This window comes from Pseudorasbora parva, chromosome 2 (assembly GCF_024679245.1).
Source record: "Pseudorasbora parva isolate DD20220531a chromosome 2, ASM2467924v1, whole genome shotgun sequence".
Taxonomy (NCBI): domain Eukaryota; kingdom Metazoa; phylum Chordata; class Actinopteri; order Cypriniformes; family Gobionidae; genus Pseudorasbora; species Pseudorasbora parva.
This window is the reverse complement of record NC_090173.1, coordinates 62,231,733-63,232,276: the sequence shown is the minus strand read 5'-3', so window position 1 is coordinate 63,232,276 and position 1,000,544 is coordinate 62,231,733. Positions and strand designations below refer to the sequence as shown.

Sequence of the window (1,000,544 nt, the reverse complement as noted above, 5' to 3'; positions counted from 1 at the left end):
AACAGAAAGACATGTAAATGTGTGCATTTTCTCCATACAATGACAGCATTAGGTCGCTCTAAACTAGAGGAGCAAAATTATACCATATTAGTTTGTTTGATGTAACTCGATGTGAGAGGTGTGCATATTATAAACCACACCACAATGCACTCAATTTGACCTAAATCCCATCACATGTTTTTGGCAGATATTCTACCATTAATTACAAACACACGCAACCGATCCTTAAAAATTAGCACGTTCCCTGACCGGGAATCGAACCCGGGCCGCGGCGGTGAGAGCGCCGAATCCTAACCACGTTGGCCGAAAATGGTTAAGCTTAACTTCCCTTAACTTTTCCCATTCATTCTCTATGGTAGTGCTTAACACTACGGATGCAATATATATTTGACCGCAGGTAGATTTCATGGCGCTGTTTCGCCGTTTCCGTGGCGCGGAATTTAAAAGAAGCGCAGTGTCATCTTGTCATCTGTCAATCATTCGCAGTGGAGGAGGGGAGACCCGTTTTACGATCGGAGAGATATTTATTTACCGTCAGCAAACTTGTTTTGTCCACCAAATACTGCCTAAGCTACATTCAGACAGATTTTACCTCAGGTGACTACATGTACTTTATTACTTATATATTTCTGCCATTAATTTGCATGTATATTATCGTATTATGTTTAACGTTAACTGTAACGTTAGCCTATGTTAATTGTGTTGAATGGTTTGTCCCGTTAGAAAATAGTAAACTAAACTCCTCGACGAACATACACCTGTTATTGTATTAGAGTATCTTTGTTTGCAAATGGGATTGTTTTTTCATTGATTTTATGTATATAAAAGTATTTTAATTTACAGTGCGGTAACGTTATGATCTAACGTAGTAACTAGTGCTAACGTCACCTCATACTGCACGGTTAACATATAAGTTACACTGTTATTTTACCAGCCAAAAGTTTGAGAATGTAAAATGTTTTATGTGTTTAAAGAAGTCTCTTCTACACATCATTTATGTTATGAAAATACCACAAAAAAAAAAAACATTTTTGAAATATAAAATGACTTTTATATTTTAATATATATACATTTTGTATTTATTCCTGCGATCAAAGCTGAATTTATCATGATTACTCCAGTCAGTGTCACATGATCCTTCACTAATCATTCTCAGATGATTTAATCAAGAAACATTTTAGGATTCTTTTATGAATAGAAAGTTCAAAAGAACAGTATTTATCTGAAATAAAGCTTTTGTAAGAACTTAAATACATTAATACGTTTATTCAGCAAGGATGCTGATCAAGTGACAGCATTTATAATGTTTCAAAAGCTTTATATTTCAATAAAAGCTGTTCTTTTAAAAATTCTATTGATTAAATAATCAGATTTATTTTTTACACAACTGTTTTCAACACTGATAATAATACATATCAGAAGGATTTGTGAAGGATCATGTGACGATGATAGATTCAGCTTTGCATCACAGTAATAAATTGCCTTTTAAAATATATTAAAATAGAAAAAGTTATTTTAAATTGTAAATGTTTTGTATTTTTGTATTGTATGTTCTATTTTATCCTTGGTGAACAGAAGAGACTACTGTAAAAATGTATTTTCAAATAATCTTACTATTTTCTAACTTGACGGGTATTGTATTTTTAAAAATTTGAATGTAATAAATATAACTCACACATATATTGCATTTTAATTACAAAAATATGTGTGTGCAATTTAATGGTATAATAAATGAATAACATTTTATTAAGAAATAACTAAACACAAAGAATTTTACAAAATAAATAGATTTATTTTCATTTATTAATTTGTTTTTAGAATAAACTGGTACATTTAAATGTTGTTTTATTTATTAAGAAATAATTCTTAATAATGTATTCAGAATAGAAGTGTATTAATTAATACGGTGTGTTAATGCAACAGACGAATAAACACTAATCAGCTCTTTGTGTACAGCACAGCAAGATGAAGTCGAAAGTGATCTTCCCAGGCAAGATCAAAGTGTGCTTCAGGAAAGGACCAACTGGATATCTGAGACAAGATCCCTCAGATGAAGCCAAGAGGATCAAAGACAACCCCAATCTCCAGGACAAATCAGCCCCTCAAAGGGAAGACAAGGTCAAGGAGAATGCCCGCTCTGTTGTCTTCATGAGAGGAGGAGATGTGTCAGACAGACAGGAGGTGATGGGAGAGTTTGTGCTTCAGTTTGGAAAGTACAAAGGCAAGTCATTCCGGTGGCTGCTAGAGAATGATGTAGGCTATACACTATTCCTGACTAAGACGGTTGAGGAGGAGGAGAGAGCCGGACAGTTTAAACCGGAGGGTCCCAAGAAGGAGAGCCTACTTTCATTCCTTGAGTTCAGTAGAAGCTTCCAGGAAATCGAGGACCTCAAAAAGTATTTAGCTGGAAGATCAGTGGCACCACCTGTGAGGAATGAAGATGATAACGTGGTTGGCTTTGGGGTTAATGCAGACAGGACTTGGAGGGAGGTTTGGGAGAGCAGAGCAGATGGATATGCTGCATTCATCCTCCAGAAACGGTGTGTTCCAGGCAGCAAAATGTATCGGCTGCAGCAGTACCTCACTCAGAAAAAGACCAAGCTTCAGAGTGTTTCAGTGGAACTTGCAGCATCTGCCTCTCATCCTCCAGGTTTGTTACAGTACAGTTGAGTATATATTAGGTCAAAACTGAAATATGTAAATGTGGGATGACATATGATTTGCTTTTTTGCTTTTTTGCTTTGTTTCACAGAAATGGAGGATGATGAAGAATTGGAGAGAATGATGCTTTCTATATCCCCATCCAAAATCCAAGGCCAATTGAGTAAGAAAATCACTCACACACACAAACACATTCTGCATTTTTACATTTTTAATAAAACATTGTTTAGTATGTTTTTAAAGCTATTTGATTTACGCGCACATATGAAATGTCCTCATAAACCACTTTTATGTTTTTATACCAATGTAATACCCATGTCATTATACAAATTTGTGTCCCCATAAATCACACAAACAAGCGCGCACACACACACATGGTATTTATAATGGTTGCTTTATCAATTTTTTTCTAAATGTATTTTTTTTTTTAAATGTACACCCGTTTGAATGTAAACTCAGGGTATTGGTGTAAAATAGCTTAATGCTCAGTCACTTTTCACTGAATAATCTTTGATTTGTTCTTTTTTAATAGACATGGAGGAAGGTGAAGAATCCGGAAGGATGATGCTACCCACATATTCATCGAAACTTCCAGGTCAACTGAGTGAGAACCACATATATGCTTACACACACACACACACACACACACACACACACACACACACACACACACACACACACACACACACACACACACACACACACACACACACACACTTCAGCCCTCTATCAAACTGGATTTTTTCCCATGAAACATAATTGCATTTTTATCCAGCATTATTCAAGATGGTAAATGTTTGGGATGTTACATTGTTTCTGTGCTGTGCATTCCAGTTTACAATATGAGAGGGGTAGAGAGGGGTATGAGAGTGGTAGAGAGGGGTATGAGAGGGGTATGAAAGGGGTAGAGAGGGGTATGAGAGGGGTATGAAAGGGGTAGAGAGGGGTATGAAAGGGGTAGAGAGGGGTATGAGAGGGGTAGAGAGGGGTATGAAAGGGGTAGAGAGGGGTATGAGAGGGGTAGAGAGGGGTATGAGAGGGGTATGAGAGGGGTAGAGAGGGGTATGAAAGGGGTAGAGAGGGGTATGAGAGGGGTAGAGAGGGGTATGAGAGGGGTAGAGAGGGGTATGAGAGGGGTATGAAAGGGGTAGAGAGGGGTAGAGAGGGGTATGAAAGGGGTATGAGAGGGGTAGAGAGGGGTATGAAAGGGGTAGAGAGGGGTATGAGGGGTATGAAAGGGGTAGAGAGGGGTATGAAAGGGGTAGAGAGGGGTATGAGAGGGGTAGAGAGGGGTATGAAAGGGGTAGAGAGGGGTATGAGAGGGGTAGAGAGGGGTATGAGAGGGGTAGAGAGGGGTATGAGAGGGGTAGAGAGGGGTATGAAAGGGGTAGAGAGGGGTATGAGAGGGGTAGAGAGGGGTATGAGAGGGGTATGAGAGGGGTAGAGAGGGGTATGAGAGGGGTATGAGAGGGGTAGAGAGGGGTATGAGAGGGGTAGAGAGGGGTATGAAAGGGGTAGAGAGGGGTATGAGAGGGGTATGAAAGGGGTAGAGAGGGGTATGAGAGGGGTAGAGAGGGGTATGAGAGGGGTATGAAAGGGGTAGAGAGGGGTATGAGAGGGGTATGAAAGGGGTAGAGAGGGGTATGAGAGGGGTATGAAAGGGTAGAGAGGGGTATGAGAGGGGTAGAGATAAATTGTTTCATCAATAGACAGTACTGGTCTTGTGTGTACTGTTTGGTCAATATATTCATATACTTTACTCAAACAATATCTCTGAAAAATATCAAACCCAGATTATATCATTAGAAAAGTAAATTTTACAAGTGCTTAAGATTGAGAACAGCAGTGTGTAAATGAATCAAACAGAATCAGAATGTATGAACCATACAGTGTCAAAATTGGGTTTCGTTAAATTATTGTTTCATTTTGCAAAAGAACTGAGGTGTTCTGCTACTTGTGTGTGTTGATTGTGTGAGGTGTGTATAGTGTTTTGACAAAACAAGCCTTAAAAAACTAACAGTAAAGGTGTACATATGTAATTTTGTCTGTTTATGTTATTAATGCTTGAAAGTTAAATTATCTTCACTGTGCTTTTAGGTTCAGACATTGTTGGAGTCCCAGTGGTCAAAGGTCTTATTCCTGCTGCATACTAAGGATAATTCTGACATGAATCAGGATTATCTATTCTACATTTATTTTTTGCTGTTTGTTGGTTAGGCCACGTTCAGGCCTGTTCTAATTCTTGTGTTCAATTGTTCTACTAACATTGAAGGCATTTGTATCTCATCGTTGAGGGTAAGTACAGAGTTCTTGTTTTGCATGCTATACTTAAAGGTTTGGTATGTACATGTTCTACAGAGTAAAAGAAACACATGTCCAAAATGCAGAAGTACAGCAAAAGTACAAATATATTTTTAATTTGGACTAGAATGGCGCATCCCATTTGATACATGAAGTTGTAGACTACTCATGCAATGTAGACCCACTAACATACCACACCCCTAATATTAGTAGAGCGCAGGGCACAACCTAACGCTGGGTTAGTTGTAACACATACGTTTTAACACTTTCCACACATGCCAGGATGACGAAACTTAGTGTATTTACTAGTTGCCATATCAACATTATTTAGAGAAAAGCACCAAAATTAAAAAAAAATCTTTGGAAGATTTCACTGAACATTTATTTAACTATAGCAAAAGTAAATGTCTTAATTAAATTCATTTTTCATCTCAGTTAATACTCTGAACCCCAAGTGGATTTACACAAACTGAGACAGTCAAAAAGCGTTAGGTTGTGCCCCGCTCTCCCCTAAAAATAGTACTGAAGTCAAGTGTTCTATGGGTTTGCATGTATTTGCATTACTACTTATTAACACATTTACTAAGGGACAGAACTACAGGGTATTAGAATTAAATTACATTTTTCTGTGTTAGGGAGGCGTAAACCACCAGCAACACCAACAAAACCAGACCGGACTAAAGAATATAGTGCAACTGCCTCTCCACGGCCAGGTTGGTACATGGACGTGTACACATGTCGACTGCTGTAAGGATATGCCTGTTTCTGATCAGAGTTATGTTTTTTCCCCAATTCCCTTCACTCCAGTGAGGGTTCCTTTGCCAGTACCTTCAGAGTTGCTTAAACTGGGGTTATCTACAATCAAGACCACAGTACCTTTGAGACCAGGGCAAGAAACCGTGTTCTGTCAATGTAAGGACTTAATGTAACATAATTTTACTTGTATAACTTTTACTTGTAACATAATTTTATCAAATTTAAAACAGATTTTACATATTTAACAAATGTAATGCTCATCTATGACTAATGTCATCCTTGTCGTCCTGTAGCCCTCCTCCCAGTTACCTCTGCACAGTCTACAGCCTCTACTCCTCCCTCACGTTCCCCTTCAGCTGTTGGCGAGGCTTTCTCTGGACTCCCTGGTGCCTCTACTCCTCCCACAGCACTGCCTGCAGCCTCTGCTGGGTACCCTACTAAGTTGGAGGAGAAGCATGCTGTTCCACCATTGCCAAGCTATGACCAGGATGTGAGCCGATGGCACTGCTCTCACCAGCAGAGAATCTGGATGAAAACTGAAATGGAAGACTTGGGACTGTGGCCAGGATCTAGACCGGTGAGACATCCAATGAACATGATCTCCTTGTGGCGTTACCCACCTCAGCCTGAGCTTATTGATGCTATCTATGAGCTCCCATCACCAAAATACTTTCAACTTCATCCATTCTTCATTTGGAAACCAGAGCACAGCATTATGGAAAGAGTCCGCAACAACTACACTCTGCCATGCCTGTACGGCTGTCCGAATCCCCACGTTGTCTCGTCAGGTGTTGGACGACCCCGTGTCATTATTGGTACGAACAGCCAATACTACATACTTGCCTCTCGGCTCAGCTGTAAAGTTTGTAAAAAGTACTGGTTTGCAGACAAACCCCAATGGATGGACATGCTGCCAAGTCGTTTCTGCAACATTTTGCCAGCTTTTCTAACCCACAAGAAGGCCATATGTAAGACTGTGATGGATGAGTTGCGGCGCACAGCAAAGTCTCCCAACGATATGGCTAATCAGTTGAATGAGGCTCTCCACCTCAGGTATGAGCGTGCACACCTGGCTTACCTGTCCACTGTTAAAAATGTGCTGGATGGAGACAGTGGACTTTATGGTCAGCAGACCATCACAGGAGCACTAAGAGCAACAAACACTCCTGCTCCATTTGGTGGGTATAGTGATGTGGTCGGCTGGTGCGGAGTAACAGTCTCACCCCACTACTTGGTTGACTGCCTCATTCAGGAGTACCATAGGCAAGAGAGCACACTCAATCTGCTCCTCCAAGGCACGTTTGGACAAGTATTAAGGGCTGACCATACCCGCAAGCTGGCCCGGAAGGTTGTGCTTGCATCAGGTACTATGTCATCCTATGCCGTCATGAATGAAAACTGGATGATCTTGTCCTGGGTGATGCTGCAGTCTGAAAGTGACAAATCCCTGCAGCCAATGTATGAGGGGCTGTCTCGTCGCTACATTTTTGCTGGACTGCCAAAAGCCAACTACCAGTGGGTTGACAGGTAAGAACCAGCCATCACATTTTACTTCCCACCTATATTATATGTGTAACATAAACACAATATAGTATAACAAATACATGTATCATATGTATTTTAATGTTTAATATTTTAAATATACTTCTCTTTGTGTTTAAAACAGAGATTGCTGTGCTGCCTTCAGGATCCCAAACCCTGAGCCACAGGAGCACCTCCTTTGGGATTCTTGGTCGACCACTGAGGCTATAGTGACTGTGGCAACCTCTGGGCATATAATCAACACCTGTTCCTCCCGCGCAGAATACAACAGCGACATCAACATCAAGCTGGACTTGTTCCACTGCATGCGGCGATTCTCCAGAGAGTGTGTGTCAGAGCACCATCCACTGCACAGTGCTTTCTGTAAGTTTCTGTCAGCAGCTTTCAGTGTTGTGGACCAGACGGACCTACAGAGACTGAAGCAGGCGTATGTCTTCTGTGGGATAGTGCCTGCAAATCCAACAAAGCAGCACATCAGGGAGCACTGCCGCACCAGGGTCCCACACCCCACAGAGCTGCTGGAGAGAGTGGAGAGCGTTCTGCAAAGATTTTTTTTAGAATGTGATCCTGATGGTGTGCCACTGTTCAAACCATCAATGTTGAAGGTGTGGAGGATTCAGAGAGTCCACATCCTCAGAGGCTGCCTGAGTGACCCAGAGGTTGCGGAGGGGATCCTCTATAGGCATGGTGGAACGGTCCAGCTGAACCATGTGAAGGGAGAGGCAGCAGCTGTACCGGTTTGGATCCCTGTGAGAGGCACCTCTCAGCAGGAGGGGTTCCATTTCCATCAGGCAAGATGGGTCACCGGCACTCAGGTATCCACAGAACTTTTCCAGGCGCAGGGCATGATTGGAGTGGCTCGTTGGAATTTCCAGCGCCTTGTGGACCTGAAGCAGCCTGAAGTGAAGCTGCCTGCAGTTTTTGATCCAGTGCTGATCATGGAACTAAACAAGCTTTCAGACGTGGTGACGGGTCAAGCCAAGTACCCTGCTTTACTTGTCTCACAGACAGACACCAGAGAAAGGTTTGGACTGCAGTATCTGGAGCCTGGTTGTCGTCCTGTACCCCTGGACTGGGACAAGCACAAGTCCCAAAAGGTACATGTTGCAGGGGAGGGAGAGCGTCAGTCCTCAGAGCTGTCTGCACTCAGTGAGAGTTTCCCACCTGATGACCCACCCGAGGAGGTCAGGGAGGAACACTTTGCTCAGGTAAACTTGACTGTTGTATATAGGAATTTCACTGTCAATCTCACTCACTAAAACACAAAATGTAACTATGTAATCACTGATTTTATCCAAAATTAATTACCCTATGCTCCAGGATGACATCTTTGGTGTGGCTCCTCTTGGCTCAAAAACAATGATCCAGCCTGGACAGCCCACCAATGTAAAAGGTAATTTAACTCCCATCCTCATCCCTTTATTATTCCTTATTTATATGAATACTACGGCTATTTGAGAGATAAACGTAAAAATGATTTATTTTCCACTCTCCTTTAGATGAGATAACACCACCACTGCCCTTTACTCCCTCTCCACGTGCTGCTCGCACAGGTTCCATCAAGGCAGGCGGTCTACTTTTTGTCCTGGACCATGTTCGGTGGACACAGCCCATGAGGGATTGCATTGATGGCCTTCTGGTAAAGTACCACGGGCAGAAAGACCTCCTCATCCAGGTGGATGCAGAGTATGCTGCCCTTGTGCAGGCTGCCTCCAGGGATCCCAATAGCCTTTTACACCCCACCACAAAACAGCATATCTCCCGTTATGTGAAACACCTGGCCAAGATGACAAACACAAGTTCATCCCTGAACACCAGTCCAGAGAAACTCCTGGAAACCCAGCAGCTGTGGCATCACCTTACAGAAGGCAGTGAAACTGTAAGTGTTCCAGTGTTAACCCTCCAACCTGCCCCAGTGAACCCACCCAGTAATAAGCCCCAGGAGTCCCCGCTAACTAAGGGTGAGATTGAAGAAATGGTGAAAGAGCTTGTGGAGAAGCAGCAGCAAAAGCAACTGCAACAGCAGCCTGCCACAAAGAGGACACGGAACTGTCTTGCTTGTGGGCAGCCAAAGTCACGTTACCTTGGTGATGGCTCCTCCATTCATTTCTTCTATCAGTCTGGGACCGTGAAGTACTTTTACTGCTCGACAAAGGTATACCAGCTGTATGCAGCGGAAGGCCTCACCAATCCTCGAATGCCATTTGCTGACTTTGCTGAATTGCCTTTTTTTAACCGAGAGCTAGAGGCCGTAAAGCAGCGTTCTGCAGAGGCAAGACAGGTAATGGAGGAGCGGGGAAAGAGAAAGGCCTTGGAGCAGCACCCCACTGGTCGCCTCTGTAGGTTCTGTCACAAGCCACTCAAACAAGGTCCAGAGAGTCCACACACACATACTGGGTTCCCTGGTGTGGCAGGGAAATATGTCTATTGTCCTGCCAAAGTGTTTTCCCTATATCGGACAGAAGGGATGCCTCACGAGATGACTTGGGGAGAGTTCTGTCAGTCTTCTTTTTATGAGGCTGAAAGGAAGAGATGGGCAGCAGAAAAGGGAAAGTGACTGCCCTCATGTTTCCTGGCTTTGAATATGTACATATTGTAATTGTTGTATTATAAAAATATAACTGTGTATCTTGTTTGTTATGGATGTCTGTTACATGCTGAAACCACTGGTTTGTTCTTGCCTTATTGTCTTTCTGGGGTTTCTTCTTTCTTTTATTTTAGAATGCCATGTTGGTCCAGGATTGAAGGATTGTAAAATGTAAAAAATTCTGCTTAACTTTTACTGATTCATTTGCCATTTTTGTTTATTTATCAATGAAAATGTGTTTACAATTGTTTCAAAACATTTTCAAAACTCAGATTATTTAGATGATTGAAAGCACTACTTTTAATCTTTTGAAATTGTAAATACTTTGTATCTCACCTGTAAGAAATGTTTGCATATAATATTTATTAAGCATGTTGTTATACTGTTCTTAAATTTTATTAGTTTATTACTTTTGGTACAATCATATTTATAACTGTACTGTATACACGCACATGGGCAGTAGGATCATCTGTGTTCAACTGAAAAGTAGCCTAAGTGGTTTCTTTTTTATTCTTCCATAGACCTTTGTTCAGTTTAAACTGTAACTTGATTTCATAGACTGATTATTTATTTTGGTTACGTTAAGATATTCCCAGTGTTAATTTATTTTTTTATTCAATACAATTGTCTTTTTTCCCACATTATCTACATAGTGCAATTAATATTTACATAATGTTGTGGTAGAATGCATACATTTTGCTTTGTTCTTTTGAATGTTAAACTTATTTATCTTGTGTAAAAAGATACATTTGTAAATATTTGTTTGATCTTGCTTGTGTTTTAAACATTCTGATATTTGCAATATTTTCAGTACTTGCTATAACATGTTTATTATTATATTTTTATTATAGAAAAAAATGTTCAATTCACGTTCTCTTTTAGCAATTCATTTTACTCGTTCTAAATGTTGACAATGTCTGTTTAATATGCTGTGATATATATTTATCCTCTATTATCCTAGTATTAATATATAATAAACTAAATATATATAAAAAGAATGTTGTGTGGTGTTTTCATTTTAAATATAAATATTTAAATATGTGAAACATTAATTACCAATGGCTATGTAATTTTGGACACCTTAGAGAAAACTCTTAGGAAATGACTTATATTTGTAAATCTTAGTTTAATATGATTTACGATATTTTAGGGACATTAAAAAGAAATGTAAAAACAATCACATAATAAAAAAATATACTACTATAACACAACTCCATATTTGTATATTAATCATTTTAAATAGTTTTATATTTTCAAATAATGATACACATCGTACACAAAGACATCTGTTATAGCTTCTTATTTTTGTATCTATCTTAAAAACAATTAGACTATAAATAATGTTACTATAATTGTTAATATTACACTATAGAAACAATTATAGTAATGCACTTAGTAAATTTAATTTAAACTACATATCAGTTGTGCATTCTTTAGCAATTTTTAAATAATGTATAAAATGTATATACTATATATACTATAGTATAAATTTTGTTCACACTTCACACAAAATATATTTATTGTGTGAAGTGTGTGAAATATTTTGTAGGGTGTCTTCATTTTAATTAATCATATTTTAATTATTAAAATATTAACGACAACACCTGAACTATTATAGATGTTAGTAACTAAAACTTATGCAGACCTTACACAAGAATAATAACTGTTCAATACTTGATTATGTATGTTTATCATACGCTACGCGAATCTATATGAACAGTAACTTTAAATACATGTAATGTTATTTGTGGTCGAGGCGGGATTCGAACCTCCAATTTTATGCACTATTTTTGTCCCGCCTCTCTGGATTTTCCTCGCTTTCTATTGGCTAGCAGCGCTCTACACCTACGCGCGACTGGCCTCCGCGTGGAAGGCAGCTATGCTCACCACTATACCACCAACGCAGTCATTTTGCTTGGTTGCTGAACGCCACCTTAGGCGGTCAATGCTCCCAACACATTTTCAGCGACTGTGTGCAGAGGAACTGAAACTCTGTCTGTTTGGACTCGCAACTGAAAAAAATGCATTAACCTATGGACTCTACCTACCAATCTCTTCATTGAAAAACAAGCTCTCTAATTCAGTGACATTCCACAATTTATACAGACACTTCATATTTATTTATATAATAGATGTTCTGTTGGCTTCTTTGAAGCGATATGACTCATGAGGCCGTACCTGCAAATGGGAAGGATGTTTGCGACGAGCAGCAGTTGCGCTGATCGGGTGCGACGCCAGCCTTCTGCAACTCCTCGTTAGTATAGTGGACAGTATCTCCGCCTGTCACGCGGAAGACCGGGGTTCGATTCCCCGACGGGGAGGTCTAGTCCTTTACTGCTGCCCAAAGACCCATTCAAAAGTTATTGCTCCATTTACAAGTGACACAAAGAGCTGGCCAGGGGCCCCGGGCGACAGTTTTGAGCAAAAGAATTGCGTTGGTCGGGAATGGAACCCGGGTCAACTGCTTGGAAGGCAGCTATGCTCACCACTATACCACTAACACAGGCATTTTGCTTGTTTGCTGAACGCCACCTTACGCGGTCAATGCTCCCAACACATTATCAGTGACTGTGTGCAGAGGAACTGAAACTCTGTCTGTTTGGACCAGCAACTGAAAAAAATGCATTAACCTATGGACCTGACCTACCAATCTCTTCATTGAAAAACAAGCTCTCTAATTCAGTGACATTCCTCAATTTATACAGACAATTTATATTTAATTATATTTTACATGTTCTGTTGGCTTCTCTTTGCTTCTGTGAAGCGATAGGACTCATGAGGCCGTACCTGCAAATGGGAAGCCTGTTTGCGGCGAGCAGCAGTTGGCTGATCGGGTGCGACGCCAGCCTTCCGCGACTCCACGTTAGTATAGTGGACAGTATCTCCGCCTGTCACGCGGAAGACCGGGGTTCGATTCCCCGACGGGGAGTTCTAATTCTTTACTGCTGCCCAAAGACCCATTCAAAAGTTATTGCTCCAGCTACAAGTGACACAAAGAGTTGGCCAGGGCCCCGGGAGACATTTTTGAGCAAAAGAATTGCGTTGGCCGGGAATCGAACCCGGGTCAACTGCTTGGAGGGCAGCTATGCTCACCACTATACCACCAACGCAGGCATTTTGCTTGGTTGCTGAACGCCACCTTAGGCGGTCAATGCTCCCAACACATTTTCAGCGACTGTGTGCAGAGGAACTGAAACTCTGTCTGTTTGGACTCGCAACTGAAAAAAATGCATTAACCTATGGACTCTACCTACCAATCTCTTCATTGAAAAACAAGCTCTCTAATTCAGTGACATTCCTCAATTTATACAGACACTTCATATTTATTTATATAATAGATGTTCTGTTGGCTTCTTTGAAGCGATATGACTCATGAGGCCGTACCTGCAAATGGGAAGGATGTTTGGGACGAGCAGCAGTTGCGCTGATCGGGTGCGACGCCAGCCTTCTGCAACTCCTCGTTAGTATAGTGGACAGTATCTCCGCCTGTCACGTGGAAGACCGGGGTTCGATTCCCGGACGGGGAGGTCTAGTCCTTTACTGCTGCCCAAAGACCCATTCAAAAGTTATTGCTTCATTTACAAGTGACACAAAGAGCTGGCCAGGGGCCCCGGGCGACAGTTTTGAGCAAAATAATCGCGTTGGCCGGGAATCAAACCCGGGTCAACTGCTTGGAAGGCAGCTATGCTCACCACTATACCACCAACGCAGGCATTTTGCTTGTTTGCTGAACGCCACCTTAAGCGGTCAATGCTCCCAACACATTATCAGCGACTGTGTGCAGAAGAACTGAAACTCTGTCTGTTTGGACTCGCAACTGAAAAAAATGCATTAACCTATGGACTCTACCTACCAATCTCTTCATTGAAAAACAAGCTCTCTAATTCAGTGACATTCCACAATTTATACAGACACTTCATATTTATTTATATAATAGATGTTCTGTTGGCTTCTGTGAAGCGATATGACTCATGAGGCCGTACCTGCAAATGGGAAGGCTGTTTGCGGCGAGCAGCAGTTGCGCTGATCGGGTGCGACGCCAGCCCTCCGCAACTCTTCGTTAGTATAGTGGACAGTATCTCCGCCTGTCACGCGGAAGACCGGGGTTCGATTCCCCGACGGGGAGGTCTAATTCTTTACTGCTGCCCAAAGACCCATTCAAAAGTTATTGCTCCATTTACAAGTGACACAAAGAGCTGGCCAGGGCCCCCGGGCGACAGTTTTGAGCAAAAGAATTGCGTTGGCCAGGAATCGAACCCGGGTCAACTGCTTGGAAGGCAGCTATGCTCACCACTATACCACCAACGCAGGCATTTTGCTTGTTTGCTGAACGCCACCTTACGCGGTCAATGCTCCCAACACATTATCAGTGACTGTGTGCAGAGGAACTGAAACTCTGTCTGTTTGGACCAGCAACTGAAAAAAATGCATTAACCTATGGACCTGACCTACCAATCTCTTCATTGAAAAACAAGCTCTCTAATTCAGTGACATTCCTCAATTTATACAGACAATTTATATTTAATTATATTTTACATGTTCTGTTGGCTTCTCTTTGCTTCTGTGAAGCGATATGACTCATGAGGCCGTACCTGCAAATGGGAAGCCTGTTTGCGGCGAGCAGCAGTTGGCTGATCGGGTGCGACGCCAGCCTTCCGCGACTCCACGTTAGTATAGTGGACAGTATCTCCGCCTGTCACGCATAAGACCGGGGTTCGATTCTCCGACGGGGAGTTCTAATTCTTTACTGCTGCCCAAAGACCCATTCAAAAGTTATTGCTCCAGCTACAAGTGACACAAAGAGTTGGCCAGGGCCCCGGGAGACATTTTTGAGCAAAAGAATTGCGTTGGCCGGGAATCGAACCCGGGTCAACTGCTTGGAGGGCAGCTATGCTCACCACTATACCACCAACGCAGGCATTTTGCTTGGTTGCTGAACGCCACCTTAGGCGGTCAATGCTCCCAACACATTTTCAGCGACTGTGTGCAGAGGAACTGAAACTCTGTCTGTTTGGACTCGCAACTGAAAAAAATGCATTAACCTATGGACTCTACCTACCAATCTCTTCATTGAAAAACAAGCTCTCTAATTCAGTGACATTCCTCAATTTATACAGACACTTCATATTTATTTATATAATAGATGTTCTGTTGGCTTCTTTGAAGCGATATGACTCATGAGGCCGTACCTGCAAATGGGAAGGATGTTTGCGGCGAGCAGCAGTTGCGCTGATCGGGTGCGACGCCAGCCTTCTGCAACTCCTCGTTAGTATAGTGGACAGTATCTCCGCCTGTCACGTGGAAGACCGGGGTTCGATTCCCGGACGGGGAGGTCTAGTCCTTTACTGCTGCCCAAAGACCCATTCAAAAGTTATTGCTTCATTTACAAGTGACACAAAGAGCTGGCCAGGGGCCCCGGGCGACAGTTTTGAGAAAAAGAATCGCGTTGGCCGGGAATCAAACCCGGGTCAACTGCTTGGAAGGCAGCTATGCTCACCACTATACCACCAACGCAGGCATTTTGCTTGTTTGCTGAACGCCACCTTACGCGGTCAATGCTCCCAACACATTATCAGTGACTGTGTGCAGAGGAACTGAAACTCTGTCTGTTTGGACCAGCAACTGAAAAAAATGCATTAACCTATGGACCTGACATACAAATCTCTTCATTGAAAAACAAGCTCTCTAATTCAGTGACATTCCTCAATTTATACAGACACTTTATATTTAATTATATATTACATGTTCTGTTGGCTTCTCTTTGCTTCTGTGAAGCGATATGACTCATGAGGCCGTACCTGCAAATGGGAAGCCTGTTTGCGGCGAGCAGCAGTTGCGCTGATCGGGTGCGATGCCAGCCTTCCGCAACTCCTCGTTAGTATAGTGGACAGTATCTCCGCCTGTCACGCGGAAGACCGGGGTTCGATTCCCTGACGGGGAGGTCTAATTCTTTACTGCTGCCCAAAGACCCATTCAAAAGTTATTGCTCCATTTACAAGTGACACAAAGAGCTGGCCAGGGCCCCCGGGCGACAGTTTTGAGCAAAAGAATTGCGTTGGCCAGGAATCGAACTCGGGTCAACTGCTTGGAAGGCAGCTATGCGCACCACTATACCACCAACGCAGGCATTTTGCTTGTTTGCTGAACGCCACCTTACGCGGTCAATGCTCCCAACATCAGTGACTGCATCAGTGACTGTGTGCAGAGGAACTGAAACTCTGTGTGTTTGGACCAGCAACTGAAAAAAATGCATTAACCTATGGACCTGACCTACAAATCTCTTCATTGAAAAACAAGCTCTCTAATTCAGTGACATTCCTCAATTTATACAGACACTTTATATTTAATTATATATTACATGTTCTGTTGGCTTCTCTTTGCTTCTGTGAAGCGATATGACTCATGAGGCCGTACCTGCAAAAGGGAAGCCTGTTTGCGGCGAGCAGCAGTTGCGCTGATCGGGTGCGACGCCAGCCTTCCGCAACTCCTCGTTAGTATAGTGGACAGTATCTCCGCCTGTCACGCGTAAGACCGGGGTTCGATTCCCCGACGGGGAGGTCTAATTCTTTACTGCTGCCCAAAGACCCATTCAAAAGTTATTGCTCCATGTTACGTTCCCCTCTGAGTCTAGGGGCCAGAAGGGGAAATAACAAGTGAAAAAGCAAAATATTTTACCTGGAAATAACTTAGAGATGTAAATAAACAAAAGAAACGTGGAGAATACACCTCAACCTCAGTCTCAGAGTGAAAACAAAACACTTTATAGCGTAATTGGATTTATTTGCTAGGTATAACCAAAGGCTTAACAAAGACATGGGAATAAATCGTCAGGAGAGAGTATAGCCTAAAACAATAAACAAAACAGAGGCTAACTAAGGTTTAAAAAGAACTACCTACCCTGCCCAAAAACAAAGATGAAAATCAACAACATAAACTTCCCTGAGCTTCCTCTCTAACCAAAAAACAGGAGAAAAGATTACACAAAATAAAGAAGGCACTCTCCCCCTACTGTTCCCAAATAACAAAATAACAAGAGGTGATACCAAAGGACAATACCTTTTAGTTACCCACAAAAGTCCGCTAAAATGATACCTCTTCACACACTAGAAGACAGACTAGTAGTGATGGGACATCTGAAGCGAGGCTCCGGAGCTTGTGTCGAGCAAAAAGGGGCGTTCCAGATGAAGCCCCGATTCGAGGCTTGTATCGTTTCCGTGAAAATCACGTGACGATGACAAACGAGGCCTCGTTTTCTGTTGAATACGTCATTGCTTCATTCTGAGTATCGCTTTCGGACAAAAGTGGTTCGAAACCTCGCGGCTCTTGTGGGGTTTGCAGTAGGCATTTGCATTGGTGTTGAGGTGTTGGTTGTATGTAGTAGCGATATCATTATATATCATAGCTTGTATTATATATTACATTATACTTAGTTTAGTAGATTATTAGAGTAAATTATGCATAGTAAATTAGCCTATATCTAGTTGTAATACCTATACAACGTAATTATATATATATATATATATATATATATATATATATATATATATATATATATTAGTAGTAGTAGCCTAGTGTTATTATATATATATATATATATATATATATATATATATATATATATTATTATTATTATTAATATTATTATAAGACTAGACTTTATTAGGGAAAGCTTTTCCCATCCCTGTTCCACAATTCCAGTCCCATAAGCACTGCACTCACAATAATTTATTTACAATCATTCTGGGCATTCACTGTCATCACTAACCCAAAGAACTACTGAATAGTTGAACACAAAGTTGTGTGTTTGTGTGAGTTGTGTGTACATAGGTTAATACAAGCAGAGTAAAATGCTTTATTAATACACAGGCAATAGAAAAAGGGTGTGCCCACAGTATGATCATTTGGTTGCTCAGGATGAATAGATTTGTGTGCGATACATTGCTTTGCACAGCAGGTGTCACTAGAGAGCACACTGTTTCATGAGGCTTCAGGTAAATGAACCTTTTGGTGAAGCAATGGGCTGGAAAGCCTCAGTGGTTCAGGAAGCCTCATTTGGCCATCACTACAGACTAGACAATAGTCAATTATCGAGTATAGGCTCCACTTCTAACTCAAGGATAAACACGTGATCTCTGCTACACACACAGAGAGAAAGATCATTTGCAGTCTGAGGCTGGGGAAGAAGTGTTCCTCCCCGTGGTAGGTTCTGAATGATCCTTATATACCCCTCTGCTCAACCTTAGGCATGCTCACAACGAGTTGCAGCTGATGGTAATTAACCTGCGAGAGCTAGAGAGAGACACAGACAAAGCAAGAGAGAGAGAGAGAACAACAGGACAGGGCACACAAGCATTGTCCTTCTAAAGAAACACACACTGGGTCGTAACACCCCCACCACTAAGATTACAGACAAGGGTTCAATAAAATTTCTGTTTCACCCAAACCAACATGTATATCAGTTTAAACCGTCACTTCAACAGATCTTGACAGGGCATCAGCCACAATGTTGTCGATGCCTCTGATGTGCTGGATCTGGAGGTTGAAGTCTTGCAGCTTGAGAGCCCAGCGCAGCAAACGCTGGTTAGAAGAAGACATGGTAGACAGAAAAGTTAGAGGATTATGGTCTGTATACACAATTACCGGCAGAGCACTACTCCCAAGATAAACTTCAAAATGTTGTAAAGCCCACAATAAAGCCAAAGCTTCCTTCTCAATTGTGCTATAGGCTAACTGACACTTTGAGAACTTACGGGAGAAATAAGACACAGGGTGTTCAATGCCTTGAGCATCTTCTTGAAGAAGGACAGCCCCAGCACCAAAGTGGCTTGCATCCACCTGCAGTTTAAATGGTAGTTTAAAGTTAGGTGCAGCTAACACAGGGGCACTACTTAACAAATCTTTCGCTGCCCCAAATGCACGATCACAGTCACGGCTCCACTTAAACGCTCTCGTTGTGCTTAAGAGGTCCGTGAGAGGGACAACTACAGAGGAAAAGTTCTTGCAAAAACCTCTGTAGTATCCTGCCATTCCCAGAAATCGACGAAGCTCACGCTTATTGTTGGGTTCAGGGAACTTAAGAATAGCTTCCACCTTAGCTTCAACAGGTTTCACCCAACCATGCCCTACCTTCTTCCCTAGGTAGGTTACTGTAGCCTTCCCTATCTCACACTTAGACAGGTTTAAGGTTAGTGAGGCATGTTTTAACCTTTTAAAGACCATTTCTAAAATTTTAATATGGTCTTCCGAAGACTCAGTATAAATTACTATATCGTCAAGGTAGGCGTCACAATTTGGTATGTCACCTAACACAATATGCATCAGCCTTTGAAATGTGTCTGGGGCATTTCTCATTCCAAAAGCAAGGACAGAGTACTCAAGGAAGTAGTCAGGAGTAACAAATGCAGAGATTTCTGCAGCACGACTAGTTAGTGGCACCTGCCAGTAACCCTTCAGCAAGTCAAGTTTTGTAACAAACCTGGCTGATCCTACCCGATCTACACAATCCTCCATACGGGGAAGTGGAAAGGAGTCAGGCTTAGTTACCGCGTTCACCTTGCGAAAATCAGTGCAAAAACGGTAGGTACCATCCGCCTTTGGAACCAATAGGCACGGCGAGCTCCACGGGCTTTGACTATGCTGAGCTAGACTGTGCTGTAACATGTACTCCACTTCTGCTTTCATGATCTGACTCTTCATTGGGTTTACTCTGTAGGAGTGTTGTTTGATTGGTTTAGCTGACCCTACATCAATGTCATGTTCAAGAACTGTGGTTCTCCCTGGCACATCAGAGAACAGGGAAGAATACTGATGCATTAGTTTCTTAACCTGATCAGCCTTCTCAGGTTCTAAATGAGAGAGAAAGGAAGTTAGATCTTTCATTACCACAGAGTTTTGCAATCTCTTACCATCTTGTTCTGCAGCTTGAACTGCTACAGCAACCGGTAAGGGGGTAGTGGCAAGGTTACACTGGGAATCAGGCTTCAAGTCTCGAACAAAACTCTTTAACATGTTAATATGGCATACCCTGGTTTTCCTCCGCCTATCAGGAGTGTTAATAGCATAGTCGGTTTCACTAAGTTTCTCTTTCACAGAGTATGGGCCTGTGAACTTAGCATGGAGGGATGAACCAGGTTCAGTTTGAAGAACAAGAACTTCATCATTCGGTTTAAAACTACGAGAAACACTTTTCCTGTCGTAGCGTTCTTTCATTTTAGACTGGATTGTGGCTAAATGTTCCCTAGCCAGTTTACAAGCTCTGTGTAACCGCTCTTTAAATGAGCTTACATAATCCAGGACTGGAACAGGCATTGCCTCCTTAGCTAGCAATTGCTCGCTTAACACTTTAAGAGGGCCCCTCACAGTGTGACCAAAAACTAGGTCGGCAGGACTGAATCCAAGCGATTCCTGCTCCGCCTCCCTAACAGCAAACATCAAGAATGGTAAACTTTCAGTCCGCAACATCATCTTTAACGTCTGGTGGAACCTTTCCACAGCACCTTGCGATTGAGGGTGATATGCACTTGACAGTTCATGCTTAATACCAAACTGAGTTAAAGTCTGTGCAAAAAGTCGTGAGGTAAAATTCGTACCCTGATCAGTTTGTATGACTTTTGGCAACCCGAAGACAGTACAAAACTTGATCAGCTCACGAATAATAATGTGGGCTTTTGTAGAGCGCAAGGGAATTGCTTCGGGAAAACGTGTAGAAGTACACAATATAGACAGAATGTACTCATGACCGGACTTTGACTTAGGCAGAGGCCCAACACAGTCCAAAAGCAAGCGCTCAAAAGGTTCCTGCATCACAGGAATTGGCCGCAAAGGAGCAACTGGAAGTTTCTGGTTTGGTTTGCCCGCTATTTGACAAGCAGCACACGAGCGGCAGAACTTAGACACCGCTGATTTCAGCCCTGGCCAGAAGAAGTAACGGGACACACGTTTGAATGTTTTAGTAACTCCCAAGTGTCCTGAGAGTACATGTTCATGAGCGATTTTTAATACGGGCTCTCTGTACTGTTGAGGCAAAACGATTTGGTGAATTTCATTCAAGAACGAACGAGCACTAGGCCTCCATCTCCGCATTAAAACATCCCCTTCCCAAAAGTACTTCACCCTATTGTGAGGTTTTCGTTTGAGATCTGTCACGGACCCAATACAGCTTGCCAAAGAAGGATCTGTATTCTGAGCAGTAGCCAATTGTTCCCTAGCCACTCCCAAAACAGGCTCCAGTTCAGGTACTGTGTCAACCTTGTTAAGATCGCTAACAACAGCGTCCTCTAGCCTCAAGTTACGATCATCATCTACATGAACCAGAAAGCTCTCAGAGAGATCAATTACATCACCTAACTTCTTCCTTTGGGCACGGGTGACTGCGCATGAAGGGAAAACAGAAGGAAATTTTTTCGCAAGCGACGAACTCTCATTTTCCGTTGCATCTCCAATTACTAAGGGGCTAGGGAAAACATCTCCACCTGCGAGATCATTCCCTAGAATAACATCTACTCCATCAACTGGTAGTTGTGGGCAAACCCCGAGTGTTACAGGGCCCGTGACCAAATCTGATGTAAGGTACAGGATATGTAAGGGCAAATTGAGACATCCCATGCCAATCCCACGCACTAAGATGTTGGTGCCAGCATAAACGGCGGCAGACGGTAACGCCTTTTCACAAATAAGTGACTGGACTGACCCAGTGTCTCTCAAAATCTTCACCGATTGACCCACTCCATCAGGGGAATGAGACACTGTGCCCTCCAGTAAAAATGGCTGATACGCACTCGTAATAGTCTCCATAGCACAATTATCATTACCGACGGTGTGCACCAAAGCTGTACTTTTAGGCTGCGAAGCAGCAGTTTTCTGTTTCCAAGCACGACATTCAGAAATGAGGTGACTTGGATCCAGGCAGAAGAAACAAGCTCGCTTTTCGTTCTTTTTACGTGGCGAATTCGGTTGTATTACAGGTTTAGCGTGTGACAAGACAGGTCTCACCTCTCTGTCTGTATTATTGCTGTAAGACGATGTTACATTACGCCGCGAGGTAAAGAATACATTCCGGTGCGTTAGAACAAATTCATCAGCTACAACCGCTGCGTCACCGATAGAAGTTACTTTCTGCTCATTCAAGTGAATTACTACATTTTCAGGTACACTACCTTTGAACTCCTCAAGCAAAATCAGCTCTTGGAGTTGTTCAAAAGCAGTGACCCGATTAGAAAGACACCACTTTTCAAAAAGTGTGCGCTTCTCTCGGGCAAACTCAACATAAGTCTGTTTGGCATCTTTGGTATGGGAGCGGAACCTTTGCCTATACGCCTCTGGTACCAGTTCATATGCTCTAAGCACAGCAGCTTTCACAACGTCGTAGTCAAGCGATTGTTCTAGCGGCAAAGCAGAGGAAACCTCCTGGGCTTTCCCAGAAAGACTGCACTGCAAAAGCAATGCCCACACATCTTTAGGCCATTGCAACTTCATAGCTAGGCGTTCAAACGTAACAAAATAAGCATCTACTTCGCTTTCCCTGAACGGCGGAACCAGTTTCAAATATCTGCTAACATCAAAATTGGTATTGGCCTCAAGCAAATTCTGAGGTGCCACAGGAGTGTTAGCAGAAAGACTTCGCAAACGAGGCAAAGGTACAGGCTTGTGTCCCAGCTCTAAAACTTTTTGATCCATTTGCCGTAATTGAATATCACGATCCCTTTCTGCCTCTACAACGCGCAACTTAACCAACATGGTCTCATGCTCTTTTTCTTTAATCATGAAATCAAGTTCTTTCATTTTAAATGCTAACACTGGATCAGCAGAAGGTTCTACCACAGAGACCCTAGGAGGTACATCATCCGACACAGCTCCCACTACCATGTCGGACAAAACCTCGTCCCCGGCAGAGTGTTCTGGCAGAATTCCCTTTTCTTCGAGTTTATCCCGCAGCACTCGCTTGATAACTTGTTTTGTTGCCTCCGTAGGAACATTTATATTGAAGAAGTTAGCAATCAATATTAAATCTTTCTTCCTACAACGCTCAAAAACTTCTGTGGTAGGAGAGAGAGTGAACTCAATCAAATCAAACTCCATTCTACTACCACAGTTTTCCCCACACCAAAAAAACCTGCCAAACAGTTAAGAAAAAGATAAGTAAACTTACCAACGAATAAGAGTGTCGCCAATACTATCCGTAGTGAAAACGGACGAGACCCCAATTGTTACGTTCCCCTCTGAGTCTAGGGGCCAGAAGGGGAAATAACAAGTGAAAAAGCAAAATATTTTACCTGGAAATAACTTAGAGATGTAAATAAACAAAAGAAACGTGGAGAATACACCTCAACCTCAGTCTCAGAGTGAAAACAAAACACTTTATAGCGTAATTGGATTTATTTGCTAGGTATAACCAAAGGCTTAACAAAGACATGGGAATAAATCGTCAGGAGAGAGTATAGCCTAAAACAATAAACAAAACAGAGGCTAACTAAGGTTTAAAAAGAACTACCTACCCTGCCCAAAAACAAAGATGAAAATCAACAACATAAACTTCCCTGAGCTTCCTCTCTAACCAAAAAACAGGAGAAAAGATTACACAAAATAAAGAAGGCACTCTCCCCCTACTGTTCCCAAATAACAAAATAACAAGAGGTGATACCAAAGGACAATACCTTTTAGTTACCCACAAAAGTCCGCTAAAATGATACCTCTTCACACACTAGAAGACAGACTAGACAATAGTCAATTATCGAGTATAGGCTCCACTTCTAACTCAAGGATAAACACGTGATCTCTGCTACACACACAGAGAGAAAGATCATTTGCAGTCTGAGGCTGGGGAAGAAGTGTTCCTCCCCGTGGCAGGTTCTGAATGATCCTTATATACCCCTCTGCTCAACCTTAGGCATGCTCACAACGAGTTGCAGCTGATGGTAATTAACCTGCGAGAGCTAGAGAGAGACACAGACAAAGCAAGAGAGAGAGAGAGAACAACAGGACAGGGCACACAAGCATTGTCCTTCTAAAGAAACACACACTGGGTCGTAACACTCCAGCTACAAGTGACACAAAGAGTTGGCCAGGGTCCCGGGAGACATTTTTGAGCAAAAGAATTGCGTTGGCCGGGAATCAAACCCGGGTCAACTGCTTGGAAGGCAGCTATGCTCACCACTATACCACCAACGCAGGCATTTTATTTGTTTGCTGAACGCCACCTTAGGCGGTCAATGCTCCCAACACATTTTCAGCGACTGTGTGCAGAAGAAGTGAAACTGTCTGTTTGGACTCGCAACTGAAAAAAATGCATTAACCTATGGACTCTACCTACCAATCTCTTCATTGAAAAACAAGCTCTCTAATTCAGTGACATTCCACAATTTATACAGACACTTCATATTTATTTATATAATAGATGTTCTGTTGGCTTCTTTGAAGCGATATGACTCATGAGGCCGTACCTGCAAATGGGAAGGATGTTTGCGACGAGCAGCAGTTGCGCTGATCGGGTGCGACGCCAGCCTTCTGCAACTCCTCGTTAGTATAGTGGACAGTATCTCCGCCTGTCACGTGGAAGACCGGGGTTCGATTCCCCGACGGGGAGGTCTAGTCCTTTACTGCTGCCCAAAGACCCATTCAAAAGTTATTGCTCCATTTACAAGTGACACAAAGAGCTGGCCAGGGGCCCCGGGCGACAGTTTTGAGCAAAAGAATTGCGTTGGTCGGGAATGGAACCCGGGTCAACTGCTTGGAAGGCAGCTATGCTCACCACTATACCACCAACGCAGGCATTTTGCTTGTTTGCTGAACGCCACCTTACGCGGTCAATGCTCCCAACACATTATCAGTGACTGTGTGCAGAGGAACTGAAACTCTGTCTGTTTGGACCAGCAACTGAAAAAAATGCATTAACCTATGGACCTGACCTACCAATCTCTTCATTGAAAAACAAGCTCTCTAATTCAGTGACATTCCTCAATTTATACAGACACTTTATATTTAATTATATTTTACATGTTCTGTTGGCTTCTCTTTGCTTCTGTGAAGCGATATGACTCATGAGGCCGTACCTGCAAATGGGAAGCCTGTTTGCGGCGAGCAGCAGTTGCGCTGATCGGGTGCGACGCCAGCCTTCCGCAACTCCTCGTTAGTATAGTGGACAGTATCTCTGCCTGTCACGCGTAAGACCGGGGTTCGATTCCCCGACGGGGAGTTCTAATTCTTTACTGCTGCCCAAAGACCCATTCAAAAGTTATTGCTCCAGCTACAAGTGACACAAAGAGTTGGCCAGGGCCCCGGGAGACATTTTTGAGCAAAAGAATTGCGTTGGCCGGGAATCAAACCCGGGTCAACTGCTTGGAAGGCAGCTATGCTCACCACTATACCACCAACGCAGGTATTTTGCTTGTTTGCTGAACGCCACCTTAGGCGGTCAATGCTCCCAACACATTTTCAGCGACTGTGTGCAGAGGAACTGAAACTCTGTCTGTTTGGACTCGCAACTGAAAAAAATGCATTAACCTATGGACTCTACCTACCAATCTCTTCATTGAAAAACAAGCTCTCTAATTCAGTGACATTCCACAATTTATACAGACACTTCATATTTATTTATATAATAGATGTTCTGTTGGCTTCTGTGAAGCGATATGACTCATGAGGCCGTACCTGCAAATGGGAAGGCTGTTTGCGGCGAGCAGCAGTTGCGCTGATCGGGTGCGACGCCAGCCTTCCGCAACTCCTCGTTAGTATAGTGGACAGTATCTCCGCCTGTCACGCGGAAGACCGGGGTTCGATTCCCCGACGGGGAGGTCTAGTCCTTTACTGCTGCCCAAAGACCCATTCAAATGTTATTGCTCCATTTACAAGTGACACAAAGAGCTGGCCAGGGGCCCCGGGCGACAGTTTTGAGCAAAAGAATTGCGTTGGCCGGGAATCGAACCCGTGTCAACTGCTTGGAAGGCAGCTATGCTCACCACTATACCACCAACGCAGGCATTTTGCTTGTTTGCTGAACGCCACCTTACGCGGTCAATGCTCCCAACACATTATCAGTGACTGTGTGCAGAGGAACTGAAACTCTGTCTGTTTGGACCAGCAACTGAAAAAAATGCATTAACCTATGGACCTGACCTACAAATCTCTTCATTGAAAAACAAGCTCTCTAATTCAGTGACATTCCTCAATTTATACAGACACTTTATATTTAATTATATATTACATGTTCTGTTGACTTCTCTTTGCTTCTGTGAAGCGATATGACTCATGAAGCCGTACCTGCAAATGGGAAGCCTGTTTGCGGCGAGCAGCAGTTGCGCTGATCGGGTGCGACGCCAGCCTTCCGCAACTCCTCGTTAGTATAGTGGACAGTATCTCCGCCTGTCACGCGGAAGACCGGGGTTCGATTCCCCGACGGGGAGTTCTAATTCTTTACTGCTGCCCAAAGACCCATTCAAAAGTTATTGCTCCAGCTACAAGTGACACAAAGAGTTGGCCAGGGCCCCGGGAGACATTTTTGAGCAAAAGAATTGCATTGGCCAGGAATCGAACCCGGGTCAACTGCTTGGAAGGCAGCTATGCTCACCACTATACCACCAAAGCAGGCATTTTGCTTTTTTGCTGAACGCCACCTTAGGCGGTCAATGCTCCCAACACATTTTCAGCGACTGTGTGCAGAGGAACTGAAACTCTGTCTGTTTGGACTCGCAACTGAAAAAAATGCATTAACCTATGGACTCTACCTACCAATCTCTTCATTGAAAAACAAGCTCTCGAATTCAGTGACATTCCACAATTTATACAGACACTTCATATTTATTTATATAATAGATGTTCTGTTGGCTTCTTTGAAGCGATATGACTCATGAGGCCGTACCTGCAAATGGGAAGGATGTTTGCGGCGAGCAGCAGTTGCGCTGATCGGGTGCGACGCCAGCCTTCTGCAACTCCTCGTTAGTATAGTGGACAGTATCTCCGCCTGTCACGCGGAAGACCGGGGTTCGATTCCCCGACGGGGAGGTCTAGTCCTTTACTGCTGCCCAAAGACCCATTCAAAAGTTATTGCTCCATTTACAAGTGACACAAAGAGCTGGCCAGGGGCCCCGGGCGACAGTTTTGAGCAAAAGAATTGCGTTGGCCGGGAATCAAACCCGGGTCAACTGCTTGGAAGGCAGCTATGCTCACCACTATACCACCAACGCAGGCATTTTGCTTGTTTGCTGAACGCCACCTTACGCGGTCAATGCTCCCAACACATTATCAGCGACTGTGTGCAGAGGAACTGAAACTCTGTCTGTTTGGACTCGCAACTGAAAAAAATGCATTAACCTATGGACTCTACCTACCAATCTCTTCATTGAAAAACAAGCTCTCTAATTCAGTGACATTCCACAATTTATACAGACACTTCATATTTATTTATATAATAGATGTTCTGTTGGCTTCTGTGAAGCGATATGACTCATGAGGCCGTACCTGCAAATGGGAAGGCTGTTTGCGGCGAGCAGCAGTTACGCTGATCGGGTGCGACGCCAGCCGTCCGCAACTCCTCGTTAGTATAGTGGACAGTATCTCCGCCTGTCACGCGGAAGACCGGGGTTCGATTCCCCGACGGGGAGGTCTAGTCCCTTACTGCTGCCCAAAGACCCATTCAAAAGTTATTGCACTGAAGGGGGGATTTTGAAATCCACTGCCGCTTCAATATACCTGTATATAATTATATCCTAATTAACTTCATAATCAAAACCTTAATTAATATTTATCTTCCTATATTACCTATATTATTATAATGATTCTTTCAAGTTATGATTTTGCTTTGTTTCTTGTTTTCTAAAGTGTGTATTTGGTCTCTGAGGAGTGACTGAGGGTCTGGCCTAGAGTTGTGTGATATGTCACTAAACACTGGCAACAAGGTCATATGTTTGGATTTTGGAGGTATCACACACCCCTAACATGTCAGGAGTGGAGTAACAGCGTTTGCTCACTTAGCCCGGCTTACAGATATGAAATATGGATTTGTCTTTCATTTAATTTATTATGTTTTATTCCTTTTATATTTCCTTTTACTGAAACACTAAAAAGTCAAGATGAATATTGCCTGTACTATTGTGTGTCCCTCTCACTAAAAGAAAGCACATGTTATCAGTATGTTTTGGTAAGAACTGGTTAGAACTGGAGCTTAATCAGCTCCAACCTTGGAGAGACTGTGTATCTGTGTATGTGCGCAATATTCTGTGTTACAGATCAGAATGGTGTTCAATGGGCACCCTAAGAGATGGGTGGACTTGTTGTTCTGGGCAAGCTGGCGCCTGCTCCAGATCTGGAAGGTCACTGCGGGCCTAATTCTGGGGTGAAAGCATCAACAAGTGACACGTCAGTGGAAACGTGCATCAGATTAACTGACTCGAGTGGAAATTTACCATGACTGTGCATTGTCTCTGAGCCAATCAGAACCATCCACATTGCAGTAATGACGTGGATAAGACCTTGAAAACGGTATAACTGTTGGGACAATTGTATGTACGATAGGGCGAGGCAACGAGACGGTGAGAGAGGGAGCGCGGCCTACGAACTCCTTGTGAGACTTGAAGCTGGCTTCTGCTTTTGAAACTGCAAACTATTCTTAAGTAAATTTTTCTTTTATTTAATTGGAATCCTGACTCTGTCTTCATTTCTTCACTACTGGTCCTGGGTCATAAGCTGTTAACCCCTAACAGTTTTGGTGGAGGATGCGCGGGCAATCATTCCTTGGTGACACCCCTGGCAAAACAACAAATAAGGTAGTAGAAAGCTTTAATTATTTGGTTAGGGCTGTCTGACTGGAAGAGATTGGGTACGGGGAGCGAGAGAGCTTCATTTCGATAGGAATGGGGATTAATTATACTAAGTGTTTGTTTTTTGGGAACAGCATAAGGGTATAAGAAGGTCGCTGAGAGCACGCCACGTTACTACGGGCAACGGCTAACGCGTAGCAGACAGCGCAAGACACGTGTCTAATACAGGGGAGAGCCCATTGGGGGCCACTGGTGTAGCACCACCTCTACAGGGGCACGTCTCTCTGGTCTGTGATCTGTTTGTCTGAGTTAGAGTCTTAAGAGACGGTCACATGGACCAGGGGGCATCGCAAACCTGCTCTCTCTCTTCCATCTCAGATAGGGGTACCCCGAACTTAGAGTTTAGAACTTAGAGAATCAGGCAGTTAGGGAATAAAATATTAGTTATTAGTTAAACAAAATAAAAATAGATTCAGGAGTTGTTTGCCAGGGATGCATCTGGAACGATCCCGAGGAAAATAAATATTGTGGCCCAAATTGGCACGGACCAGTATGTGTGACGTTTTCGTACAAGTGTCCTTTGCAGTTTCATCACGCAGAAGCCACAGCTGTGTTGGGTAAAGATCGCTGCCTCCATCTCTTGCTGTTTCGGTGAGTATGAACTTTGACTAACATATGGCTGATAATTGTGAGATGATCAGTAACTTGATCAGTCTTGATAATATGTTGAAATGAAAGAGAGCAAATGCTGTAACTAGCGTTGCTCTGAAGCCCTCACTTAAAAGAAATTTGCAGAACATTTTAATAAAAAATTTTTTTAACATGGAAGCAAGGTTTTAATTCAGACTGAAAAGTTAAATAGCAACTTGACTGGCTGCAAACAAAGAGTGCTTATTAATGAATTTGTAGAATGGGTGGGGTTTAACCCCTGAAAGAAAAATCCCAGAAGATTACTGAGGGATGGTATAGTCGAATTGCCAAACGTAATAAATTGTCTGAAGTTACTGGAATTGAGGTATAGTCTGAAAAAGGGCTTGAGATTGTTTTTGAAAAAGCGAAAACACCAAGATGTGTGAGCAGCCAGTCTTATCTGCCCCCTCCTCTCTCGCGCGCTCTTCTCTTCTCTGACTGTCCGAGCGAGTGCCGCTTTAGGCACCGCCTTACAGACTGGGAACTAGACTGAAACATGCCAGTTGCTGAAGGACAGAGAGTTTTAATTGTGGTCAGCAGGGCCATTTTGTATGTAACTGTAACTTCCCACCCATAAGGTGTAGAAATGGTGGCAAATCAGCCCATCAGATTCAATTTTGTAGATGAAACAAAGTAAGAAAGTAACAAAGAAGTGGTTTACACTCTGTCTAACAAAATAATGAAATAATAATGTTAATGAATTGATGGTCTTAAGTTATTATTTTTGAAGGAAATATCTATGATAATTAAATAAAATTTTGAGGTAAAATTAAAGACATTGACTGAAAAACATGAGGCAAGAAAATGTATAAATAGTAACGTAGAAGGTTAAATGACAAATTTATGAAAAAGTTGGTTCATGTTACTCTAACTCTTGAAAAATTCTAATAATGTTAATTTGCCTCAATGTTGGTAAAAACAGTTTTTATAAGATAAATTGGTGTTAATATGTTAAAAACCCTAGATGCTGGTGTTTTGGTTTCAAAAAGATAAGCTGGTGCAGAGCTGTAATAAAACAATTCGCTTATCTGAATCTGGCCCCCACCATTTCTGGTGCTATGGCCAAACTTGAAAGAGTAACAGAGACTTAATCTGAGAAATGTATAGTTTCTAAATTAATTGTATGGGAAAAAGACAAATAAAATTATGATTAATTAAAATTGTGATCTCTGTCTAAGGATAGAGTAAAAAGGAAATGTTTGATGTCTTATATGAAAACAATTTTAATTTCTAGCCAGACCTTATGCTGAGCTAGTGTGAGTAGTATAAAGTTTATGAAAACACAGTGAACCATCCTGAATAACTCAGAGTCTCTCTCTCATTCAAAACCAGCTCAAGCTGTTATCTGAGCCTGTGTCAGAGGTGATAAGAGATTTATAGTAAAAGCACAGTGCATCAGTTGAAGATCATAGAGACAGTGATTTGTTAAAAAGAGTGAAAGTGCCATTAGGAGGGCAATAATAAAAGTATCAAATGTTTTTAAATACAGAATTTTAATGAACTGAAATTTAAAAAAAAAAAAATATTCCATGACCAGTGACATCTTTGTCTAATCTTAGCCGCCACCATGCACAGGACCAATGGATCAGGTCAGAGTCAACATGCAGGACATTAAATTGAGTGGACAGTGGTTATGGCTAAATTCACTGAGTATAATCTACGCACTAATGTGTTGCCGTTTGGAAGATGTAATTGATATCAGTGATTAAGTAGTGTTATGATTAACCTGTCTACATGTTTTACCTATAGTAAGCAGACTAAATGGCTCTGGTGACTCTTGAATGCACTTTCCCCAAGGCTCCAGAAAAACATCTGATCCATTTTAAGGGTCAAAGATCTCAAGCGATGACCAATGTGAATGAGGGTGATTCGCCGAAGACGGGTAAGATCCTCTTTTGGCCAGCGGGGGACGACCTAAGACATGGGGGTCACCGCCATTGGGCACTTCCAAGAAGGGAGGTGTTTTATGTGAGGTGTGTATGAGAGTTGAACCGATGTCTGTGAGGCCAGCAGCATCAGTAAGGGGGGACGCTGTGGTTGTAGGGGCCAAGAGTCCAGACAGGACACAGCAGGGCCTGCCCTAATAATGGCTCCTCCATACCGCTCACTCAAGTACCGCACTGTTTGTGAATACCAGGGAAGACCCTGAGTGAAAGTTATGATGGTAAAGGTCATTCAAGAGCCAGCTGAGACCATGAGGTGATTGTCATTAACTTTTGTGGAGACCAGAAAAAAAAAAAAAGTATTAATTGAATCAGTAAAACTGTGATATTGAACTAATATTTCCACATCATGAGTTTAATCCTGCAGGTCATTAGATATGGCAGAGGAGAATTTGAAGGCATGGTGGTGTCTAAAGATAAGGACAGCTGTTGAAGTTTAAACAGGAGGTCTGGAAAACAAAAGGTATTTAACTAAAGTAACTTGAAGAAAAGAATTCAAAGCATAACTTATTTTGAGGTGATTATATATCTCTAATTGGAAAGTTAAACATTTAAATTTCTGATACAAATTTATTCTTTAAGGATAAACGTTGTGAAGGTTAAAGGTTGATTAATTTAATAAAAGAGAGAGAGAGACTGCTTGAGAAGGAGGAATGGTGCTCTGTCTGTTATCGTCCTGCTAAAGCTGAAACTAAACAAAAGCAATGATATCAGAGCCAAAACAACCCAGCTGACTTCTCTAAAAATGAAGGAATAATGAACAGAGATGATTTGAAAATGGGTTAAGAAACCATGTAAGAACTGAGTTTAAATATTTTTTTAGTTAAACACTAAAAGCAAATTTTGAGAATGAGCAATTCAAAATTATATGTTTAATGTGCGTATGTTTGTTGATGACTGCACTTTATGTTTTGTATGTGTTGGTTTGTGTAACTGTTCTGTCCTGATGGTGTGGGGTCATTAACCTCTGGAATGAGTGTTTATCATTGCAGAAGGGTTAAGGCAAACGACAACTTTTAAAGGAACTGCTAATTCTGAAGGAATCTGGAAAAGTTGATCCAGAACATGGGACGAGCTTTAAGTGGACTGGTATCCAGCTCTGTCTGTTACTGGTAATTATGACTAATTTTGTCATTTATGATGTTGATTTGAATTAATCTCTGGATTAGTTGAAGTGGAATTATAAAGTTAAAGAATGCCGTTTCTTAATGGGTTAAACACCCATCTCCAAATTTAACTGAGGGTTTAAATTGAAATATTCAATTGATTAGAAATGGTAAACATAAATGTTAGAAACTTGACGGCAGAGACAAAGTGACAAATTGGCTGAAGTCACTATCTAAATTATCCAGAGATTCCCTCATAGTTCTGAAGGCAGAAGGGCGACCAAAAAGATAACTTCTAAAAGAAAAAGTTTGATTTTGATTTTGATTTTGAATCCCTTAAATGGATGCAGGACATTAGATGTCTAGTAATAATGTCAAATTAATGTTAAAGGAGCAAGTGACCTAAGTTTTTCTGTGTCACTGGGATTAAAAGATGAGTAAAATAATATTTTGGTTTCTGCAGAGCAGTAGAGATAAGACTGAAACAATAATGATCACATGGTGCATCTGCACTGGAGACTATTTTGATAAAGAATAATCTGACGTTAAAACGAGAGAGAAATAGCCCTAACGATTAATGTTGTGAAAATAAAACTTCTGACATAATTTATGAACACTTTACATCAAATTAAGTTAATATTGAACAATGAATGATTTTCAAAATACAGATTGTTTTAAAACAGTTTTAAAGAAATTGATGATGACAGTACAAAATTGGATTTCTTATAAAGTAATATGGGAGATTATGGAAATTCCATAATGGAAATTCTTGGTAAAATTATAACAATTTTGGTGTAAGTGGCAAAGAAAGGCTAGTGAGGATTTGATGAGAAGTATCACAGCCAGATGACAAATCAACAGGGTTAAGATTTTGGTCATTTGGAGCTTACGCCTAAAGAGTTTTAATGGACAAGACATTGAAAGAAAAATGTTACTTTAAAGGAAACCCGAATGAATGGATTTTGAATGGTTTACTAAATAACATGGGTTTGAAAAGTTATTTTGAAAAATAATTGGTTTTGAGTATGATTAAGCACAATGTCACAAGATAAAGATGTGAACAAGCTGAATGAATGTAATACAAATGGATATGTCACTTTGATGAAGTTTTCAACATTAACAATTTTATGGTTATGTTCATTTAAGTTAAAAATGATGTGGGCTATCATGAGTGAAAACTGGATTTGATGGAAAAAGCAAGTTTGACAAAAAGGTTTGAGTATGTGGAAATCTATGTGGAAAAGAAAAAGATGTGTTATGAAAATGGGTTTAACAAGAAGGTTCTTCAGTAAAATCAGGGAAAAGCGATTGAAATGGATGTTATGAACATGTTTGAGAAAGAAATTAATGGGATGTGTTAAGATGGTACATGTATGTAGACTGTAAACTGAAGGATGTTTTATGCAGAGACTGAATGTAATTGGATGGATTATTATGCCTATTTATTTTGTTTATTTTTATTTCAGACCACTATTGTTTTTGAAGATGAAGAAGGTCTGTGTTTTGAAAGAAGTGTATTTAAAATCCCTCTTTTTAGATAAGATATCTTGGTATTTCTAATGGGGTGGTATTTAACATGGGGTGATGTAGTATGTCCTCCTGAGGATGAATGTGTGCTTATTGTAATCAATCAAGCCATTGATAAAACCAAATTAGATAAGATTAATAATGGTTGAAGTTAAATCCCTGAGGGGAAAAGGGATTTTCTGTTTTTCAAAGATTATAAACTAAAAAGGGGAGGGCATTGAACATTATTGAAGCGGCCTAAATTGGTAGACCAACTTTAGGGGGTCATTGGGACCCCAAAATTGGCCTTTAGGAGGGAGTGAAGGGGGGATTTTGAAATCCACTGCCGCTTCAATATACCTGTATATATTTATATCCTAATTAACTTCATAATCAAAACCTTAATTAATATTTATCTTCCTATATTACCTATATTATTATAATGATTCTTTCAAGTTATGATTTTGCTTTGTTTCTTGTTTTCTAAAGTGTGTATTTGGTCTCTGAGGAGTGACTGAGGGTCTGGCCTAGAGTTGTGTGATATGTCACTAAACACTGGCAACAAGGTCATATGTTTGGATTTTGGAGGTATCACACACCCCTAACATGTCAGGAGTGGAGTAACAGCGTTTGCTCACTTAGCCCGGCTTACAGATATGAAATATGGATTTGTCTTTCATTTAATTTATTATGTTTTATTCCTTTTATATTTCCTTTTACTGAAACACTAAAAAGTCAAGATGAATATTGCCTGTACTATTGTGTGTCCCTCTCACTAAAAGAAAGCACATGTTATCAGTATGTTTTGGTAAGAACTGGTTAGAACTGGAGCTTAATCAGCTCCAACCTTGGAGAGACTGTGTATCTGTGTATGTGCGCAATATTCTATGCTACAGATCAGAATGGTGTTCAATGGGCACCCTAAGAGATGGGTGGACTTGTTGTTCTGGGCAAGCTGGCGCCTGCTCCAGATCTGGAAGGTCACTGCGGGCCTAATTCTGGGGTGAAAGCATCAACAAGTGACACGTCAGTGGAAACGTGCATCAGATTAACTGACTCGAGTGGAAATTTACCATGACTGTGCATTGTCTCTGAGCCAATCAGAACCATCCACATTGCAGTAATGACGTGGATAAGACCTTGAAAACGGTATAACTGTTGGGACAATTGTATGTACGATAGGGCGAGGCAACGAGACGGTGAGAGAGGGAGCGCGGCCTACGAACTCCTTGTGAGACTTGAAGCTGGCTTCTGCTTTTGAAACTGCAAACTATTCTTAAGTAAATTTTTCTTTTATTTAATTGGAATCCTGACTCTGTCTTCATTTCTTCACTACTGGTCCTGGGTCATAAGCTGTTAACCCCTAACAGCTCCATTTACAAGTGACACAAAGAGCTGGCCAGGGGCCCGGGGCGACAGTTTTGAGCAAAAGAATTGCGTTGGCCGGGAATCGAACCCAGGTCAACTGCTTGGAAGGCAGCTATGCTCACCACTATACCACCAACGCAGGCATTTTGCTTGTTTGCTGAACGCCACCTTACGCGGTCAATGCTCCCAACACATTATCAGTGACTGTGTGCAGAGGAACTGAAACTCTGTCTGTTTGGACTCGCAACTGAAAAAAATGCATTAACCTATGGACCTGACCTACCAATCTCTTCATTGAAAAACAAGCTCTCTAATTCAGTGACATTCCTCAATTTATACAGACACTTTATATTTAATTATATATTACATGTTCTGTTGGCTTCTCTTTGCTTCTGTGAAGCGATATGACTCATGAGGCCGTACCTGCAAATGGGAAGGATGTTTGCGGCGAGCAGCAGTTGCGCTGATCGGGTGCGACGCCAGCCTTCTGCAACTCCTCATTAGTATAGTGGACAGTATCTCCGCCTGTCACGCGGAAGACCGGGGTTCGATTCCCCGACGGGGAGGTCTAATTCTTTACTGCTGCCCAAAGACCCATTCAAAAGTTATTGCTCCATTTACAAGTGACACAAAGAGCTGGCCAGGGCCCCCGGGCGACAGTTTTGAGCAAAATAATTGCGTTGGCCAGGAATCGAACCCAGGTCAACTGCTTGGAAGGCAGCTATGCTCACCACTATACCACCAACGCAGGCATTTTGCTTGTTTGCTGAACGCCACCTTACGCGGTCAATGCTCCCAACACATTATCAGCGACTGTGTGCAGAGGAACTGAAACTCTGTCTGTTTAACTCGCAACTGAAAAAAATGCATTAACCTATGGACTCTACCTACCAATCTCTTCATTGAAAAACAAGCTCTCTAATTCAGTGACATTCCACAATTTATACAGACACTTCATATTTATTTATATAATAGATGTTCTGTTGGCTTCTGTGAAGCGATATGACTCATGAGGCTGTACCTGCAAATGGGAAGGCTGTTTGCGGCGAGCAGCAGTTGCGCTGATCGGGTGCGACGCCAGCCCTCCGCAACTCTTCGTTAGTATAGTGGACAATATCTCCGCCTGTCATGCGGCAGACCGGGGTTCGATTCCCCGACGAGGAGGTCTAATTCTTTACTGCTGCCCAAAGACCCATTCAAAAGTTATTGCTCCATTTACAAGTGACACAAAGAGCTGGCCAGGGCCCCCGGGCGACAGTTTTGAGCAAAAGAATTGCGTTGGCCAGGAATCGAACCCGGGTCAACTGCTTGGGAGGCAGCTATGCTCACCACTATACCACCAACGCAGGCATTTTGCTTGTTTGCTGAACGCCACCTTACGCGGTCAATGCTTCCAACACATTATCAGTGACTGTGTGCAGAGGAACTGAAACTCTGTCTGTTTGGACCAGCAACTGAAAAAAATGCATTAACCTATGGACCTGACCTACCAATCTCTTCATTGAAAAACAAGCTCTCTAATTCAGTGACATTCCTCAATTTATACAGACACTTTATATTTTATTATATATTACATGTTCTGTTGGCTTCTCTTTGCTTCTGTGAAGCGATATGACTAATGAAGCCGTACCTGCAAATGGGAAGCCTGTTTGCGGCGAGCAGCAGTTGCGCTGATCGGGTGCGACGCCAGCCTTCCGCAACTCCTCGTTAGTATAGTGGACAGTATCTCCGCCTGTCACGCGGAAGACCGGGGTTCGATTCCCCGACGGGGAGGTCTAATTCTTTACTGCTGCCCAAAGACCCTTTCAAAAGTTATTGCTCCAGCTACAAGTGACACAAAGAGTTGGCCAGGGTCCCGGGAGACATTTTTGAGCAAAAGAATTGCGTTGGCCGGGAATCGATCCCGGGTCAACTGCTTGGAAGGCAGCTATGCTCACCACTATACCACCAACGCAGTCATTTTGCTTGGTTGCTGAACGCCACCTTAGGCGGTCAATGCTCCCAACACATTTTCAGCGACTGTGTGCAGAGGAACTGAAACTCTGTCTGTTTGGACTCGCAACTGAAAAAAATGCATTAACCTATGGACTCTACCTACCAATCTCTTCATTGAAAAACAAACTCTCTAATTCAGTGACATTCCACAATTTATACAGACACTTCATATTTATTTATATAATAGATGTTCTGTTGGCTTCTTTGAAGCGATATGACTCATGAGGCCGTACCTGCAAATGGGAAGGCTGTTTGCGGCGAGCAGCAGTTGCGCTGATCGGGTGCGACGCCAGCCTTCTGCAACTCCTCGTTAGTATAGTGGACAGTATCTCCGCCTGTCACGCGGAAGACCGGGGTTCGATTCCCCGACGGGGAGGTCTAGTCCTTTACTGCTGCCCAAAGACCCATTCAAAAGTTATTGCTCCATTTACAAGTGACACAAAGAGCTGGCCAGGGGCCCCGGGCGACAGTTTTGAGCAAAAGAATTGCGTTGGCCGGGAATCGAACCCGGGTCAACTGCTTGGAAGGCAGCTATGCTCACCACTATACCACCAACGCAGGCATTTTGCTTGTTTGCTGAACGCCACCTTACGCGGTCAATGCTCCCAACACATTATCAGTGACTGTGTGCAGAGGAACTGAAACTCTGTCTGTTTGGACCAGCAACTGAAAAAAATGCATTAACCTATGGACCTGACATACAAATCTCTTCATTGAAAAACAAGCTCTCTAATTCAGTGACATTCCTCAATTTATACAGACACTTTATATTTAATTATATATTACATGTTCTGTTGGCTTCTCTTTGCTTCTGTGAAGCGATATGACTCATGAGGCCGTACCTGCAAATGGGAAGCCTGTTTGCGGTGAGCAGCAGTTGCGCTGATCGGGTGCGACGCCAGCCTTCCGCAACTCCTCGTTAGTATAGTGGACAGTATCTCCGCCTGTCACGCGGAAGACCGGGGTTCGATTCCCCGACGGGGAGGTCTAATTCTTTACTGCTGCCCAAAGACCCATTCAAAAGTTATTGCTCCATTTACAAGTGACACAAAGAGCTGGCCAGGGCCCCCGGGCGACAGTTTTGAGCAAAAGAATTGCGTTGGCCAGGAATCGAACCCGGGTCAACTGCTTGGAAGGTAGCTATGCTCACCACTATACCACCAACGCAGGCATTTTGCTTGTTTGCTGAACGCCACCTTACGCGGTCAATGCTCCCAACACATTATCAGTGACTGTGTGCAGAGGAACTGAAACTCTGTCTGTTTGGACCAGCAACTGAAAAAAATGCATTAACCTATGGACCTGACCTACCAATCTCTTCATTGAAAAACAAGCTCTCTAATTCAGTGACATTCCTCAATTTATACAGACACTTTATATTTAATTATATATTACATGTTCTGTTGGCTTCTCTTTGCTTCTGTGAAGCGATATGACTAATGAAGCCGTACCTGCAAATGGGAAGCCTGTTTGCGGCGAGCAGCAGTTGCGCTGATCGGGTGCGACGCCAGCCTTCCGCAACTCCTCGTTAGTATAGTGGACAGTATCTCCGCCTGTCACGCGGAAGACCGGGGTTCGATTCCCCGACGGGGAGGTCTAGTCCTTTACTGCTGCCCAAAGACCCATTCAAAAGTTATTGCTCCATTTACAAGTGACACAAAGAGCTGGCCAGGGGCCCCGGGCGACAGTTTTGAGCAAAAGAATTGCGTTGGCCGGGAATCGAACCCGGGTCAACTGCTTGGAAGGCAGCTATGCTCACCACTATACCACCAACGCAGGCATTTTGCTTGTTTGCTGAACGCCACCTTACGCGGTCAATGCTCCCAACACATTATCAGTGACTGTGTGCAGAGGAACTGAAACTCTGTCTGTTTGGACCAGCAACTGAAAAAAATGCATTAACCTATGGACCTGACATACAAATCTCTTCATTGAAAAACAAGCTCTCTAATTCAGTGACATTCCTCAATTTATACAGACACTTTATATTTAATTATATATTACATGTTCTGTTGGCTTCTCTTTGCTTCTGTGAAGCGATATGACTCATGAGGCCGTACCTGCAAATGGGAAGCCTGTTTGCGGCGAGCAGCAGTTGCGCTGATCGGGTGCGACGCCAGCCTTCTGCAACTCCTCGTTAGTATAGTGGACAGTATCTCCGCCTGTCACGCGGAAGACCGGGGTTCGATTCCCCGACGGGGAGGTCTAATTCTTTACTGCTGCCCAAAGACCCATTCAAAAGTTATTGCTCCATTTACAAGTGACACAAAGAGCTGGCCAGGGCCCCCGGGCGACAGTTTTGAGCAAAAGAATTGCGTTGGCCAGGAATCGAACCCGGGTCAACTGCTTGGAAGGTAGCTATGCTCACCACTATACCACCAACGCAGGCATTTTGCTTGTTTGCTGAACGCCACCTTACGCGGTCAATGCTCCCAACACATTATCAGTGACTGTGTGCAGAGGAACTGAAACTCTGTCTGTTTGGACCAGCAACTGAAAAAAATGCATTAACCTATGGACCTGACCTACCAATCTCTTCATTGAAAAACAAGCTCTCTAATTCAGTGACATTCCTCAATTTATACAGACACTTTATATTTAATTATATATTACATGTTCTGTTGGCTTCTCTTTGCTTCTGTGAAGCGATATGACTCATGAGGCCGTACCTGCAAATGGGAAGCCTGTTTGCGGCGAGCAGCAGTTGCTCTGATCGGGTGCGACGCCAGCCTTCCGCAACTCCTCGTTAGTATAGTGTACAGTATCTCCGCCTGTCACGCGTAAGACCGGGGTTCGATTCCCCGACGGGGAGGTCTAATTCTTTACTGCTGCCCAAAGACCCATTCAAAAGTTATTGCTCCAGCTACAAGTGACACAAAGAGTTAGCCAGGGTCCCGGGAGACATTTTTGAGCAAAAGAATTGCGTTTGCCGGGAATCGATCCCGGGTCAACTGCTTGGAAGGCAGCTATGCTCACCACTATACCACCAACGCAGGCATTTTGCTTGTTTGCTGAACGCCACCTTACGCGGTCAATGCTCCCAACACATTATCAGCGACTGTGTGCAGAGGAACTGAAACTCTGTCTGTTTAACTCGCAACTGAAAAAAATGCATTAACCTATGGACTCTACCTACCAATCTCTTCATTGAAAAACAAGCTCTCTAATTCAGTGACATTCCACAATTTATACAGACACTTCATATTTATTTATATAATAGATGTTCTGTCGGCTTCTGTGAAGCGATATGACTCATGAGGCCGTACCTGCAAATGGGAAGGCTGTTTGCGGCGAGCAGCAGTTGCGCTGATCGGGTGCGACGCCAGCCCTCCGCAACTCTTCGTTAGTATAGTGGACAATATCTCCGCCTGTCATGCGGAAGACCGGGGTTCGATTCCCCGACGGGGAGGTCTAGTCCTTTACTGCTGCCCAAAGACCCATTCAAAAGTTATTGCTCCATTTACAAGTGACACAAAGAGCTGGCCAGGGGCCCCGGGCGACAGTTTTGAGCAAAAGAATTGCGTTGGCCGGGAATCGAACCCGGGTCAACTGCTTGGAAGGCAGCTATGCTCACCACTATACCACCAACGCAGGCATTTTGCTTGTTTGCTGAACGCAACCTTACGCGGTCAATGCTCCCAACACATTATCAGTGACTGTGTGCAGAGGAACTGAAACTCTGTCTGTTTGGACCAGCAACTGAAAAAAATGCATTAACCTATGGACCTGACATACAAATCTCTTCATTGAAAAACAAGCTCTCTAATTCAGTGACATTCCTCAATTTATACAGACACTTTATATTTAATTATATATTACATGTTCTGTTGGCTTCTCTTTGCTTCTGTGAAGCGATATGACTCATGAGGCCGTACCTGCAAATGGGAAGCCTGTTTGCGGTGAGCAGCAGTTGCGCTGATCGGGTGCGACGCCAGCCTTCCGCAATTCCTCGTTAGTATAGTGGACAGTATCTCCGCCTGTCACGCGGAAGACCGGGGTTCGATTCCCCGACGGGGAGGTCTAATTCTTTACTGCTGCCCAAAGACCCATTCAAAAGTTATTGCTCCATTTACAAGTGACACAAAGAGCTGGCCAGGGCCCCCGGGCGACAGTTTTGAGCAAAAGAATTGCGTTGGCCAGGAATCGAACCCGGGTCAACTGCTTGGAAGGTAGCTATGCTCACCACTATACCACCAACGCAGGCATTTTGCTTGTTTGCTGAACGCCACCTTACGCGGTCAATGCTCCCAACACATTATCAGTGACTGTGTGCAGAGGAACTGAAACTCTGTCTGTTTGGACCAGCAACTGAAAAAAATGCATTAACCTATGGACCTGACCTACCAATCTCTTCATTGAAAAACAAGCTCTCTAATTCAGTGACATTCCTCAATTTATACAGACACTTTATATTTAATTATATCTTACATGTTCTGTTGGCTTCTCTTTGCTTCTGTGAAGCGATATGACTCATGAGGCCGTACCTGCAAATGGGAAGCCTGTTTGCGGCGAGCAGCAGTTGCTCTGATCGGGTGCGACGCCAGCCTTCCGCAACTCCTCGTTAGTATAGTGTACAGTATCTCCGCCTGTCACGCGTAAGACCGGGGTTCGATTCCCCGACGGGGAGGTCTAATTCTTTACTGCTGCCCAAAGACCCATTCAAAAGTTATTGCTCCAGCTACAAGTGACACAAAGAGTTAGCCAGGGTCCCGGGAGACATTTTTGAGCAAAAGAATTGCGTTTGCCGGGAATCGATCCCAGGTCAACTGCTTGGAAGGCAGCTATGCTCACCACTATACCACCAACGCAGGCATTTTGCTTGTTTGCTGAACGCCACCTTACGCGGTCAATGCTCCCAACACATTATCAGCGACTGTGTGCAGAGGAACTGAAACTCTGTCTGTTTAACTCGCAACTGAAAAAAATGCATTAACCTATGGACTCTACCTACCAATCTCTTCATTGAAAAACAAGCTCTCTAATTCAGTGACATTCCACAATTTATACAGACACTTCATATTTATTTATATAATAGATGTTCTGTTGGCTTCTGTGAAGCGATATGACTCATGAGGCCGTACCTGCAAATGGGAAGGCTGTTTGCGGCGAGCAGCAGTTGCACTGATCGGGTGCGACGCCAGCCCTCCGCAACTCTTCGTTAGTATAGTGGACAAAATCTCCGCCTGTCATGCGGAAGACCGGGGTTCGATTCCCCGACGGGGAGGTCTAATTCTTTACTGCTGCCCAAAGACCCATTCAAAAGTTATTGCTCCATTTACAAGTGACACAAAGAGCTGGCCAGGGCCCCCGGGCGACAGTTTTGAGCAAAAGTATTGCGTTGGCCAGGAATCGAACCCGGGTCAACTGCTTGGGAGGCAGCTATGCTCACCACTATACCACCAACGCAGGCGTTTTGCTTGTTTGCTGAACGCCACCTTACGCGGTCAATGCTTCCAACACATTATCAGTGACTGTGTGCAGAGGAACTGAAACTCTGTCTGTTTGGACCAGCAACTGAAAAAAATGCATTAACCTATGGACCTGACCTACCAATCTCTTCATTGAAAAACAAGCTCTCTAATTCAGTGACATTCCTCAATTTATACAGACACTTTATATTTTATTATATATTACATGTTCTGTTGGCTTCTCTTTGCTTCTGTGAAGCGATATGACTCATGAAGCCGTACCTGCAAATGGGAAGCCTGTTTGCGGCGAGCAGCAGTTGCGCTGATCGGGTGCGACGCCAGCCTTCCGCAACTCCTCGTTAGTATAGTGGACAGTATCTCCGCCTGTCACGCGGAGGACCGGGGTTCGATTCCCAGACGGGGAGGTCTAATTCTTTACTGCTGCCCAAAGACCCTTTCAAAAGTTATTGCTCCAGCTACAAGTGACACAAAGAGTTGGCCAGGGTCCCGGGAGACATTTTTGAGCAAAAGAATTGCGTTGGCCGGGAATCGATCCCGGGTCAACTGCTTGGAAGGCAGCTATGCTCACCACTATACCACCAACGCAGTCATTTTGCTTGGTTGCTGAACGCCACCTTAGGCGGTCAATGCTCCCAACACATTTTCAGCGACTGTGTGCAGAGGAACTGAAACTCTGTCTGTTTGGACTCGCAACTGAAAAAAATGCATTAACCTATGGACTCTACCTACCAATCTCTTCATTGAAAAACAAGCTCTCTAATTCAGTGACATTCCACAATTTATACAGACACTTCATATTTATTTATATAATAGATGTTCTGTTGGCTTCTTTGAAGCGATGACTCATGAGGCCGTACCTGCAAATGGGAAGGCTGTTTGCGGCGAGCAGCAGTTGCGCTGATCGGGTGCGACGCCAGCCTTCCGCAACTCCTCGTTAGTATAGTGGACAGTATCTCCGCCTGTCACGCGCAAGACCGGGGTTCGATTCCCCGACGGGGAGGTCTAGTCCTTTACTGCTGCCCAAAGACCCATTCAAAAGTTATTGCTCCATTTACAAGTGACACAAAGAGCTGGCCAGCGGCCCCGGGCGACAGTTTTGAGCAAAAAAATTGCGTTGGCCGGGAATCGAACCGGGGTTAACTGCTTGGAAGGCAGCTATGCTCACCACTATACCACCAACGCAGGCATTTTACTTGTTTGCTGAACGCCACCTTACGCGGTCAATGCTCCCAACACATTATCAGTGACTGTGTGCAGAGGAACTGAAACTCTGTCTGTTTGGACCAGCAACTGAAAAAAATGCATTAACCTATGGACCTGACATACAAATCTCTTCATTGAAAAACAAGCTCTCTAATTCAGTGACATTCCTCAATTTATACAGACACTTTATATTTAATTATATATTACATGTTCTGTTGGCTTCTCTTTGCTTCTGTGAAGCGATATGACTCATGAGGCCGTACCTGCAAATGGGAAGCCTGTTTGCGGCGAGCAGCAGTTGCGCTGATCGGGTGCGACGCCAGCCTTCCACAACTCCTCGTTAGTATAGTGGACAGTATCTCCGCCTGTCACGCGTAAGACCGGGGTTCGATTCCCCGACGGGGAGGTCTAATTCTTTACTGCTGCCCAAAGACCCATTCAAAAGTTATTGCTCCATTTACAAGTGACACAAAGAGCTGGCCAGGGCCCCCGGGCGACAGTTTTGAGCAAAAGAATTGCGTTGGCCAGGAATCAAACCCAGGTCAACTGCTTGGAAGGCAGCTATGCTCACCACTATACCACCAACGCAGGCATTTTGCTTGTTTGCTGAACGCCACCTTACGCGGTCAATGCTCCCAACACATTATCAGTGACTGTGTGCAGAGGAACTGAAACTCTGTCTGTTTGGACCAGCAACTGAAAAAAATGCATTAACCTATGGACCTGACCTACCAATCTCTTCATTGAAAAACAAGCTCTCTAATTCAGTGACATTCCACAATTTATACAGACACTTCATATTTATTTATATAATAGATGTTCTGTTGGCTTCTTTGAAGCGATATGACTCATGAGGCCGTACCTGCAAATGGGAAGGATGTTTGCGGCGAGCAGCAGTTGCGCTGATCGGGTGCGACGCCAGCCTTCCGCAACTCCTCGTTAGTATAGTGGACAGTATCTCCGCCTGTCACGCGGAAGACCGGGGTTCGATTCCCCGACGGGGAGGTCTAGTCCTTTACTGCTGCCCAAAGACCAATTCAAAAGTTATTGCTCCATTTACAAGTGACACAAAGAGCTGGCCAGGGGCCCCGGGCGACAGTTTTGAGCAAAAGAATCGCGTTGGCCGGGAATCAAACCCGGGTCAACTGCTTGGAAGGCAGCTATGCTCACCACTATACCACCAACGCAGGCATTTTGCTTGTTTGCTGAACGCCACCTTAAGCGGTCAATGCTCCCAACACATTATCAGCGACTGTGTGCAGAGGAACTGAAACTCTGTCTGTTTGGACTCGCAACTGAAAAAAATGCATTAACCTATGGACTCTACCTACCAATCTCTTCATTGAAAAACAAGCTCTCTAATTCAGTGACATTCCACAATTTATACAGACACTTCATATTTATTTATATAATAGATGTTCTGTTGGCTTCTCTTTGCTTCTGTGAAGCGATATGACTCATGAGGCCGTACCTGCAAATGGGAAGCCTGTTTGCGGCGAGCAGCAGTTGCGCTGATCGGGTGCGACGCCATCCTTCTGCAACTCCTCGTTAGTATAGTGGACAGTATCTCCGCCTGTCACGCGTAAGACTGGGGTTCGATTCCCCGACGGGGAGGTCTAGTCCTTTACTGCTGCCCAAAGAGCCATTCAAAAGTTATTGCTCCAGCTACAAGTGACACAAAGAGTTGGCCAGGGTCCCGGGAGACATTTTTGAGCAAAAGAATTGCGTTGGCCGGGAATCGAACCCGGGTCAACTGCTTGGAAGGCAGCTATGCTCACCACTATACCACCAACGCAGGCATTTTGCTTGTTTGCTGAACGCCACCTTAGGCGGTCAATGCTCCCAACACATTTTCAGCGACTGTGTGCAGAGGAACTGAAACTCTGTCTGTTTGGACTCGCAACTGAAAAAAATGCATTAACCTATGGACTCTACCTACCAATCTCTTCATTGAAAAACAAGCTCTCTAATTCAGTGACATTCCACAATTTATACAGACACTTCATATTTATTTATATAATAGATGTTCTCTTTGCTTCTGTGAAGCGATATGACTCATGAGGCCGTACCTGCAAATGGGAAGGATGTTTGCGGCGAGCAGCAGTTGCGCTGATCGGGTGCGACGCCAGCCTTCTGCAACTCCTCGTTAGTATAGTGGACAGTATCTCCGCCTGTCACGCGGAAGACCGGGGTTCGATTCCCCGACGGGGAGGTCTAGTCCTTTACTGCTGCCCAAAGACCCATTCAAAAGTTATTGCTCCATTTACAAGTGACACAAAGAGCTGGCCAGGGGCCCCGGGCGACAGTTTTGAGCAAAAGAATTGCGTTGGCCGGGAATCAAACCCGGGTCAACTGCTTGGAAGGCAGCTATGCTCACCACTATACCACCAACGCAGGCATTTTGCTTGTTTGCTGAACGCCACCTTACGCGGTCAATGCTCCCAACACATTATCAGTGACTGTGTGCAGAGGAACTGAAACTCTGTCTGTTTGGACCAGCAACTGAAAAAAATGCATTAACCTATGGACCTGACCTACAAATCTCTTCATTGAAAAACAAGCTCTCTAATTCAGTGACATTCCTCAATTTATACAGACACTTTATATTTAATTATATATTACATGTTCTGTTGGCTTCTCTTTTCTTCTGTGAAGCGATATGACTCATGAGGCCGTACCTGCAAATGGGAAGCCTGTTTGCGGCGAGCAGCAGTTGCGCTGATCGGGTGCGACGCCAGCCTTCCGCAACTCCTCGTTAGTATAGTGGACAGTATCTCCGCCTGTCACGCGTAAGACCGGGGTTCGATTCCCCGACGGGGAGGTCTAATTCTTTACTGCTGCCCAAAGACCCATTCAAAAGTTATTGCTCCATTTACAAGTGACAAAAAGAGCTGGCCAGGGGCCCCGGGCGACAGTTTTGAGCAAAAGAATTGCGTTGGCCAGGAATCGAACCCGGGTCAACTGCTTGGAAGGCAGCTATGCTCACCACTATAACACCAACTCAGGCATTTTGCTTGTTTGCTGAACGCCACCTTAGGCGGTCAATGCTCCCAACACATTTTCAGCGACTGTGTGCAGAGGAACTGAAACTCTGTCTGTTTGGACTCGCAACTGAAAAAAATGCATTAACCTATGGACTCTACCTACCAATCTCTTCATTGAAAAACAAGCTCTCTAATTCAGTGACATTCCACAATTTATACAGACACTTCATATTTATTTATATAATAGATGTTCTGTTGGCTTCTTTGAAGCGATATGACTCATGAGGCCGTAGACGCCAGCCTTCTGCAACTCCTCATTAGTATAGTGGACAGTATCTCCGCCTGTCACGCTTTAGACCGGGGTTCGATTCCCCGACGGGGAGGTCTAATTCTTTACTGCTGCCCAAAGACCCTTTCAAAAGTTATTGCTCCAGCTACAAGTGACACAAAGAGTTGGCCAGGGTCCGGGGAGACATTTTTGAGCAAAAGTATTGCGTTGGCCGGGAATCGAACCTGGTCAACTGCTTGGAAGGCAGCTATGCTCACCACTATACCACCAACGCAGGCATTTTGCTTGTTTGCTGAACGCCACCTTAGGCGGTCAATGCTCCCAACACATTTTCAGCGACTGTGTGCAGAGGAACTGAAACTCTGTCTGTTTGGACTCGCAACTGAAAAAAATGCATTAACCTATGGACTCTACCTACCAATCTCTTCATTGAAAAACAAGCTCTCTAATTCAGTGACATTCCACAATTTATACAGACACTTCATATTTATTTATATAATAGATGTTCTGTTGGCTTCTTTGAAGCGATATGACTCATGAGGCCGTACCTGCAAATGGGAAGGATGTTTGCGACGAGCAGCAGTTGCGCTGATCGGGTGCGACGCCAGCCTTCCGCAACTCCTCGTTAGTATAGTGGACAGTATCTCCGCCTGTCACGCGGAAGACCGGGGTTCGATTCCCCGACGGGGAGGTCTAGTCCTTTACTGCTGCCCAAAGACCCATTCAAAAGTTATTGCTCCATTTACAAGTGACACAACGAGCTGGCCAGGGGCCCCGGGCGACAGTTTTGAGCAAAAGAATTGCGTTGGTCGGGAATCGAACCGGGGTCAACTGCTTGGAAGGCAGCTATGCTCACCACTATACCACCAACGCAGGCATTTTGCTTGTTTGCTGAACGCCACCTTAAGCGGTCAATGCTCCCAACACATTATCAGCGACTGTGTGCAGAGGAACTGAAACTCTGTCTGTTTGGACTCGCAACTGAAAAAAATGCATTAACCTATGGACTCTACCTACCAATCTCTTCATTGAAAAACAAGCTCTCTAATTCAGTGACATTCCACAATTTATACAGACACTTCATATTTATTTATATAATAGATGTTCTGTTGGCTTCTTTGAAGCGATATGACTCATGAGGCCGTAGACGCCAGCCTTCTGCAACTCCTCATTAGTATAGTGGACAGTATCTCCGCCTGTCACGCGAAAGACCGGGGTTCGATTCCCCGACGGGGAGGTCTAATTCTTTACTGCTGCCCAAAGACCCTTTCAAAAGTTATTGCTCCAGCTACAAGTGACACAAAGAGTTGGCCAGGGTCCGGGGAGACATTTTTGAGCAAAAGTATTGCGTTGGCCGGGAATCGAACCCGGGTCAACTGCTTGGAAGGCAGCTATGCTCACCACTATACCACCAACGCAGGCATTTTGCTTGTTTGCTGAACGCCACCTTAGGCGGTCAATGCTCCCAACACATTTTCAGCGACTGTGTGCAGAGGAACTGAAACTCTGTCTGTTTGGACTCGCAACTGAAAAAAATGCATTAACCTATGGACTCTACCTACCAATCTCTTCATTGAAAAACAAGCTCTCTAATTCAGTGACATTCCACAATTTATACAGACACTTCATATTTATTTATATAATAGATGTTCTGTTGGCTTCTTTGAAGCGATATGACTCATGAGGCCGTACCTGCAAATGGGAAGGATGTTTGCGACGAGCAGCAGTTGCGCTGATCGGGTGCGACGCCAGCCTTCCGCAACTCCTCGTTAGTATAGTGGACAGTATCTCCGCCTGTCACGCGGAAGACCGGGGTTCGATTCCCCGACGGGGAGGTCTAGTCCTTTACTGCTGCCCAAAGACCCATTCAAAAGTTATTGCTCCATTTACAAGTGACACAACGAGCTGGCCAGGGGCCCCGGGCGACAGTTTTGAGCAAAAGAATTGCGTTGGTCGGGAATCGAACCGGGGTCAACTGCTTGGAAGGCAGCTATGCTCACCACTATACCACCAACGCAGGCATTTTGCTTGTTTGCTGAACGCCACCTTAAGCGGTCAATGCTCCCAACACATTATCAGCGACTGTGTGCAGAGGAACTGAAACTCTGTCTGTTTGGACTCGCAACTGAAAAAAATGCATTAACCTATGGACTCTACCTACCAATCTCTTCATTGAAAAACAAGCTCTCTAATTCAGTGACATTCCACAATTTATACAGACACTTCATATTTATTTATATAATAGATGTTCTGTTGGCTTCTTTGAAGCGATATGACTCATGAGGCCGTACCTGCAAATGGGAAGGATGTTTGCAGCGAGCAGCAGTTGCGCTGATCGGGTGCGACGCCAGCCTTCTGCAACTCCTCGTTAGTATAGTGGACAGTATCTCCGCCTGTCACGCGGAAGACCGGGGTTCGATTCCCCGACGGGGAGGTCTTTACTGCTGCCCAAAGACCCATTCAAAAGTTATTTCTCCATTTACAAGTGACACAAAGAGCTGGCCAGGGGCCCCGGGCGACATTTTTGAGCAAAAGAATTGCGTTGGCCGGGAATCGAACCCAGGTCAACTGCTTGGAAGGCAGCTATGCTCACCACTATACCACCAACGCAGGCGTTTTGCTTGTTTGCTGAACGCCACCTTACGCGGTCAATGCTCCCAACACATTATCAGTGACTGTGTGCAGAGGAACTGAAACTCTGTCTGTTTGGACCAGCAACTGAAAAAAAAGCATTAACCTATGGACCTGACCTACCAATCTCTTCATTGAAAAACAAGCTCTCTAATTCAGTGACATTCCTCAATTTATACAGACACTTTATATTTATTTATATATTACATGTTCTGTTGGCTTCTCTTTGCTTCTGTGAAGCGATATGAATCATGAAGCCGTACCTGCAAATGGGAAGCCTGTTTGCGGCGAGCAGCAGTTGCGCTGATCGGGTGCGACGCCAGCCTTCCGCAACTCCTCGTTAGTATAGTGGACAGTATCTCCGCCTGTCACGCGAGAGACCGGGGTTCGATTCCCCGACGGGGAGGTCTAATTCTTTACTGCTGCCCAAAGACCCTTTCAAAAGTTATTGCTCCAGCTACAAGTGACACAAAGAGTTGGCCAGGGTCCGGGGAGACATTTTTGAGCAAAAGTATTGCGTTGGCCAGGAATCGAACCCCGGTCAACTGCTTGGAAGGCAGCTATGCTCACCACTATACCACCAACGCAGGCATTTTGCTTGTTTGCTGAACGCCACCTTAGGCGGTCAATGCTCCCAACACATTTTCAGCGACTGTGTGCAGAGGAACTGAAACTCTGTCTGTTTGGACTCGCAACTGAAAAAAATGCATTAACCTATGGACTCTACCTACCAATCTCTTCATTGAAAAACAAGCTCTCTAATTCAGTGACATTCCACAATTTATACAGACACTTCATATTTATTTATATAATAGATGTTCTGTTGGCTTCTTTGAAGCGATATGACTCATGAGGCCGTACCTGCAAATGGGAAGGATGTTTGCGGCGAGCAGCAGTTGCGCTGATCGGGTGCGACGCCAGCCTTCTGCAACTCCTCGTTAGTATAGTGGACAGTATCTCCGCCTGTCACGCGTAAGACCGGGGTTCGATTCCCCGACGGGGAGGTCTAGTCCTTTACTGCTGCCCAAAGACCCATTCAAAAGTTATTGCTTCTTTTACAAGTGACACAAAGAAATGGCCAGGGGCCCCGGGCGACAGTTTTGAGCAAAAGAATTGCGTTGGCCGGGAATCGAACCCGGGTCAACTGCTTGGAAGGCAGCTATGCTCACCAGTATACCACCAACGCAGGCATTTTGCTTGTTTGCTGAACGCCACCTTACGCGGTCAATGCTCCCAACACATTATCAGTGACTGTGTGCAGAGGAACTGAAACTCTGTCTGTTTGGACCAGCAACTGAAAAAAATGCATTAACCTATGGACCTGACCTACCAATCTCTTCATTGAAAAACAAGCTCTCTAATTCAGTGACATTCCTCAATTTATACAGACACTTTATATTTAATTATATATTACATGTTCTGTTGGCTTCTCTTTGCTTCTGTGAAGCGATATGACTCATGAGGCCGTACCTGCAAATGGGAAGCCTGTTTGCGGCGAGCAGCAGTTGCGCTGATCGGGTGCGACGCCGGCCTTCCGCAACTCCTCGTTAGTATAGTGGACAGTATCTCCGCCTGTCACGCGGAAGACCGGGGTTCGATTCCCCGAAGGGGAGGTCTAATTCTTTACTGCTGCCCAAAGACCCATTCAAAAGTTATTGCTCCAGCTACAAGTGACACAAAGAGTTGGCCAGGGCCCCGGGAGACATTTTTGAGCAAAAGAATTGCGTTGGCCGGGAATCGAACCCGGGTCAACTGCTTGGAAGGCAGCTATTCTCACCACTATACCACCAACGCAGGCATTTTGCTTGTTTGCTGAACGCCACCTTAGGCGGTCAATGCTCCCAACACATTTTCAGCGACTGTGTGCAGAGGAACTGAAACTCTGTCTGTTTGGACTCGCAACTGAAAAAAATGCATTAACCTATGGACTCTACCTACCAATCTCTTCACTGAAAAACAAGCTCTCTAATTCAGTGAAATTCCACAATTTATACAGACACTTCATATTTATTTATATAATAGATGTTCTGTTGGCTTCTTTGAAGCGATATGACTCATGAGGCCGTACCTGCAAATGGGAAGGATGTTTGCGGCGAGCAGCAGTTGCGCTGATCGGGTGCGACGCCAGCCTTCTGCAACTCCTCGTTAGTATAGTGGACAGTATCTCCGCCTGTCACGCGGAAGACCGGGGTTCGATTCCCCGACGGGGAGGTCTAGTCCTTTACTGCTGCCCGGAGACCCATTCAAAAGTTATTGCTCCATTTACAAGTGACACAAAGAGCTGGCCAGGGCCCCCGGGCGACAGTTTTGAGCAAAAGAATTGCGTTGGCCAGGAATCGAACCCGGGTCAACTGCTTGGAAGGTAGCTATGCTCACCACTATACCACCAACGCAGGCATTTTGCTTGTTTGCTGAACGCCACCTTACGCGGTCAATGCTCCCAACACATTATCAGTGACTGTGTGCAGAGGAACTGAAACTCTGTCTGTTTGGACCAGCAACTGAAAAAAATGCATTAACCTATGGACCTGACCTACCAATCTCTTCATTGAAAAACAAGCTCTCTAATTCAGTGACATTCCTCAATTTATACAGACACTTTATATTTAATTATATATTACATGTTCTGTTGGCTTCTCTTTGCTTCTGTGAAGCGATATGACTCATGAGGCCGTACCTGCAAATGGGAAGCCTGTTTGCGGCGAGCAGCAGTTGCTCTGATCGGGTGCGGCGCCAGCCTTCCGCAACTCCTCGTTAGTATAGTGTACAGTATCTCCGCCTGTCACGCGTAAGACCGGGGTTCGATTCCCCGACGGGGAGGTCTAATTCTTTACTGCTGCCCAAAGACCCATTCAAAAGTTATTGCTCCAGCTACAAGTGACACAAAGAGTTAGCCAGGGTCCCGGGAGACATTTTTGAGCAAAAGAATTGCGTTTGCCGGGAATCGATCCCAGGTCAACTGCTTGGAAGGCAGCTATGCTCACCACTATACCACCAACGCAGGCTTTTTGCTTGTTTGCTGAACGCCACCTTACGCGGTCAATGCTCCCAACACATTATCAGCGACTGTGTGCAGAGGAACTGAAACTCTGTCTGTTTAACTCGCAACTGAAAAAAATGCATTAACCTATGGACTCTACCTACCAATCTCTTCATTGAAAAACAAGCTCTCTAATTCAGTGACATTCCACAATTTATACAGACACTTCATATTTATTTATATAATAGATGTTCTGTTGGCTTCTGTGAAGCGATATGACTCATGAGGCCGTACCTGCAAATGGGAAGGCTGTTTGCGGCGAGCAGCAGTTGCGCTGATCGGGTGCGACGCCAGCCCTCCGCAACTCTTCGTTAGTATAGTGGACAATATCTCCGCCTGTCATGCGGAAGACCGGGGTTCGATTCCCCGACGGGGAGGTCTAATTCTTTACTGCTGCCCAAAGACCCATTCAAAAGTTATTGCTCCATTTACAAGTGACACAAAGAGCTGGCCAGGGCCCCCGGGCGACAGTTTTGAGCAAAAGTATTGCGTTGGCCAGGAATCGAACCCGGGTCAACTGCTTGGGAGGCAGCTATGCTCACCACTATACCACCAACGCAGGCGTTTTGCTTGTTTGCTGAACGCCACCTTACGCGGTCAATGCTTCCAACACATTATCAGTGACTGTGTGCAGAGGAACTGAAACTCTGTCTGTTTGGACCAGCAACTGAAAAAAATGCATTAACCTATGGACCTGACCTACCAATCTCTTCATTGAAAAACAAGCTCTCTAATTCAGTGACATTCCTCAATTTATACAGACACTTTATATTTTATTATATATTACATGTTCTGTTGGCTTCTCTTTGCTTCTGTGAAGCGATATGACTCATGAAGCCGTACCTGCAAATGGGAAGCCTGTTTGCGGCGAGCAGCAGTTGCGCTGATCGGGTGCGACGCCAGCCTTCCGCAACTCCTCGTTAGTATAGTGAACAGTATCTCCGCCTGTCACGCGCAAGACCGGGGTTCGATTCCCCGACGGGGAGGTCTAGTCCTTTACTGCTGCCCAAAGACCCATTCAAAAGTTATTGCTCCATTTACAAGTGACACAAAGAGCTGGCCAGCGGCCCCGGGCGACAGTTTTGAGCAAAAAAATTGCGTTGGCCGGGAATCGAACCGGGGTCAACTGCTTGGAAGGCAGCTATGCTCACCCCTATACCACCAACGCAGGCATTTTACTTGTTTGCTGAACGCCACCTTACGCGGTCAATGCTCCCAACACATTATCAGTGACTGTGTGCAGAGGAACTGAAACTCTGTCTGTTTGGACCAGCAACTGAAAAAAATGCATTAACCTATGGACCTGACATACAAATCTCTTCATTGAAAAACAAGCTCTCTAATTCAGTGACATTCCTCAATTTATACAGACACTTTATATTTAATTATATATTACATGTTCTGTTGGCTTCTCTTTGCTTCTGTGAAGCGATATGACTCATGAGGCCGTACCTGCAAATGGGAAGCCTGTTTGCGGCGAGCAGCAGTTGCGCTGATCGGGTGCGACGCCAGCCTTCCGCAACTCCTCGTTAGTATAGTGGACAGTATCTCCGCCTGTCACGCGTAAGACCGGGGTTCGATTCCCCGACGGGGAGGTCTAATTCTTTACTGCTGCCCAAAGACCCATTCAAAAGTTATTGCTCCATTTACAAGTGACACAAAGAGCTGGCCAGGGCCCCCGGGCGACAGTTTTGAGCAAAAGAATTGCGTTGGCCAGGAATCAAACCCAGGTCAACTGCTTGGAAGGCAGCTATGCTCACCACTATACCACCAACGCAGGCATTTTGCTTGTTTGCTGAACGCCACCTTACGCGGTCAATGCTCCCAACACATTATCAGTGACTGTGTGCAGAGGAACTGAAACTCTGTCTGTTTGGACCAGCAACTGAAAAAAATGCATTAACCTATGGACCTGACCTACCAATCTCTTCATTGAAAAACAAGCTCTCTAATTCAGTGACATTCCACAATTTATACAGACACTTCATATTTATTTATATAATAGATGTTCTGTTGGCTTCTTTGAAGCGATATGACTCATGAGGCCGTACCTGCAAATGGGAAGGATGTTTGCGGCGAGCAGCAGTTGCGCTGATCGGGTGCGACGCCAGCCTTCCGCAACTCCTCGTTAGTATAGTGGACAGTATCTCCGCCTGTCACGCGGAAGACCGGGGTTCGATTCCCCGACGGGGAGGTCTAGTCCTTTACTGCTGCCCAAAGACCAATTCAAAAGTTATTGCTCCATTTACAAGTGACACAAAGAGCTGGCCAGGGGCCCCGGGCGACAGTTTTGAGCAAAAGAATCGCGTTGGCCGGGAATCAAACCCGGGTCAACTGCTTGGAAGGCAGCTATGCTCACCACTATACCACCAACGCAGGCATTTTGCTTGTTTGCTGAACGCCACCTTAAGCGGTCAATGCTCCCAACACATTATCAGCGACTGTGTGCAGAGGAACTGAAACTCTGTCTGTTTGGACTCGCAACTGAAAAAAATGCATTAACCTATGGACTCTACCTACCAATCTCTTCATTGAAAAACAAGCTCTCTAATTCAGTGACATTCCACAATTTATACAGACACTTTATATTTATTTATATAATAGATGTTCTGTTGGCTTCTCTTTGCTTCTGTGAAGCGATATGACTCATGAGGCCGTACCTGCAAATGGGAAGCCTGTTTGCGGCGAGCAGCAGTTGCGCTGATCGGGTGCGACGCCATCCTTCTGCAACTCCTCGTTAGTATAGTGGACAGTATCTCCGCCTGTCACGCGTAAGACTGGGGTTCGATTCCCCGACGGGGAGGTCTAGTCCTTTACTGCTGCCCAAAGAGCCATTCAAAAGTTATTGCTCCAGCTACAAGTGACACAAAGAGTTGGCCAGGGTCCCGGGAGACATTTTTGAGCAAAAGAATTGCGTTGGCCGGGAATCGAACCCGGGTCAACTGCTTGGAAGGCAGCTATGCTCACCACTATACCACCAACGCAGGCATTTTGCTTGTTTGCTGAACGCCACCTTAGGCGGTCAATGCTCCCAACACATTTTCAGCGACTGTGTGCAGAGGAACTGAAACTCTGTCTGTTTGGACTCGCAACTGAAAAAAATGCATTAACCTATGGACTCTACCTACCAATCTCTTCATTGAAAAACAAGCTCTCTAATTCAGTGACATTCCACAATTTATACAGACACTTCATATTTATTTATATAATAGATGTTCTCTTTGCTTCTGTGAAGCGATATGACTCATGAGGCCGTACCTGCAAATGGGAAGGATGTTTGCGGCGAGCAGCAGTTGCGCTGATCGGGTGCGACGCCAGCCTTCTGCAACTCCTCGTTAGTATAGTGGACAGTATCTCCGCCTGTCACGCGTAAGACCGGGGTTCGATTCCCCGACGGGGAGGTCTAGTCCTTTACTGCTGCCCAAAGACCCATTCAAAAGTTATTGCTCCATTTACAAGTGACACAAAGAGCTGGCCAGGGGCCCCGGGCGACAGTTTTGAGCAAAAGAATTGCGTTGGCCGGGAATCAAACCCGGGTCAACTGCTTGGAAGGCAGCTATGCTCACCACTATACCACCAACGCAGGCATTTTGCTTGTTTGCTGAACGCCACCTTACGCGGTCAATGCTCCCAACACATTATCAGTGACTGTGTGCAGAGGAACTGAAACTCTGTCTGTTTGGACCAGCAACTGAAAAAAATGCATTAACCTATGGACCTGACCTACAAATCTCTTCATTGAAAAACAAGCTCTCTAATTCAGTGACATTCCTCAATTTATACAGACACTTTATATTTAATTATATATTACATGTTCTGTTGGCTTCTCTTTTCTTCTGTGAAGCGATATGACTCATGAGGCCGTACCTGCAAATGGGAAGCCTGTTTGCGGCGAGCAGCAGTTGCGCTGATCGGGTGCGACGCCAGCCTTCCGCAACTCCTCGTTAGTATAGTGGACAGTATCTCCGCCTGTCACGCGGAAGACCGGGGTTCGATTCCCCGACGGGGAGGTCTAATTCTTTACTGCTGCCCAAAGACCCATTCAAAAGTTATTGCTCCATTTACAAGTGACAAAAAGAGCTGGCCAGGGGCCCCGGGCGACAGTTTTTAGCAAAAGAATTGCGTTGGCCAGGAATCGAACCCGGGTCAACTGCTTGGAAGGCAGCTATGCTCACCACTATAACACCAACTCAGGCATTTTGCTTGTTTGCTGAACGCCACCTTAGGCGGTCAATGCTCCCAACACATTTTCAGCGACTGTGTGCAGAGGAACTGAAACTCTGTCTGTTTGGACTCGCAACTGAAAAAAATGCATTAACCTATGGACTCTACCTACCAATCTCTTCATTGAAAAACAAGCTCTCTAATTCAGTGACATTCCACAATTTATACAGACACTTCATATTTATTTATATAATAGATGTTCTGTTGGCTTCTTTGAAGCGATATGACTCATGAGGCCGTAGACGCCAGCCTTCTGCAACTCCTCATTAGTATAGTGGACAGTATCTCCGCCTGTCACGCGCAAGACCGGGGTTCGATTCCCCGACGGGGAGGTCTAATTCTTTACTGCTGCCCAAAGACCCTTTCAAAAGTTATTGCTCCAGCTACAAGTGACACAAAGAGTTGGCCAGGGTCCGGGGAGACATTTTTGAGCAAAAGTATTGCGTTGGCCGGGAATCGAACCCGGGTCAACTGCTTGGAAGGCAGCTATGCTCACCACTATACCACCAACGCAGGCATTTTGCTTGTTTGCTGAACGCCACCTTAGGCGGTCAATGCTCCCAACACATTTTCAGCGACTGTGTGCAGAGGAACTGAAACTCTGTCTGTTTGGACTCGCAACTGAAAAAAATGCATTAACCTATGGACTCTACCTACCAATCTCTTCATTGAAAAACAAGCTCTCTAATTCAGTGACATTCCACAATTTATACAGACACTTCATATTTATTTATATAATAGATGTTCTGTTGGCTTCTTTGAAGCGATATGACTCATGAGGCCGTACCTGCAAATGGGAAGGATGTTTGCGACGAGCAGCAGTTGCGCTGATCGGGTGCGACGCCAGCCTTCCGCAACTCCTCGTTAGTATAGTGGACAGTATCTCCGCCTGTCACGCGGAAGACCGGGGTTCGATTCCCCGACGGGGAGGTCTAGTCCTTTACTGCTGCCCAAAGACCCATTCAAAAGTTATTGCTCCATTTACAAGTGACACAACGAGCTGGCCAGGGGCCCCGGGCGACAGTTTTGAGCAAAAGAATTGCGTTGGTCGGGAATCGAACCGGGGTCAACTGCTTGGAAGGCAGCTATGCTCACCACTATACCACCAACGCAGGCATTTTGCTTGTTTGCTGAACGCCACCTTAAGCGGTCAATGCTCCCAACACATTATCAGCGACGGTGTGCAGAGGAACTGAAACTCTGTCTGTTTGGACTCACAACTGAAAAAAATGCATTAACCTATGGACTCTACCTACCAATCTCTTCATTGAAAAACAAGCTCTCTAATTCAGTGACATTCCACAATTTATACAGACACTTCATATTTATTTATATAATAGATGTTCTGTTGGCTTCTTTGAAGCGATATGACTCATGAGGCCGTACCTGCAAATGGGAAGGATGTTTGCAGCGAGCAGCAGTTGCGCTGATCGGGTGCGACGCCAGCCTTCTGCAACTCCTCGTTAGTATAGTGGACAGTATCTCCGCCTGTCACGCGGAAGACCGGGGTTCGATTCCCCGACGGGGAGGTCTAGTCCTTTACTGCTGCCCAAAGACCCATTCAAAAGTTATTTCTCCATTTACAAGTGACACAAAGAGCTGGCCAGGGGCCCCGGGCGACATTTTTGAGCAAAAGAATTGCGTTGGCCGGGAATCGAACCGGGGTCAACTGCTTGGAAGGCAGCTATGCTCACCACTATACCACCAACGCAGGCGTTTTGCTTGTTTGCTGAACGCCACCTTACGCGGTCAATGCTCCCAACACATTATCAGTGACTGTGTGCAGAGGAACTGAAACTCTGTCTGTTTGGACCAGCAACTGAAAAAAATGCATTAACCTATGGACCTGACCTACCAATCTCTTCATTGAAAAACAAGCTCTCTAATTCAGTGACATTCCTCAATTTATACAGACACTTTATATTTATTTATATATTACATGTTCTGTTGGCTTCTCTTTGCTTCTGTGAAGCGATATGAATCATGAAGCCGTACCTGCAAATGGGAAGCCTGTTTGCGGCGAGCAGCAGTTGCGCTGATCTGGTGCGACGCCAGCCTTCCGCAACTCCTCGCTAGTATAGTGGAAAGTATCTCCGCCTGTCACGCGAAAGACCGGGGTTCGATTCCCCGACGGGGAGGTCTAATTCTTTACTGCTGCCCAAAGACCCTTTCAAAAGTTATTGCTCCAGCTACAAGTGACACAAAGAGTTGGCCAGGGTCCGGGGAGACATTTTTGAGCAAAAGTATTGCGTTGGCCAGGAATCGAACCCGGGTCAACTGCTTGGAAGGCAGCTATGCTCACCACTATACCACCAACGCAGGCATTTTGCTTGTTTGCTGAACGCCACCTTAGGCGGTCAATGCTCCCAACACATTTTCAGCGACTGTGTGCAGAGGAACTGAAACTCTGTCTGTTTGGACTCGCAACTGAAAAAAATGCATTAACCTATGGACTCTACCTACCAATCTCTTCATTGAAAAACAAGCTCTCTAATTCAGTGACATTCCACAATTTATACAGACACTTCATATTTATTTATATAATAGATGTTCTGTTGGCTTCTTTGAAGCGATATGACTCATGAGGCCGTACCTGCAAATGGGAAGGATGTTTGCGGCGAGCAGCAGTTGCGCTGATCGGGTGCGACGCCAGCCTTCTGCAACTCCTCGTTAGTATAGTGGACAGTATCTCCGCCTGTCACGCGGAAGACCGGGGTTCGATTCCCCGACGGGGAGGTCTAGTCCTTTACTGCTGCCCGGAGACCCATTCAAAAGTTATTGCTCCATTTACAAGTGACACAAAGAGTTGGCCAGGGCCCCGGGAGACATTTTTGAGCAAAAGAATTGCGTTGGCCGGGAATCGAACCCGGGTCAACTGCTTGGAAGGCAGCTATGCTCACCACTATACCACCAACGCAGGCATTTTGCTTGTTTGCTGAACGCCACCTTAGGCGGTCAATGCTCCCAACACATTTTCAGCGACTGTGTGCAGAGGAACTGAAACTCTGTCTGTTTGGACTCGCAACTGAAAAAAATGCATTAACCTATGGACTCTACCTACCAATCTCTTCATTGAAAAACAAGCTCTCTAATTCAGTGACATTCCACAATTTATACAGACACTTCATATTTATTTATATAATAGATGTTCTGTTGGCTTCTTTGAAGCGATATGACTCATGAGGCCGTACCTGCAAATGGGAAGGATGTTTGCGGCGAGCAGCAGTTGCGCTGATCGGGTGCGACGCCAGCCTTCTGCAACTCCTCGTTAGTATAGTGGACAGTATCTACGCCTGTCACGCGGAAGACCGGGGTTCGATTCCCCGACGGGGAGGTCTAGTCCTTTACTGCTGCCCAAAGACCCATTCAAAAGTTATTGCTCCATTTACAAGTGACACAAAGAGCTGGCCAGGGGCCCCGAGCGACAGTTTTGAGCAAAAGAATTGCGTTGGCCGGGAATCGAACCCGGGTCAACTGCTTGGAAGGCAGCTATGCTCACCACTATACCACCAACGCAGGCGTTTTGCTTGTTTGCTGAACGCCACCTTACGCGGTCAATGCTCCCAACACATTATCAGTGACTGTGTGCAGAAGAACTGAAACTCTGTCTGTTTGGACCAGCAACTGAAAAAAATGCATTAACCTATGGACCTGACCTACCAATCTCTTCATTGAAAAACAAGCTCTCTAATTCAGTGACATTCCTCAATTTATACAGACACTTTATATTTAATTATATATTACATGTTCTGTTGGCTTCTCTTTGCTTCTGTGAAGCGATATGACTCATGAGGCCGTACCTGCAAATGGGAAGCCTGTTTGCGGCGAGCAGCAGTTGCACTGATCGGGTGCGACGCCAGCCTTCCTCAACTCCTCGTTAGTATAGTGGACAGTATCTCCGCCTGTCACGCGTAAGACCGGGGTTCGATTCCCCGACGGGGAGGTCTAATTCTTTACTGCTGCCCAAAGACCCTTTCAAAAGTTATTGCTCCAGCTACAAGTGACACAAAGAGTTGGCCAGGGTCCCGGGAGACATTTTTGAGCAAAAGTATTGCGTTGGCCGGGAATCGAACCCGGGTCAACTGCTTGGAAGGCAGCTATGCTCACCACTATACCACCAACGCAGGCATTTTGCTTGTTTGCTGAACGCCACCTTAGGCGGTCAATGCTCCCAACACATTTTCAGCGACTGTGTGCAGAGGAACTGAAACTCTGTCTGTTTGGACTCGCAACTGAAAAAAATGCATTAACCTATGGACTCTACCTACCAATCTCTTCATTGAAAAACAAGCTCTCTAATTCAGTGACATTCCACAATTTATACAGACACTTCATATTTATTTATATAATAGATGTTCTGTTGGCTTCTTTGAAGCGATATGACTCATGAGGCCGTACCTGCAAATGGGAAGGATGTTTGCGACGAGCAGCAGTTGCGCTGATCGGGTGCGACGCCAGCCTTCCGCAACTCCTCGTTAGTATAGTGGACAGTATCTCCGCCTGTCACGCGGAAGACCGGGGTTCGATTCCCCGACGGGGAGGTCTAATTCTTTACTGCTGCCCAAAGACCCTTTCAAAAGTTATTGCTCCAGCTACAAGTGACACAAAGAGTTGGCCAGGGTCCCGGGAGACATTTTTGAGCAAAAGTATTGCGTTGGCCGGGAATCGAACCAGGGTCAACTGCTTGGAAGGCAGCTATGCTCACCACTATACCACCAACGCAGGCATTTTGCTTGTTTGCTGAACGCCACCTTAGGCGGTCAATGCTCCCAACACATTTTCAGCGACTGTGTGCAGAGGAACTGAAACTCTGTCTGTTTGGACTCGCAACTGAAAAAAATGCATTAACCTATGGACTCTACCTACCAATCTCTTCATTGAAAAACAAGCTCTCTAATTCAGTGACATTCCACAATTTATACAGACACTTCATATTTATTTATATAATAGATGTTCTGTTGGCTTCTGTGAAGCGATATGACTCATGAGGCCGTACCTGCAAATGGGAAGGCTGTTTGCGGCGAGCAGCAGTTGCGCTGATCGGGTGCGACGCCAGCCTTCCGCAACTCCTCGTTAGTATAGTGGACAGTATCTCCGCCTGTCACGCGGAAGACCGGGGTTCGATTCCCCGACGGGGAGGTCTAGTCCTTTACTGCTGCCCAAAGACCCATTCAAAAGTTATTGCTCCATTTACAAGTGACACAAAGAGCTGGCCAGGGGCCCCGGGCGACAGTTTTGAGCAAAAGAATTGCGTTGGCCGGGAATCGAACCCGGGTCAACTGCTTGGAAGGCAGCTATGCTCACCACTATACCACCAACGCAGGCGTTTTGCTTGTTTGCTGAACGCCACCTTACGCGGTCAATGCTCCCAACACATTATCAGTGACTGTGCAGAAGAACTGAAACTCTGTCTGTTTGGACCAGCAACTGAAAAAAATGCATTAACCTATGGACCTGACCTACCAATCTCTTCATTGAAAAACAAGCTCTCTAATTCAGTGACATTCCTCAATTTATACAGACACTTTATATTTAATTATATATTACATGTTCTGTTGGCTTCTCTTTGCTTCTGTGAAGCGATATGACTCATGAAGCCGTACCTGCAAATGGGAAGCCTGTTTGCGGCGAGCAGCAGTTGCGCTGATCGGGTGCGACGCCAGCCTTCCGCAACTCCTCGTTAGTATAGTGGACAGTATCTCCGCCTGTCACGCGGAAGACCGGGGTTCGATTCCCCGACGGGGAGGTCTAATTCTTTACTGCTGCCCAAAGACACTTTCAAAGGTTATTGCTCCAGCTACAAGTGACACAAAGAGTTGGCCAGGGTCCCGGGAGACATTTTTGAGCAAAAGTATTGCGTTGGCCGGGAATCGAACCCGGGTCAACTGCTTGGAAGGCAGCTATGCTCACCACTATACCACCAACGCAGGCATTTTGCTTGTTTGCTGAACGCCACCTTAGGCGGTCAATGCTCCCAACACATTTTCAGCGACTGTGTGCAGAGGAACTGAAACTCTGTCTGTTTGGACTCGCAACTGAAAAAAATGCATTAACCTATGGACTCTACCTACCAATCTCTTCATTGAAAAACAAGCTCTCTAATTCAGTGACATTCCACAATTTATACAGACACTTCATATTTATTTATATAATAGATGTTCTGTTGGCTTCTTTGAAGCGATATGACTCATGAGGCCGTACCTGCAAATGGGAAGGATGTTTGCGGCGAGCAGCAGTTGCGCTGATCGGGTGCGACGCCAGCCTTCTGCAACTCCTCGTTAGTATAGTGGACAGTATCTCCGCCTGTCACGCGGAAAACCGGGGTTCGATTCCCCGACGGGGAGGTCTAGTCCTTTACTGCTGCCCAAAGACCCATTCAAAAGTTATTGCTCCATTTACAAGTGACACAAAGAGCTGGCCAGGGGCCCCGGGCGACAGTTTTGAGCAAAAGAATTGCGTTGGCCGGGAATCAAACCCGGGTCAACTGCTTGGAAGGCAGCTATGCTCACCACTATACCACCAACGCAGGCATTTTGCTTGTTTGCTGAACGCCACCTTACGCGGTCAATGCTCCCAACACATTATCAGTGACTGTGTGCAGAGGAACTGAAACTCTGTCTGTTTGGACCAGCAACTGAAAAAAATGCATTAACCTATGGACCTGACCTACCAATCTCTTCATTGAAAAACAAGCTCTCTAATTCAGTGACATTCCTCAATTTATACAGACACTTTATATTTAATTATATATTACATGTTCTGTTGGCTTCTCTTTGCTTCTGTGAAGCGATATGACTCATGAGGCCGTACCTGCAAATGGGAAGCTTGTTTGCGGTGAGCAGCAGTTGCGCTGATCGGGTGCGACGCCAGCCTTCCGCAACTCCTCGTTAGTATAGTGGACAGTATCTCCGCCTGTCACGCGGAAGACCGGGGTTTGATTCCCCGACGGGGAGGTCTAATTCTTTACTGCTCCCCAAAGACCCTTTCAAAAGTTATTGCTCCAGCTACAAGTGACACAAAGAGTTGGCCAGGGTCCCGGGAGACATTTTTGAGCAAAAGTATTGCGTTGGCCGGGAATCGAACCCGGGTCAACTGCTTGGAAGGCAGCTATGCTCACCACTATACCACCAACGCAGGCATTTTGCTTGTTTGCTGAACGCCACCTTAGGCGGTCAATGCTCCCAACACATTTTCAGCGACTGTGTGCAGAGGAACTGAAACTCTGTCTGTTTGGACTCGCAACTGAAAAAAATGCATTAACCTATGGACTCTACCTACCAATCTCTTCATTGAAAAACAAGCTCTCTAATTCAGTGACATTCCACAATTTATACAGACACTTCATATTTATTTATATAATAGATGTTCTGTTGGCTTCTTTGAAGCGATATGACTCATGAGGCCGTACCTGCAAATGGGAAGGATGTTTGCAGCGAGCAGCAGTTGCGCTGATCGGGTGCGACGCCAGCCTTCTGCAACTCCTCGTAAGTATAGTGGACAGTATCTCCGCCTGTCACGCGTAAGACCGGGGTTCGATTCCCCGACGGGGAGGTCTAGTCCTTTACTGCTGCCCAAAGACCCATTCAAAAGTTATTGCTTCATTTACAAGTGACACAAAGAGCTGGCCAGGGGCCCCGGGCGACAGTTTTGAGCAAAAGAATTGCGTTGGCCGGGAATCGAACCCGGGTCAACTGCTTGGAAGGCAGCTATGCTCACCACTATACCACCAACGCAGGCATTTTACTTGTTTGCTGAACGCCACCTTACGCGGTCAATGCTCCCAACACATTATCAGTGACTGTGTGCAGAGGAACTGAAACTCTGTCTGTTTGGACCAGCAACTGAAAAAAATGCATTAACCTATGGACCTGACCTACCAATCTCTTCATTGAAAAACAAGCTCTCTAATTCAGTGACATTCCTCAATTTATACAGACACTTTATATTTAATTATATATTACATGTTCTGTTGGCTTCTCTTTGCTTCTGTGAAGCGATATGACTCATGAGGCCGTACCTGCAAATGGGAAGCCTGTTTGCGGCGAGCAGCAGTTGCGCTGATTGGGTGCGACGCCAGCCTTCCGCAACTCCTCGTTAGTATAGTGGACAGTATCTCCGCCTGTCACGCGGAAGACCGGGGTTCGATTCCCCGACGGGGAGGTCTAATTCTTTACTGCTGCCCAAAGACCCATTCAAAAGTTATTGCTCCAGCTGCAAGTGACACAAAGAGTTAGCCAGGGCCCCGGGAGACATTTTTGAGCAAAAGAATTGCGTTGGCCGGGAATCAAACCCGGGTCAACTGCTTGGAAGGCAGCTATGCTCACCACTATACCACCAACGCAGGCATTTTGCTTGTTAGCTGAACGCCACCTTACGCGGTCAATGCTCCCAACACATTTTCAGCGACTGTGTGCAGAGGAACTGAAACTCTGTCTGTTTGGACTCGCAACTGAAAAAAATGCATTAACCTATGGACTCTACCTACCAATCTCTTCATTGAAAAACAAGCTCTCTAATTCAGTGACATTCCTCAATTTATACAGACACTTCATATTTATTTATATAATAGATGTTCTGTTGGCTTCTTTGAAGCGATATGACTCATGAGGCCGTACCTGCAAATGGGAAGGATGTTTGCGGTGAGCAGCAGTTGCGCTGATCGGGTGCGACGCCAGCCTTCCGCAACTCCTCGTTAGTATAGTGGACAGTATCTCCGCCTGTCACGCGGAAGACCGGGGTTCGATTCCCCGACGGGGAGGTCTAGTCCTTTACTGCTGCCCAAAGACCCATTCAAAAGTTATTGCTCCATTTACAAGTGACACAAAGAGCTGGCCAGGGGCCCCGGGCGACAGTTTTGAGCAAAAGAATTGCGTTGGCCGGGAATCGAACCCGGGTCAACTGCTTGGAAGGCAGCTATGCTCACCACTATACCACCAACGCAGGCGTTTTGCTTGTTTGCTGAACGCCACCTTACGCGGTCAATGCTCCCAACACATTATCAGTGACTGTGTGCAGAAGAACTGAAACTCTGTCTGTTTGGACCAGCAACTGAAAAAAATGCATTAACCTATGGACCTGACCTACCAATCTCTTCATTGAAAAACAAGCTCTCTAATTCAGTGACATTCCTCAATTTATACAGACACTTTATATTTAATTATATATTACATGTTCTGTTGGCTTCTCTTTGCTTCTGTGAAGCGATATGACTCATGAAGCCGTACCTGCAAATGGGAAGCCTGTTTGCGGCGAGCAGCAGTTGCGCTGATCGGGTGCGACGCCAGCCTTCCGCAACTCCTCGTTAGTATAGTGGACAGTATCTCCGCCTGTCACGCGGAAGACCGGGGTTCGATTCCCCGACGGGGAGGTCTAATTCTTTACTGCTGCCCAAAGACCCTTTCAAAAGTTATTGCTCCAGCTACAAGTGACACAAAGAGTTGGCCAGGGTCCCGGGAGACATTTTTGAGCAAAAGTATTGTGTTGGCCGGGAATCGAACCCGGGTCAACTGCTTGGAAGGCAGCTATGCTCACCACTATATCACCAACGCAGGCATTTTGCTTGTTTGCTGAACGCCACCTTAGGCGGTCAATGCTCCCAACACATTTTCAGCGACTGTGTGCAGAGGAACTGAAACTCTGTCTGTTTGGACTCGCAACTGAAAAAAATGCATTAACCTATGGACTCTACCTACCAATCTCTTCATTGAAAAACAAGCTCTCTAATTCAGTGACATTCCTCAATTTATACAGACACTTCATATTTATTTATATAATAGATGTTCTGTTGGCTTCTTTGAAGCGATATGACTCATGAGGCCGTACCTGCAAATGGGAAGGATGTTTGCGGTGAGCAGCAGTTGCGCTGATCGGGTGCGACGCCACCCTTCTGCAACTCCTCGTTAGTATAGTGGACAGTATCTCCGCCTGTCACGCGGAAGACCGGGGTTCGATTCCCCGACGGGGAGGTCTAGTCCTTTACTGCTGCCCAAAGACCCATTCAAAAGTTATTGCTCCATTTACAAGTGACACAAAGAGCTGGCCAGGGGCCCCGGGCGACATTTTTGAGCAAAAGAATTGCGTTGGCCGGGAATCGAACCCGGGTCAACTGCTTGGAAGGCAGCTATTCTCACCACTATACCACCAACGCAGGCGTTTTGCTTGTTTGCTGAACGCCACCTTACGCGGTCAATGCTCCCAACACATTATCAGTGACTGTGTGCAGAAGAACTGAAACTCTGTCTGTTTGGACCAGCAACTGAAAAAAATGCATTAACCTATGGACCTGACCTACCAATCTCTTCATTGAAAAACAAGCTCTCTAATTCAGTGACATTCCTCAATTTATACAGACACTTTATATTTAATTATATATTACATGTTCTGTTGGCTTCTCTTTGCTTCTGTGAAGCGATATGACTCATGAGGCCGTACCTGCAAATGGGAAGCCTGTTTGCGGCGAGCAGCAGTTGCGCTGATCGGGTGCGACGCCAGCCTTCCGCAACTCCTCGTTAGTATAGTGGACAGTATCTCCGCCTGTCACGCGGAAGACCGGGGTTCGATTCCCCGACGGGGAGGTCTAATTCTTTACTGCTGCCCAAAGACCCTTTCAAAAGTTATTGCTCCAGCTACAAGTGACACAAAGAGTTGGCCAGGGTCCCGGGAGACATTTTTGAGCAAAAGTATTGCGTTGGCCGGGAATCGAACCCGGGTCAACTGCTTGGAAGGCAGCTATGCTCACCACTATACCACCAACGCAGGCATTTTGCTTGTTTGCTGAACGCCACCTTAGGCGGTCAATGCTCCCAACACATTTTCACTGTGTTCAGAGGAACTGAACAGAGAACTGAGAACTGAACACTGTGTGCAGAGGAACTGAAACTCTGTCTGTTTGGACTCGCAACTGAAAAAAATGCATTAACCTATGGACTCTACCTACCAATCTCTTCATTGAAAAACAAGCTCTCTAATTCAGTGACATTCCACAATTTATACAGACACTTCATATTTATTTATATAATAGATGTTCTGTTGGCTTCTTTGAAGCGATATGACTCATGAGGCCGTACCTGCAAATGGGAAGGATGTTTGCAGCGAGCAGCAGTTGCGCTGATCGGGTGCGACGCCAGCCTTCTGCAACTCCTCGTTAGTATAGTGGACAGTATCTCCGCCTGTCACGCGGAAGACCGGGGTTCGATTCCCCGACTGGGAGGTCTAGTCCTTTACTGCTGCCCAAAGACCCATTCAAAAGTTATTGCTCCATTTACAAGTGACACAAAGAGCTGGCCAGGGGCCCCGGGCGACAGTTTTGAGCAAAAGAATTGCGTTGGCCGGGAATCGAACCCGGGTCAACTGCTTGGAAGGCAGCTATGCTCACCACTATACCACCAACGCAGGCGTTTTGCTTGTTTGCTGAACGCCACCTTACGCGGTCAATGCTCCCAACACATTATCAGTGACTGTGTGCAGAAGAACTGAAACTCTGTCTGTTTGGACCAGCAACTGAAAAAAATGCATTAACCTATGGACCTGACCTACCAATCTCTTCATTGAAAAACAAGCTCTCTAATTCAGTGACATTCCTCAATTTATACAGACACTTTATATTTAATTATATATTACATGTTCTGTTGGCTTCTCTTTGCTTCTGTGAAGCGATATGACTCATGAAGCCGTACCTGCAAATGGGAAGCCTGTTTGCGGCGAGCAGCAGTTGCGCTGATCGGGTGCGACGCCAGCCTTCCGCAACTCCTCGTTAGTATAGTGGACAGTATCTCCGCCTGTCACGCGGAAGACCGGGGTTCGATTCCCCGACGGGGAGGTCTAATTCTTTACTGCTGCCCAAAGACCCTTTCAAAAGTTATTGCTCCAGCTACAAGTGACACAAAGAGTTGGCCAGGGTCCCGGGAGACATTTTTGAGCAAAAGTATTGCGTTGGCCGAGAATCGAACCCGGGTCAACTGCTTGGAAGGCAGCTATGCTCACCACTATACCACCAACGCAGGCGTTTTGCTTGTTTGCTGAACGCCACCTTACGCGGTCAATGCTCCCAACACATTATCAGTGACTGTGTGCAGAAGAACTGAAACTCTGTCTGTTTGGACTCGCAACTGAAAAAAATGCATTAACCTATGGACTCTACCTACCAATCTCTTCATTGAAAAACAAGCTCTCTAATTCAGTGACATTCCACAATTTATACAGACACTTCATATTTATTTATATAATAGATGTTCTGTTGGCTTCTTTGAAGCGATATGACTCATGAGGCCGTACCTGCAAATGGGAAGGATGTTTGCAGCGAGCAGCAGTTGCGCTGATCGGGTGCGACGCTAGCCTTCTGCAACTCCTCGTTAGTATAGTGGACAGTATCTCTGCCTGTCACGCGGAAGACCGGGGTTCGATTCCCCGACGGGGAGGTCTAGTCCTTTACTGCTGCCCAAAGACCCATTCAAAAGTTATTGCTCCATTTACAAGTGACACAACGAGCTGGCCAGGGGCCCCGGGCGACAGTTTTGAGCAAAAGAATTGCGTTGGTCGGGAATCGAACCGGGGTCAACTGCTTGGAAGGCAGCTATGCTCACCACTATACCACCAACGCAGGCATTTTGCTTGTTTGCTGAACGCCACCTTAAGCGGTCAATGCTCCCAACACATTATCAGCGACTGTGTGCAGAGGAACTGAAACTCTGTCTGTTTGGACTCGCAACTGAAAAAAATGCATTAACCTATGGACTCTACCTACCAATCTCTTCATTGAAAAACAAGCTCTCTAATTCAGTGACATTCCACAATTTATACAGACACTTCATATTTATTTATATAATAGATGTTCTGTTGGCTTCTGTGAAGCGATATGACTCATGAGGCCGTACCTGCAAATGGGAAGGCTGTTTGCGGCGAGCAGCAGTTGCGCTGATCGGGTGCGACGCCAGCCTTCCGCAACTCCTCGTTAGTATAGTGGACAGTATCTCCGCCTGTCACGCGGAAGACCGGGGTTCGATTCCCCGACGGGGAGGTCTAGTCCTTTACTGCTGCCCAAAGACCCATTCAAAAGTTATTGCTCCATTTACAAGTGACACAAAGAGCTGGCCAGGGGCCCCGGGTGACAGTTTTGAGCAAAAGAATTGCGTTGGCCGGGAATCGAACCCGGGTCAACTGCTTGGAAGGCAGCTATGCTCACCACTATACCACCAACGCAGGCATTTTGCTTGTTTGCTGAACGCCACCTTAGGCGGTCAATGCTCCCAACACATTTTCAGCGACTGTGTGCAGAGGAACTGAAACTCTGTCTGTTTGGACTCGCAACTGAAAAAAATGCATTAACCTATGGACTCTACCTACCAATCTCTTCATTGAAAAACAAGCTCTCTAATTCAGTGACATTCCACAATTTATACAGACACTTCATATTTATTTATATAATAGATGTTCTGTTGGCTTCTTTGAAGCGATATGACTCATGAGGCCGTACCTGCAAATGGGAAGGATGTTTGCGGCGAGCAGCAGTTGCGCTGATCGGGTGCGACGCCAGCCTTCTGCAACTCCTCGTTAGTATAGTGGACAGTATCTCCGCCTGTCACGAGGAAAACCGGGGTTCGATTCCCCGACGGGGAGGTCTAGTCCTTTACTGCTGCCCAAAGACCCATTCAAAAGTTATTCCTCCATTTACAAGTGACACAAAGAGCTGGCCAGGGGCCCCGGGCGACAGTTTTGAGCAAAAGAATTGCGTTGGCCGGGAATCAAACCCGGGTCAACTGCTTGGAAGGCAGCTATAATCACCACTATACCACCAACGCAGGCATTTTGCTTGTTTGCTGAACGCCACCTTACGCGGTCAATGCTCCCAACACATTATCAGTGACTGTGTGCAGAGGAACTGAAACTCTGTCTGTTTGGACCAGCAACTGAAAAAAATGCATTAACCTATGGACCTGACCTACCAATCTCTTCATTGAAAAACAAGCTCTCTAATTCAGTGACATTCCTCAATTTATACAGACACTTTATATTTAATTATATATTACATGTTCTGTTGGCTTCTCTTTGCTTCTGTGAAGCGATATGACTCATGAAGCCGTACCTGCAAATGGGAAGCCTGTTTGCGGCGAGCAGCAGTTGCGCTGATCGGGTGCGACGCCAGCCTTCCGCAACTCCTCGTTAGTATAGTGGACAGTATCTCCGCCTGTCACGCGGAAGACCGGGGTTCGATTCCCCGACGGGGAGGTCTAATTCTTTACTGCTGCCCAAAGACCCTTTCAAAAGTTATTGCTCCAGCTACAAGTGACACAAAGAGTTGGCCAGGGTCCCGGGAGACATTTTTGAGCAAAAGTATTGCGTTGGCCGAGAATCGAACCCGGGTCAACTGCTTGGAAGGCAGCTATGCTCACCACTATACCACCAACGCAGGCGTTTTGCTTGTTTGCTGAACGCCACCTTACGCGGTCAATGCTCCCAACACATTATCAGTGACTGTGTGCAGAAGAACTGAAACTCTGTCTGTTTGGACTCGCAACTGAAAAAAATGCATTAACCTATGGACTCTACCTACCAATCTCTTCATTGAAAAACAAGCTCTCTAATTCAGTGACATTCCACAATTTATACAGACACTTCATATTTATTTATATAATAGATGTTTTGTTGGCTTCTTTGAAGCGATATGACTCATGAGGCCGTACCTGCAAATGGGAAGGATGTTTGCAGCGAGCAGCAGTTGCGCTGATCGGGTGCGACGCCAGCCTTCTGCAACTCCTCGTTAGTATAGTGGACAGTATCTCTGCCTGTCACGCGGAAGACCGGGGTTCGATTCCCCGACGGGGAGGTCTAGTCCTTTACTGCTGCCCAAAGACCCATTCAAAAGTTATTGCTCCATTTACAAGTGACACAACGAGCTGGCCAGGGGCCCCGGGCGACAGTTTTGAGCAAAAGAATTGCGTTGGTCGGGAATCGAACCGGGGTCAACTGCTTGGAAGGCAGCTATGCTCACCACTATACCACCAACGCAGGCATTTTGCTTGTTTGCTGAACGCCACCTTAAGCGGTCAATACTCCCAACACATTATCAGCGACTGTGTGCAGAGGAACTGAAACTCTGTCTGTTTGGACTCGCAACTGAAAAAAATGCATTAACCTATGGACTCTACCTACCAATCTCTTCATTGAAAAACAAGCTCTCTAATTCAGTGACATTCCACAATTTATACAGACACTTCATATTTATTTATATAATAGATGTTCTGTTGGCTTCTGTGAAGCGATATGACTCATGAGGCCGTACCTGCAAATGGGAAGGCTGTTTGCGGCGAGCAGCAGTTGCGCTGATCGGGTGCGACGCCAGCCTTCCGCAACTCCTCGTTAGTATAGTGGACAGTATCTCCGCCTGTCACGCGGAAGACCGGGGTTCGATTCCCCGACGGGGAGGTCTAGTCCTTTACTGCTGCCCAAAGACCCATTCAAAAGTTATTGCTCCATTTACAAGTGACACAAAGAGCTGGCCAGGGGCCCCGGGTGACAGTTTTGAGCAAAAGAATTGCGTTGGCCGGGAATCGAACCCGGGTCAACTGCTTGGAAGGCAGCTATGCTCACCACTATACCACCAACGCAGGCATTTTGCTTGTTTGCTGAATGCCACCTTAGGCGGTCAATGCTCCCAACACATTTTCAGCGACTGTGTGCAGAGGAACTGAAACTCTGTCTGTTTGGACTCGCAACTGAAAAAAATGCATTAACCTATGGACTCTACCTACCAATCTCTTCATTGAAAAACAAGCTCTCTAATTCAGTGACATTCCACAATTTATACAGACACTTCATATTTATTTATATAATAGATGTTCTGTTGGCTTCTTTGAAGCGATATGACTCATGAGGCCGTACCTGCAAATGGGAAGGATGTTTGCGGCGAGCAGCAGTTGCGCTGATCGGGTGCGACGCCAGCCTTCTGCAACTCCTCGTTAGTATAGTGGACAGTATCTCCGCCTGTCACGAGGAAAACCGGGGTTCGATTCCCCGACGGGGAGGTCTAGTCCTTTACTGCTGCCCAAAGACCCATTCAAAAGTTATTCCTCCATTTACAAGTGACACAAAGAGCTGGCCAGGGGCCCCGGGCGACAGTTTTGAGCAAAAGAATTGCGTTGGCCGGGAATCAAACCCGGGTCAACTGCTTGGAAGGCAGCTATGCTCACCACTATACCACCAACGCAGGCATTTTGCTTGTTTGCTGAACGCCACCTTACGCGGTCAATGCTCCCAACACATTATCAGTGACTGTGTGCAGAGGAACTGAAACTCTGTCTGTTTGGACCAGCAACTGAAAAAAATGCATTAACCTATGGACCTGACCTACCAATCGCTTCATTGAAAAACAAGCTCTCTAATTCAGTGACATTCCTCAATTTATACAGACACTTTATATTTAATTATATATTACATGTTCTGTTGGCTTCTCTTTGCTTCTGTGAAGCGATATGACTCATGAAGCCGTACCTGCAAATGGGAAGCCTGTTTGCGGCGAGCAGCAGTTGCGCTGATCGGGTGCGACGCCAGCCTTCCGCAACTCCTCGTTAGTATAGTGGACAGTATCTCCGCCTGTCACGCGGAAGACCGGGGTTCGATTCCCCGACGGGGAGGTCTTATTCTTTACTGCTGCCCAAAGACCCTTTCAAAAGTTATTGCTCCAGCTACAAGTGACACAAAGAGTTGGCCAGGGTCCCGGGAGACATTTTTGAGCAAAAGTATTGCGTTGGCCGGGAATCGAACCCGGGTCAACTGCTTGGAAGGCAGCTATGCTCACCACAATACCACCAACGCAGGCATTTTGCTTGTTTGCTGAACGCCACCTTAGGCGGTCAATGCTCCCAACACATTTTCAGCGACTGTGTGCAGAGGAACTGAAACTCTGTCTGTTTGGACTCGCAACTGAAAAAAATGCATTAACCTATGGACTCTACCTACCAATCTCTTCATTGAAAAACAAGCTCTCTAATTCAGTGACATTCCACAATTTATACAGACACTTCATATTTATTTATATAATAGATGTTCTGTTGGCTTCTTTGAAGCGATATGACTCATGAGGCCGTACCTGCAAATGGGAAGGATGTTTGCGGCGAGCAGCAGTTGCGCTGATCGGGTGCGACGCCAGCCTTCTGCAACTCCTCGTTAGTATAGTGGACAGTATCTACGCCTGTCACGCGGAAGACCGGGGTTCGATTCCCCGACGGGGAGGTCTAGTCCTTTACTGCTGCCCAAAGACCCATTCAAAAGTTATTGCTCCATTTACAAGTGACACAAAGAGCTGGCCAGGGGCCCCGAGCGACAGTTTTGAGCAAAAGAATTGCGTTGGCCGGGAATCGAACCCGGGTCAACTGCTTGGAAGGCAGCTATGCTCACCACTATACCACCAACGCAGGCGTTTTGCTTGTTTGCTGAACGCCACCTTACGCGGTCAATGCTCCCAACACATTATCAGTGACTGTGTGCAGAAGAACTGAAACTCTGTCTGTTTGGACCAGCAACTGAAAAAAATGCATTAACCTATGGACCTGACCTACCAATCTCTTCATTGAAAAACAAGCTCTCTAATTCAGTGACATTCCTCAATTTATACAGACACTTTATATTTAATTATATATTACATGTTCTGTTGGCTTCTCTTTGCTTCTGTGAAGCGATATGACTCATGAGGCCGTACCTGCAAATGGGAAGCCTGTTTGCGGCGAGCAGCAGTTGCACTGATCGGGTGCGACGCCAGCCTTCCTCAACTCCTCGTTAGTATAGTGGACAGTATCTCCGCCTGTCACGCGTAAGACCGGGGTTCGATTCCCCGACGGGGAGGTCTAATTCTTTACTGCTGCCCAAAGACCCTTTCAAAAGTTATTGCTCCAGCTACAAGTGACACAAAGAGTTGGCCAGGGTCCCGGGAGACATTTTTGAGCAAAAGTATTGCGTTGGCCGGGAATCGAACCCGGGTCAACTGCTTGGAAGGCAGCTATGCTCACCACTATACCACCAACGCAGGCATTTTGCTTGTTTGCTGAACGCCACCTTAGGCGGTCAATGCTCCCAACACATTTTCAGCGACTGTGTGCAGAGGAACTGAAACTCTGTCTGTTTGGACTCGCAACTGAAAAAAATGCATTAACCTATGGACTCTACCTACCAATCTCTTCATTGAAAAACAAGCTCTCTAATTCAGTGACATTCCACAATTTATACAGACACTTCATATTTATTTATATAATAGATGTTCTGTTGGCTTCTTTGAAGCGATATGACTCATGAGGCCGTACCTGCAAATGGGAAGGATGTTTGCGACGAGCAGCAGTTGCGCTGATCGGGTGCGACGCCAGCCTTCCGCAACTCCTCGTTAGTATAGTGGACAGTATCTCCGCCTGTCACGCGGAAGACCGGGGTTCGATTCCCCGACGGGGAGGTCTAATTCTTTACTGCTGCCCAAAGACCCTTTCAAAAGTTATTGCTCCAGCTACAAGTGACACAAAGAGTTGGCCAGGGTCCCGGGAGACATTTTTGAGCAAAAGTATTGCGTTGGCCGGGAATCGAACCAGGGTCAACTGCTTGGAAGGCAGCTATGCTCACCACTATACCACCAACGCAGGCATTTTGCTTGTTTGCTGAACGCCACCTTAGGCGGTCAATGCTCCCAACACATTTTCAGCGACTGTGTGCAGAGGAACTGAAACTCTGTCTGTTTGGACTCGCAACTGAAAAAAATGCATTAACCTATGGACTCTACCTACCAATCTCTTCATTGAAAAACAAGCTCTCTAATTCAGTGACATTCCACAATTTATACAGACACTTCATATTTATTTATATAATAGATGTTCTGTTGGCTTCTGTGAAGCGATATGACTCATGAGGCCGTACCTGCAAATGGGAAGGCTGTTTGCGGCGAGCAGCAGTTGCGCTGATCGGGTGCGACGCCAGCCTTCCGCAACTCCTCGTTAGTATAGTGGACAGTATCTCCGCCTGTCACGCGGAAGACCGGGGTTCGATTCCCCGACGGGGAGGTCTAGTCCTTTACTGCTGCCCAAAGACCCATTCAAAAGTTATTGCTCCATTTACAAGTGACACAAAGAGCTGGCCAGGGGCCCCGGGCGACAGTTTTGAGCAAAAGAATTGCGTTGGCCGGGAATCGAACCCGGGTCAACTGCTTGGAAGGCAGCTATGCTCACCACTATACCACCAACGCAGGCGTTTTGCTTGTTTGCTGAACGCCACCTTACGCGGTCAATGCTCCCAACACATTATCAGTGACTGTGCAGAAGAACTGAAACTCTGTCTGTTTGGACCAGCAACTGAAAAAAATGCATTAACCTATGGACCTGACCTACCAATCTCTTCATTGAAAAACAAGCTCTCTAATTCAGTGACATTCCTCAATTTATACAGACACTTTATATTTAATTATATATTACATGTTCTGTTGGCTTCTCTTTGCTTCTGTGAAGCGATATGACTCATGAAGCCGTACCTGCAAATGGGAAGCCTGTTTGCGGCGAGCAGCAGTTGCGCTGATCGGGTGCGACGCCAGCCTTCCGCAACTCCTCGTTAGTATAGTGGACAGTATCTCCGCCTGTCACGCGGAAGACCGGGGTTCGATTCCCCGACGGGGAGGTCTAATTCTTTACTGCTGCCCAAAGACACTTTCAAAGGTTATTGCTCCAGCTACAAGTGACACAAAGAGTTGGCCAGGGTCCCGGGAGACATTTTTGAGCAAAAGTATTGCGTTGGCCGGGAATCGAACCCGGGTCAACTGCTTGGAAGGCAGCTATGCTCACCACTATACCACCAACGCAGGCATTTTGCTTGTTTGCTGAACGCCACCTTAGGCGGTCAATGCTCCCAACACATTTTCAGCGACTGTGTGCAGAGGAACTGAAACTCTGTCTGTTTGGACTCGCAACTGAAAAAAATGCATTAACCTATGGACTCTACCTACCAATCTCTTCATTGAAAAACAAGCTCTCTAATTCAGTGACATTCCACAATTTATACAGACACTTCATATTTATTTATATAATAGATGTTCTGTTGGCTTCTTTGAAGCGATATGACTCATGAGGCCGTACCTGCAAATGGGAAGGATGTTTGCGGCGAGCAGCAGTTGCGCTGATCGGGTGCGACGCCAGCCTTCTGCAACTCCTCGTTAGTATAGTGGACAGTATCTCCGCCTGTCACGCGGAAAACCGGGGTTCGATTCCCCGACGGGGAGGTCTAGTCCTTTACTGCTGCCCAAAGACCCATTCAAAAGTTATTGCTCCATTTACAAGTGACACAAAGAGCTGGCCAGGGGCCCCGGGCGACAGTTTTGAGCAAAAGAATTGCGTTGGCCGGGAATCAAACCCGGGTCAACTGCTTGGAAGGCAGCTATGCTCACCACTATACCACCAACGCAGGCATTTTGCTTGTTTGCTGAACGCCACCTTACGCGGTCAATGCTCCCAACACATTATCAGTGACTGTGTGCAGAGGAACTGAAACTCTGTCTGTTTGGACCAGCAACTGAAAAAAATGCATTAACCTATGGACCTGACCTACCAATCTCTTCATTGAAAAACAAGCTCTCTAATTCAGTGACATTCCTCAATTTATACAGACACTTTATATTTAATTATATATTACATGTTCTGTTGGCTTCTCTTTGCTTCTGTGAAGCGATATGACTCATGAGGCCGTACCTGCAAATGGGAAGCTTGTTTGCGGTGAGCAGCAGTTGCGCTGATCGGGTGCGACGCCAGCCTTCCGCAACTCCTCGTTAGTATAGTGGACAGTATCTCCGCCTGTCACGCGGAAGACCGGGGTTTGATTCCCCGACGGGGAGGTCTAATTCTTTACTGCTCCCCAAAGACCCTTTCAAAAGTTATTGCTCCAGCTACAAGTGACACAAAGAGTTGGCCAGGGTCCCGGGAGACATTTTTGAGCAAAAGTATTGCGTTGGCCGGGAATCGAACCCGGGTCAACTGCTTGGAAGGCAGCTATGCTCACCACTATACCACCAACGCAGGCATTTTGCTTGTTTGCTGAACGCCACCTTAGGCGGTCAATGCTCCCAACACATTTTCAGCGACTGTGTGCAGAGGAACTGAAACTCTGTCTGTTTGGACTCGCAACTGAAAAAAATGCATTAACCTATGGACTCTACCTACCAATCTCTTCATTGAAAAACAAGCTCTCTAATTCAGTGACATTCCACAATTTATACAGACACTTCATATTTATTTATATAATAGATGTTCTGTTGGCTTCTTTGAAGCGATATGACTCATGAGGCCGTACCTGCAAATGGGAAGGATGTTTGCAGCGAGCAGCAGTTGCGCTGATCGGGTGCGACGCCAGCCTTCTGCAACTCCTCGTAAGTATAGTGGACAGTATCTCCGCCTGTCACGCGTAAGACCGGGGTTCGATTCCCCGACGGGGAGGTCTAGTCCTTTACTGCTGCCCAAAGACCCATTCAAAAGTTATTGCTTCATTTACAAGTGACACAAAGAGCTGGCCAGGGGCCCCGGGCGACAGTTTTGAGCAAAAGAATTGCGTTGGCCGGGAATCGAACCCGGGTCAACTGCTTGGAAGGCAGCTATGCTCACCACTATACCACCAACGCAGGCATTTTACTTGTTTGCTGAACGCCACCTTACGCGGTCAATGCTCCCAACACATTATCAGTGACTGTGTGCAGAGGAACTGAAACTCTGTCTGTTTGGACCAGCAACTGAAAAAAATGCATTAACCTATGGACCTGACCTACCAATCTCTTCATTGAAAAACAAGCTCTCTAATTCAGTGACATTCCTCAATTTATACAGACACTTTATATTTAATTATATATTACATGTTCTGTTGGCTTCTCTTTGCTTCTGTGAAGCGATATGACTCATGAGGCCGTACCTGCAAATGGGAAGCCTGTTTGCGGCGAGCAGCAGTTGCGCTGATTGGGTGCGACGCCAGCCTTCCGCAACTCCTCGTTAGTATAGTGGACAGTATCTCCGCCTGTCACGCGGAAGACCGGGGTTCGATTCCCCGACGGGGAGGTCTAATTCTTTACTGCTGCCCAAAGACCCATTCAAAAGTTATTGCTCCAGCTGCAAGTGACACAAAGAGTTAGCCAGGGCCCCGGGAGACATTTTTGAGCAAAAGAATTGCGTTGGCCGGGAATCAAACCCGGGTCAACTGCTTGGAAGGCAGCTATGCTCACCACTATACCACCAACGCAGGCATTTTGCTTGTTAGCTGAACGCCACCTTACGCGGTCAATGCTCCCAACACATTTTCAGCGACTGTGTGCAGAGGAACTGAAACTCTGTCTGTTTGGACTCGCAACTGAAAAAAATGCATTAACCTATGGACTCTACCTACCAATCTCTTCATTGAAAAACAAGCTCTCTAATTCAGTGACATTCCTCAATTTATACAGACACTTCATATTTATTTATATAATAGATGTTCTGTTGGCTTCTTTGAAGCGATATGACTCATGAGGCCGTACCTGCAAATGGGAAGGATGTTTGCGGTGAGCAGCAGTTGCGCTGATCGGGTGCGACGCCAGCCTTCCGCAACTCCTCGTTAGTATAGTGGACAGTATCTCCGCCTGTCACGCGGAAGACCGGGGTTCGATTCCCCGACGGGGAGGTCTAGTCCTTTACTGCTGCCCAAAGACCCATTCAAAAGTTATTGCTCCATTTACAAGTGACACAAAGAGCTGGCCAGGGGCCCCGGGCGACAGTTTTGAGCAAAAGAATTGCGTTGGCCGGGAATCGAACCCGGGTCAACTGCTTGGAAGGCAGCTATGCTCACCACTATACCACCAACGCAGGCGTTTTGCTTGTTTGCTGAACGCCACCTTACGCGGTCAATGCTCCCAACACATTATCAGTGACTGTGTGCAGAAGAACTGAAACTCTGTCTGTTTGGACCAGCAACTGAAAAAAATGCATTAACCTATGGACCTGACCTACCAATCTCTTCATTGAAAAACAAGCTCTCTAATTCAGTGACATTCCTCAATTTATACAGACACTTTATATTTAATTATATATTACATGTTCTGTTGGCTTCTCTTTGCTTCTGTGAAGCGATATGACTCATGAAGCCGTACCTGCAAATGGGAAGCCTGTTTGCGGCGAGCAGCAGTTGCGCTGATCGGGTGCGACGCCAGCCTTCCGCAACTCCTCGTTAGTATAGTGGACAGTATCTCCGCCTGTCACGCGGAAGACCGGGGTTCGATTCCCCGACGGGGAGGTCTAATTCTTTACTGCTGCCCAAAGACCCTTTCAAAAGTTATTGCTCCAGCTACAAGTGACACAAAGAGTTGGCCAGGGTCCCGGGAGACATTTTTGAGCAAAAGTATTGTGTTGGCCGGGAATCGAACCCGGGTCAACTGCTTGGAAGGCAGCTATGCTCACCACTATATCACCAACGCAGGCATTTTGCTTGTTTGCTGAACGCCACCTTAGGCGGTCAATGCTCCCAACACATTTTCAGCGACTGTGTGCAGAGGAACTGAAACTCTGTCTGTTTGGACTCGCAACTGAAAAAAATGCATTAACCTATGGACTCTACCTACCAATCTCTTCATTGAAAAACAAGCTCTCTAATTCAGTGACATTCCTCAATTTATACAGACACTTCATATTTATTTATATAATAGATGTTCTGTTGGCTTCTTTGAAGCGATATGACTCATGAGGCCGTACCTGCAAATGGGAAGGATGTTTGCGGTGAGCAGCAGTTGCGCTGATCGGGTGCGACGCCACCCTTCTGCAACTCCTCGTTAGTATAGTGGACAGTATCTCCGCCTGTCACGCGGAAGACCGGGGTTCGATTCCCCGACGGGGAGGTCTAGTCCTTTACTGCTGCCCAAAGACCCATTCAAAAGTTATTGCTCCATTTACAAGTGACACAAAGAGCTGGCCAGGGGCCCCGGGCGACATTTTTGAGCAAAAGAATTGCGTTGGCCGGGAATCGAACCCGGGTCAACTGCTTGGAAGGCAGCTATTCTCACCACTATACCACCAACGCAGGCGTTTTGCTTGTTTGCTGAACGCCACCTTACGCGGTCAATGCTCCCAACACATTATCAGTGACTGTGTGCAGAAGAACTGAAACTCTGTCTGTTTGGACCAGCAACTGAAAAAAATGCATTAACCTATGGACCTGACCTACCAATCTCTTCATTGAAAAACAAGCTCTCTAATTCAGTGACATTCCTCAATTTATACAGACACTTTATATTTAATTATATATTACATGTTCTGTTGGCTTCTCTTTGCTTCTGTGAAGCGATATGACTCATGAGGCCGTACCTGCAAATGGGAAGCCTGTTTGCGGCGAGCAGCAGTTGCGCTGATCGGGTGCGACGCCAGCCTTCCGCAACTCCTCGTTAGTATAGTGGACAGTATCTCCGCCTGTCACGCGGAAGACCGGGGTTCGATTCCCCGACGGGGAGGTCTAATTCTTTACTGCTGCCCAAAGACCCTTTCAAAAGTTATTGCTCCAGCTACAAGTGACACAAAGAGTTGGCCAGGGTCCCGGGAGACATTTTTGAGCAAAAGTATTGCGTTGGCCGGGAATCGAACCCGGGTCAACTGCTTGGAAGGCAGCTATGCTCACCACTATACCACCAACGCAGGCATTTTGCTTGTTTGCTGAACGCCACCTTAGGCGGTCAATGCTCCCAACACATTTTCACTGTGTTCAGAGGAACTGAACAGAGAACTGAGAACTGAACACTGTGTGCAGAGGAACTGAAACTCTGTCTGTTTGGACTCGCAACTGAAAAAAATGCATTAACCTATGGACTCTACCTACCAATCTCTTCATTGAAAAACAAGCTCTCTAATTCAGTGACATTCCACAATTTATACAGACACTTCATATTTATTTATATAATAGATGTTCTGTTGGCTTCTTTGAAGCGATATGACTCATGAGGCCGTACCTGCAAATGGGAAGGATGTTTGCAGCGAGCAGCAGTTGCGCTGATCGGGTGCGACGCCAGCCTTCTGCAACTCCTCGTTAGTATAGTGGACAGTATCTCCGCCTGTCACGCGGAAGACCGGGGTTCGATTCCCCGACTGGGAGGTCTAGTCCTTTACTGCTGCCCAAAGACCCATTCAAAAGTTATTGCTCCATTTACAAGTGACACAAAGAGCTGGCCAGGGGCCCCGGGCGACAGTTTTGAGCAAAAGAATTGCGTTGGCCGGGAATCGAACCCGGGTCAACTGCTTGGAAGGCAGCTATGCTCACCACTATACCACCAACGCAGGCGTTTTGCTTGTTTGCTGAACGCCACCTTACGCGGTCAATGCTCCCAACACATTATCAGTGACTGTGTGCAGAAGAACTGAAACTCTGTCTGTTTGGACCAGCAACTGAAAAAAATGCATTAACCTATGGACCTGACCTACCAATCTCTTCATTGAAAAACAAGCTCTCTAATTCAGTGACATTCCTCAATTTATACAGACACTTTATATTTAATTATATATTACATGTTCTGTTGGCTTCTCTTTGCTTCTGTGAAGCGATATGACTCATGAAGCCGTACCTGCAAATGGGAAGCCTGTTTGCGGCGAGCAGCAGTTGCGCTGATCGGGTGCGACGCCAGCCTTCCGCAACTCCTCGTTAGTATAGTGGACAGTATCTCCGCCTGTCACGCGGAAGACCGGGGTTCGATTCCCCGACGGGGAGGTCTAATTCTTTACTGCTGCCCAAAGACCCTTTCAAAAGTTATTGCTCCAGCTACAAGTGACACAAAGAGTTGGCCAGGGTCCCGGGAGACATTTTTGAGCAAAAGTATTGCGTTGGCCGAGAATCGAACCCGGGTCAACTGCTTGGAAGGCAGCTATGCTCACCACTATACCACCAACGCAGGCGTTTTGCTTGTTTGCTGAACGCCACCTTACGCGGTCAATGCTCCCAACACATTATCAGTGACTGTGTGCAGAAGAACTGAAACTCTGTCTGTTTGGACTCGCAACTGAAAAAAATGCATTAACCTATGGACTCTACCTACCAATCTCTTCATTGAAAAACAAGCTCTCTAATTCAGTGACATTCCACAATTTATACAGACACTTCATATTTATTTATATAATAGATGTTCTGTTGGCTTCTTTGAAGCGATATGACTCATGAGGCCGTACCTGCAAATGGGAAGGATGTTTGCAGCGAGCAGCAGTTGCGCTGATCGGGTGCGACGCTAGCCTTCTGCAACTCCTCGTTAGTATAGTGGACAGTATCTCTGCCTGTCACGCGGAAGACCGGGGTTCGATTCCCCGACGGGGAGGTCTAGTCCTTTACTGCTGCCCAAAGACCCATTCAAAAGTTATTGCTCCATTTACAAGTGACACAACGAGCTGGCCAGGGGCCCCGGGCGACAGTTTTGAGCAAAAGAATTGCGTTGGTCGGGAATCGAACCGGGGTCAACTGCTTGGAAGGCAGCTATGCTCACCACTATACCACCAACGCAGGCATTTTGCTTGTTTGCTGAACGCCACCTTAAGCGGTCAATGCTCCCAACACATTATCAGCGACTGTGTGCAGAGGAACTGAAACTCTGTCTGTTTGGACTCGCAACTGAAAAAAATGCATTAACCTATGGACTCTACCTACCAATCTCTTCATTGAAAAACAAGCTCTCTAATTCAGTGACATTCCACAATTTATACAGACACTTCATATTTATTTATATAATAGATGTTCTGTTGGCTTCTGTGAAGCGATATGACTCATGAGGCCGTACCTGCAAATGGGAAGGCTGTTTGCGGCGAGCAGCAGTTGCGCTGATCGGGTGCGACGCCAGCCTTCCGCAACTCCTCGTTAGTATAGTGGACAGTATCTCCGCCTGTCACGCGGAAGACCGGGGTTCGATTCCCCGACGGGGAGGTCTAGTCCTTTACTGCTGCCCAAAGACCCATTCAAAAGTTATTGCTCCATTTACAAGTGACACAAAGAGCTGGCCAGGGGCCCCGGGTGACAGTTTTGAGCAAAAGAATTGCGTTGGCCGGGAATCGAACCCGGGTCAACTGCTTGGAAGGCAGCTATGCTCACCACTATACCACCAACGCAGGCATTTTGCTTGTTTGCTGAACGCCACCTTAGGCGGTCAATGCTCCCAACACATTTTCAGCGACTGTGTGCAGAGGAACTGAAACTCTGTCTGTTTGGACTCGCAACTGAAAAAAATGCATTAACCTATGGACTCTACCTACCAATCTCTTCATTGAAAAACAAGCTCTCTAATTCAGTGACATTCCACAATTTATACAGACACTTCATATTTATTTATATAATAGATGTTCTGTTGGCTTCTTTGAAGCGATATGACTCATGAGGCCGTACCTGCAAATGGGAAGGATGTTTGCGGCGAGCAGCAGTTGCGCTGATCGGGTGCGACGCCAGCCTTCTGCAACTCCTCGTTAGTATAGTGGACAGTATCTCCGCCTGTCACGAGGAAAACCGGGGTTCGATTCCCCGACGGGGAGGTCTAGTCCTTTACTGCTGCCCAAAGACCCATTCAAAAGTTATTCCTCCATTTACAAGTGACACAAAGAGCTGGCCAGGGGCCCCGGGCGACAGTTTTGAGCAAAAGAATTGCGTTGGCCGGGAATCAAACCCGGGTCAACTGCTTGGAAGGCAGCTATAATCACCACTATACCACCAACGCAGGCATTTTGCTTGTTTGCTGAACGCCACCTTACGCGGTCAATGCTCCCAACACATTATCAGTGACTGTGTGCAGAGGAACTGAAACTCTGTCTGTTTGGACCAGCAACTGAAAAAAATGCATTAACCTATGGACCTGACCTACCAATCTCTTCATTGAAAAACAAGCTCTCTAATTCAGTGACATTCCTCAATTTATACAGACACTTTATATTTAATTATATATTACATGTTCTGTTGGCTTCTCTTTGCTTCTGTGAAGCGATATGACTCATGAAGCCGTACCTGCAAATGGGAAGCCTGTTTGCGGCGAGCAGCAGTTGCGCTGATCGGGTGCGACGCCAGCCTTCCGCAACTCCTCGTTAGTATAGTGGACAGTATCTCCGCCTGTCACGCGGAAGACCGGGGTTCGATTCCCCGACGGGGAGGTCTAATTCTTTACTGCTGCCCAAAGACCCTTTCAAAAGTTATTGCTCCAGCTACAAGTGACACAAAGAGTTGGCCAGGGTCCCGGGAGACATTTTTGAGCAAAAGTATTGCGTTGGCCGAGAATCGAACCCGGGTCAACTGCTTGGAAGGCAGCTATGCTCACCACTATACCACCAACGCAGGCGTTTTGCTTGTTTGCTGAACGCCACCTTACGCGGTCAATGCTCCCAACACATTATCAGTGACTGTGTGCAGAAGAACTGAAACTCTGTCTGTTTGGACTCGCAACTGAAAAAAATGCATTAACCTATGGACTCTACCTACCAATCTCTTCATTGAAAAACAAGCTCTCTAATTCAGTGACATTCCACAATTTATACAGACACTTCATATTTATTTATATAATAGATGTTTTGTTGGCTTCTTTGAAGCGATATGACTCATGAGGCCGTACCTGCAAATGGGAAGGATGTTTGCAGCGAGCAGCAGTTGCGCTGATCGGGTGCGACGCCAGCCTTCTGCAACTCCTCGTTAGTATAGTGGACAGTATCTCTGCCTGTCACGCGGAAGACCGGGGTTCGATTCCCCGACGGGGAGGTCTAGTCCTTTACTGCTGCCCAAAGACCCATTCAAAAGTTATTGCTCCATTTACAAGTGACACAACGAGCTGGCCAGGGGCCCCGGGCGACAGTTTTGAGCAAAAGAATTGCGTTGGTCGGGAATCGAACCGGGGTCAACTGCTTGGAAGGCAGCTATGCTCACCACTATACCACCAACGCAGGCATTTTGCTTGTTTGCTGAACGCCACCTTAAGCGGTCAATACTCCCAACACATTATCAGCGACTGTGTGCAGAGGAACTGAAACTCTGTCTGTTTGGACTCGCAACTGAAAAAAATGCATTAACCTATGGACTCTACCTACCAATCTCTTCATTGAAAAACAAGCTCTCTAATTCAGTGACATTCCACAATTTATACAGACACTTCATATTTATTTATATAATAGATGTTCTGTTGGCTTCTGTGAAGCGATATGACTCATGAGGCCGTACCTGCAAATGGGAAGGCTGTTTGCGGCGAGCAGCAGTTGCGCTGATCGGGTGCGACGCCAGCCTTCCGCAACTCCTCGTTAGTATAGTGGACAGTATCTCCGCCTGTCACGCGGAAGACCGGGGTTCGATTCCCCGACGGGGAGGTCTAGTCCTTTACTGCTGCCCAAAGACCCATTCAAAAGTTATTGCTCCATTTACAAGTGACACAAAGAGCTGGCCAGGGGCCCCGGGTGACAGTTTTGAGCAAAAGAATTGCGTTGGCCGGGAATCGAACCCGGGTCAACTGCTTGGAAGGCAGCTATGCTCACCACTATACCACCAACGCAGGCATTTTGCTTGTTTGCTGAATGCCACCTTAGGCGGTCAATGCTCCCAACACATTTTCAGCGACTGTGTGCAGAGGAACTGAAACTCTGTCTGTTTGGACTCGCAACTGAAAAAAATGCATTAACCTATGGACTCTACCTACCAATCTCTTCATTGAAAAACAAGCTCTCTAATTCAGTGACATTCCACAATTTATACAGACACTTCATATTTATTTATATAATAGATGTTCTGTTGGCTTCTTTGAAGCGATATGACTCATGAGGCCGTACCTGCAAATGGGAAGGATGTTTGCGGCGAGCAGCAGTTGCGCTGATCGGGTGCGACGCCAGCCTTCTGCAACTCCTCGTTAGTATAGTGGACAGTATCTCCGCCTGTCACGAGGAAAACCGGGGTTCGATTCCCCGACGGGGAGGTCTAGTCCTTTACTGCTGCCCAAAGACCCATTCAAAAGTTATTCCTCCATTTACAAGTGACACAAAGAGCTGGCCAGGGGCCCCGGGCGACAGTTTTGAGCAAAAGAATTGCGTTGGCCGGGAATCAAACCCGGGTCAACTGCTTGGAAGGCAGCTATGCTCACCACTATACCACCAACGCAGGCATTTTGCTTGTTTGCTGAACGCCACCTTACGCGGTCAATGCTCCCAACACATTATCAGTGACTGTGTGCAGAGGAACTGAAACTCTGTCTGTTTGGACCAGCAACTGAAAAAAATGCATTAACCTATGGACCTGACCTACCAATCGCTTCATTGAAAAACAAGCTCTCTAATTCAGTGACATTCCTCAATTTATACAGACACTTTATATTTAATTATATATTACATGTTCTGTTGGCTTCTCTTTGCTTCTGTGAAGCGATATGACTCATGAAGCCGTACCTGCAAATGGGAAGCCTGTTTGCGGCGAGCAGCAGTTGCGCTGATCGGGTGCGACGCCAGCCTTCCGCAACTCCTCGTTAGTATAGTGGACAGTATCTCCGCCTGTCACGCGGAAGACCGGGGTTCGATTCCCCGACGGGGAGGTCTTATTCTTTACTGCTGCCCAAAGACCCTTTCAAAAGTTATTGCTCCAGCTACAAGTGACACAAAGAGTTGGCCAGGGTCCCGGGAGACATTTTTGAGCAAAAGTATTGCGTTGGCCGGGAATCGAACCCGGGTCAACTGCTTGGAAGGCAGCTATGCTCACCACAATACCACCAACGCAGGCATTTTGCTTGTTTGCTGAACGCCACCTTAGGCGGTCAATGCTCCCAACACATTTTCAGCGACTGTGTGCAGAGGAACTGAAACTCTGTCTGTTTGGACTCGCAACTGAAAAAAATGCATTAACCTATGGACTCTACCTACCAATCTCTTCATTGAAAAACAAGCTCTCTAATTCAGTGACATTCCACAATTTATACAGACACTTCATATTTATTTATATAATAGATGTTCTGTTGGCTTCTTTGAAGCGATATGACTCATGAGGCCGTACCTGCAAATGGGAAGGATGTTTGCGGTGAGCAGCAGTTGCGCTGATCGGGTGCGACGCCAGCCTTCTGCAACTCCTCGTTAGTATAGTGGACAGTATCTCCGCCTGTCACGCGGAAGACCGGGGTTCGATTCCCCGACGGGGAGGTCTAGTCCTTTACTGCTGCCCAAAGACCCATTCAAAAGTTATTGCTCCATTTACAAGTGACACAAAGAGCTGGCCAGGGGCCCCGGGTGACAGTTTTGAGGAAAAGAATTGCGTTGGCCGGGAATCGAACCCGGGTCAACTGCTTGGAAGGCAGCTATGCTCACCACTATACCACCAACGCAGGCGTTTTGCTTGTTTGCTGAACGCCACCTTACGCGGTCAATGCTCCCAACACATTATCAGTGGCTGTGTGCAGAAGAACTGAAACTCTGTCTGTTTGGACCAGCAACTGAAAAAAATGCATTAACCTATGGACCTGACCTACCAATCTCTTCATTGAAAAACAAGCTCTCTAATTCAGTGACATTCCTCAATTTATACAGACACTTTATATTTAATTATATATTACATGTTCTGTTGGCTTCTCTTTGCTTCTGTGAAGCGATATGACTCATGAAGCCGTACCTGCAAATGGGAAGCCTGTTTGCGGCGAGCAGCAGTTGCGCTGATCGGGTGCGACGCCAGCCTTCCGCAACTCCTCGTTAGTATAGTGGACAGTATCTCCGCCTGTCACGCGGAAGACCGGGGTTCGATTCCCCGACGGGGAGGTCTAATTCTTTACTGCTGCCCAAAGACCCTTTCAAAAGTTATTGCTCCAGCTACAAGTGACACAAAGAGTTGGCCAGGGTCCCGGGAGACATTTTTGAGCAAAAGTATTGCGTTGGCCGGGAATCGAACCCGGGTCAACTGCTTGGAAGGCAGCTATGCTCACCACTATACCACCAACGCAGGCATTTTGCTTGTTTGCTGAACGCCACCTTAGGCGGTCAATGCTCCCAACACATTTTCAGCGACTGTGTGCAGAGGAACTGAAACTCTGTCTGTTTGGACTCGCAACTGAAAAAAATGCATTAACCTATGGACTCTACCTACCAATCTCTTCATTGAAAAACAAGCTCTCTAATTCAGTGACATTCCACAATTTATACAGACACTTCATATTTATTTATATAATAGATGTTCTGTTGGCTTCTTTGAAGCGATATGACTCATGAGGCCGTACCTGCAAATGGGAAGGATGTTTGCGGTGAGCAGCAGTTGCGTTGATCGGGTGCGACGCCACCCTTCTGCAACTCCTCGTTAGTATAGTGGACAGTATCTCCGCCTGTCACGCGGAAGACCGGGGTTCGATTCCCCGACGGGGAGGTCTAGTCCTTTACTGCTGCCCAAAGACCCATTCAAAAGTTATTGCTCCATTTACAAGTGACACAAAGAGCTGGCCAGGGGCCCCGGGCGACATTTTTGAGCAAAAGAATTGCGTTGGCCGGGAATCGAACCCGGGTCAACTGCTTGGAAGGCAGCTATGCTCACCACTATACCACCAACGCAGGCGTTTTGCTTGTTTGCTGAACGCCACCTTACGCGGTCAATGCTCCCAACACATTATCAGTGACTGTGTGCAGAAGAACTGAAACTCTGTCTGTTTGGACCAGCAACTGAAAAAAATGCATTAACCTATGGACCTGACCTACCAATCTCTTCATTGAAAAACAAGCTCTCTAATTCAGTGACATTCCTCAATTTATACAGACACTTTATATTTAATTATATATTACATGTTCTGTTGGCTTCTCTTTGCTTCTGTGAAGCGATATGACTCATGAGGCCGTACCTGCAAATGGGAAGCCTGTTTGCGGCGAGCAGCAGTTGCGCTGATCGGGTGCGACGCCAGCCTTCCGCAACTCCTCGTTAGTATAGTGGACAGTATCTCCGCCTGTCACGCGGAAGACCGGGGTTCGATTCCCCGACGGGGAGGTCTAATTCTTTACTGCTGCCCAAAGACCCTTTCAAAAGTTATTGCTCCAGCTACAAGTGACACAAAGAGTTGGCCAGGGTCCCGGGAGACATTTTTGAGCAAAAGTATTGCGTTGGCCGGGAATCGAACCCGGGTCAACTGCTTGGAAGGCAGCTATGCTCACCACAATACCACCAACGCAGGCATTTTGCTTGTTTGCTGAACGCCACCTTAGGCGGTCAATGCTCCCAACACATTTTCAGCGACTGTGTGCAGAGGAACTGAAACTCTGTCTGTTTGGACTCGCAACTGAAAAAAATGCATTAACCTATGGACCTGACCTACCAATCTCTTCATTGAAAAACAAGCTCTCTAATTCAGTGACATTCCTCAATTTATACAGACACATTATATTTAATTATATATTACATGTTCTGTTGGCTTCTCTTTGCTTCTGTGAAGCGATATGACTCATGAGGCCGTACCTGCAAATGGGAAGCCTGTTTGCGGCGAGCAGCAGTTGCGCTGATTGGGTGCGACGCCAGCCTTCCGCAACTCCTCGTTAGTATAGTGGACAGTATCTCCGCCTGTCACGCGGAAGACCGGGGTTCGATTCCCCGACGGGGAGGTCTAATTCTTTACTGCTGCCCAAAGACCCATTCAAAAGTTATTGCTCCAGCTACAAGTGACACAAAGAGTTAGCCAGGGCCCCGGGAGACATTTTTGAGCAAAAGAATTGCGTTGGCCGGGAATCAAACCCGGTTCAACTGCTTGGAAGGCAGCTATGCTCACCACTATACCACCAACGCAGGCATTTTGCTTGTTAGCTGAACGCCACCTTACGCGGTCAATGCTCCCAACACATTTTCAGCGACTGTGTGCAGAGGAACTGAAACTCTGTCTGTTTGGACTCGCAACTGAAAAAAATGCATTAACCTATGGACTCTACCTACCAATCTCTTCATTGAAAAACAAGCTCTCTAATTCAGTGACATTCCACAATTTATACAGACACTTCATATTTATTTATATAATAGATGTTCTGTTGGCTTCTTTGAAGCGATATGACTCATGAGGCCGTACCTGCAAATGGGAAGGATGTTTGCGGTGAGCAGCAGTTGCGCTGATCGGGTGCGACGCCAGCCTTCTGCAACTCCTCGTTAGTATAGTGGACAGTATCTCCGCCTGTCACGCGGAAGACCGGGGTTCGATTCCCAGACGGGGAGGTCTAGTCCTTTACTGCTGCCCAAAGACCCATTCAAAAGTTATTGCTCCATTTACAAGTGACACAAAGAGCTGGCCAGGGGCCCCGGGCGACATTTTTGAGCAAAAGAATTGCGTTGGCCGGGAATCAAACCCGGGTCAACTGCTTGGAAGGCAGCTATGCTCACCACTATACCACCAACGCAGGCGTTTTGCTTGTTTGCTGAACGCCACCTTACGCGGTCAATGCTCCCAACACATTATCAGTGACTGTGTGCAGAAGAACTGAAACTCTGTCTGTTTGGACCAGCAACTGAAAAAAATGCATTAACCTATGGACCTGACCTACCAATCTCTTCATTGAAAAACAAGCTCTCTAATTCAGTGACATTCCTCAATTTATACAGACACTTTATATTTAATTATATATTACATGTTCTGTTGGCTTCTCTTTGCTTCTGTGAAGCGATATGACTCATGAGGCCGTACCTGCAAATGGGAAGCCTGTTTGCGGCGAGCAGCAGTTGCGCTGATCGGGTGCGACGCCAGCCTTCCGCAACTCCTCGTTAGTATAGTGGACAGTATCTCCGCCTGTCACGCGGAAGACCGGGGTTCGATTCCCTGACGGGGAGGTCTAATTCTTTACTGCTGCCCAAAGACCCTTTCAAAAGTTATTGCTCCAGCTACAAGTGACACAAAGAGTTGGCCAGGGTCCCGGGAGACATTTTTGAGCAAAAGTATTGCGTTGGCCGGGAATCGAACCCGGGTCAACTGCTTGGAAGGCAGCTATGCTCACCACTATACCACCAACGCAGGCATTTTGCTTGTTTGCTGAACGCCACCTTAGGCGGTCAATGCTCCCAACACATTTTCAGCGACTGTGTGCAGAGGAACTGAAACTCTGTCTGTTTGGACTCGCAACTGAAAAAAATACATTAACCTATGGACTCTACCTACCAATCTCTTCATTGAAAAACAAGCTCTCTAATTCAGTGACATTCCACAATTTATACAGACACTTCATATTTATTTATATAATAGATGTTCTGTTGGCTTCTTTGAAGCGATATGACTCATGAGGCCGTACCTGCAAATGGGAAGGATGTTTGCGGCGAGCAGCAGTTGCGCTGATCGGGTGCGACGCCAGCCTTCTGCAACTCCTCGTTAGTATAGTGGACAGTATCTCCGCCTGTCACGCGGAAGACCGGGGTTCGATTCCCCGACGGGGAGGTCTAGTCCTTTACTGCTGCCCAAAGACCCATTCAAAAGTTATTGCTTCATTTACAAGTGACACAAAGAGCTGGCCAGGGGCCCCGGGCGACAGTTTTGAGCAAAAGAATTGCGTTGGCCGGGAATCGAACCCGGGTCAACTGCTTGGAAGGCAGCTATGCTCACCACTATACCACCAACGCAGGCATTTTGCTTGTTTGCTGAACGCCACCTTACGCGGTCAATGCTCCCAACACATTATCAGTGACTGTGTGCAGAGGAACTGAAACTCTGTCTGTTTGGACCAGCAACTGAAAAAAATGCATTAACCTATGGACCTGACCTACCAATCTCTTCATTGAAAAACAAGCTCTCTAATTCAGTGACATTCCTCAATTTATACAGACACTTTATATTTAATTATATATTACATGTTCTGTTGGCTTCTCTTTGCTTCTGTGAAGCGATATGACTCATGAAGCCGTACCTGCAAATGGGAAGCCTGTTTGCGGCGAGCAGCAGTTGCGCTGATCGGGTGCGACGCCAGCCTTCCGCAACTCCTCGTTAGTATAGTGGACAGTATCTCCGCCTGTCACGCGGAAGACCGGGGTTCGATTCCCCGACGGGGAGGTCTAATTCTTTACTGCTGCCCAAAGACCCTTTCAAAAGTTATTGCTCCAGCTACAAGTGACACAAAGAGTTGGCCAGGGTCCCGGGAGACATTTTTGAGCAAAAGTATTGCGTTGGCCGGGAATCGAACCCGGTCAACTGCTTGGAAGGCAGCTATGCTCACCACAATACCACCAACGCAGGCATTTTGCTTGATTGCTGAACGCCACCTTAGGCGGTCAATGCTCCCAACACATTTTCAGCGACTGTGTGCAGAGGAACTGAAACTCTGTCTGTTTGGACTCGCAACTGAAAAAAATGCATTAACCTATGGACTCTACCTACCAATCTCTTCATTGAAAAACAAGCTCTCTAATTCAGTGACATTCCACAATTTATACAGACACTTCATATTTATTTATATAATAGATGTTCTGTTGGCTTCTTTGAAGCGATATGACTCATGAGGCCGTACCTGCAAATGGGAAGGATGTTTGCAGCGAGCAGCAGTTGCGCTGATCGGGTGCGACGCCAGCCTTCTGCAACTCCTCGTTAGTATAGTGGACAGTATCTCCGCCTGTCACGCGTACGACCGGGGTTCGATTCCCCGACGGGGAGGTCTAGTCCTTTACTGCTGCCCAAAGACCCATTCAAAAGTTATTGCTTCATTTACAAGTGACACAAAGAGCTGGCCAGGGGCCCCGGGCGACAGTTTTGAGCAAAAGAATTGCGTTGGCCGGGAATCGAACCCGGGTCAACTGCTTGGAAGGCAGCTATGCTCACCACTATACCACCAACGCAGGCATTTTGCTTGTTTGCTGAACGCCACCTTACGCGGTCAATGCTCCCAACACATTATCAGTGACTGTGTGCAGAGGAACTGAAACTCTGTCTGTTTGGACCAGCAACTGAAAAAAAATGCATTAACCTATGGACCTGACCTACCAATCTCTTCATTGAAAAACAAGCTCTCTAATTCAGTGACATTCCTCAATTTATACAGACACTTTATATTTAATTATATATTACATGTTCTGTTGGCTTCTCTTTGCTTCTGTGAAGCGATATGACTCATGAGGCCGTACCTGCATGTGAGGGACCAAGCAGTCAAGGGCAAAGAACACAGGATTTCCAACCAAAAAATTAATTTATTAAATGAAGAAAGCCAAAGTTCACAAATTAAATTACTTGAAAAACTGAATGAAAATAAAGTCAGGTCTGGGCCCAAAACAAAAGGGTACACTGAACAGAACCAAACTTAACAATAATCAAACCAAACTAAACAGAAAAAAACATGGCCTCCCCAAATGCCACACATGGGGAAATTTATACACAAAGGACTAGTCCATTACACACACATAGGGAACAACAAACATCCATTAACCCAAGGAGAATAAATGAGACTACATGACAAAGTTGTTAATTAATTCACCAACAGGTCATAAACAAGTTAATATACACAAACAAATATAATAACCAAAAAATAAACAAACAATCTTACACCCCCTCCCCCGGCTAATCTGTAGCATGGACTCAACCACCGGCACAAAATGGCGGCTGCTGACGCCAGCTGGTCCTTTACTCGAACGGACCTCCACAGAAGTGCAGCGCTCTGCCCAGACAGCATCAAATCTCCGCTTTCCACATATAGGTAACTTAAACTCAAAGAAACAAGTGTTAACACAATATACCACTAATAACTAGAAAGTGTGCACCCAAACTAGTCATGTATGGCATAAGTGTAAATTAGAAATAAAGTGGTGAACCTGAACCAAATCTGTGTCTGTCTTTATTATGAAATTTACAATGTGATCTGCAACAGAATATTTAATCATGAAATATACTAAAAGACCAGCAACCTAAGGTGTAAACAAACAAGAGAAAGATGCATGTCTATGTGGGTGTGGCTTAGTTACCGCCTTGCTGTGTGGCCACGTTGTCGGCCATCACACTGCAAATGGGAAGCCTGTTTGCGGCGAGCAGCAGTTGCGCTGATTGGGTGCGACGCCAGCCTTCCGCAACTCCTCGTTAGTATAGTGGACAGTATCTCCGCCTGTCACGCGTAAGACCGGGGTTCGATTCCCCGACGGGGAGGTCTAATTCTTTACTGCTGCCCAAAGACCCATTCAAAAGTTATTGCTCCAGCTACAAGTGACACAAAGAGTTAGCCAGGGCCCCGGGAGACATTTTTGAGCAAAAGAATTGCGTTGGCCGGGAATCAAACCCGGGTCAACTGCTTGGAAGGCAGCTATGCTCACCACTATACCACCAACGCAGGCATTTTGCTTGTTTGCTGAACGCCACCTTACGCGGTCAATGCTCCCAACACATTTTCAGCGACTGTGTGCAGAGGAACTGAAACTCTGTCTGTTTGGACTCGCAACTGAAAAAAATGCATTAACCTATGGACTCTACCTACCAATCTCTTCATTGAAAAACAAGCTCTCTAATTCAGTGACATTCCACAATTTATACAGACACTTCATATTTATTTATATAATAGATGTTCTGTTGGCTTCTTTGAAGCGATATGACTCATGAGGCCGTAGACGCCAGCCTTCTGCAACTCCTCGTTAGTATAGTGGACAGTATCTCCGCCTGTCACGCGGAAGACCGGGGTTCGATTCCCCGACGGGGAGGTCTAGTCCTTTACTGCTGCCCAAAGACCCATTCAAAAGTTATTGCTCCATTTACAAGTGACACAAAGAGCTGGCCAGGGGCCCCGGGCGACAGTTTTGAGCAAAAGAATTGCGTTGGCCGGGAATCAAACCCGGGTCAACTGCTTGGAAGGCAGCTATGCTCACCACTATACCACCAACGCAGGCATTTTGCTTGTTTGCTGAACGCCACCTTACGCGGTCAATGCTCCCAACACATTATCAGCGACTGTGTGCAGAGGAACTGAAACTCTGTCTGTTTGGACTCGCAACTGAAAAAAATGCATTAACCTATGGACTCTACCTACCAATCTCTTCATTGAAAAACAAGCTCTCTAATTCAGTGACATTCCACAATTTATACAGACACTTCATATTTATTTATATAATAGATGTTCTGTTGGCTTCTGTGAAGCGATATGACTCATGAGGCCGTACCTGCAAATGGGAAGGCTGTTTGCGGCGAGCAGCAGTTGCGCTGATCGGGTGCGACGCCAGCCTTCCGCAACTCCTCGTTAGTATAGTGGACAGTATCTCCGCCTGTCACGCGGAAGACCGGGGTTCGATTCCCCGACGGGGAGGTCTAGTCCTTTACTGCTGCCCAAAGACCCATTCAAAAGTTATTGCTCCATTTACAAGTGACACAAAGAGCTGGCCAGGGGCCCCGGGCGACAGTTTTGAGCAAAAGAATTGCGTTGGCCGGGAATCAAACCCGGGTCAACTGCTTGGAAGGCAGCTATGCTCACCACTATACCACCAACGCAGGCATTTTGCTTGTTTGCTGAACGCCACCTTACGCGGTCAATGCTCCCAACACATTATCAGCGACTGTGTGCAGAGGAACTGAAACTCTGTCTGTTTGGACTCGCAACTGAAAAAAATGCATTAACCTATGGACTCTACCTACCAATCTCTTCATTGAAAAACAAGCTCTCTAATTCAGTGACATTCCACAATTTATACAGACACTTCATATTTATTTATATAATAGATGTTCTGTTGGCTTCTGTGAAGCGATATGACTCATGAGGCCGTACCTGCAAATGGGAAGGCTGTTTGCGGCGAGCAGCAGTTGCGCTGATCGGGTGCGACGCCAGCCTTCCGCAACTCCTCGTTAGTATAGTGGACAGTATCTCCGCCTGTCACGCGGAAGACCGGGGTTCGATTCCCCGACGGGGAGGTCTAGTCCTTTACTGCTGCCCAAAGACCCATTCAAAAGTTATTGCTCCATTTACAAGTGACACAAAGAGCTGGCCAGGGGCCCCGGGCGACAGTTTTGAGCAAAAGAATTGCGTTGGCCGGGAATCGAACCTGGGTCAACTGCTTGGAAGGCAGCTATGCTCACCACTATACCACCAACGCAGGCGTTTTGCTTGTTTGCTGAACGCCACCTTACGCGGTCAATGCTCCCAACACATTATCAGTGACTGTGTGCAGAAGAACTGAAACTCTGTCTGTTTGGACCAGCAACTGAAAAAAATGCATTAACCTATGGACCTGACCTACCAATCTCTTCATTGAAAAACAAGCTCTCTAATTCAGTGACATTCCTCAATTTATACAGACACTTTATATTTAATTATATATTACATGTTCTGTTGGCTTCTCTTTGCTTCTGTGAAGCGATATGACTCATGAAGCCGTACCTGCAAATGGGAAGCCTGTTTGCGGCGAGCAGCAGTTGCGCTGATCGGGTGCGACGCCAGCCTTCCGCAACTCCTCGTTAGTATAGTGGACAGTATCTCCGCCTGTCACGCGGAAGACCGGGGTTCGATTCCCCGACGGGGAGGTCTAATTCTTTACTGCTGCCCAAAGACCCTTTCAAAAGTTATTGCTCCAGCTACAAGTGACACAAAGAGTTGGCCAGGGTCCCGGGAGACATTTTTGAGCAAAAGTATTGCGTTGGCCGGGAATCAAACCCGGGTCAACTGCTTGGAAGGCAGCTATGCTCACCACTATACCACCAACGCAGGCATTTTGCTTGTTTGCTGAACGCCACCTTAGGCGGTCAATGCTCCCAACACATTTTCAGCGACTGTGTGCAGAGGAACTGAAACTCTGTCTGTTTGGACTCGCAACTGAAAAAAATGCATTAACCTATGGACTCTACCTACCAATCTCTTCATTGAAAAACAAGCTCTCTAATTCAGTGACATTCCACAATTTATACAGACACTTCATATTTATTTATATAATAGATGTTCTGTTGGCTTCTTTGAAGCGATATGACTCATGAGGCCGTACCTGCAAATGGGAAGGATGTTTGCAGCGAGCAGCAGTTGCGCTGATCGGGTGCGACGCCAGCCTTCTGCAACTCCTCGTTAGTATAGTGGACAGTATCTCCGCCTGTCACGCGGAAGACCGGGGTTCGATTCCCCGACGGGGAGGTCTAGTCCTTTACTGCTGCCCAAAGACCCATTCAAAAGTTATTGCTCCATTTACAAGTGACACAACGAGCTGGCCAGGGGCCCCGGGCGACAGTTTTGAGCAAAAGAATTGCGTTGGTCGGGAATCGAACCGGGTCAACTGCTTGGAAGGCAGCTATGCTCACCACTATACCACCAACGCAGGCATTTTGCTTGTTTGCTGAACGCCACCTTAAGCGGTCAATGCTCCCAACACATTATCAGCGACTGTGTGCAGAGGAACTGAAACTCTGTCTGTTTGGACTCGCAACTGAAAAAAATGCATTAACCTATGGACTCTACCTACCAATCTCTTCATTGAAAAACAAGCTCTCTAATTCAGTGACATTCCACAATTTATACAGACACTTCATATTTATTTATATAATAGATGTTCTGTTGGCTTCTGTGAAGCGATATGACTCATGAGGCCGTACCTGCAAATGGGAAGGATGTTTGCGGTGAGCAGCAGTTGCGCTGATCGGGTGCGACGCCACCCTTCTGCAACTCCTCGTTAGTATAGTGGACAGTATCTCCGCCTGTCACGCGGAAGACCGGGGTTCGATTCCCCGACGGGGAGGTCTAGTCCTTTACTGCTGCCCAAAGACCCATTCAAAAGTTATTGCTCCATTTACAAGTGACACAAAGAGCTGGCCAGGGGCCCCGGGCGACATTTTTGAGCAAAAGAATTGCGTTGGCCGGGAATCGAACCCGGGTCAACTGCTTGGAAGGCAGCTATGCTCACCACTATACCACCAACGCAGGCGTTTTGCTTGTTTGCTGAACGCCACCTTACGCGGTCAATGCTCCCAACACATTATCAGTGACTGTGTGCAGAAGAACTGAAACTCTGTCTGTTTGGACCAGCAACTGAAAAAAATGCATTAACCTATGGACCTGACCTACCAATCTCTTCATTGAAAAACAAGCTCTCTAATTCAGTGACATTCCACAATTTATACAGACACTTTATATTTAATTATATATTACATGTTCTGTTGGCTTCTCTTTGCTTCTGTGAAGCGATATGACTCATGAGGCCGTACCTGCAAATGGGAAGCCTTTTTGCGGCGAGCACCAGTTGCGCTGATCGGGTGCGACGCCAGCCTTCCGCAACTCCTCGTTAGTATAGTGGACAGTATCTCCGCCTGTCACGCGGAAGACCGGGGTTCGATTCCCCGACGGGGTGGTCTAATTCTTTACTGCTGCCCAAAGACCCTTTCAAAAGTTATTGCTCCAGCTACAAGTGACACAAAGAGTTGGCCAGGGTCCCGGGAGACATTTTTGAGCAAAAGTATTGCGTTGGCCGGGAATCGAACCCGGGTCAACTGCTTGGAAGGCAGCTATGCTGACCACTATACCACCAACGCAGGCATTTTGCTTGTTTGCTGAACGCCACCTTAGGCGGTCAATGCTCCCAACACATTTTCAGCGACTGTGTGCAGAGGAACTGAAACTCTGTCTGTTTGGACTCGCAACTGAAAAAAATGCATTAACCTATGGACTCTACCTACCAATCTCTTCATTGAAAAACAAGCTCTCTAATTCAGTGACATTCCACAATTTATACAGACACTTCATATTTATTTATATAATAGATGTTCTGTTGGCTTCTTTGAAGCGATATGACTCATGAGGCCGTACCTGCAAATGGGAAGGATGTTTGCGGCGAGCAGCAGTTGCGCTGATCGGGTGCGAATCCAGTCTTCTGCAACTCCTCGTTAGTATAGTGGACAGTATCTCCGCCTGTCACGCGGAAAACCGGGGTTCGATTCCCCGACGGGGAGGTCTAGTCCTTTACTGCTGCCCAAAGACCCATTCAAAAGTTATTGCTCCATTTACAAGTGACACAAAGAGCTGGCCAGGGGCCCCGGGCGACAGTTTTGAGCGAAAGAATTGCGTTGGCCGGGAATCGAACCCGGGTCAACTGCTTGGAAGGCAGCTATGCTCACCACTATACCACCAACGCAGGCATTTTGCTTGTTTGCTGAACGCCACCTTACGCGGTCAATGCTCCCAACACATTATCAGTGACTGTGTGCAGAGGAACTGAAACTCTGTCTGTTTGGACCAGCAACTGAAAAAAATGCATTAACCTATGGACCTGACCTACCAATCTCTTCATTGAAAAACAAGCTCTCTAATTCAGTTACATTCCTCAATTTATACAGACACTTTATATTTAATTATATTTTACATGTTCTGTTGGCTTCTCTTTGCTTCTGTGAAGCGATATGACTCATGAGGCCGTACCTGCAAATGGGAAGCCTGTTTGCGGCGAGCAGCAGTTGCGCTGATTGCGTGCGACGCCAGCCTTCCGCAACTCCTCGTTAGTATAGTGGACAGTATCTCCGCCTGTCACGCGGAAGACCGGGGTTCGATTCCCCGACGGGGAGGTCTAATTCTTTACTGCTGCCCAAAGACCCATTCAAAAGTTATTGCTCCAGCTACAAGTGACACAAAGAGTTAGCCAGGGCCCCGGGAGACATTTTTGAGCAAAAGAATTGCATTGGCCGGGAATCAAACCCGGGTCAACTGCTTGGAAGGCAGCTATGCTCACCACTATACCACCAACGCAGGCATTTTGCTTGTTAGCTGAACGCCACCTTACGCGGTCAATGCTCCCAACACATTTTCAGCGACTGTGTGCAGAGGAACTGAAACTCTGTCTGTTTGGACTCGCAACTGAAAAAAATGCATTAACCTATGGACTCTACCTACCAATCTCTTCATTGAAAAACAAGCTCTCTAATTCAGTGACATTCCACAATTTATACAGACACTTCATATTTATTTATATAATAGATGTTCTGTTGGCTTCTTTGAAGCGATATGACTCATGAGGCCGTACCTGCAAATGGGAAGGATGTTTGCGGTGAGCAGCAGTTGCGCTGATCGGGTGCGACGCCAGCCTTCTGCAACTCCTCGTTAGTATAGTGGACAGTATCTCCGCCTGTCACGCGGAAGACCGGGGTTCGATTCCCCGACGGGGAGGTCTAGTCCTTTACTGCTGCCCAAAGACCCATTCAAAAGTTATTGCTCCATTTACAAGTGACACAAAGAGCTGGCCAGGGGCCCCGGGCGACAGTTTTGAGCAAAAGAATTGCGTTGGCCGGGAATCGAACCCGGGTCAACTGCTTGGAAGGCAGCTATGCTCACCACTATACCACCAACGCAGGCGTTTTGCTTGTTTGCTGAACGCCACCTTACGCGGTCAATGCTCCCAACACATTATCAGTGACTGTGTGCAGAAGAACTGAAACTCTGTCTGTTTGGACCAGCAACTGAAAAAAATGCATTAACCTATGGACCTGACCTACCAATCTCTTCATTGAAAAACAAGCTCTCTAATTCAGTGACATTCCTCAATTTATACAGACACTTTATATTTAATTATATATTACATGTTCTGTTGGCTTCTCTTTGCTTTTGTGAAGCGATATGACTCATGAGGCCGTACCTGCAAATGGGAAGCCTGTTTGCGGCGAGCAGCAGTTGCGCTGATCGGGTGCGACGCCAGCCTTCCGCAACTCCTCGTTAGTATAGTGGACAGTATCTCCGCCTGTCACGCGGAAGACCGGGGTTCGATTCCCCGACGGGGAGGTCTAATTCTTTACTGCTGCCCAAAGACCCTTTCAAAAGTTATTGCTCCAGCTACAAGTGACACAAAGAGTTGGCCAGGGTCCCGGGAGACATTTTTGAGCAAAAGTATTGCGTTGGCCGGGAATCGAACCCGGGTCAACTGCTTGGAAGGCAGCTATGCTCACCACTATACCTCCAACGCAGGCATTTTGCTTGTTTGCTGAACGCCACCTTAGGCGGTCAATGCTCCCAACACATTTTCAGCGACTGTGTGCAGAGGAACTGAAACTCTGTCTGTTTGGACTCGCAACTGAAAAAAATACATTAACCTATGGACTCTACCTACCAATCTCTTCATTGAAAAACAAGCTCTCTAATTCAGTGACATTCCACAATTTATACAGACACTTCATATTTATTTATATAATAGATGTTCTGTTGGCTTCTTTGAAGCGATATGACTCATGAGGCCGTACCTGCAAATGGGAAGGATGTTTGCGGCGAGCAGCAGTTGCGCTGATCGGGTGCGACGCCAGCCTTCTGCAACTCCTCGTTAGTATAGTGGACAGTATCTCCGCCTGTCACGCGTAAGACCGGGGTTCGATTCCCCCGACGGGGAGGTCTAGTCCTTTACTGCTGCCCAAAGACCCATTCAAAAGTTATTGCTTCATTTACAAGTGACACAAAGAGCTGGCCAGGGGCCCCGGGCGACAGTTTTGAGCAAAAGAATTGCGTTGGCCGGGAATCGAACCCGGGTCAACTGCTTGGAAGGCAGCTATGCTCACCACTATACCACCAACGCAGGCGTTTTGCTTGTTTGCTGAACGCCACCTTACGCGGTCAATGCTCCCAACACATTATCAGTGACTGTGTGCAGAAGAACTGAAACTCTGTCTGTTTGGACCAGCAACTGAAAAAAATGCATTAACCTATGGACCTGACCTACCAATCTCTTCATTGAAAAACAAGCTCTCTAATTCAGTGACATTCCTCAATTTATACAGACACTCTATATTTAATTATATATTACATGTTCTGTTGGCTTCGCTTTGCTTCTGTGAAGCGATATGACTCATGAAGCCGTACCTGCAAATGGGAAGCCTGTTTGCGGCGAGCAGCAGTTGCGCTGATCGGGTGCGACGCCAGCCTTCTGCAACTCCTCGTTAGTATAGTGGACAGTATCTCCGCCTGTCACGCGGAAGACCGGGGTTAGATTCCCCGACGGGGAGGTCTAATTCTTTACTGCTGCCCAAAGACCCTTTCAAAAGTTATTGCTCCAGCTACAAGTGACACAAAGAGTTGGCCAGGGTCCCGGGAGACATTTTTGAGCAAAAGTATTGCGTTGGCCGGGAATCGAACCCGGGTCAACTGCTTGGAAGGCAGCTATGCTCACCACTATACCACCAACGCAGGCATTTTGCTTGTTTGCTGAACGCCACCTTAGGCGGTCAATGCTCCCAACACATTTTCAGCGACTGTGTGCAGAGGAACTGAAACTCTGTCTGTTTGGACTCGCAACTGAAAAAAATGCATTAACCTATGGACTCTACCTACCAATCTCTTCATTGAAAAACAAGCTCTCTAATTCAGTAACATTCCACAATTTATACAGACACTTCATATTTATTTATATAATAGATGTTCTGTTGGCTTCTTTGAAGCGATATGACTCATGAGGCCGTACCTGCAAATGGGAAGGATGTTTGCGGCGAGCAGCAGTTGCGCTGATCGGGTGCGACGCCACCCTTCTGCAACTCCTCGTTAGTATAGTGGACAGTATCTCCGCCTGTCACGCGGAAGACCGGGGTTCGATTCCCCGACGGGGAGGTCTAGTCCTTTACTGCTGCCCAAAGACCCATTCAAAAGTTATTGCTCCATTTACAAGTGACACAAAGAGCTGGCCAGGGGCCCCGGGCGACAGTTTTGAGCAAAAGAATTGCGTTGGCCGGGAATCGAACCCGGGTCAACTGCTTGGAAGGCAGCTATGCTCACCACTATACCACCAACGCAGGCGTTTTGCTTGTTTGCTGAACGCCACCTTACGCGGTCAATGCTCCCAACACATTATCAGTGACTGTGTGCAGAAGAACTGAAACTCTGTCTGTTTGGACCAGCAACTGAAAAAAATGCATTAACCTATGGACCTGACCTACCAATCTCTTCATTGAAAAACAAGCTCTCTAATTCAGTGACATTCCTCAATTTATACAGACACTTTATATTTAATTATATATTACATGTTCTGTTGGCTTCTCTTTGCTTCTGTGAAGCGATATGACTCATGAAGCCGTACCTGCAAATGGGAAGCCTGTTTGCGGCGAGCAGCAGTTGCGCTGATCGGGTGCGACGCCAGCCTTCCGCAACTCCTCGTTAGTATAGTGGACAGTATCTCCGCCTGTCACGCGGAAGACCGGGGTTCGATTCCCCGACGGGGAGGTCTAATTCTTTACTGCTGCCCAAAGACCCTTTCAAAAGTTATTGCTCCAGCTACAAGTGACACAAAGAGTTGGCCAGGGTCCCGGGAGACATTTTTGAGCAAAAGTATTGCGTTGGCCGGGAATCGAACCCGGGTCAACTGCTTGGAAGGCAGCTATGCTCACCACTATACCACCAACGTAGGCATTTTGCTTGTTTGCTGAACGCCACCTTAGGCGGTCAATGCTCCCAACACATTTTCAGCGACTGTGTGCAGAGGAACTGAAACTCTGTCTGTTTGGACTCGCAACTGAAAAAAATGCATTAACCTATGGACTCTACCTACCAATCTCTTCATTGAAAAACAAGCTCTCTAATTCAGTGACATTCCACAATTTATACAGACACTTCATATTTATTTATATAATAGATGTTCTGTTGGCTTCTTTGAAGCGATATGACTCATGAGGCCGTACCTGCAAATGGGAAGGATGTTTGCGGTGAGCAGCAGTTGCGCTGATCGGGTGCGACGCCACCCTTCTGCAACTCCTCGTTAGTATAGTGGACAGTATCTCCGCCTGTCACGCGGAAGACCGGGGTTCGATTCCCCGACGGGGAGGTCTAGTCCTTTACTGCTGCCCAAAGACCCATTCAAAAGTTATTGCTCCATTTACAAGTGACACAAAGAGCTGGCCAGGGGCCCCGAGCGACATTTTTGAGCAAAAGCATTGCGTTGGCCGGGAATCGAACCCGGGTCAACTGCTTGGAAGGCAGCTATGCTCACCACTATACCACCAACGCAGGCGTTTTGCTTGTTTGCTGAACGCCACCTTACGCGGTCAATGCTCCCAACACATTATCAGTGACTGTGTGCAGAAGAACTGAAACTCTGTCTGTTTGGACCAGCAACTGAAAAAAATGCATTAACCTATGGACCTGACCTACCAATCTCTTCATTGAAAAACAAGCTCTCTAATTCAGTGACATTCCTCAATTTATACAGACACTTTATATTTAATTATATATTACATGTTCTGTTGGCTTCTCTTTGCTTCTGTGAAGCGATATGACTCATGAGGCCGTACCTGCAAATGGGAAGCCTGTTTGCGGCGAGCAGCAGTTGCGCTGATCGGGTGCGACGCCAGCCTTCCGCAACTCCTCGTTAGTATAGTGGACAGTATCTCCGCCTGTCACGCGGAAGACCGGGGTTCGATTCCCCGACGGGGAGGTCTAATTCTTTACTGCTGCCCAAAGACCCTTTCAAAAGTTATTGCTCCAGCTACAAGTGACACAAAGAGTTGGCCAGGGTCCCGGGAGACATTTTTGAGCAAAAGTATTGCGTTGGCCGGGAATCGAACCCGGGTCAACTGCTTGGAAGGCAGCTATGCTCACCACTATACCACCAACGCAGGCATTTTGCTTGTTTGCTGAACGCCACCTTAGGCGGTCAATGCTCCCAACACATTTTCAGCGACTGTGTGCAGAGGAACTGAAACTCTGTCTGTTTGGACTCGCAACTGAAAAAAATGCATTAACCTATGGACTCTACCTACCAATCTCTTCATTGAAAAACAAGCTCTCTAATTCAGTGACATTCCACAATTTATACAGACACTTCATATTTATTTATATAATAGATGTTCTGTTGGCTTCTTTGAAGCGATATGACTCATGAGGCCGTACCTGCAAATGGGAATGATGTTTGCGGCGAGCAGCAGTTGCGCTGATCGGGTGCGACGCCAGTCTTCTGCAACTCCTCGTTAGTATAGTGGACAGTATCTCCGCCTGTCACGCGGAAAACCGGGGTTCGATTCCCCGACGGGGAGGTCTAGTCCTTTACTGCTGCCCAAAGACCCATTCAAAAGTTATTGCTCCATTTACAAGTGACACAAAGAGCTGGCCAGGGGCCCCGGGCGACAGTTTTGAGCAAAAGAATTGCGTTGGCCGGGAATCAAACCCGGGTCAACTGCTTGGAAGGCAGCTATGCTCACCACTATACCACCAACGCAGGCATTTTGCTTGTTTGCTGAACGCCACCTTACGCGGTCAATGCTCCCAACACATTATCAGTGACTGTGTGCAGAGGAACTGAAACTCTGTCTGTTTGGACCAGCAACTGAAAAAAATGCATTAACCTATGGACCTGACATACAAATCTCTTCATTGAAAAACAAGCTCTCTAATTCAGTGACATTCCTCAATTTATACAGACACTTTATATTTAATTATATATTACATGTTCTGTTGGCTTCTCTTTGCTTCTGTGAAGCGATATGACTCATGAAGCCGTACCTGCAAATGGGAAGCCTGTTTGCGGCGAGCAGCAGTTGCGCTGATCGGGTGCGACGCCAGCCTTCCGCAACTCCTCGTTAGTATAGTGGACAGTATCTCCGCCTGTCACGCGGAAGACCGGGGTTCGATTCCCCGACGGGGAGGTCTAATTCTTTACTGCTGCCCAAAGACCCTTTCAAAAGTTATTGCTCCAGCTACAAGTGACACAAAGAGTTGGCCAGGGTCCCGGGAGACATTTTTGAGCAAAAGTATTGCGTTGGCCGGGAATCGAACCCGGGTCAACTGCTTGGAAGGCAGCTATGCTCACCACTTTACCACCAAACGCAGGCATTTTGCTTGTTTGCTGAACGCCACCTTAGGCGGTCAATGCTCCCAACACATTTTCAGCGACTGTGTGCAGAGGAACTGAAACTCTGTCTGTTTGGACTCGCAACTGAAAAAAATGCATTAACCTATGGACTCTACCTACCAATCTCTTCATTGAAAAACAAGCTCTCTAATTCAGTGACATTCCACAATTTATACAGACACTTCATATTTATTTATATAATAGATGTTCTGTTGGCTTCTGTGAAGCGATATGACTCATGAGGCCGTACCTGCAAATGGGAAGGATGTTTGCAGCGAGCAGCAGTTGCGCTGATCGGGTGCGACGCCAGCCTTCTGCAACTCCTCGTTAGTATAGTGGACAGTATCTCCGCCTGTCACGCGTAAGACCGGGGTTCGATTCCCCGACGGGGAGGTCTAGTCCTTTACTGCTGCCCAAAGACCCATTCAAAAGTTATTGCTTCATTTACAAGTGACACAAAGAGCTGGCCAGGGGCCCCGGGCGACAGTTTTGAGCAAAAGAATTGCGTTGGCCGGGAATCGAACCCGGGTCAACTGCTTGGAAGGCAGCTATGCTCACCACTATACCACCAACGCAGGCATTTTGCTTGTTTGCTGAACGCCACCTTACGCGGTCAATGCTCCCAACACATTATCAGTGACTGTGTGCAGAGGAACTGAAACTCTGTCTGTTTGGACCAGCAACTGAAAAAAATGCATTAACCTATGGACCTGACCTACCAATCTCTTCATTGAAAAACAAGCTCTCTAATTCAGTGACATTCCTCAATTTATACAGACACTTTATATTTAATTATATTTTACATGTTCTGTTGGCTTCTCTTTGCTTCTGTGAAGCGATATGACTCATGAGGCCGTACCTGCAAATGGGAAGCCTGTTTGCGGCGAGCAGCAGTTGCGCTGATTGCGTGCGACGCCAGCCTTTCGCAACTCCTCGTTAGTATAGTGGACAGTATCTCCGCCTGTCACGCGGAAGACCGGGGTTCGATTCCCCGACGGGGAGGTCTAATTCTTTACTGCTGCCCAAAGACCCATTCAAAAGTTATTGCTCCAGCTACAAGTGACACAAAGAGTTAGCCAGGGCCCCGGGAGACATTTTTGAGCAAAAGAATTGCATTGGCCGGGAATCAAACCCGGGTCAACTGCTTGGAAGGCAGCTATGCTCACCACTATACCACCAACGCAGGCATTTTGCTTGTTAGCTGAACGCCACCTTACGCGGTCAATGCTCCCAACACATTTTCAGCGACTGTGTGCAGAGGAACTGAAACTCTGTCTGTTTGGACTCGCAACTGAAAAAAATGCATTAACCTATGGACTCTACCTACCAATCTCTTCATTGAAAAACAAGCTCTCTAATTCAGTGACATTCCACAATTTATACAGACACTTCATATTTATTTATATAATAGATGTTCTGTTGGCTTCTTTGAAGCGATATGACTCATGAGGCCGTACCTGCAAATGGGAAGGATGTTTGCGGTGAGCAGCAGTTGCGCTGATCGGGTGCGACGCCAGCCTTCTGCAACTCCTCGTTAGTATAGTGGACACTATCTCCGCCTGTCACGCGGAAGACCGGGGTTCGATTCCCCGACGGGGAGGTCTAGTCCTTTACTGCTGCCCAAAGACCCATTCAAAAGTTATTGCTCCATTTACAAGTGACACAAAGAGCTGGCCAGGGGCCCCGGGCGACAGTTTTGAGCAAAAGAATTGCGTTGGCCGGGAATCGAACCCGGGTCAACTGCTTGGAAGGCAGCTATGCTCACCACTATACCACCAACGCAGGCGTTTTGCTTGTTTGCTGAACGCCACCTTACGCGGTCAATGCTCCCAACACATTATCAGTGACTGTGTGCAGAAGAACTGAAACTCTGTCTGTTTGGACCAGCAACTGAAAAAAATGCATTAACCTATGGACCTGACCTACCAATCTCTTCATTGAAAAACAAGCTCTCTAATTCAGTGACATTCCTCAATTTATACAGACACTTTATATTTAATTATATATTACATGTTCTGTTGGCTTCTCTTTGCTTCTGTGAAGCGATATGACTCATGAGGCCGTACCTGCAAATGGGAAGCCTGTTTGCGGCGAGCAGCAGTTGCGCTGATCGGGTGCGACGCCAGCCTTCCGCAACTCCTCGTTAGTATAGTGGACAGTATCTCCGCCTGTCACGCGGAAGACCGGGGTTCGATTCCCCGACGGGGAGGTCTAATTCTTTACTGCTGCCCAAAGACCCTTTCAAAAGTTATTGCTCCAGCTACAAGTGACACAAAGAGTTGGCCAGGGTCCCGGGAGACATTTTTGAGCAAAAGTATTGCGTTGGCCGGGAATCGAACCCGGGTCAACTGCTTGGAAGGCAGCTATGCTCACCACTATACCTCCAACGCAGGCATTTTGCTTGTTTGCTGAACGCCACCTTAGGCGGTCAATGCTCCCAACACATTTTCAGCGACTGTGTGCAGAGGAACTGAAACTCTGTCTGTTTGGACTCGCAACTGAAAAAAATACATTAACCTATGGACTCTACCTACCAATCTCTTCATTGAAAAACAAGCTCTCTAATTCAGTGACATTCCACAATTTATACAGACACTTCATATTTATTTATATAATAGATGTTCTGTTGGCTTCTTTGAAGCGATATGACTCATGAGGCCGTACCTGCAAATGGGAAGGATGTTTGCGGCGAGCAGCAGTTGCGCTGATCGGGTGCGACGCCACCCTTCTGCAACTCCTCGTTAGTATAGGGGACAGTATCTCCGCCTGTCACGCGGAAGACCGGGGTTCGATTCCCCAAAGGGGAGGTCTAGTCCTTTACTGCTGCCCAAAGACCCATTCAAAAGTTATTGCTCCATTTACAAGTGACACAAAGAGCTGGCCAGGGGCCCCGGGCGACAGTTTTGAGCAAAAGAATTGCGTTGGCCGAGAATCGAACCCGGGTCAACTGCTTGGAAGGCAGCTATGCTCACCACTATACCACCAACGCAGGCGTTTTGCTTGTTTGCTGAACGCCACCTTACGCGGTCAATGCTCCCAACACATTATCAGTGACTGTGTGCAGAAGAACTGAAACTCTGTCTGTTTGGACCAGCAACTGAAAAAAATGCATTAACCTATGGACCTGACCTACCAATCTCTTCATTGAAAAACAAGCTCTCTAATTCAGTGACATTCCTCAATTTATACAGACACTTTATATTTAATTATATATTACATGTTCTGTTGGCTTCTCTTTGCTTCTGTGAAGCGATATGACTCATGAAGCCGTACCTGCAAATGGGAAGCCTGTTTGCGGCAAGCAGCAGTTGCGCTGATCGGGTGCGACGCCAGCCTTCCGCAACTCCTCGTTAGTATAGTGGACAGTATCTCCGCCTGTCACGCGGAAGACCGGGGTTCGATTCCCCGACGGGGAGGTCTAATTCTTTACTGCTGCCCAAAGACCCTTTCAAAAGTTATTGCTCCAGCTACAAGTGACACAAAGAGTTGGCCAGGGTCCCGGGAGACATTTTTGAGCAAAAGTATTGCGTTGGCCGGGAATCGAACCCGGGTCAACTGCTTGGAAGGCAGCTATGCTCACCACTATACCACCAACGTAGGCATTTTGCTTGTTTGCTGAACGCCACCTTAGGCGGTCAATGCTCCCAACACATTTTCAGCGACTGTGTGCAGAGGAACTGAAACTCTGTCTGTTTGGACTCGCAACTGAAAAAAATGCATTAACCTATGGACTCTACCTACCAATCTCTTCATTGAAAAACAAGCTCTCTAATTCAGTGACATTCCACAATTTATACAGACACTTCATATTTATTTATATAATAGATGTTCTGTTGGCTTCTTTGAAGCGATATGACTCATGAGGCCGTACCTGCAAATGGGAAGGATGTTTGCGGTGAGCAGCAGTTGCGCTGATCGGGTGCGACTCCACCCTTCTGCAACTCCTCGTTAGTATAGTGGACAGTATCTCCGCCTGTCACGCGGAAGACCGGGGTTCGATTCCCCGACGGGGAGGTCTAGTCCTTTACTGCTGCCCAAAGACCCATTCAAAAGTTATTGCTCCATTTACAAGTGACACAAAGAGCTGGCCAGGGGCCCCGGGCGACATTTTTGAGCAAAAGCATTGCGTTGGCCGGGAATCGAACCCGGGTCAACTGCTTGGAAGGCAGCTATGCTCACCACTATACCACCAACGCAGGCGTTTTGCTTGTTTGCTGAACGCCACCTTACGCGGTCAATGCTCCCAACACATTATCAGTGACTGTGTGCAGAAGAACTGAAACTCTGTCTGTTTGGACCAGCAACTGAAAAAAATGCATTAACCTATGGACCTGACCTACCAATCTCTTCATTGAAAAACAAGCTCTCTAATTCAGTGACATTCCTCAATTTATACAGACACTTTATATTTAATTATATATTACATGTTCTGTTGGCTTCTCTTTGCTTCTGTGAAGCGATATGACTCATGAGGCCGTACCTGCAAATGGGAAGCCTGTTTGCGGCGAGCAGCAGTTGCGCTGATCGGGTGCGACGCCAGCCTTCCGCAACTCCTCGTTAGTATAGTGGACAGTATCTCCGCCTGTCACGCGGAAGACCGGGGTTCGATTCCCCGACGGGGAGGTCTAATTCTTTACTGCTGCCCAAAGACCCTTTCAAAAGTTATTGCTCCAGCTACAAGTGACACAAAGAGTTGGCCAGGGTCCCGGGAGACATTTTTGAGCAAAAGTATTGCGTTGGCCGGGAATCGAACCCGGGTCAACTGCTTGGAAGGCAGCTATGCTCACCACTATACCACCAACGCAGGCATTTTGCTTGTTTGCTGAACGCCACCTTAGGCGGTCAATGCTCCCAACACATTTTCAGCGACTGTGTGCAGAGGAACTGAAACTCTGTCTGTTTGGACTCGCAACTGAAAAAAATGCATTAACCTATGGACTCTACCTACCAATCTCTTCATTGAAAAACAAGCTCTCTAATTCAGTGACATTCCACAATTTATACAGACACTTTTTAGCCTCCTGGGACCCAGAAAAAAAAAGTTTTTTGAATTTTGTATTTTTTCATGTCATTAGATTGTTTAGAGCATAAGAAACAAATTGACAGATAATTTTTTTGTAAAATTATATTATATTCATATTTTATGATATGTCCTCTGTAGTTGACACCAGGACTCAGTTGTCAAAAATTTTTAATGAAATGAAATTGCATGTATAGGCAAAAACAATGGGATTTATTTTTAATTCACGAATACATTTTTAAGTTTCAGGATTTTTTTAAAACAAACTTTTTTTTAAAGATGATTCTGAGCTATGTTATAAAAGATATAACTGAATGCTTTGATATACCATCTTACTTTATGCAATATGTGGGTAAAATGGCCATACTTGGATTTTCCCATTCAATACAATGTATCAGTATATTGCATCTAATTTGCATATTATTGTGTTCTTGGTGCAACATGTAATGAAAAAAAGAAGTGTAATAAGGGGAGTAATAATTGGCAACATTTTCATAATAATATGTAATATTTCATAGGAATATTGATATGTAATTTATTTTTCTATTTACTTGTTGTGTCTCCAAAATGCCTTATAAACTTGATTTAAGTCCCGGTGTCCTCTACAGTGGACATTTATGAAATCAATGCCCTGTTTTGTAACAAAGAGTCATATTTAGATTAGAAACCCCATAGCATTTTCCTGAGATGTTGATTTATAACAAACAATTAGAAAATTAATCAGATTTAAATTATAATTACAAAATATGATCATATTTCCATAAGAGTTCTAAACATTTATGTCAGCCATTTTTAAAGACCAAGAAGTTGTTGTTGTCCTGGTGACACCTCTAAACATTTGGTATCTTTGCAAAGCCCTGAATGTGCTCTATAAAGGACATCCTGACTCAAAACTGTGACGTGTGTGATGTCACAGAAACTCACTAAAATATAATGTCCACTACAGTGGACAAAAGTCTATTACTGGGTCCCAGGAGGATATTTAATTATATATTACATGTTCTGTTGGCTTCTCTTTGCTTCTGTGAAGCGATATGACTCATGAAGCCGTACCTGCAAATGGGAAGCCTGTTTGCGGCGAGCAGCAGTTGCGCTGATCGGGTGCGACGCCAGCCTTCCGCAACTCCTCGTTAGTATAGTGGACAGTATCTCCGCCTGTCACGCGGAAGACCAGGGTTCGATTCCCCGACGGGGAGGTCTAATTCTTTACTGCTGCCCAAAGACCCTTTCAAAAGTTATTGCTCCAGCTACAAGTGACACAAAGAGTTGGCCAGGGTCCCGGGAGACATTTTTGAGCAAAAGTATTGCGTTGGCCGGGAATCGAACCCGGGTCAACTGCTTGGAAGGCAGCTATGCTCACCACTATACCACCAACGCAGGCATTTTGCTTGTTTGCTGAACGCCACCTTAGGCGGTCAATGCTCCCAACACATTTTCAGCGACTGTGTGCAGAGGAACTGAAACTCTGTCTGTTTGGACTCGCAACTGAAAAAAATGCATTAACCTATGGACTCTACCTACCAATCTCTTCATTGAAAAACAAGCTCTCTAATTCAGTGACATTCCACAATTTATACAGACACTTCATATTTATTTATATAATAGATGTTCTGTTGGCTTCTTTGAAGCGATATGACTCATGAGGCCGTACCTGCAAATGGGAAGCCTGTTTGCGGCGAGCAGCAGTTGCGCTGATTGGGTGCGACGCCAGCCTTCCGCAACTCCTCGTTAGTATAGTGGACAGTATCTCCGCCTGTCACGCGGAAGACCGGGGTTCGATTCCCCGACGGGGAGGTCTAATTCTTTACTGCTGCCCAAAGACCCATTCAAAAGTTATTGCTCCAGCTACAAGTGACACAAAGAGTTAGCCAGGGCCCCGGGAGACATTTTTGAGCAAAAGTATTGCGTTGGCCGGGAATCAAACCCGGGTCAACTGCTTGGAAGGCAGCTATGCTCACCACTATACCACCAACGCAGGCATTTTGCTTGTTAGCTGAACGCCACCTTACGCGGTCAATGCTCCCAACACATTTTCAGCGACTGTGTGCAGAGGAACTGAAACTCTGTCTGTTTGGACTCGCAACTGAAAAAAATGCATTAACCTATGGACTCTACCTACCAATCTCTTCATTGAAAAACAAGCTCTCTAATTCAGTGACATTCCACAATTTATACAGACACTTCATATTTATTTATATAATAGATGTTCTGTTGGCTTCTTTGAAGCGATATGACTCATGAGGCCGTACCTGCAAATGGGAAGGATGTTTGCGGTGAGCAGCAGTTGCGCTGATCGGGTGCGACGCCAGCCTTCTGCAACTCCTCGTTAGTATAGTGGACAGTATCTCCGCCTGTCACGCGGAAGACCGGGGTTCGATTCCCCGACGGGGAGGTCTAGTCCTTTACTGCTGCCCAAAGACCCATTCAAAAGTTATTGCTCCATTTACAAGTGACACAAAGAGCTGGCCAGGGGCCCCGGGCGACATTTTTGAGCAAAAGAATTGCGTTGGCCGGGAATCGAACCCGGGTCAACTGCTTGGAAGGCAGCTATGCTCACCACTATACCACCAACGCAGGCGTTTTGCTTGTTTGCTGAACGCCACCTTACGCGGTCAATGCTCCCAACACATTATCAGTGACTGTGTGCAGAAGAACTGAAACTCTGTCTGTTTGGACCAGCAACTGAAAAAAATGCATTAACCTATGGACCTGACCTACCAATCTCTTCATTGAAAAACAAGCTCTCTAATTCAGTGACATTCCTCAATTTATACAGACACTTTATATTTAATTATATATTACATGTTCTGTTGGCTTCTCTTTGCTTCTGTGAAGCGATATGACTCATGAGGCCGTACCTGCAAATGGGAAGCCTGTTTGCGGCGAGCAGCAGTTGCGCTGATCGGGTGCGACGCCAGCCTTCCGCAACTCCTCGTTAGTATAGTGGACAGTATCTCCGCCTGTCACGCGGAAGACCGGGGTTCGATTCCCCGACGGGGAGGTCTAATTCTTTACTGCTGCCCAAAGACCCTTTCAAAAGTTATTGCTCCAGCTACAAGTGACACAAAGAGTTGGCCAGGGTCCCGGGAGACATTTTTGAGCAAAAGTATTGCGTTGGCCGGGAATCGAACCGGGGTCAACTGCTTGGAAGGCAGCTATGCTCACCACTATACCACCAACGCAGGCATTTTGCTTGTTTGCTGAACGCCACCTTAGGCGGTCAATGCTCCCAACACATTTTCAGCGACTGTGTGCAGAGGAACTGAAACTCTGTCTGTTTGGACTCGCAACTGAAAAAAATGCATTAACCTATGGACTCTACCTACCAATCTCTTCATTGAAAAACAAGCTCTCTAATTCAGTGACATTCCACAATTTATACAGACACTTCATATTTATTTATATAATAGATGTTCTGTTGGCTTCTTTGAAGCGATATGACTCATGAGGCCGTACCTGCAAATGGGAAGGATGTTTGCGGTGAGCAGCAGTTGCGCTGATCGGGTGCGACGCCACCCTTCTGCAACTCCTCGTTAGTATAGTGGACAGTATCTCCGCCTGTCACGCGGAAGACCGGGGTTCGATTCCCCGACGGGGAGGTCTAGTCCTTTACTGCTGCCCAAAGACCCATTCAAAAGTTATTGCTCCATTTACAAGTGACACAAAGAGCTGGCCAGGGGCCCCGGGCGACATTTTTGAGCAAAAGCATTGCGTTGGCCGGGAATCGAACCCGGGTAAACTGCTTGGAAGGCAGCTATGCTCACCACTATACCACCAACGCAGGCGTTTTGCTTGTTTGCTGAACGCCACCTTACGCGGTCAATGCTCCCAACACATTATCAGTGACTGTGTGCAGAAGAACTGAAACTCTGTCTGTTTGGACCAGCAACTGAAAAAAATGCATTAACCTATGGACCTGACCTACCAATCTCTTCATTGAAAAACAAGCTCTCTAATTCAGTGACATTCCTCAATTTATACAGACACTTTATATTTAATTATATATTACATGTTCTGTTGGCTTCTCTTTGCTTCTGTGAAGCGATATGACTCATGAGGCCGTACCTGCAAATGGGAAGCCTGTTTGCGGCGAGCAGCAGTTGCGCTGATCGGGTGCGACGCCAGCCTTCCGCAACTCCTCGTTAGTATAGTGGACAGTATCTCCGCCTGTCACGCGGAAGACCGGGGTTCGATTCCCCGACGGGGAGGTCTAATTCTTTACTGCTGCCCAAAGACCCTTTCAAAAGTTATTGCTCCAGCTACAAGTGACACAAAGAGTTGGCCAGGGTCCCGGGAGACATTTTTGAGCAAAAGTATTGCGTTGGCCGGGAATCGAACCCGGGTCAACTGCTTGGAAGGCAGCTATGCTCACCACTATACCACCAACGCAGGCATTTTGCTTGTTTGCTGAACGCCACCTTAGGCGGTCAATGCTCCCAACACATTTTCAGCGACTGTGTGCAGAGGAACTGAAACTCTGTCTGTTTGGACTCGCAACTGAAAAAAATGCATTAACCTATGGACTCTACCTACCAATCTCTTCATTGAAAAACAAGCTCTCTAATTCAGTGACATTCCACAATTTATACAGACACTTCATATTTATTTATATAATAGATGTTCTGTTGGCTTCTTTGAAGCGATATGACTCATGAGGCCGTACCTGCAAATGGGAATGATGTTTGCGGCGAGCAGCAGTTGCGCTGATCGGGTGCGACGCCAGTCTTCTGCAACTCCTCGTTAGTATAGTGGACAGTATCTCCGCCTGTCACGCGGAAAACCGGGGTTCGATTCCCCGACGGGGAGGTCTAGTCCTTTACTGCTGCCCAAAGACCCATTCAAAAGTTATTGCTCCATTTACAAGTGACACAAAGAGCTGGCCAGGGGCCCCGGGCGACATTTTTGAGCAAAAGAATTGCGTTGGCCGGGAATCAAACCCGGGTCAACTGCTTGGAAGGCAGCTATGCTCACCACTATACCACCAACGCAGGCATTTTGCTTGTTTGCTGAACGCCACCTTACGCGGTCAATGCTCCCAACACATTATCAGTGACTGTGTGCAGAGGAACTGAAACTCTGTCTGTTTGGACCAGCAACTGAAAAAAATGCATTAACCTATGGACCTGACCTACCAATCTCTTCATTGAAAAACAAGCTCTCTAATTCAGTGACATTCCTCAATTTATACAGACACTTTATATTTAATTATATATTACATGTTCTGTTGGCTTCTCTTTGCTTCTGTGAAGCGATATGACTCATGAAGCCGTACCTGCAAATGGGAAGCCTGTTTGCGGCGAGCAGCAGTTGCGCTGATCGGGTGCGACGCCAGCCTTCCGCAACTCCTCGTTAGTATAGTGGACAGTATCTCCGCCTGTCACGCGGAAGACCGGGGTTCGATTCCCCGACGGGGAGGTCTAATTCTTTACTGCTGCCCAAAGACCCTTTCAAAAGTTATTGCTCCAGCTACAAGTGACACAAAGAGTTGGCCAGGGTCCCGGGAGACATTTTTGAGCAAAAGTATTGCGTTGGCCGGGAATCGAACCCGGGTCAACTGCTTGGAAGGCAGCTATGCTCACCACTATACCACCAACGCAGGCATTTTGCTTGTTTGCTGAACGCCACCTTAGGCGGTCAATGCTCCCAACACATTTTCAGCGACTGTGTGCAGAGGAACTGAAACTCTGTCTGTTTGGACTCGCAACTGAAAAAAATGCATTAACCTATGGACTCTACCTACCAATCTCTTCATTGAAAAACAAGCTCTCTAATTCAGTGACATTCCACAATTTATACAGACAATTCATATTTATTTATATAATAGATGTTCTGTTGGCTTCTTTGAAGCGATATGACTCATGAGGCCGTACCTGCAAATGGGAAGGATGTTTGCGGTGAGCAGCAGTTGCGCTGATCGGGTGCGACGCCACCCTTCTGCAACTCCTCGTTAGTATAGTGGACAGTATCTCCGCCTGTCACGCGGAAGACCGGGGTTCGATTCCCCGACGGGGAGGTCTAGTCCTTTACTGCTGCCCAAAGACCCATTCAAAAGTTATTGCACCATTTACAAGTGACACAAAGAGCTGACCAGGGGCCCCGGGCGACAGTTTTGAGCAAAAGAATTGCGTTGGCCGGGAATCGAACCCGGGTCAACTGCTTGGAAGGCAGCTATGCTCACCACTATACCACCAACGCAGGCGTTTTGCTTGTTTGCTGAACGCCACCTTACGCGGTCAATGCTCCCAACACATTATCAGTGACTGTGTGCAGAAGAACTGAAACTCTGTCTGTTTGGACCAGCAACTGAAAAAAATGCATTAACCTATGGACCTGACCTACCAATCTCTTCATTGAAAAACAAGCTCTCTAATTCAGTGACATTCCTCAATTTATACAGACACTTTATATTTAATTATATATTACATGTTCTGTTGGCTTCTCTTTGCTTCTGTGAAGCGATATGACTCATGAAGCCGTACCTGCAAATGGGAAGCCTGTTTGCGGCGAGCAGCAGTTGCGCTGATCGGGTGCGACGCCAGCCTTCCGCAACTCCTCGTTAGTATAGTGGACAGTATCTCCGCCTGTCACGCGGAAGACCGGGGTTCGATTCCCCGACGGGGAGGTCTAATTCTTTACTGCTGCCCAAAGACCCATTCAAAAGTTATTGCTCCAGCTACAAGTGACACAAAGAGTTGGCCAGGGTCCCGGGAGACATTTTTGAGCAAAAGTATTGCGTTGGCCGGGAATCGAACCCGGGTCAACTGCTTGGAAGGCAGCTATGCTCACCAGTATACCACCAACGCAGGCATTTTGCTTGTTTGCTGAACGCCACCTTAGGCGGTCAATGTTCCCAACACATTTTCAGCGACTGTGTGCAGAGGAACTGAAACTCTGTCTGTTTGGACTCGCAACTGAAAAAAATGCATTAACCTATGGACTCTACCTACCAATCTCTTCATTGAAAAACAAGCTCTCTAATTCAGTGACATTCCACAATTTATACAGACACTTCATATTTATTTATATAATAGATGTTCTGTTGGCTTCTTTGAAGCGATATGACTCATGAGGCCGTACCTGCAAATGGGAAGGATGTTTGCAGCGAGCAGCAGTTGCGCTGATCGGGTGCGACGCCAGCCTTCTGCAACTCCTCGTTAGTATAGTGGACAGTATCTCCGCCTGTCACGCGGAAGACCGGGGTTCGATTCCCCGACGGGGAGGTCTAGTCCTTTACTGCTGCCCAAAGACCCATTCAAAAGTTATTGCTCCATTTACAAGTGACACAACGAGCTGGCCAGGGGCCCCGGGCGACAGTTTTGAGCAAAAGAATTGCGTTGGTCGGGAATCGAACCGGGGTCAACTGCTTGGAAGGCAGCTATGCTCACCACTATACCACCAACGCAGGCATTTTGCTTGTTTGCTGAACGCCACCTTAAGCGGTCAATGCTCCCAACACATTATCAGCGACTGTGTGCAGAGGAACTGAAACTCTGTCTGTTTGGACTCGCAACTGAAAAAAATGCATTAACCTATGGACTCTACCTACCAATCTCTTCATTGAAAAACAAGCTCTCTAATTCAGTGACATTCCACAATTTATACAGACACTTCATATTTATTTATATAATAGATGTTCTGTTGGCTTCTGTGAAGCGATATGACTCATGAGGCCGTACCTGCAAATGGGAAAGCTGTTTGCGGCGAGCAGCAGTTGCGCTGATCGGGTGCGACGCCAGCCTTCCGCAACTCCTCGTTAGTATAGTGGACAGTATCTCCGCCTGTCACGCGGAAGACCGGGGTTCGATTCCCCGACGGGGAGGTCTAGTCCTTTACTGCTGCCCAAAGACCCATTCAAAAGTTATTGCTCCATTTACAAGTGACACAAAGAGCTGGCCAGGGGCCCCGGGCGACAGTTTTGAGCAAAAGAATTGCGTTGGCCGGGAATCGAACCCGGGTCAACTGCTTGGAAGGCAGCTATGCTCACCACTATACCACCAACGCAGGCGTTTTGCTTGTTTGCTGAACTCCACCTTACGCGGTCAATGCTCCCAACACATTATCAGTGACTGTGTGCAGAAGAACTGAAACTCTGTCTGTTTGGACCAGCAACTGAAAAAAATGCATTAACCTATGGACCTGACCTACCAATCTCTTCATTGAAAAACAAGCTCTCTAATTCAGTGACATTCCTCAATTTATACAGACACTTTATATTTAATTATATATTACATGTTCTGTTGGCTTCTCTTTGCTTCTGTGAAGCGATATGACTCATGAAGCCGTACCTGCAAATGGGAAGCCTGTTTGCGGCGAGCAGCAGTTGCGCTGATCGGGTGCGACGTCAGCCTTCCGCAACTCCTCGTTAGTATAGTGGACAGTATCTCCGCCTGTCACGCGGAAGACCGGGGTTCGATTCCCCGACGGGGAGGTCTAATTCTTTACTGCTGCCCAAAGACCCTTTCAAAAGTTATTGCTCCAGCTACAAGTGACACAAAGAGTTGGCCAGGGTCCCGGGAGACATTTTTGAGCAAAAGTATTGCGTTGGCCGGGAATCGAACCCGGGTCAACTGCTTGGAAGGCAGCTATGCTCACCACTATACCACCAACGCAGGCATTTTGCTTGTTTGCTGAACGCCACCTTAGGCGGTCAATGCTCCCAACACATTTTCAGCGACTGTGTGCAGAGGAACTGAAACTCTGTCTGTTTGGACTCGCAACTGAAAAAAATGCATTAACCTATGGACTCTACCTACCAATCTCTTCATTGAAAAACAAGCTCTCTAATTCAGTGACATTCCACAATTTATACAGACACTTCATATTTATTTATATAATAGATGTTCTGTTGGCTTCTTTGAAGCGATATGACTCATGAGGCCGTACCTGCAAATGGGAAGGATGTTTGCGGTGAGCAGCAGTTGCGCTGATCGGGTGCGACGCCACCCTTCTGCAACTCCTCGTTAGTATAGTGGACAGTATCTCCGCCTGTCACGCGGAAGACCGGGGTTCGATTCCCCGACGGGGAGGTCTAGTCCTTTACTGCTGCCCAAAGACCCATTCAAAAGTTATTGCTCCATTTACAAGTGACACAAAGAGCTGGCCAGGGGCCCCGGGCGACAGTTTTGAGCAAAAGAATTGCGTTGGCCGGGAATCGAACCCGGGTCAACTGCTTGGAAGGCAGCTATGCTCAGCACTATACCACCAACGCAGGCGTTTTGCTTGTTTGCTGAACGCCACCTTACGCGGTCAATGCTCCCAACACATTATCAGTGACTGTGTGCAGAAGAACTGAAACTCTGTCTGTTTGGACCAGCAACTGAAAAAAATGCATTAACCTATGGACCTGACCTACCAATCTCTTCATTGAAAAACAAGCTCTCTAATTCAGTGACATTCCTCAATTTATACAGACACTTTATATTTAATTATATATTACATGTTCTGTTGGCTTCTCTTTGCTTCTGTGAAGCGATATGACTCATGAAGCCGTACCTGCAAATGGGAAGCCTGTTTGCGGCGAGCAGCAGTTGCGCTGATCGGGTGCGACGCCAGCCTTCCGCAACTCCTCGTTAGTATAGTGGACAGTATCTCCGCCTGTCACGCGGAAGACCGGGGTTCGATTCCCCGACGGGGAGGTCTAATTCTTTACTGCTGCCCAAAGACCCTTTCAAAAGTTATTGCTCCAGCTACAAGTGACACAAAGAGTTGGCCAGGGTCCCGGGAGACATTTTTGAGCAAAAGTATTGCGTTGGCCGGGAATCGAACCCGGGTCAACTGCTTGGAAGGCAGCTATGCTCACCACTATACCACCAACGCAGGCATTTTGCTTGTTTGCTGAACGCCACCTTAGGCGGTCAATGCTCCCAACACATTTTCAGCGACTGTGTGCAGAGGAACTGAAACTCTGTCTGTTTGGACTCGCAACTAAAAAAAATGCATTAACCTATGGACTCTACCTACCAATCTCTTCATTGAAAAACAAGCTCTCTAATTCAGTGACATTCCACAATTTATACAGACACTTCATATTTATTTATATAATAGATGTTCTGTTGGCTTCTTTGAAGCGATATGACTCATGAGGCCGTACCTGCAAATGGGAAGGATGTTTGCGGTGAGCAGCAGTTGCGCTGATCGGGTGCGACGCCACCCTTCTGCAACTCCTCGTTAGTATAGTGGACAGTATCTCCGCCTGTCACGCGGAAGACCGGGGTTCGATTCCCCGACGGGGAGGTCTAGTCCTTTACTGCTGCCCAAAGACCCATTCAAAAGTTATTGCTCCATTTACAAGTGACACAAAGAGCTGGCCAGGGGCCCCGGGCGACAGTTTTGAGCAAAAGAATTGCGTTGGCCGGGAATCGAACCCGGGTCAACTGCTTGGAAGGCAGCTATGCTCACCACTATACCACCAACGCAGGCGTTTTGCTTGTTTGCTGAACGCCACCTTACGCGGTCAATACTCCCAACACATTATCAGTGACTGTGTGCAGAAGAACTGAAACTCTGTCTGTTTGGACCAGCAACTGAAAAAAATGCATTAACCTATGGACCTGACCTACCAATCTCTTCATTGAAAAACAAGCTCTCTAATTCAGTGACATTCCTCAATTTATACAGACACTTTATATTTAATTATATATTACATGTTCTGTTGGCTTCTCTTTGCTTCTGTGAAGCGATATGACTCATGAAGCCGTACCTGCAAATGGGAAGCCTGTTTGCGGCGAGCAGCAGTTGCGCTGATCGGGTGCGACGCCAGCCTTCCGCAACTCCTCGTTAGTATAGTGGACAGTATCTCCGCCTGTCACGCGGAAGACCGGGGTTCGATTCCCCGACGGGGAGGTCTAATTCTTTACTGCTGCCCAAAGACCCTTTCAAAAGTTATTGCTCCAGCTACAAGTGACACAAAGAGTTGGCCAGGGTCCCGGGAGACATTTTTGAGCAAAAGTATTGCGTTGGCCGGGAATCGAACCCGGGTCAACTGCTTGGAAGGCAGCTATGCTGACCACTATACCACCAACGCAGGCATTTTGCTTGTTTGCTGAACGCCACCTTAGGCGGTCAATGCTCCCAACACATTTTCAGCGACTGTGTGCAGAGGAACTGAAACTCTGTCTGTTTGGACTCGCAACTGAAAAAAATGCATTAACCTATGGACTCTACCTACCAATCTCTTCATTGAAAAACAAGCTCTCTAATTCAGTGACATTCCACAATTTATACAGACACTTCATATTTATTTATATAATAGATGTTCTGTTGGCTTCTTTGAAGCGATATGACTCATGAGGCCGTACCTGCAAATGGGAAGGATGTTTGCGGCGAGCAGCAGTTGCGCTGATCGGGTGCGACGCCAGTCTTCTGCAACTCCTCGTTAGTATAGTGGACAGTATCTCCGCCTGTCACGCGGAAAACCGGGGTTCGATTCCCCGACGGGGAGGTCTAGTCCTTTACTGCTGCCCAAAGACCCATTCAAAAGTTATTGCTCCATTTACAAGTGACACAAAGAGCTGGCCAGGGGCCCCGGGCGACAGTTTTGAGCAAAAGAATTGCGTTGGCCGGGAATCAAACCCGGGTCAACTGCTTGGAAGGCAGCTATGCTCACCACTATACCACCAACGCAGGCATTTTGCTTGTTTGCTGAACGCCACCTTACGCGGTCAATGCTCCCAACACATTATCAGTGACTGTGTGCAGAGGAACTGAAACTCTGTCTGTTTGGACTCGCAACTGAAAAAAATGCATTAACCTATGGACCTGACCTACCAATCTCTTCATTGAAAAACAAGCTCTTTAATTCAGTGACATTCCTCAATTTATACAGACACTTTATATTTAATTATATTTTACATGTTCTGTTGGCTTCTCTTTGCTTCTGTGAAGCGATATGACTCATGAGGCCGTACCTGCAAATGGGAAGCCTGTTTGCGGCGAGCAGCAGTTGCGCTGATCGGGTGCGACGCCAGCCTTCCGCAACTCCTCGTTAGTATAGTGGACAGTATCTCCGCCTGTCATGCGGAAGACCGGGGTTCGATTCCCCGACGGGGAGGTCTAATTCTTTACTGCTGCCCAAAGACCCATTCAAAAGTTATTGCTCCAGCTACAAGTGACACAAAGAGTTGGCCAGGGTCCCGGGAGACATTTTTGAGCAAAAGTATTGCGTTGGCCGGGAATCTAACCCGGGTCAACTGCTTGGAAGGCAGCTATGCTCACCACTATACCACCAACGCAGGCATTTTGCTTGTTTGCTGAACGCCACCTTAGGCGGTCAATGCTCCCAACACATTTTCAGCGACTGTGTGCAGAGGAAATGAAACTCTGTCTGTTTGGACTCGCAACTGAAAAAAATGCATTAACCTATGGACTCTACCTACCAATCTCTTCATTGAAAAACAAGCTCTCTAATTCAGTGACATTCCACAATTTATACAGACACTTCATATTTATTTATATAATAGATGTTCTGTTGGCTTCTTTGAAGCGATATGACTCATGAGGCCGTACCTGCAAATGGGAAGGATGTTTGCGGTGAGCAGCAGTTGCGCTGATCGGGTGCGACGCCACCCTTCTGCAACTCCTCGTTAGTATAGTGGACAGTATCTCCGCCTGTCACGCGGAAGACCGGGGTTCGATTCCCCGACGGGGAGGTCTAGTCCTTTACTGCTGCCCAAAGACCCATTCAAAAGTTATTGCTCCATTTACAAGTGACACAAAGAGCTGGCCAGGGGCCCCGGGCGACAGTTTTGAGCAAAAGAATTGCGTTGGCCGGGAATCGAACCCGGGTCAACTGCTTGGAAGGCAGCTATGCTCACCACTATACCACCAACGCAGGCGTTTTGCTTGTTTGCTGAACGCCACCTTATGCGGTCAATGCTCCCAACACATTATCAGTGACTGTGTGCAGAAGAACTGAAACTCTGTCTGTTTGGACCAGCAACTGAAAAAAATGCATTAACCTATGGACCTGACCTACCAATCTCTTCATTGAAAAACAAGCTCTCTAATTCAGTGACATTCCTCAATTTATACAGACACTTTATATTTAATTATATATTACATGTTCTGTTGGCTTCTCTTTGCTTCTGTGAAGCGATATGACTCATGAAGCCGTACCTGCAAATGGGAAGCCTGTTTGCGGCGAGCAGCAGTTGCGCTGATCGGGTGCGACGCCAGCCTTCCGCAACTCCTCGTTAGTATAGTGGACAGTATCTCCGCCTGTCACGCGGAAGACCGGGGTTCGATTCCCCGACGGGGAGGTCTAATTCTTTACTGCTGCCCAAAGACCCATTCAAAAGTTATTGCTCCAGCTACAAGTGACACAAAGAGTTAGCCAGGGCCCCGGGAGACATTTTTGAGCAAAAGAATTGCGTTGGCCGGGAATCAAACCCGGGTCAACTGCTTGGAAGGCAGCTATGCTCACCACTATACCACCAACGCAGGCATTTTGCTTGTTAGCTGAACGCCACCTTACGCGGTCAATGCTCCCAACACATTTTCAGCGACTGTGTGCAGAGGAACTGAAACTCTGTCTGTTTGGACTCGCAACTGAAAAAAATGCATTAACCTATGGACTCTACCTACCAATCTCTTCATTGAAAAACAAGCTCTCTAATTCAGTGACATTCCACAATTTATACAGACACTTCATATTTATTTATATAATAGATGTTCTGTTGGCTTCTTTGAAGCGATATGACTCATGAGGCCGTACCTGCAAATGAAAAGGATGTTTGCGGTGAGCAGCAGTTGCGCTGATCGGGTGCGACGCCAGCCTTCTGCAACTCCTCGTTAGTATAGTGGACAGTATCTCCGCCTGTCACGCGGAAGACCGGGGTTCGATTCCCCGACGGGGAGGTCTAGTCCTTTACTGCTGCCCAAAGACCCATTCAAAAGTTATTGCTCCATTTACAAGTGACACAAAGAGCTGGCCAGGGGCCCCGGGCGACATTTTTGAGCAAAAGAATTGCGTTGGCCGGGAATCGAACCCGGGTCAACTGCTTGGAAGGCAGCTATGCTCACCACTATACCACCAACGCAGGCGTTTTGCTTGTTTGCTGAACGCCACCGTACGCGGTCAATGCTCCCAACACATTATCAGTGACTGTGTGCAGAAGAACTGAAACTCTGTCTGTTTGGACCAGCAACTGAAAAAAATGCATTAACCTATGGACCTGACCTACCAATCTCTTCATTGAAAAACAAGCTCTCTAATTCAGTGACATTCCTCAATTTATACAGACACTTTATATTTAATTATATATTACATGTTCTGTTGGCTTCTCTTTGCTTCTGTGAAGCGATATGACTCATGAGGCCGTACCTGCAAATGGGAAGCCTGTTTGCGGCGAGCAGCAGTTGCGCTGATCGGGTGCGACGCCAGCCTTCCGCAACTCCTCGTTAGTATAGTGGACAGTATCTCCGCCTGTCACGCGTAAGACCGGGGTTCGATTCCCCGACGGGGAGGTCTAATTCTTTACTGCTGCCCAAAGACCCTTTCAAAAGTTATTGCTCCAGCTACAAGTGACACAAAGAGTTGGCCAGGGTCCCGGGAGACATTTTTGAGCAAAAGTATTGCGTTGGCCGGGAATCGAACCCGGGTCAACTGCTTGGAAGGCAGCTATGCTCACCACTATACCACCAACGCAGGCATTTTGCTTGTTTGCTGAACGCCACCTTAAGCGGTCAATGCTCCCAACACATTATCAGTGACTGTGTGCAGAAGAACTGAAACTCTGTCTGTTTGGACCAGCAACTGAAAAAAATGCATTAACCTATGGACCTGACCTACCAATCTCTTCATTGAAAAACAAGCTCTCTAATTCAGTGACATTCCACAATTTATACAGACACTTCATATTTATTTATATAATAGATGTTCTGTTGGCTTCTGTGAAGCGATATGACTCATGAGGCCGTACCTGCAAATGGGAAGGCTGTTTGCGGCGAGCAGCAGTTGCGCTGATCGGGTGCGACGCCAGCCTTCCGCAACTCCTCGTTAGTATAGTGGACAGTATCTCCGCCTGTCACGCGGAAGACCGGGGTTCGATTCCCCGACGGGGAGGTCTAGTCCTTTACTGCTGCCCAAAGACCCATTCAAAAGTTATTGCTCCATTTACAAGTGACACAAAGAGCTGGCCAGGGGCCCCGGGCGACATTTTTGAGCAAAAGAATTGCGTTGGCCGGGAATCGAACCCAGGTTAACTGCTTGGAAGGCAGCTATGCTCACCACTATACCACCAACGCAGGCATTTTGCTTGTTTGCTGAACGCCACCTTACGCGGTCAATGCTCCCAACACATTATCAGTGACTGTGTGCAGAGGAACTGAAACTCTGTCTGTTTGGACCAGCAACTGAAAAAAATGCATTAACCTATGGACCTGACCTACCAATCTCTTCATTGAAAAACAAGCTCTCTAATTCAGTGACATTCCTCAATTTATACAGACACTTTATATTTAATTATATTTTACATGTTCTGTTGGCTTCTCTTTGCTTCTGTGAAGCGATATGACTCATGAGGCCGTACCTGCAAATGGGAAGCCTGTTTGCGGCGAGCAGCAGTTGCGCTGATTGGGTGCGACGCCAGCCTTCCGCAACTCCTCGTTAGTATAGTGGACAGTATCTCCGCCTGTCACGCGGAAGACCGGGGTTCGATTCCCCGACGGGGAGGTTTAATTCTTTACTGCTGCCCAAAGACCCATTCAAAAGTTATTGCTCCAGCTACAAGTGACACAAAGAGTTAGCCAGGGCCCCGGGAGACATTTTTGAGCAAAAGAATTGCGTTGGCCGGGAATCAAACCCGGGTCAACTGCTTGGAAGGCAGCTATGCTCACCACTATACCACCAACGCAGGCATTTTGCTTGTTTGCTGAACGCCACCTTACGCGGTCAATGCTCCCAACACATTTTCAGCGACTGTGTGCAGAGGAACTGAAACTCTGTCTGTTTGGACTCGCAACTGAAAAAAATGCATTAACCTATGGACTCTACCTACCAATCTCTTCATTGAAAAACAAGCTCTCTAATTCAGTGACATTCCACAATTTATACAGACACTTCATATTTATTTATATAATAGATGTTCTGTTGGCTTCTTTGAAGCGATATGACTCATGAGGCCGTACCTGCAAATGGGAAGGATGTTTGCGGTGAGCAGCAGTTGCGCTGATCGGGTGCGACGCCAGCCTTCTGCAACTCCTCGTTAGTATAGTGGACAGTATCTCCGCCTGTCACGCGGAAGACCGGGGTTCGATTCCCCGACGGGGAGGTCTAGTCCTTTACTGCTGCCCAAAGACCCATTCAAAAGTTATTGCTCCATTTACAAGTGACACAAAGAGCTGGCCAGGGGCCCCGGGCGACATTTTTGAGCAAAAGAATTGCGTTGGCCGGGAATCGAACCCGGGTCAACTGCTTGGAAGGCAGCTATGCTCACCACTATACCACCAACGCAGGCGTTTTGCTTGTTTGCTGAACGCCACCTTACGCGGTCAATGCTCCCAACACATTATCAGTGACTGTGTGCAGAAGAACTGAAACTCTGTCTGTTTGGACCAGCAACTGAAAAAAATGCATTAACCTATGGACCTGACCTACCAATCTCTTCATTGAAAAACAAGCTCTCTAATTCAGTGACATTCCTCAATTTATACAGACACTTTATATTTAATTATATATTACATGTTCTGTTGGCTTCTCTTTGCTTCTGTGAAGCGATATGACTCATGAGGCCGTACCTGCAAATGGGAAGCCTGTTTGCGGCGAGCAGCAGTTGCGCTGATCGGGTGCGACGCCAGCCTTCCGCAACTCCTCGTTAGTATAGTGGACAGTATCTCCGCCTGTCACGCGGAAGACCGGGGTTCGATTCCCCGACGGGGAGGTCTAATTCTTTACTGCTGCCCAAAGACCCTTTCAAAAGTTATTGCTCCAGCTACAAGTGACACAAAGAGTTGGCCAGGGTCCCGGGAGACATTTTTGAGCAAAAGTATTGCGTTGGCCGGGAATCGAACCCGGGTCAACTGCTTGGAAGGCAGCTATGCTCACCACTATACCACCAACGCAGGCATTTTGCTTGTTTGCTGAACGCCACCTTAGGCGTCAATGCTCCCAACACATTTTCAGCGACTGTGTGCAGAGGAACTGAAACTCTGTCTGTTTGGACTCGCAACTGAAAAAAATACATTAACATATGGACTCTACCTACCAATCTCTTCATTGAAAAACAAGCTCTCTAATTCAGTGACATTCCACAATTTATACAGACACTTCATATTTATTTATATAATAGATGTTCTGTTGGCTTCTTTGAAGCGATATGACTCATGAGGCCGTACCTGCAAATGGGAAGGATGTTTGCGGCGAGCAGCAGTTGCGCTGATCGGGTGCGACGCCAGCCTTCTGCAACTCCTCGTTAGTATAGTGGACAGTATCTCCGCCTGTCACGCGTAAGACCGGGGTTCGATTCCCCCGACGGGGAGGTCTAGTCCTTTACTGCTGCCCAAAGACCCATTCAAAAGTTATTGCTTCATTTACAAGTGACACAAAGAGCTGGCCAGGGGCCCCGGGCGACAGTTTTGAGCAAAAGAATTGCGTTGGCCGGGTATTGAACCCGGGTCAACTGCTTGGAAGGCAGCTATGCTCACCACTATACCACCAACGCAGGCATTTTGCCTGTTTGCTGAACGCCACCTTACGCGGTCAATGCTCCCAACACATTATCAGTGACTGTGTGCAGAGGAACTGAAACTCTGTCTGTTTGGACCAGCAACTGAAAAAAATGCATTAACCTATGGACCTGACCTACCAATCTCTTCATTGAAAAACAAGCTCTCTAATTCAGTGACATTCCTCAATTTATACAGACACTTTATATTTAATTATATTTTACATGTTCTGTTGGCTTCTCTTTGCTTCTGTGAAGCGATATGACTCATGAGGCCGTACCTGCAAATGGGAAGCCTGTTTGCGGCGAGCAGCAGTTGCGCTGATTGGGTGCGACGCCAGCCTTCCGCAACTCCTCGTTAGTATAGTGGACAGTATCTCCGCCTGTCACGCGGAAGACCGGGGTTCGATTCCCCGACGGGGAGGTCTAATTCTTTACTGCTGCCCAAAGACCCATTCAAAAGTTATTGCTCCAGCTACAAGTGACACAAAGAGCTGGCCAGGGTCCCGGGAGACATTTTTGAGCAAAAGTATTGCGTTGGCCGGGAATCGAACCCGGGTCAACTGCTTGGAAGGCAGCTATGCTCACCACTATACCACCAACGCAGGCATTTTGCTTGTTTGCTGAACGCCACCTTAGGCGGTCAATGCTCCCAACACATTTTCAGCGACTGTGTGCAGAGGAACTGAAACTCTGTCTGTTTGGACTCGCAACTGAAAAAAATGCATTAACCTATGGACTCTACCTACCAATCTCTTCATTGAAAAACAAGCTCTCTAATTCAGTGACATTCCACAATTTATACAGACACTTCATATTTATTTATATAATAGATGTTCTGTTGGCTTCTTTGAAGCGATATGACTCATGAGGCCGTACCTGCAAATGGGAAGGATGTTTGCAGCGAGCAGCAGTTGCGCTGATCGGGTGCGACGCCAGCCTTCTGCAACTCCTCGTTAGTATAGTGGACAGTATCTCCGCCTGTCACGCGGAAGACCGGGGTTCGATTCCCCGACGGGGAGGTCTAGTCCTTTACTGCTGCCCAAAGACCCATTCAAAAGTTATTGCTCCATTTACAAGTGACACAACGAGCTGGCCAGGGGCCCCGGGCGACAGTTTTGAGCAAAAGAATTGCGTTGGTCGGGAATCGAACCGGGGTCAACTGCTTGGAAGGCAGCTATGCTCACCACTATACCACCAACGCAGGCATTTTGCTTGTTTGCTGAACGCCACCTTAAGCGGTCAATGCTCCCAACACATTATCAGCGACTGTGTGCAGAGGAACTGAAACTCTGTCTGTTTGCCCTGCTGCCCAAATTCCCTTTCAAAAGTTATTGCTCCAGCTACAAGTGACACAAAGAGTTGGCCAGGGTCCCGGGAGACATTTTTGAGCAAAAGTATTGCGTTGGCCGGGAATCGAACCCGGGTCAACTGCTTGGAAGGCAGCTATGCTCACCACTATACCACCAACGCAGGCATTTTGCTTGTTTGCTGAACGCCACCTTAGGCGGTCAATGCTCCCAACACATTTTCAGCGACTGTGTGCAGAGGAACTGAAACTCTGTCTGTTTGGACTCGCAACTGAAAAAAATGCATTAACCTATGGACTCTACCTACCAATCTCTTCATTGAAAAACAAGCTCTCTAATTCAGTGACATTCCACAATTTATACAGACACTTCATATTTATTTATATAATAGATGTTCTGTTGGCTTCTGTGAAGCGATATGACTCATGAGGCCGTACCTGCAAATGGGAAGGCTGTTTGCGGCGAGCAGCAGTTGCGCTGATCGGGTGCGACGCCAGCCTTCCGCAACTCCTCGTTAGTATAGTGGACAGTATCTCCGCCTGTCACGCGGAAGACCGGGGTTCGATTCCCCGATGGGGAGGTCTAGTCCTTTACTGCTGCCCAAAGACCCATTCAAAAGTTATTGCTCCATTTACAAGTGACACAAAGAGCTGGCCAGGGGCCCCGGGCGCCAGTTTTGAGCAAAAGAATTGCGTTGGCCGGGAATCGAACCCGGGTCAACTGCTTGGAAGGCAGCTATGCTCACCACTATACCACCAACGCAGGCGTTTTGCTTGTTTGCTGAACGCCACCTTACGCGGTCAATGCTCCCAACACATTATCAGTGACTGTTTGCAGAAGAACTGAAACTCTGTCTGTTTGGACCAGCAACTGAAAAAAATGCATTAACCTATGGACCTGACCTACCAATCTCTTCATTGAAAAACAAGCTCTCTAATTCAGTGACATTCCTCAATTTATACAGACACTTTATATTTAATTATATATTACATGTTCTGTTGGCTTCTCTTTGCTTCTGTGAAGCGATATGACTCATGAAGCCGTACCTGCAAATGGGAAGCCTGTTTGCGGCGAGCAGCAGTTGCGCTGATCGGGTGCGACGCCAGCCTTCCGCAACTCCTCGTTAGTATAGTGGACAGTATCTCCGCCTGTCACGCGGAAGACCGGGGTTCGATTCCCCGACGGGGAGGTCTAATTCTTTACTGCTGCCCAAAGACCCTTTCAAAAGTTATTGCTCCAGCTACAAGTGACACAAAGAGTTGGCCAGGGTCCCGGGAGACATTTTTGAGCAAAAGTATTGCGTTGGCCGGGAATCGAACCCGGGTCAACTGCTTGGAAGGCAGCTATGCTGACCACTATACCACCAACGCAGGCATTTTGCTTGTTTGCTGAACGCCACCTTAGGCGGTCAATGCTCCCAACACATTTTCAGCGACTGTGTGCAGAGGAACTGAAACTCTGTCTGTTTGGACTCGCAACTGAAAAAAATGCATTAACCTATGGACTCTACCTACCAATCTCTTCATTGAAAAACAAGCTCTCTAATTCAGTGACATTCCACAATTTATACAGACACTTCATATTTATTTATATAATAGATGTTCTGTTGGCTTCTTTGAAGCGATATGACTCATGAGGCCGTACCTGCAAATGGGAAGGATGTTTGCGGTGAGCAGCAGTTGCGCTGATCGGGTGCGACGCCACCCTTCTGCAACTCCTCGTTAGTATAGTGGACAGTATCTCCGCCTGTCACGCGGAAGACCGGGGTTCGATTCCCCGACGGGGAGGTCTAGTCCTTTACTGCTGCCCAAAGACCCATTCAAAAGTTATTGCTCCATTTACAAGTGACACAAAGAGCTGGCCAGGGGCCCCGGGCGACATTTTTGAGCAAAAGCATTGCGTTGGCCGGGAATCGAACCCGGGTCAACTGCTCGGGAGCCGAAAATGGTTAAGCTTAACTTCCCTTAACTTTTCCCATTCATTCTCCATGGTAGTGCTTAACACTACGGATGCAATATATATTTGACCGCAGGTAGATTTCATGGCGCTGTTTCGCCGTTTCCGTGGCGCGGAATTTAAAAGAAGCGCAGTGTCATCTTGTCATCTGTCAATCATTCGCAGTGGAGGAGGGGAGACCCGTTTTACGATCGGAGAGATATTTATTTACCGTCAGCAAACTTGTTTTGTCCACCAAATACTGCCTAAGCTACATTCAGACAGATTTTACCTCAGGTGACTACATGTACTTTATTGCTTATATATTTCTGCCATTAATTTGCATGTATATTATCGTATTATGTTTAACGTTAACTGTAACGTTAGCCTATGTTAATTGTGTTGAATGGTTTGTCCCGTTAGAAAATAGTAAACTAAACTCCTCGACGAACATACACCTGTTATTGTATTAGAGTATCTTTGTTTGCAAATGGGATTGTTTTTTCATTGATTTTATGTATATAAAAGTATTTTAATTTACAGTGCGGTAACGTTATGATCTAACGTGCTAACGTCACCTCATACTGCACGGTTAACATATAAGTTACACTGTTATTTTACCAGCCAAAAGTTTGAGAATGTAAAATGTTTTATGTGTTTAAAGAAGTCTCTTCTACACATCATTTATGTTATGAAAATACCACAAAAAAAAAAAAACATTTTTGAAATATAAAATGACTTTTATATTTTAATATATATACATTTTGTATTTATTCCTGCGATCAAAGCTGAATTTATCATGATTACTCCAGTCAGTGTCACATGATCCTTCACTAATCATTCTCAGATGATTTAATCAAGAAACATTTTAGGATTCTTTTATGAATAGAAAGTTCAAAAGAACAGTATTTATCTGAAATAAAGCTTTTGTAAGAACTTAAATACATTAATACGTTTATTCAGCAAGGATGCTGATCAAGTGACAGCATTTATAATGTTTCAAAAGCTTTATATTTCAATAAAAGCTGTTCTTTTAAAAATTCTATTGATTAAATAATCAGATTTATTTTTTACACAACTGTTTTCAACACTGATAATAATACATATCAGAAGGATTTGTGAAGGATCATGTGACGATGATAGATTCAGCTTTGCATCACAGTAATAAATTGCCTTTTAAAATATATTAAAATAGAAAAAGTTATTTTAAATTGTAAATGTTTTGTATTTTTGTATTGTATGTTCTATTTTATCCTTGGTGAACAGAAGAGACTACTGTAAAAATGTATTTTCAAATAATCTTACTATTTTCTAACTTGACGGGTATTGTATTTTTAAAAATTTGAATGTAATAAATATAACTCACACATATATTGCATTTTAATTACAAAAATATGTGTGTGCAATTTAATGGTATAATAAATGAATAACATTTTATTAAGAAATAACTAAACACAAAGAATTTTACAAAATAAATAGATTTATTTTCATTTATTAATTTGTTTTTAGAATAAACTGGTACATTTAAATGTTGTTTTATTTATTAAGAAATAATTCTTAATAATGTATTCAGAATAGAAGTGTATTAATTAATACGGTGTGTTAATGCAACAGACGAATAAACACTAATCAGCTCTTTGTGTACAGCACAGCAAGATGAAGTCGAAAGTGATCTTCCCAGGCAAGATCAAAGTGTGCTTCAGGAAAGGACCAACTGGATATCTGAGACAAGATCCCTCAGATGAAGCCAAGAGGATCAAAGACAACCCCAATCTCCAGGACAAATCAGCCCCTCAAAGGGAAGACAAGGTCAAGGAGAATGCCCGCTCTGTTGTCTTCATGAGAGGAGGAGATGTGTCAGACAGACAGGAGGTGATGGGAGAGTTTGTGCTTCAGTTTGGAAAGTACAAAGGCAAGTCATTCCGGTGGCTGCTAGAGAATGATGTAGGCTATACACTATTCCTGACTAAGACGGTTGAGGAGGAGGAGAGAGCCGGACAGTTTAAACCGGAGGGTCCCAAGAAGGAGAGCCTACTTTCATTCCTTGAGTTCAGTAGAAGCTTCCAGGAAATCGAGGACCTCAAAAAGTATTTAGCTGGAAGATCAGTGGCACCACCTGTGAGGAATGAAGATGATAACGTGGTTGGCTTTGGGGTTAATGCAGACAGGACTTGGAGGGAGGTTTGGGAGAGCAGAGCAGATGGATATGCTGCATTCATCCTCCAGAAACGGTGTGTTCCAGGCAGCAAAATGTATCGGCTGCAGCAGTACCTCACTCAGAAAAAGACCAAGCTTCAGAGTGTTTCAGTGGAACTTGCAGCATCTGCCTCTCATCCTCCAGGTTTGTTACAGTACAGTTGAGTATATATTAGGTCAAAACTGAAATATGTAAATGTGGGATGACATATGATTTGCTTTTTTGCTTTTTTGCTTTGTTTCACAGAAATGGAGGATGATGAAGAATTGGAGAGAATGATGCTTTCTATATCCCCATCCAAAATCCAAGGCCAATTGAGTAAGAAAATCACTCACACACACAAACACATTCTGCATTTTTACATTTTTAATAAAACATTGTTTAGTATGTTTTTAAAGCTATTTGATTTACGCGCACATATGAAATGTCCTCATAAACCACTTTTATGTTTTTATACCAATGTAATACCCATGTCATTATACAAATTTGTGTCCCCATAAATCACACAAACAAGCGCGCACACACACACATGGTATTTATAATGGTTGCTTTATCAATTTTTTTCTAAATGTATTTTTTTTTTTAAATGTACACCCGTTTGAATGTAAACTCAGGGTATTGGTGTAAAATAGCTTAATGCTCAGTCACTTTTCACTGAATAATCTTTGATTTGTTCTTTTTTAATAGACATGGAGGAAGGTGAAGAATCCGGAAGGATGATGCTACCCACATATTCATCGAAACTTCCAGGTCAACTGAGTGAGAACCACATATATGCTTACACACACACACACACACACACACACACACACACACACACACACACACACACACACACACACACACACACACACACACACACACACACACACACACTTCAGCCCTCTATCAAACTGGATTTTTTCCCATGAAACATAATTGCATTTTTATCCAGCATTATTCAAGATGGTAAATGTTTGGGATGTTACATTGTTTCTGTGCTGTGCATTCCAGTTTACAATATGAGAGGGGTAGAGAGGGGTATGAGAGTGGTAGAGAGGGGTATGAGAGGGGTATGAAAGGGGTAGAGAGGGGTATGAGAGGGGTATGAAAGGGGTAGAGAGGGGTATGAAAGGGGTAGAGAGGGGTATGAGAGGGGTAGAGAGGGGTATGAAAGGGGTAGAGAGGGGTATGAGAGGGGTAGAGAGGGGTATGAGAGGGGTATGAGAGGGGTAGAGAGGGGTATGAAAGGGGTAGAGAGGGGTATGAGAGGGGTAGAGAGGGGTATGAGAGGGGTAGAGAGGGGTATGAGAGGGGTATGAAAGGGGTAGAGAGGGGTAGAGAGGGGTATGAAAGGGGTATGAGAGGGGTAGAGAGGGGTATGAAAGGGGTAGAGAGGGGTATGAGGGGTATGAAAGGGGTAGAGAGGGGTATGAAAGGGGTAGAGAGGGGTATGAGAGGGGTAGAGAGGGGTATGAAAGGGGTAGAGAGGGGTATGAGAGGGGTAGAGAGGGGTATGAGAGGGGTAGAGAGGGGTATGAGAGGGGTAGAGAGGGGTATGAAAGGGGTAGAGAGGGGTATGAGAGGGGTAGAGAGGGGTATGAGAGGGGTATGAGAGGGGTATGAGAGGGGTAGAGAGGGGTATGAGAGGGGTATGAGAGGGGTAGAGAGGGGTATGAGAGGGGTAGAGAGGGGTATGAAAGGGGTAGAGAGGGGTATGAGAGGGGTATGAAAGGGGTAGAGAGGGGTATGAGAGGGGTAGAGAGGGGTATGAGAGGGGTATGAAAGGGGTAGAGAGGGGTATGAGAGGGGTATGAAAGGGGTAGAGAGGGGTATGAGAGGGGTATGAAAGGGTAGAGAGGGGTATGAGAGGGGTAGAGATAAATTGTTTCATCAATAGACAGTACTGGTCTTGTGTGTACTGTTTGGTCAATATATTCATATACTTTACTCAAACAATATCTCTGAAAAATATCAAACCCAGATTATATCATTAGAAAAGTAAATTTTACAAGTGCTTAAGATTGAGAACAGCAGTGTGTAAATGAATCAAACAGAATCAGAATGTATGAACCATACAGTGTCAAAATTGGGTTTCGTTAAATTATTGTTTCATTTTGCAAAAGAACTGAGGTGTTCTGCTACTTGTGTGTGTTGATTGTGTGAGGTGTGTATAGTGTTTTGACAAAACAAGCCTTAAAAAACTAACAGTAAAGGTGTACATATGTAATTTTGTCTGTTTATGTTATTAATGCTTGAAAGTTAAATTATCTTCACTGTGCTTTTAGGTTCAGACATTGTTGGAGTCCCAGTGGTCAAAGGTCTTATTCCTGCTGCATACTAAGGATAATTCTGACATGAATCAGGATTATCTATTCTACATTTATTTTTTGCTGTTTGTTGGTTAGGCCACGTTCAGGCCTGTTCTAATTCTTGTGTTCAATTGTTCTACTAACATTGAAGGCATTTGTATCTCATCGTTGAGGGTAAGTACAGAGTTCTTGTTTTGCATGCTATACTTAAAGGTTTGGTATGTACATGTTCTACAGAGTAAAAGAAACACATGTCCAAAATGCAGAAGTACAGCAAAAGTACAAATATATTTTTAATTTGGACTAGAATGGCGCATCCCATTTGATACATGAAGTTGTAGACTACTCATGCAATGTAGACCCACTAACATACCACACCCCTAATATTAGTAGAGCGCAGGGCACAACCTAACGCTGGGTTAGTTGTAACACATACGTTTTAACACTTTCCACACATGCCAGGATGACGAAACTTAGTGTATTTACTAGTTGCCATATCAACATTATTTAGAGAAAAGCACCAAAATTAAAAAAAAATCTTTGGAAGATTTCACTGAACATTTATTTAACTATAGCAAAAGTAAATGTCTTAATTAAATTCATTTTTCATCTCAGTTAATACTCTGAACCCCAAGTGGATTTACACAAACTGAGACAGTCAAAAAGCGTTAGGTTGTGCCCCGCTCTCCCCTAAAAATAGTACTGAAGTCAAGTGTTCTATGGGTTTGCATGTATTTGCATTACTACTTATTAACACATTTACTAAGGGACAGAACTACAGGGTATTAGAATTAAATTACATTTTTCTGTGTTAGGGAGGCGTAAACCACCAGCAACACCAACAAAACCAGACCGGACTAAAGAATATAGTGCAACTGCCTCTCCACGGCCAGGTTGGTACATGGACGTGTACACATGTCGACTGCTGTAAGGATATGCCTGTTTCTGATCAGAGTTATGTTTTTTCCCCAATTCCCTTCACTCCAGTGAGGGTTCCTTTGCCAGTACCTTCAGAGTTGCTTAAACTGGGGTTATCTACAATCAAGACCACAGTACCTTTGAGACCAGGGCAAGAAACCGTGTTCTGTCAATGTAAGGACTTAATGTAACATAATTTTACTTGTATAACTTTTACTTGTAACATAATTTTATCAAATTTAAAACAGATTTTACATATTTAACAAATGTAATGCTCATCTATGACTAATGTCATCCTTGTCGTCCTGTAGCCCTCCTCCCAGTTACCTCTGCACAGTCTACAGCCTCTACTCCTCCCTCACGTTCCCCTTCAGCTGTTGGCGAGGCTTTCTCTGGACTCCCTGGTGCCTCTACTCCTCCCACAGCACTGCCTGCAGCCTCTGCTGGGTACCCTACTAAGTTGGAGGAGAAGCATGCTGTTCCACCATTGCCAAGCTATGACCAGGATGTGAGCCGATGGCACTGCTCTCACCAGCAGAGAATCTGGATGAAAACTGAAATGGAAGACTTGGGACTGTGGCCAGGATCTAGACCGGTGAGACATCCAATGAACATGATCTCCTTGTGGCGTTACCCACCTCAGCCTGAGCTTATTGATGCTATCTATGAGCTCCCATCACCAAAATACTTTCAACTTCATCCATTCTTCATTTGGAAACCAGAGCACAGCATTATGGAAAGAGTCCGCAACAACTACACTCTGCCATGCCTGTACGGCTGTCCGAATCCCCACGTTGTCTCGTCAGGTGTTGGACGACCCCGTGTCATTATTGGTACGAACAGCCAATACTACATACTTGCCTCTCGGCTCAGCTGTAAAGTTTGTAAAAAGTACTGGTTTGCAGACAAACCCCAATGGATGGACATGCTGCCAAGTCGTTTCTGCAACATTTTGCCAGCTTTTCTAACCCACAAGAAGGCCATATGTAAGACTGTGATGGATGAGTTGCGGCGCACAGCAAAGTCTCCCAACGATATGGCTAATCAGTTGAATGAGGCTCTCCACCTCAGGTATGAGCGTGCACACCTGGCTTACCTGTCCACTGTTAAAAATGTGCTGGATGGAGACAGTGGACTTTATGGTCAGCAGACCATCACAGGAGCACTAAGAGCAACAAACACTCCTGCTCCATTTGGTGGGTATAGTGATGTGGTCGGCTGGTGCGGAGTAACAGTCTCACCCCACTACTTGGTTGACTGCCTCATTCAGGAGTACCATAGGCAAGAGAGCACACTCAATCTGCTCCTCCAAGGCACGTTTGGACAAGTATTAAGGGCTGACCATACCCGCAAGCTGGCCCGGAAGGTTGTGCTTGCATCAGGTACTATGTCATCCTATGCCGTCATGAATGAAAACTGGATGATCTTGTCCTGGGTGATGCTGCAGTCTGAAAGTGACAAATCCCTGCAGCCAATGTATGAGGGGCTGTCTCGTCGCTACATTTTTGCTGGACTGCCAAAAGCCAACTACCAGTGGGTTGACAGGTAAGAACCAGCCATCACATTTTACTTCCCACCTATATTATATGTGTAACATAAACACAATATAGTATAACAAATACATGTATCATATGTATTTTAATGTTTAATATTTTAAATATACTTCTCTTTGTGTTTAAAACAGAGATTGCTGTGCTGCCTTCAGGATCCCAAACCCTGAGCCACAGGAGCACCTCCTTTGGGATTCTTGGTCGACCACTGAGGCTATAGTGACTGTGGCAACCTCTGGGCATATAATCAACACCTGTTCCTCCCGCGCAGAATACAACAGCGACATCAACATCAAGCTGGACTTGTTCCACTGCATGCGGCGATTCTCCAGAGAGTGTGTGTCAGAGCACCATCCACTGCACAGTGCTTTCTGTAAGTTTCTGTCAGCAGCTTTCAGTGTTGTGGACCAGACGGACCTACAGAGACTGAAGCAGGCGTATGTCTTCTGTGGGATAGTGCCTGCAAATCCAACAAAGCAGCACATCAGGGAGCACTGCCGCACCAGGGTCCCACACCCCACAGAGCTGCTGGAGAGAGTGGAGAGCGTTCTGCAAAGATTTTTTTTAGAATGTGATCCTGATGGTGTGCCACTGTTCAAACCATCAATGTTGAAGGTGTGGAGGATTCAGAGAGTCCACATCCTCAGAGGCTGCCTGAGTGACCCAGAGGTTGCGGAGGGGATCCTCTATAGGCATGGTGGAACGGTCCAGCTGAACCATGTGAAGGGAGAGGCAGCAGCTGTACCGGTTTGGATCCCTGTGAGAGGCACCTCTCAGCAGGAGGGGTTCCATTTCCATCAGGCAAGATGGGTCACCGGCACTCAGGTATCCACAGAACTTTTCCAGGCGCAGGGCATGATTGGAGTGGCTCGTTGGAATTTCCAGCGCCTTGTGGACCTGAAGCAGCCTGAAGTGAAGCTGCCTGCAGTTTTTGATCCAGTGCTGATCATGGAACTAAACAAGCTTTCAGACGTGGTGACGGGTCAAGCCAAGTACCCTGCTTTACTTGTCTCACAGACAGACACCAGAGAAAGGTTTGGACTGCAGTATCTGGAGCCTGGTTGTCGTCCTGTACCCCTGGACTGGGACAAGCACAAGTCCCAAAAGGTACATGTTGCAGGGGAGGGAGAGCGTCAGTCCTCAGAGCTGTCTGCACTCAGTGAGAGTTTCCCACCTGATGACCCACCCGAGGAGGTCAGGGAGGAACACTTTGCTCAGGTAAACTTGACTGTTGTATATAGGAATTTCACTGTCAATCTCACTCACTAAAACACAAAATGTAACTATGTAATCACTGATTTTATCCAAAATTAATTACCCTATGCTCCAGGATGACATCTTTGGTGTGGCTCCTCTTGGCTCAAAAACAATGATCCAGCCTGGACAGCCCACCAATGTAAAAGGTAATTTAACTCCCATCCTCATCCCTTTATTATTCCTTATTTATATGAATACTACGGCTATTTGAGAGATAAACGTAAAAATGATTTATTTTCCACTCTCCTTTAGATGAGATAACACCACCACTGCCCTTTACTCCCTCTCCACGTGCTGCTCGCACAGGTTCCATCAAGGCAGGCGGTCTACTTTTTGTCCTGGACCATGTTCGGTGGACACAGCCCATGAGGGATTGCATTGATGGCCTTCTGGTAAAGTACCACGGGCAGAAAGACCTCCTCATCCAGGTGGATGCAGAGTATGCTGCCCTTGTGCAGGCTGCCTCCAGGGATCCCAATAGCCTTTTACACCCCACCACAAAACAGCATATCTCCCGTTATGTGAAACACCTGGCCAAGATGACAAACACAAGTTCATCCCTGAACACCAGTCCAGAGAAACTCCTGGAAACCCAGCAGCTGTGGCATCACCTTACAGAAGGCAGTGAAACTGTAAGTGTTCCAGTGTTAACCCTCCAACCTGCCCCAGTGAACCCACCCAGTAATAAGCCCCAGGAGTCCCCGCTAACTAAGGGTGAGATTGAAGAAATGGTGAAAGAGCTTGTGGAGAAGCAGCAGCAAAAGCAACTGCAACAGCAGCCTGCCACAAAGAGGACACGGAACTGTCTTGCTTGTGGGCAGCCAAAGTCACGTTACCTTGGTGATGGCTCCTCCATTCATTTCTTCTATCAGTCTGGGACCGTGAAGTACTTTTACTGCTCGACAAAGGTATACCAGCTGTATGCAGCGGAAGGCCTCACCAATCCTCGAATGCCATTTGCTGACTTTGCTGAATTGCCTTTTTTTAACCGAGAGCTAGAGGCCGTAAAGCAGCGTTCTGCAGAGGCAAGACAGGTAATGGAGGAGCGGGGAAAGAGAAAGGCCTTGGAGCAGCACCCCACTGGTCGCCTCTGTAGGTTCTGTCACAAGCCACTCAAACAAGGTCCAGAGAGTCCACACACACATACTGGGTTCCCTGGTGTGGCAGGGAAATATGTCTATTGTCCTGCCAAAGTGTTTTCCCTATATCGGACAGAAGGGATGCCTCACGAGATGACTTGGGGAGAGTTCTGTCAGTCTTCTTTTTATGAGGCTGAAAGGAAGAGATGGGCAGCAGAAAAGGGAAAGTGACTGCCCTCATGTTTCCTGGCTTTGAATATGTACATATTGTAATTGTTGTATTATAAAAATATAACTGTGTGTCTTGTTTGTTATGGATGTCTGTTACATGCTGAAACCACTGGTTTGTTCTTGCCTTATTGTCTTTCTGGGGTTTCTTCTTTCTTTTATTTTAGAATGCCATGTTGGTCCAGGATTGAAGGATTGTAAAATGTAAAAAATTCTGCTTAACTTTTACTGATTCATTTGCCATTTTTGTTTATTTATCAATGAAAATGTGTTTACAATTGTTTCAAAACATTTTCAAAACTCAGATTATTTAGATGATTGAAAGCACTACTTTTAATCTTTTGAAATTGTAAATACTTTGTATCTCACCTGTAAGAAATGTTTGCATATAATATTTATTAAGCATGTTGTTATACTGTTCTTAAATTTTATTAGTTTATTACTTTTGGTACAATCATATTTATAACTGTACTGTATACACGCACATGGGCAGTAGGATCATCTGTGTTCAACTGAAAAGTAGCCTAAGTGGTTTCTTTTTTATTCTTCCATAGACCTTTGTTCAGTTTAAACTGTAACTTGATTTCATAGACTGATTATTTATTTTGGTTATGTTAAGATATTCCCAGTGTTAATTTATTTTTTTATTCAATACAATTGTCTTTTTTCCCACATTATCTACATAGTGCAATTAATATTTACATAATGTTGTGGTAGAATGCATACATTTTGCTTTGTTCTTTTGAATGTTAAACTTATTTATCTTGTGTAAAAAGATACATTTGTAAATATTTGTTTGATCTTGCTTGTGTTTTAAACATTCTGATATTTGCAATATTTTCAGTACTTGCTATAACATGTTTATTATTATATTTTTATTATAGAAAAAAATGTTCAATTCACGTTCTCTTTTAGCAATTCATTTTACTCGTTCTAAATGTTGACAATGTCTGTTTAATATGCTGTGATATATATTTATCCTCTATTATCCTAGTATTAATATATAATAAACTAAATATATATAAAAAGAATGTTGTGTGGTGTTTTCATTTTAAATATAAATATTTAAATATGTGAAACATTAATTACCAATGGCTATGTAATTTTGGACACCTTAGAGAAAACTCTTAGGAAATGACTTATATTTGTAAATCTTAGTTTAATATGATTTACGATATTTTAGGGACATTAAAAAGAAATGTAAAAACAATCACATAATAAAAAAATATACTACTATAACACAACTCCGTATTTGTATATTAATCATTTTAAATAGTTTTATATTTTCAAATAATGATACACATCGTACACAAAGACATCTGTTATAGCTTCTTATTTTTGTATCTATCTTAAAAACAATTAGACTATAAATAATGTTACTATAATTGTTAATATTACACTATAGAAACAATTATAGTAATGCACTTAGTAAATTTAATTTAAACTACATATCAGTTGTGCATTCTTTAGCAATTTTTAAATAATGTATAAAATGTATATACTATATATACTATAGTATAAATTTTGTTCACACTTCACACAAAATATATTTATTGTGTGAAGTGTGTGAAATATTTTGTAGGGTGTCTTCATTTTAATTAATCATATTTTAATTATTAAAATATTAACGACAACACCTGAACTATTATAGATGTTAGTAACTAAAACTTATGCAGACCTTACACAAGAATAATAACTGTTCAATACTTGATTATGTATGTTTATCATACGCTACGCAAATCTATATGAACAGTAACTTTAAATAAATGTAATGTTATTTGTGGTCGAGGCGGGATTCGAACCTCCAATTTTATGCACTATTTTTGGCCCGCCTCTCTGGATTTTCCTCGCTTTCTATTGGCTAGCAGCGCTCTACACCTACGCGCGACTGGCCCTCGCGTGGAAGGCAGCTATGCTCACCACTATACCACCAACGCAGGCGTTTTGCTTGTTTGCTGAACGCCACCTTACGCGGTCAATGCTCCCAACACATTATCAGTGACTGTGTGCAGAAGAACTGAAACTCTGTCTGTTTGGACCAGCAACTGAAAAAAATGCATTAACCTATGGACCTGACCTACCAATCTCTTCATTGAAAAACAAGCTCTCTAATTCAGTGACATTCCTCAATTTATACAGACACTTTATATTTAATTATATATTACATGTTCTGTTGGCTTCTCTTTGCTTCTGTGAAGCGATATGACTCATGAGGCCGTACCTGCAAATGGGAAGCCTGTTTGCGGCGGGCAGCAGTTGCGCTGATCGGGTGCGACGCCAGCCTTCCGCAACTCCTCGTTAGTATAGTGGACAGTATCTCCGCCTGTCACGCGGAAGACCGGGGTTCGATTCCCCGACGGGGAGGTCTAATTCTTTACTGCTGCCCAAAGACCCTTTCAAAAGTTATTGCTCCAGCTACAAGTGACACAAAGAGTTGGCCAGGGTCCCGGGAGACATTTTTGAGCAAAAGTATTGCGTTGGCCGGGAATCGAACCCGGGTCAACTGCTTGGAAGGCAGCTATGCTGACCACTATACCACCAACGCAGGCATTTTGCTTGTTTGCTGAACGCCACCTTAGGCGGTCAATGCTCCCAACACATTTTCAGCGACTGTGTGCAGAGGAACTGAAACTCTGTCTGTTTGGACTCGCAACTGAAAAAAATGCATTAACCTATGGACTCTACCTACCAATCTCTTCATTGAAAAACAAGCTCTCTAATTCAGTGACATTCCACAATTTATACAGACACTTCATATTTATTTATATAATAGATGTTCTGTTGGCTTCTTTGAAGCGATATGACTCATGAGGCCGTACCTGCAAATGGGAAGGATGTTTGCGGCGAGCAGCAGTTGCGCTGATCGGGTGCGACGCCAGCCTTCTGCAACTCCTCGTTAGTATAGTGGACAGTATCTCCGCCTGTCACGCGTAAGACCGGGGTTCGATTCCCCCGACGGGGAGGTCTAGTCCTTTACTGCTGCCCAAAGACCCATTCAAAAGTTATTGCTTCATTTACAAGTGACACAAAGAGCTGGCCAGGGGCCCCGGGCGACATTTTTGAGCAAAAGAATTGCGTTGGCCGGGAATCGAACCCAGGTCAACTGCTTGGAAGGCAGCTATGCTCACCACTATACCACCAACGCAGGCATTTTGCTTGTTTGCTGAACGCCACCTTACGCGGTCAATGCTCCCAACACATTATCAGTGACTGTGTGCAGAGGAACTGAAACTCTGTCTGTTTGGACCAGCAACTGAAAAAAATGCATTTACCTATGGACCTGACCTACCAATCTCTTCATTGAAAAACAAGCTCTCTAATTCAGTGATATTCCTCAATTTATACAGACACTTTATATTTAATTATATTTTACATGTTCTGTTGGCTTCTCTTTGCTTCTGTGAAGCGATATGACTCATGAGGCCGTACCTGCAAATGGGAAGCCTGTTTGCGGCGAGCAGCAGTTGCGCTGATTGGGTGCGACGCCAGCCTTCCGCAACTCCTCGTTAGTATAGTGGACAGTATCTCCGCCTGTCACGCGGAAGACCGGGGTTCGATTCCCCGACGGGGAGGTTTAATTCTTTACTGCTGCCCAAAGACCCATTCAAAACTTATTGCTCCAGCTACAAGTGACACAAAGAGTTAGCCAGGGCCCCGGGAGACATTTTTGAGCAAAAGAATTGCGTTGGCCGGGAATCAAACCCGGGTCAACTGCTTGGAAGGCAGCTATGCTCACCACTATACCACCAACGCAGGCATTTTGCTTGTTTGCTGAACGCCACCTTATGCGGTCAATGCTCCCAACACATTTTCAGCGACTGTGTGCAGAGGAACTGAAACTCTGTCTGTTTGGACTCGCAACTGAAAAAAATGCATTAACCTATGGACTCTACCTACCAATCTCTTCATTGAAAAACAAGCTCTCTAATTCAGTGACATTCCACAATTTATACAGACACTTCATATTTATTTATATAATAGATGTTCTGTTGGCTTCTTTGAAGCGATATGACTCATGAGGCCGTACCTGCAAATGGGAAGGATGTTTGCGGTGAGCAGCAGTTGCGCTGATCGGGTGCGACGCCAGCCTTCTGCAACTCCTCGTTAGTATAGTGGACAGTATCTCCGCCTGTCACGCGGAAGACCGGGGTTCGATTCCCCGACGGGGAGGTCTAGTCCTTTACTGCTGCCCAAAGACCCATTCAAAAGTTATTGCTCCATTTACAAGTGACACAAAGAGCTGGCCAGGGGCCCCGGGCGACATTTTTGAGCAAAAGAATTGCGTTGGCCGGGAATCGAACCCGGGTCAACTGCTTGGAAGGCAGCTATGCTCACCACTATACCACCAACGCAGGTGTTTTGCTTGTTTGCTGAACGCCACCTTACGCGGTCAATGCTCCCAACACATTATCAGTGACTGTGTGCAGAAGAACTGAAACTCTGTCTGTTTGGACCAGCAACTGAAAAAAATGCATTAACCTATGGACCTGACCTACCAATCTCTTCATTGAAAAACAAGCTCTCTAATTCAGTGACATTCCTCAATTTATACAGACACTTTATATTTAATTATATATTACATGTTCTGTTGGCTTCTCTTTGCTTCTGTGAAGCGATATGACTCATGAGGCCGTACCTGCAAATGGGAAGCCTGTTTGCGGCGAGCAGCAGTTGCGCTGATCGGGTGCGACGCCAGCCTTCCGCAACTCCTCGTTAGTATAGTGGACAGTATCTCCGCCTGTCACGCGTAAGACCGGGGTTCGATTCCCCGACGGGGAGGTCTAATTCTTTACTGCTGCCCAAAGACCCTTTCAAAAGTTATTGCTCCAGCTACAAGTGACACAAAGAGTTGGCCAGGGTCCCGGGAGACATTTTTGAGCAAAAGTATTGCGTTGGCCGGGAATCGAACCCGGGTCAACTGCTTGGAAGGCAGCTATGCTCACCACTATACCACCAACGCAGGCATTTTGCTTGTTTGCTGAACGCCACCTTAGGCGGTCAATGCTCCCAACACATTTTCAGCGACTGTGTGCAGAGGAACTGAAACTCTGTCTGTTTGGACTCGCAACTGAAAAAAATACATTAACCTATGGACTCTACCTACCAATCTCTTCATTGAAAAACAAGCTCTCTAATTCAGTGACATTCCACAATTTATACAGACACTTCATATTTATTTATATAATAGATGTTCTGTTGGCTTCTTTGAAGCGATATGACTCATGAGGCCGTACCTGCAAATGGGAAGGATGTTTGCGGCGAGCAGCAGTTGCGCTGATCGGGTGCGACGCCAGCCTTCTGCAACTCCTCGTTAGTATAGTGGACAGTATCTCCGCCTGTCACGCGTAAGACCGGGGTTCGATTCCCCCGACGGGGAGGTCTAGTCCTTTACTGCTGCCCAAAGACCCATTCAAAAGTTATTGCTTCATTTACAAGTGACACAAAGAGCTGGCCAGGGGCCCCGGGCGACAGTTTTGAGCAAAAGAATTGCGTTGGCCGGGAATCGAACCCGGGTCAACTGCTTGGAAGGCAGCTATGCTCACCACTATACCACCAACGCAGGCATTTTGCTTGTTTGCTGAACGCCACCTTACGCGGTCAATGCTCCCAACACATTATCAGTGACTGTGTGCAGAGGAACTGAAACTCTGTCTGTTTGGACCAGCAAATGAAAAAAATGCATTAACCTATGGACCTGACCTACCAATCTCTTCATTGAAAAACAAGCTCTCTAATTTAGTGACATTCCTCAATTTATACAGACACTTTATATTTAATTATATTTTACATGTTCTGTTGGCTTCTCTTTGCTTCTGTGAAGCGATATGACTCATGAGGCCGTACCTGCAAATGGGAAGCCTGTTTGCGGCGAGCAGCAGTTGCGCTGATTGGGTGCGACGCCAGCCTTCCGCAACTCCTCGTTAGTATAGTGGACAGTATCTCCGCCTGTCACGCGGAAGACCGGGGTTCGATTCCCCGACGGGGAGGTCTAATTCTTTACTGCTGCCCAAAGACCCATTCAAAAGTTATTGCTCCAGCTACAAGTGACACAAAGAGTTGGCCAGGGTCCCGGGAGACATTTTTGAGCAAAAGTATTGCGTTGGCCGGGAATCGAACCCGGGTCAACTGCTTGGAAGGCAGCTATGCTCACCACTATACCACCAACGCAGGCATTTTGCTTGTTTGCTGAACGCCACCTTAGGCGGTCAATGCTCCCAACACATTTTCAGCGACTGTGTGCAGAGGAACTGAAACTCTGTCTGTTTGGACTCGCAACTGAAAAAAATGCATTAACCTATGGACTCTACCTACCAATCTCTTCATTGAAAAACAAGCTCTCTAATTCAGTGACATTCCACAATTTATACAGACACTTCATATTTATTTATATAATAGATGTTCTGTTGGCTTCTTTGAAGCGATATGACTCATGAGGCCGTACCTGCAAATGGGAAGGATGTTTGCAGCGAGCAGCAGTTGCGCTGATCGGGTGCGACGCCAGCCTTCTGCAACTCCTCGTTAGTATAGTGGACAGTATCTCCGCCTGTCACACGGAGGACCGGGGTTCGATTCCCCGACGGGGAGGTCTAGTCCTTTACTGCTGCCCAAAGACCCATTCAAAAGTTATTGCTCGATTTACAAGTGACACAACGAGCTGGCCAGGGGCCCCGGGCGACAGTTTTGAGCAAAAGAATTGCGTTGGTCGGGAATCGAACCGGGGTCAACTGCTTGGAAGGCAGCTATGCTCACCACTATACCACCAACGCAGGCATTTTGCTTGTTTGCTGAACGCCACCTTAAGCGGTCAATGCTCCCAACACATTATCAGCGACTGTGTGCAGAGGAACTGAAACTCTGTCTGTTTGGACTCGCAACTGAAAAAAATGCATTAACCTATGGACTCTACCTACCAATCTCTTCATTGAAAAACAAGCTCTCTAATTCAGTGACATTCCACAATTTATACAGACACTTCATATTTATTTATATAATAGATGTTCTGTTGGCTTCTTTGAAGCGATATGACTCATGAGGCCGTACCTGCAAATGGGAAGGATGTTTGCGGTGAGCAGCAGTTGCGCTGATCGGGTGCGACGCCACCCTTCTGCAACTCCTCGTTAGTATAGTGGACAGTATCTCCGCCTGTCACGCGGAAGACCGGGGTTCGATTCCCCGACGGGGAGGTCTAGTCCTTTACTGCTGCCCAAAGACCCATTCAAAAGTTATTGCTCCATTTACAAGTGACACAAAGAACTGGCCAGGGGCCCCGGGCGACAGTTTTGAGCAAAAGAATTGCGTTGGCCGGGAATCGAACCCGGGTCAACTGCTTGGAAGGCAGCTATGCTCACCACTATACCACCAACGCAGGCGTTTTGCTTGTTTGCTGAACGCCACCTTACGCGGTCAATGCTCCCAACACATTATCAGTGACTGTGTGCAGAAGAACTGAAACTCTGTCTGTTTGGACCAGCAACTGAAAAAAATGCATTAACCTATGGACCTGACCTACCAATCTCTTCATTGAAAAACAAGCTCTCTAATTCAGTGACATTCCTCAATTTATACAGACACTTCATATTTATTTATATAATAGATGTTCTGTTGGCTTCTTTGAAGCGATATGACTCATGAGGCCGTACCTGCAAATGGGAAGGATGTTTGCGGCGAGCAGCAGTTGCGCTGATCGGGTGCGACGCCAGTCTTCTGCAACTCCTCGTTAGTATAGTGGACAGTATCTCCGCCTGTCACGCGGAAAACCGGGGTTCGATTCCCCGACGGGGAGGTCTAATTCTTTACTGCTGCCCAAAGACCCATTCAAAAGTTATTGCTCCAGCTACAAGTGACACAAAGAGTTGGCCAGGGTCCCGGGAGACATTTTTGAGCAAAAGTATTGCGTTGGCCGGGAATCGAACCCGGGTCAACTGCTTGGAAGGCAGCTATGCTCACCACTATACCACCAACGCAGGCATTTTGCTTGTTTGCTGAACGCCACCTTAGGCGGTCAATGCTCCCAACACATTTTCAGCGACTGTGTGCAGAGGAACTGAAACTCTGTCTGTTTGGACTCGCAACTGAAAAAAATGCATTAACCTATGGACTCTACCTACCAATCTCTTCATTGAAAAACAAGCTCTCTAATTCAGTGACATTCCACAATTTATACAGACACTTCATATTTATTTATATAATAGATGTTCTGTTGGCTTCTTTGAAGCGATATGACTCATGAGGCCGTACCTGCAAATGGGAAGGATGTTTGCGGTGAGCAGCAGTTGCGCTGATCGGGTGCGACGCCACCCTTCTGCAACTCCTCGTTAGTATAGTGGACAGTATCTCCGCCTGTCACGCGGAAGACCGGGGTTCGATTCCCCGACGGGGAGGTCTAGTCCTTTACTGCTGCCCAAAGACCCATTCAAAAGTTATTGCTCCATTTACAAGTGACACAAAGAGCTGGCCAGGGGCCCCGGGCGACATTTTTGAGCAAAAGCATTGCGTTGGCCGGGAATCGAACCCGGGTCAACTGCTTGGAAGGCAGCTATGCTCACCACTATACCACCAACGCAGGCGTTTTGCTTGTTTGCTGAACGCCACCTTACGCGGTCAATGCTCCCAACACATTATCAGTGACTGTGTGCAGAAGAACTGAAACTCTGTCTGTTTGGACCAGCAACTGAAAAAAATGCATTAACCTATGGACCTGACCTACCAATCTCTTCATTGAAAAACAAGCTCTCTAATTCAGTGACATTCCTCAATTTATACAGACACTTTATATTTAATTATATATTACATGTTCTGTTGGCTTCTCTTTGCTTCTGTGAAGCGATATGACTCATGAGGCCGTACCTGCAAATGGGAAGCCTGTTTGCGGCGAGCAGCAGTTGCGCTGATCGGGTGCGACGCCAGCCTTCCGCAACTCCTCGTTAGTATAGTGGACAGTATCTCCGCCTGTCACGCGGAAGACCGGGGTTCGATTCCCCGACGGGGAGGTCTAATTCTTTACTGCTGCCCAAAGACCCTTTCAAAAGTTATTGCTCCAGCTACAAGTGACACAAAGAGTTGGCCAGGGTCCCGGGAGACATTTTTGAGCAAAAGTATTGCGTTGGCCGGGAATCGAACCCGGGTCAACTGCTTGGAAGGCAGCTATGCTGACCACTATACCACCAACGCAGGCATTTTGCTTGTTTGCTGAACGCCACCTTAGGCGGTCAATGCTCCCAACACATTTTCAGCGACTGTGTGCAGAGGAACTGAAACTCTGTCTGTTTGGACTCGCAACTGAAAAAAATGCATTAACCTATGGACTCTACCTACCAATCTCTTCATTGAAAAACAAGCTCTCTAATTCAGTGACATTCCACAATTTATACAGACACTTCATATTTATTTATATAATAGATGTTCTGTTGGCTTCTTTGAAGCGATATGACTCATGAGGCCGTACCTGCAAATGGGAAGGATGTTTGCAGCGAGCAGCAGTTGCGCTGATCGGGTGCGACACCAGCCTTCTGCAACTCCTCGTTAGTATAGTGGACAGTATCTCCGCCTGTCACGCGTAAGACCGGGGTTCGATTCCCCGACGGGGAGGTCTAGTCCTTTACTGCTGCCCAAAGACCCATTCAAAAGTTATTGCTTCATTTACAAGTGACACAAAGAGCTGGCCAGGGGCCCCGGGCGACAGTTTTGAGCAAAAGAATTGCGTTGGCCGGGAATCGAACCCGGGTCAACTGCTTGGAAGGCAGCTATGCTCACCACTATACCACCAACGCAGGCATTTTGCTTGTTTGCTGAACGCCACCTTACGCGGTCAATGCTCCCAACACATTATCAGTGACTGTGTGCAGAGGAACTGAAACTCTGTCTGTTTGGACCAGCAACTGAAAAAAATGCATTAACCTATGGACCTGACCTACCAATCTCTTCATTGAAAAACAAGCTCTCTAATTCAGTGACATTCCTCAATTTATACAGACACTTTATATTTAATTATATTTTACATGTTCTGTTGGCTTCTCTTTGCTTCTGTGAAGCGATATGACTCATGAGGCCGTACCTGCAAATGGGAAGCCTGTTTGCGGCGAGCAGCAGTTGCGCTGATTGGGTGCGACGCCAGCCTTCCGCAACTCCTCGTTAGTATAGTGGACAGTATCTCCGCCTGTCACGCGGAAGACCGGGGTTCGATTCCCCGACGGGGAGGTCTAATTCTTTACTGCTGCCCAAAGACCCATTCAAAAGTTATTGCTCCAGCTACAAGTGACACAAAGAGTTAGCCAGGGCCCCGGGAGACATTTTTGAGCAAAAGAATTGCGTTGGCCGGGAATCAAACCCGGGTCAACTGCTTGGAAGGCAGCTATGCTCACCACTATACCACCAACGCAGGCATTTTGCTTGTTAGCTGAACGCCACCTTACGCGGTCAATGCTCCCAACACATTTTCAGCGACTGTGTGCAGAGGAACTGAAACTCTGTCTGTTTGGACTCGCAACTGAAAAAAATGCATTAACCTATGGACTCTACCTACCAATCTCTTCATTGAAAAACAAGCTCTCTAATTCAGTGACATTCCACAATTTATACAGACACTTCATATTTATTTATATAATAGATGTTCTGTTGGCTTCTTTGAAGCGATATGACTCATGAGGCCGTACCTGCAAATGGGAAGGATGTTTGCGGTGAGCAGCAGTTGCGCTGATCGGGTGCGACGCCAGCCTTCTGCAACTCCTCGTTAGTATAGTGGACAGTATCTCCGCCTGTCACGCGTAAGACCGGGGTTCGATTCCCCGACGGGGAGGTCTAGTCCTTTTCTGCTGCCCAAAGACCCATTCAAAAGTTATTGCTCCATTTACAAGTGACACAAAGAGCTGGCCAGGGGCCCCGGGCGACATTTTTGAGCAAAAGAATTGCGTTGGCCGGGAATCGAACCCGGGTCAACTGCTTGGAAGGCAGCTATGCTCACCACTATACCACCAACGCAGGCGTTTTGCTTGTTTGCTGAACGCCACCTTACGCGGTCAATGCTCCCAACACATTATCAGTGACTGTGTGCAGAAGAACTGAAACTCTGTCTGTTTGGACCAGCAACTGAAAAAAATGCATTAACCTATGGACCTGACCTACCAATCTCTTCATTGAAAAACAAGCTCTCTAATTCAGTGACATTCCTCAATTTATACAGACACTTTATATTTAATTATATATTACATGTTCTGTTGGCTTCTCTTTGCTTCTGTGAAGCGATATGACTCATGAGGCCGTACCTGCAAATGGGAAGCCTGTTTGCGGCGAGCAGCAGTTGCGCTGATCGGGTGCGACGCCAGCCTTCCGCAACTCCTCGTTAGTATAGTGGACAGTATCTCCGCCTGTCACGCGGAAGACCGGGGTTCGATTCCCCGACGGGGAGGTCTAATTCTTTACTGCTGCCCAAAGACCCTTTCAAAAGTTATTGCTCCAGCTACAAGTGACACAAAGAGTTGGCCAGGGTCCCGGGAGACATTTTTGAGCAAAAGTATTGCGTTGGCCGGGAATCGAAACCGGGTCAACTGCTTGGAAGGCAGCTATGCTCACCACTATACCACCAACGCAGGCATTTTGCTTGTTTGCTGAACGCCACCTTAGGCGGTCAATGCTCCCAACACATTTTCAGCGACTGTGTGCAGAGGAACTGAAACTCTGTCTGTTTGGACTCGCAACTGAAAAAAATACATTAACCTATGGACTCTACCTACCAATCTCTTCATTGAAAAACAAGCTCTCTAATTCAGTGACATTCCACAATTTATACAGACACTTCATATTTATTTATATAATAGATGTTCTGTTGGCTTCTTTGAAGCGATATGACTCATGAGGCCGTACCTGCAAATGGGAAGGATGTTTGCGGCGAGCAGCAGTTGCGCTGATCGGGTGCGACGCCAGCCTTCTGCAACTCCTCGTTAGTATAGTGGACAGTATCTCCGCCTGTCACGCGTAAGACCGGGGTTCGATTCCCCCGACGGGGAGGTCTAGTCCTTTACTGCTGCCCAAAGACCCATTCAAAAGTTATTGCTTCATTTACAAGTGACACAAAGAGCTGGCCAGGGGCCCCGGGCGACATTTTTGAGCAAAAGAATTGCGTTGGCCGGGAATCGAACCCAGGTCAACTGCTTGGAAGGCAGCTATGCTCACCACTATACCACCAACGCAGGCATTTTGCTTGTTTGCTGAACGCCACCTTACGCGGTCAATGCTCCCAACACATTATCAGTGACTGTGTGCAGAGGAACTGAAACTCTGTCTGTTTGGACCAGCAACTGAAAAAAATGCATTTACCTATGGACCTGACCTACCAATCTCTTCATTGAAAAACAAGCTCTCTAATTCAGTGACATTCCTCAATTTATACAGACACTTTATATTTAATTATATTTTACATGTTCTGTTGGCTTCTCTTTGCTTCTGTGAAGCGATATGACTCATGAGGCCGTACCTGCAAATGGGAAGCCTATTTGCGGCGAGCAGCAGTTGCGCTGATTGGGTGCGACGCCAGCCTTCCGCAACTCCTCGTTAGTATAGTGGACAGTATCTCCGCCTGTCACGCGGAAGACCGGGGTTCGATTCCCCGACGGGGAGGTTTAATTCTTTACTGCTGCCCAAAGACCCATTCAAAACTTATTGCTCCAGCTACAAGTGACACAAAGAGTTAGCCAGGGCCCCGGGAGACATTTTTGAGCAAAAGAATTGCGTTGGCCGGGAATCAAACCCGGGTCAACTGCTTGGAAGGCAGCTATGCTCACCACTATACCACCAACGCAGGCATTTTGCTTGTTTGCTGAACGCCACCTTATGCGGTCAATGCTCCCAACACATTTTCAGCGACTGTGTGCAGAGGAACTGAAACTCTGTCTGTTTGGACTCGCAACTGAAAAAAATGCATTAACCTATGGACTCTACCTACCAATCTCTTCATTGAAAAACAAGCTCTCTAATTCAGTGACATTCCACAATTTATACAGACACTTCATATTTATTTATATAATAGATGTTCTGTTGGCTTCTTTGAAGCGATATGACTCATGAGGCCGTACCTGCAAATGGGAAGGATGTTTGCGGTGAGCAGCAGTTGCGCTGATCGGGTGCGACGCCAGCCTTCTGCAACTCCTCGTTAGTATAGTGGACAGTATCTCCGCCTGTCACGCGGAAGACCGGGGTTCGATTCCCCGACGGGGAGGTCTAGTCCTTTACTGCTGCCCAAAGACCCATTCAAAAGTTATTGCTCCATTTACAAGTGACACAAAGAGCTGGCCAGGGGCCCCGGGCGACATTTTTGAGCAAAAGAATTGCGTTGGCCGGGAATCGAACCCGGGTCAACTGCTTGGAAGGCAGCTATGCTCACCACTATACCACCAACGCAGGTGTTTTGCTTGTTTGCTGAACGCCACCTTACGCGGTCAATGCTCCCAACACATTATCAGTGACTGTGTGCAGAAGAACTGAAACTCTGTCTGTTTGGACCAGCAACTGAAAAAAATGCATTAACCTATGGACCTGACCTACCAATCTCTTCATTGAAAAACAAGCTCTCTAATTCAGTGACATTCCTCAATTTATACAGACACTTTATATTTAATTATATATTACATGTTCTGTTGGCTTCTCTTTGCTTCTGTGAAGCGATATGACTCATGAGGCCGTACCTGCAAATGGGAAGCCTGTTTGCGGCGAGCAGCAGTTGCGCTGATCGGGTGCGACGCCAGCCTTCCGCAACTCCTCGTTAGTATAGTGGACAGTATCTCCGCCTGTCACGCGTAAGACCGGGGTTCGATTCCCCGACGGGGAGGTCTAATTCTTTACTGCTGCCCAAAGACCCTTTCAAAAGTTATTGCTCCAGCTACAAGTGACACAAAGAGTTGGCCAGGGTCCCGGGAGACATTTTTGAGCAAAAGTATTGCGTTGGCCGGGAATCGAACCCGGGTCAACTGCTTGGAAGGCAGCTATGCTCACCACTATACCACCAACGCAGGCATTTTGCTTGTTTGCTGAACGCCACCTTAGGCGGTCAATGCTCCCAACACATTTTCAGCGACTGTGTGCAGAGGAACTGAAACTCTGTCTGTTTGGACTCGCAACTGAAAAAAATACATTAACCTATGGACTCTACCTACCAATCTCTTCATTGAAAAACAAGCTCTCTAATTCAGTGACATTCCACAATTTATACAGACACTTCATATTTATTTATATAATAGATGTTCTGTTGGCTTCTTTGAAGCGATATGACTCATGAGGCCGTACCTGCAAATGGGAAGGATGTTTGCGGCGAGCAGCAGTTGCGCTGATCGGGTGCGACGCCAGCCTTCTGCAACTCCTCGTTAGTATAGTGGACAGTATCTCCGCCTGTCACGCGTAAGACCGGGGTTCGATTCCCCCGACGGGGAGGTCTAGTCCTTTACTGCTGCCCAAAGACCCATTCAAAAGTTATTGCTTCATTTACAAGTGACACAAAGAGCTGGCCAGGGGCCCCGGGCGACAGTTTTGAGCAAAAGAATTGCGTTGGCCGGGAATCGAACCCGGGTCAACTGCTTGGAAGGCAGCTATGCTCACCACTATACCACCAACGCAGGCATTTTGCTTGTTTGCTGAACGCCACCTTACGCGGTCAATGCTCCCAACACATTATCAGTGACTGTGTGCAGAGGAACTGAAACTCTGTCTGTTTGGACCAGCAAATGAAAAAAATGCATTAACCTATGGACCTGACCTACCAATCTCTTCATTGAAAAACAAGCTCTCTAATTTAGTGACATTCCTCAATTTATACAGACACTTTATATTTAATTATATTTTACATGTTCTGTTGGCTTCTCTTTGCTTCTGTGAAGCGATATGACTCATGAGGCCGTACCTGCAAATGGGAAGCCTGTTTGCGGCGAGCAGCAGTTGCGCTGATTGGGTGCGACGCCAGCCTTCCGCAACTCCTCGTTAGTATAGTGGACAGTATCTCCGCCTGTCACGCGGAAGACCGGGGTTCGATTCCCCGACGGGGAGGTCTAATTCTTTACTGCTGCCCAAAGACCCATTCAAAAGTTATTGCTCCAGCTACAAGTGACACAAAGAGTTGGCCAGGGTCCCGGGAGACATTTTTGAGCAAAAGTATTGCGTTGGCCGGGAATCGAACCCGGGTCAACTGCTTGGAAGGCAGCTATGCTCACCACTATACCACCAACGCAGGCATTTTGCTTGTTTGCTGAACGCCACCTTAGGCGGTCAATGCTCCCAACACATTTTCAGCGACTGTGTGCAGAGGAACTGAAACTCTGTCTGTTTGGACTCGCAACTGAAAAAAATGCATTAACCTATGGACTCTACCTACCAATCTCTTCATTGAAAAACAAGCTCTCTAATTCAGTGACATTCCACAATTTATACAGACACTTCATATTTATTTATATAATAGATGTTCTGTTGGCTTCTTTGAAGCGATATGACTCATGAGGCCGTACCTGCAAATGGGAAGGATGTTTGCAGCGAGCAGCAGTTGCGCTGATCGGGTGCGACGCCAGCCTTCTGCAACTCCTCGTTAGTATAGTGGACAGTATCTCCGCCTGTCACACGGAGGACCGGGGTTCGATTCCCCGACGGGGAGGTCTAGTCCTTTACTGCTGCCCAAAGACCCATTCAAAAGTTATTGCTCCATTTACAAGTGACACAACGAGCTGGCCAGGGGCCCCGGGCGACAGTTTTGAGCAAAAGAATTGCGTTGGCCGGGAATCGAACCGGGGTCAACTGCTTGGAAGGCAGCTATGCTCACCACTATACCACCAACGCAGGCATTTTGCTTGTTTGCTGAACGCCACCTTAAGCGGTCAATGCTCCCAACACATTATCAGCGACTGTGTGCAGAGGAACTGAAACTCTGTCTGTTTGGACTCGCAACTGAAAAAAATGCATTAACCTATGGACTCTACCTACCAATCTCTTCATTGAAAAACAAGCTCTCTAATTCAGTGACATTCCACAATTTATACAGACACTTCATATTTATTTATATAATAGATGTTCTGTTGGCTTCTGTGAAGCGATATGACTCATGAGGCCGTACCTGCAAATGGGAAGGCTGTTTGCGGCGAGCAGCAGTTGCTCTGATCGGGTGCGACGCCAGCCTTCCGCAACTCCTCGTTAGTATAGTGGACAGTATCTCCGCCTGTCACGCGGAAGACCGGGGTTCGATTCCCCGACGGGGAGGTCTAGTCCTTTACTGCTGCCCAAAGACCCATTCAAAAGTTATTGCTCCATTTACAAGTGACACAAAGAGCTGGCCAGGGGCCCCGGGCGACAGTTTTGAGCAAAAGAATTGCGTTGGCCGGGAATCGAACCCGGGTCAACTGCTTGGAAGGCAGCTATGCTCACTACTATACCACCAACGCAGGCGTTTTGCTTGTTTGCTGAACGCCACCTTACGCGGTCAATGCTCCCAACACATTATCAGTGACTGTGTGCAGAAGAACTGAAACTCTGTCTGTTTGGACCAGCAACTGAAAAAAATGCATTAACCTATGGACCTGACCTACCAATCTCTTCATTGAAAAACAAGCTCTCTAATTCAGTGACATTCCTCAATTTATACAGACACTTTATATTTAATTATATATTACATGTTCTGTTGGCTTCTCTTTGCTTCTGTGAAGCGATATGACTCATGAAGCCGTACCTGCAAATGGGAAGCCTGTTTGCGGCGAGCAGCAGTTGCACTGATCGGGTGCGACGCCAGCCTTCTGCAACTCCTCGTTAGTATAGTGGACAGTATCTCCGCCTGTCACGCGGAAGACCGGGGTTCGATTCCCCGACGGGGAGGTCTAGTCCTTTACTGCTGCCCAAAGACCCATTCAAAAGTTATTGCTCCAGCTACAAGTGACACAAAGAGTTGGCCAGGGTCCCGGGAGACATTTTTGAGCAAAAGAATTGCGTTGGCCGGGAATCGAACCCGGGTCAACTGCTTGGAAGGCAGCTATGCTCACCACTATACCACCAACGCAGGCATTTTGCTTGTTTGCTGAACGCCACCTTAGGCGGTCAATGCTCCCAACACATTTTCAGCGACTGTGTGCAGAGGAACTGAAACTCTGTCTGTTTGGACCAGCAACTGAAAAAAATGCATTAACCTATGGACCTGACCTACCAATCTCTTCATTGAAAAACAAGCTCTCTAATTCAGTGACATTCCACAATTTATACAGACACTTCATATTTATTTATATAATAGATGTTCTGTTGGCTTCTTTGAAGAGATATGACTCATGAGGCCGTACCTGCAAATGGGAAGGATGTTTGCAGCGAGCAGCAGTTGCGCTGATCGGGTGCGACCCCAGCCTTCTGCAACTCCTCGTTAGTATAGTGGACAGTATCTCCGCCTGTCACGCGGAAGACCGGGGTTCGATTCCTCGACGGGGAGGTCTAGTCCTTTACTGCTGCCCAAAGACCCATTCAAAAGTTATTGCTCCATTTACAAGTGACACAACGAGCTGGCCAGGGGCCCCGGGCGACAGTTTTGAGCAAAAGAATTGCGTTGGTCGGGAATCGAACCGGGGTCAAATGCTTGGAAGGCAGCTATGCTCACCACTATACCACCAACGCAGGCATTTTGCTTGTTTGCTGAACGCCACCTTAAGCGGTCAATGCTCCCAACACATTATCAGCGACTGTGTGCAGAGGAACTGAAACTCTGTCTGTTTGGACTCGCAACTGAAAAAAATGCATTAACCTATGGACTCTACCTACCAATCTCTTCATGGAAAAACAAGCTCTCTAATTCAGTGACATTCCACAATTTATACAGACACTTCATATTTATTTATATAATAGATGTTCTGTTGGCTTCTTTGAAGCGATATGACTCATGAGGCCGTACCTGCAAATGGGAAGGATGTTTGCGGTGAGCAGCAGTTGCGCTGATTTGAGCGCAACTGAGCAGCAGTTGCGTTGAGCAGCAGCTACGCGGAAGACCGGGGTTCGATTCCCCGACGGGGAGGTCTAGTCCTTTACTGCTGCCCAAAGACCCATTCAAAAGTTATTGCTCCATTTACAAGTGACACAAAGAGCTGGCCAGGGGCCCCGGGCGACATTTTTGAGCAAAAGCATTGCGTTGGCCGGGAATCGAACCCGGGTCAACTGCTTGGAAGGCAGCTATGCTCACCACTATACCACCAACGCAGGCGTTTTGCTTGTTTGCTGAACGCCACCTTACGCGGTCAATGCTCCCAACACATTATCAGTGACTGTGTGCAGAAGAACTGAAACTCTGTCTGTTTGGACCAGCAACTGAAAAAAATGCATTAACCTATGGACCTGACCTACCAATCTCTTCATTGAAAAACAAGCTCTCTAATTCAGTGACATTCCTCAATTTATACAGACACTTTATATTTAATTATATATTACATGTTCTGTTGGCTTCTCTTTGCTTCTGTGAAGCGATATGACTCATGAGGCCGTACCTGCAAATGGGAAGCCTGTTTGCGGCGAGCAGCAGTTGCGCTGATCGGGTGCGACGCCAGCCTTCCGCAACTCCTCGTTAGTATAGTGGACAGTATCTCCGCCTGTCACGTGGAAGACCGGGGTTCGATTCCCCGACGGGGAGGTCTAATTCTTTACTGCTGCCCAAAGATCCTTTCAAAAGTTATTGCTCCAGCTACAAGTGACACAAAGAGTTGGCCAGGGTCCCGGGAGACATTTTTGAGCAAAAGTATTGCGTTGGCCGGGAATCGAACCCGGGTCAACTGCTTGGAAGGCAGCTATGCTCACCACTATACCACCAACGCAGGCATTTTGCTTGTTTGCTGAACGCCACCTTAGGCGGTCAATGCTCCCAACACATTTTCAGCGACTGTGTGCAGAGGAACTGAAACTCTGTCTGTTTGGACTCGCAACTGAAAAAAATACATTAACCTATGGACTCTACCTACCAATCTCTTCATTGAAAAACAAGCTCTCTAATTCAGTGACATTCCACAATTTATACAGACACTTCATATTTATTTATATAATAGATGTTCTGTTGGCTTCTTTGAAGCGATATGACTCATGAGGCCGTACCTGCAAATGGGAAGGATGTTTGCGGCGAGCAGCAGTTGCGCTGATCGGGTGCGACGCCAGCCTTCTGCAACTCCTCGTTAGTATAGTGGACAGTATCTCCGCCTGTCACGCGTAAGACCGGGGTTCGATTCCCTGACGGGGAGGTCTAGTCCTTTACTGCTGCCCAAAGACCCATTCAAAAGTTATTGCTTCATTTACAAGTGACACAAAGAGCTGGCCAGGGGCCCCGGGCGACAGTTTTGAGCAAAAGAATTGCGTTGGCCGGGAATCGAACCCGGGTCAACTGCTTGGAAGGCAGCTATGCTCACCACTATACCACCAACGCAGGCATTTTGCTTGTTTGCTGAACGCCACCTTACGCGGTCAATGCTCCCAACACATTATCAGTGACTGTGTGCAGAGGAACTGAAACTCTGTCTGTTTGGACCAGCAACTGAAAAAAATGCATTAACCTATGGACCTGACCTACCAATCTCTTCATTGAAAAACAAGCTCTCTAATTCAGTGACATTCCTCATTTTATACAGACACTTTATATTTAATTATATTTTACATGTTCTGTTGGCTTCTCTTTGCTTCTGTGAAGCGATATGACTCATGAGGCCGTACCTGCAAATGGGAAGCCTGTTTGCGGCGAGCAGCAGTTGCGCTGATTGCGTGCGACGCCAGCCTTCCGCAGCTCTTCGTTAGTATAGTGGACAGTATCTCCGCCTGTCACGCGGAAGACCGGGGTTCGATTCCCCGACGGGGAGGTCTAATTCTTTACTGCTGCCCAAAGACCCATTCAAAAGTTATTGCTCCAGCTACAAGTGACACAAAGAGTTAGCCAGGGCCCCGGGAGACATTTTTGAGCAAAAGAATTGCATTGGCCGGGAATCAAACCCGGGTCAACTGCTTGGAAGGCAGCTATGCTCACCACTATACCACCAACGCAGGCATTTTGCTTGTTAGCTGAAGGCCACGTTACGCGGTCAATGCTCCCAACACATTTTCAGCGACTGTGTGCAGAGGAACTGAAACTCTGTCTGTTTGGACTCGCAACTGAAAAAAATGCATTAACCTATGGACTCTACCTACCAATCTCTTCATTGAAAAACAAGCTCTCTAATTCAGTGACATTCCACAATTTATACAGACACTTCATATTTATTTATATAATAGATGTTCTGTTGGCTTCTTTGAAGCGATATGACTCATGAGGCCGTACCTGCAAATGGGAAGGATGTTTGCGGTGAGCAGCAGTTGCGCTGATCGGGTGCGACGCCAGCCTTCTGCAACTCCTCGTTAGTATAGTGGACAGTATCTCCGCCTGTCACGCGGAAGACCGGGGTTCGATTCCCCGACGGGGAGGTCTAGTCCTTTACTGCTTCCCAAAGACCCATTCAAAAGTTATTGCTCCATTTACAAGTGACACAAAGAGCTGGCCAGGGGCCCCGGGCGACAGTTTTGAGCAAAAGAAGTGCGTTGGCCGGGAATCGAACCCGGGTCAACTGCTTGGAAGGCAGCTATGCTCACCACTATACCACCAACGCAGGCGTTTTGCTTGTTTGCTGAACGCCACCTTACGCGGTCAATGCTCCCAACACATTATCAGTGACTGTGTGCAGAAGAACTGAAACTCTGTCTGTTTGGACCAGCAACTGAAAAAAATGCATTAAACTATGGACCTGACCTACCAATCTCTTCATTGAAAAACAAGCTCTCTAATTCAGTGACATTCCTCAATTTATACAGACACTTTATATTTAATTATATATTACATGTTCTGTTGGCTTCTCTTTGCTTCTGTGAAGCGATATGACTCATGAAGCCGTACCTGCAAATGGGAAGCCTGTTTGCGGCGAGCAGCAGTTGCGCTGATCGGGTGCGACGCCAGCCTTCCGCAACTCCTCGTTAGTATAGTGGACAGTATCTCCGCCTGTCACGCGGAAGACCGGGGTTCGATTCCCCGACGGGGAGGTCTAATTCTTTACTGCTGCCCAAAGACCCTTTCAAAAGTTATTGCTCCAGCTACAAGTGACACAAAGAGTTGGCCAGGGTCCCGGGAGACATTTTTGAGCAAAAGTATTGCGTTGGCCGGGAATCGAACCCGGGTCAACTGCTTGGAAGGCAGCTATGCTCACCACTATACCACCAACGCAGGCATTTTGCTTGTTTGCTGAACGCCACCTTAGGCGGTCAATGCTCCCAACACATTTTCAGCGACTGTGTGCAGAGGAACTGAAACTCTGTCTGTTTGGACTCGCAACTGAAAAAAATGCATTAACCTATGGACTCTACCTACCAATCTCTTCATTGAAAAACAAGCTCTCTAATTCAGTGACATTCCACAATTTATACAGACACTTCATATTTATTTATATAATAGATGTTCTGTTGGCTTCTTTGAAGCGATATGACTCATGAGGCCGTACCTGCAAATGGGAAGGATGTTTGCGGTGAGCAGCAGTTGCGTTGATCGGGTGCGACGCCACCCTTCTGCAACTCCTCGTTAGTATAGTGGACAGTATCTCCGCCTGTCACGCGGAAGACCGGGGTTCGATTCCCCGACGGGGAGGTCTAGTCCTTTACTGCTGCCCAAAGACCCATTCAAAAGTTATTGCTCCATTTACAAGTGACACAAAGAGCTGGCCAGGGGCCCCGGGCGACATTTTTGAGCAAAAGAATTGCGTTGGCCGGGAATCGAACCCGGGTCAACTGCTTGGAAGGCAGCTATGCTCACCACTATACCACCAACGCAGGCGTTTTGCTTGTTTGCTGAACGCCACCTTACGCGGTCAATGCTCCCAACACATTATCAGTGACTGTGTGCAGAAGAACTGAAACTCTGTCTGTTTGGACCAGCAACTGAAAAAAATGCATTAACCTATGGACCTGACCTACCAATCTCTTCATTGAAAAACAAGCTCTCTAATTCAGTGACATTCCTCAATTTATACAGACACTTTATATTTAATTATATATTACATGTTCTGTTGGCTTCTCTTTGCTTCTGTGAAGCGATATGACTCATGAGGCCGTACCTGCAAATGGGAAGCCTGTTTGCGGCGAGCAGCAGTTGCGCTGATCGGGTGCGACGCCAGCCTTCCGCAACTCCCCTCGTTAGTATAGTGGACAGTATCTCCGCCTGTCACGCGGAAGACCGGGGTTCGATTCCCCGACGGGGAGGTCTAGTCCTTTACTGCTGCCCAAAGACCCATTCAAAAGTTATTGCTCCATTTACAAGTGACACAAAGAGCTGGCCAGGGGCCCCGGGCGACAGTTTTGAGCAAAAGAATTGCGTTGGCCGGGAATCAAACCCGGGTCAACTGCTTGGAAGGCAGCTATGCTCACCACTATACCACCAACGCAGGCATTTTGCTTGTTTGCTGAACGCCACCTTACGCGGTCAATGCTCCCAACACATTATCAGTGACTGTGTGCAGAGGAACTGAAACTCTGTCTGTTTGGACCAGCAACTGAAAAAAATGCATTAACCTATGGACCTGACCTACCAATCTCTTCATTGAAAAACAAGCTCTCTAATTCAGTGACATTCCTCAATTTATACAGACACTTTATATTTAATTATATATTACATGTTCTGTTGGCTTCTCTTTGCTTCTGTGAAGCGATATGACTCATGAAGCCGTACCTGCAAATGGGAAGCCTGTTTGCGGCGAGCAGCAGTTGCGCTGATCGGGTGCGACGCCAGCCTTCCGCAACTCCTCGTTAGTATAGTGGACAGTATCTCTGCCTGTCACGCGGAAGACCGGGGTTCGATTCCCCGACGGGGAGGTCTAATTCTTTACTGCTGCCCAAAGACCCTTTCAAAAGTTATTGCTCCAGCTACAAGTGACACAAAGAGTTGGCCAGGGTCCCGGGAGACATTTTTGAGCAAAAGTATTGCGTTGGCCGGGAATCGAACCCGGGTCAACTGCTTGGAAGGCAGCTATGCTCACCACTATACCACCAACGCAGGCATTTTGCTTGTTTGCTGAACGCCACCTTAGGCGGTCAATGCTCCCAACACATTTTCAGCGACTGTGTGCAGAGGAACTGAAACTCTGTCTGTTTGGACTCGCAACTGAAAAAAATGCATTAACCTATGGACTCTACCTACCAATCTCTTCATTGAAAAACAAGCTCTCTAATTCAGTGACATTCCACAATTTATACAGACACTTCATATTTATTTATATAATAGATGTTCTGTTGGCTTCTGTGAAGCGATATGACTCATGAGGCCGTACCTGCAAATGGGAAGGATGTTTGCAGCGAGCAGCAGTTGCGCTGATCGGGTGCGACGCCAGCCTTCTGCAACTCCTCGTTAGTATAGTGGACAGTATCTCCGCCTGTCACGCGGAAGACCGGGGTTCGATTCCCCGACGGGGAGGTCTAGTCCTTTACTGCTGCCCAAAGACCCATTCAAAAGTTATTGCTTCATTTACAAGTGACACAAAGAGCTGGCCAGGGGCCCCGGGCGACAGTTTTGAGCAAAAGAATTGCGTTGGCCGGGAATCGAACCCGGGTCAACTGCTTGGAAGGCAGCTATGCTCACCACTATACCACCAACGCAGGCATTTTGCTTGTTTGCTGAACGCCACCTTACGCGGTCAATGCTCCCAACACATTATCAGTGACTGTGTGCAGAGGAACTGAAACTCTGTCTGTTTGGACCAGCAACTGAAAAAAATGCATTAACCTATGGACCTGACCTACCAATCTCTTCATTGAAAAACAAGCTCTCTAATTCAGTGACATTCCTCATTTTATACAGACACTTTATATTTAATTATATTTTACATGTTCTGTTGGCTTCTCTTTGCTTCTGTGAAGCGATATGACTCATGAGGCCGTACCTGCAAATGGGAAGCCTGTTTGCGGCGAGCAGCAGTTGCGCTGATTGCGTGCGACGCCAGCCTTCCGCAACTCCTCGTTAGTATAGTGGACAGTATCTCCGCCTGTCACGCGGAAGACCGGGGTTCGATTCCCCGACGGGGAGGTCTAATTCTTTACTGCTGCCCAAAGACCCATTCAAAAGTTATTGCTCCAGCTACAAGTGACACAAAGAGTTAGCCAGGGCCCCGGGAGACATTTTTGAGCAAAAGAATTGCATTGGCCGGGAATCAAACCCGGGTCAACTGCTTGGAAGGCAGCTATGCTCACCACTATACCACCAACGCAGGCATTTTGCTTGTTAGCTGAACGCCACCTTACGCGGTCAATGCTCCCAACACATTTTCAGCGACTGTGTGCAGAGGAACTGAAACTCTGTCTGTTTGGACTCGCAACTGAAAAAAATGCATTAACCTATGGACTCTACCTACCAATCTCTTCATTGAAAAACAAGCTCTCTAATTCAGTGACATTCCACAATTTATACAGACACTTCATATTTATTTATATAATAGATGTTCTGTTGGCTTCTTTGAAGCGATATGACTCATGAGGCCGTACCTGCAAATGGGAAGGATGTTTGCGGTGAGCAGCAGTTGCGCTGATCGGGTGCGACGCCAGCCTTCTGCAACTCCTCGTTAGTATAGTGGACAGTATCTCCGCCTGTCACGCGGAAGACCGGGGTTCGATTCCCCGACGGGGAGGTCTAGTCCTTTACTGCTGCCCAAAGACCCATTCAAAAGTTATTGCTTCATTTACAAGTGACACAAAGAGCTGGCCAGGGGCCCCGGGCGACATTTTTGAGCAAAAGAATTGCGTTGGCCGGGAATCGAACCCGGGTCAACTGCTTGGAAGGCAGCTATGCTCACCACTATACCACCAACGCAGGCGTTTTGCTTGTTTGCTGAACGCCACCTTACGCGGTCAATGCTCCCAACACATTATCAGTGACTGTGTGCAGAAGAACTGAAACTCTGTCTGTTTGGACCAGCAACTGAAAAAAATGCATTAACCTATGGACCTGACCTACCAATCTCTTCATTGAAAAACAAGCTCTCTAATTCAGTGACATTCCTCAATTTATACAGACACTTTATATTTAATTATATATTACATGTTCTGTTGGCTTCTCTTTGCTTCTGTGAAGCGATATGACTCATGAGGCCGTACCTGCAAATGGGAAGCCTGTTTGCGGCGAGCAGCAGTTGCGCTGATCGGGTGCGACGCCAGCCTTCCGCAACTCCTCGTTAGTATAGTGGACAGTATCTCCGCCTGTCACGCGGAAGACCGGGGTTCGATTCCCCGACGGGGAGGTCTAATTCTTTACTGCTGCCCAAAGACCCTTTCAAAAGTTATTGCTCCAGCTACAAGTGACACAAAGAGTTGGCCAGGGTCCCGGGAGACATTTTTGAGCAAAAGTATTGCGTTGGCCGGGAATCGAACCCGGGTCAACTGCTTGGAAGGCAGCTATGCTCACCACTATACCACCAACGCAGGCATTTTGCTTGTTTGCTGAACGCCACCTTAGGCGGTCAATGCTCCCAACACATTTTCAGCGACTGTGTGCAGAGGAACTGAAACTCTGTCTGTTTGGACTCGCAACTGAAAAAAATACATTAACCTATGGACTCTACCTACCAATCTCTTCATTGAAAAACAAGCTCTCTAATTCAGTGACATTCCACAATTTATACAGACACTTCATATTTATTTATATAATAGATGTTCTGTTGGCTTCTTTGAAGCGATATGACTCATGAGGCCGTACCTGCAAATGGGAAGGATGTTTGCGGCGGGCAGCAGTTGCGCTGATCGGGTGCGACGCCAGCCTTCTGCAACTCCTCGTTAGTATAGTGGACAGTATCTCCGCCTGTCACGCGTAAGACCGGGGTTCGATTCCCCCGACGGGGAGGTCTAGTCCTTTACTGCTGCCCAAAGACCCATTCAAAAGTTATTGCTTCATTTACAAGTGACACAAAGAGCTGGCCAGGGGCCCCGGGCGACAGTTTTGAGCAAAAGAATTGCGTTGGCCGGGAATCGAACCCGGGTCAACTGCTTGGAAGGCAGCTATGCTCACCACTATACCACCAACGCAGGCATTTTGCTTGTTTGCTGAACGCCACCTTACGCGGTCAATGCTCCCAACACATTATCAGTGACTGTGTGCAGAGGAACTGAAACTCTGTCTGTTTGGACCAGCAACTGAAAAAAATGCATTAACCTATGGACCTGACCTACCAATCTCTTCATTGAAAAACAAGCTCTCTAATTCAGTGACATTCCACAATTTATACAGACACTTCATATTTATTTATATAATAGATGTTCTGTTGGCTTCTTTGAAGCGATATGACTCATGAGGCCGTACCTGCAAATGGGAAGGATGTTTGCAGCGAGCAGCAGTTGCGCTGATCGGGTGCGACCCCAGCCTTCTGCAACTCCTCGTTAGTATAGTGGACAGTATCTCCGCCTGTCACGCGGTTAGACCGGGGTTCGATTCCTCGACGGGGAGGTCTAGTCCTTTACTGCTGCCCAAAGACCCATTCAAAAGTTATTGCTCCATTTACAAGTGACACAACGAGCTGGCCAGGGGCCCCGGGCGACAGTTTTGAGCAAAAGAATTGCGTTGGTCGGGAATCGAACCGGGGTCAAATGCTTGGAAGGCAGCTATGCTCACCACTATACCACCAACGCAGGCATTTTGCTTGTTTGCTGAACGCCACCTTAAGCGGTCAATGCTCCCAACACATTATCAGCGACTGTGTGCAGAGGAACTGAAACTCTGTCTGTTTGGACTCGCAACTGAAAAAAATGCATTAACCTATGGACTCTACCTACCAATCTCTTCATGGAAAAACAAGCTCTCTAATTCAGTGACATTCCACAATTTATACAGACACTTCATATTTATTTATATAATAGATGTTCTGTTGGCTTCTTTGAAGCGATATGACTCATGAGGCCGTACCTGCAAAAGTGGAAGGATGTTTGCGGTGAGCAGCAGTTGCGCTGATCGGGTGCGACGCCACCCTTCTGCAACTCCTCGTTAGTATAGTGGACAGTATCTCCGCCTGTCACGCGGAAGACCGGGGTTCGATTCCCCGACGGGGAGGTCTAGTCCTTTACTGCTGCCCAAAGACCCATTCAAAAGTTATTGCTCCATTTACAAGTGACACAAAGAGCTGGCCAGGGGCCCCGGGCGACATTTTTGAGCAAAAGCATTGCGTTGGCCAGGAATCGAACCCGGGTCAACTGCTTGGAAGGCAGCTATGCTCACCACTATACCACCAACGCAGGCGTTTTGCTTGTTTGCTGAACGCCACCTTACGCGGTCAATGCTCCCAACACATTATCAGTGACTGTGTGCAGAAGAACTGAAACTCTGTCTGTTTGGACCAGCAACTGAAAAAAATGCATTAACCTATGGACCTGACCTACCAATCTCTTCATTGAAAAACAAGCTCTCTAATTCAGTGACATTCCTCAATTTATACAGACACTTTACATTTAATTATATATTACATGTTCTGTTGGCTTCTCTTTGCTTCTGTGAAGCGATATGACTCATGAGGCCGTACCTGCAAATGGGAAGCCTGTTTGCGGCGAGCAGCAGTTGCGCTGATCGGGTGCGACGCCAGCCTTCCGCAACTCCTCGTTAGTATAGTGGACAGTATCTCCGCCTGTCATGCGGAAGACCGGGGTTCGATTCCCCGACGGGGAGGTCTAATTCTTTACTGCTGCCCAAAGACCCTTTCAAAAGTTATTGCTCCAGCTACAAGTGACACAAAGAGTTGGCCAGGGTCCCGGGAGACATTTTTGAGCAAAAGTATTGCGTTGGCCGGGAATCGAACCCGGGTCAACTGCTTGGAAGGCAGCTATGCTCACCACTATACCACCAACGCAGGCATTTTGCTTGTTTGCTGAACGCCACCTTAGGCGGTCAATGCTCCCAACACATTTTCAGCGACTGTGTGCAGAGGAACTGAAACTCTGTCTGTTTGGACTCGCAACTGAAAAAAATGCATTAACCTATGGACTCTACCTACCAATCTCTTCATTGAAAAACAAGCTCTCTAATTCAGTGACATTCCACAATTTATACAGACACTTCATATTTATTTATATAATAGATGTTCTGTTGGCTTCTTTGAAGCGATATGACTCATGAGGCCGTACCTGCAAATGGGAAGGATGTTTGCGGTGAGCAGCAGTTGCGCTGATCGGGTGCGACGCCACCCTTCTGCAACTCCTCGTTAGTATAGTGGACAGTATCTCCGCCTGTCACGCGGAAGACCGGGGTTCGATTCCCCGACGGGGAGGTCTAGTCCTTTACTGCTGCCCAAAGACCCATTCAAAAGTTATTGCTCCATTTACAAGTGACACAAAGAGCTGGCCAGGGGCCCCGGGCGACATTTTTGAGCAAAAGCATTGCGTTGGCCGGGAATCGAACCCGGGTCAACTGCTTGGAAGGCAGCTATGCTCACCACTATACCACCAACGCAGGCGTTTTGCTTGTTTGCTGAACGCCACCTTACGCGGTCAATGCTCCCAACACATTATCAGTGACTGTGTGCAGAAGAACTGAAACTCTGTCTGTTTGGACCAGCAACTGAAAAAAATGCATTAACCTATGGACCTGACCTACCAATCTCTTCATTGAAAAACAAGCTCTCTAATTCAGTGACATTCCTCAATTTATACAGACACTTTATATTTAATTATATATTACATGTTCTGTTGGCTTCTCTTTGCTTCTGTGAAGCGATATGACTCATGAGGCCGTACCTGCAAATGGGAAGCCTGTTTGCGGCGAGCAGCAGTTGCGCTGATCGGGTGCGACGCCAGCCTTCCGCAACTCCTCGTTAGTATAGTGGACAGTATCTCCGCCTGTCACGCGGAAGACCGGGGTTCGATTCCCCGACGGGGAGGTCTAATTCTTTACTGCTGCCCAAAGATCCTTTCAAAAGTTATTGCTCCAGCTACAAGTGACACAAAGAGTTGGCCAGGGTCCCGGGAGACATTTTTGAGCAAAAGTATTGCGTTGGCCGGGAATCGAACACGGGTCAACTGCTTGGAAGGCAGCTATGCTCACCACTATACCACCAACGCAGGCATTTTGCTTGTTTGCTGAACGCCACCTTAGGCGGTCAATGCTCCCAACACATTTTCAGCGACTGTGTGCAGAGGAACTGAAACTCTGTCTGTTTGGACTCGCAACTGAAAAAAATACATTAACCTATGGACTCTACCTACCAATCTCTTCATTGAAAAACAAGCTCTCTAATTCAGTGACATTCCACAATTTATACAGACACTTCATATTTATTTATATAATAGATGTTCTGTTGGCTTCTTTGAAGCGATATGACTCATGAGGCCGTACCTGCAAATGGGAAGGATGTTTGCGGTGAGCAGCAGTTGCGCTGATCGGGTGCGACTCCAGCCTTCTGCAACTCCTCGTTAGTATAGTGGACAGTATCTCCGCCTGTCACGCGTAAGACCGGGGTTCGATTCCCTGACGGGGAGGTCTAGTCCTTTACTGCTGCCCAAAGACCCATTCAAAAGTTATTGCTTCATTTACAAGTGACACAAAGAGCTGGCCAGGGGCCCCGGGCGACAGTTTTGAGCAAAAGAATTGCGTTGGCCGGGAATCGAACCCGGGTCAACTGCTTGGAAGGCAGCTATGCTCACCACTATACCACCAACGCAGGCATTTTGCTTGTTTGCTGAACGCCACCTTACGCGGTCAATGCTCCCAACACATTATCAGTGACTGTGTGCAGAGGAACTGAAACTCTGTCTGTTTGGACCAGCAACTGAAAAAAATGCATTAACCTATGGACCTGACCTACCAATCTCTTCATTGAAAAACAAGCTCTCTAATTCAGTGACATTCCTCATTTTATACAGACACTTTATATTTAATTATATTTTACATGTTCTGTTGGCTTCTCTTTGCTTCTGTGAAGCGATATGACTCATGAGGCCGTACCTGCAAATGGGAAGCCTGTTTGCGGCGAGCAGCAGTTGCGCTGATTGCGTGCGACGCCAGCCTTCCGCAACTCCTCGTTAGTATAGTGGACAGTATCTCCGCCTGTCACGCGGAAGACCGGGGTTCGATTCCCCGACGGGGAGGTCTAATTCTTTACTGCTGCCCAAAGACCCATTCAAAAGTTATTGCTCCAGCTACAAGTGACACAAAGAGTTAGCCAGGGCCCCGGGAGACATTTTTGAGCAAAAGAATTGCATTGGCCGGGAATCAAACCCGGGTCAACTGCTTGGAAGGCAGCTATGCTCACCACTATACCACCAACGCAGGCATTTTGCTTGTTAGCTGAACGCCACCTTACGCGGTCAATGCTCCCAACACATTTTCAGCGACTGTGTGCAGAGGAACTGAAACTCTGTCTGTTTGGACTCGCAACTGAAAAAAATGCATTAACCTATGGACTCTACCTACCAATCTCTTCATTGAAAAACAAGCTCTCTAATTCAGTGACATTCCACAATTTATACAGACACTTCATATTTATTTATATAATAGATGTTCTGTTGGCTTCTTTGAAGCGATATGACTCATGAGGCCGTACCTGCAAATGGGAAGGATGTTTGCGGTGAGCAGCAGTTGCGCTGATCGGGTGCGACGCCAGCCTTCTGCAACTCCTCGTTAGTATAGTGGACAGTATCTCCGCCTGTCACGCGGAAGACCGGGGTTCGATTCCCCGACGGGGAGGTCTAGTCCTTTACTGCTGCCCAAAGACCCATTCAAAAGTTATTGCTCCATTTACAAGTGACACAAAGAGCTGGCCAGGGGCCCCGGGCGACATTTTTGAGCAAAAGAATTGCGTTGGCCGGGAATCGAACCCGGGTCAACTGCTTGGAAGGCAGCTATGCTCACCACTATACCACCAACGCAGGCGTTTTGCTTGTTTGCTGAACGCCACCTTACGCGGTCAATGCTCCCAACACATTATCAGTGACTGTGTGCAGAAGAACTGAAACTCTGTCTGTTTGGACCAGCAACTGAAAAAAATGCATTAACCTATGGACCTGACCTACCAATCTCTTCATTGAAAAACAAGCTCTCTAATTCAGTGACATTCCTCAATTTATACAGACACTTTATATTTAATTATATATTACATGTTCTGTTGGCTTCTCTTTGCTTCTGTGAAGCGATATGACTCATGAGGCCGTACCTGCAAATGGGAAGCCTGTTTGCGGCGAGCAGCAGTTGCGCTGATCGGGTGCGACGCCAGCCTTCCGCAACTCCTCGTTAGTATAGTGGACAGTATCTCCGCCTGTCACGCGGAAGACCGGGGTTCGATTCCCCGACGGGGAGGTCTAATTCTTTACTGCTGCCCAAAGACCCTTTCAAAAGTTATTGCTCCAGCTACAAGTGACACAAAGAGTTGGCCAGGGTCCCGGGAGACATTTTTGAGCAAAAGTATTGCGTTGGCCGGGAATCGAACCCGGGTCAACTGCTTGGAAGGCAGCTATGCTCACCACTATACCACCAACGCAGGCATTTTGCTTGTTTGCTGAACGCCACCTTAGGCGGTCAATGCTCCCAACACATTTTCAGCGACTGTGTGCAGAGGAACTGAAACTCTGTCTGTTTGGACTCGCAACTGAAAAAAATACATTAACCTATGGACTCTACCTACCAATCTCTTCATTGAAAAACAAGCTCTCTAATTCAGTGACATTCCACAATTTATACAGACACTTCATATTTATTTATATAATAGATGTTCTGTTGGCTTCTTTGAAGCGATATGACTCATGAGGCCGTACCTGCAAATGGGAAGGATGTTTGCGGCGGGCAGCAGTTGCGCTGATCGGGTGCGACGCCAGCCTTCTGCAACTCCTCGTTAGTATAGTGGACAGTATCTCCGCCTGTCACGCGTAAGACCGGGGTTCGATTCCCCCGACGGGGAGGTCTAGTCCTTTACTGCTGCCCAAAGACCCATTCAAAAGTTATTGCTTCATTTACAAGTGACACAAAGAGCTGGCCAGGGGCCCCGGGCGACAGTTTTGAGCAAAAGAATTGCGTTGGCCGGGAATCGAACCCGGGTCAACTGCTTGGAAGGCAGCTATGCTCACCACTATACCACCAACGCAGGCATTTTGCTTGTTTGCTGAACGCCACCTTACGCGGTCAATGCTCCCAACACATTATCAGTGACTGTGTGCAGAGGAACTGAAACTCTGTCTGTTTGGACCAGCAACTGAAAAAAATGCATTAACCTATGGACCTGACCTACCAATCTCTTCATTGAAAAACAAGCTCTCTAATTCAGTGACATTCCACAATTTATACAGACACTTCATATTTATTTATATAATAGATGTTCTGTTGGCTTCTTTGAAGCGATATGACTCATGAGGCCGTACCTGCAAATGGGAAGGATGTTTGCAGCGAGCAGCAGTTGCGCTGATCGGGTGCGACCCCAGCCTTCTGCAACTCCTCGTTAGTATAGTGGACAGTATCTCCGCCTGTCACGCGGAAGACCGGGGTTCGATTCCTCGACGGGGAGGTCTAGTCCTTTACTGCTGCCCAAAGACCCATTCAAAAGTTATTGCTCCATTTACAAGTGACACAACGAGCTGGCCAGGGGCCCCGGGCGACAGTTTTGAGCAAAAGAATTGCGTTGGTCGGGAATCGAACCGGGGTCAAATGCTTGGAAGGCAGCTATGCTCACCACTATACCACCAACGCAGGCATTTTGCTTGTTTGCTGAACGCCACCTTAAGCGGTCAATGCTCCCAACACATTATCAGCGACTGTGTGCAGAGGAACTGAAACTCTGTCTGTTTGGACTCGCAACTGAAAAAAATGCATTAACCTATGGACTCTACCTACCAATCTCTTCATGGAAAAACAAGCTCTCTAATTCAGTGACATTCCACAATTTATACAGACACTTCATATTTATTTATATAATAGATGTTCTGTTGGCTTCTTTGAAGCGATATGACTCATGAGGCCGTACCTGCAAAAGTGGAAGGATGTTTGCGGTGAGCAGCAGTTGCGCTGATCGGGTGCGACGCCACCCTTCTGCAACTCCTCGTTAGTATAGTGGACAGTATCTCCGCCTGTCACGCGGAAGACCGGGGTTCGATTCCCCGACGGGGAGGTCTAGTCCTTTACTGCTGCCCAAAGACCCATTCAAAAGTTATTGGTCCATTTACAAGTGACACAAAGAGCTGGCCAGGGGCCCCGGGCGACATTTTTGAGCAAAAGCATTGCGTTGGCCAGGAATCGAACCCGGGTCAACTGCTTGGAAGGCAGCTATGCTCACCACTATACCACCAACGCAGGCGTTTTGCTTGTTTGCTGAACGCCACCTTACGCGGTCAATGCTCCCAACACATTATCAGTGACTGTGTGCAGAAGAACTGAAACTCTGTCTGTTTGGACCAGCAACTGAAAAAAATGCATTAACCTATGGACCTGACCTACCAATCTCTTCATTGAAAAACAAGCTCTCTAATTCAGTGACATTCCTCAATTTATACAGACACTTTACATTTAATTATATATTACATGTTCTGTTGGCTTCTCTTTGCTTCTGTGAAGCGATATGACTCATGAGGCCGTACCTGCAAATGGGAAGCCTGTTTGCGGCGAGCAGCAGTTGCGCTGATCGGGTGCGACGCCAGCCTTCCGCAACTCCTCGTTAGTATAGTGGACAGTATCTCCGCCTGTCATGCGGAAGACCGGGGTTCGATTCCCCGACGGGGAGGTCTAATTCTTTACTGCTGCCCAAAGACCCTTTCAAAAGTTATTGCTCCATCTACAAGTGACACAAAGAGTTGGCCAGGGTCCCGGGAGACATTTTTGAGCAAAAGTATTGCGTTGGCCGGGAATCGAACCCGGGTCAACTGCTTGGAAGGCAGCTATGCTCACCACTATACCACCAACGCAGGCATTTTGCTTGTTTGCTGAACGCCACCTTAGGCGGTCAATGCTCCCAACACATTTTCAGCGACTGTGTGCAGAGGAACTGAAACTCTGTCTGTTTGGACTCGCAACTGAAAAAAATGCATTAACCTATGGACTCTACCTACCAATCTCTTCATTGAAAAACAAGCTCTCTAATTCAGTGACATTCCACAATTTATACAGACACTTCATATTTATTTATATAATAGATGTTCTGTTGGCTTCTTTGAAGCGATATGACTCATGAGGCCGTACCTGCAAATGGGAAGGATGTTTGCGGTGAGCAGCAGTTGCGCTGATCGGGTGCGACGCCACCCTTCTGCAACTCCTCGTTAGTATAGTGGACAGTATCTCCGCCTGTCACGCGGAAGACCGGGGTTCGATTCCCCGACGGGGAGGTCTAGTCCTTTACTGCTGCCCAAAGACCCATTCAAAAGTTATTGCTCCATTTACAAGTGACACAAAGAGCTGGCCAGGGGCCCCGGGCGACATTTTTGAGCAAAAGCATTGCGTTGGCCGGGAATCGAACCCGGGTCAACTGCTTGGAAGGCAGCTATGCTCACCACTATACCACCAACGCAGGCGTTTTGCTTGTTTGCTGAACGCCACCTTACGCGGTCAATGCTCCCAACACATTATCAGTGACTGTGTGCAGAAGAACTGAAACTCTGTCTGTTTGGACCAGCAACTGAAAAAAATGCATTAACCTATGGACCTGACCTACCAATCTCTTCATTGAAAAACAAGCTCTCTAATTCAGTGACATTCCTCAATTTATACAGACACTTTATATTTAATTATATATTACATGTTCTGTTGGCTTCTCTTTGCTTCTGTGAAGCGATATGACTCATGAGGCCGTACCTGCAAATGGGAAGCCTGTTTGCGGCGAGCAGCAGTTGCGCTGATCGGGTGCGACGCCAGCCTTCCGCAACTCCTCGTTAGTATAGTGGACAGTATCTCCGCCTGTCACGTGGAAGACCGGGGTTCGATTCCCCGACGGGGAGGTCTAATTCTTTACTGCTGCCCAAAGATCCTTTCAAAAGTTATTGCTCCAGCTACAAGTGACACAAAGAGTTGGCCAGGGTCCCGGGAGACATTTTTGAGCAAAAGTATTGCGTTGGCCGGGAATCGAACACGGGTCAACTGCTTGGAAGGCAGCTATGCTCACCACTATACCACCAACGCAGGCATTTTGCTTGTTTGCTGAACGCCACCTTAGGCGGTCAATGCTCCCAACACATTTTCAGCGACTGTGTGCAGAGGAACTGAAACTCTGTCTGTTTGGACTCGCAACTGAAAAAAATACATTAACCTATGGACTCTACCTACCAATCTCTTCATTGAAAAACAAGCTCTCTAATTCAGTGACATTCCACAATTTATACAGACACTTCATATTTATTTATATAATAGATGTTCTGTTGGCTTCTTTGAAGCGATATGACTCATGAGGCCGTACCTGCAAATGGGAAGGATGTTTGCGGTGAGCAGCAGTTGCGCTGATCGGGTGCGACGCCAGCCTTCTGCAACTCCTCGTTAGTATAGTGGACAGTATCTCCGCCTGTCACGCGTAAGACCGGGGTTCGATTCCCTGACGGGGAGGTCTAGTCCTTTACTGCTGCCCAAAGACCCATTCAAAAGTTATTGCTTCATTTACAAGTGACACAAAGAGCTGGCCAGGGGCCCCGGGCGACAGTTTTGAGCAAAAGAATTGCGTTGGCCGGGAATCGAACCCGGGTCAACTGCTTGGAAGGCAGCTATGCTCACCACTATACCACCAACGCAGGCATTTTGCTTGTTTGCTGAACGCCACCTTACGCGGTCAATGCTCCCAACACATTATCAGTGACTGTGTGCAGAGGAACTGAAACTCTGTCTGTTTGGACCAGCAACTGAAAAAAATGCATTAACCTATGGACCTGACCTACCAATCTCTTCATTGAAAAACAAGCTCTCTAATTCAGTGACATTCCTCATTTTATACAGACACTTTATATTTAATTATATTTTACATGTTCTGTTGGCTTCTCTTTGCTTCTGTGAAGCGATATGACTCATGAGGCCGTACCTGCAAATGGGAAGGATGTTTGCGGTGAGCAGCAGTTGCGCTGATCGGGTGCGACGCCAGCCTTCTGCAACTCCTCGTTAGTATAGTGGACAGTATCTCCGCCTGTCACGCGGAAGACCGGGGTTCGATTCCCCGACGGGGAGGTCTAGTCCTTTACTGCTGCCCAAAGACCCATTCAAAAGTTATTGCTCCATTTACAAGTGACACAAAGAGCTGGCCAGGGGCCCCGGGCGACATTTTTGAGCAAAAGAATTGCGTTGGCCGGGAATCGAACCCGGGTCAACTGCTTGGAAGGCAGCTATGCTCACCACTATACCACCAACGCAGGCGTTTTGCTTGTTTGCTGAACGCCACCTTACGCGGTCAATGCTCCCAACACATTATCAGTGACTGTGTGCAGAAGAACTGAAACTCTGTCTGTTTGGACCAGCAACTGAAAAAAATGCATTAACCTATGGACCTGACCTACCAATCTCTTCATTGAAAAACAAGCTCTCTAATTCAGTGACATTCCTCAATTTATACAGACACTTTATATTTAATTATATATTACATGTTCTGTTGGCTTCTCTTTGCTTCTGTGAAGCGATATGACTCATGAGGCCGTACCTGCAAATGGGAAGCCTGTTTGCGGCGAGCAGCAGTTGCGCTGATCGGGTGCGACGCCAGCCTTCCGCAACTCCTCGTTAGTATAGTGGACAGTATCTCCGCCTGTCACGCGGAAGACCGGGGTTCGATTCCCCGACGGGGAGGTCTAATTCTTTACTGCTGCCCAAAGACCCTTTCAAAAGTTATTGCTCCAGCTACAAGTGACACAAAGAGTTGGCCAGGGTCCCGGGAGACATTTTTGAGCAAAAGTATTGCGTTGGCCGGGAATCGAACCCGGGTCAACTGCTTGGAAGGCAGCTATGCTCACCACTATACCACCAACGCAGGCATTTTGCTTGTTTGCTGAACGCCACCTTAGGCGGTCAATGCTCCCAACACATTTTCAGCGACTGTGTGCAGAGGAACTGAAACTCTGTCTGTTTGGACTCGCAACTGAAAAAAATACATTAACCTATGGACTCTACCTACCAATCTCTTCATTGAAAAACAAGCTCTCTAATTCAGTGACATTCCACAATTTATACAGACACTTCATATTTATTTATATAATAGATGTTCTGTTGGCTTCTTTGAAGCGATATGACTCATGAGGCCGTACCTGCAAATGGGAAGGATGTTTGCGGCGAGCAGCAGTTGCGCTGATCGGGTGCGACGCCAGCCTTCTGCAACTCCTCGTTAGTATAGTGGACAGTATCTCCGCCTGTCACGCGTAAGACCGGGGTTCGATTCCCCCGACGGGGAGGTCTAGTCCTTTACTGCTGCCCAAAGACCCATTCAAAAGTTATTGCTTCATTTACAAGTGACACAAAGAGCTGGCCAGGGGCCCCGGGCGACAGTTTTGAGCAAAAGAATTGCGTTGGCCGGGAATCGAACCCGGGTCAACTGCTTGGAAGGCAGCTATGCTCACCACTATACCACCAACGCAGGCATTTTGCTTGTTTGCTGAACGCCACCTTACGCGGTCAATGCTCCCAACACATTTTCAGCGACTGTGTGCAGAGGAACTGAAACTCTGTCTGTTTGGACCAGCAACTGAAAAAAATGCATTAACCTATGGACCTGACCTACCAATCTCTTCATTGAAAAACAAGCTCTCTAATTCAGTGACATTCCACAATTTATACAGACACTTCATATTTATTTATATAATAGATGTTCTGTTGGCTTCTTTGAAGCGATATGACTCATGAGGCCGTACCTGCAAATGGGAAGGATGTTTGCAGCGAGCAGCAGTTGCGCTGATCGGGTGCGACGCCAGCCTTCTGCAACTCCTCGTTAGTATAGTGGACAGTATCTCCGCCTGTCACGCGGAAGACCGGGGTTCGATTCCCCGACGGGGAGGTCTAGTCCTTTACTGCTGCCCAAAGACCCATTCAAAAGTTATTGCTCCATTTACAAGTGACACAACGAGCTGGCCAGGGGCCCCGGGCGACAGTTTTGAGCAAAAGAATTGCGTTGGTCGGGAATCGAACCGGGGTCAACTGCTTGGAAGGCAGCTATGCTCACCACTATACCACCAACGCAGGCATTTTGCTTGTTTGCTGAACGCCACCTTGAAGCGGTCAATGCTCCCAACACATTATCAGCGACTGTGTGCAGAGGAACTGAAACTCTGTCTGTTTGGACTCGCAACTGAAAAAAATGCATTAACCTATGGACTCTACCTACCAATCTCTTCATTGAAAAACAAGCTCTCTAATTCAGTGACATTCCACAATTTATACAGACACTTCATATTTATTTATATAATAGATGTTCTGTTGGCTTCTGTGAAGCGATATGACTCATGAGGCCGTACCTGCAAATGGGAAGGCTGTTTGCGGCGAGCAGCAGTTGCGCTGATCGGGTGCGACGCCAGCCTTCCGCAACTCCTCGTTAGTATAGTGTACATTCCACTGTCTGTTTGGACTCGCAACTGAAAAAAATGCATTAACCTATGGACTCTACCTACCAATCTCTTCATTGAAAAACAAGCTCTCTAATTCACTGACATTCCACAATTTATACAGACACTTCATATTTATTTATATAATAGATGTTCTGTTGGCTTCTTTGAAGCGATATGACTCATGAGGCCGTACCTGCAAATGGGAAGGATGTTTGCGGTGAGCAGCAGTTGCGCTGATCGGGTGCGACGCCAGCCTTCTGCAACTCCTCGTTAGTATAGTGGACAGTATCTCCGCCTGTCACGCGGAAGACCGGGGTTCGATTCCCCGACGGGGAGGTCTAGTCCTTTACTGCTGCCCAAAGACCCATTCAAAAGTTATTGCTCCATTTACAAGTGACACAAAGAGCTGGCCAGTGGCCCCGGGCGACATTTTTGAGCAAAAGAATTGCGTTGGCCGGGAATCGAACCCGGGTCAACTGCTTGGAAGGCAGCTATGCTCACCACTATACCACCAACGCAGGCGTTTTGCTTGTTTGCTGAACGCCACCTTACGCGGTCAATGCTCCCAACACATTATCAGTGACTGTGTGCAGAAGAACTGAAACTCTGTCTGTTTGGACCAGCAACTGAAAAAAATGCATTAACCTATGGACCTGACCTACCAATCTCTTCATTGAAAAACAAGCTCTCTAATTCAGTGACATTCCACAATTTATACAGACACTTCATATTTATTTATATAATAGATGTTCTGTTGGCTTCTGTGAAGCGATATGACTCATGAGGCCGTACCTGCAAATGGGAAGGCTGTTTGCGGCGAGCAGCAGTTGCGCTGATCGGGTGCGACGCCAGCCTTCCGCAACTCCTCGTTAGTATAGTGGACAGTATCTCCGCCTGTCACGCGGAAGACCGGGGTTCGATTCCCCGACGGGGAGGTCTAGTCCTTTACTGCTGCCCAAAGACCCATTCAAAAGTTATTGCTCCATTTACAAGTGACACAAAGAGCTGGCCAGGGGCCCCGGGCGACATTTTTGAGCAAAAGAATTGCGTTGGCCGGGAATCGAACCCAGGTCAACTGCTTGGAAGGCAGCTATGCTCACCACTATACCACCAACGCAGGCATTTTGCTTGTTTGCTGAACGCCACCTTACGCGGTCAATGCTCCCAACATATTATCAGTGACTGTGTGCAGAGGAACTGAAACTCTGTCTGTTTGGACCAGCAACTGAAAAAAATACATTAACCTATGGACCTGACCTACCAATCTCTTCATTGAAAAACAAGCTCTCTAATTCAGTGACATTCCTCAATTTATACAGACACTTTATATTTAATTATATTTTACATGTTCTGTTGGCTTCTCTTTGCTTCTGTGAAGCGATATGACTCATGAGGCCGTACCTGCAAATGGGAAGCCTGTTTGCGGCGAGCAGCAGTTGCGCTGATTGGGTGCGACGCCAGCCTTCCGCAACTCCTCGTTAGTATAGTGGACAGTATCTCCGCCTGTCACGCGGAAGACCGGGGTTCGATTCCCCGACGGGGAGGTTTAATTCTTTACTGCTGCCCAAAGACCCATTCAAAAGTTATTGCTCCAGCTACAAGTGACACAAAGAGTTAGCCAGGGCCCCGGGAGACATTTTTGAGCAAAAGAATTGCGTTGGCCGGGAATCAAACCCGGGTCAACTGCTTGGAAGGCAGCTATGCTCACCACTATACCACCAACGCAGGCATTTTGCTTGTTTGCTGAACGCCACCTTACGCGGTCAATGCTCCCAACACATTTTCAGCGACTGTGTGCAGAGGAACTGAAACTCTGTCTGTTTGGACTCGCAACTGAAAAAAATGCATTAACCTATGGACTCTACCTACCAATCTCTTCATTGAAAAACAAGCTCTCTAATTCAGTGACATTCCACAATTTATACAGACACTTCATATTTATTTATATAATAGATGTTCTGTTGGCTTCTTTGAAGCGATATGACTCATGAGGCCGTACCTGCAAATGGGAAGGATGTTTGCGGTGAGCAGCAGTTGCGCTGATCGGGTGCGACGCCAGCCTTCTGCAACTCCTCGTTAGTATAGTGGACAGTATCTCCGCCTGTCACGCGGAAGACCGGGGTTCGATTCCCCGACGGGGAGGTCTAGTCCTTTACTGCTGCCCAAAGACCCATTCAAAAGTTATTGCTCCATTTACAAGTGACACAAAGAGCTGGCCAGGGGCCCCGGGCGACATTTTTGAGCAAAAGAATTGCGTTGGCCGGGAATCGAACCCGGGTCAACTGCTTGGAAGGCAGCTATGCTCACCACTATACCACCAACGCAGGCGTTTTGCTTGTTTGCTGAACGCCACCTTACGCGGTCAATGCTCCCAACACATTATCAGTGACTGTGTGCAGAAGAACTGAAACTCTGTCTGTTTGGACCAGCAACTGAAAAAAATGCATTAACCTATGGACCTGACCTACCAATCTCTTCATTGAAAAACAAGCTCTCTAATTCAGTGACATTCCTCAATTTATACAGACACTTTATATTTAATTATATATTACATGTTCTGTTGGCTTCTCTTTGCTTCTGTGAAGCGATATGACTCATGAGGCCGTACCTGCAAATGGGAAGCCTGTTTGCGGCGAGCAGCAGTTGCGCTGATCGGGTGCGACGCCAGCCTTCCGCAACTCCTCGTTAGTATAGTGGACAGTATCTCCGCCTGTCACGCGGAAGACCGGGGTTCGATTCCCCGACGGGGAGGTCTAATTCTTTACTGCTGCCCAAAGACCCTTTCAAAAGTTATTGCTCCAGCTACAAGTGACACAAAGAGTTGGCCAGGGTCCCGGGAGACATTTTTGAGCAAAAGTATTGCGTTGGCCGGGAATCGAACCCGGGTCAACTGCTTGGAAGGCAGCTATGCTCACCACTATACCACCAACGCAGGCATTTTGCTTGTTTGCTGAACGCCACCTTAGGCGGTCAATGCTCCCAACACATTTTCAGCGACTGTGTGCAGAGGAACTGAAACTCTGTCTGTTTGGACTCGCAACTGAAAAAAATACATTAACCTATGGACTCTACCTACCAATCTCTTCATTGAAAAACAAGCTCTCTAATTCAGTGACATTCCACAATTTATACAGACACTTCATATTTATTTATATAATAGATGTTCTGTTGGCTTCTTTGAAGCGATATGACTCATGAGGCCGTACCTGCAAATGGGAAGGATGTTTGCGGCGAGCAGCAGTTGCGCTGATCGGGTGCGACGCCAGCCTTCTGCAACTCCTCGTTAGTATAGTGGACAGTATCTCCGCCTGTCACGCGTAAGACCGGGGTTCGATTCCCCCGACGGGGAGGTCTAGTCCTTTACTGCTGCCCAAAGACCCATTCAAAAGTTATTGCTTCATTTACAAGTGACACAAAGAGCTGGCCAGGGGCCCCGGGCGACAGTTTTGAGCAAAAGAACTGCGTTGGCCGGGTATCGAACCCGGGTCAACTGCTTGGAAGGCAGCTATGCTCACCACTATACCACCAACGCAGGCATTTTGCCTGTTTGCTGAACGCCACCTTACGCGGTCAATGCTCCCAACACATTATCAGTGACTGTGTGCAGAGGAACTGAAACTCTGTCTGTTTGGACCAGCAACTGAAAAAAATGCATTAACCTATGGACCTGACCTACCAATCTCTTCATTGAAAAACAAGCTCTCTAATTCAGTGACATTCCTCAATTTATACAGACACTTTATATTTAATTATATTTTACATGTTCTGTTGGCTTCTCTTTGCTTCTGTGAAGCGATATGACTCATGAGGCCGTACCTGCAAATGGGAAGCCTGTTTGCGGCGAGCAGCAGTTGCGCTGATTGGGTGCGACGCCAGCCTTCCGCAACTCCTCGTTAGTATAGTGGACAGTATCTCCGCCTGTCACGCGGAAGACCGGGGTTCGATTCCCCGACGGGGAGGTCTAATTCTTTACTGCTGCCCAAAGACCCATTCAAATTTTACTGCTCCAGCTACAAGTGACACAAAGAGTTGGCCAGGGTCCCGGGAGACATTTTTGAGCAAAAGTATTGCGTTGGCCGGGAATCGAACCCGGGTCAACTGCTTGGAAGGCAGCTATGCTCACCACTATACCACCAACGCAGGCATTTTGCTTGTTTGCTGAACGCCACCTTAGGCGGTCAATGCTCCCAACACATTTTCAGCGACTGTGTGCAGAGGAACTGAAACTCTGTCTGTTTGGACTCGCAACTGAAAAAAATGCATTAACCTATGGACTCTACCTACCAATCTCTTCATTGAAAAACAAGCTCTCTAATTCAGTGACATTCCACAATTTATACAGACACTTCATATTTATTTATATAATAGATGTTCTGTTGGCTTCTTTGAAGCGATATGACTCATGAGGCCGTACCTGCAAATGGGAAGGATGTTTGCAGCGAGCAGCAGTTGCGCTGATCGGGTGCGACGCCAGCCTTCTGCAACTCCTCGTTAGTATAGTGGACAGTATCTCCGCCTGTCACGCGGAAGACCGGGGTTCGATTCCCCGACGGGGAGGTCTAGTCCTTTACTGCTGCCCAAAGACCCATTCAAAAGTTATTGCTCCATTTACAAGTGACACAACGAGCTGGCCAGGGGCCCCGGGCGACAGTTTTGAGCAAAAGAATTGCGTTGGTCGGGAATCGAACCGGGGTCAACTGCTTGGAAGGCAGCTATGCTCACCACTATACCACCAACGCAGGCATTTTGCTTGTTTGCTGAACGCCACCTTAAGCGGTCAATGCTCCCAACACATTATCAGCGACTGTGTGCAGAGGAACTGAAACTCTGTCTGTTTGCCCTGCTGCCCAAATTCCCTTTCAAAAGTTATTGCTCCAGCTACAAGTGACACAAAGAGTTGGCCAGGGTCCCGGGAGACATATTTGAGCAAAAGTATTTCGTTGGCCGGGAATCGAACCCGGGTCAACTGCTTGGAAGGCAGCTATGCTCACCACTATACCACCAACGCAGGCATTTTGCTTGTTTGCTGAACGCCACCTTAGGCGGTCAATGCTCCCAACACATTTTCAGCGACTGTGTGCAGAGGAACTGAAACTCTGTCTGTTTGGACTCGCAACTGAAAAAAATGCATTAACCTATGGACTCTACCTACCAATCTCTTCATTGAAAAACAAGCTCTCTAATTCAGTGACATTCCACAATTTATACAGACACTTCATATTTATTTATATAATAGATGTTCTGTTGGCTTCTGTGAAGCGATATGACTCATGAGGCCGTACCTGCAAATGGGAAGGCTGTTTGCGGCGAGCAGCAGTTGCGCTGATCGGGTGCGACGCCAGCCTTCCGCAACTCCTCGTTAGTATAGTGGACAGTATCTCCGCCTGTCACGCGGAAGACCGGGGTTCGATTCCCCGATGGGGAGGACTAGTCCTTTACTGCTGCCCAAAGACCCATTCAAAAGTTATTGCTCCATTTACAAGTGACACAAAGAGCTGGCCAGGGGCCCCGGGCGACAGTTTTGAGCAAAAGAATTGCGTTGGCCGGGAATCGTACCCGGGTCAACTGCTTGGAAGGCAGCTATGCTCACCACTATACCACCAACGCAGGCGTTTTGCTTGTTTGCTGAACGCCACCTTACGCGGTCAATGCTCCCAACACATTATCAGTGACTGTGTGCAGAAGAACTGAAACTCTGTCTGTTTGGACCAGCAACTGAAAAAAATGCATTAACCTATGGACCTGACCTACCAATCTCTTCATTGAAAAACAAGCTCTCTAATTCAGTGACATTCCTCAATTTATACAGACACTTTATATTTAATTATATATTACATGTTCTGTTGGCTTCTCTTTGCTTCTGTGAAGCGATATGACTCATGAAGCCGTACCTGCAAATGGGAAGCCTGTTTGCGGCGAGCAGCAGTTGCGCTGATCGGGTGCGACGCCAGCCTTCCGCAACTCCTCGTTAGTATAGTGGACAGTATCTCCGCCTGTCACGCGGAAGACCGGGGTTCGATTCCCCGACGGGGAGGTCTAATTCTTTACTGCTGCCCAAAGACCCTTTCAAAAGTTATTGCTCCAGCTACAAGTGACACAAAGAGTTGGCCAGGGTCCCGGGAGACATTTTTGAGCAAAAGTATTGCGTTGGCCGGGAATCGAACCCGGGTCAACTGCTTGGAAGGCAGCTATGCTGACCACTATACCACCAACGCAGGCATTTTGCTTGTTTGCTGAACGCCACCTTAGGCGGTCAATGCTCCCAACACATTTTCAGCGACTGTGTGCAGAGGAACTGAAACTCTGTCTGTTTGGACTCGCAACTGAAAAAAATGCATTAACCTATGGACTCTACCTACCAATCTCTTCATTGAAAAACAAGCTCTCTAATTCAGTGACATTCCACAATTTATACAGACACTTCATATTTATTTATATAATAGATGTTCTGTTGGCTTCTTTGAAGCGATATGACTCATGAGGCCGTACCTGCAAATGGGAAGGATGTTTGCGGTGAGCAGCAGTTGCGCTGATCGGGTGCGACGCCACCCTTCTGCAACTCCTCGTTAGTATAGTGGACAGTATCTCCGCCTGTCACGCGGAAGACCGGGGTTCGATTCCCCGACGGGGAGGTCTAGTCCTTTACTGCTGCCCAAAGACCCATTCAAAAGTTATTGCTCCATTTACAAGTGACACAAAGAGCTGGCCAGGGGCCCCGGGCGACATTTTTGAGCAAAAGCATTGCGTTGGCCGGGAATCGAACCCGGGTCAACTGCTTGGAAGGCAGCTATGCTCACCACTATACCACCAACGCAGGCGTTTTGCTTGTTTGCTGAACGCCACCTTACGCGGTCAATGCTCCCAACACATTATCAGTGACTGTGTGCAGAAGAACTGAAACTCTGTCTGTTTGGACCAGCAACTGAAAAAAATGCATTAACCTATGGACCTGACCTACCAATCTCTTCATTGAAAAACAAGCTCTCTAATTCAGTGACATTCCTCAATTTATACAGACACTTTATATTTAATTATATATTACATGTTCTGTTGGCTTCTCTTTGCTTCTGTGAAGCGATATGACTCATGAGGCCGTACCTGCAAATGGGAAGCCTGTTTGCGGCGAGCAGCAGTTGCGCTGATCGGGTGCGACGCCAGCCTTCCGCAACTCCTCGTTAGTATAGTGGATAGTATCTCCGCCTGTCACGCGGAAGACCGGTGTTCGATTCCCCGACGGGGAGGTCTAATTCTTTACTGCTGCCCAAAGACCCTTTCAAAAGTTATTGCTCCAGCTACAAGTGACACAAAGAGTTGGCCAGGGTCCCGGGAGACATTTTTGAGCAAAAGTATTGCGTTGGCCGGGAATCGAACCCGGGTCAACTGCTTGGAAGGCAGCTATGCTGACCACTATACCACCAACGCAGGCATTTTGCTTGTTTGCTGAACGCCACCTTAGGCGGTCAATGCTCCCAACACATTTTCAGCGACTGTGTGCAGAGGAACTGAAACTCTGTCTGTTTGGACTCGCAACTGAAAAAAATGCATTAACCTATGGACTCTACCTACCAATCTCTTCATTGAAAAACAAGCTCTCTAATTCAGTGACATTCCACAATTTATACAGACACTTCATATTTATTTATATAATAGATGTTCTGTTGGCTTCTTTGAAGCGATATGACTCATGAGGCCGTACCTGCAAATGGGAAGGATGTTTGCAGCGAGCAGCAGTTGCGCTGATCGGGTGTGACGCCAGCCTTCTGCAACTCCTCGTTAGTATAGTGGACAGTATCTCCGCCTGTCACGCGTAAGACCGGGGTTCGATTCCCCGACGGGGAGGTCTAGTCCTTTACTGCTGCCCAAAGACCCATTCAAAAGTTATTGCTTCATTTACAAGTGACACAAAGAGCTGGCCAGGGGCCCCGGGCGACAGTTTTGAGCAAAAGAATTGCGTTGGCCGGGAATCGAACCCGGGTCAACTGCTTGGAAGGCAGCTATGCTCACCACTATACCACCAACGCAGGCATTTTGCTTGTTTGCTGAACGCCACCTTACGCGGTCAATGCTCCCAACACATTATCAGTGACTGTGTGCAGAGGAACTGAAACTCTGTCTGTTTGGACCAGCAACTGAAAAAAATGCATTAACCTATGGACCTGACCTACCAATCTCTTCATTGAAAAACAAGCTCTCTAATTCAGTGACATTCCTCAATTTATACAGACACTTTATATTTAATTATATTTTACATGTTCTGTTGGCTTCTCTTTGCTTCTGTGAAGCGATATGACTCATGAGGCCGTACCTGCAAATGGGAAGCCTGTTTGCGGCGAGCAGCAGTTGCGCTGATTGGGTGCGACGCCAGCCTTCCGCAACTCCTCGTTAGTATAGTGGACAGTATCTCCGCCTGTCACGCGGAAGACCGGGGTTCGATTCCCCGACGGGGAGGTCTAATTCTTTACTGCTGCCCAAAGACCCATTCAAAAGTTATTGCTCCAGCTACAAGTGACACAAAGAGTTAGCCAGGGCCCCGGGAGACATTTTTGAGCAAAAGAATTGCGTTGGCCGGGAATCAAACCCGGGTCAACTGCTTGGAAGGCAGCTATGCTCACCACTATACCACCAACGCAGGCATTTTGCTTGTTAGCTGAACGCCACCTTACGCGGTCAATGCTCCCAACACATTTTCAGCGACTGTGTGCAGAGGAACTGAAACTCTGTCTGTTTGGACTCGCAACTGAAAAAAATGCATTAACCTATGGACTCTACCTACCAATCTCTTCATTGAAAAACAAGCTCTCTAATTCAGTGACATTCCACAATTTATACAGACACTTCATATTTATTTATATAATAGATGTTCTGTTGGCTTCTTTGAAGCGATATGACTCATGAGGCCGTACCTGCAAATGGGAAGGATGTTTGCGGTGAGCAGCAGTTGCGCTGATCGGGTGCGACGCCAGCCTTCTGCAACTCCTCGTTAGTATAGTGGACAGTATCTCCGCCTGTCACGCGTAAGACCGGGGTTCGATTCCCCGACGGGGAGGTCTAGTCCTTTTCTGCTGCCCAAAGACCCATTCAAAAGTTATTGCTCCATTTACAAGTGACACAAAGAGCTGGCCAGGGGCCCCGGGCGACATTTTTGAGCAAAAGAATTGCGTTGGCCGGGAATCGAACCCGGGTCAACTGCTTGGAAGGCAGCTATGCTCACCACTATACCACCAACGCAGGCGTTTTGCTTGTTTGCTGAACGCCACCTTACGCGGTCAATGCTCCCAACACATTATCAGTGACTGTGTGCAGAAGAACTGAAACTCTGTCTGTTTGGACCAGCAACTGAAAAAAATGCATTAACCTATGGACCTGACCTACCAATCTCTTCATTGAAAAACAAGCTCTCTAATTCAGTGACATTCCTCAATTTATACAGACACTTTATATTTAATTATATATTACATGTTCTGTTGGCTTCTCTTTGCTTCTGTGAAGCGATATGACTCATGAAGCCGTACCTGCAAATGGGAAGCCTGTTTGCGGCGAGCAGCAGTTGCGCTGATCGGGTGCGACGCCAGCCTTCCGCAACTCCTCGTTAGTATAGTGGACAGTATCTCCGCCTGTCACGCGGAAGACCGGGGTTCGATTCCCCGACGGGGAGGTCTAATTCTTTACTGCTGCCCAAAGACCCTTTCAAAAGTTATTGCTCCAGCTACAAGTGACACAAAGAGTTGGCCAGGGTCCCGGGAGACATTTTTGAGCAAAAGTATTGCGTTGGCCGGGAATCGAACCCGGGTCAACTGCTTGGAAGGCAGCTATGCTGACCACTATACCACCAACGCAGGCATTTTGCTTGTTTGCTGAACGCCACCTTAGGCGGTCAATGCTCCCAACACATTTTCAGCGACTGTGTGCAGAGGAACTGAAACTCTGTCTGTTTGGACTCGCAACTGAAAAAAATGCATTAACCTATGGACTCTACCTACCAATCTCTTCATTGAAAAACAAGCTCTCTAATTCAGTGACATTCCACAATTTATACAGACACTTCATATTTATTTATATAATAGATGTTCTGTTGGCTTCTTTGAAGCGATATGACTCATGAGGCCGTACCTGCAAATGGGAAGGATGTTTGCAGCGAGCAGCAGTTGCGCTGATCGGGTGTGACGCCAGCCTTCTGCAACTCCTCGTTAGTATAGTGGACAGTATCTCCGCCTGTCACGCGTAAGACCGGGGTTCGATTCCCCGACGGGGAGGTCTAGTCCTTTACTGCTGCCCAAAGACCCATTCAAAAGTTATTGCTTCATTTACAAGTGACACAAAGAGCTGGCCAGGGGCCCCGGGCGACAGTTTTGAGCAAAAGAATTGCGTTGGCCGGGAATCGAACCCGGGTCAACTGCTTGGAAGGCAGCTATGCTCACCACTATACCACCAACGCAGGCATTTTGCTTGTTTGCTGAACGCCACCTTACGCGGTCAATGCTCCCAACACATTATCAGTGACTGTGTGCAGAGGAACTGAAACTCTGTCTGTTTGGACCAGCAACTGAAAAAAATGCATTAACCTATGGACCTGACCTACCAATCTCTTCATTGAAAAACAAGCTCTCTAATTCAGTGACATTCCTCAATTTATACAGACACTTTATATTTAATTATATTTTACATGTTCTGTTGGCTTCTCTTTGCTTCTGTGAAGCGATATGACTCATGAGGCCGTACCTGCAAATGGGAAGCCTGTTTGCGGCGAGCAGCAGTTGCGCTGATTGGGTGCGACGCCAGCCTTCCGCAACTCCTCGTTAGTATAGTGGACAGTATCTCCGCCTGTCACGCGGAAGACCGGGGTTCGATTCCCCGACGGGGAGGTCTAATTCTTTACTGCTGCCCAAAGACCCATTCAAAAGTTATTGCTCCAGCTACAAGTGACACAAAGAGTTAGCCAGGGCCCCGGGAGACATTTTTGAGCAAAAGAATTGCGTTGGCCGGGAATCAAACCCGGGTCAACTGCTTGGAAGGCAGCTATGCTCACCACTATACCACCAACGCAGGCATTTTGCTTGTTAGCTGAACGCCACCTTACGCGGTCAATGCTCCCAACACATTTTCAGCGACTGTGTGCAGAGGAACTGAAACTCTGTCTGTTTGGACTCGCAACTGAAAAAAATGCATTAACCTATGGACTCTACCTACCAATCTCTTCATTGAAAAACAAGCTCTCTAATTCAGTGACATTCCACAATTTATACAGACACTTCATATTTATTTATATAATAGATGTTCTGTTGGCTTCTTTGAAGCGATATGACTCATGAGGCCGTACCTGCAAATGGGAAGGATGTTTGCGGTGAGCAGCAGTTGCGCTGATCGGGTGCGACGCTAGCCTTCTGCAACTCCTCGTTAGTATAGTGGACAGTATCTCCGCCTGTCACGCGTAAGACCGGGGTTCGATTCCCCGACGGGGAGGTCTAGTCCTTTTCTGCTGCCCAAAGACCCATTCAAAAGTTATTGCTCCATTTACAAGTGACACAAAGAGCTGGCCAGGGGCCCCGGGCGACATTTTTGAGCAAAAGAATTGCGTTGGCCGGGAATCGAACCCGGGTCAACTGCTTGGAAGGCAGCTATGCTCACCACTATACCACCAACGCAGGCGTTTTGCTTGTTTGCTGAACGCCACCTTACGCGGTCAATGCTCCCAACACATTATCAGTGACTGTGTGCAGAAGAACTGAAACTCTGTCTGTTTGGACCAGCAACTGAAAAAAATGCATTAACCTATGGACCTGACCTACCAATCTCTTCATTGAAAAACAAGCTCTCTAATTCAGTGACATTCCTCAATTTATACAGACACTTTATATTTAATTATATATTACATGTTCTGTTGGCTTCTCTTTGCTTCTGTGAAGCGATATGACTCATGAAGCCGTACCTGCAAATGGGAAGCCTGTTTGCGGCGAGCAGCAGTTGCGCTGATCGGGTGCGACGCCAGCCTTCCGCAACTCCTCGTTAGTATAGTGGACAGTATCTCCGCCTGTCACGCGGAAGACCGGGGTTCGATTCCCCGACGGGGAGGTCTAATTCTTTACTGCTGCCCAAAGACCCTTTCAAAAGTTATTGCTCCAGCTACAAGTGACACAAAGAGTTGGCCAGGGTCCCGGGAGACATTTTTGAGCAAAAGTATTGCGTTGGCCGGGAATCGAACCCGGGTCAACTGCTTGGAAGGCAGCTATGCTGACCACTATACCACCAACGCAGGCATTTTGCTTGTTTGCTGAACGCCACCTTAGGCGGTCAGTGCTCCCAACACATTTTCAGCGACTGTGTGCAGAGGAACTGAAACTCTGTCTGTTTGGACTCGCAACTGAAAAAAATGCATTAACCTATGGACTCTACCTACCAATCTCTTCATTGAAAAACAAGCTCTCTAATTCAGTGACATTCCACAATTTATACAGACACTTCATATTTATTTATATAATAGATGTTCTGTTGGCTTCTTTGAAGCGATATGACTCATGAGGCCGTACCTGCAAATGGGAAGGATGTTTGCGGTGAGCAGCAGTTGCGCTGATCGGGTGCGACGCCACCCTTCTGCAACTCCTCGTTAGTATAGTGGACAGTATCTCCGCCTGTCACGCGGAAGACCGGGGTTCGATTCCCCGACGGGGAGGTCTAGTCCTTTACTGCTGCCCAAAGACCCATTCAAAAGTTATTGCTCCATTTACAAGTGACACAAAGAGCTGGCCAGGGGCCCCGGGCGACATTTTTGAGCAAAAGCATTGCGTTGGCCGGGAATCGAACCCGGGTCAACTGCTTGGAAGGCAGCTATGCTCACCACTATACCACCAACGCAGGCGTTTTGCTTGTTTGCTGAACGCCACCTTACGCGGTCAATGCTCCCAACACATTATCAGTGACTGTGTGCAGAAGAACTGAAACTCTGTCTGTTTGGACCAGCAACTGAAAAAAATGCATTAACCTATGGACCTGACCTACCAATCTCTTCATTGAAAAACAAGCTCTCTAATTCAGTGACATTCCTCAATTTATACAGACACTTTATATTTAATTATATATTACATGTTCTGTTGGCTTCTCTTTGCTTCTGTGAAGCGATATGACTCATGAGGCCGTACCTGCAAATGGGAAGCCTGTTTGCGGCGAGCAGCAGTTGCGCTGATCGGGTGCGACGCCAGCCTTCCGCAACTCCTCGTTAGTATAGTGGACAGTATCTCCGCCTGTCACGCGGAAGACCGGGGTTCGATTCCCCGACGGGGAGGTCTAATTCTTTACTGCTGCCCAAAGACCCTTTCAAAAGTTATTGCTCCAGCTACAAGTGACACAAAGAGTTGGCCAGGGTCCCGGGAGACATTTTTGAGCAAAAGTATTGCGTTGGCCGGGAATCGAACCCGGGTCAACTGCTTGGAAGGCAGCTATGCTGACCACTATACCACCAACGCAGGCATTTTGCTTGTTTGCTGAACGCCACCTTAGGCGGTCAATGCTCCCAACACATTTTCAGCGACTGTGTGCAGAGGAACTGAAACTCTGTCTGTTTGGACTCGCAACTGAAAAAAATGCATTAACCTATGGACTCTACCTACCAATCTCTTCATTGAAAAACAAGCTCTCTAATTCAGTGACATTCCACAATTTATACAGACACTTCATATTTATTTATATAATAGATGTTCTGTTGGCTTCTTTGAAGCGATATGACTCATGAGGCCGTACCTGCAAATGGGAAGGATGTTTGCAGCGAGCAGCAGTTGCGCTGATCGGGTGCGACACCAGCCTTCTGCAACTCCTCGTTAGTATAGTGGACAGTATCTCCGCCTGTCACGCGTAAGACCGGGGTTCGATTCCCCGACGGAGAGGTCTAGTCCTTTACTGCTGCCCAAAGACCCATTCAAAAGTTATTGCTTCATTTACAAGTGACACAAAGAGCTGGCCAGGGGCCCCGGGCGACAGTTTTGAGCAAAAGAATTGCGTTGGCCGGGAATCGAACCCGGGTCAACTGCTTGAAAGGCAGCTATGCTCACCACTATACCACCAACGCAGGCATTTTGCTTGTTTGCTGAACGCCACCTTACGCGGTCAATGCTCCCAACACATTATCAGTGACTGTGTGCAGAGGAACTGAAACTCTGTCTGTTTGGACCAGCAACTGAAAAAAATGCATTAACCTATGGACCTGACCTACCAATCTCTTCATTGAAAAACAAGCTCTCTAATTCAGTGACATTCCTCAATTTATACAGACACTTTATATTTAATTATATTTTACATGTTCTGTTGGCTTCTCTTTGCTTCTGTGAAGCGATATGACTCATGAGGCCGTACCTGCAAATGGGAAGCCTGTTTGCGGCGAGCAGCAGTTGCGCTGATTGGGTGCGACGCCAGCCTTCCGCAACTCCTCGTTAGTATAGTGGACAGTATCTCCGCCTGTCACGCGGAAGACCGGGGTTCGATTCCCCGACGGGGAGGTCTAATTCTTTACTGCTGCCCAAAGACCCATTCAAAAGTTATTGCTCCAGCTACAAGTGACACAAAGAGTTAGCCAGGGCCCCGGGAGACATTTTTGAGCAAAAGAATTGCGTTGGCCGGGAATCAAACCCGGGTCAACTGCTTGGAAGGCAGCTATGCTCACCACTATACCACCAACGCAGGCATTTTGCTTGTTAGCTGAACGCCACCTTACGCGGTCAATGCTCCCAACACATTTTCAGCGACTGTGTGCAGAGGAACTGAAACTCTGTCTGTTTGGACTCGCAACTGAAAAAAATGCATTAACCTATGGACTCTACCTACCAATCTCTTCATTGAAAAACAAGCTCTCTAATTCAGTGACATTCCACAATTTATACAGACACTTCATATTTATTTATATAATAGATGTTCTGTTGGCTTCTTTGAAGCGATATGACTCATGAGGCCGTACCTGCAAATGGGAAGGATGTTTGCGGTGAGCAGCAGTTGCGCTGATCGGGTGCGACGCCAGCCTTCTGCAACTCCTCGTTAGTATAGTGGACAGTATCTCCGCCTGTCACGCGTAAGACCGGGGTTCGATTCCCCGACGGGGAGGTCTAGTCCTTTTCTGCTGCCCAAAGACCCATTCAAAAGTTATTGCTCCATTTACAAGTGACACAAAGAGCTGGCCAGGGGCCCCGGGCGACATTTTTGAGCAAAAGAATTGCGTTGGCCGGGAATCGAACCCGGGTCAACTGCTTGGAAGGCAGCTATGCTCACCACTATACCACCAACGCAGGCGTTTTGCTTGTTTGCTGAACGCCACCTTACGCGGTCAATGCTCCCAACACATTATCAGTGACTGTGTGCAGAAGAACTGAAACTCTGTCTGTTTGGACCAGCAACTGAAAAAAATGCATTAACCTATGGACCTGACCTACCAATCTCTTCATTGAAAAACAAGCTCTCTAATTCAGTGACATTCCTCAATTTATACAGACACTTTATATTTAATTATATATTACATGTTCTGTTGGCTTCTCTTTGCTTCTGTGAAGCGATATGACTCATGAGGCCGTACCTGCAAATGGGAAGCCTGTTTGCGGCGAGCAGCAGTTGCGCTGATCGGGTGCGACGCCAGCCTTCCGCAACTCCTCGTTATTATAGTGGACAGTATCTCCGCCTGTCACGCGGAAGACCGGGGTTCGATTCCCCGACGGGGAGGTCTAATTCTTTACTGCTGCCCAAAGACCCTTTCAAAAGTTATTGCTCCAGCTACAAGTGACACAAAGAGTTGGCCAGGGTCCCGGGAGACATTTTTGAGCAAAAGTATTGCGTTGGCCGGGAATCGAAACCGGGTCAACTGCTTGGAAGGCAGCTATGCTCACCACTATACCACCAACGCAGGCATTTTGCTTGTTTGCTGAACGCCACCTTAGGCGGTCAATGCTCCCAACACATTTTCAGCGACTGTGTGCAGAGGAACTGAAACTCTGTCTGTTTGGACTCGCAACTGAAAAAAATACATTAACCTATGGACTCTACCTACCAATCTCTTCATTGAAAAACAAGCTCTCTAATTCAGTGACATTCCACAATTTATACAGACACTTCATATTTATTTATATAATAGATGTTCTGTTGGCTTCTTTGAAGCGATATGACTCATGAGGCCGTACCTGCAAATGGGAAGGATGTTTGCGGCGAGCAGCAGTTGCGCTGATCGGGTGCGACGCCAGCATTCTGCAACTCCTCGTTAGTATAGTGGACAGTATCTCCGCCTGTCACGCGTAGGACCGGGGTTCGATTCCCCCGACGGGGAGGTCTAGTCCTTTACTGCTGCCCAAAGACCCATTCAAAAGTTATTGCTTCATTTACAAGTGACACAAAGAGCTGGCCAGGGGCCCCGGGCGACATTTTTGAGCAAAAGAATTGCGTTGGCCGGGAATCGAACCCAGGTCAACTGCTTGGAAGGCAGCTATGCTCACCACTATACCACCAACGCAGGCATTTTGCTTGTTTGCTGAACGCCACCTTACGCGGTCAATGCTCCCAACACATTATCAGTGACTGTGTGCAGAGGAACTGAAACTCTGTCTGTTTGGACCAGCAACTGAAAAAAATGCATTTACCTATGGACCTGACCTACCAATCTCTTCATTGAAAAACAAGCTCTCTAATTCAGTGACATTCCTCAATTTATACAGACACTTTATATTTAATTATATTTTACATGTTCTGTTGGCTTCTCTTTGCTTCTGTGAAGCGATATGACTCATGAGGCCGTACCTGCAAATGGGAAGCCTGTTTGCGGCGAGCAGCAGTTGCGCTGATTGGGTGCGACGCCAGCCTTCCGCAACTCCTCGTTAGTATAGTGGACAGTATCTCCGCCTGTCACGCGGAAGACCGGGGTTCGATTCCCAGACGGGGAGGTTTAATTCTTTACTGCTGCCCAAAGACCCATTCAAAACTTATTGCTCCAGCTACAAGTGACACAAAGAGTTAGCCAGGGCCCCGGGAGACATTTTTGAGCAAAAGAATTGCGTTGGCCGGGAATCAAACCCGGGTCAACTGCTTGGAAGGCAGCTATGCTCACCACTATACCACCAACGCAGGCATTTTGCTTGTTTGCTGAACGCCACCTTATGCGGTCAATGCTCCCAACACATTTTCAGCGACTGTGTGCAGAGGAACTGAAACTCTGTCTGTTTGGACTCGCAACTGAAAAAAATGCATTAACCTATGGACTCTACCTACCAATCTCTTCATTGAAAAACAAGCTCTCTAATTCAGTGACATTCCACAATTTATACAGACACTTCATATTTATTTATATAATAGATGTTCTGTTGGCTTCTTTGAAGCGATATGACTCATGAGGCCGTACCTGCAAATGGGAAGGATGTTTGCGGTGAGCAGCAGTTGCGCTGATCGGGTGCGACGCCAGCCTTCTGCAACTCCTCGTTAGTATAGTGGACAGTATCTCCGCCTGTCACGCGGAAGACCGGGGTTCGATTCCCCGACGGGGAGGTCTAGTCCTTTACTGCTGCCCAAAGACCCATTCAAAAGTTATTGCTCCATTTACAAGTGACACATAGAGCTGGCCAGGGGCCCCGGGCGACATTTTTGAGCAAAAGAATTGCGTTGGCCGGGAATCGAACCCGGGTCAACTGCTTGGAAGGCAGCTATGCTCACCACTATACCACCAACGCAGGTGTTTTGCTTGTTTGCTGAACGCCACCTTACGCGGTCAATGCTCCCAACACATTATCAGTGACTGTGTGCAGAAGAACTGAAACTCTGTCTGTTTGGACCAGCAACTGAAAAAAATGCATTAACCTATGGACCTGACCTACCAATCTCTTCATTGAAAAACAAGCTCTCTAATTCAGTGACATTCCTCAATTTATACAGACACTTTATATTTAATTATATATTACATGTTCTGTTGGCTTCTCTTTGCTTCTGTGAAGCGATATGACTCATGAGGCCGTACCTGCAAATGGGAAGCCTGTTTGCGGCGAGCAGCAGTTGCGCTGATCGGGTGCGACGCCAGCCTTCCGCAACTCCTCGTTAGTATAGTGGACAGTATCTCCGCCTGTCACGCGTAAGACCGGGGTTCGATTCCCCGACGGGGAGGTCTAATTCTTTACTGCTGCCCAAAGACCCTTTCAAAAGTTATTGCTCCAGCTACAAGTGACACAAAGAGTTGGCCAGGGTCCCGGGAGACATTTTTGAGCAAAAGTATTGCGTTGGCCGGGAATCGAACCCGGGTCAACTGCTTGGAAGGCAGCTATGCTCACCACTATACCACCAACGCAGGCATTTTGCTTGTTTGCTGAACGCCACCTTAGGCGGTCAATGCTCCCAACACATTTTCAGCGACTGTGTGCAGAGGAACTGAAACTCTGTCTGTTTGGACTCGCAACTGAAAAAAATACATTAACCTATGGACTCTACCTACCAATCTCTTCATTGAAAAACAAGCTCTCTAATTCAGTGACATTCCACAATTTATACAGACACTTCATATTTATTTATATAATAGATGTTCTGTTGGCTTCTTTGAAGCGATATGACTCATGAGGCCGTACCTGCAAATGGGAAGGATGTTTGCGGCGAGCAGCAGTTGCGCTGATCGGGTGCGACGCCAGCCTTCTGCAACTCCTCGTTAGTATAGTGGACAGTATCTCCGCCTGTCACGCGTAAGACCGGGGTTCGATTCCCCCGACGGGGAGGTCTAGTCCTTTACTGCTGCCCAAAGACCCATTCAAAAGTTATTGCTTCATTTACAAGTGACACAAAGAGCTGGCCAGTGGCCCCGGGCGACAGTTTTGAGCAAAAGAATTGCGTTGTGCGGGAATCGAACCCGGGTCAACTGCTTGGAAGGCAGCTATGCTCACCACTATACCACCAAAGCAGGCATTTTGCTTGTTTGCTGAACGCCACCTTACGCGGTCAATGCTCCCAACACATTATCAGTGACTGTGTGCAGAGGAACTGAAACTCTGTCTGTTTGGACCAGCAAATGAAAAAAATGCATTAACCTATGGACCTGACCTACCAATCTCTTCATTGAAAAACAAGCTCTCTAATTTAGTGACATTCCTCAATTTATACAGACACTTTATATTTAATTATATTTTACATGTTCTGTTGGCTTCTCTTTGCTTCTGTGAAGCGATATGACTCATGAGGCCGTACCTGCAAATGGGAAGCCTGTTTGCGGCGAGCAGCAGTTGCGCTGATCGGGTGCGACGCCAGCCTTCCGCAACTCCTCGTTAGTATAGTGGACAGTATCTCCGCCTGTCACGCGGAAGACCGGGGTTCGATTCCCCGACGGGGAGGTCTAATTCTTTACTGCTGCCCAAAGACCCATTCAAAAGTTATTGCTCCAGCTACAAGTGACACAAAGAGTTGGCCAGGGTCCCGGGAGACATTTTTGAGCAAAAGTATTGCGTTGGCCGGGAATCGAACCCGGGTCAACTGCTTGGAAGGCAGCTATGCTCACCACTATACCACCAACGCAGGCATTTTGCTTGTTTGCTGAACGCCACCTTAGGCGGTCAATGCTCCCAACACATTTTCAGCGACTGTGTGCAGAGGAACTGAAACTCTGTCTGTTTGGACTCGCAACTGAAAAAAATGCATTAACCTATGGACTCTACCTACCAATCTCTTCATTGAAAAACAAGCTCTCTAATTCAGTGACATTCCACAATTTATACAGACACTTCATATTTATTTATATAATAGATGTTCTGTTGGCTTCTTTGAAGCGATATGACTCATGAGGCCGTACCTGCAAATGGGAAGGATGTTTGCAGCGAGCAGCAGTTGCGCTGATCGGGTGCGACGCCAGCCTTCTGCAACTCCTCGTTAGTATAGTGGACAGTATCTCCGCCTGTCACACGGAGGACCGGGGTTCGATTCCCCGACGGGGAGGTCTAGTCCTTTACTGCTGCCCAAAGACCCATTCAAAAGTTATTGCTCCATTTACAAGTGACACAACGAGCTGGCCAGGGGCCCCGGGCGACAGTTTTGAGCAAAAGAATTGCGTTGGTCGGGAATCGAACCGGGGTCAACTGCTTGGAAGGCAGCTATGCTCACCACTATACCACCAACGCAGGCATTTTGATTGTTTGCTGAACGCCACCTTAAGCGGTCAATGCTCCCAACACATTATCAGCGACTGTGTGCAGAGGAACTGAAACTCTGTCTGTTTGGACTCGCAACTGAAAAAAATGCATTAACCTATGGACTCTACCTACCAATCTCTTCATTAAAAAACAAGCTCTCTAATTCAGTGACATTCCACAATTTATACAGACACTTCATATTTATTTATATAATAGATGTTCTGTTGGCTTCTGTGAAGCGATATGACTCATGAGGCCGTACCTGCAAATGGGAAGGCTGTTTGCGGCGAGCAGCAGTTGCTCTGATCGGGTGCGACGCCAGCCTTCCGCAACTCCTCGTTAGTATAGTGGACAGTATCTCCGCCTGTCACGCGGAAGACCGGGGTTCGATTCCCCGACGGGGAGGTCTAGTCCTTTACTGCTGCCCAAAGACCCATTCAAAAGTTATTGCTCCATTTACAAGTGACACAAAGAGCTGGCCAGGGGCCCCGGGCGACAGTTTTGAGCAAAAGAATTGCGTTGGCCGGGAATGGAACCCGGGTCAACTGCTTGGAAGGCAGCTATGCTCACCACTATACCACCAACGCAGGCGTTTTGCTTGTTTGCTGAACGCCACCTTACGCGGTCAATGCTCCCAACACATTATCAGTGACTGTGTGCAGAAGAACTGAAACTCTGTCTGTTTGGACCAGCAACTGAAAAAAATGCATTAACCTATGGACCTGACCTACCAATCTCTTCATTGAAAAACAAGCTCTCTAATTCAGTGACATTCCTCAATTTATACAGACACTTTATATTTAATTATATATTACATGTTCTGTTGGCTTCTCTTTGCTTCTGTGAAGCGATATGACTCATGAAGCCGTACCTGCAAATGGGAAGCCTGTTTGCGGCGAGCAGCAGTTGCGCTGATCGGGTGCGACGCCAGCCTTCCGCAACTCCTCGTTAGTATAGTGGACAGTATCTCCGCCTGTCACGCGGAAGACCGGGGTTCGATTCCCCGACGGGGAGGTCTAATTCTTTACTGCTGCCCAAAGACCCTTTCAAAAGTTATTGCTCCAGCTACAAGTGACACAAAGAGTTGGCCAGGGTCCCGGGAGACATTTTTGAGCAAAAGTATTGCGTTGGCCGGGAATCGAACCCGGGTCAACTGCTTGGAAGGCAGCTATGCTCACCACTATACCACCAACGGGTGCTTGTTTGCTGAACGCCACCTTAGGCGGTCAATGCTCCCAACACATTTTCAGCGACTGTGTGCAGAGGAACTGAAACTCTGTCTGTTTGGACTCGCAACTGAAAAAAATGCATTAACCTATGGACTCTACCTACCAATCTCTTCATTGAAAAACAAGCTCTCTAATTCAGTGACATTCCACAATTTATACAGACACTTCATATTTATTTATATAATAGATGTTCTGTTGGCTTCTTTGAAGCGATATGACTCATGAGGCCGTACCTGCAAATGGGAAGGATGTTTGCGGTGAGCAGCAGTTGCGCTGATCGGGTGCGACGCCACCCTTCTGCAACTCCTCGTTAGTATAGTGGACAGTATCTCCGCCTGTCACGCGGAAGACCGGGGTTCGATTCCCCGACGGGGAGGTCTAGTCCTTTACTGCTGCCCAAAGAGCCATTCAAAAGTTATTTCTCCATTTACAAGTGACACAAAGAACTGGCCAGGGGCCCCGGGCGACAGTTTTGAGCAAAAGAATTGCGTTGGCCGGGAATCGAACCCGGGTCAACTGCTTGGAAGGCAGCTATGCTCACCACTATACCACCAACGCAGGCGTTTTGCTTGTTTGCTGAACGCCACCTTACGCGGTCAATGCTCCCAACACATTATCAGTGACTGTGTGCAGAAGAACTGAAACTCTGTCTGTTTGGACCAGCAACTGAAAAAAATGCATTAACCTATGGACCTGACCTACCAATCTCTTCATTGAAAAACAAGCTCTCTAATTCAGTGACATTCCTCAATTTATACAGACACTTCATATTTATTTATATAATAGATGTTCTGTTGGCTTCTTTGAAGCGATATGACTCATGAGGCCGTACCTGCAAATGGGAAGGATGTTTGCGGCGAGCAGCAGTTGCGCTGATCGGGTGCGACGCCAGTCTTCTGCAGCTCCTCGTTAGTATAGTGGACAGTATCTCCGCCTGTCACGCGGAAAACCGGGGTTCGATTCCCCGACGGGGAGGTCTAGTCCTTTACTGCTGCCCAAAGACCCATTCAAAAGTTATTGCTCCATTTACAAGTGACAAAAAGAGCTGGCCAGGGGCCCCGGGCGACAGTTTTGAGCAAAAGAATTGCGTTGGCCGGGAATCAAACCCGGGTCAACTGCTTGGAAGGCAGCTATGCTCATCACTATACCACCAACGCAGGCATTTTGCTTGTTTGCTGAACGCCACCTTACGCGGTCAATGCTCCCAACACATTATCAGTGACTGTGTGCAGAGGAACTGAAACTCTGTCTGTTTGGACCAGCAACTGAAAAAAATGCATTAACCTATGGACCTGACCTACCAATCTCTTCATTGAAAAACAAGCTCTCTAATTCAGTGACATTCCTCAATTTATACAGACACTTTATATTTAATTATATATTACATGTTCTGTTGGCTTCTCTTTGCTTCTGTGAAGCGATATGACTCATGAAGCCGTACCTGCAAATGGGAAGCCTGTTTGCGGCGAGCAGCAGTTGCGCTGATCGGGTGCGACGCCAGCCTTCCGCAACTCCTCGTTAGTATAGTGGACAGTATCTCCGCCTGTCACGCGGAAGACCGGGGTTCGATTCCCCGACGGGGAGGTCTAATTCTTTACTGCTGCCCAAAGACCCTTTCAAAAGTTATTGCTCCAGCTACAAGTGACACAAAGAGTTGGCCAGGGTCCCGGGAGACATTTTTGAGCAAAAGTATTGCGTTGGCCGGGAATCGAACCCGGGTCAACTGCTTGGAAGGCAGCTATGCTCACCACTATACCACCAACGCAGGCATTTTGCTTGTTTGCTGAACGCCACCTTAGGCGGTCAATGCTCCCAACACATTTTCAGCGACTGTGTGCAGAGGAACTGAAACTCTGTCTGTTTGGACTCGCAACTGAAAAAAATGCATTAACCTATGGACTCTACCTACCAATCTCTTCATTGAAAAACAAGCTCTCTAATTCAGTGACATTCCACAATTTATACAGACACTTCATATTTATTTATATAATAGATGTTCTGTTGGCTTCTTTGAAGCGATATGACTCATGAGGCCGTACCTGCAAATGGGAAGGATGTTTGCAGCGAGCAGCAGTTGCGCTGATCGGGTGCGACGCCAGCCTTCTGCAACTCCTCGTTAGTATAGTGGACAGTATCTCCGCCTGTCACGCGTAAGACCGGGGTTCGATTCCCCGACGGGGAGGTCTAGTCCTTTACTGCTGCCCAAAGACCCATTCAAAAGTTATTGCTTCATTTACAAGTGACACAAAGAGCTGGCCAGGGGCCCCGGGCGACAGTTTTGAGCAAAAGAATTGCGTTGGTCGGGAATCGAACCGGGGTCAACTGCTTGGAAGGCAGCTATGCTCACCAGTATACCACCAACGCAGGCATTTTGCTTGTTTGCTGAACGCCACCTTACGCGGTCAATGCTCCCAACACATTATCAGTGACTGTGTGCAGAGGAACTGAAACTCTGTCTGTTTGGACCAGCAACTGAAAAAAATGCATTAACCTATGGACCTGACCTACCAATCTCTTCATTGAAAAACAAGCTCTCTAATTCAGTGACATTCCTCAATTTATACAGACACTTTATATTTAATTATATTTTACATGTTCTGTTGGCTTCTCTTTGCTTCTGTGAAGCGATATGACTCATGAGGCCGTACCTGCAAATGGGAAGCCTGTTTGCGGCGAGCAGCAGTTGCGCTGATTGGGTGCGACGCCAGCCTTCCGCAACTCCTCGTTAGTATAGTGGACAGTATCTCCGCCTGTCACGCGGAAGACCGGGGTTCGATTCCCCGACGGGGAGGTCTAATTCTTTACTGCTGCCCAAAGACCCATTCAAAAGTTATTGCTCCAGCTACAAGTGACACAAAGAGTTAGCCAGGGCCCCGGGAGACATTTTTGAGCAAAAGAATTGCGTTGGCCGGGAATCAAACCCGGGTCAACTGCTTGGAAGGCAGCTATGCTCACCACTATACCACCAACGCAGGCATTTTGCTTGTTAGCTGAACGCCACCTTACGCGGTCAATGCTCCCAACACATTTTCAGCGACTGTGTGCAGAGGAACTGAAACTCTGTCTGTTTGGACTCGCAACTGAAAAAAATGCATTAACCTATGGACTCTACCTACCAATCTCTTCATTGAAAAACAAGCTCTCTAATTCAGTGACATTCCACAATTTATACAGACACTTCTTATTTATTTATATAATAGATGTTCTGTTGGCTTCTTTGAAGCGATATGACTCATGAGGCCGTACCTGCAAATGGGAAGGATGTTTGCGGTGAGCAGCAGTTGCGCTGATCGGGTGCGACGCCAGCCTTCTGCAACTCCTCGTTAGTATAGTGGACAGTATCTCCGCCTGTCACGCGGAAGACCGGGGTTCGATTCCCCGACGGGGATGTCTAGTCCTTTACTGCTGCCCAAAGACCCATTCAAAAGTTATTGCTCCATTTACAAGTGACACAAAGAGCTGGCCAGGGGCCCCGGGCGACATTTTTGAGCAAAAGAATTGCGTTGGCCGGGAATCGAACCCGGGTCAACTGCTTGGAAGGCAGCTATGCTCACCACTATAAGACCAACGCAGGCGTTTTGCTTGTTTGCTGAACGCCACCTTACGCGGTCAATGCTCCCAACACATTATCAGTGACTGTGTGCAGAAGAACTGAAACTCTGTCTGTTTGGACCAGCAACTGAAAAAAATGCATTAACCTATGGACCTGACCTACCAATCTCTTCATTGAAAAACAAGCTCTCTAATTCAGTGACATTCCTCAATTTATACAGACACTTTATATTTAATTATATATTACATGTTCTGTTGGCTTCTCTTTGCTTCTGTGAAGCGATATGACTCATGAGGCCGTACCTGCAAATGGGAAGCCTGTTTGCGGCGAGCAGCAGTTGCGCTGATCGGGTGCGACGCCAGCCTTCCGCAACTCCTCGTTAGTATAGTGGACAGTATCTCCGCCTGTCACGCGTAAGACCGGGGTTCGATTCCCCGACGGGGAGGTCTAATTCTTTACTGCTGCCCAAAGACCCTTTCAAAAGTTATTGCTCCAGCTACAAGTGACACAAAGAGTTGGCCAGGGTCCCGGGAGACATTTTTGAGCAAAAGTATTGCGTTGGCCGGGAATCGAACCCGGGTCAACTGCTTGGAAGGCAGCTATGCTCACCACTATACCACCAATGCAGGCATTTTGCTTGTTTGCTGAACGCCACCTTAGGCGGTCAATGCTCCCAACACATTTTCAGCGACTGTGTGCAGAGGAACTGAAACTCTGTCTGTTTGGACTCGCAACTGAAAAAAATGCATTAACCTATGGACTCTACCTACCAATCTCTTCATTGAAAAACAAGCTCTCTAATTCAGTGACATTCCACAATTTATACAGACACTTCATATTTATTTATATAATAGATGTTCTGTTGGCTTCTTTGAAGCGATATGACTCATGAGGCCGTACCTGCAAATGGGAAGGATGTTTGCGGCGAGCAGCAGTTGCGCTGATCGGGTGCGACGCCAGCCTTCTGCAACTCCTCATTAGTATAGTGGACAGTATCTCCGCCTGTCACGCGTAAGACCGGGGTTCGATTCCCCCGACGGGGAGGTCTAGTCCTTTACTGCTGCCCAAAGACCCATTCAAAAGTTATTGCTTCATTTACAAGTGACACAAAGAGCTGGCCAGGGGCCCCGGGCGACAGTTTTGAGCAAAAGAATTGCGTTGGCCGGGAATCGAACCTGGGTCAACTGCTTGGAAGGCAGCTATGCTCACCACTATACCACCAACGCAGGCATTTTGCTTGTTTGCTGAACGCCACCTTACGCGGTCAATGCTCCCAACACATTATCAGTGACTGTGTGCAGAGGAACTGAAACTCTGTCTGTTTGGACCAGCAACTGAAAAAAATGCATTAACCTATGGACCTGACCTACCAATCTCTTCATTGAAAAACAAGCTCTCTAATTCAGTGACATTCCTCAATTTATAAGGACACTTTATATTTAATTATATTTTACATGTTCTGTTGGCTTCTCTTTGCTTCTGTGAAGCGATATGACTCATGAGGCCGTACCTGCAAATGGGAAGCCTGTTTGCGGCGAGCAGCAGTTGCGCTGATCGGGTGCGACGCCAGCCTTCCGCAACTCCTCGTTAGTATAGTGGACAGTATCTCCGCCTGTCACGCGGAAGACCGGGGTTCGATTCCCCGACGGGGAGGTCTAATTCTTTACTGCTGCCCAAAGACCCATTCAAAAGTTATTGCTCCAGCTACAAGTGACACAAAGAGTTGGCCAGGGTCCCGGGAGACATTTTTGAGCAAAAGTATTGCGTTGGCCGGGAATCGAACCCGGGTCAACTGCTTGGAAGGCAGCTATGCTCACCACTATACCACCAACGCAGGCATTTTGCTTGTTTGCTGAACGCCACCTTAGGCGGTCAATGCTCCCAACACATTTTCAGCGACTGTGTGCAGAGGAACTGAAACTCTGTCTGTTTGGACTCGCAACTGAAAAAAATGCATTAACCTATGGACTCTACCTACCAATCTCTTCATTGAAAAACAAGCTCTCTAATTCAGTGACATTCCACAATTTATACAGACACTTCATATTTATTTATATAATAGATGTTCTGTTGGCTTCTTTGAAGCGATATGACTCATGAGGCCGTACCTGCAAATGGGAAGGATGTTTGCAGCGAGCAGCAGTTGCGCTGATCGGGTGCGACGCCAGCCTTCTGCAACTCCTCATAAGTATAGTGGACAGTATCTCCGCCTGTCACGCGGAAGACCGGGGTTCGATTCCCCGACGGGGAGGTCTAGTCCTTTACTGCTGCCCAAAGACCCATTCAAAAGTTATTGCTCCATTTACAAGTGACACAACGAGCTGGCCAGGGGCCCCGGGCGACAGTTTTGAGCAAAAGAATTGCGTTGGCCGGGAATCAAACCCGGGTCAACTGCTTGGAAGGCAGCTATGCTCACCACTATACCACCAACGCAGGCATTTTGCTTGTTTGCTGAACGCCACCTTACGCGGTCAATGCTCCCAACACATTATCAGTGACTGTGTGCAGAGGAACTGAAACTCTGTCTGTTTGGACCAGCAACTGAAAAAAATGCATTAACCTATGGACCTGACCTACCAATCTCTTCATTGAAAAACAAGCTCTCTAATTCAGTGACATTCCTCAATTTATACAGACACTTTATATTTAATTATATATTACATGTTCTGTTGGCTTCTCTTTGCTTCTGTGAAGCGATATGACTCATGAAGCCGTACCTGCAAATGGGAAGCCTGTTTGCGGCGAGCAGCAGTTGCGCTGATCGGGTGCGACGCCAGCCTTCCGCAACTCCTCGTTAGTATAGTGGACAGTATCTCCGCCTGTCACGCGGAAGACCGGGGTTCGATTCCCCGACGGGGAGGTCTAATTCTTTACTGCTGCCCAAAGACCCTTTCAAAAGTTATTGCTCCAGCTACAAGTGACACAAAGAGTTGGCCAGGGTCCCGGGAGACATTTTTGAGCAAAAGTATTGCGTTGGCCGGGAATCGAACCCCGGTCAACTGCTTGGAAGGCAGCTATGCTCACCACTATACCACCAACGCAGGCATTTTGCTTGTTTGCTGAACGCCACCTTAGGCGGTCAATGCTCCCAACACATTTTCAGCGACTGTGTGCAGAGGAACTGAAACTCTGTCTGTTTGGACTCGCAACTGAAAAAAATGCATTAACCTATGGACTCTACCTACCAATCTCTTCATTGAAAAACAAGCTCTCTAATTCAGTGACATTCCACAATTTATACAGACACTTCATATTTATTTATATAATAGATGTTCTGTTGGCTTCTTTGAAGCGATATGACTCATGAGGCCGTACCTGCAAATGGGAAGGATGTTTGCAGCGAGCAGCAGTTGCGCTGATCGGGTGCGACGCCAGCCTTCTGCAACTCCTCGTTAGTATAGTGGACAGTATCTCCGCCTGTCACGCGTAAGACCGGGGTTCGATTCCCCGACGGGGAGGTCTAGTCCTTTACTGCTGCCCAAAGACCCATTCAAAAGTTATTGCTTCATTTACAAGTGACACAAAGAGCTGGCCAGGGGCCCCGGGCGACAGTTTTGAGCAAAAGAATTGCGTTGGCCGGGAATCGAACCCGGGTCAACTGCTTGGAAGGCAGCTATGCTCACCACTATACCACCAACGCAGGCATTTTGCTTGTTTGCTGAACGCCACCTTACGCGGTCAATGCTCCCAACACATTATCAGTGACTGTGTGCAGAGGAACTGAAACTCTGTCTGTTTGGACCAGCAACTGAAAAAAATGCATTAACCTATGGACCTGACCTACCAATCTCTTCATTGAAAAACAAGCTCTCTAATTCAGTGACATTCCTCAATTTATACAGACACTTTATATTTAATTATATTTTACATGTTCTGTTGGCTTCTCTTTGCTTCTGTGAAGCGATATGACTCATGAGGCCGTACCTGCAAATGGGAAGCCTGTTTGCGGCGAGCAGCAGTTGCGCTGATTGGGTGCGACGCCAGCCTTCCGCAACTCCTCGTTAGTATAGTGGACAGTATCTCCGCCTGTCACGCGGAAGACCGGGGTTCGATTCCCCGACGGGGAGGTCTAATTCTTTACTGCTGCCCAAAGACCCATTCAAAAGTTATTGCTCCAGCTACAAGTGACACAAAGAGTTAGCCAGGGCCCCGGGAGACATTTTTGAGCAAAAGAATTGCGTTGGCCGGGAATCAAACCCGGGTCAACTGCTTGGAAGGCAGCTATGCTCACCACTATACCACCAACGCAGGCATTTTGCTTGTTAGCTGAACGCCACCTTACGCGGTCAATGCTCCCAACACATTTTCAGCGACTGTGTGCAGAGGAACTGAAACTCTGTCTGTTTGGACTCGCAACTGAAAAAAATGCATTAACCTATGGACTCTACCTACCAATCTCTTCATTGAAAAACAAGCTCTCTAATTCAGTGACATTCCACAATTTATACAGACACTTCTTATTTATTTATATAATAGATGTTCTGTTGGCTTCTTTGAAGCGATATGACTCATGAGGCCGTACCTGCAAATGGGAAGGATGTTTGCGGTGAGCAGCAGTTGCGCTGATCGGGTGCGAAGCCAGCCTTCTGCAACTCCTCGTTAGTATAGTGGACAGTATCTCCGCCTGTCACGCGGAAGACCGGGGTTCGATTCCCCGACGGGGAGGTCTAGTCCTTTACTGCTGCCCAAAGACCCATTCAAAAGTTATTGCTCCATTTACAAGTGACACAAAGAGCTGGCCAGGGGCCCCGGGCGACATTTTTGAGCAAAAGAATTGCGTTGGCCGGGAATCGAACCCGGGTCAACTGCTTGGAAGGCAGCTATGCTAACCACTATAACACCAACGCAGGCGTTTTGCTTGTTTGCTGAACGCCACCTTACGCGGTCAATGCTCCCAACACATTATCAGTGACTGTGTGCAGAAGAACTGAAACTCTGTCTGTTTGGACCAGCAACTGAAAAAAATGCATTAACCTATGGACCTGACCTACCAATCTCTTCATTGAAAAACAAGCTCTCTAATTCAGTGACATTCCTCAATTTATACAGACACTTTATATTTAATTATATATTACATGTTCTGTTGGCTTCTCTTTGCTTCTGTGAAGCGATATGACTCATGAGGCCGTACCTGCAAATGGGAAGCCTGTTTGCGGCGAGCAGCAGTTGCGCTGATCGGGTGCGACGCCAGCCTTCCGCAACTCCTCGTTAGTATAGTGGACAGTATCTCCGCCTGTCACGCGTAAGACCGGGGTTCGATTCCCCGACGGGGAGGTCTAATTCTTTACTGCTGCCCAAAGACCCTTTCAAAAGTTATTGCTCCAGCTACAAGTGACACAAAGAGTTGGCCAGGGTCCCGGGAGACATTTTTGAGCAAAAGTATTGCGTTGGCCGGGAATCGAACCCGGGTCAACTGCTTGGAAGGCAGCTATGCTCACCACTATACCACCAACGCAGGCATTTTGCTTGTTTGCTGAACGCCACCTTAGGCGGTCAATGCTCCCAACACATTTTCAGCGACTGTGTGCAGAGGAACTGAAACTCTGTCTGTTTGGACTCGCAACTGAAAAAAATACATTAACCTATGGACTCTACCTACCAATCTCTTCATTGAAAAACAAGCTCTCTAATTCAGTGACATTCCACAATTTATACAGACACTTCATATTTATTTATATAATAGATGTTCTGTTGGCTTCTTTGAAGCGATATGACTCATGAGGCCGTACCTGCAAATGGGAAGGATGTTTGCGGCGAGCAGCAGTTGCGCTGATCGGGTGCGACGCCAGCCTTCTGCAACTCCTCGTTAGTATAGTGGACAGTATCTCCGCCTGTCACGCGTAAGACCGGGGTTCGATTCCCCCGACGGGGAGGTCTAGTCCTTTACTGCTGCCCAAAGACCCATTCAAAAGTTATTGCTTCATTTACAAGTGACACAAAGAGCTGGCCAGGGGCCCCGGGCGACAGTTTTGAGCAAAAGAATTGCGTTGGCCGGGAATCGAACCCGGGTCAACTGCTTGGAAGGCAGCTATGCTCACCACTATACCACCAACGCAGGTATTTTGCTTGTTTGCTGAACGCCACCTTACGCGGTCAATGCTCCCAACACATTATCAGTGACTGTGTGCAGAGGAACTGAAACTCTGTCTGTTTGGACCAGCAACTGAAAAAAATGCATTAACCTATGGACCTGACCTACCAATCTCTTCATTGAAAAACAAGCTCTCTAATTCAGTGACATTCCTCAATTTATACAGACACTTTATATTTAATTATATTTTACATGTTCTGTTGGCTTCTCTTTGCTTCTGTGAAGCGATATGACTCATGAGGCCGTACCTGCAAATGGGAAGCCTGTTTGCGGCGAGCAGCAGTTGCGCTGATCGGGTGCGACGCCAGCCTTCCGCAACTCCTCGTTAGTATAGTGGACAGTATCTCCGCCTGTCACGCGGAAGACCGGGGTTCGATTCCCCGACGGGGAGGTCTAATTCTTTACTGCTGCCCAAAGACCCATTCAAAAGTTATTGCTCCAGCTACAAGTGACACAAAGAGTTGGCCAGGGTCCCGGGAGACATTTTTGAGCAAAAGTATTGCGTTGGCCGGGAATCGAACCCGGGTCAACTGCTTGGAAGGCAGCTATGCTCACCACTATACCACCAACGCAGGCATTTTGCTTGTTTGCTGAACGCCACCTTAGGCGGTCAATGCTCCCAACACATTTTCAGCGACTGTGTGCAGAGGAACTGAAACTCTGTCTGTTTGGACTCGCAACTGAAAAAAATGCATTAACCTATGGACTCTACCTACCAATCTCTTCATTGAAAAACAAGCTCTCTAATTCAGTGACATTCCACAATTTATACAGACACTTCATATTTATTTATATAATAGATGTTCTGTTGGCTTCTTTGAAGCGATATGACTCATGAGGTCGTACCTGCAAATGGGAAGGATGTTTGCAGCGAGCAGCAGTTGCGCTGATCGGGTGCGAAGCCAGCCTTCTGCAACTCCTCGTTAGTATAGTGGACAGTATCTCCGCCTGTCACGCGGAAGACCGGGGTTCGATTCCCCGACGGGGAGGTCTAGTCCTTTACTGCTGCCCAAAGACCCATTCAAAAGTTATTGCTCCATTTACAAGTGACACAACGAGCTGGCCAGGGGCCCCGGGCGACAGTTTTGAGCAAAAGAATTGCGTTGGTCGGGAATCGAACCGGGGTCAACTGCTTGGAAGGCAGCTATGCTCACCACTATACCACCAACGCAGGCATTTTGCTTGTTTGCTGAACGCCACCTTAAGCGGTCAATGCTCCCAACACATTATCAGCGACTGTGTGCAGAGGAACTGAAACTCTGTCTGTTTGGACTCGCAACTGAAAAAAATGCATTAACCTATGGACTCTACCTACCAATCTCTTCATTGAAAAACAAGCTCTCTAATTCAGTGACATTCCACAATTTATACAGACACTTCATATTTATTTATATAATAGATGTTCTGTTGGCTTCTGTGAAGCGATATGACTCATGAGGCCGTACCTGCAAATGGGAAGGCTGTTTGCGGCGAGCAGCAGTTGCGCTGATCGGGTGCGACGCCAGCCTTCCGCAACTCCTCGTTAGTATAGTGGACAGTATCTCCGCCTGTCACGCGGAAGACCGGGGTTCGATTCCCCGACGGGGAGGTCTAGTCCTTTACTGCTGCCCAAAGACCCATTCAAAAGTTATTGCTCCATTTACAAGTGACACAAAGAGCTGGCCAGGGGCCCCGGGCGACAGTTTTGAGCAAAAGAATTGCGTTGGCCGGGAATCGAACCCGGGTCAACTGCTTGGAAGGCAGCTATGCTCACCACTATACCACCAACGCAGGTGTTTTGCTTGTTTGCTGAACGCCACCTTACGCGGTCAATGCTCCCAACACATTATCAGTGACTGTGTGCAGAAGAACTGAAACTCTGTCTGTTGGGACCAGCAACTGAAAAAAATGCATTAACCTATGGACCTGACCTACCAATCTCTTCATTGAAAAACAAGCTCTCTAATTCAGTGACATTCCTCAATTTATACAGACACTTCATATTTATTTATATAATAGATGTTCTGTTGGCTTCTCTTTGCTTCTGTGAAGCGATATGACTCATGAAGCCGTACCTGCAAATGGGAAGCCTGTTTGCGGCGAGCAGCAGTTGCGCTGATCGGGTGCGACGCCAGCCTTCCGCAACTCCTCGTTAGTATAGTGGACAGTATCTCCGCCTGTCACGCGTAAGACCGGGGTTCGATTCCCCGACGGGGAGGTCTAGTCCTTTACTGCTGCCCAAAGACCCATTCAAAAGTTATTGCTCCATTTACAAGTGACACAAAGAGCTGCCCAGGGGCCCCGGGCGACAGTTTTGAGCAAAAGAATTGCGTTGGCCGGGAATCGAACCCGGGTCAACTGCTTGGAAGGCAGCTATGCTCACCACTATACCACCAACGCAGGCGTTTTGCTTGTTTGCTGAACGCCACCTTACGCGGTCAATGCTCCCAACACATTATCAGTGACTGTGTGCAGAAGAACTGAAACTCTGTCTGTTTGGACCAGCAACTGAAAAAAATGCATTAACCTATGGACCTGACCTACCAATCTCTTCATTGAAAAACAAGCTCTCTAATTCAGTGACATTCCTCAATTTATACAGACACTTTATATTTAATTATATATTACATGTTCTGTTGGCTTCTCTTTGCTTCTGTGAAGCGATATGACTCATGAAGCCGTACCTGCAAATGGGAAGCCTGTTTGCGGCGAGCAGCAGTTGCGCTGATCGGGTGCGACGCCAGCCTTCCGCAACTCCTCGTTAGTATAGTGGACAGTATCTCCGCCTGTCACGCGGAAGACCAGGGTTCGATTCCCCGACGGGGAAGTCTAATGCTTTACTACTGCCCAAAGACACTTTCAAAGGTTATTGCTCCAGCTACAAGTGACACAAAGAGTTGGCCAGGGTCCCGGGAGACATTTTTGAGCAAAAGTATTGCGTTGGCCGGGAATCGAACCCGGGTCAACTGCTTGGAAGGCAGCTATGCTCACCACTATACCACCAACGCAGGCATTTTGCTTGTTTGCTGAACGCCACCTTAGGCGGTCAATGCTCCCAACACATTTTCAGCGACTGTGTGCAGAGGAACTGAAACTCTGTCTGTTTGGACTCGCAACTGAAAAAAATGCATTAACCTATGGACTCTACCTACCAATCTCTTCATTGAAAAACAAGCTCTCTAATTCAGTGACATTCCACAATTTATACAGACACTTCATATTTATTTATATAATAGATGTTCTGTTGGCTTCTTTGAAGCGATATGACTCATGAGGTCGTACCTGCAAATGGGAAGGATGTTTGCAGCGAGCAGCAGTTGCGCTGATCGGGTGCGACGCCAGCCTTCTGCAACTCCTCGTTAGTATTGTGGACAGTATCTCCGCCTGTCACGCGGAAGACCGGGGTTCGATTCCCCGACGGGGAGGTCTAGTCCTTTACTGCTGCCCAAAGACCCATTCAAAAGTTATTGCTCCATTTACAAGTGACACAACGAGCTGGCCAGGGGCCCCGGGCGACAGTTTTGAGCAAAAGAATTGCGTTGGTCGGGAATCGAACCGGGGTCAACTGCTTGGAAGGCAGCTATGCTCACCACTATACCACCAACGGAGGCATTTTGCTTGTTTGCTGAACGCCACCTTAAGCGGTCAATGCTCCCAACACATTATCAGCGACTGTGTGCAGAGGAACTGAAACTCTGTCTGTTTGGACTCGCAACTGAAAAAAATGCATTAACCTATGGACTCTACCTACCAATCTCTTCATTGAAAAACAAGCTCTCTAATTCAGTGACATTCCACAATTTATACAGACACTTCATATTTATTTATATAATAGATGTTCTGTTGGCTTCTGTGAAGCGATATGACTCATGAGGCCGTACCTGCAAATGGGAAGGCTGTTTGCGGCGAGCAGCAGTTGCGCTGATCGGGTGCGACGCCAGCCTTCCGCAACTCCTCGTTAGTATAGTGGACAGTATCTCCGCCTGTCACGCGGAAGACCGGGGTTCGATTCCCCGACGGGGAGGTCTAGTCCTTTACTGCTGCCCAAAGACCCATTCAAAAGTTATTGCTCCATTTACAAGTGACACAAAGAGCTGGCCAGGGGCCCCGGGCGACAGTTTTGAGCAAAAGAATTGCGTTGGCCGGGAATCGAACCCGGGTCAACTGCTTGGAAGGCAGCTATGCTCACCACTATACCACCAACGCAGGTGTTTTGCTTGTTTGCTGAACGCCACCTTACGCGGTCAATGCTCCCAACACATTATCAGTGACTGTGTGCAGAAGAACTGAAACTCTGTCTGTTTGGACCAGCAACTGAAAAAAATGCATTAACCTATGGACCTGACCTACCAATCTCTTCATTGAAAAACAAGCTCTCTAATTCAGTGACATTCCTCAATTTATACAGACACTTCATATTTATTTATATAATAGATGTTCTGTTGGCTTCTCTTTGCTTCTGTGAAGCGATATGACTCATGAAGCCGTACCTGCAAATGGGAAGCCTGTTTGCGGCGAGCAGCAGTTGCGCTGATCGGGTGCGACGCCAGTCTTCCGCAACTCCTCGTTAGTATAGTGGACAGTATCTCCGCCTGTCACGCGGAAGACCGGGGTTCGATTCCCCGACGGGGAGGTCTAGTCCTTTACTGCTGCCCAAAGACCCATTCAAAAGTTATTGCTCCATTTACAAGTGACACAAAGAGCTGCCCAGGGGCCCCGGGCGACAGTTTTGAGCAAAAGAATTGCGTTGGCCGGGAATCGAACCCGGGTCAACTGCTTGGAAGGCAGCTATGCTCACCACTATACCACCAACGCAGGCGTTTTGCTTGTTTGCTGAACGCCACCTTACGCGGTCAATGCTCCCAACACATTATCAGTGACTGTGTGCAGAAGAACTGAAACTCTGTCTGTTTGGACCAGCAACTGAAAAAAATGCATTAACCTATGGACCTGACCTACCAATCTCTTCATTGAAAAACAAGCTCTCTAATTCAGTGACATTCCTCAATTTATACAGACACTTTATATTTAATTATATATTACATGTTCTGTTGGCTTCTCTTTGCTTCTGTGAAGCGATATGACTCATGAAGCCGTACCTGCAAATGGGAAGCCTGTTTGCGGCGAGCAGCAGTTGCGCTGATCGGGTGCGACGCCAGCCTTCCGCAACTCCTCGTTAGTATAGTGGACAGTATCTCCGCCTGTCACGCGGAAGACCGGGGTTCGATTCCCCGACGGGGAAGTCTAATTCTTTACTGCTGCCCAAAGACACTTTCAAAGGTTATTGCTCCAGCTACAAGTGACACAAAGAGTTGGCCAGGGTCCCGGGAGACATTTTTGAGCAAAAGTATTGCGTTGGCCGGGAATCGAACCCGGGTCAACTGCTTGGAAGGCAGCTATGCTCACCACTATACCACCAACGCAGGCATTTTGCTTGTTTGCTGAACGCCACCTTAGGCGGTCAATGCTCCCAACACATTTTCAGCGACTGTGTGCAGAGGAACTGAAACTCTGTCTGTTTGGACTCGCAACTGAAAAAAAATGCATTAACCTATGGACTCTACCTACCAATCTCTTCATTGAAAAACAAGCTCTCTAATTCAGTGACATTCCACAATTTATACGGACACTTCATATTTATTTATATAATAGATGTTCTGTTGGCTTCTTTGAAGCGATATGACTCATGAGGCCGTACCTGCAAATGGGAAGGATGTTTGCGGCGAGCAGCAGTTGCGCTGATCGGGTGCGACGCCAGCCTTCTGCAACTCCTCGTTAGTATAGTGGACAGTATCTCCGCCTGTCACGCGGAAAACCGGGGTTCGATTCCCCGACGGGGAGGTCTAGTCCTTTACTGCTGCCCAAAGACCCATTCAAAAGTTATTGCTCCATTTACAAGTGACACAAAGAGCTGGCCAGGGGCCCCGGGCGACAGTTTTGAGCAAAAGATTTGCGTTGGCCGGGAATCAAACCCGGGTCAACTGCTTGGAAGGCAGCTATGCTCACCACTATACCACCAACGCAGGCATTTTGCTTGTTTGCTGAACGCCACCTTACGCGGTCAATGCTCCCAACACATTATCAGTGACTGTGTGCAGAGGAACTGAAACTCTGTCTGTTTGGATCAGCAACTGAAAAAAATGCATTAACCTATGGACCTGACCTACCAATCTCTTCATTGAAAAACAAGCTCTCTAATTCAGTGACATTCCTCAATTTATACAGACACTTTATATTTAATTATATATTACATGTTCTGTTGGCTTCTCTTTGCTTCTGTGAAGCGATATGACTCATGAAGCCGTACCTGCAAATGGGAAGCCTGTTTGCGGCGAGCAGCAGTTGCGCTGATCGGGTGCGACGCCAGCCTTCCGCAACTCCTCGTTAGTATAGTGGACAGTATCTCCGCCTGTCACGCGGAAGACCGGGGTTCGATTCCCCGACGGGGAGGTCTAATTCTTTACTGCTGCCCAAAGACCCTTTCAAAAGTTATTGCTCCAGCTACAAGTGACACAAAGAGTTGGCCAGGGTCCCGGGAGACATTTTTGAGCAAAAGTATTGCGTTGGCCAGGAATCGAACCCGGGTCAACTGCTTGGAAGGCAGCTATGCTCACCACTATACCACCAACGCAGGCGTTTTGCTTGTTTGCTGAACGCCACCTTAGGCGGTCAATGCTCCCAACACATTTTCAGCGACTGTGTGCAGAGGAACTGAAACTCTGTCTGTTTGGACTCGCAACTGAAAAAAATGCATTAACCTATGGACTCTACCTACCAATCTCTTCATTGAAAAACAAGCTCTCTAATTCAGTGACATTCCACAATTTATACAGACACTTCATATTTATTTATATAATAGATGTTCTGTTGGCTTCTTTGAAGCGATATGACTCATGAGGCCGTACCTGCAAATGGGAAGGATGTTTGCGGCGAGCAGCAGTTGCGCTGATCGGGTGCGACGCCAGCCTTCTGCAACTCCTCGTTAGTATAGTGGACAGTATCTCCGCCTGTCACGCGGAAAACCGGGGTTCGATTCCCCGACGGGGAGGTCTAGTCCTTTACTGCTGCCCAAAGACCCATTCAAAAGTTATTGCTCCATTTACAAGTGACACAAAGAGCTGGCCAGGGGCCCCGGGCGACAGTTTTGAGCAAAAGATTTGCGTTGGCCGGGAATCAAACCCGGGTCAACTGCTTGGAAGGCAGCTATGCTCACCACTATACCACCAACGCAGGCATTTTGCTTGTTTGCTGAACGCCACCTTACGCGGTCAATGCTCCCAACACATTATCAGTGACTGTGTGCAGAGGAACTGAAACTCTGTCTGTTTGGACCAGCAACTGAAAAAAATGCATTAACCTATGGACCTGACCTACCAATCTCTTCATTGAAAAACAAGCTCTCTAATTCAGTGACATTCCTCAATTTATACAGACACTTTATATTTAATTATATATTACATGTTCTGTTGGCTTCTCTTTGCTTCTGTGAAGCGATATGACTCATGAAGCCGTACCTGCAAATGGGAAGCCTGTTTGCGGCGAGCAGCAGTTGCGCTGATCGGGTGCGACGCCAGCCTTCCGCAACTCCTCGTTAGTATAGTGGACAGTATCTCCGCCTGTCACGCGGAAGACCGGGGTTCGATTCCCCGACGGGGAGGTCTAATTCTTTACTGCTGCCCAAAGACCCTTTCAAAAGTTATTGCTCCAGCTACAAGTGACACAAAGAGTTGGCCAGGGTCCCGGGAGACATTTTTGAGCAAAAGTATTGCGTTGGCCGGGAATCGAACCCGGGTCAACTGCTTGGAAGGCAGCTATGCTCACCACTATACCACCAACGCAGGCATTTTGCTTGTTTGCTGAACGCCACCTTAAGCGGTCAATGCTCCCAACACATTATCAGCGACTGTGTGCAGAGGAACTGAAACTCTGTCTGTTTGGACTCGCAACTGAAAAAAATGCATTAACCTATGGACTCTACCTACCAATCTCTTCATTGAAAAACAAGCTCTCTAATTCAGTGACATTCCACAATTTATACAGACACTTCATATTTATTTATATAATAGATGTTCTGTTGGCTTCTCTTTGCTTCTGTGAAGCGATATGACTCATGAAGCCGTACCTGCAAATGGGAAGCCTGTTTGCGGCGAGCAGCAGTTGCGCTGATCGGGTGCGACGCCAGCCTTCCGCAACTCCTCGTTAGTATAGTGGACAGTATCTCCGCCTGTCACGCGGAAGACCGGGGTTCGATTCCCCGACGGGGAGGTCTAGTCCTTTACTGCTGCCCAAAGACCCATTCAAAAGTTATTGCTCCATTTACAAGTGACACAAAGAGCTGCCCAGGGGCCCCGGGCAACAGTTTTGAGCAAAAGAATTGCGTTGGCCGGGAATCGAACCCGGGTCAACTGCTTGGAAGGCAGCTATGCTCACCACTATACCACCAACGCAGGCGTTTTGCTTGTTTGCTGAACGCCACCTTACGCGGTCAATGCTCCCAACACATTATCAGTGACTGTGTGCAGAAGAACTGAAACTCTGTCTGTTTGGACCAGCAACTGAAAAAAATGCATTAACCTATGGACCTGACCTACCAATCTCTTCATTGAAAAACAAGCTCTCTAATTCAGTGACATTCCTCAATTTATACAGACACTTTATATTTAATTATATATTACATGTTCTGTTGGCTTCTCTTTGCTTCTGTGAAGCGATATGACTCATGAAGCCGTACCTGCAAATGGGAAGCCTGTTTGCGGCGAGCAGCAGTTGCGCTGATCGGGTGCGACGCCAGCCTTCCGCAACTCCTCGTTAGTATAGTGGACAGTATCTCCGCCTGTCACGTGGAAGACAGGGGTTCGATTCCCCGACGGGGAAGTCTAATTCTTTACTGCTGCCCAAAGACACTTTCAAAGGTTATTGCTCCAGCTACAAGTGACACAAAGAGTTGGCCAGGGTCCCGGGAGACATTTTTGAGCAAAAGTATTGCGTTGGCCGGGAATCGAACCCGGGTCAACTGCTTGGAAGGCAGCTATGCTCACCACTATACCACCAACGCAGGCATTTTGCTAATTTGCTGAACGCCACCTTACGCGGTCAATGCTCCCAACACATTATCAGTGACTGTGTGCAGAGGAACTGAAACTCTGTCTGTTTGGACCAGCAACTGAAAAAAATGCATTAACCTATGGACCTGACCTACCAATCTCTTCATTGAAAAACAAGCTCTCTAATTCAGTGACATTCCTCAATTTATACAGACACTTTATATTTAATTATATTTTACATGTTCTGTTGGCTTCTCTTTGCTTCTGTGAAGCGATATGACTCATGAGGCCGTACCTGCAAATGGGAAGCCTGTTTGCGGCGAGCAGCAGTTGCGCTAATTGGGTGCGACGCCAGCCTTCCGCAACTCCTCGTTAGTATAGTGGACAGTATCTCCGCCTGTCACGCGGAAGACCGGGGTTCGATTCCCCGACGGGGAGGTCTAATTCTTTACTGCTGCCCAAAGACCCATTCAAAAGTTATTGCTCCAGCTACAAGTGACACAAAGAGCTGGCCAGGGGCCCCGGGCGACAGTTTTGAGCAAAAGAATTGCGTTGGCCGGGAATCGAACCCGGGTCAACTGCTTGGAAGGCAGCTATGCTCACCACTATACCACCAACGCAGGCATTTTGCTTGTTTGCTGAACGCCACCTTACGCGGTCAATGCTCCCAACACATTATCAGTGACTGTGTGCAGAGGAACTGAAACTCTGTCTGTTTGGACCAGCAACTGAAAAAAATGCATTAACCTATGGACCTGACCTACCAATCTCTTCATTGAAAAACAAGCTCTCTAATTCAGTGACATTCCTCAATTTATACAGACACTTTATATTTAATTATATTTTACATGTTCTGTTGGCTTCTCTTTGCTTCTGTGAAGAAATATGACTCATGAGGCCGTACCTGCAAATGGGAAGCCTGTTTGCGGCGAGCAGCAGTTGCGCTGATTGGGTGCGACGCCAGCCTTCCGCAACTCCTCGTTAGTATAGTGGACAGTATCTCCGCCTGTCACGCGTAAGACCGGGGTTCGATTCCCCGACGGGGAGGTCTAATTCTTTACTGCTGCCCAAAGACCCATTCAAAAGTTATTGCTCCAGCTACAAGTGACACAAAGAGTTAGCCAGGGCCCCGGGAGACATTTTTGAGCAAAAGAATTGCGTTGGCCGGGAATCAAACCCGGGTCAACTGCTTGGAAGGCAGCTATGCTCACCAATATACCACCAACGCAGGCATTTTGCTTGTTAGCTGAACGCCACCTTACGCGGTCAATGCTCCCAACACATTTTCAGCGACTGTGTGCAGAGGAACTGAAACTCTGTCTGTTTGGACTCGCAACTGAAAAAAATGCATTAACCTATGGACTCTACCTACCAATCTCTTCATTGAAAAACAAGCTCTCTAATTCAGTGACATTCCACAATTTATACAGACACTTCATATTTATTTATATAATAGATGTTCTGTTGGCTTCTTTGAAGCGATATGACTCATGAGGCCGTACCTGCAAATGGGAAGGATGTTTGCGGTGAGCAGCAGTTGCGCTGATCGGGTGCGACGCCAGCCTTCTGCAACTCCTCGTTAGTATAGTGGACAGTATCTCCGCCTGTCACGCGGAAGACCGGGGTTCGATTCCCCGACGGGGAGGTCTAGTCCTTTACTGCTGCCCAAAGACCCATTCAAAAGTTATTGCTCCATTTACAAGTGACACAAAGAGCTGGCCAGGGGCCCCGGGCGACATTTTTGAGCAAAAGAATTGCGTTGGCCGGGAATCGAACCCGGGTCAACTGCTTGGAAGGCAGCTATGCTCACCACTATACCACCAACGCAGGCGTTTTGCTTGTCTGCTGAACGCCACCTTACGCGGTCAATGCTCCCAACACATTATCAGTGACTGTGTGCAGAAGAACTGAAACTCTGTCTGTTTGGACCAGCAACTGAAAAAAATGCATTAACCTATGGACCTGACCTACCAATCTCTTCATTGAAAAACAAGCTCTCTAATTCAGTGACATTCCTCAATTTATACAGACACTTTATATTTAATTATATATTACATGTTCTGTTGGCTTCTCTTTGCTTCTGTGAAGCGATATGACTCATGAGGCCGTACCTGCAAATGGGAAGCCTGTTTGCGGCGAGCAGCAGTTGCGCTGATCGGGTGCGACGCCAGCCTTCCGCAACTCCTCGTTAGTATAGTGGACAGTATCTCCGCCTGTCACGCGGAAGACCGGGGTTCGATTCCCCGACGGGGAGGTCTAATTCTTTACTGCTGCCCAAAGACACTTTCAAAGGTTATTGCTCCAGCTACAAGTGACACAAAGAGTTGGCCAGGGTCCCGGGAGACATTTTTGAGCAAAAGTATTGCGTTGGCCGGGAATCGAACCCGGGTCAACTGCTTGGAATGCAGCTATGCTCACCACTATACCACCAACGCAGGCATTTTGCTTGTTTGCTGAACGCCACCTTAGGCGGTCAATGCTCCCAACACATTTTCAGCGACTGTGTGCAGAGGAACTGAAACTCTGTCTGTTTGGACTCGCAACTGAAAAAAATGCATTAACCTATGGACTCTACCTACCAATCTCTTCATTGAAAAACAAGCTCTCTAATTCAGTGACATTCCACAATTTATACAGACACTTCATATTTATTTATATAATAGATGTTCTGTTGGCTTCTTTGAAGCGATATGACTCATGAGGCCGTACCTGCAAATGGGAAGGATGTTTGCAGCGAGCAGCAGTTGCGCTGATCGGGTGCGACGCCAGCCTTCTGCAACTCCTCGTTAGTATAGTGGACAGTATCTCCGCCTGTCACGCGGAAGACCGGGGTTCGATTCCCTAACGGGGAGGTCTAGTCCTTTACTGCTGCCCAAAGACCCATTCAAAAGTTATTGCTCCATTTACAAGTGACACAAAGAGCTGGCCAGGGGCCCCGGGCGACAGTTTTGAGCAAAAGAATTGCGTTGGTCGGGAATCGAACCGGGGTCAACTGCCTGGAAGGCAGCTATGCTCACCACTATACCACCAACGCAGGTATTTTGCTTGTTTGCTGAACGCCACCTTAAGCGGTCAATGCTCCCAACACATTATCAGCGACTGTGTGCAGAGGAACTGAAACTCTGTCTGTTTGGACTCGCAACTGAAAAAAATGCATTAACCTATGGACTCTACCTACCAATCTCTTCATTGAAAAACAAGCTCTCTAATTCAGTGACATTCCACAATTTATACAGACACTTCATATTTATTTATATAATAGATGTTCTGTTGGCTTCTTTGAAGCGATATGACTCATGAGGCCGTAGACGCCAGCCTTCTGCAACTCCTCGTTAGTATAGTGGACAGTATCTCCGCCTGTCACGCGGAAGACCGGGGTTCGATTCCCTAACGGGGAGGTCTAGTCCTTTACTGCTGCCCAAAGACCCATTCAAAAGTTATTGCTCCATTTACAAGTGACACAAAGAGCTGGCCAGGGGCCCCGGGCGACAGTTTTGAGCAAAAGAATTGCGTTGGCCGGGAATCAAACCCGGGTCAACTGCTTGGAAGGCAGCTATGCTCACCACTATACCACCAACGCAGGCGTTTTGCTTGTTTGCTGAACGCCACCTTACGCGGTCAATGCTCCCAACACATTATCAGTGACTGTGTGCAGAGGAACTGAAACTCTGTCTGTTTGGACCAGCAACTGAAAAAAATGCATTAACCTATGGACCTGACCTACCAATCTCTTCATTGAAAAACAAGCTCTCTAATTCAGTGACATTCCTCAATTTATACAGACACTTTATATTTAATTATATATTACATGTTCTGTTGGCTTCTCTTTGCTTCTGTGAAGCGATATGACTCATGAGGCCGTACCTGCAAATGGGAAGCCTGTTTGCGGCGAGCAGCAGTTGCGCTGATCGGGTGCGACGCCAGCCTTCCGCAACTCCTCGTTAGTATAGTGGACAGTATCTCTGCCTGTCACGCGTAAGACCGGGGTTCGATTCCCCGACGGGGAGGTCTAGTCCTTTACTGCTGCCCAAAGACCCATTCAAAAGTTATTGCTCCATTTACAAGTGACACAACGAGCTGGCCAGGGGCCCCGGGCGACAGTTTTGAGCAAAAGAATTGCGTTGGTCAGGAATCGAACCGGGGTCAACTGCTTGGAAGGCAGCTATGCTCACCACTATACCACCAACGCAGGCATTTTGCTTGTTTGCTGAACGCCACCTTAAGCGGTCAATGTTCCCAACACATTATCAGCGACTGTGTGCAGAGGAACTGAAACTCTGTCTGTTTGGACTCGCAACTGAAAAAAATGCATTAACCTATGGACTCTACCTACCAATCTCTTCATTGAAAAACAAGCTCTCTAATTCAGTGACATTCCACAATTTATACAGACACTTCATATTTATTTATATAATAGATGTTCTGTTGGCTTCTTTGAAGCGATATGACTCATGAGGCCGTACCTGCAAATGGGAAGGATGTTTGCAGCGAGCAGCAGTTGCGCTGATCGGGTGCGACGCCAGCCTTCTGCAACTCCTCGTTAGTATAGTGGACAGTATCTCCGCCTGTCACGCGTAAGACCGGGGTTCGATTCCCCGACGGGGAGGTCTAGTCCTTTACTGCTGCCCAAAGACCCATTCAAAAGTTATTGCTCCGTTTACAAGTGACACAAAGAGCTGGCCAGGGGCCCCGGGCGACAGTTTTGAGCAAAAGAATTGCGTTGGCCGGGAATCGAACCCGGGTCAACTGCTTGGAAGGCAGCTATGCTCACCACTATACCACCAACGCAGGCATTTTGCTTGTTTGCTGAACGCCACCTTACGCGGTCAATGCTCCCAACACATTATCAGTGACTGTGTGCAGAGGAACTGAAACTCTGTCTGTTTGGACCAGCAACTGAAAAAAATGCATTAACCTATGGACCTGACCTACCAATCTCTTCATTGAAAAACAAGCTCTCTAATTCAGTGACATTCCTCAATTTATACAGACACTTTATATTTAATTATATATTACATGTTCTGTTGGCTTCTCTTTGCTTCTGTGAAGTGATATGACTCATGAGGCCGTACCTGCAAATGGGAAGCCTGTTTGCGGCGAGCAGCAGTTGCGCTGATCGGGTGCGACGCCAGCCTTCCGCAACTCCTCGTTAGTATAGTGGACAGTATCTCCGCCTGTCACGCGGAAGACCGGGGTTCGATTCCCCGACGGGGAGGTCTAATTCTTTACTGCTGCCCAAAGACCCTTTCAAAAGTTATTGCTCCAGCTACAAGTGACACAAAGAGTTGGCCAGGGTCCCGGGAGACATTTTTGAGCAAAAGTATTGCGTTGGCCGGGAATCGAACCCGGGTCAACTGCTTGGAAGGCAGCTATGCTCACCACTATACCACCAACGCAGGCATTTTGCTTGTTTGCTGAACGCCACCTTAGGCGGTCAATGCTCCCAACACATTTTCAGCGACTGTGTGCATAGGAACTGAAACTCTGTCTGTTTGGACTCGCAACTGAAAAAAATGCATTAACCTATGGACTCTACCTACCAATCTCTTCATTGAAAAACAAGCTCTCTAATTCAGTGACATTCCACAATTTATACAGACACTTCATATTTATTTATATAATAGATGTTCTGTTGGCTTCTTTGAAGCGATATGACTCATGAGGCCGTACCTGCAAATGGGAAGGATGTTTGCAGCGAGCAGCAGTTGCGCTGATCGGGTGCGACGCCAGCCTTCTGCAACTCCTCGTTAGTATAGTGGACAGTATCTCCGCCTGTCACGCGGAAGACCGGGGTTCGATTCCCCGACGGGGAGGTCTAGTCCTTTACTGCTGCCCAAAGACCCATTCAAAAGTTATTGCTCCATTTACAAGTGACACAAAGAGCTGGCCAGGGGCCCCGGGCGACATTTTTGAGCAAAAGAATTGCGTTGGCCGGGAATCGAATCCGGGTCAACTGCTTGGAAGGCAGCTATGCTCACCACTATACCACCAACGCAGGCGTTTTGCTTGTTTGCTGAACGCCACCTTACGCGGTCAATGCTCCCAACACATTATCAGTGACTGTGTGCAGAAGAACTGAAACTCTGTCTGTTTGGACCAGCAACTGAAAAAAATGCATTAACCTATGGACCTGACCTACCAATCTCTTCATTGAAAAACAAGCTCTCTAATTCAGTGACATTCCTCAATTTATACAGACACTTTATATTTAATTATATATTACATGTTCTGTTGGCTTCTCTTTGCTTCTGTGAAGTGATATGACTCATGAGGCCGTACCTGCAAATGGGAAGCCTGTTTGCGGCGAGCAGCAGTTGCGCTGATCGGGTGCGACGCCAGCCTTCCGCAACTCCTCGTTAGTATAGTGGACAGTATCTCCGCCTGTCACGCGGAAGACCGGGGTTCGATTCCCCGACGGGGAGGTCTAATTCTTTACTGCTGCCCAAAGACCCTTTCAAAAGTTATTGCTCCAGCTACAAGTGACACAAAGAGTTGGCCAGGGTCCCGGGAGACATTTTTGAGCAAAAGTATTGCGTTGGCCGGGAATCGAACCCGGGTCAACTGCTTGGAAGGCAGCTATGCTCACCACTATACCACCAACGCAGGCGTTTTGCTTGTCTGCTGAACGCCACCTTACGCGGTCAATGCTCCCAACACATTATCAGTGACTGTGTGCAGAAGAACTGAAACTCTGTCTGTTTGGACCAGCAACTGAAAAAAATGCATTAACCTATGGACCTGACCTACCAATCTCTTCATTGAAAAACAAGCTCTCTAATTCAGTGACATTCCTCAATTTATACAGACACTTTATATTTTATTATATATAACATGTTCTGTTGGCTTCTCTTTGCTTCTGTGAAGCGATATGACTCATGAGGCCGTACCTGCAAATGGGAAGGATGTTTGCGGCGAGCAGCAGTTGCGCTGATCGGGTGCGACGCCAGCCTTCCGCAACTCCTCGTTAGTATAGTGGACAGTATCTCCGCCTGTCACGCGTAAGACCGGGGTTCGATTCCCCGACGGGGAGGTCTAGTCCTTTACTGCTGCCCAAAGACCCATTCAAAAGTTATTGCTCCATTTACAAGTGACACAAAGAGCTGGCCAGGGGCCCCGGGCGACAGTTTTGAGCAAAAGAATTGCGTTGGCCGGGAATCGAACCCGGGTCAACTGCTTGGAAGGCAGCTATGCTCACCACTATACCACCAACGCAGGCGTTTTGCTTGTTTGCTGAACGCCACCTTACGCGGTCAATGCTCCCAACACATTATCAGTGACTGTGTGCAGAAGAACTGAAACTCTGTCTGTTTGGACCAGCAACTGAAAAAAATGCATTAACCTATGGACCTGACCTACCAATCTCTTCATTGAAAAACAAGCTCTCTAATTCAGTGACATTCCACAATTTATACAGACACTTCATATTTATTTATATAATAGATGTTCTGTTGGCTTCTTTGAAGCGATATGACTCATGAGGCCGTACCTGCAAATGGGAAGAATGTTTGCAGCGAGCAGCAGTTGCGCTGATCGGGTGCGACGCCAGCCTTCTGCAACTCCTCGTTAGTATAGTGGACAGTATCTCCGCCTGTCACGCGGAAGACCGGGGTTCGATTCCCCGACGGGGTGGTCTAGTCCTTTACTGCTGCCCAAAGACCCATTCAAAAGTTATTGCTCCATTTACAAGTGACACAACGAGCTGGCCAGGGGCCCTGGGCGACAGTTTTGAGCAAAAGAATTGCGTTGGTCGGGAATCGAACCGGGGTCAACTGCTTGGAAGGCAGCTATGCTCACCACTATACCACCAACGCAGGCATTTTGCTTGTTTGCTGAACGCCACCTTAAGCGGTCAATGCTCCCAACACATTATCAGCGACTGTGTGCAGAGGAACTGAAACTCTGTCTGTTTGGACTCGCAACTGAAAAAAATGCATTAACCTATGGACTCTACCTACCAATCTCTTCATTGAAAAACAAGCTCTCTAATTCAGTGACATTCCACAATTTATACAGACACTTCATATTTATTTATATAATAGATGTTCTGTTGGCTTCTTTGAAGCGATATGACTCATGAGGCCGTAGACGCCAGCCTTCTGCAACTCCTCGTTAGTATAGTGGACAGTATCTCCGCCTGTCACGCGGAAGACCGGGGTTCGTTTCCCTAACGGGGAGGTCTAGTCCTTTACTGCTGCCCAAAGACCCATTCAAAAGTTATTGCTCCATTTACAAGTGACACAAAGAGCTGGCCAGGGGCCCCGGGCGACAGTTTTGAGCAAAAGAATTGCGTTGGCCGGGAATCAAACCCGGGTCAACTGCTTGGAAGGCAGCTATGCTCACCACTATACCACCAACGCAGGCGTTTTGCTTGTTTGCTGAACGCCACCTTACGCGGTCAATGCTCCCAACACATTATCAGTGACTGTGTGCAGAGGAACTGAAACTCTGTCTGTTTGGACCAGCAACTGAAAAAAATGCATTAACCTATGGACCTGACCTACCAATCTCTTCATTGAAAAACAAGCTCTCTAATTCAGTGACATTCCTCAATTTATACAGACACTTTATATTTAATTATATATTACATGTTCTGTTGGCTTCTCTTTGCTTCTGTGAAGCGATATGACTCATGAGGCCGTACCTGCAAATGGGAAGCCTGTTTGCGGCGAGCAGCAGTTGCGCTGATCGGGTGCGACGCCAGCCTTCCGCAACTCCTCGTTAGTATAGTGGACAGTATCTCCGCCTGTCACGCGTAAGACCGGGGTTCGATTCCCCGACGGGGAGGTCTAGTCCTTTACTGCTGCCCAAAGACCCATTCAAAAGTTATTGCTCCATTTACAAGTGACACAACGAGCTGGCCAGGGGCCCCGGGCGACAGTTTTGAGCAAAAGAATTGCGTTGGTCAGGAATCGAACCGGGGTCAACTGCTTGGAAGGCAGCTATGCTCACCACTATACCACCAACGCAGGCATTTTGCTTGTTTGCTGAACGCCACCTTAAGCGGTCAATGTTCCCAACACATTATCAGCGACTGTGTGCAGAGGAACTGAAACTCTGTCTTTTTGGACTCGCAACTGAAAAAAATGCATTAACCTATGGACTCTACCTACCAATCTCTTCATTGAAAAACAAGCTCTCTAATTCAGTGACATTCCACAATTTATACAGACACTTCATATTTATTTATATAATAGATGTTCTGTTGGCTTCTGTGAAGCGATATGACTCATGAGGCCGTACCTGCAAATGGGAAGGCTGTTTGCGGCGAGCAGCAGTTGGGCTGATCGGGTGCGACGCCAGCCTTCCGCAACTCCTCGTTAGTATAGTGGACAGTATCTCCGCCTGTCACGCGGAAGACCGGGGTTCGATTCCCCGACGGGGAGGTCTAGTCCTTTACTGCTGCCCAAAGACCCATTCAAAAGTTATTGCTCCATTTACAAGTGACACAAAGAGCTGGCCAGGGGCCCCGGGCGACAGTTTTGAGCAAAAGAATTGCGTTGGCCGGGAATCGAACCCGGGTCAACTGCTTGGAAGGCAGCTATGCTCACCACTATACCACCAACGCAGGCGTTTTGCTTGTTTGCTGAACGCCACCTTACGCGGTCAATGCTCCCAACACATTATCAGTGACTGTGTGCAGAAGAACTGAAACTCTGTCTGTTTGGACCAGCAACTGAAAAAAATGCATTAACCTATGGACCTGACCTACCAATCTCTTCATTGAAAAACAAGCTCTCTAATTCAGTGACATTCCTCAATTTATACAGACACTTTATATTTAATTATATATTACATGTTCTGTTGGCTTCTCTTTGCTTCTGTGAAGCGATATGACTCATGAAGCCGTACCTGCAAATGGGAAGCCTGTTTGCGGCGAGCAGCAGTTGCGCTGATCGGGTGCGACGCCAGCCTTCCGCAACTCCTCGTTAGTATAGTGGACAGTATCTCCGCCTGTCACGCGGAAGACCGGGGTTCGATTCCCCGACGGGGAGGTCTAATTCTTTACTGCTGCCCAAAGACCCTTTCAAAAGTTATTGCTCCAGCTACAAGTGACACAAAGAGTTGGCCAGGGTCCCGGGAGACATTTTTGAGCAAAAGTATTGCGTTGGCCGGGAATCGAACCCGGGTCAACTGCTTGGAAGGCAGCTATGCTCACCACTATACCACCAACGCAGGCATTTTGCTTGTTTGCTGAACGCCACCTTAGGCGGTCAATGCTCCCAACACATTTTCAGCGACTGTGTGCAGAGGAACTGAAACTCTGTCTGTTTGGACTCGCAACTGAAAAAAATGCATTAACCTATGGACTCTACCTACCAATCTCTACATTGAAAAACAAGCTCTCTAATTCAGTGACATTCCACAATTTATACAGACACTTCATATTTATTTATATAATAGATGTTCTGTTGGCTTCTTTGAAGCGATATGACTCATGAGGCCGTACCTGCAAATGGGAAGGATGTTTGCAGCGAGCAGCAGTTGCGCTGATCGGGTGCGACGCCAGCCTTCTGCAACTCCTCGTTAGTATAGTGGACAGTATCTCCGCCTGTCACGCGTAAGACCGGGGTTCGATTCCCCGACGGGGAGGTCTAGTCCTTTACTGCTGCCCAAAGACCCATTCAAAAGTTATTGCTCCATTTACAAGTGACACAAAGAGCTGGCCAGGGGCCCCGGGCGACAGTTTTGAGCAAAAGAATTGCGTTGGCCGGGAATCGAACCCGGGTCAACTCCTTGGAAGGCAGCTATGCTCACCACTATACCACCAACGCAGGCATTTTGCTTGTTTGCTGAACGCCACCTTACGCGGTCAATGCTCCCAACACATTATCAGTGACTGTGTGCAGAGGAACTGAAACTCTGTCTGTTTGGACCAGCAACTGAAAAAAATGCATTAACCTATGGACCTGACCTACCAATCTCTTCATTGAAAAACAAGCTCTCTAATTCAGTGACATTCCTCAATTTATACAGACACTTTATATTTAATTATATATTACATGTTCTGTTGGCTTCTCTTTGCTTCTGTGAAGCGATATGACTCATGAGGCCGTACCTGCAAATGGGAAGCCTGTTTGCGGCGAGCAGCAGTTGCGCTGATTGGGTGCGACGCCAGCCTTCCGCAACTCCTCGTTAGTATAGTGGACAGTATCTCCGCCTGTCACGCGGAAGACCGGGGTTCGATTCCCCGACGGGGAGGTCTAATTCTTTACTGCTGCCCAAAGACCCATTCAAAAGTTATTGCTCCAGCTACAAGTGACACAAAGAGTTAGCCAGGGCCCCGGGAGACATTTTTGAGCAAAAGAATTGCGTTGGCCGGGAATCAAACCCGGGTCAACTGCTTGGAAGGCAGCAATGCTCACCACTATACCACCAACGCAGGCATTTTGCTTGTTAGCTGAACGCCACCTTACGCGGTCAATGCTCCCAACACAGTTTCAGCGACTGTGTGCAGAGGAACTGAAACTCTGTCTGTTTGGACTCGCAACTGAAAAAAATGCATTAACCTATGGACTCTACCTACCAATCTCTTCATTGAAAAACAAGCTCTCTAATTCAGTGACATTCCACAATTTATACAGACACTTCATATTTATTTATATAATAGATGTTCTGTTGGCTTCTTTGAAGCGATATGACTCATGAGGCCGTACCTGCAAATGGGAAGGATGTTTGCGGTGAGCAGCAGTTGCGCTGATCGGGTGCGACGCCAGCCTTCCGCAACTCCTCGTTAGTATAGTGGACAGTATCTCCGCCTGTCACGCAGAAGACCGGGGTTCGATTCCCCGACGGGGAGGTCTAGTCCTTTACTGCTGCCCAAAGACCCATTCAAAAGTTATTGCTCCATTTACAAGTGACACAAAGAGCTGGCCAGGGGCCCCGGGCGACAGTTTTGAGCAAAAGAATTGCGTTGGCCGGGAATCGAACCCGGGTCAACTGCTTGGAAGGCAGCTATGCTCACCACTATACCACCAACGCAGGCGTTTTGCTTGTTTGCTGAACGCCACCTTACGCGGTCAATGCTCCCAACACATTATCAGTGACTGTGTGCAGAAGAACTGAAACTCTGTCTGTTTGGACCAGCAACTGAAAAAAATGCATTAACCTATGGACCTGACCTACCAATCTCTTCATTGAAAAACAAGCTCTCTAATTCAGTGACATTCCTCAATTTATACAGACACTTTATATTTAATTATATATTACATGTTCTGTTGGCTTCTCTTTGCTTCTGTGAAGCGATATGACTCATGAAGCCGTACCTGCAAATGGGAAGCCTGTTTGCGGCGAGCAGCAGTTGCGCTGATCGGGTGCGACGCCAGCCTTCCGCAACTCCTCGTTAGTATAGTGGACAGTATCTCCGCCTGTCACGCGGAAGACCGGGGTTCGATTCCCCGACGGGGAGGTCTAATTCTTTACTGCTGCCCAAAGACCCTTTCAAAAGTTATTGCTCCAGCTACAAGTGACACAAAGAGTTGGCCAGGGTCCCGGGAGACATTTTTGAGCAAAAGTATTGCGTTGGCCGGGAATCGAACCCGGGTCAACTGCTTGGAAGGCAGCTATGCTCACCACTATACCACCAACGCAGGCATTTTGCTTGTTTGCTGAACGCCACCTTAGGCGGTCAATGCTCCCAACACATTTTCAGCGACTGTGTGCAGAGGAACTGAAACTCTGTCTGTTTGGACTCGCAACTGAAAAAAATGCATTAACCTATGGACTCTACCTACCAATCTCTTCATTGAAAAACAAGCTCTCTAATTCAGTGACATTCCACAATTTATACAGACACTTCATATTTATTTATATAATAGATGTTCTGTTGGCTTCTTTGAAGCGATATGACTCATGAGGCCGTACCTGCAAATGGGAAGGATGTTTGCGGTGAGCAGCAGTTGCGCTGATCGGGTGCGACGCCACCCTTCTGCAACTCCTCGTTAGTATAGTGGACAGTATCTCCGCCTGTCACGCGGAAGACCGGGGTTCGATTCCCCGACGGGGAGGTCTAGTCCTTTACTGCTGCCCAAAGACCCATTCAAAAGTTATTGCTCCATTTACAAGTGACACAAAGAACTGGCCAGGGGCCCCGGGCGACATTTTTGAGCAAAAGAATTGCGTTGGCCGGGAATCGAACCCGGGTCAACTGCTTGGAAGGCAGCTATGCTCACCACTATACCACCAACGCAGGCGTTTTGCTTGTTTGCTGAACGCCACCTTACGCGGTCAATGCTCCCAACACATTATCAGTGACTGTGTGCAGAAGAACTGAAACTCTGTCTGTTTGGACCAGCAACTGAAAAAAATGCATTAACCTATGGACCTGACCTACCAATCTCTTCATTGAAAAACAAGCGCTCTAATTCAGTGACATTCCTCAATTTATACAGACACTTTATATTTAATTATATATTACATGTTCTGTTGGCTTCTCTTTGCTTCTCCGCCTGTCACGCGGAAGACCGGGGTTCGATTCCCCGACGGGGAGGTCTAGTCCTTTACTGCTGCCCAAAGACCCATTCAAAAGTTATTGCTCCATTTACAAGTGACACAAAGAGCTGGCCAGGGGCCCCGGGTGACAGTTTTGAGCAAAAGAATTGCGTTGGCCGGGAATCGAACCCGGGTCAACTGCTTGGAAGGCAGCTATGCTCACCACTATACCACCAACGCAGGCGTTTTGCTTGTTTGCTGAACGCCACCTTACGCGGTCAATGCTCCCAACACATTATCAGTGACTGTGTGCAGAAGAACTGAAACTCTGTCTGTTTGGACCAGCAACTGAAAAAAATGCATTAACCTATGGACCTGACCTACCAATCTCTTCATTGAAAAACAAGCTCTCTTATTCAGTGACATTCCTCAATTTATACAGACACTTTATATTTAATTATATATTACATGTTCTGTTGGCTTCTCTTTGCTTCTGTGAAGCGATATGACTCATGAAGCCGTACCTGCAAATGGGAAGCCTGTTTGCGGCGAGCAGCAGTTGCGCTGATCGGGTGCGACGCCAGCCTTCCGCAACTCCTCGTTAGTATAGTGGACAGTATCTCCGCCTGTCACGCGGAAGACCGGGGTTCGATTCCCCGACGGGGAGGTCTAATTCTTTACTGCTGCCCAAAGACCCTTTCAAAAGTTATTGCTCCAGCTACAAGTGACACAAAGAGTTGGCCAGGGTCCCGGGAGACATTTTTGAGCAAAAGTATTGCGTTGGCCGGGAATCGAACCCGGGTCAACTGCTTGGAAGGCAGCTATGCTCACCACTATACCACCAACGCAGGCGTTTTGCTTGTCTGCTGAACGCCACCTTACGCGGTCAATGCTCCCAACACATTATCAGTGACTGTGTGCAGAAGAACTGAAACTCTGTCTGTTTGGACCAGCAACTGAAAAAAATGCATTAACCTATGGACCTGACCTACCAATCTCTTCATTGAAAAACAAGCTCTCTAATTCAGTGACATTCCTCAATTTATACAGACACTTTATATTTAATTATATATTACATGTTCTGTTGGCTTCTCTTTGCTTCTGTGAAGCGATATGACTCATGAAGCCGTACCTGCAAATGGGAAGCCTGTTTGCGGCGAGCAGCAGTTGCGCTGATCGGGTGCGACGCCAGCCTTCCGCAACTCCTCGTTAGTATAGTGGACAGTATCTCCGCCTGTCACGCGGAAGACCGGGGTTCGATTCCCCGACGGGGAGGTCTAATTCTTTACTGCTGCCCAAAGACCCTTTCAAAAGTTATTGCTCCAGCTACAAGTGACACAAAGAGTTGGCCAGGGTCCCGGGAGACATTTTTGAGCAAAAGTATTGCGTTGGCCGGGAATCGAACCCGGGTCAACTGCTTGGAAGGCAGCTATGCTCACCACTATACCACCAACACAGGCATTTTGCTTGTTTGCTGAACGCCACCTTAGGCGGTCAATGCTCCCAACACATTTTCAGCGACTGCGTGCAGAGGAACTGAAACTCTGTCTGTTTGGACTCGCAACTGAAAAAAATGCATTAACCTATGGACTCTACCTACCAATCTCTTCATTGAAAAACAAGCTCTCTAATTCAGTGACATTCCACAATTTATACAGACACTTCATATTTATTTATATAATAGATGTTCTGTTGGCTTCTTTGAAGCGATATGACTCATGAGGCCGTACCTGCAAATGGGAAGGATGTTTGCGGTGAGCAGCAGTTGCGCTGATCGGGTGCGACGCCACCCTTCTGCAACTCCTCGTTAGTATAGTGGACAGTATCTCCGCCTGTCACGCGGAAGACCGGGGTTCGATTCCCCGACGGGGAGGTCTAGTCCTTTACTGCTGCCCAAAGACCCATTCAAAAGTTATTGCTCCATTTACAAGTGACACAAAGAGCTGGCCAGGGGCCCCGGGCGACATTTTTGAGCAAAAGAATTGCGTTGGCCGGGAATCGAACCCGGGTCAACTGCTTGGAAGGCAGCTATGCTCACCACTATACCACCAACGCAGGCGTTTTGCTTGTTTGCTGAACGCCACCTTACGCGGTCAATGCTCCCAACACATTATCAGTGACTGTGTGCAGAAGAACTGAAACTCTGTCTGTTTGGACCAGCAACTGAAAAAAATGCATTAACCTATGGACCTGACCTACCAATCTCTTCATTGAAAAACAAGCTCTCTAATTCAGTGACATTCCTCAATTTATACAGACACTTTATATTTAATTATATATTACATGTTCTGTTGGCTTCTCTTTGCTTCTGTGAAGCGATATGACTCATGAGGCCGTACCTGCAAATGGGAAGCCTGTTTGCGGCGAGCAGCAGTTGCTCTGATCGGGTGCGACGCCAGCCTTCCGCAACTCCTCGTTAGTATAGTGGACAGTATCTCCGCCTGTCACGCGGAAGACCGGGGTTTGATTCCCCGACGGGGAGGTCTAGTCCTTTACTGCTGCCCAAAGCCCATTCAAAAGTTATTGCTCCATTTACAAGTGACACAAAGAGCTGGCCAGGGGCCCCGGGCGACAGTTTTGAGCAAAAGAATTGCGTTGGCCGGGAATCGAACCCGGGTCAACTGCTTGGAAGGCAGCTATGCTCACCACTATACCACCAACGCAGGCGTTTTGCTTGTTTGCTGAACGCCACCTTACGCGGTCAATGCTCCCAACACATTATCAGTGACTGTGTGCAGAAGAACTGAAACTCTGTCTGTTTGGACCAGCAACTGAAAAAAATGCATTAACCTGATAACCGTCACGAGGACGAGGACGCACTGAAGGTCTCTTTGTTTAAATTAGCTCAAAATTACTATCAGATGTAAGTAATTACCTTGACAAACTATACATCATTAAAAAGATCTAAGACTAAAGTTTAATTTTTTTACCTCTGTTTTATTCTCAAAGTCTTATAGTGACCGTAATGTGTTAATATGTTCCAGGAGTTATGAATATGATCTTGGGCGTCGCTACCTTTTGATTGTAATATGCGCGTCATTTTCTCCCATTCATAAAAAAATCCTCCTTGGTCGTCATGAAGACACTCGACAAAACAACTTCCCTCAGGGCTTTTACTTCAAAAGTGTGCAGATGTGGAGAAATATTGATAGATTCTCACACGTTTGAGTCAAATTTCTATACAGAGAAGTATTATTTATTCAATCTTTATCCAAAATCCGCGGATGTGTGATTATGAGCGCAGTAGGCTGTGATATGCTGTGTTTTCAATTCATTCTGGCAGCCGGAGGGCGCTGGAAAGCTGTACTATTGAAAATTCACCCCATGGGGAACACATGAAGAACAGACACACCATGTGACATTCAGGAAGTATCTGACATATGGACATATCCACACAGCTCCCTGGGATCGTCAGATCGCTATTTTATGCAGATAAACACGTTTTAAGACAATAAACACACAATCGCGGCAATATATGGTTGGTCTGTGTTCTTTATGCCATGTTGGGTGGTTTCATAATAGATGATATTTATAATGCAATGCTATTCCACATAGCTTTTAGCATTGTATATTTTCTGTCAGATTTTTTGACCCGAAGCTATATGAGATCACATATTGTTATATAAAACACTCTACATATAAAATATAAAGTGATATGAAGCAAGTTTTGAATAAAACATGATTTTAATCGTATAAATTGTTGTTTTGCTGGTGTGCTAAGCTAACATGCTAGCTTGCCCTAGATGCACCTGCCACTAAGTAAATACTTTATTTTTATGAACATTTTCTAAATGTAAAACTACTGAAATGCTTATTTGGACGAAATGCATTCAATAGAGTCTCAGTGAGGGTAAAGTGAGAGGTTTGATTTAGAAATGAGGTTTGAATAGAACAGTTTGAATAGAGAATCGTTAGTAATTATAATGCAGACAAAAGAATAATAATTGGAGCCATAACCAGTCCGCAGAAGTGTGAATGCCGGGGAGACAAACTGAATGGGGCAGTTTGCACCTCTAAACAATAGAGGCAATACAGCGACTGAAAGCTGAGAAGATGTGGCAATAAACATCAGTTGATATTTCAGCGATATCTCAAAATAAAATCACATGAAACGATCTTGTAAAACGTTTAATAAAATGCAGAGTTTTAGACTGATCATCTTCAGATCTGAAATATAACATGGTCAGACTTGTGGCTTTAGCTGTAGTGCATTTCTAGATTTCTCCAAGGCCCACTTCAATTTTATTTTCATAAAGATATATCATACAAATAAATTTCTAATAACTTTACAAAACTTTGAAGCTTATTATAGCTTTTTTTTATTATAAAAAATATTATCATTTTGACTTTACAGTAAACTGCCAGGTGTCTGCTTTCAAATGAGACCATAATTATGCTTTTAGTGCAAAGGATTCACAAACTGTATTTGTTTTAGTCTGAGTATACATTTCTTAGGATTTTTTCAAAATTTAGAAATCAGCTTAACAGGTTAACCTATGGACCTGACCTACCAATCTCTTCATTGAAAAACAAGCTCTCTAATTCAGTGACATTCCTCAATTTATACAGACACTTTATATTTAATTATATATTACATGTTCTGTTGGCTTCTCTTTGCTTCTGTGAAGCGATATGACTCATGAAGCCGTACCTGCAAATGGGAAGCCTGTTTGCGGCGAGCAGCAGTTGCGCTGATCGGGTGCGACGCCAGCCTTCCGCAACTCCTCGTTAGTATAGTGGACAGTATCTCCGCCTGTCACGCGGAAGACCGGGGTTCGATTCCCCGACGGGGAGGTCTAATTCTTTACTGCTGCCCAAAGACCCTTTCAAAAGTTATTGCTCCAGCTACAAGTGACACAAAGAGTTGGCCAGGGTCCCGGGAGACATTTTTGAGCAAAAGTATTGCGTTGGCCGGGAATCGAACCCGGGTCAACTGCTTGGAAGGCAGCTATGCTCACCACTATACCACCAACGCAGGCGTTTTGCTTGTCTGCTGAACGCCACCTTACGCGGTCAATGCTCCCAACACATTATCAGTGACTGTGTGCAGAAGAACTGAAACTCTGTCTGTTTGGACCAGCAACTGAAAAAAATGCATTAACCTATGGACCTGACCTACCAATCTCTTCATTGAAAAACAAGCTCTCTAATTCAGTGACATTCCACAATTTATACAGACACTTCATATTTATTTATATAATAGATGTTCTGTTGGCTTCTTTGAAGCGATATGACTCATGAGGCCGTACCTGCAAATGGGAAGGATGTTTGCGGTGAGCAGCAGTTGCGCTGATCGGGTGCGACGCCACCCTTCTGCAACTCCTCGTTAGTATAGTGGACAGTATCTCCGCCTGTCACGCGGAAGACCGGGGTTCGATTCCCCGACGGGGAGGTCTAGTCCTTTACTGCTGCCCAAAGACCCATTCAAAAGTTATTGCTCCATTTACAAGTGACACAAAGAGCTGGCCAGGGGCCCCGGGCGACATTTTTGAGCAAAAGAATTGCGTTGGCCGGGAATCGAATCCGGGTCAACTGCTTGGAAGGCAGCTATGCTCACCACTATACCACCAACGCAGGCGTTTTGCTTGTTTGCTGAACGCCACCTTACGCGGTCAATGCTCCCAACACATTATCAGTGACTGTGTGCAGAAGAACTGAAACTCTGTCTGTTTGGACCAGCAACTGAAAAAAATGCATTAACCTATGGACCTGACCTACCAATCTCTTCATTGAAAAACAAGCTCTCTAATTCAGTGACATTCCTCAATTTATACAGACACTTTATATTTAATTATATATTACATGTTCTGTTGGCTTCTCTTTGCTTCTGTGAAGTGATATGACTCATGAGGCCGTACCTGCAAATGGGAAGCCTGTTTGCGGCGAGCAGCAGTTGCGCTGATCGGGTGCGACGCCAGCCTTCCGCAACTCCTCGTTAGTATAGTGGACAGTATCTCCGCCTGTCACGCGGAAGACCGGGGTTCGATTCCCCGACGGGGAGGTCTAATTCTTTACTGCTGCCCAAAGACCCTTTCAAAAGTTATTGCTCCAGCTACAAGTGACACAAAGAGTTGGCCAGGGTCCCGGGAGACATTTTTGAGCAAAAGTATTGCGTTGGCCGGGAATCGAACCCGGGTCAACTGCTTGGAAGGCAGCTATGCTCACCACTATACCACCAACGCAGGCATTTTGCTTGTTTGCTGAACGCCACCTTAGGCGGTCAATGCTCCCAACACATTTTCAGCGACTGTGTGCATAGGAACTGAAACTCTGTCTGTTTGGACTCGCAACTGAAAAAAATGCATTAACCTATGGACTCTACCTACCAATCTCTTCATTGAAAAACAAGCTCTCTAATTCAGTGACATTCCACAATTTATACAGACACTTCATATTTATTTATATAATAGATGTTCTGTTGGCTTCTTTGAAGCGATATGACTCATGAGGCCGTACCTGCAAATGGGAAGGATGTTTGCAGCGAGCAGCAGTTGCGCTGATCGGGTGCGACGCCAGCCTTCTGCAACTCCTCGTTAGTATAGTGGACAGTATCTCCGCCTGTCACGCGGAAGACCGGGGTTCGATTCCCCGACGGGGAGGTCTAGTCCTTTACTGCTGCCCAAAGACCCATTCAAAAGTTATTGCTCCATTTACAAGTGACACAAAGAGCTGGCCAGGGGCCCCGGGCGACATTTTTGAGCAAAAGAATTGCGTTGGCCGGGAATCGAATCCGGGTCAACTGCTTGGAAGGCAGCTATGCTCACCACTATACCACCAACGCAGGCATTTTGCTTGTTTGCTGAACGCCACCTTAGGCGGTCAATGCTCCCAACACATTTTCAGCGACTGTGTGCATAGGAACTGAAACTCTGTCTGTTTGGACTCGCAACTGAAAAAAATGCATTAACCTATGGACTCTACCTACCAATCTCTTCATTGAAAAACAAGCTCTCTAATTCAGTGACATTCCACAATTTATACAGACACTTCATATTTATTTATATAATAGATGTTCTGTTGGCTTCTGTGAAGCGATATGACTCATGAGGCCGTACCTGCAAATGGGAAGGCTGTTTGCGGCGAGCAGCAGTTGCGCTGATCGGGTGCGACGCCAGCCTTCCGCAACTCCTCGTTAGTATAGTGGACAGTATCTCCGCCTGTCACGCGGAAGACCGGGGTTCGATTCCCCGACGGGGAGGTCTAGTCCTTTACTGCTGCCCAAAGACCCATTCAAAAGTTATTGCTCCATTTACAAGTGACACAAAGAGCTGGCCAGGGGCCCCGGGCGACAGTTTTGAGCAAAAGAATTGCGTTGGCCGGGAATCGAACCCGGGTCAACTGCTTGGAAGGCAGCTATGCTCACCACTATACCACCAACGCAGGCGTTTTGCTTGTTTGCTGAACGCCACCTTACGCGGTCAATGCTCCCAACACATTATCAGTGACTGTGTGCAGAAGAACTGAAACTCTGTCTGTTTGGACCAGCAACTGAAAAAAATGCATTAACCTATGGACCTGACCTACCAATCTCTTCATTGAAAAACAAGCTCTCTAATTCAGTGACATTCCTCAATTTATACAGACACTTTATATTTAATTATATATTACATGTTCTGTTGGCTTCTCTTTGCTTCTGTGAAGCGATATGACTCATGAAGCCGTACCTGCAAATGGGAAGCTTGTTTGCGGCGAGGAGCAGTTGCGCTGATCGGGTGCGACGCCAGCCTTCCGCAACTCCTCGTTAGTATAGTGGACAGTATCTCCGCCTGTCACGCGGAAGACCGGGGTTCGATTCCCCGACGGGGAGGTCTAATTCTTTACTGCTGCCCAAAGACCCTTTCAAAAGTTATTGCTCCAGCTACAAGTGACACAAAGAGTTGGCCAGGGTCCCGGGAGACATTTTTGAGCAAAAGTATTGCGTTGGCCGGGAATCGAACCCGGGTCAACTGCTTGGAAGGCAGCTATGCTCACCACTATACCACCAACGCAGGCGTTTTGCTTGTCTGCTGAACGCCACCTTACGCGGTCAATGCTCCCAACACATTATCAGTGACTGTGTGCAGAAGAACTGAAACTCTGTCTGTTTGGACCAGCAACTGAAAAAAATGCATTAACCTATGGACCTGACCTACCAATCTCTTCATTGAAAAACAAGCTCTCTAATTCAGTGACATTCCTCAATTTATACAGACACTTTATATTTTATTATATATAACATGTTCTGTTGGCTTCTCTTTGCTTCTGTGAAGCGATATGACTCATGAGGCCGTACCTGCAAATGGGAAGCCTGTTTGCGGCGAGCAGCAGTTGCGCTGATCGGGTGCGACGCCAGCCTTCTGCAACTCCTCGTTAGTATAGTGGACAGTATCTCCGCCTGTCACGCGGAAGACCGGGGTTCGATTCCCCGACGGGGAGGTCTAATTCTTTACTGCTGCCCAAAGACCCTTTCAAAAGTTATTGCTCCAGCTACAAGTGACACAAAGAGTTGGCCAGGGTCCCGGGAGACATTTTTGAGCAAAAGTATTGCGTTGGCCGGGAATCGAACCCGGGTCAACTGCTTGGAAGGCAGCTATGCTCACCACTATACCACCAACGCAGGCATTTTGCTTGTTTGCTGAACGCCACCTTAGGCGGTCAATGCTCCCAACACATTTTCAGCGACTGTGTGCAGAGGAACTGAAACTCTGTCTGTTTGGACTCGCAACTGAAAAAAATGCATTAACCTATGGACTCTACCTACCAATCTCTTCATTGAAAAACAAGCTCTCTAATTCAGTGACATTCCACAATTTATACAGACACTTCATATTTATTTATATAATAGATGTTCTGTTGGCTTCTTTGAAGCGATATGACTCATGAGGCCGTACCTGCAAATGGGAAGGATGTTTGCGGTGAGCAGCAGTTGTGCTGATCGGGTGCGACGCCAGCCTTCCGCAACTCCTCGTTAGTATAGTGGACAGTATCTCCGCCTGTCACGCGTAAGACCGGGGTTCGATTCCCCGACGGGGAGGTCTAGTCCTTTACTGCTGCCCAAAGACCCATTCAAAAGTTATTGCTCCATTTACAAGTGACACAAAGAGCTGGCCAGGGGCCCCGGGCGACAGTTTTGAGCAAAAGAATTGCGTTGGCCGGGAATCGAACCCGGGTCAACTGCTTGGAAGGCAGCTATGCTCACCACTATACCACCAACGCAGGCGTTTTGCTTGTTTGCTGAACGCCACCTTACGCGGTCAATGCTCCCAACACATTATCAGTGACTGTGTGCAGAAGAACTGAAACTCTGTCTGTTTGGACCAGCAACTGAAAAAAATGCATTAACCTATGGACCTGACCTACCAATCTCTTCATTGAAAAACAAGCTCTCTAATTCAGTGACATTCCACAATTTATACAGACACTTCATATTTATTTATATAATAGATGTTCTGTTGGCTTCTTTGAAGCGATATGACTCATGAGGCCGTACCTGCAAATGGGAAGGATGTTTGCAGCGAGCAGCAGTTGCGCTGATCGGGTGCGACGCCAGCCTTCTGCAACTCCTCGTTAGTATAGTGGACAGTATCTCCGCCTGTCACGCGGAAGACCGGGGTTCGATTCCCCGACGGGGAGGTCTAGTCCTTTACTGCTGCCCAAAGACCCATTCAAAAGTTATTGCTCCATTTACAAGTGACACAACGAGCTGGCCAGGGGCCCCGGGCGACAGTTTTGAGCAAAAGAATTGCGTTGGTCGGGAATCGAACCGGGGTCAACTGCTTGGAAGGCAGCTATGCTCACCACTATACCACCAACGCAGGCATTTTGCTTGTTTGCTGAACGCCACCTTAAGCGGTCAATGCTCCCAACACATTATCAGCGACTGTGTGCAGAGGAACTGAAACTCTGTCTGTTTGGACTCGCAACTGAAAAAAATGCATTAACCTATGGACTCTACCTACCAATCTCTTCATTGAAAAACAAGCTCTCTAATTCAGTGACATTCCACAATTTATACAGACACTTCATATTTATTTATATAATAGATGTTCTGTTGGCTTCTGTGAAGCGATATGACTCATGAGGCCGTACCTGCAAATGGGAAGGCTGTTTGCGGCGAGCAGCAGTTGCGCTGATCGGGTGCGACGCCAGCCTTCCGCAACTCCTCGTTAGTATAGTGGACAGTATCTCCGCCTGTCACGCGGAAGACCGGGGTTCGATTCCCCGACGGGGAGGTCTAATCCTTTACTGCTGCCCAAAGACCCATTCAAAAGTTATTGCTCCATTTACAAGTGACACAAAGAGCTGGCCAGGGGCCCCGGGCGACAGTTTTGAGCAAAAGAATTGCGTTGGCCGGGAATCGAACCCGGGTCAACTGCTTGGAAGGCAGCTATGCTCACCACTATACCACCAACGCAGGCGTTTTGCTTGTTTGCTGAACGCCACCTTACGCGGTCAATGCTCCCAACACATTATCAGTGACTGTGTGCAGAAGAACTGAAACTCTGTCTGTTTGGACCAGCAACTGAAAAAAATGCATTAACCTATGGACCTGACCTACCAATCTCTTCATTGAAAAACAAGCTCTCTAATTCAGTGACATTCCTCAATTTATACAGACACTTTATATTTAATTATATATTACATGTTCTGTTGGCTTCTCTTTGCTTCTGTGAAGCGATATGACTCATGAAGCCGTACCTGCAAATGGGAAGCCTGTTTGCGGCGAGCAGCAGTTGCGCTGATCGGGTGCGACGCCAGCCTTCCGCAACTCCTCGTTAGTATAGTGGACAGTATCTCCGCCTGTCACGCGGAAGACCGGGGTTCGATTCCCCGACGGGGAGGTCTAATTCTTTACTGCTGCCCAAAGACCCTTTCAAAAGTTATTGCTCCAGCTACAAGTGACACAAAGAGTTGGCCAGGGTCCCGGGAGACATTTTTGAGCAAAAGTATTGCGTTGGCCGGGAATCGAACCCGGGTCAACTGCTTGGAAGGCAGCTATGCTCACCACTATACCACCAACGCAGGCATTTTGCTTGTTTGCTGAACGCCACCTTAGGCGGTCAATGCTCCCAACACATTTTCAGCGACTGTGTGCATAGGAACTGAAACTCTGTCTGTTTGGACTCGCAACTGAAAAAAATGCATTAACCTATGGACTCTACCTACCAATCTCTTCATTGAAAAACAAGCTCTCTAATTCAGTGACATTCCACAATTTATACAGACACTTCATATTTATTTATATAATAGATGTTCTGTTGGCTTCTTTGAAGCGATATGACTCATGAGGCCGTACCTGCAAATGGGAAGGATGTTTGCAGCGAGCAGCAGTTGCGCTGATCGGGTGCGACGCCAGCCTTCTGCAACTCCTCGTTAGTATAGTGGACAGTATCTCCGCCTGTCACGCGGAAGACCGGGGTTCGATTCCCCGACGGGGAGGTCTAGTCCTTTACTGCTGCCCAAAGACCCATTCAAAAGTTATTGCTCCATTTACAAGTGACACAACGAGCTGGCCAGGGGCCCCGGGCGACAGTTTTGAGCAAAAGAATTGCGTTGGTCGGGAATCGAACCGGGGTCAACTGCTTGGAAGGCAGCTATGCTCACCACTATACCACCAACGCAGGCATTTTGCTTGTTTGCTGAACGCCACCTTAAGCGGTCAATGCTCCCAACACATTATCAGCGACTGTGTGCAGAGGAACTGAAACTCTGTCTGTTTGGACTCGCAACTGAAAAAAATGCATTAACCTATGGACTCTACCTACCAATCTCTTCATTGAAAAACAAGCTCTCTAATTCAGTGACATTCCACAATTTATACAGACACTTCATATTTATTTATATAATAGATGTTCTGTTGGCTTCTGTGAAGCGATATGACTCATGAGGCCGTACCTGCAAATGGGAAGGCTGTTTGCGGCGAGCAGCAGTTGCGCTGATCGGGTGCGACGCCAGCCTTCTGCAACTCCTCGTTAGTATAGTGGACAGTATCTCCGCCTGTCACGCGGAAGACCGGGGTTCGATTCCCCGACGGGGAGGTCTAGTCCTTTACTGCTGCCCAAAGACCCATTCAAAAGTTATTGCTCCATTTACAAGTGACACAAAGAGCTGGCCAGGGGCCCCGGGCGACAGTTTTGAGCAAAAGAATTGCGTTGGCCGGGAATCGAACCCGGGTCAACTGCTTGGAAGGCAGCTATGCTCACCACTATACCACCAACGCAGGCGTTTTGCTTGTTTGCTGAACGCCACCTTACGCGGTCAATGCTCCCAACACATTATCAGTGACTGTGTGCAGAAGAACTGAAACTCTGTCTGTTTGGACCAGCAACTGAAAAAAATGCATTAACCTATGGACCTGACCTACCAATCTCTTCATTGAAAAACAAGCTCTCTAATTCAGTGACATTCCTCAATTTATACAGACACTTTATATTTAATTATATATTACATGTTCTGTTGGCTTCTCTTTGCTTCTGTGAAGCGATATGACTCATGAAGCCGTACCTGCAAATGGGAAGCCTGTTTGCGGCGAGCAGCAGTTGCGCTGATCGGGTGCGACGCCAGCCTTCCGCAACTCCTCGTTAGTATAGTGGACAGTATCTCCGCCTGTCACGCGGAAGACCGGGGTTCGATTCCCCGACGGGGAGGTCTAATTCTTTACTGCTGCCCAAAGACCCTTTCAAAAGTTATTGCTCCAGCTACAAGTGACACAAAGAGTTGGCCAGGGTCCCGGGAGACATTTTTGAGCAAAAGTATTGCGTTGGCCGGGAATCGAACCCGGGTCAACTGCTTGGAAGGCAGCTATGCTCACCACTATACCACCAACGCAGGCGTTTTGCTTTTCTGCTGAACGCCACCTTACGCGGTCAATGCTCCCAACACATTATCAGTGACTGTGTGCAGAAGAACTGAAACTCTGTCTGTTTGGACCAGCAACTGAAAAAAATGCATTAACCTATGGACCTGACCTACCAATCTCTTCATTGAAAAACAAGCTCTCTAATTCAGTGACATTCCTCAATTTATACAGACACTTTATATTTAATTATATATTACATGTTCTGTTGGCTTCTCTTTGCTTCTGTGAAGCGATATGACTCATGAGGCCGTACCTGCAAATGGGAAGCCTGTTTGCGGCGAGCAGCAGTTGCGCTGATCGGGTGCGACGCCAGCCTTCCGCAACTCCTCGTTAGTATAGTGGACAGTATCTCCGCCTGTCACGCGGAAGACCGGGGTTCGATTCCCCGACGGGGAGGTCTAATTCTTTACTGCTGCCCAAAGACCCTTTCAAAAGTTATTGCTCCAGCTACAAGTGACACAAAGAGTTGGCCAGGGTCCCGGGAGACATTTTTGAGCAAAAGTATTGCGTTGGCCGGGAATCGAACCCGGGTCAACTGCTTGGAAGGCAGCTATGCTCACCACTATACCACCAACGCAGGCATTTTGCTTGTTTGCTGAACGCCACCTTAGGCGGTCAATGCTCCCAACACATTTTCAGCGACTGTGTGCAGAGGAACTGAAACTCTGTCTGTTTGGACTCGCAACTGAAAAAAATGCATTAACCTATGGACTCTACCTACCAATCTCTTCATTGAAAAACAAGCTCTCTAATTCAGTGACATTCCACAATTTATACAGACACTTCATATTTATTTATATAATAGATGTTCTGTTGGCTTCTTTGAAGCGATATGACTCATGAGGCCGTACCTGCAAATGGGAAGAATGTTTGCAGCGAGCAGCAGTTGCGCTGATCGGGTGCGACGCCAGCCTTCTGCAACTCCTCGTTAGTATAGTGGACAGTATCTCCGCCTGTCACGCGGAAGACCGGGGTTCGATTCCCCGACGGGGTGGTCTAGTCCTTTACTGCTGCCCAAAGACCCATTCAAAAGTTATTGCTCCATTTACAAGTGACACAACGAGCTGGCCAGGGGCCCTGGGCGACAGTTTTGAGCAAAAGAATTGCGTTGGTCGGGAATCGAACCGGGGTCAACTGCTTGGAAGGCAGCTATGCTCACCACTATACCACCAACGCAGGCATTTTGCTTGTTTGCTGAACGCCACCTTAAGCGGTCAATGCTCCCAACACATTATCAGCGACTGTGTGCAGAGGAACTGAAACTCTGTCTGTTTGGACTCGCAACTGAAAAAAATGCATTAACCTATGGACTCTACCTACCAATCTCTTCATTGAAAAACAAGCTCTTTTATTCAGTGACATTCCACAATTTATACAGACACTTCATATTTATTTATATAATAGATGTTCTGTTGGCTTCTTTGAAGCGATATGACTCATGAGGCCGTACCTGCAAATGGGAAGGATGTTTGCGGTGAGCAGCAGTTGCGCTGATCGGGTGCGACGCCACCCTTCTGCAACTCCTCGTTAGTATAGTGGACAGTATCTCCGCCTGTCACGCGGAAGACCGGGGTTCGATTCCCCGACGGGGAGGTCTAGTCCTTTACTGCTGCCCAAAGACCCATTCAAAAGTTATTGCTCCATTTACAAGTTACACAAAGAGCTGGCCAGGGGCCCCGGGCGACATTTTTGAGCAAAAGAATTGCGTTGGCCGGGAATCGAACCCGGGTCAACTGCTTGGAAGGCAGCTATGCTCACCACTATACCACCAACGCAGGCGTTTTGCTTGTTTGCTGAACGCCACCTTACGCGGTCAATGCTCCCAACACATTATCAGTGACTGTGTGCAGAAGAACTGAAACTCTGTCTGTTTGGACCAGCAACTGAAAAAAATGCATTAACCTATGGACCTGACCTACCAATCTCTTCATTGAAAAACAAGCTCTCTAATTCAGTGACATTCCTCAATTTATACAGACACTTTATATTTAATTATATATTACATGTTCTGTTGGCTTCTCTTTGCTTCTGTGAAGCGATATGACTCATGAGGCCGTACCTGCAAATGGGAAGCCTGTTTGCGGCGAGCAGCAGTTGCGCTGATCGGGTGCGACGCCAGCCTTCCGCAACTCCTCGTTAGTATAGTGGACAGTATCTCCGCCTGTCACGCGGAAGACCGGGGTTCGATTCCCCGACGGGGAGGTCTAATTCTTTACTGCTGCCCAAAGACCCTTTCAAAAGATATTGCTCCAGCTACAAGTGACACAAAGAGTTGGCCAGGGTCCCGGGAGACATTTTTGAGCAAAAGTATTGCGTTGGCCGGGAATCGAACCCGGGTCAACTGCTTGGAAGGCAGCTATGCTCACCACTATACCACCAACGCAGGCATTTTGCTTGTTTGCTGAACGCCACCTTAGGCGGTCAATGCTCCCAACACATTTTCAGCGACTGTGTGCATAGGAACTGAAACTCTGTCTGTTTGGACTCGCAACTGAAAAAAATGCATTAACCTATGGACTCTACCTACCAATCTCTTCATTGAAAAACAAGCTCTCTAATTCAGTGACATTCCACAATTTATACAGACACTTCATATTTATTTATATAATAGATGTTCTGTTGGCTTCTTTGAAGCGATATGACTCATGAGGCCGTACCTGCAAATGGGAAGGATGTTTGCAGCGAGCAGCAGTTGCGCTGATCGGGTGCGACGCCAGCCTTCTGCAACTCCTCGTTAGTATAGTGGACAGTATCTCCGCCTGTCACGCGTAAGACCGGGGTTCGATTCCCCGACGGGGAGGTCTAGTCCTTTACTGCTGCCCAAAGACCCATTCAAAAGTTATTGCTTCATTTACAAGTGACACAAAGAGCTGGCCAGGGGCCCCGGGCGACAGTTTTGAGCAAAAGAATTGCGTTGGCCGGGAATCGAACCCGGGTCAACTGCTTGGAAGGCAGCTATGCTCACCACTATACCACCAACGCAGGCATTTTGCTTGTTTGCTGAACGCCACCTTACGCGGTCAATGCTCCCAACACATTATCAGTGACTGTGTGCAGAGGAACTGAAACTCTGTCTGTTTGGACCAGCAACTGAAAAAAATGCATTAACCTATGGACCTGACCTACCAATCTCTTCATTGAAAAACAAGCTCTCTAATTCAGTGACATTCCTCAATTTATACAGACACTTTATATTTAATTATATATTACATGTTCTGTTGGCTTCTCTTTGCTTCTGTGAAGCGATATGACTCATGAGGCCGTACCTGCAAATGGGAAGCCTGTTTGCGGCGAGCAGCAGTTGCGCTGATCGGGTGCGACGCCAGCCTTCCGCAACTCCTCGTTAGTATAGTGGACAGTATCTCCGCCTGTCACGCGGAAGACCGGGGTTCGATTCCCCGACGGGGAGGTCTAATTCTTTACTGCTGCCCAAAGACCCTTTCAAAAGTTATTGCTCCAGCTACAAGTGACACAAAGAGTTGGCCAGGGTCCCGGGAGACATTTTTGAGCAAAAGTATTGCGTTGGCCGGGAATCGAACCCGGGTCAACTGCTTGGAAGGCAGCTATGCTCACCACTATACCACCAACGCAGGCATTTTGCTTGTTTGCTGAACGCCACCTTAGGCGGTCAATGCTCCCAACACATTTTCAGCGACTGTGTGCATAGGAACTGAAACTCTGTCTGTTTGGACTCGCAACTGAAAAAAATGCATTAACCTATGGACTCTACCTACCAATCTCTTCATTGAAAAACAAGCTCTCTAATTCAGTGACATTCCACAATTTATACAGACACTTCATATTTATTTATATAATAGATGTTCTGTTGGCTTCTTTGAAGCGATATGACTCATGAGGCCGTACCTGCAAATGGGAAGGATGTTTGCAGCGAGCAGCAGTTGCGCTGATCGGGTGCGACGCCAGCCTTCTGCAACTCCTCGTTAGTATAGTGGACAGTATCTCCGCCTGTCACGCGGAAGACCGGGGTTCGATTCCCCGACGGGGAGGTCTAGTCCTTTACTGCTGCCCAAAGACCCATTCAAAAGTTATTGCTCCATTTACAAGTGACACAACGAGCTGGCCAGGGGCCCCGGGCGACAGTTTTGAGCAAAAGAATTGCGTTGGTCGGGAATCGAACCGGGGTCAACTGCTTGGAAGGCAGCTATGCTCACCACTATACCACCAACGCAGGCATTTTGCTTGTTTGCTGAACGCCACCTTAAGCGGTCAATGCTCCCAACACATTATCAGCGACTGTGTGCAGAGGAACTGAAACTCTGTCTGTTTGGACTCGCAACTGAAAAAAATGCATTAACCTATGGACTCTACCTACCAATCTCTTCATTGAAAAACAAGCTCTCTAATTCAGTGACATTCCACAATTTATACAGACACTTCATATTTATTTATATAATAGATGTTCTGTTGGCTTCTGTGAAGCGATATGACTCATGAGGCCGTACCTGCAAATGGGAAGGCTGTTTGCGGCGAGCAGCAGTTGCGCTGATCGGGTGCGACGCCAGCCTTCCGCAACTCCTCGTTAGTATAGTGGACAGTATCTCCGCCTGTCACGCGGAAGACCGGGGTTCGATTCCCCGACGGGGAGGTCTAGTCCTTTACTGCTGCCCAAAGACCCATTCAAAAGTTATTGCTCCATTTACAAGTGACACAAAGAGCTGGCCAGGGCCCCCGGGCGACAGTTTTGAGCAAAAGAATTGCGTTGGCCGGGAATCGAACCCGGGTCAACTGCTTGGAAGGCAGCTATGCTCACCACTATACCACCAACGCAGGCGTTTTGCTTGTTTGCTGAACGCCACCTTACGCGGTCAGTGCTCCCAACACATTATCAGTGACTGTGTGCAGAAGAACTGAAACTCTGTCTGTTTGGACCAGCAACTGAAAAAAATGCATTAACCTATGGACCTGACCTACCAATCTCTTCATTGAAAAACAAGCTCTCTAATTCAGTGACATTCCTCAATTTATACAGACACTTTATATTTAATTATATATTACATGTTCTGTTGGCTTCTCTTTGCTTCTGTGAAGCGATATGACTCATGAAGCCGTACCTGCAAATGGGAAGCCTGTTTGCGGCGAGCAGCAGTTGCGCTGATCGGGTGCGACGCCAGCCTTCCGCAACTCCTCGTTAGTATAAGCTGGGGAAGAATAGTCTGTATAAGAAGGGGAAGAAGGGGGAGGAAGGGGGAAGAAGGGGGAGGAAGGGGGAGGAAGGGGGAGGAAGGGGGAGGAAGGGGGAGGAAGGGGGAGAAAGGGGAAGAAAAAAGGGAAGAAATTCAGGAAGTCATAGGTTCGAATCCAGCCTCCGTCACGATTTAATGTGTGTATTTGATTCTATCAATTTTCGTTTCCAAGTTTGATTTTGAATGTAATGCGTATATTGATTTTATCAATAGGTTTGTTTCTAAGTTAGATTTCTCCGTTGTAATTCATTATAACATTTTATCCATAATACTAAGATGGTAATTTGTCCAAATTCATTTATTAATGCTACATTAATCATTTCCCATGTCAGTAGGAACAAAATAACCACCTTATTACTGCATCTAACCCCCTGTTACTTGACACTGATTGTCATTACATGCAATAAAACAAATAAACACAAACCACCAGTCTTCTTGGAGAACTAGATTTATTTACTATATACATATTTACAAAAATCTGGAAAAGTACTGAATTCACAGCATGGAACAACAAAATAATAGGCTATTGTTAATTAAATATATAGGTATATAAAAAGACGTTTATATGTACTGTACTTGCATATATAAATAAAAATATATAATAGCAAAATAATTTTATAAACAACAAAAAAATAGGCTATTGTTAATTAAATATATAGGTATATAAAAAATATATAGGTATATGTACTGTACTTGCATATATAAATAAAAATATATAATAGTTTTTTATAATAGTATATAATATGTTAAATAGTTATTATATATTTATATATTATAGTGTATGTATACATATCGTTATACATACTCACATATACACATACTTAATATTGTTTCCTCTACACATAAAACTTTAATAATAATAATAATAATAATCATACAATTTAAAAACAAGTGCACAGTATAATACTTTAGCATTAAATATGGCTGGAAGATAAAGAACAGAATGTATCACAGAAACAAGTGTGTTATTTTCTCATATTCTGTAACCACTGCTGCTTAGTGACTGTTTCTTTATTTGGGCAAAATATTTTGCCTTTGTACTGGCTATGGCCAGTTTCTTGTGTGCGAAATTGGCCACACTTTCTGCACGTATTTGATTTTACAGAGCGATTGTATGACCGCTTGGTTGGGGTGGCTGTGTCTTTTGCAGGTGGGTCAGAGGAAATTGCTCCAGGGTTAATGGCTGAACATGGGGCTGGGCAGGGCAACAGTAGCATCTGAGACCCAACAGGGGCAGTGGGTGTGTCAGGAAACAATGGGTGTGTTGCTGTCGGCTTTGGAAAAATTGTCCTTGGCTGGTGGAACGTGGCAGTTGGTGTGGCAGATGTGCAGGTTGATGAGGGCTGGATTTTCCTGAACTTCGTCTTTGCCTGTCCAGCTGTGTCTGGTGGCATCTGGTAGTGATGCAGCTGGTGGCTATATTGTGGAGGCACAACAGGCTGCACTCGTGCTGGAGGCAGAGCATCCAATGCCACTGGACGTGCCTCTGGAAGCTTCAACCCTTGCAACAGCACTGAGACCTCCTGACCCTTTAAACGTTCATTGTGCCACGTTGTAAGGGTCCTTTGGTTAACCTCCACTAGCTGAAGGGTTGTTTCGCTCATTACAGTTCCATTGCTCAAGATTAGCTGCCGAATTTTTCTATAATCTCGAAGAATGAGATCCCATCTGGACAGAGATTCTGTCCGCTGTTTTTTGGGGCTTCGGTGGATGTTACATAGCCTTATGAAGATTAATTCAACAAGGCGACAGCACTTAGGCCACTGTGCTGGAGAACCGCTAGAACCCAAAACACACCTCTTTGTGCTTTCGACGCCAGGAGTGAAGACAGCTTTCTTTTTAGGGGACCTAAAACGTCCTGTAAGCAGCCTGTCTTGATAACGAGCAGCATACATGACCTTGTCTTTATCAAATTGGTCCAGGTTCTGCCACAAACCCACAATGATCGCAGCTTGTTGGTTAGTAAGTGTGAGGCCCGTCTGTGTGCGCAGCTCTACCAGATACTCCGCCAACTCATCCACCCGGTCCATTCCAGGAATACAGTGCTCGTCAACAGCCTAAAAAAATATAACTGTTGGTTAGGTAATTACATGCTTTGTGAAATTTGTGAGTTTGTGAATTTGCTGCTTGAGGGTGAATGACTAAATGAGTAACAATTTGTCTAGAAAAGGAAATTTTACCATTGCTGAGGGCAGAGGTGCAGCTGATGGAGTCTGGACACAGGGCAGAGGTGCAGCGGGTGGAGCTGGGACATAGGGCAGAAGTGCAGCAGGTGAAGCTTGGACCAAGGGCAGAGGTGCAGCGGGAGGAGCTTGGACACAGGGCAGAGGGGCAGCGGGTGGAGCTTGGACACAGGGCAGAGGTGCAGCGGGTGGAGTCTGGACACAGGGCAGAGGGGCAGCGGGTGGAGCTTGGACACAGGGCAGAGGTGCAGCGGGTGGAGTCTGGACACAGGGCAGAGGTGCAGCGGGTGGAGCTTGGACACAGGGCAGAGGTGCAGCGGGTGGAGCTTGGACACAGGGCAGAGGTGCAGCGGGTGGAGCTTGGACACAGGGCAGAGGTGCAGTGGGTGGAGCTTGGACACAGGGCAGAGGTGCAGTGGGTGGAGCTTGGACATAGGGCAGAAGTGCAGCAGGTGAGGCTTGGACCAAGGGCAGAGGTGCAGCGGGTGGAGCTTGTACCAAGGGCAGAGGTGCAGTGGGTGGAGCTTGGACATAGGGCAGAAGTGCAGCAGGTGAAGCTTGGACCAAGGGCAGAGGTGCAGCGGGTGGAGCTTGTACCAAGGGCAGAGGTGCAGTGGGTGGAGCTTGGACATAGGGCAGAAGTGCAGCAGGTGAAGCTTGGACCAAGGGCAGAGGTGCAGTGGGTGGAGCTTGGACATAGGGCAGAGGTGCAGCGGGTGGAGCTTGGACATAGGGCAGAGGTGCAGCGGGTGGAGCTTGGACATAGGGCAGAGGTGCAGTGGGTGGAGCTTGGACACAGGGCAGAGGGGCAGCGAGTGGAGCTTGGACACAGGGCAGAGGTGCAGTGGGTAGAACTGGTGGACTTGAAAGGAACAAGTCATCTGATGCCACAAGATTTGCCACTGTGGCTTCCTCTCCCAACAAATCAATGAAACCCTCATCCTCTTCCACTTGCTCCTCCACATTTATCTCCTCCAGCAACTGAGAGGTCCTATCAGAGGTAGGGCACATGTCCTCCAGGGGCTGACTATTCTGCCTCAACAAGTACTGCACTCCAATGAGCTCCCCTGAGGAAATATTTGTAACAGAAAACATTTTAAAGGAAATGAATCAGAAAGGTTTATTCTGAAATGTAGTAAATATTTTTAAATAAATATTCAGCTTCTGCATAAACAAAAAATATGTAACTCAGAGGACATTGTAAAAAGACAGAATTACTCTATATTCTAGTATGTCATTTATTTTCCCTGAAACCTACAACAAAGAGTCCAGTATGCAAAAATTCTGATAGTATAATTTTTCTCTGATCTGTCAAAATGACATTATTGACCAAAATCACTTGCAGTTTTAACAAAAACATGCTACCTAGTGAACTGCATTGATCAAAATATGTTTACCTGTGTAAACTGCAGGTGGAGTGAAGCTAGTGACCAATTTCCTGCCATACAACTTATTGTAGTTCTCGTTGACAGAGTAAACCAGCTCCCCTGTGTAAGTACGCAGGGTTGAACCTCCACCTCCACCTGCAACAGCAGCTGCAGCCCGGTCCTGATTCCAGCGTAACAAACCTTCCAGGAGGTAAATCTGGAAGTTCAGGCTGTTTGCGCTATTCCCTAGAATAAGAAACAGAAAGCAAAACATTGTTTTAAGAAACTACAAAAGAGAAAATGCAATTGGTTTACTGCAAGTATATAAATAAACAGGAATTAGTGGCAAGATATGGTCTATTCTGTCATGACAAACCTGGAATAAATCTGTTTAGGTGGCAGTGAAATGATTCCAGGGAAGTGGAGCCTCTGGCACACCTATATGTCTTTAGAACAATCCCGCCCTTGTTTATGGTTCCAGTTTCCGTGTAGAGGGGCACATCTGGAGGGTCCTGAATACAGGTAATGTGCCGCCTCTGGACTTGCCAGATGTGCTGCATCCTTACACTGTCAAGGAGAGGAACACCAAGGGCGTCATTCCCCTTGCCACCCATGAGCTCTCTGATGAGCATATCAAGGAGGCGCATAGTTGTTTCCTCTCCTCGTGTTCTTCTCCTGCAGTGTTGGGCCAGCTCATCTTTGCTTATATGACGGTCAATCTCTGCCTCCGTCATTGCAGGCCAGCCCTGTTGGGTGAGTTGCTCCTTCTTTGCCCTTCTCAGCAGAGTGAGATCCCCTGCATCCCACTCAAAAATACATGACGACAACCTAGACATAAAAGTAGGATACAACTGGTGGGCATCAGTTGTGCACCCTACTGCCAGACGCCGCATAAAATGCCAAATGTCTAGGCGGATGATGATATTGGGCCAGCCACTGAACCTCCTCTTCAGTTTAGTCTCTCCCACTTCCTTGCAACAGTCACAGTCCACATATAAGATAGTGGGAGGATCAACACCAGCTCTCTGGTATCTCTCCACGAGTCCTGCAGCCATGAGGTCTAACCCAGCTCCTTCATTCGCAGTCAGGACACTCATCAGCACCTGACCTACCTCGTTGCCAACTGAGGTAAGCCACTGTGCTGTGCCTTTCGCAGGCCCACTCAACTTCTTCGTGATCTGAAAGAAACAATAAACATAGTAAATAATACAACATACATTGAATGAGTAAAATTTACAAATAAAGCTCTTTTGGTCTAACAATACATTATAGATAACGGTACAGTCATTAAAGCAGCTCCTCTGACCTTCTTAGTTGAGTCCATTTTTAAAATCGATCCATATGTGGATGTAATGCTGGCCTTGATGTGATCGAGCCTGTTGAGGATGTCCTGACTGTAAACAGTGAGAAGCCATTTGTAGCTAGGTACTGGAACAAGTGGTGGCGGCTCCTGAAAGTGCAGTGGAAGCAGGCCAGGATTATCCAAAAAGGCCACACACATCGATGTGTACCGAGACACACGTTGTAACCACTCCTCAGTGTGGTTCTCCTTCAGCTGGCCGATGATCCTCACTGGGCCATTTCCCATGCCCCTCTCACGCAACAAACGAATAACTCGAATGTCACAGGCATACCTTGGAAAAAAGTAATCATTCAAGTATCTTATTATCAAGTATCTAATTATAGTAGTATATATTTATCAAAGGTAGCATATGAGCACATATGACTGCAAAGTAATTACTTGCGTGTGAGAATGATTCTAAATTCAGATCGATGGGCCAGGTCCAATTGCTGCAGCACAGCATGACTCCAGGACAGGTAGCTGGTTCTACACCTGGTACAGATCAGGGTCTCTGTCACCAGGTTGTAGTATCTGTCAATATCTAACACCTGTCGTACCCTCCTGTGCAGACCACCACCACACAGCTGATAACTGGCACAGGCAGGGTTAGTACACTGGAGTCGTACCTTCCATAGCCTATACGGCATCCAGAGCAAGAGTCGCTGTGAAAAAAATCTATCAGGAGTTGGGGCTTGGTGGTACAACAGGGCTGGTGGTGGGGGGTCATACCACAACTGAAGGTTTTCACGCAGCTCCTGCTTTCATTTTGCGTTAACCCTAAAAAGTGCTTCCGACACCCACTTCTGGTCCTGCTGTGGCATTGTCTGTGGCCACAGTAGTGGGAGATCTGCAGGGTCTTCTGGCTGAGATGAGACCTGCTGATATTATCAAAAACACTGGTTTAAATAAGGGTTAGGCTAGGCCTAGGGTTAGGGTAGCCCTAACCTGCCTTAAATAATGCCTGTTTCACACATAATCTGTTTGCAGTGCGTATTTGTTTCCGTACCCATGTTAACCGGTTAGAGCGTTCACTATTTTTTTGCTGCACGCGCTGAATTAAAGGTCAGTGCATTGTTCGCACTAAAATAAACATGCATTGATGCGGTGGACTTAAAGTCTACTCTGTTTCAAAGTCAACACATGGCCTTTTGCCTCGGGTAAAGCAAGGAAAATGTCCCTTACCTGGCATTTAGGTAAACAAAGAGACATAATGGAGAGCACTCGTCCTTTCTTGGAGGTGGAAAAACAAAGTTCTTTATGACCTGCAGGATTTCTTGTAAAAAAAATTTTTTTTAAAAGATTTAAAAATGAAAGAAATAACGAGAGACGACTTTTTTTGTCTATTGTAAGTTCTAATTTAAAATGTTTGTCATTATATAAGCTATAGCCTATGTTTTGCCACTTGTGTAAGCAATATAATATATAAATATAAAGTTCTAGGCTATATAAATATAAAGTAATTAATTTAATATAACGTTTAAATGTTGTGCGTTTAAACATGACATCTATAAAAGAGTGTATACAAAGAGAATTGCAATGCTGACAAGCCATAGTCATTAACAACTTTTGGATTTGAAATAAAAAATTATGAATAAATGCTGTGTTTGTAGTACTCAACTGCGGTTAAGTTGCGCACTGCAAACGTGGCATACGTGAAAGCACAATAGCACGCACTGCTCCTGCATCGCATACGTACTGCAGCACGCACTGCATATGAACTGCAGTCGGAGTATGTGTGAAGCAGGCGTAAGAGAGCATTAAATGATGAAGGCATGTTTGTATTTTGAATGACATCTTACTGGGCCCCTCACAACAGCAGACTCAGAATTAGTTGATGGTGTTGCTGTTTCTTTGATCCGCTGTGATCTCTGGGCTGGAGGAAGGAAGAAGGATGAGGAGGACTGAATGACAGGCCGATGGGGTTTGGGGGATGGAGGAGAAGGAGGAGAAGGAGGAGGAGGAGGAGGACAAGGATGAGAGGGTGGGCATGAAGCTGCGGCTGAACTGGTCTGTGGAGTCAAACATTATGAATAATCTATTAAGGGGATCGCAAAATGTTTTTTTATTAAACAAAATTATGTAGTGATAAAGTGATGTCTAACTAATTCTTTCATATTAACCTGAGATGTTTTCCTCTGAATGTTCAAATTAGGTTTGGCTGCTGCCACATGTGAGCCTCCAAACCTTGACTTTTCAAACTGAAAAGGTTTGTCATAGTTAGTGATAACAAAACCTGTAACACTATAGGAAAAGTTTGAGATATTTCAATGTCTGCAGTAAGGTCTGCTTACCATTGACAATGTCAGTTTGGCCATCTTTGCAGGACGTGCCACATCACTGGAGGGTGTACTTTGGGCAGGGGTGCTCTGTGATGCCTCCACTGTGACTGGTGGATGAACCTGTGATACATGCTTATAAGATATACCAGGGACATAATATTATACAGTATTCATAATATGACTTTAGACATAAAGACAAATTGATATTGCAAACACATCTATTTATGCAACTTGAACTAGGCTAATTGGAGTTACCTTGTGAAATCCACAAATACACTTTTGTGCTTCCTTCATAAGGGTGGTCTGCCCCCTCATTTGCAGAGGGCACTTTTCTATCTATGAACATAAATATAAAGTATAGCTGTGACACTGTTGTACACATTATTTCAAGACACCCATGTCATCATAATTATAACCATATTACATTGTATTTACATTGTAAATAATTACTTATTAATACATATAAAAAAAATAGCACAATGTATTATCACACAAGTTTATTAGTTTGCTCATGAATCTAGCTGCATAATTTACCTTCTGATATAACTCATGCCATTTTTTTTGTCGGGGAGAAGGTCTATTTCCCTCCCTGGATGGCCAAACTCCAGTTCGGGCAAAACTCTCCAGACGCGCAAGCCAGTCAGCATCGCTCATGCCTTTGTGTGACTTAGTTGAAGCCATGTTGTTGCCTAAACAATATAGAACAAGAATTTAATAGAATAGAATACCAACTGCCATTGTAGCCCAGAAATATAGCATTAAAGGGATAGTTCCCCCTAAAATTAAAATTATGTCATAATTTACTCTCCCTCAAGTTGTTCCAAACCTGTATGAGTTTCTTTTGAAGCACATTGGTAACCAGACAGTTGACGGTCCCTATTGACTGCCATAGTAGGAAAAACAAAACAAAAAAATACTATGGAAGTCAATGAGGATTATTAACGGTCTTCATTCTTCAAAATAACTCATACAGGTTTGGAACAGCTTGATGGAAAATAAATGATGACAGATTTTGTTTTAGGGGGAAACTAATCTTTTACTTCCTTTACTCCTTTTGTGTTCATTTCATTTGAGCTAGTTTTGTGTTTCTGGTTCAAAATGACTGCCACATTATAGCAGATTATAAATACATAATAATACATATATAATCACCTAATGTTGTGATTTATTTTTTGTAACCAACAGTACAAGTTTTGAAACTTCTATTTATGGCCTGTATGCTTTGTTGATCTGGGTTTTTGAGTAAAACAACAACAACAACAACAACAACAACAAAAATGAATAATGTATGGATTATTCTGACTTAAACAAATACTCATATTAAACATATTGTGCTATTTTAACTTTGTCCATCTGATAAATGGGCATGTATGTGCCTGAACTCAAATAGGCGTAATGTTATGTTACACTTGGGCTAAGAACCGAATTCGACCGAAACATACACAATAGGAGGGTAAACTGTTACATTTAATGCCCGTTTAATTTAATTTAATTTAGCTAAAAAACAAACGGAAGATATAGGCTACAATAATATTTCATTAGGAAAATATGCGTAATGTTATGTTACACTTGGGCTAAGAACCGAATTCGACCGAAACATACACTATAGGAGGGTAAACTGTTACATTTTATGCCCGTTTAATTTAATTTGGCTAATAAACAAACGGAAGACATAGGCTACACTAGTATTTCATTAAGAAAATATGATCAGCATACCTGAGCGGAATAACCAAGCGAAAGCGTATCGAATGTGCTCATCGACTCTCGTGCGGTGAATGGAGTAACGAAAAATGAACCTCGCCATTTCATTGGACAAGCAAAGATGGAGTTCGTAACGCGGAGATTGGATGAAATGCTCAAAGATGGACTACGCGCGGTGATTGGAGTATGAAAAATGAACCTCGCCATTTCATTGGACAAGCAAAGATGGAGTTCGTAACGCGGAGATTGGATGGAATGCTCAAAGATGGACTACGCGCGGTGATTGGAGTATGAAAAATGGACCTTGCCATTTCATTGGACGGGCAAAAATGGAGTTCGCAATTTAATTGGTTTTTGAAAGATTGAACTCGGCATGCTATTGGATTGATTTTACAGACTTGTGGTTGTCAGGTAGAGCTAAGTGGACAGTATCTCCGCCTGTCACGCGGAAGACCGGGGTTCGATTCCCCGACGGGGAGGTCTAATTCTTTACTGCTGCCCAAAGACCCTTTCAAAAGTTATTGCTCCAGCTACAAGTGACACAAAGAGTTGGCCAGGGTCCCGGGAGACATTTTTGAGCAAAAGAATTGCGTTGGCTGGGAATCGAACCCGGGTCAACTGCTTGGAAGGCAGCTATGCTCACCACTATACCACCAACGCAGGCATTTTGCTTGTTTGCTGAACGCCACCTTAAGCGGTCAATGCTCCCAACACATTATCAGCGACTGTGTGCAGAGGAACTGAAACTCTGTCTGTTTGGACTCGCAACTGAAAAAAATGCATTAACCTATGGACTCTACCTACCAATCTCTTCATGGAAAAACAAGCTCTCTAATTCAGTGACATTCCACAATTTATACAGACACTTCATATTTATTTATATAATAGATGTTCTGTTGGCTTCTTTGAAGCGATATGACTCATGAGGCCGTACCTGCAAATGGGAAGGATGTTTGCGGTGAGCAGCAGTTGCGCTGATCGGGTGCGACGCCACCCTTCTGCAACTCCTCGTTAGTATAGTGGACAGTATCTCCGCCTGTCACGCGGAAGACCGGGGTTCGATTCCCCGACGGGGAGGTCTAGTCCTTTACTGCTGCCCAAAGACCCATTCAAAAGTTATTGCTCCATTTACAAGTGACACAAAGAGCTGGCCAGGGGCCCCGGGCGACATTTTTGAGCAAAAGCATTGCGTTGGCCAGGAATCGAACCCGGGTCAACTGCTTGGAAGGCAGCTATGCTCACCACTATACCACCAATGCAGGCGTTTTGCTTGTTTGCTGAACGCCACCTTACGCGGTCAATGCTCCCAACACATTATCAGTGACTGTGTGCAGAAGAACTGAAACTCTGTCTGTTTGGACCAGCAACTGAAAAAAATGCATTAACCTATGGACCTGACCTACCAATCTCTTCATTGAAAAACAAGCTCTCTAATTCAGTGACATTCCTCAATTTATACAGACACTTTACATTTAATTATATATTACATGTTCTGTTGGCTTCTCTTTGCTTCTGTGAAGCGATATGACTCATGAGGCCGTACCTGCAAATGGGAAGCCTGTTTGCGGCGAGCAGCAGTTGCGCTGATCGGGTGCGACGCCAGCCTTCCGCAACTCCTCGTTAGTATAGTGGACAGTATCTCCGCCTGTCATGCGGAAGACCGGGGTTCGATTCCCCGACGGGGAGGTCTAGTCCTTTACTGCTGCCCAAAGACCCATTCAAAAGTTATTGCTCCATTTACAAGTGACACAAAGAGCTGGCCAGGGGCCCCGGGCGACAGTTTTGAGCAAAAGAATTGCGTTGGCCGGGAATCGAACCCGGGTCAACTGCTTGGAAGGCAGCTATGCTCACCACTATACCACCAACGCAGGCATTTTGCTTGTTTGCTGAACGCCACCTTACGCGGTCAATGCTCCCAACACATTATCAGTGACTGTGTGCAGAGGAACTGAAACTCTGTCTGTTTGGACCAGCAACTGAAAAAAATGCATTAACCTATGGACCTGACCTACCAATCTCTTCATTGAAAAACAAGCTCTCTAATTCAGTGACATTCCACAATTTATACAGACACTTCATATTTATTTATATAATAGATGTTCTGTTGGCTTCTTTGAAGCGATATGACTCATGAGGCCGTACCTGCAAATGGGAAGGATGTTTGCAGCGAGCAGCAGTTGCGCTGATCGGGTGCGACGCCAGCCTTCTGCAACTCCTCGTTAGTATAGTGGACAGTATCTCCGCCTGTCACGCGGAAGACCGGGGTTCGATTCCTCGACGGGGAGGTCTAGTCCTTTACTGCTGCCCAAAGACCCATTCAAAAGTTATTGCTCCATTTACAAGTGACACAACGAGCTGGCCAGGGGCCCCGGGCGACAGTTTTGAGCAAAAGAATTGCGTTGGTCGGGAATCGAACCGGGGTCAAATGCTTGGAAGGCAGCTATGCTCACCACTATACCACCAACGCAGGCATTTTGCTTGTTTGCTGAACGCCACCTTAAGCGGTCAATGCTCCCAACACATTATCAGCGACTGTGTGCAGAGGAACTGAAACTCTGTCTGTTTGGACTCGCAACTGAAAAAAATGCATTAACCTATGGACTCTACCTACCAATCTCTTCATGGAAAAACAAGCTCTCTAATTCAGTGACATTCCACAATTTATACAGACACTTCATATTTATTTATATAATAGATGTTCTGTTGGCTTCTTTGAAGCGATATGACTCATGAGGCCGTACCTGCAAATGGGAAGGATGTTTGCGGTGAGCAGCAGTTGCGCTGATCGGGTGCGACGCCACCCTTCTGCAACTCCTCGTTAGTATAGTGGACAGTATCTCCGCCTGTCACGCGGAAGACCGGGGTTCGATTCCCCGACGGGGAGGTCTAGTCCTTTACTGCTGCCCAAAGACCCATTCAAAAGTTATTGCTCCATTTACAAGTGACACAAAGAGCTGGCCAGGGGCGCCGGGCGACATTTTTGAGCAAAAGCATTGCGTTGGCCAGGAATCGAACCCGGGTCAACTGCTTGGAAGGCAGCTATGCTCACCACTATACCACCAACGCAGGCGTTTTGCTTGTTTGCTGAACGCCACCTTACGCGGTCAATGCTCCCAACACATTATCAGTGACTGTGTGCAGAAGAACTGAAACTCTGTCTGTTTGGACCAGCAACTGAAAAAAATGCATTAACCTATGGACCTGACCTACCAATCTCTTCATTGAAAAACAAGCTCTCTAATTCAGTGACATTCCACAATTTATACAGACACTTCATATTTATTTATATAATAGATGTTCTGTTGGCTTCTTTGAAGCGATATGACTCATGAGGCCGTACCTGCAAATGGGAAGGATGTTTGCGGTGAGCAGCAGTTGCGCTGATCGGGTGCGACGCCACCCTTCTGCAACTCCTCGTTAGTATAGTGGACAGTATCTCCGCCTGTCACGCGGAAGACCGGGGTTCGATTCCCCGACGGGGAGGTCTAGTCCTTTACTGCTGCCCAAAGACCCATTCAAAAGTTATTGCTCCATTTACAAGTGACACAAAGAGCTGGCCAGGGGCCCCGGGCGACATTTTTGAGCAAAAGCATTGCGTTGGCCGGGAATCGAACCCGGGTCAACTGCTTGGAAGGCAGCTATGCTCACCACTATACCACCAACGCAGGCGTTTTGCTTGTTTGCTGAACGCCACCTTACGCGGTCAATGCTCCCAACACATTATCAGTGACTGTGTGCAGAAGAACTGAAACTCTGTCTGTTTGGACCAGCAACTGAAAAAAATGCATTAACCTATGGACCTGACCTACCAATCTCTTCATTGAAAAACAAGCTCTCTAATTCAGTGACATTCCTCAATTTATACAGACACTTTATATTTAATTATATATTACATGTTCTGTTGGCTTCTCTTTGCTTCTGTGAAGCGATATGACTCATGAAGCCGTACCTGCAAATGGGAAGCCTGTTTGCGGCGAGCAGCAGTTGCGCTGATCGGGTGCGACGCCAGCCTTCCGCAACTCCTCGTTAGTATAGTGGACAGTATCTCCGCCTGTCACGCGGAAGACCGGGGTTCGATTCCCCGACGGGGAGGTCTAATTCTTTACTGCTGCCCAAAGACCCTTTCAAAAGTTATTGCTCCAGCTACAAGTGACACAAAGAGTTGGCCAGGGTCCCGGGAGACATTTTTGAGCAAAAGTATTGCGTTGGCCGGGAATCGAACCCGGGTCAACTGCTTGGAAGGCAGCTATGCTCACCACTATACCACCAACGCAGGCATTTTGCTTGTTTGCTGAACGCCACCTTAGGCGGTCAATGCTCCCAACACATTTTCAGCGACTGTGTGCAGAGGAACTGAAACTCTGTCTGTTTGGACTCGCAACTGAAAAAAATGCATTAACCTATGGACTCTACCTACCAATCTCTTCATTGAAAAACAAGCTCTCTAATTCAGTGACATTCCACAATTTATACAGACACTTCATATTTATTTATATAATAGATGTTCTGTTGGCTTCTTTGAAGCGATATGACTCATGAGGCCGTACCTGCAAATGGGAAGGATGTTTGCAGCGAGCAGCAGTTGCGCTGATCGGGTGCGACGCCAGCCTTCTGCAACTCCTCGTTAGTATAGTGGACAGTATCTCCGCCTGTCACGCGTAAGACCGGGGTTCGATTCCCCGACGGGGAGGTCTAGTCCTTTACTGCTGCCCAAAGACCCATTCAAAAGTTATTGCTTCATTTACAAGTGACACAAAGAGCTGGCCAGGGGCCCCGGGCGACAGTTTTGAGCAAAAGAATTGCGTTGGCCGGGAATCGAACCCGGGTCAACTGCTTGGAAGGCAGCTATGCTCACCACTATACCACCAACGCAGGCATTTTGCTTGTTTGCTGAACGCCACCTTACGCGGTCAATGCTCCCAACACATTATCAGTGACTGTGTGCAGAGGAACTGAAACTCTGTCTGTTTGGACCAGCAACTGAAAAAAATGCATTAACCTATGGACCTGACCTACCAATCTCTTCATTGAAAAACAAGCTCTCTAATTCAGTGACATTCCTCAATTTATACAGACACTTTATATTTAATTATATTTTACATGTTCTGTTGGCTTCTCTTTGCTTCTGTGAAGCGATATGACTCATGAGGCCGTACCTGCAAATGGGAAGCCTGTTTGCGGCGAGCAGCAGTTGCGCTGATTGGGTGCGACGCCAGCCTTCCGCAACTCCTCGTTAGTATAGTGGACAGTATCTCCGCCTGTCACGCGGAAGACCGGGGTTCGATTCCCCGACGGGGAGGTCTAATTCTTTACTGCTGCCCAAAGACCCATTCAAAAGTTATTGCTCCAGCTACAAGTGACACAAAGAGTTAGCCAGGGCCCCGGGAGACATTTTTGAGCAAAAGTATTGCGTTGGCCGGGAATCAAAACCGGGTCAACTGCTTGGAAGGCAGCTATGCTCACCACTATACCACCAACGCAGGCATTTTGCTTGTTAGCTGAACGCCACCTTACGCGGTCAATGCTCCCAACACATTTTCAGCGACTGTGTGCAGAGGAACTGAAACTCTGTCTGTTTGGACTCGCAACTGAAAAAAATGCATTAACCTATGGACTCTACCTACCAATCTCTTCATTGAAAAACAAGCTCTCTAATTCAGTGACATTCCACAATTTATACAGACACTTCATATTTATTTATATAATAGATGTTCTGTTGGCTTCTTTGAAGCGATATGACTCATGAGGCCGTACCTGCAAATGGGAAGGATGTTTGCGGTGAGCAGCAGTTGCGCTGATCGGGTGCGACGCCAGCCTTCTGCAACTCCTCGTTAGTATAGTGGACAGTATCTCCGCCTGTCACGCGGAAGACCGGGGTTCGATTCCCCGACGGGGAGGTCTAGTCCTTTACTGCTGCCCAAAGACCCATTCAAAAGTTATTGCTCCATTTACAAGTGACACAAAGAGCTGGCCAGGGGCCCCGGGCGACATTTTTGAGCAAAAGAATTGCGTTGGCCGGGAATCGAACCCGGGTCAACTGCTTGGAAGGCAGCTATGCTCACCACTATACCACCAACGCAGGCGTTTTGCTTGTTTGCTGAACGCCACCTTACGCGGTCAATGCTCCCAACACATTATCAGTGACTGTGTGCAGAGGAACTGAAACTCTGTCTGTTTGGACCAGCAACTGAAAAAAATGCATTAACCTATGGACCTGACCTACCAATCTCTTCATTGAAAAACAAGCTCTCTAATTCAGTGACATTCCTCAATTTATACAGACACTTTATATTTAATTATATTTTACATGTTCTGTTGGCTTCTCTTTGCTTCTGTGAAGCGATATGACTCATGAGGCCGTACCTGCAAATGGGAAGCCTGTTTGCGGCGAGCAGCAGTTGCGCTGATTGGGTGCGACGCCAGCCTTCCGCAACTCCTCGTTAGTATAGTGGACAGTATCTCCGCCTGTCACGCGGAAGACCGGGGTTCGATTCCCCGACGGGGAGGTCTAATTCTTTACTGCTGCCCAAAGACCCATTCAAAAGTTATTGCTCCAGCTACAAGTGACACAAAGAGTTGGCCAGGGTCCCGGGAGACATTTTTGAGCAAAAGTATTGCGTTGGCCGGGAATCGAACCCGGGTCAACTGCTTGGAAGGCAGCTATGCTCACCACTATACCACCAACGCAGGCATTTTGCTTGTTTGCTGAACGCCACCTTAGGCGGTCAATGCTCCCAACACATTTTCAGCGACTGTGTGCAGAGGAACTGAAACTCTGTCTGTTTGGACTCGCAACTGAAAAAAATGCATTAACCTATGGACTCTACCTACCAATCTCTTCATTGAAAAACAAGCTCTCTAATTCAGTGACATTCCACAATTTATACAGACACTTCATATTTATTTATATAATAGATGTTCTGTTGGCTTCTTTGAAGCGATATGACTCATGAGGCCGTACCTGCAAATGGGAAGGATGTTTGCAGCGAGCAGCAGTTGCGCTGATCGGGTGCGACGCCAGCCTTCTGCAACTCCTCGATAGTATAGTGGACAGTATCTCCGCCTGTCACGCGGAAGACCGGGGTTCGATTCCCCGACGGGGAGGTCTAGTCCTTTACTGCTGCCCAAAGACCCATTCAAAAGTTATTGCTCCATTTACAAGTGACACAACGAGCTGGCCAGGGGCCCCGGGCGACAGTTTTGAGCAAAAGAATTGCGTTGGTCGGGAATCGAACCGGGGTCAACTGCTTGGAAGGCAGCTATGCTCACCACTATACCACCAACGCAGGCATTTTGCTTGTTTGCTGAACGCCACCTTAAGCGGTCAATGCTCCCAACACATTATCAGCGACTGTGTGCAGAGGAACTGAAACTCTGTCTGTTTGGACTCGCAACTGAAAAAAATGCATTAACCTATGGACTCTACCTACCAATCTCTTCATTGAAAAACAAGCTCTCTAATTCAGTGACATTCCACAATTTATACAGACACTTCATATTTATTTATATAATAGATGTTCTGTTGGCTTCTGTGAAGCGATATGACTCATGAGGCCGTACCTGCAAATGGGAAGGCTGTTTGCGGCGAGCAGCAGTTGCGCTGATCGGGTGCGACGCCAGCCTTCCGCAACTCCTCGTTAGTATAGTGGACAGTATCTCCGCCTGTCACGCGGAAGACCGGGGTTCGATTCCCCGACGGGGAGGTCTAGTCCTTTACTGCTGCCCAAAGACCCATTCAAAAGTTATTGCTCCATTTACAAGTGACACAAAGAGCTGGCCAGGGGCCCCGGGCGACAGTTTTGAGCAAAAGAATTGCGTTGGCCGGGAATCGAACCCGGGTCAACTGCTTGGAAGGCAGCTATGCTCACCACTATACCACCAACGCAGGCGTTTTGCTTGTTTGCTGAACGCCACCTTACGCGGTCAATGCTCCCAACACATTATCAGTGACTGTGTGCAGAAGAACTGAAACTCTGTCTGTTTGGACCAGCAACTGAAAAAAATGCATTAACCTACGGACCTGACCTACCAATCTCTTCATTGAAAAACAAGCTCTCTAATTCAGTGACATTCCTCAATTTATACAGACACTTTATATTTAATTATATATTACATGTTCTGTTGGCTTCTCTTTGCTTCTGTGAAGCGATATGACTCATGAAGCCGTACCTGCAAATGGGAAGCCTGTTTGCGGCGAGCAGCAGTTGCGCTGATCGGGTGCGACGCCAGCCTTCCGCAACTCTTCGTTAGTATAGTGGACAGTATCTCCGCCTGTCACGCGGAAGACCGGGGTTCGATTCCCCGACGGGGAGGTCTAATTCTTTACTGCTGCCCAAAGACCCTTTCAAAAGTTATTGCTCCAGCTACAAGTGACACAAAGAGTTGGCCAGGGTCCCGGGAGACATTTTTGAGCAAAAGTATTGCGTTGGCCGGGAATCGAACCCGGGTCAACTGCTTGGAAGGCAGCTATGCTCACCACTATACCACCAACGCAGGCATTTTGCTTGTTTGCTGAACGCCACCTTAGGCGGTCAATGCTCCCAACACATTTTCAGCGACTGTGTGCAGAGGAACTGAAACTCTGTCTGTTTGGACTCGCAACTGAAAAAAATGCATTAACCTATGGACTCTACCTACCAATCTCTTCATTGAAAAACAAGCTCTCTAATTCAGTGACATTCCACAATTTATACAGACACTTCATATTTATTTATATAATAGATGTTCTGTTGGCTTCTTTGAAGCGATATGACTCATGAGGCCGTACCTGCAAATGGGAAGGATGTTTGCGGTGAGCAGCAGTTGCGCTGATCGGGTGCGACGCCACCCTTCTGCAACTCCTCGTTAGTATAGTGGACAGTATCTCCGCCTGTCACGCGGAAGACCGGGGTTCGATTCCCCGACGGGGAGGTCTAGTCCTTTACTGCTGCCCAAAGACCCATTCAAAAGTTATTGCTCCATTTACAAGTGACACAAAGAGCTGGCCAGGGGCCCCGGGCGACAGTTTTGAGCAAAAGAATTGCGTTGGCCGGGAATCGAACCCGGGTCAACTGCTTGGAAGGCAGCTATGCTCACCACTATACCACCAACGCAGGCGTTTTGCTTGTTTGCTGAACGCCACCTTACGCGGTCAATGCTCCCAACACATTATCAGTGACTGTGTGCAGAAGAACTGAAACTCTGTCTGTTTGGACCAGCAACTGAAAAAAATGCATTAACCTATGGACCTGACCTACCAATCTCTTCATTGAAAAACAAGCTCTCTAATTCAGTGACATTCCTCAATTTATACAGACACTTTATATTTAATTATATATTACATGTTCTGTTGGCTTCTCTTTGCTTCTGTGAAGCGATATGACTCATGAAGCCGTACCTGCAAATGGGAAGCCTGTTTGCGGCGAGCAGCAGTTGCGCTGATCGGGTGCGACGCCAGCCTTCCGCAACTCCTCGTTAGTATAGTGGACAGTATCTCCGCCTGTCACGCGGAAGACCGGGGTTCGATTCCCCGACGGGGAGGTCTAATTCTTTACTGCTGCCCAAAGACCCTTTCAAAAGTTATTGCTCCATTTACAAGTGACACAAAGAGTTGGCCAGGGTCCCGGGAGACATTTTTGAGCAAAAGTATTGCGTTGGCCGGGAATCGAACCCGGGTCAACTGCTTGGAAGGCAGCTATGCTCACCACTATACCACCAACGCAGGCATTTTGCTTGTTTGCTGAACGCCACCTTAAGCGGTCAATGCTCCCAACACATTATCAGCGACTGTGTGCAGAGGAACTGAAACTCTGTCTGTTTGGACTCGCAACTGAAAAAAATGCATTAACCTATGGACTCTACCTACCAATCTCTTCATTGAAAAACAAGCTCTCTAATTCAGTGACATTCCACAATTTATACAGACACTTCATATTTATTTATATAATAGATGTTCTGTTGGCTTCTTTGAAGCGATATGACTCATGAGGCCGTACCTGCAAATGGGAAGGATGTTTGCGGTGAGCAGCAGTTGCGCTGATCGGGTGCGACGCCACCCTTCTGCAACTCCTCGTTAGTATAGTGGACAGTATCTCCGCCTGTCACGCGGAAGACCGGGGTTCGATTCCCCGACGGGGAGGTCTAGTCCTTTACTGCTGCCCAAAGACCCATTCAAAAGTTATTGCTCCATTTACAAGTGACACAAAGAGCTGGCCAGGGGCCCCGGGCGACAGTTTTGAGCAAAAGAATTGCGTTGGCCGGGAATCGAACCCAGGTCAACTGCTTGGAAGGCAGCTATGCTCACCACTATACCACCAACGGAGGCGTTTTGCTTGTTTGCTGAACGCCACCTTACGCGGTCAATGCTCCCAACACATTATCAGTGACTGTGTGCAGAAGAACTGAAACTCTGTCTGTTTGGACCAGCAACTGAAAAAAATGCATTAACCTATGGACCTGACCTACCAATCTCTTCATTGAAAAACAAGCTCTCTAATTCAGTGACATTCCTCAATTTATACAGACACTTTATATTTAATTATATATTACATGTTCTGTTGGCTTCTCTTTGCTTCTGTGAAGCGATATGACTCATGAAGCCGTACCTGCAAATGGGAAGCCTGTTTGCGGCGAGCAGCAGTTGCGCTGATCGGGTGCGACGCCAGCCTTCCGCAACTCCTCGTTAGTATAGTGGACAGTATCTCCGCCTGTCACGCGGAAGACCGGGGTTCGATTCCCCGACGGGGAGGTCTAATTCTTTACTGCTGCCCAAAGACCCTTTCAAAAGTTATTGCTCCAGCTACAAGTGACACAAAGAGTTGGCCAGGGTCCCGGGAGACATTTTTGAGCAAAAGTATTGCGTTGGCCGGGAATCGAACCCGGGTCAACTGCTTGGAAGGCAGCTATGCTCACCACTATACCACCAACGCAGGCATTTTGCTTGTTTGCTGAACGCCACCTTAGGCGGTCAATGCTCCCAACACATTTTCAGCGACTGTGTGCAGAGGAACTGAAACTCTGTCTGTTTGGACTCGCAACTGAAAAAAATGCATTAACCTATGGACTCTACCTACCAATCTCTTCATTGAAAAACAAGCTCTCTAATTCAGTGACATTCCACAATTTATACAGACACTTCATATTTATTTATATAATAGATGTTCTGTTGGCTTCTTTGAAGCGATATGACTCATGAGGCCGTACCTGCAAATGGGAAGGATGTTTGCAGCGAGCAGCAGTTGCGCTGATCGGGTGCGACGCCAGCCTTCTGCAACTCCTCGTTAGTATAGTGGACAGTATCTCCGCCTGTCACGCGTAAGACCGGGGTTCGATTCCCCGACGGGGAGGTCTAGTCCTTTACTGCTGCCCAAAGACCCATTCAAAAGTTATTGCTTCATTTACAAGTGACACAAAGAGCTGGCCAGGGGCCCCGGGCGACAGTTTTGAGCAAAAGAATTGCGTTGGCCGGGAATCGAACCCGGGTCAACTGCTTGGAAGGCAGCTATGCTCACCACTATACCACCAACGCAGGCATTTTGCTTGTTTGCTGAACGCCACCTTACGCGGTCAATGCTCCCAACACATTATCAGTGACTGTGTGCAGAGGAACTGAAACTCTGTCTGTTTGGACCAGCAACTGAAAAAAATGCATTAACCTATGGACCTGACCTACCAATCTCTTCATTGAAAAACAAGCTCTCTAATTCAGTGACATTCCTCAATTTATACAGACACTTTATATTTAATTATATTTTACATGTTCTGTTGGCTTCTCTTTGCTTCTGTGAAGCGATATGACTCATGAGGCCGTACCTGCAAATGGGAAGCCTGTTTGCGGCGAGCAGCAGTTGCGCTGATCGGGTGCGACGCCAGCCTTCCGCAACTCCTCGTTAGTATAGTGGACAGTATCTCCGCCTGTCACGCGGAAGACCGGGGTTCGATTCCCCGACGGGGAGGTCTAATTCTTTACTGCTGCCCAAAGACCCATTCAAAAGTTATTGCTCCAGCTACAAGTGACACAAAGAGTTGGCCAGGGCCCCGGGAGACATTTTTGAGCAAAAGTATTGCGTTGGCCGGGAATCAAACCCGGGTCAACTGCTTGGAAGGCAGCTATGCTCACCACTATACCACCAACGCAGGCATTTTGCTTGTTAGCTGAACGCCACCTTAAGCGGTCAATGCTCCCAACACATTTTCAGCGACTGTGTGCAGAGGAACTGAAACTCTGTCTGTTTGGACTCGCAACTGAAAAAAATGCATTAACCTATGGACTCTACCTACCAATCTCTTCATTGAAAAACAAGCTCTCTAATTCAGTGACATTCCACAATTTATACAGACACTTCATATTTATTTATATAATAGATGTTCTGTTGGCTTCTTTGAAGCGATATGACTCATGAGGCCGTACCTGCAAATGGGAAGGATGTTTGCGGTGAGCAGCAGTTGCGCTGATCGGGTGCGACGCCAGCCTTCTGCAACTCCTCGTTAGTATAGTGGACAGTATCTCCGCCTGTCACGCGGAAGACCGGGGTTCGATTCCCCGACGGGGAGGTCTAGTCCTTTACTGCTGCCCAAAGACCCATTCAAAAGTTATTGCTCCATTTACAAGTGACACAAAGAGCTGGCCAGGGGCCCCGGGCGACATTTTTGAGCAAAAGAATTGCGTTGGCCGGGAATCGAACCCGGGTCAACTGCTTGGAAGGCAGCTATGCTCACCACTATACCACCAACGCAGGCGTTTTGCTTGTTTGCTGAACGCCACCTTACGCGGTCAATGCTCCCAACACATTATCAGTGACTGTGTGCAGAAGAACTGAAACTCTGTCTGTTTGGACCAGCAACTGAAAAAAATGCATTAACCTATGGACCTGACCTACCAATCTCTTCATTGAAAAACAAGCTCTTAATTCAGTGACATTCCTCAATTTATACAGACACTTTATATTTAATTATATATTACATGTTCTGTTGGCTTCTCTTTGCTTCTGTGAAGCGATATGACTCATGAAGCCGTACCTGCAAATGGGAAGCCTGTTTGCGGCGAGCAGCAGTTGCGCTGATCGGGTGCGACGCCAGCCTTCCGCAACTCCTCGTTAGTATAGTGGACAGTATCTCCGCCTGTCACGCGTAAGACCGGGGTTCGATTCCCCGACGGGGAGGTCTAATTCTTTACTGCTGCCCAAAGACCCTTTCAAAAGTTATTGCTCCAGCTACAAGTGACACAAAGAGTTGGCCAGGGTCCCGGGAGACATTTTTGAGCAAAAGTATTGCGTTGGCCGGGAATCGAACCCGGGTCAACTGCTTGGAAGGCAGCTATGCTCACCACTATACCACCAACGCAGGCATTTTGCTTGTTTGCTGAACGCCACCTTAGGCGGTCAATGCTCCCAACACATTTTCAGCGACTGTGTGCAGAGGAACTGAAACTCTGTCTGTTTGGACTCGCAACTGAAAAAAATGCATTAACCTATGGACTCTACCTACCAATCTCTTCATTGAAAAACAAGCTCTCTAATTCAGTGACATTCCACAATTTATACAGACACTTCATATTTATTTATATAATAGATGTTCTGTTGGCTTCTTTGAAGCGATATGACTCATGAGGCCGTACCTGCAAATGGGAAGGATGTTTGCGGCGAGCAGCAGTTGCGCTGATCGGGTGCGACGCCAGCCTTCTGCAACTCCTCGTTAGTATAGTGGACAGTATCTCCGCCTGTCACGCGTAAGACCGGGGTTCGATTCCCCCGACGGGGAGGTCTAGTCCTTTACTGCTGCCCAAAGACCCATTCAAAAGTTATTGCTTCATTTACAAGTGACACAAAGAGCTGGCCAGGGGCCCCGGGCGACAGTTTTGAGCAAAAGAATTGCGTTGGCCGGGAATCGAACCCGGGTCAACTGCTTGGAAGGCAGCTATGCTCACCACTATACCACCAACGCAGGCATTTTGCTTGTTTGCTGAACGCCACCTTACGCGGTCAATGCTCCAAACACATTTTCAGCGACTGTGTGCAGAGGAACTGAAACTCTGTCTGTTTGGACCAGCAACTGAAAAAAATGCATTAACCTATGGACCTGACCTACCAATCTCTTCATTGAAAAACAAGCTCTCTAATTCAGTGACATTCCACAATTTATACAGACACTTCATATTTATTTATATAATAGATGTTCTGTTGGCTTCTTTGAAGCGATATGACTCATGAGGCCGTACCTGCAAATGGGAAGGATGTTTGCAGCGAGCAGCAGTTGCGCTGATCGGGTGCGACGCCAGCCTTCTGCAACTCCTCGTTAGTATAGTGGACAGTATCTCCGCCTGTCACGCGGAAGACCGGGGTTCGATTCCCCGACGGGGAGGTCTAGTCCTTTACTGCTGCCCAAAGACCCATTCAAAAGTTATTGCTCCATTTACAAGTGACACAACGAGCTGGCCAGGGGCCCCGGGCGACAGTTTTGAGCAAAAGAATTGCGTTGGTCGGGAATCGAACCGGGGTCAACTGCTTGGAAGGCAGCTATGCTCACCACTATACCACCAACGCAGGCATTTTGCTTGTTTGCTGAACGCCACCTTAAGCGGTCAATGCTCCCAACACATTATCAGCGACTGTGTGCAGAGGAACTGAAACTCTGTCTGTTTGGACTCGCAACTGAAAAAAATGCATTAACCTATGGACTCTACCTACCAATCTCTTCATTGAAAAACAAGCTCTCTAATTCAGTGACATTCCACAATTTATACAGACACTTCATATTTATTTATATAATAGATGTTCTGTTGGCTTCTGTGAAGCGATATGACTCATGAGGCCGTACCTGCAAATGGGAAGGCTGTTTGCGGCGAGCAGCAGTTGCGCTGATCGGGTGCGACGCCAGCCTTCCGCAACTCCTCGTTAGTATAGTGGACAGTATCTCCGCCTGTCACGCGGAAGACCGGGGTTCGATTCCCCGACGGGGAGGTCTAGTCCTTTACTGCTGCCCAAAGACCCATTCAAAAGTTATTGCTCCATTTACAAGTGACACAAAGAGCTGGCCAGGGGCCCCGGGCGACAGTTTTGAGCAAAAGAATTGCGTTGGCCGGGAATCGAACCCGGGTCAACTGCTTGGAAGGCAGCTATGCTCACCACTATACCACCAACGCAGGCGTTTTGCTTGTTTGCTGAACGCCACCTTACGCGGTCAATGCTCCCAACACATTATCAGTGACTGTGTGCAGAAGAACTGAAACTCTGTCTGTTTGGACCAGCAACTGAAAAAAATGCATTAACCTATGGACCTGACCTACCAATCTCTTCATTGAAAAACAAGCTCTCTAATTCAGTGACATTCCTCAATTTATACAGACACTTTATATTTAATTATATATTACATGTTCTGTTGGCTTCGCTTTGCTTCTGTGAAGCGATATGACTCATGAAGCCGTACCTGCAAATGGGAAGCCTGTTTGCGGCGAGCAGCAGTTGCGCTGATCGGGTGCGACGCCAGCCTTCCGCAACTCCTCGTTAGTATAGTGGACAGTATCTCCGCCTGTCACGCGGAAGACCGGGGTTCGATTCCCCGACGGGGAGGTCTAATTCTTTACTGCTGCCCAAAGACCCTTTCAAAAGTTATTGCTCCAGCTACAAGTGACACAAAGAGTTGGCCAGGGTCCCGGGAGACATTTTTGAGCAAAAGTATTGCGTTGGCCGGGAATCGAACCCGGGTCAACTGCTTGGAAGGCAGCTATGCTCACCACTATACCACCAACGCAGGCATTTTGCTTGTTTGCTGAACGCCACCTTAGGCGGTCAATGCTCCCAACACATTTTCAGCGACTGTGTGCAGAGGAACTGAAACTCTGTCTGTTTGGACTCGCAACTGAAAAAAATGCATTAACCTATGGACTCTACCTACCAATCTCTTCATTGAAAAACAAGCTCTCTAATTCAGTGACATTCCAAAATTTATACAGACACTTCATATTTATTTATATAATAGATGTTCTGTTGGCTTCTTTGAAGCGATATGACTCATGAGGCCGTACCTGCAAATGGGAAGGATGTTTGCGGTGAGCAGCAGTTGCGCTGATCGGGTGCGACGCCACCCTTCTGCAACTCCTCGTTAGTATAGTGGACAGTATCTCCGCCTGTCACGCGGAAGACCGGGGTTCGATTCCCCGACGGGGAGGTCTAGTCCTTTACTGCTGCCCAAAGACCCATTCAAAAGTTATTGCTCCATTTACAAGTGACACAAAGAGCTGGCCAGGGGCCCCGGGCGACAGTTTTGAGCAAAAGAATTGCGTTGGCCGGGAATCGAACCCAGGTCAACTGCTTGGAAGGCAGCTATGCTCACCACTATACCACCAACGCAGGCGTTTTGCTTGTTTGCTGAACGCCACCTTACGCGGTCAATGCTCCCAACACATTATCAGTGACTGTGTGCAGAAGAACTGAAACTCTGTCTGTTTGGACCAGCAACTGAAAAAAATGCATTAACCTATGGACCTGACCTACCAATCTCTTCATTGAAAAACAAGCTCTCTAATTCAGTGACATTCCTCAATTTATACAGACACTTTATATTTAATTATATATTACATGTTCTGTTGGCTTCTCTTTGCTTCTGTGAAGCGATATGACTCATGAAGCCGTACCTGCAAATGGGAAGCCTGTTTGCGGCGAGCAGCAGTTGCGCTGATCGGGTGCGACGCCAGCCTTCCGCAACTCCTCGTTAGTATAGTGGACAGTATCTCCGCCTGTCACGCGGAAGACCGGGGTTCGATTCCCCGATGGGGAGGTCTAATTCTTTACTGCTGCCCAAAGACCCTTTCAAAAGTTATTGCTCCAGCTACAAGTGACACAAAGAGTTGGCCAGGGTCCCGGGAGACATTTTTGAGCAAAAGTATTGCGTTGGCCGGGAATCGAACCCAGGTCAACTGCTTGGAAGGCAGCTATGCTCACCACTATAACACCAACGCAGGCATTTTGCTTGTTTGCTGAACGCCACCTTAGGCGGTCAATGCTCCCAACACATTTTCAGCGACTGTGTGCAGAGGAACTGAAACTCTGTCTGTTTGGACTCGCAACTGAAAAAAATGCATTAACCTATGGACTCTACCTACCAATCTCTTCATTGAAAAACAAGCTCTCTAATTCAGTGACATTCCACAATTTATACAGACACTTCATATTTATTTATATAATAGATGTTCTGTTGGCTTCTTTGAAGCGATATGACTCATGAGGCCGTACCTGCAAATGGGAAGGATGTTTGCGGTGAGCAGCAGTTGCGCTGATCGGGTGCGACGCCACCCTTCTGCAACTCCTCGTTAGTATAGTGGACAGTATCTCCGCCTGTCACGCGGAAGACCGGGGTTCGATTCCCCGACGGGGAGGTCTAGTCCTTTACTGCTGCCCAAAGACCCATTCAAAAGTTATTGCTCCATTTACAAGTGACACAAAGAGCTGGCCAGGGGCCCCGGGCGACATTTTTGAGCAAAAGCATTGCGTTGGCCGGGAATCGAACCCGGGTCAACTGCTTGGAAGGCAGCTATGCTCACCACTATACCACCAACGCAGGCGTTTTGCTTGTTTGCTGAACGCCACCTTACGCGGTCAATGCTCCCAACACATTATCAGTGACTGTGTGCAGAAGAACTGAAACTCTGTCTGTTTGGACCAGCAACTGAAAAAAATGCATTAACCTATGGACCTGACCTACCAATCTCTTCATTGAAAAACAAGCTCTCTAATTCAGTGACATTCCTCAATTTATACAGACACTTTATATTTAATTATATATTACATGTTCTGTTGGCTTCTCTTTGCTTCTGTGAAGCGATATGACTCATGAAGCCGTACCTGCAAATGGGAAGCCTGTTTGCGGCGAGCAGCAGTTGCGCTGATCGGGTGCGACGCCAGCCTTCCGCAACTCCTCGTTAGTATAGTGGACAGTATCTCCGCCTGTCACGCGGAAGACCGGGGTTCGATTCCCCGACGGGGAGGTCTAATTCTTTACTGCTGCCCAAAGACCCTTTCAAAAGTTATTGCTCCAGCTACAAGTGACACAAAGAGTTGGCCAGGGTCCCGGGAGACATTTTTGAGCAAAAGTATTGCGTTGGCCGGGAATCGAACCCGGGTCAACTGCTTGGAAGGCAGCTATGCTCACCACTATACCACCAACGCAGGCATTTTGCTTGTTTGCTGAACGCCACCTTAGGCGGTCAATGCTCCCAACACATTTTCAGCGACTGTGTGCAGAGGAACTGAAACTCTGTCTGTTTGGACTCGCAACTGAAAAAAATGCATTAACCTATGGACTCTACCTACCAATCTCTTCATTGAAAAACAAGCTCTCTAATTCAGTGACATTCCACAATTTATACAGACACTTCATATTTATTTATATAATAGATGTTCTGTTGGCTTCTTTGAAGCGATATGACTCATGAGGCCGTACCTGCAAATGGGAAGGATGTTTGCAGCGAGCAGCAGTTGCGCTGATCGGGTGCGACGCCAGCCTTCTGCAACTCCTCGTTAGTATAGTGGACAGTATCTCCGCCTGTCACGCGTAAGACCGGGGTTCGATTCCCCGACGGGGAGGTCTAGTCCTTTACTGCTGCCCAAAGACCCATTCAAAAGTTATTGCTTCATTTACAAGTGACACAAAGAGCTGGCCAGGGGCCCCGGGCGACAGTTTTGAGCAAAAGAATTGCGTTGGCCGGGAATCGAACCCGGGTCAACTGCTTGGAAGGCAGCTATGCTCACCACTATACCACCAACGCAGGCATTTTGCTTGTTTGCTGAACGCCACCTTACGCGGTCAATGCTCCCAACACATTATCAGTGACTGTGTGCAGAGGAACTGAAACTCTGTCTGTTTGGACCAGCAACTGAAAAAAATGCATTAACCTATGGACCTGACCTACCAATCTCTTCATTGAAAAACAAGCTCTCTAATTCAGTGACATTCCTCAATTTATACAGACACTTTATATTTAATTATATTTTACATGTTCTGTTGGCTTCTCTTTGCTTCTGTGAAGCGATATGACTCATGAGGCCGTACCTGCAAATGGGAAGCCTGTTTGCGGCGAGCAGCAGTTGCGCTGATTGGGTGCGACGCCAGCCTTCCGCAACTCCTCGTTAGTATAGTGGACAGTATCTCCGCCTGTCACGCGGAAGACCGGGGTTCGATTCCCCGACGGGGAGGTCTAATTCTTTACTGCTGCCCAAAGACCCATTCAAAAGTTATTGCTCCAGCTACAAGTGACACAAAGAGTTAGCCAGGGCCCCGGGAGACATTTTTGAGCAAAAGTATTGCGTTGGCCGGGAATCAAAACCGGGTCAACTGCTTGGAAGGCAGCTATGCTCACCACTATACCACCAACGCAGGCATTTTGCTTGTTAGCTGAACGCCACCTTACGCGGTCAATGCTCCCAACACATTTTCAGCGACTGTGTGCAGAGGAACTGAAACTCTGTCTGTTTGGACTCGCAACTGAAAAAAATGCATTAACCTATGGACTCTACCTACCAATCTCTTCATTGAAAAACAAGCTCTCTAATTCAGTGACATTCCACAATTTATACAGACACTTCATATTTATTTATATAATAGATGTTCTGTTGGCTTCTTTGAAGCGATATGACTCATGAGGCCGTACCTGCAAATGGGAAGGATGTTTGCGGTGAGCAGCAGTTGCGCTGATCGGGTGCGACGCCAGCCTTCTGCAACTCCTCGTTAGTATAGTGGACAGTATCTCCGCCTGTCACGCGGAAGACCGGGGTTCGATTCCCCGACGGGGAGGTCTAGTCCTTTACTGCTGCCCAAAGACCCATTCAAAAGTTATTGCTCCATTTACAAGTGACACAAAGAGCTGGCCAGGGGCCCCGGGCGACATTTTTGAGCAAAAGAATTGCGTTGGCCGGGAATCGAACCCGGGTCAACTGCTTGGAAGGCAGCTATGCTCACCACTATACCACCAACGCAGGCGTTTTGCTTGTTTGCTGAACGCCACCTTACGCGGTCAATGCTCCCAACACATTATCAGTGACTGTGTGCAGAGGAACTGAAACTCTGTCTGTTTGGACCAGCAACTGAAAAAAATGCATTAACCTATGGACCTGACCTACCAATCTCTTCATTGAAAAACAAGCTCTCTAATTCAGTGACATTCCTCAATTTATACAGACACTTTATATTTAATTATATTTTACATGTTCTGTTGGCTTCTCTTTGCTTCTGTGAAGCGATATGACTCATGAGGCCGTACCTGCAAATGGGAAGCCTGTTTGCGGCGAGCAGCAGTTGCGCTGATTGGGTGCGACGCCAGCCTTCCGCAACTCCTCGTTAGTATAGTGGACAGTATCTCCGCCTGTCACGCGGAAGACCGGGGTTCGATTCCCCGACGGGGAGGTCTAATTCTTTACTGCTGCCCAAAGACCCATTCAAAAGTTATTGCTCCAGCTACAAGTGACACAAAGAGTTGGCCAGGGTCCCGGGAGACATTTTTGAGCAAAAGTATTGCGTTGGCCGGGAATCGAACCCGGGTCAACTGCTTGGAAGGCAGCTATGCTCACCACTATACCACCAACGCAGGCATTTTGCTTGTTTGCTGAACGCCACCTTAGGCGGTCAATGCTCCCAACACATTTTCAGCGACTGTGTGCAGAGGAACTGAAACTCTGTCTGTTTGGACTCGCAACTGAAAAAAATGCATTAACCTATGGACTCTACCTACCAATCTCTTCATTGAAAAACAAGCTCTCTAATTCAGTGACATTCCACAATTTATACAGACACTTCATATTTATTTATATAATAGATGTTCTGTTGGCTTCTTTGAAGCGATATGACTCATGAGGCCGTACCTGCAAATGGGAAGGATGTTTGCAGCGAGCAGCAGTTGCGCTGATCGGGTGCGACGCCAGCCTTCTGCAACTCCTCGTTAGTATAGTGGACAGTATCTCCGCCTGTCACGCGGAAGACCGGGGTTCGATTCCCCGACGGGGAGGTCTAGTCCTTTACTGCTGCCCAAAGACCCATTCAAAAGTTATTGCTCCATTTACAAGTGACACAACGAGCTGGCCAGGGGCCCCGGGCGACAGTTTTGAGCAAAAGAATTGCGTTGGTCGGGAATCGAACCGGGGTCAACTGCTTGGAAGGCAGCTATGCTCACCACTATACCACCAACGCAGGCATTTTGCTTGTTTGCTGAACGCCACCTTAAGCGGTCAATGCTCCCAACACATTATCAGCGACTGTGTGCAGAGGAACTGAAACTCTGTCTGTTTGGACTCGCAACTGAAAAAAATGCATTAACCTATGGACTCTACCTACCAATCTCTTCATTTAAAAACAAGCTCTCTAATTCAGTGACATTCCACAATTTATACAGACACTTCATATTTATTTATATAATAGATGTTCTGTTGGCTTCTGTGAAGCGATATGACTCATGAGGCCGTACCTGCAAATGGGAAGGCTGTTTGCGGCGAGCAGCAGTTGCGCTGATCGGGTGCGACGCCAGCCTTCCGCAACTCCTCGTTAGTATAGTGGACAGTATCTCCGCCTGTCACGCGGAAGACCGGGGTTCGATTCCCCGACGGGGAGGTCTAGTCCTTTACTGCTGCCCAAAGACCCATTCAAAAGTTATTGCTCCATTTACAAGTGACACAAAGAGCTGGCCAGGGGCCCCGGGCGACAGTTTTGAGCAAAAGAATTGCGTTGGCCGGGAATCGAACCCGGGTCAACTGCTTGGAAGGCAGCTATGCTCACCACTATACCACCAACGCAGGCGTTTTGCTTGTTTGCTGAACGCCACCTTACGCGGTCAATGCTCCCAACACATTATCAGTGACTGTGTGCAGAAGAACTGAAACTCTGTCTGTTTGGACCAGCAACTGAAAAAAATGCATTAACCTACGGACCTGACCTACCAATCTCTTCATTGAAAAACAAGCTCTCTAATTCAGTGACATTCCTCAATTTATACAGACACTTTATATTTAATTATATATTACATGTTCTGTTGGCTTCTCTTTGCTTCTGTGAAGCGATATGACTCATGAAGCCGTACCTGCAAATGGGAAGCCTGTTTGCGGCGAGCAGCAGTTGCGCTGATCGGGTGCGACGCCAGCCTTCCGCAACTCCTCGTTAGTATAGTGGACAGTATCTCCGCCTGTCACGCGGAAGACCGGGGTTCGATTCCCCGACGGGGAGGTCTAATTCTTTACTGCTGCCCAAAGACCCTTTCAAAAGTTATTGCTCCAGCTACAAGTGACACAAAGAGTTGGCCAGGGTCCCGGGAGACATTTTTGAGCAAAAGTATTGCGTTGGCCGGGAATCGAACCCGGGTCAACTGCTTGGAAGGCAGCTATGCTCACCACTATACCACCAACGCAGGCATTTTGCTTGTTTGCTGAACGCCACCTTAGGCGGTCAATGCTCCCAACACATTTTCAGCGACTGTGTGCAGAGGAACTGAAACTCTGTCTGTTTGGACTCGCAACTGAAAAAAATGCATTAACCTATGGACTCTACCTACCAATCTCTTCATTGAAAAACAAGCTCTCTAATTCAGTGACATTCCACAATTTATACAGACACTTCATATTTATTTATATAATAGATGTTCTGTTGGCTTCTTTGAAGCGATATGACTCATGAGGCCGTACCTGCAAATGGGAAGGATGTTTGCGGTGAGCAGCAGTTGCGCTGATCGGGTGCGACGCCACCCTTCTGCAACTCCTCGTTAGTATAGTGGACAGTATCTCCGCCTGTCACGCGGAAGACCGGGGTTCGATTCCCCGACGGGGAGGTCTAGTCCTTTACTGCTGCCCAAAGACCCATTCAAAAGTTATTGCTCCATTTACAAGTGACACAAAGAGCTGGCCAGGGGCCCCGGGCGACAGTTTTGAGCAAAAGAATTGCGTTGGCCGGGAATCGAACCCAGGTCAACTGCTTGGAAGGCAGCTATGCTCACCACTATACCACCAACGCAGGCGTTTTGCTTGTTTGCTGAACGCCACCTTACGCGGTCAATGCTCCCAACACATTATCAGTGACTGTGTGCAGAAGAACTGAAACTCTGTCTGTTTGGACCAGCAACTGAAAAAAATGCATTAACCTATGGACCTGACCTACCAATCTCTTCATTGAAAAACAAGCTCTCTAATTCAGTGACATTCCTCAATTTATACAGACACTTTATATTTAATTATATATTACATGTTCTGTTGGCTTCTCTTTGCTTCTGTGAAGCGATATGACTCATGAAGCCGTACCTGCAAATGGGAAGCCTGTTTGCGGCGAGCAGCAGTTGCGCTGATCGGGTGCGACGCCAGCCTTCCGCAACTCCTCGTTAGTATAGTGGACAGTATCTCCGCCTGTCACGCGTAAGACCGGGGTTCGATTCCCCGACGGGGAGGTCTAATTCTTTACTGCTGCCCAAAGACCCTTTCAAAAGTTATTGCTCCATTTACAAGTGACACAAAGAGTTGGCCAGGGTCCCGGGAGACATTTTTGAGCAAAAGTATTGCGTTGGCCGGGAATCGAACCCGGGTCAACTGCTTGGAAGGCAGCTATGCTCACCACTATACCACCAACGCAGGCATTTTGCTTGTTTGCTGAACGCCACCTTAGGCGGTCAATGCTCCCAACACATTTTCAGCGACTGTGTGCAGAGGAACTGAAACTCTGTCTGTTTGGACTCGCAACTGAAAAAAATGCTTTAACCTATGGACTCTACCTACCAATCTCTTCATTGAAAAACAAGCTCTCTAATTCAGTGACATTCCACAATTTATACAGACACTTCATATTTATTTATATAATAGATGTTCTGTTGGCTTCTTTGAAGCGATATGACTCATGAGGCCGTACCTGCAAATGGGAAGGATGTTTGCGGTGAGCAGCAGTTGCGCTGATCGGGTGCGACGCCACCCTTCTGCAACTCCTCGTTAGTATAGTGGACAGTATCTCCGCCTGTCACGCGGAAGACCGGGGTTCGATTCCCCGACGGGGAGGTCTAGTCCTTTACTGCTGCCCAAAGACCCATTCAAAAGTTATTGCTCCATTTACAAGTGACACAAAGAGCTGGCCAGGGGCCCCGGGCGACAGTTTTGAGCAAAAGAATTGCGTTGGCCGGGAATCGAACCCAGGTCAACTGCTTGGAAGGCAGCTATGCTCACCACTATACCACCAACGGAGGCGTTTTGCTTGTTTGCTGAACGCCACCTTACGCGGTCAATGCTCCCAACACATTATCAGTGACTGTGTGCAGAAGAACTGAAACTCTGTCTGTTTGGACCAGCAACTGAAAAAAATGCATTAACCTATGGACCTGACCTACCAATCTCTTCATTGAAAAACAAGCTCTCTAATTCAGTGACATTCCTCAATTTATACAGACACTTTATATTTAATTATATATTACATGTTCTGTTGGCTTCTCTTTGCTTCTGTGAAGCGATATGACTCATGAAGCCGTACCTGCAAATGGGAAGCCTGTTTGCGGCGAGCAGCAGTTGCGCTGATCGGGTGCGACGCCAGCCTTCCGCAACTCCTCGTTAGTATAGTGGACAGTATCTCCGCCTGTCACGCGGAAGACCGGGGTTCGATTCCCCGACGGGGAGGTCTAATTCTTTACTGCTGCCCAAAGACCCTTTCAAAAGTTATTGCTCCAGCTACAAGTGACACAAAGAGTTGGCCAGGGTCCCGGGAGACATTTTTGAGCAAAAGTATTGCGTTGGCCGGGAATCGAACCCGGGTCAACTGCTTGGAAGGCAGCTATGCTCACCACTATAACACCAACGCAGGCATTTTGCTTGTTTGCTGAACGCCACCTTAGGCGGTCAATGCTCCCAACACATTTTCAGCGACTGTGTGCAGAGGAACTGAAACTCTGTCTGTTTGGACTCGCAACTGAAAAAAATGCATTAACCTATGGACTCTACCTACCAATCTCTTCATTGAAAAACAAGCTCTCTAATTCAGTGACATTCCACAATTTATACAGACACTTCATATTTATTTATATAATAGATGTTCTGTTGGCTTCTTTGAAGCGATATGACTCATGAGGCCGTACCTGCAAATGGGAAGGATGTTTGCGGTGAGCAGCAGTTGCGCTGATCGGGTGCGACGCCACCCTTCTGCACCTCCTCGTTAGTATAGTGGACAGTATCTCCGCCTGTCACGCGGAAGACCGGGGTTCGATTCCCCGACGGGGAGGTCTAGTCCTTTACTGCTGCCCAAAGACCCATTCAAAAGTTATTGCTCCATTTACAAGTGACACAAAGAGCTGGCCAGGGGCCCCGGGCGACATTTTTGAGCAAAAGCATTGCGTTGGCCGGGAATCGAACCCGGGTCAACTGCTTGGAAGGCAGCTATGCTCACCACTATACCACCAACGCAGGCGTTTTGCTTGTTTACTGAACGCCACCTTACGCGGTCAATGCTCCCAACACATTATCAGTGACTGTGTGCAGAAGAACTGAAACTCTGTCTGTTTGGACCAGCAACTGAAAAAAATGCATTAACCTATGGACCTGACCTACCAATCTCTTCATTGAAAAACAAGCTCTCTAATTCAGTGACATTCCTCAATTTATACAGACACTTTATATTTAATTATATATTACATGTTCTGTTGGCTTCTCTTTGCTTCTGTGAAGCGATATGACTCATGAAGCCGTACCTGCAAATGGGAAGCCTGTTTGCGGCGAGCAGCAGTTGCGCTGATCGGGTGCGACGCCAGCCTTCCGCAACTCCTCGTTAGTATAGTGGACAGTATCTCCGCCTGTCACGCGGAAGACCGGGGTTCGATTCCCCGACGGGGAGGTCTAATTCTTTACTGCTGCCCAAAGACCCTTTCAAAAGTTATTGCTCCAGCTACAAGTGACACAAAGAGTTGGCCAGGGTCCCGGGAGACATTTTTGAGCAAAAGTATTGCGTTGGCCGGGAATCGAACCCGGGTCAACTGCTTGGAAGGCAGCTATGCTCACCACTATACCACCAACGCAGGCATTTTGCTTGTTTGCTGAACGCCACCTTAGGCGGTCAATGCTCCCAACACATTTTCAGCGACTGTGTGCAGAGGAACTGAAACTCTGTCTGTTTGGACTCGCAACTGAAAAAAATGCATTAACCTATGGACTCTACCTACCAATCTCTTCATTGAAAAACAAGCTCTCTAATTCAGTGACATTCCACAATTTATACAGACACTTCATATTTATTTATATAATAGATGTTCTGTTGGCTTCTTTGAAGCGATATGACTCATGAGGCCGTACCTGCAAATGGGAAGGATGTTTGCAGCGAGCAGCAGTTGCGCTGATCGGGTGCGACGCCAGCCTTCTGCAACTCCTCGTTAGTATAGTGGACAGTATCTCCGCCTGTCACGCGTAAGACCGGGGTTCGATTCCCCGACGGGGAGGTCTAGTCCTTTACTGCTGCCCAAAGACCCATTCAAAAGTTATTGCTTCATTTACAAGTGACACAAAGAGCTGGCCAGGGGCCCCGGGCGACAGTTTTGAGCAAAAGAATTGCGTTGGCCGGGAATCGAACCCGGGTCAACTGCTTGGAAGGCAGCTATGCTCACCACTATACCACCAACGCAGGCATTTTGCTTGTTTGCTGAACGCCACCTTACGCGGTCAATGCTCCCAACACATTATCAGTGACTGTGTGCAGAGGAACTGAAACTCTGTCTGTTTGGACCAGCAACTGAAAAAAATGCATTAACCTATGGACCTGACCTACCAATCTCTTCATTGAAAAACAAGCTCTCTAATTCAGTGACATTCCTCAATTTATACAGACACTTTATATTTAATTATATTTTACATGTTCTGTTGGCTTCTCTTTGCTTCTGTGAAGCGATATGACTCATGAGGCCGTACCTGCAAATGGGAAGCCTGTTTGCGGCGAGCAGCAGTTGCGCTGATTGGGTGCGACGCCAGCCTTCCGCAACTCCTCGTTAGTATAGTGGACAGTATCTCCGCCTGTCACGCGGAAGACCGGGGTTCGATTCCCCGACGGGGAGGTCTAATTCTTTACTGCTGCCCAAAGACCCATTCAAAAGTTATTGCTCCAGCTACAAGTGACACAAAGAGTTGGCCAGGGCCCCGGGAGACATTTTTGAGCAAAAGTATTGCGTTGGCCGGGAATCAAACCCGGGTCAACTGCTTGGAAGGCAGCTATGCTCACCACTATACCACCAACGCAGGCATTTTGCTTGTTAGCTGAACGCCACCTTACGCGGTCAATGCTCCCAACACATTTTCAGCGACTGTGTGCAGAGGAACTGAAACTCTGTCTGTTTGGACTCGCAACTGAAAAAAATGCATTAACCTATGGACTCTACCTACCAATCTCTTCATTGAAAAACAAGCTCTCTAATTCAGTGACATTCCACAATTTATACAGACACTTCATATTTATTTATATAATAGATGTTCTGTTGGCTTCTTTGAAGCGATATGACTCATGAGGCCGTACCTGCAAATGGGAAGGATGTTTGCGGTGAGCAGCAGTTGCGTTGATCGGGTGCGACGCCAGCCTTCTGCAACTCCTCGTTAGTATAGTGGACAGTATCTCCGCCTGTCACGCGGAAGACCGGGGTTCGATTCCCCGACGGGGAGGTCTAGTCCTTTACTGCTGCCCAAAGACCCATTCAAAAGTTATTGCTCCATTTACAAGTGACACAAAGAGCTGGCCAGGGGCCCCGGGCGACATTTTTGAGCAAAAGAATTGCGTTGGCCGGGAATCGAACCCGGGTCAACTGCTTGGAAGGCAGCTATGCTCACCACTATACCACCAACGCAGGCGTTTTGCTTGTTTGCTGAACGCCACCTTACGCGGTCAATGCTCCCAACACATTATCAGTGACTGTGTGCAGAAGAACTGAAACTCTGTCTGTTTGGACCAGCAACTGAAAAAAATGCATTAACCTATGGACCTGACCTACCAATCTCTTCATTGAAAAACAAGCTCTTAATTCAGTGACATTCCTCAATTTATACAGACACTTTATATTTAATTATATATTACATGTTCTGTTGGCTTCTCTTTGCTTCTGTGAAGCGATATGACTCATGAAGCCGTACCTGCAAATGGGAAGCCTGTTTGCGGCGAGCAGCAGTTGCGCTGATCGGGTGCGACGCCAGCCTTCCGCAACTCCTCGTTAGTATAGTGGACAGTATCTCCGCCTGTCACGCGGAAGACCGGGGTTCGATTCCCCGACGGGGAGGTCTAATTCTTTACTGCTGCCCAAAGACCCTTTCAAAAGTTATTGCTCCAGCTACAAGTGACACAAAGAGTTGGCCAGGGTCCCGGGAGACATTTTTGAGCAAAAGTATTGCGTTGGCCGGGAATCGAACCCGGGTCAACTGCTTGGAAGGCAGCTATGCTCACCACTATAACACCAACGCAGGCATTTTGCTTGTTTGCTGAACGCCACCTTAGGCGGTCAATGCTCCCAACACATTTTCAGCGACTGTGTGCAGAGGAACTGAAACTCTGTCTGTTTGGACTCGCAACTGAAAAAAATGCATTAACCTATGGACTCTACCTACCAATCTCTTCATTGAAAAACAAGCTCTCTAATTCAGTGACATTCCACAATTTATACAGACACTTCATATTTATTTATATAATAGATGTTCTGTTGGCTTCTTTGAAGCGATATGACTCATGAGGCCGTACCTGCAAATGGGAAGGATGTTTGCGGTGAGCAGCAGTTGCGCTGATCGGGTGCGACGCCACCCTTCTGCAACTCCTCGTTAGTATAGTGGACAGTATCTGCGCCTGTCACGCGGAAGACCGGGGTTCGATTCCCCGACGGGGAGGTCTAGTCCTTTACTGCTGCCCAAAGACCCATTCAAAAGTTATTGCTCCATTTACAAGTGACACAAAGAGCTGGCCAGGGGCCCCGGGCGACATTTTTGAGCAAAAGCATTGCGTTGGCCGGGAATCGAACCCGGGTCAACTGCTTGGAAGGCAGCTATGCTCACCACTATACCACCAACGCAGGCGTTTTGCTTGTTTGCTGAACGCCACCTTACGCGGTCAATGCTCCCAACACATTATCAGTGACTGTGTGCAGAAGAACTGAAACTCTGTCTGTTTGGACCAGCAACTGAAAAAAATGCATTAACCTATGGACCTGACCTACCAATCTCTTCATTGAAAAACAAGCTCTCTAATTCAGTGACATTCCTCAATTTATACAGACACTTTATATTTAATTATATATTACATGTTCTGTTGGCTTCTCTTTGCTTCTGTGAAGCGATATGACTCATGAAGCCGTACCTGCAAATGGGAAGCCTGTTTGCGGCGAGCAGCAGTTGCGCTGATCGGGTGCGATGCCAGCCTTCCGCAACTCCTCGTTAGTATAGTTTACAGTGTCTCCGCCTGTCACGCGAAAGACCGGGGTTCGATTCCCCGACGGGGAGGTCTAATTCTTTACTGCTGCCCAAAGACCCTTTCAAAAGTTATTGCTCCAGCTACAAGTGACACAAAGAGTTGGCCAGGGTCCCGGGAGACATTTTTGAGCAAAAGTATTGCGTTGGCCGGGAATCGAACCCGGGTCAACTGCTTGGAAGGCAGCTATGCTCACCACTATACCACCAACGCAGGCATTTTGCTTGTTTGCTGAACGCCACCTTAGGCGGTCAATGCTCCCAACACATTTTCAGCGACTGTGTGCAGAGGAACTGAAACTCTGTCTGTTTGGACTCGCAACTGAAAAAAATGCATTAACCTATGGACTCTACCTACCAATCTCTTCATTGAAAAACAAGCTCTCTAATTCAGTGACATTCCACAATTTATACAGACACTTCATATTTATTTATATAATAGATGTTCTGTTGGCTTCTTTGAAGCGATATGACTCATGAGGCCGTACCTGCAAATGGGAAGGATGTTTGCAGCGAGCAGCAGTTGCGCTGATCGGGTGCGACGCCAGCCTTCTGCAACTCCTCGTTAGTATAGTGGACAGTATCTCCGCCTGTCACGCGTAAGACCGGGGTTCGATTCCCCGACGGGGAGGTCTAGTCCTTTACTGCTGCCCAAAGACCCATTCAAAAGTTATTGCTTCATTTACAAGTGACACAAAGAGCTGGCCAGGGGCCCCGGGCGACAGTTTTGAGCAAAAGAATTGCGTTGGCCGGGAATCGAACCCGGGTCAACTGCTTGGAAGGCAGCTATGCTCACCACTATACCACCAACGCAGGCATTTTGCTTGTTTGCTGAACGCCACCTTACGCGGTCAATGCTCCCAACACATTATCAGTGACTGTGTGCAGAGGAACTGAAACTCTGTCTGTTTGGACCAGCAACTGAAAAAAATGCATTAACCTATGGACCTGACCTACCAATCTCTTCATTGAAAAACAAGCTCTCTAATTCAGTGACATTCCTCAATTTATACAGACACTTTATATTTAATTATATTTTACATGTTCTGTTGGCTTCTCTTTGCTTCTGTGAAGCGATATGACTCATGAGGCCGTACCTGCAAATGGGAAGCCTGTTTGCGGCGAGCAGCAGTTGCGCTGATTGGGTGCGACGCCAGCCTTCCGCAACTCCTCGTTAGTATAGTGGACAGTATCTCCGCCTGTCACGCGGAAGACCGGGGTTCGATTCCCCGACGGGGAGGTCTAATTCTTTACTGCTGCCCAAAGACCCATTCAAAAGTTATTGCTCCAGCTACAAGTGACACAAAGAGTTAGCCAGGGCCCCGGGAGACATTTTTGAGCAAAAGTATTGCGTTGGCCGGGAATCAAACCCGGGTCAACTGCTTGGAAGGCAGCTATGCTCACCACTATACCACCAACGCAGGCATTTTGCTTGTTAGCTGAACGCCACCTTACGCGGTCAATGCTCCCAACACATTTTCAGCGACTGTGTGCAGAGGAACTGAAACTTTGTCTGTTTGGACTCGCAACTGAAAAAAATGCATTAACCTATGGACTCTACCTACCAATCTCTTCATTGAAAAACAAGCTCTCTAATTCAGTGACATTCCACAATTTATACAGACACTTCATATTTATTTATATAATAGATGTTCTGTTGGCTTCTTTGAAGCGATATGACTCATGAGGCCGTACCTGCAAATGGGAAGGATGTTTGCGGTGAGCAGCAGTTGCGCTGATCGGGTGCGACGCCAGCCTTCTGCAACTCCTCGTTAGTATAGTGGACAGTATCTCCGCCTGTCACGCGGAAGACCGGGGTTCGATTCCCCGACGGGGAGGTCTAGTCCTTTACTGCTGCCCAAAGACCCATTCAAAAGTTATTGCTCCATTTACAAGTGACACAAAGAGCTGGCCAGGGGCCCCGGGCGACATTTTTGAGCAAAAGAATTGCGTTGGCCGGGAATCGAACCCGGGTCAACTGCTTGGAAGGCAGCTATGCTCACCACTATACCACCAACGCAGGCGTTTTGCTTGTTTGCTGAACGCCACTTTACGCGGTCAATGCTCCCAACACATTATCAGTGACTGTGTGCAGAAGAACTGAAACTCTGTCTGTTTGGACCAGCAACTGAAAAAAATGCATTAACCTATGGACCTGACCTACCAATCTCTTCATTGAAAAACAAGCTCTCTAATTCAGTGACATTCCTCAATTTATACAGACACTTTATATTTAATTATATATTACATGTTCTGTTGGCTTCTCTTTGCTTCTGTGAAGCGATATGACTCATGAGGCCGTACCTGCAAATGGGAAGCCTGTTTGCGGCGAGCAGCAGTTGCGCTGATCGGGTGCGACGCCAGCCTTCCGCAACTCCTCGTTAGTATAGTGGACAGTATCTCCGCCTGTCACGCGGAAGACCGGGATTCGATTCCCCGACGGGGAGGTCTAATTCTTTACTGCTGCCCAAAGACCCTTTCAAAAGTTATTGCTCCAGCTACAAGTGACACAAAGAGTTGGCCAGGGTCCCGGGAGACATTTTTGAGCAAAAGTATTGCGTTGGCCGGGAATCGAACCCGGGTCAACTGCTTGGAAGGCAGCTATGCTCACCACTATACCACCAACGCAGGCATTTTGCTTGTTTGCTGAACGCCACCTTAGGCGGTCAATGCTCCCAACACATTTTCAGCGACTGTGTGCAGAGGAACTGAAACTCTGTCTGTTTGGACTCGCAACTGAAAAAAATACATTAACCTATGGACTCTACCTACCAATCTCTTCATTGAAAAACAAGCTCTCTAATTCAGTGACATTCCACAATTTATACAGACACTTCATATTTATTTATATAATAGATGTTCTGTTGGCTTCTTTGAAGCGATATGACTCATGAGGCCGTACCTGCAAATGGGAAGGATGTTTGCGGCGAGCAGCAGTTGCGCTGATCGGGTGCGACGCCAGCCTTCTGCAACTCCTCGTTAGTATAGTGGACAGTATCTCCGCCTGTCACGCGTAAGACCGGGGTTCGATTCCCCCGACGGGGAGGTCTAGTCCTTTACTGCTGCCCAAAGACCCATTCAAAAGTTATTGCTTCATTTACAAGTGACACAAAGAGCTGGCCAGGGGCCCCGGGCGACAGTTTTGAGCAAAAGAATTGCGTTGGCCGGGAATCGAACCCGGGTCAACTGCTTGGAAGGCAGCTATGCTCACCACTATACCACCAACGCAGGCATTTTGCTTGTTTGCTGAACGCCACCTTACGCGGTCAATGCTCCCAACACATTATCAGTGACTGTGTGCAGAGGAACTGAAACTCTGTCTGTTTGGACCAGCAACTGAAAAAAATGCATTAACCTATGGACCTGACCTACCAATCTCTTCATTGAAAAACAAGCTCTCTAATTCAGTGACATTCCTCAATTTATACAGACACTTTATATTTAATTATATTTTACATGTTCTGTTGGCTTCTCTTTGCTTCTGTGAAGCGATATGACTCATGAGGCCGTACCTGCAAATGGGAAGCCTGTTTGCGGCGAGCAGCAGTTGCGCTGATTGGGTGCGACGCCAGCCTTCCGCAACTCCTCGTTAGTATAGTGGACAGTATCTCCGCCTGTCACGCGGAAGACCGGGGTTCGATTCCCCGACGGGGAGGTCTAATTCTTTACTGCTGCCCAAAGACCCATTCAAAAGTTATTGCTCCAGCTACAAGTGACACAAAGAGTTGGCCAGGGTCCCGGGAGACATTTTTGAGCAAAAGTATTGCGTTGGCCGGGAATCGAACCCGGGTCAACTGCTTGGAAGGCAGCTATGCTCACCACTATACCACCAACGCAGGCATTTTGCTTGTTTGCTGAACGCCACCTTAGGCGGTCAATGCTCCCAACACATTTTCAGCGACTGTGTGCAGAGGAACTGAAACTCTGTCTGTTTGGACTCGCAACTGAAAAAAATGCATTAACCTATGGACTCTACCTACCAATCTCTTCATTGAAAAACAAGCTCTCTAATTCAGTGACATTCCACAATTTATACACACACTTCATATTTATTTATATAATAGATGTTCTGTTGGCTTCTTTGAAGCGATATGACTCATGAGGCCGTACCTGCAAATGGGAAGGATGTTTGCAGCGAGCAGCAGTTGCGCTGATCGGGTGCGACGCCAGCCTTCTGCAACTCCTCGTTAGTATAGTGGACAGTATCTCCGCCTGTCACGCGGAAGACCGGGGTTCGATTCCCCGACGGGGAGGTCCAGTCCTTTACTGCTGCCCAAAGACCCATTCAAAAGTTATTGCTCCATTTAAAAGTGACACAACGAGCTGGCCAGGGGCCCCGGGCGACAGTTTTGAGCAAAAGAATTGCGTTGGTCGGGAATCGAACCGGGGTCAACTGCTTGGAAGGCAGCTATGCTCACCACTATACCACCAACGCAGGCATTTTGCTTGTTTGCTGAACGCCACCTTAAGCGGTCAATGCTCCCAACACATTATCAGCGACTGTGTGCAGAGGAACTGAAACTCTGTCTGTTTGGACTCGCAACTGAAAAAAATGCATTAACCTATGGACTCTACCTACCAATCTCTTCATTGAAAAACAAGCTCTCTAATTCAGTGACATTCCACAATTTATACAGACACTTCATATTTATTTATATAATAGATGTTCTGTTGGCTTCTGTGAAGCGATATGACTCATGAGGCCGTACCTGCAAATGGGAAGGCTGTTTGCGGCGAGCAGCAGTTGCGCTGATCGGGTGCGACGCCAGCCTTCCGCAACTCCTCGTTAGTATAGTGGACAGTATCTCCGCCTGTCACGCGGAAGACCGGGGTTCGATTCCCCCGACGGGGAGGTCTAGTCCTTTACTGCTGCCCAAAGACCCATTCAAAAGTTATTGCTCCATTTACAAGTGACACAAAGAGCTGGCCAGGGGCCCCGGGCGACAGTTTTGAGCAAAAGAATTGCGTTGGCCGGGAATCGAACCCGGGTCAACTGCTTGGAAGGCAGCTATGCTCACCACTATACCACCAACGCAGGCGTTTTGCTTGTTTGCTGAACGCCACCTTACGCGGTCAATGCTCCCAACACATTATCAGTGACTGTGTGCAGAAGAACTGAAACTCTGTCTGTTTGGACCAGCAACTGAAAAAAATGCATTAACCTATGGACCTGACCTACCAATCTCTTCATTGAAAAACAAGCTCTCTAATTCAGTGACATTCCTCAATTTATACAGACACTTTATATTTAATTATATATTACATGTTCTGTTGGCTTCTCTTTGCTTCTGTGAAGCGATATGACTCATGAGGCCGTACCTGCAAATGGGAAGCCTGTTTGCGGCTAGCAGCAGTTGCGCTGATCGGGTGCGACGCCAGCCTTCCGCAACTCCTCATTAGTATAGTGGACAGTATCTCCGCCTGTCACGCGGAAGACCGGGGTTCGATTCCCAGACGGGGAGGTCTAATTCTTTACTGCTGCCCAAAGACCCTTTCAAAAGTTATTGCTCCAGCTACAAGTGACACAAAGAGTTGGCCAGGGTCCCGGGAGACATTTTTGAGCAAAAGTATTGCGTTGGCCGGGAATCGAACCCGGGTCAACTACTTGGAAGGCAGCTATGCTCACCACTATACCACCAACGCAGGCATTTTGCTTGTTTGCTGAATGCCACCTTAGGCGGTCAATGCTCCCAACACATTTTCAGCGACTGTGTGCAGAGGAACTGAAACTCTGTCTGTTTGGACTCGCAACTGAAAAAAATGCATTAACCTATGGACTCTACCTACCAATCTCTTCATTGAAAAACAAGCTCTCTAATTCAGTGACATTCCACAATTTATACAGACACTTCATATTTATTTATATAATAGATGTTCTGTTGGCTTCTTTGAAGCGATATGACTCATGAGGCCGTACCTGCAAATGGGAAGGATGTTTGCGGTGAGCAGCAGTTGCGCTGATCGGGTGCGACGCCACCCTTCTGCAACTCCTCGTTAGTATAGTGGACAGTATCTCCGCCTGTCACGCGGAAGACCGGGGTTCGATTCCCCGACGGGGAGGTCTAGTCCTTTACTGCTGCCCAAAGACCCATTCAAAAGTTATTGCTCCATTTACAAGTGACACAAAGAGCTGGCCAGGGGCCTCGGGCGACAGTTTTGAGCAAAAGAATTGCGTTGGCCGGGAATCGAACCCGGGTCAACTGCTTGGAAGGCAGCTATGCTCACCACTATACCACCAACGCAGGCGTTTTGCTTGTTTGCTGAACGCCACCTTACGCGGTCAATGCTCCCAACACATTATCAGTGACTGTGTGCAGAAGAACTGAAACTCTGTCTGTTTGGACCAGCAACTGAAAAAAATGCATTAACCTATGGACCTGACCTACCAATCTCTTCATTGAAAAACAAGCTCTCTAATTCAGTGACATTCCTCAATTTATACAGACACTTTATATTTAATTATATATTACATGTTCTGTTGGCTTCTCTTTGCTTCTGTGAAGCGATATGACTCATGAGGCCGTACCTGCAAATGGGAAGCCTGTTTGCGGCGAGCAGCAGTTGCGCTGATCGGGTGCGACGCCAGCCTTCCGCAACTCCTCGTTAGTATAGTGGACAGTATCTCCGCCTGTCACGCGGAAAACCGGGGTTCGATTCCCCGACGGGGAGGTCTAATTCTTTACTGCTGTCCAAAGACCCTTTCAAAAGTTATTGCTCCAGCTACAAGTGACACAAAGAGTTGGCCAGGGTCCCGGGAGACATTTTTGAGCAAAAGTATTGCGTTGGCCGGGAATCGAACCCGGGTCAACTGCTTGGAAGGCAGCTATGCTGACCACTATACCACCAACGCAGGCATTTTGCTTGTTTGCTGAACGCCACCTTAGGCGGTCAATGCTCCCAACACATTTTCAGCGACTGTGTGCAGAGGAACTGAAACTCTGTCTGTTTGGACTCGCAACTGAAAAAAATGCATTAACCTATGGACTCTACCTACCAATCTCTTCATTGAAAAACAAGCTCTCTAATTCAGTGACATTCCACAATTTATACAGACACTTCATATTTATTTATATAATAGATGTTCTGTTGGCTTCTTTGAAGCGATATGACTCATGAGGCCGTACCTGCAAATGGGAAGGATGTTTGCGGCGAGCAGCAGTTGCGCTGATCGGGTGCGACGCCAGTCTTCTGCAACTCCTCGTTAGTATAGTGGACAGTATCTCCGCCTGTCACGCGGAAGACCGGGGTTCGATTCCCCGACGGGGAGGTCTAGTCCTTTACTGCTGCCCAAAGACCCATTCAAAAGTTATTGCTCCATTTACAAGTGACACAAAGAGCTGGCCAGGGGCCCCGGGCGACAGTTTTGAGCAAAAGAATTGCGTTGGCCGGGAATCGAACCCGGGTCAACTGCTTGGAAGGCAGCTATGCTCACCACTATACCACCAACGCAGGCGTTTTGCTTGTTTGCTGAACGCCACCTTACGCGGTCAATGCTCCCAACACATTATCAGTGACTGTGTGCAGAAGAACTGAAACTCTGTCTGTTTGGACCAGCAACTGAAAAAAATGCATTAACCTATGGACCTGACCTACCAATCTCTTCATTGAAAAACAAGCTCTCTAATTCAGTGACATTCCTCAATTTATACAGACACTTTATATTTAATTATATATTACATGTTCTGTTGGCTTCTCTTTGCTTCTGTGAAGCGATATGACTCATGAAGCCGTACCTGCAAATGGGAAGCCTGTTTGCGGCGAGCAGCAGTTGCGCTGATCGGGTGCGACGCCAGCCTTCCGCAACTCCTCGTTAGTATAGTGGACAGTATCTCCGCCTGTCACGCGGAAGACCGGGGTTCGATTCCCCGACGGGGAGGTCTAGTCCTTTACTGCTGCCCAAAGACCCATTCAAAAGTTATTGCTCCATTTACAAGTGACACAAAGAGCTGGCCAGGGTCCCGGGAGACATTTTTGAGCAAAAGTATTGCGTTGGCCGGGAATCGAACCCGGGTCAACTGCTTGGAAGGCAGCTATGCTCACCACTATACCACCAACGCAGGCATTTTGCTTGTTTGCTGAACGCCACCTTAGGCGGTCAATGCTCCCAACACATTTTCAGCGACTGTGTGCAGAGGAACTGAAACTCTGTCTGTTTGGACTCGCAACTGAAAAAAATGCATTAACCTATGGACTCTACCTACCAATCTCTTCATTGAAAAACAAGCTCTCTAATTCAGTGACATTCCACAATTTATACAGACACTTCATATTTATTTATATAATAGATCTTCTGTTGGCTTCTTTGAAGCGATATGACTCATGAGGCCGTACCTGCAAATGGGAAGGATGTTTGCGGTGAGCAGCAGTTGCGCTGATCGGGTGCGACGCCACCCTTCTGCGACTCCTCGTTAGTATAGTGGACAGTATCTCCGCCTGTCACGCGGAAGACCGGGGTTCGATTCCCCGACGGGGAGGTCTAGTCCTTTACTGCTGCCCAAAGACCCATTCAAAAGTTATTGCTCCATTTACAAGTGACACAAAGAGCTGGCCAGGGGCCTCGGGCGACAGTTTTGAGCAAAAGAATTGCGTTGGCCGGGAATCGAACCCGGGTCAACTGCTTGGAAGGCAGCTATGCTCACCACTATACCACCAACGCAGGCGTTTTGCTTGTTTGCTGAACGCCACCTTACGCGGTCAATGCTCCCAACACATTATCAGTGACTGTGTGCAGAAGAACTGAAACTCTGTCTGTTTGGACCAGCAACTGAAAAAAATGCATTAACCTATGGACCTGACCTACCAATCTCTTCATTGAAAAACAAGCTCTCTAATTCAGTGACATTCCTCAATTTATACAGACACTTTATATTTAATTATATATTACATGTTCTGTTGGCTTCTCTTTGCTTCTGTGAAGCGATATGACTCATGAGGCCGTACCTGCAAATGGGAAGCCTGTTTGCGGCGAGCAGCAGTTGCGCTGATCGGGTGCGACGCCAGCCTTCCGCAACTCCTCGTTAGTATAGTGGACAGTATCTCCGCCTGTCACGCGGAAAACCGGGGTTCGATTCCCCGACGGGGAGGTCTAATTCTTTACTGCTGCCCAAAGACCCTTTCAAAAGTTATTGCTCCAGCTACAAGTGACACAAAGAGTTGGCCAGGGTCCCGGGAGACATTTTTGAGCAAAAGTATTGCGTTGGCCGGGAATCGAACCCAGGTCAACTGCTTGGAAGGCAGCTATGCTCACCACTATACCACCAACGCAGGCATTTTGCTTGTTTGCTGAACGCCACCTTAGGCGGTCAATGCTCCCAACACATTTTCAGCGACTGTGTGCAGAGGAACTGAAACTCTGTCTGTTTGGACTCGCAACTGAAAAAAATGCATTAACCTATGGACTCTACCTACCAATCTCTTCATTGAAAAACAAGCTCTCTAATTCAGTGACATTCCACAATTTATACAGACACTTCATATTTATTTATATAATAGATGTTCTGTTGGCTTCTTTGAAGCGATATGACTCATGAGGCCGTACCTGCAAATGGGAAGGATGTTTGCGGTAAGCAGCAGTTGCGCTGATCGGGTGCGACGCCACCCTTCTGCAACTCCTCGTTAGTATAGTGGACAGTATCTCCGCCTGTCACGCGGAAGACCGGGGTTCGATTCCCCGACGGGGAGGTCTAGTCCTTTACTGCTGCCCAAAGACCCATTCAAAAGTTATTGCTCCATTTACAAGTGACACAAAGAGCTGGCCAGGGGCCCCGGGCGACATTTTTGAGCAAAAGCATTGCGTTGGCCGGGAATCGAACCCGGGTCAACTGCTTGGAAGGCAGCTATGCTCACCACTATACCACCAACGCAGGCGTTTTGCTTGTTTGCTGAACGCCACCTTACGCGGTCAATGCTCCCAACACATTATCAGTGACTGTGTGCAGAAGAACTGAAACTCTGTCTGTTTGGACCAGCAACTGAAAAAAATGCATTAACCTATGGACCTGACCTACCAATCTCTTCATTGAAAAACAAGCTCTCTAATTCAGTGACATTCCTCAATTTATACAGACACTTTATATTTAATTATATATTACATGTTCTGTTGGCTTCTCTTTGCTTCTGTGAAGCGATATGACTCATGAGGCCGTACCTGCAAATGGGAAGCCTGTTTGCGGCGAGCAGCAGTTGCGCTGATCGGGTGCGACGCCAGCCTTCCGCAACTCCTCGTTAGTATAGTGGACAGTATCTCCGACTGTCACGCGGAAGACCGGGGTTCGATTCCCCGACGGGGAGGTCTAATTCTTTACTGCTGCCCAAAGACCCTTTCAAAAGTTATTGCTCCAGCTACAAGTGACACAAAGAGTTGGCCAGGGTCCCGGGAGACATTTTTGAGCAAAAGTATTGCGTTGGCCGGGAATCGAACCCGGGTCAACTGCTTGGAAGGCAGCTATGCTGACCACTATACCACCAACGCAGGCATTTTGCTTGTTTGCTGAACGCCACCTTAGGCGGTCAATGCTCCCAACACATTTTCAGCGACTGTGTGCAGAGGAACTGAAACTCTGTCTGTTTGGACTCGCAACTGAAAAAAATGCATTAACCTATGGACTCTACCTACCAATCTCTTCATTGAAAAACAAGCTCTCTAATTCAGTGACATTCCACAATTTATACAGACACTTCATATTTATTTATATAATAGATGTTCTGTTGGCTTCTTTGAAGCGATATGACTCATGAGGCCGTACCTGCAAATGGGAAGGATGTTTGCGGCGAGCAGCAGTTGCGCTGATCGGGTGCGACGCCAGTCTTCTGCAACTCCTCGTTAGTTTAGTGGACAGTATCTCCGCCTGTCACGCGGAAAACCGGGGTTCGATTCCCCGACGGGGAGGTCTAGTCCTTTACTGCTGCCCAAAGACCCATTCAAAAGTTATTGCTTCATTTACAAGTGACACAAAGAGCTGGCCAGGGGCCCCGGGCGACAGTTTTGAGCAAAAGAATTGCGTTGGCCGGGAATCGAACCCGGGTCAACTGCTTGGAAGGCAGCTATGCTCACCACTATACCACCAACGCAGGCATTTTGCTTGTTTGCTGAACGCCACCTTACGCGGTCAATGCTCCCAACACATTATCAGTGACTGTGTGCAGAGGAACTGAAACTCTGTCTGTTTGGACCAGCAACTGAAAAAAATGCATTAACCTATGGACCTGACCTACCAATCTCTTCATTGAAAAACAAGCTCTCTAATTCAGTGACATTCCTCAATTTATACAGACACTTTATATTTAATTATATTTTACATGTTCTGTTGGCTTCTCTTTGCTTCTGTGAAGCGATATGACTCATGAGGCCGTACCTGCAAATGGGAAGCCTGTTTGCGGCGAGCAGCAGTTGCGCTGATTGGGTGCGACGCCAGCCTTCCGCAACTCCTCGTTAGTATAGTGGACAGTATCTCCGCCTGTCACGCGGAAGACCGGGGTTCGATTCCCCGACGGGGAGGTCTAATTCTTTACTGCTGCCCAAAGACCCATTCAAAAGTTATTGCTCCAGCTACAAGTAACACAAAGAGTTGGCCAGGGTCCCGGGAGACATTTTTGAGCAAAAGTATTGCGTTGGCCGGGAATCGAACCCGGGTCAACTGCTTGGAAGGCAGCTATGCTCACCACTATACCACCAACGCAGGCATTTTGCTTGTTTGCTGAACGCCACCTTAGGCGGTCAATGCTCCCAACACATTTTCAGCGACTGTGTGCAGAGGAACTGAAACTCTGTCTGTTTGGACTCGCAACTGAAAAAAATGCATTAACCTATGGACTCTACCTACCAATCTCTTCATTGAAAAACAAGCTCTCTAATTCAGTGACATTCCACAATTTATACAGACACTTCATATTTATTTATATAATAGATGTTCTGTTGGCTTCTTTGAAGCGATATGACTCATGAGGCCGTACCTGCAAATGGGAAGGATGTTTGCAGCGAGCAGCAGTTGCGCTGATCGGGTGCGACGCCAGCCTTCTGCAACTCCTCGTTAGTATAGCGGACAGTATCTCCGCCTGTCACGCTTTAGACCGGGGTTCGATTCCCCGACGGGGAGGTCTAGTCCTTTACTGCTGCCCAAAGACCCATTCAAAAGTTATTGCTCCATTTAAAAGTGACACAACGAGCTGGCCAGGGGCCCCGGGCGACAGTTTTGAGCAAAAGAATTGCGTTGGTCGGGAATCGAACCGGGGTCAACTGCTTGGAAGGCAGCTATGCTCACCACTATACCACCAACGCAGGCATTTTGCTTGTTTGCTGAACGCCACCTTAAGCGGTCAATGCTCCCAACACATTATCAGCGACTGTGTGCAGAGGAACTGAAACTCTGTCTGTTTGGACTCGCAACTGAAAAAAATGCATTAACCTATGGACTCTACCTACCAATCTCTTCATTGAAAAACAAGCTCTCTAATTCAGTGACATTCCACAATTTATACAGACACTTCATATTTATTTATATAATAGATGTTCTGTTGGCTTCTGTGAAGCGATATGACTCATGAGGCCGTACCTGCAAATGGGAAGGCTGTTTGCGGCGAGCAGCAGTTGCGCTGATCGGGTGCGACGCCAGCCTTCCGCAACTCCTCGTTAGTATAGTGGACAGTATCTCCGCCTGTCACGCGGAAGACCGGGGTTCGATTCCCCCGACGGGGAGGTCTAGTCCTTTACTGCTGCCCAAAGACCCATTCAAAAGTTATTGCTCCATTTACAAGTGACACAAAGAGCTGGCCAGGGGCCCCGGGCGACAGTTTTGAGCAAAAGAATTGCGTTGGCCGGGAATCGAACCCGGGTCAACTGCTTGGAAGGCAGCTATGCTCACCACTATACCACCAACGCAGGCGTTTTGCTTGTTTGCTGAACGCCACCTTACGCGGTCAATGCTCCCAACACATTATCAGTGACTGTGTGCAGAAGAACTGAAACTCTGTCTGTTTGGACCAGCAACTGAAAAAAATGCATTAACCTATGGACCTGACCTACCAATCTCTTCATTGAAAAACAAGCTCTCTAATTCAGTGACATTCCTCAATTTATACAGACACTTTATATTTAATTATATATTACATGTTCTGTTGGCTTCTCTTTGCTTCTGTGAAGCGATATGACTCATGAAGCCGTACCTGCAAATGGGAAGCCTGTTTGCGGCGAGCAGCAGTTGCGCTGATCGGGTGCGACGCCAGCCTTCCGCAACTCCTCGTTAGTATAGTGGACAGTATCTCCGCCTGTCACGCGGAAGACCGGGGTTCGATTCCCCGACGGGGAGGTCTAATTCTTTACTGCTGCCCAAAGACCCTTTCAAAAGTTATTGCTCCAGCTACAAGTGACACAAAGAGTTGGCCAGGGTCCCGGGAGACATTTTTGAGCAAAAGTATTGCGTTGGCCGGGAATCGAACCCGGGTCAACTGCTTGGAAGGCAGCTATGCTCACCACTATACCACCAACGCAGGCATTTTGCTTGTTTGCTGAACGCCACCTTAGGCGGTCAATGCTCCCAACACATTTTCAGCGACTGTGTGCAGAGGAACTGAAACTCTGTCTGTTTGGACTCGCAACTGAAAAAAATGCATTAACCTATGGACTCTACCTACCAATCTCTTCATTGAAAAACAAGCTCTCTAATTCAGTGACATTCCACAATTTATACAGACACTTCATATTTATTTATATAATAGATGTTCTGTTGGCTTCTTTGAAGCGATATGACTCATGAGGCCGTACCTGCAAATGGGAAGGATGTTTGCGGTGAGCAGCAGTTGCGCTGATCGGGTGCGACGCCACCCTTCTGCAACTCCTCGTTAGTATAGTGGACAGTATCTCCGCCTGTCACGCGGAAGACCGGGGTTCGATTCCCCGACGGGGAGGTCTAGTCCTTTACTGCTGCCCAAAGACCCATTCAAAAGTTATTGCTCCATTTACAAGTGACACAAAGAGCTGGCCAGGGGCCCCGGGCGACAGTTTTGAGCAAAAGAATTGCGTTGGCCGGGAATCGAACCCGGGTCAACTGCTTGGAAGGCAGCTATGCTCACCACTATACCACCAACGCAGGCGTTTTGCTTGTTTGCTGAACGCCACCTTACGCGGTCAATGCTCCCAACACATTATCAGTGACTGTGTGCAGAAGAACTGAAACTCTGTCTGTTTGGACCAGCAACTGAAAAAAATGCATTAACCTATGGACCTGACCTACCAATCTCTTCATTGAAAAACAAGCTCTCTAATTCAGTGACATTCCTCAATTTATACAGACACTTTATATTTAATTATATATTACATGTTCTGTTGGCTTCTCTTTGCTTCTGTGAAGCGATATGACTCATGAAGCCGTACCTGCAAATGGGAAGCCTGTTTGCGGCGAGCAGCAGTTGCGCTGATCGGGTGCGACGCCAGCCTTCCGCAACTCCTCGTTAGTATAGTGGACAGTATCTCCGCCTGTCACGCGGAAGACCGGGGTTCGATTCCCCGACGGGGAGGTCTAATTCTTTACTGCTGCCCAAAGACCCTTTCAAAAGTTATTGCTCCAGCTACAAGTGACACAAAGAGTTGGCCAGGGTCCCGGGAGACATTTTTGAGCAAAAGTATTGCGTTGGCCGGGAATCGAACCCGGGTCAACTGCTTGGAAGGCAGCTATGCTCACCACTATACCACCAACGCAGGCATTTTGCTTGTTTGCTGAACGCCACCTTAGGCGGTCAATGCTCCCAACACATTTTCAGCGACTGTGTGCAGAGGAACTGAAACTCTGTCTGTTTGGACTCGCAACTGAAAAAAATGCATTAACCTATGGACTCTACCTACCAATCTCTTCATTGAAAAACAAGCTCTCTAATTCAGTGACATTCCACAATTTATACAGACACTTCATATTTATTTATATAATAGATGTTCTGTTGGCTTCTTTGAAGCGATATGACTCATGAGGCCGTACCTGCAAATGGGAAGGATGTTTGCGGCGAGCAGCAGTTGCGCTGATCGGGTGCGACGCCAGCCTTCTGCAACTCCTCGTTAGTATAGTGGACAGTATCTCCGCCTGTCACGCGTAAGACCGGGGTTCGATTCCCCCGACGGGGAGGTCTAGTCCTTTACTGCTGCCCAAAGACCCATTCAAAAGTTATTGCTTCATTTACAAGTGACACAAAGAGCTGGCCAGGGGCCCCGGGCGACAGTTTTGAGCAAAAGAATTGCGTTGGCCGGGAATCGAACCCGGGTCAACTGCTTGGAAGGCAGCTATGCTCACCACTATACCACCAACGCAGGCATTTTGCTTGTTTGCTGAACGCCACCTTACGCGGTCAATGCTCCCAACACATTATCAGTGACTGTGTGCAGAGGAACTGAAACTCTGTCTGTTTGGACCAGCAACTGAAAAAAATGCATTAACCTATGGACCTGACCTACCAATCTCTTCATTGAAAAACAAGCTCTCTAATTCAGTGACATTCCTCAATTTATACAGACACTTTATATTTAATTATATTTTACATGTTCTGTTGGCTTCTCTTTGCTTCTGTGAAGCGATATGACTCATGAGGCCGTACCTGCAAATGGGAAGCCTGTTTGCGGCGAGCAGCAGTTGCGCTGATTGGGTGCGACGCCAGCCTTCCGCAACTCCTCGTTAGTATAGTGGACAGTATCTCCGCCTGTCACGCGGAAGACCAGGGTTCGATTCCCCGACGGGGAGGTCTAATTCTTTACTGCTGCCCAAAGACCCATTCAAAAGTTATTGCTCCAGCTACAAGTGACACAAAGAGTTGGCCAGGGTCCCGGGAGACATTTTTGAGCAAAAGTATTGCGTTGGCCGGGAATCGAACCCGGGTCAACTGCTTGGAAGGCAGCTATGCTCACCACTATACCACCAACGCAGGCTTTTTGCTTGTTTGCTGAACGCCACCTTAGGCGGTCAATGCTCCCAACACATTTTCAGCGACTGTGTGCAGAGGAACTGAAACTCTGTCTGTTTGGACTCGCAACTGAAAAAAATGCATTAACCTATGGACTCTACCTACCAATCTCTTCATTGCAAAACAAGCTCTCTAATTCAGTGACATTCCACAATTTATACAGACACTTCATATTTATTTATATAATAGATGTTCTGTTGGCTTCTTTGAAGCGATATGACTCATGAGGCCTTACCTGCAAATGGGAAGGATGTTTGCAGCGAGCAGCAGTTGCGCTGATCGGGTGCGACGCCAGCCTTCTGCAACTCCTCGTTAGTATAGTGGACAGTATCTCCGCCTGTCACGCGGAAGACCGGGGTTCGATTCCCCGACGGGGAGGTCTAGTCCTTTACTGCTGCCCAAAGACCCATTCAAAAGTTATTGCTCCATTTACAAGTGACACAACGAGCTGGCCAGGGGCCCCGGGCGACAGTTTTGAGCAAAAGAATTGCGTTGGCCGGGAATCGAACCCGGGTCAACTGCTTGGAAGGCAGCTATGCTCACCACTATACCACCAACGCAGGCGTTTTGCTTGTTTGCTGAACGCCACCTTACGCGGTCAATGCTCCCAACACATTATCAGTGACTGTGTGCAGAAGAACTGAAACTCTGTTTCAGTTTGGACCAGCAACTGAAAAAAATGCATTAACCTATGGACCTGACCTACCAATCTCTTCATTGAAAAACAAGCTCTCTAATTCAGTGACATTCCTCAATTTATACAGACACTTTATATTTAATTATATATTACATGTTCTGTTGGCTTCTCTTTGCTTCTGTGAAGCGATATGACTCATGAAGCCGTACCTGCAAATGGGAAGCCTGTTTGCGGCGAGCAGCAGTTGCGCTGATCAGGTGCGACGCCAGCCTTCCGCAACTCCTCGTTAGTATAGTGGACAGTATCTCCGCCTGTCACGTCGAAGACCGGGGTTCGATTCCCCGACGGGGAGGTCTAATTCTTTACTGCTGCCCAAAGACCCTTTCAAAAGTTATTGCTCCAGCTAAAAGTGACACAAAGAGTTGGCCAGGGTCCCGGGAGACATTTTTGAGCAAAAGTATTGCGTTGGCCGGGAATCGAACCCGGGTCAACTGCTTGGAAGGCAGCTATGCTCACCACTATACCACCAACGCAGGCATTTTGCTTGTTTGCTGAACGCCACCTTAGGCGGTCAATGCTCCCAACACATTTTCAGCGACTGTGTGCAGAGGAACTGAAACTCTGTCTGTTTGGACTCGCAACTGAAAAAAATGCATTAACCTATGGACTCTACCTACCAATCTCTTCATTGAAAAACAAGCTCTCTAATTCAGTGACATTCCACAATTTATACAGACACTTCATATTTATTTATATAATAGATGTTCTGTTGGCTTCTTTGAAGCGATATGACTCATGAGGCCGTACCTGCAAATGGGAAGGATGTTTGCGATGAGCAGCCGTTGCGCTGATCGGGTGCGACGCCACCCTTCTGCAACTCCTCGTTAGTATAGTGGACAGTATCTCCGCCTGTCACGCGGAAGACCGGGGTTCGATTCCCCGACGGGGAGGTCTAGTCCTTTACTGCTGCCCAAAGACCCATTCAAAAGTTATTGCTCCATTTACAAGTGACACAAAGAGCTGGCCAGGGGCCCCGGGCGACAGTTTTGAGCAAAAGAATTGCGTTGGCCGGGAATCGAACCCGGGTCAACTGCTTGGAAGGCAGCTATGCTCACCACTATACCACCAACGCAGGCGTTTTGCTTGTTTGCTGAACGCCACCTTACGCGGTCAATGCTCCCAACACATTATCAGTGACTGTGTGCAGAAGAACTGAAACTCTGTCTGTTTGGACCAGCAACTGAAAAAAATGCATTAACCTATGGACCTGACCTACCAATCTCTTCATTGAAAAACAAGCTCTCTAATTCAGTGACATTCCTCAATTTATACAGACACTTTATATTTAATTATATATTACATGTTCTGTTGGCTTCTCTTTGCTTCTGTGAAGCGATATGACTCATGAAGCCGTACCTGCAAATGGGAAGCCTGTTTGCGGCGAGCAGCAGTTGCGCTGATCGGGTGCGACGCCAGCCTTCCGCAACTCCTCGTTAGTATAGTGGACAGTATCTCCGCCTGTCACGCGGAAGACCGGGGTTCGATTCCCCGACGGGGAGGTCTAATTCTTTACTGCTGCCCAAAGACCCTTTCAAAAGTTATTGCTCCAGCTACAAGTGACACAAAGAGTTGGCCAGGGTCCCGGGAGACATTTTTGAGCAAAAGTATTGCGTTGGCCGGGAATCGAACCCGGGTCAACTGCTTGGAAGGCAGCTATGCTCACCACTATACCACCAACGCAGGCATTTTCCTTGTTTGCTGAACGCCACCTTAGGCGGTCAATGATCCCAACACATTTTCAGCGACTGTGTGCAGAGGAACTGAAACTCTGTCTGTTTGGACTCGCAACTGAAAAAAATGCATTAACCTATGGACTCTACCTACCAATCTCTTCATTGAAAAACAAGCTCTCTAATTCAGTGACATTCCACAATTTATACAGACACTTCATATTTATTTATATAATAGATGTTCTGTTGGCTTCTTTGAAGCGATATGACTCATGAGGCCGTACCTGCAAATGGGAAGGATGTTTGCGGTGAGCAGCAGTTGCGCTGATCGGGTGCGACGCCACCCTTCTGCAACTCCTCATTAGTATAGTGGACAGTATCTCCGCCTGTCACGCGGAAGACCGGGGTTCGATTCCCCGACGGGGAGGGCTAGTCCTTTACTGCTGCCCAAAGACCCATTCAAAAGTTATTGCTCCATTTACAAGTGACACAAAGAGCTGGCCAGGGGCCCCGGGCGACATTTTTGAGCAAAAGCATTGCGTTGGCCGGGAATCGAACCCGGGTCAACTGCTTGGAAGGCAGCTATGCTCACCACTATACCACCAACGCAGGCGTTTTGCTTGTTTGCTGAACGCCACCTTACGCGGTCAATGCTCCCAACACATTATCAGTGACTGTGTGCAGAAGAACTGAAACTCTGTCTGTTTGGACCAGCAACTGAAAAAAATGCATTAACCTATGGACCTGACCTACCAATCTCTTCATTGAAAAACAAGCTCTCTAATTCAGTGACATTCCTCAATTTATACAGACACTTTATATTTAATTATATATTACATGTTCTGTTGGCTTCTCTTTGCTTCTGTGAAGCGATATGACTCATGAGGCCGTACCTGCAAATGGGAAGCCTGTTTGCGGCGAGCAGCAGTTGCGCTGATCGGGTGCGACGCCAGCCTTCCGCAACTCCTCGTTAGTATAGTGGACAGTATCTCCGCCTGTCAAGCGGAAGACCGGGGTTCGATTCCCCGACGGGGAGGTCTAATTCTTTACTGCTGCCCAAAGACCCTTTCAAAAGTTATTGCTCCAGCTACAAGTGACACAAAGAGTTGGCCAGGGTCCCGGGAGACATTTTTGAGCAAAAGTATTGCGTTGGCCGGGAATCGAACCCGGGTCAACTGCTTGGAAGGCAGCTATGCTGACCACTATACCACCAACGCAGGCATTTTGCTTGTTTGCTGAACGCCACCTTAGGCGGTCAATGCTCCCAACACATTTTCAGCGACTGTGTGCAGAGGAACTGAAACTCTGTCTGTTTGGACTCGCAACTGAAAAAAATGCATTAACCTATGGACTCTACCTACCAATCTCTTCATTGAAAAACAAGCTCTCTAATTCAGTGACATTCCACAATTTATACAGACACTTCATATTTATTTATATAATAGATGTTCTGTTGGCTTCTTTGAAGCGATATGACTCATGAGGCCGTACCTGCAAATGGGAAGGATGTTTGCGGCGAGCAGCAGTTGCGCTGATCGGGTGCGACGCCAGTCTTCTGCAACTCCTCGTTAGTATAGTGGACAGTATCTCCGCCTGTCACGCGGAAAACCGGGGTTCGATTCCCCGACGGGGAGGTCTAGTCCTTTACTGCTGCCCAAAGACCCATTCAAAAGTTATTGCTCCATTTACAAGTGACACAAAGAGCTGGCCAGGGGCCCCGGGCGACAGTTTTGAGCAAAAGAATTGCGTTGGCCGGGAATCGAACCCGGGTCAACTGCTTGGAAGGCAGCTATGCTCACCACTATACCACCAACGCAGGCGTTTTGCTTGTTTGCTGAACGCCACCTTACGCGGTCAATGCTCCCAACACATTATCAGTGACTGTGTGCAGAAGAACTGAAACTCTGTCTGTTTGGACCAGCAACTGAAAAAAATGCATTAACCTATGGACCTGACCTACCAATCTCTTCATTGAAAAACAAGCTCTCTAATTCAGTGACATTCCTCAATTTATACAGACACTTTATATTTAATTATATATTACATGTTCTGTTGGCTTCTCTTTGCTTCTGTGAAGCGATATGACTCATGAAGCCGTACCTGCAAATGGGAAGCCTGTTTGCGGCGAGCAGCAGTTGCGCTGATCGGGTGCGACGCCAGCCTTCCGCAACTACTCGTTAGTATAGTGGACAGTATCTCCGCCTGTCACGCGTAAGACCGGGGTTCGATTCCCCGACGGGGAGGTCTAATTCTTTACTGCTGCCCAAAGACCCTTTCAAAAGTTATTGCTCCAGCTACAAGTGACACAAAGAGTTGGCCAGGGTCCCGGGAGACATTTTTGAGCAAAAGTATTGCGTTGGCCGGGAATCGAACCCGGGTCAACTGCTTGGAAGGCAGCTATGCTCACCACTATACCACCAACGCAGGCATTTTGCTTGTTTGCTGAACGCCACCTTAGGCGGTCAATGCTCCCAACACATTTTCAGCGACTGTGTGCAGAGGAACTGAAACTCTGTCTGTTTGGACTCGCAACTGAAAAAAATGCATTAACCTATGGACTCTACCTACCAATCTCTTCATTGAAAAACAAGCTCTCTAATTCAGTGACAATCCACAATTTATACAGACACTTCATATTTATTTATATAATAGATATTCTGTTGGCTTCTTTGAAGCGATATGACTCATGAGGCCGTACCTGCAAATGGGAAGGATGTTTGCGGTGAGCAGCAGTTGCGCTGATCGGGTGCGACACCACCCTTCTGCAACTCCTCGTTAGTATAGTGGACAGTATCTCCGCCTGTCACGCGGAAGACCGGGGTTCGATTCCCCGACGGGGAGTTCTAGTCCTTTACTGCTGCCCAAAGACCCATTCAAAAGTTATTGCTCCATTTACAAGTGACACAAAGAGCTGGCCAGGGGCCCCGGGCGACATTTTTGAGCAAAAGCATTGCGTTGGCCGGGAATCGAACCCGGGTCAACTGCTTGGAAGGCAGCTATGCTCACCACTATACCACCAACGCAGGCGTTTTGCTTGTTTGCTGAACGCCACCTTACGCGGTCAATGCTCCCAACACATTATCAGTGACTGTGTGCAGAAGAACTGAAACTCTGTCTGTTTGGACCAGCAACTGAAAAAAATGCATTAACCTATGGACCTGACCTACCAATCTCTTCATTGAAAAACAAGCTCTCTAATTCAGTGACATTCCTCAATTTATACAGACACTTTATATTTAATTATATATTACATGTTCTGTTGGCTTCTCTTTGCTTCTGTGAAGCGATATGACTCATGAGGCCGTACCTGCAAATGGGAAGCCTGTTTGCGGCGAGCAGCAGTTGCACTGATCGGGTGCGACGCCAGCCTTCCGCAACTCCTCGTTAGTATAGTGGACAGTATCTCCGCCTGTCACGCGGAAGACCGGGGTTCGATTCCCCGACGGGGAGGTCTAATTCTTTACTGCTGCCCAAAGACCCTTTCAAAAGTTATTGCTCCAGCTACAAGTGACACAAAGAGTTGGCCAGGGTCCCGGGAGACATTTTTGAGCAAAAGTATTGCGTTGGCCGGGAATCGAACCCGGGTCAACTGCTTGGAAGGCAGCTATGCTGACCACTATACCACCAACGCAGGCATTTTGCTTGTTTGCTGAACGCCACCTTAGGCGGTCAATGCTCCCAACACATTTTCAGCGACTGTGTGCAGAGGAACTGAAACTCTGTCTGTTTGGACTCGCAACTGAAAAAAATGCATTAACCTATGGACTCTACCTACCAATCTCTTCATTGAAAAACAAGCTCTCTAATTCAGTGACATTCCACAATTTATACAGACACTTCATATTTATTTATATAATAGATGTTCTGTTGGCTTCTTTGAAGCGATATGACTCATGAGGCCGTACCTGCAAATGAAAAGGATGTTTGCGGTGAGCAGCAGTTGCGCTGATCGGGTGCGACGCCAGCCTTCTGCAACTCCTCGTTAGTATAGTGGACAGTATCTCCGCCTGTCACGCGGAAGACCGGGGTTCGATTCCCCGACGGGGAGGTCTAGTCCTTTACTGCTGCCCAAAGACCCATTCAAAAGTTATTGCTCCATTTACAAGTGACACAAAGAGCTGGCCAGGGGCCCCGGGCGACATTTTTGAGCAAAAGAATTGCGTTGGCCGGGAATCGAACCCGGGTCAACTGCTTGGAAGGCAGCTATGCTCACCACTATACCACCAACGCAGGCGTTTTGCTTGTTTGCTGAACGCCACCTTAGGCGGTCAATGCTCCCAACACATTATCAGTGACTGTGTGCAGAAGAACTGAAACTCTGTCTGTTTGGACCAGCAACTGAAAAAAATGCATTAACCTATGGACCTGACCTACCAATCTCTTCATTGAAAAACAAGCTCTCTAATTCAGTGACATTCCTCAATTTATACAGACACTTTATATTTAATTATATATTACATGTTCTGTTGGCTTCTCTTTGCTTCTGTGAAGCGATATGACTCATGAGGCCGTACCTGCAAATGGGAAGCCTGTTTGCGGCGAGCAGCAGTTGCGCTGATCGGGTGCGACGCCAGCCTTCCGCAACTCCTCGTTAGTATAGTGGACAGTATCTCCGCCTGTCACGCGGAAGACCGGGGTTCGATTCCCCGACGGGGAGGTCTAATTCTTTACTGCTGCCCAAAGACCCTTTCAAAAGTTATTGCTCCAGCTACAAGTGACACAAAGAGTTGGCCAGGGTCCCGGGAGACATTTTTGAGCAAAAGTATTGCGTTGGCCGGGAATCGAACCCGGGTCAACTGCTTGGAAGGCAGCTATGCTCACCACTATACCACCAACGCAGGCATTTTGCTTGTTTGCTGAACGCCACCTTAGGCGGTCAATGCTCCCAACACATTTTCAGCGACTGTGTGCAGAGGAACTGAAACTCTGTCTGTTTGGACTCGCAACTGAAAAAAATACATTAACCTATGGACTCTACCTACCAATCTCTTCATTGAAAAACAAGCTCTCTAATTCAGTGACATTCCACAATTTATACAGACACTTCATATTTATTTATATAATAGATGTTCTGTTGGCTTCTTTGAAGCGATATGACTCATGAGGCCGTACCTGCAAATGGGAAGGATGTTTGCGGCGAGCAGCAGTTGCGCTGATCGGGTGCGACGCCAGCCTTCTGCAACTCCTCGTTAGTATAGTGGACAGTATCTCCGCCTGTCACGCGTAAGACCGGGGTTCGATTCCCCCGACGGGGAGGTCTAGTCCTTTACTGCTGCCCAAAGACCCATTCAAAAGTTATTGCTTCATTTACAAGTGACACAAAGAGCTGGCCAGGGGCCTCGGGCGACAGTTTTGAGCAAAAGAATTGCGTTGGCCGGGAATCGAACCCGGGTCAACTGCTTGGAAGGCAGCTATGCTCACCACTATACCACCAACGCAGGCATTTTGCTTGTTTGCTGAACGCCACCTTACGCGGTCAATGCTCCCAACACATTATCAGTGACTGTGTGCAGAGGAACTGAAACTCTGTCTGTTTGGACCAGCAACTGAAAAAAATGCATTAACCTATGGACCTGACCTACCAATCTCTTCATTGAAAAACAAGCTCTCTAATTCAGTGACATTCCTCAATTTATACAGACACTTTATATTTAATTATATTTTACATGTTCTGTTGGCTTCTCTTTGCTTCTGTGAAGCGATATGACTCATGAGGCCGTACCTGCAAATGGGAAGCCTGTTTGCGGCGAGCAGCAGTTGCGCTGATTGGGTGCGACGCCAGCCTTCCGCAACTCCTCGTTAGTATAGTGGACAGTATCTCCGCCTGTCACGCGGAAGACCGGGGTTCGATTCCCCGACGGGGAGGTCTAATTCTTTACTGCTGCCCAAAGACCCATTCAAAAGTTATTGCTCCAGCTACAAGTGACACAAAGAGTTGGCCAGGGTCCCGGGAGACATTTTTGAGCAAAAGTATTGCGTTGGCCGGGAATCGAACCCGGGTCAACTGCTTGGAAGGCAGCTATGCTCACCACTATACCACCAACGCAGGCATTTTGCTTGTTTGCTGAACGCCACCTTAGGCGGTCAATGCTCCCAACACATTTTCAGCGACTGTGTGCAGAGGAACTGAAACTCTGTCTGTTTGGACTCGCAACTGAAAAAAATGCATTAACCTATGGACTCTACCTACCAATCTCTTCATTGAAAAACAAGCTCTCTAATTCAGTGACATTCCACAATTTATACAGACACTTCATATTTATTTATATAATAGATGTTCTGTTGGCTTCTTTGAAGCGATATGACTCATGAGGCCGTACCTGCAAATGGGAAGGATGTTTGCAGCGAGCAGCAGTTGTGCTGATCGGGTGCGACGCCAGCCTTCTGCAACTCCTCGTTAGTATAGTGGACAGTATCTCCGCCTGTCACGCGGAAGACCGGGGTTCGATTCCCCGACGGGGAGGTCTAGTCCTTTACTGCTGCCCAAAGACCCATTTAAAAGTTATTGCTCCATTTACAAGTGACACAACGAGCTGGCCAGGGGCCCCGGGCGACAGTTTTGAGCAAAAGAATTGCGTTGGTCGGGAATCGAACCGGGGTCAACTGCTTGGAAGGCAGCTATGCTCACCACTATACCACCAACGCAGGCATTTTGCTTGTTTGCTGAACGCCACCTTAAGCGGTCAATGCTCCCAACACATTATCAGCGACTGTGTGCAGAGGAACTGAAACTCTGTCTGTTTGGACTCGCAACTGAAAAAAATGCATTAACCTATGGACTCTACCTACCAATCTCTTCATTGAAAAACAAGCTCTCTAATTCAGTGACATTCCACAATTTATACAGACACTTCATATTTATTTATATAATAGATGTTCTGTTGGCTTCTGTGAAGCGATATGACTCATGAGGCCGTACCTGCAAATGGGAAGGCTGTTTGCGGCGAGCAGCAGTTGCGCTGATCGGGTGCGACGCCAGCCTTCCGCAACTCCTCGTTAGTATAGTGGACAGTATCTCCGCCTGTCACGCGGAAGACCGGGGTTCGATTCCCCGACGGGGAGGTCTAGTCCTTTACTGCTGCCCAAAGACCCATTCAAAAGTTATTGCTCCATTTACAAGTGACACAAAGAGCTGGCCAGGGGCCCCGGGCGACAGTTTTGAGCAAAAGAATTGCGTTGGCCGGGAATCGAACCCGGGTCAACTGCTTTGAAGGCAGCTATGCTCACCACTATACCACCAACGCAGGCGTTTTGCTTGTTTGCTGAACGCCACCTTACGCGGTCAATGCTCCCAACACATTATCAGTGACTGTGTGCAGAAGAACTGAAACTCTGTCTGTTTGGACCAGCAACTGAAAAAAATGCATTAACCTATGGACCTGACCTACCAATCTCTTCATTGAAAAACAAGCTCTCTAATTCAGTGACATTCCTCAATTTATACAGACACTTTATATTTAATTATATATTACATGTTCTGTTGGCTTCTCTTTGCTTCTGTGAAGCGATATGACTCATGAAGCCGTACCTGCAAATGGGAAGCCTGTTTGCGGCGAGCAGCAGTTGCGCTGATCGGGTGCGACGCCAGCCTTCCGCAACTCCTCGTTAGTATAGTGGACAGTATCTCCGCCTGTCACGCGGAAGACCGGGGTTCGATTCCCCGACGGGGAGGTCTAATTCTTTACTGCTGCCCAAAGACCCTTTCAAAAGTTATTGCTCCAGCTACAAGTGACACAAAGAGTTGGCCAGGGTCCCGGGAGACATTTTTGAGCAAAAGTATTGCGTTGGCCGGGAATCGAACCCGGGTCAACTGCTTGGAAGGCAGCTATGCTCACCACTATACCACCAACGCAGGCATTTTGCTTGTTTGCTGAACGCCACCTTAGGCGGTCAATGCTCCCAACACATTTTCAGCGACTGTGTGCAGAGGAACTGAAACTCTGTCTGTTTGGACTCGCAACTGAAAAAAATGCATTAACCTATGGACTCTACCTACCAATCTCTTCATTGAAAAACAAGCTCTCTAATTCAGTGACATTCCACAATTTATACAGACACTTCATATTTATTTATATAATAGATGTTCTGTTGGCTTCTTTGAAGCGATATGACTCATGAGGCCGTACCTGCAAATGGGAAGGCTGTTTGCGGCGAGCAGCAGTTGCGCTGATCGGGTGCGACGCCAGCCTTCCGCAACTCCTCGTTAGTATAGTGGACAGTATCTCCGCCTGTCACGCAGAAGACCGGGGTTCGATTCCCCGACGGGGAGGTCTAGTCCTTTACTGCTGCCCAAAGACCCATTCAAAAGTTATTGCTCCATTTACAAGTGACACAAAGAGCTGGCCAGGGGCCCCGGGCGACAGTTTTGAGCAAAAGAATTGCGTTGGCCGGGAATCGAACCCGGGTCAACTGCTTGGAAGGCAGCTATGCTCACCACTATACCACCAACGCAGGCGTTTTGCTTGTTTGCTGAACGCCACCTTACGCGGTCAATGCTCCCAACACATTATCAGTGACTGTGTGCAGAAGAACTGAAACTCTGTCTGTTTGGACCAGCAACTGAAAAAAATGCATTAACCTATGGACCTGACCTACCAATCTCTTCATTGAAAAACAAGCTCTCTAATTCAGTGACATTCCTCAATTTATACAGACACTTTATATTTAATTATATATTACATGTTCTGTTGGCTTCTCTTTGCTTCTGTGAAGCGATATGACTCATGAAGCCGTACCTGCAAATGGGAAGCCTGTTTGCGGCGAGCAGCAGTTGCGCTGATCGGGTGCAACGCCAGCCTTCCGCAACTCCTCGTTAGTATAGTGGACAGTATCTCTGCCTGTCACGCGGAAGACCGGGGTTCGATTCCCCGACGGGGAGGTCTAATTCTTTACTGCTGCCCAAAGACCCTTTCAAAAGTTATTGCTCCAGCTACAAGTGACACAAAGAGTTGGCCAGGGTCCCGGGAGACATTTTTGAGCAAAAGTATTGCGTTGGCCGGGAATCGAACCCGGGTCAACTGCTTGGAAGGCAGCTATGCTCACCACTATACCACCAACGCAGGCATTTTGCTTCTTTGCTGAACGCCACCTTAGGCGGTCAATGCTCCCAACACATTTTCAGCGACTGTGTGCAGAGGAACTGAAACTCTGTCTGTTTGGACTCGCAACTGAAAAAAATGCATTAACCTATGGACTCTACCTACCAATCTCTTCATTGAAAAACAAGCTCTCTAATTCAGTGACATTCCACAATTTATACAGACACTTCATATTTATTTATATAATAGATGTTCTGTTGGCTTCTTTGAAGCGATATGACTCATGAGGCCGTACCTGCAAATGGGAAGGATGTTTGCGGCGAGCAGCAGTTGCGCTGATCGGGTGCGACGCCAGCATTCTGCAACTCCTCGTTAGTATAGTGGACAGTATCTCCGCCTGTCACGCGTAAGACCGGGGTTCGATTCCCCCGACGGGGAGGTCTAGTCCTTTACTGCTGCCCAAAGACCCATTCAAAAGTTATTGCTTCATTTACAAGTGACACAAAGAGCTGGCCAGGGGCCCCGGGCGACAGTTTTGAGCAAAAGAATTGCGTTGGCCGGGAATCGAACCCGGGTCAACTGCTTGGAAGGCAGCTATGCTCACCACTATACCACCAACGCAGGCATTTTGCTTGTTTGCTGAACGCCACCTTACGCGGTCAATGCTCCCAACACATTATCAGTGACTGTGTGCAGAGGAACTGAAACTCTGTCTGTTTGGACCAGCAACTGAAAAAAATGCATTAACCTATGGACCTGACCTACCAATCTCTTCATTGAAAAACAAGCTCTCTAATTCAGTGACATTCCTCAATTTATACAGACACTTTATATTTAATTATATATTACATGTTCTGTTGGCTTCTCTTTGCTTCTGTGAAGCGATATGACTCATGAGGCCGTACCTGCAAATGGGAAGCCTGTTTGCGGCGAGCAGCAGTTGCGCTGATCGGGTGCGACGCCAGCCTTCCGCAACTCCTCGTTAGTATAGTGGACAGTATCTCCGCCTGTCACGCGGAAGACCGGGGTTCGATTCCCCGACGGGGAGGTCTAATTCTTTACTGCTGCCCAAAGACCCATTCAAAAGTTATTGCTCCAGCTACAAGTGACACAAAGAGTTGGCCAGGGTCCCGGGAGACATTTTTGAGCAAAAGTATTGCGTTGGCCGGGAATCGAACCCGGGTCAACTGCTTGGAAGGCAGCTATGCTCACCACTATACCACCAACGCAGGCATTTTGCTTGTTTGCTGAACGCCACCTTAGGCGGTCAATGCTCCCAACACATTTTCAGCGACTGTGTGCAGAGGAACTGAAACTCTGTCTGTTTGGACTCGCAACTGAAAAAAATGCATTAACCTATGGACTCTACCTACCAATCTCTTCATTGAAAAACAAGCTCTCTAATTCAGTGACATTCCACAATTTATACAGACACTTCATATTTATTTATATAATAGATGTTCTGTTGGCTTCTTTGAAGCGATATGACTCATGAGGCCGTACCTGCAAATGGGAAGGATGTTTGCAGCGAGCAGCAGTTGCGCTGATCGGGTGCGACGCCAGCCTTCTGCAACTCCTCGTTAGTATAGTGGACAGTATCTCCGCCTGTCACGCGGAAGACCGGGGTTCGATTCCCCGACGGGGAGGTCTAGTCCTTTACTGCTGCCCAAAGACCCATTCAAAAGTTATTGCTCCATTTACAAGTGACACAACGAGCTGGCCAGGGGCCCCGGGCGACAGTTTTGAGCAAAAGAATTGCGTTGGCCGGGAATCGAACCCGGGTCAACTGCTTGGAAGGCAGCTATGCTCACCACTATACCACCAACGCAGGCATTTTGCTTGTTTGCTGAACGCCACCTTACGCGGTCAATGCTCCCAACACATTATCAGTGACTGTGTGCAGAGGAACTGAAACTCTGTCTGTTTGGACCAGCAACTGAAAAAAATGCATTAACCTATGGACCTGACCTACCAATCTCTTCATTGAAAAACAAGCTCTCTAATTCAGTGACATTCCTCAATTTATACAGACACTTTATATTTAATTATATATTACATGTTCTGTTGGCTTCTCTTTGCTTCTGTGAAGCGATATGACTCATGAGGCCGTACCTGCAAATGGGAAGCCTGTTTGCGGCGAGCAGCAGTTGCGCTGATCGGGTGCGACGCCAGCCTTCCGCAACTCCTCGTTAGTATAGTGGACAGTATCTCCGCCTGTCACGCGGAAGACCGGGGTTCGATTCCCCGACGGGGAGGTCTAATTCTTTACTGCTGCCCAAAGACCCATTCAAAAGTTATTGCTCCAGCTACAAGTGACACAAAGAGTTGGCCAGGGTCCCGGGAGACATTTTTGAGCAAAAGTATTGCGTTGGCCGGGAATCGAACCCGGGTCAACTGCTTGGAAGGCAGCTATGCTCACCACTATACCACCAACGCAGGCATTTTGCTTGTTTGCTGAACGCCACCTTAGGCGGTCAATGCTCCCAACACATTTTCAGCGACTGTGTGCAGAGGAACTGAAACTCTGTCTGTTTGGACTCGCAACTGAAAAAAATGCATTAACCTATGGACTCTACCTACCAATCTCTTCATTGAAAAACAAGCTCTCTAATTCAGTGACATTCCACAATTTATACAGACACTTCATATTTATTTATATAATAGATGTTCTGTTGGCTTCTTTGAAGCGATATGACTCATGAGGCCGTACCTGCAAATGGGAAGGATGTTTGCGGCGAGCAGCAGTTGCGCTGATCGGGTGCGACGCCAGCATTCTGCAACTCCTCGTTAGTATAGTGGACAGTATCTCCGCCTGTCACGCGTAAGACCGGGGTTCGATTCCCCCGACGGGGAGGTCTAGTCCTTTACTGCTGCCCAAAGACCCATTCAAAAGTTATTGCTTCATTTACAAGTGACACAAAGAGCTGGCCAGGGGCCCCGGGCGACAGTTCTGAGCAAAAGAATTGCGTTGGCCGGGAATCGAACCCGGGTCAACTGCTTGGAAGGCAGCTATGCTCACCACTATACCACCAACGCAGGCATTTTGCTTGTTTGCTGAACGCCACCTTACGCGGTCAATGCTCCCAACACATTATCAGTGACTGTGTGCAGAGGAACTGAAACTCTGTCTGTTTGGACCAGCAACTGAAAAAAATGCATTAACCTATGGACCTGACCTACCAATCTCTTCATTGAAAAACAAGCTCTCTAATTCAGTGACATTCCTCAATTTATACAGACACTTTATATTTAATTATATTTTACATGTTCTGTTGGCTTCTCTTTGCTTCTGTGAAGCGATATGACTCATGAGGCCGTACCTGCAAATGGGAAGCCTGTTTGCGGCGAGCAGCAGTTGCGCTGATTGGGTGCGACGCCAGCCTTCCGCAACTCCTCGTTAGTATAGTGGACAGTATCTCCGCCTGTCACGCGGAAGACCGGGGTTCGATTCCCTGACGGGGAGGTCTAATTCTTTACTGCTGCCCAAAGACCCATTCAAAAGTTATTGCTCCAGCTACAAGTGACACAAAGAGTTGGCCAGGGTCCCGGGAGACATTTTTGAGCAAAAGTATTGCGTTGGCCGGGAATCGAACCCGGGTCAACTGCTTGGAAGGCAGCTATGCTCACCACTATACCACCAACGCAGGCATTTTGCTCGTTTGCTGAACGCCACCTTAGGCGGTCAATGCTCCCAACACATTTTCAGCGACTGTGTGCAGAGGAACTGAAACTCTGTCTGTTTGGACTCGCAACTGAAAAAAATGCATTAACCTATGGACTCTACCTACCAATCTCTTCATTGAAAAACAAGCTCTCTAATTCAGTGACATTCCACAATTTATACAGACACTTCATATTTATTTATATAATAGATGTTCTGTTGGCTTCTTTGAAGCGATATGACTCATGAGGCCGTACCTGCAAATGGGAAGGATGTTTGCAGCGAGCAGCAGTTGCGCTGATCGGGTGCGACGCCAGCCTTCTGCAACTCCTCGTTAGTATAGTGGACAGTATCTCCGCCTGTCACGCGGAAGACCGGGGTTCGATTCCCCGACGGGGAGGTCTAGTCCTTTACTGCTGCCCAAAGACCCATTCAAAAGTTATTGCTCCATTTACAAGTGACACAACGAGCTGGCCAGGGGCCCCGGGCGACAGTTTTGAGCAAAAGAATTGCGTTGGTCGGGAATCGAACCGGGGTCAACTGCTTGGAAGGCAGCTATGCTCACCACTATACCACCAACGCAGGCATTTTGCTTGTTTGCATTTTTGAGCAAAAGTATTGCGTTGGCCGGGAATCGAACCCGGGTTAACTGCTTGGAAGGCAGCTATGCTCACCACTATACCACCAACGCAGGCATTTTGCTTGTTTGCTGAACGCCACCTTAGGCGGTCAATGCTCCCAACACATTTTCAGCGACTGTGTGCAGAGGAACTGAAACTCTGTCTGTTTGGACTCGCAACTGAAAAAAATGCATTAACCTATGGACTCTACCTACCAATCTCTTCATTGAAAAACAAGCTCTCTAATTCAGTGACATTCCACAATTTATACAGACACTTCATATTTATTTATATAATAGATGTTCTGTTGGCTTCTTTGAAGCGATATGACTCATGAGGCCGTACCTGCAAATGGGAAGGATGTTTGCGGCGAGCAGCAGTTGCGCTGATCGGGTGCGACGCCAGCATTCTGCAACTCCTCGTTAGTATAGTGGACAGTATCTCCGCCTGTCACGCGTAAGACCGGGGTTCGATTCCCCCGACGGGGAGGTCTAGTCCTTTACTGCTGCCCAAAGACCCATTCAAAAGTTATTGCTTCATTTACAAGTGACACAAAGAGCTGGCCAGGGGCCCCGGGCGACAGTTTTGAGCAAAAGAATTGCGTTGGCCGGGAATCGAACCCGGGTCAACTGCTTGGAAGGCAGCTATGCTCACCACTATACCACCAACGCAGGCATTTTGCTTGTTTGCTGAACGCCACCTTACGCGGTCAATGCTCCCAACACATTATCAGTGACTGTGTGCAGAGGAACTGAAACTCTGTCTGTTTGGACCAGCAACTGAAAAAAATGCATTAACCTATGGACCTGACCTACCAATCTCTTCATTGAAAAACAAGCTCTCTAATTCAGTGACATTCCTCAATTTATACAGACACTTTATATTTAATTATATTTTACATGTTCTGTTGGCTTCTCTTTGCTTCTGTGAAGCGATATGACTCATGAGGCCGTACCTGCAAATGGGAAGCCTGTTTGCGGCGAGCAGCAGTTGCGCTGATTGGGTGCGACGCCAGCCTTCCGCAACTCCTCGTTAGTATAGTGGACAGTATCTCCGCCTGTCACGCGGAAGACCGGGGTTCGATTCCCCGACGGGGAGGTCTAATTCTTTACTGCTGCCCAAAGACCCATTCAAAAGTTATTGCTCCAGCTACAAGTGACACAAAGAGTTGGCCAGGGTCCCGGGAGACATTTTTGAGCAAAAGTATTGCGTTGGCCGGGAATCGAACCCGGGTCAACTGCTTGGAAGGCAGCTATGCTCACCACTATACCACCAACGCAGGCATTTTGCTTGTTTGCTGAACGCCACCTTAGGCGGTCAATGCTCCCAACACATTTTCAGCGACTGTGTGCAGAGGAACTGAAACTCTGTCTGTTTGGACTCGCAACTGAAAAAAATGCATTAACCTATGGACTCTACCTACCAATCTCTTCATTGAAAAACAAGCTCTCTAATTCAGTGACATTCCACAATTTATACAGACACTTCATATTTATTTATATAATAGATGTTCTGTTGGCTTCTTTGAAGCGATATGACTCATGAGGCCGTACCTGCAAATGGGAAGGATGTTTGCAGCGAGCAGCAGTTGCGCTGATCGGGTGCGACGCCAGCCTTCTGCAACTCCTCGTTAGTATAGTGGACAGTATCTCCGCCTGTCACGCGGAAGACCGGGGTTCGATTCCCCGACGGGGAGGTCTAGTCCTTTACTGCTGCCCAAAGACCCATTTAAAAGTTATTGCTCCATTTACAAGTGACACAACGAGCTGGCCAGGGGCCCCGGGCGACAGTTTTGAGCAAAAGAATTGCGTTGGTCGGGAATCGAACCGGGGTCAACTGCTTGGAAGGCAGCTATGCTCACCACTATACCACCAACGCAGGCATTTTGCTTGTTTGCTGAACGCCACCTTAAGCGGTCAATGCTCCCAACACATTATCAGCGACTGTGTGCAGAGGAACTGAAACTCTGTCTGTTTGGACTCGCAACTGAAAAAAATGCATTAACCTATGGACTCTACCTACCAATCTCTTCATTGAAAAACAAGCTCTCTAATTCAGTGACATTCCACAATTTATACAGACACTTCATATTTATTTATATAATAGATGTTCTGTTGGCTTCTGTGAAGCGATATGACTCATGAGGCCGTACCTGCAAATGGGAAGGCTGTTTGCGGCGAGCAGCAGTTGCGCTGATCGGGTGCGACGCCAGCCTTCCGCAACTCCTCGTTAGTATAGTGGACAGTATCTCCGCCTGTCACGCGGAAGACCGGGGTTCGATTCCCCGACGGGGAGGTCTAGTCCTTTACTGCTGCCCAAAGACCCATTCAAAAGTTATTGCTCCATTTACAAGTGACACAAAGAGCTGGCCAGGGGCCCCGGGCGACAGTTTTGAGCAAAAGAATTGCGTTGGCCGGGAATCGAACCCGGGTCAACTGCTTTGAAGGCAGCTATGCTCACCACTATACCACCAACGCAGGCGTTTTGCTTGTTTGCTGAACGCCACCTTACGCGGTCAATGCTCCCAACACATTATCAGTGACTGTGTGCAGAAGAACTGAAACTCTGTCTGTTTGGACCAGCAACTGAAAAAAATGCATTAACCTATGGACCTGACCTACCAATCTCTTCATTGAAAAACAAGCTCTCTAATTCAGTGACATTCCTCAATTTATACAGACACTTTATATTTAATTATATATTACATGTTCTGTTGGCTTCTCTTTGCTTCTGTGAAGCGATATGACTCATGAAGCCGTACCTGCAAATGGGAAGCCTGTTTGCGGCGAGCAGCAGTTGCGCTGATCGGGTGCGACGCCAGCCTTCCGCAACTCCTCGTTAGTATAGTGGACAGTATCTCCGCCTGTCACGCGGAAGACCGGGGTTCGATTCCCCGACGGGGAGGTCTAATTCTTTACTGCTGCCCAAAGACCCTTTCAAAAGTTATTGCTCCAGCTACAAGTGACACAAAGAGTTGGCCAGGGTCCCGGGAGACATTTTTGAGCAAAAGTATTGCGTTGGCCGGGAATCGAACCCGGGTCAACTGCTTGGAAGGCAGCTATGCTCACCACTATACCACCAACGCAGGCATTTTGCTTGTTTGCTGAACGCCACCTTAGGCGGTCAATGCTCCCAACACATTTTCAGCGACTGTGTGCAGAGGAACTGAAACTCTGTCTGTTTGGACTCGCAACTGAAAAAAATGCATTAACCTATGGACTCTACCTACCAATCTCTTCATTGAAAAACAAGCTCTCTAATTCAGTGACATTCCACAATTTATACAGACACTTCATATTTATTTATATAATAGATGTTCTGTTGGCTTCTTTGAAGCGATATGACTCATGAGGCCGTACCTGCAAATGGGAAGGCTGTTTGCGGCGAGCAGCAGTTGCGCTGATCGGGTGCGACGCCAGCCTTCCGCAACTCCTCGTTAGTATAGTGGACAGTATCTCCGCCTGTCACGCAGAAGACCGGGGTTCGATTCCCCGACGGGGAGGTCTAGTCCTTTACTGCTGCCCAAAGACCCATTCAAAAGTTATTGCTCCATTTACAAGTGACACAAAGAGCTGGCCAGGGGCCCCGGGCGACAGTTTTGAGCAAAAGAATTGCGTTGGCCGGGAATCGAACCCGGGTCAACTGCTTGGAAGGCAGCTATGCTCACCACTATACCACCAACGCAGGCGTTTTGCTTGTTTGCTGAACGCCACCTTACGCGGTCAATGCTCCCAACACATTATCAGTGACTGTGTGCAGAAGAACTGAAACTCTGTCTGTTTGGACCAGCAACTGAAAAAAATGCATTAACCTATGGACCTGACCTACCAATCTCTTCATTGAAAAACAAGCTCTCTAATTCAGTGACATTCCTCAATTTATACAGACACTTTATATTTAATTATATATTACATGTTCTGTTGGCTTCTCTTTGCTTCTGTGAAGCGATATGACTCATGAAGCCGTACCTGCAAATGGGAAGCCTGTTTGCGGCGAGCAGCAGTTGCGCTGATCGGGTGCAACGCCAGCCTTCCGCAACTCCTCGTTAGTATAGTGGACAGTATCTCTGCCTGTCACGCGGAAGACCGGGGTTCGATTCCCCGACGGGGAGGTCTAATTCTTTACTGCTGCCCAAAGACCCTTTCAAAAGTTATTGCTCCAGCTACAAGTGACACAAAGAGTTGGCCAGGGTCCCGGGAGACATTTTTGAGCAAAAGTATTGCGTTGGCCGGGAATCGAACCCGGGTCAACTGCTTGGAAGGCAGCTATGCTCACCACTATACCACCAACGCAGGCATTTTGCTTCTTTGCTGAACGCCACCTTAGGCGGTCAATGCTCCCAACACATTTTCAGCGACTGTGTGCAGAGGAACTGAAACTCTGTCTGTTTGGACTCGCAACTGAAAAAAATGCATTAACCTATGGACTCTACCTACCAATCTCTTCATTGAAAAACAAGCTCTCTAATTCAGTGACATTCCACAATTTATACAGACACTTCATATTTATTTATATAATAGATGTTCTGTTGGCTTCTTTGAAGCGATATGACTCATGAGGCCGTACCTGCAAATGGGAAGGATGTTTGCGGCGAGCAGCAGTTGCGCTGATCGGGTGCGACGCCAGCATTCTGCAACTCCTCGTTAGTATAGTGGACAGTATCTCCGCCTGTCACGCGTAAGACCGGGGTTCGATTCCCCCGACGGGGAGGTCTAGTCCTTTACTGCTGCCCAAAGACCCATTCAAAAGTTATTGCTTCATTTACAAGTGACACAAAGAGCTGGCCAGGGGCCCCGGGCGACAGTTTTGAGCAAAAGAATTGCGTTGGCCGGGAATCGAACCCGGGTCAACTGCTTGGAAGGCAGCTATGCTCACCACTATACCACCAACGCAGGCATTTTGCTTGTTTGCTGAACGCCACCTTACGCGGTCAATGCTCCCAACACATTATCAGTGACTGTGTGCAGAGGAACTGAAACTCTGTCTGTTTGGACCAGCAACTGAAAAAAATGCATTAACCTATGGACCTGACCTACCAATCTCTTCATTGAAAAACAAGCTCTCTAATTCAGTGACATTCCTCAATTTATACAGACACTTTATATTTAATTATATATTACATGTTCTGTTGGCTTCTCTTTGCTTCTGTGAAGCGATATGACTCATGAGGCCGTACCTGCAAATGGGAAGCCTGTTTGCGGCGAGCAGCAGTTGCGCTGATCGGGTGCGACGCCAGCCTTCCGCAACTCCTCGTTAGTATAGTGGACAGTATCTCCGCCTGTCACGCGGAAGACCGGGGTTCGATTCCCCGACGGGGAGGTCTAATTCTTTACTGCTGCCCAAAGACCCATTCAAAAGTTATTGCTCCAGCTACAAGTGACACAAAGAGTTGGCCAGGGTCCCGGGAGACATTTTTGAGCAAAAGTATTGCGTTGGCCGGGAATCGAACCCGGGTCAACTGCTTGGAAGGCAGCTATGCTCACCACTATACCACCAACGCAGGCATTTTGCTTGTTTGCTGAACGCCACCTTAGGCGGTCAATGCTCCCAACACATTTTCAGCGACTGTGTGCAGAGGAACTGAAACTCTGTCTGTTTGGACTCGCAACTGAAAAAAATGCATTAACCTATGGACTCTACCTACCAATCTCTTCATTGAAAAACAAGCTCTCTAATTCAGTGACATTCCACAATTTATACAGACACTTCATATTTATTTATATAATAGATGTTCTGTTGGCTTCTTTGAAGCGATATGACTCATGAGGCCGTACCTGCAAATGGGAAGGATGTTTGCAGCGAGCAGCAGTTGCGCTGATCGGGTGCGACGCCAGCCTTCTGCAACTCCTCGTTAGTATAGTGGACAGTATCTCCGCCTGTCACGCGGAAGACCGGGGTTCGATTCCCCGACGGGGAGGTCTAGTCCTTTACTGCTGCCCAAAGACCCATTCAAAAGTTATTGCTCCATTTACAAGTGACTCAACGAGCTGGCCAGGGGCCCCGGGCGACAGTTTTGAGCAAAAGAATTGCGTTGGCCGGGAATCGAACCCGGGTCAACTGCTTGGAAGGCAGCTATGCTCACCACTATACCACCAACGCAGGCATTTTGCTTGTTTGCTGAACGCCACCTTACGCGGTCAATGCTCCCAACACATTATCAGTGACTGTGTGCAGAGGAACTGAAACTCTGTCTGTTTGGACCAGCAACTGAAAAAAATGCATTAACCTATGGACCTGACCTACCAATCTCTTCATTGAAAAACAAGCTCTCTAATTCAGTGACATTCCTCAATTTATACAGACACTTTATATTTAATTATATATTACATGTTCTGTTGGCTTCTCTTTGCTTCTGTGAAGCGATATGACTCATGAGGCCGTACCTGCAAATGGGAAGCCTGTTTGCGGCGAGCAGCAGTTGCGCTGATCGGGTGCGACGCCAGCCTTCCGCAACTCCTCGTTAGTATAGTGGACAGTATCTCCGCCTGTCACGCGGAAGACCGGGGTTCGATTCCCCGACGGGGAGGTCTAATTCTTTACTGCTGCCCAAAGACCCATTCAAAAGTTATTGCTCCAGCTACAAGTGACACAAAGAGTTGGCCAGGGTCCCGGGAGACATTTTTGAGCAAAAGTATTGCGTTGGCCGGGAATCGAACCCGGGTCAACTGCTTGGAAGGCAGCTATGCTCACCACTATACCACCAACGCAGGCATTTTGCTTGTTTGCTGAACGCCACCTTAGGCGGTCAATGCTCCCAACACATTTTCAGCGACTGTGTGCAGAGGAACTGAAACTCTGTCTGTTTGGACTCGCAACTGAAAAAAATGCATTAACCTATGGACTCTACCTACCAATCTCTTCATTGAAAAACAAGCTCTCTAATTCAGTGACATTCCACAATTTATACAGACACTTCATATTTATTTATATAATAGATGTTCTGTTGGCTTCTTTGAAGCGATATGACTCATGAGGCCGTACCTGCAAATGGGAAGGATGTTTGCGGCGAGCAGCAGTTGCGCTGATCGGGTGCGACGCCAGCATTCTGCAACTCCTCGTTAGTATAGTGGACAGTATCTCCGCCTGTCACGCGTAAGACCGGGGTTCGATTCCCCCGACGGGGAGGTCTAGTCCTTTACTGCTGCCCAAAGACCCATTCAAAAGTTATTGCTTCATTTACAAGTGACACAAAGAGCTGGCCAGGGGCCCCGGGCGACAGTTCTGAGCAAAAGAATTGCGTTGGCCGGGAATCGAACCCGGGTCAACTGCTTGGAAGGCAGCTATGCTCACCACTATACCACCAACGCAGGCATTTTGCTTGTTTGCTGAACGCCACCTTACGCGGTCAATGCTCCCAACACATTATCAGTGACTGTGTGCAGAGGAACTGAAACTCTGTCTGTTTGGACCAGCAACTGAAAAAAATGCATTAACCTATGGACCTGACCTACCAATCTCTTCATTGAAAAACAAGCTCTCTAATTCAGTGACATTCCTCAATTTATACAGACACTTTATATTTAATTATATTTTACATGTTCTGTTGGCTTCTCTTTGCTTCTGTGAAGCGATATGACTCATGAGGCCGTACCTGCAAATGGGAAGCCTGTTTGCGGCGAGCAGCAGTTGCGCTGATTGGGTGCGACGCCAGCCTTCCGCAACTCCTCGTTAGTATAGTGGACAGTATCTCCGCCTGTCACGCGGAAGACCGGGGTTCGATTCCCTGACGGGGAGGTCTAATTCTTTACTGCTGCCCAAAGACCCATTCAAAAGTTATTGCTCCAGCTACAAGTGACACAAAGAGTTGGCCAGGGTCCCGGGAGACATTTTTGAGCAAAAGTATTGCGTTGGCCGGGAATCGAACCCGGGTCAACTGCTTGGAAGGCAGCTATGCTCACCACTATACCACCAACGCAGGCATTTTGCTCGTTTGCTGAACGCCACCTTAGGCGGTCAATGCTCCCAACACATTTTCAGCGACTGTGTGCAGAGGAACTGAAACTCTGTCTGTTTGGACTCGCAACTGAAAAAAATGCATTAACCTATGGACTCTACCTACCAATCTCTTCATTGAAAAACAAGCTCTCTAATTCAGTGACATTCCACAATTTATACAGACACTTCATATTTATTTATATAATAGATGTTCTGTTGGCTTCTTTGAAGCGATATGACTCATGAGGCCGTACCTGCAAATGGGAAGGATGTTTGCAGCGAGCAGCAGTTGCGCTGATCGGGTGCGACGCCAGCCTTCTGCAACTCCTCGTTAGTATAGTGGACAGTATCTCCGCCTGTCACGCGGAAGACCGGGGTTCGATTCCCCGACGGGGAGGTCTAGTCCTTTACTGCTGCCCAAAGACCCATTCAAAAGTTATTGCTCCATTTACAAGTGACACAACGAGCTGGCCAGGGGCCCCGGGCGACAGTTTTGAGCAAAAGAATTGCGTTGGTCGGGAATCGAACCGGGGTCAACTGCTTGGAAGGCAGCTATGCTCACCACTATACCACCAACGCAGGCATTTTGCTTGTTTGCATTTTTGAGCAAAAGTATTGCGTTGGCCGGGAATCGAACCCGGGTCAACTGCTTGGAAGGCAGCTATGCTCACCACTATACCACCAACGCAGGCATTTTGCTTGTTTGCTGAACGCCACCTTAGGCGGTCAATGCTCCCAACACATTTTCAGCGACTGTGTGCAGAGGAACTGAAACTCTGTCTGTTTGGACTCGCAACTGAAAAAAATGCATTAACCTATGGACTCTACCTACCAATCTCTTCATTGAAAAACAAGCTCTCTAATTCAGTGACATTCCACAATTTATACAGACACTTCATATTTATTTATATAATAGATGTTCTGTTGGCTTCTTTGAAGCGATATGACTCATGAGGCCGTACCTGCAAATGGGAAGGATGTTTGCGGCGAGCAGCAGTTGCGCTGATCGGGTGCGACGCCAGCATTCTGCAACTCCTCGTTAGTATAGTGGACAGTATCTCCGCCTGTCACGCGTAAGACCGGGGTTCGATTCCCCCGACGGGGAGGTCTAGTCCTTTACTGCTGCCCAAAGACCCATTCAAAAGTTATTGCTTCATTTACAAGTGACACAAAGAGCTGGCCAGGGGCCCCGGGCGACAGTTTTGAGCAAAAGAATTGCGTTGGCCGGGAATCGAACCCGGGTCAACTGCTTGGAAGGCAGCTATGCTCACCACTATACCACCAACGCAGGCATTTTGCTTGTTTGCTGAACGCCACCTTACGCGGTCAATGCTCCCAACACATTATCAGTGACTGTGTGCAGAGGAACTGAAACTCTGTCTGTTTGGACCAGCAACTGAAAAAAATGCATTAACCTATGGACCTGACCTACCAATCTCTTCATTGAAAAACAAGCTCTCTAATTCAGTGACATTCCTCAATTTATACAGACACTTTATATTTAATTATATTTTACATGTTCTGTTGGCTTCTCTTTGCTTCTGTGAAGCGATATGACTCATGAGGCCGTACCTGCAAATGGGAAGCCTGTTTGCGGCGAGCAGCAGTTGCGCTGATTGGGTGCGACGCCAGCCTTCCGCAACTCCTCGTTAGTATAGTGGACAGTATCTCCGCCTGTCACGCGGAAGACCGGGGTTCGATTCCCCGACGGGGAGGTCTAATTCTTTACTGCTGCCCAAAGACCCATTCAAAAGTTATTGCTCCAGCTACAAGTGACACAAAGAGTTGGCCAGGGTCCCGGGAGACATTTTTGAGCAAAAGTATTGCGTTGGCCGGGAATCGAACCCGGGTCAACTGCTTGGAAGGCAGCTATGCTCACCACTATACCACCAACGCAGGCATTTTGCTCGTTTGCTGAACGCCACCTTAGGCGGTCAATGCTCCCAACACATTTTCAGCGACTGTGTGCAGAGGAACTGAAACTCTGTCTGTTTGGACTCGCAACTGAAAAAAATGCATTAACCTATGGACTCTACCTACCAATCTCTTCATTGAAAAACAAGCTCTCTAATTCAGTGACATTCCACAATTTATACAGACACTTCATATTTATTTATATAATAGATGTTCTGTTGGCTTCTTTGAAGCGATATGACTCATGAGGCCGTACCTGCAAATGGGAAGGATGTTTGCAGCGAGCAGCAGTTGCGCTGATCGGGTGCGACGCCAGCCTTCTGCAACTCCTCGTTAGTATAGTGGACAGTATCTCCGCCTGTCACGCGGAAGACCGGGGTTCGATTCCCCGACGGGGAGGTCTAGTCCTTTACTGCTGCCCAAAGACCCATTCAAAAGTTATTGCTCCATTTACAAGTGACACAACGAGCTGGCCAGGGGCCCCGGGCGACAGTTTTGAGCAAAAGAATTGCGTTGGTCGGGAATCGAACCGGGGTCAACTGCTTGGAAGGCAGCTATGCTCACCACTATACCACCAACGCAGGCATTTTGCTTGTTTGCTGAACGCCACCTTAAGCGGTCAATGCTCCCAACACATTATCAGCGACTGTGTGCAGAGGAACTGAAACTCTGTCTGTTTGGACTCGCAACTGAAAAAAATGCATTAACCTATGGACTCTACCTACCAATCTCTTCATTGAAAAACAAGCTCTCTAATTCAGTGACATTCCACAATTTATACAGACACTTCATATTTATTTATATAATAGATGTTCTGTTGGCTTCTGTGAAGCGATATGACTCATGAGGCCGTACCTGCAAATGGGAAGGCTGTTTGCGGCGAGCAGCAGTTGCGCTGATCGGGTGCGACGCCAGCCTTCCGCAACTCCTCGTTAGTATAGTGGACAGTATCTCCGCCTGTCACGCGCAAGACCGGGGTTCGATTCCCCGACGGGGAGGTCTAGTCCTTTACTGCTGCCCAAAGACCCATTCAAAAGTTATTGCTCCATTTACAAGTGACACAAAGAGCTGGCCAGGGGCCCCGAGCGACAGTTTTGAGCAAAAGAATTGCGTTGGCCGGGAATCGAACCCGGGTCAACTGCTTGGAAGGCAGCTATGCTCACCACTATACCACCAACGCAGGCGTTTTGCTTGTTTGCTGAACGCCACCTTACGCGGTCAATGCTCCCAACACATTATCAGTGACTGTGTGCAGAAGAACTGAAACTCTGTCTGTTTGGACCAGCAACTGAAAAAAATGCATTAACCTATGGACCTGACCTACCAATCTCTTCATTGAAAAACAAGCTCTCTAATTCAGTGACATTCCTCAATTTATACAGACACTTTATATTTAATTATATATTACATGTTCTGTTGGCTTCTCTTTGCTTCTGTGAAGCGATATGACTCATGAAGCCGTACCTGCAAATGGGAAGCCTGTTTGCGGCGAGCAGCAGTTGCGCTGATCGGGTGCGACGCCAGCCTTCAGCAACTCCTCGTTAGTATAGTGGACAGTATCTCCGCCTGTCACGCGGAAGACCGGGGTTCGATTCCCCGACGGGGAGGTCTAATTCTTTACTGCTGCCCAAAGACCCTTTCAAAAGTTATTGCTCCAGCTACAAGTGACACAAAGAGTTGGCCAGGGTCCCGGGAGACATTTTTGAGCAAAAGTATTGCGTTGGCCGGGAATCGAACCCGGGTCAACTGCTTGGAAGGCAGCTATGCTCACCACTATACCACCAACGCAGGCATTTTGCTTGTTTGCTGAACGCCACCTTAGGCGGTCAATGCTCCCAACACATTTTCAGCGACTGTGTGCAGAGGAACTGAAACTCTGTCTGTTTGGACTCGCAACTGAAAAAAATACATTAACCTATGGACTCTACCTACCAATCTCTTCATTGAAAAACAAGCTCTCTAATTCAGTGACATTCCACAATTTATACAGACACTTCATATTTATTTATATAATAGATGTTCTGTTGGCTTCTTTGAAGCGATATGACTCATGAGGCCGTACCTGCAAATGGGAAGGATGTTTGCGGTGAGCAGCAGTTGCGCTGATCGGGTGCGACGCCAGCCTTCCGCAACTCCTCGTTAGTATAGTGGACAGTATCTCCGCCTGTCACGCGGAAGACCGGGGTTCGATTCCCCGACGGGGAGGTCTAGTCCTTTACTGCTGCCCAAAGACCCATTCAAAAGTTATTGCTCCATTTACAAGTGACACAAAGAGCTGGCCAGGGGCCCCGGGCGACAGTTTTGAGCAAAAGAATTGCGTTGGCCGGGAATCGAACCCGGGTCAACTGCTTGGAAGGCAGCTATGCTCACCACTATACCACCAACGCAGGCGTTTTGCTTGTTTGCTGAACGCCACCTTACGCGGTCAATGCTCCCAACACATTATCAGTGACTGTGTGCAGAAGAACTGAAACTCTGTCTGTTTGGACCAGCAACTGAAAAAAATGCATTAACCTATGGACCTGACCTACCAATCTCTTCATTGAAAAACAAGCTCTCTAATTCAGTGACATTCCTCAATTTATACAGACACTTTATATTTAATTATATATTACATGTTCTGTTGGCTTCTCTTTGCTTCTGTGAAGCGATATGACTCATGAAGCCGTACCTGCAAATGGGAAGCCTGTTTGCGGCGAGCAGCAGTTGCGCTGATCGGGTGCGACGCCAGCCTTCCGCAACTCCTCGTTAGTATAGTGGACAGTATCTCCGCCTGTCACGCGGAAGACCGGGGTTCGATTCCCCGACGGGGAGGTCTAATTCTTTACTGCTGCCCAAAGACCCTTTCAAAAGTTATTGCTCCAGCTACAAGTGACACAAAGAGTTGGCCAGGGTCCCGGGAGACATTTTTGAGCAAAAGTATTGCGTTGGCCGGAAATCGAACCCGGGTCAACTGCTTGGAAGGCAGCTATGCTCACCACTATACCACCAACGCAGGCATTTTGCTTGTTTGCTGAACGCCACCTTAGGCGGTCAATGCTCCCAACACATTTTCAGCGACTGTGTGCAGAGGAACTGAAACTCTGTCTGTTTGGACTCGCAACTGAAAAAAATGCATTAACCTATGGACTCTACCTACCAATCTCTTCATTGAAAAACAAGCTCTCTAATTCAGTGACATTCCACAATTTATACAGACACTTCATATTTATTTATATAATAGATGTTCTGTTGGCTTCTTTGAAGCGATATGACTCATGAGGCCGTACCTGCAAATGGGAAGGATGTTTGCGGCGAGCAGCAGTTGCGCTGATCGGGTGCGACGCCAGCATTCTGCAACTCCTCGTTAGTATAGTGGACAGTATCTCCGCCTGTCACGCGTAAGACCGGGGTTCGATTCCCCCGACGGGGAGGTCTAGTCCTTTACTGCTGCCCAAAGACCCATTCAAAAGTTATTGCTTCATTTACAAGTGACACAAAGAGCTGGCCAGGGGCCCCGGGCGACAGTTTTGAGCAAAAGAATTGCGTTGGCCGGGAATCGAACCCGGGTCAACTGCTTGGAAGGCAGCTATGCTCACCACTATACCACCAACGCAGGCATTTTGCTTGTTTGCTGAACGCCACCTTACGCGGTCAATGCTCCCAACACATTATCAGTGACTGTGTGCAGAGGAACTGAAACTCTGTCTGTTTGGACCAGCAACTGAAAAAAATGCATTAACCTATGGACCTGACCTACCAATCTCTTCATTGAAAAACAAGCTCTCTAATTCAGTGACATTCCTCAATTTATACAGACACTTTATATTTAATTATATTTTACATGTTCTGTTGGCTTCTCTTTGCTTCTGTGAAGCGATATGACTCATGAGGCCGTACCTGCAAATGGGAAGGCTGTTTGCGGCGAGCAGCAGTTGCGCTGATCGGGTGCGACGCCAGCCTTCCGCAACTCCTCGTTAGTATAGTGGACAGTATCTCCGCCTGTCACGCGGAAGACCGGGGTTCGATTCCCCGACGGGGAGGTCTAATTCTTTACTGCTGCCCAAAGACCCATTCAAAAGTTATTGCTCCAGCTACAAGTGACACAAAGAGTTGGCCAGGGTCCCGGGAGACATTTTTGAGCAAAAGTATTGCGTTGGCCGGGAATCGAACCCGGGTCAACTGCTTGGAAGGCAGCTATGCTCACCACTATACCACCAACGCAGGCATTTTGCTTGTTTGCTGAACGCCACCTTAGGCGGTCAATGCTCCCAACACATTTTCAGCGACTGTGTGCAGAGGAACTGAAACTCTGTCTGTTTGGACTCGCAACTGAAAAAAATGCATTAACCTATGGACTCTACCTACCAATCTCTTCATTGAAAAACAAGCTCTCTAATTCAGTGACATTCCACAATTTATACAGACACTTCATATTTATTTATATAATAGATGTTCTGTTGGCTTCTTTGAAGCGATATGACTCATGAGGCCGTACCTGCAAATGGGAAGGATGTTTGCAGCGAGCAGCAGTTGCGCTGATCGGGTGCGACGCCAGCCTTCTGCAACTCCTCGTTAGTATAGTGGACAGTATCTCCGCCTGTCACGCGGAAGACCGGGGTTCGATTCCCCGACGGGGAGGTCTAGTCCTTTACTGCTGCCCAAAGACCCATTCAAAAGTTATTGCTCCATTTACAAGTGACACAACGAGCTGGCCAGGGGCCCCGGGCGACAGTTTTGAGCAAAAGAATTGCGTTGGTCGGGAATCGAACCGGGGTCAACTGCTTGGAAGGCAGCTATGCTCACCACTATACCACCAACGCAGGCATTTTGCTTGTTTGCTGAACGCCACCTTAAGCGGTCAATGCTCCCAACACATTATCAGCGACTGTGTGCAGAGGAACTGAAACTCTGTCTGTTTGGACTCGCAACTGAAAAAAATGCATTAACCTATGGACTCTACCTACCAATCTCTTCATTGAAAAACAAGCTCTCTAATTCAGTGACATTCCTCAATTTATACAGACACTTTATATTTAATTATATTTTACATGTTCTGTTGGCTTCTCTTTGCTTCTGTGAAGCGATATGACTCATGAGGCCGTACCTGCAAATGGGAAGCCTGTTTGCGGCGAGCAGCAGTTGCGCTGATTGGGTGCGACGCCAGCCTTCCGCAACTCCTCGTTAGTATAGTGGACAGTATCTCCGCCTGTCACGCGGAAGACCGGGGTTCGATTCCCCGACGGGGAGGTCTAATTCTTTACTGCTGCCCAAAGACCCATTCAAAAGTTATTGCTCCAGCTACAAGTGACACAAAGAGTTGGCCAGGGTCCCGGGAGACATTTTTGAGCAAAAGTATTGCGTTGGCCGGGAATCGAACCCGGGTCAACTGCTTGGAAGGCAGCTATGCTCACCACTATACCACCAACGCAGGCATTTTGCTTGTTTGCTGAACGCCACCTTAGGCGGTCAATGCTCCCAACACATTTTCAGCGACTGTGTGCAGAGGAACTGAAACTCTGTCTGTTTGGACTCGCAACTGAAAAAAATGCATTAACCTATGGACTCTACCTACCAATCTCTTCATTGAAAAACAAGCTCTCTAATTCAGTGACATTCCACAATTTATACAGACACTTCATATTTATTTATATAATAGATGTTCTGTTGGCTTCTTTGAAGCGATATGACTCATGAGGCCGTACCTGCAAATGGGAAGGATGTTTGCAGCGAGCAGCAGTTGCGCTGATCGGGTGCGACGCCAGCCTTCTGCAACTCCTCGTTAGTATAGTGGACAGTATCTCCGCCTGTCACGCGGAAGACCGGGGTTCGATTCCCCGACGGGGAGGTCTAGTCCTTTACTGCTGCCCAAAGACCCATTCAAAAGTTATTGCTCCATTTACAAGTGACACAACGAGCTGGCCAGGGGCCCCGGGCGACAGTTTTGAGCAAAAGAATTGCGTTGGTCGGGAATCGAACCGGGGTCAACTGCTTGGAAGGCAGCTATGCTCACCACTATACCACCAACGCAGGCATTTTGCTTGTTTGCATTTTTGAGCAAAAGTATTGCGTTGGCCGGGAATCGAACCCGGGTCAACTGCTTGGAAGGCAGCTATGCTCACCACTATACCACCAACGCAGGCATTTTGCTTGTTTGCTGAACGCCACCTTAGGCGGTCAATGCTCCCAACACATTTTCAGCGACTGTGTGCAGAGGAACTGAAACTCTGTCTGTTTGGACTCGCAACTGAAAAAAATGCATTAACCTATGGACTCTACCTACCAATCTCTTCATTGAAAAACAAGCTCTCTAATTCAGTGACATTCCACAATTTATACAGACACTTCATATTTATTTATATAATAGATGTTCTGTTGGCTTCTTTGAAGCGATATGACTCATGAGGCCGTACCTGCAAATGGGAAGGATGTTTGCGGCGAGCAGCAGTTGCGCTGATCGGGTGCGACGCCAGCATTCTGCAACTCCTCGTTAGTATAGTGGACAGTATCTCCGCCTGTCACGCGTAAGACCGGGGTTCGATTCCCCCGACGGGGAGGTCTAGTCCTTTACTGCTGCCCAAAGACCCATTCAAAAGTTATTGCTTCATTTACAAGTGACACAAAGAGCTGGCCAGGGGCCCCGGGGGACAGTTTTGAGCAAAAGAATTGCGTTGGCCGGGAATCGAACCCGGGTCAACTGCTTGGAAGGCAGCTATGCTCACCACTATACCACCAACGCAGGCATTTTGCTTGTTTGCTGAACGCCACCTTACGCGGTCAATGCTCCCAACACATTATCAGTGACTGTGTGCAGAGGAACTGAAACTCTGTCTGTTTGGACCAGCAACTGAAAAAAATGCATTAACCTATGGACCTGACCTACCAATCTCTTCATTGAAAAACAAGCTCTCTAATTCAGTGACATTCCTCAATTTATACAGACACTTTATATTTAATTATATTTTACATGTTCTGTTGGCTTCTCTTTGCTTCTGTGAAGCGATATGACTCATGAGGCCGTACCTGCAAATGGGAAGCCTGTTTGCGGCGAGCAGCAGTTGCGCTGATTGGGTGCGACGCCAGCCTTCCGCAACTCCTCGTTAGTATAGTGGACAGTATCTCCGCCTGTCACGCGGAAGACCGGGGTTCGATTCCCCGACGGGGAGGTCTAATTCTTTACTGCTGCCCAAAGACCCATTCAAAAGTTATTGCTCCAGCTACAAGTGACACAAAGAGTTGGCCAGGGTCCCGGGAGACATTTTTGAGCAAAAGTATTGCGTTGGCCGGGAATCGAACCCGGGTCAACTGCTTGGAAGGCAGCTATGCTCACCACTATACCACCAACGCAGGCATTTTGCTTGTTTGCTGAACGCCACCTTAGGCGGTCAATGCTCCCAACACATTTTCAGCGACTGTGTGCAGAGGAACTGAAACTCTGTCTGTTTGGACTCGCAACTGAAAAAAATGCATTAACCTATGGACTCTACCTACCAATCTCTTCATTGAAAAACAAGCTCTCTAATTCAGTGACATTCCACAATTTATACAGACACTTCATATTTATTTATATAATAGATGTTCTGTTGGCTTCTGTGAAGCGATATGACTCATGAGGCCGTACCTGCAAATGGGAAGGATGTTTGCGGTGAGCAGCAGTTGCGCTGATCGGGTGCGACGCCAGCCTTCTGCAACTCCTCGTTAGTATAGTGGACAGTATCTCCGCCTGTCACGCGGAAGACCGGGGTTCCCCGACGGGGAGGTCTAGTCCTTTACTGCTGCCCAAAGACCCATTCAAAAGTTATTGCTCCATTTACAAGTGACACAAAGAGCTGGCCAGGGGCCCCGGGCGACATTTTTGAGCAAAAGAATTGCGTTGGCCGGGAATCGAACCCGGGTCAACTGCTTGGAAGGCAGCTATGCTCACCACTATACCACCAACGCAGGCGTTTTGCTTGTTTGCTGAACGCCACCTTACGCGGTCAATGCTCTCAACACATTATCAGTGACTGTGTGCAGAAGAACTGAAACTCTGTCTGTTTGGACCAGCAACTGAAAAAAATGCATTAACCTATGGACCTGACCTACCAATCTCTTCATTGAAAAACAAGCTCTCTAATTCAGTGACATTCCTCAATTTATACAGACACTTTATATTTAATTATATATTACATGTTCTGTTGGCTTCTCTTTGCTTCTGTGAAGCGATATGACTCATGAGGCCGTACCTGCAAATGGGAAGCCTGTTTGCGGCGAGCAGCAGTTGCGCTGATCGGGTGCGACGCCAGCCTTCAGCAACTCCTCGTTAGTATAGTGGACAGTATCTCCGCCTGTCACGCGGAAGACCGGGGTTCGATTCCCCGACGGGGAGGTCTAATTCTTTACTGCTGCCCAAAGACCCTTTCAAAAGTTATTGCTCCAGCTACAAGTGACACAAAGAGTTGGCCAGGGTCCCGGGAGACATTTTTGAGCAAAAGTATTGCGTTGGCCGGGAATCGAACCCGGGTCAACTGCTTGGAAGGCAGCTATGCTCACCACTATACCACCAACGCAGGCATTTTGCTTGTTTGCTGAACGCCACCTTAGGCGGTCAATGCTCCCAACACATTTTCAGCGACTGTGTGCAGAGGAACTGAAACTCTGTCTGTTTGGACTCGCAACTGAAAAAAATACATTAACCTATGGACTCTACCTACCAATCTCTTCATTGAAAAACAAGCTCTCTAATTCAGTGACATTCCACAATTTATACAGACACTTCATATTTATTTATATAATAGATGTTCTGTTGGCTTCTTTGAAGCGATATGACTCATGAGGCCGTACCTGCAAATGGGAAGGATGTTTGCAGCGAGCAGCAGTTGCGCTGATCGGGTGCGACGCCAGCCTTCTGCAACTCCTCGTTAGTATAGTGGACAGTATCTCCGCCTGTCACGCGGAAGACCGGGGTTCGATTCCCCGACGGGGAGGTCTAGTCCTTTACTGCTGCCCAAAGACCCATTCAAAAGTTATTGCTCCATTTACAAGTGACACAACGAGCTGGCCAGGGGCCCCGGGCGACAGTTTTGAGCAAAAGAATTGCGTTGGTCGGGAATCGAACCGGGGTCAACTGCTTGGAAGGCAGCTATGCTCACCACTATATCACCAACGCAGGCATTTTGCTTGTTTGCTGAACGCCACCTTAAGCGGTCAATGCTCCCAACACATTATCAGCGACTGTGTGCAGAGGAACGGAAACTCTGTCTGTTTGGACTCGCAACTGAAAAAAATGCATTAACCTATGGACTCTACCTACCAATCTCTTCATTGAAAAACAAGCTCTCTAATTCAGTGACATTCCACAATTTATACAGACACTTCATATTTATTTATATAATAGATGTTCTGTTGGCTTCTGTGAAGCGATATGACTCATGAGGCCGTACCTGCAAATGGGAAGGCTGTTTGCGGCGAGCAGCAGTTGCGCTGATCGGGTGCGACGCCAGCCTTCCGCAACTCCTCGTTAGTATAGTGGACAGTATCTCCGCCTGTCACGCGGAAGACCGGGGTTCGATTCCCCGACGGGGAGGTCTAGTCCTTTACTGCTGCCCAAAGACCCATTCAAAAGTTATTGCTCCATTTACAAGTGACACAAAGAGCTGGCCAGGGGCCCCGGGCGACAGTTTTGAGCAAAAGAATTGCGTTGGCCGGGAATCGAACCGGGGTCAACTGCTTGGAAGGCAGCTATGCTCACCACTATACCACCAACGCAGGCGTTTTGCTTGTTTGCTGAACGCCACCTTACGCGGTCAATGCTCCCAACACATTATCAGTGACTGTGTGCAGAAGAACTGAAACTCTGTCTGTTTGGACCAGCAACTGAAAAAAATGCATTAACCTATGGACCTGACCTACCAATCTCTTCATTGAAAAACAAGCTCTCTAATTCAGTGACATTCCTCAATTTATACAGACACTTTATATTTAATTATATATTACATGTTCTGTTGGCTTCTCTTTGCTTCTGTGAAGCGATATGACTCATGAAGCCGTACCTGCAAATGGGAAGCCTGTTTGCGGCGAGCAGCAGTTGCGCTGATCGGGTGCGACGCCAGCCTTCCGCAACTCCTCGTTAGTATAGTGGACAGTATCTCCGCCTGTCACGCGGAAGACCGGGGTTCGATTCCCCGACGGGGAGGTCTAATTCTTTACTGCTGCCCAAAGACCCTTTCAAAAGTTATTGCTCCAGCTACAAGTGACACAAAGAGTTGGCCAGGGTCCCGGGAGACATTTTTGAGCAAAAGTATTGCGTTGGCCGGGAATCGAACCGGGGTCAACTGCTTGGAAGGCAGCTATGCTCACCACTATACCACCAACGCAGGCATTTTGCTTGTTTGCTGAACGCCACCTTAGGCGGTCAATGCTCCCAACACATTTTCAGCGACTGTGTGCAGAGGAACTGAAACTCTGTCTGTTTGGACTCGCAACTGAAAAAAATGCATTAACCTATGGACTCTACCTACCAATCTCTTCATTGAAAAACAAGCTCTCTAATTCAGTGACATTCCACAATTTATACAGACACTTCATATTTATTTATATAATAGATGTTCTGTTGGCTTCTTTGAAGCGATATGACTCATGAGGCCGTACCTGCAAATGGGAAGGATGTTTGCGGTGAGCAGCAGTTGCGCTGATCGGGTGCGACGCCACCCTTCTGCAACTCCTCGTTAGTATAGTGGACAGTATCTCCGCCTGTCACGCGGAAGACCGGGGTTCGATTCCCCGACGGGGAGGTCTAGTCCTTTACTGCTGCCCAAAGACCCATTCAAAAGTTATTGCTCCATTTACAAGTGACACAAAGAGCTGGCCAGGGGCCCCGGGCGACAGTTTTGAGCAAAAGAATTGCGTTGGCCGGGAATCGAACCCGGGTCAACTGCTTGGAAGGCAGCTATGCTCACCACTATACCACCAACGCAGGCGTTTTGCTTGTTTGCTGAACGCCACCTTACGCGGTCAATGCTCCCAACACATTATCAGTGACTGTGTGCAGAAGAACTGAAACTCTGTCTGTTTGGACCAGCAACTGAAAAAAATGCATTAACCTATGGACCTGACCTACCAATCTCTTCATTGAAAAACAAGCTCTCTAATTCAGTGACATTCCTCAATTTATACAGACACTTTATATTTAATTATATATTACATGTTCTGTTGGCTTCTCTTTGCTTCTGTGAAGCGATATGACTCATGAAGCCGTACCTGCAAATGGGAAGCCTGTTTGCGGCGAGCAGCAGTTGCGCTGATCGGGTGCGACGCCAGCCTTCCGCAACTCCTCGTTAGTATAGTGGACAGTATCTCCGCCTGTCACGCGGAAGACCGGGGTTCGATTCCCCGACGGGGAGGTCTAATTCTTTACTGCTGCCCAAAGACCCTTTCAAAAGTTATTGCTCCAGCTACAAGTGACACAAAGAGTTGGCCAGGGTCCCGGGAGACATTTTTGAGCAAAAGTATTGCGTTGGCCGGGAATCGAACCCGGGTCAACTGCTTGGAAGGCAGCTATGCTCACCACTATACCACCAACGCAGGCATTTTGCTTGTTTGCTGAACGCCACCTTAGGCGGTCAATGCTCCCAACACATTTTCAGCGACTGTGTGCAGAGGAACTGAAACTCTGTCTGTTTGGACTCGCAACTGAAAAAAATGCATTAACCTATGGACTCTACCTACCAATCTCTTCATTGAAAAACAAGCTCTCTAATTCAGTGACATTCCACAATTTATACAGACACTTCATATTTATTTATATAATAGATGTTCTGTTGGCTTCTTTGAAGCGATATGACTCATGAGGCCGTACCTGCAAATGGGAAGGATGTTTGCGGCGAGCAGCAGTTGCGCTGATCGGGTGCGACGCCAGCATTCTGCAACTCCTCGTTAGTATAGTGGACAGTATCTCCGCCTGTCACGCGTAAGACCGGGGTTCGATTCCCCCGACGGGGAGGTCTAGTCCTTTACTGCTGCCCAAAGACCCATTCAAAAGTTATTGCTTCATTTACAAGTGACACAAAGAGCTGGCCAGGGGCCCCGGGCGACAGTTTTGAGCAAAAGAATTGCGTTGGCCGGGAATCGAACCCGGGTCAACTGCTTGGAAGGCAGCTATGCTCACCACTATACCACCAACGCAGGCATTTTGCTTGTTTGCTGAACGCCACCTTACGCGGTCAATGCTCCCAACACATTATCAGTGACTGTGTGCAGAGGAACTGAAACTCTGTCTGTTTGGACCAGCAACTGAAAAAAATGCATTAACCTATGGACCTGACCTACCAATCTCTTCATTGAAAAACAAGCTCTCTAATTCAGTGACATTCCTCAATTTATACAGACACTTTATATTTAATTATATTTTACATGTTCTGTTGGCTTCTCTTTGCTTCTGTGAAGCGATATGACTCATGAGGCCGTACCTGCAAATGGGAAGGCTGTTTGCGGCGAGCAGCAGTTGCGCTGATCGGGTGCGACGCCAGCCTTCCGCAACTCCTCGTTAGTATAGTGGACAGTATCTCCGCCTGTCACGCGGAAGACCGGGGTTCGATTCCCCGACGGGGAGGTCTAATTCTTTACTGCTGCCCAAAGACCCATTCAAAAGTTATTGCTCCAGCTACAAGTGACACAAAGAGTTGGCCAGGGTCCCGGGAGACATTTTTGAGCAAAAGTATTGCGTTGGCCGGGAATCGAACCCGGGTCAACTGCTTGGAAGGCAGCTATGCTCACCACTATACCACCAACGCAGGCATTTTGCTTGTTTGCTGAACGCCACCTTAGGCGGTCAATGCTCCCAACACATTTTCAGCGACTGTGTGCAGAGGAACTGAAACTCTGTCTGTTTGGACTCGCAACTGAAAAAAATGCATTAACCTATGGACTCTACCTACCAATCTCTTCATTGAAAAACAAGCTCTCTAATTCAGTGACATTCCACAATTTATACAGACACTTCATATTTATTTATATAATAGATGTTCTGTTGGCTTCTTTGAAGCGATATGACTCATGAGGCCGTACCTGCAAATGGGAAGGATGTTTGCAGCGAGCAGCAGTTGCGCTGATCGGGTGCGACGCCAGCCTTCTGCAACTCCTCGTTAGTATAGTGGACAGTATCTCCGCCTGTCACGCGGAAGACCGGGGTTCGATTCCCCGACGGGGAGGTCTAGTCCTTTACTGCTGCCCAAAGACCCATTCAAAAGTTATTGCTCCATTTACAAGTGACACAACGAGCTGGCCAGGGGCCCCGGGCGACAGTTTTGAGCAAAAGAATTGCGTTGGTCGGGAATCGAACCGGGGTCAACTGCTTGGAAGGCAGCTATGCTCACCACTATACCACCAACGCAGGCATTTTGCTTGTTTGCTGAACGCCACCTTAAGCGGTCAATGCTCCCAACACATTATCAGCGACTGTGTGCAGAGGAACTGAAACTCTGTCTGTTTGGACTCGCAACTGAAAAAAATGCATTAACCTATGGACTCTACCTACCAATCTCTTCATTGAAAAACAAGCTCTCTAATTCAGTGACATTCCACAATTTATACAGACACTTCATATTTATTTATATAATAGATGTTCTGTTGGCTTCTGTGAAGCGATATGACTCATGAGGCCGTACCTGCAAATGGGAAGCCTGTTTGCGGCGAGCAGCAGTTGCGCTGATCGGGTGCGACGCCAGTCTTCCGCAACTCCTCGTTAGTATAGTGGACAGTATCTCCGCCTGTCACGCGGAAGACCGGGGTTCGATTCCCCGACGGGGAGGTCTAATTCTTTACTGCTGCCCAAAGACCCTTTCAAAAGTTATTGCTCCAGCTACAAGTGACACAAAGAGTTGGCCAGGGTCCCGGGAGACATTTTTGAGCAAAAGTATTGCGTTGGCCGGGAATCGAACCCGGGTCAACTGCTTGGAAGGCAGCTATGCTCACCACTATACCACCAACGCAGGCATTTTGCTTGTTTGCTGAACGCCACCTTAGGCGGTCAATGCTCCCAACACATTTTCAGCGACTGTGTGCAGAGGAACTGAAACTCTGTCTGTTTGGACTCGCAACTGAAAAAAATGCATTAACCTATGGACTCTACCTACCAATCTCTTCATTGAAAAACAAGCTCTCTAATTCAGTGACATTCCACAATTTATACAGACACTTCATATTTATTTATATAATAGATGTTCTGTTGGCTTCTTTGAAGCGATATGACTCATGAGGCCGTACCTGCAAATGGGAAGGATGTTTGCGGCGAGCAGCAGTTGCGCTGATCGGGTGCGACGCCACCCTTCTGCAACTCCTCGTTAGTATAGTGGACAGTATCTCCGCCTGTCACGCGGAAGACCGGGGTTCGATTCCCCGACGGGGAGGTCTAGTCCTTTACTGCTGCCCAAAGACCCATTCAAAAGTTATTGCTCCATTTACAAGTGACACAAAGAGCTGGCCAGGGGCCCCGGGCGACATTTTTGAGCAAAAGCATTGCGTTGGCCGGGAATCGAACCCGGGTCAACTGCTTGGAAGGCAGCTATGCTCACCACTATACCACCAACGCAGGCGTTTTGCTTGTTTGCTGAACGCCACCTTACGCGGTCAATGCTCCCAACACATTATCAGTGACTGTGTGCAGAAGAACTGAAACTCTGTCTGTTTGGACCAGCAACTGAAAAAAATGCATTAACCTATGGACCTGACCTACCAATCTCTTCATTGAAAAACAAGCTCTCTAATTCAGTGACATTCCTCAATTTATACAGACACTTTATATTTAATTATATATTACATGTTCTGTTGGCTTCTCTTTGCTTCTGTGAAGCGATATGACTCATGAGGCCGTACCTGCAAATGGGAAGCCTGTTTGCGGCGAGCAGCAGTTGCGCTGATCGGGTGCGACGCCAGCCTTCCGCAACTCCTTGTTAGTATAGTGGACAGTATCTCCGCCTGTCACGCGGAAGACCGGGGTTCGATTCCCCGACGGGGAGGTCTAATTCTTTACTGCTGCCCAAAGACCCTTTCAAAAGTTATTGCTCCAGCTACAAGTGACACAAAGAGTTGGCCAGGGTCCCGGGAGACATTTTTGAGCAAAAGTATTGCGTTGGCCGGGAATCGAACCCGGGTCAACTGCTTGGAAGGCAGCTATGCTCACCACTATACCACCAACGCAGGCATTTTGCTTGTTTGCTGAACGCCACCTTAGGCGGTCAATGCTCCCAACACATTTTCAGCGACTGTGTGCAGAGGAACTGAAACTCTGTCTGTTTGGACTCGCAACTGAAAAAAATGCATTAACCTATGGACTCTACCTACCAATCTCTTCATTGAAAAACAAGCTCTCTAATTCAGTGACATTCCACAATTTATACAGACACTTCATATTTATTTATATAATAGATGTTCTGTTGGCTTCTTTGAAGCGATATGACTCATGAGGCCGTACCTGCAAATGGGAAGGATGTTTGCGGCGAGCAGCAGTTGCGCTGATCGGGTGCGACGCCAGCCTTCTGCAACTCCTCGTTAGTATAGTGGACAGTATCTCCGCCTGTCACGCGGAAGACCGGGGTTCGATTCCCCGACGGGGAGGTCTAGTCCTTTACTGCTGCCCAAAGACCCATTCAAAAGTTATTGCTCCATTTACAAGTGACACAAAGAGCTGGCCAGGGGCCCCGGGCGACAGTTTTGAGCAAAAGAATTGTGTTGGCCGGGAATCAAACCCGGGTCAACTGCTTTGAAGGCAGCTATGCTCACCACTATACCACCAACGCAGGCATTTTGCTTGTTTGCTGAACGCCACCTTAGGCGGTCAATGCTCCCAACACATTATCAGTGACTGTGTGCAGAGGAACTGAAACTCTGTCTGTTTGGACTCGCAACTGAAAAAAATGCATTAACCTATGGACTCTACCTACCAATCTCTTCATTGAAAAACAAGCTCTCTAATTCAGTGACATTCCACAATTTATACAGACACTTCATATTTATTTATATAATAGATGTTCTGTTGGCTTCTTTGAAGCGATATGACTCATGAGGCCGTACCTGCAAATGGGAAGCCTGTTTGCGACGAGCAGCAGTTGCGCTGATCGGGTGCGACGTCTCCTTCCGCAACTCCTCGTTAGTATAGTGGACAGTATCTCCGCCTGTCACGCGGAAGACCGGGGTTCGATTCCCCGACGGGGAGGTCTAATTCTTTACTGCTGCCCAAAGACCCATTCAAAAGTTATTGCTCCAGCTACAAGTGACACAAAGAGCTGGCCAGGGTCCCGGGAGACATTTTTGAGCAAAAGAATTGCGTTGGCCGGGAATCGAACCCGGGTCAACTGCTTGGAAGGCAGCTATGCTCACCACTATACCACCAACGCAGGCATTTTGCTTGTTTGCTGAACGCCACCTTACGCGGTCAATGCTCCCAACACATTATCAGTGACTGTGTGCAGAGGAACTGAAACTCTGTCTGTTTGGACCAGCAACTGAAAAAAATGCATTAACCTATGGACCTGACCTACCAATCTCTTCATTGAAAAACAAGCTCCCTAATTCAGTGACATTCCTCAATTTATACAGACACTTTATATTTATTTATATAATAGATGTTCTGTTGGCTTCTTTGAAGCGATATGACTCATGAGGCCGTACCTGCAAATGGGAAGGATGTTTGCGGCGAGCAGCAGTTGCGCTGATCGGGTGCGACGCCAGCCTTCTGCAACTCCTCGTTAGTATAGTGGACAGTATCTCCGCCTGTCACGCGGAAGACCGGGGTTCGATTCCCCGACGGGGAGGTCTAGTCCTTTACTGCTGCCCAAAGACCCATTCAAAAGTTATTGCTCCATTTACAAGTGACACAAAGAGCTTGCCAGGGGCCCCGGGCGACAGTTTTGAGCAAAAGAATTGCGTTGGTCGGGAATCAAACCCGGGTCAACTGCTTGGAAGGCAGCTATGCTCACCACTATACCACCAACGCAGGCATTTTGCTTGTTTGCTGAACGCCACCTTAGGCGGTCAATGCTCCCAACACATTTTCAGCGACTGTGTGCAGAGGAACTGAAACTCTGTCTGTTTGGACTCGCAACTGAAAAAAATGCATTAACCTATGGACTCTACCTACCAATCTCTTCATTGAAAAACAAGCTCTCTAATTCAGTGACATTCCACAATTTATACAGACACTTCATATTTATTTATATAATAGATGTTCTGTTGGCTTCTTTGAAGCGATATGACTCATGAGGCCGTACCTGCAAATGGGAAGCCTGTTTGCGACGAGCAGCAGTTGCGCTGATCGGGTGCGACGCCTCCTTCCGCAACTCCTCGTTAGTATAGTGGACAGTATCTCCGCCTGTCACGCGGAAGACCGGGGTTCGATTCCCCGACGGGGAGGTCTAGTCCTTTACTGCTGCCCAAAGACCCATTCAAAGGTTATTGCTCCATTTACAAGTGACACAAAGAGCTGGCCAGGGGCCCCGGGCGACAGTTTTGAGCAAAAGAATTGCGTTGGCCGGGAATCGAACCCGGGTCAACTGCTTGGAAGGCAGCTATGCTCACCACTATACCACCAACGCAGGCATTTTGCTTGTTTGCTGAACGCCACCTTACGCGGTCAATGCTCCCAACACATTATCAGTGACTGTGTGCAGAGGAACTGAAACTCTGTCTGTTTGGACCAGCAACTGAAAAAAATGCATTAACCTATGGACCTGACCTACAAATCTCTTCATTGAAAAACAAGCTCTCTAATTCAGTGACATTCCTCAATTTATACAGACACTTTATATTTAATTATATATTACATGTTCTGTTGGCTTCTCTTTGCTTCTGTGAAGCGATATGACTCATGAGGCCGTACCTGCAAATGGGAAGCCTGTTTGCGGCGAGCAGCAGTTGCGCTGATCGGGTGCGACGCCAGCCTTCCGCAACTCCTCGTTAGTATAGTGGACAGTATCTCCGCCTGTCACGCGGAAGACCGGGGTTCGATTCCCCGACGGGGAGGTCTAATTCTTTACTGCTGCCCAAAGACCCATTCAAAAGTTATTGCTCCATTTACAAGTGACACAAAGAGCTGGCCAGGGGCCCCGGGCGACAGTTTTGAGCAAAAGAATTGCGTTGGCCAGGAATCGAACCCGGGTCAACTGCTTGGAAGGCAGCTATGCTCACCACTATACCACCATCGCAGGCATTTTGCTTGTTTGCTGAACGCCACCTTAGGCGGTCAATGCTCCCAAAACATTTTCAGCGACTGTGTGCAGAGGAACTGAAACTCTGTCTGTTTGGACTCGCAACTGAAAAAAATGCATTAACCTATGGACTCTACCTACCAATCTCTTCATTGAAAAATAAGCTCTCTAATTCAGTGACATTCCACAATTTATACAGACACTTCATATTTATTTATATAATAGATGTTCTGTTGGCTTCTTTGAAGCGATATGACTCATGAGGCCGTACCTGCAAATAGGAAGGATGTTTGCGGCGAGCAGCAGTTGCGCTGATCGGGTGCGACGCCAGCCTTCTGCAACTCCTCGTTAGTATAGTGGACAGTATCTCCGCCTGTCACGCGTTAGACCGGGGTTCGATTCCCCGACGGGGAGGTCTAGTCCTTTACTGCTGCCCAAAGACCCATTCAAAAGTTATTGCTCCATTTACAAGTGACACAAAGAGCTGGCCAGGGGCCCCGGGCGACAGTTTTGAGCAAAAAAATTGCGTTGGCCGGGAATCGAACCCGGGTCAACTGCTTGGAAGGCAGCTATGCTCACCACTATACCAGCAACGAAGACATTTTGCTTGTTTGCTGAACGCCACCTTACGCGGTCAATGCTCCCAACACATTATCAGTGACTGTGTGCAGAGGAACTAAAACTCTGTCTGTTTGGACCAGCAACTGAAAAAAATGCATTAACCTATGGACCTGACCTACAAATATCTTCATTGAAAAACAAGCTCTCTAATTCAGTGACATTCCTCAATTTATACAGACACTTTATATTTAATTATATATTACATGTTCTGTTGGCTTCTCTTTGCTTCTGTGAAGCGATATGACTCATGAGGCCGTACCTGCAAATGGGAAGCCTGTTTGCGGCGAGCAGCAGTTGCGCTGATCGGGTGCGACGCCAGCCTTCCGCAACTCCTCGTTAGTATAGTGGACAGTATCTCCGCCTGTCACGCGGAAGACCGGGGTTCGATTCCCCGACGGGGATGTCTAATTCTTTACTGCTGCCCAAAGACCCATACAAAAGTTATTGCTCCATTTACAAGTGACACAAAGAGCTGGACAGGGGCCCCGGGCGACAGTTTTGAGCAAAAGAATTGCGTTGGCCAGGAATCGAACCCGGGTCAACTGCTTGGAAGGCAGCTATGCTCACCACTATACCACCATCGTAGGCATTTTGCTTGTTTGCTGAACGCCACCTTAGGCGGTCAATGCTCCCAAAACATTTTCAGCGACTGTGTGCAGAGGAACTGAAACTCTGTCTGTTTGGACTCGCAACTGAAAAAAATGCATTAACCTATGGACTCTACCTACCAATCTCTTCATTGAAAAACAAGCTCTCTAATTCAGTGACATTCCACAATTTATACAGACACTTCATATTTATTTATATAATAGATGTTCTGTTGGCTTCTTTGAAGCGATATGACTCATGAGGCCGTACCTGCAAATAGGAAGGATGTTTGCGGCGAGCAGCAGTTGCGCTGATCGGGTGCGACGCCAGCCTTCTGCAACTCCTCGTTAGTATAGTGGACAGTATCTCCGCCTGTCACGCGTTAGACCGGGGTTCGATTCCCCGACGGGGAGGTCTAGTCCTTTACTGCTGCCCAAAGACCCATTCAAAAGTTATTGCTCCATTTACAAGTGACACAAAGAGCTGGCCAGGGGCCCCGGGCGACAGTTTTGAGCAAAAAAATTGCGTTGGCCGGGAACCGAACCCGGGTCAACTGCTTGGAAGGCAGCTATGCTCACCACTATACCACCAACGAAGACATTTTGCTTGTTTGCTGAACGCCACCTTACGCGGTCAATGCTCCCAACACATTATCAGTGACTGTGTGCAGAGGAACTGAAACTCTGTCTGTTTGGACCAGCAACTGAAAAAAATGCATTTTTGGATTTATGCATTTATGGACCTGACCTACCAATCTCTTCATTGAAAAACAAGCTCTCTAATTCAGTGACATTCCTCAATTTATACAGACACTTTATATTTAATTATATTTTACATGTTCTGTTGGCTTCTCTTTGCTTCTGTGAAGCGATATGACTCATGAGGCCGTACCTGCAAATGGGAAGCCTGTTTGCGGCAAGCAGCAGTTGCGCTGATCGGGTGCGACGCCAGCCTTCCGCAACTCCTCGTCAGTATAGAGGACAGTATCTCCGCCTGTCACGCGGAAGACCGGGGTTCGATTCCCCGACGGGGAGGTCTAATTCTTTACTGCTGCCCAAAGACCCATTCAAAAGTTATTGCTCCAGCTACAAGTGACACAAAGAGTTGGCCAGGGCCCCGGGAGACATTTTTGAGCAAAAGAATTGCGTTGGCCGGGAATCAAACCCGGGTAAACTGCTTGGAAGGCAGCTATGCTCACCACTATACCACCAACGCAGGCATTTTGCTTGTTTGCTGAACGCCACCTTAGGCGGTCAATGCTCCCAACACATTTTCAGCGACTGTGTGCAGAGGAACTGAAACTCTGTCTGTTTGGACTCGCAACTGAAAAAAATGCATTAACCTATGGACTCTACCTACCAATCTCTTCATTGAAAAATAAGCTCTCTAATTCAGTGACATTCCACAATTTATACAGACACTTCATATTTATTTATATAATAGATGTTCTGTTGGCTTCTTTGAAGCGATATGACTCATGAGGCCGTACCTGCAAATAGGAAGGATGTTTGCGGCGAGCAGCAGTTGCGCTGATCGGGTGCGACGCCAGCCTTCTGCAACTCCTCGTTAGTATAGTGGACAGTATCTCCGCCTGTCACGCGTTAGACCGGGGTTCGATTCCCCGACGGGGAGGTCTAGTCCTTTACTGCTGCCCAAAGACCCATTCAAAAGTTATTGCTCCATTTACAAGTGACACAAAGAGCTGGCCAGGGGCCCGGGCGACAGTTTTGAGCAAAAAAATTGCGTTGGCCGGGAATCGAACCCGGGTCAACTGCTTGGAAGGCAGCTATGCTCACCACTATACCACCAACGAAGACATTTTGCTTGTTTGCTGAACATCACCTTACGCGGTCAATGCTCCCAACACATTATCAGTGACTGTGTGCAGAGGAACTGAAACTCTGTCTGTTTGGACCAGCAACTGAAAAAAATGCATTAACCTATGGACCTGACCTACAAATCTCTTCATTGAAAAACAAGCTCTCTAATTCAGTGACATTCCTCAATTTATACAGACACTTTATATTTAATTATATATTACATGTTCTGTTGGCTTCTCTTTGCTTCTGTGAAGCGATATGACTCATGAGGCCGTACCTGCAAATGGGAAGCCTGTTTGCGGCGAGCAGCAGTTGCGCTGATCGGGTGCGACGCCAGCCTTCCGCAACTCCTCGTTAGTATAGTGGACAGTATCTCTGCCTGTCACGCGGAAGACCGGGGTTCGATTCCCCGACGGGGAGGTCTAGTCCTTTACTGCTGCCCAAAGACCCATTCAAAAGTTATTGCTCCATTTACAAGTGACACAAAGAGCTGGCCAGGGGCCCCGGGCGACAGTTTTGAGCAAAAGAATTGCGTTGGTCGGGAATCGAACCCGGGTCAACTTCTTGGAAGGCAGCTATGCTCACCACTATACCACCAACGCAGGCATTTTGCTTGTTTGCTCAACGCCACCTTACGCGGTCAATGCTCCCAACACATTATCAGTGACTGTGTGCAGAGGAACTGAAACTCTGTCTGTTTGGACTCGCAACTGAAAAAAATGCATTAACCTATGGACTCTACCTACCAATCTCTTCATTGAAAAACAAGCTCTCTAATTCAGTGACATTCCTCAATTTATACAGACACTTTATATTTAATTATATATTACATGTTCTGTTGGCTTCTCTTTGCTTCTGTGAAGCGATATGACTCATGAGGCCGTACCTGCAAATGGGAAGCCTGTTTGCGGCGAGCAGCAGTTGCGCTGATCGGGTGCGACGCCAGCCTTCCGTAACTCCTCGTTAGTATAGTGGACAGTATCTCCGCCTGTCACGCGTAAGACCGGGGTTCGATTCCCCGACGGGGAGGTCTAATTCTTTACTGCTGCCCAAAGACCCATTCAAAAGTTATTGCTCCAGCTACAAGTTACACACAGAGTTGGCCAGGGCCCCGGGAGACATTTTTGAGCAAAAGAATTGCGTTGGCCGGGAATCGAACCCGGGTCAACTGCTTGGAAGGCAGCTATGCTCACCACTATACCACCAACGCAGGCATTTTGCTTGTTTGCTGAACGCCACCTTAGGCGGTCAATGCTCCCAACACATTTTCAGCGACTGTGTGCAGAGGAACTGAAACTCTGTCTGTTTGGACTCGCAACTGAAAAAAATGCATTAACCTATGGACTCTACCTACCAATCTCTTCATTGAAAAACAAGCTCTCTAATTCAGTGACATTCCACAATTTATACAGACACTTCATATTTATTTATATAATAGATGTTCTGTTGGCTTCTTTGAAGCGATATGACTCATGAGGCCGTACCTGCAAATGGGAAGCCTGTTTGCGGCGAGCAGCAGTTGCGCTGATCGGGTGCGACGCCAGCCTTCCGCAACTCCTCGTCAGTATAGTGGACAGTATCTCCGCCTGTCACGCGGAAGACCGGGGTTCGATTCCCCGACGGGGAGGTCTAATTCTTTACTGCTGCCCAAAGACCCATTCAAAAGTTATTGCTCCAGCTACAAGTGACACAAAGAGTTGGCCAGGGCCCCGGGAGACATTTTTGAGCAAAAGAATTGCGTTGGCCGGGAATCAAACCCGGGTCAACTGCTTGGAAGGCAGCTATGCTCACCACTATACCACCAACGCAGGCATTTTGCTTGTTTGCTGAACGCCACCTTAGGCGGTCAATGCTCCCAACACATTTTCAGCGACTGTGTGCAGAGGAACTGAAACTCTGTCTGTTTGGACTCGCAACTGAAAAAAATGCATTAACCTATGGACTCTACCTACCAATCTCTTCATTGAAAAACAAGCTCTCAAATTCAGTGACATTCCACAATTTATACAGACACTTCATATTTATTTATATAATAGATGTTCTGTTGGCTTCTTTGAAGCGATATGACTCATGAGGCCGTACCTGCAAATGGGAAGGATGTTTGCAGCGAGCAGCAGTTGCGCTGATCGGGTGCGACGCCAGCCTTCTGCAACTCCTCGTTAGTATAGTGGACAGTATCTCCGCCTGTCACGCGGAAGACCGGGGTCCGATTCCCCGACGGGGAGGTCTAGTCCTTTACTGCTGCCCAAAGACCCATTCAAAAGTTATTGCTCCATTTACAAGTGACACAAAGAGCTGGCCAGGGGCCCCGGGCGACAGTTTTGAGCAAAAGAATTGCGTTGGCCGGGAATCGAACCCGGGTCAACTGCTTGGAAGGCAGCTATGCTCACCACTATACCACCAACGAAGACATTTTGCTTGTTTGCTGAACGCCACCTTACGCGGTCAATGCTCCCAACACATTATTAGTGACTGTGTGCAGAGGAACTGAAACTCTGTCTGTTTGGACCAGCAACTGAAAAAAATGCATTAACCTATGGACCTGACCTACCAATCTCTTCATTGAAAAACAAGCTCTCTAATTCAGTGACATTCCTCAATTTATACAGACACTTTATATTTAATTATATTTTACATGTTCTGTTGGCTTCTCTTTGCTTCTGTGAAGCGATATGACTCATGAGGCCGTACCTGCAAATGGGAAGGATGTTTGCGGCGAGCAGCAGTTGCGCTGATCGGGTGCGACGCCAGCCTTCCGCAACTCCTCGTCAGTATAGAGGACAGTATCTCCGCCTGTCACGCGGAAGACCGGGGTTCGATTCCCCGACGGGGAGGTCTAATTCTTTACTGCTGCCCAAAGACCCATTCAAAAGTTATTGCTCCAGCTACAAGTGACACAAAGAGTTGGCCAGGGCCCCGGGAGACATTTTTGAGCAAAAGAATTGCGTTGGCCGGGAATCAAACCCGGGTAAACTGCTTGGAAGGCAGCTATGCTCACCACTATACCACCAACGCAGGCATTTTGCTTGTTTGCTGAACGCCACCTTAGGCGGTCAATGCTCCCAACACATTTTCAGCGACTGTGTGCAGAGGAACTGAAACTCTGTCTGTTTGGACTCGCAACTGAAAAAAATGCATTAACCTATGGACTCTACCTACCAATTTCTTCATTGAAAAATAAGCTCTCTAATTCAGTGACATTCCACAATTTATACAGACACTTCATATTTATTTATATAATAGATGTTCTGTTGGCTTCTTTGAAGCGATATGACTCATGAGGCCGTACCTGCAAATAGGAAGGATGTTTGCGGCGAGCAGCAGTTGCGCTGATCGGGTGCGACGCCAGCCTTCTGCAACTCCTCGTTAGTATAGTGGACAGTATCTCCGCCTGTCACGCGTTAGACCGGGGTTCGATTCCCCGACGGGGAGGTCTAGTCCTTTACTGCTGCCCAAAGACCCATTCAAAAGTTATTGCTCCATTTACAAGTGACACAAAGAGCTGGCCAGGGGCCCCGGGCGACAGTTTTGAGCAAAAAAATTGCGTTGGCCGGGAATCGAACCCGGGTCAACTGCTTGGAAGGCAGCTATGCTCACCACTATACCACCAACGAAGACATTTTGCTTGTTTGCTGAACATCACCTTACGCGGTCAATGCTCCCAACACATTATCAGTGACTGTGTGCAGAGGAACTGAAACTCTGTCTGTTTGGACCAGCAACTGAAAAAAATGCATTAACCTATGGACCTGACCTACAAATCTCTTCATTGAAAAACAAGCTCTCTAATTCAGTGACATTCCTCAATTTATACAGACACTTTATATTTAATTATATATTACATGTTCTGTTGGCTTCTCTTTGCTTCTGTGAAGCGATATGACTCATGAGGCCGTACCTGCAAATGGGAAGCCTGTTTGCGGCGAGCAGCAGTTGCGCTGATCGGGTGCGACGCCAGCCTTCCGCAACTCCTCGTTAGTATAGTGGACAGTATCTCCGCCTGTCACGCGTAAGACCGGGGTTCGATTCCCCGACGGGGAGGTCTAATTCTTTACTGCTGCCCAAAGACCCATTCAAAAGTTATTGCTCCATTTACAAGTGACACAAAGAGCTGGACAGGGGCCCCGGGCGACAGTTTTGAGCAAAAGAATTGCGTTGGCCAGGAATCGAACCCGGGTCAACTGCTTGGAAGGCAGCTATGCTCACCACTATACCACCATCGCAGGCATTTTGCTTGTTTGCTGAACGCCACCTTAGGCGGTCAATGCTCCCAAAACATTTTCAGCGACTGTGTGCAGAGGAACTGAAACTCTGTCTGTTTGGACTCGCAACTGAAAAAAATGCATTAACCTATGGACTCTACCTACCAATCTCTTCATTGAAAAACAAGCTCTCTAATTCAGTGACATTCCACAATTTATACAGACACTTCATATTTATTTATATAATAGATGTTCTGTTGGCTTCTTTGAAGCGATATGACTCATGAGGCCGTACCTGCAAATAGGAAGGATGTTTGCGGCGAGCAGCAGTTGAACTGATCGGGTGCGACGCCAGCCTTCTGCAACTCCTCGTGAGTATAGTGGACAGTATCTCCGCCTGTCACGCGTTAGACCGGGGTTCGATTCCCCGACGGGGAGGTCTAGTCCTTTACTGCTGCCCAAAGACCCATTCAAAAGTTATTGCTCCATTTACAAGTGACACAAAGAGCTGGCCAGGGGCCCCGGGCGACAGTTTTGAGCAAAAAAATTGCGTTGGCCGGGAATCGAACCCGGGTCAACTGCTTGGAAGGCAGCTATGCTCACCACTATACCACCAACGAAGACATTTTGCTTGTTTGCTGAACGCCACCTTACGCGGTCAATGCTCCCAACACATTATCAGTGACTGTGTGCAGAGGAACTGAAACTCTGTCTGTTTGGACCAGCAACTGAAAAAAATGCATTTTTGGATTTATGCATTTATGGACCTGACCTACCAATCTCTTCATTGAAAAACAAGCTCTCTAATTCAGTGACATTCCTCAATTTATACAGACACTTTATATTTAATTATATTTTACATGTTCTGTTGGCTTCTCTTTGCTTCTGTGAAGCGATATGACTCATGAGGCCGTACCTGCAAATGGGAAGCCTGTTTGCGGCGAGCAGCAGTTGCGCTGATCGGGTGCGACGCCAGCCTTCCGCAACTCCTCGTCAGTATAGAGGACAGTATCTCCGCCTGTCACGCGGAAGACCGGGGTTCGATTCCCCGACGGGGAGGTCTAATTCTTTACTGCTGCCCAAAGACCCATTCAAAAGTTATTGCTCCAGCTACAAGTGACACAAAGAGTTGGCCAGGGCCCCGGGAGACATTTTTGAGCAAAAGAATTGCGTTGGCCGGGAATCAAACCCGGGTCAACTGCTTGGAAGGCAGCTATGCTCACCACTATACCACCAACGCAGGCATTTTGCTTGTTTGCTGAACGCCACCTTAGGCGGTCAATGCTCCCAACACATTTTCAGCGACTGTGTGCAGAGGAACTGAAACTCTGTCTGTTTGGACTCGCAACTGAAAAAAATGCATTAACCTATGGACTCTACCTACCAATCTCTTCATTGAAAAACAAGCTCTCAAATTCAGTGACATTCCACAATTTATACAGACACTTCATATTTATTTATATAATAGATGTTCTGTTGGCTTCTTTGAAGCGATATGACTCATGAGGCCGTACCTGCAAATGGGAAGGATGTTTGCAGCGAGCAGCAGTTGCGCTGATCGGGTGCGACGCCAGCCTTCTGCAACTCCTCGTTAGTATAGTGGACAGTATCTCCGCCTGTCACGCGGAAGACCGGGGTTCGATTCCCCGACGGGGAGGTCTAGTCCTTTACTGCTGCCCAAAGACCCATTCAAAAGTTATTGCTCCATTTACAAGTGACACAAAGAGCTGGCCAGGGGCCCCGGGCGACAGTTTTGAGCAAAAGAATTGCGTTGGCCGGGAATCGAACCCGGGTCAACTGCTTGGAAGGCAGCTATGCTCACCACTATACCACCAACGAAGACATTTTGCTTGTTTGCTGAACGCCACCTTACGCGGTCAATGCTCCCAACACATTATCAGTGACTGTGTGCAGAGGAACTGAAACTCTGTCTGTTTGGACCAGCAACTGAAAAAAATGCATTAACCTATGGACCTGACCTACCAATCTCTTCATTGAAAAACAAGCTCTCTAATTCAGTGACATTCCTCAATTTATACAGACACTTTATATTTAATTATATTTTACATGTTCTGTTGGCTTCTCTTTGCTTCTGTGAAGCGATATGACTCATGAGGCCGTACCTGCAAATGGGAAGCCTGTTTGCGGCGAGCAGCAGTTGCGCTGATCGGGTGCGACGCCAGCCTTCCGCAACTCCTCGTCAGTATAGTGGACAGTATCTCCGCCTGTCACGCGTAAGACCGGGGTTCGATTCCCCGACGGGGAGGTCTAATTCTTTACTGCTGCCCAAAGACCCATTCAAAAGTTATTGCTCCAGCTACAAGTGACACAAAGAGTTGGCCAGGGCCCCGGGAGACATTTTTGAGCAAAAGAATTGCGTTGGCCGGGAATCAAACCCGGGTCAACTGCTTGGAAGGCAGCTATGCTCACCACTATACCACCAACGCAGGCATTTTGCTTGTTTGCTGAACGCCACCTTAGGCGGTCAATGCTCCCAACACATTTTCAGCGACTGTGTGCAGAGGAACTGAAACTCTGTCTGTTTGGACTCGCAACTGAAAAAAATGCATTAACCTATGGACTCTACCTACCAATCTCTTCATTGAAAAACAAGCTCTCAAATTCAGTGACATTCCACAATTTATACAGACACTTCATATTTATTTATATAATAGATGTTCTGTTGGCTTCTTTGAAGCGATATGACTCATGAGGCCGTACCTGCAAATGGGAAGGATGTTTGCAGCGAGCAGCAGTTGCGCTGATCGGGTGCGACGCCAGCCTTCTGCAACTCCTCGTTAGTATAGTGGACAGTATCTCCGCCTGTCACGCGGAAGACCGGGGTTCGATTCCCCGACGGGGAGGTCTAGTCCTTTACTGCTGCCCAAAGACCCATTCAAAAGTTATTGCTCCATTTACAAGTGACACAAAGAGCTGGCCAGGGGCCCCGGGCGACAGTTTTGAGCAAAAGAATTGCGTTGGCCGGGAATCGAACCCGGGTCAACTGCTTGGAAGGCAGCTATGCTCACCACTATACCACCAACGAAGACATTTTGCTTGTTTGCTGAACGCCACCTTACGCGGTCAATGCTCCCAACACATTATCAGTGACTGTGTGCAGAGGAACTGAAACTCTGTCTGTTTGGACCAGCAACTGAAAAAAATGCATTAACCTATGGACCTGACCTACCAATCTCTTCATTGAAAAACAAGCTCTCTAATTCAGTGACATTCCTCAATTTATACAGACACTTTATATTTAATTATATTTTACATGTTCTGTTGGCTTCTCTTTGCTTCTGTGAAGCGATATGACTCATGAGGCCGTACCTGCAAATGGGAAGGATGTTTGCGGCGAGCAGCAGTTGCGCTGATCGGGTGCGACGCCAGCCTTCCGCAACTCCTCGTTAGTATAGTGGACAGTATCTCCGCCTGTCACGCGGAAGACCGGGGTTCGATTCCCCGACGGGGAGGTCTAATTCTTTACTGCTGCCCAAAGACCCATTCAAAAGTTATTGCTCCAGCTACAAGTTACACAAAGAGTTGGCCAGGGCCCCGGGAGACATTTTTGAGCAAAAGAATTGCGTTGGCCGGGAATCGAACCCGGGTCAACTGCTTGGAAGGCAGCTATGCTCACCACTATACCACCAACGCAGGCATTTTGCTTGTTTGCTGAACGCCACCTTAGGCGGTCAATGCTCCCAACACATTTTCAGCGACTGTGTGCAGAGGAACTGAAACTCTGTCTGTTTGGACCAGCAACTGAAATAAATGCATTAACCTATGGACTCTACCTACCAATCTCTTCATTGAAAAACAAGCTCTCTAATTCAGTGACATTCCACAATTTATACAGACACTTCATATTTATTTATATAATAGATGTTCTGTTGGCTTCTTTGAAGCGATATGACTCATGAGGCCGTACCTGCAAATGGGAAGGATGTTTGCGGCGAGCAGCAGTTGCGCTGATCGGGTGCGACGCCAGCCTTCTGCAACTCCTCGTTAGTATAGTGGACAGTATCTCCGCCTGTCACGCGGAAGACCGGGGTTCGATTCCCCGACGGGGAGGTCTAGTCCTTTACTGCTGCCCAAAGACCCATTCAAAAGTTATTGCTCCAGCTACAAGTGACACAAAGAGTTGGCCAGGGCCCCGGGAGACATTTTTGAGCAAAAGAATTGCGTTGGCCGGGAATCGAACCCGGGTCAACTGCTTGGAAGGCAGCTATGCTTACCACTATACCACCAACGCAGGCATTTTGCTTGTTTGCTGAACGCCACCTTAGGCGGTCAATGCTCCCAACACATTTTCAGCAACTGTGTGCAGAGGAACTGAAACTCTGTCTGTTTGGACTCGCAACTGAAAAAAATGCATTAACCTATGGACTCTACCTACCAATCTCTTCATTGAAAAACAATCTCTCTAATTCAGTGACATTCCACAATTTATACAGACACTTCATATTTATTTATATAATAGATGTTCTGTTGGCTTCTTTGAAGCGATATGACTCATGAGGCCGTACCTGCAAATGGGAAGGATGCTTGCGGCGAGCAGCAGTTGCGCTGATCGGGTGCGACGCCAGCCTTCTGCAACTCCTCGTTAGTATAGTGGACAGTATCTCCGCCTGTCACGCGGAAGACCGGGGTTCGATTCCCCGACGGGGAGGTCTAGTCCTTTACTGCTGCCCAAAGACCCATTCAAAAGTTATTGCTCCATTTACAAGTGACACAAAGAGCTGGCCAGGGGCCCCGGGCGACAGTTTTGAGCAAAAGAATTGCGTTGGTCTGAATCGAACCCAGGTCAACTTCTTGGAAGGCAGCTATGCTCACCACTATACCACCAACGCAGGCATTTTGCTTGTTTGCTGAACGCCACCTTACGCGGCCAATGCTCCCAACACATTATCAGTGACTGTGTGCAGAGGAACTGAAACTCTGTCTGTTTGGACTCGCAACTGAAAAAAATGCATTAACCTATGGACTCTACCTACCAATCTCTTCATTGAAAAACAAGCTCTCTAATTCAGTGACATTCCACAATTTATACAGACACTTCATATTTATTTATATAATAGATGTTCTGTTGGCTTCTTTGAAGCGATATGACTCATGAGGCCGTACCTGCAAATGGGAAGCCTGTTTGCGGCGAGCAGCAGTTGCGCTGATCGGGTGCGAGGCCAGCCTTCTGCAACTCCTCGTTAGTATAGTGGACAGTATCTCTGCCTGTCACGCGAAAGACCGGGGTTCGATTCCCCGACGGGGAGGTCTAGTCCTTTACTGCTGCCCAAAGACCCATTCAAAAGTTATTGCTCCATTTACAAGTGACACAAAGAGCTGGCCAGGGGCCCCGGGCAACAGTTTTGAGCAAAAGAATTGCGTTGGTCGGGAATCGAACCCGGGTCAACTTCTTGGAAGGCAGCTATGCTCACCACTATACCACCAACGCAGGCATTTTGCTTGTTTGCTCAACGCCACCTTACGCGGTCAATGCTCCCAACACATTATCAGTGACTGTGTGCAGAGGAACTGAAACTCTGTCTGTTTGGACTCGCAACTGAAAAAAATGCATTAACCTATGGACTCTACCTACCAATCTCTTCATTGAAAAACAAGCTCTCTAATTCAGTGACATTCCTCAATTTATACAGACACTTTATATTTAATTATATATTACATGTTCTGTTGGCTTCTCTTTGCTTCTGTGAAGCGATATGACTCATGAGGCCGTACCTGCAAATGGGAAGGATGTTTGCGGCGAGCAGCAGTTGCGCTGATCGGGTGCGACGCCAGCCTTCCGCAACTCCTCGTTAGTATAGTGGACAGTATCTCCGCCTGTCACGCGGAAGACCGGGGTTCGATTCCCCGACGGGGAGGTCTAATTCTTTACTGCTGCCCAAAGACCCATTCAAAAGTTATTGCTCCAGCTACAAGTTACACAAAGAGTTGGCCAGGGCCCCGGGAGACATTTTTGAGCAAAAGAATTGCGTTGGCCGGGAATCGAACCCGGGTCAACTGCTTGGAAGGCAGCTATGCTCACCACTATACCACCAATGCAGGCATTTTGCTTGTTTGCTGAACGCCACCTTAGGCGGTCAATGCTCCCAACACATTTTCAGCGACTGTGTGCAGAGGAACTGAAACTCTGTCTGTTTGGACCAGCAACTGAAATAAATGCATTAACCTATGGACTCTACCTACCAATCTCTTCATTGAAAAACAAGCTCTCTAATTCAGTGACATTCCACAATTTATACAGACACTTCATATTTATTTATATAATAGATGTTCTGTTGGCTTCTTTGAAGCGATATGACTCATGAGGCCGTACCTGCAAATGGGAAGGATGCTTGCGGCGAGCAGCAGTTGCGCTGATCGGGTGCGACGCCAGCCTTCTGCAACTCCTCGTTAGTATAGTGGACAGTATCTCCGCCTGTCACGCGGAAGACCGGGGTTCGATTCCCCGACGGGGAGGTCTAGTCCTTTACTGCTGCCCAAAGACCCATTCAAAAGTTATTGCTCCATTTACAAGTGACACAAAGAGCTGGCCAGGGGCCCCGGGCGACAGTTTTGAGCAAAAGAATTGCGTTGGTCTGAATCGAACCCAGGTCAACTTCTTGGAAGGCAGCTATGCTCACCACTATACCACCAACGCAGGCATTTTGCTTGTTTGCTGAACGCCACCTTACGCGGCCAATGCTCCCAACACATTATCAGTGACTGTGTGCAGAGGAACTGAAACTCTGTCTGTTTGGACTCGCAACTGAAAAAAATGCATTAACCTATGGACTCTACCTACCAATCTCTTCATTGAAAAACAAGCTCTCTAATTCAGTGACATTCCACAATTTATACAGACACTTCATATTTATTTATATAATAGATGTTCTGTTGGCTTCTTTGAAGCGATATGACTCATGAGGCCGTACCTGCAAATGGGAAGCCTGTTTGCGGCGAGCAGCAGTTGCGCTGATCGGGTGCGAGGCCAGCCTTCTGCAACTCCTCGTTAGTATAGTGGACAGTATCTCCGCCTGTCACGCGGAAGACCGGGGTTCGATTCCCCGACGGGGAGGTCTAGTCCTTTACTGCTGCCCAAAGACCCATTCAAAAGTTATTGCTCCATTTACAAGTGACACAAAGAGCTGGCCAGGGGCCCCGGGCAACAGTTTTGAGCAAAAGAATTGCGTTGGTCGGGAATCGAACCCGGGTCAACTTCTTGGAAGGCAGCTATGCTCACCACTATACCACCAACGCAGGCATTTTGCTTGTTTGCTCAACGCCACCTTACGCGGTCAATGCTCCCAACACATTATCAGTGACTGTGTGCAGAGGAACTGAAACTCTGTCTGTTTGGACTCGCAACTGAAAAAAATGCATTAACCTATGGACTCTACCTACCAATCTCTTCATTGAAAAACAAGCTCTCTAATTCAGTGACATTCCTCAATTTATACAGACACTTTATATTTAATTATATATTACATGTTCTGTTGGCTTCTCTTTGCTTCTGTGAAGCGATATGACTCATGAGGCCGTACCTGCAAATGGGAAGCCTGTTTGCGGCGAGCAGCAGTTGCGCTGATCGGGTGCGACGCCAGCCTTCCGTAACTCCTCGTTAGTATAGTGGACAGTATCTCCGCCTGTCACGCGGAAGACCGGGGTTCGATTCCCCGACGGGGAGGTCTAATTCTTTACTGCTGCCCAAAGACCCATTCAAAAGTTATTGCTCCAGCTACAAGTTACACAAAGAGTTGGCCAGGGCCCCGGGAGACATTTTTGAGCAAAAGAATTGCGTTGGCCGGGAATCGAACCCCGGTCAACTGCTTGGAAGGCAGCTATGCTCACCACTATACCACCAACGCAGGCATTTTGCTTGTTTGCTGAACGCCACCTTAGGCGGTCAATGCTCCCAACACATTTTCAGCGACTGTGTGCAGAGGAACTGAAACTCTGTCTGTTTGGACTCGCAACTGAAAAAAATGCATTAACCTATGGACTCTACCTACCAATCTCTTCATTGAAAAACAAGCTCTCTAATTCAGTGACATTCCACAATTTATACAGACACTTCATATTTATTTATATAATAGATGTTCTGTTGGCTTCTTTGAAGCGATATGACTCATGAGGCCGTACCTGCAAATGGGAAGCCTGTTTGCGGCGAGCAGCAGTTGCGCTGATCGGGTGCGACGCCAGCCTTCCGCAACTCCTCGTCAGTATAGTGGACAGTATCTCCGCCTGTCACGCGGAAGACCGGGGTTCGATTCCCCGACGGGGAGGTCTAATTCTTTACTGCTGCCCAAAGACCCATTCAAAAGTTATTGCTCCAGCTACAAGTGACACAAAGAGTTGGCCAGGGCCCCGGGAGACATTTTTGAGCAAAAGAATTGCTTTGGCCGGGAATCAAACCCGGGTCAACTGCTTGGAAGGCAGCTATGCTCACCACTATACCACCAACGCAGGCATTTTGCTTGTTTGCTGAACGCCACCTTAGGCGGTCAATGCTCCCAACACATTTTCACCGACTGTGTGCAGAGGAACTGAAACTCTGTCTGTTTGGACTCGCAACTGAAAAAAATGCATTAACCTATGGACTCTACCTACCAATCTCTTCATTGAAAAACAAGCTCTCTAATTCAGTGACATTCCACAATTTATACAGACACTTCATATTTATTTATATAATAGATGTTCTGTTGGCTTCTTTGAAGCGATATGACTCATGAGGCCGTACCTGCAAATGGGAAGGATGTTTGCAGCGAGCAGCAGTTGCGCTGATCGGGTGCGACGCCAGCCTTCTGCAACTCCTCGTTAGTATAGTGGACAGTATCTCCGCCTGTCACGCGGAAGACCGGGGTTCGATTCCCCGACGGGGAGGTCTAGTCCTTTACTGCTGCCCAAAGACCCATTCAAAAGTTATTGCTCCATTTAAAAGTGACACAAAGAGCTGGCCAGGGGCCCCGGGCGACAGTTTTGAGCAAAAGAATTGCGTTGGCCGGGAATCGAACCCGGGTCAACTGCTTGGAAGGCAGCTATGCTCACCACTATACCACCAACGAAGACATTTTGCTTGTTTGCTGAACGCCACCTTACGCGGTCAATGCTCCCAACACATTATCAGTGACTGTGTGCAGAGGAACTGAAACTCTGTCTGTTTGGACCAGCAACTGAAAAAAATGCATTAACCTATGGACCTGACCTACCAATCTCTTCATTGAAAAACAAGCTCTCTAATTCAGTGACATTCCTCAATTTATACAGACACTTTATATTTAATTATATTTTACATGTTCTGTTGGCTTCTCTTTGCTTCTGTGAAGCGATATGACTCATGAGGCCGTACCTGCAAATGGGAAGGATGTTTGCGGCGAGCAGCAGTTGCGCTGATCGGGTGCGACGCCAGCCTTCCGCAACTCCTCGTTAGTATAGTGGACAGTATCTCCGCCTGTCACGCGTAAGACCGGGGTTCGATTCCCCGACGGGGAGGTCTAATTCTTTACTGCTGCCCAAAGACCCATTCAAAAGTTATTGCTCCAGCTACAAGTTACACAAAGAGTTGGCCAGGGCCCCGGGAGACATTTTTGAGCAAAAGAATTGCGTTGGCCGGGAATCGAACCCAGGTCAACTGCTTGGAAGGCAGCTATGCTCACCACTATACCACCAACGCAGGCATTTTGCTTGTTTGCTGAACGCCACCTTAGGCGGTCAATGCTCCCAACACATTTTCAGCGACTGTGTGCAGAGGAACTGAAACTCTGTCTGTTTGGACCAGCAACTGAAATAAATGCATTAACCTATGGACTCTACCTACCAATCTCTTCATTGAAAAACAAGTCCTCTAATTCAGTGACATTCCACAATTTATACAGACACTTCATATTTATTTATATAATAGATGTTCTGTTGGCTTCTTTGAAGCGATATGACTCATGAGGCCGTACCTGCAAATGGGAAGGATGTTTGCGGCGAGCAGCAGTTGGGCTGATCGGGTGCGACGCCAGCCTTCTGCAACTCCTCGTTAGTATAGTGGACAGTATCTCCGCCTGTCACGCGGAAGACCGGGGTTCGATTCCCCGACGGGTAGGTCTAGTCCTTTACTGCTGCCCAAAGACCCATTCAAAAGTTATTGCTCCAGCTACAAGTGACACAAAGAGTTGGCCAGGGCCCCGGGAGACATTTTTGAGCAAAAGAATTGCGTTGGCCGGGAATCGAACCCGGGTCAACTGCTTGGAAGGCAGCTATGCTTACCACTATACCACCAACGCAGGCATTTTGCTTGTTTGCTGAACGCCACCTTAGGCGGTCAATGCTCCCAACACATTTTCAGCAACTGTGTGCAGAGGAACTGAAACTCTGTCTGTTTGGACTCGCAACTGAAAAAAATGCATTAACCTATGGACTCTACCTACCAATCTCTTCATTGAAAAACAATCTCTCTAATTCAGTGACATTCCACAATTTATACAGACACTTCATATTTATTTATATAATAGATGTTCTGTTGGCTTCTTTGAAGCGATATGACTCATGAGGCCGTACCTGCAAATGGGAAGGATGCTTGCGGCGAGCAGCAGTTGCGCTGATCGGGTGCGACGCCAGCCTTCTGCAACTCCTCGTTAGTATAGTGGACAGTATCTCCGCCTGTCACGCGGAAGACCGGGGTTCGATTCCCCGACGGGGAGGTCTAGTCCTTTACTGCTGCCCAAAGACCCATTCAAAAGTTATTGCTCCATTTACAAGTGACACAAAGAGCTGGCCAGGGGCCCCGGGCGACAGTTTTGAGCAAAAGAATTGCGTTGGTCGGAATCGAACCCAGGTCAACTTCTTGGAAGGCAGCTATGCTCACCACTATACCACCAACGCAGGCATTTTGCTTGTTTGCTGAACGCCACCTTACGCGGCCAATGCTCCCAACACATTATCAGTGACTGTGTGCAGAGGAACTGAAACTCTGTCTGTTTGGACTCGCAACTGAAAAAAATGCATTAACCTATGGACTCTACCTACCAATCTCTTCATTGAAAAACAAGCTCTCTAATTCAGTGACATTCCACAATTTATACAGACACTTCATATTTATTTATATAATAGATGTTCTGTTGGCTTCTTTGAAGCGATATGACTCATGAGGCCGTACCTGCAAATGGGAAGCCTGTTTGCGGCGAGCAGCAGTTGCGCTGATCGGGTGCGAGGCCAGCCTTCTGCAACTCCTCGTTAGTATAGTGGACAGTATCTCTGCCTGTCACGCGGAAGACCGGGGTTCGATTCCCCGACGGGGAGGTCTAGTCCTTTACTGCTGCCCAAAGACCCATTCAAAAGTTATTGCTCCATTTACAAGTGACACAAAGAGCTGGCCAGGGGCCCCGGGCAACAGTTTTGAGCAAAAGAATTGCGTTGGTCGGGAATCGAACCCGGGTCAACTTCTTGGAAGGCAGCTATGCTCACCACTATACCACCAACGCAGGCATTTTGCTTGTTTGCTGAACGCCACCTTAGGCGGTCAATGCTCCCAACACATTTTCAGCGACTGTGTGCAGAGGAACTGAAACTCTGTCTGTTTGGACTCGCAACTGAAAAAAATGCATTAACCTATGGACTCTACCTACCAATCTCTTCATTGAAAAACAAGCTCTCTAATTCAGTGACATTCCACAATTTATACAGACACTTCATATTTATTTATATAATAGATGTTCTGTTGGCTTCTTTGAAGCGATATGACTCATGAGGCCGTACCTGCAAATGGGAAGGATGTTTGCGGCGAGCAGCAGTTGCGCTGATCGGGTGCGACGCCAGCCTTCTGCAACTCCTCGTTAGTATAGTGGACAGTATCTCCGCCTGTCACGCGGAAGACCGGGGTTCGATTCCCCGACGGGGAGGTCTAGTCCTTTACTGCTGCCCAAAGACCCATTCAAAAGTTATTGCTCCAGCTACAAGTGACACAAAGAGTTGGCCAGGGCCCCGGGAGACATTTTTGAGCAAAAGAATTGCGTTGGCCGGGAATCGAACCCGGGTCAACTGCTTGGAAGGCAGCTATGCTTACCACTATACCACCAACGCAGGCATTTTGCTTGTTTGCTGAACGCCACCTTAGGCGGTCAATGCTCCCAACACATTTTCACCGACTGTGTGCAGAGGAACTGAAACTCTGTCTGTTTGGACTCGCAACTGAAAAAAATGCATTAACCTATGGACTCTACCTACCAATCTCTTCATTGAAAAACAAGCTCTCTAATTCAGTGACATTCCACAATTTATACAGACACTTCATATTTATTTATATAATAGATGTTCTGTTGGCTTCTTTGAAGCGATATGACTCATGAGGCCGTACCTGCAAATGGGAAGGATGCTTGCGGCGAGCAGCAGTTGCGCTGATCGGGTGCGACGCCAGCCTTCTGCAACTCCTCGTTAGTATAGTGGACAGTATCTCCGCCTGTCACGCGGAAGACCGGGGTTCGATTCCCCGACGGGGAGGTCTAGTCCTTTACTGCTGCCCAAAGACCCATTCAAAAGTTATTGCTCCATTTACAAGTGACACAAAGAGCTGGCCAGGGGCCCCGGGCGACAGTTTTGAGCAAAAGAATTGCGTTGGTCGGAATCGAACCCGGGTCAACTTCTTGGAAGGCAGCTATGCTCACCACTATACCACCAACGCAGGCATTTTGCTTGTTTGCTGAACGCCACCTTACGCGGCCAATGCTCCCAACACATTATCAGTGACTGTGTGCAGAGGAACTGAAACTCTGTCTGTTTGGACTCGCAACTGAAAAAAATGCATTAACCTATGGACTCTACCTACCAATCTCTTCATTGAAAAACAAGCTCTCTAATTCAGTGACATTCCACAATTTATACAGACACTTCATATTTATTTATATAATAGATGTTCTGTTGGCTTCTTTGAAGCGATATGACTCATGAGGCCGTACCTGCAAATGGGAAGCCTGTTTGCGGCGAGCAGCAGTTGCGCTGATCGGGTGCGAGGCCAGCCTTCTGCAACTCCTCGTTAGTATAGTGGACAGTATCTCCGCCTGTCACGCGGAAGACCGGGGTTCGATTCCCCGACGGGGAGATCTAGTCCTTTACTGCTGCCCAAAGACCCATTCAAAAGTTATTGCTCCATTTACAAGTGACACAAAGAGCTGGCCAGGGGCCCCGGGCGACAGTTTTGAGCAAAAGAATTGCGTTGGTCGGGAATCGAACCCGGGTCAACTTCTTGGAAGGCAGCTATGCTCACCACTATACCACCAACGCAGGCATTTTGCTTGTTTGCTCAACGCCACCTTACGCGGTCAATGCTCCCAACACATTATCAGTGACTGTGTGCAGAGGAACTGAAACTCTGTCTGTTTGGACTCGCAACTGAAAAAAATGCATTAACCTATGGACTCTACCTACCAATCTCTTCATTGAAAAACAAGCTCTCTAATTCAGTGACATTCCTCAATTTATACAGACACTTTATATTTAATTATATATTACATGTTCTGTTGGCTTCTCTTTGCTTCTGTGAAGCGATATGACTCATGAGGCCGTACCTGCAAATGGGAAGCCTGTTTGCGGCGAGCAGCAGTTGCGTTGATCGGGTGCGACGCCAGCCTTCTGTAACTCCTCGTTAGTATAGTGGACAGTATCTCCGCCTGTCACGCGGAAGACCGGGGTTCGATTCCCCGACGGGGAGGTCTAATTCTTTACTGCTGCCCAAAGACCCATTCAAAAGTTATTGATCCAGCTACAAGTTACACAAAGAGTTGGCCAGGGCCCCGGGAGACATTTTTGAGCAAAAGAATTGCGTTGGCCGGGAATCGAACCCGGGTCAACTGCTTGGAAGGCAGCTATGCTCACCACTATACCACCAACGCAGGCATTTTGCTTGTTTGCTGAACGCCACCTTAGGCGGTCAATGCTCCCAACACATTTTCAGCGACTGTGTCCAGAGGAACTGAAACTCTGTCTGTTTGGACTCGCAATTGAAAAAAATGCATTAACCTATGGACTCTACCTACCAATCTCTTCATTGAAAAACAAGCTCTCTAATTCAGTGACATTCCACAATTTATACAGACACTTCATATTTATTTATATAATAGATGTTCTGTTGGCTTCTTTGAAGCGATATGACTCATGAGGCCGTACCTGCAAATGGGAAGGATGTTTGCGGCGAGCAGCAGTTGCGCTGATCGGGTGCGACGCCAACCTTCTGCAACTCCTCGTTAGTATAATTGACAGTATCTCTGCCTGTCACGCGGAAGACCGGGGTTCGATTCCCCGACGGGGAGGTCTAGTCCTTTACTGCTGCCCAAAGACCCATTCAAAAGTTATTGCTCCATTTATAAGTGACACAAAGAGCTGGCCAGGGGCCCCGGGCGACAGTTTTGAGCAAAAGAATTGCGTTGGCCGGGAATCGAACCCGGGTCAACTGCTTGGAAGGCAGCTATGCTCACCATTATACCACCAACGCAGGCATTTTGCTTGTTTGCTGAACGCCAGCTTACGCGGTCAATGCTCCCAACACATTATCAGTGACTGTGTGCAGAGGAACTGAAACTCTGTCTGTTTGGACCAGCAACTGAAAAAAATGCATTAACCTATGGACCTGACCTACAAATCTCTTCATTGAAAAACAAGCTCTCTAATTCAGTGACATTCCTCAATTTATACAGACACTTTATATTTAATTATATATTACATGTTCTGTTGGCTTCTCTTTGCTTCTGTGAAGCGATATGACTCATGAGGCCGTACCTGCAAATGGGAAGCCTGTTTGCGGCGAGCAGCAGTTGCGCTGATCGGGTGCGACGCCAGCTTTCCGCAACTCCTCGTTAGTATAGTGGACAGTATCTCCGCCTGTCACGCGGAAGACCGGGGTTCGATTCCCCGACGGGGAGGTCTAATTCTTTACTGCTGCCCAAAGACCCATTCAAAAGTTATTGCTCCAGCTACAAGTTACACAAAGAGTTGGCCAGGGCCCCGGGAGACATTTTTGAGCAAAAGAATTGCGTTGGCCGGGAATCGAACCCGGGTCAACTGCTTGGAAGGCAGCTATGCTCCCCACTATACCACCAACGTAGGCATTTTGCTTGTTTGCTGAACGCCACCTTAGGCGGTCAATGCTCCCAACACATTTTCAGCGACTGTGTGCAGAGGAACTGAAACTCTGTCTGTTTGGACTCGCAACTGAAAAAAATGCATTAACCTATGGACTCTACCTACCAATCTCTTCATTGAAAAACAAGCTCTCTAATTCAGTGACATTCCACAATTTATACAGACACTTCATATTTATTTATATAATAGATGTTCTGTTGGCTTCTTTGAAGCGATATGACTCATGAGGTCGTACCTGCAAATGGGAAGGATGTTTGCGACGAGCAGCAATTGCGCTGATCAGGTGCGACGCCAGCCTTCTGCAACTCCTCGTTAGTATAGTGGACAGTATCTCCGCCTGTCACGCGGAAGACCGGGGTTCGATTCCCCGACGGGGAGGTCTAGTCCTTTACTGCTGCCCAAAGACCCATTCAAAAGTTATTGCTCCAGCTACAAGTGACACAAAGAGTTGGCCAGGGTCCCGGGAGACATTTTTGAGCAAAAGAATTGCGTTGGCCGGGAATCGAACCCGGGTCAACTGCTTGGAAGGCAGCTATGCTCACCACTATACCACCAACGCAGGCATTTTGCTTGTTTTCTGAACGCCACCTTAGGCGGTCAATGCTCCCAACACATTTTCAGCGACTGTGTGCAGAGGAACTGAAACTCTGTCTGTTTGGACTCGCAACTGAAAAAAATGCATTAACCTATGGACTCTACCTACCAATCTCTTCATTGAAAAACAAGCTCTCTAATTCAGTGACATTCCACAATTTATACAGACACTTCATATTTATTTATATAATAGATGTTCTGTTGGCTTCTTTGAAGCGATATGACTCATGAGGCCGTACCTGCAAATGGGAAGTATGTTTGCGGCGAGCAGCAGTTGCGCTGATCGGGTGCGACGCCAGCCTTCTGCAACTCCTCGTTAGTTTAGTGGACAGTATCTCCGCCTGTCACGCGGAAGACCGGGGTTCGATTCCCCGACGGGGAGGTCTAGTCCTTTACTGCTGCCCAAAGACCCATTCAAAAGTTATTGCTCCATTTACAAGTGACACAAAGAGCTGGCCAGGGGCCCCGGGCGACAGTTTTGAGCAAAAGAATTGTGTTGGCCGGGAATCAAACCCGGATCAACTGCTTGGAAGGCAGCTATGCTCACCACTATACCACCAACGCAGGCATTTTGCTTGTTTGCTGAACGCCACCTTAGGCGGTCAATGCTCCCAACACATTATCAGCGACTGTGTGCAGAGGAACTGAAACTCTGTCTGTTTGTACTCGCAACTGAAAAAAATGCATTAACCTATGGACTCTACCTACCAATCTCTTCATTGAAAAACAAGCTCTCTAATTCAGTGACATTCCACAATTTATACAGACACTTCATATTTATTTATATAATAGATGTTCTGTTGGCTTCTTTGAAGCGATATGACTCATGAGGCCGTACCTGCAAATGGGAAGCCTGTTTGCGACGAGCAGCAGTTGCGCTGATCGGGTGCGACGCCTCCTTCCGCAACTCCTCGTTAGTATAGTGGACAGTATCTCCCCCTGTCACGCGGAAGACCGGGGTTCGATTCCCCGACGGGGAGGTCTAATTCTTTACTGCTGCCCAAAGACCCATTCAAAAGTTATTGCTCCAGCTACAAGTGACACAAAGAGCTGGCCAGGGTCCCGGGAGACATTTTTGAGCAAAAGAATTGCGTTGGCCAGGAATCGAACCCGGGTCAACTGCTTGGAAGGCAGCTATGCTCACCACTATACCACCAACGCAGGCATTTTGCTTGTTTGCTGAACGCCACCTTACGCGGTCAATGCTCCCAACACATTATCAGTGACTGTGTGCAGAGGAACTGAAACTCTGTCTGTTTGGACCAGCAACTGAAAAAAATGCATTAACCTATGGACTCTACCTACCAATCTCTTCATTGAAAAACAAGCTCCCTAATTCAGTGACATTCCTCAATTTATACAGACACTTTATATTTATTTATATAATAGATGTTCTGTTGGCTTCTTTGAAGCGATATGACTCATGAGGCCGTACCTGCAAATGGGAAGGATGTTTGCGGCGAGCAGCAGTTGCGCTGATCGGGTGCGACGCCAGGCTTCTGCAACTCCTCGTTAGTATAGTGGACAGTATCTCCGCCTGTCACGCGGAAGACCGGGGTTCGATTCCCCGACGGGGAGGTCTAGTCCTTTACTGCTGCCCAAAGACCCATTCAAAAGTTATTGCTCCATTTACAAGTGACACAAAGAGCTGGCCAGGGGCCCCGGGCGACAGTTTTGAGCAAAAGAATTGCGTTGGTCGGGAATCGAACCCGGGTCAACTGCTTGGAAGGCAGCTATGCTCACCACTATACCACCAACGCAGGCATTTTGCTTGTTTGCTGAACGCCACCTTAGGCGGTCAATGCTCCCAACACATTTTCAGCGACTGTGTGCAGAGGAACTGAAACTCTGTCTGTTTGGACTCGCAACTGAAAAAAATGCATTAACCTATGGACTCTACCTACCAATCTCTTCATTGAAAAACAAGCTCTCTAATTCAGTGACATTCCACAATTTATACAGACACTTCATATTTATTTATATAATAGATGTTCTGTTGGCTTCTTTGAAGCGATATGACTCATGAGGCCGTACCTGCAAATGGGAAGCCTGTTTGCGACGAGCAGCAGTTGCGCTGATCGGGTGCGACGCCTCCTTCCGCAACTCCTCGTTAGTATAGTGGACAGTATCTCCGCCTGTCACGCGGAAGACCGGGGTTCGATTCCCCGACGGGGAGGTCTAATTCTTTACTGCTGCCCAAAGACCCATTCAAAAGTTATTGCTCCAGCTACAAGTGACACAAAGAGCTGGCCAGGGTCCCGGGAGACATTTTTGAGCAAAAGAATTGCGTTGGCCGGGAATCGAACCCGGGTCAACTGCTTGGAAGGCAGCTATGCTCACCACTATACCACCAACGCAGGCATTTTGCTTGTTTGCTGAACGCCACCTTACGCGGTCAATGCTCCCAACACATTATCAGTGACTGTGTGCAGAGGAACTGAAACTCTGTCTGTTTGGACCAGCAACTGAAAAAAATGCATTAACCTATGGACCTGACCTACCAATCTCTTCATTGAAAAACAAGCTCTCTAATTCAGTGACATTCCTCAATTTATACAGACACTTTATATTTAATTATATTTTACATGTTCTGTTGGCTTCTCTTTGCTTCTGTGAAGCGATATGACTCATGAGGCCGTACCTGCAAATGGGAAGGATGTTTGCGGCGAGCAGCAGTTGCGCTGATCGGGTGCGACGCCAGCCTTCTGCAACTCCTCGTTAGTATAGTGGACAGAATCTCCGCCTGTCACGCGGAAGACCGGGGTTCGATTCCCCGACGGGGAGGTCTAGTCCTTTACTGCTGCCCAAAGACCCATTCAAAAGTTATTGCTCCATTTACAAGTGACACAAAGAGCTGGCCAGGGGCCCCGGGCGACAGTTTTGAGCAAAAGAATTGCGTTGGCCGGGAATCGAACCCGGGTCAACTGCTTGGAAGGCAGCTATGCTCACCACTATACCACCAACGAAGACATTTTGCTTGTTTGCTGAACGCCACCTTACGCGGTCAATGCTCCCAACACATTATCAGTGACTGTGTGCAGAGGAACTGAAACTCTGTCTGTTTGGACCAGCAACTGAAAAAAATGCATTAACCTATGGACCTGACCTACCAATCTCTTCATTGAAAAACAAGCTCTCTAATTCAGTGACATTCCTCAATTTATACAGACACTTTATATTTAATTATATTTTACATGTTCTGTTGGCTTCTCTTTGCTTCTGTGAAGCGATATGACTCATGAGGCCGTACCTGCAAATGGGAAGGATGTTTGCGGCGAGCAGCAGTTGCGCTGATCGGGTGCGACGCCAGCCTTCCGCAACTCCTCGTTAGTATAGTGGACAGTATCTCCGCCTGTCACGCGGAAGACCGGGGTTCGATTCCCCGACGGGGAGGTCTAATTCTTTACTGCTGCCCAAAGACCCATTCAAAAGTTATTGCTCCAGCTACAAGTTACACAAAGAGTTGGCCAGGGCCCCGGGAGACATTTTTGAGCAAAAGAATTGCGTTGGCCGGGAATCGAACCCGGGTCAACTGCTTGGAAGGCAGCTATGCTCACCACTATACCACCAACGCAGGCATTTTGCTTGTTTGCTGAACGCCACCTTAGGCGGTCAATGCTCCCAACACATTTTCAGCGACTGTGTGCAGAGGAACTGAAACTCTGTCTGTTTGGACCAGCAACTGAAATAAATGCATTAACCTATGGACTCTACCTACCAATCTCTTCATTGAAAAACAAGCTCTCTAATTCAGTGACATTCCACAATTTATACAGACACTTCATATTTATTTATATAATAGATGTTCTGTTGGCTTCTTTGAAGCGATATGACTCATGAGGCCGTACCTGCAAATGGGAAGGATGTTTGCGGCGAGCAGCAGTTGCGCTGATCGGGTGCGACGCCAGCCTTCTGCAACTCCTCGTTAGTATAGTGGACAGTATCTCCGCCTGTCACGCGGAAGACCGGGGTTCGATTCCCCGACGGGGAGGTCTAGTCCTTTACTGCTGCCCAAAGACCCATTCAAAAGTTATTGCTCCAGCTACAAGTGACACAAAGAGTTGGCCAGGGCCCCGGGAGACATTTTTGAGCAAAAGAATTGCGTTGGCCGGGAATTGAACCCGGGTCAACTGCTTGGAAGGCAGCTATGCTTACCACTATACCACCAACGCAGGCATTTTGCTTGTTTGCTGAACGCCACCTTAGGCGGTCAATGCTCCCAACACATTTTCAGCAACTGTGTGCAGAGGAACTGAAACTCTGTCTGTTTGGACTCGCAACTGAAAAAAATGCATTAACCTATGGACTCTACCTACCAATCTCTTCATTGAAAAACAAGCTCTCTAATTCAGTGACATTCCACAATTTATACAGACACTTCATATTTATTTATATAATAGATGTTCTGTTGGCTTCTTTGAAGCGATATGACTCATGAGGCCGTACCTGCAAATGGGAAGGATGTTTGCGGTGAGCAGCAGTTGCGCTGATCGGGTGCGACGCCAGCCTTCTGCAACTCCTCGTTAGTATAGTGGACAGTATCTCCGCCTGTCACGCGGAAGACCGGGGTTCGATTCCCCGACGGGGAGGTCTAGTCCTTTACTGCTGCCCAAAGACCCATTCAAAAGTTATTGCTCCAGCTACAAGTGACACAAAGAGTTGGCCAGGGTCCCGGGAGACATTTTTGAGCAAAAGAATTGCGTTGGCCGGGAATCGAACCCGGGTCAACTGCTTGGAAGGCAGCTATGCTCACCACTATACCACCAACGCAGGCATTTTGCTTGTTTTCTGAACGCCACCTTAGGCGGTCAATGCTCCCAACACATTTTCAGCGACTGTGTGCAGAGGAACTGAAACTCTGTCTGTTTGGACTCGCAACTGAAAAAAATGCATTAACCTATGGACTCTACCTACCAATCTCTTCATTGAAAAACAAGCTCTCTAATTCAGTGACATTCCACAATTTATACAGACACTTCATATTTATTTATATAATAGATGTTCTGTTGGCTTCTTTGAAGCGATATGACTCATGAGGCCGTACCTGCAAATGGGAAGCCTGTTTGCGGCGAGCAGCAGTTGCGTTGATCGGGTGCGACGCCAGCCTTCTGTAACTCCTCGTTAGTATAGTGGACAGTATTTCCGCCTGTCACGCGGAAGACCGGGGTTCGATTCCCCGACGGGGAGGTCTAATTCTTTACTGCTGCCCAAAGACCCATTCAAAAGTTATTGATCCAGCTACAAGTTACACAAAGAGTTGGCCAGGGCCCCGGGAGACATTTTTGAGCAAAAGAATTGCGTTGGCCGGGAATCGAACCCGGGTCAACTGCTTGGAAGGCAGCTATGCTCACCACTATACCACCAACGCAGGCATTTTGCTTGTTTGCTGAACGCCACCTTAGGCGGTCAATGCTCCCAACACATTTTCAGCGACTGTGTCCAGAGGAACTGAAACTCTGTCTGTTTGGACTCGCAATTGAAAAAAATGCATTAACCTATGGACTCTACCTACCAATCTCTTCATTGAAAAACAAGCTCTCTAATTCAGTGACATTCCACAATTTATACAGACACTTCATATTTATTTATATAATAGATGTTCTGTTGGCTTCTTTGAAGCGATATGACTCATGAGGCCGTACCTGCAAATGGGAAGGATGTTTGCGGCGAGCAGCAGTTGCGCTGATAGGGTGCGACGCCAACCTTCTGCAACTCCTCGTTAGTATAGTGGACAGTATCTCTGCCTGTCACGCGGAAGACCGGGGTTCGATTCCCCGACGGGGAGGTCTAGTCCTTTACTGCTGCCCAAAGACCCATTCAAAAGTTATTGCTCCATTTACAAGTGACACAAAGAGCTGGCCAGGGGCCCCGGGCGACAGTTTTGAGCAAAAGAATTGCGTTGGCCGGGAATCGAACCCGGGTCAACTGCTTGGAAGGCAGCTATGCTCACCATTATACCACCAACGCAGGCATTTTGCTTGTTTGCTGAACGCCAGCTTACGCGGTCAATGCTCCCAACACATTATCAGTGACTGTGTGCAGAGGAACTGAAACTCTGTCTGTTTGGACCAGCAACTGAAAAAAATGCATTAACCTATGGACCTGACCTACCAATCTCTTCATTGAAAAACAAGCTCTCTAATTCAGTGACATTCCTCAATTTATACAGACACTTTATATTTAATTATATATTACATGTTCTGTTGGCTTCTCTTTGCTTCTGTGAAGCGATATGACTCATGAGGCCGTACCTGCAAATGGGAAGCCTGTTTGCGGCGAGCAGCAGTTGCGCTGATCGGGTGCGACGCCAGCTTTCCGCAACTCCTCGTTAAAATAGTGGACAGTATCTCCGCCTGTCACGCGGAAGACCGGGGTTCGATTCCCCGACGGGGAGGTCTAATTCTTTACTGCTGCCCAAAGACCCATTCAAAAGTTATTGCTCCAGCTACAAGTTACACAAAGAGTTGGCCAGGGCCCCGGGAGACATTTTTGAGCAAAAGAATTGCGTTGGCCGGGAATCGAACCCGGGTCAACTGCTTGGAAGGCAGCTATGCTCACCACTATACCACCAACGTAGGCATTTTGCTTGTTTGCTGAACGCCACCTTAGGCGGTCAATGCTCCCAACACATTTTCAGCGACTGTGTGCAGAGGAACTGAAACTCTGTCTGTTTGGACTCGCAACTGAAAAAAATGCATTAACCTATGGACTCTACCTACCAATCTCTTCATTGAAAAACAAGCTCTCTAATTCAGTGACATTCCACAATTTATACAGACACTTCATATTTATTTATATAATAGATGTTCTGTTGGCTTCTTTGAAGCGATATGACTCATGAGGCCGTACCTGCAAATGGTAAGGATGCTTGCGGCGAGCAGCAGTTGCGCTGATCGGGTGCGATGCCAGCCTTCTGCAACTCCTCGTTAGTATAGTGGACAGTATCTCCGCCTGTCACGCGGAAGACCGGGGTTCGATTCCCCGACGGGGAGGTCTAGTCCTTTACTGCTGCCCAAAGACCCATTCAAAATTTATTGCTCCATTTACAAGTGACACAAAGAGCTGGCCAGGGGCCCCGGGCGACAGTTTTGAGCAAAAGAATTGCGTTGGTCGGAATCGAACCCGGGTCAACTTCTTGGAAGGCAGCTATGCTCACCACTATACCACCAACGCAGGCATTTTGCTTGTTTGCTGAACGCCACCTTACGCGGCCAATGCTCCCAACACATTATCAGTGACTGTGTGCAGAGGAACTGAAACTCTGTCTGTTTGGACTCGCAACTGAAAAAAATGCATTAACCTATGGACTCTACCTACCAATCTCTTCATTGAAAAACAAGCTCTCTAATTCAGTGACATTCCACAATTTATACAGACACTTCATATTTATTTATATAATAGATGTTCTGTTGGCTTCTTTGAAGCGATATGACTCATGAGGCCGTACCTGCAAATGGGAAGCCTGTTTGCGGCGAGCAGCAGTTGCGCTGATCGGGTGCGAGGCCAGCCTTCTGCAACTCCTCGTTAGTATAGTGGACAGTATCTCCGCCTGTCACGCGGAAGACCGGGGTTCGATTCCCCGACGGGGAGGTCTAGTCCTTTACTGCTGCCCAAAGACCCATTCAAAAGTTATTGCTCCATTTACAAGTGACACAAAGAGCTGGCCAGGGGCCCCGGGCGACAGTTTTGAGCAAAAGAATTGCGTTGGTCGGGAATCGAACCCGGGTCAACTTCTTGGAAGGCAGCTATGCTCACCACTATACCACCAACGCAGGCATTTTGCTTGTTTGCTCAACGCCACCTTACGCGGTCAATGCTCCCAACACATTATCAGTGACTGTGTGCAGAGGAACTGAAACTCTGTCTGTTTGGACTCGCAACTGAAAAAAATGCATTAACCTATGGACTCTACCTACCAATCTCTTCATTGAAAAACAAGCTCTCTAATTCAGTGACATTCCTCAATTTATACAGACACTTTATATTTAATTATATATTACATGTTCTGTTGGCTTCTCTTTGCTTCTGTGAAGCGATATGACTCATGAGGCCGTACCTGCAAATGGGAAGCCTGTTTGCGGCGAGCAGCAGTTGCGTTGATCGGGTGCGACGCCAGCCTTCTGTAACTCCTCGTTAGTATAGTGGACAGTATCTCCGCCTGTCACGCGGAAGACCGGGGTTCGATTCCCCGACGGGGAGGTCTAATTCTTTACTGCTGCCCAAAGACCCATTCAAAAGTTATTGATCCAGCTACAAGTTACACAAAGAGTTGGCCAGGGCCCCGGGAGACATTTTTGAGCAAAAGAATTGCGTTGGCCGGGAATCGAACCCGGGTCAACTGCTTGGAAGGCAGCTATGCTCACCACTATACCACCAACGCAGGCATTTTGCTTGTTTGCTGAACGCCACCTTAGGCGGTCAATGCTCCCAACACATTTTCAGCGACTGTGTCCAGAGGAACTGAAACTCTGTCTGTTTGGACTCGCAATTGAAAAAAATGCATTAACCTATGGACTCTACCTACCAATCTCTTCATTGAAAAACAAGCTCTCTAATTCAGTGACATTCCACAATTTATACAGACACTTCATATTTATTTATATAATAGATGTTCTGTTGGCTTCTTTGAAGCGATATGACTCATGAGGCCGTACCTGCAAATGGGAAGGATGTTTGCGGCGAGCAGCAGTTGCGCTGATCGGGTGCGACGCCAACCTTCTGCAACTCCTCGTTAGTATAGTGGACAGTATCTCTGTCTGTCACGCGGAAGACCGGGGTTCGATTCCCCGACGGGGAGGTCTAGTCCTTTACTGCTGCCCAAAGACCCATTCAAAAGTTATTGCTCCATTTACAAGTGACACAAAGAGCTGGCCAGGGGCCCCGGGCGACAGTTTTGAGCAAAAGAATTGCGTTGGCCGGGAATCGAACCCGGGTCAACTGCTTGGAAGGCAGCTATGCTCACCATTATACCACCAACGCAGGCATTTTGCTTGTTTGCTGAACGCCAGCTTACGCGGTCAATGCTCCCAACACATTATCAGTGACTGTGTGCAGAGGAACTGAAACTCTGTCTGTTTGGACCAGCAACTGAAAAAAATGCATTAACCTATGGACCTGACCTACCAATCTCTTCATTGAAAAACAAGCTCTCTAATTCAGTGACATTCCTCAATTTATACAGACACTTTATATTTAATTATATATTACATGTTCTGTTGGCTTCTCTTTGCTTCTGTGAAGCGATATGACTCATGAGGCCGTACCTGCAAATGGGAAGCCTGTTTGCGGCGAGCAGCAGTTGCGCTGATCGGGTGCGACGCCAGCTTTCCGCAACTCCTCGTTAGTATAGTGGACAGTATCTCCGCCTGTCACGCGGAAGACCGGGGTTCGATTCCCCGACGGGGAGGTCTAATTCTTTACTGCTGCCCAAAGACCCATTCAAAAGTTATTGCTCCAGCTACAAGTTACACAAAGAGTTGGCCAGGGCCCCGGGAGACATTTTTGAGCAATAGAATTGCGTTGGCCGGGAATCGAACCCGGGTCAACTGCTTGGAAGGCAGCTATGCTCACCACTATACCACCAACGTAGGCATTTTGCTTGTTTGCTGAACGCCACCTTAGGCGGTCAATGCTCCCAACACATTTTCAGCGACTGTGTGCAGAGGAACTGAAACTCTGTCTGTTTGGACTCGCAACTGAAAAAAATGCATTAACCTATGGACTCTACCTACCAATCTCTTCATTGAAAAACAAGCTCTCTAATTCAGTGACATTCCACAATTTATACAGACACTTCATATTTATTTATATAATAGATGTTCTGTTGGCTTCTTTGAAGCGATATGACTCATGAGGTCGTACCTGCAAATGGGAAGGATGTTTGCGACGAGCAGCAATTGCGCTGATCAGGTGCGACGCCAGCCTTCTGCAACTCCTCGTTAGTATAGTGGACAGTATCTCCGCCTGTCACGCGGAAGACCGGGGTTCGATTCCCCGACGGGGAGGTCTAGTCCTTTACTGCTGCCCAAAGACCCATTCAAAAGTTATTGCTCCAGCTACAAGTGACACAAAGAGTTGGCCAGGGTCCCCGGAGACATTTTTGAGCAAAAGAATTGCGTTGGCCGGGAATCGAACCCGGGTCAACTGCTTGGAAGGCAGCTATGCTCACCACTATACCACCAACGCAGGCATTTTGCTTGTTTTCTGAACGCCACCTTAGGCGGTCAATGCTCCCAACACATTTTCAGCGACTGTGTGCAGAGGAACTGAAACTCTGTCTGTTTGGACTCGCAACTGAAAAAAATGCATTAACCTATGGACTCTACCTACCAATCTCTTCATTGAAAAACAAGCTCTCTAATTCAGTGACATTCCACAATTTATACAGACACTTCATATTTATTTATATAATAGATGTTCTGTTGGCTTCTTTGAAGCGATATGACTCATGAGGCCGTACCTGCAAATGGGAAGCCTGTTTGCGACGAGCAGCAGTTGCGCTGATCGGGTGCGACGCCTCCTTCCGCAACTCCTCGTTAGTATAGTGGACAGTATCTCCGCCTGTCACGCGTAAGACCGGGGTTCGATTCCCCGACGGGGAGGTCTAATTCTTTACTGCTGCCCAAAGACCCATTCAAAAGTTATTGCTCCATTTACAAGTGACACAAAGAGCTGGCCAGGGGCCCCGGGCGACAGTTTTGAGCAAAAGAATTGCGTTGGTCGGGAATCGAACCCGGGTCAACATCTTGGAAGGCAGCTATGCTCACCACTATACCACCAACGCAGGCATTTTACTTGTTTGCTGAACGCCACCTTACGCGGCCAATGCTCCCAACACATTATCAGTGACTGTGTGCAGAGGAACTGAAACTCTGTCTGTTTGGACTCGCAACTGAAAAAAATGCATTAACCTATGGACTCTACCTACCAATCTCTTCATTGAAAAACAAGCTCTCTAATTCAGTGACATTCCACAATTTATACAGACACTTCATATTTATTTATATAATAGATGTTCTGTTGGCTTCTTTGAAGCGATATGACTCATGAGGCCGTACCTGCAAATGGGAAGCCTGTTTGCGGCGAGCAGCAGTTGCGCTGATCGGGTGCGAGGCCAGCCTTCTGCAACTCCTCGTTAGTATAGTGGACAGTATCTCTGCCTGTCACGGCGAAGACCGGGGTTCGATTCCCCGACGGGGAGGTCTAGTCCTTTACTGCTGCCCAAAGACCCATTCAAAAGTTATTGCTCCATTTACAAGTGACACAAAGAGCTGGCCAGGGGCCCCGGGCGACAGTTTTGAGCAAAAGAATTGCGTTGGCCGGGAATCGAACCCGGGTCAACTGCTTGGAAGGCAGCTATGCTCACCATTATACCACCAACGCAGGCATTTTGCTTGTTTGCTGAACGCCAGCTTACGCGGTCAATGCTCCCAACACATTATCAGTGACTGTGTGCAGAGGAACTGAAACTCTGTCTGTTTGGACCAGCAACTGAAAAAAATGCATTAACCTATGGACCTGACCTACAAATCTCTTCATTGAAAAACAAGCTCTCTAATTCAGTGACATTCCTCAATTTATACAGACACTTTATATTTAATTATATATTACATGTTCTGTTGGCTTCTCTTTGCTTCTGTGAAGCGATATGACTCATGAGGCCGTACCTGCAAATGGGAAGCCTGTTTGCGGCGAGCAGCAGTTGCGCTGATCGGGTGCGACGCCAGATTTCCGCAACTCCTCGTTAGTATAGTGGACAGTATCTCCGCCTGTCACGCGGAAGACCGGGGTTCGATTCCCCGACGGGGAGGTCTAATTCTTTACTGCTGCCCAAAGACCCATTCAAAAGTTATTGCTCCAGCTACAAGTTACACAAAGAGTTGGCCAGGGCCCCGGGAGACATTTTTGAGCAAAAGAATTGCGTTGGCCGGGAATCGAACCCGGGTCAACTGCTTGGAAGGCAGCTATGCTCACCACTATACCACCAACGCAGGCATTTTGCTTGTTTTCTGAACGCCACCTTAGGGGGTCAATGCTCCCAACACATTTTCAGCGACTGTGTGCAGAGGAACTGAAACTCTGTCTGTTTGGACTCGCAACTGAAAAAAATGCATTAACCTATGGACTCTACCTACCAATCTCTTCATTGAAAAACAAGCTCTCTAATTCAGTGACATTCCACAATTTATACAGACACTTCATATTTATTTATATAATAGATGTTCTGTTGGCTTCTTTGAAGCGATATGACTCATGAGGCCGTACCTGCAAATGGGAAGGATGTTTGCGGCGAGCAGCAGTTGCGCTGATCGGGTGCGACGCCAGCCTTCTGCAACTCCTCGTTAGTTTAGTGGACAGTATCTCCGCCTGTCACGCGGAAGACCGGGGTTCGATTCCCCGACGGGGAGGTCTAGTCCTTTACTGCTGCCCAAAGACCCATTCAAAAGTTATTGCTCCATTTACAAGTGACACAAAGAGCTGGCCAGGGGCCCCGGGCGACAGTTTTGAGCAAAAGAATTGTGTTGGCCGGGAATCAAACCCGGATCAACTGCTTGGAAGGCAGCTATGCTCACCACTATACCACCAACGCAGGCATTTTGCTTGTTTGCTGAACGCCACCTTAGGCGGTCAATGCTCCCAACACATTATCAGCGACTGTGTGCAGAGGAACTGAAACTCTGTCTGTTTGGACTCGCAACTGAAAAAAATGCATTAACCTATGGACTCTACCTACCAATCTCTTCATTGAAAAACAAGCTCTCTAATTCAGTGACATTCCACAATTTATACAGACACTTCATATTTATTTATATAATAGATGTTCTGTTGGCTTCTTTGAAGCGATATGACTCATGAGGCCGTACCTGCAAATGGGAAGCCTGTTTGCGACGAGCAGCAGTTGCGCTGATCGGGTGCGACGCCTCCTTCCGCAACTCCTCGTTAGTATAGTGGACAGTATCTCCCCCTGTCACGCGGAAGACCGGGGTTCGATTCCCCGACGGGGAGGTCTAATTCTTTACTGCTGCCCAAAGACCCATTCAAAAGTTATTGCTCCAGCTACAAGTGACACAAAGAGCTGGCCAGGGTCCCGGGAGACATTTTTGAGCAAAAGAATTGCGTTGGCCGGGAATCGAACCCGGGTCAACTGCTTGGAAGGCAGCTATGCTCACCACTATACCACCAACGCAGGCATTTTGCTTGTTTGCTGAACGCCACCTTACGCGGTCAATGCTCCCAACACATTATCAGTGACTGTGTGCAGAGGAACTGAAACTCTGTCTGTTTGGACCAGCAACTGAAAAAAATGCATTAACCTATGGACTCTACCTACCAATCTCTTCATTGAAAAACAAGCTCCCTAATTCAGTGACATTCCTCAATTTATACAGACACTTTATATTTATTTATATAATAGATGTTCTGTTGGCTTCTTTGAAGCGATATGACTCATGAGGCCGTACCTGCAAATGGGAAGCCTGTTTGCGACGAGCAGCAGTTGCGCTGATCGGGTGCGACGCCTCCTTCCGCAACTCCTCGTTAGTATAGTGGACAGTATCTCCGCCTGTCACGCGGAAGACCGGGGTTCGATTCCCCGACGGGGAGGTCTAATTCTTTACTGCTGCCCAAAGACCCATTCAAAAGTTATTGCTCCAGCTACAAGTGACACAAAGAGCTGGCCAGGGTCCCGGGAGACATTTTTGAGCAAAAGAACTGCGTTGGCCGGGAATCGAACCCGGGTCAACTGCTTGGAAGGCAGCTATGCTCACCACTATACCACCAACGCAGGCATTTTGCTTGTTTGCTGAACGCCACCTTACGCGGTCAATGCTCCCAACACATTATCAGTGACTGTGTGCAGAGGAACTGAAACTCTGTCTGTTTGGACCAGCAACTGAAAAAAATGCATTAACCTATGGACCTGACCTACAAATCTCTTCATTGAAAAACAAGCTCTCTAATTCAGTGACATTCCTCAATTTATACAGACACTTTATATATGACTCATGAGGCCGTACCTGCAAATGGGAAGCATGTTTGCGGCGAGCAGCAGTTGCGCTGATCGGGTGCGAGGCCAGCCTTCTGCAACTCCTCGTTAGTATAGTGGACAGTATCTCTGCCTGTCACGCGGAAGACCGGGGTTCGATTCCCCGACGGGGAGGTCTAGTCCTTTACTGCTGCCCAAAGACCCATTCAAAAGTTATTGCTCCATTTACAAGTGACACAAAGAGCTGGCCAGGGGCCCCGGGCGACAGTTTTGAGCAAAAGAATTGCGTTGGCCGGGAATCGAACCCGGGTCAACTGCTTGGAAGGCAGCTATGCTCACCATTATACCACCAACGCAGGCATTTTGCTTGTTTGCTGAACGCCAGCTTACGCGGTCAATGCTCCCAACACATTATCAGTGACTGTGTGCAGAGGAACTGAAACTCTGTCTGTTTGGACCAGCAACTGAAAAAAATGCATTAACCTATGGACCTGACCTACAAATCTCTTCATTGAAAAACAAGCTCTCTAATTCAGTGACATTCCTCAATTTATACAGACACTTTATATTTAATTATATATTACATGTTCTGTTGGCTTCTCTTTGCTTCTGTGAAGCGATATGACTCATGAGGCCGTACCTGCAAATGGGAAGCCTGTTTGCGGCGAGCAGCAGTTGCGCTGATCGGGTGCGACGCCAGCTTTCCACAACTCCTCGTTAGTATAGTGGACAGTATCTCCGCCTGTCACGCGGAAGACCGGGGTTCGATTCCCCGACGGGGAGGTCTAATTCTTTACTGCTGCCCAAAGACCCATTCAAAAGTTATTGCTCCAGCTACAAGTTACACAAAGAGTTGGCCAGGGCCCCGGGAGACATTTTTGAGCAAAAGAATTGCGTTGGCCGGGAATCGAACCCGGGTCAACTGCTTGGAAGGCAGCTATGCTCACCACTATACCACCAACGCAGGCATTTTGCTTGTTTGCTGAACGCCACCTTAGGCGGTCAATGCTCCCAACACATTTTCAGCGACTGTGTGCAGAGGAACTGAAACTCTGTCTGTTTGGACTCGCAACTGAAAAAAATGCATTAACCTATGGACTCTACCTACCAATCTCTTCATTGAAAAACAAGCTCTCTAATTCAGTGACATTCCACAATTTATACAGACACTTCATATTTATTTATATAATAGATGTTCTGTTGGCTTCTTTGAAGCGATATGACTCATGAGGCCGTACCTGCAAATGGGAAGCCTGTTTGCGACGAGCAGCAGTTGCGCTGATCGGGTGCGACGCCTCCTTCCGCAACTCCTCGTTAGTATAGTGGACAGTATCTCCGCCTGTCACGCGGAAGACCGGGGTTCGATTCCCCGACGGGGAGGTCTAATTCTTTACTGCTGCCCAAAGACCCATTCAAAAGTTATTGCTCCATTTACAAGTGACACAAAGAGCTGGCCAGGGGCCCCGGGCGACAGTTTTGAGCAAAAGAATTGCGTTGGTCGGGAATCGAACCCGGGTCAACTTCTTGGAAGGCAGCTATGCTCACCACTATACCACCAACGCAGGCATTTTGCTTGTTTGCTGAACGCCACCTTACGCGGTCAATGCTCCCAACACATTATCAGTGACTGTGTGCAGAGGAACTGAAACTCTGTCTGTTTGGACCAGCAACTGAAAAAAATGCATTAACCTATGGACTCTACCTACCAATCTCTTCATTGAAAAACAAGCTCTCTAATTCAGTGACATTCCTCAATTTATACAGACACTTTATATTTAATTATATATTACATGTTCTGTTGGCTTCTCTTTGCTTCTGTGAAGCGATATGACTCATGAGGCCGTACCTGCAAATGGGAAGCCTGTTTGCGGCGAGCAGCAGTTGCGCTGATCGGGTGCGACGCCAGCCTTCCGCAACTCCTCGTTAGTATAGTGGACAGTATCTCCGCCTGTCACGCGGAAGACCGGGGTTCGATTCCCCGAAGGGGAGGTCTAATTCTTTACTGCTGCCCAAAGACCCATTCAAAAGTTATTGCTCCAGCTACAAGTGACACAAAGAGTTGGCCAGGGCCCCGGGAGACATTTTTGAGCAAAAGAATTGCGTTGGCCGGGAATCGAACCCGGGTCAACTGCTTGGAAGGCAGCTATGCTCACCACTATACCACCAACGCAGGCATTTTGCTTGTTTGCTGAACGCCACCTTAGGCGGTCAATGCTCCCAACACATTTTCAGCGACTGTGTGCAGAGGAACTGAAACTCTGTCTGTTTGGACTCGCAACTGAAAAAAATGCATTAACCTATGGACTCTACCTACCAATCTCTTCATTGAAAAACAAGCTCTCTAATTCAGTGACATTCCACAATTTATACAGACACTTCATATTTATTTATATAATAGATGTTCTGTTGGCTTCTTTGAAGCGATATGACTCATGAGGCCGTACCTGCAAATGGGAAGCCTGTTTGCGACGAGCAGCAGTTGCGCTGATCGGGTGCGACGCCTCCTTCCGCAACTCCTCGTTAGTATAGTGAACAGTATCTCCGCCTGTCACGCGGAAGACCGGGGTTCGATTCCCCGACGGGGAGGTCTAATTCTTTACTGCTGCCCAAAGACCCATTCAAAAGTTATTGCTCCAGCTACAAGTGACACAAAGAGCTGGCCAGGGTCCCGGGAGACATTTTTGAGCAAAAGAATTGCGTTGGCCGGGAATCGAACCCGGGTCAACTGCTTGGAAGGCAGCTATGCTCACCACTATACCACCAACGCAGGCATTTTGCTTGTTTGCTGAACGCCACCTTACGCGGTCAATGCTCCCAACACATTATCAGTGACTGTGTGCAGAGGAACTGAAACTCTGTCTGTTTGGACCAGCAACTGAAAAAAATGCATTAACCTATGGACTCTACCTACCAATCTCTTCATTGAAAAACAAGCTCCCTAATTCAGTGACATTCCTCAATTTATACAGACACTTTATATTTATTTATATAATAGATGTTCTGTTGGCTTCTTTGAAGCGATATGACTCATGAGGCCGTACCTGCAAATGGGAAGGATGTTTGCGGCGAGCAGCAGTTGCGCTGATCGGGTGCGACGCCAGCCTTCTGCAACTCCTCGTTAGTATAGTGGACAGTATCTCCGCCTGTCACGCGGAAGACCGGGGTTCGATTCCCCGACGGGGAGGTCTAGTCCTTTACTGCTGCCCAAAGACCCATTCACAAGTTATTGCTCCATTTACAAGTGACACAAAGAGCTGGCCAGGGGCCCCGGGCGACAGTTTTGAGCAAAAGAATTGCGTTGGTCGGTAATCGAACCCGGGTCAACTGCTTGGAAGGCAGCTATGCTCACCACTATACCACCAACGCAGGTATTTTGCTTGTTTGCTGAACGCCACCTTAGGCGGTCAATGCTCCCAACACATTTTCAGCGACTGTGTGCAGAGGAACTGAAACTCTGTCTGTTTGGACTCGCAACTGAAAAAAATGCATTAACCTATGGACTCTACCTACCAATCTCTTCATTGAAAAACAAGCTCTCTAATTCAGTGACATTCCACAATTTATACAGACACTTCATATTTATTTATATAATAGATGTTCTGTTGGCTTCTTTGAAGCGATATGACTCATGAGGCCGTACCTGCAAATGGGAAGCCTGTTTGCGACGAGCAGCAGTTGCGCTGATCGGGTGCGACGCCTCCTTCCGCAACTCCTCGTTAGTATAGTGGACAGTATCTCCGCCTGTCAAGCGGAAGACCGGGGTTCGATTCCCCGACGGGGAGGTCTAATTCTTTACTGCTGCCCAAAGACCCATTCAAAAGTTATTGCTCCAGCTACAAGTGACACAAAGAGCTGGCCAGGGTCCCGGGAGACATTTTTGAGCAAAAGAATTGCGTTGGCCGGGAATCGAACCCGGGTCAACTGCTTGGAAGGCAGCTATGCTCACCACTATACCACCAACGCAGGCATTTTGCTTGTTTGCTGAACGCCACCTTACGCGGTCAATGCTCCCAACACATTATCAGTGACTGTGTGCAGAGGAACTGAAACTCTGTCTGTTTGGACCAGCAACTGAAAAAAATGCATTAACCTATGGACCTGACCTACCAATCTCTTCATTGAAAAACAAGCTCCCTAATTCAGTGACATTCCTCAATTTATACAGACACTTTATATTTATTTATATAATAGATGTTCTGTTGGCTTCTTTGAAGCGATATGACTCATGAGGCCGTACCTGCAAATGGGAAGGATGTTTGCGGCGAGCAGCAGTTGCGCTGATCGGGTGCGACGCCAGCCTTCTGCAACTCCTCGTTAGTATAGTGGACAGTATCTCCGCCTGTCACGCGGAAGACCGGGGTTCGATTCCCCGACGGGGAGGTCTAGTCCTTTACTGCTGCCCAAAGACCCATTCAAAAGTTATTGCTCCATTTACGAGTGACACAAAGAGCTGGCCAGGGGCCCCGGGCGACAGTTTTGAGCAAAAGAATTGCGTTGGCCGGGAATCGAACCCGGGTCAACTGCTTGGAAGGCAGCTATGCTCACCACTATACCACCAACGAAGACATTTTGCTTGTTTGCTGAACGCCACCTTACGCGGTCAATGCTCCCAACACATTATCAGTGACTGTGTGCAGAGGAACTGAAACTCTGTCTGTTTGGACCAGCAACTGAAAAAAATGCATTAACCTATGGACCTGACCTACCAATCTCTTCATTGAAAAACAAGCTCTCTAATTCAGTGACATTCCTCAATTTATACAGACACTTTATATTTAATTATATATTACATGTTCTGTTGGCTTCTCTTTGCTTCTGTGAAGCGATATGACTCATGAGGCCGTACCTGCAAATGGGAAGCCTGTTTGCGGCGAGCAGCAGTTGCGCTGATCGGGTGCGACGCCAGCCTTCCGCAACTCCTCGTTAGTATAGTGGACAGTATCTCCGCCTGTCACGCGTAAGACCGGGGTTCGATTCCCCGACGGGGAGGTCTAGTCCTTTACTGCTGCCCAAAGACCCATTCAAAAGTTATTGCTCCATTTACTAGTGACACAAAGAGCTGGCCAGGGGCCCCGGGAGACAGTTTTGAGCAAAAGAATTGCGTTGGTCGGGAATCGAACCCGGGTCAACTGCTTGGAAGGCAGCTATGCTCACCACTATACCACCAACGCAGGCATTTTGCTTGTTTGCTGAACGCCACCTTAGGCGGTCAATGCTCCCAACACATTTTCAGCGACGGTGTGCAGAGGAACTGAAACTCTGTCTGTTTGGACTCGCAACTGAAAAAAATGCATTAACCTATGGACTCTACCTACCAATCTCTTCATTGAAAAACAAGCTCTCTAATTCAGTGACATTCCACAATTTATACAGACACTTCATATTTATTTATATAATAGATGTTCTGTTGGCTTCTTTGAAGCGATATGACTCATGAGGCCGTACCTGCAAATGGGAAGGATGTTTGCGGCGAGCAGCAGTTGCGCTGATCGGGTGCGACGCCAGCCTTCTGCAACTCCTCGTTAGTATAGTGGACAGTATCTCCGCCTGTCACGCGGAAGACCGGGGTTCGATTCCCCGACGGGGAGGTCTAGTCCTTTACTGCTGCCCAAAGACCCATTCAAAAGTTATTGCTCCAGCTACAAGTGACACAAAGAGTTGGCCAGGGTCCCGGGAGACATTTTTGAGCAAAAGAATTGCGTTGGCCGGGAATCGAACCCGGGTCAACTGCTTGGAAGGCAGCTATGCTCACCACTATACCACCAACGCAGGCATTTTGCTTGTTTTCTGAACGCCACCTTAGGCGGTCAATGCTCCCAACACATTTTCAGCGACTGTGTGCAGAGGAACTGAAACTCTGTCTGTTTGGACTCGCAACTGAAAAAAATGCATTAACCTATGGACTCTACCTACCAATCTCTTCATTGAAAAACAAGCTCTCTAATTCAGTGACATTCCACAATTTATACAGACACTTCATATTTATTTATATAATAGATGTTCTGTTGGCTTCTTTGAAGCGATATGACTCATGAGGCCGTACCTGCAAATGGGAAGGATGTTTGCGGCGAGCAGCAGTTGCGCTGATCGGGTGCGACGCCAGCCTTCTGCAACTCCTCGTTAGTTTAGTGGACAGTATCTCCGCCTGTCACGCGGAAGACCGGGGTTCGATTCCCCGACGGGGAGGTCTAGTCCTTTACTGCTGCCCAAAGACCCATTCAAAAGTTATTGCTCCATTTACAAGTGACACAAAGAGCTGGCCAGGGGCCCCGGGCGACAGTTTTGAGCAAAAGAATTGTGTTGGCCGGGAATCAAACCCGGATCAACTGCTTGGAAGGCAGCTATGCTCACCACTATACCACCAACGCAGGCATTTTGCTTGTTTGCTGAACGCCACCTTAGGCGGTCAATGCTCCCAACACATTATCAGCGACTGTGTGCAGAGGAACTGAAACTCTGTCTGTTTGGACTCGCAACTGAAAAAAATGCATTAACCTATGGACTCTACCTACCAATCTCTTCATTGAAAAACAAGCTCTCTAATTCAGTGACATTCCACAATTTATACAGACACTTCATATTTATTTATATAATAGATGTTCTGTTGGCTTCTTTGAAGCGATATGACTCATGAGGCCGTACCTGCAAATGGGAAGCCTGTTTGCGACGAGCAGCAGTTGCGCTGATCGGGTGCGACGCCTCCTTCCGCAACTCCTCGTTAGTATAGTGGACAGTATCACCCCCTGTCACGCGGAAGACCGGGGTTCGATTCCCCGACGGGGAGGTCTAATTCTTTACTGCTGCCCAAAGACCCATTCAAAAGTTATTGCTCCAGCTACAAGTGACACAAAGAGCTGGCCAGGGTCCCGGGAGACATTTTTGAGCAAAAGAATTGCGTTGGCCGGGAATCGAACCCGGGTCAACTGCTTGGAAGGCAGCTATGCTCACCACTATACCACCAACGCAGGCATTTTGCTTGTTTGCTGAACGCCACCTTACGCGGTCAATGCTCCCAACACATTATCAGTGACTGTGTGCAGAGGAACTGAAACTCTGTCTGTTTGGACCAGCAACTGAAAAAAATGCATTAACCTATGGACTCTACCTACCAATCTCTTCATTGAAAAACAAGCTCCCTAATTCAGTGACATTCCTCAATTTATACAGACACTTTATATTTATTTATATAATAGATGTTCTGTTGGCTTCTTTGAAGCGATATGACTCATGAGGCCGTACCTGCAAATGGGAAGGATGTTTGCGGCGAGCAGCAGTTGCGCTGATCGGGTGCGACGCCAGCCTTCTGCAACTCCTCGTTAGTATAGTGGACAGTATCTCCGCCTGTCACGCGGAAGACCGGGGTTCGATTCCCCGACGGGGAGGTCTAGTCCTTTACTGCTGCCCAAAGACCCATTCAAAAGTTATTGCTCCATTTACAAGTGACACAAAGAGCTGGCCAGGGGCCCCGGGCGACAGTTTTGAGCAAAAGAATTGCGTTGGTCGGGAATCGAACCCGGGTCAACTGCTTGGAAGGCAGCTATGCTCACCACTATACCACCAACGCAGGCATTTTGCTTGTTTGCTGAACGCCACCTTAGGCGGTCAATGCTCCCAACACATTTTCAGCGACTGTGTGCAGAGGAACTGAAACTCTGTCTGTTTGGACTCGCAACTGAAAAAAATGCATTAACCTATGGACTCTACCTACCAATCTCTTCATTGAAAAACAAGCTCTCTAATTCAGTGACATTCCACAATTTATACAGACACTTCATATTTATTTATATAATAGATGTTCTGTTGGCTTCTTTGAAGCGATATGACTCATGAGGCCGTACCTGCAAATGGGAAGCCTGTTTGCGACGAGCAGCAGTTGCGCTGATCGGGTGCGACGCCTCCTTCCGCAACTCCTCGTTAGTATAGTGGACAGTATCTCCGCCTGTCACGCGGAAGACCGGGGTTCGATTCCCCGACGGGGAGGTCTAATTCTTTACTGCTGCCCAAAGACCCATTCAAAAGTTATTGCTCCAGCTACAAGTGACACAAAGAGCTGGCCAGGGTCCCGGGAGACATTTTTGAGCAAAAGAACTGCGTTGGCCGGGAATCGAACCCGGGTCAACTGCTTGGAAGGCAGCTATGCTCACCACTATACCACCAACGCAGGCATTTTGCTTGTTTGCTGAACGCCACCTTACGCGGTCAATGCTCCCAACACATTATCAGTGACTGTGTGCAGAGGAACTGAAACTCTGTCTGTTTGGACCAGCAACTGAAAAAAATGCATTAACCTATGGACCTGACCTACCAATCTCTTCATTGAAAAACAAGCTCTCTAATTCAGTGACATTCCTCAATTTATACAGACACTTTATATTTAATTATATTTTACATGTTCTGTTGGCTTCTCTTTGCTTCTGTGAAGCGATATGACTCATGAGGCCGTACCTGCAAATGGGAAGGATGTTTGCGGCGAGCAGCAGTTGCGCTGATCGGGTGCGACGCCAGCCTTCTGCAACTCCTCGTTAGTATAGTGGACAGTATCTCCGCCTGTCACGCGGAAGACCGGGGTTCGATTCCCCGACGGGGAGGTCTAGTCCTTTACTGCTGCCCAAAGACCCATTCAAAAGTTATTGCTCCATTTACAAGTGACACAAAGAGCTGGCCAGGGGCCCCGGGCGACAGTTTTGAGCAAAAGAATTGCGTTGGCCGGGAATCGAACCCGGGTCAACTGCTTGGAAGGCAGCTATGCTCACCACTATACCACCAACGAAGACATTTTGCTTGTTTGCTGAACGCCACCTTACGCGGTCAATGCTCCCAACACATTTTCAGCGACTGTGTGCAGAGGAACTGAAACTCTGTCTGTTTGGACTCGCAATTGAAAAAAATGCATTAACCTATGGACTCTACCTACCAATCTCTTTATTGAAAAACAAGCTCTCAAATTCAGTGACATTCCACAATTTATACAGACACTTCATATTTATTTATATAATAGATGTTCTGTTGGCTTCTTTGAAGCGATATGACTCATGAGGCCGTACCTGCAAATGGGAAGGATGTTTGCGGCGAGCAGCAGTTGCGCTGATCGGGTGCGACGCCAGCCTTCTGCAACTCCTCGTTAGTATAGTGGACAGTATCTCCGCCTGTCACGCGGAAGACCGGGGTTCGATTCCCTGACGGGGAGGTCTAGTCCTTTACTGCTGCCCAAAGACCCATTCAAAAGTTATTGCTCCATTTACAAGTGACACAAAGAGCTGGCCAGGGGCCCCGGGAGACAGTTTTGAGCAAAAGAATTGCGTTGGCCGGGAATCGAACCCGGGTCAACTGCTTGGAAGGCAGCTATGCTCACCACTATACCACCAACGCAGGCATTTTGCTTGTTTGCTGAACGCCACCTTAGGCGGTCAATGCTCCCAACACATTTTCAGCGACTGTGTGCAGAGGAACTGAAACTCTGTCTGTTTGGACTCGCAACTGAAAAAAATGCATTAACCTATGGACTCTACCTACCAATCTCTTCATTGAAAAAGAAGCTCTCTAATTCAGTGACATTCCACAATTTATACAGACACTTCATATTTATTTATATAATAGATGTTCTGTTGGCTTCTTTGAAGCGTTATGACTCATGAGGCCGTACCTGCAAATGGGAAGCCTCTTTGCGACGAGCAGCAGTTGCGCTGATCGGGTGCGACGCCAGCCTTCCGCAACTCCTCGTTAGTATAGTGGACAGTATCTCCGCCTGTCAGGTGGAAGACCGGGGTTCGATTCCCCGACGGGGAGGTCTAATTCTTTACTGCTGCCCAAAGACCCATTCAAAAGTTATTGCTCCAGCTACAAGTGACACAAAGAGCTGGCCAGGGTCCCGGAAGACATTTTTGATCAAAAGAATTGCGTTGGCCGGGAATCGAACCCGGGTCAACTGCTTGGAAGGCAGCTATGCTCACCACTATACCACCAACGCAGGCATTTTGCTTGTTTGCTGAACGCCACCTTACGCGGTCAATGCTCCCAACACATTATCAGTGACTGTGTGCAGAGGAACTGAAACTCTGTCTGTTTGGACCAGCAACTGAAAAAAATGCATTAACCTATGGACCTGACCTACCAATCTCTTCATTGAAAAACAAGCTCTCTAATTCAGTGACATTCCTCAATTTATACAGACACTTTATATTTAATTATATTTTACATGTTCTGTTGGCTTCTCTTTGCTTCTGTGAAGCGATATGACTCATGAGGCCGTACCTGCAAATGGGAAGCCTGTTTGCGGCGAGCAGCAGTTGCGCTGATCGGGTGCGACGCCAGCCTTCCGCAACTCCTCGTTAGTATAGTGGACAGTATCTCCGCCTGTCACGCGTAAGACCGGGGTTCGATTCCCCGACGGGGAGGTCTAGTCCTTTACTGCTGCCCAAAGACCCATTCAAAAGTTATTGCTCCATTTACTAGTGACACAAAGAGCTGGCCAGGGGCCCCGGGAGACAGTTTTGAGCAAAAGAATTGCGTTGGTCGGGAATCGAACCCGGGTCAACTGCTTGGAAGGCAGCTATGCTCACCACTATACCACCAACGCAGGCATTTTGCTTGTTTGCTGAACGCCACCTTAGGCGGTCAATGCTCCCAACACATTTTCAGCGACTGTGTGCAGAGGAACTGAAACTCTGTCTGTTTGGACTCGCAACTGAAAAAAATGCATTAACCTATGGACTCTACCTACCAATCTCTTCATTGAAAAACAAGCTCTCTAATTCAGTGACATTCCACAATTTATACAGACACTTCATATTTATTTATATAATAGATGTTCTGTTGGCTTCTTTGAAGCGATATGACTCATGAGGCCGTACCTGCAAATGGGAAGGATGTTTGCGGCGAGCAGCAGTTGCGCTGATCGGGTGCGACGCCAGCCTTCTGCAACTCCTCGTTAGTATAGTGGACAGTATCTCCGCCTGTCACGCGTAAGACCGGGGTTCGATTCCCCGACGGGGAGGTCTAGTCCTTTACTGCTGCCCAAAGACCCATTCAAAAGTTATTGCTCCATTTACTAGTGACACAAAGAGCTGGCCAGGGGCCCCGGGAGACAGTTTTGAGCAAAAGAATTGCGTTGGCCGGGAATCGAACCCGGGTCAACTGCTTGGAAGGCAGCTATGCTCACCACTATACCACCAACGCAGGCATTTTGCTTGTTTGCTGAACGCCACCTTAGGCGGTCAATGCTCCCAACACATTTTCAGCGACTGTGTGCAGAGGAACTGAAACTCTGTCTGTTTGGACTCGCAACTGAAAAAAATGCATTAACCTATGGACTCTACCTACCAATCTCTTCATTGAAAAAGAAGCTCTCTAATTCAGTGACATTCCACAATTTATACAGACACTTCATATTTATTTATATAATAGATGTTCTGTTGGCTTCTTTAAAGCGATATGACTCATGAGGCCGTACCTGCAAATGGGAAGCCTGTTTGCGGCGAGCAGCAGTTGCGCTGATCGGGTGCGACGCCTCCTTCCACAACTCCTCGTTAGTATAGTGGACAGTATCTCCGCCTTTCACGTGGAAGACCGGGGTTCGATTCCCCGACGGGGAGGTCTAGTTCTTTACTGCTGCCCAAAGACCCATTCAAAAGTTATTGCTCCAGCTACAAGTGACACAAAGAGCTGGCCAGGGTCCCGGGAGACATTTTTGAGCAAAAGAATTGCGTTGGCCGGGAATCGAACCCGGGTCAACTGCTTGGAAGGCAGCTATGCTCACCACTATACCACCAACGCAGGCATTTTGCTTGTTTGCTGAACGCCACCTTACGCGGTCAATGCTCCCAACACATTATCAGTGACTGTGTGCAGAGGAACTGAAACTCTGTCTGTTTGGACCAGCAACTGAAAAAAATGCATTAACCTATGGACCTGACCTACCAATCTCTTCATTGAAAAACAAGCTCTCTAATTCAGTGACATTCCTCAATTTATACAGACACTTTATATTTATTTATATAATAGATGTTCTGTTGGCTTCTTTGAAGCGATATGACTCATGAGGCCGTACCTGCAAATGGGAAGCCTGTTTGCGGCGAGCAGCAGTTGCGCTGATCGGGTGCAACGCCTCCTTCCACAACTCCTCGTTAGTATAGTGGACAGTATGTCCGCCTGTCACGTGGAAGACCGGGGTTCGATTCCCCGACGGGGAGGTCTAATTCTTTACTGCTGCCCAAAGACCCATTCAAAAGTTATTGCTCCAGCTACAAGTGACACAAAGAGCTGGCCAGGGTCCCGGGAGACATTTTTGAGCAAAAGAATTGCGTTGGCCGGGAATCAAACCCGGGACAACTGCTTGGAAGGCAGCTATGCTCACCACTATACCACCAACGCAGGCATTTTGCTTGTTTGCTGAACGCCACCTTACGCGGTCAATGCTCCCAACACATTATCAGTGACTGTGTGCAGAGGAACTGAAACTCTGTCTGTTTGGACCAGCAACTGAAAAAAATGCATTAACCTATGGACCTGACCTACCAATCTCTTCATTGAAAAACAAGCTCTCTAATTCAGTGACATTCCTCAATTTATACAGACACTTTATATTTATTTATATAATAGATGTTCTGTTGGCTTCTTTGAAGCGATATGACTCATGAGGCCGTACCTGCAAATGGGAAGGATGTTTGCGGCGAGCAGCAGTTGCGCTGATCGGGTGCGACGCCAGCCTTCTGCAACTCCTCGTTAGTATAGTGGACAGTATCTCCGCCTGTCACGCGTAAGACCGGGGTTTGATTCCCCGACGGGGAGGTCTAGTCCTTTACTGCTGCCCAAAGACCCATTCAAAAGTTATTGCTCCATTTACAAGTGACACAAAGAGCTGGCCAGGGGCCCCGGGCGACAGTTTTGAGCAAAAGAATTGCGTTGGCCGGGAATCGAACCCGGGTCAACTGCTTGGAAGGCAGCTATGCTCACCACTATACCACCAACGCAGGGATTTTGCTTGTTTGCTGAACGCCACCTTAGGCGGTCAATGCTCCCAACACATTTTCAGCGACTGTGTGCAGAGGAACTGAAACTCTGTCTGTTTGGACTCGCAATTGAAAAAAATGCATTAACCTATGGACTCTACCTACCAATCTCTTCATTGAAAAACAAGCTCTCTAATTCAGTGACATTCCACAATTTATACAGACACTTCATATTTATTTATATAATAGATGTTCTGTTGGCTTCTTTGAAGCGATATGACTCATGAGGCCGTACCTGCAAATGGGAAGGATGTTTGCGGCGAGCAGCAGTTGCGCTGATCGGGTGCGACGCCAGCCTTCTGCAACTCCTCGTTAGTATAGTGGACAGTATCTCCGCCTGTCACGCGGAAGACCGGGGTTCGATTCCCTGACGGGGAGGTCTAGTCCTTTACTGCTGCCCAAAGACCCATTCAAAAGTTATTGCTCCATTTACAAGTGACACAAAGAGCTGGCCAGGGGCCCCAGGAGACAGTTTTGAGCAAAAGAATTGCGTTGGCCGGGAATCGAACCCGGGTCAACTGCTTGGAAGGCAGCTATGCTCACCACTATACCACCAACGCAGGCATTTTGCTTGTTTGCTGAACGCCACCTTAGGCGGTCAATGCTCCCAACACATTTTCAGCGACTGTGTGCAGAGGAACTGAAACTCTGTCTGTTTGGACCAGCAACTGAAAAAAATGCATTAACCTATGGACCTGACCTACCAATCTCTTCATTGAAAAACAAGCTCTCTAATTCAGTGACATTCCTCAATTTATACAGACACTTTATATTTAATTATATTTTACATGTTCTGTTGGCTTCTCTTTGCTTCTGTGAAGCGATATGACTCATGAGGCCGTACCTGCAAATGGGAAGCCTGTTTGCGGCGAGCAGCAGTTGCGCTGATCGGGTGCGACGCCAGCCTTCCGCAACTCCTCTTTAGTATAGTGGACAGTATCTCCGCCTGTCACGCGGAAGACCGGGGTTCGATTCCCCGACGGGGAGGTCTAATTCTTTACTGCTGCCCAAAGACCCATTCAAAAGTTATTGCTCCAGCTACAAGTGACACAAAGAGTTGGCCAGGGCCCCGGGAGACATTTTTGAGCAAAAGAATTGCGTTGGCCAGGAATCGAACCCGGGTCAACTGCTTGGAAGGCAGCCATGCTCACCACTATACCACCAACGCAGGCATTTTGCTTGTTTGCTGAACGCCACCTTACGCGGTCAATGCTCCCAACACATTTTCAGCGACTGTGTGCAGAGGAACTGAAACTCTGTCTGTTTGGACTCGCAACTGAAAAAAATGCATTAACCTATGGACTCTACCTACCAATCTCTTCATTGAAAAAGAAGCTCTCTAATTCAGTGACATTCCACAATTTATACAGACACTTCATATTTATTTATATAATAGATGTTCTGTTGGCTTCTTTGAAGCGATATGACTCATGAGGCCGTACCTGCAAATGGGAAGGATGTTTGCGGCGAGCAGCAGTTGCGCTGATCGGGTGCGACGCCAGCCTTCTGCAACTCCTCGTTAGTATAGTGGACAGTATCTCCGCCTGTCACGCGTAAGACCGGGGTTCGATTCCCCGACGGGGAGGTCTAGTCCTTTACTGCTGCCCAAAGACCCATTCAAAAGTTATTGCTCCATTTACTAGTGACACAAAGAGCTGGCCAGGGGCCCCGGGAGACAGTTTTGAGCAAAAGAATTGCGTTGGTCGGGAATCGAACCCGGGTCAACTGCTTGGAAGGCAGCTATGCTCACCACTATACCACCAATGCAGGCAATTTGCTTGTTTGCTGAACGCCACCTTAGGTGGTCAATGCTCCCAACACATTTTCAGCGACTGTGTGCAGAGGAACTGAAACTCTGTCTGTTTGGACTCGCAACTGAAAAAAATGCATTAACCTATGGACTCTACCTACCAATCTCTTCATTGAAAAAGAAGCTCTCTAATTCAGTGACATTCCACAATTTATACAGACACTTCATATTTATTTATATAATAGATGTTCTGTTGGCTTCTTTAAAGCGATATGACTCATGAGGCCGTACCTGCAAATGGGAAGCCTGTTTGCGGCGAGCAGCAGTTGCGCTGATCGGGTGCGACGCCTCCTTCCACAACTCCTCGTTAGTATAGTGGACAGTATCTCCGCCTGTCACGTGGAAGACCGGGGTTCGATTCCCCGACGGGGAGGTCTAGTTCTTTACTGCTGCCCAAAGACCCATTCAAAAGTTATTGCTCCAGCTACAAGTGACACAAAGAGCTGGCCAGGGTCCCGGGAGACATTTTTGAGCAAAAGAATTGCGTTGGCCGGGAATCGAACCCGGGTCAACTGCTTGGAAGGCAGCTATGCTCACCACTATACCACCAACGCAGGCATTTTGCTTGTTTGCTGAACGCCACCTTACGCGGTCAATGCTCCCAACACATTATCAGTGACTGTGTGCAGAGGAACTGAAACTCTGTCTGTTTGGACCAGCAACTGAAAAAAATGCATTAACCTATGGACCTGACCTACCAATCTCTTCATTGAAAAACAAGCTCTCTAATTCAGTGACATTCCTCAATTTATACAGACACTTCATATTTATTTATATAATAGATGTTCTGTTGGCTTCTTTGAAGCGATATGACTCATGAGGCCGTACCTGCAAATGGGAAGGATGTTTGCGGCGAGCAGCAGTTGCGCTGATCGGGTGCGACACCAGCCTTCTGCAACTCCTCGTTAGTATAGTGGACAGTATCTCCGCCTGTCACGCGGAAGACCGGGGTTCGATTCCCCGACGGGGAGGTCTAGTCCTTTACTGCTGCCCAAAGACCCATTCAAAAGTTATTGCTCCATTTACAAGTGACACAAAGAGCTGGCCAGGGGCCCCGGGAGACAGTTTTGAGCAAAAGAATTGCGTTGGCCGGGAATCGAACCCGGGTCAACTGCTTGGAAGGCAGCTATGCTCACCACTATACCACCAACGCAGGCATTTTGCTTGTTTGCTGAACGCCACCTTAGGCGGTCAATGCTCCCAACACATTTTCAGCGACTGTGTGCAGAGGAACTGAAACTCTGTCTGTTTGGACTCGCAACTGAAAAAAATGCATTAACCTATGGACTCTACCTACCAATCTCTTCATTGAAAAAGAAGCTCTCTAATTCAGTGACATTCCACAATTTATACAGACACTTCATATTTATTTATATAATAGATGTTCTGTTGGCTTCTTTGAAGCGATATGACTCATGAGGCCGTACCTGCAAATGGGAAGGATGTTTGCGGCGAGCAGCAGTTGCGCTGATCGGGAGCGACGCCAGCCTTCTGCAACTCCTCGTTAGTATAGTGGACAGTATCTCCGCCTGTCACGCGTAAGACCGGGGTTCGATTCCCCGGCGGGGAGGTCTAGTCCTTTACTGCTGCCCAAAGACCCATTCAAAAGTTATTGCTCCATTTACAAGTGACACAAAGAGCTGGCCAGGGGCCCCGGGAGACAGTTTTGAGCAAAAGAATTGCGTTGGCCGGGAATCGAACCCGGGTCAACTGCTTGGAAGGCAGCTATGCTCACCACTATACCACCAACGCAGGCATTTTGCTTGTTTGCTGAACGCCACCTTAGGCGGTCAATGCTCCCAACACATTTTCAGCGACTGTGTGCAGAGGAACTGAAACTCTGTCTGTTTGGACTCGCAACTGAAAAAAATGCATTAACCTATGGACTCTACCTACCAATCTCTTCATTGAAAAACAAGCTCTCTAATTCAGTGACATTCCACAATTTATACAGACACTTCATATTTATTTATATAATAGATGTTCTGTTGGCTTCTTTGAAGCGATATGACTCATGAGGCCGTACCTGCAAATGGGAAGGATGTTTGCGGCGAGCAGCAGTTGCGCTGATCGGGTGCGACGCCAGCCTTCTGCAACTCCTCGTTAGTATAGTGGACAGTATCTCCGCCTGTCACGCGGAAGACCGGGGTTCGATTCCCCGACGGGGAGGTCTAGTCCTTTACTGCTGCCCAAAGACCCATTCAAAAGTTATTGCTCCATTTACAAGTGACACAAAGAGCTGGCCAGGGGCCCCGGGAGACAGTTTTGAGCAAAAGAATTGCGTTGGCCGGGAATCGAACCCGGGTCAACTGCTTGGAAGGCAGCTATGCTCACCACTATACCACCAACGCAGGCATTTTGCTTGTTTGCTGAACGCCACCTTAGGCGGTCAATGCTCCCAACACATTTTCAGCGACTGTGTGCAGAGGAACTGAAACTCTGTCTGTTTGGACTCGCAACTGAAAAAAATGCATTAACCTATGGACTCTACCTACCAATCTCTTCATTGAAAAAGAAGCTCTCTAATTCAGTGACATTCCACAATTTATACAGACACTTCATATTTATTTATATAATAGATGTTCTGTTGGCTTCTTTGAAGCGTTATGACTCATGAGGCCGTACCTGCAAATGGGAAGCCTGTTTGCGGCGAGCAGCAGTTGCGCTGATCGGGTGCGACGCCTCCTTCCGCAACTCCTCGTTAGTATAGTGGACAGTATCTCCGCCTGTCACGTGGAAGACCGGGGTTCGATTCCCCGACGGGGAGGTCTAATTCTTTACTGCTGCCCAAAGACCCATTCAAAAGTTATTGCTCCAGCTACAAGTGACACAAAGAGCTGGCCAGGGTCCCGGAAGACATTTTTGAGCAAAAGAATTGCGTTGGCCGGGAATCGAACCCGGGTCAACTGCTTGGAAGGCAGCTATGCTCACCACTATACCACCAACGCAGGCATTTTGCTTGTTTGCTGAACGCCACCTTACGCGGTCAATGCTCCCAACACATTATCAGTGACTGTGTGCAGAGGAACTGAAACTCTGTTTGTTTGGACCAGCAACTGAAAAAAATGCATTAACCTATGGACCTGACCTACCAATCTCTTCATTGAAAAACAAGCTCTCTAATTCAGTGACATTCCTCAATTTATACAGACACTTTATATTTAATTATATTTTACATGTTCTGTTGGCTTCTCTTTGCTTCTGTGAAGCGATATGACTCATGAGGCCGTACCTGCAAATGGGAAGCCTGTTTGCGGCGAGCAGCAGTTGCGCTGATCGGGTGCGACGCCAGCCTTCCGCAACTCCTCGTTAGTATAGTGGACAGTATCTCCGCCTGTCACGCGGAAGACCGGGGTTCGATTCCCCGACGGGGAGGTCTAATTCTTTACTGCTGCCCAAAGACCCATTCAAAAGTTATTGCTCCAGCTACAAGTGACACAAAGAGTTGGCCAGGGCCCCGGGAGACATTTTTGAGCAAAAGAATTGCGTTGGCCGGGAATCGAACCCGGGTCAACTGCTTGGAAGGCAGCTATGCTCACCACTATACCACCAACGCAGGCATTTTGCTTGTTTGCTGAACGCCACCTTAGGCGGTCAATGCTCCCAACACATTTTCAGCGACTGTGTGCAGAGGAACTGAAACTCTGTCTGTTTGGACTCGCAACTGAAAAAAATGCATTAACCTATGGACTCTACCTACCAATCTCTTCATTGAAAAACAAGCTCTCTAATTCAGTGACATTCCACAATTTATAAAGACACTTCATATTTATTTATATAATAGATGTTCTGTTGGCTTCTTTGAAGCGATATGACTCATGAGGCCGTACCTGCAAATGGGAAGGATGTTTGCGGCGAGCAGCAGTTGCGCTGATCGGGTGCGACGCCAGCCTTCTGCAACTCCTCGTTAGTATAGTGGACAGTATCTCCGCCTGTCACGCGGAAGACCGGGGTTCGATTCCCCGACGGGGAGGTCTAGTCCTTTACTGCTGCCCAAAGACCCATTCAAAAGTTATTGCTCCATTTACAAGTGACACAAAGAGCTGGCCAGGGGCCCCGGGAGACAGTTTTGAGCAAAAGAATTGCGTTGGCCGGGAATCGAACCCGGGTCAACTGCTTGGAAGGCAGCTATGCTCACCACTATACCACCAACGCAGGCATTTTGCTTGTTTGCTGAACGCCACCTTACGCGGTCAATGCTCCCAACACATTTTCAGCGACTGTGTGCAGAGGAACTGAAACTCTGTCTGTTTGGACTCGCAACTGAAAAAAATGCATTAACCTATGGACTCTACCTACCAATCTCTTCATTGAAAAAGAAGCTCTCTAATTCAGTGACATTCCACAATTTATACAGACACTTCATATTTATTTATATAATAGATGTTCTGTTGGCTTCTTTGAAGCGATATGACTCATGAGGCCGTACCTGCAAATGGGAAGGATGTTTGCGGCGAGCAGCAGTTGCGCTGATCGGGTGCGACGCCAGCCTTCTGCAACTCCTCGTTAGTATAGTGGACAGTATCTCCGCCTGTCACGCGGAAGACCGGGGTTCGATTCCCCGACGGGGAGGTCTAGTCCTTTACTGCTGCCCAAAGACCCATTCAAAAGTTATTGCTCCATTTACTAGTGACACAAAGTGCTGGCCAGGGGCCCCGGGAGACAGTTTTGAGCAAAAGAATTGCGTTGGCCGGGAATCGAACCCGGGTCAACTGCTTGGAAGGCAGCTATGCTCACCACTATACCACCAACGCAGGCATTTTGCTTGTTTGCTGAACGCCACCTTAGGCGGTCAATGCTCCCAACACATTTTCAGCGACTGTGTGCAGAGGAACTGAAACTCTGTCTGTTTGGACTCGCAACTGAAAAAAATGCATTAACCTATGGACTCTACCTACCAATCTCTTCATTGAAAAAGAAGCTCTCTAATTCAGTGACATTCCACAATTTATACAGACACTTCATATTTATTTATATAATAGATGTTCTGTTGGCTTCTTTAAAGCGATATGACTCATGAGGCCGTACCTGCAAATGGGAAGCCTGTTTGCGGCGAGCAGCAGTTGCGCTGATCGGGTGCGACGCCTCCTTCCACAACTTCTCGTTAGTATAGTGGACAGTATCTCCGCCTGTCACGTGGAAGACCGGGGTTCGATTCCCCGACGGGGAGGTCTAATTCTTTACTGCTGCCCAAAGACCCATTCAAAAGTTATTGCTCCAGCTACAAGTGACACAAAGAGCTGGCCAGGGTCCCGGGAGACATTTTTGAGCAAAAGAATTGCGTTGGCCGGGAATCGAACCCGGGTCAACTGCTTGGAAGGCAGCTATGCTCACCACTATACCACCAACGCAGGCATTTTGCTTGTTGGCTGAACGCCACCTTACGCGGTCAATGCTCCCAACACATTATCAGTGACTGTGTGCAGAGGAACTGAAACTCTGTCTGTTTGGACCAGCAACTGAAAAAAATGCATTAACCTATGGACCTGACCTACCAATCTCTTCATTGAAAAACAAGCTCTCTAATTCAGTGACATTCCTCAATTTATACAGACACTTTATATTTATTTATATAATAGATGTTCTGTTGGCTTCTTTGAAGCGATATGACTCATGAGGCCGTACCTGCAAATGGGAAGCCTGTTTGCGGCGAGCAGCAGTTGCGCTGATCGGGTGCAACGCCTCCTTCCACAACTCCTCGTTAGTATAGTGGACAGTATCTCCGCCTGTCACGTGGAAGACCGGGGTTCGATTCCCCGACGGGGAGGTCTAATTCTTTACTGCTGCCCAAAGACCCATTCAAAAGTTATTGCTCCAGCTACAAGTGACACAAAGAGCTGGCCAGGGTCCCGGGAGACATTTTTGAGCAAAAAAATTGCGTTGGCCGGGAATCGAACCCGGGTCAACTGCTTGGAAGGCAGCTATGCTCACCACTATACCACCAACGCAGGCATTTTGCTTGTTTGCTGAACGCCACCTTACGCGGTCAATGCTCCCAACACATTATCAGTGACTGTGTGCAGAGGAACTGAAACTCTGTCTGTTTGGACCAGCAACTGAAAAAAATGCATTAACCTATGGACCTGACCTACCAATCTCTTCATTGAAAAACAAGCTCTCTAATTCAGTGACATTCCTCAATTTATACAGACACTTTATATTTAATTATATTTTACATGTTCTGTTGGCTTCTCTTTGCTTCTGTGAAGCGATATGACTCATGAGGCCGTACCTGCAAATGGGAAGGATGTTTGCGGCGAGCAGCAGTTGCGCTGATCGGGTGCGACGCCAGCCTTCTGCAACTCCTCGTTAGTATAGTGGACAGTATCTCCGCCTGTCACGCGGAAGACCGGGGTTCGATTCCCCGACGGGGAGGTCTAGTCCTTTACTGCTGCCCAAAGACCCATTCAAAAGTTATTGCTCCATTTACAAGTGACACAAAGAGCTGGCCAGGGGCCCCGGGCGACAGTTTTGAGCAAAAGAATTGCGTTGGCCGGGAATCGAACCCGGGTCAACTGCTTGGAAGGCAGCTATGCTCACCACTATACCACCAACGCAGGGATTTTGCTTGTTTGCTGAACGCCACCTTAGGCGGTCAATGCTCCCAACACATTTTCAGCGACTGTGTGCAGAGGAACTGAAACTCTGTCTGTTTGGACTCGCAACTGAAAAAAATGCATTAACCTATGGACTCTACCTACCAATCTCTTTATTGAAAAACAAGCTCTCAAATTCAGTGACATTCCACAATTTATACAGACACTTCATATTTATTTATATAATAGATGTTCTGTTGGCTTCTTTGAAGCGATATGACTCATGAGGCCGTACCTGCAAATGGGAAGGATGTTTGCGGCGAGCAGCAGTTGCGCTGATCGGGTGCGACGCCAGCCTTCTGCAACTCCTCGTTAGTATAGTGGACAGTATCTCCGCCTGTCACGCGGAAGACCGGGGTTCGATTCCCTGACGGGGAGGTCTAGTCCTTTACTGCTGCCCAAAGACCCATTCAAAAGTTATTGCTCCATTTACAAGTGACACAAAGAGCTGGCCAGGGGCCCCGGGAGACAGTTTTGAGCAAAAGAATTGCGTTGGCCGGGAATCGAACCCGGGTCAACTGCTTGGAAGGCAGCTATGCTCACCACTATACCACCAACGCAGGCATTTTGCTTGTTTGCTGAACGCCACCTTAGGCGGTCAATGCTCCCAACACATTTTCAGCGACTGTGTGCAGAGGAACTGAAACTCTGTCTGTTTGGACCAGCAACTGAAAAAAATGCATTAACCTATGGACCTGACCTACCAATCTCTTCATTGAAAAACAAGCTCTCTAATTCAGTGACATTCCTCAATTTATACAGACACTTTATATTTAATTATATTTTACATGTTCTGTTGGCTTCTCTTTGCTTCTGTGAAGCGATATGACTCATGAGGCCGTACCTGCAAATGGGAAGCCTGTTTGCGGCGAGCAGCAGTTGCGCTGATCGGGTGCGACGCCAGCCTTCCGCAACTCCTCTTTAGTATAGTGGACAGTATCTCCGCCTGTCACGCGGAAGACCGGGGTTCGATTCCCCGACGGGGAGGTCTAATTCTTTACTGCTGCCCAAAGACCCATTCAAAAGTTATTGCTCCAGCTACAAGTGACACAAAGAGTTGGCCAGGGCCCCGGGAGACATTTTTGAGCAAAAGAATTGCGTTGGCCGGGAATCGAACCCGGGTCAACTGCTTGGAAGGCAGCTATGCTCACCACTATACCACCAACGCAGGCATTTTGCTTGTTTGCTGAACGCCACCTTACGCGGCCAATGCTCCCAACACATTATCAGTGACTGTGTGCAGAGGAACTGAAACTCTGTCTGTTTGGACTCGCAACTGAAAAAAATGCATTAACCTATGGACTCTACCTACCAATCTCTTCATTGAAAAACAAGCTCTCTAATTCAGTGACATTCCTCAATTTATACAGACACTTCATATTTATTTATATAATAGATGTTCTGTTGGCTTCTTTGAAGCGATATGACTCATGAGGCCGTACCTGCAAATGGGAAGGATGTTTGCGGCGAGCAGCAGTTGCGCTGATCGGGTGCGACACCAGCCTTCTGCAACTCCTCGTTAGTATAGTGGACAGTATCTCCGCCTGTCACGCGGAAGACCGGGGTTCGATTCCCCGACGGGGAGGTCTAGTCCTTTACTGCTGCCCAAAGACCCATTCAAAAGTTATTGCTCCATTTACAAGTGACACAAAGAGCTGGCCAGGGGCCCCGGGAGACAGTTTTGAGCAAAAGAATTGCGTTGGCCGGGAATCGAACCCGGGTCAACTGCTTGGAAGGCAGCTATGCTCACCACTATACCACCAACGCAGGCATTTTGCTTGTTTGCTGAACGCCACCTTAGGCGGTCAATGCTCCCAACACATTTTCAGCGACTGTGTGCAGAGGAACTGAAACTCTGTCTGTTTGGACTCGCAACTGAAAAAAATGCATTAACCTATGGACTCTACCTACCAATCTCTTCATTGAAAAAGAAGCTCTCTAATTCAGTGACATTCCACAATTTATACAGACACTTCATATTTATTTATATAATAGATGTTCTGTTGGCTTCTTTGAAGCGATATGACTCATGAGGCCGTACCTGCAAATGGGAAGGATGTTTGCGACGAGCAGCAGTTGCGCTGATCGGGTGCGACGCCAGCCTTCTGCAACTCCTCGTTAGTATAGTGGACAGTATCTCCGCCTGTCACGCGGAAGACCGGGGTTCGATTCCCCGACGGGGAGGTCTAGTCCTTTACTGCTGCCCAAAGACCCATTCAAAAGTTATTGCTCCATTTACAAGTGACACAAAGAGCTGGCCAGGGGCACCGGGCGACAGTTTTGAGCAAAAGAATTGCGTTGGTCGGGAATCGAACCCGGGTCAACTTCTTGGAAGGCAGCTATGCTCACCACTATACCACCAACGCAGGCATTTTGCTTGTTTGCTGAACGCCACCTTACGCGGTCAATGCTCCCAACACATTATCAGTGACTGTGTGCAGAGGAACTGAAACTCTGTCTGTTTGGACTCGCAACTGAAAAAAATGCATTAACCTATGGACTCTACCTACCAATCTCTTCATTGAAAAACAAGCTCTCTAATTCAGTGACATTCCACAATTTATACAGACACTTCATATTTATTTATATAATAGATGTTCTGTTGGCTTCTTTGAAGCGATATGACTCATGAGGCCGTACCTGCAAATGGGAAGGATGTTTGCGGCGAGCAGCAGTTGCGCTGATCGGGTGCGACGCCAGCCTTCTGCAACTCCTCGTTAGTATAGTGGACAGTATCTCCCCCTGTCACGCGGAAGACCGGGGTTCGATTCCCCGACGGGGAGGTCTAGTCCTTTACTGCTGCCCAAAGACCCATTCAAAAGTTATTGCTCCATTTACAAGTGACACAAAGAGCTGGCCAGGGGCCCCGGGCGACAGTTTTGAGCAAAAGAATTGCGTTGGCCGGGAATCGAACCCAGGTTAACTGCTTGGAAGGCAGCTATGCTCACCACTATACCACCAACGCAGGCATTTTGCTTGTTTGCTGAACGCCACCTTAGGCGGTCAATGCTCCCAACACATTTTCAGCGACTGTGTGCAGAGGAACTGAAACTCTGTCTGTTTGGACTCGCAACTGAAAAAAATGCATTAACCTATGGACTCTACCTACCAATCTCTTCATTGAAAAAAGAGCTCTCTAATTCAGTGACATTCCACAATTTATACAGACACTTCATATTTATTTATATAATAGATGTTCTGTTGGCTTCTTTGAAGCGATATGACTCATGAGGCCGTACCTGCAAATGGGAAGGATGTTTGCGGCGAGCAGCAGTTGCGCTGATCGGGTGCGACGCCAGCCTTCTGCAACTCCTCGTTAGTATAGTGGACAGTATCTCCGCCTGTCACGCGGAAGACCGGGGTTCGATTCCCCGTTGGGGAGGTCTAATTCTTTACTGCTGCCCAAAGACCCATTCAAAAGTTATTGCTCCAGCTACAAGTGACACAAAGAGTTGGCCAGGGCCCCGGGAGACATTTTTGAGCAAAAGAATTGCGTTGGCCGGGAATCGAACCCGGGTCAACTGCTTGGAAGGCAGCTATGCTCACCACTATACCACCAACGCAGGCATTTTGCTTGTTTGCTGAACGCCACCTTAGGCGGTCAATGCTCCCAACACATTTTCAGCGACTGTGTGCAGAGGAACTGAAACTCTGTCTGTTTGGACCAGCAACTGAAAAAAATGCATTAACCTATGGACCTGACCTACCAATCTCTTCATTGAAAAACAAGCTCTCTAATTCAGTGACATTCCACAATTTATACAGACACTTCATATTTATTTATATAATAGATGTTCTGTTGGCTTCTCTGGCTTCTGTGAAGCGATATGACTCATGAGGCCGTACCTGCAAATGGGAAGGCTGTTTGCGGCGAGCAGCAGTTGCACTGATCAGGTGCGACGCCAGCCTCCCGCAACTCCTCGTTAGTATAGTGGACAGTATCTCCGCCTGTCACGCGGAAGACCGGGGTTCGATTCCGCGACGGGGAGGTCTAGTCCTTTACTGCTGCCCAAAGACCCATTCAAAAGTTATTGCTCCATTTACAAGTGACACAAAGAGCTGGCCAGGGGCCCTGGGCGACAGTTTTGAGCAAAAGAATTGCGTTGGCCGGGAATCGAACCCGGGTCAACTGCTTGGAAGGCAGCTATGCTCACCACTATACCACCAACGCAGGAATTTTGCTTGTTTGCTGAACGCCACCTTACCCGGTCAATGCTCCCAACACATTATCAGCTACTGTGTGCAGAGGAACTGAAACTCTGTGTGTTTGGACGCGCAACTGAAAAAAATGCATTAACCTATGGACTCTACCTACCAATATCTTCATTGAAAAACAAGCTCTCTAATTCAGTGACATTCCACAATTTATACAGACACTTCATATTTATTTATATAATAGATGTTCTGTTGGCTTTTTTGAAGCGATATGACTCATGAGGCCGTACTTGCAAATGGGAAGGATGTTTGCGGCGAGCAGCAGTTGCGCTGATCGGGTGCGACGCCAGCCTTCCGCAACTCCTCGTTAGTATAGTGGACAGTATCTCCGCCTGTCACGCGTAAGACCGGGGTTCGATTCCCCTACGGGGAGGTCTAGTCCTTTACTGCTGCCCAAAGACCCATTCAAAAGTTATTGCTCCAGCTACAAGTGACACAAAGAGGTTAAAAAATGCATTAACCTATGGACCTGATCTACCAATCTCTTCATTGAAAAACAAGCTCGCTATTTCAGTGACATTCCTCAATTTATACAGACACTTTATATTTAATTATATATTACATGTTCTGTTGGCTTCTCTTTGCTTCTGTGAAGCGATATGACTCATGAGTCCGTACCTGCAAATGGGAAGCCTGTTTGCGGCGAGCAGCAGTTGCGCTGATCGGGTGCGACGCCAGCCTTCCGCAACTCCTCGTTAGTATAGTGGACAGTATCTCCGCCTGTCACGCGGAAGACCGGGGTTCGATTCCCCGAAAGGGAGGTCTAGTCCTTTACTGCTGCCCAAAGACCCATTCAAAAGTTATTGCTCCAGCTACAAGTGACACAAAGAGCTGGCCAGGGGCCCCGGGCGACAGTTTTGAGCAAAAGAATTGCGTTGGCCGGGAATCAATCCCGGGTCAACTGCTTGGAAGGCAGCTATGCTCACCACTATACCACCAACTCAGGCATTTTGCTTGTATGCTGAACGCCACCTTATGCGGTCAATGCTCCCAACACATTATCAGTGACTGTGTGCAGAGGAACTGAAACTCTGTCTGTTTGGACTCGCAACTGAAAAAAATGCATTAACCTATGGACTCTACCTACCAATCTCTTCATTGAAAAACAAGCTCTCTAATTCAGTGACATTCCACAATTTATACAGACACTTCATATTTATTTATATAATAGATGTTCTGTTGGCTTCTTTGAAGCGATATGACTCATGAGGCCGTACCTGCAAATGGGAAGGATGTTTGCGGCGAGCAGCAGTTGCGCTGATCGTGTGCGACGCCAGCCTTCCGCAACTCCTCGTTAGTATAGTGGACAGTATCTCCGCCTGTCACGCGTAAGACCGGGGTTCGATTCCCCGACGGGGAGGTCTAGTCCTTTACTGCTGCCCAAAGACCCATTCAAAAGTTATTGCTCCAGCTACAAGTGACACAAAGAGCTGGCCAGGGGCCCCGGGCGACAGTTTTGAGCAAAAGAATTGCGTTGGCCAGGAATCGAACCCAGGTCAACTGCTTGGAAGGAAGCTATGCTTACCACTATACCACCAACGCAGGTAATTTGCTTGTTTGCTGAACGCCACCTTACGCGGTCAATGCTCCCAACACATTATCAGTGACTGTGTGCAGAGGAACTGAAACTCTGTCTGTTTGGACTCGCAACTGAAAAAAATGCATTAACCTATGGACTCTACCTAGCAATGTCTTCATTGAAAAACAAGCTCTCTAATTTAGTGACATTCCTCAATTTATACAGACACTTCATATTTATTTATATAATAGATGTTCTGTTGGCTTCTCTGGCTTCTGTGAAGCAATATGACTCATGAGGCCGTACCTGCAAATGGGAAGGCTGTTTGCGGCGAGCAGCAGTTGCGCTGATCGGGTGCGACGCCAGCCTTCCGCAACTCCTCGTTAGTATAGTGGACAGTATATCCGCCTGTCACGTGTTAGACCGGGGTTCGATTCCCCGACGGGGAGGTCTAGTCCTTTACTGCTGCCCAAAGACCCATTCAAAAGTTATTGCTCCATTTACAAGTGACACAAAGAGTTGTCCAGGGGCCCCGGGCGACAGTTTTGAGCAAAAGAATTGCGTTGGCCGGGAATCGAACCCGGGTCATCCGCGCGGGAGCCGAAAATGGTTAAGCTTAACTTCCCTTAACTTTTCCCATTCATTCTCTATGGTAGTGCTTTACACTACCGATGCAATATATGTTTGACCGCAGGTAGATTTCATGGCGCTGTTTCGCCGTTTCCGTGGCGCGGAATTTAAAAGAAGCGCAGTGTCATCTTGTCATCTGTCAATCATTCGCAATGGAGGAGGGGAGACCCGTTTTACGATCGGAGAGATATTTATTTACCGTCAGCAAACTTGTTTTGTGCACCAAATACTGCCTAAGCTACATTCAGACAGATTTTACCTCAGGTGACTACATGTACTTTATTACTTATATATTTCTGCCATTAATTTGCATGTATATTATCGTATTATGTTTAACGTTATATGTAACGTTAGCCTATGTTAATTGTGTTGAATGGTTTGTCTCGTTAGAAAATAGAAAACTAAACTCCTCGACGAAAATAAACCTGTTATTGTATTAGATTATCTTTTTTTGCAAAAGGGATTGTTCATTGATTTCTTAGTATATAAAAGTATTTTAATTTACAGTGCGGTAACGTTATGATCTAACGTAGTAACTAGTGCTAACGTCACATCATACTGCACGGTTAACATATAAGTTACACTGTTATTTTACCAGCCAAAAGTTTGAGAATGTAAAATGTTTTATGTGTTTAAAGAAGTATCTTCTACACATCATTTATGTTATGAAAATACCACACACAAAAAAAGAACATTTTTGAAATATAAAATGACTTTTATATTTTAATATATATACATTTTGTATTTATTCCTGCGATCAAAGCTGAATTTATCATGATTACTCCAGTCAGTGTCACATGATCCTTCACTAATCATTCTCTGTTGAAAGCAGTTGTGTAAAACATTTTTTTTATGATTCTTTTATGAATAGAAAGTTCAAAAGAACAGTATTTATCTGAAATAAAGCTTTTGTAAGAACTTAAATAATCAGATTTATTTTTTACACAACTGTTTTCAACACTGATAATATTACATATCAGAAGGATTTGTGAAGGATCATGTGACGATGATAGATTCAGCTTTGCATCACAGTAATAAATTGCCTTTTAAAATATATTAAAATAGAAAAAGTTACTTTAAATTGTAAATGTTTTGTATTTTTGTATTATATGTTCTATTTTATCCTTGGTGAACAGAAGAGACTACTGTAAAAATGTATTTTTAAATAATCTTACTATTTTCTAACTTTTGACGGGTATTGAATTTTTAAAAATTTGAATGTAATAAATATAACTCACACATTTATTGCATTTTAATTACAAAAATATGTGTGTGCAATTTAATGGTATAATAAATGAATAACATTTTATTAAGAAATAACTAAACACAAAGAATTTTACAAAATAAATAGATTTATTTTCATTTATGAATTTGTTTTTAGAATAAACTGGTACATTTAAATGTTGCTTTATTTATTAAGAAATAATTCTTAATAATGTATTCAGAATAGAAGTGTATTAATTAATACAGTGTGTTAATGCAACAGACGAATAAACACTAATCAGCTCTTTGTGTACAGCACAGCAAGATGAAGTCGAAAGTGATCTTCCCAGGCAAGATCAAAGTGTGCTTCAGGAAAGGACCAACTGGATATCTGAGACAAGATCCCTCAGATGAAGCCAAGAGGATCAAAGACAACCCCAATCTCCAGGACAAATCAGCCCCTCAAAGGGAAGACAAGGTCAAGGAGAATGCCCGCTCTGTTGTCTTCATGAGAGGAGGAGATGTGTCAGACAGACAGGAGGTGATGGGAGAGTTTGTGCTTCAGTTTGGAAAGTACAAAGGCAAGTCATTCCGGTGGCTGCTAGAGAATGATGTAGGCTATACACTATTCCTGACTAAGACGGTTGAGGAGGAGGAGAGAGCCGGACAGTTTAAACCGGAGGGTCCCAAGAAGGAGAGCCTACTTTCATTCCTTGAGTTCAGTAGAAGCTTCCAGGAAATCGAGGACCTCAAAAAGTATTTAGCTGGAAGATCAGTGGCACCACCTGTGAGGAATGAAGATGATAACGTGGTTGGCTTTGGGGTTAATGCAGACAGGACTTGGAGGGAGGTTTGGGAGAGCAGAGCAGATGGATATGCTGCATTCATCCTCCAGAAACGGTGTGTTCCAGGCAGCAAAATGTATCGGCTGCAGCAGTACCTCACTCAGAAAAAGACCAAGCTTCAGAGTGTTTCAGTGGAACTTGCAGCATCTGCCTCTCATCCTCCAGGTTTGTTACAGTACAGTTGAGTATATATTAGGTCAAAACTGAAATATGTAAATGTGGGATGACATATGATTTGCTTTTTTGCTTTTTTGCTTTGTTTCACAGAAATGGAGGATGATGAAGAATTGGAGAGAATGATGCTTTCTATATCCCCATCCAAAATCCAAGGCCAATTGAGTAAGAAAATCACTCACACACACAAACACATTCTGCATTTTTACATTTTTAATAAAACATTGTTTAGTATGTTTTTAAAGCTATTTGATTTACGCGCACATATGAAATGTCCTCATAAACCACTTTTATGTTTTTATACCAATGTAATACCCATGTCATTATACAAATTTGTGTCCCCATAAATCACACAAACAAGCGCGCACACACACACATGGTATTTATAATGGTTGCTTTATCAATTTTTTTCTAAATGTATTTTTTTTTTAAATGTACACCCGTTTGAATGTAAACTCAGGGTATTGGTGTAAAATAGCTTAATGCTCAGTCACTTTATTCATTATTCACTGAATAATCTTTGATTTGTTCTTTTTTAATAGACATGGAGGAAGGTGAAGAATCCGGAAGGATGATGCTACCCACATATTCATCGAAACTTCCAGGTCAACTGAGTGAGAACCACATATATGCTTACACACACACACACACACACACACACACACACACACACACACACACACACACACACACACACACTTCAGCCCTCTATCAAACTGGATTTTTTCCCATGAAACATAATTGCATTTTTATCCAGCATTATTCAAGATGGTAAATGTTTGGGATGTTACATTGTTTCTGTGCTGTGCATTCCAGTTTACAATATGAGAGGGGTAGAGAGGGGTATGAGAGTGGTAGAGAGGGGTATGAGAGGGGTATGAAAGGGGTAGAGAGGGGTATGAAAGGGGTAGAGAGGGGTATGAGAGGGGTAGAGAGGGGTAGAGAGGGGTATGAGAGGGGTAGAGAGGGGTATGAGAGGGGTATGAAAGGGGTAGAGAGGGGTATGAGAGTGGTAGAGAGGGGTATGAAAGGGGTAGAGAGGGGTAGAGAGGGGTATGAGAGGGGTAGAGAGGGGTAGAGAGGGGTATGAGAGGGGTAGAGAGGGGTATGAAAGGGGTAGAGAGGGGTATGAGAGTGGTAGAGAGGGGTATGAGAGGGGTATGAAAGGGGTAGAGAGGGGTATGAAAGGGGTAGAGAGGGGTATGAGAGGGGTAGAGAGGGGTAGAGAGGGGTATGAGAGGGGTAGAGAGGGGTATGAAAGGGGTAGAGAGGGGTATGAGAGGGGTAGAGAGGGGTATGAGAGGGGTAGAGAGGGGTATGAGAGGGGTAGAGAGGGGTATGAAAGGGGTAGAGAGGGGTATGAGAGGGGTAGAGAGGGGTGTGAGAGGGGTAGAGAGGGGTGTGAGAGGGGTATGAGAGGGGTAGAGAGGGGTATGAGAGGGGTAGAGAGGGGTATGAGAGGGGTAGAGAGGGGTATGAGAGGGGTAGAGAGGGGTATGAAAGGGGTAGAGAGGGGTATGAAAGTGGTAGAGAGGGGTATGAGAGGGGTAGAGAGGGGTATGAAAGGGGTAGAGAGGGGTATGAGAGGGGTATGAGAGGGGTATGAAAGGGGTAGAGAGGGGTATGAGAGGGGTAGAGAGGGGTAGAGAGGGGTATGAAAGGGGTAGAGAGGGGTATGAGAGGGGTAGAGAGGGGTATGAAAGGGGTAGAGAGGGGTATGAGAGGGGTATGAGAGGGGTAGAGAGGGGTATGAAAGGGGTAGAGAGGGGTATGAGAGGGGTAGAGAGGGGTATGAGAGGGGTAGAGAGGGGTATGAAAGGGGTAGAGAGGGGTATGAGAGGGGTATGAAAGGGGTAGAGAGGGGTATGAGAGGGGTATGAAAGGGTAGAGAGGGGTATGAGAGGGGTATGAGAGGGGTATGAAAGGGGTAGAGAGGGGTATGACAGGGGTATGAGAGGGGTATGAGAGGGGTATGAGAGGGGTATGAGATAAATTGTTTCATCAATAGACAGTACTGGTCTTGTGTGTACTGTTTGGTCAATATATTCATATACTTTACTCAAACAATATCTCTGAAAAAAATCAAACCCAGATTATATCATTAGAAAAGTAAATTTTACAAGTGCTTAAGATTGAGAACAGCAGTGTGTAAATGAATCAAACAGAATCAGAATGTATGAACCATACAGTGTCAAAATTGGGTTTCGTTAAATTATTGTTTCATTTTGCAAAAGAACTGAGGTGTTCTGCTACTTGTGTGTGTGGATTGTGTGAGGTGTGTATAGTGTTTTGACAAAACAAGCCTTAAAAAACTAACAGTAAAGGTGTACATATGTAATTTTGTCTGTTTATGTTATTAATGCTTGAAAGTTAAATTATCTTCACTGTGCTTTTAGGTTCAGACATTGTTGGAGTCCCAGTGGTCAAAGGTCTTATTCCTGCTGCATACTAAGGATAATTCTGACATGAATCAGGATTATCTATTCTACATTTATTTTTTGCTGTTTGTTGGTTAGGCCACGTTCAGGCCTGTTCTAATTCTTGTGTTCAATTGTTCTACTAACATTGAAGGCATTTGTATCTCATCGTTGAGGGTAAGTACAGAGTTCTTGTTTTGCATGCTATACTTAAAGGTTTGGTATGTACATGTTCTACAGAGTAAAAGAAACACATGTCCAAAATGCAGAAGTACAGCAAAAGTACAAATATATTTTTAATTTGGACTAGAATGGCGCATCCCATTTGATACATGAAGTTGTAGACTACTCATGCAATGTAGACCCACTAACATACCACACCCCTAATATTAGTAGAGCGCAGGGCACAACCTAACGCTGGGTTAGTTGTAACACATACGTTTTAACACTTTCCACACATGCCAGGATGACGAAACTTAGTGTATTTACTAGTTGCCATATCAACATTATTTAGAGAAAAGCACCAAAATTAAAAAAAATCTTTGGAAGATTTCACTGAACATTTATTTAACTATAGCAAAAGTAAATGTCTTAATTAAATTCATTTTTCATCTCAGTTAATACTCTGAACCCCAAGTGGATTTACACAAACTGAGACAGTCAAAAAGCGTTAGGTTGTGCCCCGCTCTCCCCTAAAAATAGTACTGAAGTCAAGTGTTCTATGGGTTTGCATGTATTTGCATTACTACTTATTAACACATTTACTAAGGGACAGAACTACAGGGTATTAGAATTAAATTAGATTTTTCTGTGTTAGGGAGGCGTAAACCACCAGCAACACCAACAAAACCAGACCGGACTAAAGAATATAGTGCAACTGCCTCTCCACGGCCAGGTTGGTACATGGACGTGTACACATGTCGACTACTGTAAGGATATGCCTGTTTCTGATCAGAGTTATGTTTTTTCCCCAATTCCCTTCACTCCAGTGAGGGTTCCTTTGCCAGTACCTTCAGAGTTGCTTAAACTGGGGTTATCTACAATCAAGACCACAGTACCTTTGAGACCAGGGCAAGAAACCGTGTTCTGTCAATGTAAGGACTTAATGTAACATAATTTTACTTGTAAAACTTTTACTTGTAACATAATTTTATCAAATTTAAAACAGATTTTACATATTTAACAAATGTAATGCTCATCTATGACTAATGTCATCCTTGTCGTCCTGTAGCCCTCCTCCCAGTTACCTCTGCACAGTCTACAGCCTCTACTCCTCCCTCACGTTCCCCTTCAGCTGTTGGCGAGGCTTTCTCTGGACTCCCTGGTGCCTCTACTCCTCCCACAGCACTGCCTGCAGCCTCTGCTGGGTACCCTACTAAGTTGGAGGAGAAGCATGCTGTTCCACCATTGCCAAGCTATGACCAGGATGTGAGCCGACGGCACTGCTCTCACCAGCAGAGAATCTGGATGAAAACTGAAATGGAAGACTTGGGACTGTGGCCAGGATCTAGACCGGTGAGACATCCAATGAACATGATCTCCTTGTGGCGTTACCCACCTCAGCCTGAGCTTATTGATGCTATCTATGAGCTCCCATCACCAAAATACTTTCAACTTCATCCATTCTTCATTTGGAAACCAGAGCACAGCATTATGGAAAGAGTCCGCAACAACTACACTCTGCCATGCCTGTACGGCTGTCCGAATCCCCACGTTGTCTCGTCAGGTGTTGGACGACCCCGTGTCATTATTGGTACGAACAGCCAATACTACATACTTGCCTCTCGCCTCAGCTGTAAAGTTTGTAAAAAGTACTGGTTTGCAGACAAACCCCAATGGATGGACATGCTGCCAAGTCGTTTCTGCAACATTTTGCCAGCTTTTTTAACCCACAAGAAGGCCATATGTAAGACTGTGATGGATGAGTTGCGGCGCACAGCAAAGTCTCCCAACGATATGGCTAATCAGTTGAATGAGGCTCTCCACCTCAGGTATGAGCGTGCACACCTGGCTTACCTGTCCACTGTTAAAAATGTGCTGGATGGAGACAGTGGACTTTATGGTCAGCAGACCATCACAGGAGCACTAAGAGCAACAAACACTCCTGCTCCATTTGGTGGGTATAGTGATGTGGTCGGCTGGTGCGGAGTAACAGTCTCACCCCACTACTTGGTTGACTGCCTCATTCAGGAGTACCATAGGCAAGAGAGCACACTCAATCTGCTCCTCCAAGGCACGTTTGGACAAGTATTAAGGGCTGACCATACCCGCAAGCTGGCCCGGAAGGTTGTGCTTGCATCAGGTACTATGTCATCCTATGCCGTCATGAATGAAAACTGGATGATCTTGTCCTGGGTGATGCTGCAGTCTGAAAGTGACAAATCCCTGCAGCCAATGTATGAGGGGCTGTCTCGTCGCTACATTTTTGCTGGACTGCCAAAAGCCAACTACCAGTGGGTTGACAGGTAAGAACCAGCCATCACATTTTACTTCCCACCTATATTATATGTGTAACATTAACACAATATAGTATAACAAATACATGTATCATATGTATTTTAATGTTTAATATTTTAAATATACTTCTCTTTGTGTTTAAAACAGAGATTGCTGTGCTGCCTTCAGGATCCCAAACCCTGAGCCACAGGAGCACCTCCTTTGGGATTCTTGGTCGACCACTGAGGCTATAGTGACTGTGGCAACCTCTGGGCATATAATCAACACCTGTTCCTCCCGCGCAGAATACAACAGCGACATCAACATCAAGCTGGACTTGTTCCACTGCATGCGGCGATTCTCCAGAGAGTGTGTGTCAGAGCACCATCCACTGCACAGTGCTTTCTGTAAGTTTCTGTCAGCAGCTTTCAGTGTTGTGGACCAGACGGACCTACAGAGACTGAAGCAGGCGTATGTCTTCTGTGGGATAGTGCCTGCAAATCCAACAAAGCAGCACATCAGGGAGCACTGCCGCACCAGGGTCCCACACCCCACAGAGCTGCTGGAGAGAGTGGAGAGCGTTCTGCAAAGATTTTTTTTAGAATGTGATCCTGATGGTGTGCCACTGTTCAAACCATCAATGTTGAAGGTGTGGAGGATTCAGAGAGTCCACATCCTCAGAGGCTGCCTGAGTGACCCAGAGGTTGCAGAGGGGATCCTCTATAGGCATGGTGGAACGGTCCAGCTGAACCATGTGAAGGGAGAGGCAGCAGCTGTACTGGTTTGGATCCCTGTGAGAGGCACCTCTCAGCAGGAGGGGTTCCATTTCCATCAGGCAAGATGGGTCACCGGCACTCAGGTATCCACAGAACTTTTCCAGGCGCAGGGCATGATTGGAGTGGCTCGTTGGAATTTCCAGCGCCTTGTGGACCTGAAGCAGCCTGAAGTGAAGCTGCCTGCAGTTTTTGATCCAGTGCTGATCATGGAACTAAACAAGCTTTCAGACGTGGTGACGGGTCAAGCCAAGTACCCTGCTTTACTTGTCTCACAGACAGACACCAGAGAAAGGTTTGGACTGCAGTATCTGGAGCCTGGTTGTCGTCCTGTACCCCTGGACTGGGACAAGCACAAGTCCCAAAAGGTACATGTTGCAGGGGAGGGAGAGCGTCAGTCCTCAGAGCTGTCTGCACTCAGTGAGAGTTTCCCACCTGATGACCCACCCGAGGAGGTCAGGGAGGAACACTTTGCTCAGGTAAACTTGACTGTTGTATATAGGAATTTCACTGTCAATCTCACTCACTAAAACACAAAATGTAACTATGTAATCACTGATTTTATCCAAAATTAATTACCCTATGCTCCAGGATGACATCTTTGGTGTGGCTCCTCTTGGCTCAAAAACAATGATCCAGCCTGGACAGCCCACCAATGTAAAAGGTAATTTAACTCCCATCCTCATCCCTTTATTATTCCTTATTTATATGAATACTACGGCTATTTGAGAGATAAACGTAAAAATTATTTATTTTCCACTCTCCTTTAGATGAGATAACACCACCACTGCCCTTTACTCCCTCTCCACGTGCTGCTCGCACAGGTTCCATCAAGGCAGGCGGTCTACTTTTTGTCCTGGACCATGTTCGGTGGACACAGCCAATGAGGGATTGCATTGATGGCCTTCTAGTAAAGTACCACGGGCAGAAAGACCTCCTCATCCAGGTGGATGCAGAGTATGCTGCCCTTGTGCAGGCTGCCTCCAGGGATCCCAATAACCTTTTACACCCCACCACAAAACAGCATATCTCCCGTTATGTGAAACACCTGGCCAAGATGACAAACACAAGTTCATCCCTGAACACCAGTCCAGAGAAACTCCTGGAAACCCAGCAGCTGTGGCATCACCTTACAGAAGGCAGTGAAACTGTAAGTGTTCCAGTGTTAACCCTCCAACCTGCCCCAGTGAACCCACCCAGTAATAAGCCCCAGGAGTCCCCGCTAACTAAGGGTGAGATTGAAGAAATGGTGAAAGAGCTTGTGGAGAAGCAGCAGCAAAAGCAACTGCAACAGCAGCCTGCCACAAAGAGGACACGGAACTGTCTTGCTTGTGGGCAGCCAAAGTCACGATACCTTGGTGATGGCTCCTCCATTCATTTCTTCTATCAGTCTGGGACCGTGAAGTACTTTTACTGCTCGACAAAGGTATACCAGCTGTATGCAGCGGAAGGCCTCACCAATCCTCGAATGCCATTTGCTGACTTTGCTGAATTGCCTTTTTTTAACCGAGAGCTAGAGGCCGTAAAGCAGCGTTCTGCAGAGGCAAGACAGGTAATGGAGGAGCGGGGAAAGAGAAAGGCCTTGGAGCAGCACCCCACTGGTCGCCTCTGTAGGTTCTGTCACAAGCCACTCAAACAAGGTCCAGAGAGTCCACACACACATACTGGGTTCCCTGGTGTGGCAGGGAAATATGTCTATTGTCCTGCCAAAGTGTTTTCCCTATATCGGACAGAAGGGATGCCTCACGAGATGACTTGGGGAGAGTTCTGTCAGTCTTCTTTTTATGAGGCTGAAAGGAAGAGATGGGCAGCAGAAAAGGGAAAGTGACTGCCCTCATGTTTCCTGGCTTTGAATATGTACATATTGTAATTGTTGTATTATAAAAATATAACTGTGTATCTTGTTTGTTATGGATGTCTGTTACATGCTGAAACCCCTGGTTTGTTCTTGCCTTATTGTCTTTCTGGGGTTTCTTCTTTCTTTTATTTTAGAATGCCATGTTGGTCCAGGATTGAAGGATTGTAAAATGTAAAAAATTCTGCTTAACTTTTACTGATTCATTTGCCATTTTTGTTTATTTATCAATGAAAATGTGTTTACAATTGTTTCAAAACATTTTCAAAACTCAGATTATTTAGATGATTGAAAGCACTACTTTTAATCTTTTGAAATTGTAAATACTTTGTATCTCACCTGTAAGAAATGTTTGCATATAATATTTATTAAGCATGTTGTTATACTGTTCTTAAATTTTATTAGTTTATTACTTTTGGTACAATCATATTTATAACTGTACTGTATACACGCACATGGGCAGTAGGATCATCTGTGTTCAACTGAAAAGTAGCCTAAGTGGTTTCTTTTTTATTCTTCCATAGACCTTTGTTCAGTTTAAACTGTAACTTGATTTCATAGACTGATTATTTATTTTGGTTATGTTAAGATATTCCCAGTGTTAATTTATTTTTTTATTCAATACAATTGTCTTTTTTCCCACATTATCTAAATAGTGCAATTAATATTTACATAATGTTGTGGTAGAATGCATACATTTTGCTTTGTTCTTTTGAATGTTAAACTTATTTATCTTGTGTAAAAAGATACATTTGTAAATATTTGTTTGATCTTGCTTGTGTTTTAAACATTCTGATATTTGCAATATTTTCAGTACTTGCTATAACATGTTTATTATTATATTTTTATTATAGAAAAAAATGTTCAATTCACGTTCTCTTTTAGCAATTCATTTTACTCGTTCTAAATGTTGACAATGTCTGTTTAATATGCTGTGATATATATTTATCCTCTATTATCCTAGTATTAATATATAATAAACTAAATATATATAAAAAGAATGTTGTGTGGTGTTTTCATTTTAAATATAAATATTTAAATATGTGAAACATTAATTACCAATGGCTATGTAATTTTGGACACCTTAGAGAAAACTCTTAGGAAATGACTTATATTTGTAAATCTTAGTTTAATATGATTTACGATATTTTAGGGACATTAAAAAGAAATGTAAAAACAATCACATAATAAAAAAATATACTACTATAACACAACTCCATATTTGTATATTAATCATTTTAAATAGTTTTATATTTTCAAATAATGATACACATCGTACACAAAGACATCTGTTATAGCTTCTTATTTTTGTATCTATCTTAAAAACAATTAGACTATAAATAATGTTACTATAATTGTTAATATTACACTATAGAAACAATTATAGTAATGCACTTAGTAAATTTAATTTAAACTACATATCAGTTGTGCATTCTTTAGCAATTTTTAAATAATGTATAAAATGTATATACTATATATACTATAGTATAAATTTTGTTCACACTTCACACAAAATATATTTATTGTGTGAAGTGTGTGAAATATTTTGTAGGGTGTCTTCATTTTAATTAATCATATTTTAATTATTAAAATATTAACGACAACACCTGAACTATTATAGATGTTAGTAACTAAAACTTATGCAGACCTTACACAAGAATGATAACTGTTCAGTACTTGATTATGTATGTTTATCATACGCTACGCGAATCTATATGAACAGTAACTTTAAATACATGTAATGTTATTTGTGGTCGAGGCGGGATTCGAACCTCCAATTTTATGCACTATTTTTGGCCCGCCTCTCTGGATTTTCCTCGCTTTCTATTGGCTAGCAGCGCTCTACACCTACGCGCGACTGGCCGTCGCGTGGAAGGCAGCTATGCTCACCACTATACCACCAACGCAGGCATTTTGCTTGTTTGCTGAACGCCACCTTAGGCGGTCAATGCTCCCAACACATTTTCAGCGACTGTGTGCAGAGGAACTGAAACTCTGTCTGTTTGGACTCGCAACTGAAAAAAATGCATTAACCTATGGACTCTACCTACCAATCTCTTCATTGAAAAACAAGCTCTCTAATTCAGTGACATTCCACAATTTATACAGACACTTCATATTTATTTATATAATAGATGTTCTGTTGGCTTCTTTGAAGCGATATGACTCATGAGGCCGTACCTGCAAATGGGAAGGATGTTTGCGACGAGCAGCAGTTGCGCTGATAGGGTGCGACGCCAGCCTTCTGCAACTCCTCGTTAGTGTAGTGGACAGTATCTCCGCCTGTCACGCGGAAGACCAGGGTTCGATTCCCCGACGGGGAGGTCTAGTCCTTTACTGCTGCCCAATGACCCATTCAAAAGTTATTGCTCCATTTACAAGTGACACAAAGAGCTGGCCAGGGGCCCCGGGCGACAGTTTTGAGCAAAAGAATTGCGTTGGCCGGGAATCGAACCCGGGTCAACTTCTTGGAAGGCAGCCATGCTCACCACTATACCACCAACGCAGGCGTTTTGCTTGTTTGCTGAACGCCACCTTACGCGGTCAATGCTCCCAACACATTATCAGTGACTGTGTGCAGAGGAACTGAAACTCTGTCTGTTTGGACCAGCAACTGAAAAAAATGCATTAACCTATGGACCTGACCTACCAATCTCTTCATTGAAAAACAAGCTCTCTAATACAGTGACATTCCTCAATTTATACAGACACTTTATATTTATTTATATTTTACATGTTCTGTTGGCTTCTCTTTGCTTCTGTGAAGCTATATGACTCATGAGGCCGTACCTGCAAATGGGAAGCCTGTTTGCGGCGAGCAGCAGTTGCGCTGATCGGGTGCGACGCCAGCCTTCCGCAACTCTTCGTTAGTATAGTGGACAGTATCTCCGCCTGTCACGCATAAGACTGGGGTTCGATTCCCCGACGGGGAGGTCTAATTCTTTACTGCTGCCCAAAGACCCATTCAAAAGTTATTGCTCCAGCTACAAGTGACACAAAGAGCTGGCCAGGGTCCCGGGAGACATTTTTGAGCAAAAGAATTGCGTTGGCCGGGAATCGAACCCGGGTCAACTGCTTGGAAGGCAGCTATGCTCACCACTATACCACCAACGCAGGCATTTTGCTTGTTTGCTCAACGCCACCTTACGCGGTCAATGCTCCCAACACATTATCAGTGACTGTGTGCAGAGGAACTGAAACTCTGTCTGTTTGGACCAGCAACTGAAAAAAATGCATTAACCTATGGACCTGACCTACCAATCTCTTCATTGAAAAACAAGCTCTCTAATTCAGTGACATTCCTCAATTTATACAGACACTTTATATTTATTTATATTTTACATGTTCTGTTGGCTTCTTTGAAGCGATATGACTCATGAGGCCGTACCTGCAAATGGGAAGCCTGTTTGCGGCGAGCAGCAGTTGCGCTGATCGGGTGCGACGCCAGCCTTCTGCAACTCCTCGTTAATGTAGTGGACAGTATCTCCGCCTGTCACGCGGAAGACCGGGGTTCGATTCCCCGACGGGGAGGTCTAGTCCTTTACTGCTGCCCAATGACCCATTCAAAAGTTATTGCTCCATTTACAAGTGACACAAAGAGCTGGCCAGGGGCCCCGGGCGACAGTTTTGAGCAAAAGAATTGCGTTGGCCGGGAATCGAACCCGGGTCAACTGCTTGGAAGGCAGCCATGCTCACCACTATACCACCAACGCAGGGATTTTGCTTGTTTGCTGAACGCCACCTTAGGCGGTCAATGCTCCCAACACATTTTCAGCGACTGTGTGCAGAGGAACTGAAACTCTGTCTGTTTGGACTCGCAACTGAAAAAAATGCATTAACCTATGGACTCTACCTACCAATCTCTTCATTGAAAAACAAGCTCTCTAATTCAGTGTCATTCCACAATTTATACAGACACTTCATATTTATTTATATAATAGATGTTCTGTTGGCTTCTTTGAAGCGATATGACTCATGAGGCCGTACCTGCAAATGGGAAGGATGTTTGCGGCGAGCAGCAGTTGCGCTGATCGGGTGCGACGCCAGCCTTCTGCAACTCCTCGTTAGTATAGTGGACAGTATCTCCGCCTGTCACGCGGAAGACCGGGGTTCGATTCCCCGACGGGGAGGTCTAGTCCTTTACTGCTGCCCAAAGACCCATTCAAAAGTTATTGCTCCAGCTACAAGTGACACAAAGAGCTGGCCAGGGTCCCGGGAGACATTTTTGAGCAAAAGAATTGCGTTGGCCGGGAATCGAACCCGGGTCAACTGCTTGGAAGGCAGCTATGCTCACCACTATACCACCAACGCAGGCATTTTGCTTGATTGCTGAACGCCACCTTACGCGGTCAATGCTCCCAACACATTTTCAGTGACTGTGTGCAGAGGAACTGAAACTCTGTCTGTTTGGACCAGCAACTGAAAAAAATGCATTAACCTATGGACCTGACCTACCAATCTCTTCATTGAAAAACAAGCTCTCTAATTCAGTGACATTCCTCAATTTATACAGACACTTTATATTTAATTATATTTTACATGTTCTGTTGGCTTCTCTTTGCTTCTGTGAAGCGATATGACTCATGAGGCCGTACCTGCAAATGGGAAGCCAGTTTGCGGCGAGCAGCAGTTGGGCTGATCGGGTGCGACGCCAGCATTCCACAACTCCTCGTTAGTGTAGTGGACAGTATCTCCGCCTGTCACGCGGAAGACCGGGGTTCGATTCCCCGACGGGGAGGTCTAATTCTTTACTGCTGCCCAAAGACCCATTCAAAAGTTATTGCTCCAGCTACAAGTGACACAAAGAGTTGGCCAGGGCCCCGGGAGACATTTTTGAGCAAAAGAATTGAGTTGGCCGGGAATCGAACCCGGGTCAACTGCTTGGAAGGCAGCTATGCTTACCACTATACCACCAACGCAGGCATTTTGCTTGTTTGCTGAACGCCACCTTAGGCGGTCAATGCTCCCAACACATTTTCAGCGACTGTGTGCAGAGGAACTGAAACTCTGTCTGTTTGGACTCGCAACTGAAAAAAATGCATTAACCTATGGACTCTACCTACCAATCTCTTCATTGAAAAACAAGCTCTCTAATTCAGTGACATTCCACAATTTATACAGACACTTCATATTTATTTATATAATAGATGTTCTGTTGGCTTCTTTGAAGCGATATGACTCATGAGGCCGTACCTGCAAATGGGAAGGATGTTTGCGGCGAGCAGCAGTTGCGCTGATCGGGTGCGACGCCAGCCTTCTGCAACTCCTCGTTAGTATAGTGGACAGTATCTCCGCCTGTCACGCGGAAGACCGGGGTTCGATTCCCCGACGGGGAGGTCTAGTCCTTTACTTCTGCCCAAAGACCCATTCAAAAGTTATTGCTCCATTTACAAGTGACACAAAGAGCTGGCCAGGGGCCCCGGGCGACAGTTTTGAGCAAAAGAATTGCGTTGGTCGGGAATCGAACCCGGTTCATCTGCTTGGAAGGCAGCTATGCTCACCACTATACCACCAACGCAGGCATTTTGCTTGTTTGCTGAACGCCACCTTACGCGGTCAATGCTCCCAACACATTATCAGTGACTGTGTGCAGAGGAACTGAAACTCTGTCTGTTTGGACCAGCAACTGAAAAAAATGCATTAACCTATGGACCTGACCTACAAATCTCTTCATTGAAAAACAAGCTCTCTAATTCAGTGACATTCCTCAATTTATACAGACACTTTATATTTAATTATATATTACAAGTTCTGTTGGCTTCTTTGAAGCGATATGACTCATGAGGCCGTACCTGCAAATGGGAAGGATGTTTGCGGCGAGCAGCAGTTGCGCTGATCGGGTGCGACGCCAGCCTTCTGCAACTCCTCGTTAGTATAGTGGACAGTATCTCCGCCTGTCACGCGGAAGACCGGGGTTCGATTCCCCGACGGGGAGGTCTAGTCCTTTACTGCTGCCCAAAGACCCATTCAAAAGTTATTGCTCCATTTACAAGTGACACAAAGAGCTGGCCAGGGACCCCGGGCGACAGTTTTGAGCAAAAGAATTGCGTTGGTTGGAATCGAACCCGGGTCAACTTCTTGGAAGGCAGCTATGCTCACCACTATACCACCAACGCAGGCATTTTGCTTGTTTGCTGAACGCCACCTTACGCGGCCAATGCTCCCAACACATTATCAGTGACTGTGTGCAGAGGAACTGAAACTCTGTCTGTTTGGACTCGCAACTGAAAAAAATGCATTAACCTATGGACTCTACCTACCAATCTCTTCATTGAAAAACAAGCTCTCTAATTCAGTGACATTCCACAATTTATACAGACACTTCATATTTATTTATATAATAGATGTTCTGTTGGCTTCTTTGAAGCGATATGACTCATGAGGCCGTACCTGCAAATGGGAAGCCTGTTTGCGGCGAGCAGCAGTTGCGCTGATCGGGTGCGACGCCAGCCTTCTGCAACTCCTCGTTAGTATAGTGGACAGTATCTCCGCCTGTCACGCGGAAGACCGGGGTTCGATTCCCCGACGGGGAGGTCTAGTCCTTTACTGCTGCCCAAAGACCCATTCAAAAGTTATTGCTCCATTTACAAGTGACACAAAGAGCTGGCCAGGGGCCCCGGGCGACAGTTTTGAGCAAAAGAATTGCGTTGGTCGGGAATCGAACCCAGGTCAACTTCTTGGAAGGCAGCTATGCTCACCACTATACCACCAACGCAGGCATTTTGCTTGTTTGCCCAACGCCACCTTACGCGGTCAATGCTCCCAACACATTATCAGTGACTGTGTGCAGAGGAACTGAAACTCTGTCTGTTTGGACTCGCAACTGAAAAAAATGCATTAACCTATGGACTCTACCTACCAATCTCTTCATTGAAAAACAAGCTCTCTAATTCAGTGACATTCCTCAATTTATACAGACACTTTATATTTAATTATATATTACATGTTCTGTTGGCTTCTCTTTGCTTCTGTGAAGCGATATGACTCATGAGGCCGTACCTGCAAATGGGAAGCCTGTTTGCGGCGAGCAGCAGTTGCGCTGATCGGGTGCGACGCCAGCATTCCACAACTCCTTGTTAGTATAGTGGACAGTATCTCCGCCTGTCACGCGGAAGACCGGGGTTCGATTCCCCGACGGGGAGGTTTAATTCTTTACTGCTGCCCAAAGACCCATTCAAAAGTTATTGCTCCAGCTACAAGTGACACAAAGAGTTGGCCAGGGCCCCGGGAGACATTTTTGAGCAAAAGAATTGAGTTGGCCGGGAATCGAACCCGGGTCAACTGCTTGGAAGGCAGCTATGCTTACCACTATACCACCAACGCAGGCATTTTGCTTGTTTGCTGAACGCCACCTTAGGCGGTCAATGCTCCCAACACATTTTCAGCGACTGTGTGCAGAGGAACTGAAACTCTGTCTGTTTGGACTCGCAACTGAAAAAAATGCATTAACCTATGGACTCTACCTACCAATCTCTTCATTGAAAAACAAGCTCTCTAATTCAGTGACATTCCACAATTTATACAGACACTTCATATTTATTTATATAATAGATGTTCTGTTGGCTTCTTTGAAGCGATATGACTCATGAGGCCGTACCTGCAAATGGGATGGATGTTTGCGGCGAGCAGCAGTTGCGCTGATCGGGTGCGACGCCAGCCTTCTGCAACTCCTCGTTAGTATAGTGGACAGTATCTCCGCCTGTCACGCGGAAGACCGGGGTTCGATTCCCTGACGGGGAGATCTAGTCCTTTACTGCTGCCCAAAGACCCATTCAAAAGTTATTGCTCCATTTACAAGTGACACAAAGAGCTGGCCAGGGGCCCCGGGCGACAGTTTTGAGCAAAAGAATTGCGTTGGTCGGAATCGAACCCGGGTCAACTTCTTGGAAGGCAGCTATGCTCACCACTATACCACCAACGCAGGCATTTTGCTTGTTTGCTGAACGCCACCTTACGCGGCCAATGCTCCCAACACATTATCAGTGACTGTGTGCAGAGGAACTGAAACTCTGTCTGTTTGGACTCGCAACTGAAAAAAATGCATTAACCTATGGACTCTACCTACCAATCTCTTCATTGAAAAACAAGCTCTCTAATTCAGTGACATTCCACAATTTATACAGACACTTCATATTTATTTATATAATAGATGTTCTGTTGGCTTCTTTGAAGCGATATGACTCATGAGGCCGTACCTGCAAATGGGAAGCCTGTTTGCGGCGAGCAGCAGTTGCGCTGATCGGGTGCGACGCCAGCCTTCTGCAACTCCTCGTTAGTATAGTGGACAGTATCTCCGCCTGTCACGCGGAAGACCGGGGTTCGATTCCCCGACGGGGAGGTCTAGTCCTTTACTTCTGCCCAAAGACCCATTCAAAAGTTATTGCTCCATTTACAAGTGACACAAAGAGCTGGCCAGGGGCCCCGGGCGACAGTTTTGAGCAAAAGAATTGCGTTGGTCGGGAATCGAACCCGGGTCATCTGCTTGGAAGGCAGCTATGCTCACCACTATACCACCAACGCCGGCATTTTGCTTGTTTGCTGAACGCCACCTTACGCGGTCAATGCTCCCAACACATTATCAGTGACTGTGTGCAGAGGAACTGAAACTCTGTCTGTTTGGACCAGCAACTGAAAAAAATGCATTAACCTATGGACCTGACCTACAAATCTCTTCATTGAAAAACAAGCTCTCTAATTCAGTGACATTCCTCAATTTATACAGACACTTTATATTTAATTATATATTACATGTTCTGTTGGCTTCTCTTTGCTTCTGTGAAGCGATATGACTCATGAGGCCGTACCTGCAAATGGGAAGCCTGTTTGCGGCGAGCAGCAGTTGCGCTGATCGGGTGCGACGCCAGCCTTCCGCAACTCCTCGTTAGTATAGTGGACAGTATCTCCGCCTGTCACGCGTAAGACCGGGGTTCGATTCCCCGACGGGGAGGTCTAATTCTTTACTGCTGCCCAAAGACCCATTCAAAAGTTATTGCTCCAGCTACAAGTTACACAAAGAGTTGGCCAGGGCCCCGGGAGACATTTTTGAGCAAAAGAATTGCGTTGGCCGGGAATCGAACCCGGGTCAACTGCTTGGAAGGCAGCTATGCTCACCACTATACCACCAACGCAGGCATTTTGCTTGTTTGCTGAACGCCACCTTAGGCGGTCAATGCTCCCAACACATTTTCAGCGACTGTGTCCAGAGGAACTGAAACTCTGTCTGTTTGGACTCGCAACTGAAAAAAATGCATTAACCTATGGACTCTACCTACCAATCTCTTCATTGAAAAACAAGCTCTCTAATTCAGTGACATTCCACAATTTATACAGACACTTCATATTTATTTATATAATAGATGTTCTGTTGGCTTCTTTGAAGCGATATGACTCATGAGGCCGTACCTGCAAATGGGAAGCCTGTTTGCGACGAGCAGCAGTTGCGCTGATCGGGTGCGACGCCTCCTTCCGCAACTCCTCGTTAGTATAGTGGACAGTATCTCCGCCTGTCACGTGGAAGACCGGGGTTCGATTCCCCGACGGGGAGGTCTAATTCTTTACTGCTGCCCAAAGACCCATTCAAAAGTTATTGCTCCAGCTACAAGTGACACAAAGAGCTGGCCAGGGTCCCGGGAGACATTTTTGAGCAAAAGAATTGCGTTGGCCGGGAATCGAACCCGGGTCAACTGCTTGGAAGGCAGCTATGCTCACCACTATACCACCAACGCAGGCATTTTGCTTGTTTGCTGAACGCCACCTTAGGCGGTCAATGCTCCCAACACATTTTCAGCGACTGTGTCCAGAGGAACTGAAACTCTGTCTGTTTGGACTCGCAACTGAAAAAAATGCATTAACCTATGGACTCTACCTACCAATCTCTTCATTGAAAAACAAGCTCTCTAATTCAGTGACATTCCACAATTTATACAGACACTTCATATTTATTTATATAATAGATGTTCTGTTGGCTTCTTTGAAGCGATATGACTCATGAGGTCGTACCTGCAAATGGGAAGGATGTTTGCGGCGAGCAGCAGTTGCGCTGATCGGGTGCGACGCCAGCCTTCTGCAACTCCTCGTTAGTATAGTGGACAGTATCTCCGCCTGTCACGCGGAAGACCGGGGTTCGATTCCCCGACGGGGAGGTCTAGTCCTTTACTGCTGCCCAAAGACCCATTCAAAAGTTATTGCTCCATTTACAAGTGACACAAAGAGCTGGCCAGGGACCCCGGGCGACAGTTTTGAGCAAAAGAATTGTGTTGGCCGGGAATCAAACCCGGGTCAACTGCTTGGAAGGCAGCTATGCTCACCACTATACCACCAACGCAGGCATTTTGCTTGTTTGCTGAACGCCACCTTAGGCGGTCAATGCTCCCAACACATTATCAGCGACTGTGTGCAGAGGAACTGAAACTCTGTCTGTTTGGACTCGCAACTGAAAAAAATGCATTAACCTATGGACTCTACCTACCAATCTCTTCATTGAAAAACAAGCTCTCTAATTCAGTGACATTCCACAATTTATACAGACACTTCATATTTATTTATATAATAGATGTTCTGTTGGCTTCTTTGAAGCGATATGACTCATGAGGCCGTACCTGCAAATGGGAAGCCTGTTTGCGACGAGCAGCAGTTGCGCTGATCGGGTGCAACGCCTCCTTCCGCAACTCCTCGTTAGTATAGTGGACAGTATCTCCGCCTGTCACGTGGAAGACCGGGGTTCGATTCCCCGACGGGGAGGTCTAATTCTTTACTGCTGCCCAAAGACCCATTCAAAAGTTATTGCTCCAGCTACAAGTGACACAAAGAGCTGGCCAGGGTCCCGGGAGACATTTTTGAGCAAAAGAATTGCGTTGGCCGGGAATCGAACCCGGGTCAACTGCTTGGAAGGCAGCTATGCTCACCACTATACCACCAACGCAGGCATTTTGCTTGTTTGCTGAACGCCACCTTACGCGGTCAATGCTCCCAACACATTATCAGTGACTGTGTGCAGAGGAACTGAAACTCTGTCTGTTTGGACCAGCAACTGAAAAAAATGCATTAACCTATGGACTCTACCTACCAATCTCTTCATTGAAAAACAAGCTCTCTAATTCAGTGACATTCCACAATTTATACAGACACTTCATATTTATTTATATAATAGATGTTCTGTTGGCTTCTTTGAAGCGATATGACTCATGAGGCCGTACCTGCAAATGGGATGGATGTTTGCGGCGAGCAGCAGTTGCGCTGATCGGGTGCGACGCCAGCCTTCTGCAACTCCTCGTTAGTATAGTGGACAGTATCTCCGCCTGTCACGCGGAAGACCGGGGTTCGATTCCCTGACGGGGAGATCTAGTCCTTTACTGCTGCCCAAAGACCCATTCAAAAGTTATTGCTCCATTTACAAGTGACACAAAGAGCTGGCCAGGGGCCCCGGGCGACAGTTTTGAGCAAAAGAATTGCGTTGGTCGGAATCGAACCCGGGTCAACTTCTTGGAAGGCAGCTATGCTCACCACTATACCACCAACGCAGGCATTTTGCTTGTTTGCTGAACGCCACCTTACGCGGCCAATGCTCCCAACACATTATCAGTGACTGTGTGCAGAGGAACTGAAACTCTGTCTGTTTGGACTCGCAACTGAAAAAAATGCATTAACCTATGGACTCTACCTACCAATCTCTTCATTGAAAAACAAGCTCTCTAATTCAGTGACATTCCACAATTTATACAGACACTTCATATTTATTTATATAATAGATGTTCTGTTGGCTTCTTTGAAGCGATATGACTCATGAGGCCGTACCTGCAAATGGGAAGCCTGTTTGCGGCGAGCAGCAGTTGCGCTGATCGGGTGCGACGCCAGCCTTCTGCAACTCCTCGTTAGTATAGTGGACAGTATCTCCGCCTGTCACGCGGAAGACCGGGGTTCGATTCCCCGACGGGGAGGTCTAGTCCTTTACTTCTGCCCAAAGACCCATTCAAAAGTTATTGCTCCATTTACAAGTGACACAAAGAGCTGGCCAGGGGCCCCGGGCGACAGTTTTGAGCAAAAGAATTGCGTTGGTCGGGAATCGAACCCGGGTCATCTGCTTGGAAGGCAGCTATGCTCACCACTATACCACCAACGCCGGCATTTTGCTTGTTTGCTGAACGCCACCTTACGCGGTCAATGCTCCCAACACATTATCAGTGACTGTGTGCAGAGGAACTGAAACTCTGTCTGTTTGGACCAGCAACTGAAAAAAATGCATTAACCTATGGACCTGACCTACAAATCTCTTCATTGAAAAACAAGCTCTCTAATTCAGTGACATTCCTCAATTTATACAGACACTTTATATTTAATTATATATTACATGTTCTGTTGGCTTCTTTGAAGCGATATGACTCATGAGGCCGTACCTGCAAATGGGAAGGATGTTTGCGGCGAGCAGCAGTTGCGCTGATCGGGTGCGACGCCAGCCTTCTGCAACTCCTCGTTAGTATAGTGGACAGTATCTCCGCCTGTCACGCGGAAGACCGGGGTTCGATTCCCCGACGGGGAGGTCTAGTCCTTTACTGCTGCCCAAAGACCCATTCAAAAGTAATTGCTCCATTTACAAGTGACACAAAGAGCTGGCCAGGGGCCCCGGGCGACAGTTTTGAGCAAAAGATTTGCTTTGGTCGGGAATCGAACCCGGGTCAACTTCTTGGAAGGCAGCTATGCTCACCACTATACCACCAACGCAGGCATTTTGCTTGTTTGCCCAACGCCACCTTACGCGGTCAATGCTCCCAACACATTATCAGTGACTGTGTGCAGAGGAACTGAAACTCTGTCTGTTTGGACTCGCAACTGAAAAAAATGCATTAACCTATGGACTCTACCTACCAATCTCTTCATTGAAAAACAAGCTCTCTAATTCAGTGACATTCCTCAATTTATACAGACACTTTATATTTAATTATATATTACATGTTCTGTTGGCTTCTCTTTGCTTCTGTGAAGCGATATGACTCATGAGGCCGTACCTGCAAATGGGAAGCCTGTTTGCGGCGAGCAGCAGTTGCGCTGATCGGGTGCGACGCCAGCCTTCCGCAACTCCTCGTTAGTATAGTGGACAGTATCTCCGCCTGTCACGCGTAAGACCGGGGTTCGATTCCCCGACGGGGAGGTCTAATTCTTTACTGCTGCCCAAAGACCCATTCAAAAGTTATTGCTCCAGCTACAAGTTACACAAAGAGTTGGCCAGGGCCCCGGGAGACATTTTTGAGCAAAAGAATTGCGTTGGCCGGGAATCGAACCCGGGTCAACTGCTTGGAAGGCAGCTATGCTCACCACTATACCACCAACGCAGGCATTTTGCTTGTTTGCTGAACGCCACCTTAGGCGGTCAATGCTCCCAACACATTTTCAGCGACTGTGTCCAGAGGAACTGAAACTCTGTCTGTTTGGACTCGCAACTGAAAAAAATGCATTAACCTATGGACTCTACCTACCAATCTCTTCATTGAAAAACAAGCTCTCTAATTCAGTGACATTCCACAATTTATACAGACACTTCATATTTATTTATATAATAGATGTTCTGTTGGCTTCTTTGAAGCGATATGACTCATGAGGCCGTACCTGCAAATGGGAAGCCTGTTTGCGACGAGCAGCAGTTGCGCTGATCGGGTGCGACGCCTCCTTCCGCAACTCCTCGTTAGTATAGTGGACAGTATCTCCGCCTGTCACGTGGAAGACCGGGGTTCGATTCCCCGACGGGGAGGTCTAATTCTTTACTGCTGCCCAAAGACCCATTCAAAAGTTATTGCTCCAGCTACAAGTGACACAAAGAGCTGGCCAGGGTCCCGGGAGACATTTTTGAGCAAAAGAATTGCGTTGGCCGGGAATCGAACCCGGGTCAACTGCTTGGAAGGCAGCTATGCTCACCACTATACCACCAACGCAGGCATTTTGCTTGTTTGCTGAACGCCACCTTAGGCGGTCAATGCTCCCAACACATTTTCAGCGACTGTGTCCAGAGGAACTGAAACTCTGTCTGTTTGGACTCGCAACTGAAAAAAATGCATTAACCTATGGACTCTACCTACCAATCTCTTCATTGAAAAACAAGCTCTCTAATTCAGTGACATTCCACAATTTATACAGACACTTCATATTTATTTATATAATAGATGTTCTGTTGGCTTCTTTGAAGCGATATGACTCATGAGGTCGTACCTGCAAATGGGAAGGATGTTTGCGGCGAGCAGCAGTTGCGCTGATCGGGTGCGACGCCAGCCTTCTGCAACTCCTCGTTAGTATAGTGGACAGTATCTCCGCCTGTCACGCGGAAGACCGGGGTTCGATTCCCCGACGGGGAGGTCTAGTCCTTTACTGCTGCCCAAAGACCCATTCAAAAGTTATTGCTCCATTTACAAGTGACACAAAGAGCTGGCCAGGGACCCCGGGCGACAGTTTTGAGCAAAAGAATTGTGTTGGCCGGGAATCAAACCCGGGTCAACTGCTTGGAAGGCAGCTATGCTCACCACTATACCACCAACGCAGGCATTTTGCTTGTTTGCTGAACGCCACCTTAGGCGGTCAATGCTCCCAACACATTATCAGCGACTGTGTGCAGAGGAACTGAAACTCTGTCTGTTTGGACTCGCAACTGAAAAAAATGCATTAACCTATGGACTCTACCTACCAATCTCTTCATTGAAAAACAAGCTCTCTAATTCAGTGACATTCCACAATTTATACAGACACTTCATATTTATTTATATAATAGATGTTCTGTTGGCTTCTTTGAAGCGATATGACTCATGAGGCCGTACCTGCAAATGGGAAGCCTGTTTGCGACGAGCAGCAGTTGCGCTGATCGGGTGCAACGCCTCCTTCCGCAACTCCTCGTTAGTATAGTGGACAGTATCTCCGCCTGTCACGTGGAAGACCGGGGTTCGATTCCCCGACGGGGAGGTCTAATTCTTTACTGCTGCCCAAAGACCCATTCAAAAGTTATTGCTCCAGCTACAAGTGACACAAAGAGCTGGCCAGGGTCCCGGGAGACATTTTTGAGCAAAAGAATTGCGTTGGCCGGGAATCGAACCCGGGTCAACTGCTTGGAAGGCAGCTATGCTCACCACTATACCACCAACGCAGGCATTTTGCTTGTTTGCTGAACGCCACCTTACGCGGTCAATGCTCCCAACACATTATCAGTGACTGTGTGCAGAGGAACTGAAACTCTGTCTGTTTGGACCAGCAACTGAAAAAAATGCATTAACCTATGGACCTGACCTACCAATCTCTTCATTGAAAAACAAGCTCCCTAATTCAGTGACATTCCTCAATTTATACAGACACTTTATATTTATTTATATAATAGATGTTCTGTTGGCTTCTTTGAAGCGATATGACTCATGAGGCCGTACCTGCAAATGGGAAGGATGTTTGCGGCGAGCAGCAGTTGCGCTGATCGGGTGCGACGCCAGCCTTCTGCAACTCCTCGTTAGTATAGTGGACAGTATCTCCGCCTGTCACGCGGAAGACCGGGGTTCGATTCCCCGACGGGGAGGTCTAGTCCTTTACTGCTGCCCAAAGACCCATTCAAAAGTTATTGCTCCATTTACAAGTGACACAAAGAGCTGGCCAGGGGCCCCGGGCGACAGTTTTGAGCAAAAGAATTGTGTTGGCCGGGAATCAAACCCGGGTCAACTGCTTGGAAGGCAGCTATGCTCACCACTATAACACCAACGCAGGCATTTTGCTTGTTTGCTGAACGCCACCTTAGGCGGTCAATGCTCCCAACACATTATCAGCGACTGTGTGCAGAGGAACTGAAACTCTGTCTGTTTGGACTCGCAACTGAAAAAAATGCATTAACCTATGGACTCTACCTACCAATCTCTTCATTGAAAAACAAGCTCTCTAATTCAGTGACATTCCACAATTTATACAGACACTTCATATTTATTTATATAATAGATGTTCTGTTGGCTTCTTTGAAGCGATATGACTCATGAGGCCGTACCTGCAAATGGGAAGCCTGTTTGCGACGAGCAGCAGTTGCGCTGATCGGGTGCGACGCCTCCTTCCGCAACTCCTCGTTAGTATAGTGGACAGTATCTCCGCCTGTCACGTGGAAGACCGGGGTTCGATTCCCCGACGGGGAGGTCTAATTCTTTACTGCTGCCCAAAGACCCATTCAAAAGTTATTGCTCCAGCTACAAGTGACACAAAGAGCTGGCCATGGTCCCGGGAGACATTTTTGAGCAAAAGAATTGCGTTGGCCGGGAATCGAACCCGGGTCAACCGCTTGGAAGGCAGCTATGCTCACCACTATACCACCAACGCAGGCATTTTGCTTGTTTGCTGAACGCCACCTTACGCGGTCAATGCTCCCAACACATTATCAGTGACTGTGTGCAGAGGAACTGAAACTCTGTTTGTTTGGACCAGCAACTGAAAAAAATGCATTAACCTATGGACCTGACCTACCAATCTCTTCATTGAAAAACAAGCTCCCTAATTCAGTGACATTCCTCAATTTATACAGACACTTTATATTTATTTATATAATAGATGTTCTGTTGGCTTCTTTGAAGCGATATGACTCATGAGGCCGTACCTGCAAATGGGAAGGATGTTTGCGGCGAGCAGCAGTTGCGCTGATCGGGTGCGACGCCAACCTTCTGCAACTCCTCGTTAGTATAGTGGACAGTATCTCCGCCTGTCACGCGGAAGACCGGGGTTCGATTCCCCGACGGGGAGGTCTAGTCCTTTACTGCTGCCCAAAGACCCATTCAAAAGTTATTGCTCCATTTACAAGTGACACAAAGAGCTGGCCAGGGGCCCCGGGCGACAGTTTTGAGCAAAAGAATTGCGTTGGTCGGGAATCGAACCCGGGTCAACTGCTTGGAAGGCAGCTATGCTCACCACTATACCACCAACGCAGGCATTTTGCTTGTTTGCTGAACGCCACCTTAGGCGGTCAATGCTCCCAACACATTTTCAGCGACTGTGTGCAGAGGAACTGAAACTCTGTCTGTTTGGACTCGCAACTGAAAAAAATGCATTAACCTATGGACTCTACCTACCAATCTCTTCATTGAAAAACAAGCTCTCTAATTCAGTGACATTCCACAATTTATACAGACACTTCATATTTATTTATATAATAGATGTTCTGTTGGCTTCTTTGAAGCGATATGACTCATGAGGCCGTACCTGCAAATGGGAAGCCTGTTTGCGACGAGCAGCAGTTGCGCTGATCGGGTGCGATGCCTCCTTCCGCAACTCCTCGTTAGTATAGTGGACAGTATCTCCGCCTGTCACGCGGAAGACCGGGGTTCGATTCCCCGACGGGGAGGTCTAGTCCTTTACTGCTGCCCAAAGACCCATTCAAAAGTTATTGCTCCATTTACAAGTGACACAAAGAGCTGGCCAGGGGCCCCGGGCGACAGTTTTGAGCAAAAGAATTGCGTTGGCCGGGAATCGAACCCGGGTCAACTGCTTGGAAGGCAGCTATGCTCACCACTATACCACCAACGCAGGCATTTTGCTTGTTTGCTGAACGCCACCTTACGCGGTCAATGCTCCCAACACATTATCAGTAACTGTGTGCAGAGGAACTGAAACTCTGTCTGTTTGGACCAGCAACTGAAAAAAATGCATTAACCTATGGACCTGACCTACAAATCTCTTCATTGAAAAACAAGCTCTCTAATTCAGTGACATTCCTCAATTTATACAGACACTTTATATTTAATTATATATTACATGTTCTGTTGGCTTCTCTTTGCTTCATGTGAAGCGATATGACTCATGAGGCCGTACCTGCAAATGGGAAGCCTGTTTGCGGCGAGCAGCAGTTGCGCTGATCGGGTGCGACGCCAGCCTTCCGCAACTCCTCGTTAGTATAGTGGACAGTATCTCCGCCTGTCACGCGGAAGACCGGGGTTCGATTCCCCGACGGGGAGGTCAAATTCTTTACTGCTGCCCAAAGACCCGTTCAAAAGTTATTGCTCCATTTACAAGTGACACAAAGAGCTGGCCAGGGGCCCCGGGCGACAGTTTTGAGCAAAAGAATTGCGTTGGCCAGGAATCGAACCCGGGTCAACTGCTTGGAAGGCAGCTATGGTCACCACTATACCACCATCACAGGCATTTTGCTTGTTTGCTGAACGCCACCTTAGGCGGTCAATGCTCCCAAAACATTTTCAGCGACTGTGTGCAGAGGAACTGAAACTCTGTCTGTTTGGACTCGCAACTGAAAAAAATGCATTAACCTATGGACTCTACCTACCAATCTCTTCATTGAAAAAGAAGCTCTCTAATTCAGTGACATTCCACAATTTATACAGACACTTCATATTTATTTATATAATAGATGTTCTGTTGGCTTCTTTGAAGCGATATGACTCATGAGGCCGTACCTGCAATTGGGAAGGATGTTTGCGGCGAGCTGCAGTTGCGCTGATCGGGTGCGACGCCAGCCTTCTGCAACTCCTCGTTAGTATAGTGGACAGTATCTCCGCCTGTCACGCGGAAGACCGGGGTTCGATTCCCCGACGGGGAGGTCTAGTCCTTTACTGCTGCCCAAAGACCCATTCAAAAGTTATTGCTCCATTTACAAGTGACACAAAGAGCTGGCCAGGGGCCCCGGGCGACAGTTTTGAGCAAAAGAATTGCGTTGGTCGGGAATCGAACCCGGGTCAACTGCTTGGAAGGCAGCTATGCTCACCACTATACCACCAACGCAGGCATTTTGCTTGTTTGCTGAACGCCACCTTAGGCGGTCAATGCTCCCAACACATTTTCAGCGACTGTGTGCAGAGGAACTGAAACTCTGTCTGTTTGGACTCGCAACTGAAAAAAATGCATTAACCTATGGACTCTACCTACCAATCTCTTCATTGAAAAACAAGCTCTCTAATTCAGTGACATTCCACAATTTATACAGACACTTCATATTTATTTATATAATAGATGTTCTGTTGGCTTCTTTGAAGCGATATGACTCATGAGGCCGTACCTGCAAATGGGAAGCCTGTTTGCGACGAGCAGCAGTTGCGCTGATCGGGTGCGACGCCTCCTTCCGCAACTCCTCGTTAGTATAGTGGACAGTATCTCCGCCTGTCACGCGGAAGACCGGGGTTCGATTCCCCGACGGGGAGGTCTAGTCCTTTACTGCTGCCCAAAGACCCATTCAAAAGTTATTGCTCCATTTACAAGTGACACAAAGAGCTGGCCAGGGGCCCCGGGCGACAGTTTTGAGCAAAAGAATTGCGTTGGTTGGAATCGAACCCGGGTCAACTGCTTGGAAGGCAGCTATGCTCACCACTATACCACCAACGCAGGCATTTTGCTTGTTTGCTGAACGCCACCTTACGCGGCCAATGCTCCCAACACATTATCAGTGACTGTGTGCAGAGGAACTGAAACTCTGTCTGTTTGGACTCGCAACTGAAAAAAATGCATTAACCTATGGACTCTACCTACCAATCTCTTCATTGAAAAACAAGCTCTCTAATTCAGTGACATTCCACAATTTATACAGACACTTCATATTTATTTATATAATAGATGTTCTGTTGGCTTCTTTGAAGCGATATGACTCATGAGGCCGTACCTGCAAATGGGAAGCCTGTTTGCGGCGAGCAGCAGTTGCGCTGATCGGGTGCGACGCCAGCCTTCTGCAACTCCTCGTTAGTATAGTGGACAGTATCTCCGCCTGTCACGCGGAAGACCGGGGTTCGATTCCCCGACGGGGAGGTCTAGTCCTTTACTGCTGCCCAAAGACCCATTCAAAAGTTATTGCTCCATTTACAAGTGACACAAAGAGCTGGCCAGGGGCCCCGGGCGACAGTTTTGAGCAAAAGAATTACGTTGGTCGGGAATCGAACCCGGGTCAACTTCTTGGAAGGCAGCTATGCTCACCACTATACCACCAACGCAGGCATTTTGCTTGTTTGCCCAACGCCACCTTACGCGGTCAATGCTCCCAACACATTATCAGTGACTGTGTGCAGAGGAACTGAAACTCTGTCTGTTTGGACTCGCAACTGAAAAAAATGCATTAACCTATGGACTCTACCTACCAATCTCTTCATTGAAAAACAAGCTCTCTAATTCAGTGACATTCCTCAATTTATACAGACACTTTATATTTAATTATATATTACATGTTCTGTTGGCTTCTCTTTGCTTCTTTGAAGCGATATGACTCATGAGGCCGTACCTGCAATTGGGAAGGATGTTTGCGGCGAGCAGCAGTTGCGCTGATCGGGTGCGACGCCAGCCTTCTGCAACTCCTCGTTAGTATAGTGGACAGTATCTCCGCCTGTCACGCGGAAGACCAGGGTTCGATTCCCCGACGGGGAGGTCTAGTACTTTACTGCTGCCCAAAGACCCATTCAAAAGTTATTGCTCCATTTACAAGTGACACAAAGAGCTGGCCAGGGGCCCCGGGCGACAGTTTTGAGCAAAAGAATTGCGTTGGTCGGGAATCGAACCCGGGTCAACTGCTTGGAAGGCAGCTATGCTCACCACTATACCACCAACGCAGGCATTTTGCTTGTTTGCTGAACGCCACCTTAGGCGGTCAATGCTCCCAACACATTTTCAGCGACTGTGTGCAGAGGAACTGAAACTCTGTCTGTTTGGACTCGCAACTGAAAAAAATGCATTAACCTATGGACTCTACCTACCAATCTCTTCATTGAAAAACAAGCTCTCTAATTCAGTGACATTCCACAATTTATACAGACACTTCATATTTATTTATATAATAGATGTTCTGTTGGCTTCTTTGAAGCGATATGACTCATGAGGCCGTACCTGCAAATGGGAAGCCTGTTTGCGACGAGCAGCAGTTGCGCTGATCGGGTGCGACGCCTCCTTCCGCAACTCCTCGTTAGTATAGTGGACAGTATCTCCGCCTGTCACGCGGAAGACCGGGGTTCGATTCCCCGACGGGGAGGTCTAGTCCTTTACTGCTGCCCAAAGACCCATTCAAAAGTTATTGCTCCATTTACAAGTGACACAAAGAGCTGGCCAGGGGCCCCGGGCGACAGTTTTGAGCAAAAGAATTGCGTTGGCCGGGAATCGAACCCGGGTCAACTGCTTGGAAGGCAGCTATGCTCACCACTATACCACCAACGCAGGCATTTTGCTTGTTTGCTGAACGCCACCTTACGCGGTCAATGCTCCCAACACATTATCAGTGACTGTGTGCAGAGGAACTGAAACTCTGTCTGTTTGGACCAGCAACTGAAAAAAATGCATTAACCTATGGACCTGACCTACAAATCTCTTCATTGAAAAACAAGCTCTCTAATTCAGTGACATTCCTCAATTTATACAGACACTTTATATTTAATTATATATTACATGTTCTGTTGGCTTCTCTTTGCTTCTGTGAAGCGATATGACTCATGAGGCCGTACCTGCAAATGGGAAGCCTGTTTGCGGCGAGCAGCAGTTGCGCTGATCGGGTGCGACGCCAGCCTTCCGCAACTCCTCGTTAGTATAGTGGACAGTATCTCCGCCTGTCACGCGGAAGACCGGGGTTCGATTCCCCGACGGGGAGGTCTAATTCTTTACTGCTGCCCAAAGACCCGTTCAAAAGTTATTGCTCCATTTACAAGTGACACAAAGAGCTGGCCAGGGGCCCCGGGCGACAGTTTTGAGCAAAAGAATTGCGTTGGCCAGGAATCGAACCCGGGTCAACTGCTTGGAAGGCAGCTATGGTCACCACTATACCACCATCGCAGGCATTTTGCTTGTTTGCTGAACGCCACCTTACGCGGTCAATGCTCCCAACACATTATCAGTGACTGTGTGCAGAGGAACTGAAACTCTGTCTGTTTGGACCAGCAACTGAAAAAAATGCATTAACCTATGGACCTGACCTACAAATCTCTTCATTGAAAAACAAGCTCTCTAATTCAGTGACATTCCTCAATTTATACAGACACTTTATATTTAATTATATATTACATGTTCTGTTGGCTTCTCTTTGCTTCTGTGAAGCGATATGACTCATGAGGCCGTACCTGCAAATGGGAAGCCTGTTTGCGGCGAGCAGCAGTTGCGCTGATCGGGTGCGACGCCAGCCTTCCGCAACTCCTCGTTAGTATAGTGGACAGTATCTCCGCCTGTCACGCGGAAGACCGGGGTTCGATTCCCCGACGGGGAGGTCTAATTCTTTACTGCTGCCCAAAGACCCGTTCAAAAGTTATTGCTCCATTTACAAGTGACACAAAGAGCTGGCCAGGGGCCCCGGGCGACAGTTTTGAGCAAAAGAATTGCGTTGGCCAGGAATCGAACCCGGGTCAACTGCTTGGAAGGCAGCTATGGTCACCACTATACCACCATCGCAGGCATTTTGCTTGTTTGCTGAACGCCACCTTAGGCGGTCAATGCTCCCAAAACATTTTCAGCGACTGTGTGCAGAGGAACTGAAACTCTGTCTGTTTGGACTCGCAACTGAAAAAAATGCATTAACCTATGGACTCTACCTACCAATCTCTTCATTGAAAAAGAAGCTCTCTAATTCAGTGACATTCCACAATTTATACAGACACTTCATATTTATTTATATAATAGATGTTCTGTTGGCTTCTTTGAAGCGATATGACTCATGAGGCCGTACCTGCAATTGGGAAGGATGTTTGCGGCGAGCAGCAGTTGCGCTGATCGGGTGCGACGCCAGCCTTCTGCAACTCCTCGTTAGTATAGTGGACAGTATCTCCGCCTGTCATGCGGAAGACCGGGGTTCGATTCCCCGACGGGGAGGTCTAGTCCTTTACTGCTGCCCAAAGACCCATTCAAAAGTTATTGCTCCATTTACAAGTGACACAAAGAGCTGGCCAGGGGCCCCGGGCGACAGTTTTGAGCAAAAGAATTGCGTTGGTCGGGAATCGAACCCGGGTCAACTGCTTGGAAGGCAGCTATGCTCACCACTATACCACCAACGCAGGCATTTTGCTTGTTTGCTGAACGCCACCTTAGGCGGTCAATGCTCCCAACACATTTTCAGCGACTGTGTGCAGAGGAACTGAAACTCTGTCTGTTTGGACTCGCAACTGAAAAAAATGCATTAACCTATGGACTCTACCTACCAATCTCTTCATTGAAAAACAAGCTCTCTAATTCAGTGACATTCCACAATTTATACAGACACTTCATATTTATTTATATAATAGATGTTCTGTTGGCTTCTTTGAAGCGATATGACTCATGAGGCCGTACCTGCAAATGGGAAGCCTGTTTGCGACGAGCAGCAGTTGCGCTGATCGGGTGCGACGCCTCCTTCCGCAACTCCTCGTTAGTATAGTGGACAGTATCTCCGCCTGTCACGCGGAAGACCGGGGTTCGATTCCCCGACGGGGAGGTCTAGTCCTTTACTGCTGCCCAAAGACCCATTCAAAAGTTATTGCTCCATTTACAAGTGACACAAAGAGCTGGCCAGGGGCCCCGGGCGACAGTTTTGAGCAAAAGAATTGCGTTGGTTGGAATCGAACCCGGGTCAACTTCTTGGAAGGCAGCTATGCTCACCACTATACCACCAACGCAGGCATTTTGCTTGTTTGCTGAACGCCACCTTACGCGGCCAATGCTCCCAACACATTATCAGTGACTGTGTGCAGAGGAACTGAAACTCTGTCTGTTTGGACTCGCAACTGAAAAAAATGCATTAACCTATGGACTCTACCTACCAATCTCTTCATTGAAAAACAAGCTCTCTAATTCAGTGACATTCCACAATTTATACAGACACTTCATATTTATTTATATAATAGATGTTCTGTTGGCTTCTTTGAAGCGATATGACTCATGAGGCCGTACCTGCAAATGGGAAGCCTGTTTGCGGCGAGCAGCAGTTGCGCTGATCGGGTGCGACGCCAGCCTTCTGCAACTCCTCGTTAGTATAGTGGACAGTATCTCCGCCTGTCACGCGGAAGACCGGGGTTCGATTCCCCGACGGGGAGGTCTAGTCCTTTACTGCTGCCCAAAGACCCATTCAAAAGTTATTGCTCCATTTACAAGTGACACAAAGAGCTGGCCAGGGGCCCCGGGCGACAGTTTTGAGCAAAAGAATTGCGTTGGTCGGGAATCGAACACGGGTCAACTTCTTGGAAGGCAGCTATGCTCACCACTATACCACCAACGCAGGCATTTTGCTTGTTTGCCCAACGCCACCTTACGCGGTCAATGCTCCCAACACATTATCAGTGACTGTGTGCAGAGGAACTGAAACTCTGTCTGTTTGGACTCGCAACTGAAAAAAATGCATTAACCTATGGACTCTACCTACAAATCTCTTCATTGAAAAACAAGCTCTCTAATTCAGTGACATTCCTCAATTTATACAGACACTTTATATTTAATTATATATTACATGTTCTGTTGGCTTCTCTTTGCTTCTGTGAAGCGATATGACTCATGAGGCCGTACCTGCAAATGGGAAGCCTGTTTGCGGCGAGCAGCAGTTGCGCTGATCGGGTGCGACGCCAGCCTTCCGCAACTCCTCGTTAGTATAGTGGACAGTATCTCCGCCTGTCACGCGGAAGACCGGGGTTCGATTCCCCGACGGGGAGGTCTAATTCTTTACTGCTGCCCAAAGACCCGTTCAAAAGTTATTGCTCCATTTACAAGTGACACAAAGAGCTGGCCAGGGGCCCCGGGCGACAGTTTTGAGCAAAAGAATTGCGTTGGCCAGGAATCGAACCCGGGTCAACTGCTTGGAAGGCAGCTATGGTCACCACTATACCACCATCGCAGGCATTTTGCTTGTTTGCTGAACGCCACCTTACGCGGTCAATGCTCCCAACACATTATCAGTGACTGTGTGCAGAGGAACTGAAACTCTGTCTGTTTGGACCAGCAACTGAAAAAAATGCATTAACCTATGGACCTGACCTACAAATCTCTTCATTGAAAAACAAGCTCTCTAATTCAGTGACATTCCTCAATTTATACAGACACTTTATATTTAATTATATATTACATGTTCTGTTGGCTTCTCTTTGCTTCTGTGAAGCGATATGACTCATGAGGCCGTACCTGCAAATGGGAAGCCTGTTTGCGGCGAGCAGCAGTTGCGCTGATCGGGTGCGACGCCAGCCTTCCGCAACTCCTCGTTAGTATAGTGGACAGTATCTCCGCCTGTCACGCGGAAGACCGGGGTTCGATTCCCCGACGGGGAGGTCTAATTCTTTACTGCTGCCCAAAGACCCGTTCAAAAGTTATTGCTCCATTTACAAGTGACACAAAGAGCTGGCCAGGGGCCCCGGGCGACAGTTTTGAGCAAAAGAATTGCGTTGGCCAGGAATCGAACCCGGGTCAACTGCTTGGAAGGCAGCTATGGTCACCACTATACCACCATCGCAGGCATTTTGCTTGTTTGCTGAACGCCACCTTAGGCGGTCAATGCTCCCAAAACATTTTCAGCGACTGTGTGCAGAGGAACTGAAACTCTGTCTGTTTGGACTCGCAACTGAAAAAAATGCATTAACCTATGGACTCTACCTACCAATCTCTTCATTGAAAAAGAAGCTCTCTAATTCAGTGACATTCCACAATTTATACAGACACTTCATATTTATTTATATAATAGATGTTCTGTTGGCTTCTTTGAAGCGATATGACTCATAAGGCCGTACCTGCAATTGGGAAGGATGTTTGCGGCGAGCAGCAGTTGCGCTGATCGGGTGCGACGCCAGCCTTCTGCAACTCCTCGTTAGTATAGTGGACAGTATCTCCGCCTGTCATGCGGAAGACCGGGGTTCGATTCCCCGACGGGGAGGTCTAGTCCTTTACTGCTGCCCAAAGACCCATTCAAAAGTTATTGCTCCATTTACAAGTGACACAAAGAGCTGGCCAGGGGCCCCGGGCGACAGTTTTGAGCAAAAGAATTGCGTTGGTCGGGAATCGAACCCGGGTCAACTGCTTGGAAGGCAGCTATGCTCACCACTATACCACCAACGCAGGCATTTTGCTTGTTTGCTGAACGCCACCTTAGGCGGTCAATGCTCCCAACACATTTTCAGCGACTGTGTGCAGAGGAACTGAAACTCTGTCTGTTTGGACTCGCAACTGAAAAAAATGCATTAACCTATGGACTCTACCTACCAATCTCTTCATTGAAAAACAAGCTCTCTAATTCAGTGACATTCCACAATTTATACAGACACTTCATATTTATTTATATAATAGATGTTCTGTTGGCTTCTTTGAAGCGATATGACTCATGAGGCCGTACCTGCAATTGGGAAGGATGTTTGCGGCGAGCAGCAGTTGCGCTGATCGGGTGCGACGCCAGCCTTCTGCAACTCCTCGTTAGTATAGTGGACAGTATCTCCGCCTGTCACGCGGAAGACCGGGGTTCGATTCCCCGACGGGGAGGTCTAGTACTTTACTGCTGCCCAAAGACCCATTCAAAAGTTATTGCTCCATTTACAAGTGACACAAAGAGCTGGCCAGGGGCCCCGGGCGACAGTTTTGAGCAAAAGAATTGCGTTGGTCGGGAATCGAACCCGGGTCAACTGCTTGGAAGGCAGCTATGCTCACCACTATACCACCAACGCAGGCATTTTGCTTGTTTGCTGAACGCCACCTTAGGCGGTCAATGCTCCCAACACATTTTCAGCGACTGTGTGCAGAGGAACTGAAACTCTGTCTGTTTGGACTCGCAACTGAAAAAAATGCATTAACCTATGGACTCTACCTACCAATCTCTTCATTGAAAAACAAGCTCTCTAATTCAGTGACATTCCACAATTTATACAGACACTTCATATTTATTTATATAATAGATGTTCTGTTGGCTTCTTTGAAGCGATATGACTCATGAGGCCGTACCTGCAAATGGGAAGCCTGTTTGCGACGAGCAGCAGTTGCGCTGATCGGGTGCGACGCCTCCTTCCGCAACTCCTCGTTAGTATAGTGGACAGTATCTCCGCCTGTCACGCGGAAGACCGGGGTTCGATTCCCCGACGGGGAGGTCTAGTCCTTTACTGCTGCCCAAAGACCCATTCAAAAGTTATTGCTCCATTTACAAGTGACACAAAGAGCTGGCCAGGGGCCCCGGGCGACAGTTTTGAGCAAAAGAATTGCGTTGGCCGGGAATCGAACCCGGGTCAACTGCTTGGAAGGCAGCTATGCTCACCACTATACCACCAACGCAGGCATTTTGCTTGTTTGCTGAACGCCACCTTACGCGGTCAATGCTCCCAACACATTATCAGTGACTGTGTGCAGAGGAACTGAAACTCTGTCTGTTTGGACCAGCAACTGAAAAAAATGCATTAACCTATGGACCTGACCTACAAATCTCTTCATTGAAAAACAAGCTCTCTAATTCAGTGACATTCCTCAATTTATACAGACACTTTATATTTAATTATATATTACATGTTCTGTTGGCTTCTCTTTGCTTCTGTGAAGCGATATGACTCATGAGGCCGTACCTGCAAATGGGAAGCCTGTTTGCGGCGAGCAGCAGTTGCGCTGATCGGGTGCGACGCCAGCCTTCCGCAACTCCTCGTTAGTATAGTGGACAGTATCTCCGCCTGTCACGCGGAAGACCGGGGTTCGATTCCCCGACGGGGAGGTCTAATTCTTTACTGCTGCCCAAAGACCCGTTCAAAAGTTATTGCTCCATTTACAAGTGACACAAAGAGCTGGCCAGGGGCCCCGGGCGACAGTTTTGAGCAAAAGAATTGCGTTGGCCAGGAATCGAACCCGGGTCAACTGCTTGGAAGGCAGCTATGGTCACCACTATACCACCATCGCAGGCATTTTGCTTGTTTGCTGAACGCCACCTTACGCGGTCAATGCTCCCAACACATTATCAGTGACTGTGTGCAGAGGAACTGAAACTCTGTCTGTTTGGACCAGCAACTGAAAAAAATGCATTAACCTATGGACCTGACCTACAAATCTCTTCATTGAAAAACAAGCTCTCTAATTCAGTGACATTCCTCAATTTATACAGACACTTTATATTTAATTATATATTACATGTTCTGTTGGCTTCTCTTTGCTTCTGTGAAGCGATATGACTCATGAGGCCGTACCTGCAAATGGGAAGCCTGTTTGCGGCGAGCAGCAGTTGCGCTGATCGGGTGCGACGCCAGCCTTCCGCAACTCCTCGTTAGTATAGTGGACAGTATCTCCGCCTGTCACGCGGAAGACCGGGGTTCGATTCCCCGACGGGGAGGTCTAATTCTTTACTGCTGCCCAAAGACCCGTTCAAAAGTTATTGCTCCATTTACAAGTGACACAAAGAGCTGGCCAGGGGCCCCGGGCGACAGTTTTGAGCAAAAGAATTGCGTTGGCCAGGAATCGAACCCGGGTCAACTGCTTGGAAGGCAGCTATGGTCACCACTATACCACCATCGCAGGCATTTTGCTTGTTTGCTGAACGCCACCTTAGGCGGTCAATGCTCCCAAAACATTTTCAGCGACTGTGTGCAGAGGAACTGAAACTCTGTCTGTTTGGACTCGCAACTGAAAAAAATGCATTAACCTATGGACTCTACCTACCAATTTCTTCATTGAAAAAGAAGCTCTCTAATTCAGTGACATTCCACAATTTATACAGACACTTCATATTTATTTATATAATAGATGTTCTGTTGGCTTCTTTGAAGCGATATGACTCATGAGGCCGTACCTGCAATTGGGAAGGATGTTTGCGGCGAGCAGCAGTTGCGCTGATCGGGTGCGACGCCAGCCTTCTGCAACTCCTCGTTAGTATAGTGGACAGTATCTCCGCCTGTCACGCGGAAGACCGGGGTTCGATTCCCCGACGGGGAGGTCTAGTCCTTTACTGCTGCCCAAAGACCCATTCAAAAGTTATTGCTCCATTTACAAGTGACACAAAGAGCTGGCCAGGGGCCCCGGGCGACAGTTTTGAGCAAAAGAATTGCGTTGGTCGGGAATCGAACCCGGGTCAACTGCTTGGAAGGCAGCTATGCTCACCACTATACCACCAACGCAGGCATTTTGCTTGTTTGCTGAACGCCACCTTAGGCGGTCAATGCTCCCAACACATTTTCAGCGACTGTGTGCAGAGGAACTGAAACTCTGTCTGTTTGGACTCGCAACTGAAAAAAATGCATTAACCTATGGACTCTACCTACCAATCTCTTCATTGAAAAACAAGCTCTCTAATTCAGTGACATTCCACAATTTATACAGACACTTCATATTTATTTATATAATAGATGTTCTGTTGGCTTCTTTGAAGCGATATGACTCATGAGGCCGTACCTGCAAATGGGAAGCCTGTTTGCGACGAGCAGCAGTTGCGCTGATCGGGTGCGACGCCAGCCTTCCGCAACTCCTCGTTAGTATAGTGGACAGTATCTCCGCCTGTCACGCGGAAGACCGGGGTTCGATTCCCCGACAGGGAGGTCTAATTCTTTACTGCTGCCCAAAGACCCGTTCAAAAGTTATTGCTCCATTTACAAGTGACACAAAGAGCTGGCCAGGGGCCCCGGGCGACAGTTTTGAGCAAAAGAATTGCGTTGGCCAGGAATCGAACCCGGGTCAACTGCTTGGAAGGCAGCTATGGTCACCACTATACCACCATCGCAGGCATTTTGCTTGTTTGCTGAACGCCACCTTACGCGGTCAATGCTCCCAACACATTATCAGTGACTGTGTGCAGAGGAACTGAAACTCTGTCTGTTTGGACCAGCAACTGAAAAAAATGCATTAACCTATGGACCTGACCTACAAATCTCTTCATTGAAAAACAAGCTCTCTAATTCAGTGACATTCCTCAATTTATACAGACACTTTATATTTAATTATATATTACATGTTCTGTTGGCTTCTCTTTGCTTCTGTGAAGCGATATGACTCATGAGGCCGTACCTGCAAATGGGAAGCCTGTTTGCGGCGAGCAGCAGTTGCGCTGATCGGGTGCGACGCCAGCCTTCCGCAACTCCTCGTTAGTATAGTGGACAGTATCTCCGCCTGTCACGCGGAAGACCGGGGTTCGATTCCCCGACGGGGAGGTCTAATTCTTTACTGCTGCCCAAAGACCCGTTCAAAAGTTATTGCTCCATTTACAAGTGACACAAAGAGCTGGCCAGGGGCCCCGGGCGACAGTTTTGAGCAAAAGAATTGCGTTGGCCAGGAATCGAACCCGGGTCAACTGCTTGGAAGGCAGCTATGGTCACCACTATACCACCATCGCAGGCATTTTGCTTGTTTGCTGAACGCCACCTTAGGCGGTCAATGCTCCCAAAACATTTTCAGCGACTGTGTGCAGAGGAACTGAAACTCTGTCTGTTTGGACTCGCAACTGAAAAAAATGCATTAACCTATGGACTCTACCTACCAATCTCTTCATTGAAAAAGAAGCTCTCTAATTCAGTGACATTCCACAATTTATACAGACACTTCATATTTATTTATATAATAGATGTTCTGTTGGCTTCTTTGAAGCGATATGACTCATGAGGCCGTACCTGCAATTGGGAAGGATGTTTGCGGCGAGCAGCAGTTGCGCTGATCGGGTGCGACGCCAGCCTTCTGCAACTCCTCGTTAGTATAGTGGACAGTATCTCCGCCTGTCATGCGGAAGACCGGGGTTCGATTCCCCGACGGGGAGGTCTAGTCCTTTACTGCTGCCCAAAGACCCATTCAAAAGTTATTGCTCCATTTACAAGTGACACAAAGAGCTGGCCAGGGGCCCCGGGCGACAGTTTTGAGCAAAAGAATTGCGTTGGTCGGGAATCGAACCCGGGTCAACTGCTTGGAAGGCAGCTATGCTCACCACTATACCACCAACGCAGGCATTTTGCTTGTTTGCTGAACGCCACCTTAGGCGGTCAATGCTCCCAACACATTTTCAGCGACTGTGTGCAGAGGAACTGAAACTCTGTCTGTTTGGACTCGCAACTGAAAAAAATGCATTAACCTATGGACTCTACCTACCAATCTCTTCATTGAAAAACAAGCTCTCTAATTCAGTGACATTCCACAATTTATACAGACACTTCATATTTATTTATATAATAGATGTTCTGTTGGCTTCTTTGAAGCGATATGACTCATGAGGCCGTACCTGCAAATGGGAAGCCTGTTTGCGACGAGCAGCAGTTGCGCTGATCGGGTGCGACGCCTCCTTCCGCAACTCCTCGTTAGTATAGTGGACAGTATCTCCGCCTGTCACGCGGAAGACCGGGGTTCGATTCCCCGACGGGGAGGTCTAGTCCTTTACTGCTGCCCAAAGACCCATTCAAAAGTTATTGCTCCATTTACAAGTGACACAAAGAGCTGGCCAGGGGCCCCGGGCGACAGTTTTGAGCAAAAGAATTGCGTTGGTTGGAATCGAACCCGGGTCAACTTCTTGGAAGGCAGCTATGCTCACCACTATACCACCAACGCAGGCATTTTGCTTGTTTGCTGAACGCCACCTTACGCGGCCAATGCTCCCAACACATTATCAGTGACTGTGTGCAGAGGAACTGAAACTCTGTCTGTTTGGACTCGCAACTGAAAAAAATGCATTAACCTATGGACTCTACCTACCAATCTCTTCATTGAAAAACAAGCTCTCTAATTCAGTGACATTCCACAATTTATACAGACACTTCATATTTATTTATATAATAGATGTTCTGTTGGCTTCTTTGAAGCGATATGACTCATGAGGCCGTACCTGCAAATGGGAAGCCTGTTTGCGACGAGCAGCAGTTGCGCTGATCGGGTGCGACGCCTCCTTCCGCAACTCCTCGTTAGTATAGTGGACAGTATCTCCGCCTGTCATGTGGAAGACCGGGGTTCGATTCCCCGACGGGGAGGTCTAATTCTTTACTGCTGCCCAAAGACCCATTCAAAAGTTATTGCTCCAGCTACAAGTGACACAAAGAGCTGGCCAGGGTCCCGGGAGACATTTTTGAGCAAAAGAATTGCGTTGGCCGGGAATCGAACCCGGGTCAACTGCTTGGAAGGCAGCTATGCTCACCACTATACCACCAACGCAGGCATTTTGCTTGTTTGCTGAACGCCACCTTACGCGGTCAATGCTCCCAACACATTTTCAGCGACTGTGTGCAGAGGAACTGAAACTCTGTCTGTTTGGACTCGCAACTGAAAAAAATGCATTAACCTATGGACTCTACCTACCAATCTCTTCATTGAAAAACAAGCTCTCTAATTCAGTGACATTCCACAATTTATACAGACACTTCATATTTATTTATATAATAGATGTTCTGTTGGCTTCTTTGAAGCGATATGACTCATGAGGCCGTACCTGCAAATGGGAAGCCTGTTTGCGACGAGCAGCAGTTGCGCTGATCGGGTGCGACGCCTCCTTCCGCAACTCCTCGTTAGTATAGTGGACAGTATCTCCGCCTGTCACGTGGAAGACCGGGGTTTGATTCCCCGACGGGGAGGTCTAATTCTTTACTGCTGCCCAAAGACCCATTCAAAAGTTATTGCTCCAGCTACAAGTGACACAAAGAGCTGGCCATGGTCCCGGAAGACATTTTTGAGCAAAAGAATTGCGTTGGCCGGGAATCGAACCCGGGTCAACCGCTTGGAAGGCAGCTATGCTCACCACTATACCACCAACGCAGGCATTTTGCTTGTTTGCTGAACGCCACCTTACGCGGTCAATGCTCCCAACACATTATCAGTGACTGTGTGCAGAGGAACTGAAACTCTGTTTGTTTGGACCAGCAACTGAAAAAAATGCATTAACCTATGGACCTGACCTACCAATCTCTTCATTGAAAAACAAGCTCCCTAATTCAGTGACATTCCTCAATTTATACAGACACTTTATATTTATTTATATAATAGATGTTCTGTTGGCTTCTTTGAAGCGATATGACTCATGAGGCCGTACCTGCAAATGGGAAGGATGTTTGCGACGAGCAGCAGTTGCGCTGATCGGGTGCGACGCCTCCTTCCGCAACTCCTCGTTAGTATAGTGGACAGTATCTCCGCCTGTCACGCGGAAGACCGGGGTTCGATTCCCCGACGGGGAGGTCTAGTCCTTTACTGCTGCCCAAAGACCCATTCAAAAGTTATTGCTCCATTTACAAGTGACACAAAGAGCTGGCCAGGGGCCCCGGGCGACAGTTTTGAGCAAAAGAATTGCGTTGGCCGGGAATCGAACCCGGGTCAACTGCTTGGAAGGCAGCTATGCTCACCACTATACCACCAACGCAGGCATTTTGCTTGTTTGCTGAACGCCACCTTACGCGGTCAATGCTCCCAACACATTATCAGTGACTGTGTGCAGAGGAACTGAAACTCTGTCTGTTTGGACCAGCAACTGAAAAAAATGCATTAACCTATGGACCTGACCTACAAATCTCTTCATTGAAAAACAAGCTCTCTAATTCAGTGACATTCCTCAATTTATACAGACACTTTATATTTAATTATATATTACATGTTCTGTTGGCTTCTCTTTGCTTCTGTGAAGCGATATGACTCATGAGGCCGTACCTGCAAATGGGAAGCCTGTTTGCGGCGAGCAGCAGTTGCGCTGATCGGGTGCGACGCCAGCCTTCCGCAACTCCTCGTTAGTATAGTGGACAGTATCTCCGCCTGTCACGCGGAAGACCGGGGTTCGATTCCCCGACGGGGAGGTCTAATTCTTTACTGCTGCCCAAAGACCCGTTCAAAAGTTATTGCTCCATTTACAAGTGACACAAAGAGCTGGCCAGGGGCCCCGGGCGACAGTTTTGAGCAAAAGAATTGCGTTGGCCAGGAATCGAACCCGGGTCAACTGCTTGGAAGGCAGCTATGGTCACCACTATACCACCATCGCAGGCATTTTGCTTGTTTGCTGAACGCCACCTTACGCGGTCAATGCTCCCAACACATTATCAGTGACTGTGTGCAGATGAACTGAAACTCTGTCTGTTTGGACCAGCAACTGAAAAAAATGCATTAACCTATGGACCTGACCTACAAATCTCTTCATTGAAAAACAAGCTCTCTAATTCAGTGACATTCCTCAATTTATACAGACACTTTATATTCGATTCCCCGACGGGGAGGTCTAGTCCTTTACTGCTGCCCAAAGACCCATTCAAAAGTTATTGCTCCATTTACAAGTGACACAAAGAGCTGGCCAGGGGCCCCGGGCGACAGTTTTGAGCAAAAGAATTGCGTTGGTTGGAATCGAACCCGGGTCAACTTCTTGGAAGGCAGCTATGCTCACCACTATACCACCAACGCAGGCATTTTGCTTGTTTGCTGAACGCCACCTTACGCGGCCAATGCTCCCAACACATTATCAGTGACTGTGTGCAGAGGAACTGAAACTCTGTCTGTTTGGACTCGCAACTGAAAAAAATGCATTAACCTATGGACTCTACCTACCAATCTCTTCATTGAAAAACAAGCTCTCTAATTCAGTGACATTCCACAATTTATACAGACACTTCATATTTATTTATATAATAGATGTTCTGTTGGCTTCTTTGAAGCGATATGACTCATGAGGCCGTACCTGCAAATGGGAAGCCTGTTTGCGACGAGCAGCAGTTGCGCTGATCGGGTGCGACGCCTCCTTCCGCAACTCCTCGTTAGTATAGTGGACAGTATCTCCGCCTGTCATGTGGAAGACCGGGGTTCGATTCCCCGACGGGGAGGTCTAATTCTTTACTGCTGCCCAAAGACCCATTCAAAAGTTATTGCTCCAGCTACAAGTGACACAAAGAGCTGGCCAGGGTCCCGGGAGACATTTTTGAGCAAAAGAATTGCGTTGGCCGGGAATCGAACCCGGGTCAACTGCTTGGAAGGCAGCTATGCTCACCACTATACCACCAACGCAGGCATTTTGCTTGTTTGCTGAACGCCACCTTACGCGGTCAATGCTCCCAACACATTTTCAGCGACTGTGTGCAGAGGAACTGAAACTCTGTCTGTTTGGACTCGCAACTGAAAAAAATGCATTAACCTATGGACTCTACCTACCAATCTCTTCATTGAAAAACAAGCTCTCTAATTCAGTGACATTCCACAATTTATACAGACACTTCATATTTATTTATATAATAGATGTTCTGTTGGCTTCTTTGAAGCGATATGACTCATGAGGCCGTACCTGCAAATGGGAAGCCTGTTTGCGACGAGCAGCAGTTGCGCTGATCGGGTGCGACGCCTCCTTCCGCAACTCCTCGTTAGTATAGTGGACAGTATCTCCGCCTGTCACGTGGAAGACCGGGGTTTGATTCCCCGACGGGGAGGTCTAATTCTTTACTGCTGCCCAAAGACCCATTCAAAAGTTATTGCTCCAGCTACAAGTGACACAAAGAGCTGGCCATGGTCCCGGAAGACATTTTTGAGCAAAAGAATTGCGTTGGCCGGGAATCGAACCCGGGTCAACCGCTTGGAAGGCAGCTATGCTCACCACTATACCACCAACGCAGGCATTTTGCTTGTTTGCTGAACGCCACCTTACGCGGTCAATGCTCCCAACACATTATCAGTGACTGTGTGCAGAGGAACTGAAACTCTGTTTGTTTGGACCAGCAACTGAAAAAAATGCATTAACCTATGGACCTGACCTACCAATCTCTTCATTGAAAAACAAGCTCCCTAATTCAGTGACATTCCTCAATTTATACAGACACTTTATATTTATTTATATAATAGATGTTCTGTTGGCTTCTTTGAAGCGATATGACTCATGAGGCCGTACCTGCAAATGGGAAGGATGTTTGCGACGAGCAGCAGTTGCGCTGATCGGGTGCGACGCCTCCTTCCGCAACTCCTCGTTAGTATAGTGGACAGTATCTCCGCCTGTCACGCGGAAGACCGGGGTTCGATTCCCCGACGGGGAGGTCTAGTCCTTTACTGCTGCCCAAAGACCCATTCAAAAGTTATTGCTCCATTTACAAGTGACACAACGAGCTGGCCAGGGGCCCCGGGCGACAGTTTTGAGCAAAAGAATTGCGTTGGCCGGGAATCGAACCCGGGTCAACTGCTTGGAAGGCAGCTATGCTCACCACTATACCACCAACGCAGGCATTTTGCTTGTTTGCTGAACGCCACCTTACGCGGTCAATGCTCCCAACACATTATCAGTGACTGTGTGCAGAGGAACTGAAACTCTGTCTGTTTGGACCAGCAACTGAAAAAAATGCATTAACCTATGGACCTGACCTACAAATCTCTTCATTGAAAAACAAGCTCTCTAATTCAGTGACATTCCTCAATTTATACAGACACTTTATATTTAATTATATATTACATGTTCTGTTGGCTTCTCTTTGCTTCTGTGAAGCGATATGACTCATGAGGCCGTACCTGCAAATGGGAAGCCTGTTTGCGGCGAGCAGCAGTTGCGCTGATCGGGTGCGACGCCAGCCTTCCGCAACTCCTCGTTAGTATAGTGGACAGTATCTCCGCCTGTCACGCGGAAGACCGGGGTTCGATTCCCCGACGGGGAGGTCTAATTCTTTACTGCTGCCCAAAGACCCGTTCAAAAGTTATTGCTCCATTTACAAGTGACACAAAGAGCTGGCCAGGGGCCCCGGGCGACAGTTTTGAGCAAAAGAATTGCGTTGGCCAGGAATCGAACCCGGGTCAACTGCTTGGAAGGCAGCTATGGTCACCACTATACCACCATCGCAGGCATTTTGCTTGTTTGCTGAACGCCACCTTACGCGGTCAATGCTCCCAACACATTATCAGTGACTGTGTGCAGATGAACTGAAACTCTGTCTGTTTGGACCAGCAACTGAAAAAAATGCATTAACCTATGGACCTGACCTACAAATCTCTTCATTGAAAAACAAGCTCTCTAATTCAGTGACATTCCTCAATTTATACAGACACTTTATATTCGATTCCCCGACGGGGAGGTCTAGTCCTTTACTGCTGCCCAAAGACCCATTCAAAAGTTATTGCTCCATTTACAAGTGACACAAAGAGCTGGCCAGGGGCCCCGGGCGACAGTTTTGAGCAAAAGAATTGCGTTGGCCGGGAATCGAACCCGGGTCAACTGCTTGGAAGGCAGCTATGCTCACCACTATACCACCAACGCAGGCATTTTGCTTGTTTGCTGAACGCCACCTTACGCGGTCAATGCTCCCAACACATTATCAGTGACTGTGTGCAGAGGAACTGAAACTCTGTCTGTTTGGACCAACAACTGAAAAAAATGCATTAACCTATGGACCTGACCTACAAATCTCTTCATTGAAAAACAAGCTCTCTAATTCAGTGACATTCCTCAATTTATACAGACACTTTATATTTAATTATATATTACATGTTCTGTTGGCTTCTCTTTGCTTCTGTGAAGCGATATGACTCATGAGGCCGTACCTGCAAATGGGAAGCCTGTTTGCGGCGAGCAGCAGTTGCGCTGATCGGGTGCGACGCCAGCCTTCCGCAACTCCTCGTTAGTATAGTGGACAGTATCTCCGCCTGTCACGCGGAAGACCGGGGTTCGATTCCCCGACGGGGAGGTCTAATTCTTTACTGCTGCCCAAAGACCCGTTCAAAAGTTATTGCTCCATTTACAAGTGACACAAAGAGCTGGCCAGGGGCCCCGGGCGACAGTTTTGAGCAAAAGAATTGCGTTGGCCAGGAATCGAACCCGGGTCAACTGCTTGGAAGGCAGCTATGGTCACCACTATACCACCATCGCAGGCATTTTGCTTGTTTGCTGAACGCCACCTTACGCGGTCAATGCTCCCAACACATTATCAGTGACTGTGTGCAGAGGAACTGAAACTCTGTCTGTTTGGACCAGCAACTGAAAAAAATGCATTAACCTATGGACCTGACCTACAAATCTCTTCATTGAAAAACAAGCTCTCTAATTCAGTGACATTCCTCAATTTATACAGACACTTTATATTTAATTATATATTACATGTTCTGTTGGCTTCTCTTTGCTTCTGTGAAGCGATATGACTCATGAGGCCGTACCTGCAATTGGGAAGGATGTTTGCGGCGAGCAGCAGTTGCGCTGATCGGGTGCGACGCCAGCCTTCTGCAACTCCTCGTTAGTATAGTGGACAGTATCTCCGCCTGTCACGCGGAAGACCGAGGTTCGATTCCCCGACGGGGAGGTCTAATTCTTTACTGCTGCCCAAAGACCCATTCAAAAGTTATTGCTCCAGCTACAAGTGACACAAAGAGTTGGCCAGGGTCCCGGGAGACATTTTTGAGCAAAAGAATTGCGTTGGCCGGGAATCGAACCCTGGTCAACTGCTCGGAAGGCAGCTATGCTCACCACTATACCACCAACGCAGGCATTTTGCTTGTTTTCTGAACGCCACCTTAGGCGGTCAATGCTCCCAACACATTTTCAGCGACTGTGTGCAGAGGAACTGAAACTCTGTCTGTTTGGACTCGCAACTGCAAAAAATGCATTAACCTATGGACTCTACCTACCAATCTCTTCATTGAAAAACAAGCTCTCTAATTCAGTGACATTCCACAATTTATACAGACACTTCATATTTATTTATATAATAGATGTTCTGTTGGCTTCTTTGAAGCGATATGACTCATGAGGCCGTACCTGCAAATGGGAAGGATGTTTGCGGCGAGCAGCAGTTGCGCTGATCGGGTGCGACGCCAGCCTTCTGCAACTCCTCGTTAGTATAGTGGACAGTATCTCCGCCTGTCACGCGGAAGACCGGGGTTCGATTCCCCGACGGGGAGGTCTAGTCCTTTACTGCTGCCCAAAGACCCATTCAAAAGTTATTGCTCCATTTACAAGTAACACAAAGAGCTGGCCAGGGGCCCCGGGCGACAGTTTTGAGCAAAAGAATTGTGTTGGCCGGGAATCAAACCCGGGTCAACTGCTTGGAAGGCAGCTATGCTCACCACTATACCACCAACGCAGGCATTTTGCTTGTTTGCTGAACGCCACCTTAGGCGGTCAATGCTCCCAACACATTATCAGCGACTGTGTGCAGAGGAACTGAAACTCTGTCTGTTTGGACTCGCAACTGAAAAAAATGCATTAACCTATGGACTCTACCTACCAATCTCTTCATTGAAAAACAAGCTCTCTAATTCAGTGACATTCCACAATTTATACAGACACTTCATATTTATTTATATAATAGATGTTCTGTTGGCTTCTTTGAAGCGATATGACTCATGAGGCCGTACCTGCAAATGGGAAGCCTGTTTGCGACGAGCAGCAGTTGCGCTGATCGGGTGCGACGCCTCCTTCCGCAACTCCTCGTTAGTATAGTGGACAGTATCTCCGCCTGTCATGTGGAAGACCGGGGTTCGATTCCCCGACGGGGAGGTCTAATTCTTTACTGCTGCCCAAAGACCCATTCAAAAGTTATTGCTCCAGCTACAAGTGACACAAAGAGCTGGCCAGGGTCCCGGGAGACATTTTTGAGCAAAAGAATTGCGTTGGCCGGGAATCGAACCCGGGTCAACTGCTTGGAAGGCAGCTATGCTCACCACTATACCACCAACGCAGGCATTTTGCTTGTTTGCTGAACGCCACCTTACGCGGTCAATGCTCCCAACACATTTTCAGCGACTGTGTGCAGAGGAACTGAAACTCTGTCTGTTTGGACTCGCAACTGAAAAAAATGCATTAACCTATGGACTCTACCTACCAATCTCTTCATTGAAAAACAAGCTCTCTAATTCAGTGACATTCCACAATTTATACAGACACTTCATATTTATTTATATAATAGATGTTCTGTTGGCTTCTTTGAAGCGATATGACTCATGAGGCCGTACCTGCAAATGGGAAGCCTGTTTGCGACGAGCAGCAGTTGCGCTGATCGGGTGCGACGCCTCCTTCCGCAACTCCTCGTTAGTATAGTGGACAGTATCTCCGCCTGTCACGTGGAAGACCGGGGTTTGATTCCCCGACGGGGAGGTCTAATTCTTTACTGCTGCCCAAAGACCCATTCAAAAGTTATTGCTCCAGCTACAAGTGACACAAAGAGCTGGCCATGGTCCCGGGAGACATTTTTGAGCAAAAGAATTGCGTTGGCCGGGAATCGAACCCGGGTCAACCGCTTGGAAGGCAGCTATGCTCACCACTATACCACCAACGCAGGCATTTTGCTTGTTTGCTGAACGCCACCTTACGCGGTCAATGCTCCCAACACATTATCAGTGACTGTGTGCAGAGGAACTGAAACTCTGTTTGTTTGGACCAGCAACTGAAAAAAATGCATTAACCTATGGACCTGACCTACCAATCTCTTCATTGAAAAACAAGCTCCCTAATTCAGTGACATTCCTCAATTTATACAGACACTTTATATTTATTTATATAATAGATGTTCTGTTGGCTTCTTTGAAGCGATATGACTCATGAGGCCGTACCTGCAAATGGGAAGGATGTTTGCGGCGAGCAGCAGTTGCGCTGATCGGGTGCGACGCCAGCCTTCTGCAACTCCTCGTTAGTATAGTGGACAGTATCTCCGCCTGTCACGCGGAAGACCGGGGTTCGATTCCCCGACGGGGAGGTCTAGTCCTTTACTGCTGCCCAAAGACCCATTCAAAAGTTATTGCTCCATTTACAAGTGACACAAAGAGCTGGCCAGGGGCCCCGGGCGACAGTTTTGAGCAAAAGATTTGCGTTGGTCGGGAATCGAACCCGGGTCAACTGCTTGGAAGGCAGCTATGCTCACCACTATACCACCAACACAGGCATTATGCTTGTTTGCTGAACGCCACCTTAGGCGGTCAATGCTCCCAACACATTTTCAGCGACTGTGTGCAGAGGAACTGAAACTCTGTCTGTTTGGACTCGCAACTGAAAAAAATGCATTAACCTATGGACTCTACCTACCAATCTCTTCATTGAAAAACAAGCTCTCTAATTCAGTGACATTCCACAATTTATACAGACACTTCATATTTATTTATATAATAGATGTTCTGTTGGCTTCTTTGAAGCGATATGACTCATGAGGCCGTACCTGCAAATGGGAAGCCTGTTTGCGACGAGCAGCAGTTGTGCTGATCGGGTGCGACGCCTCCTTCCGCAACTCCTCGTTAGTATAGTGGACAGTATCTCCGCCTGTCACGCGGAAGACCGGGGTTCGATTCCCCGACGGGGAGGTCTAGTCCTTTACTGCTGCCCAAAGACCCATTCAAAAGTTATTGCTCCATTTACAAGTGACACAAAGAGCTGGCCAGGGGCCCCGGGCGACAGTTTTGAGCAAAAGAATTGCGTTGGCCGGGAATCGAACCCGGGTCAACTGCTTGGAAGGCAGCTATGCTCACCACTATACCACCAACGCAGGCATTTTGCTTGTTTGCTGAACGCCACCTTACGCGGTCAATGCTCCCAACACATTATCAGTGACTGTGTGCAGAGGAACTGAAACTCTGTCTGTTTGGACCAGCAACTGAAAAAAATGCATTAACCTATGGACCTGACCTACAAATCTCTTCATTGAAAAACAAGCTCTCTAATTCAGTGACATTCCTCAATTTATACAGACACTTTATATTTAATTATACATTACATGTTCTGTTGGCTTCTCTTTGCTTCTGTGAAGCGATATGACTCATGAGGCCGTACCTGCAAATGGGAAGCCTGTTTGCGGCGAGCAGCAGTTGCGCTGATCGGGTGCGACGCCAGCCTTCCGCAACTCCTCGTTAGTATAGTGGACAGTATCTCCGCCTGTCACGCGGAAGACCGGGGTTCGATTCCCCGACGGGGAGGTCTAATTCTTTACTGCTGCCCAAAGACCCGTTCAAAAGTTATTGCTCCATTTACAAGTGACACAAAGAGCTGGCCAGGGGCCCCGGGCGACAGTTTTGAGCAAAAGAATTGCGTTGGCCAGGAATCGAACCCGGGTCAACTGCTTGGAAGGCAGCTATGGTCACCACTATACCACCATCGCAGGCATTTTGCTTGTTTGCTGAACGCCACCTTACGCGGTCAATGCTCCCAACACATTATCAGTGACTGTGTGCAGAGGAACTGAAACTCTGTCTGTTTGGACCAGCAACTGAAAAAAATGCATTAACCTATGGACCTGACCTACAAATCTCTTCATTGAAAAACAAGCTCTCTAATTCAGTGACATTCCTCAATTTATACAGACACTTTATATTTAATTATATATTACATGTTCTGTTGGCTTCTCTTTGCTTCTGTGAAGCGATATGACTCATGAGGCCGTACCTGCAAATGGGAAGCCTGTTTGCGGCGAGCAGCAGTTGCGCTGATCGGGTGCGACGCCAGCCTTCCGCAACTCCTCGTTAGTATAGTGGACAGTATCTCCGCCTGTCACGCGGAAGACCGGGGTTCGATTCCCCGACGGGGAGGTCTAATTCTTTACTGCTGCCCAAAGACCCGTTCAAAAGTTATTGCTCCATTTACAAGTGACACAAAGAGCTGGCCAGGGGCCCCGGGCGACAGTTTTGAGCAAAAGAATTGCGTTGGCCAGGAATCGAACCCGGGTCAACTGCTTGGAAGGCAGCTATGGTCACCACTATACCACCATCGCAGGCATTTTGCTTGTTTGCTGAACGCCACCTTAGGCGGTCAATGCTCCCAAAACATTTTCAGCGACTGTGTGCAGAGGAAGTACATATAGTGGGTTCGCGGAAAAAACCCCATGCGTTTAATTGTCCAAAGGGCGAATAATCACCCGGATGGACCGTAGGGCACATTCGGATCACTTTGCTCTGTTAATTACCACGCCGAATGACCTTTCGTACTTCCCCAGCTCCCGCTGACCGCTCCTTTGATTCCCCCGGATAGTGCCCGTATGGACGCAGATAGGGGGCGACCAAGGGCTAACTGGTGGCCCCCCCTCCGTCCGTGGACCAACTAAACGTCCGCTCCTCATCTTCAAACAGGTAAAAGGGGTAAGTCGCTCCCTCGAGACCGCTAAACGTCCGATCCCCTGTTAAGAGATGGGGCGCGGTTGACCGCTGCCCGCGGGCCCGTTATTCGTCCGATCGACTATCGGTTTGACGGAGCGGTCAGCGAGGGTGAGGTCAGGGTCCCGCCAACCGACTATTTGCCCGATTACCTACTATTTTCAATTTCCGTGCCTTTCCATTGGACCAATCCTCGGGTGGGCGGGTACGGCCACGCCCCCATCCCACGGACCGGTTATTCGTCCGATACCCCGCTAAATTTTCGATTCGCTCCCGTTCGGACGCGGAAGATCGCGGCTCCCCGAGATTCGGGTCCCCGGACCCCCGGGGGCCCCCGACTCGGGCCCCCGAGACGCGGAGCCCTGCGACTTCGCCAATTTTTTCCCTGCGCCCCAGGGCCACGCCCTCCGGGTGTGCAGTTCGGGGGCCCCCCGTGTGCCAGGGTGCCAAATCTGGGGCCCGCGGGACCCCCGTAGCAAAATCCCTCTATGCCATTTTCGCAAGAGGGCCTGCCGGAGCGGGTTCGCGGACGCCGCTTCGAGAGGGCCCACGGACCGGGGGGAGGCTCTTTCCCGCTCGCCGCGGCCCCCGGAGTCGGGCGGGCACGGCCGTCGGACCCCCGGACGCTTTCGGGGGCCGAAAGGTCAAAAAAGGAGCCGCGATCCGTCTGGGCCGGTATGGCCGTAAACGTGGTTACGGACGGCCCCCGTTCGGACGCGAAAGTCCGCGGCTCCTCGAGATTCGGGTTCCCGGTCCCCCGGGGGCCCCCGACTCGGGCCCCCGAAGCGCGGAGCCCTGCGACGTCGCCAATTTTTTCCCTGCGCCCCAGGGCCACGCCCTCCGGGTGTGCCGTTCGGGGGCCCCCCGTGTGCCAGGGTGCCAAATCTGGGGCCCGCGGGACCCCCGTAGCAAAATCCCTCTATGCCATTTTCGCAAGACGGCCTACAGGAGCGGGTTCGCGGACGCCGCTTCGAGAGGGCCCACGGACCGGGGGGCGGCTCTTTCCCGCTCGACGCGGCCCCCCGTGTCGGGCGGTAACGTCCGGCGGACCCCCGGACGCTCTGGCGAGCTTTCGGGGGTCGAGAGGTCAAAAAAGGGGCCGCGATCCCTCTGGGCCGGTATGGCCGTAAATGCGGCTCGGGACGGCCCCCGTTCGGGGACGGAGGGGCGTGGCGTCTCGAGATTTCACGTGGAGACTCCCCGGGGGCCCCCGGAGCACGCCCCCGAAGCGCGAAGCTCTAGGGCCTTCCCGTGGGACCGCCCCTCCCCCGCTCGAAATCATTCAGGGGCCTCTATTTGCGTGCCATTGAAAGAGCCTTGAGGCAGAGCCTCGGCAGAGTGGCTCGGAACGACTCGCCTCGGCGCCAGGGCCAGGCCGTTTCGGGGTGTCGCTCGGGGGGGCCCCGAGAGTCGGCGTGCAAAATCCGGGGGCCCCGGGGACTTTGCGGCGAAATCCGTCCCCTCTGTTACTTAATGGAGGTCGTGAATATCGGCGACGAAACGGCTTCGGAGGGGCCGACCGGCCAGGGGGCGCCATTTCCCCTCTCGCCGCGATCCCCCGAGTCAGACGGAAACGTCCGTCGGGCCCCCGGACGCTTCCGGGGGTCGAAAGGTCAAAAAAGAGGCCGCGATCCCTCTGGCCCGGTACGGCCGTAAATGCGGCTCGGGACGGCCCCCGTTCGGGGAGGGAGGGGCGGGGCGTCTCGAGATTTCTCGTCAAGGCTCCCCAGGGGCCCCCGGCGCAGGTCCCCGAAGGGCGAAGCTCTAGGGCCTTCGCGTGGAACCGCCCCTCCCCCGCTCGAAATCATTCACAGGCCTCTGTTTGTGTGCCATTGACAGAGCCTCGAGGCAGAGCTTTGAGGCAGAGCCGGCCCGGAACGACTCGCCTCTGCGCCAGGGCCCGGCCGTTTCGGCAGGTCCCTCGGGGGGGCCCCGTGAGCCCCCGCGCAAAATACGGGGGCCCTGGGGACTTTGCGGCGAAATCCGTCCCCTCTGTTACTTAATGGAGGTCGTGAATATCGGCGACGAAACGGGTTCGGAGGGGCCGACCGGCCAGGGGGCGCCATTTCCCCTCTCGCCGCGATCCCCCGAGTCAGACGGAAACGTCCGGCGGACACGTGGCCTCTTTCGTGGGTCAAAAGGTCAAAAAAGCGACGCGCGTTCTTCGTCTCAGTTAATTAACGGCCCTCCCGGACGCGCGGCGATAAAACGGCTTGGGTAGGGCCGACCGGCCAGGGGGCGCCATTTTCCTTCTCGGCACGTTCCCCCGAGTCGGACGGGATAGTCGGACTGGCCCGCGGCCTCTTCCCGGGGTCGAAAGGTCAAAAAAAGAGGCCGCGCGTAAATCCGGCTTCGAGCGGCTCCCGTTCGGAGGCGAAAGGTCGCGCCGCCTCGAGATCGCGGAACGCGACTCTGCGGGGGCCCCCGGCTCACGTCCCCGAATCGTGAAACGCCAGGACCTCGTGGGCCTTCAGGCCTAACCCTAACCCTATCCCAAAAGAGCACTACTCGCTTAAATCAGCATACGGACGGCTCCCGTTCGGCGACGAAAGGTCGCGCCGCCCCGAGTTTCAGGATTCCGACTCTGCCGGGGCCCCCGACTCACGGCCCCGAAGCGTGAAAAGCTAGGTCCTCCTGGGAAAAAGTTGGCCCTTTGCAACTAAAAATCTCTCAAAAGCCTCTGAAGTCACAAGAGAATGAGAGGACCTTGTAAGAAAATGGAGTTAAAGGGTCAATTTAGTCCCCCTCCGCTCTAGAGCCAGGCGCTGTTAGTATGTCGCTCGGGGGGCCCCCAGGAGCCACCGTGCGAAATCTTGGGCCCGCGGGACCCCTGTAGCAAAATCCAACTCGGCTATTTTGCCAATACGTTTGCCATAGCGGTTTCGCGGACGGCGCTTCGGAAGGTCCGATCGGGGGGGCGGTTACGTTTTTCTTCTCGCCGCGGTCCCCCGAGTCAGACGGAAAAGTTTGGTGGGCCTTCGGCCTCTTTCAGGGGTCAAAAGGTCAAAAAAGGGAACGAGCACACGTTTTTGGAATATTCTGTGAATATTTTTGCTGATTTTTTAAAAGGCACTTCCCAAAACCCGAGGAATTTGAAACTTTGACACGTGGTACCCGAGCACCCCACGTACCAGCATTCGACGGCATTAGTGACTCGGGGCCTTTCGGTACGAACGGGAGCGGAAAACGCAAAAACGTCCTTTTCACATTTATGTTGGGGCAGTCAAATAGCGGTCCAACGGACGGCGCCTTTTCTATGCAAATTAAGGAATTTCGGGACATTTTTGGAACGGAAACGCGTCCGGCTTAGTGCGCCGAGTGCGGTCGAGGTGTTTTTTTTTGTGAAAAAGTGTGCACAAAAAAGAATACGGGGCCCCTGCTCATGCTTTTTTGTGTTTCGCCTACGGCTCGAGTCTCAGAAATGCTCTGGGAAAACACTCTGAATCTCTGGTGTAGGCAAGGCCTCAAGGGCCTCTAATGAACGCACCCTCCCCCGAGGCCCTGGGCCCCACGGTTCCGGAGTCACGGGCGGTTAAAGTTTTAGATTGTTGGCCTTATTTCTCCCGAACGCAGGGGCCCCGGGCCTCGTATGAGGTATCGTTGGAAAGGTCTCGAGGACCTCTAACGAACGAGCCCTCCCCCGAGTTCCTGGACCCCGTGGTTCGGGAGTAACGGGCGGTTAAAAATGGTCGCTTCTCGGCCTTATTTCTCCCGAACGCAGGGGCCCCGGGCCTCGTGTGAGGTCTCGTTGGAAAGGTCTCGAGGCCATCTAACGAACGCGTCCTCCCCCGGGAACCTGGGCCCCGCGGTTCGGGAGTCACGGGAAGTTAAATTTGTAGATTCTCTGCCTTATTTCTCCCGATCTCAGGGGTCCAGGGCCTCGTGTGAGGTCTCGTTGGAAAGGACTCGAGGGCCTCTAACGAACGAGCCCTCCCCCGAGTTCCTGGGCCCCGCGGTTCGGGAGTAGCGGGCGGTTAAAAATGGTCGATTCTCAGCCTTATTTCTCCCGAACGCAGGGGCCCCGGGCCTCGTGTGAGGTCTCGTTGGAAAGGTCTCGAGGCCATCTAACGAACGCGCCCTCCCCCGGGAACCTGGGCCCCGCGGTTCGGGAGTCACGGGAAGTTAAAGTTGTAGATTCTCGGCCTTATTTCTCCCGATCTCAGGGGTCCAAGGCCTCGTGTGAGGTCTCGTTGGAAAGGGCTCGACGGCCTCTAACGAACGAGCCCTCCCCCGAGTTCCTGGGCCCCGCGGTTCGGGAGTAGCGGGCGGTTAAAAATGATGGATTCTCGGCCTTATTTCTCCTGAACCCATGGGCCCCGGGCCTCGTGTGAGGTGTCGTTGGAAAGGTCTCGACGTCCTCTAAAGAACGAGCCCACGCTCGAGTTCCTGGGTCCCTCGGTTCGGGAGCAAGAGCCCTCGGAAGTTAAAATTTGCGTTCCGCCAGGGGGCGCCCCGGAGGCTGCACTCAAATCACCTAAAAGTTAGATGAGGGTGTTTGTTTGAGTGTGCCCTGTACAGTAGAGGTGTTTTCATCCATAAAATGTATATTAAATGTGAAATATCACCCATAAACATTGAGACCTGGAGTCAGTTATTTGACGGCCATTACGTAATTGGGAATCTGTACATCTTTGTGTTTTTGACTCCCGTTCGGCCCCAGAAGGCCCTAGGTCCACCAGGCTTGCGTTCCCGATAGGGGGTGCTGTGACGTAGAGAGGAGCGTTGGTTTGGGGGCCCTGGAGCCTTCCATAGCTGAACGGGAGCCCCGAACATAAAAACGTCCATTTTCAAATTTATGCTGTGGCCCCAAATAACCGGTCCACGGGACTGCCTTTTCTATGCAAATGAAGCACTCAAATCACCTAAAAGTTAGATGAGGGTGTTTGTTTGAGTGTGCCCAGTACAGTAGAGGTGTTTTCAGCCTGAGAAAACAGGGATCAAATAAACCTATGAGGCAAATGGGCCTGGTTTTTTTTTGGGTGAGACCAGGGTAAGAGCGCATCACCTGGGCAGTATTTTTACCTGGTCTCACCAGAAAACTTGCTGTGAAAGCTTGGATTCAGGGATAGCATTTTATGTTTCATTAGGTTTTACTTTGGCCCATATTAATGTTTATGGAACCAAAAAATAGGAATACTGCCTGAAATAGGTATAGCGTAATGATTTCAGCGTAAAGCCAAGATTTCAGCTATTTTGTGAATATAGCAGTGCAATTTTGAAGTCATCCGGGTTCTCCCGCTACGAACGGGACCAGGAAACCCCAAAACATACCTGCTCTCATTTATGTAGAGGCCCCCAAATAACTGGTCCACGGGCCTGCCTTTTCTATGCAAATGAGGCACTCAAATCACCTGAAAGTTAGATGAGTGTGTTTGTTTGAGTGTGCCCTGATCAGTAGAGCTGTTTTCATCCATAAAATGTATATTAAATGTGAAATATCACCCATAAACACTGAGACCTTGTGTCAGTTATTTGACGGCCATTACGTAATTGGGAATCTGTACTTCTTTGTGTTTTCAACTCCCGTTCGGCCCCAGAAGGCCCTAGGGCCACCAGGCTTGCGTTCCTATCTATGTCTCAGCGGCACCTATCTGAATCCAGAGTTCTGAGAAGATTGGATAAACTTGATTTTCCACCCCAAAAAATCTATAAGGCATATGTGTTTTTTTGGAGGGAAATTTTCAAGTTTCTCCATTCTTCTTGGAACTTTGGATTCCGATAGGGGGTGCTGTGACGTAGAGAGGAGCGTTGGTTTGGGGGCCCTGGAGCCTCCCATAGCTGAACGGGAGCCCCGAACATAAAAACGTCCATTTTCAAATTTATGCTGTGGCCCCAAATAACCGGTCCACGGGACTGCCTTTTCTATGCAAATGAAGCACTCAAATCACCTAAAAGTTAGATGAGGGTGTTTGTTTGAGTGTGCCCAGTACAGTAGAGGTGTTTTCAGCCTGAGAAAACAGGGATCAAATAAACCTATGAGGCAAATGGGCCTGGTTTTTTTTTGGGTGAGACCAGGGTAAGAGCGCATCACCTGGGCAGTATTTTTACCTGGTCTCACCAGAAAACTTGCTGTGAAAGCTTGGATTCAGGGATAGCATTTTATGTTTCATTAGGTTTTACTTTGGCCCATATTAATGTTTATGGAACCAAAAAATAGGAATACTGCCTGAAATAGGTATAGCGTAATGATTTCAGCGTAAAGCCAAGATTTCAGCTATTTTGTGAATATAGCAGTGCAATTTTGAAGTCATCCGGGTTCTCCCGCTACGAACGGGACCAGGAAACCCCAAAACATACCTGCTCTCATTTATGTAGAGGCCCCCAAATAACTGGTCCACGGGCCTGCCTTTTCTATGCAAATGAGGCACTCAAATCACCTGAAAGTTAGATGAGTGTGTTTGTTTGAGTGTGCCCTGATCAGTAGAGCTGTTTTCATCCATAAAATGTATATTAAATGTGAAATATCACCCATAAACACTGAGACCTTGTGTCAGTTATTTGACGGCCATTACGTAATTGGGAATCTGTACTTCTTTGTGTTTTCAACTTCCGTTCTGCCCCAGAAGGCCCTAGGGCCACCAGGCTTGCGTTCCTATCTATGTCTCAGCGGCACCTATCGGAATCCAGAGTTCCGAGAAGATTGGATAAACTTGATTTTCCACCCCAAAAAATCTATAAGGCATACCCCTTTGTGTTTTTTTGGAGGGAAATTTTCAAGTTTCTCCATTCTTCTTGGAACGTTGGATTCCGATAGGGGGTGCTGTGACGTAGAGAGGAGCGTTGGTTTGGGGGCCCTGGAGCCTCCCATAGCTGAACGGGAGCCCCGAACATAAAAACGTCCATTTTCAAATTTATGCTGTGGCCCCAAATAACCGGTCCACGGGACTGCCTTTTCTATGCAAATGAAGCACTCAAATCACCTAAAAGTTAGATGAGGGTGTTTGTTTGAGTGTGCCCAGTACAGCAGAGGTGTTTTCAGCCTGAGAAAACAGGGATCAAATAAACCTATGAGGCAAATGGGCCTGTTTTTTTTTGGGTGAGACCAGGGTAAGAGCGCATCACCTGGGCAGTATTTTTACCTGGTCTCACCAGAAAACTTGCTGTGAAAGCTTGGATTCAGGGATAGCATTTTATGTTTCATTAGCTTTTACTTTGGCCCATATTAATTAATGTGAGTTCCTGGGCCCCGGGGTTTGGGAGTAACGGACGGTTAAAAATGTGGATTCTTGACCTTATTTCTCGTGAACGCAGTGGTCCCGGGAGCTGGGGATGGTGGGGTTGGAAGGGCCCCTAGGCCTTCTCCCAGCACCCGAAATTTGGAGCTCCAACTCGGTTTGGTTTCCGAGAAACGGCCCCTCAAAGCTAGACCGGAAGTGACCGTATCTAGGAAACCGAAGGTCCCAGGAGCTAGGGACGGTGGGGTTGGAAGGGCCCCTAGGCCTTCTCCTAGCACCAGAAATATGGAGCTCCAACTCGGTTTGGTTTCTGAGAAACGGCCCTTCAAAGCTGGACCGGAAGTGACCGTATCTCGGAAACCGGAGGCCCCAGAAGCTGGGGACGGTGGGGATAGAGGGTGCCCCCAGAGACCTTCCAGTGCCCGGAGTTTGGAGCTCAAACTCGGCTTGCCTTCCGAGATAATCCAGGTTATACATAAGGGACTTTTGGACAAAAAGGCCTCTATCTCGGTAAGGTAAGGTCCCAGCGGCTCGTCCTTAGGGGTGGTGCGGGGTCTTCAGGGGCCCTCTGGGGCCCCAGAGTCACAAGCCTCTGGGACTCTTCGTTCTGAAGCGCACCCTTTCCTGTTGGGCCCCGTGTCTCGGCCTGTGGGGGCGCTAGAAGCTCGAAACTTTGGGTTCCTATAGGGGGCGCTGGGGTCTCACCCTGTGTCGAACGAGCCCGCCCCCCAGGTCAAGGGCCTCCCGGGTCGGGAGCTAGAAATCATGCAAGTTCTGGATACTGTCATGCTTTACCATATGTGGTAAAATCAACCCCAAGAATTGGCCAAAATGGGACTGCCTTTTCTATGCAAATGAAGCACTCAAATCACCTAAAAGTTAGATGAGGGTGTTTGTTTGAGTGTGCTCTGTACAGTAGAGGTGTTTTCAGCCTGAGAAAACCGGGATCAAATAGACCTATGAGGCAAATGGGCCTGGTTTGTTTTGGGTGAGACCAGGGTAAGAGCGCATCACCTGGGCAGTATTTTTACCTGGTCTCACCAGAAAACTTGCTGTGAAAGCTTGGATTCAGGGATAGCATTTTATGTTTCATTAGCTTTTACTTTGGCCCATATTAATGTTTATGGGCTTAATTTAAAGAGGGGATTCAGGGCTACAATTTTAATTATGACAACTGGAATTCTGAGTCTCATGGCCTGAACATCTGGCCAAAAAATAGGAATACTGCCTGAAATAGGTATAGCGTAATGATTTCAGCGTAAAGCCAAGATTTCAGCTATTTTGTGAATATAGCAGTGCAATTTTGAAGTCATCCGGGTTCTCCCGCTACGAACGGGACCAGGAAACCCCAAAACATACCTGCTCTCATTTATGTAGAGGCCCCCAAATAACTGGTCCACGGGCCTGCCTTTTCTATGCAAATGAGGCACTCAAATCACCTGAAAGTTAGATGAGTGTGTTTGTTTGAATGTGCCCTGATCAGTAGAGGTGTTTTCATCCATAAAAATGTATATTAAATGCTAAATATCACCTATGAACACTATGACCTGGAGTCAGTTATTTGACGGCCATTACGTAATTGGGAATCTGTACGTCTTTGTGTTTTCAACTCCCGTTCGGCCCCAGAAGGCCCTAGGGCCAACTGGCTTGCGTTCCTATCTACGTCTCAGTGGCCTCTATCTGAATCCAGAGTTCCGAGAAGATCAGAGAAACTTGATTTTCCACCCCAAAAAATCTATAAGGCATACATACCCCTTTGTGTTTTTTGGAGGGAAATTTTCAAGTTTCTCCAATCTTCTTGGAACTTTGGATTCAGATAGGGGGTGCTGTGACGTAGAGAGGAGCGTTGGTTTGGGGGCCCTGGAGCCTTCCATAGCTGAACGGGAGCCCCGAACATAAAAACGTCCATTTTCAAATTTATGCTGTGGCCCCAAATAACCGGTCCATGGGACTGCCTTTTCTATGCTAATTAAGCACTCAAATCACCTGAAAGTTAGATGAGTGTGTTTGTTTGAGTGTGCCCTGTACAGTAGAGGTGTTTTCATCCATAAAAATGTATATTAAATGTGAAATATCATCTATGAACACTATGACCTGGAGTCAGTTATTTGGCAGCCATTACGTAATTGGGAATCTGTACGTCTTTGTGTTTTCGACTCCCGTTCGGGAACGCAGAGGCCCCGATGCTCGTGTGGGGACTTGTTGGAAATCTGCAGCCCTCCCCGTGTCAACCAAGCCTACCCCTGAGATCCTGGGCCCCGTGGTTCGGGAGTAATGGGCGGTTAAAAATGTGGATTCTTGGCCTTATTTCTCGTGAAAGCAGTGGTCCTGGGAGCTGGGGACGGTGGGGTTGGAAGGGCCCCTAGGTCTTCTCCCAGCACCAGAAATTTGGAGCTCCAACTCGGTTTGGTTTCCGAGAAACGACCCCTCAAACCTGGACCGGAAGTGACCGTATCTCGGAAACCGAAGGTCCCAGGAGCTGGGGACGATGGGGTTGGAAGGCCCCTTAGGGATTCTCCCAGCACCATAAATTTGGAGCTCCAACTCGGTTTTGTTTCTGAGAAACGGCCCCTCAAAGCTGGACCGGAAGTGACCGTATCTCGGAAACCGGAGGCTCCCAGAGCTGGGGACGGTGGGGTTAGAAGGGGCCCCCAGAGCCCTCCCATTGCCCGGAGTTTGGAGCTCAAATTCGGCTCTCCTTCCGAGATAATTCCAATTATACATAAGGGACTTTTGGACAAAAGGGCCTCTATCTCGGCAAAGGAAGGTCCCAGCGGCTCGTCCTTAGGAGTGGTGCGGGGACTTTAGGGGCCCTCTCGGACCTCAGAGTCACAATCCTCTGGGACTCTTCCTTCTGAAGTGCACCCTTTTCTGTTGGGCCCCGTGTCTCGGCCTGTGGGGGCGCTAGAAGCTCGAAACTTTGGGTTCCTATAGGGGGAGCTGGGGTCTTGCTGGAAAGGTGCCGCCGCCCCCCCCTCTTATTGTAAAAAGAAATCACACCGCCGTAGAGATTTGCACTTCGGGGGCCCGTGACGGGGCCCCCCCGAGAGCCGGAATCCCGAGTCCCGGGTCCCCACGACCTTTCGTCTCCGAACGGGAGCGACGCGTAAAAATAGCGGGTAATCGGTCAAATAACGGTTCCGTGGGATGGGGGCGTGGCCTGGGAGCGGTCAGGGGGGGTCACCTGATCATTTGACCAATATAGCGGGTAATCGGTCAAATAGTGTTTCCGTGGGATGGGGGCGTGGCTTAGGAGCGGTCAGGGGGGGTCACCTGATCATTCGACCAATATAGTGGGTAATCGGTCAAATAGTGGTTCCGTGGGAGGGGGCGTGGCTTAGGAGCGGTCAGGGAGTCACCTGATCACTGGCCCGGAATAGCGGGTAATCGGGCGAATAACCGGTCCGTGGGACGTGGGCGTGGCCTAGGAGCGGTCAGCAAGGTCCGGAACAAAGGGGTAATCGAGAAACGTCCGAACCCGAATTATACGAATGGCGTAGAAGCCCCCTGGGAGTAATACGGGACTGGGACGGTGTGTTCAGCCACACCCTGGGCGAAGGCGGTATTGCATCTGGGGCCCTCAAACTAGGGGGCGCTCCCGTCCGACCCCCGGCGGGGTCAGGGGCGCCGGACCTGCCCTGGCCGCTTCGGCCGGTCAGGGAGGGCTGGCGGAGCGCGTCGGCCGCCCCCCCAAAAATTTCCGCTGACCGGCGCGCAGCGACCGCGACCCCGCGTCCGCGACCCCGCTCCCCGTTGACGGTCCGGACACTTTCGGCAGCGCTCTGAGCTGTCGGGACTACCTAGAGGAACTGAAACTCTGTCTGTTTGGACTCGCAACTGAAAAAAATGCATTAACCTATGGACTCTACCTACCAATTTCTTCATTGAAAAAGAAGCTCTCTAATTCAGTGACATTCCACAATTTATACAGACACTTCATATTTATTTATATAATAGATGTTCTGTTGGCTTCTTTGAAGCGATATGACTCATGAGGCCGTACCTGCAATTGGGAAGGATGTTTGCGGCGAGCAGCAGTTGCGCTGATCGGGTGCGACGCCAGCCTTCTGCAACTCCTCGTTAGTATAGTGGACAGTATCTCCGCCTGTCACGCGGAAGACCGGGGTTCGATTCCCCGACGGGGAGGTCTAGTCCTTTACTGCTGCCCAAAGACCCATTCAAAAGTTATTGCTCCATTTACAAGTGACACAAAGAGCTGGCCAGGGGCCCCGGGCGACAGTTTTGAGCAAAAGAATTGCGTTGGTCGGGAATCGAACCCGGGTCAACTGCTTGGAAGGCAGCTATGCTCACCACTATACCACCAACGCAGGCATTTTGCTTGTTTGCTGAACGCCACCTTAGGCGGTCAATGCTCCCAACACATTTTCAGCGACTGTGTGCAGAGGAACTGAAACTCTGTCTGTTTGGACTCGCAACTGAAAAAAATGCATTAACCTATGGACTCTACCTACCAATCTCTTCATTGAAAAACAAGCTCTCTAATTCAGTGACATTCCACAATTTATACAGACACTTCATATTTATTTATATAATAGATGTTCTGTTGGCTTCTTTGAAGCGATATGACTCATGAGGCCGTACCTGCAAATGGGAAGCCTGTTTGCGACGAGCAGCAGTTGCGCTGATCGGGTGCGACGCCTCCTTCCGCAACTCCTCGTTAGTATAGTGGACAGTATCTCCGCCTGTCACGCGGAAGACCGGGGTTCGATTCCCCGACGGGGAGGTCTAGTCCTTTACTGCTGCCCAAAGACCCATTCAAAAGTTATTGCTCCATTTACAAGTGACACAAAGAGCTGGCCAGGGGCCCCGGGCGACAGTTTTGAGCAAAAGAATTGCGTTGGCCGGGAATCGAACCCGGGTCAACTGCTTGGAAGGCAGCTATGCTCACCACTATACCACCAACGCAGGCATTTTGCTTGTTTGCTGAACGCCACCTTACGCGGTCAATGCTCCCAACACATTATCAGTGACTGTGTGCAGAGGAACTGAAACTCTGTCTGTTTGGACCAGCAACTGAAAAAAATGCATTAACCTATGGACCTGACCTACAAATCTCTTCATTGAAAAACAAGCTCTCTAATTCAGTGACATTCCTCAATTTATACAGACACTTTATATTTAATTATATATTACATGTTCTGTTGGCTTCTCTTTGCTTCTGTGAAGCGATATGACTCATGAGGCCGTACCTGCAAATGGGAAGCCTGTTTGCGGCGAGCAGCAGTTGCGCTGATCGGGTGCGACGCCAGCCTTCCGCAACTCCTCGTTAGTATAGTGGACAGTATCTCCGCCTGTCACGCGGAAGACCGGGGTTCGATTCCCCGACGGGGAGGTCTAATTCTTTACTGCTGCCCAAAGACCCGTTCAAAAGTTATTGCTCCATTTACAAGTGACACAAAGAGCTGGCCAGGGGCCCCGGGCGACAGTTTTGAGCAAAAGAATTGCGTTGGCCAGGAATCGAACCCGGGTCAACTGCTTGGAAGGCAGCTATGGTCACCACTATACCACCATCGCAGGCATTTTGCTTGTTTGCTGAACGCCACCTTACGCGGTCAATGCTCCCAACACATTATCAGTGACTGTGTGCAGAGGAACTGAAACTCTGTCTGTTTGGACCAGCAACTGAAAAAAATGCATTAACCTATGGACCTGACCTACAAATCTCTTCATTGAAAAACAAGCTCTCTAATTCAGTGACATTCCTCAATTTATACAGACACTTTATATTTAATTATATATTACATGTTCTGTTGGCTTCTCTTTGCTTCTGTGAAGCGATATGACTCATGAGGCCGTACCTGCAAATGGGAAGCCTGTTTGCGGCGAGCAGCAGTTGCGCTGATCGGGTGCGACGCCAGCCTTCCGCAACTCCTCGTTAGTATAGTGGACAGTATCTCCGCCTGTCACGCGGAAGACCGGGGTTCGATTCCCCGACGGGGAGGTCTAATTCTTTACTGCTGCCCAAAGACCCGTTCAAAAGTTATTGCTCCATTTACAAGTGACACAAAGAGCTGGCCAGGGGCCCCGGGCGACAGTTTTGAGCAAAAGAATTGCGTTGGCCAGGAATCGAACCCGGGTCAACTGCTTGGAAGGCAGCTATGGTCACCACTATACCACCATCGCAGGCATTTTGCTTGTTTGCTGAACGCCACCTTAGGCGGTCAATGCTCCCAAAACATTTTCAGCGAATGTGTGCAGAGGAACTGAAACTCTGTCTGTTTGGACTCGCAACTGAAAAAAATGCATTAACCTATGGACTCTACCTACCAATCTCTTCATTGAAAAAGAAGCTCTCTAATTCAGTGACATTCCACAATTTATACAGACACTTCATATTTATTTATATAATAGATGTTCTGTTGGCTTCTTTGAAGCGATATGACTCATGAGGCCGTACCTGCAATTGGGAAGGATGTTTGCGGCGAGCAGCAGTTGCGCTGATCGGGTGCGACGCCAGCCTTCTGCAACTCCTCGTTAGTATAGTGGACAGTATCTCCGCCTGTCACGCGGAAGACCGAGGTTCGATTCCCCGACGGGGAGGTCTAATTCTTTACTGCTGCCCAAAGACCCATTCAAAAGTTATTGCTCCAGCTACAAGTGACACAAAGAGTTGGCCAGGGTCCCGGGAGACATTTTTGAGCAAAAGAATTGCGTTGGCCGGGAATCGAACCCGGGTCAACTGCTTGGAAGGCAGCTATGCTCACCACTATACCACCAACGCAGGCATTTTGCTTGTTTTCTGAACGCCACCTTAGGCGGTCAATGCTCCCAACACATTTTCAGCGACTGTGTGCAGAGGAACTGAAACTCTGTCTGTTTGGACTCGCAACTGAAAAAAATGCATTAACCTATGGACTCTACCTACCAATCTCTTCATTGAAAAACAAGCTCTCTAATTCAGTGACATTCCACAATTTATACAGACACTTCATATTTATTTATATAATAGATGTTCTGTTGGCTTCTTTGAAGCGATATGACTCATGAGGCCGTACCTGCAAATGGGAAGGATGTTTGCGGCGAGCAGCAGTTGCGCTGATCGGGTGCGACGCCAGCCTTCTGCAACTCCTCGTTAGTATAGTGGACAGTATCTCCGCCTGTCACGCGGAAGACCGGGGTTCGATTCCCCGACGGGGAGGTCTAGTCCTTTACTGCTGCCCAAAGACCCATTCAAAAGTTATTGCTCCATTTACAAGTAACACAAAGAGCTGGCCAGGGGCCCCGGGCGACAGTTTTGAGCAAAAGAATTGTGTTGGCCGGGAATCAAACCCGGGTCAACTGCTTGGAAGGCAGCTATGCTCACCACTATACCACCAACGCAGGCATTTTGCTTGTTTGCTGAACGCCACCTTAGGCGGTCAATGCTCCCAACACATTATCAGCGACTGTGTGCAGAGGAACTGAAACTCTGTCTGTTTGGACTCGCAACTGAAAAAAATGCATTAACCTATGGACTCTACCTACCAATCTCTTCATTGAAAAACAAGCTCACTAATTCAGTGACATTCCACAATTTATACAGACACTTCATATTTATTTATATAATAGATGTTCTGTTGGCTTCTTTGAAGCGATATGACTCATGAGGCCGTACCTGCAAATGGGAAGCCTGTTTGCGACGAGCAGCAGTTGCGCTGATCGGGTGCGACGCCTCCTTCCGCAACTCCTCGTTAGTATAGTGGACAGTATCTCCGCCTGTCATGTGGAAGACCGGGGTTCGATTCCCCGACGGGGAGGTCTAATTCTTTACTGCTGCCCAAAGACCCATTCAAAAGTTATTGCTCCAGCTACAAGTGACACAAAGAGCTGGCCAGGGTCCCGGGAGACATTTTTGAGCAAAAGAATTGCGTTGGCCGGGGAATCGAACCCGGGTCAACTGCTTGGAAGGCAGCTATGCTCACCACTATACCACCAACGCAGGCATTTTGCTTGTTTGCTGAACGCCACCTTAGGCGGTCAATGCTCCCAACACATTTTCAGCGACTGTGTCCAGAGGAACTGAAACTCTGTCTGTTTGGACTCGCAACTGAAAAAAATGCATTAACCTATGGACTCTACCTACCAATCTCTTCATTGAAAAACAAGCTCTCTAATTCAGTGACATTCCACAATTTATACAGACACTTCATATTTATTTATATAATAGATGTTCTGTTGGCTTCTTTGAAGCGATATGACTCATGAGGCCGTACCTGCAAATGGGAAGGATGTTTGCGGCGAGCAGCAGTTGCGCTGATCGGGTGCGACGCCAGCCTTCTGCAACTCCTCGTTAGTATAGTGGACAGTATCTCCGCCTGTCACGCGGAAGACCGGGGTTCGATTCCCCGACGGGGAGGTCTAGTCCTTTACTGCTGCCCAAAGACCCATTCAAAAGTTATTGCTCCATTTACAAGTGACACAAAGAGCTGGCCAGGGGCCCCGGGCGACAGTTTTGAGCAAAAGAATTGTGTTGGCCGGGAATCAAACCCGGGTCAACTGCTTGGAAGGCAGCTATGCTCACCACTATACCACCAACGCAGGCATTTTGCTTGTTTGCTGAACGCCACCTTAGGCGGTCAATGCTCCCAACACATTATCAGCGACTGTGTGCAGAGGAACTGAAACTCTGTCTGTTTGGACTCGCAACTGAAAAAAAATGCATTAACCTATGGACTCTACCTACCAATCTCTTCATTGAAAAACAAGCTCTCTAATTCAGTGACATTCCACAATTTATACAGACACTTCATATTTATTTATATAATAGATGTTCTGTTGGCTTCTTTGAAGCGATATGACTCATGAGGCCGTACCTGCAAATGGGAAGCCTGTTTGCGACGAGCAGCAGTTGCGCTGATCGGGTGCGACGCCTCCTTCCGCAACTCCTCGTTAGTATAGTGGACAGTATCTCCGCCTGTCACGCGGAAGACCGGGGTTCGATTCCCCGACGGGGAGGTCTAATTCTTTACTGCTGCCCAAAGACCCATTCAAAAGTTATTGCTCCAGCTACAAGTGACACAAAGAGCTGGCCAGGGTCCCGGGAGACATTTTTGAGCAAAAGAATTGCGTTGGCCGGGAATCGAACCCGGGTCAACTGCTTGGAAGGCAGCTATGCTCACCACTATACCACCAACGCAGGCATTTTGCTTGTTTGCTGAACGCCACCTTAGGCGGTCAATGCTCCCAACACATTTTCAGCGACTGTGTCCAGAGGAACTGAAACTCTGTCTGTTTGGACTCGCAACTGAAAAAAATGCATTAACCTATGGACTCTACCTACCAATCTCTTCATTGAAAAACAAGCTCTCTAATTCAGTGACATTCCACAATTTATACAGACACTTCATATTTATTTATATAATAGATGTTCTGTTGGCTTCTTTGAAGCGATATGACTCATGAGGTCGTACCTGCAAATGGGAAGGATGTTTGCGGCGAGCAGCAGTTGCGCTGATCGGGTGCGACGCCAGCCTTCTGCAACTCCTCGTTAGTATAGTGGACAGTATCTCCGCCTGTCACGCGGAAGACCGGGGTTCGATTCCCCGACGGGGAGGTCTAGTCCTTTACTGCTGCCCAAAGACCCATTCAAAAGTTATTGCTCCATTTACAAGTGACACAAAGAGCTGGCCAGGGGCCCCGGGCGACAATTTTGAGCAAAAGAATTGTGTTGGCCGGGAATCAAACCCGGGTCAACTGCTTGGAAGGCAGCTATGCTCACCACTATACCACCAACGCAGGCATTTTGCTTGTTTGCTGAACGCCACCTTAGGCGGTCAATGCTCCCAACACATTATCAGCGACTGTGTGCAGAGGAACTGAAACTCTGTCTGTTTGGACTCGCAACTGAAAAAAAATGCATTAACCTATGGACTCTACCTACCAATCTCTTCATTGAAAAACAAGCTCTCTAATTCAGTGACATTCCACAATTTATACAGACACTTCATATTTATTTATATAATAGATGTTCTGTTGGCTTCTTTGAAGCGATATGACTCATGAGGCCGTACCTGCAAATGGGAAGCCTGTTTGCGACGAGCAGCAGTTGCGCTGATCGGGTGCGACGCCTCCTTCCGCAACTCCTCGTTAGTATAGTGGACAGTATCTCCGCCTGTCACGCGGAAGACCGGGGTTCGATTCCCCGACGGGGAGGTCTAATTCTTTACTGCTGCCCAAAGACCCATTCAAAAGTTATTGCTCCAGCTACAAGTGACACAAAGAGCTGGCCAGGGTCCCGGGAGACATTTTTGAGCAAAAGAATTGCGTTGGCCGGGAATCGAACCCGGGTCAACTGCTTGGAAGGCAGCTATGCTCACCACTATACCACCAACGCAGGCATTTTGCTTGTTTGCTGAACGCCACCTTAGGCGGTCAATGCTCCCAACACATTTTCAGCGACTGTGTCCAGAGGAACTGAAACTCTGTCTGTTTGGACTCGCAACTGAAAAAAATGCATTAACCTATGGACTCTACCTACCAATCTCTTCATTGAAAAACAAGCTCTCTAATTCAGTGACATTCCACAATTTATACAGACACTTCATATTTATTTATATAATAGATGTTCTGTTGGCTTCTTTGAAGCGATATGACTCATGAGGTCGTACCTGCAAATGGGAAGGATGTTTGCGGCGAGCAGCAGTTGCGCTGATCGGGTGCGACGCCAGCCTTCTGCAACTCCTCGTTAGTATAGTGGACAGTATCTCCGCCTGTCACGCGGAAGACCGGGGTTCGATTCCCCGACGGGGAGGTCTAGTCCTTTACTGCTGCCCAAAGACCCATTCAAAAGTTATTGCTCCATTTACAAGTGACACAAAGAGCTGGCCAGGGGCCCCGGGCGACAATTTTGAGCAAAAGAATTGTGTTGGCCGGGAATCAAACCCGGGTCAACTGCTTGGAAGGCAGCTATGCTCACCACTATACCACCAACGCAGGCATTTTGCTTGTTTGCTGAACGCCACCTTAGGCGGTCAATGCTCCCAACACATTATCAGCGACTGTGTGCAGAGGAACTGAAACTCTGTCTGTTTGGACTCGCAACTGAAAAAAATGCATTAACCTATGGACTCTACCTACCAATCTCTTCATTGAAAAACAAGCTCTCTAATTCAGTGACATTCCACAATTTATACAGACACTTCATATTTATTTATATAATAGATGTTCTGTTGGCTTCTTTGAAGCGATATGACTCATGAGGCCGTACCTGCAAATGGGAAGCCTGTTTGCGACGAGCAGCAGTTGCGCTGATCGGGTGCGACGCCTCCTTCCGCAACTCCTCGTTAGTATAGTGGACAGTATCTCCGCCTGTCACGTGGAAGACCGGGGTTCGATTCCCCGACGGGGAGGTCTAATTCTTTACTGCTGCCCAAAGACCCATTCAAAAGTTATTGCTCCAGCTACAAGTGACACAAAGAGCTGGCCAGGGTCCCGGGAGACATTTTTGAGCAAAAGAATTGCGTTGGCCGGGAATCGAACCCGGGTCAACTGCTTGGAAGGCAGCTATGCTCAAGGATGCCGGAAGGATGTTTGCGGCGAGCAGCAGTTGCGCTGATCGGGTGCGACGCCAGCCTTCTGCAACTCCTCGTTAGTATAGTGGACAGTATCTCCGCCTGTCACGCGGAAGACCGGGGTTCGATTCCCCGACGGGGAGGTCTAGTCCTTTACTGCTGCCCAAAGACCCATTCAAAAGTTATTGCTCCATTTACAAGTGACACAAAGAGCTGGCCAGGGGCCCCGGGCGACAGTTTTGAGCAAAAGAATTGCGTTGGTCGGAATCGAACCCGGGTCAACTTCTTGGAAGGCAGCTATGCTCACCACTATACCACCAACGCAGGCATTTTGCTTGTTTGCTGAACGCCACCTTACGCGGCCAATGCTCCCAACACATTATCAGTGACTGTGTGCAGAGGAACTGAAACTCTGTCTGTTTGGACTCGCAACTGAAAAAAATGCATTAACCTATGGACTCTACCTACCAATCTCTTCATTGAAAAACAAGCTCTCTAATTCAGTGACATTCCACAATTTATACAGACACTTCATATTTATTTATATAATAGATGTTCTGTTGGCTTCTTTGAAGCGATATGACTCATGAGGCCGTACCTGCAAATGGGAAGCCTGTTTGCGGCGAGCAGCAGTTGCGCTGATCGGGTGCGACGCCAGCCTTCTGCAACTCCTCGTTAGTATAGTGGACAGTATCTCCGCCTGTCACGCGGAAGACCGGGGTTCGATTCCCCGACGGGGAGGTCTAGTCCTTTACTTCTGCCCAAAGACCCATTCAAAAGTTATTGCTCCATTTACAAGTGACACAAAGAGCTGGCCAGGGGCCCCGGGCGACAGTTTTGAGCAAAAGAATTGCGTTGGTCGGGAATCGAACCCGGGTCATCTGCTTGGAAGGCAGCTATGCTCACCACTATACCACCAACGCAGGCATTTTGCTTGTTTGCTGAACGCCACCTTACGCGGTCAATGCTCCCAACACATTATCAGTGACTGTGTGCAGAGGAACTGAAACTCTGTCTGTTTGGACCAGCAACTGAAAAAAATGCATTAACCTATGGACCTGACCTACAAATCTCTTCATTGAAAAACAAGCTCTCTAATTCAGTGACATTCCACAATTTATACAGACACTTCATATTTATTTATATAATAGATGTTCTGTTGGCTTCTTTGAAGCGATATGACTCATGAGGCCGTACCTGCAAATGGGAAGCCTGTTTGCGACGAGCAGCAGTTGCGCTGATCGGGTGCGACGCCTCCTTCCGCAACTCCTCGTTAGTATAGTGGACAGTATCTCCGCCTGTCACGCGGAAGACCGGGGTTCGATTCCCCGACGGGGAGGTCTAATTCTTTACTGCTGCCCAAAGACCCATTCAAAAGTTATTGCTCCAGCTACAAGTGACACAAAGAGCTGGCCAGGGTCCCGGGAGACATTTTTGAGCAAAAGAATTGCGTTGGCCGGGAATCGAACCCGGGTCAACTGCTTGGAAGGCAGCTATGCTCACCACTATACCACCAACGCAGGCATTTTGCTTGTTTGCTGAACGCCACCTTAGGCGGTCAATGCTCCCAACACATTTTCAGCGACTGTGTCCAGAGGAACTGAAACTCTGTCTGTTTGGACTCGCAACTGAAAAAAATGCATTAACCTATGGACTCTACCTACCAATCTCTTCATTGAAAAACAAGCTCTCTAATTCAGTGACATTCCACAATTTATACAGACACTTCATATTTATTTATATAATAGATGTTCTGTTGGCTTCTTTGAAGCGATATGACTCATGAGGTCGTACCTGCAAATGGGAAGGATGTTTGCGGCGAGCAGCAGTTGCGCTGATCGGGTGCGACGCCAGCCTTCTGCAACTCCTCGTTAGTATAGTGGACAGTATCTCCGCCTGTCACGCGGAAGACCGGGGTTCGATTCCCCGACGGGGAGGTCTAGTCCTTTACTGCTGCCCAAAGACCCATTCAAAAGTTATTGCTCCATTTACAAGTGACACAAAGAGCTGGCCAGGGGCCCCGGGCGACAATTTTGAGCAAAAGAATTGTGTTGGCCGGGAATCAAACCCGGGTCAACTGCTTGGAAGGCAGCTATGCTCACCACTATACCACCAACGCAGGCATTTTGCTTGTTTGCTGAACGCCACCTTAGGCGGTCAATGCTCCCAACACATTATCAGCGACTGTGTGCAGAGGAACTGAAACTCTGTCTGTTTGGACTCGCAACTGAAAAAAATGCATTAACCTATGGACTCTACCTACCAATCTCTTCATTGAAAAACAAGCTCTCTAATTCAGTGACATTCCACAATTTATACAGACACTTCATATTTATTTATATAATAGATGTTCTGTTGGCTTCTTTGAAGCGATATGACTCATGAGGCCGTACCTGCAAATGGGAAGCCTGTTTGCGACGAGCAGCAGTTGCGCTGATCGGGTGCGACGCCTCCTTCCGCAACTCCTCGTTAGTATAGTGGACAGTATCTCCGCCTGTCACGTGGAAGACCGGGGTTCGATTCCCCGACGGGGAGGTCTAATTCTTTACTGCTGCCCAAAGACCCATTCAAAAGTTATTGCTCCAGCTACAAGTGACACAAAGAGCTGGCCAGGGTCCCGGGAGACATTTTTGAGCAAAAGAATTGCGTTGGCCGGGAATCGAACCCGGGTCAACTGCTTGGAAGGCAGCTATGCTCAAGGATGCCGGAAGGATGTTTGCGGCGAGCAGCAGTTGCGCTGATCGGGTGCGACGCCAGCCTTCTGCAACTCCTCGTTAGTATAGTGGACAGTATCTCCGCCTGTCACGCGGAAGACCGGGGTTCGATTCCCCGACGGGGAGGTCTAGTCCTTTACTGCTGCCCAAAGACCCATTCAAAAGTTATTGCTCCATTTACAAGTGACACAAAGAGCTGGCCAGGGGCCCCGGGCGACAGTTTTGAGCAAAAGAATTGCGTTGGTCGGAATCGAACCCGGGTCAACTTCTTGGAAGGCAGCTATGCTCACCACTATACCACCAACGCAGGCATTTTGCTTGTTTGCTGAACGCCACCTTACGCGGCCAATTCTCCCAACACATTATCAGTGACTGTGTGCAGAGGAACTGAAACTCTGTCTGTTTGGACTCGCAACTGAAAAAAATGCATTAACCTATGGACTCTACCTACCAATCTCTTCATTGAAAAACAAGCTCTCTAATTCAGTGACATTCCACAATTTATACAGACACTTCATATTTATTTATATAATAGATGTTCTGTTGGCTTCTTTGAAGCGATATGACTCATGAGGCCGTACCTGCAAATGGGAAGCCTGTTTGCGGCGAGCAGCAGTTGCGCTGATCGGGTGCGACGCCAGCCTTCTGCAACTCCTCGTTAGTATAGTGGACAGTATCTCCGCCTGTCACGCGGAAGACCGGGGTTCGATTCCCCGACGGGGAGGTCTAGTCCTTTACTTCTGCCCAAAGACCCATTCAAAAGTTATTGCTCCATTTACAAGTGACACAAAGAGCTGGCCAGGGGCCCCGGGCGACAGTTTTGAGCAAAAGAATTGCGTTGGTCGGGAATCGAACCCGGGTCATCTGCTTGGAAGGCAGCTATGCTCACCACTATACCACCAACGCAGGCATTTTGCTTGTTTGCTGAACGCCACCTTACGCGGTCAATGCTCCCAACACATTATCAGTGACTGTGTGCAGAGGAACTGAAACTCTGTCTGTTTGGACCAGCAACTGAAAAAAATGCATTAACCTATGGACCTGACCTACAAATCTCTTCATTGAAAAACAAGCTCTCTAATTCAGTGACATTCCTCAATTTATACAGACACTTTATATTTAATTATATATTACATGTTCTGTTGGCTTCTTTGAAGCGATATGACTCATGAGGCCGTACCTGCAAATGGGAAGGATGTTTGCGGCGAGCAGCAGTTGCGCTGATCGGGTGCGACGCCAGCCTTCTGCAACTCCTCGTTAGTATAGTGGACAGTATCTCCGCCTGTCACGCGGAAGACCGGGGTTCGATTCCCCGACGGGGAGGTCTAGTCCTTTACTGCTGCCCAAAGACCCATTCAAAAGTTATTGCTCCATTTACAAGTGACACAAAGAGCTGGCCAGGGGCCCCGGGCGACAGTTTTGAGCAAAAGAATTGCGTTGGTTGGAATCGAACCCGGGTCAACTTCTTGGAAGGCAGCTATGCTCACCACTATACCACCAACGCAGGCATTTTGCTTGTTTGCTGAACGCCACCTTACGCGGCCAATGCTCCCAACACATTATCAGTGACTGTGTGCAGAGGAACTGAAACTCTGTCTGTTTGGACTCGCAACTGAAAAAAATGCATTAACCTATGGACTCTACCTACCAATCTCTTCATTGAAAAACAAGCTCTCTAATTCAGTGACATTCCACAATTTATACAGACACTTCATATTTATTTATATAATAGATGTTCTGTTGGCTTCTTTGAAGCGATATGACTCATGAGGCCGTACCTGCAAATGGGAAGCCTGTTTACAGCGAGCAGCAGTTGCGCTGATCGGGTGCGACGCCAGCCTTCTGCAACTCCTCGTTAGTATAGTGGACAGTATCTCCGCCTGTCACGCGGAAGACCGGGGTTCGATTCCCCGACGGGGAGGTCTAGTCCTTTACTGCTGCCCAAAGACCCATTCAAAAGTTATTGCTCCATTTACAAGTGACACAAAGAGCTGGCCAGGGGCCCCGGGTGACAGTTTTGAGCAAAAGAATTGCGTTGGTCGGGAATCGAACCCGGGTCAACTTCTTGGAAGGCAGCTATGCTCACCACTATACCACCAACGCAGGCATTTTGCTTGTTTGCTGAACGCCACCTTACGCGGTCAATGCTCCCAACACATTATCAGTGACTGTGTGCAGAGGAACTGAAACTCTGTCTGTTTGGACTCGCAACTGAAAAAAATGCATTAACCTATGGACTCTACCTACCAATCTCTTCATTGAAAAACAAGCTCTCTAATTCAGTGACATTCCACAATTTATACAGACACTTCATATTTATTTATATAATAGATGTTCTGTTGGCTTCTTTGAAGCGATATGACTCATGAGGCCGTACCTGCAAATGGGAAGCCTGTTTGCGGCGAGCAGCAGTTGCGCTGATCGGGTGCGACGCCAGCCTTCCGCAACTCCTCGTTAGTATAGTGGACAGTATCTCCGCCTGTCACGCGGAAGACCGGGGTTCGATTCCCCGACGGGGAGGTCTAATTCTTTACTGCTGCCCAAAGACCCATTCAAAAGTTATTGCTCCAGCTACAAGTGACACAAAGAGTTGGCCAGGGTCCCGGGAGACATTTTTGAGCAAAAGAATTGCGTTGGCAGGGAATCGAACCCGGGTCAACTGCTTGGAAGGCAGCTATGCTCACCACTATACCACCAACGCAGGCATTTTGCTTCTTTTCTGAACGCCACCTTAGGCGGTCAATGCTCCCAACACATTTTCAGCGACTGTGTGCAGAGGAACTGAAACTCTGTCTGTTTGGACTCGCAACTGAAAAAAATGCATTAACCTATGGACTCTACCTACCAATCTCTTCATTGAAAAACAAGCTCTCTAATTCAGTGACATTCCACAATTTATACAGACACTTCATATTTATTTATATAATAGATGTTCTGTTGGCTTCTTTGAAGCGATATGACTCATGAGGCCGTACCTGCAAATGGGAAGCCTGTTTGCAGCGAGCAGCAGTTGCGCTGATCGGGTGCGATGCCTCCTTCCGCAACTCCTCGTTAGTATAGTGGACAGTATCTCCGCCTGTCACGTGGAAGACCGGGGTTCGATTCCCCGACGGGGAGGTCTAATTCTTTTTGCTGCTGCCCAAAGACCCATTCAAAAGTTATTGCTCCAGCTACAAGTGACACAAAGAGCTGGCCAGGGTCCCGGGAGACATTTTTGAGCAAAAGAATTGCGTTGGCCGGGAATCGAACCCGGGTCAACTGCTTGGAAGGCAGCTATGCTCACCACTATACCACCAACGCAGGCATTTTGCTTGTTTGCTGAACGCCACCTTACGCGGTCAATGCTCCCAACACATTTTCAGTGACTGTGTGCAGAGGAACTGAAACTCTGTCTGTTTGGACTCGCAACTGAAAAAAATGCATTAACCTATGGACTCTACCTACCAATCTCTTCATTGAAAAACAAGCTCTCTAATTCAGTGACATTCCACAATTTATACAGACACTTCATATTTATTTATATAATAGATGTTCTGTTGGCTTCTTTGAAGCGATATGACTCATGAGGCCGTACCTGCAAATGGGAAGGATGCTTGCGGCGAGCAGCAGTTGCGCTGATCGGGTGCGACGCCAGCCTTCTGCAACTCCTCGTTAGTATAGTGGACAGTATCTCCGCCTGTCACGCGGAAGACCGGGGTTCGATTCCCCGACGGGGAGGTCTAGTCCTTTACTGCTGCCCAAAGACCCATTCAAAAGTTATTGCTCCATTTACAAGTGACACAAAGAGCTGGCCAGGGGCCCCGGGCGACAGTTTTGAGCAAAAGAATTGCGTTGGTCGGAATCGAACCCGGGTCAACTTCTTGGAAGGCAGCTATGCTCACCACTATACCACCAACGCAGGCATTTTGCTTGTTTGCTGAACGCCACCTTACGCGGCCAATGCTCCCAACACATTATCAGTGACTGTGTGCAGAGGAACTGAAACTCTGTCTGTTTGGACTCGCAACTGAAAAAAATGCATTAACCTATGGACTCTACCTACCAATCTCTTCATTGAAAAACAAGCTCTCTAATTCAGTGACATTCCACAATTTATACAGACACATCATATTTATTTATATAATAGATGTTCTGTTGGCTTCTTTGAAGCGATATGACTCATGAGGCCGTACCTGCAAATGGGAAGGATGTTTGCGGCGAGCAGCAGTTGCGCTGATCGGGTGCGACGCCAGCCTTCTGCAACTCCTCGTTAGTATAGTGGACAGTATCTCCGCCTGTCACGCGTAAGACCGGGGTTCGATTCCCCGACGGGGAGGTCTAGTCCTTTACTGCTGCCCAAAGACCCATTCAAAAGTTATTGCTCCATTTACAAGTGACACAAAGAGCTGGCCAGGGGCCCCGGGAGACAGTTTTGAGCAAAAGAATTGCGTTGGCCGGGAATCGAACCCGGGTCAACTGCTTGGAAGGCAGCTATGCTCACCACTATACCACCAATGCAGGCATTTTGCTTGTTTGCTGAACGCCACCTTAGGCGGTCAATGCTCCCAACACATTTTCAGCGACTGTGTGCAGAGGAACTGAAACTCTGTCTGTTTGGACTCGCAACTGAAAAAAATGCATTAACCTATGGACTCTACCTACCAATCTCTTCATTGAAAAACAAGCTCTCTAATTCAGTGACATTCCACAATTTATACAGACACTTCATATTTATTTATATAATAGATGTTCTGTTGGCTTCTTTGAAGCGATATGACTCATGAGGCCGTACCTGCAAATGGGAAGGATGTTTGCGGCGAGCAGCAGTTGCGCTGATCGGGTGCGACGCCAGCCTTCTGCAACTCCTCGTTAGTATAGTGGACAGTATCTCCGCCTGTCACGCGGAAGACCGGGGTTCGATTCCCCGACGGGGAGGTCTAGTCCTTTACTGCTGCCCAAAGACCCATTCAAAAGTTATTGCTCCATTTACAAGTGACACAAAGAGCTGGCCAGGGGCCCCGGGAGACAGTTTTGAGCAAAAGAATTGCGTTGGCCGGGAATCGAACCCGGGGCAACTGCTTGGAAGGCAGCTATGCTCACCACTATACCACCAACGCAGGCATTTTGCTTGTTTGCTGAACGCCACCTTACGCGGTCAATGCTCCCAACACATTATCAGTGACTGTGTGCAGAGGAACTGAAACTCTGTCTGTTTGGACTCGCAACTGAAAAAAATGCATTAACCTATGGACTCTACCTACCAATCTCTTCATTGAAAAACAAGCTCTCTAATTCAGTGACATTCCACAATTTATACAGACACTTCATATTTATTTATATAATAGATGTTCTGTTGGCTTCTTTGAAGCGATATGACTCATGAGGCCGTACCTGCAAATGGGAAGCCTGTTTGCGGCGAGCAGCAGTTGCGCTGATCGGGTGCGACGCCTCCTTCCGCAACTCCTCGTTAGTATAGTGGACAGTATCTCCGCCTGTCACGCGGAAGACCGGGGTTCGATTCCCCGACGGGGAGGTCTAACTCTTTACTGCTGCCCAAAGACCCATTCAAAAGTTATTGCTCCAGCTACAAGTGACACAAAGAGTTGGCCAGGGCCCCGGGAGACATTTTTGAGCAAAAGAATTGCGTTGGCCGGGAATCGAACCCGGGTCAACTGCTTGGAAGGCAGCTATGCTTACCACTATACCACCAACGCAGGCATTTTGCTTGTTTGCTGAACGCCACCTTAGGCGGTCAATGCTCCCAACACATTTTCAGCGACTGTGTGCAGAGGAACTGAAACTCTGTCTGTTTGGACTCGCAACTGAAAAAAATGCATTAACCTATGGACTCTACCTACCAATCTCTTCATTGAAAAACAAGCTCTCTAATTCAGTGACATTCCACAATTTATACAGACACTTCATATTTATTTATATAATAGATGTTCTGTTGGCTTCTTTGAAGCGATATGACTCATGAGGCCGTACCTGCAAATGGGAAGGATGTTTGCGGCGAGCAGCAGTTGCGCTGATCGGGTGCGACGCCAGCCTTCTGCAACTCCTCGTTAGTATAGTGGACAGTATCTCCGCCTGTCACGCGTAAGACCGGGGTTCGATTCCCCGACGGGGAGGTCTAGTCCTTTACTGCTGCCCAAAGACCCATTCAAAAGTTATTGCTCCATTTACAAGTGACACAAAGAGCTGGCCAGGGGCCCCGGGCGACAGTTTTGAGCAAAAGAATTGCGTTGGTCGGAATCGAACCCCGGTCAACTTCTTGGAAGGCAGCTATGCTCACCACTATACCACCAACGCAGGCATTTTGCTTGTTTGCTGAACGCCACCTTACGCGGCCAATGCTCCCAACACATTATCAGTGACTGTGTGCAGAGGAACTGAAACTCTGTCTGTTTGGACTCGCAACTGAAAAAAATGCATTAACCTATGGACTCTACCTACCAATCTCTTCATTGAAAAACAAGCTCTCTAATTCAGTGACATTCCACAATTTATACAGACACTTCATATTTATTTATATAATAGATGTTCTGTTGGCTTCTTTGAAGCGATATGACTCATGAGGCCGTACCTGCAAATGGGAAGCCTGTTTGCGGCGAGCAGCAGTTGCGCTGATCGGGTGCGAGGCCAGCCTTCTGCAACTCCTCGTTAGTATAGTGGACAGTATCTCCGCCTGTCACGCGGAAGACCGGGGTTCGATTCCCCGACGGGGAGGTCTAGTCCTTTACTGCTGCCCAAAGACCCATTCAAAAGTTATTGCTCCATTTACAAGTGACACAAAGAGCTGGCCAGGGGCCCCGGGCGACAGTTTTGAGCAAAAGAATTGCGTTGGTCGGGAATCGAACCCGGGTCAACTTCTTGGAAGGCAGCTATGCTCACCACTATACCACCAACGCAGGCATTTTGCTTGTTTGCTCAACGCCACCTTACGCGGTCAATGCTCCCAACACATTATCAGTGACTGTGTGCAGAGGAACTGAAACTCTGTCTGTTTGGACTCGCAACTGAAAAAAATGCATTAACCTATGGACTCTACCTACCAATCTCTTCATTGAAAAACAAGCTCTCTAATTCAGTGACATTCCTCAATTTATACAGACACTTTATATTTAATTATATTTTACATGTTCTGTTGGCTTCTCTTTGCTTCTGTGAAGCGATATGACTCATGAGGCCGTACCTGCAAATGGGAAGCCTGTTTGCGGCGAGCAGCAGTTGCGCTGATCGGGTGCGACGCCAGCCTTCCGCAACTCCTCGTTAGTATAGTGGACAGTATCTCCGCCTGTCACGCGGAAGACTGGGGTTCGATTCCCCGAAGGGGAGGTCTAATTCTTTACTGCTGCCCAAAGACCCATTCAAAAGTTATTGCTCCAGCTACAAGTGACACAAAGAGTTGGCCAGGGCCCCGGGAGACATTTTTGAGCAAAAGAATTGCGTTGGCCTGGAATCGAACCCGGGTCAACTGCTTGGAAGGCAGCTATGCTCACCACTATACCACCAACGCAGGCATTTTGCTTGTTTGCTGAACGCCACCTTAGGCGGTCAATGCTCCCAACACATTTTCAGCGACTGTGTGCAGAGGAACTGAAACTCTCTCTGTTTGGACTCGCAACTGAAAAAAATGCATTAACCTATGGACTCTACCTACCAATCTCTTCATTGAAAAACAAGCTCTCTAATTCAGTGATATTCCTCAATTTATACAGACACTTTATATTTAATTATATATTACATGTTCTGTTGGCTTCTCTTTGCTTCTGTGAAGCGATATGACTCATGAGGCCGTACCTGCAAATGGGAAGCCTGTTTGCGGCGAGCAGCAGTTGCGCTGATCGGGTGCGACGCCAGCCTTCCGCAACTCCTCGTTAGTATAGTGGACAGTATCTCCGCCTGTCACGCGGAAGACTGGGGTTCGATTCCCCGAAGGGGAGGTCTAATTCTTTACTGCTGCCCAAAGACCCATTCAAAAGTTATTGCTCCAGCTACAAGTGACACAAAGAGTTGGCCAGGGCCCCGGGAGACATTTTTGAGCAAAAGAATTGCGTTGGCCGGGAATCGAACCCGGGTCAACTGCTTGGAAGGCAGCTATGCTCACCACTATACCACCAACGCAGGCATTTTGCTTGTTTGCTGAACGCCACCTTACGCGGTCAATGCTCCCAACACATTATCAGTGACTGTGTGCAGAGGAACTGAAACTCTGTCTGTTTGGACCAGCAACTGAAAAAAATGCATTAACCTATGGACCTGACCTACCAATCTCTTCATTGAAAAACAAGCTCTCTAATTCAGTGATATTCCTCAATTTATACAGACACTTTATATTTAATTATATATTACATGTTCTGTTGGCTTCTCTTTGCTTCTGTGAAGCGATATGACTCATGAGGCCGTACCTGCAAATGGGAAGCCTGTTTGCGGCGAGCAGCAGTTGCGCTGATCGGGTGCGACGCCAGCCTTCTGCAACTCCTCGTTAGTATAGTGGACAGTATCTCCGCCTGTCACGCGGAAGACCGGGGTTCGATTCCCCGACGGGGAGGTCTAGTCCTTTACTGCTGCCCAAAGACCCATTCAAAAGTTATTGCTCCATTTACAAGTGACACAAAGAGCTGGCCAGGGGCCCCGGGCGACAGTTTTGAGCAAAAGAATTGCGTTGGTTGGAATCGAACCCGGGTCAACTTCTTGGAAGGCAGCTATGCTCACCACTATACCACCAACGCAGGCATTTTGCTTGTTTGCTGAACGCCACCTTACGCGGCCAATGCTCCCAACACATTATCAGTGACTGTGTGCAGAGGAACTGAAACTCTGTCTGTTTGGACTCGCAACTGAAAAAAATGCATTAACCTATGGACTCTACCTACCAATCTCTTCATTGAAAAACAAGCTCTCTAATTCAGTGACATTCCACAATTTATACAGACACTTCATATTTATTTATATAATAGATGTTCTGTTGGCTTCTTTGAAGCGATATGACTCATGAGGCCGTACCTGCAAATGGGAAGCCTGTTTACAGCGAGCAGCAGTTGCGCTGATCGGGTGCGACGCCAGCCTTCTGCAACTCCTCGTTAGTATAGTGGACAGTATCTCCGCCTGTCACGCGGAAGACCGGGGTTCGATTCCCCGACGGGGAGGTCTAGTCCTTTACTGCTGCCCAAAGACCCATTCAAAAGTTATTGCTCCATTTACAAGTGACACAAAGAGCTGGCCAGGGGCCCCGGGTGACAGTTTTGAGCAAAAGAATTGCGTTGGTCGGGAATCGAACCCGGGTCAACTTCTTGGAAGGCAGCTATGCTCACCACTATACCACCAACGCAGGCATTTTGCTTGTTTGCTGAACGCCACCTTACGCGGTCAATGCTCCCAACACATTATCAGTGACTGTGTGCAGAGGAACTGAAACTCTGTCTGTTTGGACTCGCAACTGAAAAAAATGCATTAACCTATGGACTCTACCTACCAATCTCTTCATTGAAAAACAAGCTCTCTAATTCAGTGACATTCCACAATTTATACAGACACTTCATATTTATTTATATAATAGATGTTCTGTTGGCTTCTTTGAAGCGATATGACTCATGAGGCCGTACCTGCAAATGGGAAGCCTGTTTGCGGCGAGCAGCAGTTGCGCTGATCGGGTGCGACGCCAGCCTTCCGCAACTCCTCGTTAGTATAGTGGACAGTATCTCCGCCTGTCACGCGGAAGACCGGGGTTCGATTCCCCGACGGGGAGGTCTAATTCTTTACTGCTGCCCAAAGACCCATTCAAAAGTTATTGCTCCAGCTACAAGTGACACAAAGAGTTGGCCAGGGTCCCGGGAGACATTTTTGAGCAAAAGAATTGCGTTGGCAGGGAATCGAACCCGGGTCAACTGCTTGGAAGGCAGCTATGCTCACCACTATACCACCAACGCAGGCATTTTGCTTCTTTTCTGAACGCCACCTTAGGCGGTCAATGCTCCCAACACATTTTCAGCGACTGTGTGCAGAGGAACTGAAACTCTGTCTGTTTGGACTCGCAACTGAAAAAAATGCATTAACCTATGGACTCTACCTACCAATCTCTTCATTGAAAAACAAGCTCTCTAATTCAGTGACATTCCACAATTTATACAGACACTTCATATTTATTTATATAATAGATGTTCTGTTGGCTTCTTTGAAGCGATATGACTCATGAGGCCGTACCTGCAAATGGGAAGCCTGTTTGCAGCGAGCAGCAGTTGCGCTGATCGGGTGCGATGCCTCCTTCCGCAACTCCTCGTTAGTATAGTGGACAGTATCTCCGCCTGTCACGTGGAAGACCGGGGTTCGATTCCCCGACGGGGAGGTCTAATTCTTTTTGCTGCTGCCCAAAGACCCATTCAAAAGTTATTGCTCCAGCTACAAGTGACACAAAGAGCTGGCCAGGGTCCCGGGAGACATTTTTGAGCAAAAGAATTGCGTTGGCCGGGAATCGAACCCGGGTCAACTGCTTGGAAGGCAGCTATGCTCACCACTATACCACCAACGCAGGCATTTTGCTTGTTTGCTGAACGCCACCTTACGCGGTCAATGCTCCCAACACATTTTCAGTGACTGTGTGCAGAGGAACTGAAACTCTGTCTGTTTGGACTCGCAACTGAAAAAAATGCATTAACCTATGGACTCTACCTACCAATCTCTTCATTGAAAAACAAGCTCTCTAATTCAGTGACATTCCACAATTTATACAGACACTTCATATTTATTTATATAATAGATGTTCTGTTGGCTTCTTTGAAGCGATATGACTCATGAGGCCGTACCTGCAAATGGGAAGGATGCTTGCGGCGAGCAGCAGTTGCGCTGATCGGTTGCGACGCCAGCCTTCTGCAACTCCTCGTTAGTATAGTGGACAGTATCTCCGCCTGTCACGCGGAAGACCGGGGTTCGATTCCCCGACGGGGAGGTCTAGTCCTTTACTGCTGCCCAAAGACCCATTCAAAAGTTATTGCTCCATTTACAAGTGACACAAAGAGCTGGCCAGGGGCCCCGGGCGACAGTTTTGAGCAAAAGAATTGCGTTGGTCGGAATCGAACCCGGGTCAACTTCTTGGAAGGCAGCTATGCTCACCACTATACCACCAACGCAGGCATTTTGCTTGTTTGCTGAACGCCACCTTACGCGGCCAATGCTCCCAACACATTATCAGTGACTGTGTGCAGAGGAACTGAAACTCTGTCTGTTTGGACTCGCAACTGAAAAAAATGCATTAACCTATGGACTCTACCTACCAATCTCTTCATTGAAAAACAAGCTCTCTAATTCAGTGACATTCCACAATTTATACAGACACATCATATTTATTTATATAATAGATGTTCTGTTGGCTTCTTTGAAGCGATATGACTCATGAGGCCGTACCTGCAAATGGGAAGGATGTTTGCGGCGAGCAGCAGTTGCGCTGATCGGGTGCGACGCCAGCCTTCTGCAACTCCTCGTTAGTATAGTGGACAGTATCTCCGCCTGTCACGCGTAAGACCGGGGTTCGATTCCCCGACGGGGAGGTCTAGTCCTTTACTGCTGCCCAAAGACCCATTCAAAAGTTATTGCTCCATTTACAAGTGACACAAAGAGCTGGCCAGGGGCCCCGGGAGACAGTTTTGAGCAAAAGAATTGCGTTGGCCGGGAATCGAACCCGGGTCAACTGCTTGGAAGGCAGCTATGCTCACCACTATACCACCAATGCAGGCATTTTGCTTGTTTGCTGAACGCCACCTTAGGCGGTCAATGCTCCCAACACATTTTCAGCGACTGTGTGCAGAGGAACTGAAACTCTGTCTGTTTGGACTCGCAACTGAAAAAAATGCATTAACCTATGGACTCTACCTACCAATCTCTTCATTGAAAAACAAGCTCTCTAATTCAGTGACATTCCACAATTTATACAGACACTTCATATTTATTTATATAATAGATGTTCTGTTGGCTTCTTTGAAGCGATATGACTCATGAGGCCGTACCTGCAAATGGGAAGGATGTTTGCGGCGAGCAGCAGTTGCGCTGATCGGGTGCGACGCCAGCCTTCTGCAACTCCTCGTTAGTATAGTGGACAGTATCTCCGCCTGTCACGCGGAAGACCGGGGTTCGATTCCCCGACGGGGAGGTCTAGTCCTTTACTGCTGCCCAAAGACCCATTCAAAAGTTATTGCTCCATTTACAAGTGACACAAAGAGCTGGCCAGGGGCCCCGGGAGACAGTTTTGAGCAAAAGAATTGCGTTGGCCGGGAATCGAACCCGGGGCAACTGCTTGGAAGGCAGCTATGCTCACCACTATACCACCAACGCAGGCATTTTGCTTGTTTGCTGAACGCCACCTTACGCGGTCAATGCTCCCAACACATTATCAGTGACTGTGTGCAGAGGAACTGAAACTCTGTCTGTTTGGACTCGCAACTGAAAAAAATGCATTAACCTATGGACTCTACCTACCAATCTCTTCATTGAAAAACAAGCTCTCTAATTCAGTGACATTCCACAATTTATACAGACACTTCATATTTATTTATATAATAGATGTTCTGTTGGCTTCTTTGAAGCGATATGACTCATGAGGCCGTACCTGCAAATGGGAAGCCTGTTTGCGGCGAGCAGCAGTTGCGCTGATCGGGTGCGACGCCTCCTTCCGCAACTCCTCGTTAGTATAGTGGACAGTATCTCCGCCTGTCACGCGGAAGACCGGGGTTCGATTCCCCGACGGGGAGGTCTAACTCTTTACTGCTGCCCAAAGACCCATTCAAAAGTTATTGCTCCAGCTACAAGTGACACAAAGAGTTGGCCAGGGCCCCGGGAGACATTTTTGAGCAAAAGAATTGCGTTGGCCGGGAATCGAACCCGGGTCAACTGCTTGGAAGGCAGCTATGCTTACCACTATACCACCAACGCAGGCATTTTGCTTGTTTGCTGAACGCCACCTTAGGCGGTCAATGCTCCCAACACATTTTCAGCGACTGTGTGCAGAGGAACTGAAACTCTGTCTGTTTGGACTCGCAACTGAAAAAAATGCATTAACCTATGGACTCTACCTACCAATCTCTTCATTGAAAAACAAGCTCTCTAATTCAGTGACATTCCACAATTTATACAGACACTTCATATTTATTTATATAATAGATGTTCTGTTGGCTTCTTTGAAGCGATATGACTCATGAGGCCGTACCTGCAAATGGGAAGGATGTTTGCGGCGAGCAGCAGTTGCGCTGATCGGGTGCGACGCCAGCCTTCTGCAACTCCTCGTTAGTATAGTGGACAGTATCTCCGCCTGTCACGCGTAAGACCGGGGTTCGATTCCCCGACGGGGAGGTCTAGTCCTTTACTGCTGCCCAAAGACCCATTCAAAAGTTATTGCTCCATTTACAAGTGACACAAAGAGCTGGCCAGGGGCCCCGGGCGACAGTTTTGAGCAAAAGAATTGCGTTGGTCGGAATCGAACCCCGGTCAACTTCTTGGAAGGCAGCTATGCTCACCACTATACCACCAACGCAGGCATTTTGCTTGTTTGCTGAACGCCACCTTACGCGGCCAATGCTCCCAACACATTATCAGTGACTGTGTGCAGAGGAACTGAAACTCTGTCTGTTTGGACTCGCAACTGAAAAAAATGCATTAACCTATGGACTCTACCTACCAATCTCTTCATTGAAAAACAAGCTCTCTAATTCAGTGACATTCCACAATTTATACAGACACTTCATATTTATTTATATAATAGATGTTCTGTTGGCTTCTTTGAAGCGATATGACTCATGAGGCCGTACCTGCAAATGGGAAGCCTGTTTGCGGCGAGCAGCAGTTGCGCTGATCGGGTGCGAGGCCAGCCTTCTGCAACTCCTCGTTAGTATAGTGGACAGTATCTCCGCCTGTCACGCGGAAGACCGGGGTTCGATTCCCCGACGGGGAGGTCTAGTCCTTTACTGCTGCCCAAAGACCCATTCAAAAGTTATTGCTCCATTTACAAGTGACACAAAGAGCTGGCCAGGGGCCCCGGGCGACAGTTTTGAGCAAAAGAATTGCGTTGGTCGGGAATCGAACCCGGGTCAACTTCTTGGAAGGCAGCTATGCTCACCACTATACCACCAACGCAGGCATTTTGCTTGTTTGCTCAACGCCACCTTACGCGGTCAATGCTCCCAACACATTATCAGTGACTGTGTGCAGAGGAACTGAAACTCTGTCTGTTTGGACTCGCAACTGAAAAAAATGCATTAACCTATGGACTCTACCTACCAATCTCTTCATTGAAAAACAAGCTCTCTAATTCAGTGACATTCCTCAATTTATACAGACACTTTATATTTAATTATATTTTACATGTTCTGTTGGCTTCTCTTTGCTTCTGTGAAGCGATATGACTCATGAGGCCGTACCTGCAAATGGGAAGCCTGTTTGCGGCGAGCAGCAGTTGCGCTGATCGGGTGCGACGCCAGCCTTCCGCAACTCCTCGTTAGTATAGTGGACAGTATCTCCGCCTGTCACGCGGAAGACTGGGGTTCGATTCCCCGAAGGGGAGGTCTAATTCTTTACTGCTGCCCAAAGACCCATTCAAAAGTTATTGCTCCAGCTACAAGTGACACAAAGAGTTGGCCAGGGCCCCGGGAGACATTTTTGAGCAAAAGAATTGCGTTGGCCGGGAATCGAACCCGGGTCAACTGCTTGGAAGGCAGCTATGCTCACCACTATACCACCAACGCAGGCATTTTGCTTGTTTGCTGAACGCCACCTTAGGCGGTCAATGCTCCCAACACATTTTCAGCGACTGTGTGCAGAGGAACTGAAACTCTCTCTGTTTGGACTCGCAACTGAAAAAAATGCATTAACCTATGGACTCTACCTACCAATCTCTTCATTGAAAAACAAGCTCTCTAATTCAGTGATATTCCTCAATTTATACAGACACTTTATATTTAATTATATATTACATGTTCTGTTGGCTTCTCTTTGCTTCTGTGAAGCGATATGACTCATGAGGCCGTACCTGCAAATGGGAAGCCTGTTTGCGGCGAGCAGCAGTTGCGCTGATCGGGTGCGACGCCAGCCTTCCGCAACTCCTCGTTAGTATAGTGGACAGTATCTCCGCCTGTCACGCGGAAGACTGGGGTTCGATTCCCCGAAGGGGAGGTCTAATTCTTTACTGCTGCCCAAAGACCCATTCAAAAGTTATTGCTCCAGCTACAAGTGACACAAAGAGTTGGCCAGGGCCCCGGGAGACATTTTTGAGCAAAAGAATTGCGTTGGCCGGGAATCGAACCCGGGTCAACTGCTTGGAAGGCAGCTATGCTCACCACTATACCACCAACGCAGGCATTTTGCTTGTTTGCTGAACGCCACCTTACGCGGTCAATGCTCCCAACACATTATCAGTGACTGTGTGCAGAGGAACTGAAACTCTGTCTGTTTGGACCAGCAACTGAAAAAAATGCATTAACCTATGGACCTGACCTACCAATCTCTTCATTGAAAAACAAGCTCTCTAATTCAGTGATATTCCTCAATTTATACAGACACTTTATATTTAATTATATATTACATGTTCTGTTGGCTTCTCTTTGCTTCTGTGAAGCGATATGACTCATGAGGCCGTACCTGCAAATGGGAAGCCTGTTTGCGGCGAGCAGCAGTTGCGCTGATCGGGTGCGACGCCAGCCTTCTGCAACTCCTGGTTAGTATAGTGGACAGTATCTCCGCCTGTCATGCGGAAGACCGGGGTTCGATTCCCCGAAGGGGAGGTCTAATTCTTTACTGCTGCCCAAAGACCCATTCAAAAGTTATTGCTCCAGCTACAAGTGACACAAAGAGTTGGCCAGGGCCCCGGGAGACATTTTTGAGCAAAAGAATTGCGTTGGCCGGGAATCGAACCCGGGTCAACTGCTTGGAAGGCAGCTATGCTCACCACTATACCACCAACGCAGGCATTTTGCTTGTTTGCTGAACGCCACCTTAGGCGGTCAATGCTCCCAATACATTTTCAGCGACTGTGTGCAGAGGAACTGAAACTCTGTCTGTTTGGACTCGCAACTGAAAAAAATGCATTAACCTATGGACTCTACCTACCAATCTCTTCATTGAAAAACAAGCTCTCTAATTCAGTGACATTCCACAATTTATACAGACACTTCATATTTATTTATATAATAGATGTTCTGTTGGCTTCTTTGAAGCGATATGACTCATGAGGCCGTACCTGCAAATGGGAAGCCTGTTTGCAACGAGCAGCAGTTGCGCTGATCGGGTGCGACGCCTCCTTCCGCAACTCCTCGTTAGTATAGTGGACAGTATCTCCGCCTGTCACGCGGAAGACCGGGGTTCGATTCCCCGACGGGGAGGTCTAATTCTTTACTGCTGCCCAAAGACCCATTCAAAAGTTATTGCTCCAGCTACAAGTGACACAAAGAGCTGCCCAGGGTCCCGGGAGACATTTTTGAGCAAAAGAATTGCGTTGGCCGGGAATCGAACCCGGGTCAACTGCTTGGAAGGCAGCTATGCTCACCACTATACCACCAACGCAGGCATTTTGCATGTTTGCTGAACGCCACCTTAGGCGGTCAATGCTCCCAACACATTTTCAGCGACTGTGTGCAGAGGAACTGAAACTCTGTCTGTTTGGACTCGCAACTGAAAAAAATGCATTAACCTATGGACTCTACCTACCAATCTCTTCATTGAAAAACAAGCTCTCTAATTCAGTGACATTCCACAATTTATACAGACACTTCATATTTATTTATATAATAGATGTTCTGTTGGCTTCTTTGAAGCGATATGACTCATGAAGCCGTACCTGCAAATGGGAAGGATGTTTGCGGCGAGCAGCAGTTGCGCTGATCGGGTGCGACGCCAGCCTTCTGCAACTCCTCGTTAGTATAGTGGACAGTATCTCCGCCTGTCACGCGGAAGACCGGGGTTCGATTCCCCGACGGGGAGGTCTAGTCCTTTACTGCTGCCCAAAGACCCATTCAAAAGTTATTGCTCCATTTACAAGTGACACAAAGAGCTGGCCAGGGGCCCCGGGAGACAGTTTTGAGCAAAAGAATTGCGTTGGCCGGGAATCGAACCCGGGTCAACTGCTTGGAAGGCAGCTATGCTCACCACTATACCACCAACGCAGGCATTTTGCTTGTTTGCTGAACGCCACCTTAGGCGGTCAATGCTCCCAACACATTTTCAGCGACTGTGTGCAGAGGAACTGAAACTCTGTCTGTTTGGACTCGCAACTGAAAAAAATGCATTAACCTATGGACTCTACCTACCAATCTCTTCATTGAAAAAGAAGCTCTCTAATTCAGTGACATTCCACAATTTATACAGACACTTCATATTTATTTATATAATAGATGTTCTGTTGGCTTCTTTGAAGCGTTATGACTCATGAGGCCGTACCTGCAAATGGGAAGCCTGTTTGCGGCGAGCAGCAGTTGCGCTGATCGGGTGCGACGCCTCCTTCCGCAACTCCTCGTTAGTATAGTGGACAGTATCTCCGCCTGTCACGTGGAAGACCGGGGTTCGATTCCCCGACGGGGAGGTCTAATTCTTTACTGCTGCCCAAAGACCCATTCAAAAGTTATTGCTCCAGCTACAAGTGACACAAAGAGCTGGCCAGGGTCCCGGAAGACATTTTTGAGCAAAAGAATTGCGTTGGCCGGGAATCGAACCCGGGTCATCTGCTTGGAAGGCAGCTATGCTCACCACTATACCACCAACGCAGGCATTTTGCTTGTTTGCTGAACGCCACCTTACCCGGTCAATGCTCCCAACACATTATCAGTGACTGTGTGCAGAGGAACTGAAACTCTGTCTGTTTGGACCAGCAACTGAAAAAAATGCATTAACCTATGGACCTGACCTACCAATCTCTTCATTGAAAAACAAGCTCTCTAATTCAGTGACATTCCTCAATTTATACAGACACTTTATATTTAATTATATTTTACATGTTCTGTTGGCTTCTCTTTGCTTCTGTGAAGCGATATGACTCATGAGGCCGTACCTGCAAATGGGAAGCCTGTTTGCGGCGAGCAGCAGTTGCGCTGATCGGGTGCGACGCCAGCCTTCCGCAACTCCTCGTTAGTATAGTGGACAGTATCTCCGCCTGTCACGCGGAAGACCGGGGTTCGATTCCCCGACGGGGAGGTCTAATTCTTTACTGCTGCCCAAAGACCCATTCAAAAGTTATTGCTCCAGCTACAAGTGACACAAAGAGTTGGCCAGGGCCCCGGGAGACATTTTTGAGCAAAAGAATTGCGTTGGCCGGGAATCGAACCTGGGTCAACTGCTTGGAAGGCAGCTATGCTCACCACTATACCACCAACGCAGGCATTTTGCTTGTTTGCTGAACGCCACCTTAGGCGGTCAATGCTCCCAACACATTTTCAGCGACTGTGTGCAGAGGAACTGAAACTCTGTCTGTTTGGACTCGCAACTGAAAAAAATGCATTAACCTATGGACTCTACCTACCAATCTCTTCATTGAAAAACAAGCTCTCTAATTCAGTGACATTCCACAATTTATACAGACACTTCATATTTATTTATATAATAGATGTTCTGTTGGCTTCTTTGAAGCGATATGACTCATGAGGCCGTACCTGCAAATGGGAAGGATGTTTGCGGCGAGCAGCAGTTGCGCTGATCGGGTGCGACGCCAGCCTTCTGCAACTCCTCGTTAGTATAGTGGACAGTATCTCCGCCTGTCACGCGTAAGACCGGGGTTCGATTCCCCGACGGGGAGGTCTAGTCCTTTACTGCTGCCCAAAGACCCATTCAAAAGTTATTGCTCCATTTACAAGTGACACAAAGAGCTGGCCAGGGGCCCCGGGAGACAGTTTTGAGCAAAAGAATTGCGTTGGCCGGGAATCGAACCCGGGTCAACTGCTTGGAAGGCAGCTATGCTCACCACTATACCACCAACGCAGGAATTTTGCTTGTTTGCTGAACGCCACCTTACGCGGTCAATGCTCCCAACACATTATCAGTGACTGTGCAGAGGAACTGAAACTCTGTCTGTTTGGACCAGCAACTGAAAAAAATGCATTAACCTATGGACCTGACCTACCAATCTCTTCATTGAAAAACAAGCTCTCTAATTCAGTGACATTCCTCAATTTATACAGACACTTTATATTTAATTATATTTTACATGTTCTGTTGGCTTCTCTTTGCTTCTGTGAAGCGATATGGCTCATGAGGCCGTACCTGCAAATGGGAAGCCTGTTTGCGGCGAGCAGCAGTTGCCCTGATCGGGTGCGACGCCAGCCTTCCGCAACTCCTTGTTAGTATAGTGGACAGTATCTCCGCCTGTCACGCGGAAGACCGGGGTTCGATTCCCCGACGGGGAGGTCTAATTCTTTACTGCTGCCCAAAGACCCATTCAAAAGTTATTGCTCCATTTACAAGTGACACAAAGAGCTGGCCAGGGGCCCCGGGAGACAGTTTTGAGCAAAAGAATTGCATTGGCCGGGAATCGAACCCGGGTCAACTGCTTGGAAGGCAGCTATGCTCACCACTATACCACCAACGCAGGCATTTTGCTTGTTTGCTGAACGCCACCTTAGGCGGTCAATGCTCCCAAAACATTTTCAGCGACTGTGTGCAGAGGAACTGAAACTCTGTCTGTTTGGACTCGCAACTGAAAAAAATGCATTAACCTATGGACTCTACCTACCAATCTCTTCATTGAAAAACAAGCTCTCTAATTCAGTGACATTCCACAATTTATACAGACACTTCATATTTATTTATATAATAGATGTTCTGTTGGCTTCTTTGAAGCGATATGACTCATGAGGCCGTACCTGCAAATGGGAAGGATGTTTGCGGCGAGCAGCAGTTGCGCTGATCGGGTGCGACGCCAGCCTTCTGCAACTCCTCGTTAGTATAGTGGACAGTATCTCCGCCTGTCACGCGGAAGACCGGGGTTCGATTCCCCGACGGGGAGGTCTAGTCCTTTACTGCTGCCCAAAGACCCATTCAAAAGTTATTGCTCCATTTACAAGTGACACAAAGAGCTGGCCAGGGGCCCCGGGAGACAGTTTTGAGCAAAAGAATTGCGTTGGCCGGGAATCGAACCCGGGTCAACTGCTTGGAAGGCAGCTATGCTCACCACTATACCACCAACGCAGGCATTTTGCTTGTTTGCTGAACGCCACCTTAGGCGGTCAATGCTCCCAACACATTTTCAGCGACTGTGTGCAGAGGAACTGAAACTCTGTCTGTTTGGACTCGCAACTGAAAAAAATGCATTAACCTATGGACTCTACCTACCAATCTCTTCATTGAAAAAGAAGCTCTCTAATTCAGTGACATTCCACAATTTATACAGACACTTCATATTTATTTATATAATAGATGTTCTGTTGGCTTCTTTGAAGCGATATGACTCATGAGACCGTACCTGCAAATGGGAAGCCTGTTTGCGGCGAGCAGCAGTTGCGCTGATCGGGTGCGACGCCTCCTTCCGCAACTCCTCGTTAGTATAGTGGACAGTATCTCCGCCTGTCACGTGGAAGACCGGGGTTCGATTCCCCGACGGGGAGGTCTAATTCTTTACTGCTGCCCAAAGACCCATTCAAAAGTTATTGCTCCAGCTACAAGTGACACAAAGAGCTGGCCAGGGTCCCGGGAGACATTTTTGAGCAAAAGAATTGCGTTGGCCGGGAATCGAACCCGGGTCAACTGCTTGGAAGGCAGCTATGCTCACCACTATACCACCAACGCAGGCATTTTGCTTGTTTGCTGAATGCCACCTTACGCGGTCAATGCTCCCAACACATTATCAGTGACTGTGTGCAGAGGAACTGAAACTCTGTCTGTTTGGACCAGCAACTGAAAAAAATGCATTAACCTATGGACCTGACCTACCAATCTCTTCATTGAAAAACAAGCTCTCTAATTCAGTGACATTCCTCAATTTATACAGACACTTTATATTTATTTATATAATAGATGTTCTGTTGGCTTCTTTGAAGCGATATGACTCATGAGGCCGTACCTGCAAATGGGAAGGATGTTTGCGGCGAGCAGCAGTTGCGCTGATCGGGTGCGACGCCAGCCTTCTGCAACTCCTCGTTAGTATAGTGGACAGTATCTCCGCCTGTCACGCGGAAGACCGGGGTTCGATTCCCCGACGGGGAGGTCTAGTACTTTACTGCTGCCCAAAGACCCATTCAAAAGTTATTGCTCCATTTACAAGTGACACAAAGAGCTGGCCAGGGGCCCCGGGCGACAGTTTTGAGCAAAAGAATTGCGTTGGCCGGGAATCGAACCCGGGTCAACTGCTTGGAAGGCAGCTATGCTCACCACTATACCACCAACGCAGGGATTTTGCTTGTTTGCTGAACGCCACCTTAGGCGGTCAATGCTCCCAACACATTTTCAGCGACTGTGTGCAGAGGAACTGAAACTCTGTCTGTTTGGACCAGCAACTGAAAAAAATGCATTAACCTATGGACCTGACCTACAAATCTCTTCATTGAAAAACAAGCTCTCTAATTCAGTGACATTCCTCAATTTATACAGACACTTTATATTTAATTATATATTACATGTTCTGTTGGCTTCTCTTTGCTTCTGTGAAGCGATATGACTCATGAGGCCGTACCTGCAAATGGGAAGCCTGTTTGCGGCGAGCAGCAGTTGCGCTGATCGGGTGCGACGCCAGCCTTCCGCAACTCCTCGTTAGTATAGTGGACAGTATCTCCGCCTGTCACGCGGAAGACCGGGGTTCGATTCCCCGACGGGGAGGTCTAATTCTTTACTGCTGCCCAAAGACCCATTCAAAAGTTATTGCTCCAGCTACAAGTGAACATCCAGCTACAAGTTACACAAAGAGTTGGCCAGGGCCCCGGGAGACATTTTTGAGCAAAAGAATTGCGTTGGCCGAGAATCGAACCCGGGTCAACTGCTTGGAAGGCAGCTATGCTCACCACTATACCACCAACGCAGGCATTTTGCTTGTTTTCTGAACGCCACCTTAGGCGGTCAATGCTCCCAACACATTTTCAGCGACTGTGTGCAGAGGAACTGAAACTCTGTCTGTTTGGACTCGCAACTGAAAAAAATGCATTAACCTATGGACTCTACCTACCAATCTCTTCATTGAAAAACAAGCTCTCTAATTCAGTGACATTCCACAATTTATACAGACACTTCATATTTATTTATATAATAGATGTTCTGTTGGCTTCTTTGAAGCGATATGACTCATGAGGCCGTACCTGCAAATGGGAAGCCTGTTTGCGACGAGCAGCAGTTGCGCTGATCGGGTGCGACGTCTCCTTCCGCAACTCCTCGTTAGTATAGTGGACAGTATCTCCGCCTGTCACGCGGAAGACCGGGGTTCGATTCCCCGACGGGGAGGTCTAATTCTTTACTGCTGCCCAAAGACCCATTCAAAAGTTATTGCTCCAGCTACAAGTGACACAAAGAGCTGGCCAGGGTCCCGGGAGACATTTTTGAGCAAAAGAATTGCGTTGGCCGGGAATCGAACCCGGGTCAACTGCTTGGAAGGCAGCTATGCTCACCACTATACCACCAACGCAGGCATTTTGCTTGTTTGCTGAACGCCACCTTACGCGGTCAATGCTCCCAACACATTATCAGTGACTGTGTGCAGAGGAACTGAAACTCTGTCTGTTTGGACCAGCAACTGAAAAAAATGCATTAACCTATGGACCTGACCTACCAATCTCTTCATTGAAAAACAAGCTCCCTAATTCAGTGACATTCCTCAATTTATACAGACACTTTATATTTATTTATATAATAGATGTTCTGTTGGCTTCTTTGAAGCGATATGACTCATGAGGCCGTACCTGCAAATGGGAAGGATGTTTGCGGCGAGCAGCAGTTGCGCTGATCGGGTGCGACGCCAGCCTTCTGCAACTCCTCGTTAGTATAGTGGACAGTATCTCCGCCTGTCACGCGGAAGACCGGGGTTCGATTCCCCGACGGGGAGGTCTAGTCCTTTACTGCTGCCCAAAGACCCATTCAAAAGTTATTGCTCCATTTACAAGTGACACAAAGAGCTTGCCAGGGGCCCCGGGCGACAGTTTTGAGCAAAAGAATTGCGTTGGTCGGGAATCGAACCCGGGTCAACTGCTTGGAAGGCAGCTATGCTCACCACTATACCACCAACGCAGGCATTTTGCTTGTTTGCTGAACGCCACCTTAGGCGGTCAATGCTCCCAACACATTTTCAGCGACTGTGTGCAGAGGAACTGAAACTCTGTCTGTTTGGACTCGCAACTGAAAAAAATGCATTAACCTATGGACTCTACCTACCAATCTCTTCATTGAAAAACAAGCTCTCTAATTCAGTGACATTCCACAATTTATACAGACACTTCATATTTATTTATATAATAGATGTTCTGTTGGCTTCTTTGAAGCGATATGACTCATGAGGCCGTACCTGCAAATGGGAAGCCTGTTTGCGACGAGCAGCAGTTGCGCTGATCGGGTGCGACGCCTCCTTCCGCAACTCCTCGTTAGTATAGTGGACAGTATCTCCGCCTGTCACGCGGAAGACCGGGGTTCGATTCCCTGACGGGGAGGTCTAGTCCTTTACTGCTGCCCAAAGACCCATTCAAAGGTTATTGCTCCATTTACAAGTGACACAAAGAGCTGGCCAGGGGCCCCGGGCGACAGTTTTGAGCAAAAGAATTGCGTTGGCCGGGAATCGAACCCGGGTCAACTGCTTGGAAGGCAGCTATGCTCACCACTATACCACCAACGCAGGCATTTTGCTTGTTTGCTGAACGCCACCTTACGCGGTCAATGCTCCCAACACATTATCAGTGACTGTGTGCAGAGGAACTGAAACTCTGTCTGTTTGGACCAGCAACTGAAAAAAATGCATTAACCTATGGACCTGACCTACAAATCTCTTCATTGAAAAACAAGCTCTCTAATTCAGTGACATTCCTCAATTTATACAGACACTTTATATTTAATTATATATTACATGTTCTGTTGGCTTCTCTTTGCTTCTGTGAAGCGATATGACTCATGAGGCCGTACCTGCAAATGGGAAGCCTGTTTGCGGCGAGCAGCAGTTGCGCTGATCGGGTGCGACGCCAGCCTTCCGCAACTCCTCGTTAGTATAGTGGACAGTATCTCCGCCTGTCACGCGGAAGACCGGGGTTCGATTCCCTGACGGGGAGGTCTAATTCTTTACTGCTGCCCAAAGACCCATTCAAAAGTTATTGCTCCATTTACAAGTGACACAAAGAGCTGGCCAGGGGCCCCGGGCGACAGTTTTGAGCAAAAGAATTGCGTTGGCCAGGAATCGAACCCGGGTCAACTGCTTGGAAGGCAGCTATGCTCACCACTATACCACCATCGCAGGCATTTTGCTTGTTTGCTGAACGCCACCTTAGGCGGTCAATGCTCCCAAAACATTTTCAGCGACTGTGTGCAGAGGAACTGAAACTCTGTCTGTTTGGACTCGCAACTGAAAAAAATGCATTAACCTATGGACTCTACCTACCAATCTCTTCATTGAAAAATAAGCTCTCTAATTCAGTGACATTCCACAATTTATACAGACACTTCATATTTATTTATATAATAGATGTTCTGTTGGCTTCTTTGAAGCGATATGACTCATGAGGCCGTACCTGCAAATAGGAAGGATGTTTGCGGCGAGCAGCAGTTCCGCTGATCGGGTGCGACGCCAGCCTTCTGCAACTCCTCGTTAGTATAGTGGACAGTATCTCCGCCTGTCACGCGTTAGACCGGGGTTCGATTCCCCGACGGGGAGGTCTAGTCCTTTACTGCTGCCCAAAGACCCATTCAAAAGTTATTGCTCCATTTACAAGTGACACAAAGAGCTGGCCAGGGGCCCCGGGCGACAGTTTTGAGCAAAAAAATTGCGTTGGCCGGGAATCGAACCCGGGTCAACTGCTTGGAAGGCAGCTATGCTCACCACTATACCACCAACGAAGACATTTTGCTTGTTTGCTGAACGCCACCTTACGCGGTCAATGCTCCCAACACATTATCAGTGACTGTGTGCAGAGGAACTGAAACTCTGTCTGTTTGGACCAGCAACTGAAAAAAATGCATTAACCTATGGACCTGACCTACAAATCTCTTCATTGAAAAACAAGCTCTCTAATTCAGTGACATTCCTCAATTTATACAGACACTTTATATTTAATTATATATTACATGTTCTGTTGGCTTCTCTTTGCTTCTGTGAAGCGATATGACTCATGAGGCCGTACCTGCAAATGGGAAGCCTGTTTGCGGCGAGCAGCAGTTGCGCTGATCGGGTGCGACGCCAGCCTTCCGCAACTCCTCGTTAGTATAGTGGACAGTATCTCCGCCTGTCACGCGGAAGACCGGGGTTCGATTCCCCGATGGGGAGGTCTAATTCTTTACTGCTGCCCAAAGACCCATTCAAAAGTTATTGCTCCATTTACAAGTGACACAAAGAGCTGGACAGGGGCCCCGGGCGACAGTTTTGAGCAAAAGAATTGCGTTGGCCAGGAATCGAACCCGGGTCAACTGCTTGGAAGGCAGCTATGCTCACCACTATACCACCATCACAGGCATTTTGCTTGTTTGCTGAACGCCACCTTAGGCGGTCAATGCTCCCAAAACATTTTCAGCGACTGTGTGCAGAGGAACTGAAACTCTGTCTGTTTGGACTCGCAACTGAAAAAAATGCATTAACCTATGGACTCTACCTACCAATCTCTTCATTGAAAAACAAGCTCTCTAATTCAGTGACATTCCACAATTTATACAGACACTTCATATTTATTTATATAATAGATGTTCTGTTGGCTTCTTTGAAGCGATATGACTCATGAGGCCGTACCTGCAAATAGGAAGGATGTTTGCGGCGAGCAGCAGTTGCGCTGATCGGGTGCGACGCCAGCCTTCTGCAACTCCTCGTTAGTATAGTGGACAGTATCTCCGCCTGTCACGCGTTAGACCGGGGTTCGATTCCCCGACGGGGAGGTCTAGTCCTTTACTGCTGCCCAAAGACCCATTCAAAAGTTATTGCTCCATTTACAAGTGACACAAAGAGCTGGCCAGGGGCCCCGGGCGACAGTTTTGAGCAAAAAAATTGCGTTGGCCGGGAATCGAACCCGGGTCAACTGCTTGGAAGGCAGCTATGCTCACCACTATACCACCAACGAAGACATTTTGCTTGTTTGCTGAACGCCACCTTACGCGGTCAATGCTCCCAACACATTATCAGTGACTGTGTGCAGAGGAACTGAAACTCTGTCTGTTTGGACCAGCAACTGAAAAAAATGCATTTTTGGATTTATGCATTTATGGACCTGACCTACCAATCTCTTCATTGAAAAACAAGCTCTCTAATTCAGTGACATTCCTCAATTTATACAGACACTTTATATTTAATTATATTTTACATGTTCTGTTGGCTTCTCTTTGCTTCTGTGAAGCGATATGACTCATGAGGCCGTACCTGCAAATGGGAAGCCTGTTTGCGGCGAGCAGCAGTTGCGCTGATCGGGTGCGACGCCAGCCTTCCGCAACTCCTCGTCAGTATAGAGGACAGTATCTCCGCCTGTCACGCGGAAGACCGGGGTTCGATTCCCCGACGGGGAGGTCTAATTCTTTACTGCTGCCCAAAGACCCATTCAAAAGTTATTGCTCCAGCTACAAGTGACACAAAGAGTTGGCCAGGGCCCCGGGAGACATTTTTGAGCAAAAGAATTGCGTTGGCCGGGAATCAAACCCGGGTCAACTGCTTGGAAGGCAGCTATGCTCACCACTATACCACCAACGCAGGCATTTTGCTTGTTTGCTGAACGCCACCTTAGGCGGTCAATGCTCCCAACACATTTTCAGCGACTGTGTGCAGAGGAACTGAAACTCTGTCTGTTTGGACTCGCAACTGAAAAAAATGCATTAACCTATGGACTCTACCTACCAATCTCTTCATTGAAAAACAAGCTCTCAAATTCAGTGACATTCCACAATTTATACAGACACTTCATATTTATTTATATAATAGATGTTCTGTTGGCTTCTTTGAAGCGATATGACTCATGAGGCCGTACCTGCAAATGGGAAGGATGTTTGCAGCGAGCAGCAGTTGCGCTGATCGGGTGCGACGCCAGCCTTCTGCAACTCCTTGTTAGTATAGTGGACAGTATCTCCGCCTGTCACGCGGAAGACCGGGGTTCGATTCCCCGACGGGGAGGTCTAGTCCTTTACTGCTGCCCAAAGACCCATTCAAAAGTTATTGCTCCATTTACAAGTGACACAAAGAGCTGGCCAGGGGCCCCGGGCGACAGTTTTGAGCAAAAGAATTGCGTTGGCCGGGAATCGAACCCGGGTCAACTGCTTGGAAGGCAGCTATGCTCACCACTATACCACCAACGAAGACATTTTGCTTGTTTGCTGAACGCCACCTTACGCGGTCAATGCTCCCAACACATTATCAGTGACTGTGTGCAGAGGAACTGAAACTCTGTCTGTTTGGACTCGCAACTGAAAAAAATGCATTAACCTATGGACTCTACCTACCAATCTCTTCATTGAAAAACAAGCTCTCTAATTCAGTGACATTCCACAATTTATACAGACACTTCATATTTATTTATATAATAGATGTTCTGTTGGCTTCTTTGAAGCGATATGACTCATGAGGCCGTACCTGCAAATGGGAAGCCTGTTTGCGGCGAGCAGCAGTTGCGCTGATCGGGTGCGAGGCCAGCCTTCTGCAACTCCTCGTTAGTATAGTGGACAGTATCTCTGCCTGTCACGCGGAAGACCGGGGTTCGATTCCCCGACGGGGAGGTCTAGTCCTTTACTGCTGCCCAAAGACCCATTCAAAAGTTATTGCTCCATTTACAAGTGACACAAAGAGCTGGCCAGGGGCCCCGGGCGACAGTTTTGAGCAAAAGAATTGCGTTGGTCGGGAATCGAACCCGGGTCAACTTCTTGGAAGGCAGCTATGCTCACCACTGTACCACCAACGCAGGCATTTTGTTGTTTGCTCAACGCCACCTTACGCGGTCAATGCTCCCAACACATTATCAGTGACTGTGTGCAGAGGAACTGAAACTCTGTCTGTTTGGACTCGCAACTGAAAAAAATGCATTAACCTATGGACTCTACCTACCAATCTCTTCATTGAAAAACAAGCTCTCTAATTCAGTGACATTCCTCAATTTATACAGACACTTTATATTTAATTATATATTACATGTTCTGTTGGCTTCTCTTTGCTTCTGTGAAGCGATATGACTCATGAGGCCGTACCTGCAAATGGGAAGCCTGTTTGCGGCGAGCAGCAGTTGCGCTGATCGGGTGCGACGCCAGCCTTCCGTAACTCCTCGTTAGTATAGTGGACAGTATCTCCGCCTGTCACGCGGAAGACCGGGGTTCGATTCCCCGACGGGGAGGTCTAATTCTTTACTGCTGCCCAAAGACCCATTCAAAAGTTATTGCTCCAGCTACAAGTGACACAAAGAGTTGGCCAGGGCCCCGGGAGACAGTTTTGAGCAAAAGAATTGCGTTGGCCGGGAATCGAACCCGGGTCAACTGCTTGGAAGGCAGCTATGCTCACCACTATACCACCAACGCAGGCATTTTGCTTGTTTGCTGAACGCCACCTTAGGCGGTCAATGCTCCCAACACATTATCAGCGACTGTGTGCAGAGGAACTGAAACTCTGTCTGTTTGGACTCGCAACTGAAAAAAATGCATTAACCTATGGACTCTACCTACCAATCTCTTCATTGAAAAACAAGCTCACTAATTCAGTGACATTCCACAATTTATACAGACACTTCATATTTATTTATATAATAGATGTTCTGTTGGCTTCTTTGAAGCGATATGACTCATGAGGCCGTACCTGCAAATGGGAAGCCTGTTTGCGACGAGCAGCAGTTGCGCTGATCGGGTGCGACGCCTCCTTCCGCAACTCCTCGTTAGTATAGTGGACAGTATCTCCGCCTGTCATGTGGAAGACCGGGGTTCGATTCCCCGACGGGGAGGTCTAATTCTTTACTGCTGCCCAAAGACCCATTCAAAAGTTATTGCTCCAGCTACAAGTGACACAAAGAGCTGGCCAGGGTCCCGGGAGACATTTTTGAGCAAAAGAATTGCGTTGGCCGGGGAATCGAACCCGGGTCAACTGCTTGGAAGGCAGCTATGCTCACCACTATACCACCAACGCAGGCATTTTGCTTGTTTGCTGAACGCCACCTTAGGCGGTCAATGCTCCCAACACATTTTCAGCGACTGTGTCCAGAGGAACTGAAACTCTGTCTGTTTGGACTCGCAACTGAAAAAAATGCATTAACCTATGGACTCTACCTACCAATCTCTTCATTGAAAAACAAGCTCTCTAATTCAGTGACATTCCACAATTTATACAGACACTTCATATTTATTTATATAATAGATGTTCTGTTGGCTTCTTTGAAGCGATATGACTCATGAGGCCGTACCTGCAAATGGGAAGGATGTTTGCGGCGAGCAGCAGTTGCGCTGATCGGGTGCGACGCCAGCCTTCTGCAACTCCTCGTTAGTATAGTGGACAGTATCTCCGCCTGTCACGCGGAAGACCGGGGTTCGATTCCCCGACGGGGAGGTCTAGTCCTTTACTGCTGCCCAAAGACCCATTCAAAAGTTATTGCTCCATTTACAAGTGACACAAAGAGCTGGCCAGGGGCCCCGGGCGACAGTTTTGAGCAAAAGAATTGTGTTGGCCGGGAATCAAACCCGGGTCAACTGCTTGGAAGGCAGCTATGCTCACCACTATACCACCAACGCAGGCATTTTGCTTGTTTGCTGAACGCCACCTTAGGCGGTCAATGCTCCCAACACATTATCAGCGACTGTGTGCAGAGGAACTGAAACTCTGTCTGTTTGGACTCGCAACTGAAAAAAAATGCATTAACCTATGGACTCTACCTACCAATCTCTTCATTGAAAAACAAGCTCTCTAATTCAGTGACATTCCACAATTTATACAGACACTTCATATTTATTTATATAATAGATGTTCTGTTGGCTTCTTTGAAGCGATATGACTCATGAGGCCGTACCTGCAAATGGGAAGCCTGTTTGCGACGAGCAGCAGTTGCGCTGATCGGGTGCGACGCCTCCTTCCGCAACTCCTCGTTAGTATAGTGGACAGTATCTCCGCCTGTCACGCGGAAGACCGGGGTTCGATTCCCCGACGGGGAGGTCTAATTCTTTACTGCTGCCCAAAGACCCATTCAAAAGTTATTGCTCCAGCTACAAGTGACACAAAGAGCTGGCCAGGGTCCCGGGAGACATTTTTGAGCAAAAGAATTGCGTTGGCCGGGAATCGAACCCGGGTCAACTGCTTGGAAGGCAGCTATGCTCACCACTATACCACCAACGCAGGCATTTTGCTTGTTTGCTGAACGCCACCTTAGGCGGTCAATGCTCCCAACACATTTTCAGCGACTGTGTCCAGAGGAACTGAAACTCTGTCTGTTTGGACTCGCAACTGAAAAAAATGCATTAACCTATGGACTCTACCTACCAATCTCTTCATTGAAAAACAAGCTCTCTAATTCAGTGACATTCCACAATTTATACAGACACTTCATATTTATTTATATAATAGATGTTCTGTTGGCTTCTTTGAAGCGATATGACTCATGAGGTCGTACCTGCAAATGGGAAGGATGTTTGCGGCGAGCAGCAGTTGCGCTGATCGGGTGCGACGCCAGCCTTCTGCAACTCCTCGTTAGTATAGTGGACAGTATCTCCGCCTGTCACGCGTAAGACCGGGGTTCGATTCCCCGACGGGGAGGTCTAGTCCTTTACTGCTGCCCAAAGACCCATTCAAAAGTTATTGCTCCATTTACAAGTGACACAAAGAGCTGGCCAGGGGCCCCGGGCGACAATTTTGAGCAAAAGAATTGTGTTGGCCGGGAATCAAACCCGGGTCAACTGCTTGGAAGGCAGCTATGCTCACCACTATACCACCAACGCAGGCATTTTGCTTGTTTGCTGAACGCCACCTTACGCGGCCAATGCTCCCAACACATTATCAGTGACTGTGTGCAGAGGAACTGAAACTCTGTCTGTTTGGACTCGCAACTGAAAAAAATGCATTAACCTATGGACTCTACCTACCAATCTCTTCATTGAAAAACAAGCTCTCTAATTCAGTGACATTCCACAATTTATACAGACACTTCATATTTATTTATATAATAGATGTTCTGTTGGCTTCTTTGAAGCGATATGACTCATGAGGCCGTACCTGCAAATGGGAAGCCTGTTTGCGGCGAGCAGCAGTTGCGCTGATCGGGTGCGACGCCAGCCTTCTGCAACTCCTCGTTAGTATAGTGGACAGTATCTCCGCCTGTCACGCGGAAGACCGGGGTTCGATTCCCCGACGGGGAGGTCTAGTCCTTTACTTCTGCCCAAAGACCCATTCAAAAGTTATTGCTCCATTTACAAGTGACACAAAGAGCTGGCCAGGGGCCCCGGGCGACAGTTTTGAGCAAAAGAATTGCGTTGGTCGGGAATCGAACCCGGGTCATCTGCTTGGAAGGCAGCTATGCTCACCACTATACCACCAACGCAGGCATTTTGCTTGTTTGCTGAACGCCACCTTACGCGGTCAATGCTCCCAACACATTATCAGTGACTGTGTGCAGAGGAACTGAAACTCTGTCTGTTTGGACCAGCAACTGAAAAAAATGCATTAACCTATGGACCTGACCTACAAATCTCTTCATTGAAAAACAAGCTCTCTAATTCAGTGACATTCCACAATTTATACAGACACTTCATATTTATTTATATAATAGATGTTCTGTTGGCTTCTTTGAAGCGATATGACTCATGAGGCCGTACCTGCAAATGGGAAGCCTGTTTGCGACGAGCAGCAGTTGCGCTGATCGGGTGCGACGCCTCCTTCCGCAACTCCTCGTTAGTATAGTGGACAGTATCTCCGCCTGTCACGCGGAAGACCGGGGTTCGATTCCCCGACGGGGAGGTCTAATTCTTTACTGCTGCCCAAAGACCCATTCAAAAGTTATTGCTCCAGCTACAAGTGACACAAAGAGCTGGCCAGGGTCCCGGGAGACATTTTTGAGCAAAAGAATTGCGTTGGCCGGGAATCGAACCCGGGTCAACTGCTTGGAAGGCAGCTATGCTCACCACTATACCACCAACGCAGGCATTTTGCTTGTTTGCTGAACGCCACCTTACGCGGCCAATGCTCCCAACACATTATCAGTGACTGTGTGCAGAGGAACTGAAACTCTGTCTGTTTGGACTCGCAACTGAAAAAAATGCATTAAGCTATGGACTCTACCTACCAATCTCTTCATTGAAAAACAAGCTCTCTAATTCAGTGACATTCCACAATTTATACAGACACTTCATATTTATTTATATAATAGATGTTCTGTTGGCTTCTTTGAAGCGATATGACTCATGAGGCCGTACCTGCAAATGGGAAGCCTGTTTACAGCGAGCAGCAGTTGCGCTGATCGGGTGCGACGCCAGCCTTCTGCAACTCCTCGTTAGTATAGTGGACAGTATCTCCGCCTGTCACGCGGAAGACCGGGGTTCGATTCCCCGACGGGGAGGTCTAGTCCTTTACTGCTGCCCAAAGACCCATTCAAAAGTTATTGCTCCATTTACAAGTGACACAAAGAGCTGGCCAGGGGCCCCGGGTGACAGTTTTGAGCAAAAGAATTGCGTTGGTCGGGAATCGAACCCGGGTCAACTTCTTGGAAGGCAGCTATGCTCACCACTATACCACCAACGCAGGCATTTTGCTTGTTTGCTGAACGCCACCTTACGCGGTCAATGCTCCCAACACATTATCAGTGACTGTGTGCAGAGGAACTGAAACTCTGTCTGTTTGGACTCGCAACTGAAAAAAATGCATTAACCTATGGACTCTACCTACCAATCTCTTCATTGAAAAACAAGCTCTCTAATTCAGTGACATTCCACAATTTATACAGACACTTCATATTTATTTATATAATAGATGTTCTGTTGGCTTCTTTGAAGCGATATGACTCATGAGGCCGTACCTGCAAATGGGAAGCCTGTTTGCGGCGAGCAGCAGTTGCGCTGATCGGGTGCGACGCCAGCCTTCCGCAACTCCTCGTTAGTATAGTGGACAGTATCTCCGCCTGTCACGCGGAAGACCGGGGTTCGATTCCCCGACGGGGAGGTCTAATTCTTTACTGCTGCCCAAAGACCCATTCAAAAGTTATTGCTCCAGCTACAAGTGACACAAAGAGTTGGCCAGGGTCCCGGGAGACATTTTTGAGCAAAAGAATTGCGTTGGCAGGGAATCGAACCCGGGTCAACTGCTTGGAAGGCAGCTATGCTCACCACTATACCACCAACGCAGGCATTTTGCTTCTTTTCTGAACGCCACCTTAGGCGGTCAATGCTCCCAACACATTTTCAGCGACTGTGTGCAGAGGAACTGAAACTCTGTCTGTTTGGACTCGCAACTGAAAAAAATGCATTAACCTATGGACTCTACCTACCAATCTCTTCATTGAAAAACAAGCTCTCTAATTCAGTGACATTCCACAATTTATACAGACACTTCATATTTATTTATATAATAGATGTTCTGTTGGCTTCTTTGAAGCGATATGACTCATGAGGCCGTACCTGCAAATGGGAAGCCTGTTTGCGGCGAGCAGCAGTTGCGCTGATCGGGTGCGATGCCTCCTTCCGCAACTCCTCGTTAGTATAGTGGACAGTATCTCCGCCTGTCACGTGGAAGACCGGGGTTCGATTCCCCGACGGGGAGGTCTAATTCTTTTTGCTGCTGCCCAAAGACCCATTCAAAAGTTATTGCTCCAGCTACAAGTGACACAAAGAGCTGGCCAGGGTCCCGGGAGACATTTTTGAGCAAAAGAATTGCGTTGGCCGGGAATCGAACCCGGGTCAACTGCTTGGAAGGCAGCTATGCTCACCACTATACCACCAACGCAGGCATTTTGCTTGTTTGCTGAACGCCACCTTACGCGGTCAATGCTCCCAACACATTTTCAGCGACTGTGTGCAGAGGAACTGAAACTCTGTCTGTTTGGACTCGCAACTGAAAAAAATGCATTAACCTATGGACTCTACCTACCAATCTCTTCATTGAAAAACAAGCTCTCTAATTCAGTGACATTCCACAATTTATACAGACACTTCATATTTATTTATATAATAGATGTTCTGTTGGCTTCTTTGAAGCGATATGACTCATGAGGCCGTACCTGCAAATGGGAAGGATGCTTGCGGCGAGCAGCAGTTGCGCTGATCGGGTGCGACGCCAGCCTTCTGCAACTTCTCGTTAGTATAGTGGACAGTATCTCCGCCTGTCACGCGGAAGACCGGGGTTCGATTCCCCGACGGGGAGGTCTAGTCCTTTACTGCTGCCCAAAGACCCATTCAAAAGTTATTGCTCCATTTACAAGTGACACAAAGAGCTGGCCAGGGGCCCCGGGCGACAGTTTTGAGCAAAAGAATTGCGTTGGTCGGAATCGAACCCGGGTCAACTTCTTGGAAGGCAGCTATGCTCACCACTATACCACCAACGCAGGCATTTTGCTTGTTTGCTGAACGCCACCTTACGCGGCCAATGCTCCCAACACATTATCAGTGACTGTGTGCAGAGGAACTGAAACTCTGTCTGTTTGGACTCGCAACTGAAAAAAATGCATTAACCTATGGACTCTACCTACCAATCTCTTCATTGAAAAACAAGCTCTCTAATTCAGTGACATTCCACAATTTATACAGACACATCATATTTATTTATATAATAGATGTTCTGTTGGCTTCTTTGAAGCGATATGACTCATGAGGCCGTACCTGCAAATGGGAAGGATGTTTGCGGCGAGCAGCAGTTGCGCTGATCGGGTGCGACGCCAGCCTTCTGCAACTCCTCGTTAGTATAGTGGACAGTATCTCCGCCTGTCACGCGTAAGACCGGGGTTCGATTCCCCGACGGGGAGGTCTAGTCCTTTACTGCTGCCCAAAGACCCATTCAAAAGTTATTGCTCCATTTACAAGTGACACAAAGAGCTGGCCAGGGGCCCCGGGAGACAGTTTTGAGCAAAAGAATTGCGTTGGCCGGGAATCGAACCCGGGTCAACTGCTTGGAAGGCAGCTATGCTCACCACTATACCACCAATGCAGGCATTTTGCTTGTTTGCTGAACGCCACCTTAGGCGGTCAATGCTCCCAACACATTTTCAGCGACTGTGTGCAGAGGAACTGAAACTCTGTCTGTTTGGACTCGCAACTGAAAAAAATGCATTAACCTATGGACTCTACCTACCAATCTCTTCATTGAAAAACAAGCTCTCTAATTCAGTGACATTCCACAATTTATACAGACACTTCATATTTATTTATATAATAGATGTTCTGTTGGCTTCTTTGAAGCGATATGACTCATGAGGCCGTACCTGCAAATGGGAAGGATGTTTGCGGCGAGCAGCAGTTGCGCTGATCGGGTGCGACGCCAGCCTTCTGCAACTCCTCGTTAGTATAGTGGACAGTATCTCCGCCTGTCACGCGGAAGACCGGGGTTCGATTCCCCGACGGGGAGGTCTAGTCCTTTACTGCTGCCCAAAGACCCATTCAAAAGTTATTGCTCCATTTACAAGTGACACAAAGAGCTGGCCAGGGGCCCCGGGAGACAGTTTTGAGCAAAAGAATTGCGTTGGCCAGGAATCGAACCCGGGGCAACTGCTTGGAAGGCAGCTATGCTCACCACTATACCACCAACGCAGGCATTTTGCTTGTTTGCTGAACGCCACCTTACGCGGTCAATGCTCCCAACACATTATCAGTGACTGTGTGCAGAGGAACTGAAACTCTGTCTGTTTGGACTCGCAACTGAAAAAAATGCATTAACCTATGGACTCTACCTACCAATCTCTTCATTGAAAAACAAGCTCTCTAATTCAGTGACATTCCACAATTTATACAGACACTTCATATTTATTTATATAATAGATGTTCTGTTGGCTTCTTTGAAGCGATATGACTCATGAGGCCGTACCTGCAAATGGGAAGCCTGTTTGCGGCGAGCAGCAGTTGCGCTGATCGGGTGCGACGCCTCCTTCCGCAACTCCTCGTTAGTATAGTGGACAGTATCTCCGCCTGTCACGCGGAAGACCGGGGTTCGATTCCCCGACGGGGAGGTCTAACTCTTTACTGCTGCCCAAAGACCCATTCAAAAGTTATTGCTCCAGCTACAAGTGACACAAAGAGTTGGCCAGGGCCCCGGGAGACATTTTTGAGCAAAAGAATTGCGTTGGCCGGGAATCGAACCCGGGTCAACTGCTTGGAAGGCAGCTATGCTTACCACTATACCACCAACGCAGGCATTTTGCTTGTTTGCTGAACGCCACCTTAGGCGGTCAATGCTCCCAACACATTTTCAGCGACTGTGTGCAGAGGAACTGAAACTCTGTCTGTTTGGACTCGCAACTGAAAAAAATGCATTAACCTATGGACTCTACCTACCAATCTCTTCATTGAAAAACAAGCTCTCTAATTCAGTGACATTCCACAATTTATACAGACACTTCATATTTATTTATATAATAGATGTTCTGTTGGCTTCTTTGAAGCGATATGACTCATGAGGCCGTACCTGCAAATGGGAAGGATGCTTGCGGCGAGCAGCAGTTGCGCTGATCGGGTGCGACGCCAGCCTTCTGCAACTCCTCGTTAGTATAGTGGACAGTATCTCCGCCTGTCACGCGGAAGACCGGGGTTCGATTCCCCGACGGGGAGGTCTAGTCCTTTACTGCTGCCCAAAGACCCATTCAAAAGTTATTGCTCCATTTACAAGTGACACAAAGAGCTGGCCAGGGGCCCCGGGCGACAGTTTTGAGCAAAAGAATTGCGTTGGTCGGAATCGAACCCGGGTCAACTTCTTGGAAGGCAGCTATGCTCACCACTATACCACCAACGCAGGCATTTTGCTTGTTTGCTGAACGCCACCTTACGCGGCCAATGCTCCCAACACATTATCAGTGACTGTGTGCAGAGGAACTGAAACTCTGTCTGTTTGGACTCGCAACTGAAAAAAATGCATTAACCTATGGACTCTACCTACCAATCTCTTCATTGAAAAACAAGCTCTCTAATTCAGTGACATTCCACAATTTATACAGACACTTCATATTTATTTATATAATAGATGTTCTGTTGGCTTCTTTGAAGCGATATGACCCATGAGGCCGTACCTGCAAATGGGAAGCCTGTTTGCGGCGAGCAGCAGTTGCGCTGATCGGGTGCGAGGCCAGCCTTCTGCAACTCCTCGTTAGTATAGTGGACAGTATCTCCGCCTGTCACGCGGAAGACCGGGGTTCGATTCCCCGACGGGGAGGTCTAGTCCTTTACTGCTGCCCAAAGACCCATTCAAAAGTTATTGCTCCATTTACAAGTGACACAAAGAGCTGGCCAGGGGCCCCGGGCGACAGTTTTGAGCAAAAGAATTGCGTTGGTCGGGAATCGAACCCGGGTCAACTTCTTGGAAGGCAGCTATGCTCACCACTATACCACCAACGCAGGCATTTTGCTTGTTTGCTCAACGCCACCTTACGCGGTCAATGCTCCCAACACATTATCAGTGACTGTGTGCAGAGGAACTGAAACTCTGTCTGTTTGGACTCGCAACTGAAAAAAATGCATTAACCTATGGACTCTACCTACCAATCTCTTCATTGAAAAACAAGCTCTCTAATTCAGTGACATTCCTCAATTTATATAGACACTTTATATTTAATTATATATTACATGTTCTGTTGGCTTCTCTTTGCTTCTGTGAAGCGATATGACTCATGAGGCCGTACCTGCAAATGGGAAGCCTGTTTGCGGCGAGCAGCAGTTGCGCTGATCGGGTGCGACGCCAGCCTTCCGTAACTCCTCGTTAGTATAGTGGACAGTATCTCCGCCTGTCACGCGGAAGACCGGGGTTCGATTCCCCGACGGGGAGGTCTAGTCCTTTACTGCTGCCCAAAGACCCATTCAAAAGTTATTGCTCCAGCTACAAGTGACACAAAGAGTTGGCCAGGGTCCCGGGAGACATTTTTGAGCAAAAGAATTGCGTTGGCTGGGAATCGAACCCGGGTCAACTGCTTGGAAGGCAGCTATGCTCACCACTATACCACCAACGCAGGCATTTTGCTTGTTTTCTGAACGCCACCTTAGGCGGTCAATGCTCCCAACACATTTTCAGCGACTGTGTGCAGAGGAACTGAAACTCTGTCTGTTTGGACTCGCAACTGAAAAAAATGCATTAACCTATGGACTCTACCTACCAATCTCTTCATTGAAAAACAAGCTCTCTAATTCAGTGACATTCCACAATTTATACAGACACTTCATATTTATTTATATAATAGATGTTCTGTTGGCTTCTTTGAAGCGATATGACTCATGAGGCCGTACCTGCAAATGGGAAGGATGTTTGCGGCGAGCAGCAGTTGCGCTGATCGGGTGCGACGCCAGCCTTCTGCAACTCCTCGTTAGTATAGTGGACAGTATCTCCGCCTGTCACGCGGAAGACCGGGGTTCGATTCCCCGACGGGGAGGTCTAATTCTTTACTGCTGCCCAAAGACCCATTCAAAAGTTATTGCTCCAGCTACAAGTGACACAAAGAGCTGGCCAGGGTCCCGGGAGACATTTTTGAGCAAAAGAATTGCGTTGGCCGGGAATCGAACCCGGGTCAACTGCTTGGAAAGCAGCTATGCTCACCACTATACCACCAACGCAGGCATTTTGCTTGTTTGCTGAACGCCACCTTACGCGGTCAATGCTCCCAACACATTATCAGTGACTGTGTGCAGAGGAACTGAAACTCTGTCTGTTTGGACCAGCAACTGAAAAAAATGCATTAACCTATGGACCTGACCTACCAATCTCTTCATTGAAAAACAAGCTCTCTAATTCAGTGATATTCCTCAATTTATACAGACACTTTATATTTAATTATATATTACATGTTCTGTTGGCTTCTCTTTGCTTCTGTGAAGCGATATGACTCATGAGGCCGTACCTGCAAATGGGAAGCCTGTTTGCGGCGAGCAGCAGTTGCGCTGATCGGGTGCGACGCCAGCCTTCTGCAACTCCTGGTTAGTATAGTGGACAGTATCTCCGCCTGTCATGCGGAAGACCGGGGTTCGATTCCCCGAAGGGGAGGTCTAATTCTTTACTGCTGCCCAAAGACCCATTCAAAAGTTATTGCTCCAGCTACAAGTGACACAAAGAGTTGGCCAGGGCCCCGGGAGACATTTTTGAGCAAAAGAATTGCGTTGGCCGGGAATCGAACCCGGGTCAACTGCTTGGAAGGCAGCTATGCTCACCACTATACCACCAACGCAGGCATTTTGCTTGTTTGCTGAACGCCACCTTAGGCGGTCAATGCTCCCAATACATTTTCAGCGACTGTGTGCAGAGGAACTGAAACTCTGTCTGTTTGGACTCGCAACTGAAAAAAATGCATTAACCTATGGACTCTACCTACCAATCTCTTCATTGAAAAACAAGCTCTCTAATTCAGTGACATTCCACAATTTATACAGACACTTCATATTTATTTATATAATAGATGTTCTGTTGGCTTCTTTGAAGCGATATGACTCATGAGGCCGTACCTGCAAATGGGAAGCCTGTTTGCGACGAGCAGCAGTTGCGCTGATCGGGTGCGACGCCAGCCTTCCGTAACTCCTCGTTAGTATAGTGGACAGTATCTCCGCCTGTCACGCGGAAGACCGGGGTTCGATTCCCCGACGGGGAGGTCTAATTCTTTACTGCTGCCCAAAGACCCATTCAAAAGTTATTGCTCCAGCTACAAGTGACACAAAGAGTTGGCCAGGGCCCCGGGAGACAGTTTTGAGCAAAAGAATTGCGTTGGCCGGGAATCGAACCCGGGTCAACTGCTTGGAAGGCAGCTATGCTCACCACTATACCACCAACGCAGGCATTTTGCTTGTTTGCTGAACGCCACCTTAGGCGGTCAATGCTCCCAACACATTATCAGCGACTGTGTGCAGAGGAACTGAAACTCTGTCTGTTTGGACTCGCAACTGAAAAAAATGCATTAACCTATGGACTCTACCTACCAATCTCTTCATTGAAAAACAAGCTCACTAATTCAGTGACATTCCACAATTTATACAGACACTTCATATTTATTTATATAATAGATGTTCTGTTGGCTTCTTTGAAGCGATATGACTCATGAGGCCGTACCTGCAAATGGGAAGCCTGTTTGCGACGAGCAGCAGTTGCGCTGATCGGGTGCGACGCCTCCTTCCGCAACTCCTCGTTAGTATAGTGGACAGTATCTCCGCCTGTCATGTGGAAGACCGGGGTTCGATTCCCCGACGGGGAGGTCTAATTCTTTACTGCTGCCCAAAGACCCATTCAAAAGTTATTGCTCCAGCTACAAGTGACACAAAGAGCTGGCCAGGGTCCCGGGAGACATTTTTGAGCAAAAGAATTGCGTTGGCCGGGGAATCGAACCCGGGTCAACTGCTTGGAAGGCAGCTATGCTCACCACTATACCACCAACGCAGGCATTTTGCTTGTTTGCTGAACGCCACCTTAGGCGGTCAATGCTCCCAACACATTTTCAGCGACTGTGTCCAGAGGAACTGAAACTCTGTCTGTTTGGACTCGCAACTGAAAAAAATGCATTAACCTATGGACTCTACCTACCAATCTCTTCATTGAAAAACAAGCTCTCTAATTCAGTGACATTCCACAATTTATACAGACACTTCATATTTATTTATATAATAGATGTTCTGTTGGCTTCTTTGAAGCGATATGACTCATGAGGCCGTACCTGCAAATGGGAAGGATGTTTGCGGCGAGCAGCAGTTGCGCTGATCGGGTGCGACGCCAGCCTTCTGCAACTCCTCGTTAGTATAGTGGACAGTATCTCCGCCTGTCACGCGGAAGACCGGGGTTCGATTCCCCGACGGGGAGGTCTAGTCCTTTACTGCTGCCCAAAGACCCATTCAAAAGTTATTGCTCCATTTACAAGTGACACAAAGAGCTGGCCAGGGGCCCCGGGCGACAGTTTTGAGCAAAAGAATTGTGTTGGCCGGGAATCAAACCCGGGTCAACTGCTTGGAAGGCAGCTATGCTCACCACTATACCACCAACGCAGGCATTTTGCTTGTTTGCTGAACGCCACCTTAGGCGGTCAATGCTCCCAACACATTATCAGCGACTGTGTGCAGAGGAACTGAAACTCTGTCTGTTTGGACTCGCAACTGAAAAAAAATGCATTAACCTATGGACTCTACCTACCAATCTCTTCATTGAAAAACAAGCTCTCTAATTCAGTGACATTCCACAATTTATACAGACACTTCATATTTATTTATATAATAGATGTTCTGTTGGCTTCTTTGAAGCGATATGACTCATGAGGCCGTACCTGCAAATGGGAAGCCTGTTTGCGACGAGCAGCAGTTGCGCTGATCGGGTGCGACGCCTCCTTCCGCAACTCCTCGTTAGTATAGTGGACAGTATCTCCGCCTGTCACGCGGAAGACCGGGGTTCGATTCCCCGACGGGGAGGTCTAATTCTTTACTGCTGCCCAAAGACCCATTCAAAAGTTATTGCTCCAGCTACAAGTGACACAAAGAGCTGGCCAGGGTCCCGGGAGACATTTTTGAGCAAAAGAATTGCGTTGGCCGGGAATCGAACCCGGGTCAACTGCTTGGAAGGCAGCTATGCTCACCACTATACCACCAACGCAGGCATTTTGCTTGTTTGCTGAACGCCACCTTAGGCGGTCAATGCTCCCAACACATTTTCAGCGACTGTGTCCAGAGGAACTGAAACTCTGTCTGTTTGGACTCGCAACTGAAAAAAATGCATTAACCTATGGACTCTACCTACCAATCTCTTCATTGAAAAACAAGCTCTCTAATTCAGTGACATTCCACAATTTATACAGACACTTCATATTTATTTATATAATAGATGTTCTGTTGGCTTCTTTGAAGCGATATGACTCATGAGGTCGTACCTGCAAATGGGAAGGATGTTTGCGGCGAGCAGCAGTTGCGCTGATCGGGTGCGACGCCAGCCTTCTGCAACTCCTCGTTAGTATAGTGGACAGTATCTCCGCCTGTCACGCGGAAGACCGGGGTTCGATTCCCCGACGGGGAGGTCTAGTCCTTTACTGCTGCCCAAAGACCCATTCAAAAGTTATTGCTCCATTTACAAGTGACACAAAGAGCTGGCCAGGGGCCCCGGGCGACAATTTTGAGCAAAAGAATTGTGTTGGCCGGGAATCAAACCCGGGTCAACTGCTTGGAAGGCAGCTATGCTCACCACTATACCAGCAACGCAGGCATTTTGCTTGTTTGCTGAACGCCACCTTAGGCGGTCAATGCTCCCAACACATTATCAGCGACTGTGTGCAGAGGAACTGAAACTCTGTCTGTTTGGACTCGCAACTGAAAAAAAATGCATTAACCTATGGACTCTACCTACCAATCTCTTCATTAAAAAACAAGCTCTCTAATTCAGTGACATTCCACAATTTATACAGACACTTCATATTTATTTATATAATAGATGTTCTGTTGGCTTCTTTGAAGCGATATGACTCATGAGGCCGTACCTGCAAATGGGAAGCCTGTTTGCGACGAGCAGCAGTTGCGCTGATCAGGTGCGATGCCTCCTTCCGCAACTCCTCGTTAGTATAGTGGACAGTATCTCCGCCTGTCACGCGGAAGACCGGGGTTCGATTCCCCGACGGGGAGGTCTAATTCTTTACTGCTGCCCAAAGACCCATTCAAAAGTTATTGCTCCAGCTACAAGTGACACAAAGAGCTGGCCAGGGTCCCGGGAGACATTTTTGAGCAAAAGAATTGCGTTGGCCGGGAATCGAACCCGGGTCAACTGCTTGGAAGGCAGCTATGCTCACCACTATACCACCAACGCAGGCATTTTGCTTGTTTGCTGAACGCCACGTTAGGCGGTCAATGCTCCCAACACATTTTCAGCGACTGTGTCCAGAGGAACTGAAACTCTGTCTGTTTGGACTCGCAACTGAAAAAAATGCATTAACCTATGGACTCTACCTACCAATCTCTTCATTGAAAAACAAGCTCTCTAATTCAGTGACATTCCACAATTTATACAGACACTTCATATTTATTTATATAATAGATGTTCTGTTGGCTTCTTTGAAGCGATATGACTCATGAGGTCGTACCTGCAAATGGGAAGGATGTTTGCGGCGAGCAGCAGTTGCGCTGATCGGGTGCGACGCCAGCCTTCTGCAACTCCTCGTTAGTATAGTGGACAGTATCTCCGCCTGTCACGCGGAAGACCGGGGTTCGATTCCCCGACGGGGAGGTCTAGTCCTTTACTGCTGCCCAAAGACCCATTCAAAAGTTATTGCTCCATTTACAAGTGACACAAAGAGCTGGCCAGGGGCCCCGGGCGACAATTTTGAGCAAAAGAATTGTGTTGGCCGGGAATCAAACCCGGGTCAACTGCTTGGAAGGCAGCTATGCTCACCACTATACCACCAACGCAGGCATTTTGCTTGTTTGCTGAACGCCACCTTAGGCGGTCAATGCTCCCAACACATTATCAGCGACTGTGTGCAGAGGAACTGAAACTCTGTCTGTTTGGACTCGCAACTGAAAAAAATGCATTAACCTATGGACTCTACCTACCAATCTCTTCATTGAAAAACAAGCTCTCTAATTCAGTGACATTCCACAATTTATACAGACACTTCATATTTATTTATATAATAGATGTTCTGTTGGCTTCTTTGAAGCGATATGACTCATGAGGCCGTACCTGCAAATGGGAAGCCTGTTTGCGACGAGCAGCAGTTGCGCTGATCGGGTGCGACGCCTCCTTCCGCAACTCCTCGTTAGTATAGTGGACAGTATCTCCGCCTGTCACGTGGAAGACCGGGGTTCGATTCCCCGACAGGGAGGTCTAATTCTTTACTGCTGCCCAAAGACCCATTCAAAAGTTATTGCTCCAGCTACAAGTGACACAAAGAGCTGGCCAGGGTCCCGGGAGACATTTTTGAGCAAAAGAATTGCGTTGGCCGGGAATCGAACCCGGGTCAACTGCTTGGAAGGCAGCTATGCTCAAGGATGCCGGAAGGATGTTTGCGGCGAGCAGCAGTTGCGCTGATCGGGTGCGACGCCAGCCTTCTGCAACTCCTCGTTAGTATAGTGGACAGTATCTCCGCCTGTCACGCGGAAGACCGGGGTTCGATTCCCCGACGGGGAGGTCTAGTCCTTTACTGCTGCCCAAAGACCCATTCAAAAGTTATTGCTCCATTTACAAGTGACACAAAGAGCTGGCCAGGGGCCCCGGGCGACAGTTTTGAGCAAAAGAATTGCGTTGGTCGGAATCGAACCCGGGTCAACTTCTTGGAAGGCAGCTATGCTCACCACTATACCACCAACGCAGGCATTTTGCTTGTTTGCTGAACGCCACCTTACGCGGCCAATGCTCCCAACACATTATCAGTGACTGTGTGCAGAGGAACTGAAACTCTGTCTGTTTGGACTCGCAACTGAAAAAAATGCATTAACCTATGGACTCTACCTACCAATCTCTTCATTGAAAAACAAGCTCTCTAATTCAGTGACATTCCACAATTTATACAGACACTTCATATTTATTTATATAATAGATGTTCTGTTGGCTTCTTTGAAGCGATATGACTCATGAGGCCGTACCTGCAAATGGGAAGCCTGTTTGCGGCGAGCAGCAGTTGCGCTGATCGGGTGCGACGCCAGCCTTCTGCAACTCCTCGTTAGTATAGTGGACAGTATCTCCGCCTGTCACGCGGAAGACCGGGGTTCGATTCCCCGACGGGGAGGTCTAGTCCTTTACTTCTGCCCAAAGACCCATTCAAAAGTTATTGCTCCATTTACAAGTGACACAAAGAGCTGGCCAGGGGCCCCGGGCGACAGTTTTGAGCAAAAGAATTGCGTTGGTCGGGAATCGAACCCGGGTCATCTGCTTGGAAGGCAGCTATGCTCACCACTATACCACCAACGCAGGCATTTTGCTTGTTTGCTGAACGCCACCTTACGCGGTCAATGCTCCCAACACATTATCAGTGACTGTGTGCAGAGGAACTGAAACTCTGTCTGTTTGGACCAGCAACTGAAAAAAATGCATTAACCTATGGACCTGACCTACAAATCTCTTCATTGAAAAACAAGCTCTCTAATTCAGTGACATTCCACAATTTATACAGACACTTCATATTTATTTATATAATAGATGTTCTGTTGGCTTCTTTGAAGCGATATGACTCATGAGGCCGTACCTGCAAATGGGAAGCCTGTTTGCGACGAGCAGCAGTTGCGCTGATCGGGTGCGACGCCTCCTTCCGCAACTCCTCGTTAGTATAGTGGACAGTATCTCCGCCTGTCACGCGGAAGACCGGGGTTCGATTCCCCGACGGGGAGGTCTAATTCTTTACTGCTGCCCAAAGACCCATTCAAAAGTTATTGCTCCAGCTACAAGTGACACAAAGAGCTGGCCAGGGTCCCGGGAGACATTTTTGAGCAAAAGAATTGCGTTGGCCGGGAATCGAACCCGGGTCAACTGCTTGGAAGGCAGCTATGCTCACCACTATACCACCAACGCAGGCATTTTGCTTGTTTGCTGAACGCCACCTTACGCGGCCAATGCTCCCAACACATTATCAGTGACTGTGTGCAGAGGAACTGAAACTCTGTCTGTTTGGACTCGCAACTGAAAAAAATGCATTAACCTATGGACTCTACCTACCAATCTCTTCATTGAAAAACAAGCTCTCTAATTCAGTGACATTCCACAATTTATACAGACACTTCATATTTATTTATATAATAGATGTTCTGTTGGCTTCTTTGAAGCGATATGACTCATGAGGCCGTACCTGCAAATGGGAAGCCTGTTTACAGCGAGCAGCAGTTGCGCTGATCGGGTGCGACGCCAGCCTTCTGCAACTCCTCGTTAGTATAGTGGACAGTATCTCCGCCTGTCACGCGGAAGACCGGGGTTCGATTCCCCGACGGGGAGGTCTAGTCCTTTACTGCTGCCCAAAGACCCATTCAAAAGTTATTGCTCCATTTACAAGTGACACAAAGAGCTGGCCAGGGGCCCCGGGTGACAGTTTTGAGCAAAAGAATTGCGTTGGTCGGGAATCGAACCCGGGTCAACTTCTTGGAAGGCAGCTATGCTCACCACTATACCACCAACGCAGGCATTTTGCTTGTTTGCTGAACGCCACCTTACGCGGTCAATGCTCCCAACACATTATCAGTGACTGTGTGCAGAGGAACTGAAACTCTGTCTGTTTGGACTCGCAACTGAAAAAAATGCATTAACCTATGGACTCTACCTACCAATCTCTTCATTGAAAAACAAGCTCTCTAATTCAGTGACATTCCACAATTTATACAGACACTTCATATTTATTTATATAATAGATGTTCTGTTGGCTTCTTTGAAGCGATATGACTCATGAGGCCGTACCTGCAAATGGGAAGCCTGTTTGCGGCGAGCAGCAGTTGCGCTGATCGGGTGCGACGCCAGCCTTCCGCAACTCCTCGTTAGTATAGTGGACAGTATCTCCGCCTGTCACGCGGAAGACCGGGGTTCGATTCCCCGACGGGGAGGTCTAATTCTTTACTGCTGCCCAAAGACCCATTCAAAAGTTATTGCTCCAGCTACAAGTGACACAAAGAGTTGGCCAGGGTCCCGGGAGACATTTTTGAGCAAAAGAATTGCGTTGGCAGGGAATCGAACCCGGGTCAACTGCTTGGAAGGCAGCTATGCTCACCACTATACCACCAACGCAGGCATTTTGCTTCTTTTCTGAACGCCACCTTAGGCGGTCAATGCTCCCAACACATTTTCAGCGACTGTGTGCAGAGGAACTGAAACTCTGTCTGTTTGGACTCGCAACTGAAAAAAATGCATTAACCTATGGACTCTACCTACCAATCTCTTCATTGAAAAACAAGCTCTCTAATTCAGTGACATTCCACAATTTATACAGACACTTCATATTTATTTATATAATAGATGTTCTGTTGGCTTCTTTGAAGCGATATGACTCATGAGGCCGTACCTGCAAATGGGAAGCCTGTTTGCGGCGAGCAGCAGTTGCGCTGATCGGGTGCGATGCCTCCTTCCGCAACTCCTCGTTAGTATAGTGGACAGTATCTCCGCCTGTCACGTGGAAGACCGGGGTTCGATTCCCCGACGGGGAGGTCTAATTCTTTTTGCTGCTGCCCAAAGACCCATTCAAAAGTTATTGCTCCAGCTACAAGTGACACAAAGAGCTGGCCAGGGTCCCGGGAGACATTTTTGAGCAAAAGAATTGCGTTGGCCGGGAATCGAACCCGGGTCAACTGCTTGGAAGGCAGCTATGCTCACCACTATACCACCAACGCAGGCATTTTGCTTGTTTGCTGAACGCCACCTTACGCGGTCAATGCTCCCAACACATTTTCAGCGACTGTGTGCAGAGGAACTGAAACTCTGTCTGTTTGGACTCGCAACTGAAAAAAATGCATTAACCTATGGACTCTACCTACCAATCTCTTCATTGAAAAACAAGCTCTCTAATTCAGTGACATTCCACAATTTATACAGACACATCATATTTATTTATATAATAGATGTTCTGTTGGCTTCTTTGAAGCGATATGACTCATGAGGCCGTACCTGCAAATGGGAAGGATGTTTGCGGCGAGCAGCAGTTGCGCTGATCGGGTGCGACGCCAGCCTTCTGCAACTCCTCGTTAGTATAGTGGACAGTATCTCCGCCTGTCACGCGTAAGACCGGGGTTCGATTCCCCGACGGGGAGGTCTAGTCCTTTACTGCTGCCCAAAGACCCATTCAAAAGTTATTGCTCCATTTACAAGTGACACAAAGAGCTGGCCAGGGGCCCCGGGAGACAGTTTTGAGCAAAAGAATTGCGTTGGCCGAGAATCGAACCCGGGTCAACTGCTTGGAAGGCAGCTATGCTCACCACTATACCACCAATGCAGGCATTTTGCTTGTTTGCTGAACGCCACCTTAGGCGGTCAATGCTCCCAACACATTTTCAGCGACTGTGTGCAGAGGAACTGAAACTCTGTCTGTTTGGACTCGCAACTGAAAAAAATGCATTAACCTATGGACTCTACCTACCAATCTCTTCATTGAAAAACAAGCTCTCTAATTCAGTGACATTCCACAATTTATACAGACACTTCATATTTATTTATATAATAGATGTTCTGTTGGCTTCTTTGAAGCGATATGACTCATGAGGCCGTACCTGCAAATGGGAAGGATGTTTGCGGCGAGCAGCAGTTGCGCTGATCGGGTGCGACGCCAGCCTTCTGCAACTCCTCGTTAGTATAGTGGACAGTATCTCCGCCTGTCACGCGTAAGACCGGGGTTCGATTCCCCGACGGGGAGGTCTAGTCCTTTACTGCTGCCCAAAGACCCATTCAAAAGTTATTGCTCCATTTACAAGTGACACAAAGAGCTGGCCAGGGGCCCCGGGAGACAGTTTTGAGCAAAAGAATTGCGTTGGCCAGGAATCGAACCCGGGGCAACTGCTTGGAAGGCAGCTATGCTCACCACTATACCACCAACGCAGGCATTTTGCTTGTTTGCTGAACGCCACCTTACGCGGTCAATGCTCCCAACACATTATCAGTGACTGTGTGCAGAGGAACTGAAACTCTGTCTGTTTGGACTCGCAACTGAAAAAAATGCATTAACCTATGGACTCTACCTACCAATCTCTTCATTGAAAAACAAGCTCTCTAATTCAGTGACATTCCACAATTTATACAGACACTTCATATTTATTTATATAATAGATGTTCTGTTGGCTTCTTTGAAGCGATATGACTCATGAGGCCGTACCTGCAAATGGGAAGCCTGTTTGCGGCGAGCAGCAGTTGCGCTGATCGGGTGCGACGCCTCCTTCCGCAACTCCTCGTTAGTATAGTGGACAGTATCTCCGCCTGTCACGCGGAAGACCGGGGTTCGATTCCCCGACGGGGAGGTCTAACTCTTTACTGCTGCCCAAAGACCCATTCAAAAGTTATTGCTCCAGCTACAAGTGACACAAAGAGTTGGCCAGGGCCCCGGGAGACATTTTTGAGCAAAAGAATTGCGTTGGCCGGGAATCGAACCCGGGTCAACTGCTTGGAAGGCAGCTATGCTTACCACTATACCACCAACGCAGGCATTTTGCTTGTTTGCTGAACGCCACCTTAGGCGGTCAATGCTCCCAACACATTTTCAGCGACTGTGTGCAGAGGAACTGAAACTCTGTCTGTTTGGACTCGCAACTGAAAAAAATGCATTAACCTATGGACTCTACCTACCAATCTCTTCATTGAAAAACAAGCTCTCTAATTCAGTGACATTCCACAATTTATACAGACACTTCATATTTATTTATATAATAGATGTTCTGTTGGCTTCTTTGAAGCGATATGACTCATGAGGCCGTACCTGCAAATGGGAAGGATGCTTGCGGCGAGCAGCAGTTGCGCTGATCGGGTGCGACGCCAGCCTTCTGCAACTCCTCGTTAGTATAGTGGACAGTATCTCCGCCTGTCACGCGGAAGACCGGGGTTCGATTCCCCGACGGGGAGGTCTAGTCCTTTACTGCTGCCCAAAGACCCATTCAAAAGTTATTGCTCCATTTACAAGTGACACAAAGAGCTGGCCAGGGGCCCCGGGCGACAGTTTTGAGCAAAAGAATTGCGTTGGTCGGAATCGAACCCGGGTCAACTTCTTGGAAGGCAGCTATGCTCACCACTATACCACCAACGCAGGCATTTTGCTTGTTTGCTGAACGCCACCTTACGCGGCCAATGCTCCCAACACATTATCAGTGACTGTGTGCAGAGGAACTGAAACTCTGTCTGTTTGGACTCGCAACTGAAAAAAATGCATTAACCTATGGACTCTACCTACCAATCTCTTCATTGAAAAACAAGCTCTCTAATTCAGTGACATTCCACAATTTATACAGACACTTCATATTTATTTATATAATAGATGTTCTGTTGGCTTCTTTGAAGCGATATGACTCATGAGGCCGTACCTGCAAATGGGAAGCCTGTTTGCGGCGAGCAGCAGTTGCGCTGATCGGGTGCGAGGCCAGCCTTCTGCAACTCCTCGTTAGTATAGTGGACAGTATCTCCGCCTGTCACGCGGAAGACCGGGGTTCGATTCCCCGACGGGGAGGTCTAGTCCTTTACTGCTGCCCAAAGACCCATTCAAAAGTTATTGCTCCATTTACAAGTGACACAAAGAGCTGGCCAGGGGCCCCGGGCGACAGTTTTGAGCAAAAGAATTGCGTTGGTCGGGAATCGAACCCGGGTCAACTTCTTGGAAGGCAGCTATGCTCACCACTATACCACCAACGCAGGCATTTTGCTTGTTTGCTCAACGCCACCTTACGCGGTCAATGCTCCCAACACATTATCAGTGACTGTGTGCAGAGGAACTGAAACTCTGTCTGTTTGGACTCGCAACTGAAAAAAATGCATTAACCTATGGACTCTACCTACCAATCTCTTCATTGAAAAACAAGCTCTCTAATTCAGTGACATTCCTCAATTTATATAGACACTTTATATTTAATTATATATTACATGTTCTGTTGGCTTCTCTTTGCTTCTGTGAAGCGATATGACTCATGAGGCCGTACCTGCAAATGGGAAGCCTGTTTGCGGCGAGCAGCAGTTGCGCTGATCGGGTGCGACGCCAGCCTTCCGCAACTCCTCGTTAGTATAGTGGACAGTATCTCCGCCTGTCACGCGGAAGACCGGGGTTCGATTCCCCGACGGGGAGGTCTAATTCTTTACTGCTGCCCAAAGACCCATTCAAAAGTTATTGCTCCAGCTACAAGTTACACAAAGAGTTGGCCAGGGCCCCGGGAGACATTTTTGAGCAAAAGAATTGCGTTGGCCGGGAATCGAACCCGGGTCAACTGCTTGGAAGGCAGCTATGCTCACCACTATACCACCGACGCAGGCATTTTGCTTGTTTGCTGAACGCCACCTTAGGCGGTCAATGCTCCCAACACATTTTCAGCGACTGTGTGCAGAGGAACTGAAACTCTGTCTGTTTGGACTCGCAACTGAAAAAAATGCATTAACCTATGGACTCTACCTATCAATCTCTTCATTGAAAAACAAGCTCTCTAATTCAGTGACATTCCACAATTTATACAGACACTTCATATTTATTTATATAATAGATGTTCTGTTGGCTTCTTTGAAGCGATATGACTCATGAGGTCGTACCTGCAAATGGGAAGGATGTTTGCGACGAGCAGCAATTGCGCTGATCAGGTGCGACGCCAGCCTTCTGCAACTCCTCGTTAGTATAGTGGACAGTATCTCCGCCTGTCACGCGTAAGACCAGGGTTCGATTCCCCGACGGGGAGGTCTAGTCCTTTACTGCTGCCCAAAGACCCATTCAAAAGTTATTGCTCCAGCTACAAGTGACACAAAGAGTTGGCCAGGGTCCCGGGAGACATTTTTGAGCAAAAGAATTGCGTTGGCCGGGAATCGAACCCGGGTCAACTGCTTGGAAGGCAGCTATGCTCACCACTATACCACCAACGCAGGCATTTTGCTTGTTTTCTGAACGCCACCTTAGGCGGTCAATGCTCCCAACACATTTTCAGCGACTGTGTGCAGAGGAACTGAAACTCTGTCTGTTTGGACTCGCAACTGAAAAAAATGCATTAACCTATGGACTCTACCTACCAATCTCTTCATTGAAAAACAAGCTCTCTAATTCAGTGACATTCCACAATTTATACAGACACTTCATATTTATTTATATAATAGATGTTCTGTTGGCTTCTTTGAAGCGATATGACTCATGAGGCCGTACCTGCAAATGGGAAGGATGTTTGCGGCGAGCAGCAGTTGCGCTGATCGGGTGCGACGCCAGCCTTCTGCAACTCCTCGTTAGTATAGTGGACAGTATCTCCGCCTGTCACGCGGAAGACCGGGGTTCGATTCCCCGACGGGGAGGTCTAATTCTTTACTGCTGCCCAAAGACCCATTCAAAAGTTATTGCTCCAGCTACAAGTGACACAAAGAGCTGGCCAGGGTCCCGGGAGACATTTTTGAGCAAAAGAATTGCGTTGGCCGGGAATCGAACCCGGGTCAACTGCTTGGAAAGCAGCTATGCTCACCACTATACCACCAACGCAGGCATTTTGCTTGTTTGCTGAACGCCACCTTACGCGGTCAATGCTCCCAACACATTATCAGTGACTGTGTGCAGAGGAACTGAAACTCTGTCTGTTTGGACCAGCAACTGAAAAAAATGCATTAACCTATGGACCTGACCTACCAATCTCTTCATTGAAAAACAAGCTCTCTAATTCAGTGATATTCCTCAATTTATACAGACACTTTATATTTAATTATATATTACATGTTCTGTTGGCTTCTCTTTGCTTCTGTGAAGCGATATGACTCATGAGGCCGTACCTGCAAATGGGAAGCCTGTTTGCGGCGAGCAGCAGTTGCGCTGATCGGGTGCGACGCCAGCCTTCTGCAACTCCTGGTTAGTATAGTGGACAGTATCTCCGCCTGTCATGCGGAAGACCGGGGTTCGATTCCCCGAAGGGGAGGTCTAATTCTTTACTGCTGCCCAAAGACCCATTCAAAAGTTATTGCTCCAGCTACAAGTGACACAAAGAGTTGGCCAGGGCCCCGGGAGACATTTTTGAGCAAAAGAATTGCGTTGGCCGGGAATCGAACCCGGGTCAACTGCTTGGAAGGCAGCTATGCTCACCACTATACCACCAACGCAGGCATTTTGCTTGTTTGCTGAACGCCACCTTAGGCGGTCAATGCTCCCAATACATTTTCAGCGACTGTGTGCAGAGGAACTGAAACTCTGTCTGTTTGGACTCGCAACTGAAAAAAATGCATTAACCTATGGACTCTACCTACCAATCTCTTCATTGAAAAACAAGCTCTCTAATTCAGTGACATTCCACAATTTATACAGACACTTCATATTTATATATATAATAGATGTTCTGTTGGCTTCTTTGAAGCGATATGACTCATGAGGCCGTACCTGCAAATGGGAAGCCTGTTTGCGACGAGCAGCAGTTGCGCTGATCGGGTGCGACGCCAGCCTTCCGTAACTCCTCGTTAGTATAGTGGACAGTATCTCCGCCTGTCACGCGGAAGACCGGGGTTCGATTCCCCGACGGGGAGGTCTAATTCTTTACTGCTGCCCAAAGACCCATTCAAAAGTTATTGCTCCAGCTACAAGTGACACAAAGAGTTGGCCAGGGCCCCGGGAGACAGTTTTGAGCAAAAGAATTGCGTTGGCCGGGAATCGAACCCGGGTCAACTGCTTGGAAGGCAGCTATGCTCACCACTATACCACCAACGCAGGCATTTTGCTTGTTTGCTGAACGCCACCTTAGGCGGTCAATGCTCCCAACACATTATCAGCGACTGTGTGCAGAGGAACTGAAACTCTGTCTGTTTGGACTCGCAACTGAAAAAAATGCATTAACCTATGGACTCTACCTACCAATCTCTTCATTGAAAAACAAGCTCACTAATTCAGTGACATTCCACAATTTATACAGACACTTCATATTTATTTATATAATAGATGTTCTGTTGGCTTCTTTGAAGCGATATGACTCATGAGGCCGTACCTGCAAATGGGAAGCCTGTTTGCGACGAGCAGCAGTTGCGCTGATCGGGTGCGACGCCTCCTTCCGCAACTCCTCGTTAGTATAGTGGACAGTATCTCCGCCTGTCACGCGGAAGACCGGGGTTCGATTCCCCGACGGGGAGGTCTAGTCCTTTACTGCTGCCCAAAGACCCATTCAAAAGTTATTGCTCCATTTACAAGTGACACAAAGAGCTGGCCAGGGGCCCCGGGCGACAGTTTTGAGCAAAAGAATTGCGTTGGTCGGGAATCGAACCCGGGTCAACTTCTTGGAAGGCAGCTATGCTCACCACTATACCACCAACGCAGGCATTTTGCTTGTTTGCTCAACGCCACCTTACGCGGTCAATGCTCCCAACACATTATCAGTGACTGTGTGCAGAGGAACTGAAACTCTGTCTGTTTGGACTCGCAACTGAAAAAAATGCATTAACCTATGGACTCTACCTACCAATCTCTTCATTGAAAAACAAGCTCTCTAATTCAGTGACATTCCTCAATTTATATAGACACTTTATATTTAATTATATATTACATGTTCTGTTGGCTTCTCTTTGCTTCTGTGAAGCGATATGACTCATGAGGCCGTACCTGCAAATGGGAAGCCTGTTTGCGGCGAGCAGCAGTTGCGCTGATCGGGTGCGACGCCAGCCTTCCGTAACTCCTCGTTAGTATAGTGGACAGTATCTCCGCCTGTCACGCGGAAGACCGGGGTTCGATTCCCCGACGGGGAGGTCTAATTCTTTACTGCTGCCCAAAGACCCATTCAAAAGTTATTGCTCCAGCTACAAGTTACACAAAGAGTTGGCCAGGGCCCCGGGAGACATTTTTGAGCAAAAGAATTGCGTTGGCCGGGAATCGAACCCGGGTCAACTGCTTGGAAGGCAGCTATGCTCACCACTATACCACCGACGCAGGCATTTTGCTTGTTTGCTGAACGCCACCTTAGGCGGTCAATGCTCCCAACACATTTTCAGCGACTGTGTGCAGAGGAACTGAAACTCTGTCTGTTTGGACTCGCAACTGAAAAAAATGCATTAACCTATGGACTCTACCTATCAATCTCTTCATTGAAAAACAAGCTCTCTAATTCAGTGACATTCCACAATTTATACAGACACTTCATATTTATTTATATAATAGATGTTCTGTTGGCTTCTTTGAAGCGATATGACTCATGAGGTCGTACCTGCAAATGGGAAGGATGTTTGCGACGAGCAGCAATTGCGCTGATCAGGTGCGACGCCAGCCTTCTGCAACTCCTCGTTAGTATAGTGGACAGTATCTCCGCCTGTCACGCGGAAGACCGGGGTTCGATTCCCCGACGGGGAGGTCTAGTCCTTTACTGCTGCCCAAAGACCCATTCAAAAGTTATTGCTCCAGCTACAAGTGACACAAAGAGTTGGCAGGGGTCCCGGGAGACATTTTTGAGCAAAAGAATTGCGTTGGCCGGGAATCGAACCCGGGTCAACTGCTTGGAAGGCAGCTATGCTCACCACTATACCACCAACGCAGGCATTTTGCTTGTTTTCTGAACGCCACCTTAGGCGGTCAATGCTCCCAACACATTTTCAGCGACTGTGTGCAGAGGAACTGAAACTCTGTCTGTTTGGACTCGCAACTGAAAAAAATGCATTAACCTATGGACTCTACCTACCAATCTCTTCATTGAAAAACAAGCTCTCTAATTCAGTGACATTCCACAATTTATACAGACACTTCATATTTATTTATATAATAGATGTTCTGTTGGCTTCTTTGAAGCGATATGACTCATGAGGCCGTACCTGCAAATGGGAAGGATGTTTGCGGCGAGCAGCAGTTGCGCTGATCGGGTGCGACGCCAGCCTTCTGCAACTCCTCGTTAGTATAGTGGACAGTATCTCCGCCTGTCACGCGGAAGACCGGGGTTCGATTCCCCGACGGGGAGGTCTAATTCTTTACTGCTGCCCAAAGACCCATTCAAAAGTTATTGCTCCAGCTACAAGTGACACAAAGAGCTGGCCAGGGTCCCGGGAGACATTTTTGAGCAAAAGAATTGCGTTGGCCGGGAATCGAACCCGGGTCAACTGCTTGGAAAGCAGCTATGCTCACCACTATACCACCAACGCAGGCATTTTGCTTGTTTGCTGAACGCCACCTTACGCGGTCAATGCTCCCAACACATTATCAGTGACTGTGTGCAGAGGAACTGAAACTCTGTCTGTTTGGACCAGCAACTGAAAAAAATGCATTAACCTATGGACCTGACCTACCAATCTCTTCATTGAAAAACAAGCTCTCTAATTCAGTGATATTCCTCAATTTATACAGACACTTTATATTTAATTATATATTACATGTTCTGTTGGCTTCTCTTTGCTTCTGTGAAGCGATATGACTCATGAGGCCGTACCTGCAAATGGGAAGCCTGTTTGCGGCGAGCAGCAGTTGCGCTGATCGGGTGCGACGCCAGCCTTCTGCAACTCCTGGTTAGTATAGTGGACAGTATCTCCGCCTGTCATGCGGAAGACCGGGGTTCGATTCCCCGAAGGGGAGGTCTAATTCTTTACTGCTGCCCAAAGACCCATTCAAAAGTTATTGCTCCAGCTACAAGTGACACAAAGAGTTGGCCAGGGCCCCGGGAGACATTTTTGAGCAAAAGAATTGCGTTGGCCGGGAATCGAACCCGGGTCAACTGCTTGGAAGGCAGCTATGCTCACCACTATACCACCAACGCAGGCATTTTGCTTGTTTGCTGAACGCCACCTTAGGCGGTCAATGCTCCCAATACATTTTCAGCGACTGTGTGCAGAGGAACTGAAACTCTGTCTGTTTGGACTCGCAACTGAAAAAAATGCATTAACCTATGGACTCTACCTACCAATCTCTTCATTGAAAAACAAGCTCTCTAATTCAGTGACATTCCACAATTTATACAGACACTTCATATTTATTTATATAATAGATGTTCTGTTGGCTTCTTTGAAGCGATATGACTCATGAGGCCGTACCTGCAAATGGGAAGCCTGTTTGCGACGAGCAGCAGTTGCGCTGATCGGGTGCGACGCCAGCCTTCCGTAACTCCTCGTTAGTATAGTGGACAGTATCTCCGCCTGTCACGCGGAAGACCGGGGTTCGATTCCCCGACGGGGAGGTCTAATTCTTTACTGCTGCCCAAAGACCCATTCAAAAGTTATTGCTCCAGCTACAAGTGACACAAAGAGTTGGCCAGGGCCCCGGGAGACAGTTTTGAGCAAAAGAATTGCGTTGGCCGGGAATCGAACCCGGGTCAACTGCTTGGAAGGCAGCTATGCTCACCACTATACCACCAACGCAGGCATTTTGCTTGTTTGCTGAACGCCACCTTAGGCGGTCAATGCTCCCAACACATTATCAGCGACTGTGTGCAGAGGAACTGAAACTCTGTCTGTTTGGACTCGCAACTGAAAAAAATGCATTAACCTATGGACTCTACCTACCAATCTCTTCATTGAAAAACAAGCTCACTAATTCAGTGACATTCCACAATTTATACAGACACTTCATATTTATTTATATAATAGATGTTCTGTTGGCTTCTTTGAAGCGATATGACTCATGAGGCCGTACCTGCAAATGGGAAGCCTGTTTGCGACGAGCAGCAGTTGCGCTGATCGGGTGCGACGCCTCCTTCCGCAACTCCTCGTTAGTATAGTGGACAGTATCTCCGCCTGTCATGTGGAAGACCGGGGTTCGATTCCCCGACGGGGAGGTCTAATTCTTTACTGCTGCCCAAAGACCCATTCAAAAGTTATTGCTCCAGCTACAAGTGACACAAAGAGCTGGCCAGGGTCCCGGGAGACATTTTTGAGCAAAAGAATTGCGTTGGCCGGGGAATCGAACCCGGGTCAACTGCTTGGAAGGCAGCTATGCTCACCACTATACCACCAACGCAGGCATTTTGCTTGTTTGCTGAACGCCACCTTAGGCGGTCAATGCTCCCAACACATTTTCAGCGACTGTGTCCAGAGGAACTGAAACTCTGTCTGTTTGGACTCGCAACTGAAAAAAATGCATTAACCTATGGACTCTACCTACCAATCTCTTCATTGAAAAACAAGCTCTCTAATTCAGTGACATTCCACAATTTATACAGACACTTCATATTTATTTATATAATAGATGTTCTGTTGGCTTCTTTGAAGCGATATGACTCATGAGGCCGTACCTGCAAATGGGAAGGATGTTTGCGGCGAGCAGCAGTTGCGCTGATCGGGTGCGACGCCAGCCTTCTGCAACTCCTCGTTAGTATAGTGGACAGTATCTCCGCCTGTCACGCGGAAGACCGGGGTTCGATTCCCCGACGGGGAGGTCTAGTCCTTTACTGCTGCCCAAAGACCCATTCAAAAGTTATTGCTCCATTTACAAGTGACACAAAGAGCTGGCCAGGGGCCCCGGGCGACAGTTTTGAGCAAAAGAATTGTGTTGGCCGGGAATCAAACCCGGGTCAACTGCTTGGAAGGCAGCTATGCTCACCACTATACCACCAACGCAGGCATTTTGCTTGTTTGCTGAACGCCACCTTAGGCGGTCAATGCTCCCAACACATTATCAGCGACTGTGTGCAGAGGAACTGAAACTCTGTCTGTTTGGACTCGCAACTGAAAAAAAATGCATTAACCTATGGACTCTACCTACCAATCTCTTCATTGAAAAACAAGCTCTCTAATTCAGTGACATTCCACAATTTATACAGACACTTCATATTTATTTATATAATAGATGTTCTGTTGGCTTCTTTGAAGCGATATGACTCATGAGGCCGTACTTGCAAATGGGAAGCCTGTTTGCGACGAGCAGCAGTTGCGCTGATCGGGTGCGACGCCTCCTTCCGCAACTCCTCGTTAGTATAGTGGACAGTATCTCCGCCTGTCACGCGGAAGACCGGGGTTCGATTCCCCGACGGGGAGGTCTAATTCTTTACTGCTGCCCAAAGACCCATTCAAAAGTTATTGCTCCAGCTACAAGTGACACAAAGAGCTGGCCAGGGTCCCGGGAGACATTTTTGAGCAAAAGAATTGCGTTGGCCGGGAATCGAACCCGGGTCAACTGCTTGGAAGGCAGCTATGCTCACCACTATACCACCAACGCAGGCATTTTGCTTGTTTGCTGAACGCCACCTTAGGCGGTCAATGCTCCCAACACATTTTCAGCGACTGTGTCCAGAGGAACTGAAACTCTGTCTGTTTGGACTCGCAACTGAAAAAAATGCATTAACCTATGGACTCTACCTACCAATCTCTTCATTGAAAAACAAGCTCTCTAATTCAGTGACATTCCACAATTTATACAGACACTTCATATTTATTTATATAATAGATGTTCTGTTGGCTTCTTTGAAGCGATATGACTCATGAGGTCGTACCTGCAAATGGGAAGGATGTTTGCGGCGAGCAGCAGTTGCGCTGATCGGGTGCGACGCCAGCCTTCTGCAACTCCTCGTTAGTATAGTGGACAGTATCTCCGCCTGTCACGCGGAAGACCGGGGTTCGATTCCCCGACGGGGAGGTCTAGTCCTTTACTGCTGCCCAAAGACCCATTCAAAAGTTATTGCTCCATTTACAAGTGACACAAAGAGCTGGCCAGGGGCCCCGGGCGACAATTTTGAGCAAAAGAATTGTGTTGGCCGGGAATCAAACCCGGGTCAACTGCTTGGAAGGCAGCTATGCTCACCACTATACCAGCAACGCAGGCATTTTGCTTGTTTGCTGAACGCCACCTTAGGCGGTCAATGCTCCCAACACATTATCAGCGACTGTGTGCAGAGGAACTGAAACTCTGTCTGTTTGGACTCGCAACTGAAAAAAAATGCATTAACCTATGGACTCTACCTACCAATCTCTTCATTGAAAAACAAGCTCTCTAATTCAGTGACATTCCACAATTTATACAGACACTTCATATTTATTTATATAATAGATGTTCTGTTGGCTTCTTTGAAGCGATATGACTCATGAGGCCGTACCTGCAAATGGGAAGCCTGTTTGCGACGAGCAGCAGTTGCGCTGATCAGGTGCGATGCCTCCTTCCGCAACTCCTCGTTAGTATAGTGGACAGTATCTCCGCCTGTCACGCGGAAGACCGGGGTTCGATTCCCCGACGGGGAGGTCTAATTCTTTACTGCTGCCCAAAGACCCATTCAAAAGTTATTGCTCCAGCTACAAGTGACACAAAGAGCTGGCCAGGGTCCCGGGAGACATTTTTGAGCAAAAGAATTGCGTTGGCCGGGAATCGAACCCGGGTCAACTGCTTGGAAGGCAGCTATGCTCACCACTATACCACCAACGCAGGCATTTTGCTTGTTTGCTGAACGCCACCTTAGGCGGTCAATGCTCCCAACACATTTTCAGCGACTGTGTCCAGAGGAACTGAAACTCTGTCTGTTTGGACTCGCAACTGAAAAAAATGCATTAACCTATGGACTCTACCTACCAATCTCTTCATTGAAAAACAAGCTCTCTAATTCAGTGACATTCCACAATTTATACAGACACTTCATATTTATTTATATAATAGATGTTCTGTTGGCTTCTTTGAAGCGATATGACTCATGAGGTCGTACCTGCAAATGGGAAGGATGTTTGCGGCGAGCAGCAGTTGCGCTGATCGGGTGCGACGCCAGCCTTCTGCAACTCCTCGTTAGTATAGTGGACAGTATCTCCGCCTGTCACGCGGAAGACCGGGGTTCGATTCCCCGACGGGGAGGTCTAGTCCTTTACTGCTGCCCAAAGACCCATTCAAAAGTTATTGCTCCATTTACAAGTGACACAAAGAGCTGGCCAGGGGCCCCGGGCGACAATTTTGAGCAAAAGAATTGTGTTGGCCGGGAATCAAACCCGGGTCAACTGCTTGGAAGGCAGCTATGCTCACCACTATACCACCAACGCAGGCATTTTGCTTGTTTGCTGAACGCCACCTTACGCGGTCAATGCTCCCAACACATTATCAGTGACTGTGTGCAGAGGAACTGAAACTCTGTCTGTTTGGACCAGCAACTGAAAAAAATGCATTAACCTATGGACCTGACCTACCAATCTCTTCATTGAAAAACAAGCTCTCTAATTCAGTGATATTCCTCAATTTATACAGACACTTTATATTTAATTATATATTACATGTTCTGTTGGCTTCTCTTTGCTTCTGTGAAGCGATATGACTCATGAGGCCGTACCTGCAAATGGGAAGCCTGTTTGCGGCGAGCAGCAGTTGCGCTGATCGGGTGCGACGCCAGCCTTCTGCAACTCCTGGTTAGTATAGTGGACAGTATCTCCGCCTGTCATGCGGAAGACCGGGGTTCGATTCCCCGAAGGGGAGGTCTAATTCTTTACTGCTGCCCAAAGACCCATTCAAAAGTTATTGCTCCAGCTACAAGTGACACAAAGAGTTGGCCAGGGCCCCGGGAGACATTTTTGAGCAAAAGAATTGCGTTGGCCGGGAATCGAACCCGGGTCAACTGCTTGGAAGGCAGCTATGCTCACCACTATACCACCAACGCAGGCATTTTGCTTGTTTGCTGAACGCCACCTTAGGCGGTCAATGCTCCCAATACATTTTCAGCGACTGTGTGCAGAGGAACTGAAACTCTGTCTGTTTGGACTCGCAACTGAAAAAAATGCATTAACCTATGGACTCTACCTACCAATCTCTTCATTGAAAAACAAGCTCTCTAATTCAGTGACATTCCACAATTTATACAGACACTTCATATTTATTTATATAATAGATGTTCTGTTGGCTTCTTTGAAGCGATATGACTCATGAGGCCGTACCTGCAAATGGGAAGCCTGTTTGCGACGAGCAGCAGTTGCGCTGATCGGGTGCGACGCCTCCTTCCGCAACTCCTCGTTAGTATAGTGGACAGTATCTCCGCCTGTCACGCGGAAGACCGGGGTTCGATTCCCCGACGGGGAGGTCTAATTCTTTACTGCTGCCCAAAGACCCATTCAAAAGTTATTGCTCCAGCTACAAGTGACACAAAGAGCTGGCCAGGGTCCCGGGAGACATTTTTGAGCAAAAGAATTGCGTTGGCCGGGAATCGAACCCGGGTCAACTGCTTGGAAGGCAGCTATGCTCACCACTATACCACCAACGCAGGCATTTTGCATGTTTGCTGAACGCCACCTTAGGCGGTCAATGCTCCCAACACATTTTCAGCGACTGTGTGCAGAGGAACTGAAACTCTGTCTGTTTGGACTAGCAACTGAAAAAAATGCATTAACCTATGGACTCTACCTACCAATCTCTTCATTGAAAAACAAGCTCTCTAATTCAGTGACATTCCACAATTTATACAGACACTTCATATTTATTTATATAATAGATGTTCTGTTGGCTTCTTTGAAGCGATATGACTCATGAAGCCGTACCTGCAAATGGGAAGGATGTTTGCGGCGAGCAGCAGTTGCGCTGATCGGGTGCGACGCCAGCCTTCTGCAACTCCTCGTTAGTATAGTGGACAGTATCTCCGCCTGTCACGCGGAAGACCGGGGTTCGATTCCCCGACGGGGAGGTCTAGTCCTTTACTGCTGCCCAAAGACCCATTCAAAAGTTATTGCTCCATTTACAAGTGACACAAAGAGCTGGCCAGGGGCCCCGGGAGACAGTTTTGAGCAAAAGAATTGCGTTGGCCGGGAATCGAACCCGGGTCAACTGCTTGGAAGGCAGCTATGCTCACCACTATACCACCAACGCAGGCATTTTGCTTGTTTGCTGAACGCCACCTTAGGCGGTCAATGCTCCCAACACATTTTCAGCGACTGTGTGCAGAGGAACTGAAACTCTGTCTGTTTGGACTCGCAACTGAAAAAAATGCATTAACCTATGGACTCTACCTACCAATCTCTTCATTGAAAAAGAAGCTCTCTAATTCAGTGACATTCCACAATTTATACAGACACTTCATATTTATTTATATAATAGATGTTCTGTTGGCTTCTTTGAAGCGTTATGACTCATGAGGCCGTACCTGCAAATGGGAAGCCTGTTTGCGGCGAGCAGCAGTTGCGCTGATCGGGTGCGACGCCTCCTTCCGCAACTCCTCGTTAGTATAGTGGACAGTATCTCCGCCTGTCACGTGGAAGACCGGGGTTCGATTCCCCGACGGGGAGGTCTAATTCTTTACTGCTGCCCAAAGACCCATTCAAAAGTTATTGCTCCAGCTACAAGTGACACAAAGAGCTGGCCAGGGTCCCGGAAGACATTTTTGAGCAAAAGAATTGCGTTGGCCGGGAATCGAACCCGGGTCAACTGCTTGGAAGGCAGCTATGCTCACCACTATACCACCAACGCAGGCATTTTGCTTGTTTGCTGAACGCCACCTTACCCGGTCAATGCTCCCAACACATTATCACTGACTGTGTGCAGAGGAACTGAAACTCTGTCTGTTTGGACCAGCAACTGAAAAAAATGCATTAACCTATGGACCTGACCTACCAATCTCTTCATTGAAAAACAAGCTCTCTAATTCAGTGACATTCCTCAATTTATACAGACACTTTATATTTAATTATATTTTACATGTTCTGTTGGCTTCTCTTTGCTTCTGTGAAGCGATATGACTCATGAGGCCGTACCTGCAAATGGGAAGCCTGTTTGCGGCGAGCAGCAGTTGCGCTGATCGGGTGCGACGCCAGCCTTCCGCAACTCCTCGTTAGTATAGTGGACAGTATCTCCGCCTGTCACGCGGAAGACTGGGGTTCGATTCCCCGAAGGGGAGGTCTAATTCTTTACTGCTGCCCAAAGACCCATTCAAAAGTTATTGCTCCAGCTACAAGTGACACAAAGAGTTGGCCAGGGCCCCGGGAGACATTTTTGAGCAAAAGAATTGCGTTGGCCGGGAATCGAACCCGGGTCAACTGCTTGGAAGGCAGCTATGCTCACCACTATACCACCAACGCAGGCATTTTGCTTGTTTGCTGAACGCCACCTTAGGCGGTCAATGCTCCCAACACATTTTCAGCGACTGTGTGCAGAGGAACTGAAACTCTGTCTGTTTGGACTCGCAACTGAAAAAAATGCATTAACCTATGGACTCTACCTACCAATCTCTTCATTGAAAAACAAGCTCTCTAATTCAGTGACATTCCACAATTTATATAGACACTTTATATTTAATTATATATTACATGTTCTGTTGGCTTCTCTTTGCTTCTGTGAAGCGATATGACTCATGAGGCCGTACCTGCAAATGGGAAGCCTGTTTGCGGCGAGCAGCAGTTGCGCTGATCGGGTGCGACGCCAGCCTTCCGTAACTCCTCGTTAGTATAGTGGACAGTATCTCCGCCTGTCACGCGTAAGACCGGGGTTCGATTCCCCGACGGGGAGGTCTAATTCTTTACTGCTGCCCAAAGACCCATTCAAAAGTTATTGCTCCAGCTACAAGTTACACAAAGAGTTGGCCAGGGCCCCGGGAGACATTTTTGAGCAAAAGAATTGCGTTGGCCGGGAATCGAACCCGGGTCAACTGCTTGGAAGGCAGCTATGCTCACCACTATACCACCGACGCAGGCATTTTGCTTGTTTGCTGAACGCCACCTTAGGCGGTCAATGCTCCCAACACATTTTCAGCGACTGTGTGCAGAGGAACTGAAACTCTGTCTGTTTGGACTCGCAACTGAAAAAAATGCATTAACCTATGGACTCTACCTATCAATCTCTTCATTGAAAAACAAGCTCTCTAATTCAGTGACATTCCACAATTTATACAGACACTTCATATTTATTTATATAATAGATGTTCTGTTGGCTTCTTTGAAGCGATATGACTCATGAGGTCGTACCTGCAAATGGGAAGGATGTTTGCGACGAGCAGCAATTGCGCTGATCAGGTGCGACGCCAGCCTTCTGCAACTCCTCGTTAGTATAGTGGACAGTATCTCCGCCTGTCACGCGGAAGACCGGGGTTCGATTCCCCGACGGGGAGGTCTAGTCCTTTACTGCTGCCCAAAGACCCATTCAAAAGTTATTGCTCCAGCTACAAGTGACACAAAGAGTTGGCCAGGGTCCCGGGAGACATTTTTGAGCAAAAGAATTGCGTTGGCCGGGAATCGAACCCGGGTCAACTGCTTGGAAGGCAGCTATGCTCACCACTATACCACCAACGCAGGCATTTTGCTTGTTTTCTGAACGCCACCTTAGGCGGTCAATGCTCCCAACACATTTTCAGCGACTGTGTGCAGAGGAACTGAAACTCTGTCTGTTTGGACTCGCAACTGAAAAAAATGCATTAACCTATGGACTCTACCTACCAATCTCTTCATTGAAAAACAAGCTCTCTAATTCAGTGACATTCCACAATTTATACAGACACTTCATATTTATTTATATAATAGATGTTCTGTTGGCTTCTTTGAAGCGATATGACTCATGAGGCCGTACCTGCAAATGGGAAGGATGTTTGCGGCGAGCAGCAGTTGCGCTGATCGGGTGCGACGCCAGCCTTCTGCAACTCCTCGTTAGTATAGTGGACAGTATCTCCGCCTGTCACGCGGAAGACCGGGGTTCGATTCCCCGACGGGGAGGTCTAATTCTTTACTGCTGCCCAAAGACCCATTCAAAAGTTATTGCTCCAGCTACAAGTGACACAAAGAGCTGGCCAGGGTCCCGGGAGACATTTTTGAGCAAAAGAATTGCGTTGGCCGGGAATCGAACCCGGGTCAACTGCTTGGAAGGCAGCTATGCTCACCACTATACCACCAACGCAGGCATTTTGCTTGTTTGCTGAACGCCACCTTACGCGGTCAATGCTCCCAACACATTATCAGTGACTGTGTGCAGAGGAACTGAAACTCTGTCTGTTTGGACCAGCAACTGAAAAAAATGCATTAACCTATGGACCTGACCTACCAATCTCTTCATTGAAAAACAAGCTCTCTAATTCAGTGATATTCCTCAATTTATACAGACACTTTATATTTAATTATATATTACATGTTCTGTTGGCTTCTCTTTGCTTCTGTGAAGCGATATGACTCATGAGGCCGTACCTGCAAATGGGAAGCCTGTTTGCGGCGAGCAGCAGTTGCGCTGATCGGGTGCGACGCCAGCCTTCTGCAACTCCTGGTTAGTATAGTGGACAGTATCTCCGCCTGTCATGCGGAAGACCGGGGTTCGATTCCCCGAAGGGGAGGTCTAATTCTTTACTGCTGCCCAAAGACCCATTCAAAAGTTATTGCTCCAGCTACAAGTGACACAAAGAGTTGGCCAGGGCCCCGGGAGACATTTTTGAGCAAAAGAATTGCGTTGGCCGGGAATCGAACCCGGGTCAACTGCTTGGAAGGCAGCTATGCTCACCACTATACCACCAACGCAGGCATTTTGCTTGTTTGCTGAACGCCACCTTAGGCGGTCAATGCTCCCAATACATTTTCAGCGACTGTGTGCAGAGGAACTGAAACTCTGTCTGTTTGGACTCGCAACTGAAAAAAATGCATTAACCTATGGACTCTACCTACCAATCTCTTCATTGAAAAACAAGCTCTCTAATTCAGTGACATTCCACAATTTATACAGACACTTCATATTTATTTATATAATAGATGTTCTGTTGGCTTCTTTGAAGCGATATGACTCATGAGGCCGTACCTGCAAATGGGAAGCCTGTTTGCGACGAGCAGCAGTTGCGCTGATCGGGTGCGACGCCTCCTTCCGCAACTCCTCGTTAGTATAGTGGACAGTATCTCCGCCTGTCACGCGGAAGACCGGGGTTCGATTCCCCGACGGGGAGGTCTAATTCTTTACTGCTGCCCAAAGACCCATTCAAAAGTTATTGCTCCAGCTACAAGTGACACAAAGAGCTGGCCAGGGTCCCGGGAGACATTTTTGAGCAAAAGAATTGCGTTGGCCGGGAATCGAACCCGGGTCAACTGCTTGGAAGGCAGCTATGCTCACCACTATACCACCAACGCAGGCATTTTGCATGTTTGCTGAACGCCACCTTAGGCGGTCAATGCTCCCAACACATTTTCAGCGACTGTGTGCAGAGGAACTGAAACTCTGTCTGTTTGGACTCGCAACTGAAAAAAATGCATTAACCTATGGACTCTACCTACCAATCTCTTCATTGAAAAACAAGCTCTCTAATTCAGTGACATTCCACAATTTATACAGACACTTCATATTTATTTATATAATAGATGTTCTGTTGGCTTCTTTGAAGCGATATGACTCATGAGGCCGTACCTGCAAATGGGAAGGATGTTTGCGGCGAGCAGCAGTTGCGCTGATCGGGTGCGACGCCAGCCTTCTGCAACTCCTCGTTAGTATAGTGGACAGTATCTCCGCCTGTCACGCGGAAGACCGGGGTTCGATTCCCCGACGGGGAGGTCTAGTCCTTTACTGCTGCCCAAAGACCCATTCAAAAGTTATTGCTCCATTTACAAGTGACACAAAGAGCTGGCCAGGGGCCCCGGGCGACAGTTTTGAGCAAAAGAATTGTGTTGGCCGGGAATCAAACCCGGGTCAACTGCTTGGAAGGCAGCTATGCTCACCACTATACCACCAACGCAGGCATTTTGCTTGTTTGCTGAACGCCACCTTAGGCGGTCAATGCTCCCAACACATTATCAGCGACTGTGTGCAGAGGAACTGAAACTCTGTCTGTTTGGACTCGCAACTGAAAAAAAATGCATTAACCTATGGACTCTACCTACCAATCTCTTCATTGAAAAACAAGCTCTCTAATTCAGTGACATTCCACAATTTATACAGACACTTCATATTTATTTATATAATAGATGTTCTGTTGGCTTCTTTGAAGCGATATGACTCATGAGGCCGTACCTGCAAATGGGAAGCCTGTTTGCGACGAGCAGCAGTTGCGCTGATCGGGTGCGACGCCTCCTTCCGCAACTCCTCGTTAGTATAGTGGACAGTATCTCCGCCTGTCACGCGGAAGACCGGGGTTCGATTCCCCGACGGGGAGGTCTAATTCTTTACTGCTGCCCAAAGACCCATTCAAAAGTTATTGCTCCAGCTACAAGTGACACAAAGAGCTGGCCAGGGTCCCGGGAGACATTTTTGAGCAAAAGAATTGCGTTGGCCGGGAATCGAACCCGGGTCAACTGCTTGGAAGGCAGCTATGCTCACCACTATACCACCAACGCAGGCATTTTGCTTGTTTGCTGAACGCCACCTTAGGCGGTCAATGCTCCCAACACATTTTCAGCGACTGTGTCCAGAGGAACTGAAACTCTGTGTGTTTGGACTCGCAACTGAAAAAAATGCATTAACCTATGGACTCTACCTACCAATCTCTTCATTGAAAAACAAGCTCTCTAATTCAGTGACATTCCACAATTTATACAGACACTTCATATTTATTTATATAATAGATGTTCTGTTGGCTTCTTTGAAGCGATATGACTCATGAGGTCGTACCTGCAAATGGGAAGGATGTTTGCGGCGAGCAGCAGTTGCGCTGATCGGGTGCGACGCCAGCCTTCTGCAACTCCTCGTTAGTATAGTGGACAGTATCTCCGCCTGTCACGCGGAAGACCGGGGTTCGATTCCCCGACGGGGAGGTCTAGTCCTTTACTGCTGCCCAAAGACCCATTCAAAAGTTATTGCTCCATTTACAAGTGACACAAAGAGCTGGCCAGGGGCCCCGGGCGACAATTTTGAGCAAAAGAATTGTGTTGGCCGGGAATCAAACCCGGGTCAACTGCTTGGAAGGCAGCTATGCTCACCACTATACCAGCAACGCAGGCATTTTGCTTGTTTGCTGAACGCCACCTTAGGCGGTCAATGCTCCCAACACATTATCAGCGACTGTGTGCAGAGGAACTGAAACTCTGTCTGTTTGGACTCGCAACTGAAAAAAAATGCATTAACCTATGGACTCTACCTACCAATCTCTTCATTGAAAAACAAGCTCTCTAATTCAGTGACATTCCACAATTTATACAGACACTTCATATTTATTTATATAATAGATGTTCTGTTGGCTTCTTTGAAGCGATATGACTCATGAGGCCGTACCTGCAAATGGGAAGCCTGTTTGCGACGAGCAGCAGTTGCGCTGATCAGGTGCGATGCCTCCTTCCGCAACTCCTCGTTAGTATAGTGGACAGTATCTCCGCCTGTCACGCGGAAGACCGGGGTTCGATTCCCCGACGGGGAGGTCTAATTCTTTACTGCTGCCCAAAGACCCATTCAAAAGTTATTGCTCCAGCTACAAGTGACACAAAGAGCTGGCCAGGGTCCCGGGAGACATTTTTGAGCAAAAGAATTGCGTTGGCCGGGAATCGAACCCGGGTCAACTGCTTGGAAGGCAGCTATGCTCACCACTATACCACCAACGCAGGCATTTTGCTTGTTTGCTGAACGCCACCTTAGGCGGTCAATGCTCCCAACACATTTTCAGCGACTGTGTCCAGAGGAACTGAAACTCTGTCTGTTTGGACTCGCAACTGAAAAAAATGCATTAACCTATGGACTCTACCTACCAATCTCTTCATTGAAAAACAAGCTCTCTAATTCAGTGACATTCCACAATTTATACAGACACTTCATATTTATTTATATAATAGATGTTCTGTTGGCTTCTTTGAAGCGATATGACTCATGAGGTCGTACCTGCAAATGGGAAGGATGTTTGCGGCGAGCAGCAGTTGCGCTGATCGGGTGCGACGCCAGCCTTCTGCAACTCCTCGTTAGTATAGTGGACAGTATCTCCGCCTGTCACGCGGAAGACCGGGGTTCGATTCCCCGACGGGGAGGTCTAGTCCTTTACTGCTGCCCAAAGACCCATTCAAAAGTTATTGCTCCATTTACAAGTGACACAAAGAGCTGGCCAGGGGCCCCGGGCGACAATTTTGAGCAAAAGAATTGTGTTGGCCGGGAATCAAACCCGGGTCAACTGCTTGGAAGGCAGCTATGCTCACCACTATACCACCAACGCAGGCATTTTGCTTGTTTGCTGAACGCCACCTTACGCGGTCAATGCTCCCAACACATTATCAGTGACTGTGTGCAGAGGAACTGAAACTCTGTCTGTTTGGACCAGCAACTGAAAAAAATGCATTAACCTATGGACCTGACCTACCAATCTCTTCATTGAAAAACAAGCTCTCTAATTCAGTGATATTCCTCAATTTATACAGACACTTTATATTTAATTATATATTACATGTTCTGTTGGCTTCTCTTTGCTTCTGTGAAGCGATATGACTCATGAGGCCGTACCTGCAAATGGGAAGCCTGTTTGCGGCGAGCAGCAGTTGCGCTGATCGGGTGCGACGCCAGCCTTCTGCAACTCCTGGTTAGTATAGTGGACAGTATCTCCGCCTGTCATGCGGAAGACCGGGGTTCGATTCCCCGAAGGGGAGGTCTAATTCTTTACTGCTGCCCAAAGACCCATTCAAAAGTTATTGCTCCAGCTACAAGTGACACAAAGAGTTGGCCAGGGCCCCGGGAGACATTTTTGAGCAAAAGAATTGCGTTGGCCGGGAATCGAACCCGGGTCAACTGCTTGGAAGGCAGCTATGCTCACCACTATACCACCAACGCAGGCATTTTGCTTGTTTGCTGAACGCCACCTTAGGCGGTCAATGCTCCCAATACATTTTCAGCGACTGTGTGCAGAGGAACTGAAACTCTGTCTGTTTGGACTCGCAACTGAAAAAAATGCATTAACCTATGGACTCTACCTACCAATCTCTTCATTGAAAAACAAGCTCTCTAATTCAGTGACATTCCACAATTTATACAGACACTTCATATTTATTTATATAATAGATGTTCTGTTGGCTTCTTTGAAGCGATATGACTCATGAGGCCGTACCTGCAAATGGGAAGCCTGTTTGCGACGAGCAGCAGTTGCGCTGATCGGGTGCGACGCCTCCTTCCGCAACTCCTCGTTAGTATAGTGGACAGTATCTCCGCCTGTCACGCGGAAGACCGGGGTTCGATTCCCCGACGGGGAGGTCTAATTCTTTACTGCTGCCCAAAGACCCATTCAAAAGTTATTGCTCCAGCTACAAGTGACACAAAGAGCTGGCCAGGGTCCCGGGAGACATTTTTGAGCAAAAGAATTGCGTTGGCCGGGAATCGAACCCGGGTCAACTGCTTGGAAGGCAGCTATGCTCACCACTATACCACCAACGCAGGCATTTTGCATGTTTGCTGAACGCCACCTTAGGCGGTCAATGCTCCCAACACATTTTCAGCGACTGTGTGCAGAGGAACTGAAACTCTGTCTGTTTGGACTAGCAACTGAAAAAAATGCATTAACCTATGGACTCTACCTACCAATCTCTTCATTGAAAAACAAGCTCTCTAATTCAGTGACATTCCACAATTTATACAGACACTTCATATTTATTTATATAATAGATGTTCTGTTGGCTTCTTTGAAGCGATATGACTCATGAAGCCGTACCTGCAAATGGGAAGGATGTTTGCGGCGAGCAGCAGTTGCGCTGATCGGGTGCGACGCCAGCCTTCTGCAACTCCTCGTTAGTATAGTGGACAGTATCTCCGCCTGTCACGCGGAAGACCGGGGTTCGATTCCCCGACGGGGAGGTCTAGTCCTTTACTGCTGCCCAAAGACCCATTCAAAAGTTATTGCTCCATTTACAAGTGACACAAAGAGCTGGCCAGGGGCCCCGGGAGACAGTTTTGAGCAAAAGAATTGCGTTGGCCGGGAATCGAACCCGGGTCAACTGCTTGGAAGGCAGCTATGCTCACCACTATACCACCAACGCAGGCATTTTGCTTGTTTGCTGAACGCCACCTTAGGCGGTCAATGCTCCCAACACATTTTCAGCGACTGTGTGCAGAGGAACTGAAACTCTGTCTGTTTGGACTCGCAACTGAAAAAAATGCATTAACCTATGGACTCTACCTACCAATCTCTTCATTGAAAAAGAAGCTCTCTAATTCAGTGACATTCCACAATTTATACAGACACTTCATATTTATTTATATAATAGATGTTCTGTTGGCTTCTTTGAAGCGTTATGACTCATGAGGCCGTACCTGCAAATGGGAAGCCTGTTTGCGGCGAGCAGCAGTTGCGCTGATCGGGTGCGACGCCTCCTTCCGCAACTCCTCGTTAGTATAGTGGACAGTATCTCCGCCTGTCACGTGGAAGACCGGGGTTCGATTCCCCGACGGGGAGGTCTAATTCTTTACTGCTGCCCAAAGACCCATTCAAAAGTTATTGCTCCAGCTACAAGTGACACAAAGAGCTGGCCAGGGTCCCGGAAGACATTTTTGAGCAAAAGAATTGCGTTGGCCGGGAATCGAACCCGGGTCAACTGCTTGGAAGGCAGCTATGCTCACCACTATACCACCAACGCAGGCATTTTGCTTGTTTGCTGAACGCCACCTTACCCGGTCAATGCTCCCAACACATTATCAGTGACTGTGTGCAGAGGAACTGAAACTCTGTCTGTTTGGACCAGCAACTGAAAAAAATGCATTAACCTATGGACCTGACCTACCAATCTCTTCATTGAAAAACAAGCTCTCTAATTCAGTGACATTCCTCAATTTATACAGACACTTTATATTTAATTATATTTTACATGTTCTGTTGGCTTCTCTTTGCTTCTGTGAAGCGATATGACTCATGAGGCCGTACCTGCAAATGGGAAGCCTGTTTGCGGCGAGCAGCAGTTGCGCTGATCGGGTGCGACGCCAGCCTTCCGCAACTCCTCGTTAGTATAGTGGACAGTATCTCCGCCTGTCACGCGGAAGACTGGGGTTCGATTCCCCGAAGGGGAGGTCTAATTCTTTACTGCTGCCCAAAGACCCATTCAAAAGTTATTGCTCCAGCTACAAGTGACACAAAGAGTTGGCCAGGGCCCCGGGAGACATTTTTGAGCAAAAGAATTGCGTTGGCCGGGAATCGAACCCGGGTCAACTGCTTGGAAGGCAGCTATGCTCACCACTATACCACCAACGCAGGCATTTTGCTTGTTTGCTGAACGCCACCTTAGGCGGTCAATGCTCCCAACACATTTTCAGCGACTGTGTGCAGAGGAACTGAAACTCTGTCTGTTTGGACTCGCAACTGAAAAAAATGCATTAACCTATGGACTCTACCTACCAATCTCTTCATTGAAAAACAAGCTCTCTAATTCAGTGACATTCCACAATTTATATAGACACTTTATATTTAATTATATATTACATGTTCTGTTGGCTTCTCTTTGCTTCTGTGAAGCGATATGACTCATGAGGCCGTACCTGCAAATGGGAAGCCTGTTTGCGGCGAGCAGCAGTTGCGCTGATCGGGTGCGACGCCAGCCTTCCGTAACTCCTCGTTAGTATAGTGGACAGTATCTCCGCCTGTCACGCGGAAGACCGGGGTTCGATTCCCCGACGGGGAGGTCTAATTCTTTACTGCTGCCCAAAGACCCATTCAAAAGTTATTGCTCCAGCTACAAGTTACACAAAGAGTTGGCCAGGGCCCCGGGAGACATTTTTGAGCAAAAGAATTGCGTTGGCCGGGAATCGAACCCGGGTCAACTGCTTGGAAGGCAGCTATGCTCACCACTATACCACCGACGCAGGCATTTTGCTTGTTTGCTGAACGCCACCTTAGGCGGTCAATGCTCCCAACACATTTTCAGCGACTGTGTGCAGAGGAACTGAAACTCTGTCTGTTTGGACTCGCAACTGAAAAAAATGCATTAACCTATGGACTCTACCTATCAATCTCTTCATTGAAAAACAAGCTCTCTAATTCAGTGACATTCCACAATTTATACAGACACTTCATATTTATTTATATAATAGATGTTCTGTTGGCTTCTTTGAAGCGATATGACTCATGAGGTCGTACCTGCAAATGGGAAGGATGTTTGCGACGAGCAGCAATTGCGCTGATCAGGTGCGACGCCAGCCTTCTGCAACTCCTCGTTAGTATAGTGGACAGTATCTCCGCCTGTCACGCGGAAGACCGGGGTTCGATTCCCCGACGGGGAGGTCTAGTCCTTTACTGCTGCCCAAAGACCCATTCAAAAGTTATTGCTCCAGCTACAAGTGACACAAAGAGTTGGCCAGGGTCCCGGGAGACATTTTTGAGCAAAAGAATTGCGTTGGCCGGGAATCGAACCCGGGTCAACTGCTTGGAAGGCAGCTATGCTCACCACTATACCACCAACGCAGGCATTTTGCTTGTTTTCTGAACGCCACCTTAGGCGGTCAATGCTCCCAACACATTTTCAGCGACTGTGTGCAGAGGAACTGAAACTCTGTCTGTTTGGACTCGCAACTGAAAAAAATGCATTAACCTATGGACTCTACCTACCAATCTCTTCATTGAAAAACAAGCTCTCTAATTCAGTGACATTCCACAATTTATACAGACACTTCATATTTATTTATATAATAGATGTTCTGTTGGCTTCTTTGAAGCGATATGACTCATGAGGCCGTACCTGCAAATGGGAAGGATGTTTGCGGCGAGCAGCAGTTGCGCTGATCGGGTGCGACGCCAGCCTTCTGCAACTCCTCGTTAGTATAGTGGACAGTATCTCCGCCTGTCACGCGGAAGACCGGGGTTCGATTCCCCGACGGGGAGGTCTAATTCTTTACTGCTGCCCAAAGACCCATTCAAAAGTTATTGCTCCAGCTACAAGTGACACAAAGAGCTGGCCAGGGTCCCGGGAGACATTTTTGAGCAAAAGAATTGCGTTGGCCGGGAATCGAACCCGGGTCAACTGCTTGGAAGGCAGCTATGCTCACCACTATACCACCAACGCAGGCATTTTGCTTGTTTGCTGAACGCCACCTTACGCGGTCAATGCTCCCAACACATTATCAGTGACTGTGTGCAGAGGAACTGAAACTCTGTCTGTTTGGACCAGCAACTGAAAAAAATGCATTAACCTATGGACCTGACCTACCAATCTCTTCATTGAAAAACAAGCTCTCTAATTCAGTGATATTCCTCAATTTATACAGACACTTTATATTTAATTATATATTACATGTTCTGTTGGCTTCTCTTTGCTTCTGTGAAGCGATATGACTCATGAGGCCGTACCTGCAAATGGGAAGCCTGTTTGCGGCGAGCAGCAGTTGCGCTGATCGGGTGCGACGCCAGCCTTCCGCAACTCCTCGTTAGTATAGTGGACAGTATCTCCGCCTGTCACGCGGAAGACTGGGGTTCGATTCCCCGAAGGGGAGGTCTAATTCTTTACTGCTGCCCAAAGACCCATTCAAAAGTTATTGCTCCAGCTACAAGTGACACAAAGAGTTGGCCAGGGCCCCGGGAGACATTTTTGAGCAAAAGAATTGCGTTGGCCGGGAATCGAACCCGGGTCAACTGCTTGGAAGGCAGCTATGCTCACCACTATACCACCAACGCAGGCATTTTGCTTGTTTGCTGAACGCCACCTTAGGCGGTCAATGCTCCCAACACATTTTCAGCGACTGTGTGCAGAGGAACTGAAACTCTCTCTGTTTGGACTCGCAACTGAAAAAAATGCATTAACCTATGGACTCTACCTACCAATCTCTTCATTGAAAAACAAGCTCTCTAATTCAGTGACATTCCACAATTTATACAGACACTTCATATTTATTTATATAATAGATGTTCTGTTGGCTTCTTTGAAGCGATCTGACTCATGAGGCCGTACCTGCAAATGGGAAGGATGTTTGCGGCGAGCAGCAGTTGCGCTGATCGGGAGCGACGCCAGCCTTCTGCAACTCCTCGTTAGTATAGTGGACAGTATCTCCGCCTGTCACGCGTAAGACCGGGGTTCGATTCCCCGGCGGGGAGGTCTAGTCCTTTACTGCTGCCCAAAGACCCATTCAAAAGTTATTGCTCCAGCTACAAGTGACACAAAGAGCTGGCCAGGGGCCCCGGGAGACAGTTTTGAGCAAAAGAATTGCGTTGGCCGGGAATCGAACCCGGGTCAACTGCTTGGAAGGCAGCTATGCTCACCACTATACCACCAACGCAGGCATTTTGCTTGTTTGCTGAACGCCACCTTAGGCGGTCAATGCTCCCAACACATTTTCAGCGACTGTGTGCAGAGGAACTGAAACTCTGTCTGTTTGGACTCGCAACTGAAAAAAATGCATTAACCTATGGACTCTACCTACCAATCTCTTCATTGAAAAACAAGCTCTCTAATTCAGTGACATTCCACAATTTATACAGACACTTCATATTTATTTATATAATAGATGTTCTGTTGGCTTCTTTGAAGCGATATGACTCATGAAGCCGTACCTGCAAATGGGAAGGATGTTTGCGGCGAGCAGCAGTTGCGCTGATCGGGTGCGACGCCAGCCTTCTGCAACTCCTCGTTAGTATAGTGGACAGTATCTCCGCCTGTCACGCGGAAGACCGGGGTTCGATTCCCCGACGGGGAGGTCTAGTCCTTTACTGCTGCCCAAAGACCCATTCAAAAGTTATTGCTCCATTTACAAGTGACACAAAGAGCTGGCCAGGGGCCCCGGGAGACAGTTTTGAGCAAAAGAATTGCGTTGGCCGGGAATCGAACCCGGGTCAACTGCTTGGAAGGCAGCTATGCTCACCACTATACCACCAACGCAGGCATTTTGCTTGTTTGCTGAACGCCACCTTAGGCGGTCAATGCTCCCAACACATTTTCAGCGACTGTGTGCAGAGGAACTGAAACTCTGTCTGTTTGGACTCGCAACTGAAAAAAATGCATTAACCTATGGACTCTACCTACCAATCTCTTCATTGAAAAAGAAGCTCTCTAATTCAGTGACATTCCACAATTTATACAGACACTTCATATTTATTTATATAATAGATGTTCTGTTGGCTTCTTTGAAGCGTTATGACTCATGAGGCCGTACCTGCAAATGGGAAGCCTGTTTGCGGCGAGCAGCAGTTGCGCTGATCGGGTGCGACGCCTCCTTCCGCAACTCCTCGTTAGTATAGTGGACAGTATCTCCGCCTGTCACGTGGAAGACCGGGGTTCGATTCCCCGACGGGGAGGTCTAATTCTTTACTGCTGCCCAAAGACCCATTCAAAAGTTATTGCTCCAGCTACAAGTGACACAAAGAGCTGGCCAGGGTCCCGGAAGACATTTTTGAGCAAAAGAATTGCGTTGGCCGGGAATCGAACCCGGGTCAACTGCTTGGAAGGCAGCTATGCTCACCACTATACCACCAACGCAGGCATTTTGCTTGTTTGCTGAACGCCACCTTACCCGGTCAATGCTCCCAACACATTATCAGTGACTGTGTGCAGAGGAACTGAAACTCTGTCTGTTTGGACCAGCAACTGAAAAAAATGCATTAACCTATGGACCTGACCTACCAATCTCTTCATTGAAAAACAAGCTCTCTAATTCAGTGACATTCCTCAATTTATACAGACACTTTATATTTAATTATATTTTACATGTTCTGTTGGCTTCTCTTTGCTTCTGTGAAGCGATATGACTCATGAGGCCGTACCTGCAAATGGGAAGCCTGTTTGCGGCGAGCAGCAGTTGCGCTGATCGGGTGCGACGCCAGCCTTCCGCAACTCCTCGTTAGTATAGTGGACAGTATCTCCGCCTGTCACGTGGAAGACCGGGGTTCGATTCCCCGACGGGGAGGTCTAATTCTTTACTGCTGCCCAAAGACCCATTCAAAAGTTATTGCTCCAGCTACAAGTGACACAAAGAGCTGGCCAGGGTCCCGGGAGACATTTTTGAGCAAAAGAATTGCGTTGGCCGGGAATCGAACCCGGGTCAACTGCTTGGAAGGCAGCTATGCTCACCACTATACCACCAACGCAGGCATTTTGCTTGTTTGCTGAATGCCACCTTACGCGGTCAATGCTCCCAACACATTATCAGTGACTGTGTGCAGAGGAACTGAAACTCTGTCTGTTTGGACCAGCAACTGAAAAAAATGCATTAACCTATGGACCTGACCTACCAATCTCTTCATTGAAAAACAAGCTCTCTAATTCAGTGACATTCCTCAATTTATACAGACACTTTATATTTATTTATATAATAGATGTTCTGTTGGCTTCTTTGAAGCGATATGACTCATGAGGCCGTACCTGCAAATGGGAAGGATGTTTGCGGCGAGCAGCAGTTGCGCTGATCGGGTGCGACGCCAGCCTTCTGCAACTCCTCGTTAGTATAGTGGACAGTATCTCCGCCTGTCACGCGGAAGACCGGGGTTCGATTCCCCGACGGGGAGGTCTAGTACTTTACTGCTGCCCAAAGACCCATTCAAAAGTTATTGCTCCATTTACAAGTGACACAAAGAGCTGGCCATGGGGCCCCGGGCGACAGTTTTGAGCAAAAGAATTGCGTTGGCCGGGAATCGAACCCGGGTCAACTGCTTGGAAGGCAGCTATGCTCACCACTATACCACCAACGCAGGGATTTTGCTTGTTTGCTGAACGCCACCTTAGGCGGTCAATGCTCCCAACACATTTTCAGCGACTGTGTGCAGAGGAACTGAAACTCTGTCTGTTTGGACCAGCAACTGAAAAAAATGCATTAACCTATGGACCTGACCTACAAATCTCTTCATTGAAAAACAAGCTCTCTAATTCAGTGACATTCCTCAATTTATACAGACACTTTATATTTAATTATATATTACATGTTCTGTTGGCTTCTCTTTGCTTCTGTGAAGCGATATGACTCATGAGGCCGTACCTGCAAATGGGAAGCCTGTTTGCGGCGAGCAGCAGTTGCGCTGATCGGGTGCGACGCCAGCCTTCCGCAACTCCTCGTTAGTATAGTGGACAGTATCTCCGCCTGTCACGCGGAAGACCGGGGTTCGATTCCCCGACGGGGAGGTCTAATTCTTTACTGCTGCCCAAAGACCCATTCAAAAGTTATTGCTCCAGCTACAAGTGAACATCCAGCTACAAGTTACACAAAGAGTTGGCCAGGGCCCCGGGAGACATTTTTGAGCAAAAGAATTGCGTTGGCCGAGAATCGAACCCGGGTCAACTGCTTGGAAGGCAGCTATGCTCACCACTATACCACCAACGCAGGCATTTTGCTTGTTTTCTGAACGCCACCTTAGGCGGTCAATGCTCCCAACACATTTTCAGCGACTGTGTGCAGAGGAACTGAAACTCTGTCTGTTTGGACTCGCAACTGAAAAAAATGCATTAACCTATGGACTCTACCTACCAATCTCTTCATTGAAAAACAAGCTCTCTAATTCAGTGACATTCCACAATTTATACAGACACTTCATATTTATTTATATAATAGATGTTCTGTTGGCTTCTTTGAAGCGATATGACTCATGAGGCCGTACCTGCAAATGGGAAGCCTGTTTGCGACGAGCAGCAGTTGCGCTGATCGGGTGCGACGTCTCCTTCCGCAACTCCTCGTTAGTATAGTGGACAGTATCTCCGCCTGTCACGCGGAAGACCGGGGTTCGATTCCCCGACGGGGAGGTCTAATTCTTTACTGCTGCCCAAAGACCCATTCAAAAGTTATTGCTCCAGCTACAAGTGACACAAAGAGCTGGCCAGGGTCCCGGGAGACATTTTTGAGCAAAAGAATTGCGTTGGCCGGGAATCGAACCCGGGTCAACTGCTTGGAAGGCAGCTATGCTCACCACTATACCACCAACGCAGGCATTTTGCTTGTTTGCTGAACGCCACCTTACGCGGTCAATGCTCCCAACACATTATCAGTGACTGTGTGCAGAGGAACTGAAACTCTGTCTGTTTGGACCAGCAACTGAAAAAAATGCATTAACCTATGGACCTGACCTACCAATCTCTTCATTGAAAAACAAGCTCCCTAATTCAGTGACATTCCTCAATTTATACAGACACTTTATATTTATTTATATAATAGATGTTCTGTTGGCTTCTTTGAAGCGATATGACTCATGAGGCCGTACCTGCAAATGGGAAGGATGTTTGCGGCGAGCAGCAGTTGCGCTGATCGGGTGCGACGCCAGGCTTCTGCAACTCCTCGTTAGTATAGTGGACAGTATCTCCGCCTGTCACGTGGAAGACCGGGGTTCGATTCCCCGACGGGGAGGTCTAGTCCTTTACTGCTGCCCAAAGACCCATTCAAAAGTTATTGCTCCATTTACAAGTGACACAAAGAGCTTGCCAGGGGCCCCGGGCGACAGTTTTGAGCAAAAGAATTGCGTTGGTCGGGAATCGAACCCGGGTCAACTGCTTGGAAGGCAGCTATGCTCACCACTATACCACCAACGCAGGCATTTTGCTTGTTTGCTGAACGCCACCTTAGGCGGTCAATGCTCCCAACACATTTTCAGCGACTGTGTGCAGAGGAACTGAAACTCTGTCTGTTTGGACTCGCAACTGAAAAAAATGCATTAACCTATGGACTCTACCTACCAATCTCTTCATTGAAAAACAAGCTCTCTAATTCAGTGACATTCCACAATTTATACAGACACTTCATATTTATTTATATAATAGATGTTCTGTTGGCTTCTTTGAAGCGATATGACTCATGAGGCCGTACCTGCAAATGGGAAGCCTGTTTGCGACGAGCAGCAGTTGCGCTGATCGGGTGCGACGCCTCCTTCCGCAACTCCTCGTTAGTATAGTGGACAGTATCTCCGCCTGTCACGCGGAAGACCGGGGTTCGATTCCCTGACGGGGAGGTCTAGTCCTTTACTGCTGCCCAAAGACCCATTCAAAGGTTATTGCTCCATTTACAAGTGACACAAAGAGCTGGCCAGGGGCCCCGGGCGACAGTTTTGAGCAAAAGAATTGCGTTGGCCGGGAATCGAACCCGGGTCAACTGCTTGGAAGGCAGCTATGCTCACCACTATACCACCAACGCAGGCATTTTGCTTGTTTGCTGAACGCCACCTTACGCGGTCAATGCTCCCAACACATTATCAGTGACTGTGTGCAGAGGAACTGAAACTCTGTCTGTTTGGACCAGCAACTGAAAAAAATGCATTAACCTATGGACCTGACCTACAAATCTCTTCATTGAAAAACAAGCTCTCTAATTCAGTGACATTCCTCAATTTATACAGACACTTTATATTTAATTATATATTACATGTTCTGTTGGCTTCTCTTTGCTTCTGTGAAGCGATATGACTCATGAGGCCGTACCTGCAAATGGGAAGCCTGTTTGCGGCGAGCAGCAGTTGCGCTGATCGGGTGCGACGCAAGCCTTCCGCAACTCCTCGTTAGTATAGTGGACAGTATCTCCGCCTGTCACGCGGAAGACCGGGGTTCGATTCCCCGACGGGGAGGTCTAATTCTTTACTGCTGCCCAAAGACCCATTCAAAAGTTATTGCTCCATTTACAAGTGACACAAAGAGCTGGCCAGGGGCCCCGGGCGACAGTTTTGAGCAAAAGAATTGCGTTGGCCAGGAATCGAACCCGGGTCAACTGCTTGGAAGGCAGCTATGCTCACCACTATACCACCATCGCAGGCATTTTGCTTGTTTGCTGAACGCCACCTTAGGCGGTCAATGCTCCCAAAACATTTTCAGCGACTGTGTGCAGAGGAACTGAAACTCTGTCTGTTTGGACTCGCAACTGAAAAAAATGCATTAACCTATGGACTCTACCTACCAATCTCTTCATTGAAAAATAAGCTCTCTAATTCAGTGACATTCCACAATTTATACAGACACTTCATATTTATTTATATAATAGATGTTCTGTTGGCTTCTTTGAAGCGATATGACTCATGAGGCCGTACCTGCAAATAGGAAAGATGTTTGCGGCGAGCAGCAGTTCCGCTGATCGGGTGCGACGCCAGCCTTCTGCAACTCCTCGTTAGTATAGTGGACAGTATCTCCGCCTGTCACGCGTTAGACCGGGGTTCGATTCCCCGACGGGGAGGTCTAGTCCTTTACTGCTGCCCAAAGACCCATTCAAAAGTTATTGCTCCATTTACAAGTGACACAAAGAGCTGGCCAGGGGCCCCGGGCGACAGTTTTGAGCAAAAAAATTGCGTTGGCCGGGAATCGAACCCGGGTCAACTGCTTGGAAGGCAGCTATGCTCACCACTATACAACCAACGAAGACATTTTGCTTGTTTGCTGAACGCCACCTTACGCGGTCAATGCTCCCAACACATTATCAGTGACTGTGTGCAGAGGAACTGAAACTCTGTCTGTTTGGACCAGCAACTGAAAAAAATGCATTAACCTATGGACCTGACCTACAAATCTCTTCATTGAAAAACAAGCTCTCTAATTCAGTGACATTCCTCAATTTATACAGACACTTTATATTTAATTATATATTACATGTTCTGTTGGCTTCTCTTTGCTTCTGTGAAGCGATATGACTCATGAGGCCGTACCTGCAAATGGGAAGCCTGTTTGCGGCGAGCAGCAGTTGCGCTGATCGGGTGCGACGCCAGCCTTCCGCAACTCCTCGTTAGTATAGTGGACAGTATCTCCGCCTGTCACGCGGAAGACCGGGGTTCGATTCCCCGACGGGGAGGTCTAATTCTTTACTGCTGCCCAAAGACCCATTCAAAAGTTATTGCTCCATTTACAAGTGACACAAAGAGCTGGACAGGGGCCCCGGGCGACAGTTTTGAGCAAAAGAATTGCGTTGGCCAGGAATCGAACCCGGGTCAACTGCTTGGAAGGCAGCTATGCTCACCACTATACCACCATCACAGGCATTTTGCTTGTTTGCTGAACGCCACCTTAGGCGGTCAATGCTCCCAAAACATTTTCAGCGACTGTGTGCAGAGGAACTGAAACTCTGTCTGTTTGGACTCGCAACTGAAAAAAATGCATTAACCTATGGACTCTACCTACCAATCTCTTCATTGAAAAACAAGCTCTCTAATTCAGTGACATTCCACAATTTATACAGACACTTCATATTTATTTATATAATAGATGTTCTGTTGGCTTCTTTGAAGCGATATGACTCATGAGGCCGTACCTGCAAATAGGAAGGATGTTTGCGGCGAGCAGCAGTTGCGCTGATCGGGTGCGACGCCAGCCTTCTGCAACTCCTCGTTAGTATAGTGGACAGTATCTCCGCCTGTCACGCGTTAGACCGGGGTTCGATTCCCCGACGGGGAGGTCTAGTCCTTTACTGCTGCCCAAAAACCCATTCAAAAGTTATTGCTCCATTTACAAGTGACACAAAGAGCTGGCCAGGGGCCCCGGGCGACAGTTTTGAGCAAAAAAATTGCGTTGGCCGGGAATCGAACCCGGGTCAACTGCTTGGAAGGCAGCTATGCTCACCACTATACCACCAACGAAGACATTTTGCTTGTTTGCTGAACGCCACCTTACGCGGTCAATGCTCCCAACACATTATCAGTGACTGTGTGCAGAGGAACTGAAACTCTGTCTGTTTGGACCAGCAACTGAAAAAAATGCATTTTTGGATTTATGCATTTATGGACCTGACCTACCAATCTCTTCATTGAAAAACAAGCTCTCTAATTCAGTGACATTCCTCAATTTATACAGACACTTTATATTTAATTATATTTTACATGTTCTGTTGGCTTCTCTTTGCTTCTGTGAAGCGATATGACTCATGAGGCCGTACCTGCAAATGGGAAGCCTGTTTGCGGCGAGCAGCAGTTGCGCTGATCGGGTGCGACGCCAGCCTTCCGCAACTCCTCGTCAGTATAGAGGACAGTATCTCCGCCTGTCACGCGGAAGACCGGGGTTCGATTCCCCGACGGGGAGGTCTAATTCTTTACTGCTGCCCAAAGACCCATTCAAAAGTTATTGCTCCAGCTACAAGTGACACAAAGAGTTGGCCAGGGCCCCGGGAGACATTTTTGAGCAAAAGAATTGCGTTGGCCGGGAATCAAACCCGGGTCAACTGCTTGGAAGGCAGCTATGCTCACCACTATACCACCAACGCAGGCATTTTGCTTGTTTGCTGAACGCCACCTTAGGCGGTCAATGCTCCCAACACATTTTCAGCGACTGTGTGCAGAGGAACTGAAACTCTGTCTGTTTGGACTCGCAACTGAAAAAAATGCATTAACCTATGGACTCTACCTACCAATCTCTTCATTGAAAAACAAGCTCTCAAATTCAGTGACATTCCACAATTTATACAGACACTTCATATTTATTTATATAATAGATGTTCTGTTGGCTTCTTTGAAGCGATATGACTCATGAGGCCGTACCTGCAAATGGGAAGGATGTTTGCAGCGAGCAGCAGTTGCGCTGATCGGGTGCGACGCCAGCCTTCTGCAACTCCTCGTTAGTATAGTGGACAGTATCTCCGCCTGTCACGCGGAAGACCGGGGTTCGATTCCCCGACGGGGAGGTCTAGTCCTTTACTGCTGCCCAAAGACCCATTCAAAAGTTATTGCTCCATTTACAAGTGACACAAAGAGCTGGCCAGGGGCCCCGGGCGACAGTTTTGAGCAAAAGAATTGCGTTGGCCGGGAATCGAACCCGGGTCAACTGCTTGGAAGGCAGCTATGCTCACCACTATACCACCAACGAAGACATTTTGCTTGTTTGCTGAACGCCACCTTACGCGGTCAATGCTCCCAACACATTATCAGTGACTGTGTGCAGAGGAACTGAAACTCTGTCTGTTTGGACTCGCAACTGAAAAAAATGCATTAACCTATGGACTCTACCTACCAATCTCTTCATTGAAAAACAAGCTCTCTAATTCAGTGACATTCCACAATTTATACAGACACTTCATATTTATTTATATAATAGATGTTCTGTTGGCTTCTTTGAAGCGATATGACTCATGAGGCCGTACCTGCAAATGGGAAGCCTGTTTGCGGCGAGCAGCAGTTGCGCTGATCGGGTGCGAGGCCAGCCTTCTGCAACTCCTCGTTAGTATAGTGGACAGTATCTCTGCCTGTCACGCGGAAGACCGGGGTTCGATTCCCCGACGGGGAGGTCTAGTCCTTTACTGCTGCCCAAAGACCCATTCAAAAGTTATTGCTCCATTTACAAGTGACACAAAGAGCTGGCCAGGGGCCCCGGGCGACAGTTTTGAGCAAAAGAATTGCGTTGGTCGGGAATCGAACCCGGGTCAACTTCTTGGAAGGCAGCTATGCTCACCACTGTACCACCAACGCAGGCATTTTGTTGTTTGCTCAACGCCACCTTACGCGGTCAATGCTCCCAACACATTATCAGTGACTGTGTGCAGAGGAACTGAAACTCTGTCTGTTTGGACTCGCAACTGAAAAAAATGCATTAACCTATGGACTCTACCTACCAATCTCTTCATTGAAAAACAAGCTCTCTAATTCAGTGACATTCCTCAATTTATACAGACACTTTATATTTAATTATATATTACATGTTCTGTTGGCTTCTCTTTGCTTCTGTGAAGCGATATGACTCATGAGGCCGTACCTGCAAATGGGAAGCCTGTTTGCGGCGAGCAGCAGTTGCGCTGATCGGGTGCGACGCCAGCCTTCCGTAACTCCTCGTTAGTATAGTGGACAGTATCTCCGCCTGTCACGCGGAAGACCGGGGTTCGATTCCCCGACGGGGAGGTCTAATTCTTTACTGCTGCCCAAAGACCCATTCAAAAGTTATTGCTCCAGCTACAAGTGACACAAAGAGTTGGCCAGGGCCCCGGGAGACAGTTTTGAGCAAAAGAATTGCGTTGGCCGGGAATCGAACCCGGGTCAACTGCTTGGAAGGCAGCTATGCTCACCACTATACCACCAACGCAGGCATTTTGCTTGTTTGCTGAACGCCACCTTAGGCGGTCAATGCTCCCAACACATTTTCAGCGACTGTGTGCAGAGGAACTGAAACTCTGTCTGTTTGGACTCGCAACTGAAATAAATGCATTAACCTATGGACTCTACCTACCAATCTCTTCATTGAAAAACAAGCTCTCTAATTCAGTGACATTCCACAATTTATACAGACACTTCATATTTATTTATATAATAGATGTTCTGTTGGCTTCTTTGAAGCGATATGACTCATGAGGCCGTACCTGCAAATGGGAAGGATGTTTGCGGCGAGCAGCAGTTGCGCTGATCGGGTGCGACGCCAGCCTTCTGCAACTCCTCGTTAGTATAGTGGACAGTATCTCCGCCTGTCACGCGGAAGACCGGGGTTCGATTCCCCGACGGGGAGGTCTAGTCCTTTACTGCTGCCCAAAGACCCATTCAAAAGTTATTGCTCCATTTACAAGTGACACAAAGAGCTGGCCAGGGGCCCCGGGCGACAGTTTTGAGCAAAAGAATTGCGTTGGTCGGAATCGAACCCGGGTCAACTGCTTGGAAGGCAGCTATGCTCACCACTATACCACCATCGCAGGCATTTTGCTTGTTTGCTGAACGCCACCTTAGGCGGTCAATGCTCCCAAAACATTTTCAGCGACTGTGTGCAGAGGAACTGAAACTCTGTCTGTTTGGACTCGCAACTGAAAAAAATGCATTAACCTATGGACTCTACCTACCAATCTCTTCATTGAAAAACAAGCTCTCTAATTCAGTGACATTCCACAATTTATACAGACACTTCATATTTATTTATATAATAGATGTTCTGTTGGCTTCTTTGAAGCGATATGACTCATGAGGCCGTACCTGCAAATAGGAAGGATGTTTGCGGCGAGCAGCAGTTGCGCTGATCGGGTGCGACGCCAGCCTTCTGCAACTCCTCGTTAGTATAGTGGACAGTATCTCCGCCTGTCACGCGTTAGACCGGGGTTCGATTCCCCGACGGGGAGGTCTAGTCCTTTACTGCTGCCCAAAGACCCATTCAAAAGTTATTGCTCCATTTACAAGTGACACAAAGAGCTGGCCAGGGGCCCCGGGCGACAGTTTTGAGCAAAAAAATTGCGTTGGCCGGGAATCGAACCCGGGTCAACTGCTTGGAAGGCAGCTATGCTCACCACTATACCACCAACGAAGACATTTTGCTTGTTTGCTGAACGCCACCTTAGGCGGTCAATGCTCCCAACACATTTTCAGCGACTGTGTGCAGAGGAACTGAAACTCTGTCTGTTTGGACTCGCAACTGAAAAAAATGCATTAACCTATGGACTCTACCTACCAATCTCTTCATTGAAAAACAAGCTCTCAAATTCAGTGACATTCCACAATTTATACAGACACTTCATATTTATTTATATAATAGATGTTCTGTTGGCTTCTTTGAAGCGATATGACTCATGAGGCCGTACCTGCAAATGGGAAGGATGTTTGCAGCGAGCAGCAGTTGCGCTGATCGGGTGCGACGCCAGCCTTCTGCAACTCCTCGTTAGTATAGTGGACAGTATCTCCGCCTGTCACGCGGAAGACCGGGGTTCGATTCCCCGACGGGGAGGTCTAGTCCTTTACTGCTGCCCAAAGACCCATTCAAAAGTTATTGCTCCATTTACAAGTGACACAAAGAGCTGGCCAGGGGCCCCGGGCGACAGTTTTGAGCAAAAGAATTGCGTTGGCCGGGAATCGAACCCGGGTCAACTGCTTGGAAGGCAGCTATGCTCACCACTATACCACCAACGAAGACATTTTGCTTGTTTGCTGAACGCCACCTTACGCGGTCAATGCTCCCAACACATTATCAGTGACTGTGTGCAGAGGAACTGAAACTCTGTCTGTTTGGACCAGCAACTGAAAAAAATGCATTAACCTATGGACCTGACCTACCAATCTCTTCATTGAAAAACAAGCTCTCTAATTCAGTGACATTCCTCAATTTATACAGACACTTTATATTTAATTATATTTTACATGTTCTGTTGGCTTCTCTTTGCTTCTGTGAAGCGATATGACTCATGAGGCCGTACCTGCAAATGGGAAGGATGTTTGCGGCGAGCAGCAGTTGCGCTGATCGGGTGCGACGCCAGCCTTCCGCAACTCCTCGTTAGTATAGTGGACAGTATCTCCGCCTGTCACGCGGAAGACCGGGGTTCGATTCCCCGACGGGGAGGTCTAATTCTTTACTGCTGCCCAAAGACCCATTCAAAAGTTATTGCTCCAGCTACAAGTTACACAAAGAGTTGGCCAGGGCCCCGGGAGACATTTTTGAGCAAAAGAATTGCGTTGGCCGGGAATCGAACCCGGGTCAACTGCTTGGAAGGCAGCTATGCTCACCACTATACCACCAACTCAGGCATTTTGCTTGTTTGCTGAACGCCACCTTAGGCGGTCAATGCTCCCAACACATTTTCAGCGACTGTGTGCAGAGGAACTGAAACTCTGTCTGTTTGGACTCGCAACTGAAATAAATGCATTAACCTATGGACTCTACCTACCAATCTCTTCATTGAAAAACAAGCTCTCTAATTCAGTGACATTCCACAATTTATACAGACACTTCATATTTATTTATATAATAGATGTTCTGTTGGCTTCTTTGAAGCGATATGACTCATGAGGCCGTACCTGCAAATGGGAAGGATGTTTGCGGCGAGCAGCAGTTGCGCTGATCGGGTGCGACGCCAGCCTTCTGCAACTCCTCGTTAGTATAGTGGACAGTATCTCCGCCTGTCACGCGGAAGACCGGGGTTCGATTCCCCGACGGGGAGGTCTAGTACTTTACTGCTGCCCAAAGACCCATTCAAAAGTTATTGCTCCAGCTACAAGTGACACAAAGAGTTGGCCAGGGCCCCGGGAGACATTTTTGAGCAAAAGAATTGCGTTGGCCGGGAATCGAACCCGGGTCAACTGCTTGGAAGGCAGCTATGCTTACCACTATACCACCAACGCAGGCATTTTGCTTGTTTGCTGAACGCCACCTTAGGCGGTCAATGCTCCCAACACATTTTCAGCGACTGTGTGCAGAGGAACTGAAACTCTGTCTGTTTGGACTCGCAACTGAAAAAAATGCATTAACCTATGGACTCTACCTACCAATCTCTTCATTGAAAAACAAGCTCTCTAATTCAGTGACATTCCACAATTTATACAGACACTTCATATTTATTTATATAATAGATGTTCTGTTGGCTTCTTTGAAGCGATATGACTCATGAGGCCGTACCTGCAAATGGGAAGCCTGTTTGCGGCGAGCAGCAGTTGCGCTGATCGGGTGCGAGGCCAGCCTTCTGCAACTCCTCGTTAGTATAGTGGACAGTATCTCTGCCTGTCACGCGGAAGACCGGGGTTCGATTCCCAGACGGGGAGGTCTAGTCCTTTACTGCTGCCCAAAGACCCATTCAAAAGTTATTGCTCCATTTACAAGTGACACAAAGAGCTGGCCAGGGGCCCCGGGCGACAGTTTTGAGCAAAAGAATTGCGTTGGTCAGGAATCGAACCCGGGTCAACTTCTTGGAAGGCAGCTATGCTCACCACTATACCACCAACGCAGGCATTTTGCTTGTTTGCTCAACGCCACCTTACGCGGTCAATGCTCCCAACACATTATCAGTGACTGTGTGCAGAGGAACTGAAACTCTGTCTGTTTGGACTCGCAACTGAAAAAAATGCATTAACCTATGGACTCTACCTACCAATCTCTTCATTGAAAAACAAGCTCTCTAATTCAGTGACATTCCACAATTTATACAGACACTTTATATTTAATTATATATTACATGTTCTGTTGGCTTCTCTTTGCTTCTGTGAAGCGATATGACTCATGAGGCCGTACCTGCAAATGGGAAGCCTGTTTGCGGCGAGCAGCAGTTGCGCTGATCGGGTGCGACGCCAGCCTTCCGTAACTCCTCGTTAGTATAGTGGACAGTATCTCCGCCTGTCACGCGGAAGACCGGGGTTCGATTCCCCGACGGGGAGGTCTAATTCTTTACTGCTGCCCAAAGACCCATTCAAAAGTTATTGCTCCAGCTACAAGTTACACAAAGAGTTGGCCAGGGCCCCGGGAGACATTTTTGAGCAAAAGAATTGCGTTGGCCGGGAATCGAACCCGGGTCAACTGCTTGGAAGGCAGCTATGCTCACCACTATACCACCAACGCAGGCATTTTTCTTGTTTGCTGAACGCCACCTTAGGCGGTCAATGCTCCCAACACATTTTCAGCGACTGTGTGCAGAGGAACTGAAACTCTGTCTGTTTGGACTCGCAACTGAAAAAAATGCATTAACCTATGGACTCTACCTACCAATCTCTTCATTGAAAAACAAGCTCTCTAATTCAGTGACATTCCACAATTTATACAGACACTTCATATTTATTTATATAATAGATGTTCTGTTGGCTTCTTTGAAGCGATATGACTCATGAGGCCGTACCTGCAAATGGGAAGGATGTTTGCGGCGAGCAGCAGTTGCGCTGATCGGGTGCGACGCCAGCCTTCTGCAACTCCTCGTTAGTATAGTGGACAGTATCTCCGCCTGTCACGCGGAAGACCGGGGTTCGATTCCCCGACGGGGAGGTCTAGTCCTTTACTGCTGCCCAAAGACCCATTCAAAAGTTATTGCTCCAGCTACAAGTGACACAAAGAGTTGGCCAGGGCCCCGGGAGACATTTTTGAGCAAAAGAATTGCGTTGGCCGGGAATCGAACCCGGGTCAACTGCTTGGAAGGCAGCTATGCTTACCACTATACCACCAACGCAGGCATTTTGCTTGTTTGCTGAACGCCACCTTAGGCGGTCAATGCTCCCAACACATTTTCAGCGACTGTGTGCAGAGGAACTGAAACTCTGTCTGTTTGGACTCGCAACTGAAAAAAATGCATTAACCTATGGACTCTACCTACCAATCTCTTCATTGAAAAACAAGCTCTCTAATTCAGTGACATTCCACAATTTATACAGACACTTCATATTTATTTATATAATAGATGTTCTGTTGGCTTCTTTGAAGCGATATGACTCATGAGGCCGTACCTGCAAATGGGAAGGATGCTTGCGGCGAGCAGCAGTTGCGCTGATCGGGTGCGACGCCAGCCTTCTGCAACTCCTCGTTAGTATAGTGGACAGTATCTCCGCCTGTCACGCGGAAGACCGGGGTTCGATTCCCCGACGGGGAGGTCTAGTCCTTTACTGCTGCCCAAAGACCCATTCAAAAGTTATTGCTCCATTTACAAGTGACACAAAGAGCTGGCCAGGGGCCCCGGGCGACAGTTTTGAGCAAAAGAATTGCGTTGGTCGGAATCGAACCCGGGTCAACTTCTTGGAAGGCAGCTATGCTCACCACTATACAACCAACGCAGGCATTTTGCTTGTTTGCTGAACGCCACCTTACGCGGCCAATGCTCCCAACACATTATCAGTGACTGTGTGCAGAGGAACTGAAACTCTGTCTGTTTGGACTCGCAACTGAAAAAAATGCATTAACCTATGGACTCTACCTACCAATCTCTTCATTGAAAAACAAGCTCACTAATTCAGTGACATTCCACAATTTATACAGACACTTCATATTTATTTATATAATAGATGTTCTGTTGGCTTCTTTGAAGCGATATGACTCATGAGGCCGTACCTGCAAATGGGAAGCCTGTTTGCGGCGAGCAGCAGTTGCGCTGATCGGGTGCGAGGCCAGCCTTCTGCAACTCCTCGTTAGTATAGTGGACAGTATCTCTGCCTGTCACGCGGAAGACCGGGGTTCGATTCCCCGACGGGGAGGTCTAGTCCTTTACTGCTGCCCAAAGACCCATTCAAAAGTTATTGCTCCATTTACAAGTGACACAAAGAGCTGGCCAGGGGCCCCGGGCGACAGTTTTGAGCAAAAGAATTGCGTTGGTCGGGAATCGAACCCGGGTCAACTTCTTGGAAGGCAGCTATGCTCACCACTATACCACCAACGCAGGCATTTTGCTTGTTTGCTCAACGCCACCTTACGCGGTCAATGCTCCCAACACATTATCAGTGACTGTGTGCAGAGGAACTGAAACTCTGTCTGTTTGGACTCGCAACTGAAAAAAATGCATTAACCTATGGACTCTACCTACCAATCTCTTCATTGAAAAACAAGCTCTCTTATTCAGTGACATTCCTCAATTTATACAGACACTTTATATTTATTTATATTTTACATGTTCTGTTGGCTTCTCTTTGCTTCTGTGAAGCGATATGACTCATGAGGCCGTACCTGCAAATGGGAAGCCTGTTTGCGGCGAGCAGCAGTTGCGCTGATCGGGTGCGACGCCAGCCTTCCGCAATTCTTCGTTAGTATAGTGGACAGTATCTCCGCCTGTCACGCTTTAGACCGGGGTTCGACATTTTCAGTGACTGTGTGCAGAGGAACTGAAACTCTGTCTGTTTGGACTCGCAACTGAAAAAAATGCATTAACCTATGGACCTGACCTACCAATCTCTTCATTGAAAAACAAGCTCTCTAATTCAGTGACATTCCTCAATTTATAAAGACACTTTATATTTAATTATATTTTACATGTTCTGTTGGCTTCTCTTTGCTTCTGTGAAGCGATATGACTCATGAGGCCGTACCTGCAAATGGGAAGCCTGTTTGCGGCGAGCAGCAGTTGCGCTGATCGGGTGCGACGCTAGCCTTCCGCAACTCCTCGTTAGTATAGTGGACAGTATCTCCGCCTGTCACGCGGAAGACCGGGGTTCGATACCCCGACGGGGAGGTCTAATTCTTTACTGCTGCCCAAAGACCCATTCAAAGGTTATTGCTTCAGCTACAAGTGACACAAAGAGTTGTCCAGGGGCCCCGGGAGACATTTTTGAGCAAAAGAATTGCGTTGGCCGGGAATCAAACCCGGGTCAACTGCGCGGGAGCCGAAAATGGTTAAGCTTAACTTCCCTTAACTTTTCCCATTCATTCTCTATGGTAGTGCTTAACACTACCGATGCAATATATGTTTGACCGCAGGTAGATTTCATGGCGCTTTTTCGCTGTTTCCGTGGCGCGGAATTTAAAAGAAGCCAGTGTCATCTTGTCATCTGTCAATCATTCGCAGTGGAGGAGGGGAGACCCGTTTTACGATCGGAGAGATATTTATTTACCGTCAGCAAACTTGTTTTGTGCACCAAATACTGCCTAAGCTACATTCAGACAGATTTTACCTCAGGTGACTACATGTACTTTATTACTTATATATTTCTGCCATTAATTTGCATGTATATTATCGTATTATGTTTAACGTTATATGTAACGTTAGCCTATGTTAATTGTGTTGAATGGTTTGTCCCGTTAGAAAATAGTAAACTAAACTCCTCGACGAAAATACACCTGTTATTGTATTAGAGTATCTTTGTTTGCAAATGGGATTGTTTTTTCATTGATTTTATGTATATAAAAGTATTTTAATTTACAGTGCGGTAACGTTATGATCTAACGTAGTAGTGCTAACGTCACATCATACTGCACGGTTAACATATAAGTTACACTGTTATTTTACCAGCCAAAAGTTTGAGAATGTAAAATGTTTTATGTGTTTAAAGAAGTCTCTTCTACACATCATTTATGTTATGAAAATACCACAAAAAAGAAAAGAAAAGAAAAACATTTTTGAAATATAAAATGACTTTTATATTTTAATATATATACATTTTGTATTTATTCCTGCGATCAAAGCTGAATTTATCATGATTACTCCAGTCAGTGTCACATGATCCTTCACTAATCATTCTCTGTTGAAAGCAGTTGTGTAAAACATTTTTTTATGATTCTTTTATGAATAGAAAGTTCAAAAGAACAGTATTTATCTGAAATAAAGCTTTTGTAAGAACTTAAATACATTAATACGTTTATTCAGCAAGGATGCTGATCAAGTGACAGCATTTATAATGTTTCAAAAGCTTTATATTTCAATAAAAGCTGTTCTTTTAAAAATTCTATTGATTAAATAATCAGATTTATTTTTTACACAACTGTTTTCAACACTGATAATAATACATATCAGAAGGATTTGTGAAGGATCATGTGACGATGATAGATTCAGCTTTGCATCACAGTAATAAATTGCCTTTTAAAATATATTAAAATAGAAAAAGTTATTTTAAATTGTAAATGTTTTGTATTTTTGTATTATATGTTCTATTTTATCCTTGGTGAACAGAAGAGACTACTGTAAAAATGTATTTTTAAATAATCTTACTATTTTCTAACTTTTGACGGGTATTGTATTTTTAAAAATTTGAATGTAATAAATATAACTCACACATATATTGCATTTTAATTACAAAAATATGTGTGTGCAATTTAATGGTATAATAAATGAATAACATTTTATTAAGAAATAACTAAACACAAAGAATTTTACAAAATAAATAGATTTATTTTCATTTATGAATTTGTTTTTAGAATAAACTGGTACATTTAAATGTTGCTTTATTTATTAAGAAATAATTCTTAATAATGTATTCAGAATAGAAGTGTATTAATTAATACAGTGTGTTAATGCAACAGACGAATAAACACTAATCAGCTCTTTGTGTACAGCACAGCAAGATGAAGTCGAAAGTGATCTTCCCAGGCAAGATCAAAGTGTGCTTCAGGAAAGGACCAACTGGATATCTGAGACAAGATCCCTCAGATGAAGCCAAGAGGATCAAAGACAACCCCAATCTCCAGGACAAATCAGCCCCTCAAAGGGAAGACAAGGTCAAGGAGAATGCCCGCTCTGTTGTCTTCATGAGAGGAGGAGATGTGTCAGACAGACAGGAGGTGATGGGAGAGTTTGTGCTTCAGTTTGGAAAGTACAAAGGCAAGTCATTCCGGTGGCTGCTAGAGAATGATGTAGGCTATACACTATTCCTGACTAAGACGGTTGAGGAGGAGGAGAGAGCCGGACAGTTTAAACCGGAGGGTCCCAAGAAGGAGAGCCTACTTTCATTCCTTGAGTTCAGTAGAAGCTTCCAGGAAATCGAGGACCTCAAAAAGTATTTAGCTGGAAGATCAGTGGCACCACCTGTGAGGAATGAAGATGATAACGTGGTTGGCTTTGGGGTTAATGCAGAAAGGACTTGGAGGGAGGTTTGGGAGAGCAGAGCAGATGGATATGCTGCATTCATCCTCCAGAAACGGTGTGTTCCAGGCAGCAAAATGTATCGGCTGCAGCAGTACCTCACTCAGAAAAAGACCAAGCTTCAGAGTGTTTCAGTGGAACTTGCAGCATCTGCCTCTCATCCTCCAGGTTTGTTACAGTACAGTTGAGTATATATTAGGTCAAAACTGAAATATGTAAATGTGGGATGACATATGATTTGCTTTTTTGCTTTTTTGCTTTGTTTCACAGAAATGGAGGATGATGAAGAATTGGAGAGAATGATGCTTTCTATATCCCCATCCAAAATCCAAGGCCAATTGAGTAAGAAAATCACTCACACACACAAACACATTCTGCATTTTTACATTTTTAATAAAACATTGTTTAGTATGTTTTTAAAGCTATTTGATTTACGCGCACATATGAAATGTCCTCATAAACCACTTTTATGTTTTTATACCAATGTAATACCCATGTCATTATACAAATTTGTGTCCCCATAAATCACACAAACAAGCGCGCACACACACACATGGTATTTATAATGGTTGCTTTATCAATTTTTTTCTAAATGTATTTTTTTTTTAAATGTACACCCGTTTGAATGTAAACTCAGGGTATTGGTGTAAAATAGCTTAATGCTCAGTCACTTTATTCATTATTCACTGAATAATCTTTGATTTGTTCTTTTTTAATAGACATGGAGGAAGGTGAAGAATCCGGAAGGATGATGCTACCCACATATTCATCGAAACTTCCAGGTCAACTGAGTGAGAACCACATATATGCTTACACACACACACACACACACACACACACACACACACACACACACACACACACACACACACACACACACACACACACACACACACACACACACACTTCAGCCCTCTATCAAACTGGATTTTTTCCCATGAAACATAATTGCATTTTTATCCAGCATTATTCAAGATGGTAAATGTTTGGGATGTTACATTGTTTCTGTGCTGTGCATTCCAGTTTACAATATGAGAGGGGTAGAGAGGGGTATGAGAGTGGTAGAGAGGGGTATGAGAGGGGTATGAAAGGGGTAGAGAGGGGTATGAAAGGGGTAGAGAGGGGTATGAGAGGGGTAGAGAGGGGTAGAGAGGGGTATGAGAGGGGTAGAGAGGGGTATGAAAGGGGTAGAGAGGGGTATGAGAGGGGTAGAGAGGGGTATGAGAGGGGTAGAGAGGGGTATGAGAGGGGTAGAGAGGGGTATGAAAGGGGTAGAGAGGGGTATGAGAGGGGTAGAGAGGGGTGTGAGAGGGGTAGAGAGGGGTGTGAGAGGGGTATGAGAGGGGTAGAGAGGGGTATGAGAGGGGTAGAGAGGGGTATGAGAGGGGTAGAGAGGGGTATGAGAGGGGTAGAGAGGGGTATGAAAGGGGTAGAGAGGGGTATGAAAGGGGTAGAGAGGGGTATGAGAGGGGTAGAGAGGGGTATGAAAGGGGTAGAGAGGGGTATGAGAGGGGTATGAGAGGGGTATGAAAGGGGTAGAGAGGGGTATGAGAGGGGTAGAGAGGGGTAGAGAGGGGTATGAAAGGGGTAGAGAGGGGTATGAGAGGGGTAGAGAGGGGTATGAAAGGGGTAGAGAGGGGTATGAGAGGGGTATGAGAGGGGTAGAGAGGGGTATGAAAGGGGTAGAGAGGGGTATGAGAGGGGTAGAGAGGGGTATGAGAGGGGTAGAGAGGGGTATGAAAGGGGTAGAGAGGGGTATGAGAGGGGTATGAAAGGGGTAGAGAGGGGTATGAGAGGGGTATGAAAGGGTAGAGAGGGGTATGAGAGGGGTAGAGAGGGGTATGAGAGGGGTATGAAAGGGTAGAGAGGGGTATGAGAGGGGTATGAGAGGGGTATGAAAGGGGTAGAGAGGGGTATGACAGGGGTATGAGAGGGGTATGAGAGGGGTATGAGAGGGGTATGAGAGGGGTAGAGATAAATTGTTTCATCAATAGACAGTACTGGTCTTGTGTGTACTGTTTGGTCAATATATTCATATACTTTACTCAAACAATATCTCTGAAAAAAATCAAACCCAGATTATATCATTAGAAAAGTAAATTTTACAAGTGCTTAAGATTGAGAACAGCAGTGTGTAAATGAATCAAACAGAATCAGAATGTATGAACCATACAGTGTCAAAATTGGGTTTCGTTAAATTATTGTTTCATTTTGCAAAAGAACTGAGGTGTTCTGCTACTTGTGTGTGTGGATTGTGTGAGGTGTGTATGGTGTTTTGACAAAACAAGCCTTAAAAAACTAACAGTAAAGGTGTACATATGTAATTTTGTCTGTTTATGTTATTAATGCTTGAAAGTTAAATTATCTTCACTGTGCTTTTAGGTTCAGACATTGTTGGAGTCCCAGTGGTCAAAGGTCTTATTCCTGCTGCATACTAAGGATAATTCTGACATGAATCAGGATTATCTATTCTACATTTATTTTTTGCTGTTTGTTGGTTAGGCCACGTTCAGGCCTGTTCTAATTCTTGTGTTCAATTGTTCTACTAACATTGAAGGCATTTGTATCTCATCGTTGAGGGTAAGTACAGAGTTCTTGTTTTGCATGCTATACTTAAAGGTTTGGTATGTACATGTTCTACAGAGTAAAAGAAACACATGTCCAAAATGCAGAAGTACAGCAAAAGTACAAATATATTTTTAATTTGGACTAGAATGGCGCATCCCATTTGATACATGAAGTTGTAGACTACTCATGCAATGTAGACCCACTAACATACCACACCCCTAATATTAGTAGAGCGCAGGGCACAACCTAACGCTGGGTTAGTTGTAACACATACGTTTTAACACTTTCCACACATGCCAGGATGACGAAACTTAGTGTATTTACTAGTTGCCATATCAACATTATTTAGAGAAAAGCACCAAAATTAAAAAAAATCTTTGGAAGATTTCACTGAACATTTATTTAACTATAGCAAAAGTAAATGTCTTAATTAAATTCATTTTTCATCTCAGTTAATACTCTGAACCCCAAGTGGATTTACACAAACTGAGACAGTCAAAAAGCGTTAGGTTGTGCCCCGCTCTCCCCTAAAAATAGTACTGAAGTCAAGTGTTCTATGGGTTTGCATGTATTTGCATTACTACTTATTAACACATTTACTAAGGGACAGAACTACAGGGTATTAGAATTAAATTAGATTTTTCTGTGTTAGGGAGGCGTAAACCACCAGCAACACCAACAAAACCAGACCGGACTAAAGAATATAGTGCAACTGCCTCTCCACGGCCAGGTTGGTACATGGACGTGTACACATGTCGACTACTGTAAGGATATGCCTGTTTCTGATCAGAGTTATGTTTTTTCCCCAATTCCCTTCACTCCAGTGAGGGTTCCTTTGCCAGTACCTTCAGAGTTGCTTAAACTGGGGTTATCTACAATCAAGACCACAGTACCTTTGAGACCAGGGCAAGAAACCGTGTTCTGTCAATGTAAGGACTTAATGTAACATAATTTTACTTGTAAAACTTTTACTTGTAACATAATTTTATCAAATTTAAAACAGATTTTACATATTTAACAAATGTAATGCTCATCTATGACTAATGTCATCCTTGTCGTCCTGTAGCCCTCCTCCCAGTTACCTCTGCACAGTCTACAGCCTCTACTCCTCCCTCACGTTCCCCTTCAGCTGTTGGCGAGGCTTTCTCTGGACTCCCTGGTGCCTCTACTCCTCCCACAGCACTGCCTGCAGCCTCTGCTGGGTACCCTACTAAGTTGGAGGAGAAGCATGCTGTTCCACCATTGCCAAGCTATGACCAGGATGTGAGCCGACGGCACTGCTCTCACCAGCAGAGAATCTGGATGAAAACTGAAATGGAAGACTTGGGACTGTGGCCAGGATCTAGACCGGTGAGACATCCAATGAACATGATCTCCTTGTGGCGTTACCCACCTCAGCCTGAGCTTATTGATGCTATCTATGAGCTCCCATCACCAAAATACTTTCAACTTCATCCATTCTTCATTTGGAAACCAGAGCACAGCATTATGGAAAGAGTCCGCAACAACTACACTCTGCCATGCCTGTACGGCTGTCCGAATCCCCACGTTGTCTCGTCAGGTGTTGGACGACCCCGTGTCATTATTGGTACGAACAGCCAATACTACATACTTGCCTCTCGCCTCAGCTGTAAAGTTTGTAAAAAGTACTGGTTTGCAGACAAACCCCAATGGATGGACATGCTGCCAAGTCGTTTCTGCAACATTTTGCCAGCTTTTTTAACCCACAAGAAGGCCATATGTAAGACTGTGATGGATGAGTTGCGGCGCACAGCAAAGTCTCCCAACGATATGGCTAATCAGTTGAATGAGGCTCTCCACCTCAGGTATGAGCGTGCACACCTGGCTTACCTGTCCACTGTTAAAAATGTGCTGGATGGAGACAGTGGACTTTATGGTCAGCAGACCATCACAGGAGCACTAAGAGCAACAAACACTCCTGCTCCATTTGGTGGGTATAGTGATGTGGTCGGCTGGTGCGGAGTAACAGTCTCACCCCACTACTTGGTTGACTGCCTCATTCAGGAGTACCATAGGCAAGAGAGCACACTCAATCTGCTCCTCCAAGGCACGTTTGGACAAGTATTAAGGGCTGACCATACCCGCAAGCTGGCCCGGAAGGTTGTGCTTGCATCAGGTACTATGTCATCCTATGCCGTCATGAATGAAAACTGGATGATCTTGTCCTGGGTGATGCTGCAGTCTGAAAGTGACAAATCCCTGCAGCCAATGTATGAGGGGCTGTCTCGTCGCTACATTTTTGCTGGACTGCCAAAAGCCAACTACCAGTGGGTTGACAGGTAAGAACCAGCCATCACATTTTACTTCCCACCTATATTATATGTGTAACATTAACACAATATAGTATAACAAATACATGTATCATATGTATTTTAATGTTTAATATTTTAAATATACTTCTCTTTGTGTTTAAAACAGAGATTGCTGTGCTGCCTTCAGGATCCCAAACCCTGAGCCACAGGAGCACCTCCTTTGGGATTCTTGGTCGACCACTGAGGCTATAGTGACTGTGGCAACCTCTGGGCATATAATCAACACCTGTTCCTCCCGCGCAGAATACAACAGCGACATCAACATCAAGCTGGACTTGTTCCACTGCATGCGGCGATTCTCCAGAGAGTGTGTGTCAGAGCACCATCCACTGCACAGTGCTTTCTGTAAGTTTCTGTCAGCAGCTTTCAGTGTTGTGGACCAGACGGACCTACAGAGACTGAAGCAGGCGTATGTCTTCTGTGGGATAGTGCCTGCAAATCCAACAAAGCAGCACATCAGGGAGCACTGCCGCACCAGGGTCCCACACCCCACAGAGCTGCTGGAGAGAGTGGAGAGCGTTCTGCAAAGATTTTTTTTAGAATGTGATCCTGATGGTGTGCCACTGTTCAAACCATCAATGTTGAAGGTGTGGAGGATTCAGAGAGTCCACATCCTCAGAGGCTGCCTGAGTGACCCAGAGGTTGCAGAGGGGATCCTCTATAGGCATGGTGGAACGGTCCAGCTGAACCATGTGAAGGGAGAGGCAGCAGCTGTACTGGTTTGGATCCCTGTGAGAGGCACCTCTCAGCAGGAGGGGTTCCATTTCCATCAGGCAAGATGGGTCACCGGCACTCAGGTATCCACAGAACTTTTCCAGGCGCAGGGCATGATTGGAGTGGCTCGTTGGAATTTCCAGCGCCTTGTGGACCTGAAGCAGCCTGAAGTGAAGCTGCCTGCAGTTTTTGATCCAGTGCTGATCATGGAACTAAACAAGCTTTCAGACGTGGTGACGGGTCAAGCCAAGTACCCTGCTTTACTTGTCTCACAGACAGACACCAGAGAAAGGTTTGGACTGCAGTATCTGGAGCCTGGTTGTCGTCCTGTACCCCTGGACTGGGACAAGCACAAGTCCCAAAAGGTACATGTTGCAGGGGAGGGAGAGCGTCAGTCCTCAGAGCTGTCTGCACTCAGTGAGAGTTTCCCACCTGATGACCCACCCGAGGAGGTCAGGGAGGAACACTTTGCTCAGGTAAACTTGACTGTTGTATATAGGAATTTCACTGTCAATCTCACTCACTAAAACACAAAATGTAACTATGTAATCACTGATTTTATCCAAAATTAATTACCCTATGCTCCAGGATGACATCTTTGGTGTGGCTCCTCTTGGCTCAAAAACAATGATCCAGCCTGGACAGCCCACCAATGTAAAAGGTAATTTAACTCCCATCCTCATCCCTTTATTATTCCTTATTTATATGAATACTACGGCTATTTGAGAGATAAACGTAAAAATTATTTATTTTCCACTCTCCTTTAGATGAGATAACACCACCACTGCCCTTTACTCCCTCTCCACGTGCTGCTCGCACAGGTTCCATCAAGGCAGGCGGTCTACTTTTTGTCCTGGACCATGTTCGGTGGACACAGCCAATGAGGGATTGCATTGATGGCCTTCTAGTAAAGTACCACGGGCAGAAAGACCTCCTCATCCAGGTGGATGCAGAGTATGCTGCCCTTGTGCAGGCTGCCTCCAGGGATCCCAATAACCTTTTACACCCCACCACAAAACAGCATATCTCCCGTTATGTGAAACACCTGGCCAAGATGACAAACACAAGTTCATCCCTGAACACCAGTCCAGAGAAACTCCTGGAAACCCAGCAGCTGTGGCATCACCTTACAGAAGGCAGTGAAACTGTAAGTGTTCCAGTGTTAACCCTCCAACCTGCCCCAGTGAACCCACCCAGTAATAAGCCCCAGGAGTCCCCGCTAACTAAGGGTGAGATTGAAGAAATGGTGAAAGAGCTTGTGGAGAAGCAGCAGCAAAAGCAACTGCAACAGCAGCCTGCCACAAAGAGGACACGGAACTGTCTTGCTTGTGGGCAGCCAAAGTCACGATACCTTGGTGATGGCTCCTCCATTCATTTCTTCTATCAGTCTGGGACCGTGAAGTACTTTTACTGCTCGACAAAGGTATACCAGCTGTATGCAGCGGAAGGCCTCACCAATCCTCGAATGCCATTTGCTGACTTTGCTGAATTGCCTTTTTTTAACCGAGAGCTAGAGGCCGTAAAGCAGCGTTCTGCAGAGGCAAGACAGGTAATGGAGGAGCGGGGAAAGAGAAAGGCCTTGGAGCAGCACCCCACTGGTCGCCTCTGTAGGTTCTGTCACAAGCCACTCAAACAAGGTCCAGAGAGTCCACACACACATACTGGGTTCCCTGGTGTGGCAGGGAAATATGTCTATTGTCCTGCCAAAGTGTTTTCCCTATATCGGACAGAAGGGATGCCTCACGAGATGACTTGGGGAGAGTTCTGTCAGTCTTCTTTTTATGAGGCTGAAAGGAAGAGATGGGCAGCAGAAAAGGGAAAGTGACTGCCCTCATGTTTCCTGGCTTTGAATATGTACATATTGTAATTGTTGTATTATAAAAATATAACTGTGTATCTTGTTTGTTATGGATGTCTGTTACATGCTGAAACCCCTGGTTTGTTCTTGCCTTATTGTCTTTCTGGGGTTTCTTCTTTCTTTTATTTTAGAATGCCATGTTGGTCCAGGATTGAAGGATTGTAAAATGTAAAAAATTCTGCTTAACTTTTACTGATTCATTTGCCATTTTTGTTTATTTATCAATGAAAATGTGTTTACAATTGTTTCAAAACATTTTCAAAACTCAGATTATTTAGATGATTGAAAGCACTACTTTTAATCTTTTGAAATTGTAAATACTTTGTATCTCACCTGTAAGAAATGTTTGCATATAATATTTATTAAGCATGTTGTTATACTGTTCTTAAATTTTATTAGTTTATTACTTTTGGTACAATCATATTTATAACTGTACTGTATACACGCACATGGGCAGTAGGATCATCTGTGTTCAACTGAAAAGTAGCCTAAGTGGTTTCTTTTTTATTCTTCCATAGACCTTTGTTCAGTTTAAACTGTAACTTGATTTCATAGACTGATTATTTATTTTGGTTATGTTAAGATATTCCCAGTGTTAATTTATTTTTTTATTCAATACAATTGTCTTTTTTCCCACATTATCTACATAGTGCAATTAATATTTACATAATGTTGTGGTAGAATGCATACATTTTGCTTTGTTCTTTTGAATGTTAAACTTATTTATCTTGTGTAAAAAGATACATTTGTAAATATTTGTTTGATCTTGCTTGTGTTTTAAACATTCTGATATTTGCAATATTTTCAGTACTTGCTATAACATGTTTATTATTATATTTTTATTATAGAAAAAAATGTTCAATTCACGTTCTCTTTTAGCAATTCATTTTACTCGTTCTAAATGTTGACAATGTCTGTTTAATATGCTGTGATATATATTTATCCTCTATTATCCTAGTATTAATATATAATAAACTAAATATATATAAAAAGAATGTTGTGTGGTGTTTTCATTTTAAATATAAATATTTAAATATGTGAAACATTAATTACCAATGGCTATGTAATTTTGGACACCTTAGAGAAAACTCTTAGGAAATGACTTATATTTGTAAATCTTAGTTTAATATGATTTACGATATTTTAGGGACATTAAAAAGAAATGTAAAAACAATCACATAATAAAAAAATATACTACTATAACACAACTCCATATTTGTATATTAATCATTTTAAATAGTTTTATATTTTCAAATAATGATACACATCGTACACAAAGACATCTGTTATAGCTTCTTATTTTTGTATCTATCTTAAAAACAATTAGACTATAAATAATGTTACTATAATTGTTAATATTACACTATAGAAACAATTATAGTAATGCACTTAGTAAATTTAATTTAAACTACATATCAGTTGTGCATTCTTTAGCAATTTTTAAATAATGTATAAAATGTATATACTATATATACTATAGTATAAATTTTGTTCACACTTCACACAAAATATATTTATTGTGTGAAGTGTGTGAAATATTTTGTAGGGTGTCTTCATTTTAATTAATCATATTTTAATTATTAAAATATTAACGACAACACCTGAACTATTATAGATGTTAGTAACTAAAACTTATGCAGACCTTACACAAGAATGATAACTGTTCAGTACTTGATTATGTATGTTTATCATACGCTACGCGAATCTATATGAACAGTAACTTTAAATACATGTAATGTTATTTGTGGTCGAGGCGGGATTCGAACCTCCAATTTTATGCACTATTTTTGGCCCGCCTCTCTGGATTTTCCTCGCTTTCTATTGGCTAGCAGCGCTCTACACCTACGCGCGACTGGCCGTCGCGTGGAAGGCAGCTATGCTCACCACTATACCACCAACGCAGGCATTTTGCTTGTTTGCTGAACGCCACCTTAGGCGGTCAATGCTCCCAACACATTTTCAGCGACTGTGTGCAGAGGAACTGAAACTCTGTCTGTTTGGACTCGCAACTGAAAAAAATGCATTAACCTATGGACTCTACCTACCAATCTCTTCATTGAAAAACAAGCTCTCTAATTCAGTGACATTCCACAATTTATACAGACACTTCATATTTATTTATATAATAGATGTTCTGTTGGCTTCTTTGAAGCGATATGACTCATGAGGCCGTACCTGCAAATGGGAAGGATGTTTGCGACGAGCAGCAGTTGCGCTGATAGGGTGCGACGCCAGCCTTCTGCAACTCCTCGTTAGTGTAGTGGACAGTATCTCCGCCTGTCACGCGGAAGACCAGGGTTCGATTCCCCGACGGGGAGGTCTAGTCCTTTACTGCTGCCCAATGACCCATTCAAAAGTTATTGCTCCATTTACAAGTGACACAAAGAGCTGGCCAGGGGCCCCGGGCGACAGTTTTGAGCAAAAGAATTGCGTTGGCCGGGAATCGAACCCGGGTCAACTTCTTGGAAGGCAGCCATGCTCACCACTATACCACCAACGCAGGCGTTTTGCTTGTTTGCTGAACGCCACCTTACGCGGTCAATGCTCCCAACACATTATCAGTGACTGTGTGCAGAGGAACTGAAACTCTGTCTGTTTGGACCAGCAACTGAAAAAAATGCATTAACCTATGGACCTGACCTACCAATCTCTTCATTGAAAAACAAGCTCTCTAATACAGTGACATTCCTCAATTTATACAGACACTTTATATTTATTTATATTTTACATGTTCTGTTGGCTTCTCTTTGCTTCTGTGAAGCCATATGACTCATGAGGCCGTACCTGCAAATGGGAAGCCTGTTTGCGGCGAGCAGCAGTTGCGCTGATCGGGTGCGACGCCAGCCTTCCGCAACTCTTCGTTAGTATAGTGGACAGTATCTCCGCCTGTCACGCATAAGACTGGGGTTCGATTCCCCGACGGGGAGGTCTAATTCTTTACTGCTGCCCAAAGACCCATTCAAAAGTTATTGCTCCAGCTACAAGTGACACAAAGAGCTGGCCAGGGTCCCGGGAGACATTTTTGAGCAAAAGAATTGCGTTGGCCGGGAATCGAACCCGGGTCAACTGCTTGGAAGGCAGCTATGCTCACCACTATACCACCAACGCAGGCATTTTGCTTGTTTGCTCAACGCCACCTTACGCGGTCAATGCTCCCAACACATTATCAGTGACTGTGTGCAGAGGAACTGAAACTCTGTCTGTTTGGACCAGCAACTGAAAAAAATGCATTAACCTATGGACCTGACCTACCAATCTCTTCATTGAAAAACAAGCTCTCTAATTCAGTGACATTCCTCAATTTATACAGACACTTTATATTTATTTATATTTTACATGTTCTGTTGGCTTCTTTGAAGCGATATGACTCATGAGGCCGTACCTGCAAATGGGAAGCCTGTTTGCGGCGAGCAGCAGTTGCGCTGATCGGGTGCGACGCCAGCCTTCTGCAACTCCTCGTTAATGTAGTGGACAGTATCTCCGCCTGTCACGCGGAAGACCGGGGTTCGATTCCCCGACGGGGAGGTCTAGTCCTTTACTGCTGCCCAATGACCCATTCAAAAGTTATTGCTCCATTTACAAGTGACACAAAGAGCTGGCCAGGGGCCCCGGGCGACAGTTTTGAGCAAAAGAATTGCGTTGGCCGGGAATCGAACCCGGGTCAACTGCTTGGAAGGCAGCCATGCTCACCACTATACCACCAACGCAGGGATTTTGCTTGTTTGCTGAACGCCACCTTAGGCGGTCAATGCTCCCAACACATTTTCAGCGACTGTGTGCAGAGGAACTGAAACTCTGTCTGTTTGGACTCGCAACTGAAAAAAATGCATTAACCTATGGACTCTACCTACCAATCTCTTCATTGAAAAACAAGCTCTCTAATTCAGTGTCATTCCACAATTTATACAGACACTTCATATTTATTTATATAATAGATGTTCTGTTGGCTTCTTTGAAGCGATATGACTCATGAGGCCGTACCTGCAAATGGGAAGGATGTTTGCGGCGAGCAGCAGTTGCGCTGATCGGGTGCGACGCCAGCCTTCTGCAACTCCTCGTTAGTATAGTGGACAGTATCTCCGCCTGTCACGCGGAAGACCGGGGTTCGATTCCCCGACGGGGAGGTCTAGTCCTTTACTGCTGCCCAAAGACCCATTCAAAAGTTATTGCTCCAGCTACAAGTGACACAAAGAGCTGGCCAGGGTCCCGGGAGACATTTTTGAGCAAAAGAATTGCGTTGGCCGGGAATCGAACCCGGGTCAACTGCTTGGAAGGCAGCTATGCTCACCACTATACCACCAACGCAGGCATTTTGCTTGATTGCTGAACGCCACCTTACGCGGTCAATGCTCCCAACACATTTTCAGTGACTGTGTGCAGAGGAACTGAAACTCTGTCTGTTTGGACCAGCAACTGAAAAAAATGCATTAACCTATGGACCTGACCTACCAATCTCTTCATTGAAAAACAAGCTCTCTAATTCAGTGACATTCCTCAATTTATACAGACACTTTATATTTAATTATATTTTACATGTTCTGTTGGCTTCTCTTTGCTTCTGTGAAGCGATATGACTCATGAGGCCGTACCTGCAAATGGGAAGCCAGTTTGCGGCGAGCAGCAGTTGGGCTGATCGGGTGCGACGCCAGCATACCACAACTCCTCGTTAGTATAGTGGACAGTATCTCCGCCTGTCACGCGGAAGACCGGGGTTCGATTCCCCGACGGGGAGGTCTAATTCTTTACTGCTGCCCAAAGACCCATTCAAAAGTTATTGCTCCAGCTACAAGTTACACAAAGAGTTGGCCAGGGCCCCGGGAGACATTTTTGAGCAAAAGAATTGCGTTGGCCGGGAATCGAACCCGGGTCAACTGCTTGGAAGGCAGCTATGCTCACCACTATACCACCAACGCAGGCATTTTGCTTGTTTGCTGAACGCCACCTTAGGCGGTCAATGCTCCCAACACATTTTCAGCGACTGTGTCCAGAGGAACTGAAACTCTGTCTGTTTGGACTCGCAACTGAAAAAAATGCATTAACCTATGGACTCTACCTACCAATCTGTTCATTGAAAAACAAGCTCTCTAATTCAGTGACATTCCACAATTTATACAGACACTTCATATTTATTTATATAATAGATGTTCTGTTGGCTTCTTTGAAGCGATATGACTCATGAGGCCGTACCTGCAAATGGGAAGCCTGTTTGCGGCGAGCAGCAGTTGCGCTGATCGGGTGCGACGCCAGCCTTCCGCAACTCCTCGTTAGTATAGTGGACAGTATCTCCGCCTGTCACGCGGAAGACCGGGGTTCGATTCCCCGACGGGGAGGTCTAATTCTTTACTGCTGCCCAAAGACCCATTCAAAAGTTATTGCTCCAGCTACAAGTTACACAAAGAGTTGGCCAGGGCCCGGGGAGACATTTTTGAGCAAAAGAATTGCGTTGGCCGGGAATCGAACCCGGGTCAACTGCTTGGAAGGCAGCTATGCTCACCACTATACCACCAACGCAGGCATTTTGCTTGTTTGCTGAACGCCACCTTAGGCGGTCAATGCTCCCAACACATTTTCAGCGACTGTGTCCAGAGGAACTGAAACTCTGTCTGTTTGGACTCGCAACTGAAAAAAATGCATTAACCTATGGACTCTACCTACCAATCTCTTCATTGAAAAACAAGCTCTCTAATTCAGTGACATTCCACAATTTATACAGACACTTCATATTTATTTATATAATAGATGTTCTGTTGGCTTCTTTGAAGCGATATGACTCATGAGGCCGTACCTGCAAATGGGAAGCCTGTTTGCGGCGAGCAGCAGTTGCGCTGATCGGGTGCGACGCCTCCTTCTGCAACTCCTCGTTAGTATAGTGGACAGTATCTCCGCCTGTCACGCGGAAGACCGGGGTTCGATTCCCCGACGGGGAGGTCTAGTCCTTTACTTCTGCCCAAAGACCCATTCAAAAGTTATTGCTCCATTTACATGTGACACAAAGAGCTGGCCAGGGGCCCCGGGCGACAGTTTTGAGCAAAAGAATTAAGTTGGTCGGGAATCGAACCCGGGTCATCTGCTTGGAAGGCAGCTATGCTCACCACTATACCACCAACGCAGGCATTTTGCTTGTTTGCCCAACGCCACCTTACGCGGTCAATGCTCCCAACACATTATCAGTGACTGTGTGCAGAGGAACTGAAACTCTGTCTGTTTGGACTCGCAACTGAAAAAAATGCATTAACCTATGGACTCTACCTACCAATCTCTTCATTGAAAAACAAGCTCTCTAATTCAGTGACATTCCTCAATTTATACAGACACTTTATATTTAATTATATATTACATGTTCTGTTGGCTTCTCTTTGCTTCTGTGAAGCGATATGACTCATGAGGCCGTACCTGCAAATGGGAAGCCTGTTTGCGGCGAGCAGCAGTTGCGCTGATCGGGTGCGACGCCAGCCTTCCGCAACTCCTCGTTAGTATAGTGGACAGTATCTCCGCCTGTCACGCGGAAGACCGGGGTTCGATTCCCCGACGGGGAGGTCTAATTCTTTACTGCTGCCCAAAGACCCATTCAAAAGTTATTGCTCCAGCTACAAGTTACACAAAGAGTTGGCCAGGGCCCCGGGAGACATTTTTGAGCAAAAGAATTGCGTTGGCCGGGAATCGAACCCGGGTCAACTGCTTGGAAGGCAGCTATGCTCACCACTATACCACCAACGCAGGCATTTTGCTTGTTTGCTGAACGCCACCTTAGGCGGTCAATGCTCCCAACACATTTTCAGCGACTGTGTCCAGAGGAACTGAAACTCTGTCTGTTTGGACTCGCAACTGAAAAAAATGCATTAACCTATGGACTCTACCTACCAATCTGTTCATTGAAAAACAAGCTCTCTAATTCAGTGACATTCCACAATTTATACAGACACTTCATATTTATTTATATAATAGATGTTCTGTTGGCTTCTTTGAAGCGATATGACTCATGAGGCCGTACCTGCAAATGGGAAGCCTGTTTGCGGCGAGCAGCAGTTGCGCTGATCGGGTGCGACGCCAGCCTTCCGCAACTCCTCGTTAGTATAGTGGACAGTATCTCCGCCTGTCACGCGGAAGACCGGGGTTCGATTCCCCGACGGGGAGGTCTAATTCTTTACTGCTGCCCAAAGACCCATTCAAAAGTTATTGCTCCAGCTACAAGTTACACAAAGAGTTGGCCAGGGCCCGGGGAGACATTTTTGAGCAAAAGAATTGCGTTGGCCGGGAATCGAACCCGGGTCAACTGCTTGGAAGGCAGCTATGCTCACCACTATACCACCAACGCAGGCATTTTGCTTGTTTGCTGAACGCCACCTTAGGCGGTCAATGCTCCCAACACATTTTCAGCGACTGTGTCCAGAGGAACTGAAACTCTGTCTGTTTGGACTCGCAACTGAAAAAAATGCATTAACCTATGGACTCTACCTACCAATGTCTTCATTGAAAAACAAGCTCTCTAATTTAGTGACATTCCTCAATTTATACAGACACTTCATATTTATTTATATAATAGATGTTCTGTTGGCTTCTCTGGCTTCTGTGAAGCAATATGACTCATGAGGCCGTACCTGCAAATGGGAAGGCTGTTTGCGGCGAGCAGCAGTTGCGCTGATCGGGTGCGACGCCAGCCTTCCGCAACTCCTCGTTAGTATAGTGGACAGTATATCCGCCTGTCACGTGTTAGACCGGGGTTCGATTCCCCGACGGGGAGGTCTAGTCCTTTACTGCTGCCCAAAGACCCATTCAAAAGTTATTGCTCCATTTACAAGTGACACAAAGAGTTGTCCAGGGGCCCCGGGCGACAGTTTTGAGCAAAAGAATTGCGTTGGCCGGGAATCGAACCCGGGTCATCCGCGCGGGAGCCGAAAATGGTTAAGCTTAACTTCCCTTAACTTTTCCCATTCATTCTCTATGGTAGTGCTTTACACTACCGATGCAATATATGTTTGACCGCAGGTAGATTTCATGGCGCTGTTTCGCCGTTTCCGTGGCGCGGAATTTAAAAGAAGCGCAGTGTCATCTTGTCATCTGTCAATCATTCGCAATGGAGGAGGGGAGACCCGTTTTACGATCGGAGAGATATTTATTTACCGTCAGCAAACTTGTTTTGTGCACCAAATACTGCCTAAGCTACATTCAGACAGATTTTACCTCAGGTGACTACATGTACTTTATTACTTATATATTTCTGCCATTAATTTGCATGTATATTATCGTATTATGTTTAACGTTATATGTAACGTTAGCCTATGTTAATTGTGTTGAATGGTTTGTCTCGTTAGAAAATAGAAAACTAAACTCCTCGACGAAAATAAACCTGTTATTGTATTAGATTATCTTTTTTTGCAAAAGGGATTGTTTTTTCATTGATTTCTTAGTATATAAAAGTATTTTAATTTACAGTGCGGTAACGTTATGATCTAACGTAGTAACTAGTGCTAACGTCACATCATACTGCACGGTTAACATATAAGTTACACTGTTATTTTACCAGCCAAAAGTTTGAGAATGTAAAATGTTTTATGTGTTTAAAGAAGTATCTTCTACACATCATTTATGTTATGAAAATACCACACACAAAAAAAGAACATTTTTGAAATATAAAATGACTTTTATATTTTAATATATATACATTTTGTATTTATTCCTGCGATCAAAGCTGAATTTATCATGATTACTCCAGTCAGTGTCACATGATCCTTCACTAATCATTCTCTGTTGAAAGCAGTTGTGTAAAACATTTTTTTTATGATTCTTTTATGAATAGAAAGTTCAAAAGAACAGTATTTATCTGAAATAAAGCTTTTGTAAGAACTTAAATAATCAGATTTATTTTTTACACAACTGTTTTCAACACTGATAATATTACATATCAGAAGGATTTGTGAAGGATCATGTGACGATGATAGATTCAGCTTTGCATCACAGTAATAAATTGCCTTTTAAAATATATTAAAATAGAAAAAGTTACTTTAAATTGTAAATGTTTTGTATTTTTGTATTATATGTTCTATTTTATCCTTGGTGAACAGAAGAGACTACTGTAAAAATGTATTTTTAAATAATCTTACTATTTTCTAACTTTTGACGGGTATTGAATTTTTAAAAATTTGAATGTAATAAATATAACTCACACATTTATTGCATTTTAATTACAAAAATATGTGTGTGCAATTTAATGGTATAATAAATGAATAACATTTTATTAAGAAATAACTAAACACAAAGAATTTTACAAAATAAATAGATTTATTTTCATTTATGAATTTGTTTTTAGAATAAACTGGTACATTTAAATGTTGCTTTATTTATTAAGAAATAATTCTTAATAATGTATTCAGAATAGAAGTGTATTAATTAATACAGTGTGTTAATGCAACAGACGAATAAACACTAATCAGCTCTTTGTGTACAGCACAGCAAGATGAAGTCGAAAGTGATCTTCCCAGGCAAGATCAAAGTGTGCTTCAGGAAAGGACCAACTGGATATCTGAGACAAGATCCCTCAGATGAAGCCAAGAGGATCAAAGACAACCCCAATCTCCAGGACAAATCAGCCCCTCAAAGGGAAGACAAGGTCAAGGAGAATGCCCGCTCTGTTGTCTTCATGAGAGGAGGAGATGTGTCAGACAGACAGGAGGTGATGGGAGAGTTTGTGCTTCAGTTTGGAAAGTACAAAGGCAAGTCATTCCGGTGGCTGCTAGAGAATGATGTAGGCTATACACTATTCCTGACTAAGACGGTTGAGGAGGAGGAGAGAGCCGGACAGTTTAAACCGGAGGGTCCCAAGAAGGAGAGCCTACTTTCATTCCTTGAGTTCAGTAGAAGCTTCCAGGAAATCGAGGACCTCAAAAAGTATTTAGCTGGAAGATCAGTGGCACCACCTGTGAGGAATGAAGATGATAACGTGGTTGGCTTTGGGGTTAATGCAGAAAGGACTTGGAGGGAGGTTTGGGAGAGCAGAGCAGATGGATATGCTGCATTCATCCTCCAGAAACGGTGTGTTCCAGGCAGCAAAATGTATCGGCTGCAGCAGTACCTCACTCAGAAAAAGACCAAGCTTCAGAGTGTTTCAGTGGAACTTGCAGCATCTGCCTCTCATCCTCCAGGTTTGTTACAGTACAGTTGAGTATATATTAGGTCAAAACTGAAATATGTAAATGTGGGATGACATATGATTTGCTTTTTTGCTTTTTTGCTTTGTTTCACAGAAATGGAGGATGATGAAGAATTGGAGAGAATGATGCTTTCTATATCCCCATCCAAAATCCAAGGCCAATTGAGTAAGAAAATCACTCACACACACAAACACATTCTGCATTTTTACATTTTTAATAAAACATTGTTTAGTATGTTTTTAAAGCTATTTGATTTACGCGCACATATGAAATGTCCTCATAAACCACTTTTATGTTTTTATACCAATGTAATACCCATGTCATTATACAAATTTGTGTCCCCATAAATCACACAAACAAGCGCGCACACACACACATGGTATTTATAATGGTTGCTTTATCAATTTTTTTCTAAATGTATTTTTTTTTTAAATGTACACCCGTTTGAATGTAAACTCAGGGTATTGGTGTAAAATAGCTTAATGCTCAGTCACTTTATTCATTATTCACTGAATAATCTTTGATTTGTTCTTTTTTAATAGACATGGAGGAAGGTGAAGAATCCGGAAGGATGATGCTACCCACATATTCATCGAAACTTCCAGGTCAACTGAGTGAGAACCACATATATGCTTACACACACACACACACACACACACACACACACACACACACACACACACACACACACACACACACACACACACACACACACACACACACTTCAGCCCTCTATCAAACTGGATTTTTTCCCATGAAACATAATTGCATTTTTATCCAGCATTATTCAAGATGGTAAATGTTTGGGATGTTACATTGTTTCTGTGCTGTGCATTCCAGTTTACAATATGAGAGGGGTAGAGAGGGGTATGAGAGTGGTAGAGAGGGGTATGAGAGGGGTATGAAAGGGGTAGAGAGGGGTATGAAAGGGGTAGAGAGGGGTATGAGAGGGGTAGAGAGGGGTAGAGAGGGGTATGAGAGGGGTAGAGAGGGGTATGAAAGGGGTAGAGAGGGGTATGAGAGGGGTAGAGAGGGGTATGAGAGGGGTAGAGAGGGGTATGAGAGGGGTAGAGAGGGGTATGAAAGGGGTAGAGAGGGGTATGAGAGGGGTAGAGAGGGGTGTGAGAGGGGTAGAGAGGGGTGTGAGAGGGGTATGAGAGGGGTAGAGAGGGGTATGAGAGGGGTAGAGAGGGGTATGAGAGGGGTAGAGAGGGGTATGAGAGGGGTAGAGAGGGGTATGAAAGGGGTAGAGAGGGGTATGAAAGGGGTAGAGAGGGGTATGAAAGGGGTAGAGAGGGGTATGAAAGGGGTAGAGAGGGGTATGAGAGGGGTATGAGAGGGGTATGAAAGGGGTAGAGAGGGGTATGAGAGGGGTAGAGAGGGGTAGAGAGGGGTATGAAAGGGGTAGAGAGGGGTATGAGAGGGGTAGAGAGGGGTATGAAAGGGGTAGAGAGGGGTATGAGAGGGGTATGAGAGGGGTAGAGAGGGGTATGAAAGGGGTAGAGAGGGGTATGAGAGGGGTAGAGAGGGGTATGAGAGGGGTAGAGAGGGGTATGAAAGGGGTAGAGAGGGGTATGAGAGGGGTATGAAAGGGGTAGAGAGGGGTATGAGAGGGGTATGAAAGGGTAGAGAGGGGTATGAGAGGGGTATGAGAGGGGTAGAGAGGGGTATGAGAGGGGTATGAAAGGGTAGAGAGGGGTATGAGAGGGGTATGAGAGGGGTATGAAAGGGGTAGAGAGGGGTATGAAAGGGGTAGAGAGGGGTATGAGAGGGGTAGAGATAAATTGTTTCATCAATAGACAGTACTGGTCTTGTGTGTACTGTTTGGTCAATATATTCATATACTTTACTCAAACAATATCTCTGAAAAAAATCAAACCCAGATTATATCATTAGAAAAGTAAATTTTACAAGTGCTTAAGATTGAGAACAGCAGTGTGTAAATGAATCAAACAGAATCAGAATGTATGAACCATACAGTGTCAAAATTGGGTTTCGTTAAATTATTGTTTCATTTTGCAAAAGAACTGAGGTGTTCTGCTACTTGTGTGTGTGGATTGTGTGAGGTGTGTATGGTGTTTTGACAAAACAAGCCTTAAAAAACTAACAGTAAAGGTGTACATATGTAATTTTGTCTGTTTATGTTATTAATGCTTGAAAGTTAAATTATCTTCACTGTGCTTTTAGGTTCAGACATTGTTGGAGTCCCAGTGGTCAAAGGTCTTATTCCTGCTGCATACTAAGGATAATTCTGACATGAATCAGGATTATCTATTCTACATTTATTTTTTGCTGTTTGTTGGTTAGGCCACGTTCAGGCCTGTTCTAATTCTTGTGTTCAATTGTTCTACTAACATTGAAGGCATTTGTATCTCATCGTTGAGGGTAAGTACAGAGTTCTTGTTTTGCATGCTATACTTAAAGGTTTGGTATGTACATGTTCTACAGAGTAAAAGAAACACATGTCCAAAATGCAGAAGTACAGCAAAAGTACAAATATATTTTTAATTTGGACTAGAATGGCGCATCCCATTTGATACATGAAGTTGTAGACTACTCATGCAATGTAGACCCACTAACATACCACACCCCTAATATTAGTAGAGCGCAGGGCACAACCTAACGCTGGGTTAGTTGTAACACATACGTTTTAACACTTTCCACACATGCCAGGATGACGAAACTTAGTGTATTTACTAGTTGCCATATCAACATTATTTAGAGAAAAGCACCAAAATTAAAAAAAATCTTTGGAAGATTTCACTGAACATTTATTTAACTATAGCAAAAGTAAATGTCTTAATTAAATTCATTTTTCATCTCAGTTAATACTCTGAACCCCAAGTGGATTTACACAAACTGAGACAGTCAAAAAGCGTTAGGTTGTGCCCCGCTCTCCCCTAAAAATAGTACTGAAGTCAAGTGTTCTATGGGTTTGCATGTATTTGCATTACTACTTATTAACACATTTACTAAGGGACAGAACTACAGGGTATTAGAATTAAATTAGATTTTTCTGTGTTAGGGAGGCGTAAACCACCAGCAACACCAACAAAACCAGACCGGACTAAAGAATATAGTGCAACTGCCTCTCCACGGCCAGGTTGGTACATGGACGTGTACACATGTCGACTACTGTAAGGATATGCCTGTTTCTGATCAGAGTTATGTTTTTTCCCCAATTCCCTTCACTCCAGTGAGGGTTCCTTTGCCAGTACCTTCAGAGTTGCTTAAACTGGGGTTATCTACAATCAAGACCACAGTACCTTTGAGACCAGGGCAAGAAACCGTGTTCTGTCAATGTAAGGACTTAATGTAACATAATTTTACTTGTAAAACTTTTACTTGTAACATAATTTTATCAAATTTAAAACAGATTTTACATATTTAACAAATGTAATGCTCATCTATGACTAATGTCATCCTTGTCGTCCTGTAGCCCTCCTCCCAGTTACCTCTGCACAGTCTACAGCCTCTACTCCTCCCTCACGTTCCCCTTCAGCTGTTGGCGAGGCTTTCTCTGGACTCCCTGGTGCCTCTACTCCTCCCACAGCACTGCCTGCAGCCTCTGCTGGGTACCCTACTAAGTTGGAGGAGAAGCATGCTGTTCCACCATTGCCAAGCTATGACCAGGATGTGAGCCGACGGCACTGCTCTCACCAGCAGAGAATCTGGATGAAAACTGAAATGGAAGACTTGGGACTGTGGCCAGGATCTAGACCGGTGAGACATCCAATGAACATGATCTCCTTGTGGCGTTACCCACCTCAGCCTGAGCTTATTGATGCTATCTATGAGCTCCCATCACCAAAATACTTTCAACTTCATCCATTCTTCATTTGGAAACCAGAGCACAGCATTATGGAAAGAGTCCGCAACAACTACACTCTGCCATGCCTGTACGGCTGTCCGAATCCCCACGTTGTCTCGTCAGGTGTTGGACGACCCCGTGTCATTATTGGTACGAACAGCCAATACTACATACTTGCCTCTCGCCTCAGCTGTAAAGTTTGTAAAAAGTACTGGTTTGCAGACAAACCCCAATGGATGGACATGCTGCCAAGTCGTTTCTGCAACATTTTGCCAGCTTTTTTAACCCACAAGAAGGCCATATGTAAGACTGTGATGGATGAGTTGCGGCGCACAGCAAAGTCTCCCAACGATATGGCTAATCAGTTGAATGAGGCTCTCCACCTCAGGTATGAGCGTGCACACCTGGCTTACCTGTCCACTGTTAAAAATGTGCTGGATGGAGACAGTGGACTTTATGGTCAGCAGACCATCACAGGAGCACTAAGAGCAACAAACACTCCTGCTCCATTTGGTGGGTATAGTGATGTGGTCGGCTGGTGCGGAGTAACAGTCTCACCCCACTACTTGGTTGACTGCCTCATTCAGGAGTACCATAGGCAAGAGAGCACACTCAATCTGCTCCTCCAAGGCACGTTTGGACAAGTATTAAGGGCTGACCATACCCGCAAGCTGGCCCGGAAGGTTGTGCTTGCATCAGGTACTATGTCATCCTATGCCGTCATGAATGAAAACTGGATGATCTTGTCCTGGGTGATGCTGCAGTCTGAAAGTGACAAATCCCTGCAGCCAATGTATGAGGGGCTGTCTCGTCGCTACATTTTTGCTGGACTGCCAAAAGCCAACTACCAGTGGGTTGACAGGTAAGAACCAGCCATCACATTTTACTTCCCACCTATATTATATGTGTAACATTAACACAATATAGTATAACAAATACATGTATCATATGTATTTTAATGTTTAATATTTTAAATATACTTCTCTTTGTGTTTAAAACAGAGATTGCTGTGCTGCCTTCAGGATCCCAAACCCTGAGCCACAGGAGCACCTCCTTTGGGATTCTTGGTCGACCACTGAGGCTATAGTGACTGTGGCAACCTCTGGGCATATAATCAACACCTGTTCCTCCCGCGCAGAATACAACAGCGACATCAACATCAAGCTGGACTTGTTCCACTGCATGCGGCGATTCTCCAGAGAGTGTGTGTCAGAGCACCATCCACTGCACAGTGCTTTCTGTAAGTTTCTGTCAGCAGCTTTCAGTGTTGTGGACCAGACGGACCTACAGAGACTGAAGCAGGCGTATGTCTTCTGTGGGATAGTGCCTGCAAATCCAACAAAGCAGCACATCAGGGAGCACTGCCGCACCAGGGTCCCACACCCCACAGAGCTGCTGGAGAGAGTGGAGAGCGTTCTGCAAAGATTTTTTTTAGAATGTGATCCTGATGGTGTGCCACTGTTCAAACCATCAATGTTGAAGGTGTGGAGGATTCAGAGAGTCCACATCCTCAGAGGCTGCCTGAGTGACCCAGAGGTTGCAGAGGGGATCCTCTATAGGCATGGTGGAACGGTCCAGCTGAACCATGTGAAGGGAGAGGCAGCAGCTGTACTGGTTTGGATCCCTGTGAGAGGCACCTCTCAGCAGGAGGGGTTCCATTTCCATCAGGCAAGATGGGTCACCGGCACTCAGGTATCCACAGAACTTTTCCAGGCGCAGGGCATGATTGGAGTGGCTCGTTGGAATTTCCAGCGCCTTGTGGACCTGAAGCAGCCTGAAGTGAAGCTGCCTGCAGTTTTTGATCCAGTGCTGATCATGGAACTAAACAAGCTTTCAGACGTGGTGACGGGTCAAGCCAAGTACCCTGCTTTACTTGTCTCACAGACAGACACCAGAGAAAGGTTTGGACTGCAGTATCTGGAGCCTGGTTGTCGTCCTGTACCCCTGGACTGGGACAAGCACAAGTCCCAAAAGGTACATGTTGCAGGGGAGGGAGAGCGTCAGTCCTCAGAGCTGTCTGCACTCAGTGAGAGTTTCCCACCTGATGACCCACCCGAGGAGGTCAGGGAGGAACACTTTGCTCAGGTAAACTTGACTGTTGTATATAGGAATTTCACTGTCAATCTCACTCACTAAAACACAAAATGTAACTATGTAATCACTGATTTTATCCAAAATTAATTACCCTATGCTCCAGGATGACATCTTTGGTGTGGCTCCTCTTGGCTCAAAAACAATGATCCAGCCTGGACAGCCCACCAATGTAAAAGGTAATTTAACTCCCATCCTCATCCCTTTATTATTCCTTATTTATATGAATACTACGGCTATTTGAGAGATAAACGTAAAAATTATTTATTTTCCACTCTCCTTTAGATGAGATAACACCACCACTGCCCTTTACTCCCTCTCCACGTGCTGCTCGCACAGGTTCCATCAAGGCAGGCGGTCTACTTTTTGTCCTGGACCATGTTCGGTGGACACAGCCAATGAGGGATTGCATTGATGGCCTTCTAGTAAAGTACCACGGGCAGAAAGACCTCCTCATCCAGGTGGATGCAGAGTATGCTGCCCTTGTGCAGGCTGCCTCCAGGGATCCCAATAACCTTTTACACCCCACCACAAAACAGCATATCTCCCGTTATGTGAAACACCTGGCCAAGATGACAAACACAAGTTCATCCCTGAACACCAGTCCAGAGAAACTCCTGGAAACCCAGCAGCTGTGGCATCACCTTACAGAAGGCAGTGAAACTGTAAGTGTTCCAGTGTTAACCCTCCAACCTGCCCCAGTGAACCCACCCAGTAATAAGCCCCAGGAGTCCCCGCTAACTAAGGGTGAGATTGAAGAAATGGTGAAAGAGCTTGTGGAGAAGCAGCAGCAAAAGCAACTGCAACAGCAGCCTGCCACAAAGAGGACACGGAACTGTCTTGCTTGTGGGCAGCCAAAGTCACGATACCTTGGTGATGGCTCCTCCATTCATTTCTTCTATCAGTCTGGGACCGTGAAGTACTTTTACTGCTCGACAAAGGTATACCAGCTGTATGCAGCGGAAGGCCTCACCAATCCTCGAATGCCATTTGCTGACTTTGCTGAATTGCCTTTTTTTAACCGAGAGCTAGAGGCCGTAAAGCAGCGTTCTGCAGAGGCAAGACAGGTAATGGAGGAGCGGGGAAAGAGAAAGGCCTTGGAGCAGCACCCCACTGGTCGCCTCTGTAGGTTCTGTCACAAGCCACTCAAACAAGGTCCAGAGAGTCCACACACACATACTGGGTTCCCTGGTGTGGCAGGGAAATATGTCTATTGTCCTGCCAAAGTGTTTTCCCTATATCGGACAGAAGGGATGCCTCACGAGATGACTTGGGGAGAGTTCTGTCAGTCTTCTTTTTATGAGGCTGAAAGGAAGAGATGGGCAGCAGAAAAGGGAAAGTGACTGCCCTCATGTTTCCTGGCTTTGAATATGTACATATTGTAATTGTTGTATTATAAAAATATAACTGTGTATCTTGTTTGTTATGGATGTCTGTTACATGCTGAAACCCCTGGTTTGTTCTTGCCTTATTGTCTTTCTGGGGTTTCTTCTTTCTTTTATTTTAGAATGCCATGTTGGTCCAGGATTGAAGGATTGTAAAATGTAAAAAATTCTGCTTAACTTTTACTGATTCATTTGCCATTTTTGTTTATTTATCAATGAAAATGTGTTTACAATTGTTTCAAAACATTTTCAAAACTCAGATTATTTAGATGATTGAAAGCACTACTTTTAATCTTTTGAAATTGTAAATACTTTGTATCTCACCTGTAAGAAATGTTTGCATATAATATTTATTAAGCATGTTGTTATACTGTTCTTAAATTTTATTAGTTTATTACTTTTGGTACAATCATATTTATAACTGTACTGTATACACGCACATGGGCAGTAGGATCATCTGTGTTCAACTGAAAAGTAGCCTAAGTGGTTTCTTTTTTATTCTTCCATAGACCTTTGTTCAGTTTAAACTGTAACTTGATTTCATAGACTGATTATTTATTTTGGTTATGTTAAGATATTCCCAGTGTTAATTTATTTTTTTATTCAATACAATTGTCTTTTTTCCCACATTATCTACATAGTGCAATTAATATTTACATAATGTTGTGGTAGAATGCATACATTTTGCTTTGTTCTTTTGAATGTTAAACTTATTTATCTTGTGTAAAAAGATACATTTGTAAATATTTGTTTGATCTTGCTTGTGTTTTAAATAGGGCCGGGACTCGATTAAAAAAATTAATCTAATTAATTAGAGGCTTTGTAATTAATTAATCGAAATTAATCGCATTTTAATCGCATATAAATATTTGACCTGAGAACAATGAGAAGTAATTTTTCACATGTATTATTAGTATACCATTGAATAATGACTGAATACATAAGCTTAATCAACAAAATATAGTTTATTTATTTGACCTGAGAACAATGAGAAGTAATTTTTCACATGTATTTTTAGTATACCATTGAATAATGACTGAATACATAAGCTTAATCAACAAAATATAGTTTATTTATTTGACCTGAGAACAATGAGAAGTAATTTTTCACATTTATTTTAGTATACCATTGAATAATGACTGAATACATAAGCTTAATCAACAAAATATAGGTTATTTATTTGACCTGAGAACAATGAGAAGTAATTTTTCACATGTATTTTTAGTATACCATTGAATAATGACTGAATACATAAGCTTAATCAACAAAATATAGGTTATTTATTTCAGTCCAGCAGACCAGCGCAATGTTTGCCATTAAGTTTAGCAAAAGCATACTTGTGATATTTGAGGCTCGATGTGCTGCGGTGATACGCAAATTCCTTGTTGTATAGCTTGCACACAACCCTGCTCTTGACGACGCTTCCATCCTTTCGTTCTTTCGTTTTTTAAAACAAAATTTCCCATCCACGGGGCCAAGCAAAGCGGTCTCATCAGCTTCTTCGTTCATGTTCGCTCATGCCCTGCGTCTCAATCAGCTCCCTAGTTCCCTAGTCAGGGCACTGATCAGGACATAAGTCAATGGGCTGACTCCCTGATCAGTGCCCTGACTACTGAACTAGGGAGCTGATTGAGACGCACCCATGTTGTTGTCTTGACTCCGGAGCGCTAGTTGGTGTTCCAGTATAATCGGTCCGTCGAAACTGATTTATTGAAAAACGTTCCGCGGTGCAAAAATAAATGCGGTTAATTTTTTTGCGTAATTAATTAACGCGTTAAAGTCACGTAATTAATTAATCTTAATTAACGCGTTAAAGTCCCGGCCCTAGTTTTAAACATTCTGATATTTGCAATATTTTCAGTACTTGCTATAACATGTTTATTATTATATTTTTATTATAGAAAAAAATGTTCAATTCACGTTCTCTTTTAGCAATTCATTTTACTCGTTCTAAATGTTGACAATGTCTGTTTAATATGCTGTGATATATATTTATCCTCTATTATCCTAGTATTAATATATAATAAACTAAATATATATAAAAAGAATGTTGTGTGGTGTTTTCATTTTAAATATAAATATTTAAATATGTGAAACATTAATTACCAATGGCTATGTAATTTTGGACACCTTAGAGAAAACTCTTAGGAAATGACTTATATTTGTAAATCTTAGTTTAATATGATTTACGATATTTTAGGGACATTAAAAAGAAATGTAAAAACAATCACATAATAAAAAAATATACTACTATAACACAACTCCATATTTGTATATTAATCATTTTAAATAGTTTTATATTTTCAAATAATGATACACATCGTACACAAAGACATCTGTTATAGCTTCTTATTTTTGTATCTATCTTAAAAACAATTAGACTATAAATAATGTTACTATAATTGTTAATATTACACTATAGAAACAATTATAGTAATGCACTTAGTAAATTTAATTTAAACTACATATCAGTTGTGCATTCTTTAGCAATTTTTAAATAATGTATAAAATGTATATACTATATATACTATAGTATAAATTTTGTTCACACTTCACACAAAATATATTTATTGTGTGAAGTGTGTGAAATATTTTGTAGGGTGTCTTCATTTTAATTAATCATATTTTAATTATTAAAATATTAACGACAACACCTGAACTATTATAGATGTTAGTAACTAAAACTTATGCAGACCTTACACAAGAATGATAACTGTTCAGTACTTGATTATGTATGTTTATCATACGCTACGCGAATCTATATGAACAGTAACTTTAAATACATGTAATGTTATTTGTGGTCGAGGCGGGATTCGAACCTCCAATTTTATGCACTATTTTTGGCCCGCCTCTCTGGATTTTCCTCGCTTTCTATTGGCTAGCAGCGCTCTACACCTACGCGCGACTGGCCGTCGCGTGGAAGGCAGCTATGCTCACCACTATACCACCAACGCAGGCATTTTGCTTGTTTGCTGAACGCCACCTTAGGCGGTCAATGCTCCCAACACATTTTCAGCGACTGTGTGCAGAGGAACTGAAACTCTGTCTGTTTGGACTCGCAACTGAAAAAAATGCATTAACCTATGGACTCTACCTACCAATCTCTTCATTGAAAAACAAGCTCTCTAATTCAGTGACATTCCACAATTTATACAGACACTTCATATTTATTTATATAATAGATGTTCTGTTGGCTTCTTTGAAGCGATATGACTCATGAGGCCGTACCTGCAAATGGGAAGGATGTTTGCGACGAGCAGCAGTTGCGCTGATAGGGTGCGACGCCAGCCTTCTGCAACTCCTCGTTAGTGTAGTGGACAGTATCTCCGCCTGTCACGCGGAAGACCAGGGTTCGATTCCCCGACGGGGAGGTCTAGTCCTTTACTGCTGCCCAATGACCCATTCAAAAGTTATTGCTCCATTTACAAGTGACACAAAGAGCTGGCCAGGGGCCCCGGGCGACAGTTTTGAGCAAAAGAATTGCGTTGGCCGGGAATCGAACCCGGGTCAACTTCTTGGAAGGCAGCCATGCTCACCACTATACCACCAACGCAGGCGTTTTGCTTGTTTGCTGAACGCCACCTTACGCGGTCAATGCTCCCAACACATTATCAGTGACTGTGTGCAGAGGAACTGAAACTCTGTCTGTTTGGACCAGCAACTGAAAAAAATGCATTAACCTATGGACCTGACCTACCAATCTCTTCATTGAAAAACAAGCTCTCTAATACAGTGACATTCCTCAATTTATACAGACACTTTATATTTATTTATATTTTACATGTTCTGTTGGCTTCTCTTTGCTTCTGTGAAGCTATATGACTCATGAGGCCGTACCTGCAAATGGGAAGCCTGTTTGCGGCGAGCAGCAGTTGCGCTGATCGGGTGCGACGCCAGCCTTCCGCAACTCTTCGTTAGTATAGTGGACAGTATCTCCGCCTGTCACGCATAAGACTGGGGTTCGATTCCCCGACGGGGAGGTCTAATTCTTTACTGCTGCCCAAAGACCCATTCAAAAGTTATTGCTCCAGCTACAAGTGACACAAAGAGCTGGCCAGGGTCCCGGGAGACATTTTTGAGCAAAAGAATTGCGTTGGCCGGGAATCGAACCCGGGTCAACTGCTTGGAAGGCAGCTATGCTCACCACTATACCACCAACGCAGGCATTTTGCTTGTTTGCTCAACGCCACCTTACGCGGTCAATGCTCCCAACACATTATCAGTGACTGTGTGCAGAGGAACTGAAACTCTGTCTGTTTGGACCAGCAACTGAAAAAAATGCATTAACCTATGGACCTGACCTACCAATCTCTTCATTGAAAAACAAGCTCTCTAATTCAGTGACATTCCTCAATTTATACAGACACTTTATATTTATTTATATTTTACATGTTCTGTTGGCTTCTTTGAAGCGATATGACTCATGAGGCCGTACCTGCAAATGGGAAGCCTGTTTGCGGCGAGCAGCAGTTGCGCTGATCGGGTGCGACGCCAGCCTTCTGCAACTCCTCGTTAATGTAGTGGACAGTATCTCCGCCTGTCACGCGGAAGACCGGGGTTCGATTCCCCGACGGGGAGGTCTAGTCCTTTACTGCTGCCCAATGACCCATTCAAAAGTTATTGCTCCATTTACAAGTGACACAAAGAGCTGGCCAGGGGCCCCGGGCGACAGTTTTGAGCAAAAGAATTGCGTTGGCCGGGAATCGAACCCGGGTCAACTGCTTGGAAGGCAGCCATGCTCACCACTATACCACCAACGCAGGGATTTTGCTTGTTTGCTGAACGCCACCTTAGGCGGTCAATGCTCCCAACACATTTTCAGCGACTGTGTGCAGAGGAACTGAAACTCTGTCTGTTTGGACTCGCAACTGAAAAAAATGCATTAACCTATGGACTCTACCTACCAATCTCTTCATTGAAAAACAAGCTCTCTAATTCAGTGTCATTCCACAATTTATACAGACACTTCATATTTATTTATATAATAGATGTTCTGTTGGCTTCTTTGAAGCGATATGACTCATGAGGCCGTACCTGCAAATGGGAAGGATGTTTGCGGCGAGCAGCAGTTGCGCTGATCGGGTGCGACGCCAGCCTTCTGCAACTCCTCGTTAGTATAGTGGACAGTATCTCCGCCTGTCACGCGGAAGACCGGGGTTCGATTCCCCGACGGGGAGGTCTAGTCCTTTACTGCTGCCCAAAGACCCATTCAAAAGTTATTGCTCCAGCTACAAGTGACACAAAGAGCTGGCCAGGGTCCCGGGAGACATTTTTGAGCAAAAGAATTGCGTTGGCCGGGAATCGAACCCGGGTCAACTGCTTGGAAAGCAGCTATGCTCACCACTATACCACCAACGCAGGCATTTTGCTTGATTGCTGAACGCCACCTTACGCGGTCAATGCTCCCAACACATTTTCAGTGACTGTGTGCAGAGGAACTGAAACTCTGTCTGTTTGGACCAGCAACTGAAAAAAATGCATTAACCTATGGACCTGACCTACCAATCTCTTCATTGAAAAACAAGCTCTCTAATTCAGTGACATTCCTCAATTTATACAGACACTTTATATTTAATTATATTTTACATGTTCTGTTGGCTTCTCTTTGCTTCTGTGAAGCGATATGACTCATGAGGCCGTACCTGCAAATGGGAAGCCAGTTTGCGGCGAGCAGCAGTTGGGCTGATCGGGTGCGACGCCAGCATTCCACAACTCCTCGTTAGTGTAGTGGACAGTATCTCCGCCTGTCACGCGGAAGACCGGGGTTCGATTCCCCGACGGGGAGGTCTAATTCTTTACTGCTGCCCAAAGACCCATTCAAAAGTTATTGCTCCAGCTACAAGTGACACAAAGAGTTGGCCAGGGCCCCGGGAGACATTTTTGAGCAAAAGAATTGAGTTGGCCGGGAATCGAACCCGGGTCAACTGCTTGGAAGGCAGCTATGCTTACCACTATACCACCAACGCAGGCATTTTGCTTGTTTGCTGAACGCCACCTTAGGCGGTCAATGCTCCCAACACATTTTCAGCGACTGTGTGCAGAGGAACTGAAACTCTGTCTGTTTGGACTCGCAACTGAAAAAAATGCATTAACCTATGGACTCTACCTACCAATCTCTTCATTGAAAAACAAGCTCTCTAATTCAGTGACATTCCACAATTTATACAGACACTTCATATTTATTTATATAATAGATGTTCTGTTGGCTTCTTTGAAGCGATATGACTCATGAGGCCGTACCTGCAAATGGGAAGGATGTTTGCGGCGAGCAGCAGTTGCGCTGATCGGGTGCGACGCCAGCCTTCTGCAACTCCTCGTTAGTATAGTGGACAGTATCTCCGCCTGTCACGCGGAAGACCGGGGTTCGATTCCCCGACGGGGAGGTCTAGTCCTTTACTTCTGCCCAAAGACCCATTCAAAAGTTATTGCTCCATTTACAAGTGACACAAAGAGCTGGCCAGGGGCCCCGGGCGACAGTTTTGAGCAAAAGAATTGCGTTGGTCGGGAATCGAACCCGGGTCATCTGCTTGGAAGGCAGCTATGCTCACCACTATACCACCAACGCAGGCATTTTGCTTGTTTGCTGAACGCCACCTTACGCGGTCAATGCTCCCAACACATTATCAGTGACTGTGTGCAGAGGAACTGAAACTCTGTCTGTTTGGACCAGCAACTGAAAAAAATGCATTAACCTATGGACCTGACCTACAAATCTCTTCATTGAAAAACAAGCTCTCTAATTCAGTGACATTCCTCAATTTATACAGACACTTTATATTTAATTATATATTACAAGTTCTGTTGGCTTCTTTGAAGCGATATGACTCATGAGGCCGTACCTGCAAATGGGAAGGATGTTTGCGGCGAGCAGCAGTTGCGCTGATCGGGTGCGACGCCAGCCTTCTGCAACTCCTCGTTAGTATAGTGGACAGTATCTCCGCCTGTCACGCGGAAGACCGGGGTTCGATTCCCCGACGGGGAGGTCTAGTCCTTTACTGCTGCCCAAAGACCCATTCAAAAGTTATTGCTCCATTTACAAGTGACACAAAGAGCTGGCCAGGGACCCCGGGCGACAGTTTTGAGCAAAAGAATTGCGTTGGTTGGAATCGAACCCGGGTCAACTTCTTGGAAGGCAGCTATGCTCACCACTATACCACCAACGCAGGCATTTTGCTTGTTTGCTGAACGCCACCTTACGCGGCCAATGCTCCCAACACATTATCAGTGACTGTGTGCAGAGGAACTGAAACTCTGTCTGTTTGGACTCGCAACTGAAAAAAATGCATTAACCTATGGACTCTACCTACCAATCTCTTCATTGAAAAACAAGCTCTCTAATTCAGTGACATTCCACAATTTATACAGACACTTCATATTTATTTATATAATAGATGTTCTGTTGGCTTCTTTGAAGCGATATGACTCATGAGGCCGTACCTGCAAATGGGAAGCCTGTTTGCGGCGAGCAGCAGTTGCGCTGATCGGGTGCGACGCCAGCCTTCTGCAACTCCTCGTTAGTATAGTGGACAGTATCTCCGCCTGTCACGCGGAAGACCGGGGTTCGATTCCCCGACGGGGAGGTCTAGTCCTTTACTGCTGCCCAAAGACCCATTCAAAAGTTATTGCTCCATTTACAAGTGACACAAAGAGCTGGCCAGGGGCCCCGGGCGACAGTTTTGAGCAAAAGAATTGCGTTGGTCGGGAATCGAACCCAGGTCAACTTCTTGGAAGGCAGCTATGCTCACCACTATACCACCAACGCAGGCATTTTGCTTGTTTGCCCAACGCCACCTTACGCGGTCAATGCTCCCAACACATTATCAGTGACTGTGTGCAGAGGAACTGAAACTCTGTCTGTTTGGACTCGCAACTGAAAAAAATGCATTAACCTATGGACTCTACCTACCAATCTCTTCATTGAAAAACAAGCTCTCTAATTCAGTGACATTCCTCAATTTATACAGACACTTTATATTTAATTATATATTACATGTTCTGTTGGCTTCTCTTTGCTTCTGTGAAGCGATATGACTCATGAGGCCGTACCTGCAAATGGGAAGCCTGTTTGCGGCGAGCAGCAGTTGCGCTGATCGGGTGCGACGCCAGCATTCCACAACTCCTTGTTAGTATAGTGGACAGTATCTCCGCCTGTCACGCGGAAGACCGGGGTTCGATTCCCCGACGGGGAGGTCTAATTCTTTACTGCTGCCCAAAGACCCATTCAAAAGTTATTGCTCCAGCTACAAGTGACACAAAGAGTTGGCCAGGGCCCCGGGAGACATTTTTGAGCAAAAGAATTGAGTTGGCCGGGAATCGAACCCGGGTCAACTGCTTGGAAGGCAGCTATGCTTACCACTATACCACCAACGCAGGCATTTTGCTTGTTTGCTGAACGCCACCTTAGGCGGTCAATGCTCCCAACACATTTTCAGCGACTGTGTGCAGAGGAACTGAAACTCTGTCTGTTTGGACTCGCAACTGAAAAAAATGCATTAACCTATGGACTCTACCTACCAATCTCTTCATTGAAAAACAAGCTCTCTAATTCAGTGACATTCCACAATTTATACAGACACTTCATATTTATTTATATAATAGATGTTCTGTTGGCTTCTTTGAAGCGATATGACTCATGAGGCCGTACCTGCAAATGGGATGGATGTTTGCGGCGAGCAGCAGTTGCGCTGATCGGGTGCGACGCCAGCCTTCTGCAACTCCTCGTTAGTATAGTGGACAGTATCTCCGCCTGTCACGCGGAAGACCGGGGTTCGATTCCCTGACGGGGAGATCTAGTCCTTTACTGCTGCCCAAAGACCCATTCAAAAGTTATTGCTCCATTTACAAGTGACACAAAGAGCTGGCCAGGGGCCCCGGGCGACAGTTTTGAGCAAAAGAATTGCGTTGGTCGGAATCGAACCCGGGTCAACTTCTTGGAAGGCAGCTATGCTCACCACTATACCACCAACGCAGGCATTTTGCTTGTTTGCTGAACGCCACCTTACGCGGCCAATGCTCCCAACACATTATCAGTGACTGTGTGCAGAGGAACTGAAACTCTGTCTGTTTGGACTCGCAACTGAAAAAAATGCATTAACCTATGGACTCTACCTACCAATCTCTTCATTGAAAAACAAGCTCTCTAATTCAGTGACATTCCACAATTTATACAGACACTTCATATTTATTTATATAATAGATGTTCTGTTGGCTTCTTTGAAGCGATATGACTCATGAGGCCGTACCTGCAAATGGGAAGCCTGTTTGCGGCGAGCAGCAGTTGCGCTGATCGGGTGCGACGCCAGCCTTCTGCAACTCCTCGTTAGTATAGTGGACAGTATCTCCGCCTGTCACGCGGAAGACCGGGGTTCGATTCCCCGACGGGGAGGTCTAGTCCTTTACTTCTGCCCAAAGACCCATTCAAAAGTTATTGCTCCATTTACAAGTGACACAAAGAGCTGGCCAGGGGCCCCGGGCGACAGTTTTGAGCAAAAGAATTGCGTTGGTCGGGAATCGAACCCGGGTCATCTGCTTGGAAGGCAGCTATGCTCACCACTATACCACCAACGCCGGCATTTTGCTTGTTTGCTGAACGCCACCTTACGCGGTCAATGCTCCCAACACATTATCAGTGACTGTGTGCAGAGGAACTGAAACTCTGTCTGTTTGGACCAGCAACTGAAAAAAATGCATTAACCTATGGACCTGACCTACAAATCTCTTCATTGAAAAACAAGCTCTCTAATTCAGTGACATTCCTCAATTTATACAGACACTTTATATTTAATTATATATTACATGTTCTGTTGGCTTCTTTGAAGCGATATGACTCATGAGGCCGTACCTGCAAATGGGAAGGATGTTTGCGGCGAGCAGCAGTTGCGCTGATCGGGTGCGACGCCAGCCTTCTGCAACTCCTCGTTAGTATAGTGGACAGTATCTCCGCCTGTCACGCGGAAGACCGGGGTTCGATTCCCCGACGGGGAGGTCTAGTCCTTTACTGCTGCCCAAAGACCCATTCAAAAGTAATTGCTCCATTTACAAGTGACACAAAGAGCTGGCCAGGGGCCCCGGGCGACAGTTTTGAGCAAAAGATTTGCTTTGGTCGGGAATCGAACCCGGGTCAACTTCTTGGAAGGCAGCTATGCTCACCACTATACCACCAACGCAGGCATTTTGCTTGTTTGCCCAACGCCACCTTACGCGGTCAATGCTCCCAACACATTATCAGTGACTGTGTGCAGAGGAACTGAAACTCTGTCTGTTTGGACTCGCAACTGAAAAAAATGCATTAACCTATGGACTCTACCTACCAATCTCTTCATTGAAAAACAAGCTCTCTAATTCAGTGACATTCCTCAATTTATACAGACACTTTATATTTAATTATATATTACATGTTCTGTTGGCTTCTCTTTGCTTCTGTGAAGCGATATGACTCATGAGGCCGTACCTGCAAATGGGAAGCCTGTTTGCGGCGAGCAGCAGTTGCGCTGATCGGGTGCGACGCCAGCCTTCCGCAACTCCTCGTTAGTATAGTGGACAGTATCTCCGCCTGTCACGCGTAAGACCGGGGTTCGATTCCCCGACGGGGAGGTCTAATTCTTTACTGCTGCCCAAAGACCCATTCAAAAGTTATTGCTCCAGCTACAAGTTACACAAAGAGTTGGCCAGGGCCCCGGGAGACATTTTTGAGCAAAAGAATTGCGTTGGCCGGGAATCGAACCCGGGTCAACTGCTTGGAAGGCAGCTATGCTCACCACTATACCACCAACGCAGGCATTTTGCTTGTTTGCTGAACGCCACCTTAGGCGGTCAATGCTCCCAACACATTTTCAGCGACTGTGTCCAGAGGAACTGAAACTCTGTCTGTTTGGACTCGCAACTGAAAAAAATGCATTAACCTATGGACTCTACCTACCAATCTCTTCATTGAAAAACAAGCTCTCTAATTCAGTGACATTCCACAATTTATACAGACACTTCATATTTATTTATATAATAGATGTTCTGTTGGCTTCTTTGAAGCGATATGACTCATGAGGCCGTACCTGCAAATGGGAAGCCTGTTTGCGACGAGCAGCAGTTGCGCTGATCGGGTGCGACGCCTCCTTCCGCAACTCCTCGTTAGTATAGTGGACAGTATCTCCGCCTGTCACGTGGAAGACCGGGGTTCGATTCCCCGACGGGGAGGTCTAATTCTTTACTGCTGCCCAAAGACCCATTCAAAAGTTATTGCTCCAGCTACAAGTGACACAAAGAGCTGGCCAGGGTCCCGGGAGACATTTTTGAGCAAAAGAATTGCGTTGGCCGGGAATCGAACCCGGGTCAACTGCTTGGAAGGCAGCTATGCTCACCACTATACCACCAACGCAGGCATTTTGCTTGTTTGCTGAACGCCACCTTAGGCGGTCAATGCTCCCAACACATTTTCAGCGACTGTGTCCAGAGGAACTGAAACTCTGTCTGTTTGGACTCGCAACTGAAAAAAATGCATTAACCTATGGACTCTACCTACCAATCTCTTCATTGAAAAACAAGCTCTCTAATTCAGTGACATTCCACAATTTATACAGACACTTCATATTTATTTATATAATAGATGTTCTGTTGGCTTCTTTGAAGCGATATGACTCATGAGGTCGTACCTGCAAATGGGAAGGATGTTTGCGGCGAGCAGCAGTTGCGCTGATCGGGTGCGACGCCAGCCTTCTGCAACTCCTCGTTAGTATAGTGGACAGTATCTCCGCCTGTCACGCGGAAGACCGGGGTTCGATTCCCCGACGGGGAGGTCTAGTCCTTTACTGCTGCCCAAAGACCCATTCAAAAGTTATTGCTCCATTTACAAGTGACACAAAGAGCTGGCCAGGGACCCCGGGCGACAGTTTTGAGCAAAAGAATTGTGTTGGCCGGGAATCAAACCCGGGTCAACTGCTTGGAAGGCAGCTATGCTCACCACTATACCACCAACGCAGGCATTTTGCTTGTTTGCTGAACGCCACCTTAGGCGGTCAATGCTCCCAACACATTATCAGCGACTGTGTGCAGAGGAACTGAAACTCTGTCTGTTTGGACTCGCAACTGAAAAAAATGCATTAACCTATGGACTCTACCTACCAATCTCTTCATTGAAAAACAAGCTCTCTAATTCAGTGACATTCCACAATTTATACAGACACTTCATATTTATTTATATAATAGATGTTCTGTTGGCTTCTTTGAAGCGATATGACTCATGAGGCCGTACCTGCAAATGGGAAGCCTGTTTGCGACGAGCAGCAGTTGCGCTGATCGGGTGCAACGCCTCCTTCCGCAACTCCTCGTTAGTATAGTGGACAGTATCTCCGCCTGTCACGTGGAAGACCGGGGTTCGATTCCCCGACGGGGAGGTCTAATTCTTTACTGCTGCCCAAAGACCCATTCAAAAGTTATTGCTCCAGCTACAAGTGACACAAAGAGCTGGCCAGGGTCCCGGGAGACATTTTTGAGCAAAAGAATTGCGTTGGCCGGGAATCGAACCCGGGTCAACTGCTTGGAAGGCAGCTATGCTCACCACTATACCACCAACGCAGGCATTTTGCTTGTTTGCTGAACGCCACCTTACGCGGTCAATGCTCCCAACACATTATCAGTGACTGTGTGCAGAGGAACTGAAACTCTGTCTGTTTGGACTCGCAACTGAAAAAAATGCATTAACCTATGGACTCTACCTACCAATCTCTTCATTGAAAAACAAGCTCTCTAATTCAGTGACATTCCACAATTTATACAGACACTTCATATTTATTTATATAATAGATGTTCTGTTGGCTTCTTTGAAGCGATATGACTCATGAGGCCGTACCTGCAAATGGGAAGCCTGTTTGCGGCGAGCAGCAGTTGCGCTGATCGGGTGCGACGCCAGCCTTCTGCAACTCCTCGTTAGTATAGTGGACAGTATCTCCGCCTGTCACGCGGAAGACCGGGGTTCGATTCCCCGACGGGGAGGTCTAGTCCTTTACTTCTGCCCAAAGACCCATTCAAAAGTTATTGCTCCATTTACAAGTGACACAAAGAGCTGGCCAGGGGCCCCGGGCGACAGTTTTGAGCAAAAGAATTGCGTTGGTCGGGAATCGAACCCGGGTCATCTGCTTGGAAGGCAGCTATGCTCACCACTATACCACCAACGCCGGCATTTTGCTTGTTTGCTGAACGCCACCTTACGCGGTCAATGCTCCCAACACATTATCAGTGACTGTGTGCAGAGGAACTGAAACTCTGTCTGTTTGGACCAGCAACTGAAAAAAATGCATTAACCTATGGACCTGACCTACAAATCTCTTCATTGAAAAACAAGCTCTCTAATTCAGTGACATTCCTCAATTTATACAGACACTTTATATTTAATTATATATTACATGTTCTGTTGGCTTCTTTGAAGCGATATGACTCATGAGGCCGTACCTGCAAATGGGAAGGATGTTTGCGGCGAGCAGCAGTTGCGCTGATCGGGTGCGACGCCAGCCTTCTGCAACTCCTCGTTAGTATAGTGGACAGTATCTCCGCCTGTCACGCGGAAGACCGGGGTTCGATTCCCCGACGGGGAGGTCTAGTCCTTTACTGCTGCCCAAAGACCCATTCAAAAGTAATTGCTCCATTTACAAGTGACACAAAGAGCTGGCCAGGGGCCCCGGGCGACAGTTTTGAGCAAAAGATTTGCTTTGGTCGGGAATCGAACCCGGGTCAACTTCTTGGAAGGCAGCTATGCTCACCACTATACCACCAACGCAGGCATTTTGCTTGTTTGCCCAACGCCACCTTACGCGGTCAATGCTCCCAACACATTATCAGTGACTGTGTGCAGAGGAACTGAAACTCTGTCTGTTTGGACTCGCAACTGAAAAAAATGCATTAACCTATGGACTCTACCTACCAATCTCTTCATTGAAAAACAAGCTCTCTAATTCAGTGACATTCCTCAATTTATACAGACACTTTATATTTAATTATATATTACATGTTCTGTTGGCTTCTCTTTGCTTCTGTGAAGCGATATGACTCATGAGGCCGTACCTGCAAATGGGAAGCCTGTTTGCGGCGAGCAGCAGTTGCGCTGATCGGGTGCGACGCCAGCCTTCCGCAACTCCTCGTTAGTATAGTGGACAGTATCTCCGCCTGTCACGCGTAAGACCGGGGTTCGATTCCCCGACGGGGAGGTCTAATTCTTTACTGCTGCCCAAAGACCCATTCAAAAGTTATTGCTCCAGCTACAAGTTACACAAAGAGTTGGCCAGGGCCCCGGGAGACATTTTTGAGCAAAAGAATTGCGTTGGCCGGGAATCGAACCCGGGTCAACTGCTTGGAAGGCAGCTATGCTCACCACTATACCACCAACGCAGGCATTTTGCTTGTTTGCTGAACGCCACCTTAGGCGGTCAATGCTCCCAACACATTTTCAGCGACTGTGTCCAGAGGAACTGAAACTCTGTCTGTTTGGACTCGCAACTGAAAAAAATGCATTAACCTATGGACTCTACCTACCAATCTCTTCATTGAAAAACAAGCTCTCTAATTCAGTGACATTCCACAATTTATACAGACACTTCATATTTATTTATATAATAGATGTTCTGTTGGCTTCTTTGAAGCGATATGACTCATGAGGCCGTACCTGCAAATGGGAAGCCTGTTTGCGACGAGCAGCAGTTGCGCTGATCGGGTGCGACGCCTCCTTCCGCAACTCCTCGTTAGTATAGTGGACAGTATCTCCGCCTGTCACGTGGAAGACCGGGGTTCGATTCCCCGACGGGGAGGTCTAATTCTTTACTGCTGCCCAAAGACCCATTCAAAAGTTATTGCTCCAGCTACAAGTGACACAAAGAGCTGGCCAGGGTCCCGGGAGACATTTTTGAGCAAAAGAATTGCGTTGGCCGGGAATCGAACCCGGGTCAACTGCTTGGAAGGCAGCTATGCTCACCACTATACCACCAACGCAGGCATTTTGCTTGTTTGCTGAACGCCACCTTAGGCGGTCAATGCTCCCAACACATTTTCAGCGACTGTGTCCAGAGGAACTGAAACTCTGTCTGTTTGGACTCGCAACTGAAAAAAATGCATTAACCTATGGACTCTACCTACCAATCTCTTCATTGAAAAACAAGCTCTCTAATTCAGTGACATTCCACAATTTATACAGACACTTCATATTTATTTATATAATAGATGTTCTGTTGGCTTCTTTGAAGCGATATGACTCATGAGGTCGTACCTGCAAATGGGAAGGATGTTTGCGGCGAGCAGCAGTTGCGCTGATCGGGTGCGACGCCAGCCTTCTGCAACTCCTCGTTAGTATAGTGGACAGTATCTCCGCCTGTCACGCGGAAGACCGGGGTTCGATTCCCCGACGGGGAGGTCTAGTCATTTACTGCTGCCCAAAGACCCATTCAAAAGTTATTGCTCCATTTACAAGTGACACAAAGAGCTGGCCAGGGACCCCGGGCGACAGTTTTGAGCAAAAGAATTGTGTTGGCCGGGAATCAAACCCGGGTCAACTGCTTGGAAGGCAGCTATGCTCACCACTATACCACCAACGCAGGCATTTTGCTTGTTTGCTGAACGCCACCTTAGGCGGTCAATGCTCCCAACACATTATCAGCGACTGTGTGCAGAGGAACTGAAACTCTGTCTGTTTGGACTCGCAACTGAAAAAAATGCATTAACCTATGGACTCTACCTACCAATCTCTTCATTGAAAAACAAGCTCTCTAATTCAGTGACATTCCACAATTTATACAGACACTTCATATTTATTTATATAATAGATGTTCTGTTGGCTTCTTTGAAGCGATATGACTCATGAGGCCGTACCTGCAAATGGGAAGCCTGTTTGCGACGAGCAGCAGTTGCGCTGATCGGGTGCAACGCCTCCTTCCGCAACTCCTCGTTAGTATAGTGGACAGTATCTCCGCCTGTCACGTGGAAGACCGGGGTTCGATTCCCCGACGGGGAGGTCTAATTCTTTACTGCTGCCCAAAGACCCATTCAAAAGTTATTGCTCCAGCTACAAGTGACACAAAGAGCTGGCCAGGGTCCCGGGAGACATTTTTGAGCAAAAGAATTGCGTTGGCCGGGAATCGAACCCGGGTCAACTGCTTGGAAGGCAGCTATGCTCACCACTATACCACCAACGCAGGCATTTTGCTTGTTTGCTGAACGCCACCTTACGCGGTCAATGCTCCCAACACATTATCAGTGACTGTGTGCAGAGGAACTGAAACTCTGTCTGTTTGGACCAGCAACTGAAAAAAATGCATTAACCTATGGACCTGACCTACCAATCTCTTCATTGAAAAACAAGCTCCCTAATTCAGTGACATTCCTCAATTTATACAGACACTTTATATTTATTTATATAATAGATGTTCTGTTGGCTTCTTTGAAGCGATATGACTCATGAGGCCGTACCTGCAAATGGGAAGGATGTTTGCGGCGAGCAGCAGTTGCGCTGATCGGGTGCGACGCCAGCCTTGTGCAACTCCTCGTTAGTATAGTGGACAGTATCTCCGCCTGTCACGCGGAAGACCGGGGTTCGATTCCCCGACGGGGAGGTCTAGTCCTTTACTGCTGCCCAAAGACCCATTCAAAAGTTATTGCTCCATTTACAAGTGACACAAAGAGCTGGCCAGGGGCCCCGGGCGACAGTTTTGAGCAAAAGAATTGTGTTGGCCGGGAATCAAACCCGGGTCAACTGCTTGGAAGGCAGCTATGCTCACCACTATAACACCAACGCAGGCATTTTGCTTGTTTGCTGAACGCCACCTTAGGCGGTCAATGCTCCCAACACATTATCAGCGACTGTGTGCAGAGGAACTGAAACTCTGTCTGTTTGGACTCGCAACTGAAAAAAATGCATTAACCTATGGACTCTACCTACCAATCTCTTCATTGAAAAACAAGCTCTCTAATTCAGTGACATTCCACAATTTATACAGACACTTCATATTTATTTATATAATAGATGTTCTGTTGGCTTCTTTGAAGCGATATGACTCATGAGGCCGTACCTGCAAATGGGAAGCCTGTTTGCGACGAGCAGCAGTTGCGCTGATCGGGTGCGACGCCTCCTTCCGCAACTCCTCGTTAGTATAGTGGACAGTATCTCCGCCTGTCACGTGGAAGACCGGGGTTCGATTCCCCGACGGGGAGGTCTAATTCTTTACTGCTGCCCAAAGACCCATTCAAAAGTTATTGCTCCAGCTACAAGTGACACAAAGAGCTGGCCATGGTCCCGGGAGACATTTTTGAGCAAAAGAATTGCGTTGGCCGGGAATCGAACCCGGGTCAACCGCTTGGAAGGCAGCTATGCTCACCACTATACCACCAACGCAGGCATTTTGCTTGTTTGCTGAACGCCACCTTACGCGGTCAATGCTCCCAACACATTATCAGTGACTGTGTGCAGAGGAACTGAAACTCTGTTTGTTTGGACCAGCAACTGAAAAAAATGCATTAACCTATGGACCTGACCTACCAATCTCTTCATTGAAAAACAAGCTCCCTAATTCAGTGACATTCCTCAATTTATACAGACACTTCATATTTATTTATATAATAGATGTTCTGTTGGCTTCTTTGAAGCGATATGACTCATGAGGCCGTACCTGCAAATGGGAAGCCTGTTTGCGACGAGCAGCAGTTGCGCTGATCGGGTGCGACGCCTCCTTCCGCAACTCCTCGTTAGTATAGTGGACAGTATCTCCGCCTGTCACGTGGAAGACCGGGGTTCGATTCCCCGACGGGGAGGTCTAATTCTTTACTGCTGCCCAAAGACCCATTCAAAAGTTATTGCTCCAGCTACAAGTGACACAAAGAGCTGGCCATGGTCCCGGGAGACATTTTTGAGCAAAAGAATTGAGTTGGCCGGGAATCGAACCCGGGTCAACTGCTTGGAAGGCAGCTATGCTTACCACTATACCACCAACGCAGGCATTTTGCTTGTTTGCTGAACGCCACCTTAGGCGGTCAATGCTCCCAACACATTTTCAGCGACTGTGTGCAGAGGAACTGAAACTCTGTCTGTTTGGACTCGCAACTGAAAAAAATGCATTAACCTATGGACTCTACCTACCAATCTCTTCATTGAAAAACAAGCTCTCTAATTCAGTGACATTCCACAATTTATACAGACACTTCATATTTATTTATATAATAGATGTTCTGTTGGCTTCTTTGAAGCGATATGACTCATGAGGCCGTACCTGCAAATGGGAAGGATGTTTGCGGCGAGCAGCAGTTGCGCTGATCGGGTGCGACGCCAGCCTTCTGCAACTCCTCGTTAGTATAGTGGACAGTATCTCCGCCTGTCACGCGGAAGACCGGGGTTCGATTCCCCGACGGGGAGGTCTAGTCCTTTACTTCTGCCCAAAGACCCATTCAAAAGTTATTGCTCCATTTACAAGTGACACAAAGAGCTGGCCAGGGGCCCCGGGCGACAGTTTTGAGCAAAAGAATTGCGTTGGTCGGGAATCGAACCCGGGTCATCTGCTTGGAAGGCAGCTATGCTCACCACTATACCACCAACGCAGGCATTTTGCTTGTTTGCTGAACGCCACCTTACGCGGTCAATGCTCCCAACACATTATCAGTGACTGTGTGCAGAGGAACTGAAACTCTGTCTGTTTGGACCAGCAACTGAAAAAAATGCATTAACCTATGGACCTGACCTACAAATCTCTTCATTGAAAAACAAGCTCTCTAATTCAGTGACATTCCTCAATTTATACAGACACTTTATATTTAATTATATATTACAAGTTCTGTTGGCTTCTTTGAAGCGATATGACTCATGAGGCCGTACCTGCAAATGGGAAGGATGTTTGCGGCGAGCAGCAGTTGCGCTGATCGGGTGCGACGCCAGCCTTCTGCAACTCCTCGTTAGTATAGTGGACAGTATCTCCGCCTGTCACGCGGAAGACCGGGGTTCGATTCCCCGACGGGGAGGTCTAGTCCTTTACTGCTGCCCAAAGACCCATTCAAAAGTTATTGCTCCATTTACAAGTGACACAAAGAGCTGGCCAGGGACCCCGGGCGACAGTTTTGAGCAAAAGAATTGCGTTGGTTGGAATCGAACCCGGGTCAACTTCTTGGAAGGCAGCTATGCTCACCACTATACCACCAACGCAGGCATTTTGCTTGTTTGCTGAACGCCACCTTACGCGGCCAATGCTCCCAACACATTATCAGTGACTGTGTGCAGAGGAACTGAAACTCTGTCTGTTTGGACTCGCAACTGAAAAAAATGCATTAACCTATGGACTCTACCTACCAATCTCTTCATTGAAAAACAAGCTCTCTAATTCAGTGACATTCCACAATTTATACAGACACTTCATATTTATTTATATAATAGATGTTCTGTTGGCTTCTTTGAAGCGATATGACTCATGAGGCCGTACCTGCAAATGGGAAGCCTGTTTGCGGCGAGCAGCAGTTGCGCTGATCGGGTGCGACGCCAGCCTTCTGCAACTCCTCGTTAGTATAGTGGACAGTATCTCCGCCTGTCACGCGGAAGACCGGGGTTCGATTCCCCGACGGGGAGGTCTAGTCCTTTACTGCTGCCCAAAGACCCATTCAAAAGTTATTGCTCCATTTACAAGTGACACAAAGAGCTGGCCAGGGGCCCCGGGCGACAGTTTTGAGCAAAAGAATTGCGTTGGTCGGGAATCGAACCCAGGTCAACTTCTTGGAAGGCAGCTATGCTCACCACTATACCACCAACGCAGGCATTTTGCTTGTTTGCCCAACGCCACCTTACGCGGTCAATGCTCCCAACACATTATCAGTGACTGTGTGCAGAGGAACTGAAACTCTGTCTGTTTGGACTCGCAACTGAAAAAAATGCATTAACCTATGGACTCTACCTACCAATCTCTTCATTGAAAAACAAGCTCTCTAATTCAGTGACATTCCTCAATTTATACAGACACTTTATATTTAATTATATATTACATGTTCTGTTGGCTTCTCTTTGCTTCTGTGAAGCGATATGACTCATGAGGCCGTACCTGCAAATGGGAAGCCTGTTTGCGGCGAGCAGCAGTTGCGCTGATCGGGTGCGACGCCAGCATTCCACAACTCCTTGTTAGTATAGTGGACAGTATCTCCGCCTGTCACGCGGAAGACCGGGGTTCGATTCCCCGACGGGGAGGTCTAATTCTTTACTGCTGCCCAAAGACCCATTCAAAAGTTATTGCTCCAGCTACAAGTGACACAAAGAGTTGGCCAGGGCCCCGGGAGACATTTTTGAGCAAAAGAATTGAGTTGGCCGGGAATCGAACCCGGGTCAACTGCTTGGAAGGCAGCTATGCTTACCACTATACCACCAACGCAGGCATTTTGCTTGTTTGCTGAACGCCACCTTAGGCGGTCAATGCTCCCAACACATTTTCAGCGACTGTGTGCAGAGGAACTGAAACTCTGTCTGTTTGGACTCGCAACTGAAAAAAATGCATTAACCTATGGACTCTACCTACCAATCTCTTCATTGAAAAACAAGCTCTCTAATTCAGTGACATTCCACAATTTATACAGACACTTCATATTTATTTATATAATAGATGTTCTGTTGGCTTCTTTGAAGCGATATGACTCATGAGGCCGTACCTGCAAATGGGATGGATGTTTGCGGCGAGCAGCAGTTGCGCTGATCGGGTGCGACGCCAGCCTTCTGCAACTCCTCGTTAGTATAGTGGACAGTATCTCCGCCTGTCACGCGGAAGACCGGGGTTCGATTCCCTGACGGGGAGATCTAGTCCTTTACTGCTGCCCAAAGACCCATTCAAAAGTTATTGCTCCATTTACAAGTGACACAAAGAGCTGGCCAGGGGCCCCGGGCGACAGTTTTGAGCAAAAGAATTGCGTTGGTCGGAATCGAACCCGGGTCAACTTCTTGGAAGGCAGCTATGCTCACCACTATACCACCAACGCAGGCATTTTGCTTGTTTGCTGAACGCCACCTTACGCGGCCAATGCTCCCAACACATTATCAGTGACTGTGTGCAGAGGAACTGAAACTCTGTCTGTTTGGACTCGCAACTGAAAAAAATGCATTAACCTATGGACTCTACCTACCAATCTCTTCATTGAAAAACAAGCTCTCTAATTCAGTGACATTCCACAATTTATACAGACACTTCATATTTATTTATATAATAGATGTTCTGTTGGCTTCTTTGAAGCGATATGACTCATGAGGCCGTACCTGCAAATGGGAAGCCTGTTTGCGGCGAGCAGCAGTTGCGCTGATCGGGTGCGACGCCAGCCTTCTGCAACTCCTCGTTAGTATAGTGGACAGTATCTCCGCCTGTCACGCGGAAGACCGGGGTTCGATTCCCCGACGGGGAGGTCTAGTCCTTTACTTCTGCCCAAAGACCCATTCAAAAGTTATTGCTCCATTTACAAGTGACACAAAGAGCTGGCCAGGGGCCCCGGGCGACAGTTTTGAGCAAAAGAATTGCGTTGGTCGGGAATCGAACCCGGGTCATCTGCTTGGAAGGCAGCTATGCTCACCACTATACCACCAACGCCGGCATTTTGCTTGTTTGCTGAACGCCACCTTACGCGGTCAATGCTCCCAACACATTATCAGTGACTGTGTGCAGAGGAACTGAAACTCTGTCTGTTTGGACCAGCAACTGAAAAAAATGCATTAACCTATGGACCTGACCTACAAATCTCTTCATTGAAAAACAAGCTCTCTAATTCAGTGACATTCCTCAATTTATACAGACACTTTATATTTAATTATATATTACATGTTCTGTTGGCTTCTTTGAAGCGATATGACTCATGAGGCCGTACCTGCAAATGGGAAGGATGTTTGCGGCGAGCAGCAGTTGCGCTGATCGGGTGCGACGCCAGCCTTCTGCAACTCCTCGTTAGTATAGTGGACAGTATCTCCGCCTGTCACGCGGAAGACCGGGGTTCGATTCCCCGACGGGGAGGTCTAGTCCTTTACTGCTGCCCAAAGACCCATTCAAAAGTAATTGCTCCATTTACAAGTGACACAAAGAGCTGGCCAGGGGCCCCGGGCGACAGTTTTGAGCAAAAGATTTGCTTTGGTCGGGAATCGAACCCGGGTCAACTTCTTGGAAGGCAGCTATGCTCACCACTATACCACCAACGCAGGCATTTTGCTTGTTTGCCCAACGCCACCTTACGCGGTCAATGCTCCCAACACATTATCAGTGACTGTGTGCAGAGGAACTGAAACTCTGTCTGTTTGGACTCGCAACTGAAAAAAATGCATTAACCTATGGACTCTACCTACCAATCTCTTCATTGAAAAACAAGCTCTCTAATTCAGTGACATTCCTCAATTTATACAGACACTTTATATTTAATTATATATTACATGTTCTGTTGGCTTCTCTTTGCTTCTGTGAAGCGATATGACTCATGAGGCCGTACCTGCAAATGGGAAGCCTGTTTGCGGCGAGCAGCAGTTGCGCTGATCGGGTGCGACGCCAGCCTTCCGCAACTCCTCGTTAGTATAGTGGACAGTATCTCCGCCTGTCACGCGTAAGACCGGGGTTCGATTCCCCGACGGGGAGGTCTAGTCCTTTACTGCTGCCCAAAGACCCATTCAAAAGTTATTGCTCCAGCTACAAGTTACACAAAGAGTTGGCCAGGGCCCCGGGAGACATTTTTGAGCAAAAGAATTGCGTTGGCCGGGAATCGAACCCGGGTCAACTGCTTGGAAGGCAGCTATGCTCACCACTATACCACCAACGCAGGCATTTTGCTTGTTTGCTGAACGCCACCTTAGGCGGTCAATGCTCCCAACACATTTTCAGCGACTGTGTCCAGAGGAACTGAAACTCTGTCTGTTTGGACTCGCAACTGAAAAAAATGCATTAACCTATGGACTCTACCTACCAATCTCTTCATTGAAAAACAAGCTCTCTAATTCAGTGACATTCCACAATTTATACAGACACTTCATATTTATTTATATAATAGATGTTCTGTTGGCTTCTTTGAAGCGATATGACTCATGAGGCCGTACCTGCAAATGGGAAGCCTGTTTGCGACGAGCAGCAGTTGCGCTGATCGGGTGCGACGCCTCCTTCCGCAACTCCTCGTTAGTATAGTGGACAGTATCTCCGCCTGTCACGTGGAAGACCGGGGTTCGATTCCCCGACGGGGAGGTCTAATTCTTTACTGCTGCCCAAAGACCCATTCAAAAGTTATTGCTCCAGCTACAAGTGACACAAAGAGCTGGCCAGGGTCCCGGGAGACATTTTTGAGCAAAAGAATTGCGTTGGCCGGGAATCGAACCCGGGTCAACTGCTTGGAAGGCAGCTATGCTCACCACTATACCACCAACGCAGGCATTTTGCTTGTTTGCTGAACGCCACCTTAGGCGGTCAATGCTCCCAACACATTTTCAGCGACTGTGTCCAGAGGAACTGAAACTCTGTCTGTTTGGACTCGCAACTGAAAAAAATGCATTAACCTATGGACTCTACCTACCAATCTCTTCATTGAAAAACAAGCTCTCTAATTCAGTGACATTCCACAATTTATACAGACACTTCATATTTATTTATATAATAGATGTTCTGTTGGCTTCTTTGAAGCGATATGACTCATGAGGTCGTACCTGCAAATGGGAAGGATGTTTGCGGCGAGCAGCAGTTGCGCTGATCGGGTGCGACGCCAGCCTTCTGCAACTCCTCGTTAGTATAGTGGACAGTATCTCCGCCTGTCACGCGGAAGACCGGGGTTCGATTCCCCGACGGGGAGGTCTAGTCCTTTACTGCTGCCCAAAGACCCATTCAAAAGTTATTGCTCCATTTACAAGTGACACAAAGAGCTGGCCAGGGACCCCGGGCGACAGTTTTGAGCAAAAGAATTGTGTTGGCCGGGAATCAAACCCGGGTCAACTGCTTGGAAGGCAGCTATGCTCACCACTATACCACCAACGCAGGCATTTTGCTTGTTTGCTGAACGCCACCTTAGGCGGTCAATGCTCCCAACACATTATCAGCGACTGTGTGCAGAGGAACTGAAACTCTGTCTGTTTGGACTCGCAACTGAAAAAAATGCATTAACCTATGGACTCTACCTACCAATCTCTTCATTGAAAAACAAGCTCTCTAATTCAGTGACATTCCACAATTTATACAGACACTTCATATTTATTTATATAATAGATGTTCTGTTGGCTTCTTTGAAGCGATATGACTCATGAGGCCGTACCTGCAAATGGGAAGCCTGTTTGCGACGAGCAGCAGTTGCGCTGATCGGGTGCAACGCCTCCTTCCGCAACTCCTCGTTAGTATAGTGGACAGTATCTCCGCCTGTCACGTGGAAGACCGGGGTTCGATTCCCCGACGGGGAGGTCTAATTCTTTACTGCTGCCCAAAGACCCATTCAAAAGTTATTGCTCCAGCTACAAGTGACACAAAGAGCTGGCCAGGGTCCCGGGAGACATTTTTGAGCAAAAGAATTGCGTTGGCCGGGAATCGAACCCGGGTCAACTGCTTGGAAGGCAGCTATGCTCACCACTATACCACCAACGCAGGCATTTTGCTTGTTTGCTGAACGCCACCTTACGCGGTCAATGCTCCCAACACATTATCAGTGACTGTGTGCAGAGGAACTGAAACTCTGTCTGTTTGGACCAGCAACTGAAAAAAATGCATTAACCTATGGACCTGACCTACCAATCTCTTCATTGAAAAACAAGCTCCCTAATTCAGTGACATTCCTCAATTTATACAGACACTTTATATTTATTTATATAATAGATGTTCTGTTGGCTTCTTTGAAGCGATATGACTCATGAGGCCGTACCTGCAAATGGGAAGGATGTTTGCGGCGAGCAGCAGTTGCGCTGATCGGGTGCGACGCCAGCCTTCTGCAACTCCTCGTTAGTATAGTGGACAGTATCTCCGCCTGTCACGCGGAAGACCGGGGTTCGATTCCCCGACGGGGAGGTCTAGTCCTTTACTGCTGCCCAAAGACCCATTCAAAAGTTATTGCTCCATTTACAAGTGACACAAAGAGCTGGCCAGGGGCCCCGGGCGACAGTTTTGAGCAAAAGAATTGTGTTGGCCGGGAATCAAACCCGGGTCAACTGCTTGGAAGGCAGCTATGCTCACCACTATAACACCAACGCAGGCATTTTGCTTGTTTGCTGAACGCCACCTTAGGCGGTCAATGCTCCCAACACATTATCAGCGACTGTGTGCAGAGGAACTGAAACTCTGTCTGTTTGGACTCGCAACTGAAAAAAATGCATTAACCTATGGACTCTACCTACCAATCTCTTCATTGAAAAACAAGCTCTCTAATTCAGTGACATTCCACAATTTATACAGACACTTCATATTTATTTATATAATAGATGTTCTGTTGGCTTCTTTGAAGCGATATGACTCATGAGGCCGTACCTGCAAATGGGAAGCCTGTTTGCGACGAGCAGCAGTTGCGCTGATCGGGTGCGACGCCTCCTTCCGCAACTCCTCGTTAGTATAGTGGACAGTATCTCCGCCTGTCACGTGGAAGACCGGGGTTCGATTCCCCGACGGGGAGGTCTAATTCTTTACTGCTGCCCAAAGACCCATTCAAAAGTTATTGCTCCAGCTACAAGTGACACAAAGAGCTGGCCATGGTCCCGGGAGACATTTTTGAGCAAAAGAATTGCGTTGGCCGGGAATCGAACCCGGGTCAACCGCTTGGAAGGCAGCTATGCTCACCACTATACCACCAACGCAGGCATTTTGCTTGTTTGCTGAACGCCACCTTACGCGGTCAATGCTCCCAACACATTATCAGTGACTGTGTGCAGAGGAACTGAAACTCTGTTTGTTTGGACCAGCAACTGAAAAAAATGCATTAACCTATGGACCTGACCTACCAATCTCTTCATTGAAAAACAAGCTCCCTAATTCAGTGACATTCCTCAATTTATACAGACACTTTATATTTATTTATATAATAGATGTTCTGTTGGCTTCTTTGAAGCGATATGACTCATGAGGCCGTACCTGCAAATGGGAAGGATGTTTGCGGCGAGCAGCAGTTGCGCTGATCGGGTGCGACGCCAACCTTCTGCAACTCCTCGTTAGTATAGTGGACAGTATCTCCGCCTGTCACGCGGAAGACCGGGGTTCGATTCCCCGACGGGGAGGTCTAGTCCTTTACTGCTGCCCAAAGACCCATTCAAAAGTTATTGCTCCATTTACAAGTGACACAAAGAGCTGGCCAGGGGCCCCGGGCGACAGTTTTGAGCAAAAGAATTGCGTTGGTCGGGAATCGAACCCGGGTCAACTGCTTGGAAGGCAGCTATGCTCACCACTATACCACCAACGCAGGCATTTTGCTTGTTTGCTGAACGCCACCTTAGGCGGTCAATGCTCCCAACACATTTTCAGCGACTGTGTGCAGAGGAACTGAAACTCTGTCTGTTTGGACTCGCAACTGAAAAAAATGCATTAACCTATGGACTCTACCTACCAATCTCTTCATTGAAAAACAAGCTCTCTAATTCAGTGACATTCCACAATTTATACAGACACTTCATATTTATTTATATAATAGATGTTCTGTTGGCTTCTTTGAAGCGATATGACTCATGAGGCCGTACCTGCAAATGGGAAGCCTGTTTGCGGCGAGCAGCAGTTGCGCTGATCGGGTGCGATGCCTCCTTCCGCAACTCCTCGTTAGTATAGTGGACAGTATCTCCGCCTGTCACGCGGAAGACCGGGGTTCGATTCCCCGACGGGGAGGTCTAGTCCTTTACTGCTGCCCAAAGACCCATTCAAAAGTTATTGCTCCATTTACAAGTGACACAAAGAGCTGGCCAGGGGCCCCGGGCGACAGTTTTGAGCAAAAGAATTGCGTTGGCCGGGAATCGAACCCGGGTCAACTGCTTGGAAGGCAGCTATGCTCACCACTATACCACCAACGCAGGCATTTTGCTTGTTTGCTGAACGCCACCTTACGCGGTCAATGCTCCCAACACATTATCAGTGACTGTGTGCAGAGGAACTGAAACTCTGTCTGTTTGGACCAGCAACTGAAAAAAATGCATTAACCTATGGACCTGACCTACAAATCTCTTCATTGAAAAACAAGCTCTCTAATTCAGTGACATTCCTCAATTTATACAGACACTTTATATTTAATTATATATTACATGTTCTGTTGGCTTCTCTTTGCTTCATGTGAAGCGATATGACTCATGAGGCCGTACCTGCAAATGGGAAGCCTGTTTGCGGCGAGCAGCAGTTGCGCTGATCGGGTGCGACGCCAGCCTTCCGCAACTCCTCGTTAGTATAGTGGACAGTATCTCCGCCTGTCACGCGAAAGACCGGGGTTCGATTCCCCGACGGGGAGGTCAAATTCTTTACTGCTGCCCAAAGACCCGTTCAAAAGTTATTGCTCCATTTACAAGTGACACAAAGAGCTGGCCAGGGGCCCCGGGCGACAGTTTTGAGCAAAAGAATTGCGTTGGCCAGGAATCGAACCCGGGTCAACTGCTTGGAAGGCAGCTATGGTCACCACTATACCACCATCGCAGGCATTTTGCTTGTTTGCTGAACGCCACCTTAGGCGGTCAATGCTCCCAAAACATTTTCAGCGACTGTGTGCAGAGGAACTGAAACTCTGTCTGTTTGGACTCGCAACTGAAAAAAATGCATTAACCTATGGACTCTACCTACCAATCTCTTCATTGAAAAAGAAGCTCTCTAATTCAGTGACATTCCACAATTTATACAGACACTTCATATTTATTTATATAATAGATGTTCTGTTGGCTTCTTTGAAGCGATATGACTCATGAGGCCGTACCTGCAATTGGGAAGGATGTTTGCGGCGAGCTGCAGTTGCGCTGATCGGGTGCGACGCCAGCCTTCTGCAACTCCTCGTTAGTATAGTGGACAGTATCTCCGCCTGTCACGCGGAAGACCGGGGTTCGATTCCCCGACGGGGAGGTCTAGTCCTTTACTGCTGCCCAAAGACCCATTCAAAAGTTATTGCTCCATTTACAAGTGACACAAAGAGCTGGCCAGGGGCCCCGGGCGACAGTTTTGAGCAAAAGAATTGCGTTGGTCGGGAATCGAACCCGGGTCAACTGCTTGGAAGGCAGCTATGCTCACCACTATACCACCAACGCAGGCATTTTGCTTGTTTGCTGAACGCCACCTTAGGCGGTCAATGCTCCCAACACATTTTCAGCGACTGTGTGCAGAGGAACTGAAACTCTGTCTGTTTGGACTCGCAACTGAAAAAAATGCATTAACCTATGGACTCTACCTACCAATCTCTTCATTGAAAAACAAGCTCTCTAATTCAGTGACATTCCACAATTTATACAGACACTTCATATTTATTTATATAATAGATGTTCTGTTGGCTTCTTTGAAGCGATATGACTCATGAGGCCGTACCTGCAAATGGGAAGCCTGTTTGCGACGAGCAGCAGTTGCGCTGATCGGGTGCGACGCCTCCTTCCGCAACTCCTCGTTAGTATAGTGGACAGTATCTCCGCCTGTCACGCGGAAGACCGGGGTTCGATTCCCCGACGGGGAGGTCTAGTCCTTTACTGCTGCCCAAAGACCCATTCAAAAGTTATTGCTCCATTTACAAGTGACACAAAGAGCTGGCCAGGGGCCCCGGGCGACAGTTTTGAGCAAAAGAATTGCGTTGGTTGGAATCGAACCCGGGTCAACTGCTTGGAAGGCAGCTATGCTCACCACTATACCACCAACGCAGGCATTTTGCTTGTTTGCTGAACGCCACCTTACGCGGCCAATGCTCCCAACACATTATCAGTGACTGTGTGCAGAGGAACTGAAACTCTGTCTGTTTGGACTCGCAACTGAAAAAAATGCATTAACCTATGGACTCTACCTACCAATCTCTTCATTGAAAAACAAGCTCTCTAATTCAGTGACATTCCACAATTTATACAGACACTTCATATTTATTTATCTAATAGATGTTCTGTTGGCTTCTTTGAAGCGATATGACTCATGAGGCCGTACCTGCAAATGGGAAGCCTGTTTGCGGCGAGCAGCAGTTGCGCTGATCGGGTGCGACGCCAGCCTTCTGCAACTCCTCGTTAGTATAGTGGACAGTATCTCCGCCTGTCACGCGGAAGACCGGGGTTCGATTCCCCGACGGGGAGGTCTAGTCCTTTACTGCTGCCCAAAGACCCATTCAAAAGTTATTGCTCCATTTACAAGTGACACAAAGAGCTGGCCAGGGGCCCCGGGCGACAGTTTTGAGCAAAAGAATTACGTTGGTCGGGAATCGAACCCGGGTCAACTTCTTGGAAGGCAGCTATGCTCACCACTATACCACCAACGCAGGCATTTTGCTTGTTTGCCCAACGCCACCTTACGCGGTCAATGCTCCCAACACATTATCAGTGACTGTGTGCAGAGGAACTGAAACTCTGTCTGTTTGGACTCGCAACTGAAAAAAATGCATTAACCTATGGACTCTACCTACCAATCTCTTCATTGAAAAACAAGCTCTCTAATTCAGTGACATTCCTCAATTTATACAGACACTTTATATTTAATTATATATTACATGTTCTGTTGGCTTCTCTTTGCTTCTTTGAAGCGATATGACTCATGAGGCCGTACCTGCAATTGGGAAGGATGTTTGCGGCGAGCAGCAGTTGCGCTGATCGGGTGCGACGCCAGCCTTCTGCAACTCCTCGTTAGTATAGTGGACAGTATCTCCGCCTGTCACGCGGAAGACCGGGGTTCGATTCCCCGACGGGGAGGTCTAGTACTTTACTGCTGCCCAAAGACCCATTCAAAAGTTATTGCTCCATTTACAAGTGACACAAAGAGCTGGCCAGGGGCCCCGGGCGACAGTTTTGAGCAAAAGAATTGCGTTGGTCGGGAATCGAACCCGGGTCAACTGCTTGGAAGGCAGCTATGCTCACCACTATACCACCAACGCAGGCATTTTGCTTGTTTGCTGAACGCCACCTTAGGCGGTCAATGCTCCCAACACATTTTCAGCGACTGTGTGCAGAGGAACTGAAACTCTGTCTGTTTGGACTCGCAACTGAAAAAAATGCATTAACCTATGGACTCTACCTACCAATCTCTTCATTGAAAAACAAGCTCTCTAATTCAGTGACATTCCACAATTTATACAGACACTTCATATTTATTTATATAATAGATGTTCTGTTGGCTTCTTTGAAGCGATATGACTCATGAGGCCGTACCTGCAAATGGGAAGCCTGTTTGCGACGAGCAGCAGTTGCGCTGATCGGGTGCGACGCCTCCTTCCGCAACTCCTCGTTAGTATAGTGGACAGTATCTCCGCCTGTCACGCGGAAGACAGGGGTTCGATTCCCCGACGGGGAGGTCTAGTCCTTTACTGCTGCCCAAAGACCCATTCAAAAGTTATTGCTCCATTTACAAGTGACACAAAGAGCTGGCCAGGGGCCCCGGGCGACAGTTTTGAGCAAAAGAATTGCGTTGGCCGGGAATCGAACCCGGGTCAACTGCTTGGAAGGCAGCTATGCTCACCACTATACCACCAACCTGGCATTTTGCTTGTTTGCTGAACGCCACCTTACGCGGTCAATGCTCCCAACACATTATCAGTGACTGTGTGCAGAGGAACTGAAACTCTGTCTGTTTGGACCAGCAACTGAAAAAAATGCATTAACCTATGGACCTGACCTACAAATCTCTTCATTGAAAAACAAGCTCTCTAATTCAGTGACATTCCTCAATTTATACAGACACTTTATATTTAATTATATATTACATGTTCTGTTGGCTTCTCTTTGCTTCTGTGAAGCGATATGACTCATGAGGCCGTACCTGCAAATGGGAAGCCTGTTTGCGGCGAGCAGCAGTTGCGCTGATCGGGTGCGACGCCAGCCTTCCGCAACTCCTCGTTAGTATAGTGGACAGTATCTCCGCCTGTCACGCGGAAGACCGGGGTTCGATTCCCCGACGGGGAGGTCTAATTCTTTACTGCTGCCCAAAGACCCGTTCAAAAGTTATTGCTCCATTTACAAGTGACACAAAGAGCTGGCCAGGGGCCCCGGGCGACAGTTTTGAGCAAAAGAATTGCGTTGGCCAGGAATCGAACCCGGGTCAACTGCTTGGAAGGCAGCTATGGTCACCACTATACCACCATCGCAGGCATTTTGCTTGTTTGCTGAACGCCACCTTACGCGGTCAATGCTCCCAACACATTATCAGTGACTGTGTGCAGAGGAACTGAAACTCTGTCTGTTTGGACCAGCAACTGAAAAAAATGCATTAACCTATGGACCTGACCTACAAATCTCTTCATTGAAAAACAAGCTCTCTAATTCAGTGACATTCCTCAATTTATACAGACACTTTATATTTAATTATATATTACATGTTCTGTTGGCTTCTCTTTGCTTCTGTGAAGCGATATGACTCATGAGGCCGTACCTGCAAATGGGAAGCCTGTTTGCGGCGAGCAGCAGTTGCGCTGATCGGGTGCGACGCCAGCCTTCCGCAACTCCTCGTTAGTATAGTGGACAGTATCTCCGCCTGTCACGCGGAAGACCGGGGTTCGATTCCCCGACGGGGAGGTCTAATTCTTTACTGCTGCCCAAAGACCCGTTCAAAAGTTATTGCTCCATTTACAAGTGACACAAAGAGCTGGCCAGGGGCCCCGGGCGACAGTTTTGAGCAAAAGAATTGCGTTGGCCAGGAATCGAACCCGGGTCAACTGCTTGGAAGGCAGCTATGGTCACCACTATACCACCATCGCAGGCATTTTGCTTGTTTGCTGAACGCCACCTTAGGCGGTCAATGCTCCCAAAACATTTTCAGCGACTGTGTGCAGAGGAACTGAAACTCTGTCTGTTTGGACTCGCAACTGAAAAAAATGCATTAACCTATGGACTCTACCTACCAATCTCTTCATTGAAAAAGAAGCTCTCTAATTCAGTGACATTCCACAATTTATACAGACACTTCATATTTATTTATATAATAGATGTTCTGTTGGCTTCTTTGAAGCGATATGACTCATGAGGCCGTACCTGCAATTGGGAAGGATGTTTGCGGCGAGCAGCAGTTGCGCTGATCGGGTGCGACGCCAGCCTTCTGCAACTCCTCGTTAGTATAGTGGACAGTATCTCCGCCTGTCATGCGGAAGACCGGGGTTCGATTCCCCGACGGGGAGGTCTAGTCCTTTACTGCTGCCCAAAGACCCATTCAAAAGTTATTGCTCCACTTACAAGTGACACAAAGAGCTGGCCAGGGGCCCCGGGCGACAGTTTTGAGCAAAAGAATTGCGTTGGTCGGGAATCGAACCCGGGTCAACTGCTTGGAAGGCAGCTATGCTCACCACTATACCACCAACGCAGGCATTTTGCTTGTTTGCTGAACGCCACCTTAGGCGGTCAATGCTCCCAACACATTTTCAGCGACTGTGTGCAGAGGAACTGAAACTCTGTCTGTTTGGACTCGCAACTGAAAAAAATGCATTAACCTATGGACTCTACCTACCAATCTCTTCATTGAAAAACAAGCTCTCTAATTCAGTGACATTCCACAATTTATACAGACACTTCATATTTATTTATATAATAGATGTTCTGTTGGCTTCTTTGAAGCGATATGACTCATGAGGCCGTACCTGCAAATGGGAAGCCTGTTTGCGACGAGCAGCAGTTGCGCTGATCGGGTGCGACGCCTCCTTCCGCAACTCCTCGTTAGTATAGTGGACAGTATCTCCGCCTGTCACGCGGAAGACCGGGGTTCGATTCCCCGACGGGGAGGTCTAGTCCTTTACTGCTGCCCAAAGACCCATTCAAAAGTTATTGCTCCATTTACAAGTGACACAAAGAGCTGGCCAGGGGCCCCGGGCGACAGTTTTGAGCAAAAGAATTGCGTTGGTTGGAATCGATCCCGGGTCAACTTCTTGGAAGGCAGCTATGCTCACCACTATACCACCAACGCAGGCATTTTGCTTGTTTGCTGAACGCCACCTTACGCGGCCAATGCTCCCAACACATTATCAGTGACTGTGTGCAGAGGAACTGAAACTCTGTCTGTTTGGACTCGCAACTGAAAAAAATGCATTAACCTATGGACTCTACCTACCAATCTCTTCATTGAAAAACAAGCTCTCTAATTCAGTGACATTCCACAATTTATACAGACACTTCATATTTATTTATATAATAGATGTTCTGTTGGCTTCTTTGAAGCGATATGACTCATGAGGCCGTACCTGCAAATGGGAAGCCTGTTTGCGGCGAGCAGCAGTTGCGCTGATCGGGTGCGACGCCAGCCTTCTGCAACTCCTCGTTAGTATAGTGGACAGTATCTCCGCCTGTCACGCGGAAGACCGGGGTTCGATTCCCCGACGGGGAGGTCTAGTCCTTTACTGCTGCCCAAAGACCCATTCAAAAGTTATTGCTCCATTTACAAGTGACACAAAGAGCTGGCCAGGGGCCCCGGGCGACAGTTTTGAGCAAAAGAATTGCGTTGGTCGGGAATCGAACACGGGTCAACTTCTTGGAAGGCAGCTATGCTCACCACTATACCACCAACGCAGGCATTTTGCTTGTTTGCCCAACGCCACCTTACGCGGTCAATGCTCCCAACACATTATCAGTGACTGTGTGCAGAGGAACTGAAACTCTGTCTGTTTGGACTCGCAACTGAAAAAAATGCATTAACCTATGGACTCTACCTACCAATCTCTTCATTGAAAAACAAGCTCTCTAATTCAGTGACATTCCTCAATTTATACAGACACTTTATATTTAATTATATATTACATGTTCTGTTGGCTTCTCTTTGCTTCTTTGAAGCGATATGACTCATGAGGCCGTACCTGCAATTGGGAAGGATGTTTGCGGCGAGCAGCAGTTGCGCTGATCGGGTGCGACGCCAGCCTTCTGCAACTCCTCGTTAGTATAGTGGACAGTATCTCCGCCTGTCACGCGGAAGACCGGGGTTCGATTCCCCGACGGGGAGGTCTAGTACTTTACTGCTGCCCAAAGACCCATTCAAAAGTTATTGCTCCATTTACAAGTGACACAAAGAGCTGGCCAGGGGCCCCGGGCGACAGTTTTGAGCAAAAGAATTGCGTTGGTCGGGAATCGAACCCGGGTCAACTGCTTGGAAGGCAGCTATGCTCACCACTATACCACCAACGCAGGCATTTTGCTTGTTTGCTGAACGCCACCTTAGGCGGTCAATGCTCCCAACACATTTTCAGCGACTGTGTGCAGAGGAACTGAAACTCTGTCTGTTTGGACTCGCAACTGAAAAAAATGCATTAACCTATGGACTCTACCTACCAATCTCTTCATTGAAAAACAAGCTCTCTAATTCAGTGACATTCCACAATTTATACAGACACTTCATATTTATTTATATAATAGATGTTCTGTTGGCTTCTTTGAAGCGATATGACTCATGAGGCCGTACCTGCAAATGGGAAGCCTGTTTGCGACGAGCAGCAGTTGCGCTGATCGGGTGCGACGCCTCCTTCCGCAACTCCTCGTTAGTATAGTGGACAGTATCTCCGCCTGTCACGCGGAAGACCGGGGTTCGATTCCCCGACGGGGAGGTCTAATTCTTTACTGCTGCCCAAAGACCCGTTCAAAAGTTATTGCTCCATTTACAAGTGACACAAAGAGCTGGCCAGGGGCCCCGGGCGACAGTTTTGAGCAAAAGAATTGCGTTGGCCAGGAATCGAACCCGGGTCAACTGCTTGGAAGGCAGCTATGGTCACCACTATACCACCATCGCAGGCATTTTGCTTGTTTGCTGAACGCCACCTTAGGCGGTCAATGCTCCCAAAACATTTTCAGCGACTGTGTGCAGAGGAACTGAAACTCTGTCTGTTTGGACTCGCAACTGAAAAAAATGCATTAACCTATGGACTCTACCTACCAATCTCTTCATTGAAAAAGAAGCTCTCTAATTCAGTGACATTCCACAATTTATACAGACACTTCATATTTATTTATATAATAGATGTTCTGTTGGCTTCTTTGAAGCGATATGACTCATGAGGCCGTACCTGCAATTGGGAAGGATGTTTGCGGCGAGCTGCAGTTGCGCTGATCGGGTGCGACGCCAGCCTTCTGCAACTCCTCGTTAGTATAGTGGACAGTATCTCCGCCTGTCACGCGGAAGACCGGGGTTCGATTCCCCGACGGGGAGGTCTAGTCCTTTACTGCTGCCCAAAGACCCATTCAAAAGTTATTGCTCCATTTACAAGTGACACAAAGAGCTGGCCAGGGGCCCCGGGCGACAGTTTTGAGCAAAAGAATTGCGTTGGTCGGGAATCGAACCCGGGTCAACTGCTTGGAAGGCAGCTATGCTCACCACTATACCACCAACGCAGGCATTTTGCTTGTTTGCTGAACGCCACCTTAGGCGGTCAATGCTCCCAACACATTTTCAGCGACTGTGTGCAGAGGAACTGAAACTCTGTCTGTTTGGACTCGCAACTGAAAAAAATGCATTAACCTATGGACTCTACCTACCAATCTCTTCATTGAAAAACAAGCTCTCTAATTCAGTGACATTCCACAATTTATACAGACACTTCATATTTATTTATATAATAGATGTTCTGTTGGCTTCTTTGAAGCGATATGACTCATGAGGCCGTACCTGCAAATGGGAAGCCTGTTTGCGACGAGCAGCAGTTGCGCTGATCGGGTGCGACGCCAGCCTTCTGCAACTCCTCGTTAGTATAGTGGACAGTATCTCCGCCTGTCACGCGGAAGACCGGGGTTCGATTCCCCGACGGGGAGGTCTAGTCCTTTACTGCTGCCCAAAGACCCATTCAAAAGTTATTGCTCCATTTACAAGTGACACAAAGAGCTGGCCAGGGGCCCCGGGCGACAGTTTTGAGCAAAAGAATTGCGTTGGTCGGGAATCGAACCCGGGTCAACTTCTTGGAAGGCAGCTATGCTCACCACTATACCACCAACGCAGGCGTTTTGCTTGTTTGCCCAACGCCACCTTACGCGGTCAATGCTCCCAACACATTATCAGTGACTGTGTGCAGAGGAACTGAAACTCTGTCTGTTTGGACTCGCAACTGAAAAAAATGCATTAACCTATGGACTCTACCTACAAATCTCTTCATTGAAAAACAAGCTCTCTAATTCAGTGACATTCCTCAATTTATACAGACACTTTATATTTAATTATATATTACATGTTCTGTTGGCTTCTCTTTGCTTCTGTGAAGCGATATGACTCATGAGGCCGTACCTGCAAATGGGAAGCCTGTTTGCGGCGAGCAGCAGTTGCGCTGATCGGGTGCGACGCCAGCCTTCCGCAACTCCTCGTTAGTATAGTGGACAGTATCTCCGCCTGTCACGCGGAAGACCGGGGTTCGATTCCCCGACGGGGAGGTCTAATTCTTTACTGCTGCCCAAAGACCCATTCAAAAGTTATTGCTCCAGCTACAAGTGACACAAAGAGTTGGCCAGGGCCCCGGGAGACATTTTTGAGCAAAAGAATTGAGTTGGCCGGGAATCGAACCCGGGTCAACTGCTTGGAAGGCAGCTATGCTTACCACTATACCACCAACGCAGGCATTTTGCTTGTTTGCTGAACGCCACCTTAGGCGGTCAATGCTCCCAACACATTTTCAGCGACTGTGTGCAGAGGAACTGAAACTCTGTCTGTTTGGACTCGCAACTGAAAAAAATGCATTAACCTATGGACTCTACCTACCAATCTCTTCATTGAAAAACAAGCTCTCTAATTCAGTGACATTCCACAATTTATACAGACACTTCATATTTATTTATATAATAGATGTTCTGTTGGCTTCTTTGAAGCGATATGACTCATGAGGCCGTACCTGCAAATGGGAAGGATGTTTGCGGCGAGCAGCAGTTGCGCTGATCGGGTGCGACGCCAGCCTTCTGCAACTCCTCGTTAGTATAGTGGACAGTATCTCCGCCTGTCACGCGGAAGACCGGGGTTCGATTCCCCGACGGGGAGGTCTAGTCCTTTACTTCTGCCCAAAGACCCATTCAAAAGTTATTGCTCCATTTACAAGTGACACAAAGAGCTGGCCAGGGGCCCCGGGCGACAGTTTTGAGCAAAAGAATTGCGTTGGTCGGGAATCGAACCCGGGTCATCTGCTTGGAAGGCAGCTATGCTCACCACTATACCACCAACGCAGGCATTTTGCTTGTTTGCTGAACGCCACCTTACGCGGTCAATGCTCCCAACACATTATCAGTGACTGTGTGCAGAGGAACTGAAACTCTGTCTGTTTGGACCAGCAACTGAAAAAAATGCATTAACCTATGGACCTGACCTACAAATCTCTTCATTGAAAAACAAGCTCTCTAATTCAGTGACATTCCTCAATTTATACAGACACTTTATATTTAATTATATATTACAAGTTCTGTTGGCTTCTTTGAAGCGATATGACTCATGAGGCCGTACCTGCAAATGGGAAGGATGTTTGCGGCGAGCAGCAGTTGCGCTGATCGGGTGCGACGCCAGCCTTCTGCAACTCCTCGTTAGTATAGTGGACAGTATCTCCGCCTGTCACGCGGAAGACCGGGGTTCGATTCCCCGACGGGGAGGTCTAGTCCTTTACTGCTGCCCAAAGACCCATTCAAAAGTTATTGCTCCATTTACAAGTGACACAAAGAGCTGGCCAGGGACCCCGGGCGACAGTTTTGAGCAAAAGAATTGCGTTGGTTGGAATCGAACCCGGGTCAACTTCTTGGAAGGCAGCTATGCTCACCACTATACCACCAACGCAGGCATTTTGCTTGTTTGCTGAACGCCACCTTACGCGGCCAATGCTCCCAACACATTATCAGTGACTGTGTGCAGAGGAACTGAAACTCTGTCTGTTTGGACTCGCAACTGAAAAAAATGCATTAACCTATGGACTCTACCTACCAATCTCTTCATTGAAAAACAAGCTCTCTAATTCAGTGACATTCCACAATTTATACAGACACTTCATATTTATTTATATAATAGATGTTCTGTTGGCTTCTTTGAAGCGATATGACTCATGAGGCCGTACCTGCAAATGGGAAGCCTGTTTGCGGCGAGCAGCAGTTGCGCTGATCGGGTGCGACGCCAGCCTTCTGCAACTCCTCGTTAGTATAGTGGACAGTATCTCCGCCTGTCACGCGGAAGACCGGGGTTCGATTCCCCGACGGGGAGGTCTAGTCCTTTACTGCTGCCCAAAGACCCATTCAAAAGTTATTGCTCCATTTACAAGTGACACAAAGAGCTGGCCAGGGGCCCCGGGCGACAGTTTTGAGCAAAAGAATTGCGTTGGTCGGGAATCGAACCCAGGTCAACTTCTTGGAAGGCAGCTATGCTCACCACTATACCACCAACGCAGGCATTTTGCTTGTTTGCCCAACGCCACCTTACGCGGTCAATGCTCCCAACACATTATCAGTGACTGTGTGCAGAGGAACTGAAACTCTGTCTGTTTGGACTCGCAACTGAAAAAAATGCATTAACCTATGGACTCTACCTACCAATCTCTTCATTGAAAAACAAGCTCTCTAATTCAGTGACATTCCACAATTTATACAGACACTTCATATTTATTTATATAATAGATGTTCTGTTGGCTTCTTTGAAGCGATATGACTCATGAGGTCGTACCTGCAAATGGGAAGGATGTTTGCGGCGAGCAGCAGTTGCGCTGATCGGGTGCGACGCCAGCCTTCTGCAACTCCTCGTTAGTATAGTGGACAGTATCTCCGCCTGTCACGCGGAAGACCGGGGTTCGATTCCCCGACGGGGAGGTCTAGTCCTTTACTGCTGCCCAAAGACCCATTCAAAAGTTATTGCTCCATTTACAAGTGACACAAAGAGCTGGCCAGGGACCCCGGGCGACAGTTTTGAGCAAAAGAATTGTGTTGGCCGGGAATCAAACCCGGGTCAACTGCTTGGAAGGCAGCTATGCTCACCACTATACCACCAACGCAGGCATTTTGCTTGTTTGCTGAACGCCACCTTAGGCGGTCAATGCTCCCAACACATTATCAGCGACTGTGTGCAGAGGAACTGAAACTCTGTCTGTTTGGACTCGCAACTGAAAAAAATGCATTAACCTATGGACTCTACCTACCAATCTCTTCATTGAAAAACAAGCTCTCTAATTCAGTGACATTCCACAATTTATACAGACACTTCATATTTATTTATATAATAGATGTTCTGTTGGCTTCTTTGAAGCGATATGACTCATGAGGCCGTACCTGCAAATGGGAAGCCTGTTTGCGACGAGCAGCAGTTGCGCTGATCGGGTGCAACGCCTCCTTCCGCAACTCCTCGTTAGTATAGTGGACAGTATCTCCGCCTGTCACGTGGAAGACCGGGGTTCGATTCCCCGACGGGGAGGTCTAATTCTTTACTGCTGCCCAAAGACCCATTCAAAAGTTATTGCTCCAGCTACAAGTGACACAAAGAGCTGGCCAGGGTCCCGGGAGACATTTTTGAGCAAAAGAATTGCGTTGGCCGGGAATCGAACCCGGGTCAACTGCTTGGAAGGCAGCTATGCTCACCACTATACCACCAACGCAGGCATTTTGCTTGTTTGCTGAACGCCACCTTACGCGGTCAATGCTCCCAACACATTATCAGTGACTGTGTGCAGAGGAACTGAAACTCTGTCTGTTTGGACCAGCAACTGAAAAAAATGCATTAACCTATGGACCTGACCTACCAATCTCTTCATTGAAAAACAAGCTCCCTAATTCAGTGACATTCCTCAATTTATACAGACACTTTATATTTATTTATATAATAGATGTTCTGTTGGCTTCTTTGAAGCGATATGACTCATGAGGCCGTACCTGCAAATGGGAAGGATGTTTGCGGCGAGCAGCAGTTGCGCTGATCGGGTGCGACGCCAGCCTTCTGCAACTCCTCGTTAGTATAGTGGACAGTATCTCCGCCTGTCACGCGGAAGACCGGGGTTTGATTCCCCGACGGGGAGGTCTAGTCCTTTACTGCTGCCCAAAGACCCATTCAAAAGTTATTGCTCCATTTACAAGTGACACAAAGAGCTGGCCAGGGACCCCGGGCGACAGTTTTGAGCAAAAGAATTGTGTTGGCCGGGAATCAAACCCGGGTCAACTGCTTGGAAGGCAGCTATGCTCACCACTATACCACCAACGCAGGCATTTTGCTTGTTTGCTGAACGCCACCTTAGGCGGTCAATGCTCCCAACACATTATCAGCGACTGTGTGCAGAGGAACTGAAACTCTGTCTGTTTGGACTCGCAACTGAAAAAAATGCATTAACCTATGGACTCTACCTACCAATCTCTTCATTGAAAAACAAGCTCTCTAATTCAGTGACATTCCACAATTTATACAGACACTTCATATTTATTTATATAATAGATGTTCTGTTGGCTTCTTTGAAGCGATATGACTCATGAGGCCGTACCTGCAAATGGGAAGCCTGTTTGCGACGAGCAGCAGTTGCGCTGATCGGGTGCAACGCCTCCTTCCGCAACTCCTCGTTAGTATAGTGGACAGTATCTCCGCCTGTCACGTGGAAGACCGGGGTTCGATTCCCCGACGGGGAGGTCTAATTCTTTACTGCTGCCCAAAGACCCATTCAAAAGTTATTGCTCCAGCTACAAGTGACACAAAGAGCTGGCCAGGGTCCCGGGAGACATTTTTGAGCAAAAGAATTGCGTTGGCCGGGAATCGAACCCGGGTCAACTGCTTGGAAGGCAGCTATGCTCACCACTATACCACCAACGCAGGCATTTTGCTTGTTTGCTGAACGCCACCTTACGCGGTCAATGCTCCCAACACATTATCAGTGACTGTGTGCAGAGGAACTGAAACTCTGTCTGTTTGGACCAGCAACTGAAAAAAATGCATTAACCTATGGACCTGACCTACCAATCTCTTCATTGAAAAACAAGCTCCCTAATTCAGTGACATTCCTCAATTTATACAGACACTTTATATTTATTTATATAATAGATGTTCTGTTGGCTTCTTTGAAGCGATATGACTCATGAGGCCGTACCTGCAAATGGGAAGGATGTTTGCGGCGAGCAGCAGTTGCGCTGATCGGGTGCGACGCCAGCCTTCTGCAACTCCTCGTTAGTATAGTGGACAGTATCTCCGCCTGTCACGCGGAAGACCGGGGTTCGATTCCCCGACGGGGAGGTCTAGTCCTTTACTGCTGCCCAAAGACCCATTCAAAAGTTATTGCTCCATTTACAAGTGACACAAAGAGCTGGCCAGGGGCCCCGGGCGACAGTTTTGAGCAAAAGAATTGTGTTGGCCGGGAATCAAACCCGGGTCAACTGCTTGGAAGGCAGCTATGCTCACCACTATAACACCAACGCAGGCATTTTGCTTGTTTGCTGAACGCCACCTTAGGCGGTCAATGCTCCCAACACATTATCAGCGACTGTGTGCAGAGGAACTGAAACTCTGTCTGTTTGGACTCGCAACTGAAAAAAATGCATTAACCTATGGACTCTACCTACCAATCTCTTCATTGAAAAACAAGCTCTCTAATTCAGTGACATTCCACAATTTATACAGACACTTCATATTTATTTATATAATAGATGTTCTGTTGGCTTCTTTGAAGCGATATGACTCATGAGGCCGTACCTGCAAATGGGAAGCCTGTTTGCGACGAGCAGCAGTTGCGCTGATCGGGTGCGACGCCTCCTTCCGCAACTCCTCGTTAGTATAGTGGACAGTATCTCCGCCTGTCACGTGGAAGACCGGGGTTCGATTCCCCGACGGGGAGGTCTAATTCTTTACTGCTGCCCAAAGACCCATTCAAAAGTTATTGCTCCAGCTACAAGTGACACAAAGAGCTGGCCATGGTCCCGGGAGACATTTTTGAGCAAAAGAATTGCGTTGGCCGGGAATCGAACCCGGGTCAACCGCTTGGAAGGCAGCTATGCTCACCACTATACCACCAACGCAGGCATTTTGCTTGTTTGCTGAACGCCACCTTACGCGGTCAATGCTCCCAACACATTATCAGTGACTGTGTGCAGAGGAACTGAAACTCTGTTTGTTTGGACCAGCAACTGAAAAAAATGCATTAACCTATGGACCTGACCTACCAATCTCTTCATTGAAAAACAAGCTCCCTAATTCAGTGACATTCCTCAATTTATACAGACACTTTATATTTATTTATATAATAGATGTTCTGTTGGCTTCTTTGAAGCGATATGACTCATGAGGCCGTACCTGCAAATGGGAAGGATGTTTGCGGCGAGCAGCAGTTGCGCTGATCGGGTGCGACGCCAACCTTCTGCAACTCCTCGTTAGTATAGTGGACAGTATCTCCGCCTGTCACGCGGAAGACCGGGGTTCGATTCCCCGACGGGGAGGTCTAGTCCTTTACTGCTGCCCAAAGACCCATTCAAAAGTTATTGCTCCATTTACAAGTGACACAAAGAGCTGGCCAGGGGCCCCGGGCGACAGTTTTGAGCAAAAGAATTGCGTTGGTCGGGAATCGAACCCGGGTCAACTGCTTGGAAGGCAGCTATGCTCACCACTATACCACCAACGCAGGCATTTTGCTTGTTTGCTGAACGCCACCTTAGGCGGTCAATGCTCCCAACACATTTTCAGCGACTGTGTGCAGAGGAACTGAAACTCTGTCTGTTTGGACTCGCAACTGAAAAAAATGCATTAACCTATGGACTCTACCTACCAATCTCTTCATTGAAAAACAAGCTCTCTAATTCAGTGACATTCCACAATTTATACAGACACTTCATATTTATTTATATAATAGATGTTCTGTTGGCTTCTTTGAAGCGATATGACTCATGAGGCCGTACCTGCAAATGGGAAGCCTGTTTGCGACGAGCAGCAGTTGCGCTGATCGGGTGCGACGCCTCCTTCCGCAACTCCTCGTTAGTATAGTGGACAGTATCTCCGCCTGTCACGCGGAAGACCGGGGTTCGATTCCCCGACGGGGAGGTCTAGTCCTTTACTGCTGCCCAAAGACCCATTCAAAAGTTATTGCTCCATTTACAAGTGACACAAAGAGCTGGCCAGGGGCCCCGGGCGACAGTTTTGAGCAAAAGAATTGCGTTGGTTGGAATCGAACCCGGGTCAACTGCTTGGAAGGCAGCTATGCTCACCACTATACCACCAACGCAGGCATTTTGCTTGTTTGCTGAACGCCACCTTACGCGGCCAATGCTCCCAACACATTATCAGTGACTGTGTGCAGAGGAACTGAAACTCTGTCTGTTTGGACTCGCAACTGAAAAAAATGCATTAACCTATGGACTCTACCTACCAATCTCTTCATTGAAAAACAAGCTCTCTAATTCAGTGACATTCCACAATTTATACAGACACTTCATATTTATTTATCTAATAGATGTTCTGTTGGCTTCTTTGAAGCGATATGACTCATGAGGCCGTACCTGCAAATGGGAAGCCTGTTTGCGGCGAGCAGCAGTTGCGCTGATCGGGTGCGACGCCAGCCTTCTGCAACTCCTCGTTAGTATAGTGGACAGTATCTCCGCCTGTCACGCGGAAGACCGGGGTTCGATTCCCCGACGGGGAGGTCTAGTCCTTTACTGCTGCCCAAAGACCCATTCAAAAGTTATTGCTCCATTTACAAGTGACACAAAGAGCTGGCCAGGGGCCCCGGGCGACAGTTTTGAGCAAAAGAATTACGTTGGTCGGGAATCGAACCCGGGTCAACTTCTTGGAAGGCAGCTATGCTCACCACTATACCACCAACGCAGGCATTTTGCTTGTTTGCCCAACGCCACCTTACGCGGTCAATGCTCCCAACACATTATCAGTGACTGTGTGCAGAGGAACTGAAACTCTGTCTGTTTGGACTCGCAACTGAAAAAAATGCATTAACCTATGGACTCTACCTACCAATCTCTTCATTGAAAAACAAGCTCTCTAATTCAGTGACATTCCTCAATTTATACAGACACTTTATATTTAATTATATATTACATGTTCTGTTGGCTTCTCTTTGCTTCTTTGAAGCGATATGACTCATGAGGCCGTACCTGCAATTGGGAAGGATGTTTGCGGCGAGCAGCAGTTGCGCTGATCGGGTGCGACGCCAGCCTTCTGCAACTCCTCGTTAGTATAGTGGACAGTATCTCCGCCTGTCACGCGGAAGACCGGGGTTCGATTCCCCGACGGGGAGGTCTAGTACTTTACTGCTGCCCAAAGACCCATTCAAAAGTTATTGCTCCATTTACAAGTGACACAAAGAGCTGGCCAGGGGCCCCGGGCGACAGTTTTGAGCAAAAGAATTGCGTTGGTCGGGAATCGAACCCGGGTCAACTGCTTGGAAGGCAGCTATGCTCACCACTATACCACCAACGCAGGCATTTTGCTTGTTTGCTGAACGCCACCTTAGGCGGTCAATGCTCCCAACACATTTTCAGCGACTGTGTGCAGAGGAACTGAAACTCTGTCTGTTTGGACTCGCAACTGAAAAAAATGCATTAACCTATGGACTCTACCTACCAATCTCTTCATTGAAAAACAAGCTCTCTAATTCAGTGACATTCCACAATTTATACAGACACTTCATATTTATTTATATAATAGATGTTCTGTTGGCTTCTTTGAAGCGATATGACTCATGAGGCCGTACCTGCAAATGGGAAGCCTGTTTGCGACGAGCAGCAGTTGCGCTGATCGGGTGCGACGCCTCCTTCCGCAACTCCTCGTTAGTATAGTGGACAGTATCTCCGCCTGTCACGCGGAAGACCGGGGTTCGATTCCCCGACGGGGAGGTCTAGTCCTTTACTGCTGCCCAAAGACCCATTCAAAAGTTATTGCTCCATTTACAAGTGACACAAAGAGCTGGCCAGGGGCCCCGGGCGACAGTTTTGAGCAAAAGAATTGCGTTGGCCGGGAATCGAACCCGGGTCAACTGCTTGGAAGGCAGCTATGCTCACCACTATACCACCAACGCAGGCATTTTGCTTGTTTGCTGAACGCCACCTTACGCGGTCAATGCTCCCAACACATTATCAGTGACTGTGTGCAGAGGAACTGAAACTCTGTCTGTTTGGACCAGCAACTGAAAAAAATGCATTAACCTATGGACCTGACCTACAAATCTCTTCATTGAAAAACAAGCTCTCTAATTCAGTGACATTCCTCAATTTATACAGACACTTTATATTTAATTATATATTACATGTTCTGTTGGCTTCTCTTTGCTTCTGTGAAGCGATATGACTCATGAGGCCGTACCTGCAAATGGGAAGCCTGTTTGCGGCGAGCAGCAGTTGCGCTGATCGGGTGCGACGCCAGCCTTCCGCAACTCCTCGTTAGTATAGTGGACAGTATCTCCGCCTGTCACGCGGAAGACCGGGGTTCGATTCCCCGACGGGGAGGTCTAATTCTTTACTGCTGCCCAAAGACCCGTTCAAAAGTTATTGCTCCATTTACAAGTGACACAAAGAGCTGGCCAGGGGCCCCGGGCGACAGTTTTGAGCAAAAGAATTGCGTTGGCCAGGAATCGAACCCGGGTCAACTGCTTGGAAGGCAGCTATGGTCACCACTATACCACCATCGCAGGCATTTTGCTTGTTTGCTGAACGCCACCTTACGCGGTCAATGCTCCCAACACATTATCAGTGACTGTGTGCAGAGGAACTGAAACTCTGTCTGTTTGGACCAGCAACTGAAAAAAATGCATTAACCTATGGACCTGACCTACAAATCTCTTCATTGAAAAACAAGCTCTCTAATTCAGTGACATTCCTCAATTTATACAGACACTTTATATTCGATTCCCCGACGGGGAGGTCTAGTCCTTTACTGCTGCCCAAAGACCCATTCAAAAGTTATTGCTCCATTTACAAGTGACACAAAGAGCTGGCCAGGGGCCCCGGGCGACAGTTTTGAGCAAAAGAATTGCGTTGGCCGGGAATCGAACCCGGGTCAACTGCTTGGAAGGCAGCTATGCTCACCACTATACCACCAACGCAGGCATTTTGCTTGTTTGCTGAACGCCACCTTACGCGGTCAATGCTCCCAACACATTATCAGTGACTGTGTGCAGAGGAACTGAAACTCTGTCTGTTTGGACCAGCAACTGAAAAAAATGCATTAACCTATGGACCTGACCTACAAATCTCTTCATTGAAAAACAAGCTCTCTAATTCAGTGACATTCCTCAATTTATACAGACACTTTATATTTAATTATATATTACATGTTCTGTTGGCTTCTCTTTGCTTCTGTGAAGCGATATGACTCATGAGGCCGTACCTGCAAATGGGAAGCCTGTTTGCGGCGAGCAGCAGTTGCGCTGATCGGGTGCGACGCCAGCCTTCCGCAACTCCTCGTTAGTATAGTGGACAGTATCTCCGCCTGTCACGCGGAAGACCGGGGTTCGATTCCCCGACGGGGAGGTCTAATTCTTTACTGCTGCCCAAAGACCCGTTCAAAAGTTATTGCTCCATTTACAAGTGACACAAAGAGCTGGCCAGGGGCCCCGGGCGACAGTTTTGAGCAAAAGAATTGCGTTGGCCAGGAATCGAACCCGGGTCAACTGCTTGGAAGGCAGCTATGGTCACCACTATACCACCATCGCAGGCATTTTGCTTGTTTGCTGAACGCCACCTTACGCGGTCAATGCTCCCAACACATTATCAGTGACTGTGTGCAGAGGAACTGAAACTCTGTCTGTTTGGACCAGCAACTGAAAAAAATGCATTAACCTATGGACCTGACCTACAAATCTCTTCATTGAAAAACAAGCTCTCTAATTCAGTGACATTCCTCAATTTATACAGACACTTTATATTTAATTATATATTACATGTTCTGTTGGCTTCTCTTTGCTTCTGTGAAGCGATATGACTCATGAGGCCGTACCTGCAATTGGGAAGGATGTTTGCGGCGAGCAGCAGTTGCGCTGATCGGGTGCGACGCCAGCCTTCTGCAACTCCTCGTTAGTATAGTGGACAGTATCTCCGCCTGTCACGCGGAAGACCGAGGTTCGATTCCCCGACGGGGAGGTCTAATTCTTTACTGCTGCCCAAAGACCCATTCAAAAGTTATTGCTCCAGCTACAAGTGACACAAAGAGTTGGCCAGGGTCCCGGGAGACATTTTTGAGCAAAAGAATTGCGTTGGCCGGGAATCGAACCCTGGTCAACTGCTCGGAAGGCAGCTATGCTCACCACTATACCACCAACGCAGGCATTTTGCTTGTTTTCTGAACGCCACCTTAGGCGGTCAATGCTCCCAACACATTTTCAGCGACTGTGTGCAGAGTAACTGAAACTCTGTCTGTTTGGACTCGCAACTGCAAAAAATGCATTAACCTATGGACTCTACCTACCAATCTCTTCATTGAAAAACAAGCTCTCTAATTCAGTGACATTCCACAATTTATACAGACATTTCATATTTATTTATATAATAGATGTTCTGTTGGCTTCTTTGAAGCGATATGACTCATGAGGCCGTACCTGCAAATGGGAAGGATGTTTGCGGCGAGCAGCAGTTGCGCTGATCGGGTGCGACGCCAGCCTTCTGCAACTCCTCGTTAGTATAGTGGACAGTATCTCCGCCTGTCACGCGGAAGACCGGGGTTCGATTCCCCGACGGGGAGGTCTAGTCCTTTACTGCTGCCCAAAGACCCATTCAAAAGTTATTGCTCCATTTACAAGTAACACAAAGAGCTGGCCAGGGGCCCCGGGCGACAGTTTTGAGCAAAAGAATTGTGTTGGCCGGGAATCAAACCCGGGTCAACTGCTTGGAAGGCAGCTATGCTCACCACTATACCACCAACGCAGGCATTTTGCTTGTTTGCTGAACGCCACCTTAGGCGGTCAATGCTCCCAACACATTATCAGCGACTGTGTGCAGAGGAACTGAAACTCTGTCTGTTTGGACTCGCAACTGAAAAAAATGCATTAACCTATGGACTCTACCTACCAATCTCTTCATTGAAAAACAAGCTCTCTAATTCAGTGACATTCCACAATTTATACAGACACTTCATATTTATTTATATAATAGATGTTCTGTTGGCTTCTTTGAAGCGATATGACTCATGAGGCCGTACCTGCAAATGGGAAGCCTGTTTGCGACGAGCAGCAGTTGCGCTGATCGGGTGCGACGCCTCCTTCCGCAACTCCTCGTTAGTATAGTGGACAGTATCTCCGCCTGTCATGTGGAAGACCGGGGTTCGATTCCCCGACGGGGAGGTCTAATTCTTTACTGCTGCCCAAAGACCCATTCAAAAGTTATTGCTCCAGCTACAAGTGACACAAAGAGCTGGCCAGGGTCCCGGGAGACATTTTTGAGCAAAAGAATTGCGTTGGCCGGGAATCGAACCCGGGTCAACTGCTTGGAAGGCAGCTATGCTCACCACTATACCACCAACGCAGGCATTTTGCTTGTTTGCTGAACGCCACCTTACGCGGTCAATGCTCCCAACACATTTTCAGCGACTGTGTGCAGAGGAACTGAAACTCTGTCTGTTTGGACTCGCAACTGAAAAAAATGCATTAACCTATGGACTCTACCTACCAATCTCTTCATTGAAAAACAAGCTCTCTAATTCAGTGACATTCCACAATTTATACAGACACTTCATATTTATTTATATAATAGATGTTCTGTTGGCTTCTTTGAAGCGATATGACTCATGAGGCCGTACCTGCAAATGGGAAGCCTGTTTGCGACGAGCAGCAGTTGCGCTGATCGGGTGCGACGCCTCCTTCCGCAACTCCTCGTTAGTATAGTGGACAGTATCTCCGCCTGTCACGTGGAAGACCGGGGTTTGATTCCCCGACGGGGAGGTCTAATTCTTTACTGCTGCCCAAAGACCCATTCAAAAGTTATTGCTCTAGCTACAAGTGACACAAAGAGCTGGCCATGGTCCCGGGAGACATTTTTGAGCAAAAGAATTGCGTTGGCCGGGAATCGAACCCGGGTCAACCGCTTGGAAGGCAGCTATGCTCACCACTATACCACCAACGCAGGCATTTTGCTTGTTTGCTGAACGCCACCTTACGCGGTCAATGCTCCCAACACATTATCAGTGACTGTGTGCAGAGGAACTGAAACTCTGTTTGTTTGGACCAGCAACTGAAAAAAATGCATTAACCTATGGACCTGACCTACCAATCTCTTCATTGAAAAACAAGCTCCCTAATTCAGTGACATTCCTCAATTTATACAGACACTTTATATTTATTTATATAATAGATGTTCTGTTGGCTTCTTTGAAGCGATATGACTCATGAGGCCGTACCTGCAAATGGGAAGGATGTTTGCGGCGAGCAGCAGTTGCGCTGATCGGGTGCGACGCCAGCCTTCTGCAACTCCTCGTTAGTATAGTGGACAGTATCTCCGCCTGTCACGCGGAAGACCGGGGTTCGATTCCCCGACGGGGAGGTCTAGTCCTTTACTGCTGCCCAAAGACCCATTCAAAAGTTATTGCTCCATTTACAAGTGACACAAAGAGCTGGCCAGGGGCCCCGGGCGACAGTTTTGAGCAAAAGAATTGCGTTGGTCGGGAATCGAACCCGGGTCAACTGCTTGGAAGGCAGCTATGCTCACCACTATACCACCAACACAGGCATTATGCTTGTTTGCTGAACGCCACCTTAGGCGGTCAATGCTCCCAACACATTTTCAGCGACTGTGTGCAGAGGAACTGAAACTCTGTCTGTTTGGACTCGCAACTGAAAAAAATGCATTAACCTATGGACTCTACCTACCAATCTCTTCATTGAAAAACAAGCTCTCTAATTCAGTGACATTCCACAATTTATACAGACACTTCATATTTATTTATATAATAGATGTTCTGTTGGCTTCTTTGAAGCGATATGACTCATGAGGCCGTACCTGCAAATGGGAAGCCTGTTTGCGACGAGCAGCAGTTGTGCTGATCGGGTGCGACGCCTCCTTCCGCAACTCCTCGTTAGTATAGTGGACAGTATCTCCGCCTGTCACGCGGAAGACCGGGGTTCGATTCCCCGACGGGGAGGTCTAGTCCTTTACTGCTGCCCAAAGACCCATTCAAAAGTTATTGCTCCATTTACAAGTGACACAAAGAGCTGGCCAGGGGCCCCGGGCGACAGTTTTGAGCAAAAGAATTGCGTTGGCCGGGAATCGAACCCGGGTCAACTGCTTGGAAGGCAGCTATGCTCACCACTATACCACCAACGCAGGCATTTTGCTTGTTTGCTGAACGCCACCTTACGCGGTCAATGCTCCCAACACATTATCAGTGACTGTGTGCAGAGGAACTGAAACTCTGTCTGTTTGGACCAGCAACTGAAAAAAATGCATTAACCTATGGACCTGACCTACAAATCTCTTCATTGAAAAACAAGCTCTCTAATTCAGTGACATTCCTCAATTTATACAGACACTTTATATTTAATTATACATTACATGTTCTGTTGGCTTCTCTTTGCTTCTGTGAAGCGATATGACTCATGAGGCCGTACCTGCAAATGGGAAGCCTGTTTGCGGCGAGCAGCAGTTGCGCTGATCGGGTGCGACGCCAGCCTTCCGCAACTCCTCGTTAGTATAGTGGACAGTATCTCCGCCTGTCACGCGGAAGACCGGGGTTCGATTCCCCGACGGGGAGGTCTAATTCTTTACTGCTGCCCAAAGACCCGTTCAAAAGTTATTGCTCCATTTACAAGTGACACAAAGAGCTGGCCAGGGGCCCCGGGCGACAGTTTTGAGCAAAAGAATTGCGTTGGCCAGGAATCGAACCCGGGTCAACTGCTTGGAAGGCAGCTATGGTCACCACTATACCACCATCGCAGGCATTTTGCTTGTTTGCTGAACGCCACCTTACGCGGTCAATGCTCCCAACACATTATCAGTGACTGTGTGCAGAGGAACTGAAACTCTGTCTGTTTGGACCAGCAACTGAAAAAAATGCATTAACCTATGGACCTGACCTACAAATCTCTTCATTGAAAAACAAGCTCTCTAATTCAGTGACATTCCTCAATTTATACAGACACTTTATATTTAATTATATATTACATGTTCTGTTGGCTTCTCTTTGCTTCTGTGAAGCGATATGACTCATGAGGCCGTACCTGCAAATGGGAAGCCTGTTTGCGGCGAGCAGCAGTTGCGCTGATCGGGTGCGACGCCAGCCTTCCGCAACTCCTCGTTAGTATAGTGGACAGTATCTCCGCCTGTCACGCGGAAGACCGGGGTTCGATTCCCCGACGGGGAGGTCTAATTCTTTACTGCTGCCCAAAGACCCGTTCAAAAGTTATTGCTCCATTTACAAGTGACACAAAGAGCTGGCCAGGGGCCCCGGGCGACAGTTTTGAGCAAAAGAATTGCGTTGGCCAGGAATCGAACCCGGGTCAACTGCTTGGAAGGCAGCTATGGTCACCACTATACCACCATCGCAGGCATTTTGCTTGTTTGCTGAACGCCACCTTAGGCGGTCAATGCTCCCAAAACATTTTCAGCGACTGTGTGCAGAGGAACTGAAACTCTGTCTGTTTGGACTCGCAACTGAAAAAAATGCATTAACCTATGGACTCTACCTACCAATTTCTTCATTGAAAAAGAAGCTCTCTAATTCAGTGACATTCCACAATTTATACAGACACTTCATATTTATTTATATAATAGATGTTCTGTTGGCTTCTTTGAAGCGATATGACTCATGAGGCCGTACCTGCAATTGGGAAGGATGTTTGCGGCGAGCAGCAGTTGCGCTGATCGGGTGCGACGCCAGCCTTCTGCAACTCCTCGTTAGTATAGTGGACAGTATCTCCGCCTGTCACGCGGAAGACCGGGGTTCGATTCCCCGACGGGGAGGTCTAGTCCTTTACTGCTGCCCAAAGACCCATTTAAAAGTTATTGCTCCATTTACAAGTGACACAAAGAGCTGGCCAGGGGCCCCGGGCGACAGTTTTGAGCAAAAGAATTGCGTTGGTCGGGAATCGAACCCGGGTCAACTGCTTGGAAGGCAGCTATGCTCACCACTATACCACCAACGCAGGCATTTTGCTTGTTTGCTGAACGCCACCTTAGGCGGTCAATGCTCCCAACACATTTTCAGCGACTGTGTGCAGAGGAACTGAAACTCTGTCTGTTTGGACTCGCAACTGAAAAAAATGCATTAACCTATGGACTCTACCTACCAATCTCTTCATTGAAAAACAAGCTCTCTAATTCAGTGACATTCCACAATTTATACAGACACTTCATATTTATTTATATAATAGATGTTCTGTTGGCTTCTTTGAAGCGATATGACTCATGAGGCCGTACCTGCAAATGGGAAGCCTGTTTGCGACGAGCAGCAGTTGCGCTGATCGGGTGCGACGCCTCCTTCCGCAACTCCTCGTTAGTATAGTGGACAGTATCTCCGCCTGTCACGCGGAAGACCGGGGTTCGATTCCCCGACGGGGAGGTCTAGTCCTTTACTGCTGCCCAAAGACCCATTCAAAAGTTATTGCTCCATTTACAAGTGACACAAAGAGCTGGCCAGGGGCCCCGGGCGACAGTTTTGAGCAAAAGAATTGCGTTGGCCGGGAATCGAACCCGGGTCAACTGCTTGGAAGGCAGCTATGCTCACCACTATACCACCAACGCAGGCATTTTGCTTGTTTGCTGAACGCCACCTTACGCGGTCAATGCTCCCAACACATTATCAGTGACTGTGTGCAGAGGAACTGAAACTCTGTCTGTTTGGACCAGCAACTGAAAAAAATGCATTAACCTATGGACCTGACCTACAAATCTCTTCATTGAAAAACAAGCTCTCTAATTCAGTGACATTCCTCAATTTATACAGACACTTTATATTTAATTATATATTACATGTTCTGTTGGCTTCTCTTTGCTTCTGTGAAGCGATATGACTCATGAGGCCGTACCTGCAAATGGGAAGCCTGTTTGCGGCGAGCAGCAGTTGCGCTGATCGGGTGCGACGCCAGCCTTCCGCAACTCCTCGTTAGTATAGTGGACAGTATCTCCGCCTGTCACGCGGAAGACCGGGGTTCGATTCCCCGACGGGGAGGTCTAATTCTTTACTGCTGCCCAAAGACCCGTTCAAAAGTTATTGCTCCATTTACAAGTGACACAAAGAGCTGGCCAGGGGCCCCGGGCGACAGTTTTGAGCAAAAGAATTGCGTTGGCCAGGAATCGAACCCGGGTCAACTGCTTGGAAGGCAGCTATGGTCACCACTATACCACCATCGCAGGCATTTTGCTTGTTTGCTGAACGCCACCTTACGCGGTCAATGCTCCCAACACATTATCAGTGACTGTGTGCAGAGGAACTGAAACTCTGTCTGTTTGGACCAGCAACTGAAAAAAATGCATTAACCTATGGACCTGACCTACAAATCTCTTCATTGAAAAACAAGCTCTCTAATTCAGTGACATTCCTCAATTTATACAGACACTTTATATTTAATTATATATTACATGTTCTGTTGGCTTCTCTTTGCTTCTGTGAAGCGATATGACTCATGAGGCCGTACCTGCAAATGGGAAGCCTGTTTGCGGCGAGCAGCAGTTGCGCTGATCGGGTGCGACGCCAGCCTTCCGCAACTCCTCGTTAGTATAGTGGACAGTATCTCCGCCTGTCACGCGGAAGACCGGGGTTCGATTCCCCGACGGGGAGGTCTAATTCTTTACTGCTGCCCAAAGACCCGTTCAAAAGTTATTGCTCCATTTACAAGTGACACAAAGAGCTGGCCAGGGGCCCCGGGCGACAGTTTTGAGCAAAAGAATTGCGTTGGCCAGGAATCGAACCCGGGTCAACTGCTTGGAAGGCAGCTATGGTCACCACTATACCACCATCGCAGGCATTTTGCTTGTTTGCTGAACGCCACCTTAGGCGGTCAATGCTCCCAAAACATTTTCAGCGAATGTGTGCAGAGGAACTGAAACTCTGTCTGTTTGGACTCGCAACTGAAAAAAATGCATTAACCTATGGACTCTACCTACCAATCTCTTCATTGAAAAAGAAGCTCTCTAATTCAGTGACATTCCACAATTTATACAGACACTTCATATTTATTTATATAATAGATGTTCTGTTGGCTTCTTTGAAGCGATATGACTCATGAGGCCGTACCTGCAATTGGGAAGGATGTTTGCGGCGAGCAGCAGTTGCGCTGATCGGGTGCGACGCCAGCCTTCTGCAACTCCTCGTTAGTATAGTGGACAGTATCTCCGCCTGTCACGCGGAAGACCGAGGTTCGATTCCCCGACGGGGAGGTCTAATTCTTTACTGCTGCCCAAAGACCCATTCAAAAGTTATTGCTCCAGCTACAAGTGACACAAAGAGTTGGCCAGGGTCCCGGGAGACATTTTTGAGCAAAAGAATTGCGTTGGCCGGGAATCGAACCCGGGTCAACTGCTTGGAAGGCAGCTATGCTCACCACTATACCACCAACGCAGGCATTTTGCTTGTTTTCTGAACGCCACCTTAGGCGGTCAATGCTCCCAACACATTTTCAGCGACTGTGTGCAGAGGAACTGAAACTCTGTCTGTTTGGACTCGCAACTGAAAAAAATGCATTAACCTATGGACTCTACCTACCAATCTCTTCATTGAAAAACAAGCTCTCTAATTCAGTGACATTCCACAATTTATACAGACACTTCATATTTATTTATATAATAGATGTTCTGTTGGCTTCTTTGAAGCGATATGACTCATGAGGCCGTACCTGCAAATGGGAAGGATGTTTGCGGCGAGCAGCAGTTGCGCTGATCGGGTGCGACGCCAGCCTTCTGCAACTCCTCGTTAGTATAGTGGACAGTATCTCCGCCTGTCACGCGGAAGACCGGGGTTCGATTCCCCGACGGGGAGGTCTAGTCCTTTACTGCTGCCCAAAGACCCATTCAAAAGTTATTGCTCCATTTACAAGTAACACAAAGAGCTGGCCAGGGGCCCCGGGCGACAGTTTTGAGCAAAAGAATTGTGTTGGCCGGGAATCAAACCCGGGTCAACTGCTTGGAAGGCAGCTATGCTCACCACTATACCACCAACGCAGGCATTTTGCTTGTTTGCTGAACGCCACCTTAGGCGGTCAATGCTCCCAACACATTATCAGCGACTGTGTGCAGAGGAACTGAAACTCTGTCTGTTTGGACTCGCAACTGAAAAAAATGCATTAACCTATGGACTCTACCTACCAATCTCTTCATTGAAAAACAAGCTCACTAATTCAGTGACATTCCACAATTTATACAGACACTTCATATTTATTTATATAATAGATGTTCTGTTGGCTTCTTTGAAGCGATATGACTCATGAGGCCGTACCTGCAAATGGGAAGCCTGTTTGCGACGAGCAGCAGTTGCGCTGATCGGGTGCGACGCCTCCTTCCGCAACTCCTCGTTAGTATAGTGGACAGTATCTCCGCCTGTCATGTGGAAGACCGGGGTTCGATTCCCCGACGGGGAGGTCTAATTCTTTACTGCTGCCCAAAGACCCATTCAAAAGTTATTGCTCCAGCTACAAGTGACACAAAGAGCTGGCCAGGGTCCCGGGAGACATTTTTGAGCAAAAGAATTGCGTTGGCCGGGGAATCGAACCCGGGTCAACTGCTTGGAAGGCAGCTATGCTCACCACTATACCACCAACGCAGGCATTTTGCTTGTTTGCTGAACGCCACCTTAGGCGGTCAATGCTCCCAACACATTTTCAGCGACTGTGTCCAGAGGAACTGAAACTCTGTCTGTTTGGACTCGCAACTGAAAAAAATGCATTAACCTATGGACTCTACCTACAAATCTCTTCATTGAAAAACAAGCTCTCTAATTCAGTGACATTCCACAATTTATACAGACACTTCATATTTATTTATATAATAGATGTTCTGTTGGCTTCTTTGAAGCGATATGACTCATGAGGCCGTACCTGCAAATGGGAAGGATGTTTGCGGCGAGCAGCAGTTGCGCTGATCGGGTGCGACGCCAGCCTTCTGCAACTCCTCGTTAGTATAGTGGACAGTATCTCCGCCTGTCACGCGGAAGACCGGGGTTCGATTCCCCGACGGGGAGGTCTAGTCCTTTACTGCTGCCCAAAGACCCATTCAAAAGTTATTGCTCCATTTACAAGTGACACAAAGAGCTGGCCAGGGGCCCCGGGCGACAGTTTTGAGCAAAAGAATTGTGTTGGCCGGGAATCAAACCCGGGTCAACTGCTTGGAAGGCAGCTATGCTCACCACTATACCACCAACGCAGGCATTTTGCTTGTTTGCTGAACGCCACCTTAGGCGGTCAATGCTCCCAACACATTATCAGCGACTGTGTGCAGAGGAACTGAAACTCTGTCTGTTTGGACTCGCAACTGAAAAAAAATGCATTAACCTATGGACTCTACCTACCAATCTCTTCATTGAAAAACAAGCTCTCTAATTCAGTGACATTCCACAATTTATACAGACACTTCATATTTATTTATATAATAGATGTTCTGTTGGCTTCTTTGAAGCGATATGACTCATGAGGCCGTACCTGCAAATGGGAAGCCTGTTTGCGACGAGCAGCAGTTGCGCTGATCGGGTGCGACGCCTCCTTCCGCAACTCCTCGTTAGTATAGTGGACAGTATCTCCGCCTGTCACGCGGAAGACCGGGGTTCGATTCCCCGACGGGGAGGTCTAATTCTTTACTGCTGCCCAAAGACCCATTCAAAAGTTATTGCTCCAGCTACAAGTGACACAAAGAGCTGGCCAGGGTCCCGGGAGACATTTTTGAGCAAAAGAATTGCGTTGGCCGGGAATCGAACCCGGGTCAACTGCTTGGAAGGCAGCTATGCTCACCACTATACCACCAACGCAGGCATTTTGCTTGTTTGCTGAACGCCACCTTAGGCGGTCAATGCTCCCAACACATTTTCAGCGACTGTGTCCAGAGGAACTGAAACTCTGTCTGTTTGGACTCGCAACTGAAAAAAATGCATTAACCTATGGACTCTACCTACCAATCTCTTCATTGAAAAACAAGCTCTCTAATTCAGTGACATTCCACAATTTATACAGACACTTCATATTTATTTATATAATAGATGTTCTGTTGGCTTCTTTGAAGCGATATGACTCATGAGGTCGTACCTGCAAATGGGAAGGATGTTTGCGGCGAGCAGCAGTTGCGCTGATCGGGTGCGACGCCAGCCTTCTGCAACTCCTCGTTAGTATAGTGGACAGTATCTCCGCCTGTCACGCGGAAGACCGGGGTTCGATTCCCCGACGGGGAGGTCTAGTCCTTTACTGCTGCCCAAAGACCCATTCAAAAGTTATTGCTCCATTTACAAGTGACACAAAGAGCTGGCCAGGGGCCCCGGGCGACAATTTTGAGCAAAAGAATTGTGTTGGCCGGGAATCAAACCCGGGTCAACTGCTTGGAAGGCAGCTATGCTCACCACTATACCACCAACGCAGGCATTTTGCTTGTTTGCTGAACGCCACCTTAGGCGGTCAATGCTCCCAACACATTATCAGCGACTGTGTGCAGAGGAACTGAAACTCTGTCTGTTTGGACTCGCAACTGAAAAAAAATGCATTAACCTATGGACTCTACCTACCAATCTCTTCATTGAAAAACAAGCTCTCTAATTCAGTGACATTCCACAATTTATACAGACACTTCATATTTATTTATATAATAGATGTTCTGTTGGCTTCTTTGAAGCGATATGACTCATGAGGCCGTACCTGCAAATGGGAAGCCTGTTTGCGACGAGCAGCAGTTGCGCTGATCGGGTGCGACGCCTCCTTCCGCAACTCCTCGTTAGTATAGTGGACAGTATCTCCGCCTGTCACGCGGAAGACCGGGGTTCGATTCCCCGACGGGGAGGTCTAATTCTTTACTGCTGCCCAAAGACCCATTCAAAAGTTATTGCTCCAGCTACAAGTGACACAAAGAGCTGGCCAGGGTCCCGGGAGACATTTTTGAGCAAAAGAATTGCGTTGGCCGGGAATCGAACCCGGGTCAACTGCTTGGAAGGCAGCTATGCTCACCACTATACCACCAACGCAGGCATTTTGCTTGTTTGCTGAACGCCACCTTAGGCGGTCAATGCTCCCAACACATTTTCAGCGACTGTGTCCAGAGGAACTGAAACTCTGTCTGTTTGGACTCGCAACTGAAAAAAATGCATTAACCTATGGACTCTACCTACCAATCTCTTCATTGAAAAACAAGCTCTCTAATTCAGTGACATTCCACAATTTATACAGACACTTCATATTTATTTATATAATAGATGTTCTGTTGGCTTCTTTGAAGCGATATGACTCATGAGGTCGTACCTGCAAATGGGAAGGATGTTTGCGGCGAGCAGCAGTTGCGCTGATCGGGTGCGACGCCAGCCTTCTGCAACTCCTCGTTAGTATAGTGGACAGTATCTCCGCCTGTCACGCGGAAGACCGGGGTTCGATTCCCCGACGGGGAGGTCTAGTCCTTTACTGCTGCCCAAAGACCCATTCAAAAGTTATTGCTCCATTTACAAGTGACACAAAGAGCTGGCCAGGGGCCCCGGGCGACAATTTTGAGCAAAAGAATTGTGTTGGCCGGGAATCAAACCCGGGTCAACTGCTTGGAAGGCAGCTATGCTCACCACTATACCACCAACGCAGGCATTTTGCTTGTTTGCTGAACGCCACCTTAGGCGGTCAATGCTCCCAACACATTATCAGCGACTGTGTGCAGAGGAACTGAAACTCTGTCTGTTTGGACTCGCAACTGAAAAAAATGCATTAACCTATGGACTCTACCTACCAATCTCTTCATTGAAAAACAAGCTCTCTAATTCAGTGACATTCCACAATTTATACAGACACTTCATATTTATTTATATAATAGATGTTCTGTTGGCTTCTTTGAAGCGATATGACTCATGAGGCCGTACCTGCAAATGGGAAGCCTGTTTGCGACGAGCAGCAGTTGCGCTGATCGGGTGCGACGCCTCCTTCCGCAACTCCTCGTTAGTATAGTGGACAGTATCTCCGCCTGTCACGTGGAAGACCGGGGTTCGATTCCCCGACGGGGAGGTCTAATTCTTTACTGCTGCCCAAAGACCCATTCAAAAGTTATTGCTCCAGCTACAAGTGACACAAAGAGCTGGCCAGGGTCCCGGGAGACATTTTTGAGCAAAAGAATTGCGTTGGCCGGGAATCGAACCCGGGTCAACTGCTTGGAAGGCAGCTATGCTCAAGGATGCCGGAAGGATGTTTGCGGCGAGCAGCAGTTGCGCTGATCGGGTGCGACGCCAGCCTTCTGCAACTCCTCGTTAGTATAGTGGACAGTATCTCCGCCTGTCACGCGGAAGACCGGGGTTCGATTCCCCGACGGGGAGGTCTAGTCCTTTACTGCTGCCCAAAGACCCATTCAAAAGTTATTGCTCCATTTACAAGTGACACAAAGAGCTGGCCAGGGGCCCCGGGCGACAGTTTTGAGCAAAAGAATTGCGTTGGTCGGAATCGAACCCGGGTCAACTTCTTGGAAGGCAGCTATGCTCACCACTATACCACCAACGCAGGCATTTTGCTTGTTTGCTGAACGCCACCTTACGCGGCCAATGCTCCCAACACATTATCAGTGACTGTGTGCAGAGGAACTGAAACTCTGTCTGTTTGGACTCGCAACTGAAAAAAATGCATTAACCTATGGACTCTACCTACCAATCTCTTCATTGAAAAACAAGCTCTCTAATTCAGTGACATTCCACAATTTATACAGACACTTCATATTTATTTATATAATAGATGTTCTGTTGGCTTCTTTGAAGCGATATGACTCATGAGGCCGTACCTGCAAATGGGAAGCCTGTTTGCGGCGAGCAGCAGTTGCGCTGATCGGGTGCGACGCCAGCCTTCTGCAACTCCTCGTTAGTATAGTGGACAGTATCTCCGCCTGTCACGCGGAAGACCGGGGTTCGATCCCCCACGGGGAGGTCTAGTCCTTTACTTCTGCCCAAAGACCCATTCAAAAGTTATTGCTCCATTTACAAGTGACACAAAGAGCTGGCCAGGGGCCCCGGGCGACAGTTTTGAGCAAAAGAATTGCGTTGGTCGGGAATCGAACCCGGGTCATCTGCTTGGAAGGCAGCTATGCTCACCACTATACCACCAACGCAGGCATTTTGCTTGTTTGCTGAACGCCACCTTACGCGGTCAATGCTCCCAACACATTATCAGTGACTGTGTGCAGAGGAACTGAAACTCTGTCTGTTTGGACCAGCAACTGAAAAAAATGCATTAACCTATGGACCTGACCTACAAATCTCTTCATTGAAAAACAAGCTCTCTAATTCAGTGACATTCCACAATTTATACAGACACTTCATATTTATTTATATAATAGATGTTCTGTTGGCTTCTTTGAAGCGATATGACTCATGAGGCCGTACCTGCAAATGGGAAGCCTGTTTGCGACGAGCAGCAGTTGCGCTGATCGGGTGCGACGCCTCCTTCCGCAACTCCTCGTTAGTATAGTGGACAGTATCTCCGCCTGTCACGCGGAAGACCGGGGTTCGATTCCCCGACGGGGAGGTCTAATTCTTTACTGCTGCCCAAAGACCCATTCAAAAGTTATTGCTCCAGCTACAAGTGACACAAAGAGCTGGCCAGGGTCCCGGGAGACATTTTTGAGCAAAAGAATTGCGTTGGCCGGGAATCGAACCCGGGTCAACTGCTTGGAAGGCAGCTATGCTCACCACTATACCACCAACGCAGGCATTTTGCTTGTTTGCTGAACGCCACCTTAGGCGGTCAATGCTCCCAACACATTTTCAGCGACTGTGTCCAGAGGAACTGAAACTCTGTCTGTTTGGACTCGCAACTGAAAAAAATGCATTAACCTATGGACTCTACCTACCAATCTCTTCATTGAAAAACAAGCTCTCTAATTCAGTGACATTCCACAATTTATACAGACACTTCATATTTATTTATATAATAGATGTTCTGTTGGCTTCTTTGAAGCGATATGACTCATGAGGTCGTACCTGCAAATGGGAAGGATGTTTGCGGCGAGCAGCAGTTGCGCTGATCGGGTGCGACGCCAGCCTTCTGCAACTCCTCGTTAGTATAGTGGACAGTATCTCCGCCTGTCACGCGGAAGACCGGGGTTCGATTCCCCGACGGGGAGGTCTAGTCCTTTACTGCTGCCCAAAGACCCATTCAAAAGTTATTGCTCCATTTACAAGTGACACAAAGAGCTGGCCAGGGGCCCCGGGCGACAATTTTGAGCAAAAGAATTGTGTTGGCCGGGAATCAAACCCGGGTCAACTGCTTGGAAGGCAGCTATGCTCACCACTATACCACCAACGCAGGCATTTTGCTTGTTTGCTGAACGCCACCTTAGGCGGTCAATGCTCCCAACACATTATCAGCGACTGTGTGCAGAGGAACTGAAACTCTGTCTGTTTGGACTCGCAACTGAAAAAAATGCATTAACCTATGGACTCTACCTACCAATCTCTTCATTGAAAAACAAGCTCTCTAATTCAGTGACATTCCACAATTTATACAGACACTTCATATTTATTTATATAATAGATGTTCTGTTGGCTTCTTTGAAGCGATATGACTCATGAGGCCGTACCTGCAAATGGGAAGCCTGTTTGCGACGAGCAGCAGTTGCGCTGATCGGGTGCGACGCCTCCTTCCGCAACTCCTCGTTAGTATAGTGGACAGTATCTCCGCCTGTCACGTGGAAGACCGGGGTTCGATTCCCCGACGGGGAGGTCTAATTCTTTACTGCTGCCCAAAGACCCATTCAAAAGTTATTGCTCCAGCTACAAGTGACACAAAGAGCTGGCCAGGGTCCCGGGAGACATTTTTGAGCAAAAGAATTGCGTTGGCCGGGAATCGAACCCGGGTCAACTGCTTGGAAGGCAGCTATGCTCAAGGATGCCGGAAGGATGTTTGCGGCGAGCAGCAGTTGCGCTGATCGGGTGCGACGCCAGCCTTCTGCAACTCCTCGTTAGTATAGTGGACAGTATCTCCGCCTGTCACGCGGAAGACCGGGGTTCGATTCCCCGACGGGGAGGTCTAGTCCTTTACTGCTGCCCAAAGACCCATTCAAAAGTTATTGCTCCATTTACAAGTGACACAAAGAGCTGGCCAGGGGCCCCGGGCGACAGTTTTGAGCAAAAGAATTGCGTTGGTCGGAATCGAACCCGGGTCAACTTCTTGGAAGGCAGCTATGCTCACCACTATACCACCAACGCAGGCATTTTGCTTGTTTGCTGAACGCCACCTTACGCGGCCAATTCTCCCAACACATTATCAGTGACTGTGTGCAGAGGAACTGAAACTCTGTCTGTTTGGACTCGCAACTGAAAAAAATGCATTAACCTATGGACTCTACCTACCAATCTCTTCATTGAAAAACAAGCTCTCTAATTCAGTGACATTCCACAATTTATACAGACACTTCATATTTATTTATATAATAGATGTTCTGTTGGCTTCTTTGAAGCGATATGACTCATGAGGCCGTACCTGCAAATGGGAAGCCTGTTTACAGCGAGCAGCAGTTGCGCTGATCGGGTGCGACGCCAGCCTTCTGCAACTCCTCGTTAGTATAGTGGACAGTATCTCCGCCTGTCACGCGGAAGACCGGGGTTCGATTCCCCGACGGGGAGGTCTAGTCCTTTACTGCTGCCCAAAGACCCATTCAAAAGTTATTGCTCCATTTACAAGTGACACAAAGAGCTGGCCAGGGGCCCCGGGTGACAGTTTTGAGCAAAAGAATTGCGTTGGTCGGGAATCGAACCCGGGTCAACTTCTTGGAAGGCAGCTATGCTCACCACTATACCACCAACGCAGGCATTTTGCTTGTTTGCTGAACGCCACCTTACGCGGTCAATGCTCCCAACACATTATCAGTGACTGTGTGCAGAGGAACTGAAACTCTGTCTGTTTGGACTCGCAACTGAAAAAAATGCATTAACCTATGGACTCTACCTACCAATCTCTTCATTGAAAAACAAGCTCTCTAATTCAGTGACATTCCACAATTTATACAGACACTTCATATTTATTTATATAATAGATGTTCTGTTGGCTTCTTTGAAGCGATATGACTCATGAGGCCGTACCTGCAAATGGGAAGCCTGTTTGCGGCGAGCAGCAGTTGCGCTGATCGGGTGCGACGCCAGCCTTCCGCAACTCCTCGTTAGTATAGTGGACAGTATCTCCGCCTGTCACGCGGAAGACCGGGGTTCGATTCCCCGACGGGGAGGTCTAATTCTTTACTGCTGCCCAAAGACCCATTCAAAAGTTATTGCTCCAGCTACAAGTGACACAAAGAGTTGGCCAGGGTCCCGGGAGACATTTTTGAGCAAAAGAATTGCGTTGGCAGGGAATCGAACCCGGGTCAACTGCTTGGAAGGCAGCTATGCTCACCACTATACCACCAACGCAGGCATTTTGCTTCTTTTCTGAACGCCACCTTAGGCGGTCAATGCTCCCAACACATTTTCAGCGACTGTGTGCAGAGGAACTGAAACTCTGTCTGTTTGGACTCGCAACTGAAAAAAATGCATTAACCTATGGACTCTACCTACCAATCTCTTCATTGAAAAACAAGCTCTCTAATTCAGTGACATTCCACAATTTATACAGACACTTCATATTTATTTATATAATAGATGTTCTGTTGGCTTCTTTGAAGCGATATGACTCATGAGGCCGTACCTGCAAATGGGAAGCCTGTTTGCGGCGAGCAGCAGTTGCGCTGATCGGGTGCGATGCCTCCTTCCGCAACTCCTCGTTAGTATAGTGGACAGTATCTCCGCCTGTCACGTGGAAGACCGGGGTTCGATTCCCCGACGGGGAGGTCTAATTCTTTTTGCTGCTGCCCAAAGACCCATTCAAAAGTTATTGCTCCAGCTACAAGTGACACAAAGAGCTGGCCAGGGTCCCGGGAGACATTTTTGAGCAAAAGAATTGCGTTGGCCGGGAATCGAACCCGGGTCAACTGCTTGGAAGGCAGCTATGCTCACCACTATACCACCAACGCAGGCATTTTGCTTGTTTGCTGAACGCCACCTTACGCGGTCAATGCTCCCAACACATTTTCAGTGACTGTGTGCAGAGGAACTGAAACTCTGTCTGTTTGGACTCGCAACTGAAAAAAATGCATTAACCTATGGACTCTACCTACCAATCTCTTCATTGAAAAACAAGCTCTCTAATTCAGTGACATTCCACAATTTATACAGACACTTCATATTTATTTATATAATAGATGTTCTGTTGGCTTCTTTGAAGCGATATGACTCATGAGGCCGTACCTGCAAATGGGAAGGATGCTTGCGGCGAGCAGCAGTTGCGCTGATCGGGTGCGACGCCAGCCTTCTGCAACTCCTCGTTAGTATAGTGGACAGTATCTCCGCCTGTCACGCGGAAGACCGGGGTTCGATTCCCCGACGGGGAGGTCTAGTCCTTTACTGCTGCCCAAAGACCCATTCAAAAGTTATTGCTCCATTTACAAGTGACACAAAGAGCTGGCCAGGGGCCCCGGGCGACAGTTTTGAGCAAAAGAATTGCGTTGGTCGGAATCGAACCCGGGTCAACTTCTTGGAAGGCAGCTATGCTCACCACTATACCACCAACGCAGGCATTTTGCTTGTTTGCTGAACGCCACCTTACGCGGCCAATGCTCCCAACACATTATCAGTGACTGTGTGCAGAGGAACTGAAACTCTGTCTGTTTGGACTCGCAACTGAAAAAAATGCATTAACCTATGGACTCTACCTACCAATCTCTTCATTGAAAAACAAGCTCTCTAATTCAGTGACATTCCACAATTTATACAGACACATCATATTTATTTATATAATAGATGTTCTGTTGGCTTCTTTGAAGCGATATGACTCATGAGGCCGTACCTGCAAATGGGAAGGATGTTTGCGGCGAGCAGCAGTTGCGCTGATCGGGTGCGACGCCAGCCTTCTGCAACTCCTCGTTAGTATAGTGGACAGTATCTCCGCCTGTCACGCGTAAGACCGGGGTTCGATTCCCCGACGGGGAGGTCTAGTCCTTTACTGCTGCCCAAAGACCCATTCAAAAGTTATTGCTCCATTTACAAGTGACACAAAGAGCTGGCCAGGGGCCCCGGGAGACAGTTTTGAGCAAAAGAATTGCGTTGGCCGGGAATCGAACCCGGGTCAACTGCTTGGAAGGCAGCTATGCTCACCACTATACCACCAATGCAGGCATTTTGCTTGTTTGCTGAACGCCACCTTAGGCGGTCAATGCTCCCAACACATTTTCAGCGACTGTGTGCAGAGGAACTGAAACTCTGTCTGTTTGGACTCGCAACTGAAAAAAATGCATTAACCTATGGACTCTACCTACCAATCTCTTCATTGAAAAACAAGCTCTCTAATTCAGTGACATTCCACAATTTATACAGACACTTCATATTTATTTATATAATAGATGTTCTGTTGGCTTCTTTGAAGCGATATGACTCATGAGGCCGTACCTGCAAATGGGAAGGATGTTTGCGGCGAGCAGCAGTTGCGCTGATCGGGTGCGACGCCAGCCTTCTGCAACTCCTCGTTAGTATAGTGGACAGTATCTCCGCCTGTCACGCGGAAGACCGGGGTTCGATTCCCCGACGGGGAGGTCTAGTCCTTTACTGCTGCCCAAAGACCCATTCAAAAGTTATTGCTCCATTTACAAGTGACACAAAGAGCTGGCCAGGGGCCCCGGGAGACAGTTTTGAGCAAAAGAATTGCGTTGGCCGGGAATCGAACCCGGGGCAACTGCTTGGAAGGCAGCTATGCTCACCACTATACCACCAACGCAGGCATTTTGCTTGTTTGCTGAACGCCACCTTACGCGGTCAATGCTCCCAACACATTATCAGTGACTGTGTGCAGAGGAACTGAAACTCTGTCTGTTTGGACTCGCAACTGAAAAAAATGCATTAACCTATGGACTCTACCTACCAATCTCTTCATTGAAAAACAAGCTCTCTAATTCAGTGACATTCCACAATTTATACAGACACTTCATATTTATTTATATAATAGATGTTCTGTTGGCTTCTTTGAAGCGATATGACTCATGAGGCCGTACCTGCAAATGGGAAGCCTGTTTGCGGCGAGCAGCAGTTGCGCTGATCGGGTGCGACGCCTCCTTCCGCAACTCCTCGTTAGTATAGTGGACAGTATCTCCGCCTGTCACGCGGAAGACCGGGGTTCGATTCCCCGACGGGGAGGTCTAACTCTTTACTGCTGCCCAAAGACCCATTCAAAAGTTATTGCTCCAGCTACAAGTGACACAAAGAGTTGGCCAGGGCCCCGGGAGACATTTTTGAGCAAAAGAATTGCGTTGGCCGGGAATCGAACCCGGGTCAACTGCTTGGAAGGCAGCTATGCTTACCACTATACCACCAACGCAGGCATTTTGCTTGTTTGCTGAACGCCACCTTAGGCGGTCAATGCTCCCAACACATTTTCAGCGACTGTGTGCAGAGGAACTGAAACTCTGTCTGTTTGGACTCGCAACTGAAAAAAATGCATTAACCTATGGACTCTACCTACCAATCTCTTCATTGAAAAACAAGCTCTCTAATTCAGTGACATTCCACAATTTATACAGACACTTCATATTTATTTATATAATAGATGTTCTGTTGGCTTCTTTGAAGCGATATGACTCATGAGGCCGTACCTGCAAATGGGAAGGATGTTTGCGGCAAGCAGCAGTTGCGCTGATCGGGTGCGACGCCAGCCTTCTGCAACTCCTCGTTAGTATAGTGGACAGTATCTCCGCCTGTCACGCGTAAGACCGGGGTTCGATTCCCCGACGGGGAGGTCTAGTCCTTTACTGCTGCCCAAAGACCCATTCAAAAGTTATTGCTCCATTTACAAGTGACACAAAGAGCTGGCCAGGGGCCCCGGGCGACAGTTTTGAGCAAAAGAATTGCGTTGGTCGGAATCGAACCCCGGTCAACTTCTTGGAAGGCAGCTATGCTCACCACTATACCACCAACGCAGGCATTTTGCTTGTTTGCTGAACGCCACCTTACGCGGCCAATGCTCCCAACACATTATCAGTGACTGTGTGCAGAGGAACTGAAACTCTGTCTGTTTGGACTCGCAACTGAAAAAAATGCATTAACCTATGGACTCTACCTACCAATCTCTTCATTGAAAAACAAGCTCTCTAATTCAGTGACATTCCACAATTTATACAGACACTTCATATTTATTTATATAATAGATGTTCTGTTGGCTTCTTTGAAGCGATATGACTCATGAGGCCGTACCTGCAAATGGGAAGCCTGTTTGCGGCGAGCAGCAGTTGCGCTGATCGGGTGCGAGGCCAGCCTTCTGCAACTCCTCGTTAGTATAGTGGACAGTATCTCCGCCTGTCACGCGGAAGACCGGGGTTCGATTCCCCGACGGGGAGGTCTAGTCCTTTACTGCTGCCCAAAGACCCATTCAAAAGTTATTGCTCCATTTACAAGTGACACAAAGAGCTGGCCAGGGGCCCCGGGCGACAGTTTTGAGCAAAAGAATTGCGTTGGTCGGGAATCGAACCCGGGTCAACTTCTTGGAAGGCAGCTATGCTCACCACTATACCACCAACGCAGGCATTTTGCTTGTTTGCTCAACGCCACCTTACGCGGTCAATGCTCCCAACACATTATCAGTGACTGTGTGCAGAGGAACTGAAACTCTGTCTGTTTGGACTCGCAACTGAAAAAAATGCATTAACCTATGGACTCTACCTACCAATCTCTTCATTGAAAAACAAGCTCTCTAATTCAGTGACATTCCTCAATTTATACAGACACTTTATATTTAATTATATTTTACATGTTCTGTTGGCTTCTCTTTGCTTCTGTGAAGCGATATGACTCATGAGGCCGTACCTGCAAATGGGAAGCCTGTTTGCGGCGAGCAGCAGTTGCGCTGATCGGGTGCGACGCCAGCCTTCCGCAACTCCTCGTTAGTATAGTGGACAGTATCTCCGCCTGTCACGCGGAAGACTGGGGTTCGATTCCCCGAAGGGGAGGTCTAATTCTTTACTGCTGCCCAAAGACCCATTCAAAAGTTATTGCTCCAGCTACAAGTGACACAAAGAGTTGGCCAGGGCCCCGGGAGACATTTTTGAGCAAAAGAATTGCGTTGGCCGGGAATCGAACCCGGGTCAACTGCTTGGAAGGCAGCTATGCTCACCACTATACCACCAACGCAGGCATTTTGCTTGTTTGCTGAACGCCACCTTAGGCGGTCAATGCTCCCAACACATTTTCAGCGACTGTGTGCAGAGGAACTGAAACTCTCTCTGTTTGGACTCGCAACTGAAAAAAATGCATTAACCTATGGACTCTACCTACCAATCTCTTCATTGAAAAACAAGCTCTCTAATTCAGTGATATTCCTCAATTTATACAGACACTTTATATTTAATTATATATTACATGTTCTGTTGGCTTCTCTTTGCTTCTGTGAAGCGATATGACTCATGAGGCCGTACCTGCAAATGGGAAGCCTGTTTGCGGCGAGCAGCAGTTGCGCTGATCGGGTGCGACGCCAGCCTTCCGCAACTCCTCGTTAGTATAGTGGACAGTATCTCCGCCTGTCACGCGGAAGAATGGGGTTCGATTCCCCGAAGGGGAGGTCTAATTCTTTACTGCTGCCCAAAGACCCATTCAAAAGTTATTGCTCCAGCTACAAGTGACACAAAGAGTTGGCCAGGGCCCCGGGAGACATTTTTGAGCAAAAGAATTGCGTTGGCCGGGAATCGAACCGGGGTCAACTGCTTGGAAGGCAGCTATGCTCACCACTATACCACCATCGCAGGCATTTTGCTTGTTTGCTGAACGCCACCTTAGGCGGTCAATGCTCCCAAAACATTTTCAGCGACTGTGTGCAGAGGAACTGAAACTCTGTCTGTTTGGACTCGCAACTGAAAAAAATGCATTAACCTATGGACTCTACCTACCAATCTCTTCATTGAAAAATAAGCTCTCTAATTCAGTGACATTCCACAATTTATACAGACACTTCATATTTATTTATATAATAGATGTTCTGTTGGCTTCTTTGAAGCGATATGACTCATGAGGCCGTACCTGCAAATAGGAAGGATGTTTGCGGCGAGCAGCAGTTCCGCTGATCGGGTGCGACGCCAGCCTTCTGCAACTCCTCGTTAGTATAGTGGACAGTATCTCCGCCTGTCACGCGTTAGACCGGGGTTCGATTCCCCGACGGGGAGGTCTAGTCCTTTACTGCTGCCCAAAGACCCATTCAAAAGTTATTGCTCCATTTACAAGTGACACAAAGAGCTGGCCAGGGGCCCCGGGCGACAGTTTTGAGCAAAAAAATTGCGTTGGCCGGGAATCGAACCCGGGTCAACTGCTTGGAAGGCAGCTATGCTCACCACTATACCACCAACGAAGACATTTTGCTTGTTTGCTGAACGCCACCTTACGCGGTCAATGCTCCCAACACATTATCAGTGACTGTGTGCAGAGGAACTGAAACTCTGTCTGTTTGGACCAGCAACTGAAAAAAATGCATTAACCTATGGACCTGACCTACAAATCTCTTCATTGAAAAACAAGCTCTCTAATTCAGTGACATTCCTCAATTTATACAGACACTTTATATTTAATTATATATTACATGTTCTGTTGGCTTCTCTTTGCTTCTGTGAAGCGATATGACTCATGAGGCCGTACCTGCAAATGGGAAGCCTGTTTGCGGCGAGCAGCAGTTGCGCTGATCGGGTGCGACGCCAGCCTTCCGCAACTCCTCGTTAGTATAGTGGACAGTATCTCCGCCTGTCACGCGGAAGACCGGGGTTCGATTCCCCGATGGGGAGGTCTAATTCTTTACTGCTGCCCAAAGACCCATTCAAAAGTTATTGCTCCATTTACAAGTGACACAAAGAGCTGGACAGGGGCCCCGGGCGACAGTTTTGAGCAAAAGAATTGCGTTGGCCAGGAATCGAACCCGGGTCAACTGCTTGGAAGGCAGCTATGCTCACCACTATACCACCATCACAGGCATTTTGCTTGTTTGCTGAACGCCACCTTAGGCGGTCAATGCTCCCAAAACATTTTCAGCGACTGTGTGCAGAGGAACTGAAACTCTGTCTGTTTGGACTCGCAACTGAAAAAAATGCATTAACCTATGGACTCTACCTACCAATCTCTTCATTGAAAAACAAGCTCTCTAATTCAGTGACATTCCACAATTTATACAGACACTTCATATTTATTTATATAATAGATGTTCTGTTGGCTTCTTTGAAGCGATATGACTCATGAGGCCGTACCTGCAAATAGGAAGGATGTTTGCGGCGAGCAGCAGTTGCGCTGATCGGGTGCGACGCCAGCCTTCTGCAACTCCTCGTTAGTATAGTGGACAGTATCTCCGCCTGTCACGCGTTAGACCGGGGTTCGATTCCCCGACGGGGAGGTCTAGTCCTTTACTGCTGCCCAAAGACCCATTCAAAAGTTATTGCTCCATTTACAAGTGACACAAAGAGCTGGCCAGGGGCCCCGGGCGACAGTTTTGAGCAAAAAAATTGCGTTGGCCGGGAATCGAACCCGGGTCAACTGCTTGGAAGGCAGCTATGCTCACCACTATACCACCAACGAAGACATTTTGCTTGTTTGCTGAACGCCACCTTACGCGGTCAATGCTCCCAACACATTATCAGTGACTGTGTGCAGAGGAACTGAAACTCTGTCTGTTTGGACCAGCAACTGAAAAAAATGCATTTTTGGATTTATGCATTTATGGACCTGACCTACCAATCTCTTCATTGAAAAACAAGCTCTCTAATTCAGTGACATTCCTCAATTTATACAGACACTTTATATTTAATTATATTTTACATGTTCTGTTGGCTTCTCTTTGCTTCTGTGAAGCGATATGACTCATGAGGCCGTACCTGCAAATGGGAAGCCTGTTTGCGGCGAGCAGCAGTTGCGCTGATCGGGTGCGACGCCAGCCTTCCGCAACTCCTCGTCAGTATAGAGGACAGTATCTCCGCCTGTCACGCGGAAGACCGGGGTTCGATTCCCCGACGGGGAGGTCTAATTCTTTACTGCTGCCCAAAGACCCATTCAAAAGTTATTGCTCCAGCTACAAGTGACACAAAGAGTTGGCCAGGGCCCCGGGAGACATTTTTGAGCAAAAGAATTGCGTTGGCCGGGAATCAAACCCGGGTCAACTGCTTGGAAGGCAGCTATGCTCACCACTATACCACCAACGCAGGCATTTTGCTTGTTTGCTGAACGCCACCTTAGGCGGTCAATGCTCCCAACACATTTTCAGCGACTGTGTGCAGAGGAACTGAAACTCTGTCTGTTTGGACTCGCAACTGAAAAAAATGCATTAACCTATGGACTCTACCTACCAATCTCTTCATTGAAAAACAAGCTCTCAAATTCAGTGACATTCCACAATTTATACAGACACTTCATATTTATTTATATAATAGATGTTCTGTTGGCTTCTTTGAAGCGATATGACTCATGAGGCCGTACCTGCAAATGGGAAGGATGTTTGCAGCGAGCAGCAGTTGCGCTGATCGGGTGCGACGCCAGCCTTCTGCAACTCCTTGTTAGTATAGTGGACAGTATCTCCGCCTGTCACGCGGAAGACCGGGGTTCGATTCCCCGACGGGGAGGTCTAGTCCTTTACTGCTGCCCAAAGACCCATTCAAAAGTTATTGCTCCATTTACAAGTGACACAAAGAGCTGGCCAGGGGCCCCGGGCGACAGTTTTGAGCAAAAGAATTGCGTTGGCCGGGAATCGAACCCGGGTCAACTGCTTGGAAGGCAGCTATGCTCACCACTATACCACCAACGAAGACATTTTGCTTGTTTGCTGAACGCCACCTTACGCGGTCAATGCTCCCAACACATTATCAGTGACTGTGTGCAGAGGAACTGAAACTCTGTCTGTTTGGACTCGCAACTGAAAAAAATGCATTAACCTATGGACTCTACCTACCAATCTCTTCATTGAAAAACAAGCTCTCTAATTCAGTGACATTCCACAATTTATACAGACACTTCATATTTATTTATATAATAGATGTTCTGTTGGCTTCTTTGAAGCGATATGACTCATGAGGCCGTACCTGCAAATGGGAAGCCTGTTTGCGGCGAGCAGCAGTTGCGCTGATCGGGTGCGAGGCCAGCCTTCTGCAACTCCTCGTTAGTATAGTGGACAGTATCTCTGCCTGTCACGCGGAAGACCGGGGTTCGATTCCCCGACGGGGAGGTCTAGTCCTTTACTGCTGCCCAAAGACCCATTCAAAAGTTATTGCTCCATTTACAAGTGACACAAAGAGCTGGCCAGGGGCCCCGGGCGACAGTTTTGAGCAAAAGAATTGCGTTGGTCGGGAATCGAACCCGGGTCAACTTCTTGGAAGGCAGCTATGCTCACCACTGTACCACCAACGCAGGCATTTTGTTGTTTGCTCAACGCCACCTTACGCGGTCAATGCTCCCAACACATTATCAGTGACTGTGTGCAGAGGAACTGAAACTCTGTCTGTTTGGACTCGCAACTGAAAAAAATGCATTAACCTATGGACTCTACCTACCAATCTCTTCATTGAAAAACAAGCTCTCTAATTCAGTGACATTCCTCAATTTATACAGACACTTTATATTTAATTATATATTACATGTTCTGTTGGCTTCTCTTTGCTTCTGTGAAGCGATATGACTCATGAGGCCGTACCTGCAAATGGGAAGCCTGTTTGCGGCGAGCAGCAGTTGCGCTGATCGGGTGCGACGCCAGCCTTCCGTAACTCCTCGTTAGTATAGTGGACAGTATCTCCGCCTGTCACGCGGAAGACCGGGGTTCGATTCCCCGACGGGGAGGTCTAATTCTTTACTGCTGCCCAAAGACCCATTCAAAAGTTATTGCTCCAGCTACAAGTGACACAAAGAGTTGGCCAGGGCCCCGGGAGACAGTTTTGAGCAAAAGAATTGCGTTGGCCGGGAATCGAACCCGGGTCAACTGCTTGGAAGGCAGCTATGCTCACCACTATACCACCAACGCAGGCATTTTGCTTGTTTGCTGAACGCCACCTTAGGCGGTCAATGCTCCCAACACATTATCAGCGACTGTGTGCAGAGGAACTGAAACTCTGTCTGTTTGGACTCGCAACTGAAAAAAATGCATTAACCTATGGACTCTACCTACCAATCTCTTCATTGAAAAACAAGCTCACTAATTCAGTGACATTCCACAATTTATACAGACACTTCATATTTATTTATATAATAGATGTTCTGTTGGCTTCTTTGAAGCGATATGACTCATGAGGCCGTACCTGCAAATGGGAAGCCTGTTTGCGACGAGCAGCAGTTGCGCTGATCGGGTGCGACGCCTCCTTCCGCAACTCCTCGTTAGTATAGTGGACAGTATCTCCGCCTGTCATGTGGAAGACCGGGGTTCGATTCCCCGACGGGGAGGTCTAATTCTTTACTGCTGCCCAAAGACCCATTCAAAAGTTATTGCTCCAGCTACAAGTGACACAAAGAGCTGGCCAGGGTCCCGGGAGACATTTTTGAGCAAAAGAATTGCGTTGGCCGGGGAATCGAACCCGGGTCAACTGCTTGGAAGGCAGCTATGCTCACCACTATACCACCAACGCAGGCATTTTGCTTGTTTGCTGAACGCCACCTTAGGCGGTCAATGCTCCCAACACATTTTCAGCGACTGTGTCCAGAGGAACTGAAACTCTGTCTGTTTGGACTCGCAACTGAAAAAAATGCATTAACCTATGGACTCTACCTACCAATCTCTTCATTGAAAAACAAGCTCTCTAATTCAGTGACATTCCACAATTTATACAGACACTTCATATTTATTTATATAATAGATGTTCTGTTGGCTTCTTTGAAGCGATATGACTCATGAGGCCGTACCTGCAAATGGGAAGGATGTTTGCGGCGAGCAGCAGTTGCGCTGATCGGGTGCGACGCCAGCCTTCTGCAACTCCTCGTTAGTATAGTGGACAGTATCTCCGCCTGTCACGCGGAAGACCGGGGTTCGATTCCCCGACGGGGAGGTCTAGTCCTTTACTGCTGCCCAAAGACCCATTCAAAAGTTATTGCTCCATTTACAAGTGACACAAAGAGCTGGCCAGGGGCCCCGGGCGACAGTTTTGAGCAAAAGAATTGTGTTGGCCGGGAATCAAACCCGGGTCAACTGCTTGGAAGGCAGCTATGCTCACCACTATACCACCAACGCAGGCATTTTGCTTGTTTGCTGAACGCCACCTTAGGCGGTCAATGCTCCCAACACATTATCAGCGACTGTGTGCAGAGGAACTGAAACTCTGTCTGTTTGGACTCGCAACTGAAAAAAAATGCATTAACCTATGGACTCTACCTACCAATCTCTTCATTGAAAAACAAGCTCTCTAATTCAGTGACATTCCACAATTTATACAGACATTTCATATTTATTTATATAATAGATGTTCTGTTGGCTTCTTTGAAGCGATATGACTCATGAGGCCGTACCTGCAAATGGGAAGCCTGTTTGCGACGAGCAGCAGTTGCGCTGATCGGGTGCGACGCCTCCTTCCGCAACTCCTCGTTAGTATAGTGGACAGTATCTCCGCCTGTCACGCGGAAGACCGGGGTTCGATTCCCCGACGGGGAGGTCTAATTCTTTACTGCTGCCCAAAGACCCATTCAAAAGTTATTGCTCCAGCTACAAGTGACACAAAGAGCTGGCCAGGGTCCCGGGAGACATTTTTGAGCAAAAGAATTGCGTTGGCCGGGAATCGAACCCGGGTCAACTGCTTGGAAGGCAGCTATGCTCACCACTATACCACCAACGCAGGCATTTTGCTTGTTTGCTGAACGCCACCTTAGGCGGTCAATGCTCCCAACACATTTTCAGCGACTGTGTCCAGAGGAACTGAAACTCTGTCTGTTTGGACTCGCAACTGAAAAAAATGCATTAACCTATGGACTCTACCTACCAATCTCTTCATTGAAAAACAAGCTCTCTAATTCAGTGACATTCCACAATTTATACAGACACTTCATATTTATTTATATAATAGATGTTCTGTTGGCTTCTTTGAAGCGATATGACTCATGAGGTCGTACCTGCAAATGGGAAGGATGTTTGCGGCGAGCAGCAGTTGCGCTGATCGGGTGCGACGCCAGCCTTCTGCAACTCCTCGTTAGTATAGTGGACAGTATCTCCACCTGTCACGCGTAAGACCGGGGTTCGATTCCCCGACGGGGAGGTCTAGTCCTTTACTGCTGCCCAAAGACCCATTCAAAAGTTATTGCTCCATTTACAAGTGACACAAAGAGCTGGCCAGGGGCCCCGGGCGACAATTTTGAGCAAAAGAATTGTGTTGGCCGGGAATCAAACCCGGGTCAACTGCTTGGAAGGCAGCTATGCTCACCACTATACCAGCAACGCAGGCATTTTGCTTGTTTGCTGAACGCCACCTTAGGCGGTCAATGCTCCCAACACATTATCAGCGACTGTGTGCAGAGGAACTGAAACTCTGTCTGTTTGGACTCGCAACTGAAAAAAAATGCATTAACCTATGGACTCTACCTACCAATCTCTTCATTGAAAAACAAGCTCTCTAATTCAGTGACATTCCACAATTTATACAGACACTTCATATTTATTTATATAATAGATGTTCTGTTGGCTTCTTTGAAGCGATATGACTCATGAGGCCGTACCTGCAAATGGGAAGCCTGTTTGCGACGAGCAGCAGTTGCGCTGATCAGGTGCGATGCCTCCTTCCGCAACTCCTCGTTAGTATAGTGGACAGTATCTCCGCCTGTCACGCGGAAGACCGGGGTTCGATTCCCCGACGGGGAGGTCTAATTCTTTACTGCTGCCCAAAGACCCATTCAAAAGTTATTGCTCCAGCTACAAGTGACACAAAGAGCTGGCCAGGGTCCCGGGAGACATTTTTGAGCAAAAGAATTGCGTTGGCCGGGAATCGAACCTGGGTCAACTGCTTGGAAGGCAGCTATGCTCACCACTATACCACCAACGCAGGCATTTTGCTTGTTTGCTGAACGCCACCTTAGGCGGTCAATGCTCCCAACACATTTTCAGCGACTGTGTCCAGAGGAACTGAAACTCTGTCTGTTTGGACTCGCAACTGAAAAAAATGCATTAACCTATGGACTCTACCTACCAATCTCTTCATTGAAAAACAAGCTCTCTAATTCAGTGACATTCCACAATTTATACAGACACTTCATATTTATTTATATAATAGATGTTCTGTTGGCTTCTTTGAAGCGATATGACTCATGAGGTCGTACCTGCAAATGGGAAGGATGTTTGCGGCGAGCAGCAGTTGCGCTGATCGGGTGCGACGCCAGCCTTCTGCAACTCCTCGTTAGTATAGTGGACAGTATCTCCGCCTGTCACGCGGAAGACCGGGGTTCGATTCCCCGACGGGGAGGTCTAGTCCTTTACTGCTGCCCAAAGACCCATTCAAAAGTTATTGCTCCATTTACAAGTGACACAAAGAGCTGGCCAGGGGCCCCGGGCGACAATTTTGAGCAAAAGAATTGTGTTGGCCGGGAATCAAACCCGGGTCAACTGCTTGGAAGGCAGCTATGCTCACCACTATACCACCAACGCAGGCATTTTGCTTGTTTGCTGAACGCCACCTTAGGCGGTCAATGCTCCCAACACATTATCAGCGACTGTGTGCAGAGGAACTGAAACTCTGTCTGTTTGGACTCGCAACTGAAAAAAATGCATTAACCTATGGACTCTACCTACCAATCTCTTCATTGAAAAACAAGCTCTCTAATTCAGTGACATTCCACAATTTATACAGACACTTCATATTTATTTATATAATAGATGTTCTGTTGGCTTCTTTGAAGCGATATGACTCATGAGGCCGTACCTGCAAATGGGAAGCCTGTTTGCGACGAGCAGCAGTTGCGCTGATCGGGTGCGACGCCTCCTTCCGCAACTCCTCGTTAGTATAGTGGACAGTATCTCCGCCTGTCACGTGGAAGACCGGGGTTCGATTCCCCGACGGGGAGGTCTAATTCTTTACTGCTGCCCAAAGACCCATTCAAAAGTTATTGCTCCAGCTACAAGTGACACAAAGAGCTGGCCAGGGTCCCGGGAGACATTTTTGAGCAAAAGAATTGCGTTGGCCGGGAATCGAACCCGGGTCAACTGCTTGGAAGGCAGCTATGCTCAAGGATGCCGGAAGGATGTTTGCGGCGAGCAGCAGTTGCGCTGATCGGGTGCGACGCCAGCCTTCTGCAACTCCTCGTTAGTATAGTGGACAGTATCTCCGCCTGTCACGCGGAAGACCGGGGTTCGATTCCCCGACGGGGAGGTCTAGTCCTTTACTGCTGCCCAAAGACCCATTCAAAAGTTATTGCTCCATTTACAAGTGACACAAAGAGCTGGCCAGGGGCCCCGGGCGACAGTTTTGAGCAAAAGAATTGCGTTGGTCGGAATCGAACCCGGGTCAACTTCTTGGAAGGCAGCTATGCTCACCACTATACCACCAACGCAGGCATTTTGCTTGTTTGCTGAACGCCACCTTACGCGGCCAATGCTCCCAACACATTATCAGTGACTGTGTGCAGAGGAACTGAAACTCTGTCTGTTTGGACTCGCAACTGAAAAAAATGCATTAACCTATGGACTCTACCTACCAATCTCTTCATTGAAAAACAAGCTCTCTAATTCAGTGACATTCCACAATTTATACAGACACTTCATATTTATTTATATAATAGATGTTCTGTTGGCTTCTTTGAAGCGATATGACTCATGAGGCCGTACCTGCAAATGGGAAGCCTGTTTGCGGCGAGCAGCAGTTGCGCTGATCGGGTGCGACGCCAGCCTTCTGCAACTCCTCGTTAGTATAGTGGACAGTATCTCCGCCTGTCACGCGGAAGACCGGGGTTCGATTCCCCGACGGGGAGGTCTACTCCTTTACTTCTGCCCAAAGACCCATTCAAAAGTTATTGCTCCATTTACAAGTGACACAAAGAGCTGGCCAGGGGCCCCGGGCGACAGTTTTGAGCAAAAGAATTGCGTTGGTCGGGAATCGAACCCGGGTCATCTGCTTGGAAGGCAGCTATGCTCACCACTATACCACCAACGCAGGCATTTTGCTTGTTTGCTGAACGCCACCTTACGCGGTCAATGCTCCCAACACATTATCAGTGACTGTGTGCAGAGGAACTGAAACTCTGTCTGTTTGGACCAGCAACTGAAAAAAATGCATTAACCTATGGACCTGACCTACAAATCTCTTCATTGAAAAACAAGCTCTCTAATTCAGTGACATTCCACAATTTATACAGACACTTCATATTTATTTATATAATAGATGTTCTGTTGGCTTCTTTGAAGCGATATGACTCATGAGGCCGTACCTGCAAATGGGAAGCCTGTTTGCGACGAGCAGCAGTTGCGCTGATCGGGTGCGACGCCTCCTTCCGCAACTCCTCGTTAGTATAGTGGACAGTATCTCCGCCTGTCACGCGTAAGACCGGGGTTCGATTCCCCGACGGGGAGGTCTAATTCTTTACTGCTGCCCAAAGACCCATTCAAAAGTTATTGCTCCAGCTACAAGTGACACAAAGAGCTGGCCAGGGTCCCGGGAGACATTTTTGAGCAAAAGAATTGCGTTGGCCGGGAATCGAACCCGGGTCAACTGCTTGGAAGGCAGCTATGCTCACCACTATACCACCAACGCAGGCATTTTGCTTGTTTGCTGAACGCCACCTTACGCGGCCAATGCTCCCAACACATTATCAGTGACTGTGTGCAGAGGAACTGAAACTCTGTCTGTTTGGACTCGCAACTGAAAAAAATGCATTAACCTATGGACTCTACCTACCAATCTCTTCATTGAAAAACAAGCTCTCTAATTCAGTGACATTCCACAATTTATACAGACACTTCATATTTATTTATATAATAGATGTTCTGTTGGCTTCTTTGAAGCGATATGACTCATGAGGCCGTACCTGCAAATGGGAAGCCTGTTTACAGCAAGCAGCAGTTGCGCTGATCGGGTGCGACGCCAGCCTTCTGCAACTCCTCGTTAGTATAGTGGACAGTATCTCCGCCTGTCACGCGGAAGACCGGGGTTCGATTCCCCGACGGGGAGGTCTAGTCCTTTACTGCTGCCCAAAGACCCATTCAAAAGTTATTGCTCCATTTACAAGTGACACAAAGAGCTGGCCAGGGGCCCCGGGTGACAGTTTTGAGCAAAAGAATTGCGTTGGTCGGGAATCGAACCCGGGTCAACTTCTTGGAAGGCAGCTATGCTCACCACTATACCACCAACGCAGGCATTTTGCTTGTTTGCTGAACGCCACCTTACGCGGTCAATGCTCCCAACACATTATCAGTGACTGTGTGCAGAGGAACTGAAACTCTGTCTGTTTGGACTCGCAACTGAAAAAAATGCATTAACCTATGGACTCTACCTACCAATCTCTTCATTGAAAAACAAGCTCTCTAATTCAGTGACATTCCACAATTTATACAGACACTTCATATTTATTTATATAATAGATGTTCTGTTGGCTTCTTTGAAGCGATATGACTCATGAGGCCGTACCTGCAAATGGGAAGCCTGTTTGCGGCGAGCAGCAGTTGCGCTGATCGGGTGCGACGCCAGCCTTCCGCAACTCCTCGTTAGTATAGTGGACAGTATCTCCGCCTGTCACGCGGAAGACCGGGGTTCGATTCCCCGACGGGGAGGTCTAATTCTTTACTGCTGCCCAAAGACCCATTCAAAAGTTATTGCTCCAGCTACAAGTGACACAAAGAGTTGGCCAGGGTCCCGGGAGACATTTTTGAGCAAAAGAATTGCGTTGGCAGGGAATCGAACCCGGGTCAACTGCTTGGAAGGCAGCTATGCTCACCACTATACCACCAACGCAGGCATTTTGCTTCTTTTCTGAACGCCACCTTAGGCGGTCAATGCTCCCAACACATTTTCAGCGACTGTGTGCAGAGGAACTGAAACTCTGTCTGTTTGGACTCGCAACTGAAAAAAATGCATTAACCTATGGACTCTACCTACCAATCTCTTCATTGAAAAACAAGCTCTCTAATTCAGTGACATTCCACAATTTATACAGACACTTCATATTTATTTATATAATAGATGTTCTGTTGGCTTCTTTTGAAGCGATATGACTCATGAGGCCGTACCTGCAAATGGGAAGCCTGTTTGCGGCGAGCAGCAGTTGCGCTGATCGGGTGCGATGCCTCCTTCCGCAACTCCTCGTTAGTATAGTGGACAGTATCTCCGCCTGTCACGTGGAAGACCGGGGTTCGATTCCCCGACGGGGAGGTCTAATTCTTTTTGCTGCTGCCCAAAGACCCATTCAAAAGTTATTGCTCCAGCTACAAGTGACACAAAGAGCTGGCCAGGGTCCCGGGAGACATTTTTGAGCAAAAGAATTGCGTTGGCCGGGAATCGAACCCGGGTCAACTGCTTGGAAGGCAGCTATGCTCACCACTATACCACCAACGCAGGCATTTTGCTTGTTTGCTGAACGCCACCTTACGCGGTCAATGCTCCCAACACATTTTCAGCGACTGTGTGCAGAGGAACTGAAACTCTGTCTGTTTGGACTCGCAACTGAAAAAAATGCATTAACCTATGGACTCTACCTACCAATCTCTTCATTGAAAAACAAGCTCTCTAATTCAGTGACATTCCACAATTTATACAGACACTTCATATTTATTTATATAATAGATGTTCTGTTGGCTTCTTTGAAGCGATATGACTCATGAGGCCGTACCTGCAAATGGGAAGGATGCTTGCGGCGAGCAGCAGTTGCGCTGATCGGGTGCGACGCCTCCTTCCGCAACTCCTCGTTAGTATAGTGGACAGTATCTCCGCCTGTCACGTGGAAGACCGGGGTTCGATTCCCCGACGGGGAGGTCTAATTCTTTACTGCTGCCCAAAGACCCATTCAAAAGTTATTGCTCCAGCTACAAGTGACACAAAGAGCTGGCCAGGGTCCCGGGAGACATTTTTGAGCAAAAGAATTGCGTTGGCCGGGAATCGAACCCGGGTCAACTGCTTGGAAGGCAGCTATGCTCAAGGATGCCGGAAGGATGTTTGCGGCGAGCAGCAGTTGCGCTGATCGGGTGCGACGCCAGTCTTCTGCAACTCCTCGTTAGTATAGTGGACAGTATCTCCGCCTGTCACGCGGAAGACCGGGGTTCGATTCCCCGACGGGGAGGTCTAGTCCTTTACTGCTGCCCAAAGACCCATTCAAAAGTTATTGCTCCATTTACAAGTGACACAAAGAGCTGGCCAGGGGCCCCGGGCGACAGTTTTGAGCAAAAGAATTGCGTTGGTTGGAATCGAACCCGGGTCAACTTCTTGGAAGGCAGCTATGCTCACCACTATACCACCAACGCAGGCATTTTGCTTGTTTGCTGAACGCCACCTTACGCGGCCAATGCTCCCAACACATTATCAGTGACTGTGTGCAGAGGAACTGAAACTCTGTCTGTTTGGACTCGCAACTGAAAAAAATGCATTAACCTATGGACTCTACCTACCAATCTCTTCATTGAAAAACAAGCTCTCTAATTCAGTGACATTCCACAATTTATACAGACACTTCATATTTATTTATATAATAGATGTTCTGTTGGCTTCTTTGAAGCGATATGACTCATGAGGCCGTACCTGCAAATGGGAAGCCTGTTTGCGGCGAGCAGCAGTTGCGCTGATCGGGTGCGACGCCAGCCTTCTGCAACTCCTCGTTAGTATAGTGGACAGTATCTCCGCCTGTCACGCGGAAGACCGGGGTTCGATTCCCCGACGGGGAGGTCTAGTCCTTTACTTCTGCCCAAAGACCCATTCAAAAGTTATTGCTCCATTTACAAGTGACACAAAGAGCTGGCCAGGGGCCCCGGGCGACAGTTTTGAGCAAAAGAATTGCGTTGGTCGGGAATCGAACCCGGGTCATCTGCTTGGAAGGCAGCTATGCTCACCACTATACCACCAACGCAGGCATTTTGCTTGTTTGCTGAACGCCACCTTACGCGGTCAATGCTCCCAACACATTATCAGTGACTGTGTGCAGAGGAACTGAAACTCTGTCTGTTTGGACCAGCAACTGAAAAAAATGCATTAACCTATGGACCTGACCTACAAATCTCTTCATTGAAAAACAAGCTCTCTAATTCAGTGACATTCCACAATTTATACAGACACTTCATATTTATTTATATAATAGATGTTCTGTTGGCTTCTTTGAAGCGATATGACTCATGAGGCCGTACCTGCAAATGGGAATCCTGTTTGCGACGAGCAGCAGTTGCGCTGATCGGGTGCGACGCCTCCTTCCGCAACTCCTCGTTAGTATAGTGGACAGTATCTCCGCCTGTCACGCGGAAGACCGGGGTTCGATTCCCCGACGGGGAGGTCTAATTCTTTACTGCTGCCCAAAGACCCATTCAAAAGTTATTGCTCCAGCTACAAGTGACACAAAGAGCTGGCCAGGGTCCCGGGAGACATTTTTGAGCAAAAGAATTGCGTTGGCCGGGAATCGAACCCGGGTCAACTGCTTGGAAGGCAGCTATGCTCACCACTATACCACAAACGCAGGCATTTTGCTTGTTTGCTGAACGCCACCTTACGCGGCCAATGCTCCCAACACATTATCAGTGACTGTGTGCAGAGGAACTGAAACTCTGTCTGTTTGGACTCGCAACTGAAAAAAATGCATTAACCTATGGACTCTACCTACCAATCTCTTCATTGAAAAACAAGCTCTCTAATTCAGTGACATTCCACAATTTATACAGACACTTCATATTTATTTATATAATAGATGTTCTGTTGGCTTCTTTGAAGCGATATGACTCATGAGGCCGTACCTGCAAATGGGAAGCCTGTTTACAGCGAGCAGCAGTTGCGCTGATCGGGTGCGACGCCAGCCTTCTGCAACTCCTCGTTAGTATAGTGGACAGTATCTCCGCCTGTCACGCGGAAGACCGGGGTTCGATTCCCCGACGGGGAGGTCTAGTCCTTTACTGCTGCCCAAAGACCCATTCAAAAGTTATTGCTCCATTTACAAGTGACACAAAGAGCTGGCCAGGGGCCCCGGGTGACAGTTTTGAGCAAAAGAATTGCGTTGGTCGGGAATCGAACCCGGGTCAACTTCTTGGAAGGCAGCTATGCTCACCACTATACCACCAACGCAGGCATTTTGCTTGTTTGCTGAACGCCACCTTACGCGGTCAATGCTCCCAACACATTATCAGTGACTGTGTGCAGAGGAACTGAAACTCTGTCTGTTTGGACTCGCAACTGAAAAAAATGCATTAACCTATGGACTCTACCTACCAATCTCTTCATTGAAAAACAAGCTCTCTAATTCAGTGACATTCCACAATTTATACAGACACTTCATATTTATTTATATAATAGATGTTCTGTTGGCTTCTTTGAAGCGATATGACTCATGAGGCCGTACCTGCAAATGGGAAGCCTGTTTGCGGCGAGCAGCAGTTGCGCTGATCGGGTGCGACGCCAGCCTTCCGCAACTCCTCGTTAGTATAGTGGACAGTATCTCCGCCTGTCACGCGGAAGACCGGGGTTCGATTCCCCGACGGGGAGGTCTAATTCTTTACTGCTGCCCAAAGACCCATTCAAAAGTTATTGCTCCAGCTACAAGTGACACAAAGAGTTGGCCAGGGTCCCGGGAGACATTTTTGAGCAAAAGAATTGCGTTGGCAGGGAATCGAACCCGGGTCAACTGCTTGGAAGGCAGCTATGCTCACCACTATACCACCAACGCAGGCATTTTGCTTCTTTTCTGAACGCCACCTTAGGCGGTCAATGCTCCCAACACATTTTCAGCGACTGTGTGCAGAGGAACTGAAACTCTGTCTGTTTGGACTCGCAACTGAAAAAAATGCATTAACCTATGGACTCTACCTACCAATCTCTTCATTGAAAAACAAGCTCTCTAATTCAGTGACATTCCACAATTTATACAGACACTTCATATTTATTTATATAATAGATGTTCTGTTGGCTTCTTTGAAGCGATATGACTCATGAGGCCGTACCTGCAAATGGGAAGCCTGTTTGCGGCGAGCAGCAGTTGCGCTGATCGGGTGCGATGCCTCCTTCCGCAACTCCTCGTTAGTATAGTGGACAGTATCTCCGCCTGTCACGTGGAAGACCGGGGTTCGATTCCCCGACGGGGAGGTCTAATTCTTTTTGCTGCTGCCCAAAGACCCATTCAAAAGTTATTGCTCCAGCTACAAGTGACACAAAGAGCTGGCCAGGGTCCCGGGAGACATTTTTGAGCAAAAGAATTGCGTTGGCCGGGAATCGAACCCGGGTCAACTGCTTGGAAGGCAGCTATGCTCACCACTATACCACCAACGCAGGCATTTTGCTTGTTTGCTGAACGCCACCTTACGCGGTCAATGCTCCCAACACATTTTCAGCGACTGTGTGCAGAGGAACTGAAACTCTGTCTGTTTGGACTCGCAACTGAAAAAAATGCATTAACCTATGGACTCTACCTACCAATCTCTTCATTGAAAAACAAGCTCTCTAATTCAGTGACATTCCACAATTTATACAGACACATCATATTTATTTATATAATAGATGTTCTGTTGGCTTCTTTGAAGCGATATGACTCATGAGGCCGTACCTGCAAATGGGAAGGATGTTTGCGGCGAGCAGCAGTTGCGCTGATCGGGTGCGACGCCAGCCTTCTGCAACTCCTCGTTAGTATAGTGGACAGTATCTCCGCCTGTCACGCGTAAGACCGGGGTTCGATTCCCCGACGGGGAGGTCTAGTCCTTTACTGCTGCCCAAAGACCCATTCAAAAGTTATTGCTCCATTTACAAGTGACACAAAGAGCTGGCCAGGGGCCCCGGGAGACAGTTTTGAGCAAAAGAATTGCGTTGGCCGGGAATCGAACCCGGGTCAACTGCTTGGAAGGCAGCTATGCTCACCACTATACCACCAATGCAGGCATTTTGCTTGTTTGCTGAACGCCACCTTAGGCGGTCAATGCTCCCAACACATTTTCAGCGACTGTGTGCAGAGGAACTGAAACTCTGTCTGTTTGGACTCGCAACTGAAAAAAATGCATTAACCTATGGACTCTACCTACCAATCTCTTCATTGAAAAACAAGCTCTCTAATTCAGTGACATTCCACAATTTATACAGACACTTCATATTTATTTATATAATAGATGTTCTGTTGGCTTCTTTGAAGCGATATGACTCATGAGGCCGTACCTGCAAATGGGAAGGATGTTTGCGGCGAGCAGCAGTTGCGCTGATCGGGTGCGACGCCAGCCTTCTGCAACTCCTCGTTAGTATAGTGGACAGTATCTCCGCCTGTCACGCGGAAGACCGGGGTTCGATTCCCCGACGGGGAGGTCTAGTCCTTTACTGCTGCCCAAAGACCCATTCAAAAGTTATTGCTCCATTTACAAGTGACACAAAGAGCTGGCCAGGGGCCCCGGGAGACAGTTTTGAGCAAAAGAATTGCGTTGGCCAGGAATCGAACCCGGGGCAACTGCTTGGAAGGCAGCTATGCTCACCACTATACCACCAACGCAGGCATTTTGCTTGTTTGCTGAACGCCACCTTACGCGGTCAATGCTCCCAACACATTATCAGTGACTGTGTGCAGAGGAACTGAAACTCTGTCTGTTTGGACTCGCAACTGAAAAAAATGCATTAACCTATGGACTCTACCTACCAATCTCTTCATTGAAAAACAAGCTCTCTAATTCAGTGACATTCCACAATTTATACAGACACTTCATATTTATTTATATAATAGATGTTCTGTTGGCTTCTTTGAAGCGATTTGACTCATGAGGCCGTACCTGCAAATGGGAAGCCTGTTTGCGGCGAGCAGCAGTTGCGCTGATCGGGTGCGACGCCTCCTTCCGCAACTCCTCGTTAGTATAGTGGACAGTATCTCCGCCTGTCACGCGGAAGACCGGGGTTCGATTCCCCGACGGGGAGGTCTAACTCTTTACTGCTGCCCAAAGACCCATTCAAAAGTTATTGCTCCAGCTACAAGTGACACAAAGAGTTGGCCAGGGCCCCGGGAGACATTTTTGAGCAAAAGAATTGCGTTGGCCGGGAATCGAACCCGGGTCAACTGCTTGGAAGGCAGCTATGCTTACCACTATACCACCAACGCAGGCATTTTGCTTGTTTGCTGAACGCCACCTTAGGCGGTCAATGCTCCCAACACATTTTCAGCGACTGTGTGCAGAGGAACTGAAACTCTGTCTGTTTGGACTCGCAACTGAAAAAAATGCATTAACCTATGGACTCTACCTACCAATCTCTTCATTGAAAAACAAGCTCTCTAATTCAGTGACATTCCACAATTTATACAGACACTTCATATTTATTTATATAATAGATGTTCTGTTGGCTTCTTTGAAGCGATATGACTCATGAGGCCGTACCTGCAAATGGGAAGGATGCTTGCGGCGAGCAGCAGTTGCGCTGATCGGGTGCGACGCCAGCCTTCTGCAACTCCTCGTTAGTATAGTGGACAGTATCTCCGCCTGTCACGCGGAAGACCGGGGTTCGATTCCCCGACGGGGAGGTCTAGTCCTTTACTGCTGCCCAAAGACCCATTCAAAAGTTATTGCTCCATTTACAAGTGACACAAAGAGCTGGCCAGGGGCCCCGGGCGACAGTTTTGAGCAAAAGAATTGCGTTGGTCGGAATCGAACCCGGGTCAACTTCTTGGAAGGCAGCTATGCTCACCACTATACCACCAACGCAGGCATTTTGCTTGTTTGCTGAACGCCACCTTACGCGGCCAATGCTCCCAACACATTATCAGTGACTGTGTGCAGAGGAACTGAAACTCTGTCTGTTTGGACTCGCAACTGAAAAAAATGCATTAACCTATGGACTCTACCTACCAATCTCTTCATTGAAAAACAAGCTCTCTAATTCAGTGACATTCCACAATTTATACAGACACTTCATATTTATTTATATAATAGATGTTCTGTTGGCTTCTTTGAAGCGATATGACTCATGAGGCCGTACCTGCAAATGGGAAGCCTGTTTGCGGCGAGCAGCAGTTGCGCTGATCGGGTGCGAGGCCAGCCTTCTGCAACTCCTCGTTAGTATAGTGGACAGTATCTCCGCCTGTCACGCGGAAGACCGGGGTTCGATTCCCCGACGGGGAGGTCTAGTCCTTTACTGCTGCCCAAAGACCCATTCAAAAGTTATTGCTCCATTTACAAGTGACACAAAGAGCTGGCCAGGGGCCCCGGGCGACAGTTTTGAGCAAAAGAATTGCGTTGGTCGGGAATCGAACCCGGGTCAACTTCTTGGAAGGCAGCTATGCTCACCACTATACCACCAACGCAGGCATTTTGCTTGTTTGCTCAACGCCACCTTACGCGGTCAATGCTCCCAACACATTATCAGTGACTGTGTGCAGAGGAACTGAAACTCTGTCTGTTTGGACTCGCAACTGAAAAAAATGCATTAACCTATGGACTCTACCTACCAATCTCTTCATTGAAAAACAAGCTCTCTAATTCAGTGACATTCCTCAATTTATATAGACACTTTATATTTAATTATATATTACATGTTCTGTTGGATTCTCTTTGCTTCTGTGAAGCGATATGACTCATGAGGCCGTACCTGCAAATGGGAAGCCTGTTTGCGGCGAGCAGCAGTTGCGCTGATCGGGTGCGACGCCAGCCTTCCGTAACTCCTCGTTAGTATAGTGGACAGTATCTCCGCCTGTCACGCGGAAGACCGGGGTTCGATTCCCCGACGGGGAGGTCTAATTCTTTACTGCTGCCCAAAGACCCATTCAAAAGTTATTGCTCCAGCTACAAGTTACACAAAGAGTTGGCCAGGGCCCCGGGAGACATTTTTGAGCAAAAGAATTGCGTTGGCCGGGAATCGAACCCGGGTCAACTGCTTGGAAGGCAGCTATGCTCACCACTATACCACCGACGCAGGCATTTTGCTTGTTTGCTGAACGCCACCTTAGGCGGTCAATGCTCCCAACACATTTTCAGCGACTGTGTGCAGAGGAACTGAAACTCTGTCTGTTTGGACTCGCAACTGAAAAAAATGCATTAACCTATGGACTCTACCTATCAATCTCTTCATTGAAAAACAAGCTCTCTAATTCAGTGACATTCCACAATTTATACAGACACTTCATATTTATTTATATAATAGATGTTCTGTTGGCTTCTTTGAAGCGATATGACTCATGAGGTCGTACCTGCAAATGGGAAGGATGTTTGCGACGAGCAGCAATTGCGCTGATCAGGTGCGACGCCAGCCTTCTGCAACTCCTCGTTAGTATAGTGGACAGTATCTCCGCCTGTCACGCGGAAGACCGGGGTTCGATTCCCCGACGGGGAGGTCTAGTCCTTTACTGCTGCCCAAAGACCCATTCAAAAGTTATTGCTCCAGCTACAAGTGACACAAAGAGTTGGCCAGGGTCCCGGGAGACATTTTTGAGCAAAAGAATTGCGTTGGCCGGGAATCGAACCCGGGTCAACTGCTTGGAAGGCAGCTATGCTCACCACTATACCACCAACGCAGGCATTTTGCTTGTTTTCTGAACGCCACCTTAGGCGGTCAATGCTCCCAACACATTTTCAGCGACTGTGTGCAGAGGAACTGAAACTCTGTCTGTTTGGACTCGCAACTGAAAAAAATGCATTAACCTATGGACTCTACCTACCAATCTCTTCATTGAAAAACAAGCTCTCTAATTCAGTGACATTCCACAATTTATACAGACACTTCATATTTATTTATATAATAGATGTTCTGTTGGCTTCTTTGAAGCGATATGACTCATGAGGCCGTACCTGCAAATGGGAAGGATGTTTGCGGCGAGCAGCAGTTGCGCTGATCGGGTGCGACGCCAGCCTTCTGCAACTCCTCGTTAGTATAGTGGACAGTATCTCCGCCTGTCACGCGGAAGACCGGGGTTCGATTCCCCGACGGGGAGGTCTAATTCTTTACTGCTGCCCAAAGACCCATTCAAAAGTTATTGCTCCAGCTACAAGTGACACAAAGAGCTGGCCAGGGTCCCGGGAGACATTTTTGAGCAAAAGAATTGCGTTGGCCGGGAATCGAACCCGGGTCAACTGCTTGGAAAGCAGCTATGCTCACCACTATACCACCAACGCAGGCATTTTGCTTGTTTGCTGAACGCCACCTTACGCGGTCAATGCTCCCAACACATTATCAGTGACTGTGTGCAGAGGAACTGAAACTCTGTCTGTTTGGACCAGCAACTGAAAAAAATGCATTAACCTATGGACCTGACCTACCAATCTCTTCATTGAAAAACAAGCTCTCTAATTCAGTGATATTCCTCAATTTATACAGACACTTTATATTTAATTATATATTACATGTTCTGTTGGCTTCTCTTTGCTTCTGTGAAGCGATATGACTCATGAGGCCGTACCTGCAAATGGGAAGCCTGTTTGCGGCGAGCAGCAGTTGCGCTGATCGGGTGCGACGCCAGCCTTCTGCAACTCCTGGTTAGTATAGTGGACAGTATCTCCGCCTGTCATGCGGAAGACCGGGGTTCGATTCCCCGAAGGGGAGGTCTAATTCTTTACTGCTGCCCAAAGACCCATTCAAAAGTTATTGCTCCAGCTACAAGTGACACAAAGAGTTGGCCAGGGCCCCGGGAGACATTTTTGAGCAAAAGAATTGCGTTGGCCGGGAATCGAACCCGGGTCAACTGCTTGGAAGGCAGCTATGCTCACCACTATACCACCAACGCAGGCATTTTGCTTGTTTGCTGAACGCCACCTTAGGCGGTCAATGCTCCCAATACATTTTCAGCGACTGTGTGCAGAGGAACTGAAACTCTGTCTGTTTGGACTCGCAACTGAAAAAAATGCATTAACCTATGGACTCTACCTACCAATCTCTTCATTGAAAAACAAGCTCTCTAATTCAGTGACATTCCACAATTTATACAGACACTTCATATTTATTTATATAATAGATGTTCTGTTGGCTTCTTTGAAGCGATATGACTCATGAGGCCGTACCTGCAAATGGGAAGCCTGTTTGCGACGAGCAGCAGTTGCGCTGATCGGGTGCGACGCCAGCCTTCCGTAACTCCTCGTTAGTATAGTGGACAGTATCTCCGCCTGTCACGCGGAAGACCGGGGTTCGATTCCCCGACGGGGAGGTCTAATTCTTTACTGCTGCCCAAAGACCCATTCAAAAGTTATTGCTCCAGCTACAAGTGACACAAAGAGTTGGCCAGGGCCCCGGGAGACAGTTTTGAGCAAAAGAATTGCGTTGGCCGGGAATCGAACCCGGGTCAACTGCTTGGAAGGCAGCTATGCTCACCACTATACCACCAACGCAGGCATTTTGCTTGTTTGCTGAACGCCACCTTAGGCGGTCAATGCTCCCAACACATTATCAGCGACTGTGTGCAGAGGAACTGAAACTCTGTCTGTTTGGACTCGCAACTGAAAAAAATGCATTAACCTATGGACTCTACCTACCAATCTCTTCATTGAAAAACAAGCTCACTAATTCAGTGACATTCCACAATTTATACAGACACTTCATATTTATTTATATAATAGATGTTCTGTTGGCTTCTTTGAAGCGATATGACTCATGAGGCCGTACCTGCAAATGGGAAGCCTGTTTGCGACGAGCAGCAGTTGCGCTGATCGGGTGCGACGCCTCCTTCCGCAACTCCTCGTTAGTATAGTGGACAGTATCTCCGCCTGTCACGCGGAAGACCGGGGTTCGATTCCCCGACGGGGAGGTCTAGTCCTTTACTGCTGCCCAAAGACCCATTCAAAAGTTATTGCTCCATTTACAAGTGACACAAAGAGCTGGCCAGGGGCCCCGGGCGACAGTTTTGAGCAAAAGAATTGCGTTGGTCGGGAATCGAACCCGGGTCAACTTCTTGGAAGGCAGCTATGCTCACCACTATACCACCAACGCAGGCATTTTGCTTGTTTGCTCAACGCCACCTTACGCGGTCAATGCTCCCAACACATTATCAGTGACTGTGTGCAGAGGAACTGAAACTCTGTCTGTTTGGACTCGCAACTGAAAAAAATGCATTAACCTATGGACTCTACCTACCAATCTCTTCATTGAAAAACAAGCTCTCTAATTCAGTGACATTCCTCAATTTATATAGACACTTTATATTTAATTATATATTACATGTTCTGTTGGCTTCTCTTTGCTTCTGTGAAGCGATATGACTCATGAGGCCGTACCTGCAAATGGGAAGCCTGTTTGCGGCGAGCAGCAGTTGCGCTGATCGGGTGCGACGCCAGCCTTCCGTAACTCCTCGTTAGTATAGTGGACAGTATCTCCGCCTGTCACGCGGAAGACCGGGGTTCGATTCCCCGACGGGGAGGTCTAATTCTTTACTGCTGCCCAAAGACCCATTCAAAAGTTATTGCTCCAGCTACAAGTTACACAAAGAGTTGGCCAGGGCCCCGGGAGACATTTTTGAGCAAAAGAATTGCGTTGGCCGGGAATCGAACCCGGGTCAACTGCTTGGAAGGCAGCTATGCTCACCACTATACCACCGACGCAGGCATTTTGCTTGTTTGCTGAACGCCACCTTAGGCGGTCAATGCTCCCAACACATTTTCAGCGACTGTGTGCAGAGGAACTGAAACTCTGTCTGTTTGGACTCGCAACTGAAAAAAATGCATTAACCTATGGACTCTACCTATCAATCTCTTCATTGAAAAACAAGCTCTCTAATTCAGTGACATTCCACAATTTATACAGACACTTCATATTTATTTATATAATAGATGTTCTGTTGGCTTCTTTGAAGCGATATGACTCATGAGGTCGTACCTGCAAATGGGAAGGATGTTTGCGACGAGCAGCAATTGCGCTGATCAGGTGCGACGCCAGCCTTCTGCAACTCCTCGTTAGTATAGTGGACAGTATCTCCGCCTGTCACGCGGAAGACCGGGGTTCGATTCCCCGACGGGGAGGTCTAGTCCTTTACTGCTGCCCAAAGACCCATTCAAAAGTTATTGCTCCAGCTACAAGTGACACAAAGAGTTGGCCAGGGTCCCGGGAGACATTTTTGAGCAAAAGAATTGCGTTGGCCGGGAATCGAACCCGGGTCAACTGCTTGGAAGGCAGCTATGCTCACCACTATACCACCAACGCAGGCATTTTGCTTGTTTTCTGAACGCCACCTTAGGCGGTCAATGCTCCCAACACATTTTCAGCGACTGTGTGCAGAGGAACTGAAACTCTGTCTGTTTGGACTCGCAACTGAAAAAAATGCATTAACCTATGGACTCTACCTACCAATCTCTTCATTGAAAAACAAGCTCTCTAATTCAGTGACATTCCACAATTTATACAGACACTTCATATTTATTTATATAATAGATGTTCTGTTGGCTTCTTTGAAGCGATATGACTCATGAGGCCGTACCTGCAAATGGGAAGGATGTTTGCGGCGAGCAGCAGTTGCGCTGATCGGGTGCGACGCCAGCCTTCTGCAACTCCTCGTTAGTATAGTGGACAGTATCTCCGCCTGTCACGCGGAAGACCGGGGTTCGATTCCCCGACGGGGAGGTCTAATTCTTTACTGCTGCCCAAAGACCCATTCAAAAGTTATTGCTCCAGCTACAAGTGACACAAAGAGCTGGCCAGGGTCCCGGGAGACATTTTTGAGCAAAAGAATTGCGTTGGCCGGGAATCGAACCCGGGTCAACTGCTTGGAAAGCAGCTATGCTCACCACTATACCACCAACGCAGGCATTTTGCTTGTTTGCTGAACGCCACCTTACGCGGTCAATGCTCCCAACACATTATCAGTGACTGTGTGCAGAGGAACTGAAACTCTGTCTGTTTGGACCAGCAACTGAAAAAAATGCATTAACCTATGGACCTGACCTACCAATCTCTTCATTGAAAAACAAGCTCTCTAATTCAGTGATATTCCTCAATTTATACAGACACTTTATATTTAATTATATATTACATGTTCTGTTGGCTTCTCTTTGCTTCTGTGAAGCGATATGACTCATGAGGCCGTACCTGCAAATGGGAAGCCTGTTTGCGGCGAGCAGCAGTTGCGCTGATCGGGTGCGACGCCAGCCTTCTGCAACTCCTGGTTAGTATAGTGGACAGTATCTCCGCCTGTCATGCGGAAGACCGGGGTTCGATTCCCCGAAGGGGAGGTCTAATTCTTTACTGCTGCCCAAAGACCCATTCAAAAGTTATTGCTCCAGCTACAAGTGACACAAAGAGTTGGCCAGGGCCCCGGGAGACATTTTTGAGCAAAAGAATTGCGTTGGCCGGGAATCGAACCCGGGTCAACTGCTTGGAAGGCAGCTATGCTCACCACTATACCACCAACGCAGGCATTTTGCTTGTTTGCTGAACGCCACCTTAGGCGGTCAATGCTCCCAATACATTTTCAGCGACTGTGTGCAGAGGAACTGAAACTCTGTCTGTTTGGACTCGCAACTGAAAAAAATGCATTAACCTATGGACTCTACCTACCAATCTCTTCATTGAAAAACAAGCTCTCTAATTCAGTGACATTCCACAATTTATACAGACACTTCATATTTATTTATATAATAGATGTTCTGTTGGCTTCTTTGAAGCGATATGACTCATGAGGCCGTACCTGCAAATGGGAAGGATGTTTGCGGCGAGCAGCAGTTGCGCTGATCGGGTGCGACGCCAGCCTTCTGCAACTCCTCGTTAGTATAGTGGACAGTATCTCCGCCTGTCACGCGGAAGACCGGGGTTCGATTCCCCGACGGGGAGGTCTAGTCCTTTACTGCTGCCCAAAGACCCATTCAAAAGTTATTGCTCCATTTACAAGTGACACAAAGAGCTGGCCAGGGGCCCCGGGCGACAGTTTTGAGCAAAAGAATTGTGTTGGCCGGGAATCAAACCCGGGTCAACTGCTTGGAAGGCAGCTATGCTCACCACTATACCACCAACGCAGGCATTTTGCTTGTTTGCTGAACGCCACCTTAGGCGGTCAATGCTCCCAACACATTATCAGCGACTGTGTGCAGAGGAACTGAAACTCTGTCTGTTTGGACTCGCAACTGAAAAAAAATGCATTAACCTATGGACTCTACCTACCAATCTCTTCATTGAAAAACAAGCTCTCTAATTCAGTGACATTCCACAGTTTATACAGACACTTCATATTTATTTATATAATAGATGTTCTGTTGGCTTCTTTGAAGCGATATGACTCATGAGGCCGTACCTGCAAATGGGAAGCCTGTTTGCGGCGAGCAGCAGTTGCGCTGATCGGGTGCGACGCCAGCCTTCTGCAACTCCTGGTTAGTATAGTGGACAGTATCTCCGCCTGTCATGCGGAAGACCGGGGTTCGATTCCCCGAAGGGGAGGTCTAATTCTTTACTGCTGCCCAAAGACCCATTCAAAAGTTATTGCTCCAGCTACAAGTGACACAAAGAGTTGGCCAGGGCCCCGGGAGACATTTTTGAGCAAAAGAATTGCGTTGGCCGGGAATCGAACCCGGGTCAACTGCTTGGAAGGCAGCTATGCTCACCACTATACCACCAACGCAGGCATTTTGCTTGTTTGCTGAACGCCACCTTAGGCGGTCAATGCTCCCAATACATTTTCAGCGACTGTGTGCAGAGGAACTGAAACTCTGTCTGTTTGGACTCGCAACTGAAAAAAATGCATTAACCTATGGACTCTACCTACCAATCTCTTCATTGAAAAACAAGCTCTCTAATTCAGTGACATTCCACAATTTATACAGACACTTCATATTTATTTATATAATAGATGTTCTGTTGGCTTCTTTGAAGCGATATGACTCATGAGGCCGTACCTGCAAATGGGAAGCCTGTTTGCGACGAGCAGCAGTTGCGCTGATCGGGTGCGACGCCTCCTTCCGCAACTCCTCGTTAGTATAGTGGACAGTATCTCCGCCTGTCACGCGGAAGACCGGGGTTCGATTCCCCGACGGGGAGGTCTAATTCTTTACTGCTGCCCAAAGACCCATTCAAAAGTTATTGCTCCAGCTACAAGTGACACAAAGAGCTGGCCAGGGTCCCGGGAGACATTTTTGAGCAAAAGAATTGCGTTGGCCGGGAATCGAACCCGGGTCAACTGCTTGGAAGGCAGCTATGCTCACCACTATACCACCAACGCAGGCATTTTGCATGTTTGCTGAACGCCACCTTAGGCGGTCAATGCTCCCAACACATTTTCAGCGACTGTGTGCAGAGGAACTGAAACTCTGTCTGTTTGGACTAGCAACTGAAAAAAATGCATTAACCTATGGACTCTACCTACCAATCTCTTCATTGAAAAACAAGCTCTCTAATTCAGTGACATTCCACAATTTATACAGACACTTCATATTTATTTATATAATAGATGTTCTGTTGGCTTCTTTGAAGCGATATGACTCATGAAGCCGTACCTGCAAATGGGAAGGATGTTTGCGGCGAGCAGCAGTTGCGCTGATCGGGTGCGACGCCAGCCTTCTGCAACTCCTCGTTAGTATAGTGGACAGTATCTCCGCCTGTCACGCGGAAGACCGGGGTTCGATTCCCCGACGGGGAGGTCTAGTCCTTTACTGCTGCCCAAAGACCCATTCAAAAGTTATTGCTCCATTTACAAGTGACACAAAGAGCTGGCCAGGGGCCCCGGGAGACAGTTTTGAGCAAAAGAATTGCGTTGGCCGGGAATCGAACCCGGGTCAACTGCTTGGAAGGCAGCTATGCTCACCACTATACCACCAACGCAGGCATTTTGCTTGTTTGCTGAACGCCACCTTAGGCGGTCAATGCTCCCAACACATTTTCAGCGACTGTGTGCAGAGGAACTGAAACTCTGTCTGTTTGGACTCGCAACTGAAAAAAATGCATTAACCTATGGACTCTACCTACCAATCTCTTCATTGAAAAAGAAGCTCTCTAATTCAGTGACATTCCACAATTTATACAGACACTTCATATTTATTTATATAATAGATGTTCTGTTGGCTTCTTTGAAGCGTTATGACTCATGAGGCCGTACCTGCAAATGGGAAGCCTGTTTGCGGCGAGCAGCAGTTGCGCTGATCGGGTGCGACGCCTCCTTCCGCAACTCCTCGTTAGTATAGTGGACAGTATCTCCGCCTGTCACGTGGAAGACCGGGGTTCGATTCCCCGACGGGGAGGTCTAATTCTTTACTGCTGCCCAAAGACCCATTCAAAAGTTATTGCTCCAGCTACAAGTGACACAAAGAGCTGGCCAGGGTCCCGGAAGACATTTTTGAGCAAAAGAATTGCGTTGGCCGGGAATCGAACCCGGGTCAACTGCTTGGAAGGCAGCTATGCTCACCACTATACCACCAACGCAGGCATTTTGCTTGTTTGCTGAACGCCACCTTACCCGGTCAATGCTCCCAACACATTATCAGTGACTGTGTGCAGAGGAACTGAAACTCTGTCTGTTTGGACCAGCAACTGAAAAAAATGCATTAACCTATGGACCTGACCTACCAATCTCTTCATTGAAAAACAAGCTCTCTAATTCAGTGACATTCCTCAATTTATACAGACACTTTATATTTAATTATATTTTACATGTTCTGTTGGCTTCTCTTTGCTTCTGTGAAGCGATATGACTCATGAGGCCGTACCTGCAAATGGGAAGCCTGTTTGCGGCGAGCAGCAGTTGCGCTGATCGGGTGCGACGCCAGCCTTCCGCAACTCCTCGTTAGTATAGTGGACAGTATCTCCGCCTGTCACGCGGAAGACTGGGGTTCGATTCCCCGAAGGGGAGGTCTAATTCTTTACTGCTGCCCAAAGACCCATTCAAAAGTTATTGCTCCAGCTACAAGTGACACAAAGAGTTGGCCAGGGCCCCGGGAGACATTTTTGAGCAAAAGAATTGCGTTGGCCGGGAATCGAACCCGGGTCAACTGCTTGGAAGGCAGCTATGCTCACCACTATACCACCAACGCAGGCATTTTGCTTGTTTGCTGAACGCCACCTTAGGCGGTCAATGCTCCCAACACATTTTCAGCGACTGTGTGCAGAGGAACTGAAACTCTGTCTGTTTGGACTCGCAACTGAAAAAAATGCATTAACCTATGGACTCTACCTACCAATCTCTTCATTGAAAAACAAGCTCTCTAATTCAGTGACATTCCACAATTTATATAGACACTTTATATTTAATTATATATTACATGTTCTGTTGGCTTCTCTTTGCTTCTGTGAAGCGATATGACTCATGAGGCCGTACCTGCAAATGGGAAGCCTGTTTGCGGCGAGCAGCAGTTGCGCTGATCGGGTGCGACGCCAGCCTTCCGTAACTCCTCGTTAGTATAGTGGACAGTATCTCCGCCTGTCACGCGGAAGACCGGGGTTCGATTCCCCGACGGGGAGGTCTAATTCTTTACTGCTGCCCAAAGACCCATTCAAAAGTTATTGCTCCAGCTACAAGTTACACAAAGAGTTGGCCAGGGCCCCGGGAGACATTTTTGAGCAAAAGAATTGCGTTGGCCGGGAATCGAACCCGGGTCAACTGCTTGGAAGGCAGCTATGCTCACCACTATACCACCGACGCAGGCATTTTGCTTGTTTGCTGAACGCCACCTTAGGCGGTCAATGCTCCCAACACATTTTCAGCGACTGTGTGCAGAGGAACTGAAACTCTGTCTGTTTGGACTCGCAACTGAAAAAAATGCATTAACCTATGGACTCTACCTATCAATCTCTTCATTGAAAAACAAGCTCTCTAATTCAGTGACATTCCACAATTTATACAGACACTTCATATTTATTTATATAATAGATGTTCTGTTGGCTTCTTTGAAGCGATATGACTCATGAGGTCGTACCTGCAAATGGGAAGGATGTTTGCGACGAGCAGCAATTGCGCTGATCAGGTGCGACGCCAGCCTTCTGCAACTCCTCGTTAGTATAGTGGACAGTATCTCCGCCTGTCACGCGGAAGACCGGGCTTCGATTCCCCGACGGGGAGGTCTAGTCCTTTACTGCTGCCCAAAGACCCATTCAAAAGTTATTGCTCCAGCTACAAGTGACACAAAGAGTTGGCCAGGGTCCCGGGAGACATTTTTGAGCAAAAGAATTGCGTTGGCCGGGAATCGAACCCGGGTCAACTGCTTGGAAGGCAGCTATGCTCACCACTATACCACCAACGCAGGCATTTTGCTTGTTTTCTGAACGCCACCTTAGGCGGTCAATGCTCCCAACACATTTTCAGCGACTGTGTGCAGAGGAACTGAAACTCTGTCTGTTTGGACTCGCAACTGAAAAAAATGCATTAACCTATGGACTCTACCTACCAATCTCTTCATTGAAAAACAAGCTCTCTAATTCAGTGACATTCCACAATTTATACAGACACTTCATATTTATTTATATAATAGATGTTCTGTTGGCTTCTTTGAAGCGATATGACTCATGAGGCCGTACCTGCAAATGGGAAGGATGTTTGCGGCGAGCAGCAGTTGCGCTGATCGGGTGCGACGCCAGCCTTCTGCAACTCCTCGTTAGTATAGTGGACAGTATCTCCGCCTGTCACGCGGAAGACCGGGGTTCGATTCCCCGACGGGGAGGTCTAATTCTTTACTGCTGCCCAAAGACCCATTCAAAAGTTATTGCTCCAGCTACAAGTGACACAAAGAGCTGGCCAGGGTCCCGGGAGACATTTTTGAGCAAAAGAATTGCGTTGGCCGGGAATCGAACCCGGGTCAACTGCTTGGAAGGCAGCTATGCTCACCACTATACCACCAACGCAGGCATTTTGCTTGTTTGCTGAACGCCACCTTACGCGGTCAATGCTCCCAACACATTATCAGTGACTGTGTGCAGAGGAACTGAAACTCTGTCTGTTTGGACCAGCAACTGAAAAAAATGCATTAACCTATGGACCTGACCTACCAATCTCTTCATTGAAAAACAAGCTCTCTAATTCAGTGATATTCCTCAATTTATACAGACACTTTATATTTAATTATATATTACATGTTCTGTTGGCTTCTCTTTGCTTCTGTGAAGCGATATGACTCATGAGGCCGTACCTGCAAATGGGAAGCCTGTTTGCGGCGAGCAGCAGTTGCGCTGATCGGGTGCGACGCCAGCCTTCTGCAACTCCTGGTTAGTATAGTGGACAGTATCTCCGCCTGTCATGCGGAAGACCGGGGTTCGATTCCCCGAAGGGGAGGTCTAATTCTTTACTGCTGCCCAAAGACCCATTCAAAAGTTATTGCTCCAGCTACAAGTGACACAAAGAGTTGGCCAGGGCCCCGGGAGACATTTTTGAGCAAAAGAATTGCGTTGGCCGGGAATCGAACCCGGGTCAACTGCTTGGAAGGCAGCTATGCTCACCACTATACCACCAACGCAGGCATTTTGCTTGTTTGCTGAACGCCACCTTAGGCGGTCAATGCTCCCAATACATTTTCAGCGACTGTGTGCAGAGGAACTGAAACTCTGTCTGTTTGGACTCGCAACTGAAAAAAATGCATTAACCTATGGACTCTACCTACCAATCTCTTCATTGAAAAACAAGCTCTCTAATTCAGTGACATTCCACAATTTATACAGACACTTCATATTTATTTATATAATAGATGTTCTGTTGGCTTCTTTGAAGCGATATGACTCATGAGGCCGTACCTGCAAATGGGAAGCCTGTTTGCGACGAGCAGCAGTTGCGCTGATCGGGTGCGACGCCTCCTTCCGCAACTCCTCGTTAGTATAGTGGACAGTATCTCCGCCTGTCACGCGGAAGACCGGGGTTCGATTCCCCGACGGGGAGGTCTAATTCTTTACTGCTGCCCAAAGACCCATTCAAAAGTTATTGCTCCAGCTACAAGTGACACAAAGAGCTGGCCAGGGTCCCGGGAGACATTTTTGAGCAAAAGAATTGCGTTGGCCGGGAATCGAACCCGGGTCAACTGCTTGGAAGGCAGCTATGCTCACCACTATACCACCAACGCAGGCATTTTGCATGTTTGCTGAACGCCACCTTAGGCGGTCAATGCTCCCAACACATTTTCAGCGACTGTGTGCAGAGGAACTGAAACTCTGTCTGTTTGGACTCGCAACTGAAAAAAATGCATTAACCTATGGACTCTACCTACCAATCTCTTCATTGAAAAACAAGCTCTCTAATTCAGTGACATTCCACAATTTATACAGACACTTCATATTTATTTATATAATAGATGTTCTGTTGGCTTCTTTGAAGCGATATGACTCATGAAGCCGTACCTGCAAATGGGAAGGATGTTTGCGGCGAGCAGCAGTTGCGCTGATCGGGTGCGACGCCAGCCTTCTGCAACTCCTCGTTAGTATAGTGGACAGTATCTCCGCCTGTCACGCGGAAGACCGGGGTTCGATTCCCCGACGGGGAGGTCTAGTCCTTTACTGCTGCCCAAAGACCCATTCAAAAGTTATTGCTCCATTTACAAGTGACACAAAGAGCTGGCCAGGGGCCCCGGGAGACAGTTTTGAGCAAAAGAATTGCGTTGGCCGGGAATCGAACCCGGGTCAACTGCTTGGAAGGCAGCTATGCTCACCACTATACCACCAACGCAGGCATTTTGCTTGTTTGCTGAACGCCACCTTAGGCGGTCAATGCTCCCAACACATTTTCAGCGACTGTGTGCAGAGGAACTGAAACTCTGTCTGTTTGGACTCGCAACTGAAAAAAATGCATTAACCTATGGACTCTACCTACCAATCTCTTCATTGAAAAAGAAGCTCTCTAATTCAGTGACATTCCACAATTTATACAGACACTTCATATTTATTTATATAATAGATGTTCTGTTGGCTTCTTTGAAGCGTTATGACTCATGAGGCCGTACCTGCAAATGGGAAGCCTGTTTGCGGCGAGCAGCAGTTGCGCTGATCGGGTGCGACGCCTCCTTCCGCAACTCCTCGTTAGTATAGTGGACAGTATCTCCGCCTGTCACGTGGAAGACCGGGGTTCGATTCCCCGACGGGGAGGTCTAATTCTTTACTGCTGCCCAAAGACCCATTCAAAAGTTATTGCTCCAGCTACAAGTGACACAAAGAGCTGGCCAGGGTCCCGGAAGACATTTTTGAGCAAAAGAATTGCGTTGGCCGGGAATCGAACCCGGGTCAACTGCTTGGAAGGCAGCTATGCTCACCACTATACCACCAACGCAGGCATTTTGCTTGTTTGCTGAACGCCACCTTACCCGGTCAATGCTCCCAACACATTATCAGTGACTGTGTGCAGAGGAACTGAAACTCTGTCTGTTTGGACCAGCAACTGAAAAAAATGCATTAACCTATGGACCTGACCTACCAATCTCTTCATTGAAAAACAAGCTCTCTAATTCAGTGACATTCCTCAATTTATACAGACACTTTATATTTAATTATATTTTACATGTTCTGTTGGCTTCTCTTTGCTTCTGTGAAGCGATATGACTCATGAGGCCGTACCTGCAAATGGGAAGCCTGTTTGCGGCGAGCAGCAGTTGCGCTGATCGGGTGCGACGCCAGCCTTCCGCAACTCCTCGTTAGTATAGTGGACAGTATCTCCGCCTGTCACGCGGAAGACTGGGGTTCGATTCCCCGAAGGGGAGGTCTAATTCTTTACTGCTGCCCAAAGACCCATTCAAAAGTTATTGCTCCAGCTACAAGTGACACAAAGAGTTGGCCAGGGCCCCGGGAGACATTTTTGAGCAAAAGAATTGTGTTGGCCGGGAATCGAACCCGGGTCAACTGCTTGGAAGGCAGCTATGCTCACCACTATACCACCAACGCAGGCATTTTGCTTGTTTGCTGAACGCCACCTTAGGCGGTCAATGCTCCCAACACATTTTCAGCGACTGTGTGCAGAGGAACTGAAACTCTCTCTGTTTGGACTCGCAACTGAAAAAAATGCATTAACCTATGGACTCTACCTACCAATCTCTTCATTGAAAAACAAGCTCTCTAATTCAGTGACATTCCACAATTTATACAGACACTTCATATTTATTTATATAATAGATGTTCTGTTGGCTTCTTTGAAGCGATCTGACTCATGAGGCCGTACCTGCAAATGGGAAGGATGTTTGCGGCGAGCAGCAGTTGCGCTGATCGGGAGCGACGCCAGCCTTCTGCAACTCCTCGTTAGTATAGTGGACAGTATCTCCGCCTGTCACGCGTAAGACCGGGGTTCGATTCCCCGGCGGGGAGGTCTAGTCCTTTACTGCTGCCCAAAGACCCATTCAAAAGTTATTGCTCCAGCTACAAGTGACACAAAGAGCTGGCCAGGGGCCCCGGGAGACAGTTTTGAGCAAAAGAATTGCGTTGGCCGGGAATCGAACCCGGGTCAACTGCTTGGAAGGCAGCTATGCTCACCACTATACCACCAACGCAGGCATTTTGCTTGTTTGCTGAACGCCACCTTAGGCGGTCAATGCTCCCAACACATTTTCAGCGACTGTGTGCAGAGGAACTGAAACTCTGTCTGTTTGGACTCGCAACTGAAAAAAATGCATTAACCTATGGACTCTACCTACCAATCTCTTCATTGAAAAACAAGCTCTCTAATTCAGTGACATTCCACAATTTATACAGACACTTCATATTTATTTATATAATAGATGTTCTGTTGGCTTCTTTGAAGCGATATGACTCATGAAGCCGTACCTGCAAATGGGAAGGATGTTTGTGGCGAGCAGCAGTTGCGCTGATCGGGTGCGACGCCAGCCTTCTGCAACTCCTCGTTAGTATAGTGGACAGTATCTCCGCCTGTCACGCGGAAGACCGGGGTTCGATTCCCCGACGGGGAGGTCTAGTCCTTTACTGCTGCCCAAAGACCCATTCAAAAGTTATTGCTCCATTTACAAGTGACACAAAGAGCTGGCCAGGGGCCCCGGGAGACAGTTTTGAGCAAAAGAATTGCGTTGGCCGGGAATCGAACCCGGGTCAACTGCTTGGAAGGCAGCTATGCTCACCACTATACCACCAACGCAGGCATTTTGCTTGTTTGCTGAACGCCACCTTAGGCGGTCAATGCTCCCAACACATTTTCAGCGACTGTGTGCAGAGGAACTGAAACTCTGTCTGTTTGGACTCGCAACTGAAAAAAATGCATTAACCTATGGACTCTACCTACCAATCTCTTCATTGAAAAAGAAGCTCTCTAATTCAGTGACATTCCACAATTTATACAGACACTTCATATTTATTTATATAATAGATGTTCTGTTGGCTTCTTTGAAGCGTTATGACTCATGAGGCCGTACCTGCAAATGGGAAGCCTGTTTGCGGCGAGCAGCAGTTGCGCTGATCGGGTGCGACGCCTCCTTCCGCAACTCCTCGTTAGTATAGTGGACAGTATCTCCGCCTGTCACGTGGAAGACCGGGGTTCGATTCCCCGACGGGGAGGTCTAATTCTTTACTGCTGCCCAAAGACCCATTCAAAAGTTATTGCTCCAGCTACAAGTGACACAAAGAGCTGGCCAGGGTCCCGGAAGACATTTTTGAGCAAAAGAATTGCGTTGGCCGGGAATCGAACCCGGGTCAACTGCTTGGAAGGCAGCTATGCTCACCACTATACCACCAACGCAGGCATTTTGCTTGTTTGCTGAACGCCACCTTACCCGGTCAATGCTCCCAACACATTATCAGTGACTGTGTGCAGAGGAACTGAAACTCTGTCTGTTTGGACCAGCAACTGAAAAAAATGCATTAACCTATGGACCTGACCTACCAATCTCTTCATTGAAAAACAAGCTCTCTAATTCAGTGACATTCCTCAATTTATACAGACACTTTATATTTAATTATATTTTACATGTTCTGTTGGCTTCTCTTTGCTTCTGTGAAGCGATATGACTCATGAGGCCGTACCTGCAAATGGGAAGCCTGTTTGCGGCGAGCAGCAGTTGCGCTGATCGGGTGCGACGCCAGCCTTCCGCAACTCCTCGTTAGTATAGTGGACAGTATCTCCGCCTGTCACGTGGAAGACCGGGGTTCGATTCCCCGACGGGGAGGTCTAATTCTTTACTGCTGCCCAAAGACCCATTCAAAAGTTATTGCTCCAGCTACAAGTGACACAAAGAGCTGGCCAGGGTCCCGGGAGACATTTTTGAGCAAAAGAATTGCGTTGGCCGGGAATCGAACCCGGGTCAACTGCTTGGAAGGCAGCTATGCTCACCACTATACCACCAACGCAGGCATTTTGCTTGTTTGCTGAATGCCACCTTACGCGGTCAATGCTCCCAACACATTATCAGTGACTGTGTGCAGAGGAACTGAAACTCTGTCTGTTTGGACCAGCAACTGAAAAAAATGCATTAACCTATGGACCTGACCTACCAATCTCTTCATTGAAAAACAAGCTCTCTAATTCAGTGACATTCCTCAATTTATACAGACACTTTATATTTATTTATATAATAGATGTTCTGTTGGCTTCTTTGAAGCGATATGACTCATGAGGCCGTACCTGCAAATGGGAAGGATGTTTGCGGCGAGCAGCAGTTGCGCTGATCGGGTGCGACGCCAGCCTTCTGCAACTCCTCGTTAGTATAGTGGACAGTATCTCCGCCTGTCACGCGGAAGACCGGGGTTCGATTCCCCGACGGGGAGGTCTAGTACTTTACTGCTGCCCAAAGACCCATTCAAAAGTTATTGCTCCATTTACAAGTGACACAAAGAGCTGGCCAGGGGCCCCGGGCGACAGTTTTGAGCAAAAGAATTGCGTTGGCCGGGAATCGAACCCGGGTCAACTGCTTGGAAGGCAGCTATGCTCACCACTATACCACCAACGCAGGGATTTTGCTTGTTTGCTGAACGCCACCTTAGGCGGTCAATGCTCCCAACACATTTTCAGCGACTGTGTGCAGAGGAACTGAAACTCTGTCTGTTTGGACCAGCAACTGAAAAAAATGCATTAACCTATGGACCTGACCTACAAATCTCTTCATTGAAAAACAAGCTCTCTAATTCAGTGACATTCCTCAATTTATACAGACACTTTATATTTAATTATATATTACATGTTCTGTTGGCTTCTCTTTGCTTCTGTGAAGCGATATGACTCATGAGGCCGTACCTGCAAATGGGAAGCCTGTTTGCGGCGAGCAGCAGTTGCGCTGATCGGGTGCGACGCCAGCCTTCCGCAACTCCTCGTTAGTATAGTGGACAGTATCTCCGCCTGCCACGCGGAAGACCGGGGTTCGATTTCCCGACGGGGAGGTCTAATTCTTTACTGCTGCCCAAAGACCCATTCAAAAGTTATTGCTCCAGCTACAAGTGAACATCCAGCTACAAGTTACACAAAGAGTTGGCCAGGGCCCCGGGAGACATTTTTGAGCAAAAGAATTGCGTTGGCCGAGAATCGAACCCGGGTCAACTGCTTGGAAGGCAGCTATGCTCACCACTATACCACCAACGCAGGCATTTTGCTTGTTTTCTGAACGCCACCTTAGGCGGTCAATGCTCCCAACACATTTTCAGCGACTGTGTGCAGAGGAACTGAAACTCTGTCTGTTTGGACTCGCAACTGAAAAAAATGCATTAACCTATGGACTCTACCTACCAATCTCTTCATTGAAAAACAAGCTCTCTAATTCAGTGACATTCCACAATTTATACAGACACTTCATATTTATTTATATAATAGATGTTCTGTTGGCTTCTTTGAAGCGATATGACTCATGAGGCCGTACCTGCAAATGGGAAGCCTGTTTGCGACGAGCAGCAGTTGCGCTGATCGGGTGCGACGTCTCCTTCCGCAACTCCTCGTTAGTATAGTGGACAGTATCTCCGCCTGTCACGCGGAAGACCGGGGTTCGATTCCCCGACGGGGAGGTCTAATTCTTTACTGCTGCCCAAAGACCCATTCAAAAGTTATTGCTCCAGCTACAAGTGACACAAAGAGCTGGCCAGGGTCCCGGGAGACATTTTTGAGCAAAAGAATTGCGTTGGCCGGGAATCGAACCCGGGTCAACTGCTTGGAAGGCAGCTATGCTCACCACTATACCACCAACGCAGGCATTTTGCTTGTTTGCTGAACGCCACCTTACGCGGTCAATGCTCCCAACACATTATCAGTGACTGTGTGCAGAGGAACTGAAACTCTGTCTGTTTGGACCAGCAACTGAAAAAAATGCATTAACCTATGGACCTGACCTACCAATCTCTTCATTGAAAAACAAGCTCCCTAATTCAGTGACATTCCTCAATTTATACAGACACTTTATATTTATTTATATAATAGATGTTCTGTTGGCTTCTTTGAAGCGATATGACTCATGAGGCCGTACCTGCAAATGGGAAGGATGTTTGCGGCGAGCAGCAGTTGCGCTGATCGGGTGCGACGCCAGGCTTCTGCAACTCCTCGTTAGTATAGTGGACAGTATCTCCGCCTGTCACGCGGAAGACCGGGGTTCGATTCCCCGACGGGGAGGTCTAGTCCTTTACTGCTGCCCAAAGACCCATTCAAAAGTTATTGCTCCATTTACAAGTGACACAAAGAGCTTGCCAGGGGCCCCGGGCGACAGTTTTGAGCAAAAGAATTGCGTTGGTCGGGAATCAAACCCGGGTCAACTGCTTGGAAGGCAGCTATGCTCACCACTATACCACCAACGCAGGCATTTTGCTTGTTTGCTGAACGCCACCTTAGGCGGTCAATGCTCCCAACACATTTTCAGCGACTGTGTGCAGAGGAACTGAAACTCTGTCTGTTTGGACTCGCAACTGAAAAAAATGCATTAACCTATGGACTCTACCTACCAATCTCTTCATTGAAAAACAAGCTCTCTAATTCAGTGACATTCCACAATTTATACAGACACTTCATATTTATTTATATAATAGATGTTCTGTTGGCTTCTTTGAAGCGATATGACTCATGAGGCCGTACCTGCAAATGGGAAGCCTGTTTGCGACGAGCAGCAGTTGCGCTGATCGGGTGCGACGCCTCCTTCCGCAACTCCTCGTTAGTATAGTGGACAGTATCTCCGCCTGTCACGCGGAAGACCGGGGTTCGATTCCCTGACGGGGAGGTCTAGTCCTTTACTGCTGCCCAAAGACCCATTCAAAGGTTATTGCTCCATTTACAAGTGACACAAAGAGCTGGCCAGGGGCCCCGGGCGACAGTTTTGAGCAAAAGAATTGCGTTGGCCGGGAATCGAACCCGGGTCAACTGCTTGGAAGGCAGCTATGCTCACCACTATACCACCAACGCAGGCATTTTGCTTGTTTGCTGAACGCCACCTTACGCGGTCAATGCTCCCAACACATTATCAGTGACTGTGTGCAGAGGAACTGAAACTCTGTCTGTTTGGACCAGCAACTGAAAAAAATGCATTAACCTATGGACCTGACCTACAAATCTCTTCATTGAAAAACAAGCTCTCTAATTCAGTGACATTCCTCAATTTATACAGACACTTTATATTTAATTATATATTACATGTTCTGTTGGCTTCTCTTTGCTTCTGTGAAGCGATATGACTCATGAGGCCGTACCTGCAAATGGGAAGCCTGTTTGCGGCGAGCAGCAGTTGCGCTGATCGGGTGCGACGCCAGCCTTCCGCAACTCCTCGTTAGTATAGTGGACAGTATCTCCGCCTGTCACGCGGAAGACCGGGGTTCGATTCCCCGACGGGGAGGTCTAATTCTTTACTGCTGCCCAAAGACCCATTCAAAAGTTATTGCTCCATTTACAAGTGACACAAAGAGCTGGCCAGGGGCCCCGGGCGACAGTTTTGAGCAAAAGAATTGCGTTGGCCAGGAATCGAACCCGGGTCAACTGCTTGGAAGGCAGCTATGCTCACCACTATACCACCATCGCAGGCATTTTGCTTGTTTGCTGAACGCCACCTTAGGCGGTCAATGCTCCCAAAACATTTTCAGCGACTGTGTGCAGAGGAACTGAAACTCTGTCTGTTTGGACTCGCAACTGAAAAAAATGCATTAACCTATGGACTCTACCTACCAATCTCTTCATTGAAAAATAAGCTCTCTAATTCAGTGACATTCCACAATTTATACAGACACTTCATATTTATTTATATAATAGATGTTCTGTTGGCTTCTTTGAAGCGATATGACTCATGAGGCCGTACCTGCAAATAGGAAGGATGTTTGCGGCGAGCAGCAGTTCCGCTGATCGGGTGCGACGCCAGCCTTCTGCAACTCCTCGTTAGTATAGTGGACAGTATCTCCGCCTGTCACGCGTTAGACCGGGGTTCGATTCCCCGACGGGGAGGTCTAGTCCTTTACTGCTGCCCAAAGACCCATTCAAAAGTTATTGCTCCATTTACAAGTGACACAAAGAGCTGGCCAGGGGCCCCGGGCGACAGTTTTGAGCAAAAAAATTGCGTTGGCCGGGAATCGAACCCGGGTCAACTGCTTGGAAGGCAGCTATGCTCACCACTATACAACCAACGAAGACATTTTGCTTGTTTGCTGAACGCCACCTTACGCGGTCAATGCTCCCAACACATTATCAGTGACTGTGTGCAGAGGAACTGAAACTCTGTCTGTTTGGACCAGCAACTGAAAAAAATGCATTAACCTATGGACCTGACCTACAAATCTCTTCATTGAAAAACAAGCTCTCTAATTCAGTGACATTCCTCAATTTATACAGACACTTTATATTTAATTATATATTACATGTTCTGTTGGCTTCTCTTTGCTTCTGTGAAGCGATATGACTCATGAGGCCGTACCTGCAAATGGGAAGCCTGTTTGCGGCGAGCAGCAGTTGCGCTGATCGGGTGCGACGCCAGCCTTCCGCAACTCCTCGTTAGTATAGTGGACAGTATCTCCGCCTGTCACGCGGAAGACCGGGGTTCGATTCCCCGACGGGGAGGTCTAATTCTTTACTGCTGCCCAAAGACCCATTCAAAAGTTATTGCTCCATTTACAAGTGACACAAAGAGCTGGACAGGGGCCCCGGGCGACAGTTTTGAGCAAAAGAATTGCGTTGGCCAGGAATCGAACCCGGGTCAACTGCTTGGAAGGCAGCTATGCTCACCACTATACCACCATCACAGGCATTTTGCTTGTTTGCTGAACGCCACCTTAGGCGGTCAATGCTCCCAAAACATTTTCAGCGACTGTGTGCAGAGGAACTGAAACTCTGTCTGTTTGGACTCGCAACTGAAAAAAATGCATTAACCTATGGACTCTACCTACCAATCTCTTCATTGAAAAACAAGCTCTCTAATTCAGTGACATTCCACAATTTATACAGACACTTCATATTTATTTATATAATAGATGTTCTGTTGGCTTCTTTGAAGCGATATGACTCATGAGGCCGTACCTGCAAATAGGAAGGATGTTTGCGGCGAGCAGCAGTTGCGCTGATCGGGTGCGACGCCAGCCTTCTGCAACTCCTCGTTAGTATAGTGGACAGTATCTCCGCCTGTCACGCGTTAGACCGGGGTTCGATTCCCCGACGGGGAGGTCTAGTCCTTTACTGCTGCCCAAAGACCCATTCAAAAGTTATTGCTCCATTTACAAGTGACACAAAGAGCTGGCCAGGGGCCCCGGGCGACAGTTTTGAGCAAAAAAATTGCGTTGGCCGGGAATCGAACCCGGGTCAACTGCTTGGAAGGCAGCTATGCTCACCACTATACCACCAACGAAGACATTTTGCTTGTTTGCTGAACGCCACCTTACGCGGTCAATGCTCCCAACACATTATCAGTGACTGTGTGCAGAGGAACTGAAACTCTGTCTGTTTGGACCAGCAACTGAAAAAAATGCATTTTTGGATTTATGCATTTATGGACCTGACCTACCAATCTCTTCATTGAAAAACAAGCTCTCTAATTCAGTGACATTCCTCAATTTATACAGACACTTTATATTTAATTATATTTTACATGTTCTGTTGGCTTCTCTTTGCTTCTGTGAAGCGATATGACTCATGAGGCCGTACCTGCAAATGGGAAGCCTGTTTGCGGCGAGCAGCAGTTGCGCTGATCGGGTGCGACGCCAGCCTACCGCAACTCCTCGTCAGTATAGAGGACAGTATCTCCGCCTGTCACGCGGAAGACCGGGGTTCGATTCCCCGACGGGGAGGTCTAATTCTTTACTGCTGCCCAAAGACCCATTCAAAAGTTATTGCTCCAGCTACAAGTGACACAAAGAGTTGGCCAGGGCCCCGGGAGACATTTTTGAGCAAAAGAATTGCGTTGGCCGGGAATCAAACCCGGGTCAACTGCTTGGAAGGCAGCTATGCTCACCACTATACCACCAACGCAGGCATTTTGCTTGTTTGCTGAACGCCACCTTAGGCGGTCAATGCTCCCAACACATTTTCAGCGACTGTGTGCAGAGGAACTGAAACTCTGTCTGTTTGGACTCGCAACTGAAAAAAATGCATTAACCTATGGACTCTACCTACCAATCTCTTCATTGAAAAACAAGCTCTCAAATTCAGTGACATTCCACAATTTATACAGACACTTCATATTTATTTATATAATAGATGTTCTGTTGGCTTCTTTGAAGCGATATGACTCATGAGGCCGTACCTGCAAATGGGAAGGATGTTTGCAGCGAGCAGCAGTTGCGCTGATCGGGTGCGACGCCAGCCTTCTGCAACTCCTCGTTAGTATAGTGGACAGTATCTCCGCCTGTCACGCGGAAGACCGGGGTTCGATTCCCCGACGGGGAGGTCTAGTCCTTTACTGCTGCCCAAAGACCCATTCAAAAGTTATTGCTCCATTTACAAGTGACACAAAGAGCTGGCCAGGGGCCCCGGGCGACAGTTTTGAGCAAAAGAATTGCGTTGGCCGGGAATCGAACCCGGGTCAACTGCTTGGAAGGCAGCTATGCTCACCACTATACCACCAACGAAGACATTTTGCTTGTTTGCTGAACGCCACCTTACGCGGTCAATGCTCCCAACACATTATCAGTGACTGTGTGCAGAGGAACTGAAACTCTGTCTGTTTGGACTCGCAACTGAAAAAAATGCATTAACCTATGGACTCTACCTACCAATCTCTTCATTGAAAAACAAGCTCTCTAATTCAGTGACATTCCACAATTTATACAGACACTTCATATTTATTTATATAATAGATGTTCTGTTGGCTTCTTTGAAGCGATATGACTCATGAGGCCGTACCTGCAAATGGGAAGCCTGTTTGCGGCGAGCAGCAGTTGCGCTGATCGGGTGCGAGGCCAGCCTTCTGCAACTCCTCGTTAGTATAGTGGACAGTATCTCTGCCTGTCACGCGGAAGACCGGGGTTCGATTCCCCGACGGGGAGGTCTAGTCCTTTACTGCTGCCCAAAGACCCATTCAAAAGTTATTGCTCCATTTACAAGTGACACAAAGAGCTGGCCAGGGGCCCCGGGCGACAGTTTTGAGCAAAAGAATTGCGTTGGTCGGGAATCGAACCCGGGTCAACTTCTTGGAAGGCAGCTATGCTCACCACTGTACCACCAACGCAGGCATTTTGTTGTTTGCTCAACGCCACCTTACGCGGTCAATGCTCCCAACACATTATCAGTGACTGTGTGCAGAGGAACTGAAACTCTGTCTGTTTGGACTCGCAACTGAAAAAAATGCATTAACCTATGGACTCTACCTACCAATCTCTTCATTGAAAAACAAGCTCTCTAATTCAGTGACATTCCTCAATTTATACAGACACTTTATATTTAATTATATATTACATGTTCTGTTGGCTTCTCTTTGCTTCTGTGAAGCGATATGACTCATGAGGCCGTACCTGCAAATGGGAAGCCTGTTTGCGGCGAGCAGCAGTTGCGCTGATCGGGTGCGACGCCAGCCTTCCGTAACTCCTCGTTAGTATAGTGGACAGTATCTCCGCCTGTCACGCGGAAGACCGGGGTTCGATTCCCCGACGGGGAGGTCTAATTCTTTACTGCTGCCCAAAGACCCATTCAAAAGTTATTGCTCCAGCTACAAGTGACACAAAGAGTTGGCCAGGGCCCCGGGAGACAGTTTTGAGCAAAAGAATTGCGTTGGCCGGGAATCGAACCCGGGTCAACTGCTTGGAAGGCAGCTATGCTCACCACTATACCACCAACGCAGGCATTTTGCTTGTTTGCTGAACGCCACCTTAGGCGGTCAATGCTCCCAACACATTTTCAGCGACTGTGTGCAGAGGAACTGAAACTCTGTCTGTTTGGACTCGCAACTGAAATAAATGCATTAACCTATGGACTCTACCTACCAATCTCTTCATTGAAAAACAAGCTCTCTAATTCAGTGACATTCCACAATTTATACAGACACTTCATATTTATTTATATAATAGATGTTCTGTTGGCTTCTTTGAAGCGATATGACTCATGAGGCCGTACCTGCAAATGGGAAGGATGTTTGCGGCGAGCAGCAGTTGCGCTGATCGGGTGCGACGCCAGCCTTCTGCAACTCCTCGTTAGTATAGTGGACAGTATCTCCGCCTGTCACGCGGAAGACCGGGGTTCGATTCCCCGACGGGGAGGTCTAGTCCTTTACTGCTGCCCAAAGACCCATTCAAAAGTTATTGCTCCATTTACAAGTGACACAAAGAGCTGGCCAGGGGCCCCGGGCGACAGTTTTGAGCAAAAGAATTGCGTTGGTCGGAATCGAACCCGGGTCAACTGCTTGGAAGGCAGCTATGCTCACCACTATACCACCATCGCAGGCATTTTGCTTGTTTGCTGAACGCCACCTTAGGCGGTCAATGCTCCCAAAACATTTTCAGCGACTGTGTGCAGAGGAACTGAAACTCTGTCTGTTTGGACTCGCAACTGAAAAAAATGCATTAACCTATGGACTCTACCTACCAATCTCTTCATTGAAAAACAAGCTCTCTAATTCAGTGACATTCCACAATTTATACAGACACTTCATATTTATTTATATAATAGATGTTCTGTTGGCTTCTTTGAAGCGATATGACTCATGAGGCCGTACCTGCAAATGGGAAGGATGTTTGCGGCGAGCAGCAGTTGCGCTGATCGGGTGCGACGCCAGCCTTCTGCAACTCCTCGTTAGTATAGTGGACAGTATCTCCGCCTGTCACGCGGAAGACCGGGGTTCGATTCCCCGACGGGGAGGTCTAGTACTTTACTGCTGCCCAAAGACCCATTCAAAAGTTATTGCTCCAGCTACAAGTGACACAAAGAGCTGGCCAGGGTCCCGGGAGACATTTTTGAGCAAAAGAATTGCGTTGGCCGGGAATCGAACCCGGGTCAACTGCTTGGAAGGCAGCTATGCTCACCACTATACCACCAACGCAGGCATTTTGCTTGTTTGCTGAATGCCACCTTACGCGGTCAATGCTCCCAACACATTATCAGTGACTGTGTGCAGAGGAACTGAAACTCTGTCTGTTTGGACCAGCAACTGAAAAAAATGCATTAACCTATGGACCTGACCTACCAATCTCTTCATTGAAAAACAAGCTCTCTAATTCAGTGACATTCCTCAATTTATACAGACACTTTATATTTATTTATATAATAGATGTTCTGTTGGCTTCTTTGAAGCGATATGACTCATGAGGCCGTACCTGCAAATGGGAAGGATGTTTGCGGCGAGCAGCAGTTGCGCTGATCGGGTGCGACGCCAGCCTTCTGCAACTCCTCGTTAGTATAGTGGACAGTATCTCCGCCTGTCACGCGGAAGACCGGGGTTCGATTCCCCGACGGGGAGGTCTAGTACTTTACTGCTGCCCAAAGACCCATTCAAAAGTTATTGCTCCATTTACAAGTGACACAAAGAGCTGGCCAGGGGCCCCGGGCGACAGTTTTGAGCAAAAGAATTGCGTTGGCCGGGAATCGAACCCGGGTCAACTGCTTGGAAGGCAGCTATGCTCACCACTATACCACCAACGCAGGGATTTTGCTTGTTTGCTGAACGCCACCTTAGGCGGTCAATGCTCCCAACACATTTTCAGCGACTGTGTGCAGAGGAACTGAAACTCTGTCTGTTTGGACCAGCAACTGAAAAAAATGCATTAACCTATGGACCTGACCTACAAATCTCTTCATTGAAAAACAAGCTCTCTAATTCAGTGACATTCCTCAATTTATACAGACACTTTATATTTAATTATATATTACATGTTCTGTTGGCTTCTCTTTGCTTCTGTGAAGCGATATGACTCATGAGGCCGTACCTGCAAATGGGAAGCCTGTTTGCGGCGAGCAGCAGTTGCGCTGATCGGGTGCGACGCCAGCCTTCCGCAACTCCTCGTTAGTATAGTGGACAGTATCTCCGCCTGTCACGCGGAAGACCGGGGTTCGATTCCCCGACGGGGAGGTCTAATTCTTTACTGCTGCCCAAAGACCCATTCAAAAGTTATTGCTCCAGCTACAAGTGAACATCCAGCTACAAGTTACACAAAGAGTTGGCCAGGGCCCCGGGAGACATTTTTGAGCAAAAGAATTGCGTTGGCCGAGAATCGAACCCGGGTCAACTGCTTGGAAGGCAGCTATGCTCACCACTATACCACCAACGCAGGCATTTTGCTTGTTTTCTGAACGCCACCTTAGGCGGTCAATGCTCCCAACACATTTTCAGCGACTGTGTGCAGAGGAACTGAAACTCTGTCTGTTTGGACTCGCAACTGAAAAAAATGCATTAACCTATGGACTCTACCTACCAATCTCTTCATTGAAAAACAAGCTCTCTAATTCAGTGACATTCCACAATTTATACAGACACTTCATATTTATTTATATAATAGATGTTCTGTTGGCTTCTTTGAAGCGATATGACTCATGAGGCCGTACCTGCAAATGGGAAGCCTGTTTGCGACGAGCAGCAGTTGCGCTGATCGGGTGCGACGTCTCCTTCCGCAACTCCTCGTTAGTATAGTGGACAGTATCTCCGCCTGTCACGCGGAAGACCGGGGTTCGATTCCCCGACGGGGAGGTCTAATTCTTTACTGCTGCCCAAAGACCCATTCAAAAGTTATTGCTCCAGCTACAAGTGACACAAAGAGCTGGCCAGGGTCCCGGGAGACATTTTTGAGCAAAAGAATTGCGTTGGCCGGGAATCGAACCCGGGTCAACTGCTTGGAAGGCAGCTATGCTCACCACTATACCACCAACGCAGGCATTTTGCTTGTTTGCTGAACGCCACCTTACGCGGTCAATGCTCCCAACACATTATCAGTGACTGTGTGCAGAGGAACTGAAACTCTGTCTGTTTGGACCAGCAACTGAAAAAAATGCATTAACCTATGGACCTGACCTACCAATCTCTTCATTGAAAAACAAGCTCCCTAATTCAGTGACATTCCTCAATTTATACAGACACTTTATATTTATTTATATAATAGATGTTCTGTTGGCTTCTTTGAAGCGATATGACTCATGAGGCCGTACCTGCAAATGGGAAGGATGTTTGCGGCGAGCAGCAGTTGCGCTGATCGGGTGCGACGCCAGGCTTCTGCAACTCCTCGTTAGTATAGTGGACAGTATCTCCGCCTGTCACGCGGAAGACCGGGGTTCGATTCCCCGACGGGGAGGTCTAGTCCTTTACTGCTGCCCAAAGACCCATTCAAAAGTTATTGCTCCATTTACAAGTGACACAAAGAGCTTGCCAGGGGCCCCGGGCGACAGTTTTGAGCAAAAGAATTGCGTTGGTCGGGAATCGAACCCGGGTCAACTGCTTGGAAGGCAGCTATGCTCACCACTATACCACCAACGCAGGCATTTTGCTTGTTTGCTGAACGCCACCTTAGGCGGTCAATGCTCCCAACACATTTTCAGCGACTGTGTGCAGAGGAACTGAAACTCTGTCTGTTTGGACTCGCAACTGAAAAAAATGCATTAACCTATGGACTCTACCTACCAATCTCTTCATTGAAAAACAAGCTCTCTAATTCAGTGACATTCCACAATTTATACAGACACTTCATATTTATTTATATAATAGATGTTCTGTTGGCTTCTTTGAAGCGATATGACTCATGAGGCCGTACCTGCAAATGGGAAGCCTGTTTGCGACGAGCAGCAGTTGCGCTGATCGGGTGCGACGCCTCCTTCCGCAACTCCTCGTTAGTATAGTGGACAGTATCTCCGCCTGTCACGCGGAAGACCGGGGTTCGATTCCCTGACGGGGAGGTCTAGTCCTTTACTGCTGCCCAAAGACCCATTCAAAGGTTATTGCTCCATTTACAAGTGACACAAAGAGCTGGCCAGGGGCCCCGGGCGACAGTTTTGAGCAAAAGAATTGCGTTGGCCGGGAATCGAACCCGGGTCAACTGCTTGGAAGGCAGCTATGCTCACCACTATACCACCAACGCAGGCATTTTGCTTGTTTGCTGAACGCCACCTTACGCGGTCAATGCTCCCAACACATTATCAGTGACTGTGTGCAGAGGAACTGAAACTCTGTCTGTTTGGACCAGCAACTGAAAAAAATGCATTAACCTATGGACCTGACCTACAAATCTCTTCATTGAAAAACAAGCTCTCTAATTCAGTGACATTCCTCAATTTATACAGACACTTTATATTTAATTATATATTACATGTTCTGTTGGCTTCTCTTTGCTTCTGTGAAGCGATATGACTCATGAGGCCGTACCTGCAAATGGGAAGCCTGTTTGCGGCGAGCAGCAGTTGCGCTGATCGGGTGCGACGCCAGCCTTCCGCAACTCCTCGTTAGTATAGTGGACAGTATCTCCGCCTGTCACGCGGAAGACCGGGGTTCGATTCCCCGACGGGGAGGTCTAATTCTTTACTGCTGCCCAAAGACCCATTCAAAAGTTATTGCTCCATTTACAAGTGACACAAAGAGCTGGCCAGGGGCCCCGGGCGACAGTTTTGAGCAAAAGAATTGCGTTGGCCAGGAATCGAACCCGGGTCAACTGCTTGGAAGGCAGCTATGCTCACCACTATACCACCATCGCAGGCATTTTGCTTGTTTGCTGAACGCCACCTTAGGCGGTCAATGCTCCCAAAACATTTTCAGCGACTGTGTGCAGAGGAACTGAAACTCTGTCTGTTTGGACTCGCAACTGAAAAAAATGCATTAACCTATGGACTCTACCTACCAATCTCTTCATTGAAAAATAAGCTCTCTAATTCAGTGACATTCCACAATTTATACAGACACTTCATATTTATTTATATAATAGATGTTCTGTTGGCTTCTTTGAAGCGATATGACTCATGAGGCCGTACCTGCAAATAGGAAGGATGTTTGCGGCGAGCAGCAGTTCCGCTGATCGGGTGCGACGCCAGCCTTCTGCAACTCCTCGTTAGTATAGTGGACAGTATCTCCGCCTGTCACGCGTTAGACCGGGGTTCGATTCCCCGACGGGGAGGTCTAGTCCTTTACTGCTGCCCAAAGACCCATTCAAAAGTTATTGCTCCATTTACAAGTGACACAAAGAGCTGGCCAGGGGCCCCGGGCGACAGTTTTGAGCAAAAAAATTGCGTTGGCCGGGAATCGAACCCGGGTCAACTGCTTGGAAGGCAGCTATGCTCACCACTATACAACCAACGAAGACATTTTGCTTGTTTGCTGAACGCCACCTTACGCGGTCAATGCTCCCAACACATTATCAGTGACTGTGTGCAGAGGAACTGAAACTCTGTCTGTTTGGACCAGCAACTGAAAAAAATGCATTAACCTATGGACCTGACCTACAAATCTCTTCATTGAAAAACAAGCTCTCTAATTCAGTGACATTCCTCAATTTATACAGACACTTTATATTTAATTATATATTACATGTTCTGTTGGCTTCTCTTTGCTTCTGTGAAGCGATATGACTCATGAGGCCGTACCTGCAAATGGGAAGCCTGTTTGCGGCGAGCAGCAGTTGCGCTGATCGGGTGCGACGCCAGCCTTCCGCAACTCCTCGTTAGTATAGTGGACAGTATCTCCGCCTGTCACGCGGAAGACCGGGGTTCGATTCCCCGACGGGGAGGTCTAATTCTTTACTGCTGCCCAAAGACCCATTCAAAAGTTATTGCTCCATTTACAAGTGACACAAAGAGCTGGACAGGGGCCCCGGGCGACAGTTTTGAGCAAAAGAATTGCGTTGGCCAGGAATCGAACCCGGGTCAACTGCTTGGAAGGCAGCTATGCTCACCACTATACCACCATCACAGGCATTTTGCTTGTTTGCTGAACGCCACCTTAGGCGGTCAATGCTCCCAAAACATTTTCAGCGACTGTGTGCAGAGGAACTGAAACTCTGTCTGTTTGGACTCGCAACTGAAAAAAATGCATTAACCTATGGACTCTACCTACCAATCTCTTCATTGAAAAACAAGCTCTCTAATTCAGTGACATTCCACAATTTATACAGACACTTCATATTTATTTATATAATAGATGTTCTGTTGGCTTCTTTGAAGCGATATGACTCATGAGGCCGTACCTGCAAATAGGAAGGATGTTTGCGGCGAGCAGCAGTTGCGCTGATCGGGTGCGACGCCAGCCTTCTGCAACTCCTCGTTAGTATAGTGGACAGTATCTCCGCCTGTCACGCGTTAGACCGGGGTTCGATTCCCCGACGGGGAGGTCTAGTCCTTTACTGCTGCCCAAAGACCCATTCAAAAGTTATTGCTCCATTTACAAGTGACACAAAGAGCTGGCCAGGGGCCCCGGGCGACAGTTTTGAGCAAAAAAATTGCGTTGGCCGGGAATCGAACCCGGGTCAACTGCTTGGAAGGCAGCTATGCTCACCACTATACCACCAACGAAGACATTTTGCTTGTTTGCTGAACGCCACCTTACGCGGTCAATGCTCCCAACACATTATCAGTGACTGTGTGCAGAGGAACTGAAACTCTGTCTGTTTGGACCAGCAACTGAAAAAAATGCATTTTTGGATTTATGCATTTATGGACCTGACCTACCAATCTCTTCATTGAAAAACAAGCTCTCTAATTCAGTGACATTCCTCAATTTATACAGACACTTTATATTTAATTATATTTTACATGTTCTGTTGGCTTCTCTTTGCTTCTGTGAAGCGATATGACTCATGAGGCCGTACCTGCAAATGGGAAGCCTGTTTGCGGCGAGCAGCAGTTGCGCTGATCGGGTGCGACGCCAGCCTACCGCAACTCCTCGTCAGTATAGAGGACAGTATCTCCGCCTGTCACGCGGAAGACCGGGGTTCGATTCCCCGACGGGGAGGTCTAATTCTTTACTGCTGCCCAAAGACCCATTCAAAAGTTATTGCTCCAGCTACAAGTGACACAAAGAGTTGGCCAGGGCCCCGGGAGACATTTTTGAGCAAAAGAATTGCGTTGGCCGGGAATCAAACCCGGGTCAACTGCTTGGAAGGCAGCTATGCTCACCACTATACCACCAACGCAGGCATTTTGCTTGTTTGCTGAACGCCACCTTAGGCGGTCAATGCTCCCAACACATTTTCAGCGACTGTGTGCAGAGGAACTGAAACTCTGTCTGTTTGGACTCGCAACTGAAAAAAATGCATTAACCTATGGACTCTACCTACCAATCTCTTCATTGAAAAACAAGCTCTCAAATTCAGTGACATTCCACAATTTATACAGACACTTCATATTTATTTATATAATAGATGTTCTGTTGGCTTCTTTGAAGCGATATGACTCATGAGGCCGTACCTGCAAATGGGAAGGATGTTTGCAGCGAGCAGCAGTTGCGCTGATCGGGTGCGACGCCAGCCTTCTGCAACTCCTCGTTAGTATAGTGGACAGTATCTCCGCCTGTCACGCGGAAGACCGGGGTTCGATTCCCCGACGGGGAGGTCTAGTCCTTTACTGCTGCCCAAAGACCCATTCAAAAGTTATTGCTCCATTTACAAGTGACACAAAGAGCTGGCCAGGGGCCCCGGGCGACAGTTTTGAGCAAAAGAATTGCGTTGGCCGGGAATCGAACCCGGGTCAACTGCTTGGAAGGCAGCTATGCTCACCACTATACCACCAACGAAGACATTTTGCTTGTTTGCTGAACGCCACCTTACGCGGTCAATGCTCCCAACACATTATCAGTGACTGTGTGCAGAGGAACTGAAACTCTGTCTGTTTGGACTCGCAACTGAAAAAAATGCATTAACCTATGGACTCTACCTACCAATCTCTTCATTGAAAAACAAGCTCTCTAATTCAGTGACATTCCACAATTTATACAGACACTTCATATTTATTTATATAATAGATGTTCTGTTGGCTTCTTTGAAGCGATATGACTCATGAGGCCGTACCTGCAAATGGGAAGCCTGTTTGCGGCGAGCAGCAGTTGCGCTGATCGGGTGCGAGGCCAGCCTTCTGCAACTCCTCGTTAGTATAGTGGACAGTATCTCTGCCTGTCACGCGGAAGACCGGGGTTCGATTCCCCGACGGGGAGGTCTAGTCCTTTACTGCTGCCCAAAGACCCATTCAAAAGTTATTGCTCCATTTACAAGTGACACAAAGAGCTGGCCAGGGGCCCCGGGCGACAGTTTTGAGCAAAAGAATTGCGTTGGTCGGGAATCGAACCCGGGTCAACTTCTTGGAAGGCAGCTATGCTCACCACTGTACCACCAACGCAGGCATTTTGTTGTTTGCTCAACGCCACCTTACGCGGTCAATGCTCCCAACACATTATCAGTGACTGTGTGCAGAGGAACTGAAACTCTGTCTGTTTGGACTCGCAACTGAAAAAAATGCATTAACCTATGGACTCTACCTACCAATCTCTTCATTGAAAAACAAGCTCTCTAATTCAGTGACATTCCTCAATTTATACAGACACTTTATATTTAATTATATATTACATGTTCTGTTGGCTTCTCTTTGCTTCTGTGAAGCGATATGACTCATGAGGCCGTACCTGCAAATGGGAAGCCTGTTTGCGGCGAGCAGCAGTTGCGCTGATCGGGTGCGACGCCAGCCTTCCGTAACTCCTCGTTAGTATAGTGGACAGTATCTCCGCCTGACACGCGGAAGACCGGGGTTCGATTCCCCGACGGGGAGGTCTAATTCTTTACTGCTGCCCAAAGACCCATTCAAAAGTTATTGCTCCAGCTACAAGTGACACAAAGAGTTGGCCAGGGCCCCGGGAGACAGTTTTGAGCAAAAGAATTGCGTTGGCCGGGAATCGAACCCGGGTCAACTGCTTGGAAGGCAGCTATGCTCACCACTATACCACCAACGCAGGCATTTTGCTTGTTTGCTGAACGCCACCTTAGGCGGTCAATGCTCCCAACACATTTTCAGCGACTGTGTGCAGAGGAACTGAAACTCTGTCTGTTTGGACTCGCAACTGAAATAAATGCATTAACCTATGGACTCTACCTACCAATCTCTTCATTGAAAAACAAGCTCTCTAATTCAGTGACATTCCACAATTTATACAGACACTTCATATTTATTTATATAATAGATGTTCTGTTGGCTTCTTTGAAGCGATATGACTCATGAGGCCGTACCTGCAAATGGGAAGGATGTTTGCGGCGAGCAGCAGTTGCGCTGATCGGGTGCGACGCCAGCCTTCTGCAACTCCTCGTTAGTATAGTGGACAGTATCTCCGCCTGTCACGCGGAAGACCGGGGTTCGATTCCCCGACGGGGAGGTCTAGTCCTTTACTGCTGCCCAAAGACCCATTCAAAAGTTATTGCTCCATTTACAAGTGACACAAAGAGCTGGCCAGGGGCCCCGGGCGACAGTTTTGAGCAAAAGAATTGCGTTGGTCGGAATCGAACCCGGGTCAACTGCTTGGAAGGCAGCTATGCTCACCACTATACCACCATCGCAGGCATTTTGCTTGTTTGCTGAACGCCACCTTAGGCGGTCAATGCTCCCAAAACATTTTCAGCGACTGTGTGCAGAGGAACTGAAACTCTGTCTGTTTGGACTCGCAACTGAAAAAAATGCATTAACCTATGGACTCTACCTACCAATCTCTTCATTGAAAAACAAGCTCTCTAATTCAGTGACATTCCACAATTTATACAGACACTTCATATTTATTTATATAATAGATGTTCTGTTGGCTTCTTTGAAGCGATATGACTCATGAGGCCGTACCTGCAAATGGGAAGGATGTTTGCGGCGAGCAGCAGTTGCGCTGATCGGGTGCGACGCCAGCCTTCTGCAACTCCTCGTTAGTATAGTGGACAGTATCTCCGCCTGTCACGCGGAAGACCGGGGTTCGATTCCCCGACGGGGAGGTCTAGTACTTTACTGCTGCCCAAAGACCCATTCAAAAGTTATTGCTCCAGCTACAAGTGACACAAAGAGTTGGCCAGGGCCCCGGGAGACATTTTTGAGCAAAAGAATTGCGTTGGCCGGGAATCGAACCCGGGTCAACTGCTTGGAAGGCAGCTATGCTTACCACTATACCACCAACGCAGGCATTTTGCTTGTTTGCTGAACGCCACCTTAGGCGGTCAATGCTCCCAACACATTTTCAGCGACTGTGTGCAGAGGAACTGAAACTCTGTCTGTTTGGACTCGCAACTGAAAAAAATGCATTAACCTATGGACTCTACCTACCAATCTCTTCATTGAAAAACAAGCTCTCTAATTCAGTGACATTCCACAATTTATACAGACACTTCATATTTATTTATATAATAGATGTTCTGTTGGCTTCTTTGAAGCGATATGACTCATGAGGCCGTACCTGCAAATGGGAAGCCTGTTTGCGGCGAGCAGCAGTTGCGCTGATCGGGTGCGAGGCCAGCCTTCTGCAACTCCTCGTTAGTATAGTGGACAGTATCTCTGCCTGTCACGCGGAAGACCGGGGTTCGATTCCCCGACGGGGAGGTCTAGTCCTTTACTGCTGCCCAAAGACCCATTCAAAAGTTATTGCTCCATTTACAAGTGACACAAAGAGCTGGCCAGGGGCCCCGGGCGACAGTTTTGAGCAAAAGAATTGCGTTGGTCGGGAATCGAACCCGGGTCAACTTCTTGGAAGGCAGCTATGCTCACCACTATACCACCAACGCAGGCATTTTGCTTGTTTGCTCAACGCCACCTTACGCGGTCAATGCTCCCAACACATTATCAGTGACTGTGTGCAGAGGAACTGAAACTCTGTCTGTTTGGACTCGCAACTGAAAAAAATGCATTAACCTATGGACTCTACCTACCAATCTCTTCATTGAAAAACAAGCTCTCTAATTCAGTGACATTCCACAATTTATACAGACACTTTATATTTAATTATATATTACATGTTCTGTTGGCTTCTCTTTGCTTCTGTGAAGCGATATGACTCATGAGGCCGTACCTGCAAATGGGAAGCCTGTTTGCGGCGAGCAGCAGTTGCGCTGATCGGGTGCGACGCCAGCCTTCCGTAACTCCTCGTTAGTATAGTGGACAGTATCTCCGCCTGTCACGCGGAAGACCGGGGTTCGATTCCCCGACGGGGAGGTCTAATTCTTTACTGCTGCCCAAAGACCCATTCAAAAGTTATTGCTCCAGCTACAAGTTACACAAAGAGTTGGCCAGGGCCCCGGGAGACATTTTTGAGCAAAAGAATTGCGTTGGCCGGGAATCGAACCCGGGTCAACTGCTTGGAAGGCAGCTATGCTCACCACTATACCACCAACGCAGGCATTTTTCTTGTTTGCTGAACGCCACCTTAGGCGGTCAATGCTCCCAACACATTTTCAGCGACTGTGTGCAGAGGAACTGAAACTCTGTCTGTTTGGACTCGCAACTGAAAAAAATGCATTAACCTATGGACTCTACCTACCAATCTCTTCATTGAAAAACAAGCTCTCTAATTCAGTGACATTCCACAATTTATACAGACACTTCATATTTATTTATATAATAGATGTTCTGTTGGCTTCTTTGAAGCGATATGACTCATGAGGCCGTACCTGCAAATGGGAAGGATGTTTGCGGCGAGCAGCAGTTGCGCTGATCGGGTGCGACGCCAGCCTTCTGCAACTCCTCGTTAGTATAGTGGACAGTATCTCCGCCTGTCACGCGGAAGACCGGGGTTCGATTCCCCGACGGGGAGGTCTAGTCCTTTACTGCTGCCCAAAGACCCATTCAAAAGTTATTGCTCCAGCTACAAGTGACACAAAGAGTTGGCCAGGGCCCCGGGAGACATTTTTGAGCAAAAGAATTGCGTTGGCCGGGAATCGAACCCGGGTCAACTGCTTGGAAGGCAGCTATGCTTACCACTATACCACCAACGCAGGCATTTTGCTTGTTTGCTGAACGCCACCTTAGGCGGTCAATGCTCCCAACACATTTTCAGCGACTGTGTGCAGAGGAACTGAAACTCTGTCTGTTTGGACTCGCAACTGAAAAAAATGCATTAACCTATGGACTCTACCTACCAATCTCTTCATTGAAAAACAAGCTCTCTAATTCAGTGACATTCCACAATTTATACAGACACTTCATATTTATTTATATAATAGATGTTCTGTTGGCTTCTTTGAAGCGATATGACTCATGAGGCCGTACCTGCAAATGGGAAGGATGCTTGCGGCGAGCAGCAGTTGCGCTGATCGGGTGCGACGCCAGCCTTCTGCAACTCCTCGTTAGTATAGTGGACAGTATCTCCGCCTGTCACGCGGAAGACCGGGGTTCGATTCCCCGACGGGGAGGTCTAGTCCTTTACTGCTGCCCAAAGACCCATTCAAAAGTTATTGCTCCATTTACAAGTGACACAAAGAGCTGGCCAGGGGCCCCGGGCGACAGTTTTGAGCAAAAGAATTGCGTTGGTCGGAATCGAACCCGGGTCAACTTCTTGGAAGGCAGCTATGCTCACCACTATACAACCAACGCAGGCATTTTGCTTGTTTGCTGAACGCCACCTTACGCGGCCAATGCTCCCAACACATTATCAGTGACTGTGTGCAGAGGAACTGAAACTCTGTCTGTTTGGACTCGCAACTGAAAAAAATGCATTAACCTATGGACTCTACCTACCAATCTCTTCATTGAAAAACAAGCTCTCTAATTCAGTGACATTCCACAATTTATACAGACACTTCATATTTATTTATATAATAGATGTTCTGTTGGCTTCTTTGAAGCGATATGACTCATGAGGCCGTACCTGCAAATGGGAAGCCTGTTTGCGGCGAGCAGCAGTTGCGCTGATCGGGTGCGAGGCCAGCCTTCTGCAACTCCTCGTTAGTATAGTGGACAGTATCTCTGCCTGTCACGCGGAAGACCGGGGTTCGATTCCCTGACGGGGAGGTCTAGTCCTTTACTGCTGCCCAAAGACCCATTCAAAAGTTATTGCTCCATTTACAAGTGACACAAAGAGCTGGCCAGGGGCCCCGGGCGACAGTTTTGAGCAAAAGAATTGCGTTGGTCGGGAATCGAACCCGGGTCAACTTCTTGGAAGGCAGCTATGCTCACCACTATACCACCAACGCAGGCATTTTGCTTGTTTGCTCAACGCCACCTTACGCGGTCAATGCTCCCAACACATTATCAGTGACTGTGTGCAGAGGAACTGAAACTCTGTCTGTTTGGACTCGCAACTGAAAAAAATGCATTAACCTATGGACTCTACCTACCAATCTCTTCATTGAAAAACAAGCTCTCTTATTCAGTGACATTCCTCAATTTATACAGACACTTTATATTTATTTATATTTTACATGTTCTGTTGGCTTCTCTTTGCTTCTGTGAAGCGATATGACTCATGAGGCCGTACCTGCAAATGGGAAGCCTGTTTGCGGCGAGCAGCAGTTGCGCTGATCGGGTGCGACGCCAGCCTTCCGCAATTCTTCGTTAGTATAGTGGACAGTATCTCCGCCTGTCACGCTTTAGACCGGGGTTCGACATTTTCAGTGACTGTGTGCAGAGGAACTGAAACTCTGTCTGTTTGGACTCGCAACTGAAAAAAATGCATTAACCTATGGACCTGACCTACCAATCTCTTCATTGAAAAACAAGCTCTCTAATTCAGTGACATTCCTCAATTTATACAGACACTTTATATTTAATTATATTTTACATGTTCTGTTGGCTTCTCTTTGCTTCTGTGAAGCGATATGACTCATGAGGCCGTACCTGCAAATGGGAAGCCTGTTTGCGGCGAGCAGCAGTTGCGCTGATCGGGTGCGACGCTAGCCTTCCGCAACTCCTCGTTAGTATAGTGGACAGTATCTCCGCCTGTCACGCGGAAGACCGGGGTTCGATACCCCGACGGGGAGGTCTAATTCTTTACTGCTGCCCAAAGACCCATTCAAAGGTTATTGCTTCAGCTACAAGTGACACAAAGAGTTGTCCAGGGGCCCCGGGAGACATTTTTGAGCAAAAGAATTGCGTTGGCCGGGAATCAAACCCGGGTCAACTGCGCGGGAGCCGAAAATGGTTAAGCTTAACTTCCCTTAACTTTTCCCATTCATTCTCTATGGTAGTGCTTAACACTACCGATGCAATATATGTTTGACCGCAGGTAGATTTCATGGCGCTTTTTCGCTGTTTCCGTGGCGCGGAATTTAAAAGAAGCCAGTGTCATCTTGTCATCTGTCAATCATTCGCAGTGGAGGAGGGGAGACCCGTTTTACGATCGGAGAGATATTTATTTACCGTCAGCAAACTTGTTTTGTGCACCAAATACTGCCTAAGCTACATTCAGACAGATTTTACCTCAGGTGACTACATGTACTTTATTACTTATATATTTCTGCCATTAATTTGCATGTATATTATCGTATTATGTTTAACGTTATATGTAACGTTAGCCTATGTTAATTGTGTTGAATGGTTTGTCCCGTTAGAAAATAGTAAACTAAACTCCTCGACGAAAATACACCTGTTATTGTATTAGAGTATCTTTGTTTGCAAATGGGATTGTTTTTTCATTGATTTTATGTATATAAAAGTATTTTAATTTACAGTGCGGTAACGTTATGATCTAACGTAGTAGTGCTAACGTCACATCATACTGCACGGTTAACATATAAGTTACACTGTTATTTTACCAGCCAAAAGTTTGAGAATGTAAAATGTTTTATGTGTTTAAAGAAGTCTCTTCTACACATCATTTATGTTATGAAAATACCACAAAAAAGAAAAGAAAAGAAAAACATTTTTGAAATATAAAATGACTTTTATATTTTAATATATATACATTTTGTATTTATTCCTGCGATCAAAGCTGAATTTATCATGATTACTCCAGTCAGTGTCACATGATCCTTCACTAATCATTCTCTGTTGAAAGCAGTTGTGTAAAACATTTTTTTATGATTCTTTTATGAATAGAAAGTTCAAAAGAACAGTATTTATCTGAAATAAAGCTTTTGTAAGAACTTAAATACATTAATACGTTTATTCAGCAAGGATGCTGATCAAGTGACAGCATTTATAATGTTTCAAAAGCTTTATATTTCAATAAAAGCTGTTCTTTTAAAAATTCTATTGATTAAATAATCAGATTTATTTTTTACACAACTGTTTTCAACACTGATAATAATACATATCAGAAGGATTTGTGAAGGATCATGTGACGATGATAGATTCAGCTTTGCATCACAGTAATAAATTGCCTTTTAAAATATATTAAAATAGAAAAAGTTATTTTAAATTGTAAATGTTTTGTATTTTTGTATTATATGTTCTATTTTATCCTTGGTGAACAGAAGAGACTACTGTAAAAATGTATTTTTAAATAATCTTACTATTTTCTAACTTTTGACGGGTATTGTATTTTTAAAAATTTGAATGTAATAAATATAACTCACACATATATTGCATTTTAATTACAAAAATATGTGTGTGCAATTTAATGGTATAATAAATGAATAACATTTTATTAAGAAATAACTAAACACAAAGAATTTTACAAAATAAATAGATTTATTTTCATTTATGAATTTGTTTTTAGAATAAACTGGTACATTTAAATGTTGCTTTATTTATTAAGAAATAATTCTTAATAATGTATTCAGAATAGAAGTGTATTAATTAATACAGTGTGTTAATGCAACAGACGAATAAACACTAATCAGCTCTTTGTGTACAGCACAGCAAGATGAAGTCGAAAGTGATCTTCCCAGGCAAGATCAAAGTGTGCTTCAGGAAAGGACCAACTGGATATCTGAGACAAGATCCCTCAGATGAAGCCAAGAGGATCAAAGACAACCCCAATCTCCAGGACAAATCAGCCCCTCAAAGGGAAGACAAGGTCAAGGAGAATGCCCGCTCTGTTGTCTTCATGAGAGGAGGAGATGTGTCAGACAGACAGGAGGTGATGGGAGAGTTTGTGCTTCAGTTTGGAAAGTACAAAGGCAAGTCATTCCGGTGGCTGCTAGAGAATGATGTAGGCTATACACTATTCCTGACTAAGACGGTTGAGGAGGAGGAGAGAGCCGGACAGTTTAAACCGGAGGGTCCCAAGAAGGAGAGCCTACTTTCATTCCTTGAGTTCAGTAGAAGCTTCCAGGAAATCGAGGACCTCAAAAAGTATTTAGCTGGAAGATCAGTGGCACCACCTGTGAGGAATGAAGATGATAACGTGGTTGGCTTTGGGGTTAATGCAGAAAGGACTTGGAGGGAGGTTTGGGAGAGCAGAGCAGATGGATATGCTGCATTCATCCTCCAGAAACGGTGTGTTCCAGGCAGCAAAATGTATCGGCTGCAGCAGTACCTCACTCAGAAAAAGACCAAGCTTCAGAGTGTTTCAGTGGAACTTGCAGCATCTGCCTCTCATCCTCCAGGTTTGTTACAGTACAGTTGAGTATATATTAGGTCAAAACTGAAATATGTAAATGTGGGATGACATATGATTTGCTTTTTTGCTTTTTTGCTTTGTTTCACAGAAATGGAGGATGATGAAGAATTGGAGAGAATGATGCTTTCTATATCCCCATCCAAAATCCAAGGCCAATTGAGTAAGAAAATCACTCACACACACAAACACATTCTGCATTTTTACATTTTTAATAAAACATTGTTTAGTATGTTTTTAAAGCTATTTGATTTACGCGCACATATGAAATGTCCTCATAAACCACTTTTATGTTTTTATACCAATGTAATACCCATGTCATTATACAAATTTGTGTCCCCATAAATCACACAAACAAGCGCGCACACACACACATGGTATTTATAATGGTTGCTTTATCAATTTTTTTCTAAATGTATTTTTTTTTTAAATGTACACCCGTTTGAATGTAAACTCAGGGTATTGGTGTAAAATAGCTTAATGCTCAGTCACTTTTCACTGAATAATCTTTGATTTGTTCTTTTTTAATAGACATGGAGGAAGGTGAAGAATCCGGAAGGATGATGCTACCCACATATTCATCGAAACTTCCAGGTCAACTGAGTGAGAACCACATATATGCTTACACACACACACACACACACACACACACACACACACACACACACACACACACACACACACACACACACACACACACACACACACACACACACACACACACTTCAGCCCTCTATCAAACTGGATTTTTTCCCATGAAACATAATTGCATTTTTATCCAGCATTATTCAAGATGGTAAATGTTTGGGATGTTACATTGTTTCTGTGCTGTGCATTCCAGTTTACAATATGAGAGGGGTAGAGAGGGGTATGAGAGTGGTAGAGAGGGGTATGAGAGGGGTATGAAAGGGGTAGAGAGGGGTATGAAAGGGGTAGAGAGGGGTATGAGAGGGGTAGAGAGGGGTAGAGAGGGGTATGAGAGGGGTAGAGAGGGGTATGAAAGGGGTAGAGAGGGGTATGAGAGGGGTAGAGAGGGGTATGAGAGGGGTAGAGAGGGGTATGAGAGGGGTAGAGAGGGGTATGAAAGGGGTAGAGAGGGGTATGAGAGGGGTAGAGAGGGGTATGAAAGGGGTATGAGAGGGGTAGAGAGGGGTATGAAAGGGGTAGAGAGGGGTATGAGAGGGGTATGAGAGGGGTATGAAAGGGGTAGAGAGGGGTATGAGAGGGGTAGAGAGGGGTAGAGAGGGGTATGAAAGGGGTAGAGAGGGGTATGAGAGGGGTAGAGAGGGGTATGAAAGGGGTAGAGAGGGGTATGAGAGGGGTATGAGAGGGGTAGAGAGGGGTATGAAAGGGGTAGAGAGGGGTATGAGAGGGGTAGAGAGGGGTATGAGAGGGGTAGAGAGGGGTATGAAAGGGGTAGAGAGGGGTATGAGAGGGGTATGAAAGGGGTAGAGAGGGGTATGAGAGGGGTATGAAAGGGTAGAGAGGGGTATGAGAGGGGTAGAGAGGGGTATGAGAGGGGTATGAAAGGGTAGAGAGGGGTATGAGAGGGGTATGAGAGGGGTATGAAAGGGGTAGAGAGGGGTATGACAGGGGTATGAGAGGGGTATGAGAGGGGTATGAGAGGGGTATGAGAGGGGTAGAGATAAATTGTTTCATCAATAGACAGTACTGGTCTTGTGTGTACTGTTTGGTCAATATATTCATATACTTTACTCAAACAATATCTCTGAAAAAAATCAAACCCAGATTATATCATTAGAAAAGTAAATTTTACAAGTGCTTAAGATTGAGAACAGCAGTGTGTAAATGAATCAAACAGAATCAGAATGTATGAACCATACAGTGTCAAAATTGGGTTTCGTTAAATTATTGTTTCATTTTGCAAAAGAACTGAGGTGTTCTGCTACTTGTGTGTGTGGATTGTGTGAGGTGTGTATAGTGTTTTGACAAAACAAGCCTTAAAAAACTAACAGTAAAGGTGTACATATGTAATTTTGTCTGTTTATGTTATTAATGCTTGAAAGTTAAATTATCTTCACTGTGCTTTTAGGTTCAGACATTGTTGGAGTCCCAGTGGTCAAAGGTCTTATTCCTGCTGCATACTAAGGATAATTCTGACATGAATCAGGATTATCTATTCTACATTTATTTTTTGCTGTTTGTTGGTTAGGCCACGTTCAGGCCTGTTCTAATTCTTGTGTTCAATTGTTCTACTAACATTGAAGGCATTTGTATCTCATCGTTGAGGGTAAGTACAGAGTTCTTGTTTTGCATGCTATACTTAAAGGTTTGGTATGTACATGTTCTACAGAGTAAAAGAAACACATGTCCAAAATGCAGAAGTACAGCAAAAGTACAAATATATTTTTAATTTGGACTAGAATGGCGCATCCCATTTGATACATGAAGTTGTAGACTACTCATGCAATGTAGACCCACTAACATACCACACCCCTAATATTAGTAGAGCGCAGGGCACAACCTAACGCTGGGTTAGTTGTAACACATACGTTTTAACACTTTCCACACATGCCAGGATGACGAAACTTAGTGTATTTACTAGTTGCCATATCAACATTATTTAGAGAAAAGCACCAAAATTAAAAAAAAATCTTTGGAAGATTTCACTGAACATTTATTAAACTATAGCAAAAGTAAATGTCTTAATTAAATTCATTTTTCATCTCAGTTAATACTCTGAACCCCAAGTGGATTTACACAAACTGAGACAGTCAAAAAGCGTTAGGTTGTGCCCCGCTCTCCCCTAAAAATAGTACTGAAGTCAAGTGTTCTATGGGTTTGCATGTATTTGCATTACTACTTATTAACACATTTACTAAGGGACAGAACTACAGGGTATTAGAATTAAATTACATTTTTCTGTGTTAGGGAGGCGTAAACCACCAGCAACACCAACAAAACCAGACCGGACTAAAGAATATAGTGCAACTGCCTCTCCACGGCCAGGTTGGTACATGGACGTGTACACATGTCGACTACTGTAAGGATATGCCTGTTTCTGATCAGAGTTATGTTTTTTCCCCAATTCCCTTCACTCCAGTGAGGGTTCCTTTGCCAGTACCTTCAGAGTTGCTTAAACTGGGGTTATCTACAATCAAGACCACAGTACCTTTGAGACCAGGGCAAGAAACCGTGTTCTGTCAATGTAAGGACTTAATGTAACATAATTTTACTTGTAAAACTTTTACTTGTAACATAATTTTATCAAATTTAAAACAGATTTTACATATTTAACAAATGTAATGCTCATCTATGACTAATGTCATCCTTGTCGTCCTGTAGCCCTCCTCCCAGTTACCTCTGCACAGTCTACAGCCTCTACTCCTCCCTCACGTTCCCCTTCAGCTGTTGGCGAGGCTTTCTCTGGACTCCCTGGTGCCTCTACTCCTCCCACAGCACTGCCTGCAGCCTCTGCTGGGTACCCTACTAAGTTGGAGGAGAAGCATGCTGTTCCACCATTGCCAAGCTATGACCAGGATGTGAGCCGATGGCACTGCTCTCACCAGCAGAGAATCTGGATGAAAACTGAAATGGAAGACTTGGGACTGTGGCCAGGATCTAGACCGGTGAGACATCCAATGAACATGATCTCCTTGTGGCGTTACCCACCTCAGCCTGAGCTTATTGATGCTATCTATGAGCTCCCATCACCAAAATACTTTCAACTTCATCCATTCTTCATTTGGAAACCAGAGCACAGCATTATGGAAAGAGTCCGCAACAACTACACTCTGCCATGCCTGTACGGCTGTCCGAATCCCCACGTTGTCTCGTCAGGTGTTGGACGACCCCGTGTCATTATTGGTACGAACAGCCAATACTACATACTTGCCTCTCGGCTCAGCTGTAAAGTTTGTAAAAAGTACTGGTTTGCAGACAAACCCCAATGGATGGACATGCTGCCAAGTCGTTTCTGCAACATTTTGCCAGCTTTTCTAACCCACAAGAAGGCCATATGTAAGACTGTGATGGATGAGTTGCGGCGCACAGCAAAGTCTCCCAACGATATGGCTAATCAGTTGAATGAGGCTCTCCACCTCAGGTATGAGCGTGCACACCTGGCTTACCTGTCCACTGTTAAAAATGTGCTGGATGGAGACAGTGGACTTTATGGTCAGCAGACCATCACAGGAGCACTAAGAGCAACAAACACTCCTGCTCCATTTGGTGGGTATAGTGATGTGGTCGGCTGGTGCGGAGTAACAGTCTCACCCCACTACTTGGTTGACTGCCTCATTCAGGAGTACCATAGGCAAGAGAGCACACTCAATCTGCTCCTCCAAGGCACGTTTGGACAAGTATTAAGGGCTGACCATACCCGCAAGCTGGCCCGGAAGGTTGTGCTTGCATCAGGTACTATGTCATCCTATGCCGTCATGAATGAAAACTGGATGATCTTGTCCTGGGTGATGCTGCAGTCTGAAAGTGACAAATCCCTGCAGCCAATGTATGAGGGGCTGTCTCGTCGCTACATTTTTGCTGGACTGCCAAAAGCCAACTACCAGTGGGTTGACAGGTAAGAACCAGCCATCACATTTTACTTCCCACCTATATTATATGTGTAACATAAACACAATATAGTATAACAAATACATGTATCATATGTATTTTAATGTTTAATATTTTAAATATACTTCTCTTTGTGTTTAAAACAGAGATTGCTGTGCTGCCTTCAGGATCCCAAACCCTGAGCCACAGGAGCACCTCCTTTGGGATTCTTGGTCGACCACTGAGGCTATAGTGACTGTGGCAACCTCTGGGCATATAATCAACACCTGTTCCTCCCGCGCAGAATACAACAGCGACATCAACATCAAGCTGGACTTGTTCCACTGCATGCGGCGATTCTCCAGAGAGTGTGTGTCAGAGCACCATCCACTGCACAGTGCTTTCTGTAAGTTTCTGTCAGCAGCTTTCAGTGTTGTGGACCAGACGGACCTACAGAGACTGAAGCAGGCGTATGTCTTCTGTGGGATAGTGCCTGCAAATCCAACAAAGCAGCACATCAGGGAGCACTGCCGCACCAGGGTCCCACACCCCACAGAGCTGCTGGAGAGAGTGGAGAGCGTTCTGCAAAGATTTTTTTTAGAATGTGATCCTGATGGTGTGCCACTGTTCAAACCATCAATGTTGAAGGTGTGGAGGATTCAGAGAGTCCACATCCTCAGAGGCTGCCTGAGTGACCCAGAGGTTGCGGAGGGGATCCTCTATAGGCATGGTGGAACGGTCCAGCTGAACCATGTGAAGGGAGAGGCAGCAGCTGTACCGGTTTGGATCCCTGTGAGAGGCACCTCTCAGCAGGAGGGGTTCCATTTCCATCAGGCAAGATGGGTCACCGGCACTCAGGTATCCACAGAACTTTTCCAGGCGCAGGGCATGATTGGAGTGGCTCGTTGGAATTTCCAGCGCCTTGTGGACCTGAAGCAGCCTGAAGTGAAGCTGCCTGCAGTTTTTGATCCAGTGCTGATCATGGAACTAAACAAGCTTTCAGACGTGGTGACGGGTCAAGCCAAGTACCCTGCTTTACTTGTCTCACAGACAGACACCAGAGAAAGGTTTGGACTGCAGTATCTGGAGCCTGGTTGTCGTCCTGTACCCCTGGACTGGGACAAGCACAAGTCCCAAAAGGTACATGTTGCAGGGGAGGGAGAGCGTCAGTCCTCAGAGCTGTCTGCACTCAGTGAGAGTTTCCCACCTGATGACCCACCCGAGGAGGTCAGGGAGGAACACTTTGCTCAGGTAAACTTGACTGTTGTATATAGGAATTTCACTGTCAATCTCACTCACTAAAACACAAAATGTAACTATGTAATCACTGATTTTATCCAAAATTAATTACCCTATGCTCCAGGATGACATCTTTGGTGTGGCTCCTCTTGGCTCAAAAACAATGATCCAGCCTGGACAGCCCACCAATGTAAAAGGTAATTTAACTCCCATCCTCATCCCTTTATTATTCCTTATTTATATGAATACTACGGCTATTTGAGAGATAAACGTAAAAATGATTTATTTTCCACTCTCCTTTAGATGAGATAACACCACCACTGCCCTTTACTCCCTCTCCACGTGCTGCTCGCACAGGTTCCATCAAGGCAGGCGGTCTACTTTTTGTCCTGGACCATGTTCGGTGGACACAGCCCATGAGGGATTGCATTGATGGCCTTCTGGTAAAGTACCACGGGCAGAAAGACCTCCTCATCCAGGTGGATGCAGAGTATGCTGCCCTTGTGCAGGCTGCCTCCAGGGATCCCAATAGCCTTTTACACCCCACCACAAAACAGCATATCTCCCGTTATGTGAAACACCTGGCCAAGATGACAAACACAAGTTCATCCCTGAACACCAGTCCAGAGAAACTCCTGGAAACCCAGCAGCTGTGGCATCACCTTACAGAAGGCAGTGAAACTGTAAGTGTTCCAGTGTTAACCCTCCAACCTGCCCCAGTGAACCCACCCAGTAATAAGCCCCAGGAGTCCCCGCTAACTAAGGGTGAGATTGAAGAAATGGTGAAAGAGCTTGTGGAGAAGCAGCAGCAAAAGCAACTGCAACAGCAGCCTGCCACAAAGAGGACACGGAACTGTCTTGCTTGTGGGCAGCCAAAGTCACGTTACCTTGGTGATGGCTCCTCCATTCATTTCTTCTATCAGTCTGGGACCGTGAAGTACTTTTACTGCTCGACAAAGGTATACCAGCTGTATGCAGCGGAAGGCCTCACCAATCCTCGAATGCCATTTGCTGACTTTGCTGAATTGCCTTTTTTTAACCGAGAGCTAGAGGCCGTAAAGCAGCGTTCTGCAGAGGCAAGACAGGTAATGGAGGAGCGGGGAAAGAGAAAGGCCTTGGAGCAGCACCCCACTGGTCGCCTCTGTAGGTTCTGTCACAAGCCACTCAAACAAGGTCCAGAGAGTCCACACACACATACTGGGTTCCCTGGTGTGGCAGGGAAATATGTCTATTGTCCTGCCAAAGTGTTTTCCCTATATCGGACAGAAGGGATGCCTCACGAGATGACTTGGGGAGAGTTCTGTCAGTCTTCTTTTTATGAGGCTGAAAGGAAGAGATGGGCAGCAGAAAAGGGAAAGTGACTGCCCTCATGTTTCCTGGCTTTGAATATGTACATATTGTAATTGTTGTATTATAAAAATATAACTGTGTATCTTGTTTGTTATGGATGTCTGTTACATGCTGAAACCACTGGTTTGTTCTTGCCTTATTGTCTTTCTGGGGTTTCTTCTTTCTTTTATTTTAGAATGCCATGTTGGTCCAGGATTGAAGGATTGTAAAATGTAAAAAATTCTGCTTAACTTTTACTGATTCATTTGCCATTTTTGTTTATTTATCAATGAAAATGTGTTTACAATTGTTTCAAAACATTTTCAAAACTCAGATTATTTAGATGATTGAAAGCACTACTTTTAATCTTTTGAAATTGTAAATACTTTGTATCTCACCTGTAAGAAATGTTTGCATATAATATTTATTAAGCATGTTGTTATACTGTTCTTAAATTTTATTAGTTTATTACTTTTGGTACAATCATATTTATAACTGTACTGTATACACGCACATGGGCAGTAGGATCATCTGTGTTCAACTGAAAAGTAGCCTAAGTGGTTTCTTTTTTATTCTTCCATAGACCTTTGTTCAGTTTAAACTGTAACTTGATTTCATAGACTGATTATTTATTTTGGTTATGTTAAGATATTCCCAGTGTTAATTTATTTTTTTATTCAATACAATTGTCTTTTTTCCCACATTATCTACATAGTGCAATTAATATTTACATAATGTTGTGGTAGAATGCATACATTTTGCTTTGTTCTTTTGAATGTTAAACTTATTTATCTTGTGTAAAAAGATACATTTGTAAATATTTGTTTGATCTTGCTTGTGTTTTAAACATTCTGATATTTGCAATATTTTCAGTACTTGCTATAACATGTTTATTATTATATTTTTATTATAGAAAAAAATGTTCAATTCACGTTCTCTTTTAGCAATTCATTTTACTCGTTCTAAATGTTGACAATGTCTGTTTAATATGCTGTGATATATATTTATCCTCTATTATCCTAGTATTAATATATAATAAACTAAATATATATAAAAAGAATGTTGTGTGGTGTTTTCATTTTAAATATAAATATTTAAATATGTGAAACATTAATTACCAATGGCTATGTAATTTTGGACACCTTAGAGAAAACTCTTAGGAAGTGACTTATATTTGTAAATCTTAGTTTAATATGATTTACGATATTTTAGGGACATTAAAAAGAAATGTAAAAACAATCACATAATAAAAAAATATACTACTATAACACAACTCCATATTTGTATATTAATCATTTTAAATAGTTTTATATTTTCAAATAATGATACACATCGTACACAAAGACATCTGTTATAGCTTCTTATTTTTGTATCTATCTTAAAAACAATTAGACTATAAATAATGTTACTATAATTGTTAATATTACACTATAGAAACAATTATAGTAATGCACTTAGTAAATTTAATTTAAACTACATATCAGTTGTGCATTCTTTAGCAATTTTTAAATAATGTATAAAATGTATATACTATATATACTATAGTATAAATTTTGTTCACACTTCACACAAAATATATTTATTGTGTGAAGTGTGTGAAATATTTTGTAGGGTGTCTTCATTTTAATTAATCATATTTTAATTATTAAAATATTAACGACAACACCTGAACTATTATAGATGTTAGTAACTAAAACTTATGCAGACCTTACACAAGAATAATAACTGTTCAATACTTGATTATGTATGTTTATCATACGCTACGCGAATCTATATGAACAGTAACTTTAAATACATGTAATGTTATTTGTGGTCGAGGCGGGATTCGAACCTCCAATTTTATGCACTATTTTTGTCCCGCCTCTCTGGATTTTCCTCGCTTTCTATTGGCTAGCAGCGCTCTACACCTACGCGCGACTGGCCCCCGCGTGGAAGGCAGCTATGCTCACCACTATACCACCAACGAAGACATTTTGCTTGTTTGCTGAACGCCACCTTACGCGGTCAATGCTCCCAACACATTATCAGTGACTGTGTGCAGAGGAACTGAAACTCTGTCTGTTTGGACCAGCAACTGAAAAAAATGCATTAACCTATGGACCTGACCTACCAATCTCTTCATTGAAAAACAAGCTCTCTAATTCAGTGACATTCCTCAATTTATACAGACACTTTATATTTAATTATATATTACATGTTCTGTTGGCTTCTCTTTGCTTCTGTGAAGCGATATGACTCATGAGGCCGTACCTGCAAATGGGAAGCCTGTTTGCGGCGAGCAGCAGTTGCGCTGATCGGGTGCGACGCCAGCCTTCCGCAACTCCTCGTTAGTATAGTGGACAGTTTCTCTGCCTGTCACGCGGAAGACCGGGGTTCGATTCCCCGAAGGGGAGGTCTAATTCTTTACTGCTGCCCAAAGACCCATTCAAAAGTTATTGCTCCAGCTACAAGTGACACAAAGAGTTGGCCAGGGCCCCGGGAGACATTTTTGAGCAAAAGAATTGCGTTGGCCGGGAATCGAACCCGGGTCAACTGCTTGGAAGGCAGCTATGCTCACCACTATACCACCAACGCAGGCATTTTGCTTGTTTGCTGAACGCCACCTTAGGCAGTCAATGCTCCCAACACATTTTCAGCGACTGTGTGCAGAGGAACTGAAACTCTCTCTGTTTGGACTCGCAACTGAAAAAAATGCAATAACCTATGGACTCTACCTACCAATCTCTTCATTGAAAAACAAGCTCTCTAATTCAGTGACATTCCACAATTTATACAGACACTTCATATTTATTTATATAATAGATGTTCTGTTGGCTTCTTTGAAGCGATCTGACTCATGAGGCCGTACCTGCAAATGGGAAGGATGTTTGCGGCGAGCAGCAGTTGCGCTGATCGGGAGCGACGCCAGCCTTCTGCAACTCCTCGTTAGTATAGTGGACAGTATCTCCGCCTGTCACGCGTAAGACCGGGGTTCGATTCCCCGGCGGGGAGGTCTAGTCCTTTACTGCTGCCCAAAGACCCATTCAAAAGTTATTGCTCCATTTACAAGTGACACAAAGAGCTGGCCAGGGGCCCCGGGAGACAGTTTTGAGCAAAAGAATTGCGTTGGCCGGGAATCGAACCCGGGTCAACTGCTTGGAAGGCAGCTATGCTCACCACTATACCACCAACGCAGGCATTTTGCTTGTTTGCTGAACGCCACCTTAGGCGGTCAATGCTCCCAACACATTTTCAGCGACTGTGTGCAGAGGAACTGAAACTCTGTCTGTTTGGACTCGCAACTGAAAAAAATGCATTAACCTATGGACTCTACCTACCAATCTCTTCATTGAAAAACAAGCTCTCTAATTCAGTGACATTCCACAATTTATACAGACACTTCATATTTATTTATATAATAGATGTTCTGTTGGCTTCTTTGAAGCGATATGACTCATGAGGCCGTACCTGCAAATGGGAAGGATGTTTGCGGCGAGCAGCAGTTGCGCTGATCGGGTGCGACGCCAGCCTTCTGCAACTCCTCGTTAGTATAGTGGACAGTATCTCCGCCTGTCACGCGGAAGACCGGGGTTCGATTCCCCGACGGGGAGGTCTAGTCCTTTACTGCTGCCCAAAGACCCATTCAAAAGTTATTGCTCCATTTACAAGTGACACAAAGAGCTGGACAGGGGCCCCGGGAGACAGTTTTGAGCAAAAGAATTGCGTTGGCCGGGAATCGAACCCGGGTCAACTGCTTGGAAGGCAGCTATGCTCACCACTATACCACCAACGCAGGCATTTTGCTTGTTTGCTGAACGCCACCTTAGGCGGTCAATGCTCCCAACACATTTTCAGCGACTGTGTGCAGAGGAACTGAAACTCTGTCTGTTTGGACTCGCAACTGAAAAAAATGCATTAACCTATGGACTCTACCTACCAATCTCTTCATTGAAAAAGAAGCTCTCTAATTCAGTGACATTCCACAATTTATACAGACACTTCATATTTATTTATATAATAGATGTTCTGTTGGCTTCTTTGAAGCGTTATGACTCATGAGGCCGTACCTGCAAATGGGAAGCCTGTTTGCGGCGAGCAGCAGTTGCGCTGATCGGGTGCGACGCCTCCTTCCGCAACTCCTCGTTAGTATAGTGGACAGTATCTCCGCCTGTCACGTGGAAGACCGGGGTTCGATTCCCCGACGGGGAGGTCTAATTCTTTACTGCTGCCCAAAGACCCATTCAAAAGTTATTGCTCCAGCTACAAGTGACACAAAGAGTTGGCCAGGGCCCCGGGAGACATTTTTGAGCAAAAGAATTGCGTTGGCCGGGAATCGAACCCGGGTCAACTGCTTGGAAGGCAGCTATGCTCACCACTATACCACCAACGCAGGCATTTTGCTTGTTTGCTGAACGCCACCTTAGGCAGTCAATGCTCCCAACACATTTTCAGCGACTGTGTGCAGAGGAACTGAAACTCTCTCTGTTTGGACTCGCAACTGAAAAAAATGCAATAACCTATGGACTCTACCTACCAATCTCTTCATTGAAAAACAAGCTCTCTAATTCAGTGACATTCCACAATTTATACAGACACTTCATATTTATTTATATAATAGATGTTCTGTTGGCTTCTTTGAAGCGATCTGACTCATGAGGCCGTACCTGCAAATGGGAAGGATGTTTGCGGCGAGCAGCAGTTGCGCTGATCGGGAGCGACGCCAGCCTTCTGCAACTCCTCGTTAGTATAGTGGACAGTATCTCCGCCTGTCACGCGTAAGACCGGGGTTCGATTCCCCGGCGGGGAGGTCTAGTCCTTTACTGCTGCCCAAAGACCCATTCAAAAGTTATTGCTCCATTTACAAGTGACACAAAGAGCTGGCCAGGGGCCCCGGGAGACAGTTTTGAGCAAAAGAATTGCGTTGGCCGGGAATCGAACCCGGGTCAACTGCTTGGAAGGCAGCTATGCTCACCACTATACCACCAACGCAGGCATTTTGCTTGTTTGCTGAACGCCACCTTAGGCGGTCAATGCTCCCAACACATTTTCAGCGACTGTGTGCAGAGGAACTGAAACTCTGTCTGTTTGGACTCGCAACTGAAAAAAATGCATTAACCTATGGACTCTACCTACCAATCTCTTCATTGAAAAAGAAGCTCTCTAATTCAGTGACATTCCACAATTTATACAGACACTTCATATTTATTTATATAATAGATGTTCTGTTGGCTTCTTTGAAGCGTTATGACTCATGAGGCCGTACCTGCAAATGGGAAGCCTGTTTGCGGCGAGCAGCAGTTGCGCTGATCGGGTGCGACGCCTCCTTCCGCAACTCCTCGTTAGTATAGTGGACAGTATCTCCGCCTGTCACGTGGAAGACCGGGGTTCGATTCCCCGACGGGGAGGTCTAATTCTTTACTGCTGCCCAAAGACCCATTCAAAAGTTATTGCTCCAGCTACAAGTGACACAAAGAGCTGGCCAGGGTCCCGGAAGACATTTTTGAGCAAAAGAATTGCGTTGGCCGGGAATCGAACCCGGGTCAACTGCTTGGAAGGCAGCTATGCTCACCACTATACCACCAACGCAGGCATTTTGCTTGTTTGCTGAACGCCACCTTACGCGGTCAATGCTCCCAACACATTATCAGTGACTGTGTGCAGAGGAACTGAAACTCTGTTTGTTTGGACCAGCAACTGAAAAAAATGCATTAACCTATGGACCTGACCTACCAATCTCTTCATTGAAAAACAAGCTCTCTAATTCAGTGACATTCCTCAATTTATACAGACACTTTATATTTAATTATATTTTACATGTTCTGTTGGCTTCTCTTTGCTTCTGTGAAGCGATATGACTCATGAGGCCGTACCTGCAAATGGGAAGCCTGTTTGCGGCGAGCAGCAGTTGCGCTGATCGGGTGCGACGCCAGCCTTCCGCAACTCCTCGTTAGTATAGTGGACAGTATCTCCGCCTGTCACGCGGAAGACCGGGGTTCGATTCCCCGACGGGGAGGTCTAATTCTTTACTGCTGCCCAAAGACCCATTCAAAAGTTATTGCTCCAGCTACAAGTGACACAAAGAGTTGGCCAGGGCCCCGGGAGACATTTTTGAGCAAAAGAATTGCGTTGGCCGGGAATCGAACCCGGGTCAACTGCTTGGAAGGCAGCTATGCTCACCACTATACCACCAACGCAGGCATTTTGCTTGTTTGCTGAACGCCACCTTAGGCGGTCAATGCTCCCAACACATTTTCAGCGACTGTGTGCAGAGGAACTGAAACTCTGTCTGTTTGGACTCGCAACTGAAAAAAATGCATTAACCTATGGACTCTACCTACCAATCTCTTCATTGAAAAACAAGCTCTCTAATTCAGTGACATTCCACAATTTATAAAGACACTTCATATTTATTTATATAATAGATGTTCTGTTGGCTTCTTTGAAGCGATATGACTCATGAGGCCGTACCTGCAAATGGGAAGGATGTTTGCGGCGAGCAGCAGTTGCGCTGATCGGGTGCGACGCCAGCCTTCTGCAACTCCTCGTTAGTATAGTGGACAGTATCTCCGCCTGTCACGCGGAAGACCGGGGTTCGATTCCCCGACGGGGAGGTCTAGTCCTTTACTGCTGCCCAAAGACCCATTCAAAAGTTATTGCTCCATTTACAAGTGACACAAAGAGCTGGCCAGGGGCCCCGGGAGACAGTTTTGAGCAAAAGAATTGCGTTGGCCGGGAATCGAACCCGGGTCAACTGCTTGGAAGGCAGCTATGCTCACCACTATACCACCAACGCAGGCATTTTGCTTGTTTGCTGAACGCCACCTTACGCGGTCAATGCTCCCAACACATTTTCAGCGACTGTGTGCAGAGGAACTGAAACTCTGTCTGTTTGGACTCGCAACTGAAAAAAATGCATTAACCTATGGACTCTACCTACCAATCTCTTCATTGAAAAAGAAGCTCTCTAATTCAGTGACATTCCACAATTTATACAGACACTTCATATTTATTTATATAATAGATGTTCTGTTGGCTTCTTTGAAGCGATATGACTCATGAGGCCGTACCTGCAAATGGGAAGGATGTTTGCGGCGAGCAGCAGTTGCGCTGATCGGGTGCGACGCCAGCCTTCTGCAACTCCTCGTTAGTATAGTGGACAGTATCTCCGCCTGTCACGCGGAAGACCGGGGTTCGATTCCCCGACGGGGAGGTCTAGTCCTTTACTGCTGCCCAAAGACCCATTCAAAAGTTATTGCTCCATTTACTAGTGACACAAAGTGCTGGCCAGGGGCCCCGGGAGACAGTTTTGAGCAAAAGAATTGCGTTGGCCGGGAATCGAACCCGGGTCAACTGCTTGGAAGGCAGCTATGCTCACCACTATACCACCAACGCAGGCATTTTGCTTGTTTGCTGAACGCCACCTTAGGCGGTCAATGCTCCCAACACATTTTCAGTGACTGTGTGCAGAGGAACTGAAACTCTGTCTGTTTGGACCAGCAACTGAAAAAAATGCATTAACCTATGGACCTGACCTACCAATCTCTTCATTGAAAAACAAGCTCTCTAATTCAGTGACATTCCTCAATTTATACAGACACTTTATATTTATTTATATAATAGATGTTCTGTTGGCTTCTTTGAAGCGATATGACTCATGAGGCCGTACCTGCAAATGGGAAGCCTGTTTGCGGCGAGCAGCAGTTGCGCTGATCGGGTGCAACGCCTCCTTCCACAACTCCTCGTTAGTATAGTGGACAGTATCTCCGCCTGTCACGTGGAAGACCGGGGTTCGATTCCCCGACGGGGAGGTCTAATTCTTTACTGCTGCCCAAAGACCCATTCAAAAGTTATTGCTCCAGCTACAAGTGACACAAAGAGCTGGCCAGGGTCCCGGGAGACATTTTTGAGCAAAAGAATTGCGTTGGCCGGGAATCGAACCCGGGTCAACTGCTTGGAAGGCAGCTATGCTCACCACTATACCACCAACGCAGGCATTTTGCTTGTTTGCTGAACGCCACCTTACGCGGTCAATGCTCCCAACACATTATCAGTGACTGTGTGCAGAGGAACTGAAACTCTGTCTGTTTGGACCAGCAACTGAAAAAAATGCATTAACCTATGGACCTGACCTACCAATCTCTTCATTGAAAAACAAGCTCTCTAATTCAGTGACATTCCTCAATTTATACAGACACTTTATATTTATTTATATAATAGATGTTCTGTTGGCTTCTTTGAAGCGATATGACTCATGAGGCCGTACCTGCAAATGGGAAGGATGTTTGCGGCGAGCAGCAGTTGCGCTGATCGGGTGCGACGCCAGCCTTCTGCAACTCCTCGTTAGTATAGTGGACAGTATCTCCGCCTGTCACGCGGAAGACCGGGGTTCGATTCCCCGACGGGGAGGTCTAGTCCTTTACTGCTGCCCAAAGACCCATTCAAAAGTTATTGCTCCATTTACAAGTGACACAAAGAGCTGGCCAGGGGCCCCGGGCGACAGTTTTGAGCAAAAGAATTGCGTTGGCCGGGAATCGAACCCGGGTCAACTGCTTGGAAGGCAGCTATGCTCACCACTATACCACCAACGCAGGGATTTTGCTTGTTTGCTGAACGCCACCTTAGGCGGTCAATGCTCCCAACACATTTTCAGCGACTGTGTGCAGAGGAACTGAAACTCTGTCTGTTTGGACTCGCAACTGAAAAAAATGCATTAACCTATGGACTCTACCTACCAATCTCTTTATTGAAAAACAAGCTCTCAAATTCAGTGACATTCCACAATTTATACAGACACTTCATATTTATTTATATAATAGATGTTCTGTTGGCTTCTTTGAAGCGATATGACTCATGAGGCCGTACCTGCAAATGGGAAGGATGTTTGCGGCGAGCAGCAGTTGCGCTGATCGGGTGCGACGCCAGCCTTCTGCAACTCCTCGTTAGTATAGTGGACAGTATCTCCGCCTGTCACGCGGAAGACCGGGGTTCGATTCCCTGACGGGGAGGTCTAGTCCTTTACTGCTGCCCAAAGACCCATTCAAAAGTTATTGCTCCATTTACAAGTGACACAAAGAGCTGGCCAGGGGCCCCGGGAGACAGTTTTGAGCAAAAGAATTGCGTTGGCCGGGAATCGAACCCGGGTCAACTGCTTGGAAGGCAGCTATGCTCACCACTATACCACCAACGCAGGCATTTTGCTTGTTTGCTGAACGCCACCTTACGCGGTCAATGCTCCCAACACATTTTCAGCGACTGTGTGCAGAGGAACTGAAACTCTGTCTGTTTGGACTCGCAACTGAAAAAAATGCATTAACCTATGGACTCTACCTACCAATCTCTTCATTGAAAAAGAAGCTCTCTAATTCAGTGACATTCCACAATTTATACAGACACTTCATATTTATTTATATAATAGATGTTCTGTTGGCTTCTTTGAAGCGATATGACTCATGAGGCCGTACCTGCAAATGGGAAGGATGTTTGCGGCGAGCAGCAGTTGCGCTGATCGGGTGCGACGCCAGCCTTCTGCAACTCCTCGTTAGTATAGTGGACAGTATCTCCGCCTGTCACGCGGAAGACCGGGGTTCGATTCCCCGACGGGGAGGTCTAGTCCTTTACTGCTGCCCAAAGACCCATTCAAAAGTTATTGCTCCATTTACTAGTGACACAAAGTGCTGGCCAGGGGCCCCGGGAGACAGTTTTGAGCAAAAGAATTGCGTTGGCCGGGAATCGAACCCGGGTCAACTGCTTGGAAGGCAGCTATGCTCACCACTATACCACCAACGCAGGCATTTTGCTTGTTTGCTGAACGCCACCTTAGGCGGTCAATGCTCCCAACACATTTTCAGCGACTGTGTGCAGAGGAACTGAAACTCTGTCTGTTTGGACTCGCAACTGAAAAAAATGCATTAACCTATGGACTCTACCTACCAATCTCTTCATTGAAAAAGAAGCTCTCTAATTCAGTGACATTCCACAATTTATACAGACACTTCATATTTATTTATATAATAGATGTTCTGTTGGCTTCTTTAAAGCGATATGACTCATGAGGCCGTACCTGCAAATGGGAAGCCTGTTTGCGGCGAGCAGCAGTTGCGCTGATCGGGTGCGACGCCTCCTTCCACAACTTCTCGTTAGTATAGTGGACAGTATCTCCGCCTGTCACGTGGAAGACCGGGGTTCGATTCCCCGACGGGGAGGTCTAATTCTTTACTGCTGCCCAAAGACCCATTCAAAAGTTATTGCTCCAGCTACAAGTGACACAAAGAGCTGGCCAGGGTCCCGGGAGACATTTTTGAGCAAAAGAATTGCGTTGGCCGGGAATCGAACCCGGGTCAACTGCTTGGAAGGCAGCTATGCTCACCACTATACCACCAACGCAGGCATTTTGCTTGTTGGCTGAACGCCACCTTACGCGGTCAATGCTCCCAACACATTATCAGTGACTGTGTGCAGAGGAACTGAAACTCTGTCTGTTTGGACCAGCAACTGAAAAAAATGCATTAACCTATGGACCTGACCTACCAATCTCTTCATTGAAAAACAAGCTCTCTAATTCAGTGACATTCCTCAATTTATACAGACACTTCATATTTATTTATATAATAGATGTTCTGTTGGCTTCTTTGAAGCGATATGACTCATGAGGCCGTACCTGCAAATGGGAAGCCTGTTTGCGGCGAGCAGCAGTTGCGCTGATCGGGTGCAACGCCTCCTTCCACAACTCCTCGTTAGTATAGTGGACAGTATCTCCGCCTGTCACGTGGAAGACCGGGGTTCGATTCCCCGACGGGGAGGTCTAATTCTTTACTGCTGCCCAAAGACCCATTCAAAAGTTATTGCTCCAGCTACAAGTGACACAAAGAGCTGGCCAGGGTCCCGGGAGACATTTTTGAGCAAAAGAATTGCGTTGGCCGGGAATCGAACCCGGGTCAACTGCTTGGAAGGCAGCTATGCTCACCACTATACCACCAACGCAGGCATTTTGCTTGTTTGCTGAACGCCACCTTACGCGGTCAATGCTCCCAACACATTATCAGTGACTGTGTGCAGAGGAACTGAAACTCTGTCTGTTTGGACCAGCAACTGAAAAAAATGCATTAACCTATGGACCTGACCTACCAATCTCTTCATTGAAAAACAAGCTCTCTAATTCAGTGACATTCCTCAATTTATACAGACACTTTATATTTAATTATATTTTACATGTTCTGTTGGCTTCTCTTTGCTTCTGTGAAGCGATATGACTCATGAGGCCGTACCTGCAAATGGGAAGGATGTTTGCGGCGAGCAGCAGTTGCGCTGATCGGGTGCGACGCCAGCCTTCTGCAACTCCTCGTTAGTATAGTGGACAGTATCTCCGCCTGTCACGCGGAAGACCGGGGTTCGATTCCCCGACGGGGAGGTCTAGTCCTTTACTGCTGCCCAAAGACCCATTCAAAAGTTATTGCTCCATTTACAAGTGACACAAAGAGCTGGCCAGGGGCCCCGGGCGACAGTTTTGAGCAAAAGAATTGCGTTGGCCGGGAATCGAACCCGGGTCAACTGCTTGGAAGGCAGCTATGCTCACCACTATACCACCAACGCAGGGATTTTGCTTGTTTGCTGAACGCCACCTTAGGCGGTCAATGCTCCCAACACATTTTCAGCGACTGTGTGCAGAGGAACTGAAACTCTGTCTGTTTGGACTCGCAACTGAAAAAAATGCATTAACCTATGGACTCTACCTACCAATCTCTTTATTGAAAAACAAGCTCTCAAATTCAGTGACATTCCACAATTTATACAGACACTTCATATTTATTTATATAATAGATGTTCTGTTGGCTTCTTTGAAGCGATATGACTCATGAGGCCGTACCTGCAAATGGGAAGCCTGTTTGCGGCGAGCAGCAGTTGGGCTGATCGGGTGCGACGCCAGCCTTCTGCAACTCCTCGTTAGTATAGTGGACAGTATCTCCGCCTGTCACGCGTAAGACCGGGGTTCGATTCCCCGACGGGGAGGTCTAATTCTTTACTGCTGCCCAAAGACCCATTCAAAAGTTATTGCTCCAGCTACAAGTTACACAAAGAGTTGGCCAGGGCCCCGGGAGACATTTTTGAGCAAAAGAATTGCGTTGGCCGGGAATCGAACCCGGGTCAACTGCTTGGAAGGCAGCTATGCTCACCACTATACCACCAACGCAGGCATTTTGCTTGTTTGCTGAACGCCACCTTAGGCGGTCAATGCTCCCAACACATTTTCAGCGACTGTGTCCAGAGGAACTGAAACTCTGTCTGTTTGGACTCGCAACTGAAAAAAATGCATTAACCTATGGACTCTACCTACCAATCTCTTCATTGAAAAACAAGCTCTCTAATTCAGTGACATTCCACAATTTATACAGACACTTCATATTTATTTATATAATAGATGTTCTGTTGGCTTCTTTGAAGCGATATGACTCATGAGGCCGTACCTGCAAATGGGAAGCCTGTTTGCGACGAGCAGCAGTTGCGCTGATCGGGTGCGACGCCTCCTTCCGCAACTCCTCGTTAGTATAGTGGACAGTATCTCCGCCTGTCACGTGGAAGACCGGGGTTCGATTCCCCGACGGGGAGGTCTAATTCTTTACTGCTGCCCAAAGACCCATTCAAAAGTTATTGCTCCAGCTACAAGTGACACAAAGAGCTGGCCAGGGTCCCGGGAGACATTTTTGAGCAAAAGAATTGCGTTGGCCGGGAATCGAACCCGGGTCAACTGCTTGGAAGGCAGCTATGCTCACCACTATACCACCAACGCAGGCATTTTGCTTGTTTGCTGAACGCCACCTTAGGCGGTCAATGCTCCCAACACATTTTCAGCGACTGTGTCCAGAGGAACTGAAACTCTGTCTGTTTGGACTCGCAACTGAAAAAAATGCATTAACCTATGGACTCTACCTACCAATCTCTTCATTGAAAAACAAGCTCTCTAATTCAGTGACATTCCACAATTTATACAGACACTTCATATTTATTTATATAATAGATGTTCTGTTGGCTTCTTTGAAGCGATATGACTCATGAGGTCGTACCTGCAAATGGGAAGGATGTTTGCGGCGAGCAGCAGTTGCGCTGATCGGGTGCGACGCCAGCCTTCTGCAACTCCTCGTTAGTATAGTGGACAGTATCTCCGCCTGTCACGCGGAAGACCGGGGTTCGATTCCCCGACGGGGAGGTCTAGTCCTTTACTGCTGCCCAAAGACCCATTCAAAAGTTATTGCTCCATTTACAAGTGACACAAAGAGCTGGCCAGGGACCCCGGGCGACAGTTTTGAGCAAAAGAATTGTGTTGGCCGGGAATCAAACCCGGGTCAACTGCTTGGAAGGCAGCTATGCTCACCACTATACCACCAACGCAGGCATTTTGCTTGTTTGCTGAACGCCACCTTAGGCGGTCAATGCTCCCAACACATTATCAGCGACTGTGTGCAGAGGAACTGAAACTCTGTCTGTTTGGACTCGCAACTGAAAAAAATGCATTAACCTATGGACTCTACCTACCAATCTCTTCATTGAAAAACAAGCTCTCTAATTCAGTGACATTCCACAATTTATACAGACACTTCATATTTATTTATATAATAGATGTTCTGTTGGCTTCTTTGAAGCGATATGACTCATGAGGCCGTACCTGCAAATGGGAAGCCTGTTTGCGACGAGCAGCAGTTGCGCTGATCGGGTGCAACGCCTCCTTCCGCAACTCCTCGTTAGTATAGTGGACAGTATCTCCGCCTGTCACGTGGAAGACCGGGGTTCGATTCCCCGACGGGGAGGTCTAATTCTTTACTGCTGCCCAAAGACCCATTCAAAAGTTATTGCTCCAGCTACAAGTGACACAAAGAGCTGGCCAGGGTCCCGGGAGACATTTTTGAGCAAAAGAATTGCGTTGGCCGGGAATCGAACCCGGGTCAACTGCTTGGAAGGCAGCTATGCTCACCACTATACCACCAACGCAGGCATTTTGCTTGTTTGCTGAACGCCACCTTACGCGGTCAATGCTCCCAACACATTATCAGTGACTGTGTGCAGAGGAACTGAAACTCTGTCTGTTTGGACCAGCAACTGAAAAAAATGCATTAACCTATGGACCTGACCTACCAATCTCTTCATTGAAAAACAAGCTCCCTAATTCAGTGACATTCCTCAATTTATACAGACACTTTATATTTATTTATATAATAGATGTTCTGTTGGCTTCTTTGAAGCGATATGACTCATGAGGCCGTACCTGCAAATGGGAAGGATGTTTGCGGCGAGCAGCAGTTGCGCTGATCGGGTGCGACGCCAGCCTTCTGCAACTCCTCGTTAGTATAGTGGACAGTATCTCCGCCTGTCACGCGGAAGACCGGGGTTCGATTCCCCGACGGGGAGGTCTAGTCCTTTACTGCTGCCCAAAGACCCATTCAAAAGTTATTGCTCCATTTACAAGTGACACAAAGAGCTGGCCAGGGGCCCCGGGCGACAGTTTTGAGCAAAAGAATTGTGTTGGCTGGGAATCAAACCCGGGTCAACTGCTTGGAAGGCAGCTATGCTCACCACTATACCACCAACGCAGGCATTTTGCTTGTTTGCTGAACGCCACCTTAGGCGGTCAATGCTCCCAACACATTATCAGCGACTGTGTGCAGAGGAACTGAAACTCTGTCTGTTTGGACTCGCAACTGAAAAAAATGCATTAACCTATGGACTCTACCTACCAATCTCTTCATTGAAAAACAAGCTCTCTAATTCAGTGACATTCCACAATTTATACAGACACTTCATATTTATTTATATAATAGATGTTCTGTTGGCTTCTTTGAAGCGATATGACTCATGAGGCCGTACCTGCAAATGGGAAGCCTGTTTGCGACGAGCAGCAGTTGCGCTGATCGGGTGCGACGCCTCCTTCCGCAACTCCTCGTTAGTATAGTGGACAGTATCTCCGCCTGTCACGTGGAAGACCGGGGTTCGATTCCCCGACGGGGAGGTCTAATTCTTTACTGCTGCCCAAAGACCCATTCAAAAGTTATTGCTCCAGCTACAAGTGACACAAAGAGCTGGCCATGGTCCCGGGAGACATTTTTGAGCAAAAGAATTGCGTTGGCCGGGAATCGAACCCGGGTCAACCGCTTGGAAGGCAGCTATGCTCACCACTATACCACCAACGCAGGCATTTTGCTTGTTTGCTGAACGCCACCTTACGCGGTCAATGCTCCCAACACATTATCAGTGACTGTGTGCAGAGGAACTGAAACTCTGTCTGTTTGGACTCGCAACTGAAAAAAATGCATTAACCTATGGACTCTACCTACAAATCTCTTCATTGAAAAACAAGCTCTCTAATTCAGTGACATTCCACAATTTATACAGACACTTCATATTTATTTATATAATAGATGTTCTGTTGGCTTCTTTGAAGCGATATGACTCATGAGGCCGTACCTGCAAATGGGAAGCCTGTTTGCGACGAGCAGCAGTTGCGCTGATCGGGTGCGATGCCTCCTTCCGCAACTCCTCGTTAGTATAGTGGACAGTATCTCCGCCTGTCACGCGGAAGACCGGGGTTCGATTCCCCGACGGGGAGGTCTAGTCCTTTACTGCTGCCCAAAGACCCATTCAAAAGTTATTGCTCCATTTACAAGTGACACAAAGAGCTGGCCAGGGGCCCCGGGCGACAGTTTTGAGCAAAAGAATTGCGTTGGCCGGGAATCGAACCCGGGTCAACTGCTTGGAAGGCAGCTATGCTCACCACTATACCACCAACGCAGGCATTTTGCTTGTTTGCTGAACGCCACCTTACGCGGTCAATGCTCCCAACACATTATCAGTGACTGTGTGCAGAGGAACTGAAACTCTGTCTGTTTGGACCAGCAACTGAAAAAAATGCATTAACCTATGGACCTGACCTACAAATCTCTTCATTGAAAAACAAGCTCTCTAATTCAGTGACATTCCTCAATTTATACAGACACTTTATATTTAATTATATATTACATGTTCTGTTGGCTTCTCTTTGCTTCATGTGAAGCGATATGACTCATGAGGCCGTACCTGCAAATGGGAAGCCTGTTTGCGGCGAGCAGCAGTTGCGCTGATCGGGTGCGACGCCAGCCTTCCGCAACTCCTCGTTAGTATAGTGGACAGTATCTCCGCCTGTCACGCGGAAGACCGGGGTTCGATTCCCCGACGGGGAGGTCAAATTCTTTACTGCTGCCCAAAGACCCGTTCAAAAGTTATTGCTCCATTTACAAGTGACACAAAGAGCTGGCCAGGGGCCCCGGGCGACAGTTTTGAGCAAAAGAATTGCGTTGGCCAGGAATCGAACCCGGGTCAACTGCTTGGAAGGCAGCTATGGTCACCACTATACCACCATCGCAGGCATTTTGCTTGTTTGCTGAACGCCACCTTAGGCGGTCAATGCTCCCAAAACATTTTCAGCGACTGTGTGCAGAGGAACTGAAACTCTGTCTGTTTGGACTCGCAACTGAAAAAAATGCATTAACCTATGGACTCTACCTACCAATCTCTTCATTGAAAAAGAAGCTCTCTAATTCAGTGACATTCCACAATTTATACAGACACTTCATATTTATTTATATAATAGATGTTCTGTTGGCTTCTTTGAAGCGATATGACTCATGAGGCCGTACCTGCAATTGGGAAGGATGTTTGCGGCGAGCTGCAGTTGCGCTGATCGGGTGCGACGCCAGCCTTCTGCAACTCCTCGTTAGTATAGTGGACAGTATCTCCGCCTGTCACGCGGAAGACCGGGGTTCGATTCCCCGACGGGGAGGTCTAGTCCTTTACTGCTGCCCAAAGACCCATTCAAAAGTTATTGCTCCATTTACAAGTGACACAAAGAGCTGGCCAGGGGCCCCGGGCGACAGTTTTGAGCAAAAGAATTCGTTGGTCGGGAATCGAACCCGGGTCAACTGCTTGGAAGGCAGCTATGCTCACCACTATACCACCAACGCAGGCATTTTGCTTGTTTGCTGAACGCCACCTTAGGCGGTCAATGCTCCCAACACATTTTCAGCGACTGTGTGCAGAGGAACTGAAACTCTGTCTGTTTGGACTCGCAACTGAAAAAAATGCATTAACCTATGGACTCTACCTACCAATCTCTTCATTGAAAAACAAGCTCTCTAATTCAGTGACATTCCACAATTTATACAGACACTTCATATTTATTTATATAATAGATGTTCTGTTGGCTTCTTTGAAGCGATATGACTCATGAGGCCGTACCTGCAAATGGGAAGCCTGTTTGCGACGAGCAGCAGTTGCGCTGATCGGGTGCGACGCCTCCTTCCGCAACTCCTCGTTAGTATAGTGGACAGTATCTCCGCCTGTCACGCGGAAGACCGGGGTTCGATTCCCCGACGGGGAGGTCTAGTCCTTTACTGCTGCCCAAAGACCCATTCAAAAGTTATTGCTCCATTTACAAGTGACACAAAGAGCTGGCCAGGGGCCCCGGGCGACAGTTTTGAGCAAAAGAATTGCGTTGGTTGGAATCGAACCCGGGTCAACTGCTTGGAAGGCAGCTATGCTCACCACTATACCACCAACGCAGGCATTTTGCTTGTTTGCTGAACGCCACCTTACGCGGCCAATGCTCCCAACACATTATCAGTGACTGTGTGCAGAGGAACTGAAACTCTGTCTGTTTGGACTCGCAACTGAAAAAAATGCATTAACCTATGGACTCTACCTACCAATCTCTTCATTGAAAAACAAGCTCTCTAATTCAGTGACATTCCACAATTTATACAGACACTTCATATTTATTTATATAATAGATGTTCTGTTGGCTTCTTTGAAGCGATATGACTCATGAGGCCGTACCTGCAAATGGGAAGCCTGTTTGCGGCGAGCAGCAGTTGCGCTGATCGGGTGCGACGCCAGCCTTCTGCAACTCCTCGTTAGTATAGTGGACAGTATCTCCGCCTGTCACGCGGAAGACCGGGGTTCGATTCCCCGACGGGGAGGTCTAGTCCTTTACTGCTGCCCAAAGACCCATTCAAAAGTTATTGCTCCATTTACAAGTGACACAAAGAGCTGGCCAGGGGCCCCGGGCGACAGTTTTGAGCAAAAGAATTACGTTGGTCGGGAATCGAACCCGGGTCAACTTCTTGGAAGGCAGCTATGCTCACCACTATACCACCAACGCAGGCATTTTGCTTGTTTGCCCAACGCCACCTTACGCGGTCAATGCTCCCAACACATTATCAGTGACTGTGTGCAGAGGAACTGAAACTCTGTCTGTTTGGACTCGCAACTGAAAAAAATGCATTAACCTATGGACTCTACCTACCAATCTCTTCATTGAAAAACAAGCTCTCTAATTCAGTGACATTCCTCAATTTATACAGACACTTTATATTTAATTATATATTACATGTTCTGTTGGCTTCTCTTTGCTTCTTTGAAGCGATATGACTCATGAGGCCGTACCTGCAATTGGGAAGGATGTTTGCGGCGAGCAGCAGTTGCGCTGATCGGGTGCGACGCCAGCCTTCTGCAACTCCTCGTTAGTATAGTGGACAGTATCTCCGCCTGTCACGCGGAAGACCGGGGTTCGATTCCCCGACGGGGAGGTCTAGTACTTTACTGCTGCCCAAAGACCCATTCAAAAGTTATTGCTCCATTTACAAGTGACACAAAGAGCTGGCCAGGGGCCCCGGGCGACAGTTTTGAGCAAAAGAATTGCGTTGGTCGGGAATCGAACCCGGGTCAACTGCTTGGAAGGCAGCTATGCTCACCACTATACCACCAACGCAGGCATTTTGCTTGTTTGCTGAACGCCACCTTAGGCGGTCAATGCTCCCAACACATTTTCAGCGACTGTGTGCAGAGGAACTGAAACTCTGTCTGTTTGGACTCGCAACTGAAAAAAATGCATTAACCTATGGACTCTACCTACCAATCTCTTCATTGAAAAACAAGCTCTCTAATTCAGTGACATTCCACAATTTATACAGACACTTCATATTTATTTATATAATAGATGTTCTGTTGGCTTCTTTGAAGCGATATGACTCATGAGGCCGTACCTGCAAATGGGAAGCCTGTTTGCGACGAGCAGCAGTTGCGCTGATCGGGTGCGACGCCTCCTTCCGCAACTCCTCGTTAGTATAGTGGACAGTATCTCCGCCTGTCACGCGGAAGACCGGGGTTCGATTCCCCGACGGGGAGGTCTAGTCCTTTACTGCTGCCCAAAGACCCATTCAAAAGTTATTGCTCCATTTACAAGTGACACAAAGAGCTGGCCAGGGGCCCCGGGCGACAGTTTTGAGCAAAAGAATTGCGTTGGCCGGGAATCGAACCCGGGTCAACTGCTTGGAAGGCAGCTATGCTCACCACTATACCACCAACGCAGGCATTTTGCTTGTTTGCTGAACGCCACCTTACGCGGTCAATGCTCCCAACACATTATCAGTGACTGTGTGCAGAGGAACTGAAACTCTGTCTGTTTGGACCAGCAACTGAAAAAAATGCATTAACCTATGGACCTGACCTACAAATCTCTTCATTGAAAAACAAGCTCTCTAATTCAGTGACATTCCTCAATTTATACAGACACTTTATATTTAATTATATATTACATGTTCTGTTGGCTTCTCTTTGCTTCTGTGAAGCGATATGACTCATGAGGCCGTACCTGCAAATGGGAAGCCTGTTTGCGGCGAGCAGCAGTTGCGCTGATCGGGTGCGACGCCAGCCTTCCGCAACTCCTCGTTAGTATAGTGGACAGTATCTCCGCCTGTCACGCGGAAGACCGGGGTTCGATTCCCCGACGGGGAGGTCTAATTCTTTACTGCTGCCCAAAGACCCGTTCAAAAGTTATTGCTCCATTTACAAGTGACACAAAGAGCTGGCCAGGGGCCCCGGGCGACAGTTTTGAGCAAAAGAATTGCGTTGGCCAGGAATCGAACCCGGGTCAACTGCTTGGAAGGCAGCTATGGTCACCACTATACCACCATCGCAGGCATTTTGCTTGTTTGCTGAACGCCACCTTACGCGGTCAATGCTCCCAACACATTATCAGTGACTGTGTGCAGAGGAACTGAAACTCTGTCTGTTTGGACCAGCAACTGAAAAAAATGCATTAACCTATGGACCTGACCTACAAATCTCTTCATTGAAAAACAAGCTCTCTAATTCAGTGACATTCCTCAATTTATACAGACACTTTATATTTAATTATATATTACATGTTCTGTTGGCTTCTCTTTGCTTCTGTGAAGCGATATGACTCATGAGGCCGTACCTGCAAATGGGAAGCCTGTTTGCGGCGAGCAGCAGTTGCGCTGATCGGGTGCGACGCCAGCCTTCCGCAACTCCTCGTTAGTATAGTGGACAGTATCTCCGCCTGTCACGCGGAAGACCGGGGTTCGATTCCCCGACGGGGAGGTCTAATTCTTTACTGCTGCCCAAAGACCCGTTCAAAAGTTATTGCTCCATTTACAAGTGACACAAAGAGCTGGCCAGGGGCCCCGGGCGACAGTTTTGAGCAAAAGAATTGCGTTGGCCAGGAATCGAACCCGGGTCAACTGCTTGGAAGGCAGCTATGGTCACCACTATACCACCATCGCAGGCATTTTGCTTGTTTGCTGAACGCCACCTTAGGCGGTCAATGCTCCCAAAACATTTTCAGCGACTGTGTGCAGAGGAACTGAAACTCTGTCTGTTTGGACTCGCAACTGAAAAAAATGCATTAACCTATGGACTCTACCTACCAATCTCTTCATTGAAAAAGAAGCTCTCTAATTCAGTGACATTCCACAATTTATACAGACACTTCATATTTATTTATATAATAGATGTTCTGTTGGCTTCTTTGAAGCGATATGACTCATGAGGCCGTACCTGCAATTGGGAAGGATGTTTGCGGCGAGCAGCAGTTGCGCTGATCGGGTGCGACGCCAGCCTTCTGCAACTCCTCGTTAGTATAGTGGACAGTATCTCCGCCTGTCATGCGGAAGACCGGGGTTCGATTCCCCGACGGGGAGGTCTAGTCCTTTACTGCTGCCCAAAGACCCATTCAAAAGTTATTGCTCCATTTACAAGTGACACAAAGAGCTGGCCAGGGGCCCCGGGCGACAGTTTTGAGCAAAAGAATTGCGTTGGTCGGGAATCGAACCCGGGTCAACTGCTTGGAAGGCAGCTATGCTCACCACTATACCACCAACGCAGGCATTTTGCTTGTTTGCTGAACGCCACCTTAGGCGGTCAATGCTCCCAACACATTTTCAGCGACTGTGTGCAGAGGAACTGAAACTCTGTCTGTTTGGACTCGCAACTGAAAAAAATGCATTAACCTATGGACTCTACCTACCAATCTCTTCATTGAAAAACAAGCTCTCTAATTCAGTGACATTCCACAATTTATACAGACACTTCATATTTATTTATATAATAGATGTTCTGTTGGCTTCTTTGAAGCGATATGACTCATGAGGCCGTACCTGCAAATGGGAAGCCTGTTTGCGACGAGCAGCAGTTGCGCTGATCGGGTGCGACGCCTCCTTCCGCAACTCCTCGTTAGTATAGTGGACAGTATCTCCGCCTGTCACGCGGAAGACCGGGGTTCGATTCCCCGACGGGGAGGTCTAGTCCTTTACTGCTGCCCAAAGACCCATTCAAAAGTTATTGCTCCATTTACAAGTGACACAAAGAGCTGGCCAGGGGCCCCGGGCGACAGTTTTGAGCAAAAGAATTGCGTTGGTTGGAATCGAACCCGGGTCAACTTCTTGGAAGGCAGCTATGCTCACCACTATACCACCAACGCAGGCATTTTGCTTGTTTGCTGAACGCCACCTTACGCGGCCAATGCTCCCAACACATTATCAGTGACTGTGTGCAGAGGAACTGAAACTCTGTCTGTTTGGACTCGCAACTGAAAAAAATGCATTAACCTATGGACTCTACCTACCAATCTCTTCATTGAAAAACAAGCTCTCTAATTCAGTGACATTCCACAATTTATACAGACACTTCATATTTATTTATATAATAGATGTTCTGTTGGCTTCTTTGAAGCGATATGACTCATGAGGCCGTACCTGCAAATGGGAAGCCTGTTTGCGGCGAGCAGCAGTTGCGCTGATCGGGTGCGACGCCAGCCTTCTGCAACTCCTCGTTAGTATAGTGGACAGTATCTCCGCCTGTCACGCGGAAGACCGGGGTTCGATTCCCCGACGGGGAGGTCTAGTCCTTTACTGCTGCCCAAAGACCCATTCAAAAGTTATTGCTCCATTTACAAGTGACACAAAGAGCTGGCCAGGGGCCCCGGGCGACAGTTTTGAGCAAAAGAATTGCGTTGGTCGGGAATCGAACACGGGTCAACTTCTTGGAAGGCAGCTATGCTCACCACTATACCACCAACGCAGGCATTTTGCTTGTTTGCCCAACGCCACCTTACGCGGTCAATGCTCCCAACACATTATCAGTGACTGTGTGCAGAGGAACTGAAACTCTGTCTGTTTGGACTCGCAACTGAAAAAAATGCATTAACCTATGGACTCTACCTACCAATCTCTTCATTGAAAAACAAGCTCTCTAATTCAGTGACATTCCTCAATTTATACAGACACTTTATATTTAATTATATATTACATGTTCTGTTGGCTTCTCTTTGCTTCTTTGAAGCGATATGACTCATGAGGCCGTACCTGCAATTGGGAAGGATGTTTGCGGCGAGCAGCAGTTGCGCTGATCGGGTGCGACGCCAGCCTTCTGCAACTCCTCGTTAGTATAGTGGACAGTATCTCCGCCTGTCACGCGGAAGACCGGGGTTCGATTCCCCGACGGGGAGGTCTAGTACTTTACTGCTGCCCAAAGACCCATTCAAAAGTTATTGCTCCATTTACAAGTGACACAAAGAGCTGGCCAGGGGCCCCGGGCGACAGTTTTGAGCAAAAGAATTGCGTTGGTCGGGAATCGAACCCGGGTCAACTGCTTGGAAGGCAGCTATGCTCACCACTATACCACCAACGCAGGCATTTTGCTTGTTTGCTGAACGCCACCTTAGGCGGTCAATGCTCCCAACACATTTTCAGCGACTGTGTGCAGAGGAACTGAAACTCTGTCTGTTTGGACTCGCAACTGAAAAAAATGCATTAACCTATGGACTCTACCTACCAATCTCTTCATTGAAAAACAAGCTCTCTAATTCAGTGACATTCCACAATTTATACAGACACTTCATATTTATTTATATAATAGATGTTCTGTTGGCTTCTTTGAAGCGATATGACTCATGAGGCCGTACCTGCAAATGGGAAGCCTGTTTGCGACGAGCAGCAGTTGCGCTGATCGGGTGCGACGCCTCCTTCCGCAACTCCTCGTTAGTATAGTGGACAGTATCTCCGCCTGTCACGCGGAAGACCGGGGTTCGATTCCCCGACGGGGAGGTCTAATTCTTTACTGCTGCCCAAAGACCCGTTCAAAAGTTATTGCTCCATTTACAAGTGACACAAAGAGCTGGCCAGGGGCCCCGGGCGACAGTTTTGAGCAAAAGAATTGCGTTGGCCAGGAATCGAACCCGGGTTAACTGCTTGGAAGGCAGCTATGGTCACCACTATACCACCATCGCAGGCATTTTGCTTGTTTGCTGAACGCCACCTTAGGCGGTCAATGCTCCCAAAACATTTTCAGCGACTGTGTGCAGAGGAACTGAAACTCTGTCTGTTTGGACTCGCAACTGAAAAAAATGCATTAACCTATGGACTCTACCTACCAATCTCTTCATTGAAAAAGAAGCTCTCTAATTCAGTGACATTCCACAATTTATACAGACACTTCATATTTATTTATATAATAGATGTTCTGTTGGCTTCTTTGAAGCGATATGACTCATGAGGCCGTACCTGCAATTGGGAAGGATGTTTGCGGCGAGCTGCAGTTGCGCTGATCGGGTGCGACGCCAGCCTTCTGCAACTCCTCGTTAGTATAGTGGACAGTATCTCCGCCTGTCACGCGGAAGACCGGGGTTCGATTCCCCGACGGGGAGGTCTAGTCCTTTACTGCTGCCCAAAGACCCATTCAAAAGTTATTGCTCCATTTACAAGTGACACAAAGAGCTGGCCAGGGGCCCCGGGCGACAGTTTTGAGCAAAAGAATTGCGTTGGTCGGGAATCGAACCCGGGTCAACTGCTTGGAAGGCAGCTATGCTCACCACTATACCACCAACGCAGGCATTTTGCTTGTTTGCTGAACGCCACCTTAGGCGGTCAATGCTCCCAACACATTTTCAGCGACTGTGTGCAGAGGAACTGAAACTCTGTCTGTTTGGACTCGCAACTGAAAAAAATGCATTAACCTATGGACTCTACCTACCAATCTCTTCATTGAAAAACAAGCTCTCTAATTCAGTGACATTCCACAATTTATACAGACACTTCATATTTATTTATATAATAGATGTTCTGTTGGCTTCTTTGAAGCGATATGACTCATGAGGCCGTACCTGCAAATGGGAAGCCTGTTTGCGACGAGCAGCAGTTGCGCTGATCGGGTGCGACGCCAGCCTTCTGCAACTCCTCGTTAGTATAGTGGACAGTATCTCCGCCTGTCACGCGGAAGACCGGGGTTCGATTCCCCGACGGGGAGGTCTAGTCCTTTACTGCTGCCCAAAGACCCATTCAAAAGTTATTGCTCCATTTACAAGTGACACAAAGAGCTGGCCAGGGGCCCCGGGCGACAGTTTTGAGCAAAAGAATTGCGTTGGTCGGGAATCGAACCCGGGTCAACTTCTTGGAAGGCAGCTATGCTCACCACTATACCACCAACGCAGGCGTTTTGCTTGTTTGCCCAACGCCACCTTACGCGGTCAATGCTCCCAACACATTATCAGTGACTGTGTGCAGAGGAACTGAAACTCTGTCTGTTTGGACTCGCAACTGAAAAAAATGCATTAACCTATGGACTCTACCTACCAATCTCTTCATTGAAAAACAAGCTCTCTAATTCAGTGACATTCCTCAATTTATACAGACACTTTATATTTAATTATATATTACATGTTCTGTTGGCTTCTCTTTGCTTCTTTGAAGCGATATGACTCATGAGGCCGTACCTGCAATTGGGAAGGATGTTTGCGGCGAGCAGCAGTTGCGCTGATCGGGTGCGACGCCAGCCTTCTGCAACTCCTCGTTAGTATAGTGGACAGTATCTCCGCCTGTCACGCGGAAGACCGGGGTTCGATTCCCCGACGGGGAGGTCTAGTACTTTACTGCTGCCCAAAGACCCATTCAAAAGTTATTGCTCCATTTACAAGTGACACAAAGAGCTGGCCAGGGGCCCCGGGCGACAGTTTTGAGCAAAAGAATTGCGTTGGTCGGGAATCGAACCCGGGTCAACTGCTTGGAAGGCAGCTATGCTCACCACTATACCACCAACGCAGGCATTTTGCTTGTTTGCTGAACGCCACCTTAGGCGGTCAATGCTCCCAACACATTTTCAGCGACTGTGTGCAGAGGAACTGAAACTCTGTCTGTTTGGACTCGCAACTGAAAAAAATGCATTAACCTATGGACTCTACCTACCAATCTCTTCATTGAAAAACAAGCTCTCTAATTCAGTGACATTCCACAATTTATACAGACACTTCATATTTATTTATATAATAGATGTTCTGTTGGCTTCTTTGAAGCGATATGACTCATGAGGCCGTACCTGCAAATGGGAAGCCTGTTTGCGACGAGCAGCAGTTGCGCTGATCGGGTGCGACGCCTCCTTCCGCAACTCCTCGTTAGTATAGTGGACAGTATCTCCGCCTGTCACGCGGAAGACCGGGGTTCGATTCCCCGACGGGGAGGTCTAATTCTTTACTGCTGCCCAAAGACCCGTTCAAAAGTTATTGCTCCATTTACAAGTGACACAAAGAGCTGGCCAGGGGCCCCGGGCGACAGTTTTGAGCAAAAGAATTGCGTTGGCCAGGAATCGAACCCGGGTCAACTGCTTGGAAGGCAGCTATGGTCACCACTATACCACCATCGCAGGCATTTTGCTTGTTTGCTGAACGCCACCTTAGGCGGTCAATGCTCCCAAAACATTTTCAGCGACTGTGTGCAGAGGAACTGAAACTCTGTCTGTTTGGACTCGCAACTGAAAAAAATGCATTAACCTATGGACTCTACCTACCAATCTCTTCATTGAAAAAGAAGCTCTCTAATTCAGTGACATTCCACAATTTATACAGACACTTCATATTTATTTATATAATAGATGTTCTGTTGGCTTCTTTGAAGCGATATGACTCATGAGGCCGTACCTGCAATTGGGAAGGATGTTTGCGGCGAGCTGCAGTTGCGCTGATCGGGTGCGACGCCAGCCTTCTGCAACTCCTCGTTAGTATAGTGGACAGTATCTCCGCCTGTCACGCGGAAGACCGGGGTTCGATTCCCCGACGGGGAGGTCTAGTCCTTTACTGCTGCCCAAAGACCCATTCAAAAGTTATTGCTCCATTTACAAGTGACACAAAGAGCTGGCCAGGGGCCCCGGGCGACAGTTTTGAGCAAAAGAATTGCGTTGGTCGGGAATCGAACCCGGGTCAACTGCTTGGAAGGCAGCTATGCTCACCACTATACCACCAACGCAGGCATTTTGCTTGTTTGCTGAACGCCACCTTAGGCGGTCAATGCTCCCAACACATTTTCAGCGACTGTGTGCAGAGGAACTGAAACTGTCTGTTTGGACTCGCAACTGAAAAAAATGCATTAACCTATGGACTCTACCTACCAATCTCTTCATTGAAAAACAAGCTCTCTAATTCAGTGACATTCCACAATTTATACAGACACTTCATATTTATTTATATAATAGATGTTCTGTTGGCTTCTTTGAAGCGATATGACTCATGAGGCCGTACCTGCAAATGGGAAGCCTGTTTGCGACGAGCAGCAGTTGCGCTGATCGGGTGCGACGCCAGCCTTCTGCAACTCCTCGTTAGTATAGTGGACAGTATCTCCGCCTGTCACGCGGAAGACCGGGGTTCGATTCCCCGACGGGGAGGTCTAGTCCTTTACTGCTGCCCAAAGACCCATTCAAAAGTTATTGCTCCATTTACAAGTGACACAAAGAGCTGGCCAGGGGCCCCGGGCGACAGTTTTGAGCAAAAGAATTGCGTTGGTCGGGAATCGAACCCGGGTCAACTTCTTGGAAGGCAGCTATGCTCACCACTATACCACCAACGCAGGCGTTTTGCTTGTTTGCCCAACGCCACCTTACGCGGTCAATGCTCCCAACACATTATCAGTGACTGTGTGCAGAGGAACTGAAACTCTGTCTGTTTGGACTCGCAACTGAAAAAAATGCATTAACCTATGGACTCTACCTACCAATCTCTTCATTGAAAAACAAGCTCTCTAATTCAGTGACATTCCTCAATTTATACAGACACTTTATATTTAATTATATATTACATGTTCTGTTGGCTTCTCTTTGCTTCTTTGAAGCGATATGACTCATGAGGCCGTACCTGCAATTGGGAAGGATGTTTGCGGCGAGCAGCAGTTGCGCTGATCGGGTGCGACGCCAGCCTTCTGCAACTCCTCGTTAGTATAGTGGACAGTATCTCCGCCTGTCACGCGGAAGACCGGGGTTCGATTCCCCGACGGGGAGGTCTAGTACTTTACTGCTGCCCAAAGACCCATTCAAAAGTTATTGCTCCATTTACAAGTGACACAAAGAGCTGGCCAGGGGCCCCGGGCGACAGTTTTGAGCAAAAGAATTGCGTTGGTCGGGAATCGAACCCGGGTCAACTGCTTGGAAGGCAGCTATGCTCACCACTATACCACCAACGCAGGCATTTTGCTTGTTTGCTGAACGCCACCTTAGGCGGTCAATGCTCCCAACACATTTTCAGCGACTGTGTGCAGAGGAACTGAAACTCTGTCTGTTTGGACTCGCAACTGAAAAAAATGCATTAACCTATGGACTCTACCTACCAATCTCTTCATTGAAAAACAAGCTCTCTAATTCAGTGACATTCCACAATTTATACAGACACTTCATATTTATTTATATAATAGATGTTCTGTTGGCTTCTTTGAAGCGATATGACTCATGAGGCCGTACCTGCAAATGGGAAGCCTGTTTGCGACGAGCAGCAGTTGCGCTGATCGGGTGCGACGCCTCCTTCCGCAACTCCTCGTTAGTATAGTGGACAGTATCTCCGCCTGTCACGCGGAAGACCGGGGTTCGATTCCCCGACGGGGAGGTCTAGTCCTTTACTGCTGCCCAAAGACCCATTCAAAAGTTATTGCTCCATTTACAAGTGACACAAAGAGCTGGCCAGGGGCCCCGGGCGACAGTTTTGAGCAAAAGAATTGCATTGGCCGGGAATCGAACCCGGGTCAACTGCTTGGAAGGCAGCTATGCTCACCACTATACCACCAACGCAGGCATTTTGCTTGTTTGCTGAACGCCACCTTACGCGGTCAATGCTCCCAACACATTATCAGTGACTGTGTGCAGAGGAACTGAAACTCTGTCTGTTTGGACCAGCAACTGAAAAAAATGCATTAACCTATGGACCTGACCTACAAATCTCTTCATTGAAAAACAAGCTCTCTAATTCAGTGACATTCCTCAATTTATACAGACACTTTATATTTAATTATATATTACATGTTCTGTTGGCTTCTCTTTGCTTCTGTGAAGCGATATGACTCATGAGGCCGTACCTGCAAATGGGAAGCCTGTTTGCGGCGAGCAGCAGTTGCGCTGATCGGGTGCGACGCCAGCCTTCCGCAACTCCTCGTTAGTATAGTGGACAGTATCTCCGCCTGTCACGCGGAAGACCGGGGTTCGATTCCCCGACGGGGAGGTCTAATTCTTTACTGCTGCCCAAAGACCCGTTCAAAAGTTATTGCTCCATTTACAAGTGACACAAAGAGCTGGCCAGGGGCCCCGGGCGACAGTTTTGAGCAAAAGAATTGCGTTGGCCAGGAATCGAACCCGGGTCAACTGCTTGGAAGGCAGCTATGGTCACCACTATACCACCATCGCAGGCATTTTGCTTGTTTGCTGAACGCCACCTTACGCGGTCAATGCTCCCAACACATTATCAGTGACTGTGTGCAGAGGAACTGAAACTCTGTCTGTTTGGACCAGCAACTGAAAAAAATGCATTAACCTATGGACCTGACCTACAAATCTCTTCATTGAAAAACAAGCTCTCTAATTCAGTGACATTCCTCAATTTATACAGACACTTTATATTTAATTATATATTACATGTTCTGTTGGCTTCTCTTTGCTTCTGTGAAGCGATATGACTCATGAGGCCGTACCTGCAAATGGGAAGCCTGTTTGCGGCGAGCAGCAGTTGCGCTGATCGGGTGCGACGCCAGCCTTCCGCAACTCCTCGTTAGTATAGTGGACAGTATCTCCGCCTGTCACGCGGAAGACCGGGGTTCGATTCCCCGACGGGGAGGTCTAATTCTTTACTGCTGCCCAAAGACCCGTTCAAAAGTTATTGCTCCATTTACAAGTGACACAAAGAGCTGGCCAGGGGCCCCGGGCGACAGTTTTGAGCAAAAGAATTGCGTTGGCCAGGAATCGAACCCGGGTCAACTGCTTGGAAGGCAGCTATGGTCACCACTATACCACCATCGCAGGCATTTTGCTTGTTTGCTGAACGCCACCTTAGGCGGTCAATGCTCCCAAAACATTTTCAGCGACTGTGTGCAGAGGAACTGAAACTCTGTCTGTTTGGACTCGCAACTGAAAAAAATGCATTAACCTATGGACTCTACCTACCAATCTCTTCATTGAAAAAGAAGCTCTCTAATTCAGTGACATTCCACAATTTATACAGACACTTCATATTTATTTATATAATAGATGTTCTGTTGGCTTCTTTGAAGCGATATGACTCATAAGGCCGTACCTGCAATTGGGAAGGATGTTTGCGGCGAGCAGCAGTTGCGCTGATCGGGTGCGACGCCAGCCTTCTGCAACTCCTCGTTAGTATAGTGGACAGTATCTCCGCCTGTCATGCGGAAGACCGGGGTTCGATTCCCCGACGGGGAGGTCTAGTCCTTTACTGCTGCCCAAAGACCCATTCAAAAGTTATTGCTCCATTTACAAGTGACACAAAGAGCTGGCCAGGGGCCCCGGGCGACAGTTTTGAGCAAAAGAATTGCGTTGGTCGGGAATCGAACCCGGGTCAACTGCTTGGAAGGCAGCTATGCTCACCACTATACCACCAACGCAGGCATTTTGCTTGTTTGCTGAACGCCACCTTAGGCGGTCAATGCTCCCAACACATTTTCAGCGACTGTGTGCAGAGGAACTGAAACTCTGTCTGTTTGGACTCGCAACTGAAAAAAATGCATTAACCTATGGACTCTACCTACCAATCTCTTCATTGAAAAACAAGCTCTCTAATTCAGTGACATTCCACAATTTATACAGACACTTCATATTTATTTATATAATAGATGTTCTGTTGGCTTCTTTGAAGCGATATGACTCATGAGGCCGTACCTGCAAATGGGAAGCCTGTTTGCGACGAGCAGCAGTTGCGCTGATCGGGTGCGACGCCTCCTTCCGCAACTCCTCGTTAGTATAGTGGACAGTATCTCCGCCTGTCACGCGGAAGACCGGGGTTCGATTCCCCGACGGGGAGGTCTAGTCCTTTACTGCTGCCCAAAGACCCATTCAAAAGTTATTGCTCCATTTACAAGTGACACAAAGAGCTGGCCAGGGGCCCCGGGCGACAGTTTTGAGCAAAAGAATTGCGTTGGTTGGAATCGAACCCGGGTCAACTTCTTGGAAGGCAGCTATGCTCACCACTATACCACCAACGCAGGCATTTTGCTTGTTTGCTGAACGCCACCTTACGCGGCCAATGCTCCCAACACATTATCAGTGACTGTGTGCAGAGGAACTGAAACTCTGTCTGTTTGGACTCGCAACTGAAAAAAATGCATTAACCTATGGACTCTACCTACCAATCTCTTCATTGAAAAACAAGCTCTCTAATTCAGTGACATTCCACAATTTATACAGACACTTCATATTTATTTATATAATAGATGTTCTGTTGGCTTCTTTGAAGCGATATGACTCATGAGGCCGTACCTGCAAATGGGAAGCCTGTTTGCGGCGAGCAGCAGTTGCGCTGATCGGGTGCGACGCCAGCCTTCTGCAACTCCTCGTTAGTATAGTGGACAGTATCTCCGCCTGTCACGCGGAAGACCGGGGTTCGATTCCCCGACGGGGAGGTCTAGTCCTTTACTGCTGCCCAAAGACCCATTCAAAAGTTATTGCTCCATTTACAAGTGACACAAAGAGCTGGCCAGGGGCCCCGGGCGACAGTTTTGAGCAAAAGAATTGCGTTGGTCGGGAATCGAACCCGGGTCAACTTCTTGGAAGGCAGCTATGCTCACCACTATACCACCAACGCAGGCATTTTGCTTGTTTGCCCAACGCCACCTTACGCGGTCAATGCTCCCAACACATTATCAGTGACTGTGTGCAGAGGAACTGAAACTCTGTCTGTTTGGACTCGCAACTGAAAAAAATGCATTAACCTATGGACTCTACCTACCAATCTCTTCATTGAAAAACAAGCTCTCTAATTCAGTGACATTCCTCAATTTATACAGACACTTTATATTTAATTATATATTACATGTTCTGTTGGCTTCTCTTTGCTTCTTTGAAGCGATATGACTCATGAGGCCGTACCTGCAATTGGGAAGGATGTTTGCGGCGAGCAGCAGTTGCGCTGATCGGGTGCGACGCCAGCCTTCTGCAACTCCTCGTTAGTATAGTGGACAGTATCTCCGCCTGTCACGCGGAAGACCGGGGTTCGATTCCCCGACGGGGAGGTCTAGTACTTTACTGCTGCCCAAAGACCCATTCAAAAGTTATTGCTCCATTTACAAGTGACACAAAGAGCTGGCCAGGGGCCCCGGGCGACAGTTTTGAGCAAAAGAATTGCGTTGGTCGGGAATCGAACCCGGGTCAACTGCTTGGAAGGCAGCTATGCTCACCACTATACCACCAACGCAGGCATTTTGCTTGTTTGCTGAACGCCACCTTAGGCGGTCAATGCTCCCAACACATTTTCAGCGACTGTGTGCAGAGGAACTGAAACTCTGTCTGTTTGGACTCGCAACTGAAAAAAATGCATTAACCTATGGACTCTACCTACCAATCTCTTCATTGAAAAACAAGCTCTCTAATTCAGTGACATTCCACAATTTATACAGACACTTCATATTTATTTATATAATAGATGTTCTGTTGGCTTCTTTGAAGCGATATGACTCATGAGGCCGTACCTGCAAATGGGAAGCCTGTTTGCGACGAGCAGCAGTTGCGCTGATCGGGTGCGACGCCTCCTTCCGCAACTCCTCGTTAGTATAGTGGACAGTATCTCCGCCTGTCACGCGGAAGACCGGGGTTCGATTCCCCGACGGGGAGGTCTAGTCCTTTACTGCTGCCCAAAGACCCATTCAAAAGTTATTGCTCCATTTACAAGTGACACAAAGAGCTGGCCAGGGGCCCCGGGCGACAGTTTTGAGCAAAAGAATTGCGTTGGCCGGGAATCGAACCCGGGTCAACTGCTTGGAAGGCAGCTATGCTCACCACTATACCACCAACGCAGGCATTTTGCTTGTTTGCTGAACGCCACCTTACGCGGTCAATGCTCCCAACACATTATCAGTGACTGTGTGCAGAGGAACTGAAACTCTGTCTGTTTGGACCAGCAACTGAAAAAAATGCATTAACCTATGGACCTGACCTACAAATCTCTTCATTGAAAAACAAGCTCTCTAATTCAGTGGCATTCCTCAATTTATACAGACACTTTATATTTAATTATATATTACATGTTCTGTTGGCTTCTCTTTGCTTCTGTGAAGCGATATGACTCATGAGGCCGTACCTGCAAATGGGAAGCCTGTTTGCGGCGAGCAGCAGTTGCGCTGATCGGGTGCGACGCCAGCCTTCCGCAACTCCTCGTTAGTATAGTGGACAGTATCTCCGCCTGTCACGCGGAAGACCGGGGTTCGATTCCCCGACGGGGAGGTCTAATTCTTTACTGCTGCCCAAAGACCCGTTCAAAAGTTATTGCTCCATTTACAAGTGACACAAAGAGCTGGCCAGGGGCCCCGGGCGACAGTTTTGAGCAAAAGAATTGCGTTGGCCAGGAATCGAACCCGGGTCAACTGCTTGGAAGGCAGCTATGGTCACCACTATACCACCATCGCAGGCATTTTGCTTGTTTGCTGAACGCCACCTTACGCGGTCAATGCTCCCAACACATTATCAGTGACTGTGTGCAGAGGAACTGAAACTCTGTCTGTTTGGACCAGCAACTGAAAAAAATGCATTAACCTATGGACCTGACCTACAAATCTCTTCATTGAAAAACAAGCTCTCTAATTCAGTGACATTCCTCAATTTATACAGACACTTTATATTTAATTATATATTACATGTTCTGTTGGCTTCTCTTTGCTTCTGTGAAGCGATATGACTCATGAGGCCGTACCTGCAAATGGGAAGCCTGTTTGCGGCGAGCAGCAGTTGCGCTGATCGGGTGCGACGCCAGCCTTCCGCAACTCCTCGTTAGTATAGTGGACAGTATCTCCGCCTGTCACGCGGAAGACCGGGGTTCGATTCCCCGACGGGGAGGTCTAATTCTTTACTGCTGCCCAAAGACCCGTTCAAAAGTTATTGCTCCATTTACAAGTGACACAAAGAGCTGGCCAGGGGCCCCGGGCGACAGTTTTGAGCAAAAGAATTGCGTTGGCCAGGAATCGAACCCGGGTCAACTGCTTGGAAGGCAGCTATGGTCACCACTATACCACCATCGCAGGCATTTTGCTTGTTTGCTGAACGCCACCTTAGGCGGTCAATGCTCCCAAAACATTTTCAGCGACTGTGTGCAGAGGAACTGAAACTCTGTCTGTTTGGACTCGCAACTGAAAAAAATGCATTAACCTATGGACTCTACCTACCAATTTCTTCATTGAAAAAGAAGCTCTCTAATTCAGTGACATTCCACAATTTATACAGACACTTCATATTTATTTATATAATAGATGTTCTGTTGGCTTCTTTGAAGCGATATGACTCATGAGGCCGTACCTGCAATTGGGAAGGATGTTTGCGGCGAGCAGCAGTTGCGCTGATCGGGTGCGACGCCAGCCTTCTGCAACTCCTCGTTAGTATAGTGGACAGTATCTCCGCCTGTCACGCGGAAGACCGGGGTTCGATTCCCCGACGGGGAGGTCTAGTCCTTTACTGCTGCACAAAGACCCATTCAAAAGTTATTGCTCCATTTACAAGTGACACAAAGAGCTGGCCAGGGGCCCCGGGCGACAGTTTTGAGCAAAAGAATTGCATTGGTCGGGAATCGAACCCGGGTCAACTGCTTGGAAGGCAGCTATGCTCACCACTATACCACCAACGCAGGCATTTTGCTTGTTTGCTGAACGCCACCTTAGGCGGTCAATGCTCCCAACACATTTTCAGCGACTGTGTGCAGAGGAACTGAAACTCTGTCTGTTTGGACTCGCAACTGAAAAAAATGCATTAACCTATGGACTCTACCTACCAATCTCTTCATTGAAAAACAAGCTCTCTAATTCAGTGACATTCCACAATTTATACAGACACTTCATATTTATTTATATAATAGATGTTCTGTTGGCTTCTTTGAAGCGATATGACTCATGAGGCCGTACCTGCAAATGGGAAGCCTGTTTGCGACGAGCAGCAGTTGCGCTGATCGGGTGCGACGCCAGCCTTCCGCAACTCCTCGTTAGTATAGTGGACAGTATCTCCGCCTGTCACGCGGAAGACCGGGGTTCGATTCCCCGACAGGGAGGTCTAATTCTTTACTGCTGCCCAAAGACCCGTTCAAAAGTTATTGCTCCATTTACAAGTGACACAAAGAGCTGGCCAGGGGCCCCGGGCGACAGTTTTGAGCAAAAGAATTGCGTTGGCCAGGAATCGAACCCGGGTCAACTGCTTGGAAGGCAGCTATGGTCACCACTATACCACCATCGCAGGCATTTTGCTTGTTTGCTGAACGCCACCTTACGCGGTCAATGCTCCCAACACATTATCAGTGACTGTGTGCAGAGGAACTGAAACTCTGTCTGTTTGGACCAGCAACTGAAAAAAATGCATTAACCTATGGACCTGACCTACAAATCTCTTCATTGAAAAACAAGCTCTCTAATTCAGTGACATTCCTCAATTTATACAGACACTTTATATTTAATTATATATTACATGTTCTGTTGGCTTCTCTTTGCTTCTGTGAAGCGATATGACTCATGAGGCCGTACCTGCAAATGGGAAGCCTGTTTGCGGCGAGCAGCAGTTGCGCTGATCGGGTGCGACGCCAGCCTTCCGCAACTCCTCGTTAGTATAGTGGACAGTATCTCCGCCTGTCACGCGGAAGACCGGGGTTCGATTCCCCGACGGGGAGGTCTAATTCTTTACTGCTGCCCAAAGACCCGTTCAAAAGTTATTGCTCCATTTACAAGTGACACAAAGAGCTGGCCAGGGGCCCCGGGCGACAGTTTTGAGCAAAAGAATTGCGTTGGCCAGGAATCGAACCCGGGTCAACTGCTTGGAAGGCAGCTATGGTCACCACTATACCACCATCGCAGGCATTTTGCTTGTTTGCTGAACGCCACCTTAGGCGGTCAATGCTCCCAAAACATTTTCAGCGACTGTGTGCAGAGGAACTGAAACTCTGTCTGTTTGGACTCGCAACTGAAAAAAATGCATTAACCTATGGACTCTACCTACCAATCTCTTCATTGAAAAAGAAGCTCTCTAATTCAGTGACATTCCACAATTTATACAGACACTTCATATTTATTTATATAATAGATGTTCTGTTGGCTTCTTTGAAGCGATATGACTCATGAGGCCGTACCTGCAATTGGGAAGGATGTTTGCGGCGAGCAGCAGTTGCGCTGATCGGGTGCGACGCCAGCCTTCTGCAACTCCTCGTTAGTATAGTGGACAGTATCTCCGCCTGTCATGCGGAAGACCGGGGTTCGATTCCCCGACGGGGAGGTCTAGTCCTTTACTGCTGCCCAAAGACCCATTCAAAAGTTATTGCTCCATTTACAAGTGACACAAAGAGCTGGCCAGGGGCCCCGGGCGACAGTTTTGAGCAAAAGAATTGCGTTGGTCGGGAATCGAACCCGGGTCAACTGCTTGGAAGGCAGCTATGCTCACCACTATACCACCAACGCAGGCATTTTGCTTGTTTGCTGAACGCCACCTTAGGCGGTCAATGCTCCCAACACATTTTCAGCGACTGTGTGCAGAGGAACTGAAACTCTGTCTGTTTGGACTCGCAACTGAAAAAAATGCATTAACCTATGGACTCTACCTACCAATCTCTTCATTGAAAAACAAGCTCTCTAATTCAGTGACATTCCACAATTTATACAGACACTTCATATTTATTTATATAATAGATGTTCTGTTGGCTTCTTTGAAGCGATATGACTCATGAGGCCGTACCTGCAAATGGGAAGCCTGTTTGCGACGAGCAGCAGTTGCGCTGATCGGGTGCGACGCCTCCTTCCGCAACTCCTCGTTAGTATAGTGGACAGTATCTCCGCCTGTCACGCGGAAGACCGGGGTTCGATTCCCCGACGGGGAGGTCTAGTCCTTTACTGCTGCCCAAAGACCCATTCAAAAGTTATTGCTCCATTTACAAGTGACACAAAGAGCTGGCCAGGGGCCCCGGGCGACAGTTTTGAGCAAAAGAATTGCGTTGGTTGGAATCGAACCCGGGTCAACTTCTTGGAAGGCAGCTATGCTCACCACTATACCACCAACGCAGGCATTTTGCTTGTTTGCTGAACGCCACCTTACGCGGCCAATGCTCCCAACACATTATCAGTGACTGTGTGCAGAGGAACTGAAACTCTGTCTGTTTGGACTCGCAACTGAAAAAAATGCATTAACCTATGGACTCTACCTACCAATCTCTTCATTGAAAAACAAGCTCTCTAATTCAGTGACATTCCACAATTTATACAGACACTTCATATTTATTTATATAATAGATGTTCTGTTGGCTTCTTTGAAGCGATATGACTCATGAGGCCGTACCTGCAAATGGGAAGCCTGTTTGCGACGAGCAGCAGTTGCGCTGATCGGGTGCGACGCCTCCTTCCGCAACTCCTCGTTAGTATAGTGGACAGTATCTCCGCCTGTCATGTGGAAGACCGGGGTTCGATTCCCCGACGGGGAGGTCTAATTCTTTACTGCTGCCCAAAGACCCATTCAAAAGTTATTGCTCCAGCTACAAGTGACACAAAGAGCTGGCCAGGGTCCCGGGAGACATTTTTGAGCAAAAGAATTGCGTTGGCCGGGAATCGAACCCGGGTCAACTGCTTGGAAGGCAGCTATGCTCACCACTATACCACCAACGCAGGCATTTTGCTTGTTTGCTGAACGCCACCTTACGCGGTCAATGCTCCCAACACATTTTCAGCGACTGTGTGCAGAGGAACTGAAACTCTGTCTGTTTGGACTCGCAACTGAAAAAAATGCATTAACCTATGGACTCTACCTACCAATCTCTTCATTGAAAAACAAGCTCTCTAATTCAGTGACATTCCACAATTTATACAGACACTTCATATTTATTTATATAATAGATGTTCTGTTGGCTTCTTTGAAGCGATATGACTCATGAGGCCGTACCTGCAAATGGGAAGCCTGTTTGCGACGAGCAGCAGTTGCGCTGATCGGGTGCGACGCCTCCTTCCGCAACTCCTCGTTAGTATAGTGGACAGTATCTCCGCCTGTCACGTGGAAGACCGGGGTTTGATTCCCCGACGGGGAGGTCTAATTCTTTACTGCTGCCCAAAGACCCATTCAAAAGTTATTGCTCCAGCTACAAGTGACACAAAGAGCTGGCCATGGTCCCGGGAGACATTTTTGAGCAAAAGAATTGCGTTGGCCGGGAATCGAACCCGGGTCAACCGCTTGGAAGGCAGCTATGCTCACCACTATACCACCAACGCAGGCATTTTGCTTGTTTGCTGAACGCCACCTTACGCGGTCAATGCTCCCAACACATTATCAGTGACTGTGTGCAGAGGAACTGAAACTCTGTTTGTTTGGACCAGCAACTGAAAAAAATGCATTAACCTATGGACCTGACCTACCAATCTCTTCATTGAAAAACAAGCTCCCTAATTCAGTGACATTCCTCAATTTATACAGACACTTTATATTTATTTATATAATAGATGTTCTGTTGGCTTCTTTGAAGCGATATGACTCATGAGGCCGTACCTGCAAATGGGAAGGATGTTTGCGACGAGCAGCAGTTGCGCTGATCGGGTGCGACGCCTCCTTCCGCAACTCCTCGTTAGTATAGTGGACAGTATCTCCGCCTGTCACGCGGAAGACCGGGGTTCGATTCCCCGACGGGGAGGTTTAGTCCTTTACTGCTGCCCAAAGACCCATTCAAAAGTTATTGCTCCATTTACAAGTGACACAAAGAGCTGGCCAGGGGCCCCGGGCGACAGTTTTGAGCAAAAGAATTGCGTTGGCCGGGAATCGAACCCGGGTCAACTGCTTGGAAGGCAGCTATGCTCACCACTATACCACCAACGCAGGCATTTTGCTTGTTTGCTGAACGCCACCTTACGCGGTCAATGCTCCCAACACATTATCAGTGACTGTGTGCAGAGGAACTGAAACTCTGTCTGTTTGGACCAGCAACTGAAAAAAATGCATTAACCTATGGACCTGACCTACAAATCTCTTCATTGAAAAACAAGCTCTCTAATTCAGTGACATTCCTCAATTTATACAGACACTTTATATTTAATTATATATTACATGTTCTGTTGGCTTCTCTTTGCTTCTGTGAAGCGATATGACTCATGAGGCCGTACCTGCAAATGGGAAGCCTGTTTGCGGCGAGCAGCAGTTGCGCTGATCGGGTGCGACGCCAGCCTTCCGCAACTCCTCGTTAGTATAGTGGACAGTATCTCCGCCTGTCACGCGGAAGACCGGGGTTCGATTCCCCGACGGGGAGGTCTAATTCTTTACTGCTGCCCAAAGACCCGTTCAAAAGTTATTGCTCCATTTACAAGTGACACAAAGAGCTGGCCAGGGGCCCCGGGCGACAGTTTTGAGCAAAAGAAATGCGTTGGCCAGGAATCGAACCCGGGTCAACTGCTTGGAAGGCAGCTATGGTCACCACTATACCACCATCGCAGGCATTTTGCTTGTTTGCTGAACGCCACCTTACGCGGTCAATGCTCCCAACACATTATCAGTGACTGTGTGCAGAGGAACTGAAACTCTGTCTGTTTGGACCAGCAACTGAAAAAAATGCATTAACCTATGGACCTGACCTACAAATCTCTTCATTGAAAAACAAGCTCTCTAATTCAGTGACATTCCTCAATTTATACAGACACTTTATATTCGATTCCCCGACGGGGAGGTCTAGTCCTTTACTGCTGCCCAAAGACCCATTCAAAAGTTATTGCTCCATTTACAAGTGACACAAAGAGCTGGCCAGGGGCCCCGGGCGACAGTTTTGAGCAAAAGAATTGCGTTGGCCGGGAATCGAACCCGGGTCAACTGCTTGGAAGGCAGCTATGCTCACCACTATACCACCAACGCAGGCATTTTGCTTGTTTGCTGAACGCCACCTTACGCGGTCAATGCTCCCAACACATTATCAGTGACTGTGTGCAGAGGAACTGAAACTCTGTCTGTTTGGACCAGCAACTGAAAAAAATGCATTAACCTATGGACCTGACCTACAAATCTCTTCATTGAAAAACAAGCTCTCTAATTCAGTGACATTCCTCAATTTATACAGACACTTTATATTTAATTATATATTACATGTTCTGTTGGCTTCTCTTTGCTTCTGTGAAGCGATATGACTCATGAGGCCGTACCTGCAAATGGGAAGCCTGTTTGCGGCGAGCAGCAGTTGCGCTGATCGGGTGCGACGCCAGCCTTCCGCAACTCCTCGTTAGTATAGTGGACAGTATCTCCGCCTGTCACGCGGAAGACCGGGGTTCGATTCCCCGACGGGGAGGTCTAATTCTTTACTGCTGCCCAAAGACCCGTTCAAAAGTTATTGCTCCATTTACAAGTGACACAAAGAGCTGGCCAGGGGCCCCGGGCGACAGTTTTGAGCAAAAGAATTGCGTTGGCCAGGAATCGAACCCGGGTCAACTGCTTGGAAGGCAGCTATGGTCACCACTATACCACCATCGCAGGCATTTTGCTTGTTTGCTGAACGCCACCTTACGCGGTCAATGCTCCCAACACATTATCAGTGACTGTGTGCAGAGGAACTGAAACTCTGTCTGTTTGGACCAGCAACTGAAAAAAATGCATTAACCTATGGACCTGACCTACAAATCTCTTCATTGAAAAACAAGCTCTCTAATTCAGTGACATTCCTCAATTTATACAGACACTTTATATTTAATTATATATTACATGTTCTGTTGGCTTCTCTTTGCTTCTGTGAAGCGATATGACTCATGAGGCCGTACCTGCAATTGGGAAGGATGTTTGCGGCGAGCAGCAGTTGCGCTGATCGGGTGCGACGCCAGCCTTCTGCAACTCCTCGTTAGTATAGTGGACAGTATCTCCGCCTGTCACGCGGAAGACCGAGGTTCGATTCCCCGACGGGGAGGTCTAATTCTTTACTGCTGCCCAAAGACCCATTCAAAAGTTATTGCTCCAGCTACAAGTGACACAAAGAGTTGGCCAGGGTCCCGGGAGACATTTTTGAGCAAAAGAATTGCGTTGGCCGGGAATCGAACCCTGGTCAACTGCTCGGAAGGCAGCTATGCTCACCACTATACCACCAACGCAGGCATTTTGCTTGTTTTCTGAACGCCACCTTAGGCGGTCAATGCTCCCAACACATTTTCAGCGACTGTGTGCAGAGGAACTGAAACTCTGTCTGTTTGGACTCGCAACTGAAAAAAATGCATTAACCTATGGACTCTACCTACCAATCTCTTCATTGAAAAACAAGCTCTCTAATTCAGTGACATTCCACAATTTATACAGACACTTCATATTTATTTATATAATAGATGTTCTGTTGGCTTCTTTGAAGCGATATGACTCATGAGGCCGTACCTGCAAATGGGAAGGATGTTTGCGGCGAGCAGCAGTTGCGCTGATCGGGTGCGACGCCAGCCTTCTGCAACTCCTCGTTAGTATAGTGGACAGTATCTCCGCCTGTCACGCGTAAGACCGGGGTTCGATTCCCCGACGGGGAGGTCTAGTCCTTTACTGCTGCCCAAAGACCCATTCAAAAGTTATTGCTCCATTTACAAGTAACACAAAGAGCTGGCCAGGGGCCCCGGGCGACAGTTTTGAGCAAAAGAATTGTGTTGGCCGGGAATCAAACCCGGGTCAACTGCTTGGAAGGCAGCTATGCTCACCACTATACCACCAACGCAGGCATTTTGCTTGTTTGCTGAACGCCACCTTAGGCGGTCAATGCTCCCAACACATTATCAGCGACTGTGTGCAGAGGAACTGAAACTCTGTCTGTTTGGACTCGCAACTGAAAAAAATGCATTAACCTATGGACTCTACCTACCAATCTCTTCATTGAAAAACAAGCTCTCTAATTCAGTGACATTCCACAATTTATACAGACACTTCATATTTATTTATATAATAGATGTTCTGTTGGCTTCTTTGAAGCGATATGACTCATGAGGCCGTACCTGCAAATGGGAAGCCTGTTTGCGACGAGCAGCAGTTGCGCTGATCGGGTGCGACGCCTCCTTCCGCAACTCCTCGTTAGTATAGTGGACAGTATCTCCGCCTGTCATGTGGAAGACCGGGGTTCGATTCCCCGACGGGGAGGTCTAATTCTTTACTGCTGCCCAAAGACCCATTCAAAAGTTATTGCTCCAGCTACAAGTGACACAAAGAGCTGGCCAGGGTCCCGGGAGACATTTTTGAGCAAAAGAATTGCGTTGGCCGGGAATCGAACCCGGGTCAACTGCTTGGAAGGCAGCTATGCTCACCACTATACCACCAACGCAGGCATTTTGCTTGTTTGCTGAACGCCACCTTACGCGGTCAATGCTCCCAACACATTTTCAGCGACTGTGTGCAGAGGAACTGAAACTCTGTCTGTTTGGACTCGCAACTGAAAAAAATGCATTAACCTATGGACTCTACCTACCAATCTCTTCATTGAAAAACAAGCTCTCTAATTCAGTGACATTCCACAATTTATACAGACACTTCATATTTATTTATATAATAGATGTTCTGTTGGCTTCTTTGAAGCGATATGACTCATGAGGCCGTACCTGCAAATGGGAAGCCTGTTTGCGACGAGCAGCAGTTGCGCTGATCGGGTGCGACGCCTCCTTCCGCAACTCCTCGTTAGTATAGTGGACAGTATCTCCGCCTGTCACGTGGAAGACCGGGGTTTGATTCCCCGACGGGGAGGTCTAATTCTTTACTGCTGCCCAAAGACCCATTCAAAAGTTATTGCTCCAGCTACAAGTGACACAAAGAGCTGGCCATGGTCCCGGGAGACATTTTTGAGCAAAAGAATTGCGTTGGCCGGGAATCGAACCCGGGTCAACCGCTTGGAAGGCAGCTATGCTCACCACTATACCACCAACGCAGGCATTTTGCTTGTTTGCTGAACGCCACCTTACGCGGTCAATGCTCCCAACACATTATCAGTGACTGTGTGCAGAGGAACTGAAACTCTGTTTGTTTGGACCAGCAACTGAAAAAAATGCATTAACCTATGGACCTGACCTACCAATCTCTTCATTGAAAAACAAGCTCCCTAATTCAGTGACATTCCTCAATTTATACAGACACTTTATATTTATTTATATAATAGATGTTCTGTTGGCTTCTTTGAAGCGATATGACTCATGAGGCCGTACCTGCAAATGGGAAGGATGTTTGCGGCGAGCAGCAGTTGCGCTGATCGGGTGCGACGCCAGCCTTCTGCAACTCCTCGTTAGTATAGTGGACAGTATCTCCGCCTGTCACGCGGAAGACCGGGGTTCGATTCCCCGACGGGGAGGTCTAGTCCTTTACTGCTGCCCAAAGACCCATTCAAAAGTTATTGCTCCATTTACAAGTGACACAAAGAGCTGGCCAGGGGCCCCGGGCGACAGTTTTGAGCAAAAGAATTGCGTTGGTCGGGAATCGAACCCGGGTCAACTGCTTGGAAGGCAGCTATGCTCACCACTATACCACCAACGCAGGCATTTTGCTTGTTTGCTGAACGCCACCTTAGGCCGTCAATGCTCCCAACACATTTTCAGCGACTGTGTGCAGAGGAACTGAAACTCTGTCTGTTTGGACTCGCAACTGAAAAAAATGCATTAACCTATGGACTCTACCTACCAATCTCTTCATTGAAAAACAAGCTCTCTAATTCAGTGACATTCCACAATTTATACAGACACTTCATATTTATTTATATAATAGATGTTCTGTTGGCTTCTTTGAAGCGATATGACTCATGAGGCCGTACCTGCAAATGGGAAGCCTGTTTGCGACGAGCAGCAGTTGTGCTGATCGGGTGCGACGCCTCCTTCCGCAACTCCTCGTTAGTATAGTGGACAGTATCTCCGCCTGTCACGCGGAAGACCGGGGTTCGATTCCCCGACGGGGAGGTCTAGTCCTTTACTGCTGCCCAAAGACCCATTCAAAAGTTATTGCTCCATTTACAAGTGACACAAAGAGCTGGCCAGGGGCCCCGGGCGACAGTTTTGAGCAAAAGAATTGCGTTGGCCGGGAATCGAACCCGGGTCAACTGCTTGGAAGGCAGCTATGCTCACCACTATACCACCAACGCAGGCATTTTGCTTGTTTGCTGAACGCCACCTTACGCGGCCAATGCTCCCAACACATTATCAGTGACTGTGTGCAGAGGAACTGAAACTCTGTCTGTTTGGACCAGCAACTGAAAAAAATGCATTAACCTATGGACCTGACCTACAAATCTCTTCATTGAAAAACAAGCTCTCTAATTCAGTGACATTCCTCAATTTATACAGACACTTTATATTTAATTATACATTACATGTTCTGTTGGCTTCTCTTTGCTTCTGTGAAGCGATATGACTCATGAGGCCGTACCTGCAAATGGGAAGCCTGTTTGCGGCGAGCAGCAGTTGCGCTGATCGGGTGCGACGCCAGCCTTCCGCAACTCCTCGTTAGTATAGTGGACAGTATCTCCGCCTGTCACGCGGAAGACCGGGGTTCGATTCCCCGACGGGGAGGTCTAATTCTTTACTGCTGCCCAAAGACCCGTTCAAAAGTTATTGCTCCATTTACAAGTGACACAAAGAGCTGGCCAGGGGCCCCGGGCGACAGTTTTGAGCAAAAGAATTGCGTTGGCCAGGAATCGAACCCGGGTCAACTGCTTGGAAGGCAGCTATGGTCACCACTATACCACCATCGCAGGCATTTTGCTTGTTTGCTGAACGCCACCTTACGCGGTCAATGCTCCCAACACATTATCAGTGACTGTGTGCAGAGGAACTGAAACTCTGTCTGTTTGGACCAGCAACTGAAAAAAATGCATTAACCTATGGACCTGACCTACAAATCTCTTCATTGAAAAACAAGCTCTCTAATTCAGTGACATTCCTCAATTTATACAGACACTTTATATTTAATTATATATTACATGTTCTGTTGGCTTCTCTTTGCTTCTGTGAAGCGATATGACTCATGAGGCCGTACCTGCAAATGGGAAGCCTGTTTGCGGCGAGCAGCAGTTGCGCTGATCGGGTGCGACGCCAGCCTTCCGCAACTCCTCGTTAGTATAGTGGACAGTATCTCCGCCTGTCACGCGGAAGACCGGGGTTCGATTCCCCGACGGGGAGGTCTAATTCTTTACTGCTGCCCAAAGACCCGTTCAAAAGTTATTGCTCCATTTACAAGTGACACAAAGAGCTGGCCAGGGGCCCCGGGCGACAGTTTTGAGCAAAAGAATTGCGTTGGCCAGGAATCGAACCCGGGTCAACTGCTTGGAAGGCAGCTATGGTCACCACTACACCACCATCGCAGGCATTTTGCTTGTTTGCTGAACGCCACCTTAGGCGGTCAATGCTCCCAAAACATTTTCAGCGACTGTGTGCAGAGGAACTGAAACTCTGTCTGTTTGGACTCGCAACTGAAAAAAATGCATTAACCTATGGACTCTACCTACCAATTTCTTCATTGAAAAAGAAGCTCTCTAATTCAGTGACATTCCACAATTTATACAGACACTTCATATTTATTTATATAATAGATGTTCTGTTGGCTTCTTTGAAGCGATATGACTCATGAGGCCGTACCTGCAATTGGGAAGGATGTTTGCGGCGAGCAGCAGTTGCGCTGATCGGGTGCGACGCCAGCCTTCTGCAACTCCTCGTTAGTATAGTGGACAGTATCTCCGCCTGTCACGCGGAAGACCGGGGTTCGATTCCCCGACGGGGAGGTCTAGTCCTTTACTGCTGCCCAAAGACCCATTCAAAAGTTATTGCTCCATTTACAAGTGACACAAAGAGCTGGCCAGGGGCCCCGGGCGACAGTTTTGAGCAAAAGAATTGCGTTGGTCGGGAATCGAACCCGGGTCAACTGCTTGGAAGGCAGCTATGCTCACCACTATACCACCAACGCAGGCATTTTGCTTGTTTGCTGAACGCCACCTTAGGCGGTCAATGCTCCCAACACATTTTCAGCGACTGTGTGCAGAGGAACTGAAACTCTGTCTGTTTGGACTCGCAACTGAAAAAAATGCATTAACCTATGGACTCTACCTACCAATCTCTTCATTGAAAAACAAGCTCTCTAATTCAGTGACATTCCACAATTTATACAGACACTTCATATTTATTTATATAATAGATGTTCTGTTGGCTTCTTTGAAGCGATATGACTCATGAGGCCGTACCTGCAAATGGGAAGCCTGTTTGCGACGAGCAGCAGTTGCGCTGATCGGGTGCGACGCCTCCTTCCGCAACTCCTCGTTAGTATAGTGGACAGTATCTCCGCCTGTCACGCGGAAGACCGGGGTTCGATTCCCCGACGGGGAGGTCTAGTCCTTTACTGCTGCCCAAAGACCCATTCAAAAGTTATTGCTCCATTTACAAGTGACACAAAGAGCTGGCCAGGGGCCCCGGGCGACAGTTTTGAGCAAAAGAATTGCGTTGGCCGGGAATCGAACCCGGGTCAACTGCTTGGAAGGCAGCTATGCTCACCACTATACCACCAACGCAGGCATTTTGCTTGTTTGCTGAACGCCACCTTACGCGGTCAATGCTCCCAACACATTATCAGTGACTGTGTGCAGAGGAACTGAAACTCTGTCTGTTTGGACTCGCAACTGAAAAAAATGCATTAACCTATGGACTCTACCTACAAATCTCTTCATTAAAAAACAAGCTCTCTAATTCAGTGACATTCCTCAATTTATACAGACACTTTATATTTAATTATATATTACATGTTCTGTTGGCTTCTCTTTGCTTCTGTGAAGCGATATGACTCATGAGGCCGTACCTGCAAATGGGAAGCCTGTTTGCGGCGAGCAGCAGTTGCGCTGATCGGGTGCGACGCCAGCCTTCCGCAACTCCTCGTTAGTATAGTGGACAGTATCTCCGCCTGTCACGCGGAAGACCGGGGTTCGATTCCCCGACGGGGAGGTCTAATTCTTTACTGCTGCCCAAAGACCCGTTCAAAAGTTATTGCTCCATTTACAAGTGACACAAAGAGCTGGCCAGGGGCCCCGGGCGACAGTTTTGAGCAAAAGAATTGCGTTGGCCAGGAATCGAACCCGGGTCAACTGCTTGGAAGGCAGCTATGGTCACCACTATACCACCATCGCAGGCATTTTGCTTGTTTGCTGAACGCCACCTTACGCGGTCAATGCTCCCAACACATTATCAGTGACTGTGTGCAGAGGAACTGAAACTCTGTCTGTTTGGACCAGCAACTGAAAAAAATGCATTAACCTATGGACCTGACCTACAAATCTCTTCATTGAAAAACAAGCTCTCTAATTCAGTGACATTCCTCAATTTATACAGACACTTTATATTTAATTATATATTACATGTTCTGTTGGCTTCTCTTTGCTTCTGTGAAGCGATATGACTCATGAGGCCGTACCTGCAAATGGGAAGCCTGTTTGCGGCGAGCAGCAGTTGCGCTGATCGGGTGCGACGCCAGCCTTCCGCAACTCCTCGTTAGTATAGTGGACAGTATCTCCGCCTGTCACGCGGAAGACCGGGGTTCGATTCCCCGACGGGGAGGTCTAATTCTTTACTGCTGCCCAAAGACCCGTTCAAAAGTTATTGCTCCATTTACAAGTGACACAAAGAGCTGGCCAGGGGCCCCGGGCGACAGTTTTGAGCAAAAGAATTGCGTTGGCCAGGAATCGAACCCGGGTCAACTGCTTGGAAGGCAGCTATGGTCACCACTATACCACCATCGCAGGCATTTTGCTTGTTTGCTGAACGCCACCTTAGGCGGTCAATGCTCCCAAAACATTTTCAGCGAATGTGTGCAGAGGAACTGAAACTCTGTCTGTTTGGACTCGCAACTGAAAAAAATGCATTAACCTATGGACTCTACCTACCAATCTCTTCATTGAAAAAGAAGCTCTCTAATTCAGTGACATTCCACAATTTATACAGACACTTCATATTTATTTATATAATAGATGTTCTGTTGGCTTCTTTGAAGCGATATGACTCATGAGGCCGTACCTGCAATTGGGAAGGATGTTTGCGGCGAGCAGCAGTTGCGCTGATCGGGTGCGACGCCAGCCTTCTGCAACTCCTCGTTAGTATAGTGGACAGTATCTCCGCCTGTCACGCGGAAGACCGAGGTTCGATTCCCCGACGGGGAGGTCTAATTCTTTACTGCTGCCCAAAGACCCATTCAAAAGTTATTGCTCCAGCTACAAGTGACACAAAGAGCTGGCCAGGGGCCCCGGGCGACAGTTTTGAGCAAAAGAATTGTGTTGGCCGGGAATCAAACCCGGGTCAACTGCTTGGAAGGCAGCTATGCTCACCACTATACCACCAACGCAGGCATTTTGCTTGTTTGCTGAACGCCACCTTAGGCGGTCAATGCTCCCAACACATTATCAGCGACTGTGTGCAGAGGAACTGAAACTCTGTCTGTTTGGACTCGCAACTGAAAAAAATGCATTAACCTATGGACTCTACCTACCAATCTCTTCATTGAAAAACAAGCTCACTAATTCAGTGACATTCCACAATTTATACAGACACTTCATATTTATTTATATAATAGATGTTCTGTTGGCTTCTTTGAAGCGATATGACTCATGAGGCCGTACCTGCAAATGGGAAGCCTGTTTGCGACGAGCAGCAGTTGCGCTGATCGGGTGCGACGCCTCCTTCCGCAACTCCTCGTTAGTATAGTGGACAGTATCTCCGCCTGTCATGTGGAAGACCGGGGTTCGATTCCCCGACGGGGAGGTCTAATTCTTTACTGCTGCCCAAAGACCCATTCAAAAGTTATTGCTCCAGCTACAAGTGACACAAAGAGCTGGCCAGGGTCCCGGGAGACATTTTTGAGCAAAAGAATTGCGTTGGCCGGGGAATCGAACCCGGGTCAACTGCTTGGAAGGCAGCTATGCTCACCACTATACCACCAACGCAGGCATTTTGCTTGTTTGCTGAACGCCACCTTAGGCGGTCAATGCTCCCAACACATTTTCAGCGACTGTGTCCAGAGGAACTGAAACTCTGTCTGTTTGGACTCGCAACTGAAAAAAATGCATTAACCTATGGACTCTACCTACCAATCTCTTCATTGAAAAACAAGCTCTCTAATTCAGTGACATTCCACAATTTATACAGACACTTCATATTTATTTATATAATAGATGTTCTGTTGGCTTCTTTGAAGCGATATGACTCATGAGGCCGTACCTGCAAATGGGAAGGATGTTTGCGGCGAGCAGCAGTTGCGCTGATCGGGTGCGACGCCAGCCTTCTGCAACTCCTCGTTAGTATAGTGGACAGTATCTCCGCCTGTCACGCGGAAGACCGGGGTTCGATTCCCCGACGGGGAGGTCTAGTCCTTTACTGCTGCCCAAAGACCCATTCAAAAGTTATTGCTCCATTTACAAGTGACACAAAGAGCTGGCCAGGGGCCCCGGGCGACAGTTTTGAGCAAAAGAATTGTGTTGGCCGGGAATCAAACCCGGGTCAACTGCTTGGAAGGCAGCTATGCTCACCACTATACCACCAACGCAGGCATTTTGCTTGTTTGCTGAACGCCACCTTAGGCGGTCAATGCTCCCAACACATTATCAGCGACTGTGTGCAGAGGAACTGAAACTCTGTCTGTTTGGACTCGCAACTGAAAAAAAATGCATTAACCTATGGACTCTACCTACCAATCTCTTCATTGAAAAACAAGCTCTCTAATTCAGTGACATTCCACAATTTATACAGACACTTCATATTTATTTATATAATAGATGTTCTGTTGGCTTCTTTGAAGCGATATGACTCATGAGGCCGTACCTGCAAATGGGAAGCCTGTTTGCGACGAGCAGCAGTTGCGCTGATCGGGTGCGACGCCTCCTTCCGCAACTCCTCGTTAGTATAGTGGACAGTATCTCCGCCTGTCACGCGGAAGACCGGGGTTCGATTCCCCGACGGGGAGGTCTAATTCTTTACTGCTGCCCAAAGACCCATTCAAAAGTTATTGCTCCAGCTACAAGTGACACAAAGAGCTGGCCAGGGTCCCGGGAGACATTTTTGAGCAAAAGAATTGCGTTGGCCGGGAATCGAACCCGGGTCAACTGCTTGGAAGGCAGCTATGCTCACCACTATACCACCAACGCAGGCATTTTGCTTGTTTGCTGAACGCCACCTTAGGCGGTCAATGCTCCCAACACATTTTCAGCGACTGTGTCCAGAGGAACTGAAACTCTGTCTGTTTGGACTCGCAACTGAAAAAAATGCATTAACCTATGGACTCTACCTACCAATCTCTTCATTGAAAAACAAGCTCTCTAATTCAGTGACATTCCACAATTTATACAGACACTTCATATTTATTTATATAATAGATGTTCTGTTGGCTTCTTTGAAGCGATATGACTCATGAGGTCGTACCTGCAAATGGGAAGGATGTTTGCGGCGAGCAGCAGTTGCGCTGATCGGGTGCGACGCCAGCCTTCTGCAACTCCTCGTTAGTATAGTGGACAGTATCTCCGCCTGTCACGCGGAAGACCGGGGTTCGATTCCCCGACGGGGAGGTCTAGTCCTTTACTGCTGCCCAAAGACCCATTCAAAAGTTATTGCTCCATTTACAAGTGACACAAAGAGCTGGCCAGGGGCCCCGGGCGACAATTTTGAGCAAAAGAATTGTGTTGGCCGGGAATCAAACCCGGGTCAACTGCTTGGAAGGCAGCTATGCTCACCACTATACCACCAACGCAGGCATTTTGCTTGTTTGCTGAACGCCACCTTAGGCGGTCAATGCTCCCAACACATTATCAGCGACTGTGTGCAGAGGAACTGAAACTCTGTCTGTTTGGACTCGCAACTGAAAAAAATGCATTAACCTATGGACTCTACCTACCAATCTCTTCATTGAAAAACAAGCTCTCTAATTCAGTGACATTCCACAATTTATACAGACACTTCATATTTATTTATATAATAGATGTTCTGTTGGCTTCTTTGAAGCGATATGACTCATGAGGCCGTACCTGCAAATGGGAAGCCTGTTTGCGACGAGCAGCAGTTGCGCTGATCGGGTGCGACGCCTCCTTCCGCAACTCCTCGTTAGTATAGTGGACAGTATCTCCTCCTGTCACGTGGAAGACCGGGGTTCGATTCCCCGACGGGGAGGTCTAATTCTTTACTGCTGCCCAAAGACCCATTCAAAAGTTATTGCTCCAGCTACAAGTGACACAAAGAGCTGGCCAGGGTCCCGGGAGACATTTTTGAGCAAAAGAATTGCGTTGGCCGGGAATCGAACCCGGGTCAACTGCTTGGAAGGCAGCTATGCTCAAGGATGCCGGAAGGATGTTTGCGGCGAGCAGCAGTTGCGCTGATCGGGTGCGACGCCAGCCTTCTGCAACTCCTCGTTAGTATAGTGGACAGTATCTCCGCCTGTCACGCGGAAGACCGGGGTTCGATTCCCCGACGGGGAGGTCTAGTCCTTTACTGCTGCCCAAAGACCCATTCAAAAGTTATTGCTCCATTTACAAGTGACACAAAGAGCTGGCCAGGGGCCCCGGGCGACAGTTTTGAGCAAAAGAATTGCGTTGGTCGGAATCGAACCCGGGTCAACTTCTTGGAAGGCAGCTATGCTCACCACTATACCACCAACGCAGGCATTTTGCTTGTTTGCTGAACGCCACCTTACGCGGCCAATGCTCCCAACACATTATCAGTGACTGTGTGCAGAGGAACTGAAACTCTGTCTGTTTGGACTCGCAACTGAAAAAAATGCATTAACCTATGGACTCTACCTACCAATCTCTTCATTGAAAAACAAGCTCTCTAATTCAGTGACATTCCACAATTTATACAGACACTTCATATTTATTTATATAATAGATGTTCTGTTGGCTTCTTTGAAGCGATATGACTCATGAGGCCGTACCTGCAAATGGGAAGCCTGTTTGCGGCGAGCAGCAGTTGCGCTGATCGGGTGCGACGCCAGCCTTCTGCAACTCCTCGTTAGTATAGTGGACAGTATCTCCGCCTGTCACGCGGAAGACCGGGGTTCGATTCCCCGACGGGGAGGTCTAGTCCTTTACTTCTGCCCAAAGACCCATTCAAAAGTTATTGCTCCATTTACAAGTGACACAAAGAGCTGGCCAGGGGCCCCGGGCGACAGTTTTGAGCAAAAGAATTGCGTTGGTCGGGAATCGAACCCGGGTCATCTGCTTGGAAGGCAGCTATGCTCACCACTATACCACCAACGCAGGCATTTTGCTTGTTTGCTGAACGCCACCTTACGCGGTCAATGCTCCCAACACATTATCAGTGACTGTGTGCAGAGGAACTGAAACTCTGTCTGTTTGGACCAGCAACTGAAAAAAATGCATTAACCTATGGACCTGACCTACAAATCTCTTCATTGAAAAACAAGCTCTCTAATTCAGTGACATTCCACAATTTATACAGACACTTCATATTTATTTATATAATAGATGTTCTGTTGGCTTCTTTGAAGCGATATGACTCATGAGGCCGTACCTGCAAATGGGAAGCCTGTTTGCGACGAGCAGCAGTTGCGCTGATCGGGTGCGACGCCTCCTTCCGCAACTCCTCGTTAGTATAGTGGACAGTATCTCCGCCTGTCACGCGGAAGACCGGGGTTCGATTCCCCGACGGGGAGGTCTAATTCTTTACTGCTGCCCAAAGACCCATTCAAAAGTTATTGCTCCAGCTACAAGTGACACAAAGAGCTGGCCAGGGTCCCGGGAGACATTTTTGAGCAAAAGAATTGCGTTGGCCGGGAATCGAACCCGGGTCAACTGCTTGGAAGGCAGCTATGCTCACCACTATACCACCAACGCAGGCATTTTGCTTGTTTGCTGAACGCCACCTTAGGCGGTCAATGCTCCCAACACATTTTCAGCGACTGTGTCCAGAGGAACTGAAACTCTGTCTGTTTGGACTCGCAACTGAAAAAAATGCATTTACCTATGGACTCTACCTACCAATCTCTTCATTGAAAAACAAGCTCTCTAATTCAGTGACATTCCACAATTTATACAGACACTTCATATTTATTTATATAATAGATGTTCTGTTGGCTTTTTTGAAGCGATATGACTCATGAGGTCGTACCTGCAAATGGGAAGGATGTTTGCGGCGAGCAGCAGTTGCGCTGATCGGGTGCGACGCCAGCCTTCTGCAACTCCTCGTTAGTATAGTGGACAGTATCTCCGCCTGTCACGCGGAAGACCGGGGTTCGATTCCCCGACGGGGAGGTCTAGTCCTTTACTGCTGCCCAAAGACCCATTCAAAAGTTATTGCTCCATTTACAAGTGACACAAAGAGCTGGCCAGGGGCCCCGGGCGACAATTTTGAGCAAAAGAATTGTGTTGGCCGGGAATCAAACCCGGGTCAACTGCTTGGAAGGCAGCTATGCTCACCACTATACCACCAACGCAGGCATTTTGCTTGTTTGCTGAACGCCACCTTAGGCGGTCAATGCTCCCAACACATTATCAGCGACTGTGTGCAGAGGAACTGAAACTCTGTCTGTTTGGACTCGCAACTGAAAAAAATGCATTAACCTATAGACTCTACCTACCAATCTCTTCATTGAAAAACAAGCTCTCTAATTCAGTGACATTCCACAATTTATACAGACACTTCATATTTATTTATATAATAGATGTTCTGTTGGCTTCTTTGAAGCGACATGACTCATGAGGCCGTACCTGCAAATGGGAAGCCTGTTTGCGACGAGCAGCAGTTGCGCTGATCGGGTGCGACGCCTCCTTCCGCAACTCCTCGTTAGTATAGTGGACAGTATCTCCGCCTGTCACGTGGAAGACCGGGGTTCGATTCCCCGACGGGGAGGTCTAATTCTTTACTGCTGCCCAAAGACCCATTCAAAAGTTATTGCTCCAGCTACAAGTGACACAAAGAGCTGGCCAGGGTCCCGGGAGACATTTTTGAGCAAAAGAATTGCGTTGGCCGGGAATCGAACCCGGGTCAACTGCTTGGAAGGCAGCTATGCTCAAGGATGCCGGAAGGATGTTTGCGGCGAGCAGCAGTTGCGCTGATCGGGTGCGACGCCAGCCTTCTGCAACTCCTCGTTAGTATAGTGGACAGTATCTCCGCCTGTCACGCGGAAGACCGGGGTTCGATTCCCCGACGGGGAGGTCTAGTCCTTTACTGCTGCCCAAAGACCCATTCAAAAGTTATTGCTCCATTTACAAGTGACACAAAGAGCTGGCCAGGGGCCCCGGGCGACAGTTTTGAGCAAAAGAATTGCGTTGGTCGGAATCGAACCCGGGTCAACTTCTTGGAAGGCAGCTATGCTCACCACTATACCACCAACGCAGGCATTTTGCTTGTTTGCTGAACGCCACCTTACGCGGCCAATGCTCCCAACACATTATCAGTGACTGTGTGCAGAGGAACTGAAACTCTGTCTGTTTGGACTCGCAACTGAAAAAAATGCATTAACCTATGGACTCTACCTACCAATCTCTTCATTGAAAAACAAGCTCTCTAATTCAGTGACATTCCACAATTTATACAGACACTTCATATTTATTTATATAATAGATGTTCTGTTGGCTTCTTTGAAGCGATATGACTCATGAGGCCGTACCTGCAAATGGGAAGCCTGTTTGCGGCGAGCAGCAGTTGCGCTGATCGGGTGCGACGCCAGCCTTCTGCAACTCCTCGTTAGTATAGTGGACAGTATCTCCGCCTGTCACGCGGAAGACCGGGGTTCGATTCCCCGACGGGGAGGTCTAGTCCTTTACTTCTGCCCAAAGACCCATTCAAAAGTTATTGCTCCATTTACAAGTGACACAAAGAGCTGGCCAGGGGCCCCGGGCGACAGTTTTGAGCAAAAGAATTGCGTTGGTCGGGAATCGAACCCGGGTCATCTGCTTGGAAGGCAGCTATGCTCACCACTATACCACCAACGCAGGCATTTTGCTTGTTTGCTGAACGCCACCTTACGCGGTCAATGCTCCCAACACATTATCAGTGACTGTGTGCAGAGGAACTGAAACTCTGTCTGTTTGGACCAGCAACTGAAAAAAATGCATTAACCTATGGACCTGACCTACAAATCTCTTCATTGAAAAACAAGCTCTCTAATTCAGTGACATTCCTCAATTTATACAGACACTTTATATTTAATTATATATTACATGTTCTGTTGGCTTCTTTGAAGCGATATGACTCATGAGGCCGTACCTGCAAATGGGAAGGATGTTTGCGGCGAGCAGCAGTTGCGCTGATCGGGTGCGACGCCAGCCTTCTGCAACTCCTCGTTAGTATAGTGGACAGTATCTCCGCCTGTCACGCGGAAGACCGGGGTTCGATTCCCCGACGGGGAGGTCTAGTCCTTTACTGCTGCCCAAAGACCCATTCAAAAGTTATTGCTCCATTTACAAGTGACACAAAGAGCTGGCCAGGGGCCCCGGGCGACAGTTTTGAGCAAAAGAATTGCGTTGGTTGGAATCGAACCCGGGTCAACTTCTTGGAAGGCAGCTATGCTCACCACTATACCACCAACGCAGGCATTTTGCTTGTTTGCTGAACGCCACCTTACGCGGCCAATGCTCCCAACACATTATCAGTGACTGTGTGCAGAGGAACTGAAACTCTGTCTGTTTGGACTCGCAACTGAAAAAAATGCATTAACCTATGGACTCTACCTACCAATCTCTTCATTGAAAAACAAGCTCTCTAATTCAGTGACATTCCACAATTTATACAGACACTTCATATTTATTTATATAATAGATGTTCTGTTGGCTTCTTTGAAGCGATATGACTCATGAGGCCGTACCTGCAAATGGGAAGCCTGTTTACAGCGAGCAGCAGTTGCGCTGATCGGGTGCGACGCCAGCCTTCTGCAACTCCTCGTTAGTATAGTGGACAGTATCTCCGCCTGTCACGCGTAAGACCGGGGTTCGATTCCCCGACGGGGAGGTCTAGTCCTTTACTGCTGCCCAAAGACCCATTCAAAAGTTATTGCTCCATTTACAAGTGACACAAAGAGCTGGCCAGGGGCCCCGGGTGACAGTTTTGAGCAAAAGAATTGCGTTGGTCGGGAATCGAACCCGGGTCAACTTCTTGGAAGGCAGCTATGCTCACCACTATACCACCAACGCAGGCATTTTGCTTGTTTGCTGAACGCCACCTTACGCGGTCAATGCTCCCAACACATTATCAGTGACTGTGTGCAGAGGAACTGAAACTCTGTCTGTTTGGACTCGCAACTGAAAAAAATGCATTAACCTATGGACTCTACCTACCAATCTCTTCATTGAAAAACAAGCTCTCTAATTCAGTGACATTCCACAATTTATACAGACACTTCATATTTATTTATATAATAGATGTTCTGTTGGCTTCTTTGAAGCGATATGACTCATGAGGCCGTACCTGCAAATGGGAAGCCTGTTTGCGGCGAGCAGCAGTTGCGCTGATCGGGTGCGACGCCAGCCTTCCGCAACTCCTCGTTAGTATAGTGGACAGTATCTCCGCCTGTCACGCGGAAGACCGGGGTTCGATTCCCCGACGGGGAGGTCTAATTCTTTACTGCTGCCCAAAGACCCATTCAAAAGTTATTGCTCCAGCTACAAGTGACACAAAGAGTTGGCCAGGGTCCCGGGAGACATTTTTGAGCAAAAGAATTGCGTTGGCAGGGAATCGAACCCGGGTCAACTGCTTGGAAGGCAGCTATGCTCACCACTATACCACCAACGCAGGCATTTTGCTTCTTTTCTGAACGCCACCTTAGGCGGTCAATGCTCCCAACACATTTTCAGCGACTGTGTGCAGAGGAACTGAAACTCTGTCTGTTTGGACTCGCAACTGAAAAAAATGCATTAACCTATGGACTCTACCTACCAATCTCTTCATTGAAAAACAAGCTCTCTAATTCAGTGACATTCCACAATTTATACAGACACTTCATATTTATTTATATAATAGATGTTCTGTTGGCTTCTTTGAAGCGATATGGCTCATGAGGCCGTACCTGCAAATGGGAAGCCTGTTTGCGGCGAGCAGCAGTTGCGCTGATCGGGTGCGATGCCTCCTTCCGCAACTCCTCGTTAGTATAGTGGACAGTATCTCCGCCTGTCACGCGGAAGACCGGGGTTCGATTCCCCGACGGGGAGGTCTAATTCTTTTTGCTGCTGCCCAAAGACCCATTCAAAAGTTATTGCTCCAGCTACAAGTGACACAAAGAGCTGGCCAGGGTCCCGGGAGACATTTTTGAGCAAAAGAATTGCGTTGGCCGGGAATCGAACCCGGGTCAACTGCTTGGAAGGCAGCTATGCTCACCACTATACCACCAACGCAGGCATTTTGCTTGTTTGCTGAACGCCACCTTACGCGGTCAATGCTCCCAACACATTTTCAGTGACTGTGTGCAGAGGAACTGAAACTCTGTCTGTTTGGACTCGCAACTGAAAAAAATGCATTAACCTATGGACTCTACCTACCAATCTCTTCATTGAAAAACAAGCTCTCTAATTCAGTGACATTCCACAATTTATACAGACACTTCATATTTATTTATATAATAGATGTTCTGTTGGCTTCTTTGAAGCGATATGACTCATGAGGCCGTACCTGCAAATGGGAAGGATGCTTGCGGCGAGCAGCAGTTGCGCTGATCGGGTGCGACGCCAGCCTTCTGCAACTCCTCGTTAGTATAGTGGACAGTATCTCCGCCTGTCACGCGGAAGACCGGGGTTCGATTCCCCGACGGGGAGGTCTAGTCCTTTACTGCTGCCCAAAGACCCATTCAAAAGTTATTGCTCCATTTACAAGTGACACAAAGAGCTGGCCAGGGGCCCCGGGCGACAGTTTTGAGCAAAAGAATTGCGTTGGTCGGAATCGAACCCGGGTCAACTTCTTGGAAGGCAGCTATGCTCACCACTATACCACCAACGCAGGCATTTTGCTTGTTTGCTGAACGCCACCTTACGCGGCCAATGCTCCCAACACATTATCAGTGACTGTGTGCAGAGGAACTGAAACTCTGTCTGTTTGGACTCGCAACTGAAAAAAATGCATTAACCTATGGACTCTACCTACCAATCTCTTCATTGAAAAACAAGCTCTCTAATTCAGTGACATTCCACAATTTATACAGACACTTCATATTTATTTATATAATAGATGTTCTGTTGGCTTCTTTGAAGCGATATGACTCATGAGGCCGTACCTGCAAATGGGAAGCCTGTTTGCGGCGAGCAGCAGTTGCGCTGATCGGGTGAGAGGCCAGCCTTCTGCAACTCCTCGTTAGTATAGTGGACAGTATCTCCGCCTGTCACGCGGAAGACCGGGGTTCGATTCCCCGACGGGGAGGTCTAGTCCTTTACTGCTGCCCAAAGACCCATTCAAAAGTTATTGCTCCATTTACAAGTGACACAAAGAGCTGGCCAGGGGCCCCGGGCGACAGTTTTGAGCAAAAGAATTGCGTTGGTCGGGAATCGAACCCGGGTCAACTTCTTGGAAGGCAGCTATGCTCACCACTATACCACCAACGCAGGCATTTTGCTTGTTTGCTCAACGCCACCTTACGCGGTCAATGCTCCCAACACATTATCAGTGACTGTGTGCAGAGGAACTGAAACTCTGTCTGTTTGGACTCGCAACTGAAAAAAATGCATTAACCTATGGACTCTACCTACCAATCTCTTCATTGAAAAACAAGCTCTCTAATTCAGTGACATTCCTCAATTTATACAGACACTTTATATTTAATTATATTTTACATGTTCTGTTGGCTTCTCTTTGCTTCTGTGAAGCGATATGACTCATGAGGCCGTACCTGCAAATGGGAAGCCTGTTTGCGGCGAGCAGCAGTTGCGCTGATCGGGTGCGACGCCAGCCTTCCGCAACTCCTCGTTAGTATAGTGGACAGTATCTCCGCCTGTCACGCGGAAGACTGGGGTTCGATTCCCCGAAGGGGAGGTCTAATTCTTTACTGCTGCCCAAAGACCCATTCAAAAGTTATTGCTCCAGCTACAAGTGACACAAAGAGTTGGCCAGGGCCCCGGGAGACATTTTTGAGCAAAAGAATTGCGTTGGCCGGGAATCGAACCCGGGTCAACTGCTTGGAAGGCAGCTATGCTCACCACTATACCACCAACGCAGGCATTTTGCTTGTTTGCTGAACGCCACCTTAGGCGGTCAATGCTCCCAACACATTTTCAGCGACTGTGTGCAGAGGAACTGAAACTCTCTCTGTTTGGACTCGCAACTGAAAAAAATGCATTAACCTATGGACTCTACCTACCAATCTCTTCATTGAAAAACAAGCTCTCTAATTCAGTGATATTCCTCAATTTATACAGACACTTTATATTTAATTATATATTACATGTTCTGTTGGCTTCTCTTTGCTTCTGTGAAGCGATATGACTCATGAGGCCGTACCTGCAAATGGGAAGCCTGTTTGCGGCGAGCAGCAGTTGCGCTGATCGGGTGCGACGCCAGCCTTCTGCAACTCCTGGTTAGTATAGTGGACAGTATCTCCGCCTGTCATGCGGAAGACCGGGGTTCGATTCCCCGAAGGGGAGGTCTAATTCTTTACTGCTGCCCAAAGACCCATTCAAAAGTTATTGCTCCAGCTACAAGTGACACAAAGAGTTGGCCAGGGCCCCGGGAGACATTTTTGAGCAAAAGAATTGCGTTGGCCGGGAATCGAACCCGGGTCAACTGCTTGGAAGGCAGCTATGCTCACCACTATACCACCAACGCAGGCATTTTGCTTGTTTGCTGAACGCCACCTTAGGCGGTCAATGCTCCCAATACATTTTCAGCGACTGTGTGCAGAGGAACTGAAACTCTGTCTGTTTGGACTCGCAACTGAAAAAAATGCATTAACCTATGGACTCTACCTACCAATCTCTTCATTGAAAAACAAGCTCTCTAATTCAGTGACATTCCACAATTTATACAGACACTTCATATTTATTTATATAATAGATGTTCTGTTGGCTTCTTTGAAGCGATATGACTCATGAGGCCGTACCTGCAAATGGGAAGCCTGTTTGCAACGAGCAGCAGTTGCGCTGATCGGGTGCGACGCCTCCTTCCGCAACTCCTCGTTAGTATAGTGGACAGTATCTCCGCCTGTCACGCGGAAGACCGGGGTTCGATTCCCCGACGGGGAGGTCTAATTCTTTACTGCTGCCCAAAGACCCATTCAAAAGTTATTGCTCCAGCTACAAGTGACACAAAGAGCTGCCCAGGGTCCCGGGAGACATTTTTGAGCAAAAGAATTGCGTTGGCCGGGAATCGAACCCGGGTCAACTGCTTGGAAGGCAGCTATGCTCACCACTATACCACCAACGCAGGCATTTTGCATGTTTGCTGAACGCCACCTTAGGCGGTCAATGCTCCCAACACATTTTCAGCGACTGTGTGCAGAGGAACTGAAACTCTGTCTGTTTGGACTCGCAACTGAAAAAAATGCATTAACCTATGGACTCTACCTACCAATCTCTTCATTGAAAAACAAGCTCTCTAATTCAGTGACATTCCACAATTTATACAGACACTTCATATTTATTTATATAATAGATGTTCTGTTGGCTTCTTTGAAGCGATATGACTCATGAAGCCGTACCTGCAAATGGGAAGGATGTTTGCAGGCGAGCAGCAGTTGCGCTGATCGGGTGCGACGCCAGCCTTCTGCAACTCCTCGTTAGTATAGTGGACAGTATCTCCGCCTGTCACGCGGAAGACCGGGGTTCGATTCCCCGACGGGGAGGTCTAGTCCTTTACTGCTGCCCAAAGACCCATTCAAAAGTTATTGCTCCATTTACAAGTGACACAAAGAGCTGGCCAGGGGCCCCGGGAGACAGTTTTGAGCAAAAGAATTGCGTTGGCCGGGAATCGAACCCGGGTCAACTGCTTGGAAGGCAGCTATGCTCACCACTATACCACCAACGCAGGCATTTTGCTTGTTTGCTGAACGCCACCTTAGGCGGTCAATGCTCCCAACACATTTTCAGCGACTGTGTGCAGAGGAACTGAAACTCTGTCTGTTTGGACTCGCAACTGAAAAAAATGCATTAACCTATGGACTCTACCTACCAATCTCTTCATTGAAAAAGAAGCTCTCTAATTCAGTGACATTCCACAATTTATACAGACACTTCATATTTATTTATATAATAGATGTTCTGTTGGCTTCTTTGAAGCGTTATGACTCATGAGGCCGTACCTGCAAATGGGAAGCCTGTTTGCGGCGAGCAGCAGTTGCGCTGATCGGGTGCGACGCCTCCTTCCGCAACTCCTCGTTAGTATAGTGGACAGTATCTCCGCCTGTCACGTGGAAGACCGGGGTTCGATTCCCCGACGGGGAGGTCTAATTCTTTACTGCTGCCCAAAGACCCATTCAAAAGTTATTGCTCCAGCTACAAGTGACACAAAGAGCTGGCCAGGGTCCCGGAAGACATTTTTGAGCAAAAGAATTGCGTTGGCCGGGAATCGAACCCGGGTCAACTGCTTGGAAGGCAGCTATGCTCACCACTATACCACCAACGCAGGCATTTTGCTTGTTTGCTGAACGCCACCTTACCCGGTCAATGCTCCCAACACATTATCAGTGACTGTGTGCAGAGGAACTGAAACTCTGTCTGTTTGGACCAGCAACTGAAAAAAATGCATTAACCTATGGACCTGACCTACCAATCTCTTCATTGAAAAACAAGCTCTCTAATTCAGTGACATTCCTCAATTTATACAGACACTTTATATTTAATTATATTTTACATGTTCTGTTGGCTTCTCTTTGCTTCTGTGAAGCGATATGACTCATGAGGCCGTACCTGCAAATGGGAAGCCTGTTTGCGGCGAGCAGCAGTTGCGCTGATCGGGTGCGACGCCAGCCTTCCGCAACTCCTCGTTAGTATAGTGGACAGTATCTCCGCCTGTCACGCGGAAGACCGGGGTTCGATTCCCCGACGGGGAGGTCTAATTCTTTACTGCTGCCCAAAGACCCATTCAAAAGTTATTGCTCCAGCTACAAGTGACACAAAGAGTTGGCCAGGGCCCCGGGAGACATTTTTGAGCAAAAGAATTGCGTTGGCCGGGAATCGAACCTGGGTCAACTGCTTGGAAGGCAGCTATGCTCACCACTATACCACCAACGCAGGCATTTTGCTTGTTTGCTGAACGCCACCTTAGGCGGTCAATGCTCCCAACACATTTTCAGCGACTGTGTGCAGAGGAACTGAAACTCTGTCTGTTTGGACTCGCAACTGAAAAAAATGCATTAACCTATGGACTCTACCTACCAATCTCTTCATTGAAAAACAAGCTCTCTAATTCAGTGACATTCCACAATTTATACAGACACTTCATATTTATTTATATAATAGATGTTCTGTTGGCTTCTTTGAAGCGATATGACTCATGAGGCCGTACCTGCAAATGGGAAGGATGTTTGCGGCGAGCAGCAGTTGCGCTGATCGGGTGCGACGCCAGCCTAATGCAACTCCTCGTTAGTATAGTGGACAGTATCTCCGCCTGTCACGCGTAAGACCGGGGTTCGATTCCCCGACGGGGAGGTCTAGTCCTTTACTGCTGCCCAAAGACCCATTCAAAAGTTATTGCTCCATTTACAAGTGACACAAAGAGCTGGCCAGGGGCCCCGGGAGACAGTTTTGAGCAAAAGAATTGCGTTGGCCGGGAATCGAACCCGGGTCAACTGCTTGGAAGGCAGCTATGCTCACCACTATACCACCAACGCAGGAATTTTGCTTGTTTGCTGAACGCCACCTTACGCGGTCAATGCTCCCAACACATTATCAGTGACTGTGCAGAGGAACTGAAACTCTGTCTGTTTGGACCAGCAACTGAAAAAAATGCATTAACCTATGGACCTGACCTACCAATCTCTTCATTGAAAAACAAGCTCTCTAATTCAGTGACATTCCTCAATTTATACAGACACTTTATATTTAATTATATTTTACATGTTCTGTTGGCTTCTCTTTGCTTCTGTGAAGCGATATGGCTCATGAGGCCGTACCTGCAAATGGGAAGCCTGTTTGCGGCGAGCAGCAGTTGCGCTGATCGGGTGCGACGCCAGCCTTCCGCAACTCCTTGTTAGTATAGTGGACAGTATCTCCGCCTGTCACGCGGAAGACCGGGGTTCGATTCCCCGACGGGGAGGTCTAATTCTTTACTGCTGCCCAAAGACCCATTCAAAAGTTATTGCTCCATTTACAAGTGACACAAAGAGCTGGCCAGGGGCCCCGGGAGACAGTTTTGAGCAAAAGAATTGCATTGGCCGGGAATCGAACCCGGGTCAACTGCTTGGAAGGCAGCTATGCTCACCACTATACCACCAACGCAGGCATTTTGCTTGTTTGCTGAACGCCACCTTAGGCGGTCAATGCTCCCAAAACATTTTCAGCGACTGTGTGCAGAGGAACTGAAACTCTGTCTGTTTGGACTCGCAACTGAAAAAAATGCATTAACCTATGGACTCTACCTACCAATCTCTTCATTGAAAAACAAGCTCTCTAATTCAGTGACATTCCACAATTTATACAGACACTTCATATTTATTTATATAATAGATGTTCTGTTGGCTTCTTTGAAGCGATATGACTCATGAGGCCGTACCTGCAAATGGGAAGGATGTTTGCGGCGAGCAGCAGTTGCGCTGATCGGGTGCGACGCCAGCCTTCTGCAACTCCTCGTTAGTATAGTGGACAGTATCTCCGCCTGTCACGCGGAAGACCGGGGTTCGATTCCCCGACGGGGAGGTCTAGTCCTTTACTGCTGCCCAAAGACCCATTCAAAAGTTATTGCTCCATTTACAAGTGACACAAAGAGCTGGCCAGGGGCCCCGGGAGACAGTTTTGAGCAAAAGAATTGCGTTGGCCGGGAATCGAACCCGGGTCAACTGCTTGGAAGGCAGCTATGCTCACCACTATACCACCAACGCAGGCATTTTGCTTGTTTGCTGAACGCCACCTTAGGCGGTCAATGCTCCCAACACATTTTCAGCGACTGTGTGCAGAGGAACTGAAACTCTGTCTGTTTGGACTCGCAACTGAAAAAAATGCATTAACCTATGGACTCTACCTACCAATCTCTTCATTGAAAAAGAAGCTCTCTAATTCAGTGACATTCCACAATTTATACAGACACTTCATATTTATTTATATAATAGATGTTCTGTTGGCTTCTTTGAAGCGATATGACTCATGAGACCGTACCTGCAAATGGGAAGCCTGTTTGCGGCGAGCAGCAGTTGCGCTGATCGGGTGCGACGCCTCCTTCCGCAACTCCTCGTTAGTATAGTGGACAGTATCTCCGCCTGTCACGTGGAAGACCGGGGTTCGATTCCCCGACGGGGAGGTCTAGTACTTTACTGCTGCCCAAAGACCCATTCAAAAGTTATTGCTCCATTTACAAGTGACACAAAGAGCTGGCCAGGGGCCCCGGGCGACAGTTTTGAGCAAAAGAATTGCGTTGGCCGGGAATCGAACCCGGGTCAACTGCTTGGAAGGCAGCTATGCTCACCACTATACCACCAACGCAGGGATTTTGCTTGTTTGCTGAACGCCACCTTAGGCGGTCAATGCTCCCAACACATTTTCAGCGACTGTGTGCAGAGGAACTGAAACTCTGTCTGTTTGGACCAGCAACTGAAAAAAATGCATTAACCTATGGACCTGACCTACAAATCTCTTCATTGAAAAACAAGCTCTCTAATTCAGTGACATTCCTCAATTTATACAGACACTTTATATTTAATTATATATTACATGTTCTGTTGGCTTCTCTTTGCTTCTGTGAAGCGATATGACTCATGAGGCCGTACCTGCAAATGGGAAGCCTGTTTGCGGCGAGCAGCAGTTGCGCTGATCGGGTGCGACGCCAGCCTTCCGCAACTCCTCGTTAGTATAGTGGACAGTATCTCCGCCTGTCACGCGGAAGACCGGGGTTCGATTCCCCGACGGGGAGGTCTAATTCTTTACTGCTGCCCAAAGACCCATTCAAAAGTTATTGCTCCAGCTACAAGTGAACATCCAGCTACAAGTTACACAAAGAGTTGGCCAGGGCCCCGGGAGACATTTTTGAGCAAAAGAATTGCGTTGGCCGAGAATCGAACCCGGGTCAACTGCTTGGAAGGCAGCTATGCTCACCACTATACCACCAACGCAGGCATTTTGCTTGTTTTCTGAACGCCACCTTAGGCGGTCAATGCTCCCAACACATTTTCAGCGACTGTGTGCAGAGGAACTGAAACTCTGTCTGTTTGGACTCGCAACTGAAAAAAATGCATTAACCTATGGACTCTACCTACCAATCTCTTCATTGAAAAACAAGCTCTCTAATTCAGTGACATTCCACAATTTATACAGACACTTCATATTTATTTATATAATAGATGTTCTGTTGGCTTCTTTGAAGCGATATGACTCATGAGGCCGTACCTGCAAATGGGAAGCCTGTTTGCGACGAGCAGCAGTTGCGCTGATCGGGTGCGACGTCTCCTTCCGCAACTCCTCGTTAGTATAGTGGACAGTATCTCCGCCTGTCACGCGGAAGACCGGGGTTCGATTCCCCGACGGGGAGGTCTAATTCTTTACTGCTGCCCAAAGACCCATTCAAAAGTTATTGCTCCAGCTACAAGTGACACAAAGAGCTGGCCAGGGTCCCGGGAGACATTTTTGAGCAAAAGAATTGCGTTGGCCGGGAATCGAACCCGGGTCAACTGCTTGGAAGGCAGCTATGCTCACCACTATACCACCAACGCAGGCATTTTGCTTGTTTGCTGAACGCCACCTTACGCGGTCAATGCTCCCAACACATTATCAGTGACTGTGTGCAGAGGAACTGAAACTCTGTCTGTTTGGACCAGCAACTGAAAAAAATGCATTAACCTATGGACCTGACCTACCAATCTCTTCATTGAAAAACAAGCTCCCTAATTCAGTGACATTCCTCAATTTATACAGACACTTTATATTTATTTATATAATAGATGTTCTGTTGGCTTCTTTGAAGCGATATGACTCATGAGGCCGTACCTGCAAATGGGAAGGATGTTTGCGGCGAGCAGCAGTTGCGCTGATCGGGTGCGACGCCAGCCTTCTGCAACTCCTCGTTAGTATAGTGGACAGTATCTCCGCCTGTCACGCGGAAGACCGGGGTTCGATTCCCCGACGGGGAGGTCTAGTCCTTTACTGCTGCCCAAAGACCCATTCAAAAGTTATTGCTCCATTTACAAGTGACACAAAGAGCTTGCCAGGGGCCCCGGGCGACAGTTTTGAGCAAAAGAATTGCGTTGGTCGGGAATCGAACCCGGGTCAACTGCTTGGAAGGCAGCTATGCTCACCACTATACCACCAACGCAGGCATTTTGCTTGTTTGCTGAACGCCACCTTAGGCGGTCAATGCTCCCAACACATTTTCAGCGACTGTGTGCAGAGGAACTGAAACTCTGTCTGTTTGGACTCGCAACTGAAAAAAATGCATTAACCTATGGACTCTACCTACCAATCTCTTCATTGAAAAACAAGCTCTCTAATTCAGTGACATTCCACAATTTATACAGACACTTCATATTTATTTATATAATAGATGTTCTGTTGGCTTCTTTGAAGCGATATGACTCATGAGGCCGTACCTGCAAATGGGAAGCCTGTTTGCGACGAGCAGCAGTTGCGCTGATCGGGTGCGACGCCTCCTTCCGCAACTCCTCGTTAGTATAGTGGACAGTATCTCCGCCTGTCACGCGGAAGACCGGGGTTCGATTCCCTGACGGGGAGGTCTAGTCCTTTACTGCTGCCCAAAGACCCATTCAAAGGTTATTGCTCCATTTACAAGTGACACAAAGAGCTGGCCAGGGGCCCCGGGCGACAGTTTTGAGCAAAAGAATTGCGTTGGCCGGGAATCGAACCCGGGTCAACTGCTTGGAAGGCAGCTATGCTCACCACTATACCACCAACGCAGGCATTTTGCTTGTTTGCTGAACGCCACCTTACGCGGTCAATGCTCCCAACACATTATCAGTGACTGTGTGCAGAGGAACTGAAACTCTGTCTGTTTGGACCAGCAACTGAAAAAAATGCATTAACCTATGGACCTGACCTACAAATCTCTTCATTGAAAAACAAGCTCTCTAATTCAGTGACATTCCTCAATTTATACAGACACTTTATATTTAATTATATATTACATGTTCTGTTGGCTTCTCTTTGCTTCTGTGAAGCGATATGACTCATGAGGCCGTACCTGCAAATGGGAAGCCTGTTTGCGGCGAGCAGCAGTTGCGCTGATCGGGTGCGACGCCAGCCTTCTGCAACTCCTCGTTAGTATAGTGGACAGTATCTCCGCCTGTCACGCGTTAGACCGGGGTTCGATTCCCCGACGGGGAGGTCTAGTCCTTTACTGCTGCCCAAAGACCCATTCAAAAGTTATTGCTCCATTTACAAGTGACACAAAGAGCTGGCCAGGGGCCCCGGGCGACAGTTTTGAGCAAAAAAATTGCGTTGGCCGGGAATCGAACCCGGGTCAACTGCTTGGAAGGCAGCTATGCTCACCACTATACCACCAACGAAGACATTTTGCTTGTTTGCTGAACGCCACCTTACGCGGTCAATGCTCCCAACACATTATCAGTGACTGTGTGCAGAGGAACTGAAACTCTGTCTGTTTGGACCAGCAACTGAAAAAAATGCATTTTTGGATTTATGCATTTATGGACCTGACCTACCAATCTCTTCATTGAAAAACAAGCTCTCTAATTCAGTGACATTCCTCAATTTATACAGACACTTTATATTTAATTATATTTTACATGTTCTGTTGGCTTCTCTTTGCTTCTGTGAAGCGATATGACTCATGAGGCCGTACCTGCAAATGGAAAGCCTGTTTGCGGCGAGCAGCAGTTGCGCTGATCGGGTGCGACGCCAGCCTTCCGCAACTCCTCGTCAGTATAGAGGACAGTATCTCCGCCTGTCACGCGGAAGACCGGGGTTCGATTCCCCGACGGGGAGGTCTAATTCTTTACTGCTGCCCAAAGACCCATTCAAAAGTTATTGCTCCATTTACAAGTGACACAAAGAGCTGGCCAGGGGCCCCGGGTGACAGTTTTGAGCAAAAGAATTGCGTTGGTCGGGAATCGAACCCGGGTCAACTTCTTGGAAGGCAGCTATGCTCACCACTATACCACCAACGCAGGCATTTTGCTTGTTTGCTGAACGCCACCTTACGCGGTCAATGCTCCCAACACATTATCAGTGACTGTGTGCAGAGGAACTGAAACTCTGTCTGTTTGGACTCGCAACTGAAAAAAATGCATTAACCTATGGACTCTACCTACCAATCTCTTCATTGAAAAACAAGCTCTCTAATTCAGTGACATTCCACAATTTATACAGACACTTCATATTTATTTATATAATAGATGTTCTGTTGGCTTCTTTGAAGCGATATGACTCATGAGGCCGTACCTGCAAATGGGAAGCCTGTTTGCGGCGAGCAGCAGTTGCGCTGATCGGGTGCGACGCCAGCCTTCCGCAACTCCTCGTTAGTATAGTGGACAGTATCTCCGCCTGTCACGCGGAAGACCGGGGTTCGATTCCCCGACGGGGAGGTCTAATTCTTTACTGCTGCCCAAAGACCCATTCAAAAGTTATTGCTCCAGCTACAAGTGACACAAAGAGTTGGCCAGGGTCCCGGGAGACATTTTTGAGCAAAAGAATTGCGTTGGCAGGGAATCGAACCCGGGTCAACTGCTTGGAAGGCAGCTATGCTCACCACTATACCACCAACGCAGGCATTTTGCTTCTTTTCTGAACGCCACCTTAGGCGGTCAATGCTCCCAACACATTTTCAGCGACTGTGTGCAGAGGAACTGAAACTCTGTCTGTTTGGACTCGCAACTGAAAAAAATGCATTAACCTATGGACTCTACCTACCAATCTCTTCATTGAAAAACAAGCTCTCTAATTCAGTGACATTCCACAATTTATACAGACACTTCATATTTATTTATATAATAGATGTTCTGTTGGCTTCTTTGAAGCGATATGGCTCATGAGGCCGTACCTGCAAATGGGAAGCCTGTTTGCGGCGAGCAGCAGTTGCGCTGATCGGGTGCGATGCCTCCTTCCGCAACTCCTCGTTAGTATAGTGGACAGTATCTCCGCCTGTCACGTGGAAGACCGGGGTTCGATTCCCCGACGGGGAGGTCTAATTCTTTTTGCTGCTGCCCAAAGACCCATTCAAAAGTTATTGCTCCAGCTACAAGTGACACAAAGAGCTGGCCAGGGTCCCGGGAGACATTTTTGAGCAAAAGAATTGCGTTGGCCGGGAATCGAACCCGGGTCAACTGCTTGGAAGGCAGCTATGCTCACCACTATACCACCAACGCAGGCATTTTGCTTGTTTGCTGAACGCCACCTTACGCGGTCAATGCTCCCAACACATTTTCAGTGACTGTGTGCAGAGGAACTGAAACTCTGTCTGTTTGGACTCGCAACTGAAAAAAATGCATTAACCTATGGACTCTACCTACCAATCTCTTCATTGAAAAACAAGCTCTCTAATTCAGTGACATTCCACAATTTATACAGACACTTCATATTTATTTATATAATAGATGTTCTGTTGGCTTCTTTGAAGCGATATGACTCATGAGGCCGTACCTGCAAATGGGAAGGATGCTTGCGGCGAGCAGCAGTTGCGCTGATCGGGTGCGACGCCAGCCTTCTGCAACTCCTCGTTAGTATAGTGGACAGTATCTCCGCCTGTCACGCGGAAGACCGGGGTTCGATTCCCCGACGGGGAGGTCTAGTCCTTTACTGCTGCCCAAAGACCCATTCAAAAGTTATTGCTCCATTTACAAGTGACACAAAGAGCTGGCCAGGGGCCCCGGGCGACAGTTTTGAGCAAAAGAATTGCGTTGGTCGGAATCGAACCCGGGTCAACTTCTTGGAAGGCAGCTATGCTCACCACTATACCACCAACGCAGGCATTTTGCTTGTTTGCTGAACGCCACCTTACGCGGCCAATGCTCCCAACACATTATCAGTGACTGTGTGCAGAGGAACTGAAACTCTGTCTGTTTGGACTCGCAACTGAAAAAAATGCATTAACCTATGGACTCTACCTACCAATCTCTTCATTGAAAAACAAGCTCTCTAATTCAGTGACATTCCACAATTTATACAGACACTTCATATTTATTTATATAATAGATGTTCTGTTGGCTTCTTTGAAGCGATATGACTCATGAGGCCGTACCTGCAAATGGGAAGCCTGTTTGCGGCGAGCAGCAGTTGCGCTGATCGGGTGAGAGGCCAGCCTTCTGCAACTCCTCGTTAGTATAGTGGACAGTATCTCCGCCTGTCACGCGGAAGACCGGGGTTCGATTCCCCGACGGGGAGGTCTAGTCCTTTACTGCTGCCCAAAGACCCATTCAAAAGTTATTGCTCCATTTACAAGTGACACAAAGAGCTGGCCAGGGGCCCCGGGCGACAGTTTTGAGCAAAAGAATTGCGTTGGTCGGGAATCGAACCCGGGTCAACTTCTTGGAAGGCAGCTATGCTCACCACTATACCACCAACGCAGGCATTTTGCTTGTTTGCTCAACGCCACCTTACGCGGTCAATGCTCCCAACACATTATCAGTGACTGTGTGCAGAGGAACTGAAACTCTGTCTGTTTGGACTCGCAACTGAAAAAAATGCATTAACCTATGGACTCTACCTACCAATCTCTTCATTGAAAAACAAGCTCTCTAATTCAGTGACATTCCTCAATTTATACAGACACTTTATATTTAATTATATTTTACATGTTCTGTTGGCTTCTCTTTGCTTCTGTGAAGCGATATGACTCATGAGGCCGTACCTGCAAATGGGAAGCCTGTTTGCGGCGAGCAGCAGTTGCGCTGATCGGGTGCGACGCCAGCCTTCCGCAACTCCTCGTTAGTATAGTGGACAGTATCTCCGCCTGTCACGCGGAAGACTGGGGTTCGATTCCCCGAAGGGGAGGTCTAATTCTTTACTGCTGCCCAAAGACCCATTCAAAAGTTATTGCTCCAGCTACAAGTGACACAAAGAGTTGGCCAGGGCCCCGGGAGACATTTTTGAGCAAAAGAATTGCGTTGGCCGGGAATCGAACCCGGGTCAACTGCTTGGAAGGCAGCTATGCTCACCACTATACCACCAACGCAGGCATTTTGCTTGTTTGCTGAACGCCACCTTAGGCGGTCAATGCTCCCAACACATTTTCAGCGACTGTGTGCAGAGGAACTGAAACTCTCTCTGTTTGGACTCGCAACTGAAAAAAATGCATTAACCTATGGACTCTACCTACCAATCTCTTCATTGAAAAACAAGCTCTCTAATTCAGTGATATTCCTCAATTTATACAGACACTTTATATTTAATTATATATTACATGTTCTGTTGGCTTCTCTTTGCTTCTGTGAAGCGATATGACTCATGAGGCCGTACCTGCAAATGGGAAGCCTGTTTGCGGCGAGCAGCAGTTGCGCTGATCGGGTGCGACGCCAGCCTTCTGCAACTCCTGGTTAGTATAGTGGACAGTATCTCCGCCTGTCATGCGGAAGACCGGGGTTCGATTCCCCGAAGGGGAGGTCTAATTCTTTACTGCTGCCCAAAGACCCATTCAAAAGTTATTGCTCCAGCTACAAGTGACACAAAGAGTTGGCCAGGGCCCCGGGAGACATTTTTGAGCAAAAGAATTGCGTTGGCCGGGAATCGAACCCGGGTCAACTGCTTGGAAGGCAGCTATGCTCACCACTATACCACCAACGCAGGCATTTTGCTTGTTTGCTGAACGCCACCTTAGGCGGTCAATGCTCCCAATACATTTTCAGCGACTGTGTGCAGAGGAACTGAAACTCTGTCTGTTTGGACTCGCAACTGAAAAAAATGCATTAACCTATGGACTCTACCTACCAATCTCTTCATTGAAAAACAAGCTCTCTAATTCAGTGACATTCCACAATTTATACAGACACTTCATATTTATTTATATAATAGATGTTCTGTTGGCTTCTTTGAAGCGATATGACTCATGAGGCCGTACCTGCAAATGGGAAGCCTGTTTGCAACGAGCAGCAGTTGCGCTGATCGGGTGCGACGCCTCCTTCCGCAACTCCTCGTTAGTATAGTGGACAGTATCTCCGCCTGTCACGCGGAAGACCGGGGTTCGATTCCCCGACGGGGAGGTCTAATTCTTTACTGCTGCCCAAAGACCCATTCAAAAGTTATTGCTCCAGCTACAAGTGACACAAAGAGCTGCCCAGGGTCCCGGGAGACATTTTTGAGCAAAAGAATTGCGTTGGCCGGGAATCGAACCCGGGTCAACTGCTTGGAAGGCAGCTATGCTCACCACTATACCACCAACGCAGGCATTTTGCATGTTTGCTGAACGCCACCTTAGGCGGTCAATGCTCCCAACACATTTTCAGCGACTGTGTGCAGAGGAACTGAAACTCTGTCTGTTTGGACTCGCAACTGAAAAAAATGCATTAACCTATGGACTCTACCTACCAATCTCTTCATTGAAAAACAAGCTCTCTAATTCAGTGACATTCCACAATTTATACAGACACTTCATATTTATTTATATAATAGATGTTCTGTTGGCTTCTTTGAAGCGATATGACTCATGAAGCCGTACCTGCAAATGGGAAGGATGTTTGCGGCGAGCAGCAGTTGCGCTGATCGGGTGCGACGCCAGCCTTCTGCAACTCCTCGTTAGTATAGTGGACAGTATCTCCGCCTGTCACGCGGAAGACCGGGGTTCGATTCCCCGACGGGGAGGTCTAGTCCTTTACTGCTGCCCAAAGACCCATTCAAAAGTTATTGCTCCATTTACAAGTGACACAAAGAGCTGGCCAGGGGCCCCGGGAGACAGTTTTGAGCAAAAGAATTGCGTTGGCCGGGAATCGAACCCGGGTCAACTGCTTGGAAGGCAGCTATGCTCACCACTATACCACCAACGCAGGCATTTTGCTTGTTTGCTGAACGCCACCTTAGGCGGTCAATGCTCCCAACACATTTTCAGCGACTGTGTGCAGAGGAACTGAAACTCTGTCTGTTTGGACTCGCAACTGAAAAAAATGCATTAACCTATGGACTCTACCTACCAATCTCTTCATTGAAAAAGAAGCTCTCTAATTCAGTGACATTCCACAATTTATACAGACACTTCATATTTATTTATATAATAGATGTTCTGTTGGCTTCTTTGAAGCGTTATGACTCATGAGGCCGTACCTGCAAATGGGAAGCCTGTTTGCGGCGAGCAGCAGTTGCGCTGATCGGGTGCGACGCCTCCTTCCGCAACTCCTCGTTAGTATAGTGGACAGTATCTCCGCCTGTCACGTGGAAGACCGGGGTTCGATTCCCCGACGGGGAGGTCTAATTCTTTACTGCTGCCCAAAGACCCATTCAAAAGTTATTGCTCCAGCTACAAGTGACACAAAGAGCTGGCCAGGGTCCCGGAAGACATTTTTGAGCAAAAGAATTGCGTTGGCCGGGAATCGAACCCGGGTCAACTGCTTGGAAGGCAGCTATGCTCACCACTATACCACCAACGCAGGCATTTTGCTTGTTTGCTGAACGCCACCTTACCCGGTCAATGCTCCCAACACATTATCAGTGACTGTGTGCAGAGGAACTGAAACTCTGTCTGTTTGGACCAGCAACTGAAAAAAATGCATTAACCTATGGACCTGACCTACCAATCTCTTCATTGAAAAACAAGCTCTCTAATTCAGTGACATTCCTCAATTTATACAGACACTTTATATTTAATTATATTTTACATGTTCTGTTGGCTTCTCTTTGCTTCTGTGAAGCGATATGACTCATGAGGCCGTACCTGCAAATGGGAAGCCTGTTTGCGGCGAGCAGCAGTTGCGCTGATCGGGTGCGACGCCAGCCTTCCGCAACTCCTCGTTAGTATAGTGGACAGTATCTCCGCCTGTCACGCGGAAGACCGGGGTTCGATTCCCCGACGGGGAGGTCTAATTCTTTACTGCTGCCCAAAGACCCATTCAAAAGTTATTGCTCCAGCTACAAGTGACACAAAGAGTTGGCCAGGGCCCCGGGAGACATTTTTGAGCAAAAGAATTGCGTTGGCCGGGAATCGAACCTGGGTCAACTGCTTGGAAGGCAGCTATGCTCACCACTATACCACCAACGCAGGCATTTTGCTTGTTTGCTGAACGCCACCTTAGGCGGTCAATGCTCCCAACACATTTTCAGCGACTGTGTGCAGAGGAACTGAAACTCTGTCTGTTTGGACTCGCAACTGAAAAAAATGCATTAACCTATGGACTCTACCTACCAATCTCTTCATTGAAAAACAAGCTCTCTAATTCAGTGACATTCCACAATTTATACAGACACTTCATATTTATTTATATAATAGATGTTCTGTTGGCTTCTTTGAAGCGATATGACTCATGAGGCCGTACCTGCAAATGGGAAGGATGTTTGCGGCGAGCAGCAGTTGCGCTGATCGGGTGCGACGCCAGCCTTCTGCAACTCCTCGTTAGTATAGTGGACAGTATCTCCGCCTGTCACGCGTAAGACCGGGGTTCGATTCCCCGACGGGGAGGTCTAGTCCTTTACTGCTGCCCAAAGACCCATTCAAAAGTTATTGCTCCATTTACAAGTGACACAAAGAGCTGGCCAGGGGCCCCGGGAGACAGTTTTGAGCAAAAGAATTGCGTTGGCCGGGAATCGAACCCGGGTCAACTGCTTGGAAGGCAGCTATGCTCACCACTATACCACCAACGCAGGAATTTTGCTTGTTTGCTGAACGCCACCTTACGCGGTCAATGCTCCCAACACATTATCAGTGACTGTGCAGAGGAACTGAAACTCTGTCTGTTTGGACCAGCAACTGAAAAAAATGCATTAACCTATGGACCTGACCTACCAATCTCTTCATTGAAAAACAAGCTCTCTAATTCAGTGACATTCCTCAATTTATACAGACACTTTATATTTAATTATATTTTACATGTTCTGTTGGCTTCTCTTTGCTTCTGTGAAGCGATATGGCTCATGAGGCCGTACCTGCAAATGGGAAGCCTGTTTGCGGCGAGCAGCAGTTGCGCTGATCGGGTGCGACGCCAGCCTTCCGCAACTCCTTGTTAGTATAGTGGACAGTATCTCCGCCTGTCACGCGGAAGACCGGGGTTCGATTCCCCGACGGGGAGGTCTAATTCTTTACTGCTGCCCAAAGACCCATTCAAAAGTTATTGCTCCATTTACAAGTGACACAAAGAGCTGGCCAGGGGCCCCGGGAGACAGTTTTGAGCAAAAGAATTGCATTGGCCGGGAATCGAACCCGGGTCAACTGCTTGGAAGGCAGCTATGCTCACCACTATACCACCAACGCAGGCATTTTGCTTGTTTGCTGAACGCCACCTTAGGCGGTCAATGCTCCCAAAACATTTTCAGCGACTGTGTGCAGAGGAACTGAAACTCTGTCTGTTTGGACTCGCAACTGAAAAAAATGCATTAACCTATGGACTCTACCTACCAATCTCTTCATTGAAAAACAAGCTCTCTAATTCAGTGACATTCCACAATTTATACAGACACTTCATATTTATTTATATAATAGATGTTCTGTTGGCTTCTTTGAAGCGATATGACTCATGAGGCCGTACCTGCAAATGGGAAGGATGTTTGCGGCGAGCAGCAGTTGCGCTGATCGGGTGCGACGCCAGCCTTCTGCAACTCCTCGTTAGTATAGTGGACAGTATCTCCGCCTGTCACGCGGAAGACCGGGGTTCGATTCCCCGACGGGGAGGTCTAGTCCTTTACTGCTGCCCAAAGACCCATTCAAAAGTTATTGCTCCATTTACAAGTGACACAAAGAGCTGGCCAGGGGCCCCGGGAGACAGTTTTGAGCAAAAGAATTGCGTTGGCCGGGAATCGAACCCGGGTCAACTGCTTGGAAGGCAGCTATGCTCACCACTATACCACCAACGCAGGCATTTTGCTTGTTTGCTGAACGCCACCTTAGGCGGTCAATGCTCCCAACACATTTTCAGCGACTGTGTGCAGAGGAACTGAAACTCTGTCTGTTTGGACTCGCAACTGAAAAAAATGCATTAACCTATGGACTCTACCTACCAATCTCTTCATTGAAAAAGAAGCTCTCTAATTCAGTGACATTCCACAATTTATACAGACACTTCATATTTATTTATATAATAGATGTTCTGTTGGCTTCTTTGAAGCGATATGACTCATGAGACCGTACCTGCAAATGGGAAGCCTGTTTGCGGCGAGCAGCAGTTGCGCTGATCGGGTGCGACGCCTCCTTCCGCAACTCCTCGTTAGTATAGTGGACAGTATCTCCGCCTGTCACGTGGAAGACCGGGGTTCGATTCCCCGACGGGGAGGTCTAGTACTTTACTGCTGCCCAAAGACCCATTCAAAAGTTATTGCTCCATTTACAAGTGACACAAAGAGCTGGCCAGGGGCCCCGGGCGACAGTTTTGAGCAAAAGAATTGCGTTGGCCGGGAATCGAACCCGGGTCAACTGCTTGGAAGGCAGCTATGCTCACCACTATACCACCAACGCAGGGATTTTGCTTGTTTGCTGAACGCCACCTTAGGCGGTCAATGCTCCCAACACATTTTCAGCGACTGTGTGCAGAGGAACTGAAACTCTGTCTGTTTGGACCAGCAACTGAAAAAAATGCATTAACCTATGGACCTGACCTACAAATCTCTTCATTGAAAAACAAGCTCTCTAATTCAGTGACATTCCTCAATTTATACAGACACTTTATATTTAATTATATATTACATGTTCTGTTGGCTTCTCTTTGCTTCTGTGAAGCGATATGACTCATGAGGCCGTACCTGCAAATGGGAAGCCTGTTTGCGGCGAGCAGCAGTTGCGCTGATCGGGTGCGACGCCAGCCTTCCGCAACTCCTCGTTAGTATAGTGGACAGTATCTCCGCCTGTCACGCGGAAGACCGGGGTTCGATTCCCCGACGGGGAGGTCTAATTCTTTACTGCTGCCCAAAGACCCATTCAAAAGTTATTGCTCCAGCTACAAGTGAACATCCAGCTACAAGTTACACAAAGAGTTGGCCAGGGCCCCGGGAGACATTTTTGAGCAAAAGAATTGCGTTGGCCGAGAATCGAACCCGGGTCAACTGCTTGGAAGGCAGCTATGCTCACCACTATACCACCAACGCAGGCATTTTGCTTGTTTTCTGAACGCCACCTTAGGCGGTCAATGCTCCCAACACATTTTCAGCGACTGTGTGCAGAGGAACTGAAACTCTGTCTGTTTGGACTCGCAACTGAAAAAAATGCATTAACCTATGGACTCTACCTACCAATCTCTTCATTGAAAAACAAGCTCTCTAATTCAGTGACATTCCACAATTTATACAGACACTTCATATTTATTTATATAATAGATGTTCTGTTGGCTTCTTTGAAGCGATATGACTCATGAGGCCGTACCTGCAAATGGGAAGCCTGTTTGCGACGAGCAGCAGTTGCGCTGATCGGGTGCGACGTCTCCTTCCGCAACTCCTCGTTAGTATAGTGGACAGTATCTCCGCCTGTCACGCGGAAGACCGGGGTTCGATTCCCCGACGGGGAGGTCTAATTCTTTACTGCTGCCCAAAGACCCATTCAAAAGTTATTGCTCCAGCTACAAGTGACACAAAGAGCTGGCCAGGGTCCCGGGAGACATTTTTGAGCAAAAGAATTGCGTTGGCCGGGAATCGAACCCGGGTCAACTGCTTGGAAGGCAGCTATGCTCACCACTATACCACCAACGCAGGCATTTTGCTTGTTTGCTGAACGCCACCTTACGCGGTCAATGCTCCCAACACATTATCAGTGACTGTGTGCAGAGGAACTGAAACTCTGTCTGTTTGGACCAGCAACTGAAAAAAATGCATTAACCTATGGACCTGACCTACCAATCTCTTCATTGAAAAACAAGCTCCCTAATTCAGTGACATTCCTCAATTTATACAGACACTTTATATTTATTTATATAATAGATGTTCTGTTGGCTTCTTTGAAGCGATATGACTCATGAGGCCGTACCTGCAAATGGGAAGGATGTTTGCGGCGAGCAGCAGTTGCGCTGATCGGGTGCGACGCCAGCCTTCTGCAACTCCTCGTTAGTATAGTGGACAGTATCTCCGCCTGTCACGCGGAAGACCGGGGTTCGATTCCCCGACGGGGAGGTCTAGTCCTTTACTGCTGCCCAAAGACCCATTCAAAAGTTATTGCTCCATTTACAAGTGACACAAAGAGCTTGCCAGGGGCCCCGGGCGACAGTTTTGAGCAAAAGAATTGCGTTGGTCGGGAATCGAACCCGGGTCAACTGCTTGGAAGGCAGCTATGCTCACCACTATACCACCAACGCAGGCATTTTGCTTGTTTGCTGAACGCCACCTTAGGCGGTCAATGCTCCCAACACATTTTCAGCGACTGTGTGCAGAGGAACTGAAACTCTGTCTGTTTGGACTCGCAACTGAAAAAAATGCATTAACCTATGGACTCTACCTACCAATCTCTTCATTGAAAAACAAGCTCTCTAATTCAGTGACATTCCACAATTTATACAGACACTTCATATTTATTTATATAATAGATGTTCTGTTGGCTTCTTTGAAGCGATATGACTCATGAGGCCGTACCTGCAAATGGGAAGCCTGTTTGCGACGAGCAGCAGTTGCGCTGATCGGGTGCGACGCCTCCTTCCGCAACTCCTCGTTAGTATAGTGGACAGTATCTCCGCCTGTCACGCGGAAGACCGGGGTTCGATTCCCTGACGGGGAGGTCTAGTCCTTTACTGCTGCCCAAAGACCCATTCAAAGGTTATTGCTCCATTTACAAGTGACACAAAGAGCTGGCCAGGGGCCCCGGGCGACAGTTTTGAGCAAAAGAATTGCGTTGGCCGGGAATCGAACCCGGGTCAACTGCTTGGAAGGCAGCTATGCTCACCACTATACCACCAACGCAGGCATTTTGCTTGTTTGCTGAACGCCACCTTACGCGGTCAATGCTCCCAACACATTATCAGTGACTGTGTGCAGAGGAACTGAAACTCTGTCTGTTTGGACCAGCAACTGAAAAAAATGCATTAACCTATGGACCTGACCTACAAATCTCTTCATTGAAAAACAAGCTCTCTAATTCAGTGACATTCCTCAATTTATACAGACACTTTATATTTAATTATATATTACATGTTCTGTTGGCTTCTCTTTGCTTCTGTGAAGCGATATGACTCATGAGGCCGTACCTGCAAATGGGAAGCCTGTTTGCGGCGAGCAGCAGTTGCGCTGATCGGGTGCGACGCCAGCCTTCTGCAACTCCTCGTTAGTATAGTGGACAGTATCTCCGCCTGTCACGCGTTAGACCGGGGTTCGATTCCCCGACGGGGAGGTCTAGTCCTTTACTGCTGCCCAAAGACCCATTCAAAAGTTATTGCTCCATTTACAAGTGACACAAAGAGCTGGCCAGGGGCCCCGGGCGACAGTTTTGAGCAAAAAAATTGCGTTGGCCGGGAATCGAACCCGGGTCAACTGCTTGGAAGGCAGCTATGCTCACCACTATACCACCAACGAAGACATTTTGCTTGTTTGCTGAACGCCACCTTACGCGGTCAATGCTCCCAACACATTATCAGTGACTGTGTGCAGAGGAACTGAAACTCTGTCTGTTTGGACCAGCAACTGAAAAAAATGCATTTTTGGATTTATGCATTTATGGACCTGACCTACCAATCTCTTCATTGAAAAACAAGCTCTCTAATTCAGTGACATTCCTCAATTTATACAGACACTTTATATTTAATTATATTTTACATGTTCTGTTGGCTTCTCTTTGCTTCTGTGAAGCGATATGACTCATGAGGCCGTACCTGCAAATGGAAAGCCTGTTTGCGGCGAGCAGCAGTTGCGCTGATCGGGTGCGACGCCAGCCTTCCGCAACTCCTCGTCAGTATAGAGGACAGTATCTCCGCCTGTCACGCGGAAGACCGGGGTTCGATTCCCCGACGGGGAGGTCTAATTCTTTACTGCTGCCCAAAGACCCATTCAAAAGTTATTGCTCCAGCTACAAGTGACACAAAGAGTTGGCCAGGGCCCCGGGAGACATTTTTGAGCAAAAGAATTGCGTTGGCCGGGAATCAAACCCGGGTCAACTGCTTGGAAGGCAGCTATGCTCACCACTATACCACCAACGCAGGCATTTTGCTTGTTTGCTGAACGCCACCTTAGGCGGTCAATGCTCCCAACACATTTTCAGCGACTGTGTGCAGAGGAACTGAAACTCTGTCTGTTTGGACTCGCAACTGAAAAAAATGCATTAACCTATGGACTCTACCTACCAATCTCTTCATTGAAAAACAAGCTCTCAAATTCAGTGACATTCCACAATTTATACAGACACTTCATATTTATTTATATAATAGATGTTCTGTTGGCTTCTTTGAAGCGATATGACTCATGAGGCCGTACCTGCAAATGGGAAGGATGTTTGCAGCGAGCAGCAGTTGCGCTGATCGGGTGCGACGCCAGCCTTCTGCAACTCCTCGTTAGTATAGTGGACAGTATCTCCGCCTGTCACGCGGAAGACCGGGGTTCGATTCCCCGACGGGGAGGTCTAGTCCTTTACTGCTGCCCAAAGACCCATTCAAAAGTTATTGCTCCATTTACAAGTGACACAAAGAGCTGGCCAGGGGCCCCGGGCGACAGTTTTGAGCAAAAGAATTGCGTTGGCCGGGAATCGAACCCGGGTCAACTGCTTGGAAGGCAGCTATGCTCACCACTATACCACCAACGAAGACATTTTGCTTGTTTGCTGAACGCCACCTTACGCGGTCAATGCTCCCAACACATTATCAGTGACTGTGTGCAGAGGAACTGAAACTCTGTCTGTTTGGACTCGCAACTGAAAAAAATGCATTAACCTATGGACTCTACCTACCAATCTCTTCATTGAAAAACAAGCTCTCTAATTCAGTGACATTCCACAATTTATACAGACACTTCATATTTATTTATATAATAGATGTTCTGTTGGCTTCTTTGAAGCGATATGACTCATGAGGCCGTACCTGCAAATGGGAAGCCTGTTTGCGGCGAGCAGCAGTTGCGCTGATCGGGTGCGAGGCCAGCCTTCTGCAACTCCTCGTTAGTATAGTGGACAGTATCTCTGCCTGTCACGCAGAAGACCGGGGTTCGATTCCCCGACGGGGAGGTCTAGTCCTTTACTGCTGCCCAAAGACCCATTCAAAAGTTATTGCTCCATTTACAAGTGACACAAAGAGCTGGCCAGGGGCCCCGGGCGACAGTTTTGAGCAAAAGAATTGCGTTGGTCGGGAATCGAACCCGGGTCAACTTCTTGGAAGGCAGCTATGCTCACCACTGTACCACCAACGCAGGCATTTTGTTGTTTGCTCAACGCCACCTTACGCGGTCAATGCTCCCAACACATTATCAGTGACTGTGTGCAGAGGAACTGAAACTCTGTCTGTTTGGACTCGCAACTGAAAAAAATGCATTAACCTATGGACTCTACCTACCAATCTCTTCATTGAAAAACAAGCTCTCTAATTCAGTGACATTCCTCAATTTATACAGACACTTTATATTTAATTATATATTACATGTTCTGTTGGCTTCTCTTTGCTTCTGTGAAGCGATATGACTCATATCGCGATATGACAAAGAGCTGGCCAGGGGCCCCGGGCGACAGTTTTGAGCAAAAGAATTGCGTTGGCCGGGAATCGAACCCGGGTCAACTGCTTGGAAGGCAGCTATGCTCACCACTATACCACCAACGCAGGCATTTTGCTTGTTTGCTGAACGCCACCTTAGGCGGTCAATGCTCCCAACACATTTTCAGCGACTGTGTGCAGAGGAACTGAAACTCTGTCTGTTTGGACTCGCAACTGAAATAAATGCATTAACCTATGGACTCTACCTACCAATCTCTTCATTGAAAAACAAGCTCTCTAATTCAGTGACATTCCACAATTTATACAGACACTTCATATTTATTTATATAATAGATGTTCTGTTGGCTTCTTTGAAGCGATATGACTCATGAGGCCGTACCTGCAAATGGGAAGGATGTTTGCGGCGAGCAGCAGTTGCGCTGATCGGGTGCGACGCCAGCCTTCTGCAACTCCTCGTTAGTATAGTGGACAGTATCTCCGCCTGTCACGCGGAAGACCGGGGTTCGATTCCCCGACGGGGAGGTCTAGTCCTTTACTGCTGCCCAAAGACCCATTCAAAAGTTATTGCTCCATTTACAAGTGACACAAAGAGCTGGCCAGGGGCCCCGGGCGACAGTTTTGAGCAAAAGAATTGCGTTGGTCGGAATCGAACCCGGGTCAACTGCTTGGAAGGCAGCTATGCTCACCACTATACCACCATCGCAGGCATTTTGCTTGTTTGCTGAACGCCACCTTAGGCGGTCAATGCTCCCAAAACATTTTCAGCGACTGTGTGCAGAGGAACTGAAACTCTGTCTGTTTGGACTCGCAACTGAAAAAAATGCATTAACCTATGGACTCTACCTACCAATCTCTTCATTGAAAAACAAGCTCTCTAATTCAGTGACATTCCACAATTTATACAGACACTTCATATTTATTTATATAATAGATGTTCTGTTGGCTTCTTTGAAGCGATATGACTCATGAGGCCGTACCTGCAAATAGGAAGGATGTTTGCGGCGAGCAGCAGTTGCGCTGATCGGGTGCGACGCCAGCCTTCTGCAACTCCTCGTTAGTATAGTGGACAGTATCTCCGCCTGTCACGCGTTAGACCGGGGTTCGATTCCCCGACGGGGAGGTCTAGTCCTTTACTGCTGCCCAAAGACCCATTCAAAAGTTATTGCTCCATTTACAAGTGACACAAAGAGCTGGCCAGGGGCCCCGGGCGACAGTTTTGAGCAAAAAAATTGCGTTGGCCGGGAATCGAACCCGGGTCAACTGCTTGGAAGGCAGCTATGCTCACCACTATACCACCAACGAAGACATTTTGCTTGTTTGCTGAACGCCACCTTAGGCGGTCAATGCTCCCAACACATTTTCAGCGACTGTGTGCAGAGGAACTGAAACTCTGTCTGTTTGGACTCGCAACTGAAAAAAATGCATTAACCTATGGACTCTACCTACCAATCTCTTCATTGAAAAACAAGCTCTCAAATTCAGTGACATTCCACAATTTATACAGACACTTCATATTTATTTATATAATAGATGTTCTGTTGGCTTCTTTGAAGCGATATGACTCATGAGGCCGTACCTGCAAATGGGAAGGATGTTTGCAGCGAGCAGCAGTTGCGCTGATCGGGTGCGACGCCAGCCTTCTGCAACTCCTCGTTAGTATAGTGGACAGTATCTCCGCCTGTCACGCGGAAGACCGGGGTTCGATTCCCCGACGGGGAGGTCTAGTCCTTTACTGCTGCCCAAAGACCCATTCAAAAGTTATTGCTCCATTTACAAGTGACACAAAGAGCTGGCCAGGGGCCCCGGGCGACAGTTTTGAGCAAAAGAATTGCGTTGGCCGGGAATCGAACCCGGGTCAACTGCTTGGAAGGCAGCTATGCTCACCACTATACCACCAACGAAGACATTTTGCTTGTTTGCTGAACGCCACCTTACGCGGTCAATGCTCCCAACACATTATCAGTGACTGTGTGCAGAGGAACTGAAACTCTGTCTGTTTGGACCAGCAACTGAAAAAAATGCATTAACCTATGGACCTGACCTACCAATCTCTTCATTGAAAAACAAGCTCTCTAATTCAGTGACATTCCTCAATTTATACAGACACTTTATATTTAATTATATTTTACATGTTCTGTTGGCTTCTCTTTGCTTCTGTGAAGCGATATGACTCATGAGGCCGTACCTGCAAATGGGAAGGATGTTTGCGGCGAGCAGCAGTTGCGCTGATCGGGTGCGACGCCAGCCTTCCGCAACTCCTCGTTAGTATAGTGGACAGTATCTCCGCCTGTCACGCGGAAGACCGGGGTTCGATTCCCCGACGGGGAGGTCTAATTCTTTACTGCTGCCCAAAGACCCATTCAAAAGTTATTGCTCCAGCTACAAGTTACACAAAGAGTTGGCCAGGGCCCCGGGAGACATTTTTGAGCAAAAGAATTGCGTTGGCCGGGAATCGAACCCGGGTCAAGTGCTTGGAAGGCAGCTATGCTCACCACTATACCACCAACTCAGGCATTTTGCTTGTTTGCTGAACGCCACCTTAGGCGGTCAATGCTCCCAACACATTTTCAGCGACTGTGTGCAGAGGAACTGAAACTCTGTCTGTTTGGACTCGCAACTGAAATAAATGCATTAACCTATGGACTCTACCTACCAATCTCTTCATTGAAAAACAAGCTCTCTAATTCAGTGACATTCCACAATTTATACAGACACTTCATATTTATTTATATAATAGATGTTCTGTTGGCTTCTTTGAAGCGATATGACTCATGAGGCCGTACCTGCAAATGGGAAGGATGTTTGCGGCGAGCAGCAGTTGCGCTGATCGGGTGCGACGCCAGCCTTCTGCAACTCCTCGTTAGTATAGTGGACAGTATCTCCGCCTGTCACGCGGAAGACCGGGGTTCGATTCCCCGACGGGGAGGTCTAGTACTTTACTGCTGCCCAAAGACCCATTCAAAAGTTATTGCTCCAGCTACAAGTGACACAAAGAGTTGGCCAGGGCCCCGGGAGACATTTTTGAGCAAAAGAATTGCGTTGGCCGGGAATCGAACCCGGGTCAACTGCTTGGAAGGCAGCTATGCTTACCACTATACCACCAACGCAGGCATTTTGCTTGTTTGCTGAACGCCACCTTAGGCGGTCAATGCTCCCAACACATTTTCAGCGACTGTGTGCAGAGGAACTGAAACTCTGTCTGTTTGGACTCGCAACTGAAAAAAATGCATTAACCTATGGACTCTACCTACCAATCTCTTCATTGAAAAACAAGCTCTCTAATTCAGTGACATTCCACAATTTATACAGACACTTCATATTTATTTATATAATAGATGTTCTGTTGGCTTCTTTGAAGCGATATGACTCATGAGGCCGTACCTGCAAATGGGAAGCCTGTTTGCGGCGAGCAGCAGTTGCGCTGATCGGGTGCGAGGCCAGCCTTCTGCAACTCCTCGTTAGTATAGTGGACAGTATCTCTGCCTGTCACGCGGAAGACCGGGGTTCGATTCCCCGACGGGGAGGTCTAGTCCTTTACTGCTGCCCAAAGACCCATTCAAAAGTTATTGCTCCATTTACAAGTGACACAAAGAGCTGGCCAGGGGCCCCGGGCGACAGTTTTGAGCAAAAGAATTGCGTTGGTCGGGAATCGAACCCGGGTCAACTTCTTGGAAGGCAGCTATGCTCACCACTATACCACCAACGCAGGCATTTTGCTTGTTTGCTCAACGCCACCTTACGCGGTCAATGCTCCCAACACATTATCAGTGACTGTGTGCAGAGGAACTGAAACTCTGTCTGTTTGGACTCGCAACTGAAAAAAATGCATTAACCTATGGACTCTACCTACCAATCTCTTCATTGAAAAACAAGCTCTCTAATTCAGTGACATTCCACAATTTATACAGACACTTTATATTTAATTATATATTACATGTTCTGTTGGCTTCTCTTTGCTTCTGTGAAGCGATATGACTCATGAGGCCGTACCTGCAAATGGGAAGCCTGTTTGCGGCGAGCAGCAGTTGCGCTGATCGGGTGCGAGGCCAGCCTTCTGCAACTCCTCGTTAGTATAGTGGACAGTATCTCTGCCTGTCACGCGGAAGACCGGGGTTCGATTCCCCGACGGGGAGGTCTAGTCCTTTACTGCTGCCCAAAGACCCATTCAAAAGTTATTGCTCCATTTACAAGTGACACAAAGAGCTGGCCAGGGGCCCCGGGCGACAGTTTTGAGCAAAAGAATTGCGTTGGTCGGGAATCGAACCCGGGTCAACTTCTTGGAAGGCAGCCATGCTCACCACTATACCACCAACGCAGGCATTTTGCTTGTTTGCTCAACGCCACCTTACGCGGTCAATGCTCCCAACACATTATCAGTGACTGTGTGCAGAGGAACTGAAACTCTGTCTGTTTGGACTCGCAACTGAAAAAAATGCATTAACCTATGGACTCTACCTACCAATCTCTTCATTGAAAAACAAGCTCTCTAATTCAGTGACATTCCTCAATTTATACAGACACTTTATATTTAATTATATATTACATGTTCTGTTGGCTTCTCTTTGCTTCTGTGAAGCGATATGACTCATGAGGCCGTACCTGCAAATGGGAAGCCTGTTTGCGGCGAGCAGCAGTTGCGCTGATCGGGTGCGACGCCAGCCTTCCGTAACTCCTCGTTAGTATAGTGGACAGTATCTCCGCCTGTCACGCGGAAGACCGGGGTTCGATTCCCCGACGGGGAGGTCTAATTCTTTACTGCTGCCCAAAGACCCATTCAAAAGTTATTGCTCCAGCTACAAGTTACACAAAGAGTTGGCCAGGGCCCCGGGAGACATTTTTGAGCAAAAGAATTGCGTTGGCCGGGAATCGAACCCGGGTCAACTGCTTGGAAGGCAGCTATGCTCACCACTATACCACCAACGCAGGCATTTTGCTTGTTTGCTGAACGCCACCTTAGGCGGTCAATGCTCCCAACACATTTTCAGCGACTGCGTGCAGAGGAACTGAAACTCTGTCTGTTTGGACCAGCAACTGAAAAAAATGCATTAACCTATGGACCTGACCTACCAATCTCTTCATTGAAAAACAAGCTCTCTAATTCAGTGACATTCCTCAATTTATACAGACACTTTATATTTAATTATATTTTACATGTTCTGTTGGCTTCTCTTTGCTTCTGTGAAGCGATATGACTCATGAGGCCGTACCTGCAAATGGGAAGCCTGTTTGCGGCGAGCAGCAGTTGCGCTGATCGGGTGCGACGCCAGCCTTCCGCAACTCCTCGTTAGTATAGTGGACAGTATCTCCGCCTGTCACGCGGAAGACCGGGGTTCGATTCCCCGACGGGGAGGTCTAATTCTTTACTGCTGCCCAAAGACCCATTCAAAAGTTATTGCTCCAGCTACAAGTGACACAAAGAGTTGGCCAGGGCCCCGGGAGACATTTTTGAGCAAAAGAATTGCGTTGGCCGGGAATCGAACCCGGGTCAACTGCTTGGAAGGCAGCTATGCTCACCACTATACCACCAACGCAGGCATTTTGCTTGTTTGCTGAACGCCACCTTACGCGGCCAATGCTCCCAACACATTATCAGTGACTGTGTGCAGAGGAACTGAAACTCTGTCTGTTTGGACTCGCAACTGAAAAAAATGCATTAACCTATGGACTCTACCTACCAATCTCTTCATTGAAAAACAAGCTCTCTAATTCAGTGACATTCCTCAATTTATACAGACACTTCATATTTATTTATATAATAGATGTTCTGTTGGCTTCTTTGAAGCGATATGACTCATGAGGCCGTACCTGCAAATGGGAAGGATGTTTGCGGCAAGCAGCAGTTGCGCTGATCGGGTGCGACACCAGCCTTCTGCAACTCCTCGTTAGTATAGTGGACAGTATCTCCGCCTGTCACGCGGAAGACCGGGGTTCGATTCCCCGACGGGGAGGTCTAGTCCTTTACTGCTGCCCAAAGACCCATTCAAAAGTTATTGCTCCATTTACAAGTGACACAAAGAGCTGGCCAGGGGCTCCGGGAGACAGTTTTGAGCAAAAGAATTGCGTTGGCCGGGAATCGAACCCGGGTCAACTGCTTGGAAGGCAGCTATGCTCACCACTATACCACCAACGCAGGCATTTTGCTTGTTTGCTGAACGCCACCTTAGGCGGTCAATGCTCCCAACACATTTTCAGCGACTGTGTGCAGAGGAACTGAAACTCTGTCTGTTTGGACTCGCAACTGAAAAAAATGCATTAACCTATGGACTCTACCTACCAATCTCTTCATTGAAAAAGAAGCTCTCTAATTCAGTGACATTCCACAATTTATACAGACACTTCATATTTATTTATATAATAGATGTTCTGTTGGCTTCTTTGAAGCGATATGACTCATGAGGCCGTACCTGCAAATGGGAAGGATGTTTGCGACGAGCAGCAGTTGCGCTGATCGGGTGCGACGCCAGCCTTCTGCAACTCCTCGTTAGTATAGTGGACAGTATCTCCGCCTGTCACGCGGAAGACCGGGGTTCGATTCCCCGACGGGGAGGTCTAGTCCTTTACTGCTGCCCAAAGACCCATTCAAAAGTTATTGCTCCATTTACAAGTGACACAAAGAGCTGGCCAGGGGCCCCGGGCGACAGTTTTGAGCAAAAGAATTGCGTTGGTCGGGAATCGAACCCAGGTCAACTTCTTGGAAGGCAGCTATGCTCACCACTATACCACCAACGCAGGCATTTTGCTTGTTTGCTGAACGCCACCTTACGCGGTCAATGCTCCCAACACATTTTCAGCGACTGTGTGCAGAGGAACTGAAACTCTGTCTGTTTGGACTCGCAACTGAAAAAAATGCATTAACCTATGGACTCTACCTACCAATCTCTTCATTGAAAAACAAGCTCTCTAATTCAGTGACATTCCACAATTTATACAGACACTTCATATTTATTTATATAATAGATGTTCTGTTGGCTTCTTTGAAGCGATATGACTCATGAGGCCGTACCTGCAAATGGGAAGGATGTTTGCGGCGAGCAGCAGTTGCGCTGATCGGGTGCGACGCCAGCCTTCTGCAACTCCTCGTTAGTATAGTGGACAGTATCTCCCCCTGTCACGCGGAAGACCGGGGTTCGATTCCCCGACGGGGAGGTCTAGTCCTTTACTGCTGCCCAAAGACCCATTCAAAAGTTATTGCTCCATTTACAAGTCACACAAAGAGCTGGCCAGGGGCCCCGGGAGACAGTTTTGAGCAAAAGAATTGCGTTGGCCGGGAATCGAACCCGGGTCAACTGCTTGGAAGGCAGCTATGCTCACCACTATACCACCAACACAGGCATTTTGCTTGTTTGCTGAACGCCACCTTAGGCGGTCAATGCTCCCAACACATTTTCAGCGACTGTGTGCAGAGGAACTGAAACTCTGTCTGTTTGGACTCGCAACTGAAAAAAATGCATTAACCTATGGACTCTACCTACCAATCTCTTCATTGAAAAACAAGCTCTCTAATTCAGTGACATTCCACAATTTATACAGACACTTCATATTTATTTATATAATAGATGTTCTGTTGGCTTCTTTGAAGCGATATGACTCATGAGGCCGTACCTGCAAATGGGAAGGATGTTTGCGACGAGCAGCAGTTGCGCTGATCGGGTGCGACGCCAGCCTTCTGCAACTCCTCGTTAGTATAGTGGACAGTATCTCCGCCTGTCACGCGGAAGACCGGGGTTCGATTCCCCGACGGGGAGGTCTAGTCCTTTACTGCTGCCCAAAGACCCATTCAAAAGTTATTGCTCCATTTACAAGTGACACAAAGAGCTGGCCAGGGGCCCCGGGCGACAGTTTTGAGCAAAAGAATTGCGTTGGTCGGGAATCGAACCCGGGTCAACTTCTTGGAAGGCAGCTATGCTCACCACTATACCACCAACGCAGGCATTTTGCTTGTTTGCTGAACGCCACCTTACGCGGTCAATGCTCCCAACACATTTTCAGCGACTGTGTGCAGAGGAACTGAAACTCTGTCTGTTTGGACTCGCAACTGAAAAAAATGCATTAACCTATGGACTCTACCTACCAATCTCTTCATTGAAAAACAAGCTCTCTAATTCAGTGACATTCCACAATTTATACAGACACTTCATATTTATTTATATAATAGATGTTCTGTTGGCTTCTTTGAAGCGATATGACTCATGAGGCCGTACCTGCAAATGGGAAGGATGTTTGCGGCGAGCAGCAGTTGCGCTGATCGGGTGCGACGCCAGCCTTCTGCAACTCCTCGTTAGTATAGTGGACAGTATCTCCCCCTGTCACGCGGAAGACCGGGGTTCGATTCCCCGACGGGGAGGTCTAGTCCTTTACTGCTGCCCAAAGACCCATTCAAAAGTTATTGCTCCATTTACAAGTGACACAAAGAGCTGGCCAGGGGCCCCGGGCGACAGTTTTGAGCAAAAGAATTGCGTTGGCCGGGAATCGAACCCGGGTTAACTGCTTGGAAGGCAGCTATGCTCACCACTATACCACCAACGCAGGCATTTTGCTTGTTTGCTGAACGCCACCTTAGGCGGTCAATGCTCCCAACACATTTTCAGCGACTGTGTGCAGAGGAACTGAAACTCTGTCTGTTTGGACTCGCAACTGAAAAAAATGCATTAACCTATGGACTCTACCTACCAATCTCTTCATTGAAAAACAAGCTCTCTAATTCAGTGACATTCCACAATTTATACAGACACTTCATATTTATTTATATAATAGATGTTCTGTTGGCTTCTTTGAAGCGATATGACTCATGAGGCCGTACCTGCAAATGGGAAGGATGTTTGCGGCGAGCAGCAGTTGCGCTGATCGGGTGCGACGCCAGCCTTCTGCAACTCCTCGTTAGTATAGTGGACAGTATCTCCGCCTGTCACGCGGAAGACCGGGGTTCGATTCCCCGTTGGGGAGGTCTAATTCTTTACTGCTGCCCAAAGACCCATTCAAAAGTTATTGCTCCAGCTACAAGTGACACAAAGAGTTGGCCAGGGCCCCGGGAGACATTTTTGAGCAAAAGAGTTGCGTTGGCCGGGAATCGAACCCGGGTCAACTGCTTGGAAGGCAGCTATGCTCACCACTATACCACCAACGCAGGCATTTTGCTTGTTTGCTGAACGCCACCTTAGGCGGTCAATGCTCCCAACACATTTTCAGCGACTGTGTGCAGAGGAACTGAAACTCTGTCTGTTTGGACCAGCAACTGAAAAAAATGCATTAACCTATGGACCTGACCTACCAATCTCTTCATTGAAAAACAAGCTCTCTAATTCAGTGACATTCCACAATTTATACAGACACTTCATATTTATTTATATAATAGATGTTCTGTTGGCTTCTCTGGCTTCTGTGAAGCGATATGACTCATGAGGCCGTACCTGCAAATGGGAAGCCTGTTTGCGGCGAGCAGCAGTTGCGCTGATCGGGTGCGACGCCAGCCTTCCGCAACTCCTCGTTAGTATAGTGGACAGTATCTCCGCCTGTCACGCGGAAGACCGGGGTTCGATTCCCCGACGGGGAGGTCTAATTCTTTACTGCTGCCCAAAGACCCATTCAAAAGTTATTGCTCCAGCTACAAGTGACACAAAGAGTTGGCCAGGGCCCCGGGAGACATTTTTGAGCAAAAGAATTGCGTTGGCCGGGAATCGAACCCGGGTCAACTGCTTGGAAGGCAGCTATGCTCACCACTATACCACCAACGCAGGCATTTTGCTTGTTTGCTGAACGCCACCTTAGGCGGTCAATGCTCCCAACACATTTTCAGCGACTGTGTGCAGAGGAACTGAAACTCTGTCTGTTTGGACTCGCAACTGAAAAAAATGCATTAACCTATGGACTCTACCTACCAATCTCTTCATTGAAAAACAAGCTCTCTAATTCAGTGACATTCCACAATTTATACAGACACTTCATATTTATTTATATAATAGATGTTCTGTTGGCTTCTTTGAAGCGATATGACTCATGAGGCCGTACCTGCAAATGGGAAGGATGTTTGCGGCGAGCAGCAGTTGCGCTGATCGGGTGCGACGCCAGCCTTCTGCAACTCCTCGTTAGTATAGTGGACAGTATCTCCGCCTGTCACGCGTAAGACCGGGGTTCGATTCCCCGACGGTGAGGTCTAGTCCTTTACTGCTGCCCAAAGACCCATTCAAAAGTTATTGCTCCATTTACAAGTGACACAAAGAGCTGGCCAGGGGCCCCGGGAGACAGTTTTGAGCAAAAGAATTGCGTTGGCCGGGAATCGAACCCGGGTCAACTGCTTGGAAGGCAGCTATGCTCACCACTATACCACCAACGCAGGAATTTTGCTTGTTTGCTGAACGCCACCTTACGCGGTCAATGCTCCCAACACATTATCAGTGACTGTGTGCAGAGGAACTGAAACTCTGTCTGTTTGGACCAGCAACTGAAAAAAATGCATTAACCTATGGACCTGACCTACCAATCTCTTCATTGAAAAACAAGCTCTCTAGTTCAGTGACATTCCTCAATTTATACAGACACTTTATATTTAATTATATAATAGATGTTCTGTTGGCTTCTCTTTGCTTCTGTGAAGCGATATGGCTCATGAGGCCGTACCTGCAAATGGGAAGCCTGTTTGCGGCGAGCAGCAGTTGCGCTGATCGGGTGCGACGCCAGCCTTCCGCAACTCCTTGTTAGTATAGTGGACAGTATCTCCGCCTGTCACGCGGAAGACCGGGGTTCGATTCCCCGACGGGGAGGTCTAATTCTTTACTGCTGCCCAAAGACCCATTCAAAAGTTATTGCTCCATTTACAAGTGACACAAAGAGCTGGCCAGGGGCCCCGGGAGACAGTTTTGAGCAAAAGAATTGCATTGGCCGAAATCGAACCCGGGTCAACTGCTTGGAAGGCAGCTATGCTCACCACTATACCACCAACGCAGGCATTTTGCTTGTTTGCTGAACGCCACCTTAGGCGGTCAATGCTCCCAAAACATTTTCAGCGACTGTGTGCAGAGGAACTGAAACTCTGTCTGTTTGGACTCGCAACTGAAAAAAATGCATTAACCTATGGACTCTACCTACCAATCTCTTCATTGAAAAACAAGCTCTCTAATTCAGTGACATTCCACAATTTATACAGACACTTCATATTTATTTATATAATAGATGTTCTGTTGGCTTCTTTGAAGCGATATGACTCATGAGGCCGTACCTGCAAATGGGAAGGATGTTTGCGGCGAGCAGCAGTTGCGCTGATCGGGTGCGACGCCAGCCTTCTGCAACTCCTCGTTAGTATAGTGGACAGTATCTCCGCCTGTCACGCGGAAGACCGGGGTTCGATTCCCCGACGGGGAGGTCTAGTCCTTTACTGCTGCCCAAAGACCCATTCAAAAGTTATTGCTCCATTTACAAGTGACACAAAGAGCTGGCCAGGGGCCCCGGGAGACAGTTTTGAGCAAAAGAATTGCGTTGGCCGGGAATCGAACCCGGGTCAACTGCTTGGAAGGCAGCTATGCTCACCACTATACCACCAACGCAGGCATTTTGCTTGTTTGCTGAACGCCACCTTAGGCGGTCAATGCTCCCAACACATTTTCAGCGACTGTGTGCAGAGGAACTGAAACTCTGTCTGTTTGGACTCGTAACTGAAAAAAATGCATTAACCTATGGACTCTACCTACCAATCTCTTCATTGAAAAAGAAGCTCTCTAATTCAGTGACATTCCACAATTTATACAGACACTTCATATTTATTTATATAATAGATGTTCTGTTGGCTTCTTTGAAGCGATATGACTCATGAGACCGTACCTGCAAATGGGAAGCCTGTTTGCGGCGAGCAGCAGTTGCGCTGATCGGGTGCGACGCCTCCTTCCGCAACTCCTCGTTAGTATAGTGGACAGTATCTCCGCCTGTCACGTGGAAGACCGGGGTTCGATTCCCCGACGGGGAGGTCTAATTCTTTACTGCTGCCCAAAGACCCATTCAAAAGTTATTGCTCCAGCTACAAGTGACACAAAGAGCTGGCCAGGGTCCCGGGAGACATTTTTGAGCAAAAGAATTGCGTTGGCCGGGAATCGAACCCGGGTCAACTGCTTGGAAGGCAGCTATGCTCACCACTATACCACCAACGCAGGCATTTTGCTTGTTTGCTGAATGCCACCTTACGCGGTCAATGCTCCCAACACATTATCAGTGACTGTGTGCAGAGGAACTGAAACTCTGTCTGTTTGGACCAGCAACTGAAAAAAATGCATTAACCTATGGACCTGACCTACCAATCTCTTCATTGAAAAACAAGCTCTCTAATTCAGTGACATTCCTCAATTTATACAGACACTTTATATTTATTTATATAATAGATGTTCTGTTGGCTTCTTTGAAGCGATATGACTCATGAGGCCGTACCTGCAAATGGGAAGGATGTTTGCGGCGAGCAGCAGTTGCGCTGATCGGGTGCGACGCCAGCCTTCTGCAACTCCTCGTTAGTATAGTGGACAGTATCTCCGCCTGTCACGTGGAAGACCGGGGTTCGATTCCCCGACGGGGAGGTCTAGTACTTTACTGCTGCCCAAAGACCCATTCAAAAGTTATTGCTCCATTTACAAGTGACACAAAGAGCTGGCCAGGGGCCCCGGGCGACAGTTTTGAGCAAAAGAATTGCGTTGGCCGGGAATCGAACCCGGGTCAACTGCTTGGAAGGCAGCTATGCTCACCACTATACCACCAACGCAGGCATTTTGCTTGTTTGCTGAACGCCACCTTAGGCGGTCAATGCTCCCAACACATTTTCAGCGACTGTGTGCAGAGGAACTGAAACTCTGTCTGTTTGGACTCGCAACTGAAAAAAATGCATTAACCTATGGACTCTACCTACCAATCTCTTCATTGAAAAACAAGCTCTCTAATTCAGTGACATTCCACAATTTATACAGACACTTCATATTTATTTATATAATAGATGTTCTGTTGGCTTCTTTAAAGCGATATGACTCATGAGGCCGTACCTGCAAATGGGAAGCCTGTTTGCGACGAGCAGCAGTTGCGCTGATCGGGTGCGACGCCTCCTTCCGCAACTCCTCGTTAGTATAGTGGACAGTATCTCCGCCTGTCACGCGGAAGACCGGGGTTCGATTCCCCGACGGGGAGGTCTAGTCCTTTACTGCTGCCCAAAGACCCATTCAAAGGTTATTGCTCCATTTACAAGTGACACAAAGAGCTGGCCAGGGGCCCCGGGCGACAGTTTTGAGCAAAAGAATTGCGTTGGCCGGGAATCGAACCCGGGTCAACTGCTTGGAAGGCAGCTATGCTCACCACTATACCACCAACGCAGGCATTTTGCTTGTTTGCTGAACGCCACCTTACGCGGTCAATGCTCCCAACACATTATCAGTGACTGTGTGCAGAGGAACTGAAACTCTGTCTGTTTGGACCAGCAACTGAAAAAAATGCATTAACCTATGGACCTGACCTACAAATCTCTTCATTGAAAAACAAGCTCTCTAATTCAGTGACATTCCTCAATTTATACAGACACTTTATATTTAATTATATATTACATGTTCTGTTGGCTTCTCTTTGCTTCTGTGAAGCGATATGACTCATGAGGCCGTACCTGCAAATGGGAAGCCTGTTTGCGGCGAGCAGCAGTTGCGCTGATCGGGTGCGACGCCAGCCTTCCGCAACTCCTCGTTAGTATAGTGGACAGTATCTCCGCCTGTCACGCGGAAGACCGGGGTTCGATTCCCCGACGGGGAGGTCTAATTCTTTACTGCTGCCCAAAGACCCATTCAAAAGTTATTGCTCCATTTACAAGTGACACAAAGAGCTGGCCAGGGGCCCCGGGCGACAGTTTTGAGCAAAAGAATTGCGTTGGCCAGGAATCGAACCCGGGTCAACTGCTTGGAAGGCAGCTATGCTCACCACTATACCACCATCGCAGGCATTTTGCTTGTTTGCTGAACGCCACCTTAGGCGGTCAATGCTCCCAAAACATTTTCAGCGACTGTGTGCAGAGGAACTGAAACTCTGTCTGTTTGGACTCGCAACTGAAAAAAATGCATTAACCTATGGACTCTACCTACCAATCTCTTCATTGAAAAATAAGCTCTCTAATTCAGTGACATTCCACAATTTATACAGACACTTCATATTTATTTATATAATAGATGTTCTGTTGGCTTCTTTGAAGCGATATGACTCATGAGGCCGTACCTGCAAATAGGAAGGATGTTTGCGGCGAGCAGCAGTTGCGCTGATCGGGTGCGACGCCAGCCTTCTGCAACTCCTCGTTAGTATAGTGGACAGTATCTCCGCCCGTCACGCGTTAGACCGGGGTTCGATTCCCCGACGGGGAGGTCTAGTCCTTTACTGCTGCCCAAAGACCCATTCAAAAGTTATTGCTCCATTTACAAGTGACACAAAGAGCTGGCCAGGGGCCCCGGGCGACAGTTTTGAGCAAAAAAATTGCGTTGGCCGGGAATCGAACCCGGGTCAACTGCTTGGAAGGCAGCTATGCTCACCACTATACCACCAACGAAGACATTTTGCTTGTTTGCTGAACGCCACCTTACGCGGTCAATGCTCCCAACACATTATCAGTGACTGTGTGCAGAGGAACTGAAACTCTGTCTGTTTGGACCAGCAAATGAAAAAAATGCATTAACCTATGGACCTGACCTACCAATCTCTTCATTGAAAAACAAGCTCTCTAATTCAGTGACATTCCTCAATTTATACAGACACTTTATATTTAATTATATATTACATGTTCTGTTGGCTTCTCTTTGCTTCTGTGAAGCGATATGACTCATGAGGCCGTACCTGCAAATGGGAAGCCTGTTTGCGGCGAGCAGCAGTTGCGCTGATCGGGTGCGACGCCAGCCTTCCGCAACTCCTCGTTAGTATAGTGGACAGTTTCTCTGCCTGTCACGCGGAAGACCGGGGTTCGATTCCCCGAAGGGGAGGTCTAATTCTTTACTGCTGCCCAAAGACCCATTCAAAAGTTATTGCTCCAGCTACAAGTGACACAAAGAGTTGGCCAGGGCCCCGGGAGACAGTTTTGAGCAAAAGAATTGCGTTGGCCGGGAATGGAACCCGGGTCAACTGCTTGGAAGGCAGCTATGCTCACCACTATACCACCAACGCAGGCATATTGCTTGTTTGCTGAACGCCACCTTAGGCAGTCAATGCTCCCAACACATTTTCAGCGACTGTGTGCAGAGGAACTGAAACTCTCTCTGTTTGGACTCACAACTGAAAAAAATGCAATAACCTATGGACTCTACCTACCAATCTCTTCATTGAAAAACAAGCTCTCTAATTCAGTGACATTCCACAATTTATACAGACACTTCATATTTATTTATATAATAGATGTTCTGTTGGCTTCTTTGAAGCGATCTGACTCATGAGGCCGTACCTGCAAATGGGAAGGATGTTTGCGGCGAGCAGCAGTTGCGCTGATCGGGAGCGACGCCAGCCTTCTGCAACTCCTCGTTAGTATAGTGGACAGTATCTCCGCCTGTCACGCGTAAGACCGGGGTTCGATTCCCCGGCGGGGAGGTCTAGTCCTTTACTGCTGCCCAAAGACCCATTCAAAAGTTATTGCTCCATTTACAAGTGACACAAAGAGCTGGCCAGGGGCCCCGGGAGACAGTTTTGAGCAAAAGAATTGCGTTGGCCGGGAATCGACCCCGGGTCAACTGCTTGGAAGGCAGCTATGCTCACCACTATACCACCAACGCAGGCATTTTGCTTGTTTGCTGAACGCCACCTTAGGCGGTCAATGCTCCCAACACATTTTCAGCGACTGTGTGCAGAGGAACTGAAACTCTGTCTGTTTGGACTCGCAACTGAAAAAAATGCATTAACCTATGGACTCTACCTACCAATCTCTTCATTGAAAAACAAGCTCTCTAATTCAGTGACATTCCACAATTTATACAGACACTTCATATTTATTTATATAATAGATGTTCTGTTGGCTTCTTTGAAGCGATATGACTCATGAGGCCGTACCTGCAAATGGGAAGGATGTTTGCGGCGAGCAGCAGTTGCGCTGATCGGGTGCGACGTCAGCCTTCTGCAACTCCTCGTTAGTATAGTGGACAGTATCTCCGCCTGTCACGCGGAAGACCGGGGTTCGATTCCCCGACGGGGAGGTCTAGTCCTTTACTGCTGCCCAAAGACCCATTCAAAAGTTATTGCTCCATTTACAAGTGACACAAAGAGCTGGACAGGGGCCCCGGGAGACAGTTTTGAGCAAAAGAATTGCGTTGGCCGGGAATCGAACCCGGGTCAACTGCTTGGAAGGCAGCTATGCTCACCACTATACCACCAACGCAGGCATTTTGCTTGTTTGCTGAACGCCACCTTAGGCGGTCAATGCTCCCAACACATTTTCAGCGACTGTGTGCAGAGGAACTGAAACTCTGTCTGTTTGGACTCGCAACTGAAAAAAATGCATTAACCTATGGACTCTACCTACCAATCTCTTCATTGAAAAAGAAGCTCTCTAATTCAGTGACATTCCACAATTTATACAGACACTTCATATTTATTTATATAATAGATGTTCTGTTGGCTTCTTTGAAGCGTTATGACTCATGAGGCCGTACCTGCAAATGGGAAGCCTGTTTGCGGCGAGCAGCAGTTGCGCTGATCGGGTGCGACGCCTCCTTCCGCAACTCCTCGTTAGTATAGTGGACAGTATCTCCGCCTGTCACGTGGAAGACCGGGGTTCGATTCCCCGACGGGGAGGTCTAATTCTTTACTGCTGCCCAAAGACCCATTCAAAAGTTATTGCTCCAGCTACAAGTGAAACAAAGAGCTGGCCAGGGTCCCGGAAGACATTTTTGAGCAAAAGAATTGCGTTGGCCGGGAATCGAACCCGGGTCAACTGCTTGGAAGGCAGCTATGCTCACCACTATACCACCAACGCAGGCATTTTGCTTGTTTGCTGAACGCCACCTTACGCGGTCAATGCTCCCAACACATTATCAGTGACTGTGTGCAGAGGAACTGAAACTCTGTCTGTTTGGACCAGCAACTGAAAAAAATGCATTAACCTATGGACCTGACCTACCAATCTCTTCATTGAAAAACAAGCTCTCTAATTCAGTGACATTCCTCAATTTATACAGACACTTTATATTTATTTATATAATAGATGTTCTGTTGGCTTCTTTGAAGCGATATGACTCATGAGGCCGTACCTGCAAATGGGAAGCCTGTTTGCGGCGAGCAGCAGTTGCGCTGATCGGGTGCAACGCCTCCTTCCACAACTCCTCGTTAGTATAGTGGACAGTATCTCCGCCTGTCACGTGGAAGACCGGGGTTCGATTCCCCGACGGGGAGGTCTAATTCTTTACTGCTGCCCAAAGACCCATTCAAAAGTTATTGCTCCAGCTACAAGTGACACAAAGAGCTGGCCAGGGTCCCGGGAGACATTTTTGAGCAAAAGAATTGCGTTGGCCGGGAATCGAACCCGGGTCAACTGCTTGGAAGGCAGCTATGCTCACCACTATACCACCAACGCAGGCATTTTGCTTGTTTGCTGAACGCCACCTTACGCGGTCAATGCTCCCAACACATTATCAGTGACTGTGTGCAGAGGAACTGAAACTCTGTCTGTTTGGACCAGCAACTGAAAAAAATGCATTAACCTATGGACCTGACCTACCAATCTCTTCATTGAAAAACAAGCTCTCTAATTCAGTGACATTCCTCAATTTATACAGACACTTTATATTTATTTATATAATAGATGTTCTGTTGGCTTCTTTGAAGCGATATGACTCATGAGGCCGTACCTGCAAATGGGAAGGATGTTTGCGGCGAGCAGCAGTTGCGCTGATCGGGTGCGACGCCAGCCTTCTGCAACTCCTCGTTAGTATAGTGGACAGTATCTCCGCCTGTCACGCGGAAGACCGGGGTTCGATTCCCCGACGGGGAGGTCTAGTCCTTTACTGCTGCCCAAAGACCCATTCAAAAGTTATTGCTCCATTTACAAGTGACACAAAGAGCTGGCCAGGGGCCCCGGGCGACAGTTTTGAGCAAAAGAATTGCGTTGGCCGGGAATCGAACCCGGGTCAACTGCTTGGAAGGCAGCTATGCTCACCACTATACCACCAACGCAGGCATTTTGCTTGTTTGCTGAACGCCACCTTAGGCGGTCAATGCTCCCAACACATTTTCAGCGACTGTGTGCAGAGGAACTGAAACTCTGTCTGTTTGGACTCGCAACTGAAAAAAATGCATTAACCTATGGACTCTACCTACCAATCTCTTTATTGAAAAACAAGCTCTCAAATTCAGTGACATTCCACAATTTATACAGACACTTCATATTTATTTATATAATAGATGTTCTGTTGGCTTCTTTGAAGCGATATGACTCATGAGGCCGTACCTGCAAATGGGAAGGATGTTTGCGGCGAGCAGCAGTTGCGCTGATCGGGTGCGACGCCAGCCTTCTGCAACTCCTCGTTAGTATAGTGGACAGTATCTCCGCCTGTCACGCGGAAGACCGGGGTTCGATTCCCTGACGGGGAGGTCTAGTCCTTTACTGCTGCCCAAAGACCCATTCAAAAGTTATTGCTCCATTTACAAGTGACACAAAGAGCTGGCCAGGGGCCCCGGGAGACAGTTTTGAGCAAAAGAATTGCGTTGGCCGGGAATCGAACCCGGGTCAACTGCTTGGAAGGCAGCTATGCTCACCACTATACCACCAACGCAGGCATTTTGCTTGTTTGCTGAACGCCACCTTAGGCGGTCAATGCTCCCAACACATTTTCAGCGACTGTGTGCAGAGGAACTGAAACTCTGTCTGTTTGGACCAGCAACTGAAAAAAATGCATTAACCTATGGACCTGACCTACCAATCTCTTCATTGAAAAACAAGCTCTCTAATTCAGTGACATTCCTCAATTTATACAGACACTTTATATTTAATTATATTTTACATGTTCTGTTGGCTTCTCTTTGCTTCTGTGAAGCGATATGACTCATGAGGCCGTACCTGCAAATGGGAAGCCTGTTTGCGGCGAGCAGCAGTTGCGCTGATCGGGTGCGACGCCAGCCTTCCGCAACTCCTCTTTAGTATAGTGGACAGTATCTCCGCCTGTCACGCGGAAGACCGGGGTTCGATTCCCCGACGGGGAGGTCTAATTCTTTACTGCTGCCCAAAGACCCATTCAAAAGTTATTGCTCAAGCTACAAGTGACACAAAGAGTTGGCCAGGGCCCCGGGAGACATTTTTGAGCAAAAGAATTGCGTTGGCCGGGAATCAAACCCGGGTCAACTGCTTGGAAGGCAGCTATGCTCACCACTATACCACCAACGCAGGCATTTTGCTTGTTTGCTGAACGCCACCTTACGCGGCCAATGCTCCCAACACATTATCAGCTACTGTGTGCAGAGGAACTGAAACTCTGTGTGTTTGGACGCGCAACTGAAAAAAATGCATTAACCTATGGACTCTACCTACCAATCTCTTCATTGAAAAACAAGCTCTCTAATTCAGTGACATTCCTCAATTTATACAGACACTTCATATTTATTTATATAATAGATGTTCTGTTGGCTTCTTTGAAGCGATATGACTCATGAGGCCGTACCTGCAAATGGGAAGGATGTTTGCGGCGAGCAGCAGTTGCGCTGATCGGGTGCGACACCAGCCTTCTGCAACTCCTCGTTAGTATAGTGGACAGTATCTCCGCCTGTCACGCGGAAGACCGGGGTTCGATTCCCCGACGGGGAGGTCTAGTCCTTTATTGCTGCCCAAAGACCCATTCAAAAGTTATTGCTCCATTTACAAGTGACACAAAGAGCTGGCCAGGGGCCCCGGGAGACAGTTTTGAGCAAAAGAATTGCGTTGGCCGGGAATCGAACCCGGGTCAACTGCTTGGAAGGCAGCTATGCTCACCACTATACCACCAACGCAGGCATTTTGCTTGTTTGCTGAACGCCACCTTAGGCGGTCAATGCTCCCAACACATTTTCAGCGACTGTGTGCAGAGGAACTGAAACTCTGTCTGTTTGGACTCGCAACTGAAAAAAATGCATTAACCTATGGACTCTACCTACCAATCTCTTCATTGAAAAAGAAGCTCTCTAATTCAGTGACATTCCACAATTTATACAGACACTTCATATTTATTTATATAATAGATGTTCTGTTGGCTTCTTTGAAGCGATATGACTCATGAGGCCGTACCTGCAAATGGGAAGAATGTTTGCGACGAGCAGCAGTTGCGCTGATCGGGTGCGACGCCAGCCTTCTGCAACTCCTCGTTAGTATAGTGGACAGTATCTCCGCCTGTCACGCGTCAGACCGGGGTTCGATTCCCCGACGGGGAGGTCTAGTCCTTTACTGCTGCCCAAAGACCCATTCAAAAGTTATTGCTCCATTTACAAGTGACACAAAGAGCTGGCCAGGGGCCCCGGGCGACAGTTTTGAGCAAAAGAATTGCGTTGGTCGGGAATCGAACCCGGGTCAACTTCTTGGAAGGCAGCTATGCTCACCACTATACCACCAACGCAGGCATTTTGCTTGTTTGCTGAACGCCACCTTACGCGGTCAATGCTCCCAACACATTTTCAGCGACTGTGTGCAGAGGAACTGAAACTCTGTCTGTTTGGACTCGCAACTGAAAAAAATGCATTAACCTATGGACTCTACCTACCAATCTCTTCATTGAAAAACAAGCTCTCTAATTCAGTGACATTCCACAATTTATACAGACACTTCATATTTATTTATATAATAGATGTTCTGTTGGCTTCTTTGAAGCGATATGACTCATGAGGCCGTACCTGCAAATGGGAAGGATGTTTGCGGCGAGCAGCAGTTGCGCTGATCGGGTGCGACGCCAGCCTTCTGCAACTCCTCGTTAGTATAGTGGACAGTATCTCCCCCTGTCACGCGGAAGACCGGGGTTCGATTCCCCGACGGGGAGGTCTAGTCCTTTACTGCTGCCCAAAGACCCATTCAAAAGTTATTGCTCCATTTACAAGTGACACAAAGAGCTGGCCAGGGGCCCCGGGAGACAGTTTTGAGCAAAAGAATTGCGTTGGCCGGGAATCGAACCCGGGTCAACTGCTTGGAAGGCAGCTATGCTCACCACTATACCACCAACGCAGGCATTTTGCTTGTTTGCTGAACGCCACCTTAGGCGGTCAATGCTCCCAACACATTTTCAGCGACTGTGTGCAGAGGAACTGAAACTCTGTCTGTTTGGACTCGCAACTGAAAAAAATGCATTAACCTATGGACTCTACCTACCAATCTCTTCATTGAAAAACAAGCTCTCTAATTCAGTGACATTCCACAATTTATACAGACACTTCATATTTATTTATATAATAGATGTTCTGTTGGCTTCTTTGAAGCGATATGACTCATGAGGCCGTACCTGCAAATGGGAAGGATGTTTGCGACGAGCAGCAGTTGCGCTGATCGGGTGCGACGCCAGCCTTCTGCAACTCCTCGTTAGTATAGTGGACAGTATCTCCGCCTGTCACGCGGAAGACCGGGGTTCGATTCCCCGACGGGGAGGTCTAGTCCTTTACTGCTGCCCAAAGACCCATTCAAAAGTTATTGCTCCATTTACAAGTGACACAAAGAGCTGGCCAGGGGCCCCGGGCGACAGTTTTGAGCAAAAGAATTGCGTTGGTCGGGAATCGAACCCGGGTCAACTTCTTGGAAGGCAGCTATGCTCACCACTATACCACCAACGCAGGCATTTTGCTTGTTTGCTGAACGCCACCTTACGCGGTCAATGCTCCCAACACATTTTCAGCGACTGTGTGCAGAGGAACTGAAACTCTGTCTGTTTGGACTCGCAACTGAAAAAAATGCATTAACCTATGGACTCTACCTACCAATCTCTTCATTGAAAAACAAGCTCTCTAATTCAGTGACATTCCACAATTTATACAGACACTTCATATTTATTTATATAATAGATGTTCTGTTGGCTTCTTTGAAGCGATATGACTCATGAGGCCGTACCTGCAAAAGGGAAGGATGTTTGCGGCGAGCAGCAGTTGCGCTGATCGGGTGCGACGCCAGCCTTCTGCAACTCCTCGTTAGTATAGTGGACAGTATCTCCCTCTGTCACGCGGAAGACCGGGGTTCGATTCCCCGACGGGGAGGTCTAGTCCTTTACTGCTGCCCAAAGACCCATTCAAAAGTTATTGCTCCATTTACAAGTGACACAAAGAGCTGGCCAGGGGCCCCGGGCGACAGTTTTGAGCAAAAGAATTGCGTTGGCCGGGAATCGAACCTGGGTTAACTGCTTGGAAGGCAGCTATGCTCACCACTATACCACCAACGCAGGCATTTTGCTTGTTTGCTGAACGCCACCTTAGGCGGTCAATGCTCCCAACACATTTTCAGCGACTGTGTGCAGAGGAACTGAAACTCTGTCTGTTTGGACTCGCAACTGAAAAAAATGCATTAACCTATGGACTCTACCTACCAATCTCTTCATTGAAAAACAAGCTCTCTAATTCAGTGACATTCCACAATTTATACAGACACTTCATATTTATTTATATAATAGATGTTCTGTTGGCTTCTTTGAAGCGATATGACTCATGAGGCCGTACCTGCAAATGGGAAGGATGTTTGCGGCGAGCAGCAGTTGCGCTGATCGGGTGCGACGCCAGCCTTCTGCAACTCCTCGTTAGTATAGTGGACAGTATCTCCGCCTGTCACGCGGAAGACCGGGGTTCGATTCCCCGTTGGGGAGGTCTAATTCTTTACTGCTGCCCAAAGACCCATTCAAAAGTTATTGCTCCAGCTACAAGTGACACAAAGAGTTGGCCAGGGCCCCGGGAGACATTTTTGAGCAAAAGAGTTGCGTTGGCCGGGAATCGAACCCGGGTCAACTGCTTGGAAGGCAGCTATGCTCACCACTATACCACCAACGCAGGCATTTTGCTTGTTTGCTGAACGCCACCTTAGGCGGTCAATGCTCCCAACACATTTTCAGCGACTGTGTGCAGAGGAACTGAAACTCTGTCTGTTTGGACCAGCAACTGAAAAAAATGCATTAACCTATGGACCTGACCTACCAATCTCTTCATTGAAAAACAAGCTCTCTAATTCAGTGACATTCCACAATTTATACAGACACTTCATATTTATTTATATAATAGATGTTCTGTTGGCTTCTCTGGCTTCTGTGAAGCGATATGACTCATGAGGCCGTACCTGCAAATGGGAAGGCTGTTTGCGGCGAGCAGCAGTTGCACTGATCAGGTGCGACGCCAGCCTCCCGCAACTCCTCGTTAGTATAGTGGACAGTATCTCCGCCTGTCACGCGGAAGACCGGGGTTCGATTCCGCGACGGGGAGGTCTAGTCCTTTACTGCTGCCCAAAGACCCATTCAAAAGTTATTGCTCCATTTACAAGTGACACAAAGAGCTGGCCAGGGGCCCTGGGCGACAGTTTTGAGCAAAAGAATTGCGTTGGCCGGGAATCGAACCCGGGTCAACTGCTTGGAAGGCAGCTATGCTCACCACTATACCACCAACGCAGGAATTTTGCTTGTTTGCTGAACGCCACCTTACCCGGTCAATGCTCCCAACACATTATCAGCTACTGTGTGCAGAGGAACTGAAACTCTGTGTGTTTGGACGCGCAACTGAAAAAAATGCATTAACCTATGGACTCTACCTACCAATATCTTCATTGAAAAACAAGCTCTCTAATTCAGTGACATTCCACAATTTATACAGACACTTCATATTTATTTATATAATAGATGTTCTGTTGGCTTTTTTGAAGCGATATGACTCATGAGGCCGTACCTGCAAATGGGAAGGATGTTTGCGGCGAGCAGCAGTTGCGCTGATCGGGTGCGACGCCAGCCTTCCGCAACTCCTCGTTAGTATAGTGGACAGTATCTCCGCCTGTCACGCGTAAGACCGGGGTTCGATTCCCCGACGGGGAGGTCTAGTCCTTTACTGCTGCCCAAAGACCCATTCAAAAGTTATTGCTCCAGCTACAAGTGACACAAAGAGGTTAAAAAATGCATTAACCTATGGACCTGATCTACCAATCTCTTCATTGAAAAACAAGCTCGCTATTTCAGTGACATTCCTCAATTTATACAGACACTTTATATTTAATTATATATTACATGTTCTGTTGGCTTCTCTTTGCTTCTGTGAAGCGATATGACTCATGAGGCCGTACCTGCAAATGGGAAGCCTGTTTGCGGCGAGCAGCAGTTGTGCTGATCGGGTGCGACGCCAGCTTTCCGCAACTCCTTGTTAGTATAGTGGACAGTATCTCTGCCGGTCACGCGGAAGACCGGGGTTCGATTCCCCGAAAGGGAGGTCTAGTCCTTTACTGCTGCCCAAAGACCCATTCAAAAGTTATTGCTCCAGCTACAAGTGACACAAAGAGCTGGCCAGGGGCCCCGGGCGACAGTTTTGAGCAAAAGAATTGCGTTGGCCGGGAATCAAACCCGGGTCAACTGCTTGGAAGGCAGCTATGCTCACCACTATACCACCAACTCAGGCATTTTGCTTGTATGCTGAACGCCACCTTATGCGGTCAATGCTCCCAACACATTATCAGTGACTGTGTGCAGAGGAACTGAAACTCTGTCTGTTTGGACTCGCAACTGAAAAAAATGCATTAACCTATGGACTCTACCTACCAATCTCTTCATTGAAAAACAAGCTCTCTAATTCAGTGACATTCCACAATTTATACAGACACTTCATATTTATTTATATAATAGATGTTCTGTTGGCTTCTTTGAAGCGATATGACTCATGAGGCCGTACCTGCAAATGGGAAGGATGTTTGCGGCGAGCAGCAGTTGCGCTGATCGGGTGCGACGCCAGCCTTCCGCAACTCCTCGTTAGTATAGTGGACAGTATCTCCGCCTGTCACGCGTAAGACCGGGGTTCGATTCCCCGACGGGGAGGTCTAGTCCTTTACTGCTGCCCAAAGACCCATTCAAAAGTTATTGCTCCAGCTACAAGTGACACAAAGAGCTGGCCAGGGGCCCCGGGCGACAGTTTTGAGCAAAAGAATTGCGATGGCCAGGAATCGAACCCAGGTCAACTGCTTGGAAGGAAGCTATGCTTACCACTATACCACCAACGCAGGCAATTTGCTTGTTTGCTGAACGCCACCTTACGCGGTCAATGCTCCCAACACATTATCAGTGACTGTGTGCAGAGGAACTGAAACTCTGTCTGTTTGGACTCGCAACTGAAAAAAATGCATTAACCTATGGACTCTACCTAGCAATGTCTTCATTGAAAAACAAGCTCTCTAATTTAGTGACATTCCTCAATTTATACAGACACTTCATATTTATTTATATAATAGATGTTCTGTTGGCTTCTCTGGCTTCTGTGAAGCAATATGACTCATGAGGCCGTACCTGCAAATGGGAAGGCTGTTTGCGGCGAGCAGCAGTTGCGCTGATCGGGTGCGACGCCAGCCTTCCGCAACTCCTCGTTAGTATAGTGGACAGTATCTCCGCCTGTCACGTGTTAGACTGGGGTTCGATTCCCCGACGGGGAGGTCTAGTCCTTTACTGCTGCCCAAAGACCCATTCAAAAGTTATTGCTCCATTTACAAGTGACACAAAGAGTTGGCCAGGGCCCCGGGCGACAGTTTTGAGCAAAAGAATTGCGTTGGCCGGGAATCGAACCCGGGTCATCCGCGCGGGAGCCGAAAATGGTTAAGCTTAACTTCCCTTAACTTTTCCCATTCATTCTCTATGGTAGTGCTTTACACTACCGATGCAATATATGTTTGACCGCAGGTAGATTTCATGGCGCTGTTTCGCCGTTTCCGTGGCGCGGAATTTAAAAGAAGCGCAGTGTCATCTTGTCATCTGTCAATCATTCGCAATGGAGGAGGGGAGACCCGTTTTACGATCGGAGAGATATTTATTTACCGTCAGCAAACTTGTTTTGTGCACCAAATACTGCCTAAGCTACATTCAGACAGATTTTACCTCAGGTGACTACATGTACTTTATTACTTATATATTTCTGCCATTAATTTGCATGTATATTATCGTATTATGTTTAACGTTATATGTAACGTTAGCCTATGTTAATTGTGTTGAATGGTTTGTCTCGTTAGAAAATAGAAAACTAAACTCCTCGACGAAAATAAACCTGTTATTGTATTAGATTATCTTTTTTTGCAAAAGGGATTGTTCATTGATTTCTTAGTATATAAAAGTATTTTAATTTACAGTGCGGTAACGTTATGATCTAACGTAGTAACTAGTGCTAACGTCACATCATACTGCACGGTTAACATATAAGTTACACTGTTATTTTACCAGCCAAAAGTTTGAGAATGTAAAATGTTTTATGTGTTTAAAGAAGTATCTTCTACACATCATTTATGTTGTGAAAATACCACACACAAAAAAAAACTTTTTTGAAATATAAAATGACTTTTATATTTTAATATATATATATACATTTTGTATTTATTCCTGCGATCAAAGCTGAATTTATCATGATTACTCCAGTCAGTGTCACATGATCCTTCACTGATCATTCTCTGTTGAAAGCAGTTGTGTAAAACATTTTTTTATGATTCTTTTATGAATAGAAAGTTCAAAAGAACAGTATTTATCTGAAATAAAGCTTTTGTAAGAACTTAAATAATCAGATTTATTTTTTACACAACTGTTTTCAACACTGATAATATTACATATCAGAAGGATTTGTGAAGGATCATGTGACGATGATAGATTCAGCTTTGCATCACAGTAATAAATTGCCTTTTAAAATATATTAAAATAGAAAAAGTTACTTTAAATTGTAAATGTTTTGTATTTTTGTATTATATGTTCTATTTTATCCTTGGTGAACAGAAGAGACTACTGTAAAAATGTATTTTTAAATAATCTTACTATTTTCTAACTTTTGACGGGTATTGAATTTTTAAAAATTTGAATGTAATAAATATAACTCACACATTTATTGCATTTTAATTACAAAAATATGTGTGTGCAATTTAATGGTATAATAAATGAATAACATTTTATTAAGAAATAACTAAACACAAAGAATTTTACAAAATAAATAGATTTATTTTCATTTATGAATTTGTTTTTAGAATAAACTGGTACATTTAAATGTTGTTTTATTTATTAAGAAATAATTCTTAATAATGTATTCAGAATAGAAGTGTATTAATTAATACGGTGTGTTAATGCAACAGACGAATAAACACTAATCAGCTCTTTGTGTACAGCACAGCAAGATGAAGTCGAAAGTGATCTTCCCAGGCAAGATCAAAGTGTGCTTCAGGAAAGGACCAACTGGATATCTGAGACAAGATCCCTCAGATGAAGCCAAGAGGATCAAAGACAACCCCAATCTCCAGGACAAATCAGCCCCTCAAAGGGAAGACAAGGTCAAGGAGAATGCCCGCTCTGTTGTCTTCATGAGAGGAGGAGATGTGTCAGACAGACAGGAGGTGATGGGAGAGTTTGTGCTTCAGTTTGGAAAGTACAAAGGCAAGTCATTCCGGTGGCTGCTAGAGAATGATGTAGGCTATACACTATTCCTGACTAAGACGGTTGAGGAGGAGGAGAGAGCCGGACAGTTTAAACCGGAGGGTCCCAAGAAGGAGAGCCTACTTTCATTCCTTGAGTTCAGTAGAAGCTTCCAGGAAATCGAGGACCTCAAAAAGTATTTAGCTGGAAGATCAGTGGCACCACCTGTGAGGAATGAAGATGATAACGTGGTTGGCTTTGGGGTTAATGCAGACAGGACTTGGAGGGAGGTTTGGGAGAGCAGAGCAGATGGATATGCTGCATTCATCCTCCAGAAACGGTGTGTTCCAGGCAGCAAAATGTATCGGCTGCAGCAGTACCTCACTCAGAAAAAGACCAAGCTTCAGAGTGTTTCAGTGGAACTTGCAGCATCTGCCTCTCATCCTCCAGGTTTGTTACAGTACAGTTGAGTATATATTAGGTCAAAACTGAAATATGTAAATGTGGGATGACATATGATTTGCTTTTTTGCTTTTTTGCTTTGTTTCACAGAAATGGAGGATGATGAAGAATTGGAGAGAATGATGCTTTCTATATCCCCATCCAAAATCCAAGGCCAATTGAGTAAGAAAATCACTCACACACACACACACACACACACACACACACACACACACACACACACACACACACACACACACACACACACACACACACACACACACACACACTTCAGCTCTCTATCAAACTGGATTTTTTTCCCATGAAAAATAATTGCATTTTTATCCAGCATTATTCAAGATGGTAAATGTTTGGGATGTTACATTGTTTCTGTGCTGTGCATTCCAGTTTACAATATGAGAGGGGTAGAGAGGGGTATGAAAGGGGTAGAGAGGGGTATGAAAGGGGTAGAGAGGGGTAGAGAGGGGTAGAGAGGGGTATGAAAGGGGTAGAGAGGGGTATGAGAGGGGTAGAGAGGGGTATGAAAGGGGTAGAGAGGGGTATGAAAGGGGTAGAGAGGGGTATGAAAGGGGTAGAGAGGGGTAGAGAGGGGTATGAAAGGGGTAGAGAGGGGTATGAAAGGGGTAGAGAGGGGTATGAGAGGGGTAGAGAGGGGTATGAAAGGGGTAGAGAGGGGTATGAAAGGGGTAGAGAGGGGTATGAAAGGGGTAGAGAGGGGTAGAGAGGGGTATGAAAGGGTAGAGAGGGGTATGAGAGGGGTATGAGAGGGGTAGAGAGGGTTATGAGAGGGGTATGAAAGGGTAGAGAGGGGTATGAGAGGGGTATGAGAGGGGTATGAAAGGGGTAGAGAGGGGTATGACAGGGGTATGAGAGGGGTATGAGAGGGGTAGAGAGGGGTATGAGAGGGGTAGAGATAAATTGTTTCATCAATAGACAGTACTGGTCTTGTGTGTACTGTTTGGTCAATATATTCATATACTTTACTCAAACAATATCTCTGAAAAAAATCAAACCCAGATTATATCATTAGAAAAGTAAATTTTACAAGTGCTTAAGATTGAGAACAGCAGTGTGTAAATGAATCAAACAGAATCAGAATGTATGAACCATACAGTGTCAAAATTGGGTTTCGTTAAATTATTGTTTCATTTTGCAAAAGAACTGAGGTGTTCTGCTACTTGTGTGTGTGGATTGTGTGAGGTGTGTATAGTGTTTTGACAAAACAAGCCTTAAAAAACTAACAGTAAAGGTGTACATATGTAATTTTGTCTGTTTATGTTATTAATGCTTGAAAGTTAAATTATCTTCACTGTGCTTTTAGGTTCAGACATTGTTGGAGTCCCAGTGGTCAAAGGTCTTATTCCTGCTGCATACTAAGGATAATTCTGACATGAATCAGGATTATCTATTCTATATTTATTTTTTGCTGTTTGTTGGTTAGGCCACGTTCAGGCCTGTTCTAATTCTTGTGTTCAATTGTTCTACTAACATTGAAGGCATTTGTATCTCATCGTTGAGGGTAAGTACAGAGTTCTTGTTTTGCATGCTATACTTAAAGGTTTGGTATGTACATGTTCTACAGAGTAAAAGAAACACATGTCCAAAATGCAGAAGTACAGCAAAAGTACAAATATATTTTTAATTTGGACTAGAATGGCGCATCCCATTTGATACATGAAGCTGTAGACTACTCATGCAATGTAGACCCACTAACATACCACACCCCTAATATTAGTAGAGCGCAGGGCACAACCTAACGCTGGGTTAGTTGTAACACATACGTTTTAACACTTTCCACACATGCCAGGATGACGAAACTTAGTGTATTTACTAGTTGCCATATCAACATTATTTAGAGAAAAGCACCAAAATTTAAAAAAAATCTTTGGAAGATTTCACTGAACATTTATTTAACTATAGCAAAAGTAAATGTCTTACTTAAATTCATTTTTCATCTCAGTTAATACTCTGAACCCCAAGTGGATTTACACAAACTGAGACAGTCAAAAAGCGTTAGGTTGTGCCCCGCTCTCCCCTAAAAATAGTACTGAAGTCAAGTGTTCTATGGGTTTGCATGTATTTGCATTACTACTTATTAACACATTTACTAAGGGACAGAACTACAGGGTATTAGAATTAAATTACATTTTTCTGTGTTAGGGAGGCGTAAACCACCAGCAACACCAACAAAACCAGACCGGACTAAAGAATATAGTGCAACTGCCTCTCCACGGCCAGGTTGGTACATGGACGTGTACACATGTCGACTACTGTAAGGATATGCCTGTTTCTGATCAGAGTTATGTTTTTCCCCAATTCCCTTCACTCCAGTGAGGGTTCCTTTGCCAGTACCTTCAGAGTTGCTTAAACTGGGGTTATCTACAATCAAGACCACAGTACCTTTGAGACCAGGGCAAGAAACCGTGTTCTGTCAATGTAAGGACTTAATGTAACATAATTTGACTTGCAAAACTTTTACTTGTAACATAATTTTATCAAATTTAAAACAGATTTTACATATTTAACAAATGTAATGCTCATCTATGACTAATGTCATCCTTGTCATCCTGTAGCCCTCCTCCCAGTTACCTCTGCACAGTCTACAGCCTCTACTCCTCCCTCACGTTCCCCTTCAGCTGTTGGCGAGGCTTTCTCTGGACTCCCTGGTGCCTCTACTCCTCCCACAGCACTGCCTGCAGCCTCTGCTGGGTACCCTACTAAGTTGGAGGAGAAGCATGCTGTTCCACCATTGCCAAGCTATGACCAGGATGTGAGCCGATGGCACTGCTCTCACCAGCAGAGAATCTGGATGAAAACTGAAATGGAAGACTTGGGACTGTGGCCAGGATCTAGACCGGTGAGACATCCAATGAACATGATCTCCTTGTGGCGTTACCCACCTCAGCCTGAGCTTATTGATGCTATCTATGAGCTCCCATCACCAAAATACTTTCAACTTCATCCATTCTTCATTTGGAAACCAGAGCACAGCATTATGGAAAGAGTCCGCAACAACTACACTCTGCCATGCCTGTACGGCTGTCCGAATCCCCACGTTGTCTCGTCAGGTGTTGGACGACCCCGTGTCATTATTGGTACGAACAGCCAATACTACATACTTGCCTCTCGGCTCAGCTGTAAAGTTTGTAAAAAGTACTGGTTTGCAGACAAACCCCAATGGATGGACATGCTGCCAAGTCGTTTCTGCAACATTTTGCCAGCTTTTCTAACCCACAAGAAGGCCATATGTAAGACTGTGATGGATGAGTTGCGGCGCACAGCAAAGTCTCCCAACGATATGGCTAATCAGTTGAATGAGGCTCTCCACCTCAGGTATGAGCGTGCACACCTGGCTTACCTGTCCACTGTTAAAAATGTGCTGGATGGAGACAGTGGACTTTATGGTCAGCAGACCATCACAGGAGCACTAAGAGCAACAAACACTCCTGCTCCATTTGGTGGGTATAGTGATGTGGTCGGCTGGTGCGGAGTAACAGTCTCACCCCACTACTTGGTTGACTGCCTCATTCAGGAGTACCATAGGCAAGAGAGCACACTCAATCTGCTCCTCCAAGGCACGTTTGGACAAGTATTAAGGGCTGACCATACCCGCAAGCTGGCCCGGAAGGTTGTGCTTGCATCAGGTACTATGTCATCCTATGCCGTCATGAATGAAAACTGGATGATCTTGTCCTGGGTGATGCTGCAGTCTGAAAGTGACAAATCCCTGCAGCCAATGTATGAGGGGCTGTCTCGTCGCTACATTTTTGCTGGACTGCCAAAAGCCAACTACCAGTGGGTTGACAGGTAAGAACCAGCCATCACATTTTACTTCCCACCTATATTATATGTGTAACATAAACACAATATAGTATAACAAATACATGTATCATATGTATTTTAATGTTTAATATTTTAAATATACTTCTCTTTGTGTTTAAAACAGAGATTGCTGTGCTGCCTTCAGGATCCCAAACCCTGAGCCACAGGAGCACCTCCTTTGGGATTCTTGGTCGACCACTGAGGCTATAGTGACTGTGGCAACCTCTGGGCATATAATCAACACCTGTTCCTCCCGCGCAGAATACAACAGCGACATCAACATCAAGCTGGACTTGTTCCACTGCATGCGGCGATTCTCCAGAGAGTGTGTGTCAGAGCACCATCCACTGCACAGTGCTTTCTGTAAGTTTCTGTCAGCAGCTTTCAGTGTTGTGGACCAGACGGACCTACAGAGACTGAAGCAGGCGTATGTCTTCTGTGGGATAGTGCCTGCAAATCCAACAAAGCAGCACATCAGGGAGCACTGCCGCACCAGGGTCCCACACCCCACAGAGCTGCTGGAGAGAGTGGAGAGCGTTCTGCAAAGATTTTTTTTAGAATGTGATCCTGATGGTGTGCCACTGTTCAAACCATCAATGTTGAAGGTGTGGAGGATTCAGAGAGTCCACATCCTCAGAGGCTGCCTGAGTGACCCAGAGGTTGCGGAGGGGATCCTCTATAGGCATGGTGGAACGGTCCAGCTGAACCATGTGAAGGGAGAGGCAGCAGCTGTACCGGTTTGGATCCCTGTGAGAGGCACCTCTCAGCAGGAGGGGTTCCATTTCCATCAGGCAAGATGGGTCACCGGCACTCAGGTATCCACAGAACTTTTCCAGGCGCAGGGCATGATTGGAGTGGCTCGTTGGAATTTCCAGCGCCTTGTGGACCTGAAGCAGCCTGAAGTGAAGCTGCCTGCAGTTTTTGATCCAGTGCTGATCATGGAACTAAACAAGCTTTCAGACGTGGTGACGGGTCAAGCCAAGTACCCTGCTTTACTTGTCTCACAGACAGACACCAGAGAAAGGTTTGGACTGCAGTATCTGGAGCCTGGTTGTCGTCCTGTACCCCTGGACTGGGACAAGCACAAGTCCCAAAAGGTACATGTTGCAGGGGAGGGAGAGCGTCAGTCCTCAGAGCTGTCTGCACTCAGTGAGAGTTTCCCACCTGATGACCCACCCGAGGAGGTCAGGGAGGAACACTTTGCTCAGGTAAACTTGACTGTTGTATATAGGAATTTCACTGTCAATCTCACTCACTAAAACACAAAATGTAACTATGTAATCACTGATTTTATCCAAAATTAATTACCCTATGCTCCAGGATGACATCTTTGGTGTGGCTCCTCTTGGCTCAAAAACAATGATCCAGCCTGGACAGCCCACCAATGTAAAAGGTAATTTAACTCCCATCCTCATCCCTTTATTATTCCTTATTTATATGAATACTACGGCTATTTGAGAGATAAACGTAAAAATGATTTATTTTCCACTCTCCTTTAGATGAGATAACACCACCACTGCCCTTTACTCCCTCTCCACGTGCTGCTCGCACAGGTTCCATCAAGGCAGGCGGTCTACTTTTTGTCCTGGACCATGTTCGGTGGACACAGCCCATGAGGGATTGCATTGATGGCCTTCTGGTAAAGTACCACGGGCAGAAAGACCTCCTCATCCAGGTGGATGCAGAGTATGCTGCCCTTGTGCAGGCTGCCTCCAGGGATCCCAATAGCCTTTTACACCCCACCACAAAACAGCATATCTCCCGTTATGTGAAACACCTGGCCAAGATGACAAACACAAGTTCATCCCTGAACACCAGTCCAGAGAAACTCCTGGAAACCCAGCAGCTGTGGCATCACCTTACAGAAGGCAGTGAAACTGTAAGTGTTCCAGTGTTAACCCTCCAACCTGCCCCAGTGAACCCACCCAGTAATAAGCCCCAGGAGTCCCCGCTAACTAAGGGTGAGATTGAAGAAATGGTGAAAGAGCTTGTGGAGAAGCAGCAGCAAAAGCAACTGCAACAGCAGCCTGCCACAAAGAGGACACGGAACTGTCTTGCTTGTGGGCAGCCAAAGTCACGTTACCTTGGTGATGGCTCCTCCATTCATTTCTTCTATCAGTCTGGGACCGTGAAGTACTTTTACTGCTCGACAAAGGTATACCAGCTGTATGCAGCGGAAGGCCTCACCAATCCTCGAATGCCATTTGCTGACTTTGCTGAATTGCCTTTTTTTAACCGAGAGCTAGAGGCCGTAAAGCAGCGTTCTGCAGAGGCAAGACAGGTAATGGAGGAGCGGGGAAAGAGAAAGGCCTTGGAGCAGCACCCCACTGGTCGCCTCTGTAGGTTCTGTCACAAGCCACTCAAACAAGGTCCAGAGAGTCCACACACACATACTGGGTTCCCTGGTGTGGCAGGGAAATATGTCTATTGTCCTGCCAAAGTGTTTTCCCTATATCGGACAGAAGGGATGCCTCACGAGATGACTTGGGGAGAGTTCTGTCAGTCTTCTTTTTATGAGGCTGAAAGGAAGAGATGGGCAGCAGAAAAGGGAAAGTGACTGCCCTCATGTTTCCTGGCTTTGAATATGTACATATTGTAATTGTTGTATTATAAAAATATAACTGTGTATCTTGTTTGTTATGGATGTCTGTTACATGCTGAAACCACTGGTTTGTTCTTGCCTTATTGTCTTTCTGGGGTTTCTTCTTTCTTTTATTTTAGAATGCCATGTTGGTCCAGGATTGAAGGATTGTAAAATGTAAAAAATTCTGCTTAACTTTTACTGATTCATTTGCCATTTTTGTTTATTTATCAATGAAAATGTGTTTACAATTGTTTCAAAACATTTTCAAAACTCAGATTATTTAGATGATTGAAAGCACTACTTTTAATCTTTTGAAATTGTAAATACTTTGTATCTCACCTGTAAGAAATGTTTGCATATAATATTTATTAAGCATGTTGTTATACTGTTCTTAAATTTTATTAGTTTATTACTTTTGGTACAATCATATTTATAACTGTACTGTATACACGCACATGGGCAGTAGGATCATCTGTGTTCAACTGAAAAGTAGCCTAAGTGGTTTCTTTTTTATTCTTCCATAGACCTTTGTTCAGTTTAAACTGTAACTTGATTTCATAGACTGATTATTTATTTTGGTTATGTTAAGATATTCCCAGTGTTAATTTATTTTTTTATTCAATACAATTGTCTTTTTTCCCACATTATCTACATAGTGCAATTAATATTTACATAATGTTGTGGTAGAATGCATACATTTTGCTTTGTTCTTTTGAATGTTAAACTTATTTATCTTGTGTAAAAAGATACATTTGTAAATATTTGTTTGATCTTGCTTGTGTTTTAAACATTCTGATATTTGCAATATTTTCAGTACTTGCTATAACATGTTTATTATTATATTTTTATTATAGAAAAAAATGTTCAATTCACGTTCTCTTTTAGCAATTCATTTTACTCGTTCTAAATGTTGACAATGTCTGTTTAATATGCTGTGATATATATTTATCCTCTATTATCCTAGTATTAATATATAATAAACTAAATATATATAAAAAGAATGTTGTGTGGTGTTTTCATTTTAAATATAAATATTTAAATATGTGAAACATTAATTACCAATGGCTATGTAATTTTGGACACCTTAGAGAAAACTCTTAGGAAGTGACTTATATTTGTAAATCTTAGTTTAATATGATTTACGATATTTTAGGGACATTAAAAAGAAATGTAAAAACAATCACATAATAAAAAAATATACTACTATAACACAACTCCATATTTGTATATTAATCATTTTAAATAGTTTTATATTTTCAAATAATGATACACATCGTACACAAAGACATCTGTTATAGCTTCTTATTTTTGTATCTATCTTAAAAACAATTAGACTATAAATAATGTTACTATAATTGTTAATATTACACTATAGAAACAATTATAGTAATGCACTTAGTAAATTTAATTTAAACTACATATCAGTTGTGCATTCTTTAGCAATTTTTAAATAATGTATAAAATGTATATACTATATATACTATAGTATAAATTTTGTTCACACTTCACACAAAATATATTTATTGTGTGAAGTGTGTGAAATATTTTGTAGGGTGTCTTCATTTTAATTAATCATATTTTAATTATTAAAATATTAACGACAACACCTGAACTATTATAGATGTTAGTAACTAAAACTTATGCAGACCTTACACAAGAATAATAACTGTTCAATACTTGATTATGTATGTTTATCATACGCTACGCGAATCTATATGAACAGTAACTTTAAATACATGTAATGTTATTTGTGGTCGAGGCGGGATTCGAACCTCCAATTTTATGCACTATTTTTGTCCCGCCTCTCTGGATTTTCCTCGCTTTCTATTGGCTAGCAGCGCTCTACACCTACGCGCGACTGGCCCCCGCGTGGAAGGCAGCTATGCTCACCACTATACCACCAACGAAGACATTTTGCTTGTTTGCTGAACGCCACCTTACGCGGTCAATGCTCCCAACACATTATCAGTGACTGTGTGCAGAGGAACTGAAACTCTGTCTGTTTGGACCAGCAACTGAAAAAAATGCATTAACCTATGGACCTGACCTACCAATCTCTTCATTGAAAAACAAGCTCTCTAATTCAGTGACATTCCTCAATTTATACAGACACTTTATATTTAATTATATATTACATGTTCTGTTGGCTTCTCTTTGCTTCTGTGAAGCGATATGACTCATGAGGCCGTACCTGCAAATGGGAAGCCTGTTTGCGGCGAGCAGCAGTTGCGCTGATCGGGTGCGACGCCAGCCTTCCGCAACTCCTCGTTAGTATAGTGGACAGTTTCTCTGCCTGTCACGCGGAAGACCGGGGTTCGATTCCCCGAAGGGGAGGTCTAATTCTTTACTGCTGCCCAAAGACCCATTCAAAAGTTATTGCTCCAGCTACAAGTGACACAAAGAGTTGGCCAGGGCCCCGGGAGACATTTTTGAGCAAAAGAATTGCGTTGGCCGGGAATCGAACCCGGGTCAACTGCTTGGAAGGCAGCTATGCTCACCACTATACCACCAACGCAGGCATTTTGCTTGTTTGCTGAACGCCACCTTAGGCAGTCAATGCTCCCAACACATTTTCAGCGACTGTGTGCAGAGGAACTGAAACTCTCTCTGTTTGGACTCGCAACTGAAAAAAATGCAATAACCTATGGACTCTACCTACCAATCTCTTCATTGAAAAACAAGCTCTCTAATTCAGTGACATTCCACAATTTATACAGACACTTCATATTTATTTATATAATAGATGTTCTGTTGGCTTCTTTGAAGCGATCTGACTCATGAGGCCGTACCTGCAAATGGGAAGGATGTTTGCGGCGAGCAGCAGTTGCGCTGATCGGGAGCGACGCCAGCCTTCTGCAACTCCTCGTTAGTATAGTGGACAGTATCTCCGCCTGTCACGCGTAAGACCGGGGTTCGATTCCCCGGCGGGGAGGTCTAGTCCTTTACTGCTGCCCAAAGACCCATTCAAAAGTTATTGCTCCATTTACAAGTGACACAAAGAGCTGGCCAGGGGCCCCGGGAGACAGTTTTGAGCAAAAGAATTGCGTTGGCCGGGAATCGAACCCGGGTCAACTGCTTGGAAGGCAGCTATGCTCACCACTATACCACCAACGCAGGCATTTTGCTTGTTTGCTGAACGCCACCTTAGGCGGTCAATGCTCCCAACACATTTTCAGCGACTGTGTGCAGAGGAACTGAAACTCTGTCTGTTTGGACTCGCAACTGAAAAAAATGCATTAACCTATGGACTCTACCTACCAATCTCTTCATTGAAAAACAAGCTCTCTAATTCAGTGACATTCCACAATTTATACAGACACTTCATATTTATTTATATAATAGATGTTCTGTTGGCTTCTTTGAAGCGATATGACTCATGAGGCCGTACCTGCAAATGGGAAGGATGTTTGCGGCGAGCAGCAGTTGCGCTGATCGGGTGCGACGCCAGCCTTCTGCAACTCCTCGTTAGTATAGTGGACAGTATCTCCGCCTGTCACGCTTTAGACCGGGGTTCGATTCCCCGACGGGGAGGTCTAGTCCTTTACTGCTGCCCAAAGACCCATTCAAAAGTTATTGCTCCATTTACAAGTGACACAAAGAGCTGGACAGGGGCCCCGGGAGACAGTTTTGAGCAAAAGAATTGCGTTGGCCGGGAATCGAACCCGGGTCAACTGCTTGGAAGGCAGCTATGCTCACCACTATACCACCAACGCAGGCATTTTGCTTGTTTGCTGAACGCCACCTTAGGCGGTCAATGCTCCCAACACATTTTCAGCGACTGTGTGCAGAGGAACTGAAACTCTGTCTGTTTGGACTCGCAACTGAAAAAAATGCATTAACCTATGCCTACCAATCTCTTCATTGAAAAAGAAGCTCTCTAATTCAGTGACATTCCACAATTTATACAGACACTTCATATTTATTTATATAATAGATGTTCTGTTGGCTTCTTTGAAGCGTTATGACTCATGAGGCCGTACCTGCAAATGGGAAGCCTGTTTGCGGCGAGCAGCAGTTGCGCTGATCGGGTGCGACGCCTCCTTCCGCAACTCCTCGTTAGTATAGTGGACAGTATCTCCGCCTGTCACGTGGAAGACCGGGGTTCGATTCCCCGACGGGGAGGTCTAATTCTTTACTGCTGCCCAAAGACCCATTCAAAAGTTATTGCTCCAGCTACAAGTGACACAAAGAGTTGGCCAGGGCCCCGGGAGACATTTTTGAGCAAAAGAATTGCGTTGGCCGGGAATCGAACCCGGGTCAACTGCTTGGAAGGCAGCTATGCTCACCACTATACCACCAACGCAGGCATTTTGCTTGTTTGCTGAACGCCACCTTAGGCAGTCAATGCTCCCAACACATTTTCAGCGACTGTGTGCAGAGGAACTGAAACTCTCTCTGTTTGGACTCGCAACTGAAAAAAATGCAATAACCTATGGACTCTACCTACCAATCTCTTCATTGAAAAACAAGCTCTCTAATTCAGTGACATTCCACAATTTATACAGACACTTCATATTTATTTATATAATAGATGTTCTGTTGGCTTCTTTGAAGCGATCTGACTCATGAGGCCGTACCTGCAAATGGGAAGGATGTTTGCGGCGAGCAGCAGTTGCGCTGATCGGGAGCGACGCCAGCCTTCTGCAACTCCTCGTTAGTATAGTGGACAGTATCTCCGCCTGTCACGCGTAAGACCGGGGTTCGATTCCCCGGCGGGGAGGTCTAGTCCTTTACTGCTGCCCAAAGACCCATTCAAAAGTTATTGCTCCATTTACAAGTGACACAAAGAGCTGGCCAGGGGCCCCGGGAGACAGTTTTGAGCAAAAGAATTGCGTTGGCCGGGAATCGAACCCGGGTCAACTGCTTGGAAGGCAGCTATGCTCACCACTATACCACCAACGCAGGCATTTTGCTTGTTTGCTGAACGCCACCTTAGGCGGTCAATGCTCCCAACACATTTTCAGCGACTGTGTGCAGAGGAACTGAAACTCTGTCTGTTTGGACTCGCAACTGAAAAAAATGCATTAACCTATGGACTCTACCTACCAATCTCTTCATTGAAAAAGAAGCTCTCTAATTCAGTGACATTCCACAATTTATACAGACACTTCATATTTATTTATATAATAGATGTTCTGTTGGCTTCTTTGAAGCGTTATGACTCATGAGGCCGTACCTGCAAATGGGAAGCCTGTTTGCGGCGAGCAGCAGTTGCGCTGATCGGGTGCGACGCCTCCTTCCGCAACTCCTCGTTAGTATAGTGGACAGTATCTCCGCCTGTCACGTGGAAGACCGGGGTTCGATTCCCCGACGGGGAGGTCTAATTCTTTACTGCTGCCCAAAGACCCATTCAAAAGTTATTGCTCCAGCTACAAGTGACACAAAGAGCTGGCCAGGGTCCCGGAAGACATTTTTGAGCAAAAGAATTGCGTTGGCCGGGAATCGAACCCGGGTCAACTGCTTGGAAGGCAGCTATGCTCACCACTATACCACCAACGCAGGCATTTTGCTTGTTTGCTGAACGCCACCTTACGCGGTCAATGCTCCCAACACATTATCAGTGACTGTGTGCAGAGGAACTGAAACTCTGTTTGTTTGGACCAGCAACTGAAAAAAATGCATTAACCTATGGACCTGACCTACCAATCTCTTCATTGAAAAACAAGCTCTCTAATTCAGTGACATTCCTCAATTTATACAGACACTTTATATTTAATTATATTTTACATGTTCTGTTGGCTTCTCTTTGCTTCTGTGAAGCGATATGACTCATGAGGCCGTACCTGCAAATGGGAAGCCTGTTTGCGGCGAGCAGCAGTTGCGCTGATCGGGTGCGACGCCAGCCTTCCGCAACTCCTCGTTAGTATAGTGGACAGTATCTCCGCCTGTCACGCGGAAGACCGGGGTTCGATTCCCCGACGGGGAGGTCTAATTCTTTACTGCTGCCCAAAGACCCATTCAAAAGTTATTGCTCCAGCTACAAGTGACACAAAGAGTTGGCCAGGGCCCCGGGAGACATTTTTGAGCAAAAGAATTGCGTTGGCCGGGAATCGAACCCGGGTCAACTGCTTGGAAAGCAGCTATGCTCACCACTATACCACCAACGCAGGCATTTTGCTTGTTTGCTGAACGCCACCTTAGGCGGTCAATGCTCCCAACACATTTTCAGCGACTGTGTGCAGAGGAACTGAAACTCTGTCTGTTTGGACTCGCAACTGAAAAAAATGCATTAACCTATGGACTCTACCTACCAATCTCTTCATTGAAAAACAAGCTCTCTAATTCAGTGACATTCCACAATTTATAAAGACACTTCATATTTATTTATATAATAGATGTTCTGTTGGCTTCTTTGAAGCGATATGACTCATGAGGCCGTACCTGCAAATGGGAAGGATGTTTGCGGCGAGCAGCAGTTGCGCTGATCGGGTGCGACGCCAGCCTTCTGCAACTCCTCGTTAGTATAGTGGACAGTATCTCCGCCTGTCACGCGGAAGACCGGGGTTCGATTCCCCGACGGGGAGGTCTAGTCCTTTACTGCTGCCCAAAGACCCATTCAAAAGTTATTGCTCCATTTACAAGTGACACAAAGAGCTGGCCAGGGGCCCCGGGAGACAGTTTTGAGCAAAAGAATTGCGTTGGCCGGGAATCGAACCCGGGTCAACTGCTTGGAAGGCAGCTATGCTCACCACTATACCACCAACGCAGGCATTTTGCTTGTTTGCTGAACGCCACCTTACGCGGTCAATGCTCCCAACACATTTTCAGCGACTGTGTGCAGAGGAACTGAAACTCTGTCTGTTTGGACTCGCAACTGAAAAAAATGCATTAACCTATGGACTCTACCTACCAATCTCTTCATTGAAAAAGAAGCTCTCTAATTCAGTGACATTCCACAATTTATACAGACACTTCATATTTATTTATATAATAGATGTTCTGTTGGCTTCTTTGAAGCGATATGACTCATGAGGCCGTACCTGCAAATGGGAAGGATGTTTGCGGCGAGCAGCAGTTGCGCTGATCGGGTGCGACGCCAGCCTTCTGCAACTCCTCGTTAGTATAGTGGACAGTATCTCCGCCTGTCACGCGGAAGACCGGGGTTCGATTCCCCGACGGGGAGGTCTAGTCCTTTACTGCTGCCCAAAGACCCATTCAAAAGTTATTGCTCCATTTACTAGTGACACAAAGTGCTGGCCAGGGGCCCCGGGAGACAGTTTTGAGCAAAAGAATTGCGTTGGCCGGGAATCGAACCCGGGTCAACTGCTTGGAAGGCAGCTATGCTCACCACTATACCACCAACGCAGGCATTTTGCTTGTTTGCTGAACGCCACCTTAGGCGGTCAATGCTCCCAACACATTTTCAGTGACTGTGTGCAGAGGAACTGAAACTCTGTCTGTTTGGACCAGCAACTGAAAAAAATGCATTAACCTATGGACCTGACCTACCAATCTCTTCATTGAAAAACAAGCTCTCTAATTCAGTGACATTCCTCAATTTATACAGACACTTTATATTTATTTATATAATAGATGTTCTGTTGGCTTCTTTGAAGCGATATGACTCATGAGGCCGTACCTGCAAATGGGAAGCCTGTTTGCGGCGAGCAGCAGTTGCGCTGATCGGGTGCAACGCCTCCTTCCACAACTCCTCGTTAGTATAGTGGACAGTATCTCCGCCTGTCACGTGGAAGACCGGGGTTCGATTCCCCGACGGGGAGGTCTAATTCTTTACTGCTGCCCAAAGACCCATTCAAAAGTTATTGCTCCAGCTACAAGTGACACAAAGAGCTGGCCAGGGTCCCGGGAGACATTTTTGAGCAAAAGAATTGCGTTGGCCGGGAATCGAACCCGGGTCAACTGCTTGGAAGGCAGCTATGCTCACCACTATACCACCAACGCAGGCATTTTGCTTGTTTGCTGAACGCCACCTTACGCGGTCAATGCTCCCAACACATTATCAGTGACTGTGTGCAGAGGAACTGAAACTCTGTCTGTTTGGACCAGCAACTGAAAAAAATGCATTAACCTATGGACCTGACCTACCAATCTCTTCATTGAAAAACAAGCTCTCTAATTCAGTGACATTCCTCAATTTATACAGACACTTTATATTTATTTATATAATAGATGTTCTGTTGGCTTCTTTGAAGCGATATGACTCATGAGGCCGTACCTGCAAATGGGAAGGATGTTTGCGGCGAGCAGCAGTTGCGCTGATCGGGTGCGACGCCAGCCTTCTGCAACTCCTCGTTAGTATAGTGGACAGTATCTCCGCCTGTCACGCGGAAGACCGGGGTTCGATTCCCCGACGGGGAGGTCTAGTCCTTTACTGCTGCCCAAAGACCCATTCAAAAGTTATTGCTCCATTTACAAGTGACACAAAGAGCTGGCCAGGGGCCCCGGGCGACAGTTTTGAGCAAAAGAATTGCGTTGGCCGGGAATCGAACCCGGGTCAACTGCTTGGAAGGCAGCTATGCTCACCACTATACCACCAACGCAGGGATTTTGCTTGTTTGCTGAACGCCACCTTAGGCGGTCAATGCTCCCAACACATTTTCAGCGACTGTGTGCAGAGGAACTGAAACTCTGTCTGTTTGGACTCGCAACTGAAAAAAATGCATTAACCTATGGACTCTACCTACCAATCTCTTTATTGAAAAACAAGCTCTCAAATTCAGTGACATTCCACAATTTATACAGACACTTCATATTTATTTATATAATAGATGTTCTGTTGGCTTCTTTGAAGCGATATGACTCATGAGGCCGTACCTGCAAATGGGAAGGATGTTTGCGGCGAGCAGCAGTTGCGCTGATCGGGTGCGACGCCAGCCTTCTGCAACTCCTCGTTAGTATAGTGGACAGTATCTCCGCCTGTCACGCGGAAGACCGGGGTTCGATTCCCTGACGGGGAGGTCTAGTCCTTTACTGCTGCCCAAAGACCCATTCAAAAGTTATTGCTCCATTTACAAGTGACACAAAGAGCTGGCCAGGGGCCCCGGGAGACAGTTTTGAGCAAAAGAATTGCGTTGGCCGGGAATCGAACCCGGGTCAACTGCTTGGAAGGCAGCTATGCTCACCACTATACCACCAACGCAGGCATTTTGCTTGTTTGCTGAACGCCACCTTACGCGGTCAATGCTCCCAACACATTTTCAGCGACTGTGTGCAGAGGAACTGAAACTCTGTCTGTTTGGACTCGCAACTGAAAAAAATGCATTAACCTATGGACTCTACCTACCAATCTCTTCATTGAAAAAGAAGCTCTCTAATTCAGTGACATTCCACAATTTATACAGACACTTCATATTTATTTATATAATAGATGTTCTGTTGGCTTCTTTGAAGCGATATGACTCATGAGGCCGTACCTGCAAATGGGAAGGATGTTTGCGGCGAGCAGCAGTTGCGCTGATCGGGTGCGACGCCAGCCTTCTGCAACTCCTCGTTAGTATAGTGGACAGTATCTCCGCCTGTCACGCGGAAGACCGGGGTTCGATTCCCCGACGGGGAGGTCTAGTCCTTTACTGCTGCCCAAAGACCCATTCAAAAGTTATTGCTCCATTTACTAGTGACACAAAGTGCTGGCCAGGGGCCCCGGGAGACAGTTTTGAGCAAAAGAATTGCGTTGGCCGGGAATCGAACCCGGGTCAACTGCTTGGAAGGCAGCTATGCTCACCACTATACCACCAACGCAGGCATTTTGCTTGTTTGCTGAACGCCACCTTAGGCGGTCAATGCTCCCAACACATTTTCAGCGACTGTGTGCAGAGGAACTGAAACTCTGTCTGTTTGGACTCGCAACTGAAAAAAATGCATTAACCTATGGACTCTACCTACCAATCTCTTCATTGAAAAAGAAGCTCTCTAATTCAGTGACATTCCACAATTTATACAGACACTTCATATTTATTTATATAATAGATGTTCTGTTGGCTTCTTTAAAGCGATATGACTCATGAGGCCGTACCTGCAAATGGGAAGCCTGTTTGCGGCGAGCAGCAGTTGCGCTGATCGGGTGCGACGCCTCCTTCCACAACTTCTCGTTAGTATAGTGGACAGTATCTCCGCCTGTCACGTGGAAGACCGGGGTTCGATTCCCCGACGGGGAGGTCTAATTCTTTACTGCTGCCCAAAGACCCATTCAAAAGTTATTGCTCCAGCTACAAGTGACACAAAGAGCTGGCCAGGGTCCCGGGAGACATTTTTGAGCAAAAGAATTGCGTTGGCCGGGAATCGAACCCGGGTCAACTGCTTGGAAGGCAGCTATGCTCACCACTATACCACCAACGCAGGCATTTTGCTTGTTGGCTGAACGCCACCTTACGCGGTCAATGCTCCCAACACATTATCAGTGACTGTGTGCAGAGGAACTGAAACTCTGTCTGTTTGGACCAGCAACTGAAAAAAATGCATTAACCTATGGACCTGACCTACCAATCTCTTCATTGAAAAACAAGCTCTCTAATTCAGTGACATTCCTCAATTTATACAGACACTTCATATTTATTTATATAATAGATGTTCTGTTGGCTTCTTTGAAGCGATATGACTCATGAGGCCGTACCTGCAAATGGGAAGCCTGTTTGCGGCGAGCAGCAGTTGCGCTGATCGGGTGCAACGCCTCCTTCCACAACTCCTCGTTAGTATAGTGGACAGTATCTCCGCCTGTCACGTGGAAGACCGGGGTTCGATTCCCCGACGGGGAGGTCTAATTCTTTACTGCTGCCCAAAGACCCATTCAAAAGTTATTGCTCCAGCTACAAGTGACACAAAGAGCTGGCCAGGGTCCCGGGAGACATTTTTGAGCAAAAGAATTGCGTTGGCCGGGAATCGAACCCGGGTCAACTGCTTGGAAGGCAGCTATGCTCACCACTATACCACCAACGCAGGCATTTTGCTTGTTTGCTGAACGCCACCTTACGCGGTCAATGCTCCCAACACATTATCAGTGACTGTGTGCAGAGGAACTGAAACTCTGTCTGTTTGGACCAGCAACTGAAAAAAATGCATTAACCTATGGACCTGACCTACCAATCTCTTCATTGAAAAACAAGCTCTCTAATTCAGTGACATTCCTCAATTTATACAGACACTTTATATTTAATTATATTTTACATGTTCTGTTGGCTTCTCTTTGCTTCTGTGAAGCGATATGACTCATGAGGCCGTACCTGCAAATGGGAAGGATGTTTGCGGCGAGCAGCAGTTGCGCTGATCGGGTGCGACGCCAGCCTTCTGCAACTCCTCGTTAGTATAGTGGACAGTATCTCCGCCTGTCACGCGGAAGACCGGGGTTCGATTCCCCGACGGGGAGGTCTAGTCCTTTACTGCTGCCCAAAGACCCATTCAAAAGTTATTGCTCCATTTACAAGTGACACAAAGAGCTGGCCAGGGGCCCCGGGCGACAGTTTTGAGCAAAAGAATTGCGTTGGCCGGGAATCGAACCCGGGTCAACTGCTTGGAAGGCAGCTATGCTCACCACTATACCACCAACGCAGGGATTTTGCTTGTTTGCTGAACGCCACCTTAGGCGGTCAATGCTCCCAACACATTTTCAGCGACTGTGTGCAGAGGAACTGAAACTCTGTCTGTTTGGACTCGCAACTGAAAAAAATGCATTAACCTATGGACTCTACCTACCAATCTCTTTATTGAAAAACAAGCTCTCAAATTCAGTGACATTCCACAATTTATACAGACACTTCATATTTATTTATATAATAGATGTTCTGTTGGCTTCTTTGAAGCGATATGACTCATGAGGCCGTACCTGCAAATGGGAAGCCTGTTTGCGGCGAGCAGCAGTTGCGCTGATCGGGTGCGACGCCAGCCTTCTGCAACTCCTCGTTAGTATAGTGGACAGTATCTCCGCCTGTCACGCGTAAGACCGGGGTTCGATTCCCCGACGGGGAGGTCTAATTCTTTACTGCTGCCCAAAGACCCATTCAAAAGTTATTGCTCCAGCTACAAGTTACACAAAGAGTTGGCCAGGGCCCCGGGAGACATTTTTGAGCAAAAGAATTGCGTTGGCCGGGAATCGAACCCGGGTCAACTGCTTGGAAGGCAGCTATGCTCACCACTATACCACCAACGCAGGCATTTTGCTTGTTTGCTGAACGCCACCTTAGGCGGTCAATGCTCCCAACACATTTTCAGCGACTGTGTCCAGAGGAACTGAAACTCTGTCTGTTTGGACTCGCAACTGAAAAAAATGCATTAACCTATGGACTCTACCTACCAATCTCTTCATTGAAAAACAAGCTCTCTAATTCAGTGACATTCCACAATTTATACAGACACTTCATATTTATTTATATAATAGATGTTCTGTTGGCTTCTTTGAAGCGATATGACTCATGAGGCCGTACCTGCAAATGGGAAGCCTGTTTGCGACGAGCAGCAGTTGCGCTGATCGGGTGCGACGCCTCCTTCCGCAACTCCTCGTTAGTATAGTGGACAGTATCTCCGCCTGTCACGTGGAAGACCGGGGTTCGATTCCCCGACGGGGAGGTCTAATTCTTTACTGCTGCCCAAAGACCCATTCAAAAGTTATTGCTCCAGCTACAAGTGACACAAAGAGCTGGCCAGGGTCCCGGGAGACATTTTTGAGCAAAAGAATTGCGTTGGCCGGGAATCGAACCCGGGTCAACTGCTTGGAAGGCAGCTATGCTCACCACTATACCACCAACGCAGGCATTTTGCTTGTTTGCTGAACGCCACCTTAGGCGGTCAATGCTCCCAACACATTTTCAGCGACTGTGTCCAGAGGAACTGAAACTCTGTCTGTTTGGACTCGCAACTGAAAAAAATGCATTAACCTATGGACTCTACCTACCAATCTCTTCATTGAAAAACAAGCTCTCTAATTCAGTGACATTCCACAATTTATACAGACACTTCATATTTATTTATATAATAGATGTTCTGTTGGCTTCTTTGAAGCGATATGACTCATGAGGTCGTACCTGCAAATGGGAAGGATGTTTGCGGCGAGCAGCAGTTGCGCTGATCGGGTGCGACGCCAGCCTTCTGCAACTCCTCGTTAGTATAGTGGACAGTATCTCCGCCTGTCACGCGGAAGACCGGGGTTCGATTCCCCGACGGGGAGGTCTAGTCCTTTACTGCTGCCCAAAGACCCATTCAAAAGTTATTGCTCCATTTACAAGTGACACAAAGAGCTGGCCAGGGACCCCGGGCGACAGTTTTGAGCAAAAGAATTGTGTTGGCCGGGAATCAAACCCGGGTCAACTGCTTGGAAGGCAGCTATGCTCACCACTATACCACCAACGCAGGCATTTTGCTTGTTTGCTGAACGCCACCTTAGGCGGTCAATGCTCCCAACACATTATCAGCGACTGTGTGCAGAGGAACTGAAACTCTGTCTGTTTGGACTCGCAACTGAAAAAAATGCATTAACCTATGGACTCTACCTACCAATCTCTTCATTGAAAAACAAGCTCTCTAATTCAGTGACATTCCACAATTTATACAGACACTTCATATTTATTTATATAATAGATGTTCTGTTGGCTTCTTTGAAGCGATATGACTCATGAGGCCGTACCTGCAAATGGGAAGCCTGTTTGCGACGAGCAGCAGTTGCGCTGATCGGGTGCAACGCCTCCTTCCGCAACTCCTCGTTAGTATAGTGGACAGTATCTCCGCCTGTCACGTGGAAGACCGGGGTTCGATTCCCCGACGGGGAGGTCTAATTCTTTACTGCTGCCCAAAGACCCATTCAAAAGTTATTGCTCCAGCTACAAGTGACACAAAGAGCTGGCCAGGGTCCCGGGAGACATTTTTGAGCAAAAGAATTGCGTTGGCCGGGAATCGAACCCGGGTCAACTGCTTGGAAGGCAGCTATGCTCACCACTATACCACCAACGCAGGCATTTTGCTTGTTTGCTGAACGCCACCTTACGCGGTCAATGCTCCCAACACATTATCAGTGACTGTGTGCAGAGGAACTGAAACTCTGTCTGTTTGGACCAGCAACTGAAAAAAATGCATTAACCTATGGACCTGACCTACCAATCTCTTCATTGAAAAACAAGCTCCCTAATTCAGTGACATTCCTCAATTTATACAGACACTTTATATTTATTTATATAATAGATGTTCTGTTGGCTTCTTTGAAGCGATATGACTCATGAGGCCGTACCTGCAAATGGGAAGGATGTTTGCGGCGAGCAGCAGTTGCGCTGATCGGGTGCGACGCCAGCCTTCTGCAACTCCTCGTTAGTATAGTGGACAGTATCTCCGCCTGTCACGCGGAAGACCGGGGTTCGATTCCCCGACGGGGAGGTCTAGTCCTTTACTGCTGCCCAAAGACCCATTCAAAAGTTATTGCTCCATTTACAAGTGACACAAAGAGCTGGCCAGGGGCCCCGGGCGACAGTTTTGAGCAAAAGAATTGTGTTGGCTGGGAATCAAACCCGGGTCAACTGCTTGGAAGGCAGCTATGCTCACCACTATACCACCAACGCAGGCATTTTGCTTGTTTGCTGAACGCCACCTTAGGCGGTCAATGCTCCCAACACATTATCAGCGACTGTGTGCAGAGGAACTGAAACTCTGTCTGTTTGGACTCGCAACTGAAAAAAATGCATTAACCTATGGACTCTACCTACCAATCTCTTCATTGAAAAACAAGCTCTCTAATTCAGTGACATTCCACAATTTATACAGACACTTCATATTTATTTATATAATAGATGTTCTGTTGGCTTCTTTGAAGCGATATGACTCATGAGGCCGTACCTGCAAATGGGAAGCCTGTTTGCGACGAGCAGCAGTTGCGCTGATCGGGTGCGACGCCTCCTTCCGCAACTCCTCGTTAGTATAGTGGACAGTATCTCCGCCTGTCACGTGGAAGACCGGGGTTCGATTCCCCGACGGGGAGGTCTAATTCTTTACTGCTGCCCAAAGACCCATTCAAAAGTTATTGCTCCAGCTACAAGTGACACAAAGAGCTGGCCATGGTCCCGGGAGACATTTTTGAGCAAAAGAATTGCGTTGGCCGGGAATCGAACCCGGGTCAACCGCTTGGAAGGCAGCTATGCTCACCACTATACCACCAACGCAGGCATTTTGCTTGTTTGCTGAACGCCACCTTACGCGGTCAATGCTCCCAACACATTATCAGTGACTGTGTGCAGAGGAACTGAAACTCTGTCTGTTTGGACTCGCAACTGAAAAAAATGCATTAACCTATGGACTCTACCTACAAATCTCTTCATTGAAAAACAAGCTCTCTAATTCAGTGACATTCCACAATTTATACAGACACTTCATATTTATTTATATAATAGATGTTCTGTTGGCTTCTTTGAAGCGATATGACTCATGAGGCCGTACCTGCAAATGGGAAGCCTGTTTGCGACGAGCAGCAGTTGCGCTGATCGGGTGCGACGCCTCCTTCCGCAACTCCTCGTTAGTATAGTGGACAGTATCTCCGCCTGTCACGCGGAAGACCGGGGTTCGATTCCCCGACGGGGAGGTCTAGTCCTTTACTGCTGCCCAAAGACCCATTCAAAAGTTATTGCTCCATTTACAAGTGACACAAAGAGCTGGCCAGGGGCCCCGGGCGACAGTTTTGAGCAAAAGAATTGCGTTGGCCGGGAATCGAACCCGGGTCAACTGCTTGGAAGGCAGCTATGCTCACCACTATACCACCAACGCAGGCATTTTGCTTGTTTGCTGAACGCCACCTTACGCGGTCAATGCTCCCAACACATTATCAGTGACTGTGTGCAGAGGAACTGAAACTCTGTCTGTTTGGACCAGCAACTGAAAAAAATGCATTAACCTATGGACCTGACCTACAAATCTCTTCATTGAAAAACAAGCTCTCTAATTCAGTGACATTCCTCAATTTATACAGACACTTTATATTTAATTATATATTACATGTTCTGTTGGCTTCTCTTTGCTTCTGTGAAGCGATATGACTCATGAGGCCGTACCTGCAAATGGGAAGCCTGTTTGCGGCGAGCAGCAGTTGCGCTGATCGGGTGCGACGCCAGCCTTCCGCAACTCCTCGTTAGTATAGTGGACAGTATCTCCGCCTGTCACGCGGAAGACCGGGGTTCGATTCCCCGACGGGGAGGTCTAATTCTTTACTGCTGCCCAAAGACCCGTTCAAAAGTTATTGCTCCATTTACAAGTGACACAAAGAGCTGGCCAGGGGCCCCGGGCGACAGTTTTGAGCAAAAGAATTGCGTTGGCCAGGAATCGAACCCGGGTCAACTGCTTGGAAGGCAGCTATGGTCACCACTATACCACCATCGCAGGCATTTTGCTTGTTTGCTGAACGCCACCTTACGCGGTCAATGCTCCCAACACATTATCAGTGACTGTGTGCAGAGGAACTGAAACTCTGTCTGTTTGGACCAGCAACTGAAAAAAATGCATTAACCTATGGACCTGACCTACAAATCTCTTCATTGAAAAACAAGCTCTCTAATTCAGTGACATTCCTCAATTTATACAGACACTTTATATTTAATTATATATTACATGTTCTGTTGGCTTCTCTTTGCTTCTGTGAAGCGATATGACTCATGAGGCCGTACCTGCAAATGGGAAGCCTGTTTGCGGCGAGCAGCAGTTGCGCTGATCGGGTGCGACGCCAGCCTTCCGCAACTCCTCGTTAGTATAGTGGACAGTATCTCCGCCTGTCACGCGGAAGACCGGGGTTCGATTCCCCGACGGGGAGGTCTAATTCTTTACTGCTGCCCAAAGACCCGTTCAAAAGTTATTGCTCCATTTACAAGTGACACAAAGAGCTGGCCAGGGGCCCCGGGCGACAGTTTTGAGCAAAAGAATTGCGTTGGCCAGGAATCGAACCCGGGTCAACTGCTTGGAAGGCAGCTATGGTCACCACTATACCACCATCGCAGGCATTTTGCTTGTTTGCTGAACGCCACCTTAGGCGGTCAATGCTCCCAAAACATTTTCAGCGACTGTGTGCAGAGGAACTGAAACTCTGTCTGTTTGGACTCGCAACTGAAAAAAATGCATTAACCTATGGACTCTACCTACCAATCTCTTCATTGAAAAAGAAGCTCTCTAATTCAGTGACATTCCACAATTTATACAGACACTTCATATTTATTTATATAATAGATGTTCTGTTGGCTTCTTTGAAGCGATATGACTCATGAGGCCGTACCTGCAATTGGGAAGGATGTTTGCGGCGAGCAGCAGTTGCGCTGATCGGGTGCGACGCCAGCCTTCTGCAACTCCTCGTTAGTATAGTGGACAGTATCTCCGCCTGTCATGCGGAAGACCGGGGTTCGATTCCCCGACGGGGAGGTCTAGTCCTTTACTGCTGCCCAAAGACCCATTCAAAAGTTATTGCTCCATTTACAAGTGACACAAAGAGCTGGCCAGGGGCCCCGGGCGACAGTTTTGAGCAAAAGAATTGCGTTGGTCGGGAATCGAACCCGGGTCAACTGCTTGGAAGGCAGCTATGCTCACCACTATACCACCAACGCAGGCATTTTGCTTGTTTGCTGAACGCCACCTTAGGCGGTCAATGCTCCCAACACATTTTCAGCGACTGTGTGCAGAGGAACTGAAACTCTGTCTGTTTGGACTCGCAACTGAAAAAAATGCATTAACCTATGGACTCTACCTACCAATCTCTTCATTGAAAAACAAGCTCTCTAATTCAGTGACATTCCACAATTTATACAGACACTTCATATTTATTTATATAATAGATGTTCTGTTGGCTTCTTTGAAGCGATATGACTCATGAGGCCGTACCTGCAAATGGGAAGCCTGTTTGCGACGAGCAGCAGTTGCGCTGATCGGGTGCGACGCCTCCTTCCGCAACTCCTCGTTAGTATAGTGGACAGTATCTCCGCCTGTCACGCGGAAGACCGGGGTTCGATTCCCCGACGGGGAGGTCTAGTCCTTTACTGCTGCCCAAAGACCCATTCAAAAGTTATTGCTCCATTTACAAGTGACACAAAGAGCTGGCCAGGGGCCCCGGGCGACAGTTTTGAGCAAAAGAATTGCGTTGGTTGGAATCGAACCCGGGTCAACTTCTTGGAAGGCAGCTATGCTCACCACTATACCACCAACGCAGGCATTTTGCTTGTTTGCTGAACGCCACCTTACGCGGCCAATGCTCCCAACACATTATCAGTGACTGTGTGCAGAGGAACTGAAACTCTGTCTGTTTGGACTCGCAACTGAAAAAAATGCATTAACCTATGGACTCTACCTACCAATCTCTTCATTGAAAAACAAGCTCTCTAATTCAGTGACATTCCACAATTTATACAGACACTTCATATTTATTTATATAATAGATGTTCTGTTGGCTTCTTTGAAGCGATATGACTCATGAGGCCGTACCTGCAAATGGGAAGCCTGTTTGCGGCGAGCAGCAGTTGCGCTGATCGGGTGCGACGCCAGCCTTCTGCAACTCCTCGTTAGTATAGTGGACAGTATCTCCGCCTGTCACGCGGAAGACCGGGGTTCGATTCCCCGACGGGGAGGTCTAGTCCTTTACTGCTGCCCAAAGACCCATTCAAAAGTTATTGCTCCATTTACAAGTGACACAAAGAGCTGGCCAGGGGCCCCGGGCGACAGTTTTGAGCAAAAGAATTGCGTTGGTCGGGAATCGAACACGGGTCAACTTCTTGGAAGGCAGCTATGCTCACCACTATACCACCAACGCAGGCATTTTGCTTGTTTGCCCAACGCCACCTTACGCGGTCAATGCTCCCAACACATTATCAGTGACTGTGTGCAGAGGAACTGAAACTCTGTCTGTTTGGACTCGCAACTGAAAAAAATGCATTAACCTATGGACTCTACCTACCAATCTCTTCATTGAAAAACAAGCTCTCTAATTCAGTGACATTCCTCAATTTATACAGACACTTTATATTTAATTATATATTACATGTTCTGTTGGCTTCTCTTTGCTTCTTTGAAGCGATATGACTCATGAGGCCGTACCTGCAATTGGGAAGGATGTTTGCGGCGAGCAGCAGTTGCGCTGATCGGGTGCGACGCCAGCCTTCTGCAACTCCTCGTTAGTATAGTGGACAGTATCTCCGCCTGTCACGCGGAAGACCGGGGTTCGATTCCCCGACGGGGAGGTCTAGTACTTTACTGCTGCCCAAAGACCCATTCAAAAGTTATTGCTCCATTTACAAGTGACACAAAGAGCTGGCCAGGGGCCCCGGGCGACAGTTTTGAGCAAAAGAATTGCGTTGGTCGGGAATCGAACCCGGGTCAACTGCTTGGAAGGCAGCTATGCTCACCACTATACCACCAACGCAGGCATTTTGCTTGTTTGCTGAACGCCACCTTAGGCGGTCAATGCTCCCAACACATTTTCAGCGACTGTGTGCAGAGGAACTGAAACTCTGTCTGTTTGGACTCGCAACTGAAAAAAATGCATTAACCTATGGACTCTACCTACCAATCTCTTCATTGAAAAACAAGCTCTCTAATTCAGTGACATTCCACAATTTATACAGACACTTCATATTTATTTATATAATAGATGTTCTGTTGGCTTCTTTGAAGCGATATGACTCATGAGGCCGTACCTGCAAATGGGAAGCCTGTTTGCGACGAGCAGCAGTTGCGCTGATCGGGTGCGACGCCTCCTTCCGCAACTCCTCGTTAGTATAGTGGACAGTATCTCCGCCTGTCACGCGGAAGACCGGGGTTCGATTCCCCGACGGGGAGGTCTAATTCTTTACTGCTGCCCAAAGACCCGTTCAAAAGTTATTGCTCCATTTACAAGTGACACAAAGAGCTGGCCAGGGGCCCCGGGCGACAGTTTTGAGCAAAAGAATTGCGTTGGCCAGGAATCGAACCCGGGTCAACTGCTTGGAAGGCAGCTATGGTCACCACTATACCACCATCGCAGGCATTTTGCTTGTTTGCTGAACGCCACCTTAGGCGGTCAATGCTCCCAAAACATTTTCAGCGACTGTGTGCAGAGGAACTGAAACTCTGTCTGTTTGGACTCGCAACTGAAAAAAATGCATTAACCTATGGACTCTACCTACCAATCTCTTCATTGAAAAAGAAGCTCTCTAATTCAGTGACATTCCACAATTTATACAGACACTTCATATTTATTTATATAATAGATGTTCTGTTGGCTTCTTTGAAGCGATATGACTCATGAGGCCGTACCTGCAATTGGGAAGGATGTTTGCGGCGAGCTGCAGTTGCGCTGATCGGGTGCGACGCCAGCCTTCTGCAACTCCTCGTTAGTATAGTGGACAGTATCTCCGCCTGTCACGCGGAAGACCGGGGTTCGATTCCCCGACGGGGAGGTCTAGTCCTTTACTGCTGCCCAAAGACCCATTCAAAAGTTATTGCTCCATTTACAAGTGACACAAAGAGCTGGCCAGGGGCCCCGGGCGACAGTTTTGAGCAAAAGAATTGCGTTGGTCGGGAATCGAACCCGGGTCAACTGCTTGGAAGGCAGCTATGCTCACCACTATACCACCAACGCAGGCATTTTGCTTGTTTGCTGAACGCCACCTTAGGCGGTCAATGCTCCCAACACATTTTCAGCGACTGTGTGCAGAGGAACTGAAACTCTGTCTGTTTGGACTCGCAACTGAAAAAAATGCATTAACCTATGGACTCTACCTACCAATCTCTTCATTGAAAAACAAGCTCTCTAATTCAGTGACATTCCACAATTTATACAGACACTTCATATTTATTTATATAATAGATGTTCTGTTGGCTTCTTTGAAGCGATATGACTCATGAGGCCGTACCTGCAAATGGGAAGCCTGTTTGCGACGAGCAGCAGTTGCGCTGATCGGGTGCGACGCCAGCCTTCTGCAACTCCTCGTTAGTATAGTGGACAATATCTCCGCCTGTCACGCGGAAGACCGGGGTTCGATTCCCCGACGGGGAGGTCTAGTCCTTTACTGCTGCCCAAAGACCCATTCAAAAGTTATTGCTCCATTTACAAGTGACACAAAGAGCTGGCCAGGGGCCCCGGGCGACAGTTTTGAGCAAAAGAATTGCGTTGGTCGGGAATCGAACCCGGGTCAACTTCTTGGAAGGCAGCTATGCTCACCACTATACCACCAACGCAGGCGTTTTGCTTGTTTGCCCAACGCCACCTTACGCGGTCAATGCTCCCAACACATTATCAGTGACTGTGTGCAGAGGAACTGAAACTCTGTCTGTTTGGACTCGCAACTGAAAAAAATGCATTAACCTATGGACTCTACCTACCAATCTCTTCATTGAAAAACAAGCTCTCTAATTCAGTGACATTCCTCAATTTATACAGACACTTTATATTTAATTATATATTACATGTTCTGTTGGCTTCTCTTTGCTTCTTTGAAGCGATATGACTCATGAGGCCGTACCTGCAATTGGGAAGGATGTTTGCGGCGAGCAGCAGTTGCGCTGATCGGGTGCGACGCCAGCCTTCTGCAACTCCTCGTTAGTATAGTGGACAGTATCTCCGCCTGTCACGCGGAAGACCGGGGTTCGATTCCCCGACGGGGAGGTCTAGTACTTTACTGCTGCCCAAAGACCCATTCAAAAGTTATTGCTCCATTTACAAGTGACACAAAGAGCTGGCCAGGGGCCCCGGGCGACAGTTTTGAGCAAAAGAATTGCGTTGGTCGGGAATCGAACCCGGGTCAACTGCTTGGAAGGCAGCTATGCTCACCACTATACCACCAACGCAGGCATTTTGCTTGTTTGCTGAACGCCACCTTAGGCGGTCAATGCTCCCAACACATTTTCAGCGACTGTGTGCAGAGGAACTGAAACTCTGTCTGTTTGGACTCGCAACTGAAAAAAATGCATTAACCTATGGACTCTACCTACCAATCTCTTCATTGAAAAACAAGCTCTCTAATTCAGTGACATTCCACAATTTATACAGACACTTCATATTTATTTATATAATAGATGTTCTGTTGGCTTCTTTGAAGCGATATGACTCATGAGGCCGTACCTGCAAATGGGAAGCCTGTTTGCGACGAGCAGCAGTTGCGCTGATCGGGTGCGACGCCTCCTTCCGCAACTCCTCGTTAGTATAGTGGACAGTATCTCCGCCTGTCACGCGGAAGACCGGGGTTCGATTCCCCGACGGGGAGGTCTAATTCTTTACTGCTGCCCAAAGACCCGTTCAAAAGTTATTGCTCCATTTACAAGTGACACAAAGAGCTGGCCAGGGGCCCCGGGCGACAGTTTTGAGCAAAAGAATTGCGTTGGCCAGGAATCGAACCCGGGTCAACTGCTTGGAAGGCAGCTATGGTCACCACTATACCACCATCGCAGGCATTTTGCTTGTTTGCTGAACGCCACCTTAGGCGGTCAATGCTCCCAAAACATTTTCAGCGACTGTGTGCAGAGGAACTGAAACTCTGTCTGTTTGGACTCGCAACTGAAAAAAATGCATTAACCTATGGACTCTACCTACCAATCTCTTCATTGAAAAAGAAGCTCTCTAATTCAGTGACATTCCACAATTTATACAGACACTTCATATTTATTTATATAATAGATGTTCTGTTGGCTTCTTTGAAGCGATATGACTCATGAGGCCGTACCTGCAATTGGGAAGGATGTTTGCGGCGAGCTGCAGTTGCGCTGATCGGGTGCGACGCCAGCCTTCTGCAACTCCTCGTTAGTATAGTGGACAGTATCTCCGCCTGTCACGCGGAAGACCGGGGTTCGATTCCCCGACGGGGAGGTCTAGTCCTTTACTGCTGCCCAAAGACCCATTCAAAAGTTATTGCTCCATTTACAAGTGACACAAAGAGCTGGCCAGGGGCCCCGGGCGACAGTTTTGAGCAAAAGAATTGCGTTGGTCGGGAATCGAACCCGGGTCAACTGCTTGGAAGGCAGCTATGCTCACCACTATACCACCAACGCAGGCATTTTGCTTGTTTGCTGAACGCCACCTTAGGCGGTCAATGCTCCCAACACATTTTCAGCGACTGTGTGCAGAGGAACTGAAACTCTGTCTGTTTGGACTCGCAACTGAAAAAAATGCATTAACCTATGGACTCTACCTACCAATCTCTTCATTGAAAAACAAGCTCTCTAATTCAGTGACATTCCACAATTTATACAGACACTTCATATTTATTTATATAATAGATGTTCTGTTGGCTTCTTTGAAGCGATATGACTCATGAGGCCGTACCTGCAAATGGGAAGCCTGTTTGCGACGAGCAGCAGTTGCGCTGATCGGGTGCGACGCCAGCCTTCTGCAACTCCTCGTTAGTATAGTGGACAGTATCTCCGCCTGTCACGCGGAAGACCGGGGTTCGATTCCCCGACGGGGAGGTCTAGTCCTTTACTGCTGCCCAAAGACCCATTCAAAAGTTATTGCTCCATTTACAAGTGACACAAAGAGCTGGCCAGGGGCCCCGGGCGACAGTTTTGAGCAAAAGAATTGCGTTGGTCGGGAATCGAACCCGGGTCAACTTCTTGGAAGGCAGCTATGCTCACCACTATACCACCAACGCAGGCGTTTTGCTTGTTTGCCCAACGCCACCTTACGCGGTCAATGCTCCCAACACATTATCAGTGACTGTGTGCAGAGGAACTGAAACTCTGTCTGTTTGGACTCGCAACTGAAAAAAATGCATTAACCTATGGACTCTACCTACCAATCTCTTCATTGAAAAACAAGCTCTCTAATTCAGTGACATTCCTCAATTTATACAGACACTTTATATTTAATTATATATTACATGTTCTGTTGGCTTCTCTTTGCTTCTTTGAAGCGATATGACTCATGAGGCCGTACCTGCAATTGGGAAGGATGTTTGCGGCGAGCAGCAGTTGCGCTGATCGGGTGCGACGCCAGCCTTCTGCAACTCCTCGTTAGTATAGTGGACAGTATCTCCGCCTGTCACGCGGAAGACCGGGGTTCGATTCCCCGACGGGGAGGTCTAGTACTTTACTGCTGCCCAAAGACCCATTCAAAAGTTATTGCTCCATTTACAAGTGACACAAAGAGCTGGCCAGGGGCCCCGGGCGACAGTTTTGAGCAAAAGAATTGCGTTGGTCGGGAATCGAACCCGGGTCAACTGCTTGGAAGGCAGCTATGCTCACCACTATACCACCAACGCAGGCATTTTGCTTGTTTGCTGAACGCCACCTTAGGCGGTCAATGCTCCCAACACATTTTCAGCGACTGTGTGCAGAGGAACTGAAACTCTGTCTGTTTGGACTCGCAACTGAAAAAAATGCATTAACCTATGGACTCTACCTACCAATCTCTTCATTGAAAAACAAGCTCTCTAATTCAGTGACATTCCACAATTTATACAGACACTTCATATTTATTTATATAATAGATGTTCTGTTGGCTTCTTTGAAGCGATATGACTCATGAGGCCGTACCTGCAAATGGGAAGCCTGTTTGCGACGAGCAGCAGTTGCGCTGATCGGGTGCGACGCCTCCTTCCGCAACTCCTCGTTAGTATAGTGGACAGTATCTCCGCCTGTCACGCGGAAGACCGGGGTTCGATTCCCCGACGGGGAGGTCTAGTCCTTTACTGCTGCCCAAAGACCCATTCAAAAGTTATTGCTCCATTTACAAGTGACACAAAGAGCTGGCCAGGGGCCCCGGGCGACAGTTTTGAGCAAAAGAATTGCATTGGCCGGGAATCGAACCCGGGTCAACTGCTTGGAAGGCAGCTATGCTCACCACTATACCACCAACGCAGGCATTTTGCTTGTTTGCTGAACGCCACCTTACGCGGTCAATGCTCCCAACACATTATCAGTGACTGTGTGCAGAGGAACTGAAACTCTGTCTGTTTGGACCAGCAACTGAAAAAAATGCATTAACCTATGGACCTGACCTACAAATCTCTTCATTGAAAAACAAGCTCTCTAATTCAGTGACATTCCTCAATTTATACAGACACTTTATATTTAATTATATATTACATGTTCTGTTGGCTTCTCTTTGCTTCTGTGAAGCGATATGACTCATGAGGCCGTACCTGCAAATGGGAAGCCTGTTTGCGGCGAGCAGCAGTTGCGCTGATCGGGTGCGACGCCAGCCTTCCGCAACTCCTTGTTAGTATAGTGGACAGTATCTCCGCCTGTCACGCGGAAGACCGGGGTTCGATTCCCCGACGGGGAGGTCTAATTCTTTACTGCTGCCCAAAGACCCGTTCAAAAGTTATTGCTCCATTTACAAGTGACACAAAGAGCTGGCCAGGGGCCCCGGGCGACAGTTTTGAGCAAAAGAATTGCGTTGGCCAGGAATCGAACCCGGGTCAACTGCTTGGAAGGCAGCTATGGTCACCACTATACCACCATCGCAGGCATTTTGCTTGTTTGCTGAACGCCACCTTACGCGGTCAATGCTCCCAACACATTATCAGTGACTGTGTGCAGAGGAACTGAAACTCTGTCTGTTTGGACCAGCAACTGAAAAAAATGCATTAACCTATGGACCTGACCTACAAATCTCTTCATTGAAAAACAAGCTCTCTAATTCAGTGACATTCCTCAATTTATACAGACACTTTATATTTAATTATATATTACATGTTCTGTTGGCTTCTCTTTGCTTCTGTGAAGCGATATGACTCATGAGGCCGTACCTGCAAATGGGAAGCCTGTTTGCGGCGAGCAGCAGTTGCGCTGATCGGGTGCGACGCCAGCCTTCCGCAACTCCTCGTTAGTATAGTGGACAGTATCTCCGCCTGTCACGCGGAAGACCGGGGTTCGATTCCCCGACGGGGAGGTCTAATTCTTTACTGCTGCCCAAAGACCCGTTCAAAAGTTATTGCTCCATTTACAAGTGACACAAAGAGCTGGCCAGGGGCCCCGGGCGACAGTTTTGAGCAAAAGAATTGCGTTGGCCAGGAATCGAACCCGGGTCAACTGCTTGGAAGGCAGCTATGGTCACCACTATACCACCATCGCAGGCATTTTGCTTGTTTGCTGAACGCCACCTTAGGCGGTCAATGCTCCCAAAACATTTTCAGCGACTGTGTGCAGAGGAACTGAAACTCTGTCTGTTTGGACTCGCAACTGAAAAAAATGCATTAACCTATGGACTCTACCTACCAATCTCTTCATTGAAAAAGAAGCTCTCTAATTCAGTGACATTCCACAATTTATACAGACACTTCATATTTATTTATATAATAGATGTTCTGTTGGCTTCTTTGAAGCGATATGACTCATAAGGCCGTACCTGCAATTGGGAAGGATGTTTGCGGCGAGCAGCAGTTGCGCTGATCGGGTGCGACGCCAGCCTTCTGCAACTCCTCGTTAGTATAGTGGACAGTATCTCCGCCTGTCATGCGGAAGACCGGGGTTCGATTCCCCGACGGGGAGGTCTAGTCCTTTACTGCTGCCCAAAGACCCATTCAAAAGTTATTGCTCCATTTACAAGTGACACAAAGAGCTGGCCAGGGGCCCCGGGCGACAGTTTTGAGCAAAAGAATTGCGTTGGTCGGGAATCGAACCCGGGTCAACTGCTTGGAAGGCAGCTATGCTCACCACTATACCACCAACGCAGGCATTTTGCTTGTTTGCTGAACGCCACCTTAGGCGGTCAATGCTCCCAACACATTTTCAGCGACTGTGTGCAGAGGAACTGAAACTCTGTCTGTTTGGACTCGCAACTGAAAAAAATGCATTAACCTATGGACTCTACCTACCAATCTCTTCATTGAAAAACAAGCTCTCTAATTCAGTGACATTCCACAATTTATACAGACACTTCATATTTATTTATATAATAGATGTTCTGTTGGCTTCTTTGAAGCGATATGACTCATGAGGCCGTACCTGCAAATGGGAAGCCTGTTTGCGACGAGCAGCAGTTGCGCTGATCGGGTGCGACGCCTCCTTCCGCAACTCCTCGTTAGTATAGTGGACAGTATCTCCGCCTGTCACGCGGAAGACCGGGGTTCGATTCCCCGACGGGGAGGTCTAGTCCTTTACTGCTGCCCAAAGACCCATTCAAAAGTTATTGCTCCATTTACAAGTGACACAAAGAGCTGGCCAGGGGCCCCGGGCGACAGTTTTGAGCAAAAGAATTGCGTTGGTTGGAATCGAACCCGGGTCAACTTCTTGGAAGGCAGCTATGCTCACCACTATACCACCAACGCAGGCATTTTGCTTGTTTGCTGAACGCCACCTTACGCGGCCAATGCTCCCAACACATTATCAGTGACTGTGTGCAGAGGAACTGAAACTCTGTCTGTTTGGACTCGCAACTGAAAAAAATGCATTAACCTATGGACTCTACCTACCAATCTCTTCATTGAAAAACAAGCTCTCTAATTCAGTGACATTCCACAATTTATACAGACACTTCATATTTATTTATATAATAGATGTTCTGTTGGCTTCTTTGAAGCGATATGACTCATGAGGCCGTACCTGCAAATGGGAAGCCTGTTTGCGGCGAGCAGCAGTTGCGCTGATCGGGTGCGACGCCAGCCTTCTGCAACTCCTCGTTAGTATAGTGGACAGTATCTCCGCCTGTCACGCGGAAGACCGGGGTTCGATTCCCCGACGGGGAGGTCTAGTCCTTTACTGCTGCCCAAAGACCCATTCAAAAGTTATTGCTCCATTTACAAGTGACACAAAGAGCTGGCCAGGGGCCCCGGGCGACAGTTTTGAGCAAAAGAATTGCGTTGGTCTGGAATCGAACCCGGGTCAACTTCTTGGAAGGCAGCTATGCTCACCACTATACCACCAACGCAGGCATTTTGCTTGTTTGCCCAACGCCACCTTACGCGGTCAATGCTCCCAACACATTATCAGTGACTGTGTGCAGAGGAACTGAAACTCTGTCTGTTTGGACTCGCAACTGAAAAAAATGCATTAACCTATGGACTCTACCTACCAATCTCTTCATTGAAAAACAAGCTCTCTAATTCAGTGACATTCCTCAATTTATACAGACACTTTATATTTAATTATATATTACATGTTCTGTTGGCTTCTCTTTGCTTCTTTGAAGCGATATGACTCATGAGGCCGTACCTGCAATTGGGAAGGATGTTTGCGGCGAGCAGCAGTTGCGCTGATCGGGTGCGACGCCAGCCTTCTGCAACTCCTCGTTAGTATAGTGGACAGTATCTCCGCCTGTCACGCGGAAGACCGGGGTTCGATTCCCCGACGGGGAGGTCTAGTACTTTACTGCTGCCCAAAGACCCATTCAAAAGTTATTGCTCCATTTACAAGTGACACAAAGAGCTGGCCAGGGGCCCCGGGCGACAGTTTTGAGCAAAAGAATTGCGTTGGTCGGGAATCGAACCCGGGTCAACTGCTTGGAAGGCAGCTATGCTCACCACTATACCACCAACGCAGGCATTTTGCTTGTTTGCTGAACGCCACCTTAGGCGGTCAATGCTCCCAACACATTTTCAGCGACTGTGTGCAGAGGAACTGAAACTCTGTCTGTTTGGACTCGCAACTGAAAAAAATGCATTAACCTATGGACTCTACCTACCAATCTCTTCATTGAAAAACAAGCTCTCTAATTCAGTGACATTCCACAATTTATACAGACACTTCATATTTATTTATATAATAGATGTTCTGTTGGCTTCTTTGAAGCGATATGACTCATGAGGCCGTACCTGCAAATGGGAAGCCTGTTTGCGACGAGCAGCAGTTGCGCTGATCGGGTGCGACGCCTCCTTCCGCAACTCCTCGTTAGTATAGTGGACAGTATCTCCGCCTGTCACGCGGAAGACCGGGGTTCGATTCCCCGACGGGGAGGTCTAGTCCTTTACTGCTGCCCAAAGACCCATTCAAAAGTTATTGCTCCATTTACAAGTGACACAAAGAGCTGGCCAGGGGCCCCGGGCGACAGTTTTGAGCAAAAGAATTGCGTTGGCCGGGAATCGAACCCGGGTCAACTGCTTGGAAGGCAGCTATGCTCACCACTATACCACCAACGCAGGCATTTTGCTTGTTTGCTGAACGCCACCTTACGCGGTCAATGCTCCCAACACATTATCAGTGACTGTGTGCAGAGGAACTGAAACTCTGTCTGTTTGGACCAGCAACTGAAAAAAATGCATTAACCTATGGACCTGACCTACAAATCTCTTCATTGAAAAACAAGCTCTCTAATTCAGTGGCATTCCTCAATTTATACAGACACTTTATATTTAATTATATATTACATGTTCTGTTGGCTTCTCTTTGCTTCTGTGAAGCGATATGACTCACGAGGCCGTACCTGCAAATGGGAAGCCTGTTTGCGGCGAGCAGCAGTTGCGCTGATCGGGTGCGACGCCAGCCTTCCGCAACTCCTCGTTAGTATAGTGGACAGTATCTCCGCCTGTCACGCGGAAGACCGGGGTTCGATTCCCCGACGGGGAGGTCTAATTCTTTACTGCTGCCCAAAGACCCGTTCAAAAGTTATTGCTCCATTTACAAGTGACACAAAGAGCTGGCCAGGGGCCCCGGGCGACAGTTTTGAGCAAAAGAATTGCGTTGGCCAGGAATCGAACCCGGGTCAACTGCTTGGAAGGCAGCTATGGTCACCACTATACCACCATCGCAGGCATTTTGCTTGTTTGCTGAACGCCACCTTACGCGGTCAATGCTCCCAACACATTATCAGTGACTGTGTGCAGAGGAACTGAAACTCTGTCTGTTTGGACCAGCAACTGAAAAAAATGCATTAACCTATGGACCTGACCTACAAATCTCTTCATTGAAAAACAAGCTCTCTAATTCAGTGACATTCCTCAATTTATACAGACACTTTATATTTAATTATATATTACATGTTCTGTTGGCTTCTCTTTGCTTCTGTGAAGCGATATGACTCATGAGGCCGTACCTGCAAATGGGAAGCCTGTTTGCGGCGAGCAGCAGTTGCGCTGATCGGGTGCGACGCCAGCCTTCCGCAACTCCTCGTTAGTATAGTGGACAGTATCTCCGCCTGTCACGCGGAAGACCGGGGTTCGATTCCCCGACGGGGAGGTCTAATTCTTTACTGCTGCCCAAAGACCCGTTCAAAAGTTATTGCTCCATTTACAAGTGACACAAAGAGCTGGCCAGGGGCCCCGGGCGACAGTTTTGAGCAAAAGAATTGCGTTGGCCAGGAATCGAACCCGGGTCAACTGCTTGGAAGGCAGCTATGGTCACCACTATACCACCATCGCAGGCATTTTGCTTGTTTGCTGAACGCCACCTTAGGCGGTCAATGCTCCCAAAACATTTTCAGCGACTGTGTGCAGAGGAACTGAAACTCTGTCTGTTTGGACTCGCAACTGAAAAAAATGCATTAACCTATGGACTCTACCTACCAATTTCTTCATTGAAAAAGAAGCTCTCTAATTCAGTGACATTCCACAATTTATACAGACACTTCATATTTATTTATATAATAGATGTTCTGTTGGCTTCTTTGAAGCGATATGACTCATGAGGCCGTACCTGCAATTGGGAAGGATGTTTGCGGCGAGCAGCAGTTGCGCTGATCGGGTGCGACGCCAGCCTTCTGCAACTCCTCGTTAGTATAGTGGACAGTATCTCCGCCTGTCACGCGGAAGACCGGGGTTCGATTCCCCGACGGGGAGGTCTAGTCCTTTACTGCTGCACAAAGACCCATTCAAAAGTTATTGCTCCATTTACAAGTGACACAAAGAGCTGGCCAGGGGCCCCGGGCGACAGTTTTGAGCAAAAGAATTGCATTGGTCGGGAATCGAACCCGGGTCAACTGCTTGGAAGGCAGCTATGCTCACCACTATACCACCAACGCAGGCATTTTGCTTGTTTGCTGAACGCCACCTTAGGCGGTCAATGCTCCCAACACATTTTCAGCGACTGTGTGCAGAGGAACTGAAACTCTGTCTGTTTGGACTCGCAACTGAAAAAAATGCATTAACCTATGGACTCTACCTACCAATCTCTTCATTGAAAAACAAGCTCTCTAATTCAGTGACATTCCACAATTTATACAGACACTTCATATTTATTTATATAATAGATGTTCTGTTGGCTTCTTTGAAGCGATATGACTCATGAGGCCGTACCTGCAAATGGGAAGCCTGTTTGCGACGAGCAGCAGTTGCGCTGATCGGGTGCGACGCCAGCCTTCCGCAACTCCTCGTTAGTATAGTGGACAGTATCTCCGCCTGTCACGCCTCAGACCGGGGTTCGATTCCCCGACAGGGAGGTCTAATTCTTTACTGCTGCCCAAAGACCCGTTCAAAAGTTATTGCTCCATTTACAAGTGACACAAAGAGCTGGCCAGGGGCCCCGGGCGACAGTTTTGAGCAAAAGAATTGCGTTGGCCAGGAATCGAACCCGGGTCAACTGCTTGGAAGGCAGCTATGGTCACCACTATACCACCATCGCAGGCATTTTGCTTGTTTGCTGAACGCCACCTTACGCGGTCAATGCTCCCAACACATTATCAGTGACTGTGTGCAGAGGAACTGAAACTCTGTCTGTTTGGACCAGCAACTGAAAAAAATGCATTAACCTATGGACCTGACCTACAAATCTCTTCATTGAAAAACAAGCTCTCTAATTCAGTGACATTCCTCAATTTATACAGACACTTTATATTTAATTATATATTACATGTTCTGTTGGCTTCTCTTTGCTTCTGTGAAGCGATATGACTCATGAGGCCGTACCTGCAAATGGGAAGCCTGTTTGCGGCGAGCAGCAGTTGCGCTGATCGGGTGCGACGCCAGCCTTCCGCAACTCCTCGTTAGTATAGTGGACAGTATCTCCGCCTGTCACGCGGAAGACCGGGGTTCGATTCCCCGACGGGGAGGTCTAATTCTTTACTGCTGCCCAAAGACCCGTTCAAAAGTTATTGCTCCATTTACAAGTGACACAAAGAGCTGGCCAGGGGCCCCGGGCGACAGTTTTGAGCAAAAGAATTGCGTTGGCCAGGAATCGAACCCGGGTCAACTGCTTGGAAGGCAGCTATGGTCACCACTATACCACCATCGCAGGCATTTTGCTTGTTTGCTGAACGCCACCTTAGGCGGTCAATGCTCCCAAAACATTTTCAGCGACTGTGTGCAGAGGAACTGAAACTCTGTCTGTTTGGACTCGCAACTGAAAAAAATGCATTAACCTATGGACTCTACCTACCAATCTCTTCATTGAAAAAGAAGCTCTCTAATTCAGTGACATTCCACAATTTATACAGACACTTCATATTTATTTATATAATAGATGTTCTGTTGGCTTCTTTGAAGCGATATGACTCATGAGGCCGTACCTGCAATTGGGAAGGATGTTTGCGGCGAGCAGCAGTTGCGCTGATCGGGTGCGACGCCAGCCTTCTGCAACTCCTCGTTAGTATAGTGGACAGTATCTCCGCCTGTCATGCGGAAGACCGGGGTTCGATTCCCCGACGGGGAGGTCTAGTCCTTTACTGCTGCCCAAAGACCCATTCAAAAGTTATTGCTCCATTTACAAGTGACACAAAGAGCTGGCCAGGGGCCCCGGGCGACAGTTTTGAGCAAAAGAATTGCGTTGGTCGGGAATCGAACCCGGGTCAACTGCTTGGAAGGCAGCTATGCTCACCACTATACCACCAACGCAGGCATTTTGCTTGTTTGCTGAACGCCACCTTAGGCGGTCAATGCTCCCAACACATTTTCAGCGACTGTGTGCAGAGGAACTGAAACTCTGTCTGTTTGGACTCGCAACTGAAAAAAATGCATTAACCTATGGACTCTACCTACCAATCTCTTCATTGAAAAACAAGCTCTCTAATTCAGTGACATTCCACAATTTATACAGACACTTCATATTTATTTATATAATAGATGTTCTGTTGGCTTCTTTGAAGCGATATGACTCATGAGGCCGTACCTGCAAATGGGAAGCCTGTTTGCGACGAGCAGCAGTTGCGCTGATCGGGTGCGACGCCTCCTTCCGCAACTCCTCGTTAGTATAGTGGACAGTATCTCCGCCTGTCACGCGGAAGACCGGGGTTCGATTCCCCGACGGGGAGGTCTAGTCCTTTACTGCTGCCCAAAGACCCATTCAAAAGTTATTGCTCCATTTACAAGTGACACAAAGAGCTGGCCAGGGGCCCCGGGCGACAGTTTTGAGCAAAAGAATTGCGTTGGTTGGAATCGAACCCGGGTCAACTTCTTGGAAGGCAGCTATGCTCACCACTATACCACCAACGCAGGCATTTTGCTTGTTTGCTGAACGCCACCTTACGCGGCCAATGCTCCCAACACATTATCAGTGACTGTGTGCAGAGGAACTGAAACTCTGTCTGTTTGGACTCGCAACTGAAAAAAATGCATTAACCTATGGACTCTACCTACCAATCTCTTCATTGAAAAACAAGCTCTCTAATTCAGTGACATTCCACAATTTATACAGACACTTCATATTTATTTATATAATAGATGTTCTGTTGGCTTCTTTGAAGCGATATGACTCATGAGGCCGTACCTGCAAATGGGAAGCCTGTTTGCGACGAGCAGCAGTTGCGCTGATCGGGTGCGACGCCTCCTTCCGCAACTCCTCGTTAGTATAGTGGACAGTATCTCCGCCTGTCATGTGGAAGACCGGGGTTCGATTCCCCGACGGGGAGGTCTAATTCTTTACTGCTGCCCAAAGACCCATTCAAAAGTTATTGCTCCAGCTACAAGTGACACAAAGAGCTGGCCAGGGTCCCGGGAGACATTTTTGAGCAAAAGAATTGCGTTGGCCGGGAATCGAACCCGGGTCAACTGCTTGGAAGGCAGCTATGCTCACCACTATACCACCAACGCAGGCATTTTGCTTGTTTGCTGAACGCCACCTTACGCGGTCAATGCTCCCAACACATTTTCAGCGACTGTGTGCAGAGGAACTGAAACTCTGTCTGTTTGGACTCGCAACTGAAAAAAATGCATTAACCTATGGACTCTACCTACCAATCTCTTCATTGAAAAACAAGCTCTCTAATTCAGTGACATTCCACAATTTATACAGACACTTCATATTTATTTATATAATAGATGTTCTGTTGGCTTCTTTGAAGCGATATGACTCATGAGGCCGTACCTGCAAATGGGAAGCCTGTTTGCGACGAGCAGCAGTTGCGCTGATCGGGTGCGACGCCTCCTTCCGCAACTCCTCGTTAGTATAGTGGACAGTATCTCCGCCTGTCACGTGGAAGACCGGGGTTTGATTCCCCGACGGGGAGGTCTAATTCTTTACTGCTGCCCAAAGACCCATTCAAAAGTTATTGCTCCAGCTACAAGTGACACAAAGAGCTGGCCATGGTCCCGGGAGACATTTTTGAGCAAAAGAATTGCGTTGGCCGGGAATCGAACCCGGGTCAACCGCTTGGAAGGCAGCTATGCTCACCACTATACCACCAACGCAGGCATTTTGCTTGTTTGCTGAACGCCACCTTACGCGGTCAATGCTCCCAACACATTATCAGTGACTGTGTGCAGAGGAACTGAAACTCTGTTTGTTTGGACCAGCAACTGAAAAAAATGCATTAACCTATGGACCTGACCTACCAATCTCTTCATTGAAAAACAAGCTCCCTAATTCAGTGACATTCCTCAATTTATACAGACACTTTATATTTATTTATATAATAGATGTTCTGTTGGCTTCTTTGAAGCGATATGACTCATGAGGCCGTACCTGCAAATGGGAAGGATGTTTGCGACGAGCAGCAGTTGCGCTGATCGGGTGCGACGCCTCCTTCCGCAACTCCTCGTTAGTATAGTGGACAGTATCTCCGCCTGTCACGCGGAAGACCGGGGTTCGATTCCCCGACGGGGAGGTTTAGTCCTTTACTGCTGCCCAAAGACCCATTCAAAAGTTATTGCTCCATTTACAAGTGACACAAAGAGCTGGCCAGGGGCCCCGGGCGACAGTTTTGAGCAAAAGAATTGCGTTGGCCGGGAATCGAACCCGGGTCAACTGCTTGGAAGGCAGCTATGCTCACCACTATACCACCAACGCAGGCATTTTGCTTGTTTGCTGAACGCCACCTTACGCGGTCAATGCTCCCAACACATTATCAGTGACTGTGTGCAGAGGAACTGAAACTCTGTCTGTTTGGACCAGCAACTGAAAAAAATGCATTAACCTATGGACCTGACCTACAAATCTCTTCATTGAAAAACAAGCTCTCTAATTCAGTGACATTCCTCAATTTATACAGACACTTTATATTTAATTATATATTACATGTTCTGTTGGCTTCTCTTTGCTTCTGTGAAGCGATATGACTCATGAGGCCGTACCTGCAAATGGGAAGCCTGTTTGCGGCGAGCAGCAGTTGCGCTGATCGGGTGCGACGCCAGCCTTCCGCAACTCCTCGTTAGTATAGTGGACAGTATCTCCGCCTGTCACGCGGAAGACCGGGGTTCGATTCCCCGACGGGGAGGTCTAATTCTTTACTGCTGCCCAAAGACCCGTTCAAAAGTTATTGCTCCATTTACAAGTGACACAAAGAGCTGGCCAGGGGCCCCGGGCGACAGTTTTGAGCAAAAGAAATGCGTTGGCCAGGAATCGAACCCGGGTCAACTGCTTGGAAGGCAGCTATGGTCACCACTATACCACCATCGCAGGCATTTTGCTTGTTTGCTGAACGCCACCTTACGCGGTCAATGCTCCCAACACATTATCAGTGACTGTGTGCAGAGGAACTGAAACTCTGTCTGTTTGGACCAGCAACTGAAAAAAATGCATTAACCTATGGACCTGACCTACAAATCTCTTCATTGAAAAACAAGCTCTCTAATTCAGTGACATTCCTCAATTTATACAGACACTTTATATTCGATTCCCCGACGGGGAGGTCTAGTCCTTTACTGCTGCCCAAAGACCCATTCAAAAGTTATTGCTCCATTTACAAGTGACACAAAGAGCTGGCCAGGGGCCCCGGGCGACAGTTTTGAGCAAAAGAATTGCGTTGGCCGGGAATCGAACCCGGGTCAACTGCTTGGAAGGCAGCTATGCTCACCACTATACCACCAACGCAGGCATTTTGCTTGTTTGCTGAACGCCACCTTACGCGGTCAATGCTCCCAACACATTATCAGTGACTGTGTGCAGAGGAACTGAAACTCTGTCTGTTTGGACCAGCAACTGAAAAAAATGCATTAACCTATGGACCTGACCTACAAATCTCTTCATTGAAAAACAAGCTCTCTAATTCAGTGACATTCCTCAATTTATACAGACACTTTATATTTAATTATATATTACATGTTCTGTTGGCTTCTCTTTGCTTCTGTGAAGCGATATGACTCATGAGGCCGTACCTGCAAATGGGAAGCCTGTTTGCGGCGAGCAGCAGTTGCGCTGATCGGGTGCGACGCCAGCCTTCCGCAACTCCTCGTTAGTATAGTGGACAGTATCTCCGCCTGTCACGCGGAAGACCGGGGTTCGATTCCCCGACGGGGAGGTCTAATTCTTTACTGCTGCCCAAAGACCCGTTCAAAAGTTATTGCTCCATTTACAAGTGACACAAAGAGCTGGCCAGGGGCCCCGGGCGACAGTTTTGAGCAAAAGAATTGCGTTGGCCAGGAATCGAACCCGGGTCAACTGCTTGGAAGGCAGCTATGGTCACCACTATACCACCATCGCAGGCATTTTGCTTGTTTGCTGAACGCCACCTTACGCGGTCAATGCTCCCAACACATTATCAGTGACTGTGTGCAGAGGAACTGAAACTCTGTCTGTTTGGACCAGCAACTGAAAAAAATGCATTAACCTATGGACCTGACCTACAAATCTCTTCATTGAAAAACAAGCTCTCTAATTCAGTGACATTCCTCAATTTATACAGACACTTTATATTTAATTATATATTACATGTTCTGTTGGCTTCTCTTTGCTTCTGTGAAGCGATATGACTCATGAGGCCGTACCTGCAATTGGGAAGGATGTTTGCGGCGAGCAGCAGTTGCGCTGATCGGGTGCGACGCCAGCCTTCTGCAACTCCTCGTTAGTATAGTGGACAGTATCTCCGCCTGTCACGCGGAAGACCGAGGTTCGATTCCCCGACGGGGAGGTCTAATTCTTTACTGCTGCCCAAAGACCCATTCAAAAGTTATTGCTCCAGCTACAAGTGACACAAAGAGTTGGCCAGGGTCCCGGGAGACATTTTTGAGCAAAAGAATTGCGTTGGCCGGGAATCGAACCCTGGTCAACTGCTCGGAAGGCAGCTATGCTCACCACTATACCACCAACGCAGGCATTTTGCTTGTTTTCTGAACGCCACCTTAGGCGGTCAATGCTCCCAACACATTTTCAGCGACTGTGTGCAGAGGAACTGAAACTCTGTCTGTTTGGACTCGCAACTGAAAAAAATGCATTAACCTATGGACTCTACCTACCAATCTCTTCATTGAAAAACAAGCTCTCTAATTCAGTGACATTCCACAATTTATACAGACACTTCATATTTATTTATATAATAGATGTTCTGTTGGCTTCTTTGAAGCGATATGACTCATGAGGCCGTACCTGCAAATGGGAAGGATGTTTGCGGCGAGCAGCAGTTGCGCTGATCGGGTGCGACGCCAGCCTTCTGCAACTCCTCGTTAGTATAGTGGACAGTATCTCCGCCTGTCACGCGTAAGACCGGGGTTCGATTCCCCGACGGGGAGGTCTAGTCCTTTACTGCTGCCCAAAGACCCATTCAAAAGTTATTGCTCCATTTACAAGTAACACAAAGAGCTGGCCAGGGGCCCCGGGCGACAGTTTTGAGCAAAAGAATTGTGTTGGCCGGGAATCAAACCCGGGTCAACTGCTTGGAAGGCAGCTATGCTCACCACTATACCACCAACGCAGGCATTTTGCTTGTTTGCTGAACGCCACCTTAGGCGGTCAATGCTCCCAACACATTATCAGCGACTGTGTGCAGAGGAACTGAAACTCTGTCTGTTTGGACTCGCAACTGAAAAAAATGCATTAACCTATGGACTCTACCTACCAATCTCTTCATTGAAAAACAAGCTCTCTAATTCAGTGACATTCCACAATTTATACAGACACTTCATATTTATTTATATAATAGATGTTCTGTTGGCTTCTTTGAAGCGATATGACTCATGAGGCCGTACCTGCAAATGGGAAGCCTGTTTGCGACGAGCAGCAGTTGCGCTGATCGGGTGCGACGCCTCCTTCCGCAACTCCTCGTTAGTATAGTGGACAGTATCTCCGCCTGTCATGTGGAAGACCGGGGTTCGATTCCCCGACGGGGAGGTCTAATTCTTTACTGCTGCCCAAAGACCCATTCAAAAGTTATTGCTCCAGCTACAAGTGACACAAAGAGCTGGCCAGGGTCCCGGGAGACATTTTTGAGCAAAAGAATTGCGTTGGCCGGGAATCGAACCCGGGTCAACTGCTTGGAAGGCAGCTATGCTCACCACTATACCACCAACGCAGGCATTTTGCTTGTTTGCTGAACGCCACCTTACGCGGTCAATGCTCCCAACACATTTTCAGCGACTGTGTGCAGAGGAACTGAAACTCTGTCTGTTTGGACTCGCAACTGAAAAAAATGCATTAACCTATGGACTCTACCTACCAATCTCTTCATTGAAAAACAAGCTCTCTAATTCAGTGACATTCCACAATTTATACAGACACTTCATATTTATTTATATAATAGATGTTCTGTTGGCTTCTTTGAAGCGATATGACTCATGAGGCCGTACCTGCAAATGGGAAGCCTGTTTGCGACGAGCAGCAGTTGCGCTGATCGGGTGCGACGCCTCCTTCCGCAACTCCTCGTTAGTATAGTGGACAGTATCTCCGCCTGTCACGTGGAAGACCGGGGTTTGATTCCCCGACGGGGAGGTCTAATTCTTTACTGCTGCCCAAAGACCCATTCAAAAGTTATTGCTCCAGCTACAAGTGACACAAAGAGCTGGCCATGGTCCCGGGAGACATTTTTGAGCAAAAGAATTGCGTTGGCCGGGAATCGAACCCGGGTCAACCGCTTGGAAGGCAGCTATGCTCACCACTATACCACCAACGCAGGCATTTTGCTTGTTTGCTGAACGCCACCTTACGCGGTCAATGCTCCCAACACATTATCAGTGACTGTGTGCAGAGGAACTGAAACTCTGTTTGTTTGGACCAGCAACTGAAAAAAATGCATTAACCTATGGACCTGACCTACCAATCTCTTCATTGAAAAACAAGCTCCCTAATTCAGTGACATTCCTCAATTTATACAGACACTTTATATTTATTTATATAATAGATGTTCTGTTGGCTTCTTTGAAGCGATATGACTCATGAGGCCGTACCTGCAAATGGGAAGGATGTTTGCGGCGAGCAGCAGTTGCGCTGATCGGGTGCGACGCCAGCCTTCTGCAACTCCTCGTTAGTATAGTGGACAGTATCTCCGCCTGTCACGCGGAAGACCGGGGTTCGATTCCCCGACGGGGAGGTCTAGTCCTTTACTGCTGCCCAAAGACCCATTCAAAAGTTATTGCTCCATTTACAAGTGACACAAAGAGCTGGCCAGGGGCCCCGGGCGACAGTTTTGAGCAAAAGAATTGCGTTGGTCGGGAATCGAACCCGGGTCAACTGCTTGGAAGGCAGCTATGCTCACCACTATACCACCAACGCAGGCATTTTGCTTGTTTGCTGAACGCCACCTTAGGCGGTCAATGCTCCCAACACATTTTCAGCGACTGTGTGCAGAGGAACTGAAACTCTGTCTGTTTGGACTCGCAACTGAAAAAAATGCATTAACCTATGGACTCTACCTACCAATCTCTTCATTGAAAAACAAGCTCTCTAATTCAGTGACATTCCACAATTTATACAGACACTTCATATTTATTTATATAATAGATGTTCTGTTGGCTTCTTTGAAGCGATATGACTCATGAGGCCGTACCTGCAAATGGGAAGCCTGTTTGCGACGAGCAGCAGTTGTGCTGATCGGGTGCGACGCCTCCTTCCGCAACTCCTCGTTAGTATAGTGGACAGTATCTCCGCCTGTCACGCGGAAGACCGGGGTTCGATTCCCCGACGGGGAGGTCTAGTCCTTTACTGCTGCCCAAAGACCCATTCAAAAGTTATTGCTCCATTTACAAGTGACACAAAGAGCTGGCCAGGGGCCCCGGGCGACAGTTTTGAGCAAAAGAATTGCGTTGGCCGGGAATCGAACCCGGGTCAACTGCTTGGAAGGCAGCTATGCTCACCACTATACCACCAACGCAGGCATTTTGCTTGTTTGCTGAACGCCACCTTACGCGGCCAATGCTCCCAACACATTATCAGTGACTGTGTGCAGAGGAACTGAAACTCTGTCTGTTTGGACCAGCAACTGAAAAAAATGCATTAACCTATGGACCTGACCTACAAATCTCTTCATTGAAAAACAAGCTCTCTAATTCAGTGACATTCCTCAATTTATACAGACACTTTATATTTAATTATACATTACATGTTCTGTTGGCTTCTCTTTGCTTCTGTGAAGCGATATGACTCATGAGGCCGTACCTGCAAATGGGAAGCCTGTTTGCGGCGAGCAGCAGTTGCGCTGATCGGGTGCGACGCCAGCCTTCCGCAACTCCTCGTTAGTATAGTGGACAGTATCTCCGCCTGTCACGCGGAAGACCGGGGTTCGATTCCCCGACGGGGAGGTCTAATTCTTTACTGCTGCCCAAAGACCCGTTCAAAAGTTATTGCTCCATTTACAAGTGACACAAAGAGCTGGCCAGGGGCCCCGGGCGACAGTTTTGAGCAAAAGAATTGCGTTGGCCAGGAATCGAACCCGGGTCAACTGCTTGGAAGGCAGCTATGGTCACCACTATACCACCATCGCAGGCATTTTGCTTGTTTGCTGAACGCCACCTTACGCGGTCAATGCTCCCAACACATTATCAGTGACTGTGTGCAGAGGAACTGAAACTCTGTCTGTTTGGACCAGCAACTGAAAAAAATGCATTAACCTATGGACCTGACCTACAAATCTCTTCATTGAAAAACAAGCTCTCTAATTCAGTGACATTCCTCAATTTATACAGACACTTTATATTTAATTATATATTACATGTTCTGTTGGCTTCTCTTTGCTTCTGTGAAGCGATATGACTCATGAGGCCGTACCTGCAAATGGGAAGCCTGTTTGCGGCGAGCAGCAGTTGCGCTGATCGGGTGCGACGCCAGCCTTCCGCAACTCCTCGTTAGTATAGTGGACAGTATCTCCGCCTGTCACGCGGAAGACCGGGGTTCGATTCCCCGACGGGGAGGTCTAATTCTTTACTGCTGCCCAAAGACCCGTTCAAAAGTTATTGCTCCATTTACAAGTGACACAAAGAGCTGGCCAGGGGCCCCGGGCGACAGTTTTGAGCAAAAGAATTGCGTTGGCCAGGAATCGAACCCGGGTCAACTGCTTGGAAGGCAGCTATGGTCACCACTACACCACCATCGCAGGCATTTTGCTTGTTTGCTGAACGCCACCTTAGGCGGTCAATGCTCCCAAAACATTTTCAGCGACTGTGTGCAGAGGAACTGAAACTCTGTCTGTTTGGACTCGCAACTGAAAAAAATGCATTAACCTATGGACTCTACCTACCAATTTCTTCATTGAAAAAGAAGCTCTCTAATTCAGTGACATTCCACAATTTATACAGACACTTCATATTTATTTATATAATAGATGTTCTGTTGGCTTCTTTGAAGCGATATGACTCATGAGGCCGTACCTGCAATTGGGAAGGATGTTTGCGGCGAGCAGCAGTTGCGCTGATCGGGTGCGACGCCAGCCTTCTGCAACTCCTCGTTAGTATAGTGGACAGTATCTCCGCCTGTCACGCGGAAGACCGGGGTTCGATTCCCCGACGGGGAGGTCTAGTCCTTTACTGCTGCCCAAAGACCCATTCAAAAGTTATTGCTCCATTTACAAGTGACACAAAGAGCTGGCCAGGGGCCCCGGGCGACAGTTTTGAGCAAAAGAATTGCGTTGGTCGGGAATCGAACCCGGGTCAACTGCTTGGAAGGCAGCTATGCTCACCACTATACCACCAACGCAGGCATTTTGCTTGTTTGCTGAACGCCACCTTAGGCGGTCAATGCTCCCAACACATTTTCAGCGACTGTGTGCAGAGGAACTGAAACTCTGTCTGTTTGGACTCGCAACTGAAAAAAATGCATTAACCTATGGACTCTACCTACCAATCTCTTCATTGAAAAACAAGCTCTCTAATTCAGTGACATTCCACAATTTATACAGACACTTCATATTTATTTATATAATAGATGTTCTGTTGGCTTCTTTGAAGCGATATGACTCATGAGGCCGTACCTGCAAATGGGAAGCCTGTTTGCGACGAGCAGCAGTTGCGCTGATCGGGTGCGACGCCTCCTTCCGCAACTCCTCGTTAGTATAGTGGACAGTATCTCCGCCTGTCACGCGGAAGACCGGGGTTCGATTCCCCGACGGGGAGGTCTAGTCCTTTACTGCTGCCCAAAGACCCATTCAAAAGTTATTGCTCCATTTACAAGTGACACAAAGAGCTGGCCAGGGGCCCCGGGCGACAGTTTTGAGCAAAAGAATTGCGTTGGCCGGGAATCGAACCCGGGTCAACTGCTTGGAAGGCAGCTATGCTCACCACTATACCACCAACGCAGGCATTTTGCTTGTTTGCTGAACGCCACCTTACGCGGTCAATGCTCCCAACACATTATCAGTGACTGTGTGCAGAGGAACTGAAACTCTGTCTGTTTGGACTCGCAACTGAAAAAAATGCATTAACCTATGGACTCTACCTACAAATCTCTTCATTAAAAAACAAGCTCTCTAATTCAGTGACATTCCTCAATTTATACAGACACTTTATATTTAATTATATATTACATGTTCTGTTGGCTTCTCTTTGCTTCTGTGAAGCGATATGACTCATGAGGCCGTACCTGCAAATGGGAAGCCTGTTTGCGGCGAGCAGCAGTTGCGCTGATCGGGTGCGACGCCAGCCTTCCGCAACTCCTCGTTAGTATAGTGGACAGTATCTCCGCCTGTCACGCGGAAGACCGGGGTTCGATTCCCCGACGGGGAGGTCTAATTCTTTACTGCTGCCCAAAGACCCGTTCAAAAGTTATTGCTCCATTTACAAGTGACACAAAGAGCTGGCCAGGGGCCCCGGGCGACAGTTTTGAGCAAAAGAATTGCGTTGGCCAGGAATCGAACCCGGGTCAACTGCTTGGAAGGCAGCTATGGTCACCACTATACCACCATCGCAGGCATTTTGCTTGTTTGCTGAACGCCACCTTACGCGGTCAATGCTCCCAACACATTATCAGTGACTGTGTGCAGAGGAACTGAAACTCTGTCTGTTTGGACCAGCAACTGAAAAAAATGCATTAACCTATGGACCTGACCTACAAATCTCTTCATTGAAAAACAAGCTCTCTAATTCAGTGACATTCCTCAATTTATACAGACACTTTATATTTAATTATATATTACATGTTCTGTTGGCTTCTCTTTGCTTCTGTGAAGCGATATGACTCATGAGGCCGTACCTGCAAATGGGAAGCCTGTTTGCGGCGAGCAGCAGTTGCGCTGATCGGGTGCGACGCCAGCCTTCCGCAACTCCTCGTTAGTATAGTGGACAGTATCTCCGCCTGTCACGCGGAAGACCGGGGTTCGATTCCCCGACGGGGAGGTCTAATTCTTTACTGCTGCCCAAAGACCCGTTCAAAAGTTATTGCTCCATTTACAAGTGACACAAAGAGCTGGCCAGGGGCCCCGGGCGACAGTTTTGAGCAAAAGAATTGCGTTGGCCAGGAATCGAACCCGGGTCAACTGCTTGGAAGGCAGCTATGGTCACCACTATACCACCATCGCAGGCATTTTGCTTGTTTGCTGAACGCCACCTTAGGCGGTCAATGCTCCCAAAACATTTTCAGCGAATGTGTGCAGAGGAACTGAAACTCTGTCTGTTTGGACTCGCAACTGAAAAAAATGCATTAACCTATGGACTCTACCTACCAATCTCTTCATTGAAAAAGAAGCTCTCTAATTCAGTGACATTCCACAATTTATACAGACACTTCATATTTATTTATATAATAGATGTTCTGTTGGCTTCTTTGAAGCGATATGACTCATGAGGCCGTACCTGCAATTGGGAAGGATGTTTGCGGCGAGCAGCAGTTGCGCTGATCGGGTGCGACGCCAGCCTTCTGCAACTCCTCGTTAGTATAGTGGACAGTATCTCCGCCTGTCACGCGGAAGACCGAGGTTCGATTCCCCGACGGGGAGGTCTAATTCTTTACTGCTGCCCAAAGACCCATTCAAAAGTTATTGCTCCAGCTACAAGTGACACAAAGAGCTGGCCAGGGGCCCCGGGCGACAGTTTTGAGCAAAAGAATTGTGTTGGCCGGGAATCAAACCCGGGTCAACTGCTTGGAAGGCAGCTATGCTCACCACTATACCACCAACGCAGGCATTTTGCTTGTTTGCTGAACGCCACCTTAGGCGGTCAATGCTCCCAACACATTATCAGCGACTGTGTGCAGAGGAACTGAAACTCTGTCTGTTTGGACTCGCAACTGAAAAAAATGCATTAACCTATGGACTCTACCTACCAATCTCTTCATTGAAAAACAAGCTCACTAATTCAGTGACATTCCACAATTTATACAGACACTTCATATTTATTTATATAATAGATGTTCTGTTGGCTTCTTTGAAGCGATATGACTCATGAGGCCGTACCTGCAAATGGGAAGCCTGTTTGCGACGAGCAGCAGTTGCGCTGATCGGGTGCGACGCCTCCTTCCGCAACTCCTCGTTAGTATAGTGGACAGTATCTCCGCCTGTCATGTGGAAGACCGGGGTTCGATTCCCCGACGGGGAGGTCTAATTCTTTACTGCTGCCCAAAGACCCATTCAAAAGTTATTGCTCCAGCTACAAGTGACACAAAGAGCTGGCCAGGGTCCCGGGAGACATTTTTGAGCAAAAGAATTGCGTTGGCCGGGGAATCGAACCCGGGTCAACTGCTTGGAAGGCAGCTATGCTCACCACTATACCACCAACGCAGGCATTTTGCTTGTTTGCTGAACGCCACCTTAGGCGGTCAATGCTCCCAACACATTTTCAGCGACTGTGTCCAGAGGAACTGAAACTCTGTCTGTTTGGACTCGCAACTGAAAAAAATGCATTAACCTATGGACTCTACCTACCAATCTCTTCATTGAAAAACAAGCTCTCTAATTCAGTGACATTCCACAATTTATACAGACACTTCATATTTATTTATATAATAGATGTTCTGTTGGCTTCTTTGAAGCGATATGACTCATGAGGCCGTACCTGCAAATGGGAAGGATGTTTGCGGCGAGCAGCAGTTGCGCTGATCGGGTGCGACGCCAGCCTTCTGCAACTCCTCGTTAGTATAGTGGACAGTATCTCCGCCTGTCACGCGGAAGACCGGGGTTCGATTCCCCGACGGGGAGGTCTAGTCCTTTACTGCTGCCCAAAGACCCATTCAAAAGTTATTGCTCCATTTACAAGTGACACAAAGAGCTGGCCAGGGGCCCCGGGCGACAGTTTTGAGCAAAAGAATTGTGTTGGCCGGGAATCAAACCCGGGTCAACTGCTTGGAAGGCAGCTATGCTCACCACTATACCACCAACGCAGGCATTTTGCTTGTTTGCTGAACGCCACCTTAGGCGGTCAATGCTCCCAACACATTATCAGCGACTGTGTGCAGAGGAACTGAAACTCTGTCTGTTTGGACTCGCAACTGAAAAAAAATGCATTAACCTATGGACTCTACCTACCAATCTCTTCATTGAAAAACAAGCTCTCTAATTCAGTGACATTCCACAATTTATACAGACACTTCATATTTATTTATATAATAGATGTTCTGTTGGCTTCTTTGAAGCGATATGACTCATGAGGCCGTACCTGCAAATGGGAAGCCTGTTTGCGACGAGCAGCAGTTGCGCTGATCGGGTGCGACGCCTCCTTCCGCAACTCCTCGTTAGTATAGTGGACAGTATCTCCGCCTGTCACGCGGAAGACCGGGGTTCGATTCCCCGACGGGGAGGTCTAATTCTTTACTGCTGCCCAAAGACCCATTCAAAAGTTATTGCTCCAGCTACAAGTGACACAAAGAGCTGGCCAGGGTCCCGGGAGACATTTTTGAGCAAAAGAATTGCGTTGGCCGGGAATCGAACCCGGGTCAACTGCTTGGAAGGCAGCTATGCTCACCACTATACCACCAACGCAGGCATTTTGCTTGTTTGCTGAACGCCACCTTAGGCGGTCAATGCTCCCAACACATTTTCAGCGACTGTGTCCAGAGGAACTGAAACTCTGTCTGTTTGGACTCGCAACTGAAAAAAATGCATTAACCTATGGACTCTACCTACCAATCTCTTCATTGAAAAACAAGCTCTCTAATTCAGTGACATTCCACAATTTATACAGACACTTCATATTTATTTATATAATAGATGTTCTGTTGGCTTCTTTGAAGCGATATGACTCATGAGGTCGTACCTGCAAATGGGAAGGATGTTTGCGGCGAGCAGCAGTTGCGCTGATCGGGTGCGACGCCAGCCTTCTGCAACTCCTCGTTAGTATAGTGGACAGTATCTCCGCCTGTCACGCGGAAGACCGGGGTTCGATTCCCCGACGGGGAGGTCTAGTCCTTTACTGCTGCCCAAAGACCCATTCAAAAGTTATTGCTCCATTTACAAGTGACACAAAGAGCTGGCCAGGGGCCCCGGGCGACAATTTTGAGCAAAAGAATTGTGTTGGCCGGGAATCAAACCCGGGTCAACTGCTTGGAAGGCAGCTATGCTCACCACTATACCACCAACGCAGGCATTTTGCTTGTTTGCTGAACGCCACCTTAGGCGGTCAATGCTCCCAACACATTATCAGCGACTGTGTGCAGAGGAACTGAAACTCTGTCTGTTTGGACTCGCAACTGAAAAAAATGCATTAACCTATGGACTCTACCTACCAATCTCTTCATTGAAAAACAAGCTCTCTAATTCAGTGACATTCCACAATTTATACAGACACTTCATATTTATTTATATAATAGATGTTCTGTTGGCTTCTTTGAAGCGATATGACTCATGAGGCCGTACCTGCAAATGGGAAGCCTGTTTGCGACGAGCAGCAGTTGCGCTGATCGGGTGCGACGCCTCCTTCCGCAACTCCTCGTTAGTATAGTGGACAGTATCTCCGCCTGTCACGCGTAAGACCGGGGTTCGATTCCCCGACGGGGAGGTCTAGTCCTTTACTGCTGCCCAAAGACCCATTCAAAAGTTATTGCTCCATTTACAAGTAACACAAAGAGCTGGCCAGGGGCCCCGGGCGACAGTTTTGAGCAAAAGAATTGTGTTGGCCGGGAATCAAACCCGGGTCAACTGCTTGGAAGGCAGCTATGCTCACCACTATACCACCAACGCAGGCATTTTGCTTGTTTGCTGAACGCCACCTTAGGCGGTCAATGCTCCCAACACATTATCAGCGACTGTGTGCAGAGGAACTGAAACTCTGTCTGTTTGGACTCGCAACTGAAAAAAATGCATTAACCTATGGACTCTACCTACCAATCTCTTCATTGAAAAACAAGCTCTCTAATTCAGTGACATTCCACAATTTATACAGACACTTCATATTTATTTATATAATAGATGTTCTGTTGGCTTCTTTGAAGCGATATGACTCATGAGGCCGTACCTGCAAATGGGAAGCCTGTTTGCGACGAGCAGCAGTTGCGCTGATCGGGTGCGACGCCTCCTTCCGCAACTCCTCGTTAGTATAGTGGACAGTATCTCCGCCTGTCATGTGGAAGACCGGGGTTCGATTCCCCGACGGGGAGGTCTAATTCTTTACTGCTGCCCAAAGACCCATTCAAAAGTTATTGCTCCAGCTACAAGTGACACAAAGAGCTGGCCAGGGTCCCGGGAGACATTTTTGAGCAAAAGAATTGCGTTGGCCGGGAATCGAACCCGGGTCAACTGCTTGGAAGGCAGCTATGCTCACCACTATACCACCAACGCAGGCATTTTGCTTGTTTGCTGAACGCCACCTTACGCGGTCAATGCTCCCAACACATTTTCAGCGACTGTGTGCAGAGGAACTGAAACTCTGTCTGTTTGGACTCGCAACTGAAAAAAATGCATTAACCTATGGACTCTACCTACCAATCTCTTCATTGAAAAACAAGCTCTCTAATTCAGTGACATTCCACAATTTATACAGACACTTCATATTTATTTATATAATAGATGTTCTGTTGGCTTCTTTGAAGCGATATGACTCATGAGGCCGTACCTGCAAATGGGAAGCCTGTTTGCGACGAGCAGCAGTTGCGCTGATCGGGTGCGACGCCTCCTTCCGCAACTCCTCGTTAGTATAGTGGACAGTATCTCCGCCTGTCACGTGGAAGACCGGGGTTTGATTCCCCGACGGGGAGGTCTAATTCTTTACTGCTGCCCAAAGACCCATTCAAAAGTTATTGCTCCAGCTACAAGTGACACAAAGAGCTGGCCATGGTCCCGGGAGACATTTTTGAGCAAAAGAATTGCGTTGGCCGGGAATCGAACCCGGGTCAACCGCTTGGAAGGCAGCTATGCTCACCACTATACCACCAACGCAGGCATTTTGCTTGTTTGCTGAACGCCACCTTACGCGGTCAATGCTCCCAACACATTATCAGTGACTGTGTGCAGAGGAACTGAAACTCTGTTTGTTTGGACCAGCAACTGAAAAAAATGCATTAACCTATGGACCTGACCTACCAATCTCTTCATTGAAAAACAAGCTCCCTAATTCAGTGACATTCCTCAATTTATACAGACACTTTATATTTATTTATATAATAGATGTTCTGTTGGCTTCTTTGAAGCGATATGACTCATGAGGCCGTACCTGCAAATGGGAAGGATGTTTGCGGCGAGCAGCAGTTGCGCTGATCGGGTGCGACGCCAGCCTTCTGCAACTCCTCGTTAGTATAGTGGACAGTATCTCCGCCTGTCACGCGGAAGACCGGGGTTCGATTCCCCGACGGGGAGGTCTAGTCCTTTACTGCTGCCCAAAGACCCATTCAAAAGTTATTGCTCCATTTACAAGTGACACAAAGAGCTGGCCAGGGGCCCCGGGCGACAGTTTTGAGCAAAAGAATTGCGTTGGTCGGGAATCGAACCCGGGTCAACTGCTTGGAAGGCAGCTATGCTCACCACTATACCACCAACGCAGGCATTTTGCTTGTTTGCTGAACGCCACCTTAGGCGGTCAATGCTCCCAACACATTTTCAGCGACTGTGTGCAGAGGAACTGAAACTCTGTCTGTTTGGACTCGCAACTGAAAAAAATGCATTAACCTATGGACTCTACCTACCAATCTCTTCATTGAAAAACAAGCTCTCTAATTCAGTGACATTCCACAATTTATACAGACACTTCATATTTATTTATATAATAGATGTTCTGTTGGCTTCTTTGAAGCGATATGACTCATGAGGCCGTACCTGCAAATGGGAAGCCTGTTTGCGACGAGCAGCAGTTGTGCTGATCGGGTGCGACGCCTCCTTCCGCAACTCCTCGTTAGTATAGTGGACAGTATCTCCGCCTGTCACGCGGAAGACCGGGGTTCGATTCCCCGACGGGGAGGTCTAGTCCTTTACTGCTGCCCAAAGACCCATTCAAAAGTTATTGCTCCATTTACAAGTGACACAAAGAGCTGGCCAGGGGCCCCGGGCGACAGTTTTGAGCAAAAGAATTGCGTTGGCCGGGAATCGAACCCGGGTCAACTGCTTGGAAGGCAGCTATGCTCACCACTATACCACCAACGCAGGCATTTTGCTTGTTTGCTGAACGCCACCTTACGCGGCCAATGCTCCCAACACATTATCAGTGACTGTGTGCAGAGGAACTGAAACTCTGTCTGTTTGGACCAGCAACTGAAAAAAATGCATTAACCTATGGACCTGACCTACAAATCTCTTCATTGAAAAACAAGCTCTCTAATTCAGTGACATTCCTCAATTTATACAGACACTTTATATTTAATTATACATTACATGTTCTGTTGGCTTCTCTTTGCTTCTGTGAAGCGATATGACTCATGAGGCCGTACCTGCAAATGGGAAGCCTGTTTGCGGCGAGCAGCAGTTGCGCTGATCGGGTGCGACGCCAGCCTTCCGCAACTCCTCGTTAGTATAGTGGACAGTATCTCCGCCTGTCACGCGGAAGACCGGGGTTCGATTCCCCGACGGGGAGGTCTAATTCTTTACTGCTGCCCAAAGACCCGTTCAAAAGTTATTGCTCCATTTACAAGTGACACAAAGAGCTGGCCAGGGGCCCCGGGCGACAGTTTTGAGCAAAAGAATTGCGTTGGCCAGGAATCGAACCCGGGTCAACTGCTTGGAAGGCAGCTATGGTCACCACTATACCACCATCGCAGGCATTTTGCTTGTTTGCTGAACGCCACCTTACGCGGTCAATGCTCCCAACACATTATCAGTGACTGTGTGCAGAGGAACTGAAACTCTGTCTGTTTGGACCAGCAACTGAAAAAAATGCATTAACCTATGGACCTGACCTACAAATCTCTTCATTGAAAAACAAGCTCTCTAATTCAGTGACATTCCTCAATTTATACAGACACTTTATATTTAATTATATATTACATGTTCTGTTGGCTTCTCTTTGCTTCTGTGAAGCGATATGACTCATGAGGCCGTACCTGCAAATGGGAAGCCTGTTTGCGGCGAGCAGCAGTTGCGCTGATCGGGTGCGACGCCAGCCTTCCGCAACTCCTCGTTAGTATAGTGGACAGTATCTCCGCCTGTCACGCGGAAGACCGGGGTTCGATTCCCCGACGGGGAGGTCTAATTCTTTACTGCTGCCCAAAGACCCGTTCAAAAGTTATTGCTCCATTTACAAGTGACACAAAGAGCTGGCCAGGGGCCCCGGGCGACAGTTTTGAGCAAAAGAATTGCGTTGGCCAGGAATCGAACCCGGGTCAACTGCTTGGAAGGCAGCTATGGTCACCACTACACCACCATCGCAGGCATTTTGCTTGTTTGCTGAACGCCACCTTAGGCGGTCAATGCTCCCAAAACATTTTCAGCGACTGTGTGCAGAGGAACTGAAACTCTGTCTGTTTGGACTCGCAACTGAAAAAAATGCATTAACCTATGGACTCTACCTACCAATTTCTTCATTGAAAAAGAAGCTCTCTAATTCAGTGACATTCCACAATTTATACAGACACTTCATATTTATTTATATAATAGATGTTCTGTTGGCTTCTTTGAAGCGATATGACTCATGAGGCCGTACCTGCAATTGGGAAGGATGTTTGCGGCGAGCAGCAGTTGCGCTGATCGGGTGCGACGCCAGCCTTCTGCAACTCCTCGTTAGTATAGTGGACAGTATCTCCGCCTGTCACGCGGAAGACCGGGGTTCGATTCCCCGACGGGGAGGTCTAGTCCTTTACTGCTGCCCAAAGACCCATTCAAAAGTTATTGCTCCATTTACAAGTGACACAAAGAGCTGGCCAGGGGCCCCGGGCGACAGTTTTGAGCAAAAGAATTGCGTTGGTCGGGAATCGAACCCGGGTCAACTGCTTGGAAGGCAGCTATGCTCACCACTATACCACCAACGCAGGCATTTTGCTTGTTTGCTGAACGCCACCTTAGGCGGTCAATGCTCCCAACACATTTTCAGCGACTGTGTGCAGAGGAACTGAAACTCTGTCTGTTTGGACTCGCAACTGAAAAAAATGCATTAACCTATGGACTCTACCTACCAATCTCTTCATTGAAAAACAAGCTCTCTAATTCAGTGACATTCCACAATTTATACAGACACTTCATATTTATTTATATAATAGATGTTCTGTTGGCTTCTTTGAAGCGATATGACTCATGAGGCCGTACCTGCAAATGGGAAGCCTGTTTGCGACGAGCAGCAGTTGCGCTGATCGGGTGCGACGCCTCCTTCCGCAACTCCTCGTTAGTATAGTGGACAGTATCTCCGCCTGTCACGCGGAAGACCGGGGTTCGATTCCCCGACGGGGAGGTCTAGTCCTTTACTGCTGCCCAAAGACCCATTCAAAAGTTATTGCTCCATTTACAAGTGACACAAAGAGCTGGCCAGGGGCCCCGGGCGACAGTTTTGAGCAAAAGAATTGCGTTGGCCGGGAATCGAACCCGGGTCAACTGCTTGGAAGGCAGCTATGCTCACCACTATACCACCAACGCAGGCATTTTGCTTGTTTGCTGAACGCCACCTTACGCGGTCAATGCTCCCAACACATTATCAGTGACTGTGTGCAGAGGAACTGAAACTCTGTCTGTTTGGACTCGCAACTGAAAAAAATGCATTAACCTATGGACTCTACCTACAAATCTCTTCATTAAAAAACAAGCTCTCTAATTCAGTGACATTCCTCAATTTATACAGACACTTTATATTTAATTATATATTACATGTTCTGTTGGCTTCTCTTTGCTTCTGTGAAGCGATATGACTCATGAGGCCGTACCTGCAAATGGGAAGCCTGTTTGCGGCGAGCAGCAGTTGCGCTGATCGGGTGCGACGCCAGCCTTCCGCAACTCCTCGTTAGTATAGTGGACAGTATCTCCGCCTGTCACGCGGAAGACCGGGGTTCGATTCCCCGACGGGGAGGTCTAATTCTTTACTGCTGCCCAAAGACCCGTTCAAAAGTTATTGCTCCATTTACAAGTGACACAAAGAGCTGGCCAGGGGCCCCGGGCGACAGTTTTGAGCAAAAGAATTGCGTTGGCCAGGAATCGAACCCGGGTCAACTGCTTGGAAGGCAGCTATGGTCACCACTATACCACCATCGCAGGCATTTTGCTTGTTTGCTGAACGCCACCTTACGCGGTCAATGCTCCCAACACATTATCAGTGACTGTGTGCAGAGGAACTGAAACTCTGTCTGTTTGGACCAGCAACTGAAAAAAATGCATTAACCTATGGACCTGACCTACAAATCTCTTCATTGAAAAACAAGCTCTCTAATTCAGTGACATTCCTCAATTTATACAGACACTTTATATTTAATTATATATTACATGTTCTGTTGGCTTCTCTTTGCTTCTGTGAAGCGATATGACTCATGAGGCCGTACCTGCAAATGGGAAGCCTGTTTGCGGCGAGCAGCAGTTGCGCTGATCGGGTGCGACGCCAGCCTTCCGCAACTCCTCGTTAGTATAGTGGACAGTATCTCCGCCTGTCACGCGGAAGACCGGGGTTCGATTCCCCGACGGGGAGGTCTAATTCTTTACTGCTGCCCAAAGACCCGTTCAAAAGTTATTGCTCCATTTACAAGTGACACAAAGAGCTGGCCAGGGGCCCCGGGCGACAGTTTTGAGCAAAAGAATTGCGTTGGCCAGGAATCGAACCCGGGTCAACTGCTTGGAAGGCAGCTATGGTCACCACTATACCACCATCGCAGGCATTTTGCTTGTTTGCTGAACGCCACCTTAGGCGGTCAATGCTCCCAAAACATTTTCAGCGAATGTGTGCAGAGGAACTGAAACTCTGTCTGTTTGGACTCGCAACTGAAAAAAATGCATTAACCTATGGACTCTACCTACCAATCTCTTCATTGAAAAAGAAGCTCTCTAATTCAGTGACATTCCACAATTTATACAGACACTTCATATTTATTTATATAATAGATGTTCTGTTGGCTTCTTTGAAGCGATATGACTCATGAGGCCGTACCTGCAATTGGGAAGGATGTTTGCGGCGAGCAGCAGTTGCGCTGATCGGGTGCGACGCCAGCCTTCTGCAACTCCTCGTTAGTATAGTGGACAGTATCTCCGCCTGTCACGCGGAAGACCGAGGTTCGATTCCCCGACGGGGAGGTCTAATTCTTTACTGCTGCCCAAAGACCCATTCAAAAGTTATTGCTCCAGCTACAAGTGACACAAAGAGCTGGCCAGGGGCCCCGGGCGACAGTTTTGAGCAAAAGAATTGTGTTGGCCGGGAATCAAACCCGGGTCAACTGCTTGGAAGGCAGCTATGCTCACCACTATACCACCAACGCAGGCATTTTGCTTGTTTGCTGAACGCCACCTTAGGCGGTCAATGCTCCCAACACATTATCAGCGACTGTGTGCAGAGGAACTGAAACTCTGTCTGTTTGGACTCGCAACTGAAAAAAATGCATTAACCTATGGACTCTACCTACCAATCTCTTCATTGAAAAACAAGCTCACTAATTCAGTGACATTCCACAATTTATACAGACACTTCATATTTATTTATATAATAGATGTTCTGTTGGCTTCTTTGAAGCGATATGACTCATGAGGCCGTACCTGCAAATGGGAAGCCTGTTTGCGACGAGCAGCAGTTGCGCTGATCGGGTGCGACGCCTCCTTCCGCAACTCCTCGTTAGTATAGTGGACAGTATCTCCGCCTGTCATGTGGAAGACCGGGGTTCGATTCCCCGACGGGGAGGTCTAATTCTTTACTGCTGCCCAAAGACCCATTCAAAAGTTATTGCTCCAGCTACAAGTGACACAAAGAGCTGGCCAGGGTCCCGGGAGACATTTTTGAGCAAAAGAATTGCGTTGGCCGGGGAATCGAACCCGGGTCAACTGCTTGGAAGGCAGCTATGCTCACCACTATACCACCAACGCAGGCATTTTGCTTGTTTGCTGAACGCCACCTTAGGCGGTCAATGCTCCCAACACATTTTCAGCGACTGTGTCCAGAGGAACTGAAACTCTGTCTGTTTGGACTCGCAACTGAAAAAAATGCATTAACCTATGGACTCTACCTACCAATCTCTTCATTGAAAAACAAGCTCTCTAATTCAGTGACATTCCACAATTTATACAGACACTTCATATTTATTTATATAATAGATGTTCTGTTGGCTTCTTTGAAGCGATATGACTCATGAGGCCGTACCTGCAAATGGGAAGGATGTTTGCGGCGAGCAGCAGTTGCGCTGATCGGGTGCGACGCCAGCCTTCTGCAACTCCTCGTTAGTATAGTGGACAGTATCTCCGCCTGTCACGCGGAAGACCGGGGTTCGATTCCCCGACGGGGAGGTCTAGTCCTTTACTGCTGCCCAAAGACCCATTCAAAAGTTATTGCTCCATTTACAAGTGACACAAAGAGCTGGCCAGGGGCCCCGGGCGACAGTTTTGAGCAAAAGAATTGTGTTGGCCGGGAATCAAACCCGGGTCAACTGCTTGGAAGGCAGCTATGCTCACCACTATACCACCAACGCAGGCATTTTGCTTGTTTGCTGAACGCCACCTTAGGCGGTCAATGCTCCCAACACATTATCAGCGACTGTGTGCAGAGGAACTGAAACTCTGTCTGTTTGGACTCGCAACTGAAAAAAAATGCATTAACCTATGGACTCTACCTACCAATCTCTTCATTGAAAAACAAGCTCTCTAATTCAGTGACATTCCACAATTTATACAGACACTTCATATTTATTTATATAATAGATGTTCTGTTGGCTTCTTTGAAGCGATATGACTCATGAGGCCGTACCTGCAAATGGGAAGCCTGTTTGCGACGAGCAGCAGTTGCGCTGATCGGGTGCGACGCCTCCTTCCGCAACTCCTCGTTAGTATAGTGGACAGTATCTCCGCCTGTCACGCGGAAGACCGGGGTTCGATTCCCCGACGGGGAGGTCTAATTCTTTACTGCTGCCCAAAGACCCATTCAAAAGTTATTGCTCCAGCTACAAGTGACACAAAGAGCTGGCCAGGGTCCCGGGAGACATTTTTGAGCAAAAGAATTGCGTTGGCCGGGAATCGAACCCGGGTCAACTGCTTGGAAGGCAGCTATGCTCACCACTATACCACCAACGCAGGCATTTTGCTTGTTTGCTGAACGCCACCTTAGGCGGTCAATGCTCCCAACACATTTTCAGCGACTGTGTCCAGAGGAACTGAAACTCTGTCTGTTTGGACTCGCAACTGAAAAAAATGCATTAACCTATGGACTCTACCTACCAATCTCTTCATTGAAAAACAAGCTCTCTAATTCAGTGACATTCCACAATTTATACAGACACTTCATATTTATTTATATAATAGATGTTCTGTTGGCTTCTTTGAAGCGATATGACTCATGAGGTCGTACCTGCAAATGGGAAGGATGTTTGCGGCGAGCAGCAGTTGCGCTGATCGGGTGCGACGCCAGCCTTCTGCAACTCCTCGTTAGTATAGTGGACAGTATCTCCGCCTGTCACGCGGAAGACCGGGGTTCGATTCCCCGACGGGGAGGTCTAGTCCTTTACTGCTGCCCAAAGACCCATTCAAAAGTTATTGCTCCATTTACAAGTGACACAAAGAGCTGGCCAGGGGCCCCGGGCGACAATTTTGAGCAAAAGAATTGTGTTGGCCGGGAATCAAACCCGGGTCAACTGCTTGGAAGGCAGCTATGCTCACCACTATACCACCAACGCAGGCATTTTGCTTGTTTGCTGAACGCCACCTTAGGCGGTCAATGCTCCCAACACATTATCAGCGACTGTGTGCAGAGGAACTGAAACTCTGTCTGTTTGGACTCGCAACTGAAAAAAATGCATTAACCTATGGACTCTACCTACCAATCTCTTCATTGAAAAACAAGCTCTCTAATTCAGTGACATTCCACAATTTATACAGACACTTCATATTTATTTATATAATAGATGTTCTGTTGGCTTCTTTGAAGCGATATGACTCATGAGGCCGTACCTGCAAATGGGAAGCCTGTTTGCGACGAGCAGCAGTTGCGCTGATCGGGTGCGACGCCTCCTTCCGCAACTCCTCGTTAGTATAGTGGACAGTATCTCCTCCTGTCACGTGGAAGACCGGGGTTCGATTCCCCGACGGGGAGGTCTAATTCTTTACTGCTGCCCAAAGACCCATTCAAAAGTTATTGCTCCAGCTACAAGTGACACAAAGAGCTGGCCAGGGTCCCGGGAGACATTTTTGAGCAAAAGAATTGCGTTGGCCGGGAATCGAACCCGGGTCAACTGCTTGGAAGGCAGCTATGCTCAAGGATGCCGGAAGGATGTTTGCGGCGAGCAGCAGTTGCGCTGATCGGGTGCGACGCCAGCCTTCTGCAACTCCTCGTTAGTATAGTGGACAGTATCTCCGCCTGTCACGCGGAAGACCGGGGTTCGATTCCCCGACGGGGAGGTCTAGTCCTTTACTGCTGCCCAAAGACCCATTCAAAAGTTATTGCTCCATTTACAAGTGACACAAAGAGCTGGCCAGGGGCCCCGGGCGACAGTTTTGAGCAAAAGAATTGCGTTGGTCGGAATCGAACCCGGGTCAACTTCTTGGAAGGCAGCTATGCTCACCACTATACCACCAACGCAGGCATTTTGCTTGTTTGCTGAACGCCACCTTACGCGGCCAATGCTCCCAACACATTATCAGTGACTGTGTGCAGAGGAACTGAAACTCTGTCTGTTTGGACTCGCAACTGAAAAAAATGCATTAACCTATGGACTCTACCTACCAATCTCTTCATTGAAAAACAAGCTCTCTAATTCAGTGACATTCCACAATTTATACAGACACTTCATATTTATTTATATAATAGATGTTCTGTTGGCTTCTTTGAAGCGATATGACTCATGAGGCCGTACCTGCAAATGGGAAGCCTGTTTGCGGCGAGCAGCAGTTGCGCTGATCGGGTGCGACGCCAGCCTTCTGCAACTCCTCGTTAGTATAGTGGACAGTATCTCCGCCTGTCACGCGGAAGACCGGGGTTCGATTCCCCGACGGGGAGGTCTAGTCCTTTACTTCTGCCCAAAGACCCATTCAAAAGTTATTGCTCCATTTACAAGTGACACAAAGAGCTGGCCAGGGGCCCCGGGCGACAGTTTTGAGCAAAAGAATTGCGTTGGTCGGGAATCGAACCCGGGTCATCTGCTTGGAAGGCAGCTATGCTCACCACTATACCACCAACGCAGGCATTTTGCTTGTTTGCTGAACGCCACCTTACGCGGTCAATGCTCCCAACACATTATCAGTGACTGTGTGCAGAGGAACTGAAACTCTGTCTGTTTGGACCAGCAACTGAAAAAAATGCATTAACCTATGGACCTGACCTACAAATCTCTTCATTGAAAAACAAGCTCTCTAATTCAGTGACATTCCACAATTTATACAGACACTTCATATTTATTTATATAATAGATGTTCTGTTGGCTTCTTTGAAGCGATATGACTCATGAGGCCGTACCTGCAAATGGGAAGCCTGTTTGCGACGAGCAGCAGTTGCGCTGATCGGGTGCGACGCCTCCTTCCGCAACTCCTCGTTAGTATAGTGGACAGTATCTCCGCCTGTCACGCGGAAGACCGGGGTTCGATTCCCCGACGGGGAGGTCTAATTCTTTACTGCTGCCCAAAGACCCATTCAAAAGTTATTGCTCCAGCTACAAGTGACACAAAGAGCTGGCCAGGGTCCCGGGAGACATTTTTGAGCAAAAGAATTGCGTTGGCCGGGAATCGAACCCGGGTCAACTGCTTGGAAGGCAGCTATGCTCACCACTATACCACCAACGCAGGCATTTTGCTTGTTTGCTGAACGCCACCTTAGGCGGTCAATGCTCCCAACACATTTTCAGCGACTGTGTCCAGAGGAACTGAAACTCTGTCTGTTTGGACTCGCAACTGAAAAAAATGCATTAACCTATGGACTCTACCTACCAATCTCTTCATTGAAAAACAAGCTCTCTAATTCAGTGACATTCCACAATTTATACAGACACTTCATATTTATTTATATAATAGATGTTCTGTTGGCTTTTTTGAAGCGATATGACTCATGAGGTCGTACCTGCAAATGGGAAGGATGTTTGCGGCGAGCAGCAGTTGCGCTGATCGGGTGCGACGCCAGCCTTCTGCAACTCCTCGTTAGTATAGTGGACAGTATCTCCGCCTGTCACGCGGAAGACCGGGGTTCGATTCCCCGACGGGGAGGTCTAGTTCTTTACTGCTGCCCAAAGACCCATTCAAAAGTTATTGCTCCATTTACAAGTGACACAAAGAGCTGGCCAGGGGCCCCGGGCGACAATTTTGAGCAAAAGAATTGTGTTGGCCGGGAATCAAACCCGGGTCAACTGCTTGGAAGGCAGCTATGCTCACCACTATACCACCAACGCAGGCATTTTGCTTGTTTGCTGAACGCCACCTTAGGCGGTCAATGCTCCCAACACATTATCAGCGACTGTGTGCAGAGGAACTGAAACTCTGTCTGTTTGGACTCGCAACTGAAAAAAATGCATTAACCTATAGACTCTACCTACCAATCTCTTCATTGAAAAACAAGCTCTCTAATTCAGTGACATTCCACAATTTATACAGACACTTCATATTTATTTATATAATAGATGTTCTGTTGGCTTCTTTGAAGCGACATGACTCATGAGGCCGTACCTGCAAATGGGAAGCCTGTTTGCGACGAGCAGCAGTTGCGCTGATCGGGTGCGACGCCTCCTTCCGCAACTCCTCGTTAGTATAGTGGACAGTATCTCCGCCTGTCACGTGGAAGACCGGGGTTCGATTCCCCGACGGGGAGGTCTAATTCTTTACTGCTGCCCAAAGACCCATTCAAAAGTTATTGCTCCAGCTACAAGTGACACAAAGAGCTGGCCAGGGTCCCGGGAGACATTTTTGAGCAAAAGAATTGCGTTGGCCGGGAATCGAACCCGGGTCAACTGCTTGGAAGGCAGCTATGCTCAAGGATGCCGGAAGGATGTTTGCGGCGAGCAGCAGTTGCGCTGATCGGGTGCGACGCCAGCCTTCTGCAACTCCTCGTTAGTATAGTGGACAGTATCTCCGCCTGTCACGCGGAAGACCGGGGTTCGATTCCCCGACGGGGAGGTCTAGTCCTTTACTGCTGCCCAAAGACCCATTCAAAAGTTATTGCTCCATTTACAAGTGACACAAAGAGCTGGCCAGGGGCCCCGGGCGACAGTTTTGAGCAAAAGAATTGCGTTGGTCGGAATCGAACCCGGGTCAACTTCTTGGAAGGCAGCTATGCTCACCACTATACCACCAACGCAGGCATTTTGCTTGTTTGCTGAACGCCACCTTACGCGGCCAATGCTCCCAACACATTATCAGTGACTGTGTGCAGAGGAACTGAAACTCTGTCTGTTTGGACTCGCAACTGAAAAAAATGCATTAACCTATGGACTCTACCTACCAATCTCTTCATTGAAAAACAAGCTCTCTAATTCAGTGACATTCCACAATTTATACAGACACTTCATATTTATTTATATAATAGATGTTCTGTTGGCTTCTTTGAAGCGATATGACTCATGAGGCCGTACCTGCAAATGGGAAGCCTGTTTGCGGCGAGCAGCAGTTGCGCTGATCGGGTGCGACGCCAGCCTTCTGCAACTCCTCGTTAGTATAGTGGACAGTATCTCCGCCTGTCACGCGGAAGACCGGGGTTCGATTCCCCGACGGGGAGGTCTAGTCCTTTACTTCTGCCCAAAGACCCATTCAAAAGTTATTGCTCCATTTACAAGTGACACAAAGAGCTGGCCAGGGGCCCCGGGCGACAGTTTTGAGCAAAAGAATTGCGTTGGTCGGGAATCGAACCCGGGTCATCTGCTTGGAAGGCAGCTATGCTCACCACTATACCACCAACGCAGGCATTTTGCTTGTTTGCTGAACGCCACCTTACGCGGTCAATGCTCCCAACACATTATCAGTGACTGTGTGCAGAGGAACTGAAACTCTGTCTGTTTGGACCAGCAACTGAAAAAAATGCATTAACCTATGGACCTGACCTACAAATCTCTTCATTGAAAAACAAGCTCTCTAATTCAGTGACATTCCTCAATTTATACAGACACTTTATATTTAATTATATATTACATGTTCTGTTGGCTTCTTTGAAGCGATATGACTCATGAGGCCGTACCTGCAAATGGGAAGGATGTTTGCGGCGAGCAGCAGTTGCGCTGATCGGGTGCGACGCCAGCCTTCTGCAACTCCTCGTTAGTATAGTGGACAGTATCTCCGCCTGTCACGCGGAAGACCGGGGTTCGATTCCCCGACGGGGAGGTCTAGTCCTTTACTGCTGCCCAAAGACCCATTCAAAAGTTATTGCTCCATTTACAAGTGACACAAAGAGCTGGCCAGGGGCCCCGGGCGACAGTTTTGAGCAAAAGAATTGCGTTGGTTGGAATCGAACCCGGGTCAACTTCTTGGAAGGCAGCTATGCTCACCACTATACCACCAACGCAGGCATTTTGCTTGTTTGCTGAACGCCACCTTACGCGGCCAATGCTCCCAACACATTATCAGTGACTGTGTGCAGAGGAACTGAAACTCTGTCTGTTTGGACTCGCAACTGAAAAAAATGCATTAACCTATGGACTCTACCTACCAATCTCTTCATTGAAAAACAAGCTCTCTAATTCAGTGACATTCCACAATTTATACAGACACTTCATATTTATTTATATAATAGATGTTCTGTTGGCTTCTTTGAAGCGATATGACTCATGAGGCCGTACCTGCAAATGGGAAGCCTGTTTACAGCGAGCAGCAGTTGCGCTGATCGGGTGCGACGCCAGCCTTCTGCAACTCCTCGTTAGTATAGTGGACAGTATCTCCGCCTGTCACGCGTAAGACCGGGGTTCGATTCCCCGACGGGGAGGTCTAGTCCTTTACTGCTGCCCAAAGACCCATTCAAAAGTTATTGCTCCATTTACAAGTGACACAAAGAGCTGGCCAGGGGCCCCGGGTGACAGTTTTGAGCAAAAGAATTGCGTTGGTCGGGAATCGAACCCGGGTCAACTTCTTGGAAGGCAGCTATGCTCACCACTATACCACCAACGCAGGCATTTTGCTTGTTTGCTGAACGCCACCTTACGCGGTCAATGCTCCCAACACATTATCAGTGACTGTGTGCAGAGGAACTGAAACTCTGTCTGTTTGGACTCGCAACTGAAAAAAATGCATTAACCTATGGACTCTACCTACCAATCTCTTCATTGAAAAACAAGCTCTCTAATTCAGTGACATTCCACAATTTATACAGACACTTCATATTTATTTATATAATAGATGTTCTGTTGGCTTCTTTGAAGCGATATGACTCATGAGGCCGTACCTGCAAATGGGAAGCCTGTTTGCGGCGAGCAGCAGTTGCGCTGATCGGGTGCGACGCCAGCCTTCCGCAACTCCTCGTTAGTATAGTGGACAGTATCTCCGCCTGTCACGCGGAAGACCGGGGTTCGATTCCCCGACGGGGAGGTCTAATTCTTTACTGCTGCCCAAAGACCCATTCAAAAGTTATTGCTCCAGCTACAAGTGACACAAAGAGTTGGCCAGGGTCCCGGGAGACATTTTTGAGCAAAAGAATTGCGTTGGCAGGGAATCGAACCCGGGTCAACTGCTTGGAAGGCAGCTATGCTCACCACTATACCACCAACGCAGGCATTTTGCTTCTTTTCTGAACGCCACCTTAGGCGGTCAATGCTCCCAACACATTTTCAGCGACTGTGTGCAGAGGAACTGAAACTCTGTCTGTTTGGACTCGCAACTGAAAAAAATGCATTAACCTATGGACTCTACCTACCAATCTCTTCATTGAAAAACAAGCTCTCTAATTCAGTGACATTCCACAATTTATACAGACACTTCATATTTATTTATATAATAGATGTTCTGTTGGCTTCTTTGAAGCGATATGGCTCATGAGGCCGTACCTGCAAATGGGAAGCCTGTTTGCGGCGAGCAGCAGTTGCGCTGATCGGGTGCGATGCCTCCTTCCGCAACTCCTCGTTAGTATAGTGGACAGTATCTCCGCCTGTCACGTGGAAGACCGGGGTTCGATTCCCCGACGGGGAGGTCTAATTCTTTTTGCTGCTGCCCAAAGACCCATTCAAAAGTTATTGCTCCAGCTACAAGTGACACAAAGAGCTGGCCAGGGTCCCGGGAGACATTTTTGAGCAAAAGAATTGCGTTGGCCGGGAATCGAACCCGGGTCAACTGCTTGGAAGGCAGCTATGCTCACCACTATACCACCAACGCAGGCATTTTGCTTGTTTGCTGAACGCCACCTTACGCGGTCAATGCTCCCAACACATTTTCAGTGACTGTGGGCAGAGGAACTGAAACTCTGTCTGTTTGGACTCGCAACTGAAAAAAATGCATTAACCTATGGACTCTACCTACCAATCTCTTCATTGAAAAACAAGCTCTCTAATTCAGTGACATTCCACAATTTATACAGACACTTCATATTTATTTATATAATAGATGTTCTGTTGGCTTCTTTGAAGCGATATGACTCATGAGGCCGTACCTGCAAATGGGAAGGATGCTTGCGGCGAGCAGCAGTTGCGCTGATCGGGTGCGACGCCAGCCTTCTGCAACTCCTCGTTAGTATAGTGGACAGTATCTCCGCCTGTCACGCGGAAGACCGGGGTTCGATTCCCCGACGGGGAGGTCTAGTCCTTTACTGCTGCCCAAAGACCCATTCAAAAGTTATTGCTCCATTTACAAGTGACACAAAGAGCTGGCCAGGGGCCCCGGGCGACAGTTTTGAGCAAAAGAATTGCGTTGGTCGGAATCGAACCCGGGTCAACTTCTTGGAAGGCAGCTATGCTCACCACTATACCACCAACGCAGGCATTTTGCTTGTTTGCTGAACGCCACCTTACGCGGCCAATGCTCCCAACACATTATCAGTGACTGTGTGCAGAGGAACTGAAACTCTGTCTGTTTGGACTCGCAACTGAAAAAAATGCATTAACCTATGGACTCTACCTACCAATCTCTTCATTGAAAAACAAGCTCTCTAATTCAGTGACATTCCACAATTTATACAGACACTTCATATTTATTTATATAATAGATGTTCTGTTGGCTTCTTTGAAGCGATATGACTCATGAGGCCGTACCTGCAAATGGGAAGCCTGTTTGCGGCGAGCAGCAGTTGCGCTGATCGGGTGAGAGGCCAGCCTTCTGCAACTCCTCGTTAGTATAGTGGACAGTATCTCCGCCTGTCACGCGGAAGACCGGGGTTCGATTCCCCGACGGGGAGGTCTAGTCCTTTACTGCTGCCCAAAGACCCATTCAAAAGTTATTGCTCCATTTACAAGTGACACAAAGAGCTGGCCAGGGGCCCCGGGCGACAGTTTTGAGCAAAAGAATTGCGTTGGTCGGGAATCGAACCCGGGTCAACTTCTTGGAAGGCAGCTATGCTCACCACTATACCACCAACGCAGGCATTTTGCTTGTTTGCTCAACGCCACCTTACGCGGTCAATGCTCCCAACACATTATCAGTGACTGTGTGCAGAGGAACTGAAACTCTGTCTGTTTGGACTCGCAACTGAAAAAAATGCATTAACCTATGGACTCTACCTACCAATCTCTTCATTGAAAAACAAGCTCTCTAATTCAGTGACATTCCTCAATTTATACAGACACTTTATATTTAATTATATTTTACATGTTCTGTTGGCTTCTCTTTGCTTCTGTGAAGCGATATGACTCATGAGGCCGTACCTGCAAATGGGAAGCCTGTTTGCGGCGAGCAGCAGTTGCGCTGATCGGGTGCGACGCCAGCCTTCCGCAACTCCTCGTTAGTATAGTGGACAGTATCTCCGCCTGTCACGCGGAAGACTGGGGTTCGATTCCCCGAAGGGGAGGTCTAATTCTTTACTGCTGCCCAAAGACCCATTCAAAAGTTATTGCTCCAGCTACAAGTGACACAAAGAGTTGGCCAGGGCCCCGGGAGACATTTTTGAGCAAAAGAATTGCGTTGGCCGGGAATCGAACCCGGGTCAACTGCTTGGAAGGCAGCTATGCTCACCACTATACCACCAACGCAGGCATTTTGCTTGTTTGCTGAACGCCACCTTAGGCGGTCAATGCTCCCAACACATTTTCAGCGACTGTGTGCAGAGGAACTGAAACTCTCTCTGTTTGGACTCGCAACTGAAAAAAATGCATTAACCTATGGACTCTACCTACCAATCTCTTCATTGAAAAACAAGCTCTCTAATTCAGTGATATTCCTCAATTTATACAGACACTTTATATTTAATTATATATTACATGTTCTGTTGGCTTCTCTTTGCTTCTGTGAAGCGATATGACTCATGAGGCCGTACCTGCAAATGGGAAGCCTGTTTGCGGCGAGCAGCAGTTGCGCTGATCGGGTGCGACGCCAGCCTTCTGCAACTCCTGGTTAGTATAGTGGACAGTATCTCCGCCTGTCATGCGGAAGACCGGGGTTCGATTCCCCGAAGGGGAGGTCTAATTCTTTACTGCTGCCCAAAGACCCATTCAAAAGTTATTGCTCCAGCTACAAGTGACACAAAGAGTTGGCCAGGGCCCCGGGAGACATTTTTGAGCAAAAGAATTGCGTTGGCCGGGAATCGAACCCGGGTCAACTGCTTGGAAGGCAGCTATGCTCACCACTATACCACCAACGCAGGCATTTTGCTTGTTTGCTGAACGCCACCTTAGGCGGTCAATGCTCCCAATACATTTTCAGCGACTGTGTGCAGAGGAACTGAAACTCTGTCTGTTTGGACTCGCAACTGAAAAAAATGCATTAACCTATGGACTCTACCTACCAATCTCTTCATTGAAAAACAAGCTCTCTAATTCAGTGACATTCCACAATTTATACAGACACTTCATATTTATTTATATAATAGATGTTCTGTTGGCTTCTTTGAAGCGATATGACTCATGAGGCCGTACCTGCAAATGGGAAGCCTGTTTGCAACGAGCAGCAGTTGCGCTGATCGGGTGCGACGCCTCCTTCCGCAACTCCTCGTTAGTATAGTGGACAGTATCTCCGCCTGTCACGCGGAAGACCGGGGTTCGATTCCCCGACGGGGAGGTCTAATTCTTTACTGCTGCCCAAAGACCCATTCAAAAGTTATTGCTCCAGCTACAAGTGACACAAAGAGCTGCCCAGGGTCCCGGGAGACATTTTTGAGCAAAAGAATTGCGTTGGCCGGGAATCGAACCCGGGTCAACTGCTTGGAAGGCAGCTATGCTCACCACTATACCACCAACGCAGGCATTTTGCATGTTTGCTGAACGCCACCTTAGGCGGTCAATGCTCCCAACACATTTTCAGCGACTGTGTGCAGAGGAACTGAAACTCTGTCTGTTTGGACTCGCAACTGAAAAAAATGCATTAACCTATGGACTCTACCTACCAATCTCTTCATTGAAAAACAAGCTCTCTAATTCAGTGACATTCCACAATTTATACAGACACTTCATATTTATTTATATAATAGATGTTCTGTTGGCTTCTTTGAAGCGATATGACTCATGAAGCCGTACCTGCAAATGGGAAGGATGTTTGCGGCGAGCAGCAGTTGCGCTGATCGGGTGCGACGCCAGCCTTCTGCAACTCCTCGTTAGTATAGTGGACAGTATCTCCGCCTGTCACGCGGAAGACCGGGGTTCGATTCCCCGACGGGGAGGTCTAGTCCTTTACTGCTGCCCAAAGACCCATTCAAAAGTTATTGCTCCATTTACAAGTGACACAAAGAGCTGGCCAGGGGCCCCGGGAGACAGTTTTGAGCAAAAGAATTGCGTTGGCCGGGAATCGAACCCGGGTCAACTGCTTGGAAGGCAGCTATGCTCACCACTATACCACCAACGCAGGCATTTTGCTTGTTTGCTGAACGCCACCTTAGGCGGTCAATGCTCCCAACACATTTTCAGCGACTGTGTGCAGAGGAACTGAAACTCTGTCTGTTTGGACTCGCAACTGAAAAAAATGCATTAACCTATGGACTCTACCTACCAATCTCTTCATTGAAAAAGAAGCTCTCTAATTCAGTGACATTCCACAATTTATACAGACACTTCATATTTATTTATATAATAGATGTTCTGTTGGCTTCTTTGAAGCGTTATGACTCATGAGGCCGTACCTGCAAATGGGAAGCCTGTTTGCGGCGAGCAGCAGTTGCGCTGATCGGGTGCGACGCCTCCTTCCGCAACTCCTCGTTAGTATAGTGGACAGTATCTCCGCCTGTCACGTGGAAGACCGGGGTTCGATTCCCCGACGGGGAGGTCTAATTCTTTACTGCTGCCCAAAGACCCATTCAAAAGTTATTGCTCCAGCTACAAGTGACACAAAGAGCTGGCCAGGGTCCCGGAAGACATTTTTGAGCAAAAGAATTGCGTTGGCCGGGAATCGAACCCGGGTCAACTGCTTGGAAGGCAGCTATGCTCACCACTATACCACCAACGCAGGCATTTTGCTTGTTTGCTGAACGCCACCTTACCCGGTCAATGCTCCCAACACATTATCAGTGACTGTGTGCAGAGGAACTGAAACTCTGTCTGTTTGGACCAGCAACTGAAAAAAATGCATTAACCTATGGACCTGACCTACCAATCTCTTCATTGAAAAACAAGCTCTCTAATTCAGTGACATTCCTCAATTTATACAGACACTTTATATTTAATTATATTTTACATGTTCTGTTGGCTTCTCTTTGCTTCTGTGAAGCGATATGACTCATGAGGCCGTACCTGCAAATGGGAAGCCTGTTTGCGGCGAGCAGCAGTTGCGCTGATCGGGTGCGACGCCAGCCTTCCGCAACTCCTCGTTAGTATAGTGGACAGTATCTCCGCCTGTCACGCGGAAGACCGGGGTTCGATTCCCCGACGGGGAGGTCTAATTCTTTACTGCTGCCCAAAGACCCATTCAAAAGTTATTGCTCCAGCTACAAGTGACACAAAGAGTTGGCCAGGGCCCCGGGAGACATTTTTGAGCAAAAGAATTGCGTTGGCCGGGAATCGAACCTGGGTCAACTGCTTGGAAGGCAGCTATGCTCACCACTATACCACCAACGCAGGCATTTTGCTTGTTTGCTGAACGCCACCTTAGGCGGTCAATGCTCCCAACACATTTTCAGCGACTGTGTGCAGAGGAACTGAAACTCTGTCTGTTTGGACTCGCAACTGAAAAAAATGCATTAACCTATGGACTCTACCTACCAATCTCTTCATTGAAAAACAAGCTCTCTAATTCAGTGACATTCCACAATTTATACAGACACTTCATATTTATTTATATAATAGATGTTCTGTTGGCTTCTTTGAAGCGATATGACTCATGAGGCCGTACCTGCAAATGGGAAGGATGTTTGCGGCGAGCAGCAGTTGCGCTGATCGGGTGCGACGCCAGCCTTCTGCAACTCCTCGTTAGTATAGTGGACAGTATCTCCGCCTGTCACGCGTAAGACCGGGGTTCGATTCCCCGACGGGGAGGTCTAGTCCTTTACTGCTGCCCAAAGACCCATTCAAAAGTTATTGCTCCATTTACAAGTGACACAAAGAGCTGGCCAGGGGCCCCGGGAGACAGTTTTGAGCAAAAGAATTGCGTTGGCCGGGAATCGAACCCGGGTCAACTGCTTGGAAGGCAGCTATGCTCACCACTATACCACCAACGCAGGAATTTTGCTTGTTTGCTGAACGCCACCTTACGCGGTCAATGCTCCCAACACATTATCAGTGACTGTGCAGAGGAACTGAAACTCTGTCTGTTTGGACCAGCAACTGAAAAAAATGCATTAACCTATGGACCTGACCTACCAATCTCTTCATTGAAAAACAAGCTCTCTAATTCAGTGACATTCCTCAATTTATACAGACACTTTATATTTAATTATATTTTACATGTTCTGTTGGCTTCTCTTTGCTTCTGTGAAGCGATATGGCTCATGAGGCCGTACCTGCAAATGGGAAGCCTGTTTGCGGCGAGCAGCAGTTGCGCTGATCGGGTGCGACGCCAGCCTTCCGCAACTCCTTGTTAGTATAGTGGACAGTATCTCCGCCTGTCACGCGGAAGACCGGGGTTCGATTCCCCGACGGGGAGGTCTAATTCTTTACTGCTGCCCAAAGACCCATTCAAAAGTTATTGCTCCATTTACAAGTGACACAAAGAGCTGGCCAGGGGCCCCGGGAGACAGTTTTGAGCAAAAGAATTGCATTGGCCGGGAATCGAACCCGGGTCAACTGCTTGGAAGGCAGCTATGCTCACCACTATACCACCAACGCAGGCATTTTGCTTGTTTGCTGAACGCCACCTTAGGCGGTCAATGCTCCCAAAACATTTTCAGCGACTGTGTGCAGAGGAACTGAAACTCTGTCTGTTTGGACTCGCAACTGAAAAAAATGCATTAACCTATGGACTCTACCTACCAATCTCTTCATTGAAAAACAAGCTCTCTAATTCAGTGACATTCCACAATTTATACAGACACTTCATATTTATTTATATAATAGATGTTCTGTTGGCTTCTTTGAAGCGATATGACTCATGAGGCCGTACCTGCAAATGGGAAGGATGTTTGCGGCGAGCAGCAGTTGCGCTGATCGGGTGCGACGCCAGCCTTCTGCAACTCCTCGTTAGTATAGTGGACAGTATCTCCGCCTGTCACGCGGAAGACCGGGGTTCGATTCCCCGACGGGGAGGTCTAGTCCTTTACTGCTGCCCAAAGACCCATTCAAAAGTTATTGCTCCATTTACAAGTGACACAAAGAGCTGGCCAGGGGCCCCGGGAGACAGTTTTGAGCAAAAGAATTGCGTTGGCCGGGAATCGAACCCGGGTCAACTGCTTGGAAGGCAGCTATGCTCACCACTATACCACCAACGCAGGCATTTTGCTTGTTTGCTGAACGCCACCTTAGGCGGTCAATGCTCCCAACACATTTTCAGCGACTGTGTGCAGAGGAACTGAAACTCTGTCTGTTTGGACTCGCAACTGAAAAAAATGCATTAACCTATGGACTCTACCTACCAATCTCTTCATTGAAAAAGAAGCTCTCTAATTCAGTGACATTCCACAATTTATACAGACACTTCATATTTATTTATATAATAGATGTTCTGTTGGCTTCTTTGAAGCGATATGACTCATGAGACCGTACCTGCAAATGGGAAGCCTGTTTGCGGCGAGCAGCAGTTGCGCTGATCGGGTGCGACGCCTCCTTCCGCAACTCCTCGTTAGTATAGTGGACAGTATCTCCGCCTGTCACGTGGAAGACCGGGGTTCGATTCCCCGACGGGGAGGTCTAGTACTTTACTGCTGCCCAAAGACCCATTCAAAAGTTATTGCTCCATTTACAAGTGACACAAAGAGCTGGCCAGGGGCCCCGGGCGACAGTTTTGAGCAAAAGAATTGCGTTGGCCGGGAATCGAACCCGGGTCAACTGCTTGGAAGGCAGCTATGCTCACCACTATACCACCAACGCAGGGATTTTGCTTGTTTGCTGAACGCCACCTTAGGCGGTCAATGCTCCCAACACATTTTCAGCGACTGTGTGCAGAGGAACTGAAACTCTGTCTGTTTGGACCAGCAACTGAAAAAAATGCATTAACCTATGGACCTGACCTACAAATCTCTTCATTGAAAAACAAGCTCTCTAATTCAGTGACATTCCTCAATTTATACAGACACTTTATATTTAATTATATATTACATGTTCTGTTGGCTTCTCTTTGCTTCTGTGAAGCGATATGACTCATGAGGCCGTACCTGCAAATGGGAAGCCTGTTTGCGGCGAGCAGCAGTTGCGCTGATCGGGTGCGACGCCAGCCTTCCGCAACTCCTCGTTAGTATAGTGGACAGTATCTCCGCCTGTCACGCGGAAGACCGGGGTTCGATTCCCCGACGGGGAGGTCTAATTCTTTACTGCTGCCCAAAGACCCATTCAAAAGTTATTGCTCCAGCTACAAGTGAACATCCAGCTACAAGTTACACAAAGAGTTGGCCAGGGCCCCGGGAGACATTTTTGAGCAAAAGAATTGCGTTGGCCGAGAATCGAACCCGGGTCAACTGCTTGGAAGGCAGCTATGCTCACCACTATACCACCAACGCAGGCATTTTGCTTGTTTTCTGAACGCCACCTTAGGCGGTCAATGCTCCCAACACATTTTCAGCGACTGTGTGCAGAGGAACTGAAACTCTGTCTGTTTGGACTCGCAACTGAAAAAAATGCATTAACCTATGGACTCTACCTACCAATCTCTTCATTGAAAAACAAGCTCTCTAATTCAGTGACATTCCACAATTTATACAGACACTTCATATTTATTTATATAATAGATGTTCTGTTGGCTTCTTTGAAGCGATATGACTCATGAGGCCGTACCTGCAAATGGGAAGCCTGTTTGCGACGAGCAGCAGTTGCGCTGATCGGGTGCGACGTCTCCTTCCGCAACTCCTCGTTAGTATAGTGGACAGTATCTCCGCCTGTCACGCGGAAGACCGGGGTTCGATTCCCCGACGGGGAGGTCTAATTCTTTACTGCTGCCCAAAGACCCATTCAAAAGTTATTGCTCCAGCTACAAGTGACACAAAGAGCTGGCCAGGGTCCCGGGAGACATTTTTGAGCAAAAGAATTGCGTTGGCCGGGAATCGAACCCGGGTCAACTGCTTGGAAGGCAGCTATGCTCACCACTATACCACCAACGCAGGCATTTTGCTTGTTTGCTGAACGCCACCTTACGCGGTCAATGCTCCCAACACATTATCAGTGACTGTGTGCAGAGGAACTGAAACTCTGTCTGTTTGGACCAGCAACTGAAAAAAATGCATTAACCTATGGACCTGACCTACCAATCTCTTCATTGAAAAACAAGCTCCCTAATTCAGTGACATTCCTCAATTTATACAGACACTTTATATTTATTTATATAATAGATGTTCTGTTGGCTTCTTTGAAGCGATATGACTCATGAGGCCGTACCTGCAAATGGGAAGGATGTTTGCGGCGAGCAGCAGTTGCGCTGATCGGGTGCGACGCCAGCCTTCTGCAACTCCTCGTTAGTATAGTGGACAGTATCTCCGCCTGTCACGCGGAAGACCGGGGTTCGATTCCCCGACGGGGAGGTCTAGTCCTTTACTGCTGCCCAAAGACCCATTCAAAAGTTATTGCTCCATTTACAAGTGACACAAAGAGCTTGCCAGGGGCCCCGGGCGACAGTTTTGAGCAAAAGAATTGCGTTGGTCGGGAATCGAACCCGGGTCAACTGCTTGGAAGGCAGCTATGCTCACCACTATACCACCAACGCAGGCATTTTGCTTGTTTGCTGAACGCCACCTTAGGCGGTCAATGCTCCCAACACATTTTCAGCGACTGTGTGCAGAGGAACTGAAACTCTGTCTGTTTGGACTCGCAACTGAAAAAAATGCATTAACCTATGGACTCTACCTACCAATCTCTTCATTGAAAAACAAGCTCTCTAATTCAGTGACATTCCACAATTTATACAGACACTTCATATTTATTTATATAATAGATGTTCTGTTGGCTTCTTTGAAGCGATATGACTCATGAGGCCGTACCTGCAAATGGGAAGCCTGTTTGCGACGAGCAGCAGTTGCGCTGATCGGGTGCGACGCCTCCTTCCGCAACTCCTCGTTAGTATAGTGGACAGTATCTCCGCCTGTCACGCGGAAGACCGGGGTTCGATTCCCTGACGGGGAGGTCTAGTCCTTTACTGCTGCCCAAAGACCCATTCAAAGGTTATTGCTCCATTTACAAGTGACACAAAGAGCTGGCCAGGGGCCCCGGGCGACAGTTTTGAGCAAAAGAATTGCGTTGGCCGGGAATCGAACCCGGGTCAACTGCTTGGAAGGCAGCTATGCTCACCACTATACCACCAACGCAGGCATTTTGCTTGTTTGCTGAACGCCACCTTACGCGGTCAATGCTCCCAACACATTATCAGTGACTGTGTGCAGAGGAACTGAAACTCTGTCTGTTTGGACCAGCAACTGAAAAAAATGCATTAACCTATGGACCTGACCTACAAATCTCTTCATTGAAAAACAAGCTCTCTAATTCAGTGACATTCCTCAATTTATACAGACACTTTATATTTAATTATATATTACATGTTCTGTTGGCTTCTCTTTGCTTCTGTGAAGCGATATGACTCATGAGGCCGTACCTGCAAATGGGAAGCCTGTTTGCGGCGAGCAGCAGTTGCGCTGATCGGGTGCGACGCCAGCCTTCTGCAACTCCTCGTTAGTATAGTGGACAGTATCTCCGCCTGTCACGCGTTAGACCGGGGTTCGATTCCCCGACGGGGAGGTCTAGTCCTTTACTGCTGCCCAAAGACCCATTCAAAAGTTATTGCTCCATTTACAAGTGACACAAAGAGCTGGCCAGGGGCCCCGGGCGACAGTTTTGAGCAAAAAAATTGCGTTGGCCGGGAATCGAACCCGGGTCAACTGCTTGGAAGGCAGCTATGCTCACCACTATACCACCAACGAAGACATTTTGCTTGTTTGCTGAACGCCACCTTACGCGGTCAATGCTCCCAACACATTATCAGTGACTGTGTGCAGAGGAACTGAAACTCTGTCTGTTTGGACCAGCAACTGAAAAAAATGCATTTTTGGATTTATGCATTTATGGACCTGACCTACCAATCTCTTCATTGAAAAACAAGCTCTCTAATTCAGTGACATTCCTCAATTTATACAGACACTTTATATTTAATTATATTTTACATGTTCTGTTGGCTTCTCTTTGCTTCTGTGAAGCGATATGACTCATGAGGCCGTACCTGCAAATGGGAAGCCTGTTTGCGGCGAGCAGCAGTTGCGCTGATCGGGTGCGACGCCAGCCTTCCGCAACTCCTCGTCAGTATAGAGGACAGTATCTCTGCCTGTCACGCGGAAGACCGGGGTTCGATTCCCCGACGGGGAGGTCTAATTCTTTACTGCTGCCCAAAGACCCATTCAAAAGTTATTGCTCCAGCTACAAGTGACACAAAGAGTTGGCCAGGGCCCCGGGAGACATTTTTGAGCAAAAGAATTGCGTTGGCCGGGAATCAAACCCGGGTCAACTGCTTGGAAGGCAGCTATGCTCACCACTATACCACCAACGCAGGCATTTTGCTTGTTTGCTGAACGCCACCTTAGGCGGTCAATGCTCCCAACACATTTTCAGCGACTGTGTGCAGAGGAACTGAAACTCTGTCTGTTTGGACTCGCAACTGAAAAAAATGCATTAACCTATGGACTCTACCTACCAATCTCTTCATTGAAAAACAAGCTCTCAAATTCAGTGACATTCCACAATTTATACAGACACTTCATATTTATTTATATAATAGATGTTCTGTTGGCTTCTTTGAAGCGATATGACTCATGAGGCCGTACCTGCAAATGGGAAGGATGTTTGCAGCGAGCAGCAGTTGCGCTGATCGGGTGCGACGCCAGCCTTCTGCAACTCCTCGTTAGTATAGTGGACAGTATCTCCGCCTGTCACGCGTTAGACCGGGGTTCGATTCCCCGACGGGGAGGTCTAGTCCTTTACTGCTGCCCAAAGACCCATTCAAAAGTTATTGCTCCATTTACAAGTGACACAAAGAGCTGGCCAGGGGCCCCGGGCGACAGTTTTGAGCAAAAGAATTGCGTTGGCCGGGAATCGAACCCGGGTCAACTGCTTGGAAGGCAGCTATGCTCACCACTATACCACCAACGAAGACATTTTGCTTGTTTGCTGAACGCCACCTTACGCGGTCAATGCTCCCAACACATTATCAGTGACTGTGTGCAGAGGAACTGAAACTCTGTCTGTTTGGACTCGCAACTGAAAAAAATGCATTAACCTATGGACTCTACCTACCAATCTCTTCATTGAAAAACAAGCTCTCTAATTCAGTGACATTCCACAATTTATACAGACACTTCATATTTATTTATATAATAGATGTTCTGTTGGCTTCTTTGAAGCGATATGACTCATGAGGCCGTACCTGCAAATGGGAAGCCTGTTTGCGGCGAGCAGCAGTTGCGCTGATCGGGTGCGAGGCCAGCCTTCTGCAACTCCTCGTTAGTATAGTGGACAGTATCTCTGCCTGTCACGCAGAAGACCGGGGTTCGATTCCCCGACGGGGAGGTCTAGTCCTTTACTGCTGCCCAAAGACCCATTCAAAAGTTATTGCTCCATTTACAAGTGACACAAAGAGCTGGCCAGGGGCCCCGGGCGACAGTTTTGAGCAAAAGAATTGCGTTGGTCGGGAATCGAACCCGGGTCAACTTCTTGGAAGGCAGCTATGCTCACCACTGTACCACCAACGCAGGCATTTTGTTGTTTGCTCAACGCCACCTTACGCGGTCAATGCTCCCAACACATTATCAGTGACTGTGTGCAGAGGAACTGAAACTCTGTCTGTTTGGACTCGCAACTGAAAAAAATGCATTAACCTATGGACTCTACCTACCAATCTCTTCATTGAAAAACAAGCTCTCTAATTCAGTGACATTCCTCAATTTATACAGACACTTTATATTTAATTATATATTACATGTTCTGTTGGCTTCTCTTTGCTTCTGTGAAGCGATATGACTCATGAGGCCGTACCTGCAAATGGGAAGCCTGTTTGCGGCGAGCAGCAGTTGCGCTGATCGGGTGCGACGCCAGCCTTCCGTAACTCCTCGTTAGTATAGTGGACAGTATCTCCGCCTGTCACGCGGAAGACCGGGGTTCGATTCCCCGACGGGGAGGTCTAATTCTTTACTGCTGCCCAAAGACCCATTCAAAAGTTATTGCTCCAGCTACAAGTGACACAAAGAGTTGGCCAGGGCCCCGGGAGACAGTTTTGAGCAAAAGAATTGCGTTGGCCGGGAATCGAACCCGGGTCAACTGCTTGGAAGGCAGCTATGCTCACCACTATACCACCAACGCAGGCATTTTGCTTGTTTGCTGAACGCCACCTTAGGCGGTCAATGCTCCCAACACATTTTCAGCGACTGTGTGCAGAGGAACTGAAACTCTGTCTGTTTGGACTCGCAACTGAAATAAATGCATTAACCTATGGACTCTACCTACCAATCTCTTCATTGAAAAACAAGCTCTCTAATTCAGTGACATTCCACAATTTATACAGACACTTCATATTTATTTATATAATAGATGTTCTGTTGGCTTCTTTGAAGCGATATGACTCATGAGGCCGTACCTGCAAATGGGAAGGATGTTTGCGGCGAGCAGCAGTTGCGCTGATCGGGTGCGACGCCAGCCTTCTGCAACTCCTCGTTAGTATAGTGGACAGTATCTCCGCCTGTCACGCGGAAGACCGGGGTTCGATTCCCCGACGGGGAGGTCTAGTCCTTTACTGCTGCCCAAAGACCCATTCAAAAGTTATTGCTCCATTTACAAGTGACACAAAGAGCTGGCCAGGGGCCCCGGGCGACAGTTTTGAGCAAAAGAATTGCGTTGGTCGGAATCGAACCCGGGTCAACTGCTTGGAAGGCAGCTATGCTCACCACTATACCACCATCGCAGGCATTTTGCTTGTTTGCTGAACGCCACCTTAGGCGGTCAATGCTCCCAAAACATTTTCAGCGACTGTGTGCAGAGGAACTGAAACTCTGTCTGTTTGGACTCGCAACTGAAAAAAATGCATTAACCTATGGACTCTACCTACCAATCTCTTCATTGAAAAACAAGCTCTCTAATTCAGTGACATTCCACAATTTATACAGACACTTCATATTTATTTATATAATAGATGTTCTGTTGGCTTCTTTGAAGCGATATGACTCATGAGGCCGTACCTGCAAATAGGAAGGATGTTTGCGGCGAGCAGCAGTTGCGCTGATCGGGTGCGACGCCAGCCTTCTGCAACTCCTCGTTAGTATAGTGGACAGTATCTCCGCCTGTCACGCGTTAGACCGGGGTTCGATTCCCCGACGGGGAGGTCTAGTCCTTTACTGCTGCCCAAAGACCCATTCAAAAGTTATTGCTCCATTTACAAGTGACACAAAGAGCTGGCCAGGGGCCCCGGGCGACAGTTTTGAGCAAAAAAATTGCGTTGGCCGGGAATCGAACCCGGGTCAACTGCTTGGAAGGCAGCTATGCTCACCACTATACCACCAACGAAGACATTTTGCTTGTTTGCTGAACGCCACCTTAGGCGGTCAATGCTCCCAACACATTTTCAGCGACTGTGTGCAGAGGAACTGAAACTCTGTCTGTTTGGACTCGCAACTGAAAAAAATGCATTAACCTATGGACTCTACCTACCAATCTCTTCATTGAAAAACAAGCTCTCAAATTCAGTGACATTCCACAATTTATACAGACACTTCATATTTATTTATATAATAGATGTTCTGTTGGCTTCTTTGAAGCGATATGACTCATGAGGCCGTACCTGCAAATGGGAAGGATGTTTGCAGCGAGCAGCAGTTGCGCTGATCGGGTGCGACGCCAGCCTTCTGCAACTCCTCGTTAGTATAGTGGACAGTATCTCCGCCTGTCACGCGGAAGACCGGGGTTCGATTCCCCGACGGGGAGGTCTAGTCCTTTACTGCTGCCCAAAGACCCATTCAAAAGTTATTGCTCCATTTACAAGTGACACAAAGAGCTGGCCAGGGGCCCCGGGCGACAGTTTTGAGCAAAAGAATTGCGTTGGCCGGGAATCGAACCCGGGTCAACTGCTTGGAAGGCAGCTATGCTCACCACTATACCACCAACGAAGACATTTTGCTTGTTTGCTGAACGCCACCTTACGCGGTCAATGCTCCCAACACATTATCAGTGACTGTGTGCAGAGGAACTGAAACTCTGTCTGTTTGGACCAGCAACTGAAAAAAATGCATTAACCTATGGACCTGACCTACCAATCTCTTCATTGAAAAACAAGCTCTCTAATTCAGTGACATTCCTCAATTTATACAGACACTTTATATTTAATTATATTTTACATGTTCTGTTGGCTTCTCTTTGCTTCTGTGAAGCGATATGACTCATGAGGCCGTACCTGCAAATGGGAAGGATGTTTGCGGCGAGCAGCAGTTGCGCTGATCGGGTGCGACGCCAGCCTTCCGCAACTCCTCGTTAGTATAGTGGACAGTATCTCCGCCTGTCACGCGGAAGACCGGGGTTCGATTCCCCGACGGGGAGGTCTAATTCTTTACTGCTGCCCAAAGACCCATTCAAAAGTTATTGCTCCAGCTACAAGTTACACAAAGAGTTGGCCAGGGCCCCGGGAGACATTTTTGAGCAAAAGAATTGCGTTGGCCGGGAATCGAACCCGGGTCAAGTGCTTGGAAGGCAGCTATGCTCACCACTATACCACCAACTCAGGCATTTTGCTTGTTTGCTGAACGCCACCTTAGGCGGTCAATGCTCCCAACACATTTTCAGCGACTGTGTGCAGAGGAACTGAAACTCTGTCTGTTTGGACTCGCAACTGAAATAAATGCATTAACCTATGGACTCTACCTACCAATCTCTTCATTGAAAAACAAGCTCTCTAATTCAGTGACATTCCACAATTTATACAGACACTTCATATTTATTTATATAATAGATGTTCTGTTGGCTTCTTTGAAGCGATATGACTCATGAGGCCGTACCTGCAAATGGGAAGGATGTTTGCGGCGAGCAGCAGTTGCGCTGATCGGGTGCGACGCCAGCCTTCTGCAACTCCTCGTTAGTATAGTGGACAGTATCTCCGCCTGTCACGCGGAAGACCGGGGTTCGATTCCCCGACGGGGAGGTCTAGTACTTTACTGCTGCCCAAAGACCCATTCAAAAGTTATTGCTCCAGCTACAAGTGACACAAAGAGTTGGCCAGGGCCCCGGGAGACATTTTTGAGCAAAAGAATTGCGTTGGCCGGGAATCGAACCCGGGTCAACTGCTTGGAAGGCAGCTATGCTTACCACTATACCACCAACGCAGGCATTTTGCTTGTTTGCTGAACGCCACCTTAGGCGGTCAATGCTCCCAACACATTTTCAGCGACTGTGTGCAGAGGAACTGAAACTCTGTCTGTTTGGACTCGCAACTGAAAAAAATGCATTAACCTATGGACTCTACCTACCAATCTCTTCATTGAAAAACAAGCTCTCTAATTCAGTGACATTCCACAATTTATACAGACACTTCATATTTATTTATATAATAGATGTTCTGTTGGCTTCTTTGAAGCGATATGACTCATGAGGCCGTACCTGCAAATGGGAAGCCTGTTTGCGGCGAGCAGCAGTTGCGCTGATCGGGTGCGAGGCCAGCCTTCTGCAACTCCTCGTTAGTATAGTGGACAGTATCTCTGCCTGTCACGCGGAAGACCGGGGTTCGATTCCCCGACGGGGAGGTCTAGTCCTTTACTGCTGCCCAAAGACCCATTCAAAAGTTATTGCTCCATTTACAAGTGACACAAAGAGCTGGCCAGGGGCCCCGGGCGACAGTTTTGAGCAAAAGAATTGCGTTGGTCGGGAATCGAACCCGGGTCAACTTCTTGGAAGGCAGCTATGCTCACCACTATACCACCAACGCAGGCATTTTGCTTGTTTGCTCAACGCCACCTTACGCGGTCAATGCTCCCAACACATTATCAGTGACTGTGTGCAGAGGAACTGAAACTCTGTCTGTTTGGACTCGCAACTGAAAAAAATGCATTAACCTATGGACTCTACCTACCAATCTCTTCATTGAAAAACAAGCTCTCTAATTCAGTGACATTCCACAATTTATACAGACACTTTATATTTAATTATATATTACATGTTCTGTTGGCTTCTCTTTGCTTCTGTGAAGCGATATGACTCATGAGGCCGTACCTGCAAATGGGAAGCCTGTTTGCGGCGAGCAGCAGTTGCGCTGATCGGGTGCGACGCCAGCCTTCCGTAACTCCTCGTTAGTATAGTGGACAGTATCTCCGCCTGTCACGCGGAAGACCGGGGTTCGATTCCCCGACGGGGAGGTCTAATTCTTTACTGCTGCCCAAAGACCCATTCAAAAGTTATTGCTCCAGCTACAAGTTACACAAAGAGTTGGCCAGGGCCCCGGGAGACATTTTTGAGCAAAAGAATTGCGTTGGCCGGGAATCGAACCCGGGTCAACTGCTTGGAAGGCAGCTATGCTCACCACTATACCACCAACGCAGGCATTTTTCTTGTTTGCTGAACGCCACCTTAGGCGGTCAATGCTCCCAACACATTTTCAGCGACTGTGTGCAGAGGAACTGAAACTCTGTCTGTTTGGACTCGCAACTGAAAAAAATGCATTAACCTATGGACTCTACCTACCAATCTCTTCATTGAAAAACAAGCTCTCTAATTCAGTGACATTCCACAATTTATACAGACACTTCATATTTATTTATATAATAGATGTTCTGTTGGCTTCTTTGAAGCGATATGACTCATGAGGCCGTACCTGCAAATGGGAAGGATGCTTGCGGCGAGCAGCAGTTGCGCTGATCGGGTGCGACGCCAGCCTTCTGCAACTCCTCGTTAGTATAGTGGACAGTATCTCCGCCTGTCACGCGGAAGACCGGGGTTCGATTCCCCGACGGGGAGGTCTAGTCCTTTACTGCTGCCCAAAGACCCATTCAAAAGTTATTGCTCCATTTACAAGTGACACAAAGAGCTGGCCAGGGGCCCCGGGCGACAGTTTTGAGCAAAAGAATTGCGTTGGTCGGAATCGAACCCGGGTCAACTTCTTGGAAGGCAGCTATGCTCACCACTATACCACCAACGCAGGCATTTTGCTTGTTTGCTGAACGCCACCTTACGCGGCCAATGCTCCCAACACATTATCAGTGACTGTGTGCAGAGGAACTGAAACTCTGTCTGTTTGGACTCGCAACTGAAAAAAATGCATTAACCTATGGACTCTACCTACCAATCTCTTCATTGAAAAACAAGCTCTCTAATTCAGTGACATTCCACAATTTATACAGACACTTCATATTTATTTATATAATAGATGTTCTGTTGGCTTCTTTGAAGCGATATGACTCATGAGGCCGTACCTGCAAATGGGAAGCCTGTTTGCGGCGAGCAGCAGTTGCGCTGATCGGGTGCGAGGCCAGCCTTCTGCAACTCCTCGTTAGTATAGTGGACAGTATCTCTGCCTGTCACGCGGAAGACCGGGGTTCGATTCCCCGACGGGGAGGTCTAGTCCTTTACTGCTGCCCAAAGACCCATTCAAAAGTTATTGCTCCATTTACAAGTGACACAAAGAGCTGGCCAGGGGCCCCGGGCGACAGTTTTGAGCAAAAGAATTGCGTTGGTCGGGAATCGAACCCGGGTCAACTTCTTGGAAGGCAGCTATGCTCACCACTATACCACCAACGCAGGCATTTTGCTTGTTTGCTCAACGCCACCTTACGCGGTCAATGCTCCCAACACATTATCAGTGACTGTGTGCAGAGGAACTGAAACTCTGTCTGTTTGGACTCGCAACTGAAAAAAATGCATTAACCTATGGACTCTACCTACCAATCTCTTCATTGAAAAACAAGCTCTCTAATTCAGTGACATTCCTCAATTTATACAGACACTTTATATTTAATTATATATTACATGTTCTGTTGGCTTCTCTTTGCTTCTGTGAAGCGATATGACTCATGAGGCCGTACCTGCAAATGGGAAGCCTGTTTGCGGCGAGCAGCAGTTGCGCTGATCGGGTGCGACGCCAGCCTTCCGTAACTCCTCGTTAGTATAGTGGACAGTATCTCCGCCTGTCACGCGGAAGACCGGGGTTCGATTCCCCGACGGGGAGGTCTAATTCTTTACTGCTGCCCAAAGACCCATTCAAAAGTTATTGCTCCAGCTACAAGTTACACAAAGAGTTGGCCAGGGCCCCGGGAGACATTTTTGAGCAAAAGAATTGCGTTGGCCGGGAATCGAACCCGGGTCAACTGCTTGGAAGGCAGCTATGCTCACCACTATACCACCAACGCAGGCATTTTGCTTGTTTGCTGAACGCCACCTTAGGCGGTCAATGCTCCCAACACATTTTCAGCGACTGCGTGCAGAGGAACTGAAACTCTGTCTGTTTGGACCAGCAACTGAAAAAAATGCATTAACCTATGGACCTGACCTACCAATCTCTTCATTGAAAAACAAGCTCTCTAATTCAGTGACATTCCTCAATTTATACAGACACTTTATATTTAATTATATTTTACATGTTCTGTTGGCTTCTCTTTGCTTCTGTGAAGCGATATGACTCATGAGGCCGTACCTGCAAATGGGAAGCCTGTTTGCGGCGAGCAGCAGTTGCGCTGATCGGGTGCGACGCCAGCCTTCCGCAACTCCTCGTTAGTATAGTGGACAGTATCTCCGCCTGTCACGCGGAAGACCGGGGTTCGATTCCCCGACGGGGAGGTCTAATTCTTTACTGCTGCCCAAAGACCCATTCAAAAGTTATTGCTCCAGCTACAAGTGACACAAAGAGTTGGCCAGGGCCCCGGGAGACATTTTTGAGCAAAAGAATTGCGTTGGCCGGGAATCGAACCCGGGTCAACTGCTTGGAAGGCAGCTATGCTCACCACTATACCACCAACGCAGGCATTTTGCTTGTTTGCTGAACGCCACCTTACGCGGCCAATGCTCCCAACACATTATCAGTGACTGTGTGCAGAGGAACTGAAACTCTGTCTGTTTGGACTCGCAACTGAAAAAAATGCATTAACCTATGGACTCTACCTACCAATCTCTTCATTGAAAAACAAGCTCTCTAATTCAGTGACATTCCTCAATTTATACAGACACTTCATATTTATTTATATAATAGATGTTCTGTTGGCTTCTTTGAAGCGATATGACTCATGAGGCCGTACCTGCAAATGGGAAGGATGTTTGCGGCAAGCAGCAGTTGCGCTGATCGGGTGCGACACCAGCCTTCTGCAACTCCTCGTTAGTATAGTGGACAGTATCTCCGCCTGTCACGCGGAAGACCGGGGTTCGATTCCCCGACGGGGAGGTCTAGTCCTTTACTGCTGCCCAAAGACCCATTCAAAAGTTATTGCTCCATTTACAAGTGACACAAAGAGCTGGCCAGGGGCTCCGGGAGACAGTTTTGAGCAAAAGAATTGCGTTGGCCGGGAATCGAACCCGGGTCAACTGCTTGGAAGGCAGCTATGCTCACCACTATACCACCAACGCAGGCATTTTGCTTGTTTGCTGAACGCCACCTTAGGCGGTCAATGCTCCCAACACATTTTCAGCGACTGTGTGCAGAGGAACTGAAACTCTGTCTGTTTGGACTCGCAACTGAAAAAAATGCATTAACCTATGGACTCTACCTACCAATCTCTTCATTGAAAAAGAAGCTCTCTAATTCAGTGACATTCCACAATTTATACAGACACTTCATATTTATTTATATAATAGATGTTCTGTTGGCTTCTTTGAAGCGATATGACTCATGAGGCCGTACCTGCAAATGGGAAGGATGTTTGCGACGAGCAGCAGTTGCGCTGATCGGGTGCGACGCCAGCCTTCTGCAACTCCTCGTTAGTATAGTGGACAGTATCTCCGCCTGTCACGCGGAAGACCGGGGTTCGATTCCCCGACGGGGAGGTCTAGTCCTTTACTGCTGCCCAAAGACCCATTCAAAAGTTATTGCTCCATTTACAAGTGACACAAAGAGCTGGCCAGGGGCCCCGGGCGACAGTTTTGAGCAAAAGAATTGCGTTGGTCGGGAATCGAACCCAGGTCAACTTCTTGGAAGGCAGCTATGCTCACCACTATACCACCAACGCAGGCATTTTGCTTGTTTGCTGAACGCCACCTTACGCGGTCAATGCTCCCAACACATTTTCAGCGACTGTGTGCAGAGGAACTGAAACTCTGTCTGTTTGGACTCGCAACTGAAAAAAATGCATTAACCTATGGACTCTACCTACCAATCTCTTCATTGAAAAACAAGCTCTCTAATTCAGTGACATTCCACAATTTATACAGACACTTCATATTTATTTATATAATAGATGTTCTGTTGGCTTCTTTGAAGCGATATGACTCATGAGGCCGTACCTGCAAATGGGAAGGATGTTTGCGGCGAGCAGCAGTTGCGCTGATCGGGTGCGACGCCAGCCTTCTGCAACTCCTCGTTAGTATAGTGGACAGTATCTCCCCCTGTCACGCGGAAGACCGGGGTTCGATTCCCCGACGGGGAGGTCTAGTCCTTTACTGCTGCCCAAAGACCCATTCAAAAGTTATTGCTCCATTTACAAGTGACACAAAGAGCTGGCCAGGGGCCCCGGGAGACAGTTTTGAGCAAAAGAATTGCGTTGGCCGGGAATCGAACCCGGGTCAACTGCTTGGAAGGCAGCTATGCTCACCACTATACCACCAACACAGGCATTTTGCTTGTTTGCTGAACGCCACCTTAGGCGGTCAATGCTCCCAACACATTTTCAGCGACTGTGTGCAGAGGAACTGAAACTCTGTCTGTTTGGACTCGCAACTGAAAAAAATGCATTAACCTATGGACTCTACCTACCAATCTCTTCATTGAAAAACAAGCTCTCTAATTCAGTGACATTCCACAATTTATACAGACACTTCATATTTATTTATATAATAGATGTTCTGTTGGCTTCTTTGAAGCGATATGACTCATGAGGCCGTACCTGCAAATGGGAAGGATGTTTGCGACGAGCAGCAGTTGCGCTGATCGGGTGCGACGCCAGCCTTCTGCAACTCCTCGTTAGTATAGTGGACAGTATCTCCGCCTGTCACGCGGAAGACCGGGGTTCGATTCCCCGACGGGGAGGTCTAGTCCTTTACTGCTGCCCAAAGACCCATTCAAAAGTTATTGCTCCATTTACAAGTGACACAAAGAGCTGGCCAGGGGCCCCGGGCGACAGTTTTGAGCAAAAGAATTGCGTTGGTCGGGAATCGAACCCGGGTCAACTTCTTGGAAGGCAGCTATGCTCACCACTATACCACCAACGCAGGCATTTTGCTTGTTTGCTGAACGCCACCTTACGCGGTCAATGCTCCCAACACATTTTCAGCGACTGTGTGCAGAGGAACTGAAACTCTGTCTGTTTGGACTCGCAACTGAAAAAAATGCATTAACCTATGGACTCTACCTACCAATCTCTTCATTGAAAAACAAGCTCTCTAATTCAGTGACATTCCACAATTTATACAGACACTTCATATTTATTTATATAATAGATGTTCTGTTGGCTTCTTTGAAGCGATATGACTCATGAGGCCGTACCTGCAAATGGGAAGGATGTTTGCGGCGAGCAGCAGTTGCGCTGATCGGGTGCGACGCCAGCCTTCTGCAACTCCTCGTTAGTATAGTGGACAGTATCTCCCCCTGTCACGCGGAAGACCGGGGTTCGATTCCCCGACGGGGAGGTCTAGTCCTTTACTGCTGCCCAAAGACCCATTCAAAAGTTATTGCTCCATTTACAAGTGACACAAAGAGCTGGCCAGGGGCCCCGGGCGACAGTTTTGAGCAAAAGAATTGCGTTGGCCGGGAATCGAACCCGGGTTAACTGCTTGGAAGGCAGCTATGCTCACCACTATACCACCAACGCAGGCATTTTGCTTGTTTGCTGAACGCCACCTTAGGCGGTCAATGCTCCCAACACATTTTCAGCGACTGTGTGCAGAGGAACTGAAACTCTGTCTGTTTGGACTCGCAACTGAAAAAAATGCATTAACCTATGGACTCTACCTACCAATCTCTTCATTGAAAAACAAGCTCTCTAATTCAGTGACATTCCACAATTTATACAGACACTTCATATTTATTTATATAATAGATGTTCTGTTGGCTTCTTTGAAGCGATATGACTCATGAGGCCGTACCTGCAAATGGGAAGGATGTTTGCGGCGAGCAGCAGTTGCGCTGATCGGGTGCGACGCCAGCCTTCTGCAACTCCTCGTTAGTATAGTGGACAGTATCTCCGCCTGTCACGCGGAAGACCGGGGTTCGATTCCCCGTTGGGGAGGTCTAATTCTTTACTGCTGCCCAAAGACCCATTCAAAAGTTATTGCTCCAGCTACAAGTGACACAAAGAGTTGGCCAGGGCCCCGGGAGACATTTTTGAGCAAAAGAGTTGCGTTGGCCTGGAATCGAACCCGGGTCAACTGCTTGGAAGGCAGCTATGCTCACCACTATACCACCAACGCAGGCATTTTGCTTGTTTGCTGAACGCCACCTTAGGCGGTCAATGCTCCCAACACATTTTCAGCGACTGTGTGCAGAGGAACTGAAACTCTGTCTGTTTGGACCAGCAACTGAAAAAAATGCATTAACCTATGGACCTGACCTACCAATCTCTTCATTGAAAAACAAGCTCTCTAATTCAGTGACATTCCACAATTTATACAGACACTTCATATTTATTTATATAATAGATGTTCTGTTGGCTTCTCTGGCTTCTGTGAAGCGATATGACTCATGAGGCCGTACCTGCAAATGGGAAGCCTGTTTGCGGCGAGCAGCAGTTGCGCTGATCGGGTGCGACGCCAGCCTTCCGCAACTCCTCGTTAGTATAGTGGACAGTATCTCCGCCTGTCACGCGGAAGACCGGGGTTCGATTCCCCGACGGGGAGGTCTAATTCTTTACTGCTGCCCAAAGACCCATTCAAAAGTTATTGCTCCAGCTACAAGTGACACAAAGAGTTGGCCAGGGCCCCGGGAGACATTTTTGAGCAAAAGAATTGCGTTGGCCGGGAATCGAACCCGGGTCAACTGCTTGGAAGGCAGCTATGCTCACCACTATACCACCAACGCAGGCATTTTGCTTGTTTGCTGAACGCCACCTTAGGCGGTCAATGCTCCCAACACATTTTCAGCGACTGTGTGCAGAGGAACTGAAACTCTGTCTGTTTGGACTCGCAACTGAAAAAAATGCATTAACCTATGGACTCTACCTACCAATCTCTTCATTGAAAAACAAGCTCTCTAATTCAGTGACATTCCACAATTTATACAGACACTTCATATTTATTTATATAATAGATGTTCTGTTGGCTTCTTTGAAGCGATATGACTCATGAGGCCGTACCTGCAAATGGGAAGGATGTTTGCGGCGAGCAGCAGTTGCGCTGATCGGGTGCGACGCCAGCCTTCTGCAACTCCTCGTTAGTATAGTGGACAGTATCTCCGCCTGTCACGCGTAAGACCGGGGTTCGATTCCCCGACGGGGAGGTCTAGTCCTTTACTGCTGCCCAAAGACCCATTCAAAAGTTATTGCTCCATTTACAAGTGACACAAAGAGCTGGCCAGGGGCCCCGGGAGACAGTTTTGAGCAAAAGAATTGCGTTGGCCGGGAATCGAACCCGGGTCAACTGCTTGGAAGGCAGCTATGCTCACCACTATACCACCAACGCAGGAATTTTGCTTGTTTGCTGAACGCCACCTTACGCGGTCAATGCTCCCAACACATTATCAGTGACTGTGTGCAGAGGAACTGAAACTCTGTCTGTTTGGACCAGCAACTGAAAAAAATGCATTAACCTATGGACCTGACCTACCAATCTCTTCATTGAAAAACAAGCTCTCTAGTTCAGTGACATTCCTCAATTTATACAGACACTTTATATTTAATTATATAATAGATGTTCTGTTGGCTTCTCTTTGCTTCTGTGAAGCGATATGGCTCATGAGGCCGTACCTGCAAATGGGAAGCCTGTTTGCGGCGAGCAGCAGTTGCGCTGATCGGGTGCGACGCCAGCCTTCCGCAACTCCTTGTTAGTATAGTGGACAGTATCTCCGCCTGTCACGCGGAAGACCGGGGTTCGATTCCCCGACGGGGAGGTCTAATTCTTTACTGCTGCCCAAAGACCCATTCAAAAGTTATTGCTCCATTTACAAGTGACACAAAGAGCTGGCCAGGGGCCCCGGGAGACAGTTTTGAGCAAAAGAATTGCATTGGCCGAAATCGAACCCGGGTCAACTGCTTGGAAGGCAGCTATGCTCACCACTATACCACCAACGCAGGCATTTTGCTTGTTTGCTGAACGCCACCTTAGGCGGTCAATGCTCCCAAAACATTTTCAGCGACTGTGTGCAGAGGAACTGAAACTCTGTCTGTTTGGACTCGCAACTGAAAAAAATGCATTAACCTATGGACTCTACCTACCAATCTCTTCATTGAAAAACAAGCTCTCTAATTCAGTGACATTCCACAATTTATACAGACACTTCATATTTATTTATATAATAGATGTTCTGTTGGCTTCTTTGAAGCGATATGACTCATGAGGCCGTACCTGCAAATGGGAAGGATGTTTGCGGCGAGCAGCAGTTGCGCTGATCGGGTGCGACGCCAGCCTTCTGCAACTCCTCGTTAGTATAGTGGACAGTATCTCCGCCTGTCACGCGGAAGACCGGGGTTCGATTCCCCGACGGGGAGGTCTAGTCCTTTACTGCTGCCCAAAGACCCATTCAAAAGTTATTGCTCCATTTACAAGTGACACAAAGAGCTGGCCAGGGGCCCCGGGAGACAGTTTTGAGCAAAAGAATTGCGTTGGCCGGGAATCGAACCCGGGTCAACTGCTTGGAAGGCAGCTATGCTCACCACTATACCACCAACGCAGGCATTTTGCTTGTTTGCTGAACGCCACCTTAGGCGGTCAATGCTCCCAACACATTTTCAGCGACTGTGTGCAGAGGAACTGAAACTCTGTCTGTTTGGACTCGTAACTGAAAAAAATGCATTAACCTATGGACTCTACCTACCAATCTCTTCATTGAAAAAGAAGCTCTCTAATTCAGTGACATTCCACAATTTATACAGACACTTCATATTTATTTATATAATAGATGTTCTGTTGGCTTCTTTGAAGCGATATGACTCATGAGACCGTACCTGCAAATGGGAAGCCTGTTTGCGGCGAGCAGCAGTTGCGCTGATCGGGTGCGACGCCTCCTTCCGCAACTCCTCGTTAGTATAGTGGACAGTATCTCCGCCTGTCACGTGGAAGACCGGGGTTCGATTCCCCGACGGGGAGGTCTAATTCTTTACTGCTGCCCAAAGACCCATTCAAAAGTTATTGCTCCAGCTACAAGTGACACAAAGAGCTGGCCAGGGTCCCGGGAGACATTTTTGAGCAAAAGAATTGCGTTGGCCGGGAATCGAACCCGGGTCAACTGCTTGGAAGGCAGCTATGCTCACCACTATACCACCAACGCAGGCATTTTGCTTGTTTGCTGAATGCCACCTTACGCGGTCAATGCTCCCAACACATTATCAGTGACTGTGTGCAGAGGAACTGAAACTCTGTCTGTTTGGACCAGCAACTGAAAAAAATGCATTAACCTATGGACCTGACCTACCAATCTCTTCATTGAAAAACAAGCTCTCTAATTCAGTGACATTCCTCAATTTATACAGACACTTTATATTTATTTATATAATAGATGTTCTGTTGGCTTCTTTGAAGCGATATGACTCATGAGGCCGTACCTGCAAATGGGAAGGATGTTTGCGGCGAGCAGCAGTTGCGCTGATCGGGTGCGACGCCAGCCTTCTGCAACTCCTCGTTAGTATAGTGGACAGTATCTCCGCCTGTCACGTGGAAGACCGGGGTTCGATTCCCCGACGGGGAGGTCTAGTACTTTACTGCTGCCCAAAGACCCATTCAAAAGTTATTGCTCCATTTACAAGTGACACAAAGAGCTGGCCAGGGGCCCCGGGCGACAGTTTTGAGCAAAAGAATTGCGTTGGCCGGGAATCGAACCCGGGTCAACTGCTTGGAAGGCAGCTATGCTCACCACTATACCACCAACGCAGGCATTTTGCTTGTTTGCTGAACGCCACCTTAGGCGGTCAATGCTCCCAACACATTTTCAGCGACTGTGTGCAGAGGAACTGAAACTCTGTCTGTTTGGACTCGCAACTGAAAAAAATGCATTAACCTATGGACTCTACCTACCAATCTCTTCATTGAAAAACAAGCTCTCTAATTCAGTGACATTCCACAATTTATACAGACACTTCATATTTATTTATATAATAGATGTTCTGTTGGCTTCTTTAAAGCGATATGACTCATGAGGCCGTACCTGCAAATGGGAAGCCTGTTTGCGACGAGCAGCAGTTGCGCTGATCGGGTGCGACGCCTCCTTCCGCAACTCCTCGTTAGTATAGTGGACAGTATCTCCGCCTGTCACGCGGAAGACCGGGGTTCGATTCCCCGACGGGGAGGTCTAGTCCTTTACTGCTGCCCAAAGACCCATTCAAAGGTTATTGCTCCATTTACAAGTGACACAAAGAGCTGGCCAGGGGCCCCGGGCGACAGTTTTGAGCAAAAGAATTGCGTTGGCCGGGAATCGAACCCGGGTCAACTGCTTGGAAGGCAGCTATGCTCACCACTATACCACCAACGCAGGCATTTTGCTTGTTTGCTGAACGCCACCTTACGCGGTCAATGCTCCCAACACATTATCAGTGACTGTGTGCAGAGGAACTGAAACTCTGTCTGTTTGGACCAGCAACTGAAAAAAATGCATTAACCTATGGACCTGACCTACAAATCTCTTCATTGAAAAACAAGCTCTCTAATTCAGTGACATTCCTCAATTTATACAGACACTTTATATTTAATTATATATTACATGTTCTGTTGGCTTCTCTTTGCTTCTGTGAAGCGATATGACTCATGAGGCCGTACCTGCAAATGGGAAGCCTGTTTGCGGCGAGCAGCAGTTGCGCTGATCGGGTGCGACGCCAGCCTTCCGCAACTCCTCGTTAGTATAGTGGACAGTATCTCCGCCTGTCACGCGGAAGACCGGGGTTCGATTCCCCGACGGGGAGGTCTAATTCTTTACTGCTGCCCAAAGACCCATTCAAAAGTTATTGCTCCATTTACAAGTGACACAAAGAGCTGGCCAGGGGCCCCGGGCGACAGTTTTGAGCAAAAGAATTGCGTTGGCCAGGAATCGAACCCGGGTCAACTGCTTGGAAGGCAGCTATGCTCACCACTATACCACCATCGCAGGCATTTTGCTTGTTTGCTGAACGCCACCTTACGCGGCCAATGCTCCCAACACATTATCAGTGACTGTGTGCAGAGGAACTGAAACTCTGTCTGTTTGGACTCGCAACTGAAAAAAATGCATTAACCTATGGACTCTACCTACCAATCTCTTCATTGAAAAACAAGCTCTCTAATTCAGTGACATTCCACAATTTATACAGACACTTCATATTTATTTATATAATAGATGTTCTGTTGGCTTCTTTGAAGCGATATGACTCATGAGGCCGTACCTGCAAATGGGAAGCCTGTTTGCGGCGAGCAGCAGTTGCGCTGATCGGGTGCGACGCCAGCCTTCTGCAACTCCTCGTTAGTATAGTGGACAGTATCTCCGCCTGTCACGCGGAAGACCGGGGTTCGATTCCCCGACGGGGAGGTCTAGTCCTTTACTTCTGCCCAAAGACCCATTCAAAAGTTATTGCTCCATTTACAAGTGACACAAAGAGCTGGCCAGGGGCCCCGGGCGACAGTTTTGAGCAAAAGAATTGCGTTGGTCGGGAATCGAACCCGGGTCATCTGCTTGGAAGGCAGCTATGCTCACCACTATACCACCAACGCAGGCATTTTGCTTGTTTGCTGAACGCCACCTTACGCGGTCAATGCTCCCAACACATTATCAGTGACTGTGTGCAGAGGAACTGAAACTCTGTCTGTTTGGACTCGCAACTGAAAAAAATGCATTAACCTATGGACTCTACCTACCAATCTCTTCATTGAAAAAGAAGCTCTCTAATTCAGTGACATTCCACAATTTATACAGACACTTCATATTTATTTATATAATAGATGTTCTGTTGGCTTCTTTGAAGCGTTATGACTCATGAGGCCGTACCTGCAAATGGGAAGCCTGTTTGCGGCGAGCAGCAGTTGCGCTGATCGGGTGCGACGCCTCCTTCCGCAACTCCTCGTTAGTATAGTGGACAGTATCTCCGCCTGTCACGTGGAAGACCGGGGTTCGATTCCCCGACGGGGAGGTCTAATTCTTTACTGCTGCCCAAAGACCCATTCAAAAGTTATTGCTCCAGCTACAAGTGAAACAAAGAGCTGGCCAGGGTCCCGGAAGACATTTTTGAGCAAAAGAATTGCGTTGGCCGGGAATCGAACCCGGGTCAACTGCTTGGAAGGCAGCTATGCTCACCACTATACCACCAACGCAGGCATTTTGCTTGTTTGCTGAACGCCACCTTACGCGGTCAATGCTCCCAACACATTATCAGTGACTGTGTGCAGAGGAACTGAAACTCTGTCTGTTTGGACCAGCAACTGAAAAAAATGCATTAACCTATGGACCTGACCTACCAATCTCTTCATTGAAAAACAATCTCTCTAATTCAGTGACATTCCTCAATTTATACAGACACTTTATATTTATTTATATAATAGATGTTCTGTTGGCTTCTTTGAAGCGATATGACTCATGAGGCCGTACCTGCAAATGGGAAGCCTGTTTGCGGCGAGCAGCAGTTGCGCTGATCGGGTGCAACGCCTCCTTCCACAACTCCTCGTTAGTATAGTGGACAGTATCTCCGCCTGTCACGTGGAAGACCGGGGTTCGATTCCCCGACGGGGAGGTCTAATTCTTTACTGCTGCCCAAAGACCCATTCAAAAGTTATTGCTCCAGCTACAAGTGACACAAAGAGCTGGCCAGGGTCCCGGGAGACATTTTTGAGCAAAAGAATTGCGTTGGCCGGGAATCGAACCCGGGTCAACTGCTTGGAAGGCAGCTATGCTCACCACTATACCACCAACGCAGGCATTTTGCTTGTTTGCTGAACGCCACCTTACGCGGTCAATGCTCCCAACACATTATCAGTGACTGTGTGCAGAGGAACTGAAACTCTGTCTGTTTGGACCAGCAACTGAAAAAAATGCATTAACCTATGGACCTGACCTACCAATCTCTTCATTGAAAAACAAGCTCTCTAATTCAGTGACATTCCTCAATTTATACAGACACTTTATATTTATTTATATAATAGATGTTCTGTTGGCTTCTTTGAAGCGATATGACTCATGAGGCCGTACCTGCAAATGGGAAGGATGTTTGCGGCGAGCAGCAGTTGCGCTGATCGGGTGCGACGCCAGCCTTCTGCAACTCCTCGTTAGTATAGTGGACAGTATCTCCGCCTGTCACGCGGAAGACCGGGGTTCGATTCCCCGACGGGGAGGTCTAGTCCTTTACTGCTGCCCAAAGACCCATTCAAAAGTTATTGCTCCATTTACAAGTGACACAAAGAGCTGGCCAGGGGCCCCGGGCGACAGTTTTGAGCAAAAGAATTGCGTTGGCCGGGAATCGAACCCGGGTCAACTGCTTGGAAGGCAGCTATGCTCACCACTATACCACCAACGCAGGCATTTTGCTTGTTTGCTGAACGCCACCTTAGGCGGTCAATGCTCCCAACACATTTTCAGCGACTGTGTGCAGAGGAACTGAAACTCTGTCTGTTTGGACTCGCAACTGAAAAAAATGCATTAACCTATGGACTCTACCTACCAATCTCTTTATTGAAAAACAAGCTCTCAAATTCAGTGACATTCCACAATTTATACAGACACTTCATATTTATTTATATAATAGATGTTCTGTTGGCTTCTTTGAAGCGATATGACTCATGAGGCCGTACCTGCAAATGGGAAGGATGTTTGCGGCGAGCAGCAGTTGCGCTGATCGGGTGCGACGCCAGCCTTCTGCAACTCCTCGTTAGTATAGTGGACAGTATCTCCGCCTGTCACGCGGAAGACCGGGGTTCGATTCCCTGACGGGGAGGTCTAGTCCTTTACTGCTGCCCAAAGACCCATTCAAAAGTTATTGCTCCATTTACAAGTGACACAAAGAGCTGGCCAGGGGCCCCGGGAGACAGTTTTGAGCAAAAGAATTGCGTTGGCCGGGAATCGAACCCGGGTCAACTGCTTGGAAGGCAGCTATGCTCACCACTATACCACCAACGCAGGCATTTTGCTTGTTTGCTGAACGCCACCTTAGGCGGTCAATGCTCCCAACACATTTTCAGCGACTGTGTGCAGAGGAACTGAAACTCTGTCTGTTTGGACCAGCAACTGAAAAAAATGCATTAACCTATGGACCTGACCTACCAATCTCTTCATTGAAAAACAAGCTCTCTAATTCAGTGACATTCCTCAATTTATACAGACACTTTATATTTAATTATATTTTACATGTTCTGTTGGCTTCTCTTTGCTTCTGTGAAGCGATATGACTCATGAGGCCGTACCTGCAAATGGGAAGCCTGTTTGCGGCGAGCAGCAGTTGCGCTGATCGGGTGCGACGCCAGCCTTCCGCAACTCCTCTTTAGTATAGTGGACAGTATCTCCGCCTGTCACGCGGAAGACCGGGGTTCGATTCCCCGACGGGGAGGTCTAATTCTTTACTGCTGCCCAAAGACCCATTCAAAAGTTATTGCTCAAGCTACAAGTGACACAAAGAGTTGGCCAGGGCCCCGGGAGACATTTTTGAGCAAAAGAATTGCGTTGGCCGGGAATCGAACCCGGGTCAACTGCTTGGAAGGCAGCTATGCTCACCACTATACCACCAACGCAGGCATTTTGCTTGTTTGCTGAACGCCACCTTACGCGGCCAATGCTCCCAACACATTATCAGCTACTGTGTGCAGAGGAACTGAAACTCTGTGTGTTTGGACGCGCAACTGAAAAAAATGCATTAACCTATGGACTCTACCTACCAATCTCTTCATTGAAAAACAAGCTCTCTAATTCAGTGACATTCCTCAATTTATACAGACACTTCATATTTATTTATATAATAGATGTTCTGTTGGCTTCTTTGAAGCGATATGACTCATGAGGCCGTACCTGCAAATGGGAAGGATGTTTGCGGCGAGCAGCAGTTGCGCTGATCGGGTGCGACACCAGCCTTCTGCAACTCCTCGTTAGTATAGTGGACAGTATCTCCGCCTGTCACGCGGAAGACCGGGGTTCGATTCCCCGACGGGGAGGTCTAGTCCTTTATTGCTGCCCAAAGACCCATTCAAAAGTTATTGCTCCATTTACAAGTGACACAAAGAGCTGGCCAGGGGCCCCGGGAGACAGTTTTGAGCAAAAGAATTGCGTTGGCCGGGAATCGAACCCGGGTCAACTGCTTGGAAGGCAGCTATGCTCACCACTATACCACCAACGCAGGCATTTTGCTTGTTTGCTGAACGCCACCTTAGGCGGTCAATGCTCCCAACACATTTTCAGCGACTGTGTGCAGAGGAACTGAAACTCTGTCTGTTTGGACTCGCAACTGAAAAAAATGCATTAACCTATGGACTCTACCTACCAATCTCTTCATTGAAAAAGAAGCTCTCTAATTCAGTGACATTCCACAATTTATACAGACACTTCATATTTATTTATATAATAGATGTTCTGTTGGCTTCTTTGAAGCGATATGACTCATGAGGCCGTACCTGCAAATGGGAAGAATGTTTGCGACGAGCAGCAGTTGCGCTGATCGGGTGCGACGCCAGCCTTCTGCAACTCCTCGTTAGTATAGTGGACAGTATCTCCGCCTGTCACGCGTCAGACCGGGGTTCGATTCCCCGACGGGGAGGTCTAGTCCTTTACTGCTGCCCAAAGACCCATTCAAAAGTTATTGCTCCATTTACAAGTGACACAAAGAGCTGGCCAGGGGCCCCGGGCGACAGTTTTGAGCAAAAGAATTGCGTTGGTCGGGAATCGAACCCGGGTCAACTTCTTGGAAGGCAGCTATGCTCACCACTATACCACCAACGCAGGCATTTTGCTTGTTTGCTGAACGCCACCTTACGCGGTCAATGCTCCCAACACATTTTCAGCGACTGTGTGCAGAGGAACTGAAACTCTGTCTGTTTGGACTCGCAACTGAAAAAAATGCATTAACCTATGGACTCTACCTACCAATCTCTTCATTGAAAAACAAGCTCTCTAATTCAGTGACATTCCACAATTTATACAGACACTTCATATTTATTTATATAATAGATGTTCTGTTGGCTTCTTTGAAGCGATATGACTCATGAGGCCGTACCTGCAAATGGGAAGGATGTTTGCGGCGAGCAGCAGTTGCGCTGATCGGGTGCGACGCCAGCCTTCTGCAACTCCTCGTTAGTATAGTGGACAGTATCTCCCCCTGTCACGCGGAAGACCGGGGTTCGATTCCCCGACGGGGAGGTCTAGTCCTTTACTGCTGCCCAAAGACCCATTCAAAAGTTATTGCTCCATTTACAAGTGACACAAAGAGCTGGCCAGGGGCCCCGGGAGACAGTTTTGAGCAAAAGAATTGCGTTGGCCGGGAATCGAACCCGGGTCAACTGCTTGGAAGGCAGCTATGCTCACCACTATACCACCAACGCAGGCATTTTGCTTGTTTGCTGAACGCCACCTTAGGCGGTCAATGCTCCCAACACATTTTCAGCGACTGTGTGCAGAGGAACTGAAACTCTGTCTGTTTGGACTCGCAACTGAAAAAAATGCATTAACCTATGGACTCTACCTACCAATCTCTTCATTGAAAAACAAGCTCTCTAATTCAGTGACATTCCACAATTTATACAGACACTTCATATTTATTTATATAATAGATGTTCTGTTGGCTTCTTTGAAGCGATATGACTCATGAGGCCGTACCTGCAAATGGGAAGGATGTTTGCGACGAGCAGCAGTTGCGCTGATCGGGTGCGACGCCAGCCTTCTGCAACTCCTCGTTAGTATAGTGGACAGTATCTCCGCCTGTCACGCGGAAGACCGGGGTTCGATTCCCCGACGGGGAGGTCTAGTCCTTTACTGCTGCCCAAAGACCCATTCAAAAGTTATTGCTCCATTTACAAGTGACACAAAGAGCTGGCCAGGGGCCCCGGGCGACAGTTTTGAGCAAAAGAATTGCGTTGGTCGGGAATCGAACCCGGGTCAACTTCTTGGAAGGCAGCTATGCTCACCACTATACCACCAACGCAGGCATTTTGCTTGTTTGCTGAACGCCACCTTACGCGGTCAATGCTCCCAACACATTTTCAGCGACTGTGTGCAGAGGAACTGAAACTCTGTCTGTTTGGACTCGCAACTGAAAAAAATGCATTAACCTATGGACTCTACCTACCAATCTCTTCATTGAAAAACAAGCTCTCTAATTCAGTGACATTCCACAATTTATACAGACACTTCATATTTATTTATATAATAGATGTTCTGTTGGCTTCTTTGAAGCGATATGACTCATGAGGCCGTACCTGCAAAAGGGAAGGATGTTTGCGGCGAGCAGCAGTTGCGCTGATCGGGTGCGACGCCAGCCTTCTGCAACTCCTCGTTAGTATAGTGGACAGTATCTCCCTCTGTCACGCGGAAGACCGGGGTTCGATTCCCCGACGGGGAGGTCTAGTCCTTTACTGCTGCCCAAAGACCCATTCAAAAGTTATTGCTCCATTTACAAGTGACACAAAGAGCTGGCCAGGGGCCCCGGGCGACAGTTTTGAGCAAAAGAATTGCGTTGGCCGGGAATCGAACCTGGGTTAACTGCTTGGAAGGCAGCTATGCTCACCACTATACCACCAACGCAGGCATTTTGCTTGTTTGCTGAACGCCACCTTAGGCGGTCAATGCTCCCAACACATTTTCAGCGACTGTGTGCAGAGGAACTGAAACTCTGTCTGTTTGGACTCGCAACTGAAAAAAATGCATTAACCTATGGACTCTACCTACCAATCTCTTCATTGAAAAACAAGCTCTCTAATTCAGTGACATTCCACAATTTATACAGACACTTCATATTTATTTATATAATAGATGTTCTGTTGGCTTCTTTGAAGCGATATGACTCATGAGGCCGTACCTGCAAATGGGAAGGATGTTTGCGGCGAGCAGCAGTTGCGCTGATCGGGTGCGACGCCAGCCTTCTGCAACTCCTCGTTAGTATAGTGGACAGTATCTCCGCCTGTCACGCGGAAGACCGGGGTTCGATTCCCCGTTGGGGAGGTCTAATTCTTTACTGCTGCCCAAAGACCCATTCAAAAGTTATTGCTCCAGCTACAAGTGACACAAAGAGTTGGCCAGGGCCCCGGGAGACATTTTTGAGCAAAAGAGTTGCGTTGGCCGGGAATCGAACCCGGGTCAACTGCTTGGAAGGCAGCTATGCTCACCACTATACCACCAACGCAGGCATTTTGCTTGTTTGCTGAACGCCACCTTAGGCGGTCAATGCTCCCAACACATTTTCAGCGACTGTGTGCAGAGGAACTGAAACTCTGTCTGTTTGGACCAGCAACTGAAAAAAATGCATTAACCTATGGACCTGACCTACCAATCTCTTCATTGAAAAACAAGCTCTCTAATTCAGTGACATTCCACAATTTATACAGACACTTCATATTTATTTATATAATAGATGTTCTGTTGGCTTCTCTGGCTTCTGTGAAGCGATATGACTCATGAGGCCGTACCTGCAAATGGGAAGGCTGTTTGCGGCGAGCAGCAGTTGCACTGATCAGGTGCGACGCCAGCCTCCCGCAACTCCTCGTTAGTATAGTGGACAGTATCTCCGCCTGTCACGCGGAAGACCGGGGTTCGATTCCGCGACGGGGAGGTCTAGTCCTTTACTGCTGCCCAAAGACCCATTCAAAAGTTATTGCTCCATTTACAAGTGACACAAAGAGCTGGCCAGGGGCCCTGGGCGACAGTTTTGAGCAAAAGAATTGCGTTGGCCGGGAATCGAACCCGGGTCAACAGCTTGGAAGGCAGCTATGCTCACCACTATACCACCAACGCAGGAATTTTGCTTGTTTGCTGAACGCCACCTTACCCGGTCAATGCTCCCAACACATTATCAGCTACTGTGTGCAGAGGAACTGAAACTCTGTGTGTTTGGACGCGCAACTGAAAAAAATGCATTAACCTATGGACTCTACCTACCAATATCTTCATTGAAAAACAAGCTCTCTAATTCAGTGACATTCCACAATTTATACAGACACTTCATATTTATTTATATAATAGATGTTCTGTTGGCTTTTTTGAAGCGATATGACTCATGAGGCCGTACCTGCAAATGGGAAGGATGTTTGCGGCGAGCAGCAGTTGCGCTGATCGGGTGCGACGCCAGCCTTCCGCAACTCCTCGTTAGTATAGTGGACAGTATCTCCGCCTGTCACGCGTAAGACCGGGGTTCGATTCCCCGACGGGGAGGTCTAGTCCTTTACTGCTGCCCAAAGACCCATTCAAAAGTTATTGCTCCAGCTACAAGTGACACAAAGAGGTTAAAAAATGCATTAACCTATGGACCTGATCTACCAATCTCTTCATTGAAAAACAAGCTCGCTATTTCAGTGACATTCCTCAATTTATACAGACACTTTATATTTAATTATATATTACATGTTCTGTTGGCTTCTCTTTGCTTCTGTGAAGCGATATGACTCATGAGGCCGTACCTGCAAATGGGAAGCCTGTTTGCGGCGAGCAGCAGTTGTGCTGATCGGGTGCGACGCCAGCTTTCCGCAACTCCTTGTTAGTATAGTGGACAGTATCTCTGCCGGTCACGCGGAATACCGGGGTTCGATTCCCCGAAAGGGAGGTCTAGTCCTTTACTGCTGCCCAAAGACCCATTCAAAAGTTATTGCTCCAGCTACAAGTGACACAAAGAGCTGGCCAGGGGCCCCGGGCGACAGTTTTGAGCAAAAGAATTGCGTTGGCCGGGAATCAAACCCGGGTCAACTGCTTGGAAGGCAGCTATGCTCACCACTATACCACCAACTCAGGCATTTTGCTTGTATGCTGAACGCCACCTTATGCGGTCAATGCTCCCAACACATTATCAGTGACTGTGTGCAGAGGAACTGAAACTCTGTCTGTTTGGACTCGCAACTGAAAAAAATGCATTAACCTATGGACTCTACCTACCAATCTCTTCATTGAAAAACAAGCTCTCTAATTCAGTGACATTCCACAATTTATACAGACACTTCATATTTATTTATATAATAGATGTTCTGTTGGCTTCTTTGAAGCGATATGACTCATGAGGCCGTACCTGCAAATGGGAAGGATGTTTGCGGCGAGCAGCAGTTGCGCTGATCGGGTGCGACGCCAGCCTTCCGCAACTCCTCGTTAGTATAGTGGACAGTATCTCCGCCTGTCACGCGTAAGACCGGGGTTCGATTCCCCGACGGGGAGGTCTAGTCCTTTACTGCTGCCCAAAGACCCATTCAAAAGTTATTGCTCCAGCTACAAGTGACACAAAGAGCTGGCCAGGGGCCCCGGGCGACAGTTTTGAGCAAAAGAATTGCGATGGCCAGGAATCGAACCCAGGTCAACTGCTTGGAAGGAAGCTATGCTTACCACTATACCACCAACGCAGGCAATTTGCTTGTTTGCTGAACGCCACCTTACGCGGTCAATGCTCCCAACACATTATCAGTGACTGTGTGCAGAGGAACTGAAACTCTGTCTGTTTGGACTCGCAACTGAAAAAAATGCATTAACCTATGGACTCTACCTAGCAATGTCTTCATTGAAAAACAAGCTCTCTAATTTAGTGACATTCCTCAATTTATACAGACACTTCATATTTATTTATATAATAGATGTTCTGTTGGCTTCTCTGGCTTCTGTGAAGCAATATGACTCATGAGGCCGTACCTGCAAATGGGAAGGCTGTTTGCGGCGAGCAGCAGTTGCGCTGATCGGGTGCGACGCCAGCCTTCCGCAACTCCTCGTTAGTATAGTGGACAGTATCTCCGCCTGTCACGTGTTAGACTGGGGTTCGATTCCCCGACGGGGAGGTCTAGTCCTTTACTGCTGCCCAAAGACCCATTCAAAAGTTATTGCTCCATTTACAAGTGACACAAAGAGTTGGCCAGGGCCCCGGGCGACAGTTTTGAGCAAAAGAATTGCGTTGGCCGGGAATCGAACCCGGGTCATCCGCGCGGGAGCCGAAAATGGTTAAGCTTAACTTCCCTTAACTTTTCCCATTCATTCTCTATGGTAGTGCTTTACACTACCGATGCAATATATGTTTGACCGCAGGTAGATTTCATGGCGCTGTTTCGCCGTTTCCGTGGCGCGGAATTTAAAAGAAGCGCAGTGTCATCTTGTCATCTGTCAATCATTCGCAATGGAGGAGGGGAGACCCGTTTTACGATCGGAGAGATATTTATTTACCGTCAGCAAACTTGTTTTGTGCACCAAATACTGCCTAAGCTACATTCAGACAGATTTTACCTCAGGTGACTACATGTACTTTATTACTTATATATTTCTGCCATTAATTTGCATGTATATTATCGTATTATGTTTAACGTTATATGTAACGTTAGCCTATGTTAATTGTGTTGAATGGTTTGTCTCGTTAGAAAATAGAAAACTAAACTCCTCGACGAAAATAAACCTGTTATTGTATTAGATTATCTTTTTTTGCAAAAGGGATTGTTCATTGATTTCTTAGTATATAAAAGTATTTTAATTTACAGTGCGGTAACGTTATGATCTAACGTAGTAACTAGTGCTAACGTCACATCATACTGCACGGTTAACATATAAGTTACACTGTTATTTTACCAGCCAAAAGTTTGAGAATGTAAAATGTTTTATGTGTTTAAAGAAGTATCTTCTACACATCATTTATGTTGTGAAAATACCACACACAAAAAAAAACTTTTTTGAAATATAAAATGACTTTTATATTTTAATATATATATATACATTTTGTATTTATTCCTGCGATCAAAGCTGAATTTATCATGATTACTCCAGTCAGTGTCACATGATCCTTCACTGATCATTCTCTGTTGAAAGCAGTTGTGTAAAACATTTTTTTATGATTCTTTTATGAATAGAAAGTTCAAAAGAACAGTATTTATCTGAAATAAAGCTTTTGTAAGAACTTAAATAATCAGATTTATTTTTTACACAACTGTTTTCAACACTGATAATATTACATATCAGAAGGATTTGTGAAGGATCATGTGACGATGATAGATTCAGCTTTGCATCACAGTAATAAATTGCCTTTTAAAATATATTAAAATAGAAAAAGTTACTTTAAATTGTAAATGTTTTGTATTTTTGTATTATATGTTCTATTTTATCCTTGGTGAACAGAAGAGACTACTGTAAAAATGTATTTTTAAATAATCTTACTATTTTCTAACTTTTGACGGGTATTGAATTTTTAAAAATTTGAATGTAATAAATATAACTCACACATTTATTGCATTTTAATTACAAAAATATGTGTGTGCAATTTAATGGTATAATAAATGAATAACATTTTATTAAGAAATAACTAAACACAAAGAATTTTACAAAATAAATAGATTTATTTTCATTTATGAATTTGTTTTTAGAATAAACTGGTACATTTAAATGTTGTTTTATTTATTAAGAAATAATTCTTAATAATGTATTCAGAATAGAAGTGTATTAATTAATACGGTGTGTTAATGCAACAGACGAATAAACACTAATCAGCTCTTTGTGTACAGCACAGCAAGATGAAGTCGAAAGTGATCTTCCCAGGCAAGATCAAAGTGTGCTTCAGGAAAGGACCAACTGGATATCTGAGACAAGATCCCTCAGATGAAGCCAAGAGGATCAAAGACAACCCCAATCTCCAGGACAAATCAGCCCCTCAAAGGGAAGACAAGGTCAAGGAGAATGCCCGCTCTGTTGTCTTCATGAGAGGAGGAGATGTGTCAGACAGACAGGAGGTGATGGGAGAGTTTGTGCTTCAGTTTGGAAAGTACAAAGGCAAGTCATTCCGGTGGCTGCTAGAGAATGATGTAGGCTATACACTATTCCTGACTAAGACGGTTGAGGAGGAGGAGAGAGCCGGACAGTTTAAACCGGAGGGTCCCAAGAAGGAGAGCCTACTTTCATTCCTTGAGTTCAGTAGAAGCTTCCAGGAAATCGAGGACCTCAAAAAGTATTTAGCTGGAAGATCAGTGGCACCACCTGTGAGGAATGAAGATGATAACGTGGTTGGCTTTGGGGTTAATGCAGACAGGACTTGGAGGGAGGTTTGGGAGAGCAGAGCAGATGGATATGCTGCATTCATCCTCCAGAAACGGTGTGTTCCAGGCAGCAAAATGTATCGGCTGCAGCAGTACCTCACTCAGAAAAAGACCAAGCTTCAGAGTGTTTCAGTGGAACTTGCAGCATCTGCCTCTCATCCTCCAGGTTTGTTACAGTACAGTTGAGTATATATTAGGTCAAAACTGAAATATGTAAATGTGGGATGACATATGATTTGCTTTTTTGCTTTTTTGCTTTGTTTCACAGAAATGGAGGATGATGAAGAATTGGAGAGAATGATGCTTTCTATATCCCCATCCAAAATCCAAGGCCAATTGAGTAAGAAAATCACTCACACACACACACACACACACACACACACACACACACACACACACACACACACACACACACACACACACACACACACACACACACACACTTCAGCCCTCTATCAAACTGGATTTTTTTCCCATGAAAAATAATTGCATTTTTATCCAGCATTATTCAAGATGGTAAATGTTTGGGATGTTACATTGTTTCTGTGCTGTGCATTCCAGTTTACAATATGAGAGGGGTAGAGAGGGGTATGAAAGGGGTAGAGAGGGGTATGAAAGGGGTAGAGAGGGGTAGAGAGGGGTAGAGAGGGGTATGAAAGGGGTAGAGAGGGGTATGAGAGGGGTAGAGAGGGGTATGAAAGGGGTAGAGAGGGGTATGAAAGGGGTAGAGAGGGGTATGAAAGGGGTAGAGAGGGGTAGAGAGGGGTATGAAAGGGGTAGAGAGGGGTATGAAAGGGGTAGAGAGGGGTATGAGAGGGGTAGAGAGGGGTATGAAAGGGGTAGAGAGGGGTATGAAAGGGGTAGAGAGGGGTATGAAAGGGGTAGAGAGGGGTAGAGAGGGGTATGAAAGGGTAGAGAGGGGTATGAGAGGGGTATGAGAGGGGTAGAGAGGGTTATGAGAGGGGTATGAAAGGGTAGAGAGGGGTATGAGAGGGGTATGAGAGGGGTATGAAAGGGGTAGAGAGGGGTATGACAGGGGTATGAGAGGGGTATGAGAGGGGTAGAGAGGGGTATGAGAGGGGTAGAGATAAATTGTTTCATCAATAGACAGTACTGGTCTTGTGTGTACTGTTTGGTCAATATATTCATATACTTTACTCAAACAATATCTCTGAAAAAAATCAAACCCAGATTATATCATTAGAAAAGTAAATTTTACAAGTGCTTAAGATTGAGAACAGCAGTGTGTAAATGAATCAAACAGAATCAGAATGTATGAACCATACAGTGTCAAAATTGGGTTTCGTTAAATTATTGTTTCATTTTGCAAAAGAACTGAGGTGTTCTGCTACTTGTGTGTGTGGATTGTGTGAGGTGTGTATAGTGTTTTGACAAAACAAGCCTTAAAAAACTAACAGTAAAGGTGTACATATGTAATTTTGTCTGTTTATGTTATTAATGCTTGAAAGTTAAATTATCTTCACTGTGCTTTTAGGTTCAGACATTGTTGGAGTCCCAGTGGTCAAAGGTCTTATTCCTGCTGCATACTAAGGATAATTCTGACATGAATCAGGATTATCTATTCTATATTTATTTTTTGCTGTTTGTTGGTTAGGCCACGTTCAGGCCTGTTCTAATTCTTGTGTTCAATTGTTCTACTAACATTGAAGGCATTTGTATCTCATCGTTGAGGGTAAGTACAGAGTTCTTGTTTTGCATGCTATACTTAAAGGTTTGGTATGTACATGTTCTACAGAGTAAAAGAAACACATGTCCAAAATGCAGAAGTACAGCAAAAGTACAAATATATTTTTAATTTGGACTAGAATGGCGCATCCCATTTGATACATGAAGCTGTAGACTACTCATGCAATGTAGACCCACTAACATACCACACCCCTAATATTAGTAGAGCGCAGGGCACAACCTAACGCTGGGTTAGTTGTAACACATACGTTTTAACACTTTCCACACATGCCAGGATGACGAAACTTAGTGTATTTACTAGTTGCCATATCAACATTATTTAGAGAAAAGCACCAAAATTTAAAAAAAATCTTTGGAAGATTTCACTGAACATTTATTTAACTATAGCAAAAGTAAATGTCTTACTTAAATTCATTTTTCATCTCAGTTAATACTCTGAACCCCAAGTGGATTTACACAAACTGAGACAGTCAAAAAGCGTTAGGTTGTGCCCCGCTCTCCCCTAAAAATAGTACTGAAGTCAAGTGTTCTATGGGTTTGCATGTATTTGCATTACTACTTATTAACACATTTACTAAGGGACAGAACTACAGGGTATTAGAATTAAATTACATTTTTCTGTGTTAGGGAGGCGTAAACCACCAGCAACACCAACAAAACCAGACCGGACTAAAGAATATAGTGCAACTGCCTCTCCACGGCCAGGTTGGTACATGGACGTGTACACATGTCGACTACTGTAAGGATATGCCTGTTTCTGATCAGAGTTATGTTTTTCCCCAATTCCCTTCACTCCAGTGAGGGTTCCTTTGCCAGTACCTTCAGAGTTGCTTAAACTGGGGTTATCTACAATCAAGACCACAGTACCTTTGAGACCAGGGCAAGAAACCGTGTTCTGTCAATGTAAGGACTTAATGTAACATAATTTGACTTGCAAAACTTTTACTTGTAACATAATTTTATCAAATTTAAAACAGATTTTACATATTTAACAAATGTAATGCTCATCTATGACTAATGTCATCCTTGTCATCCTGTAGCCCTCCTCCCAGTTACCTCTGCACAGTCTACAGCCTCTACTCCTCCCTCACGTTCCCCTTCAGCTGTTGGCGAGGCTTTCTCTGGACTCCCTGGTGCCTCTACTCCTCCCACAGCACTGCCTGCAGCCTCTGCTGGGTACCCTACTAATTTGGAGGAGAAGCATGCTGTTCCACCATTGCCAAGCTATGACCAGGATGTGAGCCGACGGCACTGCTCTCACCAGCAGAGAATCTGGATGAAAACTGAAATGGAAGACTTGGGACTGTGGCCAGGATCTAGACCGGTAAGACATCCAATGAACATGATCTCCTTGTGGCGTTACCCACCTCAGCCTGAGCTTATTGATGCTATCTATGAGCTCCCATCACCAAAATACTTTCAACTTCATCCATTCTTCATTTGGAAACCAGAGCACACCATTATGGAAAGAGTCCGCAACAACTACACTCTGCCATGCCTGTACGGCTGTCCGAATCCCCACGTTGTCTCGTCAGGTGTTGGACGACCCCGTGTCATTATTGGTACGAACAGCCAATACTACATACTTGCCTCTCGGCTCAGCTGTAAAGTTTGTAAAAAGTACTGGTTTGCAGACAAACCCCAATGGATGGACATGCTGCCAAGTCGTTTCTGCAACATTTTGCCAGCTTTTCTAACCCACAAGAAGGCCATATGTAAGACTGTGATGGAGTTGCGGCGCACAGCAAAGTCTCCCAACGATATGGCTAATCAGTTGAATGAGGCTCTCCACCTCAGGTATGAGCGTGCACACCTGGCTTACCTGTCCACTGTTAAAAATGTGCTGGATGGAGACAGTGGACTTTATGGTCAGCAGACCATCACAGGAGCACTAAGAGCAACAAACTCTCCTGCTCCATTTGGTGGGTATAGTGATGTGGTCGGCTGGTGCGGAGTAACAGTCTCACCCCACTACTTGGTTGACTGCCTCATTCAGGAGTACCATAGGCAAGAGAGCACACTCAATCTGCTCCTCCAAGGCACGTTTGGACAAGTATTAAGGGCTGACCATACCCGCAAGCTGGCCCGGAAGGTTGTGCTTGCATCAGGTACTATGTCATCCTATGCTGTCATGAATGAAAACTGGATGATCTTGTCCTGGGTGATGCTGCAGTCTGAAAGTGACAAATCCCTGCAGCCAATGTATGAGGGGCTGTCTCGTCGCTACATTTTTGCTGGACTGCCAAAAGCCAACTACCAGTGGGTTGACAGGTAAGAACCAGCCATCACATTTTACTTCCCACCTATATTATATGTGTAACATAAACACAATATAGTATAACAAATACATGTATCATATGTATTTTAATGTTTAATATTTTAAATTTACTTCTCTTTGTGTTTAAAACAGAGATTGCTGTGCTGCCTTCAGGATCCCAAACCCTGAGCCACAGGAGCACCTCCTTTGGGATTCTTGGACGACCACTGAGGCTATAGTGACTGTGGCAACCTCTGGGCATATCATCAACACCTGTTCCTCCCGCGCAGAATACAACAGCGACACCAACATCAAGCTGGACTTGTTCCACTGCATGCAGCGATTCTCCAGAGAGTGTGTGTCAGAGCACCGTCCACTGCACAGTGCTTTCTGTAAGTTTCTGTCAGCAGCTTTCAGTGTTGTGGACCAGACGGACCTACAGAGACGGAAGCAGGCGTATGTCTTCTGTGGGATAGTGCCTGCAAATCCAACAAAGCAGCACATCAGGGAGCACTGCCGCACCAGGGTCCCACACCCCACAGAGCTGCTGGAGAGAGTGGAGAGCGTTCTGCAAAGATTTTTTTTAGAATGTGATTCTGATAGTGTGCCACTGTTCAAACCATCAATGTTGAAGGTGTGGAGGATTTAGAGAGTCCACATCCTCAGAGGCTGCCTGAGTGACCCAGAGGTTGCAGAGGGGATCCTCTATAGGCATGGTGGAACGGTCCAGCTGAACCATGTGAAGGGAGAGGCAGCAGCTGTACCCGTTTGGATCCCTGTGAGAGGCACCTCTCAGCAGGAAGGGTTCCATTTCCATCAGGCAAGATGGGTCACCGGCACTCAGGTATCCACAGAACTTTTCCAGGCGCAGGGCATGATTGGAGTGGCTCGTTGGAATTTCCAGCGCCTTGTGGACCTGAAGCAGCCTGAAGTGAAGCTGCCTGCAGTTTTTGATCCAGTGCTGATCATGGAACTAAACAAGCTTTCAGACGTGGTGACGGGTCAAGCCAAGTACCCTGCCTTACTTGTCTCACAGACAGACACCAGAGAAAGGTTTGGACTGCAGTATCTGGAGCCTGGTTGTCGTCCTGTACCCCTGGACTGGGACAAGCACAAGTCCCAAAAGGTACATGTTGCAGGGGAGGGAGAGCATCAGTCCTCAGAGCTGTCTGCACTCAGTGAGAGTTTCCCAGCTGATGACCCACCCGAGGAGGTCAGGGAGGAACACTTTGCTCAGGTAAACTTGACTGTTGTATATAGGAATTTTACTGTCAATCTCACTCACTAAAACACAAAATGTAACTATGTAATCACTGATTTTATCCAAAATTAATTACCCTATGCTCCAGGATGACATCTTTGGTGTGGCTCCTCTTGGCTCAAAAACAATGATCCAGCCTGGACAGCCCACCAAAGTAAAAGGTAATTTAACTCCCATCCTCATCCCTTTATTATTCTTTATTTATATGAATACTACGGCTATTACGGCCTTTACTCCCTCTCCGCGTGCTGCTCGCACAGGTTCCATCAAGGCAGGTGGTCTACTTTTTGTCCTGGACCATGTTCGGTGGACACAGCCCATGAGAGATTGCATTGATGGCCTTCTGGTAAAGTCAGACCTCCTCATCCAGGTGGATGCAGAGTATGCTGCCCTTGTGCAGGCTGCCTCCAGGGATCCCAATAGCCTTTTACACCCCACCACAAAACAGTATATCTCCCCTTATGTGAAACACCTGGCCAAGATGACAAACACAAGTTCATCCCTGAACACCAGTCCAGAGAAACTCCTGGAAACCCAGCAGCTGTGGCATCACCTTACAGAAGGCAGTGAAACTGTAAGTGTTCCAGTGTTAACCCTCCAACCTGCCCCAGTGAACCCACCCAGTAATAAGCCCCAGGAGTCCCCGCTAACTAAGGGTAAGATTGAAGAAAGGGTGAAAGAGCTTGTGGAGAAGCAGCAGCAAAAGCAACTGCAACAGCAGCCTGCCACAAAGAGGACACGGAACTGTCTTGCTTGTGGGCAGCCAAAGTCACGTTACCTTGGTGATGGCTCCTCCATTCATTTCTTCTATCAGTCTGGGACCGTGAAGTACTTTTACTGCTCGACAAAGGTATACCAGCTGTATGCAGCGGAAGGCCTCACCAATCCTCGAATGCCGTTTGCTGACTTTGCTGAATTGCCTTTTTTTAACCGAGAGCTAGAGGCCGTAAAGCAGCGTTCTGCAGAGGCAAGACAGGTAATGGAAGAGCGGGGAAAGAGAAAGGCCTTGGAGCAGCACCCCACTGGTCGCCTCTGTAGGTTCTGTCACAAGCCACTCAAACAAGGTCCAGAGAGTCCACACACACATACTGGGTTCCCTGGTGTGGCAGGGAAATATGTCTATTGTCCTGCCAAAGTTTTTTCCCTATATCGGACAGAAGGGATGCCTCACGAGATGACTTGGGGAGAGTTCTGTCAGTCTTCTTTTTATGAGGCTGAAAGGAAGAGATGGGCAGCAGAAAAGGGAAAGTGACTGCCCTCATGTTTCCTGGCTTTGAACGTGTACATATTGTAATTGTTATATTATAAAAATATAACTGTGTATCTTGTTTGTTATGGATGTCTGTTACATGCTGAAACCACTGGTTTGTTCTTGCCTTATTGTCTTTCTGGGGTTTCTTCTTTCTTTTATTCTAGAATGCCATGTTGGTCCAGGATTGCAGGATTGTAAAATGTAAAAAAGTCTGCTTAACTTTTACTGTTTCATTTGCTATTTTTGTTTATTTATCAATGAAAATGTGTTTACAATTATTTCAACACATTTTCAAAACTTAGATGATTGAAAGCACTACTTTTAATCTTTTGAAATTGTAAATACTTTGTATCTCACCTGTAAGAAATGTTTGCATATAATATTTATTAAGCATGTTGTTATACTGTTCTTACATTTTATTAGTTTATTACTTTTAACCATATTTATAACTGTAATAATAATAATAATAATAATAATAATAATAATAATATATTTTATTTGTAAAGCCCTTTTCATAGTTAAAAACAATCCCAAAGTGCTACACATAAAACAAATAAAACAAAATTAAAAACCGAAAAAAACAGAAAAAAAAATTATTAGCAAAAAGTAAAAAATGCTTGTTTAAAAAGAAAGGTTTTTAGTTCTTTCTTAAAAGAGTCTATGGCTTGAGGAGCCCTTAGGTTTTCTGGAAGGGAATTCCAAAGACGCGGTGCGGCTGAGCAGAAGGCTCGATTCCCCATTGTGCGGAGCTTAGTTGTGGATGGTTGAAGAACGGCTTTATTTCCAGAACGGAGGTTGCGTGAAGAGTTTTGTGTTGCGACGAGTAGTTCCTTTAAGTAGGGGGGTGCGTTTCCGTGGATGCATTGATGGGTAAGTAAGATGATTTTATAATTAATCCTGTATGAAACAGGGAGCCAGTGGAGCGAGTGAAGGATGGGTGTGATATGGTCATATTTTCTTATTCTCATTAGGATCCTGGCAGCACTGTTCTGAATGTATTGTAATTTTTGTAGACTTTTGCCAGGAATCCCAAAAATGAGAGCGTTGCTGTAGTCCAGCCTGGATGATATAAAAGCATGGACAAGTTTTTCAGCATCTGACAGACCAAGTGTGGGACGGAGTTTAGCAATGTTCCTGAGATGATAGAAGGAGATCTTACACAGATGTTGTATGTGGGCTTCAAATGTGAGTTGAGCATCAAATCTTACTCCCAGGTTTGTGACTGTCGATGAAATTGGAATGTTTTGACCAGATAAGGTGATGTGCGTTATAGGTGATGACTGGACCTGGTGTGGTGTACCCACTAAAATAGCTTCTGTTTTGGAGCTATTTAGCTGTAGGAAGTTTGCCTTCATTCATGCCTCAATATCCTCAAGACAGGAGCTCAGAGATGACAGAGTGGCTGTAGATGAAGTGAGGTTGGTTTTTATATATAGCTGAGTGTCATCGGCATAGCAATGAAATGATATTCCATGCCTGTTGATTATGTGGCCAAGGGGAAGAGTATAAATGGTGAACAAAATCGGGCCAAGGACCGACCCTTGCGGGACACCACAAGTGACTGTATGCGTCTGAGACTTTACACCTCCCAAGGAAACATACTCTGTTCTTCCAGACAGGTATGACTGGAACCAGCTCAAAGCAGTGTCAGAGAGTCCGATAGAATGATGGAGACGCTGAAGGAGGATATTGTGATCAACCGTGTCAAAAGCAGCAAAAAAATCCAGTAAAAAGAGCAGCGATGGTGTGCCGGTATCAGCTGCCATCAACAGGTCATTTGTGACCCTGATCAGGGCTGTTTCAGAACTATGAGCGGAACGGAAACCGGACTGAAATTTATCAAAAAGGGAGTTTGAATTTAGATGATCCTGAAGATGGGCAGCAACAACTTTTTCTAGAACTTTGGACAAGAATGGAAGGTTGGAAATAGGCCTGTAGTTTGCAAGAACTTCAGGGTCTGAAGTGGAGGTTTTCAGAAGGGGTTTGATGACGGCAGTTTTAAGAGCAGATGGAACATGACCAGTATGTAGAGAATGGTTGATGACTTTGGTTATTAAGGGACTAAGAGAGCTGATGTGTGTTTTCACCAAAGCTGTGGGTAAAGGGTCCAGCATACAGGTGGAAGCTTTCATCCTGCTGATGATGTCCTCAACTTGTTGCTTAGAGATTTCAGGAAAACAACAGAGAGGCTGGAAGGTCCCAGGCTGTGGGTCGGCAGTAGGGACAGATAGAGCAGCAGTGCTGGAAAGGAGAGAGCGGATGGTCTCAACTTTTTTCCTAAAGAAGGTGATGAAGCTGTTGCATTTCTCTTCTGATGTGTCATTGTGTGAAGTAGTTTGTGGCTTGATGAGATGATTTATTGTGGAGAAAAGCTGCTTGGATTTCCCCTGATTTTCACTAATGATGTTTGAGTAGAACTGTGTCCGTGCTTTTTTTAGTGACATTGAGTAGGCCTTCTGATGTTCTTGATAGGCTATTTTGTTAACAGTAAGTCCAGTTTTTGAAACACGTCGCTCAAGTACACGCCCTGCTGTTTTCATTTTCCGTAGTTCTGGAGTGAACCAAGGGGATGTACGAGAAAAAGTTACTATTCTGTACTGTATACACGCACATGGGCAGTAGGATCATCTGTGTTCAACTGAAAAGTAGCCTACTGTGTAGCCTAAGTGGTTTCTTTTTTATTCTTCCATAGACCTTTGTTCAGTAGGTGGTTTTAAACTGTCACTTGATTAGACTGATTATTTATTTTGGTTATGTTGTGATATTCCCAGTGTTTATTTATTTTTTTATTCAATACAATTGCCTTTTTTCCCACATTATCTACATAGTGCAATTAATATTTACATAGTGTTGTGGTAGAATGCATACATTTTGCTTTGTTCTTTTGAATGTTAAACTTATTTATCTTGTGTAAAAAGATACATTTGTAAATATTTGTTTGATCTTGCTTGAATGTTTTTAACATTCTGATATTTACAATATTTTCAGTACTTGCTATAACATGTTTATTATTATATTTTTATTATAGAAAAAAATGTTCAATTCACGTTCTCTTTTAGCAATTCATTTTACTCGTTCTAAATGTTGACAATGTCTGTTTAATATGCTGTGACATATATTAATCCTCTATTATCCTAGTATTAATATATAATACACTAAATATATATAAAAAGAATGTTGTGTGGTGTTTTAATTTTAAATATAAATATTTAAATATGTGAAACATTAATTACCAATGGCTATGTAATTTTGGACACCTTAGAGAAAACTATTAGGAAATGGCTTATATTTGTAAATCTTAGTTTAATATGATTTACGATATTTTAGGGACATATATTTTACGAATTGCCGTGAGATCGGGCTGCATACACCAGTAGGCAGTGGCCCACCTTACCGTGACCACGATGCAGTCACCCAGAATTTATAGTTTACCCACCTCTTTTTTTACCACTACACCTCTGGATATGACTCATGAGGTTGTACCTGCAAATGGGAAGGCTGTTTGCGGCGAGCAGCAGTTGTGCTGATCGGGTGCGACGCCAGTCTTCCGCAACTCCTCGTTAGTATAGTGGACAGTATTTCCGCCTGTCACGCAGAAGACCGGGTTCGATTCCCTGACGGGGAGGTCTAGGCCGTTACGGCTGCCCAAAGACCCATTCAAAAGTTATTGCTCCAGCTACAAGTGACACAAAGAGTTGGCCAGGGGCCCCGGGCGACAGTTTTGAGCAAAAGAATTGCGTTGGCTGAGAATCGAACCCGGGTCAACTGCTTGGAAGGCAGCTATGCTCACCACTATACCACCAACGCAGGCATTTTGCTTGTTTGCTGAACGCCACCTTATGCGGTCAATGCACCCAACACATTTTCAGCGACTGTGTGCAGAGGAACTGAAACTCTGTCTGTTTGGACTCGCAACTGAAAAAAATGCATTAACCTATGGACCTGACCTACCAATCTCTTCATTGAAAAACAAGCTCTCTAATTCAGTGACATTCCACAATTTATACAGACACTTCATATTTATTTATATAATAGATGTTCTGTTGGCTTCTTTGAAGCGATATGACTCATGAGGCCGTACCTGCAAATGGGAAGCCTGTTTGCGACGAGCAGCAGTTGCGCTGATCGGGTGCGACGCCTTATAGTGGACAGTATTATAGTGGATAGTATCTCCGCCTGTCACGCGTAAGACCGGGGTTATTGACGTGACCACGTTATTGCGGTAAAACGGTAACCGTCCCAGTCTTAGTTCATGAGAACGGTTTGTGTTTTGTGATCGCTATAACTCTAATCTGGTCATAATTGTAATATGTCGTTAGCTGGACTGTCGTGCACGTGTATTATAGAGTTGTTCATGAGAACGGTTTGTGTTTTGTAATCGCTATAACTCTAATCTGGTCATAATTGTAATATGTTATTAGTTGGACTGTCGTGCTTGTGTACTATCGGGTTGTTCATTAGAACGGTTTGTGTTTTTGATCGCTCTAATGCTTTAATATTACAGCGCTGAAAGTTTAATGAAAATGGAGATATTGTCTTATAAAGTTATAGCAGCTTATTGCCTACAAAAATGGCCGGTTTGGACTACAATGAGCTTCTTCCTGGGTTGGTGACATCATAAACCCTTGCTAGTCCCCGCAGATGTGACTTCTTCCCATAATGGGAAGGGGGCGTGGTGTTTCCATGGCAACCTGTGCTTGACACTTTAGCCAATAAAAATACAGGAAACTACATTTGGCCATCTAGCCAATCTAAGACCATTGCATTTTTCAGAGGGATGGGCTTCATAGAAGCAGGAAGCAAACAAGCCGTTCAAAGGCAAGTGGAGACAGCGGTGTGGAGTAAAGGTATTGTTGAAAGGTTGTGTCACAACCAAGCCTAGAAAAAAAACCCCACAGAACTACCCCTTTAAGAAATGCATTCAATTTTAGATTTACAAGAGAAACATCAGAGAATGTACTAAGGGACATTTATGATAGTGATATGTACAAAGAGCTCTCACATCCAGGTGGAATTCTGCACAATAAGAATAACCTTTCATGTGTGTTCAATTCAGACGGAAGTCCCTTGTACAAAGCCTCATGTACATCAATATGGCCAGTACAGCTGGCTATAAATTAAACTAATGTAGAAAAAATCATGCTACTTGCTGGTTTGTGGCATGGAAAACGGGAACCACGGGTGGATATATTTCTTCACAAGTTTGTAGACCAAGCGAAAAACTGGTTATAGATGGGGTCATGTGGTGGAACAAAATCACAAATTCGTGGATAAGAGTTAACTGATAGGGTTATGCTGTTGTGTGGACTCTGTTGCTAGACCCATAATGCAAAACCTCACCCAGTTTAATGGCTACTATGGTTGTGGGTTTTGTTATGATCCAGGAGAATATATCTGTGGAGCAGTCAGGTACCCTGACAGAAATGCACCAGAGATGATCCATGACATGGAGGAGGCAGTTAGAAGTGGCAACCTATCAGAGGAGTTACGGGCCTATCACCATTGGTCAATTTACCATATTTTAAAGTGGTTTGTGGATTTGTACCAGATTATGTGTTCAGTGGTGGAAAGAGTACTGAAAACGCAGACACAAGTACAAGTACTGTTACTTGTCAAAAACAAAAAAACAACAACAGTACTTTTCCTAAATACTACTCAAAGTTGGAGTAAAAACTAGCCCTTTTAAAAGTAATCAAGAGTAGTGAGTATTATGCTATGAATGTTATTCCACCTTATACCCTTCTAATTAAAAATGTAACTTCTCTTTTATGGATAATTCTCAGTGAAAACAAAAACAAACAAAACCGATATCACCAACAGTATTTCAATATTTCTTTGACTAGGCCTATTCCTTTTATATTTTTGACTAAAAGTGTGTTAGTGTGGCAATCAAGGCATTACAAGAAGTACAGCAGCAATAAGCACTGGTTTCTAAACTGCGTTACTGCTTTCTTAAAGACGACTACGCCACCCAGAACTTACTCTGGGAAAAGCCCAAAGGGCACAAGTTCAGTTTCTCAGATAATGACCACGAGGCATGGGTACCATATATAACATTTATTGAACAATCAAAGTAGTCGTTTAAAATGTATCTCAATGAACCGCAACCGCGCAACACCCCCGGCTGTAAAACAACAATCAAACAGACAATCACAACACCAGAGCTGGGGGCGGCAGGCTTGACACCGGGCTTAAATAATGCCCGCAATAACAATAATAATAACCACACATGCTCCAAACCACACTCACACACGCCAAGGAATTCACGGCCACTCCGGTGAATAGTGAGATAACCACACGGGAAAGGTCAGCCTGCCCTCTCCAGGCCACAGCTCCAATACAAAAAAAAGGGAAAAGCAAAAAACAAAAAGGTTACAACATTCAAAGAAAACCACCCATCAACAAACAATTAAATAAAACAACATTACAATTACCAAACACAATAAGACAAGTCAATAGATACAATGCTAAGCAGTCAAATACAGCGCTAAATGCAGAGTAATCAAATGCAAAGCAGTTAAAGGCAACGTAGTCAAATGCAAAGCAATAACTGCAAAACAATAAATGCAACAGCAACGACAACACCAAACAAATGAATCCAAAAAAAACTAATGCAAACCAAATTAATAAAACAAAAATAGATATAAAGACATACAACACAAACTCCATAAATACTAAACATACATTTAACAAAATACAAAACAAATAAACGCTACAAAATCGAAAATAAAGAATAAAGAAAGAAAATAGACAACAAAAATAATAGAAACAAACACAAAAAAGCACAAGTTAATAAATACAACTCAAATTATTAAACTAAAAAGGAGTTAAAGCAAAACAGCAGTGTTGAATGTGCAAGCCATGCTGAAATCACGAGGTTACAGGATGCAGACCGGAATCAAAACCGGCAGGCTCACAGGATGATTTAAACTCCTAAAACACACAACATAACTATAACCAAGTTACCTTTATAAGGGCCCAACGGAGTTAAGAGTGGGTTATACATACCAGATTGTGCCAAACACATCATCTATCCGATCACAGGCAGGAATCACATGCAGTTCGCCAGTACAGCGGAGCAGCGACGACAATCTTTGCGTTGTTGATCATCCGCGGGTGCAACAAGCACTTACCCGAACGCCAGTCTCTGTGGTATGGACTGTATTTAGTGGCCTGTCAACATTTGTGTGTCTTTACTCGCAGTTTATGAGGACATGATTCGGTTTATGGACTATTTTATGCGACTAAACCTTAGCAGTAGCAAGCAAAACGGTTTTGCACGTCAGACTAGTGTACCGTTATACAGAGAACAGCAATGGAGTCCGTTAGCGCATTTGAATGACGAAGCACGCTTTGTGAGAACACTAGGTTTATGTTTGGGTGGTTTTACAATAAACAAACTGACACCTATATTGGTCAGCTAAACAAATGTATTTAAACACACACCATAGATCGCATGCTCCATTGATAAATTAACTATACACGATCGTGTCGTTTACTGATGTTTACTCACGCGACGATAGCCGACAGCACAGACATTTGAAGCAGTTTTACTCACCGGCTGCTTCCAAAGCAGGACCGAACCTTTATCGCTGGGACCGCTCCGACAAAAACACACTTCTTTGGTATGATTTGGTGAAGTCCTGTGACAGCAGTGACCGTGGAAATCCACTTTGCGACGCAACTGAAGCGATGTTGAGAAGCTTCCTGTCATTTCTGCGTTCAAATCGGTTCAAATGCAGCGCTGCCTTCCCAGAATGCTGTGCTGAAGTGTTGAAGTCGCTTGATGTCACCCATAGGAATAAAGTGGAGCGCAGCGCGACAGACATGTTGCACAGACGAGTGTAAATCTGCACCTTAGAGCAGTGTTTATGAGCGGCGTGCATACGGTGTTCATTTTAGGACATCCTCAAACCTCAGTCATACGATGAAAAGGCATCATGCCTCAGACTAAATGTCTTCAGTTATGAAACAAAGCGGCATCGTGCCTCAGACTGAAAAGGTGTGTTCGACATCTGCTGGATGTATGCGATCGGCGAGAGTAGCCGAGTGCAGGCGGGGAGGAGCTGCAGACAGAGACGTGAAGCCGGACACTTTCTACCTCCCGTGGTGACGCTTGCACTGCGTTTGCAAACTTTATCACAGCTGAAGTTAAATAAATGCAAAATTTCTCAAATACACAGATGTTTCAAATTATATTTTCATTCAACACTTTATGTACTGCTTAATAAAGCGTCTATTTGGACAAGATTAAAGTTCAACATATAAACCTGCACTATCAATAACAAAGTGTTGTCAACGGTTTTTATCAGTTTTAGTTTGATAAACATGACAATATAACATCGCGACTACATGAAAAGAGGTTTTACTGTTATAATAAATGATTTGTGAGCATTAGAGTGACATGAGTTTTTAGAATAAACACGAAACACACGTGATCGCTGTCATGCGGCGAATCGGCCAATTGTGGATCAGCTGTGTCGTCATCAGAGCTCGAGCAGCCTCCTGCAGTCCCCCTTGAGAATCTGCAGCAGATCCATCAGCCGGCTGCTCTCGAATCGCTCTCGCGATACTTTGTTGACATACGTCACAGTCACGTGCCGTCGGCAGCATGCACTGCTTTAAGTCAACCGCCGATCGGTCTGTCCATCGCTAGGTAAAGTCGAACAAGCCTAAAGACTTCAAGTCTCAGGCAAAATAACGTCAGGTGTCAAGTCTCGTACTAATTAGGCATCGGATGAAACGGACTCGGACTAAAAGGCATCAGACGAAACGGACTCGGACTAAAAGGCATCAGACGAAACGGACTCAGAATAAAAGGCATCAGACGAAACGGACTCGGACTAAAAGGCATCAGACGAAACGGACTCGGACTAAAAGGCATCTGACGAAACGGACTCGGACTAAAAGGCATCGGACGAAACGGACTCGGACTAAAAGGCATCAGACGAAACGGACTCGGACTAAAAGGCATCAGATGAAACGGACTTGGACTAAAAGGCATTGGAAAAAACGGACTCGGACTAAAAGGCATCTGACGAAACGGACTCGGACTAAAAGGCATCGGACGAAACGGACTCGGACTAAAAGGCATCAGACGAAACGGACTCGGACTAAAAGGCATCAGAAGAAACGGACTCGGACTAAAAGGCATCGGAAAAAACGGACTCGGACTAAAAGGTATCAGACGAAACGGACTCGGACTAAAAGGCATCGGACAAAACGGACTCGGACTAAAAGGCATCGGACGAAACGGACTCGGACTAAAAGGCATCAGACGAAACGGACTCAGACTAAAAGGCATCAGACGAAACGGACTCGGACTAAAAGGCATCAGACGAAACGGACTCGGACTAAAAGGCATCAGACGAAACGGACTCGGACTAAAAGGCATTGGAAAAAACGGACTCGGACTAAAAGGCATCTGACGAAACAGACTCGGACTAAAAGGCATTAGACGAAACGGACTCGGACTAAAAGGCATCAGACGAAACGGACTCGGACTAAAAGGCATCAGACGAAACGGACTCGGACTAAAAGGCATCAGACGAAACGGACTCGGACTAAAAGGCATCGGACGAAACGGACTCGGACTTAAAGGCATCGGACGAAACGGACTCGGACTAAAAGGCATCGGACGAAACGGACTCGGACTAAAAGGCATCGGACGAAACGGACTCGGACTAAAAGGCATCTGACGAAACGGACTCGGACTAAAAGGCATCTGACGAAACGGACTCGGACTAAAAGGCATCGGACGAAACGGACTCGGACTAAAAGGCATCGGACGAAACGGACTCGGACTAAAAGGCATCGGACGAAACGGACTCGGACTAAAAGGCATCAGACGAAACGGACTCGGACTAAAAGGCATCTGACGAAACGGACTCGGACTAAAAGGCATCAGACGAAACGGACTCGGACTAAAAGGCATCGGACGAAACGGACTCGGACTAAAAGGCATCTGACGAAACGGACTCGGACTATAAGGCATCGGACGAAACGGACTCGGACTAAAAGGCATCAGACGAAACGGACTCAGACTAAAAGGCATCAGACGAAACGGACTCGGACTAAAAGGCATCAGACGAAACGGACTCGGACTAAAAGGCATCAGACGAAACGGACTCGGACTAAAAGGCATCAGACGAAACGGACTCGGACTAAAAGGCATCAGATGAAACGGACTCGGACTAAAAGGCATCAGACGAAACCGACTCGGACTAAAAGGCATCAGACGAAACGGACTCAGACTAAAAGGCATCAGACGAAACGGACTCGGACTAAAAGGCATCAGACGAAACGGACTCGGACTAAAAGGCATCAGACGAAACGGACTCGGACTAAAAGGCATCAGACAAAAAGGACTCGGACTAAAAGGCATCAGACGAAACGGACTCGGACTAAAAGGCATCAGATGAAACGGACTCGGACTAAAAGGCATCAGACGAAACGGACTCGGACTAAAAGGCATCAGATGAAACGGACTCGGACTAAAAGGCATCGGATGAAACGGACTCGGACTAAAAGGCATCAGACGAAACGGACTCGGACTAAAAGGCATCAGATGAAACGGACTCGGACTAAAAGGCATCAGACGAAACGGACTCGGACTAAAAGGCATCAGACGAAACGGACTCGGACTAAAAGGCATCAGATGAAACGGACTCGGACTAAAAGGCATCAGATGAAACGGACTCGGACTAAAAGGCATCAGACGAAACGGACTCGGACTAAAAGGCATCAGAAAAACGTGCACTCAGGTGGAGTGTGGAGGTCCATTGCCCCGCCCTATCTGACGTCACATGCACGCGTTTCAGATCAGAACACAGGTGGTACAGTGAGTGAGGAGGTAAGCCGTATAACTGATATACTTTATTTTGTTTTCAATAAATGTTACACTTTTAAAGGGGGGGGTGAATCACTCAGTTTCAGTCAATCTCATGTCAATCTTGAGTACCTATAGAGTAGTATTGCATCCTTCATATCTCCGAAAAGTCTTTAGTTTTATTATATTTATAAAAATAAATATGGGCTGTAGCGAGTCTTTCCGGAAAAAACCGAGCGCCTGGAGGCGTATCGTGTGGGCGGAGCTAAAGAATGACGAACGCGCAAAGCGGTGACGTCCTCAAGCGTGGAGAAGCCCATGGCTATCGAGCTCAGCTAATAGATATGATCCAGAATCAGATCCGAAGGCTGAAATAAATTGAACAGGAGAAGCAGCAGCGGCAGGACGTCCGTCTCTGTGGTATGGACTGTATTTAGTGGCCTGTCAACATTGGTGTGTGTTTACTCGCAGTTTATGAGGACATGATTCGGTTTATGGACTATTGTATGAGACTAAACCTTAGCAGTAGCAAGCAAAACGCTTTTGCACGTCAGACTAGTGTAACGTTATACAGAGAACAGCAATGGAGTCCGTTAGCGCATTTGAATGACGAAGCACGCGATCGTGTCGTTTACTGATGTTTACTCACGCGACGATAGCCGACAGCACAGACATCTGAAGCAGTTTAACTCACCGGCTGCTTCCAAAGCAGGACCGAACCTTTATCGCTGGGACCGCTCCGTCAGAAACACACTTCTTTGGTATGATTTGGTGAAGTCCTGTGACTTGCTGTGCTGAAGCGTTGAAGTCGCTTGATGTCACAGATAGGAATAAAGTGGAGCGCGATGGGAGTGTTTATGGGCGTGCATTTCCTCTCTCTCGCTCTAGTCACGCGCGCGCACCCTACCGGGAGAAGAGCCCGTACGGCCCATACAAGGACCTTCCGCTCTAGTAACGTCAAGCCGACCCATACTCGAAAAAAACTCTCCGAAACTTGTGAGAAACCGGAAGGAGTAGTTTTAACACAGAAATACTCCATCAAACGTCCAACATTAGTTTTTGAAACTTTGTCTATGTTTAGGATGGGAATCCAAGTCTTTAACAGTGGAAAGCTCAGTATGCATGAAACAGCATTTCACCCCCCCCTTTAATGTTACACTAATTTAGTTGTATACAGAAGAGAGCATACATTTTTGTGATTTTTAAAAAGTTACCAAAACAACATATTGCAACTAGCCTAGCTAGCTTGTATGTTTTTATATAACTATTGTGAAGTTAAAGCGTTCCTTCAAGCTATTAGACTGCTTAAAAACTAGCCTATTAAGGCTGTAAATGAAGGATGGGGACAGACGGAAAATAGTTAATTATATTTAAATACATCTGAAAGATCATCGGGAGAACCACCTCCCCTACCGCAAACTAAAGTCAGCTCAGTGAATATCAGCTATTTCCACCAATGATAATATTATGTCATTGTATTACAACGTCTTTTAGAACAGAAATATGGATAAGGTGAAGGCTTATGACAGTCTAAGACAACAACTGGATGATGGTATGTAATGGCCTTTTTGTTGTAATAGCTACTACAATAATATTGTAATTATATTGCATAAAGTGTATCAACATGTGCAAAAATGAAAACTTATGCAAGTTGTGTTCACTTCTGCTTTGCCTGGTTTGTAGATGAGCTTACTCAGGAACGTAGTGCAGGAGAAGGAACATCAGGTATCTTGTTTTTTTTCTCTTTACATCTTGGAAAGACTTATATGTGTTTAATTTATTTTCTTCTAGCCTATATACTGTGTTTTTCTCTTTAACATTCTAGAGACAAACAAAGGTAAAAATCAGAAGGCGTTTATGGGTAAGAAGACAAAAAATGTAAAGCATCCTACAGAAATATTGTCTCCCTTGGTAAATATGAGCAAAATGGGTCTTTAACCTTTAAGGAGGTCATGGCATGCTTTTTTGTTATTCTGATCTAAACTGATCTAAAACCTGTGGGATGACTTGATGAAGAGAGTCCGTTAGCATAGACCTCTGAATCTGAAGAATGGAGGACAAGTCTCAGATATCATGTCATGCATTCTACAGAAAATTCAGAGCTGTTATTCTTGGCAAATAGCAGAGATAAGTATCCTTTAAGATGGCTTGTGTCTTACTAAATGTATGTGTTAATTGTAATTGCATAACTAGTACAGACTGAATGTTGAAACTTTCTTGAGAATGGAAAAACTTCATCTAATGTGACTTAACTTATTTATAGATGAAATTATAAAGTTGCTTTCTGACAATGGCTTCAAACAAAGAGAAATGTGCTCTTTTCTTGGTGCGTCTGGATACAAAGTCAGGTAATCATTATGCTTTAAGTTAATCGTACTGCAGTGCTCATTACTGCTTTGATGATACTGATGTTAAATATATATCCCTATATTAAATGAAAAATGTTTACAGCATATTATGCTTTATCTTCTAAGTGAAAGACATCTAAGAAGATTAATTAAATCACTTGGTTTGAGACAGAGGAGATTCGACAGGCCCCACAATGAAATTCGCCTAGCTGTTATGGTGTCTTAAAACATTGTTCCCCAGCATTCTTGCGCCTGGAAATCCACTTATCTTCAGATTTCAGTTATCATTTTCCAAAGCAACTGCAGTCAGCTGCAACAAACTGTGTATTGAAAATATATTATCAATAGGGGTTTTCCTAAGCTAAGAGTGTTTCAACTGGACACCGGCTGTAATTTCTATGTAAACTCAAATACCTTGGTTTGTTGATTCAGGTCCATATAATTAAGTGGTGTTGAAACCTCTGCAGGAAAGTGAATTTTCCAGGGCAGTATTGTCAACCTACATATAGTTGTAGTAATCCAAAAAAATATTTTTTTAGAGTGAGCTGAGGCACTGGTCACCTTGGCAAGGAATCCGTGCAATGCACAAACGGGTCCGTGATGTCAGAGGAATCCAGCCTTGCTACAGGTTATTAACCCTACACATAAATCCTATGTGTTTTTCCCAATACTTAATGTGTTCTCTCTTTGTTTTTTCTCTAGGAATGATGTGGCTCTGATAATGAGAGAACTGGATGGCAGTGGTCTTCTTAGAAGATGTCCTGGGAAAAAAAAGAATTGAACGTAGGAACTACTTCAGCCGTGGACCAAATAACACTTGGCATATTGGCGGTAAAACCCAAAATCTCTTACCCATGTCATTTCCATATGATTTTCTTTCAGTAGAAAACAAAAAGAGCAAATGTTTAGGGCTTAATATACCATTATGGTATAAACACAATGCTATTGATAATTCTAAACTACAGCACAAGGCTACATTGCACTTTGAGGGTGTTGAAATTGAGAGCATTTCCATGAACAACATGGGCTTTGACAAACCCAGCTCAAGATCATTGAGGTGGGGGTTGTAGTCCAGCTGGCAGATTGTAGACTTTTACACCACTATTCACCTTTATTATTTTGAAAAGAGCTTGGACGTTCTGCTTATGATAACTTATTTGTGTTCCAGATGCTGAAGAAAGTCTAGAGGTATCACAGGATGGGAGTGAAGCATAAACTATTTCTTCAAGTTTTCTGACTGATGTTTTAATTACAAATAGATATTTATTGTGATACAATCATTTACAAGTTTTATCATTTGTTGTAGGAAATGACAAATTGAAATTCTTTGGAATCTGGGTACATCTTGGCTGGCAGCTCTAACCGACAGCAAACCTTCATTGCAAGGTACTTCTTTGATGCCATTCAGGAACACGGTGGTATGTATATTTGATGTCTTACAATAGTCATGAAAGGAGAGAGCTTCTTATATTTGTACACAATAGTATTATTATTAAAAATTACTTTTATTTGTTATAGGTTGCCCACGATTCATAAGAGCAGACAGAGGAAAGGAAAATCTCCTTGTTGGACAGATGCAAATGGCATTTCACTTCCGGGAGTCTAGTGATCAAGGACGAGACTCCTTCAGGGCACATCAGTACATGGTAAATGGACTGCATTTATATAGCGCTTTTAAAAGCCTCACATTCACCCATTCACACACCGACGGCGATGTCAGCCATGTAGGGCGCCATCCAGCTCGTCGGGAGCAGCTGGGGTTAAGTGTCTTGCTCATGGACACTTGGTCAGGTGGAACTGGGGATCGAACCACCAACCTTTCGGTTTGTAGACAACCTACATGAACCACTGAGCCACTGCCGCCCCATAATCCGGTATGTGAGCATAAATGCAAATAATTTTTATTTTTTATTTTTACAAGAAATATTTACTTTTTTTAGCGAGCTGAATGCTTCAACAGTATACTGAAGAAAACATGGATCAAAAAATGGCAGGTGACATTTGAGGTGAACTTTTTTTTTTGTCTGTGAACTGGAATTACGGCAAATGCATATTAATGCTGGATGCAACATTACAGTTAGTCCACGGTTCAATACAGACCTTGGTTTTTAACGACGGTTTTCGGTTCGTTTTTTTAAATTTATTCTATTCTTAGGCGACAGGAACAGAAAGTGATTAAGGAGAAAATGTTTTTATTGCAATACTTTATTTTACTTAAAAAAACTTTTACACATTCCTAGTGTATTGTGTAAGTAAGGGATAATCCACGGCTAGCCATGCATTAAAGGATTTTAATCCACGGTGTAGAGGCAAAGAACCGCCCAACGTGAAGCATTTCATTTTATTTTTAAAATGAAAATCATTTAACGCATGGCTAGCCGTGGATTATCCTGCTTATACCATGGTTATTTGCCAAGTTAAAAACAAGCTGTAACTGATGTTTTTTAAGAGACGGGTTAAAAAGACGGTTGTTTTCTTACATCTCGTTAGTTCTAGCACACCGTCGCTTTAAATAAAGTAGAGCCATCGAAATGTTTTTATATTACCACATTTATTTAAATTCATTATTAAAAGAGAGAGACAGAGAACTGAAAGAGAAAGATCAGAGAGAGAGAGAGATGCGTTCGCGATCTTTATGTCAGTCTGAAGATCTCCCCTCATTGCTTAAGTATAGCGAACATAACTTAATGATTAGTTAATGGATTTATTACAATTATTTATGAATGACAGGCAGCACTGCAGTGACAAGGCAATCTTTATTTGAACTAATCATCATTATGTAGCCTAGTGTGAAATAAACCCCGCGTCATAAAGACACATTACATTTAATGCATTAAATTAAATAATAATATGGGTGCTCGAGTCTGTCAGTGTAAGTGTCACGACCATCATAGAGTGTAAAAACCACACGACACACATCGACATGTTCCGCAACTCTGTGTCATGTCAGTCGTGATAATGTCAGTGACATGACAATGAATGAAGACCGCATGTGCCAATACGTGCATTGTTATAGATATACGTACACATATCTGCGCATAGTGACGTGCCATTGGCTTCTGTGTGTCACGTCATGTCTCATGTCACTTAATGTTGCCATAGATATGGACAACTTGCCTGAAGAAAACTTTCAAAAAGCTTGTTGCAAAAAACAAAAACAACTAAAAAACATTGCCAAAGTAATCCATATGAATCACATGGGTTTCCTCCAAGTCCTCTGAAGAGACATCGCGTTTAAATTTAGATTTTTTTTATCAAGCAACACGCACAAACGCACAGCATCTGATAAACAGTCTCTGAGGGGAGCTCATTATTATGAGAACCAATCACCGAGTCGTTCAACGGCTCTGGAACCAATCAGGTTTAATCATGTGTGGTTTGAATTTAAACACGTAAAAACAGGGATTTTTATAATTTATGATCACTGTTCTCTGTATAGATGGGTGCTTAAGATGCATTTCTAATAATATGATGTTTAAATCCTTGTGGGAATTTCAGTAGTAGCCTGTTCATCGCATCATGTAATGCACAACAGCCTTTACAGTAAAGAAGTAAAAGTGAACAACATATTACTTCACTAAAAGTGTGCTTGTGTTTAGCATATTTCTTAAAAGTATAATTAAGCATATTTATTACCAATGTACTTTTAATATACTTTTTTAAAATATATTAAAATTCAATTCAGTATATTTTTAATATACTGCCACTGTCCAGCTAGCCGCCCTCCTGGTTTTCTTTAAATCTTTTTCTTTTTCTATAGTTAACAGTTTCTTACTTAAATAATTGTTAAATAAAGACATTTAGTATTTATATCCACGTCTCCTGTCTTTAGTGGTACCAAACCTGTGTGCCCTATTTTGGGTATGAGTTTCCCGGTTCTTGCCCTTCACCACCCGCCACAAGAGGAAGAAGGTAAGATGTGTTCATCGGAAGACAGAAGAGCAAACTCTAAAGAATAGAGCAAGCAAAAGTAATCCATTCAGCAGTTTATCCTCAACTGCACACCGGGTGAAAGAATCGAACATTACACACAAAGAACTTGAAAACGATCATCCTATTCCTGAAGAAAATGATGATAAAGCAGCTTCAGCATGTGATGATGAGAACTGGGAAATACACTCAATCCCTGCAATCAGAATGTCTGAGGACTGAAAATATGTTATTAAAAGAGAAAATAAAAAGGATCTGCACTGAATGAGAGAACTTTACAAGGGTCAATTTCCTCACTGGTTTACTAAAATATGCTTTACTGATGACATTGTTTCATGTTGTAACTCCCTAACTCTTGGCTAACTTTATTTCAGCAGTATATGCTAACTTTAATGAAGCTTAGAATGAATTTCTCTTGAGTTTTTGGCTTATTACTTTGGCGTTGATCCGACCACTGTATTAATGTAATGTATTAGGGCCAAGTCTCAGTTGTATCGCCTGACAGGGAATCATTAAGAAAATCTCTTCCAAATGAATTTTAGGAACAGTACTTTTGAAAAGAGCGTATTCAGTTTTGATTGTTTTAAATCAATAAAAGACCACATAAGTGATAAATTCATCACAGAGCAAAGTCATTTTTTAACCCATTTGCTCCAAACCTGGTTTTGGCAGACAGAGGTTTCAATGTCAGAGTTGGCCTACGATAGAGATTTTAATTATATTGCACTATAACGATAATGCATGTTGATGAAGAAACTATCCGCGAAATTTTGAGCCACGAGCTGCAACTGATAGCAACGCATCATCGTATTCGTCATATTGAGTAAACACGGCTGAAAGCGGAACGGAGGAGCTGTGGAAAAAAAGACCGGCGCAACATCCATTTGGACTTGGTTCAGATAGTAGTGATGCAAAGTCTGATTCATTTCCGCAAACGGTTCTTCTCGGACAGTTCGGCTCAATGACCCGGTTCAAAAAGCCGATTCATAGGTTCCTGACCTCGTCACGCAATGATGTCACTATGCATTTATTTTATGCTTTTTAATACATTTCTCTGTGTAATATTATATCAAGGAAACATTCAAATAAAGTAATAATCTGTATCAGTGCATACTGAAACAATCAAATAGTTATTTGCGTGCATGCATTTTTGGAATATATTAGGCTACTAGATTTAACTTAGTTAATAATAATTTTCCTCTACTAATAATAATAATTATGCCTAGGTGGTTGATATTTTCACTTAGGCTAATCTTTTTTTTAATAAACAATATAAACAAATGTTTACTTTTAAAAAGCATACAGCCTTTGAATGTTTATTTATTATTTACTTATAATGATTATAATTTTAAAATATAGCTGCAAGCAGCAATTATCGGGGCCAAGCGCAAATAAGAAGACAAGACATGCCATCATGGCTGGAAGTCTCAAACCAACTGCAAAAATGAGCCATTAAAGACCTATTAAGTTGATTTTAGGCAAAATAGCAGTACAATTTTAAATACAGTCAATAATAATGATTTAATGGTTTATCACTTTCGACCAATAGGTGGCACTGTTACGAAACTAATGTAGAGTAGTCAGACTGAGGTGGCAATGACACATGCAAAGTTTGGTGTCAACATGTCAAAGCATTGCAGAGATACAGCCTTAAGAGTCATTTTTGCATCATGGCTGAACTCTGTTGCAGTGGTATATGACAACTGTTTTGTCTATTAACACGAAATCCATAATTATTTGTTCACATGGTCTGAAGACGATACAATTAAATTAAAGTCAAAATTGGTTAAACGGTCTAGGACGAGTTTGAAAAAGTAGGTTTTTAACCAATAACAAGATAGAGGGCAGAGAGGTTTGCCAAATATGGACAAAATTGGTATCTATGTTCTTGGCAGGAACCATTGAATGTATTATGACCAGTCTCATTACAATACAATAATTGAATAAAAAGTTATTAGCATTTTTGTACACTTTATTAGAACACTTTATCATAACTTTATTATAACTTTATCATCGCTATCAAAATCCAGTGTTCTGTATTTTGCGTACGTGAGTTTCTGTTGTAGCTGGCTATATAAAAATAAAAAAAATGGTGTACTGTGCTAATTAACTGAGACTTCTTACAGCTCTTACAGGTTGTTGGCCTTGTTTGTTTCGTTGCTTCTATTGCTCTCCCCTTTTTTGTAAGTCGCTTTGGATAAAAGCGTCTGCTAAATGATTAAATGTAAATGTAAATGTAGAACTTTTGACCACAAGGTGGGGCTGCCCAAAAACTTGTTGAGTACCTTCAGGGTATGGAGCAGAAGACACATACTAAGTTTTGTAATGATACACTAATGCATTCGTAAAGTATAGCACAAGCATTTTATACCCAAATACTGCATTAAAATTAAGCATATTAGGTGATGTGCATCTCTGTAATGAGAAGGGGTGTGGTCTAATGACATCAACACCCTATATCAGGTGTGCATAATTATTAGGCAACTTCCTTTCCTTTGGCAAAATGGGTCAAAAGAAGGACTTGACAGGCTCAGAAAAGTCAAAAATAGTGAGATATATTGCAGAGGGATGCAGCAGTCTTAAAATAGCCAAGCTTCTGAAGCGTGATCATCGAACAATCAAGCGTTTCATTCAAAATAGTCAACAGGGTCGCAAGAAGCGTGTGGAAAAACCAAGGTGCAAAATAACTGCCCGTGAACTGAGAAAAGTCAAGCGTGCAGCTGCCAAGATGCCACCAGTTTGGCCATATTTCAGAGCTGCAACATCACTGGAGTGCCCAAAAGCACAAGGTGTGCAATACTCAGAGACATGGCCAAGGTAAGAAAGGCAGAAAGTCCACCACCACTGAACAAGACACACAAGCTGAAACGTCAAGACTGGGCCAAGAAATATCTCAAGACTGATTTTTCTAAGGTTTTATGGACTGATGAAATGAGAGTGAGTCTTGATGGGCCAGATGGATGGGCCCGTGGCTGGATTGGTAAAGGGCAGAGAGCTCCAGTCCGACTCAGACGCCAGCAAGGTGGAGGTGGAGTACTGGTTTGGGCTGGTATCATCAAAGATGAGCTTGTGGGGCCTTTTCGGGTTGAGGATGGAGTCAAGCTCAACTCCCAGTCCTACTGCCAGTTTCTGGAAGACACCTTCTTCAAGCAGTGGTACAGGAAGAAGTCTGCATCCTTCAAGAAAAACATGATTTTCATGCAGGACAATGCTCCATCACACGCGTCCAAGTACTCCACAGCGTGGCTGGCAAGAAAGGGTATAAAAGAAGAAAATCTAATGATATGGCCTCCTTGTTCACCTGATCTGAACCCCATTGAGAACCTGTGGTCCATCATCAAATGTGCGATTTACAAGGAGGGAAAACAGTCCACCTCTCTGAACAGTGTCTGGGAGGCTGTGGTTGCTGCTGCACGCAATGCTGATGGTGAACAGATCAAAACACTGACAGAATCCACGGATGGCAGGCTTTTGAGTGTCCTTGCAAAGAAAGGTGGCTATATTGGTCACTGATTTGTTTTTGCTTGGTTTTTGAATGTCAGAAATGTATATTTGTGAATGTTGAGATGTTATATTGGTTTCACTGGTAAAAATAAATAATTGAAATGGGTATAAATTAGTTTTTTGTTAAGTTGCCTAATAATTATGCACAGTAAGTCACCTGCACACACAGATATCCCCCTAAAATAGCTAAAACTAAGAACTAAAACTTCCAAAAATATTCAGCTTTGATATTAATGAGTTTTTTGTGTTCATTGAGAACATGGTTGTTGTTCAATAATAAAATAAAAAATATAACTTGCCTAATAATTCTGCACTCCCTGTATATTTTATCTCATAATTTCAACTTTGGTAAATCGACACAGTGTTCAAACGACAAAGCTTGAGTTCAATCATAAAATTAGAAACTCTGGTGATGAATTCCTACAAAAGAGCGAATAGACTTGTGGCTATGCGGCCACCTGAGAAGACGTGTCACACGCTGCACCGATTTTGCTATTTTCATTTCTACTGAAAAACACTCGCATTTGTAACAAAACGTGGTAGAATAGTGCTGGTGTTAACACTATTGTGTGAAGTCTGGCAAATTAAGCAAAGAAAGTAGTAAATCAAAAAAGCAGCTAACTGATTACTGCATGATACGCAGAAGAAGTTACGGAGGATGAGGCCAGGTGGAAGCAATACTGGCTGCTATAAACTCCATAAAAAATGGGTTTTCTTCAAGATTCGACGGGATTATGGTGGCGGTAGAAAGCATGAGGAAGGATATAAGCGACTGCACTGAACGAGTGTCGCAGGCGGAATTGCGACTTTCAAACGCAGAGGACGATGTAGCCCAATTGCAAGTCAAGGTAAACAAGTTGGAGTGAAAAAATAAGACTCTGGAGGATAAACTCTTGGCCTTGGAAAGCAGATCCCGCTTGAATAACTTGAGACTGGTGGGCCTGCCAAAGGGACGGGATCCATGCTCCTTTCTGGAGAAGTGGATTCCAGAGGTACTGGATGCTGTAATCCTATAAGTATTATTGTACGAGCACACCGAATTAGACCGACGAGCGACTCGAAGGTGCTGCCGAGAACACTGATAATGCGGTTTCTAAACTACAAGGATAAACAGGCAGTCATTGCAGCAGCACGGGCTAAAAAAGACATTCAGTACAAAAATCAGCAAGTGAGGTTTTATGCTGACTTGGCCACCGGAATTCACCAACTGCGGAAACAATTCGACTCAATCCGTCAGGAACTGCACACCTTGGGGATTCGACACTGTTGGTAACACACAATGAACAAACCCATACCTTCAAAACACCATACGAAGCACCAGAGTTTATCAAGAAAATCCAGATTCATTTTAAGCATGATTGTTAAATAATGCTTAGGCGTTTTGCGATGTAAATGCACTCATCCTCTCCTTTTTCGTAGTGATCCTTCGGGATCGCAACAAGGGATTTGTGAGTAAATGTGTTGTATGTAACTGAAGTGTCAATGCTGTTTAGAGGAAATGCTGTACTGTGTCATGGGTTCATCGAGTACTGCGGGAGAGGCAGTGTTGATACTTACAGATGCTCCACTTATTATCCTTTTGTGTTGTGAAAGCTTGATCAGATTAATAATAAATGCGTTGCCTCTGAAGAGACTTCTGCTCTTTTCTATATGTGTACCAGTGACCAGAGTACAAGGGGAATAATCAACTCCAGCTCGTTGAATTACAGTAACCCCAACCAATGTATTAGGACCTAAGTCAATTTATCTCTCAGTAGATATCACTTTTTACTTCAACAAATTAAGAGTCTGTTTGGCATAAGAAAACATTGTCTGTGTGTGTTTAAAATGTTTAAAATCCTTTTTCTTTAGGCTGTAGTCGAGATGTAGTAGTGATAGTAATGTTGGTGTAGCTGTTGGTGTTTATCTTTTAAATTCGCTTGACCGACTTTGCCTCTTGTCCCACCAGCAGGCCCAGGCCAGTTATGTACTTATGTCGTTTTATTCTGTTACTCTACATTGAACTGTGATTAATGTGTGATATTGCACTGCATATAAAAAATGCCAAATGTTATAAGACAAATTCTTGTCAAAGCTACTTTATTCCTGCAGGTTTCAGGGATTTCCTTGTAAAATGTTATACTATAAAGGTCACTTTTTATGAGTAATCAACTGTCAATGAATGTTACAGTAGTAGCACTGTAATAATAATATGCTATATATTGTACATCGCTACACTGTATAAGGTTTAACAATAGTATACTGTTATTTAAAGGGGAGGTTGCGTGTTTTTTTTCTAGGCTTGGTTGTGTTTATGGGGCGCAGTATAACATGTCTTAATACTTCTTTTGTTTTTAAACGCTGTATTTTTCTCATATTTGACCTTTATTCCACACCGCTGTCTCCCCTGTCCTCTGAACGGCTCGTTTGCTTCCTGCTTCTATGAAGCCCATCCCTCCAAAAAATGCAATGGTCTTAGATTGGCTAGATGGCCAAATGTAGTTTCCTGTATTTTTATTGGCTGAAGTGCCAAGCACAGGTTAAGGCCACGCCCCTTCCCATTACGGGCAGAAGTCAGGACGAGCAAGGGTTTATGATGTCACCAACCCAGGAAGAAGCTCGTTGTAGTCCAAACCGGCCATTTTTGTAGGCAATAAACTGCCGTAACTTTAAAAGACAATGGCCCTCATTTATCAATCTTGCGTTGAAACGGGCGTATATGTTGGCGTAAGATCTCCTCTCACCGCCTGATTTATGAAACTGTGCGCACCTCTGCAATTCAGGTGTACGCAATACTTGCCCTTGATAAATTCAGCGGCTGAAAACGATCGTCATTAGAATAACACGCCCCTATATATTGAAGTCTCCGCCTCCCCCACGCCCTCATTTTACGCCATGGACACACGGAAGACGGCAAAGAAGCGAAACTTCTCCGACGTGGAGATCGTGACCATCACCAGGGAAGTGGAAAAAAACAAAATTGTTTTATTTGGGAGTTTAAAGAGTGGGATTAAAGGCGCCCACAAAAACAAAATATGGACCCAAATTACGAGTACTGTTAATAGTGTGGTGGGGGTTGAGAAGCGCAATCCAGCAGAGGTAAAAAAAATGTTTTATTGCTTAATATAGACCAGTAGTGATCAAGTTAAGTATGAGTGTTCATGTTTATTGTAGGTGAAAAAAAAGTGGTCAGATATAAAGATCGCTACAAAGAGGCGCGTCTCAGCACTGAAGAGGAGCCAGAGTCAGACTGGCCAATAAAAAAAAAAAGACACGTCCATAGTTAACCAATTTTATTTAAATTTTGTTTTGCAGATGATGGCACTGCAGGCCCCAGTGCCTTCGAGGCATCTCCCCCTCAGCCCATCCAGGAGCCTGAGCACATCCTTGCACCCCACCCAGAGCCTGAGCAGGTGCAATCGGGGGAAGCCGAGGCCCATCCACCAGCCTCTCGTGCGCCACGGCCAAGGGTCCTGACGGATGAGGTCCTGGAGAGACAGACAGAAATTTGTAGACTACTGGTTGAAATTAACCATTCATTAGTATCAATAAATACGACATTAAATAAAATAAATGAAAACTTAAAAAAATAAAAATGAAGTCTGTGTTATTTTAACTTACCCTTAAAACCGCTGAACAAGGTCCCGTCTGAGCTGAACAGCTCCTAAAGCCGGTGGTGCTGCCCACTGCTCCACTGGCACTTCTGGGGCCAGCGTGTCAAATGGCACACGGTTTTGCTGAGCAATGTTGTGCAAGACGGCACATGTCAAAATTATGTTGCACACCTTCTGTGGCGAATAGAGCAAGGTGCCCCCCTCGTGTGCCAGGCAGAGCCATCTACCTTTTAGGAGCCCCACGCAGCGCTCCACAGTGGCTCGTGTTTGTGTGTGCGCGTGGTTGAAGTTGCGTTCCTGAAGCGTCACAGGGTTTGGCACAGGGGTGATCAAAAAGTCCAAAAGAGGATAACCCCTGTCACCTAAATGGGAAAAGAGAGGTTATGAAACGAATATATTTTGCAAAAGAAATGTACTCTTATTACTCACCTAAAAGATAACCATGACCCCTCAATGCGGCGTCTTGCAGCCGTCTGCGCACGCTGCTGTGCTCGAAAATGAAGGCATCGTGGGTGCCTCCAGGCCATCGTGCCAAAACATTTAATAGGCAGAGTGTGGCATCACAAATAATTTGCACATTGACTGAATGATAATTTTTGCGGTTGATGTTTGCGTAATCATTAACCGATGGTGGTTTCAGTCGCACGTGGGTACAGTCAATTGCACCAATGACATTTGGAATCCCAGCAATCTCATAAAACCCCCTTTTAATCATTGTTTGCTGGGCATTGTCGTATGGGAATTGAATATAGTGTGGGGTGAGAGTCCTGATGGCAGCCAGCACGGATGGCAGAATGCGGCTCATGGTGGGTTGGGATATGCCAGACCTGTCAGCAATCTCCCGTTGAAAGGTTCCAGTGGCCAAGAACCCCAGTGTGGAGAGAACCTGGACTGGAACAGGTAAGGCCCTTGACCGCGGGGTCTCACGTTGGAGGTAGGGCTCCAGGTTATTGCACAGCTCCAGGAGAAGATGCCTTGGAAGACGGAATCTGCTCATCAGCCATTCATCTGATTCATTCAGAAGATCTCGCCTATCTTGAAACACTCTTTCCCTTCTCAAGGGCGCATATGCGTCTTCTAAAAGTGCCAGGTCAGCCATCATTGACAATTGGTATATGGTGAAAATCCAGTTTAAATAGCTGTTTGGATGAGAAATTACCTATCACAATGCATTATTTTACAGCACGTGTTTTCAAACAATTAGCATTTAATTTTGTATCATGGCACATGTATTAGGGTGTACAATTAGGGATGATGATGTGATGTGGAGTACCATTCATTCACATTAAAGGGGGGGTGAAATGCTGTTTCATGCAGACTGATCTTTTTACACTGTTTACACTGTAATCCCATACTAAACATAGACAAAGTTTCAAAAGTTAAGGTGGACGTTTGATGGGAGAATTTCTTTGTCAAAAATACTACTTCCGGTTAGTCATAAGTTTCGGCAATTTTTTTTCGATCACGGGTCCACTTGACGTTAAAATTTCGGAATTTTCTTTTATGGGCCGTACGGGCAATTCTACCGGAAGAGCGTGAGAGAGAGAGCGAAAGCGAAAGCAACAGGCTTCGCCCATCAAAGCGCTGGCTCGTAGGCTGCGCTGCACAGGTGATGTGACTTCAAGAAATTAACAATGTCACCAAAAAAGTGCGTTTTTGGTTGCCAGACCAAGACAGTCCTGTACAGATTGCCAAAAAACCCCGCGTTAAGGCAACAGTGGATGGAATTTGCTTTTCCGGATCAGCAACTGAGTTGCGCGAATGTTTATATCTGTTCACTGCATTTCGGTGCCGACTGTTTCATAAACAAGGCCCAGCTCGACGCCGGATTTTCCGATCGCCTAATGCTGAAGGATGGAGCAGTCCCAACGATAAAGGTCCCATCGTTAGAACCGCAGGCGGTGAGTGAGACTGCTTCAAATGTCTGTGTTTTTGCCTATGCTCATCAAGGAGCCCAAACATGATCACGTATAGTTAATTGATCAATTGAGCATGCGATGTGTAGTGCGTGTACATTTGTTTAGCTGGCCACTATATGTGTAACTTTATGTTTGTGTATTGTAAAAGCACTCCAAACAACAATACACAAAGAGTGGGGAAATATATTGAACTAAATAAGCGCGCTTCTTCATTCAAATGCGCTACTATTCCATATCTTTCCATGTAAACACTAACTTAGCCTGCCGTGCAAAACCAGTCCGCTTACTACAATTGTCTACACAAACCACGCGTAAACACACACACACACACACACGTGCACAACTGCACTTCCCACATGTACACCTTCAAAGAAAAAAAATACGACGATATAATTCAAGTATAAATATGTAAATAACACAAGCCGCTAAGCATAAAGTCACACAAATTAAACATTGACGTTCATGTTGCACAAAAATAAACACTGAATTATTGTTGTGGTTTTTAACAGTGGGTCATATAGCATATCTTGTCAGGGCGTTTTGTGGTGTTAGGAATTGTTTTTCTGCGCATTTTCCCACTAACTCAAACGTGCGTACACCACCTCCTGAGCTGGCGGAGGATTGGAGCGTGCCGTACGCCAACGTCCATATTGATAAATCTCAAAGTCACCGTGGGTTTGGGTGTACGCTGGAAAATTGGTGTACGCACTTTTGATAAATGAGGGCCAATATCTCCATTTGCATTGAACTTTCAGCGCTGTAACTTTGCAGATACTGTTTATGCTCAAGCAGCAACTTTACATACTAACTAAAGTTACAAAAGTGAAATCACATGCAACTACCCCTTTAAGAGCACAATAGAAGGACTACAGAATAACAGTAATGTGATTTTATTGTTAAGTATTTTCCAGTAAGCTGGTGTTGAACAGTGTTACTTGAGTATTACTAGAATTGGGATAGACAGCTTGGTCAATTAGAGTAAATGAAGAGTCAGGGTCAAGATCACAATCAATTACATCTACTGAAGACAAGTCGTTCTTTACAGTTGCAGTCAGTGAACTAACATACAGTACAGTAGAACAAAGAAACACTAACAATAACAGGCATATGCAAAATCAGTTCATAAGTTCAGTCATAAGCAGGTCTCGTGGCTTTTGAAACCTCTTCTCTTATGTGTCCATGATCTGGAGGAAGTTGACTGGCTGAGAGACTGTCCACTAACCAAAAACAGTCACGGATCTATATAGCCTTAAACAATTCTCTACAAGAAGGTTATGAATAAGAATAAAGAAAGGCAGTATCTTCGCATCACAGTGTCAAGTTGGTAACACTTTACTTGAAGGGGTGTGCATAAGACTGAGATGACACCTTCATAATCATGACATGACACATGAGTTTTTATGCATGTTTATGACCACTGTCATTAAGTGTCATTCGCTCAATTATGTCATTTTGAATGGAAAGATGACACATTGTGAGATGTCTTTGTTATGAAAACTTGACGTAAACCAATACATCATAACCAGTCATAAACATAAGAAACTACTTAGCTTTATGGGTTAACATTACATTAAACTGTCATGTGCTTGGTTTTGACGTTGGTTGTCATGAGGCCATTTTTTTTTTTTTACATTGAATTTGTCATTAACATGTCATTAAGTGTCAGTACTCTCTCAAATAATTTTATAACATTGTCATGAATATATTTCTTGACCTGAACTACAGTGGTACAAGTTGAATTTGTCATTAACATCTCATTAAGTGTCAATACAAATTATTTAACAGTGTCGTGAATATTTTGCTTGACCTGAACTATGGCATCATAGAGGAAATCGTAAAACTATTAATAAAACTCAAAATGATAGAGTGGCATAGACATATACACCTATATGATGATGTCTATGGTGGCACCACTGGTTATGTGTACGCTGTGACAGTTGTTGGCAGAGCCTCAGTCAGGTTAGTTTGTTTAGGTGTTTCATGTAAATTTAGTTTGCAGTAAGTAAAAACAATTCACAACAACATTACTTTTGGTGTAATATACTTTATTTAAACTTTCGTTTGGAGTTAAATGTGCTCACTCTTTAACGAATAGTTTGAGTTTATTCTTACCATTTCTTTGTTTGTCTGTTTGTTATGGCGGAGTCCCGTGAGTTGGTGCACCGTCAAAAGGGGTTCGGGCGGAAACGTTGGCCCTATATATAATGTTCCGGCCTAGGCTCTAGTCGCAACCATTCCTTGTTCAGCCCGGGGTGGGGCTCCAAAGACTATTCCTCTTATTTTTATACATCGGAAGATAATTTATAAAGTGAAGTCATTTGACAAAGTGTTATGCTTCGGTGTTTGTTTATGTGCGTTTTGATGTTTTTATATTTGGTTATTTTGTAATGTAACAGACATTATTTGTGTACGTGTTTTCCCCTTTTTGCGTTAATTGTTGCTAGTCACCTGTGTATAAATGAATGCCTTGTGTTTGTAAGAGTCAGTGGTGTTCTGTGAGAGAACAGGTCTTAATAATCAAATTATTATTTCTCAAACTTCTATTCGTATTTATAAGACATTTGAAATTGTCTATTTTCTAACCTTCTGTTGAAGCTGGTGGAGGAAACTTAAAAATTATAATAAAAAATAATTTGACAGCGTATTACTTAATTACATTTTAATGACAAATTAAACTTGTGCCACTGAACAAAAATGAATAACATTATAATGGCCTCAGTCAACATCAAAACCAACCACATGACAGTTTAAGGTTAACCCATAAAGCTAAGTAGTTTCTTATGTTTATGACAGGTTACATAATGTCATCTTTGCATTCAAAATGACATAATTGAGCGAATTACACTTAATGACAGTGGTCATAAACATGCATAAAAACTCATGTGTCATGTCATGACTATGAACGTGTCATCTCAGTCTTATGCACACCCCTTCAAGTAAAGTGTTACCACAACGTTAGAACTAGTTCAACTAGTAATACGAGTTTATAATTAAAGTTTATAATTAAATCTAAGTACATCATATTAAGTGATTAAAGTGTTTTAAATGTGAATAATGTTTAAATATTATTTGGAGGAGTTTCTTATAATCATTTAACTTATGACCTTTATAGCCCAGAAGAAACACATCTCACACTGCTTGTACAAGCACAAGTGTATGAAATCAGTGTATGAAAAAGCTGTCTAAAATGTGATTACCTTTGATTATAAAATGATCATCACATAAGTACGACACACATGCATATCGTCTGGATGCCTGGCTAACACTGGATGGACCAGACCCAAAATACACACATACACACACATCATTTTCACTGTTGGTTGTTTTGTTGAATGGCGTTTGTATCTTTTACAGCCGTTCTGGCTCTTTTATTTAGTGTCAGTCAGTAATGGTTTGGTCTCATCCTTCTCCGTTTCAGCTGGAAGAGTCGGTTTGGGTTCTGGAGGCCATGGACTCTGTCTGGATTGATGTCTTGTTGATGGAGCTTTGGTCAGGGTTGAGGGTTGGTGGTGACCTCCTCTGTTGGTGCCTGAATGTAGTCAGAGGTTTCAGCTGGAAGAGTCGGTTTGGGTTCTGGAGGCCATGGACTCTGTCTGGATTGATGTCTTGTTGATGGAGCTTTGGTCAGGGTTGAGGGTTGGTGGTGACCTCCTCTGTTGGTGCCTGAATGTAGTCAGAGGTTTCAGCTGGAAGAGTCGGTTTGGGTTCTGGAGGCCATGGACTCTGTCTGGATTGATGTCTTGTTGATGGAGCTTTGGTCAGTTGAGGGTTGGTGGTGACCTCCTCTGTTGGTGCCTGAATGTAGTCAGAGGTTTCAGCTGGAAGAGTCGGTTTGGGTTCTGGAGGGCATGGACTCTGTCTGGGTTGATGTCTTGTTGATGGATCTTTGGTCAGGGTTGAGGGTTGGTGGTGACCTCCTCTGTTGGTGCCTGAATGTAGTCAGAGGTTTCAGCTGGAAGAGTCGGTTTGGGTTCTGGAGGGCATGGACTCTGTCTGGGTTGATGTCTTGTTGATGGAGCTTTGGTCAGGGTTGAGGGTTGGTGGTGACCTCCTCTGTTGGTGCCTGAATGTAGTCAGAGGTTTCAGCTGGAAGAGTCGGTTTGGGTTCTGGAGGCCATGGACTCTGTCTGGATTGATGTCTTGTTGATGGATCTTTGGTCAGTTGAGGGTTGGTGGTGACCTCCTCTGTTGGTGCCTGAATGTAGTCAGAGGTTTCAGGTGGAGTTCGTGTGGGTCGTCCTGGTAAACAGGCTTCCCTTTGATTGAGGATTTCTGTTGGGTGAAGTCTGTCTAGCCCATTCAATGTCTTTTGATTGCAAGCGTTTTGACCTTGTCTTTGTCTAGGTGCACTTTTTATTTTTTTTAAATTACTCATTCAAAGTTGAGCGGAGCTGCTTCCTCATCGTCAACCATTCCTCTCAATAAAGAAAAGGTCTCATTTCCATAGGTTGTGATCACTGGACGTGCACCCTGCAACACCACACTTCCATTATAGAACAGGTTAACTCTTAGGTGGATTTTCTGTGGGTCCTCCAAGTCCCTTATGTGCAGTTGCAAGGCATTTTGAATGTCCCGTTGTGTAACCCTCTCATTATAATATCTGTTAAATATGTTTATCCATGCAGATCTGCGATGTGTTTTGAAGCGAAGGTTTGTGCCATGGTTACATATAATAGGTTTCTCAAGGTTTCCCCTTGGGTTTCCTGCAGCCATAATGTTATACTTCAGACTTCTTTGAATAAAAGGGCTCAACTGGCCAACCAGAGGGTTTGAAGGCTCACTGTCCTTTTGCTAATGTTATTCTATGCCTCACAGGGTTTTCCCTCTTATTTAACTTTTTACTTCCAACTTACTGAGAGAAAATAAAAGTTCTTATTGCTTACCTCTTGCATAGGGCAAGTTTAAGATCTCTGGTCATTTAATCTTTAGTCGTGTTTGATTCTAGTTTTATCTTTATTGTTGATCCTCTGTTCTCTCTGTTTGTCCCTGTAGTTGTTGTTTTCCCCGATCTATTTTCAGGGTTTGAATTCTAGTCGTTGCCCAGTTTCTGTTGTCGTCTTTCGTCTAATGTCTCTCCTCTCTGCTCCTGTCATGAGGTTTATTCCAGTGAACTGTCTCAGTCATATCAGTGTTTATATGCCCATCAGGCTGCGTACGGCTCCTGAGAACACAGCCAATAGCACAGCTGGTACACACCCAACACACCTGTAACTATATTATAATACGTCAGCAGCTGATCATCACAATTTCACTTTCAGTTTGTGAGTGACAGACACGCTTATGTTTGCATGTGCTCATTCATGATGTTTGCAATCGAGATGTGCAGCATAATAATTGATTGTGGATGTTTTAGTTGACCCCAGAGGGGTTTTATTGAAGAAGGGAAGTAAAACACTGGTCTGTTGAGGTGTTTAGATGGATTGTGTGTTGATCTGTGGCGCCAGTTACTGGGTGATCGAGAGAGGAGAAAGGGCGTGCTGGAGTGCAGGTGTAGTAGAGGAACAGAGCGTTGGGAATGGTCTCAGTTGGTCTCTGAGAGAGAGAGAGAGAGAGAGAGAGAGAGAGAGAGAGAGAGAGAGAGAGAGAGAGAGAGAGAGAGAGAGAGAGAGAGAGAGAGAGAGAGAGAGAGAGAGAGA

General features: G+C 46.9%; 9 protein-coding genes, 1 long non-coding RNA gene and 952 other non-coding genes across 963 annotated transcripts; 435 read left to right on the top strand and 527 right to left on the bottom strand.

Annotated features, from left to right (window-relative positions):
- The first annotated feature begins 4,817 nt into the window (after positions 1 to 4,817).
- On the top strand, positions 4,818 to 10,504 carry LOC137047993 (uncharacterized). The gene is made up of 6 exons (XM_067425946.1): positions 4,818 to 5,675; positions 5,770 to 5,874; positions 6,012 to 7,245; positions 7,385 to 8,468; positions 8,581 to 8,653; positions 8,760 to 10,504. Exons 3-6 carry the CDS (start codon positions 6,248 to 6,250, stop codon positions 9,815 to 9,817), a joined length of 3,213 nt encoding a protein of 1,070 aa, XP_067282047.1. The 5' UTR covers positions 4,818 to 5,675; positions 5,770 to 5,874; positions 6,012 to 6,247; the 3' UTR covers positions 9,818 to 10,504.
- A 25,979-nt stretch (positions 10,505 to 36,483) lies between these two features.
- trnag-ccc (transfer RNA glycine (anticodon CCC)) lies at positions 36,484 to 36,555 on the bottom strand. Its single transcript has one exon. It is a non-coding gene; the product is annotated as a tRNA-Gly (tRNA).
- A 1,135-nt stretch (positions 36,556 to 37,690) lies between these two features.
- trnag-ucc (transfer RNA glycine (anticodon UCC)) lies at positions 37,691 to 37,762 on the bottom strand. Its single transcript has one exon. It is a non-coding gene; the product is annotated as a tRNA-Gly (tRNA).
- Positions 37,763 to 38,908: 1,146 nt separating this feature from the next.
- trnag-ucc (transfer RNA glycine (anticodon UCC)) lies at positions 38,909 to 38,980 on the bottom strand. Its single transcript has one exon. It is a non-coding gene; the product is annotated as a tRNA-Gly (tRNA).
- A 1,743-nt stretch (positions 38,981 to 40,723) lies between these two features.
- trnag-ucc (transfer RNA glycine (anticodon UCC)) lies at positions 40,724 to 40,795 on the bottom strand. The gene has a single exon. It is a non-coding gene; the product is annotated as a tRNA-Gly (tRNA).
- Positions 40,796 to 42,538: 1,743 nt separating this feature from the next.
- Positions 42,539 to 42,610, bottom strand: trnag-ccc (transfer RNA glycine (anticodon CCC)). Its single transcript has one exon. It is a non-coding gene; the product is annotated as a tRNA-Gly (tRNA).
- A 2,949-nt stretch (positions 42,611 to 45,559) lies between these two features.
- trnag-ucc (transfer RNA glycine (anticodon UCC)) lies at positions 45,560 to 45,631 on the bottom strand. The gene has a single exon. It is a non-coding gene; the product is annotated as a tRNA-Gly (tRNA).
- A 2,824-nt stretch (positions 45,632 to 48,455) lies between these two features.
- On the bottom strand, positions 48,456 to 48,527 carry trnag-ucc (transfer RNA glycine (anticodon UCC)). Its single transcript has one exon. It is a non-coding gene; the product is annotated as a tRNA-Gly (tRNA).
- Positions 48,528 to 53,267: 4,740 nt separating this feature from the next.
- On the bottom strand, positions 53,268 to 53,339 carry trnag-ccc (transfer RNA glycine (anticodon CCC)). The gene has a single exon. It is a non-coding gene; the product is annotated as a tRNA-Gly (tRNA).
- A 2,353-nt stretch (positions 53,340 to 55,692) lies between these two features.
- trnag-ucc (transfer RNA glycine (anticodon UCC)) lies at positions 55,693 to 55,764 on the bottom strand. The gene has a single exon. It is a non-coding gene; the product is annotated as a tRNA-Gly (tRNA).
- Positions 55,765 to 57,445: 1,681 nt separating this feature from the next.
- On the bottom strand, positions 57,446 to 57,517 carry trnag-ucc (transfer RNA glycine (anticodon UCC)). Its single transcript has one exon. It is a non-coding gene; the product is annotated as a tRNA-Gly (tRNA).
- A 2,332-nt stretch (positions 57,518 to 59,849) lies between these two features.
- Positions 59,850 to 59,921, bottom strand: trnag-ucc (transfer RNA glycine (anticodon UCC)). Its single transcript has one exon. It is a non-coding gene; the product is annotated as a tRNA-Gly (tRNA).
- A 527-nt stretch (positions 59,922 to 60,448) lies between these two features.
- trnag-ucc (transfer RNA glycine (anticodon UCC)) lies at positions 60,449 to 60,520 on the bottom strand. The gene has a single exon. It is a non-coding gene; the product is annotated as a tRNA-Gly (tRNA).
- Positions 60,521 to 61,056: 536 nt separating this feature from the next.
- Positions 61,057 to 61,128, bottom strand: trnag-ucc (transfer RNA glycine (anticodon UCC)). The gene has a single exon. It is a non-coding gene; the product is annotated as a tRNA-Gly (tRNA).
- A 1,125-nt stretch (positions 61,129 to 62,253) lies between these two features.
- trnag-ucc (transfer RNA glycine (anticodon UCC)) lies at positions 62,254 to 62,325 on the bottom strand. Its single transcript has one exon. It is a non-coding gene; the product is annotated as a tRNA-Gly (tRNA).
- Positions 62,326 to 62,859: 534 nt separating this feature from the next.
- On the bottom strand, positions 62,860 to 62,931 carry trnag-ucc (transfer RNA glycine (anticodon UCC)). The gene has a single exon. It is a non-coding gene; the product is annotated as a tRNA-Gly (tRNA).
- Positions 62,932 to 64,066: 1,135 nt separating this feature from the next.
- Positions 64,067 to 64,138, bottom strand: trnag-ucc (transfer RNA glycine (anticodon UCC)). The gene has a single exon. It is a non-coding gene; the product is annotated as a tRNA-Gly (tRNA).
- A 527-nt stretch (positions 64,139 to 64,665) lies between these two features.
- Positions 64,666 to 64,737, bottom strand: trnag-ucc (transfer RNA glycine (anticodon UCC)). The gene has a single exon. It is a non-coding gene; the product is annotated as a tRNA-Gly (tRNA).
- A 1,135-nt stretch (positions 64,738 to 65,872) lies between these two features.
- trnag-ucc (transfer RNA glycine (anticodon UCC)) lies at positions 65,873 to 65,944 on the bottom strand. Its single transcript has one exon. It is a non-coding gene; the product is annotated as a tRNA-Gly (tRNA).
- Positions 65,945 to 67,687: 1,743 nt separating this feature from the next.
- trnag-ucc (transfer RNA glycine (anticodon UCC)) lies at positions 67,688 to 67,759 on the bottom strand. Its single transcript has one exon. It is a non-coding gene; the product is annotated as a tRNA-Gly (tRNA).
- Positions 67,760 to 68,323: 564 nt separating this feature from the next.
- On the bottom strand, positions 68,324 to 68,395 carry trnag-ucc (transfer RNA glycine (anticodon UCC)). Its single transcript has one exon. It is a non-coding gene; the product is annotated as a tRNA-Gly (tRNA).
- Positions 68,396 to 70,129: 1,734 nt separating this feature from the next.
- On the bottom strand, positions 70,130 to 70,201 carry trnag-ucc (transfer RNA glycine (anticodon UCC)). Its single transcript has one exon. It is a non-coding gene; the product is annotated as a tRNA-Gly (tRNA).
- Positions 70,202 to 72,534: 2,333 nt separating this feature from the next.
- trnag-ucc (transfer RNA glycine (anticodon UCC)) lies at positions 72,535 to 72,606 on the bottom strand. Its single transcript has one exon. It is a non-coding gene; the product is annotated as a tRNA-Gly (tRNA).
- A 1,734-nt stretch (positions 72,607 to 74,340) lies between these two features.
- Positions 74,341 to 74,412, bottom strand: trnag-ucc (transfer RNA glycine (anticodon UCC)). Its single transcript has one exon. It is a non-coding gene; the product is annotated as a tRNA-Gly (tRNA).
- A 536-nt stretch (positions 74,413 to 74,948) lies between these two features.
- On the bottom strand, positions 74,949 to 75,020 carry trnag-ucc (transfer RNA glycine (anticodon UCC)). Its single transcript has one exon. It is a non-coding gene; the product is annotated as a tRNA-Gly (tRNA).
- A 1,125-nt stretch (positions 75,021 to 76,145) lies between these two features.
- trnag-ucc (transfer RNA glycine (anticodon UCC)) lies at positions 76,146 to 76,217 on the bottom strand. The gene has a single exon. It is a non-coding gene; the product is annotated as a tRNA-Gly (tRNA).
- Positions 76,218 to 76,751: 534 nt separating this feature from the next.
- Positions 76,752 to 76,823, bottom strand: trnag-ucc (transfer RNA glycine (anticodon UCC)). Its single transcript has one exon. It is a non-coding gene; the product is annotated as a tRNA-Gly (tRNA).
- A 1,135-nt stretch (positions 76,824 to 77,958) lies between these two features.
- On the bottom strand, positions 77,959 to 78,030 carry trnag-ucc (transfer RNA glycine (anticodon UCC)). Its single transcript has one exon. It is a non-coding gene; the product is annotated as a tRNA-Gly (tRNA).
- Positions 78,031 to 78,557: 527 nt separating this feature from the next.
- trnag-ucc (transfer RNA glycine (anticodon UCC)) lies at positions 78,558 to 78,629 on the bottom strand. The gene has a single exon. It is a non-coding gene; the product is annotated as a tRNA-Gly (tRNA).
- Positions 78,630 to 79,764: 1,135 nt separating this feature from the next.
- trnag-ucc (transfer RNA glycine (anticodon UCC)) lies at positions 79,765 to 79,836 on the bottom strand. The gene has a single exon. It is a non-coding gene; the product is annotated as a tRNA-Gly (tRNA).
- A 1,743-nt stretch (positions 79,837 to 81,579) lies between these two features.
- trnag-ucc (transfer RNA glycine (anticodon UCC)) lies at positions 81,580 to 81,651 on the bottom strand. Its single transcript has one exon. It is a non-coding gene; the product is annotated as a tRNA-Gly (tRNA).
- Positions 81,652 to 82,215: 564 nt separating this feature from the next.
- Positions 82,216 to 82,287, bottom strand: trnag-ucc (transfer RNA glycine (anticodon UCC)). The gene has a single exon. It is a non-coding gene; the product is annotated as a tRNA-Gly (tRNA).
- A 1,734-nt stretch (positions 82,288 to 84,021) lies between these two features.
- On the bottom strand, positions 84,022 to 84,093 carry trnag-ucc (transfer RNA glycine (anticodon UCC)). The gene has a single exon. It is a non-coding gene; the product is annotated as a tRNA-Gly (tRNA).
- A 2,333-nt stretch (positions 84,094 to 86,426) lies between these two features.
- On the bottom strand, positions 86,427 to 86,498 carry trnag-ucc (transfer RNA glycine (anticodon UCC)). Its single transcript has one exon. It is a non-coding gene; the product is annotated as a tRNA-Gly (tRNA).
- A 1,734-nt stretch (positions 86,499 to 88,232) lies between these two features.
- Positions 88,233 to 88,304, bottom strand: trnag-ucc (transfer RNA glycine (anticodon UCC)). Its single transcript has one exon. It is a non-coding gene; the product is annotated as a tRNA-Gly (tRNA).
- Positions 88,305 to 88,840: 536 nt separating this feature from the next.
- On the bottom strand, positions 88,841 to 88,912 carry trnag-ucc (transfer RNA glycine (anticodon UCC)). The gene has a single exon. It is a non-coding gene; the product is annotated as a tRNA-Gly (tRNA).
- Positions 88,913 to 89,439: 527 nt separating this feature from the next.
- On the bottom strand, positions 89,440 to 89,511 carry trnag-ucc (transfer RNA glycine (anticodon UCC)). The gene has a single exon. It is a non-coding gene; the product is annotated as a tRNA-Gly (tRNA).
- Positions 89,512 to 91,862: 2,351 nt separating this feature from the next.
- trnag-ucc (transfer RNA glycine (anticodon UCC)) lies at positions 91,863 to 91,934 on the bottom strand. Its single transcript has one exon. It is a non-coding gene; the product is annotated as a tRNA-Gly (tRNA).
- Positions 91,935 to 92,461: 527 nt separating this feature from the next.
- Positions 92,462 to 92,533, bottom strand: trnag-ucc (transfer RNA glycine (anticodon UCC)). The gene has a single exon. It is a non-coding gene; the product is annotated as a tRNA-Gly (tRNA).
- A 1,134-nt stretch (positions 92,534 to 93,667) lies between these two features.
- Positions 93,668 to 93,739, bottom strand: trnag-ucc (transfer RNA glycine (anticodon UCC)). The gene has a single exon. It is a non-coding gene; the product is annotated as a tRNA-Gly (tRNA).
- A 4,952-nt stretch (positions 93,740 to 98,691) lies between these two features.
- On the bottom strand, positions 98,692 to 98,763 carry trnag-ucc (transfer RNA glycine (anticodon UCC)). The gene has a single exon. It is a non-coding gene; the product is annotated as a tRNA-Gly (tRNA).
- A 536-nt stretch (positions 98,764 to 99,299) lies between these two features.
- On the bottom strand, positions 99,300 to 99,371 carry trnag-ucc (transfer RNA glycine (anticodon UCC)). Its single transcript has one exon. It is a non-coding gene; the product is annotated as a tRNA-Gly (tRNA).
- Positions 99,372 to 99,898: 527 nt separating this feature from the next.
- trnag-ucc (transfer RNA glycine (anticodon UCC)) lies at positions 99,899 to 99,970 on the bottom strand. The gene has a single exon. It is a non-coding gene; the product is annotated as a tRNA-Gly (tRNA).
- A 1,135-nt stretch (positions 99,971 to 101,105) lies between these two features.
- On the bottom strand, positions 101,106 to 101,177 carry trnag-ucc (transfer RNA glycine (anticodon UCC)). The gene has a single exon. It is a non-coding gene; the product is annotated as a tRNA-Gly (tRNA).
- Positions 101,178 to 102,313: 1,136 nt separating this feature from the next.
- trnag-ucc (transfer RNA glycine (anticodon UCC)) lies at positions 102,314 to 102,385 on the bottom strand. Its single transcript has one exon. It is a non-coding gene; the product is annotated as a tRNA-Gly (tRNA).
- A 536-nt stretch (positions 102,386 to 102,921) lies between these two features.
- Positions 102,922 to 102,993, bottom strand: trnag-ucc (transfer RNA glycine (anticodon UCC)). The gene has a single exon. It is a non-coding gene; the product is annotated as a tRNA-Gly (tRNA).
- A 527-nt stretch (positions 102,994 to 103,520) lies between these two features.
- On the bottom strand, positions 103,521 to 103,592 carry trnag-ucc (transfer RNA glycine (anticodon UCC)). The gene has a single exon. It is a non-coding gene; the product is annotated as a tRNA-Gly (tRNA).
- A 1,135-nt stretch (positions 103,593 to 104,727) lies between these two features.
- trnag-ucc (transfer RNA glycine (anticodon UCC)) lies at positions 104,728 to 104,799 on the bottom strand. The gene has a single exon. It is a non-coding gene; the product is annotated as a tRNA-Gly (tRNA).
- A 536-nt stretch (positions 104,800 to 105,335) lies between these two features.
- trnag-ucc (transfer RNA glycine (anticodon UCC)) lies at positions 105,336 to 105,407 on the bottom strand. Its single transcript has one exon. It is a non-coding gene; the product is annotated as a tRNA-Gly (tRNA).
- Positions 105,408 to 107,142: 1,735 nt separating this feature from the next.
- trnag-ucc (transfer RNA glycine (anticodon UCC)) lies at positions 107,143 to 107,214 on the bottom strand. The gene has a single exon. It is a non-coding gene; the product is annotated as a tRNA-Gly (tRNA).
- Positions 107,215 to 108,349: 1,135 nt separating this feature from the next.
- Positions 108,350 to 108,421, bottom strand: trnag-ucc (transfer RNA glycine (anticodon UCC)). Its single transcript has one exon. It is a non-coding gene; the product is annotated as a tRNA-Gly (tRNA).
- A 2,342-nt stretch (positions 108,422 to 110,763) lies between these two features.
- trnag-ucc (transfer RNA glycine (anticodon UCC)) lies at positions 110,764 to 110,835 on the bottom strand. The gene has a single exon. It is a non-coding gene; the product is annotated as a tRNA-Gly (tRNA).
- A 536-nt stretch (positions 110,836 to 111,371) lies between these two features.
- On the bottom strand, positions 111,372 to 111,443 carry trnag-ucc (transfer RNA glycine (anticodon UCC)). Its single transcript has one exon. It is a non-coding gene; the product is annotated as a tRNA-Gly (tRNA).
- A 1,521-nt stretch (positions 111,444 to 112,964) lies between these two features.
- trnag-ucc (transfer RNA glycine (anticodon UCC)) lies at positions 112,965 to 113,036 on the bottom strand. Its single transcript has one exon. It is a non-coding gene; the product is annotated as a tRNA-Gly (tRNA).
- A 1,125-nt stretch (positions 113,037 to 114,161) lies between these two features.
- On the bottom strand, positions 114,162 to 114,233 carry trnag-ucc (transfer RNA glycine (anticodon UCC)). The gene has a single exon. It is a non-coding gene; the product is annotated as a tRNA-Gly (tRNA).
- A 1,743-nt stretch (positions 114,234 to 115,976) lies between these two features.
- On the bottom strand, positions 115,977 to 116,048 carry trnag-ucc (transfer RNA glycine (anticodon UCC)). The gene has a single exon. It is a non-coding gene; the product is annotated as a tRNA-Gly (tRNA).
- Positions 116,049 to 117,183: 1,135 nt separating this feature from the next.
- On the bottom strand, positions 117,184 to 117,255 carry trnag-ucc (transfer RNA glycine (anticodon UCC)). Its single transcript has one exon. It is a non-coding gene; the product is annotated as a tRNA-Gly (tRNA).
- A 527-nt stretch (positions 117,256 to 117,782) lies between these two features.
- Positions 117,783 to 117,854, bottom strand: trnag-ucc (transfer RNA glycine (anticodon UCC)). The gene has a single exon. It is a non-coding gene; the product is annotated as a tRNA-Gly (tRNA).
- A 1,734-nt stretch (positions 117,855 to 119,588) lies between these two features.
- trnag-ucc (transfer RNA glycine (anticodon UCC)) lies at positions 119,589 to 119,660 on the bottom strand. Its single transcript has one exon. It is a non-coding gene; the product is annotated as a tRNA-Gly (tRNA).
- A 536-nt stretch (positions 119,661 to 120,196) lies between these two features.
- On the bottom strand, positions 120,197 to 120,268 carry trnag-ucc (transfer RNA glycine (anticodon UCC)). The gene has a single exon. It is a non-coding gene; the product is annotated as a tRNA-Gly (tRNA).
- Positions 120,269 to 121,403: 1,135 nt separating this feature from the next.
- trnag-ucc (transfer RNA glycine (anticodon UCC)) lies at positions 121,404 to 121,475 on the bottom strand. The gene has a single exon. It is a non-coding gene; the product is annotated as a tRNA-Gly (tRNA).
- Positions 121,476 to 122,002: 527 nt separating this feature from the next.
- Positions 122,003 to 122,074, bottom strand: trnag-ucc (transfer RNA glycine (anticodon UCC)). Its single transcript has one exon. It is a non-coding gene; the product is annotated as a tRNA-Gly (tRNA).
- Positions 122,075 to 122,610: 536 nt separating this feature from the next.
- trnag-ucc (transfer RNA glycine (anticodon UCC)) lies at positions 122,611 to 122,682 on the bottom strand. Its single transcript has one exon. It is a non-coding gene; the product is annotated as a tRNA-Gly (tRNA).
- A 1,734-nt stretch (positions 122,683 to 124,416) lies between these two features.
- Positions 124,417 to 124,488, bottom strand: trnag-ucc (transfer RNA glycine (anticodon UCC)). The gene has a single exon. It is a non-coding gene; the product is annotated as a tRNA-Gly (tRNA).
- A 1,135-nt stretch (positions 124,489 to 125,623) lies between these two features.
- On the bottom strand, positions 125,624 to 125,695 carry trnag-ucc (transfer RNA glycine (anticodon UCC)). Its single transcript has one exon. It is a non-coding gene; the product is annotated as a tRNA-Gly (tRNA).
- Positions 125,696 to 126,231: 536 nt separating this feature from the next.
- Positions 126,232 to 126,303, bottom strand: trnag-ucc (transfer RNA glycine (anticodon UCC)). Its single transcript has one exon. It is a non-coding gene; the product is annotated as a tRNA-Gly (tRNA).
- Positions 126,304 to 128,037: 1,734 nt separating this feature from the next.
- Positions 128,038 to 128,109, bottom strand: trnag-ucc (transfer RNA glycine (anticodon UCC)). Its single transcript has one exon. It is a non-coding gene; the product is annotated as a tRNA-Gly (tRNA).
- A 536-nt stretch (positions 128,110 to 128,645) lies between these two features.
- On the bottom strand, positions 128,646 to 128,717 carry trnag-ucc (transfer RNA glycine (anticodon UCC)). Its single transcript has one exon. It is a non-coding gene; the product is annotated as a tRNA-Gly (tRNA).
- Positions 128,718 to 129,852: 1,135 nt separating this feature from the next.
- On the bottom strand, positions 129,853 to 129,924 carry trnag-ucc (transfer RNA glycine (anticodon UCC)). The gene has a single exon. It is a non-coding gene; the product is annotated as a tRNA-Gly (tRNA).
- Positions 129,925 to 130,720: 796 nt separating this feature from the next.
- Positions 130,721 to 130,792, bottom strand: trnag-ucc (transfer RNA glycine (anticodon UCC)). Its single transcript has one exon. It is a non-coding gene; the product is annotated as a tRNA-Gly (tRNA).
- A 527-nt stretch (positions 130,793 to 131,319) lies between these two features.
- trnag-ucc (transfer RNA glycine (anticodon UCC)) lies at positions 131,320 to 131,391 on the bottom strand. The gene has a single exon. It is a non-coding gene; the product is annotated as a tRNA-Gly (tRNA).
- Positions 131,392 to 131,927: 536 nt separating this feature from the next.
- trnag-ucc (transfer RNA glycine (anticodon UCC)) lies at positions 131,928 to 131,999 on the bottom strand. The gene has a single exon. It is a non-coding gene; the product is annotated as a tRNA-Gly (tRNA).
- Positions 132,000 to 134,220: 2,221 nt separating this feature from the next.
- Positions 134,221 to 142,888, top strand: LOC137049602 (uncharacterized). Its single transcript, XM_067428169.1, has 8 exons — positions 134,221 to 134,905; positions 135,008 to 135,079; positions 137,868 to 137,945; positions 138,040 to 138,144; positions 138,282 to 139,515; positions 139,655 to 140,738; positions 140,851 to 140,923; positions 141,030 to 142,888. Exons 1-8 carry the CDS (start codon positions 134,221 to 134,223, stop codon positions 142,085 to 142,087), a joined length of 4,389 nt encoding a protein of 1,462 aa, XP_067284270.1. The 3' UTR covers positions 142,088 to 142,888.
- Positions 142,889 to 144,557: 1,669 nt separating this feature from the next.
- trnag-ucc (transfer RNA glycine (anticodon UCC)) lies at positions 144,558 to 144,629 on the bottom strand. Its single transcript has one exon. It is a non-coding gene; the product is annotated as a tRNA-Gly (tRNA).
- A 1,735-nt stretch (positions 144,630 to 146,364) lies between these two features.
- On the bottom strand, positions 146,365 to 146,436 carry trnag-ucc (transfer RNA glycine (anticodon UCC)). The gene has a single exon. It is a non-coding gene; the product is annotated as a tRNA-Gly (tRNA).
- Positions 146,437 to 146,972: 536 nt separating this feature from the next.
- trnag-ucc (transfer RNA glycine (anticodon UCC)) lies at positions 146,973 to 147,044 on the bottom strand. Its single transcript has one exon. It is a non-coding gene; the product is annotated as a tRNA-Gly (tRNA).
- A 528-nt stretch (positions 147,045 to 147,572) lies between these two features.
- On the bottom strand, positions 147,573 to 147,644 carry trnag-ucc (transfer RNA glycine (anticodon UCC)). The gene has a single exon. It is a non-coding gene; the product is annotated as a tRNA-Gly (tRNA).
- Positions 147,645 to 148,180: 536 nt separating this feature from the next.
- On the bottom strand, positions 148,181 to 148,252 carry trnag-ucc (transfer RNA glycine (anticodon UCC)). Its single transcript has one exon. It is a non-coding gene; the product is annotated as a tRNA-Gly (tRNA).
- A 1,126-nt stretch (positions 148,253 to 149,378) lies between these two features.
- On the bottom strand, positions 149,379 to 149,450 carry trnag-ucc (transfer RNA glycine (anticodon UCC)). Its single transcript has one exon. It is a non-coding gene; the product is annotated as a tRNA-Gly (tRNA).
- A 526-nt stretch (positions 149,451 to 149,976) lies between these two features.
- On the bottom strand, positions 149,977 to 150,048 carry trnag-ucc (transfer RNA glycine (anticodon UCC)). Its single transcript has one exon. It is a non-coding gene; the product is annotated as a tRNA-Gly (tRNA).
- A 527-nt stretch (positions 150,049 to 150,575) lies between these two features.
- Positions 150,576 to 150,647, bottom strand: trnag-ucc (transfer RNA glycine (anticodon UCC)). The gene has a single exon. It is a non-coding gene; the product is annotated as a tRNA-Gly (tRNA).
- A 536-nt stretch (positions 150,648 to 151,183) lies between these two features.
- Positions 151,184 to 151,255, bottom strand: trnag-ucc (transfer RNA glycine (anticodon UCC)). The gene has a single exon. It is a non-coding gene; the product is annotated as a tRNA-Gly (tRNA).
- A 527-nt stretch (positions 151,256 to 151,782) lies between these two features.
- On the bottom strand, positions 151,783 to 151,854 carry trnag-ucc (transfer RNA glycine (anticodon UCC)). Its single transcript has one exon. It is a non-coding gene; the product is annotated as a tRNA-Gly (tRNA).
- Positions 151,855 to 152,989: 1,135 nt separating this feature from the next.
- Positions 152,990 to 153,061, bottom strand: trnag-ucc (transfer RNA glycine (anticodon UCC)). The gene has a single exon. It is a non-coding gene; the product is annotated as a tRNA-Gly (tRNA).
- A 2,343-nt stretch (positions 153,062 to 155,404) lies between these two features.
- trnag-ucc (transfer RNA glycine (anticodon UCC)) lies at positions 155,405 to 155,476 on the bottom strand. Its single transcript has one exon. It is a non-coding gene; the product is annotated as a tRNA-Gly (tRNA).
- Positions 155,477 to 156,012: 536 nt separating this feature from the next.
- On the bottom strand, positions 156,013 to 156,084 carry trnag-ucc (transfer RNA glycine (anticodon UCC)). The gene has a single exon. It is a non-coding gene; the product is annotated as a tRNA-Gly (tRNA).
- A 528-nt stretch (positions 156,085 to 156,612) lies between these two features.
- trnag-ucc (transfer RNA glycine (anticodon UCC)) lies at positions 156,613 to 156,684 on the bottom strand. The gene has a single exon. It is a non-coding gene; the product is annotated as a tRNA-Gly (tRNA).
- A 536-nt stretch (positions 156,685 to 157,220) lies between these two features.
- Positions 157,221 to 157,292, bottom strand: trnag-ucc (transfer RNA glycine (anticodon UCC)). Its single transcript has one exon. It is a non-coding gene; the product is annotated as a tRNA-Gly (tRNA).
- A 1,734-nt stretch (positions 157,293 to 159,026) lies between these two features.
- Positions 159,027 to 159,098, bottom strand: trnag-ucc (transfer RNA glycine (anticodon UCC)). The gene has a single exon. It is a non-coding gene; the product is annotated as a tRNA-Gly (tRNA).
- A 1,103-nt stretch (positions 159,099 to 160,201) lies between these two features.
- trnag-ucc (transfer RNA glycine (anticodon UCC)) lies at positions 160,202 to 160,273 on the bottom strand. Its single transcript has one exon. It is a non-coding gene; the product is annotated as a tRNA-Gly (tRNA).
- Positions 160,274 to 160,809: 536 nt separating this feature from the next.
- Positions 160,810 to 160,881, bottom strand: trnag-ucc (transfer RNA glycine (anticodon UCC)). The gene has a single exon. It is a non-coding gene; the product is annotated as a tRNA-Gly (tRNA).
- A 527-nt stretch (positions 160,882 to 161,408) lies between these two features.
- trnag-ucc (transfer RNA glycine (anticodon UCC)) lies at positions 161,409 to 161,480 on the bottom strand. The gene has a single exon. It is a non-coding gene; the product is annotated as a tRNA-Gly (tRNA).
- A 1,135-nt stretch (positions 161,481 to 162,615) lies between these two features.
- Positions 162,616 to 162,687, bottom strand: trnag-ucc (transfer RNA glycine (anticodon UCC)). Its single transcript has one exon. It is a non-coding gene; the product is annotated as a tRNA-Gly (tRNA).
- Positions 162,688 to 163,223: 536 nt separating this feature from the next.
- On the bottom strand, positions 163,224 to 163,295 carry trnag-ucc (transfer RNA glycine (anticodon UCC)). Its single transcript has one exon. It is a non-coding gene; the product is annotated as a tRNA-Gly (tRNA).
- Positions 163,296 to 163,822: 527 nt separating this feature from the next.
- Positions 163,823 to 163,894, bottom strand: trnag-ucc (transfer RNA glycine (anticodon UCC)). The gene has a single exon. It is a non-coding gene; the product is annotated as a tRNA-Gly (tRNA).
- Positions 163,895 to 165,041: 1,147 nt separating this feature from the next.
- On the bottom strand, positions 165,042 to 165,113 carry trnag-ucc (transfer RNA glycine (anticodon UCC)). The gene has a single exon. It is a non-coding gene; the product is annotated as a tRNA-Gly (tRNA).
- A 527-nt stretch (positions 165,114 to 165,640) lies between these two features.
- trnag-ucc (transfer RNA glycine (anticodon UCC)) lies at positions 165,641 to 165,712 on the bottom strand. Its single transcript has one exon. It is a non-coding gene; the product is annotated as a tRNA-Gly (tRNA).
- A 1,135-nt stretch (positions 165,713 to 166,847) lies between these two features.
- On the bottom strand, positions 166,848 to 166,919 carry trnag-ucc (transfer RNA glycine (anticodon UCC)). Its single transcript has one exon. It is a non-coding gene; the product is annotated as a tRNA-Gly (tRNA).
- A 536-nt stretch (positions 166,920 to 167,455) lies between these two features.
- On the bottom strand, positions 167,456 to 167,527 carry trnag-ucc (transfer RNA glycine (anticodon UCC)). Its single transcript has one exon. It is a non-coding gene; the product is annotated as a tRNA-Gly (tRNA).
- A 528-nt stretch (positions 167,528 to 168,055) lies between these two features.
- On the bottom strand, positions 168,056 to 168,127 carry trnag-ucc (transfer RNA glycine (anticodon UCC)). The gene has a single exon. It is a non-coding gene; the product is annotated as a tRNA-Gly (tRNA).
- A 1,736-nt stretch (positions 168,128 to 169,863) lies between these two features.
- On the bottom strand, positions 169,864 to 169,935 carry trnag-ucc (transfer RNA glycine (anticodon UCC)). The gene has a single exon. It is a non-coding gene; the product is annotated as a tRNA-Gly (tRNA).
- A 527-nt stretch (positions 169,936 to 170,462) lies between these two features.
- trnag-ucc (transfer RNA glycine (anticodon UCC)) lies at positions 170,463 to 170,534 on the bottom strand. Its single transcript has one exon. It is a non-coding gene; the product is annotated as a tRNA-Gly (tRNA).
- Positions 170,535 to 171,669: 1,135 nt separating this feature from the next.
- Positions 171,670 to 171,741, bottom strand: trnag-ucc (transfer RNA glycine (anticodon UCC)). Its single transcript has one exon. It is a non-coding gene; the product is annotated as a tRNA-Gly (tRNA).
- A 1,135-nt stretch (positions 171,742 to 172,876) lies between these two features.
- trnag-ucc (transfer RNA glycine (anticodon UCC)) lies at positions 172,877 to 172,948 on the bottom strand. The gene has a single exon. It is a non-coding gene; the product is annotated as a tRNA-Gly (tRNA).
- Positions 172,949 to 173,484: 536 nt separating this feature from the next.
- trnag-ucc (transfer RNA glycine (anticodon UCC)) lies at positions 173,485 to 173,556 on the bottom strand. Its single transcript has one exon. It is a non-coding gene; the product is annotated as a tRNA-Gly (tRNA).
- A 528-nt stretch (positions 173,557 to 174,084) lies between these two features.
- Positions 174,085 to 174,156, bottom strand: trnag-ucc (transfer RNA glycine (anticodon UCC)). The gene has a single exon. It is a non-coding gene; the product is annotated as a tRNA-Gly (tRNA).
- Positions 174,157 to 175,891: 1,735 nt separating this feature from the next.
- Positions 175,892 to 175,963, bottom strand: trnag-ucc (transfer RNA glycine (anticodon UCC)). The gene has a single exon. It is a non-coding gene; the product is annotated as a tRNA-Gly (tRNA).
- Positions 175,964 to 176,490: 527 nt separating this feature from the next.
- On the bottom strand, positions 176,491 to 176,562 carry trnag-ucc (transfer RNA glycine (anticodon UCC)). The gene has a single exon. It is a non-coding gene; the product is annotated as a tRNA-Gly (tRNA).
- Positions 176,563 to 177,697: 1,135 nt separating this feature from the next.
- Positions 177,698 to 177,769, bottom strand: trnag-ucc (transfer RNA glycine (anticodon UCC)). The gene has a single exon. It is a non-coding gene; the product is annotated as a tRNA-Gly (tRNA).
- Positions 177,770 to 178,306: 537 nt separating this feature from the next.
- On the bottom strand, positions 178,307 to 178,378 carry trnag-ucc (transfer RNA glycine (anticodon UCC)). Its single transcript has one exon. It is a non-coding gene; the product is annotated as a tRNA-Gly (tRNA).
- Positions 178,379 to 178,914: 536 nt separating this feature from the next.
- On the bottom strand, positions 178,915 to 178,986 carry trnag-ucc (transfer RNA glycine (anticodon UCC)). The gene has a single exon. It is a non-coding gene; the product is annotated as a tRNA-Gly (tRNA).
- A 528-nt stretch (positions 178,987 to 179,514) lies between these two features.
- Positions 179,515 to 179,586, bottom strand: trnag-ucc (transfer RNA glycine (anticodon UCC)). Its single transcript has one exon. It is a non-coding gene; the product is annotated as a tRNA-Gly (tRNA).
- A 1,410-nt stretch (positions 179,587 to 180,996) lies between these two features.
- trnag-ucc (transfer RNA glycine (anticodon UCC)) lies at positions 180,997 to 181,068 on the bottom strand. The gene has a single exon. It is a non-coding gene; the product is annotated as a tRNA-Gly (tRNA).
- Positions 181,069 to 182,802: 1,734 nt separating this feature from the next.
- Positions 182,803 to 182,874, bottom strand: trnag-ucc (transfer RNA glycine (anticodon UCC)). Its single transcript has one exon. It is a non-coding gene; the product is annotated as a tRNA-Gly (tRNA).
- Positions 182,875 to 183,410: 536 nt separating this feature from the next.
- On the bottom strand, positions 183,411 to 183,482 carry trnag-ucc (transfer RNA glycine (anticodon UCC)). The gene has a single exon. It is a non-coding gene; the product is annotated as a tRNA-Gly (tRNA).
- Positions 183,483 to 184,618: 1,136 nt separating this feature from the next.
- trnag-ucc (transfer RNA glycine (anticodon UCC)) lies at positions 184,619 to 184,690 on the bottom strand. The gene has a single exon. It is a non-coding gene; the product is annotated as a tRNA-Gly (tRNA).
- Positions 184,691 to 186,693: 2,003 nt separating this feature from the next.
- trnag-ucc (transfer RNA glycine (anticodon UCC)) lies at positions 186,694 to 186,765 on the bottom strand. The gene has a single exon. It is a non-coding gene; the product is annotated as a tRNA-Gly (tRNA).
- Positions 186,766 to 187,292: 527 nt separating this feature from the next.
- Positions 187,293 to 187,364, bottom strand: trnag-ucc (transfer RNA glycine (anticodon UCC)). Its single transcript has one exon. It is a non-coding gene; the product is annotated as a tRNA-Gly (tRNA).
- Positions 187,365 to 187,900: 536 nt separating this feature from the next.
- Positions 187,901 to 187,972, bottom strand: trnag-ucc (transfer RNA glycine (anticodon UCC)). The gene has a single exon. It is a non-coding gene; the product is annotated as a tRNA-Gly (tRNA).
- Positions 187,973 to 188,499: 527 nt separating this feature from the next.
- trnag-ucc (transfer RNA glycine (anticodon UCC)) lies at positions 188,500 to 188,571 on the bottom strand. Its single transcript has one exon. It is a non-coding gene; the product is annotated as a tRNA-Gly (tRNA).
- Positions 188,572 to 189,706: 1,135 nt separating this feature from the next.
- trnag-ucc (transfer RNA glycine (anticodon UCC)) lies at positions 189,707 to 189,778 on the bottom strand. The gene has a single exon. It is a non-coding gene; the product is annotated as a tRNA-Gly (tRNA).
- A 536-nt stretch (positions 189,779 to 190,314) lies between these two features.
- On the bottom strand, positions 190,315 to 190,386 carry trnag-ucc (transfer RNA glycine (anticodon UCC)). Its single transcript has one exon. It is a non-coding gene; the product is annotated as a tRNA-Gly (tRNA).
- A 527-nt stretch (positions 190,387 to 190,913) lies between these two features.
- On the bottom strand, positions 190,914 to 190,985 carry trnag-ucc (transfer RNA glycine (anticodon UCC)). Its single transcript has one exon. It is a non-coding gene; the product is annotated as a tRNA-Gly (tRNA).
- Positions 190,986 to 192,120: 1,135 nt separating this feature from the next.
- trnag-ucc (transfer RNA glycine (anticodon UCC)) lies at positions 192,121 to 192,192 on the bottom strand. Its single transcript has one exon. It is a non-coding gene; the product is annotated as a tRNA-Gly (tRNA).
- Positions 192,193 to 192,728: 536 nt separating this feature from the next.
- trnag-ucc (transfer RNA glycine (anticodon UCC)) lies at positions 192,729 to 192,800 on the bottom strand. Its single transcript has one exon. It is a non-coding gene; the product is annotated as a tRNA-Gly (tRNA).
- Positions 192,801 to 193,327: 527 nt separating this feature from the next.
- trnag-ucc (transfer RNA glycine (anticodon UCC)) lies at positions 193,328 to 193,399 on the bottom strand. Its single transcript has one exon. It is a non-coding gene; the product is annotated as a tRNA-Gly (tRNA).
- Positions 193,400 to 193,935: 536 nt separating this feature from the next.
- Positions 193,936 to 194,007, bottom strand: trnag-ucc (transfer RNA glycine (anticodon UCC)). Its single transcript has one exon. It is a non-coding gene; the product is annotated as a tRNA-Gly (tRNA).
- Positions 194,008 to 194,534: 527 nt separating this feature from the next.
- Positions 194,535 to 194,606, bottom strand: trnae-uuc (transfer RNA glutamic acid (anticodon UUC)). Its single transcript has one exon. It is a non-coding gene; the product is annotated as a tRNA-Glu (tRNA).
- A 1,135-nt stretch (positions 194,607 to 195,741) lies between these two features.
- trnag-ucc (transfer RNA glycine (anticodon UCC)) lies at positions 195,742 to 195,813 on the bottom strand. The gene has a single exon. It is a non-coding gene; the product is annotated as a tRNA-Gly (tRNA).
- Positions 195,814 to 198,156: 2,343 nt separating this feature from the next.
- On the bottom strand, positions 198,157 to 198,228 carry trnag-ucc (transfer RNA glycine (anticodon UCC)). Its single transcript has one exon. It is a non-coding gene; the product is annotated as a tRNA-Gly (tRNA).
- Positions 198,229 to 198,764: 536 nt separating this feature from the next.
- trnag-ucc (transfer RNA glycine (anticodon UCC)) lies at positions 198,765 to 198,836 on the bottom strand. The gene has a single exon. It is a non-coding gene; the product is annotated as a tRNA-Gly (tRNA).
- A 1,136-nt stretch (positions 198,837 to 199,972) lies between these two features.
- Positions 199,973 to 200,044, bottom strand: trnag-ucc (transfer RNA glycine (anticodon UCC)). The gene has a single exon. It is a non-coding gene; the product is annotated as a tRNA-Gly (tRNA).
- Positions 200,045 to 202,370: 2,326 nt separating this feature from the next.
- Positions 202,371 to 202,442, bottom strand: trnag-ucc (transfer RNA glycine (anticodon UCC)). The gene has a single exon. It is a non-coding gene; the product is annotated as a tRNA-Gly (tRNA).
- A 1,135-nt stretch (positions 202,443 to 203,577) lies between these two features.
- Positions 203,578 to 203,649, bottom strand: trnag-ucc (transfer RNA glycine (anticodon UCC)). Its single transcript has one exon. It is a non-coding gene; the product is annotated as a tRNA-Gly (tRNA).
- Positions 203,650 to 207,199: 3,550 nt separating this feature from the next.
- On the bottom strand, positions 207,200 to 207,271 carry trnag-ucc (transfer RNA glycine (anticodon UCC)). Its single transcript has one exon. It is a non-coding gene; the product is annotated as a tRNA-Gly (tRNA).
- Positions 207,272 to 209,005: 1,734 nt separating this feature from the next.
- Positions 209,006 to 209,077, bottom strand: trnag-ucc (transfer RNA glycine (anticodon UCC)). The gene has a single exon. It is a non-coding gene; the product is annotated as a tRNA-Gly (tRNA).
- Positions 209,078 to 210,820: 1,743 nt separating this feature from the next.
- trnag-ucc (transfer RNA glycine (anticodon UCC)) lies at positions 210,821 to 210,892 on the bottom strand. Its single transcript has one exon. It is a non-coding gene; the product is annotated as a tRNA-Gly (tRNA).
- A 528-nt stretch (positions 210,893 to 211,420) lies between these two features.
- On the bottom strand, positions 211,421 to 211,492 carry trnag-ucc (transfer RNA glycine (anticodon UCC)). Its single transcript has one exon. It is a non-coding gene; the product is annotated as a tRNA-Gly (tRNA).
- A 536-nt stretch (positions 211,493 to 212,028) lies between these two features.
- On the bottom strand, positions 212,029 to 212,100 carry trnag-ucc (transfer RNA glycine (anticodon UCC)). The gene has a single exon. It is a non-coding gene; the product is annotated as a tRNA-Gly (tRNA).
- A 1,126-nt stretch (positions 212,101 to 213,226) lies between these two features.
- On the bottom strand, positions 213,227 to 213,298 carry trnag-ucc (transfer RNA glycine (anticodon UCC)). Its single transcript has one exon. It is a non-coding gene; the product is annotated as a tRNA-Gly (tRNA).
- Positions 213,299 to 213,835: 537 nt separating this feature from the next.
- On the bottom strand, positions 213,836 to 213,907 carry trnag-ucc (transfer RNA glycine (anticodon UCC)). Its single transcript has one exon. It is a non-coding gene; the product is annotated as a tRNA-Gly (tRNA).
- Positions 213,908 to 214,443: 536 nt separating this feature from the next.
- On the bottom strand, positions 214,444 to 214,515 carry trnag-ucc (transfer RNA glycine (anticodon UCC)). Its single transcript has one exon. It is a non-coding gene; the product is annotated as a tRNA-Gly (tRNA).
- Positions 214,516 to 215,641: 1,126 nt separating this feature from the next.
- Positions 215,642 to 215,713, bottom strand: trnag-ucc (transfer RNA glycine (anticodon UCC)). Its single transcript has one exon. It is a non-coding gene; the product is annotated as a tRNA-Gly (tRNA).
- A 537-nt stretch (positions 215,714 to 216,250) lies between these two features.
- On the bottom strand, positions 216,251 to 216,322 carry trnag-ucc (transfer RNA glycine (anticodon UCC)). Its single transcript has one exon. It is a non-coding gene; the product is annotated as a tRNA-Gly (tRNA).
- Positions 216,323 to 216,677: 355 nt separating this feature from the next.
- Positions 216,678 to 216,749, top strand: trnad-guc (transfer RNA aspartic acid (anticodon GUC)). The gene has a single exon. It is a non-coding gene; the product is annotated as a tRNA-Asp (tRNA).
- Positions 216,750 to 216,858: 109 nt separating this feature from the next.
- On the bottom strand, positions 216,859 to 216,930 carry trnag-ucc (transfer RNA glycine (anticodon UCC)). The gene has a single exon. It is a non-coding gene; the product is annotated as a tRNA-Gly (tRNA).
- A 2,343-nt stretch (positions 216,931 to 219,273) lies between these two features.
- trnag-ucc (transfer RNA glycine (anticodon UCC)) lies at positions 219,274 to 219,345 on the bottom strand. Its single transcript has one exon. It is a non-coding gene; the product is annotated as a tRNA-Gly (tRNA).
- Positions 219,346 to 219,882: 537 nt separating this feature from the next.
- On the bottom strand, positions 219,883 to 219,954 carry trnag-ucc (transfer RNA glycine (anticodon UCC)). Its single transcript has one exon. It is a non-coding gene; the product is annotated as a tRNA-Gly (tRNA).
- Positions 219,955 to 220,490: 536 nt separating this feature from the next.
- Positions 220,491 to 220,562, bottom strand: trnag-ucc (transfer RNA glycine (anticodon UCC)). The gene has a single exon. It is a non-coding gene; the product is annotated as a tRNA-Gly (tRNA).
- Positions 220,563 to 221,099: 537 nt separating this feature from the next.
- trnag-ucc (transfer RNA glycine (anticodon UCC)) lies at positions 221,100 to 221,171 on the bottom strand. The gene has a single exon. It is a non-coding gene; the product is annotated as a tRNA-Gly (tRNA).
- Positions 221,172 to 222,306: 1,135 nt separating this feature from the next.
- trnag-ucc (transfer RNA glycine (anticodon UCC)) lies at positions 222,307 to 222,378 on the bottom strand. Its single transcript has one exon. It is a non-coding gene; the product is annotated as a tRNA-Gly (tRNA).
- A 2,889-nt stretch (positions 222,379 to 225,267) lies between these two features.
- trnag-ucc (transfer RNA glycine (anticodon UCC)) lies at positions 225,268 to 225,339 on the bottom strand. Its single transcript has one exon. It is a non-coding gene; the product is annotated as a tRNA-Gly (tRNA).
- A 536-nt stretch (positions 225,340 to 225,875) lies between these two features.
- Positions 225,876 to 225,947, bottom strand: trnag-ucc (transfer RNA glycine (anticodon UCC)). Its single transcript has one exon. It is a non-coding gene; the product is annotated as a tRNA-Gly (tRNA).
- Positions 225,948 to 227,082: 1,135 nt separating this feature from the next.
- Positions 227,083 to 227,154, bottom strand: trnag-ucc (transfer RNA glycine (anticodon UCC)). Its single transcript has one exon. It is a non-coding gene; the product is annotated as a tRNA-Gly (tRNA).
- Positions 227,155 to 227,691: 537 nt separating this feature from the next.
- trnag-ucc (transfer RNA glycine (anticodon UCC)) lies at positions 227,692 to 227,763 on the bottom strand. Its single transcript has one exon. It is a non-coding gene; the product is annotated as a tRNA-Gly (tRNA).
- Positions 227,764 to 230,044: 2,281 nt separating this feature from the next.
- On the bottom strand, positions 230,045 to 230,116 carry trnag-ucc (transfer RNA glycine (anticodon UCC)). The gene has a single exon. It is a non-coding gene; the product is annotated as a tRNA-Gly (tRNA).
- A 536-nt stretch (positions 230,117 to 230,652) lies between these two features.
- trnag-ucc (transfer RNA glycine (anticodon UCC)) lies at positions 230,653 to 230,724 on the bottom strand. The gene has a single exon. It is a non-coding gene; the product is annotated as a tRNA-Gly (tRNA).
- Positions 230,725 to 232,458: 1,734 nt separating this feature from the next.
- trnag-ucc (transfer RNA glycine (anticodon UCC)) lies at positions 232,459 to 232,530 on the bottom strand. The gene has a single exon. It is a non-coding gene; the product is annotated as a tRNA-Gly (tRNA).
- A 536-nt stretch (positions 232,531 to 233,066) lies between these two features.
- trnag-ucc (transfer RNA glycine (anticodon UCC)) lies at positions 233,067 to 233,138 on the bottom strand. The gene has a single exon. It is a non-coding gene; the product is annotated as a tRNA-Gly (tRNA).
- A 527-nt stretch (positions 233,139 to 233,665) lies between these two features.
- Positions 233,666 to 233,737, bottom strand: trnag-ucc (transfer RNA glycine (anticodon UCC)). Its single transcript has one exon. It is a non-coding gene; the product is annotated as a tRNA-Gly (tRNA).
- Positions 233,738 to 234,147: 410 nt separating this feature from the next.
- trnag-ucc (transfer RNA glycine (anticodon UCC)) lies at positions 234,148 to 234,219 on the bottom strand. The gene has a single exon. It is a non-coding gene; the product is annotated as a tRNA-Gly (tRNA).
- A 536-nt stretch (positions 234,220 to 234,755) lies between these two features.
- trnag-ucc (transfer RNA glycine (anticodon UCC)) lies at positions 234,756 to 234,827 on the bottom strand. Its single transcript has one exon. It is a non-coding gene; the product is annotated as a tRNA-Gly (tRNA).
- Positions 234,828 to 235,962: 1,135 nt separating this feature from the next.
- On the bottom strand, positions 235,963 to 236,034 carry trnag-ucc (transfer RNA glycine (anticodon UCC)). Its single transcript has one exon. It is a non-coding gene; the product is annotated as a tRNA-Gly (tRNA).
- Positions 236,035 to 236,570: 536 nt separating this feature from the next.
- trnag-ucc (transfer RNA glycine (anticodon UCC)) lies at positions 236,571 to 236,642 on the bottom strand. Its single transcript has one exon. It is a non-coding gene; the product is annotated as a tRNA-Gly (tRNA).
- A 2,240-nt stretch (positions 236,643 to 238,882) lies between these two features.
- trnag-ucc (transfer RNA glycine (anticodon UCC)) lies at positions 238,883 to 238,954 on the bottom strand. Its single transcript has one exon. It is a non-coding gene; the product is annotated as a tRNA-Gly (tRNA).
- Positions 238,955 to 240,089: 1,135 nt separating this feature from the next.
- Positions 240,090 to 240,161, bottom strand: trnag-ucc (transfer RNA glycine (anticodon UCC)). The gene has a single exon. It is a non-coding gene; the product is annotated as a tRNA-Gly (tRNA).
- A 1,126-nt stretch (positions 240,162 to 241,287) lies between these two features.
- Positions 241,288 to 241,359, bottom strand: trnag-ucc (transfer RNA glycine (anticodon UCC)). Its single transcript has one exon. It is a non-coding gene; the product is annotated as a tRNA-Gly (tRNA).
- Positions 241,360 to 241,895: 536 nt separating this feature from the next.
- On the bottom strand, positions 241,896 to 241,967 carry trnag-ucc (transfer RNA glycine (anticodon UCC)). Its single transcript has one exon. It is a non-coding gene; the product is annotated as a tRNA-Gly (tRNA).
- A 536-nt stretch (positions 241,968 to 242,503) lies between these two features.
- trnag-ucc (transfer RNA glycine (anticodon UCC)) lies at positions 242,504 to 242,575 on the bottom strand. Its single transcript has one exon. It is a non-coding gene; the product is annotated as a tRNA-Gly (tRNA).
- Positions 242,576 to 243,102: 527 nt separating this feature from the next.
- Positions 243,103 to 243,174, bottom strand: trnag-ucc (transfer RNA glycine (anticodon UCC)). The gene has a single exon. It is a non-coding gene; the product is annotated as a tRNA-Gly (tRNA).
- A 1,126-nt stretch (positions 243,175 to 244,300) lies between these two features.
- trnag-ucc (transfer RNA glycine (anticodon UCC)) lies at positions 244,301 to 244,372 on the bottom strand. The gene has a single exon. It is a non-coding gene; the product is annotated as a tRNA-Gly (tRNA).
- A 536-nt stretch (positions 244,373 to 244,908) lies between these two features.
- On the bottom strand, positions 244,909 to 244,980 carry trnag-ucc (transfer RNA glycine (anticodon UCC)). Its single transcript has one exon. It is a non-coding gene; the product is annotated as a tRNA-Gly (tRNA).
- A 1,126-nt stretch (positions 244,981 to 246,106) lies between these two features.
- Positions 246,107 to 246,178, bottom strand: trnag-ucc (transfer RNA glycine (anticodon UCC)). The gene has a single exon. It is a non-coding gene; the product is annotated as a tRNA-Gly (tRNA).
- Positions 246,179 to 246,714: 536 nt separating this feature from the next.
- On the bottom strand, positions 246,715 to 246,786 carry trnag-ucc (transfer RNA glycine (anticodon UCC)). The gene has a single exon. It is a non-coding gene; the product is annotated as a tRNA-Gly (tRNA).
- Positions 246,787 to 247,322: 536 nt separating this feature from the next.
- trnag-ucc (transfer RNA glycine (anticodon UCC)) lies at positions 247,323 to 247,394 on the bottom strand. The gene has a single exon. It is a non-coding gene; the product is annotated as a tRNA-Gly (tRNA).
- A 1,126-nt stretch (positions 247,395 to 248,520) lies between these two features.
- Positions 248,521 to 248,592, bottom strand: trnag-ucc (transfer RNA glycine (anticodon UCC)). Its single transcript has one exon. It is a non-coding gene; the product is annotated as a tRNA-Gly (tRNA).
- A 536-nt stretch (positions 248,593 to 249,128) lies between these two features.
- trnag-ucc (transfer RNA glycine (anticodon UCC)) lies at positions 249,129 to 249,200 on the bottom strand. Its single transcript has one exon. It is a non-coding gene; the product is annotated as a tRNA-Gly (tRNA).
- Positions 249,201 to 249,727: 527 nt separating this feature from the next.
- trnag-ucc (transfer RNA glycine (anticodon UCC)) lies at positions 249,728 to 249,799 on the bottom strand. Its single transcript has one exon. It is a non-coding gene; the product is annotated as a tRNA-Gly (tRNA).
- Positions 249,800 to 250,335: 536 nt separating this feature from the next.
- Positions 250,336 to 250,407, bottom strand: trnag-ucc (transfer RNA glycine (anticodon UCC)). The gene has a single exon. It is a non-coding gene; the product is annotated as a tRNA-Gly (tRNA).
- A 1,126-nt stretch (positions 250,408 to 251,533) lies between these two features.
- Positions 251,534 to 251,605, bottom strand: trnag-ucc (transfer RNA glycine (anticodon UCC)). The gene has a single exon. It is a non-coding gene; the product is annotated as a tRNA-Gly (tRNA).
- Positions 251,606 to 262,689: 11,084 nt separating this feature from the next.
- trnag-ucc (transfer RNA glycine (anticodon UCC)) lies at positions 262,690 to 262,761 on the bottom strand. Its single transcript has one exon. It is a non-coding gene; the product is annotated as a tRNA-Gly (tRNA).
- A 1,725-nt stretch (positions 262,762 to 264,486) lies between these two features.
- On the bottom strand, positions 264,487 to 264,558 carry trnag-ucc (transfer RNA glycine (anticodon UCC)). The gene has a single exon. It is a non-coding gene; the product is annotated as a tRNA-Gly (tRNA).
- A 536-nt stretch (positions 264,559 to 265,094) lies between these two features.
- Positions 265,095 to 265,166, bottom strand: trnag-ucc (transfer RNA glycine (anticodon UCC)). The gene has a single exon. It is a non-coding gene; the product is annotated as a tRNA-Gly (tRNA).
- Positions 265,167 to 265,693: 527 nt separating this feature from the next.
- On the bottom strand, positions 265,694 to 265,765 carry trnag-ucc (transfer RNA glycine (anticodon UCC)). Its single transcript has one exon. It is a non-coding gene; the product is annotated as a tRNA-Gly (tRNA).
- A 1,135-nt stretch (positions 265,766 to 266,900) lies between these two features.
- trnag-ucc (transfer RNA glycine (anticodon UCC)) lies at positions 266,901 to 266,972 on the bottom strand. Its single transcript has one exon. It is a non-coding gene; the product is annotated as a tRNA-Gly (tRNA).
- A 536-nt stretch (positions 266,973 to 267,508) lies between these two features.
- On the bottom strand, positions 267,509 to 267,580 carry trnag-ucc (transfer RNA glycine (anticodon UCC)). The gene has a single exon. It is a non-coding gene; the product is annotated as a tRNA-Gly (tRNA).
- Positions 267,581 to 268,706: 1,126 nt separating this feature from the next.
- On the bottom strand, positions 268,707 to 268,778 carry trnag-ucc (transfer RNA glycine (anticodon UCC)). The gene has a single exon. It is a non-coding gene; the product is annotated as a tRNA-Gly (tRNA).
- A 536-nt stretch (positions 268,779 to 269,314) lies between these two features.
- trnag-ucc (transfer RNA glycine (anticodon UCC)) lies at positions 269,315 to 269,386 on the bottom strand. Its single transcript has one exon. It is a non-coding gene; the product is annotated as a tRNA-Gly (tRNA).
- Positions 269,387 to 269,913: 527 nt separating this feature from the next.
- Positions 269,914 to 269,985, bottom strand: trnag-ucc (transfer RNA glycine (anticodon UCC)). The gene has a single exon. It is a non-coding gene; the product is annotated as a tRNA-Gly (tRNA).
- A 536-nt stretch (positions 269,986 to 270,521) lies between these two features.
- trnag-ucc (transfer RNA glycine (anticodon UCC)) lies at positions 270,522 to 270,593 on the bottom strand. Its single transcript has one exon. It is a non-coding gene; the product is annotated as a tRNA-Gly (tRNA).
- A 1,135-nt stretch (positions 270,594 to 271,728) lies between these two features.
- trnag-ucc (transfer RNA glycine (anticodon UCC)) lies at positions 271,729 to 271,800 on the bottom strand. Its single transcript has one exon. It is a non-coding gene; the product is annotated as a tRNA-Gly (tRNA).
- A 527-nt stretch (positions 271,801 to 272,327) lies between these two features.
- trnag-ucc (transfer RNA glycine (anticodon UCC)) lies at positions 272,328 to 272,399 on the bottom strand. Its single transcript has one exon. It is a non-coding gene; the product is annotated as a tRNA-Gly (tRNA).
- A 1,135-nt stretch (positions 272,400 to 273,534) lies between these two features.
- Positions 273,535 to 273,606, bottom strand: trnag-ucc (transfer RNA glycine (anticodon UCC)). Its single transcript has one exon. It is a non-coding gene; the product is annotated as a tRNA-Gly (tRNA).
- A 535-nt stretch (positions 273,607 to 274,141) lies between these two features.
- On the bottom strand, positions 274,142 to 274,213 carry trnag-ucc (transfer RNA glycine (anticodon UCC)). The gene has a single exon. It is a non-coding gene; the product is annotated as a tRNA-Gly (tRNA).
- A 528-nt stretch (positions 274,214 to 274,741) lies between these two features.
- On the bottom strand, positions 274,742 to 274,813 carry trnag-ucc (transfer RNA glycine (anticodon UCC)). The gene has a single exon. It is a non-coding gene; the product is annotated as a tRNA-Gly (tRNA).
- A 1,126-nt stretch (positions 274,814 to 275,939) lies between these two features.
- Positions 275,940 to 276,011, bottom strand: trnag-ucc (transfer RNA glycine (anticodon UCC)). The gene has a single exon. It is a non-coding gene; the product is annotated as a tRNA-Gly (tRNA).
- Positions 276,012 to 276,547: 536 nt separating this feature from the next.
- Positions 276,548 to 276,619, bottom strand: trnag-ucc (transfer RNA glycine (anticodon UCC)). Its single transcript has one exon. It is a non-coding gene; the product is annotated as a tRNA-Gly (tRNA).
- A 1,734-nt stretch (positions 276,620 to 278,353) lies between these two features.
- trnag-ucc (transfer RNA glycine (anticodon UCC)) lies at positions 278,354 to 278,425 on the bottom strand. Its single transcript has one exon. It is a non-coding gene; the product is annotated as a tRNA-Gly (tRNA).
- Positions 278,426 to 278,961: 536 nt separating this feature from the next.
- Positions 278,962 to 279,033, bottom strand: trnag-ucc (transfer RNA glycine (anticodon UCC)). Its single transcript has one exon. It is a non-coding gene; the product is annotated as a tRNA-Gly (tRNA).
- Positions 279,034 to 279,560: 527 nt separating this feature from the next.
- On the bottom strand, positions 279,561 to 279,632 carry trnag-ucc (transfer RNA glycine (anticodon UCC)). Its single transcript has one exon. It is a non-coding gene; the product is annotated as a tRNA-Gly (tRNA).
- A 1,135-nt stretch (positions 279,633 to 280,767) lies between these two features.
- Positions 280,768 to 280,839, bottom strand: trnag-ucc (transfer RNA glycine (anticodon UCC)). Its single transcript has one exon. It is a non-coding gene; the product is annotated as a tRNA-Gly (tRNA).
- A 536-nt stretch (positions 280,840 to 281,375) lies between these two features.
- On the bottom strand, positions 281,376 to 281,447 carry trnag-ucc (transfer RNA glycine (anticodon UCC)). The gene has a single exon. It is a non-coding gene; the product is annotated as a tRNA-Gly (tRNA).
- A 1,126-nt stretch (positions 281,448 to 282,573) lies between these two features.
- Positions 282,574 to 282,645, bottom strand: trnag-ucc (transfer RNA glycine (anticodon UCC)). Its single transcript has one exon. It is a non-coding gene; the product is annotated as a tRNA-Gly (tRNA).
- Positions 282,646 to 283,181: 536 nt separating this feature from the next.
- trnag-ucc (transfer RNA glycine (anticodon UCC)) lies at positions 283,182 to 283,253 on the bottom strand. The gene has a single exon. It is a non-coding gene; the product is annotated as a tRNA-Gly (tRNA).
- A 1,135-nt stretch (positions 283,254 to 284,388) lies between these two features.
- Positions 284,389 to 284,460, bottom strand: trnag-ucc (transfer RNA glycine (anticodon UCC)). The gene has a single exon. It is a non-coding gene; the product is annotated as a tRNA-Gly (tRNA).
- A 1,734-nt stretch (positions 284,461 to 286,194) lies between these two features.
- Positions 286,195 to 286,266, bottom strand: trnag-ucc (transfer RNA glycine (anticodon UCC)). The gene has a single exon. It is a non-coding gene; the product is annotated as a tRNA-Gly (tRNA).
- A 536-nt stretch (positions 286,267 to 286,802) lies between these two features.
- trnag-ucc (transfer RNA glycine (anticodon UCC)) lies at positions 286,803 to 286,874 on the bottom strand. Its single transcript has one exon. It is a non-coding gene; the product is annotated as a tRNA-Gly (tRNA).
- A 527-nt stretch (positions 286,875 to 287,401) lies between these two features.
- On the bottom strand, positions 287,402 to 287,473 carry trnag-ucc (transfer RNA glycine (anticodon UCC)). Its single transcript has one exon. It is a non-coding gene; the product is annotated as a tRNA-Gly (tRNA).
- A 1,135-nt stretch (positions 287,474 to 288,608) lies between these two features.
- Positions 288,609 to 288,680, bottom strand: trnag-ucc (transfer RNA glycine (anticodon UCC)). The gene has a single exon. It is a non-coding gene; the product is annotated as a tRNA-Gly (tRNA).
- A 1,134-nt stretch (positions 288,681 to 289,814) lies between these two features.
- On the bottom strand, positions 289,815 to 289,886 carry trnag-ucc (transfer RNA glycine (anticodon UCC)). The gene has a single exon. It is a non-coding gene; the product is annotated as a tRNA-Gly (tRNA).
- Positions 289,887 to 290,422: 536 nt separating this feature from the next.
- trnag-ucc (transfer RNA glycine (anticodon UCC)) lies at positions 290,423 to 290,494 on the bottom strand. The gene has a single exon. It is a non-coding gene; the product is annotated as a tRNA-Gly (tRNA).
- Positions 290,495 to 291,021: 527 nt separating this feature from the next.
- trnag-ucc (transfer RNA glycine (anticodon UCC)) lies at positions 291,022 to 291,093 on the bottom strand. Its single transcript has one exon. It is a non-coding gene; the product is annotated as a tRNA-Gly (tRNA).
- Positions 291,094 to 292,228: 1,135 nt separating this feature from the next.
- trnag-ucc (transfer RNA glycine (anticodon UCC)) lies at positions 292,229 to 292,300 on the bottom strand. The gene has a single exon. It is a non-coding gene; the product is annotated as a tRNA-Gly (tRNA).
- A 536-nt stretch (positions 292,301 to 292,836) lies between these two features.
- Positions 292,837 to 292,908, bottom strand: trnag-ucc (transfer RNA glycine (anticodon UCC)). The gene has a single exon. It is a non-coding gene; the product is annotated as a tRNA-Gly (tRNA).
- Positions 292,909 to 293,436: 528 nt separating this feature from the next.
- trnag-ucc (transfer RNA glycine (anticodon UCC)) lies at positions 293,437 to 293,508 on the bottom strand. Its single transcript has one exon. It is a non-coding gene; the product is annotated as a tRNA-Gly (tRNA).
- Positions 293,509 to 294,044: 536 nt separating this feature from the next.
- On the bottom strand, positions 294,045 to 294,116 carry trnag-ucc (transfer RNA glycine (anticodon UCC)). The gene has a single exon. It is a non-coding gene; the product is annotated as a tRNA-Gly (tRNA).
- A 1,127-nt stretch (positions 294,117 to 295,243) lies between these two features.
- On the bottom strand, positions 295,244 to 295,315 carry trnag-ucc (transfer RNA glycine (anticodon UCC)). Its single transcript has one exon. It is a non-coding gene; the product is annotated as a tRNA-Gly (tRNA).
- A 1,135-nt stretch (positions 295,316 to 296,450) lies between these two features.
- On the bottom strand, positions 296,451 to 296,522 carry trnag-ucc (transfer RNA glycine (anticodon UCC)). The gene has a single exon. It is a non-coding gene; the product is annotated as a tRNA-Gly (tRNA).
- A 536-nt stretch (positions 296,523 to 297,058) lies between these two features.
- On the bottom strand, positions 297,059 to 297,130 carry trnag-ucc (transfer RNA glycine (anticodon UCC)). The gene has a single exon. It is a non-coding gene; the product is annotated as a tRNA-Gly (tRNA).
- Positions 297,131 to 297,657: 527 nt separating this feature from the next.
- On the bottom strand, positions 297,658 to 297,729 carry trnag-ucc (transfer RNA glycine (anticodon UCC)). Its single transcript has one exon. It is a non-coding gene; the product is annotated as a tRNA-Gly (tRNA).
- A 536-nt stretch (positions 297,730 to 298,265) lies between these two features.
- Positions 298,266 to 298,337, bottom strand: trnag-ucc (transfer RNA glycine (anticodon UCC)). The gene has a single exon. It is a non-coding gene; the product is annotated as a tRNA-Gly (tRNA).
- Positions 298,338 to 298,864: 527 nt separating this feature from the next.
- trnag-ucc (transfer RNA glycine (anticodon UCC)) lies at positions 298,865 to 298,936 on the bottom strand. The gene has a single exon. It is a non-coding gene; the product is annotated as a tRNA-Gly (tRNA).
- Positions 298,937 to 300,071: 1,135 nt separating this feature from the next.
- trnag-ucc (transfer RNA glycine (anticodon UCC)) lies at positions 300,072 to 300,143 on the bottom strand. The gene has a single exon. It is a non-coding gene; the product is annotated as a tRNA-Gly (tRNA).
- A 536-nt stretch (positions 300,144 to 300,679) lies between these two features.
- On the bottom strand, positions 300,680 to 300,751 carry trnag-ucc (transfer RNA glycine (anticodon UCC)). The gene has a single exon. It is a non-coding gene; the product is annotated as a tRNA-Gly (tRNA).
- A 527-nt stretch (positions 300,752 to 301,278) lies between these two features.
- Positions 301,279 to 301,350, bottom strand: trnag-ucc (transfer RNA glycine (anticodon UCC)). Its single transcript has one exon. It is a non-coding gene; the product is annotated as a tRNA-Gly (tRNA).
- A 536-nt stretch (positions 301,351 to 301,886) lies between these two features.
- Positions 301,887 to 301,958, bottom strand: trnag-ucc (transfer RNA glycine (anticodon UCC)). Its single transcript has one exon. It is a non-coding gene; the product is annotated as a tRNA-Gly (tRNA).
- Positions 301,959 to 303,085: 1,127 nt separating this feature from the next.
- On the bottom strand, positions 303,086 to 303,157 carry trnag-ucc (transfer RNA glycine (anticodon UCC)). The gene has a single exon. It is a non-coding gene; the product is annotated as a tRNA-Gly (tRNA).
- Positions 303,158 to 303,693: 536 nt separating this feature from the next.
- On the bottom strand, positions 303,694 to 303,765 carry trnag-ucc (transfer RNA glycine (anticodon UCC)). The gene has a single exon. It is a non-coding gene; the product is annotated as a tRNA-Gly (tRNA).
- A 527-nt stretch (positions 303,766 to 304,292) lies between these two features.
- On the bottom strand, positions 304,293 to 304,364 carry trnag-ucc (transfer RNA glycine (anticodon UCC)). Its single transcript has one exon. It is a non-coding gene; the product is annotated as a tRNA-Gly (tRNA).
- A 536-nt stretch (positions 304,365 to 304,900) lies between these two features.
- trnag-ucc (transfer RNA glycine (anticodon UCC)) lies at positions 304,901 to 304,972 on the bottom strand. The gene has a single exon. It is a non-coding gene; the product is annotated as a tRNA-Gly (tRNA).
- Positions 304,973 to 305,500: 528 nt separating this feature from the next.
- On the bottom strand, positions 305,501 to 305,572 carry trnag-ucc (transfer RNA glycine (anticodon UCC)). The gene has a single exon. It is a non-coding gene; the product is annotated as a tRNA-Gly (tRNA).
- Positions 305,573 to 306,108: 536 nt separating this feature from the next.
- trnag-ucc (transfer RNA glycine (anticodon UCC)) lies at positions 306,109 to 306,180 on the bottom strand. The gene has a single exon. It is a non-coding gene; the product is annotated as a tRNA-Gly (tRNA).
- A 527-nt stretch (positions 306,181 to 306,707) lies between these two features.
- Positions 306,708 to 306,779, bottom strand: trnag-ucc (transfer RNA glycine (anticodon UCC)). Its single transcript has one exon. It is a non-coding gene; the product is annotated as a tRNA-Gly (tRNA).
- Positions 306,780 to 307,317: 538 nt separating this feature from the next.
- trnag-ucc (transfer RNA glycine (anticodon UCC)) lies at positions 307,318 to 307,389 on the bottom strand. Its single transcript has one exon. It is a non-coding gene; the product is annotated as a tRNA-Gly (tRNA).
- Positions 307,390 to 307,916: 527 nt separating this feature from the next.
- On the bottom strand, positions 307,917 to 307,988 carry trnag-ucc (transfer RNA glycine (anticodon UCC)). The gene has a single exon. It is a non-coding gene; the product is annotated as a tRNA-Gly (tRNA).
- Positions 307,989 to 308,524: 536 nt separating this feature from the next.
- trnag-ucc (transfer RNA glycine (anticodon UCC)) lies at positions 308,525 to 308,596 on the bottom strand. The gene has a single exon. It is a non-coding gene; the product is annotated as a tRNA-Gly (tRNA).
- Positions 308,597 to 309,123: 527 nt separating this feature from the next.
- On the bottom strand, positions 309,124 to 309,195 carry trnag-ucc (transfer RNA glycine (anticodon UCC)). Its single transcript has one exon. It is a non-coding gene; the product is annotated as a tRNA-Gly (tRNA).
- Positions 309,196 to 309,550: 355 nt separating this feature from the next.
- trnad-guc (transfer RNA aspartic acid (anticodon GUC)) lies at positions 309,551 to 309,622 on the top strand. Its single transcript has one exon. It is a non-coding gene; the product is annotated as a tRNA-Asp (tRNA).
- Positions 309,623 to 309,731: 109 nt separating this feature from the next.
- On the bottom strand, positions 309,732 to 309,803 carry trnag-ucc (transfer RNA glycine (anticodon UCC)). The gene has a single exon. It is a non-coding gene; the product is annotated as a tRNA-Gly (tRNA).
- A 527-nt stretch (positions 309,804 to 310,330) lies between these two features.
- On the bottom strand, positions 310,331 to 310,402 carry trnag-ucc (transfer RNA glycine (anticodon UCC)). The gene has a single exon. It is a non-coding gene; the product is annotated as a tRNA-Gly (tRNA).
- A 536-nt stretch (positions 310,403 to 310,938) lies between these two features.
- Positions 310,939 to 311,010, bottom strand: trnag-ucc (transfer RNA glycine (anticodon UCC)). The gene has a single exon. It is a non-coding gene; the product is annotated as a tRNA-Gly (tRNA).
- A 527-nt stretch (positions 311,011 to 311,537) lies between these two features.
- On the bottom strand, positions 311,538 to 311,609 carry trnag-ucc (transfer RNA glycine (anticodon UCC)). The gene has a single exon. It is a non-coding gene; the product is annotated as a tRNA-Gly (tRNA).
- Positions 311,610 to 312,145: 536 nt separating this feature from the next.
- Positions 312,146 to 312,217, bottom strand: trnag-ucc (transfer RNA glycine (anticodon UCC)). Its single transcript has one exon. It is a non-coding gene; the product is annotated as a tRNA-Gly (tRNA).
- Positions 312,218 to 312,744: 527 nt separating this feature from the next.
- Positions 312,745 to 312,816, bottom strand: trnag-ucc (transfer RNA glycine (anticodon UCC)). Its single transcript has one exon. It is a non-coding gene; the product is annotated as a tRNA-Gly (tRNA).
- Positions 312,817 to 313,352: 536 nt separating this feature from the next.
- Positions 313,353 to 313,424, bottom strand: trnag-ucc (transfer RNA glycine (anticodon UCC)). Its single transcript has one exon. It is a non-coding gene; the product is annotated as a tRNA-Gly (tRNA).
- Positions 313,425 to 313,952: 528 nt separating this feature from the next.
- On the bottom strand, positions 313,953 to 314,024 carry trnag-ucc (transfer RNA glycine (anticodon UCC)). Its single transcript has one exon. It is a non-coding gene; the product is annotated as a tRNA-Gly (tRNA).
- A 536-nt stretch (positions 314,025 to 314,560) lies between these two features.
- Positions 314,561 to 314,632, bottom strand: trnag-ucc (transfer RNA glycine (anticodon UCC)). The gene has a single exon. It is a non-coding gene; the product is annotated as a tRNA-Gly (tRNA).
- Positions 314,633 to 316,366: 1,734 nt separating this feature from the next.
- trnag-ucc (transfer RNA glycine (anticodon UCC)) lies at positions 316,367 to 316,438 on the bottom strand. The gene has a single exon. It is a non-coding gene; the product is annotated as a tRNA-Gly (tRNA).
- Positions 316,439 to 316,965: 527 nt separating this feature from the next.
- trnag-ucc (transfer RNA glycine (anticodon UCC)) lies at positions 316,966 to 317,037 on the bottom strand. The gene has a single exon. It is a non-coding gene; the product is annotated as a tRNA-Gly (tRNA).
- Positions 317,038 to 317,573: 536 nt separating this feature from the next.
- On the bottom strand, positions 317,574 to 317,645 carry trnag-ucc (transfer RNA glycine (anticodon UCC)). The gene has a single exon. It is a non-coding gene; the product is annotated as a tRNA-Gly (tRNA).
- A 528-nt stretch (positions 317,646 to 318,173) lies between these two features.
- Positions 318,174 to 318,245, bottom strand: trnag-ucc (transfer RNA glycine (anticodon UCC)). The gene has a single exon. It is a non-coding gene; the product is annotated as a tRNA-Gly (tRNA).
- A 536-nt stretch (positions 318,246 to 318,781) lies between these two features.
- On the bottom strand, positions 318,782 to 318,853 carry trnag-ucc (transfer RNA glycine (anticodon UCC)). Its single transcript has one exon. It is a non-coding gene; the product is annotated as a tRNA-Gly (tRNA).
- A 527-nt stretch (positions 318,854 to 319,380) lies between these two features.
- trnag-ucc (transfer RNA glycine (anticodon UCC)) lies at positions 319,381 to 319,452 on the bottom strand. Its single transcript has one exon. It is a non-coding gene; the product is annotated as a tRNA-Gly (tRNA).
- Positions 319,453 to 319,988: 536 nt separating this feature from the next.
- trnag-ucc (transfer RNA glycine (anticodon UCC)) lies at positions 319,989 to 320,060 on the bottom strand. The gene has a single exon. It is a non-coding gene; the product is annotated as a tRNA-Gly (tRNA).
- A 528-nt stretch (positions 320,061 to 320,588) lies between these two features.
- Positions 320,589 to 320,660, bottom strand: trnag-ucc (transfer RNA glycine (anticodon UCC)). The gene has a single exon. It is a non-coding gene; the product is annotated as a tRNA-Gly (tRNA).
- Positions 320,661 to 321,196: 536 nt separating this feature from the next.
- On the bottom strand, positions 321,197 to 321,268 carry trnag-ucc (transfer RNA glycine (anticodon UCC)). The gene has a single exon. It is a non-coding gene; the product is annotated as a tRNA-Gly (tRNA).
- Positions 321,269 to 322,504: 1,236 nt separating this feature from the next.
- On the bottom strand, positions 322,505 to 322,576 carry trnag-ucc (transfer RNA glycine (anticodon UCC)). Its single transcript has one exon. It is a non-coding gene; the product is annotated as a tRNA-Gly (tRNA).
- Positions 322,577 to 323,112: 536 nt separating this feature from the next.
- On the bottom strand, positions 323,113 to 323,184 carry trnag-ucc (transfer RNA glycine (anticodon UCC)). Its single transcript has one exon. It is a non-coding gene; the product is annotated as a tRNA-Gly (tRNA).
- Positions 323,185 to 324,918: 1,734 nt separating this feature from the next.
- On the bottom strand, positions 324,919 to 324,990 carry trnag-ucc (transfer RNA glycine (anticodon UCC)). Its single transcript has one exon. It is a non-coding gene; the product is annotated as a tRNA-Gly (tRNA).
- A 527-nt stretch (positions 324,991 to 325,517) lies between these two features.
- Positions 325,518 to 325,589, bottom strand: trnag-ucc (transfer RNA glycine (anticodon UCC)). The gene has a single exon. It is a non-coding gene; the product is annotated as a tRNA-Gly (tRNA).
- A 536-nt stretch (positions 325,590 to 326,125) lies between these two features.
- Positions 326,126 to 326,197, bottom strand: trnag-ucc (transfer RNA glycine (anticodon UCC)). Its single transcript has one exon. It is a non-coding gene; the product is annotated as a tRNA-Gly (tRNA).
- A 528-nt stretch (positions 326,198 to 326,725) lies between these two features.
- On the bottom strand, positions 326,726 to 326,797 carry trnag-ucc (transfer RNA glycine (anticodon UCC)). The gene has a single exon. It is a non-coding gene; the product is annotated as a tRNA-Gly (tRNA).
- A 536-nt stretch (positions 326,798 to 327,333) lies between these two features.
- Positions 327,334 to 327,405, bottom strand: trnag-ucc (transfer RNA glycine (anticodon UCC)). The gene has a single exon. It is a non-coding gene; the product is annotated as a tRNA-Gly (tRNA).
- A 527-nt stretch (positions 327,406 to 327,932) lies between these two features.
- On the bottom strand, positions 327,933 to 328,004 carry trnag-ucc (transfer RNA glycine (anticodon UCC)). The gene has a single exon. It is a non-coding gene; the product is annotated as a tRNA-Gly (tRNA).
- A 536-nt stretch (positions 328,005 to 328,540) lies between these two features.
- trnag-ucc (transfer RNA glycine (anticodon UCC)) lies at positions 328,541 to 328,612 on the bottom strand. Its single transcript has one exon. It is a non-coding gene; the product is annotated as a tRNA-Gly (tRNA).
- Positions 328,613 to 329,140: 528 nt separating this feature from the next.
- Positions 329,141 to 329,212, bottom strand: trnag-ucc (transfer RNA glycine (anticodon UCC)). The gene has a single exon. It is a non-coding gene; the product is annotated as a tRNA-Gly (tRNA).
- Positions 329,213 to 329,748: 536 nt separating this feature from the next.
- Positions 329,749 to 329,820, bottom strand: trnag-ucc (transfer RNA glycine (anticodon UCC)). The gene has a single exon. It is a non-coding gene; the product is annotated as a tRNA-Gly (tRNA).
- Positions 329,821 to 330,456: 636 nt separating this feature from the next.
- Positions 330,457 to 330,528, bottom strand: trnag-ucc (transfer RNA glycine (anticodon UCC)). Its single transcript has one exon. It is a non-coding gene; the product is annotated as a tRNA-Gly (tRNA).
- Positions 330,529 to 331,056: 528 nt separating this feature from the next.
- trnag-ucc (transfer RNA glycine (anticodon UCC)) lies at positions 331,057 to 331,128 on the bottom strand. The gene has a single exon. It is a non-coding gene; the product is annotated as a tRNA-Gly (tRNA).
- Positions 331,129 to 331,664: 536 nt separating this feature from the next.
- Positions 331,665 to 331,736, bottom strand: trnag-ucc (transfer RNA glycine (anticodon UCC)). Its single transcript has one exon. It is a non-coding gene; the product is annotated as a tRNA-Gly (tRNA).
- Positions 331,737 to 332,862: 1,126 nt separating this feature from the next.
- trnag-ucc (transfer RNA glycine (anticodon UCC)) lies at positions 332,863 to 332,934 on the bottom strand. The gene has a single exon. It is a non-coding gene; the product is annotated as a tRNA-Gly (tRNA).
- A 536-nt stretch (positions 332,935 to 333,470) lies between these two features.
- Positions 333,471 to 333,542, bottom strand: trnag-ucc (transfer RNA glycine (anticodon UCC)). The gene has a single exon. It is a non-coding gene; the product is annotated as a tRNA-Gly (tRNA).
- Positions 333,543 to 334,069: 527 nt separating this feature from the next.
- trnag-ucc (transfer RNA glycine (anticodon UCC)) lies at positions 334,070 to 334,141 on the bottom strand. Its single transcript has one exon. It is a non-coding gene; the product is annotated as a tRNA-Gly (tRNA).
- Positions 334,142 to 335,277: 1,136 nt separating this feature from the next.
- On the bottom strand, positions 335,278 to 335,349 carry trnag-ucc (transfer RNA glycine (anticodon UCC)). The gene has a single exon. It is a non-coding gene; the product is annotated as a tRNA-Gly (tRNA).
- Positions 335,350 to 335,885: 536 nt separating this feature from the next.
- trnag-ucc (transfer RNA glycine (anticodon UCC)) lies at positions 335,886 to 335,957 on the bottom strand. Its single transcript has one exon. It is a non-coding gene; the product is annotated as a tRNA-Gly (tRNA).
- A 1,135-nt stretch (positions 335,958 to 337,092) lies between these two features.
- Positions 337,093 to 337,164, bottom strand: trnag-ucc (transfer RNA glycine (anticodon UCC)). The gene has a single exon. It is a non-coding gene; the product is annotated as a tRNA-Gly (tRNA).
- A 636-nt stretch (positions 337,165 to 337,800) lies between these two features.
- Positions 337,801 to 337,872, bottom strand: trnag-ucc (transfer RNA glycine (anticodon UCC)). The gene has a single exon. It is a non-coding gene; the product is annotated as a tRNA-Gly (tRNA).
- Positions 337,873 to 338,400: 528 nt separating this feature from the next.
- On the bottom strand, positions 338,401 to 338,472 carry trnag-ucc (transfer RNA glycine (anticodon UCC)). The gene has a single exon. It is a non-coding gene; the product is annotated as a tRNA-Gly (tRNA).
- A 536-nt stretch (positions 338,473 to 339,008) lies between these two features.
- Positions 339,009 to 339,080, bottom strand: trnag-ucc (transfer RNA glycine (anticodon UCC)). Its single transcript has one exon. It is a non-coding gene; the product is annotated as a tRNA-Gly (tRNA).
- A 522-nt stretch (positions 339,081 to 339,602) lies between these two features.
- trnag-ucc (transfer RNA glycine (anticodon UCC)) lies at positions 339,603 to 339,674 on the bottom strand. The gene has a single exon. It is a non-coding gene; the product is annotated as a tRNA-Gly (tRNA).
- A 536-nt stretch (positions 339,675 to 340,210) lies between these two features.
- On the bottom strand, positions 340,211 to 340,282 carry trnag-ucc (transfer RNA glycine (anticodon UCC)). Its single transcript has one exon. It is a non-coding gene; the product is annotated as a tRNA-Gly (tRNA).
- Positions 340,283 to 342,615: 2,333 nt separating this feature from the next.
- Positions 342,616 to 342,687, bottom strand: trnag-ucc (transfer RNA glycine (anticodon UCC)). Its single transcript has one exon. It is a non-coding gene; the product is annotated as a tRNA-Gly (tRNA).
- Positions 342,688 to 343,223: 536 nt separating this feature from the next.
- On the bottom strand, positions 343,224 to 343,295 carry trnag-ucc (transfer RNA glycine (anticodon UCC)). Its single transcript has one exon. It is a non-coding gene; the product is annotated as a tRNA-Gly (tRNA).
- A 528-nt stretch (positions 343,296 to 343,823) lies between these two features.
- Positions 343,824 to 343,895, bottom strand: trnag-ucc (transfer RNA glycine (anticodon UCC)). The gene has a single exon. It is a non-coding gene; the product is annotated as a tRNA-Gly (tRNA).
- A 536-nt stretch (positions 343,896 to 344,431) lies between these two features.
- On the bottom strand, positions 344,432 to 344,503 carry trnag-ucc (transfer RNA glycine (anticodon UCC)). The gene has a single exon. It is a non-coding gene; the product is annotated as a tRNA-Gly (tRNA).
- A 1,125-nt stretch (positions 344,504 to 345,628) lies between these two features.
- On the bottom strand, positions 345,629 to 345,700 carry trnag-ucc (transfer RNA glycine (anticodon UCC)). The gene has a single exon. It is a non-coding gene; the product is annotated as a tRNA-Gly (tRNA).
- Positions 345,701 to 346,227: 527 nt separating this feature from the next.
- On the bottom strand, positions 346,228 to 346,299 carry trnag-ucc (transfer RNA glycine (anticodon UCC)). Its single transcript has one exon. It is a non-coding gene; the product is annotated as a tRNA-Gly (tRNA).
- A 536-nt stretch (positions 346,300 to 346,835) lies between these two features.
- On the bottom strand, positions 346,836 to 346,907 carry trnag-ucc (transfer RNA glycine (anticodon UCC)). The gene has a single exon. It is a non-coding gene; the product is annotated as a tRNA-Gly (tRNA).
- Positions 346,908 to 348,031: 1,124 nt separating this feature from the next.
- Positions 348,032 to 348,103, bottom strand: trnag-ucc (transfer RNA glycine (anticodon UCC)). The gene has a single exon. It is a non-coding gene; the product is annotated as a tRNA-Gly (tRNA).
- Positions 348,104 to 349,228: 1,125 nt separating this feature from the next.
- trnag-ucc (transfer RNA glycine (anticodon UCC)) lies at positions 349,229 to 349,300 on the bottom strand. Its single transcript has one exon. It is a non-coding gene; the product is annotated as a tRNA-Gly (tRNA).
- A 4,779-nt stretch (positions 349,301 to 354,079) lies between these two features.
- trnag-ucc (transfer RNA glycine (anticodon UCC)) lies at positions 354,080 to 354,151 on the bottom strand. Its single transcript has one exon. It is a non-coding gene; the product is annotated as a tRNA-Gly (tRNA).
- A 6,574-nt stretch (positions 354,152 to 360,725) lies between these two features.
- On the bottom strand, positions 360,726 to 360,797 carry trnag-ucc (transfer RNA glycine (anticodon UCC)). The gene has a single exon. It is a non-coding gene; the product is annotated as a tRNA-Gly (tRNA).
- Positions 360,798 to 361,323: 526 nt separating this feature from the next.
- Positions 361,324 to 361,395, bottom strand: trnag-ucc (transfer RNA glycine (anticodon UCC)). The gene has a single exon. It is a non-coding gene; the product is annotated as a tRNA-Gly (tRNA).
- Positions 361,396 to 367,336: 5,941 nt separating this feature from the next.
- trnag-ucc (transfer RNA glycine (anticodon UCC)) lies at positions 367,337 to 367,408 on the bottom strand. The gene has a single exon. It is a non-coding gene; the product is annotated as a tRNA-Gly (tRNA).
- A 1,723-nt stretch (positions 367,409 to 369,131) lies between these two features.
- Positions 369,132 to 369,203, bottom strand: trnag-ucc (transfer RNA glycine (anticodon UCC)). The gene has a single exon. It is a non-coding gene; the product is annotated as a tRNA-Gly (tRNA).
- Positions 369,204 to 370,936: 1,733 nt separating this feature from the next.
- trnag-ucc (transfer RNA glycine (anticodon UCC)) lies at positions 370,937 to 371,008 on the bottom strand. Its single transcript has one exon. It is a non-coding gene; the product is annotated as a tRNA-Gly (tRNA).
- Positions 371,009 to 372,741: 1,733 nt separating this feature from the next.
- trnag-ucc (transfer RNA glycine (anticodon UCC)) lies at positions 372,742 to 372,813 on the bottom strand. Its single transcript has one exon. It is a non-coding gene; the product is annotated as a tRNA-Gly (tRNA).
- A 2,320-nt stretch (positions 372,814 to 375,133) lies between these two features.
- On the bottom strand, positions 375,134 to 375,205 carry trnag-ucc (transfer RNA glycine (anticodon UCC)). The gene has a single exon. It is a non-coding gene; the product is annotated as a tRNA-Gly (tRNA).
- A 1,145-nt stretch (positions 375,206 to 376,350) lies between these two features.
- Positions 376,351 to 376,422, bottom strand: trnag-ucc (transfer RNA glycine (anticodon UCC)). Its single transcript has one exon. It is a non-coding gene; the product is annotated as a tRNA-Gly (tRNA).
- A 1,124-nt stretch (positions 376,423 to 377,546) lies between these two features.
- On the bottom strand, positions 377,547 to 377,618 carry trnag-ucc (transfer RNA glycine (anticodon UCC)). The gene has a single exon. It is a non-coding gene; the product is annotated as a tRNA-Gly (tRNA).
- Positions 377,619 to 377,963: 345 nt separating this feature from the next.
- Positions 377,964 to 378,035, top strand: trnad-guc (transfer RNA aspartic acid (anticodon GUC)). Its single transcript has one exon. It is a non-coding gene; the product is annotated as a tRNA-Asp (tRNA).
- A 109-nt stretch (positions 378,036 to 378,144) lies between these two features.
- trnag-ucc (transfer RNA glycine (anticodon UCC)) lies at positions 378,145 to 378,216 on the bottom strand. Its single transcript has one exon. It is a non-coding gene; the product is annotated as a tRNA-Gly (tRNA).
- Positions 378,217 to 381,156: 2,940 nt separating this feature from the next.
- Positions 381,157 to 381,228, bottom strand: trnag-ucc (transfer RNA glycine (anticodon UCC)). The gene has a single exon. It is a non-coding gene; the product is annotated as a tRNA-Gly (tRNA).
- Positions 381,229 to 382,961: 1,733 nt separating this feature from the next.
- trnag-ucc (transfer RNA glycine (anticodon UCC)) lies at positions 382,962 to 383,033 on the bottom strand. The gene has a single exon. It is a non-coding gene; the product is annotated as a tRNA-Gly (tRNA).
- A 1,733-nt stretch (positions 383,034 to 384,766) lies between these two features.
- Positions 384,767 to 384,838, bottom strand: trnag-ucc (transfer RNA glycine (anticodon UCC)). Its single transcript has one exon. It is a non-coding gene; the product is annotated as a tRNA-Gly (tRNA).
- Positions 384,839 to 385,962: 1,124 nt separating this feature from the next.
- On the bottom strand, positions 385,963 to 386,034 carry trnag-ucc (transfer RNA glycine (anticodon UCC)). Its single transcript has one exon. It is a non-coding gene; the product is annotated as a tRNA-Gly (tRNA).
- Positions 386,035 to 386,559: 525 nt separating this feature from the next.
- Positions 386,560 to 386,631, bottom strand: trnag-ucc (transfer RNA glycine (anticodon UCC)). The gene has a single exon. It is a non-coding gene; the product is annotated as a tRNA-Gly (tRNA).
- Positions 386,632 to 387,724: 1,093 nt separating this feature from the next.
- trnag-ucc (transfer RNA glycine (anticodon UCC)) lies at positions 387,725 to 387,796 on the bottom strand. The gene has a single exon. It is a non-coding gene; the product is annotated as a tRNA-Gly (tRNA).
- A 1,134-nt stretch (positions 387,797 to 388,930) lies between these two features.
- trnag-ucc (transfer RNA glycine (anticodon UCC)) lies at positions 388,931 to 389,002 on the bottom strand. The gene has a single exon. It is a non-coding gene; the product is annotated as a tRNA-Gly (tRNA).
- Positions 389,003 to 389,527: 525 nt separating this feature from the next.
- Positions 389,528 to 389,599, bottom strand: trnag-ucc (transfer RNA glycine (anticodon UCC)). Its single transcript has one exon. It is a non-coding gene; the product is annotated as a tRNA-Gly (tRNA).
- A 943-nt stretch (positions 389,600 to 390,542) lies between these two features.
- On the top strand, positions 390,543 to 390,614 carry trnad-guc (transfer RNA aspartic acid (anticodon GUC)). The gene has a single exon. It is a non-coding gene; the product is annotated as a tRNA-Asp (tRNA).
- Positions 390,615 to 390,723: 109 nt separating this feature from the next.
- trnag-ucc (transfer RNA glycine (anticodon UCC)) lies at positions 390,724 to 390,795 on the bottom strand. The gene has a single exon. It is a non-coding gene; the product is annotated as a tRNA-Gly (tRNA).
- A 1,734-nt stretch (positions 390,796 to 392,529) lies between these two features.
- On the bottom strand, positions 392,530 to 392,601 carry trnag-ucc (transfer RNA glycine (anticodon UCC)). Its single transcript has one exon. It is a non-coding gene; the product is annotated as a tRNA-Gly (tRNA).
- A 1,124-nt stretch (positions 392,602 to 393,725) lies between these two features.
- On the bottom strand, positions 393,726 to 393,797 carry trnag-ucc (transfer RNA glycine (anticodon UCC)). The gene has a single exon. It is a non-coding gene; the product is annotated as a tRNA-Gly (tRNA).
- A 1,124-nt stretch (positions 393,798 to 394,921) lies between these two features.
- On the bottom strand, positions 394,922 to 394,993 carry trnag-ucc (transfer RNA glycine (anticodon UCC)). The gene has a single exon. It is a non-coding gene; the product is annotated as a tRNA-Gly (tRNA).
- Positions 394,994 to 396,129: 1,136 nt separating this feature from the next.
- trnag-ucc (transfer RNA glycine (anticodon UCC)) lies at positions 396,130 to 396,201 on the bottom strand. Its single transcript has one exon. It is a non-coding gene; the product is annotated as a tRNA-Gly (tRNA).
- Positions 396,202 to 396,727: 526 nt separating this feature from the next.
- Positions 396,728 to 396,799, bottom strand: trnag-ucc (transfer RNA glycine (anticodon UCC)). Its single transcript has one exon. It is a non-coding gene; the product is annotated as a tRNA-Gly (tRNA).
- A 1,136-nt stretch (positions 396,800 to 397,935) lies between these two features.
- On the bottom strand, positions 397,936 to 398,007 carry trnag-ucc (transfer RNA glycine (anticodon UCC)). The gene has a single exon. It is a non-coding gene; the product is annotated as a tRNA-Gly (tRNA).
- A 525-nt stretch (positions 398,008 to 398,532) lies between these two features.
- Positions 398,533 to 398,604, bottom strand: trnag-ucc (transfer RNA glycine (anticodon UCC)). Its single transcript has one exon. It is a non-coding gene; the product is annotated as a tRNA-Gly (tRNA).
- Positions 398,605 to 398,948: 344 nt separating this feature from the next.
- trnad-guc (transfer RNA aspartic acid (anticodon GUC)) lies at positions 398,949 to 399,020 on the top strand. Its single transcript has one exon. It is a non-coding gene; the product is annotated as a tRNA-Asp (tRNA).
- A 708-nt stretch (positions 399,021 to 399,728) lies between these two features.
- trnag-ucc (transfer RNA glycine (anticodon UCC)) lies at positions 399,729 to 399,800 on the bottom strand. The gene has a single exon. It is a non-coding gene; the product is annotated as a tRNA-Gly (tRNA).
- A 527-nt stretch (positions 399,801 to 400,327) lies between these two features.
- On the bottom strand, positions 400,328 to 400,399 carry trnag-ucc (transfer RNA glycine (anticodon UCC)). Its single transcript has one exon. It is a non-coding gene; the product is annotated as a tRNA-Gly (tRNA).
- A 1,732-nt stretch (positions 400,400 to 402,131) lies between these two features.
- trnag-ucc (transfer RNA glycine (anticodon UCC)) lies at positions 402,132 to 402,203 on the bottom strand. The gene has a single exon. It is a non-coding gene; the product is annotated as a tRNA-Gly (tRNA).
- A 527-nt stretch (positions 402,204 to 402,730) lies between these two features.
- trnag-ucc (transfer RNA glycine (anticodon UCC)) lies at positions 402,731 to 402,802 on the bottom strand. Its single transcript has one exon. It is a non-coding gene; the product is annotated as a tRNA-Gly (tRNA).
- A 527-nt stretch (positions 402,803 to 403,329) lies between these two features.
- On the bottom strand, positions 403,330 to 403,401 carry trnag-ucc (transfer RNA glycine (anticodon UCC)). The gene has a single exon. It is a non-coding gene; the product is annotated as a tRNA-Gly (tRNA).
- Positions 403,402 to 403,928: 527 nt separating this feature from the next.
- trnag-ucc (transfer RNA glycine (anticodon UCC)) lies at positions 403,929 to 404,000 on the bottom strand. Its single transcript has one exon. It is a non-coding gene; the product is annotated as a tRNA-Gly (tRNA).
- A 525-nt stretch (positions 404,001 to 404,525) lies between these two features.
- On the bottom strand, positions 404,526 to 404,597 carry trnag-ucc (transfer RNA glycine (anticodon UCC)). The gene has a single exon. It is a non-coding gene; the product is annotated as a tRNA-Gly (tRNA).
- Positions 404,598 to 405,133: 536 nt separating this feature from the next.
- Positions 405,134 to 405,205, bottom strand: trnag-ucc (transfer RNA glycine (anticodon UCC)). The gene has a single exon. It is a non-coding gene; the product is annotated as a tRNA-Gly (tRNA).
- A 527-nt stretch (positions 405,206 to 405,732) lies between these two features.
- On the bottom strand, positions 405,733 to 405,804 carry trnag-ucc (transfer RNA glycine (anticodon UCC)). Its single transcript has one exon. It is a non-coding gene; the product is annotated as a tRNA-Gly (tRNA).
- Positions 405,805 to 406,331: 527 nt separating this feature from the next.
- Positions 406,332 to 406,403, bottom strand: trnag-ucc (transfer RNA glycine (anticodon UCC)). Its single transcript has one exon. It is a non-coding gene; the product is annotated as a tRNA-Gly (tRNA).
- A 525-nt stretch (positions 406,404 to 406,928) lies between these two features.
- Positions 406,929 to 407,000, bottom strand: trnag-ucc (transfer RNA glycine (anticodon UCC)). Its single transcript has one exon. It is a non-coding gene; the product is annotated as a tRNA-Gly (tRNA).
- A 525-nt stretch (positions 407,001 to 407,525) lies between these two features.
- Positions 407,526 to 407,597, bottom strand: trnag-ucc (transfer RNA glycine (anticodon UCC)). Its single transcript has one exon. It is a non-coding gene; the product is annotated as a tRNA-Gly (tRNA).
- A 537-nt stretch (positions 407,598 to 408,134) lies between these two features.
- trnag-ucc (transfer RNA glycine (anticodon UCC)) lies at positions 408,135 to 408,206 on the bottom strand. The gene has a single exon. It is a non-coding gene; the product is annotated as a tRNA-Gly (tRNA).
- A 527-nt stretch (positions 408,207 to 408,733) lies between these two features.
- Positions 408,734 to 408,805, bottom strand: trnag-ucc (transfer RNA glycine (anticodon UCC)). The gene has a single exon. It is a non-coding gene; the product is annotated as a tRNA-Gly (tRNA).
- Positions 408,806 to 409,341: 536 nt separating this feature from the next.
- trnag-ucc (transfer RNA glycine (anticodon UCC)) lies at positions 409,342 to 409,413 on the bottom strand. The gene has a single exon. It is a non-coding gene; the product is annotated as a tRNA-Gly (tRNA).
- Positions 409,414 to 409,940: 527 nt separating this feature from the next.
- trnag-ucc (transfer RNA glycine (anticodon UCC)) lies at positions 409,941 to 410,012 on the bottom strand. The gene has a single exon. It is a non-coding gene; the product is annotated as a tRNA-Gly (tRNA).
- A 1,724-nt stretch (positions 410,013 to 411,736) lies between these two features.
- Positions 411,737 to 411,808, bottom strand: trnag-ucc (transfer RNA glycine (anticodon UCC)). The gene has a single exon. It is a non-coding gene; the product is annotated as a tRNA-Gly (tRNA).
- A 536-nt stretch (positions 411,809 to 412,344) lies between these two features.
- On the bottom strand, positions 412,345 to 412,416 carry trnag-ucc (transfer RNA glycine (anticodon UCC)). Its single transcript has one exon. It is a non-coding gene; the product is annotated as a tRNA-Gly (tRNA).
- A 2,415-nt stretch (positions 412,417 to 414,831) lies between these two features.
- On the top strand, positions 414,832 to 420,678 carry LOC137055711 (uncharacterized). Of its 2 annotated transcripts, XR_010900055.1 has the most exons (8): positions 414,832 to 414,873; positions 416,129 to 416,822; positions 416,925 to 416,996; positions 417,374 to 417,436; positions 419,228 to 419,425; positions 420,066 to 420,143; positions 420,238 to 420,342; positions 420,480 to 420,678. XR_010900055.1 is itself a non-coding variant. In XM_067429594.1 (5 exons), the coding sequence occupies exons 2-5, from the start codon at positions 416,138 to 416,140 to the stop codon at positions 419,281 to 419,283; spliced, it is 885 nt and encodes a 294-aa protein (XP_067285695.1). In that variant the 5' UTR covers positions 414,832 to 414,873; positions 416,129 to 416,137; the 3' UTR covers positions 419,284 to 420,028. The 2 variants fall into 2 exon arrangements, 1 of the variants encoding a protein (XP_067285695.1); XM_067429594.1 differs by lacking the exons at positions 420,066 to 420,143; positions 420,238 to 420,342; positions 420,480 to 420,678 and having other exon boundaries at positions 417,374 to 417,445; positions 419,228 to 420,028.
- A 6,676-nt stretch (positions 420,679 to 427,354) lies between these two features.
- On the bottom strand, positions 427,355 to 427,426 carry trnag-ucc (transfer RNA glycine (anticodon UCC)). The gene has a single exon. It is a non-coding gene; the product is annotated as a tRNA-Gly (tRNA).
- A 527-nt stretch (positions 427,427 to 427,953) lies between these two features.
- On the bottom strand, positions 427,954 to 428,025 carry trnag-ucc (transfer RNA glycine (anticodon UCC)). The gene has a single exon. It is a non-coding gene; the product is annotated as a tRNA-Gly (tRNA).
- A 526-nt stretch (positions 428,026 to 428,551) lies between these two features.
- Positions 428,552 to 428,623, bottom strand: trnag-ucc (transfer RNA glycine (anticodon UCC)). Its single transcript has one exon. It is a non-coding gene; the product is annotated as a tRNA-Gly (tRNA).
- Positions 428,624 to 433,368: 4,745 nt separating this feature from the next.
- trnag-ucc (transfer RNA glycine (anticodon UCC)) lies at positions 433,369 to 433,440 on the bottom strand. Its single transcript has one exon. It is a non-coding gene; the product is annotated as a tRNA-Gly (tRNA).
- Positions 433,441 to 433,965: 525 nt separating this feature from the next.
- Positions 433,966 to 434,037, bottom strand: trnag-ucc (transfer RNA glycine (anticodon UCC)). Its single transcript has one exon. It is a non-coding gene; the product is annotated as a tRNA-Gly (tRNA).
- Positions 434,038 to 435,161: 1,124 nt separating this feature from the next.
- Positions 435,162 to 435,233, bottom strand: trnag-ucc (transfer RNA glycine (anticodon UCC)). The gene has a single exon. It is a non-coding gene; the product is annotated as a tRNA-Gly (tRNA).
- Positions 435,234 to 437,565: 2,332 nt separating this feature from the next.
- trnag-ucc (transfer RNA glycine (anticodon UCC)) lies at positions 437,566 to 437,637 on the bottom strand. The gene has a single exon. It is a non-coding gene; the product is annotated as a tRNA-Gly (tRNA).
- A 525-nt stretch (positions 437,638 to 438,162) lies between these two features.
- Positions 438,163 to 438,234, bottom strand: trnag-ucc (transfer RNA glycine (anticodon UCC)). Its single transcript has one exon. It is a non-coding gene; the product is annotated as a tRNA-Gly (tRNA).
- A 1,124-nt stretch (positions 438,235 to 439,358) lies between these two features.
- On the bottom strand, positions 439,359 to 439,430 carry trnag-ucc (transfer RNA glycine (anticodon UCC)). The gene has a single exon. It is a non-coding gene; the product is annotated as a tRNA-Gly (tRNA).
- Positions 439,431 to 441,751: 2,321 nt separating this feature from the next.
- trnag-ucc (transfer RNA glycine (anticodon UCC)) lies at positions 441,752 to 441,823 on the bottom strand. The gene has a single exon. It is a non-coding gene; the product is annotated as a tRNA-Gly (tRNA).
- A 3,540-nt stretch (positions 441,824 to 445,363) lies between these two features.
- Positions 445,364 to 445,435, bottom strand: trnag-ucc (transfer RNA glycine (anticodon UCC)). The gene has a single exon. It is a non-coding gene; the product is annotated as a tRNA-Gly (tRNA).
- Positions 445,436 to 451,390: 5,955 nt separating this feature from the next.
- Positions 451,391 to 451,462, bottom strand: trnag-ucc (transfer RNA glycine (anticodon UCC)). The gene has a single exon. It is a non-coding gene; the product is annotated as a tRNA-Gly (tRNA).
- A 4,746-nt stretch (positions 451,463 to 456,208) lies between these two features.
- Positions 456,209 to 456,280, bottom strand: trnag-ucc (transfer RNA glycine (anticodon UCC)). The gene has a single exon. It is a non-coding gene; the product is annotated as a tRNA-Gly (tRNA).
- Positions 456,281 to 457,403: 1,123 nt separating this feature from the next.
- On the bottom strand, positions 457,404 to 457,475 carry trnag-ucc (transfer RNA glycine (anticodon UCC)). The gene has a single exon. It is a non-coding gene; the product is annotated as a tRNA-Gly (tRNA).
- Positions 457,476 to 459,022: 1,547 nt separating this feature from the next.
- trnag-ucc (transfer RNA glycine (anticodon UCC)) lies at positions 459,023 to 459,094 on the bottom strand. The gene has a single exon. It is a non-coding gene; the product is annotated as a tRNA-Gly (tRNA).
- A 1,123-nt stretch (positions 459,095 to 460,217) lies between these two features.
- On the bottom strand, positions 460,218 to 460,289 carry trnag-ucc (transfer RNA glycine (anticodon UCC)). Its single transcript has one exon. It is a non-coding gene; the product is annotated as a tRNA-Gly (tRNA).
- A 951-nt stretch (positions 460,290 to 461,240) lies between these two features.
- Positions 461,241 to 461,312, bottom strand: trnag-ucc (transfer RNA glycine (anticodon UCC)). Its single transcript has one exon. It is a non-coding gene; the product is annotated as a tRNA-Gly (tRNA).
- A 2,341-nt stretch (positions 461,313 to 463,653) lies between these two features.
- On the bottom strand, positions 463,654 to 463,725 carry trnag-ucc (transfer RNA glycine (anticodon UCC)). The gene has a single exon. It is a non-coding gene; the product is annotated as a tRNA-Gly (tRNA).
- A 1,722-nt stretch (positions 463,726 to 465,447) lies between these two features.
- trnag-ucc (transfer RNA glycine (anticodon UCC)) lies at positions 465,448 to 465,519 on the bottom strand. Its single transcript has one exon. It is a non-coding gene; the product is annotated as a tRNA-Gly (tRNA).
- Positions 465,520 to 479,145: 13,626 nt separating this feature from the next.
- Positions 479,146 to 479,217, bottom strand: trnag-ucc (transfer RNA glycine (anticodon UCC)). Its single transcript has one exon. It is a non-coding gene; the product is annotated as a tRNA-Gly (tRNA).
- A 1,744-nt stretch (positions 479,218 to 480,961) lies between these two features.
- trnag-ucc (transfer RNA glycine (anticodon UCC)) lies at positions 480,962 to 481,033 on the bottom strand. The gene has a single exon. It is a non-coding gene; the product is annotated as a tRNA-Gly (tRNA).
- A 2,322-nt stretch (positions 481,034 to 483,355) lies between these two features.
- Positions 483,356 to 483,427, bottom strand: trnag-ucc (transfer RNA glycine (anticodon UCC)). Its single transcript has one exon. It is a non-coding gene; the product is annotated as a tRNA-Gly (tRNA).
- A 1,125-nt stretch (positions 483,428 to 484,552) lies between these two features.
- On the bottom strand, positions 484,553 to 484,624 carry trnag-ucc (transfer RNA glycine (anticodon UCC)). Its single transcript has one exon. It is a non-coding gene; the product is annotated as a tRNA-Gly (tRNA).
- A 2,625-nt stretch (positions 484,625 to 487,249) lies between these two features.
- trnag-ucc (transfer RNA glycine (anticodon UCC)) lies at positions 487,250 to 487,321 on the bottom strand. Its single transcript has one exon. It is a non-coding gene; the product is annotated as a tRNA-Gly (tRNA).
- Positions 487,322 to 489,766: 2,445 nt separating this feature from the next.
- trnad-guc (transfer RNA aspartic acid (anticodon GUC)) lies at positions 489,767 to 489,838 on the top strand. The gene has a single exon. It is a non-coding gene; the product is annotated as a tRNA-Asp (tRNA).
- A 526-nt stretch (positions 489,839 to 490,364) lies between these two features.
- trnad-guc (transfer RNA aspartic acid (anticodon GUC)) lies at positions 490,365 to 490,436 on the top strand. The gene has a single exon. It is a non-coding gene; the product is annotated as a tRNA-Asp (tRNA).
- A 527-nt stretch (positions 490,437 to 490,963) lies between these two features.
- Positions 490,964 to 491,035, top strand: trnad-guc (transfer RNA aspartic acid (anticodon GUC)). The gene has a single exon. It is a non-coding gene; the product is annotated as a tRNA-Asp (tRNA).
- A 708-nt stretch (positions 491,036 to 491,743) lies between these two features.
- Positions 491,744 to 491,815, bottom strand: trnag-ucc (transfer RNA glycine (anticodon UCC)). The gene has a single exon. It is a non-coding gene; the product is annotated as a tRNA-Gly (tRNA).
- Positions 491,816 to 492,160: 345 nt separating this feature from the next.
- On the top strand, positions 492,161 to 492,232 carry trnad-guc (transfer RNA aspartic acid (anticodon GUC)). The gene has a single exon. It is a non-coding gene; the product is annotated as a tRNA-Asp (tRNA).
- A 1,125-nt stretch (positions 492,233 to 493,357) lies between these two features.
- On the top strand, positions 493,358 to 493,429 carry trnad-guc (transfer RNA aspartic acid (anticodon GUC)). Its single transcript has one exon. It is a non-coding gene; the product is annotated as a tRNA-Asp (tRNA).
- A 526-nt stretch (positions 493,430 to 493,955) lies between these two features.
- Positions 493,956 to 494,027, top strand: trnad-guc (transfer RNA aspartic acid (anticodon GUC)). The gene has a single exon. It is a non-coding gene; the product is annotated as a tRNA-Asp (tRNA).
- A 109-nt stretch (positions 494,028 to 494,136) lies between these two features.
- Positions 494,137 to 494,208, bottom strand: trnag-ucc (transfer RNA glycine (anticodon UCC)). Its single transcript has one exon. It is a non-coding gene; the product is annotated as a tRNA-Gly (tRNA).
- Positions 494,209 to 495,151: 943 nt separating this feature from the next.
- Positions 495,152 to 495,223, top strand: trnad-guc (transfer RNA aspartic acid (anticodon GUC)). The gene has a single exon. It is a non-coding gene; the product is annotated as a tRNA-Asp (tRNA).
- Positions 495,224 to 496,549: 1,326 nt separating this feature from the next.
- trnag-ucc (transfer RNA glycine (anticodon UCC)) lies at positions 496,550 to 496,621 on the bottom strand. The gene has a single exon. It is a non-coding gene; the product is annotated as a tRNA-Gly (tRNA).
- A 355-nt stretch (positions 496,622 to 496,976) lies between these two features.
- trnad-guc (transfer RNA aspartic acid (anticodon GUC)) lies at positions 496,977 to 497,048 on the top strand. Its single transcript has one exon. It is a non-coding gene; the product is annotated as a tRNA-Asp (tRNA).
- A 526-nt stretch (positions 497,049 to 497,574) lies between these two features.
- On the top strand, positions 497,575 to 497,646 carry trnad-guc (transfer RNA aspartic acid (anticodon GUC)). The gene has a single exon. It is a non-coding gene; the product is annotated as a tRNA-Asp (tRNA).
- A 527-nt stretch (positions 497,647 to 498,173) lies between these two features.
- On the top strand, positions 498,174 to 498,245 carry trnad-guc (transfer RNA aspartic acid (anticodon GUC)). Its single transcript has one exon. It is a non-coding gene; the product is annotated as a tRNA-Asp (tRNA).
- Positions 498,246 to 498,953: 708 nt separating this feature from the next.
- trnag-ucc (transfer RNA glycine (anticodon UCC)) lies at positions 498,954 to 499,025 on the bottom strand. The gene has a single exon. It is a non-coding gene; the product is annotated as a tRNA-Gly (tRNA).
- Positions 499,026 to 499,370: 345 nt separating this feature from the next.
- On the top strand, positions 499,371 to 499,442 carry trnad-guc (transfer RNA aspartic acid (anticodon GUC)). The gene has a single exon. It is a non-coding gene; the product is annotated as a tRNA-Asp (tRNA).
- Positions 499,443 to 500,567: 1,125 nt separating this feature from the next.
- trnad-guc (transfer RNA aspartic acid (anticodon GUC)) lies at positions 500,568 to 500,639 on the top strand. Its single transcript has one exon. It is a non-coding gene; the product is annotated as a tRNA-Asp (tRNA).
- A 526-nt stretch (positions 500,640 to 501,165) lies between these two features.
- trnad-guc (transfer RNA aspartic acid (anticodon GUC)) lies at positions 501,166 to 501,237 on the top strand. Its single transcript has one exon. It is a non-coding gene; the product is annotated as a tRNA-Asp (tRNA).
- A 109-nt stretch (positions 501,238 to 501,346) lies between these two features.
- trnag-ucc (transfer RNA glycine (anticodon UCC)) lies at positions 501,347 to 501,418 on the bottom strand. The gene has a single exon. It is a non-coding gene; the product is annotated as a tRNA-Gly (tRNA).
- A 943-nt stretch (positions 501,419 to 502,361) lies between these two features.
- Positions 502,362 to 502,433, top strand: trnad-guc (transfer RNA aspartic acid (anticodon GUC)). The gene has a single exon. It is a non-coding gene; the product is annotated as a tRNA-Asp (tRNA).
- A 718-nt stretch (positions 502,434 to 503,151) lies between these two features.
- On the bottom strand, positions 503,152 to 503,223 carry trnag-ucc (transfer RNA glycine (anticodon UCC)). Its single transcript has one exon. It is a non-coding gene; the product is annotated as a tRNA-Gly (tRNA).
- A 536-nt stretch (positions 503,224 to 503,759) lies between these two features.
- On the bottom strand, positions 503,760 to 503,831 carry trnag-ucc (transfer RNA glycine (anticodon UCC)). The gene has a single exon. It is a non-coding gene; the product is annotated as a tRNA-Gly (tRNA).
- A 536-nt stretch (positions 503,832 to 504,367) lies between these two features.
- Positions 504,368 to 504,439, bottom strand: trnag-ucc (transfer RNA glycine (anticodon UCC)). The gene has a single exon. It is a non-coding gene; the product is annotated as a tRNA-Gly (tRNA).
- Positions 504,440 to 504,783: 344 nt separating this feature from the next.
- Positions 504,784 to 504,855, top strand: trnad-guc (transfer RNA aspartic acid (anticodon GUC)). Its single transcript has one exon. It is a non-coding gene; the product is annotated as a tRNA-Asp (tRNA).
- A 109-nt stretch (positions 504,856 to 504,964) lies between these two features.
- Positions 504,965 to 505,036, bottom strand: trnag-ucc (transfer RNA glycine (anticodon UCC)). The gene has a single exon. It is a non-coding gene; the product is annotated as a tRNA-Gly (tRNA).
- Positions 505,037 to 505,381: 345 nt separating this feature from the next.
- trnad-guc (transfer RNA aspartic acid (anticodon GUC)) lies at positions 505,382 to 505,453 on the top strand. Its single transcript has one exon. It is a non-coding gene; the product is annotated as a tRNA-Asp (tRNA).
- Positions 505,454 to 505,563: 110 nt separating this feature from the next.
- On the bottom strand, positions 505,564 to 505,635 carry trnag-ucc (transfer RNA glycine (anticodon UCC)). The gene has a single exon. It is a non-coding gene; the product is annotated as a tRNA-Gly (tRNA).
- Positions 505,636 to 506,587: 952 nt separating this feature from the next.
- trnad-guc (transfer RNA aspartic acid (anticodon GUC)) lies at positions 506,588 to 506,659 on the top strand. Its single transcript has one exon. It is a non-coding gene; the product is annotated as a tRNA-Asp (tRNA).
- Positions 506,660 to 507,367: 708 nt separating this feature from the next.
- trnag-ucc (transfer RNA glycine (anticodon UCC)) lies at positions 507,368 to 507,439 on the bottom strand. The gene has a single exon. It is a non-coding gene; the product is annotated as a tRNA-Gly (tRNA).
- A 952-nt stretch (positions 507,440 to 508,391) lies between these two features.
- On the top strand, positions 508,392 to 508,463 carry trnad-guc (transfer RNA aspartic acid (anticodon GUC)). The gene has a single exon. It is a non-coding gene; the product is annotated as a tRNA-Asp (tRNA).
- Positions 508,464 to 508,573: 110 nt separating this feature from the next.
- trnag-ucc (transfer RNA glycine (anticodon UCC)) lies at positions 508,574 to 508,645 on the bottom strand. The gene has a single exon. It is a non-coding gene; the product is annotated as a tRNA-Gly (tRNA).
- Positions 508,646 to 509,170: 525 nt separating this feature from the next.
- trnag-ucc (transfer RNA glycine (anticodon UCC)) lies at positions 509,171 to 509,242 on the bottom strand. Its single transcript has one exon. It is a non-coding gene; the product is annotated as a tRNA-Gly (tRNA).
- Positions 509,243 to 509,587: 345 nt separating this feature from the next.
- Positions 509,588 to 509,659, top strand: trnad-guc (transfer RNA aspartic acid (anticodon GUC)). Its single transcript has one exon. It is a non-coding gene; the product is annotated as a tRNA-Asp (tRNA).
- Positions 509,660 to 509,769: 110 nt separating this feature from the next.
- Positions 509,770 to 509,841, bottom strand: trnag-ucc (transfer RNA glycine (anticodon UCC)). Its single transcript has one exon. It is a non-coding gene; the product is annotated as a tRNA-Gly (tRNA).
- A 355-nt stretch (positions 509,842 to 510,196) lies between these two features.
- On the top strand, positions 510,197 to 510,268 carry trnad-guc (transfer RNA aspartic acid (anticodon GUC)). The gene has a single exon. It is a non-coding gene; the product is annotated as a tRNA-Asp (tRNA).
- A 543-nt stretch (positions 510,269 to 510,811) lies between these two features.
- Positions 510,812 to 510,883, top strand: trnad-guc (transfer RNA aspartic acid (anticodon GUC)). Its single transcript has one exon. It is a non-coding gene; the product is annotated as a tRNA-Asp (tRNA).
- Positions 510,884 to 510,992: 109 nt separating this feature from the next.
- trnag-ucc (transfer RNA glycine (anticodon UCC)) lies at positions 510,993 to 511,064 on the bottom strand. Its single transcript has one exon. It is a non-coding gene; the product is annotated as a tRNA-Gly (tRNA).
- A 345-nt stretch (positions 511,065 to 511,409) lies between these two features.
- On the top strand, positions 511,410 to 511,481 carry trnad-guc (transfer RNA aspartic acid (anticodon GUC)). The gene has a single exon. It is a non-coding gene; the product is annotated as a tRNA-Asp (tRNA).
- A 708-nt stretch (positions 511,482 to 512,189) lies between these two features.
- Positions 512,190 to 512,261, bottom strand: trnag-ucc (transfer RNA glycine (anticodon UCC)). Its single transcript has one exon. It is a non-coding gene; the product is annotated as a tRNA-Gly (tRNA).
- A 4,588-nt stretch (positions 512,262 to 516,849) lies between these two features.
- On the top strand, positions 516,850 to 516,921 carry trnad-guc (transfer RNA aspartic acid (anticodon GUC)). Its single transcript has one exon. It is a non-coding gene; the product is annotated as a tRNA-Asp (tRNA).
- Positions 516,922 to 517,030: 109 nt separating this feature from the next.
- trnag-ucc (transfer RNA glycine (anticodon UCC)) lies at positions 517,031 to 517,102 on the bottom strand. The gene has a single exon. It is a non-coding gene; the product is annotated as a tRNA-Gly (tRNA).
- Positions 517,103 to 518,045: 943 nt separating this feature from the next.
- Positions 518,046 to 518,117, top strand: trnad-guc (transfer RNA aspartic acid (anticodon GUC)). The gene has a single exon. It is a non-coding gene; the product is annotated as a tRNA-Asp (tRNA).
- A 527-nt stretch (positions 518,118 to 518,644) lies between these two features.
- On the top strand, positions 518,645 to 518,716 carry trnad-guc (transfer RNA aspartic acid (anticodon GUC)). Its single transcript has one exon. It is a non-coding gene; the product is annotated as a tRNA-Asp (tRNA).
- A 109-nt stretch (positions 518,717 to 518,825) lies between these two features.
- On the bottom strand, positions 518,826 to 518,897 carry trnag-ucc (transfer RNA glycine (anticodon UCC)). Its single transcript has one exon. It is a non-coding gene; the product is annotated as a tRNA-Gly (tRNA).
- A 944-nt stretch (positions 518,898 to 519,841) lies between these two features.
- On the top strand, positions 519,842 to 519,913 carry trnad-guc (transfer RNA aspartic acid (anticodon GUC)). Its single transcript has one exon. It is a non-coding gene; the product is annotated as a tRNA-Asp (tRNA).
- Positions 519,914 to 520,439: 526 nt separating this feature from the next.
- trnad-guc (transfer RNA aspartic acid (anticodon GUC)) lies at positions 520,440 to 520,511 on the top strand. The gene has a single exon. It is a non-coding gene; the product is annotated as a tRNA-Asp (tRNA).
- Positions 520,512 to 520,620: 109 nt separating this feature from the next.
- trnag-ucc (transfer RNA glycine (anticodon UCC)) lies at positions 520,621 to 520,692 on the bottom strand. Its single transcript has one exon. It is a non-coding gene; the product is annotated as a tRNA-Gly (tRNA).
- Positions 520,693 to 521,037: 345 nt separating this feature from the next.
- Positions 521,038 to 521,109, top strand: trnad-guc (transfer RNA aspartic acid (anticodon GUC)). Its single transcript has one exon. It is a non-coding gene; the product is annotated as a tRNA-Asp (tRNA).
- Positions 521,110 to 521,636: 527 nt separating this feature from the next.
- Positions 521,637 to 521,708, top strand: trnad-guc (transfer RNA aspartic acid (anticodon GUC)). The gene has a single exon. It is a non-coding gene; the product is annotated as a tRNA-Asp (tRNA).
- A 708-nt stretch (positions 521,709 to 522,416) lies between these two features.
- Positions 522,417 to 522,488, bottom strand: trnag-ucc (transfer RNA glycine (anticodon UCC)). The gene has a single exon. It is a non-coding gene; the product is annotated as a tRNA-Gly (tRNA).
- A 1,542-nt stretch (positions 522,489 to 524,030) lies between these two features.
- Positions 524,031 to 524,102, top strand: trnad-guc (transfer RNA aspartic acid (anticodon GUC)). Its single transcript has one exon. It is a non-coding gene; the product is annotated as a tRNA-Asp (tRNA).
- Positions 524,103 to 524,628: 526 nt separating this feature from the next.
- Positions 524,629 to 524,700, top strand: trnad-guc (transfer RNA aspartic acid (anticodon GUC)). The gene has a single exon. It is a non-coding gene; the product is annotated as a tRNA-Asp (tRNA).
- Positions 524,701 to 524,809: 109 nt separating this feature from the next.
- On the bottom strand, positions 524,810 to 524,881 carry trnag-ucc (transfer RNA glycine (anticodon UCC)). Its single transcript has one exon. It is a non-coding gene; the product is annotated as a tRNA-Gly (tRNA).
- A 345-nt stretch (positions 524,882 to 525,226) lies between these two features.
- On the top strand, positions 525,227 to 525,298 carry trnad-guc (transfer RNA aspartic acid (anticodon GUC)). Its single transcript has one exon. It is a non-coding gene; the product is annotated as a tRNA-Asp (tRNA).
- Positions 525,299 to 525,824: 526 nt separating this feature from the next.
- trnad-guc (transfer RNA aspartic acid (anticodon GUC)) lies at positions 525,825 to 525,896 on the top strand. Its single transcript has one exon. It is a non-coding gene; the product is annotated as a tRNA-Asp (tRNA).
- Positions 525,897 to 526,433: 537 nt separating this feature from the next.
- Positions 526,434 to 526,505, top strand: trnad-guc (transfer RNA aspartic acid (anticodon GUC)). The gene has a single exon. It is a non-coding gene; the product is annotated as a tRNA-Asp (tRNA).
- Positions 526,506 to 527,031: 526 nt separating this feature from the next.
- On the top strand, positions 527,032 to 527,103 carry trnad-guc (transfer RNA aspartic acid (anticodon GUC)). Its single transcript has one exon. It is a non-coding gene; the product is annotated as a tRNA-Asp (tRNA).
- Positions 527,104 to 527,820: 717 nt separating this feature from the next.
- Positions 527,821 to 527,892, bottom strand: trnag-ucc (transfer RNA glycine (anticodon UCC)). Its single transcript has one exon. It is a non-coding gene; the product is annotated as a tRNA-Gly (tRNA).
- A 345-nt stretch (positions 527,893 to 528,237) lies between these two features.
- On the top strand, positions 528,238 to 528,309 carry trnad-guc (transfer RNA aspartic acid (anticodon GUC)). The gene has a single exon. It is a non-coding gene; the product is annotated as a tRNA-Asp (tRNA).
- Positions 528,310 to 528,418: 109 nt separating this feature from the next.
- Positions 528,419 to 528,490, bottom strand: trnag-ucc (transfer RNA glycine (anticodon UCC)). The gene has a single exon. It is a non-coding gene; the product is annotated as a tRNA-Gly (tRNA).
- A 943-nt stretch (positions 528,491 to 529,433) lies between these two features.
- trnad-guc (transfer RNA aspartic acid (anticodon GUC)) lies at positions 529,434 to 529,505 on the top strand. Its single transcript has one exon. It is a non-coding gene; the product is annotated as a tRNA-Asp (tRNA).
- A 527-nt stretch (positions 529,506 to 530,032) lies between these two features.
- On the top strand, positions 530,033 to 530,104 carry trnad-guc (transfer RNA aspartic acid (anticodon GUC)). Its single transcript has one exon. It is a non-coding gene; the product is annotated as a tRNA-Asp (tRNA).
- A 109-nt stretch (positions 530,105 to 530,213) lies between these two features.
- On the bottom strand, positions 530,214 to 530,285 carry trnag-ucc (transfer RNA glycine (anticodon UCC)). Its single transcript has one exon. It is a non-coding gene; the product is annotated as a tRNA-Gly (tRNA).
- A 345-nt stretch (positions 530,286 to 530,630) lies between these two features.
- trnad-guc (transfer RNA aspartic acid (anticodon GUC)) lies at positions 530,631 to 530,702 on the top strand. Its single transcript has one exon. It is a non-coding gene; the product is annotated as a tRNA-Asp (tRNA).
- Positions 530,703 to 531,229: 527 nt separating this feature from the next.
- On the top strand, positions 531,230 to 531,301 carry trnad-guc (transfer RNA aspartic acid (anticodon GUC)). The gene has a single exon. It is a non-coding gene; the product is annotated as a tRNA-Asp (tRNA).
- A 109-nt stretch (positions 531,302 to 531,410) lies between these two features.
- Positions 531,411 to 531,482, bottom strand: trnag-ucc (transfer RNA glycine (anticodon UCC)). The gene has a single exon. It is a non-coding gene; the product is annotated as a tRNA-Gly (tRNA).
- A 345-nt stretch (positions 531,483 to 531,827) lies between these two features.
- trnad-guc (transfer RNA aspartic acid (anticodon GUC)) lies at positions 531,828 to 531,899 on the top strand. Its single transcript has one exon. It is a non-coding gene; the product is annotated as a tRNA-Asp (tRNA).
- An 831-nt stretch (positions 531,900 to 532,730) lies between these two features.
- trnad-guc (transfer RNA aspartic acid (anticodon GUC)) lies at positions 532,731 to 532,802 on the top strand. The gene has a single exon. It is a non-coding gene; the product is annotated as a tRNA-Asp (tRNA).
- Positions 532,803 to 533,328: 526 nt separating this feature from the next.
- On the top strand, positions 533,329 to 533,400 carry trnad-guc (transfer RNA aspartic acid (anticodon GUC)). The gene has a single exon. It is a non-coding gene; the product is annotated as a tRNA-Asp (tRNA).
- A 526-nt stretch (positions 533,401 to 533,926) lies between these two features.
- Positions 533,927 to 533,998, top strand: trnad-guc (transfer RNA aspartic acid (anticodon GUC)). Its single transcript has one exon. It is a non-coding gene; the product is annotated as a tRNA-Asp (tRNA).
- Positions 533,999 to 534,107: 109 nt separating this feature from the next.
- Positions 534,108 to 534,179, bottom strand: trnag-ucc (transfer RNA glycine (anticodon UCC)). Its single transcript has one exon. It is a non-coding gene; the product is annotated as a tRNA-Gly (tRNA).
- A 345-nt stretch (positions 534,180 to 534,524) lies between these two features.
- trnad-guc (transfer RNA aspartic acid (anticodon GUC)) lies at positions 534,525 to 534,596 on the top strand. The gene has a single exon. It is a non-coding gene; the product is annotated as a tRNA-Asp (tRNA).
- Positions 534,597 to 535,123: 527 nt separating this feature from the next.
- Positions 535,124 to 535,195, top strand: trnad-guc (transfer RNA aspartic acid (anticodon GUC)). The gene has a single exon. It is a non-coding gene; the product is annotated as a tRNA-Asp (tRNA).
- Positions 535,196 to 535,903: 708 nt separating this feature from the next.
- On the bottom strand, positions 535,904 to 535,975 carry trnag-ucc (transfer RNA glycine (anticodon UCC)). Its single transcript has one exon. It is a non-coding gene; the product is annotated as a tRNA-Gly (tRNA).
- A 1,542-nt stretch (positions 535,976 to 537,517) lies between these two features.
- trnad-guc (transfer RNA aspartic acid (anticodon GUC)) lies at positions 537,518 to 537,589 on the top strand. The gene has a single exon. It is a non-coding gene; the product is annotated as a tRNA-Asp (tRNA).
- A 109-nt stretch (positions 537,590 to 537,698) lies between these two features.
- On the bottom strand, positions 537,699 to 537,770 carry trnag-ucc (transfer RNA glycine (anticodon UCC)). The gene has a single exon. It is a non-coding gene; the product is annotated as a tRNA-Gly (tRNA).
- A 345-nt stretch (positions 537,771 to 538,115) lies between these two features.
- trnad-guc (transfer RNA aspartic acid (anticodon GUC)) lies at positions 538,116 to 538,187 on the top strand. The gene has a single exon. It is a non-coding gene; the product is annotated as a tRNA-Asp (tRNA).
- A 526-nt stretch (positions 538,188 to 538,713) lies between these two features.
- On the top strand, positions 538,714 to 538,785 carry trnad-guc (transfer RNA aspartic acid (anticodon GUC)). The gene has a single exon. It is a non-coding gene; the product is annotated as a tRNA-Asp (tRNA).
- A 537-nt stretch (positions 538,786 to 539,322) lies between these two features.
- On the top strand, positions 539,323 to 539,394 carry trnad-guc (transfer RNA aspartic acid (anticodon GUC)). Its single transcript has one exon. It is a non-coding gene; the product is annotated as a tRNA-Asp (tRNA).
- Positions 539,395 to 540,101: 707 nt separating this feature from the next.
- trnag-ucc (transfer RNA glycine (anticodon UCC)) lies at positions 540,102 to 540,173 on the bottom strand. Its single transcript has one exon. It is a non-coding gene; the product is annotated as a tRNA-Gly (tRNA).
- Positions 540,174 to 540,518: 345 nt separating this feature from the next.
- Positions 540,519 to 540,590, top strand: trnad-guc (transfer RNA aspartic acid (anticodon GUC)). Its single transcript has one exon. It is a non-coding gene; the product is annotated as a tRNA-Asp (tRNA).
- A 717-nt stretch (positions 540,591 to 541,307) lies between these two features.
- Positions 541,308 to 541,379, bottom strand: trnag-ucc (transfer RNA glycine (anticodon UCC)). Its single transcript has one exon. It is a non-coding gene; the product is annotated as a tRNA-Gly (tRNA).
- Positions 541,380 to 541,724: 345 nt separating this feature from the next.
- Positions 541,725 to 541,796, top strand: trnad-guc (transfer RNA aspartic acid (anticodon GUC)). Its single transcript has one exon. It is a non-coding gene; the product is annotated as a tRNA-Asp (tRNA).
- A 109-nt stretch (positions 541,797 to 541,905) lies between these two features.
- trnag-ucc (transfer RNA glycine (anticodon UCC)) lies at positions 541,906 to 541,977 on the bottom strand. Its single transcript has one exon. It is a non-coding gene; the product is annotated as a tRNA-Gly (tRNA).
- Positions 541,978 to 542,321: 344 nt separating this feature from the next.
- Positions 542,322 to 542,393, top strand: trnad-guc (transfer RNA aspartic acid (anticodon GUC)). Its single transcript has one exon. It is a non-coding gene; the product is annotated as a tRNA-Asp (tRNA).
- A 537-nt stretch (positions 542,394 to 542,930) lies between these two features.
- On the top strand, positions 542,931 to 543,002 carry trnad-guc (transfer RNA aspartic acid (anticodon GUC)). Its single transcript has one exon. It is a non-coding gene; the product is annotated as a tRNA-Asp (tRNA).
- A 526-nt stretch (positions 543,003 to 543,528) lies between these two features.
- Positions 543,529 to 543,600, top strand: trnad-guc (transfer RNA aspartic acid (anticodon GUC)). The gene has a single exon. It is a non-coding gene; the product is annotated as a tRNA-Asp (tRNA).
- Positions 543,601 to 543,709: 109 nt separating this feature from the next.
- trnag-ucc (transfer RNA glycine (anticodon UCC)) lies at positions 543,710 to 543,781 on the bottom strand. The gene has a single exon. It is a non-coding gene; the product is annotated as a tRNA-Gly (tRNA).
- A 345-nt stretch (positions 543,782 to 544,126) lies between these two features.
- On the top strand, positions 544,127 to 544,198 carry trnad-guc (transfer RNA aspartic acid (anticodon GUC)). The gene has a single exon. It is a non-coding gene; the product is annotated as a tRNA-Asp (tRNA).
- Positions 544,199 to 544,915: 717 nt separating this feature from the next.
- trnag-ucc (transfer RNA glycine (anticodon UCC)) lies at positions 544,916 to 544,987 on the bottom strand. The gene has a single exon. It is a non-coding gene; the product is annotated as a tRNA-Gly (tRNA).
- Positions 544,988 to 545,332: 345 nt separating this feature from the next.
- trnad-guc (transfer RNA aspartic acid (anticodon GUC)) lies at positions 545,333 to 545,404 on the top strand. The gene has a single exon. It is a non-coding gene; the product is annotated as a tRNA-Asp (tRNA).
- A 109-nt stretch (positions 545,405 to 545,513) lies between these two features.
- On the bottom strand, positions 545,514 to 545,585 carry trnag-ucc (transfer RNA glycine (anticodon UCC)). Its single transcript has one exon. It is a non-coding gene; the product is annotated as a tRNA-Gly (tRNA).
- A 943-nt stretch (positions 545,586 to 546,528) lies between these two features.
- Positions 546,529 to 546,600, top strand: trnad-guc (transfer RNA aspartic acid (anticodon GUC)). Its single transcript has one exon. It is a non-coding gene; the product is annotated as a tRNA-Asp (tRNA).
- Positions 546,601 to 547,127: 527 nt separating this feature from the next.
- On the top strand, positions 547,128 to 547,199 carry trnad-guc (transfer RNA aspartic acid (anticodon GUC)). Its single transcript has one exon. It is a non-coding gene; the product is annotated as a tRNA-Asp (tRNA).
- A 109-nt stretch (positions 547,200 to 547,308) lies between these two features.
- On the bottom strand, positions 547,309 to 547,380 carry trnag-ucc (transfer RNA glycine (anticodon UCC)). The gene has a single exon. It is a non-coding gene; the product is annotated as a tRNA-Gly (tRNA).
- A 345-nt stretch (positions 547,381 to 547,725) lies between these two features.
- On the top strand, positions 547,726 to 547,797 carry trnad-guc (transfer RNA aspartic acid (anticodon GUC)). Its single transcript has one exon. It is a non-coding gene; the product is annotated as a tRNA-Asp (tRNA).
- Positions 547,798 to 548,324: 527 nt separating this feature from the next.
- trnad-guc (transfer RNA aspartic acid (anticodon GUC)) lies at positions 548,325 to 548,396 on the top strand. Its single transcript has one exon. It is a non-coding gene; the product is annotated as a tRNA-Asp (tRNA).
- Positions 548,397 to 548,505: 109 nt separating this feature from the next.
- trnag-ucc (transfer RNA glycine (anticodon UCC)) lies at positions 548,506 to 548,577 on the bottom strand. Its single transcript has one exon. It is a non-coding gene; the product is annotated as a tRNA-Gly (tRNA).
- Positions 548,578 to 548,922: 345 nt separating this feature from the next.
- On the top strand, positions 548,923 to 548,994 carry trnad-guc (transfer RNA aspartic acid (anticodon GUC)). The gene has a single exon. It is a non-coding gene; the product is annotated as a tRNA-Asp (tRNA).
- A 718-nt stretch (positions 548,995 to 549,712) lies between these two features.
- On the bottom strand, positions 549,713 to 549,784 carry trnag-ucc (transfer RNA glycine (anticodon UCC)). The gene has a single exon. It is a non-coding gene; the product is annotated as a tRNA-Gly (tRNA).
- Positions 549,785 to 550,128: 344 nt separating this feature from the next.
- trnad-guc (transfer RNA aspartic acid (anticodon GUC)) lies at positions 550,129 to 550,200 on the top strand. Its single transcript has one exon. It is a non-coding gene; the product is annotated as a tRNA-Asp (tRNA).
- Positions 550,201 to 550,309: 109 nt separating this feature from the next.
- trnag-ucc (transfer RNA glycine (anticodon UCC)) lies at positions 550,310 to 550,381 on the bottom strand. Its single transcript has one exon. It is a non-coding gene; the product is annotated as a tRNA-Gly (tRNA).
- Positions 550,382 to 550,726: 345 nt separating this feature from the next.
- Positions 550,727 to 550,798, top strand: trnad-guc (transfer RNA aspartic acid (anticodon GUC)). The gene has a single exon. It is a non-coding gene; the product is annotated as a tRNA-Asp (tRNA).
- Positions 550,799 to 550,908: 110 nt separating this feature from the next.
- trnag-ucc (transfer RNA glycine (anticodon UCC)) lies at positions 550,909 to 550,980 on the bottom strand. Its single transcript has one exon. It is a non-coding gene; the product is annotated as a tRNA-Gly (tRNA).
- A 525-nt stretch (positions 550,981 to 551,505) lies between these two features.
- On the bottom strand, positions 551,506 to 551,577 carry trnag-ucc (transfer RNA glycine (anticodon UCC)). The gene has a single exon. It is a non-coding gene; the product is annotated as a tRNA-Gly (tRNA).
- Positions 551,578 to 552,113: 536 nt separating this feature from the next.
- Positions 552,114 to 552,185, bottom strand: trnag-ucc (transfer RNA glycine (anticodon UCC)). The gene has a single exon. It is a non-coding gene; the product is annotated as a tRNA-Gly (tRNA).
- A 953-nt stretch (positions 552,186 to 553,138) lies between these two features.
- On the top strand, positions 553,139 to 553,210 carry trnad-guc (transfer RNA aspartic acid (anticodon GUC)). The gene has a single exon. It is a non-coding gene; the product is annotated as a tRNA-Asp (tRNA).
- Positions 553,211 to 553,319: 109 nt separating this feature from the next.
- trnag-ucc (transfer RNA glycine (anticodon UCC)) lies at positions 553,320 to 553,391 on the bottom strand. The gene has a single exon. It is a non-coding gene; the product is annotated as a tRNA-Gly (tRNA).
- A 345-nt stretch (positions 553,392 to 553,736) lies between these two features.
- trnad-guc (transfer RNA aspartic acid (anticodon GUC)) lies at positions 553,737 to 553,808 on the top strand. The gene has a single exon. It is a non-coding gene; the product is annotated as a tRNA-Asp (tRNA).
- A 109-nt stretch (positions 553,809 to 553,917) lies between these two features.
- On the bottom strand, positions 553,918 to 553,989 carry trnag-ucc (transfer RNA glycine (anticodon UCC)). The gene has a single exon. It is a non-coding gene; the product is annotated as a tRNA-Gly (tRNA).
- Positions 553,990 to 554,525: 536 nt separating this feature from the next.
- On the bottom strand, positions 554,526 to 554,597 carry trnag-ucc (transfer RNA glycine (anticodon UCC)). Its single transcript has one exon. It is a non-coding gene; the product is annotated as a tRNA-Gly (tRNA).
- A 344-nt stretch (positions 554,598 to 554,941) lies between these two features.
- Positions 554,942 to 555,013, top strand: trnad-guc (transfer RNA aspartic acid (anticodon GUC)). The gene has a single exon. It is a non-coding gene; the product is annotated as a tRNA-Asp (tRNA).
- Positions 555,014 to 555,122: 109 nt separating this feature from the next.
- Positions 555,123 to 555,194, bottom strand: trnag-ucc (transfer RNA glycine (anticodon UCC)). The gene has a single exon. It is a non-coding gene; the product is annotated as a tRNA-Gly (tRNA).
- A 345-nt stretch (positions 555,195 to 555,539) lies between these two features.
- On the top strand, positions 555,540 to 555,611 carry trnad-guc (transfer RNA aspartic acid (anticodon GUC)). Its single transcript has one exon. It is a non-coding gene; the product is annotated as a tRNA-Asp (tRNA).
- A 527-nt stretch (positions 555,612 to 556,138) lies between these two features.
- trnad-guc (transfer RNA aspartic acid (anticodon GUC)) lies at positions 556,139 to 556,210 on the top strand. The gene has a single exon. It is a non-coding gene; the product is annotated as a tRNA-Asp (tRNA).
- Positions 556,211 to 556,319: 109 nt separating this feature from the next.
- trnag-ucc (transfer RNA glycine (anticodon UCC)) lies at positions 556,320 to 556,391 on the bottom strand. The gene has a single exon. It is a non-coding gene; the product is annotated as a tRNA-Gly (tRNA).
- Positions 556,392 to 556,736: 345 nt separating this feature from the next.
- trnad-guc (transfer RNA aspartic acid (anticodon GUC)) lies at positions 556,737 to 556,808 on the top strand. Its single transcript has one exon. It is a non-coding gene; the product is annotated as a tRNA-Asp (tRNA).
- A 527-nt stretch (positions 556,809 to 557,335) lies between these two features.
- On the top strand, positions 557,336 to 557,407 carry trnad-guc (transfer RNA aspartic acid (anticodon GUC)). Its single transcript has one exon. It is a non-coding gene; the product is annotated as a tRNA-Asp (tRNA).
- A 109-nt stretch (positions 557,408 to 557,516) lies between these two features.
- trnag-ucc (transfer RNA glycine (anticodon UCC)) lies at positions 557,517 to 557,588 on the bottom strand. Its single transcript has one exon. It is a non-coding gene; the product is annotated as a tRNA-Gly (tRNA).
- A 345-nt stretch (positions 557,589 to 557,933) lies between these two features.
- trnad-guc (transfer RNA aspartic acid (anticodon GUC)) lies at positions 557,934 to 558,005 on the top strand. Its single transcript has one exon. It is a non-coding gene; the product is annotated as a tRNA-Asp (tRNA).
- Positions 558,006 to 558,723: 718 nt separating this feature from the next.
- Positions 558,724 to 558,795, bottom strand: trnag-ucc (transfer RNA glycine (anticodon UCC)). Its single transcript has one exon. It is a non-coding gene; the product is annotated as a tRNA-Gly (tRNA).
- A 344-nt stretch (positions 558,796 to 559,139) lies between these two features.
- On the top strand, positions 559,140 to 559,211 carry trnad-guc (transfer RNA aspartic acid (anticodon GUC)). Its single transcript has one exon. It is a non-coding gene; the product is annotated as a tRNA-Asp (tRNA).
- Positions 559,212 to 559,320: 109 nt separating this feature from the next.
- trnag-ucc (transfer RNA glycine (anticodon UCC)) lies at positions 559,321 to 559,392 on the bottom strand. The gene has a single exon. It is a non-coding gene; the product is annotated as a tRNA-Gly (tRNA).
- Positions 559,393 to 559,737: 345 nt separating this feature from the next.
- On the top strand, positions 559,738 to 559,809 carry trnad-guc (transfer RNA aspartic acid (anticodon GUC)). Its single transcript has one exon. It is a non-coding gene; the product is annotated as a tRNA-Asp (tRNA).
- Positions 559,810 to 559,919: 110 nt separating this feature from the next.
- On the bottom strand, positions 559,920 to 559,991 carry trnag-ucc (transfer RNA glycine (anticodon UCC)). Its single transcript has one exon. It is a non-coding gene; the product is annotated as a tRNA-Gly (tRNA).
- Positions 559,992 to 560,516: 525 nt separating this feature from the next.
- On the bottom strand, positions 560,517 to 560,588 carry trnag-ucc (transfer RNA glycine (anticodon UCC)). The gene has a single exon. It is a non-coding gene; the product is annotated as a tRNA-Gly (tRNA).
- Positions 560,589 to 561,124: 536 nt separating this feature from the next.
- trnag-ucc (transfer RNA glycine (anticodon UCC)) lies at positions 561,125 to 561,196 on the bottom strand. Its single transcript has one exon. It is a non-coding gene; the product is annotated as a tRNA-Gly (tRNA).
- A 355-nt stretch (positions 561,197 to 561,551) lies between these two features.
- Positions 561,552 to 561,623, top strand: trnad-guc (transfer RNA aspartic acid (anticodon GUC)). Its single transcript has one exon. It is a non-coding gene; the product is annotated as a tRNA-Asp (tRNA).
- Positions 561,624 to 562,149: 526 nt separating this feature from the next.
- On the top strand, positions 562,150 to 562,221 carry trnad-guc (transfer RNA aspartic acid (anticodon GUC)). The gene has a single exon. It is a non-coding gene; the product is annotated as a tRNA-Asp (tRNA).
- Positions 562,222 to 562,330: 109 nt separating this feature from the next.
- Positions 562,331 to 562,402, bottom strand: trnag-ucc (transfer RNA glycine (anticodon UCC)). Its single transcript has one exon. It is a non-coding gene; the product is annotated as a tRNA-Gly (tRNA).
- A 345-nt stretch (positions 562,403 to 562,747) lies between these two features.
- On the top strand, positions 562,748 to 562,819 carry trnad-guc (transfer RNA aspartic acid (anticodon GUC)). The gene has a single exon. It is a non-coding gene; the product is annotated as a tRNA-Asp (tRNA).
- A 109-nt stretch (positions 562,820 to 562,928) lies between these two features.
- On the bottom strand, positions 562,929 to 563,000 carry trnag-ucc (transfer RNA glycine (anticodon UCC)). Its single transcript has one exon. It is a non-coding gene; the product is annotated as a tRNA-Gly (tRNA).
- Positions 563,001 to 563,536: 536 nt separating this feature from the next.
- Positions 563,537 to 563,608, bottom strand: trnag-ucc (transfer RNA glycine (anticodon UCC)). Its single transcript has one exon. It is a non-coding gene; the product is annotated as a tRNA-Gly (tRNA).
- A 527-nt stretch (positions 563,609 to 564,135) lies between these two features.
- trnag-ucc (transfer RNA glycine (anticodon UCC)) lies at positions 564,136 to 564,207 on the bottom strand. The gene has a single exon. It is a non-coding gene; the product is annotated as a tRNA-Gly (tRNA).
- A 345-nt stretch (positions 564,208 to 564,552) lies between these two features.
- Positions 564,553 to 564,624, top strand: trnad-guc (transfer RNA aspartic acid (anticodon GUC)). The gene has a single exon. It is a non-coding gene; the product is annotated as a tRNA-Asp (tRNA).
- A 110-nt stretch (positions 564,625 to 564,734) lies between these two features.
- trnag-ucc (transfer RNA glycine (anticodon UCC)) lies at positions 564,735 to 564,806 on the bottom strand. Its single transcript has one exon. It is a non-coding gene; the product is annotated as a tRNA-Gly (tRNA).
- A 525-nt stretch (positions 564,807 to 565,331) lies between these two features.
- Positions 565,332 to 565,403, bottom strand: trnag-ucc (transfer RNA glycine (anticodon UCC)). Its single transcript has one exon. It is a non-coding gene; the product is annotated as a tRNA-Gly (tRNA).
- A 536-nt stretch (positions 565,404 to 565,939) lies between these two features.
- trnag-ucc (transfer RNA glycine (anticodon UCC)) lies at positions 565,940 to 566,011 on the bottom strand. The gene has a single exon. It is a non-coding gene; the product is annotated as a tRNA-Gly (tRNA).
- Positions 566,012 to 566,356: 345 nt separating this feature from the next.
- trnad-guc (transfer RNA aspartic acid (anticodon GUC)) lies at positions 566,357 to 566,428 on the top strand. The gene has a single exon. It is a non-coding gene; the product is annotated as a tRNA-Asp (tRNA).
- Positions 566,429 to 566,539: 111 nt separating this feature from the next.
- On the bottom strand, positions 566,540 to 566,611 carry trnag-ucc (transfer RNA glycine (anticodon UCC)). Its single transcript has one exon. It is a non-coding gene; the product is annotated as a tRNA-Gly (tRNA).
- A 355-nt stretch (positions 566,612 to 566,966) lies between these two features.
- On the top strand, positions 566,967 to 567,038 carry trnad-guc (transfer RNA aspartic acid (anticodon GUC)). Its single transcript has one exon. It is a non-coding gene; the product is annotated as a tRNA-Asp (tRNA).
- Positions 567,039 to 567,581: 543 nt separating this feature from the next.
- On the top strand, positions 567,582 to 567,653 carry trnad-guc (transfer RNA aspartic acid (anticodon GUC)). Its single transcript has one exon. It is a non-coding gene; the product is annotated as a tRNA-Asp (tRNA).
- A 109-nt stretch (positions 567,654 to 567,762) lies between these two features.
- On the bottom strand, positions 567,763 to 567,834 carry trnag-ucc (transfer RNA glycine (anticodon UCC)). Its single transcript has one exon. It is a non-coding gene; the product is annotated as a tRNA-Gly (tRNA).
- A 1,125-nt stretch (positions 567,835 to 568,959) lies between these two features.
- Positions 568,960 to 569,031, bottom strand: trnag-ucc (transfer RNA glycine (anticodon UCC)). The gene has a single exon. It is a non-coding gene; the product is annotated as a tRNA-Gly (tRNA).
- Positions 569,032 to 569,386: 355 nt separating this feature from the next.
- On the top strand, positions 569,387 to 569,458 carry trnad-guc (transfer RNA aspartic acid (anticodon GUC)). Its single transcript has one exon. It is a non-coding gene; the product is annotated as a tRNA-Asp (tRNA).
- A 1,136-nt stretch (positions 569,459 to 570,594) lies between these two features.
- Positions 570,595 to 570,666, top strand: trnad-guc (transfer RNA aspartic acid (anticodon GUC)). Its single transcript has one exon. It is a non-coding gene; the product is annotated as a tRNA-Asp (tRNA).
- A 1,746-nt stretch (positions 570,667 to 572,412) lies between these two features.
- On the top strand, positions 572,413 to 572,484 carry trnad-guc (transfer RNA aspartic acid (anticodon GUC)). The gene has a single exon. It is a non-coding gene; the product is annotated as a tRNA-Asp (tRNA).
- A 1,135-nt stretch (positions 572,485 to 573,619) lies between these two features.
- trnad-guc (transfer RNA aspartic acid (anticodon GUC)) lies at positions 573,620 to 573,691 on the top strand. The gene has a single exon. It is a non-coding gene; the product is annotated as a tRNA-Asp (tRNA).
- Positions 573,692 to 573,800: 109 nt separating this feature from the next.
- trnag-ucc (transfer RNA glycine (anticodon UCC)) lies at positions 573,801 to 573,872 on the bottom strand. Its single transcript has one exon. It is a non-coding gene; the product is annotated as a tRNA-Gly (tRNA).
- Positions 573,873 to 574,217: 345 nt separating this feature from the next.
- trnad-guc (transfer RNA aspartic acid (anticodon GUC)) lies at positions 574,218 to 574,289 on the top strand. Its single transcript has one exon. It is a non-coding gene; the product is annotated as a tRNA-Asp (tRNA).
- Positions 574,290 to 575,414: 1,125 nt separating this feature from the next.
- On the top strand, positions 575,415 to 575,486 carry trnad-guc (transfer RNA aspartic acid (anticodon GUC)). The gene has a single exon. It is a non-coding gene; the product is annotated as a tRNA-Asp (tRNA).
- A 537-nt stretch (positions 575,487 to 576,023) lies between these two features.
- On the top strand, positions 576,024 to 576,095 carry trnad-guc (transfer RNA aspartic acid (anticodon GUC)). Its single transcript has one exon. It is a non-coding gene; the product is annotated as a tRNA-Asp (tRNA).
- A 526-nt stretch (positions 576,096 to 576,621) lies between these two features.
- On the top strand, positions 576,622 to 576,693 carry trnad-guc (transfer RNA aspartic acid (anticodon GUC)). The gene has a single exon. It is a non-coding gene; the product is annotated as a tRNA-Asp (tRNA).
- Positions 576,694 to 576,802: 109 nt separating this feature from the next.
- On the bottom strand, positions 576,803 to 576,874 carry trnag-ucc (transfer RNA glycine (anticodon UCC)). The gene has a single exon. It is a non-coding gene; the product is annotated as a tRNA-Gly (tRNA).
- Positions 576,875 to 577,828: 954 nt separating this feature from the next.
- trnad-guc (transfer RNA aspartic acid (anticodon GUC)) lies at positions 577,829 to 577,900 on the top strand. The gene has a single exon. It is a non-coding gene; the product is annotated as a tRNA-Asp (tRNA).
- Positions 577,901 to 578,009: 109 nt separating this feature from the next.
- On the bottom strand, positions 578,010 to 578,081 carry trnag-ucc (transfer RNA glycine (anticodon UCC)). Its single transcript has one exon. It is a non-coding gene; the product is annotated as a tRNA-Gly (tRNA).
- Positions 578,082 to 578,426: 345 nt separating this feature from the next.
- On the top strand, positions 578,427 to 578,498 carry trnad-guc (transfer RNA aspartic acid (anticodon GUC)). Its single transcript has one exon. It is a non-coding gene; the product is annotated as a tRNA-Asp (tRNA).
- A 109-nt stretch (positions 578,499 to 578,607) lies between these two features.
- Positions 578,608 to 578,679, bottom strand: trnag-ucc (transfer RNA glycine (anticodon UCC)). Its single transcript has one exon. It is a non-coding gene; the product is annotated as a tRNA-Gly (tRNA).
- Positions 578,680 to 579,024: 345 nt separating this feature from the next.
- trnad-guc (transfer RNA aspartic acid (anticodon GUC)) lies at positions 579,025 to 579,096 on the top strand. The gene has a single exon. It is a non-coding gene; the product is annotated as a tRNA-Asp (tRNA).
- A 7,249-nt stretch (positions 579,097 to 586,345) lies between these two features.
- On the top strand, positions 586,346 to 590,445 carry LOC137049595 (uncharacterized). Its single transcript, XM_067428158.1, has 5 exons — positions 586,346 to 586,502; positions 586,640 to 587,873; positions 588,013 to 589,096; positions 589,209 to 589,281; positions 589,388 to 590,445. The coding sequence occupies exons 1-5, from the start codon at positions 586,346 to 586,348 to the stop codon at positions 590,443 to 590,445; spliced, it is 3,606 nt and encodes a 1,201-aa protein (XP_067284259.1).
- Positions 590,446 to 593,514: 3,069 nt separating this feature from the next.
- On the bottom strand, positions 593,515 to 593,586 carry trnag-ucc (transfer RNA glycine (anticodon UCC)). The gene has a single exon. It is a non-coding gene; the product is annotated as a tRNA-Gly (tRNA).
- Positions 593,587 to 594,113: 527 nt separating this feature from the next.
- Positions 594,114 to 594,185, bottom strand: trnag-ucc (transfer RNA glycine (anticodon UCC)). Its single transcript has one exon. It is a non-coding gene; the product is annotated as a tRNA-Gly (tRNA).
- A 345-nt stretch (positions 594,186 to 594,530) lies between these two features.
- On the top strand, positions 594,531 to 594,602 carry trnad-guc (transfer RNA aspartic acid (anticodon GUC)). Its single transcript has one exon. It is a non-coding gene; the product is annotated as a tRNA-Asp (tRNA).
- Positions 594,603 to 594,711: 109 nt separating this feature from the next.
- Positions 594,712 to 594,783, bottom strand: trnag-ucc (transfer RNA glycine (anticodon UCC)). Its single transcript has one exon. It is a non-coding gene; the product is annotated as a tRNA-Gly (tRNA).
- A 355-nt stretch (positions 594,784 to 595,138) lies between these two features.
- Positions 595,139 to 595,210, top strand: trnad-guc (transfer RNA aspartic acid (anticodon GUC)). Its single transcript has one exon. It is a non-coding gene; the product is annotated as a tRNA-Asp (tRNA).
- Positions 595,211 to 595,319: 109 nt separating this feature from the next.
- Positions 595,320 to 595,391, bottom strand: trnag-ucc (transfer RNA glycine (anticodon UCC)). The gene has a single exon. It is a non-coding gene; the product is annotated as a tRNA-Gly (tRNA).
- Positions 595,392 to 595,736: 345 nt separating this feature from the next.
- trnad-guc (transfer RNA aspartic acid (anticodon GUC)) lies at positions 595,737 to 595,808 on the top strand. Its single transcript has one exon. It is a non-coding gene; the product is annotated as a tRNA-Asp (tRNA).
- Positions 595,809 to 595,917: 109 nt separating this feature from the next.
- trnag-ucc (transfer RNA glycine (anticodon UCC)) lies at positions 595,918 to 595,989 on the bottom strand. Its single transcript has one exon. It is a non-coding gene; the product is annotated as a tRNA-Gly (tRNA).
- Positions 595,990 to 596,333: 344 nt separating this feature from the next.
- On the top strand, positions 596,334 to 596,405 carry trnad-guc (transfer RNA aspartic acid (anticodon GUC)). The gene has a single exon. It is a non-coding gene; the product is annotated as a tRNA-Asp (tRNA).
- Positions 596,406 to 596,942: 537 nt separating this feature from the next.
- On the top strand, positions 596,943 to 597,014 carry trnad-guc (transfer RNA aspartic acid (anticodon GUC)). Its single transcript has one exon. It is a non-coding gene; the product is annotated as a tRNA-Asp (tRNA).
- A 109-nt stretch (positions 597,015 to 597,123) lies between these two features.
- Positions 597,124 to 597,195, bottom strand: trnag-ucc (transfer RNA glycine (anticodon UCC)). The gene has a single exon. It is a non-coding gene; the product is annotated as a tRNA-Gly (tRNA).
- A 345-nt stretch (positions 597,196 to 597,540) lies between these two features.
- Positions 597,541 to 597,612, top strand: trnad-guc (transfer RNA aspartic acid (anticodon GUC)). Its single transcript has one exon. It is a non-coding gene; the product is annotated as a tRNA-Asp (tRNA).
- Positions 597,613 to 597,721: 109 nt separating this feature from the next.
- Positions 597,722 to 597,793, bottom strand: trnag-ucc (transfer RNA glycine (anticodon UCC)). The gene has a single exon. It is a non-coding gene; the product is annotated as a tRNA-Gly (tRNA).
- Positions 597,794 to 603,771: 5,978 nt separating this feature from the next.
- LOC137049588 (uncharacterized) lies at positions 603,772 to 607,871 on the top strand. Its single transcript, XM_067428145.1, has 5 exons — positions 603,772 to 603,928; positions 604,066 to 605,299; positions 605,439 to 606,522; positions 606,635 to 606,707; positions 606,814 to 607,871. The coding sequence occupies exons 1-5, from the start codon at positions 603,772 to 603,774 to the stop codon at positions 607,869 to 607,871; spliced, it is 3,606 nt and encodes a 1,201-aa protein (XP_067284246.1).
- A 4,131-nt stretch (positions 607,872 to 612,002) lies between these two features.
- On the bottom strand, positions 612,003 to 612,074 carry trnag-ucc (transfer RNA glycine (anticodon UCC)). Its single transcript has one exon. It is a non-coding gene; the product is annotated as a tRNA-Gly (tRNA).
- Positions 612,075 to 612,601: 527 nt separating this feature from the next.
- trnag-ucc (transfer RNA glycine (anticodon UCC)) lies at positions 612,602 to 612,673 on the bottom strand. The gene has a single exon. It is a non-coding gene; the product is annotated as a tRNA-Gly (tRNA).
- Positions 612,674 to 613,018: 345 nt separating this feature from the next.
- Positions 613,019 to 613,090, top strand: trnad-guc (transfer RNA aspartic acid (anticodon GUC)). Its single transcript has one exon. It is a non-coding gene; the product is annotated as a tRNA-Asp (tRNA).
- Positions 613,091 to 614,224: 1,134 nt separating this feature from the next.
- Positions 614,225 to 614,296, top strand: trnad-guc (transfer RNA aspartic acid (anticodon GUC)). The gene has a single exon. It is a non-coding gene; the product is annotated as a tRNA-Asp (tRNA).
- Positions 614,297 to 614,823: 527 nt separating this feature from the next.
- trnad-guc (transfer RNA aspartic acid (anticodon GUC)) lies at positions 614,824 to 614,895 on the top strand. The gene has a single exon. It is a non-coding gene; the product is annotated as a tRNA-Asp (tRNA).
- A 526-nt stretch (positions 614,896 to 615,421) lies between these two features.
- On the top strand, positions 615,422 to 615,493 carry trnad-guc (transfer RNA aspartic acid (anticodon GUC)). Its single transcript has one exon. It is a non-coding gene; the product is annotated as a tRNA-Asp (tRNA).
- A 1,733-nt stretch (positions 615,494 to 617,226) lies between these two features.
- Positions 617,227 to 617,298, top strand: trnad-guc (transfer RNA aspartic acid (anticodon GUC)). The gene has a single exon. It is a non-coding gene; the product is annotated as a tRNA-Asp (tRNA).
- Positions 617,299 to 617,825: 527 nt separating this feature from the next.
- On the top strand, positions 617,826 to 617,897 carry trnad-guc (transfer RNA aspartic acid (anticodon GUC)). The gene has a single exon. It is a non-coding gene; the product is annotated as a tRNA-Asp (tRNA).
- Positions 617,898 to 618,615: 718 nt separating this feature from the next.
- trnag-ucc (transfer RNA glycine (anticodon UCC)) lies at positions 618,616 to 618,687 on the bottom strand. The gene has a single exon. It is a non-coding gene; the product is annotated as a tRNA-Gly (tRNA).
- A 525-nt stretch (positions 618,688 to 619,212) lies between these two features.
- Positions 619,213 to 619,284, bottom strand: trnag-ucc (transfer RNA glycine (anticodon UCC)). Its single transcript has one exon. It is a non-coding gene; the product is annotated as a tRNA-Gly (tRNA).
- A 345-nt stretch (positions 619,285 to 619,629) lies between these two features.
- On the top strand, positions 619,630 to 619,701 carry trnad-guc (transfer RNA aspartic acid (anticodon GUC)). Its single transcript has one exon. It is a non-coding gene; the product is annotated as a tRNA-Asp (tRNA).
- Positions 619,702 to 620,408: 707 nt separating this feature from the next.
- On the bottom strand, positions 620,409 to 620,480 carry trnag-ucc (transfer RNA glycine (anticodon UCC)). The gene has a single exon. It is a non-coding gene; the product is annotated as a tRNA-Gly (tRNA).
- A 345-nt stretch (positions 620,481 to 620,825) lies between these two features.
- Positions 620,826 to 620,897, top strand: trnad-guc (transfer RNA aspartic acid (anticodon GUC)). The gene has a single exon. It is a non-coding gene; the product is annotated as a tRNA-Asp (tRNA).
- A 527-nt stretch (positions 620,898 to 621,424) lies between these two features.
- On the top strand, positions 621,425 to 621,496 carry trnad-guc (transfer RNA aspartic acid (anticodon GUC)). Its single transcript has one exon. It is a non-coding gene; the product is annotated as a tRNA-Asp (tRNA).
- A 718-nt stretch (positions 621,497 to 622,214) lies between these two features.
- On the bottom strand, positions 622,215 to 622,286 carry trnag-ucc (transfer RNA glycine (anticodon UCC)). Its single transcript has one exon. It is a non-coding gene; the product is annotated as a tRNA-Gly (tRNA).
- Positions 622,287 to 622,811: 525 nt separating this feature from the next.
- trnag-ucc (transfer RNA glycine (anticodon UCC)) lies at positions 622,812 to 622,883 on the bottom strand. Its single transcript has one exon. It is a non-coding gene; the product is annotated as a tRNA-Gly (tRNA).
- A 345-nt stretch (positions 622,884 to 623,228) lies between these two features.
- On the top strand, positions 623,229 to 623,300 carry trnad-guc (transfer RNA aspartic acid (anticodon GUC)). Its single transcript has one exon. It is a non-coding gene; the product is annotated as a tRNA-Asp (tRNA).
- A 707-nt stretch (positions 623,301 to 624,007) lies between these two features.
- On the bottom strand, positions 624,008 to 624,079 carry trnag-ucc (transfer RNA glycine (anticodon UCC)). Its single transcript has one exon. It is a non-coding gene; the product is annotated as a tRNA-Gly (tRNA).
- Positions 624,080 to 624,424: 345 nt separating this feature from the next.
- Positions 624,425 to 624,496, top strand: trnad-guc (transfer RNA aspartic acid (anticodon GUC)). Its single transcript has one exon. It is a non-coding gene; the product is annotated as a tRNA-Asp (tRNA).
- Positions 624,497 to 626,217: 1,721 nt separating this feature from the next.
- Positions 626,218 to 626,289, top strand: trnad-guc (transfer RNA aspartic acid (anticodon GUC)). Its single transcript has one exon. It is a non-coding gene; the product is annotated as a tRNA-Asp (tRNA).
- Positions 626,290 to 626,816: 527 nt separating this feature from the next.
- On the top strand, positions 626,817 to 626,888 carry trnad-guc (transfer RNA aspartic acid (anticodon GUC)). Its single transcript has one exon. It is a non-coding gene; the product is annotated as a tRNA-Asp (tRNA).
- A 526-nt stretch (positions 626,889 to 627,414) lies between these two features.
- Positions 627,415 to 627,486, top strand: trnad-guc (transfer RNA aspartic acid (anticodon GUC)). Its single transcript has one exon. It is a non-coding gene; the product is annotated as a tRNA-Asp (tRNA).
- A 1,733-nt stretch (positions 627,487 to 629,219) lies between these two features.
- trnad-guc (transfer RNA aspartic acid (anticodon GUC)) lies at positions 629,220 to 629,291 on the top strand. Its single transcript has one exon. It is a non-coding gene; the product is annotated as a tRNA-Asp (tRNA).
- A 527-nt stretch (positions 629,292 to 629,818) lies between these two features.
- trnad-guc (transfer RNA aspartic acid (anticodon GUC)) lies at positions 629,819 to 629,890 on the top strand. The gene has a single exon. It is a non-coding gene; the product is annotated as a tRNA-Asp (tRNA).
- A 718-nt stretch (positions 629,891 to 630,608) lies between these two features.
- On the bottom strand, positions 630,609 to 630,680 carry trnag-ucc (transfer RNA glycine (anticodon UCC)). Its single transcript has one exon. It is a non-coding gene; the product is annotated as a tRNA-Gly (tRNA).
- A 525-nt stretch (positions 630,681 to 631,205) lies between these two features.
- On the bottom strand, positions 631,206 to 631,277 carry trnag-ucc (transfer RNA glycine (anticodon UCC)). Its single transcript has one exon. It is a non-coding gene; the product is annotated as a tRNA-Gly (tRNA).
- A 345-nt stretch (positions 631,278 to 631,622) lies between these two features.
- Positions 631,623 to 631,694, top strand: trnad-guc (transfer RNA aspartic acid (anticodon GUC)). The gene has a single exon. It is a non-coding gene; the product is annotated as a tRNA-Asp (tRNA).
- Positions 631,695 to 632,401: 707 nt separating this feature from the next.
- trnag-ucc (transfer RNA glycine (anticodon UCC)) lies at positions 632,402 to 632,473 on the bottom strand. Its single transcript has one exon. It is a non-coding gene; the product is annotated as a tRNA-Gly (tRNA).
- Positions 632,474 to 632,818: 345 nt separating this feature from the next.
- Positions 632,819 to 632,890, top strand: trnad-guc (transfer RNA aspartic acid (anticodon GUC)). The gene has a single exon. It is a non-coding gene; the product is annotated as a tRNA-Asp (tRNA).
- A 1,124-nt stretch (positions 632,891 to 634,014) lies between these two features.
- On the top strand, positions 634,015 to 634,086 carry trnad-guc (transfer RNA aspartic acid (anticodon GUC)). Its single transcript has one exon. It is a non-coding gene; the product is annotated as a tRNA-Asp (tRNA).
- A 526-nt stretch (positions 634,087 to 634,612) lies between these two features.
- Positions 634,613 to 634,684, top strand: trnad-guc (transfer RNA aspartic acid (anticodon GUC)). The gene has a single exon. It is a non-coding gene; the product is annotated as a tRNA-Asp (tRNA).
- Positions 634,685 to 634,794: 110 nt separating this feature from the next.
- trnag-ucc (transfer RNA glycine (anticodon UCC)) lies at positions 634,795 to 634,866 on the bottom strand. The gene has a single exon. It is a non-coding gene; the product is annotated as a tRNA-Gly (tRNA).
- Positions 634,867 to 635,821: 955 nt separating this feature from the next.
- trnad-guc (transfer RNA aspartic acid (anticodon GUC)) lies at positions 635,822 to 635,893 on the top strand. Its single transcript has one exon. It is a non-coding gene; the product is annotated as a tRNA-Asp (tRNA).
- Positions 635,894 to 636,419: 526 nt separating this feature from the next.
- Positions 636,420 to 636,491, top strand: trnad-guc (transfer RNA aspartic acid (anticodon GUC)). Its single transcript has one exon. It is a non-coding gene; the product is annotated as a tRNA-Asp (tRNA).
- A 526-nt stretch (positions 636,492 to 637,017) lies between these two features.
- On the top strand, positions 637,018 to 637,089 carry trnad-guc (transfer RNA aspartic acid (anticodon GUC)). Its single transcript has one exon. It is a non-coding gene; the product is annotated as a tRNA-Asp (tRNA).
- A 537-nt stretch (positions 637,090 to 637,626) lies between these two features.
- On the top strand, positions 637,627 to 637,698 carry trnad-guc (transfer RNA aspartic acid (anticodon GUC)). The gene has a single exon. It is a non-coding gene; the product is annotated as a tRNA-Asp (tRNA).
- A 1,134-nt stretch (positions 637,699 to 638,832) lies between these two features.
- trnad-guc (transfer RNA aspartic acid (anticodon GUC)) lies at positions 638,833 to 638,904 on the top strand. The gene has a single exon. It is a non-coding gene; the product is annotated as a tRNA-Asp (tRNA).
- A 537-nt stretch (positions 638,905 to 639,441) lies between these two features.
- On the top strand, positions 639,442 to 639,513 carry trnad-guc (transfer RNA aspartic acid (anticodon GUC)). The gene has a single exon. It is a non-coding gene; the product is annotated as a tRNA-Asp (tRNA).
- A 1,125-nt stretch (positions 639,514 to 640,638) lies between these two features.
- trnad-guc (transfer RNA aspartic acid (anticodon GUC)) lies at positions 640,639 to 640,710 on the top strand. Its single transcript has one exon. It is a non-coding gene; the product is annotated as a tRNA-Asp (tRNA).
- A 526-nt stretch (positions 640,711 to 641,236) lies between these two features.
- trnad-guc (transfer RNA aspartic acid (anticodon GUC)) lies at positions 641,237 to 641,308 on the top strand. Its single transcript has one exon. It is a non-coding gene; the product is annotated as a tRNA-Asp (tRNA).
- A 537-nt stretch (positions 641,309 to 641,845) lies between these two features.
- On the top strand, positions 641,846 to 641,917 carry trnad-guc (transfer RNA aspartic acid (anticodon GUC)). Its single transcript has one exon. It is a non-coding gene; the product is annotated as a tRNA-Asp (tRNA).
- A 526-nt stretch (positions 641,918 to 642,443) lies between these two features.
- Positions 642,444 to 642,515, top strand: trnad-guc (transfer RNA aspartic acid (anticodon GUC)). The gene has a single exon. It is a non-coding gene; the product is annotated as a tRNA-Asp (tRNA).
- A 527-nt stretch (positions 642,516 to 643,042) lies between these two features.
- trnad-guc (transfer RNA aspartic acid (anticodon GUC)) lies at positions 643,043 to 643,114 on the top strand. Its single transcript has one exon. It is a non-coding gene; the product is annotated as a tRNA-Asp (tRNA).
- A 527-nt stretch (positions 643,115 to 643,641) lies between these two features.
- trnad-guc (transfer RNA aspartic acid (anticodon GUC)) lies at positions 643,642 to 643,713 on the top strand. The gene has a single exon. It is a non-coding gene; the product is annotated as a tRNA-Asp (tRNA).
- Positions 643,714 to 644,250: 537 nt separating this feature from the next.
- On the top strand, positions 644,251 to 644,322 carry trnad-guc (transfer RNA aspartic acid (anticodon GUC)). The gene has a single exon. It is a non-coding gene; the product is annotated as a tRNA-Asp (tRNA).
- A 526-nt stretch (positions 644,323 to 644,848) lies between these two features.
- trnad-guc (transfer RNA aspartic acid (anticodon GUC)) lies at positions 644,849 to 644,920 on the top strand. Its single transcript has one exon. It is a non-coding gene; the product is annotated as a tRNA-Asp (tRNA).
- Positions 644,921 to 645,447: 527 nt separating this feature from the next.
- Positions 645,448 to 645,519, top strand: trnad-guc (transfer RNA aspartic acid (anticodon GUC)). Its single transcript has one exon. It is a non-coding gene; the product is annotated as a tRNA-Asp (tRNA).
- A 526-nt stretch (positions 645,520 to 646,045) lies between these two features.
- Positions 646,046 to 646,117, top strand: trnad-guc (transfer RNA aspartic acid (anticodon GUC)). The gene has a single exon. It is a non-coding gene; the product is annotated as a tRNA-Asp (tRNA).
- Positions 646,118 to 646,644: 527 nt separating this feature from the next.
- Positions 646,645 to 646,716, top strand: trnad-guc (transfer RNA aspartic acid (anticodon GUC)). The gene has a single exon. It is a non-coding gene; the product is annotated as a tRNA-Asp (tRNA).
- Positions 646,717 to 647,423: 707 nt separating this feature from the next.
- trnag-ucc (transfer RNA glycine (anticodon UCC)) lies at positions 647,424 to 647,495 on the bottom strand. The gene has a single exon. It is a non-coding gene; the product is annotated as a tRNA-Gly (tRNA).
- Positions 647,496 to 648,619: 1,124 nt separating this feature from the next.
- On the bottom strand, positions 648,620 to 648,691 carry trnag-ucc (transfer RNA glycine (anticodon UCC)). Its single transcript has one exon. It is a non-coding gene; the product is annotated as a tRNA-Gly (tRNA).
- Positions 648,692 to 649,036: 345 nt separating this feature from the next.
- Positions 649,037 to 649,108, top strand: trnad-guc (transfer RNA aspartic acid (anticodon GUC)). Its single transcript has one exon. It is a non-coding gene; the product is annotated as a tRNA-Asp (tRNA).
- Positions 649,109 to 650,232: 1,124 nt separating this feature from the next.
- On the top strand, positions 650,233 to 650,304 carry trnad-guc (transfer RNA aspartic acid (anticodon GUC)). Its single transcript has one exon. It is a non-coding gene; the product is annotated as a tRNA-Asp (tRNA).
- Positions 650,305 to 650,830: 526 nt separating this feature from the next.
- On the top strand, positions 650,831 to 650,902 carry trnad-guc (transfer RNA aspartic acid (anticodon GUC)). Its single transcript has one exon. It is a non-coding gene; the product is annotated as a tRNA-Asp (tRNA).
- A 526-nt stretch (positions 650,903 to 651,428) lies between these two features.
- Positions 651,429 to 651,500, top strand: trnad-guc (transfer RNA aspartic acid (anticodon GUC)). The gene has a single exon. It is a non-coding gene; the product is annotated as a tRNA-Asp (tRNA).
- Positions 651,501 to 652,037: 537 nt separating this feature from the next.
- On the top strand, positions 652,038 to 652,109 carry trnad-guc (transfer RNA aspartic acid (anticodon GUC)). The gene has a single exon. It is a non-coding gene; the product is annotated as a tRNA-Asp (tRNA).
- A 526-nt stretch (positions 652,110 to 652,635) lies between these two features.
- On the top strand, positions 652,636 to 652,707 carry trnad-guc (transfer RNA aspartic acid (anticodon GUC)). The gene has a single exon. It is a non-coding gene; the product is annotated as a tRNA-Asp (tRNA).
- Positions 652,708 to 652,817: 110 nt separating this feature from the next.
- Positions 652,818 to 652,889, bottom strand: trnag-ucc (transfer RNA glycine (anticodon UCC)). The gene has a single exon. It is a non-coding gene; the product is annotated as a tRNA-Gly (tRNA).
- Positions 652,890 to 653,244: 355 nt separating this feature from the next.
- trnad-guc (transfer RNA aspartic acid (anticodon GUC)) lies at positions 653,245 to 653,316 on the top strand. The gene has a single exon. It is a non-coding gene; the product is annotated as a tRNA-Asp (tRNA).
- Positions 653,317 to 653,840: 524 nt separating this feature from the next.
- trnag-ucc (transfer RNA glycine (anticodon UCC)) lies at positions 653,841 to 653,912 on the bottom strand. The gene has a single exon. It is a non-coding gene; the product is annotated as a tRNA-Gly (tRNA).
- Positions 653,913 to 654,267: 355 nt separating this feature from the next.
- On the top strand, positions 654,268 to 654,339 carry trnad-guc (transfer RNA aspartic acid (anticodon GUC)). Its single transcript has one exon. It is a non-coding gene; the product is annotated as a tRNA-Asp (tRNA).
- A 1,135-nt stretch (positions 654,340 to 655,474) lies between these two features.
- On the top strand, positions 655,475 to 655,546 carry trnad-guc (transfer RNA aspartic acid (anticodon GUC)). Its single transcript has one exon. It is a non-coding gene; the product is annotated as a tRNA-Asp (tRNA).
- A 707-nt stretch (positions 655,547 to 656,253) lies between these two features.
- On the bottom strand, positions 656,254 to 656,325 carry trnag-ucc (transfer RNA glycine (anticodon UCC)). Its single transcript has one exon. It is a non-coding gene; the product is annotated as a tRNA-Gly (tRNA).
- Positions 656,326 to 657,267: 942 nt separating this feature from the next.
- Positions 657,268 to 657,339, top strand: trnad-guc (transfer RNA aspartic acid (anticodon GUC)). The gene has a single exon. It is a non-coding gene; the product is annotated as a tRNA-Asp (tRNA).
- Positions 657,340 to 657,865: 526 nt separating this feature from the next.
- Positions 657,866 to 657,937, top strand: trnad-guc (transfer RNA aspartic acid (anticodon GUC)). Its single transcript has one exon. It is a non-coding gene; the product is annotated as a tRNA-Asp (tRNA).
- Positions 657,938 to 658,047: 110 nt separating this feature from the next.
- Positions 658,048 to 658,119, bottom strand: trnag-ucc (transfer RNA glycine (anticodon UCC)). Its single transcript has one exon. It is a non-coding gene; the product is annotated as a tRNA-Gly (tRNA).
- A 355-nt stretch (positions 658,120 to 658,474) lies between these two features.
- On the top strand, positions 658,475 to 658,546 carry trnad-guc (transfer RNA aspartic acid (anticodon GUC)). Its single transcript has one exon. It is a non-coding gene; the product is annotated as a tRNA-Asp (tRNA).
- Positions 658,547 to 659,083: 537 nt separating this feature from the next.
- trnad-guc (transfer RNA aspartic acid (anticodon GUC)) lies at positions 659,084 to 659,155 on the top strand. Its single transcript has one exon. It is a non-coding gene; the product is annotated as a tRNA-Asp (tRNA).
- Positions 659,156 to 659,682: 527 nt separating this feature from the next.
- Positions 659,683 to 659,754, top strand: trnad-guc (transfer RNA aspartic acid (anticodon GUC)). The gene has a single exon. It is a non-coding gene; the product is annotated as a tRNA-Asp (tRNA).
- Positions 659,755 to 660,280: 526 nt separating this feature from the next.
- On the top strand, positions 660,281 to 660,352 carry trnad-guc (transfer RNA aspartic acid (anticodon GUC)). The gene has a single exon. It is a non-coding gene; the product is annotated as a tRNA-Asp (tRNA).
- Positions 660,353 to 660,462: 110 nt separating this feature from the next.
- Positions 660,463 to 660,534, bottom strand: trnag-ucc (transfer RNA glycine (anticodon UCC)). Its single transcript has one exon. It is a non-coding gene; the product is annotated as a tRNA-Gly (tRNA).
- A 355-nt stretch (positions 660,535 to 660,889) lies between these two features.
- Positions 660,890 to 660,961, top strand: trnad-guc (transfer RNA aspartic acid (anticodon GUC)). The gene has a single exon. It is a non-coding gene; the product is annotated as a tRNA-Asp (tRNA).
- Positions 660,962 to 661,498: 537 nt separating this feature from the next.
- Positions 661,499 to 661,570, top strand: trnad-guc (transfer RNA aspartic acid (anticodon GUC)). Its single transcript has one exon. It is a non-coding gene; the product is annotated as a tRNA-Asp (tRNA).
- A 708-nt stretch (positions 661,571 to 662,278) lies between these two features.
- trnag-ucc (transfer RNA glycine (anticodon UCC)) lies at positions 662,279 to 662,350 on the bottom strand. The gene has a single exon. It is a non-coding gene; the product is annotated as a tRNA-Gly (tRNA).
- A 345-nt stretch (positions 662,351 to 662,695) lies between these two features.
- Positions 662,696 to 662,767, top strand: trnad-guc (transfer RNA aspartic acid (anticodon GUC)). The gene has a single exon. It is a non-coding gene; the product is annotated as a tRNA-Asp (tRNA).
- A 1,125-nt stretch (positions 662,768 to 663,892) lies between these two features.
- On the top strand, positions 663,893 to 663,964 carry trnad-guc (transfer RNA aspartic acid (anticodon GUC)). The gene has a single exon. It is a non-coding gene; the product is annotated as a tRNA-Asp (tRNA).
- A 527-nt stretch (positions 663,965 to 664,491) lies between these two features.
- On the top strand, positions 664,492 to 664,563 carry trnad-guc (transfer RNA aspartic acid (anticodon GUC)). Its single transcript has one exon. It is a non-coding gene; the product is annotated as a tRNA-Asp (tRNA).
- Positions 664,564 to 664,672: 109 nt separating this feature from the next.
- On the bottom strand, positions 664,673 to 664,744 carry trnag-ucc (transfer RNA glycine (anticodon UCC)). Its single transcript has one exon. It is a non-coding gene; the product is annotated as a tRNA-Gly (tRNA).
- A 345-nt stretch (positions 664,745 to 665,089) lies between these two features.
- On the top strand, positions 665,090 to 665,161 carry trnad-guc (transfer RNA aspartic acid (anticodon GUC)). Its single transcript has one exon. It is a non-coding gene; the product is annotated as a tRNA-Asp (tRNA).
- A 527-nt stretch (positions 665,162 to 665,688) lies between these two features.
- trnad-guc (transfer RNA aspartic acid (anticodon GUC)) lies at positions 665,689 to 665,760 on the top strand. The gene has a single exon. It is a non-coding gene; the product is annotated as a tRNA-Asp (tRNA).
- Positions 665,761 to 665,869: 109 nt separating this feature from the next.
- On the bottom strand, positions 665,870 to 665,941 carry trnag-ucc (transfer RNA glycine (anticodon UCC)). Its single transcript has one exon. It is a non-coding gene; the product is annotated as a tRNA-Gly (tRNA).
- Positions 665,942 to 666,286: 345 nt separating this feature from the next.
- On the top strand, positions 666,287 to 666,358 carry trnad-guc (transfer RNA aspartic acid (anticodon GUC)). Its single transcript has one exon. It is a non-coding gene; the product is annotated as a tRNA-Asp (tRNA).
- An 831-nt stretch (positions 666,359 to 667,189) lies between these two features.
- On the top strand, positions 667,190 to 667,261 carry trnad-guc (transfer RNA aspartic acid (anticodon GUC)). The gene has a single exon. It is a non-coding gene; the product is annotated as a tRNA-Asp (tRNA).
- Positions 667,262 to 668,384: 1,123 nt separating this feature from the next.
- On the top strand, positions 668,385 to 668,456 carry trnad-guc (transfer RNA aspartic acid (anticodon GUC)). Its single transcript has one exon. It is a non-coding gene; the product is annotated as a tRNA-Asp (tRNA).
- A 109-nt stretch (positions 668,457 to 668,565) lies between these two features.
- trnag-ucc (transfer RNA glycine (anticodon UCC)) lies at positions 668,566 to 668,637 on the bottom strand. Its single transcript has one exon. It is a non-coding gene; the product is annotated as a tRNA-Gly (tRNA).
- Positions 668,638 to 668,982: 345 nt separating this feature from the next.
- Positions 668,983 to 669,054, top strand: trnad-guc (transfer RNA aspartic acid (anticodon GUC)). Its single transcript has one exon. It is a non-coding gene; the product is annotated as a tRNA-Asp (tRNA).
- An 831-nt stretch (positions 669,055 to 669,885) lies between these two features.
- trnad-guc (transfer RNA aspartic acid (anticodon GUC)) lies at positions 669,886 to 669,957 on the top strand. The gene has a single exon. It is a non-coding gene; the product is annotated as a tRNA-Asp (tRNA).
- A 526-nt stretch (positions 669,958 to 670,483) lies between these two features.
- On the top strand, positions 670,484 to 670,555 carry trnad-guc (transfer RNA aspartic acid (anticodon GUC)). The gene has a single exon. It is a non-coding gene; the product is annotated as a tRNA-Asp (tRNA).
- A 527-nt stretch (positions 670,556 to 671,082) lies between these two features.
- On the top strand, positions 671,083 to 671,154 carry trnad-guc (transfer RNA aspartic acid (anticodon GUC)). Its single transcript has one exon. It is a non-coding gene; the product is annotated as a tRNA-Asp (tRNA).
- Positions 671,155 to 671,862: 708 nt separating this feature from the next.
- On the bottom strand, positions 671,863 to 671,934 carry trnag-ucc (transfer RNA glycine (anticodon UCC)). The gene has a single exon. It is a non-coding gene; the product is annotated as a tRNA-Gly (tRNA).
- A 345-nt stretch (positions 671,935 to 672,279) lies between these two features.
- trnad-guc (transfer RNA aspartic acid (anticodon GUC)) lies at positions 672,280 to 672,351 on the top strand. The gene has a single exon. It is a non-coding gene; the product is annotated as a tRNA-Asp (tRNA).
- A 1,125-nt stretch (positions 672,352 to 673,476) lies between these two features.
- On the top strand, positions 673,477 to 673,548 carry trnad-guc (transfer RNA aspartic acid (anticodon GUC)). Its single transcript has one exon. It is a non-coding gene; the product is annotated as a tRNA-Asp (tRNA).
- A 526-nt stretch (positions 673,549 to 674,074) lies between these two features.
- trnad-guc (transfer RNA aspartic acid (anticodon GUC)) lies at positions 674,075 to 674,146 on the top strand. Its single transcript has one exon. It is a non-coding gene; the product is annotated as a tRNA-Asp (tRNA).
- Positions 674,147 to 674,255: 109 nt separating this feature from the next.
- trnag-ucc (transfer RNA glycine (anticodon UCC)) lies at positions 674,256 to 674,327 on the bottom strand. Its single transcript has one exon. It is a non-coding gene; the product is annotated as a tRNA-Gly (tRNA).
- Positions 674,328 to 675,270: 943 nt separating this feature from the next.
- Positions 675,271 to 675,342, top strand: trnad-guc (transfer RNA aspartic acid (anticodon GUC)). The gene has a single exon. It is a non-coding gene; the product is annotated as a tRNA-Asp (tRNA).
- Positions 675,343 to 676,060: 718 nt separating this feature from the next.
- Positions 676,061 to 676,132, bottom strand: trnag-ucc (transfer RNA glycine (anticodon UCC)). Its single transcript has one exon. It is a non-coding gene; the product is annotated as a tRNA-Gly (tRNA).
- Positions 676,133 to 680,719: 4,587 nt separating this feature from the next.
- On the top strand, positions 680,720 to 680,791 carry trnad-guc (transfer RNA aspartic acid (anticodon GUC)). The gene has a single exon. It is a non-coding gene; the product is annotated as a tRNA-Asp (tRNA).
- A 109-nt stretch (positions 680,792 to 680,900) lies between these two features.
- On the bottom strand, positions 680,901 to 680,972 carry trnag-ucc (transfer RNA glycine (anticodon UCC)). The gene has a single exon. It is a non-coding gene; the product is annotated as a tRNA-Gly (tRNA).
- Positions 680,973 to 681,915: 943 nt separating this feature from the next.
- trnad-guc (transfer RNA aspartic acid (anticodon GUC)) lies at positions 681,916 to 681,987 on the top strand. The gene has a single exon. It is a non-coding gene; the product is annotated as a tRNA-Asp (tRNA).
- A 527-nt stretch (positions 681,988 to 682,514) lies between these two features.
- Positions 682,515 to 682,586, top strand: trnad-guc (transfer RNA aspartic acid (anticodon GUC)). Its single transcript has one exon. It is a non-coding gene; the product is annotated as a tRNA-Asp (tRNA).
- A 109-nt stretch (positions 682,587 to 682,695) lies between these two features.
- trnag-ucc (transfer RNA glycine (anticodon UCC)) lies at positions 682,696 to 682,767 on the bottom strand. Its single transcript has one exon. It is a non-coding gene; the product is annotated as a tRNA-Gly (tRNA).
- Positions 682,768 to 683,711: 944 nt separating this feature from the next.
- On the top strand, positions 683,712 to 683,783 carry trnad-guc (transfer RNA aspartic acid (anticodon GUC)). Its single transcript has one exon. It is a non-coding gene; the product is annotated as a tRNA-Asp (tRNA).
- Positions 683,784 to 684,309: 526 nt separating this feature from the next.
- On the top strand, positions 684,310 to 684,381 carry trnad-guc (transfer RNA aspartic acid (anticodon GUC)). Its single transcript has one exon. It is a non-coding gene; the product is annotated as a tRNA-Asp (tRNA).
- An 831-nt stretch (positions 684,382 to 685,212) lies between these two features.
- trnad-guc (transfer RNA aspartic acid (anticodon GUC)) lies at positions 685,213 to 685,284 on the top strand. The gene has a single exon. It is a non-coding gene; the product is annotated as a tRNA-Asp (tRNA).
- Positions 685,285 to 685,810: 526 nt separating this feature from the next.
- trnad-guc (transfer RNA aspartic acid (anticodon GUC)) lies at positions 685,811 to 685,882 on the top strand. The gene has a single exon. It is a non-coding gene; the product is annotated as a tRNA-Asp (tRNA).
- A 707-nt stretch (positions 685,883 to 686,589) lies between these two features.
- On the bottom strand, positions 686,590 to 686,661 carry trnag-ucc (transfer RNA glycine (anticodon UCC)). Its single transcript has one exon. It is a non-coding gene; the product is annotated as a tRNA-Gly (tRNA).
- A 345-nt stretch (positions 686,662 to 687,006) lies between these two features.
- trnad-guc (transfer RNA aspartic acid (anticodon GUC)) lies at positions 687,007 to 687,078 on the top strand. The gene has a single exon. It is a non-coding gene; the product is annotated as a tRNA-Asp (tRNA).
- Positions 687,079 to 687,605: 527 nt separating this feature from the next.
- Positions 687,606 to 687,677, top strand: trnad-guc (transfer RNA aspartic acid (anticodon GUC)). The gene has a single exon. It is a non-coding gene; the product is annotated as a tRNA-Asp (tRNA).
- A 709-nt stretch (positions 687,678 to 688,386) lies between these two features.
- trnag-ucc (transfer RNA glycine (anticodon UCC)) lies at positions 688,387 to 688,458 on the bottom strand. Its single transcript has one exon. It is a non-coding gene; the product is annotated as a tRNA-Gly (tRNA).
- Positions 688,459 to 689,107: 649 nt separating this feature from the next.
- Positions 689,108 to 689,179, top strand: trnad-guc (transfer RNA aspartic acid (anticodon GUC)). The gene has a single exon. It is a non-coding gene; the product is annotated as a tRNA-Asp (tRNA).
- A 526-nt stretch (positions 689,180 to 689,705) lies between these two features.
- trnad-guc (transfer RNA aspartic acid (anticodon GUC)) lies at positions 689,706 to 689,777 on the top strand. The gene has a single exon. It is a non-coding gene; the product is annotated as a tRNA-Asp (tRNA).
- Positions 689,778 to 690,303: 526 nt separating this feature from the next.
- trnad-guc (transfer RNA aspartic acid (anticodon GUC)) lies at positions 690,304 to 690,375 on the top strand. The gene has a single exon. It is a non-coding gene; the product is annotated as a tRNA-Asp (tRNA).
- Positions 690,376 to 690,901: 526 nt separating this feature from the next.
- On the top strand, positions 690,902 to 690,973 carry trnad-guc (transfer RNA aspartic acid (anticodon GUC)). The gene has a single exon. It is a non-coding gene; the product is annotated as a tRNA-Asp (tRNA).
- Positions 690,974 to 691,500: 527 nt separating this feature from the next.
- On the top strand, positions 691,501 to 691,572 carry trnad-guc (transfer RNA aspartic acid (anticodon GUC)). Its single transcript has one exon. It is a non-coding gene; the product is annotated as a tRNA-Asp (tRNA).
- Positions 691,573 to 692,280: 708 nt separating this feature from the next.
- trnag-ucc (transfer RNA glycine (anticodon UCC)) lies at positions 692,281 to 692,352 on the bottom strand. The gene has a single exon. It is a non-coding gene; the product is annotated as a tRNA-Gly (tRNA).
- Positions 692,353 to 693,296: 944 nt separating this feature from the next.
- trnad-guc (transfer RNA aspartic acid (anticodon GUC)) lies at positions 693,297 to 693,368 on the top strand. The gene has a single exon. It is a non-coding gene; the product is annotated as a tRNA-Asp (tRNA).
- A 526-nt stretch (positions 693,369 to 693,894) lies between these two features.
- Positions 693,895 to 693,966, top strand: trnad-guc (transfer RNA aspartic acid (anticodon GUC)). Its single transcript has one exon. It is a non-coding gene; the product is annotated as a tRNA-Asp (tRNA).
- A 109-nt stretch (positions 693,967 to 694,075) lies between these two features.
- Positions 694,076 to 694,147, bottom strand: trnag-ucc (transfer RNA glycine (anticodon UCC)). Its single transcript has one exon. It is a non-coding gene; the product is annotated as a tRNA-Gly (tRNA).
- A 345-nt stretch (positions 694,148 to 694,492) lies between these two features.
- trnad-guc (transfer RNA aspartic acid (anticodon GUC)) lies at positions 694,493 to 694,564 on the top strand. The gene has a single exon. It is a non-coding gene; the product is annotated as a tRNA-Asp (tRNA).
- A 526-nt stretch (positions 694,565 to 695,090) lies between these two features.
- On the top strand, positions 695,091 to 695,162 carry trnad-guc (transfer RNA aspartic acid (anticodon GUC)). Its single transcript has one exon. It is a non-coding gene; the product is annotated as a tRNA-Asp (tRNA).
- Positions 695,163 to 695,699: 537 nt separating this feature from the next.
- trnad-guc (transfer RNA aspartic acid (anticodon GUC)) lies at positions 695,700 to 695,771 on the top strand. The gene has a single exon. It is a non-coding gene; the product is annotated as a tRNA-Asp (tRNA).
- A 526-nt stretch (positions 695,772 to 696,297) lies between these two features.
- On the top strand, positions 696,298 to 696,369 carry trnad-guc (transfer RNA aspartic acid (anticodon GUC)). The gene has a single exon. It is a non-coding gene; the product is annotated as a tRNA-Asp (tRNA).
- A 109-nt stretch (positions 696,370 to 696,478) lies between these two features.
- trnag-ucc (transfer RNA glycine (anticodon UCC)) lies at positions 696,479 to 696,550 on the bottom strand. Its single transcript has one exon. It is a non-coding gene; the product is annotated as a tRNA-Gly (tRNA).
- Positions 696,551 to 696,895: 345 nt separating this feature from the next.
- trnad-guc (transfer RNA aspartic acid (anticodon GUC)) lies at positions 696,896 to 696,967 on the top strand. Its single transcript has one exon. It is a non-coding gene; the product is annotated as a tRNA-Asp (tRNA).
- Positions 696,968 to 697,684: 717 nt separating this feature from the next.
- Positions 697,685 to 697,756, bottom strand: trnag-ucc (transfer RNA glycine (anticodon UCC)). Its single transcript has one exon. It is a non-coding gene; the product is annotated as a tRNA-Gly (tRNA).
- Positions 697,757 to 698,101: 345 nt separating this feature from the next.
- On the top strand, positions 698,102 to 698,173 carry trnad-guc (transfer RNA aspartic acid (anticodon GUC)). Its single transcript has one exon. It is a non-coding gene; the product is annotated as a tRNA-Asp (tRNA).
- Positions 698,174 to 698,282: 109 nt separating this feature from the next.
- trnag-ucc (transfer RNA glycine (anticodon UCC)) lies at positions 698,283 to 698,354 on the bottom strand. The gene has a single exon. It is a non-coding gene; the product is annotated as a tRNA-Gly (tRNA).
- Positions 698,355 to 698,698: 344 nt separating this feature from the next.
- trnad-guc (transfer RNA aspartic acid (anticodon GUC)) lies at positions 698,699 to 698,770 on the top strand. Its single transcript has one exon. It is a non-coding gene; the product is annotated as a tRNA-Asp (tRNA).
- A 537-nt stretch (positions 698,771 to 699,307) lies between these two features.
- trnad-guc (transfer RNA aspartic acid (anticodon GUC)) lies at positions 699,308 to 699,379 on the top strand. Its single transcript has one exon. It is a non-coding gene; the product is annotated as a tRNA-Asp (tRNA).
- A 526-nt stretch (positions 699,380 to 699,905) lies between these two features.
- Positions 699,906 to 699,977, top strand: trnad-guc (transfer RNA aspartic acid (anticodon GUC)). Its single transcript has one exon. It is a non-coding gene; the product is annotated as a tRNA-Asp (tRNA).
- A 109-nt stretch (positions 699,978 to 700,086) lies between these two features.
- On the bottom strand, positions 700,087 to 700,158 carry trnag-ucc (transfer RNA glycine (anticodon UCC)). Its single transcript has one exon. It is a non-coding gene; the product is annotated as a tRNA-Gly (tRNA).
- A 345-nt stretch (positions 700,159 to 700,503) lies between these two features.
- Positions 700,504 to 700,575, top strand: trnad-guc (transfer RNA aspartic acid (anticodon GUC)). The gene has a single exon. It is a non-coding gene; the product is annotated as a tRNA-Asp (tRNA).
- Positions 700,576 to 701,292: 717 nt separating this feature from the next.
- trnag-ucc (transfer RNA glycine (anticodon UCC)) lies at positions 701,293 to 701,364 on the bottom strand. Its single transcript has one exon. It is a non-coding gene; the product is annotated as a tRNA-Gly (tRNA).
- A 345-nt stretch (positions 701,365 to 701,709) lies between these two features.
- On the top strand, positions 701,710 to 701,781 carry trnad-guc (transfer RNA aspartic acid (anticodon GUC)). Its single transcript has one exon. It is a non-coding gene; the product is annotated as a tRNA-Asp (tRNA).
- Positions 701,782 to 702,490: 709 nt separating this feature from the next.
- Positions 702,491 to 702,562, bottom strand: trnag-ucc (transfer RNA glycine (anticodon UCC)). The gene has a single exon. It is a non-coding gene; the product is annotated as a tRNA-Gly (tRNA).
- Positions 702,563 to 702,906: 344 nt separating this feature from the next.
- Positions 702,907 to 702,978, top strand: trnad-guc (transfer RNA aspartic acid (anticodon GUC)). The gene has a single exon. It is a non-coding gene; the product is annotated as a tRNA-Asp (tRNA).
- A 109-nt stretch (positions 702,979 to 703,087) lies between these two features.
- trnag-ucc (transfer RNA glycine (anticodon UCC)) lies at positions 703,088 to 703,159 on the bottom strand. The gene has a single exon. It is a non-coding gene; the product is annotated as a tRNA-Gly (tRNA).
- Positions 703,160 to 703,504: 345 nt separating this feature from the next.
- Positions 703,505 to 703,576, top strand: trnad-guc (transfer RNA aspartic acid (anticodon GUC)). The gene has a single exon. It is a non-coding gene; the product is annotated as a tRNA-Asp (tRNA).
- A 110-nt stretch (positions 703,577 to 703,686) lies between these two features.
- On the bottom strand, positions 703,687 to 703,758 carry trnag-ucc (transfer RNA glycine (anticodon UCC)). The gene has a single exon. It is a non-coding gene; the product is annotated as a tRNA-Gly (tRNA).
- A 525-nt stretch (positions 703,759 to 704,283) lies between these two features.
- Positions 704,284 to 704,355, bottom strand: trnag-ucc (transfer RNA glycine (anticodon UCC)). Its single transcript has one exon. It is a non-coding gene; the product is annotated as a tRNA-Gly (tRNA).
- A 536-nt stretch (positions 704,356 to 704,891) lies between these two features.
- trnag-ucc (transfer RNA glycine (anticodon UCC)) lies at positions 704,892 to 704,963 on the bottom strand. The gene has a single exon. It is a non-coding gene; the product is annotated as a tRNA-Gly (tRNA).
- A 355-nt stretch (positions 704,964 to 705,318) lies between these two features.
- Positions 705,319 to 705,390, top strand: trnad-guc (transfer RNA aspartic acid (anticodon GUC)). The gene has a single exon. It is a non-coding gene; the product is annotated as a tRNA-Asp (tRNA).
- Positions 705,391 to 706,097: 707 nt separating this feature from the next.
- Positions 706,098 to 706,169, bottom strand: trnag-ucc (transfer RNA glycine (anticodon UCC)). The gene has a single exon. It is a non-coding gene; the product is annotated as a tRNA-Gly (tRNA).
- Positions 706,170 to 706,514: 345 nt separating this feature from the next.
- On the top strand, positions 706,515 to 706,586 carry trnad-guc (transfer RNA aspartic acid (anticodon GUC)). The gene has a single exon. It is a non-coding gene; the product is annotated as a tRNA-Asp (tRNA).
- Positions 706,587 to 706,695: 109 nt separating this feature from the next.
- trnag-ucc (transfer RNA glycine (anticodon UCC)) lies at positions 706,696 to 706,767 on the bottom strand. The gene has a single exon. It is a non-coding gene; the product is annotated as a tRNA-Gly (tRNA).
- Positions 706,768 to 707,303: 536 nt separating this feature from the next.
- On the bottom strand, positions 707,304 to 707,375 carry trnag-ucc (transfer RNA glycine (anticodon UCC)). Its single transcript has one exon. It is a non-coding gene; the product is annotated as a tRNA-Gly (tRNA).
- A 344-nt stretch (positions 707,376 to 707,719) lies between these two features.
- Positions 707,720 to 707,791, top strand: trnad-guc (transfer RNA aspartic acid (anticodon GUC)). Its single transcript has one exon. It is a non-coding gene; the product is annotated as a tRNA-Asp (tRNA).
- A 109-nt stretch (positions 707,792 to 707,900) lies between these two features.
- trnag-ucc (transfer RNA glycine (anticodon UCC)) lies at positions 707,901 to 707,972 on the bottom strand. Its single transcript has one exon. It is a non-coding gene; the product is annotated as a tRNA-Gly (tRNA).
- A 345-nt stretch (positions 707,973 to 708,317) lies between these two features.
- trnad-guc (transfer RNA aspartic acid (anticodon GUC)) lies at positions 708,318 to 708,389 on the top strand. The gene has a single exon. It is a non-coding gene; the product is annotated as a tRNA-Asp (tRNA).
- A 110-nt stretch (positions 708,390 to 708,499) lies between these two features.
- Positions 708,500 to 708,571, bottom strand: trnag-ucc (transfer RNA glycine (anticodon UCC)). Its single transcript has one exon. It is a non-coding gene; the product is annotated as a tRNA-Gly (tRNA).
- A 525-nt stretch (positions 708,572 to 709,096) lies between these two features.
- On the bottom strand, positions 709,097 to 709,168 carry trnag-ucc (transfer RNA glycine (anticodon UCC)). Its single transcript has one exon. It is a non-coding gene; the product is annotated as a tRNA-Gly (tRNA).
- A 1,135-nt stretch (positions 709,169 to 710,303) lies between these two features.
- Positions 710,304 to 710,375, bottom strand: trnag-ucc (transfer RNA glycine (anticodon UCC)). The gene has a single exon. It is a non-coding gene; the product is annotated as a tRNA-Gly (tRNA).
- Positions 710,376 to 710,720: 345 nt separating this feature from the next.
- On the top strand, positions 710,721 to 710,792 carry trnad-guc (transfer RNA aspartic acid (anticodon GUC)). Its single transcript has one exon. It is a non-coding gene; the product is annotated as a tRNA-Asp (tRNA).
- A 110-nt stretch (positions 710,793 to 710,902) lies between these two features.
- trnag-ucc (transfer RNA glycine (anticodon UCC)) lies at positions 710,903 to 710,974 on the bottom strand. The gene has a single exon. It is a non-coding gene; the product is annotated as a tRNA-Gly (tRNA).
- Positions 710,975 to 711,499: 525 nt separating this feature from the next.
- trnag-ucc (transfer RNA glycine (anticodon UCC)) lies at positions 711,500 to 711,571 on the bottom strand. Its single transcript has one exon. It is a non-coding gene; the product is annotated as a tRNA-Gly (tRNA).
- Positions 711,572 to 712,107: 536 nt separating this feature from the next.
- Positions 712,108 to 712,179, bottom strand: trnag-ucc (transfer RNA glycine (anticodon UCC)). The gene has a single exon. It is a non-coding gene; the product is annotated as a tRNA-Gly (tRNA).
- A 345-nt stretch (positions 712,180 to 712,524) lies between these two features.
- trnad-guc (transfer RNA aspartic acid (anticodon GUC)) lies at positions 712,525 to 712,596 on the top strand. Its single transcript has one exon. It is a non-coding gene; the product is annotated as a tRNA-Asp (tRNA).
- Positions 712,597 to 712,706: 110 nt separating this feature from the next.
- trnag-ucc (transfer RNA glycine (anticodon UCC)) lies at positions 712,707 to 712,778 on the bottom strand. The gene has a single exon. It is a non-coding gene; the product is annotated as a tRNA-Gly (tRNA).
- A 970-nt stretch (positions 712,779 to 713,748) lies between these two features.
- Positions 713,749 to 713,820, top strand: trnad-guc (transfer RNA aspartic acid (anticodon GUC)). Its single transcript has one exon. It is a non-coding gene; the product is annotated as a tRNA-Asp (tRNA).
- Positions 713,821 to 713,929: 109 nt separating this feature from the next.
- On the bottom strand, positions 713,930 to 714,001 carry trnag-ucc (transfer RNA glycine (anticodon UCC)). The gene has a single exon. It is a non-coding gene; the product is annotated as a tRNA-Gly (tRNA).
- Positions 714,002 to 714,346: 345 nt separating this feature from the next.
- Positions 714,347 to 714,418, top strand: trnad-guc (transfer RNA aspartic acid (anticodon GUC)). The gene has a single exon. It is a non-coding gene; the product is annotated as a tRNA-Asp (tRNA).
- A 708-nt stretch (positions 714,419 to 715,126) lies between these two features.
- Positions 715,127 to 715,198, bottom strand: trnag-ucc (transfer RNA glycine (anticodon UCC)). Its single transcript has one exon. It is a non-coding gene; the product is annotated as a tRNA-Gly (tRNA).
- A 355-nt stretch (positions 715,199 to 715,553) lies between these two features.
- On the top strand, positions 715,554 to 715,625 carry trnad-guc (transfer RNA aspartic acid (anticodon GUC)). The gene has a single exon. It is a non-coding gene; the product is annotated as a tRNA-Asp (tRNA).
- A 1,136-nt stretch (positions 715,626 to 716,761) lies between these two features.
- Positions 716,762 to 716,833, top strand: trnad-guc (transfer RNA aspartic acid (anticodon GUC)). Its single transcript has one exon. It is a non-coding gene; the product is annotated as a tRNA-Asp (tRNA).
- Positions 716,834 to 718,579: 1,746 nt separating this feature from the next.
- On the top strand, positions 718,580 to 718,651 carry trnad-guc (transfer RNA aspartic acid (anticodon GUC)). Its single transcript has one exon. It is a non-coding gene; the product is annotated as a tRNA-Asp (tRNA).
- A 1,135-nt stretch (positions 718,652 to 719,786) lies between these two features.
- Positions 719,787 to 719,858, top strand: trnad-guc (transfer RNA aspartic acid (anticodon GUC)). Its single transcript has one exon. It is a non-coding gene; the product is annotated as a tRNA-Asp (tRNA).
- Positions 719,859 to 719,967: 109 nt separating this feature from the next.
- On the bottom strand, positions 719,968 to 720,039 carry trnag-ucc (transfer RNA glycine (anticodon UCC)). The gene has a single exon. It is a non-coding gene; the product is annotated as a tRNA-Gly (tRNA).
- Positions 720,040 to 720,384: 345 nt separating this feature from the next.
- trnad-guc (transfer RNA aspartic acid (anticodon GUC)) lies at positions 720,385 to 720,456 on the top strand. Its single transcript has one exon. It is a non-coding gene; the product is annotated as a tRNA-Asp (tRNA).
- Positions 720,457 to 720,982: 526 nt separating this feature from the next.
- On the top strand, positions 720,983 to 721,054 carry trnad-guc (transfer RNA aspartic acid (anticodon GUC)). The gene has a single exon. It is a non-coding gene; the product is annotated as a tRNA-Asp (tRNA).
- Positions 721,055 to 721,163: 109 nt separating this feature from the next.
- Positions 721,164 to 721,235, bottom strand: trnag-ucc (transfer RNA glycine (anticodon UCC)). The gene has a single exon. It is a non-coding gene; the product is annotated as a tRNA-Gly (tRNA).
- Positions 721,236 to 721,580: 345 nt separating this feature from the next.
- On the top strand, positions 721,581 to 721,652 carry trnad-guc (transfer RNA aspartic acid (anticodon GUC)). Its single transcript has one exon. It is a non-coding gene; the product is annotated as a tRNA-Asp (tRNA).
- A 110-nt stretch (positions 721,653 to 721,762) lies between these two features.
- On the bottom strand, positions 721,763 to 721,834 carry trnag-ucc (transfer RNA glycine (anticodon UCC)). Its single transcript has one exon. It is a non-coding gene; the product is annotated as a tRNA-Gly (tRNA).
- Positions 721,835 to 722,189: 355 nt separating this feature from the next.
- On the top strand, positions 722,190 to 722,261 carry trnad-guc (transfer RNA aspartic acid (anticodon GUC)). Its single transcript has one exon. It is a non-coding gene; the product is annotated as a tRNA-Asp (tRNA).
- Positions 722,262 to 722,804: 543 nt separating this feature from the next.
- On the top strand, positions 722,805 to 722,876 carry trnad-guc (transfer RNA aspartic acid (anticodon GUC)). The gene has a single exon. It is a non-coding gene; the product is annotated as a tRNA-Asp (tRNA).
- Positions 722,877 to 722,985: 109 nt separating this feature from the next.
- On the bottom strand, positions 722,986 to 723,057 carry trnag-ucc (transfer RNA glycine (anticodon UCC)). Its single transcript has one exon. It is a non-coding gene; the product is annotated as a tRNA-Gly (tRNA).
- Positions 723,058 to 723,402: 345 nt separating this feature from the next.
- trnad-guc (transfer RNA aspartic acid (anticodon GUC)) lies at positions 723,403 to 723,474 on the top strand. Its single transcript has one exon. It is a non-coding gene; the product is annotated as a tRNA-Asp (tRNA).
- Positions 723,475 to 724,182: 708 nt separating this feature from the next.
- Positions 724,183 to 724,254, bottom strand: trnag-ucc (transfer RNA glycine (anticodon UCC)). Its single transcript has one exon. It is a non-coding gene; the product is annotated as a tRNA-Gly (tRNA).
- Positions 724,255 to 724,609: 355 nt separating this feature from the next.
- On the top strand, positions 724,610 to 724,681 carry trnad-guc (transfer RNA aspartic acid (anticodon GUC)). The gene has a single exon. It is a non-coding gene; the product is annotated as a tRNA-Asp (tRNA).
- Positions 724,682 to 725,817: 1,136 nt separating this feature from the next.
- trnad-guc (transfer RNA aspartic acid (anticodon GUC)) lies at positions 725,818 to 725,889 on the top strand. The gene has a single exon. It is a non-coding gene; the product is annotated as a tRNA-Asp (tRNA).
- Positions 725,890 to 727,635: 1,746 nt separating this feature from the next.
- Positions 727,636 to 727,707, top strand: trnad-guc (transfer RNA aspartic acid (anticodon GUC)). The gene has a single exon. It is a non-coding gene; the product is annotated as a tRNA-Asp (tRNA).
- A 1,135-nt stretch (positions 727,708 to 728,842) lies between these two features.
- On the top strand, positions 728,843 to 728,914 carry trnav-gac (transfer RNA valine (anticodon GAC)). Its single transcript has one exon. It is a non-coding gene; the product is annotated as a tRNA-Val (tRNA).
- A 109-nt stretch (positions 728,915 to 729,023) lies between these two features.
- trnag-ucc (transfer RNA glycine (anticodon UCC)) lies at positions 729,024 to 729,095 on the bottom strand. Its single transcript has one exon. It is a non-coding gene; the product is annotated as a tRNA-Gly (tRNA).
- Positions 729,096 to 729,440: 345 nt separating this feature from the next.
- Positions 729,441 to 729,512, top strand: trnad-guc (transfer RNA aspartic acid (anticodon GUC)). The gene has a single exon. It is a non-coding gene; the product is annotated as a tRNA-Asp (tRNA).
- A 526-nt stretch (positions 729,513 to 730,038) lies between these two features.
- On the top strand, positions 730,039 to 730,110 carry trnad-guc (transfer RNA aspartic acid (anticodon GUC)). Its single transcript has one exon. It is a non-coding gene; the product is annotated as a tRNA-Asp (tRNA).
- A 109-nt stretch (positions 730,111 to 730,219) lies between these two features.
- On the bottom strand, positions 730,220 to 730,291 carry trnag-ucc (transfer RNA glycine (anticodon UCC)). Its single transcript has one exon. It is a non-coding gene; the product is annotated as a tRNA-Gly (tRNA).
- A 954-nt stretch (positions 730,292 to 731,245) lies between these two features.
- trnad-guc (transfer RNA aspartic acid (anticodon GUC)) lies at positions 731,246 to 731,317 on the top strand. The gene has a single exon. It is a non-coding gene; the product is annotated as a tRNA-Asp (tRNA).
- A 109-nt stretch (positions 731,318 to 731,426) lies between these two features.
- Positions 731,427 to 731,498, bottom strand: trnag-ucc (transfer RNA glycine (anticodon UCC)). The gene has a single exon. It is a non-coding gene; the product is annotated as a tRNA-Gly (tRNA).
- Positions 731,499 to 731,843: 345 nt separating this feature from the next.
- Positions 731,844 to 731,915, top strand: trnad-guc (transfer RNA aspartic acid (anticodon GUC)). The gene has a single exon. It is a non-coding gene; the product is annotated as a tRNA-Asp (tRNA).
- A 109-nt stretch (positions 731,916 to 732,024) lies between these two features.
- On the bottom strand, positions 732,025 to 732,096 carry trnag-ucc (transfer RNA glycine (anticodon UCC)). Its single transcript has one exon. It is a non-coding gene; the product is annotated as a tRNA-Gly (tRNA).
- Positions 732,097 to 732,441: 345 nt separating this feature from the next.
- On the top strand, positions 732,442 to 732,513 carry trnad-guc (transfer RNA aspartic acid (anticodon GUC)). Its single transcript has one exon. It is a non-coding gene; the product is annotated as a tRNA-Asp (tRNA).
- A 6,425-nt stretch (positions 732,514 to 738,938) lies between these two features.
- On the top strand, positions 738,939 to 744,514 carry LOC137049579 (uncharacterized). The gene is made up of 7 exons (XM_067428134.1): positions 738,939 to 738,957; positions 739,494 to 739,571; positions 739,666 to 739,770; positions 739,908 to 741,141; positions 741,281 to 742,364; positions 742,477 to 742,549; positions 742,656 to 744,514. Exons 1-7 carry the CDS (start codon positions 738,939 to 738,941, stop codon positions 743,711 to 743,713), a joined length of 3,651 nt encoding a protein of 1,216 aa, XP_067284235.1. The 3' UTR covers positions 743,714 to 744,514.
- A 1,669-nt stretch (positions 744,515 to 746,183) lies between these two features.
- Positions 746,184 to 746,255, bottom strand: trnag-ucc (transfer RNA glycine (anticodon UCC)). Its single transcript has one exon. It is a non-coding gene; the product is annotated as a tRNA-Gly (tRNA).
- A 527-nt stretch (positions 746,256 to 746,782) lies between these two features.
- trnag-ucc (transfer RNA glycine (anticodon UCC)) lies at positions 746,783 to 746,854 on the bottom strand. Its single transcript has one exon. It is a non-coding gene; the product is annotated as a tRNA-Gly (tRNA).
- Positions 746,855 to 747,199: 345 nt separating this feature from the next.
- On the top strand, positions 747,200 to 747,271 carry trnad-guc (transfer RNA aspartic acid (anticodon GUC)). Its single transcript has one exon. It is a non-coding gene; the product is annotated as a tRNA-Asp (tRNA).
- Positions 747,272 to 747,381: 110 nt separating this feature from the next.
- Positions 747,382 to 747,453, bottom strand: trnag-ucc (transfer RNA glycine (anticodon UCC)). Its single transcript has one exon. It is a non-coding gene; the product is annotated as a tRNA-Gly (tRNA).
- A 525-nt stretch (positions 747,454 to 747,978) lies between these two features.
- Positions 747,979 to 748,050, bottom strand: trnag-ucc (transfer RNA glycine (anticodon UCC)). The gene has a single exon. It is a non-coding gene; the product is annotated as a tRNA-Gly (tRNA).
- Positions 748,051 to 748,577: 527 nt separating this feature from the next.
- On the bottom strand, positions 748,578 to 748,649 carry trnag-ucc (transfer RNA glycine (anticodon UCC)). The gene has a single exon. It is a non-coding gene; the product is annotated as a tRNA-Gly (tRNA).
- Positions 748,650 to 749,174: 525 nt separating this feature from the next.
- Positions 749,175 to 749,246, bottom strand: trnag-ucc (transfer RNA glycine (anticodon UCC)). Its single transcript has one exon. It is a non-coding gene; the product is annotated as a tRNA-Gly (tRNA).
- Positions 749,247 to 749,601: 355 nt separating this feature from the next.
- trnad-guc (transfer RNA aspartic acid (anticodon GUC)) lies at positions 749,602 to 749,673 on the top strand. Its single transcript has one exon. It is a non-coding gene; the product is annotated as a tRNA-Asp (tRNA).
- A 109-nt stretch (positions 749,674 to 749,782) lies between these two features.
- On the bottom strand, positions 749,783 to 749,854 carry trnag-ucc (transfer RNA glycine (anticodon UCC)). Its single transcript has one exon. It is a non-coding gene; the product is annotated as a tRNA-Gly (tRNA).
- Positions 749,855 to 750,199: 345 nt separating this feature from the next.
- trnad-guc (transfer RNA aspartic acid (anticodon GUC)) lies at positions 750,200 to 750,271 on the top strand. The gene has a single exon. It is a non-coding gene; the product is annotated as a tRNA-Asp (tRNA).
- A 110-nt stretch (positions 750,272 to 750,381) lies between these two features.
- On the bottom strand, positions 750,382 to 750,453 carry trnag-ucc (transfer RNA glycine (anticodon UCC)). The gene has a single exon. It is a non-coding gene; the product is annotated as a tRNA-Gly (tRNA).
- Positions 750,454 to 750,798: 345 nt separating this feature from the next.
- On the top strand, positions 750,799 to 750,870 carry trnad-guc (transfer RNA aspartic acid (anticodon GUC)). The gene has a single exon. It is a non-coding gene; the product is annotated as a tRNA-Asp (tRNA).
- Positions 750,871 to 750,980: 110 nt separating this feature from the next.
- Positions 750,981 to 751,052, bottom strand: trnag-ucc (transfer RNA glycine (anticodon UCC)). The gene has a single exon. It is a non-coding gene; the product is annotated as a tRNA-Gly (tRNA).
- Positions 751,053 to 751,577: 525 nt separating this feature from the next.
- On the bottom strand, positions 751,578 to 751,649 carry trnag-ucc (transfer RNA glycine (anticodon UCC)). Its single transcript has one exon. It is a non-coding gene; the product is annotated as a tRNA-Gly (tRNA).
- Positions 751,650 to 751,994: 345 nt separating this feature from the next.
- Positions 751,995 to 752,066, top strand: trnad-guc (transfer RNA aspartic acid (anticodon GUC)). Its single transcript has one exon. It is a non-coding gene; the product is annotated as a tRNA-Asp (tRNA).
- Positions 752,067 to 752,176: 110 nt separating this feature from the next.
- On the bottom strand, positions 752,177 to 752,248 carry trnag-ucc (transfer RNA glycine (anticodon UCC)). The gene has a single exon. It is a non-coding gene; the product is annotated as a tRNA-Gly (tRNA).
- Positions 752,249 to 752,775: 527 nt separating this feature from the next.
- On the bottom strand, positions 752,776 to 752,847 carry trnag-ucc (transfer RNA glycine (anticodon UCC)). Its single transcript has one exon. It is a non-coding gene; the product is annotated as a tRNA-Gly (tRNA).
- Positions 752,848 to 753,192: 345 nt separating this feature from the next.
- trnad-guc (transfer RNA aspartic acid (anticodon GUC)) lies at positions 753,193 to 753,264 on the top strand. The gene has a single exon. It is a non-coding gene; the product is annotated as a tRNA-Asp (tRNA).
- A 110-nt stretch (positions 753,265 to 753,374) lies between these two features.
- Positions 753,375 to 753,446, bottom strand: trnag-ucc (transfer RNA glycine (anticodon UCC)). Its single transcript has one exon. It is a non-coding gene; the product is annotated as a tRNA-Gly (tRNA).
- Positions 753,447 to 753,971: 525 nt separating this feature from the next.
- Positions 753,972 to 754,043, bottom strand: trnag-ucc (transfer RNA glycine (anticodon UCC)). The gene has a single exon. It is a non-coding gene; the product is annotated as a tRNA-Gly (tRNA).
- A 525-nt stretch (positions 754,044 to 754,568) lies between these two features.
- On the bottom strand, positions 754,569 to 754,640 carry trnag-ucc (transfer RNA glycine (anticodon UCC)). Its single transcript has one exon. It is a non-coding gene; the product is annotated as a tRNA-Gly (tRNA).
- Positions 754,641 to 754,995: 355 nt separating this feature from the next.
- trnad-guc (transfer RNA aspartic acid (anticodon GUC)) lies at positions 754,996 to 755,067 on the top strand. Its single transcript has one exon. It is a non-coding gene; the product is annotated as a tRNA-Asp (tRNA).
- Positions 755,068 to 755,177: 110 nt separating this feature from the next.
- trnag-ucc (transfer RNA glycine (anticodon UCC)) lies at positions 755,178 to 755,249 on the bottom strand. The gene has a single exon. It is a non-coding gene; the product is annotated as a tRNA-Gly (tRNA).
- A 526-nt stretch (positions 755,250 to 755,775) lies between these two features.
- On the bottom strand, positions 755,776 to 755,847 carry trnag-ucc (transfer RNA glycine (anticodon UCC)). Its single transcript has one exon. It is a non-coding gene; the product is annotated as a tRNA-Gly (tRNA).
- Positions 755,848 to 756,372: 525 nt separating this feature from the next.
- On the bottom strand, positions 756,373 to 756,444 carry trnag-ucc (transfer RNA glycine (anticodon UCC)). Its single transcript has one exon. It is a non-coding gene; the product is annotated as a tRNA-Gly (tRNA).
- A 345-nt stretch (positions 756,445 to 756,789) lies between these two features.
- On the top strand, positions 756,790 to 756,861 carry trnad-guc (transfer RNA aspartic acid (anticodon GUC)). Its single transcript has one exon. It is a non-coding gene; the product is annotated as a tRNA-Asp (tRNA).
- Positions 756,862 to 757,568: 707 nt separating this feature from the next.
- On the bottom strand, positions 757,569 to 757,640 carry trnag-ucc (transfer RNA glycine (anticodon UCC)). The gene has a single exon. It is a non-coding gene; the product is annotated as a tRNA-Gly (tRNA).
- A 345-nt stretch (positions 757,641 to 757,985) lies between these two features.
- trnad-guc (transfer RNA aspartic acid (anticodon GUC)) lies at positions 757,986 to 758,057 on the top strand. Its single transcript has one exon. It is a non-coding gene; the product is annotated as a tRNA-Asp (tRNA).
- A 1,123-nt stretch (positions 758,058 to 759,180) lies between these two features.
- Positions 759,181 to 759,252, top strand: trnad-guc (transfer RNA aspartic acid (anticodon GUC)). Its single transcript has one exon. It is a non-coding gene; the product is annotated as a tRNA-Asp (tRNA).
- A 110-nt stretch (positions 759,253 to 759,362) lies between these two features.
- trnag-ucc (transfer RNA glycine (anticodon UCC)) lies at positions 759,363 to 759,434 on the bottom strand. The gene has a single exon. It is a non-coding gene; the product is annotated as a tRNA-Gly (tRNA).
- Positions 759,435 to 759,790: 356 nt separating this feature from the next.
- On the top strand, positions 759,791 to 759,862 carry trnad-guc (transfer RNA aspartic acid (anticodon GUC)). The gene has a single exon. It is a non-coding gene; the product is annotated as a tRNA-Asp (tRNA).
- Positions 759,863 to 760,389: 527 nt separating this feature from the next.
- Positions 760,390 to 760,461, top strand: trnad-guc (transfer RNA aspartic acid (anticodon GUC)). The gene has a single exon. It is a non-coding gene; the product is annotated as a tRNA-Asp (tRNA).
- A 525-nt stretch (positions 760,462 to 760,986) lies between these two features.
- On the top strand, positions 760,987 to 761,058 carry trnad-guc (transfer RNA aspartic acid (anticodon GUC)). The gene has a single exon. It is a non-coding gene; the product is annotated as a tRNA-Asp (tRNA).
- Positions 761,059 to 761,584: 526 nt separating this feature from the next.
- Positions 761,585 to 761,656, top strand: trnad-guc (transfer RNA aspartic acid (anticodon GUC)). Its single transcript has one exon. It is a non-coding gene; the product is annotated as a tRNA-Asp (tRNA).
- Positions 761,657 to 762,193: 537 nt separating this feature from the next.
- trnad-guc (transfer RNA aspartic acid (anticodon GUC)) lies at positions 762,194 to 762,265 on the top strand. Its single transcript has one exon. It is a non-coding gene; the product is annotated as a tRNA-Asp (tRNA).
- A 526-nt stretch (positions 762,266 to 762,791) lies between these two features.
- trnad-guc (transfer RNA aspartic acid (anticodon GUC)) lies at positions 762,792 to 762,863 on the top strand. The gene has a single exon. It is a non-coding gene; the product is annotated as a tRNA-Asp (tRNA).
- A 110-nt stretch (positions 762,864 to 762,973) lies between these two features.
- trnag-ucc (transfer RNA glycine (anticodon UCC)) lies at positions 762,974 to 763,045 on the bottom strand. Its single transcript has one exon. It is a non-coding gene; the product is annotated as a tRNA-Gly (tRNA).
- A 355-nt stretch (positions 763,046 to 763,400) lies between these two features.
- Positions 763,401 to 763,472, top strand: trnad-guc (transfer RNA aspartic acid (anticodon GUC)). The gene has a single exon. It is a non-coding gene; the product is annotated as a tRNA-Asp (tRNA).
- A 537-nt stretch (positions 763,473 to 764,009) lies between these two features.
- trnad-guc (transfer RNA aspartic acid (anticodon GUC)) lies at positions 764,010 to 764,081 on the top strand. Its single transcript has one exon. It is a non-coding gene; the product is annotated as a tRNA-Asp (tRNA).
- Positions 764,082 to 765,206: 1,125 nt separating this feature from the next.
- trnad-guc (transfer RNA aspartic acid (anticodon GUC)) lies at positions 765,207 to 765,278 on the top strand. The gene has a single exon. It is a non-coding gene; the product is annotated as a tRNA-Asp (tRNA).
- Positions 765,279 to 765,804: 526 nt separating this feature from the next.
- trnad-guc (transfer RNA aspartic acid (anticodon GUC)) lies at positions 765,805 to 765,876 on the top strand. The gene has a single exon. It is a non-coding gene; the product is annotated as a tRNA-Asp (tRNA).
- Positions 765,877 to 766,413: 537 nt separating this feature from the next.
- On the top strand, positions 766,414 to 766,485 carry trnad-guc (transfer RNA aspartic acid (anticodon GUC)). Its single transcript has one exon. It is a non-coding gene; the product is annotated as a tRNA-Asp (tRNA).
- A 526-nt stretch (positions 766,486 to 767,011) lies between these two features.
- Positions 767,012 to 767,083, top strand: trnad-guc (transfer RNA aspartic acid (anticodon GUC)). The gene has a single exon. It is a non-coding gene; the product is annotated as a tRNA-Asp (tRNA).
- Positions 767,084 to 767,610: 527 nt separating this feature from the next.
- trnad-guc (transfer RNA aspartic acid (anticodon GUC)) lies at positions 767,611 to 767,682 on the top strand. Its single transcript has one exon. It is a non-coding gene; the product is annotated as a tRNA-Asp (tRNA).
- Positions 767,683 to 768,209: 527 nt separating this feature from the next.
- trnad-guc (transfer RNA aspartic acid (anticodon GUC)) lies at positions 768,210 to 768,281 on the top strand. Its single transcript has one exon. It is a non-coding gene; the product is annotated as a tRNA-Asp (tRNA).
- Positions 768,282 to 768,818: 537 nt separating this feature from the next.
- Positions 768,819 to 768,890, top strand: trnad-guc (transfer RNA aspartic acid (anticodon GUC)). Its single transcript has one exon. It is a non-coding gene; the product is annotated as a tRNA-Asp (tRNA).
- Positions 768,891 to 769,416: 526 nt separating this feature from the next.
- Positions 769,417 to 769,488, top strand: trnad-guc (transfer RNA aspartic acid (anticodon GUC)). The gene has a single exon. It is a non-coding gene; the product is annotated as a tRNA-Asp (tRNA).
- Positions 769,489 to 770,015: 527 nt separating this feature from the next.
- On the top strand, positions 770,016 to 770,087 carry trnad-guc (transfer RNA aspartic acid (anticodon GUC)). Its single transcript has one exon. It is a non-coding gene; the product is annotated as a tRNA-Asp (tRNA).
- A 525-nt stretch (positions 770,088 to 770,612) lies between these two features.
- On the top strand, positions 770,613 to 770,684 carry trnad-guc (transfer RNA aspartic acid (anticodon GUC)). Its single transcript has one exon. It is a non-coding gene; the product is annotated as a tRNA-Asp (tRNA).
- A 537-nt stretch (positions 770,685 to 771,221) lies between these two features.
- On the top strand, positions 771,222 to 771,293 carry trnad-guc (transfer RNA aspartic acid (anticodon GUC)). Its single transcript has one exon. It is a non-coding gene; the product is annotated as a tRNA-Asp (tRNA).
- A 526-nt stretch (positions 771,294 to 771,819) lies between these two features.
- On the top strand, positions 771,820 to 771,891 carry trnad-guc (transfer RNA aspartic acid (anticodon GUC)). The gene has a single exon. It is a non-coding gene; the product is annotated as a tRNA-Asp (tRNA).
- Positions 771,892 to 772,428: 537 nt separating this feature from the next.
- On the top strand, positions 772,429 to 772,500 carry trnad-guc (transfer RNA aspartic acid (anticodon GUC)). Its single transcript has one exon. It is a non-coding gene; the product is annotated as a tRNA-Asp (tRNA).
- Positions 772,501 to 773,037: 537 nt separating this feature from the next.
- Positions 773,038 to 773,109, top strand: trnad-guc (transfer RNA aspartic acid (anticodon GUC)). The gene has a single exon. It is a non-coding gene; the product is annotated as a tRNA-Asp (tRNA).
- A 1,125-nt stretch (positions 773,110 to 774,234) lies between these two features.
- On the top strand, positions 774,235 to 774,306 carry trnad-guc (transfer RNA aspartic acid (anticodon GUC)). Its single transcript has one exon. It is a non-coding gene; the product is annotated as a tRNA-Asp (tRNA).
- A 526-nt stretch (positions 774,307 to 774,832) lies between these two features.
- Positions 774,833 to 774,904, top strand: trnad-guc (transfer RNA aspartic acid (anticodon GUC)). Its single transcript has one exon. It is a non-coding gene; the product is annotated as a tRNA-Asp (tRNA).
- A 537-nt stretch (positions 774,905 to 775,441) lies between these two features.
- trnad-guc (transfer RNA aspartic acid (anticodon GUC)) lies at positions 775,442 to 775,513 on the top strand. Its single transcript has one exon. It is a non-coding gene; the product is annotated as a tRNA-Asp (tRNA).
- A 526-nt stretch (positions 775,514 to 776,039) lies between these two features.
- trnad-guc (transfer RNA aspartic acid (anticodon GUC)) lies at positions 776,040 to 776,111 on the top strand. Its single transcript has one exon. It is a non-coding gene; the product is annotated as a tRNA-Asp (tRNA).
- Positions 776,112 to 776,221: 110 nt separating this feature from the next.
- Positions 776,222 to 776,293, bottom strand: trnag-ucc (transfer RNA glycine (anticodon UCC)). The gene has a single exon. It is a non-coding gene; the product is annotated as a tRNA-Gly (tRNA).
- Positions 776,294 to 776,648: 355 nt separating this feature from the next.
- On the top strand, positions 776,649 to 776,720 carry trnad-guc (transfer RNA aspartic acid (anticodon GUC)). The gene has a single exon. It is a non-coding gene; the product is annotated as a tRNA-Asp (tRNA).
- Positions 776,721 to 777,257: 537 nt separating this feature from the next.
- On the top strand, positions 777,258 to 777,329 carry trnad-guc (transfer RNA aspartic acid (anticodon GUC)). Its single transcript has one exon. It is a non-coding gene; the product is annotated as a tRNA-Asp (tRNA).
- Positions 777,330 to 777,856: 527 nt separating this feature from the next.
- trnad-guc (transfer RNA aspartic acid (anticodon GUC)) lies at positions 777,857 to 777,928 on the top strand. Its single transcript has one exon. It is a non-coding gene; the product is annotated as a tRNA-Asp (tRNA).
- Positions 777,929 to 779,064: 1,136 nt separating this feature from the next.
- trnad-guc (transfer RNA aspartic acid (anticodon GUC)) lies at positions 779,065 to 779,136 on the top strand. The gene has a single exon. It is a non-coding gene; the product is annotated as a tRNA-Asp (tRNA).
- A 1,125-nt stretch (positions 779,137 to 780,261) lies between these two features.
- Positions 780,262 to 780,333, top strand: trnad-guc (transfer RNA aspartic acid (anticodon GUC)). Its single transcript has one exon. It is a non-coding gene; the product is annotated as a tRNA-Asp (tRNA).
- Positions 780,334 to 781,039: 706 nt separating this feature from the next.
- Positions 781,040 to 781,111, bottom strand: trnag-ucc (transfer RNA glycine (anticodon UCC)). Its single transcript has one exon. It is a non-coding gene; the product is annotated as a tRNA-Gly (tRNA).
- A 941-nt stretch (positions 781,112 to 782,052) lies between these two features.
- On the top strand, positions 782,053 to 782,124 carry trnad-guc (transfer RNA aspartic acid (anticodon GUC)). The gene has a single exon. It is a non-coding gene; the product is annotated as a tRNA-Asp (tRNA).
- A 110-nt stretch (positions 782,125 to 782,234) lies between these two features.
- trnag-ucc (transfer RNA glycine (anticodon UCC)) lies at positions 782,235 to 782,306 on the bottom strand. Its single transcript has one exon. It is a non-coding gene; the product is annotated as a tRNA-Gly (tRNA).
- Positions 782,307 to 782,661: 355 nt separating this feature from the next.
- trnad-guc (transfer RNA aspartic acid (anticodon GUC)) lies at positions 782,662 to 782,733 on the top strand. Its single transcript has one exon. It is a non-coding gene; the product is annotated as a tRNA-Asp (tRNA).
- Positions 782,734 to 783,257: 524 nt separating this feature from the next.
- Positions 783,258 to 783,329, bottom strand: trnag-ucc (transfer RNA glycine (anticodon UCC)). The gene has a single exon. It is a non-coding gene; the product is annotated as a tRNA-Gly (tRNA).
- Positions 783,330 to 783,684: 355 nt separating this feature from the next.
- Positions 783,685 to 783,756, top strand: trnad-guc (transfer RNA aspartic acid (anticodon GUC)). Its single transcript has one exon. It is a non-coding gene; the product is annotated as a tRNA-Asp (tRNA).
- A 1,914-nt stretch (positions 783,757 to 785,670) lies between these two features.
- trnag-ucc (transfer RNA glycine (anticodon UCC)) lies at positions 785,671 to 785,742 on the bottom strand. Its single transcript has one exon. It is a non-coding gene; the product is annotated as a tRNA-Gly (tRNA).
- A 942-nt stretch (positions 785,743 to 786,684) lies between these two features.
- trnad-guc (transfer RNA aspartic acid (anticodon GUC)) lies at positions 786,685 to 786,756 on the top strand. Its single transcript has one exon. It is a non-coding gene; the product is annotated as a tRNA-Asp (tRNA).
- A 526-nt stretch (positions 786,757 to 787,282) lies between these two features.
- Positions 787,283 to 787,354, top strand: trnad-guc (transfer RNA aspartic acid (anticodon GUC)). The gene has a single exon. It is a non-coding gene; the product is annotated as a tRNA-Asp (tRNA).
- A 110-nt stretch (positions 787,355 to 787,464) lies between these two features.
- Positions 787,465 to 787,536, bottom strand: trnag-ucc (transfer RNA glycine (anticodon UCC)). The gene has a single exon. It is a non-coding gene; the product is annotated as a tRNA-Gly (tRNA).
- Positions 787,537 to 787,891: 355 nt separating this feature from the next.
- trnad-guc (transfer RNA aspartic acid (anticodon GUC)) lies at positions 787,892 to 787,963 on the top strand. Its single transcript has one exon. It is a non-coding gene; the product is annotated as a tRNA-Asp (tRNA).
- A 537-nt stretch (positions 787,964 to 788,500) lies between these two features.
- On the top strand, positions 788,501 to 788,572 carry trnad-guc (transfer RNA aspartic acid (anticodon GUC)). The gene has a single exon. It is a non-coding gene; the product is annotated as a tRNA-Asp (tRNA).
- Positions 788,573 to 789,099: 527 nt separating this feature from the next.
- Positions 789,100 to 789,171, top strand: trnad-guc (transfer RNA aspartic acid (anticodon GUC)). The gene has a single exon. It is a non-coding gene; the product is annotated as a tRNA-Asp (tRNA).
- A 526-nt stretch (positions 789,172 to 789,697) lies between these two features.
- Positions 789,698 to 789,769, top strand: trnad-guc (transfer RNA aspartic acid (anticodon GUC)). Its single transcript has one exon. It is a non-coding gene; the product is annotated as a tRNA-Asp (tRNA).
- A 110-nt stretch (positions 789,770 to 789,879) lies between these two features.
- On the bottom strand, positions 789,880 to 789,951 carry trnag-ucc (transfer RNA glycine (anticodon UCC)). The gene has a single exon. It is a non-coding gene; the product is annotated as a tRNA-Gly (tRNA).
- A 355-nt stretch (positions 789,952 to 790,306) lies between these two features.
- Positions 790,307 to 790,378, top strand: trnad-guc (transfer RNA aspartic acid (anticodon GUC)). The gene has a single exon. It is a non-coding gene; the product is annotated as a tRNA-Asp (tRNA).
- Positions 790,379 to 790,915: 537 nt separating this feature from the next.
- Positions 790,916 to 790,987, top strand: trnad-guc (transfer RNA aspartic acid (anticodon GUC)). The gene has a single exon. It is a non-coding gene; the product is annotated as a tRNA-Asp (tRNA).
- A 1,724-nt stretch (positions 790,988 to 792,711) lies between these two features.
- Positions 792,712 to 792,783, top strand: trnad-guc (transfer RNA aspartic acid (anticodon GUC)). Its single transcript has one exon. It is a non-coding gene; the product is annotated as a tRNA-Asp (tRNA).
- Positions 792,784 to 793,310: 527 nt separating this feature from the next.
- trnad-guc (transfer RNA aspartic acid (anticodon GUC)) lies at positions 793,311 to 793,382 on the top strand. The gene has a single exon. It is a non-coding gene; the product is annotated as a tRNA-Asp (tRNA).
- Positions 793,383 to 793,491: 109 nt separating this feature from the next.
- On the bottom strand, positions 793,492 to 793,563 carry trnag-ucc (transfer RNA glycine (anticodon UCC)). Its single transcript has one exon. It is a non-coding gene; the product is annotated as a tRNA-Gly (tRNA).
- A 345-nt stretch (positions 793,564 to 793,908) lies between these two features.
- On the top strand, positions 793,909 to 793,980 carry trnad-guc (transfer RNA aspartic acid (anticodon GUC)). Its single transcript has one exon. It is a non-coding gene; the product is annotated as a tRNA-Asp (tRNA).
- An 831-nt stretch (positions 793,981 to 794,811) lies between these two features.
- Positions 794,812 to 794,883, top strand: trnad-guc (transfer RNA aspartic acid (anticodon GUC)). Its single transcript has one exon. It is a non-coding gene; the product is annotated as a tRNA-Asp (tRNA).
- Positions 794,884 to 795,409: 526 nt separating this feature from the next.
- Positions 795,410 to 795,481, top strand: trnad-guc (transfer RNA aspartic acid (anticodon GUC)). The gene has a single exon. It is a non-coding gene; the product is annotated as a tRNA-Asp (tRNA).
- Positions 795,482 to 796,007: 526 nt separating this feature from the next.
- trnad-guc (transfer RNA aspartic acid (anticodon GUC)) lies at positions 796,008 to 796,079 on the top strand. The gene has a single exon. It is a non-coding gene; the product is annotated as a tRNA-Asp (tRNA).
- A 109-nt stretch (positions 796,080 to 796,188) lies between these two features.
- Positions 796,189 to 796,260, bottom strand: trnag-ucc (transfer RNA glycine (anticodon UCC)). The gene has a single exon. It is a non-coding gene; the product is annotated as a tRNA-Gly (tRNA).
- Positions 796,261 to 796,605: 345 nt separating this feature from the next.
- trnad-guc (transfer RNA aspartic acid (anticodon GUC)) lies at positions 796,606 to 796,677 on the top strand. The gene has a single exon. It is a non-coding gene; the product is annotated as a tRNA-Asp (tRNA).
- An 831-nt stretch (positions 796,678 to 797,508) lies between these two features.
- Positions 797,509 to 797,580, top strand: trnad-guc (transfer RNA aspartic acid (anticodon GUC)). Its single transcript has one exon. It is a non-coding gene; the product is annotated as a tRNA-Asp (tRNA).
- A 526-nt stretch (positions 797,581 to 798,106) lies between these two features.
- On the top strand, positions 798,107 to 798,178 carry trnad-guc (transfer RNA aspartic acid (anticodon GUC)). Its single transcript has one exon. It is a non-coding gene; the product is annotated as a tRNA-Asp (tRNA).
- Positions 798,179 to 798,705: 527 nt separating this feature from the next.
- On the top strand, positions 798,706 to 798,777 carry trnad-guc (transfer RNA aspartic acid (anticodon GUC)). The gene has a single exon. It is a non-coding gene; the product is annotated as a tRNA-Asp (tRNA).
- Positions 798,778 to 799,902: 1,125 nt separating this feature from the next.
- trnad-guc (transfer RNA aspartic acid (anticodon GUC)) lies at positions 799,903 to 799,974 on the top strand. The gene has a single exon. It is a non-coding gene; the product is annotated as a tRNA-Asp (tRNA).
- Positions 799,975 to 800,499: 525 nt separating this feature from the next.
- Positions 800,500 to 800,571, top strand: trnad-guc (transfer RNA aspartic acid (anticodon GUC)). Its single transcript has one exon. It is a non-coding gene; the product is annotated as a tRNA-Asp (tRNA).
- A 111-nt stretch (positions 800,572 to 800,682) lies between these two features.
- Positions 800,683 to 800,754, bottom strand: trnag-ucc (transfer RNA glycine (anticodon UCC)). Its single transcript has one exon. It is a non-coding gene; the product is annotated as a tRNA-Gly (tRNA).
- A 345-nt stretch (positions 800,755 to 801,099) lies between these two features.
- Positions 801,100 to 801,171, top strand: trnad-guc (transfer RNA aspartic acid (anticodon GUC)). The gene has a single exon. It is a non-coding gene; the product is annotated as a tRNA-Asp (tRNA).
- A 526-nt stretch (positions 801,172 to 801,697) lies between these two features.
- trnad-guc (transfer RNA aspartic acid (anticodon GUC)) lies at positions 801,698 to 801,769 on the top strand. Its single transcript has one exon. It is a non-coding gene; the product is annotated as a tRNA-Asp (tRNA).
- A 718-nt stretch (positions 801,770 to 802,487) lies between these two features.
- On the bottom strand, positions 802,488 to 802,559 carry trnag-ucc (transfer RNA glycine (anticodon UCC)). The gene has a single exon. It is a non-coding gene; the product is annotated as a tRNA-Gly (tRNA).
- Positions 802,560 to 803,095: 536 nt separating this feature from the next.
- On the bottom strand, positions 803,096 to 803,167 carry trnag-ucc (transfer RNA glycine (anticodon UCC)). The gene has a single exon. It is a non-coding gene; the product is annotated as a tRNA-Gly (tRNA).
- Positions 803,168 to 803,511: 344 nt separating this feature from the next.
- Positions 803,512 to 803,583, top strand: trnad-guc (transfer RNA aspartic acid (anticodon GUC)). The gene has a single exon. It is a non-coding gene; the product is annotated as a tRNA-Asp (tRNA).
- A 109-nt stretch (positions 803,584 to 803,692) lies between these two features.
- Positions 803,693 to 803,764, bottom strand: trnag-ucc (transfer RNA glycine (anticodon UCC)). Its single transcript has one exon. It is a non-coding gene; the product is annotated as a tRNA-Gly (tRNA).
- A 346-nt stretch (positions 803,765 to 804,110) lies between these two features.
- Positions 804,111 to 804,182, top strand: trnad-guc (transfer RNA aspartic acid (anticodon GUC)). The gene has a single exon. It is a non-coding gene; the product is annotated as a tRNA-Asp (tRNA).
- A 1,134-nt stretch (positions 804,183 to 805,316) lies between these two features.
- trnad-guc (transfer RNA aspartic acid (anticodon GUC)) lies at positions 805,317 to 805,388 on the top strand. Its single transcript has one exon. It is a non-coding gene; the product is annotated as a tRNA-Asp (tRNA).
- Positions 805,389 to 807,120: 1,732 nt separating this feature from the next.
- On the top strand, positions 807,121 to 807,192 carry trnad-guc (transfer RNA aspartic acid (anticodon GUC)). Its single transcript has one exon. It is a non-coding gene; the product is annotated as a tRNA-Asp (tRNA).
- A 1,135-nt stretch (positions 807,193 to 808,327) lies between these two features.
- On the top strand, positions 808,328 to 808,399 carry trnad-guc (transfer RNA aspartic acid (anticodon GUC)). Its single transcript has one exon. It is a non-coding gene; the product is annotated as a tRNA-Asp (tRNA).
- Positions 808,400 to 808,942: 543 nt separating this feature from the next.
- On the top strand, positions 808,943 to 809,014 carry trnad-guc (transfer RNA aspartic acid (anticodon GUC)). Its single transcript has one exon. It is a non-coding gene; the product is annotated as a tRNA-Asp (tRNA).
- A 526-nt stretch (positions 809,015 to 809,540) lies between these two features.
- On the top strand, positions 809,541 to 809,612 carry trnad-guc (transfer RNA aspartic acid (anticodon GUC)). The gene has a single exon. It is a non-coding gene; the product is annotated as a tRNA-Asp (tRNA).
- Positions 809,613 to 811,967: 2,355 nt separating this feature from the next.
- trnad-guc (transfer RNA aspartic acid (anticodon GUC)) lies at positions 811,968 to 812,039 on the top strand. Its single transcript has one exon. It is a non-coding gene; the product is annotated as a tRNA-Asp (tRNA).
- A 1,125-nt stretch (positions 812,040 to 813,164) lies between these two features.
- On the top strand, positions 813,165 to 813,236 carry trnad-guc (transfer RNA aspartic acid (anticodon GUC)). Its single transcript has one exon. It is a non-coding gene; the product is annotated as a tRNA-Asp (tRNA).
- Positions 813,237 to 813,762: 526 nt separating this feature from the next.
- On the top strand, positions 813,763 to 813,834 carry trnad-guc (transfer RNA aspartic acid (anticodon GUC)). Its single transcript has one exon. It is a non-coding gene; the product is annotated as a tRNA-Asp (tRNA).
- Positions 813,835 to 815,576: 1,742 nt separating this feature from the next.
- Positions 815,577 to 815,648, top strand: trnad-guc (transfer RNA aspartic acid (anticodon GUC)). Its single transcript has one exon. It is a non-coding gene; the product is annotated as a tRNA-Asp (tRNA).
- A 526-nt stretch (positions 815,649 to 816,174) lies between these two features.
- On the top strand, positions 816,175 to 816,246 carry trnad-guc (transfer RNA aspartic acid (anticodon GUC)). The gene has a single exon. It is a non-coding gene; the product is annotated as a tRNA-Asp (tRNA).
- A 1,134-nt stretch (positions 816,247 to 817,380) lies between these two features.
- trnad-guc (transfer RNA aspartic acid (anticodon GUC)) lies at positions 817,381 to 817,452 on the top strand. Its single transcript has one exon. It is a non-coding gene; the product is annotated as a tRNA-Asp (tRNA).
- A 1,732-nt stretch (positions 817,453 to 819,184) lies between these two features.
- trnad-guc (transfer RNA aspartic acid (anticodon GUC)) lies at positions 819,185 to 819,256 on the top strand. Its single transcript has one exon. It is a non-coding gene; the product is annotated as a tRNA-Asp (tRNA).
- A 1,135-nt stretch (positions 819,257 to 820,391) lies between these two features.
- On the top strand, positions 820,392 to 820,463 carry trnad-guc (transfer RNA aspartic acid (anticodon GUC)). Its single transcript has one exon. It is a non-coding gene; the product is annotated as a tRNA-Asp (tRNA).
- Positions 820,464 to 821,006: 543 nt separating this feature from the next.
- Positions 821,007 to 821,078, top strand: trnad-guc (transfer RNA aspartic acid (anticodon GUC)). The gene has a single exon. It is a non-coding gene; the product is annotated as a tRNA-Asp (tRNA).
- Positions 821,079 to 821,604: 526 nt separating this feature from the next.
- Positions 821,605 to 821,676, top strand: trnad-guc (transfer RNA aspartic acid (anticodon GUC)). Its single transcript has one exon. It is a non-coding gene; the product is annotated as a tRNA-Asp (tRNA).
- A 2,354-nt stretch (positions 821,677 to 824,030) lies between these two features.
- On the top strand, positions 824,031 to 824,102 carry trnad-guc (transfer RNA aspartic acid (anticodon GUC)). Its single transcript has one exon. It is a non-coding gene; the product is annotated as a tRNA-Asp (tRNA).
- A 527-nt stretch (positions 824,103 to 824,629) lies between these two features.
- Positions 824,630 to 824,701, top strand: trnad-guc (transfer RNA aspartic acid (anticodon GUC)). The gene has a single exon. It is a non-coding gene; the product is annotated as a tRNA-Asp (tRNA).
- Positions 824,702 to 825,632: 931 nt separating this feature from the next.
- On the top strand, positions 825,633 to 825,704 carry trnad-guc (transfer RNA aspartic acid (anticodon GUC)). Its single transcript has one exon. It is a non-coding gene; the product is annotated as a tRNA-Asp (tRNA).
- Positions 825,705 to 826,829: 1,125 nt separating this feature from the next.
- On the top strand, positions 826,830 to 826,901 carry trnad-guc (transfer RNA aspartic acid (anticodon GUC)). Its single transcript has one exon. It is a non-coding gene; the product is annotated as a tRNA-Asp (tRNA).
- A 537-nt stretch (positions 826,902 to 827,438) lies between these two features.
- trnad-guc (transfer RNA aspartic acid (anticodon GUC)) lies at positions 827,439 to 827,510 on the top strand. Its single transcript has one exon. It is a non-coding gene; the product is annotated as a tRNA-Asp (tRNA).
- Positions 827,511 to 828,036: 526 nt separating this feature from the next.
- trnad-guc (transfer RNA aspartic acid (anticodon GUC)) lies at positions 828,037 to 828,108 on the top strand. Its single transcript has one exon. It is a non-coding gene; the product is annotated as a tRNA-Asp (tRNA).
- A 1,744-nt stretch (positions 828,109 to 829,852) lies between these two features.
- On the top strand, positions 829,853 to 829,924 carry trnad-guc (transfer RNA aspartic acid (anticodon GUC)). Its single transcript has one exon. It is a non-coding gene; the product is annotated as a tRNA-Asp (tRNA).
- A 536-nt stretch (positions 829,925 to 830,460) lies between these two features.
- Positions 830,461 to 830,532, top strand: trnad-guc (transfer RNA aspartic acid (anticodon GUC)). Its single transcript has one exon. It is a non-coding gene; the product is annotated as a tRNA-Asp (tRNA).
- A 526-nt stretch (positions 830,533 to 831,058) lies between these two features.
- Positions 831,059 to 831,130, top strand: trnad-guc (transfer RNA aspartic acid (anticodon GUC)). Its single transcript has one exon. It is a non-coding gene; the product is annotated as a tRNA-Asp (tRNA).
- A 527-nt stretch (positions 831,131 to 831,657) lies between these two features.
- On the top strand, positions 831,658 to 831,729 carry trnad-guc (transfer RNA aspartic acid (anticodon GUC)). Its single transcript has one exon. It is a non-coding gene; the product is annotated as a tRNA-Asp (tRNA).
- Positions 831,730 to 832,855: 1,126 nt separating this feature from the next.
- trnad-guc (transfer RNA aspartic acid (anticodon GUC)) lies at positions 832,856 to 832,927 on the top strand. Its single transcript has one exon. It is a non-coding gene; the product is annotated as a tRNA-Asp (tRNA).
- A 1,733-nt stretch (positions 832,928 to 834,660) lies between these two features.
- On the top strand, positions 834,661 to 834,732 carry trnad-guc (transfer RNA aspartic acid (anticodon GUC)). Its single transcript has one exon. It is a non-coding gene; the product is annotated as a tRNA-Asp (tRNA).
- Positions 834,733 to 836,465: 1,733 nt separating this feature from the next.
- trnad-guc (transfer RNA aspartic acid (anticodon GUC)) lies at positions 836,466 to 836,537 on the top strand. Its single transcript has one exon. It is a non-coding gene; the product is annotated as a tRNA-Asp (tRNA).
- A 1,722-nt stretch (positions 836,538 to 838,259) lies between these two features.
- Positions 838,260 to 838,331, top strand: trnad-guc (transfer RNA aspartic acid (anticodon GUC)). Its single transcript has one exon. It is a non-coding gene; the product is annotated as a tRNA-Asp (tRNA).
- A 537-nt stretch (positions 838,332 to 838,868) lies between these two features.
- Positions 838,869 to 838,940, top strand: trnad-guc (transfer RNA aspartic acid (anticodon GUC)). The gene has a single exon. It is a non-coding gene; the product is annotated as a tRNA-Asp (tRNA).
- A 2,333-nt stretch (positions 838,941 to 841,273) lies between these two features.
- On the top strand, positions 841,274 to 841,345 carry trnad-guc (transfer RNA aspartic acid (anticodon GUC)). Its single transcript has one exon. It is a non-coding gene; the product is annotated as a tRNA-Asp (tRNA).
- Positions 841,346 to 843,066: 1,721 nt separating this feature from the next.
- Positions 843,067 to 843,138, top strand: trnad-guc (transfer RNA aspartic acid (anticodon GUC)). The gene has a single exon. It is a non-coding gene; the product is annotated as a tRNA-Asp (tRNA).
- Positions 843,139 to 844,872: 1,734 nt separating this feature from the next.
- On the top strand, positions 844,873 to 844,944 carry trnad-guc (transfer RNA aspartic acid (anticodon GUC)). Its single transcript has one exon. It is a non-coding gene; the product is annotated as a tRNA-Asp (tRNA).
- Positions 844,945 to 846,669: 1,725 nt separating this feature from the next.
- On the top strand, positions 846,670 to 846,741 carry trnad-guc (transfer RNA aspartic acid (anticodon GUC)). Its single transcript has one exon. It is a non-coding gene; the product is annotated as a tRNA-Asp (tRNA).
- Positions 846,742 to 851,142: 4,401 nt separating this feature from the next.
- On the top strand, positions 851,143 to 963,860 carry LOC137049570 (uncharacterized). The gene is made up of 5 exons (XM_067428129.1): positions 851,143 to 851,184; positions 852,442 to 853,135; positions 853,238 to 853,309; positions 962,578 to 962,649; positions 963,805 to 963,860. The coding sequence occupies exons 2-5, from the start codon at positions 852,451 to 852,453 to the stop codon at positions 963,858 to 963,860; spliced, it is 885 nt and encodes a 294-aa protein (XP_067284230.1). The 5' UTR covers positions 851,143 to 851,184; positions 852,442 to 852,450.
- On the top strand, positions 854,753 to 860,327 carry LOC137089669 (uncharacterized). The gene is made up of 7 exons (XM_067453240.1): positions 854,753 to 854,771; positions 855,308 to 855,385; positions 855,479 to 855,583; positions 855,721 to 856,954; positions 857,094 to 858,177; positions 858,290 to 858,362; positions 858,469 to 860,327. The coding sequence occupies exons 1-7, from the start codon at positions 854,753 to 854,755 to the stop codon at positions 859,524 to 859,526; spliced, it is 3,651 nt and encodes a 1,216-aa protein (XP_067309341.1). The 3' UTR covers positions 859,527 to 860,327.
- On the top strand, positions 865,408 to 865,479 carry trnad-guc (transfer RNA aspartic acid (anticodon GUC)). The gene has a single exon. It is a non-coding gene; the product is annotated as a tRNA-Asp (tRNA).
- On the top strand, positions 866,006 to 866,077 carry trnad-guc (transfer RNA aspartic acid (anticodon GUC)). The gene has a single exon. It is a non-coding gene; the product is annotated as a tRNA-Asp (tRNA).
- Positions 866,605 to 866,676, top strand: trnad-guc (transfer RNA aspartic acid (anticodon GUC)). Its single transcript has one exon. It is a non-coding gene; the product is annotated as a tRNA-Asp (tRNA).
- Positions 867,801 to 867,872, top strand: trnad-guc (transfer RNA aspartic acid (anticodon GUC)). The gene has a single exon. It is a non-coding gene; the product is annotated as a tRNA-Asp (tRNA).
- On the top strand, positions 868,999 to 869,070 carry trnad-guc (transfer RNA aspartic acid (anticodon GUC)). The gene has a single exon. It is a non-coding gene; the product is annotated as a tRNA-Asp (tRNA).
- trnad-guc (transfer RNA aspartic acid (anticodon GUC)) lies at positions 870,802 to 870,873 on the top strand. The gene has a single exon. It is a non-coding gene; the product is annotated as a tRNA-Asp (tRNA).
- On the top strand, positions 872,596 to 872,667 carry trnad-guc (transfer RNA aspartic acid (anticodon GUC)). The gene has a single exon. It is a non-coding gene; the product is annotated as a tRNA-Asp (tRNA).
- Positions 873,792 to 873,863, top strand: trnad-guc (transfer RNA aspartic acid (anticodon GUC)). Its single transcript has one exon. It is a non-coding gene; the product is annotated as a tRNA-Asp (tRNA).
- Positions 874,987 to 875,058, top strand: trnad-guc (transfer RNA aspartic acid (anticodon GUC)). Its single transcript has one exon. It is a non-coding gene; the product is annotated as a tRNA-Asp (tRNA).
- Positions 875,596 to 875,667, top strand: trnad-guc (transfer RNA aspartic acid (anticodon GUC)). The gene has a single exon. It is a non-coding gene; the product is annotated as a tRNA-Asp (tRNA).
- Positions 876,205 to 876,276, top strand: trnad-guc (transfer RNA aspartic acid (anticodon GUC)). The gene has a single exon. It is a non-coding gene; the product is annotated as a tRNA-Asp (tRNA).
- Positions 877,402 to 877,473, top strand: trnad-guc (transfer RNA aspartic acid (anticodon GUC)). The gene has a single exon. It is a non-coding gene; the product is annotated as a tRNA-Asp (tRNA).
- Positions 878,000 to 878,071, top strand: trnad-guc (transfer RNA aspartic acid (anticodon GUC)). The gene has a single exon. It is a non-coding gene; the product is annotated as a tRNA-Asp (tRNA).
- On the top strand, positions 878,609 to 878,680 carry trnad-guc (transfer RNA aspartic acid (anticodon GUC)). The gene has a single exon. It is a non-coding gene; the product is annotated as a tRNA-Asp (tRNA).
- On the top strand, positions 879,207 to 879,278 carry trnad-guc (transfer RNA aspartic acid (anticodon GUC)). Its single transcript has one exon. It is a non-coding gene; the product is annotated as a tRNA-Asp (tRNA).
- trnad-guc (transfer RNA aspartic acid (anticodon GUC)) lies at positions 879,806 to 879,877 on the top strand. The gene has a single exon. It is a non-coding gene; the product is annotated as a tRNA-Asp (tRNA).
- On the top strand, positions 881,014 to 881,085 carry trnad-guc (transfer RNA aspartic acid (anticodon GUC)). The gene has a single exon. It is a non-coding gene; the product is annotated as a tRNA-Asp (tRNA).
- On the top strand, positions 881,612 to 881,683 carry trnad-guc (transfer RNA aspartic acid (anticodon GUC)). Its single transcript has one exon. It is a non-coding gene; the product is annotated as a tRNA-Asp (tRNA).
- Positions 882,211 to 882,282, top strand: trnad-guc (transfer RNA aspartic acid (anticodon GUC)). Its single transcript has one exon. It is a non-coding gene; the product is annotated as a tRNA-Asp (tRNA).
- On the top strand, positions 882,810 to 882,881 carry trnad-guc (transfer RNA aspartic acid (anticodon GUC)). The gene has a single exon. It is a non-coding gene; the product is annotated as a tRNA-Asp (tRNA).
- trnad-guc (transfer RNA aspartic acid (anticodon GUC)) lies at positions 883,419 to 883,490 on the top strand. Its single transcript has one exon. It is a non-coding gene; the product is annotated as a tRNA-Asp (tRNA).
- On the top strand, positions 884,017 to 884,088 carry trnad-guc (transfer RNA aspartic acid (anticodon GUC)). The gene has a single exon. It is a non-coding gene; the product is annotated as a tRNA-Asp (tRNA).
- On the top strand, positions 885,235 to 885,306 carry trnad-guc (transfer RNA aspartic acid (anticodon GUC)). Its single transcript has one exon. It is a non-coding gene; the product is annotated as a tRNA-Asp (tRNA).
- Positions 886,432 to 886,503, top strand: trnad-guc (transfer RNA aspartic acid (anticodon GUC)). The gene has a single exon. It is a non-coding gene; the product is annotated as a tRNA-Asp (tRNA).
- On the top strand, positions 887,030 to 887,101 carry trnad-guc (transfer RNA aspartic acid (anticodon GUC)). Its single transcript has one exon. It is a non-coding gene; the product is annotated as a tRNA-Asp (tRNA).
- Positions 887,639 to 887,710, top strand: trnad-guc (transfer RNA aspartic acid (anticodon GUC)). The gene has a single exon. It is a non-coding gene; the product is annotated as a tRNA-Asp (tRNA).
- Positions 888,237 to 888,308, top strand: trnad-guc (transfer RNA aspartic acid (anticodon GUC)). Its single transcript has one exon. It is a non-coding gene; the product is annotated as a tRNA-Asp (tRNA).
- Positions 888,846 to 888,917, top strand: trnad-guc (transfer RNA aspartic acid (anticodon GUC)). The gene has a single exon. It is a non-coding gene; the product is annotated as a tRNA-Asp (tRNA).
- Positions 889,455 to 889,526, top strand: trnad-guc (transfer RNA aspartic acid (anticodon GUC)). The gene has a single exon. It is a non-coding gene; the product is annotated as a tRNA-Asp (tRNA).
- trnad-guc (transfer RNA aspartic acid (anticodon GUC)) lies at positions 890,054 to 890,125 on the top strand. Its single transcript has one exon. It is a non-coding gene; the product is annotated as a tRNA-Asp (tRNA).
- On the top strand, positions 891,262 to 891,333 carry trnad-guc (transfer RNA aspartic acid (anticodon GUC)). The gene has a single exon. It is a non-coding gene; the product is annotated as a tRNA-Asp (tRNA).
- Positions 892,459 to 892,530, top strand: trnad-guc (transfer RNA aspartic acid (anticodon GUC)). Its single transcript has one exon. It is a non-coding gene; the product is annotated as a tRNA-Asp (tRNA).
- Positions 894,250 to 894,321, top strand: trnad-guc (transfer RNA aspartic acid (anticodon GUC)). The gene has a single exon. It is a non-coding gene; the product is annotated as a tRNA-Asp (tRNA).
- On the top strand, positions 894,859 to 894,930 carry trnad-guc (transfer RNA aspartic acid (anticodon GUC)). The gene has a single exon. It is a non-coding gene; the product is annotated as a tRNA-Asp (tRNA).
- trnad-guc (transfer RNA aspartic acid (anticodon GUC)) lies at positions 895,882 to 895,953 on the top strand. Its single transcript has one exon. It is a non-coding gene; the product is annotated as a tRNA-Asp (tRNA).
- trnad-guc (transfer RNA aspartic acid (anticodon GUC)) lies at positions 898,882 to 898,953 on the top strand. Its single transcript has one exon. It is a non-coding gene; the product is annotated as a tRNA-Asp (tRNA).
- Positions 899,480 to 899,551, top strand: trnad-guc (transfer RNA aspartic acid (anticodon GUC)). The gene has a single exon. It is a non-coding gene; the product is annotated as a tRNA-Asp (tRNA).
- trnad-guc (transfer RNA aspartic acid (anticodon GUC)) lies at positions 900,089 to 900,160 on the top strand. The gene has a single exon. It is a non-coding gene; the product is annotated as a tRNA-Asp (tRNA).
- Positions 900,698 to 900,769, top strand: trnad-guc (transfer RNA aspartic acid (anticodon GUC)). The gene has a single exon. It is a non-coding gene; the product is annotated as a tRNA-Asp (tRNA).
- trnad-guc (transfer RNA aspartic acid (anticodon GUC)) lies at positions 901,297 to 901,368 on the top strand. Its single transcript has one exon. It is a non-coding gene; the product is annotated as a tRNA-Asp (tRNA).
- Positions 901,895 to 901,966, top strand: trnad-guc (transfer RNA aspartic acid (anticodon GUC)). The gene has a single exon. It is a non-coding gene; the product is annotated as a tRNA-Asp (tRNA).
- Positions 902,504 to 902,575, top strand: trnad-guc (transfer RNA aspartic acid (anticodon GUC)). Its single transcript has one exon. It is a non-coding gene; the product is annotated as a tRNA-Asp (tRNA).
- trnad-guc (transfer RNA aspartic acid (anticodon GUC)) lies at positions 903,113 to 903,184 on the top strand. Its single transcript has one exon. It is a non-coding gene; the product is annotated as a tRNA-Asp (tRNA).
- Positions 904,909 to 904,980, top strand: trnad-guc (transfer RNA aspartic acid (anticodon GUC)). Its single transcript has one exon. It is a non-coding gene; the product is annotated as a tRNA-Asp (tRNA).
- Positions 905,508 to 905,579, top strand: trnad-guc (transfer RNA aspartic acid (anticodon GUC)). Its single transcript has one exon. It is a non-coding gene; the product is annotated as a tRNA-Asp (tRNA).
- On the top strand, positions 906,106 to 906,177 carry trnad-guc (transfer RNA aspartic acid (anticodon GUC)). Its single transcript has one exon. It is a non-coding gene; the product is annotated as a tRNA-Asp (tRNA).
- On the top strand, positions 908,497 to 908,568 carry trnad-guc (transfer RNA aspartic acid (anticodon GUC)). The gene has a single exon. It is a non-coding gene; the product is annotated as a tRNA-Asp (tRNA).
- Positions 909,095 to 909,166, top strand: trnad-guc (transfer RNA aspartic acid (anticodon GUC)). Its single transcript has one exon. It is a non-coding gene; the product is annotated as a tRNA-Asp (tRNA).
- Positions 909,704 to 909,775, top strand: trnad-guc (transfer RNA aspartic acid (anticodon GUC)). Its single transcript has one exon. It is a non-coding gene; the product is annotated as a tRNA-Asp (tRNA).
- On the top strand, positions 910,313 to 910,384 carry trnad-guc (transfer RNA aspartic acid (anticodon GUC)). Its single transcript has one exon. It is a non-coding gene; the product is annotated as a tRNA-Asp (tRNA).
- trnad-guc (transfer RNA aspartic acid (anticodon GUC)) lies at positions 910,912 to 910,983 on the top strand. The gene has a single exon. It is a non-coding gene; the product is annotated as a tRNA-Asp (tRNA).
- On the top strand, positions 911,510 to 911,581 carry trnad-guc (transfer RNA aspartic acid (anticodon GUC)). Its single transcript has one exon. It is a non-coding gene; the product is annotated as a tRNA-Asp (tRNA).
- trnad-guc (transfer RNA aspartic acid (anticodon GUC)) lies at positions 912,119 to 912,190 on the top strand. Its single transcript has one exon. It is a non-coding gene; the product is annotated as a tRNA-Asp (tRNA).
- trnad-guc (transfer RNA aspartic acid (anticodon GUC)) lies at positions 912,728 to 912,799 on the top strand. The gene has a single exon. It is a non-coding gene; the product is annotated as a tRNA-Asp (tRNA).
- On the top strand, positions 914,524 to 914,595 carry trnad-guc (transfer RNA aspartic acid (anticodon GUC)). Its single transcript has one exon. It is a non-coding gene; the product is annotated as a tRNA-Asp (tRNA).
- On the top strand, positions 915,123 to 915,194 carry trnad-guc (transfer RNA aspartic acid (anticodon GUC)). The gene has a single exon. It is a non-coding gene; the product is annotated as a tRNA-Asp (tRNA).
- trnad-guc (transfer RNA aspartic acid (anticodon GUC)) lies at positions 915,721 to 915,792 on the top strand. The gene has a single exon. It is a non-coding gene; the product is annotated as a tRNA-Asp (tRNA).
- trnad-guc (transfer RNA aspartic acid (anticodon GUC)) lies at positions 916,624 to 916,695 on the top strand. The gene has a single exon. It is a non-coding gene; the product is annotated as a tRNA-Asp (tRNA).
- trnad-guc (transfer RNA aspartic acid (anticodon GUC)) lies at positions 917,222 to 917,293 on the top strand. Its single transcript has one exon. It is a non-coding gene; the product is annotated as a tRNA-Asp (tRNA).
- On the top strand, positions 917,820 to 917,891 carry trnad-guc (transfer RNA aspartic acid (anticodon GUC)). Its single transcript has one exon. It is a non-coding gene; the product is annotated as a tRNA-Asp (tRNA).
- Positions 918,418 to 918,489, top strand: trnad-guc (transfer RNA aspartic acid (anticodon GUC)). The gene has a single exon. It is a non-coding gene; the product is annotated as a tRNA-Asp (tRNA).
- On the top strand, positions 919,321 to 919,392 carry trnad-guc (transfer RNA aspartic acid (anticodon GUC)). Its single transcript has one exon. It is a non-coding gene; the product is annotated as a tRNA-Asp (tRNA).
- On the top strand, positions 919,919 to 919,990 carry trnad-guc (transfer RNA aspartic acid (anticodon GUC)). The gene has a single exon. It is a non-coding gene; the product is annotated as a tRNA-Asp (tRNA).
- Positions 920,518 to 920,589, top strand: trnad-guc (transfer RNA aspartic acid (anticodon GUC)). The gene has a single exon. It is a non-coding gene; the product is annotated as a tRNA-Asp (tRNA).
- trnad-guc (transfer RNA aspartic acid (anticodon GUC)) lies at positions 921,715 to 921,786 on the top strand. Its single transcript has one exon. It is a non-coding gene; the product is annotated as a tRNA-Asp (tRNA).
- trnad-guc (transfer RNA aspartic acid (anticodon GUC)) lies at positions 922,912 to 922,983 on the top strand. Its single transcript has one exon. It is a non-coding gene; the product is annotated as a tRNA-Asp (tRNA).
- On the top strand, positions 923,510 to 923,581 carry trnad-guc (transfer RNA aspartic acid (anticodon GUC)). Its single transcript has one exon. It is a non-coding gene; the product is annotated as a tRNA-Asp (tRNA).
- Positions 925,324 to 925,395, top strand: trnad-guc (transfer RNA aspartic acid (anticodon GUC)). The gene has a single exon. It is a non-coding gene; the product is annotated as a tRNA-Asp (tRNA).
- trnad-guc (transfer RNA aspartic acid (anticodon GUC)) lies at positions 925,922 to 925,993 on the top strand. The gene has a single exon. It is a non-coding gene; the product is annotated as a tRNA-Asp (tRNA).
- On the top strand, positions 927,128 to 927,199 carry trnad-guc (transfer RNA aspartic acid (anticodon GUC)). Its single transcript has one exon. It is a non-coding gene; the product is annotated as a tRNA-Asp (tRNA).
- trnad-guc (transfer RNA aspartic acid (anticodon GUC)) lies at positions 928,932 to 929,003 on the top strand. The gene has a single exon. It is a non-coding gene; the product is annotated as a tRNA-Asp (tRNA).
- On the top strand, positions 930,139 to 930,210 carry trnad-guc (transfer RNA aspartic acid (anticodon GUC)). The gene has a single exon. It is a non-coding gene; the product is annotated as a tRNA-Asp (tRNA).
- trnad-guc (transfer RNA aspartic acid (anticodon GUC)) lies at positions 930,754 to 930,825 on the top strand. Its single transcript has one exon. It is a non-coding gene; the product is annotated as a tRNA-Asp (tRNA).
- Positions 931,352 to 931,423, top strand: trnad-guc (transfer RNA aspartic acid (anticodon GUC)). The gene has a single exon. It is a non-coding gene; the product is annotated as a tRNA-Asp (tRNA).
- trnad-guc (transfer RNA aspartic acid (anticodon GUC)) lies at positions 934,377 to 934,448 on the top strand. Its single transcript has one exon. It is a non-coding gene; the product is annotated as a tRNA-Asp (tRNA).
- On the top strand, positions 934,985 to 935,056 carry trnad-guc (transfer RNA aspartic acid (anticodon GUC)). Its single transcript has one exon. It is a non-coding gene; the product is annotated as a tRNA-Asp (tRNA).
- On the top strand, positions 935,583 to 935,654 carry trnad-guc (transfer RNA aspartic acid (anticodon GUC)). Its single transcript has one exon. It is a non-coding gene; the product is annotated as a tRNA-Asp (tRNA).
- On the top strand, positions 936,780 to 936,851 carry trnad-guc (transfer RNA aspartic acid (anticodon GUC)). Its single transcript has one exon. It is a non-coding gene; the product is annotated as a tRNA-Asp (tRNA).
- trnad-guc (transfer RNA aspartic acid (anticodon GUC)) lies at positions 937,389 to 937,460 on the top strand. Its single transcript has one exon. It is a non-coding gene; the product is annotated as a tRNA-Asp (tRNA).
- On the top strand, positions 937,987 to 938,058 carry trnad-guc (transfer RNA aspartic acid (anticodon GUC)). Its single transcript has one exon. It is a non-coding gene; the product is annotated as a tRNA-Asp (tRNA).
- On the top strand, positions 939,194 to 939,265 carry trnad-guc (transfer RNA aspartic acid (anticodon GUC)). Its single transcript has one exon. It is a non-coding gene; the product is annotated as a tRNA-Asp (tRNA).
- On the top strand, positions 939,792 to 939,863 carry trnad-guc (transfer RNA aspartic acid (anticodon GUC)). Its single transcript has one exon. It is a non-coding gene; the product is annotated as a tRNA-Asp (tRNA).
- On the top strand, positions 940,999 to 941,070 carry trnad-guc (transfer RNA aspartic acid (anticodon GUC)). The gene has a single exon. It is a non-coding gene; the product is annotated as a tRNA-Asp (tRNA).
- trnad-guc (transfer RNA aspartic acid (anticodon GUC)) lies at positions 941,607 to 941,678 on the top strand. The gene has a single exon. It is a non-coding gene; the product is annotated as a tRNA-Asp (tRNA).
- trnad-guc (transfer RNA aspartic acid (anticodon GUC)) lies at positions 942,205 to 942,276 on the top strand. The gene has a single exon. It is a non-coding gene; the product is annotated as a tRNA-Asp (tRNA).
- trnad-guc (transfer RNA aspartic acid (anticodon GUC)) lies at positions 942,804 to 942,875 on the top strand. Its single transcript has one exon. It is a non-coding gene; the product is annotated as a tRNA-Asp (tRNA).
- On the top strand, positions 944,002 to 944,073 carry trnad-guc (transfer RNA aspartic acid (anticodon GUC)). The gene has a single exon. It is a non-coding gene; the product is annotated as a tRNA-Asp (tRNA).
- Positions 945,807 to 945,878, top strand: trnad-guc (transfer RNA aspartic acid (anticodon GUC)). The gene has a single exon. It is a non-coding gene; the product is annotated as a tRNA-Asp (tRNA).
- On the top strand, positions 947,612 to 947,683 carry trnad-guc (transfer RNA aspartic acid (anticodon GUC)). The gene has a single exon. It is a non-coding gene; the product is annotated as a tRNA-Asp (tRNA).
- Positions 949,406 to 949,477, top strand: trnad-guc (transfer RNA aspartic acid (anticodon GUC)). Its single transcript has one exon. It is a non-coding gene; the product is annotated as a tRNA-Asp (tRNA).
- On the top strand, positions 950,015 to 950,086 carry trnad-guc (transfer RNA aspartic acid (anticodon GUC)). The gene has a single exon. It is a non-coding gene; the product is annotated as a tRNA-Asp (tRNA).
- Positions 950,614 to 950,685, top strand: trnad-guc (transfer RNA aspartic acid (anticodon GUC)). The gene has a single exon. It is a non-coding gene; the product is annotated as a tRNA-Asp (tRNA).
- trnad-guc (transfer RNA aspartic acid (anticodon GUC)) lies at positions 952,407 to 952,478 on the top strand. The gene has a single exon. It is a non-coding gene; the product is annotated as a tRNA-Asp (tRNA).
- On the top strand, positions 954,213 to 954,284 carry trnad-guc (transfer RNA aspartic acid (anticodon GUC)). The gene has a single exon. It is a non-coding gene; the product is annotated as a tRNA-Asp (tRNA).
- trnad-guc (transfer RNA aspartic acid (anticodon GUC)) lies at positions 956,010 to 956,081 on the top strand. Its single transcript has one exon. It is a non-coding gene; the product is annotated as a tRNA-Asp (tRNA).
- A 578-nt stretch (positions 963,861 to 964,438) lies between the features above and the next one.
- LOC137055674 (uncharacterized) lies at positions 964,439 to 965,215 on the top strand. The gene is made up of 3 exons (XR_010900052.1): positions 964,439 to 964,721; positions 964,815 to 964,919; positions 965,057 to 965,215. It is a non-coding gene; the product is annotated as an uncharacterized lncRNA (long non-coding RNA).
- A 27,783-nt stretch (positions 965,216 to 992,998) lies between these two features.
- Positions 992,999 to 994,088, bottom strand: LOC137049562 (putative nuclease HARBI1). Its single transcript, XM_067428116.1, has 2 exons — positions 993,419 to 994,088; positions 992,999 to 993,351 (listed from the first exon to the last, which is right to left on the bottom strand). The coding sequence occupies exons 1-2, from the start codon at positions 994,086 to 994,088 to the stop codon at positions 992,999 to 993,001; spliced, it is 1,023 nt and encodes a 340-aa protein (XP_067284217.1).
- Positions 994,089 to 1,000,544: the final 6,456 nt, after the last annotated feature.

Excerpts from the sequence above, each read along its gene's own strand:
- LOC137049588 (XM_067428145.1), top strand. The coding sequence starts at position 603,772 with ATGCCTGTTTCTGATCAGAGTTATGTTTTTTCCCCAATTCCCTTCACT. Across the intron at positions 605,300-605,438 it reads AACTACCAGTGGGTTGACAG|AGATTGCTGTGCTGCCTTCA; the intron begins GTAAGAACCAGC and ends TGTTTAAAACAG. Across the intron at positions 606,523-606,634 it reads GGGAGGAACACTTTGCTCAG|GATGACATCTTTGGTGTGGC; the intron begins GTAAACTTGACT and ends CCTATGCTCCAG.
- LOC137049562 (XM_067428116.1), bottom strand. The coding sequence starts at position 994,088 with ATGGCTGACCTGGCACTTTTAGAAGACGCATATGCGCCCTTGAGAAGG. Across the intron at positions 993,352-993,418 it reads GGGTCATGGTTATCTTTTAG|GTGACAGGGGTTATCCTCTT; the intron begins GTGAGTAATAAG and ends TTTCCCATTTAG.
- LOC137049579 (XM_067428134.1), top strand. Across the intron at positions 739,771-739,907 it reads AGAAACCGTGTTCTGTCAAT|CCCTCCTCCCAGTTACCTCT; the intron begins GTAAGGACTTAA and ends GTCGTCCTGTAG. Across the intron at positions 742,365-742,476 it reads GGGAGGAACACTTTGCTCAG|GATGACATCTTTGGTGTGGC; the intron begins GTAAACTTGACT and ends CCTATGCTCCAG.
- LOC137047993 (XM_067425946.1), top strand. The coding sequence starts at position 6,248 with ATGAAAACTGAAATGGAAGACTTGGGACTGTGGCCAGGATCTAGACCG. Across the intron at positions 7,246-7,384 it reads AACTACCAGTGGGTTGACAG|AGATTGCTGTGCTGCCTTCA; the intron begins GTAAGAACCAGC and ends TGTTTAAAACAG. Across the intron at positions 8,654-8,759 it reads ACAGCCCACCAATGTAAAAG|ATGAGATAACACCACCACTG; the intron begins GTAATTTAACTC and ends ACTCTCCTTTAG.
- LOC137055711 (XM_067429594.1), top strand. The coding sequence starts at position 416,138 with ATGAAGTCGAAAGTGATCTTCCCAGGCAAGATCAAAGTGTGCTTCAGG. Across the intron at positions 416,823-416,924 it reads ATCTGCCTCTCATCCTCCAG|AAATGGAGGATGATGAAGAA; the intron begins GTTTGTTACAGT and ends TTTGTTTCACAG. Across the intron at positions 416,997-417,373 it reads CAAAATCCAAGGCCAATTGA|ACATGGAGGAAGGTGAAGAA; the intron begins GTAAGAAAATCA and ends CTTTTTTAATAG.
- LOC137049570 (XM_067428129.1), top strand. The coding sequence starts at position 852,451 with ATGAAGTCGAAAGTGATCTTCCCAGGCAAGATCAAAGTGTGCTTCAGG. Across the intron at positions 853,136-853,237 it reads ATCTGCCTCTCATCCTCCAG|AAATGGAGGATGATGAAGAA; the intron begins GTTTGTTACAGT and ends TTTGTTTCACAG. Across the intron at positions 853,310-962,577 it reads CAAAATCCAAGGCCAATTGA|AAATGGAGGATGATGAAGAA; the intron begins GTAAGAAAATCA and ends TTTGTTTCACAG.
- LOC137089669 (XM_067453240.1), top strand. Across the intron at positions 855,386-855,478 it reads AACTGCCTCTCCACGGCCAG|TGAGGGTTCCTTTGCCAGTA; the intron begins GTTGGTACATGG and ends CCTTCACTCCAG. Across the intron at positions 856,955-857,093 it reads AACTACCAGTGGGTTGACAG|AGATTGCTGTGCTGCCTTCA; the intron begins GTAAGAACCAGC and ends TGTTTAAAACAG.
- LOC137049595 (XM_067428158.1), top strand. The coding sequence starts at position 586,346 with ATGCCTGTTTCTGATCAGAGTTATGTTTTTTCCCCAATTCCCTTCACT. Across the intron at positions 586,503-586,639 it reads AGAAACCGTGTTCTGTCAAT|CCCTCCTCCCAGTTACCTCT; the intron begins GTAAGGACTTAA and ends GTCGTCCTGTAG. Across the intron at positions 587,874-588,012 it reads AACTACCAGTGGGTTGACAG|AGATTGCTGTGCTGCCTTCA; the intron begins GTAAGAACCAGC and ends TGTTTAAAACAG.
- LOC137049602 (XM_067428169.1), top strand. The coding sequence starts at position 134,221 with ATGAAGTCGAAAGTGATCTTCCCAGGCAAGATCAAAGTGTGCTTCAGG. Across the intron at positions 135,080-137,867 it reads CAAAATCCAAGGCCAATTGA|GGAGGCGTAAACCACCAGCA; the intron begins GTAAGAAAATCA and ends TTTCTGTGTTAG. Across the intron at positions 140,739-140,850 it reads GGGAGGAACACTTTGCTCAG|GATGACATCTTTGGTGTGGC; the intron begins GTAAACTTGACT and ends CCTATGCTCCAG.